General features: G+C 40.0%; 19 protein-coding genes, 5 long non-coding RNA genes and 1 other non-coding gene across 46 annotated transcripts; 12 read left to right on the top strand and 13 right to left on the bottom strand.

Moving 5' to 3' along the window:
* The first annotated feature begins 67291 nt into the window (after window positions 1-67291).
* Window positions 67292-121024, top strand: shisal1b (shisa like 1b). Of its 2 annotated transcripts, XM_047348887.1 has the most exons (5): window positions 67294-67530; window positions 90777-90984; window positions 95289-95502; window positions 100350-100652; window positions 119979-121024. In XM_047348887.1, coding segments are annotated over exons 2-5 (585 nt in total). In that variant the 5' UTR covers window positions 67294-67530; window positions 90777-90917; the 3' UTR covers window positions 119980-121024. The 2 variants fall into 2 exon arrangements, with proteins under 2 accessions (XP_047204834.1, XP_047204843.1); XM_047348878.1 differs by lacking the exon at window positions 119979-121024 and having other exon boundaries at window positions 67292-67530; window positions 100350-100656.
* A 30781-nt stretch (window positions 121025-151805) lies between these two features.
* parvg (parvin, gamma) lies at window positions 151806-168947 on the bottom strand. 4 transcript variants are annotated; one of them, XM_047383173.1, is made up of 13 exons: window positions 168717-168947; window positions 167822-167967; window positions 165147-165211; window positions 164359-164461; window positions 164087-164230; window positions 161119-161234; window positions 160978-161033; window positions 160858-160895; window positions 160692-160753; window positions 157986-158054; window positions 157756-157857; window positions 156975-157047; window positions 151806-152950 (listed from the first exon to the last, which is right to left on the bottom strand). In XM_047383173.1, exons 2-13 carry the CDS (start codon window positions 167883-167885, stop codon window positions 152877-152879), a joined length of 966 nt encoding a protein of 321 aa, XP_047239129.1. In that variant the 5' UTR covers window positions 167886-167967; window positions 168717-168947; the 3' UTR covers window positions 151806-152876. The 4 variants fall into 4 exon arrangements, with proteins under 4 accessions (XP_047239129.1, XP_047239119.1, XP_047239149.1 ...); XM_047383163.1 differs by having other exon boundaries at window positions 167822-167935; XM_047383193.1 differs by having other exon boundaries at window positions 160858-160892; window positions 167822-167935.
* A 5480-nt stretch (window positions 168948-174427) lies between these two features.
* On the bottom strand, window positions 174428-195540 carry parvb (parvin, beta). Of its 2 annotated transcripts, none has more exons than XM_047391606.1 (13): window positions 195215-195540; window positions 184968-185057; window positions 184439-184509; window positions 184241-184343; window positions 182206-182346; window positions 178034-178149; window positions 177700-177758; window positions 177557-177576; window positions 177108-177169; window positions 176926-176994; window positions 176563-176664; window positions 176401-176473; window positions 174428-175197 (listed from the first exon to the last, which is right to left on the bottom strand). In XM_047391606.1, the coding sequence occupies exons 1-13, from the start codon at window positions 195327-195329 to the stop codon at window positions 175121-175123; spliced, it is 1098 nt and encodes a 365-aa protein (XP_047247562.1). In that variant the 5' UTR covers window positions 195330-195540; the 3' UTR covers window positions 174428-175120. The 2 variants fall into 2 exon arrangements, with proteins under 2 accessions (XP_047247562.1, XP_047247569.1); XM_047391613.1 differs by lacking the exon at window positions 195215-195540 and adding an exon at window positions 189654-189823.
* LOC124884032 lies at window positions 189921-209597 on the top strand. Its single transcript, XR_007042372.1, has 3 exons — window positions 189921-190037; window positions 193005-193118; window positions 209478-209597. It is a non-coding gene; the product is annotated as an uncharacterized LOC124884032 (long non-coding RNA).
* On the bottom strand, window positions 197792-206477 carry hdac10 (histone deacetylase 10). 3 transcript variants are annotated; one of them, XM_047391571.1, is made up of 20 exons: window positions 206330-206466; window positions 206151-206217; window positions 204846-204980; window positions 204197-204293; window positions 203999-204096; window positions 203651-203755; window positions 203470-203538; window positions 203240-203366; window positions 203017-203082; window positions 202881-202940; window positions 202576-202665; window positions 202338-202444; window positions 200748-200815; window positions 200171-200414; window positions 200002-200092; window positions 199827-199912; window positions 198736-198792; window positions 198551-198632; window positions 198285-198473; window positions 197792-198213 (listed from the first exon to the last, which is right to left on the bottom strand). In XM_047391571.1, the coding sequence occupies exons 2-20, from the start codon at window positions 206207-206209 to the stop codon at window positions 198049-198051; spliced, it is 1995 nt and encodes a 664-aa protein (XP_047247527.1). In that variant the 5' UTR covers window positions 206210-206217; window positions 206330-206466; the 3' UTR covers window positions 197792-198048. The 3 variants fall into 3 exon arrangements, with proteins under 3 accessions (XP_047247527.1, XP_047247519.1, XP_047247536.1); XM_047391563.1 differs by having other exon boundaries at window positions 206151-206475; XM_047391580.1 differs by lacking the exon at window positions 197792-198213 and having other exon boundaries at window positions 198283-198492; window positions 206151-206477.
* aplnr2 (apelin receptor 2) lies at window positions 207536-211439 on the bottom strand. The gene is made up of 2 exons (XM_047391594.1): window positions 211243-211439; window positions 207536-209746 (listed from the first exon to the last, which is right to left on the bottom strand). Exon 2 carries the CDS (start codon window positions 209628-209630, stop codon window positions 208356-208358), a length of 1275 nt encoding a protein of 424 aa, XP_047247550.1. The 5' UTR covers window positions 209631-209746; window positions 211243-211439; the 3' UTR covers window positions 207536-208355.
* Window positions 211440-212864: 1425 nt separating this feature from the next.
* On the top strand, window positions 212865-215935 carry LOC124858646 (endonuclease domain-containing 1 protein-like). 2 transcript variants are annotated; one of them, XM_047350748.1, is made up of 3 exons: window positions 212865-212998; window positions 214380-214659; window positions 214732-215935. In XM_047350748.1, exons 2-3 carry the CDS (start codon window positions 214417-214419, stop codon window positions 215335-215337), a joined length of 849 nt encoding a protein of 282 aa, XP_047206704.1. In that variant the 5' UTR covers window positions 212865-212998; window positions 214380-214416; the 3' UTR covers window positions 215338-215935. The 2 variants fall into 2 exon arrangements, with proteins under 2 accessions (XP_047206704.1, XP_047206695.1); XM_047350739.1 differs by lacking the exon at window positions 212865-212998 and having other exon boundaries at window positions 214325-214659.
* A 1491-nt stretch (window positions 215936-217426) lies between these two features.
* Window positions 217427-223344, top strand: LOC124858708. 2 transcript variants are annotated; one of them, XM_047350864.1, is made up of 2 exons: window positions 217427-220967; window positions 222662-223344. In XM_047350864.1, the coding sequence occupies exons 1-2, from the start codon at window positions 220332-220334 to the stop codon at window positions 222980-222982; spliced, it is 957 nt and encodes a 318-aa protein (XP_047206820.1). In that variant the 5' UTR covers window positions 217427-220331; the 3' UTR covers window positions 222983-223344. The 2 variants fall into 2 exon arrangements, with proteins under 2 accessions (XP_047206820.1, XP_047206813.1); XM_047350857.1 differs by having other exon boundaries at window positions 217430-220967; window positions 222659-223344.
* A 1147-nt stretch (window positions 223345-224491) lies between these two features.
* Window positions 224492-241204, bottom strand: pus7 (pseudouridine synthase 7). Of its 3 annotated transcripts, none has more exons than XM_047350839.1 (18): window positions 241063-241204; window positions 240697-240891; window positions 240061-240366; window positions 239867-239951; window positions 236803-236919; window positions 236554-236698; window positions 235897-235914; window positions 235490-235601; window positions 235332-235409; window positions 235015-235143; window positions 229262-229387; window positions 229105-229166; window positions 228332-228492; window positions 228099-228225; window positions 227626-227727; window positions 226384-226513; window positions 226099-226190; window positions 224492-224957 (listed from the first exon to the last, which is right to left on the bottom strand). In XM_047350839.1, exons 3-18 carry the CDS (start codon window positions 240354-240356, stop codon window positions 224821-224823), a joined length of 1917 nt encoding a protein of 638 aa, XP_047206795.1. In that variant the 5' UTR covers window positions 240357-240366; window positions 240697-240891; window positions 241063-241204; the 3' UTR covers window positions 224492-224820. The 3 variants fall into 3 exon arrangements, with proteins under 3 accessions (XP_047206795.1, XP_047206788.1, XP_047206801.1); XM_047350832.1 differs by having other exon boundaries at window positions 240799-240891; XM_047350845.1 differs by lacking the exon at window positions 235897-235914 and having other exon boundaries at window positions 240799-240891.
* Window positions 241205-245610: 4406 nt separating this feature from the next.
* Window positions 245611-245684, top strand: trnat-agu. The gene has a single exon. It is a non-coding gene; the product is annotated as a tRNA-Thr (tRNA).
* Window positions 245685-246750: 1066 nt separating this feature from the next.
* srpk2 (SRSF protein kinase 2) lies at window positions 246751-340661 on the top strand. Its single transcript, XM_047354492.1, has 17 exons — window positions 246751-246785; window positions 247009-247078; window positions 304218-304372; window positions 307445-307553; window positions 310715-310802; window positions 311214-311301; window positions 311393-311499; window positions 317259-317424; window positions 320630-320670; window positions 321428-321749; window positions 324830-325723; window positions 328666-328766; window positions 330156-330263; window positions 330336-330405; window positions 333055-333147; window positions 333422-333514; window positions 338532-340661. Exons 1-17 carry the CDS (start codon window positions 246770-246772, stop codon window positions 338714-338716), a joined length of 2706 nt encoding a protein of 901 aa, XP_047210448.1. The 5' UTR covers window positions 246751-246769; the 3' UTR covers window positions 338717-340661.
* Window positions 340406-348195, bottom strand: adck2 (aarF domain containing kinase 2). Of its 3 annotated transcripts, none has more exons than XR_007036480.1 (9): window positions 346921-348195; window positions 345547-345693; window positions 345201-345329; window positions 345030-345125; window positions 344633-344911; window positions 344313-344441; window positions 343515-343568; window positions 342064-342265; window positions 340406-341222 (listed from the first exon to the last, which is right to left on the bottom strand). XR_007036480.1 is itself a non-coding variant. In XM_047354472.1 (9 exons), the coding sequence occupies exons 2-9, from the start codon at window positions 347806-347808 to the stop codon at window positions 342125-342127; spliced, it is 1863 nt and encodes a 620-aa protein (XP_047210428.1). In that variant the 5' UTR covers window positions 347809-347924; window positions 347995-348195; the 3' UTR covers window positions 340406-342124. The 3 variants fall into 3 exon arrangements, 2 of the variants coding, with proteins under 2 accessions (XP_047210428.1, XP_047210437.1); XM_047354472.1 differs by having other exon boundaries at window positions 340406-342265; window positions 346921-347924; window positions 347995-348195; XM_047354481.1 differs by having other exon boundaries at window positions 340406-342265; window positions 346921-347924; window positions 348001-348195.
* Window positions 348196-351553: 3358 nt separating this feature from the next.
* Window positions 351554-406618, top strand: si:dkey-82f1.1 (DENN domain-containing protein 2A). Its single transcript, XM_047391838.1, has 20 exons — window positions 351554-351910; window positions 374707-374793; window positions 378568-379533; window positions 383858-383985; window positions 386370-386482; window positions 386565-386762; window positions 387019-387112; window positions 390290-390334; window positions 391928-392115; window positions 393521-393630; window positions 394205-394274; window positions 394527-394604; window positions 399626-399766; window positions 399896-400044; window positions 402081-402258; window positions 402379-402420; window positions 402550-402655; window positions 404063-404350; window positions 405505-405591; window positions 405706-406618. The coding sequence occupies exons 2-20, from the start codon at window positions 374708-374710 to the stop codon at window positions 405735-405737; spliced, it is 3099 nt and encodes a 1032-aa protein (XP_047247794.1). The 5' UTR covers window positions 351554-351910; window position 374707; the 3' UTR covers window positions 405738-406618.
* Window positions 406619-409823: 3205 nt separating this feature from the next.
* LOC124859574 lies at window positions 409824-411189 on the bottom strand. The gene is made up of 2 exons (XR_007036144.1): window positions 411004-411189; window positions 409824-410698 (listed from the first exon to the last, which is right to left on the bottom strand). It is a non-coding gene; the product is annotated as an uncharacterized LOC124859574 (long non-coding RNA).
* LOC124859566 (transcriptional enhancer factor TEF-3-like) lies at window positions 410657-471567 on the top strand. The gene is made up of 12 exons (XM_047352447.1): window positions 410657-410883; window positions 421711-422071; window positions 437219-437283; window positions 455069-455140; window positions 456229-456363; window positions 457716-457759; window positions 458047-458108; window positions 458292-458422; window positions 460798-460971; window positions 466519-466659; window positions 467279-467431; window positions 470383-471567. The coding sequence occupies exons 2-12, from the start codon at window positions 422065-422067 to the stop codon at window positions 470494-470496; spliced, it is 1098 nt and encodes a 365-aa protein (XP_047208403.1). The 5' UTR covers window positions 410657-410883; window positions 421711-422064; the 3' UTR covers window positions 470497-471567.
* Window positions 471568-474091: 2524 nt separating this feature from the next.
* Window positions 474092-477863, top strand: LOC124860516 (MANSC domain-containing protein 4-like). Of its 2 annotated transcripts, XM_047353894.1 has the most exons (3): window positions 474092-474913; window positions 475004-475135; window positions 476596-477863. In XM_047353894.1, exons 1-3 carry the CDS (start codon window positions 474694-474696, stop codon window positions 477426-477428), a joined length of 1185 nt encoding a protein of 394 aa, XP_047209850.1. In that variant the 5' UTR covers window positions 474092-474693; the 3' UTR covers window positions 477429-477863. The 2 variants fall into 2 exon arrangements, with proteins under 2 accessions (XP_047209850.1, XP_047209858.1); XM_047353902.1 differs by lacking the exon at window positions 475004-475135.
* Window positions 477864-479197: 1334 nt separating this feature from the next.
* On the bottom strand, window positions 479198-489682 carry mrps35 (mitochondrial ribosomal protein S35). Its single transcript, XM_047353911.1, has 8 exons — window positions 489276-489682; window positions 487570-487622; window positions 487284-487451; window positions 485638-485698; window positions 485381-485520; window positions 484007-484116; window positions 483859-483928; window positions 479198-479689 (listed from the first exon to the last, which is right to left on the bottom strand). Exons 1-8 carry the CDS (start codon window positions 489406-489408, stop codon window positions 479420-479422), a joined length of 1005 nt encoding a protein of 334 aa, XP_047209867.1. The 5' UTR covers window positions 489409-489682; the 3' UTR covers window positions 479198-479419.
* A 1418-nt stretch (window positions 489683-491100) lies between these two features.
* On the top strand, window positions 491101-566413 carry kcnq1.2 (potassium voltage-gated channel, KQT-like subfamily, member 1.2). Its single transcript, XM_047390315.1, has 12 exons — window positions 491101-491286; window positions 496587-497251; window positions 533668-533758; window positions 549182-549308; window positions 549489-549567; window positions 549663-549759; window positions 555196-555336; window positions 559186-559296; window positions 559609-559704; window positions 562422-562559; window positions 566104-566269; window positions 566391-566413. The coding sequence occupies exons 2-12, from the start codon at window positions 496758-496760 to the stop codon at window positions 566411-566413; spliced, it is 1563 nt and encodes a 520-aa protein (XP_047246271.1). The 5' UTR covers window positions 491101-491286; window positions 496587-496757.
* LOC124877796 (potassium voltage-gated channel subfamily KQT member 1-like) lies at window positions 566118-804388 on the top strand. The gene is made up of 11 exons (XM_047381321.1): window positions 566118-566269; window positions 570052-570078; window positions 573113-573166; window positions 573422-573539; window positions 608305-608376; window positions 684651-684726; window positions 686099-686193; window positions 692504-692544; window positions 694696-694757; window positions 797840-797977; window positions 801016-804388. Exons 4-11 carry the CDS (start codon window positions 573496-573498, stop codon window positions 801112-801114), a joined length of 627 nt encoding a protein of 208 aa, XP_047237277.1. The 5' UTR covers window positions 566118-566269; window positions 570052-570078; window positions 573113-573166; window positions 573422-573495; the 3' UTR covers window positions 801115-804388.
* Window positions 804389-821255: 16867 nt separating this feature from the next.
* Window positions 821256-823714, bottom strand: cdkn1bb (cyclin-dependent kinase inhibitor 1Bb). The gene is made up of 3 exons (XM_047354742.1): window positions 822880-823714; window positions 822580-822709; window positions 821256-821359 (listed from the first exon to the last, which is right to left on the bottom strand). The coding sequence occupies exons 1-2, from the start codon at window positions 823367-823369 to the stop codon at window positions 822594-822596; spliced, it is 606 nt and encodes a 201-aa protein (XP_047210698.1). The 5' UTR covers window positions 823370-823714; the 3' UTR covers window positions 821256-821359; window positions 822580-822593.
* A 1462-nt stretch (window positions 823715-825176) lies between these two features.
* yars2 (tyrosyl-tRNA synthetase 2, mitochondrial) lies at window positions 825177-831984 on the bottom strand. Its single transcript, XM_047381993.1, has 5 exons — window positions 831165-831984; window positions 828573-828740; window positions 828265-828420; window positions 827904-828074; window positions 825177-825482 (listed from the first exon to the last, which is right to left on the bottom strand). Exons 1-5 carry the CDS (start codon window positions 831950-831952, stop codon window positions 825323-825325), a joined length of 1443 nt encoding a protein of 480 aa, XP_047237949.1. The 5' UTR covers window positions 831953-831984; the 3' UTR covers window positions 825177-825322.
* A 4152-nt stretch (window positions 831985-836136) lies between these two features.
* On the bottom strand, window positions 836137-878956 carry pparab (peroxisome proliferator-activated receptor alpha b). Its single transcript, XM_047387995.1, has 7 exons — window positions 878720-878956; window positions 857048-857296; window positions 854162-854325; window positions 848721-848859; window positions 846008-846207; window positions 842976-843429; window positions 836137-841825 (listed from the first exon to the last, which is right to left on the bottom strand). Exons 2-7 carry the CDS (start codon window positions 857253-857255, stop codon window positions 841581-841583), a joined length of 1410 nt encoding a protein of 469 aa, XP_047243951.1. The 5' UTR covers window positions 857256-857296; window positions 878720-878956; the 3' UTR covers window positions 836137-841580.
* Window positions 878957-894103: 15147 nt separating this feature from the next.
* Window positions 894104-958603, bottom strand: LOC124856051. 8 transcript variants are annotated; one of them, XR_007035233.1, is made up of 6 exons: window positions 958473-958603; window positions 957331-957405; window positions 922005-922109; window positions 921255-921330; window positions 910297-910373; window positions 894104-897125 (listed from the first exon to the last, which is right to left on the bottom strand). It is a non-coding gene; the product is annotated as an uncharacterized LOC124856051 (long non-coding RNA). The 8 variants fall into 8 exon arrangements; XR_007035237.1 differs by lacking the exon at window positions 922005-922109; XR_007035241.1 differs by lacking the exons at window positions 957331-957405; window positions 958473-958603 and having other exon boundaries at window positions 894104-894772; window positions 897015-897125; window positions 922005-922768.
* Window positions 958604-958796: 193 nt separating this feature from the next.
* Window positions 958797-975830, top strand: LOC124856077. Its single transcript, XR_007035248.1, has 4 exons — window positions 958797-958937; window positions 967150-967366; window positions 967466-967660; window positions 975351-975830. It is a non-coding gene; the product is annotated as an uncharacterized LOC124856077 (long non-coding RNA).
* Window positions 963187-967183, bottom strand: LOC124856084. Its single transcript, XR_007035250.1, has 2 exons — window positions 967043-967183; window positions 963187-966969 (listed from the first exon to the last, which is right to left on the bottom strand). It is a non-coding gene; the product is annotated as an uncharacterized LOC124856084 (long non-coding RNA).
* Window positions 975831-986061: the final 10231 nt, after the last annotated feature.

Here is a 986061-nt window from a genome sequence, read left to right as displayed (position 1 = left end):
GCAGAAAGACGTCATTCATGACTGTACTATTTAGGTGATTCACTGTCATGGTAACATTGACTTTGTGATTTACTTTTGTCTGAGTTCTGTATTTTGTGTCTTGTGTTTTGGTTTTGTGTATTTTCTATTATTAGCTTTGCTTAATTAGTCCTGATTGTTCTTCTAGTTCTTCCATGTTTTAGTGATGAAATTAGACTAACCTCCTCAGTTTCTTAGCCGTGCTCCACACTTAGCTGCCACTCATTCGGTTGACTGAGTCCATTTTACTCATTACATCTCCATGGTATTTAAGTCTCTCAGTTTTTCTCATTCTCTGCTGGATTCTGCTGTTGCTTTCGCCCTGGTTCCTGTTTAATTTGCTTTATGTTTTCTGTAAATTACTTTTTGTCTTCAATAAATCCTTGTCACTAAGATCCTCCCAAGTTCCTGTCTGCATTTTGGTCCTGATAAAAACCCCCAACATATTTACATCATACTTTTTTTAATCACTGACAAGTGAGGACTCAAAAAATCTCACATTTATCTTAACCTCTATAAAATATAATTTTTATTTAATTTCAAAAGAAAGTGACTCAATTGCACTTTTACAACAAATTAAACCTATTTTACTGATTGAATAAAATATATAAACAAAAATGATTTTTTTAACTAAGTAAAAAGTTAGGACAAGCAACAACCTTATAGTGGGTGTTACCACATTTGGTTGAAATAACTTCAGAGTGCTATGAATCAGAAAAAGGCAGACCCAAGATTCAGCCAGACACAGTACTGAAAGTTTTAAAAGGTTTATTTAGCCACAGGGAAACGTCACAGAGGTAACACTCCTCACAGCTTCCAGGAATCACTGAAGCAGAAAGAGGGATTAGTGACTCGTAGTCTCTCCAGATTTTGCAGGGATCAGAAACTAAACCACTAACCCGCTTTTGTCTTGAGTGGAACTTGAAACCCAGAGGGGAAACCTCAGTGGGCAGCAGGCGGTGATCTCCACAGCACAGGTAAGAAGTGACTCCTGGCTGAATAATCTGAGGGCTAGGCTGGCTCAATAATCCAAGGACAGAAACAGGGTCAACGATTGGAACAAGAGGCGTCAGGCAAGGGGCAGGCAGAGGCATATACCAGATGCAGGAAATAAGGTCGACAACCAAAATCCAAATAGTCCGACAGGGAGCAGGCAGAGGCATAAATCCAAAAGGCAAGGCAAGGCAAGGTCAAGAACAATGATCAGACAGGAAGGAACGCTGGATATCTACTCACACAATGGCTTTCAAAAATCTGGCACCATCTGCTTGTCAGAGTCGGTATATATCAGGGAAGACACAGGTGCTTGGCATTCCACAGATTGCACTACACTGCAGCAGCCACCAGGTGCATCTAATCTGCTGATTGCAGCCAGGGAGACAGGGTAGAGCAGAGGTGCCAGAATCATAACACAGAGATACGCTTCTTGTAGTCTCTGACATCAGTCTAAGAAAACTTTGCCTCCTTGGGTTTTCAGCTGTAAGGAGTTTCCAGTTATAGCCTGTTTTAAGTTTCCCCACAGCATCTCTGTGAGATCAAGATCTGTGCTTTGATTCTCCCAGGACTTTCTATTTCTTTATTCTCAGCCAGTCCATGGTGGAGTTACTGCTATGTTTTGGGACATTGTCATTTTGCAGGGTTGTGTTCTGCTTCTGCTTCATTTTTTTAAGGACTGCTTCACATTTTCTTTAAGCCCCTTCTGATATACATTCAAATTCATGGCAGATTATATGATGGTGATCAGCTCACCATCATATAATCTGCCATGAATTTGACTGTTTCCACTGCAGCATAGCATCACCAAACTATGACACTTCCAGTTCTTTGCTTAACAACAGGTACAATGTTCTCTTTCATTAATGCTATCTTTGGATTCCACTAAACATGTCCTCTGTTCTGGTGTTTCATCTTTACAAAAAACATTACTCCAGAAGTCCTGGTCCTTATCTTTGTTGTCCTGGCAAACTTCAGTTCAGCCTTTGTTTTTCTTACAGAGCAAAGGTTTCCTCCTTGCACACCCACCATGAAAGTTTAATTGGAGCAGCCTCTTTCCGTTTGTACATTCATGCACTTTCAAATGAACAGGAGCACAAATTTGCTGTAGATCTCGTAATTACAATTTAGGGTTTTACAATTTAGTATGTTTTAGTATGCCTTCAGTGCCACTTTGCTTAGATAGCCAGAATTGAGAATGTTGGCAGTTGCTTTGAATCTACATTTGTTGTAGAATGTTTTTAAAAAGTGGAATGGATGATTTCACATTCTTTTGAGACCTCTTTAATTTGCTTACTAAACTCATAAGCTGCTACAATCTTCTTCCTGAAGGCCTCACACAGCTCCTTCAATCTCACCATGTTCCCTCTGACTTTAAGTCAGGAGCACACCAAAGCTTTTTTTTTTTCTCTGAATAAATAGAATGCAAGATAGCACCTCAGAAGTCTGCTTCTACACCTACAGAAAACCACAAACGCATATACAACAACATCACTGAAAAGTACACGGTACTAATTAGTACAAGATGTATTTAGTGCCAACCACTTAGCTCTGTGTATCTATAATAACCTGAATCCAAACACCTGCGGGTGTATGTGTGAGCATGCTAGTATATATAAGGTTTCTCCATAAGAATATTCCATAGCGGCGTGAAGAGCCACAGACCCGCCCCCCAGGATCCGAGGCATCCTGACCAGTGCAAACTTCCCTCAAAATGCATGGATGAGTATGGATCTTCTAATAATGTGCAGGTGATGTGATATGTCTGAGTGGGAATTTTTAAGATGTCTTTTCTTTTGTTGAATTGATTGGTAATATTACTTGAAACTGTCAGTATTGTTGAGTTTGATATTAACTTATATATCTTCAAATATGTTAAAGAAATGCACAGCCTGTTGTGGGGTGTCCCTTTTTTTGCATGTCTCAGATTTGATTTCAACTCGGACTGCACAAAATTAGGTAACATACTATTTTGCTCATATTGTTTAAAATTTCAAGGATGATATTGTTTGCAATTAATCCATATTTTCCTCTCTTCTCTCTTTGTTTTCATCATCACAACGCCTATACTATTCTTGTGAAATGTAGCATCTCGGCTACTAAAATCCACATCAGGTGTGGGCAACTAGGGCAGTAAAAGTCCATCTAACTGGCCAAATATATGATTGATGTGCAGAGCCAGAATGCATTGTGCATAAAATTCAACACCCTACTAAATATTGTATCCAAGCTGCCCAATTGTGCAATTGTGTTATTGTTGGGATTTATTTTAAAATAAGGAGTGTTAAACAACTTATCTTACAGCTCTAGCTTCCACACAGCCTTGAAATGGTCTACAGGTGGTACTGGTGCGTGTTGGTTGAGTATAGCTTTTGTTTTGTAACAAAAACAAAAACAATAGATCAACTTTCCATACAAAAATGCCTAAATGATTCTGCTATAGAAATAAAACTGATGCTACCTTGTGCCACACAGTGAAGATTTACCTTGAGGAAATGTTTACTTACAGAAATATGTGAACGTCCATGCTGCTGGGCAGGGATCCCTTTTCTTTTACAAATGGCTTTTTTAATTATTTTAATCTCTTCAGAATTGTGTGATGACTCACATAGTTAAGCCAGGTTGGCCAGCAAAAATCTTTAAGTCTTTACCCAGGAATAATGTGTGAATTTCTTGAGCTCAACTGCAAATTCTCCTCCCCCACTGAAAACCAAATAATCTCCTGTTCTCTAAGGTCTGACAAGAAGTTCTGTTTTGTATTGTTTCTCTCAGGCAACCTGTCAAAGCAAAATGAATCCTGACATTTCCCCACAGATCTGAGCCATGCAAACACCTTTCTACTTTGTCAGTGTTGTCACAATGCAGCACAAGGATGAGGGACCCGCCAACAATCCGGCTACCACTGAATACCAATGTGGAGCTACCAAATGGCTTCTTTGAACTTACACCCACTGTTATGTTAAAAAGCATGACTGCTGTGCCAAGACCGTAGGAGTCTGAAGGAAACGCTGAAGGTGCTGCTTCGGTTTTTCCTTTCACAAACACCTTGTCATCCTCATGCCCAAAGATGCTACAGAAGAGTTTTGTGTGAGGAGCATTTCTGCATTCATGTGGAACAGATCAAGATTGGGGATTTGGTATCAGATTGGCTGTTAAAGCCTTTAAAGTCACTGTCTCTTTCAGGTGTCAGGTGGGTTTGCAGGTGAAACTCTAAAATGAGGGAGATTTTGTCCTTAGTTTGATAATATGACAATAAACAAATTTTATTTTATATTTTTTCTTATGATTCTGTGATTCCATATAATTCCCTTTGATTAATCTGTTTAGTTCTGACAATTATAAAAAGTTCCTTCACTTTTAGAGGCATGATTCACAAGAATGGTGTTGGGCTTTTAAATGTGTTTGCTGTCATATTGGCAATTTTACATCTAAAATAACTGAAAAAAAAATTCACACAGAAATATCTTTTTATTTTTTCTGCTAAAATGGTGTTGATTATATGATGAGTCATCCTGATACTGTTTCAGGCAGCTGCCAGAAATTGTGGAAGACAAGGACAAATGCCCTTTTGGTTTGTTTTACTTTAAACTAACCTCCATTCACCTTTAGTCAATTAGTAACATAGGAGGAAAACCTATTATGGGCAGTTTTGCTGAACTAACTCAACTACATTGTATTTTATCCAACTGAACTTAAATTTGAGCTACACTTGATGTACTGGTGTTAAATATATTACTTCAAAGCAAGAAGATAATGGTTCAGATCCTAGTGTAGTTTCCAAGATCCAATTAGATGTTGCTGACCTTAAAGTACTTTTCCCTCTGGTGTTTTTGTTACCTGTTGTGACCCACAAAACTTCCATTGCTCTGGAACGACCTGTACATACATCACAATGAGTCATTAAAGCCATTCATGTCCATCCATCTATCTATTCATTCGTTCATTTTTTACACCCATTTTATGATTCCCAGGGTTACGGGGGACGGTACCTACATCTCCAGCTGATAGTGGCTGAGAGGTGGGCCACAGCAGGTCACCAGTCTGTTAAATACATACTTTAGCTTTAAATCTGAACTGGGGCCTTTCTGTATGGAGTTTGCATGTTGTTGTCAGGCAAGTGTGGACCCAATACCCCCCTCCACAGTTCCACAAACCCCACCCTGCAACCCTACGGTACAAAGGCACTACTACATTTAAAGTATAAAAACCGAAAAGTCATTTTTTTGTTATTATGAACGCTGAGAAGACTTTCATCAGTCTAAACAAGGCTGGAATTGTATCACATTGTGCACCTGTTCCAAGCATTGATTGGGCTCAGCTTCCTTTTTCCTGGAATCATGTTGCAGAGTGAGAAATCATGAGGGGTGTCTCATCTTTTCTCGTGGTATCACTGCACACAGTGCTGCTTTCCAGGCAGGTTTGTTGTAATTCAGATTCTTCCATTTGGTCCCTTGGTTTGTATATCTGCATACCTACTTGTGCTTATTGCTGCTATAATTCATGTTTTTGTCTGGTTGAAAGACTACATTTTAAGTGGGAAAGCCTGGATGTTAAGCACATCTCCCCTTTTCTCTAGAAGAAATAAGGACTTTTTCATTAAATCCTTTTCTGTCTTGTAGTAGAACGCATGTTCATGACAGAAAGTATACCCAAACTATGTCGGGTTGAGGGTTTCATCGTGTAAATGAGCTGGTCTTTATTAGGTTCTAAAATCATTTAAATCTAACCTCAAGTATACAAAACATCACATCATAGATTTTATCACGTAATTTATTAGAGATAAGCAAAATTTAATAGTTTATAAACAGTTAGACACAGTCTACAAACTTAGATGTTAGTGGCACATTTAGATTAGGAAGAAATGTCTGTCAGTCTCTGAATATATGTACATGATTGAGGGAGGCTGTGTTGCTTCCTTAGATAAGGGGTTGGGTGTGGTAGTGGTGGTGGTGGTTTCCAGTCTGACACATGGAAGATTGTTTGGAGAGCACACAAAAGGTAACTTGGAGGAAGCTGGGGCTGGACGGGACAACCATGGAGGCCTTTAGGTATCCAGGTAAGTTTTCACAAAGAAGGAAGTGACTTGAGAAGCATGGTGTGGTCTGTTTACATGAGAGGTGGCTGGATTGTACTACAGTGGTCGCTAATCAGGCAGTAGATGCCCATCCATCAGCTCCATTTATTTTCAGGCATCTTAATGAGATGATTGCAGTCAGTCACAGCAGGCTACCCAGCCATGCCCACTGGTGGACACCTGCAGCTCAGGAAAGAGTCACAGAAGTTCCCCAAACCCACTCACTCCGCAGTATCATGATAGTAAGTTGTGAGGTGAGCTTCCATGTCTTGGACTTGTACGACCATTACATTCAATAGATAGCCGATTGGACTGAAATTTGGACAGTTTGGAGGCCAAGTCAACACCTCAAATGTGTTGTGCTCTTTAAATCATCCCTGAAACATTTTGCTTTCTGGCATTTCTGCTCATGTTTTTGGTCAACACTATGTATAATGACACATTTCTTCCAGAGCCAGCATTAACTTCTTCAGCAGTTTGAACTGCATTAGCTTATCTGTTGGATTGGACCATAGAGGCCAGCTTTGCTCCTATGTGTATCAATGAGCCATTGTCTGATCCCGTCAGTAGGTCCCTACTGTTCCTTCTTTGGATGACTTCTGATGGCTGCTGACTAATATCAGTGTAAAAGCTGCTGTTTGGTGATTCTCTGAGCCAGTCAGCTAACCATCACAATTTGACTTTTGTCCCTCAAATTCTTACGCTTGCCATTTCTACTTCTTCTAACACATCAAGTTTTTGTAATTTAATTTTTTATTGACACATGATCACAATATACATCTCCATTCACTTTTTCAAATATTGTTATCATTGGTTGCGGGGGAATATACTACTTACAGGTGTCTTTTTCAAAATGTTGACTTGCAGCCTATTATATCCTACTCAAGAAGCAGCACAGTAAGGAGATAACTAGTTATACACTTGACACATTAGTGTATATAATGTATAATTATACTATAAGTATATTTATATATATAGAGAGCATTCTATTGTAAATTATGATTATTTTTAGTTGTAGTATTTTTGTTGAATTTATTTCCTCTGCAGATTGTCTCTGTTATTTTTAATTGCTCAGTTGTCTCAGCTGAAAATGGTAGAATTCCCAGTTAGAGAACAAATTATCAGATTAATTTATTCCATTGCATCTGACAGCCTAGTTTTTGGCCTATATACTGCTCCTACAAAGGTACCATCCCTCACTAAAGCCAAATATATTTCCATAATTGTAAAAGAGCAACTCCGGTAAATAAATGATTAAATAAGTTATCAAATACTGATTAAATATTTGTTAATAGCTCTCTTTGCAGACCTGTGTACAGTAACTTTATTGTGGGTGATTGTCCACACCACAGATTTACTGGTCGGTGTATTTACCTGTGATTTTGGTGCTGCTCCAAAGCAAATGGCAGTTGTCAATTAACAACTCTGCAAAATTAGGTCAGTCGGAATTTGTTGGCTGTGTGTCAGCAGAGGTTCAAATTAGTCATTTTCCTGAACGTGGAGCAGGGAAGCTTTGGCTGGTATTACCATATAAATGATGCACTCCTCTCTGCATGAATAGGCTGGGTGTAAAACTTAATTCCCCAGCTGGTTAAAGGTCAGTCACAGTTTAACTTGTTTTAAAACACAAAGAATAGAGAACAAAATTACTGAAGGAATTCAGTGACTTTGCACGTGGTCAAATGTTCATTTTTGGAAATTTCAGATGTGCTTCAAACATGGTTAGAGGAAAAATATGACATGCAAGCCGTGGAGAAGCTCAATAATTGCTTAATGTCTTTAATACTTCAAATAACACTCACGCTATCTCAAGTGTAAATGACATTTGAGATAGCTTACATGCTTCTGGCACATTCACAGGTCTGAGTGGTATTTCATGCCCCGCTTCCACTGAAGCCGAGGCATCAAATAAATTTTACATGAGCTGAAGCTAATCCGCGGAGGGCTGATTAGGTGCTAAAAAGGGAGTAATTCACCAGATAATGAATACAGCTCGATAAAAATGTTCTGAAAATGTCAGCGATGACGCATAATGCTTCAATAACTGTCACGTTTTTTTTTTTCCCTTTATCCTTTTTTACTGTTTTCATGTGACCCTCTCCACACACACACACACACCCTTCTACCCTGTAATTCAGAAAACTATATGGGGTGCCAGTCAAACAGACACAGATGAATATGAAAAATACACACATGGTGCATCAAACGGTCTTTAGACATCAGCAGCAATCAGGGCAAAAAGCTCTTAGTGAAAAGAGTGACAGAAGCGTTTTACAATCAGCGTTTCTTTATATCCTCACGCTTCAGCATGAACAAACATCTTGACATGTAGCTCTGATAGAAAAATTGCAGCTTGGACGTTTCTTGCTCTTCTCTGTTGACCTATTATGCATTGAAGCAAATAAATAACATGGCTCTCTGAATGAAAAGGGTTTTCACATCACTTCAAACAGACAGATTTGCGCAGTTGGTAGCTTGGAGAAGGAAGATAATGATTGGCTGTGAAAAGGTCCAGGTTGCACTCTGCTATCTTTCCAAACACCAGAGGAAACACGCTGCCATCCAGGCTACAGTGGCGAGCCTATTGTCTGCTGGAGGTGAGGCACTCAGCTGACAGTATGACAGTAGCAATTGTGTGCCAGTCCTGAAATGGGTACTTTCTAATATACTGGCAGGGCAGTAGCAGCCTGTGGTACCACTGGCCTGTCAGTATGCTTCTTGGGCTTGGACTCACAGGGCAGATGTGACATTTAGCTGACTGTTTCCCTGCTGATCCTTCCTTTGGGAGCTAGAAGTGGAGACAATGACATGGCTCACTCTCATAGCTAGAGAAGTTCACCGTGTGCACAGTGTCACTTGTGACCTTTCTGCATTCATGCCACAATATTTGTCACCTCCATTTATCACAAGCACTTTGATGAATTCTCCTGCTCTCTTGCAGCCACAATATTTCAGCTTCTTTCTGACGTTAGAAATCAATATTGAAATGTCAGCTTTTGTGTTCTTGTCTGTGGGTGTCTGTGTGTATGAGCTGTCATGCACCTCTGCACAGTGATGCAGGTAAAACAAGATGTGGGGATTTTTTATTAGTGGTTAATGCTTTAACAATGTATCCCATAAAACAGCAGGTAATGTTTAATATTGTTGTTGCAATCAATGCTCAAAAAAACTTCCAGCAAACCTTTTTAATATTTTGTCAAGTTACTTCCACAATCTTCAGTGTATTTCACTGAAATTTTATGTGATAAGCCAATGCAAAGTAGTTAGCGTTGTGAATGAATGCGTTCATGAGATGAGCTTACATTTTTGAGAACTTCGAACCGAATAATGCAGTTTTTTAGGTGTGGAAAATCAATCAAACGCAACTCATTTTGATGTCATTTAATGGCATCCTGATTGGAGGTGATGGAGGAAATTTACACTGTTTTTATGGACAAAGGTTGGATATTTGACTGGGAAAGAGCTGCGGCACTTCACTGTATCTCCCCTCACTTAAACCTGACTATGCTGCCTTCGACTTTGCTTTCTATGTTAGGATGTTAAGGCTCAAGGCTGACCCTTAAAACTATCACATTATACTGAGAGGTTTTTTGCTGCCATTTATTTTGTTTGTTTATAGATAGGAGATGCAGTGCATTTTTAATTCCTCAGTCCAACCTTCCTGCAGGTGAGTAACTGAAAGAACAGAGATGCATTTATTTTACATGATGGAAGATCTGGTCAAATAATGTGCATAAACAGAGTCAGGATAAAAGAGGAACATAGTAGTGGGTTGACCCACATATGATCAACATTATATGCAGGCAGCCTAAATTTATTTTCTTTCATTTTCTGGCAATTATTCAGTTTTACCGTGGGTTTTCGACTGTGCAATAACCGTTTAAATAAGAAAAAAAGCCTCCTGCCAAATCACGTCTCTTCTGACTTAATGGTAATAAGGGTCTAAAGTGACTGCAGCTACCAACATAGTCTAAATGGATGCTTTTTGGACAGAATTTTCTTTTCTTTAAAAATATGTCAACGAGAGCAGTGGTTTTGGAAATTCAGCCACATACAGTATTTGTGACCAAAGACAACTGGATGCAAGCAGATGCAAGCAGGGTAGGCAATGGTATAATCCATACCCCAATTAGTAAATGACATCATGGCTTTTGTATTTGTTTTACTATATCTCAGACAAATTATGAGAAATGAAGGAGAACCACTTTAAGTTGGAGCTTTGAACTTAGCTCAAACTATTTAGGTGGGGAACTATGAACATGAATCAGTTCATTTGAACCTGGCTAAACTGAGTTAAGAACTAGTTCTTGTTAAGGATGAACTGGCATAACATAAAATCACTGAAGGAGAAGGTAAATGAAACAACCGTGGTATGCATTTTTATTCAGCCTCCCTGACTCAATACTGGGGTATGTCTCTACCAGCTTTGCATAACTGAAATCCTTGCCCGTTAACTGCAAAAAAGCTCAAGCTCAGACAGATTCAAAGGAGAGCATTTGTGCACTTCAAATAGATGTTCTATCAAATTTATTTGTAAAAACAAATAAAAAGGAAACCATGCATTATTTTCTTTCTACTTCAGTTTGTGTTTGGTCTCACACAAAAATTCCCAATGAGATATATATATATATATATATATATTTGTGTTTGTAATGACAAAATGTTGAAAAAATCAAATGAATGCATAGTTTTCCAAAGCACTGCAAGCTAAGTTTAGTAAAGAAGGCAACAAAAGGAGCAGTACAAAGGGTTGCTTCCAATTAGATTTGAGCCATGATGTCAGGAAGGTCAAGCAGCCCATTATTACATGATATGAATATTAAACGAAGATTATGAATGTGAAACCTCAAATGCTATTCCTCTACAAAAGGTGCACAAGTGTTGATTACCCGAATGTTGACTGTGTTCAATGGTTGTTTCTTTACCAGTGTTGTGATAGGAATAAACATCTCTTGGCTTTTTTGGTTTCATGCGCCTCCAAGACAAAAGGATCAAGTTGGCATCTTAAGTTACATTTTAAGACCTGAGAAAGAAAATGCAAAAAACAATATGAACGGAAAAAACGTGTTGGCATTTTTGTGCTTTCAGAAAAACATATTTTCAAAAATCATATTAAAATGTTAATCTTGGTTTTCTGATTTGTACAACAAACATTTAACAATTATGTTTAGATTATAGTCTGTTTTGTGGAATGTAACTTATTTTTATTCATTAATATGTGATTTTATGAAAGATGTGGTTAAATATTGTATTTGTATTTTGTAGTATCGGCCTGTGATGGACTGCAGATGAAAATTAACCTGCATTGCTAAGTCAGCACTTTTATATATTTGTCCAAAGTGCTCCTGGTAAGTTATATACATAACGATAAATAAAATGAATTAAAACAAACTAAAACAGTTTCTTGTGTATTACTTGCAATAACAACATTAAACATCTGCTGTTTTATAGGATACCTTGTTAGTAGATGTGTCTCCCCAGTTGATGACATTTTTGAACAACTGCATGACAAGCCTCAAGCATTTTTCTGTGTATCCAGGCGTTCATTCATTATTTGTACATTCAGACCTATCTAGCCATCTGTACCGAGACTGTGTAAAGAAATATGTGAGTAAGTCTGGTGGATTTTCAGCCAGGCTGTTTTATTGATGCTGAAGTATCAGGGAGAGCCCATATTTCATCAACTGCCAAAGGGTGAAATGTGATGGTACATTATTGTAGGATTTTTGCTAAAATGTAACCTGAGATCATGATTTTATTAAATTATTCTCATTTTTTAAAAATGTATGTACTCTAGTAATAATTATAAAAACAAACGTTTTACATAAAAATAGTTTTTTATTTTATTTTGTACTTCTTAAAGGGCTCCAGGGTTTTCCCCCGCCTCTCGCCCGTAGACTGCTGGAGATAGGCACCAGCTTCCCCGCAACCCATTATGGAATAAGCGGTAGAAAATGACTGACTGACTGGCTGACTTTTTAAAGGGAATATTTTAATCAATAAATTGTGTATTGGGAAAAATATAACAATTAATTTAACAGCACCTGTACTTTTGGACACTAAGTCAACTTCAACAGCGAATAAACAAATAATCACTAAGAACCAGTTAGAATGGACAATGGTAAAAACTAACAAGTTAGCTTTGAGTGTAACATGCTCAATTTCAAACACATTAAACAATAACAAAAAGCCAAGTTAGCTATGGGATAAAATTATGTCAATGTCTCTGCTATGATTCTGGCCCGTCTGCCTGCTCTGCTCTACCCTGCTCTCTTGCATGCAATCAACTCATCTGCTTCACCTGTCTGCTGCTGCGCTGCAGCGCAATCACCATCATGCCACACACCTGTTTGACTTCAGTTATATACGGCCCTTTGACAGGCAGATGGTGCCAGATTTTCGAAAGTGTTTTGCTAGTAGTTATCCAGTGTTCCTTCCTGCCTGATCTCGTTCTATGACCTTGTCTAGCCTTATGGATTTTGCCCTCTGGCCTGCCCCTTGTCGGGCTGTTTGGATCCTGGATAACGACTCTGTTTTCTGCATCTGGTTCATGCGTCAGCCTGCCCCTTGTCCAATGCCTCTAGCCCTGTAACTCAACCCTGTTTCTGTCCATGGATTTACGCCCCAGCCAAGCCACAGGTTTATTCAGCCTGAGCCTGCCTGGCTCTCAAACCTGCCTGGAATAATAGTCAAGAGGATGATCACAGCTCTCTGTGTTCCAGCCACAGCTTCAGCGGATTCCCCCGAGGATCTGGTTCACATCCTCTTCTGGGTTCCGCACCTCTTTCCCAGACTGAGAAGGTTAGTGGCTTTACTTAACTCTGTTCAAGTCCTGAGTTTCATTCAGCCACTAACTCGCCTCTCTGTCCTCAGTGATTTATGTAAGCTGACTGCTGGTCTCCTGTTTTCTGGTCCTGTTTTGCTAAATAAACCTTATCTTTTCACTCTGTGTTTGGCTGAGTTTGGGTCCTGTGTCCCTGGTCGTAATAGTTTCATCTTTCAGGTGTTTTATTTTTTATATCACCTGTTACATAGGTCAACTTAACTCTGTTGCTATTTCCAACTGCATGTCCTTTATAACTGCACTCTTAAATACTGTTGGCCGTATTACTATTGTCAGATGTTTATAAATTCTTCTTCAAACAGTTGGTGCATCTCAAAAAACAAGTTTAAAATGGCCTTCATATTGTAGTCTGGTGATAGTAATAATTATACTGTTAATGAGAGAAATATTGATTTATGCAGTAAAACTCTCTCTTCTACAGAAACTCAGAATACAGCAGAGGAAGCATTAAACATTTACAGAAACGAATTGTCTAGCAGGTGTTATGACGTGTTGACGAGCTGCTTACATTCTCTCTATCCACAATGACATTCCTATGCCATCTGAGTAACGGCATAACAGCCTAAATAAGAAAAACAGAAATTTGGTAAAATATTAAGTTGTATGGCTAAATTATTACAAATAACTGGATTTTTCAGTCTGCATGGTCAGTGAATGTGTATTATCTGGGCATTTGTAAAACAAGTTAGTGAGCAGGTACATGAAGCGTTAACTGAACGCCGGGAATCAAACTTGCACACTAACTGGTGTTTCAGAAGTTTTCAGCCAGACAACCAGCAGAAATGTGCCACTGAACGTTGTGTTAAACACTCCAGACACATAGGGGGCAGTGTAGTGCAAAAATAAAACCTATGTCAGCCAATCAGAATTCTTCAACCACGACTTCCTGTTGGGTATAAAACATGGCACCAGGAGTGTGGACAGAAAAAAAGGTTGAACTTCTTTTAAACACAGTTTTGAATATAAAGCTGATAACTCACAAGATGGTGTAGATTGGGAATCATTCATTTTTACTCCACTGTACAGCCACACGTGCGACCACAAACAATGGTCGCAATATTTGTCGCAGACAGTGATGCGCTGAACCATAAAAGTCCGTTTGATCATGTGCACACACAGGCTCAAAGAGTTTTTATAAATCTTCACTTTGGCCGGAGTTTTCAGAATAAATTTTTTTAAGGGATGTAGAATGGAGTTTATGCGTGGATGAAAGGCCAAAATGCATAAAAAGTTATTTGTTTTCCCAGATATCCGCCTTCGTGTGGACAACGCCTTAGAGAGACCAATTAATCTAACAAGCAGGTCTGTGGACTATGGGAAGAAGCCACGGTACCTGGAGAGAACCCACACATGCATGGGGAGAACATGCAAACTCCATGCAGAAAGACCCACTGCCGGGAATCGAACAAAGGACCTTCTTGCTACAAGGCAACAGTGCTACCAACTAAATTATTTAAAATTTTTTGGCCACCTTTAATATGAAATCTGTTTCAAGAAAAAGTATGTTGGAGTTTTGCTGAAGCACCTTCTGATTAATTTCCAGCAATTAAGTCTTCTATGGTAAGAATCTATCAGCATCCCAGAGCGTGTCAGAATTAGCTATGGACTCTAGCTAGCCCATAACATAGCTTTATGTTTGTTTTCATTAAGCCATTTTGTTGATTTGGATGTAACTTGGATTTACCATGGTGCCTAAAAAACGAAATACCTTTTTTCTTTTCAGCTTTCTAGTAAGTTTTCACTGTAAGTACTCGTACTCGTCGTCTTCCGCTTTATCCGGGATCGGGTCGCGGGGGCAGCAGACTCAGCAGAGATGCCCAGACGTCACTCTCCCCAGACACCACCTCCAGCTCCTCCGGGGAGAGCCCAAGGCGTTCCCAGGCTAGCCGAGAGACATAGTCCCTCCAGCGTGTCCTGGGCCGTCCCCTGGGCCTCCTCCCGGTGGGACGTGCCTGGAACACCTCCCGAGGAAGGCGTCCACGAGGCATCCGACATAGATGCCCAAGCCACCTCAGCTGGCTCCTCTCGATGTAGAGGAGCAGCGGCTCTACTCCGAGCCACTCCCGGATGGTCGAGCTCCTCACCCTATCTCTAAGGGAGTGCCCGGCCACCCTACGGAGGAAGCTCATTTCAGCCGCTTGTATCCGGGATCTCGTTCTATCGGTCATGACCCAAAGTTCATGGCCATAGGTGAGGGTAGGAACGTAGACCGACCGGTAAATCGAGAGCTTCGCTTTTCGGCTCAGCTCTCTCTTCACCACAACAGACCGGCACAGCGCCCCCATTACTGTGGCAGCCGCACCGATCCGTCTGTGATGAGCCCTGCCGGAGTCCAACGTGCACTGGGAACAGGTCCGACTTAGTGCCGGCAATGCGAACCAAACTCCTGCTCCGCTTGTACAGAGACCGGATGGCCCCTAGTAAAGGGCCCCCGATTCCATACTCCTGGAGCACCCCCCACAGGGCATCACGAGGGACACAGTCGAATGCTTTCTCCAGGTCCACAAAACACACCGGTTGGGCAAACACCCATGAACCCTTGAGTACCCTGTAGAGGGTATAGAGCTGGTCCAGTGTTCCACGGCCGGGACGAAAACCACACTGCTCCTCCTGAAGCCGGGATTCGAATATCGGCCGGACTCTCCTCTCCAATACCCTGGCGTAGGCCTTACCAGGGAGGCTGAGATCCCCCTGTAGTTGGAACACACCCTCCGGTCACCCTTCTTATGTAGGGGGACCACCACCCCAGTCTGCCAATCCAGAGGCACTGTCCCCATCCGCCACGCCACGCAATGTTGAAGAGGCGTGTCAACCATGACAGCCCCACAACATCCAAAGACTTGAGGTACTCAGGGTGGATCTCATCCAACCCCGAAGCCCTGCCACCGTGGAGCGTTTTAACCACCTCGGTGACTTCAGCCTGGGTGATGAAAGAGTCCAACCTCGAGTCCGCAGCCTCTGTTTCCACCAGGGAATGTGTGATGGCAGGATTGAGGAGATCTTCGAAGTACTCCTTCCACCGCTCGATAATGTCCCCAGTCGAGGTCAGCAACTCCCCACCCCCACTGTAAACAGTGTTGGCGAAGTATGATATTCTTTTGCTGGTGTTCAGTGTTTTTTTGTTTTAAGTTTACCCTTTGGAATTGTGTACCACAATTTAAGTTTAGTTTCATGAAACACCCTTTTACAGGGTTTGGAAGATTTTAACCAGGCCTAGATGTTTTGTGTGAACTTCAAATAGACGTTATATAGATTTAAATAGATTATGTTTTATGTTTTTTTGGAGTAAAATACTTTTGTTTTGCAACCCTACCGCTTAGTCCATCACATGGAGAATACAGGAGATTGTTGTCACATGCAGAGAGGAATAGAAACTAGCCAGAAATCAATGAAGTTACTACTTCACAGTTTTGGAGAAATATTTTCTAAATTGCTGGTCACTGTGTTGCACTGTGCCATTGGGTATATGTAATACTGTAATATAGCTCCTATAAATGATGACTAAAGGAGGATAATGAGCAAATTCCAGGAAAATCCTACATATGTTTTATTTAAGTTTAATTCCAGATTTATCAAATTTACTATAGTTGATGGTAAGTGTTTTATTTGAATTGTACAATTTAAATGTGAAGAAAAAAAATATATACACACTAAAAAACTATTAACAATGTAAAGTAGCATGTAAATTATTAATAAGGCAAAACTGCAAAGTATAGATCAATATGAACAAATGCCCAAAATATACATTACTGATATTAGTTTTAAAAATTTGTTAAAATAATCAGCTTTGGAAATGTGGAAAAAGGTGCTTTGGTCAAAAAACAAAAAAACAAAACTTTTTAGCTAACATACAAAACACTACGTGTGGAGGAAAACTAATATTACACATCATCCTGAACACACCATCCACACAGTGAAACGTGGTGGTGGCAGCATCATGCTGTGTGCGTTTTTCTGTTTACAGGGACAATTAATCTAGCCAAGGTTGATGGAAATATGGATGGAGTTAAATACAGGGCAGTCCAGGAAAAAACCTATTAGGCACTGCAAAAAACTTGATACTGGGATTGCTTGGAGGTTTACCTTCCGGCAGAAGATGCAGCCCGAGGTCATTTCGATTATGACTCTGTGGCATGACTTGAAAATTGAGACTCACAGACATCCAATCTGAGTGAGCTTAAGCTGTTACAATAGGCAAAAATATTTGTTTTTACCTGTTTAAATTGCTACAAAAGTTGCTTCTACAAAAGATTGACTCAGTTGGGGCTTTTCCACCAATGTGGTTCCAGCATTTAATATCTAACTCTCCACAACCTGAGAACTAATTAAGAGGCACATTGTTATATCATTATAAATGTCTCATCCAGTTAATGTTTCATTCAACCTCTGCTTTATTCTGAGTTTTTGTGCTATCTTCACGGCAAGGAAGCCCCGTGATCAGGACATGTAGAGTTGGTATGGGGCACAAGGTGTGTGAGAAATAGGGTAAAAACAAATATCCAACTCATCTTTCAACCAGATGTTTCAATGTTTTCTGATGACACAAACACAAATTATTAGTCCCATAGCTATAGCTATAAATAGCTTGCATAACTTTAGTTTGGTGAAGCTTCATATGTTTGTGGGATGCAACAATTATTAAAGCTTCATTTGTCAAGAAAAGCATTGACAGTGAAAATTAGGAACTAAAAACTCCAACCAACGCCGACCAACTTACCAAGCAATTCAGCTGCAATGGATTCTGATGGGAAATCCAACTGACCTAGCAAGATACACTCACAGCTCATGAGGCATTAGGTACACTCCGAGATTATTTTCATGAAAAATTGCATTCTCTTGTTTCAAAATATAACACCTTCTGCACACAACCCGATGACAAAATAATCATGTTTGCTTTTAGAGAAGGAACGTCTGGATGTAGAGCTTTTATTCATGTGCTGAGCACATGTTCCCCCACACTTTTTCAGATTAGAATATAGATCTGGAAATATATTGTAATTCATTTATCATAATTTTCCTCAAAAGCAATACTGTCTATGTGCAATATTTCTTTTTTCTTATGCTAAATTCCCAGTCATCTCCTGGTCAACCAGTGCAGTGAACATGTGGGCAAATTCGAAAAGTAAACATCAAGAAGCAATGGGTCTATATCACCACCCTAATTTATTAACACTGTTTAAAACACCAGGCGCCGCCTGTGAACACTTAACAATCCTCATCAGCTAGTTTCTCATCCACATCAGCAGTGCTGAAAAACAGCGGGCTTAGACGGAATTTATTAACACCATCTGGTGATTTTAAAATACCCACAGTGCATAAGAAATGAGTTGGAAATATTGATTATGTATTCTGTGAAAAATAACCAGCTGTGAGCACAGATGCCTCTAATGGCTTGGCCTAGTCAAACTCTGTGACAAGGTGATATCAAAATAAACTGCGATAAGATAAGAAACAAGCCCTGTTTACATGATGTTTTTTGGTTTAAAAGTAAAAGTTTTGTTGCCTACTGTTCATCTATACAACTGTGCACATTTTTACTGAAAATGGATAAATTTGAAAACAGGTTCCAGAGTGTAATGGTTTGAAAATGTCCCAGTCTCCATTTTCGTGTAGACAGGAACAATGGAATCTTCCTAAATGGGGAAGCCCTGGCTCATACAGAGTGTGACTGAAATCAGTTGAAATAAATGCCCACGCGCACAACATATCGACTGCAGACCAGTTTAACATCCACAGAAGATGAAGATACAAACAATAACAATGGCTGTCTGCAGGGTACTTACAGTACTTGTGCTGCTGACTGTTTTGAATCTGTTCTCCAACAAAGTGCTAATTTTCTTCCCAAATTTTCAAGCAGAAAGTGTTTGTGTGTCATGTTATTGAGTTTCAAAGAACATACCGTCAACTAGTGGCATAGTTGAGGAATTACACTGTTTTCACAATTCATCTACAATTAAGACATTGTCATGTAAATGTGTTGACAGAAATGGAAAAAAAATATTTCAAATGGATTGGTGTTGTGGAAACAGGGCCACAGTCTGATTACGTTAGATGCTTTAATTTTTTGCTTTAAATTTGAGAAACCAAAACTAAACTCTAGAGTTTTAACAATGGTGCTCCCCATGTTCTGATTGGCTGCTGTTCCCCATGACCCAGGCTGTTGCTCCTAATGAAAATGGTTCTTTTTTCTTTTTCATTTTTTTCTTCTTGCTAAGGTGGAAAAGGGGCTAAGGGAAATAAATACAAATGCAGGCCACACTTTTCAGAATTTTATTTGTAAACATGTAAACCATGAAAATCAATGAATAAAATACTTTAAACATTATATTATATGTTCATGTGAACGTTCAAGGGGTATGGATGATTATCCAATGCACTCTACTGGGAAAACTGAGCCAGACTTTGAGAGGAAAAATGTTACTTGGATGCTAATTTTTGATCCATATTAAATATAAGAACTTAATTTTTAAGTTTTTAACTATATTCTGTGGTATTCTAACCCATCAGTCCAGTTTTGAATCTAATCTAAATACTGAAACACAGATTTTGTCTTAGTCAGGGCAGTTTTGTAAGTACAAAGACAAATTGTATTTTATGAATGATAATTAAAAAACACCATTTGAGTAAAGTATCTATGGGCTCCTGTTCCCTGCTGCTCTCCTTGTACATAAATGTTTTATGGATGCTCAGAGCTGTACATCTTTAATCAGACGTTTACACAGATGTTTGATGTTACCTGCTTGGCTCTTTGTTATCAAAGCTTGTTCAGGGTGTCCCCAGCTGTAGCACTGGCAGAGTTGGGCTCGCTGTCAACAAGCCTGTGGTGGAATGTAACTCATGAGAACAAGTGAATGGATCATATCTAAAGCAAAGGTTACTGAGCTTGCATAGCATCATCGTGACTGAGATTTATCTCAGAAACTAAAGACCCTGTTCCTAATGCCTATAATATGACAGAATCCAAAACTAGAAGCTTTTCTAAAGTTATTAATACAATATTTCATAATAAATAAATGTTTCTCAAAATCTATTTGAAAGTGCTTGGTATAGTGGGACCCTGTTTAAAAAATGATGCGACTGAGCTAAAAAAGTAAGTTTAGCTATAGTGCAGTTTTCCACAGCTAGGGAGCCACCCAGGAGACACCTCATTGCATCACTTTAATGGTTCCTTGTTCTGAATATCTGTACAGGACTGCAGTGCAGAGATAGAAATACAATTTACTGTGTACATTTCAGGGTTGGTTATGAAATAACAGTCCAAATAAATTATATTAGTTTGTCTTGGAGCAATACCAAACATTTTTCTTCCTCTTTGACAATGACCAGTGATTATGATATGCTATTGGCCCACAGAGCCCTTGCTATTTTCCCCAAAGTTTTGACCTTGAACTTCAGAGTTTCTGATGGAGCATAGTCACAACTTGTTCATCTCCTTTAACACTGAGGAGACATGTCTAAGGTGTTGGGTTGTATAATTAAACTTAGAGATACAACAGTTTGTGCCAGATTTAGTAGGCTAGCACACCAATCGTGGGATGGGATGGTTGGGAGTGCGGTGGTTGATAAGCATTTGCACAGATTGTGCACCAGCAGGGGGAAGTAGCATCTCAGTAGGTAGTATTCCTTGTTAACATGTGGGTAATTAGGTCATCACTTGAATATGTGCAACATTTTATAATTTATTTTGTGGTTTTATTTTACGGTATTATAAAAAGCTGACATTTCCACTTCCACTCTTTCTTTATCCTAGTTAGGTTTTTCTGGTGTGAGCTTACAAACCTGAAAGCTACTGTTGCTTTAGTGGCTTATTGCTCCTGTTCTGATCAAGGTCTGTGATCTAAGACTACAAAAAAAGTTTTTATTTTCCATATGCAGTAAACTGTGATGCATTCACAGTTTTTATGTGTGACTGCTTAGACAGTATAAAAAAATTAAAGGGAAATTCCATTAGTTTTCAAACCTATTATTACCTATTTTATATATACACTGCTCAAAAAAATAAAGGGAACACTTAAACAACACTATATAACTCCAAGTAAATCAAACTTCTGTGAAATCAAACTGTCCTCTTAGGAAGCAACACTGATTGACATCAATTTCTCATGCTGTTGTGCAAATGGAATAGACAACAGGGAGAAATCTTTGGCGATTAGCAAGACACACTCAATAAAGGAGTGGTTCTGCAGGTGGGGACCACAGACCACTTCTCAGTACCTATGCTTTCTGGCTGATGTTTTGGTCACTTTTGAATGTTAGTGGTGCTTTCACACTCGTGGTAGCATGAGACGGACTCTACAACCCACACAAGTGGCTCAGGTAGTGCAGCTCATCCAGGATGGCACATCAATGCGAACTGTGGCAAGAAGGTTTGCTGTGTCTGTCAGCGTAGTGTCCAGAACCTGGAGGCGCTACCAGGAGACAGGCTAGTACACCAGGAGACATGGAGGAGGCCGTAGGAGGGCAACAACCCAGCAGCAGGACTGCTACCTCCGCCTTTGTGCAAGGAGGAACAGGAGGAGCACTGCCAGAGCCCTGCAAAATGACCACCAGCAGGCCACAATCGGCTAGAAACAGACTCCATGAGGATGGTATGAGGGCTCGACGTCCACAAATGGGGGTTGTGCTCACAGCCCAACACCGTGCAGGACGCTTGGCATTTGCCAGAGAACACCAGGATTGGCAAATTTGCTACTGGCGCCCTGTGCTCTTCACAGATGAAAGCAGGTACACACTGAGCACATGTGACAGACGTGACAGAGTCTGGAGACACTGTGGAGAGTGATCTGCTGCCTGCAACATCCTTCAGCATGACTGGTTTGGCAGTGGGTCAGTAATGGTGTGGGGTGACATTTCTTTGTAGGGCTGCACGGCTCTCCATGTGCTTACCAGAGGTAGCCTGACTGCCATTAGGTACCAAGATGAGATCCTCAGACCCCTTGTGAGACCATATGCTGGTGCGGTTGGCCCTGGGTTCCTCCTAATGCAGGACAATTATAGACCTCATCTGGCTGGAGTGTGTCAGCAACTCCTGCAAGATGAAGACATTGAAGCTATGGACCGGCTCGCCCGTTCCCCAGACCTGAATCCAATTGAGCACATCTGGGACATCATGTCTCACTCCATCCACCAACGTTATGTTGCACCACAGACTGTCCAGGAGTTGGCGGATGCTTTAGTCCAGGTCTGGGAGGAGATCTCTCAAGAGACCATCCACCGTCTCATCAGGAGCATGTCCAGGCGTTGTAGGGAGGTCATACAGGCACATGGAGGCCACACACAATACTGAGTCTCACTTTGACTTGTTTTAAGGACATTACATGAAAGTTGGATCAGCCTGTAGTGTGTTTTTTCCACTTTAATTTTGCGTGTGACTCCAAATCCAGGCCTCCATTGGTTAATAAATTTGATTTCCATTGATGATTTTTGTGTGATTTTGTTGTCAGGACATTCAACTTTGTACAGAACAAAGTATTCAATGAAAATATTTCATTCATTCAGATCTAGGATGTGTTATTTGAGTGTTCCCTTCATTTTTCTGAGCAGTGTATATATTTACATTACAGTTGCCAGTCAATACATTGTAGGGACAAACACCCCCACAGCATGATGCTGCCTACACTATGTTTATAATTGAGGATGGTGTGTTCAGGGTGATATGCCATGCCAGTTTTCTCCACACATAGTATTATGTATGTTACGTTGTTAGTTGTAAACTGCTTGGTTTTCTTTGTTTTCAGAATTTACTCATGCTTTTAAATCCATCCCTGATCTGTCTGGTGTGTTTCTTGGTTTTCTTGTTTACTGATGAACCTCTGAGGACTTTGTTGAACAACTGCATGCATGTAAAAATGAAATTACACACAGGTGTAAAATATTTACTAATGGGGGGACTTTGGCATTTTGTGCACTGGATTTCTTTTTTTTTTTTTTTTGCGTGAAGTACAAGAGTAAACAGGGGTGAATACAAATGCTTCATGATTATGTACTACATTTATTGGTCATTCATTTTCTATACCGCTTATTACATAGTGGGTCACGGAGGAGCTGGTGCCTACCTCCAGCAGTCTACGGGGTACACCATGGACAGGTCGCCAATCTGTCGCAGGGCAACACACAAACAACCATGCACACACTCATTCATACACCTAAGTGCAATTTAGTTAGCATGGAGTTTGCATGTTCTCCCCATGCATGCATGGGTTCTCACCGGGTACTCTGGCTTCCTCCCACAGTCCAAAAATGCTATTTTTATTAATTAATTTATGCATATACACATTTCTGCTTTTTGTGTGTTCCACATTTTAAGTCAGGAATATTGAGTTTTAATGCTTGCAGTCAAAATAATTAAAATTAGCTTCACTCCACCATTGACAACATGAAGAACTCTGAAGATGAAACTAGTTTTGTGAAGTGTGTTATAATATGCCACATTGCCTAATCATACTACTGTTTATTTTAAACAGAATAGAAAAACAAAATTAAAATACTAATAATAAAAGTTTGAAAAGCAGTGCTTGGTTGAGAGAGAGAAAGAAATGGAAACCCACAGCCTCTGATAAGCTTTTACACGTGAGCTTCTGAGACTTTACCCAGGTGTGCAGGACAGCTGCTTGAGATCATTCAATATAAATAGCCAGGCACAGGTGTCTGTCTCCTCTCAGAATAAGCGTGGTATAAAATCTCAGCCTTGCTGCTGCTCCCAGACTAATTGATGTCTGAAAGCAAATCCGAGCAGGTCTAAATAAAGATTTGGAATCTGACTTTTCACATTGCAAGGAATCCAAACTGGCGGTTGTGGAGGCTAGATGGTCGCTTGCTAGTGCATCACAACAAAATGAGTATGGCTTGCCTTTATGCATCTGACCCTCGGTCCTGCATAAAAAAAATCATATAAAATGTCAGATATGAAATGTTTTATTTGACTGCTTAGGATTTAATTTACTTTAGGTGTATGACAATGATTTATATTGCCTCTATTGCTCTGAAAATGCTTTTACGATGAGAGAGGGATTCAGTGACAGTAGTTGTCAGAAAATATGAGGATTTTTTAATATTGTGGCCAATAGTAAAGCTCAAAATAGCCAATAGCTCTGTGTGTTTGAGAGTGGAGGGGAGTGTGGTTGGTCCTGGTTTTGCATCAGCCCTATCATACCAACCAGACTTTGCTTGCGAGCATCTCCTTTATTCATCAAATGTTTCTGTTCATTAACATCAAAGACTTTGTCCACACCATAACAGCTAATTACATCCTGTTTGTGGTGTGTTACATAATTATTAATCTTCTTAACAAGCAGCTTGAAGAAGTAAGCCTGCACAGACTCAATACGCAAGGGACAGTGGAGAGTGACAGAAGTATTACATGCAAGCTTAAGTCATTTCATTTGCAATGTGCATTATAGCTTAATTTCTAAGTCACTCTTTGTCAGGGTTTGTGTAGCGGAAGACCCCGGAATGCATATGAGCAGACAGCATGAGGGTAAATGAAATGATTTAATTAACAAAAACTTACTACAGAGGATGACGGCAAAAACAGACATAGGCAGGCTGGCAAAACAGGCTTGGCATGATCAAAAAGGACAGACATGAACAGAGATGGTGATCCAAAATGTTTCCGCAAGGAATGAACAGAACAGATGTATATATATGGAGCAAGAACCAGGTGAAACGAGGAGACTGAAGGCTAGGTGCAGGTGAACCGAATGAAGATGATTGAAGACAGGAGAGAACAAAACGTGGCTGGAGCAAAACAGAGACTCTTGAATACAAACTTAAACACAACTAGTAAACCATCAAACTAAAGCATAACCAGATCCAAAAAACCTAACTTGACAAAAGATGAACCAGAAGACAAAAACTAAAGCATGACCAGGAAAATAACAGAAGCATGATTCGAACCCTATTGATAATAATAATAATAATAATAATAATAATAAGGAGAAGAACCCAAAAACACCCACAAAGCGTGACACTCTTGGTTGTTTCTTGGTTTTGTTTTTTGCATATGTGCCTGTACTGTAAAGAACAAAGTTCTGTTTTAGATCAGATTGTTGATATGACCCAGCTGAGAGAGTCAAGCATCCTACTTTCACTTATGACAGCATAATGAGCAACGTTACTCTGAAGCTGTGACATGCTGATAGAATACAGCTGAAGTGTGTCAGGTCAATTTTCTGTCGAGTGTTAGACGTCTGCAGATGAATTTTTGCTTCATCAGCCTGAGAAGTACTCATGCATCAGATGCAATGTAAGCTGTTAGTGCCAGTGCCGGATACACAATGTAGCATTGATGAAATCCTCATTCTTAGTTGTTTCATTTGTAAATCTCAACCAGGAAAAAATACATTTTCAGGAGACTGGACAAGATGTGAAAAATATCACAGCATTTTTTAAGCTTTAAGTTTGATACGGTAGAGGAAAAGTCTCGATTTTATTTTCTGTTGCAACAAGGAATTTAATTTTGATATTCCCTTTCTCTAAGCTCTAAACTAAATGTTAAGGGAACAAATTCTCTCTGTAGCTATGAAATGCTTGAGGCTGTTCTTTTTATGAGTGGTTTCTCCATGGTGGCTACAGCAGTAGTTTGAGAAAACATGTTTTCCATCCTAGTTTAGGACACAAAGTTACAAATGAACTTGTTCAGTTTTTGGGCTCAAATATTAAAGTTCAATATTTGTGAGTTCAAATTTGTCCCATTCTTGTGACCTTGAATGATCAAGTATCCTAAAAGGGATGTTCTTGTAACATGTGGGAAATAGATTTTCACCTAGTCAGGTTGAACTAATTACACTGCAGTACCCTAGGGCATTTTTAAAGTGATGAAATGTATGAGAAAATTATGATGTCTCAAGATTGTCTGACATGATACAGTGATTAGATGATTATGTCTTATATCCAGAAGGACAGAGGTCAGATTCATGGTGTCCTATAAATTACATTTCTTACAAGTCACTCAGGAGGAGAAAGTGAGATGGTGATACCATTCCTGGATGCCCTCCTCACAGCCTTACAGATTTTTTTAGATGTGCATAAAGCTTCCCTTTTATAGAACTTGATGTTCTACCAGCATCGGCTTTCAAGTTTCCAGGTGCAAGCAGATATTATTACCAAGGTGGAATGATATTATTCCAGCCTTTAATTTGAGAACATTTATCCATTGGGGGAAAAAAACCATGTTATGAAATAATAGTTTTTTTTTTACTAAATAAGTTGCGGCACAATTATTGGCACCCGTGGTGCTAATGCTTTGTTCAACCCCCTTTTAACAATTGGACCGCTGTCTTCTTTTTAGATCCCATGTTTATTTTAGGATTTTAATGTGGAAACTGAGATGGTCATTGAAGAAGTTTGATTTTGTCTGTTGAACATCTTCTGCGTTGATTTGGGGATAATTTTTGGATTATCTTGAAAGACTCAATAATTTTCTCTTTTCTCTTTTGTACATGGATGAGGATCCAGTTGAGCAGGTCTGTCGGTCCTAACACTCGCTATTGCATATTTTTATGGAGAAACCTTTTATACACAAGCGCGCTCACACTCATACCCACAGGTGTTTAGATTCAGGTGTTAACAGAGACAGAAATGTTTTATATTGAGCCGCATTTACCATAAAATACATCTTGCATTCATAAGTACCGTGTGGTTTTTGGTAAAAAATATGTTAATATGAACATTTCTGCAGGTGTAGAAGGAAGCAGCGTGTTATCTTGTAAACTCTTCATCCTTTCTCTCCTCCATTCTTCTGTTCTTCTCTCCCTTTTTCCTTTTTGCCCCACCTCTCTATCTTTTGTGCTTTTTTCCCCTTTTCATTTCTGTCTCTGTGTCCATAACAATTGAAATAATCCCAAAGCAGTTTCTAATAAAGTTTATTTTATAAATATCAAGCAGAGCTTTAAAGCATTAGCTGTACCATGTCTCATGCATTGTTCAGGTGAATGCTGAGTTGTGAACCATGCCTCTTTGTTTCTGTAATCCCAGCTGAATTATCTAAATAATTTTGACATGGTAGAGATTTTCTCTAAACGCACATACAGCTTGTGATCTCGGCAGGTCACCTTATATAGGGTTATATAATCTATAATCTAAAGGAAGATTTAATCTCTTTTGACCAAAACAGAAAGCCATGTATTACCAATTTCAAGTTTCTAGATACTTTCCTCAACCTAAAAAGTAAAGTTGTCATGTTTTGGGGCAAGCTTCTGACCCATGCAGGAGAGGTGATGCAAGGAATCACCAGGAAACATTGAGAGTTTAACAGTTTATTGAAGTGCAGGAATTGTAGATGTCTGATCCAGGAGGAGCATTTTTAAAGCAGGACAATGAATCACTGTGAGAGAAAAGGAGGAATAAGTGAGTGGAGTGAATATTTAAATGGATACTGAGTGAAGATAATATCGAACGGTTTTACTGGTCTTGAAGATGGATTTGAAGACAAGCAGAGTCTAGGGGGAAGATCTGTGAAGTGAACAGAGTTCCATTAGGTGGTGGAGCATTGGAGGGCGGACAGGTTTTGCTCTAGGTTCTGAGGGAAATGGAACCTTTGGGTTGCTGGTTGTGGTGCTTCAAATGCATGAGACAATTGCACAAGGTGGCTTGAGCAGTGAATCCATGAGGTGTCACAGAGAAACACATGAAAACAAAAAGGACTTTCACAAGGGCTAGGGGCAACACAGTAGTTGGCACTCGTCAGCTGGCAGCCACCTCTTATGCTCCAGTTGAAGAGCTTGATTAGATGCTGGTGTGCTGAACCGCACTGCTCAGGTCTGCCTTCCTGCAGCTTCAAGAGAGAGGACACAACACACCCACATCCCTGACAAGTATATGTCAAGAAGGAAAAGGGTTTGTTTCAGTGTGATGACAGTCTGCTGCAAAAAATTAAATCTTTTAAGTGTTTTATACATCTTCACGAGGAATTTCAGTTTGCACCAGATTTAGGCTTCTGTTTCACATCTCAATTTTTTACTTTTGATCTTTTGTTTTGTCAAGATGCATCATTTTAATTTAAACATCATACAGAAAATAATATATTTGTAGAGAAATTGCTGTAGTATTGTCATAATGGGTATTCTCAGACTCTGAAGAGACACAACCACGAGGACCAAGACAGCGTTTTAACAGTTTATTAAGATACAGTTTCTAAGGTTGGACTGGAACCAGGACTGGGCAAAATCAGGATCTCTCTGAAGGAGGAGACAGAGGCTTATGAGAAAATGTAAATATGTTCCTTTGAGGTTGACTTACAGGGGTGAGATCTTGGTATGTCTGAGAGGGGGGGGACAAGTCCTTTCCCATGATTGCTTGAGGCTGACAGGAAGTGCACAGCTTTGAAAGGTGAATTACTTTGTTTCTTCTTTTCCAGGAAACTACTCAGTGCTAGGAGAAGCAATGTTGGAGGGTGGACAGGCAGGTTGATGATCCTCAGAGGTTAGGTTGAGAAGCTTGAGAAGCTGGGTTTGGAGTTGGAAACAGAGCGGAGGCTCAGGGCTGAGGCATCGAGGCTGGAGTTTCCACACTCCTCTGAACATGACACGAGTGAAAACAGGAGACCAGAAAGATTCCACAGCTTCCTTAGGTAGAAGGTAGATCTGCAAGGCAGGGGAGAAAAACAAGGTGATCAGAAAAATCTGCTTAGAGGCAGGACTGCAGAGTAGCAGAGGTCTAGCTGTTACCACACCAAGTGAGACAAAAACTGACACCTCCCCTGGGTTTCCACTCCATAAGAAGCCCAGCTGATTGCACTCAGATGAGCGACACCTGTGCAGCAGCACCTGCCAGTCATACCCTGTATAGAAAAAACACAGCACAAAAAACACAGCCTGCATGCAGCCTGCACACAAACACCGTGGATATGACAAGTATGGGTTAATTCACCCTGTGGCACTACTGGTATCAGCCACTTTAGCACATCTATCAAACCTGTTTACGACTCAACAATTTTCTCCAGTAACAGCAAGGTGTTCCTCACTATGTCACTATGACATGTCATGATTATCAGATTTGGTAAGCGTATAAAGTGAAAGATATAACGATTGCTAAACAAATTTAAGGAAAAAAAAGAAGTCAATAAGATTTTATTTGATTTGTTGCTATTAGATGTCAGAAAACAAGTCAAATGTTGATAACATATAATGACAGCTGTCTATATGAAGAAAATATTAGTTTATTTTGTTGGAGGCAAATAAGAAGTCCACAGAAAAAAACATAAATTTCAAAAGTCAGTGTCTTGGCATTTATCTTAAAAACATGCCAGATATTACACGAGGCTTCCCTTTCCACCCAGTTTGCACAGATTATAACTGGGCCAGCTGCATAAAATCAATCTATTTTATTCTCATATTTCAGTTTGGCTATTTCTGTTCCACAGATGAATACGACCAAGTCCCCTGCCTTTGCTTTCATTAGCACTTCTTCATGAATTAATACTGTGTTTTTTGGGATGCGGTCATTTTCAGGGGCTACATCAGAAGCCATTCAGAAATACGCTGCCTGGTAAACTTGCTACTGTTTCCTAAATCTGAGTTCCACAATGTATAGAACAATCCCAGCAGCAACAGTCCTTTAAGAGACCAGCAGCGGGTCAGGAACCAAATCATACCCACAGTTACTGAGTGAAAGTTTGACCCATTTTCACCACCTATATGTGTTCGGAACCTTTAGACTCTAAGGCAGGGCTGCTTTGTCACTGAGTTAGTCTGTCTTAGACTCAGCTACAAAGCTGGTGTGATCTATCTATCTATCTATCTATCTATCTATCTATCTATCTATCTATCTATCTATCTATCTATCTATCTATCTATCTATCTATCTATCTATCTATCTATCTATCTATCTATCTATCTATCTATCTATCTATCTATCTATCTATCTATCTATCTATCTATCTATCTATCTATCTATCTATCTATCTATCTATCTATCTATCTATCTATCTATCTATCTATCTATCTATCTATCTATCTATCTATCTATCTATCTATCTATCTATCTATCTATCTATCTATCTATCTATCTATCTATCTATCTATCTATCTATCTATCTATCTATCTATCTATCTATCTATCTATCTATCTATCTAAAATAAAAACACTCAAAGTTCTTGTTGTCCAGCATGATATGACAAGCATGATAACCTGTGAGCAAAAAATACTCCAATATAACAGTATTAACACAGGAGTTTAAAACAAACAAAGAGCACATGATCTAAATAATTCAGTTCAACTAGTGCTGCAAAAATAACGTTCTGTAACAAATTGTCATAGCAAATGTTATGTAAGGTGATGGACCCAAATTCAGAGAGATTACAGCAAACACATGTAGGACATAGGAATTTATTGAGAACCGGCACGAGAGGAATTGAAGAACAGACAGATTGGAACAACAAAGCACAGGGAAACCAGTTTGGATTGGACAATAAACTCCTCAAGAATCTGTCAAGGAGGTAAAGACGCAGACTGGTTTATAACTGCTGGGAAAGAATGACATGAGAACCAGGAGAATGCAGTGGAGCTGGGTCAGAACCTGAGCAGAGGAGCTAAGCGGAGGTGACTAATTAACAGAAATGAACACAGAGGGTTTAGAGGGTTTTCTGCTTGGGTAGAGCCTGCAGAAGGCTCTGGACGTCTAACATAAATGCTGCTCATAGCTTGCTTTAGTTTTGAAAAGCAATACCCTCACATTCCACCTAAGGTATCAAAGCACTTTTCAACACATTAAAAATGATAGGTGGTGCTTCTTATGTTTGCTCATAATAACTCTTCATATTTGTCATGAAAGGACATTTTTCACCCAGATTTGTCTTTCCTTTAATTGAGGAAAAAGTAAATTTCTCTGTTTTTCAGCCAACTAACTGGCAGTAAGCATTCTGTCTTTTCTTGCCTTGTAATTAGAAGCTATTAAACCAACCAGTATGAGAGAAAATGTGAGCAGTCTTGAAACTGTAATAGCCCATGCAGATTCAGATCCTGCAACTGTTTCTCTAAATTTTCTGTTCAAATGCATATCTAACCCACTCAAATAACAGCAAGTCAGGTAAATGATATTGCCCATTCTCAAATGACTTATTTCTATTTACAATCCCACTGTTATGGTTTGTGAGATATAGGACCCTAGAATGCAGACGAGCAGGCAGCATGACGGTAAGTGCAAAATATTTAATAACAAAAACTCACTCACTACAGGAGGCAGGAACAAAACAAACGGGCATGCAAGACAGGCATGGCATGATCAAAAAAAAATAAGACTTGGTTTGAGAATGTTTCCGCAATCAATGACAGAACAGGTGTGTATATATGGAGCATGGTACAGGTGGAAAACAAAACTGATTAACATGGTGCAGGTGGACCAAATAAACTTAATTGACAGACAGAACAAAACGGGGCTGCGGCAAAAACAGAGACTCTTGAACACAAACAGAAACATGATTCAAAGCCTTAACTGTGAAAAACCAACAAAAATCCAGAAACTGTTGAAGTTACCCCTTTAAAGAGGCCTTCTGCGTGTTCGTTTATTCACCATAACCTGGAGAAATTCACAACACATTAGAATAAATCACACGGAGACAGCTGTATGTTATTCAAAGTACCTGGACCAGGGAAGCTCTCATGTGATCAGGACACACACCGAGACAATTTCGGAGCTTCTCACTGGGCACATTGCTTTTATTAAAACACACATTAAAATGGGCAGCGCCCTGTTTACAGTTTTTTCTCACATGTTGTCACGTACACACTTTTCCGGCTTTGCCATATTTAGACAGTCATTGTCCTGCACCTGCACCCCGTATCTACCGATATAAGCAGAGAGTAAGTCAGTCTCTACTTTTCACACACTCCTTCAGCTCTCAGTATTTTCTGCTTCATCACACTCAAGGCCAAGTTTGTACAATAACAATTCTGCAGGCCACAATGCCAAGACCCTCAGTGGTGTGAGCAGGAGCTGAGGCGTCGGCGGGACCCTCAGTGGCGTGAGCAGGAGCTGAGGCGTCGCCGAGACCCTCAGTGGCGTGAGCAGGAGCTGAGGCGTCGCCGAGACCCTCAGTGGCGTGAGCAGGAGCTGAGGCGTCGCCGAGACCCTCAGTGGCGTGAGCAGAGGCTGAGGCGTCGCCGAGACCCTCAGTGGCGTTAGCAGGAGCTGAGGCGTCGGCGGGACCCTCAGTGGCGTGAGCAGGAGCTGAGGCGTCGCCGAGACCCTCAGTGACATGAGCAGAGGCTGAGGCGTCGCCGAGACCCTCAGTGGCGTTAGCAGGAGCTGAGGCGTCGGCGGGACCCTCAGTGGCGTGAGCAGGAGCTGAGGCGTCACCGAGACCCTCAGTGGCGTGAGCAGGAGCTGAGGCGTCGCTGAGACCCTCAGTGGCGTGAGCAGGACCTGAGGCGACGGCGGAACCCTCAGTGGCGTGAGCAGGAGCTGAGGCGACGGCGGAACCCTCAGTGGCGTGAGCAGGAGCTGAGGCGTTGGCGGGACCCTCAGTGGCGTGAGCAGGAGCTGAGGCGTCGCCGAGACCCTCAGTGGCGTGAGCAGGAGCTGAGGCGTCGCCGAGACCCTCAGTGGCGTGAGCAGGAGCTGAGGCGTCGCCGAGACCCTCAGTGGCGTGAGCAGGAGCTGAGGCGTCGCTGAGACCCTCAGTGGCGTGAGCAGAGGCTGAGGAGTCGCCGAGACCCTCAGTGGCGTGAGCAGGAGCTGAGGAGTCGCCGAGACCCTCAGTGGCGTGAGCAGAGGCTGAGGCGTCACCGAGACCCTCAGTGGCGTTAGCAGGAGCTGAGGCGTCGCCAAGACCCTCAGTGGCGTGAGCAGGAGCTGAGGCGTCGCCAAGACCCTCAGTGGCGTGAGCAGGAGCTGAGGCGTCGCCAAGACCCTCAGTGGCGTGAGCAGGAGCTGAGGCGTCGCCAAGACCCTCAGTGGCGTGAGCAGGAGCTGAGGCGTCGCCAAGACCCTCAGTGGCGTGAGCAGGAGCTGAGGCGTCGCCAAGACCCTCAGTGGCGTGAGCAGGAGCTGAGGCGTCGTCAAGACCCTCAGTGGCGTGAGCAGGAGCTGAGGCGTCGCCGAGACCCTCAGTGGCGTGAGCAGGAGCTGAGGCGTCGCTGAGACCCTCAGTGGCGTGAGCAGGACCTGAGGCGACGGCGGAACCCTCAGTGGCGTGAGCAGGAGCTGAGGCGTTGGCGGGACCCTCAGTGGTGTGAGCAGGAGCTGAGGCGTCGCCAAGACCCTCAGTGGCGTGAGCAGGACCTGAGGCGACGGCGGAACCCTCAGTGGCGTGAGCAGGAGCTGAGGCGTTGGCGGGACCCTCAGTGGCGTGAGCAGGAGCTGAGGCATCGCCTAGACCCTCAGTGGTGTGAGCAGGAGCTGAGGCATCGCCTAGACCCTCAGTGGTGTGAGCAGAGGCTGAGGCGTCATCTGGACCCTCAGTGGTGTGAGCAGGAGCTGAGGCATCGCCTAGACCCTCAGTGGTGTGAGCAGAGGCTGAGGCGTCATCTGGACCTTCAGAGGCGTGAGCAGAGGCGTCGCCGGGGCCCCCGATGACTTGAGCCGGGGCATCCCTCTTACGACGTCCTCTGTGCCGTGTGGAGGGGGTTGAGGCTGACTTAGGGTCAGGTGTCATCCCAGGCTGTGGTGTGTCTGGCCTGGAGTCAGGCTGCTGTGTGTCTGGCCTGGAGTCAGGCTGCTGTGTGTCTGGCCTGGAGTCAGGCTGCTGTGTGTCTGGCCTGGAGTCAGGCTGCTGTGTGTCTGGCCTGGAGTCAGGCTGCTGTGTGTCTGGCCTGGAGTCAGGCTGCTGTGTGTCTGGCCTGGAGTCAGGCTGCTGTGTGTCTGGCCTGGAGTCAGGCTGCTGTGTGTCTGGCCTGGAGTCAGGCTGCTGTGTGTCTGGCCTGGAGTCAGGCTGCTGTGTGTCTGGCCTGGAGTCAGGCTGCTGTGTGTCTGGCCTGGAGTCAGGCTGCTGTGTGTCTGGCCTGGAGTCAGGCTGCTGTGTGTCTGGCCTGGAGTCAGGCTGCTGTGTGTCTGGCCTGGAGTCAGGCTGCTGTGTGTCTGGCCTGGAGTCTGGCTGCTGTGTGTCTGGCCTGGAGTCAGGCTGCTGTGTGTCTGGCCTGGAGTCAGGCTGCTGTGTGTCTGGCCTGGAGTCAGGCTGCTGTGTGTCTGGCCTGGAGTCAGGCTGCTGTGTGTCTGGCCTGGAGTCAGGCTGCTGTGTGTCTGGCCTGGAGTCAGGCTGCTGTGTGTCTGGCCTGGAGTCAGGCTGCTGTGTGTCTGGCCTGGAGTCAGGCTGCTGTGTGTCTGGCCTGGAGTCAGGCTGCTGTGTGTCTGGCCTGGAGTCAGGCTGCTGTGTGTCTGGCCTGGAGTCAGGCTGCTGTGTGTCTGGCCTGGAGTCAGGCTGCTGTGTGTCTGGCCTGGAGTCAGGCTGCTGTGTGTCTGGCCTGGAGTCAGGCTGCTGTGTGTCTGGCCTGGAGTCAGGCTGCTGTGTGTCTGGCCTGGAGTCAGGCTGCTGTGTGTCTGGCCTGGAGTCAGGCTGCTGTGTGTCTGGCCTGGAGTCAGGCTGCTGTGTGTCTGGCCTGGAGTCAGGCTGCTGTGTGTCTGGCCTGGAGTCAGGCTGCTGTGTGTCTGGCCTGGAGTCAGGCTGCTGTGTGTCTGGCCTGGAGTCAGGCTGCTGTGTGTCTGGCCTGGAGTCAGGCTGCTGTGTGTCTGGCCTGGAGTCAGGCTGCTGTGTGTCTGGCCTGGAGTCAGGCTGCTGTGTGTCTGGCCTGGAGTCAGGCTGCTGTGTGTCTGGCCTGGAGTCAGGCTGCTGTGTGTCTGGCCTGGAGTCAGGCTGCTGTGTGTCTGGCCTGGAGTCAGGCTGCTGTGTGTCTGGCCTGGAGTCAGGCTGCTGTGTGTCTGGCCTGGAGTCAGGTTGTGGACCTGGCTGTGGACCTGACGTGGGCTGCTCTGCAGCAGCAGCAGCTCCCTGGAGTCCTGGCGTGGAAGGAGGTGGACGGCAGTAAAACTGCCTTACTGCAGCCTCATAATCCCTCTCCATCTGCCTGATTCTGTCCATTAGCTCAGGAGAGGAATACATGAGGCTGGTTTTACTGAAGCTCTTTATTTGGCGTGCGTAGAACCTCAAGCGCTGCTCCAGCTCGTCAGGTGTTGCCTCAGAACACCGGGCTGGAGCGAGCGCAGACGGCATGGGCGGAGGTGCAGCGAGCCTGGCAGACAGTGCAAAAGATTTAATAACAAAAACTCACTCACTACAGGAGGCAGGAACAAAACAAACGGGCAGGCAAGACAGGCATGGCACGATCAAAAAAAAACAAGACTTGGTTTGAGAATGTTTCCGCAATCAATGACAGAACAAGTGTGTATATATGGAGCATGGTACAGGTGGAAAACAAAACTGATTAACATGGTGCAGGTGGACCGAATAAACTTAATTGACAGACAGAACAAAACGTGGCAGCGGCAAAAACAGAGATTCTTGAACACAAACTAACAAAAACTAGAAAAAACATGAAGCTAAAATAACAGAAGCATGATTCAAAACCTTAACTGTGAAAAACCAACCAAAACCCAGAAACCAAAAACCAAACAACCCCAAATCATAACACCCACAAGAATTACCAATATAATGGTCCAAGTGTATGAAATTCATAGAACAGTTTAGAGAAAGAGACCACATATACACCTTCTGGTCTTGTTTCATGTAGATTTAATATTTTGTGATTTATGACAAATCAAATTAAAATCCAATACTTTGCTTTTTGCAAAGGTTACAGGAGGCCCAGATTTTATTTTATTCATTGAGACACGTATACTGAGACAGATAAAAACACAGGAGGTGCTCTGGTCTAAGGAATTGACAGATGGAATCAAACAGTGAAAACAGATAAAAGACAAAAAACGTTATGTCTGTTGACGTGTGTGTCTCTCTGTGTGTGTGTGTGTGTGTGTGTGTGTGTGTGTAAGATCAAAGCTAATCTTGTCTTTCCTCAAGGTTATCCTAAAAAATTGTGTCACAGTTCAATCAACAAAGGCTTGAGTTTGAACACTTTGCTGTGGTTAAAGCTGCGCCTCTTTTTGGATGTAGGAGGAAAGAACACCGACTACTAATTCAAACATGTAAAGCTGGAGCACCGATCAGTTCCTCCAAACTGAACATGACAGCAAAGTAGAACATCTTCCTCTTGCTTTAATAAACAGTGTAAAAACAAGTGTTTTTGAATCATTTCCAAACCATTAGATGAGGCCTTTGGGCTGGAAAGTTTCATCATTTTACTCTGCTCTCAACAAATCATCCACATATACTCTGAGTAGTCTATGTATTTGCAAATCAGATTTTCATTTATTACCTTCTCAGCAGTTTGTGGGGGAATCTTGTTACACCATGCTGGTGATTCAGGACAGAGACTGAGGTACCCCAAGGAGAACCTTGTTAACAAAAATACAAATAACTAAAATATCATGTGAAAAAAGAAAGATACTCATGTCTCCCTTTCTGATATTTCCTAATTAATGTCCATGTCTGATGGCAACTGTAAGACATGTATTACAGGAAAATCTCCCCTTCAGTTTTGAGTTTCCAACCAGGAACCTTTTCGAGGAACCAGGGTAATTTTCTGGTCCCATTTTGTTAAGCCCCAATTGTTTCCATTGCAGGAACCAGAACAATCTCAGATTACCAGGGTGGAAATTTACCTCAGGAACTGAGATCGTAGCTGTATTGGTCTGATTTCGCAGTTTTTAGTAGGTGAAAGCTGTATATATTTATATAAACAGCACAGTTTTGGACGGCACAGTGGAAACTCATGCAAATAACAGCCAGGAAAAAATTTAAAGCTCATGGAAAAAAACATTCCATTCACATGGTTGAAACATGCCTTGTGATGTAGATGCAAGAGTCAAGAATAAGATTTTCATTACACTTAAAGGGATTGCAGCACAATGGACAAAAAACAACAGGAGTGAGAACACCAGGTCTTAAAGGAAAATATCCAAACCTCCTTTACTTTGTTTAGCCCTACTTCTGGATTATTTGCCTTGATTTGGAATAGTTTGCTGGACGAAGTCATGAAGGAAACTGGAGTGACTTAAATTACCACTATGTACCTGGCATAGAAGAAAACTGACACTTGGTTAAATTAACCAAGGCATACATGTGTTGTGTGGGACAGATTTTCTTTCTAGTGTTTCTACATGGTCTAGAAAATTATTTCAGTAGTTTCCAGGTCTGCATTAGTATGGACAAAGAAATAGAGCATGGAGAAATATTTGTCTTCCTTATCCTATTGTCTCAATTATTCATCCTTCCATCCTTTGTTTTGCCCATTTATCCATCCTTCCATTGATCCGTTTGTCAGTCGTCCACCCATTCATCCATTTGGATATCAGCCTTGCATTTCTATGACACATCCTGCAAAACATTCATAGTGAACTTTGACTTTGGACTGAGGACTCTGGTCATTTGAGTCCTGAAAAGTCTTGAATTTAAACATGAAAAATATGTTGGGACCCTGTTCTTAGACTGACACAGAAACCATGTTACCGTAGGGCTCTGTTTGTTTGGCCACAAATTGGAAATAATTAGAAAATTTGAAAAGCTCTGTCCAAAAGAGATCTTTGCCAGTGCATAATATTTATTTATTGTAGATCTTGGAGGTATGCCCTTCCGATATACAGAATTATCATCAGGCTCTTTAAAACTTAATTGCCTCCTTCTGCACTCCGTGTTCCTGTTCCTTCCCTTAGGCTGTTAAAATTATATTGTCGGTTTCACAATGGTCTTTGAGTTGTTGATTCATTCTTGGAGAATTTGAGAGCCTTGTCTTATGCAGCCAAACCTCAGCACTGCACATAATCATAAAGGTTTAAGAGGAGCCTGCATCTTTTTATTGCATGATTTATGGCCAACCACCAAGGACACCAGTCTACTGTAATCAAGGTGTGAGTATCAATATAGAATCAGTGAATCCGAGCAGGAACTTCCCACACTCCACATCAGGTATGATACTATTTTTTAACAGACACCTCCCCCCAAAAAAAGAATGTAGGGAAAGTTGGTGTCATGCACTAATTCGGCACAGTGGACACAATTTTTTTAGCATTTCAAAAAAAGGTGTACTGAGGTGTGTTTTTAAGCTGATATTAAGACAGTGTCGGTAGTTGTGCAATATAAAGCTTCATTCACAGTGGTCACCCTAAGAAGATAGACCTACCAGAAACCCAAGTTGACTAGCCTCCACTATGTACCTGGCATAGTGTCCAGCATACTGTTTATGTGCTTCCTGCATCCAGGTTGAGAGAAATTAACTGAAACTTCTAAATTGAGGGAGAAGTATCCCTCATTGCTGTTATCATTTTCTGTACGTTTAGGAGTAAAGACATCATTCTTATAGTCATATTTATGTTTACCCAGTGGACTTATACATGTTGTCATTTTGTATTTTATACATCTATCTATCTATATAGATATATTGATAGTCAAACATTATTTTTAAAATTCTTGGCAGAATTTGTACAGATTATTGTAATTTGTTAATTTTATTCACTATTATTAAGGCCACTCCAACAGTTGAGCCCCGTTTTTTTCTTTTTGCCACACTAGTGGCCTTTATTTAGTAGTGACAGACAGTACATGGGGTAAAGAGTGGAAAGACCTGCAGCACAGGATGCCAGGGTCGAGACTTAAACCCGGAACAGTTGCGTCGAGGACTGAAGCCTCCACCTATGGGTCGCGTGCTCTACTGCTATGCCACACCCCATGCCCCAGTTGAACCCCTTTCAGATGAAATCAACTCAAACCACTACTTGTAATGCAGCTGGGATGCCTGTTGATGCATATTTGACACATTACAAATATCTAAATCTTGGTCTCTCATGATCATAACATTTTTTCTAAACAGGTTTATGTAAAATTTGACCCTACTTGAAGATGTCAATTTTGGAGCTTGACTTCTTTCTTGGTTTTCACCCTCTCTCTCCATGTTAACCTAAAACTAGCTCCACTGTGGACATTTGTGCTCAGTTTATGATCAGCTTGAGCCTGGGTATATTTATTTATCATAGATACTGAACCCTACCCTGTGTTTGACATCGCTTCAAAGAATGCTTGTGATTGATAGAACGACAGATGAACAGAAAACAGGAATTTAGTTGTTAACATTCTTATTGCCAAATGGAATATTGTAGTAAAATAATGTTATTTAATTGAATTGAAATTTTACTCTTTGTTAGAATAAATCAAAGAAATAACTGTAGTACATGTAATTGCCCCTCTACTTTCAGGAGCATCTCTTTCTGGACACTATGCTGCCGTCCACATGGGAACGATATGTGACTATTTGCAAAAGGTTTTTACTGTTTTGGCCTAGCAACTTTTTGAAAGAGACATTGCAAGCTTTGATTTTAACCTATTAAGGACAGTTTTACTACAGTACTTTGAGTCATTTAAGTTTTTATTTTTGTGGGCATGAAAGCATTTTAAGGAATGATGTTACATTTACAAGGAACCTTTTCAAAAAACAGTTGGTTTTTTGCAGGCAGTTAGTATTTTGCAGGCAGATTAATGAATGAGGAGCATCACTTACCAGCAGAAATCAAATAATAATCAATAATAAAGCAGCAGAAGTGGTGTTGTGTAACAGCAGAAAATCCCTCCTGCATGACTTTGAGCTGAGGTTTAGTTGGTGATTGAAGGTTATTAGAAGACGTTCAAACAAGTCTCTGTTGCTGCATGAAATTAGTTTTGTATGGCTGATTTTTCATCTTATTCAGGATGCTTAGCATGTTAGAAATTATGTTAGAAATTTGATAAATCGTTCAATTGTGGAAATTTATTGGAATACGTATGTACGGTGGCCCAGAGATGTCAGGTCAAATACAAAAGCTGCAACACAAATAAAAGAGCCGCAACACAAATACGCTGCTCAAAAAAATAAAAGGGAACACTTAAACAACACAGTATAACTCCAAGTAAATCAAACTTCTGTGAGATCAAACTGTCCACTTAGGAAGCAACACTGATTGACAATCAATTTCACTGCTGTTGTGCAAATGGAATAGACAACAGGGGGAAATCCTTGGCGTTTAGCAAGACACACTCAATAAAGGAGTGGTTCTGAGGGTGGAGACCACAGAACACTTCACAGTACCTATGCTTTCTGGCTGATGTTTTGGTCTCTTTTGAATGTTGGTGGTGCTTTCACACTCGTGGTAGCATGAGACGGACCTACAACCCACACAAGTGGCTCAGGTAGTGCAGCTCATCCAGGTGTGTCAGCAGTTCCTGCAAGATGAAGACATTGAAGCTATGGACTGGCCCGTCCGTTCCCCAGACCTGAATCCGATTGAGCACATCTGGGACATCATGTCTCGCTCCATCCACCAACGTCACGTTGCAACACAGACTGTCCAGGAGTTGGCGGATGCTTTAGTCCATGTCTGGGAGGAGATCCCTCAGGAGACCATCCGTTGTCTCATCAGGAGCATGCCCAAGCGTTGTAGGGAGGTCATACAGGCACGTGGAGGCCACACACAATACTGAGCCTCATTTTGTTTTAAGGACATTACATCAAAGTTGGATCAGCCTCTAGTGTGTTTTTCCACTTTAGTTTTGTGTGTGACTCCAAATCCAGGCCTCCATTGGTTAATAAATTTGATTTCCATTGATGATTTTTGTGTGATTTTGTTGTCAGCACATTCAACTTTGTACAGAACAAAGTATTCAATGACAATATTTCATTCACTCAGATCTAGGATGTGTTATTTGAGTGTTTCCCTTTATTTTTTTGAGCAGTGTACAAGAGCCACAACACAAATCCAAAAGCCACAACACAAATACAAAAGCCACAACACAAATACAAGAGCCACAACACAAATACAAAAGCCACAACACAAATACAAGAGCCACCACACAAATACAAGAGCCGCAACAAATACAAAAGAACAACGGAAGTGATGCAACCTGCAACAAAAGTAACAGTGCCTGTTGAATGAAACAACGGGAAGAGAAGCTTTGCTTGCTAACAGCAGACAGATCTTGCCCGTTGGATAAGTGAAACGCTTTTTTTTTGATAGTCAGTCACACTGATTGGAACTATAAGTCTACAATGAGCTTTGAATTTGTTGCGTAAGTTAACTTACACAGTTACAACTGCGGTCAAATGAGCCGACAGTCAGAAATACGCGGTCCCGCCAGCCGACACTAGCTCCCTCTTAAAAATTACCTTCGCGCTTTTGTTGCTTTTAATTGTGGTTATAGTAAAACATTTATGTGAAAGTTGTAAAAATGTAATTCATATAAATGTTCTGAAGGTTACTTTTCTGTTTTCCTCTTATATTCTCAACCGTCGCCAGGATCGGCATCCTTTCTTCTCCATTACCGTAATGCACCTTGTATGCACGAAGCTAATCTTTAAGAGAAAGCTAGTGTCGGCTGGCGTGACTGCGTATTTCTGACTACCGGCTCACTTGACCGCAGTGCAGTAACATATCTATAGGTTAACGCCATCTGTTCTTGGTTTTTGAAACAGAAAATCCAGTTTCCCTAATCTTCTGCTTAAGATTTACAAAGTTTCACTCATCCCGCTTTCTGCTTACGCTTACTCATCATTGCTAAAATTGCAGAGTACACAGTGTCTAACAAGAAAATAAGGACACTAAATAATACTGCCGTTGAATGACTTCCGTAGTGGTTTTGTATTTGTGTTGGGGCTCTTGTATTTCCGTTGCGGCTTTTGTATTTGTGTTGCGGCTTTTGTATTTGAACTGACACCTCTGGGCCACTGCACGTATGTGCTTGTGTACTTAAGAAGACTTTTGACTTGGTTTATTCAGAAAAAAATATTTTCAAAGTTGATTAGTCCAAGGTCTTGTCAGCATCAGCTACACATGACCTTCCATGAGTATCTCAGTAAATGTCCTGTGACTCTAATCAGCCAGCTCAACATTGACAATCAGGCTGGAGCCTGCTCATCACTCATCCACACAGCGCACGCCTGGTCAAACATACCAGAGGAGATAAGATACAAACATGATATCATAAGAGAGATGTGCAGCATGCACAACTGAAATGTCAATATCGCTGTTTAGGGAATAAATATCTATGAATTATTCAAATAAGTGGTGCACGATATACTGCCATTGGCATCGGTATAAGCTGATGCTAACCATTTTTTAATATATTGGTTTAAGTCCGCTATGTAAAACTGGGCCGATATTAATAACCAATGTTTATTTTTTCCGTCTTGTTGTCGTTTGTGTTTCTGGGAGCGGGTGTGGGGGTGGCCATGTGGCATTTTTTTTGTGTGATAGTGATAGTGATGCAGCACAGGCTTGTTGGGTGTTTGACTGAAACAGAGAAGCAATGTCAGCAGTGTGGTCCTTTCTTCACATGTCGAAAGGTTAAGGATATATATATATATATATATATATATATATATATATATATATATGATATATAATATCTGTAAATATCGGTTGTCGGCCATAACAACAATATCAGATATCAAATACTGGTATCAGTCCAAATTTTCATATTGGTGCATCCCTAATTCACATCATTATGGCCTATGATATTTTACCACATATAACCCCATATACTAAGCCAGATTACTCTCCACTCAATTCCAGAAGTCCCAGATAGCCTTTCATGTGGAGTAGTGGTGTCCAAACCTTTTGTTACGTGAAACCAAGTATTCAGTCACCCATCCCAATAAATGAAATTAAGTTTTCCAATCACTTCCATGACCACAGGTATGGGCTTGGCCCTTTAGTTCCAGGGAAAGAAACTCTATATGCTTCAAGATACCAAGACATTTTGGACAATTCCATGCTTCCAACTTTGTGAGAATAGTTTGGAGATGGCCCATTCCTCTTCCAAAATGACTGCGCACCAGTGCATAAAGAAAGGTCCATAAAGACATGGATGAGAGAGTTTGGTCATGGTACACCCTATGGATTAAGTATGAGATGAACTTAAGTTCATATACGAGTAGAGGCAGATGAGCGAATAGTTTTGGTAATTGTTGAAGTATCCCTTTAACGGGGTCTTCTGCGTGTTCGTTTTATTCACCGTAACCTAGAGGAATTCACAACACATTAGAATAAATCACACGGAGACAGCTGTATGTCATTCAAATACCTGGACCCAGGGAGAAGAGAGAGCTCATGTGGTCAGGACACACCGAGATTTCTTCTACTCCCTCTCACTGGGCTCATTTCTTTTATTAAAACACACACGAAAATGGGCAGCGCCCTTGTTGCAATATTTTCTACACATAGTCACGTACACACTTTTCCGGCTTACCATATTTAGACAGGTATTGTCCCACAGCTGCATCCCGTATCTACTGATATAAGCAGGGAGTAACTCAGTCAGTTGTACTATCTCTAATTTTCACACACATGCAGTTCTCAGTAATTTTCCACTTTCACCATACCCCTGAGAGAAATACTTCTGCAGGCCACATGTTCAATTCAATTCAATTCAGTTTTATTTATATAGCGCCAATTCACAACACATGTTGTCTCAAGGCACTTCACAACAGTCAGGTACATACATTCCTATTAATCCTAACAATTGAACAGTGCAGTCGGAGTTAGCTTTTTATTCAAATTGGATAAAAAGTTTTTCTATCTAAGGAAACCCAGCAGATTGCATCCAGTCAGTGACTTGCAGCATTCACTCCTCCCGGATGAGCATGTAGGTAGAGACAGTGGACAGTCACTGGCGTTGACTTTGCAGCACTCCCTCATACTGAGCATGCATGTAGCGACAGCGGAGAGGAAAAACTCCCTTTTAACAGGAAGAAACCTCCAGCAGAACCAGGCTCAGTGTGAGCGGCCATCTGCCACGACCGACTGGGGGTTTGAGAGAACAGAGCAGACACACAAAAAGAACACAGAAGCACTGATCCAGAAGTACTTTCTATGGGAAGGAAAAGTAAATGTTAATGGATGTAACTCCTTTAGTTGTTTCACCTAGAAAGAAAGAACAGATAAACTCTGAGCCAGTTTTCAAGGTTAGAGTCTGAAAATGTTACACATTTTATTTCCCACACTGGTTTTGAACATAGTAATGATGCACACACATAATATATTTCCACAATTTCCCCCTTTTGAAGTCTCCTAAGACTTCACCACTACTTGAAGATGCTTCATAAAATATTTTAACAGTCATTATAACCTGTGGAGCAGAAGGAAATGTTTGTCATCATGCTTTTTGACCCTGCCTCCAATGCCATGCCATGTGCCCAGGGACTATTGCCTGTCCGGCCTTTGTAATCCCAAGGATGCTTACAACCTTCTAAGTCTTGACAGGGAGTATTGACCCCTCTAACTGGAGGGTGTCTATCCGTGCTTTATTCCATAGTCTGTCCAAATATGCCATTGTAATATTCTACCATCCTTCTGCTCCCTAGACAGTAATACATATCAGGCACCCTGTACATTACTCTTACGGGTTAATCTTCGTCCTCCTCCTCGTTAGCATCAACCGCAAGCAAAGGCACCATATGGGAGGGAGGAGGAGGTGCGGTTTTCCCTTCAATGGTTGTAGTAATAAAGTGAACAATCAAAGATCTTATACATGGCACACAGCAACATCCACAGGTAACCATAATAGCTACAAAAACTGCAAAGTATATAAACAATGACATAATCAACCCTTTCCAGTGTCCAAACATGCCCGTCATCCAGTCTTCGAACTGATTGTCTATTCCTGAGTGCTCATGCATGGTTGCAGAAAGTGTTTTTAACCCTTCTAAAGCTTTTGAGACGGAACCATCAGGGGCGGCATTATTGGGTATGAAAGTACAACACATGTCTCCAAGCATATACGCCCCCTTTTTCAGCTAACACCATGTCCAGGGCCATCCTATTTTGAACTGACATAAGAGAGGTTGGACCTAGTTGGTCCGACAGGCCTTCAACTGCATCACGTGTCAAATTAGACATGCGCAACACATTGTAATGTATGTAATTGATGCGGTCTACGTTTTTATTGGGAGTTACCGGGAACAAAGCTGCTATAATGGGAATCTTTTCAAAGCCTGCTGAGACTTGGTCCGCCAATTTATATTCATTGGGTACGCCTCGGGGGTCTCCAATTGCGTCAATGTAGGTGGGCGAGCCTTCGGTCAGGTCAAATGCGTTTGTGCTCCGCTTCATGACATGTCTACGCCGTCACCTAGCGAGAGCCGTGCTTTGTGCATGTTTCGAGGGAAGACACTTAAAGTCTTTCCCCAACAGAAGGAGAGGTGCCTGCAACCTAACCATGGCACACATTCCAATAGTATTATTTTGAATCCTAGTTAATAGCCGATGTCCTCCACAATAATACTAGAGTCCTGATCTTGCCCAGGGACCTATCACTGAGCCTGGCACCGTGATGTTACACCAATCGCGAGGAATTTGTCCTACATTTGCCTGTGGTGTTGTGGAAGTGAAGTTAAAGCAAGTGTATGTGCCATTTCTTCGTTGAGGGGTGAAAGGGCCTGCTCTGGTGTTATTGGCAATGGGTGGGAACAAACTGGCCAAAGTGGTACAGTTTGTGGGAGTAGCCACTTTAGTCAGCTGTAGCATACAGTTATAACCCCACTGGTCCTCTGGATACAGAGGAGCAGGATCAGTTGTCAAATGTGGTCTGGCTGATGCACAGGCCAGACAGTCAGATTGAGATTGTTCTTTAGCTGTTTGAGCTAGCCAGTTAAGCCATAAGTTATCATCAGAATATCCGGTGGCCATGTGAATAATGTCTAAAGGTTTAAGGGTTGAATAGTCGATTTTAAGTACTGCAGGGTTATCAGATGAAAAATCAGGTGGCGGTTGGGGAGTCGCAGGAGAGCTGCTGCTGGTGATATTCTGTTGATGGACGGGTTTCAAAAGGTTAACTTTAATTAAGCCCATGGGATCGGCACCTGTCACTTCTGCCCCCACTACTAGAAAGAAAGATTTCTTATTTCCCTGTTTGTCTCTGTGTAAGTGTGTAAACAGGCCTTCCTGAAGTGCTTTTATAGACAGTAACAGAGGGTTCACCCCTCCTCTGGTGTCTTGGGTCAAGGCATTCCGTACCAGGCTGATTTTTTGGACTCTGCTCCTATATGGCTCCTTTTCTGGTAGGGAGGGGACCCACCTTCCTGTGTAACTGATGGCATAAAACCAATTCGCGCATAATGGCACACCGCCATGCGTGCTCCGAGGGTCACCCTCTGCACAATGCGAGGAAAAACCCCTGTCACCGCATAAATAGATGTCATATCCTCTCCAGGCGACTTGATGGGTCCCACACGGTATTACATCGCAAAGGTCAAATTGGAAGGTTGTAGTCGCGCCCAGAGTGTAATTTAATTCAAGTCTTCCATAAAACTTGAGACATGGATCGGTTGGGGCGGGTGGAACGCTGCGTTTTGATACTTTATTGTCTGGATGGCTGGCACATGTTTGGAAAGGTAGTTCACAATACAACCCTAGTATTAATGTAACAATAAAAAATGATAACACACCTATATCCACCATGATCCAACCCTTAAGGGAACTGGATCCTCTATTTTGACCTCCCATACTCTTAAAAGTACCTGCAAAGAAAGATAAGGATCAACAATATGGTGAAACACAAAAGACCTCTATTTTTTTTTTTTTAAGTTCAGAGTGTTCAGTTCAGTTCTTCGGTGGGAGAGCAGCTACAACCACCAGTGAGAGAGAGGAAAGCTCAATCACATCCGCCTCTTCTGTGTGATGTCCTGGTCTTCACTCACAGGTGTAGACTGACCTGGAGCTAAGTGGTCTTACCAGGGGATTATTCTGCCCCTATTGGTGGGACCACTGATCTGACGGTGCATCTAAGGTGTAGAGTAACCTTTAGGTAAATGAACGCTTTCTCACCCTAGGGGATTATTCTGCCCCTTGAATTGGGTGAGAAGGGTCTTCTGGTGGGCTGGTGTTGTCCCTCAGGTTCTGCTGGACCTCTGGCAGCGATCTCTGTGGTGCCTCTGCTGCTGCACACTGGCTCCAATGATACCACGTGTCTCCTTTGCTCTTGACCCTCACCGCATGTGAGGTTCTCTCTGTGACTTGGAATGGACTCGTCCACCTGGGCTCTGACCACTTCCGTTTGATGACTTTCAGAAGGATCCACTCCGCGTCTGAGGTGGTGGCTCGAGCCTCGGATGGTTGGGCGGCCACCTGTTTTGAGAATGCTGCAACCAAGCTGTGGAGAGATCTATAGTAATCACGGTGAGACATAGATTGTTCACATTCAGTCAGAAATGGCAACCTGGTATGTGGGCCTGGAAAAGGTCTTCCAGTCTGTAGTTCATGGGGCGTCAACCCATGTCTCTGGCTCACTGAGCTTCTTACTGACATCAAAGCTAAAGGTAATGCTGTCACCCAATTCATTTTGGTCTGTGCACAGATTTTAGCCAATTTGGTTTTGATTGTCTGGTTCATCCTTTCCACCTTCCCTTGGGATCGGGGATGGTACACTGTTCCAAAGGAATGTCTCAGTCCCAAGAACTTTTCAACCTCTCTAAATTCCTAATTTTTGAAGTGTGTGCCATTATCTGACCTGATTTTCGCAGGAAAACCGTGCCTGGGGATGTAGTGATTAATCAGACACTTCACCGCTGTTTTGCTGTCTTCCTTTTTTGCTGGCCAGGCCTCTGGCCAACCGGTGAACGCATCCACACACACCAAAAGATATCTGATCCCATTCACTCTCTCAGTCATGTCTGTGTAGTCTATGATGATTTCCTTACCTGCTACCGGGTCCACAGGGAACTTACCTGGTGCAGGCTTCAGAGTGGGTCTCACATTGAATTGTTGGCAGGTGCTACACGAGCTTATCCAATGACCTACCGTCTGTTTCAGGTATGGATGCCACCAGTGCTCAAGACTCTTCATCATTTGTGCAGTTCCTGCATGTCCCGGTCCATGTGCTTCTTCCAGCGCTGCTGTGGTCAACCCTGGGGGTAGGATGGGACGTCCGTCTGGACTTCTCCATAGTTCATCCTGGTCTTTTCTTCCCCCTCTTGCCTTCCAGACTGATTTCTCTTCCGGTGAGGCCCCCTTTTGCAGTCTACTCACCTCCTCCAGAGTCGGTTCTGGTGTCCATTCAACTTCAGAGTTCATCAAGATGTGTATGGGCAGATATCCAGTATCTCAGTAATTTTCCACTTTCACCATACCCCTGAGAGAAATACTTCTGCAGGCCACACAATGTCTTATACTAACACATGTTACACATTTTATTTCCCACACTGGTTTTGCACATAGTAATGATGCACACACATAATATATTTCCACATAATATAGTGTATGTATACATATATATGCATATATGTTAAAAAACAAAGGAACACTTTTTAATCAGAGTATAATATCAAGTCAGTTAAACTTCAGGAATATAGATCTAGTCAGTTAAGTAGTGGAGGGGGTTGTTAATCAACTGTTTTAGTGTTAATTAAATAAACAGGTGCACTAAAAGGGCAACATTGAGACCCCAAAACCAGGAATGGTTTTGCTGGTTAAGGCTATAGATATTTTTTCCTTCATTTTGTTTGACTACTTTCCATAGTTTTGCATTTAACCAGGGCCAGTGTCACTGCTGGTAGCATGAAACGATAACTGTGCCCTACAGAGGTTGCACAGGCAGTCCACCAGGACGGCACATCAATACATGCAGGTGTCTCCAAGAACAGTCTCAAGAGCATGGAGGACGTTCAAGAAGATTGTTAATTACTCTAGGAGAGCTGGACAGGGCCGTCGGAGGTCCTTAACCCATTTGCAGGACTGGTATCTGCTCCTTTGTGCAAGGAGGAATAGGATGAGTACTACCAGAGTCCTACAAAGTAACCTCGGGCCACTGGCGTGAATGTCTCTGATCAAACCAGACTTCATGACGGTGGCCTGAGGGCCTGACATCCTCTAGTAGGCCCTTTGTGGGTCTGGGTCATTTGTTGCCGCCAGGTTGCACATCAGACTGCCTAGAAGCTTAGTGATGCAATGGTCAGGATCTTGGAGGAGATACTTTAGGACAACATCTGTCATCTCATTGGGAGCATGCCCCTATGTTGTCAGGCATGCATACAAGCATTTGTATGCATGCCTGACAACGTAGTTGTATGGGGCCATACAAACTGCTGAGGACCGTTTTGAGATGCTGCAATGACCTTTCAGCAAATTGGACTAACCTTTTGCATCAGTTTTTCAGTTTGAATTTATCTGTGACTTGGGATTGAGCCCTCCATGCATTGATAGTTTTCATTTACTTCAAATGATGTGGCATTCTTTTGTGGCATCCACATTATTCTTCCCAAATCAGAATGGATATCCAGAATGTTTTTTTTCCAACTGAGATCTGATGTGTTTTCAAATTAAGTAAATTAAGGGGCCACACAAATGAGGCCCTTGGGCCTTTGGCAACTCTAAAATATAGAGTATAAGAGAATTATGCACTGGCCTAAAATCTTTAAAGGAAACGTTTCCCTCATACTAAGATCAGAAACTCACTTATGAACTCATGCTGCTTCATCAAGTTTTATCAGAGTTGCTCTAAGATGTCTTCATTTAGCCACGCATACCCATCTCATCAGAGCTAAGAAAAAAATATATAAATTACGACAGACAGGTTGGGACATAAAGTTTAAATTATATATTCTTAGCCACTTCATACTATTGTGCTGGCATGTGTAGAACACAAACTATCTATGTGTGTAATGTAGAATATAAACTATCTATGTGTGTAACCTGTGTGCAGATATAGGGGAGTCAAGCTTAGGGAGTGAAGCATAGAAAATGCAAGGTCATAAATTGGTGAATGACAGGGGATTACCGGAGGGGTGAAAGAAGATGGAGGTCATAAATTGGTGAAGGACAAGGGAGAAAGGGCAGAGAGAGGGCAAGGTCGTAAATAGATGGAGGATGAAAGAAGCAGAAAGAGGATGAGTTTGCCAGAAGGAAGTAACCAGAAGCACTCCTTATTTGGACATGAGGAACGGTTATATTGGTTACTGTTGCTGGGAGACACCCACAGACAGAATGATTGTGTATGTGAACTGCATAGCAGCGAGGGGTATATAAAGGTATTGTGGCGCACCCCCAAAAGAGACAATACACAGACGTTTCCAGGTACCCGTGTAAGTGTGTGTCTCCTCTCTGAATTCAGATTGGTTTTAATAAACTTGTGGAAACGTACAACTGATCTCTGACTGAGGATTGTCCTTTAGGGTGCCAAATAAAAAGAATCGATGAGAGGTGAGGAGTAATGTAAGAGTTAACGGACGGCCAGTGAAGTTTTCCTACCTCGACACATGTATTTCCATTACTTAAACCTGACTTAATTGTTTTGTGACAAAGATTTTCCTTGGACACACAAAAACAATAGATAAAAGGTGATCTCTTCACCCCTGGAGAGCAAGCCTCATTTGCTACCTGCTGGTTCCCTGATCTTATTCAGCAGGGTAAGCTCACAAGCTCTTGAAGGGACCTGAACAAGTTTTAAGGGCCCTTATGCAATCACATGAAAAGGCTCTCAAACTGATTGACAATGTAAGTGCTAATAATTATTCCCTCTCCAATCAAAAACAATTTCAGCAGTGTGAACTTTGTCCCAGATGTCCTCGTAAAATGTCTCTGTTCCTCTAAAATGATTTCCTCCATTATAATTTTTTTTTTTTTTTTGTGTGTTAGAAGACGAAAACAGAAAAGCAAACTTTAAATTGATAGTAATTTAAAAGTGAAAAACAGACTTTGCCAATTGAGTGGATGTCTGAGGATTTTGTCAACTGCAGTAATTTGGGCTTTTTCTGACTTCTCCTCTATTCAGTTTATTGGATATTTTCTTTTTGATTGTAGATGCAGTATTTTTACTCTAAAGGTTGCATGTATTACCTGCAGATCCTGTGATGAAATTGCAAGTTTCTTGGAGACCTCTTTTTGTATGAAAGAGCCAGCTCTTCTACAGAAATTTTCCAGGAGCAACCAGGCCCAGATAATTTGGCAGTCATTTTAAATCTGTGCCTTTTTTGATGATTTTCCAGTGAAATCATGGTGGAATTGTATTGCCTCCTTTTCAGTCTTTGGCAGTCTGACAGATATTTTCATTCAGAATCTGCATCCTTCAATAACACCTTTAGATGTTTGTGTGGGGGTGCCACACATTTCAGGTACAATATTTCTATTCCCAGGTAATATATGTAATAGCTCATAATTTGGCACCAATTGCTATTCAAACTTTGAGGAGATTTAATCTTTGGAATCATCTGGAAGCCTGGGTTAATGGATAGAAGCTTTGATAGATGTAAGGGAAGTTGCTTGTGTGTCAAAAACATAAAAAAATTTATTATTTGCTTGCATGAAATGTAAAAACTGTAAAATAATTTTTTTTTAGTTATTTAAATTGTGTCAGTTTTCCTTGCAAAAGTAGGAACTTTTTACATTTTGTTACATTACAACTACAAACTTCAGTGTATTTTATGAAGATTTTACTTTGATAAACAAACACAAAGTAGTGCATAATTGTAAAATGGAAAAAAAAGATTTTCAGAATTTCTACGAATAAAAAAGTGACATAAATTTATACTCAGTCACTGGTGGTAAATCAGTACCTGTGTGTGATTTTAATCCATGTTCTGTGAAAACCTTTAGAGGTTATTTGAGAAGACAGCAGAAAAGTCAGTGAAAAGTGGTGGATATGTTTGAAACAGGCTTTGACCATAGATCAGCATTCCAAGTTGTGAGCATTTTACAGATCATTTAACAATTTATCATTTGAAAATGGGGAGTGTATGGGACATCTCATTAACAAGTCATGGTCATCTGCCTAAAGTGGCAAGCCGAGTAAGAAGAAAATTTTTCAGAAAGGTGGGCAAGACTTCCATAGTGTCATATCCATTGGGCTGGGTGCAGGTTTGTGTGTCTCTCTCTGCTGCAGTACATGACTGGCAGGTGCTGCTCCACCAACTAAAGCTCATTAAAGTACATCAGGAGGAGTTAATGAGTGGTGGTTTACCACAGGCAGATGTCTGATTGTATTGCTTGCTCAAGTGGTAATCAGGCTCTCTTAATGCTTTGAAGATTATTCCCTTCATGTCAAGATACATACCCATTGCTCTCCCTCCTTGTCTACAACTCACCTTTCATGTCAAGGTTTGACCACCTTGGCTTTATTCTCCTGATAAGTTCTCCGCGAATCTCCTCAATGCCCCTCCGATAGCCCTGCTGAATTACATGGCCCCTCACCAGCTCGTTACCATTCATTCACAAGACTGTCAACTACAACGTCATTTTCCAGGTGGAAAATGGCGAACCGGAGAAACCATCACCTGCGCCCAAACACTCAAACCCTGCCAACCCTAGCCATCATGGATATTCTGACTCCATTTGCTACCAGTACAATCCCTGTCTCACATTTGTTTCATATATCACTAGTTATCAAAAAAAGAGTCTCTTCAGTGTTGGACCACTTGTTTGCTGAGTATTGGACTATCTGCACGTTGTTGGACGTCACTGTGCCACTCCAATGGCATCGGCCATTTTGTATCCAGGACAGCCCGCTCCTACATATCCCGTCGAGTATTGCAACTGATATGACGGGACGCCCCAAGTCTGACGTCACAGGGCGCTATATATGGAGGCATCCATGTTGAACACGCCGCCTTCTGCTGGAGACCGGACTAGCAACTGAAGCGCGCCACTTCAAGAGAAGAGTTCCTTGCAGAGTTAATTTATTCTCTCTTGTTGGACAACGAACAATTCCTAACTGAGGTTTCTGGAATGAGAAAGCCAGAAAGTTCACTTTGCGGATCGAAGACGTGAGCTTAACACGTAACTAAGAACACGCAGTTTCGAGGTGTTGAACCGCTACCGTGTTTCATCCCAAGCCGACTTTGATGTTCAGATCATATTTTTCCTTTTCGCCAAGAAGGCCAGAAGACGAAGACTGACCGCTTTTCCTGAAGTTAATTGTGGACGCACGGTTAACTTACTCCCCACCTTTCCTCCCCCCAGTTAGAATCTAATGTGTTCTGAATGATATGTGCATGTAACCTTGCTTATTGAAACTTGCTGTGCTGATGTCTGAAGCTGCTGCGCCCCCAACTCTGTGCGTGTTTTACCACCTGAGAGTCAGCGCAGGTGCGCTGTGAGACTGGACTGCTGAAATAACCTCATGGTGAAATTCCCCATTTTTCTTTGTCTCCAACCTCTCTGCTGGCTAGCTTGCCGCCACAAAATTTTATAACTCTTTGTCCGCTCAGGAGTTGGGGGAGGTTTTATGAGTCAGAATAACTAAGTTACAGTTGGAGCTGCGCCCCCCACTTTCCACTCACCACCACACCCTTCGTCATATTCTCAATTTTGCCATAACTGCTGGTTGATTCAATACACACCCACTGCTGTTTTCTTTATTTTGCTTAGTTAGATAATTTACCCCTTTTATGTAGAACTTTGCATGTTGAGTAGGTGATTCAATAAATATTCACGTAGATGATAACAGAAGGCGTTCTGTGTTTATTTTGTGCAAGAGTTATTCGTCAGTCAAGATAAGGTTAAAGTTCCACACGTTTCGGCAGAAACGGTCGATTAAACAGTGACATCTCCGGTAATAGTTATTAATTATTACGGAGTATTTAACGGTTGTAATTGTCAAAGGCGTTGACAATAGGGGGTCCTATGTTACCCCTCTGCTGTCATTGCCTGCTGCCTCTAGCTGTCACATCTGTTGCTTTTCATTCTCTTGCTACTGAAGATGACTCCAGTGATGAGTTCAGCGATAGATAGACTCCTTGGTGGTCAAGAATATTCCTATCCATACTCCACAGTTCATTCTGCCTACTTTCCGTGGACCTTCTGGACCTCTTCCAGACCCCACTCCACTTCCAGCACCAGAGACCGTGCAGTAAATCCGATTTTAGTTTCACTTCTTAAAATATCCTGGCACTGTTTGCACCACATGGTACTAACTGTTCTTTCTTCCCCAGAATCATGCTGGAGGCGTTGACAGCAAACAATTACTCTGCTTCCTTCCTCTTAGAAAAATAAAAACTAAAACTGGTCTGCTTTTGTATAAATGCACAACCCTATGTGTGGTAGAAGCAACACTGCACATCACTAAACTGTTGACTCAGTGGGGCTGAACACGAGCACAAATCACACCTTTAGATTTTGCATGTGTAAAAATTTTAAAAGGTTAAACGAGCAGAATTAAAAATTACCAACAAACAATAATCATGTTAGCTGTAGCAATGGTGTAGCGTAGCACGGCATTAAAAATATACAAGTAAAACTGACTCTGCAGCACAGGTAGCTGCTACTGGAGACTAGAAAAGTAGCATCTTAAAACTCCCATGAGCCATTGCTTTAATTGCAAGTAAGTGATTTAAGCGATTATTTATAATCCGTCAATTGATTATATTAAATAGTGACAATTATGCACATTGCTGTAGTGTGCTTAGTAGTTTTTAGCATTGGTGTGTCTCAGTAATAATAGGTAATGGTAAGCAACCACGATAAAAGTTCTTCCAGCAATGAATCCTTCGCTGTGAGTGTTTGTAGTCCAGACCAGTTTGAGGAAAGATATAGCAAACTTAGCTTGTTATTGACATACTCATAGAAGCATTTTCTGCACGTATTTATGCAGTAGAATCTTGTTGGTATGGAATGAGTCTTTGTCCACCAGAAAAAAACTTGAATAATAAGCAAAGACACACAAATGTAAATTATTTAATACCATTACTGAGATTAGGTTATTTTAAGGAACACAGGGTCACTTAAACATTTCGCCATCTTTTAAGGTGTGTACATTGCTAGCCTCCTCAGGAGAGCAGGTCTGCGAACATTTCAAGGATTTACGAGGTACCAGTTAAAACCGGTATTAAATCTCTCTAGAAAATGCTATATTTTGGTGGTAGCGTGGCAGTTACTGAGAAAGATAGACACTAGGTCCCCACAGCTATTGACAGTTGTGTAGCTGTATCCCAGAGCTATTAACCAGCAAGTCATTTGAAGTCCCCCTGGATACGTCCATCTCTAAAAGCCTCACATGTAAACACAATATAAAAGATCCTGAGCGAAGCTGGGTGCACTTCTCGTAAACTCCATCATGGCAAACTACTTTTGAAGCCTCACAGGACTTAATTGTTTGCACCAGAGTTGAACACCATCTCAGATTGTCAGCTGCTCCTGTCCTCTCAAACAAAGCTACAAAGTTGGGTCCTGCTTTTAGATTAAAGGCACACACACACACACACGCAATTTAGGACCTCCAATTAACCCATATATTTGGTCTGTTGGAGGAAGCTTCAGTACCTGATAAGAAAACCTGTGCATGCACTGAGAGGAGAAACTACATAAATGAAGACCTTGCTCTGAGACACCCGTGCTAACCAACTCACCACTTTCCTATTAAATATTTGACTGCAAAGGCTTAGCAGATGAATTAAATTCGTCAAGACTACAATGCATGGTTGTGAATGTCTGTAATGAGTGATTTTGATGAGACAGCTCTACACACAAATCTGCCTGGAGATATAACAGGTATTGAGGCTAAGAGCAGGTAAAGAGACAGGGGAAAATATTTTAAGGTTGGCAACAGCTAATTGGATTTCTTGGAAGCTGAGGAGGTTAAAAGGTCAGTGCATGTCTTTTACCTCCACAACTTACACAGAGTACGGAAACCAGTCTGGGTGCTGCTTGTTATATAATACATTCTATTAAATAATGACACATAGGTGAGGATCTTTTTTATTGTAAGATCAGGAATTAAACTGCAACCTGTTTGTATCTGCTCCAAAGTGCTTCTTATGTGGTCAAAACCTGAAAAACTATGTGAAGACGTTTAGAGGAAGGTCTATATCCACTCTGAGTGCACTCTGGTTGACAACCTAGACAGCAGTCACTGCTCTACAAAAGGCCATTGTTAATAGTTGTGTTCTCTGTTTTCTTTCCTAGTCATGTTATGATGTTGTTATAATATTGTCGCATCCCATTGCTCAACAACTTAATAATAACACAGAGATGCCGACATCCATCATTACTTCCATAAACAGTATGCTGCTCTGTGACGTCTGCATTATTCTTTTGCATGAAGGTCGCTTTCTGGTCGTGAACCTTTCAGACTAAAGTCTGATGGCGGTCACAATTTAGTAATTTGAAGAACCACACAAAAAATCAGATTTCTGGAAAAAATCTGAATTGAGCATCAAGACCTGCCATGTAAAAATAGCCTCAGTCAGACATAACAGCCCCATGAAGATTTGCAAGTTAACATTTGTACAAATCAATATTTTTGAAGATTTCAGAGTTACATCTGGCACCATCATAATTACCTGCCCTTTTTAGAATATTACAGGGCTTTGAATATATTATAGCTCTGGTAAAAGGCTTGCATTTAAAACCAGATAATTTTTTACCTGTCTGTTTATCAGTTAAACTTTAATCTTCAGTCAAGTTTCCATGTTTACAGCCTAAAGTTCGGAATCACTGTGGTAATTTATTATTGATGCTGCAAAGACAAAAAATCTTTAGCAGCCTGCGGATCTGACACAGTGTGGAATTGATCTCATGCCTGACAATTCCTGCACCTTTTCTCACTAATTATCCAGGATCAACTCAACAGCAAAGGTGTCAAGCACCGCAAATGACAGGAGTCGGTATGGAGGTGAAGAGCTATAAACCCGTGCACAAAGAAGCAACCTAATCTCAAGGGCGAGGGGGAATTATTGTTGTCCTTATTCACAAACACAAAGGTAATTCTGGTGCTGTATGACGGTAATAAAAACATCTCATCCGTGTCGGTGACTGTGAGCGAAGCTTTGTTATTTTTGGTTTAGCCCAAACTGGACTTTTACATTAATTCCCCTTGAAAGTCATGCCTCCCACAAAGCTCATGCAAAATTTAGCTGGACCCTGAGTAGACCAGTTTGACTGACAGATATCCTCTGCACTGAGGCTTCAAAGCAACACATCATGACAGGTGACAGTGCTTTGAGGGTTTTACATGCAGATGGGAATGGAAATAGAAAACATACAATTGACAGAAACTGAATATTTCATCAAGGTGTCCTCTGTCCTTTGACATGCCTTTTAGCCTCTTTATTTTTTGAATGTTTGAAAAATAAACAAAAACAAATCCAATTTACATGGAAATATTTGCAAAAACATTAACTACAGCAGACAGAAGTTTGTCTGATGCACCGATAAGTCAAGTTTATCTAACCATTGACCAGTAAATAAATAATAAATTATTTATTTAGCTCAAACTACATCTAAACTATAGTTTAAATTAAAATGTTCTCCCAATAAAAGTTGATGAGGTTTTGAAACAATACCCCCCCCCCCCCCATAAGTATTATATTAAAAGTATATTTGTTGTAATTACACAGCTGTTACTGTTTTGAATAGTTTAATATTTTTGTCAATAAATTTGTTAAATGAACATTCACAAAAGTATAGGTACACATAAGTGTATTGGCTATAATAGGGAAGTTTAACAACTATTTTTTTATTTGACTAAAAACTTACTCAGCATAAGTTGACCATATTGCTTGATTACATTTTTTTAGTTCAAATAGCAAAAAAGTAAGTTGTGACATGATAAGAAAGAGCTGTAAATGCAAAAAAACAAACATTACTGAGTTGATACACGGCAGCATGATGACAGTTCAGACTTTAAAGTTTGGACATAGTGACTTTGAGAAAGACAGCAAAGCTATTTTAGTGCAATGCCAAGACTAGTTTGTCACTTCACCTGCCGTGGGAAATAACTTCAACTAGACATACTGCTGATTCACATAAAAACCTTTAAAGAGGCTTTCCACCATCTGTGTGTGGAATTAGGTAATAAAAATTCACTTGGAGATTTTATTTATTCTGAATATCATAAACTCTACAAAAAACAGTACTTATGGACTTTATAATAATTTAAAAAAATCTATGGCTTGTTGAAAACATGCATTTCTACTTAGCTTTTAATTTTTCCTAGCTGAGAAATGGAGTAAATAAAAGAGGGAATTTTTTTTTTTTACGAAATCAAAACCTCAAACAAAACATGAAACAAGTTTATTTAAAGCTGAAAACAGTATATTTGAAGTATAAACGTTGCAAAATGTTTCTGCTTTGGGGTACAAATTAAGTAATTTCTGGGGTAGTCATTGTTCATTATATCTAATTCACTGAGGGTTGCTAATTCCAATTTCTATTCACTGAATGCACCATTTGTTTAAGCTGGCATAACTAAAAATAACATTGGTGAAATCAACATAGATTTAACAGACTAAATGATGTTGTTGGCCTGGCTGACTGTTATGTTGATTCAATATTTGGATCTAAAGTGAAATGATTTATTAACCTCGGCAATTTTAATGCATGACATGTCAGAGAGATTTTTGCCTGGAATAAGAATTGTTACAATCTAGCCTCAAACTGCAGAGAGGGGAAATGAGAGGGCTACTCAATGCTTGTAGCAACTTTTTCCTGATTTCATATTCATAGCTTTCAAACGCTGAGTAGAATCTCCACACAGACAAAGGAGATGTGTTTTGCTACTCTCTGAACAATCAGGTAAGAAAAAATAAAATAGCTCTAAAGCAGGGCACGAAGAGTGATCTAATTTTAATAACTACTACCTTAGAAAATGTCAGTTTTTTTTTTTTTTTAAAAGGGGCATGAGATGTCAACTTTAATTTGACACATCATTAATCAGCTACTCACTATGCTCTCCAAATTTTAGGCAGTATTCTCCCTTCTTTCTGCTGCTTGCAAGTTTTTGTTTTCTAAATTTGTGATGAGGAAACCAACTGTTTCTGTGCTCTTAGCTTCTTCTCTAATCTTTGACTGTGATTAAAAAGCTTGCTGTTTCTTTCGGGAATGTTTTTACAGATTGTTTGTGGGTGCGTTCCTGCCTGTTTACTCTACAAAGCGAATGGTTTCCCCCTTAACAATAATACCCGGTGACATCCTTGAAACCTGGGCTTAGCATCAGCATAAGTCCTATAAATAATTACAAATAAACGAGGTTATGAGTATAGGCACTAATGTGTGTGTGTTTCAAATCTTGTCCAAATGTAAAAGTGAAGCAGCGACACACTGTGCTGCACAGAATACCTTTCTGAGGCACACTGAGGTGTGTTCGGTTGGATTGCCAATCTTAAATCTTTTCAAATGACTAAACGTCTTGTAATTGAATGTAGCAGTTGCCGATTAAAGGTGACACCCCATTGCTTTTAAAATGAGGTTTACAGCTTTGAGGCAATGAGGAAAACACACCACTAAATTAGGAAAAGTGCATTCGAGGTGTCAGAGGATTTTCTAACTGAAAGGTTTTTTTAATCTTTCTGTTTTGTCAAAATCACATTGCTGCAGGGTGAGGGGAGGGGGAAATTGCAATACCTGATAGTGAGAAATAGATAGCATCAAGTAATAGATATCTTGGGAATTAAAGAGAAAACTCTTTTTTTTACTTTCTTAGATTTTTTATAAAAAAACAAAACAAAAGTAGATTAGATGACTGATTAAATCACTTGAAAGCAGCACGTTGTACTTTCCTATTAGCCGTTTTTATATAAACACCAGAGGACATGCAATGACTTGCAGGGTTTTGTACAATTCCCTGTTCCTTCTTTGACCTCTATCTGTGCACTAACGAGGGCCCCGGAGAAAGGCTTATCAACATTCTCTCTTATAAATACCACGGGACTTTGCAACATCAGCTGCTAGACACTAATTCCTAGCCCGGCTAAATTTTGCATCCGTCTTTCAACCTCCTGTTTAAACCCACGTCTTTAGATTTATAAATAGAGAATATCATCCATATCTTGTGGTTGGGCCTTTACTAATGCAGAACATATCCTAGATGTGAAACCATAGACATATATTTTCAAACGAGCACTATTTTCTGACTTCTATTCAGCTGCTCTGATGGTGGACTTAGTGACTTTGTTCTCTAGGGTTTTAGAACCTACTAAAATGATTTTATAAAATCCTTTTTAACCTCCCCAAAGGGAAATACCTTCCTCCTTTCATTTGAGTTTTTCAGAGGAGAATAAGATGCCTAATTGAAAAGAAGACCAGAGCAGATAAATTCAAATAAATCTCTAGTTTTTTAAAGCCCATATAAAACTGATAAAAGTTTTTTTTGTGATGTAAATGAATGTATGTAATTAATGAATGATGTAATTAATGAATCCATGATACATCATTTCACAACTTTTCCAGCCTTTGATGGTGATACATTAACCTGAAAAACAACCAAATCTGTTCTGGAAAAGTAGCAAGCCAGGGACATAAGTGTGCACAACTCTTAAACAAGTTCTTGTTAAAGCACTTTTCGATTCAGTTTCAGTTTTCTTGTCTGTTGTGGATGACCAATAAAGTCACTCTGATAACCTGGAAAAAAAAATTTGTTGTCCTAGTTAGATTTCCCTGGCATTTGCCTCTTTTAGTTAAAGCCACAGGTTGCAAGGAGGGGATGAAACATTATACTGATCTCATCACACAAAGGTATCAGTCAGGAGGAGGAGGGGTCTCTTCTGTTCAGGTGTAACTGGGTTCTTGTCAATGTGGATGAAATAATAAATGGTCCAAATTTGGAGTGTGACAAGATCTTATGGCTCAAGATCTAACGGTTTTGAAGCGGCACAATATTTCTTGTCAAAATGTAGTAATCACGTGACTTTGTCTGATAAAGGAAATAACTATCACGAGTCTTGGATATGAAGCAGAGTGATTTTAGCTTGAAACCTATTTCATATCTATGTTTGAATCATATTTTGAAGTTAGCTTTTGCTATGTTGTTCAGGCATAGATGGCTGGCACTTGTCAGGCTGCCTAAAAGCTCACAAAACCACTTTTAAACTGTTTGCCAGCCGCATTGTGGGTACTTAATTAAAAGAAAAAAAAACAATGACGAATGGACAGATAATGATGCTGAAGCTGGCGTGTGGTTTGGAGCGTATGTGCACTACAATAAAGGGCTATTTCACAGTCTAATGATAATAGAACATGCATAGAGTTGTTTTTCACCATTCCAACTACCTTAAGCAGACATCCAAATTAACAATGAGGAGAGATGTGGACAAGAGAAGTCCTCACTGTCTGATAGATTTGGAGACGTTTTGCAGGATGGAGTGGACCAGTGTTGCCATGTCAAGATGTGGGATGCTGACAGACTCCTACCGAAGAAGACTGAATCAAAATGTGTTAAATTAAACTTGTGTATACTTATAAAATCAGACATATTCCTTATTTGTTTTTTTGTCCAAGTACAGATTCGTTTTTCCGTGGACTGTTGAATGAAACTGCATTAAATTCACATTATATTTGGTATATTGTGTTTCCAAAACCCTGTCACTTTTGTACACTTTTCATATCCAATGTATGATAGAGAAAGTGAAGTGCCCAGGCTCAGTTGTGTCATTACCAACCCCAGCTGTTTGGAAAATGTTCAAACAAGAGGCTTGCCATGAATATGACCCCACACCTGAGTGTGGTCACCTACCCACTGTGGGAATTCTCTTCTCCATAGAGATGACTCACCTACCAGTGAAACGTCAGGTACTGAAAATAAAAACAGAAATAACTCATCTAATTTCACAATATAAAAAACAAGTCATCATAGGGATTATCACGCAACGAATGAACAAGCCACACAGCATTCATATCTCATAACCTGATTTTCTGTGCACATTTCAAGCTGCTTAATATTTCATAAGTGTTTGAAGGAAATGTGTAATGTTTACTTTATACCACTGTGGATGAGGGTTCATTATGAAATACTGTGAGAATTTCATCATCAGTGACAAATAAAATGATCTTTTATGATTGTGCAATAGCCTCATGCATTTTTTTGGTCACATGCAGGAAATTTAAATGTAAATAAAATGTGACCATGGTCATGTGACTCATTAAGTAGCTGCAAATGCACTGAATGTTGTAAGAACAGAACTCAGCTTGTGGATGAATGTACTAAAAATTAATTACAGTGGTCAAGTCCACACACAGAGACACAAATGCACTCTCAGAGGATATATTATATCTCTCCCCTGCATGTTTCCTCCTGGCTGAACATCACACAGGCCAATCACTACACAGACGTGCTTCAGGCATCCCTGTTGGCTCATCTCCCCTTGGACAGCAACCGGCTCTCAACAATGCTCCCTCCTCCTGCTGCTTATTGTTGTGTGTGCGAGAGCAACACCCGTCGGTTAAAACGGCACAGTACCCACAGTGCTCTTCGGCTGCATCTATCGTTTGTCCGGTCAGCAGCATCAAGCCATATGTCCCTACCCTGCGTTTCCCTACTTCTGAGAAATTCTCTCTCTCTCTTCATCTGTAGCATGACTGAGGGTCATCGTCACCTTGGCATGTCCGGCTGTAGGACACATTTTGACAATTTGTCAACTGAATGGAAAAAACTGTCAGTGTGACCCTTTAATCACCTTTCAGTAATGGTTGGAACCTCATTGATCTATACCTCATATGTGCATACTGACCCAGTATCCACAGTGCTTGGTGTACTCAGACTATTCAGATGCCATGTTACTGCAAGAAGCAGCAGAGCGTGCAAGATGGGCACTTACAATTTGTTCCTCCTATGCAGCAGATCCTGGGCTAACAACTGCAAGAACAGGTCACCAGCGTCAATAATAGTTTAGTTTGACATCTGTAAATGTCAGAAAAACCTGTCCTTCTTACTAAATTTAAATTTTTCCTTTTGCATTATTCCCTCTCAACCGGTAAGTGAATCGCTATGAATTATTCTAGTTATTATTTAATTTAGATATTTTTTAAGCTGGAACCTGTGAATATGTAGACAGATGAATTAGCAAGTTAACTAATTTTAAGCAAACTGACATTTTCACAAAAACAATTTTTTTGTTTGTTTTGATGTTTTATTTGCATTGCCCTTACTTTGATTTTTGTGTTTTATTACTCTTTTGATTCAAATATTCACCACAGGAAGTTTACTTAATTTTCCCAAGCCCAAAGTTGCTATTACATCAACTTTTCCTGCCAAACTTAATTCAGTTTATCGTATTCAACAAAGAAAAACAATAATTAAAGTCAAATGTGAATATTATTACTGCAGTGAAATTCTTATAGCCACTTTTTGCAAGCATATGAGCATTAGCTTTGATTCTGGTCCCATAAATCATCCTAGTATCCATCATTCTTTCACATCTGTTGTATTGAAGTAATTACATTTGCAGTTTATAGTTTTTTTATATGCTTTGTATTTTATCCAAGTTTTATGTTTGTGGTTCATTTCTCAAAAGCGTATCCAGAGACCTGTGTTTATAACATCTTTGTACTATGCATGTAATGTAATGTTCACTGCATTTATCACTGTTAAAGAAAAAATATAATAGTGTACAATAACATTTAAACATAATCAAATAGTGATAGATAATAATCAATTTAAAAGGTAAACAGAACATTTTAGGTATTTGACTTAAAAATCAGGCCTGCATGGTGGGGCAGTTCGTAGTACTGTTGCCTTGCAGCAAGAAGGTCCTGGGTTCGATTCCCGGCATGTTCTCCCCGTGCATGCGTAGGTTCTCACCGGGTACTCTGGCTTCCTCCCACAGTCCAAAGACATGCCTGTTAGGTTAATTGGTCACTCTAAATTGCCCTTAGGTGTATGAATGAGTGTGTGCATGGTTGTTTGTGTGTTGCCCTGTGATGGACTGGCGACCTGTCCAGGGTGTACCCCGCCTCTCGCCCGTAGACTGCTGGAGATAGGCACCAGCTCCCCCGCGACCCACTATGGAATAAGCGGTAGAAAATGACTAACTGACTTAAAAATCAGACTTTAAACAAAATACAGTGTACTACATTAAAGTGGTTGGTCTGCATAGTGATGTAAAATATGTCCAGTATGAATACAAGGACTTAAGTGAGAGTAAAATTACAGAAATCAGTCTTTAAAGATTCTTTTAGCTGCCATTATTTCGATTTAGATCTGATGGCTTGTGAGTAAAAACCATTCTTGAATCTGGGGGTATTCTCCTGGATGTGTCTGTACCGCCTTTCGAACAGGAGGTCTTGAAAATGACATTTGCTGGCCTTTTTTCTGTGGTTCTGTCCATAAGGGTCCTGAATGGCTGCTAGTTTAGTCCAGTTAAAACTGTTTGTCAATCGCATCACCCCCTTTGGAGCTTTGAGGTTCAGAGCATTGTAATTACTAAGTTCTGATGCAACCTGATAAAACATTTTCAGTAGCATGCACCAGTAGCATGCACCAGTAGAATCTAATAGAGTCAATGCTGAATCTCCACAGTCACTACACAAAGAGGAGCCACTCTCTTGATGGTTTTGCCTTCAGATTTTATAATAATAATAATAATTTAGTCTTACGTGTGTTCATCTGTAAAAACCTGAAACAAATGGCCATTTCCACTTCTGCTCCCTCCCCGGAAACTAGGGCATCTTTTCCTCTTTGTATCCTTCTATGTACAAAGAACTCCTGTTTTGTTGACAATGAGCAGCAGATTGTTGTCCCTGTAGCACAGTGGCATCCTCTCCCTGTAGAAGGACTATTTACTATGTGTTATTATGCAGGCTTTAGTCACGATGTCATCTGTAAATTTAATAAGGGTGTTTGATTTATGTTTGGCTGTACTATTATGGGGGAACAGGAGGGGGTTTAGCACCAGTGGGGCACCAGTGTTGAGGTGCATTAGGGATGTAGTGGCATTTCTGTGTGTACCAGCTGTTGTCTGCCTGTCAAGGGAACCAGGACTCAGTTGCATATTAAAACAATAATGTTTAGATCCGGTAGCCTCCAAACCGTGTGTATGGAGTTGTGATTGAGCAGAGCTGTAGATCAGCATCTCAATACTGTATATGTGCTCTTTTGGTCCGGGATAAGCAACAGCTGTTGACTTATCTGTGGATCTTGTAGGCATGGAAGCAACTTGTTGCAGGTCCTTGTAGCAGGTAGAGACCATGATGTAGGCTCTATGCATTCAAAGAACTATCTGATCTGTTTGATATCTCCTTACGGCCCCATCTCCACACTGTAGATTTGTTTTTTTAATTTAACTTTGTTTGAACCAGAAAAAAAAAATAGAAGTTTGGTTTTAGGTGGAAAGAATAACTCTCTGCGAGGGGAGCAAAGACAGCATTCTAAAAATATAAGAAAACCAACTCTTTCCAAACACTGTACGGTCAAACACTATTGATCAATCACATGTATTCTGCTATAGCAAGGTGAGCAGCCAATGGCCTCTCCTTTTGATCTCATTTTGAATAATCAGGGGGTCACATAGGTCATATTCTGCTACTTCATTGAATTCATTCATTATTTATGAAAACATGTACCCTTGGAATGCAGACAACTCTGCATGTCTTTATGGTTTTTTCTTCACTTGTTTTTGTATTTGGCTGGCCTCCAGCAATTTTTTGCCTCTTTGCCTCCGACCTCTCTGGCTTCAACACTGGGCTTCGGAATTCCTTCCTGCACTGGGAAATATTCAGGTATGTTGGGTGTTGACCATTAATTAAGCAGTAGAAAGTAAGGTGCACCTGAAGGAAAAAACATTTTCAAAAAAGAAGAGCACTAAACAAATGCTTCAGAGGTACAGAAACAATGTCAACAAGACATTGAGTTGTTATACATTCTACAGGCAACCCGGTACTGCTAGTACCAGGTTGGACCACCTTTTGCCTGCAGAACTGTCTTAATTCTTCATGGCCTAGATTCAGAATGGAATAGAAATGTTGTTTATTGTCCCTCAGTGGGGAAATTCAGGTGTACCAGCGGCAAAGCAGTAGATAAATGGAAGCATGCGGAGTTACACAACAGTAATGTGAAATAAAACTAAGAATTAAGAGACTCTACGGGCAAAAGTATAACATAAGCAGCACAGTTATTAAAAGCACACTGAGAAGAGTAATTCAAAATGAACAAACTTTGTTTGTATATTTAAAAAACAACTGGCTATTTACCAAAATATGGAAAAAGAAATGTGCAAACAAGATTCAACAAGATTCAAGTGTCTGAAACATATTTCAGACATTTTGGTCCATATGGACAGGAAAGCATCACTTGCCTTCTGCATATTTATCAGCTGCACATCCATGATGTAAACCTCCCATTCCACCACACCTCAAAGGAGCTCCATTGGATCAATATCTGGTGAATGTGGAGGCCACTGGAGAACAAGGAACTCATTACCATGTTCAACAAACAAGTTTGAAATGATTTGAGCATTGTGACATTGCGCATCATCCTTCTGGAAGTAGCAATCAGAAGATGAGTACATTGTGGTTCTAAAGAGATGGCCACAGGCTGTGGGGTTTAAATAATGCTCAAGTGTGAAGGGTAAAAAGTGTCCCAAAGAAATCTTACCCACACTATTACACCACCAGCAGCAGCCTTCAAAAGTTGCAATAAGGGAGAATAGATTCATGCTTTCATGTTTACTCTAAACTCTGGCCCCACAATTTGAATCTTGCAGTTGAAATCAAGACTCATCAGAAAGGTCTGTCTGGCACTGAAAATCCAAATCCTCTTTATTCCTCATGCGGATGCCCTGTTTCAACTTCAGCAATTTACCTTTGCCACATCTAGATGCCTAAATGTCTTGAGTGATTCGTTATTGGTGTTAACAAGTAATAAACAGCTGTACCTAATAAAGTGGCTAGAGTGTGTATTCTCAAAGTCTTTATTTTATATTTGGTAAAAAACTTGTGTAATTTCTATAGTTGACTCAAATATAAATAAAAGAAAATACCCAAAGATTAATTTGCACTTTGTAATTATACATACAGTTTAAAACAGTAACTAGTCAACATGCAAATACCTGGTGGTGTGTTACACAGTGTGCATTTAAATGTAATTCACAGCAAGTTCTTCATTAGGCAAGACAACGTTTATTTGTATAGCACATTTCAGCAACAAGACAATTTAAAGTGCTTTACATGATGAAGTGAAGGGATAACCACTGCATAGACCATGTTTGGAGAAAGGAAATCACAGTATGGCTGGCTGGGATGGTCATTAGTCTAAATTGAAGACTACGTAGCAGGAATATGATTGTATGAGAGAAGGGAATTATTAAAAACAAGAACACCACCACACTCATACCGCCTTCACCCGTGAGGAAAGTTGAGGAGAGAGCTAACAGGAAGTCTTTTCCCTCAGGAGGAAACCATTCTGGTTGCTGTAAAAGCAGCCGACCCTGTGGCTTCTGTCGAGAAGGAATGCATGCACAGGAGACAGACAGACAGAGAGATAAACAGGAGCTCGTACTATACAGAGGATCACCCTCCACTCTCTCACACACTCTCACTCACCCATTGAGTGTGATTTCCTCCTCCTTCTCCTGCTTCTCTCTCTCTCTCTCTCTCTCTCTCTCTCTTTCTCTCTCTCTGTCTTGTGCACACACTTTCAGTTGCTGCGCTCTGACGGATGGGGATACACTGCCAAGGAGGACTAAGGGGTGAGAAGAGTGTGTTTCTTCTCCTCTTCTCCACTCTGGGGTGTTTTCTGGTTTTCTCTCAAGAGCTGTTAATTTCAGCCCCCAACCTGAGGATGAGGAGGATCTATTAGTGAGGAAGACCCAATAAAAGAAGTGGGAACAAGGAGCAACAGGGTGGCAAATTCTGTGACTGGCAGAGAAGCAGCAGATCTTTTCTTTTTCTCCAGGATCAATCAAGGTAACTAAAGAAAGCTGCTTAGCATCAAACGGCAACGACTATAATTTCCTCTTTTCTTGCCTCTGCTTCTAAACAACTTCTTTCCATTCAAAGCTATATTGTTTTCTCTTGGTTTTAGTTATTCATCCTCACAGAGCAGTTTTGTAAATGAGAACATGTGGTTTCTTTTCATTATAGTGATATTTCTCCAGTTTCCATGTTAGTTACTGAAGTTTCACTCCAGGCCGGCATTACTGTTTATTTCCCAAAGGGGCAAAGAATAATTCTCAGGTGGAAAGGAGACCCCGATCTGCAAGAAGAGGCAAGGACAGCTCTCTCTCATTGCCCGCTCATCAGCTGTCACTTTACACAGGAGGCAATTAAGCTGGATTGGCAGCCAACGCTGCCGGTAACTTAGAAACAGGCGTGTGGGAAGACGCACGGTGCCATATGATAGAATTCAGGGTGAGAGAGAGAGAAGCAGGGAAGGAAGGAAATTCCCTTTGTTCATTTACACAAAAGGCTATTCTTCTGTGAAAAATCCTGCCTTTGCCTGTGCGAAAACTTGCCCAGGAGCAGCAGTTGTGAAGCTTTTATGATTTTGCACGGAGGTGAGCACTGTTCAAGTGTATGCACTCCAACGGCTGACTGCAAGAAAGTGTGATTGTGTGTCTTACTAGCAGCTGTACAGAGAGTCCCTGGTGTCTGTTGCCCTCACCATTAATGACAACAGTAGAAAGGATTCGGTCTATGATCGTGTCAAACAAACTAAATAAAATGATTATCCTATACCTACCCTTGACTTGATGTCAGTTGGTATGCGTATTTCATACCCATTAAGAAATCATTCGTGTCCTTGTATTTCAACTTTTGCATGTCAGCTTATTCTTCTTTATAGTTAAATAACATCAATTCTAAAATCTTGCTTTTAATATAATATACACTCGCCAGCCAGTTCGGTAGATATGTCTGTCCACATGCTTGTTAACACAAAGAGCAAATAAGCCAGTCATGCAGCAGCATTTCAGTCCATCTAGACATAAAAAAGAGAATTTGCGGAAGTTCAACCTGAACATCAAAAACGTGAAGAAAGGCGATTTCAGGGACTTTGAATGTGGTGCATGGTTGTTGTTGCCGAAGAAAAAGATCTACTGATATTTTCACTGAAAACTGTCTGAGGTTTACAGAAAATAGTCAGAAGAAATACCCACTAAGTTGCAGTTGTTTGGATGAAAATGCCTTGTTGATGTCAGATGTCAGAGGAGAATAGGCAGAGTCTTTGGATATGATAGAAAGCCAACAGTAGCTTAAATAACAACTCACTGCAACCAAGGTATCCAGAATACCATCTCAGAACACCCATAATGAAGTATAGATGGGTTTCAGCAGCAGAAGCCCACACTAGGTGTTAGGAACAGGAAACGGAGGTTGTATTTCACAGAGTCTCAAAATTGCATACCATAATAGAAAAAAAACCCATTGCCTGGTCTAATGGGTCTCACTTTCTGATGCACTATTCAGATGTTAGGGTTAGAATTAGTAGGAAAAATGATAGCATGAATTCATCCTGCCTCGTGTTAATAATTCAGGCTGGTTGTCATGATGCCATGGTGTGGAGGATATTATCTTGGGTCTCCTAATACCAGTTGAGAATCGATTAAACACCACAGCCCACCTGGGTATTGCTCCTGACCACACGTATTGCCTTGTGACCAGAGTGTACCCGTCTTTTGATGGCAACATCCAGAAGGATATGGTGGAATGGGAGATTTGTTCAGGCTCTGTTTGCTTCTGTGACTAAGAAGCGAACTAACAAAGACCCTCCATGCTCACTTTTTATCACAAAGCTTTCCTGCAGCCATTTTCCGGCATGGATAAGATAAGAGCAGACGTGAGAGTTGGCCCAGGCGCTGGCAGCAAAGGAGGCCTTTTGATAAAGACTCAAGCATGGCATTAAGCTGTGAAGTTCTTTAAATATTTGTTGTTGGGTGGTAAGGCAATTATTCTGGATAGCAAGTGTTTGGACACGAAAGGAGAGATATGGCACAAGCCTCCGGTCTATTCATTTTAGTGACAGGAAAGTGCTGGTGTACGTTTAGTAGGATGTGTTTATACAGAGACCCCTAAAGTGAAAAATGAGCTTTTAAAACAGAATTACTCAGTGCAGTGGTTATGCTCACTCTGTGTTTGGTCTGGATTCACACAATCACAACCTGGTCTGTGGGAGAGATTGAAGACGTGAGGTCAGCATAGTCAGATTCAAACATCAGTCAATAGTTGAGGGCCACTTTCTGTGTCACCTGCCTTAAATACTCAGACAAAAATGTGCTGGCTCACAGACATGGTTATAGCAAGTCCTTCATGGCTCAGTGACGTTTCTGGCGAGGTTGCTTGGCAGGAGCCCCAAAGGTAAAAATTTGTGAGGTAAAAAAGGGTGGACAATTTTAAATTCAGAACAAATAATCAAAACCATGTAAAAACAGCAGAGCAGCTGGGAGGCAAACAATCCAAACAATCTTCTGGCTGAGGGAGACCATTTGATGCCTGAATCTCTAACAGAATGATCAGGAGAACAGACAGAAGTATAGACAGAAATCAACTGTGGTCACGATCAGCTTGCAGTGGTTCTTATCATAGTTCAGTAGAGAAAAAAAGAAAGAAATCATAACTTTTTAATTTCCCTAGAGGTACTTTGTTTACTCTGATAATCCTTGCACACCAAATCCTGTCATATATCAGATTAGAGAGCGAACATAGGAGGGTGTGTGAGTGAAGAGAAGCCAGGAGTCTGTCTGGGGTCACAGTAAGAATAAAGTATGTCCCACTTTATCTCACATTGAACAGATGTGTGCATTATGTCAGCTGTATAACTGCCTACAGGAAGTCAAATATAACCTGAGTGCTCTGCAGCTTATTAGGTAATAGACCTTTGTACTTAGCATGCCTAAGCCGTGGGCCTACTTGTAAGTCCCTTATCACTTCTACTCAGCATGATTTACCAATGTGCCAAGGATTATGTGCTACATCAACATTTTTATGGCACTGAAATTGAAACTTATTCTGAAAGTGCACAATAAGTTAAAAACTGCACACTTTTAGCGTAACGACGCAGTCTTAGATTGACAGATATGTGATGCAGAAATAGTCAGTTCTGCTGCAACAGTGTGCAGAACCAGTACATTTTATTTGTCCCTTTTTTATGTTTTTTCATTGCTTGTTCAACTTCCTGTTCATTTGCATGACTCTTTGCTTGCAGCTGTGCCAATACAAACCATGTGGTTTCCAGTTTGACCTTGGAGGGCAGGTGAACCACATATACCTTTAATATAGTTATTATTAGAGCTAAAACAAATGACATATTTAAAGGTTTACATTTGTTGTGTTAAGCCAACATTTTCAAACCTGCAGAGAATAAAATCAGGAATGCATCAATTCAAATTTTGTGGACAGTTTTTAGTCAACTGTTTTTGTAAAGCTTTGACCGGCCGATTTAGTGAGTTGAGCTGTTTCAGATTTCTCTTTAAAAATTATAAGAATATAAAAGAAGAATTCAATCTATTTTTTTTCAGCCTATTATTTATAAAAAAGCAAGGACTACATCGTACCTGTTTTATCTCTGTAGGCCTCCTCTAACAGCTCACTGATACTGAAAATAGGTCAATTTGAGTCTTTTTTATTCTGTGTAACCACCTCCACACCAAAGAGTGTTGTCAGCTGACTTTGTAGCGCTTATGAATGTTGCATTCCATAGCTTTAGGCCAACCTGAAATATATGCCATTTTTAACCTTTCATATCCTTCTCAGGTCACATGGACTGCCAGCTGTACTTCTGATGTTAAGAGGCAGCTATTTTTTCACATATGGTGCAAACAGCTGACAGAGTTTCTGTTAATACAAACAGAGAGACTGTAATGGAGAAAGCTGGATTGTTTGAGTCCTTGTCTATGATTACGTGTAGTCAGCTTTGTCTTACTTTTAAATGAATATGCTGACCTTCAATTAAATGTGAAATTTATGTTTAAATGATTTCTTCTGCATGGAGTTTCCATGTTCTCCGCGTCCATGCTTGGGTTCTCTTTGGGTACTCCGGCTTCCTCCCACAGTCCAAAAACATGCCTGTTAGGGTAATTGGTCTCTCTGAATTACCCTTAGGTGTGTGAATGACTGTGTGCGTGGTTGTTTGTGTGTTGCCCTGCGACATACTGGCGACCTGTCCAAGGGTGTACCCCGCCTCCCGCTCATAGACTGCTGGAGATAGGCACCAGCTTCCCCGCGACCCACTTTGGAAGAAGCGGTAGAAAATGACTGACTGACTGACTTATATAGTTGTTTTCATGGGTTTAAAGCCAATGGAGGATTTTCTGAGGTTTTGTGTGAATAGCTTCTAAAAATCATGTCTCTTTTTTGGCACACCATATTGGATCTTGGAGCAATATCCGGTAGTGAGGGAGAGGAGCTAGCCACCTCAATACCACAGAAGAAGCTCTGAGATGTGTACACCTTTGAGCAAGAACTGTAGCGTTGGCAATCCAGTCGGGTCAGCTGTGTCTAGCATGACTGTTTAAAAAATCCTTCTTTTCGTTTTTGTTAATATCGCCATTTGTCTACCTGCAACATTCCTGACAGATTTGTTATTAGACATTCATAAGAAGAGTTTTTTTCTGTACAATGCCTAGGGGACCACCTTCCCTCATTATCCACTGGGAATCCTCCCTTTTCTCAACCTAAGCAAACCAGGCTGGTTGTAAAGGCAGCAGAGAGAGAGATAAAGAGCTGAATGTTTATCCTGCCTGTTGTTTGAATGTTTGATTTTTGAAATCAAGGCACAGCTTTTCCAGTGTGAATTAGGTGGGAAAATTTGATGTAACTCTGCTAAGCTGAAACAACATAAAACTGTGTGAATGAAAGAACTTCAACCCTGCATTCGCCCCATTTTCCCTCTTGGATTAGATAAAATAGATTAAAGCAGATATCTTTCATTCAAGGTTTAACGAAAGTCTGATTATGTCTGGAAAATTATGATTCTCCTGAAACATTTGAAGTGGTCCTGATCCTGCACAGCTAAATCAAATAGCTGAATTACCTACTGCATGCAATCAGGTTGTACAAAAACCTACTAATGACCCAATTAATTGATTCAGCTATGTTGAACTACAGAAACATCTAAAGGTTGCAGGACACTGGCCCTCAAGGGCTGGCCTGTGATAGCCCTGGATTAGAGCTGAAACAGTTGAATAATAAGATTGGTGGACATTCATTTGTTACTTCGGGCTTTGATTCTAATCAGTAGAGGTAGATTGGTTGTTTGGCCTCGTATTTGCAGTTAAAATGGATCCTTTATATCCAAATCGGTAAATATGTGTACATTTAAAGTTTAACATTAGAATTAAACTGTGATTCAATTATAAATATTAACAAATTTAATGTTAATAGTTAAAAATAGCTAAAAAGCCAAAGATCACAGTTCTGATCTACCATCGTTTGAACATTTTAATCAAAACAACTGCGTTTATCAGATTTGTCAAGAGTCCTGGATCTCGCAACCCATCATCCACCCCTCCAATAAAATCCTAACTCATTGAACCATTTCCAACTCAGAATTTAACCGATTAATAAACACCAGCAGCAGTCAAATAATTACATTCCCCGGCCCCCAAAAATAAACAGCGTGTGGCCACTCGGTGAGCAAGGAGGTATCTGCAAACTCTGGTTTCATTTGGTTTATCTGTTCTGTCATCAAAACACCTATCTCCAGAGGGTTCACACCAGGTTCCCCTGCCCTTAGCCTAACTCTATGTGTGTGTGTGTGTGTGTGTGTGAGTGAGAAACTGCAGCTTCAGTGCATTATCTCCAAATAGATGCCTGTGTCTTTAATAGACAACGCAAAGTTAGAAAGTGAGACGTGGTGTGCTTGTTTTTCTTCTGGGTGTCTATAGTTGTATGTAGGCAGCATTGCCTGTGATGGCAACCTTCCCACATATCAGACTCCAAAGAACAGATGATAATCTGGAAGACACGCTCTCTGCTCATCATTCCTCGGGATTTACAGCAGAAAGTTATGGTGGTATCATTATAATCTCTATGTTAATATCATTAGTTTCATCAAGTGGCGAAATTATGCATCCCCACCTTGAGGTTTCTTCTGACAGTTCTCTTAACATGCATGCAGGATGTCACAGTTTTCTCCTTCCTTCTAATAAAACAACTAAGAAGTTTTTTTTATTATTATTACATCTCAGTGGTAATATAATACGGTGCATTTCATTACATCACCATCCTCTTCTGTATGTCTGCGGGTTGCTTTGAGCTTCCTTGCTGTAGATGTTTTTTTTGTTTTTTTCTTATGGAGTGGGCGGAGGAGTTTGGGGATCAGAGAGGCATTTCCTCTGTTTGTGCAGCTCCAAAGATGAATAATCAAATGATAGACAAGCTGCTGCAGCTCTGACGAAGGTCTGCCCGGTGGCTCTTTTGAATATTAATGCAGTGTTTGCTCTGTGTTTCTGTACATCTGTATCTCCGTTGAAGCACAAAACGGAGGAAAAATTACCTGGGCTCCTCTGAGCAATTTACCAGCCGAAACAGTTAAATCATACATGAACGATCTGCCACAGGATGACATGCAAATATTAATGAAAATATGGAGGGGTACAAAGGACAACATATCACAACTGAGTTAACCCAAGGATCCATTTCTGAAAAGAAAAAAAAAAAAAGAACCTCTAAGCATACTTAAAGTCACCGCAAATTGTTTTTAATGTGTTATAGTGGTTTTTAACAATATTTTTCCCCCTTGAATTTTTTACAGTCACAATTTTCTTTATGTTTCATTGAGATTTTAAGTTATAGTATAATATCTAATATAGTGAAAAGGAAGGAAAATTATACATAGTTTTTAAAGTTAAAAAATTGGAAAAAATTGTGTGCATTTGTGTTTACTCCCCTACGTCATTTCGTTGTAAAAAAAAAAAAAAAACTTTTTTATTGCAATCAAAGCTACATTTGCTCTAGGGTATGTCTACAAGGTCCTGGAAGTTGTTTTTTTTCCCTTATTTTTATTTGCAAAATAGCTTAAACCAAGTCAAATTAAAATGGAGAGCATATGTCAATGTCAATTTTCACTTCAACAGATTCTCAAATTGTTTATGACTGTAGTACGTTTCATTTTAGTTCTCACTATATATTTAGGGTCATTGTTCTACTAGAAGGTGATCCTATGCCCCAGTGTCATTTTTACCAGCTTTCCCGTCCCTGCTAAAGAAAAGCATCCCCACAGCATGATGCTGCCACCAGCACGTTTCACTGTGACGGTGGTTGGTTCAGGCTGATGCGCTATCCTAGTGTTCCACCATTGCATGTAGGCCAAAAATTTAGCTTTTGGCCTTTATATAATACACATTTTCATGTACATTCTACCCGGAGCACCTTTTTTCATGTCTTTGCTGTGTCTCCCACATGGCTTGTGGCAAACTGGCCAATATTGTCCAGTTTGTAGCTGTAGTAGCTGTTGTGTCAGCAGCTTTTATACAAATTTTTAGACAAAACAATGCTGAAAAAACATGTTTGATTGATCATTTTATTTGAACTGCTTCTTGGTCTGTCACATAAAATCCCAAAGAAATATATGGAATTTTGTTTTTGTAATGTAATAAAATGGGAAATATTTTTAAGAGGTGCGAATGATTTGACAAGGCACTGTATAAATCTTTATCACACAGTTGTAAATTGTTACTGTTAGTGATAAGTAAGCAAGTAAGTGCATTACCCTGTTCAGATTTAAAAATCTAGTTTTAGAAGGTGCTAAAACCTTGTGTATTTACCTTCAAAAGCAACATTGGGCTTTAAAGCCAGATGTGGCATCCTTTAATATGGAGCATAAACTTCAAGATCAGAGAGCCCCTATGTCCTTACAGACTCTGTGTTGGCTGTCATAAAAAAAATTATCCCACAACTCTTTAAAGTGTGATTTCAAACTGGTTTATCTTGAGCTGTTTGCGACGAGCAGCAGGGGGACATGTAGTTCAGACCCGAACAAAACAAAACTGTGCATGAAAACTGTGAGCTGTGAAATGATTTGTTAAAGAGAATACAGAAATAAGGTTTTCTCTGCATCTGCAAACAAAGAGCTTTTGATTTTGTTTTCTGTTTGAAATCTGTTGTTTCTGTTAAAAGATGCCAGTGTTCATTTATTGCATGAGTTTGCATTTACCTCTGTTTAATATCACATCAACAATCTGTCAAAAGAAATGGGAAACAGATCTTATGTAAAAACCCTATCCCACTGATTAAGAGGTGTTAAAGGGAGTAGTAGCTGTTTGTGACTGGCAGCTGTGATGTGTAGATAAGGACAAAATTCATGCTAATGTGATTTTTGAATAGAACAAAGATGGCCTACCTTTTCTATGTCCTATGATACAATTGACACATTTAATATTTGAGGTAGGAATGTCCAGATTCTACTCCAAGTATGGATTCAATGCATTTTGAAATGATGAGTATTGGAGTCCCTGACTAAGCTCAACTCCTGATACTTGTTTTATTGTGCTGTGTGGGGATTTGTGTCAGTTGTACCTCCAACATTCTATGCAGCCATGCTTTGCGCAAACAATTTTTAAAAGTCGTAGCCAACAATTGAGGGTTATTTTGTGGTTTTAACAAATATGTGTTTTTCCTAACAGTGTAAATGTTTTTAACCATTTGCAATAACATTCACTGTGAAAGAAAGCCTGCACTGGCTTCTGGTGCTTACTGTCGATCTGCGTCATGGGACCCAAACAGCTGTCCTTGTGGGGGTGGGTGGTCAAGAAAGCAGCTGAAACGCTTTCTGATAAATTGTATCCTGTTTAAACGAGGCAGAAAAACATCATTTGTTTTGTCTGCATAAAAATAAATTATATTCAAACATTTTAAAAGACAAATTATGAATGGTTTATATCAAAACAGAGAAACACTTCAGCAAGTTGTTCATTGTGAAGGCAACATTTACAGTAGACAGACAAGTGTTTATTGAAGACTGCAGCTCTATGTGCTGAGTCAGATATATCCTTTGAAACATAAGATTGCCTGCAGAATCTCCTCTTGGGACAATATTTGTGGCTCACATAGAATATGAATATTGATGTCTGCTGTATGCAGAATATGGTTGGGCAATGAGTTGCGGGGCAGATTCATAATACGAAGGTACTAATAAAAAACGTTATTTTTCAGCACCTTTGTGCAGGATTATCAATGGGGATTTAAAAGCTCACATTTGCATCCATGCCAAAATAACCCCTAATTGGGCTATCCTTAATTTAAGTATTGCTTTATAGCCTTACTGTCTCTCCTAAAGCCAAACCCTAGTTATCTTAAGCTCCTTTACAAACCTTTTCCCATTTATGTTTTATTGAATCTGTTTTTCTATCTACTGGTGATTCCCTGTGTTAATGGCTACAACCAATGTCCGAGTTCTAATCAGTCAACCCCTGTGCGTATGTGTCACAAATGTATTTTTGGCATAACATTCAGCTAAAATCTATTTTCAATCCACAGGACATGCTTTTATAATGAATCAGATTTGTTAATATAGGGAAAAAAAGTACAAATTCTGATGTTGATCTTTGCATTGCAAACACAAGGTTTCTTGTCTGCAACATACTGGGTCTGTTGGGATTGATATAGCGGCATCTCTTTTCCCTAATCACCACTGCTAAACTTCATTGTTAAAAGGGAGTAAAGGTGACACAAAAATTGGTATAAAGACAGGAAAGCATTAATGTGGATAAAAACTGTGAGTTCTGGAGGTTTGGACTCCTGTTTCTGCTGAGATTAACCATTGGCAAATGTAAAAGCAGAATCACCGTCCGCTGAATCTGCTGAGAATGGGTTGTTTTTGGGGGTTTTTTTTGCATCTTGCACATGCTCACCATGCAAACAGGGATGATATGCTAAATAAAGCCTCTCTATAATCCATGAGTCATTATGGACTTAAATGACTGTAATATAACGGCTCGTTCTAATCCATTTCGACTATAATTATTCATAATTTAAATAGGCACAAAAAACACATTCATATAATTTCTGTCAATAATAAAAAGTCTGTTCAGTTTTGCAGAGCCTTGCAGCAGCAATGTAAGAGCTCAGAGTTGAACCTACTGGCATTTGGGGAGCATTTGAGGACATAATAGGAAGTTATTATTGACAGACTGCCAAAATGAGGTGGGTCAAAACCAGGACAGCCTCGTTAATGAGGTGTGATCCCACTGCGATCGTCAGTCAACCAGTTCCAGTAATAATCGCTGGAACAGAATACAAACAGTTTCTTGACTTCTACGATATATTTTTTTTACTGGCTGTTCAAACCGACTGCCAAAACATCATTAGCATTTGGCTGAGGAGGAGTGTGAAGTATTCTCCCATCTGAGGTATTCTTGGCTGCGTGGTACAGAGTCATCTGTTACCTCTGGTGTTGGTGACCTCTATCACCTCGAGATGACCGGGAGCTCTCCATGTCCACCCTGCATATATTGTGACTATTCTCAGGGCTGAGCAGTATGCAGTTTAGTCTGCTGTGTGAGGGGTTATCCGAAGGTAAACCTTTTCTTGGCATGATAATGTTTTCTATCCAATGCAGTCACATAAAAGTCACTGTGGATTAAGAGTTGAGACTGTTTTTTAACGATTGGATGCAGTGTTGCATTAGCTAATAATTGAAACACTTGCAAAGCAGCTCTTCAGTGACATTTTGTTCCCATTGGATTATACTGCAGAGTACTCAGGCAATTTTGAAATCATTTATATATTGACCACACCCTATCGTTAGCTTTAATGCACTAAAAGCTTTAGTCCTTAAGTTTCTACTTCTACTTCTGTCTCAATTTAAAAAAAAATTGTCTTCCATGCCTCCCTTTTATCTCAGATCATTTACAGATTTCATATGACAAAAACATAATTTTTTTTCAATCTCCAACCAGAAAACTATGCTTCTGTTGCATCTTTGTTTTGAATCATCTCCTCTGTTTTTATTTCGTCCCCTAGGATCACATTGACTAACAAATTGGACTTCTGAATCACAAAGACGAGAACTTCTGGTCACTGAATTCAATGAAAGGCAATGAGAAACTTGTGCATATTAGCGTGTTTGGGAATAATTTTAAAAAGAAGCTGCCTACATCTGGATCATACACAGATCATTTTATTTTTTCCAAATGCCAGTTTTTAGGAGTGTTTCCTCCTTGCTTTGGTGGAAGAAGTAAAACAAGAATATTTATGCCACCAACGACAATACAAGAAAGGCCTGACTATTTTAGCAGTTTTCTTTAAGTTGCCATGTCTTGCTTTGTTTTTCTGGCATTTCTGAAATTCCCTCTGGACCACTTGTCTTTGGGTAGGAACTATTTTAAATCTCGGGGTCAGCTGATGATGACAGGGAATGTTTCCAAGAGAAACCAGATGAGCTCTGCGTGTGGTGTTGAAGCAAAGTCAGACAAACAATGCTGGGTTTTTGTCTGGGATGTACTGCCATGTCTGTCTGCATCACAGACACTGAACGTCTGCAGGATACATCTCCCCAACTACAGGGCTAAAATAGGTCCAGTTATTATTGCATGAGTCACAGTCTCACTACCATAGAAAACAGACTCTGAATGCCAGAGAACCAGATGAGGACTTAACTGCCAGCAGAACGCTCAGAACCATGATGGAAGTGTAAGTGCTGGAAGACGCTTCTGAACAAACACTGGAAGGCTTTCTGCGGCTTTGGATGTTACAGAACTGTGGAAAACTACTTGGTGATACAAGAAATATAAAGGCTTTACGCAAACTGTTTAAAGTTTTTGTAATGTTAAAAAAATATAAATTTCTCAACCTTTAGCATAAGATATATTCTTTATTATTCAACTAAAAAACAAGCAGATCTGGAACAACTTGGTTGCTTAAGTGTTCACACCCTTAAACACATACTTTAGTGAAGCACCTTTTCACCACTCGATTTCACCATTTAATCCTCTTTGATATAAGTCTATGAGCATCCCATCTCTTAATTTGACAATATTTGCCCATGTCTCGCAATTGTTCTGCCAGATCAAAAGGATATATCTTGTCCACAGTCCTCTTTAGTTGACCCCATAGATATCTTGTCAAACTCAGTTCTGAAGTCTGGCTAGGACATTCCAGAACTTTGGTTTTCTTCCAATGAAGTCATTCCTTTGTTTATTTTGGGGGCATGCTTGGTAACACTGTAATACTGAGAAATAAAATCCATCTTCGTGTTCACCATTCCAGCAAACAAGTTTTAGACCAAAACTGACTGGCGTTGAGCACTGTTCTTAATCCCATCCACCTTCACAATTAGTCCAATTCCATCTGAAGAAAAGTAACCCCAGAGCTTCAGTCTTCCAGCATTACTATTCAGTCCATCTGTTTGGAGAATACAGCAGATGGTTGTGTCATGAAGAACACAACCAGTACCAACCAGAAGTTTCTGCAGCTCCTTTAGTGTTACTGTTATTCTGTTGGCAGCTTTCCTGACCAGTTCCAGTGTTTTTTTATCAGTTATGGGCAAACATCCAGTTTTTTAATGTTGCTGTTGTTCCATAAATGATCCAATCACTAAGCAAATGCTGTAACATTTCTGGTATCTTCTCATAACCAATACTTTTGTACTTTGATGTTTAGCTAAAGGACGCAAATAAACACCCTAACCATAACTTTATTTACGATTAATCAGATTCTCTAGAATTGATGTCAGGGTTCTACCCAGAGCTGTGAAGACAAGAACTGAATCAGAAGGTGCTTAAACAACATATTAGCTTTAAAGGTTTGCATGCGTATGCAGCAAGGTTATGCAGTTTATTTATTTTATTCTGCTGACTAGAGCAGCAGATGTGTCAGAAAGTTCTGAAATGATTTATCATGGTCTAATTTTTTATATCAAAATCCTGGCATCTACACATTTTATACCCACAGTCTAGCTGTGAAAGATGCTGCTACAGCTCAGCTGACACAAATCAGTTAAGTATTAATGCAATGAATTAATCAGTTGATTCTTCAGTTTAAAATGAAAATAAAATGTTCAGAATGTAAAACTGAAAAACTGGTTTAATCACCAATGGTTTTAGAACAAAAATGACACAAAGGACACATTCATAAAAAATATTGTTACTTATCCAGTGTCTTACAAAGGAACATGCCGCATCAAATGTTCTGAATCACATAAAATCCAAGTGTTTGTAGATTTCCACCGTCTTAGATTGGCTTCCAAGAACTCTCATTCCCCAGCTGACTTTAAGACCTTGATTGTATAATGAATTCAACTTATTAAACTCCAGTAGCTGTCTCATTAGCTACCTCTCTCCATCTGCATGCATACATTTATCACCCTGGAAAAAGTACTGATAAACGAATGGCCCAGTGGTACGTTACCATTCGGCACAATTAGACTTCTCATATTAGCTTGTTAGTTTCAACTATAAACTGCATAAATTACAAATAAAGATCAGATTGTTCCCTCTATGTCTGATGTTTGTTAGAGAACATTAGTAAACAAACAAGCAGCCAAGAGGTACATTGTCACTCTGGAGGAGCTGCAGATGTCCTCAGCTCACTAGGGATAATCTGCTAAAAGTACAGCTATTAATTGTGCATATCACAAATCTGGCTGTTATTGACCAGTTTCACACAAGCTGTGTATGTGACATAGCAAACATAACAAAGACGGTGCTCTGCTCATGTAAGACAAATATTTTAACTTTCTGGGCATTAGACAAAATCTCAGTGAACACATTATCCTCGCTGTGATACATAGTAGTGGTAGCATGAAGCTGTGGGCATTTTTTCAATAGTAGCAGAGGAACTGGTCAGAGTTGAGGGGCAGAGGGTGGAGTTGACTCTAAATGCATGCCACACTTATCAGATCGTTTTATTTGTAAAAACATTTGAAAGCATCTATCAGTTTTCTACCACTTTACAATCATGCAATACTTTGTATTGGTCTATCATATAAAATCACAACAAAATACAGTAAAGTGTGTGCTTTTAAGGTGATAAATCATAAAAACATTGTACAAAGGTAATGTATTTAATAGCAGAAGTCTATGTTGATTGGCTATGAATACATTTGCAAAGCACTGTACAATACTATAGAAATCTCTGAAGTGATTGGGACTGAAATTACTGTATAACCCTTTTCACTGATTAAAGTCTCACAATGAATATTTAGGGTCAGATTTGGGGTTTTATGGATATGGATTTAAGGCAGCAGCTTTTGAAGAAGCTTTTCTGAAGAGAGCAGTTCCATTAGAGGAGATTTATCTTCAAATACTGTAGATGCTGATATTATCTGCTATGAAAGTTTATTTGGAGAAATCTTGACGGACATAAAATGTAAGGTGTTTTTCTGCCTAGCTATTTGGGGTTGTGGGAAGATAAGCCACATTTTCCAGTCTGGCATATAGAACCAAAGTAACAAAAGTTGAAACACTAAGTTGATTTAGGAAGCAGGATGGTTTCCATCACATGGCAGGTAGTGATGGAGCAGACCTCCCGCAGTTTAGAGTTTGATTACACTTGTTCTTCCTCTTGTTAACCTAACAAACCAATTCAGTAACAACAAGACAAAGACCATCCATGCAGCTAAGCAGTAGCACTGCACAATAGTTGAGCTCATTATTCTGCCAAAGTGGTCAAAGTCTGCCCAACAAGCGCTATAGCAACCCCTGTTGATTTTCCCCCTCAGCTTTTTCCTTTAAAGGTGGACTATATTAATTTCCTGTATAATGCATTGTGGGAGCTAATTATGAGGTGGTACATTCTTCCCTGCGTCTTCTGTGACGTCGACGTTTCCCCGGCGACATCAATCTACTCGACCAAAACATGCTGCTGCTGCCTCTGGGCTTTATTTGATCTGGAAATTGTATTCAGTGTCATATAAAACAAAAACCGATTCTGTTCATTCTGGTTTTGTGTGAAATTTATGTTTAGTTCTGCAGCTGTTACACTGTAGGATCAGCTATTACTCTGGCTCTGCTTCATGAGTTTATAAAGAGACAGCACGTTAAAAACACAAGCGAGTCGTCTAGTTTTGCTGGGTGTCTCTAAATGATTCACTTAATTCATTATCTTGTTATGTTAACTAAATAACTTATATATGTGCAAGTTTTTCTGTATTTAAACACTAATATGTTGAATCCTAAATACTGTAGCTAAAGCATACATCTTTTTGGCATTAGTGATTTAGATTATTATTACGGCATGCCATCAGATCCTGTTCTATTTTTCATCTTGTCTTAAAACACTACTACTATAGTAAGGGAATCAGATCTCTCTCTTGGTTTCTGATTGATTCACAGGGTGCATACATTATATATAAGCTGCAGCAGGCAAAACTGTAGGGCCTTGTAATATTCATAGTTCTGCCTCTGATAAACGCTTCCCGTTCATTAGGGGGAAGCACAGCATTCCCCCTAATGAACGGGAAGCACAGTGTTCTTTTTATGATCCAAATTAATCAGAAAAAAAAAAGAATTGGGACTTTTTTTCCATCCACTTCAAGAAAAGCAATGAGCGATGCTAGTTATTCTCCCAGAATGACAGAAGACAAGGATAAGGACAATAGGGCAAAATAAGGACTGTCACTGACATTTTAAATGAAGGAAGAAAAATTGTAAAAGCATGACAACAATTGAGAGGCAAGCAACAAAGACAACATTTGGTTATAGACTGTGCACACATTCACAGCATCCACTCTTGCTCCAGAAAGAGTATGTTTGTTTTTGGCTGCAAGCACTGCAATGAAGAGGTGTTTTATGGTTTCCATGGAGATTAGGAGAGCTTTGGATTATGTATCAAAGGTAATAGATGGCTCATTATGGAGAGGAAGTTTCATGATGAACTTGTAATGAGGTAGCCACCCGAATGAGCTGACCAAATGAAGATGCACGGAATGCGGAGTGCTTGAAGACGGAGGCTAGCCAGCAGAGCTGTTGGCTGGACAGAACTTTGAGCAGAACTTCAGGACACAACGAAAGCACTTGTTCTTCCTTCTAATGGTCATTCTTTAGATAACAGGGTGGATTATTTTCAGATGCAAGTACACACAGCATGAATACAAGACTGCTGTGTTTCTGTTTCAACCATCTTCTTAGCCATGTCTCTGAGTTTAACTGGATGTACTAGCAGACAGGCAGATAACAAAGCAGTGGATCTGCTGTGAAAAGCAGTGGTGCATCTCCGGGTTAAAGCAGTAATTGAAGAAGTGGAGACTACCGCCCCCCTGAACACAAGCTGGTGAAGAGACAATGGTGACAAAGAAGTCACGCTGACTTTTTAGCTAAAGCCTCTTGCTGCTTGGGCTTCAAGAAATCTAACAAATGATGCTCCCTTTTTAAATTCAGTTGTATCTAAAGAAGGACACTACTTCTCTGATATCATCCAGACAAGAGAAGTGCAAAGTTTGATGCACTAACAGCAAATCCACACCTATTCCTGACACTCTTCATCAGCTGTGCCTCATATAGTTTGTCCTCTCTATGCACATTACAATAATTAGATCCCAGGACAGCCTCATGGTACTCAGAAGGACTTTTGAGAGAGGCTCTAATGGCATGCAAAGTGAATGAAAGCCAATTTATTATGATGACAGTCATAAGAAGCATTAATTAGGCAGAGGGCTTATTGCAATTGATCAGTCCTTGGACACAAGCCCATCAGCAGAGCTTCACTCGGGTACTCATCATGTGAAAATGGAGTCTCATCGCTAACCTGTACTTCACTCTGGATGCTCTTGGGCTCATTAGTTTTACAGTGATTGATGCTTCACATGAACATGGATTAAGACCAGAGCAGCAGTGTGAAGAAGAATATGCATAAATATCCTTCAATGTTTAAGAAAATAATGGTATAATGTTGCTCAAGATAAGTGGCTATACTTGTTCTAAAAAAAAAGATAATGTTGTAAAAGTTGCTTAGATAAACAAAAGATTGGATTTCAGACCACACAACTACCATGTTTTTAGAAAGCATATTAAGAAGTCACGCACGTTGAAGTTTTTATACAAAAAGAAAACTTGGAGCAGGATATCCATGAGATATGGCCAGTGTATCATTGTGTCTAATCTCTAAATAGCCCAAAATATTCCACTGCACATTCCTTCATTACACCGCTGACAGATCTGGGTCTCGTGCTGTGTTGTGATGAAAAGTGTGTTAGTTTCACGGTGGTTGCCGCAGTAATTGGTCACTTCACATTCATTTCTTCTCATTGGCTACAGCGAGAAGCATGCAGATAAATAAATTAGCTCCCTGAGATTTTCTTAATTATGAGTTCAGAGTTTTTTTATTTTACATATTTGTATTCAGAACTTTTGAATATAATCAGATAGAGGCTAATAGATTGCTGTCAAGCTCTTTATGTTTGATCTACACAAACATATATTGCACAAGCATTGCTGTTCTATTTTCACTCCTTCGGAGCACTTCACTGTTCTGCATGCTGTATTTGCCTTCCTGTATATTTACACTACATGTTCCGCTTCACTACCATCAGACTCCTTACACAAACCCATCAAACGCTCACTTCTTTGCAAACAAGTGCTGCACCGTGAACCTTATCATTTTATAGCTGAACAGCGCAGGTAGCTGTGTATGTTTTGTGACTCCATGAAAAATGGTGTACAATAGCCTTGTAAAAGGCAACAGCTGTTGACAGAAAACAGAAGTGTGTCTAAAAAGAGGGGGATTCCAAGCCTTAGCTGACATACTGTCATCTGAAACTACACTAAAGCTGTAGTGGAAAGAAAAAAAGTGGTGAAATCTATATGAAATGCCACTCTAACAAGGCTCCTGGGACCCCAGCAGCATGTGTTTCTCCAGCAGGAAGAGCTTTACTGATCAAAGATGTGTTTAAAGACTCCTGCACACAAAGCCAAGCCTGTTGTGCTCCACAAACATATTTTCCATATTATGGTCACGGATTGGCTTGGTCATGTGCAGCCATCGGTCAATGATGTCTAGACTGCAAAAGATGCAAAATAACCAGAGGGAACTCTGGCAGGTACAGCAAAAGTTGGATCCTCTGAGGTCTTTCCAACATATTTGTTTATCCACTGAGGCTCAATTAAGCAGGCATATTTTTTCGATAATATATTTATTAAATTAACTCTCGTGGTTATAAGTCACATAAAAATATTAGCAGATGGTTTAGAATGAAGCAGAATACAGGTGACAGATCAAAGCTGAACAAGGAGGTCTTCATAGGTGTTTTGACTCATACATTTATTCAAATCAGGTCAGAATAGAGCTCACTCTAATGCTGATGAACAGCTGTGACTGCGCGTGTTTAACAGCTCTGATCTCATGATGATATTTTTATTACATGAGTCAATGCTATTTTTTACTGTGAGACACCACTGTGCTCCTTATTAACTGCCGGCATATGATGGTGCTGCTTTTCTTGGTGTTCTTTTTGGAAACAGAAATGTGTGTCCGATTTCTGATCTCCAGTTATTAGAAAGCTTTGACCTGCAAATGTTGACTTTAGGTAGTTAGGCAAGAAATCTATGTTTGTTCGTTACACCTCTTAACTCTGATTTATGAACCAGTTTTTATCCATATTAGAGGATGACCTGCTGTCATCCTCTAATGTGGTACGATTTGTACTTTACTACACTGTCAAAGTTCTGATAAAGTGCTGTGAAAAAGTGTTTGCCCAATTTGCAGATTGTTTTAGCTTTTTGTGAAACTGAGAAAAAAAAAAAATGCACAAAGATATTATTCAAACACTGCACCCAATCATGGCTGCTTTAACACTGTCTTTTGTTACATCTATGAACAATTGTAATGATGAGACAGGTTGAAACATAAAATGGGATTTTAGCAACAAAAAGTTGATTTGAAAGAGATATCCCTTCATGACAACCACCTTTAGTGTTTAATAGAGCACCCTTCCACTGTTACTACCTGCTGCAAGCATGTTACATAGCAAGACACCAACTGCATGCAGCCATCCTGAGAAATCTTAGCCCACTTCTCATAGCCAAAGGTCTCCAGTTCAGTAAAATTCCTAGGTTTGTGTGCTGCAACACCTTTTTCAAATCCCAGAGATTTTCAATATAGTTCAAGTTAGTGACTCAAGTATCATCCAGGATTTCCTCATAAACCAAGCTTTGGTGGAATTGTCTTGTTTGAAGACCCCAGCTTCACCTTCCTCACAGGCGGCACAACATTGTTCTGCCAGAGGAAGCAAACAAGTCCCAGAGCACCACTAGGCCATCACCATACTCCACTTCAGGTATGGTGTTCTTTCTACCTTATGCTTTATTCTTCTTCCTCCAGACCTTCCTGCTCCTCTTTGGTTTATTTGCCGTGGTGGTCTACTTCTTGGAGTTTAGGCATGGTGCCTTTAGCTTTTAGTATTTGCCTCCTGCAGTCATTTGAGAATGACTGCAAAGAATGTTGTTATTGTACCTCCAATAGCTGAGTTTTTAGTTCCAGTAAAAATGTGCTCATTCTCACCCCTGGGCTTAATAAACTGGCCCGTCTGCTCCTTTGTCCCTAAACAACAAAAACAAAAACAAAAAACATCTTGCTTAATATCAGTGTAAAAAAGTCATTTTAAAATTTTACATTTGTCTTAATTTGCAGAACATATCAAAATATTTCTATGCAAATGCCTAAAACAAGCTCTTTCAAATTTTTCACTTCTTTACTGAGATTTGCTTGCATTTGAAAGTGTATTTCTCTTCAGCTGTACCTGGAATCACGAATTATAATGCTAGCTGAATTATAAATATACTTTTAAAAACACATATAGCAAATTTCTTCATCAACAATGAATATTTAAAAGCTTATTTATTCTCAATCACACTCTCCAGCGATACGGTAGGAATACATAAAATTGTCCATTTATTCAGGTTAACTTTAATATCACCTGTAATGTCACATCGACTTACATGAACAAATGACACAATACATTAAAATAATACTAACATAAACTGTTAGAAGTCACTTGTGTTTAACGTTCACTGTGATGACTGGCAGCAGGAGCTCGGTGCCGATAGTCCAGTCAGATCTCTACCGGGCTAGCTTGCTGGCGGAGGCAAGCGGGCAGGCAGTTACTATCGGATCGGAAAACTCCGAACACATCGGAGCACGTTTGAAATTAAGTGATGTCTTGATAAATCAAGCAGATATTTCACGTCTACACAGTTATATTCCCGCACTAAAAAGATTGTAAAAGTTCATTTGTGTCACAGAAAGTGTAATTTTTCACAGTTTGCTCACAGCTTTTGCCACTGTGGTCCGCCATGGCTGCCCCTGCTTGACCAAACCGCTTCGACCCGCAATGAATCATGGGAAAAGACGGACCGCGAAGGATACCCACAACTCATCCTTCAAATTGGGCAAAAGAAGGACACATTTGTCGCCCGCATTTGACAGACCTTCCGTGTCGCGCTGTGACATAATCGACCCACAAATACGGACTTGGAAGGATCCAGCCCTTGAATTGGGACACACCCTCGGCCTGCACATGGATCCTCCTCCTTCCTGTTTATTGACCAATAGTAGAGGAGCTGGAGAGAAGATGGCAGCCCTCCTCATTTGCATAATGAAGGAGAAATGCATACGGTAGAGGAAAAAGACAGACGAGGAAATGTAAAAAGAACAAAGGCATGTGTAAGGAAAAGGAAAAAGAAAATATATGTATTTCTGCTTTTATTTTTAATTTTGTCAGGATCGGTCCTCCATACTCTACTGCCGCACCAGCACCGTGCCTCAGTATAAATATTTATAGGTACATATTGGATTTATTGTGTTTTAGTCTGCAAACAGAAGGCGTATTTACTTTATTGTCAGCACATTCAAATTATTCAATAGCTCATTGACATAATTTGTAAATCAGCATCAAGAAATGCAGTGACTAATGCCTTTGATGTGTAGTTTCCTCTGGTACTCTTAAAGGAACAAATTTGCCCTCGGACAGAAAGGTGTATGTCTAAGCAGGTTGTGCCAGCATCTCATTAATATCACTTAACTTTAGTGGACATAGGACTGTGACAAAGCTTCGAATGCTAACTTTAAACTGAAACAGTAGAAAGAGGAATGCATAAACTCCCATAATGCCTCATTTATAAGCAATATGCTCCTCAGCAGCTTCATAATCCAAACTCTGACACTGTGCTGAAGGAGCAGATTCTTTGGAATTTATTAAATATTTTATTCAAACATCACTTTTTTCTTGGAACACTGCAATTTTATTGCATTACTAGCATTTGTTTTCATGTTCAAACAAAGTTATAGAATTGCACACCCGTGGATGTTTAGCTCTGTTGTCATCTCTGCTCTCTCTGACATAAAAAACAAAAAACAACATTAAAGTTGGGTGCCAGAAGCACACATGATCTTCCTTCTATTTTCAATGTTTTGCAGTACAAGCATGCTTGATCTGTCAGTGTTAACTACTTCTAAATAGATATGTGCTGAAGAAGTAAAATTGATGTGTTTAAGGCCTAATGAGGTGAATTCCTTATGGAAATTTAAATTATGTTGACTCACAAAAATATTCACACCCCTTTAACTTTTCCACATTTTGTCATTTATAATTTATGAACACTGATGTGTTTTATTTGTGAAAGATTTACACGATTTTTTTAAGTTTTAAAAAACAAACTTGTAAATTGAAGCATGCACTTCTAATCTGGTCCCTTTACTCTGATATCCATAAGTAAAATATTGAAACCAACTGCTTTGAGAAGTAATACTTACCAAATTTTGTCCCATGCATTTAATTCCATTGCAGTTTAAATACAACCATTGTTGACGAACAGAAGTGCTATTTGTAGTTTTCCACAAGCCATGTAGGGGACACAGCAAAGTTGTGACAGAAGGTGCTGTGGTCAGATGAGAATAACTTGCAAAATGTTTTCTGTGATGCCAAACTAAAACTGCACATCACCCAGAACCCAACATAGCCATGGTGAAACATGGTGTTGGCAACATCATGCTGCAGGGATGCTTTTCTTCATCAAAGATGGGGATTTGGTCAGATTTGAAGGGAAGATGGCTAGAGCCAAATACAGGGTAATTTTGTAACATAAACCTACTAGAAAGATTTAAGATTGAATTGGAGGTTGACCTTCTGTTAGGACCCGAAGCATAAATACTATAACGCTTAACATAAAGCCAGAACTACAATAGTATGGCTTAGATTAAAGTATGTTGTATAAAGATGTTAGAGAAAGACATTTAAGTGCTACAAAAGCTGGCTTTACAATATTTGGATTGAGGTGGTGGGCTACACATGAACAACACACAATTTTTGATTTTTATTTAGAGAGGAATGTGAAAAACCATGTACAATTTATCTTAGACTTTGTGATTATTTACTTTGGAATTCCAAAAATACCAGAAATCTTTGACTATTTTTATACATGAACAGTGTTTTTGGGACATTTTAAACCCCATCTTTATTGCTGTGTGTTGATCTACATAGAATCCCAATTAAATACATTGAAAGTTGTAGCTCGAATGTCACAAAATGTGAAAGGTTCAAGGGATGTGAATACTTTAGCAAAGCACTAAAGCAATTACAGCAACTTTTCTTTTTTTTTGTTACTCTGACTACCTCCAGATTATTTGCAATAACGTATTCTTCTTGTAATTAGTGACCTCCTCAGACCTCTGTGGCCATCCTTGTTGTTTGGCTGCTGATTGTTTCACAGCATGCCCCTTAGGCATTTATTGGGTGGGGTCTCTGTGAATTCTTGTTCTTCATGGGTGCCTCTTTTGAAGATTTGGCTTTTTCAAATGTTCTTTCAAATGTTCTTGATCAGTTTTATGGTACTGTTGACTTTATTGTCCTGCAGAGGAGGCAGCTGCCATTGGGAGAGGGCTGTTGTGATTGTGTTCCCAAAAAATACTTAAGAGGTAGGAGGAGTGTGTCAAACTGACATCTGGATGGATATCAGGATATAGATGATTCACTGCAGCAACCTGCTAAAACAATTCAGCTGTCAGTTTGTCTTTGTGCCTGTTCTGTCTGATCATTTGAACTTACTAGAAATAATAAGTAAGACTGAGCAGCAAACATAAACCCTGGTTTAACCACTGTCAAAGTTCCCGTTTCAATTAAGCTGAATCCCCAGAATTTTCTGTTACAAGAGATTTGGGACACATTTAGGTAGGCATCAGCAGTATTTGCCTGCCAGACAAGCTGTCCTCCCTGTTAGGTAGAATGCCCAGAAACTCAAATCAAATATCTTAATCTTTTCTCTCCCTGCTTGTCTTGTTCCCATCAGGAGTCCTGTCTCCCAGCAGCAGCCATGTGAGAGGAGCTGACAGCATGCAGAGGATGCCCATATCCAGTTAAAACAGAGCAGTCCTCCCCCTCTTCTCCTCCCCACGTGTTCCCTCCCTCCTTCCCACATGAGGACGGGAAGATGACTATCACCAGCCGGCAGTCCTTTAATGTCCTGACGGTCATCTTCCTCCTACTGTCCACTGCAGGTATGTGAAAGTTAGGATTGCGGCCATCACTGAGTCAAACCCTCAAATGTTTGACTTTGTCTCATTAGAGGGGTCTGCAGACACTCCTGTGTGGGTTTCAGTGTATGTTTATTTGTGTGCCCTAAAATATAGATGTCTTTCAGAAACAGTCTGTAAGATTTAACATAAAATGCAGACAAAACTGTTAAAAGTGCACACGTCTTATAGCTAGAAGCTGGGAGCTTTATTAAAACCAAAATAAAACTGTTTAAACATATAGTTGCTTTTATTCAAAACAAAAAGCATTTGCTTACTACTGTTATAAAATTTTTTTATTGTAATACATTCAACTGCTGTAAAATTTCATAGTACTTTTCAAATCCATATTGCACAGAATATGCTGCTGTTTCAGCCTTAGTAGTAGGTCGGTTAGAGGTGATTGCTGTGTTCTGTGTGCTGCATACAATTAGAGAAACTCCAATACTTCCTCTTAAGGACATAAATTTGTAGAAGGGTATGTTGGAAAGTCTTAACAGTTTTGCAACCATAACCTTGGAATACCTTAATACTGGTAACCGGCCCATGTTTAATAGTGAGACAAATGAGCTTCAAGCAGTGATCTCTTTTAAAATAACAGCCTAAAATAAAGTTGTGTATCAATAATCAAGTGTGGATGTGTGCAAGTAAATTCTATAAATGAATCAGACTGTGTTTTAGTCAGAAACACTGAAGTACTATATAATTTATCTTAATATTCTAATATGCAAGTTTACTCCACTGTTTTGAAGAGTGAAACAAAAACTAAATTTTCTTTCAAATGAGAGTTGAAGTAAATGGATCATTGACTTTAATGCCTCAGTGTGGCATATTAACTTTCTGATATTCAGGAGCTTTTTGCTCTCCTCTCATAGAACTGTGGCGGTTTTCAGACTGCAAGTTGTAAACTGCATTGTGAAAGGCCACCTGTTAACTGCGGCCTGAATTCCAAGAGGTATTATTGAAAGTAAGCAGGGGGGTGTGTGTAACAGTGGCGCTAGCATCCAGAGGGCAGCTGCTTTTCATGTGAGAAGCAAGAGACTTCATGGTTCACGTGTTGCTGCTGACGACTGCTGTTACCCTCACAGCCAGTTCACAGCCAGTTCCGACCACTTCAACCAACATGCCTTTCACATGTTCCTTCCTCTGTTCTACAGAGCTGCTTTATTTTAACCTCTGCTGCAAAAGTTAAGCTTGGTAAAAAGAAGATTGCTGGATACACCAAGCCTCATTACCTTCTTAGGAAGCACTCTTTCACATACTGATCAGTCTTTGTCTGAGACTACTGAAGGCCCTCTGTCTAAGTGGACCTTGGAACTAAAATCAGAGCAAGACCTATTTCATTATCAACACTAACAGATTTTAAGGCTTAGCTGATGAAAGGCATTTCCTGACACAAAGAGGAATTACTTATAACTGAAGTGATATGAGAGCACTCCATGCAACAGGCATCCTTATATTCACGCTTTGACTGATGATTATGAAGTGCAGACACCGACAGAGTTAGAGTGCAGCAAATCATATTAGCATATCCACAAACAAGTTGCATTCAAGAACAGTGTCTAACAATACATTACCTTGCAAAAATGTCAATACATATGCACCTTTTTCACATTTTTCAAGCATACCTCAAAGAAAAATTTGGTCCAACCAATGGCCTTCAGAAATAAATGCTTTTGTAAACAGAATTAACCTGTGTGTAATTTGCTCTGAGTATAGATGCTGCTGTTAGCAGCATCTATACTCAGATCTATACTCAGATTAGTGAACAAACAGCATCATGGAGACCACAGAACACAGCAAAGAGGTCAAGGAGAAAGTTTTGGAAATGTTTGAAGCAGAGTTTGGTTATATTACAACATTCCAAGCTTTGGACATCTCTCACCATCTCTCAAAACTACCAAGACATTACTTTCCACTTAAACTGACAAGTCATGCAAAGAGTGCAGTAATCTGAGACACTGGCAGGAAGTCCTAGGAGGACTAGGAGAATCTGGCCTTAGCTAGGGCTTTCAAATCATCCTAACACACCAAATTAATGACATATATTAAAATGTTTTAAGATTAGTTTTTTTTTAAGGTTTTTTTATTCTTGCTGTCTATTATTGAGAAAATATAATGCTTTATATATAAAAGTAATTCAAATCATCCTTAATTCATCTTTCAGCAGAAACATTTATTTATATCAACATCAAATTGAGAGGCACACAGCGGCGCATTAAGATAGGCCATTATAATAAAATGCAATAATTACATGACTGAATTAAAGGTACATACTTCCATAAAGGATATTAACAATTACACTAAGTGTTATCTTGTTTACTGTTTTGCCAAACAGGCAAATGGCATCTTATTTTTTTCTAAATGAGGGCTGAATTGCCCCATGCTTATTAGTTTTACTCTAATGAAGGAAGTTAAAATATTATTCTAAAATATTACATTACGTACCCTGTGCCTTCAAGAAGTGTTGCTGTTATGATTTGGGGTTGTTTGGTTTTTGGTTTCAGGTTTTTTCCTTATATGTTTTTCACTGCTCAAGTTTGGAATCATGCTTCTGTTTATTATTTTCCTGTTTATGCTTTTGTTTCATGTTTTTCTAGTTATAGTTCCATTAGTTTGTTTCCTTGGATTTGCGTTTGTTCAAGCCATGTTTTGCTCCTGTCACGTTGTGTTTTCTGTTAATTATCTTTATCCGGTTCACCTGCTCCAAACTAATCTGTCTCCTAGCTCCACCTGGTTTACACTCCATAAATACACACCTGTTCTGTCATTCGGCGCGGAAACATTTAATTTCTCAAATCATGTCTTGTTTACAGATCATGCTCATGTCTTGCTTTTTGGACCATGCCACGCCTGTCTAGCCACCCTGTTATTGTTTTGTTCCTGCCTCTTCTTGTTAGAGAGTTTGTTGTTAATTAAATCCTTTTTTTACTTACCGTCACGCTGCCTACTAGTCTGCATTCTAGGGTGCTATATCTCGCAAGTCCTAACAGTTGCCACTGTATTGAGTATTTTTCTTGGTATTGGTGTCAAATTTGAAATTTTATAATCGTGACAACTCTCGTTAGAAAACCCTAGAGTTTGTGGATGTAACATGACAGAATATGAAACACTTCAAGAAGCATTAATACTCTTACAAGGTACTTCATACCCTTGTTTCCCTGCAGTATTTAAAGCAACATTAAGCCTTTAAAGTGTTATTCTGTGTTAACTCTTAAGCATAACTCTAAAGCATAATTCATATATCACACACACAAAGGCAGCATCAGCTGTTTAAGTTTTCTTTATGAGTATGTATAAGTATTATGGGTAAGAGAGCAAGTGCTTGAGCTCATTATGGGTATGAATAAATGTCCTCTGTGCAGTTTTTATACCACAGCACAGCTGTCTCACTGGAAACTGCAATATTTTTTTCTTGGCCTTATTATTGTAAATAAAAATTAAACGATGCCAAGAAGCTGATGCTGACTGGCATGTTTTATTGTTAATTAACGTATTGTTTTTTTTTTATAGTTTTGGATTGTTATAAGATAAGGTCTGAGCTTGTTTTCAAGTAGATTCCCAAGATTTCAATGTGAGCTAAAAGGTTATTTCCTGCCAGATTGCAAAAGTTATTTTGTTTTATTTTTCCCAGTAAGAAACAAGAATGCAGAGTTTTATCTCCATCTGAAGTTGTAGGAACCTGACAGCACGGTTAAATATGAATGCAAATAAGTCAAATTACCATTTGCTCACTCTAGTTTTCTTTCACTTTATAAAGATCTTACTCTTCTCACCTTGTTCCTTTAGATTCCACCAAAAACAGAGGCAGACCTATTATGATTTTAAAGTATTGTCCTTCTAACTTCTACCAAAACAGTATCCAGGAATTTAGTCGGAATTTTTTCAAACCACTTTCTCATACGTGTGTGAGGGTTTTGTTTGGTTTTGCCATGCAAGGCTCCTCTATGTTTATCTTTGCAAGTAAACTGCTTGTTTGGTGTTCCACATCCTGAACACTTATTATTGCACGGATTATTTCCAATCCTGCCTGTCCAGCAGCTTCCAAATTCAAACAAACAAAAAGAACATTAGGTATTCAGAGGTCTTCCAGAACAGCAGCTGCAGGCGAAGAGACCTTTCCTTTAAGAGCAGTATTCCATCAATAAATCTAATAAGGGGGTTCGGAGCTGGGAGATAAACACAATTTCTGCCTCAAAGGTCATGAGTTACATTTGTTCTGAGTGGATGGATCTTTGCCAGCTGAAAACAACAACAATGGCTTCTTGTGCTCTCGTCTAATGCTGCAGCTCTCTCAGCTCATTACCGCGTGTGCGAACCCTACTCGGACCACAAAGGGCGGTACCACTTTGGATTTCACTGCCCGCGCCTCTCAGACAACAAGACCTACATGTTCTGCTGTCACCACAACAACACGGCCTTCAAGTACTGCTGCAATGACACAGAGTTCCAGATGGTCATGCAGGTCAACCTCACCACCACCTCAGATGGTTATGCACACAAGTGAGTACACATTAAACCTCTCATTTGCCTGTTTTTTTTTCTTTTTTAGCTTTTTATTAATTCATGGGTTTAATCAGGGTAAAATATTAAAATAAACGCCTCGTATCATTTAAATCATCGGCAACACACGGGGTGCAGAAAAAAAAAAAAAAAAAAACACCGTAAACTGTCTCTTCTTTGCAGTGTGACATTGTTAACTCCGCATGGAGTATCCAGATGCTGTTCTGCTATCGTTCTTTTATTGTTTGGCTTGCTATTGTCATGTTCTTACTGGTTACAGCACACAAATGAACGCTAAAATAACAGCACTTTAACTGAGACAATGTTCATAAATCTGAAATATGCAGCATGTCAGCTCAGTAAGGCTTTTGCCAAGCAGAGGGGTCTTCAAATACCAAATTTTAAGTTATTTTGCCAACCCAGTCCTAAGTCAGATATAGGCTGCTCCAGGCCTTGGCAGATTTAACACCACAGGGTTATAATTGTGAGTTTAAAGCAGTATACTGAGCAGAGCTGGCCAATCAGCATCCACCACACCATGAAGGTGGATGTTGGATGATTTCAAGCATGATTGTTTACATGTTGAGCATTCAAGGACCCTAGTTTAACAGCTTACGTTCAAGCCAAAATTAAATTGAAAATACCACATAAGGTTTTTCCGTGTCTCTTACTTTATTTGTTTCACATTATTTGTTAAATAAACAGCAGTAAATCAATTTTAACACCATATTCATTTCCCTGACTTACTGCAAACCATTTCAATGCAGACTCAGTAGAGCTTCAAAGAAGACATCCGTTGGTTGTTTTTGCAAGCAAACAGACGAAAAATGTTAATTAAATGGTGGGTTAATTTGTAGTAACAGTGCGTAGAATATGTGACTCCAGCACAGACACAAAGACCAGAAATGATTAAACTAGCAGCACTAGTTAACTAAAAGTTAACTAAAAGTTAACATAACTCTCTAACAATAAAGATTTTCTTCTGTTTGAGTGTCGTTAGTTCATGTATCAATTCTTTTAAAATTCTAAATAAATCAAACTTTTATCAAACACTGTACTGAATGTTGCCAGTTTTTTATTGAGTGTAGTACTAGCTTCTGATAGCTTCTTACTGGGCAAAATGCAAATGATACTCAGTGAACGAACCCATTCTCTGTTGACATATCATTATGTCCACCCACTAACAATGCAGTTATTTAACTAACAATGCAGTTATTTAACCCCCTTGCATTTCTTATTTTATCTTGTTAAAGAGGTCCAGTGAAGCCTGATCAGGTCGCTGTACACCTCGTTTAAAATGGCATTCTGTGCAGAACGATGAGAATCTTTCTAGTCTCTTCTCTAATAAAGCAGACTGGATCACCATGGATCTAATGTTTTATTAAAATCGATTGTGCCCCAACACCATCAACTCAGCTTTTGGGTAACAAAAAGAAAACATAACCCTGCTGTTTTTTATTTTACCGTGTCACAGCCACATCTTAGGAAAATATGTGTCAGACCAAATAAGCAAACCCTTTTAAGGTATGAACGCACAAACATGTAGTGGCAGCAGTAATTTATTTATTCATTTTCCTGGCCAGTTTTATCTTGTTTATGGTCACAGGGAGGCTTAGCTCAACCCAGCTGTTACTAAGCAAGAGGCCGGGTATAATAACAGTAAACTGACAGCACTAGTCTATAAAACACCAAATACCCAACTAAAGTTATTTTTTTTATTTTTAATGACAGTTTGCTCCAAACAACATTACAATCTACAATTTGTACCTTTGCAGGTTTTTGTGTGAAATGAAACTGTCTGCCACGGGACATTTTACACCAATTTTTTTTCACTTTAAACCTGTTTCGACAATCAGAGGTTTAAAGTAATTTTCTATAATCCACCCATAGTCTACTGTAGGGATATGTAGTTTTATGACTTCAAAATTAACAGAAAAAGGGTGCAATACAATTTTCTGAAAATAATATATATATAAAAATTATAAGTAACATTTAAGCATTTTTATGACCACGTATCTCCAGTAATCAAAGTAATTAAGTTCAAATAAAAAAAGTGACATGCAATGGTGTAAGCACTTGAGAACCAAATGGTTTGTTTATGGATACAAAATGGTTGTAGAAAGGAACCAAATGGGAAACCACCGGATCGTGCCCCATTTTTATAAACAAGAGAAGTTAATAACAAGTGACTTTCTGGTTATATAAATGAAAATAAATGAGCATGCAGAGAAGTGAATGGACCCAGGGCCTTCTGAAACACAAACACAGGGCCAGCTAAAGGTATAAGCAAACTTTGCATCTGATTAGGCAACCCATTTGCCCTGGGGGGCCCTAAGAGAACCTTAATTCACACAGTACATATTGATAAATGTACCAGCTGCGCACAGACTAAGGAGAAACTTCCAAGTCATATTGTAATAAATTATTATGTTTGTGCCTAAGCTTAAAAAACATGTTATCCACACTTCAACTGGTTGTAAATATATCAGCAAGTAATGGTATTTTTTTCTGCTGTTTCATGCACAAAATAAGGTAAATGATGATGTGGTGGATGGTGGGCTTAACGGGTGGTTGGCCCTAAATGAAATTTTGCTCAGGGCCTCATTCAACATTGGGCTGGCTTTGTGGGAAAAATAACACTGGCACATTCAGTTAAAAAGGAAAAATCAGTTGACGAGATGATTCAGTAACTCTCCACCAGCAGCCATGTTGGAACAAACTAACATTTCCTGAACTTGTAGGAAAAAAAAGGTTTTAATCCACAACATTTACAAGGGGCTGGCTTTCTTCTTCACTATCCCACTCATTGACACTGTTTGCCTTTTGCTGAAGAGGTTCATTGACATTGATCTACACCCACAGAGGCATTGAAAACCATAAAAATGAAGAACTGACTCTTGAAGCACTTGTGATAGGCCCACCTGCCTGTAACACTGCTGCTTTAGGTGTTAATTGCTCTGGTATATCAACTTTTTCTACGGTATTGTAGTTTTTATCAATATACAGTTGTAGGAAGGAAAGGTTTGTGACATGTTTTTAAAAGTATACAGCACAGATTAGTGGTAAAATGTAAGTGGAGGATTGGCTTATTGCTGGCAGGCAGAGGGGATTTAACAACAGAAAAAAAGGTGGGGAGGTTTAGGTGACAAAACCACAGCTCTTTGTACTAATGCCCTCCCAGCTTGCATCTGCCTCAGACGGTTCACGCTGCCCCCCCAGCAGGCCGTGATATTTCATTTTTAGTATTGGAAACCCTGTTCTTTCATCTTGGCTCAAAAGGTGATGGGCCTGCGGGTTTTATATTTACCACTGGCAAAGCAAAAAAAAAAAAAGTGGCCACATCTCTGCTGTCTCCTCACACCGCATGGTGGAAATGTTATTATATATTTGAGATTTACCACTGCAGATGTTAAAAGCCGAAGGGCTTCTGACCTTTGAAGGAGTAAAAAAAAAAAAATTATTCAATGTTATTCAAAAGGAGGTGAAAGGAAATGTAGCTAGAAAAATATCCAATCCCGTTTTTTTTTTTTTTTACATTTCTGTCATATTAAAATGACAACTTTTCAACTATCTCTGCAGCTCCTCCAAAGTTACTATGGGCCCCTTAGCTGCTTTGAAATGAAATACATTTCTTTGATGTTGTAACATAGCAAAAAGTGGAAAAGCTTAAGGAGCATAAAATACTTCTGCAAGGCAAATGGAGGATTCACATTAAAATAAATTCCAGGGCAGGCAGAAGTTTTGATAGCTGATGAACTGCAACAGCTTTCATCCTCAGAGGAAAAGTTGTTTATATATTTAATAACAAGTATATGATGTCTTCTCAGCAATATGCAAATTTTCTTCCTAAACAAATATGGCACTAATTCCCGCTAACACATCCCAAAAGATTTATTGTCGGGAGGTAGGGAAATTCAGGTAAGCATGCATTGTTGCAGATCTGAGTGCAGCAACGGCATTCATCTACACTAATGCACCTCTGAGCAGCTCAAATGTTACGCACTTCAGATAAATATTCATAGGGTATACTGAAATTTCACAACATAATAGGATTCACTTGGTTTACCAAAACTAGAAGCACTTTCACATCACTGTTCATAAAGCCTTTAATCAGTGCAGTAACTGTAACTGGACAGTGAGGCAAATTAAATTTGTTTTCTTCCAAATAAATCTGTATTTTGAAGTAGTATTGTGTCAGTTTTTTTTTTTTATCCATTTGTGGGATATTCTCCAAATAAATGCCCTCAGTGCCAACTCAACCAGAAATGTTACACCCAGAGATCATTTAATGTCCCTGTTTGCTCAAAGGTCTGGTCTCAGACATCTCAGGAAGCTTTTTATTCCTGAAACAATATCTGTTTGTGTTCCTTGTTATACTTGTTATACTTTATGCTGGTAGACTAAAGCAGAGTTCAAATGTGACCCACATAAATGCAGCTGGATCATGTAATGTGCAAAGAAAATGTATGAGAGGTGAAAAGTAAGAGCAGATATTTTTCTGAGAAAATGTGTCTGAGCCAGAATGAGGGGAATTAAAAAGTCTCTGGTGCTAATTAAATTCTTTGTCCAATTTTGCAGCCGAATTTAGGAAACTGCAAAGAGAACAGATGGAGGTTTTTAATATATTTTTTTTAACAGTTTTTTTATCAAGGGAGAACTGGATGAACAATTTGGTCTTCCCAAGTGAAAAGCATACATTCACACCTGGCAGCACCAGAGTAGCCTTTGGGATTTAGTAGCTTAGCTTTAGAATATCAGAGTGAAAGCTCTCCACATGTAAAGACTGTTAATCATCATCTTTTCCAGATAAAACTGTATTCATGCTCCTCGTCTGTCTCTTGCTTCAGTAATTACACAGCCCTGGTTGGCGTGTGGATCTATGGCTTCTTCGTCATGGTGCTGCTGGCCCTGGACTTCCTCTACTACTCAGCCATAAACTACGAGCTGTGCCGGATCTACCTTGAGAAGTGGGGTCTGGGCGGACACTGGCTGAAGAAAGCTAGGAATCAGTGGCACAGGTCCATGCCCGAGGACAGCGAGGTCCACGCTCAAGCCCAGCCCATGGTCCCCAGCCACCACCAGCCCAGACACAGCCTTCGAGGAGAGAGCCACAGCCCGACGCTCCTGCCCTACAACACATCCACTGCATGGTGAGTTGGCATCTCTCAACACAGCACATACCAAGTAAAGGCATGTGTAGCTAAATAATGCAATATATAGAATTAGAGATGTACTGATTAGAGATTTGCAGCTGATTTCAAATCTTAAAAAAATTTAAAGCTCTGATTCCAGCTCTGATTTCCAAGTTCATGTTCTGCTGCATAACCAGCTGCAGGACATTATTCTTCAGGATGTTTGGGTAGAGACCAGTATTTATGGTTTCATCAATTATGACAGATTGTCCAGGTCCTGAAGCAGAAAAGCAGACCCAAAACAAATCACTACCACCATGTCTCACTGTCTGTATAATATCCTTTTCTTGAAATGCTCTGCTATTTTTACTCTAGATGTAACAGGACACTCTCCGTCCAAAACGTTGCACTTGTTAATCCACAGAATATTTTCTGGGAGATCATCAAGATGTTTGTCAGCAAAATTGATAGACGTCTATGATTTTCTTTGTTCTGTTCTTGAATATATTTGGACCGAGTCATCATGCGTTGCCTTTTGAGATCTTTTAGCCTACTTCTTGTCAGATAGGTTCTATTCAAGCACTTTTTACTGGCCTGACTTTAATTAGACCTTTGTGTGGATAGTGATATTGAACCCAGCTGTCCCAAAGAAAACTAGAAAATACCTAAGTAAAAGTAGTTGCAACATATATTCTTCATATATATATTTTTTTGCACATCTTACAACATAAAAGTATGTCGAACTCAATAATTTAGGTTATTGTAGTTGTATAGGATCCTTATGGAGCCTTCCTGTGGTGAAAGGGGTTTGATTATTTATATTAGGAGCAGAGGCGACATCACACCATGTGTGAGAGATAGGAGTCGCTGTGATGCAAGTTTGGAGTAAACCAGGATTTTTTGTTTTGTCGACATCACCACAGACATGACATTTTAAAGTGCCTGTAGCATGTTATAGTTTAGCACAATTAACCTTACTGTGAAACTTTAATTTGATTCAGTTCAGTTATAAAATACTGCATTTTTAAATGTAGTTGTAACTCATATTATGCCCCAGATGCTGCTACCCCAAAGGATGATGGCAGAAGAGAAGAGAAAAATTGTTTGTGTGTATTCATGTTGACTCATTAGACACTTACCTCAACTCCAGTATTTCCAAAAGAGGGTCAAAATATTCCAAATAAGACTGAAAGTTAAAAAGAATAAAATTGACCATCTTTGCTACAACATGTTCAGGTTTTCTGTTATCTTGCTCTCTGTCAGAACAGGTTTTCTTCTGTGGATATATTGAAAATATATTTTTCATTCTAGTAGCTTCTGACAAACTTTCTATTTAACTTTTTTTTTTTAAATCACACTGGAATTGAAAATGGCCATCTTTCAGTTTCCTTTTTTGCACAAATGTTGTTACTTTTTTCTAGTCTGGTTCCTGACTGTTTTCTGTGGAACGTTTTGGTTAGCTAAATCTTTTTGGACATAAAAAGACCCAAAAACTGGGTGGAACCAGTGATGTTTCTACACATACCAGACAGCTCAGCAAAAAACATTTTAACTTTTAACAAACATATTTCTTCCAAGTGTTTTAGTTTAGTTTGTGAAAAATGCCAAAGATAACAATTTAAATGAATTAAATGTTATTTAGTAATTCCCATTGTAATGTTGCCAGATATCTTGGTATACACTATATATGGTATACATTACAGACGACCAGCTAAACAATGATGATCAGTATTTTTTTAATTTTGCTTAAACACGCACAGACTGCCCTGTATGCTGCTCTTGTCAGGCGCAAAGACATACATAAAAAATCCATGTAAAAGCATACAATACCCAAACATCCAACATCTGCAGGCCTTTTTACCATCGCAAGGCATCTGGTTAATGTCACCCAGCAGTTCACAGCAGCAAGATACTCACCAGTGTGAGCTTAAGAGCAATAGACTGATTTTGTATCCAATAAAACAAGCTATGCAGCCCTTCTTTAATAAACATAATAAATATAGTTACTATCCTTGGATATTCCATCTGAGGTTATAGCATCTCAGTAGTAGCAGACTAAAAACTCCTGTTTTAACAGATAAATCAACAGAATTTCTAGTAAAGCTGTATGTTAAATACCCAGAGTATATACAGGTCTGTTAATATCTGTTTAATATTTGTTGCACTTAGACCATAGGTATATTACATAAACCTCTGTGGAGTACAACACAATGTGATTTGTTCTGCTCTGATAAGAATATTTCCAACACAGATACTGTTGCTATTTGGGAAAGGACAGTAAATGTAACAGATGCTTGGATACCAGTGGGGTGATTGGCTTCAGAAAGGTTGTTTGTCCCATTGTTCTGAAGCACATGTTTTTTGTATCCATTTTTCTGGTCTGTTTTTTTTGTAGTTTGTGCTTTATCATTTTAAAGGCAACATGGCGGACAATCCACAAGTCTAACAGCATAAATAAGAGCATTTTCAGAATACCTTCTGTGAAGTCAACAGGATGGAGGCTCAAGCATCAAACTCACCATTTAGTTGAATTATTTTTAAAGAGTAAACATGAAGATAAGATGATTGTACATAAACAATTAAAGGCAACGGGAGATAAAATCAACCATTCTTTTCCACATATTCCTGGAATACAAATTTCTGTTCTTCTGTCCTTGTAAATGTTTTCCTGCAGAGCATCTTGTCTTCTATTTACATAAAGCTGCACTCTAATTTTTATAATTTCCAGTTTGTGAATGTCTGTGGGTTTTAGTGTAATCATTAAGCTCCTGTTTTAATGGACAAGATAAAAAACTCTTTTGATTAGGACCTTTTGAAAAAATGTAACCTAAATGTGAGGATTCTGGATCACCTAAAATCTTTTTTTTTTTTGGAGGTGGGGGGGGGGCTGTTGGAAAATATCATCTTTTGTCCTTTCTGTGTATATTTTTATTGTATTGGAAAGCAGTCGCAAAAGATTCAAGGCGTGTTAGCCCAAATGTGATCGGAGTTAAGACAAACAAGATGATTTATGACGCCCAGAGTGAACTGTAGAACACTGGAGCTGTGGGAACTTCTCTTTTGCCAGACTTTCAAACTTTGATGATAAAGTTGCAGAATCGCAGAGTGCAGCTTGAACAAACATCCACTTTTGCACAGTCAATTTTTCATCCAGCTCTCTGTCTCAGACGCTGTGCACCCATATCTCTCTGACCAGAGTTCAGTCTCTACCTAGAGGTAGACATGTCTCTTGGGCCATGATAATTTAATGTTGCAAAGGTTTGACAAATGGCTTCGAGAAACAGTGTGGACTGTGTGGACCAGGAGATGGAGGAGCGGGGAGGCTGGAGAGGGAATCTGGAGACGGCTCTGCTGGTGGAAACGTGGTTAACTTAGACTCAACAAATCCATAGAGCTTCCTCATTAGACATGAAGTCTGTTCAGTATGATAGGACTCATCAATCCTAGACTGGCTAGGCTCCTCTCCAATGCCTGTATGCCAGTTTTAAGGCAGATTATGTTAAGGTTTGGAAATACAGCAAATTAGCAAATTAAAGGGGTCTAAAAATTTTAACAATGGTACCTTGCAAAAGTATTCATAACCCCTGAAGTTTGGTGATCTTTGTGTCAGTCCAATTCAGTGTGATCCGCCCAGTGTGTGTTAATGGCAAGAATTGATATGCTGAATAAAGAATGTGACAGAGGGTGTTTCAGTGTATTTGCCTTGAATCTCCCAGCCAGTTGGTTGCTCAAACCGCCTGTAATCACTACATCACACACTCAAGCCTTTTGTGTATAAGCTGGGCATAACAATGACAAAAAGTATCTCAACAGAACCTCTTCTTCCGCATGTATCCAGGTTCCCAAACATGGTTTTTGAAGAAATGCAACCATGACTTCTTATGGTTGTCTTTCAACAATGGTTTTCTACTTTCTTGTCTTCCATAAAGGCTAGTTGGTTTGCATGACTAATAGTGTTGACAGATTCTCTCAGCTAAGCTGTGCATCCCTGTTGCTCCTCCAGAGTTACCATGGCCTCTTGGCTGCTTAATGCTCTCCTTGCCTGGCCGGTCAGTTAAGGTGGGTGGTCATGTCTTGGTACGTTTGTGCTGTACTTATTTCAGTTTTGGGTGGTTGATGAAAATGCTCTGTTGTGAGTTGTGAAATGCTCTGTTAAAAACTTGGAACACTGTTTTATAACTTAATCTTGCCTTAAACGTTTCCACAGCTTTTTCCTTGACCTGTCTGATGTGGTCATTAGTGTATATGATGCTCTAAAGTTGTCTAACAATTATCAGAAGCCTTCACAGAACAGCTGGATTAATATTATATTTATGAAGTTGCACACAAGCGGACTGTAATTACCAGTTAGGTACCTTCTAAAGACAATTTAGGGGTTTCAGAATGAGGGAGGATCATGTAAACACTATGTTTAAAATTTTTATTTACAAAAAGATGTGAAAACCATCTTTACCATAATTGTGCACTACTTTATGTTGGTCTGCCAAATAAAATGCCAATAAAGTACATTAAAGTTTGTTGTTGTAATGTGATGGATCTGGAAAACTAAATGGAGCTAAATTCAGTCACAAGCAGTTTCTGGGATGAGATTAAAATAGCCTGTTTGCAGTTTCACACATTTAAGCAATTCTCTGAATGCCGATAATGCTCGCACTTCTTCTTAAAAGTGTTAAGTAACCAACATGGGTGATAGTGTGCCGCAGTGGATGATGCCCACGCAGTGCGTCACCAAGTTTTATTGTTTTGTTTTATTTGTGTCCCCACAAATAAAACAATAAAAACAACCCGGTCGCACAGAAACTTGGACATCTGGCACGGCTGGTTTTCAGCGCAGTCGAGAAATCCAGGCAGCAAGTCAAAGTATCCGCTGATTTCTGCACACGCATGGAGAAAGTGCAGCTTGGCATTCAGTAATGGTAATAGTGCTCTCCATTTTGCTATGTGAGCAAGCTGGTTTAGACTGCTGCAGATCTGCTGGGGGTTTCAGTGTAGGCGGCCTGAGAAAGTGTTATTCACTTTCTCATATATTCACTTCAGCTTGAGCAAACACAGAAAACTTAATTCTCCCTCTTCAGCAAATTATATTCAAGAGAAAAATATTGGTCCACCCGATGTTGTGGTTTATCTTCACTTTATTGGAACAATGCAGTGGTTCTTTGCAAACAGGAAATTGCCTGCAGATGGGTGGTTACTCACAGGGTAATAGGAGACCTAATGGAAACAACATCCGAGTTTCTGATTGATTTTTCTCTAATGCTTGTATCTGATTTTTCTTTCTGTATTAGCCCACAACATGGCCAGTGAAACCACTGTGCCCAACCCTTACAATCAGTGCAGCTAGTTTGATTAGTCTCTTCAAGTCTGGATGTCAGAAACCAAAGACTCTCAATACAGGCAGTGTAGGAGCTGGTGATGAAACTGTTTGGATATTTGGTCACATGGTTAATCAGCGGTCTATAAGGGCGGAACCTTTCTTTGTGAGGCAGGTGTTCCACCCGGAAGGGGAGAAACAGTTTTTGACCGCTGAAGTAAGATGCTGTCAACAGATGTAAGCGTGTGGAAATATGTTCGTCTTCAAGAAGAAACCGATGAGATGTAAACAAAATAAAAAGATGATCTGCATAATGAATAGTGTTAACTCGGACTTTAATTCATCCGACAAGACAACAATCAGCGCATCAACACTACTCCGATGAGTCACCTCAGTGGCTTAAAGCATTGGCTTGGCCTCTACAGGCAGTTTGTACCTCTCAGAATAGAAAGAAAAAGAAACTAAAGATAGAACATATTGAAATACTGTCAAATCACCAAGTTATAAACATATAGAAAGTTTTGCCTTTTTTAATGTCCTTGACCTTGTTTCACAAAAGAATCACAAACTTCAGTGTAAAATATTGTGGTCTTGCACAACAGATAAATACACAAGAGTGGAAATTGTGAAGTGGAAGGAAATTTATTCATGATATAAAACGTTTCTTTTCTAAATAACATTTTGTTAAATGTGGCATATTTATTTTCAGCCCACCTGTGTCAGTACTTTGTTGAAGCACCTTTTACAGGTGTGTCTCTTACAGCTTTGCTTATTTAGGGATTTATGCACACTATTCTTTGCAAAATAGCTCAAACTCAGTCAGATTGGATGGAGGATGTCTGTGAACAACAATTTTCAGATTCTCAATTGGGTCTAAGTCTTGCGTTTGACTAGACCAGTTTAACAAATGAATATGTTTTCATACAAAACATTTAATTGTAGTCTGGCTGTATGTTTTGGGATTTTAACCTGCTCAACTTCTGCCCTAGTCTCAAGTCTTCTACAGCCTCTAACATATATTCTTCCTGGGTTGCCTTGTGTTTAGCATCTTCCAGTCAACGTTGACCAGCTTCCCTGTCACTGCTGAAGGAGTCTTATGACCAGAGCACCTCATTCCGATGTTTGATGTGCCATATAGGGGGGCTTGTAGCAAACTATAAAAGGTGCTTCTTATGATTTTCTTTGGGATTTTCTTTTTCTCCGTTTGCCAGGTGGTGAACGTACAAGTGAACGTAATTTCCATCTGGTTTCTGAAAGCTAAAAGACTGTAGAGGAGCCTGCACCAAGAATGTTCTATACTTGATGAAAACCAGTCTTATGTTCCCTTTGTAGAGTACCCACTGTGACGTATTGCAAAAATTATCAGCTGCAGATATTTAAATCTAACTGGGTTTAGTTTATGCTACATAAAATATCTGAGGGGTGAGATAAGAAATATGAGGTTTCATTGCTCGTGTTTTGTGGCAGATTTATAAAGATGCCTGACTCATTATTGGTTCCATTAAAAATGAGCATCTGCCAGGACAGTCACAGAAAGAAAATGGAGAGAAATCAGATGTTGGGCAACATTAAATGACACCGCAGCACAATCAGCCTGAGCTCCATATTGAATCCATTGGCGACTGATAAGTCACTGTGGACTGAGAAGCAGCAGTATCCACCCACTCGATCTGGGCTATGTGCTAAGTGGGCCAGCTGAGCTGAGCCATGTGGAGACTGGTCTAAGTGAGATAGCATCTGTGGCCACATTCAGCGTGCACCTGACTCACCAAGGCATCGTAACACGGCTTCTTGCAGTCAAGTCCACTGTGACTCAGCGTTACCATCCGTGTGTAGTACATATGATCACCGTTGCCATTATTTTGTGGTGTTACATCACTTTAAGCTTTCCTAACACCTGCACTTCAACACCTGCTCTGCAGGAAATGACAATGAGCTACACCAGACTCGGACTCAGGAGGCTAAAACGTAATTTTCCCTCCATTTTTTCAGAGTGTGATCAAAGCCTTACTTTGTCTGCTGCACATTTACATCCATCTTTGAACCCACTGGTTGGTTTTCTGTGATAATAATGGAACAATGCATTATAATATTATCCCCAGCCTGTCTGTCTACAGAACAGCACGCCAAGACCTTGTCCAATTAATGCCGCACTCCATGTGGTGTGAGTTAATTAACATCATAGATGCTACAAAGGCAGACGGACACAGAGCTCTGTTGAAGAGAAAGACCCGGTGAGCAGGTTTAGGTCTTTGAAAATGTTACAATGAGTTTCAGGAGTAATGAAAACAAAGGGGATAGTTGAAATATTTTTTATTTTACTTTGGCCTGTACAGATTTGCTGCTCAATAAATTACAAATAATTAAAAACACAATTTGTGTCAGTAATTCAATTCAGTGAGTAAAACACAAATGCTGTATAGATTAATTACACACAGAGGGGTATATTTTTTATATCTGTTAATTTATATAACTATGGCTTCGAGCTAATGAAATCCCAAGTAATCAGAAAATTACATAAAAACTAAATAAAAATATTTTTTTTTATACTGAAATGTTATGGCATGGCCAGAGCCGGCCCTAGTCATTTTTGTTTCCTATAGGCGACATCATACTTTGCGTTTAGATCCAACTAAAATATGTTTAACAAAATGCCAACACATATGCAAAGATAAGGAGAAAATACATTTTGTATTTCACTAAATAGTTCCCCTCTCATGCAAAAGACTTCTCAATTTCTGATCATGGGTTGGAAGGAACAGGTTTGTCAGCAATAGTCTGAGCCATGCCAGTGGTTGATGATCCAAACATGTACCCATTGATGCCAACATGTGAGATGTTTTGGTTACACATCTGAAAGTGCGAATGACTGTTCAACGGCCTGAGCTGAGGAGTCAAAGCTGCACTGTAGGTGATAGACAGATGGAACCTGAGGCCACCGCCTCTGTTTAGTCTTAGTTTTTCATGTTTAATGTAGGTGGCTTCTTTCAGTCGTCTCTCAAACCACCTGCCCTTTTTGTACAAAATATGAAAATTTGAAAATCAAAGCCCCACAGTGGGGCGAAAGAGTGAAGAGGCTCAAAATGAGAGTTGCTTGAGGTTTGGAGTGACGTATCTACAGAAAGTGAATTTAGGTTTTTGCTTTATAAGCTACAATCATCAAAATGAACAGAAATAAAACTCTTAAAAGCATATCACTCGGTGTAAAATGAATCTATATAATATAGGAGTTTCAGGTTTCTGAATTAACTTTTAGATTATATGCTAATATTTTTATATTTAATGGATTGGAACTGTTTAAACTGAATTCCCATAAAAGTAAAACAGTTAAATCTCAGAAAAGCTTGTTGTTCCCAATGCAGCGTACGTGTGGCTCTGTTATTTTAAGCAGAAGAGATTGGTGGAAGGTTTGGTGAATGTGACTCATAGAACTGAGGTGGGCTCGGAATCCTGACGGGACTTCCAATATTCGTTTTTTTTTGTTCTCTGACTCTGAGCTAAATTTCAAACCGATACAATTTTTTTTCATTTAAAGAAATATGTTGACCATGAGGCTTAAAAAGTACTTGCTCTAAGCTTAGACAGTATCAGGCATAAAGTAAAAGCCTCTGTGTTGTTCAGTAGGAACCAAGTCGTCTCTGTATCGACTGTGGAATTAAATGATCCAGACCTGTGCCCTCTGAACTATAAAATGGCTTTAAGGGGACTAAAAAGCAGTGAGTTATCTCCTTGTTATATGCTTTTAGTCGGTTGGAAATTACCTTGACTCCTCATCCAAAAAGATCTCCTCTGCTTGTGTATGTTTAAAAGTCTTCCTAACTGTGAGGACTCTGGTTCTCTTGCATATAGCTGAGTTGTCATCATGCATTTTAAACATGGCCATTTAGTCATGCAGATAACTTTATAAACATGCATGAATTAATTTCCAGACTTTTCATAAAGCAGGCCTGTTAACTTATTAAACATTATGCTTCGAATTAGATATTTCTCTAAAATTGTTCCAGATTTGCTAAGGTACTCCACAATATGATACATTTATTAGATTTATTTGTAAAAAATAAAGTCCAACTGAATATTAATTAAGTATACATTATTATATTTCAAATTTAAAAGCAATAGTTTTTGCCATCTTTGACATGGGCACATTTGGCTTCAGTTACAGTAACCTTAAAAGTATGCAAACTCCCTAAGTGTTCTCACATTTTGCCACATTACAAAACCAAACTTTCATTTATTTAATTAGGATTATTTTGGCATTTCATCTGATGGGAAGAAGGAAAAATATACATTCTTCTGAAGATTTGTTACCAAAAAAATCTGAATGATGTGGCATGCATTTGTAATCATAGGTATTGAGTCAAAATTTCATACAACCACATTTTACTGGTGGGCTTTGGGTGGGCCATTGTCTCACATTAATATGCTTTAATCTAAACCATTCAACTGTATGTTTAGGGCGGGGGTCTCCAACTTTCATCATCAAGAGGCATTGTTCTGCGACTTTTAGATTCATTCCTACTCCAACACACCTTAACTAAGGGTTTTAGAAGCAATTTCCACCTGAAATTGCATACAGTTATAAGGTCTACATGCAAACATTTGGTACATGTGTAAAGGTAAGACATAAAAGAATATTTTCAAGTTAAAGCATTATTGCAATTGTTACTATGTCTGATTTATTTGTGATTAAACACAAACACACACATTAAACACACCACATACAGCTCACCCGTCTCCGAGCTTAACAGTGTAAATGACTGCATTATTTCTGCAGCATGTCAGCAGGTTCAACAGAGGCCTGTAGAACCTACTGATTGACTGAGCAATTAATCCAGGTTTGCTGGAACCAGGAGTATATGATCTAAAAGGTCCAGATTCATAGCTCCTGAGGACTGGAGTTGAAGACCCTTGGTTTAGGGTCATTGTCCTGTTGGAAGTTAAGCATTTACCTTACTATTGAGTCTTGATGTGTCCTCTGAATGGTTTGTGGCATATTGCAAATGGGAATTATTTCACCTCGCAATCATGCACAATTTTGAGTTGGTCTGTCATTTAAAACCTCAATAAATACATTGAAATTTGTGGTTGTAATGTGACAAAATGTAAAAAGTTCAAGAGGTATCAATACTTTTCCAAGATACTATGTCCACTGTCCAGCTGTGTTATGGTGGCCTCACAGGTACATCTCCACATCGGTTATGTTTTAGATTAAGAAGTACGGGTCCTAATGTTTGTCCCTTGAATGTAAGTTATATATTTCTGTTCTCCATCCAGATTAGATATTTGGTGCTGGAACTTCATACAGCAGTAAAAAACAGAAAGAGAGTACATTTTAGAACTCTTAATGCTCACCATCTTGTTCTAGAAAAAGATTAACACATACCACTTTGGAAATAGATTATTTTCCATAGGTTTAAATTTGTTTTGCCAACTGACTGGAAGGCATACAATGTCATGTTTGGTGAGGTTGTAGCAGGATCAAACTGCAGACAGGAACTCAGAAGCCGCCTGATAAATTCAAGGATTTATGAATGAAAATAAGGCAAACATTTTAGCAGGTGCGAGGATGATAGGACCAGAAGCATGGACATAGAACTGGGCAGTACAACAGAAGAACCCAGCAGGGGACAATGAGAAAACAGGAACCTATTTACTGAGGTAGGGGAGGAAAAATGACAGGCAAACCAGAAGAGCAATCAAAAGAGAGGTGGAACAGATGTGGCAGAGGGTATGCAGAGCAGCTGAAGGAGAGAGACCAATTAACACAGATGAGCTTAACAGAAAGAAGGGGAAATCAAGGGAATATGCTAAACATAAAATTAAAAGGTATAATTTCAAATGTCCAAAGAACAGAACTACAAAGAAACCTTGGGGAAATATTTAACAAGAAATAGGTGTGAATGTAAGAAGATCTCTAGGATTTAACACAAAATAATGAAGTAATAAGGAAAACACCTAACACAGAAAAATTAACTGAATTTGATCAAAACAAAATGATAAGAAATCCATACATGGGAAAATCAACACCCAAACACCTCCGGGTCGTGACTTAGAAAGGTTCATGTTAATGAAAAAAGCACCTATTGCCAAATCATTGTGTAGATATGTTTCATGATTTAGAAATACAACAAGATTTGATAGTTATCTGTGCTGTGATTTTACAGAACTAAATATATATATTTTTATCTGCACCCCTAACATAAGTAATTTGTTATTATTTTTGCATGTTGTGTAATCTAAAGATATGGTCAGCTTGCCAGCCCAAAGCTATGAAACATGAGGAATCACTGCAACCATAGAAAATCTTTAACTTGGGCAGATTTTAACCACATTATTCAATGAAATAAATTTGCATTTAAATTAGGTATGTAATTTGAAAATGTTAATTAAATGTTTTATCATCAGCCATCCCATATGATTACTTTAACTGATTAGTTATTCTGGGGAAGACTAGCTAGAGCAGCAACATGTAATCATCTTGTCAGCTGCTTTGGTGCATCTCTACAGCCAAATGCTTTGTTTTTGTGGAGAAAATTAAAACAGGGCTGTCCACCTTCACTTGTAGAGACAGCATTTTTGACCTGAGAAGACCTCAGGGTCAAAGGCAGCGGGTGGTGTTTATTCGTTGTTCTTTGTTGTAATGACAGTCTGAAAGCACACTAAAGGCAGAAACAAAATCATGTGGTTGTACAGGAGGGGATATAATTATTTCATCTCCTGCTGATTTTGTAGGTTTGCTCGTTTACAAAGAAATGATCATATTGTTTTTTTGTGGTAGCTTCATGTTAAGGTGGAGAGACAGAATATTATTTAAAAACAATCCAGAAATAAACATACAAGTAAGAAAAAATTATTTCTATGTCATTGAGTGAAATAAAATGTTGATCCGCAAGCAAAACAGACTTGGTACTAACTGTGGAAATGTTTCTTGGCAAGCACTTAACAGCTGCTTGGCAACTTGAAGCCTCAGCTCCCTCCTACAGATTCTTTGTTGGATTGAGGTTTGGAGACTGGCTCAGTCACTCCATAATGTTGATATTCCTCAGCCATTCCTTTGTTGGTGGAATGATTTGGGTAGGTTTCACTGCTGGAAGACCCACCCATGACCCAAGTAACTTGACAAACAGGTCAAATTCATATTCAAAAATACATAAATGATGTAATAACATAGACCAACACAAATTAAAAAACACATATTAAAGTTTTATCCTAGTTATAATACAGTGCAGTCAAATTGTGCTTATATTGCCACTTGTAAGACGTTATCTAAGTAAGTCCAACTAAGTATTTTACTTTGCATCACTCGCTCATCTTGAGCAAGAATGTGGTGACAGTGGAAAGAAGCGACTCCTTTTTACTGGAAGAAACTTTCAGCAGAACCCAGCTCAGTCTGAACACTCATCTGCTGCGGCCATCTGGGGTTTGAGAAGACAGAGCAGACAAAACAGAACAGAAACGCAAGTACTGGCCCATGAGTTCCGTGTGAAAGAAAAACAGAGTATACAGGGTTAATGGTAGCAGTAGCTCAATTGGTGGCTTCATCTAGGAGAGAAACGTAGTTAAACACACAGGTTCTGATCCAGTAGCAGTATCTATGGGACATAAATTAAATTCAATGGTCTGGAAATAGACAAGGTTACAACACAGAAAGACAGGGCAAAGTTTATCATCTGCAGAGAGAGAGAGAAAACATCAGATTTTGCCAGCAATCGCCCATCTAATGCCCCCATCTATCCAGGAAGGAGACCCGGCTAAACACCAGACCAGGTGTAGCTTCTATGGAGAATAAACAGAGAGAAAACATTAAATTAATGGCAGCACTAATTGCAATTAAGAAAAATACTTCCACCTTTGTGCTTGACTATGGGTACAGTGTTTTTTAGGTCATACTGTTCCTCCAAACATGGTGGGTAGAGCAGGTGCCAAGTCTTTTTTTCATTATTGACATGTTCACTATCAAACTTTAGATACACCTGTACATGTGCAATTGTGGGAAACGCAAGATTTTTATATGTTACAACATACAGTATTTTGTTACCAATGGTGTTCTTGGCAACTACGACTACAAACACCCTCAGATCCATAACATGCCTCTCCCAAGTTGCTGTGGGCCGATTCCTCACCTGGTCCATGATCTTACAATGCTCAGCGGAAAGTTGAGCCCCATGAGGCAAGATCTTTCACTTAGCTCCAAACCAAGGGTGATGGATAGTCATTTGATATTACTACTATTTCTAAATAATTTTAGCAACTGTGGTCACCTTCTCTTCAAGCTGCTTGAGGAAAATCTGCTATCTTGTACCTGATTTTCTTTGACCTTCTTTCACACAATAAACATGAACTGAGGTCAGGATTATTGAATCTTGTTGACTGACTGCTTGACCGATTGAGTTTTCTTTGACACATGAGCACATAACCAGTTAGTGGATGTCAGAATTCTTGCTTGTTTGTAAGAAATGAATCTTTTCTCATTAAGTAGGTTGTTAATAATTTCACCCTTTTGTCATTTTGTGTCAGTTTTGGTCATTTCATACCCAACTTTTTGGGTTACAGAATTGTGTGTTTTACAGCAGGACATCTCCTGGCTTAGTTCGTACCCATCAATGGGACATTTCCGATTTGCTTCGACAACCAAATGTAGGAATATGGTTAATGGGTCAAATATATATTTTTTACTAACAAGCCACATAATTGTTTTGGTTGGATGTTGCCTAGTTCATAAGACTCAACTGGCCCAAACACTGATCAGAACCACAGTTAAAATATTATAGTTATAGTTATAGTCAAGTCTTATTGTCAAGCACTTTTCAGCAACAAGACACTCAAACCGCTATACATGAGGAAAAACATTACAATCATACAGAAAATCAAACACAGAAAAACAAATCAAATGACATTAATCCTTGGGAGTTTACTGGTAAGAGCTGGTTCTTTCTAATAGAGGTAATTAGATCATTAAGTCCTCTGTAGTAAAGAATTCATCCTGTGCTAGAAGAAAAATAATAATATTAATCCTTGAAGTCGCTGTTATTAGGCAGTTGTGGTCCCATCATTTAATTAATAACAGTCATGGGCACTCACTGAAGTCTAAGTAGAGAGCTGGGTCACTGGTATAAAACTGTTTTAGTCCACACTTTCAAATACTAATAATGTTTGGCTTTCACTGGTATGAAATACAGTGCCTTGCGAAAGTACTCAGCCCCCTTGAACTGGTCAACCTCTTGCCGCATTTCAGGCTTGAAACATAAAGATTTAAAATTCAAATTTTTTGTGAAGAATCAACAAGTGGGACACAATCGTGAAGTGGAATGAAATTTATTGGATGTGTCAAACCTTTTTAATAAATAAAAAACTGAAAATGGGGCGTGTAATATTATTCGGCCCACTTGCGTTAATACTTTGTAGCACCACCCTTTGTTGCAATTACAGCTGCAAGTCACTTGAGGTATGTCTCTATCAGTTTTGCACATCGAGGGACTGAAATTCTTGCCCATTCTTCCTTGCAAAACAGCTCGAGCTCAGTGAGGTTGGATGGAGAGCGTTCGTGAACAGTGGTCTTCAGCTCTTTCCACAGATTCTCGATTGGATTCAGGTCTGGACTTTGACTTGGCCATTCCAACACCTGGATACGTTTATTTGTGAACCATTACATTGTAGATTTGGCTTTATGTTTTGGATCAATGTCTTGTTAGAAGATAAATTTCCGTCCCAGTCTCAGGTCTCTTGCAGACTCCAACAGGTTTTCTTACAGAATGGTCCTGTATTTGGCCCCATCCATCTTCCCATCAATTTTGACCATCTTCCCTGTCCCTGCTGATGAAAAGTAGACCCAAAACATGATGCTGCCACCACCATGTTTGACAGTGGGGATGGTGTGTTCAGGGTGATAAGCTGTGTTGCTTTTACGCCAAACATATCGTTTTGCATTGTGGCCAAACAGTTCGATTTTGCTTTCATCTGACCAGAGCACCTTCTTCCACATGTTTGGTGTGTCTCCCAGGTGGCTTGTGGCAAACTTTAAACGAGACATTTTATGGATATCTTTGAGAAATGGCTTTCTTCTTGCCACTCTTCCATAAAGGCCAGATTTGTGCAGTGTACGACTGATTGTTGTCCTATGGACAGACTCTCCCACCTCAGCTGTAGATCTCTGCAGTTCATCCAGAGTGATCATGGTCCTCTTGGCCGCATCTCCGATCAGTCTTCTCCTTGTTCGTGATGAAAGTTTAGAGAGACGGCCAGGTCTTGGTAGATTTGCAGTGGTCTGGTACTCCTTCCATTTCAATATGATTGTTTGCACAGTGCTCCTTGGGATGTTTAAAGCTTGGGAAATCGTTTTGTATCCAAATCCTGCATTAAACTTCTCCACAACAGTATCTCGGGCCTGCCTGGTGTGTTCCTTGGTCTTCATGATGCTCTCTGCGCTTTGAACAGAACGCTGAGACTATCACAGAGCAGGAGCATTTATACGGAGACTTGATTACACACAGGTGGATTCTATTTATCATCATCAGTCATTTGGGACAACATTGGATCATTCAGAGATCCTCACTGAACCTCTGGAGTGAGTTTGCTGCACTGAAAGTAAAGGGGCTGAATAATATTGCACGCCCTAATTTTCAGTTTTTTATTTGTTAAAAACGTTTGACACATCCAATAAATTTCATTCCACTTCACGATTGCGTCCCACTTGTTCTTGATTCTTCACAAAAAATTTGGATTTTATATCTTTATGTTTGAAGCCTGAAATGTGGCAAGAGGTTGACCAGTTCAAGGGGGCCAAGTACTTTCGCAAGGCACTGTAGTTGTAATACAATCCTTCTAAGAAATCTAAAAATCTATGAAGCCACATTTAGGTAAAAAGAAGATACAAAGAAAGACTACATTAGGTAAGATGGGGAACAAACATAATATTTCACACTTTATCCTTAGCAAGATACAGTTTGAGATATGAAAATAAAACAGCACAATTAAGCAACACATATACGAGACAACATATTGCAGGGATAAGGTAAAGGCTGTATGTCAGGGGTGGGAAACTTTATATGAGCATGTGCGTGTGTGCAAGTGAGTTTGTGCAAGTAAGTCCATGAAGCACTGTCACAGAGGCCGTTGTCCTTGATGGTACGATGGAAGATTCATCAACCGGCCACACAGTTCTGAGCAGGTCCACAGATGTCCTCAGGGAAGGGAGGGGGCAGAGGGAGCAGCGCGTCATGTTTACATAACTTCCAGGAAAAGTTGAACATAATCAGCCATCAAGGCCGTGCAGGGGAGCCAGATTCAGAAAAACAACAATTATTTGGGTCAGGCTGACTCTTAATTTTCCGTCAGCCTTGAGAGTCTCACTGGTGCTTCTCAATGGTGAATCCAAACAGCCAAATTCCTGGTCTTTCACCAGATCCAAGCAAACAACCTCTCCAAGATTTATTCCATTTCAGCTCTGCAGATCCCTTCACATTACAAGCTTCGCATCCTCCTCTCCTGCTCACAGCCAAACAGACATTCCATCTTCCTTTGACCCACAGGATCCACAGCTGTCCAGTAACACCTCACATTTTTTATCTTCCACCTCAGCCCTAGACCCTTCTGCTTCTACATGTTTGCCTTCAACCATATCAGAAGATGCCGATGCTTCCTTTGCTTCCCCCTTCCACCTGTGTGTCTCAAGAAGTCAGGTGAAGAGACAACTGGAGAGACTGAATAGGAATAAGGCTGCAGGTCCAGATCATGTCAGCCCTAGAGTCCTGAAGGCCTGTGCAGAGCAGCTCTGTGGGATTCTGTAGCACCTCTTCAACCTTAGCCTGGCCCAGAAGAAGGTTCCGGTGTTGTGGAAGACCTCCTGTCTTGTTCCGGTACCAAAGAAAACTCACCCATCAGTCCTCAATGACTATAGACCTGTTGCCCTGACATCTCACATCATGAAGGTCCTAGAGAGACTCCTGTTGGCCCACCTGAGTAAGCAAACAGTAAACCATCAGGACCCCCTTCAGTTTGCTTATTGCTGTGGAGTTGGAGTTGAAGATGCCATCATACACCTGCTTCAACAAACCCACTGTCATCTGGACAAAGCCAGTAGCACTGTGAGGATCATGTTCTTTGATTTCTCCAGTGCATTTAATACAATCCAATCTGATTTCCTTTGTCAGAAACTCCAGAAGACTCAGGTGGAGGCCTCAACAATCTCCTGGATCAAAGACTACCTGACAAACAGACCACAGTTTGTGAGACTGAAGGGTTGTGTGTCTAACCAGGTAGTCAGCAGCACAGGAGCACCACAGGGGACTGTACTCTCACCATTCCTTTTCACTCTGTATACCTCAGACTTCCAGTACAAGACAGACTCCTGTCATCTGCAGAAATACTCGGATGATTCTGCAGTCGTGGGGTGGATCAGAGACGGACAAGAAGCTGAGTACAGGAAGGTGGTGGACCGCTTTGTGGCATGGTGTGGAAACAATCATCTCATTTTGAACGTGACTAAAACAAAGGATTGTAGATTTTAAGAGAAACAGGAATAAGTCAAAAACTATTTCTATCATGGGAGAAGAAGTGGAGGTGGTGGAGGAGTATAAATACCTCGGTGTTCACCTGGACAACAGACTAGAGTGGAGATGCAACTGTGAAGCTATCTACAAGAAGGGACCGAGCAGACTGTACTTCTTGAGGAAGCTTAGGTCCTTTGGTGTTTGCAGCAAGATGCTGCATATCTTCTATAAGTATGTTGTGGAGAGTGTGATCTCTTCTACCATCATCTGCTGGGGAAGCAGCATCAGAGCCAGGGACTTAAAAAAGCTCAACAAGCTGATAAAAAAGGCTGGCTCTGTTCTGGGGACTCCTCTGGAACCTCTGGAGATCATTGTGGAAAGACGGATTCTTCATAAAACGAAGAACATTATGGAGAACCCTGAGCATCCTCTTCATGGGACTGTCCTACAACAACAGAGTGTCTTCAGTCAGAGGCTTCTTCAGATCTGCTGTAAGACGGAGCACTACAGGAGATCCTTCCTGCCCACAGCCATCAGCATCTACAACGGCTCTTTGAGGAAACCTTCATAACATGAACTATAACAACATTTAATTTCCCTTTGGGATTAATAAAGTATTTTTGAATTTGAATTGAATTGAATGAGCCGGGCAGCCTTGCAATGGTCAGAACTCCTGCCGATATTTGCCAATTTCACGATATGCCAGGTAACAAACTCCAAAAAGCAGATATCCTGCTATCAGAAATCCAATTATGTACACATCTTCCACATCCTCAACTGACATCATTGTCAGACACACAATCCTCCACTTCTTCCAGGAGTCCATTGTGTATCCAGAGAAAAAGGCCACGTCTGGACAAGAGGGCTCTCCCTTACCCTGTCTTCCCGTCAAGAAAATTTGATCAATTGCGTTGAGAGACCACCTGACCAGATCCATAATTCACAATTCGGGAGACATGTAAAGAGAGGCTCAGAAAGCAGAAGCAGGGCAGACATTAAAGGGTGCGGGAGACAGGAGAAAAGCATCCTCCTCCACGGAGAGCAGACACAAAGGATAATTATATTATATAATTTTATATAGTATAATTATATTAAATTATATTAGAGATGTGAGCATTTTCATGATTAATGAAAATATATAAACAAAATAAAAATAAACTTATACACTATAGTTTAATTACTTTAGTATAAAATGGTTTGCTTATGGGCAGGAAATGGATGTAGGAAGGGACATAATAGCAATACATAGGCACGAACTAGTGGTACGAATTGGTTATGGTGCAAATTGACCTGGAACATTTTCAGTGACCTACAAATAAATTAAACTTTTTGTGCAATGTGTTTTTTCTTGATTTTTGTCTGATATTTTGTCTCTTCACATTACAATATAACAATTGTAAGCGGCAAGCAAGTTATAAACCGTTCATTTTTTGCATGCGAGCAAACTCCTTTATCCAAACAATTATTTCCCACACTGTATCATAAATTTAACTCTGAGATTAATTCTGTCAGTTTTTTCCTTATTGTTCTTTCCTTTTTGGACAGAATGCTGCTGCAAATGGACAAACTGGAGAGTAGCAACACCTGGTTTCCTACAGTACACAGGAGATGTCCCAGAATCCCTCCTGTGTGGACTGCAGATACATCACCTATATTGGCCTGGTCATACTGTAGTAGTTTGTAGTGACTACTGCCCCTACGTAATGAGCACAAACACCCAAGGACTGACAGAAGCAGTTGTTATAGAATGAGATGATCAAAGAGGACTTTTCTGCTGCAGCCTCAGCAGTGGAGAGACAGATATGTTTTACTGCTCAAAGGGTTTTTAGCTATCCTTGAAAACATCTGGCACAGCCTGCAGCGTCCCCAACAAACCCAGGATGAACTGGAACCCGAACCCTGCCAGTCTACAGAAACAGCTCCTCTTTCTACAGTAGATATGAAGTGTTTATCACACCACTGTGTCACTTTGTGTTCAGTAGCAGTTAGACACAGTTGTGGATTATCTATTTGGTGAATTATTTATGTGAACTAGTAGGAGAATTTATATGAGTGGCTAACTTTCTTGAACATATAACAGCTTAGGTTGATGCTGAGCATCTCACTTAGAATGTTTTTGTTAAAACCAGACAAACATGTCCTCAGTCATGCTGAAAAACAGCATCTTGTAAGAAAATGTTTAACTCTCCTTTCTGCGGAACAAGGGATTTCTCTCTACAGTGTCTGACAACCACACAGTTTATCCTCAGATGGCTCATAATCTTGACATGAAGTCATCCAGAGGTTCTGTCTTTTCATCCAGAACATTATTGAGGATCATGGATGCCTTTGCAGCAGCAGGAAGCTTTATGCCAAGTTAAACACATCCACAATCTTTGGTGACAGGCCTTCAGACCAACAATGAACCCAGGCCGTTACATTTTAGGTCTAAAGCTGTACGGCAGCTTCATTAGCAATATGATGCAAACAATTATCTACAGGTCCTTCTCAAAATATTAGCATATTGTGATAAAGTTCATTATTTTCCATAATGTCATGATGAAAATTTAACATTCATATATTTTAGATTCATTGCATACTAACTGAAATATTTCAGGTCTTTTATTGTCTTAATACGGATGATTTTGGCATACAGCTCATGAAAACCCAAAATTCCTATCTCACAAAATTAGCATATCATTAAAAGGGTCTCTAAACGAGCTATGAACCTAATCATCTGAATCAACGAGTTAACTCTAAACACCTGCAAAATATTCCTGAGGCCTTTAAAACTCCCAGCCTGGTTCATCACTCAAAACCCCAATCATGGGTAAGACTGCCGACCTGACTGCTGTCCAGAAGGCCACTATTGACACCCTCAAGCAAGAGGGTAAGACACAGAAATAAATTTCTGAACGAATAGGCTGTTCCCAGAATGCTGTATCAAGGCACCTCAGTGGGAAGTCTGTGGGAAGGAAAAATGTGGCAGAAAACGCTGCACAACGAGAAGAGGTGACCGGACCCTGAGGAAGATTGTGGAGAAGGGCCGATTCCAGAACTTGGGGGACCTGCGGAAGCAGTGGACTGAGTCTGGAGTAGAAACATCCAGAGCCACCGTGCACAGGCGTGTGCAGGAAATGGGCTACAGGTGCCGCATTCCCCAGGTCAAGCCACTTTTGAACCAGAAACAGCGGCAGAAGCACCTGACCTGGGCTTCAGAGAAGCAGCACTGGACTGTTGCTCAGTGGTCCAAAGTACTTTTTTCGGATGAAAGCAAATTCTGCATGTCATTCGGAAATCAAGGTGCCAGAGTCTGGAGGAAGAATGGGGAGAAGGAAATGCCAAAAGTCCAGTGTCAAGTACCCACAGTCAGTGATGGTCTGGGGTGCCGTGTCAGCTGCTGGTGTTGGTCCACTGTGTTTTATCAAGGGCAGGGTCAATGCAGCTAGCTATCAGGAGATTTTTGGAGCACTTCATGCTTCCATCTGCTGAAAAGCTTTATGGAGATGAAGATTTCATTTTTCAGCACGACCTGGCACCTGCTCACAGTGCCAAAACCACTGGTAAATGGTTTACTGACCATGGTATCACTGTGCTCAATTGGCCTGCCAACTCTCCTGACCTGAACCCCATAGAGAATCTGTGGGATATTGTGAAGAGAACGTTGAGAGACTCAAGACCCAACACTCTGGATGAGCTAAAGGCCGCTATCGAAGCATCCTGGGCCTCCATAAGACCTCAGCAGTGCCACAGGCTGATTGCCTCCATGCCACGCCGCATTGAAGCAGTCATTTCTGCAAAAGGATTCCCAACCAAGTATTGAGTGCATAACTGTACATGATTATTTGAAGGTTGACGTTTCTTGTATTAAAAACACTTTTCTTTTATTGGTCGGATGAAATATGCTAATTTTGTGAGATAGGAATTTTGGGTTTTCATGAGCTGTATGCCAAAATCATCCGTATTAAGACAATAAAAGACCTGAAATATTTCAGTTAGTGTGCAATGAATCTAAAATATATGAATGTTAAATTTTCATCATGACATTATGGAAAATAATTAACTTTATCACAATATGCTAATATTTTGAGAAGGACCTGTATAAGCTCCTTTATAAGGAGCACTCCGTATCCTGTATTGGTAACAAATAATCGTAAGAAATTTGCCATGATAGAAAACTAATCCATCCAGGCCCCTTCACTGTCAGCAATAATGTATAGCAGCCTAATTAAAAAGATCAACTGGTGCCATGAAACCAGTAGGTTCTGACTGGGGAATCAAAGAGGAGTGTCCCAAACACTTCAGCTCAGACTGTGAATGCTTAAAGGTGAAGAAAGAGAAAAGAATGTGTTAGTGTTTCAGAGTAACAAACTCCTAAAAAGATCTCCAAAGATTTCTGTGTCAGCTTTGTAGGAGCTGAATTATGATCACTTTGTAAAAGAAAACTCCAAATGTACCTGAGGCTTGCATGTATTCAGAGCTTCCACTCTTAATTTACTAAGTGTAAAAACAATTAGTAAAAATCTATTTTATTATTTTCAAGGTTCTTGTTTTTGGTTTTACCAAACAAAAGCCTAAAACCAGTGCTAAAAGTGTTCAAACCGCAACAGTTTTTTTTCTTTTACATTTTTTCACATAACCACGAACTCCAATCTATTTTTTGGGGAGTTTATGTGACAGAACAACCCTAGGTTGTTCGTTATTGTGACCTAGAAGGAAAACATTGTACATCATTTTTAAAATGTTTAAAACTTTTGAATTGAAAAGTAAATAAAACAATTATTAAAATATTTAAATATAACAACCTACTATTGCAATCTCCCACTGATTTTAGTATTTGTTAATCCCCTGCCTGTTCTGCTGATTTAATGAATGAACTGCTTTGCCTCAGTTTTATCTTAAAACCAGCAGAAACATCTTCAGCTGTTTTGTTCTTTTGTTTTGTTGATTTATTCGCCCAGTTGCATCCAGTTTAGACATACTTAATGATCTCCTGCAGTGGACAAAGAAATAAAACCAAAGTATTCACATTAAGCTGGCTGAAAGGGAAATTAGAGTCACTTCTGCCTAGAATGTTAATTACAGAAACACCAAAGTGATTCCTAATTGTCTGACTAAAATATATAAAGATGTAATTCAGCTGTACGGTCATCTGAAGGTTGATGCTTGGAGACAACTTTGAATCAGTAGCTGAAAAATTATACAAAGTAACTGCTGCCCTTTAGCAGACCAACTCCACACAAATTGATGAAGCAGAAAGAAACCAGGCAGAGGATGTGAGTCTTTAATTCAGTGCTCTATGAAGTTTAAGTGGGACCGAACAGTGCCGGCCAGCATCATCTGTTACCCGTTATCTGGAATAATATTCAAATTTGCTGAACTGTTAGAGCAACTTAATTCCCACTATCAGTAGCTGAAGTTTAATTGCGCACTTGCCCCAGAAGACTTGTGCCATCACTTCTAGGGGGCAAAGAGGAGGCAGGATGTGTTCAAGTGAAATAATTGGCCCAGAGCTCAGTTCTGGCTTTAAATTACTTGCTCAGAATGTAAAAAGGAGCAGCAGCAAACAGGGAGGTGAGACTTTTACCAGGTGCAGCAGGACATTAGTCCCCAAATCAAAAATAATTGAGAAAAAATTCATATATTTCAGGGCACTGTATAATGACTTCTTATCACCAGTTATGTAATGCATCAGTCTTACCCAGGGAACTTCAGAATGCCTCTGATAAGTAGTAGCAAGGTCTTACATGGATTTCCTCAAGAGATGTTTTAGGAATCCTATCTTGTTTTTAATGTTTCGACTTGGTTTTGTGATGTTTTCTGTTTCGTTGACAATAGTCCTAACTCTGGCCTGATGTGATGTGGTACTGTTAATCGTATCAGCTCAAGCCCTTTTCCTGTGTTTAAAAAAATGAATAAATAATAAATAAAAATCAACAGATGGGGTCGGGGGGTGGGCACAGACCTTTTTCAGTCTCTCCAGGCTGTCATGTTAACAGTTGCCTTACAGTTAAATCTCCACCTGTACACAGAAGCTTTGTAGTGGTCAATACCTCACTTTTTCTGGGTGTGGTGGTGAAGATGATCCTGATGTAAACCACGTTCTCTCTATGTACTTTCTACTAGATAGAATGTAACTTCTTCAGTGAGATTGTAATTGCACTTGTTGACTTTGTATTGTCACAAAAGGGATAAATAATAAAGTTTTATCTTTTCCAGTGTGTTTAAATCCCTCTGTGTCAAGTGCTCTTTGACAAAAAGAAAAGAAAGACATCAAGAAAATGAAGCGTCACATTTTCTGAGCCTGCTCAGGGAATTATTTTAAGTCCTCATAAGGGTTTAAAATGTGCTACAAAACAAGAGTTATTGAAAATAATGTTTAATTTAATTGTTTTCACCTTTTTAAATCTGTTTTTATCATGGGGTAATGATGTAGTCATGTTTAAATTCAGGGCTGCACAGTGGCGCAGTTGGTAGCACTGTTGCCTTGCAGCAAGAAGGTCCTGGGTTCGATTCCCGACCGGGGGTCTTTCTGCATGGAGTTTGCATGTTCTCCCCGTGCATGCGTGGGTTCTCACCAGGTACTCTGGCTTCCTCCCACAGTCCAAAGACATGCCTGTTAGGTTAATTGGGCACTCTAAATTGCCCTTAGGTGTATGAATGAGTGTGTGCATGGTTGTTTGTGTGTTACCCTGCGATGGACTGGTGACATGTCCAGGGTGTACCCTGCCTTTCGCCCATAGACTGCTGGAGATAGGCACCAGCTCCCCCGCGACCCACTATGGAATAAGCGGTAGAAAATGAATGAATGAATGTTTAAATTCACACAGCAGGACAGCGATAGTATCACTATGAAAATCAAGTTAAACAAGCCAACAGGTCATAAAAAAACAACAAGAAAGAAGCGGGAAGTATTGCCAGGTCTTTTTACTATGACTATTTTATATTTAAAATGTCCCCTACAAAAACAGTGCCTTGAAAAAGTATTCCTAACCCTTAAAACTTTTTCACATATCATGTTATGACCACAAACTTCATTGTATTTCATTGGCATTTGTGCTACATAAGTAGGTAACTAGTATAACTGAGAGGTAGGAGGGAAATAATACAATGTTTAACACTTTTAACAAGACAAAATATGAAGTGTGTCATCCATTTGTATTTAGCCTCCTTTATTTTGATGCCCCTAAATAAAATTCAGTGCAACTGATTGCCTTCAGAAGTCACCTAACTAGTATAGTGGTGGATTTGGATATGGGCCATATGGGCACTTGCCCAGAGAGATACTAGAAGAGGGAACACACATGCACCACATTTAAAAAAAAATGTCTTGTCAATGGTCCCCTGAACAAGTTTTTTAATGCTTTTATGGTTGTGGAGGCATCTTGTGTCTTGAGTAGACACCCACATCACACTGAGATTATGCTGAGGGAGGCTCAAGTTACCTGTGTCTGAGGGTTACCTTTAACTATGCACAACAGGAATTTTTGAAGAAAATATGTTTTCACAAACTGGGCTGTAGTAGGAGTTGGGGGCGGCAGAAGGAGAGGCTTGCCCAGGGTACCCTTCATCTAAGAACCAGCACTGAGCTAATAAATAGTTTGCCTGTGCATAATTACATTTAATAAGTATAAATTCAGCTGCTCTGCAAAGGCCCCTGAGGTTTGCTTGAACTTTAGTGAACAAACTGCAACGTTAGATTATAAAACATTATCCCACCAACTCACGCTATGCAAAATCTTCCATTTCTACCATAAAATATGTTGGTGGCAGCAACATGCTGTGGAAATACATGTTTTTCTAGCGGGAGCAGGAAAGCTAGTGAGAGCTGATGTGAAGATAGATTAAGCTAAATACAGGTCAATCCAGTAGGAAGATGTTTTAAAGGCTGAAAAACTCTTAAAGGTCACTTATTATACTTCCTTTTAAACATTTGGGATAGGTCTATGGCTATACAAAACATGTTACATTTTTCACTCAAAATCATTCTCAGATAATGACATTTCCCCTCAGTTCCTCCTTTTTTGAGGTCCTTTCAGACTAAGCTGCTTTAGGGCACTGTCACTTTTATGCAAATTAGCTGTATCTGGCCAGTTCGCAACCACAACTCCATAAATGTGAAAATAAAAATAAAACTTATAACAATAACTACTTACATTTCTGTCATCTGGAGATTTGCCATGAACATTAGGGACTGGATTTTTCTTCAGTCTAAGTCTTTCTTCAAATCCTGTACTGATGTGAATTCTCAAAGCAGTCCGTGGTGAAGTCATTCAAGCCAACAAGTGTTTGTTTTTGTGCATGGCTGCTTTACTCATGTTAAAAGGTTCCTAAAGTACAAAAAAAAATTGGGGGATTTAGTTTTGTTTAGCCACTCAATACAGATCTAAACTAAAAAAGATGAATCATTTTTGGATCTCCTCAATAAAGTCAACCTAGTAACTAGCCATCTAGGCACTCTGACTCTAGCAACCTGTTGCTAAGGTAATTTGTTCCACCCTCTTCTGTTGCACAAGTGTAAATAAAAGCTAAATATAACTGCTTACCAGAAACTGTCATTTTCGGAATAGATCTCACCCACATACAGAGAACACTCAGAAGAGAAAGTTTTATGGATTTTATCGTCAGCAAAGTAATCTGGGATGAGGACTGGAAACACCAACTGTACGGGAAGGAAGAAGAATGAACTGGTGAACAAACGAATGATAAGAAACTGATTACTTAGATCTGAGAAATGGCTTACTAAATTGTTGTAGCTTGAACCACCAGGGGTAGAGAGATTCAGAGTTTTAACTCGCGAAAGAAGATCGTTCAGTTGTCTTCTTTGTTGTGATCTTGGTGCCAGCCAAATGGAGCTCAGGTGCCGATGTTTGAGATGGAGGAAGGGACAAGGTATGCTGATGCCTGGGTCCTGGAGTTGGAGGAAACGGGAAGCCGCCAGCTTGGTCCATGTCCGAAAAGTACAGACGGTAGTGAGAGAAATCCACAGGAAGATAGATCCTTAACTCAGTAGTTGATAATCCAGATGCTCAGAGAAACTCTGGAACAAAGTTGGAACTCAGCAAGGTAAACAAAGCCTCAGGTAAAAACATGCGTGGGAACACAATACAAAGTTACTTGAAGTTCAAAAACGAAGCAAAAGATCAGTAGAGGCTGAGCTTGTTACCACTAAGGCAAACACTCTGGCATCGAAGTGCCTCCCGCTTAAGTACTTCTCCAAGCAATCAGCAGATAGGAGACACCTGCCTTACAGCGCACCTGAGAACTCCAGCACTAACTGAGAAATACTGAATGGTTATGAAGACAAGTACACCAAACACACACACACACTCAGACTCTGACAGAAACAAAACAGTGACAAATATCATGGTAAGGTTAAAAGCTATTAATTTACTTAGGAGATAGCAACTGGATCAAAAGAAATATAGTGTTTACCTGAATTCATTATTTCTATATTTTTCTTTCTCATTTCTTAAAGATAAAACATTCAAATTCTTTTTTGTTCTGGCCATGGTTTATGGTCTATCGACTTGTTCTTTTCTCCTTCACTTGTCCAGTTCTCTAAGATTTATTAAGGGATATCCAAGATATACTTCTCAGCACAATATTATGGTATAGTAGTATTTCTTCCTAAATGGCGCACATAAATTTCATGATGCCTTTGCCAGATTGCAATAGACTCACTGGACTCTCTTCAAAGAGTGATTTAGAGATTCCAGCCCTTGCTCCCACTGAGAATATTTGGGATGTGTGAGGATAGTACGCAAACCGGCAAATGATTAACCATTAGAAACTAAAAATGTGAATGGAAATCATGCAAAAGCCCATCCAAATGACACAATGCTGAGTAGATGCTGTAATCAAAACTGAAGTTGTCCAGTGAAGGTCTATTAGATGTCACTAGCACATTTAAAGGATCATTTGGTCTAAAAGAAACATGTTCTCTACAGTTCAACCAAAAGTCATAAATTATGATGTTTGAATGTAAAGAAACAGACGTGGATTGTAAAAGAACAAGGGTTTGTAGTGCTCCAACAGGTAGGAGTATTGTTAGCAGCTCTTTTGAATGCTGTATTTGCACGTTAAAAAGACAAGTGGCACTGACTCATCATGTCTAGTGTCACTAATTGACATAAATTCTTGTCAGTAACATGCTGCCAGACCACATTACACCTTGTGTGCTGTGGTGTCTGAGTGCCTTCTGCAACCTGGTGTCTATACTGAGCCAAGCTCTGCAAGAGAAAAAGTCCCAGTAACAAAAGGTCTTGTTCCTGCACAAAAATAAATGTTAAGTAATGATCTTATGACAGACCTAAGCTCATTTCTACATCAGGCAGATGAATTTAGAGGTTAAAGAACATACCTTCCTAACTGAAGAGCTTATGCCAACATTTCATAACAAGAACAGTACAGTGCTGGGAGGAAGTATTTACCACTTATGGATTTTTTCTGTTTTTGCTCTTTTGTCACATCTACATTTCAGACTATCAAACAAATGTTATTATCAGACAGGATTTTGTAGTTTTAAGGGAAATTGTCAATCTAAATCAACCTGGCCCTGTGTGAAAAGTAATTGTACCCTATACCTAAACATGAGTTGTGCCACCCTTGGCAATCCTTTACAGAACTGTTGTATTTCGGCCACACTGCAGGGGTTTGTAGTATCAACAGCCTGTTCAAGGCCATACTACAGCATCCTAATCATATTTAAGTCTTGACTTTGAGTAGGCCAATCCAAGATATCCATTTTGTTTGTTTTGAGACATTTAGAGACAGACATGCTGGTGTGCTTTTGATCACTTTTGATTGTATATATAATATTCCTTTCTAAACAGATACAGGGGTTGGACAATGAAACTGAAACACCTGTCATTTTAGTGTGGGAGGTTTCATGGCTAAATTGGACCAGCCTGGTAGCCAGTCTTCATTGATTGCACATTGCACCAGTAAGATCAGAGTGTGAAGGTTCAATTAGCAGGGTAAGAGCACAGTTTTGCTCAAAATATTGAAATGCACGCAACATTATGGGTGAGATACCAGATTTCAAAAGAGGACAAATTGTTGGCGCACGTCTTGCTGGCGCATCTGTGACCAAGACAGCAAGTCTTTGTGATGTATCAAGAGCCACGGTATCCAGGGTAATGTCAGCATACCACCAAGAAGGACGAACCACATCCAACAGGATTAACTGTGGATGCAAGAGGAAGTTGTCTGAAAGGGATGTTCGGGTGCTAACCCGGATTGTATCCAAAAAACATAAAACCACGGCTGCCCAAATCACGGCAGAATTAAATGTGCACCTCAACTCTCCTGTTTCCACCAGAACTGTCCGTCGGGAGCTCCACAGGGTCAATATACACAGCCGGGCTGCTATAGCCAAACCTTTGGTCACTCATGCCAATGCCAAACGTCAGTTTCAGTGGTGCAAGGAGCGCAAATCTTGGGCTGTGGACAATGTGAAACATGTATTGTTCTCTGATGAGTCCACCTTTACTGTTTTCCCCACATCCAGGAGAGTTACGGTGTGGAGAAGCCCCAAAGAAGCGTACCACCCAGACTGTTGCATGCCCAGAGTGAAGCATGGGGGTGGATCAGTGATGGTTTGGGCTGCCATATCATGGCATTCCCTTGGCCCAATACTTGTGCCCAATACTTGTGCTAGATGGGCAGGACCATGTGCATCCAATGGTTCAAACATTGTATCCTGAAGGCGGTGCCGTGTATCAGGATGACATTGCACCAATAAACACAGCAAGACTGGTGAAAGATTGGTTTGATGAACATGAAAGTGAAGTTGAACATCTCCCATGGCCTGCACAGTCACCAGATCTAAGTATTATTGAGCCACTTTGGGGTGTTTTGGAGGAGCGAGTCAGGAAACCTTTTCCTCCACCAGTATCACGTAGTGATCTGGCCACTATCCTGCAAGAAGAATGGCTTAAAATCCCTCTGACCACTGTGCAGGACTTGTATATGTCATTCCCAAGACGAATTGACGCTGTATTGGCCGCAAAAGGAGGCCCTACACCATACTAATAAATTATTGTGGTCTAAAACCAGGTGTTTCAGTTTCATTGTCCAACCCCTGTATAACAGGACTCACACTTTCCAAAAAGTTTTGTTTCATCAGTCCACCTGATTTATTTATTTACTCAGGTTAATATTGTTTGATATTAAAATGTTTTTGATGACTTGAAACATTTAACTGTGAAAAAATGCTGAATTAGAAATCAATAAAATTTTGGATGATTGATTCTTAATGTGGTTTCAACTAACTCCTAGGGAGTGACCGACTACTAAAATGGCGGCTTAAAGCAGTTTTGGCCGTCTTGACAGCCTGTGTGATGATGTCACATCCGGAGTTAGCGGCTCAGTTATCAACAAAGCAAATAGTGGCCCTCTTTTAGCAACCCCTTTAAGTCCTAAATGTACCTTTAAGTACTATTAATACAAATATCAATATGTATATGAGCGCTGGTCACAGCACGAAGGGAACAAGCTATGCAGTAAACACATGGTGGCTACCGTCTAAGCATTAACTTTTAGTTTTAGCATAGGGGAGAACACAGACACAATTTAGCACATTTTAAGGACCATGGAGACATATTTTATACAGGTTAGTGAGATGGAGATTGGAAGACAGATGAAACAGAGCAAGCTCACATTATCACACCATTAGTGTTTGAACCACTCATTGAAATAAAGTTGGTCCTAACTTTAAAAACACAATCCAATTTTTTTTTTAGGGACACCGTCTCTTCTTGGGAAATATTTGGCTCAGATTCTTTTCTGCAGAGGTTCTGACAGAGAGCTTAAGGTGACTAGTATTATTTTCAAGGATTTACCAGGTACACAAACTCGATGACATCACTGGGATTCCAGCTGCGAAACTCCTTCCTTTGCAGGAGCATGGTAAATGGCCTGCACTTCTATAGCCCTTTATCAAGTTCGAGGACTCCAGAGCACTTTACACTACAAACAGTCATCTACCCATTCATACACATTTACACACTGACAGTAGTAGGCTGACAGACTGACAGAAGTGAGACTGCCGTACAATCGGTGCAGGCAAGGAGGGTGAAGTATCTTGCCCAAAGACACAACGACTGAAATGGACAGAGCAGGGGTTTGAACCGGCAACCCACAGGTTACAGGACAAACCCCTACCACCTGAGCCACCTTTGCCAAACTGTGCATTATGGGATTCAGAGTTTTTACCAGTCTTTTTTGTTCTATGTGTAGTTCAGTCATAGCTTCATCCCATGGCTGGGCCCCAACGTGGGTTTACTAAAAGTCTTATTTCTTTCATCAACAGATTTAATCAGAAAAAGTTTTAAATACACTATATTGCCAAAAGTATTGGGTCACGCCACCAAATATATTAATTCTGGTGTTCCAATGACTCCCATGTCTGCAGATGGTGTGGAGAAACTTGACTGGCCTGCACAGAGTACTGACCTCAACCTTCTTGAACACATTTGGGATGATTCAGAGCAGAAGCTGCAGTTCTGGTTTTCTCATCTAACTATAAACACACTCCTAAAGCTTGAGGAAGATGTTTACAGGATAAAAAAAATGTTGTTATTGATTAAGAATAGGATGTCATCAAAGTTCATGTACATGTAAAAGTAGACAGACAAATACTTTTGGCAATATAGTGTATGCTCAGATACCGCTAACCTTTTAAATGTATTGCTTTTTGTTAACTTTTAGTTTTATAGATTAATATACCTCAAAATGAAATTTCCTTTTATTGCTAGTCATTAATCCCCTCATTATGCAATGATGCATCTATCATTTAGTCAGTGGTCCTCTGCAGGGGACAAACCCTCAGAGCTCACCAACATAGTGACATCATTAAAGCAATGAGTTGAGGGGGAAAAAGTTAGCAGACAGACAGCAACAGACAGCATTGTTGGGACCCACAGCCATGGATTTCCACATTAAACTCCGGTACGGACATTTCTGGAACTTTCAAAATGAATTGCATCTAACAGACTTTCAGCACAACTTCAGAAGGGGGAAGGGGGGGTAGCAGAGGACTTCCCATGATGCCACTGCCCGCATAAAACCCCCCACCTTCCCTCAAGTCTTTCTCTTCCACACCGGTGACCATCAGGATAGGAGGGGAAAAAAGCGCGCTGATGTCTCTTTGCTGGCAAAAAGACATAAACTCAACTGGATCCAAGGAAGCCATACGATCATCGATGATATGCAAAGATAAGTACGGATGAAATACTGTCTGTGTATCCGTGTATAATTAAGGTACAAGCATTGCTTGACTGTCCCTCCGAGCCCCCGCAGACGCAAACGGTGTTCGAGAGAAGCCCCTGCAAAGACGCGGTCGCCCAGCCTGGAAGGAAGACAGCAGAGACCGCAGCGGACAGGACGAGCTGCCCAGCTCTCCGGAGCTAACCCTTTTGTTCACAGAGCGAACGCAACTTCGACCCCCGAGGTTAGCTGAAAGCTAACCGCTTGTTGACTGTGGACGTTTCTTCAAGCTTCGCCCCTTGGACAACGTTTCCTCACCACAGTTCATGAGGTTAGGTTTGGGCAGATTAACAGTTAGGATGAAATCTGAACGTTTTCATTCTATGAAGTTTTGTTTTTGTGAAACTCGGCTACCTTAGTGCTAGCAGGCTATCTGCAGCACACGTGCCGGTTTGTGTTCTTTGTATGTTTTTAAAGTTAAGACAAACTTTATTTAAAGGGTGATTTTAAACAGAATATTGCTCATAACGCGCCGTCCGCGCTTATGCATTTTAACCCTTTTATTAACCCTGGTATTTTAAAGATATGTGTTGATTCTGATGGTAAGCTATCCGCTTCTTTGTTAGCTTAACTGCTAACCGGTAAGAACACGTGCTTGCTACTAAAGAGTATTCAACAGAAAGGTTGTTGGTTTTCAAGCTAGTGAATAATAATTCCTAAACATCATTTACTAAATTTGATAACTAAGTAAACACCATTAAGCCCCATTTCTCCAGAAAGATTTGGCTCTTTTCCAAAATACTCCCTTGATAATATTTCTTTGAATATTATTTCAATAACTAAAGGCAGCTAATTAGACACCGTTGAGAAATGGTCATCCAGAAGGTTGGTTTTATTCAACAGATCATTATTTAAAACATTATTTCATTAAAATAATTTATCTGATCTTGCATTGTGAATGGTTGTCTAAAGGTATGCTGATTATCGCCTAAGTTAGTTCCAAGACTAACTTAACTTCACTTCCAGATTCTTCAAGATAATCCTTGGTTCTCAAACATAAACATTGCATGGTAATGTTGCATCACTCTTTTTGGTCATGATTTCCAATCATCTTTAATCAACTTGTTTATATTGTACATAGCCCATTAGTCTTCATTATTCTTTAATTCTGCTTGGTAGTTTAGTTGGATTGTTTTAGCATAGTAAAGAGTTTGTTGATTGAAATATGTTTGACTTTGAGTTGACATATTTTTGTTAATAAATTCTTGTATTCTAAGAAATTGTGTGAATTCATTCCATGTGTGTGCAGAGTTTATGCTGTTCAATAATGTCAGAGCTCGTCTCACACCTTTCTATTTTGTCTTAATACCATCGCCTTACTGGTCTGGTATTCACACGACAACCCTTAACAGACCGAAATATTATTTGATAAAATATTAAAATATTAATATTAAATATTAAATAATATTCTCAGATTCATAATTACAACAGCATAAAAACTCAACATCTCACTTTAAACCAGGCACCTGCTACCACACGCCTCCAACAAAGTCCCCCCCCCCCCTCCAACAAATAAAGCTTTTTTCATCCCCTCAACAAAACCCTGTGGAGCTTTCCTAATAAGCTCTGACTTTTACCAACTCTGCCAGAGATAAGGCCCGGGATCAGGTGGCGAGGCTGCTTCTTCCTGCTGCCATTTTTACCACACACAATCTATCTAAGTCCTTTTACTTTCCATTTGCCAGTTATGAGCGCTCTTCCTATTCATGCTTATGAAACAAATTGCTCTCATCCATCACAATTTAAAAACCATTGTCTGCATTTCCACATCCTGTTGTTATTGAAGAGCTGGAGATGCATCCTTCCAACATTTATCTATTAAAACTCCATTAGATCTGGGCTCCATAATGCCCTGTCTGCTTTAGCCGGAGCTTCAGTGACACTGACACCGCATTAAGATCCATCTAATGCACACAGACATTTTCCAGTACGTGGCCTCACTCTGAACTGGAGTAATTCAGCAGAGATAAACTTCTATATTTCTAACAACTGGAAAGTATCTGAAGATTTGTATTATGTGATTTAAGTTATGAATTTCAGGCAGTAGTTTTATGGCCCTTTGCCATTTTTGTGTATCCATGTCGAGTAGATAAACCTGTAATTGTGAAGTAGCACAGTAGTGGAATAAAGTCTCCAATAAAGTTTAAAAAATGACACAAAGATGACAAGTAATGAGATATTTTTATTGATTTCATACAGCAAACAATTCCTTTTGACAAATTACAGGTTTAAATATTTAAAGATACTACTCTAGAATGTGATGTATTTACTGAATATGTTAAATAGGGGTAGGATTTAATGAGTATTTGTTTCTTCCCACTCATTTTCAAACTGCAAATAATGGATTGTATTTCTGTTATACATTTTTAATATATTCCGAAACTTTAGTTAATACGCTCGACTGACAAGGTTATTCATCACATTATTATGTTCTAATTTTATGTTTGAGCTTTAGTTTCTTCTATTAACATTTAAAGTGCCTGTGACATCACATTTTTTATAATAAATCCAATTACATTTATGGAAAGGAAACATTAATAAAATATTTCAAAAAGTAAATTCATGGCTCTGTTCAACAGTTGTTGAGATATATGGTCATAAATTTAACTAAAAAGGCACTTCCGGACTACTCCTTTGCACTCTTTTATGACGTAATAGAGGAACCCCCGACACGTAAACTGACTGCTGCTACAATGGTGGACAACACAGACAGGAGCAAAGAATCTGAAGTTTCTTTATATATATTTCAGTCCCTATCAGATAGAGTCAAAGCTGAGTCAGAAGAAGAAACTCAGTTTTCATCAGATGGCAGTGCACAAGTCTTGCGGTGTGCGGATGGCCATTTAATTCGACCAGTCTATTGCCCCTTTTCCACTGGCTTGATTTGGCCAGCCCGGAACAGCTCTGCGCGTTGTGTGTTGCATTTCCATAGACACGCTTTCGCTCCGCTGAAGGGAACACCTCCTGGAGGCGCGGCTTTAAAACATCAAAGCAGCAAAACTCAGACCCACGATAGTAAAAGGTGGATCAAAATAGTTTAGTTATTTTTCCTTGCGAAAACGCAACAAAAAAAACCCCCACAAAAAACCTGGAACATGTCAGCCATTATGCTGAGGAAGGACTAGAAAAATGCGGCCAAGTCCTCCCTGCTGTTGACCATTTCCTCCCGGCGGATGGCCGTCTCTTCCTGGAGTTGTTCCATCCATGTGTCGTGGTGTCTCTCACGCTGCTCTAGCTCAGCGTTGGTCGTGTCAGAAATATCTTCTCTTCTTCTTTTCCCTGCGAACAAGGATAATATGCAAAGTGTTATTTGGGTTATACATAAAACATACATTATGGTAAATGGACAGATGTACCACCACAATACTCACCTTGACACTCTCGCTGGCTGGAAGGCAGTGGTGCTTGTGTCGGGGTGCTGGTCACAACGGGAAAACCAGAAAACCTTGCACCTCGTCGTTGCTCCAAGGGGTGACTTTTCCGGATAACTGTGCGGACTCCATATGTTTCTCTCACTCACTTGAATGCACGTTTGAAAATGGCGGCTGTTTTCTTTACGCTGGTCAACTCTATCGGCTGGCCGTGCCCACGGTCAGTCAATGAACAGCCGTTTGTTCACGTCATACCCACTCGGCCTCGCTTAGCCCTGCTAAGAAAGAGGTACCAAAAAAGTAGGTATTGTTATGATTCTGTCACGTCTGCTCTACCCTGTCTCCCTGGCTGCAATCAGCAGATTAGATGCACCTGGTGGTTGCTGCAGTGTAGTGCAATCTGTGGAATGCCATACACCTGTGTCTTCCCTGATATATACTGACTCTGACAAGCAGATAGTGCCAGATTTTTGAAAGCCATCGTGTGAGTAGATATCCAGCGTTCCTTCCTGTCTGATATTTGTTCTTGACCTTGCCTTGCCTTTTGGATTCATGCCTCTGCCTGCTCCCTGTCGGACTATTTGAATTTTGGTTGTCGACCTTGTTTCTTGCATGTGGTTAATGCCTCTGCTTGCCCCTTGCCTGACGCCTGTTGTTCCGATCGTTGACCCTGTTTCTGTCCTTGGATTATTGAGCCAGCCTAGCCCTCAGATTATTCAGCCAGGAGTCACTTCTTACCTGTGCTGTGGAGATCACCGCCTGCCACCCACTGAGGTTTCCCCTCTGGGTTTCAAGTTCCACTCAAGACAAAAGCAGTGATTCCTGGAAGCTGTGAGGAGTGTTACCTGTGTGACGTTTTCCTGTGGCTGAATAAACCTTTTAAACTTTCAGTACTGTGTCTGGCTGAATCTTGGGTCCGCCTTTTTCTGATTTATAGCAGGTACCGGTACTGAAATAACAGTAATGGAAATCAGGCATATTTTTGCTGGATGCACGGCCAGAGTCAATATGCATGAATAATATCACACCACCAGGAAACAGAACGAGCACAACATCCAGATTTTCAGAATAATTCACTAAAGACGGACTAGATCTCGCTATATCAATAAATACTCACATATACAGTACTTAAATATGCACATGTATATTAACAGTTGTTTATATCAGATCAATTAGTTCAGTTACTGGGCTATATACATTATCTAAGTTGTTCTAACTGAACAATTAAACAATAAAAGCACCAAACTAAGCAACAAATATACTCTAGCGTCGCTGCACTAAGGGTAGTCACCCATTGTAGAACAAAACATCCGAAAATATCTGGATGCATAAAACGAAAAATGAAGTTTAACTGATTTAACTTCCACAGAATGAGTCGTTTTGGACTTCCTACTGCATTTATCACTGGCTTTTAGTGCGTGATCAGCATATGGTTCTTAGAGCTCCTCCGGGATTCACAGCGGGAACGGACTGGAGCACATACAGTGTTAATCCAGGGTTACAGTAAATACGGCACTGAGTGAAACAACCGGAGGAAAAGCTGAGCAGCAGCAGCAGACAAAAGGGATGATTCAAGAAGACACTACCAGGTGTATCATTTTTTAAAACTTTATGTTAGAATCTTTAGAGAAACACTTATTTAAATATATTGTATACACGTGATATCTAAATGTAAACAGCAACAACATCCTTTTCTTTGATGATCTTTCCCTATCAGATGGTCTGAACAGCATGGCTATAGCATCTGTTTCAACATTTTCCTTCATCTGTCAGATATCCTGACCTCTGTCATAATTTATTTTGTTAATTCAGAGGTTTCTTTTTGCCAAGTTCTGAGCAGGTCCACAGATGTCCTCAGGGAAGGGAGGGGGGGCAGAGGGAGCAGAGCATCATGTTTACATAACTTCCAGGAGAAGTTGAAGATAGCCAGCCATCAAGGCCGTGCAGGGGAGCCAGATTCAGAAAAACAATAATTATTTGGGTTAGGCTGACTCTTAATTTTCCGTCAGCCTTGAGAGTCTCTCTGGTGCTTCTCAAAGGCGAATCCAAAGAGCCAAATTCCTGGTCTTTCTGCCAGATCCGAGCGAACAACTTTCTCCAAGATTTATCCCATTTCACCCCTGAGTCCAGGAACCGCAACCTGCCTGCGATCCTGTATAAGGATCACATCCAGTCTGCGATTCAGCTCACGTAACATCTCAGTCTGAGTGTCGATCGCTCTGAAGATGCCATCACACATGCCAGGCAGCCTTACAATGGCCAGAACAGCTGCTGACATTCTCCCAATTTCTCGATATGCCAGGTAACCGCTGACTCCAAAAAGCAGAAATCCTGATATCAAACATCCAATTATATACACATCTTCCACATCCTCGAGTGACATTATCGACAGACACACAATCCTCCACTTCTGCCAGGAGTCCATCGTGTATCCAGAGAAAAATGTCCCATCCGGGCAAGTGGGCTCTCCCGACCCCTGTCTTCTCGTCGAATTATTGCTGCCACCACCAGCAGTGCACCATTTCACCATATTAACGCTGTTTTTAGCACGACCAGGCTTCTACCTGAACCGTTTATCATTGATGCTCACACAATAAATGACCAGAGACTTCCTCTTTCATGTCATTTCTGGGTGACTTTGGACTTGCAAAATTTAACAACAAAACATGCCGATTTTGTGTCACAATTGTCTTTTATCACGTTTTTAATCCTATATAATGTCAATAACTGCCCAAATTCTTCAATATTAGGATGTTTTCTTACAGCCAGAGCTACAATGAATCAAAGCATAAATATGTGATAGAAAAGCCTAGTCCAAGTCCAGATCTAAATCCAATTTAGAATATGTGGCAAGACTTAGAAATTGCTAAATACAGACACTGTGCAGCCATTCTGAAAAACAGTGTTACTCTAAAGATGGGTAAAGCTGGTAGATACATACAGCAAATGGGGTATCTACAAAGTATTTTTATGTAAAATAATTTGTTAAATCCCTAATAATGTTAAGGATTTCACAAATTATTTACCTACCATTTCATTTCAGAATAAAGTTAAAAGATTATTTAACAATCAGGAAATATAGGTTCAAATTGCATTACTGAAAACATTAATTCACAATAATAATGGCAACTTCCCCCCAAAACTGAGAATGATATACCCTAATCACACATTATATGATATTTGCTGCAGCTAATTCAGAAATTCTTGGGTTGCAAATCAGCATTAGTGCACATTAAAGGTCCTGAGTGGGAGTAAGGTTACAGTGAAACAGAAGCACCACTAAGAAGATGTATTAATATACTCATATGGGGGAAGGAATCAGGATGTTACATAAGGCAACTGCTTTTGGTTGAATTTTGTACGACCAGTAGGCAGTTGTGTTTCCCATTTGAATAACCTAATATAATTACAATTAACGTAACTTTCATTGAGCTTTAATATTAATTTTAAATATCATGTGATGGAAATTCTTGCAGTAAGCATTCCACAGTGTATGACCTTTGGTTTACCTCACTCCAGTGAACATCTGTGTTAGAGGAGGAAGCTGTAAAAGCCATTATCAGAAGTTTAATGGTTATGGGCATTTGTTAGGGTGATGCCTCAGGGAGAGTAGATGGTTGTTCCTAGGTAACCTAGTCACCTCTGAACCCGAGAAGGGTCTGGGGTCGTAAAACACAGACTCTTTGAAGTTGAGATAACACTGTCATGTTCTGGTATAAATACTGTGTGTAAATGTTGATCGGGGCTCTGTTTCACTGACTAACCTCAGTGTCAGGGTCTTCAAACGCTGAATGCCTTTGAATAAAACTTATTAAGACAAAGTCCGGATTTTCTCTTGTTATGAGTCAACTTCTACCCACTTTGATAAGAAAACTCCACAACAATCAAAAGGGGTTACACATAGACTCAGTTAATAGAAATACCTGTGTGTGGGATCAACGCTAATCTTAACTTGGAAAAACTTTGTGAAAACTGGCTTCCATAAAAAAATAAAAACACAGAGGTAATGAATATAACATTTTAAAACACCTTTCCAAAAAAATACCCGGTAAGTCATTTTTTTATTTTAAGGTAATTACACACATTTTCAGATACTATTCTGTTTTCATGATCTTTTAATTCACAGCATTCCTTTTACTCTTGAATTTTATCATTTCAATGAGTCTTGGCAATTTTAATACAATTAAAATACACGGATGGCAGCCTTGAAATGTTATAGTATCGTTGTTTTAGTCCTTTCACAGTCCTTTCAAATCTAATAGTACCAAATGGTTTAAAGAAATAACATAAAAAAGTAAGAATAGCATGTTGCAAGACAGTGAAAATACAGTGATGCTAAAAATATGGGTTCCCAACATCACCAAACAGACCAATCACTGTTAATTATAGAAAGTATACTTTTGCATGGCAATCATTTACTAGTCATTGACTAGTAGGTGTAATGGAGCAATAGAAAACCCAACAGTCATTAAATACATGCTGTGTTTCTGAAATATTGATTTATAGGGTCATGTTTAAAAATAGCAACAACAAAAAAAAAACTGGTATCAAACATTTGGCCTTTATTTAAAGATCATCTCCAGGGTGATCAAAAGTCTAGCTTTGGTATGATTCTGGCCCGTCTGCCTGCTCTGCTCTCACTCATGCAATCAACTCATCTGCTTCGCCTGTCTGCTGCGGCGCTGCTGCGCAATCACCGTCATGCCACACACCTGTGGAGCTGCAGTTATATACAGCCATCTGACAGGCAGATGGTGCCAGATTTTCGAAAACATTTGTGAGTAGTTATCCAGCATTCCTTCCTGACTGATTTCGTTCCATGACCTTGCCTTGTCTGACGGATTGGATTTTGGATTTCATCTCTGTTTTCTGCCTCTGGTTTTCTGCCTCTGCCTGTTCCTTGTCTGACGCCTCTAGCCCTGGATCTTGACCCTGTTTCTGTCCATGGATTTACGCCCCAGCCAAGCCCCTGGTTTATTCAACCGGAGCCTGTCCGGCTTTCAAGCCTGCCTTGATTCATTGTTAAGAGGACAATCACAGCTCTCTGTGTTCCGGCCACAGCTTCAGCTGATTCCCCTGAGGTTCTGGGTCACATCCTCTTCTGGGTTCCGCACCTCTTTCCCAGACTGAGAAGGTTAGTGGCTTTACTTAACTCTGTTCATGTTCTGAGTTTCATTCAGCCACTAACTCGCCTCTCTGTCCTCAGTGACTCGTTCAAGCTGACTGCTGGTCTCCTGTCGTCTGATTCCTGTTTTGCTGAATAAACCTTTTAACTTTCTTACATTGTGTTTGGCTGAATTTTGGGTCATCAAGTCACTGGTCGTAATGGTAAAATCTGGCCAAAGGATGGACCTATCGCCAGCACAACTATGGCACGCTAGTGTGGACCACGCCATTTCCCGTTTGGATGCCGGCTTAGAAACGGTAATTTCTATACTGTGCTCACTGTCACCTGCTCCCACACTAGTGCCTTCACAGCCTGTTTCTGCCTTAGTTCCTGATCAATCGGCTGTGTTTGGGGAACCTAGACTCATGCCTCCTGAACTCTTAAAAGGAGATCCTGATCAATGTCGTGTTATTTCTTTATCAGGCAAGGCTAAGCAATGGGGCACTGCTGAGTGGAACAATGGTTTGGTCACGTGTGCCTCATATGACTCATTGTCCAGGGAACTCATCAGTGTTTGACCCTGTTCTTCCCAGTCGAGAAGCTGCCAGAGGTTTACACTATATGAAGCAAGGTGAGAGAAACGTCACGTCTTACATCATTGACTTTAATTTGCTGGCAGCCGACAGTAGTTGGAATGAACATGCGTTAATGGATGCATTCATGCAAGGTCTCAACGAGAACACTAAAGATGAGCTGGCTACCTGTGATTATCCTGCCTCCCTCCACCAACTTGAAAATCTTGCTACCCATATAGATTTACGGCTCACAGAAAGGAGGGAGAGACGTCATAGAGAGGTTAAGCCCTCCTCAGCTCACAGTCCACACAAACCTTTCAACCTTACATTGTTTTTGGCTGAATTTTGGGTCCTCAAGTCACTGGTCGTAATAAGCTTTAGCCTGTGAGGACTGTAACAATTGCAAAATGTCTGTGCCAAGCTATTAGCAGGAAGTATCACATGATGATAAAGATGACCTGGGTTAAAGAGGTTCCAATCTGCCAAAGAGCAAATTGACTGACTTAAAAGAAATGATGCATTTTCTGGACTTATAAAAGTAATATTATTCTGTTTGAGTTTAGGGGATGCAGTTTATCAGATGAACCTCAAACACTGAATTCAAACCACCATCTGCTGTAAGGCACGGTGGCTCAGGCATCATGGTAGGATCATGGATCAGTAAGAGTACGTTCAAATACTTAAAGGTCATTATAGAAGGTCATCCTGGGCTGGAATGCCTGCTCACAGGAGCCAGAGGTTGTTCAACTCCACAGAAACACTTCTACAATTATTATTTCAGTGATTCTGTTATGATTTGGGGTTGTTTGATTTTTGGTTTCTGGTTTTTTCCTTATGTTTTCACTGCTCCAGTCTTTAATCATGTTTCTGTTTATTATTTTCCTAGTCATGCTTTAGTTTTTGTCTTCTAGTTCATGTGTGGTCAAGTTAAGTTTTTGGATCTGGTTATGCTTTTGTTTCATGTTTTTCTAGTTATGTTTCTATTAGTTTGTTTCCTTGGATTTGCATTCTGTTCAAGCCATGTTTTGCTCCAGTCACGTTTTGTTCTGTCAATTAAGTTTATTTGGTTCACCTGCACCATGTTAATCAGTTTTGTGTTCCACCTGTACCATGTTCCATTTAATCACACCTGTTCAGTTAGTTGTTGTGGAAACATCTTTTCAAATCATGCTCAAGTCTTGTTTTTGATGATGCCATGCCTGTCTTGCCAACCTGCCCATGTCTGTTTTTGCGGTCACCATCTGTGAGTGAGTTTTTGTTTTTTATTAAATTGTTTTTCACCTACCGTCATGCGGCCTGCTAGTCTGGGTTCGTCCGTTGTTCACGTCATGACAGATTCATAGGAAAGCTAAATCTTTAAGCATACTTTCTTTTTTTTTTTTTTTTTCTTTGAACAAGCTAATATTGCCATTTCTTCCCTTTTTGTAGATTGACAACAAATGCAATAGTTTTATACTTGTTTTGCTTTGGTGTTTTGAAATAAAATCTATTTTGAAGGTTTTGAGTTTTTCTGACTTTTTTTAAATACAGTCATTTGGAACTGAAATGCCCTTTCTAAAATACTTTTTTTTTAGTGTGGACTTTTATCAAAAAGGTATTTAACAGAATATTTCATCACTGTTATACACACAACCCTGGTTATAAAAATCTTTATTTCCACTGACATTTTCCCAGATTTCTGCTAATTCTCCATCAGTCAAGACCATGAGGGATGCTGCTGGTTACATAATGCATTTTCTTTTTTTTTTTATCTACTGACCAGATGTCACACAGTGCTGCCCATTACAAGACAAGCATGAATCACAGAGTGGGTCTTACAAAAAGAGACAGCCAGAACAGCTTTTATATTGTGAGTCAGTGTTTATTTATTGGCTTTAAAACTAGCACAGATTCTCCATGTAGTGTCAGTTATAAACTTTTGAAAATAATTTTAAGGAACTAAATAGGATGAAATACAAGTATATGTGATTGTTCAGCTAATGTGGACAGAACAAAGTTGGTTTCAAAATCTGCTTAAAAGGTTTTCTCCACTGCAGATAGAAACACTGATAATGGCAATGCAGAGGCTTTCACATTGCATCACCACCTTTTTGTACTGTTGTCTGTCTAAAGTAAAAGTCTCCTACTTCACATTTCATTCAGGAGCTCAGTGCTGTTTCTTCCTCATGGCCTCAAACCCTCCCAAATGACAGTCCATGTCTTTGAGTTACGACTTCATATGGAGATAAAGCCAAAAAAGTGTTTTATTCTCTTTTTAGTATAACACATGCTGTTTTCATTATGTTGTAACTGACAGCCTTGAAACATGCTACAAAAGTAGGTGTTTTGCAATAAAAGAATAAATCACAATGTTCATCTCTTTGTTTGTGACCAACCATAACTCAAATTAAGACTCAGGAGAGTGTTTCTGTGAATGAGTCTACTAGAGGCAAACCTCATGACCCAACTGTCAAGCCCTGCTTTGCTTTGAATTAAATAAAATCAAGAAATTAGAGTTTTCTGTAAGCTGAATACTGTTACTGTTTGAAAAGACATGTAACTCTCCTAATCTGACCAGCCACTGTTCTGCTAAATATATTAGTGCAATTGTTTGAAATGCATTACATTTTGCCCACCAAGCCATTTTGATTTCATGTAACATATTTTATTTTATCTGCTATTTATAAGTCCTAAACAAAGCTTAGTGTTGGTTAAATTTAAAATGCTCTTGTTTCCATCCTTGACAGCCACCATATCAGATCAACATTATCCCCTACATTATCTTAAAAAATATTCAAAAATCAGTCATAAAATAGTTTTTCAAAGCATTTTAGGTCATTTAAGGCTAGAAGGTTTCTTTGTTCATCATTGACCTTCCATTGACCCTCACCCTCTCTGTTGTCAGCTGCTAAAGCCCCAGTTTAGGAGCTGCCAAGACAGATCAGGACAGATTCTGAGATCAAATACCTTCAGGTTCAACACAGTAATTAAAGCACATGTAAAAATATAGAATAATTTATCTTCAGTAAAAATAATTATTTGGTAATCATATGCTGTGCTTTTTTTGCAGGGATACATTTAAAATACTGTGACTCTAGACAGGGATAAGATTTATTTAAAAATATTTTAAACTTATTCTTATTTAGGGTAATGTGCAAAACTTGATCACAACTAAGAGTTTTTAGATCAAGTTTGATATAAACTTGGAACCTCAGAGGTGTTGCATTTAATAAATCTACACAGCAGTCATCCCCCCCCTAGTGCTGTTAAAACACACCTCAAAACACACATCTCTTCTCCCACCTCCATCTGAATTGTATTTAAAAGTAGAAGAGTACTTCCACAGCATGAAAGTAAAAGAGTTTAGATCATATTCATGTGTTAGAATTGCGTAGTCCATGTCCAGACCTCATTCCTGTTAAGAATCTGTGACAAGTTTTAAAAGTGTATATTCACACATGATATCCATCTAATCTGTCTGAGCTTGAGCTATACTACAAAAGGAAAGGGCACATATTTCATTCTCTACATGTGCAAAGCTGGAATAGACATACCCAAAAAGGCTTGCAGTCGTTATTGCAGGTGAAAGTGGTTGTACAGAATATGCACTACCTTGTGTTGGTCCATCATCTAAAATCCCAACAAAATACATTAAAGGTTCTGGTTGTAACATTACAAAATGTGAAGAAGTTTCTGAAAATGTCTTTCGCAAGTCACTGTAATCTAATATAAATAGTTGTTTTGACTGAACAGAAGCTAACAGTATTAGAATAAAAGTTTAGGACAGTTTGTCATTCCTCAGGACAACATGGCCTGAAATGACATGCAGAGAGAAACATGGCTGTGCGATTTCACACCAAGGGCTCTCTCTCAACACTTTGCACCAACTGCTTCCAAGTCTGCATTTAGTTATACCCTTGATTGTCTGATGTAAATGAATAAGTGATAACACCCATCATAAAGCTTCCTTCATACCTCCAGTTACAGAATATGCTTGTCCATAATCACTGTCACTGTATCTTTTCAAACTGAAAAATTGTATATAATCATATGAGATAAGTTTTCAGTGAAATCTATTGTGCACTTGTTACGAAAGCAGACAACGAAAGCAGCAGCAGCTGTGGAAAGTTTCAGGTGTGACAACAGTTTTCAGCTGTACCTCCTGAAGATGTCACAGCATTAGAAATACCAGAGCTGCAGAGCACGTCTTTGTAGAAAGAGCAAAGTAGAACAGTGACTGCTTTTCTCAAGAGAAAACATGTTTTCACTCTTCTCCCATTGGGCAAGAGTTAAATAATAATAACTGCCAATTTTTCTTCTTTTTTTGGTTGGTCCTCTTCTGTTGGATCAGTTGCTCATTTTGTCCACAGAGTAATGCATCTGTTTGCTGTGACATGAGATTCAAATATCCCTCATGTTTCCTTGCAGCCTTTTGGATGGATTCCAATTACTATATATCCAAAGGTTGGTTTAACAATCAGTTAAAAATGCTGAAAAATGTGGAGCACCTCATAATGGTAAGTATACTACAGTTATATAGTGATATCTTTTAGTATTTATGTGAAAATTATCATTATTTCCTCTGACGGATCAGAAGCTGCTGACAGACTGCATTTGTGACCTTTGTGATGATTTTCATACTGAGGCTAAAAGACATTCATTTTTACTGACTTCCACACTATGGTGTGTCACAAAAATCCCCCGAATAGCGTGTCGATGATATTTCTGCAACACTGTAGCCCTCTACAACAGTACTGTACATGAAATACCTAGGGGGGGTTTCTAATAAATTGCATACAAAACAATTGTATAGGGTGAAAAATTTGATTATTATTGATTCTTACCTATTGTTTCTTAGCTTAGATAACATTTAAATTGATAGAAACGTGTAAACCGAATTTAACAAAACTCTTGAAAAATAGGCTGAAGTATTTACAGAAAAGTAGTTTTCTGATCTTGCTTCTGTATTTCAAAAAATCATATTGCACATTTTGAAGGAAGCATTACTAGATTGATCAAGGCTGTACACCGGGTTTTTGACCTTTATATATTTGCTAATGCGACATTCTGAGACATATCTAAGCAATCGTAATCAGACCGAATAGTAACCTTCTACTTCGGTAGTGAAATTAACAAGAACATATATTGCATCAGGTCTAGATAATTTGACCAAATATTCATGCATCACTGGTGAGAGATACAATAAATGCCACCAAATTATATTGACTGATTTTAAAATGTTTGAAAGATGAGATGGAAACACAGTGTATGAAATATATGGCCTTGGTTTTACATTCAGACTTCCTTAAGTAATTAACCACAAAATCGAGGCGCACGGGGAGAGGCGGCTCCAGCTCATCCGTCTCGTGTTGGGGTTTACCCCAGTGGATGAGAGGGTTGCGTCCCTGCGCCTTCGGGTTGGGGACAGGGTTCTGACTGTCGTTTCGGTCTATGGGCCGAATAGTAGTGCGGAGTACCCGGCCTTCTTGGTGTCCCTGTCGGGGGTGCTGGATAGTGCCCCTCCTGGGGACTCCATTATTCTGCTGGGGGATGTCAACGCCCACGTGAGAAACGGTAGTGACACCTGGAGAGAAGTGATCGGGAGGAATGGCCTCCCCGATCTGAATCCGAGTGGTGTTTTGTTATTGGACTTCTGTGCTAGTTACGGATTGTCCATAATGAACTCCATGTTCAAGCATAAGGGGGTTCATCAGTGCACTTGGCACCAGGACACCCTATGTAGGAATGTCGATTATCAACTTTGTTGTCGAGTCGTCAGACCTTCGGCTGCATGTTTTGGACACTCGGGTAAAGAGAGGGGCTGAGCTGTCCACTGAACACCACCTGGTGGCGAGTTGGAAGGCCCGAGCGCATAGTGAGGGTCTGCTGGGAACATTTTGCAGAGCCCTCAGCCAGGAATGTATTCAACTCCCACCTCCGGGAGAGCTTTGACCAGATTCCGTAGGTTGTCAGAGACATAGAGTCTGAGTGGACCATGTTCTCCGCATCTATTGTCAATGCTGCTGCCCGTAGCTGTGGGCGTAAGGTCTGCTGTCCCTGTTGTGGCTGCAATCCCTGAACCCGTTGGTGGACACCGGCAGTAAGGGACACTGTCAAGCTGAAGAAGGAGTCCTATCGGCTGTTGGGGACAATGCCTCTGGACTGGAAGACTAGAGTGGTGGTCCCCCTTCATAAGAAGGATGACCGGAGGGTGTGTTCCAACTATAGGGGGATCCCACTCCTCAGCCTCCCTGGTAAGGCCTACACCAGGGTATTGGAGAGGAAAGTCCGGCCGATAGTCAAACCTCGGCTTCAGGAGGACCAGTGTGGTTTTCGTCCCAACCGTGGAACACTGGACCAGCTCTATACCCTCTGCAGGGTACTCGAGGGTTCACAGGAGTTTGCCCAACAAGTCCACATGTGTTTTGTGGACCTGGAGAAGGCATTCGACTGTGTCCCTCGTGATGCCCTGTGGGGGGTGCTCCAGGAGTATGGAATCGGGCGCCCTTTATTAGAGGCCATCCGGTCTCTGCAGGAGTTTGGTCCTCATTAAGCATTAGATGGACCTGTTCCTGGTGCATGTTGGACTCTGGCAGGACTGCCCTTTGTCACCGGTCCTGTTCATAACTTTTATGGTCCCCTAACCAGGTTACCTGGTTAGGGGACCAGGTTTCGTCTGTTCTTTTTGCACGTGGTCCTGCTGGCCCCTGTAGCCAAGACTCACAGCATGTGCTGGGGCGATTTGCAGCCGAGTGTGAAGGGGCTGGGATGAAGATCAGCTCCTCCAAGTCTGAGACCATGGTTCTCGACCAGAAAAGGGTGGCTTTTCCTCTTGGAGGGAAGTTCCTGCCTCAAGTGGAGAAGTTCAAGTATCGTGGGGTCTTGTTCACAAGTGAGGGGAGAATGGAGCAAGAGATCGACAGACGGATTGGTGCGGCTGCCGCAGTAATGGAAAACTGTGCCGGTCCATTGTGGTGAAGAGAGAGCTGAGCCGAAAAGCGAAGCTCTCAATTTACCGGTTGGTCTATGTTCCTACCCTCACCTATGGCCATGAACTTTGGGTCATGACCGAGAGAACGAGATCCCAGATACAAGCGACTAAAATTAGCTTCCTCTGTAGGGTGGCTGGGCACTCCCTTAGAGATAGGAAGAGGAGTCCGGCCATCCGGGAGGAGTTCAGAGTAGAGCCGCTGCTCCTCCACATTGAGAGGAGCCAGTTGAGGTTGTCCAGGAGGCATCTATACCAGATGCCTCCTGGATGCCTTCCTCGCGAGGTGTTCCAGGCACGTGCCACCGAGAGGAGGCCCAGGGGACGGCCCAGGACACGCTGGAGAGACTATGTTTCTTGGCTGACCTGGGAACGCCTTGTGCTCCCCCCTGGAGGAGCTGTAGGAGATGTCTGGGGAGAGGAACGTATGGTTGACTCTGCTGAGTCTGCTGCCCCTGCGACCCAGAAAATGAGTCAGGCATCTAGCTAAAAATAATAAAACAATGTTAAAAATAAATAAAATTAGTTCTCAACAATCTTTATTGGCAGTACAGCACTCAAACCCGTCTTATATTTTCTGACCAGTTTTGCGTGTTTCCAATGGTATTTTAATTTTTCATCTTTTTTGATGAGCTACAAGTCTTTAAAGGCAGAAGGCCTCCTTGCCATCACCCTAATCTCTGTCTGCCTTCACATGTGCTCTAATGGCAATTAACAGATGAATGAAATTTATGCACATACCATTTCTCTTCTTGTAAACTTTAAATATAGTTTGAAGAAACATGTACATTTGGAGATATTTTATTTTCTTAATGAAATAAACTGGCCAAGTAGATCCTGGCAGCTAAGAAACGCTACGACAGGAAGCTAAAGAAAAAGCTTCCCAACAGATGACCTGACCAGGGAAGCTCCAGGACCCGACTATCTTTCTCCCCTCATCTGAAAATCTGCGTCGAAGTCAAATTCCTTGTTTGTTTGCACAAACGTGGCAAATAATTGCATTTCTGATTCTGATAAATGGAAACAAACAAATGAACAAAAAAGTTGAATTTTAACACATCTAGATGAAACCTGGACTGAGTAGGAGTACAAAAGTACCTGTTATGTAGATTTTAGTGATGTGAAAATGTATCTTTAAACTACTTGTAATTAGGTATTGCACTGACTGAACATGCTCTGTGTTGGACCATTCGTTTGCTGAATATTGGACCATTTGTACGTTGCTGGATGCCACTATGCTGTTCTTTGTCATCGGCCATTTTGTACCCCAGAATAGTCTGCTACTACAAATCCCAGAGGGCACCTCAGCTGATAGGACGGGAGCATGCCAGTTCTGACATCACAGTGGGCTATATAGTAAGGTGAGCCCTTTATTGAGGCGCTTTTCAGCTTGGAACCGAGACGTGGTTACCTCGCAACTGAAATGTCATTTTGGAGAAGAAACTCACACGTGGACTTTCATTCATCCTCCCATTGGCCAGAAAACTAAGCAAATTAAACTGACAAGAATAAGAAGGCTTGTAAGTTTCAACTTTACCTATCGAAGACATGGATTCAACATGTAACCAAAAAACCACGGAGGTTTCAAGAAGAAATTTTAATCCTTGTTTTTTTATTCCAGTCGACTAGTGACGGTCCGTCATATTTTTCACCTTTCTGCCAAGGAGGCCAAAGGACGAGGCCAGACCATTCTCCTGAGTTACCCACGGATGCGTGGAAACTCTTCCCCCCCTTTATTTTTCTACCTCTCTGCTCCAAGGAAGACTACACCAAGTAAGAGTGTGTTCATTTTTTTATTTCTATTAAGATAGCTTGGGCAGGATAGAGTAGGATTTTAGGGCGATTTAGAATAGCCACTTTTAGTCCAATGTATTCTAAATTGAATGTGCATGCAATATTTCATTGAACTTTTGATTGCTGTTGGACATCTGAAGGCCGCTGTGCTTTTCAAGCTGTGTGCGTTTTGCTGTGTTGTTTTAAAACCTGAGAGCAAGCTCAGGGTACATTTTAAAGTTGGACTACTATAACCTCATGGTGAAACTATACCATTTTCTTTGTCTGCATCCTGCTACTGGTTGCCGCCAAACGTTTTATGATCCTTTGTGTGTCCCCTGAGCTACAACTGTGGGGGGTTTTATGACTTTGTGACTCGTCGAGCTACATCTTGGTGGGGCCGCTCTCAAAGCTTCGTCAACACCATATTCCTCTTGTATTTTGCCATAACTGCCATAACTGCTGGTTTGATTTCATACACACTCTGCTGTTTTATTTTGTTTTGTTTAGTCTTGCTTACCCTTTTATGTAGAACTTTGCATGTTTGATTAGGTGAAGATTTTTGAATTGGAAGAGCGTGGTTTATTAGGGCTGTTGGTTTAATAAATATTCACGTAGAAAAAGAGAAAGTGTTTGTGTTTATTTTGAGCTAGAGTGATTTTGTCAGTCAAAATAAGGTCAAAGTTCCCCACATTTCAGTGAAACGGTTGATTAAAAGGTGACATCTAGTAATAGTTATCAATTATTACTGAGAATTTGACAATTGTAATTATCAAGGGCTTTGAGCCACAAATTACAACACCAGAGGACATCTCTGATTTTGATTAATAAATAAGGATTTTTGGTTGAGGAATTAATTTTTCTCAAATCGTGATTTTAAATTATAATTGTTCATAAATATTAATTAAACAATAATCATAATCCCAACACCTGTGATGAACCTAATACCCATCCAGGGCAAACTCTTCTTCTGCCCCAGCATCACATCATCTGCAGCCCTTCCAGGGTAAAGCAGTTAACCCTGAAAATGGGGATGGCTAAATGGATGGACAAGCAAGCACCAACACAATATATGGCCAAGGAAGTACTAACAACTAATCAAATATTCATAACTGATGTTGGAAAACTTAGATAGAAAAATGCATTCTTTACGTTTTCCATGTTTGATTTTACAAGTGTGTTTCTTATTTGTTTCTCACAGCTTGCTCTCTGCAACTGTGTAAAAATAAGTTGCAAACCATTCAGTAGAGCTGAGATATGAATTCACAGAACATCAGCAGAAACACAGGAGGGCGCATCAACAAACACAAGAGAGTCATACGGCAACAATAAACATATCATGGGCCATTTTATTCAGACTGAATGTGAAATACGATGAAAGACGAGATACAGAAGACTTCTAAATGGAAATTCCAGGGACATAATCTTTATTGAACTACATACACACCTAAGAAAAATATGACCTATAATTCATGCTGTCAGTCAGGTTATAATTAACTTCATGCAGTCAATAAAACATCCACACCTCATACTGTACCTTGAATACATTTTTAAATACTGTATTAGTCATGCATCTGCAGTAAAAGTATAACTTGAAATACATATTATTTATACTGATGACACACTGTCAGAAAAGTACATAAAGGCTTTGCAAAAACTTCAGAGGTAACAATACATCACGCTAAATTATGATAAAAGAAGACTAAATCATAACAGGTATTTTTTATAAAACTTGGCACATCACTGAAATGCTTTGGCACCAAAAATCTGTAAAACCAAATCTGCTCTGTAAACTGTGATGCATAAGGAGACTTTTTCTTTATTTTTTTACTTTTCTGCTGTCGTCAGATGTTAGTTTTCTGAATGTTAAGCTTTATTTGCATAAACTGACTCTCATCAGCTGCTTCAGTCATGCGTTCCTATCTGTTACTCAGCTGTGCAGAGCCATAACGTAACATCTCTCACTTTCAGTTTTCAGACATACTTATGCTCAAACAATTTGCTGCTGCAGCTGCTGCTTCAAACATAACACTAAAGTATTTGGTGCCTTCAATTTAACAACAGTAAGATTGACAATGTAATCAAGAAAAGGGATTTTACAGACACACTTTTCAAGCTGAATTTTCAAGATTTTTAAGTAAAACGTTTTCGGTATACTCCAGCTGACATTTGAAACATTTTAATTGGTTTCATAAAGGCTTTTTTTCATAAAAGCTAAAAATGTTCCCAAATAGATCCCACTGTTTTAAAATAGGTATGACCCAAACAACAGAAATACAGCCATAGATTCATTAAACCCTACAAATGAACATAAGCAGCAGCGTTTGCCACATTGAACATTTTTTCCTGTCTTCTTTGTATCTCCAGCCATGCTTTTGTCTTCAGCCAGCGTCCTCTCCCTCAATTACTTTTGTGCCTCTTGAACAGGGCGTAAAGCACCTTCAAGGTGGCAGCGATGTCCTGAGAGACAATATCTGTCACAATATTCACAGGACAAGCGTTACAAAATCAGCATCCCTAAGTCAAGGCAGTATGAGTGTGACAACATTAACTAAAAGCTCCTCTCACAATCCACTCAAACAGGTCAATAGATCAGGAGGACAGGAAAAATCCATTAGGCAGAAATTTGATCTCTCTGTCCTTGGTGAGATAGGCTCCTGTTGAATTTGCTTGCAGTTTGTGAGACTCACTAAGTGAATGAACGTGACATTAAGATTGACTCCATCGCTCGCTCATCTAATTATTGCACACGGCATGCTCCCATTTTAGGCCTTTAGTCCTGAAATTCCTCCTTCCATTACAACAATCATCGTGTTAATTAAAAAGACACTAAAAATGAATTAAATTAACTCCTGTCTCTGGGCTAAGATTAATTGTGCAGATTTTTACATGATCAGTTATAGTGCAGAGACTTTACTTTAAAATAAAAGGTGCCATATACACAGCTCAAAAAAATAAAGAGAACACTTAAACAACACAATATAACTCCAAGTAAATCAAACTTCTGTGAGATCAAACTGTCCACTGATGGACATCAATTTCTCATGCTGTTGTGCAAATGGAATAGACAACAGGGGGAAATCTTTGGCGATTAGCAAGACACACTCAATAAAGGAGTGGTTCTGCAGGTGGGGACCACAGACCACTTCTCAGTACCTATGCTTTCTGGCTGATGTTTTGGTCACTTTTGAATGTTGGTGGTGCTTTCACACTCGTGGTAGCATGAGACGGACTCTACAACCCACATAAGTGGCTCAGGTAGTGCAGCTCATCCAGGATGGAACATCAATGTGAGCTGTGGCAAGAAGGTTTGCTCTGTCTGTCAGCGCAGTGTCCACAGCCTGGAGGCGCTACCAGGAGACGTGGAGGAGGCCGTAGGAGGGCAACAACCCAGCAGCAGGACCGCTACCTCCGCCTTTGTGCAAGGAGGAACAGGAGGAGCACTGCCAGAGCCCTGCAAAATGACCTCCAGCAGGCCACAAATGTGCATGTGTCTGAACAAATGGTTAGAAATCGACTCCATGAGGATGGTATGAGGGCCCGACGTCCACAAATGGGGGTTGTGCTCACAGCCCAACACCGTGCAGGATGCTTGGCATTTGCCAGAGAACACCAGGATTGGCAAATTTGCCACTGGCACCCTGTGCTCTTCACAGATGAAAGCAGGTTCACACTGAGCACATGTGACAGATGTGACAGAGTCTGGAGACAATGTGGAGAGTGATCTGCTGCCTGCAACATCCTTCAGCATGACTGGTTTGGCAGTGGGTCAGTAATGGTGTGGGGTGGCATTTCTTTGGAGGGCCGCATGGTCCTCCATGTGCTCGCCAGAGGTAGCCTGACTGCCATTAGGTACCGAGATGAGATGCTCAGACCCCTTGTGAGACCATATGCTGGTGCGGTTGGCCCTGGGTTCCTCCTAATGCAGGACAATGCTAGACCTCATGTGGCTGGAGTGTGTCAGCAGTTCCTGCAAGATGAAGACAATGAAGCTATGGACTGGCCCGCCCGTTCCCCAGACCTGAATCCAATTGAGCTCATCTGGGACATCATGTCTCGCTCCATCCACAGTTGCACCACAGACTGTCCAGGAGTTGGCGGATGCTTTAGTCCATGTCTGGGAGGAGATCCCTCAGGAGACCATCCACCGTCTCATCAGGAGCATGCCCAGGTGTTGTAGGGAGGTCATACAGGGACATGGAGGCCACACACAATACTGAGACTCATTTTGACTTGTTTTAAGGACATTACATCAAAGTTGGATCAGCCTGTAGTGTGTTTTTCCACTTTAATTTTGTGTGTGACTCTAAATCCAGGCCTCCATTGGTTAATAAATTTGATTTCCATTGATGATTTTTGTGTGATTTTGTTGTCAGCACATTCAACTTTGTACAGAACAAAGTATTCAATGAGAATATTTCATTCATTCAGATCTAGGATGTGTTATTTGAGTGTTCCCTTTATTTTTTTTAGCATGTGTATGTCAGGTGGGGGAAGGTTGTGGGAAAAGTTAGAGTGCTTGTACAAGGGCTGCTGAAGCTTAGCCAGAAGCTCATCTAGTCAATAACAGATTTGCAGAGAAGAGAGGCGGATCTATTTGCCAATTACTGATTCTAACCCCTAGATGTCACTTTAACTAGTTACATTTTCTTCTTTCCAGTGAAAAAAAAGATACAGCAACTGAAGATAGGTACTACTTAATGTATGAAAGTCACCTTCTTAGATCTATGATTTGCAGTAATGTGGTTTAAATTGTTAGATAATATTATTTTTCTATTGATAAATATGATGGAACAATGTGTTAAAGTAGCAAAAAAAAACGTAATTTTTTTAAAAGTATATGTTAATGGTTTTCTACGATATGCTTTGTTTTAGTTGTATACAGAGGAGTATGATTCATTGTTCTGCAGTACAACTGTATTCAATCCAATAAAGAGTTATACCATATCTTTTGGTGTGATACAATGTGGCTCAATACGATACTGCACAGTACTACACAATGAGGTACAATTTTAGTTGACTCAATACAATGCTATGTGGTACGATGTGTTACGATACATTCCGATGCTATGCAAATAGGTTTAATTTCAGGTATCCTTCCACAAGACTTCCGTATTACAGCCAAACACTTCAATGTTAGTTTCATCAGACCACAGGACATGTCTCCAAAATGTAACGTCTTTGTCCCTGAGTGCATCTGAAAACTGTAACTGGGATTTTTATGTTGCCTTTGGGGCAATGGCTTCTTCCTCTCTGAGCAGCCCTTCAGCTTGTGTTGGGACAGGACCTGTTTCACTGTGGATAAAAAGTCTCTCTTATTTATATTCTGCATTTGCTCTGCAGTTGATTTGCATATTTCGCACTAAAACACATTTATTTCTGGGACATAGGACCCCTTTCGTTCCTGAATGGCAACACGGCTGGACATTCCTTTTCCTTGCATGTAACTGCCCGAACAATTGCTCGATGAACATGGCACCTTCTGTCAAGTGGAAATTGTAGCCTAAAATGAACCAGACTTAAGGAGGCCAACAATATTCTTCTTGATCTTTTGCCTGTACTTTGAAATTTGAGGGTGTTTGAGGTTTGCCTTAAAATCCTCAGGTGTGCTACCATTTAATTAAAATGTTGTGAATTAACCTTAATCAAACCTAATCCCACTAGGCCTTAACACAGTCATCTGCACATTCCCAAATTATTTCAAGGAAAATTTCTTAGTGTATATAAACTTCTGAATTTGAAGAAAACGATAAGAAATTCTCAGAAAAATCGCTCAATTTTTACTGTGTGAGAAACCTTCACATTCAGGAGCTTATGCCACAAACACAAAAAATTGTAATATGATAATTACTATTGATTATCTATTTTTCAAGTTGGAACTGAAAATACTATTTTTTTTTTTACAGTAAATTGATATAATCAACATTTTGGGTCTGACAATTTAGTTATACAGAGAATAGCAGAATAGCCCACGAAAATATATTCCTCCTTCCAGGCAAACCCTCCTACAGTACATATAGCCACAAGAGCCAAGTTTAATCCCTGTTCCTATCAAAGGACACTACGACATCATTGCCCCTTGGAGGCTGTGTTTCCTACTGCTCCTCTCTACGTGAATGATGAAAATCGTTCTCAGGGATAAAAACAGAGACAGGAGTCCCATTCAGTTATATTCCCCAGTGTCATCTTTTTCCTCTGAATCACTGTGAATCCCTCAGTCCACTCCACTTCACTCCATAGATTAAATCTACCATGGGCAAAACATCCTGCCTGACATACAAACCGAATTATGCTTTTTCTATTTCAGCCAGATAAATGCTGCTGATAGAGAAGATGATTTGAATTAGTGTAACACTGCTGTCTTAGAGCTGGGGCGCTTTCAGCTATCTGACTGTGTTTACAGTAATTTTACAGATGGTACATTTTCTACCACCAGTCCAGTATTTTATGTAATATGGTAAATTTATTTTATTTCTATTAAAAGTGACATTTCCTCACCTGGTGGGTCAATACTGGGCAACTGCAGGCCGATATCATTCAAAAGATCCAGGGCTAAGGTCACATTTTGAAGCTGAAGTTAAAAACAGAACAAAAAAATACAACAAATTTATTCAAGTGAGGTTAAATTATTCAAATTTTACATTTAAAGTAGTTTAAAATATTTTTTTTCTCAATAAATACAAATAATGTTCAGAAATGACAGGACACCAATATTTAATTTTGCAGGTACAACTACTGTATGTCTTGTATTTCAAAGTTCCACAATAAGTGTGTGAAATGTTTTTAACATACAATTACTAAATATCAAGCACTAACATATATGCTTGATTATTGCTAACATTATTTAATTGTGTATCTTTCTGTGAGGAAAGATGTTGTCTTTACCACTGAATTATTCATGATCCCATCATATTTCAAATAAAAGAGGTTTAACCTTCATATGCCCATCCTGTTGCCTCAAGAAAATTAAGATAAAAGATATCAGTAACACTAAGCCATGGCACGAGTAACCATGCATCTGCTTCATGATGGTAATTGTATAAATTAATTTGATAAAATCATATATCATAAAAGACACTTGTGCCAGATTTTGAGTGGTTAGTTAAGAAATTAGACACATAAAAGTAAGGCCTTATGGAAAGAGACTGAAGAGTTTTAAGAACTTCATCACGAACAGCAAAACAAATATCTATTATTATCTATATTCCATGTTAAAATATTGAAATCTAAGGTAAAAAGTTTTTTAAAATGAAAAATGACATTGCAAATCATACTATACCCTCTCAGAGTCATTAACAGGGGTCAGGTTGAAATCAAACAGTGGGATAAAGAAACCTTCCAGTTGACCAATCAGCAGCAGCAGTATCACTCCATCTGCAAACTGGGACAGAAAACACAGGACTCTGGATCATGTCCACGTGGACAGTGATAAAATCTCAGGAAAGCTAAACAGTGGGTCTATTTTTATTACCAGGCAGCCTGTAATAAAAAAAAACTGTCATACTGTACCTGTTTGTCCATATCAGCCACATGCAGACCCAGGTTTGCCATGTTCTGGTTGACAAAGTGTAAGATGGCCTGAAGTTATGAAGTTGAAAGGCTGATGTTAGTTTCAGTAACAGTAGGCGATTATATAATCAGACTCATAATAAAATAGCATCTATTATCTTTACACCATGTGACTGCCTTGTGATCTTTGCTAAAAGGATTAGTCATGCAATAGAGTGGTCAGAAAGCTGAAAGTTAAAGTAATATATAAAAGATGATTAGCTGAGCTAATTGGAAGGAGACAGAAATCTGTGCACAAAGCCTAACTGCAGTACACTGAGTAGCAGCCCAATAAACAGCCGTCAAACTAATGCAACAGGAGCAGTGTGCTTCTCCTCTGGGAATAAAACCTGCAAGTTCTTATTCTTTGCAGGTTTAGGTGCAATGTATTCTTAGCGGTTAAACCCACAAACAATGAAAATACCAGTTATCACTGTAAATAATTTAAAAAGCCAAAACACTTTTGGAACACCTTTAATTAGTTTACTTTTAACGGTTTCTATTGGTACTGAAAATGTTCATATCCTTAGATTTGAGAATGTGGATGAAAACAGTAATTTGAAATGCCGGACTCTGAAATACCTGGAAATGTCAAAGCAATCTAGTTGAGACAGTATGGAAGAGACCTCATTCATAAAAGCACAACAAAACCCGTTTAAGCGCACTGAATACATCTAAAGGTCCATCTTCATATAGGACATTGGTCTACAGCAGCTCTGTCTAATGCTTAATGACAGTGTAGCCTTATGATAACTGCGGCCTGATATAACAAACAGGATATTTCCTTGTAGAGAGACAGAATAAAGTATAGCAATACAGGCCAAACACTATAAGGTCCATACCTAACCTGACAATGTTTGGCAAGGATGACTGAAATTTCATCAACAAATTAACTGAGTTTTGATAAAAAATAAACTCTTTGGCTGTTTCTAGCTGGGTTTTCAACACATCACAGATCTAATACTGCACTTCTAAATGTTTAAAAGGACATAGATATGCATCAAACACTTCTGTTTTCACTTTACTGAATCTCAATGCTGCATTTGATGCAGCTGATCATAACCTACTAAATGATAAACTGGAAAATTGATGGGAATTTATGACACTGTGCTAAATTGGTTCCGATCTTATTTGGCAGACCAAGACTATGTTGTGTCATCTGGAAATTATACATCTGGGTGAACAAAAATCACACATGGGGTTTCTCAGGCTCCATTGTTGGGCCACTGTTATTACATGCTTCCCCTATCTTCTTTAAAAGTATTAAAACATAAGTATGCTGCTGATACGATATATTTTAGAAGTTTCTTAGAGTCAATCAGTCATTACATCAATAAGTGAATGGATCAGATTTTTTTCCAACTTAATGCAGAAAAGACAGACGTCGTTGTTGGTCCCCAAAACGAAATGTTTGAAGTCGGCAATCAACTAGATTCACTCAACATGTAACCTCGGTGTGGTTTTAGACACAGACCTATAAAGCCAAAACTATTAACAAAAATACTGGTCATGGCTTTACGTTTTAGTATTTCAGATTATTGTAATGGTGTCTTTACCAGTCTTTAAAAAAATCAATCATGCCATTGTAGCTTATCCAAAATCTTGCTGCCATAGCCCTGACGACCACCAGGAAAATGGATCATGCCACAGCCCTGCACTGACTCTCTGTTTGTAAAAGGATATATTTTAAAAGTTGTTACTGATTGTTAATGATGTAGTGCTAATTTAGAGTTTGTGCCACCAGTCGGTCGCAGGACTTCCAATGGTAGAAGTCAAGATACACTTAAATTTGGAGCATTTGCTCAGTTAAAAACAAGATCGCTACACTGAGTCATAATTGTCATAATTGTCTATAAACGAACAGTATGGAGAGATTATATGTGTAGGGCTGTTGTTGATGCCACGCCATAGCTCCTGTCGTACTGCACTGCTGTATATTTCTATAAACTCACAGCTGTGCTGGATATCACCATATCCGCTAGTAATTAATAAATGTCCAGAAGGAGCTTGTAGGCAGCTCGTCTTCTCGGGGTCATGACGGAAATGTTTTGTAAAAGAGGCTGTTGTTTTCTACTAATTTTAGGTCTTTTCTATCATGTCTCAGCTAATTGTTTTAAATGTGCATTTTACTGTTTCTTTCTCTTTAAATTATCCTCAGATTTCCTTTTTGCATTGCAGGTCTTGTTAAATGTATTTAAACTGTTTTATTCTCCATAAAAAACTTTGACTTACCTGTGAATGTAAAGCTAATATACCTGTAATCCCTGATGCACTGATTCACAGGCATTACTAATTGTGGATGCTAATTTTAGGTAAGTAAACATTCTGTAATATTTCCGAGCTAAACTGCATTAACTGGATAATCCTTCATTACACATACATAAATCAACAGTCCTTTAATTCCCAGTTGGCCAATTTTTATGAACACATATTAAAATGACTAAGCTTTTTTAGACTGGGACTGCAGCATGGAATAATCACTCAAGACAAAGGTTACTGTGACAGGGCTGAAAAGACTTGTTCACTGTAGTGAAGGTTGAGGTGTAGACCACAAGCCCACACAGTATAAGAAGGTGTTTTATGCAATGCCGCTAAGTCCCTCACGGGTGTTGAGAGCTTCAACACCTTGAATAATCCCAGCATGTCTCCTCCTGTCCTTTTGTTTACCTTCTTCACTGTGTTGACCTTGTTGGCCTCAAGCTTCAGCAGTTGCTCGATGGGGTCTTCCCCTGGGTTGGTGAGACATCCAGAAAAATGTGTTAGTAGCCTTTAATGGTGTTTGGATGACATTCAAGATGTCCCATCAACTCAACCTCTGACCACTCTCACTCACTTTCAGACTTGCTAGAGGAATCGGAGTCAGTTTTTCTGCTGAAAAAGACATTATAAATGTGAGATGACTTATTTTATGAAATCTGAGTAAGACATAAGCAAGACACATAAATCAACTTACCTGTCCTCTGTCAGGACTTCGGTCTGCACCTCAGATTTGATTCCACTTCTACTGACCTGGGTAAAAAGGAAATATTAGCTTTAACTGTGTGAGAATTTCACCAGGTATGTTAAAGGCAGATCTGGGGCAGGAAAGGCTTACTTCTACTATGACAACTTCAATCTGCACATTCGCTGGCAGATTTAGCTTAGGCTGGAAGGCTTTTGCCATGGCAACCAGCAGATGAATGGTAGCCAGGAGATCTTTGTTGTGGATGACTGACAGGCAAACAACAGAGAACAAAACACAAAACAATCTACAGTTTGCACTGATGTGACAGATTTCAAACACACTGTATGGCAACTAAGACAAACCAAAAGGATGTTGGATAAACAAAACAGAGGCACAACTAAAAAGGCTAACTTTGGATTGCATTCGGAGAGGCTATGGAGAACATCTTTCAGGGATGTTCTTGAACATTGTTTCTTGATTCAAACAGGGAAAAAAGGGACTTATCCCAGGCTACGTTTGGTTTGTGGTGGAAGGGGGACCCGGGCTGAGCATATCGTTGGACAGTGACCTTTGATGATCTCCTCAATACAGTTACCATGTCCTCTGTGGAGAGGCGGACTCTGAGATCTTGAAGAGGGTGAGTCCATCACCCCAGTAGAGGTTGTTGAGGTATCTCCAAGGCAGCAAGGCGGCCAGGGGTGGAGATATGTCCCAAGCTGCTGAAGGCTTTTGACAATGTCAGGGTGTTGTGACTGACACCAGTCTTTTAAGTAAGTATGGAGGCCCAAGAGGTGATCCTATTTTTTAGCAAAGGGGACCAATGATCACTGTGTGTCTTAATGTTTTAGACACTGTGCAACTTCCATTAATGAATATTAGGCATCGGCCAGTTCGAGATTCTCACTGTAAACATGAGTAAAAATACTGTAATTCTGTAAAACAAATCTAAAACAATAATGAATAACATGTTTTACATTTACAGCTGAGTAACAACTGTCTCTTGCTGCTTAAAATAATATAATGTATTAATTTAAGACTGTTCAATTCAGCTCAGGTGTGTTGTCAGTAAAAGCAGAGTCATATATTTCATGTTCCCATGACAATACACCAATCAATTTATTTTAGTTAAAAATATTTTATTAGAATCAAAGGTTTAATCCTATGGAAGTAAAATTGTCTCTTTAGAATCCGACATTTTTTGACAGAGTTTTTAAGGCTGAATTTTTATCCTGGGCAATTATGTACGTGATTTGTTTTTGTACTTAAAATTCACCAGTAAAAATTTCACCTACAAAAATTCACCTGCAAGAATTCGCCTGAAAAAAATTCAACTGCAGAAATTCGGCTGAAAAAAATTCGTCTGTACTTAGACACTTCAGACTTCGACTAGATTATCGTATACTGAGATTGGTGGAACCTTTATTTGATTTGTGAAAGTTTAATAAAGGGCCACATTAGTGCTTTTTTTTTTTTTGCATTTCTACTATCATGCTCCTGCTCCCAAAACTACAGTACAAACCTGGACTAGATTGTTCTATACTAATATCACATAATGAGCATAACTTAAAGAAAATTCAAAAGAAGATAAAAGGGATGTTTGTTTGTGGGTGAGTAAGATATCTCAATAAAATAGTCCCTACTTAAAAAAAAGTAAGAAAATGCACAACGCCAATCTTATACAATATTTTTATTACTAATGCAGTTCTTTCTTAAACATATTTTCTTGTATATTTTAAAGATTATCATGTCTCTGTTTCTGCTCCAAGCTGCATCAAAACCCCCTCTCTCTTACAGCAAAAAAAGACATTTAGCTCTGGTTGTTTTCAGAAATGTTTTTGTTCTTTGTTTACATGATTGTTTTTGCTGCTCCTCTTTCTTCAGTCTCTCTTATTTTCTAAGAAAGCAAGACCAGTTCTAAGATGGTCCAAATGCAAAAAAAATAAAAAATACTGATATGGCCCTTTATTAAATTTTTACAAATCAAATAAAGCTTTCAAAAATCCCAAACTGGGTTTTAAAGATTCTGCTATTAGTGTAGAATAATCTAGTCCAGGTTTGAAGACTCTAAGTACTGTCGTTTTGGAGCTAGATTAGTTCTAATGTTGTCCAGTAGCAACAAGAGTACTGATATGGCTCTTTATTTAACTTTCACTAATCAAATAAAGGTTTCACAAATCCCAAACTGTGTTTATAATATATTATCTTGATATACCATGAGACCTGTAACCCTTCCATGCTCAACATGTTCATCTACTGTCTGAATGCTTTAAATGCTAAGAAATTCACAGCTTTTAGCTTCACAGGGGTTAGCTTGTCAGTTAGCACAGCAATTAGCAAAACCTACTGGTTTTCTGAACTGGCTAGTAAGTAGCCACTTAACTGGAATTATTATCCACTGCACAAATGTTTAAGTTTAAAGATGAGTATTAAATCTTTCTGTCTGGTAATTTTTTGTTTGTTTTTTATCTCGTTGATACCAACATTTCTGAAGACCATGGCTTTCAGAATAAAAGTCAACAAATAGACAGTAAACTGCACGTCAATAGTCTTCAAAAAGGTAAACAACTCTTCAGTCTTCTGCCTTATGGAGAAAAAAAATGACTGTTTGCAATCAGTTGGTTTTGCTGTGGTATCAAAATGCACTGATCAGAGCAGTGATCATGGTTGCTGAGAAATCAGTCTGAATTCAAGTAACACTCAAACTAAAAACCTGCAAATTTTCCTTCACTTGTTATAAACCAGTCATTTTAGGAGCTGCAGTTTCTAAAACCAAGATTAAATGGAAAGTCACGTTTCTCTGCATCATCAGGCGCTAAACCATTTCAGTTTAGGTTTGGAAGGTCACATCATTATAAAGAAAGGATGGGTGATATCATAAAAACATGAGTACACAGGTTTCACAGACAGCTGTTCAGTTGCATGTAAAATCTGGGAATCAACCTGGGTTTTCTTGGTTTTATTGTTCACATAGCAAATATGATCTCACTTTGTATATTCCTTCCAGTTGGCAAGCTTAGATGGCACCCTCAAGCTGCCACCATAGCCTGTTGTGATATGAAGCTGACGTTGGTGCCAGAAGGGAACATTTGTTCACTTGTTGCTTTTGTGCATGACTCACGTTTGACATCCCATTTGATCAGGCTGCTGTCTGGCATGCCCAGCCTCTCATCCAGCTCTTTCATGATCACTTCCAGCTTACGGATTTGAGCGGCGCTGGTCAGTGCTATTTCCTCCACGGCTAATTTCACACCACCTAAACTGGCTGCAGAAACCAGGAAAACATTATGTCTAAGGTTAGAGCTGAGTTTATGAAACTGCCTAATTCATCTTTTCTTCCTCTAGTTATTGAAATGGTAATTATAATGGAACATCAAATGAGTAACATCTCACACAGCAGGTGATGAAGTACGAGTCCATCATACAGATCCTCCTCCAGACTTTGAATCACAATGTGCTCTGGTTTCAATGTCGTATTGATCCAATCAACCAATGTCTCTCAGGACACAATAATTCACACAGTCAGAAACATCAAACACAACATCTTCTCACAAACGTTTTTCTTTCACCAATGTAGCAGAAAAACAGCATGGGAGCCTGTTTTTTAAATTAACTTTATCTATTCTTAGAGATGAGGTAAAAATGAATTGGACGGAAATAGAGACATATACTACCAAACTAAAAGCTGCTATTTCCACTTGCTACTTTTCTGATCTGAAACTGTATTTATAATTTCATGTGTCTATCTCCTCTTATAATTATGTTCATTAAACTTTCACTAACCCTTCCACCTCACCCTCTTATCACACATATCTGTACCTTACATTCACATGAAAAAATGCATATATTCAAGTAAACCATTGTAGAGCTCTGATGATATTGTGCCTTGCAAAAATGACCATTGAACATTTCCACATTTTGTCCCATTCATGGTTAGAAAACCTTTTATTTGCAAAATATGTTGAGAACCATTTATCATTTTACTTCCAATTTACAATATATGTTACCTTGTGTTGCACTATCACATAAAGTCCCAATAAAATAGAGTGGAAGTTTGTGGTTGTGACATGATAAAATATTGAAAAGTGTTAGAAAATACTTTTGCAAGGCAATGTATCTATCATAGCTAAATTGTGAATGTTAACAGATATACAAAGAAAAAAAAACAAATTATTTTCTACCTGCTTTAGGTTTTCAAATGTGGGGTCTTTTAAAGAAGTTGGCTGGATGATCTTCCTTTTCTCTCCTGTGCAAAAATGAAAATGGTTTATTACATGACTTTTTAAGCCGTTTTATATAATCACTAATTGTTTTGCCAGAAAAGGCGTTCAACTGTTTTTTAGATAATGGATCAAAAGGAACCAAGTGAGTCCTTCAATAACATACCTACTCAAAACCATCACCTGACTCCGCAGTGCTTTATGTACTTTATTTTATCTTTTAGCCTTTTAATCTGGGCCAACCTTTACTATCAGCAGAGCTGTTTCCACATGCAGACAGGAGTTTGTAGCAAGGGACAAAAACAACCTTCTGATGAAACCATTTGGGTATGAAGAAAGGAGATGATGGAAAATGTAGCATATTGACAACAATATATAGACTTCAGAAAGATACAGAGGCCTGATCAAAGGCTAACGGATACTGCAGTTAAATTATTTTGGTCTATTTCTCTTCTTTATATATTTGTACTCAAATTTCATTTATAGCACCCTCCACAGTTAGTTGTACCCATGATAAAGAAGTGTAAAAAATGAAAAAGTAAAATAAACATTTTTATTTTTTAATGTAGCATACTCTCACACTGAGAAATATAGAAACATTCAACATTTAATTGGAGTACATTCATTCAGTGGGAAAAAAAAAACGCACATTAAATTGGTTCCTACCCAATTAGCAGTCCCACACTTTTTGACACTGTAACTGAAGGTATAATACAATTTAAACTTTAGTTTTTAACTTGACCAGAGGGTCTGGGAAATTTTAATGAGTAAAACATGACTTCCTAGTTCTAGGAGGCATAAAAATGACCATTTGTTTTAGTCACTATTCAAAAGGAAAGGGAGAAGAACATGCCATTTAAGTAGGGGAAATGTAGTTTGCTCATTACAAAACAGAAAATTGATTACAGAAAGTCAAAAATACTTACTTGCCAAAACTTGCCTGTATCTGCAGTACAGCAATGATTAAAAAGGTCAAAACAACTACAAGGCTAGATGAGGATCCATGTTAATCTTGCCTCCACATATATTGAGGAGGATAATAAAACATCTCCAGAGCTCACTGCTAGCTCACTAACTGTTAGGAGTTGCATCCTGGGGACTCCAAGTTTCAATGAACACATTTATTTCAAGGCTGTTGTGCAGGTCGTCACCAATAATTGTATGATGTAACAGTATGAAGCTAACAAATAAAAAACAAATATTTAAATATTTCAAACTTAGTTGAAAATATTACAGTGCTTCCCTCTGTAACTGTTTGATTTGATCCACAAGACAAATTGTCAAAATACTAATGAAAACATGCAGAAAGCTGGTCAGCAATTGTAAGAAGGGTTTGATTGCTGTAACACCATTTAAAATCTTTGAAAAGGATATGACAAATAGTTTAAAAATATTTTTTCAGTACTAGTGGCCTTTATTTTTCATTTTTTGACAGTAGGCAGACAGGAAAGAGGGGCAGAGAGAGGGGGTGACACCCAGCAAACGTTACCGGGTCCGGGACGGCCGCCCCGAGGACCGCAGCCTCCGTACACGGCCGCGCGCTTAACCCCCACACCATCAGCGCAGCGCAAAAAATTTTATTTTGTTTTCAAAACTGAAAGACCTTTTAAATTTTTTTTTATTATCTTTTCAACAATACCTGTCTCATCGTATCAGAAACTAATTTATGGGTTCAATGAAAATAATAATAAATCAATTTCTGCCAGAGGTATGAATAATTTTTTACTTAACATTATGTCAATATACACAACAGCACTGTAAGAAAAAACACAAATTTGAACAGAGACCAAATTTAGTACCAACTATCACAGTTTCAAGTAAAAAAAAGAAAATATTGAAATGTTAAATTGCAGGTTTGGCCAAATGTGTTTCAGATTTTGAAAAGCAGTTACATTTGGGGTTATAACAAGATGTATTGGTTCCAGTTAAGTTAACATGATACACATATACTTATATTTTGAAATTATTAATTAATATTTAGAAATATTTTAGAAATTTTTATTTGGTAGGGACAGATACAATAAGCATAGATCATTATGCAAAATAATCTGATGCCTGTATCATAGTGCTTATAGCCATAGCTAATTCTCAGCACCTGTCCCTTGAAGGGCTTTTGACAGTTAAAATAAATAAAACGTAAAAACAATTACGATAAATGCAATCAGAAATGTCCAGAAACCAGTTAGTACTAATAAATTCACTGTAATAAAATTAACACATCCACTCAAGATCAAACAAATGTGCGCCTCATTTATACAGTTATGCATTTCATATGACATGGCCACACTGCTGCTGCTGTGTGAGCCAGGATATTGTTTTAGTCTGAGTTTTTTACAATCTGTCTTCATCATTTTTCCTGCTACAATAGCTACAAAATTAGCCCATTTTACTAAGGTACCTAGTGTAGTCTCATTGCAATAACTAAAGGCTAAATGAATGTTTCTAACACGGAATGGTATGGTGACAAATCGTGGCTAAATATTTGAAACATAAAATAGTTCTGAATCAACTGACAGTTTCAAGAAAGGGCCACATGGTTAAGATAATTGTTCAATCCAATGTGAGTCCTGATAAATGGGATGCAGGTGCTTGTCCGTAAACTGCATGACCTACCACTTCATTTAAGGCACACATACCTTGAAAAGACTCAACCTCCAGGGGGTCTTCCTCTTTGTGGTATTCAAAATTGGCAGCCTCCATCTTTCCTCCTCTGGGTGTTGCAGTCACTTTGCTGACCTGTTGGCAGGAATCTGCAGAAGAGTCAGCTGCTCTCAAATGCTTGCTGTGGAAAAGGTGAATGTACAAATGGCAGCAGCATAGAAACACTCCTTATGAGTGGGGTTGAAGGAAAGTCCCTCTCTTAGAAACAGCTTGGTGTCTTTAAGTATATTACTCTTCTTTCTGCTGCTGCTGGGGATCAATTTGCTGACCGGCAGGGGAAGATGTCGATTCTATTGATGTCTATTCTATTCTATATCTACATTGAAGTTTATGATTGAGGGGTGTGAAAACTTTTGAAAGGTACTGTAAAAGTCCCACTTATGAAAGTCCAAAGACAAACTGCATTGAGTTTTGCTGAACAACTGTGGATTTCCAGCAAAAGGTTTTTAAAAAGTTGCAGTTTCCAAAACCAACGGCTATCTCACTGATCTAGTCAAAAACTCTTCACACTGAAATGGGAAATGTCAGGTTTGTTCACTTCCTTATTCTGTTTGTAAGAAGCGCACATAGCAGATCTGGTACCATCGACCCCTGCAGGGTTGCATGGCTCTGCCTCTACCTCAGAATATTTAAAATCCTTGCGGTTTCAGACAAACCACAGCAAACACACAAAGTCATACATTCTGATAAAACAGACATGACATGTAACATGTTGAGCAGTAGTTTCCTGGATCCGGAGAGGAGGAAAGCCTCCGTGAGCAACTTTTTCTTCCCCACATGTGTTTTATGTATGTGTGCCTTATATTTCCTCAGGTTGACAGTAACTTTCAAACAAGGTCATAAACATAAAGACTTTCTGAATACGCTTACCTTCAGCCCACTGAAAGCAACCACTACAACAAGTGTAGTTCTGCTGAAGCGAATTCCTCTATGTTAACTTCACAAACCGTCAAAACACTGGTGCAAGAAGTTGAGGGCTGCTCTCAGATCTGCAAGGAGGCTCTTATGAGAGCAATAGACCCAACTGCACAAAGTTGTAAAGAATATGATCGTTTGAGGGTCAAAAAGGAAGACAAGCACAACTGAAAGGATGTGGCATGAAGGAAGGTAGCACTTCCTCTTTTTGATACATTTGCATCAGAGCGTTTTCAGATAAGGCTGTTTGTGTTCAGTGACACAATCCGAATTTGATATTATAATAAACTCGAGTACGAGTGAAGTGTAAACAGAGAGCTATATGTATTTTTTGAGAAATATCCACCTCATGAAGCCTGAGAGAAACATGACTCGTTGAAGCCTGAAACATTCAGACTCCTCTCATATTTCTCTATCTATGGTTTGCTCAATTTGATGACAGCTGGTGTCCAGCCTTCTGAAATCTATGTCAAAAACAGCAAAAACCAGACAAAATGAAAGCCGAATTGAGACAGACAAAAATAAGACAAAAAAAAAAAAAAACTGTGTGTGCACAGGCATTGCTGAGGAAAAGGAAAAAAGACCACCCATAAGGGAGACGAAGGGGCAATTTGGGTGATATGAAAGGTTACCATAGCAACAAAGGTATGAGACAAGAAAACAAAGGCCTAAAAATAAATCCATAAATCCTTTACCCAACCCAAATTGTAGGAATTGCCTGTTCCAAAGTCAATCTCTCACAAAACTCCAAAGCAAATCTGCCCTATCACATACGTAAGAGATCAAATCAAATTCTTATTTAGTTTGAGTCTTGGCTTTTATTTCCTGATAGGCGAGATGAAGGAAAAAAAAAATCATGCAGCTGAACCATGGAGTAAGATCTCCATCTAGATTGACTCATCTATTCTCTCAATTATTCAGTTTGGTTGGAAAATGCATGAGCAGACGTGCTCTGTACATTTTAACATTTAAGGTCTCCAGGCAGCACCGCAGGGCCAGACAACTTCAGGAGCACAGTGAGAGGAGTCCAGACCTCCTCTGAGACTCATTTAAAAGCATGAAATTGCCCCAAACTAGGATCCTCCCGACATAGCAAGAAGACACTGCACTTAAGGTGCACTGCTTTTGTAGCTTTTATAGCTTTGAAAACTGAATGTACAGGTCCTTCTCAAAATATTAGCATATTGTGATAAAGTTCATTATTTTCCATAATGTCATGATGAAAATTTAACATTCATATATTTTAGATTCATTGCACACTAACTGAAATATTTCAGGTCTTTTATTGTCTTAATACGGATGATTTTGGCATACAGCTCATGAAAACCCAAAATTCCTATCTCACAAAATTAGCATATTTCATCCGACCAATAAAAGAAAAGTGTTTTTAATACAAAAAACGTCAACCTTCAAATAATCATGTACAGTTATGCACTCAATACTTGGTCGGGAATCCTTTGGCAGAAATGACTGCTTCAATGCGGCGTGGCATGGAGGCAATCAGCCTGTGGCACTGCTGAGGTCTTATGGAGGCCCAGGATGCTTCGATAGCGGCCTTTAGCTCATCCAGAGTGTTGGGTCTTGAGTCTCTCAACGTTCTCTTCACAATATCCCACAGATTCTCTATGGGGTTCAGGTCAGGAGAGTTGGCAGGCCAATTGAGCACAGTGATACCATGGTCAGTAAACCATTTACCAGTGGTTTTGGCACTGTGAGCAGGTGCCAGGTGGTGCTGAAAAATGAAATCTTCATCTCCATAAAGCTTTTCAGCAAATGGAAGCATGAAGTGCTCCAAAATCTCCTGATAGCTAGCTGCATTGACCCTGCCCTTGATAAAACACAGTGGACCAACACCAACAGCTGACACGGCACCCCAGACCATCACTGACTGTGGGTACTTGACACTGGACTTCTGGCATTTTGGCATTTCCTTCTCCCCAGTCTTCCTCCAGACTCTGGCGCCTTGATTTCCAAATGACATGCAGAATTTGCTTTCATCCGAAAAAAGTACTTTGGACCACTGAGCAACAGTCCAGTGCTGCTTCTCTGTAGCCCAGGTCAGGCGCTTCTGCCGCTGTTTCTGGTTCAAATGTGGCTTGACCTGGGGAATGCGGCACCTGTAGCCCATTTCCTGCACACGCCTGTGCACGGTGGCTCTGAATGTTTCTACTCCAGACTCAGTCCACTGCTTCCGCAGGTCCCCCAAGGTCTGGAATCGGCCCTTCTCCAAAATCTTCCTCAGGGTCCGGTCACCTCTTCTCGTTGTGCAGCGTTTTCTGCCACACTTTTTCCTTCCTACAGACTTCCCACTGAGGTGCCTTGATACAGCACTCTGGGAACAGCCTATTCGTTCAGAAATTTCTTTCTGTGTCTTACCCTCTTGCTTGAGGGTGTCAACAGTGGCCTTCTGGACAGCAGTCAGGTCGGCAGTCTTACCCATGATTGGGGTTGTGAGTGATGAACCAGGCTGGGAGTTTTAAAGGCCTCAGGAATCTTTTGCAGGTGTTTAGAGTTAACTCGTTGATTCAGATGATTAGGTTCATAGCTCGTTTAGAGACCCTTTTAATGATATGCTAATTTTGTGAGATAAGAATTTTGGGTTTTCATGAGCTGTATGCCAAAATCATCCATATTAAGACAATAAAAGACCTGAAATATTTCAGTTAGTGTGCGATGAATCTAAAATATATGAATGTTAAATTTTCATCATGACATTATGGAAAATAATGAACTTTATCACAATATGCTAATATTTTGAGAAGGACCTGTATAGGGCAGGTCAGTGTCCTTCACTGTCCCTACTACTTAGACATATTTACATCGTAAATCTTGTATAAATCATTTAAATATATTTTTTATAAACATGAAATTTGTCATGAAAAATTAATCTGAGCAACAAATCTGTTACAAGAACTACAATAAAAAATTTGCAATATTTTGCTTAAAATTTCACATGCTGTTTGATTTATTTTCAGGATTCAGACCTTTTGAATTAAGCCCTGTCATCAATTACAATCTGATGAATCTGCATCCTTTAACTAAAATCATAGTTTGCAGAGAGGTCACAAAAGATATAAAAAATTTAATTTTACAAAGGTATCAAGCAGGGTAAATAAAATCCACAGCATCACTGAAGGAGCTGCAGAAGTATCCAAGAACTAATCTCCTATAATCTGCGCATGTCCAGATTAAACAATAAAGCTACAAAACAGAAGCCCTTTCTTCCAAAGAAAACATCCAGGCCTAGTTAAAGTATCCTTAAACCTCTTGGCATATACTTTTGGTCTATTGAAATCAAACTTGAACATTTGGGCTACATTCCAAAATGTACTTTTGATGTAAAAATAACATTTATCATCTAACGAACAACACCCCCTCAAAGATATGGTTCTGGCAGCTTCCTGATCTGGGGTTATTTTTCTTCAAATGGAAATGAGGACTTGGTCAAGGTGGATGAATTAAGAATTGTCACAAATATCAGGTAGCTTTGACCAAAAACCTTCAGGTATCTCCCAAGAAATCTGTGTGTGCACCTTTCCAAGAAAGGTGAAGATGAAGAGGTATTTCATTTTTTCAGCAGCACATGCAGTTTAAGTAAACATCCAAATCAACCAAAGAGCGGCTTCATTAGCTGCAAACCAAAGCTTTAAAATTACCTTGCCAAGGTTGAGAACCAAGTCTGACAGAAAATCTATGGAGACTCCGGAAATGTCCTCACAGTCTGAAAGATTTTGAGAACTTTTGCAAAGGAGGGAGAGTGAACAGTATTACCAAGTCAACATGTAGGATGAACGTTTAAATTAAATCACAGTGTTTTAACAAAGTATTAGTTTAAAGGGTGTGCCATTTTTTATGTTTCTATATTTTTCCTTTGAACAATTTTTTTTGTTGTCAAGTTGAATTGCTATTGATATTGGTATCAATTATCAATAATTGATATTGATAAATATCAAATTATTTCCTTTGAAAAAGTATGGAAATTATTTATCATCGTCGCATTTCTTAAGTCACAAAAACCGGAAATTGTAACAGAGATGTGTACACTTTTGGCATGTTTTGTAACATAATGTATCTGTACATTTATTTATTTGGCTTTGTTGTAGAAAACCAAGGCAGATATTAGGTCTATCTTGGCAACACAGATGCTAACGAACAGCCAGCATCTAGTTAGCTTAGTTTATTAGCTTATCTTAGCTTAGTTTAGTGTAAAGCCAGAAAGGTGGAAAACAATATTTTTAATCTTATGTCAAAATTGAGCCATCATATTATTATTTTCATTCTAGCTATCGAGAAAAGTGCTTGTAAAACTTCAGCAACTACAAGTGAAAACAGTTTTCAGTATCTAATGGTGTTTGTGCTCCAAACTAAATTATTGACAGTGATTATTTTAGAGAGAATTTACTATTTTCTTTGATAGAACACAGAGACAATGTTGTATAGTCTTATTCTGACAAGACTGTGGGTGTGAGAACAGAAAAAATTATAATCGTTTTTCTTTTCTATTTTGTTACTTGAAATGTGTTTTTATCTTTATTCTTGTCATGTTTAGATTTAGATCTTTTTGGTTTTTACCTTTACTGCAGTTTTTTTTTTTGCATCCTGTAAGCTGATTTATCATTTGAAGACTTCTTTTGCAGTATTAACTGGCAAAAGAAAGTGGTCTTGGCATATTCTAAGAGAAATAAATAAAGCTTAATGATTCTGTCTGCATGGCAGCAAATGTTTGTTTAAAACCTGCATTAATGACTCAACTCTGATGGTGCCTTCATAGATGTGTAAGTTACTCATCTCCAACTATACTTGACCCTCACCTGTGAACTCTGTTGGGAAACATTTCAGTTATCCTTCTTCTATCTTTTGTTGTGGCAAGAGAATACAGCTTCCATTACCTTCATGAGGAATTGAATCACTCAGTCTCTTCTGTAACCATACTTGGGACCAGAAACAGAGAGAAACATCTTACCTAAGTCTTCTTTATGTGTATCAGTTCTTTACAAGGTAGTAGCTCTGCTGTGTTTGTAGATACAGCCAGAAACTTTTACTGAAAATGGTTTTAAGAGGTTTTCTTGAACACATGAAGAGGTTTTTAACAAAAGAATCATGTCTGTGCTTTTTCCAGAGCATCCTGATGCCTCAGTTTTTTTTTATATGTATATCAGTTTCTATACAATAACGAATGTTGTCCCAAAGCCTTTTCAGTTTTAGGTTATAAAATATGATATATATATAATATATATATATATATATATATATATATATACAGTACAGACCAAAGGTTTGGACACACCTTCTCATTCAAAGAGTTGTCTTTATTTTCATGACTATGAATATTGTAGCTTCACAATGAAGGCATCAAAACTATGAATTAACACATGTGGAATTATATACTGAACAAAAAAGTGTGAAACAACTGAAAATATGTCTTATATTCTAGGTTCTTCAAAGTAGCCACCTTTTGGTTTGATTACTGCTACGCACACTCTTGGTATTCTGTTGATGAGCTTCAAGAGGTAGTCACCAGAAATGGTTTTCACTTCACCGGTGTGCTCTCTCAGGTTTAAAAAGTGGGATTTCAAGCCTTATAAATGGGGTTGAAAATGGTATGATATGTTTACTAAATGGTGGAATCTTATCTGAAAGGGAAAAGAAAAAACGAACAACAAAAACAAGTTTAATCAGTTTATTTGTCGTGTTTTTTTCTATTTTAAATTAAATTTGAGTTTGAAATGAAAATTATTACATTCATTTAATTTTACAACATACAAGTTTTCAACAAACTGCATTGTATCTCGTACATCTCTCAGAGTTATGGTAGCGGTTTGATTTTTGCATATGCCAAACAAGTACCTGAAAAGATAAAATATAACAAGCAGTTCTAACCAGCTTCTGGCTTTTTTGCAACAAAAAAAGCATTTCTATCTAAAATGTAAATTTTATTTAGACTTATTAAAAATGCATTGACAAGCTAAAGAATTCTGACACATTTGAAAATATCTGAAGAATATTTGACACTGAAGGTAATTAGCTCACTTTAATACAAATGTTTTCCAACGTCATAATTTTTCCGTGATGGCTGTATTGAAATGCAAAGCTAAAGGTCACGCTGCTTCTTGCGTTGCAGATAACATTCGAGGATGGAATAAATAAAAAGTGACATTTAGGGATGATTAAAGAAGAACGTTCTGAGCTTTATTTTGTCCTGTCCTCTTGGGGGTTTTTGGGTTGCAGATAATGATGATGTCTCTCAGTCCCAGGTGGTCTCCTCCAGTGTCCACACTGTAATGATGTTAGCCTGAGCTAACATCATTACAGTGTGTTCAGAGTTACTCTGTGTTCAGAGTAATGTAAGGGAAACAGACTCAGTCCGAGTTCTTGTAGTTGGTGAACAGGTTGTAGAGGACTCTGAGAGTGGATTTAAGGTTCAAGTTGACGACATCTGGGGAAAATATAAGAAACAACTGAAATTAGTTTGAGACTGCTCTTACGTGAAGGTATATTTACATTACTAATCTGGTCTGTGATAAGTGTAGGACTGTTTTCCTTGAATCAACTATTTGTAATTTTGGAACAGAGCTGCAGCCTTAAATAGATCCCAAGAATTTGCAAATGATTATCATATGTCGTGTTATTCCTAACTGAGAATTTCAAAAGCACAAAGTGGGTTTCTGTTCTTTTTTGGAGGTGTCGCAGTGAGCTACATAAGCGACTAAACCGAATTAATCATCAGAACAAGGTCTATGTTAACTGAGGCCAGTCAGATAACAGCAGTACCGCTGCATCAAGCCTAGATTTAGTATCCTATTATTTACATTTCTTTGCTCAAGGTCTCAGTTGTTGCCGATAATAAAACCTGCAGGTGTGCACAAACCTGAACAAGGCAGACGATAATCACAGCAGCTATGATTGCAAGAGCTGGAATGAGTTAAGTTAGTGCAAATGCTGAGAGCAGAGTTTGTAAGAGGTGATTTTGTTGTTGAAAGAAAAAGGACATTTGCATTATGACTGCAAAGAACAAAATAAAAATAAAAGATCTTAAGCTTCAGTTGTTCTCCAGGGCATAAAAGAGGAAAACTGAGCTGGAATAATTATGAAATGATTCTTAAGCAACAACTACATCATTCTAGTTGGCCATAACTGAGTTTTGAGGTAACGTCTTTTATATTTAATGCACAGCAGATAAATCACCTGGGTAGACATTAGGTCAAGGTCTCCACCTACTGGATGATCATGCTAATGACAGCAGATGTAAACAATCAGTTTCCTGAACACTTACTGACTCCTCTGGTAAGAAAGTGTAAAAAACCTTAAAATAAATGTATCTTATAGTGCAGTAGCATCCTCTCACAATGAAACCTTTTCACTCGAGTGCATTTAATAACAAATATCACCTTTGAAAAAAAGAGTTCATGATGCCATGCAATTCTAACCAAGATTCCTATGGTCTTTAGTGAAGAAACAGGCCCACAGCATCACAGATTCTCCATAAATACTTAACAGTGGGCATGAGGTGCTTTTCCACATAAGGCACATTTCCACTACAGCTTTTTCTGGGGCTATTATTAGCCCCTCTCCCCCTTTTTGTTTTGGAGATTTTACCCTCCAAATGCAGCTGTAATAAGGTGGTGAAATGGTAGAGTACCTTCTGGTCTTGCCTTTGGTTTCTTCAGGCCTCCGTCCTGCATCAGCTCAAAAGCAAACGCCACATTGTGGACCTAAGTGGGAACAAAACTGACAATTAATGTTTCTCACCTAAAACAAACATAAATGTTTCTGATTTTCAGTTTTCTAAAGGTGAGACAACCTTCTGCTCAAAGCTTTCAGGGGTGAGAAAGAAATTGTACAGTGGGACAAAATAGCCTTCCAGCAGTCCCATCAGCAAAATCAGGTACACTCCATCGGCAAACTAAAGAAATACAAACACCTCTATGTTATAAACATACCGGTATATCATATAGATATACATGCTTTCGCATGTGACAGACATCCTAAATAGAGCACATCACCTTTCAGCTTCATTAAGGGATTTGCTTTAAAAATGTCATCCAGTGAAAAGAATGACAAAAAATAGATGCAAACATAACACATAAAATAATATAAATAACTTCTTGGCTACACTGTGATACTGATAATCAGTGTGTGTCCATTAGCAATTAATTCCTCCTACCTGAGATTCTAGCTCAGTAACCTCCAGGTTCAGCTTGTTCAGGTGTTTGTTAACAAAGGTGATGAGGGACTGGAAACAGAATCCAAAAGCTGCTCAGCATTTTTTACAAAGCAATCTTAAAAAACAAACACAATTTTAGAAACAACATGTAATATCCACTGATTATGTTGAGACTTTATTACCGTTTTTACAACATTGAGCTTGTCAGGAGCATGATCCAACAAAGTATCAAACGCATCCCTCTCTGAAAAGAAAAACAACTTAAAGGTGGTACAAACCCTTATTGGTGACTCATTATGATAGTTTTACTCTAACCTGATTAAATAAGGTTATATTATTGTTAAGTCTGTTTCTAAACTAGGATGTCTTTACTTCTTTTGAACCAAATCTATATGACTGCAAATAGCAGTTCTGACGCTAATATCATATATATTTAACAAATTAAATCAGATGTCAGCCTGCACATTTACACGCCCTGTTTCCTTCTGTGTGCTGTAAATGTGAGCTCTACAGATTCAGCCTTTAAATACTCAGTTCAAAATTTTTTCCAAGGTGCTAAACTATTTCTTTGAGCTTTTATTAACTGAGGGAAATTATATCACAGATTATGTTACATGTTGCTTTAACTCACCAAATCTCCCCATCATCATTCTGGAAACAAAAACAAAAGAATGAAAAATAAAATAGTTTGTTTGTTTGTTCTTTTCTTACAGACACTGACCACTTGCAACAGGTCCCATAAACATGTTGAATGTGGCACTTATCAGCTCTTACTCTGTAGTGCTGGTCAACTCTTTGGTCACTACGGCGGTCTGCAGGATGCCTTCTCTCTTCTGTATGAACAGAAATCAAAGTTGCAACTAAACAAAATAACCAATATTGCTGATTTATATTACTTGAATTACAATTAAAGACAATAATAATTTGATAAAATTAGCTAATAATTATTTAACCTTGGGGGCACTCAGGCTGTGTACAGAGCATTAAGATCTTCATTCTTACAGAGTAGCACAATGTACTAAACATGCATCCCAATAAACAGACAATATGTGTAACAAAGGTGCCTTCATAGTTTTTAATGATTCTACAAGTTGACTGGAAACTTTACCTTAACCACCACCAACTGTACAGACACATGCTCAGGTAGTCTGATGGGAGCCTGGAAGTGCATAGCGAGAGCAACCAGCAGGTACACGATAGCCACCAGGTTTTTTGAATGGATTGCTGCAAAGACAACGACAATAAAATGCTGTGAGTTCCTTTAACATTAACAATAATTTAATGTTAGTTAGGGCTGTGCAATATCAGGAAAACATGCAATATATGCCAACATTGCCAGTTCTCACCATGACGATATGACATGCAAGACATAAACACATTATGTCATGATGTCTTTTTTGCTGCAGCTTCTTTATTTCTTTGCTGTCAAATATCATGTTTTAATGAAACTGTTACATCTGGCTACAGCTGCTGTGTTGGCAATAACACATCTTTGTTACATTGCAAATTTAGATGGCAAACCATCTAAATACTTATAAATCCCTTAATACGTAAAAGTCACAAGAGGTCATATGCCATCTAGGCAACAAGTGAAATTTCAATTTTGTTTATTTATATAACAACACGTCGTCTCAAGGCACTTTACAAAAAAAAAAGGTTAATTCAATCCAATCATACAGACAGATTGCAATTGACCCTAGTAACACTGCAGTCATGTTCAGTTTATTATTTAAATTGGTTAAAAAGTTTTCTATCTAAAGAAGCCCAGCAGATTGCATTAAGTCATTCACTCCTCCTGTATGAGCAGGTAGGAACAGTGGAAAGGAAAACTCCCTTTTAACAGGAATAAACCTCCAGCAGAGCCTGGCTCAGTGTGAGCGGTCATCTTCCACGACAGACTGAATTTCCTCCCTACTAAACATTCCACATTCAACTGGAATTAAAACAAAGTGGAAACAATTAGAAACAACAGCAACTTAGTAACAAAGTGGTAGGCTACGTAAAATCCCGGAGCGGGGTCAGTGAATGCTGAGGTACACAGTGCACAGAGGTCACCTACCTTATCTCGTCACTAGCAAAAAACCTCTGAACTTATAGTGGCCTTCAGACTAGCTAAAGACCAGTGCATGGAGAGCTTTATATACTGGGCTTTCAGGGCTGGACAGCTGCATCCAAGCCTTACAACATCAAGCGCAATGCAAAGCTTCAGATCCAGTGGTGTAAAACCCTATAGTAGTGGAGACGTACGAGAGGTCGTTGAGGCCATAATTTATTCTTGCTTTTACATACTCTATCGTACTCTTTGACATACACTAAAGTAAGAGGCTGTGATAGCTTATGTGAGGGTGTAAGATAGCGTATTCAAAAGCAAGAATACATTATGGCCGAAATGGCCTCTTATATCAGCAACTAATCTCATAAATGTGCCTCTGGTCCAAAATTTCCATAAACACACTCTAAAACCTTGTGAAAAGCCTGGCCTAAGAGAAGAGCAAACGGTGGGCCAACATCATGTTGTACCCTATTGATTAAAACTGGGATGTCACTGAAGTTGAAATGTGTGTGAAGTCAGATGAGTGAATACTTTTGGCAGTATAGTGTATTCTGATGTCGGATACTGATAATGCCCACACAAATGGGCAGATGCAAGGATGATACATTTTAAAAGATGACCGAAAAATAGAAAGACTGCGGCTGACTTTGTAATTAAGGAAGAAGCAATGACTGAAAATTATTGTAGAATTGCGCCATTCAAGGGGGCAGCAGGTTGGAGTGGCTCTGTTACTTGTTATTCTGATTATTTCTTTTTAACAACACAAATTCCTCTTGTGGTGGATGAAATTGAAATTTTTTGGACTTTTATCCTCTTTGGTGTCGGATGCTGAGCAGCTAGAAAGATTTTTGCTGATACTGTTTTACTTCAGGACAATTGTTATGACGCGTCACCATGGCAACGGGGTTGTTTTTTTACAGCTGGGAGCAACTGATTAATATCTCAAAAGCTCAAATAATACATCAAATACAACCCCAAATCCCAGATGAATTGAAAAGGAGGCGCCGTGGATACAGAGCAGGAGCTAAGAGAAGAGAGAGAAGGAGAAAGTTCAAACCATCTCTTCCATTGATCATGATGGGCAATGTGAGATCGTTGGGAAACAAGTTGGATGAACTCCAAGCCCTACAAGGAACCCAGCCAGAGTATTGGGAATGCAGTATTATGTGTTTCACTGAGACATGGCTGCAGGATCATATCCCCGACTTCAGCGTCTCTCTGCCAGGCTTTCTGACCATATGAGCAGACAGAGATTTAAAGAGGAGCGGCAAACGCAAAGGACGTGGACTGGCAGTACTTGTGAACAACAGATGGTGTAATCCAGGACATGATACTGTGAAGTGTCATCTCTGCAGTCCAGATATTGAACTGTTGGCAGTAAGTTTTCATCCATATTATTTACCCAGACAGTTTACCAGTGTTATTTTGGCAACAGTTTACGTTCCACCTTTAGCTGTTGCCGACACTGCATGTGATGCCATCAGCGCAGTTGATGTTAAGCTACAAACACAACACCCCGATGCATTTGTAAAAATATCTGGTGATTTTAACCATGCTTCAATTTCTGGTACACTTCCAACGTTTCAACAGTTTGTCAGCTGCTCTACCAGAGAAAGCAAAACATTGGATCTGTTTAATGCAAATGTCAAGGACTCATACGTCTCTACACCAAGACCTCCTCTAGGCAAATTAGATCACAACCTTGTTTTTCTCTGCTCGAATTATGAGCCCCTTGTTCAGAGGCAACCTGTAATAAAGAGGACTGTGAGAAGATGGTCACAGGAAGCTGAAGAAGTCCTGCTTTGAGACTACAAACTGGGATGCACTGTTCCAACCACATGGAGAAGACATCAATGCCATGACTGAGAGTGTGACTGACTATATAAACTGTTGTGTGGATACCACCATCCCCACCAGAACGGTTAGATGATTCCCCAATAACAAACCCTGGATCACCAGTGACCTGAAAGACCTGCTTAGCAAGAAAAAAAGCCTTCAGAGTGGGAGACAGATAATTATTGAGGGGTATACAGAAGCAACTTAAAGTCAATATAAGAGACAGCAAGGAGGTGTACAAGAAGAAGCTGGAGAGCAGCTCCAGCAAAACAATATCAGAGATTTGTGGTCAGGGATGAAGAAGATCACGGGCTTCAAGCAGAAAGAAGAATGGACCGAAGGATGTCTGGACAGAGCCAATAAACTAAACACATTCTTCAATAGGTTCAGTTCAGGAACAAGCTCAGCATCCTCCTCTCCTGCTCACAGCCAAACAGACATCCCACCCTCCTTTGACCCACAGCTTTTCTGTCACACCTCAAATGTTTTATCTTCCACCATGGACCCTTCTGCTTCTACATGTTTGCCTTCAGCCAAGTCAGAAGATGCTGATGCTCCTTTTTCCTCTTCCTCCTGGACAACAGACTGGAATCGAGATCCAACAGTGAAGACTACAAGAACAGAGCAGAGCAGACTGTACTTCTTAAAGAAGCTGAGGACCTTCAGTGTCTGCAGCAAGATGCTGCATATCTTCTATAAGTCTGTTGTGGAGAGTGTGATCTCTTCTGCCATCATCTGCTGGGGAAGCAGCATCAGAGCCAGGGACTTAAAAAAGCTCAACAAGTTGATAAAGAAAGCTGACTCTGTTCTGGGACTCTTCTGGAATCACTGGAAAACATTGTGCAAAGAAGGATTCTTCATAAAATTAAGAACATTATGCAGAACCCTGAACATCCTCCTCATTGTACAACAACAGAGTGTCTTCAGCCAGAGGCTCTTTCAGATCTGCAGTAAGACAGACTGCAACAGGAGATCATTCCTGCCCACATCCATCAACATCTACAACAGCTCTTTGGAGAAACTTGCATATCATGAGCAACAACAACAATTATTTTCCCTTTAGGATGAATAAAGTCTTTTTGAATTGAGTTGAATTTAATTGAAATACTGCATAATTTAGTGAAAATGTAATATTTAAACTGTATATAGAAGGAAATAGTCAGGGTTTTAAAAATTAATTAAGAAACTCAGCTCTGTTTAATGAGTGTCACACATAAAAATTAATATACTCGGGCTACTCTAACAAATGTGATACATTTTTTCTTGCAGCAGCTTAAACTTCAAATTCTCAGTTACATGTGGACCCACTGAGCTCCTCAACTTTTCTCAAACGCATCATTTACGTGTATTTACTTCAGGAAATTACAGACTGAAAAGGGTGTCAAACTCACAATCCACACTCCACTCAACCATCCAGCCGTGAGGCCTTAACGTATTGTTGACGGCCTCCAGAACTGTATGAAGCTTCTGCTTCTGTCCAATCTCCGACTGGGTAACCTCTGCTACGTTCAGCTTCCGACCCGACAACTTCTCTGTCACCAACAGGAAAGACATAAAAAAAAGTACAATTACATTGAAAAATGGTAAAGATTTACACTTCAAAGTGGAAAGGCAAATATAAAAACTTGGTCACAATCAACACTGCTGTATTGCAACGCTATCAAGAACAAAGTGGAAAATATATTCTGTGCTGAATTAGGGTTTAATTTTTTGTTTTGTAAGCTTTGAAAACAAAGACACAAACTTTCCAATTACATCCCTGACTGATATTAGGAAGCATCATAGGAAAAGAATAAAAAGCCAAATTTTTGTTCATGCATTAATATTAATATTCAATACTCAAGGAAAAAAGACAACTGCAGTAACTTATGCAAGATGGCTGCTCTGCTTTAATCAGTAAGTGAGGAGGAGGATTTAGGAGTCTGAGCTCAAATGTGTGGGTTCAAATATTAGTTCACATATAAAGTAGCCAGCAGCAGAACAAATGCAACAAAACACTGTGATTGCATAAGGAGCCAGCGTGATGAAGGAGTGTGAAAGCTAACAGGGCAAGAAATCACACATAACTATCCAAGAGGGGCTTCCTGCTGAGCAATCCAACTCTTTTCTGAGATCTTAGTAACAGCTGAAGAACATATGGCTTTAAATGTGAACATTCTTGCTGTTTAGTGTGTTATTATTGTAAGAAATACACAGGGTTGTTTTCACGCATAGTGGTCACTAAACTGAACAGCTATGCAAAAGCCATTTTCTTGCAAATATCTGGGTATTGATGGTATTATTGTATATAAGCTACCGTCATTGGACACAAGAACATCATTCCATGCAGTGTCTCCTACTGGCCAACTAGTGTAAGTGCATAAAAAACTTCTTTAAAAACCAAAATGGCCAACCGGACAACTGGAAATGCTGAGCAGCTCTTGCAAATCTTGCAAGTCCTTCAATGGTGTGAGACGCTTCTGGCTAAACAATATGTCCTATAGTTTTTACTCATTATACATTATTCCTTTTATTTAAGAGAAGTATAAGAAATATATTTTAAAATCTATTGCCATAAGTGAAAATGTGAAAAACCATTTTAAGAAAACTTCAAATTTTTTTTAATGATAAAATGAATTGAAAACACTTCAACTGAGTGAGGTTGTTATTCATGAAGGGGATAAACACTGATTCCTGATAAATGAATTTCTTCTCAAAGGCTAATTTGTATAATAACACAGTAGTGAAAAGAAGTATGGAGATGTTAAATAAACTGATGCTTTATTACATCCTACAGCATCTAAAACAAAACAAATTTTTTCTCATTGGACAACTGAATGATGCTTTTAATGCAATAATTTTACACATCGCTGAATGAGAAGAACATTTAATTGAATTTAAGGTTTGCAGTTTTCTCAGTTAAATGGCTTCTAGAGATACAATCATCGGGTTCAATGATTGATGATAATGCTGTTGTTTCAGGAGCCATGATGTTTTAGTTATCTTTTTGGTGACTAACTAGCAAACAGGACAGCAAGAAATTAATCTACATTACATTTTTAAAACACACATGAATAAAGCATGAGTGAAACTAGCCTTAACACGTTTTCTACCATTATGACCCTCCTCTGAGGTTTTATTTATAGGCTTCTCTGTTAACCTGTTAAGCCCTAAGGGTTTTAGAAGCAACTTCCACCTGAAATTACATACCTGAAATAAATCAAGTATAGCTCCACAGTTATGAGGTCTTAATGCAAACGTTTGGTACCCGTGTACAGGTAAGACATAAAAGAATATTTTTCAAGTGGTGGCACTATTGCAAATGTTACTATGCCTGATTTACTTGTGATCAAACAAAAAAAAATTAAATACACCACACACAGCTCAACCTGCCAGCGGGTTGGTCGGTGTCAACTCAAACCGGTTAAATGTGTGACCATTTCCTACCAAATAACTTCTGTAGTACTTGTCCATCGTAACAGTCCTCCTCCAGGTCCTTTACTATGATCCTCTCCTCCTCCAACTCGCTGTTGATCCAGTCAATCAGTACCTATAAAATCCAGCCTGCAATTAGGATATTTCACTTTGCTCTGGGTCTATATCATTTTTGTTTCCAGAGACAAAATCTGATTCAATCTGATTTACCTTCACAAGATCTATAAATATGGGATTCTCCCGAGACGTGGGGTCCAGCATGATCCTTTCAGCATTTTCTTCTGTGCGAAAAATATCACAATAATAATTACTAAATATCAAAGTAATAAGTGATAATTAGCAGTTATTAGTTTATTCATATAATGGTAATGACAGCCCCCTGAAATGTTTCCCTTCAAATACAACTTTACAGTCACAAAAATGACACACAATGTTTTTCCCACAGTTGTGTCAATGGTGATTTCACATTTTACTGAGTACAAAGGCATCTGCACTCCACCCACTTTCATATCCTTCTGCTCCACCGTCAACCCTCCCACCCCACCCCACACAAACAGTCAGCAGAGTCATATTATCAGCATTTGAGATCTGATTAGCCTCTGACACACTTCAGAAATGCATCTGAAGCACTGGAAACAATGATAAAACAATCATAACTCATCGTCTAATTTAAAATAACTTAGCGTATTTGGGGTGTGTTTTTCAGGTCCAAAACTGGATATGCAGAAAAGGTTCGTACCTAGCAGAGTGTCCTCTGGATGGATTTCAGTTGCTGAAGGAAGCAGAGGTGCATTGATAGCATTCTTCCCCTCCTCGTGGAGATCACTCACTGGTGAGACATGAACAGTACACAGAAACCATATAGATTATTAGCAAACATGCTTTAAGAATTAGCAAAACAAATTAGTATTACAAAATATTACTTAAGGTGAAAAAATTAAAATTAAATAATGTACATAACATAAATTCAACCATACTGAAACATAATGGATAAAAATAGGAAACAAAATTTTTGTGGCGTCAAATTTTTTCACTTCTTCTTTATCAAAGAGGAAGCTACCTACCAACCTGTTTTATAAATACACTTTGTCAAAGTAAGGCTTAGACTCTGAACATAAACCAACAACACATCAACAGCATTTTATGCATTTTTTGTTCAGCCAGATCTCCGACAGAATCAAAGCAGAATTATTTCTTAGAAAGGCCTAGTCAAAGCCCAATGAAATCCAAATGAAAATTAGTGGAAGATTTGAAAATTCGTTTTTACATATGCTCTCCATTCAGTTTGACTGAGCATGAACTGTTTTGGAAATAAGAATGGTCAATAGTGTTTAGAGTTTAATAAATATGCAAAGTTGGAGACATACCCCAAACACGTGCAGCTGTAATTACTTTGCTGTGAAAGTTGGTTGTGCAACTCAGGGCCATATGTATTAGTCTGATTTAATTTCAACTTAGGTTTATTGCATTATATATAAATGCAGGGCAGTTATTTCAACAGTTAACACGGAAGCAGTAAACTTCTGCTTCGCACAGAAAACTAAAACAGCTTTAACATTTAACAAGAATTTGCAAGAAAAAATGAACACATTCTAAATGATACTCAAAGTTATGCATAGGCCATTTCAGTTTTTCTTGTATATTAATGAGCTAACTACATTGCATGTAGATTATTTTTGTGTGACTACTGTGTTTTAGCATTCAACTCAAGCCCAATCACGTATTATGAACAATCCCTCCATCTGGCTTAGGTATCATCATCTTAAGCAAATACTGAACTAATCCCTGCATCAGACCATGCTTAACTTTCTAGTAATCCAATGGCATCTGACTGTGGTCCTTGAGGGCCGGTGTTCTGTATGTTTTAGAACCTGCTCAAACACATTGGTTTCAAATGGCTAAAAGACTTCTTTAGCATATCATCAATTTCGGCAGAGGCCTGGTAATACCACAGTCGTTACAACAAGCTGTGCTGAACCATACTTCATGGGCCACAAAGAAAAGACTTCTGGGCTAGACATGGCCATCTTTATGATAGTGTGTAACAGAGTTATTACATAGAGTATTCACAGTTAGGTGAGCAATAGTACCAACTTATTTGTGTTTCGCCAGTTGTGTGAAATAGAAATGAAATGTTTGAATATTTGCTTTAATTGTTGCAAAGATTCAGGCAAATAATTTGTTTTAAAGCAAAAATGTTCAGGTACACTTACCCATCACTTTATTTGTTACCCCTGTTCAATTGCTTCTAGGTGCAAAAGGCAGCGACTCAATGCATTTAAGCGTATAGACATGGTAAAGATGATTTGCTGAAGTACAAACCAGCCATCAGAATGGGGGTATTTCAAAAACTCCTGAATACTGGGATTTTCACACACAACCATCTCTCGGGTTTATAGAGATGGGTTGGAAAAAAAGAGAATATCCAGTGAGAAGCAGTTGTGTTGACAAAAATGCCTTGTTGATGTCAGAGAGAATTAGGCAATTGTGGCTCAAAATGAGCCACTCATCACCACCACCAAGGCGTGCAGAATAACATCTCTAAATCCACAACTCATTGATCCGTGAAGCAGATAGGCTACGGCAGCAGAAGACCATATTGGGTGCCACTCCGGTTCCCTAAGAACAGCAAACTGAGACTACAGTTCTCACAGGCTCACTAAAATTAGACAATAGCAGATTAGAAAAACGTTCCCTGGTCCGATGGGTCTACAATTCAGATGCAGTATTCGGAAGGCAGAGAATTTAGAATAAACAAGAAGGCTTTGCTACGGTGTAATGCTGTGAGGGATATTTTTTTGCCACCCTTTAGACCACCACAGCCTACCTGAAAGTTGTTGCCAACCATGTCTATCTCTTTATGACCATCTTCTGCTGGCTGCTTCCAGAAGGATAATGCACCATTTCACAAAGCTCAGATCAACTCAAACATGTTTCTTGAACATGACAATGAGTTCACTGTAAATCAAATGACCTCCACAGTCATCAGATCTCCAACCAAAGACGTGTGGGATGTGGTGGAACGGGAGATCATAGATGTGCAGCTCACAAATTTGCAGCAGCTGTGTGATGCTTTTTTCTTATTATGGACCAAAATATCAGAAGAACATTTCTGAAACCTTGTTGAACCTATGCCACAAAAAATTAGGTAAGTAAGTAAATGTTTCTTTATATAGCATATCTTCATAGACAGATGTCACAACAAGGATAACCCAACAAAATACACAGCAATGTACAATACAGAAAGCTAAACACAATACAATGTTGCATTCATTTGATAAAATCTCAAGTCTAAATAATAGCTTCTTTGAATAAAATGTATTTTTTAAAAGCATATACAGAGTCCAGAGTCCATAGAAAGATTGGCAATGTTTTCCACACTCTGGGTGCAACAGCTTGGAAAGATCGGTCTTCTCGATTTCTGAAGGGGTTGTGGGACCACTAAAGGGTTTTGATTTGATGACCTCAGACTACGGGAAGAGGCACACTACTGGTCAAAAGTTTTAGAACCACTTTGTTTTTTAATGGTTTTCTTTATTTTCATGACTGTTTACATTCTACATAGATTCTCAATGAAGGCATCAAAACAGTGAACGAACACATATGGAATTATGTAGCAAACAAAAAATTGTAAAAGAACTTTAAATAATATGTTTTATATTTAGATTGCTTAAAGTAGCCGCCCTTTGTGTGATGGCTGGAATATTAACCTTTGACCGTCTCTCAATGAACCTCTGGGAAGTTCTGTCAAGACTCTGGAAAACTATTTCAGGTGACCACCTGATGAAGCTCATGGAGAGAATGCTAAGAGAAAAAAGCAGTAATCAAAGCAAAGGATAGTAAAATGGGAGGTAAAATATAAAAATGGTTAGTTATATCACATTATTTGTTGGCTACATAATTCCATATGTGTTCATTCCCAGTTTTGTTGCCTTTGGTGAGAATCAACAATGTAAATAGTCATGAAAATAAAGACACCCATTAAGTGAGAAAGTGTGTCTAAAACATAGTGTATATATTTAAATCAAATCACAAATATAGGAAGGAGGCTGTCCATAGCTCTCAAGGTCATTTGTAAATGAAACCTAAATCTGATTGGCAGGTTATATGAGTTCCTCTGTTTGAACGAGTCAGTAGTCTAGCAGCAGTGTTGGACAACCTGAAGACAAGTCAGCCAGTTCTTATTAAAACACATAAACAGACCATTACAATAGTCCCGACGTGTAGAGATGAAAGCATGAATTATCATCTCGAGTTCACCAAAGGCAATTCTGAAGATAAGAAAGGAGATCCTCCCCAGAAAGTACCTCATAAAGTGGCCAGTGAGTGTATAAAGTGAATTTTGCTTCGGAAAACCGTAAAGGGGTAAATAATTATTCACACCACTGTATATGTTGAATTTTGCATTGCATGTTCTTCTAAAAGTCATACTATGAATCTCAAAGCTCATTAGTTTTGCATCACATTTATATCCATACTGCTAAACACATAGAAACAGTTTATTCTGCTTTTGGCTTTAAATGTGTCTCCAAATGTCTCCCACATTTTTTACTTCCTTTTTTCAGAACAGGTTACAAGTCAGTTACAGTTAAATCACAAAAAACAAAAAAATAAATATTAAAACTTTTCTGTAGCCTTATTTCGACTCGTTCAGTAATCTATGCAATATATTAACACAGCAAGTATTTAAATCTAACTTCAGAATCAATTTGTGAAAGAAAAATAGCTCAAATACTTTGGGGTCCATCTTTGAGCAGAATATATTTCTGCTGACACGTTTCACTGCTGACCACAGCGATACTCCAGGGATTTGCAGGCTTTCTACCCCTAATGGCCATAATGCTTTTATCCTCCCGCTTTTCAATTTGCACAACCTGCAACAGGCTAAACCACAATCAATACTCCCAAATCTGTCATTTCATTCAGTTCCCGGATTATTCATAAAGCCTAGAAGGACAGAGGAGGAGAATATGGAAGAACGTCAAAAGGAAGAGAGCCTACCAGAATGTGTTTGTGGTACAGTTACAACAGTAATATGACTTCAAAGGGTGAGTCATGAGAAGATAAACAGAATTAGCCTGAGAAGAAGGGTCCCCAAAGATTTACTATCTGATTCAGCCTTCTCATTGAGTCTTTAATCTTAGTATAGATTAGCAGTTAGCTTTGTAATTACACATCAGACTGGCTGAGATTCCTTATAATTGCTGCTTCCTGCCTGTGTGTCCATCTTACCGCATTACTGCTGCTTTGGACCATGTGGGGAGCATCTGAATGATCACAATGTTAAATATAACTAATTTACTGAAGCAGTGTGTCCAAAGTGATTCCTCTTAACAGCTGACATTTAACCAAGGCTGCACGGCAGCTCCTGCTTCCCCATTTCCACTTCCAAGTTCCTTAAAGTCCAGCATTAAAGTCAGATTACCTTGCTTCTTCCTCTTAGTCCCACACAGCAGCCCCGCCATGTCCCCCACACCGGATTCCTCTCGGCGCCGGCAGGCAAGCAAAGGTCCCAATCGCAGAATAGAAACTGTATAAATATTGAATGTATTTGTGTGTGGGTAGGGGGGCTGGGGGAGGTGTGAATGTATTGCGACCAGTGCAACGGAGCACAGGCAGGGGGGTCATCACGTGTTTATTTATGTCACAGCAACACACCCCACCACTGCGGTGCAGTTACCAGACAGGTTAAGGGAGGGTGTGACAGGAAGGGGATATCGTGCTTGGAGGCAGGCACGTCTGAGTGTCAACGCACACAGGTTGGCTCTGAGATGTGGAGACAGGACGGACTTTCCGGGAACAATCACAGGTAATGTGAAAACTAATGTCACTGTATGAAAAATTCAGCCCTGCAGTGGTGCGTTCTCAAACAAAAAATACCTGTTTGCTGTAAATTTTACTGCCTTTTTACAATGACCAAATCTACTGACTAAGCAAGAACTGGACCTTGAATACCTTTGTCTGCATCAGGCGAGCTGTGACTGAGTTCCTGTTAACAGAGTTAATTTAATGTAACACATACAAAGCTTGCAACCATGAGCATTAATCTTCTGTACCAGCACAAACCCAACATAGGAGCTTCTACACAAATGATTTTCTTAAACGACAGATTTATCCAAATTACCAGAGTGAGCTGCAGGGAGGTTCCCTGTGCATTTAAGATGGTCTACTTATAATCTGTGTGCATCATAAACAACAGCGTTAAGCAGATTGAAATCGACCTCCTCTGGTCGGGTTCCACTGCCTCCTGAGGGTGGGAGAAAGGGCCGCGTTACTGAGGCACACAGGGGATATAAATAATGCTGTAGTATAAAGAAGGCAGACGACGACAGACACTTAAATATAGCTCTGGTTATGTACATCGAGTCTGGAATCTGTGAGTAACTGCAGTCAGGAGAGGACGGTGCTAGAGTGGATTTGACATTTAGACCCCTCCACTGGAATTCCTTTAGCTTTTTGACCATTCACTTTTTTCAAAGGCTGATCTTTTCATTTTCTCTCCTGCTGAAGAGGTTTCCCTGTAAAGTTTTAAAAACATGTCAAAGAGTAGAATCAGTCAGATGTTTCAACAAGTTCATAATGAGGTCTGACAGTTTAGGGGAACACAAGCTAAAACTTTTATCACAAATTTATATTGAATATAAAAGTTTTGAGATTTGTAACAACTAAGCTGGGATTTGAATCTATTCGGTTAAACGTGTGATGTAATATGTTGCTTTGTTTAATGAAGTCATACTGCCTATTAGGTGAGTTCACAGTGTATTGTAGTCTATTTGGATTATACTTGATGGACCAACAACAATTAGTGTTTAATTGTGTAGCACAAGGATAATAGTGGGTCACGGGGGAGCTGGTGCCTATCTCCAGCAGTCTATGGGTGAGAGGTGGGGTCTTTAAGTTATTTAAATTGTATGAGTTAGTTGAACATAAATAACTTAATTCAGTGCAGGAACAAATATAGCTCAACAGAATTACATTATATTGAGTTAAACCAACCAATATATTCACATTTGGTGTATGTGATTATTTCCTTTTAATGGTATTTGGGAAAAAGAATTTATTTAACGGACTCAATTGAATTACACTTTTCATTGTTGGAACATGGAATTTAAATATGCTGAGTGACACTTTTAAATCTTATTGTTTAATAACCTAACTCTGCTTTGAACCTCTCCATAACAGTATCCCTGGCCTGTCTGCTGAATATTGTGAGAAATTCTTGTTATAAATCAAATAAAGTAAAATCAAAAAAGCAAAGTTAGTCTAGAACTATTATACCTTAAATACCAAATTATGACTTACTCTTGTTGCCATCCATCCTACTGCAGCCTGTTTTTCTGCAATATTTTGTACATTCTGGGTGTTGCCACCCTGTTAAAACAACCAGGATGTGACAACAGCCTCATAATTTTCCAACGAACTATTACTGCTACACTGTCCGCCCACAACATGATTCCAATCTTGTCTGAGAAATGCAGACTTCCTTTCAGTTAATCAGTTTGTACAGAAAGAGTCATAAAACATAATCGATGTACTCTATGAGACCCACAGAAGTCTTTAAGAACACTGACATATTCTGTCCTATTCTAATACAGCGAATGAAGTAAAGCACTAAACCACATGTCCTGGTCACTAATAATGATTACTCAGCAAAAGTGAGGCAACTTTTCTAACAGTATAACTCATCTACTAAGTGACAGCTTTAGACAACACCCAGAACAGAAACCAGAACAGCACATCATCTTCTAACAGCAACATTATCTTCACAAACTTTATTTTACTGAAACTGATTATTAACTGCTTTTGTATCTTTAAACATGCTCAATTATTCTGGCATGAGCTTACACAGAGTTTGACCACACGGGGGCAGTGCATCGCCACAAGACGCAGGAGCTGCTGGCTCTGATCCACATGAGAAAGACTCGGGTCTACTCTCTGTTTTTTTTAAACCTCAGTTGACTGGACCTCATTGGGGAGATATGGGTTTATACACAAAATATTCTGCTATCAGTCAGTTGCTAAGTTTATTAAATTTGTTCATTTGAATGTTGCACACACAATTAGTGTACGTCTAAGTATGATAAGAATTAATGACGGTAGGCACAAAAGGAATAAAACTATTTATTCTGTCTTAACTATGAAGATTATTTTGACAAATAGGACTCTGGAATCTATCTATCACGAAAATTAAAAATAACTTCAAGAATCTTTATCACATGTCTGAACCGATATGTTATTAGTAGAAGTCATCAATAAGCTGTTTTTTTTTTTTTTATTGCATGGCCTTCCTCTGATTCAGACAGTTTATCAGCCATAATCTATGTCTTCCAAGTCTTCCAAGTCTTCCAAGTGCATACTGCTTCTTTCATGAACCAGATATAGTTGCCGCTTTGACCACTAGGTCATAGCATAATGGCAACTTCTTTACTGGCCAACTGAGACGCCCTCAGTGCAGGAAGGAGCGCTACTGCAGCTCCTTCATCCCCACCGCTGTCAGACTGTTCAAGTTTACTGTGTAACAACTCATGCATGAACCAGTGTATTTGTAGATACCTGCAATCATTGTCACTTTAGCACAATCACCTCCACTTTTTATTTACTGTACATAACTGATTTTTACTAGTTTTTTGCACATCTACCTTGTTCTTCTATAACCCCCCTTTTTTTCATAACTATCTGCACCCTACTTGTGTGTTACTAAGAGCTGCTGTTACAAGTTAATTTCTTCATTGTGAGATCAATAAAGTCTATCTTATCTCTTCTTTTTTATCCTTAGTATGGGAGGCAAATGCATCAGCCAGCATCTGTGGTGTAAACCAGCCCACACCACCAGCTTCGTAGAATTTGGGTCATAACCAGTTAAATTTGAAATAGCGCCACTCCAAAAGAGGTTAGTATAGAACCATTAAGGTGTTTCCATGGTGAAAATACCTACATTGCTGGTCAGGAGACTACACATATCCGCATGAATCCCATCTTGATGTTTGACTTTTAATGATGGATTTGAACTGTTTGTTTTGGGATGGTATGATAATTTAACAAAAAACTTTAAATTAATTTCAATTCAGAAATACTTTATTAATTCCAAATGGAAACTAAATGTTAAAAACAATAATATGCCTACACCTACATTAATGTATAGCTACATTTCCTTGAAGAGAAACCACAGGCCTTTTGTAGCCATTGAGAAGCTTCTGACGTACTTCTGGCTGGATATTGGACCACTCGCCTTATCACAATAGGAAGAGCTCATGTAAATGAGAAGGTTCCGTGCTATGAACCGGCTTTTTAAGGATAACCTATAAATTTCCCACAGCTTTAGGGTCAAAGTCATTTAAGAACTTAGATGTGAGCCTGCTTTATCCATTTCAAACCAAGTTTTTATATGTGATTTTAATCACTGTCCTGTCGGACACCTAATTAGGGCTTTATCCATCTATAGCTGTTGAACTAAAGTGAAGCTGAGGAATTTTGAGGCAGCCATCCTTCTCTGTTACTCTATGCACCAGTACCACTACCAGCTAAAGATGATGCTCAGTATGATGCTCCCACCACCGTGCTTGGCACTGTTAATGTAATACTACTATTCGAAACACGCAGTATGGTTCTGTCCTCAAGGAGCTAAAAGCAGCACACAGCACTAACATAAGCAGAATCAAAACAATGGCCAGGATGTCATATCAGCACACAATAAATTCATGTCTAAAATAAAGCTGTCGTCATTTTAGCGTTATTTGCAGCTTACCGCTTTGCAGCGTCCGTCGTTTCCATAGACAGAAGGAACTGACTCCTTAATCAGATGAAGTCTTTCAGCAAATCCTTCTTGATACTGGCGAAGGTTGCTGAAGAACTCGTCCTTGAACTGGGGGAAATAAGAATTTCCCCACTCATGTGGGAACATTTCCATGAAAAATAAAATCTAACAAGTCACTTCGAAGAGGTTGTGATGCAGGGGGACGGTGTAATGAATTGTGTGGGTTAATACACCCAGCAACCGAACCATACTTATCCTCTTTCAGCACAGGCATACTTGAGCTTAGACTCCAAAATTGCAGCAAGAAATAAATATGGCGGAATCGCAAAACTGATTAGCTGGAAGTCTGTGATCTTGTTTAGCTGTTCCACAGCAAATACTGTGATGTAACAGTTGGAAACACCTAATAGATAACAGAGAAAACTGAACGGACTGAAGAATATGACACAAACAGAATATAAAGATATCTACACAACACCTAGAGAAACTAAATTCAACTTTTCTGCACTCCTACAGACTCCAAGTACACAACAAAATGTATTTAAGGGCTAAAAAAGGATGGTGGACTTTGCATGATATGTCCCCTTTAAGACTGTTCAGATTACTATAAATGAATAAACATCTTCCTTGAAGGTGAAGTCTGGAATTCAGGGAGGCTCCGAAACAATTAAAATGTCTCTGACCTGCTGGTGGCCCTGCTCTAATGAAAATTACAAACACATGGCTACGAGAACGAACACACACACACACACACACACACACACACACACACACAGCTTGAGGTCGGTAAACCTTTGCAGCTGTCCTTCTGACCAGACTGGCCTGTGAAGTGCAGAAAATAGTTTAAGCCCACCGAGTAAGAAAAAGAGTGGTTTGGAGTTAGTAATGTTTTTATATCTTTATCATTTTACATTCCTGTCAAGGGTCATCGAGGACTTGGTCTATTTATATGTATGTACCTCATGCTGAGCGCCACAAGAGTTGCTGTGAAGTCTTTTGTTTATATAAATAGACGCCTTCTATGTTTGCCTTTAGAAAAGTGTTAACTTTAGTCGCTTCCTTTCTTCACTCAAACCCGCATCAAACCCGTCTGTGTTTGGGTTTTAAATAATGTGCCTACTCTGTGATTTAGATTTTCAGAGCGCATCATGTGATTGCAGCACCATGGACAGAAACACGAGGATTTATTAGGACAAAAAGGCCTTATAGCAGAAAAAACTAAACCGACTCACCTTCTTTAGCCCGTTTCTTCCGGACCAGCGTCCCTCCTAATTTCCCCAGAAAGGACTCGTCTTTTCTCATCTTTGCGGGCTGCAGGCTGGCAGATGCGCTCGGAGTCAGAGACATGGTTCTGTGTGCCAACCCGTTCTTCTTCCTCTCTCTTATTCAGTTCACTCCTCCCTGTTGCATTCAGATAATACAATCACAGCCCAAACACACACACATATACACACACAGTCCAGCCATCAGCCTTCTTCCAGGAGGCAGCGGTGGTTTGGCTTTTACACAGAATGATTCACATGGGAGGAAAAATCTCTGTTAGCCGCGGCTAACCCACAGCGCCACCCACAGGTCTGCAGATGTCGTCAGGCCAAGGTCAGGGCTTCAACTAAAATTAACGTGTGTTTTCAGAAGTACAAGAGTTCTTAATTTGCTGATCTAAGTTAGTCCAGATGACACCAAAAGCAGTAAAATGGTCATATTCCACTCTGAAAAGTCAATTTCTTCATTGCGAGTTTTTTTTCATTATTTGTGCTACCTACAGATAGTGTAAGACCCGAATACGACTCAGCAGATTGAAGGCAGGGAATGTCCAGAATGTTAGAAAAACAGAACAAAAAAACTGGAAATTTAAATCAGGAAAAGTGTGTAGGGACACTGTACATTCATCATGGGCATTCATGTTATATTCATTCCAGGCTTTTATTTATTTAAATGGTTTTGTTTCTTTTAGGTCGGACTTTATATGTTATACAACACACAACTTCAATGCATTTTAAAAACACGATTTCGAAGCAGCAGTTTGAACCCATTGTGGATTTTTCTCTAATCAATACAGGCTCAAATATATACATACACTCTACTAAAATTTGGTTAAAAATCTCTTTTGCAAACTGAGCCTTATTTACCACAACTTTGTATAGCCTCCAACAAGCCTTTGGTGTAAAACTGGCTGACCCCTCTTTCAGAATATGAAAGCTCATTTAAATTGGTTTCTTGGCATGGACGTTGTTTTTAAGCATACATTTTTCAGCAATGTTGTGGTGTGCATCAGTCAAGCAGCTTCATGTTAGCCCACTTTATCTATGACAAGAAACTGTTTTGATGTTTGTTTGGGATCAACACCCAAATGTGTCCAAGTCTTAACCATCTAACCCAGACTGTTTTAGTCAGATGAGAGAAAACTGGTCAGAATGGTCGGAAACACTACAGACCACCCAGGTTCAGGTTCTCATGAACTGGAAAAATGCTGGGAACACCAGCCTCACTAACACCAACATGGACGGAGATCAGGACCTAGAAGGTTGTCTAAAAGTTGCAGTTTACCAGGGACAAACTAGTTGTCTTCTAGAGAAATGTGTTATGATCAGGGGAGACAGATTTAGCCGTTTGGCCACAAACCGAGAAGAATGAAGTGACGTGGTGGGAGTTGAAGAATAAAAACTTCTCGTCTGCATTTCATTTTATTGACCACTAGATGGCCTACTGGAGCACTGTATTACTGAAGCCTCGAGTTATGAACCACTTTTTCAATCAAATGTTGAAGATTCAAAAACGTTTTTTCAAATTCATTTGAAATAATATTTTAAAAATAATAACTGGATAGTATGACAGGACAATGACTCCAAACACAATTTAAAAACCAGCTTAGAAAAGATAAAGCAGGCAAACCTTAAAGTGCTTTGAAAGTCCAGATCTTAGCCTTATTGGTAATTTGGACTATGTAGGAACTCCAGGCCCCTGCCAGGAAACCAATCATTATAAACTGACTATCAAATCTGCCAAGAAGAGTGGCCAAAGCTCCAGTCAGAGCCATTGTGTAACAACAGCATGCTTAACATGAGACACAAAATGACTATAAAAAGCCAAAGTACCACAGAGGACAAATAAATGGAGAAAAAGAGATGCTAACTGGTCATAAATAGATATAATGAAGAAAAATGGATGCAAAACCATCAAAAGGAGAAAAATCACAGTAAAATGTAATACAAGCACTGAGATGTAAAAAATAAGCTGCTCTCTTTGTGGATGTTTTGTTACTGAAGACAGGTCAAGGTATCTCACTGGGCACTTGAAATTCACTGAAGGGCCGTTTACATGTTGGGGAGAAAAATTAAAAGTCACAACAACAATGCTGAATTATTCTAAATCCAGTGCATTAGGAACTTGCAGAACTTAGCATCAGGGAGACAAAGCTATGGTAAAATTAAATTAAGTCCAAAGTGAGAAATAAAAACATGTATAGAGTCCACTAAGGGTGAGATTTATCATCGAACTACTTTAGTAACAATTTTCATTCACTGAAAGATTCTCTCTTGGTGAACAAGATAGCCTGATACCAAACAGTTTGAATTTACAAACCACACATAAACACATCAGTAACAAGGTCTGCATTAAATATAAACAGGTGCCAGCCGTTTGATTTGGGGCAGATGATCTTCTTCAACATATGAAAAAACATGAAAAAGATTTCATTTCTGTTACATTTCCACAAAAAAAACAACACAGAAATCACCTAAGAATTTAACAGGCATGTTTCTTTTAGCATTTCTATTAAAGATCAGTAAAAAAATGCATTTCAGACTTTATGAAATTTAGAAAATCATTTATTAACAATATTAACCAAACCATAATTCATAGTATAAAACAGGATCAACAGCTCAGACAGCACCATACTTGCTTAAATGCTTTATTAAAAGGAACAGTGATCAGTGTTTAAAAGCTGCTAAATATGTCAGATCTTTCAGCTGGTCCTCAGAGATAAACATCAGCAGGACATTCCCATTTAATTATGAGTCTTGAGAGTTTTGGATGGTGCCTAACATGGAAGGGTTGCTGCAGTCCATTAAGATGTTGTTTGCAGCATCTTCCAGTCAGCCTGCAGCCTCTCTCTCAATCTCTCCAAAGCATCTCCGTCCTCTGGGAACGGAGTCTGAAGGTCCTGCAGAGGAGGCGCAGGGTGACCAAGGAGGGCGGATGCAGTAGAGCCCATGCACGCCTTTTCATTTACCTGAAATGCAAAAATAAACAAACAAAATGTATATGAAGAATTGAAATTCAAACTTGCTCCAGGCGTCTCACCTGCATCAGAACCAGAGTGTGTCCTTTTGCAAAGCCCTGCAGCAGGCCAATTAGCTGTTGCCACATACTGTCAACCACTCCACTGCCTGGCATGCGAACTAAAAGGACAAGATCGGGGTTGTACTCGTATCCCAGAGGTAGGAGGAGGCCAAGGACCGCCTGGATGAACCCAGACGTGTCACTGCAACCCTGCCAGAGGACAAGTGAACTACACATCAATGTTTATGTAACAATGGCCATAAAGTAGTTTTTTAAAGACATCTCACCTTCTTCAAACACACTGGAATATAATATTTGCTCCTCTGTTCCTCACTGTCTTCACTGCTGATTTGCACAACAAGCACTTTCCTTAAAACAAACGGATTGAAAAAAATTTGGATTCTGGCTGAAAAACGTTTCCGGAAAAACATTTCTAAAGAAATGTAATAAATACAGTTTAAATCACTATTACCCATCTGTGGTGACATAATCCAGCTCCTTCTCCTTGCCGACACAAACAACTAAAACCCTGGAGGAAGACATGAGGAAGCGATTCAGGCCGGTATGAAGGCACACCACAGCAGCGAGTCTTTGCACTACCCCACAAACCATGCCTTATAGTTTTATAGAGTCGAGACACAAGATTGAGATGTTTGGCAACTATTAAAAAGAAGAATGTTTGACCAAGAATGTGAGACTCTCATACCTAAAAAAAAATGACTGAAACCTGGACACAACTGGATGGTCCTCAGCATAATGATCCCATACTCTTTTTAAAACTGGTTTTACAATGTATAAAAAAGGCTAAGATTAAGCTTCTGGAGGAGCCCTGACCTAAACTTTGTTAAAAAAATAATGGATTAACCTTTAAAGGTGAGTCTGTATCAGGACACCAGATTAAATGAGATCTTCCAAATTCAACCAAGATGACGAATGGTCAAATATCCAGCCAGAATTATGCCAAATGCTTGTTGATTTCTACAAAACTTTCTGCATCTTGCTAGAGGACACTGAACCAAGTATTAGTGGGGTGTGCGTATTCATGTAAGCCTGTATGTATTATTATGAGCCCATGTGGATGAGAGAAAATCCACAACAAATTCAAACCAGTTCTAGTGTTTACAGTTAATAACAGCTGTGGGTGGTATAACCAGTCCATCATCAAGAAAAGAGCTGTTCAAATAGACCATTAAAAGTCCAGATGCATTAACTTGAATGTCTGCAACAACTGGATGCGGATCTGTGCCTTTTGTGCAGACACGCTTTGCTTATTTGTGATTAATATTTGGTTTGACATTTTTTTAAGTAAAATCAAAGCAAACCTTCTGAACTAAGACCAAAAGAACACAACTAGAAGACAAGAAGTGAGCTACATGTCTAATAACCACAGCTTTGAATTTACCACAGATATATCAGCACTGATCTACACGGTCTACTTTCCTAAATGTTGATCAGGTACTTTAAAAAAGTAACTAATCAACGGGAATACTTCCATGAAGTAATATTTAACAGCAACTAGTTCAAAGAATACGACACAGTCTGTGTAAGGTTTGATTTCTGCACCGCTTGACGAGATCGGAGATGAGATCCTGGACAACACACATCATGGCTGCAGCGACATCAGGGACCAGCACCAGGCCATTGCGAATCTGAGGAGCATTAAAATAAAATCAGCTGGCAAAGAACATCAACAAGTCAGCTGAGAGGGAAAGAAACCCGAACAAAACCCTGGTTCTACCTCATTCGCCACCAATTTCTCAATCAGGGTATAAAGTCTTGAGAAGGTTGTGACCCCGTCGCCATCAACTGCAGCTGTCCTGAAACGATTCCTTTAAGAAACTATTTCAGTTAGTGAGCAGAGTAAAACTATACATAAAGTAAGCTGAGCAACTCTGAATTCTTCTCACTTTAATTTGCTAACTAAGAGTGGTTCAAGATCTTTGGAGGAGCTGAGGCGTTTCAATCCGTCTGGACAAGCCACATCATCAGGAAGCACCGACGCAGAACAAACAGGAGGACACAAACGCTCTGGAGGCTCAGGCCAAACTTTTCCCTCTGTGCATCTTTCTTCTTCTGCCATTTCTGTCTTTTCTTCCTCTTCCATAGCCGATTTAATGTGTTTGGTGCTGATATCAGTCATAGGTGGGTCGGCTGAAGAAAGGCAGAAACCACATGAGACAAGAAGTAACAAAGTAATGAACTGAATAAGCAAAATTTCTACATGAAGTTTTCTGTTTTCTGTCCTCCCCATATATTTTTGTCAGACGTTGTTGCACTTTATTAGGTGTTATTTGGGGATGAAAACAAGTATAACAAACGGAAAAAATGGAATTGTCTGCTTTCTAACATGAAAGAGAACATAACCCAACTCTTCATAACTAAACTACTGCATAAGAAGCGAAACTCTGTCATCAGCCGGTCTACAGTCATGCTGGAATGTGGACCACATGGTAAATTTGCATGAATGCTATGTAGCTGTTTTACCTGCATGCTTCAGGAAGGACCAGTACCGCCTGTGAGCTGATCGGGCACACTGAAGAGACTCGATTGCACTAAAAAAATAAAAGCAATATAACCACTGCAGTTAAACTGCTTTAATTTAAGTACATACACAGCTTAACTGTGTACATTTCTTCAAGTTAACAACCACAAGCTTTCATGTCTTTTCTATTTTATAAGAAATATAAACAGAGAGATGAGCATAATTGTCAAAGGCAAGGAAAACGTTAAATTATTTTCTCATTTTGTTTTTAAAAATAAACATCTCAAACGTGTGGCATGCTATTTTATTCAGCCCCTTTACCTTGCTATCCTTAAATAAAATCCAGTACAACCAACTGCATTCAGAAGTAGGGGTGCACCGATTGCAGTTTTCTGGCCAATCACCGATTACCGATTTTTAAAAAACCTGACTTGCCAATTCCAAATTTAGCCAATACCGATTTTCTTTATAACTGACACTGTCAGGTGTCATAAGGTCACATCACACCTTGAGTGTTCAAATCTTATGCTGTTAATAGGTGGAAGACTACAGTGAACCGTGCGTGTGTGGAAGGTGACTTGGTGGGCTGGTCTGTCAGTCAGCCCTCTCCCACGCCAGAGCAAAAAGGGACAGTGGGTGATTTTCAGACCCTTGCGGAGGTAGATAAGATAGGTGGATTAGATCAGTTTCACATGAAAGTATCAGCCGCTCACCGCTCACACAAAATGAAGGAAACCGGGGCCGAACGATGTGCCTATTCGAAGTGACCAGATTTGTTTAAAAAAAGTCCACCTGGGTGTATTTTAATTGAAGTATAATTAAAGTTGTTCTGTGAGGGCCTCAGATGTTTATGTTTATTTAATAAAGGAACCATGTATATTTATTAACCTGAGCACATTAGACTGTCATGTAAATATGCCAGATTGAGCCACAAGGGCTAATTTTCATCTGCACATTAGCCTGAAAACACAATCCCCACACTGAAGGCATGACGGTGGCACTATCATGCTGTGGGGATGCTTTTCTTCGGCCTGGAGAAAAAAAGCTTGTCAAATCTGATGGAGAGATGGACAAAGCTAAATACAGGCCAACCATGAAATAAACCCTGTTAGAGGTTGAAAGTAAGAGCTACAATTGAAATGGTTTAGATCAAAGCATCTTCATGTGCTAAAATGGCTCAGTCAAAGTCTATCCTGGGCAAGAATTTAAAGTTGATGTTAACAGATGCTCTCTATCCAGTCAGACTGAACTTGAGGTTTTCTGCAAAGAACATTACGCCAAAAATCAGTCTCTAGATGTTCAAAGATGGTAGAGACATACCCCAAAACTACTGTGGTTATACATAGTCTCGACTTAGGAGGACTCAATATAACTGCACACAACACTTTATAGTTTTAATGGTAATTATGTATCATTTCCCTTCTGCTTCATAATTATACACTACTTTGTGTTGGTCTATCACATTAAATCCTAAGAGAATACATTGAAGGTTTGTGGTTGTAACTTAACAAAATCTGAAAAAATGGAAAACTTTTTCAAGGGACTGTATTTCTGCGACGCTCAGACTAAGCTTGACCAACTGTGAGACGCACCTTTTGCAGGGACCCCTGAGGTTTGCAAGCTGAGGCAGAGGATCTCCAAGCAAAGTATGAACAGTCTGACACACCGACTGTTCGAGAGAAGTCAAGTTGTATCCTCCCTAAAAAAACAAACACACAAACTGTAAATCCTTGGAAAGCCAAGCGTTCACCAGACATAGCAGTCGGTAAAAGAAGACCGCTAAGCCTTGTTAAACATACAGATAGTGAGTGTTGTAGTTGCTATGCTGACCTCCAGTACAGCACATAGTTTTCCTCCAGCTAGGTTCATCAGAAGGTGAGTTAAGTGGGCAAAGATGTCTGGAGTGGCACACATTTCTCCCTGGAAATAAAACAAGTAATTAGAATGTTTTTACAAATTGTCTAAAATCAGTTAACCACCTTCTGTCATTTTGCCAACTTCAGCTGACTGGAAGAAGTTTTCCTTAGTGCACAAAATAAGAGAGCATGCAGGCACACAATGTTTAAATAAGATCACTTACTAAAAGAAGAATAAAAAGCATATATATTGTCATTGTTTTAGTTTTTTTTATGTACCTCTGGGTCACCGATTGCCGAGTCAAAGCCTGCGCACACCAAAACCAAGTCTGGGCAAAACTGTGAGGAAGAATCATATGAGCAAAAAGTCATGATCATACTTATGTCTAAAAAAAGGTTTCTAAAAATGGCTCACCTCATAAGCTACTGGCAGAAGGACATGGCAGAAGACTGATAGATAGTCGCTGTTTTCCATTCCCACCTGAAATATCAGAATGAGACCTCTGGTACAAATGCTATAAACACACTGTCTTTAAAAATAATTCAACATTTGATCTGAATGTCAGTTTTTGCAATATTGATCTACCAGCATAAATAATTTTTTTATTGACATAAGCAGTAGCGGTAATGCTACTCACGTTATTCCAAGGCACATTTATGTTGAAGCCAGCGCCGCTCTCTTTGCCGACACTGTCATAGTCTGACTCTCTGAGATTAGGCCAGAAGTTCTGATGCTCATAGCGGTGCCAAGAAAAGTAAAGAACACTGTAAAATACAATAAAAACTTAATAAATAAAACACCAGAATCATGATGAAAACCTATTACATCCTCTCAGACTTTACAGGTGTTATTTGACAAAGGGCTGACCTCGGATCATCCTCAAAGCAATACTGAACCCCTTGACCGTGATGTATGTCCCAGTCTACTATTAGGACCCTGAAACAGAAACATTTAGACTACTTTAAGTGAATGCAGATCCCTACGAAGTCAGAAAATCTGTTAAATAACAAAAAAAAAAGTAAGGAAGATTTAAAAAAGGTAGACATACCTTTTGACTCCATATTTCTGTTTGGCATATCGAGCTGCTATGGCCACGTTATTGAACACACAGAAACCATTGGCAGCACCGTGCATACTGTGATGTCCCGGGGGCCTAGCAGCAGTAACAGATAACAATTAGATTTCTTCCTAGTTGTTGCATGAACTAATATTTCCTACCTTTTTTCAGTGACTTTCCTGTTATGTATTTTCCTTCGCAGTATTTTCCTACTATATATCATAATAATGTTTGCATATGAAGACTGAAAACCTCCTTGCAACAAACTAGGCATGTGAAACAAATAATGTCAAAACAAAATTAGCACAACTCATCATCAAAGGACATTTAGAGCCTTACCTGACCAGAGCAATGCCATTCCTGACCTTCCCTGTCATAACACTGTCCACCAGCTGCAGAGCAGACCCTGAAGCCAGCTTGGCACAGTGATAGATATTCTGGAGCAGTAAACGATAAAAAACGAAGAAAAAAGTGAGCAGCACAACCAGAGTCAGAGAGGGACAAATGTCATTCACAGCTGCTGAACAGAGGACTAACTGGATGGAAGTAGACATCCCCAAACTGAAGGGTGAACTCCTTCAAGTCCTCCAAAGTCATGTAAGGAGTTTTTTTCACTGCCTCCAGATATAACTCACTGTTGGAAAGACATCAAAATGATTAATATGTTCATATATTAATAATGAGGCAGATAAATTCACTGAACCATAACAGCTCCACAGCCTAATCAAGGCATGAACAAACTCAGACCAGCAGGGGGCTCCCAAGTGCACACGACGTTTTGCACAGACTGCTGACATTAAAACATCAAATTTATTACATTTAAAAAGAATGAACCTCTTTCAAAATAATTTTAATTTTTTTGTTAATCTAAGATTGAAAATAACTGCAATATTAAATAAGAAAACCTAACTTATTAGTGCTATTTCATTATTTCTGAATCCTTTCTGCTGCTGGTTTCTGTGCCGTAGTCACATCATGCAAACTGTTACTGCAAATGACTGGTAAACCACAAAAGTTAGAGGCTTTAGATATGCAAACAATCCAACTGGGAAAGATTATAAGGATATCAGTGATCCTGTGGTGGCTGGTTGGCTTAGCTGGAGATGGGGCTCCAAATCAAATATCTGTTAAGGGGCCCCTGTATAGTGTTGGGCCAGTTCTACACATAGCAACAGTCAGGACTGACCTGTGGACGAGCAGTATCTCTGAATCTGAAGCCTCACGAGCAGGTATGGAGATACAGCGGTCAGAAAGACCACTCTTGACCAAGGCCTCATAGCTGACTATGAGCCGCTCAGGGACCTCAATCTTACAGGCTGGGCTGAAGAAACAAAAACAAAAACAAAATAATCTTAATCACAGGCATGTTTTCGGGTAAGGTTTTCCATGTATAAATAGGTTTTAAGAGTTACAACAACCAAACTATTAGAATTTTTCATCATATGGTTCCTGTATGTTAAAGTGCTTTTAATAGGATGCCAGAAAAAGTGTTAGAGTGAGCAGATTGTTTTTGATATATGTGTTATATGAAGCATGGTGTAACAAAAAAGCTGTCTCTCCCCAACCTGTTGCTGTGAATTGCTGGACAACAGGCTGAAAGAAATCTACAACATTTTTTTACTGTTTTTCCTACTATACTTGTATTGCTCCATAAAGAGCAGAATGGCAAATAGGTCTGTGCTTACTGTACATATTTTGTACAGAAAGAACAATACATAAAAACAACTGAAGTAGGAATTTGTTCTATATTTGTACTGAAGTCATTATCAAAATAATAAACACAAAGTATAGATAACTTTAATAATCAGTGCATTGCATTATTTCTGCAGCAAAGGAGATAATTGTTGCTTTTCTGTTTTTAAATAAAACAATTAGGATCATGTTTAGCATTTCGGTTGTAAATCTGTGCTAAAACTGAAACTGTGGTCGTTTTATTCGAAGTTTTACTAAAACGATCTAAACGTTAAAGTAAACATTTCTTATATTTGTATTAATATTATTTAAAGTTCAGCAGCAGATTAGAGTTTTTGGTTCTTATTATGAATTATGAAAAGCAGGTGTGGTGTTAGAAAAATAACACGGAATGTATATTTTGTAAACCTAATAAAATGACGGATTGATGGACTGATTCATCAAAAACATTTGGCAAGTGTACCTTTCTAAAATGACCGTGTAGGGAACATGTAACCGTATTATCCGTACCTACCCCAGATACGGTTTGAAACCTTTAATATGAGGAATTGACCAATATATTGAGTCGCCGGGTAACATTTAGGAATATTTATTATTTTAAAAAAAGTTGCAAAAGCACTACCAAGGTGTTGGTTAACACCGACAAGGAAGTGCCAGCTTGTTAGTGAAGTTAACTGTGGCGGTAACATTAGATGCCTTACCTCAGATTATTGTAACAACACCTCCAGGATAAAGAAACCAACACACCCCATTAAGATAAAAGTAAACTTTCCATGGTAAGAATATTTTTACTACTTACTCAACCCACAGCAGTTTGTATTTGGTCATCTCCTCATCATAAAGCAGCGCTGTCCCCATTGTCAATACTTCACAAAATCAAAGTAGAGAGCAATGTTACTGCTAAAGTTCCTCAAAGGTTTGTACTTTTTATCTGGACGTTTTGTCTAAAAGCGCCAATCAAGAATCCATGTCGACTACTTCATATATATGCTATTTGTGAGACGGTCTGAATTTTTGTTCCAGTTATCCGAACGTGTCTCAGAAGATAGTTATTCTTTGCAAAAAAGCATGTAAACAGAAAGAGCCCATCGGAGATGCACCGAATGTGAAGCTTTAACGGTGCATGAGGGCCATCTACTGGACGGAGGCCGGTATTTCTCCAGGGCGGACTGACCGCCTCGTCGCTGACGTCATTGTAGCATGTTTTTCTTTTGGACACAAATGCAGACCACGTCTCTCTTGTTGGCTTTGAATCAGAGTTTATATTTGAAGTATTTTACGCTGCACCCTATTTGTATTCGTCCAAGCCATTTTTATTCAAGTCAAACTGAATAATTGACAACTAAACCACAATCTTCAGAAGGCTAGTGTGCATCGTATTCACAATTAACTGGATATATGCAACACATGTTTATAAATATATGGGAAATAAACTAAATAAATCAATCATATTTATATGATCATGAAACCATGTCCGTCAATATCCATAATTCAGATTATGTAGGAAAAAAAATATTTTCATCGCGACGTGGATGTCCAATGGACAGTTAGGTTACCATAATCTCAGAACTAATGGTGATCAAATTCCTTTATTCAGGATCTTTAAGATAATCTCCTTGAGAGGATCAGTCCAACAGGCTCGCTTCTGTTATTTAAACCCAGTTTACATCTGTTTTTATGAAATAGTTAATTTTTTCTGTGGCCATGCAAGTATAAGCATTTATATGACTTATAAAAACGCCTGATTATTCGTTTTTCTCATTTCATTTTGAAACGGAAAAACCAAAGAACGAACCATACACGGATATATATGTTATAGATATTTTGTGGATATTAAGATTTTACTTTTAGCATTTCTAATTTAATTACGTTATATCTCTTTTTATTTTAATAGGCACTTTTAATCATTTGCCACTGGTATTTTTGTACAACTTGTTTTAACTTCCGTCTCTTTTTAAATGTCTTTTTTTTTAAATCTTGAAATCTTCGTTTTCTGTTACTTGTATTCAAAAGATTTTATACAATATTTTTTATTATTTTTATTATTTTTGTGGGTTTTATAGTATTCTGAAGAAGGCAAAATGTCAACAGAAGAAATGTTTGTATAATGTGACTTTTTATTATTAATGTAACAAAATAAACAGTAAAAACATCCATCCATCCATCCATCCATTTTTCCTTCTATCCTTCCTTCCATCCTTTCTTCCTTCCTTACTTCCTTCCTTCCTTCGGAGGTGTCACCAGACATCCCTTTCCACAACAACATTCTCCAGCTCATTCTGGGGGATTCCAAGGCATTCCCAGGTCAGACGGAATACATATAGTCTGGGTCTTTCCCGGGGGTTATGCCTGGAAAACCTCAGAAGGTAGGCCTCCAGGGAGCACCTCAGATGACTCCTTTCTATCCAGAGGAGCTTTTTCCGATTGAGAACCATGGCCTCAGGCTTAAAGGAGCTACTCTTCCTTTTTTTTTATGTACAGCACTTTGAATTGTCTTGCTACTGAAATGTGCTATATAAATAAACTTGCCTTGCCTTGCGGTTGTTTCACACTCGACAGCAAACCGCTGCAGGTCACACTGGAGGTCATGGCCTGAAGAAGCCAACAGATCCAACAGCCAACAGTAAAAACAGTGCCGCACAAACCAACAAACAATAGAGTACATTAGGAATGGATAACATATCATATCACATGAGAAGCTCTGGTCTGACCTAAGATCATTTCTACATTATATAATTTAGGACACAGACACATTTTCCTGTGGGAAACACAACCATTGTACCATGGGAACATATTTCCATCCATTTCTGGATGTTAACTTTAAAAAGACTTACACTTAGCACAGAGTGAATGTTTAGGCAGCTGGTAATGTTAGAAATAATTTTGATTTATTTTCAACAAATATCCAGGTTTCCAGTGTTTTTTTACAATCAATTTTATTCAGTTTTTTATTTGAACTTAAAGACTTAATTATTCATTTTCCTACACCCTTGTCATCAGCTCCTTATAATCTGTCCTCTTCCTCCTCATCTTCTGTCCTTCCTTCTATTTCCTCCTGTGTTCTTGTTGGAAAAGTTGAGCCCATCTCCAGTTTGTCCTGTACTTCGTTCTTCCCACATACCTCTGCTCCTTTTCTGCATATCCTGCCCCACATGAGAAGAGCTGCTCTGCATCTTTCTCTGAATGAAGGGTCACAGGCGGCATAGAGCAGAGGGTTCAGGCACGAGTTGAGGTAAGCCAAACAGGTGACGTATGGATGAGCAGCCAGCAGAGCCTTGTCTAAAGAGCACGAGTATGAGACAAAGCCAAACTCCAGCAGGATGGAGACAGTCTTGTTGACGTGAAGCGGCATCCAGCACAGGAAAAATGCCATCACTAAAGTGACAATGACCCTGAGGAGTCTGCGCTGGTGCCTGCGGTCAGGACGAGGGCCACGTCCAAAGTGCCTGCTGAGCAGCTGAGCCAATGAGCAATAGCAGACAAGCAGGATGACAAGTGGTAGCAGGAAGCCAATTAGGGTGGACTTTAAGCTTAATACAGCAGCCCACCACATCTCAGCCCTGTCTTTCTCAGCCTCGTCAAGCTCTGCTCCCACCAGCATTGAGTAATCCATTTGGCAGGAAAGGACGACAGATCCTTGGTCATATTCAGACTTAGGGTCTAGTTCCACTTCCCTGACAGAACGCAGCAGCAAGCCAGGAAGAGCCAGGACCCCCGCTACTATCCACACCGGTATGAGTATCCACAAAGTCCTGTTGGGACACCTCCGCAAGGGATGGTGACCTGAGTGCCGGTGTCCCGTCAAGACCCAGTACCTCTCCACACTGAGCATGCTCAGACTGAATATGCTGGCGTACATGTTGAGAGCGGTGAGGAAGCTGCTGATCTGGCAAAGGGTTTGCCCAAAAGGCCAATGATAGCCCATTGCTGTGTACACAGCCCAGAATGGCAGAGTTAAAAGGAAGCAAAGGTCAGCTAAGGCCAGGCTGGCTATTAAAGAGTCAGTCAGGGAGTGAGAGGGTCGAGGGATGGAGGGAGGGCATGAGGAAGAGGTAAAGCACTGCTGTCCTATTCCAATATGCTGTCTGTCGCTCATCCTGATCCTCCTCCCGTTTGTTCGATGCAGGTACACCCAGAGCACCAAGCTGTTACCAAGGCAACCCACCAGGAAGGCCAGAAGATAGACACATGGGATGATGGAGAAGGAGGGATACCAGTCAGTGTAGTCACAGTGGAATGGAGGCGGAGTGGGAGTAGAGGGGTTTGGGAAGTCTGACATCTTTCTGGTTCTATTAATAAAATTTGGACGTTATAATTTCCCACAACTCTCCAGATTCAGAGACTGGATCTGTCTCCTGTTCCCTCTTCTGTCCTCTGGAGGTTGATTTGGATCGTCTGTAAATTCAGTGAAAACAGTGAAACTTTACAATTTTGAATGCCTTCTAATTCTGTGACTTTAAACTGCATACATTGCATTGCAAAAGTTTTTAAACCCCTTGAACTAGTTCACCTTTTGTGTTATTACAACCAAAAACTGCAATACATTTTATTGTTATTTTCCAAGATAGACCAACACAAAGTGGAGTAAAGTGGAAAGAAAATGATAAATGGTTTTTAAATATATTTTACAAATAAAAACCTGGAAAGTGTGGCCATCATTTGCTCCTTTACTCTGATACTCCTAAATAAAACTCTGTGCAACCAACTGACTTCAAAAGTCACCAATTAGGAAAGTCTATTCGTGTAGAATTACACCTTTGAACAAACAGCATTACTAAGTCCAACAAATATAGCAGACAGGGCAGAGATAAATGTGTGCAGAACTTTAAAGCAAAGATAGATTATAAAAAAGCTCTGTTCAACTCATCAATCAAAAAATTTAAAGAGTACGGCCTAACTACCTATGAAGCCATGGCCGTCGACCTCAACCCACAGTAAAGGCGAGGAGGTCATTCATTGGAGAAGCAGCCAAGAGGCACATGATAACTCGGGGGAGTCGTAAAGATCCACAGCTCAGGTGGGACGATCTATTAACAAGATAACCTTTAGGCCTGCACAGCAGATATCTGGGCTTGATGAAAGAATGCCTCAAGGACCATCTAAATAAAGTCTGCAACAAGGCATGTAGCAAACACGCAAAAGAAGGTGCTCTTGTCGGATAAAACCACATTTTTTTTCTTACATTGAAAACATTATATGCAACACTGCACATTACCCTAAACAAACCATCCCCACAGTGAAACATGGTGTTGGCACCATCATCTTGTGGGAATTATTTCAGGTACAGGTAATCGAGTCAAAGTTAATGGGAAGGTGAATAAAGCTGAATAGAGGACAGTAAAGGAAAAAAAAAAACTGCCAGAGGCTGTAAAAGACCCAAGGTTGAGACGGTGGTTTACTTGCCATCAGGACCCTAAATGTACAGTCACAGCCACATATATTCATGTGCTGGAATGGCCTAGTCAAACAACAGAACCAAATCCAATTGAGAATCTATTATACTCTCCATCCACTCGGAGTGATCTTAAGCTATTTTGCAAAAGAGAATGGGCAACAATTTCAGATTGTAGATGTGCACAGCAGCTACAGACATTTCCTAAATAGCCTTCAGCTGTAACTGCAACATATTAAACCAGGTCTAAAATGCATTGACTTGGGTGTCTGAATACAAATACACATTTTCTAAACTTTTACTTGTCAAAAAAAAGCATATGTTGTGCTGGTATGTCACATAAAATCCCACAATAAAACCTAACAGCGGCGCTTGTGCTTGTCATGTTAAGAAAAACAAACGGGTGTAAAAACATTTGCGAGGTACAATGTCTCAACTTAAGAAAGAAATACTGAGATTAAACATGGGAGGAATATTGGGACTCTCAGATGGTCCTTACCTTGATAAGCTTGGATAATATCCTTGTGCAGATGCTGAAAATGTCACTATTATTATAGAGAGAAAAAAATCTTATAATTCAGTCATCTAACTCTCTCTGGAAGTGAAACTGTTGCTATCTGCCTCTGCAGTTTGCTATCTGGAGAGGGCACTCCTTCCTTAGTCTGAATATATATAACAGTATCCTCCATTGACCGAAATGGGAAAAATACACAGAGAAAGTCCTCCTTTTATACATTGTCAAACCAGACCACCCCAGTAGAGTTACAAGACCTGCAAACATCCATCCCCCCAAAACAAACACGCACCCCTCCTGCAAGGCACAAAGACCCACCAACCTCCTCTATCAAACACAGCCCAGCCAGAAGACACACCAACAGACAAACAAACTGGATCTCCTGGCCTTTAGACAGCCCACCTTTAACACAGACAACATACACATTCAAATGCATCCACAGTACAGAAATATCTGCAAACATCCATTGTCCACAGTGCGACATTTCAAACAGACAGCGGATACAGTAGCCAAACGCAACAACCAACAATGAGAAAAATAACTCTTACATTCAGAGTCCGTTTACAACTGAATGACAGAAAACCAATGACCCGAAACCTGTGAATACACAGGAAAGGCCTGTCAACATTTTATTCCAACATGCTCAATAAGAAGGTTCTTTAAAAAAGTAGAGCTGAGACTTCAATTCTAAAGCAACAAACCAGCTTAAATTACTGATTTAATTCTGTGCCTTTTATCTTATGTCTAAAGTGACTCAGACCAATGGGGACCATAACAACACAGCTTACCCACCATAAAAATAGCAATTACTTCTCTAAGATCAGTAATTGTCAGAAAAATATAAATCAATAACTGGAGTTTTTAATGTTGGAATGTTGATGACTTAATTGAGGATAGATTAGGAATCCTAGTCTTTTATTTGACGGTGTTTCTCTTTTAAATAAGGAAAATCCCTGCTAATCTTGAGAGCTTTAACACTGTGACATTTTTTCCCAAAATTAATATGTATTATTTGCATATGATCAGCTTTACCCTCCTAAAGTGTTTTCACTGTTTTTCATACTAAAAGCGATTTCGAAATCTGCAAATATTCTAGTATGCATAGTATGCAGAGACCATTAAAGCTAATGTATACTGAAAGAAAACTTAGCATTTATTGTTGTAAGACCCTTTAAAGTATAACTAAATAAATACATAGTCCACACCCAAATTCTTATGTCAGTGGGTGGAAACAAATATGAATTTGTTTCTTAGAACTGACAAAACACAGAAAACACTCACGATTAAACAATTAGTAGACTAATTATCTCTTATACTTTTGCAAGTAGGCATACCCACTGGCCTGACCCTTGTAGGAGCTGTTGTTGTTCCAACTCTGTTTGGACCAGACGTTTAATCTAAAACTAGACATCTAAAACTGGATGTTTCAATGGATCAGAGGGCACCGTTAGGGCAGTATGAAGTTACATCGTAAACGGTAAAGATGTTCGAGTGGTAAACAGGAAGAGTTTGTTTCCACAGAGGTCATGCTGCCTTCAGCTTGTTGTTATGGGAACAGATGTTTCTGAGAAACATTCCCCAGTCTTCAGTCTTTTCTTCTGCTTTTAGTTACAAAGGAGGAGGTGGAGGGAGTGTCAACACAAACATTTCCCTGGGAAGAAAACTGCAGACAAAACCTAAGGATGGGAAACAAGAACAGCAGTGCAACCGTGCACGGTCAGAAAAAAACAAACCAATATTGGTGTGTATTTTAACAAAACTTATCAGGCAATTCTTATTCTTTACAGTTTGCAAGATCAACATGACATTTTTTGTTCTATTTTGATACCTGGTCAAATAACTGACGCATTTTCTGGAGTGACTTGGTTTTCACTCTTGTAGCAGTCTTTAAGGTCTTCCAAAGCAGCCCAAAATGTAACACGGCCTTTCCTTGATTTTTTCAATTTAAATGTTCTCTCTGCTCATGTTATGATAAATTTCATTCCACCAGCCATCTTCAGAACAAATATTTGACCATATGTTGAGAAAGACCAGTTATATGTGTGAAGGCCATGTTTAATATTGAATTTTGGGCTGCTCAGGAAGCTCAGATTTTACCAGTTGGAATGACGACAATAGGGACATTTTTATTTTATTTCTAACTGGGAACTAACTGAAAATCCTACAACTACAAACAAAGAGAACACACCATAGTTGCAAGTATCAAAATCAGTGGGATTTGGTAAATGCTATAGTTCTATCCTTTAGGAATATAAGGGAATAACAATGTATTTCTCTCCATGTTATGGTTTCAAACACAAAAGGAATATGTTCACTAATAGATATCGTGAAGCTCGATGTTTGCCACTGATTTAATTAGAAACAGCAGTGCTAATAAATAGTTTATATCTACAACCTGTTTTAGATGTGCAGCAGTGGGACACTGAACATCAGAGCATCCATTTTCACAATTGGAATTCTGAGTTCAGGAGGCATTTGTGTTGTATTTCCAATAGGAACTTGGGGAATCCGGCTTTCAATAACAACTAGAATTCACCATCTTTACAGTATAACTGCCTGATTACTCCTTTGAGCCTCCTTCAGGGCTGATGTGGGGTCTCCAAACAGCTGCTTAATTTGCTTATCCCTCTTTTAGATTATGGACATAAACCTGATCTCTTAAATAGTATTGCTTTGAACGTACTCTCAAATAAATCAAAATTTAAGGCAATGTAAACATGATTAAAAAATATATAAAACATATATTATAGTTTTTTGCCATATATGTGATTTTCTCCAGCTATTTTAACATAAGAGTATAATTAAATTTTTTTAACATGTTTCATCCGGAGGAATTATCAGGTTTTATTCTTCTATAAAGCTGTTTTAGCTATGAATGCAAATTCATATTCACAGTAATATAAAACAGTGATACATTTTTAGATTGTACTGTGTTGTAGAAGTGGCTGTTAAAACAGTGAGATGGTTTTTAGGTGTGCGCAAAGGACATAAGATAAGGATTTGCATATTATACCTAAAATGGTATGAGGTACGGAGCAAACTGAGTAGCGAGGGAGCCACTCGGAGAGATTAAATGCACTGCAGAGACTGTATGCTGCAGGTTTCATCATGTCTGTCTACAGAACAGAACGGAAACTCTTGTATCTTCTCATCGTTGTGATGGCGAGAGCAGAGGTTCAGGACAACATCTCACAGGAGTGTAAGCAGTTCTTGTACATGGGGACCATGCCACGAGGGCTCGAGGAGCAGCCTTTAAAAAAGATTTGTCAGTACTATTCAGGCAAGCCACGTTTCTTCACCCTCTATGACACCTTCAGTCACACTCCTGTTTACTCTGCGTACACGTTTAAGCGCTCGGATGGCTCCAAAAAAGTTGATGTGCCCTGGATGTATGAGCCACAGGTAGGAATGGTTGTTGCCCAAAGGTTAATAGTAAATTAGTTTTTTTATTCTGGTTCTTTTTTGTCCTATTAGCTATCTTTGGTGTCTGGATCCAGAGAGATGATGCAGTTCCCTTCTGTAAATATTCACAAGAGTTTTGAGGATTCTCAGGCTGTGCTTGACGACTACTCTGACACTGTGATCTTCGAACGAGGCCAGCTGAATCCAGACGAGCACCAGGCCGACCCAGATGACAAAGCGGCCACCTACACTCTGACCAACGTGGTTCCCAGGGTCCGAGAGTTCAACATTGGTCCTTGGAAGGTCCATGAACACACCATACGCAAGAGGCTGAACAACTATTGCCGTGGAACCGCGTATGTGGTCACGGGGGTCACCACTTCAGGCCAGAGCATTCGCCGTCATAACATCAACCGCCTGGGCATCCCTACCTACCTCTGGTCGGCCTACTGCTGTGTCGATTTTGATCACAATGCTCCGTACTCAGAGCGCTTGAAATTCCCTGCTTTCGCTGCTCATGGGCTTAATGATAGGGAAAATAACAGGGTTCAAGAGATGAGAGTCCAGCAGCTGGAGGACTTCCTGAAGAGGGTGACATATGTCAGCAGCTCCTTCCAGATCTTCTACGACAATTGTGTGTCTCCTAATACTGTAAACAGCCCCCTGCATTCGGCCTGAGAAAAGAAAAGTAGATGAGTTCTTAGTTTCATTGTGGTTAAACAATGTAGACGATCTTAACTTTCCTCTGTTAGCACCTTCACTTTCTTATGTTTCTAAAGTAACTTTTCCTATAACACTGTGTACCTAGCAATCTCAGTTAAGAGTATCAGATAAAGAACATGCAGAAAGTTCTCCATCACAGCTTGGTATATTTTACATTTACTGATAGCATTTCTTTGTGTTGCATTACCAGGTTTTGGTTATACACAAATGCCTATAAACTCACAACCTGCTTGGTTTTACTCTCTACTCACGTTATCTGTTCTAATACTGTCTGGCAGTAACTGAGCGATACCAGCATGTGAAGGCTTTTTGTTCAGCCGAAAAAGATTAGACCAGTGTTTTACATTTTCTATCCCAGAAACTGCAATACTGCTGCTCATTTCAGACAAACACAGTAACTTATGGCATAAAAACATGTTCACTTTGACAGGTCAGGAATTTTACATGGTTCTAAGAGATTGTTCTGAGTTTGAGGGAGACTGTTTTGTTCATATTTGGATCTAGACCTCTGCTGTTATATTGTAGTTTAAATAAACTGTAATTTAAAATGAAATGACCATATTTTGTGTTCATTGCTACCATTAACTTATTATTCTGGTGGGGTTTTTGATTTAATTATTAGTGTATTAGACACTAAATAATCAGAATCAGCTTTATTTGTCAAGTTTGTGTACACAAACAAGGAATTTGACTTTGGTTCCACGTAGAGCAACAGAAAGAGAGAAAACCACAGCGACAAACAAGGAGCACACATATAACAACATGTTACTGAAAAGTACACGGTTCTAATTAATAAAAGATGTATTTATTGCCAACTGCAGCTCAATATAGAGTATATCTGTGTATCTGTGTTTAAACACCTGAATCCAAAGCCATGTGTGTGTGATCACCCTTCTGTATATAAGGTTCCTCCGTAAGACAGACCAATCATGCCAGTTCCAGCTAATTGCAGGTGTTTTATGATAAATGTCCAAATAAAGACTAGCGTGGGTGCATTATGGGAAATGTGAAAAGCCAACACCATTAGTAGCTGTTCATTGTATAGGCTTTCCCAGCAGTGTGATTTATTATCATGAAGTCACACCCATTGGTGCCAACGCACACCTTCCGACAGGAGGGGGAGTGTTGAACAGCACATGTTAAATACTCTCTCTGGGTTGGCAAAGAGTGAAATTATCAATGAAAGAAAGCTCTAAGAGTTGTTCAGGTCTACATTTTTGTAAGTAGTAAGACTTAAATGACATAAAGTAGTTACTAACATAAAACAGAGACTAAATCTTTAATTGTGGGTGTCCTTCAATTCTCAGTGAGGGGAACAACCTATAACCAGTATCAAGTGATACAAGGAAGAAATTTGCCTAAATTTAGGAATCTCCCAAAGAACTGGGAATGTTTTCCTTATATGACAGAACTAAGATTAATATATACAATTACATTTCTTAGTATGTTCAATATTTTACACTGATGATATTATTGCTAGCTGTGTTACTATTCTGTGTAATTAAGATCACAGTGTGATAACAGCCTGTCTTACTTTAAAACAAATAGGAGCTGGTTTAAAGGCACGTTATACGGGATTGTTTCTGTATATAAGAACCTCCTCAAGATATTCCCTACTGCTCATCTTATAATAAATATGTTACCTACAGGTTAGTGGGCAACTGCCATGTGGAATTAAAAAGAAACAAGTGCAGGAAGGTATGGATCAATATGTGTGTTAATTAACTGATAATAAGGTCTTAACCAGAATGTTTAGCTTACAAGAATAGAAAAAAAGTAAATGAAAGCACTAAGCCTTATTAAAAGTGATGCAAATATGTTGCGTTTATGGCTCTAAACACCTCAATACTATCTGACTAACAACATACATTTATTTTGCTGAAGGATCAGAAACCAGCTGGCTGGGTGCTGGGTCGGTTTTAAGCAACAATAAATAGTTATCCTTGTCTGAGGGGGATGTAAACTAACTCTTGCTGCAATTGTTGTTTTTTTTCCCCCAATACTGCTAAAATAACGTTAAAATATTCTTCATAAGGTTTAGTGTTTAACTTTTATTAGTTTTTATATTAACTTTTAAACAAAGTAAATAAATGAAGTCATACATACACAGAAACATTTCCAGTGTCATCCTTGGCTTAGAACGGAAACAGAAACTATAAAAATTATAAAAATAAATTCAGAAACATAACCTTACCTTTTAGCTACTACTTTGTGCAGGCGATTTTTAAAAAGTGCAGTGCCTCGTACAATGTTGCTGTACATGTGCATTTAAGAACCTAAATTGCAGACCAAGTGTTAGCAGGCAGTTCACACTACCTCAACAACAACATAACTTGTAGTGGGTAAAAACTCAAAGTTGTCAAGTGTTGGTTAAAAAGAACAACTGGTTCTTATCATATTCTCTAATAATTGCAATAAAAGCAAAAATGGAAAATCTGATATTTTAAGAAATCCTGATTATGATTATGTTCAACTTCTACAGTTTATTGTGCAATAAAATATTTGCTTCCAGAAAAATATTTCTTTTTTTTCCAAAGTTACATGTTCATCATGACATGGAATGTATATCTCCATACAAAAGCCATACAATTCCTTAGAAAGAAAAAACATACAACAAAAAAATGAATAAATAAAAACAGGTTGTTTTATGCAGCAGGGAAGAAGCAACAAAGTTAACAAATATACATATGATTATAGCCAAATGTAAAAATGAGTGTAGAGTTTATATAACTATTCTTTCTTCCATGTAGGGGAGTGGGGTTCAAGATATTGAAGAAAGAGAAAACAAACACTATCTACTCCAAAATATTAGATGGCAAAGATCACTAATTCTCACTAAATATTCTCTTTTTTTTTTAAACCCAATATATTCTTAATTTTGTTTATTTTTAAAGCATGATGTTTGATAGTGCAGTGGATCTTTTGTTTTTAATGCTTTTTTACATTGGTAGCAACTGTTGAAGGGGTTGGGCATTTAGACCTTACAGCCTGAGGCAGAGAGAAAGGAAGGCATTCATATTATAAACAGTTATAAACACTCAAAAATATGTTTTTGATTACAAATGCATTAATGCATTAAAAATGCATTAAACTAATGTAAAGGCTGATTAGCTATTTTTTGAGTTTAATATTTTGAGTTTCAGATCTGTATTATCTGTTTTGGGGTTAAAGGGGATGGGACCAAAATCTCAGCAGCTCCAGATCTTGCCCTGCAAAACAATGGCTCCAACCACATCATATGAGTGCAGAAATTTAGTGATGCTATAGTGGGAATTGAATAAGAGTAGGTCCATTTGGAATCTTTGAAGAGGGGTACAATACAAAAACTCAGGGTGGTATTATTCTTGTATTTTATTGATATACTGCATCAACACAATAAATTTATAGATGCTTAAAAATAAACGTTTGCAGATCTGTGCTTCATTCCAAAGATTGCTCTAAAAGAAAAGCACAAGTTTCTTTCCTTACCAGAATGAGAGCATACAGTGCACTCTACATATTATTTATATTGTTTAATTGATTTATTATTTATGAGTTGAGTTTTTAGACCTCTGACATGGTGTCTTTAAACTGTATCATAGTGAATAACACACCCCTTCTTCTGTCAAAAGTCTAAATAGTTATGAAATGCAATAATGTTAATTCATATAACTACAGTGCTGAGAGTTATCACAACCACACATTGATACAGAAAACCAAACTTTGCACTTCAGGTTGTGTCCTATATGCACCTATACTGACGGATAATCGCTAGGTTAAAACGTTTGGATGTGACACATCATGCTGTAATAAACGCTGGAGCAGAGAGCATATCCTTGAGACAGCGTGACTTTAAAACACTGGACTGTAACACGGTCAGATAAAAGGAGAAAGTACATTGTTCATTTCCTGATGAAGAAGAGCTGACGTTGTACTTTCTTCAACAGGCGAGGGGTGTTTCCAGTCCAGGAGAGATCAGAGGAGATGCGGATGCTCTTCCACTTTCAGCTGTCCAGACCCTCCACCACTTCCCACAGCATACATGGAGAAGAGCGTGTTCAGTCCTCCGGGACTTCCAGTAATCCACTGACCACCACTGTTTCAGATGTTGGACCTGATCGACCTCACCAAAAAGAAGCGTTTGTGGTACTTTGTTGGGGTAGTTTGTGTATTTCTCCAGAAATCTACAGTATAGCCACAATATAGGGATTTTGTCGCAACGAACATGCCAGAGGTTCCATAGCTAAAATAAACAAAATCGGGGACAAGGGGCAACCTTGTCTCACCCCCGATTTGATCTTGATTGGAGGTGTAAGCCTGCCGTTTACCAATACAGCACTGGCACAATTATTGTATTGGAGATGAATCCATTTTTGAAAATTCCCACCAAACCATAGTCTTAAAACTTCTTTTAAATAAGAGTGACTTACACTATCTAAGGCTTTTTCCAAGTCAATCCCCAAAATACATAGAGGATGCTTCCGTTCTTTACAATAAAGATAACAGTCTCTTAAAAAAAACCTAGGCTATCCGTTATTTTACGTCCTACTACTCCACAAGTTTGTTCCATCCCAATTAAGTTTCCCACAACTGACTGTAGTCGAAAGTATAAAGCTTTGGACAATATTTTAACATCAACCCCAAGCAGAGTTAATGGTCTCCAATTTTTGGGCTCAGTTGACCGCAGTCATGTGGGTGGGTGTCAGCTTCATTCACCTCTTTGAGATCTGTGGAGTCAGTGGATCCACTGTCGCACAAAACACGCGGATCTTTTTCCTGGTTGGAAAGGCTGGAGCTAGAGAAAAAAACACGCCTCGGTAGCTGAACGTTGCCCCATAAAGAACAGCGGCTGCTTCTTTTGGACACAATGAGGCAGGTTTTGCCCACTCCAGCTGGGTTCGGTCCTTGGTTGTGACCCTGGTAACCCCACGCCACGCTGACAGCGCTCCAAGTAAGGTACTGCAACGCTCATGGCTGGGTTCCTGCTACGCGCATCATGTCCCGCTGCTGCTGTCCCTACAACCAATCAGATCGCCAGACGCTCTCATCACAGAGGAAGACGGCTCCTCGTCACGATCGGGCAAGGAAGAAGGGTGCGTGTGGTCGTGGTTCTGCACAAACAAGCCCTTTACCTGCAACCTGTCATGCTGCTGATAAAACTAGAAGATGTCTCTGCTGAGGGTTCCCAGGAGGAAGCAGATCCTGAGCGTCCTGGAGAGCACCCCGCTCCCACTGAGGACTCCGACAGCGAACATGAGTCCACCAAGAAGCCAAGAAAGGAGAAGGTGGTGGCCATGCTGACAGAGGAGGAAGAAGAATCCATGGTGGAGTGGCTGAAGACCAACCCCATTCTCTACAACCGCAAGCTGAAAAGCTACAAAGACACCAACAGGAAGGAGGCTCTGTGGCGTGAGATGGCTGGTCAGATGGGCCAGGACATCCTCATCCTGAAGACCTGGTACACCAGCCTGCGCACCAGGTACGGCCGCCTGAAGAAGCTCTGTGCAGAGAAGCAGTCCTCTGGGTTGACGGAGCGTGACTCCTGGATACTAAAATGCTTTGAGTTCCTGGCACCACACATTCTTCCAGTCCTGAAGAGGAGAGGGGTCAGTGAAACTAGACATTGTCATTTACATTGCCAACGGAAAGTATTTACACCCCTTCATTTTTCCACATTTTGCTGCTCCAGGCTTTTTCTAAAATAGATCATTTTTCCCTACAAATATCTACACACTGCACCCCTTAATCAAAAGGCAAAGAGGGTTTTATAAAGATGTTCAGTTTTATTTTTATTGTAAATAACTGGTTAGATTAGTGTTCCATAAGTATTTACACCCATTACTAAATATTTTTGCTAAAACGCTTTTGGCAGAAATTAACACCTCCAGTCTGTCCAAGCTTGGCACGTCTGTTTTGGGGGAATTTTCTTCCATTCTTCTCCTCAGATCCTCTGAAGCTCCATCAGGTTGGATGGGTAGTGTTGATAAATGTTTATCGAGACTTTGATCTCCAAACAACTGTGATTTAGGTTTACATTATATTACATAGTATTATTCTAGTTTATTTTACCGTGTGTCCTTAGTCTATGAACTATTTTTAGCAGCTGCAGTACTTGACAAACTTGGCCCTTGTGGACTGTTAGTGTTTGTAGACAGTTGGTTGTTCAACAGTAATTGAATATATTTTTTCAAAACAGTATCTTGTGTTGAGTCTTTATTACCCAATACATATATACATAATTACATAAATACCATACTCTGGCCTTTTTCAACTCTAAGCAGACCAGTTCCTGCCACAAAAAAAACATCCCAACAGCATGATGCTACCGCCACCATGCTCCACAGTAGGGATGATGTTACCTGGGTGATAAACAGTGCCTGTTTTTCTCCAGGCATGGATTTCTGGCTAAGAAGTTGTATTGTTGTTTCATCAAACCAGAGAATTGAGTTTTTCCTGGTCTAACAAGGTGCATTTGTATAAAATTTAATCAGACTTAACGTGTGCTTTTTAGTGAGGAGTGGCTTCCTTCTGGTCTCTACCATAAAGCCCTGACATGTGATGTATGTTAGCAACGGTCTACCTTCGAAAGAGTTATATCTGCACAAGGGAACACTGGAGCCCTGCCTGAATGACCACTGACCAAGAGCCTGATTTCTGGATGATTTGATCAGGTGGGCCAAACCTATCTAGGGCCCTGATGGCTCCATACTTCTTCTATTTCCAAATAACAGAGACCGATGTATACCGATGTAACAGAGTGGATGTATCTGCTGAAAAGCGGTGTATACATCCACCAGATTTGTGCCTCTGTTCAATCCAGTCAGGCATATTACATTGATTTTATTGCTTGGTTTCTGCCCTAATATACGTTATACCTTACATAGACAAGCCTGTTGTATTATAAATCTTGTCGAAGTGATAGTAGACCCAGACTCCGATCAAGCTGCAGAAGCCTCTCAAGAATGATTAGAGAAGATACAATCTGCCTGAGCTTAATTTTTTTTTTTTGTCATAGCAGGCGTAAATACTTATGTGCCTATTCTTTTTAAATAAATGTCTACATAATCGTTTACAAATGTAGAAATATGTTCTCACTTTGTCATTATTGGCTATTTTGTCCAGATTTTCTTTCTAGAAAACTACTGTACACCTAAATCAGTTTCAGAGTAAGTCTAATGGACTAGAATGTGCAAGAAGTGAAGGGTTACTAATATTTTCTGGTACCACTATACATGTAACCAGTGCTTATTTATATTGTTCTAAGTTTCAAGTGTGCAATTTTCTGTGTCCTTTTCAGAAGAGAAGGAAGGTGGGTGTTAACACCATCTCTGCCACTCTGAACGCCCCTTCTTACAATGCCAGTCTGCCTGCTCCCTGTCCCAAGTCAGTTAAGTCCCATTCCATGACCCCCGTGAGTAGCAACCCTACCACCAGGCAAGCTTCTGTGGGTCTAATCATCCTGCTGAACATTCTCAGCAGTTCCTGGTCCTACAACAGCAAGAGCTCCCCGATCAGCGAAGACCAGAAGGTGACAAGGAACGAGACGCGTTTGCAGAGTGGCTCCGGTCAGCCATGCACAACTTTGAGCACTCCATCTGGAGGAGGTGCCAGCGTGAGCTGACTGACGTAATGTACAGATTTATCGCAGAGAATGATGCTCTGAGGGTCGACGGCCAGCCTCTCTGTCAGTTTTCTGCTGGTCCGACCAGCCAGGGAAGATTCCCAACAGAGCAAAATGACCAGGAAGAATATAAGTGGCAGCCAAAATAAGAGATAATGAGGCTTTCCATATTCTAAAGGAAATAGCTTCAATACTTCATTTATCATCTCCTTTAGTGCAAAAGAAGTAGTCTTGAAAAGTAGGAAATTTGCTATTATTACATTCCAGTCTTGAATTAGTATGTAAAGAAAAAAGTTCTTATATTGATTATTAAAAAGAAAAATAACTTGAATTTTGATCCACAATAAAGGCATCAAAGGTCACAATGCTGCAATTCAAATAATCTGGATTTAGTGTAACAGACATGGGCTGCTTTGAGTTGCCTGGTATCATAACTGAGTAAAAGACAGTTTGATTTTATCACAGAATTAAAACCAATAATAAACAAAAAGAAATTCAACACTTATTCCTGGTGCTGCTAAAATAACACCGATTATAGTTTTTTTGACACAAAGAAAAAAAATATAAATACTAGATGCAACTTTTTACAGTCAGAAAACTCCACGCTTTAACTAAATCTCATTAAAAGGACTTTGAACAGTAGGAACTACGTGAGATTTTAGCAGCCTTGAAACAGTATGTTTCAAAAACCTTCGTATGCCCAGAAACTGGTCCTCAACCCATGCCTAGTAGAGCAAATCTGTGCAGATTCTTAAACCCGGCTGTTACAGATTTTGGAGAAGATCTGATTTGAGTTGGTCCCGAAGCCTGGGAGGAAAAAATAGCTGAAATATCCCTTTACCTCTGCTGAGCTGGTAGCTGATTTGAGCATTGGGTTGTTTCATGACTTGTACGTACAGATAATTAAGCCCAAGTATGTAAATGTTTTTTTTTTTTACCACAATGCCCTGAATGTTACAGAAAATGTATAAATTCGAGTCAGGAAAACCATAATATTTAAAATAGGAACCATCCTTTAAAAAGCAAAGATTTTTCCCTGAACATAATCATTTCAATCAGCCAAAGTATCAGGAAATCAAGTTAATGAGCGGCCTTGTGAGGACGTCTGCCAGTTTGTAGCAGTAATTTCCACAATGACCAACCCTGATCCTGATGTAGTATTAAACACCATCGTATTTGACCAATGTATATAAACCAGCCTCACTAAAACACTGTAATAAAATGACAGACAACAGATTTCTTTTTAAACGGCTGTAGTCTCACATAAACAACCCTTTGGAGTAGGTGTAGGATTCTAGCCACAGCACTTTTCCAAGTATTTTCTACCAACTTTCCTCAGCTGTCATTTTCTAAATAAAATGTGTTCAGGAAAGGTTTTAACTATTTGACAGTGGTGAATACTATATTATTTACGATTACTGTGGTAAGTATGTATTTTAGTACAATATTTAATGGATATGTTTTAAAAAACAGCGATAAATGTTTTTATTAAATGCAATCAGACTCGGATGTTGGTCACTTTAATTTATTTCCTTAATTTTACTCCTATTTTCAGCCAAGAGCTAAAAACAACACTTCTGTACAAACCAGCAGCAGAGGTATGTGATCACCCAGAATGCAAAGCTTTCTCTTAAATTAAAATGAAAATCTAAGGTAAAAACATAAAACTGAATATTGGTCATCCTTGTGCACTCTACAGAAACAACAGTAAAGTTCATATAGAGAACTGAGTTGTTGCTCTCTCACATACACATCTCACGACACACAGAACTCTAAAAAACATAACATATCGATTTGTGCCTGCAGCAGTCCAGTTCAGGGCCGAAGCTTTTCTGGTCTCAGTTAAACCAAACTGTGTTGAGCTGTGTCTGTTTTTTGATGCTGGTGTCCAACTTGAGGACCTCCCTGATCGCCATGGTAGCATAGGTTGAGGGAGGCAGGGAAAACTCCATCCGCAGAGCTCGATACTTCCCCTCTGTAGGAAGGAATCAGACCAGCAGCACAGGTCATCTCTCATATTAAATATTTTTATTAATGTCTCCAGTTGAAACTGGTTCTAATCTTGACATCATTCATTATGATCTGCTAGAACACAGTTACAATGATGCCTCGGGTTGATATAAGCAGTTTTTAAATCACAGAACAGGATGTCTTTGTCCGCCAATATCGATCTGAGGCCCAGTTCAATATGTCTTAACAAGTAATGCGTTGTATATACAGTTAATAAACACAGTCTACATTAGTATTGTGGTTGTATGGCACTTAATTCACTCTCAAATGACTTTCAGGGTGCTGTAGACTATCAGTTTTTTGCAACAGATTTAGTCTCAACTGGAGTTTTTTTTAGGTCGGTCTTAATATTCTGCTGCAACATGACTTAACTAGGTTAAGAAAGCTACTATACTGTTCTGATAATACCTCAAACAGGTGCAGCTTTAGGTTTTTTTCTAACTATATCCGACTTGACACAGCTGTTTTCATGTGGATCAGTTTACTGGAGTGCCACACTAATGCTAGCATGTTTACTCTGTTTTAATACAACTTATTGATCATTTCTCTAATTACACATTTCAATGCAGCTCCAGGTGGTAATTATGTGTGGACGTAAGGTACTGACAAAGTTGTTTCTCCAGCTTCTTAAACTTGGTGCTTTTCTTTGACCATCTTAAAATTTAATAAGTAGTGTTTCAGCAGCTCTCTCTGTACCTCTTGCAGGAGAAAAATGGATATGAGCTCAGTGCCCAGAGCTGCAACAGCCATTACAGCCTTTCGCTGTGAACATCATTATAATAGGTCAAAAACAGACAGTCAAGGATAATCTACACTTTTTTAGACATGTAGGCGTAAATAGGACATCATTTTACAAAACTGGCTACAAAAAGCAGCTTGGGGTATGGGTGACATAATGCACCAACTACAGGTATCAGTTTCGTTTTATCAGGAAGCTTTGATTGAAACACTATACCTTTTTTTATTTTGTAGCACTAGAAGCCTTTATGCCACAGCATACAGACAGGCTGCAGCGGGGGCCCATACGTTTTTGTGTGTTTTAGACTGTCTCAGTAAAACTGTATTTACAATATCTTCTGTTCAAAGAAGGTCTAAAACAAACAGACCTTTGTTGAAGACAGGAGCAGGTTTATTCTCCAATTTCTCAAAATCACTGTGCACCAGAGAGATCCGAGGGTTGTCATAGTTAATCACCTCCCTGCAACAAAACAACAGAGCATCAGTTTCTACACCAAGACCTTTCTTAATAAATTCAAGTATAAATCACTGTAGCATACAAAAACACTGTCAAAATGCTTAACTATCTTAACTATCAGGAGGCTTGAACAACCGTGACACTTACGGTTAAGAACATCTTAACTAAAAAAAGAAAAACAGGAAATCCTGCTAACCAGCTGACATCAGTGGGTCTGATGATGATGCGTCTGTAGGCTCCTGCCAAAGAGTAGTCCTTCACTTTGTGCCTCATGTTGTTGAGGTCCAGGCCGTCTGCAGAGAGCAGCTCTCCATATCCGTCACCAACTGACAGAACCAAGACAAATACAGATGTTACAACTTTCAAGTTAATCTAAATTACTTTAGTTTTACTTCATGGGGATTTACTCATCTAGATATTAATTCATTAAGTGGATATAATAATTACATTTTTCTCACAGCCTCTTTATTTCCACCAATAAGGCATAAGATTATGACCCGTCTAATATGGTGTTGGTCCCCATTTTGCTTCTAAACAGACCTGACCCGTCGAGGCACTGAAGTCACTAGGCCCCTGAAGGTGTGCTGGGGAATCTAGCACCAAGGTGATAGCTACAGGTCCTTGAAATGACTAGGATGGATTGGACTTATTCAGCACATCCCATGGATGCACGATTGGACAGAGATGTGGGGAATCTAGAGGCCAAGTCAACACCACAGCTTGCTGTTGGCTTCATAAAAACTTCTGCTTTGTGGCGTGGCTCATTATCCTGCTGAAAGATGCCGCAGCCATCAGGGATTAGTGCTTCTAACCAAACCAGTCAGCAGCTATGCAGCCATCAGCAATAAGCCTTGGTGATCCATGATCCTGTTGCTGGTTCACCACCAAGGTTCTTTTCCAGGAATGTTGCATTTAATTTAGATTAAACTTGCCCTCCGTTCTGGTGTCCAAAAATTAATTAACAGAATATTACTCCTGAAGTCCTAGTTTTCACGTGTTTGTCTTACAGAGCAAAGTTTTTCTCCATGAATTGTCCATCCTCTTCCTGATTATACAGGCGACAGTATTAAATGCCTTCTGAAGGTTGCGTGATGACGCTTTAGGATTTTTCAGGATGGAGACTTCATTTAGCATCTTTTCATCCACTCAGAAGTCACACCTTGGCATGCTGGCAGTTCTAAGTAAGTAAGCTCTACTTACCAGACTCACTAGTTGCTACAATTCACTCTTACTGCAACAGTCAGGAGCACACTACATCTAAATACGTGAGGGTGTAAGTGGAAAACCCTGCATTGAAATGCTGACTTATCTGAGTGCTATTTTACCCATTTTAACTGGTTATTACATTTTCGAAAAAATATTGTTTTTATCCATTTGAATTCTTTTGTCATACTACTTGAAAAATAATAAAACTGAAAATCATAGAAATGTGTCTTACTGTGGTGGGAAGGGTAGATGACATCATATCCAGGAAGTGGCATCACGATATCATGGATGGAGTGACTCTCGGCCTCCTCTGCAGACAAGACGTGTGCTCTGGCTTCAGGAGCAAACAAAAAGTAAAGAGGATTGAAATGGATTCTTTAATAGCATTTTCCCATAAGAAATCACTTTACAACCAAACTGTCAATTTTAGTTTATACTTTCAGAACAAGAGGAGCAACATCTCTAATGGGGAAAACAAAAACATCAAAGGATTTTTTTAAGCTATTACGCCGTTTGTCTATGTGTGCGTCTACTCATTTCGTTATCATGTCACTAATAAAATGAACACAACTCAAGCACGGATGATGCATTTAAGGGTTACAGAAGGCTTTCTCTAAGTGACCACATCTGGCTAACACCTGTTCAGGATCTGAAATTCACTTCCCTGTTAAACAAAAAAAAAAAAAAAAAAAAAAGGGGACTTACGTCCTCTGAGAACCAGATCCCCCTCCACTGCCTTCAAGCCGAAGGCTTCGATCCTGCGGCTCACCATGGTGTTCCACACCACGCTCTGGTAGCTGTGCACGTACATCAGCCGGTTGTTTCGGGGGATCTAAAGTTTTGACAGAAAGAGCAAATTTTGGAATATATAAAAACACATTCATCAGGAAGGATTTTTCTCTTTTTAATTTTAGTCTGTCAGTGTTAAACCAACAAACCTGTCCAAAAGCAGTGACGATGTTTTTCTTGCCATACATGGACAGGCCACGAAGCAGCTGTCCCTCCACACACCGCTTGTTTGGCAGCTTTTTCAGTGCAGCCTCTGGGTCCTGACTCTTCGCCCACTCCTCCCTGCAGTGAACCAGGTATACTTTCTCTGCTGTAGAAAGTGATCCAGACAAAGAAGTTTTAAGATGTCTGGTGTTGTATTTTTTTTTTTTATTTTCACTAACAAACATACACTGGAAATAAAAGCACAGATGGGTTACCAAGTCTGGATTTACACAGCAGAATTTCACTAAATACAAGTTTAAAAAGCCACTAAAGAAAAATAAACAGATTTGGCTTTGCGTGCATTTGGGTCGATGGCGTCACAAGACTCAGAAATAGAGCTTATGAGCTGGCATTAATAAATTACATGTGGATGAGTGAGTTAAATAATTCTGAAGTAATTCAGTTGCAAGGCTAAATGTTTTTTAAAGGAAGACATGCAAAATAGACAAATATGATGTACAAAAAAAAAACAACCTTCTAATAAGTGATCAGGTGTTTTAAGCATTATGTGATCTTATCAGAACCATGGAAGCTTGTTATAGGGAGGGTACATTTTATCTTGAATAAAAAATTATTTACAGCAAAACAGTAAATTAAATGCAATTAAATGCTGATATATACATCTAAAGTATATAGGAGTGACTTTAAAGAAAAGTCTGGCAAGTAGCTTTAATGGCTTGACTTTAAAAGCAGAGTTTAGGGAAAAGAAAAAGGTCACCTCCAGGCCGAGGCTTCAGAATCAAATCCACGACTTGATTCCAGTCGTTTCTCAGTATGGCTCTGAAACAGGCAAAATCAGAAAACCTGAGTTCTCCGTCCAATGCAGCTGCATCATAATTCACACCATTCTGTCAGGATTTCTACAAGCAGTTCACCTGCCTACTTGCTGCGTGGGCACGGCGGTGGTGCCGAAGCGCTGCATCCCATAGTAGTTGATGAAGCCAGTCTGCTTGAGGGAAGTCATGGCCTGTTGGACCTGCTCATCTGTTCCTGAGATGTTCCTGATGAGCAAGAACAAAAAGAGCTAAAAATCACAAAGCAGTTTTTATCCAACATGGAAATCAAGTGTTTTATGCAGAATCTTGAGGAGCAATTCATTTCTTTTCAACATTAGTTTTCTATGCTTCTTTTGAACATGGTTGAGTTTTCCTTCATGAGTCCAGTTCTTAGTGCCAGTTGGAGAAGATTGGGCTTTTTGTTGATTAGACACGAAATTCAATCTTTATAACAGGCCTTAATGAATGGAACTGCTTTTTTGCAAACAAACTTCAAAGATAAACTAAATTCTCATTAACTTTATTTCTAGCAGCCCGTTGCAATGACAATTTGTTCCCATTTTCTTCTCTAGGCTAGTTTCTAGTATCAAGATACACCACGGTTTTAAAAATTCACATCTTTTTAATCATTCAGTTCCTACAGTTAAAATTATTTTCAATGTGATGGCAGACGAATGCTTTATGGTTAGATGGAGCATAGCACAGAGTTTTGCAAAACAGACAAATATGGTAATATTTGGTTGCAGTATCGCGACTATGCGCACAGCGAGGGGCGGACTGGCAATTTCTCCAGAACTGCCACTCAGTCCAGGACTGCCTGTCTTCCTCGTTCATTAAAAAGTTACGCTAAAGGCCTCTATCAGGGCTACAAGTCTGCCGCCTGTCTGCGCACAGGAACAGGTGAAAGCAGCGCAGCATAACCCAGGCTGAAGTTAACAATAAAACCTGACACCTCAATGAAAATGGGCTAATTGTTATTTACAGCTAATTACTTATAGTCATCCAGACACCAGGTGGAATATTCTAACTGATAAGCCTCATTCAGCTTGTCATGGTGAGGGACAGAAAACAGAAGACATTTTACTTGAGCTACAGCAAATCGAACCCTTCCTAATACCTTTTCTCTACAGAAAGTGTCTAACAGTAAATATTGCACTAATGGCTCATACACGTTCGTGATCAAATTAAAGAAAAAAAATGGTAATTTCTCATCTGTCCAGGAGGGGAAATGATGAACCGTTAGTCGACTGCATACACAAGGAGGAAAACTCATCTCCTTGGACATAGAACCTCTGTGGGTTTCACCTGCGCCGGGTGTCGGCGTAGTCTTCGATCGGTAAATAAATCTCCTTATCTTCTCGTATCAGACAGATTTCCAACTTTGGCCTTGTGGAGCAAAAGTTCGCCTGCGAGCTTTTGTCTCTCAGATATGCGGCTCCGTTGCGCTGTCTTTTGAGACAGGCGGGAAATGGCAATGAAACTCCGCATCTCAGCCGGTTTATGCTCCCAGTGACGTCAGCGCTGCGAAGTCTGTTGAACTGCGTGTGTCACAATGTGCGACCAAAATGGATGGCCCCAACACTATCAGTGTTTCCACTTTCACTGCTCTCACTAATCCCCATAAAGATATGTCCGCATAGTCCTTAACATAGTCCTATAAACGTGCTAAAATGTGTCTTCATTCTCCCAACTGGTAATGCTAAGATGGTAGCCACCATTAGTCCTGCTGTGTTTACAATATAGCTTGTTCTATTCGTCCGACAATCGGCCATAGAACGCCACTAACACTCATACACAAAGTAATATTTGTATTAGTGCTATAAGAAGGGTTGCCAAATAGCGCTCCCGCCATTATTTCCTTTTGTGAGCTAAATTGGTAATTCCCGATGTGACAACACCAAGCCTGCCATCCATCCGCCTGAGGTTCAAAGTGCAGAGGCAGATTCTGTTTTTGGTGTGTCACAATGATATTTTTAGTGGCCCTCATACGATGCTTACAATATTAAATGAAAAATACCCACAATAACCAAGTAGGCTATGACAGAACCTTGAGCCATTAAGTCATGATGCCAATTGATCTTCTAAAGAAAAAAAAAAAAAAGAGCCATTGCCAATGGCTAGGCGTACAAAAACCCCTGAAGATACGGTTTGAAACAGCTTCTTTGTAAGTTGTCAGGTACGTTCAGCTAACATTTGCTCATTCTTAACATGTAGGAAACAATTTACTCCAAATCTGAATATTTTATTCCACTAGACCCTAGGATTTCAGTAAAAGTTATGCTCTTATATGCTGATGCTTCACCGTTTACCCTATTTCTTCATGTACATGGTGACTACCATTATCACTATTGTTAATAAAGACCAATATTAAGTGGCTTATCAAAAATAAACAACTATTCCTTAGGACTGACTAAACAAATCAATCATCTTCGCAGCTTAAAGTTTTAAAAGGCTTTTGAAGAAAAATAGACAAATAATCCATACAAGGGGTTGGTTATTTCATCCCATCAACATTTCATACTTTGATGAGCTTGGTCGTTTTGTACCCGACTTTTTCAGCAATAGAGAGGAGAGGATTTGCATAGAACAGTGCATTGCCATTGGGCACTCTGTGACTCAAATTAATTTTCTGTAATCCACTCATGGTCAACTTTAAGGAAATATTCAATGAATTAAAATATGCGTTCCGATGAGGCTCGCTTTTGAAAATAACCTTAAAGCAGGTCTTAAACATACTTTTCATTATGCCCACATTTCTGTATTAAAGGTGTTTTTATTGGACTGATCTAATATTCTAATCTTAAATTTTGTGTTTTCATTAGTTGTTAGAAGAAATAAAGGCTTGAAACCATCAGTGTGTGTAATTAATCTATATAATGTACTCGTAGTCTTCCGCTTATCCAGGACCGGGTCGCGGGGGCAGCAGACTCAGCAGAGACGCCCAGACGTCCCTCTCCCCAGACACCTCCTCCAGCTCCTCCGGGTGGACCCCAAGGCGTTCCCAGGCCAGCCAAGAGACATAGTCCCTCCAGCGTGTCCTGGGCCGTCCCCTGGGCCTCCTCCCGGTGGGACGTGCCTGGAACACCTCCCGAGGAAGGCGTCCAGGAGGCATCCGGTATAGATGCCCAAGCCACCTCAACTGGCTCCTCTCGATGTGGAGGAGCAGCGGCTCTACTCCGAGCACCTCCCGGATGGCCGAGCTCCTCACCCTATCTCTAAGGGAGTGACCGGCCACCCTACGGAGGAAGCTCATTTCAGCCGCTTGTATCCAGGATCTCAATCTTTCAGTCATGACCCAAAGTTCATGGCCATAGGTGAGGGTAGGAACGTAGACCGACCGTTAAATTGAGAGCTTTGCTTTTCGTCTCGGCTCTCTCTTCACTACAACGGACTGGCACAGCGCACCCATTACTGTGGCAGCCGCACCGATCCGTCTGTCAATCTCCCGCTCCATTCTTCCCTCACTCGTGAACAAGACCCCGAGATACTTAAACTCCTCCACTTGAGGCAGGAACTCCCCTCCAACCTGAAGAGGACAAGTCACCCTTTTCCGGTCGAGTACCATGGCCTCGGACTTGAAGGAGCTGATCTTCATCCCAGCCGCTTCACACCCGGCTGCGAACCGCCCAAGCTCATGCTGTAGGTCTTGGCTAGAGGGGGCCAGCAGGACCAAGTCATCTGCAAAAAGAAGAGACGAAATCCACTGGTCCCAAACCAGACCCCCTCCGGCCTTTGGCTGCGTCTAGAAATCCTGCCCATAAAAGTTATGAACAGGACCGGTGACAAAGGGCAGCCCTGCTGGAGTCCAACATGCACCGGGAACAGGTCCGACTTAGTGCCGGCAATGCGGACCAAACTCCTGCTCCGCTCGTACAGGGACCGGATGGCCCCTAATAAAGGGCCCCCGATTCCATACTCCTGGAGCACCCCCCACAGGGCATCACGAGTGACACAGTCAAATGCCTTCTCCAGGTCCACAAAACACATGTAAACCAGTTGGGCAAACTCCCATGAACCCTCGAGCACCCTGTAGAGGGTATAGAGCTGGTCCAGTGTTCCACGGCCAGGACGAAAACCACACTGCTCCTCCTGAAGCCGAGGTTCGACTATTGGCCGGACTCACCTCTCCAATACCCTGGCGTAGGCCTTACCAGGGAGGCTGAGGTGTGATCCCCCTGTAGTTGGAACACACCCTCCACCCCAGTCTGCCAGTCCAGAGGCACTGTCCCCGACCGCCACGCAATGTTGAAGAGGCGTGTCAACCATGACAGCCCAACAACATCCAAAGACTTGAGGTACTCAGGGCGGATCTCATCCACCCGCGAAGCCTTGCCACCGCGGAGCTTTTTAACCACCTCGGTGACTTCAGCCTGGGTGATGAAAGAGTCCAACCCCGAGTCCCCAGCCTCTGTTTCCACCACGGAATGCGTGATGGCAGGATTGAGGAGATCCTCGAAGTACTCCTTCCACCACCCGATAATGTCCTCAGTCGAGGTCAGCAGCCTCCCAACCCCACTATAAACAGTGTTGGTGAAGCACTGCTTCCCCCTCCTGAGGCACCGGACGGTTTGCCAGAATCGCTTCGAGGCCAACCGGTAGTCCTTCTCCATGGCCTTACCGAACTCCTCCCAGGCCCGAGTTTTTGCCTCTGCCACAGCCCGGGCCGCAGCACGCTTGGCCTCACGGTACCCGTCAGCCGCCTCAGGAGTCCCACAAGCCAACCACAGCCGATAGGACTCCTTCTTCAGCTTGACAGCGTCCCTTACTGCCGGTGTCCACCACCGGGTCTGGGATTGCTGCCGTGACAGGCACCGCAGACCTTACGGCCGCAGCTACGGGCGGCAGCATCGACAATAGATGCAGAGAACATGGTCCACTCGGACTCTATGTCTCCAATATCCCCCGGGATCTGGTCAAAGCTCTCCCGGAGGTGGGAGTTGAATACATCCCTGGCCGAGGGCTCCGCCAGGGGTTCCCAGCAGACCCTCACTATGCACTTGGGCCTGCCAAGTCTGTCCAGCTTTCTCCTCCTCCAGCGGATCCAACTCACCACCAGGTGATGATCAGTGGACAGCTCAGCCCCTCTCTTCACCAGAGTGTCCAAAACATGCGGCCGAAGGTCTGATGATACGACAACAAAGTCGATCATCAACCTCCTGCCTAGGGTGTCCCGATCACGCCTCTCCAGGTGTCACTGTCGTTTCCCACGTGGCGTTGAAGCCCCCAGCAGAATAATGGAGTCCCTGGGAGGGGCACTATCCAGCACCCCCGACAGGGACACCAAGAAGGCTGGGTACTCCGCACTACCGCTCAGCCTGTAGGCCGAGACGACAGCTGGGGGGCAACAAGCAAACCCACACCAGCCCGCCGCCTCTCCCCGTGGGCCACTTCAGAGTAGAAGAGAGTCCAACCCCTCTCAAGGAGATGAACAAGAATCTATATAATGTCTTTCATTTAATTAAGTTACTAAAATACTTTGCAACAATATTCTCATTTATTGAATTTATCTGCAAGTGATGTCAACCAGCAGGGGGTTGTTCAGAGTTAGTTTGATTAGTTTATAATCCATCATATTGCATAAAGGGTCAACTGGCCCAAAGGGGATCAAAACTACGGTTAACAAAAACAGGATGTAATACAATTTTTTCACATAATATGTAATAAATAAATAGAAAATGCTCAAATGTCATGTTATCTCCATAATTCATCATAAATATCTAATCATTAAGCAAAAAAAAAATCATATGCAACTGTTAAATACATGGGTACTAAACTGTTTGCTTACAGGCATGAAAATGTAACATATAAGTAGGAAAACAGCTACTGAAAACTTTCTATTATTATCTGCTGACCTGATTACCACAGTGAAGTGGTTTCCCTGCAGCTCCCCGAGCTTCAGAGGATGGCTTTTGTAGCAGAAGTTGCCAAGCTTCAGGTTCATGAGGCACTTGTTGAGGTGAGCCAATCTCTCTGCTGTGATCCTACATAAACGGTGGGAAAACAAGAAAACTGATCCCCCAAACCTTCTCCACCGAACAGCAACAGATATGTTTAACAAATTCAATAACACAGCCTTCATATATCAAAATGGCAACCCCGGTAGCAAAGGTCAGCAGCAAAGTGGTTCGAAATAGGATAAAAGTATTTTCTCAAACCATTTTCCACTCACTTGAGCACAGCAATTTCCTGCACTGTGATGGCCCTCTTGTCCTTGGTGCCCATGTAGGAGAACATGTTGGGTCGAAGCCTGAAAAACATGGATATGGACATGATATTTCAACCTTATCACTTACAAATAAAACAAAGTAATTATAATCAAAACCAGACCTGAGGAACTTTGAGAGCACATTGATTGCATCCATGGTATCTTTGTTCTCCTTGTAAAGAGCAAAGTGGCAGTAACTGCCACGATTTTTGGGCCAAAAGTGTTTCCTTGGAGCTTTCGAGGAGACAGAAAAAAATAAATGATTAGAAAAATTCAAAATATATTTTTTTAAATATACAAAATAAACCTTATTCCATCAATAACCTTAAATACGTGTAAGTGTTCAGCAGTGTGGTATAGACCCCTTTCAACGCTTTAACTGCCAAGGGAAAATCTTATACTAATTTAGACTAAATCTTTAAATAAATGATCCGGTTATGCAACATTTGTGATTTTAGTATTTTATACCAAGTAACTCAGTATGAATTTCAACCAGGTCCTCTCTCTCGCGTGGAGAATCAGTTCTTACCTGGAGTTGTTTTGACTTCTATCCACAAGAGAAGAGCAAAAGGAGGATAGAATAATGTTACTAATAGAAGAGGCTCTAACAAACCAAAGGATGAGTTGCCATGTTAGGATGCTGGTCATGCATGGGCCTGGGAGAACTGTGCTCTATTTTAACAGTTTCTATGCATCACAAGTGTTATTTCTCGTAACACTGATTTAATGTCAAAAATATTTGACAAAAATAATAATGAAGCATTACAATAAGTTAATCGGTTGCTCCATAACTAAGAACAGAGTGAGACCTCTGAGCAGAATCATGCAGATGTATTGATCATGCACATGCATAATTTTACTGCATCACATGCAGTGCTTTGCAATCATACTCATTCGCGTTGAACTTTTTCACATTTTTTTCATGTTGCAACCACAAACCTGATGCCAAACACCTGCCGCACTTTGCAATTTTTACTTGCAAGAATCTTCTGTGTATCATTGTCCTTCCTCTTATCTTATGTATCACAAAAGATACATTAAAGGTGTTGGTTGCAAGATGAAAAATGTGAAAAAAGAGATGTGACTACTGAAGGCACTGCAGTTTGGATACAGGTAAAGAGGACATGCGGTAAACTTTATTAATGTAAAAATTGACAATTATGCCCCCATTCTGTCTTCCACACACCTGCTAAAGCCTTCTTCCCTGCAACATGATAAGCCACAATGAACTTGTGACCTTCTTTCTCTTCCGTCTTTGTTTCCAGACCAGGAAACTGATTCTTGATGGCTTTGTGGACAAGCGTTCTTTTCTCCTTCGTATCATCTATTATCTACAGAAGTGAAAACAAAGCTAGAAACATTATGGAGAAATTTCATAAGACTTCAATGCAGTGCTTTGAGCTTTACACTCAAGAGGAGGCTGCTTTAAACTCACCTCGATGGAGACGTTTCCTTCTTTATTCTTGAAGAGCTGCAGCTCACTGAGCTGCTTTTTCTGCTCCTCAGTCAGCACTTCACAATCACTTGGTTGCTCCTCAGTTTCTGCTCCTTCCTAAAAAAACAAAAACATGCACCGCACACAAACACTTAGGATACATCATGTTCATGCAGCGATAAAAAAATATATATACTTGTATTCTACATCGTCAGTTTAGCTAATAGTATTACTATTCTTTTTCAGATTACCACATAAATAAAAGATATGAACAGTGGTAGCTTGTTAATAGGGGGCGCTAGGGCCCCTTATCAAAAATTGCAGGAAAAAAAGTATGGACACGGTACACATAAATTATGAAATAAAAAGTAATTATCACATCTGTCCACTCATAAAATGCATCTGACTTCTGATTTTTCAGCATTCCCATTTCGTTTTGGGTTTATTTGAGGTTATTTTATTGTGTAGGCCTAAATACATCCGTTTCAATGGTGAGGGGGCCCAGCCAAATGAGTGTGTATGCATGTTCTTAAACTTTTGACTTCCATGTGACTTCACCCTGGTTTCTAATTGATCACTTAAAAGATTCTCCTCTGGGTGTAGCTCTTTGCACCTAATCAGCTCATTTTGTGTCATTCTTCATCCAATCAGATTAATCCATGATACCAGTCAATCAAAGTACACTCCTGGAAGCTCAGATGCGCAGGCACGGTTGTCGCACAAACATACAGATGCAAAATTTTTGATCACCAGCCGCCACTGGTAACATATCCTCTTAAATGTGAAATGCATTCAAATGCTCTGACATGGGTTTGGGTCAGGATTAAAAATCACAAATACAGACCAACATGTGAATGGAATTTTAGACTTCACAGATTTTGAAAGATAGACTTTATCGGCTGCAGCAGCTCCTTGTCTGTCTGGGCCGTGTTTGCTCTGCATGCTGACCTCACACAGCTTTTAGTAAAAGGACAGCTGCTCAGTGAGCAGCTAAAACAATAGCGATTGAAATTTATGACATTTCGATTCAAAGCACTAATTTATGAAGCGGAAGAACAACTTTTCCCTCAAGTTTTGTCCACGCACTTTTAACTGGAATGACACCGAAACGAGTTCTGGGCCAAATGATCAAAGAGCCATATCAAAACAGAGAGGAAATAAAAAGTGCAACATAAGCCAAATGAAAACTGTTGCTGTACAGGTCCTTCTCAAAATATTAGCATATTGTGATAAAGTTCATTATTTTCCATAATGTCATGATGAAAATTTAACATTCATATATTTTAGATTCATTGCACACTAACTGAAATATTTCAGGTCTTTTATTGTCTTAATACGGATGATTTTGGCATACAGCTCATGAAAACCCAAAATTCCTATCTCACAAAATTAGCATATCATTAAAAGGGTCTCTAAACGAGCTATGAACCTAATCATCTGAATCAACAAGTTAACTCTAAACACCTGCAAAAGATTCCTGAGACCTTTAAAACTCCCAGCCTGGTTCATCACTCAAAACCCCAATCATGGGTAAGACTGCCGACCTGACTGCTGTCCAGAAGGCCACTATTGACACCCTCAAGCAAGAGGGTAAGACACAGAAAAACATTTCTGAACGAATAGGCTGTTCCCAGAGTGCTGTATCAAGGCACCTCAGTGGGAAGGAAAAAGTGTGACAGAAAACGCTGCACAACGAGAAGAGGTGACCGGACCCTGAGGAAGATTGTGGAGAAGGGCCGATTCCAGACCTTGGGGGACCTGCGGAAGCAGTGGACTGAGTCTGGAGTAGAAACATCCAGAGCCACCGTGCACAGGCGTGTGCAGGAAATGGGCTACAGGTGCCGCATTCCCCAGGTCAAGCCACTTTTGAACCAGAAACAGCGGCAGAAGCGCCTGATTTGGGCTACAGAGAAGCAGCACTGGACTGTTGCTCAGTGGTCCAAAGTACTTTTTTTGGATGAAAGCAAATTCTGCATGTCATTCGGAAATCAAGGTGCCAGAGTCTGGAAGAAGACTGGGGAGAAGGAAATGCCAAAATGCCAGAAGTCCAGTGTCAAGTACCCACAGTCAGTGATGGTCTGGGGTGCCGTGTCAGCTGCTGGTGTTGGTCCACTGTGTTTTATCAAGGGCAGGGTCAATGCAGCTAGCTATCAGGAGATTTTGGAGCACTTCATGCTTCCATCTGCTGAAAAGCTTTATGGAGATGAAGATTTCATTTTTCAGCACGACCTGGCACCTGCTCACAGTGCCAAAACCACTGGTAAATGGTTTACTGACCATGGTATCTCTGTGCTCAATTGGCCTGCCAACTCTCCTGACCTGAACCCCATAGAGAATCTGTGGGATATTGTGAAGAGAACGTTGAGAGACTCAAGACCCAACACTCTGGATGAGCTAAAGGCTGCTATCGAAGCATCCTGGGCCTCCATAAGACCTCAGCAGTGCCACAGGCTGATTGCCTCCATGCCACGCCGCATTGAAGCAGTCATTTCTGCAAAAGGAATCCCGACCAAGTATTGAGTGCATAACTGTACATGATTATTTGAAGGTTGACGTTTTTTGTATTAAAAACACTTTTCTTTTATTGGTCGGATGAAATATGCTAATTTTGTGAGATAGGAATTTTGGGTTTTCATGAGCTGTATGCCACAATCATCCGTATTAAGACAATAAAAGACCTGAAATATTTCAGTTAGTGTGCAATGAATCTAAAATATATGAATGTTAAATTTTCATCATGACATTATGGAAAATAATGAACTTTATCACAATATGCTAATATTTTGAGAAGGACCTGTATGTGTGGACTAAATATCTCTGTTTAGTAAACCAGCACTAGAGAGTCATTGTTGGGTGAAACATTACTAATGAAAAGTAGCATCGTATTTTACTGCACTTTAAAGCAACTGAGTTTTCAAGTACATACATTGGCTGTATTGAAGTACTGGACTGAGACTTTTCTAAATTACTGTTCTGCATTTGGGGGGGGGGGGGGGTGCAACATCCCTATTTAATAGATAATATTTTTGACTACTTGCTGGATGAAAGACAACTGATATCTTACCTCACTGTCTGTTGGGATGGAGAGATCATCTAAATGTACTATCCTTCCTTGTTTGTTGATTTCATTCACAACAAAATCAGAATACCTGAACACAAGCCGTAAGAAAGGACCCTTTTAAGAAACCAAAATAAATCTGTTTGAAATAAACTATATTCATGTACATATTGTTGACGTATACAAGAGGACAACCAGACCTTTCCTTCAGGATTCCTGAGAAACCTTCATGGTCACTGACATACTTCAGGATGCCAACATCTATCTCAGTCAGGCCATGCTTCATCATGTCAGCAAAGCTTTCTCCATCCTCTTCATCACACGCATCTCCTTCCAGCCCCTCCTTACCACCATCGTCTGGGTTGGGAGCATTCCCATTTTCACGATCGCTTTCAACTTTTGGCTTCTTCGTTGGTGTCTCTTCGTCCCTGTCCTGTAGACAGCCTCTCTTCTCTCCAACCAGGGTTGGCTTAGACACAGCCTCCGACTCAGCCATCAGAGCCAAGCTAAGGCAGAGGTAAACATTTTTTAAAGGTTCTGAAATATATTTTCAATGGTGATATATGACAGAAAATGACCAATCGTAGATCTCCAATTGCAATATGAATGAACGAATAAGACTTGGTTGCAGTTGTTGGTAGCTTAATATTTTTAGAGTGCAGTGCATTCATGCCCTGCAATATTGTAATTGTGACGCTGCGTGGACTTATACTGTTCCTGATGTCCACATCTGAGATGCATCTTTCAGTGACCAAGTGTGTACCATCTCGGATAGATGTGCAAGCAAATGTGAAATGAATGCACAACTACTATTATATCGAAGTTTGTAAACTTACTTTTTGTGTTCTCTCAGTCAATTATCCCCTTGGACCTTAGCAGCTCCTCTAAAGTAAATCATTGAAATAAACTGACACAAAGCTAGAAAATATGACACCTACTGTTTAAAAGGCTGTAGCTGGTGGAAAAGAGTGCGGATCTGGAAAACTCTCCTTATCTTCCACCGAAAAATCGCTTGCAGAGACGTCTTGAGGCTGAAAATGGACAAAACCACCACAACGAGTGTAAAACTCAGCAACTAAAGCCAGCTAGTGCTAACGCAGATAAAGCTGGGCCAATCTTTGGAGGACCAAATGTAAAATAAAACGACAAGCGAATAAAAGTGAGCAACGCTGAGATTTAGTGGCTAAACTGAGCCTGTTTACCTGTTTGTGATGATGTCCAGTTGAGTACGGAAAGTGATATGAAACAAACGTCTCCCACACGTGCATGTGTGGGACCCCGGAAACACATCTGAGACCTAAGCCCGCCCCCATCGGCGATTGGCTGGAGGTGCTGTCAATTAAGAAGTGACGGGTTTGATCATTTCAAACCGCAGATTATCTTTTATCAGAGGCGATTTTACCGGTGCAGCTTGATAAATCAGAATATCATAGAAAAGTTCATGTGTTTCAGTGATTTAATCAAAAAAATTTAACAATTTTTTATATAGACTCATAACACTGAAAGTGATATTTTAAAGTTTTATTTCTGTTAATTCAGTATTTCTAAAAATTTGAACGTTACAGACAATAAGAATGAGTTTTAATACAGAAATGTGTCATAGCCTACAGTCCATTTGTTTTCTCTTTATCCCAGGTAAGGTACTTTGGGTTGGTCTCGGATTCAAGAGTAGCTTGACACAGGGATTGTCATAGCAATTGGGAATGTTCTAGGAAATAAATATGTGTATGTGTATGTACACAAATCTATATACATACACTCGCACACACACATCTATATATACACTGCTCAAAAAAATAGAGGGAACACTCAAATAACACATCCTAGATCTGAATGAAGGAAATATTCTCATTGAATTCTTTGTTCTGTACAAAGTTGAATGTCCTGACAACAAAATCACACGAAAATCATCAATGGAAATCAAATTTATTAACCAATGGAGGCCTGGATTTGGAGTCACACACAAAATTCAAGTGGTAAAACACACTACAGGCTGATCCAACTTTGAAGTTATGTCCTTAAAACAAGTCAAAATGAGTCTCAGTATTGTGTGTGGCCTCCACGTTCCTGTATGACCTGTCTACAACGCTTGGGCATGCTGATGAGACGGCAGATGGTCTCCTGAGGTATCTCCTCCCAGACCTGGACTAAAGCATCCGCCAACTCCTGGACAGTCTGTGGTGCAACGTGACGTTGGTGGATGGAGTGAGACATGATGTCCCAGATGTGCTCAATCGGATTCAGGTCTGGGGGATGGGTGGGCCAGTCCATAGCTTCAATGTCTTCATCTTGCAGGAACTGCTGACACACTCCAGCCAGATGAGGTCTAGCATTGTCCTGCATTAGGAGGAACCCAGGGCCAACCGCACCAGCATATGGTCTCACAAGGGGTCTGAGGATCTCATCTCGGTACCTAATGGCAGTCAGGCTACCTCTGGAGAGCCATGCGGCCCTCCAAAAACTGCCACCTCACACCATTACTGACCCACTGCCAAACCAGTCATGCTGAAGGATGTTGCAGCCAGCAGATCACTCTCCACGGTGTCTCCAGACTCTGTCACATCTATCACATGTGCTCAGTGTGAACCTGCTTTCATCTGTGAAGAGCACAGGGCGCCATTGGCGAATTTGCCAATCCTGGTGTTCTCTGGCAAATGCCAAGCGTCCTACATGGTGTTGGGCTGTGAGCACAACCCCCATTTGTGGACGTCGGGCCCTCATACCATCCTCATGGAGTCTCTTTCTAGCTGATTGTAGCCTGCTGGTGGTCATTTTGCAGGGCTCTGGCAGTGCTCCTCCTGTTCCTCCTTGCACAAAGGCGGAGGTAGCGGTCCTGCTGCTGGGTTGTTGCCCTCCTACGGCCTCCTCCACGTCTCCTGGTGTACTGGCCTGTCTCCTGGTAGCGCCTCCAGGCTCTGGACACTACACTGACAGACACAGCAAACCTTCTTGCCACAGCTTGCATTGATGTGCCATCCTGGATGAGCTGCACTACCTGAGCCACTTGTGTGGGTTGTAGAGTCCGTCTCATGCTACCACGAGTGTGAAAGCACCACCAACATTCAAAAGCCACCAAAACATCAGCCAGAAAGCATAAGTACTGAGAAGTGGTCTGTGGTCCCCACCTGCAGAACCACTCCTTTATTGAGTGTGTCTTGCTAATCACCAAAGATTTATCTGTGTTGTCTATTCCATTTGTACACCATGTGAAATTGATTGTCAATCAGTGTTGCTTCCTAAGTGGACAGTTTGATTTCACAGAAGTTTGATTTACTTGGAGTTATATTGAGTTGTTTAGGTGTTCCCTTTATTGTTTTTGAGTGATAGATATATAGACAGACTGATTCTGGTGGTGTAGTTGGTAGCACTGTTGCCTTACAGCAAGAAGGTTCTTGGTTCGTCTCCTGATAGTTTTCCTCCCACAGTCCAAAGAGGTTAGCTGTTCATGAATGAGTTCATGGTTGTGTGTTGCCCTGCGATGGACTGGCGACCTCTCCATGATGTACCCCGCCTCTCGCCCAATGACTGCTGGAGATATCCGCGACCTACTATCGAATAAGCGGTTAGAATGCAGTTGTAATGAACACTTAATATTAATAATAAATAAAAAAACATGTCCTACAAGGATGTAATTTCGCACTTATAGGCTCTGAATAACCTGTTTTTGTTCTTTGAGTAAACAAATCCGTATACAGGTCCTTCTCAAAATATTAGCATATTGTGATAAAGTTCATTATTTTCCATAATGTCATGATGAAAATTTAACGTTCATATATTTTAGATTCATTGCACACTAACTGAAATATTTCAGGTCTTTTATTATCTTAATACGGATTATTTTGGCATACAGCTCATGAAAACCCAAAATTCTTATCTCACAAAATTAGCATATTTCATCCGACCAATAAAAGAAAAGTGTTTTTAATACAAAACACGTCAACCTTCAAATAATCATGTACAGTTATGCACTCAATACTTGGTCGGGAATCCTTTTGCAGAAATGACTGCTTCGTGGCATGGAGGCAATCAGCCTGTGGCACTGCTGAGGTCTTATGGAGGCCCAGGATGCTTCGATAGCGGCCTTTAGCTCATCCAGAGTGTTGGGTCTTGAGTCTCTCAACGTTCTCTTCACAATATCCCACAGATTCTCTATGGGGTTCAGGTCAGGAGAGTTGGCAGGCCAATTGAGCACAGTGATACCATGGTCAGTAAACCATTTACCAGTGGTTTTGGCACTGTGAGCAGGTGCCAGGTCGTGCTGAAAAATGAAATCTTCATCTCCATAAAGCTTTTCAGCAGATGGAAGCATGAAGTGCTCCAAAATCTCCTGATAGCTAGCTGCATTGACCCTGCCCTTGATAAAACACAGTGGACCAACACCAGCAGCTGACACGGCACCCCAGACCATCACTGACTGTGGGTACTTGACACTGGACTTCTGGCATTTTGGCATTTCCTTCTCCCCAGTCTTCCTCCAGACTCTGGCACCTTGATTTCCGAATGACATGCAGAATTTGCTTTCATCCGAAAAAAGTACTTTGGACCACTGAGCAACAGTCCAGTGCTGCTTCTCTGTAGCCCAAATCAGGCGCTTCTGCCGCTGTTTCTGGTTCAAAAGTGGCTTGACCTGGGGAATGCGGCACCTGTAGCCCATTTCCTGCACACGCCTGTGCACGGTGGATCTGGATGTTTCTACTCCAGACTCAATCCACTGCTTCCGCAGGTCCCCCAAGGTCTGGAATCGGCCCTTCTCCACAATCTTCCTCAGGGTCCGGTCACCTCTTCTCGTTGTGCAGCGTTTTCTGCCACACTTTTTCCTTCCCACAGACTTCCCACTGAGGTGCCTTGATACAGCACTCTGGGAACAGCCTATTCGTTCAGAAATGTCTTTCTGTGTCTTACCCTCTTGCTTGAGGGTGTCAATAGTGGCCTTCTGGACAGCAGTCAGGTCGGCAGTCTTACCCATGATTGGGGTTTTGAGTGATGAACCAGGCTGGGAGTTTTAAAGGCCTCAGGAATCTTTTGCAGGTGTTTAGAGTTAACTCGTTGATTCAGATGATTAGGTTCATAGCTCGTTTAGAGACCCTTTTAATGATATGCTAATTTTGTGAGATAGGAATTTTGGGTTTTCATGAGCTGTATGCCAAAATCATCTGTATTAAGACAATAAAAGACCTGAAATATTTCAGTTAGTGTGCAATGAATCTAAAATATATGAATGTTAAATTTTCATCATGACATTATGGAAAATAATGAACTTTATCACAATATGCTAATATTTTGAGAAGGACCTGTACAGGATTGGATGTTTTATTCTCCCTCTCATAAAGAATGGAGCGTCTTTCAGGGTCTTTTCTTATGCAGGGTTTTATGTGTATTAAAAGTCATAACAACTGTGAATATTCTGATGTATGCTGTATATTGTGAATCTCAGAAAGCAATTGTAGTCTGCAGAGAGTGGTCTTATATGTGCATGCAGTTACCTGAGCGCTATGTGTTGCACCACAGTCCAGGGCGTTGATTCAAGGCTTGTGGCAATTAGACCCCCCTCTCAAAAAAAGAAGATCTGTTTCATCTAATTAGGCTGCATTCGCGTATTCAGATCTATCTATCATTAGGAAATCCTTTCACAGAATAGAAAAAAAAATAGCGTGATGCGTTTGTGATATAATTTATACTGACAACTAAAAAACATGACAGCTGGTGTTAGTACGTTGCATTAAGATGTATATATAAATTTGGGAGCGTATGGCGCCGTGGCTTAGTTGGTTAAAGCGCCTGTCTAGTAAACAGGAGATCCTGGGTTCGAATCCCAGCGGTGCCTTTTATTTTTAGACTTTCATATCATGGAAGCTGCTGAGGAGGTGTTATTTACATCCAAGCAACATGCAACTAAAAAGATATTCGTTTAAGAACAACTGCTTGGTAGATGAAAATAAATACAGAAATTGTTATTATAAAGTGTTCAGAATAAGTTTCCTGAATTGAGCCTTTAAAAGTCAACAAACTGCGAGCACATTTTTATCAGAACAAGTAAATAAAGGTACATTGTTAATAAGAGGACATTTTTCCACATCTAGGAATCATGTCGAATTATTATTATTATATTTTTCCATACTGTAATGCTCCTCTGTAAAAGAGGCAATAGTTCAGTATTCTCACTCATTTGTTTGAAATATGCATTTATTTTGTGAAGTACATTCTTTTAGTTTATTTGACAACAACAGTAGGTGATTTTTTAAATCTTTTAACCTGTGGTCACTTGTGTTTACTGGTGTAACCAGTATAACAGACTCACCTGACAACATCTAATTCCTTAGTGGATCTGAACATATAATGATATGAGTAGATATGGTAAAAAAAAAACAAGCTTTCGTTACTGTACGGGATGTGCTTGTGGTTCTTAGAGTGTTCAATGGGAGGTGGAGCTTTCAGCTCTTTTCTTGTAAAACCAGCTCCCAGTTTCAATAAGGGAGGCAGACACAATGTCTACTTTTAAGGCCATTAGCCTTCCTTTTATATTAGGCTGGTTCAGATACGTCACACTCTTTGCTCTGTTGCTACAGGTCTAGGTGTGTGCACTCTTAAGCAGACTCTTGCTAAATGTCTTGTACCTTAAGTATAGATGTTATGTCATCAACCTGCCAAGGGTCATGCAAATAAAAATTATCCCTGAGCTACAATCTGACATATTTACAAATAGTGTGTATTTGTTTTTGCACCCTCCCTGTATAAAATATCCCAATCTGAATCACCACCATCACCATTCCGTCAATGCCCGCTTTGGTCGATAGAGGGCGCTCGTGTCATCCAGACACAGATGAGGTTGGTGTGAGCGAGTACAGAGGGAGAGGACCCGGCTGCTGCCACCGTACTGCCCGCTCCTGCTGACAGAGAAGAGGAGAAAACATGAGCTCCAAGAAAGGTGGGTATCTCTTCAACCCGGTCCTGTTAACCGGCTCCTGTCTGTGTTGAACTCGGAGGCTGGTGGACGTTATGGGTGCACAACAAGGCATATGAAGGCGTCAGGCATAAACGGCGCTACATGACCCGTGGCAGCCAGCTTTAAACCCTGATGATGATGATGATGTTGTGTGTGTTCTCTCTCCCTCCTACTGTCTCCACTGGACTTCTTTAATTTGGACCAGCAGTGATGTCCATTCAGGCTAGAAAGAGGCGGCCGAAGGGGAAGAAGGATAAAGCGGGTCACCATCGGAGGTAAGCGGGGCGAGGGCGGAGGCGGTAAGGGTTGGACCATTGGACCTCCTGCACTACCTGAGCCAGTTTGTTTGTGTTTACAGGACTTAGTTTGTTTGTGTGTGACGCCGCCGCTGCTGACTGTGAGACGGCGTTAGACACATGGTACAATGCGTGTTTTTCCCATCCGAGCAGGCTCCAGTGGAGTATTAGAAGTTGCCACTGAGGACTACACAGACCTCAGCTGGTTCTGTACCGGGTGCTTTCAGCAACCTTCACTCCCTGACCAGCTCAGCGATGGGCCAGGTTGGTTGACGAGTGACGGCTCGTTTCCGTGGTCCATTTGCACTAAAACGTAGGCAGCGCCTCCTCCCTCCTGTACCGTCTGTTTGGGGGGGGGTCTCTCACATGGTGTTATGTAACTTTCCTCGGCTCTGTCGGAGCATTGTTTCCTGGGTTGTGACTTTCATTGTGTGAGCGAGATGCAGTAGTATTTCAGCGGGATTTCGCTGCAGTGGCTCTGTAAAGTGCATGCGAATCGGGGTGCAGATGAGAGGGGGGCTTTCTTCATGGCACGATGCTATTGGAGCGACGTCACTGGCAGCTGAAGCAGGCATCAATTAGGTGATACCACCGGTGCGACCACCCCAGGGGGCTGCAGGAATTTGCTGGAATTCCTAAACACAGAAGCAGTCAGAAGAGACATGTGTGCATCCACGGAACTAGTAAAAACATGGAGACATCACCAGAGAGGTAAAATGATGCCACATGTAATTCCTTTTCCAGATGCAGCAGTCATGTTTTGGCTCTCTGGTGTCGTTTTTATGGACACCTACTGCCCTGTTTGTTAATCAATAGAATGTGCACAACGAGTTAACTTAAACTAAGAAATACATGCAGGAGAGACTAGCAATTTAACAACCAAAAACAGGAAAAACCATCCAGTGTTGCCCTCATTGTCCTTAAAGTTGGATTAAATCCTTCAGTTGAGTTAAGCTGCACAGGTTCTGGTCCTCTTGTAGTTTTTTTCCAAGCCAAATTGTCCTGTCCGGCCTATGTTTGTGAGGCTGTAAATGCTCAGTTTAAGCAACTTATAGGAACCTAGACACTGTGGTTATAAACTGATTAGGTCTGCAACTAATGACTGTTTCATTTCTATTTACTCTGTAAAACGCATTTTTGATATTATAACCTAACTTGCCATCCCAAAAGCTGTTTTATACAATTGTATTTATTTATTTTTATTTTTTAAAAGGAAACATGAACTATTGCATACAACACAATAAAATTCAGTTAAATTGAATTCAGTTTTATTTATATAGCGCCAATTTACAGCACATGTCAACTCAAGGCACTTCTCAAAGGGTTTGGAATGGTGTGGGGTTGTTGGGCAGGTTAAGCTACTACTAGAGTAAATAAAATGTGAACAGAGATTTATGTTTAAAAGTATAAATTATCTATATAAATTGCCACCAGCAGCTCTGATGTTAAAATTAAAAAAGGTTTACAATCAAATATGATCAAACTGAAGTGGAAATCAACAAAAATAGGCCTCAGTTCAGTAATGAGTGCAACTCCACAGGAAAAAAGAATCTGTTTCTATCACACCCATGTGCTTAAGATGTAATAATGCAAACTAACATTCCATGTAACTTGCAAAATACAGGTGTTATCTATGAGTTTGTCTGATTTAAATTAGATTTATTTGAATTCCAGCACATTTAATGTGATGAAGATAGGATGACGTGGAGTTGTTTGGTAACTTGCACAGACTCGGCACATTAACAGACACAGACCTGGTTAGATCAGTCAAACATGCATCTAAACATATACGAAAACCCTTTTTTTTTTTAGAGGAAAATGTAACAGGCAAACAATGAGCCTAACTTCACAGAACAGCATTTAGCAGCTTGAAGCTGATGGTTGCTTTGTCTGTTGGCTCTTCAGATGCCCCTCCGTGGTGCCTGTGTTGCTTTGATGTTACAGAGCGTCCAAACTTGTTTATCATTGAAGTGCTTCCATTCTTTAAACCACTTCTGCCTTTGAGAGATTTGAAAAATTTTCAGCATCCGGCTTACTTGACAGTAACACACACACACACACACACACATTCACACAGCTGTTTAGACCAGCCAGAGGTTTCTTTGCACACAATTATCACTTTTTAAAAACAGAGAAACATCTGTTAAAGTTATGTGTCGACTAAATCATTTATGTTGATTGGCTATTGCAGTTAACCAGTTATTGATTAGCTTGGGAAAATATACAGTGTAAGAGTCTGGGTGTCAACAAGGAAGGTCAGTTAAAATGCAATTCTGGGTAAGAAGTTTATCTCTGCTTCATGAGGAACAGTGCCCAACATCTGTGGAGGATGAGCAGAGATCAGAAATACTTCCTCTGATTTCTCTGGTGTTTTTTGTGCCTTAGATCTGTTATTTAACCTTTTTCAAGCCTTTCAACCAATAATACGAGCTTCCAAACTATCTCTTAAAGATGCTTGCATGGATATTAATTTAAAGTTTTCTGAATCAGATTATTCCTTATTGTCATTGTCACAAGTACAATGAAATTGTGTAATAAAAGCTGTCTGGTGCATGAGCAAAAATAATTTATGTAAAATAGAAAAACAAAAGCAGTAAAAAGATCAAATAAAAACACATGTACACACATTCATACTGACTGCACAATTCCCATTATTGTATCTTCTTTACATGTTGGCTGTGTTGAGTTTAGGTATTGCTGTTGGACAGAAACTGTTGTTGAATCTGCTCGCCCTTGCTTTGATTGATCTGTAGCATCGGACTGACGGTAACAGTTCAAACAGAGCGTGACCTGGGTGAGAAGTTCTGAGCTTCTTGGAGACAGCAAAAACTGTGAAGTTCTTCAAGTGTGAGGAGAGGACAGCCAATGATCATTTGGGCCATCTGAACATCTGGTGTACCAAACACAGATGTAGTAGGTCATTCATAAAATAAATAAACAAACTTTATTTAAAAGGGACAGTGTACAGCTCAAACATAATTGTCACCATTTGATACACTGTGCCGGATTATAGCATAAGCTAATTTGCATTTGCAGTCCCTTGACAGTTTACGAAAGAAATATGAAAATACAATAACAGAACAAAAGAAGGTTGAGCACAACATGTTACTTTCAACTCACCATTACAGACAGACACACATGAACACACACACACAGACTTATTCATTGGCACGTACACACACACTCACACACAGTCAATAATCACATATCTGAGCAGGTTTTAACAGATATTTTAGATTGGATTGAAAAAGACTCAAAGAGCTGCAGCTCCTCACGTCATCAGGCTGAGTGTTCCACTGCTTAGCAGCCTTTATAGAAAAAGCAGACAGCGCAGTAGCAGTATGACGAAAAGGTATGTTATAATCTCTCGCAGATGATATTCTTATAAATCGAATCCTCTCTAAAGGGCAAGTATGCACAAAATCAGATAGCGGACGGGGGACTAGACCAATTACAATTATATAAGCAAGACACAAATGACAAAATAACCTAAAATTTTCAAAGCTCAGTAGCTTGCATTTCTTTAATATCCTACAGTGATGGTAGTGCACTGGGTTTTTGTCCAGGGCTTTTAGAGTCTGTTTTTGAAAGACCCAAGAGGTCTTAGAACATTATCCCCAGCCTGTCCCCAACAGATGACACAGCAAGACATATGAGAGAAGATCATTGTATGCATCTTCTGAGAGACAATGTCCAATATGTTTAAAATTTATGAGGTTGAGCTTGATAGCTTTAGACATATTTTAACATGCTTCTTGAAATTCAGATTTGAGTACCCCTTTTCTCCCAGAGTCCTCTAGGCAGGCAAGGAAGACGTTCAGCTCCTCGGCCAGCAAGGCATTGCATCTGCCCCACAGTGATTGGTCTTGTGATCGGTGGGCTGCTGGATTCCCTGCTACATCTGCCTGCTGTTGTTGCTGTTCAGTTGGTCCTCAATCCTCCTCCTGTAGTCCGACTTGGGCTTTCTGATGCGTCTATTTAGGTTTGCTCGGGCTGTGCTGTAGAGACCCTCATTGCCTGACCTAAAGGTTTTTTTTCTCTTCTTCAGCAGTTGCTGGACCTCCCTGGTCCTCCAGGACTTCTCGTTGGAATAGATCTGGGTGCATTTTTCCAGAGTAACAGTGTCTATGCAGGTCTTGATGTAACATTGAACACTGTCTGTGTTATATGAAAACCCCAGGTCTAAATCTTCAAAAATCTCCCAGTTGGTCCTGTTAAAGCAGTCCTGCAGCTGTTGCAAGGTATCATCTGGCCAAGTTTGAACAGTTTTTGTGATGGTGAGAGCAGATTTCCTGAGGGAGACATAAGCAGGAATTAAAAACAGCGACAAGTGGTCAGACTGGCCCAGGTGTGGTAGTGGCCTAACCTTGTTACCCAGCATGATGTTGCTGTATACCTTGTCCAGTGTGCTAGCTCTCCTGGTAGCACACTTTATATGTTTGTGGTGGTAAGCACTGCCTATATGTCTGCATGATAGAATTCCCCTGGTATAATGTGCACAGTGTCAGGGTGTTGCTCTGCTGGTCGCTAATGCTGCTATGGCAGCTCATTTAGCTTTAGCATCTGGTGGGATCTAAACAGCAGTTACCAACTCAGCTCAACCGTCTTGTTGGCAAGATATCTGGCGTTGGTGAGAAAAAGGCTTGGAAGCGGTGTTCTGTGTGGCAGTCTCCTTCGTCAGCTAGCGCTCGGTTTCTAAGCCCTTGCTTCTGTTTCCACTCACAGCACCGCCTTCCCCTTCTTCCAATGGGGTTGGTAATCCACTGAGATCCTGGACTCCTAGCTATGTCCAGCGGGATCTTGTGTTAAGAAATTCAGCTCCTGCATGCCGTTTAAAACAAACTCATATTTTAAGGAGATCTTGCTGACTGTAGATGTTGGCTGCTCCACAGAATGAGTGTTGAACAACCAGCATTGTACATATAAACAAACATTTTAAGTACTGACCGGAAAAGCCGGGCAGTAATTAAAAGCTGCTACAACTGTGTTGGTGCACACATGGTGGTGCACCTGAAAATCATTATACACCCATCTGACCACACTTTCATGAATTGTGCCATACCTAAAGTAAGTCTGACCACACATTTCTGTCCAGCCACTGCTCTGCACTGATGTGGGGAAGTCTGAATACGCTGTAGTGCTCATACAAAGCTTGTATAGTTTGATGTTTGACTTCACTTCTTTGTATAAGAACCACAAGTTGCAAAAACAAAGGGAAGCTTCGAAGAAGGTCTCATAATTATACAACATCAGCTGATCTGGACATATTCTTAACTCCTTTACCTGTCTTTGACAGTTGACCTTTGTCATCGTCAAGCATTGTTCTCCCCTGTTATGAAACAGATTAATGCCCGGCTTCCACCACAGGGCTCCATGCAGCTGCGAAACTGGTTCAGAAACCACTACACAATCTGTGCACGCATCTTCACCACATTAAAAACCACATTAAAAACCTAGGCCTTTAGAGCATATTGTACCTGACTGTTTGGATTGTGCTACATTTATGCACCTGACTTTGATGCCTTCCTATTTAAGTAAGATAAAGCATGGTCTGTTTGAACTCATCTGTTCAGGGGCAGAAATATAGGCAAATATAGGCATATAAAATTCTCTTAGCTTTCAGAGATGCCCATCATTCCTACTGCCAAAAGAAATGTACAGTGGGCAAAGAACAATTTAAATCCCAGCTCTGAGGCACATATTAGTGGACCTTGGAGTTTATTTTTCAAGAAACATATGGGCAAGTTTAGGAAAGGCATAGCGGGCAGCATTCTGTAGTTCATCTGGAATTACATTAAACTCTTAACTGCTTTTTAAGCCTTTGAATTTCCATAAACTGTCTTTGATTGTCTGAATTTGTGAGAGTTTCATTCAGGTTTTCATACTTGGAGGAATGCTTTTTTTTCGGACTTTCCAAACATTAGCTCCTGTTGGTAGGCAGAGGTATTACAGCTTGCTTTTTGCTATGATTCAGTTCAAACCCTTATTGTCTTATCCATCATGCCTGTGAGGCCCAACGAACCAGTCCTCGCTGTTCTTGGAAACGTTTTTGTTAATGTTTGTGCCCCTATCAGAAGTTGGCTGGATATAGGATGAAATATCTAAAATGCTAACGGGAGTATTTCGACAACCGTTAGATGTGTTGTACCGGCAAGAAAGATCTCTGGATCACAAACCCTCACACATTTACTACCCCCAAGGCAAAATATTAGCAATCCGGAGGCTGTTTAGTCAGATGTTTTTACCTTGGAGCAAAAAAAAACTCCAGATATGACAAAAAAAACTACTTTATATAATAGCTCAACATCCTGGCTCTACAAAGCACACCTCAGTAAATTTGGTTACATTGGTGTAATTAAGAGCACATCTTTTTTTCCAATCAAGTATAACAATAAGTACAACTAGCGTCCATCCAATAGTGCATTTGGAAGCCCAATAGCTCTCTAGGGACCAAGGTACACCTTCCACATTTTTTCCTAGATCCTGGACCATTTCCAAACAACACTTGAACAAACTTGAGGTTTTTCAAATTTAGTGTCTCCATCAGATCCTTTAATCTTTCTACATCACAGAATGTTAAACTATGCTATATAAGAACAATGTCAGTAGCAACCAATTCTTAGAGAACAAGTCCAGAAACACAGACTGCAGTGGTTCTGCTATGTCTACACAGTGAATGCTGAATGACTGTTGCACAAATGTTTGTGGTGGCAGCGACCTGCACATCGGAGAACCCAACGCGATGCAACAAAGAGAACACGGGCAAAGCAAATTGAATCGGAAGTCTCAATGTCTCAATCTCAGCCAAGCAAAGGTCAGCGACATGGACTGTCAAGTGTGAAAAAACACTGCTGTAGCATTCATCATCCAACATCACCCACAGCAGCATATAGGTAGTAAGGACAACCACAACATCCATGCATCAGTTATAGGCTAAAGAAGGCTTTTGTTGCACCTTATGGCTTTTATGATAGCTTCAATTCTTTGAGGCATAGAAATCATAGGTGGAGGGAATTTTGTACTGATTGTTTTGCTAAAAAAGGTGTCCGTGCTTTAATATCTAGTTTTCATTCTTCTCAAAACAGGGTGTTGTCTGAAAAAAAGGGAAGTGATGATAGACTCATTGAACTGTTTCTGCTAGAAACAAACTTGTAAATGTAACTATATTTATATGTATGTATGTGTGTGTGTGTGTGTGTGTGTGTGTGTATGTATTATGTATGTATGTATGTATGTAAAAATGCATTTATTTCCATTTTGCATGGAAAATTTTGTGACATGATAAGTTGTAGAAAAATTATCACATTGTTTTTTTTTTTTTGGATTGTATTTGTTCCTACATATAATAGATACTCATACTCGTCGTCTTACGCTTTATCCGGGACCGGGTCGCGGGGGCAGCAGACTCAGCAGAGACGCCCAGACGTCCCTCTCCCCAGACACCTCCTCCAGCTCCTCCGGGTGGAGCCCAAGGCGTCCATAGTCCCTCCAGCGTGTCCTGGGTCGTCCCCTGGGCCTCCTCCCGGTGGGACGTGCCTGGAACACCTCCCGAGGAAGGCGTCCAGGAGGCATCCGGTATAGATGCCCGAGCCACCTCAACTGGCTCCTCTCGATGTGGAGGAGCAGCGGCTCTACTCCGAGCCCCTCCCGGATGGCTGAGCTCCTCACCCTATCTCTAAGGGAGTGACCGGCCACCCTACGGAGGAAGCTCATTTCAGCCGCTTGTATCTGGGATCTCGTTCTTTCGGTCATGACCCAAAGTTCATGGCCATAGGTGAGGGTAGGAACATAGACCAACCGGTAAATTGAGAGCTTCGCTTTTCGGCTCAGCTCTCTCTTCACCACAACGGACCGTCAATTTCCCGCTCCATTCTTCCCCCACTCGTGAACAAGACCCCGAGATACTTAAACTCCTCCACTTGAGGCAGGAACTCCCTTCCAACCTGAAGAGGACAAGCCACCCTTTTCCGGTCGAGAACCATGGCCTCGGACTTGGAGGAACTGATCTTCATCCCAGCCGCTTCACACTCGGCTGTGAACCGCCCCAGTGCATGCTGTAGGTCTTGGCTAGAGGGGGCCAGCAAGACCATGTCATCAGCAAAAAGAAGAGACGAAATCCTCTGGTCCCCAAACCAGACCCCCTCCGGCCCTTGGCTGCGCCAAGAAATCCTGTCCATAAAAGTTATGAACAGGACCGGTGACAAAGGGCAGCCCTGCTGGAGTCCAACATGCACCGGGAACAGGTCCGACTTAGTGCCGGCAATGCGAACCAAACTCCTGCTCCGCTTGTACAGAGACCGGATGGCCCCTAGTAAAGGGCCCCCAATTCCATACTCCTGGAGCACCCACCACAGGGCATCACCAGGGACACAGTCGAATGCTTTCTCCAGGTCCACAAAACACATGTGTACCGGTTGGGCAAAATCCCATGAACCCTCAAGTACCCTGTAGAGGGTATAGAGCTGGTCCAGTGTTCTACGGCCGGGACGAAAACCACACTGCTCCTCCTGAAGCCGAGGTTCGACCATCGGCCGGACTCTCCTCTCCAATACCCTGGCGTAGGCCTTACCAGGGAGGCTGAGGAGTGTGATCCCCCTGTAGTTGGAACACACCCTCCGGTCACCCTTCTTATGTAGGGGGACCACCACCCCAGTCTGCCAATCCAAAGGCACTGTCCCCGTCCGCCACGCAATGTTGAAGAGGTGTGTCAACCATGACAGCCCCACAACATCCAAAGACTTGAGGTACTCAGGGCGGATCTCATCCAACCCCGAAGCCCTGCCACCGCGGAGCTTTTTAACCACCTCAGTGACTTCAGCCCGGGTGATGAAAGAGTCCAACCCCGAGTCCCCAGCCTCTGTTTCCACCAGGGAATGCGTGATGGCAGGATTGAGGAGATTCTCGAAGTACTCCTTCCACCACCCGATAATGTCCTCAGTCGAGGTCAGCAGCTCCCCACCCCCACTGTAAACAGTGTTGGCGAAGCACTGCTTCCCCCTCCTGAGGCGCTGGACGGTTTGCCAGAATCGCTTCGGGCCAACCGGTAGTCCTTCTCCATGGCCTCACCGAACTCCTCCCAGGTCCGAGTTTTTGCCTCTGCCACCGCCCGGGCCGCGGCACGCTTGGCCCCACGGTACCCGCCATCCGCCTCAGGAGTCCCACAAGCCAACCACAGCCGATAGGACTCCTTCTTCAGCTTGACAGCGTCCCTTACTGCCGGTGTCCACCACCGGGTTTGGGGATTGCCGCCGCGACAATCGACAATAGATGCGGAGAACATGGTCCACTCGAACACTATGTCTCCAACATCCCTCGGAATCTGATCAAAGCTCTCCCGGAGGTGAGAGTTGAATACATCCCTGGCCAAGGGGTCCGCCAGACGTTCCCAGCAGACCCTCACTATGCGCTTGGGCCTGCCAAATCTATCCAGCTTTCTCCTCCTCCAGCGGATCCAACTCACAACCAGGTGGTGATCAGTGGACAGCTCAGCCCCTCTCTTCATCCGAGTGTCCAAAACATGCGGCCGAAGGTCTGATGATACGACAACAAAGTCGATCATTCCAGAGTCCAGCCCCTCTCGAGGAGATGGGTTCCAGAGCCCACGCTGTGCGTGGAGGCGAGCCCGACTATTTTTAGTCAATATCTCTCGACCTCCCGCACAAGCTCAGGCTCCTTCCCCCACAGCGAGGTGACATTCCACGTCCCTAGAGCCAGCCTAAGCATCCAGGGATCGGGCCACCGAGGTCTCCACCTTCGTCCGCCGCCCAATCCTCTTTGCACCGGTCCCTCACGGTTCACCCTGCAGGTGGTGGCCCCACTGGGGTATGGTCTCGCGTCTCTCCTTCGGGCTTGGCCCGGCTGGGTCCCGCGAGGAACAACCCAGCCACCAGGCGCTCTCCGACGAGTCCCGACCCCAGGCCTGGCTCCAGGGTGGGACCCTTGCTCCACCGTACCGGGCGACGTCACGTGCCTCAATTTTGTAGTCGTCATGAGGGGTTCTTGAACCGCTCTTTGTCTGACCTGTCACCTAGAGCCTGTTTGCCATGGGAGACCCTACCAGGGGCATTTAAGCCCCAGACAACATAGCCTCTAGGATCATTCGAGCACTGAAACCCCTCCACCACGTTATGGTGGCGGTTCAAGGAGGGGTATAATAGATACTATCATCTGTTATTAGCCTTTTTCAATGATGACTCAGCTGAAGTAATACTAGCGCTTGTCCTTTTTCGCTGTAATTGCAGCCATTGCAATGAATCAGAATTCTGCAAGAAAGGCTGATTAGAGCTGTCAGTAATGTAATGGCAACACGTCAACCTCTTTGGAACTTTGGCCTTTTACTTTCTCTTGATCGTTTTTGTTTGTCACCCAATGTATCCTCTGGGGTGAGTTGGTTCCTCTCTCCAGCTGTTGCTTTAGCAGTGGAACACATAAAGCCACCTCAGTATGTTGGCATTTGTTGGTCATAACTTTTCCTGACAGCACTATTGAATCTAAATGCTAATATTCTTCTTGGGATTTATATCTGTCAGTTTGCAGATCCTTTCCTAGCTCTGTGTGCCCTTCTGCATGAAATGAGCTGACTCCAAGAGGATGTATGTTCCCACACAGCGCTTTGTAGACCTCACAGATTGTTTGTGCATGGACTTTTTCTGTGGCTTTGGAATGCGGAGGAGAGCGGGGAGCTGGAATCATGCGGAGGTTGATACTAGTACTTATTTGATACGTAGAATGAATGTACTTTAGGTTGTGAACAAACACATTTTAGAGAAAATATTAACTGTCACTAACCGAAAACGAAGGCTTAGACAGACAGAACAGTCTGTTCAGTTGTCCTATAACAATATTTAGTAAACAACCAACAATTAATTAATTCATTCTGTCTGTCAGCCTGCTTGGAAACCAAATCGCTCTTTCATCTGAGCAGCATCTCTACAGCCGCCTCATTGACCAGCCTGCATCATGAACAGCTCCCACCTCACTGACTGCTAACCCTGCGAAAGATGGTTGAATAACATTAAAATAAGAATAGTGTTTTGGTTTTTTTTTTATATAAAATTTTTGGTACTGCAAAACTCTTACCCTTATCAATTCTTGCAAAATGAAATTAACTTCTGCATGTTTTTTAGATCATAGTGAAGTTTGACTTATTACTTCACTACTTTATGTTCAAAGACATTCTTTTAATCAGTGTGTCTGTGAACTTATTAGTTATTTGATTTCCAGGGGTATAAATATGATGTCGTAGAAAGGCTCATTCCTGCTAGCCGCTGGCCCCTAAGCCGAGTGAAGACCCTTATTAATTATGCCACCACGGGAACCTGTTAGAGTTGTTGCTTCTATGGAACCACTGAATTTTCTGGACTTTTTAAAGGAAAATCTGGTGGTTTTGGTCTGTGCCATTGGGTCTTTCCCCAAGATAAGGTCCAAACATATAGCCAAATCAGAAAACTGGTTCTTCACCAGATACAAATCAACCTTGTTTTGTGGCAACTATGATCTCCAGAACTAAATGCTACAGAAAACCTATGTGCTGAGCTGCAGAGAAGAGAGCATAGGAAAGGACCTAGAACTCTGGACAATCTAAAGAGATTGTGCAAAGGGGAGTGGTCCCTCCAACCTTGTTAGATGTCATAGGGTGGTTGTACAAAGTATTGACAGCAGAGGTGGCGAGAAGTGTGGCGTTGCTGGGGTTGTTAAACACAAATATTTCCTAATGTGGATATTTTCCCTCACTGATTAAACATGCAAATTAAAGGTCAGATTTTTCAAAACTACTAAAGTTATTTAAGATTCAGTTGAGGCGAAAGAAATTACCCTCTTCTGCTGTGAAATGGAAACTACCAGTGTTGTACTTTGATGAAGCCTCATCCAAGGCTGATTGATTATTAAGCCAACAGTTTGAACTGGATGTTAAATGAAATTGGTAATATCGAATAATATATCTCTACCATCTGGTGAATTTCTCAAACTATATGCTCTTTTTCTTTTAAATTTACATATTTGCCATCTTGTCATGGTTCTGTAATAACTTTTTAGTGGGTCATTGTTGTGGTGCAGCAGATGATGTAAAACATCAGAGGAAAGTAGTTTAAAATGCACTTTATGACCCTAATAATGAGCCGCCTTCATTGAACAACCTTTCACTGCAGCCACTGCTCAGAGTCTTATTCTTATTCTTCTTTGCAAAATAACTCGGATTAGATGGAAAGCATCTGCGAACATTTTTTAAGGTTTTGACATCTACAGGTCCTTCTCAAAATATTAGCATATTGTGATAAAGTTCATTATTTTCCATAATGTCATGATGAAAATTTAACATTCATATATTTTAGATTCATTGCACACTAACTGAAATATTTCAGGTCTTTTATTGTCTTAATACGGATGATTTTGGCATACAGCTCATGAAAACCCAAAATTCCTATCTCACAAAATTAGCATATCATTAAAAGGGTCTCTAAACGAGCTATGAACCTAATCATCTGAATCAATGAGTTAACTCTAAACACCTGCAAAAGATTCCTGAGGCCTTTAAAACTCCCAGCCTGGTTCATCACTCAAAACCCCAATCATGGGTAAGACTGCCGACCTGACTGCTGTCCAGAAGGCCACTATTGACACCCTCAAGCAAGAGGGTAAGACACAGAAAGAAATTTCTGTACAAATAGGCTGTTCCCAGAGTGCTGTATCAAAGCACCTCAGTGGGAAGTCTGTGGGAAGGAAAAAGTGTGGCAGAAAACGCTGCACAACGAGAAGAAGTGACCGGACCCTGAGGAAGATTGTGGAGAAGGGCCAATTCCAGACCTTGGGGGACCTGCGGAAGCAGTGGTCTGAGTCTGGAGTAGAAACATCCAGAGCCACCGTGCACAGGCGTGTGCAGGAAATGGGCTACAGGTGCCGCATTCCCCAGGTCAAGCCACTTTTGAACCAGAAACAGCGGCAGAAGCGCCTGACCTGGGCTACAGAGAAGCAGCACTGGACTGTTGCTCAGTAGTCCAAAGTACTTTTTTCGGATGAAAACAAATTCTGCATGTCATTCGGAAATCAAGGTGCCAGAGTCTGGAGGAAGACTGGGGAGAAGGAAATGCCAAAATGCCAGAAGTCCAGTGTCAAGTACCCACAGTCAGTGATGGTCTGGGGTACCGTGTCAGCTGCTGGTGTTGGTCCACTGTGTTTTATCAAGGGCAGGGTCAATGCAGCTAGCTATCAGGAGATTTTGGAGCACTTCATGCTTCCATCTGCTGAAAAGCTTTATGGAGATGAAGATTTCATTTTTCAGCATGACCTGGCACCTGCTCACAGTGCCAAAACCACTGGTAAATGGTTTACTGACCATGGTATCACTGTGCTCAATTGGCCTGCCAACTCTCCTGACCTGAACCCCATAGAGAATCTGTGGGATATTGTGAAGAGAACGTTGAGAGACTCAAGACCCAACACTCTGGATGAGCTAAAGGCCGCTATCGAAGCATCCTGGGCCTCCATAAGACCTCAGCAGTGCCACAGGCTGATTGCCTCCATGCCACGCCGCATTGAAGCAGTCATTTCTGCAAAAGGATTCCCGACCAAGTATTGAGTGCATAACTGTACATGATTATTTGAAGGTTGACGTTTTTTGTGTTAAAAACACTTTTCTTTTATTGGTCGGATGAAATATGCTAATTTTGTGAGATAGGAATTTTGGGTTTTCATGAGCTCTATGCCAAAATCATCCGTATTAAGACAATAAAAGACCTGAAATATTTCAGTTAGTGTGCAATAAATCTAAAATATATGAATGTTAAATTTTCATCATTACATTATGGAAAATAATGAACTTTATCACAATATGCTAATATTTTGAGAAGGACCTGTAAATGTCCTCTGTATGAATGGCTCCCCTGATGATGAATTTAGTGTGCAGCTACAGCATCTATCAATGAATCCGAGATACTTTGTTTCTCGGACTGGGCCAGATGTCCTGGTGTGTCTGTGCAGGGTTGATGGCTTGCATGTGTTATGTTCTAGATGTGAGATGAAGAACATCTCAGTGGTTTGACCTTTGGCGAACAGATTTGTATTCCTCAAGCCAGTAGTGCTTCTCCCATCAATACTGCAGTTTGCTTGGATGGAGTGGAGGACATGTGCTTTGAGCTAAGCATGTGAGCTGCATGTAGAAGCAGGATGAGAGACACATGGGGAGAAGAAAGAAGAAATATAGAGAGACAGGGTGGTCAGGAGAATTGATTAGGTGTGAGCTTTTGTCCTGATCTGAGGTTGCATTAGTAGAGACCTGGATGAGGAAATGAAGAAAGTATAGAGATAGAAAGCAGTGTCTTGCCAAAGTATTCAGACCCCTTGACCCTTTTCACATTTTGCTGTATGAGAGTCACAAACGTTAATATTTTATTTAATAGACAAACACATAGCTGTGGGTATTTGTGGGTGGAAGATGGAGGTATACAATACATGAGTTCAAAATTTTCTTAAAACAATAGATCAGTCTCCGCCTTGACACAAATTCTCAATTGGATTCAGGTCTGCACTTGACTGGGCCGTTCTCACCCGTCAGTATGCTTTGATCAAAACCATTACACTGTAGGTCCGACTGCATGTTTTATTTTGTTGTCCTGGTGGAAGGTGGACCTCTGCCCCAGTTCCAAGTCTCCTGCAGCCTCCAGGAGTTTTTCTTCATGTATTGCACTGCATTTGGCTCTTTCCGTCCTCCAATTAACTCAGATCAGCTTTCCTGTCCCTGTTGAGCAAAATCACCACAGGATTATGGTCAAGGCTCAGAGTTATGAGCAGTGTGAAGTTTTCAGCTACATATATTGTTTTGGATTTGGGCCAGAATGTTCAGTTTGGTCTCACCTGACTTGATCACCTTCTATATGTTGGTGTGCCCCGACATGGCCTGCGGCAGACTTCCGTTGGTTTTCCTTCAACAATAGCTTTCTTCTCGCCATTCTTCTATGTGTAGTGGATGACGGATAGTTGTACTCTTAACAGATTGTTCCACCTAAGCTGTGAATCTCTGCAGCTCCCCCAGAGTTACTGTGGTCCTCTTGGGTGCTTCTGTGATTGATGCTCTCCTTGCCCAACCTGTCTTGTTTACATTGAGGTCCATGCCTTGGTAGGTTTTCAGATGATGGATTGAACAGTGATCTGTGAGAGGTTCAGAGCTATTGGGTTCTTCACATAAATGTCCTCTAACAAACTTTCTGAGGCCTTCACACAACAGGTGCATTTATACTGAGGTTAGAATTAAACGCAGGTTGAAATTGGTGGTACTCCATTTTACTTAGGGGTATCAGAGGGAAGGGAGCCCCACTGTTTTGTTATTTGGAAAAGTTCAAGAAGTGTGAATACTATTTTACAAGATGCTGTAACTAGACTCATTTAACCTGAGGAACAAAGATCATCCCGCTTCCGTATTTCACTTGATTGTCATGATCACAACAAAGCCCTCCAAACCCACTCTCTGTCATGCTGGGAGCGCTGGAGGAAATTCACTTTACGTCAGCCTGCTGAGCAGTGTGTCAGAGGAGCAGAATTAATCACACACCATAAATTTAGCTGCACATAGATGATTAATTATCTGGAAACTTGGCAGAGGACCGCTGTTTTAGAGCTGCACAATCATTTTCGGCCACTTTGGATCAGCACAAACAAGAAACTTGGCATGGCCATATTTGTAGGCGAGGATAGCCTGATGGCAAAAATGTTGTCTGTATAAATGCTGAATAAATTTAGTGTTCTTGCTTCTCAGTAAAAAACAAAATGAAAAGAAAATGATTTTCGGTAAATTCTTCTGAAGTCTTTCTTTTAACAGATATCTAAAATCTGAATCCAGCTGAAATGAATGAGCCCACTCTCATTCTGTCAAAGAGACGAGATCTGCTCCTGTCAGATGATTCATTGTTACAGACTGAATTGTGTGGAGATATTAGCCATTTCCTGCGTATGTGAGTGGGACGGATTTTTCCCTGGTGGCCACAATGCTTACATTATTACTGCTACACAGACTAATTGAATATAGAAGTAGGCAGGGCTGATAATTTGTGGTTATATGAAATGAATCTCATCTACTCACGTGCTTTTAGGGGATGTAAGTTGAAATTGGTTGATTTATCCCTACACAACAGCAGTTTATCTAAGGAGAAAGGATTTGAGCTTGTTCCGGATTTATCCTGCTACTTTTCCACAGGATTCACCTAGGCTCAAACATCAGAGCAGATCTACAGAGTCAATCAGACCAAAAGAAGAGTCTGAGCAAGAGCGACTGAGAAGAACAGATTCTCAGCCTCTCTCTGTGTGGTCCAGAGAGGATTTACAGGAAGTGGGGATTTGTTCCTTGCGTGTTGCGCTCATGAGATTCAGTCCAGTCCTGTACTGAGAGTCATTACTGGGGCATGTAATTCTGTGAAGACAGCATATCAAAGGATGGAGATTCACTCAACTCCTCTCTACTGCCATCTTCTGGCTAAATTTGAGGTCAAAATTGCTTGTCAGTCAATATTTTTTTTGACCCTTGTCTCTGTACTATCTAAAATAAACTGACAAAACTTTAACAGCATCCCTTATTGTTTAACACAGTTGGATGGTAAATATTAGTTAAATATTTAATATGATTAAACAAGTAAAATCAAATGGATTTTTTTATTGACTATTTATATGCAGCACCTTTGCAGCACACATTGGCAACAGGGTACTGAGGCCCGTTAGTCCTGATCAGGCTGCCACAGATATTCAGTAGGATTAGGATCTGGGCTCACAGAGTCGGAGCCTAAATCTGTTTTTCACAGCCACTCTTCAGCGTGTTTGTCTTTAATGTTTGGAGTTGTTTTCCTGTTGGAAGACCTGTAACAAAAGGTGAACTTTTTGACTCTTGAAGGTTTGTTTCACTCCAGGATGTCTCAGTAGCCCTGGAACTAGGACTGCAACAAACGGTTATTTTACTAATCGATTAATCTGTCTGCAATTTTTTTTGATGAGTAATCGGATAGCAAAAAGTGCTTAATAGGAGATCTCAGAATTTGAACCAGGTGAGGCTAAAGCTATGCCACTTGAGGAGTTCTGGATGGAGCATATTGACAAAGAAGGTTTTTCATCTTCAATGCAAAATGCATATATTTTTGGAAACCTTTTGCCTAATTACTGGTCTGGGTGGGTTGTTCTTTCAGCACATATTTTAGAGTCTGTATATTCCAGTTAACGATGATTTGATTACTAAATTAGTTGACAATTATTTCAATAATCGATTAATCACGATTAATCTGATTAATTGTTTGAGCTCTACTTGGAACTTATTTTAGCCTGCCCAAACCAAGGCTGATCCAGGTTTTGCAGCAGATATGTTGTTTTATTTTCTTTGAGGGCTTTGTTTTTCCTTCTGTAAACAGAGAAACTTTGGAGATTGTTGAGATTATTTCAGGTCCCAGTCTGGCTAATCTATAAATGATCCTGGATTATCTTCCCTTTACGGATTAAAATACGTCAGATGGTGCAGTCAGAAAGTGATGTATCTTTACCTTAGAGTTCATCTTGAAGGATTTCAGTTGATTTCTTTGGCTCTTTTTCTGCCGTCTGTACTATGTGTTTGGTGAAACGAGGTTTACATTTCCGTCATGTCTGTGTTCTGGGAGGCCTATGCACATAATACTTTAAATAATGTTAGCAACTGTGGTCACATAAGCATTAATCATGATGAAAATGGTCATGTAGCTTCTACCTAACATAGATATCTAATTTCATAGACAAAGTCTGAACTTTTAACTTTAACACATAATATGATTTGATCTAAACCCACCATTATAGCTCGGAATTTATGTGTAGGGTGGTTGTCCTAGCTGCTAGAAATTGAACCCTCAACCCTGTGTCAACCATCTTGCAGCCTGTTTCTTCCAGGATATCCCTGTATTCAGCTCCATCCGTCCTCCCGTCAACTCTGACCAGCTTCCCTGCCCCTGCTGAAGAAGATAAACCCACAGCATGATGCTGCCACCACCATGTTTAATGGTGTGGATGGTATGTTCAGGGTGATGTCCACATGCTCACTGCATCCCCTGCCTGACCTCTCTGGTCTCTAATAATGGCCTAAACACTTTTTTTGAAATATGAATATAATGCAAGGGTTATTGCTCTTCTGAAGCAAATGTGTCCATGTTATTTTATATAGCATACCATTGTATATTCAATAATCAAATCAAATTTCTTTTCACTATTTTCTTTGTTTGCTTTATTGCAAGCTAAAGGTTTTACATTAGATGATTGTTTTTATATGAATCACTTATCAGGAGAATGGATTATTTCATTGAGCTGTAAGGGCATCACCAAATCTTTATATACTTTGTCATTTAGATAATTTTTTATTTTTATATGTTTCTGAAAATAATTATGCTAATATTGATCCATTTAACGTAAGAAAGTGCTGGACACATGATTTATTGCATGTGCAGAGAACAATAGTTTGGGCATTTGCACACCTCGTCACAACATTTTCTTTATTCCCTTCATTGTTTGAATTAATTATTGTTGTTATATACTTGGGTTTGTTGCAGCATGCTGTGGCCTCAGAATCATGCATTTCTGAGCTTCTGAGGATGTTCTGGAACTGTTCAAGTGTTAAAAATTCTCGGTTTTTGTGAATGGAGCTCGCCAACCTTCCTGATGGTTTGCATATGGTCTTACCAGCCTCAGGGACAGCTTCGATGTGGTTTGAGCAGTGAATAAGTTCACCCCCATTCCAACTGGAGGTTAATGGTTACAGTTAAAAAAAACATTTAGAGGGGCTTCATGTCATTTTTTTCTTGTCTAGTCTCAGAAAATGACACTGAAACTAAAGTCTAAGCCAATATCCTCTGCAGAGTGTGATAAGTTTTCCCTGATCCTGTCCAGGCTCCCCATACATCATTTTCTTGGGTGATCCAGAAAAAATCTGGATCTTCACTTGGCTGTCTGAACTTTGTCAGTTTTGTTCCGTTGCAACTGATTTAAAATTATCCATAGCTCATGGAAAACAAACTGCAGGAAGCGTCTGATGAGGAGAAATCAAGATGCCTCTCATGTAACCAGTGTGGTTTACTGGTTCACAGAGCAGCACATTCAAACATTTTATTCCCTTTTGGCTCACCAGTAATTATAGATAATATGATGTATGCAGACTCTGGAACAGCAAAGCAGAATCAATACACACTCACACGAGTCAATGGCAGTTGGTGCCCATGTTTGCAGTCTAACCACAGTTTTTTGTTTGTCTCAGTATCCCTTTGACTCAGTAATTCATTGAGTCTGTGTGCTCTGCATCAGCGTCTTTTCATCAAGGCTGCTGCATTGTAAACACTCAGTGACTCCACTGGTCTGTGTCCTCATTTATCCCCCTCCATGTGGATTTCTAGATTTCAGTGCATGCATTATCTTTAGATGTGTTGTCTTTGTGAAGTGGAATAACAAATAAAAATCTAAAATGTTATGTGTGCATATTTATTCAGCCCCTTTTATTCTGATACCCCTAAGACAAATGTATGCAATGCAACCAACTCCCTACAGAAGCTACGCTGCGCGTCACCCTGAACAGACCATCCACACAGTAAGACGTGGTGGTTGCTGCATCATGCTGTGGGGATTCTTCTCTTTGTCAAAGTTGCTTGTAAGATGGATAAATACAGGGTTCGCCCTTTAGGAAGATGGTGAACTAGCGCAAAGCATACTCGTGTTAAAAAGGTGTAGTCAAAGTCTAGACCTAAATTAATTGGAGAATCTGTGATAAAACTTAACAACTGATGTTCACACTGGCTCCCTATCCTGCCTGACTGATCTTGTTTTATTTTTTGGGGGAGTGATGACCTAGTGGTTAGCTAGCACGGCATTTGCATCCGGGAAAGGCCACAAATACCCTGGTTCAAATCCCACAGCCTGCCACTCTGGGTCCCTGAGCAAGACCCTTAGGACCTGAATGCTCCGTGGGCGCCGCACAATGGCACCCCACTGCTCCCTAAGGGATGGATTAAATGCAGAGGGCAATTTCTCCATTGTCAGATCAATAAAGTCTATATTTATTTAATTTTATTTTTATTTTGCAAAGAAAAGTTGGCCAAAAAAATCCTAATCTGCGTGACCTCCTTCCTTAAACAACATGATATTCTGAGTTTGTGTCTGTGATAACAACTGAGATTGTATATTGGATTGAGTACAATGCTAACTAATTACAACATTTGTCGTCATTTACTTTACAATGCCCTAAATATTGTAAAATTATTGTTTATTTCTCATTTCTTTGTTCTGCATTGATTTGTACTTCTGAAGCATGCCAAGATGATGCTCTTTTTCTGTTCTTGAGTTTTTGCATCCCTTTTAATTCAATCAAATTCAAAATATTTTATTTATACCTTGATGACTATAGGCTTAAAGTGTTGGTTTTACAATCCAAGGGTCGTATCCGCGACATTTAGTCAGCAGTTCTGCTAGATAAATGATCATATTCAGTGTGCTGAGATAATGCAAGATGGTGGCCTCAGGCCTGCCCCCTTTTACGGCTGCACGGTTGTTTTCACAGTGCTGTAGATCTAGAACACAGGGTCCTTATTGTTGTCCCTGCCACCCCCTGTGTTCTTCCTGCCCTTCACCCATGCTTGCAAACAAAGTAAGTGGAAAACATCTTGTGTTTATCCTTATCTGCCCCCAACAACTCCACCAACCCAAAGTGCTGCTCTTTACATCCCCCTGGTGCCCTGTAGACCATTACAGAGATGCCTCAAAATCGAGTGAGAAGTGTCTACAGGTTTACTCTCAAACGTGCAATTCCTAATCTGTCCGTTAGGGGGTAGCCATGTCCCATATTTTAAGCTTGGATGAAAGGATTCTTTGTGAGCTGAGCTCTGCTGTTTATTCCGCAGTGACTTTGGTCTTTCTTTACTTTGTTTGATTATTAAAATCAGTCATTTTTGTTGAGTGCCTTTATGATGTAGTATAAAGAGCAGACAACGTTTTAATTCTAGTAGAAGTGAAAAACACTTAAGTTATTCTCATATTTTTAAAGTGATATGTTACACGGCAGTGATGTTAGATCTGTTTAAAGAAGTAATAACCTTTTTTTTAATCTCCATTAAAAAAAGAGCAGAAAAAGTAACTGTCCCTTCATTCTTTAAGCCTCAATGTTCTGTAATAGTTTGTTAATAAGTGACCATCTGGATACTGAAATCTCAAAGTCGATATGAACAAGAACTGTGTGGAACACAAAACTCTTTAAGATGCTTTGCCAAGTTTGTAGTTTGGTGTTTTCCATCCCTCGATAAGTCAGGATTGTCCATCCATCTGTCTGTCCATCTGCTCTACACATTAGGGGTGCACCGATTACAGATTTCTGGCCCATCACCGATCTTTAAAAGGTCTGACCTTCCAATTCCGATTTTGGCCGATACCATTTTGTTTTTTATAACTGACACTGTCAGGTGTTATAAGGACACAATACAATTTTATTGAAAAACACTGAATAATATCCGTGAAACAATACAAACGTGTTATAACTACACATGAGGTAGTGCTCTCAAATATAAATGAAATGTTTAGAGCATTGGTGTCAAACTCCAAAATAACTAACCTAAAAGAGAATCAGTTGACCTGGTGGGTGGGTCTGTCAGTCAGCTTTCTTTCATGGCAGAGCAAAAGGGGACAGTGGCTGACTTTAAGACCTTTAAGACCAAGATAAGATTAATGAATAAGATTGGTTTCAGCTGCAGTTGTACCATCACTGATCACCTAAAATTAGGGAAATTGGGTCCGACGATTGTTCGGTGCACCACCACTATATATCCATTCGTCCATTTTTTGCTTGTTTGTCTTCTTTTTTATTTATGTTTCATATTGAGGAACTTACCATTTAACTCTTGAGTTTATACTTAAAATAGCTGAACATTTGAGTTGAACATTTGGGTTTGAAAAAATATACAATTTAGATCGGAAACGTGTAGAAACTCTTGATTCTAGATGTTTGATGTGTTTTTATGTGTCATAAAGGAGGGAAAGGGCAGATGAAGAAACCCTGACTCCATCCATGGTGTGATGAGGGTGGTGTAAGGTGTTGCCTGATTCAATGTGTGATCCAGTTAAACATGTCAGCCTGGTGCTTCAGCTGAGGTCACGGACCAGGAAGAGAGGGCACAGGTCATCCATTCATCCATTAAACGTACACCACTTAGTTAATGACCTCTCTCTTCCAGACACATGCACTTGGACTGTGTCCCCATCACTTTCAAGGAAATTTTGCCTATTTATATTCATGTCCTGAGCAATTACCAACCCTAACATTTATCCTGAGGTTCTCTTTGTCTCTGAAGGAAAAGCTATTCTGTACAGTTTGACTGTGGAAAAAAAGTCCCAGACCCTGAACCCATTCACACTTATTGCTCCTCAGTGTGTTTCCCATGGTAATGAAGCACAGAAAGTGCAAGGTGCTTTCCTGTGTGTCTTGATGAATTACAGCCCCTCAACTCTAAAACCATGTAATATCATGCTTTATGTGTGTGTGTGTGTGTGTAAGAGACCTCGAAGTTAATGTAAAATTCATAGTGATTCAAAATGTCAAATGCCAATTACAGATGCTCCAGTCAGTGAAATATCTGATTCAGACTAGTTTCCTTTGCTCTGATTGGTGATTGGCAGGTCAAATGCTGAATATTGTTACGTTTCTTTTCTATTAATTAATGCATCAAAACTAAGGACTCATTTGATCTAAAAATGCATCAACCTTCAACAAATGCTTTGGTGCACTTTTAGGGGGATTAAATACAATTCAAACAAAGGTTATAGTCATGTAACATAAAATGAATGGGGATTATGTTGTAAATGCTTCGTTTTCTGTCGGAATTAAAATCGCTCCCTCTGTCATAGAGCCTGCAGCATATTTTCTTCCCTTATGTGTTACAGTTTTAAGGAAATAAAAACTGAACTTAGTCAACTTCGGAATCAGCTGAAAAAACCTGAAATCGGCATCAACCAGGAAAAGCCTGATCAGTGCTTCTCCAGTGGTGATAGATAATTTTACACAGTGTGAATATTAAAATTGCTGTATTTAAGTAAGTTTTGCTCTTATGTGTATACACGAATCTAAATGACTTCACTTGGTACTTATAACCCCCCCTCCCCACATAGAATAGATTTAACATTATTCACATTTTAAGTTAAATAAATCACTCTTTTAATATGTTTGTTAAATGTTTTTTAGGAATTATTAACATCTTCTGTTTGTAAATTGGCTCCACATGTTCTTTCTTTCTACACTATGCTCTAACTAAGACTTTGCTCCAGTTAATAAGCAAATAGCTCATTGTTTGTTTTAGCTTTTTTTGCTTAAATTAATATGCATTTGAAATACAATGAACACCTGAAAGTTACTGCAAAATTTGTTGGCGGTTTTACATTTTTAGTTGACATTTTTGAGTAAACATCATGATAGCATGAAAACTGTAGCAGATTTATTTAATATCATCATACAGTGAGAATTCGTTAGCTGCCAATGCCTACGTTGGAAATGCACCTGGCTGTATGATGCAGCTTATATTATCCTTGTAGATGAGCGTATTCCACATAATGGCTGCATGATATTAGGAAAACATGCGATATAGTTGAATCCTGTGATAATGATATTATTGCAATATATTAGAATGTGTTGATCTTTATCTGCCTTTGGTTCATTGCAAACATACCCCCAGACAATAATTACTCTATCCAGCAACTGGAAAAACAAATTATATTCAATATTGCCATCTCAACAGAAAGGCTTGTTGAGAAACTTGATTCTGACCTGGGATCAGCCGTTTTACCATTAAAACAGATTGGTTGTAGTTTCTTAGTAACCTTACCACCTCTTTACCTTCTAAAACGTTTTGTACTTCATGAAATAAGAAGCGTCAACAAATATATAAATGGAAAGCTTGAAGGCATGTTACTTAAATAATTACCTAACACTTAAATACACAGTATGCACATTCCACACAGCAATATTGTGATAATGATAAATTTGTCATATATTGTGCAGCCCTATTCCACATACAAGTGTTCTGCACAGACACTTCAGCCTGTCAGCGATTCTGCTCCCCATTTGCTCACAAACACAGTTTTGCAGCAGAAGCCACTTTGCTCGTGATTCCACTTGGTGGCGCTGTTCTCTCTGAGTGCTTTGACATCAAGGTCGCTGACATAAAGGGCAGAGCCACATCTTGTTCATCTACACACAGAACATAAACATTGCAGAGTGAATATGCTTTCTTCTAACATCCCTCCGAAGCTGCATTTGTGTGTTTGGTTGGACTTGATGTTCAGAAACACATGGAATCAAATGTGGTGTGTCTGTGTATCAGTGGGTGTTTGCCTGCACAGACCCCTATTCTCTCTCCCTCCCTCCCCCTAGCATCCATCGGGCAGTAAGAAGAACTAGGCCGCTTAAAGATAGCTCCCGGCAGCCTCAATGCCACCTCCCAAAATATATCTGCTCATGAGAGTCATCATCTCTCTTCCTCCCTCCCCCTCTTCCTCATCCTTCTTTTACTCGGTCTCCTTTTGGACATAAAGCAGGAATCAGCACTGGAACTTCTTAATCGATATTCAACATGATCAGTTAGGGTCTTTTATATGAATATATATTCTGGGAGTTGAAGTCTCACTTTGACTTTGCATCAATGAAATGATGACATCAAGAGGGAATTCATTAAGATTAGTGAGGATTTAGGAGAGGAAGCTCTGTTAGGACCAGAGAAATGTTTTACCCCCATCCTTTTCTCACTTTGTTGTTCAAAACCCATTCAGTTTACAAAAATGTTTATATATCTTTTTTGTTTTGATTGTCATGAAAGGAGATACATTTCCAATATTAATATTAATATTAATATTTAAATGCTATAGTCTCAAATACTGCCCCATATCCTCCCCTTACCTGCCTTTATGTATCAGCAGACTACACTTAAAAAAAACTATACAAACCCCATAGAGCCTATTATGAAAAGGTGTTTTTGTAACTAATGAATTGGTACATTACACCCAGTTCTCCCCTGAAGAAACGAAACCATATATGACTAAAAAGCAAAATGCATCGTCTCAAATGAGCTCAGTATTTTTCCTGCTGGCTGGATGGCAGCGCAGTGACCAAGAGTGTAACCCCCCATTGGCCCACATCCACAGAGAATGAGGACAATAGTTTGGCTCAGAGGCATGTGTGCCTAATGTAGTCCTTGTATGTGGAAAAGTGGAACTGTGTGGAGATGGGAGTGAAAGGGGATCTTTGCAGTGCTGTTTTCCTTCCTTCATGTGTCGGCTGGATCTCGTTGACTTCTGCAGGGCTTCTGCCTGCAGTGATGCATCTTTAAGGCACTATTTAAAGAAAAAAGGGCCGAACGGTGGTGGGACTGAATTCGGTTGTTGTTGAATGATATTTAGGGCAGCATGAAATGGATATTTTAAGATTTAGTGAATATGGATGCGGATTTTATTGAAACATTATTCCAAAAGTGCTAAATAAATCTAAACCTTTTAAAATACATGAAATTCTCCTTAAGATGAAGAAGAATTTCTGATTTATTGAGTTATAACCTGTCCTCTGAGAACCAAATGCTATGGTGATCTAGTTTCCAGCATTTAAAGCTGGAGAAGTTCATCTCACTGTGGCAAAGCTAGAGGATCCTCAAAGGTGGTCATCTTGGCAATTTGAATATCTGTGGCAAATTTTGTAACCTGTTCAACCTTTTAGATTCAGAATTTCTGCAAAAGGAGAGATGAAAAGTGTTGATGATGCCTTTTGATTATATATGTCCCCTTTCTGTGGGGAAAAAACTGTGTGTTCTGGATAAGTATGGGAAATATATTAATATTCTTTATCGTGTTTGCAAAAAGCAAGAAGTTGTTGCCATCCATCCATCCATCCATCCATCCATCCATCCATCCATTTTTTTAATGCATAATAACTGAATTTGGTTTTAATAGTGTTGCATTTTTCAGATTGAACTAACTGTTTAAATTGTTATTATGGGAACAACAAAAACCTTTCACCTCTGTCCATAAGTAGCTCTCCTCCTTCTATCAGGACCTTTTTAATTTGAACATTCTTTTGCACATCCTGATATTTATGGTGCATCTTTGTAAATGGCCCCTATGAAACATTTTTATAGCTCGTGTAGCAATTACTTGTGTTTCATCCCATCAACCGCAGGATGCCTCTCCAGGTCCCTGTTTTGCATTTTTTAGCTGCACGCTCACATGCATGCACGGGCATTCGCATACCTTCACACACCCGCACAACAATATTGAGGTCAGACTGATAGACAGAGATCCCCCACCCCACCCACACCCTTGGGCTACCTCTCTGCGAGCTGTTCAGTCATGTAGAAGCAGACCCATCTGCCCCAAGAGATGGCGAGAATACAGAGGCAGACTGGGATGCAGGATGTGGAGACACACACATGCATGTGCACAAATGCAAAGCAGGCAGAGGTGGAAATGAGGCTCAGTGAGAACAAGAGAGAATGCCAGAGCAAGAAGAGAAGGAGGATGGTGGGGATGTGGGGGGAGTAAAGCAGATTTGTGCCGCGTTGCCCTGAGATACAGGATGTCGTAATAAGGCAATTGGAAACGGAAGAGAGAGAGTGAGAGAGACTAAACAAAATGGAAACAGGGGAGGAGCTTGAGCCTCAAGGAGAAAGACACGAGTTTTCCTGTCTGTGTTACAAGCCGACACCCCTCCGCCCGAGCAGAGAGTGGAACGCTCCGGCTCGCTCTGGGCTCTGTTGTTGTGCAGAGCTGCACAAGACCTGACTGAGCCAGCTTGAGGGAAAGAGAAAGAAGACTTTAAAGGCAGAGACATGCTGTGGATTGAGAGCTGTGAAGCTGTATCATCACCCAGTCCAACCAGCACCAACACAGAGGAGAGAGACAAAGGGAAGAGGGAGAAGAGAAGGAGCATCAGTCAAAGCAGGAGGAAGTGAGGGAGAGGCAAGGTGAAGGAGGAGAAGGGAGGAAGGAAAGGGAGGGAGGAAGGAGGCTGGAGCATGAGGAGGGGCGCCTGACTGTCATTGCTGCTGTCGCTATCAGCTCCCACAAACACATCAGCAGAGGCAGACCCAGACAGACCGGATTCTGCACACTTGCTGCTCTCCCATTATCCTCAGTGGAGCCTCGTCCTCCATCTCTTTCTTCTTCTTCTTCTTCTACAAGCAAAAGGATAGGGAGAAGGACGACGAGGAGAAGGAGGGGAGGCTGTAACCCTCTCCTCTCCTGCACTCAGACACACAGCAGAGGCAGAGAGAGAGAACAGCAAAAACATAAAGGACAGGAAGGAACGGAGCTTTGTGTTTTTATTTCGCCGTATCCTGTGGTCGCTTGGCCAGAGAGCGGCTAACAGGCACCGCTCATGTCCGTGAACTCGGAGAAATCCTCGTCCCCTGAAAGGTAACACCTCTGCTGATGCTTATCATTTCACTCGTCCCCGTTCATGCCTGATTTTTGATGTATTATCAAATCTCCCTCCAGCAGCAGCAGCAGCAGCACCACCCTGTACGCCTGCATGTTTTGACTCTTCTCTCTTTTCCTTTCTCTTTCTGTCTGAGCTGGTTTCTTGTTGTTTGAGACACAACACGGAGACGGCGGCGGGTGCAGAACGCAGCCGTTAGTTGCTTTACATGTTCTGCTTAGCGCTTCAGATGTACATCATACACATGATCTAAGAGCCTTATACCACATATCTGCGGCTCTGGCAAGAAAAAGAACACACACATACGTATGTGTATATATATATATATATATATATATATATATATATATATATATACACATACGTATGTGTATATATATATATATATATATATATATATATATACACATACGTATGTGTATATATATATATATATATATACACATACGTATGTGTATATATATACACATACGTATGTGTATATATATATATAGACATATATAGACATATATATAGACATATATAGACATATATATAGACATATATATATATAGACATATATATATATACATATATATATATATATATATATATATATATATATATATATATATATATATATATATATATATATATATATATATATATATATATATATGTATGTATGTATATATATATATATATATATATGTATGTATGTATGTATATATATATATATATATATAGACATATATAGACATATATAGACATATATATATAGACATATATATATATATATATATATATATATATGTATAAATGTATAATATAGTATGTGTGATGGTGGTGCACAGAGCTTGCACAGCACTGAGTGTCAACACACGTCAACATCAGCTCAGCCAGCAGCAGCAGCAATGCAAGACAACAGCACACTACATGACGCACCAGAAAGCACGCTGTTCCTGAACAGTATACATCTGCTTTAAAACGCTGTGGTCGATCACATTAAATATTTCCATATGATAAAAGAGACGATCTCGATGTTGATTAGCATGCTCACAAGGCCTACTATCTGTCACAAAACTCCAACATACAATGAAGCATCATGACTATGCATAGGCCATAATGAGATTCTGATAGTATGGAAGTCTTGACTAAAGATTTCATCGTATTTACTCATAAAATTTAAAACATACATTGAAGCATAGTAACTGCTTCTATTTCAAAACAAAAATGCAACAATTATTCCTTCTGCTGATAAAATAATACAACAGAATTGTGTTAAAGTTCTAATAATGCTATCTTCAACATTCATTTATTACTATGTTTACTTTGATTTTAATATATGGACTGAAGCAAAATGTTTCTTAATGTGTCGATGAGGGATAGGTGATATGTAGTTTAAAATTTCACCATAAGATTTCATGGTATTTATGGCAGTATCTATAAAAGTATTTAAAAAAATAGTTTTTTTGGCTATAAGCTCTTATTACTGCATGGCATCAGTGACTCAAGAACACTAAAACTGCTCTAAAAATACAATAGCATACCCCAGTGCACGTGTTACACCAAGTAGTGCAAGTTTGCTGCTTAAAATTACACAACAATTTCTATAGGAGAATTTTCAGATATACTGATATTTATTGATTCTCTCATGAAACTGAAAGTTGCAAAAACAGTTCAAGGGGCAAAGGTCACGATCCCACCCATTCTGTCTGTCTCCGCTGATTGCTAACATTAATAATTATAGTTAAAAAAAAACTTCCATTGTTAAGGCACCTATTACTATTAGCTATTTTATTACACAGGCTATCTGCTCAGGTAGCCAGCCGGCAGTCATCTGCTTAACAGAAATGCCACTTGTAGCTTGCCGACTGGAGTGATGGTTAGTGCTCCAGTTAGCTCCCAGACCATGCGGGTCTGTGTTGTTTAAAATGTTCCCAAAGAGACTTATGGTATTTGTCTTTCTTGTAAGTGGGAGAAAAGTATTGTGGCCTTCTTTCAGCCAGCTGACCGGAAGTGCACAGGGAAACATGGGTGTGCTGTGTGAAGGGCAACACACACCGGCAAGATGGAAATGATAATAAAAAATAAAAAAACACACCGGGAGGTGATGCTCCAAGGCGCAATCAAAGACATAGTTTAAAGTTTAACTCCATTATGTTGAGATCGAGACTAGCCATGGTTGAGAAGCAGTTACCGGTACTCATCCTAAACTGGTTACTAAATAGAGATTACTGTGCTCTTTAGTAATTTGGATCCACTCATGCCCTCTCATGCAGCCTTGAAAGATCTAAGTGAAGCCAGCTCTATATTTTAATTTTACAAGTACATTTTTATAAAAAGATTTTCTTTCAACGCTGCTTAGCACATTTATAGTAGCTTTGCTTTTGCTCATTTTGTCTGTAGACCTAAAACAAAAAGCAATAACAATTGTGACGTATGCCTGGTATCTTTACTTAACTGAAGAGGAACCCATGTTCATTCAGATTTAATCACACAAAGCTCCACATTCCCAAACTAGTGTGCAGAAGGGTAGCGGAAGGAGCTTGATTTGACGAGTGCCGGAGGGTGAGCAGCGGGCGGACCGGATGACTCAGGTAGCTGCTGATGCTGCGCCGGGTTTTACGACCTGAAAGTGCTGCTGCCGTCAACGCAGCCCTTTGCCAAAGTCCCTGATTGGCACGCTTCAGCACATATTGCAGTGGACGCACAGATAGGCCAAAAGTAAATGGGCACTAACAATATCAGACATGATTACATGGATAGTTGGGGGCAGAGGAGAGTGCTCTGTGTTGAAGCAGAGTTTAATGTGGCAGTGGGCACTTCCATACTGTAAAAAGAGCATGTGTAGAGGATTAGGACAAAGAAAATAGGATCTCTAATCCTCAGCACTCGCCTAAATGATGATACCTTGCATGTGTGTCAGTTTCTCTGTGGTGAGATTTTGTGGATTTCATCGCTCAGCTTGTTTTATCCTTCAGCTATTGTTTGGCTTACAGCAGTCTGTAATTAAGAATAATGCAGCTTAGTCCTGTCGCATGGCAGGTAACAACAAAAGGAGACTCTCCTGAATGCACTGCTGGCGCCTTTTCTATCTCCAGCTACATCTCAGGTAACCCCTATCGTTAGTAGACAGTCTCTCAGCAGATATGTTTATGTAAATGGTCACAATGGTTTGTCTTTATGTGTCTCAGAATTCATGTTTAAATTCAATTTACCTTTTGAAAAACTGCAATTGAGCTTTTAATTTAACCCGGAAGCTGTTAATGAACCGTAATCATTTAGGCAGTGGAAATGAAAAAGTCTTGCTAGCAGGTTTTCATGCTGCAAAAGTATTTGTTCTCCTTAAACTTGTTCACATTTTGTCATGTTACAAACTTCAGTCTATTTTACAGGGATTTTATGTCATAGACCAAAACAAAACAGTGCAGGAATTTGTATTTAGCCCCCTTTTCTCTAACACCTCTAGACAAAAAAACAGTGAAAACAACTGCTTTAAGTAGTCAGAGCATTAATTTCTATTTTTACCTCATAATGTGCAGAAATTCTAAAAGCATGATCCCCCGTTTACTCTGATAACCCTTAATAAAATCACTTTTTTTCCACTTTCCAATTATATGGAAAAAAGTAGCATTTGTATCAAGCTATCTGTACCCTGGCACCCCTAAATAAAATCTAGATCAATAGATTGCCTTCAGAAGTCTATATATCCTCTTTCCTTTTCACAATTTCGCAGTATTTTGTGTTGGTCTGTCTCATAAAATACCACAAAGATATTTTGAAGTTTTTGGTCGTGATGTGGAAAAGTTTAAGGGGTATGCATACTTTTGCAAGGTAATGTATGTTAGAAAGCTGCTGGAATATTATGTCAAAAAAAGCTAATTGAAACTAACATAAGGACTTTTTCCCCTCCACTCAAGGTTTGGTAAAATATGGATAATTGAATGATAATGAATAACCAGCTATATTGTAATATTTGGTCCTAAATTATTGAATTTGTCTGGCGATCTGGCCAGGGTGTACCCCGCCTCTCGCCTGTAGACTGCTGGAGATAGGCACCTGCTCCCCTGGAACCCAGTACGGAAGAATCGGCTATAGAAAATGGATGGATGGATGATTTGATTTTTTTTGGCCGTTTTTTTTCTGTTTGTTTGATGTTGGCTTTCTGCTCTAAAAACAAAATTAGCCTACTTTCTCTCTGTGTAACACCATCTGAAACCTGGACGTCGCACACTCAAGCAGACACCAACAGGTCCACGCTCAGTTCAGTGCAGCTTCATTTGTGCTGAGGCATGTTTGTCCACAATACAATGATGTGGACTTAGGGTGTGTGTGTTAGACCAAATGGATGGGCAAGTTGGGCCTGAAAAGGGCAAGATGTGGCGCAGAGACAAATGCCTTTCAAGCGATCGCATTAAGAAGACGATCCTTGTTGTGTAACCCAGCACTCGAGGCATGGCGAAGATGGATGGAGGACAAGGTGTGCGTGTGTGAGAGAGGATGTGTGTGTTTGTGAAGGGATATTGTAGTGCTGTGTGTAAGCAGCTTCTTTTGACATGCCGTTTTAGATTATAACCGCTGCTCCTTGATGGAGGGTTTATGTCCTTTGAAGAGTCTTAGACTAAGAATTAAAAGAGAGTTGTACTAAACATGGGAAGGTCAAAAGTTCACAGGCTTTGCTGCAAAGTGAGGGTGCAGCTCTTGTAGTGTTATTGATGGATTGAAGGGAAGTGCTTAAATATGATGACTGATATTGTTGATCTTATGGCATTGTGCTTCTAGGCCGAGTTTTTGTACTCTCTAGTTCTTATTTGGAAATATGATGAGATGTATATATACATTATACTGGTGTACAGTACATTAGAAAAATATTAATACTCCTTTAATTTTACATTTGATCACGTTACAACTAGAAATGCCAATGTTTTTTTATTAGGAATCTAGGTAATATCCCAGTACAACGTGAGTAATTGTGATTTGGAAGGAAAATGGGACTTGGTTTCCATGTTCCATTTTTAAATCTGAAAAGTAAGGCTTGAAATTGTTTTTAGCCCTACTTTACTCCAATACCCCTAAATCAGTGGTGTCCAAACATTTTGCACCACGGGCCAAAATCGCCAACTTGAAAGGACTTGGGGGCCATGATTGTTTTTTTTTTCAATTAAAAACGCAAAACCAGTTTATTCTGAATTCCTTTGTGTTTACCTGCTAAGCAATTAGTTTAACATGCAGTATTTTAATGAAACAAAGTAGAAAAAGCTAATTATTGTAGGAGTTTAGGTGTTAGATGTTTGCCTTAATAAAGAAAGCTATACAGTTTCCTAACTTTTTCAGCAGAAATGTTTTCTATTTTGTTGGTCTACAAAATGTTTTTAGTCTACTCCCAGCAACAACAATGATAACTTTATTCAGAAATCCTTGCTGTATTGAGGCAAGTTTAATTAGGTGTAACCAACTCTGTTTCTGAATTCAGACTTGTTTGGATATGTTTATGGCCTTCTTACTATGATATATAATTAAAAATAAAGTAAAAAAACATGGCTAATAAAAGAAACATACTTCGTGCTGCAAATAATATTTTCCATTTAAGAAGATACATATTTTTAATTCAAGAGCTAATCCTAAGAATGACTAAAACTGTCCATCTTTATCAGCTCATTTTGATGGAAGGCCAAAATTTGTACCATTCCTGACCTGTGGTCAAGACCCCGCAATACCATTCCAAGGGCTGCAAATGGCCCCTGGACCTCACTTTGGACACCCTTGCCCTAAATAAAACCCAGTGCAACCAGCTACTTTCAGAAATCACCTAATCAGTGAATAGAGTCCACCTGTCTGTAATTTATTTTCAGTATAACTGCAGCTTTTGTTAGCGGTTTGTTAGAGAACATGAGTGAACAAAGAGCATCATGGGGACCAAGTGACATGGCAGACAGATCAGGGAGAGTGTTGTGAAGAAGTTTAAACCAGGTTTAGGTTATAAAAACAATTAAAAGCCTTAAACATCTCACAGAGCTCTGTTCAATCCATTCTCTGAAAATAGAAAGAATAAGGCACAGCTTCTAATCTACAATGACATGACTTTTAAAGGAGAGCGATGATCAGAGAGGCAGCCAAGAGGCCCATGGTAACACACAGGCAGCTGAAGACGTTCAGAGCTCAGATGGGGAAATCAGTTAACAGGACAACTACTAGTTGTCCACTCCATTAATCTTAGCCTTATAAAAGAGTAGCAAAAAATAAGCCATTGCTTAAGAGAGCCATAATGCACACCATCCCAACACTGGACCATGGTGGTGGCAGAGTGCTGTAGGGATGCTGGTCTTTAACAGGGACAGGGAAGCTGGTCAGAGTTGATGGGGAGATGGATTGTTCCAAATACAGGTTCATCCTGGAACAAGACCTGTTAGAGGCTGCAAAAGAATTGAGACTTTGGGTGAGATCCACCCTCAAGCAGGATGACGACCGGCATTGAATGGGTTAAATCAAAGTTCTGTGTCCTGTAGCTATCATATTGATGCTGGTACCTATAGCTTCTGCTGGCCTATATCCTTCACCATCTTCTCTGTTCCAACCCACATCGGTACTCTTTGCAGCTTGACACATGAGAAATCTCCTCCACGCTGCAGCACAAACATCTAATAAAGCGTGACAGTGAGCAGGCTTGTAAACCAGTTAATATACCAAGTCTGTCTGGCTCTTTGACCTCCATCACCCACATCATGCCATCATGCCCTTCCCACATCTGAACGGAAGCAGAGGACTAGCTTTACTATCTCTCCTGCCTACTTGTTTCTTTTCTTCCTCTCAACTCTGGATTTAATGGAAAGGCCTCTTGCATTCCATCTCCTCTGCCCCCGTTAGGGCTTTCAGCGATGTAGCAACGGTAAATAAAAGTGTCTGTGGGTGTTTGTCTTGTTGAAACTGCTGTGAAATTTTCCGCCTATGCAGACTAGTCTAACCTGACCAAATTACTGTGTCACTGCAGAGTAATTCTGAGAATTTCCACTCTGCCCTTTGTAATCCTATGGGGTTAATCAGTGATAGGAATCACCTAGTTGACGGGAACAAGACACCATGTCAGCAACACGGCGACTGCCATGGCGATACTCCGAGGTGCATTCAGGTGATTACTTGGGCATCCGATCTGCAGTGTGCTGCCCTCCTTCAGTATGGTGTTGGTAGCAGCATTTGCAGCATGAGGTCAAAGGTCATACTAGAATCGTTGAGTTTGAAAAAATAGATTAAAAAATCGATAGAATTAGTTTAATCCCATTAAGATGAGTTATTGGTCACTGTTCCCACTTCCTGTTTATTCTGCCTTTGTACACTCTGGATAAGCACCCACATGTTTATCCTCAGCAGTAATCCACAGTGAAAACACCCTTCCTGTTCCCAGGATCACTGCATTCCACTGTGGAAGTATTTTCTGACAGACATGAAGAACACATGATGCGAAATGTATTTCATATAAAGAACCAGGATGAATCCACATGAAAAACCTTTTGCCGCTTTATATTTAGTATCATTCTGATTCCATTCTGTAGACTCTATAGGTTTACATAAACAGTAGTCCAGCATTTACAGTTGTGCTGAAATATTAAATCACTCACTCTCTCCCCTTCCTGTCTTTTCAACTTGCTTTTATTCCCTCCTCGTCCTTGCATTAATTTTCAGCTTTTCTATTCCTGTCTATGTATTTATTTATTAATTATTTTCATTTTTCATTATAGTTTTTTTTGTAGTAAAGCTAATTTCTAGTAAGGTGTGAACTTGCATTGTTAAGATAATGTTACAACAATAACAAACTTTGATTGTGGGTTTTCCTGCATCCATGTGATTGAACTAATTTATTCACTGTATGTTTTAACATCATACAGATGCAATCATATGGGGAGATGCACTCAATAGACATGAATGTCATATTAATTTTTGTCCTTTAATGATTTTTTTACTTTATTGATTTCTCACATTGAATTGACTAAATAAATCTGCATATAAACTGGATCTATCCGTTTTGTAAAGTGTTCTGAGACAATATTTGTTGTAAATCAGTGCTTTACAAGTGAACTTAATTGGACTGAATCTGAACATGCTTAAGTTGCTACCTAAGTGCTCCCTAAAAGCTTTTGGCAATGTTGCTTTGATAGTTTCACGGGGCAACCAGATAACGAGGTCCTTGGTGTGCTCAGACGTTATGTCTATCCAGATTCCAATAGTTTTACTGACCTGACCCTGTGACAGTTTAAACCACCACGCTAAATCTGCCATGACAAAGTTGTGTCTTAGCTTCATCAAAGTAATTAGAATTTGGTCCACAACAGGCACTGATGAGGAAGCTGGAGCAAATGGTTGAAGGCAAGACACAAGTGTGAGAAACTCAATGAGTGGAATACCTGTATATAGGAGAGAGTCCTCATCAGTCTGCAAAACACTTTCTGAAACAGAGTTTGGCAATGCTGGGGATGGTGCACTCATTACACATGAGATTGTGGGCCCCTGAGAGTAGCTGTGGTCCTCCATTCCAGGGCATGACCATTGTGTTTGGGCATCACAGGATGGCTTCAGTGTTGTACACAGCTCCTCACTCTTGTCAAGCTGATCTGATGATAAAAATACTGCAAAAAGATATTGAAGATGTGTCAAATTAGGGTTTTCCCTATTATCTCTCATATATATATATATATATATATATATATACACACACACACACACATTTTAGTTACTGCATTTATGCCTAACCCTGACAAAAGTCTAGTAAACATACCAGAAAATGTCCTAAGTAGTTAACAAGTACACACATACACATATATACACTATATACACATTTACACAGCAAATAGTCATATTAAACGACATCATTGCCGGTAAAATGGTACAATCCGTCTCCTTACACAAGAAATCATACATGATCTCATGTCGCTGCTGTCAATCCTTCTAAGGATCCGGCGTCTCTTCTCCGGTGGTCTGTCGTAGCCCAGCCACAAACTAGGATGCGGGTTTTCCTCCGTTGGCTTTTTGTCCACAAAATGAAACGAGCATACAACGTTTTGGGTGGTCTCTTCAAATTCAGATTTTTCAGCCACATTCTTTTTTTCCCCTCATCGGTGGGTAGATGATGAAAACTGTACCGCTTTTCACAAGAACACTGACCTTTAGTATTAGGCGCATGTTCAACGCACTGTTGTTGAAGCCACAAATTAAGCTTGGTCTGGTTATTAGTACAGCCACGAACAGCGCAACACGTACCAGCAAAGACATTTTAGAAAACAAAACTTTTGCTTGATATCCTCTAGAAAACGCAACTGTAACTTTTAAACTATAAGCAGATTAGCAACGAACCACAAGCAACAGCAGTAAGACTAGCTTAAAACTACTTCCGGTGTTTCGCCGGAAGTTCTAACCATAATCGTAACTACATTGGCCCTCCCAGGAATAAGGTGGATACAGTTTGGGACATTTCTTCAAACTGGTGCCAGTCACTGCCAAACTGGATGTGCCACCACGATCCTTCTCTAAAAGAAGGCAGATAATTAAGCCCATGCCAAACAGATCAGACCTAACTAACCAGTGTTGATATTTGTTGAGAATCAGGGTCCTTTTAGAACACCAAAGTTTCCAAGTTTCAACTAAATTGACTAATTCGGAGGTATGTTTGTATTTTTTCCTTCTGCTTTGTGAACTGTACAACTACTGACGGCAGCAAAAAAGACCTTCACCATATTGCTGTCTCCACTGTGCTTGACTGCTGACACAGTTTTCTTTGATTCAAAAGCCTCACCATGACCACTTGTCATTATGGCTCAAATAGCTTAATCTTTATCTCATCTAAACATACAACTTTTCCCCAGAAAGTATTTGGCTTGTCTACGTTTTGTTTTGGACCTTTCTTTGCTGACACCCTTTATGCCCATGTTGCTGTAAAACCTTTTTCACTTTGCACAGATGGACATCGGTGTTCCATCGGCTTCTGGTTTTTAACAGGCTTGAGCTTTTTTTGTACATCTTAACCAATTTCATCTGAATAGGACAGTTTGGGCCAGATTGTTGAAACTTGGACAAAGCTGGGTAAACCAACTGTGTGAGTGATCCGAAACACATCAAATTGGTTTTGGAAGGGTTACATAAAGTTCTCCGAATGGCCTTCCCAAAAGCCTCAACCACAACCTCAAAAATTTAAGGATTATGCCTAAAAGCCAGCTCAGTGCCAGGAAACCAACCAGTTTATTTGGACTCTACCAATTCTGCCAAGAACAGTGGTCAGATATCGAGCCAGAGAGATGCCAGAAGCTTTTTAGGGACCAGAAGAAACTTGCCATTTAGGTGCATTTTGCTATGGAACATTTCTTTAACATCAGTGGAGGAGTTTTTATTTGAGCTTGAATGTATAATTTTGAACCTGTGTGGATTAGAGAAAATTCACAATAAACCCAAACTTGTGCACTCAATTCTTGTTCATAAAAATCAGTAAAGATGTTTGGTGTACTATCATTCCACAAGCGAAAAAGAATGACAATGTTAGAAGGTGAAAAAATGAAATATTCATACAATTGATTAGTGTATGTAAACATCCGACTTGCACTGAATGTAATGTACTTTCATCTTAAAACCTACATATTCTGAAGGATAAAAAAAATCTGACTTCTTTGATTCCCTGTTAAGTCCTCTGATGCGTCGTAGCCAGGGCCAGCCAGGGCCCTCCTCTCCCATTAGTTCATTGCTATCTCTTATCAGCATATTAGTGTTTCTGGAATGGACTTTCCACTGAAAGGTATACTCAGGAGAAATGGAGGAGGGGTGAGAAAAGGCTGAGAGAGGGATGGGAATGGGGGGCATGGGGGGAGATCTTTCTGGGGTGGGAAAGAGGAACATGGCGCTGCGATTGCCCTGGAAGAGATTTGGTCCCACTGAGGAATTAGAAAATAGGCGATAAAGTGAGAACAGTTGTGAAGGGAGAATATGTAAGACCCAGATAGAGACGGAGAACAGGAAAAGGACGGCAGAAACCTCAAGAGAAAAGATGGACGGAGATAAAACATGGAAGAGAGAACGAGAAGGCAAGGCAGGGCAAAGAGAGTGAGGGAAGATGGAGGAAGAAGAGAGATGGCTTTCTGCAGACTTGCGCAGTGTGCTGGTGGGTAACGCGAGGTCACCAGTGGACCGGCCCGTACCGATGCTGTAGCAGTGAGGTAGTGGAATGATAATGGCCTGTTTATGTTTGTGGGGAGCCATTTGTTTGTTTGTCTGGCTTTGCATATGCCTGTGTGTAAAAAGATAGCATGTTCTTATTGAAGGCGCCACTTTTTTTGTCTTGTGCTAGTCTCAGACTTACAAACAAATTCCGAAGCATGCACATCCTCACAGCTGTTATTCCCTACCCAAAGCCCTGTAGGACCCTGGAGTTCCTCCGCCTGCTGCCCAGCTGGGCGTTGTGTTCATCTGTTGTCTGAAAACACTGTTAGACCGTTAAATCTCCTCCTGCAGCATGCTCCAAAGAGTGTGTGTGCATTTTATTTTCTCCCTCATCATTTCAGAGTGGGTGAGGTTTCATCAGCTCTGATTGTGCCAGCTCAACATGCTCTCTCACACCTGTTCTTCATGTTTGACAATTGTAATGTGGCAGAAACAGCGAGTTTTGTCCAGTTGGACTTTAACTTCTACAACAAGTCTGTGGTTATTTTTTTATTAGAACGTTTTGTGGCTGGTTTCTGATCTCTGGATGACCTGCTGATCGCTTTTGAAGAACTATCTTGTGGGAACTATCTTTTTCTAGTCTTTTTTTCCATGACGGTAATTTATTATTTATATTAGAAGCAGAGGCAACGTCAGGCTGTGTGTAAGGGAACAGCTACTGAAAAAAGGGGCTTTACTTAATTAAAGCAAAGAGAATGTAATTATGGAGTTAATATTTCAAACTAGCTTTCAATCTTAGCACAGTTAGGATGGCTAGCATTACTAAAACATCAGTCTGTAGGGATTCTCTTAAATTCCCTTGAATATATTGTTGTAATTAATATTTTTAATATATTATTTAATATTTAATCAAATAATAATTTGGTCTGTTAAGTGTATTCTGGTGAATACCAGCCCAAGAAGGCAGTGGTATTAGGACATTACTGAAAAGGTTGAGCCAAGCACTGGCATTACTGAACAGCAAAACTCTGCACACACATGGAATATATTCACACAATTTCTTAAAATGCAAGAATCTATTAACAAAATAAGTCAACTCAATGTGAAACATTTCAATCAAAAACCTCTTTACTATCCTAGAACAATCCAACTAAAACTACCAAGCAAAATGAAAGAATAAGGAAAACCATCTATGTACAATGAGAACAAGTGAATCAAAGATGGTTCAAAAACCATGACCAATAAAGTGATGCAACATTACCGTTCAATGTTATTTATGTTTGAGAACCAAGGATTATCTTGAGGAATCTGGAAATGAGGTTACATTAGTCTTGGAAATAATTTAGACAATAATTGGTATACCTTCAAACCACCAATCATGATGCAAGATCAGATAAAACATTATTTTAATAAAATAGTATTTGAAAGAATGATTTGCTGAATAAAATCAAACTTCTGGATGATTAATTCTTAATGGTGTTTAATTAGTTGCCTTTATTTAGTACAATAATATTTAAGAAAATATTAAAATAATATTTAAGGAAACATTATTTTGAATAAGAACCAACAACTTTCTGGATATGTGATTCTTATTGGCCCTCACCTGGTGGCGAGGAAGTCTATACACTCATAAGATAGCAGCGATGATTTCCTTAAAGTCGAACATGTACCTTAAAATACCATTAATACAAGGATCAAAACTGATAAGCATTGACAGTGTGTTATGGCTGATCTCTGTTTAAAAACCAACCTTTAAAACAAGTTGTCTTAACTTTAAAACACAACACAGAACACATAACTAGCTTCAATGAACTGTCTGTTCACATTAACCAAGCAACCGGAATGCTAGCACCAAGAAAACTGAGTTTCACAACACAAACAAAAACCAAGCAACATTATTCATGTTATTTCATGCTAAACTAATTTATCTACTCAAAATACCACCTCTTATGTGATCCATTCTGAGATAAAGATTTCAAATGACGCTGGTTTTGGGAAGCGAAGTTGTCCAGTCACCCACATGTGGACTGAGCTATACATAAAGGCACGTTCCGGCTACTTCAGTGGCCGCGGTGCGGCGGGGTGCCTCTCGCTACCTGGATGTGCACACTGAACGTATACAGAGCTGGCGGCTCCTACGCTGTCCTCTTTCAGGGTGGGGGAAACCCGCTTCAATTAGAGCTGCTGTGGGGAATTTTCTGGGACACAGTTTGCTTCTGTAGGCCTCAGAAGAGAAGTCAAGCTTGTCTTTTTATGAATGAATGCTGGGTACTCGAACAACAGATCATTATTTAACTTTGTGGATCCAAGTTGAAGAGATGTGCCTTCTTGCCTGCAAGCAGACATTTGCGCATTGTGTCTCCCCTTTCTGGCTCTCGCTGGAGATCCGTTTCTTAGAGGCTGCCATGTTGGACTCTGTGTTTTTGCTCAGACTGAGTGATGTCACGCCACAGGTTGTCAGCTATGACTCCTCCTCTTCCTGCGCTGGGTTAGGCATAGGTTAGTGTGATACTGAAACCGGCCTTTGTGTATGGTTCAGAGTCCATGATCATCCATGCCTTAAACTTTTTCATTGTATATTGCAGTTACATCAACAGTTTAAAAGAAAACTATAAAGATGTATAAAGGGATGTAATTATTTTAAAAACCAAAGAAATTCAGCTGCTGCTATGATACTTTATTTTTTTACACTGCTATAGTATTGCTTATTGCTATAGCTATAGTAGTAGTATTTAAAATGTGCATTTATGGCGTTTATACACAGCTGACTGAATATGCACTGCAACAGATAAGAGAGGGTGATGCTGTTCTGGACTACATTGAGCTAGGATCAGTGGCTTTATAAAACCGTTGTATTGAAATCCCAACACGACCCATGCCTGTACCGTAAATGAAAATAAAAGCAGGTTTTTTGCATGTCTGACATGGCAGCTGTTCCTCAAACATTCTAGGTTTACAGTTTCTAAGACAGTTTCATGTCGGTGAACCAATAAGCTTATCAGTATTTATACAATACCATTCTAGGGGCATATTTTTGGTATGGAACTTCACAGCGGCACAGAAAGTACTCCTACCACTAATTATAGATTTATTTTTCTAATTGTCTGAGGAATTTGCTTTTGGTTTTGAAGCTAAAACAAGTTATTCTGACATTTACAGAAGATTTCTCACTGCTTGGGTATTCATTTGCAAGTCAGATCTGAGAATGACTAATTGGCAAATATTGATGTATCTCTGCACCACTGTGTGTGTACAGCTGAACATTTCTCCAGAAAAACCAGCTTTATTTTGTGTTCTCAAACAACATTAGGCAAAGTACAATCCGCTGTTTTGAGAAAGAAAAACGTCATTAGGCATGTTTACATGAATATAAGTAACCGTAATGAATGGCCGATCTGAATAAAAATGCATCACGTAAACCCACCAGTTGGAACATTTTTATCAGATTCATCTTGATCAGAAAGAGATTTTATTCTGAATGAGAGGGGTGGTTTATGTAAATGTGACAACTCTGCGCATGTCAAAGTGCTTCTACTCTGAATAAGGCTTGGTGCACGTAAACGCACGTCAGATCGGATAATTTGATTGTGTGGCCATATATACTGTGTATTCGAATTTATTTATTTCAGTTCAGTCAAGAAATCTTGTCCATGTAAACATAGCTAACGTCAAAGAATGTGTTCTAAAAAAATGAAGTCCAGCTGAAATAATGCAGCAATACCCAATGTAAAAGGAAAATAACTCAGAAAGACATAATGAACGTGATAGTCTGTTGACCTGGAAAGACATCCATATTGGAAGGTATTTGAAATCAGACCTGGCTTCCTGAATAGTCTTTTGGGCAAACATTAATTTGTTGTGGGTTTGGATTTGTTGTGGCAATCCTACGGTGGGTGTTTTAGCAATACAGCTTTCAGGCTTAAATGGAAACCGGTAGAGACATCCAACAGATATAATATTTCTAGGTAGAAAATTGTAAATGAAAGCAGACAATATCTAGTCCTTACTAGGAATCTGCTAATGTTCATCAACATGAAAATACAATTTATTTTGATTATTAGTCCAGTTACTTCTACAAATCCACAATTATTCTGTTTTTGTGTCAGCAATGAGAACCACATATTTTCTGTAAACTGGTTTTAGTAGAAATGGACTGTATGGAAACTGCTGATTGTCAGTAAGACCAGGGTACAACTAATCCTTTCCTTTTAATACTTGGATTTTCACCAAGCATAACCAATCAAATAGATTTTACAAAACTGAAACTTTGTTGGGAGAAAGAATTGTAACAGATGGAGTGCAGCAGTTTCAGGACAACTGGAAGCTCACCATCACAACTGTTGTGTGCCTACCTAGTCTAGTCAGCTTATTTACCATAGATCACTGTTGTTTCACATTCTGCAATGCTGATTTCCATACTGTTGTGGCTCAGAGACTTTTCTGGTTGAAAGATTAGTTACCAGATTGAACTCCGGTGAGTATGTGCAAACTGAGAGTAAACATCCTGCTCTTTTGGCAATAACAAGTGGTTTATTTATGTATTCATCAGTGTACTTGTGTTTAAAAATGCCCTAATGTAGATGCTGATTTATATGTACAAAAGCATTTAAAAATGTCTTTTAATGGTATCAATTTAAAAAAATATCAATAAAAGAATAGGGTTATTCCTAACAATGTACCTTGTTGCATTCCTTTACTTTTAGCACATGATGACCTTTTTTTAAATTCTCTCCAGATTCTCTATCAGATTCAAGTCAGGACTCTGGGACTCTCCAATTATTGCTTTCAGTGAAAATAAACCTGTTGGTAAATTTAAAAGTCAGTCAGTCAGTCATTTTCTACCGCTTTTTCCATAGTGGGTCGCGGGGGAGCTGGTGCCTATCTCCAGCAGTCTACAGGCGAGAGGCGGGGTACAACCTGGACAGGTTGCCAGTCCATCACAGGGCAACACACAAACAACCATGCACACACTCATTCATACACCTGAGGGCAATTTAGAGTGACCAATTAACCTAACAGACATGTCTTTGGACTGTGGGAGGAAGCCGGAGTACCCGGTGAGAACCCACGCATGCACGGGGAGAACATGCAAACTCCATGCAGAAAGACCCCCGGTTGCGAATTGAACCCAGGACCTTCTTGCTGCAAGGCAACAGTGCTACCAACTGCGCCACCGTGCAGCCCTAAATTTAAAAGATTATACCTTAATCTGTCAGAGATATGAATAATATTGGAATTACATTTATATTTACCTGGTAAAAGCTTCAGCCCAGCAAATTCATTTCAGTGAGACTCAAAATTAGTTTAAACTAGAGAGATCAGAGTTAATTTTGGGTTGTCTAAACAATCATGAGGGTGATAACACACATTAATAACACTTCTGGTTGCAGTTTAGTCCTGAATGTGAAACATTTTGTGCATATTTATAGCTTTGTGCATTCAGTTAGTATAGCTGGACCCACGTTGGTGTCCATATGCTTGCAAGCTCCAAACTATGCTGAGATGGTGCGTTAACAGGTGGGTGTCGCAGCCCCATGTGACTGCTGCTGGAATTTATAGCTGGGTCCATCTTGTCTGTCCACTGTTGTGGACTTAATCGGAGAGCGCCAGCCGTCCTCTTCTCTTCCCTGTCACATGGAGTTAAACTCAGGTTTCGACACCAAGAAGAGATGGGGACTGGCTCTGTGTGTCCTTCGTCTGCGTCACAGGGCCCTCCGGTTCAGGTAGATGTTGAGCTGTCTCCAGTCCGTGTGAATTATGATTTTACCAGTGAGGATCTGCTTTAGGTATAAACTCGGTTTCTCTACAGAGATCAGAACATTTCCTTTAAAGGAATATATTGGATGAAGACTACATGCACATAGAAGGTAGCAAGGACTGGCTTAGTTTAAAGGAACAGTTTGGTTTTTGTAACTATTTGAGACTAACAATGAAGATGCTCAGTCATGCGACTAGTATATGTGTTTCTAGTTGTTTTAAAACTCAAACTATTCTCTATTAAAGTTCTGATTTAATCTTTTTTTTCTGGATGAGCTTTAAGATTTGAACCTATAAAGTTTGAAATGTGCATTTCTAACGTTAATACCAGACAGTTTGGAAATGTCACGGCAGGGAAGGTGTGATATTTACTTTCTTTTTCTGCTCACTTAAATGGCTAAAATGACCTCCCATCAGTCCGATAGCACATATTATAGTTATTTAAAGGTGTGCTGTCACTGGTAACATCCTCTCTGTCCAGCAGTGATTAATAGACATCATTTAGAGCTTGCATATGAAAAGTAATTATGGGGAATTATTATTATCCAGCTTCAGATGTGGCCTTTGCTGTAATGAACACCCATAAGAGTGGTGTCAGCATCTTAGCAATGTTGTTAGTCATTTCATTCTTTAAATGCCGAGTTAAAGCATTCTTGTGTTTAAAAAGATACCAGTGGAAGCAAAGAGAAATTCAAAGATCCCACCATTCATTTTACTCTTAAACCAGTTCAGTCATTGTTATGTTTTTGTGTTCCAGGTTGTCATGCAAGCTTCGTCTTGTTTGCTTTGAATCTGGCAACACCTTTTTACCGCTGAACAATTAAAAAAAACCTAAGGCAAGCCAGGTTTCTGCAGAACACTGTACAATCTGTTTGTCGTAGTCACTGGTTTGGATTAGGCGAACATAGTTTTCATTACTAATTAAATCACAGTCACAAATTGCCTTTTCCAAGAAGCTGATGGCTCATTAATTGTTATAGATCCTGTTTACAGAAACGGCTGAGACATCCCAATGCTCTGACCAAGTCACATGCAGGCTTGATAAGAAGAAGTACACTCTGTGAATTCCAGGGGTATAAATGTAGAACCTTTACCAGGTTCTAAAATTATTTAAAGCTCACCTCCGACTGCTTTGTTAAATTATTTATCAAACGAAGGTAGAGCCAGAATTGAAAACCCAATACACCCTAAAAACAGCAGATATGTACAAAATATGGAAATCAGTGATTCTCCAACCTTTTATAATATGTAGGACCTCAGTAAATGGGGTTATACGTGTTCCCATCTAGAAGTTGGTTTTCCAGGTGGGAATATTGGCTGCCTTTCATGCACACCTTAGTAAAAAAGTTTATATGCACTTCTGACAATTTGCTTCTCATTACATGTTTTGCACATGTGCTAATAAACCTCCTTGAGTGAATATGCAGTTACAGTGTTTGAAATGACAACATACATAGATGTACAATATTAGCTTGTTTTGCTAACAGTAGTTAGCCTGGTGACTGGACAAATAAGCGAGCAAATCCCTTCTCCTTGGAGCTGAAGCACACTGATGGGTTTCATGTCAGTACCAGATCCATGTTCTGATTCTAAAGGTAAATGGAGCCACCAGCACTTGTTCCTGATTCACCGTCAGCTTTAGTTTGTGCTGGGAGTTTCAGTTTTAGATTCTTCTGGAGAGACAAAGATCCGTGTGTTTAAACAGCCCGTCCTTATGCTTGTCTGTGTTCATTAACTCTATATTACAATTACTTTGTTCTTGTTTACTTTACTAATAGTTGGTACTCTTGATATAGAAATTTCAAAGTTTAGAGTACATCTACATGCTGCCCAAGTACCATCAGAGGTGCCTGTACCACAAGTTGAGATCCACGGCCCTACAATCCTAGAATAGAGGTGTAATGTTTTATAAAAAAGTTTTTTAATTTAATAACTGTGGAGCTAGTTATTTGTTAAGGATGCAATGCTAACAAACTGCTTGCGTGTTGAACTGAACTCACAGTTTGGTTTGCTTTTAGTAAGGTTACATTAGGGGAAATCAAAAGTTTTTTCTATACTATATTCAACAGTGAATACAGTGTGTGCAAAATATATTTTTTTCTCTAATAAAAACGTAAAATAAATGTTCTGCGAATTGCAAAAAAAACCATGCAACCTAAAGGTGCACATTTAACCATATTTAATTAGCTTAACTGTCAATAGTGGGGGCAATAGCAGAAGCTTGATAAGACAATCTATAAGATAATCTACAATTGTAGCTTGTGTTTGTGTATTTAAAACTGCTGTAATTTGTTAGTTACCTTATTGGCCCTGTTACTTTCAACATGAGCTTAAACCTGGGTTTTTGACAAAAGAACATTTCTGCTGCTTCTAAGGACTCTTATGTATTTTTTTTTTCACTTCAGCTTGTTTCTCTATGTGCCCGTTATCCTAATATTGATTCAATTTCAAGTGAGCAACGCAGAGCCAACTGCACACCGTTTCGCCGCTGAAGAATGCTGCACTAATCCACAACCTCCAGCCGGTTTGTGTGTCCGTCAGGATCTTTTGTTGCGTCATCCCTTCATGCGCTACCTTTTAAAAAAAAGTGTGGCAGAACTTACAGTTAAACATGTTGGTTCTGCAAGCAGAACCGGAATGGTCCATACTAAAAAGTTGGATACGTTTCCCCATACCCTGCTCTTATTTTGCCAGAGCAGAATGTGTCGTTTTCACAACAAGTAAATTGTATTGTGTCACAAATGAGCTAAACGGCGTAAACGTAGGTTTGCATATCAGTAGGTATTTATTGTTTTATTACATAATTTGGATGCATATGATATAAATTTAAAATAAACAACAAACTGCATATTAAAAAGCGGCACCATGTATGAGCTCTTAATAGCATTTTACATTCATGCACATAGTTTGTAGCGGATGCCCTCAGTGGTTGTGGGCGGTTTTAACAATAAAGATGCTTTGTAGCTGGATTGCTTCACTGCACTGAAATGTTTAGATTCAGAACATGGTGAACCAGACCGCTGTATAGAGAGGGAAGGACAGCAAAATGCTGATCCCCAGCAGCTTCATGTGATAGTATTGTGGTACATTGTTTCCCATACAAGCGAGGTAATATCTAAACAGTGGCTTTGCGTGTTATACGATAAATAAACACTAAAGGTGTATAGCTTGCATGTTTTCCAACTTTAAGTTAGGCAATTCATACCAGAGTTGATTTGTGCTGGATGTCACATTCGTGTGTTTGCATCTTGCCCGCGTGTGAACTGCATCAGCTAATGGATGTACCATATAGCTGAGTCAATAGAATGTAGTAAATGGACTTGTATCCATTGTTCTGTGGGGAGCTTCCCCAACCATCAATACAGTCTCTGTAAATTGGAGTGACAAACACCCAACTGACCAGTAGCCTCAAGGATAGTGGTCCCCACTTCAACACAGTCCTGATCCATCTTTAACCTTTAACCACAGTGTTGGAGTAAATATTTTCAAGTCAAAAAGATTAACTATTAGCAGCTGTACACATTGGATAGAAGCAAATCAACAAATTAAAGTTCTAGTTGCAACATTTTAACAGCCTCTATATCTGTTATTGAAATATTGAAATACATAGATTGAACAACATAAAAGTTAGGCAAGTGGTACCAGGAAATGTTAAGAAAGTAGAAAGCAAAGTAATATCACTAAAGGTTAAAAGAAAGCCATGTTTTTCAAAGCTGATTTGCAATTATGTGGATACACGAGGGCCCTTGTTTTACGAGATCTAATCATGTTAAACAGCCAAAATATTTCTCGTCCGAGTGAAGTAAGGGTGGGTTCTCTTTGTACTCATAAGAGTATCTGCCAAGCATATACTAAGTAGTAAAAGGTACTGGTTTTATTTATCATTGTTTCTCATTTTACCGAAGGCACATAGCGCTGTACAATGTCTTTTATGTTTGAATACCTAAATTAGATGCTTATATTGCTATTAGTAGCTGGCATCACCACTATGAGCAGATCCCACTGGTCTTCTAAATTCCAACTAGATACTTCTCATCTTAGTGTGACGTTACTTCCAGACGCAAGCTCTGAAGTCTGAGACAAATCAAATGCAGCATATTTGACAGTTTTTTGTTTTTAGGAATCTGGACTGCTTTTGAATTCAAAATCTAAAGTACTCTGACTGATCAAACCTCAACTGAATTATCCTATACTGAACAGAAATTCCTTCATAGGAAATAATTCAGGAAATGTTTATTATACTTAAATATTACAAACAAAAATACTAAAAAACACCACTGGGAGCATTTTAACTGCGTTGTAAGTGAACTTTAGAATCAAACCAGCATGAAAGCTGTATATATGAATTAGCCAAACCTGACTAAACTAAATGTGTTGTATGGGAATGCATAAATTCAACAAAACACAAGATATGCACATTTCTGCAGGAAAACTAAATATAAAGTAGAAAATAAAATAATAGAATGATTTTAGCAAATTGAACGTTATTTGAAAATTTTGGGCAAGCTGCATGTGTCCTAAACCTTCATCTGTCAGCTTCAGGCTGACAGTCTGCACTGCTGCAACCTTTCTTTCTTCTGATGCCATTGGGATGCTGGGGTTATTGCCTGCTGTCACTGTGTAGCTGCTGTAAATCTCTTCGAAACCTTTAAGTACAGTATGTGGAATCCTGCTAAGCCACGCTGCGCAGCTTACAGACTGCGACGTGGGAGCACAGTACTGCTTGTGACGTTACGCTGCATCCTGAAAATAGCTGTGAGATCTAAGTTCTGCACACAGACGGATCCTCCGGAGGAGCGGACAGAATGAGTCAGCTTTCTTGGCTCACACGGCCAAGATGGAGAGAAGGAAAGATGGATCAGTGAATGAATCAGAGGTATAGATAAGCACCTCTGTCGCAATGGAGATCTGGAGCAGAAGGACCGCCACGACAGTCTAAAAGCCCACGCTTTAACATTGGGAGCAGAGGACAGGGCTCCTGTTGCTAAGGAATACCTGTTACCTTGGTGATATTGAAAGATGTTTAGTACGAGTCATGGAGTTTAGAGCGATCAGCTGCATGGCTTCTCACTAATCACACATGTGTTAGTGATGTCATGTGACTGTCATTAGCAGGAAGACACCTCCCTGGTGCAGGAGGCATGATGCATTAGACCAGTATAAATCTAAGGATGATGATGGAAGATAAACCAAGCTTTATACACTGTTTCTTTTCTGTTGAATACAAAACGCAGAAAAATCATCATCAAGAGCAGAAAAAGGTACTAAAGGTACCCTGTTGCTACATTTGTTTTCAGTTTCAATCATCAAAATGAGAAATGTCACCAGAGGCATTAAAATTCACAAGCAGTGTAAAAAAACCTAATAACATGCTTAAGTAGTATTTTAAAGGCTTATTTGTGTCAAACAAGCCAATCAAAAATTCCAGCAAGAAGAGGAAAACCTTAACTCTCATCTTATAGGTCACTTGCCCTGTAAGATTGCAAGACTTCTGTATGTATGTTGTGGATGACTGATCAGCTCATAAGCTGCAAAAACAACAAAGGAGACTCCAAGTCCAACACTGTGTAGGCGAAGGAATTCAGAGCCAGACGTCATTCCCGTTCAATAAAAATGCGTCACCCTCTTCTCCCCGAGCCTGTCAGCTGGAAACAAAATAAACACAAATTGGCAAGTCAAATGCAGGACATGTACAGACTTCGGGATCCCTGTTTTCTCACAACTTAGACTAACTAATTTGCTTATGATCGAGGAATCTCATTTTATTAACACAGACTAATGGCTAAACAGAGCTGATGACTTTTCATTTTGTCCATCCATCCATCCATCCATCCAAATTGCATGTTAAAAATGCCCTTGTCCAAATCAATGGAAAGATCTCTCTTGCTATTACAGCAAACCCCCCATTATTTTAATTGCTGACCAGCTTTTTTACGTTTCCATTTCCATCTTTTATCTTTGGTGATAATTTGGTAGGGATACTTTTTTGCAATCACCCTGATCTTAAATTCCCATCTGAGATTCTCTATCAGATTCAAGCCAGGACTCTGGCTTGGATAAACCAAAACATTAATTGTACTTTAAAGTCAGAAGAAACATTTTGGCAAAATTTAAAGAGTACCCACCAAAATTTGACAGGGCTACAATAATTTCTGGTTTAACTGTTAATGTGGTGAAAATTTTATTTTTTCCATTTACCAGCATATTACAATTACTCTGACATCAAAACAGTGCTTGCCATACTAACTGGCCAGCTCAGTATCTAAAGATCTACAGGTTTTATCTAAAGTTTCAAATGCTGATCGTTCACGGAGAGATTTCTTTCAGTTGTACATATACGCGGACACATTTTTGTTTTTGACAGTTAATCGTGAAATATTTGACGTGTGCACTTTGATGTTTTTACTGCTGCTTTGTCCGATCTGCAGTTTACAACAACTAATCTGTCCTGGTATGTTTCCAAAGTAGGGGTGGAGGAGACTTTTCCTAGGAGAAAGTAATTGTTTTCTTTTCTTTTCAGTGACAACTCAGTTCTAATGTTTGTTGTGGATTTTGTCAAATAAATGTCGCTTATATCCATCCATCATCTATTCTTGTTCATCCTTGCAGGGTCAAGGGGAGGGGGGTCGGTGCCTATTTCCAGTAGTCATTGGTTAAGAGGTCAGGTACACCCTGGACAAGTCGCCAGTCTACACTGAAACACAACACACAGGACAAACAACCATCTCACTCACTCACTCACTCACTCACTCACTCACTCACTCACTCACTCACATAAATCAATCAGTCCTGCTTTTTGACTTTGGGAGGAACTGGAGTATGTAGAGAGAAGCCATAAATGCACAGGGAGAACACGCAAACTCCATGCAGAAACACCCCAGGCTGGGATTAGAAACCCAGGGCCCTCTTGCTACAGGGCAACAGTGCTACCAACTGCACCACTGTGCAGCCCTAGCTTACATCCTACTGAGCATTTTCTGCATACCTTATCACAGCTCAACCTTTACTCTGCTGTCATAAGCCAAAGCAGATGACATGACTTAATTGCTTTTCATGTGTGGTGTTGGACCACTTGTTTGCTGAATATTGGACCATTTGCACGTTGCTGGATGCCACCAGAAATTTCACTTTGCCGATCAAAGACGTGAGCTTAACACGTAACCACAAAAAAAACCCACGGAGTTTCAAGGAGACAAATCGCCACCTTGTTTTGGTTCTAGTCGACTGCTGATGGTCAAGTCATATTTTTCCGTTTTTGCCAAGAAGGACAAAGGACGAAAATTGACTGCTCTTCCCGAAGTTAACTGTGGACGCACATTAACTTCCAACCTTTTTTCTCTCTTCAACTCTGCTCAGAAGGAAGACAACGACAAGTAAAACTCATCCTTTATTTTTATTTCTTTCTTAGAAAGTCTGGGCAGGGTTCGCCATTTAATCTAATGTGTTCTGATTTATATGTGCATGTAACCTTTTTATTGAAACTTTGATGTGCCGTGTTGGACGTCTGGAGGCTGCTGCGCTACCCAGCTTTGTGTGTGTTGTTGAACCCCCGAGAGCAAGCGCAGGTGCGCTGTGAGACTGGACTGTTACAATAACCTCATGGTGAAATTCATCATTTTCTTTGTCTTCAACCTTACTGCTTACTAGCTTGCCGCCAAACGTTTTATAACCCTTTGTCTGCTCACCTCGCCCAGCGTTGGGGGATGTTTTATGACTGAGGATAACTGAGTTACAGTTTGAGCTACGCCCCAACCTCCACTCACCTCCACATCACTTTGTCATATTATTATTTTGCCATAACTACTGGTTTGATCCCATACTGCTGTTTTGCTTTATTTTGTTTAGTTAGATATTTTACCCCTTTTGTGTAGAACTTTGCGTGTTTGAGTAGGTGAGGATTATTAAATCGGAAGAGCGGATTGTATCAGGGCTGTGATTTAATAAATGTTCACATAGATAAACAGAAGGCGTTTTGTGTTTATTTTGTGCAAGAGTGATTCGTCAGTCAAGATAAGGTTGAAGTTCCACACGTTTCAGCAGAAACGGTCGATTAAACAGTGACATCTCTGGTAATAGTTATTAATTATTACTGAGTATTTAACAGTTGTAATTATCAAAGGCGTTGAGCCACAATTACAACACCAGAAAACATCTCTGGTCTCGATTCATAAATGAGGATTTTGGTTAAGAAATAAATGTTGTCAAATTATGATTTTTAATTATAATTATTGATAAAGATTAATTAATCAAAATCATAATTCCAACAGTGGATAATGGACATGGTGTTAACATCTTTCTATCTAGGAAAGACATCCAGTCTGAACATCTGTCAGACTGTACTTGTGAAGAGAAATATTTTTTCTGTCAGTAAACTACCTAGAAAAACATGTTGGGCTGTTTTTTTTATCGCTGGGGTTACAGATACCATTACAGGGCGTGAGCGTGAGAGAAGGGAAAACTGCGCACACCCAGACACACACATACTCATGCTTGGGGTAAAGGTGTGACAAAGCAGTTTGGGCACGTCGGCGCTCATAAGAAGATGAAGGATGGATGACACATTCTGCTGTGGCTTCCTTCACACCGCATGCAGTTTAAATGGCTGAAACCTTCTTGTTTAGACTTGTAATTTAAAAGTGCTCTTTTAAATATCGAGGTGAGGAGGAATTATTTCTGGATGACTTGTCGAAGTTTAAGGACTCAGCAAGGCTCTGTGTATTTACATTAGAGCAGAACATACTTAAATGTTATACGCTCAGTGTTCCTGAGAGTTCATTGCCAACCCAATAAACCCAGTAAATTGCAGTCAGGCAATGCCTTGCAAAACTATTCCTTCCCCTTAAACTTGTTCACATTTGGTCACATTACATCACAAATACCAACAAAAAGTTCTTCCTAATTGTTAAGTAGAAGAAGAATAAGGTAAAATCCTGTGTGTCATTATGTGTTCAGCTGCGTTTACTGTGATACAACTAAATAAAACCCAGTGCAACCAGTTTTTAATGTTTTTAATTTACTGTCAGTATGAATCCAGCTGTTCTGTAAACACCTTAGAGGTTGGTTAGAGAATGCTAGTGAACAAACAGCATCTTGAAAATCAAGTAACAGACCAGACAGGCCAAGGGTGATATTCCGAAGAGGTTTACAGCAGACTTAGGTTATAAAACAATGTACCAGCTTTGAACATTCAGCAGAGTGGCAGGAAAAAAGCCATAAGAAGTTCTGTATTCAGTTTGCCTCTAGTAGGGGGAGGCAGAAAACATGTGGAAGAAGGTGCTCGGGGCAGATGAGACCACCATTTCACTTTTGGCTTAGATGTAAGACTGAAAATGCACCTTGAACTAAACATCTCTGTAAAACATGGAGGTGGGTGCATCATGCTGTGGCAATGCTGTTCTTCAGCAGGGACAGCAAAGCTGATCAGACTGAACGGAAAGATGCAGGTTTTTTCTGGAGGAAAGCACAGACCCTGATTCAAATAAAGAAATCTGTGGCAAAACTTTACAGTTTCTCTGCACAGCTGCTCTGCTGTTCACCATCTACCATTTCCATTCCACATGACAGTTATGCATTACTTTGTGTTGGCACATTCTATACATTAGGTTTGTGGTGGTAACATTACAAAATGTAAAAAAGCTCAAGTGGCAGGAATACGTTTGAACTGCAGTGCATGGACAATCACACTTTCCATCCTGATTATCAGGATAGCCATCTTGATTTTCAGGGTGGTCTCTGCATTGCAGCTCTTAAAGGTTGGGTTATAAAGTGTGGTATCAGTCACTTCACGTTGTGATGATGGTTGGAACTTAATGGAAGAAAACTGTGGACACTTCAGCACCATGGCAACATGAAAATTAAAGGGACATAGGACAAAGAAATTCAAATGTTTTACCTTACTCAAAATATCTGTCTTAACAGTGCACTTACCTGTTATTTCTAGCCATTTGCCAATGTGATTATTCAGCTGTGCCAAATAAAATAAACATAAGAATATCTTAACTTAAAAATACATTCCTGTGAAACAACCTATCCTGACAGTTTGATTTATCAGGTGGCAGGCCGGCTAACCATATATTTTCTTTTTAAAGACAAAAACACTAAAACTGACACTGGGTTTAAAACAATGACTGGCTGCTCCCGTCAAAAACCAGCCATATATAACCCGCCTTTGTTGTTTTCCACTTCTCATTTTTAAACTGCAAATTTATGTGGTGGTTTTTGCCCAATTCTTTACTACAGAAAAGTAACTTCGCATGACTCGTCAGTTCTTCTACTGATGATTGCATTTCCAGCAGTCAAGCAGCAGCTGTTCTGTTCAAATAGTCAATCTGCCACTGGAAATTTACGCAATATGTCAAAATTGTACCTGCAGTTGGCCAGTGGGAGATGTTTTTCAGTTACCTTTCCTGATCTGTTATTATGTTTTGTTGTGTCTGCTTATGTTGGTATGTTTCTGTATGCAGGTTGTGTATTTGGACTTTCTTTGTGACTAAATAATCTCTCTGCTTATTCTCTCCCTTTTGGTCTGGCTGTTCAAACCTTTATCTGTGGCTTCTGTTTTTGTGTGGTTATCCACATCTCTGTTCATATTTTTCATCTCACCTTTGTGTTTCTCAGCCTTTCTCTGCCTTGTTTGTTTCTGCAGCCTTTTTTAAGCTGTTCCCCTGCTGGGTTTTCTTTTCTTTCTGTCTCAATCCTTACCTCTACCCATCTAAATGAGACCGTTTAAATTTTTATTACAGCTAAGCTTGGCTTTAGGAAGTTATGAGGGGTATGTATTGGTTCAGCCAATAGGATGAATTACACAAAAGCACTGAGCTTATAGACGTGATGTATGACGCTCTACGTGACTGCTTTGGTAAAGATGGGGCATCTTGCTGCAAGGACAGAGAACCTTGACAGCCTGTGCGTGCGTGTGTGTGTGTGTGTGTGTATGCATGTGTGACAATAGAGTTGTAAAATCACAATGAAATCTCAATGTCAAGTTATCATCCCCCTTAAAATGCTGTGTGTGTGTGTGTGTGTGTGTGTGTGTTGGCCTTGTCACCATGTTAACATTTTGAGTCCCGGACCCATCGAGCCCCCTTTTCCGCTGTCGCTATGGCAACAGAGAATCTCCATTATTGGTAACCACAGTTTTGTATGTTTTAGTTTTTTGTGCAGTCACACAACGTCCAGAGTGTTTGACGTCTTGGAGCTTATGTTGTCTGATTCAGTTTTACAGAGATACATTAACTGACACTTAGGCTAAGGATATGATGGTACCTTAATAAGAAAATGTTAACGTATTCTCATCATAAACCCTAATCATCTGTTTCAGCCATGGTCTGTTGTTTTTCTACTAAAAATTCACCGAGTAGTTTTGTAGCTGAAGTTTGACTTGGCAATATAAATTTTTGGAGAATTTATATTTCTGCCAACCATCCATCATGTTCTATGACAGCCAGATGTTGAAAGTTAAAAAAGATAAAACAGCAACTTGCTCTCCTTCTGTTTAGCCTTCTTGTTATCTGCTTTATGTCTTGCTTTCTCTCGCTGTCTTGCAACAAGGAATGAATCACTGACATTTTTCAACCTGGTAAAAAATGCCATTACCTTTTAAATAGCATTTTACATCTAAATGCTTCCTGTGTAACTTAATTTTAAAATATAGAAAATTGCTATGCTCGACCATAAGGCAGCAGAGAGTGCACGCGAAGTCACAGTACCCGTTGATCAGGGTGCGAGGGTGCGCATGCCAACAGTGATGCAATCGTGCTGTTCCAGCACCTGCGCGAGGGCTCCTGCGAATTTTTGTAACCGGACCATGCGCGCCGCTCTCTATTCAGAATGAACAAAATTGAAGAGAGTAACAGAAAAGAAAAACCACAAAGAATAAAGGCAAGATAAATGCTAGTTACAAAGTCAGATTGTGTGCATTAGTACATTTTTATTGCTTCTTTATTGTAAAGTCAGAAATTGTAATAAGGTACAGTTTTAGATCCTTTACAAAGAGGTCAAAAGGCTTTTTCTTCTTCATTGTTTTTACTCTCATGAATATGAAACTTTGCAAGAAACAGAATGACTTTGTTAAGAAATGTTTTCGATAGTGCACACCGGCATTTCTGGTGTTAGGTGAAGTGCCTCTTCTTTCTTTTATTACATTTCCACATAGAAAATGTGAAAACATTTTCCACATAGCACTGTAATGCATAGAAGGTGCATTATGGATGATCTCACAATCTCTGTTTGGCAGCTAGTCAACATTTTTCTAATCCTTTACAATCGACGATTGTCATATTGCCCACCCTAAGCTGATATTTGCACCTGTTATTGTCCATTAGCCTGGTCATTCATAGGCGGAAAATGCTGATTTATTGCAATGTGTAGCAAATCTTACTTTTTCAGTCCTAACATTAATATACACTGCGGTTTTAGTGGCTGTTTGTCCTACCGTTTACCGTTCTGTAGATGGCATCTCATATATTTATTATGATTATTGCACATTGGGGACACTGCCATTGACATTTTTCCTCCTGTTTACCACAGACATACATACACACCAAACATCACTTCTGAATGTTGTTTCCAATACTGTAGAAAAGTCCGGAGGTCTGACACTGTCTATGTCAAAGGTACTGATTCCAGATAGAAACCCACACTTGAAAAGCTGAAATATGGATGTAAAAAAGTCTGATTTTGGAAGTAGTCATCTACTCTTCCAGCTCAGTCTGCAGATCTCCTTGTAAGTCATGGCTTAAAACACAAAAATCATGTGATATATTGAGTTGTTGCTAAAGTTTGCTAAGTCTTGTTTTAACGTTGTGTTTACAGGCCTGAAACCCAGCAGAAAGCCCCCGTCAGTACCCCACCCCCACCCCCGCCACCTCCTCCACCTCCCCCTGAGGTGGCAGGGCCACCGGAGCCAGAGGAAGAAATTCTGGGCTCAGATGATGAAGAGCAGGAGGACCCAGCAGACTACTGTAAAGGTCAGAGTTACATGCTGAATTCATCTGTTGAGGACCTTCTTCTGTCCACATCTGTCCTATAGAGCTCGATAATGGCTGTCTTTTTTCCTGCTTTTCTTTCTGCTCCCTGTCTATCTGTCTGCTGCATCCTGATGAGATTTAAAACAGTGCCACTGTAATCATTGGGATGACAGAAATGGGATGATAGAAATGTTGTTTGGTTCCTGCTAGATTGGAGCAACTGTGGATCACAATGATAGAGGCATTTCATTTTGTTAAGTGAGTTATTTAAACCACTGTCTAAATCATGTATCACTGTGTAAATTACGAGCTGCATTAAACATTTTATGTGTTAGAAACATCTAACATCTAAATATTTTCTTATTTTTACTTATCCTTTTCACCTTTGGTTTTGCTTGCAGCTCACAGTAGTTATATTCGTATCCATATTTTAAATTGAGAAAGACTGAAAAAAATGAAAACTGAATTTGGGCATCAGTGGTCATCTTAAGACGGAAGTAGTGACAGCTAGGTCTCCAGCTTGGATGTAAACTCACTGAGCTTCGATATATGACGTGATTTGTCTAGTAAGGAGGGTAAAGTCTGGAGAAATGTTGTGTGTAAGCAGAAGGTTTGATTCGAGACCTAAGAGAAAAGCACCATTCCCAAGAAAATTAAAAGTGCTCCATGGAAAGCCCAGTCTGCCTGTAATTTGCCACAGTGGCAAAATCTCCATTTCAAAAACATTACCGATAAAACTCTTGCAGGATTCAGGTAGATGTAATTTCTGCTCCTGTTCTGATCAGCATTGGTACTAACATTGGTACTAATGTTCACATGCATGTGTCAGCACATTTCCCACCAACTGTGTCCCCAGAATAGCCTACTCTGTATTGGTGAGCCATGTGATTGTTGTGAAAGTCAAACTTTTCTCAGTTTCATCAGTCAGTATTATACTCCTGAGGGTTTAAGTGCACTATGGTAATGAAGCTGTCAAAATGGTGTTCTTTGGAGACCCACCACAAACTATAAGTCCATCAATTGTTCAACCCTAAAAAGTCACTTCAAGCTAATACATGTTGGTTGCAAGAAGGATAACTCTAATGCCCAATCAGAGGGCATTTGCCTTTCTCGCTCGCTTTGCTCATTTGGCTCAAAAAGAGAAAAAACAAAACAAATCCCTGCCGCAGCTAATTATCATAGATAAACATACAAGAGGAATATGTAGTTAATGATGTATTTCATAATGCGATCTTTGGACGTAAGCAGACACTTCGTTCTGACAAAGGACACATATATAAGGAAAAATCGAGATGAAGCTGCACATATTCTTCCCTAAGAAACTTTATGCTCACAAACGTCACCTTATTGCTCCGGTGACTTCCCCAGAGCTGTCTGTCTTCTGTCAGTGCATCCCAGGGCAGCTGTGGCCACATTGTAGCTGACCACTTTTGGTGTGTGAATGTGTGTATGAATGGGTGAATGACTGATTGTAGTTTAAAGCACCTTGGGGTCTCTAGAGACTTGATAAAGCGCTTTACAAGTTCAGGCCATTTACCATTTACCATCTTGGAGTTACTGTGTGGTGTCCATGTCCCGCAGCCTTCATGGGTACTTCCATCGCTTGAGACACTTACTCCACCAATATTTTTTTCTTAAATATATCGTAAGAGGAGCCTTTAATTTTCACAAAACAATTCCCCAAATGAGTTTTGCACAAATACCTCTTAGTTTTACAGCAACTTAAACGATGACATTTTAAGGTCCCTCAGACATTGCTGACTCTGTAAACAAAAACGGTACAAAAAGCACCATTCTCTTTGCAGCACCCCCACATGTGTAATGTCATAACAAACTAGAGACACTCACCTTTCTAACAAGGCATAACTTGTCTTTCTAGCACCTTCTCTGGTAATGTAATGTGCAAGCAAATTACAGTCTGCTGGTGACAGTCTGCCAGCTGCTAGCTTAATCACAAATAAATCAGACATAGTAACAGTTACAATAGTAGTTCCACTGGAAAAATATTATTTTATGTCTTACCTTTACACAGGTACCAAAGGTTTGCATGTAGGCCTTATAACAGTGGAGTTATACTTTATTTATTTAAGGTATGTGATTTCAGGCAACAATTTCTCTAAAACCTCTGATGGCTTAACAGGTTAAATCAACATCACAAGAGTCATGTTTATGGCACTCTGCAAATATGCAAACAACAAATATATACTTAGAATTCCTGACATATGCATTTACAAATTCAGCTTTAAATTATTTAAATGTTCAGAGAAAGGTAGAAATTCCTCAGTCTTCAGATTTTTGTGTTGATCAGTGTTTTGTCATTGTTTTCCCCTAAAGAAATGATAAAAAAATATTACAGTACTGAAAAAGAAAGCAGTTTGTATTTTTTACTTTGAGTCATCTCTTGCCAAGGATCCTAAAACAAAGAGGATCTGAGCACAATGACAGTGTTGCCTTATATTATAGTGGAAAGATTTTAACAAGCACTGAGTAAGTGGTTTAGCTCTGTAGTCGAAAGATTCAGTTTAAATGTTGGAAATTGAGAGTTTTCCTATATCCTTACTGTGTAATTGCAGAGCTTCTTGATGCTACCTGCTATACACAGTAGATGAGATTTAGTTAAGGTACAGTTTCACATCTGTTTCATATCTTGTGACATAAAATAATTTTTATGTGAGTTTAAACGTAAAGAAATAAAGTGCATCATCAACAACATCAAAATCCTGTTACATATGTGGGTCGCTGTTATCAGGTGCCCCTGTTACATATATTGCCTTTGTATTGAAATGAAGGGTGTCAAATTAATGTTGTTCTACTGTTCAAGGACAGAGAAAGTTTCCACTTATCTATTAAGGTCAGATCTGTGAAGTGCATAGACTAAAGCCATAAAAATCAGTTTTTAATTTGTCATTGTAGCCATAAACGTTTATATAGAAAGGATATCAAATCATTTTGCAACTGTTCTCCTTCTTTGCTGCTCCTTTAAATCTTAACTTGCACATGCATTTTATGCCATTGTATCCGCATCAGATACGGTTCCTGTAACCTTCATCTTCCTTGTCTTACCTCTCTTAGGAGGGTACCATCCGGTGAAGATCGGGGATTTATTCAACGGGAGGTACCATGTGATCAGGAAGCTGGGATGGGGCCACTTTTCCACCGTATGGCTGTGCTGGGACATACAGTGAGTCTCATCACACACACACACACACACACACACACTACTCTTTCACAGTTTCGTTTTATTGCCTGAATACACATCCTCTACAAACACAGACATGACCCAGAAACAGCATTCTCCCATAACGCTGAAGTTCACACATACAGGTGCTTGCTTTTGAACACGTGTCACACGCACCACAAACTCATACCACACCTGCACCTATTGACAGAATCTAGCTTGTCTCTTCACTGACAGCTGCAACTAACACCATCCTGCACTGGAAACTGAATCTCTCCACTTGAACCATAACTTAGTTTGCTGTGGCAACCAGGGCAGATGGCTGACAAGATCAGCAACCAAGAGTAACCTCTCACCGACTCATGCGCGCCCTCACAAACCTGTTCACTCAGGCCGCTGGTGTTAATTACACTACACCAATGTTGATAATAAGTTGGAGTTAGGTTACTATTTTATGGCGGGCACAGTTTTAGACAAATCCTGTTTTGCTTTTTTCTTGTAAATCCAAATCTAATCATGTATAAATTCCTGTCAGGTATATCATTTTACCTTCTCTTGTTCTCTTTTATTTTGTCTGTTCTTTAAAAAAAAAATTATATTGTATTTGTGGGTTCTGATTTAAAACTGATTTTAAAACTGTATAATAAAGTAAAAATTTTGATAAATAATTTGTAGCATAGCTATTATGATAAAATGTTTTTGTAACTTTTTAATTCTAAACTATAAACTGTTGTTTCCCACAATAAAAAGCCCTGCAGCTCATACATCTACAGTACAGACCAAAAGTTTGGACACACCTTCTCATTCAAAGAGTTTTCTTTATTTTCATGACTATGAATATTGTAGCTTCACACTGAAGGCATCAAAACTATGAATCAACACATGTGGAATTATATACTGAACAAAAAAGTGTGAAACAACTGAAAATATGTCTTATATTCTAGGTTCTTCAAAGTAGCCACCTTTTGCTTTGATTACTGCTCCGCTCACTCTTGGCATTCTGTTGATGAGCTTCAAGAGGTAGTCACCTGAAATGGTTTTTACTTCACAGGTGTGCCCTGTCAGGTTTAATAAGTGGGATTTCAAGCCTTATAAATGGGGTTGGGACCATCAGTTGTGTTGTGCAGGAGGTGGATACAGTACACAGCTGATAGTCCTACTGAATAGACTGTTAGAATTTGTATTATGGCAAGAAAAAAGCAGCTAAGTAAAGAAAAATTAGTGGCCATCATTACTTTAAGACATGAAGGTCAGTCAGTCCGAACAATTGGGAAAACTTTGAAAGTGTCCCCAAATGCAGTCGCAAAAACCATCAAGCGCTACAAAGAGACTGCCTCAGATGAGGACCGCCCCAGGAAAGGAAGACCAAGAGTCACCTCTGCTGCGGACGATAAGTTCATCCAAGTTACCAGCCTCAGAAATCGCAGGTTAACAGCAGCTCAGATTAGAGAACAGGTCAATGCCACACAGAGTTCTAGCAGCAGACACATCTCTAGAACAACTGTTAAGAAAAGACTGTGTGAACCAGGCCTTTATGGTAAAATAGCTGCTAGGAAACCACTGCTGAGGACAGGCAACAAGCAGAAGAGACTTGTTTGGGCTAAAGAACACAAGGAATGGACATTAGACCAGTGGAAATCTGTGCTTTGGTCTGATGAGTCCAAGTTTGAGATCTTTGGTTCCAACCACCGTGTCTTTGTGCGGCGCAGAAGAGGTGAACGGATGGACTCTACATGCCTGGTTCCCACCGTGAAGCATGGAGGAGGAGGTGTGATGGTGTGGGGTGCTTTGCTGGTGACACTGTTGGGGATTTATTCAAAACTGAAGGCATACTGAACCAGCATGGCTACCACAGCATCTTGCAGCGGCATGCTATTCCATCCGGTTTGCGTTTAGTTGGACCATCATTTATTTTTCAACAGGACAATGGCCCCAAACACATCTCCAGGCTGTGTAAGGGCTATTTGACCAAGAAGGAGAGTGATGGGGTGCTGCGCCAGATGACCTGGCCTCCACAGTCACCGGACCTGAAACCAATCGAGATGGTTTGGGGTGAGCTGGACCGCAGAGTGAAGGCAAAAGGGCCAAGAAGTGGTAAGCATCTCTGGGAACTCCTTCAAGACTGTTGGAAAACCATTTCAGGTGACTACTTCTTGAAGCTCATCAACAGAATGCCAAGAGTGTGCAGAGCAGTAATCAAAGCAGAAGGTGGCTACTTTGAAGAACCTAGAATATAAGACATTTTCAGTTGTTTCACACTTTTTTGTTCAGTATATAATTCCACATGTGTTAATTCATAGTTTTGATGCCTTCAGTGTGAAGCTACAATATTCATAGTCATGAAAATAAAGAAAACTCTTTGAATGAGAAGGTGTGTCCAAACCTTTGGTCTGTACTGTATATATTTAGTGCCTTTGTTGAGTAAATATTTAGGTTATTTGCCTCCTAATACTGGTCCACCTGCTAATTCCTGTCTTCTGATCTCTCAAGATATTATTAGGTATTATTGCTGGCTGTCACAGCATGGTTGAGTTTATTTCAGTTCAGAATTAAGTATGTTCTGTCAAGATTGTTTAGCATTATTCATACACATAGTAACTGAAAAAGCTAAACAGAAAAAAGGAGGTAGAGTCAAACAGAAATTACATTTAAGCACAAGAAATACATTAATGGTTCTCAAATGACGTTTAAGTGTGGTATAAAAAGACGTGTCTTTCTAGGAAAGCTGTACAAAGCCATATACAAAAATGTTTTCATTCCTGTTTTAAAGGAGCCAACAGGAGTTTCTGTAGATTGTAAGGGAGGTGGTTCTGGTTCTTGGAACTCTGAGTAAGCAGGGCCTGAGGAGTCTGGATGGTTCATACCTGACATGTAATTTTTGTGGTGAGAGACAAATGTAAAGTTGTGTGTCATTGCCATGGACCTGGTAAGAGGTTATAATCATCTTAATCTGAGTTTTGGAAGGAATATACATATTAAATTAAAGTGGCCCAAGAACAGAACCTTAAGGAACCCTACACAGGATCTTTGTTCACTTAGATCTATAATTACAAAATGACAAGTTTTCCCTGAGAACCAAGTCAGATTTTCACCCGTTTAACATAGCAGCAGACGTCTCCAGTCTATCAATCAGTTTACTTGTCTATGTTTGTGTTGGACTGCAGAGTGAAGAACTTTGTGGCGATGAAGGTGGTGAAGAGCGCCCAGCACTACACAGAAACGGCCCTGGATGAAATCAAATTGTTGCGATGTGTGAGAATCTGATTGGTTTATTTCCTTTTTTTTTTTTTTTTTTTGGTTTTTATCTTTTCCATCCTGTCATTTCTGATTGTTTTGTCTTTCTGATATTGCAAGTTTTGGTTTAATATTTTATTCTTCTCCTGGGCTATTCCTTTCTCTTTTTCTCCACACTTCTAAATCAGTTCGAACACCTTAAATTTCTTCGCAGTGATTTTTACACAATGCACGGAAACTACGTTGCTAATTCAAACAGTGACTTGCTCCATGGATGCATCTTATAACTAATATATTTCATTTATAAATCCACACTTAATTCACCAGTCCACTCTCTTTCCTCTTCTCTTTTTTATGTCCTCTTAACCTTATCTTATTTTTGTCGTCTTCTTCCATTTTCATATATTTTGTCATCCGTCTCACCTCCAGGTGAGAGAAAGCGACCCCAGTGACCCAAACAAAGACATGGTAGTGCAGCTGATAGACGACTTCAAGATCTCTGGAGTCAACGGCATACGTATCCTTATCAGATGTTAGCTTGTCTGTGTTTTTTTATGAGTAGTCGCGTCAGAAATATGATAATAGGAGCCCTTGACTCATTAAACCAGATGTGTGTATGGTGTTTGAGGTGCTGGGTCATCACCTACTGAAATGGATCATTAAATCCAACTACCAAGGTCTGCCGCTGCCATGTGTCAAGAGCATTATCAGACAGGTGGTAATACACTCGTACCCACACACACACACACACACACAAATAATGTCCTTATAGACACTGCTGTGGTGAATTTCATTAAATATGGATGAAGCACCTGAAACATGGCAAACCATCATTCATCAAATTACCCTAGTTTGGCACCTTTTATCCCCAGGAGGCAACAGATTTAATATGAATTAGTGCCATGCTCTTCTTTTATATTAGTAACATTTTTACAATTGGCATATTAAACAATATTTTCATATATAAGGGAAGCTGTAGGTTCCTGACATTACAAAACATTAGTAGCTGGATTATTGAGTTAAAACCAAGGTAACCCAGCATGCGTTATTAATATCAATGACTTATCCATGCGTGAGGCCAATTACAGCAAAAAAGCATATAAGCATGGATAGATGGGTGTAGGTGTGATTATTTTTAATCCAAAGGTTTTTCATAGCATAATCTTGTCAGAAAACCAAGAAAAATGTAACCTAATTAACCTCATAAGATGTTTTATTTTATTTTGGTGAACTTAAATGGAGGCGTTTTTCATGTTATATTTGTGTCACTGGGATCAGTAGGATGAGCTATTTCGCATGTTCTATCTTGGCTGAACTTTGGTTAAAATACATTTTATTCTATAAATATGAACCCTGTGTGTTCTGGACAAGTTAGAACTTTACCTTTAGATAAAAAAACTAGATTTAGATCATCAGGACATTTTTTATTTCAAGGAATTCATGATGCCATGTACTCCGAAGCCTTTAAAGGGGAACAGGCCCACAGCATCGCAGATCCTTCACCACACCTAACAGTAGACATGGGGTGCTTCTTTTTTGTTCCACAATAATTCAACCCGGAGTGTTTGTAGCTGAGAAGCTCAAGCTAGTTCCAGTTTGTGTTTAGAAAAAACATATTTTTCCAGGAATGTCTCCTAAACAGCCAGTTTGCATCTAAGTACTGTGAAATGGTTATTTGGTGACCCAAAGATCCCAATCCTTGCTGTAGTTCTCTCACTCTGAGCTTTGGAGATCGTTCCCTCCCTCAGAATATTGCTCACCGTATGTGGTGGCAAGTTTAATATGGGTCCATGTCCAGCTTGTTTCCTTTTAATTATTGCTCTGACCGATCTCCTACTTTGAAATGCACGTTCTCTTGTCTTTCCCATTTTAGAAGAGCGGCTTAGAGAAATGGGCCTCAGTGTCTTCAAATATTTATACCCCGGAGAATAAAGACATTATGGTTCACTATTTAAAAGTTCCTAGACACGCCCTGATCAACTTTAAAGTTACAAAAAATTACAAAAAGACTTAGGTTTTAGTTATTTTCTAGAAATTGATGGTGGTCCCAATAATTGTAGCAACTGAGATTTTCTAACAAATACAATTATTTGTTAAGCTGGGATTGTTTCTCACTAAATAAATGTAAAATTGTATGTGTGAAGGGTGTGGTATTGCGATAAAAGCTTAATTTTGCGCAGCCAATAAGTGGCGAAAGTGCTGCCCATGGTGCCTAATCCTTTTTGTTACAGAATATTATAATCAGTAACTTTCAGTGAAGGTTGTCCGGCTACTAATTCTGTCATGAAAACTAGCTAATGTATTCATTTATTAGCTGCTTGAAGAGAGAGAAAGTTGTTCATCATAGGAAATACACATGAACATTAATATAAGCGGTGTTGTTCTAGTTCACCCATAAGAAGAACTGGTTCTAATTTCATCAAAGGTAAAATGAATAGATTCATGTTTACGGTAGTAGTTCTATTTCATAAAGAACAGAGCGATACCCAGACAGTGTTACTGGAGGAACCCCACAGAGGGGTCTGTGTTGTGCTGATCAGAGTCAAACAGATGAGATGACGCATTTATCATTTACAAAATCACAAATCCAGTTGTCGTAAAAGTGCACAGGAAGAACGGGAGGATTTATTTGATTTAGCACTACATCATGTCCTTGTCTGCTCATGTTATTTCAAATCAAACTAGCATCTGTTTTTGTTACGTTTTTGTCATATTTCCTGAATGAGTAGTTGTTTATTGGGCATCCCATAAGCTAGATCTAAGGGTAAGACAAAATGATAGGTTAATCATTTGTCGACAGGTTAAACGACAAATGTGAGCGGGGCGTGAATTTTAAACTTCTTGAAACAGTTTAATGACTTGTACACATATTGTTTCTAAAAAATCTAGATAGTAGCTGTCAGTTCTATTGTTTTAGGCAGGCTATGTACATGTTGCATGTAAGTTTATTGCAGTGTAACTGACAGTTGGAGGTTTTCAAATTAAAGTTTGTGGCTGGTAGCGCTTGCTAACAGTTAAATGAAAAAGGAAAATGACTTTCTTTCTCCAATGTGCCATTGTGCGTTTCCATGGTTACGCTTGTTGATCATTCTCCAAGATGGCCAGCGGGTACTTTTTGGGACCCCATTGCAATCACCCATTGATGCTGAATTCCCTAAACAGCTGCTCTCGTTGCATTATTGAAGTGCTTTTGTCATCATTAAGCAACATGAGTCAGATATTTTGGCTTAAAAGTGGATCCATTTACACTCACATTCACTTTTTTTAAAGCACTACATGGTTGGTGTTCCCCCTCAATAAAATCCTGATTCTGTTGGAGCACATTAGTTGGTAAAATCCTAAATAATGTAAATTTAGGACACCATTTGTGCTGCCATTTTGGCAATCAAGAATTGCGCCGCTTAAGGTGGCAGCAGGTTGAAGTAGCTCTGTTACATTTCATTCTGATTAAATCTTTTTGGGAACTTGAGTTCCTCTTGTGGTATATAAGAGTTCATTTTTTTAGACGGGGTCCTCTCCAGTATTGGATGCTGTGCAGCTGGGGGCATTTTTGCTGGAACTTTATTTCTTTTGGACATTTGTTATGATGCATCACCATGACAACAGGGTTGTTTCTTACAACCGGGAGGAGCTGGTTAAGATCTCAAACGCTCAAATATTACTTCAACTACAACCCCAAATCCCTGATGAGTTGAAAAGGAAGCGCCATGGATGCAGAGCAGGAGCAAAGAGAAGAGAGGAGGAAGTTCAAACAATCTTCTCCATCGATTATGATGGGCAATGTGAGATCATTGGGAAACAGGTTGGATGAACTCCATGCCCTACAAAGAACCCAGCCAGAGTATCGGGAATGCAGTATTATGTGTTTCACTGATACGTGGCTGCAGGATCATATACCTGACTCCACCTTCTCTCTGCCAGTCTTTCTGACCATACGAGCAGACAGAGACATAAAGAGGAACGGCAAAAGCAAAGGAGGTGGACTGGCAGTTCTTGTCAACAACAGATGGTGTAATCCATTGCATGTTACTGTGAAGTGTCATCTCTGCAGTCCAGATATTGAACTGTTAGCAGTAAGTTTTCGTCCATATTATTGATCCAGAGAGTTCACCAGCGTTATTTTGGCAACAGTTTACTTTCCACCATTAGCTGTCGCTGACACTGCATGTAATGTCATCAGCTAAGTTGTTGCTAAGCTACAGATACAACTCCCAAATGCGTTTGTGGCAATATCTGGTAATTTTAACCATACCTTAATCTCTGCTACACTTCCAACATGTCCTTGGAACATTTCAAAACCTTCAAGGTAGATGTGAGGGTACAGACTGGGACGCACTGTGCCAGCCACTTGGAAAGGACATCAACGTCATGACTGAGTGTGTCACCGACTATATAGACCTCTGTGTGGATAACACCATCCCCACCAGAACCGTGAGATGCTTCCCCAATAACAAACTCTGGATCATCAGTGGCCTGAAAGGACCTGCTTAACAAGAAAGAAAGAGCCTTCAGAGAGAAGACATGGAATTATTAAGGAGTATATAGAATCAACTTGTACAAGGTGTACAAGAAGAAGCTGGAGAGCAAGCTCCAGCAAAACAATATCAAAGATGTGTGGTCAGAGATGAATAAGATCACAGGCTTCAAGCAGAAAAAAGAATGGACCGATGGAGGTCTGGACAGAGCCAATGACTTAAACACATTCTTCAATAGGTTCAGTTCAGAAACAATCTCAGCATCAACCTCTCCTGCTCACAGCCAGACATCCCACTCTCCTTTGACCAACAGCTTTCCTGTCACACCTCAAATGTTTTATCTTCCACCTCTGCTTCTACATGTTTGTCTTCAGCCAAGCTCGAAGATGCTGATGCTCCCTTTGCCTCTCCCTTCCACCTGTGTGTCTGAAGAAGTCAGGTGAACAGACAACTGGAAAGACCGGAATAAGGCTGCAGGTCTAGATGGTGTCAGCCCTAGAGTCCTGAAGGTCTCTGCAGAGCAGCTCTGTGGGATTCTGCAGCACCTCTTCAACCTTAGCCTGGCCCAGAAGAAGGTTCTAGTGTTGTGGAAGACCTCCTGTCTTGTTCCGGTGCCAAAGAAAACTCACCCATCAATCCTCAATGACTATAGACCTGTTGGTCTGACATCCCACATCATGAAGGTCCTAGAGAGACTCCTGTTGGCCCACCTGAATAAGCAAACAATTAACTATCAGTACCCCCTTCAGCTGGCATATCGCTGTGGAGTTGGAGTTGAAGATGCCATCATATACCTGCTTCAACAAACCCACTGTCATCTGGACAAAGCCACTACCTGACAAACAGACCACAGTTTGTGAGACTGAAGGGTTGTGTGTCTAACCAGGTAGTCAGGAGCACCACAGGGGACTGTACTCTCACCATTCCTTTTCACTCTGTACACCTCAGACTTCCAGTACAAGACAGACTCCTGTCATCTGCAGAAATACTCAGATGATTCTGCAGTCATGGGGTGGATCAGAGATGGACAAGAAGCTGAGTACAGGGAGCTGGTGGACTGCTTTGTGGCATGGTGTGGAAACAATCATCTCATCTTGAACGTGAATAAAACAGAGGAGATGATTGTAGATTTTAAGAGAAACAAGAACAAGTCAAACACTATTTCAATCATTGGAGAAGAAGTGGAGGTGGTGGAGGAGTATAAATACCTCGGTGTTCACCGGGACAACAGACTGGAGTGAAGATGCAACTGTGAAGCCTATAAGAAGGGACCGTAGACTGTACTTCTTGAGGAAGCTTAGGACCTTCTTTGTTGTGTCTGCCACCCGCAAACAATAACGATGGAATAAAACAAATCCTTTAGTTGCTGGCTGAGATTGTCATGTTTGAAGTGAGGAAAGAGGCAACCAATATTAATATTGGGTTCCCACAAAGACTGCAAAGACTGTGTGTGCTGAACCGCACGCATAGTCAGTCAGAAAAATTTTGTTGTTGGCTCTTTTTTGATTAAGATACACACCCTTTGTGCCCTTTAACTCCTGAATACAGCAGTTGCATGTCCTCAGTTTAAGGTAACAGAACAAAGTGGATAATTCAGTTAGATCAATGGCAGAGATGCAGACAGAAGTTAGCTTTAGACTCAAGCACTACTGCTATTCTCAGACACAAGACTTGGGGGCATATTCCCATTAGCCACCTGATCAGCATGTGAAGCTGCTGCACTGCTGCACTGTTTTAGTCTGCCTCCGTCTGCCTCCCTAAAGCTGCACAGACTATGAATAGAGAGATAAATGAGGCGGTATTCCTTTTTAATACACCCCCCCCCCCCCCCCCCAAAGAAAAACAATTGGGCTTGGTGGGCTGGTATGGCTAATATGGCTCAATACAAAAAAAGAAAGTAATGAAGGAGAGAAAAATCAGCAATCAGGTATTGGAGTAATATTTACCTCCAAGAACAAAGTTGTATCATGTTTCTCTGTTTATCTAAATGTCTTGGCAGGTCTTGCAGGGTTTAGACTACCTCCACACCAAGTGTAAGATCATCCACACGGACATCAAACCGGAAAACATCCTGATGTGTGTAGACGACGTATTCGTGAGGCGCATGGCAATGGAGGCAACCGAATGGCAGAAAGCTGGAGCCCCACCCCCCTCCGGATCAGCTGGTAGCAACACAAACATTCTAAAATCTGCTTCATGCAAAGATGCATTCATGTTTAGCAGCATGGTAAATATATAAGGTACCTTTAAGGGAGCTGTGAGGAGTATTTCCTTTTGTTTCCATCCTTTATGCTAAGTTAAATTGTCTAATTCAACAAAGAGGCATTCCTACAGACAAAAACTATTTCTTGATGAGGCGTTTTCTTTTTTTGAGGTTTTAATCAAATTTCATACTTCAGTTTAATTCAGATTACTTGCAAAACAAAACAAACCAAACTTTTGAAGGAGTAAACTTCATAAAACTAATGGTACTTTAATGCAGGGGTGTCCAAGGTCAGAGCCCAATAAAATGATAGCTACAACGGGCACGGCGCTGATGGCGCAGGGGGTTAAGCGTGCGTCCCATGTAGGGAGGCCTTAGTCCTCGATGCAGCCGTCACAGGTTTGAGTCCCGGACCTGGGACTCAAACATGTCATCCCCCTCTCTCCACCCCCGTTTCCTGTTTGCCTACTTTCAGAAAAAAATACTGTGAAAAATAAAGGCAATTAATGCTGCAAAAAAAATCTTTAAAAAAAATAATAGCTAGCACACAAAGTATTAGTCGTTTATTAACCTTGCTGTTTGTGTTCATTTTAATTCAATAGTAAATATGACCACAAACATTTTACTTAATAGCAGACTTGGTTGCACCCATTTAGTAAACTGGGCTAAATGCAGCAAGTGTCTGACCTATTTCCCTTTTTTTGTAGGTGAGAAGACTGAAACTTTTTTCTAGACCAAGAAATAGAAAACAATGAACCCAAAACATTTAGCACTTATTTTTTTAAGGCAAATGTGCAAGACCCTTTTATGTTTTGGATCTAATATAATTTACAGGTAATGTTCTTCAAAAGATTACTCTGTTCATTTCATAAAGATATTCCATGTTTAGTGTATTGTTAAGCAGGCAGTCTGTTTAAGCTGGAATACAAAGAAACCACTGCATGAATGTATCTTTCTAGTTTCTTAATAATGATTCGGACTTTTGCTGAAATGTGAATGCATGAGAGTAAATTTGCTGATGATCCTGATTTGAAATAAAAATTTATAGAAAATTTTCAAGAGCCTGAAAACAATCTCATAAAACACATTTCTCTGCAAATGGATCCTGATTGATAATGAAGTTCCTTTAAGAAAGAAAGGATTCACAGTTGAGCCTTTTGTGTCTCCTCAGCTGCTTCCCTTTATATACTATGAAGATATTTTTCTTGCTTTTTCCTCATCTCTTTACAACTTCCTCCGCTGGAAAAAATATATCCCAAAAACTCGATATGAACCTTGTCCTCTTGCTGAACCTCAGCAGGAGCTGTCAGTTGCTTGTTTCAGTTGAGTCTTTTTGAGCTTGCATTTGTACACATTAAAGGGAATATAACCACTAACCCTGAAAACAGAGAGCGCTCGGTGGTAGCAGAGTCTGTCTGTGACTGAAAAATGCAGTCATGTGTCGTATGTACAACATCTTCTACTGGTTCTTTGATAAAATGTAGTTTTAGTTTTTCAGAATATTTCCAAATATTTCATAAACCAGGAAGATTCAGTCTGATATTCTTACTCCCCTAATGAGGTTAAAATCCTAATGCAGGTCACATCAAAATCAGTGACTTACAGAAATAATGACATATACTTGTGGTCTATCAATGCAGAGTTTGCATGACCATAATTGCATATTCATAATTTTTCATGTTTGCAGATGTGTAGGACAAAACAATACCCAGTGTGCTTAAGACTGCTGTAAATAATTTAAGGCTGTCATCAATCTGCAATGAGGGGGAAGGCAGTGGATGTGTCCAAGTAATGTTTCTTCATTTGTTTGTCATTTTTTAGTTTGAACTCCAAACAAAAACCATAAAAGCCAAAGCACCTTTCCTGGACTTTATGTGACACACCAACACAAAGTTGTGCACAATTGTTAAGTGGTAGTAAAGTGATATATGGTTTAAAAATCATAAATAAAGCATGTGAAAACTTTAGCCTATATTTATATTTGGCTCCCTTTTCTCAATTCAGTTCAGTTCAGTTTTATTCATATAGCGCCAACTCCACAACACATGTCGTTTTAAGCCACTCTACGAAGTCAATCCAATGGAATCATACAGATTTCTAGTCAGGTACATACATTCCAATTAATCCTTACTACAAAACAATGCAGTCAAATTCAGTTTATTATTCAAATTACCGGTAGTTAGTTTTTCTATCTAAGGAAACCTAGCAGATTGGCTCGAGTCAGTGACTTGCAGCTTTCACTCCTCCTGGATGAGCATGCAGCGACTAAACAGTGGCTTGCATTGATTTTGCAACAGTCCCTCATACTGAGCATGCATGTAGCGACAGTGGAGAGGAAAAACTCCCTTTTAACAGGACGAAACCTGCAGCAGAACCAGGCTCAGTGTGAGTGGCCATCTGCCACGACTGACTGGGGGTTTGAGAGAACAGAGCAGAGACAAAAAAGAACACACTGATTCAGGAGTACTTTCTATGTGAAAGAAAAGCAAAACATTAATGGTAGTAGCTCCTTTATTGGCTTCATCTAGGAGAAAGACAGCTAAGCAGATAAACTCTCAACCAGTTTTCAAGTCTAGAGTATGAAAGCACATACAGTTAGTCCCAGTATCAGCTCAAGAGCAAGGAAATTATTAATCAGAGAAGCAGCCGAGAGGCTCATGGTAACTCTGGAGGAACTGCAAAGATCCACAACTCAGGTGGGAGAATCTTTCAGCATGACATTAGCTGCTCACTCCACAAATGCGGCCTTTATGAGAACATCCTATCTGGAGTTTGAAGCAAGCCATGTAAGAGAAACAGCAAACGTATAGGAAGGTGCGCCAGTAAGATGATGCCGAAATCCACTACAAAATGAGACTGCACATCATGAACTTGAAACCGTGGTGGTGGCATCATCATGCTAAGGGCATGGCTTTCTCCAGTAGGGACAGGGAAGCTGGTCAGAGTTGATGGTAAGATGATTGGAGCTACGTACAGGGAAATCCTGGAAGGAACACCTGTTAGAGGCTCAGCCCTACTTTGTGTTGGTCCATCCCATGAAATCCCAATATAACTTATTGAAGTTTATGGTTGTTTTGCAGGGACCAGTTCTTAACCTAAAGATCCTGAGTGTTAAATTATCAAACCTTAAAGGCACTCATCATTGTTTCTTTCTCCATATCTTTCAGTTAGCACAGCGCCCCAGCTCAAACCGGTGAATACATCTGATGTGAGTATGAACTACGAAGAAAACACACACACACACATACACATACACACACACATTTTACTATTTTTATGAGGACTTTTACTTTAATTGACTTCCATTTATTTCCCTTGATTTCTAGGGCCTAACTCTGACCCTAACCAGTTCATACCAAACACTAACCATAACTCAATTCATACCCTAGTCCTGAACCTAAGCCCTGCCCCAAGAACAGAATTCTGAACAGTGAGGACCAGAAAAGATGTCCTCACTTTGTCAAAATGTAGCACTTTGTGATAAAAATACGACATAAAATGTTAAAAGCAAAAGATCCATCCTTTCCATGTGTTTTGGTTTGATCCTTAGAATTACAAATGAAACACTGTTGGGGGGCCTTGGGGGACTTTTAAAACAACAGAAGTGGGAATGGGAGTCACAAATCTAGATTAATTAGAAGCGCAGTCTTTATTCACACAAAAGGTTTTGTTTTTTTCTCTGTCTACATATATAAGCAATGCGAAAAGAGTTTTTACCCCTTCCATAATCAGGAAAGAGCTTTGAAAAGATTTTAGACATGAACAGAAGAAATCGATAAACATGATGACATGAGCTACATGATTATTTTCCTGTGTGTGGTTTGATCAGATATGATTGAAAATTGTTTTTGCAACATTAACTAACAGCCCCTTTACTGTGTGTGTGTGTGTATATATATATATATCTATATATATATAGATATAGATATATTTCACTCTATCTATACTTTTTCCTTCTACTCTAGGTGGGAAAAATCTCCAAGAACAAGAAAAAGAAGCTGAAGAAGAAACAGAAGCGGCAAGCCGAGCTGCTGGAAAGGCGGATGTTGGAGATCGAAGCTCTAGAGCGAGAGGCCGAGATCAGGGAAGAGAGGGCCAAAGAAACTGGGGATAAAGGTGATGGTGAACACAACCTGCCTTCACCGCTGCAGACACCTCCGGCGCCTCTGGGCCCCAGCATGGCTCTGGGAGAGAGTGACGATGACGATGATGATGAGGAGGATGGAGAGGACGAAGAGGAGGAGGGAGTAGAGAGGGAGAGGCCCATCAGGTTGACTAATCATACTTGTGAGTCCTTATTGGTAAATAATTTCATCACGGTCAGAAATTTGAGAATGTGCTAAGTTTACATACAATTATCATTAAGGTGCACAAGTTTGAAGTTTTGTGGTTTTTCTCTTTCTTGCACACATGGTCAAATTTATACATGCAGCCATGCAACCCTCACTAATATTTGGATAAGGAACCCTTACCAAGCTGCAGAAAAACCTAACTTTTTCTTGCTATGAAAAACTGTGGCTGGACACTTGAAACATTTTCTCATAAAAAATAGGGGAGCTCAGTTAAATTGTTAGTTTTTCTGAGATAGACCTGATTTTTATGCATAGTCCAAATATTTTCATAATGGTCTGGGGTATGTGTTCCTTAGACCAGGGTTGATGTGTGTTTGAGATCATTGTTCTGTTGTTAGATCAAGCTGTCAACTTCAAATGAAAGAACATTCATTGTGGTTTTTCAAGAACAACACAGGGTCCACCGGGGTTCAAGGCTCTAATGACCTGTAATCTGCTGGAACACCAGGACCACTTTCTACAGCGAGGACAGTTCAACATCAACATACCCTGAGAGGGTGACACATTGAATTTCACAGCTGCCCACATGGACCTTCCAATTGCTTTATGGAGAAACGTTTTATGGTCAGATGAGACAAAGATTAGGAAAAATGTTTGATGGAGTTAAAGACTGGACCAATTGTCAAGCATGGTGGCAGCATCATGCTGTGGGGTTGTTTAGCTGCCAGCGATACTGGTCAGTAGAATAAAGAAAACAGACTGCCTTTGAATTGAAATCAACAGCTAGATGATTGAAACTTGGAACATAAATGGATGTTCCAACAGGACAATGATCCCAAACACAAATCAAAACTACTTTAAGAATGGATAAAAAAGGCTAACATCAAGCTTCTGGAAGGAATCAGACCTCAACCACATTGAAATTTTGTAACTACAGGTCCTTCTCAAAATATTAGCATATTGTGATAAAGTTAATTATTTTCCATAATGTCATGATGAAAATTTAACATTCATATATTTTAGATTCATTGCACACTAACTGAAATATTTCAGGTCTTTTATTGTCTTAATACGGATGATTTTGGCATACAGCTCATGAAAACCCAAAATTCCTATCTCACAAAATTAGCATATTTCATCCGACCAATAAAAGAAAAGTGTTTTTAATACAAAAAACGTCAACTTTCAAATAATCATGTACAGTTATGCACTCAATACTTGGTCGGGAATCCTTTTGCAGAAATGACTGCTTCAATGCGGCGTGGCATGGAGGCAATCAGCCTGTGGCACTGCTGAGGTCTTATGGAGGCCCAGGATGCTTCGATAGCGGCCTTTAGCTCATCCAGAGTGTTGGGTCTTGAGTCTCTCAACGTTCTCTTCACAATATCCCACAGATTCTCTATGGGGTTCAGGTCAGGAGAGTTGGCAGGCCAATTGAGCACAGTGATACCATGGTCAGTAAACCATTTACCAGTGGTTTTGGCACTGTGAGCAGGTGCCAGGTCGTGCTGAAAAATGAAATCTTCATCTCCATAAAGCTTTTCAGCAGATGGAAGCATGAAGTGCTCCAAAATCTCCTGATAGCTAGCTGTATTGACCCTGCCCTTGATAAAACACAGTGGACCAACACCAGCAGCTGACACGGCACCCCAGACCATCACTGACTGTGGGTACTTGACACCGGACTTCTGGCATTTTGGCATTTCCTTCTCCCCCGTCTTCCTCCAGACTCTGGCACCTTGATTTCCGAATGACATGCAGAATTTGCTTTCATCCGAAAAAAGTACTTTGGACCACTGAGCAACAGTCCAGTGCTGCTTCTCTGTAGCCCAGGTCAGGCGCTTCTGCCACTGTTTCTGGTTCAAAAGTGGCTTGACCTGGGGAATGAGGCACCTGTAGCCCATTTCCTGCACACGCCTGTGCACGGTGGCTCTGGATGTTTCTACTCCAGACTCAGTCCACTGCTTCCGCAGGTCCCCCAGGGTCTGGAATCGGCCCTTCTCCACAATCTTCCTCAGGGTTCGGTCACCTCTTCTCGTTGTGCAGCGTTTTCTGCCACACTTTTTCCTTCCCACAGACTTCCCACTGAGGTGCCTTGATACATCACTCTGGGAACAGCCTATTCGTTCAGAAATTTCTTTCTGTGTCTTACCCTCTTGCTTGAGGGTGTCAATAGTGGCCTTCTGGACAGCAGTCAGGTCGGCAGTCTTACCCATGATTGGGGTTTTGAGTGATGAACCAGGCTGGGAGTTTTAAAGGCCTCAGGAATCTTTTGCAGGTGTTTAGAGTTAACTCGTTGATTCAGATGATTAGGTTCATAGCTCGTTTAGAGAGCCTTTTAATGATATGCTAATTTTGTGAGATAGGAATTTTGGGTTTTCATGAGCTGTATGCCAAAATCATCCGTATTAAGACAATAAAAGACCTGAAATATTTCAGTTAGTGTGCAATGAATCTAAAATATATGAATGTTAAATTTTCATCATGACATTATGGAAAATAATGAACTTTATCACAATATGCTAATATTTTGAGAAGGACCTGTATACTTCAAAGACGGGTCTGTGGCACTGAGAGTTGGGTGGGGCTTTAAAAGATATCCAACCTGACCGTATAAACTGGTAAAAGTATAAGCCTTTTCCTCAGATACTTTAAAGACCCCTCATGGGGAATAACAAAGAGCTAATCAGAGCTAAAAAAAAGTATCTTAAACAGCTTTACAATAAAACATCAATCCGCCTGGTGTCAGGGTAGAAAGGCTTTTTTCCAAACACATCTTCAGTATGTCAGATGTAGATGCAGGTTTTTAGCAGCCTGTGAATGAGAAGGATGTGCATTGGCTCCAAGCTCTTAGCCCACACTAGTTCTACAGAGTATGAAGGGCCAAGCTGATTCAAAGAAACAAACGATTTCTCCGTCGGCCTCCTCCTCCACCTCCCTGTCTCTTTCATGTTCGTACCCTTTTATTTTGCCATTCCGTTCTCCTTTTCCCTCTGCCTACATTCTCTTTGACTGGACTTACTGTTTATCCCCTTCTACCCACTTACTGTTTTTCTGCCCTTCTCTTCATTTTAGGTGCTGCGCCTCCCCAGGAACAAAGTGAAGCGCCACAAATCCCTGGAGATAACCAACAAGAGGAAGAAGAAGAGGAGGAGGAGGAAGAGGAGGAGCCCACGCCTGTCGCTGAAAAAGATGTCTCTATTCCCCCCACCTCAGAAGAAGGTAATGGAGATTCAGCACAAGCAGACAGGGAGGAAGAGAAGGAGCCATTGAAAGGGATGGAGGATGAGAATGGGAAGGAAGAGGAGGAGGAAACGGAGGAAAAGGTAGTGGAAGAACAAGATGAGGAACAAGGGGAGGAGAAGCAAGAAAAGGAGGAGAATGAAGACCCTGGAACAGAGGCACCAAAGATTGAAAGCAAAACAGAGGAGGAGGCAGTTGTGGAAGAGGACTCAAAGGAGCAGGAGGTGGAGGAGTACGAGGAGATATATGACGATGAAGACGATGATGATACGACGACGACAACAGCAGACCTCCTCACAGACAGCACCTCTCCAGTTAAACCCCAAATCAATAAAACAAATTCAGCTAAAACTAATGGGCACGTTTTGCTAGTCTCCGAATCGCTAAGACAAAACCCCGGGACGCCCCCACCTCCCTCGCCCACCCCTGAGCCTCTCCTCTGCCCCCTGGTGGAGTCTGAGCTCAGCTACACCGACAGGGACATCTCTCTCAGCTCCGGATACGAGATGTACAACGGCGGAGTGGCTGAGCCGGCGCTGACCAATGGCTCCAGCGAGCAACATCGGGCCGCAATGCCCCTCTTCCCTGAACTGCCTTTGGATCCTGAGCCTGGAAACCCAGTTTCTGTGGGGACAGTGAACATTGGGACAGAACCGTCAACAAATAGCCCCACTGCAGACCGTAGTCGCACTGTGTCATCATCAAGCACAGGAGACACACCAAAAGGTACGATATATTTAAACAGCATGTAGTGTGCATATCCAGCTACAAGAGGACAAAGAGATTAAACTGACAAATAAATTTACGGGTTGCAACACTTGTAGGTCTGAGTTTAGGGTTCCCCAGAATAACTCTCATCAGAGCATCACATTTCAGGAACCTGCTCCTTTAATTCCTGCTTTCTGTAATATACATGCATTAGGTCTCTTTGCATAAAATGAAACATTTTGGTTACTGGTTCATGGTTTGTTCTGGTAAAAAACTGCTGGTAAGGTCCACTTCATAACTTGTGCACTTTCAGTCATCCTCCAGTTGAGAACAAGTTATCTCCCACCTTCTCAGCTGCTTGATCCAACGAAGTGACTCCAAAGATCGCTGGGACATCCCACGTCTTTCCCTTATATATACGCAGGTTTAGATTGTAGAGCAAAGTCCTTGTTTCATCGCTACTTCTTAGAGTTGAGGGGCAACATCTTACTAGATTCTGGGCCAAATGCTTTTTAAATGCTTTCCCTGTTCAGGCAAAAACATGGGCTCTTTTCTCCCGTCTTTTTTTCTAACAACTTTCAGCGTATTTTAGTGGAATTTTGTGTGCTACACCAACACAAGTGGAAGGTTAACATGGTTTTCAAACATTTTTAAATAACAATCTGAAATGTCTTGTGTGCATTTGTGTTTAGCCCCCATTACTCGGACACCCCTATATAAAAACCAGTCCACCCAGTTGCCTTCAGAAGTTGCCAGGTAAAAACTAGGTGGACTCCACCTGTGATTAATTTAATCTCAGTATTAATGCAGCTGTCCTATGTAGGAGTCAGAAGTTGTTAGAGAACATCAGCGAACACACAGCATCGTGAAGACCAAGGTGGAACGCAGAGAGGTCGGGAGGAAAGCTTTGGAGATATTTTAAGCTGAATGTTAATTAGGGAAGCAGCAAAGAAGCCCATGGGAACTCTGGAGGAGCTGCAGAGATCTGCAGTTCAGTTGAGAGAATCTGCTGAGAGGCCAGCTCTTTATCATTCACTCTGTGATTCTGCAATTTATTAAGAAGTGCCAAGAAAAAAAACAATGTTGATAGAAAGCGTAGTTTGACATAGGCCTGTGTTGGAGACAGCAAACATGTGGAAAAGGGTGTTAGAACATAATGGAATTTTATTGCCTACATACACAACGCTGTGTAACACTGCAAATCATCCTGCAAACATAATCTCAACTGTGAAACTTGGCGGTGACAGCATCATGCTGTGCTAGTGCTTTTATTCAGGCAGGGTACCTTGTCAGAGTTGAATAAAAGATGGAGGGCAATCATGGAATAAAACTGTAAGTTAGAGGCTGAGATGATTTAAGAACTGGATTTAAGCTGAGCTTCCAGGTTATAATGACCCTAAATGTACAGACAGAATTGCATTGGTTTAAAACAGAACATATGTCACTGTTGAGATGGCCCGGTCTAGACCTTAGTCCAATTAGGAATCTGTTGCAACATTTAAAAAAGGCTGTTTATAGGTGCTCTATTTGCAAAGACGAATGGCCAAAAACATTCAGTCTCTTGATAAACAAGGTAGAAACATACCTGAGAAGAGTTGCTGCTGTATTTGCAGTAAAAAGTAGTTTTTCTCTCTTGCACCACTTCATGTTGGTCTGTCACCAATAAATTATCCTTTTTGTGGTTGTGACTTGAAAAAATGTATGGATACTTTTTCAATCCAGTTTATCGCTGAACATCTTGTGTGATTCCTAGATTTGCAGTTAAGAACTTTTAGCTAAGATTAACATTTGATTTGAACACTGATTTCCACAGCTTGATCCTGGCTGACATTAGGATGGTTGTTTTTACCTACAGGGTACCAGTGCTAATAGATCATTTAGATACATTTTTAAAATCATTTCGTAAAAGTCAACTCATAAACATTAAAAGCCTAGTTTTGTTGTGTATGAGTCTTAAAGCTTTGAAGTATCTTGGTGATGTTTGAAACTGTATGTGTTGGTGCTGTTATATACTTGTTGGAAAGCTACGGCATGTCAGCTCTTTTAATCTGGAATTATCAGCTTGTTCCCACATTGCATGACTGAATAGTGTCTACTGGGCCAGAACATTTGAATCTGCGCGCTAATGTTAAACTTTCCAGATTGATCCAGATTGAACTGAGATTTTAGGAGATAACTTCACAATACGAACAAAAAACTCAGTTTTGGGCTGATTTAGACTTTTCCACTTATTATCTTCCCTGTGTGTTTTGTTTAAAATGACTCAGCACCAACGTTACTCATCCACCCACCATTGGCATTTCACTATCATTCCATTGAACTGTTGTTAAAGCAGCTAAAGTCGCTGACTGGGGGAAGTTTACATGTCTGTTGATGTGTACGCTCTTCTTGTCTGTACTTCTTCGCCATCTGCAATTATTGAGACCCCCGGTGAAGAGCTTTTAAATACCTTTAATCAGTTTTATTGCAGTAGCGTAATCTTGGACCAAAAGATGTTTTGCAGATCTCTAACAATACCTTTTGGAGATATTTAGAACTTTATCCTCCTCAGGGTTTTCCCATTGTCTCATTTATCTCAGTTACAGTTTAAAGCTTTTTCATTATAGCTCTGGCTGTAGATATGAGTTCATATAGGTTAGTTTTTTTTATTTTCTTCTGGCCATTTTCTGACTTATGAAGATTAAAACACATCAATCTGATTAAATAAAAAAAATTTAAATATTTAATTTACATTCATTTTACTGAAATTATTAAGGGGAAAAAAACAATTGTGATTTTGTTTAAAAAACGATTTCTTATTATGGTTTAAATAAATGTACCAAAATCAAAGATTGGATTTTTCACAACATTTCTATGTAGGTTTATGCAGCTGCAACATAAGATGATTTATTTGAAGGCATCTTGCATGTCATCCCAGATGTACCAATAAATGCTAAATGTCAACCACTGTTCACACCCAGCCAGGGCCAGAGCTGCGGACCTCCTGATCAACCCACTAGACCCCCGCAATGCCGACTCCATCCGAGTCAAAATCGCTGACCTTGGAAATGCCTGCTGGGTGGTAAGAGAAAACATGGAAGTTAATATATTTCTCTAAAAATAACAATTGTATTAGAATGGTTTCGGGTTTTTTATGTACGTTTAAATATCAGTAAATGAAAAGGAAAACTGGATTTAAAATTTTAGCCCTGATGTTTTCAAAAAGTGTGGTGTTGCTTATAACGGGTAGAGATTATTTGTTGTGAGATACATTTTTAATATTCAGACTGAGGCTACAGTGCTTTACACAAGTACTGTATTTAAACTTTCTCAAACTTTTTCCACTTTTTGTGACTTTCAAACCAAAAAGGTTTTTGTACTTTTTAGGATTTTCTGTAATAGATCAACACAAAATATTTCACAATTGTGAAGTGGAAGAAAAACGATATGTAGTTTTAGAAATAATTGTTGAATTGCTGTAAGAAATTCAACAATTTCTCCCCTCAGCAGTTTTTCCACGAGCTGAGAAAGGTGAAACAGCAAAAATGTAGAAGAAGTTCAGATAAGACCAAAGGAAATTTTTTGGGGGGATCTACTGGTAAAATGCTGCATGTGGGGAAAAATGAACACCATTCCCAGTGCAAACTGTGCTGGTGGCAGCATCATGCTATGGAGATGCTTTTCTTCTGCTGGGACTAGAGAGCTGCTCACAGATGATAGAAAGATGGATGGAGCTAAATGTAGGGCAGTCCTGTAAACAGCAACAGCTAGAACTACAATAGAGTGGTTTAAATCAAGCATACGTATGTATTAAAATGGCCTAATTAAAGTATAGCCCTAAATCTAATCGAGAATCTGTGGCAAGACTTGAAAATTGATGCTTACAGAAACTCTCCATTCAGTCTGACTGAGACTGGGCTATTTTGCAAAGAAAAACAGGTACAAATATCAGTCCCCATCAGTCTCTATCAGACATATCTCAAAAAACTTGGGATATGTCTGATATTTGTGGTTCTACATCGTATTGACCCTAGTGCTGAAAAGAAATGCACAGCACACTTTTCAGATTGGTATGTGTGAATAAATTTTAAAATAATGCATTATTTTCCTTTTCCCTTCATAATTATGCACTACTCTGTGTTGGTCCATCCCATAAAGGGACAAAGACGATAGCCATCTGCCAGCGTTCCAGTCGTACTGTTGGCTGTCAGTACGGCCTCTTTTTTTCAAGCAGCAGAAATCATTAAATGAAGGCCGCTGGGCTGAATCTGCAGGCAGGAGGTGTGATCCAGCAGCTAGGACACAGCAGTGGCTGAGAAATCTCTGATTTTACATAAGCGAACATGCAGGAAAAATCCAGAAAGCAGTTGGTGAAAAACAGAAATAGTGTCTCAAGCTCAAATAAAAAATGATAAAACTCCAAAGGTGATGAATTAAGCCAAATGTTTTCCCATTTTTGTCTTATAAACAGCATAAGCACTTTACAGAAGACATCCAGACGAGACAGTACCGATCCATCGAAGTCTTGATAGGAGCCGGTTACGGTACCCCAGCTGACATCTGGAGCACCGCCTGCATGGTGAGGAGATCTGAGTCCAAAACACAGAAATATCATCCATCTATTTTACTGTTATATGTTGTTCTCTGTCAGGCATTCGAGCTGGCCACAGGAGATTATCTGTTTGAGCCTCACTCTGGAGAGGACTACTCCCGTGACGAGGGTGAGTATTTCAATTAAATCTTTAATAAATTGCTTTTAATTCCCACAATACTGAAATCTGCGAGCTTCTACAAGTATTTAGTCTACTTGAGATTCATATTTGTTCTTTTAGACTGTAAGCTGAAGAATACAGCGCGGGTCAGAGGTTTACATACACTCACTGCCGGCATGAATGTTTTATCAAATCTGGGTCTTTGAGGACACATTTGAATCGTTCTTTTCCCAGGTTGGGATTATAATACAACAAATAACAGAGATTTTCAAAAGCTAGAATAGGATTGCTTCAAAGTATGATTTTATTGTGTTTAAAATTCGACCTGCAGCCTCAAATATATAAATTCACCCGCACTAATATTTGATTACACGACCACATCGTTTTTCTAGCCATCAACAAGACGTCTAGCTGTTTAATTGAGGGGACGTTGAACAATTTGAAGGGAGACTTTCTTTTCTGTCCATCTTGTGTAATCCACCAGTACTACTGACACTTAAACAGCCCCACAGCATGATGCTGCCACCATCGTACTTGACAGTTCCTACAGCGTTCTTAGCCCCATCTTGACTCCTCCAAACGTTTTTCTTGTCATTGTGGACGAATCGGTCAATGATTGTCTCTTCTGACCTTTTTTCCAGAAGCAATTTAAACCTCTGTATAATTATCAGCAACTTAGTGTTCATTTTGGTGCAGGGGCTTATTTCCTGGTGGCTCCCTCTCAGTCCGTGATGATTTAAAACCATTCTATTTGTATGCAAAAGCAACACCATTAAAGACTGTCTTATTTTGCAATAAGACAGTCTTTCCACGCCAACAGAAAGTGGAAAGAAATCTATCTTTATGTGGAAGTTTGTCATTAATTAAAAAGATTAAGGAATGATAAACTGGACAGATCATCAGTTTAATTTGGTTGTAGAAATTCTATGCATGGATTGCAAAACAGAGAAACAACTGCTAAAAGAACCTTTTTACTTGCTTTAAATTTAAAAATGTTGATTACTTCTATCATTTCTGACACAGTTAGATGCAGGTTGCAGACCCCCGGCCCGGGTGGTTCCTGGTCACCACAGGGTGACAGATTGGGTCAGTTGGTGAAATCGTTGATCATAAGATAATCCCAAACATCCTAGTTTTGGGACGAATGGGGCCTCCAGTAAGGCCTCTTCAAACCCTAACTTCGTTGACTATGCTTAAAAGCCAGGTTTATCGCAGGAAACCAGGCCGTTTACAATTGAGCCAGAAGTTTGTTGATGGCTATAAAAAAGTGTGTGAATGAGGACTCTCTAGGGTACCCGTAACCAAATTTTTGGGCGGGGGTGGGTTTGTATGTAAACCTGTTTGTATAGTTTTGACTCTGTTTGGATTAGAGAAAATCCACGTGTACACAATACTAGTAAACCCTGATAAAAGAACATTAAAATGCACCAAACTAAAAACATGTGTGATTGTGTGTCAACTTTTCACCAGTACTGTACGTCCACATCTCAAGCAAAATAACATTCATTCTAAGAATTGACCTTATAATGTTTCTTTATTGTTTGGATTAAAGTTTAAACCCTCTAAATTTATTCATTTCAATAGTTTTCATTGAAGAAACTAAGTGAACATCAATATTTTACAATGAAGATGGTCTCTTGCCTTTTTTTGCAAAATGGGGACTTCTTTTTTCTAATGATCCATCCAAGCAATGGAGACATTATTACCTCTGAATATCAAATGCAATGTATTGTAAATGGATAAATCCCTGAAGTAAGTTTAGTTTAGCCATCCCTTTCCCCGAATCCTCCTACCCACTGTCAACTTTAAACCCTCACCTTGAAATCTGCTGTGCTGCCACCCATCTTCCTCCTCCTGCTCACTGCAATTCATGCCTTTCATACAAAGCATTGCTTATATCTCTTTAGTCCTACAATATAAAACAGCAAAACGGTAACAGATTGTAATGTACACCTAAGGGCCACTTAAGTCAGTGATCCTGTGAACATATGTGCATCTTTATTTAGGTCACTGTACCTTTCTATCTGCATACACGCTCTCACCTTTTAGCATTCTCCTGTAGAGCTGACACATTTTTCCAGACTGTACAGCCTCTTCCTCACCTCACTCCTCCAGCTCTTCTTCTCCTCCGGCTCTTTGATCTCACTCGGCTCGTTGTGTTGTTTTTCTCCCTGCATGTGGCGCTCAGTTGGCTGCCTTCTATGCATTTTTTTTTTTTTGCATCGGGTCGAGTAGGCGTCAGATTGATCCTGATTTACACAGAAGCAACTTTTGATCTCCCACCACTGAGTCCACATCAGAAGTCATTATTTCAGGCTGGAATTCAGGGCACGCTGCTTTCATTCGTCTCATTTCCTCACTTGTTCATCCCACGGTGGCACAGTTTATTAACGTGTGTTTTTCCTACTTCTTAATCTCTGATTGTCAATTTTGTTCTTCTTCCTCCTCCCTCTCTTTTTGTCCCTCCCTTACCGCTCCCCATGATCTCTGTCACTTGGTGTCTATTTTTACTTTCTCCCCCACAAATCAATCTTATTCTTTTGTTTTATTAATTTTTTTTTTCAATTTTTTTCTGTCTTTTCCTCAACTATGTTCGGTATCCTTTCCCTTTCTCCTTCTCCTTCTCCTCCCCCTTTCCCATTCCTTACCTCCCCATAGACCACATAGCTCACATCATAGAGCTGCTGGGCTGTATTCCGAGACACTTTGCGCTCTCCGGAAAATATTCCCGGGAGTTCTTCAACAGAAGAGGTAGTGATGGCCTGACAGCTGAGTGGCGCTGAGACACACAGATGTCAAAGAGGGACAGAAATGGACACAAATAGACGGCTTCAATTTGGTATCAATTGGGCGTATTGATTAACAGTGGGAACAATCCTCACCAATCGTGTCCCCGCAGTACCTCGGGGCAGCTGTGTGTGTCAGCGCCTTGCAGCCGACGGCATGTGTGTGTTGACGTGTGTGCATGCTGTAATGCTGAACCGTGCCTGTTCCCTTTTGTGACGTATGTGGTGGTTGGGGACAGACCACATCGCTCTGATCACGGAGCTCCTTGGGAAGGTCCCACGCAAAGTGGTCGCTGCCGGGAAGTACAGCCGAGAGTTTTTCTCCAAGAAAGGTAAACTGAACCGTGGGTGGAGGACTCATCCTGGGTGAAATAAATGTGGGGACAGAAGCTGGACGTGTTGGTGTTACAGACATTGTTTTTATAGGAACTCTCAGACAGGGTTTAGGTAAGTATAAGGTCACAGTTAAGGTTTTGTCTTTGCTAGTAATATGCAGTGGCTCTCAAACATCTACAAACCTTGTTAAAATGTTGTTAAACAAATAAGAACGTTAAAAATGATTACAACTTTTTCCACTTGTAATGTGACACATATCCTGTTTAACTCAACTGATAAATCTTTTAGAGGGTGCAATTACCTGGTTGTTTAACTCACACCAGCTGCCATCTGATTTGAGATTGTTCTGTTCAGAGGCATCAATCTATCCATGCTGGAGTCCTTTCTGTTCTGTCTTGTCGCACCTCAGCAGAACCCATCCATTAATGTGCTAAACATCCCAAAGCTTCCACCATAAGTTCCCCTTAAAACTAATTTGTTTAAAAATTGAAGCACCTATTGGTTCAATTTCTATCAGCATCCCACAGCTTGACTTGATAACATCTCACCACTTGACCTTTCAAAGGTTCTCCACATCTAGCAGATTGTGAGAAGACCTCTTGTCTTCTTCAGGTGACCCCACACATTTTTACTTTATTTTACTTCTGAACTCTGGCTTTGTTATTCCAGAAATCCAATTTTCCCCTCATGAAGTCTTGAAAGATCTGATTGTATACATGGACTCTTTGTGACACAGAAAAATAAAATCTCTGCAGCCATTTGTAGGTTTTCAGCCAAAACCAAACAATATATGGGAAGCAGCAAAAAAACAAAAAAAACCCTATGTCCCCTTTGAAGAACATTAACATCACAACATAATGTGGCCACCATCATATTTAACAGCAAAACAAGTTGGCCTAAAAGTTTAAATCTGGATTCATCACACATCATCATCATTTTCCTACAGGCTCCTGCAACCATTGTTGATTGCCTTCACTGTGTCACAGCGTATATATATATATATATATATATATATATATATGATGCGTTTTTTACTTTAACTTCATACCTTTAAGCAACAAGATCCTTCTCATCGTTTGCAACCTTTCTACAAACTTCGGACTCTTTCTTTAGACAAAGGATGCAAATGTGGAAACGCTCGACTTCAGGTTAATCAGATTCACTCTAACTGATGGCAGGTGAGAACTCAAGGAGACTGAATGCTGAAAGTGAATCAAAATGTGCTTCAACAAAGTACTAGTTTAAGGGTGTGCCTATTTATGCAACCAGGTTATTGCATCCTTTTTTTTATTTAATGCATTTCTTCTCCTAAAAGATTTGCTGTTTGGTTGGTTGAATCATGCTGAACATATGTTCCATTAAAGGTGGAAGGAACATTTATCCTGGTCTATTTTTTAACATCACAACATCCTGGCATTTTAGCAGAATGTTTACCCTTTTAAAGTTGTTCTTAAAAATCTAGATTTCCATCGTCTTGTCTGCAGGGAAAAAAACGTTAAAAGTACTTATAAGAGGTTCAGCTTTAAAGTAAAAAACTACTTTGTATTAAATACTTTGCATTAGGTCAGAGTGGGTAAAAAAGCCTGCATCGTTCTACAAATAGGAAAACATTCCCTTAGCTGCTGGCTGTACTCATTTGATTTAATCTTTTGACCTAAAATAGAAACAAAGTAAGCACGCTTTCTCATCTACAGGGACCGCTGAGAAGGAACAGCCTTTAAATAAATGCAGCTTTTATTGCAGCAGCATAGTTGTATACTTGCATTTTGGGAAAAATGAAATCTTTAAATTTACTATATTTATTCAGGGGGAGAAAAAAAATTATATTTTGAACAAGTTAACAGTTTTTATCTTAGTAACAAATGACTGGATATTTTATTCTTTATTTTTTTAAGCTGATCCGAGTTGCTTGATACAGTTAATGAGTAATCCATTACTTTCTCTTTCTCTGGGGTAGAAATATCAAGTAATGCACAGGCTCTTTTTTCTTTTCACTTCTTCTTACCTCAGGGCTTGTTAACAACTCCTATTTCCACGCACATTGAGCAGGATGACGGGACGTAAAAAAACATATCCAGAGGTCACCAAGAGTGTCATGTCAAGAGAAAAATAATTCAGAATAAAAGCCTACCATTACAAGGTGAACATGTAAAGTTTATTGGAAACTACTAGGGCTTTAGCTAAAAGAGGACTCTGGAAGATCTGAAGAAATTGTGCAGCGAGGAACTTTCAAACATCTCTCTCTGTATTCTTCGACCTTGTGAAAAATTATAGGAGACATTAAAGCAGATGATTGTCCCACTGTGGGAAGGAGGTTGTACTAAGTATTTACTGCAGATGTACCAAGGAAAAGGTTTTCCCCCCATAAAATGTTCAGTCTACAAAATCAGGTGATCCAACACTATCAGATTAGTGTGTTAAAGTTAGCATCCATAATTCTCTTCAGTGTTGCAGATTATTTAGTAAAAAGGCTGCAGAAGTAACATTAATTAAATCAACATTAGGTAAATATATAAATGCATACGTGAGAGTTTCGATTAGTATGTCTCCCTGCTCTGTGGCTCTGCTCATCTCTGAGCCAGGTAAGTGGATGGACCTGTGCCTGATGCAGCTAATAACCCCTGTGCTCTGTCATTTATTCACTTTTTTAAATTCTGTGTTTGCCCTCTGATGTCTCCTCACAAATCCTTCATCTTGTGTCGTGAGATCTGAATCTTCTGGCTTTGAAGTTGTCTCTATCCGTGGTCTGAGCATGCACTTGATGTTTCAATGTTCACCCTTTTATCCCTCTGCGCTCCGTTAATCTGAGCTGACTTTCCCGTTCTGCCTCTCGGGGGCGGGGGGGCTTCTGCTGTAAAGCCTTTGTTTGTAGTGTCACCTAGTGTCCTTAATGCATGATGATTTGTATTAAACTCTTGGAAAAACAGACCGATTGGAGACGTATGCAAGATTGCATTTTTCAAAACATAACCACAAATTATGAAACTTCTACACAGGCTAAAATGCCTTGGGAAAAAAAGGCTTTTTAATCATTAACTAGCCAGAATATTTGATAAAGAGATCATATTCTCCCATCTTGTGAAGAGGGAAAAAGAGGTTACCATGGCAGCTGTGGTTTAAACTAGACCCTTTGGTTTTTCCCCATCATTAACCAGTCGCAGCACTGTCTTTCTTCCCTGTCAGAGTTATATTCCCAGCCAATGATTTCCCAAATAATGAACACATTTCTTATGTCTTTTTTTTTTTGGTCATCGTCCTGCATCTCTATTTCTGTCCATCTGCCTTCTGTTGGCGTGGTTTTCAGCCAAGACTCTGCAGGCTTTTACAACAATGTTACAGCACCTCACTGATTAGCATTCCCTCAGATAGAAAGAGGTGAAGTAATTAATGAAATCAGCTGCCGTTCAGTTGGAGTGTTAAATAATTCTGTTTTATCAAAAGGTGCCCAGAGAATTGGACTTAAATCTCACATTTCTATATAACAAATTATCCAGGCAGATCTGCATAAGCGGTGCTCGGATTTCTAGTTAAATAACAATTCAAAGAGTCTCTTTAAATCTGCCAGAGGCTGCATTTACTTACACTATACTGCCAAAAGTATTTGTCTGTCTACTTTTACAAGTACATGAACTTTGATGACATCCTATTTTTATTCTATAAGGTCCAATTTGTTGATGGACCCACCGTTGCCAGCTATAGCAACTTTAACTTGTGTAAACATCTTCCACAAGGTTTAGGAGTGTTTTCATTGTTAGATGAGAAAACCAGAATTGCAGCATCTGCTCTAAGTCATCCCAAAGATGTTCAAGAGGGTTGAGGACAGGACTCTGTGCAGGACTTTATACACCTGCAGCCATGGAAGTGGTTGTAACATCAGATTTCATTGATCTGGTGGTGTGACACAATACTTTGCCAATATAGAGTAAATTAAAAGGTGGCATTAACAAGGATCTACACTTTTAGCCCAGTATCTGACCCTGTACTGAAAATATTGCTCACATACAACATCAATGTGACTTGAGATGGTCTGTTACTTTGTTACTACATGTTTGTTTCATTTAAAGATAACACAGTTATACATTGTCAACAAAGAAACCTAGAATGAGAGCTTTGCTGCCTTTATATGACTTGTTAATGATTGTTTGGGTTAACTATTGTAAAGATGTGCAGGAAAACTCTAATATCCAGTCTTTTTCTATTCGGTGAATGCACCATACTTAAGCCCTACCAGTTCTTGTTAATGACAACACTCCTCAGTCTGGAAATCACTAATAGGTTAGAAGGATTTAAAGTTGGGTATTTTCACTATGAGTGAGGTGTCTAAAGATACAGTCAAATAAATTAGGAAAACTGAAAAAGTACAGAAAACGCTGTTTTCTAGAGATACACATCAGTTGTTGGCTCCTTCATATATTCGTATACTTTTGCATACCTGACCTTTACGGCCCTGAGGTCCAAGCAGGTGGTGGAAACTCTGGCTTTTTTTTTGTGGCTTCCCATTAAGAGTCTTTAAGCCGCAGGAAGGGTAAGACATTGATACCGGTAACCAGACAATGCCTTCTAGGGAGTAAGGAAGCATTACACAAACATGTGTTGCAAGGTTTTCAGTTTATTATTGGTGCTTTATTCATAAATGTGCATGTGGGCTTTTATTACAGCCACTTTTAGGATAATTTTATCATTCTAAAGACAAAAAAGAGCCTCGAGAACATAGTTGTTCTAGATAACTATACTACCTTCATTAGCAATTAATCAGATAATGATCTGTCTGTATACTATTGAAAGTATTTATTTGTGTTTTTTCTTTGAGAAAATTGGTGCTGAACTGGCAAAACTTGAGTATCACAGAGTAATTGTTTGACTTCTTCATATTTGGGTGTATTGCAGACACCTGTGCCAAGCTTTTCAGTATGAATGGCTGGGGAAAACTAAAGTTGAGTGGCTGAAGATATTCTACATGTGTCCTTTTGTTTGGGTGCTAACTTTCACTGTGCTCCATGTGCCTCGTTGCAGGCGAGCTGAGGCACATCACCAAGCTAAAGCCGTGGTCTCTGTTCGACGTGCTGGTTGAAAAGTATGGTTGGTCACATGAAGACGCCGGCCACTTCACTCAGTTCCTGCTGCCCATGCTGGAGATGGTGCCTGAGAAGAGGGCCTCGGCTGGAGAATGCCTCAACCATCCATGGCTCAGCTCATAGCTGCAAACGTCGATCACCCTCCCTCCTCTCCCCATGTTCTCCAACTTTGAGCCCAAATATCCACCACTGTTGGCAGCGTATGAAACCGTCGTGTGGAGGGAAGCTTTCCTCCTACCATTTCTAACGCATCCTTTCCATACGCACCTGATCAGGCTTTACTCCTACATGTATTCTACCATGAGGAATGTAAAAACAAGCTTGTGGCAATGACTACAATAAAAGGAATCCGATGATGTGATGATGCATTCAGTTAAAGGAAAGGTCGGAACAAAATGTGGGGTTGTTGCCTCTTCCAGCAATGAGATGTCAGCCTCTTCATCTGTCTTCTTCTCAGTTTAAACTAATGAAAGCTGCTGACCTCCACAGTAAGAAACGTAAAGAAGAAACGTTCTTGGACTGCTGACAGATGGCCCAGAGCTCCATCTTCCATGACCAACTGGAGCCTGTAAGGACATACGAGCGTGCGTGTTATTTTGCGAGAGAATGAGCGTTTGTGCCTATGTGCCCTATATAACCACCTCAAAGGAGTACCAACATCAGACGTTACAGTTTACAGCGTGCTATCTTACACAAATCCAGTCCTAAAAAAAAAGCTCATCTCACCCAACATTGCTTCTTAACATGCTCTACGGTCCTGAACAGCAACTGCAGGGGGGAAGGGAGCATCACACTGACGGGTGCAAAGAAGGCTTGCAATCAAAATAATCAGTATTAACCTGGAGAAGGTCTGCTTGATGTTAAGACTTTATTTTGAAATGCATGGAGAGACTGCTGGATCGGCATGAAGGAATATGACAAGCCAACAATGGTTGTTGGTTTTAGCTCACCTTTCAGATATGGCAATCGTATTAACAAATGTTGGTGCCCCCCCCCCCCCCCCTTAAGTATTAACACTTTTCAGTACGAGTTTTTGACATTCCCAAATCCCCATCTCTTCTGACTTTATTCCTAAGAACTATTTTCTTGACTCCTTCTGTGGCACGTTTACTAGATCTGATTGGTACTACCCTCAACCCCCGGCCCCACCCCTCTTTTTGCCCTCTGGAGGAACCCCATCTGTCCCTGAGCCTCTCCAGAAAAGAGGCAGTCATGTGGAAGGTTGCACTTGTCTTTGTAAATGTCGTTCAGGGATTTGAAACCTTTGTACATAGAACTAGATTTCGCAACGCAAATAAGCGACTGTGGACAAATTTGCGGACAAACACCCCAAGTATCATTCTGAAAAAATAAAATAAAAACTGGTTGTTGTTGGCAGTACTTGACTTCCCCTCCGGTAAAACAGGAATGAGACATTCTGCCACTGATTAAACTTGGAGGAAGGCTCAAACTGACTTGTGCTGCCACCTGCTGGCAGAACGGGAGTAAAGCTGCTACTCTCAGTGCCAACACTCCGAGAAGTTTCACCATCTCTGTCTACTTAATTACACACACAAATCCTAAATCATCACGATTAATCCAGTTTCCTATTTTTCGCAATAAATGAAAAAAAGATGATTATAATTAAATGGTGACATATTTTTAAAAAATATTTAATTCATTAAAACTATAGGGGAAAAAAAGCAAACAACTTCTCTTTGGTTGTTGTGACAGTGACAGAAAATTGTCTTATACTGAGGTGATTGTGTTTGTCTATTAGAGATGTTTTTATTTGTTTTGTCATTATTATTAATATTACTGAACGTTTTTTTAAATAAAGAAAACACCACCTCTCCCCTCCCCTTCTTACTTGAACAGTGCTGCCCCCTGTGGGTCATTGACAGTGACGAAAAGAAAAACTGTTTAGCAATAAAGGGTATGTGATTATTTTTTTTTTTTTCCAATTTTGCACCAAATCTTCTTGATCTCCATCTCTCAGCCATGCTGACTGTTCTTCCTAAAGACATCGACAGAATTGAGTTTTGTCTGTTTTTCATTGACGGATTTAATAAATTGTAGATTAATGGCTTCTATTCTCTTGAATGTAGTCATTTGTTTTGCTTTGCATTTTATCGTCACAGTGAGACCTTACAGGAGAAGTAGGAGAAGAGTTTAACTTAGATTGGATTTCATTTTAATGGTATTAATGTTGGGTGAGAGCATTCCTGTTAACAATTAAAATACAAAAATCTGAGTACAGTTAGCTGTCAGTAAGCGTAGTGTATTAGAACAAGCAGGTTACAGTATTGAGATTCTTTCTAAAATAAAGTCAGTAAAACAACAGGCATATAACACCTCCACATATTCATTCCCCTTGAACTGGTGACATTATAACCACAACAAACACACAGTGGTGCATAACTGTCAAGAAGAAGGAAACTATGTGTTTTTTTATTTGTATTCAGCACCCTTAATTCTGGTAACCTTAATTAGAATCCACCATCCCCACCTTAAAAAATGGTGTTGGCAGTATCATGCTGAGGGGATTCTTTACTTCAGCAGGAACAGGGAAACTGATCAGTTGATAAGATGGACGGAGCAACATACAGGGCAATCCTGCAATGGACTTGAGACATGGGTTTAGATCCACCTAATGGTAGAAGAGCCAGGGTTACAACAGAATGGTTTAGACCAAAACATATTCATGCATTAGAATGGCCCAATCAAAGTCCTGATCAAAATACAATTAAAAAGGCTTTTCTTTAATTGAGCTACAGCTGAATTGCACAGAGGAATACACAAAAATGTTAGTCTAGGATGTGCATAGCTGGCCATGCAAAATGTTCCCTCGAGGGAGTACAACAGCACTCCACGCTGTTGTACTGAGGCTGTTTTAAAAGATGATTAAATCCATTTATTCTTTTCCTTTTGGATCACAATTCTGCACTACTTTGTGTTGGTATATCAGATAAAATGCCAATCAAATACATAAAAGTTTGTGGTTGTAACATACAAAGAAAAGTGAAACATTTGAAGGGGTATGAATACTTTGGCAAGGCACTGTATCACTGACTTAAAACTAAACCAGGCTACAGAGAACCAGTCGGGGTTCTAGTTCCATTCGGCTATTTTATCAGATTACATCCTGCATCTGACTCGCTGAAGAGCAATGAACCTATAAGAGACACCATCTGTAAAATGCATCAACTCTAACCAGGCTTATGTGAGCGTGCTTTAAAGTTCATGTCAATGCATGAAAAGTTCATAATACAGATATCAGGAGATAAAACATGAATAAAAGTGGATGCTGCCACTAAAACAAAGACATCATGAGGTATTTACGATATCAACTCTGCCAAAATCTAATGAAAGGACCATGATCTCATGATCTACAGTGGAACATTGCATTGCAATTCTGAAGGAAATCCTATTAAAATGGTATTAAGAGGATGTACATATATACTGTCAGAACATGGGACCTGTAAATCTACCTATTAACTGCACAGCTGCCTGTATGTGTGTGCTGCATTGTACTTCTGCTGATTCGGTGCATCAGAACAGTGATGCACAGTTCTTCAGCAGCAGGGGTTTGGCCAAATCCAAGATGTCCAAGGTGGGATCGAGTGACCTTCCCAGACCCTCCAGCACCATGATGGCAAACACAATGGAGGCAAAGTTACTCTCCAGCTTCACCTGAAAACACAATCAATGATGAATATCATTGATCCAAGGAACTGTTTTACCTAAAGCCCAAATAATGAAGCACTGAATGAAAATCATAGGCTTTTAAATGATGTTCCTTCAAGTGTATTTTTTACTGTGTAAAAAACTAAAGAAAATAAATCTATCTCACACTAGACGTACATGTAGGAAGAGACCAACAATAATGTTTATATATCAACATTTAGATTGTTTTCCTGTTTAGTTCAACCTGAATTATCTGCTTTTATATGCAGTTAAAACTAAATATATACACTATGAAAAGAGACTTAATGACATTAAATCAGATTAAAATGTTTCTGTTTCAGCTCAGGATTACCTAAATTATTAAGCGTTAGGAAATACCTGCAAACGTTTGTGAGAAGCTTGTGGAGGGATATACTGTATCAGATACATCTGACCCAAGTCATAAAGTTTAAAAGACAATTCTACCAAAAACAGAAAAAAACGTATGTAAACATCTGAATTTATAGAAAGGGAGAATACATCTCTAAATAAAATCCTCTCATTAATCTGGCATGTAGCAAATAGAGATAATTTTGGCAATCCTAGCTGAAACGTTCAAACTGATCTCATGTCAGACATTAAAAAATGTTACGTCTCATCTGGTTTCAACTTTATAGCCAAAAACAAAATAATGAAAAAATCCTCATATTATTTCCCAGACTAACGCAGACTGTATGATACACAAAGACAAATACTAGATCCTTTCTAACTTTTTGTGGGTTTCTCTTGCTTTACTGCATTTTCTAAAAAATGTATTCAAAATGTTCTGCCACACATCTAAAAGCAATAGAGAGCGAACAAGTATAAAGTGGTTTTAAACTGACAATAGTTAAATATGTATTGTCTTGACATTTCCCTCCAGAATAAATGTCCCCTACTGTGCACCATACCAGCTCCCTCCAGCCATCTTGTAAGCTTTCCTTTTTATTCCTGCAGTTGCACTTTGGTTTCCTTCCAGATTTACGGTTCTACCTGTCTCCCTCTCAATCACTCGCCTATTCTGTATAGTTTAATCAGCACTGTTACTTTATCTTTTTTATTAAATAAAGAAATCCCTTGTGCAGAGATAGCTGCCGGGTTTAAGGACTTCCAGATATTCAGGCAAAGTGTCCCACTTAATGAAGTTATATGAAAAAAGATGAGTTTAAATTAAATGATTATCAGAAGATTTAAGCTTGTGAGTTTAAAACTAGATCACAAAGGAAAGATACTTTACCTTGTGCTTGATGAGTAAGCCAAAGACCTTAGAGAGCAAATCAGCTACTTGAATCTAAACAAAGAGAAAAAGAAGATTAACGTTAATCTGGGGGAACAGAGGTAAATTATCGGTAAAAGCAACACATTTTAAAAACAACAGGAGTTAAGCTGTAAAATAACATATCAATAACTGTATCTGACTGCTTTAACCAGACAGTAAGACATGTATACATCTGTCTGCTGACAAAAGGATGCTAAATGTATAAAATCCATATTCCTTTCAAATTAAAAGGGAGCTGTGTCCTTTGGTCAGATAAGAGTTTAAATATAGATTTTTGGCATCAAAGAAAGAACGTGTGGAAAAGAATCTTATGTCCACTGTTGAGTATGGTGGAGGACCTGTCATGCTATGGGCCGGTATCTCTTCCAAAGGACCTGCAAAATCATGAACTCTTTGAAATACCAGGACATTTTTAAATACAAATCTGATGGACTCTACAGATAGGGATCAGGAATGAGAAACCAGAACTCTGGATGATCTGGACAAATTGTGCAAAGAGCAAGGGTTAAAGGTCACTTCCTCTGCTAAACTTAAACTCCAGCCTTGGGAAATGTTATAAAAGACACACTGCAATTTAAGTGTTAAAAAAACTACAGTAGTCATTGAATAATTTTTAACCTTTTATCCAGATCTTTACTACGAGCTAATAAATGTAGAGATTAGAACAGATCAGTGAAAAAGAGGGAAACATTTAAAACATATCTCTATAGGTTTTTTTCTCTATTAATGTAATATAACAAATAAAGGCAAAGATACCTTTTCCAGAGAGAGGCTGTTGCTGACGGCATGATCCACCAACTCGGCCATCTCCTTCTTAAAAAGCGGCACATCTTTGCACTCATTAGCTCGGGCATGATGCAAAATCAACTCTGCCACCCTCTCACCCTGTAAAACCACACAGTTCAACTTAGACCGGTCCTCCCATCTACAAATATTTGATGAATATCTTCTAGACTCTATCAGAAGCATTTAAACATGCAGAAATATTCAACAATATGTACGTTTAAAGAAATATATTGTGTAATTTAAACTGAATGAAAGTTTAAAACATGCAAAATGAAAATGTTCCTTCTTACCTTGCGCAGCACCACCGCTGTGAAGACGGCCTTAAAGTTTGCGAGATCATGGTCACTGAGCTGAGCTACGATACCAGCGTCCAGCAGCACCAGCTGCAGAGGACATGAGTCTGGCCGGACACTGACCACCACTGTGTCTAACAAGTCAGTGAGGGTGGTCTTCCCATGGTGGTCCCCTGAGATACTAACTGCATCGCTGGAATCAGTGAGAGACTTCTGACATTGGACCAGAATGTTGCCAGGATGCAGATCTCCATGGACAAAGTTATCCACAAACACCTGCAGTTAAGATGTATTTTAGGACGGCTGATGAATGTGACGAAGCAGTCTAGAATATGAGCCAATATTTCCTCTTGTGAACACAAGTCAAGTGATCTCAGTAATTTCTTGATCTCACCATTTTCAGCAGGGTGTCAACTCCCATCCTGGCTATCCTCTGTTTCACCTCCTGAGGAATCTCGGAGCTCAGGTAGTTTGAAATAGGCTCGCTCTCCTAAAAGATGAAAGGGGTCATTGAATACCGAATAATGTCTCAGGCATCAGTTCTTTTCAGAACCCGTGTCCTCACTTCAAAGGTTTCCACCAAAACGTTCCTGGTGACGAACGGCCGTAATGGAGTTGGGAATCTGATGTTGTCCACATTGCGGAAGTTTTCTTGGAAACGCTCTATGTTCCTGGCCTCAAAACGGAGATCGATCTAAAATAAACGTACCATAAGCGAGTGAAAATAGGTCCAGTGAGGTTGTTTCTATGTATGCTGCGACAGCTAGTGACATTTCTCAGTTGAAGGCTTAGCAATGAAAATGTATTAGGAAACAAAATACAGTTACGTTCAGCTTGGTGCAAAAAACTAAACCAGAACTAGATAAACTGGAAATAAAATCAACAAATTTGACAAATGCGAGTTAAAGCACCTGTTTGGTCATTAACTTCTCAAACTCCTCAACGACTTCACACATACTGAGCCACTTGAGTCCAGGAACGCAGTGCAGAAGCCAGCTGCCCGCTTTCATAAGCAGCAAGTCTATCTCTACCTGCATCCTGACGCCTGGATGGACCACCTGAAAGCATGAAAAAATGAATTACATCTTCTCCTTTACTCACAATCATTACCCTTGATATTTTCCACATTTCGTCACATGAGAACCACAAACTCAAATGTATTTTATTGTGAATATAGATAATTGGGCAATGTGAAGTGGTGCGTGATTGTGAAAGGACAGGAAAATGCTACATGGTTTTCAACATTTTCTATAAATACAATTCCGAAGGTGGGGCGAGCATTTGCATCCAGACCCCTTTACTTCGCCCTAAATGAAATTCCCGGCAACAAGCTGCCTTCAGACGTCACCTAATTAGTAAACAATGTGTTCTCGGTATAAATCCAGCCGTTCTGTAAAGGCCTCAAAGGTCTGTCAGGCAAGGCAAGTTTATTTGCATAGCAGATTTCAGCAACAAGACAATTCAAAGTGCTTTACATGACAAAAACCATTCAAAATGTACATGAGTACTTTGGCAGTGGCATGATAAAAGAAAGTAAAAAAGATTAAAGAAAAGTTGGAATACAGAAATTAATGACCTCAACTTTTTTGTAAAATGGTAAGACTAAATGAACGACTTAACCCATTCATTGATGCACTCTGTGCTTGTTGGTCCACATTTTTTCACCATAAAACCAAACGTGTCTCCCTGGTGAAGAGGTCATTTAATTAGCGAACAGGATCATGACGACCAAGAAACACGGTATCTCTGGAGGAGCTGCAGAGATCTGTAGCTCATGTTAAAGAATCTCAATACCTATTAGTTAGTCTATACTGGTAACCCAAAAAAAGGATACAGCAAACATGTAGTAGAAGGTGCTATGGTTAATGAGAGCTAAATTCTGTGTGTTACAACAGAAAAAAACACTGTACATCATCATGCACCCTATATCTCTACAATAAAACTTGCTGATGGTGGCAGCGTGATGCTGTGGGGATGGCTTTCCTTAGCAGGGACAGGGATGATGGAAGATGGATGGCACTAAATACACAGGGTTGCTGGAAGAAAACCTCTTATAGGCTAAAAAAAGACATGTTTCTGGGGTGGTCTGGTAGTCACACCCCCAAATATTTGCAATGACAAAAGGTGGTTCTACAAGGTACTGACTTAGAGGGAATAAATATGAATGACCGTTTTATATTTATCTGGAGAAAATTGGTAAATTGGTAAATGTGTTATTACTGCATTGAACCAAAATGGAGTAATACCTTTGCAAAGCACTCTGAGTGTATAATTGTGAGACTTACCTTGATTGCCACAGGTATCAGGCGCTCCTTCTCGTTGTTGCTCTCCCCAGGTTGCTGATCTGCATAGCTCCTCTCCTTATTTCCCTCTTCCTCCTTTTTCCTGCCCTTCCAGAGCTGCCGCAGAACACCACCCACACCTCCAAGACCAGGTATCTCCCAGGCTTCCAGCATGTCTTCTCGCTCCATCGCTTCCACAACCGACTGGAAGGACGGGTCCTCCACCTGGGCTACCCTGGCCCAGCCTCTGTACACTTGGGCAACACATCCTGAACCCACGGGCTCTTTGCTATCAAATACCAACAATCTTCTCCAGCCCTCCCCGAAAGCCCTGCGGAGGAACTGCTTGGTGTGGGCCCAGGAGTGAGGGCGCACCTTGACGTGGAGCCTGGAGAAGTGTTCACAGAACTCTCGAGAGAAGATGTCCCGCCTGGTGCTGGCCCATTGTCCCAGCTTGATGAAAGTAGGCCCAGAGGTCTCGGTCACCCACAGCAGAGCCTCCAGCCAGTAAGATGCACAGTGGGTGGACATCAGAGCAAAGGGGGAAAGGAGAAGAAGGGGACCAAATTTAAAGAGAAGAACCAATGCACGAAGGCTGAGACGGAGAAAGAATATCACTTTGTGGACTTGGACCTTTACAAGGGACTTTCTGTCCATTGTTTTGTGTGGAAGAGTTGCTTCCTGAAACCTGGCTGCAGAGGATGAAGCACTGACAGCTCCCCAACACAGCAACGTGACCTTGGGAATGTGTGTAAAAATCTGTCCTCTTTTCATAAAACGTGTCCTCTGGTTCTGCATGATGCTGCATCTGGTAAAGGAGCCCGCTCTTTGCAGAGTGGACCTCAGGGTCACCAGGATTTCCCTGGCTCCAAATGCCACCATCGTGACCATCCTGTCAGAGATCGGTTAGCTCGGCGCAAGAATCCACATTCGCTTCTGCCCGATTATAAAAACACCAGGCCAAACCAAAACGTGGAAAATATGTCCTCTCATGCAAATATCCTTCACTGTAATACAGATATTAGACTAACACAACCTGTAGCCAAATGCAATAATATTTATCTGCTCTGACGTTACCTGTACCGATGGTGCAGGGCAGCAGCTGCGGCTTCCTGTCGAAGAAAACACATTTGTGTGTTTCTCCTCCCACTGTGGACAACAAACACGCTTCACGGTCCAGTTAGTATCAATGTACATCTAAAAATATCATTCATTTCCATTGAGTGCAGAGCTACCCATGAAAACATTACAATAACAGCTCGCTTCCGGGTATGACGTTTCGCCGGGAGGTCACGTGACCTTCTGTTAAAGGCCCGCGCTGTCCCATTGGCCAAAACACAAATTTAAAAATCATTATTTGAGTTCAGCGTTATTATTTCCACACATCGACTAATGTTAGTGAAATCATGTTAGTCTCTCTATTGAAATCTTTCTCAGTACTTCTTTCCTTTTGTCAACTTTTATCGATCAAATTGTGGTTGAAATACACTTTGTGGCCTACTAGGATTTTATTAAGCGTGTCTCTCGTAGTTAGTTATTTGTAAAGCATTTCTCGTCGTTAAATACAAAACCTTATATAGTCATTTTAACCCAAAGACACGATGTCAAAAATGCTTTGGGGTAAAATTAGGTTCTGCAAAGAGGCCAGGTGATCGACAGATGGAGACAAATCCTATGCTTCCATGTGTGCCTTCTCGGTTTGGTTTACCAGTTGAATGTTTTTTGTTTGTTTGTTTTAACCATATGGGCGCAAGGGGATGGAGTGAGGCAAGCAATTCATGCAGAGGTGCACAGCCAGACTGTAAGAGTGACATTTGGAAACAGTATTAACTTACAGCACGTAGAAGAAAATTGGTTTTTAGGTGATGTTTATGGATTCCACTTTTCATTACTGTACTATCTATGTATCCCTTTAACCAACAAATCGCTGCAGGTTTTCTGAGGTCAACAGGTAGGAGACAAGATAGACAGGAACTTGAGCAAAGTTGTCCTCATTCCCCCACTTTTCAAATTTAACAAAAATGATATCAAATGTTCATAATTTCTTAGTGCTGGTTTGTTGTTAGTGCTGCTATCATTTTAAAGATATTACTAGTTACTATGGGTGTTTATCACTACGAGTTTGAGGTTAGATCATGAAACGTAAAACAAATGAAATGGGCAGCCCTCAGAAGGAATGGCGATGAGATTTGTGAGTATTGCTATGTTGTTTACAACATGGCGTGGGTCAACAGGTCATTTGGTTGTACTTGCGTACCTACTGGTTCCAAGATTTGGCCTCCAGGAAATCTGGTATCCCCACAGTGCAAAGCCCCTGCCTCATGGATTCATTCACACTCATAATGTGACCCCTATCAAAACTGGTATTGGTGGCCAATGCATGTACAATAGATGTTACTGTCTTGTGACCTTCGTTTATTTGTTTTGAATGACAGTAAGTTAAAGACAAAGCTAAAATAATTAAGAAAAAAAAACAAACAAAAAACTGTATAGAAGATAATTAAAACACATGCCCAAGGTTTAAAATGTTCTTACAAGCATTCTATTGACATTAAATACAGATAGGATGTTTTCTATGCACATGATATTTGCACAATATCAAAGTTGAAAAAATACCTCATTGTGCAGTTGTGTTATAGTGTTTTTATTTACTTAATTAGCTTCCTGGTTACTTTCATGAAAACCACTTTACTGTTTTACTACACTAACATACAAACAATCCAGATTCTGGGTCACAGGAAGAAGTAGGAGGCAAGGAACCAAACACACCCTTGGTGCAATTTAATTTCCTCTGCTTAAACCAGAGCTCTTTCAGGCAGCCTTCAATGCACCGTCAGGGATTGAGAACTTGCTGGAACCATGTTCCCAGTCACAGTGTGAGTCCCCTGGACAGTGAGCTCAGTATGCTCCCAGGATCCCAGCTGTAAGCCTGGTAGAGGACTCAGGAACACAATAAGCTGAGATAAACGCCAAACAGATGTTACTGGCCTCCACCTCCCACTGCTCTTGATGAACAAGCCAGGCTTTTTAGATTGTGTTTGCATTTAAAAGGCAAGGTCAGGCTTCAGGCTCAGAGGTCAGCTCCATAACTGCTATGTAGAGGCTGTTAGACACTTTGAGGCTACTCATCGGAATGACTAAAGAATTGAAGTCTAAGTGTCCATTTCTGTTGTGCACTTCCAAGATCAAGTCACAAGAAAATGTGTCCATACTTTTTCCCAGTGTTTGAGAATTTTGCTGGGATGTAACATCTACAATGTTGGCTTTCAATAATGTCTTCTGAAAATGTCAGAAACAAAACATTGGAAAACCTCTTTGGGATACAATATGTGCCTCAACAGTTTGTTCTACAACAAAGAACCTATGTTAATGAAAAAACGTAATTGCAGACCTGTTTTTGTTAGGAATGCAGCTGGAGCTGATGATGATCGTACAAAAGTGACGGCTTTACAAGGCCAAATTAATTCCGGTGATGTGAACAAACACACACTGCTGTTTTTTTCCAAAGATATACAGGGTCATGCAAAAGTGTTTATGCCACCTGAAGTTTGCCACATTTTGTCATGTTGCAGCCACAGCCTACAATATATTTTATTGGGATTTTGCAGTATGTGATAAGTTAACACAATGAGTGCGTAATTGTGAAGCTGAAGAAAAATGATGAGTACAAGGTTTTCATTTTTTTTTCAACTAAAAATCTGAAAAGTGGGTCATGCACTTGTATTTACCCCTTTGAATCTGACACCCTTTAATACAATTCACCTAATTGCTAAATAAATAGATGTGTGTTTAATTTCAACATAAATACAGCTGTTCTATGATGTATCAGAGGTTTGATAGAATACTTTGGTGAATAAGCAGCATCAAGAAGACCAGGAAACACATCAGACTGGTTGGGGATAAAGTTGTGGAGAAAATCCCAATAAAATACATTAGAGTTTGTGTTATGTGTAAAATAGTTCAAGGTGTATGAACACGTGCTTTGTATGCATCAATGTGGAAAAACGTCCCTATGGGGCAGTGCAAGTTAATTGTCAATCCCTCAGCCATCAGTATGCATGTCCAGCCTTGTTTCATGGACACTTGGTTTCTTTTTCTCTATTTAAATTTTTCCACAGATCAGTTTGTTGCAGGACTCCCTGAATTGTATCTTCACAACTGAACTGAGGTCAACGTAATCAGCTCAAAAACTCTTATTCAACACAATCTATTGCTTCCGTACAAGTTTGCTTTGTTTGGGTTTTACCCAAGGCTGCTGCTATTAGTTGGCACATCTGCACCCATAAACAAAGAGATAAACCTGATGGACATGTCGTCCCTTCACTGAGATAGAAAGAATCTCTCTTAATTGCCTCCCAGAGGAGCTTTTAGTTATGTATAGTTGCTCTTAGCCTTGCCCCTTCCTGTTCCATTTCCCCCTAGTGTTTCTTTTACTGAACAGGACAATTGGTTTCCCAGGTAACCAGAGCTCCAATCGCCCGGCCAGCTGCAGATTAGTTCAGCGGTAGGGGGCTTAGCCTGGGTGGAGTGGATATGGAGGGGGATGATGGAAAATGGAGAGGGAGGAGAGAGAGAGAAGGAAGGAGGAAGGTGGTGGCTTGAGGAAAGGAGGGGTGGGAAAAGTTTGAAAGGGGGAGAGGGGAAAGAAGAAAATCAGTGTCATTTACAGATAGGACTGTGAGTGAGTGCAGACGGAGCCATAAACATTTTTAGCCTCAAGGCTGCAAGCGAGACGAGGGAGTCCCTTCACTCTGCTTTTTGTGCTTCCCACGGCTGTGGCTTTGTTGGAGGCTCAGGAAGGAGCTATGCAGAGCAAGAAAATTTGGAGGCAGGGGTAGGGGTGTTGGAACGGATGAAGAGAGGGAGAGGGGGTGGAAAGTCAGTTTGAAGGAAAGGAGCCATGCAAGTGGATGCTCTTCTCTGCAGGATCATGTTTCACAAAATGAGAACATACACTGAGAGAGCTTCACCGGGGCTCGACCAACTCAGAAAGGTAGTGAAATCTAAAATATTTTAACTGTCAATGAGATTACACTGTGTAATCCAGAAAAAGTGAGAGAAAATATTTATAACTTTTGGACAAATGTGATTATTTAGGGAAGAATCAGTTGTGTTCATTCATGTGGCATACACTACAGTAGTTCTAACGTAATTGCTAGCGCATGACCTTGATTGTCTCAGGATGTGTTTATCTGTGTAAAGAATGTGGGTCTATGCTTCTCCAAAGCATAATAGTAAATACTATGAGTGGTTTCTGTGTCTTTATTGCAGCTTTATTTCATCCAGACTGGTTTTGCTCCAGTAGGACTTTCTTGAAACTTAAACTGGGGACTCAGAACAGACTCCTCTGCTCCTCACTGAGCTGCTGGTGTGCATGTGACCACACAAGTACGCTCAGTGGTTGTCAAAGTGCATGCTAAGACCATCACGTTCCAAACTGGCTTGCTGTGGAGGGACAGAGAGAGGAGAGCTGGAAGGATAAGTGAGATGAGCATTCCTCAGTGTGATCAAAAGCATGCATTCACTGTTCCAACATCTTCATGCTTTGGCTGCATTGTTTTGAGGAAGCTTGACTGGGTGGAAACCTTCTCAGGGAGGAAGCAGGAGTTCAGCTACAAGTGGCGAGCCTATCAATAAAATAGTCTTTAGTCAAAATGCCGGTAGCCAACGAAGACTGAAAGGGTGAAGATGTCAAAGATGTTTTGATACTCAAAATCACAACCTTGATCAATTTGATCTATAATGTCAGGATTTTAGCATTAAGTTACACAAAGTTTCTCAATCTTCTTGTGAGGCATAATAATATTATTATGCATTATATTTATAATAGAGAAGATGCACAGTTTGATTGGCAAAAAACAGAGTAATACATCTCTATAAGTAGTACAATAAAGACAATTCCACCTAACATTAATTATCAGTGGCCAACTGCTAAAAATATATCAAAAACAGCTCTGTAAAATAGGCATGCAATGCCACTTACAAAATGAGGTTGATATGCTTACAGGGCAACAGATTAAGAGCAATGAAAGATTGTCACTGTAAACAGACTTGACTTGTTTGGATTTCCGAAGAGAAAATGGCTCTAACAGATGTTTTGAGTGTTTTTACTCATTGAAGGCATTGCTTTTGTAACTATTGCAAAACTTGCAAACCCTTTTACTTTCTTTCTGAAATTGTTGCTATCCTTATATTACTGCCAACAAGTACCTTTTCATTCTGCTCCTTTGCAATTTTGTACTTCTGCAGTTTTGTTTGTATTGTACTTCACTATTTTGGACATGAAAAGAAGCTCCATCTGTCATTTTATACCAGCTTTAACAACTTATGATTTAAAGTAATTTTCTTCAATCTACTTCTAGTCCTTGGTATAGAGATTTGGTTATGTGATACCAGTAAATGTTATCTCTAAGCTGGGAGTCACAGAGTAATTTTAGTTATCTGAATCGGAACCACAATCAATAGTTCATTGGAGTGTAATAGAAAGTATAATAGATAATAGCTAATAGAAGATGAAATAGTGCAAAATGTAAATATTAATAGGCAAATGGGTGAATATACAGTTAATACCAGATACTTAAATACATTGTATAATAAGAAAGATACATTTCTCGCTGTCTGAAATTGTTTTAGGTCAGTCAGGATTACCAAAATTGTCTTTGTTAAATAACAGAATAATAGGACAGAGATTGATTCAGCTAATTTTGCTTCAATATTTCCACATAATATTCATTCCTAATGATTCTATCTGTTTTGTGAAGTGCACCAGTCCCTCCTGCAGCAAAACATGCCCACCACATGATTTGGCCTGCCACTCCTGTAGTTCACAGTTAGGATGGTGCTTTAAGCTGGCCTTTTTTGCTCCAAATAAAACAATTTGAGGGTCGGGCCGCTGAGGTCTCCACCTTCGTCCGCCACCCAATCCTCTTTGCACCGGTCCCTCACAGTTCCCCCTGCAGGTGGTGGGCCCACTGGGGGATGGCCTCGCGTCTCTCGTTCGGGCTTGGCCCGGCCGGGTCCCGCGAGTAGCAACCCGGCCACCAGGCGCTCTCCGACGAGTCCCGACCCCAGGCCTAGCTCCAGGGTGGGACCCCGGCTCCGCCGTACCAGGCGACGTCACGTGCCTCGATATTTTGGTCCTCATGAGGGATTCTTGAACCACTCTTTGTCTGACCCATCACCTAGAGCCTGTTTGCCATGGGAGACCCTACCAGGGGCATTTAGGCTCTAGACAACATAGCCTCTAGGATCATTTGAGCACTCAAACCCCTCCACCACATTAAGGTGGCGGTCCAAGGAGGGGGGGGAGGCCCAGGGGATGGTCCAGGACACGCTGGAGGGACTATGTCTCTCGGCTGGCCTGGGAACGCCTTGGGCTCCCCCTGGAGGAGCTGGAGGAGGTGTCTGGAGAGAGGGACGTCCGGGCGTCTCTGCTGAGTCTGCTGCCCCCGCGACCTGGTCCCGGATAAGCGGAAGACGACGAGTACGAGTACGAGTAAAACAATTTGGATTATGCATATGCATAAACACTTCAGTTTTAGCTTCATCAGGCCACAGGACCAATCTCAGAGTGTTTTGCAAATTGTAATCTGGCTTTTTTTTATCCTTTTGGAGTAAATGCTTCTTCCTCTGCGAGTGGCCTTTTAGCCCATGTGAGTACATGAGACTTGTTTTACTCTGGATGGTGCCATGCTCTTACCAGATTCAGCCAGCATCTTCACAAGGCCTTTTGAATTTCTTTCTATTGTTCATGTGCACATTTGTTATCAAAACACGTTCGTCTCTGGTACACAGAACCCGCTTCCTTCCTAAATGGTAGGATGGACATTGACTTAGTGTTTATACTTACATACGTTGTTTTTAATAGATGAGCATGGCACTTTCAGGTAGTTGGAAATTCTTCCCAAGGATGAACCAGACTTGCATAGGTCCACAGTTGTCTTCCTGATATCTTGCTTAGATTTTTCTATGATGTCACAAAAGCAAGCAATGTGTTTCAGGTGTCTTAAAATATATCCCAGACGTGCTTTCACTTAACTCAGATGTTCAAATCTCAAATTAACCTTTTAGAAGTTTACAAAGCCATGATTATCTGGACACTCCCAAAGACTTTAAATGTGTAATAGTATTTGTAATGCAAACTTTGCAGTTTGAAGAACGTCACAAAACAATGTTCATGATTCTGGCCTTTAGCAAATGGATCATTTTGGTAATCCTATCTGGCGTACAACTGGAAAGGTTTAGTCTGATTTAATATCAGACAGGGAGAAAACAAGGTTTAATTTTAAAGAAAGACGGCAGAGTGAGAAACTGTGTCTTACTGTATCTGTATGTCTGTATTTACCCAGCAATTCTTGAACTCAAGAACAAAATCTAAAAATGTGATTAATTAACTGCAACAACTAAATGTTCTTAGATTCTGCAATATATTTTCTTCTGTATATTCATAATGTTGCAAATGAGCAGCTGAAGCAGAATCAGAAGGAGCTTTGAAGACCACAAATCAAAATTCCTTTGCTCCTCTAATCCTCTGTCTCTGTCTGATGCAGCCTTTTCCTAACAAATTTACCTAACAAAGTAGGACTGAAATTTTATTGAATTGAGACAAGCTGACTCTCCGGGGTTCAGGGGAGAATGTTTATAGCATTTGAGATAAAGAGATGGTGACGGTTTGTCTGCTGGTCTGCAAGACTGTAAAGGCTGGGCTGCTGTCTTGTCCTCTGAACCCACTCTGTGTTAATATGTGCCCCCGTGTCTACTACTGGTTTACTATCATACACCTACTGTTCTGGCTGATTGGGTCCAGTATTCACATTTGGAGTCAGGGTCAGAGGCTAACTTTCTGCAGCAATGCTGTGGTTGATTATATGGTGCCTTGCAAAGTTATTTACACATCTTTACTGTTCCCATATTTTGCCGCATTACAATCACAAGCTATTGAGTTTTCATGGGATTTCATGTGTTAATTTTGCAGTCAAAAGAAAAGGATACATAATTTTTCCATTGTTTACAAATACAAATCTGAAAAGTGTGGTGTGCCTCCTTTGCCCTGATGGTGCTAATAAAAATCCTTTGCCTGCACATAACCATGAACATACCATCCCCACAGTGAAACATGGTGGTGGCAGCATCATGCTGTAGTGATGCATTTTTTCAACAGTGGCAGGGAAGCTGGTCAGAACTCATGGGAAGAGGGATGAAGCTGAATTCAGGGCAATCCTGGAAGAAAGCCTGTTAGAGGCTGCAAAAAGACATCACCTTCCAGCTAGACATCAAGCCTAAACATAGCAAACTAATGTGTTAAAATGGCCCAGTCAAAGTCCAGGCCTAGCTTCAATTTATTATGTGTTGCAAGACTTGACATCTTTTGGCTATTCATGCTAACCATTCAATCCCAAATACATCTCCAGATTTTTATGTGAAAAAAAGAAAAACAATGTTTATTCACTTCACTATTATCTACAACATTGTTTTCTGTCACATAAAATCCCAATAAAATACATGAAAAAATAATATCAAATTGTTCAAGGACTGTGAAATCTTTTGCAAGCCACTGTATGCTGTCGTAGAAATGTTATTTTCTGTTCCTGACTTACTGTTTTTCTATTCCTCATGATTTCCGGCCCTCCTTCCAATCCTTCCTTCCAATTTCAGCCTTACTTACTGCACATAATTGGCACATAATTTCCACATTTCCTCAAGCTTTGCTTCCTTTGAAATGAAAATTTGATTTAATATTTAAATGAAAACCTTCATGTCATGTTACACTGAATACAATATGTCTAAGTACAATATGCCTTGAGATTATTTACATAATTTCCAACAAAACCATATCAACCACATGACATGTCAACAAATAACAGGCAGGAAATCGTATCTTATGAGGAAGAAAATCTAAGTGAACAAATACTTTATATTATGTTGCTTCTCACAAGGGATCTTTCTTCTTTCTTGAAAGCAAGTGGAAGATCTATTGTTTTCATCTCAGAACGGTGTCAGCAGGGCCTTTTAGGGGGTTACAGCCTGCCCAGTCCTCCAATAAAAACTAGTTTTTAACGGACGCTCTGCCCAGCAGCCTGCTGCCCAAAGACCCTCCAGAGCTGTTGCTGTTACCACAGAGATATACTCTGAAGGAATGTGTCCTATGGTTATGGTCCATGAATTCCTCTTGTTTCCAAGTTATGGTGGGGCTGTTTTGTGTGTGATACCATTAGTGGATCATGGATTTTGTCATGATCAAAAACAGGTTTAGTCACTCACAAGGTTAAACTCACAAGGTTAAACTCTTTACACCCAAAACCTGTCATTATATTCGAAATAGTTCTGATCCACATACAGAGAACACTCAGGAGGAGGAAGTAAAATAAAGACTGTTTTTTGATGATGTAATCAGGAACGAAACGGACGAAAATCTCACTGTAGGGAGAGAAGTGAAGAGAATGGATGAGTACGAGTAACGGGAGGAAAAACGAAACTAAGAACAAATAATTAACATGATTCTGAGATCGGCTTACTGAGTAATGGTGGTCAGGTCGCCAGGGGGAATGAGATTCAGGATCCAGGTCTTGAAGCAGGGATATCCGTAGAGAGTTCACTTGGTGCTGATCTGTGTGAGCTCGGAACAAAGGAACAAGTTTGATGTGCGGTGGCTTACGTTGGAGGGTGGACAGGGTACGCTTGTGGCTTGGCTCAGGAGACGAAGAGAGCAGGAAGCTGCCAGCTTGATGCGAATCCAAACGAAGGCTGATGACAGGATAGGAATCCACAGAACGTAGATGGGCTTGATCATCCAGAATAACTTCCAGAAACGTAGTCAGAAACTCATAGATCCAAAGCTTAGGCTTTCAAAATCACTGGTGGCAAAACACTCTCGCATTGAAGTGCTGGCAGCCTCCTGCTTAAGTACTCCTCATAGTAATCAGTGGAACAAGTCGCACCTGTCACCCAGCACACCCAGTCTGAAACAGAGCACATGTAGCAACACCAAAACCCAAACACAGCCCAGATCCTGACATCATCCCCACCCTCAACGGCTGCCTCCTGGCAGCCTAGAAGACATAGAAGGTAGAGATACATGGTAGTCGGCAATGAGAGAAGGGTCACAGATGAGGGACCGGGACACCCAAGAGCGGTCCTTGGGACCGTAACCTTCTCAGTCGATGAGGTACTGCCAACCACGACCTCGTCAACGGGTGTCCACGATCCATCGGACCGCGTAGACTGGGTGCCCCTGACAATCCAGGGTGGGTGGTGGGGGTTCAGCCGGAGGGCACAAATCACTGGAGAGGGGAAGACCAGTAACAAAATCCAAAGCTATGTGAGACCAGGGACAACTTGGGATGCATAGAGGTTGAAGAAGACCCGCAGGAGGCTGGTTGCAAGACTTATTCCTGGCACAAGTAGCACAAGACTGAACAAATTCCTTCACATCTTTATGTAATGTTGGCCACCAAAAACTCCTTTGAACCAATGCAATGGTTCTACTAACACCTGGATGAGCCGAAAACCTTGCTGTGTGTAGCCAATTAATTAATCGAGCTCGTACTGTAGATGGGGCGTAGGTACGGTTAGGTGGCCCATTGCCAGGATCAGGCTCCTGTTGTTGAGCCTTTAACACCATCTCCTCAATCTCCCATCTGAGTGCCCCGACTGTGCACCGAATCTGTGGCGAATTGTCTGGAGAGGGCATCAAGCTTAGTATTCTTTGGTCCGGGCCTGAAAGAAATACATAAGTCGAAACGAGAAAAAAGGGACCAGCGAGACTGACGTGGGTTTAGCATTTTGGTTGACTGTAGGTAGGCCAAGTTTTTGTGATCAGTCCAGACTTGGATGGGACGTTTGGCCCCCTCAAGCCAGTGGCGCCACTCCTCAAGGGCCAATTTTATTCCCAGCAGTTCTCTGTCACCCACGTCATAGTTTATTTCTGTATTGCTGAACCTACGAGAAAAGAAAGCACAAGGACGAAGTCATCCATCTTCAGAGTTCTGCGACAGCACCGCTCCAACCCAGATGTCTGAGGCGTCGACTTCCAGGATAAATTGTCTTGAGGAATCCGGATAGACCAAGATGGGGGCACAAGAGAACTTCTCCTTGAGAGCACAAAAAGCTGCTTCGGCTTTGGATGACCAGGAAAACGAGATCTTAGAAGAAGTCAGAGCAGTTAGAGGTGCAGCAATGAGAGTATAGTCCTTGATGAAATGTCTGTAAAAATTGGCAAATCCCAAAAAACGCTGCAAAGACTTGCATGAGCCTGGCACCGGCCATTCTAGTACAGCTCTTATTTTCTCTGGATCGGAACATACCAGTCCACCCTCAAGGATGTTACCCAGGAAGGTGACTAAGGACAGATGAAACTCAGACTTCTCAGCTTTTACGAACAGGCGGTTCTCCAGAAGGCGTTGAAGAACTTGGCGAATGTGTTTGCGAGGCTCCTGCATATTCTTAGAATAAATCAGAATATCATCTAAGTATAGGAAGACAAAAACTTTCAAAAAATCCCTGAGAACGCCGTTGACCAAAGCTTGAAAAACCGCATGAGCATTACACAGTCCAAAAGGCATGACCAAATACTCGAAATGATCCAACGGCATCTTAAATGCTGTCTTCCACTCATCCCCCTGGCGGATCCTGACCAAGTGGTAAGCGTTACGTAGATCTAACTTAGAAAAAAACGTGGTACCATAAACGGGTTCAAAGGCAGAGGTGATGAGGGGAAGTGGGTATTTATTCTTAATGGTGATCTGGTTTAAGCCTCTATAGTCTATACAGGGACGCAGTGAACCATCCTTCTTCCCCTAGTGGTGGACAATACCCAGAGTCAAGCCAAAACATGCATGCATTAATAATGTATACCACCACATTGCATTGGTGGAGTCAATTATTTTACAATTTTCAATGCATATCGTTGTACTTAAAGTGGTAAACCAACATGAAGTCCTGCACAATTGGGAATTGAAAATGATACATGGTTTACAAGATCCATCAATCCATCCATTGTCTTTTACAACTTATCCATGTAGGGTCAGGGTGGGGTTGGTGCTTATCTCCAGCAGTTGGATTGCAAGATGAAAAAAAGAATAAAAATCCGAAATATGTGCATACTCAGCACCCCTGAGTCAATACTTTGACAACCATATTAAATTAGCAATTACAGCTGCAAGTCTTTTAGGGTATGTCTATTCCAACGTATTAGGTAAATATATTTAATGTATCCTGCTACAATGTGAACCTCTGCCCCAGCTTTTCTTCTTTAAAATCTTGCCCCTGAAATGCCTCCTAAACACAAAAGCATGAGTGAAACTGAAAGAAACTGCCAAACCTTTTGGGTTTATTTTTGAACTTTTATAATATATATTTTATATTTTTTACAATTTTAGATATGTGTTAGCCGGTGTTGTGTTTGTCCCCCCTAACAAGAACTAGTACTAAATACATTTGGCTAGCATGGATTAAAACTAAATTAATCCAAGTTCGCAGTTTACCACCTAGCCACTCTTAGCCAAATTCACTGTTCCAACATTATCTAGCTCTCATTCATTCATCATTTTTATATGAAATTTAAGCCATTAGAAATATAGATCGGATATCACATGCACTTTATGTCATTGTGTCGCAGTGGCAGCCTGCTCTTTGCCATCTTGTTTTCATCTGTTTAACTCTCTACTGTTCTCTGTGTGTGCGCTGTGTTTTAATTTGGCAGAAGTCCCAGTTAATCTGCTCTCATTTAAATATGTGTGTGCTTTAGTTGACATTAAACAAAATTCATTGACAATTTTCATAGAACATTTATCCATCAATAATGAAATAAGTCAACCTTAAGTGCTATGAAATTATTGTTCCTCTTTGGTAAAATCACAACTCTGTTTAAGGATCTCAGCTAACAAATCCTTTGCTCAAGTAAATAAAGACACATTTGCTGTTGTTTCAGCTGTACTTATCTGCAAATCCACAGCTGCAGTCACTCCCTGCATGCTGCAGGGTTGTGCACAACAACAGCAGCTCTCTAAAAAAAGAGCAATTTGTTCATAAAAACCTAAACCTCCGCACAAACACAACAGTCACCACACTCTTGCCTTTGAGGGTAACTGCCATGGCTCTTTTCAACATAAAACACCTAAACTCCTTTTTTTGTTATGCAGGTTTTCTTATTCACTCCCAAACACCGCTGATTAATGATGCCTGTGCACACTTCAAGTTTCTCCTGTAAAAATATAAAGTTATAAAAATATAAAGTTCAAAGTTTTCAAAAACATTTTTTACTCATAAACCTTAGAATGCATCAATCAATGTTGGTTATTGGATCATGTGCACAGTCATGCAGCAGCATTATATCAACATAGTGATGTATGTCACAAGTAAATGATCATCAAACATTTGAGACCATTTGTTGACATTTATACAACAAAGTTTGCTGTGTTTTACTACTAAATAGATCTTCATGCCATCAGTAACTTGTTATGTTACAAGGTATCACCACATTAACCCAAAATAGTTTAATTCTAAAGTGAAGACTGTAATAGAGACTGCAATAGTTTCTTGTTCCTCCACTTTTGTTTTTACAGTTAGTTTGGTTTTACTTTCACTAAGAGGCACTTTATGAGAAATAGCATGCTAAACAGAAGCAATTAGACCCGGGTTATTCCTGTTAACCTAAAGTTGAGCTTAACATGAATCTTTTACGATTTCATTGCCATCCTTTCTTGTAAGAAAGTTCCTGACATGGAGCTAGAGAATTCTCTCTTTCCTCCTCTCTTCCATTCTTTTCTCCTTTATTGCTGACACGACTGTGAGCAAAAAGAATGTTGTTTACCTGTTAATTTAAGGATGTCCTCTATAAAGGCAATTAAAACTGTTCTGTGTCTTTAAGTTCATCCAATTTTAACAATATAATAACTAGATGCTCCAGACAAACTGCAGACACAGAGGAGGTTGGATTATACCAAATCACATTTAAACACTGTCCTGTTTAAGATGTAGAGCAGGGAAAGTAGTGGTATTGCTGATGATGCTACGTGTTTTGTGGGAGTTATAATTCTTCAACCTTCTTTAGTCATTTTTCATTTCAGATTTTATATTTTGCACAATTAACTGTTTGCCATAAGTTAATTTTTAAACTGGGAAAAATACCTGAAAAAGCACAAACTTTGTTGCTCTAAAGTAAATTCTTTACATTGGTTCAGTATGAACTGTGTGCATGGAACTAAACAAAGCTCTCTGTTTTACTTATATTTATCCAGTGGCGGTCTTGACCCAGGCTCACAGCTCCCCAGTGAGGGGTGTGTGGATGCGGGTAGCGTCATCTCTGACTCTGGAGTTTACACTCTGGAAGAGCACTTTCCCAAGCTCTCGCCTTGTTTAGGTCCCACGAGGACTGCCGGGTGAATTATGAAAATACGTCTCTGTGCAAGCATGCTATAAAAGCAGGGAAGCTGGGATTGGAAAGTGGAGCTCTGTTGGGAATTGTCTATTGGAATCCTTTAAATATAAAATGAGTAGAAAAAAACAGGAAGGAGATAGAGGATGGAGAATTTTGAAATTGGAGGTCAGTTTAGAGACTCTGGCTTGGAGGTGAAATTTGATCTAAGTCTCAGAGGTTAATGTTTGTGTGCCGAAGAAGCCAGTTTAGTTTCTGTAGGCCATTCACTGTGGCTGAAGTTTTTTGTGTGTTATGGGTAAGTTAAAAATTAGTTGTCTATCCTTTTTCCAATCATTAATGTTGCTGTAGGAAACACCAGGAAAACGGAATGTTAGAGGTTTAAGACCTGCCACGACGTTGCCTTTACAGGTAAGACGAAGTTACTGCAGATTTTGGCGTAATCTTTTAATTTTACCAACATGTTTATTTTGGCTCTCGCCCATAGACTGCTGGAGATAGGCACCAGCTCCCCCGCGACCCACTATGGAATAAGCAGTAGAAAATGACTGACTGACTGACTGACTGTTTATTTTGACAGGAGGTAATATTGAAGTATTGGAGTTGCCCAGCCAGAGGATGAAGCTAAAGATAAGGGTAATGGTCAGGAGGCTTTACTCCTTGCCATTAGGTCAGAAAGTCATGATGTTATGTAGTGTGAGTTTTGTGAAGGACCGATGTGCAGACAGGAAGTCTGGAGCTGCATAGTGAGTAGAATAATTTAAGGATAAATGAAACAGCAAATTTACAGGTCACGGAGCATGTGCAGAGTACAAGGTGATTTAACGGAAGAATCCAGCACAGGAGCTCAACAGAGCGACACAGAAACACTTGGAAGCACCTAACAGAGATAATGCAGTACACAATACACAAGAATTAACTAAAACAGCAACAACCAGAGAACATATACAAGAGGAAAATGAAGAAAACAGACATGGAAGAAACTCAAAACTCAAACATCCAAGGCTAATGAAACACCAAAGATAAATCATGCAATTACCTTTGGAAAAATGTAAGCTGGTCAGCAATTATAAGGGTTTAACCGATTATTGAGAAGAGCATAAATAATTTTTGAGATGCCATTTTGGCTTTTGGACAACTGTTCTTTTTTTTCTTCTGATTCCTCTATCATAAATCTTACGAGGGGTACCTGACTGATGCTGGCTTATGGTGAAATTATGTGTTTTCCACTTCTGGATTATGGCTCCAAAGGCATTCGCTGCAAAATCTAGAAGTTTGAAATGCTGTTGCTTACATTGCTGCTAGTATGTTTTGCAACAATAACAGTAAATTACTTTGCTTTCTTTGTTTTTATCAGTCGTACCACTCTGTGCAATACTTTAATAAGAATTTCATGTCGCAAAGTGCAGGTTGCCTTGATATGTAGAGAGTCGAGAGACAACAAGATCAGAGAAGCTCAGCACAGGAAGGCAAGGGCTGGGCATGATCCTCTTTCAAACATGGGAAGAAGTCAAGGCAGCTGTAAAGAAAACCATAATCCAGGCAGAAATAAGAAACCTGGAGAATTATCAGTGGAGCTCGGAGCCCAGGGTGCATAGACAAGGTGGGATCCACCCAAGGGGAAGTTGACTTAGGCTAACCTATGGAGGTTGGAACCGTTCTGGATGTCCTTCCTTCTAAGAGCAATTTATGATATCTTCTAACCCCTGTGAATCTTTACAGGTGGCATATAAAAGACAACCCAATGTGCAAGTTGTGCAGGAAAAATTGGAGTCTTACACATGTTTTGACAGAATGCAAGACCGCTCTAGCCTAAGGAATATACAGGAGGTGTCACGATAAGGTTCTGGCTGTGCTTGCTGAAATCCTTAATAAGGAGAGGGTCAGGAAACAACCCAAGGGCAAGATAATATCTACAATTTGTGAAGAGGAAAAAAATGACTGGCAACCAAAACAATCAGAGCAAGTGTCCTACAGTCAGCTCAGAAATAGGAACAGAGGGTTGACCTGAAGTGAATCCTCCAGTTTCAAGACATGGTCCTCTTCCTTAAGACCTGATGCAGTCTTGTTTTCCACAGAAGCAAGGAAAATCATTTTATTTGAGCTCATAATTCCTTATGAAGACGGATGCGAGGAGGCGATTAGAAGAAAAATTAGGCGCTACAAGGAACTGATGAATGACTGTTGAGAGAAAGGCTGGCAAAGTTGAATATACTCAGTCGAGATAGATTGCTGAGGGCTCCCCGCCTAATCAGCCTGAAGGCTATTGACAGTAATGGAGCTGACAGGAAGCGAGAGAAAGAAAGCGGCCTGAAAATAGGAGAGGCAGCAGAAAGAACGTCCTGCTGGATATGGCAAAAGAGGAAGGAGATGTACCGGCAGCCAGGAGGGAGTGAATAGTGGCTGGCCATGACTGCTGACCCACTAGTTATAATTTAGATCTAAGCCCAGGTTTGTATTATGAACATACTCTGCAATCAGTGATAGCACAGGGGTCAGTCGGTCACCTTGCAATAGTAAATAGACTCTTGTTTAAAAACCTATGTACAGGGGATGGACAATGAAACTGAAACACCTGTCATTTTAGTGTGGGAGGTTTCATGGCTAAATTGGACCAGCCTGGTAGCCAGTCTTCATTAATTGCACATTGCACCAGCAAGAGCAGAGTGTGAAGGTTCAATTAGCAGGGTAAGAACACAGTTTTGCTCAAAATATTGAAATGCACACAATATTATGGGTGACATACCAGAGTTCAAAAGAGGACAAATTGTTGGTGCATGTCTTGCTGGCGCATCTGTGACCAAGACAGCAAGTCTTTGTGATGTATCAAGAGCCACGGTATCCAGGGTAATGTCAGTAAACCACCAAGAAGGACCAACCACATCCAACAGGATTAACTGTGGACGCAAGAGGAAGCTGTCTGAAAGGGATGTTCAGGTGCCAACCCGGATTGTATCTAAAAAACATAAAACCACGGCTGCCCAAATCACGGCAGAATTAAATGTGCATCTCAACTCTCCTGTTTCCACCAGAACTGTCCGTCGGGAGCTCCACAGAGTCATTATACATGGCCGGGCTGCTATAGCCAAACCTTTGGTCACTCATGCCAATCCCAAACATCTGTTTCAATGGTGCAAGGAGCGCAAATCTGTGGACAATGTGAAACATGTATTGTTCTCTGATGAGTCCACCTTTACTGTTTTCCCCACATCCGGGAGAGTTACGGTGTGGAAAACCCCCAAAGAAGCGCACCACCCAGACTGTTGCATGCCCAGAGTGAAGCATGGGGTTGAATCAGTGATGGTTTGGGCTGCCATATCATGACATTCCCTTGGCCCAATACTTGTGCTAAATGGGCGCGTCACTGCCAAGGACTACCGAACCATTCTTGAGGACCATGTGCATCCAATGGTTCAAACATTGTATCCTGAAGGTGGTGCACCTATACACACAGCAAGACTGGTGAAAGATTGGTTTGGTGAACATGAAAGTGAAGTTGAACATCTCCCATGGCCTGCACAGTCCCCAGATCTAAATATTATTGAGCCACTTTGGGGTGTTTTGGAAGAGCGAGTCAGGAAACGTTTTCCTCCACCAGTATCACGTAGTGACCTGGCCACTATCCTGCAAGAAGAATGGCTTAAAATCCCTCTGACCACTGTGCAGGACTTGTATATGTCATTCCCAAGACGAATTGACGCTGTATTGGCCGCAAAAGGAGGCCCTACACCATACTAATAAATTATTGTGGTCTAAAACCAGGTGTTTCAGTTTCATTGTCCAACCCCTGTAAGTGCTACCTTCAGTTTACGGATGTAATTAGTTGCAGATTATCCATAAAGCCAATCATGGTAATGCACTTGGTTGTTTGTTTGTCAGCTTGACATGGGATTTTACTGTTGTAAGAAAAACATAACCCTTCAAAGATCTCTGGAGTTGTATGTGGTGGTGCACCTACTCATCTGAAGAACAGCAGTGAGTAATGTCTTCAAATAAAGCAAAACATTTTTCTGAACCCTTACAATTTAAACATTGACTATTGTAGAAATCCAATAAAGAAGATAGAAATAAGGTTTTCATGTATGACCATCACACTTTACAATCCTGGTGCAGCTGAAACACAAATGTGAATTGTAACGGTGAAGTGGTATGATGCTGTATAAAATAGATTCTATAAAGTCTTGTTATGTTTTATCCTCTTTTCATTGTTTTGATATCCATTTTCTAGCAAATGACAAATACTACACACTCCGTTTCCCGGGCACTGCCAAAAGAGGGATGCCAAAGATTTATGGCAAAATGTGACCAAAGTAGGCCGACCATCTATCCTGTCTATACCTACTTGTCCTTGCAGGGTTGCAGGGGAGGCTGGTGCCTATCTCTCATGGTCATTGGGCGCAATAGGTGGGGTACACCCTGGACAGGTTACATTGCAACACAGAGACAAACAACCACACCCACTCATACCTGAGGGCAATTATGAATGATCAGGTGACCAAACAGTCATGTTTTTGGACTGTGGTTGGAAGCCACAGTTCCCAGAGAGAACTCTACCTTGCACAGGGAGAACATGCAAACTCCAAGCAGAAAGACCCCAGCTCATATTGGAACCCAGGACCTTCTTGCTACAAGGCAACAGTGCCACGAACTGCTCTACCATGCAGGCTGACCACATTTTCTATTTTATTAGGTTATTTGAATCGTTTGTGCTAATTGCTTTGTGTAAAATGCAGCAGAAAAAGATCTTATGAAGCTATCAGTCGTTGGCTGAAGCTGCAGTGGTGTTTCAGCTATGAGGGAAACAAATGGGGATTTTTGCATATAACAGAAACAGTGTTAAACTGGCTGATGTGGGCCAAAGGGAAAGTGGTTTGAAAATGGGTCCTGGAATGAATTGACAAGGCACATTGTTCTGTGGAGCCAGCAGGGACATTGGGAGCAGATTGTGCATGAGTCAGGAGCTCTGCTGAGGGGTGCCTTGTATCTGTTGGGAGAATGGATAGACAAGTCCCTGGACTACCGATGCTCCACCTCTGTACAAGGAGGAAACAAGACACTCTCACCCATTTGGGAAGAATGACGTAGGTCTGTTTTCTCTCTGCCTGAGACAGACTCATACTTCTTCACTTTCCCCTTTCTCATCAGGGGTGATGGTGCTCTTTTGTTGTCATTTATCAGTTGTTGACTGGAACAAAATGTGTCTGTGCAGTAATTCCTTTAAGTACCTGATTTACCACCCTTTTAGGCAATGTTTAACAAGGATTTTTTGGCATTCAACAAGGCAGCGTTGTTGAACGTTTTTCCAGATTTGTTTTTTTCCATACATATTACATTTCAACTTAGTAAGGCATCATGGGCTGCAAAAGTTGCATCATCTGCAGCCAGTGAAATGTTGAACTAAGAGAATTATCTCCAAAGGATTGGGACATCTTCTGCATTCAAGGCCTTGACTCAAACCTTGAGGATTGGTCATTTGTCAACTCTTGACAGATGAAAGGAGTAGAAAGGACTTTGCTGACTATGTCCGGAGCTTCCTTCCGCTAGCGGCCATGTTGACCTTGAGTGTCATTTTCATTTTGTGCCTTTAATGATGCATTTATACCATTCTGTTTTTTTTGGGTGGAATGATAAAACAACAATTGGGAGCACAATAGTGAATGTATATGGATTTTATTTAATTAATATATAGTTAAAATCACAAATATAGGCTTAAAAACAGTATATACATTCACGCCAGGTAAATGTCACTCTCAACCTTCTGGTATAATTTGAAAATCTCTCCACTCTTTGCCAGTATTGGTAGACTTTATTTGCCTTGAAGCATCATCCCTGGTCAGGATTTGAAGGAGCTATTGTAAAGCCTGAATTGTCACCTTAAAAACAAATTTTGATGTGTTTTTGAGATCAATGTTATGTTGTAACATCCATTTTCTTTAAACTGTTACCAGAAGAAAGATAATTGCTGGATCAGCTGGATCAGAAACAATTTTAAGACCACCATGGCCTGAGAGGGCTTCGATCAAGAAATAAGCCAAGCTTAGAAATAAGAACAACAAAAAGAAAAAAATATCTTTCAGGAACTCAACCTAAGCTCTAGTGCAGGAGTGTCCAAACGTTTTATGCTGTATGCCTAAATCTGCAAGTTAAAAGCACTCACAGGCCATAAATTCTTTTTTCCAATTAAAAACACAAGATAGTTTTATATGGAATTATTTTCATTTCAGCTGCACAGCAGTAAATTAAACATGTGATTCTTAAATTAAACTAAGCAAAAAAGAAAAGAATATGTTTGCCAGAAAATAGGTATCAGATGTTTACCTTCATAAAACTTTACATCCTAACTTTTTTGGGTGAGCTGTTTTCTATTTTGTTGGTCTACGAAATGGTTTAGTCCATTCTCAGCAAAAACAATGAGAACATTCTTCGAAAGCTCTTGTTATATTTAGCCATGTTTAATACAAATGTGTGCCCAAGTCTGATTTGTAGTAAAAGGTTTCTGGATATTCTTGATCCCACGCACCATGATTCTAAAACAGAAACAAAAAACATGGCTAATAAATAAACATACTACATGTAGTACCTAACAGTTTAAATTTAAAAAGATATAAATTTTTCATTGAAAATCTCATTCTAAAAAAAACACAAAAAACATTTTTACCATTTTTGAGCTGCGTTCAGGGGCCATACAAAACTATTCTAAGGGCTGCAAATGGCCCCTGGGCCTCACTTTGGACACCCCTGCTCTAGAGAGCCATGTCGTGGCTTGGTTGGGTCTGTCCATGGTGTTCAGGGTTTTAGTGCTGCAGCTTGCGCTTAAGGTGTTGGACACCCTCTATAAACAGGTTATTAAATTATCATGAATACATAATCAAATTCTTCAGCTGACTTATCATTCATGACTTTGTTCTTAATATTTTAGCAACAGTGGAAATTTCCCAAATATACGCCCCAGTAGAGGTTTAAAATACAACCCTTCTCGTTGTGAAATATCTGTGCTAACCAGTTTTTGAAAATTTATTGGAAGTAATATTTATGATGCAAATTACCAAGACAATAATACGCACTACTAAGTGTGGGATTAGAAAATTAACAATGGGACGCATGTGTTATATTTAGAATAGCTTGATAAGCAAAGAAACGTGCTGGGAGACATAATTGTTTGTGGCGTCCCCCTCGGTTCCTGTTTGGCCTTGTGTCTAAACCAGTTTCAATACTGTCTCATGTCCATCCTCCTTTACAATAAAAGGATGGTGATGGGGGGACACAACAATGAAAGTAGGGAGTTTACACAGCAGTAAAAATGAGACAGCTTGTGCATAGAACTTGTGTGATTGTGATGTGTAACTTCCACACTGGTGACACATATTGTGTGCGACAGCCACATACATGCAAAGTTTTCTATATAGACTTTGAGCACGTAAGCATGCTCATAGAGTTGGCCTGTTTGGCGCAAGTCCAAGGCCTTGCTATGAAATCAGCTTGGGAAAGCAGCAGGGGCCCTGAGCATGACACAAAGACAAAACCAGAGAGAAGGACACTGTGGAGCAACGATAAAATTCCATTCTTTATTTGCCTGCTCCTCTCCAATCTCTTCCTTTGAATACAGTTCCTTTAACATCTTTACTTCTTCTGGAAGCAAGCACATAGTTTTCAGACAAATACTAAGCGGTACTATACAGTGTCTTGCAGAGATTTTTATATCCCCTTGACTTTTTCAGTATTTGTCATGTTCCAACAACAAACCTCAGTGTATTTGTGCCACTATTGACATTTCTGGATGATGGATTTAACAAAGCTCTGTAAGATGTTTAAAGCTTGGAACATTGTTTTATAACCTAACCCTGCTTTAAACATCTTCACAACCTTATCCCTGACCTTCTGCAGTGTTCCTTGGTCTTCATGATGCTGTTTGTTTACTCATGTTCTCTAACAAACCTCTGAGACCTTTTCAGATCTTTGTAAAAGGTATTGAAATGTAGGTTGCAATGTGATAAAACATGGAAAAGGCTCTGTCATCTAACTAAAGTAGCTTAGAAATAACAACCTATCCTTCAGAACTGCAGACATTTGGAGTTCTGTTCAAGATAATCAACACAAAGAAACAAAAGATTTAACATGAGCCTTTTATCTCCCTATGGTTCCTCCTTTTCCTTTATTAACGTGGTCTCCCTACAACTTTGCAGCTAAATAGTTATGGAGAAAAAATAAAAGGGAGAAATAAAAGAGAGAAGGGTGGGATGGAAAGAACAGCCAAGTTGGCCCTTCCAGAAGGAGCTGGGCTGAGTGTGCAGCAGTGTGTTAAATTGATTGCAGATGAGGCTTTTGGAATATAAGCTGCACTCAACCACATTTTGTTGGAGATAGGGTCTTCACTGTGCCTGGGTGCAGAAAGAAAGACAAAAACAGAAATTCATCACTTTAATGTAAGCCACATTTTGAGCTATCATGTTCGCCTTGAGTGATGATTTACTTATCCTCTACCAACTGTTGATGATAGCAGGCGGTTTGGAGACATTTTTGGTTGATTTCGGAGTTTAGGAAAACTCCAAGATAGGTGCACGGGCGCTATCAGTCCTTTTTAGGCATTTAGAAATGACAGGGGAAAAAAAGGAGAAGTTTCAGCACAAACAAGCAAAGAATGAAGATGATGTAACGGTGTTAGCTCTTGCTGCAGGGCAGGAGGGAGCGATGGAGGGGAGGGTGAAGTCTTTATGAGAAGCAGCTGTAGGGAGGATGCAGACAGGCAGGTCTCCAGAGCCCTGCAACATCAGGCCGCCCTGCAGCGCCACCTGCGTCCAGTGTGATGAAGCTAACTTCTCTTTAAATGCAAAACAATGTTGAATAATGTTTTCTTAATGAAAATCAACACTTGATAATCTTCAGACAATCTGCAGGCCTGAAAAACATATATAAAGCTGCAAACCAAGAAGAGCCTGAAAGCTAATTGCATGACTTAACTTGCAGTGTGAAAATGATCCCACTCTGGCAAGCTTGGTGTGTGTGTGTGTGTGTGTGTGTGTGTGTGTGTGTGTGTGTGTGTGCGCGCGCGTGTGTCAGTACATCACAACTGAATGAGTTGAAGCAAATTCAGTGTAAGTGTGATCAGTGTGTGAGCTCAGAATGAGAAAATCCAGTTAAATCGGAGAACTTGTGGAGTAGTTTATGTTCTTGGTAAAAATCTGTACATTTATTTAATCTATGTTTTTAAAAAACCTGAGCACCTACAAGTAATTTAAACATTATGGAGTCTTCCAATTGAGGCTTTCAGTTGTTCATTGCTTTCTACATATTTGACCAATTACCTCTACTTACTTTTCTTTATTACAGTTGGCTTTCTGCATTGCCTTTAAATGTATTTACACATTACAACCTTTTACTTTAGTAAAAGCAGAATCTTCTCTACTTTTTTTCTGTTTGGAGGTTTTGTTTTGCCTCTGAAGCATCCCTTCACTTTTTATATCAAGAAATCAGTTTAAATTCATAAAAGAATACTTAGGACTTGCTATTTTTTCTAGTTTTCTTAGTACGTTTAGTAGGTGCGATAGGGGCACCTTCTCATCACACTTTCCATAATTGGAACACAAACAACTAAAGGCAAAGCTTTTATTTTGTCCTTGGCTGTTGTATATTTGGCATCACTAACTCTGATACGTCCCAAACATCTTTGCTCCCTTCTTAGAAGGAGATTACTTCAAATAAGCTAGTACAAAATGTGTATAAGGGTGATGCTTGAGCACTATTTATGTATTTTCCTAGAGAAATGAACGATAAACAATATGTAAAAATGGGATGGGGTGTTAGGCAAAGGATGCACAATACTTGTTTTTTTTGCAAACGTTGACAAAAAATACAACAATTTTACCTATTGGACTAGTCACAATCTTTAATTACTGCCCTTGTTGGAAAGAAATAATCTCTTGATTGCATAGGCGAGAGCCTGTTAATAATAATCTTTGCATTTCCTAATTATTAGAGTCTATCCACTGAGAGAAGCTTTCTCAATGCTTGTTATGTAAGTTATTCTTGACTTCTCTTTGACCTCATCTGCTCTTTCTTGTAAACTTTTTATGATGAGGATGACCCTTGATTTGAGGTCAGGCGGTAATCAATGCTACAACTCTAGATTCAACATGGGATTTCTAAAAATTTTACTTGTGTCATAAACTTAAATATTTCATTGGATAAAAATCAGAAACTTTTTAATATTAGAAAGTAGAAGCTATTTTCCCATCCATGCTGCTGCTGACCAATGATTCTGCTTTTATTTCCTGTGCTGGGGTAATCACACCTCACAGGACACTTTAAAGGGGGGTGGGGCAGGAAGAGGTCCTGAGGTCGCAGTTTCTCATGATGTTTTTATTGGACTCAGCAGATGGCTTCCCTCGGCCTCTGTATTGTTATGATGGACATCTCGCTCTGGGGGATTGGTGTTATCGATCGTTGCTAATAGCTCTAAGAGACAAAAGCCTATTCTACCCCTTTCATAAAAAGTTCCCTCAGTAACTTGAATGCTAAGCACCTTGTGATGTCAAGCTAAAAGATGTAAATATATAATTGACATTTTCTGTCAGGTCAGAGATATGTTGATGATAATGGTAAGTCAGGAACCTGTGAAAATGACCTTTTGATGAAACTTAAATCTCCACTGAGAACCTCTTTCTATTTTGACTGAAGTTTTCCAAATAATGAGAGGACAGCCCAAAAGCCTGCACTTTTCACTGCAACAGTATACTTTTATTATTCTTTGCAATATCCACTTTCCTCTTTAGTTTTGACAAGGCCTGACCCTCTTGTCTGTCTTTCCCATCTTCCCTTTCTCTCAGAGATGTACTAACTCCAAGGACACCCCCAACCCCCCATTATGTGTTATTCATAGTCTTAGTGTTCAGTCCGTGCTTGGGTTCTGTGTTACGTTTTCAGAAGGAAGAAATAATCAGTAAGGGAGGGAAGAAAAAAAGTGGTTGATGTTTCTCCTCAAACATGTGACCCCCTCTTGGCTCACAGCTGAAAATAATTTTGGCCCACAGGCCGTTGAAATGCTTGACGCACGCCTTCCTTCTCCATTTTCTTCCCTCCAGGGGGACTAGGGCTTGGACATATGGGACAAAGACAAATTAATAACTTGAGCTGTAAGCAAAAACACAAGGGAAAATATGACATACTCTTTTAGGCAACATCACAACAGTCCCTTAAAATCCTCCTCTTCATTTTATTGTGAATGCTAATCCAAATCCAAAACTGACCCAACACTCTGAACTTCAACAGTGTCCAACATTTACCAATCAGGACAACAATCAGTGGAATTAGGGCCACATCCCCTAATTAGTTTAGAGAGCAAAGAAGTATCAGGCTTTGCTGATGAAAGGTTATAGAAAGAAGGGCAGAGAGGGGGATCTCGGCTAGGCAGTGCTCATGAAATATTTAATAGCCTGCAAATACCCTGCAAAGTATCTCGACACATCTGGAAAAAGGCACACACATAAAATCTATTTGCTGGAGCAGCATATGTATTCTTGGCGAACTGTGTGGGACTGTAATGCAACCATGTAGGCATGTTTTAATTTTCTGTAAGATTACAAAGCACTAATGAGAATATGTGAATTTACTGGAGTACCAGGCCAAGTCATGCCCACTCTGCTTTATTTGGATCTTACGTTTGGCTCATCTTTTAATTATTTCAAGTTCATCTGAAATTCATGATGTTTTGACAAACAGACAAAGTAATAGTTTCAAACATTTTAAGCATGTTCGCTTGCACTCAGTTTCATGCTGCTTGCATGGCAAAAAAAGTCAAAAGTAAATCAAAAGCTGGAAAGTACATGTCAATTATGAAAATTGTTTAAGAAAAAGTGCTTTCATTATGTTCATTCAGAAATTAGGCATTGTACTGCAGCATGCTGAAACACATTGGGTAGTAAAACTAAAGGCACCCTTCTTGCTACCACTTTCATATAATTAATTAAACATTACAACCACAGTATAGTGCATAAGTGGAAGGAGAATGACAAATAATAATTCAGCCTCCTTTATATTGATGCCAATACAATACAACCAATTGTCTTTAGAGGTCACCTAATTAGTTAATAGTCATTTGTAAATGACTATTGATATTCTTATTTGTAAAAACAAAATTGAATCATATGTATAATTGTCTTTCCTCTTTACAATTACACATTACTTTGTTTTGGTCAATCACATAAAAAGGTTGTTTGCGGTTGTAATGATGCAACATGTGAAAAAGTTCAATGGGTTTGAATAACATTGTGAAGCGCAGCATGTCATTATTAGCTGAATACCTGTTCGAGCTGTGTTTTTAATAAACCAAAGGTTCACTATTTACATATTTTTTTTAAGAACCTTTCCCTTTATAAAGATCCATGATACTAACTGACTGGTTCTATCTGTTGTCTGTGCAGGATGCCAGCTGTTAGCACCATGACCGGTGGAAGGGCCCTGCTGCTCTGTACAAACACTGACAACTGTATTTACCAGTCAGTCAACGGGTAGGTGCTTCAGACTCTGAGAAGTTAGTTGACCATGCTTATTATAGCAAACATGTTTCCACTTCGGAAACCTTTTCCAGGAACCACAACATTTATTCCAAAGCATTTATCTGGATGAAACAGGTTATTCCCGTTAATGTTTACCCCAGGAAACAACCGTGGTAGGGAGAAACTACTAACCTGAACGTGAGCTTTGTGAAGGGGCGGGGGGCTGCAAAGCGTTTCTGATTTCAGCTGTCTATAGAGGGAGTGAATTCTGCAGTCATAGTCATAGTTTTTGGGTTTTAAACTGTTTATATCAGTGTTTTACAACAAAATAAAAATAACCACAACTCCAAAAGAGTTGAAAGAAATGAGCCTGCATGTTTGCACTGCTGCTTAGGACACTTCTAGCTCAGTTGATAAAACATCTATAAATTCAACACATTTTTTCCTACATAAACAGAACCTGAAGTCGAGCCACACATCACGGACATCCTAGTTTTGGGGAATAACGGTTCAGGGTAACATAATGGAGGCACACCTTTTTCTGTAGTTTTGTTATTTTTCCTGCTTTCATCACGTTAATTGTGATGTTTCAGTATGAAGAAGAGGTCAGAGTCATTGCCTTTTCATACATACAACTGAAGGCTAAACAAGAAAATCAAAAACACAGCTTTTCAGAACTAACAATAATTTAAAACCTTGCTGTAGCTATCCTAAACCTTTTGAATTCCTCTTAAGATAGCGGGATATGTTCCTGTTCTTTAAAGGTGTCAACAAAACATAGGCAGGGCAAGAGAGCAGAGTACGGCAGCTTCAGCCACCTGCCAACTGGTCACTGTTACTGCATCCCTGCGGCCACTGCCCAGTGTAAAGCTTCCTTTCAGCCTGCATCTAATAAATCCACACTAATCTGTTGTATTCTGTCTTTATTACAACATTTAAGTATCCTCTGAAGTACACCACTGACTTTTTTCACAATCTGTCCTATTTCCCCTGTCTTACTTGGCTTTCCTGTGTTTGACCTAGGTTTTTCTTCCCTGTTGCTTTGCATTGTATGAATATATTTTTAGTTATGTCTTTTTCTCAAAGAACTCTCAGGAAATTTGAGTCTGTAATCTCTTCAACTCTCTCCACCAATTTCCTCTAGATTGTACGACTGTTGGGTCTCTCATTCAGCAATGTCATCAGAACTCAATCAGCAAGGCCACGTTTCCTCTGTTTGTTGGCAGAAAACATTTGATAGGCTATGAGCCAAAACTCGGCTTTATGGGTTGAGAAGAAGAAAAGGAAAGATGCACGTCTACACTTGGGCCTTTCCCCTTTTTTTGTATACTTTGTCTCTACTCCATAAATAGCTGTGTGTGTAGCTCATAAACCTTGACCCTCAAACCCGGAGTTCAAACTGTCATGACCCAGTGACGCTCTGGGACTGACTCAAAGCTGAAACAGGCTCTTTTTATGAGTGTTTTCTTTACTCTTTGAAGCTGTTGTAATTATAAAACTGTGTAGGCGGATCTCTTAGGGCTTGTCAGGAGGATTTACTCTGTACACTAAATCTAATCTGTCTAAAGAATTAGAGACTTACTGATCAGAATTTAGAGGCTGGTTTCCAATCCAGTTTTGTAAAACCTCTGTCTGTCGCTCTGGAGGACATGCAGAACTAAGCGATCACCAAACACTGTCACAGGAGCAATCCCATATTTTTTAAAGCAAACTTAACTTTCTGAGCTGTTGTAAACTGTGACAATCAGAGAAAAAGATATGAAAACATTTTATAATTTACTGATCATGATCACAACTCACAGATCACAGGAAGAACAGGTGAATTTAAAAGATTCAACACTACACCAGGTCCACGTCTGCTCATAACATCTCATATCATGTCTGTTATTGTTATTGCCATTTTTCCCAAATGAAAAGTGATGTATCGTTCTATGGACATCATCAGGCTGGTTCTTGAGCAAGATCTAAGTCTCAGCCTACCGATCAATCATAGATGTGAGCTGAGCGTCTATTTTCAAAACTTCAACCGCTTGAAAACAATGTCTTAGCCTGAGCACATACATTTCCAAAACAAAATCTAAAAAAACAACTGTCCTCTTTATTGTTTTGTGCAGACTGGGTACATGCTGAATTTAGGCTTACTGCTGTGTAGCTTACAGACGACTTTTAGTTTAGTAAATTGAAAGTTTGTAGCCAGTAGAGATAGTTAAATAAAAAAAAAGGAAAACACTTACCATGCTGGTAACAACAGCGGTGTTTTCCTTTGTTTGGGCCACTGACACATTTCTCATCCAACTAAACTCACTGACAACAAAACGTACTTTTCCATATTAATGTCCGAAATGTCCGGCAGCCTAAGCACTGATAATTCCGAAAATCACATGCCAATCACATGCAGAGACAAGGGTTATACAATTAGGTGAAAGTAGGAAGATGGGCTCTGAATGTCATGGAGTGGTGGTGTTTTGCAGGACCAAAGCGTAAGCAGGAGCATGGAAGCCGCATGGTGAGCAAAAAACGTTTTTAATAACAGAACTGGGAAAACTTATAGCAGTGAAAAACAGGACATGGAGCATGTGCAAAATGACTGGCATGGAGCAGGTAAACCAACAGTAGGATCCAATGGCGAGCAATGAAAACCCGAGAGTTCAAATACAGAGGTAGAGTGGATAAACAACCAATTAACCAGAAGGTGATCAGGTGAAATGTGGAGCAACTAAAGGGGGTGGCTAATAAACACAAATGAGCAGGAGCACAGAGAGGTGAATGAACCACAAACCTAATCTAATAAGAATGAACTAGAATAACAGCAACTAAACAGGGAAGTTCAGAAAAACAGACAAGAAACAGACAATAAATTAAAACACCTAACACAGGTGAATCATGACACTGAAGACAGCAAGTGCTGTGGTACAGGCCAGGTACACAGACCAACAGAGATGGGAGTAGGTGTTGCACCAAATTCTGTCACCCCCAGATATTCTGCCTCCAGAAGGTGCCATGAAGAAGCTATACTGAATACAGATGGTCCCATATTCTGATAGCCATTTTCAGCTAAATGCAACTGTACTACAACTTTAAACAAAAGCATTTACACTTCAAAAATGTGTTTCATGCTGTGTCAAAGAAATGAAAAGTTGGACTAAAATATAAGGAGTCACATATTCTGATAACTGTCATCGGAAGAATGTGACCAGACTGAAACTTACAGGAAGGTTTGAAGTTCATACCAGGTTATTGTGAGCTTGGTGGCTTTCCTGTCTCTACATCTCACCACTGATATGACAAGATGAACTGAACTAATGACAACAAAAGAAAACCCATTAAATTTTAGCATATGTTACCACTTGTATTTTAGTCCCAATTTTAATGTAAGTGATAAATACAGTTTTTCATGTACTAGAAGATACAGAAAGTAATTTTCTCTCAACAGCTATCAAGGGGAAAATTGCTTAACATGTAGCATAAAATATAGTTTCCATTCCAATTGCTTCTAACATCTCTGTGTTTTCTCTGACTTCTTTTTTAAATTTCTAAATCCTTCTTTCCTTCATCAGTGTCCACACCGAAGAGTTGTTGTCAGTGTGACCTGGTAGTGGTGCATTTACTGATCAGAAAAAGCTTGAACTTTTGAGCTTGTAACCAATAGATCTACCAGCCAATTTCTTGGTACATCTCTGTAGAAAATGATTACTATCCAAATTGTTAAAGGTGACAAAAGTGTGAAGACATTCATCTTCCTTTGTGACATGTCTGTATTCAATTTTCTTTTAATATCTTTTCAAGACTCCAGTGCTGTGGCTTAAAGGTTGGGGAAGCACCATCATCTGTGGTGCCCCAACCTTTAGAGGTGTGTGGGTTACCAGGGGACAGAGACAAAAGAAACAATCTCAGCGACACCTCAGGTCTTCCTGACACCATGCTGGCTGAAAGGAGAGCCACAACCACAAAGGACCCGCCGATCCCCAACGTGGAAAATGGACTGAGCCACGGCAAGAGCTCAGCGGGAGCCAGGGCTGCCAGCATCCGTGATAAGATATCACAGTGGGAGGGCAAAAAGGAGTCCGCCCATGTGGTTGCTACAGGAACATATCTTCTTAGTACAACACAGAAGGAAGTTGACATTGTGAGGAAAAAGGAATCCAAAGCATCAGAAGTCCAAAGGACAGACAGCAAGAGGTTTGTTAGCTGGGAGAGACAAGATTCAGGGAAAGAAAATGTTGGAAAATGTGGGGATTTTAGCCCTAAATATAAGGGCGCAGCAAACAATGACAAGTGTCATGCTTCTAAGCCAGCTGAACTCCAAGACAAGAAAACAGTTTTGACTCATGTCAAGAAACTAGAGAAGGCAACAAAAGAAGTTCCTCACAAACCCTCACTGGCATTTCCAGGGAATTACTTCTGTCCCCCTTCAAAGGAGGAGTTGGAGGGGATGGAGAAGAAGGCCAGTGAACCAATTTTTGGGACTTTTGATATGGCTCGACCTGGTGGGTTGCAGAGGAGAAGCAATGGGGATTCTGAGAACGAATACAGTGAGCCTGGTGCTCCTTCTATAAACCCTCTACCTAAACCTCAAAGAACTTTCCAGCATCACACACGATCTTACACTACAGGCCCAAGTGCTTTCTTTGGAAAGGCAAAGAGGACCCTGCCTCCTCTGCCCTCCATTCCTCCCCCACCTCTACCCACATGCCCTCCTCCCGGGGTTTGCCGAAGACCTTGGGTTGACAGAGCCCGGGACAGCAATAACAGGTAGGACTGTGCTTAGAAGCTGTCACTATCGCTAACTGCAAACACCCAACCTAGACCCCACTACCCCTACCTGACATTGTGCTCTACATTCTAAGAAGGTTAAGAGGATGAGTCACTCAGATTATTCCCCTTAAAAGCAACATTATCAGAAGTAATAACAAATTGGCTACCCATTGAACTTTTTCATATTTTGTCAAGTTACAACAACAAACTTATATGATTTTTGGGGGGATTTTATGTGATAGACCTACACAAAGTTCATAGGTGTGAAGTGGAGCAAAAATGATAAATATAAACGTTTTTACATATAAAAATCAGAAGATTTGCCCACTTTACTCTGATACTCTTAAATAAAACGCGGAGCTAACTGCCTTCAGAGATCACCTCATTGGTAACTAGTCCACTTAATTTAATCTCCCTCAGAGCTCTGAACATTACTGAACAACATAATGAAAACCAAGTAACACATTACTCAGGTATAAAGCTGTGGAGATGTTTACGGCATAGTTAGGCTATAAAACAACATACCAAACTGTGCACATCTCACACATAACTCTTCATCCTACCAGCCACAAAATGGAAAAAGTATGGTGCACCTGAGCTGACAGGCTGGACCAATAGAGTATTAATCAAAGAAGCAGCCAAAGAGGTCCATGTTAACCCTGGATGAGCTGCAAAGATCCACAGCTCAGCTGGGAGAATCTGTTGATTAGCTGTGGACTCCAAAGATCTGGCTTTTGTGAAAGAATGGAAGGGAGAAATCTATTGTTAAAAGGAAGTCAGAAGAAGTTGCAGTTTGCCTCAAGCCATGTAGGGGAAACAGGAAACAGGGAACCTTCTTCTAGAAGGTGCTCTGGTCAGATGAGCCTAGAAAAGGCACTTTATGACCCGCATGCAGAAGACTTTGTGTGATACAAAAAGCACTGCTTATCACCATAAACACAGCATCCCCCATGTAAAAACTACCGGTGGCAGCATTATGCTGTGGCGAGTTATTTTTTATTCCAACAGATACGGGGAAGCTACTCAGAAAGCATATCTAAGCGGTAGCATGGCCCTAAATCATATTAAGAATATGTGGCAAGTGAAATTTATCTTCCCAAATGCAGGCTGACTAAGCTCTTTTGTGAAGAAAGAAGGGCAAAAATTCAGGCTCAAGAAGTGCAAACTGGTAGAGACATACCCCAAAAGACTTGCACATGCAACTGCAGGAAAAGGTGGTTCCTCCAGAAGCCTGAATATAAACGCTTGTCACAGTTTTCTGATTTTCATTGTAGCACATTTTTAAAACCATGTATCTTTTTCATTTCACTTCACATTTATGCACTACTTTTTGTTGGTCTTTCACATAATGTTGTGGTTGTAACGTGACAAAAAGTGAAAAATTCAATACTTTTGCAAGGCACTTTATCCTCTAAATGGTTCCCATCCCAATCCATTCAGCTCCGAGGTGCATTTCAATCCTTCACATTCGCTGTAAGTGTAAAGCACTGGTGACCTCATTCTGTTTTTAAATATTCCACAAAATGAGCTTAGGGCTTAGACTGAGGAATGCACTCTTTCCAGGACATCAAGTAAAAGTATCTAAACGTCAGAGGATTTTATTGAAAGAAGAGAATAACATTAACAGTACTGCATGTCAAATCTTTGCCTTCATGGTAAAAATGATTGTGCAACTCCTTTGGCTGCTACAGATATCTTCTTCCAAGAACTCCTTTCTGCAGAGGTTGGATTTCTGAAGATAAATTAAGGGAATCTGATCGATCTGGCATCCAAAACAACCCAGCAGCATTTGAATTTATGTGGTTGCAATCAAATAAAGAGAGCTGTGCAGAGAAACCAGAAAAAATTTGGATATAGCAGTATTGGATCACATCTATTGTTCGGTTTCTCCAGGGGCCTACATTTTTGTTTGGAGCTGGGCTTGGATCTTGTACATTCAATACCATATGTGGAGGCCTCACTTTGCTCAAGTGCACTGTGTCAAACCTTTTGTTTGGTCAGACTGTCTCCCTCCTGAGTGCCCATTGATAAAAAGGTACAAAGATGTATGCCTTTATTAAAAATAAAGTACCAAGTTTTTTTTTATAGTTTTTCATAGCCTAATACTGTGCTTAAAAGGTTAGGTTACTTGCATGATTGTTGTATTGCATCAAAAAAGGTATAATAAGCTTAAAGCTAAACACAAGTTAAACATAATCTGAAATACGTTTTCCATCACAGAGAAGTGTACCTTATCTTGTAAAAGTATTCTTTTCACACAGTGTCATATTACAACCACAAACGCCTTTGTATTTTGGGATAGACCAACATTAAGTATTACATAGTTACAAACTGGACTGAAATTGATATGTTTTTCAACATTTATTGCAGACCAGAAATCTGAAGTGTGGCAATCATATGCATTCAGCCCCTCCTGATTCAATAGTTTTTATAACCTCCTTTCACTGCAATTACAGCTGCAAGTTTTTTGAGAAATGTCTCCACCAGTTTTGCACATCTGGAGGCAAACAGTTTTTTTTTTGCCAATTGTTCTTAGCAAAATAGCTCAAGCTCAGTCAGAATGGACAGAGAACATCAGTTTTCCAGTCTAACCAAAAACTCTATTGGATTTTGGTCAAGACCATTTTAGCACATGTATCTGCTTTGATCTAAACCATTCCATTGTAGCTCTGACTGTAGTTTCAGGGTTGTTGTCATGCTGGCTATTTAGCTCTATCCATCTTCCCATGAAATCTGACCAGCCTTTAGTTCTCGCCGAAGACCGGCATTGCTGCAGTATTTATGCTGCCACAACCACATTTAAAACTGAAAATGCTTTGTTTAGTATTAGTTTTCAGCCACACATGATACTTTGCATGTTGGGCAAAAACTGTAAAGGGGAATTCTTCCAGCTTTCTTTCAACGTGTCAACACACTTGTCACTCCTCCATAAAGTTTTCACTAATGGAGTGGACTCCTAATAGTTGTTCTGCCAATAGATCCATAGCTCAGGTGGGAGAATCTATTGGTAGAGCAACCATTAGGAGTTGTTCTGCCAATAGTTGTTCTGCCAATAGATTCTCCCACCTGAGCTGTGGATCTCTGCAGCTCCTCCACAGCTTTCATTGGTCTCTTGGTTTTTCCTCTGATTCATGCTCTCATTTCCCAGCTTGTCAGTTTAGGTGGGTGTCCATCTGTTGGTAGGTTTATAGTCATACTCGTCTGTTTATTAAAAAGTGACTTTTGAAGAAAGTTGGTTGCACTGGATTGTATTTAGAGTAAAGGGGGAAGAAAACAAAATCACATCATGCTTTTCATACTGTAAAAAATGTGAAAACCATTGTACAATTTTCTATGTGTTTTTATCACATAAAACTCAAATAAAAGACGCCTAGGTTTGTGGTTGTTACATGACTTTGTGTTGTCAGTTGGCACTGTATGACGCTTTGAAATGCGTTTTGCAGTTCGTCATGATCAGCTTCAAGTTTTCTTTGTAAATATTAGAAATGCACAGATCAGATTTATCTGTCCATTTTCCAAACCTTTAAGAAGTAGAAGTAACAACATTCAGTGTATGTCGGTCTAACACATCAAATCTTAGTAAGGAGTCTCCGCATACCATTCTTTTCAAAACAGTAATGGCAGATAAACCCAGTGCTGCAATCCTGTTGTGGGTGTAGTAAATGCTTCAAATTTAATTATTAATCTAACCTTCTTACTCCTCCAATCAGAAATGAATTCTGTATCTTGTTTATGCTTGTAAATTTTGCTGCTGGCTGCTCGCATAAACCATGTGTCATCACTGTATTACACAGTTGACTCGCAAGGCAAGCTTTCCCCTATACAATTTGGTTGCTGTGGTTGTTCTTCAATAAAACACATGGAGGCGGCAAAAAGGCATCTTAAACCCTCATTGAAGTATTTTGTGAAAGGGGCTTGTTTGTATTGTCGTGAGAATATAGGAATTTATCCTAACTCTGGGATTTTTGAAAGGCTACCAATATTTGTAAATTCAGTGAGAGAATGAAAGCTCAAAAAAAGCAACTTTTCTGTAATACAATAAGCTTTTTTTACTATAGGCTGTAGTTTCACTGCCTCTTTAAAAGTAGCAACATGAATGAACAGCTGATATTCCTCAGTACACTACACAGTTTCCTTTAAAACAGCTCTCTGATGTTAAAAGTAGCCCACTTTGAGCCTTTTTCTTTCAGTAGCAATGTCCACACTGAAGAGTGTCATAAGTATAGTATGTTCGCCTTTACAGTGGATAGACAGAATTCAAAAAGATATATATTTTTTTCTGCTTAACTTTCCAAAGTCTTTGTGCTGCTGTGTCCAACAGGAAGTCCTATGAGTTTGAGGATCTTCTGCAGTCGTCTACAGAAAGCAGTCGGGTGGACTGGTACGCTCAGTCCAAACTGGGCCTCACATGCACTTTATCAGAAGAGAATGTCTATGAAGATATAATAGGTAAATGTCTGATATAACACCTTCAACATCAACATTGTGGGCCTTAGTTCAGCTGTTTTCAATTCAATTCAGTTTTATTTATATAGTGCTAATCCACAGCACATGTAATCTTTTTTCTATGTCTATACTGGACCGCCTGAAATGTCGGTTTCTCAGGTCAGTGGCATCATCACATGGCAGGAAACATCTTTACTTGACCTTTTATAAAAACAGAAATATATAAATATGGTTATTCCTTTTCCATTCATGTTCTCTTTAACATCTTAGTTCTGTTTGTGGCACATGTCAGTATTTTGTTCTCCTACTTTAATTTCATGTTCATGACCCTCAAAGCCCGAATGTTATCCTCATCTACCAGAATAAACCACAACATTTTTATTTATTTATTTGATCAAAAAAGTGTCTCAAGATCTTGCAAGTAGGATTTAATAAGTCATAAAATCCGGATGAATAAAATGGGTTAAGGTCAACATAATGCAACCAAAGTCGGCAGAAGATGCAAATATTGCTGTCTTTATAGTGTTTAGACTGCTGTATTTTAACCAGAGTAAGGTCTTAATCAAGGTAATATCTGTGCAATGTTGTGGATGTATCCCGGCTTCAGGCCAGCATCAGAGATGATGAGAAAGATTAACTGTATTTTGCTCTGTTTGTTTTCTGATCCAGTTTTAATTTACAACCATGCTGCCTCTCCTTTATTAGAAACTGTGTATTCCTTTCTTATTGTCTCTAGTGTTGTGGCAACCCCACCTAGAGCCCGTTGAATTTCCTGATGCACAGTAGTGCCAGTGTTATGTGAGGTTCTCTTTTTTGATTGACTGGTGTAGAGCCTTAAATAACCACAGATACGTTCACTTTGGTTTTTATCGGAGTAAATACTGTCCACCAGGAGCTGTTTTGCTATATATAGTTAAATAGTTAAATTATACCACAAGCTATTTTGAATCTACTGCACTTTTGTTTGTTACAAACATGAAGGCAATGTCAACTAGAGGCTTACCAGGATCCCGTGGGTAATGCAACACAGCTATCTGTTCATAAACAGCTCAAGGAGGAAAAGTATGGAAAGTTTAAACAATGGTAAATGATTGGGGCTTCCTCCACCCTCTGAACCTCCTGTAAATGTAGTTTAAACAGACAGATATAAACCTTCCTTTATCAGTGTCTTCAAACTTATAAAAAGACAACTGTCAGCAGAAAACTATGCAGTCGGAGGGCTTTAAGACTGATGCATTCTCATATCTAAACAGCTGAAACTGATCAGTGTCTTGCAACGATGCTCATATTCCTCAGACTCTTTCACATTTCGTCACGTTTCAACCTCAACCTTTAATGTATTTTAAGGTATTTTTGTAATGCAACAGAAAGTGGTGTATGTAACTGGAAGGAAATTGATATGTGGTTTTCACATTCTCTAAAAATAAAAAGCTGAAAGTTGTGATGTGCATTTCTATTCAGCCCTCTTTATTCTAATACTCCTAAATAACATCTAATACAACCAGTCAGAGAACAATAGCGAACAAACAGTATCATGAAGGCCAGAAAATGCAAACTAATCTAATCTAAATTAATTGAACATTGCTCTCTATCCAGTTTTAATGAGCTTGACATATCCTGCAAAGAAGAATATACAAAAATGTTAGTATTTAGATGTTCGAGCTGTTAAAGACATACAATAAAATACTTGAAGTTGTAATTCCACTAGTTCTGACTTAGGGAGGCTGAATACAGAAGTATGCCACAGAATTAACAAAACAAATTCTTTGCAAAGAAAAAAAATTAAACTGTTTTGATTTTTCCTTGCATTTACAACTATGCACTTCTTTGTGTTGGTTTATCACATAAAATCACAGAAAAATACATTGAAGGTTGTCTTGGTAACATGACAAAATAATGGAAAAGTTCAAGAGAGTATGAATGCTATTGCAGCACACTGTAAAAATGGAAGTCAGAGATTTATGTGGTGTTCATATCAGCCAGCAACATGGAAAACGGTACATGGTACATTTTTTTCTTCGAAGAGCTTAGGCTGGACTGTGTCTGTTTGTGTTTGCCTATGATTACTGGTCACATCTAGTGGACAGATTGATAGAGCATGGCAAAGAGTCACAGATTTACAAAACTATTTTATTCCATATCTGCTGGGGAGGACTTGCAGCTATATTTGGCATTAGCTCTTCAAACATCTTATCACAGCAACATATGAGCCGGGTCAGCACAGTGTCTCCTAGGAGGCATCTGGAGTAGGAATCACCAGGCAGTACAAACAAGACTGACATGGAAAGAGTACTCATCTGCTCTGTGGCAACAGAGTTATTGAACTAGTTGTGGAACTTAGATATAGTTTCCTACCACTAAAAAAAAAGCAAATCTGTGTTCCGAAGATCCACCATCCAAGGAGAACCCTTATGAAGATATCGAGCTAGAGCGAAGCCATGTGGGAAGCAAATGTGTTTCACCCGCGTCATCTTCTCCTGTTCCTGACACTCCACCTAAGGTATCTGAACACCAGTGCATCACTTCATTTACGTGATTTAGCGAAGCAGTAAAATACCCTCATGTGTTTCTGACCCCATCAGCTATCTTCCAAGCCTGCCTTCTACAGGCAAAACTCAGAGAGAAGAAGTTTCAAAGTCCCGGAGCTACGCAAGACGAACCGAGACACTGGGATCTCTTCTCCCTCTCGTATCAGTCCCCCCTCAACACCCAGCAGCCCTGACGACACCCCGTGTCTCTCAGGTGACCCTTGCAATCGAAGACGGAGGAAAATACCAAAGGTATGGAAGTCTTCCAGGCCTCTTGCAGAGCTTATGGTCTATGATTTATGGCCTTGCATGTCACACAAGAAGGTTTGGAGCTGGTTTACTCATGCCTCTGTCAAGTAATGAATAACACTGAACATGCCAGAGGGGGGTTTTCTTTGGGATTTGTACACCATGGAAGGCTTCAATAAGGCATTATTAACATGATTTTGGATGGAAATTGAATTATAGTTCACAAAGTTAAAGGTGAACCCTTCTTTTCCTATTACAGATGGTGCTGAAAATCAATGCCATTTTTGAGGCACGGAGAGGAAAGAAACACACAAAGAAGGTGTCTCAGTCTGCTGAGTCCAGCTCAGGAAGAGGTGAGCCTTTGAATACTGTGTGAATTAACACCCTTTACACTTTAGAGTATAAAAATATCCCTTTCTGCAATTAACCAAACAAAGCCGTTTTTAGTTGGTCTTTGCTGCATGTTTCTACAAAACTTAAAACAGACATATATTAGAGGTTAGTGAAAAGTCAATGTCCAAGGAAACCTTTTTAGTTTTTAGCAAAAGAAAAGAAATGATCCAGGGGCTTCCTGTAAAAACAGTAGTAAGCACAAAAATGTAGCGTACGCTCTGGTTCCACAAAAAGCAGCCCTATTCCAACTTCGTGGCTCTTGTACAAACATTTCTATTTCATGACCTATTGGCGATAGTTAGTGGGAATGCTGAAAAACTGCCAATGATGTGAAAACAGTTACTGTAAACACTAGTGACACATCAGCAATTATTACATTACGTGTTTACAATTAAATAAGTGAATATTACTCTTTGCCCAAAGTGCTACAGAAATTACATTTGACATCAGTCTGTTTGGAGGATACTGCTCTTCACATCTCCAAGCGCAATCCTGTTGGCAACCTCCTACTGTGCTCTGAGTTGTGGATGATCTTGGAGCGTGATAGAGTGAGGAGCAATGCCCTGTCCGTACCCATACAGCCGCTGACCACACTTGGGTTTCTATCAACATAAGCCCATTTCAGATCATCCTTTAAATCTGCACACGTGGTCTACAAATGTTACTATCAAACCTGTAATTACTATGAACTGTAAGGGGTAATATGTGATTGTAGAATAAGTGTGATGTGGTCATATGATACCAACTGCAGCAGGATGAGTCTGCTGGTATGAACAGAGCAGAAGCACTGCATGACCTTCCAGTGTCAATAACATGTTGGGGATGGTACATAACATATTTTCTTGTATTAAAAGTACTGACTATTTGAATAGCCTATATTAGGATGGGGAGTTTAACCGACTGTGGTTCAGTAGGAAGAGTAGTCGTCTTGCAATCAGAAGGTTGTGGGGTCGATTCCAGCTTCCTCCTGCCATATGTCGATGTGCCCCTGGGCAAGGCACTTAACCTCAAGTTGCCTGCTGATCTGCGTTTCGGTGTATGAATGTGTGAGCATTAGTGAGTGCGATTGGGTGAATGTGGCTCTAGCGCTTTGAGTGGTCTGTATGACTGGAAAGGCGCTATATAAGTTCAGTCCATTTACCATTTACCTCTGGGAGGTTTCTCTTCAGAGAAAATCTTACACATTTTATGCATTGCTCAGGTGAATGAAAGCAAAGTTGTAAGCCATACCTTTTAAGTTCTGATCTTAAAGCTTTGGCAGACTTTTCAGCATTGTGCCGGTTGACCCTTGGCTGAGCCTTTCTAGAGTTGTGGAAAGAAGTTATCCATATTTTAGCTAAGCTTATCAAATTCCCATATAATCCAGTTGCACAGAGCAACACAAAAGTGCAGTTTTGAATAAGAGTCATTTCTCCTGATGTAATTGTATCTTTTGAAGGCAAACACTTTGCAATAACAGCATCATGACGGATAAATATATTTATGTTAACAGGAAACATTATAATTCAAAGTACAGATTAAATTTGATGCACAAAGGCAACTAACCAACATTGTAGTCAGGTGATCTGGTTCAATGCATGATTAAATCATCCCAATCAACAGCATGGTTAGGAACTGAGAAGCTGGATCGTTGGCTTTTTAGTGATTTAATGAGTTGCAGACGCTTCATTGCTAGTCAGTGCTTAAAGTGAGTGGCTTTGCTGATTAAACTACAGTTTCAGAGTGTTCTACCAAACTATTGAGTGCCTCTGTGTTTACATTAGTTGAATAAACACATGCTTAAAAATGCTTCACTCTCAACCTTTGCCCGGTGCACTTCATTTCTGAAAATACTGTTTGAAATCCATGTAAGCGGTGCATAGCAATAACATATAACAATCAGGTTTGGAATACAACTGCTTCTCTGCTCTGGTTTTACACACCTTGACCTCATTTAGGAGCATTTTCAACTCATTTTCTGTGAAATTTCTATTCTTCCCTCATATGGGCTCAGTCCCACTTTGATTGGGGCGTTTCAGTAGAAAATCCACACGGTTTCTCATACATGCGGCTCCTGATGTATATTGTTGTTTGGATTAGGAAATGTTCCTTTAATTTAATTTAAAAGTAGAATATGGTGTTCTCTAAAATATTGCTTCTCTTAGTCGTTCTACTGCTTTCATGTAATGCTGGGAGCCTAATAGCTGTCACATTAATATTTGTTGTCGGACCAAAGTGCAGGTAAGAGCTGGACACCCGCATGTTGAATGATCTTCAGCTTTATTCAGAGGTATCCAAAACGTAACATAAATCACTGCAGGAGTTAACCAGAGTCAAAGTCCAAAACTTACATCTCCAAGCTCTGCAGGAACATGGAACACATGCCAGTCAAGGGTAGAGACCCGAGTTGAGAGATGAGGAACCAGCAATGAACACATGAACCAGACTAATGTACTAAGGGAATACAAAGGGCAGGTAATCAAAGGAAGAGGGAACAGGTGAGACAAGGAGGCAGGGAGACAGAAGGAACAGGTGAAACTAATGCATAGACTAAACATGGGCGAAGGGATTAATTAACAATAAAAAGACAGAAACCAAAAATGTCACACCGTGACAATAGCAAAATTTTACATATACTGTAAACAACCAAAGATACCACTGTGAAACCAACAACATTAACAAACAACATAAAAAAAATACTACCATGCAATATGAAGTCATACTCATGTACAAACTGTCACATGGACCTAGAAAACAGTCATGTAGACCCAACCTAACCAGCCAGAATAACAAAAAACAATTAAAAAGATATGCACATCTGATAGACTGATAAAACATTTTTTTTTCTTTATTAGAGGGACTTTAATCTACAAATGTTTTGTCAATGTTTGGTATCCAAAACATCTTAATCTCTGTCTCTGTGAGAAACATTTGCTCCAAATGGATCTTGCTGATGTACTGTATATGACCATACTTTCTCATATATAAGTACTTTGGTAGATGGGCACTGTTACTTTTATTAGGTTACCCTACTTTAAATATTACTGTGGTAGCAGCTAGGGCTGCGGAACTCATTCAGATGAACTATGTGAAATTTTAAAATTTCTATTTGCCTTCTTTTTACTCTTCACCATGTCTCTTCTTTTATTATGTAACAGATGAGAACAGTGAATCAGAAAGCGACACAGAAGAGAAACTAAAAGGTGAGAAATTCTTAAAATGGAGCAGATTAAGTAACTACGTAGTGCATGGCTTATAATTCAAGTATAAAACAATTTTGTATATGTCATGGGTTAGGAGTGAACATCACAGAAGCTTAAATTGATCGATTTATTTCAAAGTTGTCCTACTGGTCACCATCTAGTTGTATATTAAACACCAAAATAATGGACAGGAGGTACTGCTGGTGGGTGTGCTTTTGACTTCCTTAAATCTATGTGTGTTTGCATAAGAAGAATCCACTTACAGTGCCTTGCGAAAGTACTCAGCCCCTTTGAACTGGTCAACCTCTTGCCACAGTTCAACCTTCAAACATAAAGATATAAAATTCTAATTTTTTGTGAAGAATCAACAACAAGTGGGACACAATCGTGAAGTGGAATGAAATTTATTGGATGTGTATAACTTTTTTAACAAATAAAAAACTGAAACGTGGGGTGTGCAATATCATTCGGCCCCCTTGCGTTAATACTTTGTAGCGCCACCCTTTGCTGCAATTACAGCTGCAAGTCGCTTGGGGTTTGTCTCTATCAGTTTTGCACATCGAGAGACTGAAATTCTTGCCCATTCTTCCTTGCAAAACAGCTCGAGCTCAGTGAGGTTGGATGGAGAGTGTTCATGGTTCAGGGTGATGAGCTGTGTTGCTTTTACGCCAAACATATCATTTGCATTGTGGCCAAACAGTTCGATTTTGATTTCATCTGACCAGAGCACCTTCTTCCACGTTTGGTGTGTCTCCCAGGTGGTTTGTGGCAAACTTTAAACGAGACTTTTTATGGATATCTTTGAGAAATGGCTTTCTTCTTGCCACTCTTCCATAAAGGCCAGATTTGTGCAGTGTACGACTGATTGTTGTCCTATGGACAGACTCTCCCACCTCAGCTATAGATCTCTGCAGTTCATCCAGAGTGATCATGGGCCTCTTGGCTGCATCTCTGATCAGTCTTCTCCTTGTTCGAGATGAGAGTTTAGAGGGATGGCCGGGTCTTGGTAGATTTGCAGTGGTCTGATACTCCTGCCATTTCAATATGATTACTTGCACAGTACTCCTTGGGATGTTTAAAGCTTGGGAAATATTTTTGTATCCACATCCGGCTTTAAACTTCTCCACAACAGTTTCTCGGACTTGCCTGGTGTGTTCCTTGGTCTTCATGATGCTCTCTGCGCTTTTAACAGAACCTTGAGACTATCACACAGCAGGTGCATTTATACGGAGACTTGATTACACACAGGTGGAGTCTATTTATCATCATCAGTCATTTGGGTCAACATTGGATCATTCAGAGATCCTCACTGAACTTCTGGAGTGCGTTTGTTGCACTGAAAGTAAAGGGGCCAAATAATATTGCACGCCCTAATTTTCAGTTTTTTATTTGTTAAAAAAGTTTGACACGTCCAATAAATTTCATTCCACTTCATGTCAACTTGTTGTTGATTGTTCATAAAAAATTAGAATTTTATATTTTTATGTTTGAAGCCTGAAATGTAGCAAGAGGTTGACCAGTTCAAGGGGGCCGAGTACTTTCGCAAGGCACTGTACTGTACGTAAGTGAATTAAAAGGTTTGTCCCCCTTCAGTTCACAGCCAGCGGCTGGTATCAGTTCAATCCATGCTGAGGCAGACAGGTCGGTACCGGACATTGGAGAGGGACTTAATGGAGTTACAGGAGAGAAAACTTTTTGAATATTTCATCGTTGTTGCACTCCACAAGACCAAGGCTGGAGTCCCGTACCTTCCAGAGGTTACACAGCAGTTTCCTCTAAAGGTAAAAGAGCATGGGAATGATTCTGAAGACAAACGCGCAACTTTGTTATTGTTCTCTCAAAAGACATCCGGTTGGGAATCTTATCAGGGAATTTCAAGAAAAATCATGTTAACATAAATTACTGGAGAAAAATAGTTCCAGCGTTTTGCTGTAAACATTTAAATAACTGTTTTATCTGTACTAAAAGGAAAAAACAAACAAGGATTTTAATTTTAAACATCAGAGTATTCAAGGAAAATATTTTGCATATATTTTATTCCTATTAAGTAGTTTTTAATTATGTAAAACAATCGTATTTACAATAATCTCATCACCTTATCAGGATGCTCTAGTCTTAATGTAAATAGAGGACTGATAATATATTGAGTTTTGATTATTAAAAAAAGAGGTTAAAACAAACCTAAAATTCAGATTATTCTTTTTTCCTCAGAATCTTAATTGTTGGTACTCCAGCTTTTGATACTTTGTACAAACCCTGTATTGCCAACAAGACGGCACTTAATCTTCTTCCATGACATCTCAGATGGTTTGAGAATTCACAGACAGGAATCTTTCTCTTGGGACTCTCTCACTAGATCATCCAGATTTGGGTCTTCTCCTATTTTATCTTCTCTCCAGCTCACCCCATGATTTTTCTTTTGCGCTCAGGTCTGGGGCTTTGATGGTCATGTAAGAAGATTTTTTGTCTATTGAACCATTTCTGTGTTGATATAGATTCATATAATGGCATATTATGCTCCTGAAAGCCCCAAGGACAACCATGTCTCAGTTTTCTAGCAGTGTCTACCAGACTTTTAATCAAAATGTCCTGGTATGTCAAGGAGTCCCATCATGGGCAAAAGCCCACAGACTCACAGATCTGCTGCTGTATTTAACAGTGGGCATGAGAGGCAAAGGGCATGGTACCAGTTAAAGTCCCCGAGCTGTAGCAATCTTCACATGTTTATGCTTGTAATGGAAGGACAGAAAAGGTTTGTTTTTTACTGACATTGCTACCAATCACCATTTTACATTTAGATAGCTTTTAATGGTTGTTATGCAGAGTTGGTGACACTAAGATACCTCTCCTTACAGTTCCAGTCAGTATGAAGCAGAGAAACAAAAAGTTGGAGATTCTAATTAAACGTTCCTAAACAGACTTTCAAAATATCTGAAATGGATTGTTAGGGGTACCAATAATTGTGATACTTGTGATTTTGTTGTAACAATTTCTTAACATGGGATTTTTTTCCCCCATTGAAAAAATATACTTAAAATATCCTTGAAGATAAGATTTCTTTTCGCTACTGCATCTTAAGATCCTTTTTATTTCAAGGCTTTTTAAGCACATACGTATGTTGCTTTCAGCTGCATCAGATATGATCTGTTGTTTATAATGAACTTAATATGTTTCTCTTTCATTCAGCTTGAGAGGAGCTTTAAGTTCATGCGGGAAACTGAGGACCAGCTGAAAGTTATCCCTCAGTTCTGCTTCCCTGATGCCAAAGACTGGGCCCCAGTCGACAACTTCCCCAGGTAAGTCCAAGTCTGAGTGCTGCCAGTGCACACTCCAACAGCAACAGGAGAAAGAAAACGCAATACAGTGGAATTTCCCAGCTGACTGCTAATAGCTCAGCTATTTTTGTGACTAATAACTACCCGGCTGTGAATGCCTTAAAGAGATGACTGAGCAGCCTGTCAAAGTGACCCGTCTATCTTTAAGTACAGGATACAGAAAAAGAGAAATTAATACATGGCACCAAACACCTGGAGATCTCAACTAAGTCACCTCTCATTGTTCACTGTTTAAAACTGTGTTATTCAATATTGCCACTTTCCACTTACTCAGCTCTGAGAAGTGATGACGTGTTTTCTAATGTTGATGGATAATAATTACCTGGACAAAAATGGCTGACAGGTGAGAGGCTCCTAAACATACATTTGCTGAAAACCAGTTGTGACTTTCTCAAATCAGGAAGGGCATCAACTTGTCAATGAAAAGCTGTCAGATTGAGCTCAGAAGGGTTTGTGTAGGCACTGGGTAAATATCTCCTGAGGGCTTTCCAAACCATCATAACCATCATTTTTTTGTTCTCTCTTACATCCTCAGTGAGACGTTCTCATTTGTACTGACTGGTGAAGATGGAAGCAGACGCTTTGGCTACTGTCGACGTTTACTGGTACGCCTAAAAATGTCTCTGTATCTTCTTCTAACTCTGTTTTAGGTTTGTTTTTTCCTTATAATGGAGTTATTTATCTGCAATCTATTGCTTCTGATGCCCCAATTAAATTTTTTTTTTCTTTTCAATGTTCATGCTGACAAAATACCAACTGCCTTATAGATTTGAATAACTGCTGTTACTCTTCAGTAGTTTTTGGGTGAAAATTGCTCTAAAGCTTCATGTGTTTTTCTTTTTACTTTCTGTTCGTAGCCCAGTGGTAAAGGCCGAAGGCTCCCTGAGGTCTACTGTATCGTCAGCCGCCTGGGTTGTTTTGACCTCTTCTCTAAGGTAGTTTTTTTTTTCCTCTTTGCTTGCTGTGGCTCGTGGAGAGAAAAATATGGGTCTCCCAGTGGATAGATAAAATCCAGTTTAATCAAGAAGCTATTTTCTGTTTCAGTTTCCCTACTTGGCAGGATCAGTACACATCTTCCTCAGTTAAATATAATGTTTCCCATTTTGAGGAGCTGGAAAAAGATAACGGACCACTTCACATCATATTTATACCCCCAGGGAAGCAGGAAGTTGTGAACTACCAATTAAAGGTTCCTAGCCACTTTGATCAAGTTAAGAGTAAAGTATAGATTAAAACAATTTTAGTAGATTTTTTCTCAGGTAATAAAAGTTGGATCACTCTGAAATATTCAATGTGAGGTTATGGTGCCGCAATAAAAGACTAATTCATTTTAAGGGTTATTTTACATATCTTTACCAGGGGTGCCAGTTAATGTGACAGGCGCTGTACTACAGGTCCTTCTCAAAAATTAGCATATTGTGATAAAGTTCATTATTTTCCATAATGTCATGATGAAAATTTAACATTCATATATTTTAGATTCATTGCACACTAACTGAAATATTTCAGGTCTTTTATTATCTTAATACGGATGATTTTGGCATACAGCTCATGAAAACCCAAAATTCCTATCTCACAAAATTAGCATATCATTAAAAGGGTCTCTAAACGAGCTATGAACCTAATCATCTGAATCAACGAGTTAACTCTAAACACCTGCAAAAGATTCCTGAGGCCTTTAAAACTCCCAGCCTGGTTCATCACTCAAAACCCCAATCATGGGTAAGACTGCCGACCTGACTGCTGTCCAGAAGGCCACTATTGACACCCTCAAGCAAGAGGGTAAAACACAGAAAGAAATTTCTGAACAAATAGGCTGTTCCCAGAGTGCTGTATCAAGGCACCTCTGTGGGAAGGAAAAAGTGTGGCAGAAAACGCTGCACAACGAGAAGAGGTGACCGGACCCTGAGGAAGATTGTGGAGAAGGGCCGATTCCAGACCTTGGGGGACCTGCGGAAGCAGTGGACTGAGTCTGGAGTAGAAACATCCAGAGCCACCGTGCACAGGCGTGTGCAGGAAATGGGCTACAGGTGCCGCATTCCCCACGTCAAGCCACTTTTGAACCAGAAACAGCGGCAGAAGCGCCTGACCTGGGCTACAGAGAAGCAGCACTGGACTGTTGCTCAGTGGTCCAAAGTACTTTTTTCGGATGAAAGCAAATTCCGCATGTCATTCGGAAATCAAGGTGCCAGAGTCTGGAGGAAGACTGGGGAGAAGGAAATGCCAAAATGCCAGAAGTCCAGTGTCAAGTACCCACAGTCAGTGATGGTCTGGGTGCCGTGTCAGCTGCTGGTGTTGGTCCACTGTGTTTTATCAAGGGCAGGGTCAATGCAGCTAGCTATCAGGAGATTTTGGAGCACTTCATGCTTCCATCTGCTGAAAAGCTTTATGGAGATGAAGATTTCATTTTTCAGCACGACCTGGCACCTGCTCACAGTGCCAAAACCACTGGTAAATGGTTTACTGACCATGGTATCACTGTGCTCAATTGGCCTGCCAACTCTCCTGACCTGAACCCCATAGAGAATCTGTGGGATATTGTGAAGAGAACATTGAGAGACTCAAGACCCAACACTCTGGATGAGCTAAAGTCCGCTATCGAAGCATCCTGGGCCTCCATAAGACCTCAGCAGTGCCACAGGCTGATTGCCTCCATGCCACGCCGCATTGAAGCAGTCGTTTCTGCAAAAGGATTCCCGACCAAGTATTGAGTGCATAACTGTACATGATTATTTGAAGGTTGATGTTTTTTGTATTAAAAACACTTTTCTTTTATTGGTCGGATGAAATATGCTAATTTTGTAAGATAGGAATTTGGGGTTTTCCTGAGCTGTATGCCACAATCATCCGTATTAAGACAATAAAACACCTAAAATTTTTCAGTTAGTGTGCAATGAATCTAAAATATATAAATGTTAAATTTTCATCATGACATTATGGAAAATAATGAACTTTATCACAATATGCAAATTTTTTGAGAAGGACCTGTATGTCCAGACCTACTAACTGCATCCAACGGCTTGAAACAGTCACATTAAAACTCACATATGCCAACCCAGAACCTACCCTCCTTAAAAGTTGTACCACCCTTGGTGCCGACAGAACCCCACCCACTGTGCACTCTCTTCTTTCCCTCTGAACCTGGTAGTTCTGGCTCCAGTTCAGCAGCACATATGAAATACAGATGGCGTGGTTGCTACTGTGGAAAAGTTCTCTGTAATGAGTCGTGGATTTATCTGCTTCCTTAAATGTGCTCTCCATACTTATGTAGTTGAGTTTAATTTGTTTAGATAAATATAAGTGTTTTTTTATTTTTTATTAAAAGGAGGCTTTGGTTTACCTCAACTTTATTAGACTGTGGGGGCATATGGATTTGTGGGCATTTTAAATGTTATATTAAAAGAGGATTTTAAATTATGTGTTTGTTTTACTTACTTTGATCACTAAACACTATTATAAGACAACATTTTTACTTCTCTAAAAAACCACCAAGGCTGCATGGTACTGCAGTTGTTAGCTTGGTTGCCCTGAGGCAAGAAAGTCCTGGGTTCATATCTTGGCCTGGGGTCGTTCTGCATGGAGTTTGCATGTTCTCGTCGTGCGTGCATGGGTTCCCTCTGGGTACTTTGACTTCCTCCAACAGTCCACAAACATGAAGGTAAGGTTAATTGGTCTCCCTAAATTGCCCTCAGCAATGAGTGTGCGCATGCATGGTTTGTCCTGTATGTCTCTGTGTTGCTCTGTGATAGGCTGGCTACCTGTCCAGAATGTATCCCAATGTCCAATAGAAATATGCATCAGCCCTGCCATGGCCCTGCAAAGATGAGCGAGTATAGACAATAGATGGATGGATAGATCGATAGATATGTCATCACCTATTATGGTCTTCCTGGGTCTCAAAATTAGAACCCAAACTGAAAAGAATTATTCAAAAAAGCAGTATAGCTGTCATGATTTTTACAGCCGACTTAACCCACATGCAGAGTCTCTCAGATAACTTTGTAAAAGGAATAAGTTTTTATTGAAAGATTGATCAGAAACAACAGGAGCGACGAGTCTAATCTTCCTTACTGTGAAAACACAAAGAGAAAAGATAAATAGCTGAACCTCAGAAACATGAACCAACATAAACATATCTTACTGGAGATTCCGGAATAACCCGCCAGGGAGAGAATAAATGTCAGGAAAGGAGTTCAGCTTGCCATGCACAGACTAGATCAGGAAGTAGCCTTAGCCACTACGGAGGACTGGAACAGATCAGGTAGGATTCACACCTGGAACAGGTAACAAAGCAAGTTAGAGTTCGCAACAACAGATCCTTCAAAAGATATCCATGGTAAAAATCATGCAAAGATTTCAGAGCTGGCCAGAAATTACCACGGAGGCAAAAACACTCAGGCGCCGAGGTGTTGGCAACCTTCCTCTATATGTTTCCCAGCTGATGAGTAGATGCACAACACCTGTCGCCTCAGGTACACTTCTACTGGCGGCACCTAGTGTCGAAAAGGTGTAAGCAGCAGGCAGCAGAACTCCAAATCCTGACAATAGCAACAAATGCATCTGCTATTTAAACACATGAGCAGGAACCACAAAGAACCAATAAATGCTGGAGCTGATTATGGCAGAAAACCTAAACCCAGATTTACGTCAAAAACTATTGTTCGCTATTACTAATTGGACATTTATTTAGTCAAATTCAGTCTCATCATATCTATGTAGTGTATGTGTCACTGTTGATGCATCCTATTTTGTACAAGGCTAAATAGTTTAAAACCTATGTTGTTCTACTGCATCATGATGTTTATTTTCCCATCAAATCATGACCTTATGTTTTTTTTTCTCTTTATCTTGTAAAGAAAGCCCGATGCTCTAAACACAGTCATTGAATGTATCAATGAGGTGAAATAACTATTAGCTGAATTAGTCAGGAAGATCAAACTGCAATCAGTTGCTACACGTATTCAGTGAATTTTCATCAAAGCAGACAGAGCATCTGCATAGGGTAGCATTAGATTGACTAATGTTTTTGGGTAAATGCTGTGGTATGTCAGTGGCATTTGTATAAATTCACTATCAGTAAAGCTATGTGTATTATATGTGTCTTCTTCAACTTTCAACACTCATGCCACAGAGGTTTTTGAAATTTGCAAAAAAATGTGTGCCTCCCTGGCTTAGCTGGAGATCAAATTGGCTTCTTCTCTTCCTATGCTACTGAATTGCAAGGCAGATTTGCCATACTGTGATAGGAGGATGCATCTGATGCCACTCGTGTTTTTACTTTATTTTCCATTTAAAATTCAACAATGTTTATTGATACAGCACAGCAGTTATTTTTGGCTATGTTGGACCCCACACTTGGCTTCCTAGAGGTTCTTGTAGATCATAATCTACCATCGACCATCTACATGCTGACCACAGCATGGTGGTGCAGCTGTTAGCACTGTTGCCTTGCACCAAGAAGGTCCTGAGTTAAAATCCATACATGGGGTCTTTCAGCATGAAAATGGCATGTTCCCTGCCAAAAATGTAAGAAATATGTCATCATTGGGTCTTTTAACAAAATGATTTTTTTCTCTATGGAAATCTTAGTCCCTATACCTAGATCCTATAGAACACACTCTGGGATGAACTGAAGTAAAGAGAGGACCAATGAAGAATATTCAAAGATCCCACTCTTTGTGTGTGATATGAAATTGTGAGATGTTATAGTAGAAGACAAACCGCTTCCATATTGACAAAAGGGATGTACAATGTATTACAAGCAAAGGGTACCAGTAAATATACCTCTGATTTCTAAAAAAAACAATTTCTTCACATTACTTTTTTTTCAATGAGTACATTTACTCAAATTAAAAGAAGATTCATTTGAAACCTCAATGTAAGATTATGCTTCTGTATTTAAACAGTTTTTGCAGTGTATATAGTGTTTAATTTAGCACATTCCTTCTTTTTCCAGATCCTGGATGAAGTGGAAAAGAGAAGGGCCATTTCTCCTGCTCTTGTGCAGCCTTTTATGAGAGGCATCATGGAGGCTCCCTTTCCTGCCCCAGGGAGAACCATAACTGTCAAAAACTTTTTACCTGGCTCTGGGACTGAGGTGCACCAATGCAGATTTTTCTCCAGTGATTTACTGTCCATCCGTTGAAAGTGAAATAAATGCTTTTAATAAACACATGTCCTCACATTAGTGCCCTTTGATATACTTATTAGTCTTACTTTTCCACAGGTGATACAACTGTGTCGGCCATCTGATTCCCGTCTGGAACACGTGGATTTCGAATGTCTCTTCTCTTCGTTGAGTCTTCGTCTGCTCCTTCGAGTTTTTGCCTCCCTGCTGCTGGAGCGCAGGGTCATATTCACTGCCGACAAACTTAGGTTGGTCCAAGCAAGAAAAACTCACAAGGGGGGGCTATATGAGGTCTGCAGATATAGTTATACATTTATGTGAAATGTTCTCTCATTTTAATATATATTTTTTAATTTTAAGTATAGAACTTAAAAGTTCATCAAGGTGTGTTTATTATTTAATATTTAGAATTAATTCAAAAATACTTTATTCATCCCAAAGGGAAATTACATGTTGTTGTAGCTCATATTCTGCAGGTCTCTTCAAAGAGCTGTTGTAGATGCTAATGGCTATGGGCAGGAAGGATCTCCTGTAGCGGTGTGTCTTACAGCAGATCTGACTGAAGTCTCTTTGTTGTTGTCATCATGATGGGTTCTGAACCAGGAGACTCTAGAGCGGCACGCCAGAGAGACAGGAAAGGTTAAAACAAGGTGAAACAATCTTGCAATCTGATCTTGTGGATCCAGAGCGGTCCTTGGACTTATTGAAGTATTTGCTATTTGGGCAGGAGGCTGAACCACAGCGGGTTCTCCAGGAAGCGGGTTTGCGGACAGCCAACAGGGTAAAAGTCAGGACCACGGAGGATTTATCCAGAGCAGGGTCTTGTTGACAGCAACCTTCAAGGAGGAACAGAGCTGGGGTTAGCAAAGGCAAACACAGGGCAGGATTTGTTGGTCTGATTACCACTCGGCAGCGTAAACAATCCGACACCTCTTCCAAGGATTCAGCAGCTTTTGAAGCTCCTCAGGTGATTGTTCCTGATGCGGAACAGCTGTGCAGCTGCACCTGCTTGTCACACCCTGGTGGAGGAATAGAGACACGACACTCACAGCACAACAAACCTGCACTCAGCTCCGTGGCCTGACAGTTGTTGTACGACAGTCTAATGAAGAGGATGCTCTGGGTTCTCCATAATGTTCTTCATTTTATGAAGAATCATTCTTTGCACAATGATCTCCAGAGGTTCCAGGAGTGCCCGGAACAGAACCAGCCTTCTTTATCAGACTCTGATGCTGCTTCCCCAGCAGATGATGGTAGAAGAGATCACACTCTCCACAACAGACTTATAGAAGATATGCAGCACCTTGCTGCAAACACTGAAAGACCTAAGCTTCTTTAAGAAGTACAGTCTGCTCTGTCTCTTCTTGTAAGCTTCACAGTTGCATCTCCACTCCAGTCTGTTGTCCAGGTGAACACCGAGATATTTTTACTCCTCCACCACCTCCACTTCTTCTCCCGTGATGGAAATAGTGTTTGATCTATTCCTGTTTCTCTTAAAATCTACAATCATCTCCTTTGTTTTAGCCACGTTCAAGATGAGATGATTGTTTCCACACCATGCCACAAAGCAGTCCACCAGCTCCCTGTACTCATCTTCTTGTCCATTTCTGATCCACCCCACGACTGCAGAGTCATCCAAGTATTTCTGCAGATGACAGAAGTCTCTCTTGTACTGAACGTCTGAGATGTACAGAGTAAAAAGAACTTGGTGAGAGTACATTCCCCTGTGGTGCTCCTGTGCTGCTAACTACACACAACCCTTCAGTCTCACAAACTGTTGTCTGTTTGTCAGGTAGTAGCTTTGTCCAAATGACAGTGGGTTTTTTGAAGCAGGTGTATGATGGCATCTTCAACTCCCAACTCCATGGCGATAAGCAGACTGAAGGGGGTCCTGAGTTTATTGTTTGCTTACTCAGGTGGGCCAACAGGAGTCTCTCTTGGACCTTCATAATGTGGGATGTCAGGGCAACAGGTCTATAGTCATTGAGGACTGATGGGTGAGTTTTCTTTGGTACCGGAACAAGACAGGAGGTCTTCCACAACACTAGAACCTTCTTCTGGGCCAGGCTAAGGTTGAAGAGGTGCTGCAGAATCCCATAGAGCTGCTCTGCAGAGACCTTCAGGACTGTAGGGCTGACATGATCTAGACCTGCAGCCTTATTGGTTATTATTGGTTCTGTCCAGACATGTAAATGGAATTTCTTTTTCAGTTTATGTTTTGCACAATAATTTTCTTCCATATGCCGTTTTACATCCACTAATCCCTCCTTCTATCTTTCCACAGCACATTGTCTCAGTGCTGTCATGCAGTAGTGGCTCTGCTCTATCCCTTCACCTGGCAGCATACATACATTCCTGTGCTGCCACCATCCATGTTGGATATAGTCTGCACCCCAACTCCCTTTATAGTGGGCCTCCTCTCCAGCTCTCTACCTCGACTGAAGGAGCTGCCCATAGAAGAAGTAAGACAAGACTTTCCTTTGTTTTGAATTCTGAGCTAGTACCTCTGATGGCCTCGGCTCTGAGAATTTCCTCTGCTGAACAATAGCTCAGGAAAATGACATCACTCTCCCTCTGCTCAGGTCCTGGTCGTTGACCTCGGCAACAGCCGCTTCCTACGTCAGGTAGTAACTACAGAAAAAGAGAGAACTGAAAAACATCTGCCTTAGTCACTGGAGGTGTTGTGGACACATTTAAATTTAGTCATTGAAATGATTACATGTTAATTATATATCTGTGTTGTTCCCCAATAGCTGGATGATGAGGACTCTATTCTTCCTCACAAGCTGCAGGCAGCTCTCGAGCATGTGTTGGAAAGGAGGAGAGAATTGGCCAGTGAGAAAGGAGACCTCCCCAATGGTGATTTAACAGACGTATACATATATATATATAGACTGTATATCTATTATTTATTAAGGTAAAGAAAATCTAACAAGAAAAAAAGGATGCTTTCTGTTTCTGCCAATAGAGTGCCAGTGAAAAGTTTATGTACAATCATTACGGAAATGAATGCCATATTAATTATAAGCTTTTATTGATGCATTCGAGTCATTCATTTTTCAAAGGTGGAACGATCATACAGCCATCAAGCTCAATTCATTTTCAAAGTAAGAATTTATCCTACAAGTTTAAATTTTAAAATGGATTTTCTTCAATGCAGAGATGGTCTAACTATACTTACACACACCCTCAAAAATATTTGGTTGAATGTCCCTCAATAAATTGCAGAGTCTAAGCTAGGCTTCTGGCAAAATTCTGACTGGATCTTTGACCAATCTTCCTATTAGCAATGGTAGAGTTTACTTAAATTGTTTGGTTTCCTGGCACATGGTCAGCTTTTAGGCATAGTTCATGATTTTTCAATAGGATGGAGGTCAGGGAAATTCCAAAATGCCTAATGTTAGCCTTCTTTATCCATTCCAAAGTCCAGTTTGATTTTTTTGGGCTCATTATGCACTTTTGTTTAAGTTTTGAGCGCCTGAATCAAACTGTCACTCTCAGATGCCATAAAACACATACTGATTAAAACAGACATCCGGTTGTGCCTAGGTTTTGTTAGTTGCATGGTCACCCCAAAAACCCAGAATAACAAACAATTCAATAAAAACCTGAATTAATGACATTCATTTTCTGGTCCCGTCCCGGCCGGGGGTCTTTGTGCATGGAGTTTGCATGTTCTCCCTGTGCATGCGTGGATTCTCTCCGGGTACTCCGGCTTCCTCCCACAGTTCAAAAACATGACTGTTAGGTTAATTGGTCTCTCTACATTGCCCTTAGGTGTGAATGGGTGTGTGCCTGGTTGTTTGTCCTGTGTGCCTTTGTGTTGCCCTGCGATGAACTGGAGACCTGTCCAGGGTGTACCCCGCCTCCCACCCATAGACTACTAGAGATAGGCACCAGCTCCCCCGCTACCCACTATGGAAGAAGCAGCAGAAAATGACTGACTGATTTGTTTTATGTACTGGAACCATTATTGCTTGACTAAAAAACTTTTAAATCATGTGGTATTTAGGTCTGACTAAGAGTCCAGACTCTGGACTCTCTGGACTCTTAGTCAGAGATGTTTACTTTATATGAATTTATATGCTTTGATCATCATGCATTTTGACTTCCTGATTAGTACAGAGTTGATTCTCCAATACGCTTTTCTTCTCATGATGAATTATTGCATAAAATGGAAGGATTTGTATTTCTGTTGGACAGCCCATTAGATAGCAAATAATTTCATATTTTGTGCCCATTTTTCTCAAATGTGTATCCCTCCAGACTCCAGCTCTCTCAGTGCAGTGGTCTCTGAGGCCTTTGTGCGTTTCTTTGTGGAAATGGTGGGTCACTACTCCCTTTTCATGGGTGGATTGGAACGGGACGACGAGTCTCCTTCTTCGCCCACATTGCCGAGCCCTTCTTGTCCCTCCCCCTCATCTTTTCAGCGAGAACCCTTTCGGAAGGCAGTCACTTCCAAGAGCTTGAGACGGTTTCTGGAAGTGTTCATGGAGACCCAGATGTTTAGCGGCTTCATCCAGGAGAGGGAGCTGCGCAAACAGGGCCTCAAGGGTACAGATATAAGATCTTTTATTGCAGCTTTAGAAGGACATTTCATACATGTATGATTGATGTAACACCTTCTTGCAAAACTGATTATTACCCTTTAATTTTTTTTAAAGTCATGTTAAAATCAGGACAACCTCAATGTGTTTTAGTGGGCTTGTATGTGTAGACCAATGTAACATCTAAAATAATTGTGCAGCTGAACCAAAATGTATTATGCATCGTTAACTCTGATACCCCTAAATGAAATCCAGTGCAGCCAAAATGTTTCAGATGCCTGCTATATTGGTAAATTTAGTAGACCCGTGTGCAATTTACTCTAAGTATTAATCCAGCTTTTCTGTGTAGGCCTAAGAGGTTCTTTAGAGAAAATTAGTGAACAAACAGCATCATAAAGACCATTAAAATAGTAGACAGAATATGGAGAAAGTTGTGGAGAAGTTTTAAGTGGCTTTGAACCTGAACATTTGAACATGGAAAAGAGGAGCTTTCAGTGAAGTACCCAAGAGGCCCATGGCAGGAGGAGCTGTAAAGATCCACAGCTAAGGTGGTAGAATCTGAAGACTGGTCAGCTATTAGTTGTGTGCTTCACAAATCTGACCTTTATGGAACAGTGGAACGAAGAAAGGTGTTGTTGCAAGTCCCGTTTGCTCTGGAGATGCTCTTTTTCGAGGTGACGAAGCTTATCCAAAATGATAGGAAGACAGATGGATATAAATGCTGGGAAATCCTGGGTGGAAACCTTTTAGAAGCAGCAAAACACTTGAGTTTGGGTCAGATACCCACCTTAAAGAAATAAAACGACCTTAAACATTCAGTCAGAGCTACAATGGAATGATTTAAATCAAGGTATATTCATGTGTTAGAATGGCCCTGTCAAAGTCCAATACAAAATTCACCTGGGAATCTGTGGCAAGCCTTGACAATTGTTGTTCCTGCTATAATTGCGACAAAAGATGGTTCTACTATGGACTTACATATCGGGACTGAACACAAATCCATGCCACATTTTTAGGTCGTAATGTGGCAACATGGGAAAAGAAAGTTCAATGAGTGTAATGACTCCTGTGATGCACAGTATTTAAGATTGCAATAGTAAAAGTCACTGATTTCTTTGAAACATCTAACTTCAAATTATTAAGTCAATATTTTGTGTCCAGGTCTATTTGAGGTGAGATCACAAGAGTATCTGGATTCACTACCTGGGAGCGAACAAAGAGGGGTAAACAAGTTTCTCAAGGGCCTAGGTGAGATTTATTACCCTGTCTCAGCCAGTCACTAAATTTTATATTCAACTGTTTTTTTCTTGAAGAAGGTTGTCCCTGCTACACTTCCTGTTATGTATCTGTTGCTTTTTTCAGGAAACAAAATGAAATTTCTTTCCAAAAAATGAGACAATGAGTGAAGCAGTCATCAGAGGAAGCTTGATGGAGAAGATGCCCTCCGTGGACATCCAGAGGGTATAGATGGAGATGTGTCTTTCAGTGAGGTCATTGAAAGTCCCCTGAAATTAACTGGATTCATAATCTGTGAAGATGAGGAAATCTGGAGAACCGTAGAGTTTAGTTTTCAGCTTAAATGGCTAGTCCCATTGGTGTTGTGGAGACCAACATAAGAAAGCTAGACATAAGAATCTAGTCTCATAACCCACAGTAAATGTTTTACAGGTTAAATTTTGTCTCTACAGTGTATCACTGTATAGCACATTGCTTTGTAAATGATTTAGTGTTCTGATTTACTAATATCAGCCGTAATCCTGTGAAGAGGAATGCCACTAGAGTCCAATGTTGTACAAGACCTTCATTTACATTCCAGCGATTTTTAGACGCTTTTATGACTATAATAGTACAACTTCTTCATCAACAGGAGGCTTTTAAAATAATAATTTATGTTACTTATAGACAAATCTAATCTTTTTTTTTATTGTATTCACATAAGTGCAAATAAATCCCCTGTAGTTGGTGATAAACTTCTGAAGAGTTTTAGTCCAGACATTTTATAGACCACTTTGGGTATATGTGTCACTGTTTTAAGGAAATGTACCTTTTTTGGAATATTAACATCCTCCAAGGTTAAAGAATGAGAAGGTAAATAATGTGAAATGTCCTTTTTGGGAGCATTTTACTGGAGTATAAGTGCCTAGAATTGAACTATGATGTGTATCGTAAATCAATCAGTGGGACAGTGTTGTGCAAAAAAAAAAAAAAAACTTGGGATATCTTAAACTTGTGTGATAATGCAATGAAACATCATTAATAAAGTGATTTTATTCGATAGGTGACTGTTCTTTTTATTTAACAGTGATACAATCTCATATGCTGGCTTTCTGGAGTATATACAGGGGTTGGACAATGAAACTGAAACACCTGTCATTTTAGTGTGGGAGGTTTCATGGCTAAATTGAACCAGCCTGGTAGCCAGTCTTCATTGATTGCACATTGCACCAGTAAGAGCAGAGGGTAAGAGCACAGTTTTGCTCAAAATATTGAAATGTACACAACATCATGGGTGACATACCAGAGTTCAAAAGAGGACAAATTGTTGGTGCACGTCTTGCTGGCGCATCTGTAACCAAGATAGCAAGTCTTTGTGATGTATCAAGAGCCACGGTATCCAAGATAATGTCAGCATACCACCAAGAAGGACGAACCACATCCAACAGGATTAACTGTGGACGCAAGAGGAAGTTGTCTGAAAGGGATGTTTGGATGCTAACCCGGATTGTATCCAAAAAACATAAAACCACAGCTGCCCAAATCACGGCAGAATTAAATGTGCACCTCAACTCTCCTGTTTCTACCAGAACTGTCCGTCGGGAGCTCCACAGGGTCAATATACACAGCCGGGCTGCTATAGCCAAACCTTTGGTCACTCATGCCAATGCCAAACGTCAGTTTCAATGGTGCAAGGAGCGCAAATCTTGGGCTGTGGACAATGTGAAACATGTATTGTTCCCTGATGAGTCCACCTTTACTGTTTTCCCCACATCCAGGAGAGTTACGGTGTGGAGAAGCCTCAAAGAAGCGTACCACCCAGACTGTTGCATGCCCAGAGGGAAGCATGGGGGTGGATCAGTGATGGTTTGGGCTGCCATATCATGGCATTCCCTTGGCCCAATACTTGTGCTAGATGGGCGCGTCACTGCCAATGATTACCGAACCTTTCTTGAGGACCATGTGCATCCAATGGTTCAAACATTGTATCCTGAAGGCGGTGCCGTGTATCAGGATGACAATGCACCAATACACACAGCAAGACTGGTGAAAGATTGGTTTGATGAACATGAAAGTGAAGTTGAACATCTCCCATGGCCTTCACAGTCACCAGATCTAAATATTATTGAGCCACTTTGGGGTGTTTTGGAGGAGCGAGTCAGGAAACGTTTTCCTCCACCAGTATCATGTAGTGACCTGGCCACTATCCTGCAAGAAGAATGGTTTAAAATCCCTCTGACCGCTGTGCAGGACTTGTATATGTCATTCCCAAGACGAATTGACGCTGTATTGGCCGCAAAAGGAGGCCCTACACCATACTAATAAATTATTGTGGTCTAAAACCAGGTGTTTCAGTTTCATTGTCCAACTTCTGTAGTGCAATTCACATTTATTTGCACGCCTGGTAAATATGTATAACATCTTCTACTGCTGTACCTATCCCTTCTTTGATTTCTCTCCTAAAAGTGTGCATCAAAGTCCCTAAACTGCACTAAACCCTGGCAACATTCTTCATATCAGACAATGTCAAGCGTGGTTTGTAAAACACCCAGGGTTTTAACCTACTCTGAAGTGTCTGTTGCCAGTCTTGGACTTTGAGTTCTTCACGTGATAGAATAAAAACAACAATAAAAAACTGGAAAATTTTTGAATTTAGAAGGGGCCTGCTTCTTGGTACATGTTTCACGGACCAGAACCAAAGGTTCTGTTGCTGAGGTAGTCCCAGTATGCATCAGGATTGAGGGTAGAACCTTGAAGAGCTGTAAGATTGCATCCTAAGTGTAAGAACTATGCTAATATCACATTATTTTCCATTATAGGCTTAAAATGCTAATATTAACTAAGGAATGTTGAGGCTTTTATTTTGAAAATATCAGTAAGCTTTATTTTGAAAGAATAAAGTAGACCCATTTCCACCACTGATTGAGTCCCTGCAGTATTGTTAAGATAATGCTGCAATTATCTGTTGTTTTAAATAGGGAGACTTATTTTGCAGAGTATGTTTTGATCTTATTTTGAGAGTTCAGTGTTGTCTTTTAAGGACTGGTTTGGGTCCAATACTAATATGTAACCTGCTTGCTATGCTAATTCCCAAGTGTACTATATTATAAGCTTTAAACGTAGCTTTTATTTTAATGCTGTTTGTGATTACAGCCTGTGCCTGAAGGTTGTAATCACTCTGTAGGTGACGTATAAGAAGTAAGGTACACTGGTAGTAAGCCGATTACTGATTTATAATGTAAAAGATAGCAATGTAATAGTCTGTGTGTGGGCAGTCAAGGACAATTAACCAAAGACCAACTATGGCGGGTAAGAGTTTTCCATCTTGTGATGAATCTCAGTGCTCCATGATAAACAGCCTCTGTAACGAGCGAACAGGAGAGCTCATATAAATAATGTCGCCATAATCAACATGAGGTAAGAAGTTGGCAGCAACAAGTCGTTTTTTTTCACCTAAAATAAAAAAACATGATTTATTTTTATAGAAGAACCAGAGCTTCAATCTGAGCTTTTTTATAAGGTTTTTAGTGTACATATTAAATTGAAGATTTTCATCTATTAATATATACCTAGATATTTATAACAAGACACACATTGGGGTACCTTGTGCAAACATAATAGCAGGGATTTTTATTTGTTTAAAAACAGCATATTGCCAGTATTAAGTACCAGTATGAGATTAAACAAATGTGTCTGAATAATGTCATATGCAACCTGAAAACAATCAAAAACCAGGGCAATTGAAATTGCATGAGGAAACAACTGTGTATTCTCCCAGCAAGTTGGAAAAGCGGGAAGATAACTGACATAAAGCAAGACAGCTTTGTCAAACTACATATATTGAGAAGTTAAGATTATAAAAAATGTTCCTTCTTGTGGACAAGCATTCTGCAATACCTATAATAACCACTGGGAAGCTCTGCGACACAAGTTATACCCCAACACCTGTTGCTTCTCAAGGCCCAAGGTCTCAAGGGTAATAATGCCACCTAGTACACTTCTTTAATAATAATAATAATAATAAAGATAATAATAATAATAATAATAATCATGCGGTTGTTCCACAGTGGCACAATGTTGCCTATAGGCCACAATCAGGCAAGTGTTATTTTAACCAGCAACTTTTCTGATACGTCTGTATTTAAAATCTCAAGCTTTGCATTGAAACCTGTTGAAACAATTGAGTTCAGAATCACACCTGAGAATATGATGCCTCCTGGTCTGATACACATGTTTATGAAATAAATGTTCAGATTAACAAAAAACAAATTTTTTAAAATAATTTATTACTGTTACTATTATGGGATATTATCACATACAATCAAGGAACCTCCGAAAACAACAACAAAAGGAAAACAGTTAGATTATGTTTCTTTAGCCTGTTTTAAGACATATTAAGGGTAGAGATATTTTTGCTCATTGTAATGCACCAGACGTAGAGGGTTAAACGGGATTTTGTTTTTTTTCCCAGTGAACGAACATTCTCTAATAACCATGATATCCGCTAGGGGGCACTTAATGCTCCTCAGGGTCCAAAGTTCAGAATCACATCTCAGACAGTTATTCCTTCAGGCGATATATCTAATAATAATAATAATAATAATAATAATAATAATAATAATAATAATGATGATGATGAAGATGATAATAGCTGGACGAAATCATTTTAAAAGAGAACATTTTGACTGGTTAATTAATTCAAACTGAGGTTATGACACTGATCAGTTTGAAAACACACACGCATTTTGTACAGTCCTCAGAATATTATTTCTAAAAAGGAAAAGGCATATTAAAAATGTAGCGTCTGTGTCAAGTTTTTTTTTGGTCAACTGCCGCATCGGTTAATAACAAGCTATAGCTTCTTGATTTAATCTTTGTAATAATTTTCATTTCTTGTCCTGACGTCACACGCAGTATCCCGAGGACTTGTAATATTATTACTCATGATGTGATTGCCTTTAGTTATCTTCTTCTCCAGAACCCTCCTCCTCCTCCTCGTCGTCGTCATTACGTGCTGACCGGTCAGACCTTCCTTCCCTCCTTCCCTCCCTTGGTCTTTTTCTCTGGCTTTTTCCAGGCTTCATGTCATACCACAGTTAATTCCTGAAATTCCTGCCCTCCTCTCGCTTCAAACAAGCGGCTTCAGGAAGGAGACGAAGCAGCAGAAAACAAACAAAGGAGAGGAAAAGAAAAAAAAAACACAAACAAACAAAAGAAGAAACAATTAATTTAGTTATTTTTTTAATTAAGTGAGAGGGAGAGGGAAAATACATGCTTCACCTGCCTCCCTGAATGCGCCTGCCGGAGTTGTAACAGTTTCAATAGGTAAGCTGATTCAAGTGTTTTCCTGTTTCTTGTGTTCAGTTTTTATTTCTGCTCTTTTTCTTGTGTCGGAGCGTGAACTTTTCAGCGTGACTATTTCTACACAAAGTAATTCCCACTCACCTGCGGGTATTAAATGCCTCAAATGTCACACATTTCTCTGCGGGAATTCTTGCACTTTTTCCTCCTTCCTTTCTTTCCAGCTGTGGAGTGAGCCGCGGCTCTGACTTCCTGTGCCTCTGCCGGGAACAGGCTCCCAGCCGTGCGGTCAAACATTAGCGCCGGGCCGGGTAAAGTTTTAATCCGGGGCTAGTTAAACCGCCTATTTATGAACTCACAAAATTCATAAATATCTTTCCCCCGTTATTTCCAATTGGAGCAACAAGTGTTAGTGGACGGGAAGGGGTCTGACTGAGCGGTGGTCTGAATATTAAGGTTGAATTTATGTTTCCTCCAAAAGGGACCTGATTAAGTTCTTAAAGTTTTTAAAACCAAGTCTTTTGTTGTCACATGACATCATAAACTAAGCTCCGTACGCTAAACATGAATTGTGTGAAGAGAAAAAAACTGAAGCAAAATTCCAATAAAAGTGCTCACTATGGAGGCAGTTATTATTGACAGTTAAATAGTGCATTCTTCTTCTTGTGACTTGTAATTGTACTACCATACATTTTATTAGAATATTACAGTTGCTATACTATAAAATAAGCTGTTAGAAAATAATTAAATAGGATAAGAAACAAAGCCAGGTAGACCTAGCAAGAGATCACATTATACACCTACAATGCAATATGCTAAATTATGACCCCATATCAGAGTAAACTAACTCTAAGTCACATAGATATTATTTACTGGAGTCATGTAATCACGTCTTTAAAATAGACAATAAGTAGAATTTAAAAGATAGCTTTAAATCATCCATTGTACAAGCAGTTAAACACATTGATTTAAGATTTGATTGTGATGTTAGTGGAGCTATAATTTTGGTGAATAATTTCTGTTACTTTGGTCTGAGCTGGGGTCACATTTCAAGGATGCTGTAACTGGTTGCAAACTAAATTTTCACAAATAAAGAACAAATTTCCCTGTGCTTCCAAATAAAATTCTTCTAAGGGCCCTATTCAACCTTGGGCTGGTCCTGCCTGCACCAATTTACTTTAAAACTCCTGCCGGTATGTTTACTCCTACCTGCTTTGTTATGAGGTTTAGCTATTTAAAAGGGATGGCATAGGATAATCATTTCAACTATTTAAATATAATCCTGTCCTAGTTTTCTAAAAGGAAAATTTTAATCTGTAGTCCCTGTGTCTGATGTAAATAGGCATTTAGTATGTATCAGATCAACACTGTAACAATAGGATAAAAATTAGAAACATTAGATTATAATTAAACATATTCAACAAAGTTAAAGAAATAGTTTGTTTCATATCAGAATCCACTGAGGGTTCTCTAAAAACCATTTCTTCACACCGGTGAGCTTTCTCTGCTTTGCTTTATGCTCCTTTTAAAAACAAGCGTCAGAGATTTTCTTAAACCTTTCACAGTTTAAGACGCAGTAGCTTTAAATGTATTTGTTTGGATGACTGCAGTTTTTTTTTTTTAAAGATATAAGTAGTAACTTTAAGTAGCAGTTCTACCTTGTTTTTTTATTTTACACCACTTTATGGTGCAGAAACATCCTCAGAGTGAAACGTGTCCATTTGTGAGGAGATCTTGAGGATGTCTTGCGTTGTGCAACATTACACCCCTAAATACTATTATCAATGAAAAAAGATTGGATGGGGGGAGTAAATTTCTTGTTAAAGTTTGCTTACCATGTGTTTTGTTTCTTTTGAGATATGAAATACAGTTAGCTTATCCAGAAAGACAATTATGATAAATGTACAAAAGCAGTAAATAAAACTGAGAAATGAAAAGTGAAATGGAAAGCAGAGGAGCTAATAAAGAAACTGAAAATCTGATATCACTACAGTGTAAACTGAAAGGAAATCATTCACAGAGTGGGAAACCACAGAAAGACCACTAATTTCAACTATCTGAATTATTTATGATGTTATTATAAACATTGTATTTAAACAAAAACAGCTTTAGTCCATTTTGGTTTATCTCAATGCACTTAACTGAATAAGTCATTAGTGAAAAATGCCTGGGAAGCGTTGGTAAGGTAAATAAATGACAGGTTCTTCCTAAATATGAATGTATTTGCATCTTTACTGTGATAAATCTACTATCAACTGAAACAATTGGCAGGTACTAATGTAACTGAAGTAAGGTGCACGGTACAGCACCACTAGCGCCGCTTGGTGTCATATCCTTCCATCTGGGGGAACAGCCTCCCATTTGCTCCACTGAACTTAAACAGAGAAACTAAATGCTGCAGTAGTACCGGAGTTCACTTATACTGAAAAGCTAATTTTAGGTAAAACCCTTTAGAGACTGAATGGTCATTATGTTTGCACTGTGTTGTTAGAAGGCAGAAAATAACTTCAGAGCAGAACTGCAAATATGTTTTAACATTTTATGGTAGAATTGTCTCAGTAATGGGTGAGAAAACTCCCAATACGACTTAAGTGACATACATTTCCATGTTGTAAAGAATTGAGTGACCAAATAAAATTTCTAAACCAGAAACTAACCTTAACATTCAAATGTTTCTGACCCTGTGCTATTATTTTATTCCTTAAAGTAATAAAATTATAATCAAATAAACTCAACTAAGTGACATCAGTGTGTGACGCTGTGTATATTTTATACAGCAGACTGAGCTATAGTGTAAAAGTGTTGCTGCTCTTTGTTCGTTTGTGTGTGTGTGTGTGTGTGTGTGTTTGTGTGTGTGTGTGTGGCATATGGTGTGCACTGCAGCAGCTGACAGCAGTGTGTTTTCCTGAGGAGCAACAGGTGGATTGGAGCAGTGTGACGAATGAATGGAGGGAGCTGGGGGAGGAGGCAAAAAACACACCTGTTGCATCCTCCCCTGAAATGTTCCCCCAGCCAAAGGAGTTATTTTTTTATTTTCCTCCATGGCCGCTGATCCTTTGTTTTAATAACTATCAAGATCACTATAGCCTCAGACAGATGAGGGGTGTATTATATAGAAACTTGAAGGTTTTGTTGTTTGCATTGCAGTAGCATTTGTGTGAGGGTGGATGTGTTTGTGTGGGTTAAAAACAAAAGGAGTGTAATAGTGTGTGAGCAAGGAGAAAACAGTTCTGTGTTCTGTCCTTGTTCTGTGCTGTGTGTTTGCATCGCCCTGAGACAGGTCCACTCCACAGCAGAGGACTTTTTTCTCCTTTCTGGTTTGTTGTGCTCATCCCACATAGCGATCATTCCTCCCCCGCTTGCACGAGGAAAAATGAATAATGCCTCAGATATGAGCCTTACAAAGCAAAGCCTTTCGGCCCCTTCCTCCCCTCCTCATCTGCAGATCTGCAGCCTGTTGGACCGGGCTCTCTGTCGACTGGGCTTATGGACCCTCTGATCTTCTTTCCAGCTCTTTCTGAACCTGTTAGGAGGGGCAGAGGGGCCAGCCTCCAATCCAAACATTACACCTGTTGTTGGCTGTCCAAGACAATTATTCTACTCTACACACATTCTGTATATTTCTGTTGGACCCCAACCACAATGTTTCACAGTGGAGATGGTGTGCTCAGGGTGATGTGGTGAACTGTGAATCTCTGCAAGTCCTCTAGAGTCACCATTGGCCTCTTGGCTGTGTTCCTTGGTCCTCATGAGGCTGCTTTCTCCAACAAACTTCTGAGGCCTTCACAGAACAGTTGCATTTCTACTGAGATTAAATTACGCTCCTCTGAAGGCAAATGGCAGTGCTGGATTTTTTTCTAGAGGTATTAGACTAATGGGATGATTGCAAATGCACACCAAACTTTAGATTGTTTTTTGTTTAAAACCCAGGCAACCTTTTTCTGCCACTTCACAATTATGTGCTACCTTGTGGTGGTTCAATTCAAATTAAAATACAATCATAGTTTGCTGTGGTAACAAAATGTTTAAAGGTTAAAAGGATAATACATAATATTGTACTGGTTTGGATTTATTAGTTTTAGTAATACAAAAAACCCTGCTTTTGTAGATTTTTGAGAATCAGTATTTTGAATGTTTTTATTTGTAATAATTTGTAATAATTTTGTCATTTTGTGCTGAGCTTTTGGATCTGAAAGACTAAACATTTGAAAAAGACAGATGTCCTCTGCTGCTGGAAACTAGACTCATCAGCAAGCTTTCAGACTAGATCAAAGCAATCAAGTTTTAAGATGTGATAACAGAGTTGAACGAGTCAGGAGGTGATTCTCTGTGGGTTTTTCACTGTCAGTGACGAACAATCAATAACACAAACAGTGGGCCCTGTCCCACATTTATACTGCATCAGTTTTCAGTTATAATACTTACTGTCCTTTTTTTTTGTCAGTGCTTCCTTTCTTTTTTTATAAACATAGAGTTCTGTGCAAAAGTGTTTTACTGTTTCTGTACTTTGTTTCCAGCGAGGCAGACAACCTTTTTAAGATGATCTTCTTTAGAGGTTTTCTAAAGCTCTTTCAGTTTTTCTTTTCACATTGACTACTTCTTTAAATGTATTTAGGTTTACTTCTTGTATCCAACTATGTAAGCACATTACTGAGTGTGTACATAAAATTGAAGGTCTTCCTTAAAAACCACAGGAGATGAACGGTATTTTAAAATCATGTCAATAATTGGAAGGAAAAAATCCAGACATGAAAAAAGACCTGGTACATGGATTCGAGCCATGCATCATCCTTCAGGTGATCATCAACTGTATTTAAAGTTTTCAAGTAAAAGCTCTTTGTTGAGCCCCTTATGTTACTGCTAATCTACTGGTTTATATTCCTCAAACATTTGTAGGCTTGGTATTTTTCACTGGTACAAGAAATGAAAAGCCCATGAGCAGGTTGAAATGTTCATCTCTTGAGTTTAGTTGTTATGATATGTTATTCCTATGTTCCTATGTTATTCCTGATACATCTGACATGGCTCACCACCCAGGGCAGCACATCCTAGGTGGCAGCACAGTCACTTCAAATAAATAAATACTTAAAAACCTAAAAAAACTTAAACTAACCAAAGCTGGATGGGAATATTTCTCACTGGTTAGTCTCATTAAACCTGTTTGAGATTTATAGATCCTTTATTCTATTTATGAAAAAAAAAGACCCAAGTCTAAAAATATCTGATCCATTTAGCTATATTTATGTCTATTTGTGTAGAAAGACCTATCTATAAATAAATCTAGATCTCTACCTTTCAAATATTCTTTTATGAGGCGCATACCATCATTTTCAAACCGATCTATTTAATTGTTTTTGTTGTTTCTTTCAGAATGGGCCTTGTTAGGGAAATGTATGTATGTGTGTAATATGCTGGGGAAGGGGCTCGCCCAGACCACCATTCATACTCAAGCCACCCTTCTAAAACTGGTTAGATAGAGGACTAAGAGGAATTAAAATGCAGCCGACGTTCAAAGAAATACTATGAATGGCCTTCAGAATTCCACTCCTAGTAAGTAGAAATACAACACTGGTACCTTGAAATCAAAAATATAAAGAAATTGACGCTGACTCAAGACCTTTACTTTACCATCTAAAATATAAAACCTTCTGCTTTGTGGTTAAGCCCCGAAGTTTCTGCTGGTGCAGCCCAGTGGGACTCAGTGCTAGAGAACAGCGCTCTAGGCCAAAACTCAGAAAAACAAACCTGCTCGTCGCCACAAGCTCTCACAGTGTGTTTATTGCCATCGCACAGCCTGATCTTGTACCTTGCCTTTATATTCAAAATATTTCCTGGCCCCTACATTCCCAGTGTGATTAGTGCAGATTTTGACCCCTGAGAAGACACATTCAGGTCTTATGTTTAATATAAACTGGCGCAGGTAGGAGTAGCATGGACGCTGCAAGCATTTAGTCGCAGACCAAAGCAGAAATTTAGACCAGATTTTTGCATTGACTAAAAAGTATTTACAGAGTATCCCATCGCTTAAAAAGATGTTGATAAGTGTGAAGGCTCCACACTGATCCATCTTACAGTATGCAGTCCAGGGTGAACAGAGGTCCAGCTTCTTTTAGGCTCATGTTGGATCATAAGGTTTGCGTTTAGATTGTGTGTGTTACCTTTAGCTGGACATACCATATGAGCCTGGCAGAATGCATTGTGTGGATGTGTTAAACATTGTGTGTGCACCCTAACATCTGTTTTTAGTGATATCATTGCATCTCATTTAGACGGTGTGTGTGCAGTTGTGTAAGGGGTAAAGGGATTGATCTGGCAGTGTCTTGGCCCCCTGACCGCAGCTCCAGCTGGGGGATTATCCCACTGAGCAGATCAAGTAAGAGGGGGTTGTGGAGGAGGACCAGGAATCAGGTTGAAGGAGTGAGGGAAGAAGTGGGAGTTGTTGGTGGGGGTGGTTGTTTTAAAACATGGCTTAGTTTAATTAACCTCCTGGACGCACTGAGCGAGGCACAGAGCTGCACTCTAATGGTTTATGGCTGCTACAAATCTCACAGTGACCTGCAGTCGCCCCGGGTCGCAGTCACAAGTGCTTTAAAATCAGTTTAGTAAACAATTGAAATGCCACATTAGGTAGTGTTTGTTTTTTTCCAGAAACTTTAGCTTTGTTGTGTGAGTTGAGTGGCTGGTTGGCCCTTGATCTTTATTAGGGCTTTGTGAAAAGCACAAAACAAATAACTTTGAGTTGTTTCTGTCCAGAAAAATTGGGCTAGATCTCTTCAGTGTCTCCTTTTTTTATCTGGAAACAGGCGTTTTGTTTGGCTTGTTAATTGTATAAATAAAATACAGTTTACTTAAAATCCACTGACTAGTACCCACACCCCTGGAACTTATTACCAGTGTCATGCTGCACCTACAAACTTTAATGTATTTTATTAGAACTTTATGTATTAGATCATTACAGTAATATATGGAAAGTGATGCATGGTTTTCCAATTTTAACCAATAAAAGGCATTCGAGAAGTGTGGCATGAATTTATATTTAGTTTCTGAATCAATACTTTGTAGAAGCACAGAGCTAAAAGTCTTTTGGGGTATTTCTCTACCCGTTTTGGACATTTAGGGTTGAATTTTTGCCAATTTTTCTCAAGCTCAGTATGAAAAAATTTACTTTGGTCTCATCTGACCAGGGTACCTTCTTCTCTACCATGTCCCTACAGTGAAAACAGAATTTTAAATGGCTTTCTTTTGACATGGCTTATTTTGTCTTCCATTAAGACCAAATTTGTCAAGTGCGCAACTAATTTTTACACTGTCGAACACATTTGCTTAACCTGATTCAATTCAGTTCAATTCAGTTTTATTTATATAGCGCCAATTCATAACACATGTTGTCTCAAGTCACTTCACAACAGTCAGGTACATACAATCCAATTAATCCTAACCATTGAACAGTGCAGTCTGATCTGTGGATCTCTGCACCTCCTCCACAGTAGCTTCTGCTTCACTGATTAAACCTCTTTGCCTTGCCTGCCAGTTACCATGTCATGGTGCCATTGCAGTACCACATTCTTTCCATTTTCAGCTGATGATCTGAATATTGCTCGGTGAGATGTTTAAAGCTCTGGATATTGTTTTTTTCACAACCTAATGTTGTAAACCTCTCCACAACGTTCTCCCTCACCTGTCATGTGTGTTCCTGTTCAGAAGAGTGCTGTTTGTTCTCCAACAAACCTCTGAGGCCTTCACAGAACATTTATACTAAGGCTGAATTACACACAGGTCTGATTCGGTGTGCAAGCTACTGGTTTCACTGGATTTTATTTTGGGACATCAGATTAAAAGAGACTGAATACAAATACACAGATTTTTGTTTAACATTTTGAAAAGCACATGACTTGCTTTCCTCTTTACAATTATCCACCACTTTGTGTCGGTCTGTGACATAAATTCCTGATAAAATAGATTGAAATTAGTGGTTGTAATGTAAAAGCAAAAGTTAGATATTTCAAGGACTTAACTTAATAGAGGTCTAATTCAGCTCCAAAATCTGTGAATCTGAAAAACAATTATCATCAACAAGCACTGTCATCCTAAAAAGATTTAGTCCACCAGAACTTGAATGTTATTTCTTTCCTATAACCTGCTTTGGATGTGACTTAATCTAGCCCCAAATCAAAGCTATATAACAGATAGATTTTTTTTAAAGCAGAGTACCTAAAGATCAGTTGAACCATAAATTATATATAATCTATGGAAACATAAACATAGATAATTAACATAGCTATTACAGCGTATTTGCACTTTAAAGGTTTGAGGGTTTTAGTTTGGCTGTCTTTCACATTTAACTTTTATTTTGATGTCAGCAAGTAACACAGGTAGGAAACATGCACACACATGGGGCTACATCGGTGAGCTTCAAGCTCTGCCAATCTATCTATCTATCTATCTATCTATCTATCTATCTATCTATCTATCTATCTATCTATCTATCTATCTATCTATCTATCTATCTATCTATCTATCTATCTATCTATCTATCTATCTATCTATCTATCTATCTATCTATCTATCTATCTATCTATCTATCTATCTATCTATCTATCTATCTATCTATCTATCTATCTATCTATCTATCTATCTATCTATCTATCTATCTATCTATCTATCTATCTATCTATCTATCTATCTATCTATCTATCTATCTATCTATCTATCTATCTATCTATCTATCTATCTATCTATCTATCTATCTATCTATCTATCTATCTATCTATATATCTGTCTTATCTTTATGTGTACATGTGTTTGTGCACACAAGTTCAGAAAGCCAGCTTCTCCAGTGATGTTTCACAGCAGCAGGAAGGGCTATGGAACACCAGTTGTCTAAAAGGGAATTGTGATGGAAGAGGGTCAGGAAGTTGGGGCAGACTAGGTGAATTCTTACTCTCTGCTTACAGCACTGACTTGCTGACCAGGTTTCTGCAGTGACGTAATGTTTGCTGCTTTTGACTTTGTTGGCTTAAACGGACATAGTTGTCATAGTTTCACTGTGGCAAGAAAACAGCACATGACAAAGACAATCTCTGTTTGCATTGACTCACGAGTCTGACTGTTCTTTCTTCACTGCGTCTGACCATTGTTCTCATTTATCTCCTGTGTACTTATCGATAGGAAGAGGTGGAGCCAAAATCTGTCTCATTCTCTTCACCCAGAGGTTTACGAACCGTGTGCACATCTTAAACAAACTTGTGTGTTGAGAAAACAGGAAATTAATCTGTTACAATTTTCATAGTACATTTATTTATTCATTTCATGATAATTTATTCAGTTTGTCCCTTTTAGCCCTCCATACATCCCTCAGCGATCACATCACGATGATTCTGAAATTCATCGTTCGACCTCTAGCCTGGTGTCTCACGAGCCCCCGGGGTGTCCCAACTCCCACTTTGGGAACCCCTACCCTAGACAAGTTAACGACTCCTGATGTTGTGAGACCTGCTGGGAGCAGTTCAGAAAGTTCTTGTAGAAGGTGTGGGATTGTTTAACAATTTTCAGTCTCCTGTTTTTTCAGCAGCTTTGAAGCAGATCTTGGGCAAAGGGCGGGGACACTCCAATGACTCTTTCAGCACTCCTCACTAGTGCAGACCCCTCTTGTCTGTCCTAATGCTGTTTGGACCATGTTGAGATGCAACACACTCTTTGGTGAATGGATGCTGATTATTTTGCCCATTTGCCATTTCGTACAATTGCAGTTTTAGCCGTCTGCTGGGGCCCATTATGTGCTTAACCAAGCATCCATTCTTGCCCATCAGGAGGATGTTTAATTTGACAACCTGTGATTTTTTATATTCTACTGCTATTCTAGGAAATGTGTTTTCTTTACAGCAATAAATATTATCTATCACCAGGAGTTAATTTAATCTGATCAGGGCTCTTTATCTATCATATTTTCATAACTGGTCCGAACGGGAAAAAAAGAAATATGGTGTAATACAAAATTGGAAAGTAATATACATTTAAATTAAAAATACATGCAGAATTTAAGTATTTTTATGCCTATAATTTCTATAATGCATAAAAACACTTAACTACATATAAATACATAAAAATAGACAGACACACAATGGCTTAAATGCATGGGTTCGACATGGAAGTCGCTGTGGATGATATGGTGATATGCCTACTAATGAAATAGGTGTGCGAATTAGCGAAGCCCTGTAGAATGTTGTGAGGCTGCTGTCACTGGTGGGCCCATTTCATGAACCCAGAGTTACAACACTGATGAGGACATGGGCAACAAGAAAAGCCCTCTGCTGTTCATATTCCGATCCTCGTTTTACGTATTTGGTTCTGAAAAAGAAAACCTGGTCTGGCCTGGTTGCCTGCTGACACTCCAAAGGTGCAGCACCCAATGGTCCTTTGCAAGCTTATTTTATTCAGAAGCATCAAAGCTTCAGCACTTCACCAGGGCAGGTACCATTCTGCAGTCTTAAATTCAAAAGAATTCCACTTGGGATCTTTTATCCAACTTTATGTGCCTCTGCCTCTACCTGACCACTCCTTCGACAGCAGGGGCATCTTCATTTGATTACATGTCAGCAACAACCTATCCAATGATCTGAAAAGCTTGTACCTAATTTGCAGATGTACTCACATGTTATTGTCATTTTCCATTGATAGTAACTAGGTTGGTTTAGCTAAAGTAGCTGGTCTATTAATGTCCTCTTTTGGTCCCAGTAACAGAAATCAGCTTTTTAACTTTCAATTTTCTCACAAATGTCACAGTATTTATTTTCACCTTTGCTACCACTTTAACCCTAAAGTTAAACTTTTCCTTCTTTTTATTTTCATCAGATCCAGACTTGTCATTGTCACCATCTTCATCCCATCTCTGGAAGTCATACAGACAGTCGGGCATTTTGTTGAAGCCTATCTCCCCTTCCATTGCCAGCAGTTGTCCCGACTCCAACTCTACACCCACTCCTTGCTCTGTGGTCCTCTTTCTGACATCCCACCACGTCTGCGGAGTGGGCACCGGCTCCCTCCCCAAGGGGTGGGACTGAGGAGCTGGGAGATGGACTTGACAAACCCCTGGAGAATGATGCAGAGGGTGTGTGGAGCCCCGACATTGAGCAGAGCTTCCAGGAAGCCCTGGCAATCTACCCACCATGTGGCCGTAGGAAGATCATCCTCTCTGATGAGGGCAAGATGTACGGTACGCCCATCTCTGTTGTTATATCCAGTTGTCTTTGTTATTTTTAAAAGAAACATGATAGAAATGCATATCAAATTCAGGGATAATTCTACATTTCTAGAAAATCTGGAAGTACTTGATGTAAATTTTCTCCAGTAGTTCATGTCCTGGATTTATTATTCTATAGAGACGAAATACACCTGTTTGTTACTCTTTGACAACATTTACAAGAACAATTACTGAAACACACAAATAACTGTACACAAATAATTTGGAAACTCCATACAGTAAATGTAATCATGTCATTCTAATGTGGCCACCTTCAAGGCCACATCACTTTCACTGCACATGCTTCACAGTAACGTTTATGACAACTATCCCAGAATGTCATGATCCTTGGGTGTTGGGTTTAGGTTTTCATTTGTCTTTGTGTTTTCACCATTTCAGTTGATGTTAATTGTTGATGTTATTTCTTTATATTTCATTATTCTTGCCATATTGAACTCATTTCTCTGTCTTCATTAGTGTCACTTAGTTTCTGCTATACTAGTTCATTTCTTTATGATTAGTTTTCTGATTTATTCTCTTATTCTGTTCTTTGTACATCTGGGATTATTTATGTTACTTCTCTGTTAGATTTTTTGTCTTGGTTTGATACTTCCTTTGTGTGTTAATTTAGCTCTACTTGTGTTAATTAGTCCCCCCCAGCTTCCCCCTTGCGTTCCATGTCCTGCATGTTTTCTGTTTATCATTAAACATCTCAAGTACGCTCAACCCAGGATCCTGTCTGCACCTGGATCCTATTCCACAGCCACACTCCATCACACAGAATCCTCTATGTTCACCAGGTCACTGTATGTAAAAGGAAATGAACTGGCAGAATTGGTCCCAAGACAGAGAAGGGCTACTGCTGGATGTCATATTTGTTTGTAAAGACTCATCTAGGCCAGTGAAGAGAACAATTGGCCTTTTTAAAGGAAAGTCAAGCCACACTTGATTGTTTAATAACTTTAGCTAAAAGTAATGTGATATTTAAGCAACTTAACCAGTGTTAAGATTGACAGAATTGATTTATTTGTGGTAAACATAGGTACAGTAACTCACAAAAGGGAGTAAACCCCTCAAAATTTTGTAAATATTTAATCATATCTTTAGATGCCACAAAATTTAACATATTACACTTGTATAGTAGTCAGCGTACAGCTTGTATAAGACTGTAAATTTGCTATCCTCTCAAAATAACGCAACACACAGACATTAATTTTTAAACCACTGGCAACAAAAGTGAGTACACCACTGAGTGAAACTGTCCAAGTTATGCTTAATTAGCCATATTCCCTCCCCGGTGTCATGTGACTTTTTAGTGTTAAAAAGTCTCACGTCTGAATGGGAAGCAGGTGTGTTACCGCTCTCAAACTTTCTCATACTGGTCACTGGAAGTTCAACGTGGCACCTTATGGCAAAGAACTCTCTGAGGATATGGAAAAAAGAATAGTTGTTCTACATGAAGATGTCTGAGGCTATAAGAAGATTTCCAGAAACCTGAAACTGAGCTGCACATGTTGGCCAAGACCATACAGCAGTTTAACAGGACAGTATAAAGACAAGTGTGTCATGACTACAGTCAAGCATAGTGGTGGGAGTGTCATGGTTCGGGGCTGCATTAGTGCTGTTCTAGTGAGCTCTATGCCCAAGAGAAGTCAGGCTGGGAAATAAAATGTTGACACTTTGGGAACAGTTTGGACATTTTCACTCAGATGTGTACTCACTGTTGTTGCCAATGGTTTAGACAATAATGGGTGTGTGTTAAGTTATTTTGAGGGGACAGCAAATTTGTGCCGTTAAACAAGCTGTTAACTGACTAATTTACACTGTATGAAAGTGTCCTATCTTCTGTGTTGTCCCATGAAGAAATCTTCATAACTATTCACAAAAGAGGGGTGTACTCACTGTTGTGAGGTACTGTTTATTCATGTTATGTAATTTAAAGGAATACAGATATAACTTTCAAAGGGAAATATATAAAGAACAATTGGGAAAACTACATTGGAAAGACTATTGCACATCCTGTTTGTGTACTCTATAACCGATATATTTCTGCAGCCTGATGAAAGTTAGGACGAAGGAGTCCCAACAGACCTGTAATTATATTAAATAAAAAATGTGGATTTTCCGCCAAGAATGCAAAATGGGCATGGGCTGGCATGAGATTCTTACAACATAATAACCTTGAGTAAAAATACCAAAGTGTCAATATTTTCCCAAAATCTCAAAAGGACTTTCACTTAGAAGATGAAACAAAAAACACTGCTGCTAAAATGTTGATATCCACAGAATATATAAATAAATATATTTATTCATCATTATTTTTTTATTTTGACATAGAATTTAAAAAAAAATCAAAAATTACCTGCTATATTTAGGAGAAGTTTTAGTTCTTAATGCAAAGAATCTTTAACTTTTTTTGTAGTTCTGCTTGTTTTTAAATAACACAAGTATAACAAGTTAATGAGTGGTTAATTTGAGGGGCAAGCTTGGACTACCTCGAGTGGCGATTTTTAGTCTCCACCCCACTGCTTTTTAACAGTGGAAATATTTATTTTGTCTTTCTTGTAACAAGGGAAGCAATGCAGTAACCTTCTTTCATCCAGCTTACCAGCAGTATTTAGCAGGGTTACTGTTTGCCCCATGCAAGCAGAGAAAACATCATTAGACTAGTTTGTGTGGAGAAAAACAAATTTTTTTACCAAACACTTCTTACTGTGTGCTTAAACTGCTCTCACAGTGTGTTTCACATGCTGTCTTTTACACACATGTTCATCTCCTCTTCTTCTGTTTATAATTCACATCCCTCATGTTTCCTGTGCAGATGTTGGGATCCAGCTCCCACAATCCTCACTTGATGATTTGATATGTCAGATCACTCGTTAAAGGTTTAATAATGCTACCTACTGACAACTTTTACAAGAACGGAAAAATATTTTAACAATATCTTTTGGGAAAACTAGAGGCCTCTTTTGCTTTCACAAATATCATTGAATAGTATTGAAATTAGAAATGGCAAATTGGGTTCACAAGAATGCAAAGATGTTAAGAGTGTAGCAATGTTTTTTGGGAAAATTGAGAATCACAGTTTTTTTGTTTTCACAAACAGAGAACTGGTTTCACAAATCACGAATTGTGTTTTACCGAATCTGTGTAGAACAGTGTAGAATAATCCAGTCCAAGATTGAGTGGTCCATATAAAATGGTTTTTAATGCTTGTCTAAAAGTGGCCCAAATGCCAAACAAAGCATTAGGTCTCTTTTTAGGTTTTTACAATTAGATTAAAGATTTCTTAAAACCTGAACTGGGTTTTAAATAATCTCTGTTTAGAGTGGATTTATCCAGATTTTTAGGTTTTGGTTTGTAGTTTTGAACTACAGACGATGAAATGTAGTCCAGATTCATCAAAAATTGTAAACCAATTTAGCACTGATTGAAAGACACAAATCAGATGCTAAAGTTAGCGCTGTTATCAGCTAGCAGTTGCCAGTCACACTATTTACATAGTGCTTTGCAAGAGAGAGTCCACTTACACAACAAATATTATGACTTATTAATACAGTAAGATTTTGCTCTACTTTTAGTTTCATCTTCTTGTAAAATATTACAAATGTATTTCTGTCAAGCCCTAGTACTCAACTGACTGTGAGCAACTGGACTGCATCCCAAACTTGTGGGAATTTACAGCAAACGGTCATTTAGATTAATTTTTTTTTCAACTGGACTATAGGTTTTTGTTTATCCCTCAAACAACAATTTTAGGTTTTTAGTCACCGCAATCTTTCCTTACCGATTCTCAGAGTGATGTCATTTCCAAACATGGGCTGGGAAGGTGAGGTTGCTGCAGAATTTTGCTGAAAGATGTTTGGTGACAGATGGCATGGCCAAAGAGAGGCCTTCTGCCCGACTGTTTGATAGTGGATCTGCATGGTGGAAAACTGGGCAGATGCAGGCGGTGGCACTTTCAGACAGTGTCTGTCATCGCCTTGTTTTGTCACTGTGCCAGACAGCTCCTTTAACTCTTAGCTTTGCCTAGCCTAGCTTAGCTGTCAATTGAGGTCATGGCCGTCCCCTGATCACACTTAAACCCTTATAAAGCCTGTAATAATAGTTGCGGGGAGGCAAAGGAGGGAGGGGTAGGTGTCTTACTCTTGGTCATAGGCATTGGGTGGGGCGGTACTTGGTGGGCAACGTTGTTGGGGTTTTGACAAGGAAGGTATAGAGGTACCCCTTCCTCTCTGTGGGGGTCAGGGGTAGGTGATGCGCACCAGGGAGAACGATGGCTTGCCAGGAATGGCATGTGTGCATGGAAGCCCGGGGGTTCAAGGCAACTTGGCTGTAACCCTAAACCAGAATAGACGTTTACCCTTTGAACGCCTGGGGGGGAGGATGAGGAGTGAACGAATAAACACCAAGGTGGTCAGTGATGTTGCAGGGCCTCAGAGCACATCAGAGCTCCCTCACACCTGTCCCCATGTTGGAGAAAGAGAAAAGTAGAAGTTTGTGTGTGTTACACTCCTTTGTTTAGGCCGTCCCAGATTTACTGTCACCGTGTGTCTTTTTCTCAGGCAGTTCTCTTTGTCCTTTATGAGAAACCTCTTCTGTCAGTATGTCTGTTTGTCGGCCCGCCTCTCAGTTCGCCTCCAGCTGCTTGCTGAGTTCAACCTGACAGCCTTGTGACAAATCTAGATTTATGACTTGAGAAAAAGACAAGACAGAGGCCGTGCTTGGCCTACATTGCCCCCATTGCCCTCAGACAGACACGCCTGGCCTTCTTTTACAGTCCACACAGCCCCTGGAGCTCTCGCTCTTATCGCCATCTCATCCCTGTGGTCACTTTTGGTCAACAGCTTGAGTCATTCAGGCAACCGCAATCGATGCAAAGCCTTTTTGAATGTCTTCATTGTTCTTAATGTTGTTAAAGTGCTGATGGGTGGTTTTAAATCAGGTGGCTAAATCAAATATTCGCTTATATATAAGACTATCTTGAAAGGCATACATGAAATTACTAAGAGATGAAATGGTGGTTTTAGAAATGTCATTGAGTCTTCTTGCGCAGCCTAAATATGGATTCATAGACAAAACAAACAAAATGATGTCTGCCGACTGAGAGTGGCATACTCTGAATTTAAGGCTAAATTCCAACATCAGCTATTCCTTGCTAAGCAATATGACACTGAGTCTCAAAGCAGCCAAAAGCAATGAATGTGTTTAGCTCATCTTATGCGTTGTAACTGAATTCAATGCTTCCGCCCCTATTCTGCATGAAATCTCCACACCTTTCTGTGCTCTACATTTTGCTCACCCTGACAACCATTACTAAACAGACCTTTTAGCTCATTATTAGGGTGGGTGTCATGGATATTGTGCCGCTTATGTGGACCAGTAGTAATTCGACATGCATCTGCCAAGAAAAACATTTCCTGCCTTGTGCGGCTCCCAGCTAGAGAGATGCGTTGTAGTGATAAGGCCTCATGCTGCAATGGTGGAGGAAAAGTCACAAACTTGTATCCATGTGTTGACAGCTCCCTGCAGAAGAATGCAGCCCTGGAAATATAATTATCTTCCCTGTTTATTTGCTGTTATATGTGTCAGCTTGATTTGTGGATCACTTTTGCAATTGTAATTATTTTATTTTATGTCTATTTAATTAGTTTTTTTAAATTAGCTGGATTTACTCTTGCCTCACATCATTTTTTGTGCAGCTGTTTGGCTTTGTCACTCTAGATTTCTAAACATATGTATGACAAATGCTTTCTCACATTTTAATGTATCTAACTCAGTGGAGGGAGTACAAAAGAGAGACAGAAAGTAGAGCTCCATTTTGTAAGAAAAACATTAAGTGTCTTTACTGCCCACATAATGAAATATTCTTTAACTGAGGTTTGATTGGGAAACCTTTTATCCTGTTGACTACTTTAATCATGAAAAGCAAATATGAAGCCTCCAGGGCTGCTTGGAAGAAGACACTTGTGTGAATAATAGCTGCTTCTTTAGAAATCATTCAGTAAGACACTGAACTGTAAAGATGTTAGAGTTTAGGCCTTTAAAATGGACATTTCTGTTTCATAGTATAGCCACAGATTCTCAGTTGAATGAAGGTCTGTACTTTGACTGGGCCACACATGTGCCCGTATCTAAACCGTTTGGCAGTATGTTTACGTTGCGGTCCTGATGTAGGTCGAACCTGAACGTCGGTCACATGCCTTTTGCAGCTTCTTAGAAGGTTTTCCTCCCTGCATTTCACTCCATCAGTCATCCCATCAAATCTTTTATACTTCATTGTTCCTCCTGAGTGAAAGCATCCTCACAGCATAATACTGCCACCACCATGTTTTACAGCTGTTATGATGTGTTCGTGGTAGGGGTGCACTGATCGATCTGCCCCAATTTTCTTAATTTTGGGAGATCAGCGATCGGCCGATAGTTACATGTGAAACCGATCTTATCTACTTGTCTAACCTGTTGTGCACATTTTGTTTCTTTTTAAAATGTGAAAAATTAAAGACTAAAGCAACTGCAATGCTCTAAACGTTTCGTTTATATTTGAGAGCACTGCCTCGTGCTGTTAAAACAAGTTTGTATAGTTTTACTAGCATCGTTCAATGTTTTTCAATAAAATAAGATTGGAACTTGGCCATGTCGGTTATGAAAAAAATCTGTATCGGCCAAAATTGGAATTGGCAGCTCAGGCTTTTTAAAGATCGGTGATCGGCCAGAAAACTGCAATCGACATCTTTCACAAATTTGCTGTGGCTTTTTACTAAAGTTTAAATGGGACATTTAACTGCTTTCTTTTAACAACAATGGCTTTTTTCTTCCCGTTCTTCCATAAAGGCTGGATTTGTAATGAGCAAAACTTACTTTTTATTTACAGCTTTTTATTTGGTAAAAAATGTGAAGACCATGTATGATTTTGCTCCCACTTCACAGTTATTTGCCACCTTGTGTTGGTCTATCACATAAAATCCCAACACAACTAAAATTTGTGTGGTGTAAATATTTTTAGTTGAATTTGCGTTTACTCGTTTATTTTAGGGATGCAATGAAATGAAAGTTTGGGCTGTTATCAATATCTGATCTTGATAACCAATATTTACTGATGTTATTTTTATCTCCCCAGCCTTTCAACACTGTGAAAAAAATGACAACACCCCGACATTGCTTCTGTGTTTCAGTTTAACCCCACAGTCCTACCATCACTATCAGTCACCTGCCCAAACAAATACCGCATGACCAACAATCATAACTGGTCTAGGCAAAGTTTGCTTTCTGCCATCTTCACCATACTATTAATTTGGCTAAAATTCATGCACCATACCATAATTATATATTGATAATGGTGATTTTTTTTCTCCCTAAAATTACCTGGAAAAACATCTCAAACTCTCCTTTCAGCCCCTATAGGAGCATCTGAACAGTTTATCAATAAATGTTCTTGATAAGATTGGAATCAGGACGAAAATAATTTCCCCAAACATTTTAGATGTATCTAGTTATAGGATATAAATCCTCTTAGGTTGTGCTGGACTAATATAATATTTGACATGTTGTCAGAATCGAAGCTCTTAATAGCCGCTAGACTCTCCTGGAGAACAAATAACATCCGCCCCAGAGATTCCTCATGCCTACACTTGACCTGTGTTTTCTTGAGATGAAACAGTGGTGGGAGGGGCACAAAAGTTGTGGACAGAAAACTCCAGCTTGGCTGGTATTCAAGGACAATTCTACTTTCTATTCAGCTTTATTACAATAATAATTTATTTCAATCATAATGCACATTGCTTTTCTGTTGTACACACCCAGGAAAAAATATGCTCCCTGAGAACCATGTTATAGCAGCAGATGCAGGAGCCAAGGTGAGCCAGTCAGTAAACTGGAATCTCAGGAATGCATTGAACTGAGGTCAGAGGGGGAGAAATCAGACCAGGTCAGCGATGGCCAGAGCCTGACTGAGGAGGGGCAGATTTATGAGCAGCCAGGCACAGAGGCAAACTTTAGCCCCTTTCGCTAACCGGAACACCTCTGCCTGACCTCTACCAATGAGGTTAAGAAGAGGGAAACAGCCTGCCTAACAGTTTTTTCTATTGCTTAAATGGTTCACTTCTTCGGAAGAAATTCTGTTCCTTTGCAAATGTTTAAGAATACTTCAGAGTTTTTCCTTTAAAGATCTGTTTTTGATATTAGGTTAAGTTGCCCATTATCAGGTATGTCAAAACCACCACCAATCATATAGTTGGATAAACCAAGACGCCAGATGCTGGGTCAGTGTTGACAGTAGTGTGCATGAAAACTTTGCTCCATTACATGGGAAAGTACCAAAACTCATTGAGCTTTTCATTTGTTTTATAACAGTCATAAACTTTATTGTGTTTTGTTGGGATTATATGTGATACACCTCAGCAAAGTAGTGCATAACCTTGAAGAGGCTAGAAAATTATACATGGTATACAAAGACTGTATTCTAAATAAAACTCAGACACACGTACATACATGTGTATACAGCCCCCGAGAATCATCACTTTCCAAAACTGGCTTTCACTGCAGTGGTGGTATGTAACTGCCAGCTTTGCACATCTAGACACTGATGTTTTTGTGTATTCTTCTTTGCCAAATAGCTCAGGCTCCGTCAGATTGAATTGGTGGTGTGTGCAAACATAAGTTTTGTCTTGCCACAGATTTTTAGTTGGATTCAGCTCTGGCCAGCTTCCCTGTCACTGCTAAAGAAAAACATCCCAACAACACAGGGATGCTGCTGCCATTATGTTTTAAAATAGGATGGTTTGTTAAGGGTGATGTGCAGAGTTTGTTTCCTCCACACAAAGCCTTTTTCATGTAGGCCAAAAGTTGAATTTGGTTCCCGTCAGACAAACTTCTGTATGTTTTCTGTGTCCCGTACATGTTTTGTGACAAACCTTAAACAAACCTTCTTATAGCTTTCTACATTAGCCTTATTCTTGCCACTCTTCCATGAAGACCAGATTTTTCGAGTGTGTAGCTAGTTATTGTCCTGACGACAAATTCTCCTATCTGAGCTGTGGATTTAGGCAGCTCTTCCAGAATTACCTGACTACTTCTGAGATTAATGCACTTCTTGGCCATCCTGTCCGAGATGATGGATTGAACAACGCTCTGTTAGATGAGCAGAGCTTGGAACATTGTTTTAGAATCTAACACTGCTTTAATGGGGCAGAACTTTATCTCTGACCTGCTGGGTGTGTTTCTTGGTCTTCATAGTTTATTCACTTATTTTCTGTAGCAAACTTTGAGGCTTTCACAGAATTACATTTTGGAGGATCAGATTAAAGAGGCTGAATACATATGCACTCCACACTTGCAGTTATTTTTATAAAGAATTGAATACCATGTATTATTTTCCATTCACTCTACAATTATGTGCTAGCTTCTTGTGGTTCATGGCATAAGACCTAAATAAAATACTTTGAAGTTGTGGTTGTTGGGTAACAAAGAAAGAAAAAGGTTCACTGTACTTAAATTATTTTGAGAAAACTGTATCCGAAGACTTGAAGCAGTAATGGTGTTGTGAACCATGCTTTAGTGAGACAGTAATTCTGCCTTCACACCTGTTCTGTTTTATCACGTCCTGATGAGATTCTTAGAAATGTCCTATTCATTAACACTTCTCAGTTGACAAGACATAAAGAGATCTTTGAGCTCTGGAAAACCTGGACTTTTCATGCCCCCGAGAAATGTTTCTAGAATCAGATTCCCCTCCACGAATTTCCGTGACTGTGGGCGGCCCGATAAACAACATCAAGCTGTGGAGCAATTTGTAACGGTATAATGTATAACTGTCCTACAGCCTTGGCTGGACCAACTTCTGTGTCTGTCCTACTCGATTTGGATATCATGATCTCATCGATGTGTGACTGAGTCGCCTCTCTGATCTCATGGGTGTGTTGGAGGGTATTTTTGACGAGTCAAGCACTCACACTAGGAGTGGTAGGGTATCTGATACCAGTTCATCAGGCAAAGCGTCTTTAACTCCCCAAGTTGTTTAATGCTTGAAATGTGAACCTGACCACTTTGGAAATACATACTGTCACACTGATGAAAGCAGTTTGTCCTTTGCTCGGTTGGTGGTGGAATATTTATAAAAATCATTCTTACTAAAGTACAAAAAAGGTTCAAACTTTAGTGTTTAATACATTTATGTGTAATATATTTTTTGCAGGTCAATCAAGTAGAACAGTAAGTTGGCTTCAGGAATGTTTTTTTTAAATCCCCAAAACAAGTCCAGAGGTTTTAAAAAGGAAGAAGATGCTTTTTCGACTTCCTGAAAAGGCTCCTGCTTTGAATATGCTTGTTGGATAGACAGTGTGCATTGTATTTGACAAAGTTAAGATAATTCACAGAGAGGTGGCGGAAATCTCTCCTGAGAAATAATTTGATTTCAAGCACTGTGGGCATTTTTAAAAAATGTTCGTTTTAGCTTTTCGAGAATTTGATTGCCAGGAAATGAGGAACACTTTCTTAATCCCCAAGGAATTAAAGAAATATGTATTTAGGGGCTCAAACAATCATTTGAGAAGTTCACCTCCTGATAAACACTTTATGGTTGAAGAGTTACAGCCCTGAAAAGAAAACAAGATTGGGACACAAAGAATGAAGCAACTGGGGTAGAAATGTGTCAGAAACTAGCTATATGTATGCGTTCTACTGTGGGGCTCAGCCTTTCAGATTTGTCTTTAGTCCACACAAGATTCACACAAAAGCAACTGCTTTGAAATTTACATGTGTCACTCTTTGGGCCTGATTCATTAAAAGATTGCACTACTTTTGAACCTGCTAAATGGGAGCAAACAAGGCTAAATGTATTCAACCCCCACTGCAGATTATTTTTACTGGAAAAATTCAGTATTGTTCAGGTGTTCACTATTAAGAAATTAGGCAACATTTTTCAAACCCCTGAATAGAATTCTTCATAATTGCAAATCAGGTATTTTCTCAGGCACACCTGCAGCAACCGGACAAGGGCTTCATTAGTTGGAACAAGGGTGCTTGAGATATACAGGATACATTTGAAGGCATAGCACTAAAGTATAAAATGGAAAAAACAGCGGCTACGCCACCTGGAGGTGGCGGAAGAGGAAGCTATTAATGGCTGCCACCAGAAGACAGGTGGTCAAAAATCCTCGACTGAATGCAAAAGACGTACAGCAGGCACTGAGGTTTCAGTTACCACAGGAAGGCACATACAAAACACTGACATGCTCCATGCCTGAACCCCAGGTTCAGTTGGCTCCAATTTGCTCACAACTATATAAATAAATAGATTTGCAGACTATGTTCAGTGGAGCATTGAATAAAACCAAGAACTTTTCAGGCCTATAAACCAGTGGCATGTCTAGATAAGGTACAGCGAAGCATACACTGAAAATAACATTGAAGCATGGCAGTGGCTCAGTAATGCTCTGGGGCTGGCTTGTTTCCTCTGGCACTGGAAACCTGCAGCATGTGGAGTGATACATGATTTGATTCCGCCAAGTATCATAAAATCCTGGCAGAAAGTGTCATGTCTGTCTGTGAGGAAGCTGAAGATTGAACTTCGTTGAACCTTTTAAAAGGGCAGTGATCCCAAGCATACCTGAAAGTCCCTCAGGGCTTAGTTTCATTGGAAAAAGTTATGGAAGATATTAGAGTGGCCATCCTTTGCCCCTTTTCCATTCACGATTCCAGCACTGCACGGCTGCACTCCGCTCGGTCTTGCTCTACTCAGCATGAAATCTGTTGTGTTTCCATTGACGGCAGAAGGTCAGGCTCCAGCTGTAAAATAAACACTCACCGTCACACATCACATTATCCAAAAGTGAGGTTGTGGAGTCTAGACCCCCCTCCTGTCCGCAACGCTGTGAGTATAAACTAGTGGAAAAGGGACATTAGTGAACCCTTTTGACTGTAAGAAGTAGGATAAGATTCCTCAGAAGCTTGTGTTTAGCTATGAATCAGGAGAAAGGTGCTCTACTAAGTACTAAAGATGCTTGTCTTGAAGAGGTTGAACAATTCTGAGGCTTCAGTAGTTATAAAAAGTGGAATTGCATAGTATCACCTGTGTTGAGCCCTTTAAGTGGTTATTGTCAGCTGCTAGTTGTATCTTTTCCAATAAACTTAATTTACAGATAGGATTGAAAAATTTTAGGTGCAACTGTAATTCACAAAGGCCTTAAAAGAGTGTTGCAGATCAGACTAAAAGTTCACAGCTATCATTTAGCCAATCACTGTACTTTTTGGTTTGTTCACAAATCCTTTGTATCTTGTCTGTCACTGTTGCTGTTTGTCTTTTCTGCAGAACCCCTAAAACATGCAACCAAGTTCGCCTGCCAGTCAAACAACAAGCAGTTGCTATAAGATTCTGTCACATATCAGAACAATTATTTTGAAACTACTCCCCTTTTTTACCTTATGTATATATATAGATATATATCTATATATATACTGTAAACAACACATTTCCTTATAGTGCAAAGAGGTTTGGTCACACTGAAGACCCTGTCCAGGAGCTGAAAGGAGAGTGAAGACATTAAAACTTAGCGATGTGTTCTCACATCTTTCAGTAGTACGTTAGTAGAAAATATTTTCCCTTTGCTTTCTTTCATTTCTTTACCTAATGCTTAATCTCATTTTTAGATTTTGAAGCAATCTGGCAAAAAAGGTATATTTGCTCACCTGCTGAGCTTGATGGGTATGTTTGGGCCGACAAATTACTAGTGCTGTTTGCTTTGTGAACTTGAGGCTGAGACGGAAGAGATTGCAATAAGAAGGCGACTGATATTCTTGATGAATCAGAGTCTCTGAGTGTGTTTCAGGGAAATGGAGCTGTATGTAGTCTTCTGAGGTCAGAGCACCAAGAAAATTGCCAGTTTTCCTCAATGACTTGTCTACATAAAACTGTTTTCTATGTGGAAATGTGTTCCTGCGCAAACAGGGAGTTGTTTGATTTCACAAGATCACCAGGCAGAAATGTCACTTTGCATCCCTCCTAAAATCGGATCACTTTTACTGGTTGGCAAAATGCCTGATGGGGTGTAGGGCAGGTGTCTGATTTCCTGTTATTACTGTGTGGGAGGTGGAGTGTTGTAAGGTCTGGCCAAAGCGTCAGTATGTCAGGGAAAATGTGATAAGTTTTTACCAAAGTATGTGACATGACTGTCACATGTGCTAAGTCACACGTTGGAATTATCCTGTGGTGTCAAGTGAAAAATTTATGTGTTTGGAGGTGATGCAAGCTCTTGTGGGACTTGATGTGTAGGTTTCTGAGAAGTGTTTTCTGCATCTGAGTATTGATCCAACAGATCAGATGTGTGTTTCATTATTTTCAGTATTAGTTAAACTCTTTACTAGGTTTAAGATTGACTACAGTAAAACGGTATATTCCATAAACAAAGAAATACAAACCAGTTGTCTCAGCAGACGGACCTAGCCTGTGTCCTGTCTGCCTGGTGTCCCGTCTGGCCTCAGCCTCCACCTGCTCTGCCAGCCTGACCTGTCTGTCAGCAACACACAGACACACACTGACTGCAGAGATATGATCTGAGTGAAGGCTCCAGGGGCCACTCTGAGACTGATGCAAGTCCTCAAACAGACTGGACTGTATACTTAGTGATAAACTAACATGATACACTTACATGTAAAGCGTTCAGTGATGACACACTTGACAGCCATGATGCTTATTTTCTGCATGTGTGTTTTCATACTGTACTATACATATATGGTACCTTGCAAAAGCGATCATACACCTTGGGGGGATCCAGTAAACTACTATAGAGACATTATTAGAAATCAGATAATTAGCATATTTTACTCACTTTGGCATATTTCACACATCTATATTAGGAATGCACAATATGTGTGCATTAACATTGGTATCGGCCGATGCAAGCAATGTTTTTAACATATTGGTATTAGTCCCATAAGTAAAACTGGGCTGATATTAATAACCAGTGTTTATTTCCATCTTGTTTCCTGTATGTGCTTCAGGAGGAGGCTGTGAGAGGGTTGGTCATGTGGTATCTGCTTAGTTATGTGATAGTGATGGTGATGCAGCACAGGATTGAATCAGAGAAGCAATGTCATCAGTTTAGTAATGTTTTTTAGGATGTCGAAAGGGTGGGAAAATATAAAATGTATATATAGTATCAGGAAATATTGGTTATCAGCAATATTAATATCAAAACCAATATAAAGTATAACACAATTGTCAAATGTGTGAGAAAATTGTACATGGCTTTCAAAATCCTTTACAAATAAAACTCTGAAAAGTGGGGATTTGTGTTCCAAAAAACTGTCACTGCACATTACCCTGATCCCCATTGTGAAATATAGTGGTGGCACATGCTGTGAGGTTGCCTTTCTCCTGCAGGAATTGCCAAGCTGCACAAATCCCAGACATATTAATGTTTACAAATGGTCCTGTCAAAGTTCAGTTGTCAGTCCAAATGAGAATCTGTAGCAAGACTCGGCAACAATTGTTGTCTCAATATGCACCAAACTGGTAGAAAAGAGAGAAAAGACTTGCAGCTGCCATTGCAGCGACAGGCGCTTCTACAAAATATTCACTCAGGGGAGCTGAATACAAATGCTCAACACCAGAAAATTAAAGCATGTATCCATTCCGATCACTTTACAGTTACGTGCTGCTGTGTGTTGTTCTGTCACATAAAAACCTAATAAAATGCACTGAAGATTGTGGTTGGAATGTGACAAAATGTGGAAAAGTACAGTGGGTATGAATACTTTTTGCAATGCACTGTATAACTTTACACTGGTAAACACTATCTCAATCAGAAGTATGTTCAGGCATGTTTTTGAGCTCATTCTATTGTACCATTTCTCTAAATATGTACACAGAAATAAACTGCACATGCAGTTTATTTCCTTATTTGTTCCCACCAGATTCTGCCAGGGACTGTTAGCCAGCTAATGATGAGTTAAGAGAGAGTATTTGCATCATGTTGTTTATTGAGCCTTTCTCAGTTTAATTCTTTTTTTTTTTTTTTCACAGTTTTGAGGTTTAAAATCGTGTTGCAAAAAAGGAGAAAATTATTTTATACTAAAATGCTGTGTTTGTTTGAGAAAAAGTCTTCCTTTTTTCTTCCCTGGCAGGACGGAATGAGTTGATAGCAAGGTACATCAAACTTCGCACCGGGAAGACACGGACCAGGAAGCAGGTGAGTTCTGCCTAAATGCCATTTGCTGCAGCCTGCTATTTTTGAACCGCTGCAGAAAATCCTGTTGAGTGATGCCTCGACACCCCGTGGAACCCCCTCCTGCCTGGGGAGGCAAGGATGATGATTGATTTATGGCTGGGGCCTAATGCACAGATGCTATAGGATCATGTGTCGGTGTTGTTTCTTCACCACCTCGTGGATCTGCTGCTTGTTAGAGGGGGGAAAGAAGCAGGGGAATACTATGATTTAGATGGGGCAATGAAGCGGGATAGCAACGAATTTGGAGCATTATCTTTACTACAATTATGATATGAAGGAACTGATGTATCGTACACTGATGATTGACACCAATGCTTGTTTTCTAAGTCATCTGGCTGAGTTAGACTGAGAATAAAAAGAGATTAGAGGAAAGGAAAGGACGAGAGGAAGTAAAGGATTTGAGCTAGATAGATAGACCAGTTTAAGGTATAGAGGGACACTTACTGGTTCATATTCAGTAAAATGTTTGACTGCTGGGTTTTAGTAAAGCTACATTGGGCCGCTTTAATGACATATTTAATATAATCATTTTGTTTTCATTCTCCAGTGGGGTCATGCCACTAAATGTTTCCTCTGGACCATGTTGGTGCTCTACACTAGATGCAATTCCATTTTAATTTTAAGAACAAGCATTTTTTTCCTCAGTTGGAAGCTCATTCTGGGCTGTTTTTTGTGTCTGAAAATGCGAGACACCATTTTCTTTGAGTGAACTGAGATCCTAATTTTGTCACACCATCTTCACATGTTCCAAACAAAAGCAACAGTTAAAACTAAAATTATGAATTTTGTGGCCTGTTTCTGATTAACGAACTGTAAAATATAAGAAAGACATTCGAAATTTTTTTTAACTTTCCTGCCATGAATTGTCATTATTATATATATATTAGGAGAGGTGACGTCATGCTGTGTGTCTTTGAAAGGAAATGCAAAAAAAGAGGGTCTTACTATTATTAAGAAAAAGACAAAATGATTACAGATTTGACACTATAAAACTGACATTGACATCATAAGAGAATTTAAGTACACCCTTTCATCAAACTTTTTGACAGGTGGGTGGGACTTCCGGTGAGGGCGGGATTTCCGGTGGGCGCCATATGGGCGCCATGTGGTTGCCATGTGGGCAGGAGGTCACGTGGTCAAGCAGGTGGTGTGTCCAAGGGGGGCGTAACAGTGGATGCTGATTGGTTGTCGTCATTAGGGGCAATACCTTAAATGAGTCAATTAAAACACAGGGGTGTGTTTGTTATAAATAGAACAAGACAAATATGGTATTATCGGAAACTGTTTGGCATCAGCACCAATTAAAAATAGAGGGGGTGTGTTTGTAAGCATCGTTAAACCTTGAATAACCCAATGAAAACAATAGGGCGTGCCTTAGTGTTTACTTTAAATACAGAGATAAAACTCTGCACTTTACATGCAGCATTCGTTAGAAAAAAAGAACACCCGTTCAACAATGGCTAGAGTTAAGAGAGTTTATCGTCAAGCGGAGGAGAAACGCAACGCGTGCCAAGATGATGATGATGAACAAGCAACTGCATTAAATACTTCCTCAACGGAGATACCTATCGGAATTCCCGTCGTGACATACTCTACCGATGATGAGGATCCAACATCAACTTCAACAACCATGGTTGAAAATCAGACCTCGGTTCGGCCAAGAGGTATGTCAGTTCTGTGCGAAACCCCAGTGACCGTCTACCAGTATTCATCCCGTGAATTGAATGCTCCTAAGAAATCAACATACTACATCTGCAGGGTACAAAGACCCCCGTTCAACACTCTGCAGGAAGAATGGTCTTTGGAGCCATATGGCCTGGTTGGCAGCTGGGGTTATATTTTCATGTATGAAATAGGAGAGCTTTGCCTGTATCAATTGGATCAAGATGAGGTATTTAATGGATCACTGGCTCTGTGTACACTCACCCACAGCGACTGGGCTGTGTTAAAGCTTGCAATCCCGCACCTTAATGATAGCCCTGAAACAGTCTCAAGGCAGGAGAGGGAGGAAGAAGAAGAAGAAGAAAATGAACTGTCTCCTCGACCTGTAAAACGGGCGAGAATGTTTCATATACCATCCGATGTTGAAATAGCTGAGAGAGAACCTCTCTTTAGCGCAGTGTGGGGGTCAAAAACCACAGCAAATGGCCGCTGGTCTTTTCGGGCAAGCAGACGCAGGAACAACCGGACGAGTCCCTCAGATCTGTTTGTGTTGGAGGCTTTCAATCAAGACTGCGGCGTATTCAAGACAATGCTGGCTCTGCCGTTTGAAGCTTGGGCAGAGAAGATGAGTGAAATTGGACATCGTCTTTCCGACCTTTTCCAAAAGTCACAAAGTTGGATCGATGTCATGTCAGTGAAAAAATTGCTTACTTTTCCTGTTTTACGTTTAGAACGAACCCTCTTCTGAGGACACGCCCCTTCCTATGATATATATATGGGGGGGATAACTGCAAGCTCACAGACACTGAGAATCGTATCATGAGAATGAGTGGACCGACACCATACAGGGATCTCTACAACCACCGAGCAGAGATCCACTTCTCTCCTGAGCACGATGAAAGCTTCAACATTGGACCATATCATCCGCCTTCCCCTGACCTCTTCTCACCATCCACCTCAACATCCTCATTCTCAGAGAACCACTACAGTCCTGCATCACCTACAGGATACAACATGAAATATCTACCGCTTTCTCCAGACCTCTGCTCACCATCACCGCTATTCATGGCTGAGTCTGTAGACGCGAATGTCCTGCCTGAAGACATGAAGGTGGTCGTGGAGGAGGAGGTAGCCACCGGCTACTCACCCTCTACCGAAGCCCCTACACAAACCCTGGGACCGATGGAGGACCCTCAGCTCAGCATTCAGCAGAGGATGAGAGTAACCAGGAGGACGAAATTGACGGTTGGTTCTCAACCACCCTCATCAATACGGTGAAAACAGCGATACTTCATTTATTCAACATAACCTCTTTGAACTATTTCAGAGAAACCTGCTATGGATGTATAACGAACCACCCAAGCCAGCGTCAACACCATTGCCTGGAGGTACTGGGGGAGGATTATTACCAAGTCAACTTTCAACGCATCGTACGACGACTCGTAACCCCCAAACTCATTCCTGCTATTCAGAATCTTCTGGTACTTCGAAGCATACAAGCGGATGACTTCAGAGTGAAGACGATTGCCAAGACGGTTTTATATGAACTGAAATCGGTACAAGGCATCCACAGTGCAATAGCGCACGTTTATGATCGCATGGTCGATGAGAAACATCTCAAACAACTTAACTCTGTTTCAGAGTGCTATGGACTGACAAACTGATCTCACATGTTTGATGACTTGTTGTATCATTTTTTTTAGTATTCCAGTACTTTAGTTAATCTGCATTATATGATTTTTCTTCTTTTTTCTTTTTACTATTAAATACAATTAAAGTAGGAACATAGTAACCTTTCCCAAAAGTGTTGTTTAAAAGCTAGTAGTGTTTGAATTCATCTGCATTTTATCTGATTTTGTTTTCTGGTTGTTTTGTTTTGTTTATATTAAGTACAAAAAAAAAATAAAAATAAAATAAGGATAAATCTACCCTCCTGTGTGTTTTTTCTCATTATTTAACAAGTAATCGGCAGAGTGAGCATAAGGCAGAGATGGCAGGAAGACGGCTGATGAAGAAAGTATATTATAGCCCTTCAAATCCGGGAAGGTTTGGGGGTGTAGATAGGCTGAGGAGGGTTATGCAAGATGAAACGGGAAAGAAGGTTGCGGTTGAAAAAGTTAAAGATTTTTTATCAGGAGAAGATACCTATACTCTACATAAACCTGCAAGAATAAAGTTCCCGAGAAACAGAGTTTTTGTCACCAGACCATTGAGGCAGTTCCAGGCTGATCTCTGTGACATGCAAGCTCTGGCCATGGAAAATGATGGTTATAATTATTTATTAACAGTCATTGACATCTTTTCAAAAAGGGCGTATGTACGAGTTTTGAAGAGGAAAACAGCCGCTGAGGTGGTAAAGGCATTTGAATCAGTTTTTACAGAAAGTCAGATCCCCAAAAAACTTCAGACTGATGCCGGTAAAGAATTTTTTAACAAGAAATTTAAGGTTTTAATGGAGAAACACGGTATTGAACATTTTGCCACAGCGAGTGAAGCAAAAGCTTCAGTGGTCGAGAGATTTAACCGCACATTAAAAACAAGGATGTGGAGATATTTTACAGCTAACAATACCCGGCGGTACGTCGATGTACTGCAAAACCTAGCTAGAAGCTACAACCATTCCTACCACTCCAGCATTAAAATGAGCCCTATGGAAGTGACCCCAGAAAATGCCTTTCAAGTGTTTCAGAATCTGTATGATGTCAAGTCCAACAGATATTGCAAGGACTCAGTGACAACGTTTAAACAAGGGGATCTTGTCAGAATATCCAAGGTCCGTGGAGTGTTTGACAAAAAATACGAACAGAGTTTTACGGATGAAGTGTTTACAGTGTATGACCGGATACCCCGTTCTCCTCCTGTATACAAACTCAAAGATTTGGATGGAGAACCTATCGAGGGTTCCTTTTACGCTGAGGAACTTCAAAAAGTAAAAATATTTAACGACAAGATGTATCAAGTGGAAAAAATATTAAAACGACGTACGGTCAAGGGAGTCAAACAGGTTTTTGTAAGCTGGAAAGACTGGCCTGAGAAATTCAACAGTTGGATCAAGTTTGATGAACTTCGAAACGTATAAAAAAGGTTTGCACTAAACCTCACAGTTGACACAGCATCATGAACCGTCAGGTAGAGGATGATGGCTTTTACGTTACTCTTCCATCTAATGCTAGCATGGAAGTGTTTAAAAATAATACCAGTTCAAGTTTCCGTGTAAATTTAGCTCAACATATTGATTTAGAAGGCCAATGGATGGTTGCATTAGCAGAAATTTCATACCCTCATACATGGCATAATTTACCGGATTATGATGCCTACTTTGAATGGAGGAAGGTTGGTGATGTGGAGATCAATACGCAAAGGATCAGAAGTGGCTACTATAACAGCGTTATTCAACTCGAGACAGAGATGGAAATGTTTTTCAAAAAATTTAAATCGGGTTTACGCATTAAATTCAGCAAAGTTCAAAAGAGATTTGCATTTCAAGCAAACAGTCCGTATGAAATACGCTTCTTCAGCACTCTAGCTTATATGATGGGCGTGAAACCAGGGGAATGGATTCATGTTTCTGAACCAAAACTGGCTCCTTTTCCGGCGGATATAAAGGCTGGTTTCTATCACCTATACTGTTACAGCGACGTGGTCAGCCCTCAAATAGTAGGCGACACTTTTGCACCTTTACTGCGGACCGTCAAAGTACAAGGCACATTCAGTGATATGATTACTCAGACGTTTAACCCCGCCCACTACCTTCCAGTCTCCAGAAGACATATTGAAAATATCAATATAGAAATTAAATCAGACCAAAACGTTCCTGTAAATTTCGTCTATGGAAAGACCGTCATAAGACTACACTTCAGACCGGTGATATCACAACGTAGCCTGAGATAAATTTTATTTGTATAAACTATTCCAGAGATATGTATATAACCTCTAAGATTGATTGGTTATCATTCATATTACGCTGGTCATTCAACACTGCATCAAGCAGGCAAGAGAGAACATGGCACAGCTAAGTCTGAGACGTGATCCAAATCGCTTTGTAAATTACTATGTAAGTCAATCAGGCGGTAATCTGCCAGGGTTTTATGGGGCCCCGGTCATGTACGGACGCGGAATTGGATCATTATTTTCAAAATTATTCCGCTTCGTATCCCCTCTGGTTAAAAAAGGATTTGCAATTGCAAAACCCCATCTTAAAACGGCTGCATCAAATATCGCTTCGGATGTCATCGGTAGAGCCGTGAGTAAAATGAGTGGTTCTACACGCACCGAAGGTCAAGAAGGTTCAGGAATTATGGTTTTATCCAAAAGACCCAGAACAAGACCCCCTGGTGATCGTTTAAGGACGGTTAAAAAACAACGACAAACGCGAAAAAGGAGATCAGTCGCAGCTGACAAACGAAGAGGAAGGAAGTCATCCGCAAGTTTTGATATATTTAAATAATGGCTCTTTTACATAACAAATCATCAGAGTGCACGCTGGCAGAGTTGGACTTATTTTCTGCCTCGATGACGCAGCTATCGATCGAAGATAAAATTTACACCGAGATCCAGCCTTTATCAGCAATCACTGATGGAGGGCCGATCGAGTTTTTCATTCCGGGAGACGGAGAAAAGTATCTGGATCTCAACGATACGCTGTTGCATCTCAGAGTGAAAATTACTAACGAGAATGGAACAAACCTGCCAGATGATGCACCTGTAGGGCTCATCAACTACCCGTTAAACACCATCTTCAGTCAGTGTGACGTCACTCTCGGAGATCGAATGATTTCACAATCCAGCGCTACACATCCATATAGAGCCATGATTGAGACATTGTTAAACTTTTCTGAGGATTCTTTAAAAACCCAGTTTAGCTCTGGTCTTTTTTATAAAGACACTGCAGGTGCTGCTCTGAACTCTATTGTTACAACTAACGGCCCTAACCAAGGTCTTAACAGCAGAGCAGGCTTTACGGCAAATTCCAGGGAGGTACATCTCCTAGGCCCCCTGCATGCAGACATATTTTTCTGCGAGAGACTTCTTTTAAACTCTGTTGACCTTAAAATTAAACTTACAAGAGCCAACGATGCCTTTTGTCTCATGGCCGCAAGAGACTCCACTTACAAACTCAGGATATTAGGAGCATCTCTTTTTATCAAAAAAGTTACTGTCTCTCCAGCTGTACGACTGGGGCACGCTTCAGCTTTAATGAAAGCAAATGCTCTGTATCCACTTTCACGTGTGAATGTAAAAACATATTCCATCCCTGAAAATTCAAGGGTATGCAACCAAGAGAATCTTTTCTTAGGCGTCTTTCCCAAGTATGTGGTGATTGCGTTACTGGATCATGACGCTTTTACAGGAACACGCAATCTCAATCCGTTTGACTTTAATCATTTTGATATGGAATATTTAGCTTTGTGTAAGGATGGCAGACAAATTCCTGCTAAAGCCTTCCAGCCCAATTTTAACCAAGGTCATTCAGTGAGAGAGTATTACAACTTGTTTACGGCTACAGGACGACATCTAAAAGATCTTCCACTGAGTATAACACGTCAGGAATTTAATCAAGGATACTCTCTATTCACATTTAATCTTAACCCGGGCGAGGACACAGATGCTCTATCTCCAGTTTCCAGTGGGAATTTAAGATTGGAAATGCGTTTCAGAAACCCGTTGCCTCATACCACCACGCTGATCATCTACGCTTGTTATGACTCTATTTTAGAGATTGATTCAAAGAGGCGTGTGCTGGTGGATTATTATTAATCTAATCAGGCATGAATAATCATGAAATTGAGAGCCTGATGCGTCATCTGCTGGGAGATTTGTTTTGCGGTGTGTGGCCGTGCGACCAGCTGCCGCTGCTAGCTGACAAATTCCCGGGGCCGGCCTACTTTATTGTGAATACACATCCTTCACACATGCCGGGGGAACACTGGCTAGCTCTGACATTGGATGAGAATGGTCAATCCAGCTTTTTTGACTCTTATGGATTCTCTCCGGATTTCGAGTTCTACCCGTCAAGCATCGTAACATTTTTAGAAGACAGATCCTCAAAAATATTGTATCATAATAATCAGCTTCAAAACACTCTGTCCACTGTGTGCGGTCACCATTGCATTTTTTATCTATGTCATAGAATGTGCGGATTATCAATGCAGCAAGTGTTGTCGAAATACACCGGAGATGTGATTAAGAATGATTTAATGGTATCTAACTTTGTGAAAAAAATATCAGAAATGTGTCATTAATCAAAGTTGTACATTTTATACTCACGGAACATGCTCTTTGGAGATGTTTCTGGATTGTTATGGAATTTAAAATGTCTTATTTTTTTTTTTCATTGTTTTTTTTTTCTTCTTATGATTTAATATTTGTGTAATGATATCATATGTTAGTGTGTGAAGTAGAGAACGAAGTTAGACTTGAAAAATATAATCAATAAATATTTTATTGAATAAAAGAAATAGACTACATGTTTCATTTTTCTTATAACGATTTATGGTGAAAATGTAATCCATCGGGGTGGTAGTATCGTCTTACGAAGAGACCTTTTTGATCTCCCATCAGCATTTTTTGGATCTTCCAGCTCAGATCTCGACCAGTAGGGAGAATGAGTTATCTGCCTTCTTCTTCTTTTTCTTCTCTGCTTAACGCTGGGAGGTGTACCCCCATTTTCAATCGATGTACCCTCTGTTTTGAAACGTCTATATTCTTCACGAGCATAAGGGTTAATGACTGAAGATATAGGTATGTTTACTTCTGACATGGAGTGTAGAAAATCAGACCATCCTCGGGTTTGTGATGCTCCTGATTTTTTAAACGGAAGCATGAGATTTTTCAACAAATCAATCATGTGGGACCCCTTTATAACATTTCCGTTAAATACAAATTCACCTCGCGAAGTCCAACTCTCACTTCTTTCGGATAATTTCTTCAAAATATACTCGGCATTTTTACGATTGTGTTTAGGAAGGCTTTTCAGTACTTCCGTAGGAACCTGATCCTTAGGGGCCTCGTCCTGCCCTGGGCCTTGTTTTTCTTGGGACCGCTCATGTTCAGGAACCTCTGTGTCACGCTGCAGCGTTAAACTGACTCGCTGTTTTTCTTCTTTGACACCTTGCTTAAGTAAAGTCAGATACCTCTGGAGAAGAGCATCGTATCTCTTGATTTTTTCATAAGAAGTCAAACCCGGCTCGTTTAATATCGCTCTCATTTCAGCATCCAAATTCTCCTCCGCCGTCTGTCTGATGGACGTGTCTGACTGGGTCAGACGCTTGAATTGATGAGGTGAAATGAGAAACATCTTCTGCGATGTTCTGAGAGACATTATCTCCTGATGATTCCACCCACTAGATCACCGATCAAGGGTGCAAGAGCCGTTAAGATGGGGAGAATAAAACCACCTCGTTGCTTTTTGAGAGCCAACTGTTTAGTTTTTATCCCGGTTCTTTTATCACCCAACAATCTGATGATATTTCTTTGTTTCTTCAATTGTCGGTGTTGAGAGGGTGATAGTTTAATGTTACCTTTTAGGATATTCAGTGCAATCTCGCACAGAGCCTGAATAAAGTCGGGAGAGCAGTGTGCGAGAATATCTTTACGTTTCTGTGGACAGGCCTGGTACAAAGCTCTGAATAATGGTAAATTCCTTTTTATACGCGCTGACATGATGACTTACTTTGTTCTGGGTACATACACAGCAGGCCACTGCTGAGGAAGTATCCCCGTTCTCAGTCTGAAATGTTCTGGGCAGGTAGGCGTAAAATCGATGATTAAATATCCATGAGCTTCTCTCGTTGCGTCTTCAAAACTCTCCAAGAAGAGACCCTTTTGAGATGGAAACATTTGACGGGCCAGTATATTCAGCTGGAGTTTATCTCTCGGGTTCTTAAACAACACCATATAATTACAGTTCAAACTAATAGTGCGACTGAACTTTCCCTGATGAAAAACATTCTGAGTCAACATCATAACACTCATATTACGATGGTGACGAAACTGGGTAAAGACCTTCATCACGTTTTCATCATCTGAGGCTTGAGCAATAACATCGTCTAGAATAATCAGATGATTCTGATCAGGAAGAAACAGGTTTTCATCTTCAAAAGAATGAGGCAATCCTTCCACAAAGGTAATATTTTTATTCATCTTCTGCAATTCAGCATACATGGGTTGAAAAGATGTGTAAATCCATACAATATTTTCTGGAACAATATCCATGACATGATTACAGTTTTGTAAAATACTTTTTACAAAGAAAGTATTCCCGCAGCCGCTGGGTCCAACTATCATACATGAGAAAGGGGCTCTAAATCTAGGATCAAAATCAATCTCCTGTAAATCCATGTGACTTTTTATTTTATTTCTTCTTCAACTCTAATAACCGAAAGGCAGAGTTGTCCCGTCAGAAAAAAGACGTCTCTTATCATACACCAGTCGAAACTTTTTAAGAAATGTCGCGTTTGTCAAACGGAATTTCTTTTTATCCCTCCTGATCGTGTGTTGAGGGATTTCAATGACACCCTCACTTGACCCCTGTAAGTAACCCTCGACCAGCCCTTTGATGCTGTCAAAATTGACCCTCTCGCTGCATTCATGCGTCTAAGTGATGCCTTTAGCACGTATCACTACTTTTTTACGGTTTTTAGTTTGGTATGCATAACTCTTGGGTCCTGTCAATGCAAACTCCGAAATGCTGTCACCATCTAACTCGTCAGTAAGATCACCCAGATAATTCCCCAATTCCAGAGGACTTTCACCACTTTTTGTCACATAAATCAAACTGTCCGTGTCAATATAAATCAATCTGTCCTGTAACTTCTCCATGCTGCTGAGAAGTTTTAAACGTGCATAAGCGGTGGTGAATGCTGCTATAAACACATTATTTGTCTTACTTGGTGGATATATGACACGTTTGCTGTAGTTCCACTGCACTACACACATTTCAGGGTTGAAAAAATGAAAATAGTTAACCCTGTATTTACTCAAGAACATGAAGCTGAAAAAGTCTTCAGGGTTAGTGATGACTGTGGTCTGAGACAGATCACTTCTTTGCGCAAATTTCCCCCAAAAACTGTTTAAACACAATTTTGCAACCTGCCTTTTGGCAGGATTCATCTCGATTTTCTCAGGGTCTAATTGGATGCCCTGATGCAGTTTGTAGTCGCTTATATACTTTGACTTACTCTCCTGATCCACTGCTTCAGACGGATAGCCTGAAGCCTCCTGCTTACCCTTTAAAAAGCAATGAATGTAACCTTTAAAGATTGTATCACTTCTTTTTTCAAAATGCCACACCTCTGTGATTTTAGCAAGACGATAACTACACTCCAACGCTTTACAGAATTCTACACTCGTCCAGACTCCCATCAAAGCTCTTTCTTGATCATTATGCATGCAAGGACCTGACTGGTTATTTAATTCAGCGCATGAGCGGCAGAGAGTGAACACAAGTTTACCTTGGGATGTTCTGTAAGGTAAAACAGGGAACAACAGGTTACGTGGTGGGTAGACCACAGCTTTGATTATATCGTAGTAGCTGCTGGGGTCATCAAAATCTTTGTAAATGATGGTGGGGTGACCGAGGGGAAAAACGCAGTTGGCGTTTACATAAGGGTACAGAGATGTGTAATCCACATAGTGTACAGTTTCATCCGGTTCCGCTGTGTACCTCAACTTCATAGGACAGGTGCGTCCACCATACAGCGCATCCCGGGGGGATAGCGGTTCGGGTGCATTAACTTTCTCAAGAAAGCTGATCACCCCTGGGTCTGATTTTTTCATTTCAATCCACTCATGCTCCCATATGACTTCGAGACGAAGGCCGTACACAGTTTGTAACACCTTGCTTCTCTCAACAGTGGCTGCGTAAAACTGTTCAAATGCGACCCCTCTCAACGGACACTTGTCATGAGGCATGTAACACTTTTTACAGCCGTGGAAAAAACAGCCATAAAATTCAAACGCAACTTTGACACCGTTAATCTCTGCATACCCATCCACTGAATATGGCCCGATTTTCTTTTCACCCCTATTTAATGCATGCTCAATAAATATGGCTCTGCTGTCTGCAATCCAGCCGAGCCATTGAATGGACGCGCTAGAGAACGTTTTACTGCTACGTCTGTAGTCCAGAGGTGATGGAATGGCTAAGGTTTGAGGAGGAAGGAAATTGGTTACAAAAACCTTCATGCAGGCTGATGCTATTGTGATACTTTTAAACGGATCCACACTTGTCTCCTTAAAGAACTCGTCTCTGAATTTTAAGCATCCTTGAAAAAGAATTTCAACGTCATTTTTACAATAACGAATAGCTTCTTTCTTAAAGTCAAAGACCTCTTTGCTCGCTTCTCTGTATCAGCTGCTAAACACCTGTTGTTCTTGAAGACTCATGCGTTCTACAGCGTAGCAAGATGGAGGAGGAAAAGCCCCCACATACTGGAGATGTTGTTCAGAGGAAAATAGGTGGGGAAAAAAACCCTTGCTTTGATCGGTAAAGCCTAACGCTTTCGGCATGGCACTAAGCTTCATGCACATGAAGGACAGGCTATCAATGTATTTTAACCTGTAATCAGGGTCGGTTAAACAGAGAAGTTTACTCCCTACCATGACGAGATGAGGTTTAATGCCTAACTGCAGCATTGCTGTGAGAATCAGGTAACCATCGTACCCCCGCGCATTGTGCGCTATTAAGGTGTAACCTTTGTACATTGGCCTCCTGAAATGCAGGAGAAATTTTTGGGTGCAATTCAGTCCATAAGCGTACCATTCATCACCTTTCAACGTTTTAGCACAGACCAGAAAGGGGGTATGCACGCCGCTCTCATTGACGAGGCATTCGAAATCATAAAAAATCAGTTTATCATCAAGCTGATTAATTGCACTGCAAGGCAGAATGTAACACTTATGATCATCGCATGTAATGTCTAGGCTGGGGGGTACATTTTCACCGCAAATACTGCATTTTACATTACACACGTGTGGTTTATTCGGTTTACTGATTGGAATAACGTATATCCGTTTGCATACTTTACACAGTTTTACCAACTCACAGTCACTCATAGGCCTTTCAGCACTATTTCTGATGCGCGGTTCCCTGTGTCTGCTGAATCATGAAGAATTACGACAGATTCTTTGACAGCCTGCACAGCTTACAGGATTGCTAATCTCTTGCATACATGTATATGTTCGACACACTGGACAATAACCTTAACAATGGTGTGTATTGGCATTCTGATAGCTGGCGTAACAGTAATTACAAATATATCTGCACCCCATAAAACCTTTGAGATTTTTTATCCCATAGTAATGACCTTGAAATAACAGCAAAAACAGAGGGTTTGAACGATCAGGGAAACTGGTCTCAAATTTACACAGAGCAGTAGAGCCCGTGGTTCTGTGAAACACTACAATTTTTCTCTTCAGAATGGTTTCAAATTTACCAATATCACTAAAAGTAACTGCTGTTTGCTCGTCGAGGCCTGCCTGATGCTGCCATCTCCTCCCCAGTTCTACAGCACGGTCATCAGTAAGCTCAGGGTCAGAGACGTGTGCGAGGCTGATTGCAAAACATAACTGATTACCGGTATTGTTTATAATATACAAATGACGCATTTTCTTATTAAACAGTTCACAGTCTAACGTTCCTGCAGCTTTACGCTTAGAACCTCCTGCTGGGTCATTAACAACCTGAAGAACAAATTCCATGTTATTATCTACAGGTATATTTGCATTCGATTGTACTAAATCGTCGAGGAAGTTTTCGAAAGCAGGCAGGATTATATTTCCATCATCTGTAACAGTAAATGTGATGTGACGATTGAGATTTTCACCCACTAATTCCAGCTGCACAACGTCGTTACGTCTGGTTAACGATCTCGCAGCGTCGGCTAATTCAATGATAATACGCATGATGTCTGTATAGAATGCGGCTAAATCTGGAACGTTACTTGGACAGGGCGGCGGTATGGTAAAAGGTCTCCTTATTTCATGGTTATTAAAATGTTCACGTTCAACCACAGCTGGAGGATCTCGCTCTATTTGATCAGAACTAACTGTTACGTTCGTATTGAAATGACCCCCGTGCTGATCTGCGGCGTGTGACGTAGAAGGATTCTGATGAGTGTCAGGTGAATCATTTTCCTCAATGCTGCTGTGTGGAGACGGTGCGCTATTTAAATCGGAAAGAGCCTGATTGATTACGTTTAAAACGTCACCGTGCTGATGTTCATTTATTACATTTTCACTGTTAGCAGGAGATGCATTTAAAACGATGTTATCTGCTACTTCTGCATTAACGGGGATTTCGTTAAGTTCATTAACTAAATTTCTTATTTCATCCAGGGCAAGTCTGATTATTTGATCAGAACTAACTGCTACGTCCGTATTAAAATGACCCCCGTGCCGATCTGCGGAGTGTGACGTAGAAGGATTATGATAATTTTGCTCAATGCTGTGTGGAGACGGTGCTCTATTTACTTCTGCATTAACGGGAATTTCGTTAAGTTCATTAACTAAATTTCTTATTTCTATGAACATAAGAAACAAAATAAAAATAAAACTAACCTACAGAAAAAACAAAAAAAAACAAAAAACAAAACACAGTGATCAGTTCAGTTTAAAATCACCTTGATGTCACCGAAATGCTTCTTTAACAGAATCTGACATGCAGCCAGAAGCGTTAACGATGAGGCCTTATTACGAAGATCCCGTGAGGCTGTAGAGACTGTCTTCCTGCACTGTCCGTTTCTGTGACCAATCTGTCCTACCATCAACGTTACCTCTGTAAGGAGAATGAACAAAAAATAAATAAATAGATAATAAATATATATATATATATTGAAATAATCACATTAAAGCTGGAAAAAAAATAAAGGAATTCAAATTAATTCAGTATATATGTATGAATTAAAACGTACCGTTCATTAATCCACTCACTAGTGTTGCTCTGCTTTGTAGCGCAGAGAGTCGCTGTCTTTTGGCCGGGGTTAAATATTCTGTAAAAACAGAAGACAATAAAAGTTATCTTACGCTGCGCAGCACAGCGTTCATAAATAAAACGAAAAATAGTTTTTAAAATACACAAGTTTTTTTTTTTTTTTTTTTCTATCTTACTCCGATTCTTTGCGGTAAAACCTCCAGATTTCACTTCTTGTTGGACTGAAACGGTGCCTTTCTGCTGAAAGCTGTCTTGATCTTTGAAAAGCGACCTTCTGGTGGGCGGATTCAATGTGGCATCTTTGGATGTATCTGTAAACAGGTTTATATGACATTTTATTGAACTATGCTTAAAATACATATATATATATATATATATATATATATTGTTTTTATTTAATTTTTATTTCCTTACCTTGCTCCTGCTCGACAGCTGTGTCTGCCACAGAGCTCTCAGTTGAATCTGTAAACAGTTTTTATCTGAGGTTTAAAATACATTCACTCTCAAAGAAAAATAGTTAGTTCTTAGGACTTACTTTCTGGTGGTGCCGGTAACTTGTCCGGTGTGTCTTCAGGGGAAATGATGATAATTGACGGGGGGGTATTCAAAGAATCAGTTTTAATTTCTGTGTTAAACGAAAGTTCAGTTGTTGCGGTTTTTTCTTGTTTGGAGATAATTCGCCTTCTTAATTTTGACTGTCGATTCCAGCCGCTGAACCCTCCAACTTGATCATTCGGGTTTACCTCTCTCATCAAATCTATAAATTGAAACATTGTCAAGGGTTAACTATAATATATATATATATATATATATATATATATATATATATATATATATTTTATTGCATTTAACATTTACTTACCATAATCTGATTGTGTCAAGATGAAATCATCAAGGTCATCAGCGGTGGGTTCTATGACAAAGAAAAAAAAAATATATATATATATATATATAAACAATATATATAAACAAAATTTGAGAACATTCACATGCATTTAATGATTTCTTAAAAATGAATACTTACTTACTTACTTACGTTTAAAGATGTCATTGTGCTTTTGTGAATTATCAGAAGAAGAAGCCACAATTTCCGGGTTTCCTGAAATATTTACCGACATTTTTTCTTGTCAGTACTGGTATTTTTCAATGTAACAAGTGTTATGGTTCAAAGACATTCAGCATTTGAAGACCCTGACACTGAGGTTAACCAATGAAACAGAGCCCCAACATTTACTCACAGTATTTATACCAGAACATGACAGTGTTATCTCAACTGCAAAGACTATGTTTTTAAGACCAAAACCCTTCTTGAGTTCAAAGGTGATATGTTATCTAAGAAACAGACGTAACTGCCCCTTCCTGAAATCGCCCCTAACAGTTGGATATGGTATAACTGTAACCCTGTAACTCTAAGATGAAAAAGTAAAATGTTTTAGAAAAGCTACAGGTAACTAAAATTATCATTCCTTTTTCCTAAAATGGAGTCTCTCATGATTCAAAAACAAACACATCATTGCTAGTCAATTTGTAACTTGGAAACAGTATACTGATGTTCTTTTTTTTCTGTTAATCTGATATTCGTCTTACCTATTTCAGCTGCTTTTCCAGTATGTTGACGCAGAAGCTGAAAGTTTTTCTCGTTCCATCGATGTAGTGAAGCACAATTTTTTTTATTTACTTTTTTAGGTCTTTTCTATTTTGAACGGATTTAGACTGGCTCATATATTCAACAAATAGGTCCTGCTGTAAAGCAAAATTAACTTACAATTCTGTCAGGTTACCCAGTTCCTTTATTAGGATTTCATGTGATAGGTCAACATTAAGTTGATTATACCTTTAAAATATAAAAGGATGCATGTCTTTTTTTTTTTTTTTAGATGTATTAACGCCTGAAAAAACATACAGATTATTAATAACACCCTTAAACACACCCCTGTGTGTTTTAATTGGCTCATTTAAGGCCTTCCCCGTAACACCCTTAAACACACCCCTGTGTGTTTTAATTGACTCATTTAAGGTATCGCCCCTAATGACGACAACCAATCAGCATCAACGGTTACGCCCCCTTGGACACACCCCCCTGCTTGACCACGTGACCTCCTGCCCACATGGCAACCACATGGCAGCCACATGGCCCCCACCGGAAGTCCCGCCCTCACCGGAAGTCCCGCCCACCTGTCAAAATGTTTGATGAAAGGGTGCACTTAAATTCTCTATCATATATTAGCATTTAGCGCAGTTAGTACAGCTTAGCTGTACAAAGCTCTTCAAGTGTATATTATTCTAGAGAATGTCATCCTTACCCTAATTCTGACACTTTCAAATGAATGAATAATTTGCAAATCGATAAAAATGATGCTGAAAATAACTGATTATGACTCTTTTTCATTCATGAACAGTTTTCTCAAAAAACATTGTTAGGGGCTCTTAGCACTGATCAAAAAAACATTTTATTTTGGATCTTCTGACTGCCAACATGTTTAAACCTAGCCCACAAGAACAAGACAAAGCAACTTTGCTGTAATACATTCAACCTTCCTGTTACCTACTGAAAGTCTTGCTCTCTCCGGCATTAATTTCTCAACATATTGTATAAAATATTTTCTTTCACCCACAATGATAAATGAAGTGACCACTATATCATTTGAGGATTTGTGAAGTGAATGAAGCATGAATTGAAAACCAAGAAATAGACATGCATGAGAATCAAGGTAGATATTTTATTTCATTTTTTTATCCTGCCCTTCTGGTGAAAGTTAAATATCTTAGTGTAAAGTCAGAAATATTTGCTTTGCGTATTTGTTTCTGTAATAACTTTCAGTATCTTAGGATATATTTCGTTATAGAAAAAACATTTTACAAAATAAAATAAAAGCAGCCTTTTCTCTCTGAGTGTTGTAATCTGTATTTTGTAATACAATTTGGGCATTTTTTTTTTACTTTAAAACTTCTTCTGAACATAAATCTTGGAAACCAATTTTTTATTTTATATTTTGACCAACTGGTCACCAGTACAAGGATGATTGCGTCAAACTGAAAACCATCCCTTTCCAGTTACCAGCCAATTTCTCTGTGCATCTCTAATTTTAATTTGATTGCTGTCATTACATCTTTGTGTGGTTTGGAGTGGAAATGTCCTGCTTTGTCTTCCAGGTATCCAGTCACATCCAGGTTCTTGCCCGACGAAAGGCCAGGGAGATCCAGGTGAAGCTCAAGGTACGCTACGTGAGTCAATTTCTATTTGTTTTTTTTATCTATTTCTGTAGTTTATTAGGAAGATTGAACCTGAAGTAAATTGTTCTATGTTTGTCAGTCAGATTTTAATATAAACCAGATTGAAATGGATTCAGTGTCTCCTATGTAGTATAGGATTTATCTTTTGTTAAATGTACAGTATTTTAGCACTAATATCTTTGTCATTTATTCATATTTCATAAAAATTTAAGATGATTAACCAGTTTTCAGAAAACACCTTTTCAGTCCAAGTTTTTCACAAGGTAATAAAAGCTTTCCTCTATGGTTTGCCGAGAGCTCACACATCCCTGTCTCTTCAGTACTTTCTCAGTTTACATTACTCATCCGCATACGCTTACAAGCTCACAGTCACAGCAGGGAACGCGCCTCTCCTTCACCTTGGATGGCAGCCACTGGGGTTCAGCTGGCAGGGCTCTGCACCAGTCACAGGGTTGGCCCCTGTGACCAGGCTTTTTAAATACGCCTTTAGTGTAACCAAGATCCCTGCCACATGTAACCCCCATATTTCAGCTATGCCCTTGTGTTCTCAAGTTCTGGGAAGAAGAATGCACTGTGTGGCCTTGCCCATTTGGGCAGGGTGGAAAGTGCTTGTAGCCCTCTGTATTTTGGAAACTGCTGAAGGGGGAGATTTGAAAACTTGAATTATATTCATTTCCGATGTTTTCTAATTGTCCATTTTTTTGAATATTTTGGGTACATTAGTTTTTTATGGTTTCTATGCCAGTATTAAAACTGCATCGACATGTCATCCTGATGCCTCCCTTGACTTCTAGTATAACCTCTAACAGAAGCTAGTTGTCATCGCTGGCTTGCCTCTGCCAAAGCAATAAACTTAACTCTTGACCCAAAGGCCCTCAACAGTAATATTACCTTCTCTCCAGCTCTTCGCCTGGCAGGGATTCACCGGTGATGCAAGATGGCCTTAGCCTCTCACTTCCCCTTTTAGGGCTGTGCTCATGTTAGATAGAGAGAAGGCTGTTGTTTACTCAAACTGAGGATGATGAGAGCTGTTCTTTAGTTAGTTTATCTTACAGCGAACTGTTTTTCCATCTCTAAAGGATCAGGCTGCCAAAGACAAGGCCCTCCAGAGCATGGCCACCATGTCCTCTGCTCAGATCATCTCCCCCACAGCCTTCCAGAACAAGATGGCTCTTCAGGGTCTCTCGAGAGCAGCTTACCCTACTGCTGCTGGAGTGAGTCTTGCACCTAATCACACAGAGAAGTTAGACTTTTTGGACAGCAAATAACAATTGAATACAAGGATTTAATCAACCCATAAAATAAAACAGACTGTTCATGTTCTCTGGTGTTAATTCATTTGTATACATTGACTTTTGTTTATTTTTACTTGTCTTAAGTTCAATGAATAAACATTTTATCTAGAAAGATTTGCAGAAAGAAATTTTTTGATACAAACATGCTTTCATACAAATTTGTGCAGACCATTCTTTGGAATGTTTTTACATTGCTTTGCAAAGGTATGTATCCTTTGGACATTTTGTCACATTAGCATGAGGTAGTTCTTAATGCAATATTATTACATGTGTATTTAGTACTTTCCAAAGTTCATTTCAGCTTCACTTTTTAACTGTGAATATTTCTTTTTTTTTGTTCTTTGTTGTATATATTTTTATTGATTGCTATATTTTGTCTTTTTATTGTTAGATTTAACATTGTATGTTATACTTAGATTTCTTTTTACTTAAATATTAGGCTTCTTACCTGGGACCTGAGTCCGAATTTTGTACCTTAACATGTAAATGTGAGCTGGTATGACAATAAAAATCTTAGCATTTTATTGGAATTTTATATATGTATATCAAGACCAGCACAAAGAAGCTTAACGGTGGAGAAAAAATCATTTAAAATATAAATGTAAAAAGTGTCCTGTAAATTTGCATTCAGAATCCTTTACTCTGAAATATCTAAATAAAATCCAGAGCAGCTAACTGCCTTAGAAAGTTTTCTAATTAGGAAATTGTCCCCCGGTGTATTTTTTAATCTCTATAACAAAACTGACACACCATCCTTATGGTGGCAGCATCATGCAGTGGGTATACATGAGTATTTAATTATTTACTCTGAAACCCCTAAATGCCCACATGCAAGACTATATTTCAGGTGCTATCTAATATTTATTGTTATATTTTTCATTCAGCATTGTTTCTGTCTTATATTGTATTCATATCACATTAAAAAGCAGATTAAGTAAAATGGTTTTATACTGTATACACCAGTCAAACCTTTGGACACACCTTCTCATTCAGTGGTTAGTCTTTATTTTTATTCCTACCTCTGGGAACTCCTTCATCCATTTCAAGTGACTACCTAATGAAGCTTATTAAGAGGCTGTCAACAGTGTTGAAAACAGTAATCAAAGCAAAGAGGGACTACATGAGTCGTGCTTATTGAATGAAAACGACTGTAAAACACTTTTTTTTCTTGTCGCATATTGTATTTGTATCACATTAAAAAGCAGATTAGGCACAATGGATTCATAAAAATCTATTTTAATGTGGAACCTCTCTTCTGTTTTTTTGTCTAGTTCTGGCATGGGACAATTCCATCTCAGACGGGAGGCCATGAGGAGTAAGTAACCACCCTGCCCCCTTTTCTGCCATCCATTACTGTTTTCTCATGTTATTTACTTAATAGAAGATAGATTTCAGTCAGGAAAAGAATTTCTGACCAAATCAAAACACACCAGTGCAATTAGAAAGAGAAGACCTCAGCTGTCTGGCGTTCAGCATACCAGGCTGCACCAAGCATCACTTAAGGTCATGCAGTCCAATTAGTACATGAGATGGGGTTGTGGGGCAGAGATGCATCATAACATGCCTCTCTCTCCCTGTCTTGTCTCTCTCTCTCCTTCCCAGCATTAAGCCCTTCTCCCAACAGAGTTATGCCATGCAAGCGTCAGGCCCGACCCCGATAACAGGTGGGTACTCTTTCTCTCCTCTGCTATGTTGAAAGATGCCCATCAAGTCACCAAAGAGATAGGACAACACAGTTCACCAAAAACAGTTTATGCAAAGCTCAGAAAAATGCTTCCAGATTTTATGTGTTAAGTTTTAATTTCATCCCACACAAGCAGCACATTTACATGCTCACTGTTTTGCAGGTTATGAAGGCACAGCAGGGCTGTCCATGTCTCCCAGCGCTCCCCCTTGGCAGGGCAGAAGTATTGCCAGCTCCAAGCTGCGAATGCTGGAGTTCTCCGCCTTCCTGGAGCAACCTCAGGACTCAGAGACTGTGAGCTCAGCTGCATTCTTCCATCTGTGGTTTTCTGGAGAGTATCAATCTCAGAGGTTTAGTCACAAAATGACTTTGAAATAAAAAATAAAAAAACGAACAAGCTGACTAAGGTTTTACTAATTTATTTCTATGACTTTAACCCTCAGATCTTAATCAAGATAGTACATCATCCTATGAACGATCATTTTTAATATATGATGCTATGCAAAAACAAAATGGCAAAGAACATTCCACAGTGCAGCACACATGTCTTTTTTCTACTGTTCTACAGATCTCTGAGATATGCTTCTCTTGTCAACATACCCATTGCTCTAGATTTTTCATCATTTCTTATTTCTCTATTAAAAGTAAATCCAAGCAGCCTTAGCATTTTTTTTTTTAGCCAAATATGGTATACTAGCGCTCTCCACATTTAATGTCACCCCTGGTAAAGATATGTAAAAAGTCCAACCTTGTGAAATGTTAAAAACATTAGAAGAGTTGTACAGAGGAGGCCAATAAGTGTAGCACTTGTGATTTGTAAAAATAATAACAAATGCAATAATTTGAAATGATTTTTCTGCACAAATGAATATTAAATCAAAAAATAAATAGTAAATAAATGTAAGGTTTATTTTTCTGTGGGAAATTATACTATTGCAGTAATGGTTATATTCATTTCTGTCTTCCTTTAATTTAGTCCAGATCTTTATCAAGGTCGACCAAGGGTGTGAAACGTACTGTATCTAGAGAAATACAGTGCCTCGCAAAATTACTCACCATCCTTGGCATTTTGTATATTTTATTGCCTCACAACCTGGAATAAAAGTTTGCATCATTTCATTTACATAACACACCTACAGCTTTGAGGATGCATTATATTTTTATTGTGAAGCAAACAATAAATAGGACAAAAAACTCAGGCACGCATAACTCTTCACCCCCAACCCACCCCCCAGAAGTTAGTACTTTGTAGAACCTTCTTTTGTGGCAATTAGAGTTGCCAGTCGCTTTGGACTCCAGCTCCTTCATGTTGGATGGTTTTTGCCTGTGAACAGCAATCTTCAAGTCTAACCACAGATTCTCAATTTGATTTAGGTCTGGACTTTGACTAGGTCATTCCATCACATAAAAATGTTTCTCCTTAAACCACTCGAGTGTTGTTATAGTAGTATGCTTCGGGTCATTGTCCTGCTAGAAGGTGAACCTCTGCCCAGTCTCATATCACAGGCAGACTGACGCAGGCTTTGCTCCAGAATATCCCTGTATTTAGCCCCATCCATCTTTCCCTTAACTCTGACCAGTTTCCCAGTCCCTGCTGCTGAAAAGCATCCCCACAGCATGATGCTGCCACCACCATATTTCACAGTGGAGATGGTGTTCTTGGGGTGATGGGATGTGTTGGGTTTGCACCAGACATATGGTTTTCTTTGGTGGCCGAAAAGTTCAGTTTTAGTCTCATCTGACCAGAGAACCTTCCTCCATACATTTGGGGAGTCACCCACATGCCTTTTGACAAACTCCAAACATGCCTTCCTCCATAAAGTCCTGCTCTATTGAGTGTACAGCTCATTGTGGTCGTACGGACAGATACTCCAGTTTCTGCTGTGGAACTCTGCAACTCCTTCATTGTTACCTTTGGTCTTTCTGCTGCCTCTCTGATTAATGCCCTGCTTGCTCAGTCTGCGAGTTTAGGTAGGTGTCTCTCTATGGCAGCTTTGTTGTGGTACCATGTACTTTTCATTTGAAAATGATGGATTTGATGGTGCTCCAGGAGAACATCAAACATTTGGACTTTTTTATAACCCCACCCTGACTTTGTCCCTGACTTGTTTGAGAGCTCCTTGGTCTTTATATTGTGATGCCTCTTGCTTAGTGATGCCTCTGGAGCCTTTTAGAAAAGGTGTGTTTATACTAACAGACCATGTGACACTTAGATTGCACACTGGTGGACTTCATTTCTACAATTATGTGACTTTTGAAGGTAATTGGTTGCAGCAGAACTTCATAGGCTTCATAGCAGAGGGGGGGATACATATGCACAATTTTTATGTTTTTTTTTTCCTTTTTTAAATTATTTTTTAAATACTTTTTTTCTCATTTCACTACATCAACTTAAAAGATTTTGTGCAGACACATTCCAAAAAATAAGATTAGAAAACACTAAAATTACCTGTTGAAATTACCGGTTGAAATTTGCACTGTGTTTTCTTGACGACCAAATTTCAGACAAGGGGGAAGGAGCTGAGATAGGAGAATAGACATGACTTACTGTAGCAGTAAACACAATATATTAAAGTTACAGAAAATTAAGGAATAAGAACGTAGTTCGGCAAACTGGAAATTCACTACTTCTGGATTATTGTCCTCTAAAATCTTTCTTGTCTTTTCAGTTCAACAAGCACCTGTTCGTGCACATCGGCCAGTCCAACCCGAGCTACAGCGACCCCTATCTGGAGTCAGTGGACATCAGGCAGATCTATGACAAGTTCCCGGAGAAAAAAGGGGGCCTGAAAGAGCTGTTCGACAAAGGGCCACACAACGCTTTCTTTCTCGTCAAATTCTGGGTAGAGCTTATTTGTTTTATTCAACCTGTAGAACTAAGTCTGAAAGTTGACAGTTTCCTACATCATCATCTAATCCTCCCCAAGTCAAGAGGGCAAAGTGAGCATACTCTTGTTAATGTTCACTAGCACCTGTTGGCAGTTAATGGCCTTGTGGTGTTAACTGTGTTGAAATAGCTTAACCATTGGAGTTAAAGGCTTTTAAGCTCGATTTAGGGCCAGAAAGGATGGAAAGTCACCACTCCCATGACCTTATCTGTGTTTCATCTGCCATCACAATGAGCGCTGCTGTGCAGGAGGCTTCTGTCATTACTGTATTTGTATGTGTCTGTGTGTGTGTGTGCGTGCATGTATGTTCGTGTGTGTGACAGCAGCCTTGGGGAGAGTGGCAGGCCTGATCTTTCAGCAGGAGAAATGTGATCCCAGACACCTGTCTCTGCACTATTAGACTGAGTCGAATGCTCGTGACCCCCCCACCCCCCGTCCTTATTTATAGATACCCCCCCTACACACACAATCATGCACAGATGTCCATGCAACGCTCTTAAATCGCAGTCAGAGACAGTGACACTTTGAAAGTGTTAAGAGAGTAAAGCATGATGACAATACAAGGGATACAAAGAAATGGCAGAAGCATGCAGAGATGTGTAGGAATATCCAGCAAGAGAAGGTGAACACAGAGGGTTGTAGTGTCTGGCCTTGTACAATTCTGATGTCCGCTACGTGTGTTTACCTCTATAAAGACATTTATTATTTGCATCATAAACAGCAAATAAACGATGAAAAATCTTTTACATCGTACTTAATGACCACAAATTACATTTCTGTACTGATTTGTTCATTTGTTTCAAATCATTTTTCAGCTCAGATGGTCCATCATCCATTTTCTGGTTGAGTCCACCACATTTTTATTTGAAACCTCAAACAGTTGATGATGCCATGTACTCTGAACCTTTGTAAGAGAACTAGGCCCACAGCATCACAAGTCCTCCATTTTGTGAGACAGTGGGCATGAGGTGCTTTTCCTAATTTTATTCTTTATGTCTTATTTCAATGTCCTGAAATCGAACAGAGACACGGTATTGGCTTTGTAGCACAATTAGGGAACAAACTCTTGATTTTCTCCTGTTTTGGGAACATAAAAGCTTTTGTTGAGTCAGGTTCAAAATGTAAAAGAAAAAACACAGTGTTCAAATTTGTTAATACATGTTTTCTTTAGAGAATATGAGGGGGAGGACTGAGGATGTATTCAGGTTTATTCGGATATTTGTTTGGGCCAGAGTATTATTGAATGTCCCTGATGTGCAAAATTATTTTTGCAATGTGTTTGCAGGATCACAGTTAATGAGAGCCTCAAGACACTTTCTTAGATAAGTCAACATGCTTACCATTCTCTGTATCTAAAAAACAGTTACCCAAAGGCATGATGTTGCTTTGTAAGGCATTCTGAGTAGTCAGTGTCTCTTTCTGGTGCTCAGTGAACACATCAGCATCTGCAGGTCAAAATCTGACGCAGCATAGGGGAAACAGCTTCTGTTTTTGCAGAAAGGAGTCATATATGGGAAAAATCCAGTTATGCACTCATCAGAATTTATGGGCACTTTTCACTTTGCTTTTTGGAAAGCTTTCAGTTACAGATATCCATTTCGTCTGATTCTACAGAGGTTGGACAATGAAACTGAAACACCTGTCATTTTAGTGTGGGAGGTTTCATGGCTAAATTGGACCAGCCTGGTAGCCAGTCTTCATTGATTGCACATTGCACCAGTAAGAGCAGAGTGTGAAGGTTCAATTAGCAGGGTAAGAGCACAGTTTTGCTCAAAATATTGAAATGCACACAACATTATGGGTGACATACCAGATTTCAAAAGAGGACAAATTGTTGGTGCACGTCTTGCTGGCGAATCTGTGACCAAGACAGCAAGTCTTTGTGATGTATCAAGAGCCACGATATCCAGGGTAATGTCAGCATACCACCAAGAAGAACGAACCACATCCAACAGGATTAACTGTGGACGCAAGAGGAAGCTGTCTGAAAGGGATGTTTGGATGCTAACCCGGATTGTATCCAAAAAACATAAAACCACGGCAGAATTAAATGTGCACCTCAACTCTCCGGTTTCCACCAGAACTGTCCGTCGGGAGCTCCACAGGGTCAATATACACGGCCGGGCTGCTATAGCCAAACCTTTGGTCACTCATGCCAATGCCAAACGTTGGTTTCAATGGTGCAAGGAGCACAAATCTTGGGCTGTGGACAATGTGAAACATGTATTGTTCTCTGATGAGTCCTCCTTTACTGTTTTCCCCACATCCAGGAGAGTTACGGTGTGGAGAAGACCCAAAGAAGCGTACCACCCAGACTGTTGCATGCCCAGAGTGAAGCATGGGGGTGGATCAGTGATGGTTTGGGCTGCCATATCATGGCATTCCCTTGGCCCAATACTTGTGCTAGATGGGCGCACCACTGCCAAGGACTACCGAACCATTCTTGAGGACCATGTGCATCCAATGGTTCAAACATTGTATCCTGAAGGTGGTGACGTGTATCAGGATGACAATACACCAATACACACAGCAAGACTGGTGAAAGATTGGTTTGATAAACATGAAAGTGAAGTTGAACATCTCCCATGGCCTGCACAGTCACCAGATCTAAATATTATTGAGCCACTTTGGGGTGTTTTGGAGGAGCGAGTCAGGAAACGTTTTCCTCCACCAGTATCACGTAGTGACCTGGCCACTATCCTGCAAGAAGAATGGCTTAAAATCCCTCTGACCACTGTGCAGGACTTGTATATGTCATTCCCAAGACGAATTGACGCTGTATTGGCCGCAAAAGGAGGCCCTACACCATACTAATAAATTATTGTGGTCTAAAACCAGGTGTTTCAGTTTCATTGTCCAACCCCTGTAGTTTCTCTAGAAATGAGAGCTATAATACAAGAAGTTATTAGAAGCAGAGTCACACTGTAGTATGGGAATGCAGTTGTGATAAAAATCGTTTGATCATTATTTTAAAATGAAGATAATATGTAGTTGGAGTTGTATGCGGTTAGCACAGATAGCTATCATTACTTAAACTGTGGTCACTGTGTGCATTCTTTACAGAGAGTAGATTCCATGACTGACAGAGGTTGAAAGCTCAAAAGGATAACAAAAGAACAACTTTGCTATTCTCAGTTAAGCCTTTCTGTAATATGCAAAGGTTTCGCTCCTCTCACAGCCTGATTTAACCACCAACATATCTTGAAATGTCACATAAATTCTGGTTAAATTTTAAATATCTTCTCTGAGCTTTATTTTATTAACACCTGATTGATCCTGGATGTAGCTAACTTCAAGTCTTACTCCTTTGGGAACATTGTCCAAACCAGAGTGTTGTCAGCACCACCCAGTAGCACTTAGTAGGCAGTATTCACTGATCACATAATTGAACACATTTCGCCAGTCACCAGTCATGTTTGCATTTGTATCTGAATTGTTGGAAGTCCAGAGTGATTAGAAGTATTTCGTGTATAAATTATAGTTTGAAGCTGAGGACACTGAGAAAGTCAAGTTCAAAGTGCCGCCTTGCCTCTCATTCTGCCAGATAGGAGTATATTTGTGGCATTACCCTTCTTGCATGCTTGACATCCACATTATTTATTGTAAAGAGATAAAAGACATTGGTGAGGTCCACTGTGTTTGGATCGGCCTTCTCCATTCCTTGGAAAGAGCAGCTGGTGGATCCATGGCATTTGATTCGGGGGTTAAGGGAGGAAGGAGATGACTAACCATGTCATATATCATAAGGAAAAGTAGAGCAAGACAGCAATAAAGAGGAGATACAAATAGGGATACAGACAGCGTGAACAAGAGTTACGGATCGCGGCAGAAATTCTGGGGGGCATGTAACCAATAGGACATCTATCTGTGAAATATTACTCTCTTGGTTCATGTCAGAGTCTGGTGGAGTCAACGGTTGTGACATCTGCAGCTCGGCGCAAGAGGAAAACAAGCTCGTAACACTTTGTGCCTTCAGTTTGTTCGGCTTATCATATCCCAAAGTGGTCTTCCTGTCCTCAAGGCATCCATGACAAAATAAAAACACACAAATACAACTAAACGGCTGTAGGGAAAAAACAGCAGAAATATTTGCCTTACCGTAATCCTTGACGCACCTAAAAATGTGATAAAAAAAAAAAATTATTAAAGCTGTGAAACCTTTTTTATTATGCTGCTGCCAGGAGGCAGGTCATGACTGTGGGGGCTGTGCTGAGGCGCGGGTTGGCATGGGGACAGTGACAGGCGACTGACCCACCTCCAAAGCTATGGTATTCTAGATTGAATTTCCTGCGAACCCTCCTGTCGGCCACTGGCTCCCCGGTCCCTCTCCCTTCCAGCGCCCGTGGCTCTGTCCTAACGGATTGTCTCACGCCTTTGAAGTGCAGCGGGAATCTGATTTGAACCGGCTCGGCTAAATTGTTACACAGCCAGCCAGCCCTCCGTGATCTAATCAGCCAATTGCACGCTGATGATTGTAATTGGATGAATTCCCTCGCTGGCTGTTAGGGAAGCAGAGGACGGCAATTTGGGGAGGGCCACTGGCCCCTAGGGATGAAGACAAATAGAGAAATTACATGAGCTAGGGATGAAGACAAACGGGGTGATGAAAAGATGAGAGGAGGCTGAGCGGTGTCTCGATGGCCCATTAGAGGACAAGAGCCCGACAGGGGTAAAAGGTAAAACAGCCCAGCTGTCTGACAGAGGAGATGGCACCTCAGTCTGATCTGTAATCTGATTAGAGACCTGCCTCATTTTAGAAGCTCTGGGAGGAGAAGAGCTGGGCGAATCTGCTTCAACCTGAGTTTCAGGGAACATTACTATCATCTTCCGTTGGGTTCAGCTTAAGGGAACATTTTGTCCAAGAAGATCATAAAAGCAAATGTTTGGAATAACAATTAGTTTCAGATTTTTAAAGGCATTAAACGTAAATTCAGAAGGGCTTAATATTTTCTTAACTAGTCTTTAAGTCTTTGCAGGCTTAGTGTGTTGTCTCTATCTGAAGGGTGCAATGAAATCGGTGTAGTCAAAGCTCACATTATCGATTTAGAATATCTATCCAACAGAACAAGACTCCTAAACAATAAAATGAAATAGTTTGAAACAAAGCATATGATGCATACAATATGATGTGTTCAAATGGCCCAGTCCAAGTCTTGACTTAAATCCAATTGAAACCTTTTGGCAAAACATTTAAGTTTTTTGCTCAGACACCATCTATCTAACCAGAAAAGTCTTCAGCCATCTTGCAAAGAAGACTGAGAAAAAGGTTGTGATTATTTGGGTGATATAATTCTTTAAAAGCTCAGCAGACTGCTCTGGCATGCATACAACTTTCCCTTTTGCTTCATTACTCGTCATACTCACAGAGGGCTACAGAAACCTTAGAAATCACTTAAATAGCAGAGCATTCAGACCTGAGGAAAAGCCTTAAACAAATCTGCATTTTAGGAGAACTGATTTTGTTAAGCTGACCCTGGTGTGTATTGTGGTTCTTCCTTCAAGGCGGACCTCAGTGTAAACCTACAGGATGACAGCAGCTTCTTCTACGGTGTGTCCAGCCAGTACGAGAGCTCTGAGAACATGATTATCACCTCATCCACCAAGGTCTGCTCTTTCGGCAAACAGGTGGTGGAGAAAGTGGAGGTAAGACAGTGTAAAATATCAAGAGTCTCTCTTTCAGTTTCAACATTAAAAGGGACATGACCGCACAGTAACCCACAGTTCTCTCCCTGCATGAATAACTGCTGCTGGTTCAGATGGGTTCCAGTCAGTTACCTCTGATCTGTGGTCAGGAAACTGACTCATAAGATCTCCCCATTCTGACTAAGTCCTATATTTCCACTTAACAATACAGTCGCCACTCAGCCCCCACACAGGGCTGATGGATTGCACAATATTAACACAAACACACACACACACATATACCATATCTCTTGGTGGAGCCGTCTGCCTCAGCAGGCCACGTGATTACATTTAATGGTTTCATTATTTGATTGCAGTTGTGACGAGAAATGTGTTTAATGTCAAATCTAGCATGCCATATGCTGCATTAGATTTATTGTATTACTCACATTACAGCTTATCCCATAGATCTACCGTATCCATTTAAGTGTCAGTGGAACATATATCCTCCTGGTTTTTGTTTTCTTTCCTAGGTGGAATATTTTAACCCTTTCGGGGTTTTAACTCCTCTTTCAGAATGTCAGGTTCTCTTAAAAATGGGATCAATTTGCACATTTTTATGTTTATTTTTTTTTTACAGACGGAGTATGCACGCTTTGAGAATGGTCGATATGTGTTTCGGATCCACCGATCCCCGCTGTGTGAATACATGATCAATTTCATCCACAAGCTCAAACACCTCCCGGAGAAATATATGATGAACAGCGTGCTGGAAAACTTCACTATCCTACAGGTACATTACAAGAATGTGAGGTTTGTTCTGATTACCGGCAGTAATTTTATAGACTCAGTCACCATGCATGTTGCTAACATATGAGGGGATATTTTTAAACTTCAATATATTTAATTCGGAGTTTATGTGAAGAAGTGTGGCATGCAGTTACATTCACCCCCTTTTACTGTGATACCCCTAAATAAATCTAGTGCAACCAATTGCCTTTAGAAGTCACCTAATTAGTAAATAGAGTTCAAATCATTGTAATTTAATCTTGGTATAGATCCAGCTGATCTGTGAAGGCCTCAGAGGTTTGTTAGAGAACATTAGTGAACAAACAGCATCATGAAGACCAAGGAACACAGCAGACATGTCAGGGCGAAAGCTGTAGAGACGTTTAAAGCAGGGCTAGGTTATATAAAGACTATACCAAGATTTGTGTATCTCACAAAATAGGCTAGTTCTAATTCAAAATTTTACTTTTTTACTCAACTCAATATGACTATTAGCTATATTCACAGAATGGCAGAAATTATCATGCTATTGGTTTTCTAATAATACTTAATTTGAGATATATCTTCAAAAGTAAATAATTTGGTCCTTATTTTTTTTTTAGATCTCTCACTCTGTATTTACCTTCTGGTAAACCTATACCTTCAGAAATTAGTCAACATTGAAGGCTGATTCAGAAACTCTCAAAAACTACAGTTGTGAAACTACTGGCTGATGTTTAAAAAAACATTTTCTCAAAGTATTTTATGGTTTGTTAAAAATATTATTCACACATAAGTGTGACTACCAACAGTCTGTAAGTGGTCAGACTAGATCCTTTTCTCGCACATCATTTCATTGATGCTGAAGTTAGCTAGATCCTCCTGAATGAGCCGCTGTGCACCTCAGACAACGGACACTGAGAGGAAAGCGCATCGAGTGGAGCGAATGCATCACCACCGCAAGAGTCATTATCAGCAACAATGTTCAAAGAATTTTGTGTTCCTTCTATTGACGGCTGCATTCCTGTGAAACGAGCCTGAGGACAATAACCATATTGAGCCTACGCTGACGACCACATGGCAGCATGTCATTATATGTCTCAATGGGCTGATTTAGTTCAGATTAACCAACAGCTCATAATCACATATAGCCAGCAAATACATGGAGACGAACTGTTGCAGCACAATGGATACTGCCTCTTGTGACAAGTGTTGCATTCAATGCAAGACAACAGAAAACAACGAGTTGCAAAAGCTGTGTGCTTGTGTTGTGCTTGTAGCATTGCCATGGCATTGTCACTCTCCTCTTGCAATGTTATAGATGATGGTTAGCTTAGCATATTAGAAAACAAGGTTCCTGTGCAGTATTAAAAAGTCTGGAAAGTGTGAAATTGGATTTGATAATTTTTCAAGTTGAATTGCACCAGTCAAAATTTTGTAGCCGATTTCCTGCCAAGGCTGTTTTGGTGTTTGTCTTATTGTTTTTGGAAGAACTAATGTATGATATAAAAAGGCATAAGAACAGGATATTTTAAAAGTCTTCCTACTGGGTATGGTCATTATCTATTTATGTTTGGAGCAGAGGCGACATCCCATTGTGTGCTGGAGAAAGCCATCACAAAAGACAAAATGATCACAGAGTTTTCATTTTAAACTGTCTCCAGCATCTCATATTAGTGATTAGTGCAGTTTCCCCTCCTAGCATTACTAAAACAGCAGTCTCCTGTGTATTCCCTGGAGAATTTATATCTTACCCTAACTTTAGATTTCCAAAAGGCTGCAGAAATGTCAAAATCTTACACATTTTATAACACAGGCTGAAAGCTCAAGAGGATAAAATAGAGCAGCTTTGTGGTACTCTTTTCAGCCTTCCTGTTATCTTCTCCTGAAAATCTTGCTTTCCTACAGCCTGAATAAACTGCTGACATGTCTAGACAGTTTCCTTTTACCTAGCTCCTTTCATCTCTGTTTCCTCTTCTTTTAAACAACTCACTGATATAGAAAATATCTCAGTTTGAGTCTTCCTCCCTCAGTAGCAGCTCCACCCCAAAGAGTGTTGTTGAACAAAGGAGCTTGTGGTACTTATTATGATGTATCCAATGGTTGGGAAAAAAATTGGATTTTTGAGTCCAATGGTCGTTTATTGGCCGTTTTTAGTTTTTCAATACTTAAATGATAGAAATGTAAATTGCTGAAAAAAGAATGTTTTCTTTGGTTTTTTTTTACATTGAGTTATATTAAAATTATATTCTTTTTATTTGATTTGCCACATTACAACTTGCAACTTGCTTATGCCCTGATGTTGCAAGCTGTATTGTGGCAAATTCATTGCTTAGTTTGATCTTTGCGTTACCAACAGAGAACTCACTGAACCCCCAAAACATTAATTCAAACATATAAACAGGGCAATTTTACTGCTTTTTGTCCTGTAGACCCTCTTAGTTTAGGATTTTAGATGTAAAGGGTCTGATTAAGATAATAAACAAACTAAGCACTGAAACCCCCATTTTTATTATTTAACAAATCATACAAATATAACATTGATTCCAAATTGCTTTTTAAAGAAACTGGATTTAGTGTAGGATAACACATTCCTGACTTTACAAGTACTAATTTTATTATAAAAGGGAATTTGAGGTGAAGTCAACATCAGCATGGTGGTGTTTTGTGATTTGTGAGATCTGAGGTATAAATGTTTTGTACTTTAATGTCCACAATCTTAGAAAAACTGTTTTAATACAAATTTTGTTGGAACCCTAAAAGAACTTACGTAGTTTTTCAGAGGAGGAATAAATGTCAGGAATACATTTCCACTTGACTATGTATAATTTTTCACATCTAAAGGTAATGCATAAGCAGAAATTAGGGAATGTCTATGTACATCTTATGATATTGATGAAGATGCAGAAAGCTTCATATCTGCTAAATTTCCAAACATGTGAGATACATATTTTGACTTGTGTTTTTCGTTTCCAGGTCGTGACAAACCGGGACACACTGGAGACCTTGCTGTGCATAGCTTACGTCTTTGAAGTATCTACCAGCGAGCATGGCGCACAGCATCACATTTACAGGCTAGTCAAAGACTGACACAGTCGCACTGTTGGAACCTGACACCTCTTAGACCCTGTTGTAGCGAGAGTTAAGCGACAACAACACACCATACAAAAGACTACAGATGCTGCAGAACTTAAAGCTGGAATCTGACAAGTCGGTTAGGAACTCGGAGAAACACTGGCTGCATCAGTGTGCGCAAGAACACTACTACTGGTGAAGAAGATGAACTGTGGAAGCTGAAAGACTGTGGAAAAGTGTGGTCTCTACACTAAAAGGAGCCAAACGCGGCCAACGGAAGCTGCATGAGAGAGTTGTTATTGGTCTTGATGTCTAACTAGAGCTTGTTTTAAATGTAGATTCTTTTACAGACATGCATGTGCAGGGGTGTTGAGTTGGACTGCCTCATGGTGCCATCTAGTGACTTGAATTAATATTACAGTGAGAAAAGAAGATTCAAGATCCTCTCTTTTGCACATCTACTGTTCATAACCAATGGCAGCAATATTTTGTGCCATCACAGTATTTCAGTGATCATGTACAGAATCACATTCATCTCTTCTTAACAAAGTTAGGATGAGCAGCTGAACTTATTTCAGGAACCTGTTGTATTCACTTTGTTTGGCGTTGATTGTTGAATCCGTCTTGTATTGTCTTCTTGTTTTTGATTGACAACAGTCTGACTCCAACTGAAGGCATACAGTAACACTACTGACCTGAAGCAAATGGGATCTGTAAGCTGAAGTCGTCTGCATATGTAAGCTGGCTTGTGTCGGATAGAAAAACACGTGTTTCACACACAACGTCTTCTGTTGGTGGGTTTTTGTAGTGTGGTATGCATCCAATGACATATAATAAATTAAACGTAGGATTTGTCCCTATAAACTTACAATTTACTGAGTACATGTGGGAGCAAAGCTTTATATATTGTGCTTTGCAAAAGTATCCTTTTGATCTTTTTCCACATGTCACGTTATAACCACATACCTCAGTGTATTTTGTTGGGATTTCATTAGATAGACCAATACTAAGAAGGGCATAATTGCAAAGTGGAAGTAAAAGGATACATAGGTTCAACACTTTTTACAAATAAATATGTAAACTGTGTGGCGTGCATTTGTATTTAGCCTTCTTTACTCAGCGCAAGCCCTTGCCTTCAGAGGTCAATTTGTAAATGGGGTCAAAACAACAGGTTAAATACAGAACTCTATAGACAAACAGCATCAGAAGGACCAAAGAACAAAGCAGACAGAATATGGCTCAACGGCAAACCAACCAAGACATCTTCGCCCACTTAAACTGACAGGCTTGGAAAGAGGATTAATCAAAGAAACAATCAAGAGGTCTACAGTAACTGGGTGAGCTGCAGAGATCCACTCCTCAGGTAGAATGCTCAGAGGACAACTATTAGCTTTGCCTTCCAAAAATCTGGCCCTCATCGTAGAGTGGTAAGAAGAAAAATGACAGAAGTCCTGCTTAAAGTTTGTCACTTGCTGTGTAGCAGACTTGGCAAGCATGCAGAAGAAGACGCTAAACATACAGACAGAGCCACAGTAAAAGGGATCACAGTATATTCATGTGTTGGAACGGTCCAGTCAAAGTCACTCTTCATCAAACCTGACTAAGCTGGAGCTATTTTGCATAAAGAAATGGGCAAAACATTCAGGCAAAAAAGCAGTTCTACAAAGCATTAACTCAGAGGGGCTGAATACAAATGCACAGCATGATTCAAAAGGTGTCTCTATTTTTCTATTTAGTCTGTATCAGATGGTCATCTGATACAGACTATAATTAGAATCCATCTTTGCTCTTATTTTATTTATTCTTTACCTAAAGGTGATCAAATCAAACCAAACTTTCTGAAGAAGAACCCTTATCTGGCAGCATAAATATGCCATTACATTTTTGTCTGCTTGCAGATTAGCATGTGTATGTGTATATATATATATATATATATATATATACACATACATACACACGCACATCTTTATGTTCTGTGATTTTGATGATCATGGCTTACAGATAAAGAAAATCAAAAATTCATTGTTGCAGAAAATTTGAATATTGCAACATTCAGGTCAGGTGAGTTTTGGGCCCACTCAAGCACAATGGTCATTGAACCAGCTTTTGGTACCTTTGACAGTGTAGACGTGCCAAGTCTTGCTGGAAAATAAAATCAGCATCTCCATAGAACTTGTCAGCAGAAGGAATCATGGAGGGTTCTAAAATGTCCTGGTAGATGTCTCTGTTGATTGTGGACTTTAGAAAACACAGTGGACTAACACCAGCAGATCACACATCACCCCAAATCATCAGTGACTGTGGAAACTTCACACTGGACTTCAAGCAACGTGGATTCTGTGCCTCCCCACTCTTCCTCCAGACTCTGGGACCTTGATTTCCAAATTAAATGCATACTTTCACCTGAGAAGAGGATTTTGTGCCAATGAGCAGTTCTTTTTCTCTCTAGTCCAACTAAAAGGGCTTCTGGTGTCTGTGGATCAGGAGTGGCTTGACACGAGGAATGCACCATTTGTAGCCCATGTGTAGGATTCTTCTGTGTGTGGTGGCTCTTGATGCGTCGACTCCAGCCTCAGCCCACTGCTTTTGAAGCTCCCCAGAAAGCTTGAATGGATTTTGTTTGACAATCCGCTGAAGCCTGAGGCTGTCTCTGTTGCTGGTGCACCTTTTCTTACATTTTTTTCTTCCACTCAATGTTCTATGAATATGTCTGGATACAGCACTCTGTGAACAACCAGTTTCTTTAGCTATTACCTTTTTTGGCTAACCCTTCTTGTGGAAGATGTCAGTGACTGTCCTCTGGACATCTGTCAAGGCAGTCTTCACCATTGTGTAGCCTGCTGACCCAGAATGAGAGGCCACTTAGAGGCTCAGGAAACCTTTGCAGGTGTTTTGAGTTGATTGGCTAATTAGGGTGACACTATGACTTTTTCCCCGATATTAATTTTTTCTGAGACACTGAATTTTGGGCTTTCATTATCTGTAAGCTATGGTCATCAACATTACAAGAAATAAAGGTTTGAAATATTACACTCTATGGCCTATTTCAAAGCGTTAGATGCATGATTTGGAATATGATTTTTTCATGCTGTGCCGCCAGCTACACCACTCACTAAACCTTTATCATTCTTAAATCCCAGCACTTCTTGCTCATTTAAGCTCTTTTTCAAAAAGAATTTTACATTCCTGGGGGAAACTGAGAATGTGCCAGCATGATGGAGAGACAAGGACACAAAGGAAAGGAAAGGAAAGGAAAGTGAAAGCAGTGAAACAAATCCCAAACGGGAGAAAAGGGCTCATTTGGATAATCTGGTTTGAAAGAATTCAGGCGGATTGTTGCAGTTATTTCACTGCACTCCGTCTGGCTTGTTTCCTGTGTAAAGTGGTCGTTTTAATATGGGCAGCATGGCATTAGTACTCAAATAAAAGTTTGGTTAGTTCATTTCTAAAGAGTTTCCAGTCTGTCCGGAGTAGCGCTGTAAGAAAACATGACTTGTACACAATAATAACTTCAAATTCTAGCTCGTTGTTTGCTTTTAAGACTGGACCACTTTTGATCATCTGTAGTTCTAAATCCAGAACACATACACTGACAATACCTAAATTGGATCGTCTTTACACAAAATTCAAGATTCATGAAAGTTCGTGAAACTTATTCTTTATGTCAATACAAAAAAAGAGCATTTTTTTTATTTTATTTCTTTGGGCTTTAGGACCACATTAGACTGAGACAAACACGAAATACAAAATGCAAAATCGACTTATAAAATGCTCACCTAGTCACTAGACCAATATTTTTTATTTGTTAATGGTTCTGATAAGTTATATGATAAGAATTGTTGATATTATTTTCAGAATGGTCTTGGAGGGGTGAGTGTGGATGTGAGTTTGCTTGTATTGCATTTGTGCCATAACTGTAAAAATAGCACCACCTTAAAACCTCCTTATTTAAAGTGCCCCGAAGCCTAAATAATGAGTTCTATATGAGTTGATAGATGGTGAAAAGGTTAGAACACTAATGGTTTAAAAAAAAAAATAAAGTACATGAACGCAGCCTGGGCTGGGTCTCCTCCTCCGGGACGCACCTGGAGACGGACGACCACCTGTGAAAGCAGATCTCTGCGTCACGCCTCTCAGCTCCCAAGTCTCCGGGATATGTGCGCGCTTTATCCAGGCCGGGATCTAAACATGCTGTGATTGACACTATGCGCGATGAATGCCACATGGGGTCTCCTGACGGTTTTGAGTCTGGTGTGCCACACTGAGTCGATGTGCTCACCGACCTCCTACTACAAGAACTGCTGGATCCGACGGTTCCCGGGGATCTTCATCGACATCGAAGAGTCTCAGAGAAGAGGGGCGCAGCTTCTGAGGTCCTACCCAGAGGAGACGGCGCTGAAATGCAGCCGCAGCTGCTGCCTCACCAGAAACTGTAAGTTGCGACTCTGCCTTCTCCTTTGCGGTTTGCGGGGTCACTTCAGATATGTTCGTCTTTGCTGATTCGCTTCCTCTCTTCTTAAAGTTTCCTGTAATCTGGCCATATTTCACTTTGGTGCACAAGAGAATGTGAACTGCGTCCACCTGCACTGTCCAACACTGGAGAGCTGCATTCTGAGTCACAGGGGGAACGTTGTCCTCTACAACATCACAAAGGGTGAGCCAAGTCACTCAGAGGAAGTTTTTTCTAACCTAAACTTTCTAACTTCAACATGAAAAATGCTGGAGTTCTAGTCTGAGTAGATCCAAATCTTTCTGAAAGCTAGTGCCTGTCGATATTATTCATGCCCTTTGAACTTTTTCACATTTTGTGAAGTTATAACCACACACTTCAGCGTGTTTTATTTGGGTGTAACAAAGTAGTGCATGATTGTGATACATGATTTTTACGAGTTCATAAAATGGGGAGCATTTGTATTCAGTCCCCACTGAATCTAAACTTGGTGCATTTTAAGACCGAAGAATCAACATAAATAATGCTTTAACATTTTTTCACATTATGCATTTTTCCAACACAAGACCAACACAAAACAGCACATAATTGTGAAGTGGATGAAAAATGACAGATGGTTTAAAGAGTCAGTAGAACTACGTTGACCTTTTTGCCCATTCTTTTAGCAGCTCAGGCTCAGTCAGACTCGGTGGAAAACCAAACTTAAACTAAACCTTCTGCCCCGCAGGCCAAAAACAAAGTTAAAAGTACTCATTGTCCACAATACTTAAATAAAAATAATACATTCACTGTACACTTGTGGCCATACTTACTGTGAAATGAAGATGGAAGCCAAAAGTGATTAATAAATTACAAATTCTTTTCCATTTTAAGAAGATTTTTAGTCACCCATAAAAAACCATTAAAAAAACAAAACATTTCCATGGATTTAGTTTTGGACTTTAACTAGTCCTTTCTAAACCATGGATATGCTTTGTTCAACACTATTACTTTGGGCTCATTTAGACTCATTTTCCTGCTGAAAGGTGAGCCTCTGCCCCAGTCTCAAGTCTTTTTTGACCTCTAACAGGGTTTTCTTCCAGGATTGCCCTGGATTTAGCTCCATCAATTTTTCCATCAACTCTGACCAGCTTCCCTGTCTCTGCTGAAAAAAAGCATCCGAACAGCATGGTCATATGGTATGTTTCTGCCATGTTTCACTGTGGGTGATGTGTTCAAAGTGATGCAAAGCTCCTTCTCCCGTTTGTTTGCCATGTCCCCTACATGACTTGTGGCAAGCTTCAAACAGATCTTATGGATTTCTTCCTTTCACTAATAGCTGTCGTATCAACAGATTATCCCACATGAACTATGGAGCTCTCGGCAGCTCCTCCAGAGTTATCTTTTGGCTGTTTCTCTGACTTCTTGCAAAGTCTTGTCAGTTTAGGTGAAGTTTGCCACTGTGCCATGCTCTTTCTAATTTTAGGTTCATCCTACACAATACCAGTAAAATACATTAACCCTTTTGGTTATAAAAAGTAAAAAAGTGCAAAGGGCATGAATACTTCCAAAACATCACAGATGTAAGGCATGTTTTAAAGGTTTCATGGGTAGAGTCGTCTGCAAAAAGGAGATACTAGGTGTTACAGAATATAAAAAATAAGATACTTTTCTTCCTGATCCAGGTGTGGATCCTGATCTGTTAGTGTTTGGAAAACACTTTACGTCCAACGTTCGTGTGCTTCCCCACCACTACAGCAGAGTGAACGCCACAGATCCGCTGCTCTCAGACAAGCGACAGTTCATCCATCCGCCTCCTCATCCGCTGCAGCCTCCCACCTCTGCGCCCACTGTAAAACCTTCGATTCCAGCGACTGAAGCGGACACCAGCACAGCACAGCAGAGCATTCGTCAGCTCACAACTGATTCTCCAACTAAAAGTGTCCTCTGCTGCACCGAACAAACCTCCCCATCCTCGGAAAGGCACGTGCAAACAACAATCCCAACAACTGCTGCAACATCTACTGAGCCTAGCATCACCACATCAAATTCGGTTACCACTGCAACCTCTGTTGACCTAGAGATGCCTCCAGGGTTATCTACAACTGCAAAACCCTTCACATCCATCCCTACCCTTCATCCAACCACCACCATCTTTAAGCTGGCCAGCAGCCCTTCAACAACCCCACCTCTTACGAGTGAGACAGAGAGCATCATCAACAGCAACATGGATGCCACCGTCGAGGAGAACCATACTGCAGGCGGTGATGAAGGTCAGGAAGTTGGTGAGGAAAAACCTGTAGAAGAGCTGGGGCCTGGATGGCATGCAGCCACCCACACTTTACTGGTTACTGTGGCCATCTGTGTCACGCTCCTGCTGAGCTGCTGTTGCTCTGTTCTGCTTGTGGTGAGCTGGAGGGGCCAAAGGAAGAGGATGGGCCGCTATCGCACATCGTGGAGAGGAAAACGAGGCTCCATGCGTCTGATTAAGTATGTGCTGGTTAAGGAGACCTCCTGAAAGACAGAACTTTCACTTCCTTTTATTGTCTTGTATGAAGAAATGAGGTGATGCTCAACCCGTCACGTAAGAGTAAGCACGGACCTGTTACCAGTACTAAAATATACCAGAGCTCTTTAAAGTTACGGTTTCAAACCTGCTAAAATTTCTCCATCATACGGTTCCTAAGATTTAATGAGATCCCAGAGAAAGAGCCAAAGAGACAAGTTTTATCTGGCTGCATCAAGCACAGAGTGATATATTACCACCCCACCCCCACATGTTGACGTGCACTGCTGGTCAGCTAGTTGTAAATGGGTTATCATGCTTTATCCCTTGCTTACAAGTTAGACAAATTTGCCTTTTTGGAAATGCTACTCTCCATGGTTTAGAAACTAAAGGCGCAGAATAGAAAACATGTATAATATCCAATATGATAAAATTACTACCAAGTTAGGTTGGTGTTTTTTGTTTTTTTTCCCTTTATTTTGCATCAAAATCTTGTTATTAATAATAAGTAGACTTACCAGCCACCTTACTAGGTACACCTGTTCAGTTACTTTTTAACACTAATTGCATCTCATCTAATGAGAGCAACTTATGTAGGCTTGATGAAAACGACTTGCTGAAATTCAAATCAGGCATCACAATGGAAAGGAAGAAGGGAGGATTTAAGTTACTCTGACTGTGGCATGGGCTCGACTATTTCAGAAACTGCTGAGTTCACGTGTTTACAGAGAATCATCTGAAAGTATCCAGGCTCACCAATATTAGACAATAACGCATTGGAAAAATATTGCCTGATGCATTTAGGTCCTGATTTCAGCTGCAACACTTAGTTGGTCGCAGCAGAATTAGGCAGGAATAACAAAGAAAGAATCCCTCCTGGCTTTTAGTAACAGTTCAGGCTATTGGTGGTGGTATTATGGTGTGGGGGGTATTTATCTGGCACACTTTTGGTGCCTTAGTATCAACTGTGCATCACTTAAACGCCACAACCCACCTGAGCATTGTTGCTAACCACCATCCTTTTTGACCAGTGTACCCACCTTGACATGGATACTTCCAGTAGGACTACATGACAAAGTTCATACCACCTCTAACTGGTTTCTTGAACACAATAATGAGCTCATTGTCCTCCCAGGTCTTGGTCCAACAAAATGTTTGGGATGTGGTAGAACAGATTTTTCTGATCTATAGCACTTCAGAAGGCAAAAGGAGGTCCAACCTGGTACTAGCAAGTGTCCACGTAGTTTAGATATTATTATAGTAGGTATACACAGTATATAATTCAGAAAAAGCATGAATAATTATTGCCTGTTTTACAAAGTGATTAGATCATTCCTTACATTTTAGTTTTAAATTTGAAACTGTGGTATTTTCATTGAAGGCCATCGTACCGGCCCATGCCTGCAAACAATTTAGCTGTCCCTCTCTCACTTATCTCAAACCTCTAATAGACTGGCCAGTTGTCTTCATTAACTGCATCTAGAAGCAGTTAATGGCAACAACTAAAAGGTCATTATCAGTGTGTTCACAACCTGACTTTTTGTCTCATTGTTAACTGGTGTGGCACATCTCCTGAGCTTATCGGGGTCCCTCTGACCTTAAAGCACACAGATGACGGAGAGATGTCTTCCAAGAAGGAGGAACTGTTAAACACGCTGCTGCAGAAAGCATCATTTCGCTGATGCGTGGGATGGGAACTGAAGCTGATCCTGGAACTGTCAGAATGGAGCTTTTATTACCTGAAAGCTTTCCAGCTTTAAAAGAAAACTCATACACAGCTGTGTATATTACACTTGTATTTTTGTATTAAAAACACATCACATACTGGATATTACAGCAGATGTATTTTAGAAAATAAATACTGCTGACCAGCTCAGATATTTGAGATCATTATGGTACTAGAACAATGCGGCCCAATCCTTAAGATATTCTTGATAATTGAAGATCCTTGTTGCTCTTGGTCTCGACCTTCCTGTAAATGTTTATTAGCACCTCTGAAGTTTTCACACGTTGAGTACCTTCCTGACGGCCTCCTTGTACTGCAGGATGCTGCTCTCACTTGCTCCTTCGTTTTTTAGCCTCACAATCGAGTCCTTATAATCCTGCACCTCTTCTCTTTCCAGCAGCTGCTTTCTCACTTCATCATCCTCTCCCTCTCCGGCCACTTTCATGCGCAGCAGCGTGTCCAGCATGTTCTTTTGGGACAGGCTGTCCTCCCAGCTGTACTCCTCCATGTCTGCAGCGGTCTTCTCCGCCTCCCAGGCTTCAATTTTCTGAAAGAGAACAACCAGAAATACTTACGCTCAAAACTGAGGATGCTGTTAAATATGATTGAGCCACACTTTTCTGACTATTTTCTTTCTTCACCATAAACCCAATGTCTATACCACTCTGAGCTAAAAATGTGCATCCGGTGTGGTCGTTAGAGTCCATCCAAATCACCAAATATATGATAAACATGATAGATATGCAGAGCTTGAATCCATGAGACTTGAAACACAGCATTCAGGCCTTTCTAACTGGGATTTTTACATGCTGATACTGGGACGACTAAACGATTTAACATGTTACGCAGCTCTATCTGCAACCTTAACACAGGAATACAATTCCTGGCAAAAGTATTCACACCGCTTTAACTTTTTTTCATTTCATCACATTACCACCACAACCTTAAATGTATTTTACTGGGATTTTATGTGGTAGACCAAACTAAAGAGAATATTGTGTGAAAGGAAAATGATGTATGGCTTTCAAAACCTTTTTCCAATTCAAATCTGAAAAAGTGTGGTATGCATTTGAAGGCTACTTAGCTCCCTTGAGTCAATACTTTGTAGAGTCACCTTTTAATGAAATTACTACTGCAAGACTTTTGTGGTATGTCACTATTAGCTTTGCACATTTAGAAGCTGATAGTATACTACTACTAATACTACTAATAATAACTTGAACTCAGTAAGACTGGATGGAATGTATCTATGGACATTAATCGTTGAGCCTTGGACTTGGTCTGGACTTTGACTGGGCCATTCTAACACATGAATATGCTTTGATCTAAACAATTCGATTGTAGCTTTGGCTGCATGTTTAGGCTTGTTGTCCTACTGAAAGGTAAACCTCCGCACCAGTCCCAAGTCTTTTGCAGCCAACAAAAGTTGTTTTTTTTTACCATTATTGCCCTGTATTTAGCTCCATCCATTTTCCATTAACTTGGGCTGGCTTCCCTGCCCTTGATGAACAAAAGCACCCCAATAGTATGATGCTGCCACCATGTTTCATGGTGGAGATGGTGCGTTCTGGGCGATTTGAACCACAAAGAGCTTTGCATGTAAGCCGAGATGTTTAATTTTCCTTTTTTTGGTGAGGGAAAGCAAGCTTCTTACAAATTTAACAAACTTTTCCCAATACAGGTGTATATATTCTGAGATTTTCACTGGATTTGATTTTGGGGTAAAGGGATCTGAAAACAAATGCACACCACACTTATCTGATTTTTTATATGTAGAAAACGATGGCAAACTATACTGTGAATTATACTAATTATACAGTAAAATACACCAATGTTTGTGTTGCATTGTGACAAAATAAAGGGATTACATTTCACTCGCTGAGAAAAAAACTGATCAAAGTCTGAAATAACTTTGAAATTTCTTTTTGCTGCTCCCTTATGGCAACAAATGCCGAATATTTGATGTCCCATCTTTGATGCTCCACTAACAAAGTATTTCTCCTGCTCTGTGTGCTGCCTTTTGAGCCATCATTGGGTTCCCCGGAGAACAATAAGAGCCATTATCCAGCAGCTTAAAGCAAAGCAGTAACCGGGCATCAGCGGTGCTTCAATCCAGGTGTTTGGGGTTAATGACCATCCTTTACTGCGATACGCATCTGATCCTCATTAATTCCTCTCTGGATCAGGCCCAGGCACAAAGCGTGAGAAGCACCAGGTATCTTGTAGATCAGTAGCCTCCTTAGAATACCACAAACAGGAGTTTACCATCAAAACATGAAGCTATTTACCAAAATAAAAATTGGTTGCAGCATGTTCTCTTCCACGGGAACTGTAGAAATATTTGTTTTTAATCACATTTAAAAAAAAGTAGAAATAGGTTTTTAACCATCCATCAATGAGTAGATTGTTCAAAATACATGCAGCTTACTTTCCGACATGCTTGCAGACAAAAGGCCACCAGTGCTCCTGATTGAACCTGTGTACCTTCAAACAAATCAGTTTGGGAAGATGACAGGAGTTGGGCATTGGAGCAAGTCTCACCGTATGTTACTGAAAGGTTTCTTGCAGTCAGCTCAAGAGCTGATTTGGATTTGCAACACGTTAGAATTAGCAGGCGAGGTCTTCCTCTCCAAGTGGGGAGATATTATCACCTCAGTGGCTGCTAACAATTGGCTCCTTTGTGGGCTAGCGTTACAACCCGATCACTACTCCACTCTAAAGTCTTCCAAAAGCCTGCTGGACAAGCACTGTGCCTTCCATTGTGTGTCCAAAAGGGCAGCGGACAATGTTCTGCTTCCTGACTCAAACACCTTTTCTCAGCCGGGAGATTTTTGCTTAATGTGGCCAAGCCATGACAGGAAGAGCTCCTGAAAGCAGAGGTTGGACAACAAAGGGAGTCCTTTTCTTTTATATGCCCGGCTCCGAATGCGTAGGGACAGTGCTGAGGCTAAAGGCCTGGTGACAGACTGGTCTGATGTGGTTTGCTCAGTGAGAATTCAGGTCAACACCTGATAGGGGAGTCTGTTTTTCACTCATCAGTGAGGAAATGTCAACTGGACAATGTTGCTGTTTGCCGTCCTTCTGCCCGTTTAGCTCTGATGCCTGCCTAATGGGTTTAGCTCACCGAGAAAGGCGGGTAAGAATTCACCCAAAGAAAGATGCCGGGTCATCCTGAAAGAGATACGCTACCGAAGAAATGAATATCCTGAAAATATATGCAGGTCTATGAAAAGAAAAACGTAGAACAATGAATAAAATACTTACATGATTTTTAGCTTTTGTATTTTGTCACACTTACATATTTCTGATCAAACAAACAAAGTTTATTAAAGGCAAAGATAACGAGTAAATAATGAAAACAGTTTACAAATGATTTTATTGATTGAGGAAAAAAGCGATCCAACACAACATGGCACTGTGAAAAAGTAATTGCCCCCTAAATGTAATAACTGAAGATGCCACCCTTAATGGTAACGGCTGCAGTCAAGCATTTGCATGAACAGGCAGTGAGTCTTTAATATCACTGGGAAGGAATGTTGGCCCACTCTTCTTTCTAATTCAGACTCTTTAGGTTGTCTTCTAGTATGAGTGACCTGTTTAAGGTCACAGCATCTCAGCTGGATTTAGGGCCAGACTTTGACTAAGCCTCTCCAAAACCTTTATCCATTGTCTTGCTTTTTAGTTCAAGTAAAAGGCAAATTTATTTATATAGCAAACTATGCTCGACAAGGCATCAAAGGAACATCGAAAAGTTAGAGATTTAAAGAGTCAAGCCATTAAAAGCATTGCATTACAGAAACAAAATATTAAAATGAAGATTTAAAAGCCAAATTTAAATCCTCTTATGTATATTTCTTATCATTGACTCTTTTAACACTAATCTTAACTGAGGCAGGTGAGGCCTACAGTGCTTTAGATGTGGTTCTGGGTTGTCATTGATGCCTTCTTGGGAGTAATTTTGGTAGGCCGGTCACTCCTGGGATACATCTGTTCCTCATTAATGAATAATGGCGCTCAATATGGTTCAATGAAGTTCCAAAGCCTTAGAAATTACTTTTTCCCCCAATCTGTTCTTGAACTGTCTTTACATTGGGGCATGTTGTGTTATTGTTAAATGTTTTAACCTTTTAGTTGTCAGAAAGAATCCATTTAACTGAAAACTGAAGCAAAAAGTGTGTTTAATCAAGGATTTTACAGTTGCAGTAATTCTATTTTCACATAGGCAGAGGTTGGTTTGGATAGCTCTGTTTCCCATTATAAATGTAATCATCATTAGAAAAATCGACTTTTCATATTTACTCAGGTCCTTCGCTAATATTAAAATGTCTGATGATCTGAAACGTTTTAGCAAGACAGAAAAATGAAAACAGATAACTACAATATATAATAGCCCGAGCATATATAATACACATTACATCAGTAGGAACCTGGGAGGCACTGCGTCTGTTTTCTGAGTGTTAAACGTTGCGTGAGGAACGTTTTCAGAAACATCTAATCTCAAACCAAAGAGAGAACAAACTAAAAGTGACAGTGGGCCTTTAAATGAACAGCTGGCCTTTACATAAATGGATGGTAGTTGAAAGAAAACAAAAGGTCAGTAAAGAAAAGGTCAAACACTTCCATGGATTCTGAAGAGGCCCAAACACGTAGCGATGAAGTACCGGTACAAACTGACACAGCAGAATGACTAAAAGATCAAGAAACTGCCTGACTTACCCAGGATTCATGGTACAGAACAGTTAGCAGGTACTTGGCATATTCATAGTTCTGCTGTCTCAGAGGGCAGCTGGGAAAAAAAGGTGAAATATTTCAGGGTATGTTTGAATTTCATTAGCTTGCTGCGTTTTCAGGGGGCCGTATTTACCTGTCTGTTGTGATGCTGAGAATGTCTGAGTCTTTGCAGTACCTCTCCCCAACAAGTTTGAGCATTTTCTTGCGTGCATGGTCATCCAGGTTGAAACGGGACAACTTTACCTTGAGGTCAGGAGAGTTTACACAAACCCTTTAAAGGTTTTCATGCAGGCATTAATACAATTGGCTTTGAATCATTTCTGAACACACTTGGCAGGATAAACACATTTTAAACTGACTACATCGTTTATAGCTCCTTTTCATCATGCATCTCAATAAATTACATCATTACTCAAAAGTCAATCAGTGATTCGACTCCAAAAAATGAAACGCATATATAGCCTTATTACACACAGAGACGTTTGATGTAACACTTGAAATGTGTTTGAATGAATCTATATAAAATTTTGATGGTATTCAATTGATCCAGATTCATTTACATGTTTTACCCAGTGCCAAAGCCACCAGGCACCGGGTATGCAAACATGCACAGATATGGAGAAGCAGACGCAGCCTAAACCATCAACTCATCCATTACAGCAAGGGAATACAATGTGTGTTTCACTCAGACTGGTTTCATTTCTGTTTGCCTGAAGGAACGTAAAATCAGACATACTGCACTTCTACTAGATTTCAGGTTTCCATTGACAGATTTCCCCTCCAATCTATTTTGGAACCTAATCCACTGGGATTAATATCAAACTCCTATCTTGCTGGTATAATCTAAGGCAATGTGTGAGGAAAGCAGATGGTTGCTGATTAATAGCAAATATGACAGTTTTGTGCCAGGAAAAATTACTAATGTGTCAGTATCTTCACTGTCCTCAGTCTCCAACTATAGTCTGGCTGTTTCTCTCCATTGACATGAATGATGAAACTAAGGTTTTTTTGTCATGTTTTTTAAATGTTGTAAAGAGTCAAATATGTTACAGTTTCTGGCCAGATTTGACTAGAGCAGAGCAAACTGCGTATGTACTCAAATCTGTTATCTGCGTTAATGCATCATCTTTTGTTAGATAGATTCTTGCTGGGTTTTGTCTGCATTTACACGTATGGCTCCAGTGTGAAAGAAGGATTGTGTACTGATGGATTAGTAGTGGGAGGATTAAGAGGAATATTAAAATGTTTCAGAAGATATGTCGATGGAGGAATGTTTTCTGACTTTTCCCCCTGTGAAAGCTGTTGGGGAGAGGATAAATTGATAAAAGACAAAACCAACTAAATCCAGAGCAAATCTGTCAATTTAATAATGCAAACTCTTTAGTTTGTGAATAAACGGCTGCCAACTGGACAGTGTGTAAATCTGTAATCTCGACGTACAAATTAAGTTTAACTGTCAGCATGGTCAAGTAAAAACAGGAGTTGGGATTTTTTTGTGGAAACTCACTTTGAGATGAACAATCCGAGCTGAGGCATTCCTGACAGACGGGCCAGCACACACGTAGTCTGTGCTCTCGACTTTAATCGGAAAGTGCTCGTCGCATTTGGCATCGGTGTCCAAGGCTGAGGGCCACTCTGTGCAGAAAGCTAGGAGCAGATATATTTTTAAAATAACAGTGAACATGAGGAAAACACTAAGATACCTTTAAACTAAACAAGTAATATGATCCTGCCTGTGTGTTGGCAACCAAACCGAGCGCTTACGTTTCAGAGCTTCACAGTGTTTCTTGATAGCTGCTGGTGTCAAATGCAGAAAGTTTGGTATCTGAAACATAATCAAAAGATCATGTAAAGATTTTGATAAAAGAGGGAATTTAACCCTCCTCTAATCAATAGCTAGACTGTAGATACTTGGACCCTTCTGGGGTTTCTAAAACTGGTTTTGGAATTTATAAAGTAAGTTAACATTAAGAATCGGAAAGCCCTACTTAGGTTAAATATGTGGGTTTTGCTTAAAAGTGTGATCCAAGCCAGGAAAGCAAACCAATTAAAAAGAGCCCTACCAATTCTGCTGAAAGAAATGGTCAAATATCTAGACATGAAATATTCTAGAAACGTATGTGGTCGAGGTGTAACTTGCAAAAGGACATTTATCCAAATAATAACAGGTTGTATTTTTCTATTTGAACCTGTATGTACAATTCTGACCCTGTGTATTAAAGAGAATCCACAGTAAATTTAAGCTTGGGCACCCAATTCTTTATGTGGCAGCTGCAAATACATCTGGAGGGCCTAAATAACCTAAGCATATCATAATTAGACACAACATTAAAAACATTAAACATGTGGATTCATAATAATGCCTTGCAACATCAGGAAGAAAAGCAAATGACTTCCATTGAACAAATGAAGTTAAGCAGATTATATAAAAAGTGGAATCGTTTAATGGCCCTTTTAATGTAATAATGGATATGATACTCTCTAGTCTCTACCCCTCCATGTTTTAATCTGCTTGCTAACCACGTGTTTGTAATAGATACTTATACTGGAACGCATAATGGATTAACAGCTGGAAAATAAACACTTGATTGCTTCACCATGAAAAGCATTTTTTAAATAACTTTTTCTTTCCATATTTAAAACTATAGAATTGATCTCCTGAAAATTATAGTTGTTACCAAAGAGTCTTATTGAGCTTAAAGATTGGTTCTGTGGTGGCTAGAACCAGCATGATCACTGAAGGCCGATTTCATAACTTCAGCCAGAGTAATCCTTTCACCTTGGAATTTGACACTTGTATCAGGAATGAAACTCTTCTGGCATGTTGGGAGAAATGTGAAGCTGTTCATAGCATCAGTGAGGGTTAAATAACCGTGAGCATTTTTCCTTCCACTAAACTTTCCATCAATGTACTAGGATAAAGCACTCAGTGAACTGGCAACCTAATTATCAACAACCTTTAGTGACTGTTGGACAACTGTCCAGTCAGCACTCTCCTCCCACCTGATCTGTATGTTGTGACATTTCAAGCACTCAATATACAGTAAGTAAGTGATGGACAGCAGTGTAGTTCCTCCAGGCAGAATGAAAGAATTAAATCAATATTGTTAGGCCGCCCGGCAGAGTTCCAGCTGTGACGAGTGCAAGCAGTGAATCTGCAAGTGGCTTGAGTCCAGATGGGGCAGCTGGTGTTTGGACACGGCAGCTCAGTAATCCGTGTACAGAGACACAGTAATGAGGGGTTAGCAGTGGAGCAAAAGGAGTTTCACTAGCACTGCAGCAGCGCTGACTGACTTTAATTGACTTAGCTAGTCAGAACAAATAAAGCTTGCATTTCAGAGAAAATTGTAATATGAAGTGCTAAAACTGCTGATTTTTGCAATGGGCCTTCATGGGTCAAGAAATCTGACCTTTACTAACTCCAAGTTGCCCTTCTTCTCTGGTGGAACACCTCTCTTCACCGGGTAACCCATCCTCACAGGAAGGGGGACAGCATTTGACTTGAAGGAGGTTGCCGAAGGATAAACTGAGGTCCAGTCCTGATCTAACGGCATCTTCACAGTCCTGGGTTCCCCAGGCTAAAGTGTCAAAGAACAGAGAGAGCAAAGACGGTTATGATAGTTGTAAAATAATTGCTAGTAGGTGTTGTCAAATATTCGTAAAACAAAACCATCTTTATGAGCATGAAAAGTTTACTTCTCTCCTTGGTCTTCTGCCAACAGATCCTCTACCACCTCTGTCTGGAAGGCCTAACAATAAAAGGATTTCAACTTTTATGAAAGATATATTACTTTAAACAATATATACAATTCATATATACAAGAAAAGGCTAAAACTACAGTAGTAGGTTCAGTCATAAGAAAAAAACTCTACCTGAAATGCATTATTTTGAACTCGGTACATAAAGTATGTAGGCATAACAATGTTCAAGTAATACGATTTAAGCATGTACAATGCCTCATAAAAGTATTCATGCTTTTTTTTTTCATGATGAAAAGAAAAGCTGCAAGTCTTTCGGAGAAGGCCTCTACAAACTTTGCACATCTCGACACCAACATTTTTCCGATTTATCTTTGCTAATTAGTTCAGGGCCAGTGAGATTAGATGGAATGTGTCTGTACACAGCACTTTTCAATCATGCCACCAAGTCTCAATTAGATTTAGCCTTGAACTTTGACTGGGCCTTTCTAACACAGATATATGCTTTGATCTAAATAATGACATTGCTACACTGGCTGTATGTTTAGAGTCTTTTGCAGCCTCTAACAGGTTTTCTTTCAGAAGTGTCCTCCCCTCTTCCCATCTATGGAAGCAAATCGTTACCATATTTCAAATGAAAAACAATGCAGCCACATTCTTAAAATGAAAAAGCATTTCTGAAAATGCTTTTTCATTTGAAATATGGTAACGATTTGCTTCCATACCCATCTGCCCTGTCCCTATTGAAGAAATGCATCTCTACAGCATGATGCTGCCACCTTGACTTGACACGCAATCCAAAATGTTTTACCTTGGTCTCCTCTGACCTTCACTAAATAGATAAATTCTTAAGGAAGTTGACTACACTTGAATTCATTTAGAGGCACCCGAATAAAGGTGTCTGAATACAAAAGCATGCTGTGTGTTTCAGGAGTTTATTGGTAAAATGTGTCTTAAACTGGTAAAATAATACTTTATGGTCGGAGCATTTCTGAAATTAGTCTTGCATCACAGCACATTGGTTTGCTAAAATAAATACACAAACAGAATAAAAAGTACACCTTATTAGATGATGGCATTCAAAGCTGGGTAAGATTCAACGTTTAGTTTCAAGATTGCTTGATGTACAAAGAAAACACGTGAAACGGTTCAAGGGTTATGAATGCTTAACACTGTTTGTAGACACTGATGGACTGGAAGAAACGTCTCTCAATACAGTGCATGTCTCCTTATACTGCTGGATTTCTGTGGTGCTGGACTTGAATCTATAAGTCTCTGAAACATGCAAATCAAAAGGCTGGACATACCAACCCATTTCATCTGAACTGTAACAAATATACATACAATATAACGCATCTGCAGTTGTTCCAAGACCTCTTTGGAATGTTTTGTATTACAATGCATCACATCTTATTTTGATTTCTGTAAGCATGTTGTATCCTCTGTGAGTTCCTCTTAAATTAATCATAAGTACTAGAATTACTAGTTACACAGAATTATTAACATTTCAGCGAAGAATAAAATGCATTTTTAAACGGGATGAAATCGCTGTCAAGATTAATCGCCCTCATTGAAACAGTGCAGCATAAAGAAATAAAGGCACTGGGCTTTGCTAACGGAAGTTCAAATGGTTAGCTTAGCAAGCATCAATGACTGTTTGTTTCTTTAAGCATAAACAGCACTTTCTACAAAAAAAAACTCACCTTTATTTCCAGAAGTAGAGTTTGCGAACAAAGCTGTCGCATATGTGACTCTGTTTGTTGTTTCCTTTATTCCCAAACCAGAAAAAAATGTTCGACCTAGGGACAGAAATACATTTCTAGTGAGAGACGCCATGTTTTTCCTCCCTCATTGACTACGGAACCCGACGAGAGACAATGTATTTTGATTGCGAAACGTCACGTTGACCCGTTGTGAGTGTTTCAGTGCCTCCTGCAGATGAAAACAGATTTTTAAACTTATCTCGAGTAAAATAGTTACAACTCTTTCACAGCGTAGCTCAGGTAAAGATGCTATAACAACTATCTGTGATGTCCGCGCTTTAAATATCTTCTTAACTATTATCCGTGGACGCGCGACGGCTCCATACGCGTGACCAGCTGTTGGCTCTCCCTCTGCCAGCTGCTGCTTTGCAAACAGCTGCTGCGTTCAATGACCATCCGTAAAATTGACAAAAGTATTAAATATTGCCCCTACTCGATGAAAATGGACCCTCGCCAGTTTATTGGAGCTCATTTCCTCCACATAAAGGGAAACATTACGCATAGTATTTCTTAACAATGAGATATAATGTCATAGATATGAGATATAGACGGATAATTAAAAAAATTAAGTCATAACTCTGAGATACAAAGACATGTTCTTAACTTGTGGTCACGTATTGCGTACAAAGTCGTAATTATGAGATGTAGGGTCCTACTTTTTCAAATCATATTATGCGACAAAGTTATAACTATGATATAAAGGCAAAAAAGCAGTTCTACAAAGCATTAACTCAGAGGGGCTGAATACAAATGCACAGCATGATTCAAAAGGTGTCTCTATTTCTCTTTTTAGTCTGTGTCAGATGACCATCTGACTATAATTAGAATCCATCTTTGCTCTTATTTTATTTATTCTTTACCTAAAGTTGATCAAATCAAAACAAACTTTTTGAAGAAGAACCCTTATCTGGCAGCATAAATATGTCATTACATTTTTGTCTGCTTGAGGATAAGCATGTGTGTGTGTGTGTGTGTGTGTGTGTATATATATATATATATATATATACATGTTTCAAAGTCATAATTATGAGATACAAATCAAAGCCTCTGACTTAAAATGTTGTTAATTTTGACTTTGCTTCTCATAATTATGATTTTGAAAGTCGAAATCATCTTGTAGTTTCTTGCTATTATGAGTTTGAAATGTAAAAGTATGACTTTAAAACTCATAATTATTACACGCCATGCGTCTTTTTTTTCTTTTGAAGTGGTGGGAATGGACTGCTACATAAGCCTACATATTTAAATGGAAAGTGTAAGGTTTCGTTTTCCATCTGATTTGAACACACATAAAATTAGGTTTTAAAGCCCACTTCAAAGTAAAAGGCAACAGTTTAAATGGTACCTTAAATTCTAATTTAGGAAACAGATTAAACGGAAATGGAAAAAAAAGTTTTCAAAATATTGTTTCTGTTAAGTGCATACAATACATACATAGGAAGTGAAAATGCCCAAGTTTATGAAAACATTAATGTATCTGGAAAGAATATTAAAATAAGTAGTCATAATGCAAATTAAAAGCACACAGAGTGACTCAACCTGTGATTTTTGTGATTTTCCAATACCGTTAACAAAAACACCATGTTATCTTCTTAATGCAAATTGTTCACCTTAAAAAAACTAAAAGGATTTGCCTGCAACTGCAGTTTGGTTGGATGATTATATTTCCACTTACTTTAATACTGCAATTTCCAATAACATTTGAATGTAGCATATGACAGGCGCAGCTGCGATGCTCTTGAACGAGAGGTCCTGCGGGCACCCGGTTGAAGGCTGGTGGTTTGATTGCATTTGCGTTATTTCCTTTTATTTTCGAACGCTGCTGGGTGATTTATTTATCATACACAATGCGTGAATGCGGTTTGTTTTAATGAAAAGCTCAGAAGAAGGGAATTTCTGCTTGTTTCAGTTGGAACTTACATCACTTGCAGATTACTACTTCATTTTGGAGGTAAATCAGAGTTTTTGTTGACAAATTTATCATTTTATACCAATGTTGCTGAGAGTTTGTGGCATTAAAAACTGAGGATAGGGACTTTTAGTTCATTCATATATCCCTACCCCCAGCACTTTTTTTATTCAGCAAATAAACAGCGACTGCGTATGCTTTCAGAGAATGGAAAATATATATTTTTCTACACTCACATCATGTTTAATTTGCTGGCTGATGCGCGCGGGGGGCGGGGGCAGTTTAACGGAAAGTTAGACAACAGTATAGTCGGTAATTGGAGTCCTGTCTGACATTCATTGTTTGTTGCATGAGAGTGCAGTTTTTAAAAGTAGAAACCCTTATACCGTCCTGTCATCGGCTCATCTATAGTTGAGGATGGGGTACCTGCTTCTAATTGCAGCCCTCCTCTGTTGCCCCAGGAGACTTTTTCCGATCATTTAAAGTAAACATGTCACCACCTGGTTCAGTTTCTCTTCAGACAATACAAGCTGCCCTCCAAGCTTTAACTGAAGGCTCTTATAAATGAAAGATGGGAAGTGTTTTGTTGAGTTGTCAGGCTGCCCTGGCTATGTTACAAGTGATTTATCATTTTAACCATAATGGTCTAAAGTTACAATATAATTTCCAAAATTTTGAAAATCTGCTCCTATGTGATCACAAGGTCTTTAATCAGGGGTTTTCACCTATCTGGTCTCTTAAATTTTCACAGTAGCTCCTAAATTTGCAACAGGGTTTAGGATAAAAGCTGTAGCAGGTTTTGATAGGGGCTGTATGCCTCACCGCCCAGGGCACCATTGTGAGGGGGGCAGCAGAAGCACTCGGAGGGCAAAAAAACCCAAACCCAAAAAAAGGTTAGCTCTCAGTTGCACCACAGAAAAAAGTTTTGATATTGCTTACTATCATGTTAGTGGGAAATGGGCTGTGTAAGGATTGAAAGCAGACATGAACATATTAAGCTGCCACTACCGAAGTTACTCTCATGTTGATTATAGATTCCTGGTCAGTGCAAAATAAAGGACTGTTTCACTCTTTCAAGACTAGTCATACCTATGATTAAGTGTTCATGCAAGGACCACCACTGATAACTATTTTAAAAGGTTTCAAATCATGCATACAGTGCCATTCAAATGCATTCATAACCTTTTTGCATTTCATGTTAACCCCACAAAGTTCAGTGTGTTTTATTGGGATTTTATGTGACAGACCAATGCAAAGTAACTCATGATTATAAAGTGGAAGACAACAAGTATATGTTTAAAAAGTTTTTTGCAAACAAAAATATTTAAAAAATATGCTCTGATTTTGTATGCAGTCCCCTTGTATTCTGATATATAATTATTCCTTAAATAATTACTGTAAAAATAAAGTCACCTATATTATAAAGAAAGTCTACTGAATGTAGCTGTTCTGTAAAGGCTTCAAATGTTTGTTAGAGAAAATAATATTCCACGCTTTGAACATCTCACTGAGCACTTCTCAGTTAATTATCTGGAGAAAGTATAGCTTGACTGGAAACCTCCCAAGAAATGGCCATCCACCTAAGCTGACAGGCCAGGCAAGGAGAGTACTAATTTTAGAGGCAGCCAAGAGACCCATGGTTACTTTAGAGATTCTGTAGAGGCTCAGGTGGGAGAAACATCTAGTTATATACTCCATAATTCTGGCCTTTAATCAAAAGTCAATAAGAAGTTCAGTTTAACGTTTGCCAAAAGCTATTCAGGGGACATGGCAAAAGAATGAGCTCCAGTCAGATGAGACCAAAATTAAAGTTTCATGGCATCCATGCATAACACTACATAACTCAAAATTAACACCATGCATCACTCTAAACACACCAACACTGTGAAATATGATGGTGAAAGTATCATGCTCTAGGTATGCTTTTCTTCAGAGGGGAGAAGAAAGCTGGCCAGAGTTGATGTGAAGATGGATGGATCTAAATATGAACCAAACCTGGAAGAAAACCTGAAAGATGCTGCAAAATATTGGAGACTCATTAACCTTTCATGAGCTGAACAACCCTAAACAACCAGTCGGAGCTACAGTGGAATGGTTTAGATCAAAATATGTTCATATGTTAAAATGACCCAGTGAAAGTCCGGACCTAAACCCGTTTGAGAATCTGTGGGAAGATCTGAAAATTGATATTCAGAGATTCTCTCAATCCAATCTGACAGCTTGACCGACCATACAAATATAAATGCATGCCACACTTTTTAGATTTTTATTCAAAACAGCAATGTTTCCTTTTCCTTCCATTCCACAATTTGGTTTGATTTTTTTAATTGGTTTATCACAATAAAACAAATTGAGCTTCTTGGTTGCAATGTTACAAAATGTGAAAAAGTTAAAAGGGTATGAACAGCTCATCAACATGAAGTAACTGTGACTGTAAAGATTCTGAGGGCAAAAAAGTGAAAGATCAGTAAACAGTAACGCATGTGGCCAAAGCTATCTATTTCATTTATCAGTCTCATATTTTATTCAGTTGCCTGTTGACCTTAGTGTGGACAGCTGAATTATTTCCTCTAAACATATTCCGAGTGCATGTGAAGCATCTGTTTTGCCTTTCCAGATGGAAGAGGATGGGGAGGGATTGACGTCCATGTAGGGCGATCCAGCAGGATGGCGAAAATCCTCAGACAGACGATGGAAAAGAGCTAGTCTGTGGTGCATTCTGGGAACAGTGCAAAACATTACATAAAAGAATAACATTACCTGTTAAGGGTGTCTATTATACTGAAAAAGGTCATAGGAGTATAACCTCTAACTTCAGCATTTAAATGAGACTAGATTTTATGATGAAAATCCTAACTTGCTGCTAAAAACACAGGACATTTGAGCCTCAGCGGTAATAGACAACAAAATGCTCTTACCAACATCCTGTGCACAGCATGTTTATGATTCACATATGGCCGCAGTTTAAAAGTATGAGGCAGAAGTGAACTTTATTTTTCTCTTGATAGCTTTTTTCAAGCATCAGAGTAGCTGTATCACAGCTGTTTACCTAGATGACCTCAGATCAGGCCCCATTATAATTTACAAATGCTCTTCACAGCCTTTTTCAAACAATATACAAAATGTAAATTATATATCTCAGCTTCTTACTCTTCTTGTTGGAAATAATTTCTGGGTATTGTTTACACTTTTAAATCTTGTGACTGGCGGATAGAACAAACCATACTTCATTACTGCATCACCCACGAAGCTGACTCGCCCCTACACAAGTCAGGCAATGGAGGACTGTGACTATTGTACTTGGCTAGTCTGAGAGAGGCTAACTTCTACCCCCTGAGCCGGATTGATCCATTCGCACAACATATGGAGACAGCAAAAGGCACCTTTATCCCACCTTGAAGAGTTTTGTGAAAGGGGTTAGAGTCTTTAATGATCTGTTGACTTGAAAGGATGAAGGAAGATCTGCAGTTTGAGGACTGAATTACAATTCAACAGATGGAGATCCTAATCGTGGCTAAAGCAGTGCTAGGCTAACAATTCTCTTTAAACAGATGGAGCTGTTAAAGGTTTTTTTGATACATTTTACCTTTTCCTCTGTCATTAAATTCTCCAGTTTACACGTAAAGACAAAGACAGATGTGTACCCCAAAAAGTGGTATCACCTTGCATCTTTCTAGCACAACAAGAGGGCACGTGTAAAGTGGGCCTCTAGGTCATCTTTTTAAATCAAAATATAAAGTTAATATACGTACATCAGCATTTTTAAATATCACTTTGAAAGGCATTTAAAAAAATCCCCTTATAGCATGTGGACAGTAGGTACAAATGGAGTAGAAAATCCCTGTTTTACAAAATAGCCATGTTAGTATGGGCAGGGTCTTGAGTTAAGCTGTTGACGCTGTAGATCATTTGGTGCTGCTTTGGATGCTGAAATGTTAGGCCTGCATGTCTGATACAGCTGTAGTTTATTTTACTAATCATTCAGAAGCGCTTTTGTTGGAAAATCAATTTTTGTTCATCTATTGTCAATTAAGGCCTGTACACATTACACAAGAAAAAATAAAAATTTTCTCTCACCCAGGGCTGCAAGAAAAAAAATGTCATTCTGTTCTTGCAGCCTGTTGTTGACACATGATCGGGCAGAACTTTTTCCTTTTTGTGAAATCTGAAAACGTTTGTGTGACAAGTCAAAAATTCAAAGCCAGTGTGATTTCTTCAGTGACATAAGCTTTAGTGGAGAGGTCCCAATGACAACTTTTTAGGAGTTCTGCACCTTAGTTTCTTGTGAAGTATAAAATGTGCTGGCCAGAAATAACTTTTTTTGTTTTGTTCTTGCCACCTTGAGTAAACAACATTTCTTTTTTCTTGCAGAGTATGTACAGACCTTTACTTTAAAGCTTGGAGTTCCAATGAATTCAGTTCTCAAAAACAATATTTTATTGAAAAAGTTCATTTGGTTGGTCTGGTGTTTTGGCACTGGAATAACTCATTTGTAGATTCTTGATGATTTGACCACTTTACCACCTTTTCCCTTGTATAACCTTTTGTGCATTAAACAACAAGTGTGACTAAATATATTTCAGGCATACAGAACCTGAGTGTATGGTACTTAGATAATAACCTTATTGCAGTCCACACAGTTCCTCGCTATATGCATATTGCACACACTGTTATTGCGATAACAATAAATAACAATATATTGGGCATCCCTAATACATTTTGTATTGTATCGTATTATACCGTAAAGCACTACAATGCAGTTTAAAATGTAAACCTTGGGTGTCCAATCCTTCTCCAGGTGAATGACAATAAAAGCAGGTTGTCATTTGTGCTCTTCATAGTCTCGTCCCACAGATTGCTAGAAACCTGGGTTTGCCTGTCACAGACAACATACCCACCATGGAAAATTGGTGGCCGACACAGGCTTGTTCATTGCTGGTGACTCCTGAAATGTATCATTTGAATCACATGTTTGTCATTACTTGATGTTTTTAATGAATTAGGAAATACTTGTAAGCTGAATGGATATACTACAGTTTGGAGATAGAGGTGGTGATGAAGATGATCATTTTGGCTTTATTTCCTCTCAGAAAACATTTTATTATGTTTGTACATCCCTCAGTAAAACTATTCTGGATTTTCTGCAACTAGTCATGGCAACAGGACAGCCTTTATTTTTTAGTACACTTCTGTTAGAAAGGAACAATAAAAGTGAAAGTCAGGTGAGAAGATCAGTGAACTATACAAAGATGCTCAATAACAAGTACGTGACACTAGAGGGGAAGGTTGATTCCAGTCCATACTGTACATCCTCATGACTCATGTTTCCTTTTCCTTTTCAGGTATGGACACACATGCAGTCCTACAAAGACCGCTCTTCTCCTCCGCAGGTAGCTAGTTCTCCTCTCCTATCGGGCTGCTCCCCTCACCAGAACTTTGGTCAAAACTACCAGAATTTTAAAGTCCTCTTTAGCCCCCTCCCCGCCCCAGCTAGACCATCCTGAAGGGGCATAATGGGGGAAAGGCGAGCCCGTTCCTTTCACATGACTTGCCATGTGCAGCGGGACTATGGCAGCAGGATGAGGAGCTCCTTCATACGCTGCAGCCCCAATGGATGTGCCAGCTCAAGCATCAGCCTCAGCCTAGACCAGGAGATGGACCTCGCAGCCTCCACTGGTTCCACCACCGGCTGCGGTGCCCTGCCGGTTCCCGCATCTGACATCGGCCACTACTCCCCAGTATCCCTGGAACTGGATCCCCTTGCAGTGAATAATAGATCAGGTTTTCCCTGCTTACCTCCAGCTGACACAAAGGATCCGGACTTGCAGATTGTACACAGCCAACCGTCTGTTACCCCTATCCCACCACCTCTCCCTCGCTCCAGTTGGCTGCGCCATCATCAGAAGGAGTTCCAGAGTCCTTACATTAAGACTAGCATGCAGGGGGATGTTTACAACTTTCTAGAAAGACCTGCGGGGTTGAAATGCTTCCTCTACCACTTTCTAGTGTGAGTAGCCATCTGCTTCTGTGTTTACTTATTTGGGTGGAAACTTCAGATTGTTCATAAACCCAATTGCAAAGAGTACAATACTAAGAAAAGGTCCTAGGCACTTAACCAGGGTGTTCTGACTAAACAGTCTCTGTGTTCTGCCTCTCTGTTAATTACACCCAGGGCTTCTACCAGTATTAGGATCTTGTTCCCAGTAAAAGAAGAAAGCATGTCTATCCACACCTCTAGGCCTTTGTCAACAAATTTGCAAACCCATTCTTAAAGCATGGCATCTACAATTTAAAGTATTGATTTAGACAGGGAACTTTGCATATCATATATATTTAAAGCTTTTGAAATATCCCAGAAGAAATATTTGATTAAGTTGGAATATTGTTGATTTAACATTAATTAAATATTCCATGCTGCATCTATAAACCATTTCCTTTAAAATTAGACACAGCTTCTAAATATCAAAAGTAAAAAGAAACTTTTTCACAACCTACATTAAAGGGCTGCATAAATTTGAGTAGTTTGAGCTTTTTCAAAAATAAAACTACTAGTATCAGAAATCCGAGAATGCTCCTGGTAATATGTGAGAGAAAGAGCTTCTATGATCTCATAAGGATTCCACAGTTTAGCCACTGTAAGCCTGAAGCATGAGGATTTAGGTCAGATTAGATCGAAAATATGAATAATATTCATCATGGAAGTTCAATTGAAATGCCTCCACTAAACACTGTTTGCATTCATTTTTAAATATAAACTGCCTTGCTAAACAAACTTCAGTGTGTTTTATTGTATGTGACAAACACAAAGTAATGCATCATTATGAAGTGGAAGGAGAAAATTAGTTGGTTTACAAAGTTTTTTAACAATAAAAATCTGAAAAGTGTGCCATACACTTATATTCAGTCTCCATGAGTAAATACTTTGCACATGTAGAGACTAACGTTTTTGCCCATTTATCTTTCCAAAATAGCCGAAGTTCAGTCATATTGAATGGATGGTTTCTGTTGACATCAATTTTCAAGTATTGCTACAGCTTTTCAATTGGATTTGGGTCTGGACTTTGACTGGCCTATTGTTTGATTTTATCTACCAAACCATTCCACTGTAGTTCTTGCAGTTTGCTTAAGCTGGTGTAGATTCTCAGTCATACAGGACATTATAATCCTAAATGCTTAAGTAAAGGCAACTGGACTTCTTTTGTTTCTTGAAGATGTTTAAACTTTTATCCAAAAGGCTTCTTCAGTTAAGGTAGAAGGTAAACCTCCACCACAGTCATGAGTCTTTTGCAGCCTTTGATGGGTTTCCTTACAATATTGCCTTTTATTTACCTACATCCACCTGTCCATAAACTCTGACCAGCTAATCTATTCCTGCTAACGAACAACATTCACACAGTATGATGCTGCCACAACGTGTTACCCTGGGGATTGAGTGTTCAGGGTGATGTTCAGTGTAGTTTTCTGTCACACAGTGATTTGCATATGGGTCAGAAAGATACATTTTGGTCTCACCTGACCAGACCACCTTCTTTCACATGTTGGTTCTGTCCATTTTGCTATACCAAGTGTACCCGCTCCTGTGTTTCCCTTAGGATTTTGGTCTTGGGAGTGGGGTGGGGGGGTTGACAGAAGGCCAAATAAAAAAAATATATAAATTGAAGGAATGCCCGGGCCCATATGTTCCCTCTGTTTAAGCTCTCTACATATTGGGCAGAACATTCCTAAGAAAAAAAGAACTCTAAAATGTTTTTAACTATTTCTTCATCTTTTTTATTTATCCATCTTCCAGTCTCTTTATCACATCTTTTATCTGTTTCAATTACTTTCTATCTTTCAATGTCTGTCTGTCTTTCTTTAATTACCAAGCTCAGTTTTATAGAGCCAGGGGGATTATTTCACCTCAGTGAAGCCAGGTCAGAACCTTTTATTTTGTGGTGACTGGACTTTAGCTGCATTTCAAGGACAGGGCATGAAACACTTGGACTATTTTGTGTACCTATTCCGTCGCCATATGTACCAGGAGTAGGAGAGTTAGCCTTGCTGCTACTCGCAGGAGAGGAAGTCCTGCCATCAAAACGAAATTTGGTGCTTTTAAAAACTGCAGATATCCTTACCTGCTTTGCAGGTTGTAGCAGCATGTTTTTCTGTGCGCTATCTGTCCACTGTCGGGAGCGTGTGTCCACCTGCGTGCGAGCGAATGTAACTCAGCATGTCAGCGTTGGTGACACGCTGAGTTACATGCGAGTATGAGGAGTGTTTTTTTTTTTCCAGCTTTTGTCAAGTTTGGCCACAGAAAGTAGATTAGTGACGATGTAGGGACAGAAATCACTCACGATGTGATCTAATAAAATGAATGACATCAACTGTGAAAATGTAGTATTACTACTTCATTAACAGAGCGGGCCGCCCCCCTTGGATAATGGTGGGGGAAACTGCCCTCAGTCAAACGTGTTAGCAAAAATAGAATGTACAACAAATAATTACTGTTGTGATTATGAATATATTATTTAATATCAATACTTTAATATTTTATTAAATAATATTTTTGTCTGTTAAGGGTTGTCCTGTGAATACCAGCCCAATAAGGCAGTGGTATTAGGACAAAACTGAAAGGGATGAGCCAAGCTATGACATTATTGAACAGCAAAACTGTACACACACAGTATTAATTCACACAATTTCTTAAAATACAATAATTTATTAACAAAAATCAGTCAACTCAAAGTCAAACATTTAAATCAACAAACTCTTTACCATGGTAAAACAACCCAACTAAACTACCAAGCAGAATGAAAGAATAAGGAAGACTAGTGGGCTATGAACAATATAAACAAGTTAATCAAAGATGATTGAAAACCATGACTGAAAGGGTGATGCAATATTAGTGCGCAATGTTATTATGTTTGAGAACCAAGGATTATCTTGAAGAATCTGGAAATGAAGTTAAGTTAGTCTTGGAACAAACTCAGGCAATAATTGGTATACCTTCAAACAACCATTCACAATCCAAGATCAGATAAAATATTATTTTAATAAAATAGCATTTTAAAGAATGATTTTCTGAATAAAACCAACCTTCTGGATGACTAATTCACAGCGGTGTTTAATTAGCTGCCTTTATTTATTAAATAATATTTTAGGAAATGTTTTGAATAAGATCCAAACCTTTTGGATAAATGTGTCTTAATGGTGTTTAATTAGTTATCATGTTTAGTAAAATAATATTTAAGAAAATATTACTTCCTAGATTGGAAGCTAACAACCTTTTTGGATAAATGATCTTTAGCTGACTCTTAAAGTGGGCGAGCACATGTTCTTAGCCATTAGCGGTTGGAGCTAACAATAGAAGCTCATAGCTGGGTACTAGAATCAAACACATACTTTTAAAATACCTCTGATAAAAGGGTTAAAATGCATAAGCGTGGATGGTGCGTTATGACTGATCTTCTGTTCAAAAACCACCCTTTAAATAAAGTTTGTCTAAAATTAAAAAACAACACAGAACACATCCTTAGCTGAGTGCCAGTCTGCTAGCACTTACTGTAGCTGAGTTTCTCAACACAAACTAAAACAAATGTCATTAAACGAACATTATTTAGATTATTTACTTCTAAACTAATCTTCTCTGCCCAAACGCTACCTCTTACGTGAACCATGCTGAGGAGAATTTGTCCTGGGTATTGAGGAAACATCCACATGTGGGTAAATAAAGGGTTAACTTGCAGCTAACCTCCGTAGCTGTGGGAAAGGGCTTTAACTAGGTGCACGTTCGGCTCCTTCAGTGGCCGTGATGCGGCGGGGTAGCTCTCGCTACCTGGAATCCGGGACCTGTGTGGATGAGGTCTGTTTGTTGGAACGCATGGTTTTTATTCAAACAGTGACGTCACAGGAAGTCTGCTGTCCTTCTGTTCCTGGGCTGAGTTTGGAGTAGGTTATTGTGATTTGTTTTGAAAATTCCAGAAAAGATCAAACTGGCCTTTAAATGTTGAAATCCATGGCTGGGGTCCCAACATTACTGAATGAAAATCATTTTATATAATATGTTTAACTTGAACATTTAGTTGTTAGGCATTTTATTCTTTTCAACTCAATTTAAACATAAAGATAACTGTTCGTGTGAAAGTGAATAAGTAATCTAAATAAATAGAAAATCAGTATAAATAATAAACTTGCTTTTGTTATAACAAAACTAGAGCTCTTTTGAATATGTTTCAATAAACAGACATTTAAACCTAAAAAATCAGCAACAGAACACAAAAATAATGTTCAGGCTCACTAGTGCAGTTTAACTATGTCATCATATAACTGAGCTTTAATGAGACACCTGAGATTGCTTTTCTTTGATAAGATTTGATAGATCACAGAGTGGAAACAATTCAATTCAGTTCAATTCAGTTTATTTATATAGCGCCAATTCATAACACATGTCTCAAGGCACTTCACAAAAGTCAGGTACATGCATTCCAATTAATCCTAACCATTTAACAGTGCAGTCAGATTCAGTTATTTATTCAAATTGGATAAAAAGTTTTTCTATCTAAGGAAACCCAGCAGATTGCATCCAGTCAGTGACTTGTAGCAGTCACTCCTCCTGGATGAGCATGTAGAGACAGTGGACAGTCACTGGCGTTGACTTTGCAGCAATCCCTCATAAGCAGCTTTTCTTTCTCTCTCCCAGTAGCAGAGCATCGTTCAGGTGAATTGCAATGACACCCCTGCTCTAGTCTTTTCCACCTGTAGTTGTTAAGGACTTCTTATTGCTTTTTTTCAATAATAGCTTTCTTATTGCCACTTCTCCAAAATGGCAATAAAAGACAAGATTTTTGGAGTTCCATTAACAAATTCTTCTAACTGAGCTGTGGCTTGCTGATGCTCCTCCAAAGTTGCCATAAGACCCTTTGCTGCTACTTAGATTAAAGCTCTCTTTGCTCAGTGTGTCTGCCCAGTTTATGCCTGGTTCACATGGCAGGATTTTAATGGAGATTTGTGAACCCAATATTCCCCTTCCAACATGCCCCGATTATCGTGATGACTCTTAAGATAATCTTATGAGATATCCCTGCTGTGTGTGGTGTGTTAAGAGTTATCTAGTCTACATAGAGCTATTTATTCACAGATTTTTTACATCATACCTCAGAATCCTTCACAGAACAGCCATTGATAGACTGAAAACCATCATTCTCCATCTACTTCACAATTATACATTACTTTATGTTGTTCTAGCACATAAAGTCCTTATTAAAAATTACATTTGGAAAGTGCTACATTTGCAAAGTGCTGTATAAAGATTTTTTTTAAGGAAGGTTAGTTTGCCCCATTTGTCAGCAGTGGAGAAGCAATATAGAAATGTATAAAAACCAGTTCAGTACCTTAATTCAGCTTGACAGCCTCAATCAGGGGTTTTCTGTTTGCATTTCTTTGTGGTCAGGATGACGAATCAGTAACTCAGAGGAGGGTTGACGAGGCAGCTTATTGTGAGTAGGTGCTCTTACATTAGCAAAGAAATTGTGTGTGCAAGGGCATGTCGTGAGCAAGACAGAAAGTACGTTCTGAAAATCAGATGTAGTTATGCATCACAAATAAACAACTTCGTAACAGGCACTGCCATTAACATGATTGTGTTGAACATCAGAAAGCTAAACCAGAGCAAAAGTCTCTTTTTCTATTTTCTGTTTGTTCTGGTTTTGGTATTTTTTTCTAGTTTAAATTGGGTAAAGCCAATCTTCACTCTGTACAACCATGGACATTTTCTGTCAGTAATGTTTAAAGTAATGTTTAAAGATCACAGTTTTATGTCCATTTGTATTAAAATCAGTGCAAAGGGTCCGCAGACCCTATTTTTCCTTAGCTACATCATCCATGGCTCCAAAGTGTATGATAAGGTTTTCTAGGGTGGGGTGCTCTTTGGTGATTGCCAGAATATTCTCTAAAATATTGGACACCACATTACTGGTACCAATCATATCTAATGTGTTTTTCTTGTGACAGACGTTTTTGATCCCATTCACAGCTGTGTTAGGGTCCTTGGCCCGGTGGGGTGCTCTTTCCGCTTCTAAACAGAAGATTGTTTAGAATGAAGATTGTTCTCATAACTTTTATTGTTCTCAGAAGATGGATAATCTTCCTGGTTTTCATTCTTTATAGGGCAAATATGTTTTGGAGAGAAATTCCAGCTGGCTCCCTCGTATCAGTTGTTGTGACAGTCTCCTTTTCCCATGGGAAACAGGGGCATTTCTCTATAATTCTGGCCATTCTGATTTATTTAATTGCAGAGATCTTCCAGTGAGTTGTCTTCCTTGATTTTTTTGTTTTGGCCTTGCGCCTAAAACATGCCGGGCGGGCTGCCGGTGGGTTTATTCTCGGCGTTCTGTTTGCTGGCTGAGTCGTTGCGCTGGCTGTCGCTGTTTGGGATCACAGGCAGAGTTGAATTATCGCTGTACCCCATATGTACCTCAATATTCACTGCTAGTTGGTGGAGTTTCATCTCCAAAACAGCCAATTTCTGTTCAAGTTTGTTGAATCCACTTTGGTGAAGAAAGGCATCTTGTGCTGGTTAGCTGACGTCGACTTGTCCTTCTTTCGGGTTTGATTAAAAAGAACATGGCCAAATTCTTTAGAAAAAATAAAAATAAAAATAATCCTTGGGAGTCACTGGTATGAAGTAGTTTTAGTCCGACTTTTCCGTAATTTTGGCAAAGAGATGAAAAGTTAGGAGTAAAAGAATGCAAGTAAGCAGGGAGCGGGGTAGAAAAGCGTCTGAGTCTGCACCTTCTTCTGGATCAGTTTAGGCCCCCTATCAAATGTGGGGCCTATTTCCTCCCCGCCACACTACCTACTAGTGGTTGGTGTCTCTGTCCGCTGGTGTACTTGTGGTTCTCGGTGCTTTGGTGTGTGCCGCTTCACTCCCGGTGGCTGCTTGCCGGGCATGTCTATGGCTCCTCACACTCACTATTGCATATTTTTATGGAGAAACCTTGTGTGCACAAGCGCGCTCACACTCAGCCCCACAGGTGTTTAGATTCAGGTGTTAACAGATACACAAATGTTCTATATTTAGCCGCATTTACCACTAAATACATCGTGCATTTGTAAGTACCATGCACTTTATGGTAAAAACAATTGTTATTATGTATGCTTCTGCATGTGTAGAAGCAAGCAGGGTGTTATCTTGCAATCTCTTCATCCTTCTTTCTCACCTCCTTTCTTTTCTCTCTCCCTGTTTCTTTTTTGCCCCACCTCTCTCTCTTTCGTGCTTCTTATTCTTTCCTTTTTGTTTCTGTCTCCATGTCCGTAACAACTGAAATAATCCCAAAGCAGTTTCTAATAACGTTTCTTTTATAAATATCAAGCAGAGCTATAAGCATTGGTCTTCTTCTTGGCACTCAGACAACAATTCTGAGCGCTACACTGCTGGACAGGACACAGTAAAAAAAAAAAAAAAAAAAAGCATCTGAGCAGATTGAGAGACAGAAGTATGGATGGATGGATGGATGGATGTCCAAAATTTTAACTCTAAATAAAATACTCCCCTAATCTCAATCCCTTACTTTAAACTGAATTTAATGAGTACTGCCCTTCGCTCAAATTCTCCACAATACAGTCCATTTATACCCATTGTGATATAGACAATAATAACTGTATTGTGACTCATGATTGGGTTTTCATTAATCAGACCAATTAAACCCATTTTGTTTTTCACCAACATTCTTTTCATGATTTTATTTGTCATAAAGTAGCTACTGTGGATTTTGCTTGTGTTATTGCTCAGAGATGCTGCTTTGTCTGTATTGTCCATCTACTTAATGTGTTCATTGAATCCATTAACAATGATAAGATTGAATTTACTCTCATTTTTCAGGTTTTTTGCGATTGTTAGTTTTGTGGATTCCCATTTTGAAAATTCAGCTAAAAAGCAGAATTAGATTTGACATGAGTTTAAGCTTGGTAATGGTTGTGTTATGATTCTGGCACGTCCGCTCTACCCTGTCTCCCTGGCTGCAATCAGCAGATTGGATGCACCTGGTGGCTGCTGCTGTGCAGTGCAATCTGTGGAATGCCAAGCACCTGTGTCTTCCCTGATATATACTGACTCTGACAAGCAGACGGTGCCAGATTTTTGAAAGCCATCGTGTGAGTAGATATCCAGCGTTCCTTCCTGTCTGATCATTGTTCTTGACCTTGCCTTGCCTTTTGGATTTATGCCTCTGCCTGCTCCTTGTCGGACTATTTGGATTTTGGTTGTCAACCTTGTTTCCTGCATCTGGTTTATGCCTCTGCCTGCCCCTTGCCTGACGCCTCTTGTTCCAATCGTTGACCCTGTTTCTGTCCTTGGATTATTGAGCCAGCCTAGCCCTCGGATTATTCAGCCTGGAGTCACTTCTTACCTGTGCTGTGGAGATCACCGCCTGCCGCCCACTGAGGTTTCCCCTCTGGGTTTCAAGTTCTACTCAAGACAAAAGCAGGTTAGTGACTTTTCTGATCCCTGCAAAATCTGGAGAGACTACAAGTCACTAATTCCTCTTTCTGCCTCAGTGATTCCTGGAAGCTGTGAGGAGTGTTACCTGTGTGACGTTTTCCTGTGGCTGAATAAACCTTTTAAACTTTCAGTACTGTGTCTGGCTGAATCTTGGGTCCGCCTTTTTCTGATTCATAGCAGAAAAATCTGGCCACAAATGGACCCATCGCCAGCACAACAGTGGCGTACCCACGTTGATGAGACCCTTTCCTGGTTGGGTTCCGGCATGGAGGAAATAATTTCCACATTACGTTCTGGCAATATTGTCTTCGAGCCGCCACCGTCACAAAGAAACCACACCCAAGTAACACAGACAACAGCAGAGGTAAGGGAGCCATGCCTCTCTCCGCCTGAGATGTTCAGGGGATACTCAGACCAATGTCGAGCTTTTCTAACTCAGTGTGAAATTCATTTTGAGCTTCAGCCGTCATCCTTTCCCACTGAACGTTCCAAGGTGGCGTTTGTGATATCTCTGCTGGCAGGAAAGGCAAAACAGTGGGGAATTGCTGAATGGCATAACAGGTCTGCATCTTGTGATCTTTATGAAACTTTTTCAAAGGAACTCTTTCAAGTTTTTGGCCCGGCCATTTCAAGTCGTGAGGCCGCAAGAGGATTATTGTCCCTCAAACAGGGTGATCAGCCTGTCTCGATCTATATAATTGACTTTCATTTGTTGGCTGCAGAGAGCCGTTGGAATGAGGCAGCACAAATGGATGCATTCATGAAAGGATTAAACGAAGACATCAAGGATGAGCTAGCGACCCGTGACTATCCTTCTTCCCTGAAACAACTCGAGGATTTGGCTGCTCACATTGATATTCGGTTGGCAGAGAGAAGGAAGGAGAAGCGCCATGAGAAGGGTCGCTCATCATTAACTCAGGTTTCTGCACACCGGTATGAGAGAAGGAGTCGGTCACTTCTCACTGAGGAAAATTATAATTGTGAGCCCATGCAATTGGGCAGAACCAAGATTACCCCTGAGGAGAAAGATCGTCGGAGAAGATTCAAGCTCTGTTTTTATTGTGGAGAGAAGGGACATTTAGCACTCAGGTGTCCACTAAAAGGACATGCTCAGCAGAGGAAGGGAGTTTTCTACTGAGCCGAAGTCAACTATCTGCCTCCTCCTTCTTGTTTCCTGCCCATTTTCAAACCTCTTCTTTGTCTCTCCAGGGGGCCGTGTTTATTGATTCAGGAGCAGATACTGAATTCATGGACGAAACATTTGCAAATAAGAACGGCATAAAACATATTCTGTCAGCTGACACAAGAAACGTGCTAGCTTTGGATGGTCACAGCATGAACAATTCACATCTCAGGACGGAGGAGATTACCTTAACAGTTGGAGGTAATCATCAAGAAAAAGCAACTTTCATAAATAATTTATTCACCTGAACCTCCTGTAGTCCTAGGGGCCTCCTGGTTGCAGAAACACAACCCTCACATCGACTGGAAGAAAAAAGAAGTTCCGGGTTGGTCTGAGTCATGTTCCGCTGACTGTCTTTTGTCTGCTGCTACGGAGGTCAGTGTGGAGAATGAGGTTGAGGAGACCTATCCGGATTTATCCAAGGTACCGCAAGAATACCATGATTTAAAGGAGGTTCTTAATAAAATCAAGGCCACAGCTCTGCCATTCCATAGACCTTATGATTGTGCTATTGATTTGCTTCCTGGCACATCACCCCCTAAAGGCAGAACCTATTCATTGTCTGGTCCAGAGCACAGGGCCATGAAGAATTATGTTGATGAGGCATTAAAGGCAGGGCACATTCAACCCTCTTCCTCTCCTGCAGGTGCTGGTTTCTTTTTTGTTGGGAAGAAGGATGGTTCATTGAGACCATGCATTGATTATAGAGGCCTTAATGAGAAAACAGTTAAAAATAGATATCCCTTACCACTCATGAACACAGCTTTTGATCAGATCCAGGGAGCCAAGATATTTTCTAAGCTGGATCTAAGGAATGCATATCATCTGGTCCGAATCAGAGAAGGAGATGAGTGGAAAACGGCTTTCAACATGCCTACGGGCCATTATGAATACAAGGTCATGCCATTTGGACTTACTAACGTTCCTGCAGTTTTTCAGTCATTGGTCAATGACGTTCTAAGAGACATGATGGGTCAATTCGTATTTGTTTATCTTGATGACGTACTGATTTAATCTCAAGATCTGGAAACCCACAGAAAACATGTCAGAGCTGTTCTCCTGCGTCTTCTCCAAAACCAGTTGTTTGTCAAGGCAGAGAAATGTGAGTTCCACATAACTACCACTTCCTTTTTGGGCTTCATCATTTCCCCAGATCAAGTGCTTGTCGACCCCTCCAAAGTTAAGGCCGTATTGGAATGGCCTGTTCCAACTGATCGCAAGCAGCTTCAAAGATTTCTGGGCTTCGCTAACTTCTATAGGAGGTTTATTAGAAATTACAGCCTGGTTGCTACTCCCCTAAACGTTCTTACCTCTTCCAAGGTGAAATTTGTGTGGAATAAGGATGTAGAGAAGGCCTTCAATAGGTTAAAGGAACTCTTCACGTCAGCTCCAGTGTTACGGTCTCCTGACCCAGAGAGACAGTTTATTGTGGAGGTGGATGCCTCAAGCACTGGGGTCGGAGCTGTATTAAGCCAAAGAGGTGAGGATGATCGTGTTCACCCATGTGCCTTCTTTTCAAGGACTCTGTCACAGGCTGAGTGGAATTACGACGTGGGAGACAGAGAGTTATTGGCTGTCAAGTTGGCGTTGACAGAGTGGAGACATTGGCTGGAGGGGACTAAGGAGCCGTTTATGGTGTGGACTGACCATAAGAACTTGGAGTACCTGAAATCAGCTAAACGGCTAAACCCCAGACAGGCTAGGTGGGCTTTGTTTTTTGGTCAATTTAATTTCTCCCTATCTTACTGGCCAGGGAGTAAAAATGGCAAACCTGACGCCCTATCCCGGATTCAAGAGCCTGAAGAATCTCAGTCTGCGGGTGAAGAGGAGTTTATCCTTCCTGACACCGTCAGGTTGTCTGTGTCCTGAGTGGAGGTGGAAAGGGAGGTCCAGGAAGCCATTAGGGATCTGCCTATCCCACCATCATGTCCACCTGACCGCTGTTTTGTCCCTGAACGCCTTGTGCCTAAGGTACTGGATTCTTGTCATTGCTCTCGTTTAGCTTGTCATTCAGGAATCAGCAGAACCATTCAGACAGTTCGAACTCAGTTTTGGTGGCCATCGCCGGTCAAGGATGTCAAAGACTTTGTTGCTGAATGCACTCAATTGTTGTTGAGCCAAGGCTTCTCGTCGACCCCCTGTGGGGTTGTTGCACCCTTTGCCAATTCCCCCTCACCCATGGTCACATATTGCGATGGATTTTGTGACAGGTCTACCGGTTTCTAATGGTCACTCTGTACTACTAACCATAATTGACAGATTTTCAAAGATGGTTCAGCTGGTGCCGTTGGAGAAGCTTCCATCTGCTAAGGAGATGGGTGAGATATTGACCCGAGAAGTTTTCAGGCTCCATGGAATCCCAAATGACATTGTTTCCGATAGAGGACCCCAATTTGTGTCACGTTTCTGGAAGGAGTTTTGTTCTTTGTTGGGAATTTCTGTTAGTCTTTCCTCAGGGTTTCATCCTCAGTCTGATGGCTAAACCGAGAGAGCCAACCAAGAAGCTGAAAGCAAACTTCGTATCTTATGTGAGTCTGACCCGACCAAGTGGTCACAAAATTTGTCGTGGGTTGAATACACCATGAACTCTATGCAATCAAGTGCCACTGGTTTGTCCCCTTTTCATGTTGTGTTTGGTTTCCAGCCACCCGTGTTTTCAGTTCAGGAGAGAGAAGCTAATGTTCTGTCCGCCCAAGCGGCTGCCCTAAGGTGCCAAAGAATACGGAGAAAGGCCAGGAGGTCGATGATCAGAATGTCACTGGTTCAGTCAAGAACGGCCAACCGGAGACGGATCCCCGCCCCTAAGTACCAGGTGGGGCAAAAAGTTTGGCTCTCCGCCAAGGACCTCCCATTAAGGGTAGAATCCCGGAAATTGGCACCCCGATTTGTTGGACCTTTCCCAATCTCTAAGATCATCAACCCTGTCGCTGTACGACTGAGATTACCCAACTCCATGAGGATTCACCCCACGTTCCACGTTTCTCAGGTCAAGCCCTTCGTGGAGCCCCGATTTTGTTAAGGAGTTCTGCATTTAAACTTTTCTGCACTTAAACTTTTTTTAAGTGGCCTTTGGGTCTTCTGAAGATACGTACATAATTCATATGATAATCCTTCAGTTATTCAGTGGTTCAGGCTTGTCCCTTGTGTTGTGAATTCTCTGGGTTGTCAGAAATCTGCATACAGTGAAGAGAACAAGTATTTGATAGACTGGCGATTTTGCAGGTTTTACCACTTGCAAAGCATGTGGAAGTCTTTAATTTTTATCATAGGTGCTCTTCAACTGTGAGTGATGGAATCTAAAACAATAATCCAGACAATCACATTGTGTGATGTTTTAATTTGCTTTTCATTGCATGACATAAGAATATGATCACCTACCAACAGTGGCGGATGCTGGTCTTTCAAGGAGGGGAAGCTCAATTTCAAGATTGCTGATTCTCTCATTTCGCTGTCAATCAAAAAGGGAGTCAGCCTCAAACAGATCATCCAATCATCATGCAGAAGCTGAGCGTCCAGGCCAGCCGAGGCCAGCCCACTGCCCCATAGATCCCCCAGAGACGCTGAACCTCCGATGGGCGGGACAAAGCCCAGCATTTTTGCTTCGCTATTGAACTCACTGTTTAAAGGACTGTGAAGCTGCGGGAATGAGTGAGAGGAAAGCCACATTGTTACCAGTGATAAGAAGCTGATTCTGAACAAAAGTTGAGCACGTTGTAGCGCATATTTAGTCAATGACATGTACACACAACAGTATATATTTGATCACTTATTTTTTAACATTTTAGGGAAAGTTGAGCTTCCCTTGCAGTCTTAGAACAATCACCACTGCCTACCAACCAGTAAGAATTTGGGCCCTCCCAGGCCGGTTACTTCTTCTCTGTTCTCCACTCATTACCTGTATTAACTGCACCTGTTTGAACTCGTTATCTGTATAAAAGACACCTGTCCACACACTCAATCAAACAAACTCCAACCTCTCCACAACGGCCAAGAGAGAGCTGTGTAAGGACATCAGGGATAAAATAGTAGACCTGCACCAGGCTGGGATGGGCTGCAGGAAAATATCCAAGCAGCTTGGTGAGAAGGCCACAACTGTTGGTGCAATTATAAGAAAATGGAAGAAGTCCATGGAATAAAGTCCTGCAGCACATGCAAGGTAATCCTGCTCAAGCCAACGCATGTCTAGGCCTGTCTGAAGTTTGCCAATGACCTTCTGGATGATCCAGAGGAAGAATGAGAGAAGTTTACATGGTCTGATGAGACAAAAATAGAGCTTTTTGTCTAAACTCCACTCGCTGTGTTTGGAGGAAGAAGAAGAATGAGTACAACCCCAAGAACACCATCCCTACCGTGAAGCATGGAGGTTGAAACATCATTCTTTGGGGATGCTTTTCTGCAAAGGGGACAGGAGGACTGCACCATATTGAGGGGAGGATGGATGGGGTCGTGTATTGGGAGATCTTAGTCAACAACCTCCTTCGCTCAGTAGGGGCATTGTAGATTGGTCGTGGCTGGGTTTTCCAGCATGACAACAACCCGAAACACACTGCCAGGGCAACTAAGGAGTGGCTCCATTAGAAGCATCTCAAGGTCCTTGAGTGGCCTAGCCAGTCTCCACACCTGAACCCAATCAGAAATCTTTAGAGGGAGCTAAAAGTCCTTATTGCCCAGCGACAGTCCTGACACCTGAAGGATCTGGAGAAGATATGGAGAAGTGGTCCAAAATCCCTGCTGCAGTGTGTGCAAACCTCGTCAAGAGCTACAGGAAACGTCTGATATCTGTCATTGTAAACAGAGGTTTCTGTACCAAATATTAAGTTTGGATTTTCTGGTGTAACAAATACTTATGTCATGCAATAAAAAGCAAATTAATAACTTTAAATTTTCACAATGTGATTTTCTGGATTTTTGTTTCAGATTCCATCACTCACAGTTGAAGAGTACCTATCATAAAAATTAAAGGAAGGAAACCCTGCAAAATCTGCAGTGTAACTACTTGTTCTCCCCACTGTACTTCTTTAAATTATGTTTTTAAAATGTTAACACATTATTGGAAAATGTTCCATGCAGTTTTTCATTGTGATAATACAGTGCCTAAATTTACTCTTGAAAGAGTCATCCTGCTTTTGATTCTCTGTTTGCAAATTTATTGATGACTACATTGATAATTTCACATACGTTTTTAGAGCCTTAATTTTAACACCAACAACTAAATTTAGATATAACCTTCCCTTTCAGTGTTTGTAGCATTTGACTCAGTGTCTGTTCAACCTGAGTCTGAAGTTGTGCAGCCTGTCACGTAAAACCAAATAAAATGCAGAGATGCGTAGTTTCAAAGTGGAAAATAAAATTTGGTTATATCTAGCCAACAAACACTCACTGGCTGACCAGACAGCGTTTCTTTGAGCATCAACTTATCTCTTCTCTAAAATATCAGTCTGTTGGAAAATTTCTTATTTGTTAGATCAGAAATACACATAATATAGAGCATTCATCAATCCATAGTTCTTTAGGAAAAGGTTTGCCAAGAAAATAATTTGTGTCCTATCAAGACAAATAAGGACTGAGATGGAGAATGTAGCTGACCTAGCATAGGTAACCTGTAATAGGTTAACTTTGCTATGTGGAAATTAGGGCTACATAGTTTTATATAAAAGGTAAACCTTCGTGGTTGGTCACTGTGGAGTATTTTACACTTCAAATATATATTTTCAGTCACTGAGAGATTAGGTCTGTGGTTATGGATAACCAGTATCCCAATGTTGTGGTTGCTGTGCAATTATTTATAAGCTTTTAACTTATAAAGGGCTTTGTTATAGGTTGGTTTAGTTGCCTTCAATCACTCAAACCAAACTGTAAAAGAAAAGTGCAGCTAAAACCTTCCATCCTTTTCTGATTTTGCTCAACCCATGAATTTGTTGAATGAAGATATTTCAGTAAAAAGAAATCCTCTCTGCTTTACACTCATGCTCCCTGTGCCCTGCTGCAATGGTATTTATTATCAGGAGTAACTGCTGACAGTTACAATTGTCAGCTCTAGTGTTCCTTACGTATAAAGGAGCGGGAACTTGATCCTCACCATCATTTAAAATTAAAGCCCTCTAACCATTCCTCACTAACACTCCTTTAAGTAACTCTAAATTTTTAATAGTGATTGCTGGTGGTCATCTATTTTCCTGTCCTCTTTGGTGAGCAGCAGTGAAGAAGAGATGTATAATGGGCTGAATGCAGCACTGATGACATCCTTAATAGGGCAGCTCTAAAGGGCCTGCTCTACATTAAGACAATAAATAACACACACACAGGTGGTTAACTACTTTATTTTTGTCTACTGTAGGTATCCTCGTTATGACAGATTTTAGTTTACAAAACTCATTTTTGTTCCTTAGATTTACACATAGACCTGCGTTTATCAGTAAGAAGTGAAAGAAGGGGTGTGTTGAAAAGCCTAACGGCCGTGGCAACGCACTCCAGGTTCACTGTTGCCCCATTTCAACTTGCTCTATTTAGGCAATGTGGCTAAGCTTCACTTGTTCTCGCTCTTATTGGCACAGAACCTGTTGTGTTTCCATTGACTCACTGATGGAGATGGAGTTGTGGCTTGAAGCCCCACCTTCAGCCGTCAGTGTAGAGCACTGTGCTGCTATTAATGTTACTGTGTGATATTGTCACATTAAAGTAATCTGAGTGAAATAATAAATAAAAATAAATACATAAATAAGCAAAATACAAATAATGTTTGTATTATTGGATATGCAAGAATTTCTTATATGTGTTTTTTTCATGTATAAAATTGTCCACTGTGATAATTATCTGGACACAGCCCAGCCAGAACCTATAAAATAAGGCTCAGGTGAAGCAGGAAGGAGAGATGCTGCTTTCTGGACTGGTGAAGCTCCAAAGTTTGCCTGAAGAAGTTAACATTTTCGGCTTTATGAAGACGTTTTTGCCTCAGCAATGGCAAAAACGAGGACAAGGACATTAAAATGGTAAAAGGCCTGAACTTGTATAGCGCTTTATCAAGTCCCTTGAGACCCCAAAGCACTTTACACTACAATCTGCCATTCATCCATTCATACTGTAAGAATTGTGATTATTGATTAACTAATATTTATCAAGAATTATAATTTAAAATAATAATTGAATTTTTTTTATTTCTGAACCAAAAATCATTACTTATGAATCAATATCAGAGATGTCCTCTGGTGTTGTAATTATGGCTCAAGGCCTTTTGATAATTACAATTATTACATTCTCAGTAATAATCGATGACTATTACTAGATGTCACTGTTTAATCAACCGCTTCAACAAGATAAGTTCAACCGCTGACACACGAATCACTCTTGCTCAAAATAAACACAAATGCTTTCTCTTTATCTACGTGAATATTTATCAAATTATCAGTCCTGATAGACCTCGCTATTCTGATTCAATAATCTTCACCTAATCAAGCATGCAAAAACTCTACACAAAAGGGGTAAAATAACTAACTAAACAGGATAAAACAACATTGAGTGTATATGGAAGTCAAACCAGCAGTTATGGCAAAAACAAGGGAAAATATGGTACTGGGCGAAGCTTTTGGAGTGGCCTCCACCAGGCTGCAGTCATAAAACCCCCAAAGTTGTAGCTCAGTGAAACACAAAGGGTCATAAAACCTTTAGGCGGCATGAGTTTGGCCAGTGAGGAGCATTAATGAAAACCCACGTGTGGTTTCTTCTCCAGAATGATCCGCCTTCGTTGCGTGGTAACCGCATCTCGGTTTCCAGCGGGAGAAAAAGCAAAGGTAAGGCGTCTCCTGTGTCTTTATATAGCCCACTGTGACATCAGAGCTGTGACGCCCCTTCCTATCAGCTGCAATTCCTGCTGGGAGTTGTGGTAGCAGACCATATTGGGGTATATAGTAGCAGATGACACTGGGAGGTATAGTAGCGAACAAATGGTCCAACAATACACACATTCACACACTGACAGTGGTGAGCTACAATGTAGTCACAGCTGCCCGGGGTGCACTGACAGAAGTGAGACTGCCATAGACAGGCGGCACTGAGCCCTCTGACCGCCATCAGCAGACATGTCCGGTGAAGTGTCTTGCCCAAGGACGCAACGACTGAGACGGACAGAGCGGGGGTTTGAACCGGCAATCCACTGGTTACAGGACGAACTTAAAATGCAAATCTGTGGATTTCTAACCGCGTTGACATTAGTTTGAGGTTGGAAATGGGATATTCATGTTCTGCAGATTCAGTGGGGTCTTCTTCCCTTTTGATCCAATACCGGCAGTCTGATTTCGGGAAGCTGGTCTCTGTCTGCCCCCTCCTTATGCAGACAGTGGTTAGATTAAGGACCGTTCATGGTGGTACTGTTTTGTTGGGGAAATGTATTTGCATCTGAACAGCTCATTTTATCTGTGATCAGCTGGTTTAGGATGTTATTAACTACAGTGCCCCGTCTGTGTGTAATTTGGAAAGCTGAGATGATGTCCTTTTTCTTTTCTTGCAGCCTTCAGGCATGGTTTCTGATTTATAAATAGTAAAATTATATTAAAAATTGGCCTGTCTTGTTGTCATTAATATTATTGTAGTTGCTCTTGAGTTTTATTAACTTTTCCCTGCAGTACCTTGGCAAAAACCTTCTCATTTCTCCTGGTTCCATGGCCAATCAGTAAACAGCAGTCAATTCAAGTCACAAGTAGTCCCTAATCAGCCCTGGTCATACCTGCTCGGGAGCAGGGTTGAAAAAAGTAGGTACTGGTACGGGAAAAAACAGTAATGGAAACATGCACAAAGGGGGCTAAGTGGAGTGGAGCCGGGCTAAATGGAGCCAGTGGAAAAGAGAGACTTTACAGATATAACCTACAACTTATGAATGTAATGGAATCATTCTTTTCTGAGATTATCACCAAAAACATTAATAATAATTGTGCCTTGTTTACTATGGTCTACAGGTTAACAAACCTTCCTGTGTTTGTAGCATCTGAACTCCACTCTAGCAGGGCCTGCAGTGAATTTGCTAACCTCTTTACTGAGAAAATTCAGAAGATGAGAGGGGTAGTCTGTACATCAATATCAAGTCCAGCACCAATATTGTCTCCAATCAGAACAAATTTTGACAAATTGACACAATTCTGCCAAATCAACTACAAAAGCTTAGAATAAATTATGCACAAACTAAGCTTCTCCTCCAGCTGTCTCGATATTTAACCTATAGCTTTGTTTAGGAAGGTTATTACATCTTAATTGGTTAATGTAATAAAGTCACGCCTAGGCCTTAAAAACAGCAAACCACTGTTGGAAAAAAAACAACAAAACCATTTGGACAAGTTCTTACTGCAAAATTACAGGATTATCTCAAATCTCTCCTTCATCAGTAAGGTGATTGAAAAAGCTATGCTTCAACAGTACCTTCTTAACAATGACCAGCCATTTTGATGTTTGCAGGTCAGGTTTCCATGCTCACCACAGTACCAAGACTGCCCTTGTCAAGATGTTTAGTGACATCTGCATAAATGCAGACTGTGGATTAGACACAGGGTTGGTGTCATTGTACTTCAGCATTTGACACTGTTGATCACAGTATATTATTGGAACGACTTGAAAATTGGGTTGGTCTCTCTGGTACAACACTGGTTTGAGTTTTACATGAAGGACAGGGACTTTTTTGTGTCAGTAGGTGACTTTACATCAGAGACCACAAAAATCACATTTGGGGTTCCTCAAGGTTCCATTTTAGAGACCCTTCTATTCAATTTCTACATGCTCCCCCATGCTCAGATTATAACAAACAAGATAAGTTACCATAACTATGCAGACGACACACAGCTATATCCAATGTCACCAGGTGACTATGAACCTTTTAAAACTATGTTCAATAAATGAAATAGGACAGCCTGTCCTAAAACAGATGTCAGGGCAGAAGCAGGGAAGCATGGCAGGTCCAAATTAAGAGAGTTGGAGGAATTCCCTTATAGAAAGAGATTCTGGAACAAAAAAAACCCACACACAACTCAACAAGTATTTGCAAGTCAGCGCGCGAAACGTTCGAGCAGATTATATTGATGCTGGCTAGATATCTTATTTATTGTCTTCATGCAGGCGGCAACAACTATACTTTCAGAACAAAGGAAGCTTACCCCTAAAGGATTGACTAGCATAAAAGAGGCTTAAAGTCACAAAACATTCACCATTATTCACCACGGAATCCAGTAAAGTAGATGCAGATTCTAGGGTACACTTCCTCAGATTGCTCAGTGTCTGTAAGTAGCATCCATTTCTTTGAATCACTTCCAATTAGTTTGAACCACTCTGGCCGTTGTCCTTGAGGGTGGGGGGAGATATCCACTAGAAATAGTCGGGCTCACCTTCACGCACAGCGTGGGCTCTGGAACCCAGCTCCTCGAGAGAGGCTGGACTTTCTTCAACTCTGGAGTGGCCTGTGGGGAGAGGCGGTGAGCTGGGGTGGGTTAGCTTGTTGCCCCCCAGCTCAGCCGTCTCGTGTTGGGGTTTACCCCAGTGGATGAGAAGGTCGCATCCCGGCACCTTCAGGTTGGGGACAGGTCTCTGACTGCTGTTTTGGCCTATGGGCGGAGCGGTAGTGTGGAGTGTCTGGCCTTCTTGCCGACACCCGGAGAGGCATGATTGGGAGGAATGGCCTCCCCAATCTGAATCCGGGTGGTGTTTGATTATTGGACTTCTGTGCTAGTCATTGTGCTAGATTGTCCATAATGAACACTATGTTCAAGCATAAGGGTGTTCATCAATGCACTTGGCACCACATGCCCTAGGCAGGAGGTCGGTGGTCGACTTTGTTGTCGTGTCTTCAGACCTTCAGCCACATGTTTTGGACACTTGATAGTCTAACCTCAGCTTCAGGAGGAGCAGTGTGGTTTTCATCCCAGCCGTGGAACATTGGACCAGCTCTACGCCTTCTGCAGGGTACTCGAGGGTTCATGGTAGTCCAACCGGTCCACATGTGTTTTGTGGACCTGGAGAAGGCATTCAACTGTGTCTCTCATGGTGCCCTGTGGGGGGTGCTCCAGGAGCACAAAGTTGGGGGCCCTTTATTACGGGCCATCCGGTCTCTGTACAAATGGAGCAGGAGTTTGGTCCGCATTGCCGGCACTAAGTCGGACCTGTTCCCGGTGCAAGTTGGACTTGGCAGGGCTGCCCTTTGTCACCGGTCCTGTTCATAACTATTATTGACAAGATTTATAGGTGCAGCCAAGGGCCGAAGGGGGTCTGGTTTAGGGACCAGTGGATTTCGTCTCTTCTTTTTGCAGATGACGTGGTCCTGCAGGCCCCCTCTAGCCAAGACCTACAGCATGCACTGGGGCGGTTCGCAGCCGAGTGTGATGCGGCTGGGATGAAGATCAGCTCCTCCAAGTCCGAGGCCATGGTTCTCGACCAGAAAAAGGTGGCTTGTCCTCTTCAGGTTGGAGGGGAGTTCCTGCCTCAAGTGGAGACGTTCAAGTATCTTGGGGTCTTGTTCACGAGTGAGGGGAGAATGGAGCGGGAGATTGACAGACGGATCGGTGCGGCTGCCGTGAATGGGGACGCTGTGCTGGTCCGTTGTGGCGAAGAGAGAGCTGAGCTGAAAAGCAAAGCTCTCGATTTACCGGTCAGTCTACGTTCCAACCCTCACCTATGGTCATGAACTTTAGGTCATGACCGAAAGAACGAGATCCCAGATACAAGCGGCTGAAATGCGCTTCTTCCGTAGGGTGGCCGGGCACTCCCTTAGAGATATGCGAGGAGCTTGGCCATGCGGGAGGAGTTCAGAGTAGAGCCGATGCTCCTCCACAGGAGTCAGTTGAGGTGGCTCGGGCATCTATACCAGATGCCTCCTGGACGCCTCCCTTGAGAGGTGTTCCAGGCACGTCCCACCGGGAGGAGGCCCAGGGAATGGCCCAGGACAAACTGGAGGGACTATGTCTCTCGGCTGGCCTGGGAACGCCTTGGACTCCCCTGGAGAAGGTGTCTGGGGAGAGGGAAGTCTGGGTGTCTCTATTGAGTCTGCTGCCCCCGCGACCCGGTCCTGGATGAAGCGGATGATGACGAGTACGAGTACAAAACAAAAAATGTATGAGATGTGAATACTTTTGCTGGCACTATAGATGTGAGTGCTATGACCATCTGTTATTACAGTTACAGCTCTGGTCAAAAGGACAGATTTATTTGCACTTTAAGTGTTGTACAAAAATCTTCATGTTGATTTAATAGTCAACTAAAGTAAATAATTAAGTGACATTTAAGAATTGTTTCAGTGGCAGCTTAAAGCTCGTTATAGTGCATATTAATGAGTTTGCTCTGGCTTCTTGTAGATGGACAGTAGAATATTTAATAATAGAACATGTACAATTCAACAAGGGTTACATGTCCTCCAACTATGTTGCATGCAGACAGAAATACAAACATACAAAAATTAAACTGAATTTATGTCAGAGTAAGTTAGACTCAGTAAAATTATTTTGGACGTGGGACAGCATATGTGCCCATGTGTCCAAAAAGTCTTACGCAATGGTGTCGAGCATCGCCAGCTCACAGACAACCTGGGCAGTGACCCACCACCACCCCACCCCTCACGTTTGTACCACTCCCTCTTCGTTATTTACAGAACCAAAGGAAACAATGATGCTGCCCTCCATGACTCCTTCATGACCTTCCAGACTACAGTCAGATTATACCCACACTTTAATGCGATGTGATACAGAGGAAAGCATGTTTGAAGTAAAAAGGTTAGAGCTGAAAAGCCTCAGACGAATGACATCAGCATAAAATAAAAACATAAACTTTGCAGTATTTTTTAAAAAACCCTGTTCCTGTCATTAAGAGGTCATCACATGAGACTGCAAATTCAGTCTTTTTGTCCTATTATAGCTTCACTGGTTGAGAGTAGAGGATGAATGGCACCTGTTTTTTCCACATGAAAATGCCAGATGCTGTCTAAAAGACTTGGATGTGTTTTTACATCTGGACACATTACTGAAATAACTACAGTGAATCCTCAGTTTCCATGCCCCACCCCCACCCCTTGTTTGTGTTGAAGAAAACCTCTCATTGAAAGCTTCTACATAGGGTAGATGTACGTAACCCCTGGTTGGCCCTTTTTTGTCACTTTGTTGAAAAATCTCAAATCCCAAGTCTTTTTCTGTTTTAATGTAGCTGCTTGCTGGTGTAATCTTTTTTCCCCTAATGAAATATGGGGATTTAACCCAGCCCATTTGGTCTTATCCTTTTCTAAGCAATTGCATTCTCAGTTTTTCACTGCATTGGTGATTGGCAGTTGACAGTTGAAACCAGTTATTTACATACACTGTATAACACAATGACATTTTTTTCACTGTCTGAGAATAAATCAGTCGAAACGCTTCCTGTTATAGCTTACTTAGAATTACCAAACGTATTTATATTTGTTAAATTCCAAAATAAGGAGAGACAGGTTTTTTATGACTTTCTTAAAATTTTGAAGTTTACATACACTAGAATTACTATGCCCTTAAATATAGTTATCATCATTATCATCACCATCATAATAATCATTTATTTATTTATAAACGCTTTACAAACCAAAGGCAACTAAAGTGCTGTACAGGTAAATAAAAAACTAAAATGGAAGATAAAAATAAAATCCGCTACACACAGATGTGAGCGCAGTCCAGAGCACGCTCGGGGGGGCCTTCCCGGCGTCCCTTCCCTGGCCCGGTGGGTGGCTGCACCTGAGGCTGTGGTGGCTAAGGTTTGGTGGGTTGGGGGTGTGGGGACTTGGAGGCTAGGTGTACCTGCTGATGCCTGCGTGGGGCCTTGTGTCCTGCTTGGACCGGTGGGTCTGTGGGTCCTGGGCTCCTGGCAGTAGGCTTGCTTCACATGTTTCTCCCAGACTGCTCCTGCCTGGAGTGGTGTCCACCCTGTGGGGACTTCACTCTGGCATCTTTGGGGATCTCTTGTCGGCGGTGTGAGTGTGGGCAGGACAAAGGACAAAAGGAGGCCAGTTGGGGAGCTGGCCCCCCTGGGGGATTTATGTCGGTGACTTGGCCCCATCTTGTCCTTGCTAACAAATGCAACACCACACATCAGTAGGGTCTTGAGGTGTGGGAGGTTACCATGCAGCACCCCTATCCCCTAGGTTAGGGAAGCAGTGGGGCCTTGCACAACCTAGCCACAACCCCAATTTTAATGCTCTTTAGATATACAAATCTACATTCATCCAAACATTTCACAGTACCACATACACACATGCAAACACCGTGGGGGTGGAGTGTCTGGGCCTGAGGAGCATGGCTCCTATCCCGGTGCCTATGCTGGTTCAGTGCGGACAGGAGGCATGTTGAAGCATTTTATTTTTCAACCATCTAACCCATTGAACCCCAAGAGAAGTTCTGTACAGCACCAACCAGACATGACTACACCGTTAGTCACAGAATAGAGTGGAAAAAAGGATGGCGATGCTCGGATGGAATAACCATGATTGTGGCTGGATGCTGATATAGTGTAATCCACCCTAAGCTCCTCTTTGCGATGAAATAGGGAGGGGGGTCAGAAAAATGGGCTGTTGAGGTCTGTTTTGCTTTTAACCATGCTGTTTGGCAACACTGTTTTGTACCAATTTATATAACTGTAGGTTGTATGAGCGTGCTCTGGACTGTGTGGTGTTTCTGTTGATTTGCACAAACAGGTCTGATGCCCTGTTAAAATTTCAACTGGGGCCTAGATGTGTGGAGTTTGATTGTTTCCCACATGCATGAGTGGGTTTTCTTAGGATACCTTGTGTTCCTCACACAGTTCAAAACCTGCTTGCTAGGTAAATTGTTGGCTCCAAACAGCCTATTGGTTTGAAAGTGTGTTTTCATTCATCTTGTTTGTAAGTAAAATTGAGAATCTGTGTCAAGACTTAAGATTTTCACAGATACACTCCATCCAATCTGACTGAGATTTTTCTATTTTCCGTTAAAGGATGAGCAAAAGATTTACTTTCTATGTGTGCAAACCTTGTGGAGACATATCCAAACAAATTGCCACTATAATTGCAGAGAAATGTTGTTCTAAATAGAAAGGGGGGGGGGGCGTGTCACACTGTCCGCAATTCAAAAGTAGCACATAGTCGGGCCCCCAAAACAGCAGGTGGAGACCTTATTTTTATTAGAGAATCATTGTTACTGACATATTCGAATTTTAAAAAGGAAAACGTTAGGAGCAACAACTTAGCTAAATAAGGCAAATATTACTCTCTGTCTCTGTAAGAGACAAGGAACAAAAATCTGTGCTTGGGTGTTCCCCCTTGACTTTTTAAATAAGGCAAAACTACAAAGCCCTGTGTATTTTTAGGATCCACAATTATTTACCGATCCCTTTGTTTTCAGTTTGTTTCACTTGAATCCAAGCAGGTAAACAAAAAATCAGAAAGTTTTAATTAAAAAATTTTAGTCATTTTTGTAGCCCACAAGCACTTTAACTTCATAATTTTGGCTCATGTGGCAACAAGCTTGGACTACTGATTTAAAGCAGGACAGTTCTTAATGTTTACCTGATATTGCTGACAAGCATATACTTTTTCAAACTTCCGTTAAATCAATTAGTATTTGATTCCTTTAACTTCAGTGACTGATAATAACTGAAATTTACAATGCAACTCTGTGTTCTCTTTATATGGTGTATATTTTGTTTATGTGCACATTGAGGTGTTTGACGTTTCCATAGCTTACATAGCCTAAGTATGACTGCTGACTGATTGGATAGTTTAGTGTGGCTCTATGCTCTATCTTAGTGCAGCCAGACAGATTTGCAGTCAATAACACTCGCTAAAACCCCAGCTGTTTTGTTTTAATCAGATCCCAGGATTTTGGCCTGGCAAAACAAGGTTAGCTAATGGCTGTGAGGGACTCAGTCATGTCAGCAGGAAAAAAACACTTAACAGCAGCGTCAATGCAGAAATTCTTAGGACATGACATTAGTTAAATATGAAATCCTTTTGTCTAACTGCTGTCTGTAACTGATAAAATAGCATCACTTAAAAAAAGTGCAGCTCACATGACTGTTGTCATGGGTAGGTAAGTATTCTGCAATGTTTTGTTTATGGTATTGGGAAATGTTTCATATCAAGACTTGTAACCTTTCAATATCAGCATATAGCACAACATACCATAAGTAAATTCTGTTACTAAATACAAATCCCATTAGTCCTATTTTTCTTTCTAAGTTGATAAATATTTGTAGTTACTCATTTTCTTCTTTTTTTTTTTTTTTTTAACAAGCAGAAGCTGAACAGTGAACAGTCTTAATTAGTACATATAAGTGATCGGCTTCAATTTTTTATTTATTTTTTTATTTAAGTTACAAAGAAGCACAGAAATAAACTACTGGTTCTTCTCTTAACCTGCCTTATCTTGTTCAGGGGATGCCTGGTGGCACTATCCAAAGTAGTCATTGCAAACGTGGTGAGATGAGACCAAAATGGACATCTGTGAAGGCACCAATGAAGCAAAAATACTATTTTTGGTGGAAAACTAACACCACAAATATGGGACGGTGTAATAAATTGTGTGCGTTAATACACCCAACAACCGAACCAAACTTATCTTCTTGCAGCGTAGGCATACTTGATCTTGGACTACAAAATCGCAAAAACAAATAAAAATGGCAGATATGCCAAATTGATCAGCAGGAAGTCCATGACCTTGTTTAGCTGTTCCATAGCAAATGCTGTGACGTAATAGTTCAAAAAACCTAAAAGATGTTAGGGAAAACTAAACAGACTGAAAAATATGACCCAAACAGAATATAAAGATATCTCCGCAAAACCTGGAGAGACTAAATTCAACTTTTCTGCACTCCTACAGACTCCAAGTACACAACAAAATATGTTTAAAGGCTAAAAAAGTGTATTTTGCATTTTTAAAATAGAGATTTTATTTTTTGCCCGGTAGCAACGCAAATTTAGTTTTGAATCTTGCATTATTGCAAGAAGATTGTTGTTGGACCAAAAATGTTTTGACAAAACTAAATAATGTAGGGAAGGTTTTTGATTGGTGACACTCTCAACCCTAGATAGACAAATAATATCCCCTAGATTGTGTAACTAAAGAGTAGGCTTCTTCCTAGTGCTGTGTAAACTGCAGCACTGCTGACATAGCAGTTCTCAGGCTTATTCTACTGTCATCCCAGACAAAACAATTACGTGCTTATGGAGAACACATGGATTACATGCACTTGTTAATGAGTTAAATCATTATGAACTGATGGTGATTCTTTTTTTAATTAAATAATCGGATTTCAATGGAACAGAAATGGATTTGTACCCTTATCTTTACTAGTCAACAGCTTCTTTTTCTGACTAATAATCTAAAAAGACATTTGGGAGCAGAATATATATTTTTTTACCCTTAGCAAAACTATTCTAGGGCTGCAGATTTTTAGGAAACATGCAATGTAATATAATTGTTAAATGTTTGAAATCACACTCTTTTTTTTCCCCCTTTATCATGATGTCTTCACCACCACTATCACTAGCATTGGTATCTCATCCAGTAACATATGGGGAGTATTGTGAAAGTCCATCCAACTGGCCAAAAATATTATTAGCATGCAAAGCATGAATAAATGGCACTTAAAACATATTAGGTTACCAAATGTTGCTTCTAAGCAGATTCAAACGATTCTGATAAGAACTGCATAGGGGAGTAGTTGGTAGCAATGTTGCACACTGTCATATTCGTAAAGTTTCTACTGGGGATAAATGTTAAGTAGGATTTTCTACTTTGGAACAAACAGGGTAAAGAACCTTGCTGTTAACAGTGATAAGCATTTCACTGTAGAAGACCCCTCTCTGACAGACCGTGGCTGAGCCTAGAAGAAGTTAGGGGGAAGGTTACAGAATGCCGAGAAGGTTCTGACTCTTGGTTCAGACGTGGACAAGTTTTAACGGGCCAGAAGGGTTCTAAGGAATTACCTCCTCCCCAGGTAGAAACGTTTGATTTTATGTTAAGAAAAAAAAATTGATCTAAAAGTACAGAGTGCATCAATGAATGGGTTAAAACATTCGATTTTCCGACAGGGGCCTCATTCAGACCTAATATATTAAAATTCATTAATTTTGGTCGGTAGTCTAGCTTTTCCTTACCTTTCTTTACTTCTTTTACTTTCCTTTATTATGCCACTGTAATGTACTTTTTATGTTTGTTTATCCCTGCAAAGTACATTTCTCATCATGTTAAGCACTTTGAATTGTCGCGTTGCTGAACTGTGCCTGGCAGATAGAAGGTTCTTGGTTCGAATCCCTGCCTGGGGTGTTTTGGCATGGTTTTCTGAGTTTGCATGTTCTCCCTGTGAAAGCAATGGGTTCTCTTTGGGGTACTCCGACTTTCTCCCACAGTCCAACTTGACTGTTTGGTCAGTTGGTCTAGGATGGATTATTTAAATACACCGACTTAAGGAAACATATAGAATATACCCCTAGAATAAACCCCCATTCTGTTCTTTATAAAGTAACTCTAAAGTATTTGCAGGCCGCCAACTTCATGTTACCTATCATTGAGGTAAAAAGGTAGTAGCCTTTTTCTTCCCAGCTGACCAGTAGTGCACAGCACCATGTGGAGGAGCAGCAGCTCTATCACTTTTTCTTCATTCAGCTGGAGAAACCTCCTGGCACACCCACATTTTCCCAGATATTTAATTAAAAAGATTTTGAAACAATAGCTTTTTACAACTCTACTTTCAATAAAGTTGGGACATTGTGTAAAACGTAAATAAAAACAGAAAGCAACTATTTGCAAATCCTGATCATCTATACACAATTGAATACACTACAACGATAAAATATTTGATGTTCAAACTGACAAACATTATTGGTGTTTTGCAAAAATTCATTCATTGTGAATTTGATGCTGTTTATAAACAACCAAAGTCATTGTTTACAAACCATTTGTAAACATCTGCATAAGCAAACAGTCCAGCAGTTTAAGAACAATGCTTCTCAACATCGGGAATTTAGGGATTTGATCATCTACAGTTCATAATACCATCAAAAGATTCAGAGAATCTGAAAAAATCTCTGCATGTAAGCAGCAAGGCCAAAAACCAATATTGAATGCTTTTGACCTTTGATCCTTCAGGAGGGGACTGCTTTAAGAACCATCATTCTGTAACAGATATTACCACATGGGCTCAGGAACACATCAGAAAACCACAGTCAGTTAACAGAGTTCGCCGCTACATCTACAAGTGCAAATCAAAACTCTACCATGGAAAGAGAAAGCCATATATCAGCAACACCCAGAAACGCCGCTGGCTTTTATGGGCCCAAGCTCATTTTAAATGGACTGATGCAAAGTGGAAAGGTGTGCTGTGGTCTGATGAGTCTGATGTTAGTTCCCATTGCATCAGTAAATTGCACATATGTGAAGGCACCATTAATGCTGAAAGGTACATACAGGTTTTTAGAGCAACATATGCTGCCATCCAAGCTACGTCTTTTTCAGGGACGTCCTGCTTCTTTCAGCAAGACAATGCCAAGCCACATTCTACACGTGTTCCAACAGTGTTGCTTTGTAGTAAAGGAGTGCGGATACTAGACTGGCCCACCTGCAGTCCAGACCTGTCTCCCATTGACAATGTGTGGCACATTATAAAGCACAAAATACGACAACAGAGACCCAGGACTGAGCAACTGAAGTTGTACATCAAGTAAGAAAGGGAAAAAACTTCACCAACAAAGCTTCAACAATTAGTTTCCTTAGATCCAAACACTTATTGAGTGTTTTTAAAAGGAAAGGTGATGTAACACAGTGGTAAACATGCCCCTATTACAGCTTTTTTGGAACATGCTGCAAGCATCAAATTCAAATTGAGTGAATATTTGTAAAAACAAACAAACAAAAAAAAAAACAATCAAGTTTGTCAGTTTGAATATTAGAATCTTGTCTTTGCATATAGGTTCAACCCATTTGTAAATCATCGTATTCTGTTTTGTTTATGTTTTAGACAACATCCCAACTTCACTGGAATTGGGGTTGCAAAATCTATTTATACCTTGATAAACCGATGCACTTAAGTGAAAAAAAACTCTCACTTAATACACTCCTTAATTCTGGAAATAATAATGTTGAATCCTGTGGCTTGTGTCTACATTGTCTGTTTCATGGCTTTAAATGGGAAATCATTTTAAATCTTTAGTCCCATGTGTTGCTCAAGCAGGTGTTTCATTAAAATCCTCCATTCCAAAAATGTGACTGGCTGATGCACCTTGTAAGCCAAAACGATACACCCAAAAGGCCTTGCAGAATATCCTTCGTCTACATTTACCCAACCGTATAGAAAAAAGATTTTAGATTTTTTTTTTTTTTTACATTTGTGCTTTGAGCTGAAGTTAGTTATGAACTGACAGTGATTCTTAAGGATAGAAGAGAGAAAGCAGTGTGTCTTTGAGTACAAGTCACTGGGAGCAGTAATCCCTATAGAGTTAAATCACTGTTCCATCTGGCCAGCAGGTCATGTGTGCATGAGGGGAATCGTCTTTCAGCATCCTTTCTCTTCATCACTTCACTTTGTGTTAACCTCACATGTCATGAAGTTGTGGAAAATAATCTGTCGAGCAGAGCACGTCTTCTGTTTTTTAACTGGATCATCTGAGAATTCAGATCCAGTGATATGTTTCTCTTTCAGAGGGAAAAGAAATAACTCATTTTATAAAGTTTACTGCACTGTATAAAACAAATCTGACAGGTCAGTTAGGATTACCAAATTTATTTAAATTTGTCAAATGCTAGAATAATAATAAAGAGATTTTTTTAGTCAGTTTTAAATCCTTATTTTTCTTCAAATTCAGAAGTTTACGTACATTTCCCTAATATTAGGTAGAATTCCCTTTCAGATTGTATGACTTGGGTCAAATATTTTGGGTTTGTTGTCACAATAGTTTGCAGGAATTTTGATCCATTCTTCCTGACAGAACTATTGTAACTATTTTATGTTTGTAAACTGAGATGGGACTGAGTACAGAGCTTTGGGATAGCCACTCCAAAACGTTGATTTGATTTTCTTATGCCACTTTGTAACCAAACTTGTGGAATGCTATGGGTCACAATGCATTTGGGAGACCCATTTGTGTCCAAGCTGATGTTGCTTTAATATTTCCACACACTATTATTTGCTTATGATGCCATTTATTGTGTGAAGTGCATCAGTCCCTCCTGCAGCCAAATTCTCGAATGGTGTGACAGCTGGATATTCCCATGGTGTTTATACTAATGCCTAATTGTTTAGCAGATGAACATTGTACCTTCAGACAACTGGAAATTGTACTGAAGAATGAACCAGACTTGTGGAGGTCCACAACTTCATTTCCTGATTTCTTGGCTCATATATTTTGCATTTTTCTAATATGTCCTATAAGGGAGCAGGGAGTTTGAGGTGTGCCTCTAATTAACTCAAGTGTTGTGAATTTATCCACCAGAAGCTTACAATGCCATGGCATTATCATCTTGGCTTCCCCAAATTGTCTAAAAGCATGTTACCTTATTTTATGTAAATTTCTGACATTGAAAAAAGGACAAAACAATTATCAGAAAGAATCTCATTATTTTGGTATTCAGCAAATAGACAAATGTCGGCACTCCTAAGTGACCTAAACCACAAAAGCTTAGTCAGATTTAATTTCAGAGTATGAGAAAAAAAAAATGTCTTAATATACTTTGTAAAAATCCAGTGTCAGCTATATTTGCATTATCTTGGACATGTTATGAAACATGAAAACTTCTTACTTAACCTTCCCAACATATGGCATGCAATCCAACTTATAGTTCATAGCAATGTAATGCATCCTCTGACATGTGTGTGTTTTATAGTGACTTTTTCCCTTATGATGGTGCATACAAATACTGTTAGTCAGGTTACTGAGAAGCTTTTCAAAAAGGTTTCAAGGATTATCTCCATCGAATGGTGAAAATGCTCCTAAGTGGTTTTTCTGTTAATTGTTGTTGCGCCAAGAAAGTTGACTCAGTAAAGGTGAAACACAGCCTGTCGAGAGCCTCTATTAAAAATGTGGAATTAGTTTAATGTTTTTTAAAATAGTGCTTTGGATTAAGAAGCGAAAACATGTCAAAAGTGAAAAACTAAATATAGCTGTGCGAGGGGTTATGCCATTACTTTTTTTGATGGTAAATTAATTAAATTTTTTTTATCTAAAAAAAGCATGAATTAACTAGGTCTTGTAGCAATGCTGGTAACAATAATCCTATTATACTGTTATGGAACGATGTGATTGCGTAATACTTTGGGCAGAGACACAATCTTTGTTTTTTTGTAGCTTCAGTTGTTTTGTATTTCTTTCTTTTTTTTCAAAGTTTCTCTGATAAGGGAAAAATAACTATACTATTTCAAGATATTTACACCCACAAATCATGACACTTCCATGTCATTTATTTGTGGGTGTTGTTTTGGGATTTTCTCTGATCATGATTATCTTCCCCTGGCTGTGTTTTAAAAGTTCTTTCCTTAGGTTTAGTTTCTTAATGATTCTTGTGTTCTCTACTTGATGCGTTCTAGTTTATGTCCTGCAAGAGTTTCCTTGGGTTAGATTGTTTTCTTGTTTGTCTGTTCATGTTCTTGTTACTCCTCCCTGCCACTGCCAGCTTGCAATCTACTATTCAGTCCACTTGCTCCTTGTAATCAGTCTCACTGCTTTCACCTTTGCCATGGTCTATATATACTCGACAGTTCTGTTTGTTCCTTTCTGGTTTATACTTATGTTCATGCCGTGCTCAGTCAGACCATGCCTGCTCTGTTCATGCCAAGCCTGTCCATAACTGCTTATTTCATGCCATGTCAGCTCATTTCCTGCCACATCTACCCAACCTCTTGCCTGTAAGTTTTGGCTTTTTAAGTTATAAAATCTTGGATTCTCCATACCATCTGCTTCTATCTGTCTGCACTTGGGTCCTACTCTGACATGCGTTCATTATATAATAATGCAGTTAATATGCACTGTTGTGATCACTCTCCACAATAATTAGTAGTCAATGTGAACACACCAAAGAAACTTAGCCATGGCAATATATTCTTCTTTGCTGTCCCTCTCCTTCACTCCTTAGCCCCGTCTTTCCCTTCTCCACCTTCCTCATTCACGCTCCTCTTCTTCCAACCTCATTTAGGGGAGCTACTCGTGTATGTTTAGCTCAGGAGGCTGTATTTGTAGACGATGTATGTACACTGACAGATGGAGCGTCTTGTCGGAATGTTTCACCGTTGCTAGGAGCTTTGGAAACACCCTTTTAACTAATAATACAGGCAGGTTGATGAAAACAGAGGAAAACTGAGACAAAGTACCTCAAACCTTATATTGTATTATATTTTTTATTGCTGTTTAGCGGTTTATTTAGTTGTTATGGTTGGAAACATTATAGTACTACTGTCTGCTTAAATGTATGCCTTTGTCTCAATGGGGAATGACTGTTTACTACCAGGATTTTGACTAACAGTTTGACAGCTTCCATCCTTTGCTTTTCAAATTACAGATGCCTTTTTTTTTTTAAATGTCAAGATTGAGCAAACATATAACATAATTGAAAGATAATTTATTTCAGTAATTAGATTTAAAAAGTTAAACATTTATAAATTCAATATACAGAATATATGGGATATATAATTAAATTAAATTCAGTTTATTTATATAGCGCCAATTCACAACACATGTCATCTCAAGGCACTTCACAAAATTCAGGTACATACATTCCAATTAATCCTAACCATTGAACAGTGCAGTTGGAGTTAGCTTTTTATTCAAATTGGATGAAAAGTTTTTCTGTCTAAGGAAACCCAGCAGATTGCATCAAGTCAGAGATTTGTAGCATTCACTCCTCCCGGATGAGCATGTAGAGACAGTGGACAGTCACTGGCGTTGACTTTGCAGCAATCTCTCATACTGAGTATGCATGTAGCGACAGCGGAGAGGAAAAACTCCCTTTTAACAGGAAGAAACCTCCAGCAGAACCAGGCTCAGTATGAGCGGCCATCTGCCACGACCGACTGGGGGTTTGAGAGAACCGAGCAGAGACACAAAGAGAACAAAGAAGCACTGATCCAGGAGTACTTTCTATGGGAAGGAAAAGTAAATGTTAATGGATGTAGCTCCTTTAGTCGTTTCAACTAGAAAGAAAGAACAGATAAATTTGAGCCAGTTTTCAAGGATAGCAAGAGAAGCACATAGAGTTAGTCACAGTAAAAACTCAGTCAATTGCCATGTCTAGGAGAGAGAAAGGGTTAAACACTGAAAGACAGGGCCATGTGGATCATCGGTAGAAGGTGAGCATTAAGTTGTTGCCAGCAGAATCTTGGACGATGCCCCTCTCCAGAAAGGTGTCACAGGTAGACACAGAATCAGGCCAGGTGTAGCTTCTAGGAAGAGGAAACAGAGCAAACATAAAGTTGAAAACTGAAATAATAGCAAATAATGCAGAATTGGAGAGTAGTGTGAGAATGTAGCGAAGAGGGTGAAAGTGGTCATTATGTCCTCCAGCAGCCTAAGCCTATAGCAGCATAACTACAGAGATAGCTCAGGATAACCTAAGTCACTCTAACTATAAGCTTTATCAAAACAGAAAGTTTTAAGCCTAGCCTTAAAAGTAGACAGTTTGTCCAGCTAGAGCCCACTGATGGTGATTGTTATACTAAAAACCACAATGATTGGGATACCTCTCTCGATCAGATTGACCATAACCATTGGAAAAGAGAGGGGGTCATACAGGTAGCAGAAATGGAGGGTATGTGAATGTGAATAATAAATTGGTTATTTCTTTACGTTTTGATGACAAAGGCTTACATCTAATAAAAACCAAAAAATCTGTTTCTGGAAACCCTATATTGAGTAAGACGTAGTAGTAAAAATGAGTAGTAAAAAAGGACTTTTAATATGTTATGTTGTGGCCGTGTTATGGCATACACAATCATGTGGAAGATTCCTGACTTGCCAAATGTCCAGAACAGTTATTAATACCCTTATCAAGGTGGGTAAGGGACTAAAGATCATTGCTACAGAAGCTGGGTATTCACAGAGTGCATATTTATGTAAAGTTGAGTGAAACAAAGAAAACTGTGGGAGTAAAAATGCTCACTAGCAACAAGCATAGCTGCAGCCTTGAAAGGGTTTTGTGAGAACGTGTGTTTGCAGACCAGTACCTTTCACACATACAGCAACAATAAACCATGATTCACTTCACGTCTGAGGAAGCTCCGCCAGAACAAGAAGGAGGCTTACACCAGCGGGGACTGAGCCATGTATAAGCAGGCCTGGAACAAACTGACCAAGGAGATCAGGGCAACAAAGAGAATTTACAGCGAGAAGCTAAAAAACAGCTTCTCAGCAGATGACCTGATATCCGTTTGGATTGGTCTAAAAACCTCACTGCCTACAGGAACTCATCCCCTCCAGCCTGAGTAGAATCCTTGTCTAGCAGACAACTTTAACAGCATCTACTGCAGGTTTGAAAAGCAGCGTTTCACACCTTGCACCAACTTGTCCACGTCTCACTCTGACACAAATGGTTAACATGCACCAACCACCCTCCTCTCCTCATACTGCTGTCTGGACTTAAGATCTCTGAGGAAAATGTAAAAAGGCTCTTTCAGCGTCAGGAAACCAGGAAATCTCCAGGATCTGACAGTGTTTCCCTTTCCTGCTTGAGAGCCTGTGCTGACCAACTAACCCCCATCTTCACTCATATCTTCAGCAAGTGTCTAGAGTTCCAAATGCTCCACCATCATCCCGGTCCTCAAGAAACGCAGCATCATGTGGCTAAATGAACATAAGCCTCTTGCCTTGACGCCTGTGGTCATGAAATCCTTTGAGCATCTGGTGTTGAAGCACCTGAAGGACATTACAGCCTTCCTGCCGGACCCCTGCAGTTTGCTTACCATGCAAACAGGTTGGCAGATGATGTAGTCAGATGTAGTCATCTTGGGACTACATTTCACCCAGCACCATCTCAACCACCCAGGGACGTATGCCAAGATTCGGTTTGTAGACTTCATCTTGACCTTAACACATCATCAACCCAGACATCCTAGACCAGAAGCTTACCCAGCTCACAGTGCCGGCCTCCACCTGTCAGTGGATCACCAGATTACTGACTGACCGGTAACTCTTTGGCAACTCAAGAAATACAGCCTGCCACTGCTGGTCATCTTCTACATGGTCATTATTGAGTCTGACCTGTGTTCGTCCATCACTGTATGGTTTGGCTCTGTCACAAAGCAGGACCATTCCAAACTGCAACGAACAATTAGATCTGTGGAGAGGATCATTGGGGCTGACCATCCTTCCATCCAGGACTTGTACAGGTCTAGGGCCAAAAAAAGGGCAGCTAATATCTCTACAGATCTCACACATCGTAGATACAAACCGTTTCGACTTTTACCTTCAGGTCGGCGCTAAAGAGCACTATTTGCAAAAACCAGTCGCCACAGAGACAGTATCTCTCCCCAGGCTGTCACTCTGATGAATACCTAATCAGAGTGCCCAGATACTATGCATATTTGCAGCTCTCAACCTTATCTTCCTCTTTTGTAAAAACACTGTATATGCCCATATTTACAAAAAACATTTATATTTAAAATGTCTTCATTGAGAGCACAATGAAACTAAAGTCAGATTCCTTTTTGTGTGCACAAACTAGGCAAATGATAGTGATTCTGTTTTAGTGTTTATTTTTAGTGTTTTAAAGCAAGAAAAAAGTACTATTTGGTGCAAGGTACTGACCGGTTACTCTCTGTCTCTCTGCAGCTTCCTCATGGTCTTGGTGTGTCTTATCTTCAGTGTTCTGTCAACAATAGAACAGTATGCAGAATTTGCTACAGGAACGCTCTTTTGGATGGTGAGTATTTTTTATTAAGATTAATAAATCTGAAACAAAATCTGTATACACTGTCACAGAAAAACACATGGAGTTTAAATACTTTGTTACTTTCAGTGATCACAAAAAAGATGTTTGCATGTTAATTTTAGTATTAATTTCTCCCTTAATGGCTTTGTACCTTCTAGTTGTAGAAATCCTTGTTTTTGTTTTTCCAAACAAAATTACATTAAAATAAGTTACAAACAATTCATTATGAAGTTAATATATTTAGATTTAGGCAGGCTCTACTGGTAATAGAAGTGAAAATAGAAATGAAACAATGAAAGTTCACAGTAGTTACTGCCTTGGTACAACATCCAACTGTTATCTAAACCATTTTTATTCCTTTCATAGTTATAGGTTCTTCAGCCAATCCACATTGCCATTGGAAAGGGTGGCTGTCAACTCATATGAGTGTTTTTCTTTGTATTCTTATATAGAAGTTGGCTGAACACCAGCAAAAGCCTAAACAGTAAAGTTCAAGCAGTTGGCTTAATTCATATTATCTTTTTATTTAAAACCTTTTTTAATTCAATTCAATTCAGTTTTATTGTATAGCGTCAATTCACAACATGTCGTCTCAAAGCACTTTACAAAAGGTTTTGAATGGTGTGGGGTTGTTGGGAGGTTAGAATAAACTACTGAGTGTCAGAGTTTGGCCATTTTAAAATGGGCTATGTGTAGGGGTACTAAATAAAATAATAAACTGATAAAGTTTGTCTATCTAGAGCCCACTGTTGGCCATTGTTATACTAAAAGCCACAAGGATTGGGGGTACCTCTCTCTGTCAGACTGATTATAACCATTGGAAAAGAGAAGGGGTCACACAGGTAGCAGAAATGGAGGGTGTGTTTGCACCTCAACCATAACTGAGACGGTTTAGGCTAAACCTGACTCCCCCTTACTCCATCCAACAGAGAGGGAAGAAGACGGAGGTAAAAATAATGGGAGAGTGTTGTTATCTGTTGCATTGTGTGAAAGGTTTAAAATGGGCTGAGTCAATTTAATCAAATCATACAGATTTCAAGTCAGATACATACATTCCAATTAATCCTAACCATTGAACAGTGCAGTGAGATTCAGTTGTTTGTTCAAATTGGATAAAAAGTTTTTCTATCTAAGGAAACCCAGCAGATTGCATCCAGTCAGTGACTTGCAGCATTCCCTCCTCCCAGATGAGCATGTAGAGACAGTGGACAGTCACTGGCATTGACTTTGCAGCAGTTCCTCATACTGAGCATGCATGTAGTGACAGTGGAGAGGAAAAACTCCCTTTTAACAGGAAGAAACCTCCAGCAGAACCAGGCTCAGTGTGAGCGGCCATCTGCCACGACCGACTGGGGGTTTGAGGGAACAGAGCAGAGACACAAAAAGAACACAGAAGCACTGATCCAGGAGTACTTTCTATGGGAGGGAAAAGTAAATGTTAATGGATGTAGCTCCTTTAGTCGTTTCACCTAGAAAGAAAAAACAGATAAACTCTGAGCCAGTTTTCGAGTTTAGAGTATGAGAGAGAGCACATACAGTTAGTCACAGTAAAAGCTCAGTCAGTAGCTATGCCTAGGAGAAAAATAGGGTTAAACACTGAAAGACAGGGCCAAGTAGATCATCGGTAGAAGGTGAGCATTAAGCTGTTGCCAGCAGAAGCTTGGACGATAACCCCTCCAGGAAGGTGTCACAGGTAGACACAGAGTCAGGCCGGGTGTAGCTTCTAGGAAGAGAAAAGAGAGAGAACATAAAGTTAAAAGCTAAATTAAAAGCAAATAATGAAAAATTGAAGAGTAGTGTGAGAATGTAGCGAAGAGAGTGAAAGTGGTCATTATGTTCTCCAGCAGCCTAAGCCTATAGCAGCATAACTACAGAGATAGCTCAGGATAACCTTAGCCACTCTAACTATAAGCTTTATCAAAAAGGAATGTTTTAAGCCTAGCCTTAAAAGTAGACAGGGTGTCTGCCTCACGGACTAAAACTGGGAGCTGGTTCCACAGGAGAGGAGCCTGATAACTAAAGGATCTGCCTCCCATTCTACTTCTAGAGACTCTAGGAACCACCACCAGTAAACCTGCAGTCTGAGAACAAAGTGCCCTGTTAGGAACATATGGAACAATCAGATCTCTGATGTATGATGGAGCTAGATCATTAAGGGCTTTATATGTGAGGAGGAGAATTTTAAATTCTATTCTGGATTTAACAGGGAGCCAATGAAGGGAAGCTAAAAAAGGAGAAATATGATCTCTCTTTTTAATTTTCATCAGAACTCTTGCTGCAACATTTTGAATCAGCTGAAGGCTTTTAACTGCATTTTGTGGACATCCTGATAGTAAAGAATTATAATAGTCCAGCCTTGAAGTAACAAATGCATGGACTAGTTTTTCAGCGTCACTCCTGGATAGGGTATTTCGAGGCGACTGTGGCTCAGTAGGAAGAGTAGTTGTCTTGCAATCAGAAGGTTGTGGGTTCAATTCCAGCTTCCTCCTACCATAGGTTGATGTGCCCCTGGGCAAGGCACATAACCTCAAGTTTCCTACTGATCTGCCTATCGGTGTATGAATGTGTGAGCGTTAGTGAGTGCAATTGGGTGAATGTGTAAAGCGCTTTGAGCGGTCTCTATGACTGGAAAAGCACTATATAAGTTCAGTCCATTTAATTTTGGCAATGTTCCGGAGGTGAAAGAAGGAAGAATTTTTTTTTTTAATGGTAGAGACAAAGACGGTAGCAACTAAAGTAAACCAGCGTGACCTGATATTGATTACAAGCTTTGTCAAAAAGGAAAGTGTGTGGCAGCTTACCAAACCCATCCATCTGAGCTTGCATGGTACTTGAAGGATCTTCCTCATGTCATCTTAAGAAACCTGGAAACTGCACGTAGATCTGCACTGTGAGAATAAACTATTTACTGTGCATATTGGTCCTGTGAGGTCTTCCTGAAAACAGAGCTTGGTCTTGAATGGTTTTACAGAAAATATTTTTAAATTCTGTACTTCTTTTTCTTGGAGTAATGAAGAAAGTGTTTAGTCATGGATTCTTCATGAAATGAAGAGCATTATGGAGTAGCTTCAGTCAGAGGCTTCTTCAGATCCACTGCAATCCACTACAGGAGGTCCTTCCATCCAAAATCTTAAACAACTTTTTGGAGAAACTTGTATAGTATAATTACACAACATTTAGTTTCCCTTTGGGATTAAAGTATTTGTGAACAGAGTTGAACTGAATTAGAAAAATAATGATCTCATATGTTTGTTCCTTTCAATTGCCCAGAGTGACAATTGAAAAGAAAGCAGACCATGATGCAAACGATGCATATATTACTAGTGTTTATCGTCATAGTGAGGGAGGCAGAGGATTTTAGGAAGCTGTATGTAATGTGTAATATAATGTGACAAATTATCCATCTTGCATGGAAAATGTGTTCCAGCTTCTTTGACAGACGTAACAATTTCAAATCTAACAGCAAAGTAATTAATTAAAGATTAGCTCCTTTTATCCACCAAAGAGTAATCTTCAACCCCTCAATCAAAATTTAAAAAAGGTGCAGCAAAGTGCATGACTGTTGGTTGATGCATTTATAGATTTAAAATAGGAGGATATCTTAGTTTTGATACATTGAATGAACTGGAAAAAAAATCAGATTTTTCAGCTACACCAATAATAGCTGATCGAAGGAAGATGTACTGATTTAAAACGCTGGCTGATTAATTGGTTCATCTCTAGTTGGAATACGTGTCAATTTTATTCTGCAGTATCCTTTTATGTCCACAGGATGGCGATATAAGATTTTAGTTTGAGGAGATCCTACCTGCCGGCCATCTTGATCAGTCAAAAGATATTATTAAATACTGAAGACTAATGACTTTTAGCGAATACAAACAACCTGACACAGACTGCTCACAATGCACTTCTCCAAAGCCCTTAATACTTTCATGATCACACTTGTTATGTAGAATCATTTGGCGGCACACAGACTGCCCCTGCTGATACTTGCTGGTTAGATTGACTTTTTTGTGGCTTATTTGTCTATTAGGTCTGCTAAGTGATGCAATAAATCGAGGTCTAACAAGTGTGAGAACAATTATGGCCATTTGGAAACCCTACAAAGAGCTTGTATCATCCATCTCCTGCCAGCACACATGGAATATAAATACACACGTAGCTACTGAATGCATGCACACACTGTGCACACTCATACAAAAGTTGCACAAACACACACGTAACACTTCCATCTAGAGCACAGAGTGGACGCTGTGTTCTGCAAACTTCTGGCCAGTGCCCTTTCATGGTCTATTATCAGTGTTTTTCTGTTTGGTCTCCATAAACAGTCAGGTATTCTTGAATTTGAAACTTTTTGAAACTTTAAACTTTTTGAAACTCTTTTAACCATGTTTAATCATCTGTTGAAAGAAAAATATCCTGTGAATAAAATTAGACACATTCAAAATTTGCTTTAAACAGTCTGCAAACTTAACTGCATGTTTGTTTGCAAGCTAGTAAATAATTGGTTTAGGTTTAATATTAATTTGTGAGATATCTATTTTGTTTTACCATGTGCCTGTCTGTGCAGTTTGTGTGAGTGTGTTTGTAGAGGTGGTGGTGCACGCTGGTGGTAGTAACTATACTTAGAAAGTTCAGGGTCAGCTCACATCACTGAATCACAAGCTGCTTGCTTTGGTTGGTACAGGGGACATTAGTCCTTGAGGATATTTGGCCTTCGAGGCAGCTGCCAAAGTAAAGTTAGGCAGGCTGGGCAGCAGGACACACACACATCTACACAAATACATACATACACACACACTCACCCTGTTTTCTTACTATATGTTGTGAGGACCTCGCATTGGCTCTCATTGACTTCCATTGATCTCCTTTTATTTTCAACCCTTGCTATGGCCTAACCCTACCCCTAAACCTAACCATTGCCAGTACATAACCTAATCCTAAACTTCACCTACACTCAGTTCACACCTTAGTCCTAAACCTAATCTTTAGCAAAATACCAAGTGAGAACCATGAAAATGTCCTCACTTTACAACAAACCGTCCTCACTTTGCTGGTAAAATACAAAAAATGGTCCTCACTCAGCCACATCAACTGGAGCACACACACACACACACACACACACAAACAATCCGTCACACAAACTTCGAATGCATCTGCATCTACATTGATAAAAACAACACGTGTTCAGCCTCTATTTACTTATGCAACCTATTAGCTTTTTTTTACTTTAACAATTTGAAATGGCAGTTTGAGTGACAAACAAATACACGCTGCTAATTCGATTTCTCTTAATGGTTACATATTGTTTTTCACCTTCAAGACAAGATGTAGTAACAAGGGAGATGTTTTTAGAGGGATTTTAGAGATTTTAAAAGTATTTAAAACATCCATTTTTGACACACATCACGCATATTACCTAAAATTAAAGGTAAATAAAATTTTAACTTCAAACGGAGTACAGTGCCCTCCAAGCTCCTGGCTAAGATGTGTGGGGGACAAAAGACTTTAAATAAATGTAACTTTATTGTTGATGCAAAACTTTGCAATGTAAATATTGCTCTATTTTTTTAATTAACATTTTTGTGATTTTATGTGTCTGTGTTTTTACCTTTTTCTTCTCTGTCATGTTTGTCTTAAAATGTTATGGTATTCAGAACATTTTTATTTGGGTACAGTCATTCACATGTTAAACAAATTTACCACAATAAATGGTAATCTCAAATTTGCATGCATGCTTTAAATTCATATTCGTTTTTATTTATTTTTAAAGGATTTTATAGCTAAAAAACCTTTCTGTTTCCCTGGGGTATAAATGTGACATGCAACTGATGTCAATTTTTCTTTAAGCCTGTGCCCAGAACGCTGTGGAAGGATCCAGATATATATTGCCACTTTGCATAGTAAACAGGAGAGTAAGATAAATCTTCAAAGCTGACTTTTAGAGAACTGCAGCAAAGATTGGCATCTTGAAATCATCAAGTTTTTGTAACAAGTGTTAGATTCTATCTACAACCAGTTTTTTGAGGCCTCCTCTGTCCTACCATTTCAAATGTAATTGTGTGTGGTTCACTAAGGTCTAATGGGGGCCTACTGGAATTGTTTGTGTTGGTCAGATGAGACTCAGATTAAGCTTTTCTGCAATAAACACTCTGTGTCAGTTTGGGTTAAAAGTAGATTAATATGTTTAAAATCAACTTATGGCCACTATTGAGTTTGGGTGGGGGAACTGTGACGCTGTGGGCTATTTTTCTTTCCCAAAGACCCCATGTACCTTGTTAGGATGCATGCCATCATGAACTCACATCATGAAATCTGGTGTACTCTTAACAGAAGACTAAAGATGGGCCATCACTGGGTCTTTCAACAGGAAATTGGTCCAAAACGTATGGTAATCTTTGTTGAAAGCTGAAGTGTGTGTGCCCCAACCTTGTGAAATGTTAAAGAAAAGACTAAGGGCTGTCCTATTTGCAAAATGAAGTTGTGCAAAGTTTTTACAGCTGAATTGCAAAAGAAAACGATAATGATAAACAAGTCATTGGTTATTTTATAAAAGAGAATTATGTCTTAACATGTTTTCCCATTATTTAATGATTTTATTAAAGTGTGTAATGATGCTGCTGCAATACAGATGAATTACTTGTTACGCATCTTTACCAGTGTTGCCAATTGCTAAGGATGCTGCAACAGGTCAGGCATGATTTTATGATTTATCTGATGTATTTACAGTAAATAATATAAACGGTTAATGTGTCGTGATTATCAAAATTGTACGAAACAATTTAAGACTGATTCAAGAATCCTTCATGAGGACTAAAATATCGAGGCACGTGACGTCGCCCGGTACGGCGGAGCCGGGGTCCCACCCTGGAGCCAGGCCTGGGGTCGGGACTCGCCTGAGAGCGCCTGGTGGCCGTGTTGCTCCTCGAGGGACCCGGCCGGGCCAAGCCCGAACGAGAGACGCAAGGCCATCCCCCAGTGGGCCCACCACCTGCAGGGGGAACTGTGAGGGACCAGTGCAAAGAGGATTGGGTGGCGGACGAAGGTGGAGACCTCAGCGGCCCGATCCCTGGACGCGTAGGCTGGCTCTAGGGACGTGGAATGTCACCTCGCTGGGGGGGAAGGAGCCTGAGCTTGTGTGCGGTCGAGAGGTATCGACTAGAAATAGTCGGGCTCGCCTCCATGCACAGCGTGGGCTCTGGAACCCATCTCCTTGAGAGGGGTTGGACTCTCTTCTACTCTGGAGTGACCCACGGGGAGAGGCGGCAGGCTGGTGTGGGTTTGCTTGTTGCTCCCCAGCTCAGACGTCTCGCATTGGGGTTTACCCCAGTGGATGAGAGGGTCGCATCCCTGAGCCTTCGGGTCGGGGATAGGTCTCTGACTGTCGTGTCGGCCTACGGGCCGAGTGGTAGTGCGGAGTACCCGGCCTTCTTGGTGTCCCTGTCAGGGGTGCTGGATAGTGCCTCTCCCGGGGACTCCATTATTCTGCTGGGGGACTTCAACGCCCACGTGGGAAACGACAGTGACACCTGGAGAGACGTGATCGGGAGGAATGGCCTCGCTGATCTGAATCCGAGTGGTGTTTTGTTATTGGACTTCTGTGCTAGTCACGGATTGTCCATAATGAGCACCATATTCAAACATAAGGGTGTCCATCAGTGCTCTTGGCACCAGGACACCCTAGGCAGGAGGTCAATGATCGACTTTGTTGTCGTATCATCAGACCTTCGGTCGCATGTTTTGGACACTCGGGTGAAGAGAGGGGCTGAGCTGTCCACTGATCACCAACTGGTGGTGATTTGGATCTGCTGGAGGAGGGGAAAGCCGGACAGACTTGGCAGGCCCAAGCGCATAGTGAGGGTCTGCTGGGAATTTCTGGCGGAGCCCTCGGCCAGGGATGTATTCAACTCCCACCTCCGGGAGAGCTTTGACCAGATCCCGGGGGATGTTGGATACATAGAGTCTGAATGGACCATGTTCTCCGCATCTGTCAATGCTGCTGCCCGTAGCTGCGGCCGTAAGGTCTACGGTGCCTGTGTCGGCAGCAATCCTAGAACCAGGTGGTGGACACCGGCAGTAAGGGATGCTGTCAAGCTGAAGAAAGAGTCCTATTGGCTGTGGTTGGCTTGTGGGACTCCTGAGGCGGCTGACGGGAACCGTGAGGCGAAGCGTGCTGCGGCCCGGACTGTTGCAGAGGCATAAACTCAGGCCTGGGAGAAGTTCGGTAAGGCCATGGAGAAGGACTACTGGTTGGCCTCGAAGCGATTCTGGCAGACCGTCCGGCGCCTCAGGAGGGGGAAGCAGTACTTCGCCAACACTGTTTATAGTGGGCGTGGGAGGCTGCTGACTTTGACGGAGGACATTATCGGGCGGTGGAAGGAGTACTTCGAGCATCTCCTCAATCCTGCCATCACGCATTCCCTGGTGGAAACAGAGGCTGGGGACTCGGGGTTGGACTCCTTCATCACCCAGGTTGAAGTCACCGAGGTGGTTAAAAAGCTCTGCGGTGGCAGGGCTTCGGGGGTGGATGAGATCCGCCCTGAGTACCTCAAATCTCTGGATGTTGTGGGGTGTCATGGTTGACACACCTCTTCAACATTGCAACATCAGGGACAGTGCTTCTGGACTGGCAGACTGGGGTGGTGGTCCCCCTTTATAAGAAGGGTGACCGGAGGTTGTGTTCCAACTACAGGGGGATCACACTCTTCAGCCTCCTTGGTGAGGCTTACGCCAGGGTATTGGAGAGGAGAGTTCGGCCGATAGTCCAACCTCAGCTTCAGGATGAGCAGTGTGGTTTTCGTCCCGGCTGTGGACCACTGGACCAGTTCTATAACCTCTGCAGGGTACTTGAGGGTTCATGGGAGTTTGCCCAACTGGTCCACATATGTTTTGTTGACCTGGAGAGAGCAGTCGACTGTCTCCCTCGTGATGCTCTGTGGGGGGTGCTCCAGGAGTATGGAATCGGGGGCCCTTTATTAGGGACCATCCGGTCCCTGTACAAGCAGAGCAGGAGTTTGGTCCACATTGCCGGCACTAAGTCGGACCTGTTCCCGGTGCATGTTGGAGTCCGGCAGGGCTGCCCTTTGTCATCGGTCCTGTTCATAACTTTTACGGACAGGATTTCTAGACACAGCCAAGGGCCCGAGGGGGTCTGGTTTGGGGACCAGTGGATTTTGTCTCTTCTTTTTGCTGATGACGTAGTCCTGCTGGCCCCCTCTAGCCAAGACCTACAGCATGCGCTGTGGCGGTTCGCAGCCGAGTGTGAAGCGGCTGGGATAAAGATCAGCTCCTCCAAGTCAGAAGCCATGGTTCTCGACCGGAAAAGGGTGGCTTGTCCTCTTCAGGTTGGAGGGGAGTTCCTGCCTCAAGTGGAGGAGTTTAAGTATCTCGGAGTCTTGTTCACGAGTGAGGGAAGAATGGAGCGGGAGATCGACAGACGGATCGGTGCGGCTGCCACAGTAATGGGGGCACTGTGCCGATCCGTTGTGGTGAAGAGAGAGCTGAGCCAAAAAGCGAAGCTCTCGATTTACCGGTCGGTCTACGTTCCTACCCTCACCTATGGCCATGAACTTTGGGTCATGACCAAAAGAACGAGATCCCGGATACAAGCGGCTGAAATAAGCTTCCTCCGTAGGGTGGCCGGGCACTCCCTTAGAGATAGGGTGAGGAGCTCAGCCATCCGGGAGGGGCTCAGAGTAGAGCCGCTGCTTCTCCACATCGAGAGGAGCCAGTTGAGGTGGCTCGGGCATCTATACCAGATGCCTCCTGGACGCCTTCCTCGGGAGGTGTTCCAGCCACGTCCTACCAGGAGGAGGCCCTGGGGACGGCCCAGGACACCCTAGAGGGACTATGTCTCTCAGCTGGCCTGGGAACGCCTTGGGCTCCGCCAGCTGGAGGAGGTGTCTGGGGAGAGGGACGTCTGGGTGTCTCTGCAGAATCTGCTGCCCCCGCAACCCGGTCCCGGATAAGCGGAAGACGAGTACGAGTACAATTTAAGACTGACCTAACATGAACATTTAACTGCATAGTGGAAAGCATGTCTGAACTAGACTTAATTATTACTGATCCAAGCCAATAGAAATTAGGCAAATCTGTTTTCAAACAATGTACCTCTGAAATACCTCTGAGAAAGTGTGTGCAAATTCAGATATGGAAACATTAATAACAAGCCAATCATGTTGATATTTCGTACCTTTTATTAACATCGACATCACAAAACTCAGATGCCTCTGTGTGTGTAACATGTGTGTGTGGTTTTTTTTTCCTCTCTGTAGTGAGACACCATGCAATCTAATCAAATTTTCACATTATGCTCTTCTAATGTGCTTCATCCTCCATCCTGCCTTGACGAGATTATCAGTGCACAAATGGGCAGCTGTTTTCAGTAAACACATAGTTGCTGGTTTCAGAAACAAAACACCCTCCACCAACATCTGGGTGACGCATTTTATGGAATTGTGACTAATCTCTTCAAATTTCCCATATTCATGTGTACCTTTGACTTTTGGATTTCATCCATCTGTCATAACGCTCAATAGGTCTGTGTTTGTTTTTGACTCTGTGTGTGTGTGTGTGTGGTGCGGGGGGGTGTGAACATTAACGGCTGTATCAGGATAGAACAAGCCTACTTTATCACTAATGGAGAGCACATTGTTATCAAGTTTAACAAAATCAGTTGAAAATCTACATAAATAAACTGTGAGTGAATTTGAAATACTGATATTAAGCAAAATCTGTTGCTAAGCCAAACGTTATGGCTAGACTTCTGTTTAGGATTCAAATTCATTTAAGTTTCTGATGTTGCTCCAGTGATCTGAATTACATTTGCATTACATTTGAGTGCATAGATGGTTCTTTATTTTGGCCATGCATTTGTTTCAACCCCCTTTACATTAACATCACTACATAAAATCCAGTGCAACCTATTTTCTTCAGAGGTCTAATTAATACAATAGACAACTTATAACTTATACATTTATAAATAATATCCCAAGCTTCAAATATCCAATAGAGCCCTGTTCAATCCTCTTACTCGTACTCGTCGTCTTCCGCTTAGCCGGGACCGGGTCACAGGGGCAGCAGACTCAGCAGACTCAGCAGAGACACCCAGACTCCTCCTCCAGCTCCTCCGAGGGGAGCCCAAGGCGCTCCCACGCCAGCCGAGAGACATAGTTCCTCCAGCGTGTCCTGGGCCGTCCCCTGGGCCTCCTCTCAGTGGGACGTGCCTGGAAAACCTCCCGAGGAAGGCGTCCAGGAGGCATCTGGTATAGATGCCCGAGCCACCTCAACTGGCTATTCTTGATGTGGAGGAGCAGCGGCTCTACTCCGAGCCCCTCCCGGATGGCCAAGCTCCTCACCCTATCTCTAAGGGAGTGCCCGGCCACCCTACGGAGGAATCTCATTTCAGCCGCTTGTATCCGGGATCTCGTTCTTTCGGTCATTACCCAAAGTTCATGGCCATAGGTGAGGGTAGGAACGTAGACCGAGCGATAAATCGAGAGCTTCGCTTTTCGGCTCAGCTCACTCTTCACCACAACGGTCTGGCACATGGTCCCTATTACTGCGGCAGCCACGCCGATCCGTCTGTCGATCTCCCGCTCCATTCTTCCTTCACTTGTGAACAAGACCCTGAGATACTTGAACTCCTCCACTTGAGGCAGGAACTCCCCTCCAACCTGAAGAGGACAAGCCACCCTTTTCTGGTTGAGTATCATGGCCTCTGACTTGGAGGAGCTGATCTTCATCCCAGCTGCTTCACACTCGGCTGCGAACCACCACAGCGCATGCTGTAGGTCTTGGCTAGAGGGGGCCAGCAGGACTAGGTCATCAGCAAAAAGAAGAGACAAAATCCACTGGTCCCTAAACCAGAATCCCTCGGGCCCTTGGCTGTGTCTAGAAATCCTGCCCATAAAAGTTATAAACAGGACCGGCGACAAAGGGCAGCCCTGCCGGAGTCCAACATGCACCGGGAACAGGTTCGACTTAGTGCCGGCAATGCGGACCAAACTCCTGCTCTGCTTGTACAGGGACCGGATGGTCCCTAATAAAGAGCCCCTGACTCCATACTCCTGGAGCACCCCCCACAGGGCATCATGAGGGAGACAGTCGAATGCTCTCTCCAGGTCAACAAAACATGTGGACCGGTTGGGCAAACTCCCATGAACCCTCAAGTACCCTGTAGAGGGTATAGAGCTGGTACAGTGTTCCATAGCTGGGTCGAAAACCACACTGCTCCTCCTGAAGCCGAGGTTCGACTATCGGCCGGACTCTCCTCTCCAATACCCTGGCGTAAGCCTTACCAAGGAGGCTGGTGTGATCCCCCCTGTAGCTGGAACACACCACCCCAGTCTGCCAGTCCAGAGGCACTGTCCCTGACGCAATGTTGAGAGGTGTGTCAACCATGACAGCCCCACAACATCCAGAGATTTGAGGTACTCAGGGCGGATCTCATCCATCCCCGAAGTCCTGCCACTGCAGAGCTTTTTAACCAGCTTTTTAACCTCTGTGACTTCAGCCTGGAGTCCAAACCCCAAGTCCACAGCCTCTGTTTCCACCAGGGAATGTGTGATGGCAGGATTGAGGAAATCTTCAAAGTACTCCTTCCACTGCCCGATAATGTCCTCAGTCGAGGTCAGCAGCCTCCCACCCCCACTGTAAACAGTGTTGGCGAAGCACTGCTTCCCCCTCCTGAGGTGCCAGACAGTTTGCCAGAATCACTTCGAGGCCAACCGGTAGTCCTTCTCCATGGTCTCACCGAAATCCTCCCAGGCCCGAGTTTTTGCCTCTGCCACAGCCCGGGCCATGGCACGCTCGGCCTCAGGGTACCCGTCAGCCGCCTCAGGAGTCCCACAAGCCAACCACAGCCGATAGGACTCTTTCTTCAGCTTGACAGCGTCCCTTACTGCCGGTGTCCACCACCGGGTTCGGGGATTGCCGACGCAACAGGCACCGCAGACCTTACGGCCGCAGCTACGGACAGCAGCATAGAAAATAGATGCAGAGAACGTGGTCCACTCAGACTCTATGTCTCCAACATCCCATGGAATCTGGTCAAAGCTGTCCCAGAGGTGGGAGTTGAATACATCCCTGGCCAAGGGCTCCGCCAGACGTTCCCAGCAGACCCTCACTATGCGCTTGGGCCTGCCAAGTCTGTCCGGCTTTCTCCTCCTCCAGCGGATCCAAATCACCACCAGGTGGTGATCTGTGGACAGCTCAGCCCCTCTCTTCACCCGAGTGTCCAAAACATGCGGCCGAAGGTCTGATGATACGACAACAAAGTCGATCATTGACCTCCTGCCTGGAACATGTTCAGTCCATCATTTGAAAATGGAAAGAGTATGATACAGCTGCAAACGTACCAAAACATGGCTGTCCACCTAAACCGACAGATGACCATTATTCTGGGAAGCTACTCAGAAGCCCATGGTAGCTTTGGGGGAGCTGTGGAGATTTATGGCTCAGACGATTAGAATTTGTCCACAGGGCAAATATTTTTTCACAAATGTGGGGTTTGTGGAGAAGTAGAAAGAAGAAAGTTGTTAAATGAAAACCATAAGAACTCTTGTTTGCAGTTTGCTGCAAGCCAAGTAGGAGGCATATCACAAATGTGGTAGAAGGTGATCTGGTCAGATGAGACCAGAAATGAACTTTTTAACCTACTTTCTCAGAGCTATGTGTGACAGAAAACTAACAAAGCACATCACCATCTATTCATCATCCCTTCTGTGAGACATGGGGTTGGCAACATTATGTTGAGTTGATTCTTTTTTTCAGGAGAATCAGGGAATCTGGTCATAAAATATGGTATGATGGATGATCTAAATATGTTGCTAGCATAGAAGAAAACATGTTATATGATGCAAAAGACTTGAGACTGGGGTGCAGGTTTACCTTACAGCTGGAATACAACCCTAAACATACAACCAGAGCTACAATAGAATGACGTGGATCAAAGCATATTTATGTGTCAGAATGGCACTGTCAAAGTCTGAGTTAAGGGTTGATGGCGGCGACGGTGGTAGGGGTTCGTCCTGTAACCAGTGGGTTGTCAATTCCACCTCTGCTCTGTCTGTCTCAGTCATTGGGTTCTTGGGCAAGACACTTCACTCTCCTTGGCTGCTGATGGTGGTCAGAGAGCCCGGTGGTGTCGATTGTATGGCAGCCTCAACCCTGTGGGTCTGCCCCAGGGCAGCTGTGGCTACATTGTAGCATGCCACTGTCAGTGCGTGTTTGTGTGGATGAATGATTCTAGTGTAAAGCGCTTTGGGGTCTCTGGGGACTTGATTAAACAATATACAAATGCAGGCCATTTACCATTTACCAAGTACATTCAGTTTAAAAGAGTCGGGACTTGAACCTCAGACAGCTGCAACAACAACCCACAGGGCTATACCACGCACCGCCCCATGGTTCAACAAAGCTCTGACCTGGGGGGGTTGGCTCTAAACAAAAGCACACCACACTTTTCAGATTTATATTTGTTAAAAACATTTGATAACCATTAATAATTTTTCTTCCACTTTAAAAGTTTGTGGTTCTCACATCACACACACACACAAAAAATAAATAAATTCAAGTTGTATGAATACTTTAGCAAGTTTAGACCAACCAATAATCCTTTGTCCCAGACTGTAGCATAACACTTTGTTTCACAAAGAGGACTTATTTGATTGACAGGTCATTGTTTTGCAGTCTTGTGGTGCTGTGTTATTGTAGCACGGCAAATGGTATTAAGTTTCATACAGGGGGTGGTCAGGGAACAGGAAGTTCAGGCAAGTGCAGTCAATAAGGAGGCCACCCACGTGGCAAAAGGCTCAAACAGTCAGTATGGTGACTAAATATTATGGAAAGACAGTGGCAGACATACTTAAAGTATGTTGTACAACGTTAAAAGATATACCCAATGGTGAAAAGGAAAACAAAGTTTGAAAGCACTATTTTCAGCAGAGATGCACAATGTAAAATCACAGCTTTTTTTTTGGTAAAAATAAACATCTGAGGTAAACCTTTACCCCCTTTACCTGTTAGAAAGCTGTGTGATGCCATTTTTTCCTCAGGCTTCAATCACCTAGCCATTGACCTTGTCTCAATATGAGCTGTCATCAACCATATTATCAAGCTCCATCTCTCCCCGAGGGTGGATGGGTGGTCCGGGTAAAACCAGACCACCTCAGTGTCTCTCTTCTTCTGCCTCACACACCTGTCATTGCTCCCTCATATCACATTGTAAACCTTGGTGATTGATTATAATGGCCTTAAATTGGTCTTAATGCTTGGCACTGTTATCACTGCTTTCAGGAACGACATGTTATCTGCTTCTGCAGCCCCTTGGTCCTGTGTGTATGTTTTGCTGTTTTGTCTCTGAGCCTGTGGATTAAGGTAACTCTTGGTCCCCCTTTGCATTGTGCTCCGCAGGAGATTGTGCTGGTGTTGTTCTTTGGCACGGAGTACGTGGTCCGGCTGTGGTCGGCAGGCTGCCGCAGCAAATATGCAGGCATCAACGGACGCCTCCGCTTTATCAGGAAGCCCATATCAATCATAGGTGCACCTGGCATTCTCCTTTACACTCATTTAGTACAAATCATATTATAAAGTTTTTTTTTACATCACAAACCTTGTGATTCAAGTAATGATTTTTTTGTCATGCGCCATTTAAGTAAAACTCAGCTAGGTTCAGTAGCTATTTATTTTTTTCTTGTTTTTGTATTTCTTTTTCTCACAGATTTGATAGTTGTCATTGCCTCCATCATTGTGCTCGGTGTGGGGTCAAATGGACAAGTGTTTGCCACATCTGCCATCAGGTAGCGTAATGATTTTAAAAACACCAAACCTATTTTTTGACACCTGGAATGGACTCGGAGGAATATGACAGATCGGGTGGTGCTGTGTGTTCCAGGGGCATTCGTTTTCTGCAGATTCTGCGCATGCTGCATGTGGATCGACAGGGGGGAACATGGAGGCTGCTGGGATCTGTTGTCTTTATTCATCGACAGGTGGGTGAGAAAAAAACATGTGATAATTCTAGTCTTACACTCTAACTGTTGATCTACCCAGTCATACTTATTATTAACTAAAAAAATGTTTTCATAATCCTTGAACTTCTACACATTTTGTAGAGATATTTCAATGGACTTTTATGATAGACCAATATAGGTTGCACATAGTGATTACAACTGCTTACAAATAAAAACCTGAAAGGTGTGGTGTGTATATATATTCAGCCCTGAGTTCATCTTAGATCATCTAGAGCCTAAAACGTTTGCCCAACCTTCTGCAGAATGCCAGCTTGCAGGCTGAATAGTTGGGCAGGCAATGTAAACAGCAGTTTGCAAGTCCTGGCAAAGGCTTTTAGGTCTTTACTTTGACTGTGCCATAGGACCGTTGTTCTGTTGGAAGGGGCATCTCAAGCCCAGGCTTAAGTCTCTTCCAGCCTCTTTCTTCCATATCCCTGTATTTAGCTCCATCCACCTGACCAGCTACCATATTCATAAAGGTTTGTGGTTCTAACATGACTAAACATGAAGAACTTTAAGTGATATACTTTTGCACAAAACTGTTGATGTATAAAAAGTTTTCTTTTATACACAAGTCAGATTGAAGATATAAAAGTGACCTCAATTGACTGTGGGTTTTCTGTGGAGAAGAAAGCACAGGCATAACTAGTGCTTTTATACTAAGTTAAAATCCCCATTAAATTTACTCCTCATGACATGACGTGTGTGTGCATGAACAAAAATCTACAGCAGATCTGGCTTTATAAGGAGAAGAAAAGAAGCAGTCAACCTTACCTGCTCAATTTTATTTTCTTTGTGTTATTGTACTCTTGTTTTAGATTGCTTTTTTGCTGATACACAATAGAGTCAGAGGATGTAACACTGGAGTACACAGTGTTTCCTTTGTTGGATCAGACCTGACATTCATATCTTTGACACAGAAGAGGTGCAGAACTTAACACTGAAGGTTGAGTGGAGAGGGTGTTAAGTTACTTCTGAGAGTAAGTCTAATGTGATTCTACGTTTCTGCGTTGTTGGATAATTTGTCAAATAATATGCTCTGTTTAGTAGGAATATATTGCTTTTTAAAGAAGCAGCTAGAGGGGGGAATACCCTGAGGTCATTATCATTGCACTCCACATCATTTACATTAGCTATTTGCTCTCAGTGTCTCATTTACAAAGCAAATAGCGCTAATGATATGTTGGTGCAACCACTGGGGACAACATGTTGTTGTTTTTGCATCAGGTCGTTGTTGCCCTCCATCTCCCCCGAAAACAATAAGGTACAAAAGTGAATGAAAGGTGAAAAATGTTCCCTTAAATTGAGCCTTCATGTGAATAGAACTAAAGCAATTCTTAACAATGTACGAAAATGTCACTGGATATGTACGTAGACAATTTAGATGTTTGTTTATTATTATTATTATTTTTTTGTATTTGTTTTTACAGTTTCCAGTCCAGCAGAGTAACTCTCAGAATTGTTGTCTGAGTGCTGAGAAAAAGCCCAACAGATTTACTTTCAAAGGTGGAGCATTACAGCTAACATTTTAAAGTTCTGCCTGATATTTATAAAAGAAACTTTATTAGAAACTGCTTTGGGATTATTTCAATTGTTACGGACACGGAGACAGAAATGAAAAAGGAAGAACATAAGAAGCACGAAAGAGAGAGGGGTGGGGCAAAAAGGAAAAAGGAGAGAAGGAGAAAAGAATGGAGGAAAGAAAGAAGGATGAAGGAAATACAAGATAACACCCTGCTAGCTTCTACACCTGCAGAAACATTCATATTAACAGCTTTTTTACCAAATAGTGCACTGTACTTACGAATGCAAGATGTATTTAGTGGTAACTGCGGCTGAATATAGAACATTTGTGTATCTGTTAACACCTGGGTCTAAACACCTGTGGGTCTGAATGTGAGCGTGCTTGTGTATACAAGGTTTCTTGTATAGCGAGTGTGAGGAGCCACAGACCTGCCCCCCTGGACCTGGGACAGATACGGAGGAGATCCGAGCCATAGACATCCAAAGGCCCCCCCAGAGCACAGGAACCCCCGGAGAACCATTTCTGGGACTACCGCAACCCCCCAGAGAAGAGCAGGGGAGAGTCCCGGGGGAACCACCCAGCAGCCACAGTGCAGAAGACCCAGGGAGCTGCAGCGACGAGCCCACAGGCCCCGCCGGCAGCCGTCTATGCCCGAGCAGATCAAGCAATGGACCCGGGACATATCATTCCCCAAGCAGAGGCCCGACAGAGCCCAGGGGGCCGGACCCCGGCAAGCAGCCGCCATGAGTGAGCAGGCACACACCAAAGCACCCAGCCCCGGACACAGAGAACCGCATGTACACCAGCAGGCAGAGACGCCAACCACTGGCCGGTAGTGTGGCGGGGAGGAAATAGGCCCCCATTTGATAGGGGGCCTATCCTGATCCAGGCACTCTAAGACCCAAAAAACAAGCACACACAGTCACAATCACACATTCCCACCCTCATGGTTACACATAAATGCACTCACACCCACACACCCAATGTAAAGACAAACACCAATGGACGTCGTACACTCACTCGCATTCCCCATATATACTCCCAGGTCCAGGTGCTGATACCCCATAGGGGCAACCTGCCCCCGGACCCAGGAGGTGGTCCCCTTCCCTCCAGGGGTGGAGACAAGCAGACCGCCCAAGCACCTGAAACTGGGCTGAGCTAGCCTGGGCTGGTGTCTGAACCTGAGTGACCCCGGCCCGGAACCAGAACCCCCATCCCGACCCCAGTCCTCAACGGCCCCATCCTCATCTGGAGAGGGGGTCATGTACAAAAGGTGGGTCTACATGGTCCAAACTAGCCTGCCAACCACAGCTGTCACAGGATGAAACAGTCCCAAACCCCCACTGAATTCCAATCCTAACCCCATGAGCCCCCCAGCCCCAATGAACCCCAACATGCATTTCCCCACAGGGACACCCCCAACCAGGACACAGATATCAAACACATGCCCCCGAACCCAAACGCCATGAATCCCCTCCCCACAGCACAGGGGCACACCCCTACAGGTGAGCTCCATCCCCAAAAAGCTGACGAAGCCACACCCACACAGCACAAGCTCCACACAAAGTCCTGCTCCAAGCACCCCCGCCGCTTCCTGCCCCCACCACACAGCGTGACGGCAAAGCAAAGCAAGGGCCCCCGCTCTAGGTCAAGCACAACCCGCCAGCCGCCCCATTGCAGGCACAAGACATACTCCACCGCCTAATACATAATCAACGCCGTTGATTGAGATGTTTGTTTATGCACACCTACAAATTTTAAAAGACTGTGGAATAATTTATTAATTTAACTGATTTGCACAAACATAAAAATCAATTGCAAAAAGTGACATAATTAAATTTAAAAAAAATATCAAAAAGTCAAATGTTTTACAAATAGTCTATGCATCTTTGGGTTTTATTGACTTTTATTGCATTCTGTTATTTTTACTTAACAATTAAAAAAGGCTTTTTGGGTTCTGTCCCGGACAGAGAGGTGATTTATGCACTCTTGCTGCATGAAGTGTCAAGTTGACCTTCACACAACAACCAGGTGGAGCAAACTATCCTCAGTGTTGCTTAACCAGCATTGTGTAATGACTTCATTTGTTAGAGTCCTGTTTATTACATCAGGATGTCAAGCGTTATCTTTTACAATGAATGAATAAGAAAACACGTTCTAAAAATAATGAGCACAGAGCAATTAACTATACGCGCCAAGACTATTAGGAACATAATGAACAACACGCAGATGATGAGAATGCAAACAAATCATCCAAGGATTATGACAGTGGCCCACTGTACAAATTCCTTTAGTGTCTGAATGCATTTCAGACTGACAACTAATATGCACTCAATGGGGGTGAGATGTAATCCTCAGATATGAGGCAATTCCCTAGCAAGGACCACACCACAAAGGTAAAAGATTAAAGGTCTATTTGAAGGAAGGGGTTGAGGGAATGGATGAACTGGAAGTGAGGATTAAGTCATCTCTGGAGACATCCGAAAGGCCTGGGAGGAGAGGACCAAGCCTGGGCGTTCAGTCTTCACGAAAGTTGCTTTTTTCCTGACCCCACTTGGGACCCCCAGATGGGATCTGCAATGAATAACTAATGAAGAAGTAGGGATGAGCGTGACATGATGAAGGGGAGAAAGTAGGGATAAGGGTGTGGAGATGAAGGGAAGGAAGAGGTATGGGGGTGTGGGGATGAGGTGAGAAGGTGAGAAGGTGTTAAGGGAATGGAAGGAAAGAACGTGACTGTGACTGTGAGGTATGGGTAAACTGGGTATAAGTAGACCGCAGGCTAACTAGATCTGGTTTGGGCAAGGCCCCACTCCTGAACCTAAGTTTTGGTAAATAGTAAATGGCCTGCACTCGTATAGTGCTTTATCCAGTCTGAGGACTCCATAGCACTTTACACTACAATCAGTCATCTACCCATTCATACACATATTCACACACTGACAGTGGCAAGCTACATTTTAGCTACAGCTGCCCTAGGGTAGCCTGCCAGAAGTGCGGCTGCGATACAACCGCCGCATCTGACCACCATCAGCAGGCAAGCTGGGTGAAGTGTCTTGCCCAAGGACACAGCAACTGAAATGGACGGAGCAGCTGTTCGAATCAGCAACCCATTGGTTATAGGCCAACTCCTACCATCTGAGCCACAGTTGTCCGATAACATAATATGATAAGAACATTTCCTCAGATTAACATATGGAGTTCATATTGAGTGCAGCATAATTTATTACAAAATTGAAGCACTATGCACTGGAAGGGAAGATTAATTATGCCCTTAGTGACATTCCTGGACTGTTTATGTAAAGCTACTGATATAGCAGGTTGCTGTTTTTGCATTTCTGCTCCTTCTCCATAATTACCACCAACTTTCAGGAAACTGTTTTTCAAGAAACATCTCTGGTCTTTGAAAATTGGACAATTGAGGCTTTTTGCCTTTTCTGTAAATTTCCATTAATATGGACCTCATTTCTGCAGCAAATTCTCCTTTGTGATGACATTTGCAAATGTAATAACATGCACATGCAGAACGGCTGGCTTCAGTCAGTCATCAGCTGCGTGGCTGATGTCACTTGGAGATGATTTGAAACAGTTTGTTTGAAGTAGTTCTTTTATGTTTTTCATCAGCCTACTGGCTTGAAAACATATTGTTACAAATACAAAGACTTATGTATATGGTTAAAGAGCAGTTTGTGTGCAGCTTGTGTGAAGCAGATTTGACACATTTTCCAGGTAAGGGTTTGAAAGAACATGAAACATGAAAAGTGGAGCCAAGGAATTAAGCCATTCCAAGCCTTAGTTTCATGTCAAAAAGGGACCCTTGATTTAGATATTTGTTAGGATGTTATACTTTATTTTACTGTTTCCTCTCTTCCTTACTTTCATTTTTTCAGGAGCTGATCACCACCCTGTACATTGGCTTTTTGGGTCTGATCTTTTCCTCCTACTTTGTCTACTTGGCGGAGAAGGATGCTGTGGATGAGGAGGGCAAAACAGGCTTTTCCAGCTACGCTGATGCCCTGTGGTGGGGCGTGGTAAGGCACCCACACAAGAAAGTTAAATGCTTTGTGTTCAGACTCTCGGAGCATTTTTAAATGCACAGTGCTGTGAAAAGGGATTGGCACCTTTACTGATCCCTTCTGATTTTGTCATGCTTTTCTTTTGTTTAAGATCATGTCAAAGCATCTGAATTGCACTTAAATCAAGAGATTGACTAGGCCACTCCAAATCCTTCTTTATTTTCTTTTGAGACATTCAGATGTGGACTTGTGGGGTTCTTTGGCTTATTGTTCTACTGAAACCTAAGTGGGCTTGAGCTTAAAGTCACAAACTGACAGCTGGGCATTTTCCTTTGGGATTTTCTGCTGGAGAGCTGAATACATGTTTTGATAAATAACAGCAAGTCATCCAGATCCTGAAGCAGCAAAGCATCTCCGGACCATCATAGTACCACCACCATATTGGACTATCAGTATGATTTCCTTTTTCTATGTCATGTTAGCTTTTAGCAAGACGTGACATAATGCACTTCTTTGAAAAAACCTTTTACTAATTGGTACACAGAATATTTTGCCAAACGTCTTTGGGATCATTAGGATGTTTTTTGGGAAATGTGATATTTGGGTTACTTTTGGTCAGTAGTGGTTTTGACCTTGGAACTCTTATGCATTTATTGTTACTATTGTTGAACGATGAGGGATGACCTGCGTGGCCTGCAGTGCATTAGAGTAGATGCACTCCTGGAATAACCTTTGTAGGTCAACCACTTCTGGAAAGGTTCACCGGTGTTTCATGTTTTGTCACTTTTGTGGTTGAATGGTTCTCACTGTGGCTTGCTTGCCTTAGAAACTGCTCTCAACCCTGTTCTAAATGCACTTGTTATTGAATTTCCTTTAACTTGGGGCATGATGTGTTGCTTTTTGAGATCCTGTGGGTCACTCTATGTTGACAGACAGGTTCTGATAAAGCAATTTCTTGATTCTACAAGTCTGGTATCAATCAGGCTGTGTTGCGCCTTGTGGTGGTGTTGCCTTAATTAAAATAATTCACCATTTGAAAATTGAGTTTTGTATTTAATGAAGTTATAGTTGTCTTGTATAAAAATTTGTTTGATAAACTGAAACATTTAGATGTAGCAAGAAAGCAAACTCAGAAACAATCTGTAAGGGAGATATATATTTTCATTGCACTGTATAGTTGGAATCCCTATTACTACTAAAGACAGCTCCCAAACTTAAAAAGTTGTTCTTTTTATTATGGAATAAAATATAGTTAAAAAGCACATTTAAGTAATGTTCTAACTAGGAAAATGACTGTGGTCACCCTGTTTGGATCAATCATCGTCTTCCTTTTGCTTTTACTCTCAGTTGTTTTCTGTTTATTACACAGAAATCTGACAGAAACAGTTAATCCAAACGCAGATGCGTTGATGTTTTCCATGCTCGGAGTTGCTTTCACCTCAGCGTGAAGACTCAGATTTCCAGAGAAGTTAATTAAACTTTTGAATTGAAAGTGCAGAATAATGAGAAACCTATGGCAGCCTTGTGCAGGGGATCAGCGTGCCACAAAGAAGACGGTAATAAACCATTCACCTCTTGCATCTTTGCCTCAAAGAACTTTTAGAGCACCAATATAAAGTGTCAGTTCCCTTAATTAAAACTTTAATTGTGGGGTTGCTACCTTTTATGTAACATGGGTTACAAGGGTCACGATGCTCCTCCCTGCTATGTGCAGGCTGTTATTTGTGTTTTTTTTTTTTTTTGTTCACAGCACAGAGAAAAGAGCTCCACTCTGAGATTTGCACCTCTTTGTGGTTTTCTGAAACTGTAAACTTGAGAGTCATGATATGCTTTTACAATAGGTGGGGTGAGGAATGCAAGTGTTGTGTGTGTGCTTGCTGAAATGCATCTGTGCTGATTGGAGCCTGCTAAGCTTTTCCACAGTGCATTCCTTCCCTTGGCATAGTTTGAACATTCAAATGTGCAGGTGCACTGCACAGCTGGAGGACAGACCAATGCTATGATTCATATCATATTCTTTCTCCTAAAGCATGGTTTTCCACCCCCCAACTAGCTGTTCTTCTTGCCTATTTACTGTGACTGATAGCTAGATCAGTTTGATTTACCAAAAACCTATTCTCAGTGAGGCAAGAAAGCAAAGTTAACACAATATTACTTGTTTTTGTTTATACCCCACAATTAAAATGGGTGAATTTAGTTATTCGGATAGCTGAAGTATTCTTACCCCTTGACCTTTTTCACATATGTCACATTGTAATCACAGGCGTCCATGTATTATATTGGAATTTATTGTGATAGATCATGATAGTATGTATTCTTTAATCCAGTGCAACCAGATGCAACCAGATGCCTTCATCTATTTATAAAAAAGGTTTGTGTAATTTAATCACAGTATAAATCCAGCTGTTCAGTGAGGGCCCTTGGAGTTTTTTTAGAGAACATTAGTGAACACTGAACATTACCCTGAGCGCTGTTCAATCCATTCTGTGTTAAGATAAAGCATGTGGCATGCCTACAGACCATTTAAGTAGATCATGGCTAAAAAGAAATCAGCTAAAAGGGAAGTGATAATTCTGAAGGAGCTGCAAATATCTACTACTTTACATCTGTCGATATAACAACTATTAGTTGTTCACTACCAAACTGGCCTGTATGTAAAAGTATAAGATGAAAGCCTTCGTTCAGATAAGCCATAAGAAGTCCTGAGAGTCCTAAGAAGTCCAAAGAAGCTGATCAGAGCTGATGGGAAGATGGATGGAGCAAAATACAAGACAATCTTGGATAAAAACATGTTTGAGGCTGCTGAAGACCTGATAGGGGGGTAGAGGTTCAGTTTTGAGGTCTATTGACCCCAAACATACAGCCAGAGCTATAATGTAATCATTTAGGTAAAATCTTATTCATATGTTAGAATGACCCAGTCAGCATCATTTTACTTTAAGGATTTTATGCTACTTTATGTTGTCTATCACACTAAATAACAATATTTAAATTTAAGTCTGTTTTTGTACACTGTACGCTAGGTGTGCATACTTTTGCAAAGCCCTGTACATAATTAAAAATCAGATCTCTGCTATGTATGGATTTGAAGTAGTTTTGGGCCCACGCTCTACAGTCTGAATGAAAGGACCTGTTTTTTGAATAGAGCTTTCCACTCTTATGTCAGAAGGACATTGTTTAGTCATCGGATTTGTGGATGAGTGATTAAATCCCCCTGAACTCCACCCACCACTAACATACACCAACCCGCCTCTCCCGCCTCCGCTCTTTCTTTCTTTACCCTCAAAGCTCTTTAAAGTATCTCACCTTACATCAGCCGCTTTGTATTAGCACGCAGCAGTGGCTCACCCAGTGATACCCCACAGACACCCACAGTAAGCCGAGCGTGCTTTGAATGTGTCAGAACTGGCTCGGCTTTCAGAGTGGGGCGCACATGCGAGAGTGAGGGCTATTTGTTTTCCCTCCTTAGCCCTGCAAATTCCTGCACTCATTGAGGATTAGTGGATGGGAATCTCATTCCCCTGGAGAAAAAAGAACCCCAAATGCCTCAGCAATCGTTCAGACAGTTGTGGGGCAACTCAACAATGGCTGATGAACTTCTTTATTGTCCAAATCAAGATTTAAGATCTTAGAATGACCATTTTATTGCAGCTGCATTTAATTAAAATGAAAGAGGATTTAACATATCTGTTTTAATTGACATATAAATATAAATTCCATTGTAAAGGAGAGTTCTGCAATAAATTTGTTGAATTTGTATAATAGTTTGGCTTTGTAAATACCAGCTTCATTCTCATGAGCACTTTAGGAGTATCTTAGATAACCCTATTGTATGTGTGAAAATCTCCAATCCTTTTTCCTCAGGTGACTGTCACCACCATCGGATATGGAGACAAAATTCCTCAAACGTGGATAGGGAAGGCCATTGCCTCCTGTTTCAGTGTCTTCGCCATCTCTTTCTTCGCTCTACCTGCTGTAAATACAGTTTTTTCTATTATATCAGTTTAATTTAGACTCTACTTTTAGATTTCAAATTGTTGTAGAATTATAGAGTACATTTAGATATTATCTCTAGCCTCTAAATTGAGAGTTAAATATTTAACGCCTGTGAGTGGGCAGCAAAGCCTCGGTGACCCGTCCCCCCCCCTTGTCTTGTGTCATGATGTGTGTTTGGATGGGTTGTACTGGAATTCTAATTTCCCCTCAGGGATCAATAAAGTATCTTTGAATTGAATTGAATTGAACAGTAGGAATATTGAAGTTGTACTAATTGTATTTCCTGTTCAGGGAATTTTGGGTTCAGGATTTGCCCTCAAAGTTCAGCAGAAGCAGAGACAGAAGCACTTTAACAGACAAATCCCTGCTGCAGCCTGCCTCATCCAGGTAAACTCCATGGAAACCTGGACTGCTTTCTATTTAAAACATGGAATGACACCTCAAGCATCTTCACTTCACATATACAGTGAGGAAAATAAGTATTTGAACACCCTGCGACTTTGCAAGTTCTCCCACTTCATCATGGAGGGTCTGAAATTTCCATCTTAGGTGCATGTCCACTGTGTGAGACATAATCTAAAAAAAAAAAAATCCAGAAATTACAATGTAGGATTTTTTAATAATTTATTTGTGCGTTACTGCTGCAAATAAGTATTTGAAAACTTGCCAATCAGCAAAAATCCTGACAATAAAAGACTTGTTAGTCCGCCTCTAAAAAGTCCATCTCCACTCCACTTATTATTCTAAATTAGAAGCACCTGTTTGAGGTCATTAGCTGCATAAAGACACCTGTCCACCCCACACAATCAGTAAGACTCTAACTACTAACATGGCTAAGACCAAAGAGCTGTCCAAAGACACCAGAGACAAAATTGTAGACCTCCACAAGGCTGGAAAAGGCTACGGAGCAATTGCCATGCAGCTTGGTGAAAAAAGATCAACTGTTGGAGCAATTATTAGAAAATGGAAGAAGCTAAACATGTCTGTCAATCTCCCTCAGACTGGGTCTCCATGCAAGATCTCACCTCGTGGCATATCAATGATCCTAAGAAAGGTGAGGAACTAGCCCAGAACTACACGGGAGGAGGTGGTCAATGACCTGAAGAGAGCTGGCACCACTCTTTCCAAGGTTACTGTGGGTAATACACAAAGACGTCATAGTTTAAAGTCATGTATCGCACGGAAGGTTCCCCTGCTGAAGTCAGCACACGTCCAGGCCCGTCTGAAGTTTGCCCATGACCATCTTGATGATCCAGAGGAGTCATGGGAGAAAGTTCTGTGGTCAGATGAGACCAAAATAGAACTTTTTGGTCTTAATTCCACTCACCGTGTTTGGGGGACGAAGAATGATGAGTACCATCCCAAAAACACCATCCCTACTGTGAAGCATGGGGTTTTTTTCTGCACATGGGACAGGACGACTGCACTGTATTAAGGAGAGGATGAACGGGGCTCTGGATTGTGAGATATTGGGCAGAAACCTCCTGACCTCAGTCAGAGCGTTGAAGATGGGTCGTGGCTGGGTCTTTCAGCATGACAATGACCCGAAGCACACAGCCAAGAAAACCAAGGAGTGGCTCTGTCAGAAGCATATCCAGGTTCTGGAGTGGCCTAGCCAGTCTCCAGACCTAAACCCTATAGAAAATCTTTGGAGGGAGCTGAAACTCCGTGTTGCTCAGCGACAGTCCAGAAACCTGGCTGATCAGGAGAAGATCTGTCCTGATAAATGGGGCAAAATCCCTGCTGCAGTTTGTGCAAACCTGGTGAAGAACTACAGGAACCGTTTGACCTCTGTAATTGCAAACAAAGGCTACTGTACCAAATATTAACATTGATTTTCACAGGTGTTCAAATACTTATTTGCAGCAGTAACACACAAATTATTAAAAAATCATGCATTGTGATTTCTGGATTTTTGTTTTTTTTAGATTATGTCTCTCACAGTGGACATGCACCTAAGATGAAAATTTCAGACCCCTCCATAATTTCTAAGTAGGAGAACTTGCAAAGTCGCAGGGTGTTCAAATACTTATTTTCCTCACTGTATTCCTGTGAAAGTTCACTCAAGAGTCCCAGGTGATTTCTTAACAAAAATATGTTTTGGTAGGCAAACATAATCCTGAGCTTTGATCAGGAAAATGAAATCAGTTCTCTGTTCAAACAAAGTGAAAGTTTCAGCTAGATTTCAAGGTGCAAGAGGCCTATTATTTTCAGCTGGACTTCTCAACGATTTAATCATTGACCTGTCTCCTGTGTTCCTTGATCTTCATGATGCTGTTTGTACACTTATGTTCTCCAACAACTTTTGGAGGCCTTCACAGAACAGCTAGGTTTATACAGAGACCAATTCCACAACTGTTTACTGCAGAAGGTTATTTTCTTGCACTAGATTTCATTTACAGGTTTCAGAGTAAAGGGGACTGAAGACAAATGCACACTTTACTTTTGAGAATTTTATTTGTAAAACTAATTGAACCACACTTTCCTTCTGCTTGACTATTATCACCGCTTTGTGGTTGTCTATTATATAAAAACCTTGTATAGCAAAAGAAAAAGGGATGCTTTTACAAAGCGATGTGCTCTAATTATGGACAGATAGACAGGAAAAACCCTTATCCAGTGTTTAGCATCAATATGGAAAAATGTGAAATTACACTGTTTTGTTCAAACGATTTCTACCTTTCTAACCCTCCTACATAGAGTGGGGAGGCAGTTGTTTACTTGATAGTTATTATCCCTCACTTTGATCAAAGAAAAAACACAGAGAGCTCCATTGGATGTTGTGGCATTTTAGCCAAATTATCCTAAAAGTAACGTTTGTCTGCAAATGGCAAATAATTGTGGGGTTCTCAGTTAAATGGTTAACAGGTCACAATCTGGTAGACAACCACTAAAATTGACCTGCGTAACTCTAGCTTCCTCCTTCTCTGGTTTCCTTTAAATAAAGGAATGAAAGAAAATAGTGGCTGTTTAATATTGTGCTTCATGCAATGTTTAAGAATGTTGGAGAGGTGACTCTTCAGGAACACTAAAGTAGACAGTTTAGATTTGTGGCATTCATTAGATTTTCCTGTTTGGCATTTGTGACAACTTGTGTTTTCCAGACACTCTGGAGGTGTTACGCTGCAGAGAAACCAAACGGCTGTGCTGCTACATGGAAAATGTACATTTTAACTCCAGAGGGCGTGGCCGCAGCGCAAGCTGACAACAGCAGCCCTAGCATCAAGAAATTGAACATGACGGTAACTGTTTTCTTAATACATCAAAAATGTCACCTATTAAAAGACACATTAAACATTTCTCCAGAGAGTTTCTCAGTATGTCAAGCTGAATTATTTCACAGTTAATAGCTCATCTTGTTAAAAGTGCTGATGTAAAAAGCTGTATTGTTTTTTTTTTTGTTTTTTTTGGGAATTCACCTTTTGCAACAATATTAGCTATACTGTGCAAAGACCATAAAGCATAAAAGGGTGGGCGAAGTTCCCACAAATATACACACATGCTGAGGGACACAATGCACAGAAAACACAAATACGCACACACAACAGCTCCTCCTACCTCAAAGGCTTGACTCCAGCAGGATGACTCGAGGCCTTTGTCTCCGCCGGACAAAAGCCCAGTCAGTTGAGATGATGTCACCACTGCCTTTCTCATGGGTGTAAACCTTTGTCAAGTAGTACAACGACAAAAAAATCTTTGTGTCGCATTGAGCCCACAGATATTGGAGAGAATGAAGGCTGTTTCCGCCCTTTTCTGTTTCGGCATGTGACTTTCTCCGTTGTCTTTCCTCCTTTCAGCCTCTTCTCAGTCGTTCAAGATGCTTCTCCAGATTTTTCTGTTACTGTCCTTCTCATGCCAGCAACATTGGCTTTTTACTGTCTTTATTCCATCTCTTTTCTTGGGATCTAGTTTTCTTTCCTAAATTCCATTATTGACTCAACCAAACAGTTAAGTCCCTTTAGACTTACTGCATGTGGCAAATACCCAAGTCTGACCCCATCAGTCTAAATAATTAAGCTACTTTAAAGGTCACATCCGTAATGTTGGCTGTTTGCTGTTCGGATCTGCCTGGAGACAGTATTTAACTTCTCACTGCCTCACATAATACACTCAATGCAATGATTTCACTCTAGGAAACAGAGATTAAACACATATATCATCATAGCCTGAGTTCATGATTTGGTCAGATTGAGATGTGTAATGGAAGAAATGTGTTGTGTTAGTGCATTGTTGTTGACATGACCTGGCTTTTTTGCACCAGGATAAATGGCTGAATAGGTTCAGTTATTATTTTGAGAAAGTTCTATAGGAAACATTTCCCAAACACCTGCAAAGGATCCAATCAGATGCACTGAGCTGTTAGTTGACTGGCTATGTGAACCATTTAGGATTAAATGTTTGCTGTAAAGATAAAATAATGTGTGCTTGGTAAACAGACTGAATTAGATTAAACACTAGACCAACTTATGGCCATGTTAAAGACTCACCTTCACTTCTAATATCACATATTTATGCCATGAGATCACAGGATATTGTACCAGAGTATAGACCAGATTACAGTAGCTGGAGCAGAGCAGCCCTGAGTTTAGTATCCAATATGGCCTCTGCCTATGTGAAATATAGTCATAGTTACAGGTATAAACTATTTATTAATGCACACTGTACATTGACAATTTACGAGCATGCTCTTACAGTGTTTGATCACATCAAATGCAGGTTGTATTTGGACTTCTACTAGAAGTTAACACCATATTGATTAGGAAGTCCCACTAGTTTTCTGACCGTTCAACCTATTAAATTGTTTATTACCACTAACAGCGAATCAGCCAATCACGTAGAAGCAACTCAATGCATTTAGCCATCCAGACGAGGTGAAGATAACTTGCTGAAGTTCAAATGAACATCAGAAAGGGAAAGAAAGTGAATTTCCGTCACTTTGAACATGGCATGACAGCACTGGTCTGAGCGTTTCAGAAACTGTTGATCTATTGAGATTTCAATGCACAACCTGGATAGTCTGAAACAGCTGTAGGGAGGAAAATGCATTGGTCTCAGAGCAGAATGAATTGACTGGGTCAAGAGGACAGAAAGGAAGCAGTTCACAAAACCAGTTGCTTCAACCAGTGTATGCAGAATTCCATCTCTGAATATAATAATTCTTAGTACTTTCCCTCTATAACACTCAGTTGAAAAGTCCCTCCTACTTTTTATTGGCTAAATCTCTACCCTGGTACTTTGTTGTTGCCCTGCTCAATGGAGTGGAAACACAGTGGGATAATGGTTGCCCCAGAAAACTACTCCAGCTGCTGAAAAATATCCTGTAAATGGAAACGCACATTAATATTTGGTAAAAATGTCCTTTAGTGAACAGCTGTATTTGCAATGAGGTTTAATTACACACAGGTGGACTCCGATTACTAATTAGATGACCTCTGAAAGCAATTGGTTGCACAGGATTTACTTAGGGGTATCAGATTTAAGGCGGTTGAACACAAATCCACACCAACCCTTCGAAAATTGTCCTTCCTCAACAATCTTGCACTTCTTAGTGTTAGTCCATCGATACAATCCCAAAGAAATACATTTAAGTTATTGCAGCAATTCACATAACCGGTTGCTTCAACTATTGTATGCAGAATGCCATCTCTGAACATAATACATTGAAGCAGATAGAGAACAACAGCAGAACACCATTCCAGGTGCCACTTCTGTCAGTTAAGAACAGGAAACTGATATTACAATAAACATGGGCTCACTGGCACTGGACAGTGACAGAATGGACAGGTGGTAGGGTCAGAATTTGGCATAAAAACGTGAAAGCATGGGTCCATCCTGACTTGTAGTAACGGTTAGGCCTGGTAGAGGTGGTATAATAGCATGGCAGATATTTCTTGGCTTACTTTGGGCCCCAACCAGATGGCTATCATTTAAACACCACAACCTTCCTGGTAGCTGATAAATTAAAGAAAAGTACAAAACTTCTCATTTGCTGACAGAAACTTCACAACATTCAGCTTTCAATTTGGATCTGGAAGCAAATCACAATATCATAATATGTTTGAAAAGCAACACTTTTAAATGTGATACTTGTTTAAAGTTTCTTCTTAGTGCTAATATTCCCAGGATCAAAGCTTTTTTTTTGCCACTTGGTGCATTACATCTGTACAGATTTTCCAAGACAAAACATTCTAAGCAATGTGTATTGTTCTAACTATTATTAACCTTTTAGTTAAGAACATGTCTGCCTAATAAAATTACTAACTATCTATTAAACTTTTTTTCTGGACATTGACATTTTGTGATTTGAGATGATATGTTTTTGGGATAAAAGGTTCTGGAGAAAAATGAATAAAAAAAAAAAAAGTAACTAACTAGAAAAGTACAGGCTGTTTGTTTTTCTCCTTATTTAACTTTTAGCACCTGCTCTGGTGCTGAGTTTGGATGTAAAACTACTTGAGTTGGATTTTACTCTCTGCCTCCTTGTAACCTGAAATAGATTTCATATGAGCGTGTTTGTTAACCATCTGTTGCTGCTTACAACTGAGATCAGTTAAGTGTCTGCAATGCTGTGATGTTTCTCTAATGAGACAAAAAAATCATCAGGGAAAATCATTAAAATGTCAAAACATGACCTCATCTTGGGACATTTTTTTTTTTTTTTACGGTTGACTTGCTTGGATTTATTACAGTGCTGTGTTTAAATGACTATAGACTTAATAGATCTGTAGATTATTCACAATTTAATTACAATGACAAAGGTGACCTGATGTTTCATCTGTCTGGCAGAAAAAGGGGACTAAGAGAAGGCTTAAGTCCAAAGGCACCGGTTCTTTGGGTGTTGCCTCAGAGAGGGCTGTGTCGATCCCTCAAATCACCTATGATCACATTGACGACTCATCGGAAAAGAAGGATGTCTCATTTTTCATCGAAGAGCCAAGGGGGACAACTGAAGGTAATGCTATACTGGAAAAATCCTTCTTCTTGTATAACTTTGCTTTACAGTTGCACCTACAAGCTCATATCAAATGCTAATTTTCTAATATGCTCTGACTGAGCTCCTTTCTTTCTGGCAGGTTTTTCAAAGGAAGCCTGCTAACCTTGATAAATTGCAATTCTTCCATCAGTCCATGCTCATGAACTTGCCAAGATTACACATGAAAGCACCAAATCCCACTTTATTACTGCTTGATTAAACCCACTTCTTTGGGATCTCTTGAGAAGAGCTTTAGTATTTGAACTTGACACCTCGAAATGATTCTCTGAAGGTGTTTTTAAACAGGAACTTATATGGCACTGGAATTACCTTTGCTGATTTAACACGGGTGAAAGAATGCTTTGCTTGATAAATACAGTGCATTGCAAAAGTATTCATTATACCTCTTGACTTTTGTCACATTCTGTCACTGTACAACTGCAAACGTAAATGTAGTAAATAGGATTTTATGTTCAACACAAGGTAGTGCATAACTAAATGGAAAGAAGATGTTACATGGTTACTAAAATCTGAAGTCTTAAGGTCTGCACTTAGACATGTACTTTGCATTTCTATTTAGTCGATACTTTGAAGAAGCCCCTATTGCTGCAGTTACAGCTGCTGTATGCCTTTACCAGCTTTGGACATCTATAGATTCCCTCTCTGTTTAGGTCCATCCAAGTTCCCATCAGCTCTGACTACTTTCCCTATCCCTTCTGGGAAAAAGCTTAAAGCTGGCACTACGATTCACTATAGGGATGGAGTGTTCAAGGCGACACAGCCCTGTTGGCAGAAAGATGGGTTTCATCTATGAGACCAGGAACATTTGTGTCCTTGGGCGTTGTTGTATGAGTACAAAAAAAAGGTCATGACATCCAGAGACACTGAGCAGGTAACTCATTCCTCTGCAGCAGTGTTGACCAAGGCCTAGGTTTAGGACTTTGTTTTTCAGAAATAAAACTATAACAAATGATTATGTCAAAGCAAATATACTTTCTAATTTACATGGAGGCACTACAAAATCCATGGAAAGGTGTAGCTGTAACACATTTTGAAACGGATTTTCCTAATGAAGGTACATCGCAGAGATGAGGAGAGACACTTCCTGTCTGGATTTTAACCTCAAATAGGTGAGCTGGTGTTCTAGCCATAAACTTGTGATCATTCCACAGCGTTTCTGTGGTGAAACTGAATTTATAATGACTTTAAAGTCACATGAAATTTGTAAAGTTAAGAGAAAATTAACAAATAAAGTCAGAGAGACATGTACAGACCATAATCCACGGACAGAGCAAAAGCAGCTATTTTGGAGTAAAATAAATCTGTTAAGGATGCACACTGGTTGGTTGTTTTTAATTATACCTCAGAATAGGTCTAAATACCATGAAATATTACTTTGCCTGACATTTTCACTCCTCCTCTCCTCACAGGCAGGTGTAAACAGACATTGATGATTTATTCTATTATTATTTACTCAATCTATTACAGTTAATGTTAAAACACAAAATATGAGCTGCAGATTATTTTAAAATGAAATGACTGAATTATCTTGTTGGAAAACATTAAATCAGTTCGAAATTCTTAGTACTTTCCCTCTACAACACTCAATTGAAAAGTCTCTCCTATTTTTGTGTACATTTCTACCCTTGTACTTTGTTGCTGCCCTGCTAAATGCAGTGGAAACACAGTGGGATAATGGTTGCCCCAGAAAACTACTCCGCCTGCTGAAAAATATCCTGTAATGGAAACGCACATTAATATTTGGTAAAAAATGTCCTTAAGTGAACAGCTGTATTTGCAATGAGATTAAATTACACACAGGTGGACTCGGATTACTAATTAGATGACCTCTGAAAGCAATTGGTTGCACAGGATTTACTTAGGGGTATCAGATTAAAGGTGGTTGAAAACAAATCCACACCAACCCTTCGAAAATTGTCCTTCATCAACAATCTTGCACTTCTTAGTGTTAGTCCATCGATGCAATCCCAAAGAAATACATTTAAATTTGTGATTATAAAGTGACAAAAGGTGTGTACCTCTGTAGGGCACTTTACTGCGCATTTAGAGACATTAAATGATGTCAAGCTACTTTCAGGACCTTGAAAATCCATTATCTCTGGAAAAGATTTGTTAAGCTCTGAGGGGAATTAGCTGCTCAAAACAATCTCATTGTGAATGGCATGTTTTTATGGCACTTCCCAAATGCTTCCACACAGATTGTGCTTTTGTGTTGTCAAACTTATTTTTAAAAACTTCGCACACACCTATTCATTCAAAATGAATAGGTAGGTGTGTCCAATCTTTTGACTGCTACTGAGTGTTTATGTCTTCGGTGGAGTCAGAACAAAAGCTAGAAATAGATCTGTTGGCAGTAAAAGAGTAAAGATAATGGACTGAGTTGGGTTCTCACCACTGAAGAGTGAGAAAACAGATATAAGAGCACTTTGGGCCTCTCTGTGGAGACTGATTTACCTTATGATGGGAGAAGCTGTCATGGGATGGCTCCTCATTTTCAGGCAGTAAACAGAGACCCTGTCTTCCTTCGCTTGGAGCCAAGATGGCTGCCAGGTGCCTCCCTTAAGCCACATGGTAGCCATTACAGCCTCAGTGGTGATTAGAGGTCATAGTTACAAGCTCTTTACGGCTTCAGTAGCCCCCCTCGCTGGCCACAGACACTCTCATCAGACTTAAATGGAAACTGCTTTAAAATACCAGCTTGTCAAAGTTACAAGTGGGAATTTCTTGTAATCCCGGTTACAGTTTACCAAGACCATCACATCAAAGCCAATATATGTTTATTACAGTATACATGGCAAAGATTGATCAAAGAAACTTAAATCAACAGTTTGATCTGTGTGTGTCTAATTTCAGGATGATTTGAAATGTAGGCCAATGCACACAATATACGGTGGTTTTGCTTCCTGTGTTAAAAGCCATCCTAAGCAAATGAACTGACCCAGATTCCAGCTTAATAAACAGACCTTATGAGTTCTTCCTGACACAGCACGCTATCATAAAAACAGCTGCAGTGACATAAACCTGACATAAAGGCAAACCATCACCATAAGAGGAGCTACCAACACCAGGAAGAACTTAAGTCGTCTCCTTAATTGGGTGTATCTTGGAAAATGAGCAGATGGCGTGGCTGCATGGGAAAGAAGCAATAAAATTCAAGAGATGTCCAATCACTTAGACAGCACACAATATCCTCTCGTTATTTATAGGGTATTTCTTGTATTTGTGTAACAAATATTTCATAGTCATCAGTAAAGAAGCATACATGACCACTTGAAGGGGAATAAGAAACAGGATAAGCCATGAGCGATTACTGAAAAAGTAAAGAAGCCATCGTCTGCAGCCTGCTGTCACTAATTACAATGTCTGACTTGAAAGAACAAGGATCTGTAGGATCTCTGCTTCAGATCCATCAATGAATGTCTGTCCCATATGAACCTAATATTGTGTTTAGAGATGTCACTACCAGGTTCAACATTTCTCAATATTTATTTGCAAAGAGTTGTGAGCCATCATCCGAACTGTGTAGGGATGTTATTAATTATTGACTCTTATTGATCCTTGTATTTTGACAGAAATTATTTCTGTAATAAAATATTGAAAATATTAAAATATTCAAAATATTCAATGTTTTTTCATTTGAAGACTAAAGTACAATATTAGTGTTAATTTTTTATTTGCTGGGAATTTACATTTTCTGCTCAAACCTTGTTACATTTTTCTTCTATTTGTCTTTTTTGCAGGGATTAACAGAACGTTCAGGAAAACAGGTGAGTTGGTCTACCAACCATTAAAGGTGACATGTTCAGTACAAGGTTTAGTGCCTTGCAAAAATATTTATATCCTTTGAACTTCAATTCTATATGAATTTCAATGTATTCTATATGAATTTCACGTGAAAGACCATCACAAGTTGAGCATAGCTGTGAAGTGAAAGAAAAAGGACACATAATGTTTACACTTTTTTCAACTGCAAATCTGAAGTGTGTGGCATGCATATGCATTTAGCAGGCCCCTACGTAAAGTCACCTAATTAGCATTCAGATCCACCTTTGTATAATGTAATCTCAATGTAAATCCAGCTGTTCTATGAAGACCTCAGAGGTATTTTAGAGAACATTTGTGAACAAACGGCATCACGAAGATCAAGGAACACAACAAACAGTTCAGGGGTAATCATCTGAAATGGAAAGAGTATGACAAAGCTGCAGACCTTCAAAGACATGGCCATCCACCTTAACTGCAATGCCAAGCAAGGAGAGCATAAATCTGAGAAACAGGCAACCACTATTTTACAGAAACGTTGGGCACAAATTTCGGTTTCAAGATGTGCAAAGTTGATAGAAACATACTTCAAAAGACTTGCAGCTGTAATTGCTGTGAAAGATAATATAGACGAATGCTTCACTTTTTAATTATTGGGAAAAAACACTTTAACGGAGTCTGAATAGTTTTGCAAGGCACCACATGTTTCAGGTGAGTGATTTATGTCAAGATAGTTTTTTAGGTAACCTGGTATGGTAGATTCTTATTTATGTCTTGTCTTTGCTCCATCTTGTCTTTTGTTAGTGTTTGTTAGGGTAGTGCAAATGTATTTTCACTGTTGGACAAGGAGCCACTTCACTAAGTACTTCTCTTTGCTATTAAAAACCCGTCTGTGTTGATCATTAGCCAGCCTGCCCCTTTTAATGTGGCCTAGACTATTTCAATTAGACTTACTGGCTGGCTGAGCCTTTGTCCTCAACCAGACCAAACCAGAGCCAAACAGAGACACTCTCACGCGCTGGTCCCAAGCTGACTCGGACTGTTTTCTTACTGGGCCCTGCCAACAGAATGGGTGAGCAACGGGACCTGCGTGGCTAGATATGGACCGAGTCCTTGGGGAAACAGAGCACACACAGGCTGGGACACTGAAGAGAGGTGGGGAGATTTAGAGTTGATAAGCTGCCATTGTGGAGTTCCAGTGGTTAGAAATGAACAGGTCATTGTTTAATTTAGTCATTCCACTTATCTGTCTGGCTCAGCCCAGCTCCCCCCATGTGTGAGAGAATAACTCAATTTAGTGCAGTTTCTCTACCTCCTTATTGTTTTTTTTTCTCCTTGTTTTTCTTTCACTAGTAAGTGAAATCAGCTGCTTATCAAACTGTATTCTGTGCTTTTAAACAGTAAAACAAGTTTACATTCACATAAAATTGTTCCAAAAGGCAGCTTTGTTTATGTTTGGATAGTCTACCTATTTTCTTACTTCCACTTCCTCTCTCATTCCCCGTCTCCACTTCCACATTTGACATTGTGGAACAAAGTGGATGATGGAATACAAGCGGCTTTGAAAGGCTTTTACTTGAATTGGAATGGTCATTCAGTACTTGGATGCAGATTTGCCTCGCCATTCTTCATTACAATGAACTCTTGGTGCTTTGGAGGAGAGACATGTCAAACTCTGCTGACAGTCTGGCTGCAGGTCAAGACCCGGCTACACATGTTGTTCTTTGCTGTTGTTTTTAGCCACCCCAGTTGGCCAGCCAGCTGCACTGCTGAAGTGGAGCTCTGCAGTTTCTCTCTGTCTGTGTTGGGTTCAAACTTCTCTGAATACCCCTTAATATTTTTCACGTTTGTCACATTACAAGCACAAACTATTGTGATTCTTATCTTATGTGATAGACCAACACAAAGTAATGCATTGTTGTGCAGACGAAGGAAAATGATTCATGGTTTTCCAATTTTTCCAAATAAAAATCTGAAAGGTGTGGTGTGCATTTGTATTCAGTCATCTTTACTTTAATACACCTAAAAAATCCCAGTGCAACCTAATGTCTGCAGACGTATTTCATAAATAAAAAAAGCTATAGATTCCCCCTTTGTAAAATGTTATTTCAGTATAAATCCAGCTGTTCTGTGATGGCTTCAGAGGTCCTTCAAATGGCATCATGACCAACAACGAACACAACAACAAGCAAGAGGCCCAAGGAACTCTAGGGGAGCTGCAGAGATCCACAGCTCAGGTGGTTGAATCTCTTTCATTAGGTGCTCCTCTGTGGAAGAAAGATCTCTGGAACCCTTTGGCCCACATGCAAAATTCTTTATGTAGCGGTACACCAGCATAACACATCATCCTGGACACACCATCTCCAAGGTGATACAAGGTGGTGGCAGCATCATGCTGTGTGGAAGAGACTGCAAAAGGCTTGAGACTTTGGTGATATTCACCCTCCAGCAGAAAAACAAACCTACACATACAGCAAGAGCTACAATCGAATTGTTTAGTACAAGGCATAATAATGTGTTTTAATTGCCCATTCAATGTCCAGATCAAAATCCAGTTAAGAATCTATAACAAGAAATATTCACAGACACTCTCCATCAGATCCGACTGAGCTTGAGCTGTTTTTTAAAGAAGAATGGGCCAAAAATTCAATGTCTTGATGTGCCAAGTTGATAGAGGCAAACTTCGAAAGTCTTAAAACTGTGATTGCTCTAAAAGTTGTCTCTACAAAGTATCGACTCAGGGGGGCTGAATACAAATACACTCCACACTTTTCAGGGTTGTATTTCTAAACGAAAATAAAAAATATATATCACTTTCCTTCTCTTTCACAATCATGCACTACTTTGTGTTGGTCTATCACATAGCATTCCAGTAAAATACATTGAAGTCGGGGGATGTGATGTGACAGAATGTGAAAAAGGTCACCAGGGTGTGAATACTATTGCAAAGAACTGTAAGTGGTGTAAATTTGTGAGCCATTTTTTAACTGATTTCACACCCTTTTTTTCTATTTTCTTGTATGTCTTTCATACTTAAAGGCCCTCCGCACCACTCTTGGTCATCTTTCACTCTGAGCTGCCCTGCTTCCCCAGGTATCATTCTGTTTGTCTGTGTTTCTCAGTTTTCTTATTTTCTTTATAACTACAGGCACCTCTTGAAATCTCAGTTCCTTGTGACGTTTAGTCTTTCTAGCAGAAACTAATTTATAATGACTGGTAGACACAAGTCACCTTTATCCAAATAACAAGCTGTCAGCTTAGTCTAATAGAGCTTTTACAACCTCATAAATGGTTTCCCGGTTATGGTCCTACTGGTAATTTTATCTTTGTTGTCCTTGTTCCTTACAGTAAAGGGGAGTGGCGATAAAAGCACATCCATAGACATCTCCCGTGCCAACAGCCTAACCGATGACTTAGATGACATGAGTGAGGATATTACCTTGCCTGTGGTCACCAACAAGAACCAGTAAGTGTCCAAAAGCTTTCCCCTCCAAAGCATCACCCTCTGTTGACCTCCATTATCTGATTCATTTTAGACTGATTTCCCTCCTGGTCATAGTGCCTGGAGATCTTTTGTCAGAGCAGAGAGCCACTTTAACTACTTTCTAAATGAAGCTGTTTTGTTGAAGCCTCTTGAGGGTTAAAAAGACTCTTGAGGGCCACGGCCATATCAGGTACAGAGGGTTTTGAAGGGGATTATCCCTTCATTCTTGAGGGAAACGTTTTTGACATTCTTTTCAATGGTTTGTAAAACATGTCATGGTACAGATGGTTTGTCATCACATGCCCTCACTGAACTCACTGTTACTTGCTGTGTGAATTTAGAGAGAATGCTGATACTCTCCCTCCCCTCCCACTGACCTGGTCATTCAAATTGTTTTTATTTAAGCAAACCTCAGTGTAATTAGATTTGGTTCATTTCCTGTGTTGTGGCACTTCCTGTGTTGTTGTAAAACATGCAGACTACTTTAGTGATTAACTCATCCACTAGCCATCTATCTTTCAAGAGGTTTCGACACCAACACTGCAGTAATGTGTCCCTCACACATTTTAATATGTGTGTCTCCTACTGAGGATGGAGCTTGTGCGGCAGCTTTATGTCCAGATAAGAAGTTTACACACGGAGCTGAAAGATAATACCTACTCTCCTATTGAACTTAAGAAATATTATGGGTTATAAGCAGCTTGAGTACTGCTCAGTGTTAGGTTGCACGGTGCATGTTCTCACCATGCATGTGTGGGTTCTCTCCAGGTACTCCTTGCATGTGTTTCCTCAGCTGAAACACATACATGTTAGCTAAATGGTCTCTCTAACTTGCTTTGTGTGTGCATAGTTATTTCTCCTGTGACTATGTCTTGCCCTGTGACTAACTGGTGACCTGTACAGGAGATTGACCCTGCATCGATTAGTGGGTAAAGGTGATGGATGGATGAGTGGGTAGATGGATGGATGGAAATGAAAAGTGCCTGTTACAAGAAATCAGTTTTTTCCTTTAAGATCCATTCAAAAAGTACTGTCTAACAGCAAATTCTGTTTTGCTGTTACATTGTTAAGTCACTTGTTTGTCTTTTTGATGCAACTATAAAGACGATTAAAACAGCCTTTCTATAATTAGTTGATATTTTTTATATAGCTATCATTATGTGTCTATTCCATGCAGAGTTAGTAGACTTTTACCTTAACAATAAGATTTCCAGTCCATCAGACTTTGTTTCCAACCAACCAATCACGACCAATCGGCCACCAGATGATGTTTCAGTGTATCTCTAGATATTTCATTTGTCACATTTGTTGTAGGGAAAAGTTGTATGTAGGTGTTTCTCATGTGAAATGTTTTGCATACAAACATGTAATCAATGTTTTGGATTGATTTTTTTTTTTTTTCAAAAAAATAATTGTTATAATGTGGTTTGCGGGCGGACCAAAGTGCAGACAAGAGCTGGGCAGCAACATGTTGTAAAAGGTTTTCAGCTTTATTTCCAGAGGTTTTCAAAGAAACCAGACAAGGCACTGCAGATATAAACAAAAGTCCAGATCCAAAAACTTACAAGATAGGTTCTGCAGGAACATGGAAAAACTCAGAACAAATACGTGGGTTGAGAACAGGGTATGACAAACACAAGGAACCAGCAACGAACAGAGACACCAAACCAACTAATATACTGGGGAAAGACAAAGGCAGGTAATCAAGGGAACTGAGAACAGGTGCGACAAGGAGGCAGGGGAGCAGAAGGAACAGGTGAAACAAATAAACAATAAAGAGAAACCAAGACCTAAGCAGAACAATAGACTAAGATAAAATAACCAAAACATAAGAAATCTAGAATACCCAAGAGGTAAAGGAAACAGAGGAACTGGAAGGAACAGAAGAATAACAAGAACCTAAGGCCTAAGCAAAAGGAAACCCTGATTACAAGTAAACAAACAAACACTGATAGAAACAACTGAGAATGAAGCAGAGGACTAGAATGAAAGTAAACAATAACTCAAGCTGACCTAACAGGAATCAGAACTGGAACACTAGAAACTAAACATAAAGAACTAAGCTAGACAGAACAGAATAAGAACACAGAATGGAAATAAAGACAAGGAGGAACAGAAAACAGACTAGAAAAACAAGAAGTGTGCAAGGTGAAAAAGAATACCAAACCATAAATAAACACAGAGATATTAAAAGAGGAGCTAACAAATCCAGGAGAACAAAGGACCCTAATACAGAGACTAATCAATAATAGAACCATACAAAGTTATAAGGAAACAACCATAAGGAAACTTAATAACGGAGGAGAACAACAAAACACCAGGAGGCAGTAGAGGGAGCAAAACAAACTAATAAACTTAATAGAAACATCTAGAGAAAATAAACCATCACAAGAAACCATAAAACAAAGTCCAAAATATCACTCCGTGACAATAATACAACATTGCACCAAACAGACATAAGAATCAAAAATTTTTTCAAATGCAAACACAAATGTAAATGTTTAATTTTATATATTTTTTAAGCATCTGGAAATATAAATATATTTTCAATCTGTTTTGCACAAACATTGTGTGTATGGACACTTGTGTCTGAACATCTTGACTTTTTTTAAGAGTTCTTATTATTCGATGATTTTTCCTACTGCCTTCATGTTTAGAAATTCTGACTGTAGGCCTAGCCTTATTTTGGTTATATTTTATAGATGATAGTTTGAGTACTGATTTAAAAAAGTTAAGCTTTTTTATGCGTCTTAATGACTAACAAGTGTAAATTCCATCTGAAACCATTCCTGTTGCTTGATTTAGACTTGCATGGGTCTGAAAATAGCTTTTCTGTGAGCTGTTTTGTTTGCACAGTCCTCATAACTTGTCAATTAACACTTTTCAACATAAGACTTGAAACATTCTTGTTGGCAAAGCTGCAGAAAAACAAGTTTGAGGGACTTATTTTACAACCTAAAACTAGTTGGTTTGAAAAAGGAGAAAACCTGGGTAAGAATGGGGTTGTACTTTACTGTGGTATTGTAGAGACCTCAAGAAACTGTCAACTTTTAATAAAAAAAAACATTGAACCAGGACACAGTTTGGAATTGTCATCAAGAGTTTTCTGAAGCAATTCCTGACCCGCTTTACAAGACCGAAATATTTAAATTCAGAAGTATTACAGCTTTTTTTGTGCTATTTCAGATGACAAAATTACTTAGTTTTTTTTTTTAAATCATTGTGCATAAATAAAAATGTATTTGCATTAAGATGATTTTGAGAAAAAGCTCACTTTTATTGTCTGTTGTTGTATTTCTGATGCCATTTTGTGATCAGTCTTAATATTCATTCCAAGGGCCTTTTGTACTGCAACATAATTATAGAATGACGTACCTCTTGTTGGACTATGTTACACATGATATTGAAAGTACACATTTTGATCTAAACTGTATATTGGCAGATAACAATTCAAATATTGTTTTATTTGCAGGCTATTTTGTTGCTGTCTGTGGCTGCTGGTTTCTTCACTTAGATCTCTGCATTGTTGTTGGTTATTTACTATGTGCTTTAAAGCCCCAAACTCTTGGATGGCCTTTTGAAGCTACCTTCAAATCTGTAGCTTTCTGTAATTCAGTTTACACTAATCTTTCTGAACTAATATAAATGATAGTGGCAAACCTATTAATATCCTGTAAGTCAAACGTTAGTGCACTATATTAAATATTCTCTTTCTTGCAGTGTGTTGACCTGGTCCTCTGTGGCATTGAATCAGGGCTCTTTATCCACATATCAGTTCAATTCTGCAAGGTACTGTACTGGGCTTTCCGAAGACTGGTTTTCTCTTTTTATTCATGATATGTTCTCCTCTTGAAAACATATCTTAGATTTACTTACATCAGATCATCACTAGATGCTACCCAAACATCTACGAATTATTTAAAATATTACCTTTTTCATTATCATCATTGATTATATGAGTGTTATAATCAAGTTTGCTGTCTTTTTGCATAAATAAACTTTTAATTTTTGTTTTTAAAATAAGTTTAATTTTAAAAGCAAAAGAGATTTCAGGTGAAATAAATTCTAAAGTACTATTAATTCTAATATTTTTATAGTCTCATGCTTGCTGCAAATGAAAATCCTAAAAGTTGTTTATGCCTCTTATCTGGTTTGTATTATTGATTACAGTCCAGATTAGGCATATTATTCATGCACTAAGGGCCTGATCTTAAAATGGTTTGCGTGTACTAAATCGCATGCAAACCTCTTTGCGTCTGCAAAGCTGATCTACAAAAGAGGTGGTAATCGGATTGCACGTGCAAAATCAGCAGAACTGCAGGCGCAAACTTTTTAGCGTGTTTGCCTTCATGAGTATGCAAAATGATATTGACCCAAACCCGCAAATTCATGGGAGGAGGATATGCAAATGTCATCCCTGACCACCCGCAATGCGATTTTCTAAGCCTGAAAGTGTTTGCGGCCGCAATGTTTGCGTGTGAATTTAGTACATTTGAATTTCAGGTGCTAACTGGGACGCAAAAATGTCTGCTGTCACTTTGGCCAGCAGGTGGCACAGATAGAATGACAGATGACATGGAGAGAAAATCTTCTGTACAAGTGCCAACAGATTTAAATAGATGAGAATAAAGGATTCTAAGTAGGAGTATCTAAGCTCTGATTTGGAGCCAATCACAAACAAAGGCCATGATATATCTCTCAATGCTTCTGATCTCAATTGCAACACTATTTTCATGCGTCTGGAATTATCCAGACTCAAGAAAAAAGTGTAATTCCAGCCTAACATCACTGTCAGTGATCATCTGCTGAACGTGCACACACCTGCATTGCAAATTGCGCACATAACAGATCAAGGGCGCACAGCCTGTCAACTGCAAAAGACCCACTGTGCTTTGATGTTGATAATATAATTGATAGGAAAGAAATAAAGACATTATAGGGCAGATTAAATCCTTCATTTGCAAACTAGATGCTAAAATCACTTCTGAGCAGGTGAAAAATCACCATTTAAAGGCGGTGATTCAATGTAGTGACAAACGTACTGTATGCTTTAACCTTGTCACTGAATTAAACACATAACTGACAGTAACATTATGTCATTGCAGGTAAATCGGAGCTGGATCAGTTTTATCACGTTGTTTAAATGTGAACATATGCCAGGGGAGGGTTTTGTTTATACAGAGAAACATTATTTTGTGTCACCAAAAAAAGATTTAAACAATCAAACATGTTGTACATCGTTAAAATATTGGCAAAACAAACAAAACGAATTTAGTAAAATCGTTGGAAAATAATTAATTTTTATGTACATATATGTTCGATTTAAATTCTATGCAGGACAGTAAAGTGACGTTATGTTTTACAATTCGCAAAGCTATAACATACAGATAGCCAACTCCTACAACAAACTATATTTATGTTGCTAATATTACGTTCAGGCTTAAATATTGTGGTTGTTAATCAAAAACTCTTCATACACATACTCTCAAACAAACAAAAGAACCCGGAAAGTCTCTGAAAATAATTAAAAGATCAAGGGAGGCAAATCTCGAATAAATTAATGAACAGACATGTTTGTCTGTTATGTTGTTAATATTGATTGGCAATTTGTTGCGAGTTATGTTGAACAAGATAGGAGAAATGATCTTGTCACTACAACAAAAGTTAACTAAGTGTAACAGTCCAGAAAAGCAAGGGCCGAACAGAACAGAAGGAAAAAAATCAGCAACTGGATCAATCCCTGCATATTTCCAGCAACACAGCAGATGATCTGTTTGCTTTTCCTTTTGTTCCAGCCAATAGCACACGCAATTTCCTCATTTAAATTGGGCGGTCTGCACCTGTTTTGCACCTGCTACCTATTGCATGGGCAATCTTTGAAAATTGCATGCACTTATTGCATGGGCAGTTTATTTTTAGAACATGCAAATTAGCACCCGCTATTTGGGATCTTTGAAGATCAGGCCCTAAGAGTAAATGAAAGGTGGGAAAAAGTATGTTCGCACTATACGTATGCGCACTATATAGCTTTCTTTTTTGTTTCTGTCTGGATGACATATGGATTTGTGAGAGTACCTAAAATACAAAAAAAAAACAGTTTTTTTCTCATATCCTAAACATTTTCTAAACACTCCATTTATGAACTATGTATAAGATTTCACACATATTAATTAGCTGGTTGTGACTATTGCATTAGATTTTACTCTCTCAGTTCAAGTTGTGAAGTTAATGTAAGCCTGAGGGAATAAAGCTATTAGTTTTCTAGATATTTTACTTTATGTAGTTAACCTGTTAAGCCCTGTGTGGTTTTAGAACAATTTCCACCTGAAATTACATACCTAAAATAAATCAAGTATAGTTCCACAGTTACAAGGTCTACATGCAAACCTTTGGTACCTGTCTAAAGGTAAGACATAAAAGAATATTTTTCAAGTGGAACCACTATTGTAACTGTTATTTTATCTAATTTTGTTTGTGATTAAACAAAAAATAAATTCAAAAATGAAACACATCCCTCCGCCGCACCCACTGTTGGGCTTAACAAGCGATCTTGCAACTTAGTGATGTTGACTGCTTTAAATACTTTTTTACCAACCTAAAAGTGCCAAAAACATCACAAAAAAGTAATTTGTCTTGCCCCTATGATAGACAGATGTGAGAACACACAGGGCAGTATGGCCTGTGATGGGCATGTTAGCAGCAGAACTGGACCACGGAGCAATGAAACAAGATGACCTGGTCTGATGAAGCCCATTTTACATGACATGGATGGCAAGTTGGCATAGGCAGTGTGATGCTTTGGGTAATATCCTGCTGAGAAACCTTGAGTCCTGCCAGCTACTAGGTTGTTACTTTGACACATGTCAATTATTTTAGCATTGTTGGAGACAATCAAGACCGTTTTAAGCAAACCCAGTTTGAGATGTTGTCTTGTCCTCCAGATTTTCCAGATCTCAATCCAGTCATGCATCTGTGGGTTGTGCTTAGGAAAGAAGTCCCATACATGAACCTCCACCTCACATTTTACAGGACCCAAAAAATCTGCTAACATCCTGGTGCTGGATACCACAGCACATCTTTAAGGTTCTGTGGAGTCCAAGCAGGTGATCAAAATGGCATAACTATATTTTCTAGGTTACAAAAATTGTATTGTTACAATAACCATCTGCATAGTGTATTCTGCTGTGTTATATTTGGTATTCTTGTTAATCTTTCTTAACATTCTTTATGTAAAACAAATCATAAACAAGATGACTAGGAGGTATGATTGACTTGTTAAAGATGTGCTCATTTGGAAAAGGGATTGTTTTACAACTGTTCCTTATGACTTTAAATGTAATAAAATTCTCTGGGTTAGGTGTAGGGTTTTTACTTTGGGTATTGAGAATATTTTCATCAGAAACTTGTTCCAGTATGAAGGCGTTCAGACTTGATTCTTCTGATGTCTTTGGTTCTCATGTGTAAAAAGAAATAGATTCCTACAGCTAGCAAGAATGGCAATGTAAATTTGTATCCTTTATTGGGCTGCTGTGCCCAAAAGTCCAAAGCCTCTGACTAATGCCTCACTGGGCAAACCCATAACAGCTGGTTTGTTTTGCCCTGGTTGTCACGCCACTAAGGACAGCGCTGTTATTTGTGTTCCTTATCTGGATCTCTGCAGACAGCTCCCAGATCCTCCCATGCTGCCCGAGGCACCTTGCATGCACACACATCATATTACTTTCCTGTTATTTTATATTCAAAAATGTCCTGGAGTTTCCTCACACCTTCCATTTGTAATGTAAATTTGACACAAGCTGATTCCTTTCTTGGTTTATGTTTCTGTTTTATCAAACAGCATTTAGGCCATACTGCTGGTCTCACTGTCACTTTAATTTGTGCGTGACAGCACAAGCTTGAACATTCCACTGTTTGTTTGGTTTTGCTGAAGAAGCCTCCCCGCCTCACAAAAAAACAACAACGTTCATGTGTGTGTGTTAGTTCACATGCAAGAGGAGCACCCATACAGCTGCCTAGAATGTCTCTGGGCTTCTGAGGAAGTACTGCCGGGTAGCGTCCGCACGCAAACTTTTATTTTATTCCCACTGAACCCAAAACATACACATGTTGCGACTATGAATCTGAAATTATTATTTAATATTTAATATTAATATTTTAATATTGTATCAAATAATATTTCGTTCCGTTAAGGGTTGTCCTCTGAATACCAGCTCAGTAGGGCGGTGGTAATATGACAAAATCAAAAGGGTGAGCCAAGCTCTGACATTATTGAACAGCAAAACTCTGCACACACATGGAATGAATTCACACAATTTCTTAAAATACAAGAATTTATTAACAAAAATAAGTCAACTCAAAGTTACATTTCAATAAACAACTCTTTACCATGCTAAAACAATCCAATTAAACTACCAAGCAGAATGAAAGAATAACGAAGACTAACGGGCTATGTACAATATAAACAAGTTGATTAACGATGATTGAAACCATGACCAAAAGAGTGATGCAACATTACCATACAATGTTTATGTTTGAGAACCAAGGATTATCTTGAAGAATCTGGAAATGAAGTTAAGTTAGTCTTGGAACCAACTTAGGCAAAAATCAGCATACCTTTAGACAACCATTCACAATGCAAGATCAGATAAAATATCATTTTAATAAAATAATGTTTTAAAGAAATATCTGCTGAATAAAACCAACCTTCTGGATGACCCATTCTCAAAGGTGTCTCATTAGCTGCCTTTGTTTGTTAAAATAATATTTAAAGAAATATTATTAAGGAAATGGTAAAATATTTAAGGAAATATTTTGCAAAAGAGCCAAATCTTTCTGGAGAAAGGGGGCTTAATGGTGTTTACTTAGTTATCAAATTTAGTGAAATAATGTTAGGGAAATATAATTTACTGGATTGAAAACTAACAACCTTTCTGGGTAAATATTCTTTAGCAGCAAGTACGTGTTCTTAGCTGTTAGCAGTGAAAGCTAACAAAAGAAGCTGATAGCTTAGCACCAGAATCAAACACACACCTTTAAAATACCGTTAATAAAAGGGTTAAAATGCATAAGCGCAGACGGCGCGTTATGACCAATCTTCTGTGTTAAAATCACCCCTTTAGATAAAGTTTGTCCTAACTTTAAAAACACACAAACACAGAACACAAAACTGAGCACGTGTGCTGCAGATATTCTGCTAGCACTAAGATAGCAGAGTTTCACAAACAAAACCAAACTTCAGAAAATGAAAATGTTCAGATCATTTAACCCTAAATCTCTCTGCCCAAACCCTAACCTCATTTGAAACGTGTTGAGGAGGAGTTGTCCGGGCGACGACGACGTTTGAAGAAAGCTCTGTGAACAAAGGGTTAGCTTCCAGCTAACCTCCGGAGCAGTGACTGGGGGGCCGCTCTGTCTGGCCGACCAAACTGCACGTTACCATGGTGATGCGGCTCCTGTTGTCCTTCTTTCAGACTGGGAAAACCGCTCCACTCGGCTTTGTAGAGACCGGGTCTCTGCAGGGAATTCTCTGGAACACAGTTTGCTTCTGCAGGCTTCAGAGAGAAATTAATGAATACCGGGTACACAAACAGTGATTCATTCGTACTTAACTTGTGCATATGATCGCTTGATCGTATGACACTCTTGGATCCAGTTTGAAGAGTTTATGTCTGTTTGCCAGCAAAGAGACATTAGCGCGCTATCTCTCCGGCCAGCCTTGCACGGATTCCGGGTTGAAGAGATCGGACCATTGGGAAGGTGGGGGTTTTATACGGGCAGTGGCATCATGGGAAGTCTGCTGTTACCCCCCTTCCCCTTCTGACGTTGTGCTTGAAGTCGGTTAAATGCAATTTATTTTGAAATTTCCAGAAAGGTCTGTACCGGAGATTTCATGTTGCAATCCATGGCTGTGAGTCCCAACACACATGTATGCTTATCTCCATCTGAGAAAATGCATCTTTATTATTGGCCTCTTGGTTTATTTTAAATTAGCTTGTTAGAATTTATTGAATTTTATGAAATATGTCAAATAAAAAAACAACCCAGCAAAAACAGAGTACACAGTTGTCAACATAGTACTTCCCTTTTTTATTATAAACACGTCCTTCCCCGTTTGTTTACTCCTGTGCAAATGAGGCTTGATCTTGGTCTGGTTCAGACAAGCACTGGTTTCCCCTGATTGTGTGCATGCATCAGCGTGTGTGAGAACTGAGTGGCTTGGTGTTTTGGCATGGTGTGATGCAGTGTGTGTGTACTCTTATACAGAACTTTGATTATGTCAATTTTTGACATTTAGAGGTTTAATGACATCAACATTCTTAGAGACTGAGTAAATATTTCCAACACACATCTCTAAACAGAGGAAGGCCTTGTTTAGCTGATTGCAGTGGCTGTGTCCTTTAGTGTCTGTGTCTAAGTTCATTTTTTTATTTTATTTTTTTGTCTTGTTGGTCTGTTTTACTGTTACTTAGATTCTCTTGTTATCTAATTAGGAGTTTAAACATGATGATATTAAAACACCACAATATTTCATGTCAAAATAAAGTCTCTTTTGCAAAGGGCTATTCAGTTAAACTTGATATCGAAATTGTAATTTGAAGTACGAAAGAAAGGGGTTCTTGAGTTTCTACCCTGTTGCTAGCCGAGGGAAGACAGCTAATTGAGCTCGGAGACAATGCTCAGCTATCCCAAAGCCCTTTAAATCATTGATGTTGCATACTTTTGGCTACTCGGCAGAAAAAGAAACATTCACAGACAGGATGTGAATGATTTGTTAGCAATGTGAGAATACACCAAACGGCTAACCGTTAGCCGCTAATAACGCTAAAGTTACCACCTGTTGCCACTAATGTAAAGGACTATTTCACAGTTTTTTTTATGAATCTGGACTGTATTTGATAATTTAGAGTCAAAATCTAAAGTGCTTATAGTTATGATTCTCAAGCTGTGGTACCACTTGTGTTGTTAGAGCTGCCTTTACTGTTACTCAGCACAGATTTTATTCATTTGAAAAATATGAGGGAATAGCCTACTTATTTGGTGTTTGTATTTACTTTCAAAGTCAAAATTTGGGTCTGAGAATCAGATCACGGCCATCTTAACCATGTTCAGCTTTAAAGTTCGGAAACCAAGGAGATTAGCTTATTGATATGTTCACTAGCAGACTGAGTACTACTCCGCATACAAACTAACTACAGTGCATTGTCTGCATTTTGTGTGTTCAAACACTAGGGCAACATGTTCACTTAACAAAGCTATAGGACTGCTTGAGTGAATTTTTCATTGAGATACACATTTTCAAAAGTGAAAATAAACATTTTATAGACATTACACAATGGAGTAAAAAAGATCCAAGTCATGTTGCTATACTTTTTAAAACACTGAAAATCACCGACTGACCAAATTTGAACTGAATGCCAGTTAGACAAGCATAAAAACCGCAACAATCAGACATTTCAAGGACACCTCGTTAAATGTTCAGGTCTTTAATTCAGGTCTTTGTCTACATTGTCTTTGGCAAACCTTAGTGTGGCCATCATTTTTGTCTCAGAGACCTAGGTTTCCTCCTGGCACACCTCCCATTAAACTCGTGTAGTCCCATGTTGACAGTTGTTTAGAATGTTCTCCAATCGTATACTATTTACGCACAGTGAAATGGCTGATTTTAAATTGTTTTGAGACTTCTTGAAATCCATAAGCTGCCACAAACTTCTTAGGGCCAAAGCTCTTTTTCTTATTTTCTCACAATCCTGTTCAGTCTCACTTGAACAATGAGGAACACACCAAACTAAAATAGTAAGGTAAACAGGGGAAACCCAATTCAAAATGATAAAATTATTAATTTTTTGATAGGCACCTGATGTTATACAGCTGTGTGTGATTTTAGACATTTTAAGTGGAAATAACTGTGGGGGTGTGTTAACTTATTCCTGACCAGAAATTGCATTGTCTTTTTGATTACATTTTATACTAAGCTTTAAAAGGACTTGTATGATATATAGTAAAGGTTTAAATGTCCAAATATGTTAGAAAACTGCAAAGACTTTCCTAGTGTCTCCTAATTTTCTTGCAACTATATTTACTGGTCAAACCTTAACTGGATTCTACACTGATTACAGGTTCTATAAAACTGATTTTAAAACAGGAAAAAGACGATAATCCTTTTTTTTTAATGTGTCCTGTCTTGACATTTCAGGTATACCATATGGAGCAGATGATTGCCTACATGTGCCAGGGTGGTTTTGCTCTACACAAACAATATCTCATGGTACTATCCTAATTGGGTGATTAATTTTATTAATTCCAGATTCAATCCAGGATCAAAGTAGGCAGGCCAAATTGATGTTATAGTAACCTGAGTTTGTATGACCTTCAACTATTTAGTGTAACTGTGTGTGTGTGTGTATGTGTTGGTAGGTGAGCATATGTGTAAAAATAAGTGTGTTTGCGTTGACTTGGTGTGTGTCAGTTTGAGTTTGTCACCTGGAAATGCACACTTGAAAGTGTGGTGAGAACAACAGATGACCTGCAATCCACAGCACCTCAGAGCATTAAAGGTCAGCTAGACCCGGCTTCAGAAGGCCGCAGCAGTCCCAGGCAGCCAGCAATCTTAGCTTAACCCAAAACATTGCTAAGATCCCATCTATTGAACCTAGTATCCTGGATCTTTCCATCTTGCGAGCTGGATGTATTGTTACACCCCTGCTATCTAAACCCTCTTCTCCTGGTTAATTACAAAGTCTTGCCACACCAGACCTGTAATGAGTGTCATCCTATTACCCGAGGCAATCGCCCCCTTTTCTCCTGCTGGGTGTGGTCAGCCTCTTTGGCCTTCTGCTGCGTTTTGCCTCCAATGGGACCCATAAAAACCAGTATGTTCCACCTGCAGGCTCCTTTCTTAATTAGCTCCCCTCTCTCAGGCTAGTGGGACATAAACAATGAAAAGCTGCTGATGCACCACAGGAGGGTTTCCAAGCAGAAACACATGCATCATGTCCACTCCTCTTAGAGATAGAGGCTCTCTCAATGGAGCAATGGGCATCCTTTGTGCAAGGCTTTGAATAAATTGACTTTTTGTGTCTTGCTTATTTTTTACACTGCAATCTAATACTAGTGGCTTGGATATTTTTTAATAATGGCATTAAGTCATAGGAAACTGCTATAATGTGTTACTCTTTGTTGTCATAGGGATGTTTTTGTAAACCTTGAATGTTGTCACATTGACAATTGCTTCTGAATTTACTTGCCCTATGTCCAAGCTCTCCTCCTACCTCCCTAGCCATTTTCACCTCGACTTAATGCTCCAGAACCTTAAGAAACAGAAGTGGCTTGTGGCTGAATATTTAGTAAATCTTCTGTAGTACTTTTGTATATATGCCAATATAAAGCAGATTTTTTTTGTACAGACAAATAGATTTTATAGTAGAGGTTTTCTGTCCCGCAGCATAAAAATGAGGTCCAGACATGACTGCTTTGAAGGAGTTGAAGATATGATAAAGAAAGAAAACCCTGTTTGTACCAGAGTTTTTTTATTTTCCTTGCTCATGGTTACCAAAGACAGCAGCAGTCTACTCTATTTGATTCATGAAGCAATTTGCATAACTTTTTGCAGGTTTTTTTTTCATTTCAAGATTGATGATGCAGATTTCACTAAATACATGCAATGCAAACACGCCCATCAACTCCAACATATGGGAGCAATTTGCACCTACTTTTGTAACATATTAAAGTTGTCCTCTCTTTAGCCACAAACACAGCAGGTGTAAAAGTGATCAAAGAGATAGAGACAAGAATTTCCTCACCGACAGCCCAAGGTCCTGATCTAGATCCAAGTCCTGACTGACGACTTAAAAACGAGTTCCGGAGTGTAATAATTTGAATACGTCCCGGTTTTCGTTGTCATGTACAACGGAAAAATGGAATCTATCTTATGCACAATATGCCTACAACCTGTAGAAATGAATGCACACGCGCACAACATGCTGCTGAGTAGTTTAAAACCCACAGAAGACAAAGATAACAATAATGATGGCAGACTGCAAAGTACTTACTGTGCTGCTGACTCTTTTGATAACAGTTCTCCAACATAATGCCCATTTTCTTCCAGACAAAAACTTGTAGCAACCTAATGAAGGTTCGTTCGTTCGTCGTCTTCCGCTTATCCAGGACCGGGTCGCGGGGGCAGCAGACTCAGCAGAGACGCCCAGACGTCCCTCTCTCCAGACACCTCCTCCAGCTCCTCCAGGGGGAGCCCAAGGCGTTCCCAGGCCAGCCGAGAGACATAGTCCCTCCAGCGTGTCCTGGGCCGTCCCCTGGGCCTCCTCCCGGTGGGACGTGCCTGGAACACCTCCCGAGGAAGGCGTCCAGGAGGCATCCGGTATAGATGCCCGAGCCACCTCAACTGGCTCCTCTCAATGTGGAGGAGCAGCGGCTCTACTCCGAGCTCCTCCCGGATGGCCGAGCTCCTCACCCTATCTCTAAGGGAGTGCCCGGCCACCCTACGGAGGAAGCTCATTTCAGCCGCTTGTATCCGTGATCTCGTTCTTTCGGTCATGACCCAAAGTTCATGGCCATAGGTGAGGGTAGGAACGTAGACCGACCAGTAAATTGAGAGCTTTGCTTTTTGGCTCAGCTCTCTCTTCACCACAATGGACCGGCACAGCGCCCCCATTACTGTGGCAGCTGCACCGATCCGTCTGTCGATCTCCCGCTCCATTCTTCCCTCACTCGTGAACAAGACCCCGAGATACTTAAACTCCTCCACTTGAGGCGGGAACTCCCCTCCAACCAGAAGAGGACAAGCCACCATTTTCCGGTCGAGTACCATGGCCTTGGACTTGGAGGAGCTGATCCTCATCCCAGCCGCTTCACACTCGGCTGCGAACCGCCACAGCGCATGCTGTAGGTCTTGGCTAGAGGGGGCCAGCAGGACCACGTCATCCGCAAAAAGAAGAGACAAAATCCACTGGTCCCCAAACCAGACCCCCTCCGGCCCTTGGCTGCGTCTAGAAATCCTGTCCATAAAAGTTATGAACAGGACCGGCGACAAAGGGCAGCCCTGCCGGAGTCCAACATGCACTGGGAACAGGTCCGACTTAGTGCCGGCAATGCGGACCAAACTCCTGCTCCGCTCGTACAGGGACCGGATGGCCCCTAATAAAGGGCCCCCGATTCCATACTCCTGGAGCACCCCCCACAGGGCATCACGAGGGACACAGTCGAATGCCTTCTCCAGGTCCACAAAACACATGTGAACCGGTTGGGCAAACTCCCATGAACCCTCGAGCACCCTGTAGAGGGTATAGAGCTGGTCCAGTGTTCCACGGCTGGGACGAAAACCACACTGTTCCTCCTGAAGCCGAGGTTCGACTATCGGTCGGACTCTCCTCTCCAATACCCTGGCGTAGGCCTTACCAGGGAGGCTGAGGAGTGTGATCCCCCTGTAGTTGGAACACACCCTCCGGTCCCCCTTCTTATAAAGGGGGACCACCACCCCAGTCTGCCAGTCCAGAGGCACTGTCCCCGACCGCCACGCAATGTTGAAGAGGCGTGTCAACCATGACAGCCCTACAACATCCAGACACTTGAGGTACTCAGGGCGGATCTCATCCACCCCCGAAGCCTTGCCACCGCGGAGCTTTTTAACCACCTCGGTTACTTCATCCTGGGTGATGAAAGAGTCCAACCCCGAGTCCCCAGCCTCTGTTTCCACCACGGAATGCATGATGGCAGGATTGAGGAGATCCTCGAAGTACTCCTTCCACCGCCCGATAATGTCCTCAGTCGAGGTCAGCTGTCTCCCGCCCCCACTATAAACAGTGTTGGCAAAACACTGCTTCCCCCTCCTGAGGCGCCGGACCTAATGAAGGTTTAGTTCACTTATTATTTTAGTTTGTTGAGGAAGGCTTTAAAGGCAGATCACAAATCTATGGTATCTATGGTTGTTGGACACATTGACTATAACTATGGGATGTTTTTACTGATCAGCTAAAATGGCCACAGGAAAACACTTGAACCAGCAAAAATATGAATCTGCTAGCAGCCTATTGTTGAAACATCACATTCAAAGCAACAAATATATTTTTTTCATGAACTATTTAATTAAAGAGTGTGTTTTCTTTAGGCTTGACACTGGCTGTCCTGCATTCTTAAAAGCCCTCTTGTTGCTGTTATATGGGATGAGACTGCTTACACCATTTAAAGTGAGGTGATGATCCTAGTAGGTGGGGGTGGTGAGGACCAATAATAACATTGCAAATAGCCTGCAGTATTGCCTGTAACGAGATGTTGGAAAACCCAAGCGAGTATCACATAAAATAATCCATCTGGATTTGATAGAAGTTCAGTATTTTATTAATTCTACCTGGATTTTCTGTGATATTTCAGCACAAAGGGGTGCTTTATTGTGAATTGGAAGGAAAATGATATCCCATTTAAAAAAAAAAAAAAAAGCTGTGACAAATAAAACTTCGAAAATGCATTTTAACTCAGCTCCCTGAGTCAATAATTTCCACACTATCAGATGCAGAAAGTGTTGCAGTTCCTGTACATGTAGACTGAGATTTTTGTTTACATCAATTTCCAAGGCTTTCCACACATTCTCAATTGAGCTAAGTCTAAACTTTGCCTAGGCCATTCTAATATACTTATTTGTTGTGCTGCTGGAAGGTGAAAATCCACCTCGGTCTCAAAGTGTTTTTGTTGCCTCTTAAAGGTTTTCTTCCCAACACATTGAGCTTTATCCATCTTCCCATCAGCTCTTACCAGCTTCTCCGTCCCTGCTGAAGAAAAACACCCTGACAGCATGATGCTGCCACCACAATGCTTGACTGTAGTTATGGTGCGTTCAGGTTCACGTGGAGCCTTTCCGGACACACATTGCATTTTCAACGTAGGTCAAAAAGTGTAATTTTTGTGTAATTTCTGCTGTGTATCCTACATGGCTTGTGGTCAACTGCCACAAGAGATGTAAGGCCTCTTATGGCTTTTTTCCACTGATGTTTTGAGATGATTATTAAAAAACACTGTACATAAACACAAATTTGACATAATCTAGAACATTAAAACGTGTTAGAAGAGTGGCTGAATAGAAACACAGGTCATACTTTTGATTTTTAATTGTGAAAATGTTTGAAAACTGAGTATCCATTTCCTTCCACTTCAGAATTATGCACAACTTTGTGTTGGTCTGTAATATAAAATCTGAATAAAATACAATAAAGTTTGTGGTTGGAATGTGATAAAATGTGAAATGGTTTAAGGGGTATATGGCACTGTTACTGCCACATTTGTTGCTGTGCAGGCAGGGGCTTTTATATGTCTCAGCAGCACTTCTGGCTCCATCAGCATTAGCAAAAAGAACCCAGGGTGCAAAGACTAATGGACTGAAGTGAACCCATCACAGCATGCTGGTTTGGTAAGTATCCTGGTGTGCTATGTTTCAGGCTCCAATCCAAAGTCAGCATGAATAAATACTCATGAACGAGGCCAGGCTGAGTAGCATTCACAGCTGCAGTAAGTAAAAAATAGACGAACAAGAGCTGGATTCATAACCCCGTGTTAGAACCTGACATTGTGTTTAAATGTAACATTTTATTACAAAATAGAGTTTGCAGGAGGTCAACTGTTCAACTACTTAGAGCCAACATTTACTGTAATTGTTAGAATTATTTTTGTTTGGCATTTTTTGAAACCACTACAGCCTATGTAAATAGGAGCAGACATTTGAAACATGCACTAACATGGATCAGTTCTCTTTCAGGCTACCTTGCTTTGCTCCTGAGCATCTGTTTAGACCAAGCCTCCATAAAGACCTGCACCACCACAAAGGCAAATAAAAATGCAGATAATAGGGAAGTAAAAATAACTCAGGAAATTGCTGTTTTCACAACATGAATAATGGGCCTCTTAGTGACATCATCCCAGCTTTTTTCTGTTCAGAGACCAATTTAGAAAAAAGACGACATCTCTGTGATGCAGTCTGGACCCCAGTGGTAACTCTATCAGAAATGAGCATGTCCAGGAAAAACTTGGGCCCCTAATAGGAGATAGTTGTAAAATTTTTGTGCTTATATGTGACAGAAAGAACAAAGCCAAAAGGATAAGAGACAGTAATAAACAATCAAAAAAAGCCATAAACTGTCAGGTACAACTAGACACAGACTTAATATCAGCAACTAAGTCATATAAACTGGCTTTATTGAACATTAGATCTCTGTCAGGAAAATAATTTTTAATCAATGACTTCATTACTGACCAGGATCTTGATGTTATGTTTTTAACAGAAACATGGTTACATGAATTTAATGGAGCTCCCATTCTGATAGAGGCGATGCCTCCGAACTACAATTTTCTTTGTGAGAGCAGACAGCAAAGAAAAGGTGGAGGGGTGGCCACTTTGTTTAAAGATTTACTAAAGTGTAAAAAAGTATTTCTGGGCAAATTTGACTCTTTTGAATATTTGGCCCTCTGGGTAAAGAGCCTTGTCCGAACCATGTTCTTGAATATTTACTGGCCTCCTAAGTCCAAAACAAACTTTTTCAGTGATTTTAATGAGCTTTTATCTGTGATATATGTTGATTATGACTGTTTAATTATTGTGGGAGACTTCAACATTCACATGGACAATCCTGAAGATAGAAGTGCAATAGAACTATGTGACACTCTTAGACTTGTTTGGTTTGACTCAACATGTTAAACAGCAAACGCACAAACAGGGACATATTTTGGACTTGATCATCACTAAGGGTATAAACATTTCCAAGGTGTCTGTAACTGATGTTGCTCTATCTGACCACTTTTCTGTTATTTTTGAAAGCATCATCTGCAATGACTCAATTAGCCAAAGAGACATACGAAAACGCATCTTTAAGGACGGTGCTGCTGAAATCTTTAACCAGATTTACTCTTCTACCTCCACTTTGCCCTGTAACACTGTAGATGAGCTGGTAGATAACTTTCATTCTAAAATCTCGGACTTCATCGATTAAATTGCTCCAATTAAAGCGAAAGTCGTTTCTGGGAAGAAAATGTCTCCGTGGAGAAATGCTCCACCAGTCAGAAGTGAAAAAAAGGAGTGTCGAAAAGCTGAAAGCAGGTGGCGAAAAACTGGTCTCCAGGTTCACTATATTATCTATAAAGAGAGACTATACAGATATAACCTACAACTGAAAAATGCAAGGGAATCTTTCTTTTCTGAGATCATCAGCAAAAACATTAACAATGCTCGTGCATTATTTGCCACGGTCGACAGGTTAACAAACCCTCCTGTAACTGTAGCATCTGAACTCCACTCTACCAGGGCCTGCAATGAATTTGCTAAATTCTTTACTGAAAAAACCCAAAAGATCATAGGGGCTGTCAGCACATCCACATCAACTCCAGTACCAATGTTGTCTCCAACTAGAACTGATTTTGACAAAATCTCCCAATTTCACCAAATAAACTACAAAATCTTAGAAGAAATCGTACAGCAACTAAGCTCTTCTTCCTGCTGTCTCGATCTTTTACCCACAGCTTTCTTTAAGAAAACTTTGCCTGTAATAACATCTGATTTAACACAAATAATAAACACGTCTTTTTCTCAGGTGTTTTCCACCAGGCCCTGAAAACAGCAATTATCAAACCTCTATTGAAAAAGAGCAACTTGGACAAGCTCATACTACAGAACTACAGGCCTATATCAAACCTCCCCTTCATCAGTAAGATTATTGAAAAAGCTGTTTCAACAGTTAAACAACTTCCTAACAACGACCAACCACTTCTATGTCTTCCAGTCAGGCTTCCTGCTCACCACAGTACAGAGACTGCTCTTGTCAAGGTGTTCAATGACATCCGTATAAATGCAGACTGTGGAAGAACCACAGTGCTGGTATTATTGGACCTTAGTGCAGCATTCAACACTGTTGATCACTCCATTTTATTAGAGCACCTGGAAAACTGGGTCAGCCTTTCTGGTACAGCACTCAACTGGTTTGAATCCTACTTGAAGGACAGGGACTTTTTTGTGTCAGTAGGTAACTTTACATCAGAGACTACAAAAATCACATGTGACGTTCCCCAAGGCTCCATCTTAGGGGCCCTTTTATTCAATATCTACATGCTCCACCTAACTCAAATTTTAATAAACAACGTAAGTTATCATAACTATGTAGACGACACACAGCTATACGTTACGATGTCACCAGGTGACCATGAACCCATTCAAGCACTGGGTAAATGCTTAGAAGAAATCAATGCATGGATGGGCCAAAATTTTCTTCAGCTGAATCAAAACCAAACTGAAGTAATAATCTTTGGACTAAAGGAAGAGCGTTTAAAAGTTAGCACACAGCTTCAGTTAATACAGCTAGAAACCACCAGTCAGGCTCGAAAACTGGATGTAGTGATGGACTCAGACCTGAACCTTCAGAGGCACATAAAGACAGTAACAAGGTCAGCTTTCTATCACTTGAAGAACATCTCCAGGATTAAAGGACTAATGTCTCAGCAGGACCTTGAAAAACTAATTCATGCGTTCATCTTTAGTAGAATTGATTACTGCAACGGTGTCTTCACAGGCCTGCCTGAAACGTCGATCAGACAGCTGCAGTTGATCCAGAATGCTGCTGCCTGCGTCCTCACTAGAACTAAGAAAGTGGAGCACATCACCCCGGTTCTAAAGTCCCTACACCTGTAGCTCAGAGAATATACATTAAAATACTTCTGTTAGTCTATAAATTCGTGAATGTCTTGGCACCAAAATACATTACAGACTTGTTGTCAGTGTATCAACCACCCAGACCTCTCAGATCTTCTGGCTCAAATCTACTCTGCTTACCCAGAACCAGAACCAAACATGGAGAAGCAACTTTTATTCTTATGCTCCACTAATCTGGAATAAACTCGCAAAAAACTGTAAAAGTGCTGAAATCCTAAGTTGTTTTAAATCAATATTAAAAATGTATTTGTTTAGAGTGGCCTTTGAATGTGTTATCTAAACATTATTAGTTAAGTTTTCAATCTAATTTTCCTTTCATTTTCTTATCCATCATTCTATTCTCTCTTTTTTTTAAATTACCTCTGTTGTTTGATTTTCTATATCATTGTATTGTTTTTCCTTATGTACAGCGCCTTGAGTGGCTTGTTGCTGAAAAGCGCCATATAAATAAACTTGACTTGACATCTGTTAATTAAATACTTGCAGGACAAATACTGACAATTAGTGTTTTTGTTGGCTGCCTTCATAATTTATTATTCTGTCTAGTGTGCTGTTGGACAATTTTAATCATGTTTCCCTTAATGGTTTGTAGTTTTATAACACTGAGGTTAAATAGCAATTTTAAAGTAATTACCCGGCACAATTAGAGAAAATTAAACAATTAGGGTTCTGCAAATGGAAGTCAAGTTATGGTATAGCTTGAGGATATTTTTGCCCTGTGCATACATATCCATAGATAAACTGATGATCACCTACAGTTGACTTCTGAATGATTTTGATCAGCCTTCATTAAGTATAAATGTATTTATAGTCTGAAATTCCTAACCCATAGGAAATATTTTATTATTCCTGATGTTTTTCATGTTTCTGTCAGTCCAGGTTATTTCCCCCTCTCTCAATTTGCTATATCAGTGGCAAGAAATCTGGCTTAAATGAGCAGCTTTCTCACAATATACTATTTTATTTAACTTACCCACATCTTTCCGAAGGGTGTCAAGCACAAAAAGAGCAGATTGTTTCAAGGGGAGTTACAATCTAAGATAATTGCTTATTTGATCATTTAAACACATCACCTACACCATTAAAGTAACAACATAAATTAATTACTTTGTAAAGAAACATTAGAAAAAGGTTCATAATGAAAACATTTAATCTGCAACAGTGATTCTTAAACAATCTCACACGATCTGGATCAACACAGCAGATCAATCTGGTGCTCCCCACCCCATCAGTCTGGAAGGGGTTGAAAGGAGTAGTGAGTTTATCAAAATTACTCAAAGAGCCCATCTAGAACTCATCCAGGAGGTCACAAACGCATTCCCTCAGTTAAAGTCAGTGATGTCGAATCATTAAGACAAAGGTTTGTCTCACATTTGTCAAAAACCATATTTATGATCCCCAAGACTTGAAAAAAATAAAACTGTGGACTGATGAGACAAAAGTGGAACTTTATGGAAGATGTGAATCCGATTACATCTGGCACTAAACTATCCCATTATATCTAGCATAAAACTAACACAGCATTTAAGAAACACAGTCAAACATGGTGGTCGTAGTGTGATGGTCTTGGGCTTTTTTGCTGCTTCAGAACCTCAACATCTTGCTATAATCTACTAGAGAATCCTGAAGGAGAAATTCAAGCCCAACCTTAAGAATAGCTCACTTGGGAGACAACAAGTTCACTTCTGAATGGCTTTAAAAAAAACTTAATAAGAGATTTGGAGTTGTCTAGTTAAAGTCTGGACTTAAATCCAATTGAGATGTTATGGCATGACCTTAAGCATGCTGGTAATGTTAGAAAACCCTCCAGTGTGGTTGAATTAAAACAGTTGTGCAAAGAAGATTGGGCCAAAATCTCTCCTTTCCCATGTAGACGACTCATTGCCACTTATCCTGTACTGTTTGTGGCAGCCTTGCTACCAAAGGTGGCACAACCAGCTTTCAGGTTTAGGGGGTAAATTGGTGTTAACAGAGAGTCAGGTTGATTTAGAAAGTTTTTTTTCATGTTATAAATAAATTGTTGTGATTATTGTAAAATAGTCACAAGCCTACCGACATGTCGTTTTGAAGCTTTGACATGTCTGAACCTGCCTACTAGTTGCTACTTTATCTTAGTTGAAGCTTAACCTGTGGCTTCAGCTGGTGCATGTTAAAGATAAATTATGCTCGCAATAAGTGGATTATTTTCTGTCGGTTATCAACAGCTCAGGAATCAAGAGAAATATGTCTGATGAGTAAATTTCAAACAGCCCCTGAAAGTCCTGAAGGTGCCCGGTAGGAAGAAAATCCTTAACCCTGTAAATTTTTTCAGGTCATCCCTACAGTCTTTCATACATGAAGGGACTGGTGCGATGATATTATGGAATTTAAGATGTAAAAGTTATTGTTATCACATGTTTTTTACCTGTATGTGCTCCACAAGAGCCCTTTTGTTTACATGAAAAAATGCCATACTGGGAATTCTTACAATATATCACATGATCAAGGAATAAGGTGGGTAGTAAAATTATTATCATTAAAAAAATTCTAAATTTCTGTTGGAGAACAAAGCTTTATTTTTTTCTTCTTTTGTCCTGGCTATCTTTCCCTTTAGTACCTTGTTTCATAGACCACACATAATATCCAAATGTGCTGTTGAGAACAATGAAGAAAATAAATTTGACTGGCTGCATTATTTTGATGTATTTTATTGCTTCACTGATAAAACAGTCTATCAGCATTTCTATCATGCTGGAAATGTTGAGTCAGTTATTATACTTCAGTGACTGACTCAATGTAATGCAAAAATATGATGATGCAGAAGTTTTTTATGTGTATTTTGATTTTTCTTGTTGCACAAAGCTCATGAAGTGTGTACATGTCAATCATCACCAGACTAAGACTTTTTATTTAGGTAACACACCACACTTCTCTTTAGTCTTTGTTCTAATCGTGGCAGCTTTCTTTTGAAATACTGCAAAGTCAAAAAGGCTCAACCCAATCCTTTTACTTGGTATAGATGCTCCTCTGTCTATTACAGCAGTGCCTCCCTCTCTGCTTCCATTAGAAGCACCTGTATAAATAGCCTCTATCGTTTTCCCTGTTTTGCTCCATGTTCTCCTCCCCCTCCTCCCCAATCCCCTGTACATGGCTCAGTTTCTTCTTCACTCCTGTTAATGAAAACAGTAATCCAGCACCTGAGCCGCCTGTTTGCACAACCAGTTATTTAGCCTTTCATGGCTCTTCTGGCCACTATTTTTTTGGGCCAGATTCTCCCTAGATCTGAGGCTTGCAGGTTATTTCACTATTTGATGTGGTTTGTTCAAGGGTTTATTCAGGTGTGGCAGGTTTGAGGAGCAGTCATGCAAATGCCCAGTCTCTGATGGTGTGTCCACCCACGACCAGGTTGCTGGAACTTCATCAGGGAGCCCTTCTGTTCGGGACCACAGTGTGAATAGAGGGCTTATTGATGAAAAGCATCTGCTGGTCTCTGTGGTTTCTGCTCTCTTATGAGCAGTAGCAAGAAAATATGGTGGACCAGGGCTGTAGAGAAGAAGAGGTTGGCAAAAAGTGAGCTGCGACATCCTGGCCCAAGCTTCCACCAAAGGGGAGTTTATTTTATTATACATGTCTTTGTGTGCATGCGTTCTCCTAGCTCCTAGCCCACCCTGGGAAGGTGGCTGCCCTCCCTGTGTAAATGAGCCCCTTTCTGTGTCTAAAAGCAGTAAAAGCAGAGGCTAAAGCAGCTTACCCTCACCCTGCCCCTCCCCCTTCACTTACTTTTAAAAACATGCACACTGATGTTTAGGTATGTTCTTCATTGTTCATATCCGAAGATGAAATTAAAGTTATTGTTAAAAATAAAAAAATTTAAGAGTTTTGCATACATCTAAAGCAACGCTTTTATGCTTTAGGCCTTCTAAAGATAAGTTCAACATGTTCATCTTGTCTCTTCTCGTCTCTTCGTCTTATGCTTTTGCGGACCCGACTTGAACAGGGAGCAGTCACAGCAGAGACATCCAGACTTCCCTCTCCCCAGACACCTCCTCCAGCTTCTCTGGGGGAAGCCCACTGTGATCCTAGGCACGCCATGAGATGTAGTTCAGCATGTCCTATGCCGTCCCCAGGTCTCCTCCCGGTGGGACATGGCTGGAACACCTCCAGAGGGAGTCGTCCTGGAGGCATCTGGTACAGCCACCTAAGCCACCTCAGCTGATTCCTCTCGATGTGGAGAAACAGCTGCTCTACTCCAAGCTCCTCCTTCATTGTCAAGTTCCTCTTCCTATCTCTAAGGGAGTGAGGGTGAGGGTAGGAATGTAGACTGACCAAAAAATCAAGAGCTTCGCCTTTTGGCTCTGCCATTTGATCACCACAATGGACCGACGCAGCGTCCGCATTACTGCGGCTGCCGCACCGATCCGTCTGTCATTCTCCCACTCCATTCTCCCCTCATTCGTGAACAAGACCCCAAGATACTTGAACTCCTTCACTTGCGGCAGGAACTCCCCTCCAACCTTAAAGGGGCAAGCCACCCTTTTCATTGGAGGTGCCGATTCTCATCTCTGCCGCTTCACACTCAGATTCGAAATGCCCTAGAGTATGCTGTAGCCAGGACCTACAGCATGCACTAGGGCTGTGAAAGACCCTAGTGCATGCTGTAGGTCTTGGCTAGAGGGAGCGAGCAGGACCACATCCTTTGAAAAAAGTAGGGACGAAATCCACTGGTTCCCAAACCAGGCCACCTCTGGCCCTTGGCTTCTCCTAGAAATCCTGTCCATGAAAATTATGAACAGGACCGGTGACAAAGGGCAGCATTGCCAGGGTCTAACATGCACCAGGAACAGGTCCAACATAATTCCGGCAATGCAAACCACACTGCTTCTCCGCTTGTACAGCGACTGAATGGCCCCTAACAAAGGAACTCCACGGTGCCATGTGAGCGCCCCTCACATGGCACCATAAAGGGCATGGTTGAATGCCATTTCCAGGTCCAGGAACCACTTTTGGACCATCTGGGCAAACTCTCATGAACCCTTGAGCATCCTGTAGAGGGTGCAGAGCTGGTCCAGTGTTTCACGACCAGGATAAAAACCACACTGTTTCTCCTGAAGCCGAGGTTCAACTATCGGCCAGACTCTCCTCTTCAACACCCTGGCATAGGCCTCACCAGGGAGGCTGAAGAGTTTGATCCCCCCTGTAGTTGGAACACACCCTTTGTTCCTCCCTCTTGTGAAGGAGTATCACCACCCCAGTGTGCCAGTCCAGAGGCAATGTCCCCAACCGCCACATGATGTTAAAGAGACGGGTCAGCCACAACAGCCCCACAACATCCAGAGACCTGGGGTACTCAGGGCGGATCTCATCCACTCCTGAAGTCTTGCCACCATGAAGCTTTTTGACCACTTCGGTGACTTTGGGCTTCAAGCCAATACCTCGAAATAAAATCCTATACAGTCAACCACCTTCATATAATTTTATCTCAGTATAAATCCAGCTGTTCTGTGAGGGCCTCAGAGGTTTGTTAGAGAACAAAACAGCACCAGGAAGATTAAGGAAGAGATCAGAAGGGTCTGAGATAAGGTTCTGGAGAAGGTTATAAAACAGTGTTCTAAACTTTGATCTTTTCACAGAGCATTGTTAAATCCATCATCACATAATGAAAAGAGTGTGGCACAAATGCAGATCTACAAAGACATGGCTGTCTACTTAAACTGACATTATAAGAAAGGAGAGCATTAATCAGAGAAATGGCCAAGAGTAGTGTGCAGCTCTGGAGAAGCCGGATATCTGGGTACAGAGCTTCTGCTTCAAGCAGGACAATAACCCTAAATATACAACCAGATCTGCAATGGAATAGTTTAGATCAAAGCATCATGTGTTAGAATGGTCCGGTCTAAACGCAGAACCAAATCCAAGTGAGAATCAGTTTCAACACTTTAAAATTGATGTTCACACACACGCATGTCTAAACCTTTTACAATATTTATGCAAGGCACTGTACTTTGAAATATGACATAATATGCCCCCAGTGAGTCTTTGTTCGTATTGAATTTCAGTGTGATTCTACTAAAAATGTATTGAATTGCTAATTTTGTGTTTGCATTAAAGAGTTCCTTTTAAAAGAATTCCCGAACTTGCATGTGACGGTAAACATCGTCAATAAAAAAAAAACAACTGTACCTCACCACAGATATAGGCAGACCTCAGCAGGCTGTTCTGAGAATCAGTGGCTTTTACTTCCTGGTAGCGCCTGCAGAGATTCAATAAGATTTCTCTGAAAGACAGTTCCTATTTTCAATTGAAATTCCATCCCTCAAAAGTTCTCTTAATCTTACTTACCACTATAACAAAAAGACGCCTTCTATCACAACAGCATCGCTGGGCCATTGTGCTTTTCACGTCTTATAGGCGACAGCCACAGCTTCCCCATGCCAGTGCAACTTCACCGCAGAATACAGTGGAATTTGACATACTTTTGGTTGTTCAGAAAAAAGGCAACCACGGAAGCACTGTTTTTGCATTTATGACGTGATGTGGAACTTCAATTCTATCTGTCCAATCTTAGCAGTACAAAGGAAAGGATACATTAAAGAGAGAAACAGACTTTTGTGTTTCTGTGAACATCTTAATGCTACTTGATCAAAGCTGAATGTGCAGCCAAAAGGTTATCAGTCAAGTTTTTTGTATATTGTGGAAAGGGGTCAGCTATTCATCTCATGATTGTTCGACAAGTTAAAGTTAAATCCAAATATGTCCTAGATCATAAAGTAAGACTGCTCTTTGACAAGTAGATATGACTAATAACCTGCGTAGTCATTCTCTGCAGGGCATGACTGGTCTATTTATACAGTCCGGGCTGTAAAACCTTATTTAAGCCACTGCTGTAATATTAACCATGTGCTTTATTCTTTTTCATGAGAGCCGTTTAGTAAACGAGGAACAAAGTTTGTGGTAACATCTGCAGGCCCTCCCAGTACCACTGAAAACCAGTAAAAATACTGGTACCTAAAATTACTGTCAGGCAAAATAAAAAATCAGAAAGATCAACATGAAACAGCGTATGTGAGGTTTTATATATTTATTTTTCATCTAATCTTATCTGTATACATTGTATAAAGACGTTCTCCAATCCAGCATTTTAGGGTTCTGATCTAACATTTGAATGTAAATTCATTTGGCTGCTGATACGGATGTTGTCCGGTCCAGAAGGCTTGTACTTGAACATTTAGTGTTGTTTTTGGTCATAGTACTGAGCTAATGTGAATAAATAGCACAGGCATTGTCAAGCTATTCAGACAAAATAACAAATAAAATACTAAACAGCAACTTGATCCTGATTTGTGTTCTAAAGACAAGGATGACACATACCAAGTGCTCATCCAAAGCATGTTGATATGTACACTAGCATGTGTGTGTTCCTCACATTCTTGGTGTTTCATACATGTAAAGGTCGTTGTTTTAATCTGAGTTAGTCAGTGGAGCAAGCTGTTGAAAATCAATCATCCCCATTCATACTGGATGGATCAGTCTCACCGAAGAAAACAGAGAGGTTTTGGTAGTAATTATGTGATTGGCATCATCTTACAATAACACTACTATATTGTTTCAACCAGAAATGAAACAAAACAAATATTTTACTCAATTTTAGAAAAGTACTTAATCCCTACTTCAAAAACCATGAATTGATTTAGATTTCAATTAGGTGTAAAGTAGGGTAGTGCAAATATTTAAAATATATTTGGCCATAAAGTCAACCAATTATCTAAGACTGAAGTCAAAAAGGCCTTAAGGTTTGTTTTAAATCTCCTAGTATGTAAAACCTTTTCAAAGCAGTCTGCAAAAGCCTGAAAAATGCATTTATGCTCATTATAATAAATAAACTTGCCCTTACTTTTCTTAAAAACTACCCATAACATTTGAATAAGTTAACCTGAATTTGCAGGAAGACACAAATATGGTTTTAATATTAGTTGGGTTTCATATCTGAAGCTGATGGACGTGTTTTTCAATATAGCAACATTCTTACTCAAGGTAATACAAAGTACTTGATAGAACTTTAATATTTCACTCAGTTGTTCATATATGGATTAGCCACATTATTCAGAAAGTTTTTATTTATCATACGTTTTTAAAATATTTTTAGACCAGAGTTCAAAACACCAACAAGACTTTGGTGTACTTTAAGTAAATAGATTCCCTTAGTGACCAGCAGGCTGTGGTGTTGCAACATCCATCCTCTCCAAAACACACACACACACACACACACACACACACACAGGTAGAGTTGCATAAAAAGTCATTTTCTGTTTCAGATAGTTCTAGTTTAGATTTAATCAGTTATTTTTATGCTTGATTTTCACAGGGCAAAATAAAACCAGAGAGGTTTGGCTTTGTTGAAATTTGAGGATTATTTAAAACTTTGGTTTAATGCCAACAGTGGGATGTGACCTTCAAGGCATTGCAAAACCAGCTCAAATTCTCAGTCTCCTTCTCTGTCACTGTCTCTGTTCAGCTTCTGTGTTTTTGGTCCTGAAAATGAAAACACTTTTCTTCATCTGTCAGATTTGTGAGTTTCCTGCCACTCAGCACGCGTGTTGTTGTTCATTAGAGTAGTTGTTTAAAAAAAAAAAAAGATTGAACAGAAAACTGGTACTGTTATTGTTTTTGCATGTTTGTGTGTAATGTGTGTGTTTTTCCATACTACAGGTCAAGCCCTGCTCCCCCCCGTCGCATCCCCTTCCCCCTATGTTTCTTTCACATTTGGGCAGGCCTCAGTACAAGTAGGAGCAGTTGTCAGTTTCAGGAAATGCACTGTGCTCTGTTGGGAAGTGAAGTCTCTGCCTCTGGGCCAGCTTTTTTTTTTTTTTTTTTATCGACTGCTTACGGGAACTACACCCACCCCCCCTCCCCCCCCTTTGTTCTGACAGCAGTAAGACAGATAACTATAAAAAAACTAGACTACAAAAGCACTTACGTTAATGGATATAGAATTCTGAGCAAATTATGTTTTGTGTGACAGTGAAAGATACCTGATTCTCCATGTTTACACATTCACCTTCACACCATCAAAACTACCCTGATGGTCATTCGATTTTATTCAGTTATATTTTTGCTAAAGGCCTTTGGAGGCAGCATTGCATGATCCTGCAGGGCTGGCCTATCAAAATATGTATCAGAAAGCAATGAAAACAAAGTTTAGAATGCAGTGTAGAAGTGTGTTTATGTCTGTGTGGAAAAGCAGGGAGAGCAGTTTGAGAGCAAACAGGATATTGTAGTACAAGGGAGCCCAGATTCTTCCTCTGGCAGTTTGGCTTGGTGAGTTCAGAACAGCTCGATGACAAGCAGTCAGCGGGAATGATGACATAACACATATAAATGCAAATAATGTACACCAGAACAGATGATGTCAAGCCTGCATGATAATCACTTTGTAAAGGTTTTCGACTTGTTTTGCTCTCCAAAATTGCTCTGCCTGCTTATTATCAGGCCTTGGCTGAAGTAAGTGGCTTCAGTGGACTGGTTGTAATCTGATTGACCTGATTCTTTTTTTCAGTTTAAAGAAACTGTAGTGATGTTATTTAAAGAAAAAAAAACTTGTATACAAGAAAAGCCCTGCAACAGTCGGTTTAGTGCTGTTTAGTACAGCTGCTGCTGTGCTGTTTTTACACTTATTTTAATAAGAAAAGTTTTTAGGTATCCACCAGACCTTCTCCCTTTGAAAGTTTGTCTTTTCTGTACAAACTCTGGACTGACCTTAAGGGAGAAACATGAGAAATATGTTTGCATGATGCAAAGTGTGTGTGTAGAACACATTCGTCTGGCGCTTAAGGCTCAGAGAAGAAAAACACATGTGAGAGGAGAGCAGTGTGCGTTGTTGTCAGCACGGGTTCATCTCACAGGGTTGTAAAGAGCATTAAAACAGGCTGTTTGTCAAGAGACAGTGTCTGCAGCGCCCATGCACTTGTTCCATGCACTCAATCTATGTGCTGCCGCTGAGGCTAAGTGACTCACTCAGCAGGGATTGGGATCTTATTAAAAGTAGTCTTGAAAAGGGGCTCTGTCTGAAAATAATAACTCTGTTTGGCCAAAATGGAAGTAAGGACTAAACTTATTGGTTGAAAGGACAATTTTTCACATTTAGTTCTTTACTCCAGTCTTGTACATTATCTCAGCAGTTCTATGAATTGGAATTAGTTAGAAAATAAATATAATATCTACTGTAGGTTTTGAGCAAAGTTCTTACAGTTATTTAATAACTTTTTTTTTTTTTAAACATCCAGATGTCTCGGTCATTTTTTGGCTACTTCTTTTTAATTTACAGCAGTTGGACCACAAATCTCCTTGTGTAAATCACAGGAAAAACTGCTGCCATAGCAAGAAATGAATAAAAGAGTAAGGAACATTACTGCTTTGACATTTTCAACATGTTTATGGTGTAAAAATCTAAGGGTTCTCCCCTATCAGGGATTTTTGAGGTAGGCCCAAGTGCAGACAGGCAGGCAGCAGTAGATCAGTGAGTTAGAAATTTCTTAAAAATGAAAACTTACATCTGGCCATGAAACAATATGAAGCAGGCAAAAACATGAGCTGGCATGGCATAAGAAGGCAGTTTTCTCCACTGAGGAGTAAACAGAACAGAAGAACAGTGAAAACAGCAGGACTGATTGGCATCAAGCAGGTGGAATGAATGACGCCGATTAGAGGCAATAGTAGAGAAGGAAAGTAAAAACATGACTGAAACTAAACAAAGAGACTGAGAATACTTATAGGTGCATGTGTACAATTGTGCTTTCTAAGACCTCTACGCCCAAACTATTAAACCTAAAACTTCACATGGTGAATGAAGGGAAAGTTGACATTATGCTAATCCTGTCCAAAGTAAAAAAAACTTTTGAGCCAATCAGTGTAAAAATATATTTTTAAAGCAAATAACTGTGGTAAGATACAGTTTGTGCGGGCTGTGAGAATTTGGTGCTGACTAGCTGTCAGCCACTGTCATGCTGAAGTTAGCATCGTCTTGGAGGTTTTCAATTGGCCATAAACTGAGATGGTTATTTAAAGAGACTACAAAACTTGATAAAATTAAAGATATAAAATGCTTAGTCTGAGATCTCTGAAATCTAGAATCTATTGTATTTGTGAAAACTCACAGAGGAAGCATTTTAAATTTTGGCATGAGGGCCTCATTGGAAATAGACAAGATATAAAAAACTCAATATAAAGACTTCTAAAACCTAGAGTAGTGATTCTGTCGGTATGGATTTTAGTCATGATTAATTATTATATGTAAACCACAGCCAGATTCAATTATTTGTTTAATTCAGAGTATGTTTTTAATTTCTAATCTTTTTAAAATGCTATATATTTAAATACTTTTCTCTTCTGTTACTATTGATTTTAATATTTCATGGGAAACACCCCTTTACTAAAACCCCTACTTGAACCAACCCATGACCTTTTTCTTTTAATATTGAATCATTTCTCATGTGTGCTTACCTAATTGCCAAAGTTAAAAGTGATAAAAGATGAGCCCATCCCACTACCCTTGCTGAGAGTTGATTCATACTGGCCCCCAAGCAGGGAAAAGCAATAGGAAGCCAGAGCAATGAAAAGCTTTGACATTGATGGGCCTGTTTCCCAAACACTTATAGGACCTTAAGTCTGGCTGGAGGGGCCGGGGCTCCACTTCTTATTGCTGCGTCTGACCAGAGTTTTCATGCCGCAGAAAGGCTCGACGTTCAGTCTCTGCCACTTAGTTCCTGTCTGCTTGTCTCTGTCAGCCACTTGGAGCAGTAGTGAGAAGGCGGGCGAGGAATTTCTGTGTGTGTCAAGGGTGTTCGGCACATAGTCTTCATTACTGTCAAATTAAATAGAGTCATGTTCAAAAACATTGCTAAGTTTTCACCTAATAGAGCATAAAAAGGACAAAAGCCAGAAATTGTTACACTTTTGCAAAACAACATATAATGAAAACCTTTTTTTTTTTCAAAATAAAAAAAATGAGTGTCTTTCTTGTTTTGCTTTTTCGAGATAAAGTGGCCTTACAGCCTCCTTTTTCCAGGAAGCAGTTGAAGAAATCCTCTCATTGCAACGTTCCCCAGTCCCCGTATCCCCCTGCCCTTCTCTAGATGTCCATTTGCCTTTTGACTGGATTAAGTTCATGCACAAGAGTGCTACTCTTGCCAGCAGATTGCTTATGACAGGCCCTTATGCAGACACCTAGACTGCCATGAGTAATTAGTTTAAATACACAGGAGAGGCCCAGGTTTAGGCTGAGCTGTGGGAAGGTGGGAGGTAGTTGGAGGAGGGTACAGAGGGAGAGGCAAAAGTGAAGCAGGAGGGAAAAGACGCACCCTACAACTAATTCTGAACGTCAAAGCAGTGTTTCTTTCCTGAGGAACACTTAGCCACTTTGTGTCATGAATGTAAGATGTAACTCATAAGTTAAGTGGAGAAAAAAAATATTATTAATTAATTTGCTGGGGAAGGGCAATAAAATGCACACCTTTTAAAAGTGCACCAATACTCCCTGGACAATGGAGTGTATTTACAACACCTGCTCCTCACAAGAAGCTGCCTAGTATTAGCAGCAGGCAAGAAAGCAACCTATTAAGCATGCTGCCATGTATAGATGAGAGAAGACTATGATGTGCTACTGTGGTCACACAGAAGCAGAGCCAAGAAGTGCAATGTTTTAAACTTTTTTAGGTCGCATTTTTCCGTAAATCATTCATTACTTCCTCCCTTTGGTTCACTCTCTATCTTTGATTAGTTTGATAGACCTTTTGCTCTCCCAGTGAAGGGAACCGCACTGGTTACTGACTTGAGTTCACTCTGTACTGACCCGAGACTCAAATTTTCAGGCAGACCTGAGTTTGCCTGTTTGGTCAGCACCACATTTAGGATGAGCTTTCAAACCTGACCAAACAAAATGGACAATCTGATGAAACAAACCGTGGTTCGATTAAACCAGAGCAAATAACTCTAGTGTGAAAGCAACAACAAGCAATATGGGGGATTAGGGGATCATATGTCAGGAGGATTGTGGAGTTTAGCACCACTTGCCATTTCATCAGCATGCATCTTGACACAGGACACATCATACTGATGTGCACCAAGACAGAATAGATTACTGCAACTCTGTCGTGTATAGTTTTACGAGAAATAATGCTCCAGAATAAAACAGGTTTGTAAGGGTGCCTGACAGGAGCTGCTCAGCTGCCAACCAAACACCCCTGTTGTGGGTTGTTTAACAAAAAACATAGGGAGGGAATTTTTTAATGCGCATCGTATGCCTCTGATGTGTATTGTCCTTTTAGGACCTCTGATCAAATCATAATAATTCTGAGTGACCTACAGCTAGAAGTTATTTATTGGATTCCTATTGCATCTTGTTACTCAATGAGTAGAACACAGAAAATTACTTTAAACCATTGGTGGCCAAAGCAGGTGAAAATGCCCCTTCTAGCAGGTATGAATGAATACAGGATTGGCCCTAAACATCCTGCAGCAGATGCCCCATTCAGACCAAAAAACGTAGAGTATAAAAAAAAATATATAAAACTAGAGACTCACAAAATGGTAAATGAGCGAAATGACCCAGACCCAGATTGCTGTTGACGTTTTTAGCATGAAAAGCAATCACAGTCCCATGAACATTGGGAGCTCTATGTCATGGTTTTTAATATTCTCAGGACATCCCGTCCACATGGACACACTGCAAATAGAAATAATAAAATAAAAATCTCATTCTCTGGCCCCCAAAACCTTATTTGAATGTGAGCGGTAGGTGCAAACGCAGCATAAAAACTCTGATAAATTATATCATCTTTCAAAAAAAAGAAGTGGTGAAGGAAAGAGTTTATATAAGGTGAACCAAAGCTGTTCACTTTGCTTTCCTTTTTTCCCTACTAACATCTTTCTCTTCAGTTATCTTCTCTACATGTTTTCTTCTCTGTTACTGACACACATGGTGTAATAACCAGATTGTTTAGAGCTGCTGAGCTGTTCCACTTGTGAATGGTGCGTCAGATCAAATTAGGTCTTGCTGACAAAGGGTCTTTTTATACACAGGTGCATGGTGGGTGAGCTGGGGGTTGCAGTCAGCCACGCAGTCCAGAAGCCAACCATCAAAGCAGCCACTCAGTAAGTTAATCAGTCAGCCTGCCACTCACACAGCAGAAACTTTAGGTGCACCAGATGTAGGACCTGGATCTTCAGGCTTTGACTTGACTTTTCCTTGTTCCGACAGAATACTAAGAAATATCCTCCAACAATGGTATTTTCTGATTGCATCTATAGTTTAACACAGCTCAGTGAAACTCAGACTTTTACCACACACTTTATGAATGAAACAGGCGACTGTGACTCAGTAGGAAGAATAGTTGTCTTGCAATCAGAAGGTTGTGGGTTCGATTTCACCTTCCTCCTGCCATATGTCGATTTGCCCCTGGTTAAGGCACTTAACCTCAAGTTGCCTACCGATCTGCGTATCGGTGTATGAATGTGTGAGCGTTAGTGAATGCGATTGGGTGAATGTGGCTCTAGTGTAAAGAGCTTTGAGCGGTCTGTATGACTGGAAAAGCACTATATAAGTTCAGTCCATTTAACATCACCAAGCTTGGCCCTTACATCTGCATTTCACCACGGCAGACCACAACACATAACCAAAGTCACAACATGATTTTATACACTGCCTTTTCTGAAAGACAAGCACAATCTCTAACTGTTTGGTACTGTGTTTATCTCTCTCTCCCAAAGTTTATTGCATTCTCTCTCCAAGTTGTCAGTTTTCATATGTGAGCATAAATCCCCTCCACACACACAGCAGCAGCCTGGTAGGGTGCAGGGGTAACCATAATGCAGCTGCAGAAGTGCAGGCTGAGTTATTACAGTTAATCCGTCTAATGGTTGAGTTTCATAGAATGGGACCCAGTCTGCCTTGGAACTAATTCTGTCTGGGCATTTTGTTTAATTCGCCACACTGAGCCGTAAGCTCCTCCAAACACAGGCTGACCCCTCTATTCTTTTCTCTCCACCCCTTAAGAATATAAACCCCTTATCTTCTCCTCTCCCCTCCTCTCTTATGGATGGCAGAACACTAGGTGACTTGTGCTGAAGAGTGATTTCTCAACAGTCCATAACACATTCTTTTGACATTTTGGACATATGCAACAGTGCGGGGGGAGAATGGAAGTAAAGCTATCAAGGGTGACGAAAAAGACACAGCAGCTCCAGCTTTGCCAGCCAACCCTTTTTTGACAGCGGTATTGTGTTGCATAAGCAACACTGTACTTAAGCACACTGGGCAAGGCATGGAACATATGGAAATTGATATACATGTCCGGATGGCTAAAGAGAGGCACCCTGAAAGCATAATGTGCTCAATATTATGGCTTGAAAAGCTTCGGATGATCATTCAAGCCTGAAAACCGATAACCCTTGTTGCACGTGTGGATGTTCCAGCTGCCGTTAATTTGCTGCTACAGTACCAAAGCAGAACTTTAAACTCAGTGCAACTTGGTTGACCTGGGTCCAGTCTCACTAGAAAACAATTCTGCTTTAACTGAGGAGGATTGGTGGGGGGTTTGATTGCCTTGTCAGTTCGTTGCGCAGCTGAACAGTGATAATCCATGTTCAAAAATCATGCGCGTTTAGTCAAATTATTCCAGGCTTTAAGGATCCCATTGTAGCCACTTGCTGGTGAGCTGCTGTCTGAGCCCCCCCATGGGGACAACAATGCCCCCATTCAGGAGCCATTTGCTGCAACCGACAAGCGATTTCAGGTGTGAGTTGGCTGTGTAGCCATGATCTTAAATTAAATGACCTGAGACATGACCTTGAAGGGTGAAACAGTTTCATAAATGGATGTGTAATACAGGGAAAGTAACATAGTAAACAAAAGAAAGGAAAATTGAGGCGGCACTTCAGCTTTGTTGAGTTCTGTCAATTTTATTCTGCTCTAAAGGCCTTAAAAGCTGCTCTGCAGTATCTTTAATGAAGATATCACTGTCTATGCCTGCTAAATCTCTTTTCTTTCCTCCCACCTTTCTTCTATAATATGCTTTTAATCATATCTTCTTGGCTAGCCTGTTTGCGTGGGTCATGTCCAAGGCTCTTTGATGGGGATCTGTGATGTGCCTCGAAGCCTTTTGAAGTGGCCGGCCAAAGAGTAACAGGGGGGCTTGCTTTGGAGCCTGGAGCTTTGATGTGCCATGGGTCTAAGGGGAGGCCGGCTGCACGCTGCCCTGCACAAATCTGTCAGTAGCACAGCTGCACAGCTTGCTGGGGAACCTCTGACTCCACACCCTAGAGGCTGGATGGCTCACATACTGACATACTCACCTAGGTGACTGTGTAACTGCAGTGTTTGATCATTTCATTTATTAAGGTAATAAAACGATACAAACCGACCTGGTTCTACCCTTGTTAAATTGTGGACAAACTGCAAAGGACATTGTTTTTGAAAAACATCTTGGTCGGATAGGGAGTCTCGTACACATGAAGCGGCTGTGAAACCGACTACGTTTGAAACCTGCTCCCAGACTAAGAAAGTTCAAAGCCATCCCCTCGTGGTGGCTCCATGGTGACATCCCTAACCTCTTAACCGGCTACAAACTGGAGAGGTTCCCTCCCCTCTCCCTCAATATGCATACACAGACAACAGCAACAATGGCAGATTTCCGAGTTGTGGTTACATTGAGGCTGTTCCATCTGTTGTGTCTTTTACAACAAAATATTTTGCTCCTCTATGGCGAGCATAAGCGCTGACGGGACTTGGAAATCTACGTCTACTTATGCTTAGATCTTCATGTCCGTCTTCTTTCTGCAACACCTTCATGCACATGCACAATGTGAGTTTTGTATTTTTTTTTTATATCTGTTGCTGCATTATGCTGCATACACGCCTAATACAGCACCTCCGGTTTCAGGTGGTTTTATCTTTATGGACTAGACTTTTCTGTGTGGATACCATCTTCGACTCTGTGTGGACATGGCCTTAAAGACCTCAAACAGCCACAAGGGTGGGACAATATTTCATTAGGTTTTGGGGGCTATTAATTTTTCACATAAGGCCACGTTGTTTATTACAGCCTTTTTCCTGATAAATGTAATAATCCAAACCTTGTGCTTTTTGTGTTTGGTTATCTTTCTCTGATATTAAAATTTAACAATCCGAAACATCTAAGCCGGAAAATATGAACACAGGAATATTGTCAGGTAGCGACAGGTAGTAAATATGTTTTCACTGCACTCTAAATGCCCAGTGGTAATACAAATCCCAAACCTGCTTCTGTTTCCCCTGCTGTTCTCTTTATTTTCAGTCAAACAGCCCTCAGAAAAAATTTACTTAGCGGACAGCATTTTTTTTTTTTTCTCAAAATCTATGTGAATGTGCCATTGGGAATTTTTCTCTGTGAATATTGCCAAATGAAATCTGTTTTTCTGTGCAGCTGCACGAAATCATTAAAAAGAGACCATGTGTTCCAACCTGTTTGGTTTCAGTCAAGCCCAACCTTGGCTCAACTCTCCTCCTGGAAAAGAGTGTGATTTCCAAGGCTGAAGCTATTGACACTTAGCTCACTGCAAGAATTATTTTTTCCTGTCAGAAGAGGCAGCATTGATTAGCTCTTTCCTGATTTTTACCTTATCATTGTCAAAACAAGACCTATGCTGTGTTAGCTTTAGATTCAGTTCCTCTCTAAATATTTGCAATGTTGTTCATATTTGTGAATATTAGAAGGCTGCTGCTCTGCTGCTCTGATCTTTTTATGAACTGTGGCAATTCTACTGTTACATTTTATAGCTCAGGTAATAAGGGTATAATGATTCTGCCAGCTCAAGGGACAAGACAATACACAATAAAATGTTCTAGCTATCTTGGATTTCTATCATTGCTATCTTAGATTTTGAACTAGACATGATCAAATGTAATAGGACTCATAAAAAAAAAAACTCTGACCAAAACAGATACTAACTTTGGAAAAAGTTAACAAATCAAACTATGCTCTAAATTGGTCGCAAACTGTGTTATGTCTCAACATTTCCTTTTTTTCCCCAACTACCCAAAATGCTTCTAGATAAACTATTTAAAAGTGGTGGAGTTTTTTTACACTTATATGCAGGGTTTGTCAACCAGCCCAAAATGTAGCTGTCAAACAAGATGTCAGTCCTAAAGCACTCTTCCTCACTGGTGATTATTGTAGCACACAAAACAATTCCATCATCAATCCGTAAAGACAATCCATGTCTGAGCTGCTCTTTGCTAAGAAATTAGACGTGGAGACAACTTTATACCACACAACTGTGATTTTTCCAAAACAAAAATAAAGTAAACACAGTTTGAGATGAAAGGAGGTGTCGTGTGGCATCCATGTCAACACTATGCATAAAACTTGAGTTGGAAGTGACCCCATTGTTTTATTTTATGCAATGATGGACAAAACTCAGTGTAGCATCCTGTTGTTAACTAAGCAAATGCTTTAGATTTTTACATCAACTTCTTAGTCTCATTGTTGGAAATTATTTCAGAGTCTTGTTTCTGTTTGTAAATCCTGTGGCTAGCACACCATCACTAGCACCACTACACTTCCTCGATCTGTGAAGCTGACTTGACCCCTGTACAAGTCAGTACGAACCTGTGGCTACCTTCCCTGGTGAATCTGGGTCTTAACAGAGGTATATCCCCCTTGCCACATCAATCCTTTCACAAAACACATAGAGACGGCAAGAAGTAATCTTAATCCCACCTTGAAAGGTTTTTGAAAGGGCCTGATAATAGTTTGCATTTTCTTTCCAAGATGAAGCCACATAGTGACAGCAATCAGATATTGCTTAGCGAAACAGTCTTCACTTTGATGAAAAACATTTTAGTGTATTAATATCATGCAATCAGATACACATTCTTTGTTTTTTTAAAGATATTTATATATATATATATATATATATATATATATATATATATATATATATGGTCATGCGCTTAACCTCTACAGTTTTATTGTGTACCGAGCAGAATGTTTGATATAACAAAGTCAGAGTTTTTGCCAGTTCTCGCAGAGACAAACTGGGTCAGCACAGTTTCACTCATCACTATGGTACACATTTATTATTATTTTTTTGGCTCTTCAAGCACATCTAAAGTGCATTTGTATTGCCAATTAAAAGATTTGATGGAGCAGACAGTCAGTGCTCTGTTACACACTTCATATACATCACACCTGGTAGTTACGAAGTCTAACTTTACAAAGTTTTCAGCACTTGTGAATTCCTTAAGAAATTTAGCTGGGAGCGCCAACTGTAGTATCACGAAGGTTATAAGTTATGTATCTTAGATAGCAAAAATGTTGAAGGTGAAACTTTTTGGATATTAAGTCTTTACATTATGGTTTCCATCATACTGCTCCGTTAGCTTGAATTGGTTTTTTTGAGATTTCAGAGAAACGTGGCACAGAGCTGCCCCTCTACCACTTTTTGAAGGATACTTTTTGCTATATGAAAATATTTCTCAGTTTGAAAAACACAAACAGTCATGTTATGGAAACTGAACGGGCTGCACGGTGGCGCAGTTGGTAGCACTTTTGCCATGCAGCAGGAAGGTCCTGGATTTGATTCCTGGCCTGGGGTCTTTCTGCATGGAGTTTGCATGTTCTCCCTGTGCATGCGTGGGTTCTCACCAGGTACTCTGGCTTCCTCCCACAGTCCAAAGACATGCCTGTTAGGTTAATTGCTAACTCTAAATTGCCCTTAGGTGTATGAATGAGTGTGTGCGTGGTTGTTTGTGTGTTGCCCTGCGATGGACTGGCGACCTGTCCAGGGTGTATCCTGCTTCTCGCCCATATACTGCTGGAGATAGGCACCAGCTCCCCCGCGACCCACTATGAAATAAGCGGAAGAAAATGACTGACTGACTGACATTTTGCTATATGAAAATATTTCTCAGTTTGAAAAACACTTTTTGCTATAGTCATGTTATGGAAACCGAACGGGTGCTATCCACCCATCATGATGTGTTTGAGGAAGGACTCAAGTGCAAGAGGGTGACTAGGAAGTTGTCCCGAGGAGGCACAGGGTTTAGGCGGTCAACTCGGAGCTCATTGCAAGAAGGCACAAAGATCTGGAGGGAGTGCTGGAGATTGGCATCACAGGAACCTTGGTGGCCGGCCGCAAAAGAACACTGGAAACCAGCAGCAAATGCACAGTGGAGAACCTTGGAGGTCGACAGTGGCGAAGGTGAAGCTTTGGAGGTTGGCAGTGGCAGAGATGAGGCCTTGAAGATCGGTAGTGGCAAATATGATGTCTTGGAAGTCGGCAGTGGCAGAGATGACACATTGGAGGTCGACCTCATGACTGAAGTCAGATGCAGGAGACCAGGAGCGGGCTCTGGAGCTCTCAGGCAGCACGACATGGACACTGATGCTCTGAAATGGGCGAAAAGCAGGCACAAATGTCTCCTGCAGGCTGCTGGAGACACAAAGAAATAATAACCCTCAGGAGCAGGAGTGGAGGTGTCCACCGATCACCACCTGGTGGTGAGTTGGATCTGCTGGAAGAGGAGGAACCCGAACAGACTTGGCAGGGCAAAGCGCGTAGCGAAGGTCTGCTTGGAACGTCTGTCAGAGCCCTTGGCCAGGGATGTATAACTCCTGCCTCCGGGAGAGCTATGACTAGATTCCGGGGGCGGCTGGAGACACAGAGTCCGAGTGGACTACATTTTTCGCCTCTGTTGTCGATGCTGCTGCCCATAGCTGTGGCAGCTAGGTCTGCGGTGCCTTCATGGCATGGATCTGAACTCGGTGGTGGACACTGGCAGTAAGGGATGCTGTCAAGCTAAAGGAGTCCTATGGGCTGTGGTTGGCTTGTGGGACTCCTGAGGTGGCTGACGGGTACCATGAGGCCAAGCGTGCCATGGCCCAGTCTCTGCCAGATCCAAAAACTCAGGCCTGGGAGAAATTTGGTAAGGCCATGGAGAAGGCCTACCTGTCGGCTTCAAAGCGATTCTGGCAAACCATTCCGCGCCTCAGAATAAGGAACTAGTGCTTCGCCAGCACAGTTTACAGTGGGGGTGGGGAGCTGATGACTTTGACTGGAAACAATATTGGGTGGTGGAATCCTATCATCATGTATACTGGGGACTGGGGACTCAGAGTTCAACTCTTTCATTACCCAGGCTGAAGTCACAAAGGTGGTTAAAATGCTCCATGGTGGCAAGGCTTTGGGGGATGGATGAGGTCCGCCCTGAGTACCTCAAGTGTCTGGATGTTGTGGGGCTGTTGTGGCTGATATGCCTTTTCAAGCCAAGACCTACAACATGCACTTGGGCGGTTTGCAGCCGAGTGTGAAGTTGCTGGGATGGGGATCAGCTCCTCCAAGTCCGAGGCCATGGTTCTCATCCGGAAAAGGGTGATTTGCCCTCTTTAAGTCGGAGGGGAGTTCCTGCCTCAAGTGGAGGAGTCACGAGTAAGAAGAGAATGGAGGGGGAGATCGACAGACAGATCGGTGTGGCTGCTGCAGTAATGGGGACGCTGTGCTGGTCCATTGTGATGAAGAAAGAGCTGAGCGGAAAAGCAAAGCTCTTGATTTACAGGTCAGGCTATGTTCCTACCCTCACGTATGTGCATAAACTTTGGGTCATGACCGAAAGAACCTATGTAAAGGCGTGTTCATGAGCGAAGCAACGCGAAGGACTTGGCGCGATTACCTAGCAAAACCCGCGATGGACACTAAGCAGGTAATGTGAACGGCACGATTAGGACAAATAGATCGAAGCGAATCCTGCGATCGACACGAAACAAATTTCGCTGTAGTTGAAAAATCGGAACTTTTCTGTCATTTCGCGTGGCCCTCTTTTCAGCACAAAAGTTTGAAAAGTATGAAACTCACAGCAGTTGCTCAGGGTACATGTATGATCATGTAGGAAATGATATTTTATTCATAAGTATTTAATTTTCATATGTCAGCAAGCCTGATTTCTAGGTTGCCGATCATCCGTTATTACACAGTTATTACAGTACTTCGGTCTCTGAAAGCGACCGTCATCCAGATGCTGCTCCTGGAGTAGGTGGTAGTAGTCTCAAAACTGGTTCTGTTTCTTGTGAACCCAGCGATGTCAACGCCGGTGGCGTTGTTCGGCTTTCCATAAATAAAGCATGACTTGCTCCATGTTGAATTGAAACCGGCGAGCAGCAGATAGAAGCTCCTCCATTTTGATGATGTGGTGGAGCGAGTGGAGTGAGTTTCAATCTTTGTCATTCGTTGGGCAGGCGACTTGCTCGAGAAATGTTAGGCGAGCAAGAGCATGCGAATGACGTGAAACATTCGCTCAAATCGTGTTCATTCGAAACGCACCTTTAGAGATAGGGTGAGGAGCTCGTCCATCCGGGAGGAGCTCGAAGTAAACCTTCTGCTCCTTTACATCGAGAGGAGTCAGTTGAGGTGGCTCAGGCATCTGTATCAGATGCCTCCCTCGGGGAGTGTTCCTGGCTCGTCCCACTGAGACGAGGCGCAGGGGACGGTCCAGGACACACTATGTCTTGTGGCTGGCCTGGGAGCGCCTTAGGTTCCCTTGGAGGAGCTAGAGGAGGTGTCTGGGGAGAGGGATGTCTGGGAGTCTCTACTGAGTCTGCTTCCCCCACAACCCTGTCTTGGGAGAAGCAGAAGACGGTGAGTACGAGAAATATCAAAAATACAAAAACAAAAAAAAAATAAAATCAAACTCTCAGAACACCTCAGAACTGTAATACCACCACTACAGGGGCATCCCTGTAAAGCAGTGGCCTGCAAGCTCTGTTAGACCAGACAGCCCAAGCAAACATCTGATTGTTTCAGTGTTACTATATAAAAAGCAGAATGCAAAAGCGCCTAATTTTAGAGCAATTAGCATGTTATTTGAAAACTAATGCTACATTTAGAGAGTGTTTATGAAAAAGATTTACTTAAGTATATTTATCAAAATCTATTTAAATATTTTAGCAGTAGTTTATGTAATTGCTGCTTTTTTAACTAAAAGACATTATGCATTCTATTTAAAATTTTGGTTTCTGAAAATTTCTTGATACTTTGATAGTTTTATTCATGGTTATCACACAGTGAGAATCTCATACTGGCCCAAGTCAGTAACTAAATTTGGGTTATAAAAGGCAACAACAGATTTCAGGAGACTGTATAAAAGACTAATGCTGGAATATTATCTCCAAATACGTAGGTTATCTCAAAGGATTAGCTTGACAGCAATGAAAAATGATAATTGTGAATGACACTGCAGTGGTTTGTTGACATTGCCTCGGAGGATGTATTGTTATCTGTTGAACTCTGTTACGGTGAACATTAGTTAGATTGACTGCTATTCACCTTCAGGTATTGTTGCTTGGAAAAACAGGAGTGAAGCATGTTAGTTATTGTTTAAGCACAATGCTGTAAGTGTTGAAAGATCACTTAAAATGTCTTTACATTTTTGATTAGACTGTTGAACCTTACAAAACTTTGAAACATACTCACAAACTAACATGAAACTTCATGTGTTACACTAGTTTGTTTCAGAAGTGTCGTTTTAATAGGAATATTAAAAATTTTCGTAGGTATATTGAAATTTGCAGTGCAAATGCAAATGTATTGTATGTGCACTCAGTATGACCTTTGATTGCAAGCCTGCTGTCTTTACACAACCATGACTAGCTAAATGAAAGTTGTATTTTAGACCCATGATAGTGAAGGAGACAACTCAACCTCACTTCTTCTTTTACCCTTCACCCTATCTGACTTGTTCATGTGGTCAGTCACTGTAGCAATGTGGCAAAAAGACTCCTTCCTGAGTCTTTGTTGTGTTTGGGCCTCGGCACAGCATTGTAACCTGAATATTACTTTTAGTCCCTCAGCGATGGCTGGTGTATTTTGATTTAAAATATGAGCTGAAAGCCTGGTGCCCCCCTGCATGTGCACACACACGCACTCACGCACTCTCTCTCTCTCTCTTTCTCACACACGCACACACTAAAACAGTAACCCTTTGGTAGCACAGTAAAAACGTCACATTTCAACTGTGCCGGGTGGGACTGCAAACTCATTAGATGTCGTCCTGAATTGCTAAAGGCATAGACATCTGCCAGCCAATTCTCAGGTCACTGAAACATCTTCAGCAGCATCGGTATGTAAAAAGCTCGCTTTCATTGTGTCCGTCAGCTGTGTAGTCCCACACCCATCTGTGGCCTTTTATTGCATTTCTGTGTCTCTTTTTGTTTCTCTCTTTCCTTGTGGTAGGCAGTAATAAAGGTCTGATTGGGAGAGCATGAAGGTCATGGGATGGTGAAGACGAGAGCCACAGCTGGGCTGGCTAGGCCTCTTTTCTGGCAAAATGATGAATCCTGTGTGTTTGGGAGGGATTGTGGCAGTCTTATTTGATGCAAAGTTGTGTTTTTGTTTTTATTAGAGCCATGTGGTTTGGTGAAGAAAAAGCCTTGGGGGCTTTTGATATAGTGTAAGTTGCAAGTGAAGAGAAGGGGTGGTGACTATTATTGAGCCAACAAATTGAGTTGTAGACAAAAGTGATGTGAGTGTATGTGTGTGCATGTGTGTGAACGTTTCCAACACTCCCACAGGCGTTCACACCTGCTGCCTCTCTAACTCTGTTTGAGGTTCCGTGGCAACGGATGCAAGAGGTCAGAGCTACAGACAAGACCCCATCATGTGAATAAGTAAATAAAAGCCAAAGGATCTTTTTGACCAGGAAGTGCACGGTACATAAAATGTCTATGAACAGATACAAGGAGGTTCAGACCTTGTCCACACTAACACAGATGTTAGCACAACCTTTCCTGCCTCTTTTCTATTAGCAAGCAGTCCTTTTGATGAGAGCTTTTCTAAAAGATTTTGTAATTCCTGGTGTATCTGTGAAAGCAAGAAATTGTGATTTTTCCTGCCTACTTATACCCACTACGCTTTCTGGAGTGAAAATCGAGCAATTAATTTATTATTTTTTTAAGATGTTGAAAAAAATTCTGATGATGTTTGTATTTTGATGTGTCACTAATGCCAATGTTACTTCAACCTACTGGCCAATAATAAATATTTCACTATTTTGTGGCAGAAAACTGCTGCTTACTGTCCTTCCATGTATACTTGCATATTGAAAAACGTGTTACGCGGGTCAAAACATCAACAAATAAAGATGATTCTGTCGAACATCAAGTTCTGTCATGTGTTATGTGTGCTGCTTTTGATTGGTTTGGAATCTGAATAGTTTGTCTATACTGGGATCAAGGATGTGTAGTTCAGATTTTTGTGGTGTATACAGTTACGTTCACTATCTCATTTTATCCAATGAATGTCTAGAAATTAAGCTTCAGTTCTCTGAGTGGCACAAGTAGTCTTGAAATTTTAGTCAAATTAATCAGAGGAAGTTAGTCAGTTTGAACTTCACATCTAGTATGGTTTTCTAAAATTCTATTTTAACTTTATTCATTTAAATCTGGCAAACCGAGATCTTAGGTAAATGATGACGTCATGTGTTACAGATACCCGCTGCACCCACCTTTTTCAGGCACAAAAAGAAACCACCTAACACAGGATGTTTCGTAATAATTATGTAGCTACTACTGCCCCGGGAACTTTTTTTTTCCCAATTAGATAGGTGGATGTCCTCTGCCTATATTCTACGGTAAGGCAATGTGTTTATGTGACTTCAGTAAATCATATCTGCCATTAGGAGGTCCCTCATATATCTTGATGAAATGTCAAAATCTGTCATTTTTCATAAGATTCAACAGAAAACATGGTGAATTAAAACATGGTGTAATGTAAAATAATAAATAAGTAATTTTAAATTATTCTTGAAATGTAAGTATTTTTATGATTTTTTGTATCTCCATAATTTTTAAACATACTTAACTACCTAGAGAAATTACCTGATTTGCCATGCTTCAGTGAATTACTTCAGTGATTTGTTTACGGGTACAAAATCAGAAGAATTGTATGAACTGAAGCAAAGGCTTACGTTGACCCATAGTATCAAATTATATTAATTGTGTTCTGAAAAGGCTTTTTACTATGTAAATGGTGAACACATTTTTTTGTTTTTTTGTTTGTAGGAGAATCACAAGCTAAACCTAAATCTTCTCCTCTTCTGTTTTAGTGTGGTACCACTCCTTGCCCCCTACTGGCCCAACATGAGTGTTTCATCTATTGCTTTAACTTCTCGGAACAGAGAGCAGAGCGGGAAAACCTTTGTAGTAACATATCCAGTGTGGTGTGTTTGAAGCCCATAACTGTTCAATGCAAAAACTAGGTGGAAAACTATACTTTTATGGGACTGAACAAAAACCAGGATCAGTGATTGTGTGCAGGAGCATTGGCATTAGAAAAACTGTACATCTGTGAAAACACAAATACTGCTGAACAATATATGCAAGTTTTTAAACAACATCTGCTACCAGGAAGGCCTTGCTTATTTGAGTGAATGAACGCCAAACTACATTCACAGCAAACTCAGTTTAGGGATGTTGGTCTTTTATCGAGAATCATTGCCAAGCTACCATCTTCAGCTGACATAGAATACTTACTGGCCTTCAGCTTGGCTCTCATTATGACTGTATTCCTTGATTGACTATCTTTATTCAGCAGATGGCCTTCAACAGATGACTACAAAACTGAAAAATTGCTCTGCCAATGTCATGCAAAGATTATTTAAATATTACTTTAGGAATATAGAAATAAAAATAACAGGAATTTACTGAGATTTAGCAGGAAATACTAAACAAGTGTGTTTATAATTCCCATTAAAAAACAGGTTGCAAATATATCAGAAGATAAATAAAATGTTTTAAGCTTCTTCTTTTGAATTTATCACAAATCAAAACAATAACTGTAACCTGATCAGCTATAAACATATTTTTATTTGGAAGCATAAGCACAGATTATCTAATAGAAATACTATAAGCATATATAGTATATCTTGTGTTTTGTTATCTAACATATTGCTTCTGGATGGCCTCCAACCTTTCTTGAAGTCGCTGCCAGAAGCCAGCTCTTCCAAACCTCAAGTATTCTCAAGTGGGCTTACTGCTCCTTTGGAAAAATAGTGCAGGGAGGGAGCAAAAATGGTGTAGCCCTGCACTGTACTGATGCCTTTAGCAGATAGTGGAATGAATTTGCTTCTCTTCACTGTGTACACAAGTCTCATCCTTATAAAATCTCCCTCTCTAGAAAAGTGTACTAGGATGAACTCCTCTCCAGCTTCATTTTCTCCGATGTGAGACTAGAAAGAAAATATGATGAATGGTTAAAATGTGATTATGGTTGATTATGGAGTCACCAGTCAACCAGAGAGCAAAACTCTTTCAAGCAGCCGCCATCACATCCCGGAGAAAAAGTATCTCATCAGGCCAAAGACAACACTCAGCCTACGGCTTTTTGTATTAGCTGTGTTTCTACACAATGAGACATCTCATTCTTTGGCACGGGTGTCAGAAGTTCAGCTTTAAACACTGTGACCCATGTTTGACCTCAAGGGAGGGTAGACATGCAGCTGAAGAGGCTTCTTCGTAATGACTGTCACATGACCAGCGCCTTTTTATCAGCCTTATCAGTGGGAGGACCATGAAAAAAAACCCATAAAACCTTTGTAATGTACACTTCTCAAAGATGCTTAATAGATGACTGACAGACAATATGATGGGGAAATATCTGAGTGATGTCATTCCCTCCCCCTCATGGTCGTGGCCTATTTTGGGAAGGAAAAGTTTAGGTAAACACAGAGAGGTGCCCCTGCACAACAGTTTTTACCGTCTTCCAAAGAGAGAAATGTGTTGTTTGAGTAGAGAGAAATCTGCATGTTACACACAGTAATGAAGCATTCGACCCATTTTTTAGCTGAACCTATTGATTTATTATTCTGTTATTGTTAAGTTGATTAAAATAAAAAGCACAATATATTGAAAAACAGATAACATACTTTACATCAGATCTACTGTCAAAATAGGTTTTCTTTAACTAGATTTCATTTGTCAGTGACCAAATTTGCATGTGCAAAATGGATAAACTGGAATGGAAGTAATAATGTTTATTTCTATACTGTGTGCTATGATATCAAACATTACTCAGACATTACCCTGTTCTGTATGTATGTCCAGATGTCATATCTTAGGAAAGAACAATGTTTTTATCTCTCTTTATTAAGCTTTCCTACAAACAATTACAATGCATTATGCCTATCTGATTCCAGGTTTACACATGTGAATACAGTAGTGAATATATTAAGATACATTTGACTCAGAAATCTTCCATTGATTTATTTTATGCTCCTATGGGCCCATTCACTATATGACTGTGCAGTTGTAGCATTTGTACAAAAGGGACCAAACCAGAATTTGTGCATCAGTCACAAAGCCAACGCAAAGGGAGATTTGCTCCCAAGATGGTGGAGCTAAAAGCAAGCCAACTGTCTGCACTGATAATGTTGCCCCCACTCCCCCACCACACCTCGTGTAAATTAGAAGAAAAAACACCTATATTTAAGTAAAGTACTACCAGTGCAAAAAGTGCATGATTCTTAAAGACTTGTGCTGTTTGTGACACTTAGCATGAGAATTTCCCCTTCCCTATTTACAAGCTGTTAAACCACTGCTTTTGCAGAAATGTAATGAGTTATAATTCATTCCTTCTTCTGTTGATGTGTTGAACATTGTTGAAAATGGTTTCTGTTGTCAGAAAGTGCATAACGCTCTATTGTTTCTCTTTTACATTTAGAGTAGAAACCTTGTTTTTACAACATTTCTATGGTTAGTGCTTTACATTTTGAGGTTATGTATAGTAAAGAAATTAAATGTATGAAATAAATACAACCTACCCTCACAGCACAGAGTGGCTCATGTACACCAAACAAAGTATTTCCTTGTTGGAAAGACAGCAAGGAAAGAAAGGTGAGGTGTGTACTTATTGGTGCATGAGCACCATTCTTTTTGAGGTAGAAACTTTAGAACCTTTTTTATCTAGAAGTGAAATTAATAGAATACAGTGATGGTTAGAAAGCAAGACTGCACTTTATTCATTCTGCTAGTATGATCACAATTTAATGTAGTAGTTATCTGTAGAAACTATGTGTGAAAATTGTAAAATTTGATACATTTATACCTTCAATCAATAGATCGTATCCTTGTGTGAAGCAATGATCATTCCATTTCCATTTACAACCTGCATTTGTAAAATAAAAACATTTACATTTTTCAAAAAATTTAGAAAATACAGGATGTCTCAAATGTGATCTGGAGCTTGCTATAAGAAAACATTGTTGTCAGTTTGCCAATTATGCCAATTATGACTGCGGTTTGTTTGGCAGAAATTCATATTTAGGTTATGGAAGTTGGGACCTGATGTGAAACAGTGTCAATTACTCATGCTTCCTGCATTTGTTTGAGGCAACATATTGTTAGTGGTCTTTATTTTTTTAATTAGAAACTTAGGTGAAGCCAGTAGTTTGGGCAAATGAGTAGGAAAAACTAAAAAGAATAGCAAATGCTGCATGTTACATTTTTTTTCACAAAAAGATTTTACTATATATTTTGTATTCCTTTATTTATTAGCAATGAACTTTCACAAAGGTCTGAAACATTCCCGGATTTAAATTTCATGCTTGCTTTACTTCTCTGTCATCTGACCTAGTATACAACAAAGACAAAGAAAATGATTTTTAGAATGTAGAAATTTATATAATTCATGTGACCATGAAAGATTCTAATCAAAGACTGCTTTGCTTTTTCCTCTGGGTTTTCCAGAAACATTGATAGGCATTTCAGTCATGTCTTTATTGTTGCCGACCATGGCTAATTTTGTGCAATGTAGATTTCACGGTTTTTGCACACAGCATCAGCCCTGCCACCCAACCGCCTGTGGTCACTCGATACGTGGATACGGAGACATATTTTAATACCAGGCTACTCTGAATGCACTTAAAACGAATCACTTGTGATCTGATCAACCAAGAAATATTTCAACATGAAACATAAATGTTCTTAGAGTATTTGGATTGGTTGGCATAGTAAATATATAAAAGGTGTTCTCAAGTAATGGAAAAAATCTATCTAACCCAAACTGACCCTCTGAAGCAAGATGTGTCCCTGGTCCAACACACCTGAATCAAATGCCTGAATTACCTTCCAGTATGCAGTCAAGTTCTTGTGAGTCCTGCAAATACTTAATTTTAAAATTCAGGTGTGTTGAAGCAGAGACACATTTAAAGGTTACAGGACACCGCCCCTTGCGGTTTTGGAGTTTGACACCTGTGCCATGAAGTAATATTGCTCATTCTTAAATGCATGAATTAACTGTAATTGTCAAAATTTTTTGGACAGCTGAAATCAATTTCACTAGCCGTACCCAGACCTGATTACTGCCAGACCTGCAGAATCTAGAAATCACAGCATCACTGACAACAAGCAATATGCTTAAAGATTCAAAGTCTTTGTAGTCTATATCTCTGTATAGGATTACAAAGCCATTTATGTTTAAGACTTTGCAAATCCATGTGAGAGCCATTCTTCAATATAGAAATCATAGAAGAGTTGTAAACTTTCCCAAGAGTAGCCGGAACCACTAAACTTCAAGAGTGCATTGATGACTCATCCGGAAGGTCACAGAAAAACCCAGAAAAATATCTAAAGCACTGCAGACCTTGTGCTTCAATTGATGCCAGTGTTCATAATTAGAAACCTGGTAAAAATGGCATCAATGGAAGAGATTTGTCTTGCATCTGGCAAAGAACATCTTGATGTTCCCTGAAAGCTTTGACAAAATGTACTGTAGAGTGATGAATGGAAATGCAAAATGGAAATTTTTGAGAGACGTGTATCTCCTTACAACAGGCCTAAAACTAACACAATTTTCCATTGAAAATGACTAAAGGTTGCTGTCAGTTTTTACAGAAATACATTTTTACGTATGGCCAGTTTGGTTTGGATAGCCTTTCCCTTTGATAAATGAGATTATCATGTAACAACTGAAACTTCAGACTATTTATGTCCAATATTAAGATTTGTTTGAGGACGTGAAACATTTAGGCAAAAATAGAAGAAATCTGTAAAGTGTGTGTTGTATAAAGGTTAAGAGCAGATGTATTTTTAAAGTTGACATTGACACTGTATCTCTGTTTCTGTATATATAAATGTAGTCTTTATAACAGATCTTATGCTTTTTTTTAATTCTAAATGAGGGCTGCACGTTGGCGCAGTTGGTACCACTGTTGCCTTGCAGCAAGAAGGTCCTGGGTTTGATTCCCAGCTGGGGGTCTTTCTGCATGGAGTTTGCGTGTTCTCACCGGGTACTCTGGCTTCCTCCCATATTCCAAAGACATGCCTGTTAGGTTAATTGGTAACTCTAAATTGCCCATAGGTGTATGAATGAGTGTGTGCTCGGTTGTTTGTGTGTTGCCCTGCGATGGACTGGCGACCTGTCCAGGGTGTACCCTGCCTCTCGCCCGTAGACTGCTGGAGATAGGCACCAGCTCCCCCGTGACCCACTATGGCATAAGCGGTAGAAAATGACTGACTGACTTCTAAATGTTATCCTACAAAGCCCTTCTGTATTACAGTCTGTGGTCAAATTTTCCTTTATTTGTTTCACTCATAGTGTTTTCTCATTTGGATTATTCTGAGAGCACAACGCAGTCACTGTACACCTTAGTTTTTTCAGTCTCATTTGTTGTATGTCATCATCTTTGTGTTAATAACTTGTATTCTCTGTGTTGTCTTTTACGAGCCATTAATTCCTGTCTTCAAACAACACTAAAACAGACAGCTGTGCTTTGGATGTGGCTGAGTTTGAGTGTTTTTTGTACACATCTTGCTGTTCATTTTGTAATGAACATGTGCTCATAATCCTACCATATGCTACAGTGTTTGATGTGGTGTGCTTGTATATTTCTATGTGTGTGTGTGTGTGTTCTTGTGCTTGTTGCTGAGTGAGAACCATTTTTAGTATTTTAATCGCAAAGTGAGGACATTTTGACAAAGTGAGGACGCTTTCCTGGTCCTCACTTTTCCAAATTCTGTTCTTGGGACAGGGGTTAGGATTAGGACTAGGGTATGAATTGAGTTCTGAGTTCAGTTTTACCTGTTATTTAACTTATTTTCCAAATTTCAGGGAATCAGATTGTTTTTATGATTATGTATTTCTAAAAAGAAAGAAATGATGAAGCAAAAGATTTTTGGTCGTCCCAAGAAAGTCTTCAAGGATACTTAAACAAACAAACCTAAACTATAAAGATACTTGCAAAAGATATTCAATCAGGAATGTATGTTCTTGAGTTAGTCAAAGTTTAATATTCATTTGCTCTTTAGTGATTCTGACTTGGTATTGGTGCTTGCCAAAGTATTTATACCCTGTAAACTTTGTCACATTGCAATTAAAAACTGGGGATATTTTGTTATGGACTAACATCGAATATTTTTCCAAAGCACTGTCTCTCTTGGTTGACTTCTGATATTATCTGAATCACTGTTGGCACAACCGCCATACAGCTACTATCCTAGCTCTCGTCTTTAAGAGCAATATCCGAAGAAGAAAAACCAACACACCATCTCAACTCTGCCAGTCCTTCTTCTTGTTACTAGGCAGCTCTTTTTTCTTCAGTACCTGTGTTTTTTCTTTTCTTTTTGTGAATCTGAAAAGTGTGAGTGCCTCTGCATGATGGACCCACGGGGCTAAAAGTCTTCGCCAGACATTGGAGATGTACACTGCTAATTGCTCTCTGCGAATCCCCCAACCACACCAACCCCACCCCTCTCATAGGTTTTCATTTGAATTTGAATGGAACTAGGTTGCTGGTGCTGAGAGTGTAAGGTACACAAATGACTGTCACTGGGAATGGATAGCAGCACTACAGGGACTGTGCACACTTGTCCCTTAAATAAGGACTGTTGGCTTTTTGGCTCTGCATAACTAACAGCGTGTTTGCACTAGCATAAGCGTTATATTGATGTACGCATGGCTGAAGTAGCGACAGAGCTTAATGGCAGATACTTCAGGATAAGCATTTGCTGAAAAGATTTTATTTGTCTCCAGTGCAATGCCAGTTGACTTTTGTTTTTTAGTCAATGTAAGTATGCTAAAAAAATTCTAGGGCTACTCGTGTGCTGAAGCAAAGTTAATACTTCCAAAAAAAAGAGCTGAAAGACACAGAGACAGACGTTCCAGATCTGTTCTGAGGGATGGACAGACAGCTGAACAAATTGCCAGGCCTCCCCCTCCCTGTAGTTCACTTGTTCTTCTCTATAGAGGCAAAGGTCCTTGTCCGTGTCCCCCTCTTCTTCCAATGCCACTAGTGGTTAATTGAGCCCCTGCCAGGCCTCGCCCCTTTATTACCTCCATTTGTCAAAGTCTGCCGTCTTGAATGGTGCCAGAGAGCTTGTGCAAATGAAGAGGCTCCTCGCTTCTCCACATCTCTCCCTATTTATCAGTCTCTCCATCCCAAAGAGCAAACAGATCTGGCCCAGGTCAGCTCAGGGTAAACAGTGCTCTGACAAAAGGCAGCGACATAGTGAGGGGATGTGGGCAGGTGGCTGATATTTTCTCTGTCATCTCAAAGCTCAGCATGCAAATAATTTCTAAAGTTTTCTAAAGTGACAAAACATACCAACAATGCTACACATTGAACAAATGACTGCTTAAGGACCGTTATAGGTTTATTGTGAATTAGTCTAGACTGCTAAGCCAGGGACAGGTGTACAGTGGAAGGCATTGTATGGCGCTGCAGTCTGTTCAGCGTGAAGCTGTCATCAGCACATGTGCCACTGCCATCCTGCAACCTACACACTGTAGATAAGAGCAGTCATACAGCCAAGTGGTGAGCTATTCCCTATAGCCATCATTGTTTGCCCAGACCTGAGACAAACCTGCAATGTACAGAGAACATGTGGGGGGGAGGGGGGGGGGTTTACAGTCAACAGAAAATACAATAAACACAAAACAGAACTTATGAGCTTTATAAAACTTGCTGGGTTTTGCTATTTTTTGCCTTCTTCATGTTAGATATCTGTAATATAAATATCGACTGTATACTTTACCAAATCACAAGAACAGTTGTTGAAAATTTGATTCTTCACATATATATATTCTTCCAAAATAAAGATTTCATTTTTTTAAAGTAACAAATATTATATGAGGCAATAACAGTTTTATATTCATTTTAGAGGTCTTAAAGAAAACCTTAATTTAACTTTAGTATCACTAAAACAGTTGGGTTGGTTCAAATTATTTTATTCAGTGTTTTCCACAAAATGTGAAATATTGATTCAGCTGCCCATACATTTTTGAAGGATTTTGCAGATTCAGAGTCATCTGGTTTTACAAAAGCAGCTTTTGTACCAATCTGCTTACTCTTTTTTGAGAAGCAGGAAGGCAAGCAGCTACATGAAACGGTAGTGCATGTGTGTAAACAAGATAACAGAACTGCATATGTCCCTTCACACTTCATTTTACGTGAGCAAATGAATATAACTTTAACCTTATGTTTATGAAATAACAAAAATCTGTTTGACCTCATATCAGCGTTGCTTGTTTTTAACAACTATGTGTCACAGCACAGATGCTCTTCTAACTTGAACCTTTTTGAGCTGACTGAGATACCATGCCATTATGAAGCGAGGTTTTTATATCCTTGTTTCTTTTCTCTGCATGTCACTTGGGCAGTTTTGTCATTCAGGAGAATTTTTGCTAGATTGATAGTGACACAAGAGATTATGTCACTAATCTTTTAGACAGATGCTTCTTTAATTAGAAAATGGCCCTCCACAGATTTAAAAATACTCCAAAAACTGTGCATTATAATTATTTCTAAATTAGGCAGTATCTTAATAATTCATGAAAAGTTTTATGGTTGGAAAATAAAAAGTACTTTAATCATTTAGCAGTGGGAGTTAATGTGTTTGAAAGTCTTTCTTTGCTTTTTTATTTTACTTGTTTCATCTGGCTTTTCACCTTCATCAGTTGTTACCTAATATTTTACTGCATCTAAAACAGTAATAATTTGGGCTTTTTTATTTAAACCATTTATTTGGGGAAGGGAAATGAGTATAAAACATACAGCTTCAATGTTTTTTAAAAGAAAGATCTTGCTTATATGTTGTGTATATTGAGATACTGCCACCTGTATCTAGAAAAATGCCCCTTGGCCACTGCTACTGCAGCTTTTAGGCATAATTCATAAATTATCACCAGAGCTGAGGTCAGGGCATTTCCAGAGACTTCATTTTGGAACTACCAGTTGTTTTAACCACAGCTGTTGAATGCAACAACACTACTGGCAGCCCTCAGCATGAGGATACTACCACCAAGCTTGACAGTTGGTACAGGGGGCTCAGGTTTGACTCCTTAAAACGTTTTTTTAGTCCTTGTGTTTTAATAGCCTTTGTCTCATCAGATCATAATGTATATAAAAGATATATTGGATTGCCCATGTGGACAGCTGCAAATTTCAGTCCCCCTTGAAGGTATCAGTTTGGAGCAGGGGGTTCCTTCTTTTGTGGCATTTCTCAGTCCATGTTAATATTAAACTGCCTTCTCTGTGGGCAGGTGGACCTTAAACAAGGTAATTGTCATAGGGAATATTATTTCTTTCTGGGAAACCAGTGCATCTCTGTTGCACTGATCTCTTTACCACTACTTAGAATGCTCTTTCATCACAAGACCTTTTTCAAAGAGGTGGAATTGATTTTGCTTTTTTTATTTTTATTTGTATGTTTTTATAGGTGGTAAGGGTTAGCTGTTCTTAGCAGTAAAATGCCCCCATATTTTAACATAACTTAGGAAAAACAAATACTGAGAGAAATCATCTAATTCTTCTCAACTAATCATCTAATTTCATTCTTCAGAAAATTTGCTGTAACAAATCACTTGAAGAATTTAGTCAAAACAAATCAGGAAACCACTGCCACAAATTCTAATTAAAAAAATATGGATCTCTGAGTGCAGTTTAATTACTGATCATCTTTTATCTCTAGAAGAGCAAAATCCTTATCCTCCAATAAGTGAACTGAAAAGATAACTGAAAACTAACATTGGCAACCATAACCATCGTTCTGTCAGTTATATGTGAATAATATGAGATTTTTGCATCTCTGATTCTGAGCTTTGAGCATTTTTGGGGAAATGATTAAGTAAGGCAGCTGCTATAATGCTAATAAAATGGGAACAAGCTGCTTGATATGAAAAGAAACATCATCTGGCACTCAGCTTCCCACATGCTGGATTAAAGCTCCTTCTCTAATGCATCATTCGTTGATGTTTGTTTGCCTGGACGGCTCATGAGATTTTGCATCACATGAGCCCAAGTTTTCCATGGATGACCCACCCACAGAGCTTTTCAAGTTCAAGGTCCTCCCTGGGATCTAGAAAGTTTGTGACCAAGTGCAAGTGAAACATCAAACTGTCCTCTGCATGGTGAACCTCTCAGTGTTGGATGGAAACATGAGACACTTTGAATAATATCAATGCATTACTGATGCCTCTGGTATTATTATAAAAATAAATGGTTATTTTGAAATTATATCATTCCAGCTGCAATGTTTTAGTTAAAATTACTTTTTTGAAATCATTGTCGTCGTTATCCTGGATGAAGACAGTTAACTTTGCTGCAACATCGTTGCTTTGCTTCTGGTTTTAATCTGCTTTTTGTAAATTTCAAGTTGCAAATTCGTCATTGTTCTTTTGTTTGTGCAATTAGGTTAGAATAAATGTGTTGTTGTTTTTATGCGCATTCAGGTTTGTTTGTATATACATGCCAGGGTGCCACGCCCCGGTTCAGAGGTCTTTGTTGAAAGCGTAGAACCATGAGCTGGGGCCTGTGGGAACGAGCCCAGCTCCTCTCCTCTCTCTCCCACGCTTTCACACTCATCCCATCCAGTGTGTGTCTGCCTCGCCCCTGGTGATGGGGAGGTGGGGTGCAGTGAACATTGCTGTGGAAAAAGTCACACACACATGTGTAAGGGTCAACAGACCCTGAGAAAACTGAGCTGTGTGTGATTTTAAGTAGACATACTGCAGAAAATAAGAACTAGAAACTATACATAGATTTTAAGTCTTAGTCTGTTTTAAATCTAGTAGAATTTAACTATTAGAAATATGTAAAGTGAGGAGGAGTGTAATTAGTGTACAATATTCTAGTTCAGGTTTAACTTGTCCATATATTGTGTTATTTATGATTTACTAATTCTATGGTCTAAAGCCCCAAAAAGTCTCTCACTGTAATTCAAGAATTCAACTATTTCTTTTTTTTTTATTGTCATACCAGCTCACATTTACATGTTAAGGTACGAAATTCAGAGTTCTACCATTGTGTTAAAAAATAACAGAAATAGTTTCCTAAATCTCAATCTGGGGCTAAGAATCTGTTCTGGAATAATACAGTTGACCTTTTATCAGTCTTTGTATTTTAATATTTTGAACCACAGACCATCAAATGCAATCCAGACTTAATAAAAACTGAAACAGCAGATCAGCAACTGCAAAGCAGGTGTTGACTTCAGTGTTGTTAGCGGCTAATGGTTAGCTCGTTGTTTTCATAGCGTCTAAGTGCTTAAAAATATTTTGTATCTTATTTGTCACTTTCTCACTCTTTCTTTTTTCTAGCGTGTACCCAACATTCTGCCAGATAAACAATTTAAAAGCGGTGGAAGCATGTGCAGTGGTTTAGCGACAGAATGTTGTCAGCTAGCTTGATATCTTTATTAGCCATCTTCACCAACACTGCACGCTAACTCAAAAACAATGTTTTTTTCTCACTTCTAAATAAGAGCTGAAAAGAAGATACAGCAAGGGTTAAGCGATTAGCATATACTTTATATCCAAGCCTTGTAATAATAGTTTAAGCTAATCTCAGCACAACAGTGCTGAGGATAGTAAGGAAATGGATAGCGATTCATGAGACAGAGTTATCTTTGGTGAGAAATATTGTTGCATTTTAATACCTATTGTAACATCCCTAAAAACTAGATATAAATACAAACCTAAATAAGGTTTAATTTTTTTGTGAATCTGATTGGAATATTATCTACATTAAGCCTAGGTATTGGTATCAAGATATATTATGGTTTGTAAAATGTTAAAACCACAATAATTTTCCATCATACTGTTCCTACAATTTAAAGTCCTTTTAATGAGATGCCAAAAAAAAGTATCACAGCTGAAGGGCGCAGTGCTCATGGTATAGGGGGTTAGCGCGCAACCCATACACAGAGGCTTTAGTCCTCGACGTGGCCTTCCCGGGTTTGAGTCCCATCCCCAGCGACATTTGCCACACTTGTTGCTGTGTACTGATAGTCAGATGGCTGAAAGAACCCTGCCCCTTGTTTCAAAGAAAGACACATTAAGTTGCTTAGAAATATTTGAGATTGTGAAAAGCTCAAACAGTAATGGCATGGAAACTATGGGAGCCAAAACCATTGCTCATATTTAGATAGTACTCTTTATCTATAAAACAACAGGTGGCAAGTTGTATGTCTGTTAAAAAGTTGATTGCCGGCTGGGTTCCTCAACAAATAGCCGACTAATTGCCCAGCTCATATCACCACAATGAGCACAATGACTAAAAATGTAATACTCTTTGCAATAAACATGTTTATATTAACATTATAGTTGAATTTAATGCATATTTAATTCCAATTTTTGCTTTAATATATGTATAAAAATCCAAAGAACAATTTAGAAATGTTAGATTGTTCCATTGTTTTAACTGTTATAATCAATGAGCTATATCATTTTAGCAGCACTTCAAATAATTGTTGTTTTTCTAGATCACATTTCACATTTTGAAGTACTGTGATGCAGTGAAAATGTGGTGTTTTTTTTCCAAGGTTCCCTAGAGCATGAATAAAAAATAGAAATTACTTCTGTTCATCTTCTCTGAGTTATTATAGGCTGAGAAGAATTTCTTGTTTTTCTTTGACACTTTAGGGTGCGGGTTCCCAAATAAAATAGCCAGAGGTTCACTACCTTCATCATCCAAACACTTTGGGGTCTGAACATAAATGTTTTCTTTCATTTTTATTTAACATTTAATTAACACTAGAGTTTTTTTTTTAAACAACTGATCATTTATTCATATGCCCATGAAATAAATTGCTGAGCAGAAAAGTGCAATCCAACTTCAGTACCAATATTAAACGCACTTTGAATGACGCAGTGGAGCTGGGTCAGTACATCCTGGTAGAACAATTCTGCTCTCCTTGTTGTGCTTGTAGCAGGCAGGGGAATTAGCTTAACTTTTTCCTTAAGTTGCTGTCCTTTTCCATCTAAAAGTGTGTCTGCTACAGATTCCATACTCTTTGATCATTTACCCCTCATTTCTTTTACTCACTCATCTGTGCACCACCAAGTCATTGCACTGTCAGCAAGTGTGAGCTCCTAAGCTATTAACTTAGCAAACCGCGTGTAAGGACCCTTCATAGCTTCTTCTTCTTTGTTGTTTTCTGGTGGTTGGCATACAACTATGTGGCGCATTACCACCACCAGCTGGCTTGGAATGATCAGAATGTCGCTGACCCACATAGCTGCCCGTTGCAACTGTTCAAAAATCAGACATAGCCGTCGGCAGGAATAAAATGTCTATATCTATCTACATAGTAAACAAAATGGTGTGCGGTCCGGATTAAGTGCTCTCTCGGTCCAAATCTGGACCGGAGTGTGGATTTGGGGACCCCTGCTTTAGGGTCTGTCTTTATAACGTGACTGTGTTCATAGCATCTGAACTAGCGTACTGAACTATTCACATTAAACCTTGACAGTGTTGTATTTTTCTCCCAGTCTCAATCTGGCAGTGCTCAGTGGTCCCCATGCAGTCGATGCCATCTGGCTGGCTGTGTCCCAGTCAAAGAGCTCATTCTAGGGGTTAACTAAGAAGCTGAAGTAGAGCAATGTGGGAGAGTGAGCAGTGCAGACCTAGGCAACCAGACTGTACCCTGGCTAGGGGGCTTTGAAGCCCCTCACCCTAGCCCAAAGACAGGGGGTCTTGGCCAACCAACCAGAGCCAGAGCCAGAAAGAGAGAGTAAGGCCTTTATCAGAAAGCCTGAGCACAATTGTGGTTTGCAGTGTGGGAGTTGGGGGAGTTAACTCTTTGTATAGATGAATGAATGAATAGAGGAGGAGGGCTGAAACACTAGCATATCCCCCTCCTCATCTCCATGCTGGATATCTGTATGTTTTAGGTTTGCCATCTCAGGGGCCCTGGGGGCCCCTATCTACAGACAGACCAACAGATACCATCAATTACTAAGGCCAGCCCCTGGGCACCATATGGCCAGTGGTTGTATAGAAAAGGAGTCTGAGTTCAATGCACAAACCTTTACTATGCTGTGAGCTCACTAGCAGAGATGCTCCAAAAAAGGGGAGTGTGTTTTTGTGTGTGCGTGTCTGTGTGTGTATTATGTGCCACACTAGCATAAGTTTGGCTAGTGTTACTGAACTCCCTAACTGCCACAAGGTCAGAATTAGGTTACAATATTTAGTTACACTTGACTGAATGTACTCTTGAATAACTATTTTGGTGAAATAAATTGTATTTTTTAAAGTCTGAGGAAGATAAGATTACTTTTGGTCCGTTATGGTCTGCTTGTTTCATCAGGAGGGTGCTTGGTGAATAAGGTCAGGTGTGTTATGGTTTTATGTTTAAATTCCAGAAAATTAGTATCTCAAATTATGTTAGTATTTAAAATGGCAAAACAAAAATTTTATTGGACATTAAATAAATACATTTAAAACATGTAAAAACATCCTAAATAAGTGCTATCTTCATCAGTGTCATTGTTGCTGTTTGTGTAATGAATTAATAAATGAATGAATTAATTTGCATTCACTTATCAAAGTGTGTCAGTTTGTATAAAAAAGGAAATAAGAACAACATCCCAAATGTTGTGAGCTTTTATCATTTGTTAATACTAGGAGCAGAGTTGTCATTTTAACCTGTCTTAATCTTACCCTATTCATTAGTGTGGAGAGCTGTATGTGGATTCATGAGAATGTTGATCGTACCTTGAACTCTCAGATTTTCAAAAAATGCCAATATGCCCAAATCCTGCAGGTCCCATAAGAGACATATCAGCATCTGCCATTTTGGACTTTGTTTTGGTTTTGTCTTTAACTTTTTCAGTTAGGTGTTTCTATTTCTTTGGGTTTAGTAGTTATGTTTGTTTATTCCTTTTTTTTTAGTAGTTCTTTCTCCCCTTGCCCATAGTTCCCTTGGTGGTTGCTTGCTCATTTATTCATTACTTAGAATGGTTTTCTCCTTATTATTATTATTATTATTATTAGTAATAGTATTAGTAGTAGTACAGTTCTCTTTGCTTCTTTGGGTATTCTAGTTTAGTTTCTCACTTAGTGTTTCTGTGCTTGTTTACTGTTAGGTTATTTGTTCTTGCCACATTCTTCTAGTTTATTAGTTCCCTTTCCCCTTTGGCCTAAGACCCCTTTTTGTTATTATTTACCCAGTTGCTTTTTCCCCTTATGATTAGTTGTTCTTTCCCAACTTAGCTCTTTAGTATAGTTCTTCAGGTCCCTGCTTTGTCTAGTTAGTGTTTCTTCCGGATTTAGTTTTGTGTTTTATGTTAGGGATTTTATTTATATAGGTTTCCTTAGGTCTGTTTTCCATTGGTTTAGTTTTCCCTTCCTGTCTCTGCATTCTCTAGCTCCTGTTCCCATAGTAACTAATTCCCTCAGTTCCCTTCACCTGGCCTGCGCACCTGCAATCATTCACTGATTACCTGCCTCTCTCTTGCCCATTGTTTCATCATTCACTTCCCTTGTATTTATACTCACCTGTTCCCAGTGTTCCCCGTTGCCACGTCTGCAATGTTCCCGATTCTCAGCCAGTGTATCTCCTGCAATGTATTTGCTTTGCAGTCAGTTTTGCTCCAGCTCATTCTGGTTTTTCATGCTAAGTTACCATCTCCTGTAAGTTATCCTCATTCTTCATTAAACGATGATCCCTGCTACAATCTGGCTGCCTAGCGTTTCTCTGCATCCCGGTCCGACTTCAACAACAATTCTGACAAGACAGAGGTTAAACATAAAATAAATTAAAAAAACAGAGCAACTTTGCTGAACTTTGATTAGCCTTCCTGTTATCTGCTGAATATCTTGCTTTCTCTTGCTTTCTTGTGCCAAGAATGAATCACAGGCACGTCTTGACATTTTGTAAAAAGGTTTTGTTTAAAATAAATTCCTGCTTCCTGAGATTTTTTAATCAACTCACTCATACTGACAATAGTCTTTTTTACTTAGTAACAGCATCTACATAAAAAGTGTCTTTCAGTGCACGACCTTGTAGAATTTATGTGTAGGAGGAGAGCTTAAAAGCAAGACAAAATATGGGATTTTTATGTTTTTGACTTCAGGTCAATGGTCAGGGCATATCAAGCAGAAAAGCTCTCAGATTCTTTTGTTGTATCTCTAGCTTCAGCCTGTGTGTAGAGACCAAAAACCAGCACTTCAATATAAGACATTTTTTTTTTTTTTTAAGTAATTAATTAGCATTTTATTGCATTGATAAGTATTTGATTCATGAAAAAAACAAAACTTAGTATTTGGTACAGAACCTTTGTTTGCAATTACAGATATCAGACGTTTCCTGTAGTTCTTGATGAGGTTTGTACACACTGCAGCAGGGATTTTGGCCCACTCCTCCATACAGATCTTCTCCAGATCTGTCAGGGTTCGGGGCTGTTGCTGAGCAACACGGAGTTTCAGCTCCCTCCAAAGATTTTCGATTGGATTTAGGTCTGGAGACTGGCTAGGCCACTCCAGGACCTTGAGATGTTTCTTACGGAGCCACTCCTTAGTTGCCCTGGCTGTGTGTTTCGGGTTGTTGTCATGCTGGAAGACCCAGCCACGACCCATCTTCAATGCTCTTACTGAGGGAAGGAGGTTGTAGGCTGAGGTCTCTCGTTACATGGCCCCATCCATCCTCCCCTCAATACGGTGCAGTCGTCCTGTCCCCTTTGGAGAAAAGCATCCCCAAAGAATGATGTTTCCACCTCCATGCTTCACGGTAGGGATGGTGTTCCTCCAAACACGGCGAGTGGAGTTTAGATGAAAAAGCTCTATTTTTGTCTCCTCAGACCACATGACCTTCTCCCATTCCTCCTCTCGATCATCCAGATGGTCATCGGCAAACTTTAGATGGGCCTGGACGTAGTGTGTTACTAATGGTCTTCTTTGAGACTGTGGTCCCAGCTCTCTTCAGGTCATTGACTAGTCCTGCCCTGTAGTTCTGGGCTGATCCCTAGCTTCCTCATGATGATTAATGTCTGTCCTTTATACAAGTAACGAGTTCAAACAGGTGCAGTTAATACAGGTATTGAGTTGAGAACAGGAGAGCCGGAATTCTTACTGGTTGTTAGGTGATCAAATACTTATGTCATGCAGTAAAATGCAATAGTTCTCCCCACTGTGTATATATATGCAGGCAGGCGGGCGGGCAGTCAGGCCTACACAACTGTTTTTCAGAACAACTTAAAAACCTGAACAACAAAAGGAGTTAACCTACTTTGAAGAAAGCATGCATCTGTGACTTTATGTTAGGTTCTCACATCACTTAAGATTCCTCATCTGCTATGCAAGAAAGACCCTATTTTATTACTTATTCTAAAATTGTCTAACTTTTTGTTAGGCAATAGATCACATTGAGGTTCATAAGTAAGAATGCGTAAATGCTCTCTAACAAAGCATAGAAGGTGCTCCTGAAGAACAGAAATTATTATTAAAATTACTCATGATGACTACATATATATGACCATAAGAATTATATTAAAATGACAAATGTAATCTATCCTTAAAGGCAGACATTTTTGTTATCTTCATTTTAGTCAAATCAAATTTTTCTTCAAGTTCAATATTAGAAGCTCATCGATCTACGCAGTTAGCTTTACTTAACTTGAAATAAAACTGTTAGCTTTACTGTAAACTGCAGTCTCCATGTGCTCCTTAGAGAATGTAGCTCCTTCCCTGTGAAATTTCCAAATGGGTGCCAATGTTATCTACTGAATGTCTCACTTTCCCTCGCGTCATGAATAAACCACTGACATGTCTCAAGATGCAAAGGAAAATGTACTTTCCTTTTAAATAGCCTCTGACATGTCTGACGCCATTTTAAACACCTTTCTGAAAATGGCTGGCTTTGAGCCATCTTCACTCAGTAACAGCATCACACCATAACAGTTTAATTACAGTGTGTTGACTGATCTAAAAAAAGATTTGGATTCTGATTTTTCACTGGCCTGTCTAGTTAAAGTGCATATGAAGTTAAAGCTCCTTGTGCACCACAGAAGAATTTGGCTGATGTGCAAATGCATTTTCTTTTTACTGCATTGTATTTTTTAAGTGGACCTACAAGGGGAAACTGTCTTTCTTTTAATTTAAAACATTCATATTTTATCCAAAATCCAGCCGACCTTAATTAACACCCTGCTTTGTTGCTCCATTATGCGACAGAGGCCCACAGCAATCTAACTAGACACTGGTTTGAGAGCGAGGCTGTGCAGTTTTTGCATCTACACAAGGAGAAAGGTCATTTCATTTGTTGCAGTTTATAATTTGAGCCAAAAGATGTCACTATATAAAACACAGTAGTGCTTTAAAATATTTGAGGACAAGAGCAAAAGACTGAAATTCATTGTGGATACAGAGTACAGAACTGAAAATTAGAGTGTGTATTTGCTTTTGTGTGTGACAACAACTGGAATTCATGTTTCAACGACAAAGCTGTCATCCCCACGTGACAGCCAATTAATTTACATAATCAGACACCTGTGAAGCACATGGTCCATTTCTTTTTCTTAAATAAAATCCTTCACAGTATGAAGGTGACAATAAAGAAGTTTTGCTGCACTGCACATAAACCCCTTGGAAAGGACACATCTTCTTAAATGCACTGCAATTTAATCAGATTAGACATGTCTGTAAGAAATTAAACTGCAAGTGGAAAAATAAAAATCCTGCTCTCGCTGATCTACCTCCACTCACTACATGACCATTAACAAAAACCACATTGCCTCATGGCTAGGAGGAGAATAAGAGAGATGTTTCTGTTTGATATATAATGTGAGAAAGAGCCAACAGCAAAACAAGGAAACATCTGGGCGATTAATCTTTTGGAAGGGAAGAAAATAGGGAGGCAAACAGTACCAGCCAGAATGGATGGACACACATTCACACACAGACAGATCCGAGCACACTCACTCAAATAAGCATGCACAAATATGCACGCACAGCCGGAATCCAGAGGCGGTGCACAGTGTGAGTCAATCCTCATTACCGCCAAAGGCTCTTTGATTGTGAATCTTGTTGCATAATTTACCCATTATATATTCAAGTTTTTTATTTTATTTTTCCATTTGAATTCCCAATTAAGAAGATTGTTTTTATTTAAACCCCAATCCAAAGTTCTTTTGCTGGGAACACATATGCTCTTCACATTCATTCAGTGAACACACATTCACACTTTCAGAAGCTGCCCAGTACAACCACAGCAGTTATACTCCCTGCCACTACTTAGCTCCACTGGAGCAGCTGTGAGTTAAGCACCTTGCCTAAAGGAGGGAAACTGTTACTCATTCACTTTCCTCAACCAAAATTGTGCCTGTCTAGGGACTTTAACCACATGCCTACTTATCACGAATGAGCCACTGTAACCTTAAGGCCGCTGCACTCATATTAACATAAATAATAAGGTTACAACCGTACTTGGTCACCTCATGGTATAAAAATATTTCAAACTGTTACTAATATGTAATAAATAACTTTTTTTTAAATTTAACAGTTAACAGGTGTTTTCAAAAGTATGTTGCTCAGTTTTATGGACGTAATCCAAATGATCGCTTCTAATGATAAAGCGACCATTAAACTGTGGTGAAGAATTAAAAACTGCTTGGTTATAAAAATGTAACTTCCTACACAACATTCAGAGTGAGTAAACTGTGTAACACCATTAGATGTTGGCTCTCAATTTTAACTTTTAGACCACTCTTTTAATCAAACTGTAAACCTTGAACATAATGTCATCTTAAATTATTGTTATTATTAATTCAATCCCCTGAAAGTAACAACATTCTATAGCATAATTTTATCATGTAAGTTTTTTTATATTTCATCATGTGGAAAAGGTTCAGTAAAGGTCATTGTAGTCAATGCAGTCATTTTGGTATGGGGCATATGGGCCCAGGGTGACCTGAATCCAACTGAGGCATAAGCTATAGCTAGTCATTCATGGTTGCAAATCCTCCAATGTAGCTCAGTAAAACAATTCTGCAAAAAGGAGTGGGCGTGAATTCCTTCACATCAATTTAAATGACTTATTCCCAGTTATCACAAATGTTTGATGGCAGTTGTTGGTGCCAAGGGAGGGACAGCACATTCCAAAGTATAGGGGCCAGTCATAGTTTAAAAATATACAACATATGCATGTATATACTAGTATGTGCATAAAAAACAACAAAATACCACTTACGAAAAACTGCAAAAACATCAAGGAGGTAAACACTTATTGAGTTTGTTGGAAGCAGTGATGGTTATAAAGTCTAACTGCCGCTGGGAGGAAGGATCTGTGATAACGCTCCTTTATGCACCTGGGATGAAGCAGAGCGTAACTGAAGGAGCTCTACAGATCTGCAACAGCTTCATGTATGAGAGTGGGAGACATTGTCCAAGAGTGATGTTATTTTTGCTAGACTCCTACTGTCTCCCGCCACCTGCACTGGGTTGAGGGGGCATCCTAGGACACCTAGGCCTTCCTGATGACCTTATCCAACCACTTCCTCTCAGCTGTAGATAAGCTGCTGCTCCAACATACTAAACTTTACAAGATTGCTAATGCCACAACAGAGTTAGAAAAGGTCTTCAGGAGTGCCCATGCACTTCAAAAGATCTCAGTCATCTTAGCAAGTAGTCTGCTCTGACCCTTCCTGCAAGGAGAATCAGTGTTGTGACTCCACTCCAGTTTATTGTTCACATGAACACGCAGGTACTTATAAGAGTCCACTTTCTCAATGTCAGTTCCCGGGTGCTGATGTGGTGGGCCTGCACCCGCAAAAATCCTCCACCAGCTCCTTGGTATTCCCTGTGCCGATAAGGAGGTGGTTTCACTGGCACCAGTCCAAAAACTCCTGTGTCCACTGTCTGTATAATCAAGCTTGTCTCTCTGTAGCTGGGATAGCGGCCCCAGTTCATCTTCTTTGTTGGAATGGGACCTCCCATGATGATGGATGGGATGAAGGATCTGTACCTTCTCCCGCAGTTGCAACACGGTGAATGTTGGGTCGCTTGTTCGGAGGCAGCACAGTAGTGCTACCAATAGCTAGCAGCTGATCCCTGGTGAAAAACAATGAGAGGATGGCTGCTCACGCAGTCTCCAAACACATATAAAAGAAAATAAGCTCCATAATATGTACGGCAAGGCGGAAAAGTAAGCAATACACAACATATCTAAATTAGATTTAAAAAAGAAAAACTCTGGGCTGAGTGGGAGCTGCTGAAACAGGCTGGCTGCTCATGCGGTGCTGAAGTTAAACCCGGAAGCTGGACCTTTGGCATATATATTATCAACTGAAATGCACCTATATAGATTTATATCCCAAAAGTACTAAAATGTATTTCAGTACAGTGACTGCACACAGTTTTCTTTTGCAACCAGCAGGCAGGTGCAGTGTATGATTTACTCTTTCATTTTCTCTGGCCCTAGGCTGCGAATGCTTCAGGCAGGACAATGCTATTGACTTTAGTTAAACCCGACTTACAGGAACAAGCTACAGGGACTGGTTGAGATGAGCATGTTTGCTGCCTTACCTGATGATTAAGTGATTCAGATAGATAGAGAGCGAACATCTGGTAAGTCGAGCATACGTGCACACACAAGGAGCCCTTTATAGCCCAATTCCACAAAAAAAACGTATAAACTGCAGGTGTCCAATGATAGGAACTCACTAAGACATGACCAGCCCAAACACACACATGCACAAGCTGTAAACACGGGTGACGTTAAAACTCAGAGAGCATGTAACCCATCTCACGCACAATTGATTCTGTGATAGTGTGACAAGCCCATATTGCCACCATCTGTTGCTCAGCCAGCAGCAATTTGTCATGTAAATCACTGCTGTTCCAGCTTTATATTCTCAGCAGTTAAAGATAGCAAGAAAAATAACAAGGGACTGTAACCTACTAGCAGTCAGAACGTGTCAGTTGTCATTTGCATAAATTTGAATATATTTTGAAGAATAACCACAGTAACAGAAATTGATTAAAATCTCTTTCAACAGCTGTCATTCCAATGTGCAGCTTGGATTTAAGTGTTTTTAGTTTGAACCCAAGGCAAAAGGATACTTACAGAGACATAGTAGCATTTTTTTATTTGTATGCCTTTGACCAGAGATTGATAGAAAATGATTCCTCTACCCCCCTTCCCCCCATCTCCCCTGCAAACACACATGCACACATAAACGTACTCATTGCTCTGTTAGTGCTGGCAGACAGCCCAGCTACAGTCCCAACCCAGATCCCTTGCCCATTGTGCTGGGGTTTTCCCACTCAGACATACTGGCATTTTCAGGGGCCCACTAGCCTCTGAACTCTCCTCTGTAACCAGAATGCACTTACATATGTGCACAAAAACACTTTCTCTCTCACACATGCACTGTGCAGTGTCCTACAAAGGGTTTACATAAAGTGCAATTAGAAAAAACACCTAAGAAAACAAATGCACATAGACAGGAAGTGCAGCCTGTGGCTCTTGGCTGCCAGTTCAAACCTCTCCTTGTTTGTCATTAGAGCAGATCCTCTATGAATGTCCAGTTCTGTGCATGATGAATGACAGACAAGCATCTTTAGTCCCATGTGTGTATATAGAAAATGTGATTGTGAATGTTTGTGCAGGGTGTGACCTGTCTCCAAGGACAAGTGGTTGAGAAAGTGGTACTTGAACAATGGACTTTGACAATGTTCTTGCATTGATTTCTTTAATGGTTATCCTCAGGTTCACTAGAGTCCCATATAATTAATCTTATTTCAAGCTAAGAAATCTTTATTGTCTCTGAAGGGCAACATATTGTGCAGCCAATACAAACACAGGCAGCACATTTGTTATGTAGACAGCAAAAGGCAAAAATACTTTGATAACACCAACAGAACTGAACAGATTAATCTGTGCAGTTTGCACACTGATCCTGCATAAATTATGCGTTTAGCTGTCGGAAGTAGAAAAGGTGCCCTGCAAAAGCATCTCTTGAATTTTTTTCTCTTTTTGGTTACATTACAGCTTCATACTTCAATTTATTTTATTCATGTAATTCATTATTGTAAAGCAGAGTGAAAAGAATACATAGAATACATAGACAAGTGTGGCGTGCATTTGTATTCAGCCCTCCTGAGTCAAAACATTCTTAAGCCATGTTTCACTTAGGTTACAGCTGCATATCTTTTGAGGTACAGGGGTTGGACAATGAAACTGAAACACCTGTCATTTTAGTGTGGGAGGTTTCATGTCTAAATTGGACCAGCCTGGTAGCCAGTCTTCATTGATTGCACATTGCACCAGTAAGAGCAGAGTGTAAAGGTTCAATTAGCAGGGTAAGAGCACAGTTTTGCTCAAAATATTGAAATGCACACAACATTATGGGTGACATACCAGAGTTCAAAAGAGGACAAATTGTTGGTGCACGTCTTGCTGGCGCATCTGTGACCAAGACAGCAAGTCTTTGTGATGTATCAAGAGCCACGGTATCCAGGGTAATGTCAGCATACCACCAAGAAGGACGAACCACATCCAACAGGATTAACTGTGGACGCAAGAGGAAGCTGTCTAAAAGGGATGTTCGGGTGCTAACCCGGATTGTATCCAGAAAACATAAAACCACAGCTGCCCAAATCATGGCAGAATTAAATGTGCACCTCAACTCTCCTGTTTCCACCAGAACTGTCCGTCGGGAGCTCCACAGGGTCAATATACACGGCCGGGGCTGCTATAGCCAAACCTCTGGTCACTCATGCCAATGCCAAACGTTGGTTTTAATGGTGCAAGGAGCGCAAATCTTGGGCTGTGGACAATGTGAAACATGTATTGTTCTCTGATGAGTCCACCTTTACTGTTTTCCCCACATCCAGGAGAGTTACGGTGTGGAGAAGCCCCAAAGAAGCGTACCACCCAGACTGTTGCATGCCCAGAGGGAAGCATGGGGGTGGATCAGTGATGGTTTGGGCTGCCATATCATGGCATTCCCTTGGCCCAATACTTGTGCTAGATGGGCGCGTCACTGCCAAGGACTACCGAACAATTCTTGAGGACCATGTGCATCCAATGGTTCAAACATTGTATCCTGAAGGCGGTGCCGTGTATCAGGATGACAATGCACCAATACACACAGCAAGACTGGTGAAAGATTGGTTTGATGAACATGAAAGTGAAGTTGAACATCTCCCATGGCCTGCACAGTCACCAGATCTATATATTATTGAGCCACTTTGGGGTATTTTGGAGGAGCGAGTCAGGAAACGTTTTCCTCCACCAGTATCACGTAGTGACCTGTCCACTATCCTGCAAGAACAATGGCTTAAAATCCCTCTGACCACTGTGCAGGACTTGTATATGTCATTCCCAAGATGAATTGACGCTGTATTGGCCGCAAAAGGAGGCCCTACACCATACTAATAAATTATTGTGGTCTAAAACCAGGTGTTTCAGTTTCATTGTCCAACCCCTGTATGTCTCTCAAGTCTTTTGGAGCTTGTAATAGATTTTCTTTCAATTTTGCCATGTATTTACCTCAATCTATCTTCCCACCGACCTTGACCAGGTTCCCTGTTCCTGCAGAAGAAAAACATACCAACCGCATGATGCTGCCTTCACTATGTTTCACAGTGGATATGGTGTGATGTGCAGTTTCAGTTTTCAGCCACATTTGTTGTTTTGTATTAAGGCAAAAAGGTTCAGTTTTGGTCTCATCCAACTTGAACACCTCCTCCCACTAGATGGCTTCAGCACATCTTATTGTTTTTTTTAACACAGTGTATATACATGGTGTTTTCATTTTTTTAATGACAAATTTAATTGTGCCCCTTTAGATGTTCAAAGCATGGGACATTGTTTTATAACCTAATTCTCCCTTTGGTTTCTACTACTTTCCTTTTCCACTACTTTATCCCTGTCCTATCTGCTGTGTTCCTTGGTCTTCATGATGCAGTTAACAAACCTCTGAGGCCTTTACAGAACAGCTGGATTAAATAAACTATACACAGGGGTCTATTCGCTAGTTATCTAAATTCTGAAAGCATTCTTTGTTAAAAAAGATGACTTGAACCACCCAGTGAAATGACTGGGCAATGTTCAGGATTGTTCTTTTAATAGAAGAGATACTATTACTGAGTAATAAGAAAACTTTATGATATGATCTCCAACATGTTGGACAATACAATACTTCTGGTGTCACCCCAGGGGAAAAAATAAAAATCAAAAAATTATTTAAAAGATGATGTGAGGTCCTATTTTAACATTTTAAACTGCCAGGTACCTTCCAGTCAAAAATGTAACTATTCCCATGTAAAACATCAAACTGTTTCTCACCACTGCAACATCAATAATATGGCCAAAGCCTGTTGAGATAAGAAAATTGGTTTCAAAATGTATATTATAAATTTACCAAACCATAACATTCTTTTGGCTCTTAGCCTTACAGCAGGACTAGAAAGCATAGCAATCTTTCCTCTTGAGCTGGAAATGGAAAACTTCTATTATAAAAATAGTACATTGTCTGAACATCACGACATTCACATTCACAACAAATGATATCTATCCACGCATATTGTCTCAGTGGAAAGGAACAACTCCCTTTTAATGATAAGAAACCTTTAGCAGAACCAGTCTTTGTGTGAATGGCAATCTGTTGCGACTGACTGAGAGGGTAAAAAGCAGAGCAGATACATAAAAACACGAAATAACTCGGTATTGTCATAGAAAAAAATAAATAAGGACACAATGAAAAGCAGCTGGTCTGTTTGTGGCTTCTTCTAGAAGAGGAACATGGTTAAACAGAGAAGCACCGAGCCTGGAGTACTATGGGATGAAAAAGAGAGTAGTCTATACATATCTTTTCTCAATGAATACGTGCTGTTAAGTAAGAAGCACATTGTTTTTCACACATGTGCTAGTGTTGTTTTTGCGATATATATTTTTTTATGAATAAAGAGTGGTAGGCAGACCAAAGGAAGGAAAGATTAAATAAATTATAAGATGGATGTATGAAAATAACAACCCCCAAGGCTGTTCTCAAATACGAGACCTTTGCCTCAGAGTATGTTGTCTATGCCTTGTTACAGCTTACTAATACAATCTATATTACTTTTTGATAAATTACTACTACTGAATTATATATTTTGTTTAATTGTTGTAGCTGCTGTAAAATTTCATGATGCAGAAGGTTAGCTACTGTAGCTACTGCAAAGGAGTGGTCAGTTTTTTGTTTTTTTTGGCAGCACTACTAGCCTTCATTTTAATAAGTTTTTCCACAATAAGCACAATAAGGAAAGGGGTGGAGAGAGACATGCAGCAAAGGTCACCTGGGCTGGCATTCGAACCTGCAACAGCTGCATCAAGGACAGAAACCTCTGAATATAGAAACCTCTGAATATAGGTTGCGTGTTTTACCCCTGAGCCACCGCCGCTCCATTGCTCAGTTCATTGAATCCTAACACAGAAATGTTTTGACTAAGCATCACCTATTTAGAAGAGAAGTTGGTGTAAAACACATCAGGTAGCAGGTCTTAATTAATGTTGGTGTTTTTTTTCATTAACGTTTGCTCTATGAATTTTATGTCATGACCTTTGCGCCCATGCTGATTGTGGATAATAATGCGATTGTTGCCTGCATCACTTCTGTCATTCCTACTCTCATTGTTAAACCGGCTACCAGTTCCTGCCAAACCAAACATCTGCAATAGGTTGTTGCTACAATAAGTCTCCCACAGCCAATGAAGTGGAACAGTAGGTTTGGACCTAAAATCCCTACTTCCTTTTCTCATTCCCATACCATGTTTTGTCCCGTTCCTGTAGTGGAGACAAAAAGAAATCCTTCCGGTCACACGCTGTGCAAAACTACTCAGTTAAGTCACGGGGATTGCTGCTCGCTGAGGCTATGCCAGATTGTTATCACTGGGTAATCCCTGCAGAGAAGAACCAATGATACACTTACCCTGTTATTCACTGATATGGCAGACAATAGACTACTACTAATAATAATAATAATTAATAATAATAATAATAATAATAACAGTAAAGTAAAGCACAACATATTAGTGAGAATGTGTATAGGAACACCATTTTAACATTGCAATATTTATGTGTCAACATGTAAGCAATTTAGGACTAAATTGCAGGCCTCTAGGTTATTCTACAGAAGTTAAAAAAAATAATAAAAAGCTGCATTGTACTTTGAGATCTGATGTAGATGTTCTTCACAAGTCTACCAGAAATGTAAGTACAAGATAATTTATTTGTTTGAGATGCGTTTTAAAATTTCTTACAAAACAAGCTGAAAAAGGATTTGTGCTTATCTGCCTGGCCTGGTTGTACATATGTTCATGTTAACAACTATCCAGAAATGTCCCTCCAGAATAGCTTGGACAGAAAAGAGTGTTATATACATGTGAGTAAAGAGATAGAGCACCAATATTAAAAACATATAAAAAGCCTTAAAATAATATCATCTTTCACTGCTGTTGCATAATCTCACAATTAAACACTTGCAGCAGTTATCTAATGGTGAGCTTTTGATGTTTTTCTCCCCTTACTACCTGCCTTACTTGTGGCTAGATAGACTTGTGTAATATGGGTTGTTTTATGAATGAATGTATTAACTTAGTGAACATTCAAAACTGCCATAAGACTTGTGGTTAAGACGCTTTCTGTGTTGGAACAAGAATAAAAGTCTGTAATCAGCTCTAGCTTTAGCGACAGTATTGAAATTGTTGGCCATTTGACCTTGTTAAGCCCCAGGAAGTCGTTATAATAAAATGCACATCTTAGCTGTGGTTGTCGGAGAAACGGTTCCCATTCCACCTTTGTAAAGCATGTTAAAGAAGCATTAACTAGTTTAGTAATAGTACTAATGCTAAAGTTAAACTTGCTAGCAAGTTAAGCTTCTTAACCCTTAGGCAGTAGCTGCCAGTGAACATGCAAACCATATAAGCAAAATTATTTTCACTGATTGGTTAGAAGTTAACTAAATTAGTTAAGTAAATTTTTACATTCGTTTGAGCTTTATTGGTTAAAATCTTTCCGAACAAAATGTTTGCAAAGTTTTGCAAATATTTACAGTTACAGTTAACAGTTTCCACCAGAGGTGATATCACACAAGAGATGTGTGTGTGGGGCTCATGAGAGAAGGATCCATATCATTGTGTGTATGAAGTGAGGCTCTGCTGGGATTGTTGCTTTAAGCAAATCCTGCCCCTCCTATCTCAATGGCAGCACTCCCTCTGCTGCAGTGCTGCAGTGTATGTACTGTACATGATTCGAGTGTGAGTAGGATTTCAGAAGGATCAGTGTTCAGATGGATGAAGGCCAAAATAAACTGCCATAAAGTTTGCTTGTATTGTTTGTCATACTGTTGCAAGTTAATCCTTTTAGATCCTGCTAAATCAATCCAGTCATTGTTTTATGGTCTTTTTACTACTCTTTTCAAAAACCATGAAACGCTTCTCCAAATGCTCATCTTCCACAGCAAAGCCTCTAAATTCACTCACCGAGGGGGGGCTTATAATGTCTGGGCTAATTAACATCTAACCAAACCAGCTGGAATGCTTCGGTTGCAACCAATTCCCTCTACCGGTTCTTACCCTGAGAGTGTGTACTACATGGCCCGAGCGAACGGACCAAAGCAGGGCCACATATGTTTTGCATTTGGACATTAAAGCTAACTGTTATAAGATTAAATCAGGGACTTGTGATATTTAGTTCAAGTCTCAGCTCCCATCAGCCCCAGTCACGCAGAAAGAACTTCCAACCTGGTATTTTGTTCAGTTTGGGCCAAAGGCTCCCAATCATACCAGAATGATAAGGAAGTAAGTAAAACTGTTTTGCTTTGTATTTGAACCTAGAATCGATCTATCCGGGCCAGAGATACTGTAAGATCACTGCTAAAAACTGTTGGTTAGATGGATCTTAACCAGCAGCTTTCAGATAATGTATTGGCTAACACACAAAGCAATTTAAGAACATGCTTTGAACACTTGCCATGAGTACAAGAGGAGATTTTAGCTTAACTTTTGGGAAATCTCTTTTTTTGTTTTGTACAAATGGAGTAAACATTTCTCAAATCACAAGCATTGTAGAACATTTCACTCCAGATTTGGCTGAGAGGGCATCAGATAGGCAGGTTTTCACAGACAGGGAAAACCAACAGCAAGAGAGAAACATGACAATGGAGGATGATGTAGATTCAAAGACAGCTTTCAGAAGTTGTAAGTATAGGCAATATTTTACGTTTCCTCAAGTTAAAGGCAGAAATGTGCATGTGATTTGCAAGTTATGTCCGGGAACAAAGAAATTATCCACGTTCGTGACATCGTCTCACCCTTCCACAATACTTGTGGTTAAGAACAAGAGACCTGCTGACAATCCTATACCGTGCAAACAGAAAAGGCTTGATTTTTCTGGTAAGCAACTTGTAACATCATTTTAGATTCTAAAAAGTAACTGAATAGTTACTTTGTCTAGTAACTAGTTACTTTGATACTGCAGTAACTGAGTTACTAACTCAGTTAATTTTTGGGAGAAGTAACTAGTAACTATAAGTACCGGAGTTACTTTTGTAAAGTAATGTTCCCAACACTGGTCTGTGTTTATTCTTTAGAGAATGTAGATCCTTACTACAGCTGTATCAAAAAACACACAGTTTAGGTATTATTGTTGAATACTGTAATAGCTGTGTTGATTGAGATGAAGCCACATGCACCTCTTCTTTTCTTCTTCGTCAGTAGTTGTCCTCACCATAAAGTTTAGCATCTTGGCCACAAATGTCTATATCTAGTGTAGGGGTCAAGGGCAGTAAGGGTATGCCCAAATGGCCAAAAATATGGCCAGACAAGAGGGCACGGCGGCCCACGGCTCAGCCCCATCTCAATGCCAGCAGTTGCATTACCCCAGCCCCACCACCAACACCTCAATGCCAGACCAACCGCTACCCCAGGGCAAGACCCAAATGCCCAGTCCACACAGAGACAGCACCGCCCCGGCAGCAGTATCCTCAAATTCCCGGCCCCCAATCCTGAGGTGGCAATGCCCATACCCCTTTGGCCACTAGGTGATGTACTGAATTATTGGAGACCAAACCAATTATTTACTTGTTATCTGCTGACAGTCTCACTTTATGACCCATGTTATTTAGGGATGTTTTGACATTTCCCTTTCATATATCTTTTTACATGTGCTTCCTCTGACTTCAGCTGACTTTGGATCTTCTTCACTCAGTAAGAGCATCCACGTTGAAGAGGTGTTTTCTAGTCGTGCATATGTGGTGCAAATAAAAAAAAAGAAATTTTTAACTTACTGACCAGTGGATCGCTAGTCAAGGCCAATTAACCCAAACATTGGGCAGTTCCACTCAACAATTGATTTATCTGTGCATCTCTATATTTAAATTGTCTACATATAACATGTTATGCCTATCTTATACGTAGTTGGCTTGCTAAGAATAATTTAAAAATTTTGTTTGTGTGGTGGTGCAGTTGGTAGCACTGTTGCCTTGCAACAAGCGAATGGGTTCGATACCTGACCGGGGGTCTTTCTGCATAGAGTTTGCATGTTCTCCCCGTGCATGCGTGGGTTCTCACCGGGTACTCCGGCTTCCTCCCACATTCCAAAGACATGCCTGTTAGGTTAATTGGTCACTCTAAATTGCCCTTAGGTGTATGAATGAGTGTGTTGTTTGTGTGTTGCCCTGCGATGGATTGGCGACCTGTTCAGGGTGTACCCTGCCTCCCGCCCATACACTGCTGGAGATAGGCACCAGCTCCCCCGCAGCCCACTATGGAATAAGAGGTAGAAAATGACTGACTGAAATCTCAAAGTGTGTTTTTAAGGAATCTCTCTTTGGTGTAGAATCATCCAGTTCAGGTATGGCTAATCTAAGTGTGGGAGTTTTGAACAAGAGAAGATTAAATGTAGTCAAAAATCATTAAAGTAAATAAATAAATAAAAACTGTAAAATAGTTCCTGAGTTTTATACTGATAGGAGTTTTTGAAGATTTTGAAGCTAACTTTAGCATTATCAGTTGCTAAGGTTTAGCCTTCTGCATTAGTTTCATAATTGTAAGAAAACATTCATGTCTTCATTTTTAATGTTAATTTTTCCCAAAATGTTTTTGCTCAAACCTGTAAAAGTGGTAGTAGCTTCTTTTCAGTGCTAATGTAATTGAGTGACATCAGCTACTCAGACGAGCAGTGTATACAAGCCAATTCTGTCAACACGACAGGATAACTCAAGAACTACTTCCTTTCTCTCAGCGCTGTTGGTGTAGTATGAGGGGTCAAAGTAACAAAAATTACATTGAAATGAATTGAAATACTGAACATGGTAAAACTGAGGGCTGTAAAAATCAACATGTGATTAATATCGCCTCTGGGAAAATTAGAATCCATGAATTGGAGGTCATTAAAATTATAACATGTTAAATATTAATGTTATAAATAAATCAAATCCCTTTCATGATAGGTGACCAGCTTTTTGCATCTTTCCACTGATAACTTGAGCATTTTTCTTTGGTGATGAGGTTGGAAAACCTTCTTGCCATCACCCTAATTTTCACCTCCCTCCACAGGTTCAGATCCAAGTCAGGACTCTGGTTGCGCCACTCCGAAATGTTAATATTATTTCCAGAAACATGTTGGTAAAATTAAAAGATCATTTTAAACTTAAATCTGCTGGCATTATGAATAATTTTGTGCCTAACTGTAAATACATCAGGGTTTCATGATTACTTTGCATATTTTGAACCCATAATAATATCTTACATGTCACCAGAGTCACATGCTGACAGTAAATACAACTTGTTTCATGAGAGACCCATAACATTGGGTGCAAAATGATGTGGCCCCAGATCGCTTTTCACCACTACTAAACTATCTTCTGACAAAATCGATTGTATCTATAGTACAGAAACTCCATCGTGTAAAAAAATATTGTGTTAATATTTGCTGCACAGAAGGAAGAAATAGAAACGAATCAAGTTAGTACTCGAGTTGCCTTCTCAGATCGAAACCGATGTTGTCCTTTTTTATTGAAAGGCAATCAATGAGTGTTATTGTGTTTGAGTCTGTGTGCACGTGTGTTTAGCAAGTTGGAAGCTACCTTGTTGCTGTCCTGAGAGCCTGTTAGGTGATGAATGACCCGCAGGCCCATCGGTGACAACGCTGCTCCTAATGACTAGCTGGCTGGCCCGCTGGTCCTAATAGAGGAACTGCAGAGCTCTGTGAGAGGAGAACACACTCACTCATGAAAGGTTCTGTATTGGGTTCATTTGGACATGTATCCTTGAATTAAACAAAAGATATGCAAACACACACACACACACACACACACACACACACACACACACACACACACAGAGACACCAAACAACACAGTGTTAAGCATTACTCATGTTGTAAGGGTGGGAATACGTTTTTCTTTTCCTAGTGAAAATAATACATGATAGAGGTTGTTCTTTATTTTTTATCTCTAAAGATCTGAGAGTGTAGTATTACTTTGGCCAAGGTGTTGATGTTTAGGAGGCTATGAATTTGATCCAAAATCAAATCAGTAAAAGTCTTGTATTTTTCTCTAGACTATTATTTTCATTTCCATGTTTGAGTGCCATTAAGAAAAGAAGCTGTAGCAGGGAGCATAGATGGGTGAATGGGGGTAGGTACAAAATGAAGAGAGGGAGAGAAAAATAACATGAGTGCGAGAGAAGAGTCTGGTTCCTACCTTAAGGAAGCCAGCTGGGTTGGTTCCAGTTTCTAGGAGATCTGGAAAAAGTAACCATCATCTGCAAAGCATCATCCAGTGTCCACACTTGGACTGGCTCTCAGCACCTGTCACCCACCTAGTCAGTGTGACAATCTCAAATAAACATCCAAAATTAATCACACCATTTCCAGCGACCCCAACAGCTATTATTCTTTAGCTTTTCCTGCAATGACAGATTTTACTGTGAAAAAAAGCAAAACATCACCAACTGTGCAGCTGTGGGATTTCTTCCTGTCATTTTACAGTTTTGTTTTCCATTTCTTAAGTTATGCACATGTGTGCTCATGTGCTCGCTGTCAAAGATTTGGGTGTGGCTTGCAAGCTTGAGTGTGAGTGCAGTGTGGTGTATGCCTATCATTTAAGGTCTTGCATTAGGATTTTAGTCTAGTACTGTGTTTGGGTTCACACATGTAAAAAATTCAGGGCCTTGGAAAACTATTCACACCCCTTGAACCTTTTCTTATTCTGCTTTGCTACTACCTAAAATTCAAAGGTATTTTATTTTTATTTTATGTGATGGACCATCACAAAGTAATGCATAATTTGAAGTGGAACTGGCAATCTGAAAAGTGTGGCATGCATTTGTATTCGTCCCCCCTTTGCTCTAAAACCCCCAAGTAAAGCCCAGTGCAACCAACTACCATTAGAAGTCACAGAATAATTAAACAGGGTCCTGTTTGTTATTTAAGTTGTTTTGTGAAGGCCTCAGATGTTTGCTAGAGGATATCAATGAAGCCTCAGCATCGTGAACACCAAGGAACACAGCAGACAGGTCAAGCATGAAGTTGTAGAGAAGTTTCAAACAGGGTTAAGTGATAAAAAAAAAAAACACTGCAAGCTTGCATGGAGAAAAGTAGGGCATAGCTGCAAACCTTCCAAGACATGGCTGTCCAACTAAACTGAAAGATAGGATTCATCAGAGAAGCAGCCAATAGGTCAATGGTAACTTTGAAGGAGCTGTACAAATTTACAAATTTTAATCTGTCAATATGACAACCCCCTAAATCTGGCTGTTAGAGTTGTAAGAAGAATGTAATTGTTGAAAGAAAACCCTAAGATTGGGACATGGCAAACATGTGAAAGAAGGAACTCTGGTCTGACAAGACCAGGATCAGGATCATCTTTACCTTACAGCCAGAACTAAATCTGGATAGTTTATATCAATGCATGGTTACATGTAAGAATAACCCAGCCAAAGTATAGACCTAAATTCAAGTTAAATTCAATTAAAAACTACTGTATTAATCCCAAAGGGAAATTAAGAGTTGTTTTAGCTCATACTATTTAGCTTTCTTCAAAGAGCCGTTGTTTAAGCTAATGGCTGTGGGCAGGAAGGATCTCCTGTAGCGGTCTGTCTTACAGTAGATCTAAAGATGCCTCTGACTAAAAACACTCATGAAGAAGATGCTTAGGGTTCTCCATAATGATCTTTCTTTTATGAAGAATCCTTCTTTGCACAATAATCTACAGAGGATGTAAGAGGAGACTTCAGAACAGAACCAGCTTTTTTATAAGCTTTTTTAAGTCCCTGGCTCTGATGCTGCTACAAGTGCTCTTGTGCTGCCAACTACCGGGTTAGAAACACGACCCTTCATTCTCGCTGCGGTCTGTTTGTCAGGTAGTCTTTAATCCAGGAGATTGTTGAGGCCTCCACCTGATTCTTCTGGAGTTTCTGACAAAACAAATCAGGTTGAACTGTGGTAAATGAACTGGAGAAATCAAATTACTCTAACCTCACTTTGCTGCCTGCTTTGTCCAGACAGTAGGTTTGTTGAAGCAGGTGTATGATGGCATCTTTAACACGAACCCCACAGCAATACGCAAACTGAATGTTGCTCGTTTGCTTACTCAGGTGGGCCAACAGGAGTCTCTATAAGACCTTCATGATGTTGGATGTCAGGGCAACATGGTCTACGGTCACTGAGGACTGATGAGTGAGTTTTCTTTGGTACCAGAACAAGGCAGGAGGTCTTCCACAACACTGGAACCTTATCCTGGGTCAGGCCAAGGTTGAAGAGGTGCTGGAGAATCCCACAGAGCTGCTCTGCGCAGGCCCTCAGGACTCTGGGACTGACTGGACCTGCATCCTCATTCCAGTTCAGTCTCTTCAGTTGTCTCTTCACCAGACGTCTAGAATAACACAGGTGGAAAGGGGAGGCAAAGGGAACATCAGTATCTTCTGATTTGGTTGAAAACAAACATGTAGAAGCTGAAGGCTCCATGGCTGTGAGAAAAATAAAACATTTGAGGTGTGACAGGGATGCTTTGGGTCAAATGAGGGTTGGATGTTTGTTTGCCTGTTGGCAGCAGAGAAGGGTGCTGAGCTTGTTCCTAAACTGAACCTATTGTAGAATGTATTCAGTTCATTGGCTCAGTTCAGTGTAGCAGAGAATGAGGTGATTAAAATTACCAGATATTCCCACAAACTCATTGGGGTATTGTGTCTCTAGCTTAGCACTAACTGAGCTTATGACATCACATGCATTGTCAGCAACAGCTGATGGTGGAATGTAAACTGTTGTCAAAATAACACGAGTGAACTGTCTGGGTCAATCATATGGACAAAAACAGTTCAATATCTGGGCTGCAGAGACAACACTTTACAGTACCATGTCCTGGATTACACTATCTATGGTTCACAAGAACCACTAATCCACCTCCTTTGTGTTTGCTGCTCGTTTTCAAATCCCTGTGTAGATGTATGGTTAGAAAGCCTGGCAGAGAGATACTGGAGTCGGGGATATGATCCTGCAGCCATATCCCAGTGAAACATATAATACTGCATTCCCAATACTCTGGCTGGGTCCTTGTAAGGGCTTAAAGTTAATCAAACTTGTTTCGCAGCGATCTCACACTACGCATCATAATCAAAGGAAGGGATTGTTTGAACTGCCTCCTTTCTCTTCTCTTTGCTTCTTGCTCTGCATATACGGTGCCTCCTTTTCAACTCATCTGGGATTTGGGGTTGTATTTGAAGTATTATTGGAACTTCTAATATGATAATCAGCTGCTACGGGTTGTAAAAAAAACACTTTATCATGATTATGCATTGTAACAAATGTCCAAAAGTAAAAATGTATCGGCAAACATTCTTCCTGCTGCACAGCATCCAATACCAGAGGGAACAACCATGCAAAAGAAGCAATCCTCATCTACAAAAAAAAGGAATTCGAGTTCTTTAAAAAATAAGATATCAGAACAAAAAGACTGAGTCTGGAGTAGAAACATCCAGAGCCACCGTGCACAGGCGTGTGCAGGAAATGGACTACAGGTGCCGCATTCCCCAGGTCAAGCCACTTTTGAACCAGAAACAGCGGCAGAAGCGCCTGACCTGGGCTACAGAGAAGCAGCACTGGACTGTTGCTCAGTGGTCCAAAGTACTTTTTTCGGATGAAAGCAAATTCTACATGTCATTCGGAAATCAAGGTGCCAGAATCTGGAGGAAGACTGGGGAGAAGGAAATGCCAAAATGCCAGAAGTCCAGTGTCAAGTACCCACAGTCAGTGATGTCTGGGGTGCCGTGTCAGCTGCTGCTGTTGGTCCACTGTGTTTTATCAAGGGCAGGGTCAATGCAGCTAGCTATCAGGAGATTTTGGAGCACTTCATGCTTCCATCTGCTGAAAAGCTTTATGGAGATGAAGATTTCATTTTTCAGCACGACCTGGCACCTGCTTACTGACCATGGTATCACTGTGCTCAATTGGCCTGCCAACTCTCCTGACCTGAACCCCATAGAGAATCTGTGGGATATTGTGAAGAGAACGTTGAGAGACTCAAGACCCAACACTCTGGATGAGCTAAAGGCCGCTATCGAAGCATCCTGGGCCTCCATAAGACCTCAGCAGTGCCACAGGCTGATTGCCTCCATGCCACGCCGCATTGAAGCAGTCATTTCTGCCAAAGGATTCCCGACCAAGTATTGAGTGCATAACTGTACATGATTATTTGAAGGTTGACGTTTTTTGTGTTAAAAACACTTTTATTTTATTGGTCGGATGAAATATGCTAATTTTGTGAGATAGGAATTTTGGGTTTTCATGAGCTGTATGCCACAGTCATCCGTATTAAGACAATAAAAGACCTGAAATATTTCAGTTAGTGTGCAATGAATCTAAAATATATGAATGTTAAATTTTCATCATGACATTATGGAAAATAATGAACTTTATCACAATATGCTAATATTTTGAGAAGGACCTGTAGATTATCTTTCTTGCAGTGTGACCCAAATTATGACAAAATGTATTCATGGTGCTGGTCGCACTTATTGGAATCCCAGCTAAAGCCTTAAGATACTTTTTTTTATTTTAGTAGGATTATCTCACACAGAAATATTTGGAAAAATCCCACAGGCTATTTTGGTTGGGGAAATATCAAAAATCTTTTTTTGTCAGTTACCATATTATTTTTGTATATCATTATTATTGGCACCAATAATACTTTGTATCAATGCATTTTTTTTCCAATAGGACAGGACTTCTTTTATAACATTTTACAAGGTTGAAGCATATGGAAAGAGGTATCTTCGACCATCCCTCTTTGCACAGTCTCCCAATATCATTCATAGTCCTGCACACTCTATTATGCTCTTTTCTTTTATATGTGTTGAATTCCTTTCAGTGCACTACACAGGTATTCTACAGAATTTAGATCTGGGGACTGTGATGATTGTGTAAGACTGTTGTTTTGTGAGGTTCCTCTGTAATTTTGCCATATGTTTTGGATCATTATGCTAAAAATAACTATTGATGGGTAATTTTTTATTTACTGGAAGAGGCCACCATATTTTTGTTTAAAATTTTCTGCTTGATGTGTACTTGTCATCGGACAGCCATGTGTTTGCTTCTTCTTTTTGTTTAGTTGTGACAAATTTCCATCCATGGTTTCATTGCATTGCAGGTGTAGTTGTGGTGGAGCAGGTGTTGTTGGCTGCTGTGTTGCACAGACTGGGAGGGGGCTTGTCATGACCAGTTTACAAAGGAAAAAACTCCACACATATGGCTCTGATGTTTGGAGGGGACATGGAAAATCTATCCAAACACACTCAAGCTCTCAAGCTGACACACATGTTGACTTAAAACACTGAGACATTCAGATAAATACACAAAAGTCCAGATGAGAAGAAAACACGTGGACACAGGGGGCCTTACAGTACTCTAATGATCGCACACAATGGCTGTAACCACTGAATGTTTTATAAAAGAATTTTGCAGGAAAGATTATGATGTGTGAGGTTTAAAACTTTTCCTAAACACATATAAAATGTATTTGTTTTTGTGTTTGATCTGTGGTTTATATTGATTTTTAAATGGTGTAGCACATCTACTATGTCCGAAGTTACTGCTAAACCAGAACTGAAGAATGTTATATATCAGCTTACATAACTCTTGTTGTTATAGTAATATTTGTCTGCCATTGAAAACAGACACATCCTTGCCACTGCAGTTTTATGTCTGATCTGTAGAGGGCACTCTTCTCTTTATCCTTTCAATTGTCTTTCTTGTCTTTAAGTCCTTTCTGTTTGACTTTTTGTTTTTATTATCACTTTAATTTTTCTGTGTCACTTAGCCTTCAAAAGACTCGGTTGTTCTTTTTTTCTGTCCATAATCACTCACATGTCAGATGCTGGTCAGTGTACGCTGCCTCAGAGAACACAGTGTAACCAGCGGTGTTGGATGACCAGAGGCATTTTCTTTCTAACCATTTTTACAGTAAATCTGAATGAAAGAACAAGATGGAGTTGGGTGATTTGAAAAAATAAAATGTGGGGGTTGCTCTGTTTATGTAAATATGACAACATTTAGTCCTGTGCAAGATTCTTCCATAAATTCAATCACAGAAACAAACTAACTCTTGAGTAGTGAACTAGAAATGAAGTATTTAGAATTTAATGGCTGATTTCTGATACTTGATGTTTGTAAAACTTTGACTTACTGTTATCATTTTTTAACATTAAGAATTATGTTAAGAAAATTTAATTGCTATTAAAAAAAACATTGTAGCTTTTCCGCCGTGTTCAGTAATTTATTATATTAGGAGCAGAAGTAGCAGCACACTTTGTGTGAAAGAGGAGATGCTGTAAAACCAGCAACTTACTGGTGTTTTAAAACAAAGAACAAAAAGATGAACACAACTCATTACAGACACAAGATGTCTTCTAGCTTCTTATACTAGTGATTAGCGCTGCTAGCATCAGTAAAACAGTAGTCTCATATTCTAGAGAATGTAGATCATTACCCTAACTTAGCTTGTTCAAAAGAATGAAACTAAATTGCTTATTTTTCTACCCTCAGTAACAACATCCACACCAAGAGAGTCGTGGTTAGCTTTTTAGCACTTATGAGTGGTGCGTCCACCAGTCAAAAAAATAACAGATTTGATCCTGAATAAATGTGATGGACTGGTAACCTCTCAATGGTGTAACCTGGCTCTGTCCCAGGAGAGGAGATAGGCATCACCCCCCACCCCCGATCTTGCACTGAGAAGCGGGTTGGTGCGTCGGTTACCGGTCAGGGCTGATCCAACAAAATATCGTCTGATCATCTAATATTTTTCTGTGCATACCTAGTGCCGCGATATACCTGTGTTGCCTTAATTTTGTTACGTTTTATGATTTTGAAAAGCCATTTCAGAACATTGATTCTTCTTCACTCAGTAACACCTATGACGCTAAGGAGTGTTGTTGTCAGTGCGGCCTGTAGTTTGTAGATCAGTAGTAGTACTTGGCTTCATTGTCTGGTAAGCAGCCAATAAGGATCATTCTCTGGCTCTCCTTTGTGATCATGTGCTTATATTGATCAGAAAAGGACTTGACTTAGAGTTTCTGAATGGACTGCCACCACTCAGGTATCAAACCAAATATCATCAGATTCTGGTAATTGGCCATTTCTTGGTCCATCTCTCCTATGAAGGCTGCATTATTTCCCTGAAGGAATACTGCTGTGCTCTTGGCTGCTGTGTCTCTTTATTAAAAAGCAACATATACTTACATCTACCCTAAATCTCAGAGAAACGTTCTTATAGTTGCCCTAATTGGTTTCAGCCTCTGGCCTTGCTGTGCCAGTACCCATTCACATTTTGTCAGGAATTTTTGTCCAGTAACAACCAATACGGTTCCTTTTGTGGCTGTACTTTGTGTCCATGAAACTTGTAGGTAATTACTATATTTACATCTTAGTGGATGGAGCCAGGCGGTCACCTGGGAAGCTACACAGGTATTCCTTTTGTACTGTGTAATTATCATTTAATACCAGGCAAGCTAAATATTTGCATTCCTCCACAGGACAAAACCACCCCCTGAAAATGCTAATTCTGCTGTACGAAACATGCAGCGGCTCCTCCGGCGCCTGTGAGAAACCCCTAGGTGTCCCCTGACCTGCCATTACACCACAGGGTGATGTCATGGTTAGGATGTAAATGAAAGTCGAAGATAAAAAACAGCCAGGCGGTGTGATTTTACATGTACATGTGACTGCTCCCCTGAGTGTCAGGTGCAGTGGATAGCTCCACGGAGTGGACGGGAAGAGAGTCACTTCCCTCTCAGACTTTGATGTCGGGACTCATTTCCTGTCGTCATTGTACCAAAAAGACCAGGGCAGGGGAGAAAAAAACATGTTTTTTTGAATCGGCTGCTTTTGTTTTGGCTAAAGGCCTCTCTTGTTTCATGCAGAATAGAAACTGTGCCAGGGGAGATTGAGTGAAAGTTAAACACATCAAAGACAGAGAGTTCTATATTTCGGTAATGTTTTTTTTTTTTCTTTCCAATTTTCTGGGTGACTTCTTTGACATGGGAAAATATAACATCACTATTTGTGGTGTCATTTGTCAGAAAACAAGTCTTTAGAAGACTGGACATTTGTAACCATTTTGTAACGAATATTGAGGTTGAGGGTGGTTAAAAGGGCCCCAGAGGACAGAACTAGAACATTCTGTTATTGTTCCAATAGAGGAAATAATCCGTTAACTGTAGGATGCGCTTTGCTGGTCACCATATTTATTTCTTTTTTCAGAAGCAATTAGGGTCTGTTAATTAAGCCCATAAAACACAAAAGGAAACTGGGCTTAGAACATTTCAACAGCTCTTTCCCTGGCACATCTCTAGGAAATGAAATGGTGAGGTTTCATCCGTCTTGTGGAAATGGAAAAAGAGAGTCAGAAAGGGAAGCCTGGTTTTAATCTGTAAGGAAGGTATGTTTAAGATCTACTGTGCCATGAAGGAAGGGGAGCCTTGGTAATATTATTCAAGCAGCAGATTATTCCAAATTGAAATGTTAAGTGAAGGAGTCAGCTGTAAAGGACAGATGTGATTACAGTTTCCTGTGAGCTCTCAACAAGTAAAACATATGCAGTTAATGGTACAGGAAGTTGTTTGCAAACAGTGGAAAAACACATTACATTTGGCTTTATTGTGTTCTACAGGTACATAGCATATATCAGATGAGGTTGGAGTGTATTTACCTTTGAAATGCATTGAATGTCATTCATGCCAGGTTGTTGTTTGGACAAGAGACCAACTTATAGTTGTTGAGTTTATAGGGCACTGCAAGATTATTCTGATAGACTGACACATACTGGTCTATAATTAGGAAGAAGAAAGAAAAAAAAAACATTTTTACATAATTTTTCCACATGTGGATTTCTCCCAATACTCTAATACACCTAAATAAAATCAACTGCAACACTGACCTTCACAATTAACATAATTAGTAAATTGAGCCAAGTTGTGTGTAATTCAATCAGGATAAATATAGCTGGTCTGTGAAGTCCTCAGGTTTGTTAGAGAACATTCGGGAACAATTAGCATTATGAAGAACACGTGGCGGAAGTTGCTCTGGTCAGATGAAACCAAAACTGAACTTTTGGCTTTTGTGCAAATGGCCATAGGTGCAGGAAAACTAACACTGCAGCTGTCATTGTAGTAAAAGGTGGTTCTAAAAGGTGCCAACTGAAACTGACACTTTCCGTATTTTTATTGAAAAAGTCCCAATGCAGTACACTGAAGTTTAAGGTTGTATTGTAGCAAAATGTGAAAAGGTAGGTTTTGTATGGCTTTGCATGTCTGTCCTTACTGTGTCTGCTGCTTCTCACTGCTGAACTGCCAGAGCTGCAGACAGTGTGTGAATGTGTGTTGGTGTAAGAAGCTCTGTGTAGGTATCAGCACACCTGTAGGTGACTGGTCATTACAGCAAGCCTGAGTGATGGATTGGCCTATGGGAGGCCCTTGCTCATTGTCATCTCCTTTTAATTAATTAGCCCTCACTCACAATTTACAGAAGTCCTCAGAAAGGCTTCACAGGAGCGCATGTGTGCACACACTCGTGTTTTGGCGCTTGATGTTGTTTCAGGACACATTCAACTAAGCCAGCACTTTCACATGCACTCAGGCACACAGTATAGCCACTCCTCCTAACCTTATCATCAAACCACCTGTGCATAATTTCAAGGCAGATTAAACTGCCACAGGCTGAGCTTTGTTTCACTGATGTGGTGAAATTCCACCTCAGTAGTTGTTTAGAAACAATGCTGGAGATCCAAATGTCTCTTTGTTTCCATCCCTATCAGGGATTTTGCAGTTTAAGAGATTAGAAGCTGAACCATTACTGGAAATGCTGTAAGCAGGACTCATTATTGTGAATTACCATTAATCTCTGCTGCATAGCTCAGCAAGAAGCCCCCCCCCCTTCAGACAAATACACCAAAGACATTCTTAGATTGGAAATTTAAACAGAAGGCCAAGAAATGTTCATACTGTTGCTAAAATAATGTAAAATATTATGTCATGATCCTTAGAACTAGCTTCACTGATCTCAGTGTTTCTCCTGTAGTCATTCTGTGTCAATTTGTTACTCTTTGTCGTAAAGACTCATTTATGCTCCTTTCACACGTGTAAATAGTACTGTCCATTTCTAACCTTGTCAAGCATCAATGCCCTCATGCTTTCAATGTGTTTAAACTGACCTAGTTGTTATATAATGTAACCTCTAGAGGGCAGTTCTGAGTTAGCATCCGGATTCAGATGAAAATAGCAAACATAGTGTGGGTGGAGAAAATTTTGCTTATGTACATTCTCAGAGAAAGACTTAAAATGAGGCAATGCAGTAGATGGATAGGTTATGTTTGCAGCAAGTAGTTGGAGAAGATTCATCATTTCTATCATCGTCTTTTTTTTCTTTCTCTTCATTCCTTTCGCTGATTGCAAGTGAGCTATACTTTGCCTCAATAACCCCATTATAACCAGCGATGGTGCTCCATTTGGGTACAAGCTTCCAGATGAGGGACTATAGTAGGCATCGAAATAAACACAGAAGGTGGATAGAAGACTGTCTTTGTAGGCTATATGTCTGTGTATTTAACGTTAAGCATAAATGGGCCTTAAGACTCACACGTCCCTTGTTCCCCCAATCAATGCTCCTCTGTATTTAATCTGACAGTTTCACTACTTGATTATTTTTACTGTTGTTCTCTATGATTCCTTGTCCTGCCTGTGTACTCGTATATATTTTTTTTGTCAGTTGACGTCCTGGTTTTGTAAATCATTGTAATTTTAATTCTACCTGCTTCGTTCCTGTTATTTCAGTTATAATATTTGTTCATTGTAACAGTTGTTTGTTTTAATTTTTATACATAGATTTAAGCAAAAATCTAAAATGAGCACTTAATTTGGTAGTAGTTTTTAAGAGCACATTGCAGGAACTAATAAAAGCATACTTTTTTGCCATTTACCACAACTCATACATTAAGTATAACAACCTGATAATAGCTAGATAATTACCCGAGCTATATGCTCTGGGCCAGCAGTCAGCTGTTTAGAAGACATGCCAACCAAAATTAAAGCAACGTTATGTTTTCACATCGTTGCTGTTTTTGTAACTGGAACATTTCCAAACAGCCAAATTTGTCTTTGTTGTAAGCAAGGGATACGTGCAGAAGCCTTCTCTCAGCCAGCTTACTGGCTAGAAGCGGGATGGCGGCAGTGATGTGTTAGTTTACCTAGAGATAGTCCATACAGTCAGGTAAAACTGGGCATTTAAAGAATCTGAATTGTAAAGAGTTTCTGTTCAGTGCACAATAATTCACTTCATGTTTGATTAGTCTAGATATTGTTTTTATATTTTTAAATGGAGATTATAAAATGCACTCAGTTCCATCCACACAACAGCCCAACTAAGGAACCATTCCTCCATTACTTCAAAATAAGATAAGGTGACCAGATTTCTAAAATCAAATCTGTGGACATTTCCAGCTCGGATTAAAATAATTAAATGTTATCAAGATATGAATAAAACATTAGTACAGTTATGTTTTCATTTATTTTAAAATAGTTGTTCATAAAATCAACAGTAATAGCAGGGAAGTGTCTATCCACGCTATTGTTAGCATTTTCTAAGAGTAATAAAACAAATAGTAGTAGTAATGTCTCTCTTCTTTCCCGTCCTTTTTATGCACATTTGTGTCCTCATCTTTAGTAAAACAAAAAACAGTCAGTCAGTCAGTAATTTTCTACCGCTTTTTCCATAGTGGGTTGCGGGGGAGCTGGTGCCTATCTCCAGCAGTCTATGGGCGAGAGGCGGGGTACACCCTGGACAGGTCGCCAGTCCATCGCAGGGCAACACACAACCATGCACACACTCATTCATACGCCTAAGGGCAATTTAGAGTGACCAATTAACCTAACAGGCATGTCTTTGGACTGTGGGAGGAAGCCGGAGTACCCGGTGAGAAACAAAAAACATCCAAGCCTTATATTTTTTTTACCTGATCACAGTGAATGTTGACAACACTAGTAACATTTCCTGCAACAAACCAAACCTTCATCACAGCAAAGATCAGCCCAGTCCATGGCAGCGAGCTCAGCTCTTCTACGCTGTCTGTAACGTTAATAACAGCGTGACCAGCTATCGTAACAGCTGTTGTTGCATGCAACATGCTCACTCGCGCTTTCTCCTCCCGGTTACAATAATAACAGTCTACACGCAACATTTTTTATTCTCATTCACAAAACGCTAAAATCGGGGACATTCACAGGGATAGCTTTAGCTGGGGACATGTGTCCTAAAACGGAGACTGTCCCCAGAAATCGAGGACGTCTGGTGACCTTAAAATAAGAGTCATAGACACCAGGTCTTCACCAGGTGGCTTGATGGAAAATATGAAGTCGCCACACTCAAAGTATTTCAGCTTTTTATGTTGGTTTGGTGAATTATACCAATAGAAGACTGAGGAACATTGCAGTGAAATAAAAGCACAATAAAATACAAGAAAAACAAAATGTCTGAATATTTGTTCAGAAGCAGACAATGGTTAACATAATGCAGAAATGAAATGAGATTGAAAGTGTGGTTGAGTGGTACGTTAGCTTTGTAATTTTGGTTATGAGTGTTTGCTTGCATGTGAGACAGAGCCAGATGGAAATTATAACATATTCACATAAAACCACAGTTTTAAAATGGTATGACCACTGCAGACTCCATTAGTCATTGGGTTAAATCTAATTCATAATAAACACTTTTTTTCTAGAAAGAAAAATTTAACACTTTGTACAGAGCTTCTTTCAGTTAATTTATCACTGAACGTTGGTATGATATTTCATTCTACATTCAGAAGTGGCCACCAGCTCGTATTTTTTCATTAAGTCAACATAGTTGTATTTCCTGCTCTTTTTTTTACCTGACATACATCCACTCCTCCTGCGACTGCTCACATGTGTTTTGGCATTGCTTTGCTGCTGGAGTTAAAGAGAGATGTGGAGAAGGAGGAGGGAATAAGGAGGAGGGAGAGGAGTAGAGGGAGGAGGAGGAAAAGGCTGGGGTGTGCGGGGCAAGCCAACTCCTTCAGCTCCTCTTCCCCTTTCCCTCTGTCGGACCTGTCAGGCAGGCAGCCAGGGAATAATGTGGAAATGTGGCTGGCTGGCGTCAACTTGATTAAGTCTGCACACGTGTCTCGGCAAAGAGGAGACCCCGGGCTTAATCACCCTTGGCCTTGACACTCTCCTCTCTCTCTCCTCCTTTTTTCTATCCATATCTCCTTGTTTCTTTCTTTGTCTCTGCCTTCTACTCAACCTTACTCCGCCTACTGAAAGGCTGAACAGTGGTTCTTCCCTCTCTTCTCTGCACTCTTTTTTTCCCTCTACCTTCTGTAACTAACTTCTCCTTTGTTTGTGAAGCTCTTCTTTCACTTGTTTTCATTTGCTGCTCTTTCTTCCCTCTTTCCCATTTCCTGCACCGCTATACGCCCTCCCCCCTTTCTCTGTTTGTTCAAGTATTTAAGTACCTTTAAAGTAAATGGGTATATCTGTAAAAAGTGGGTTGCACACACATTTTTTGTGGGTGATTATGAAGCAGACTTTTCACACTTCTTCACAGCTCCATTCTACTTCACCTCCTGCATAGCAAGGATTTTCGCTATGAAATATCCACCCTCCCTGGACTGGCCTTTGTCCAGGTCCATACATAACTTGAACTGAGCTTTAGAATTAATCACTTACATAATAGTTAAACATTTGGATTTATGTTTTGATTTTGATTGTTTCTAAGTTGCACTAGAGCAATAGTCAAACTGAGACTGTGGTGTAATGACTAAAACAATCAGAATGAAAGTACTTTTCATGTTTATGGAAATATCAGATGTAACTGGGCTATTGAATTACAATGTAATTACGTGGTAAGAGCTGTAGGCTTTCCCCCCTGTACAAATCTTGCATCAGCTTTTCTCAAAAGTAGCTGCTTATATTTGTTTTACTCCTGGCTGAAATACCAGTGTAAACCATTTCTCCCCTTTCACGACATGTTGACAAAGTACAACAGAAACAGCCCTTAGTTCTAAATGCTGAACAGCTGAAATCCAACAGAAGACTTAGGGGAAAGAGGGACAACAAATTCAAAATAAAAAGTACATTAATAACATTTATTTTAGGACATTTGTTTTGCTTGTAAAAATTCCCACATTCAGAAATTCAGATTTTTCTTTTTTTTTATAAAATCACTGGTACCACTAATATTGGCAACCCTTACACTTCCTACTAAATAAATGTAAACCACAATGTTTAAAAGTGTGTTTGTTTGAGTTTTTACCATTCTTACAGAAGTGCATTTCTGAGGACAGACACTGATGTTGGACAGGAAGGCCTGGCTCAATGTCTTTGCAAGTCAGTCTCTCTCATCTATATCTCTATGGACCTTGCCTGGTACAATGGTGTGCATTTATGACATAATAGGAAGGAACCTTCCCTGAACTGTTTCCACAGAGTTGGGAGCATGAAATGTTCGGAAATATTTTGGAATGTTGAAGCAAAAAGTTTCTTGCTTAGCGCAACTCCTGAAATACAACCTCACAGAGTAAACCCCTTTGCACTAAGCTTTGCACTTTACACAGTGCAATTAGCCAAGTGCCATTTTCCTGTGAGATGCCAAACCCGAAGTAATTTACTGGATCGCTGGACATAGAGGCATGAATTGTCCTTCCAGAGATCACATTTCCACTGCTTAGTGGCTGTGCTGCACACTATTGCATTGACGCTTCGGATTGCACTCTGTCATATACATTGTGGATGTAGCTGCTTGGTCATGGAAACCCATTTCTTCAGCCTCTCTACACACTGTTATTGAAAGTTTATCTGAAGGCCATTTTAATTTGTTAACGTCTATAGCTTTTGACTTGGACAATACTACAGCCCTCTGTGCAATCTGCACCTCAGGATCTGCTAAGGCTGCTATGTTTTAATGTGGCCCGTGACTTTGTCGCTCAGTTGCTGTCATTCTCAATCTCTTCCACCTTGTTTTAATACCACTAACAGTTGACTGTGGAGTATTTAGTAGTGAAAAGATATGCTGACTTATATCAAAGGTGGCTTTGTATCACAGTACAGCAACTCTTGAGGAACACCCATTCTTTCACAAATGTTTGTAGAAGCAGCCCGCAGCCTGCAGTCTGAGGGCTGGAATTTATACACCTGTGGTCATGGAAGTGATTGAAACATCCAAATTCAGTGATTTGGATGGGTGACTGAATAGTTTTGGCAATACAGTGTATGTTTTGACACAGATACTTATTTTTCTTTGGCACTCTTTAAAAAGGGAAAGATAGCCAAACATGCAATTCAAGTAAGAAATATGTTGTGGATCTTCCTAAGTAAAACAATGGCTGCAAGAAATTAACTGTTTACCTAGTGTACATTCATTACATTCATCAATATCTAAACACAGAGCAGTAATAAAAACATAAAAAACAGAATTCAAGTTTATCTTTCCACAATGCACAGTGAGGAGGATGGCAAAGGAGGTAAAATATGCAGTTGACTTTGAGAGAACTCCAGAAAAGTGACAGCTTGGGACGTCCATGTTTTTAAGACAACCATTCGATGCCATCTACATGACAGCCAGTTTGTGAGGCACACCAAAACAGAGGGTTTTCAGTCCTACAATACACATGTAAACATGTAGCATATGCTAAACCTGACTGGGACTTTTGCCAGAACCATCGGCTTTGCTCAGATGAATCTAAGATGGAGTTTTGTGGCTGGAAGCATGCCTGGTAGGTATGGTGGAAAACAAAGGATGAGTATATGGAGAAGCACTTCTTGCCCTGTGTTAGGTATTGTGGAGGATCTGTGATGCTATGGGTCTGTTTCTCCTCCAAAGGCCGTAGGGACCTTGTTCAAGTACATGGATGCTATGAATTACCAGGGACATACACACAATTTTTATCACCAGATGGGCCACCACATTTTTATCTAGTGGCCCATACCAGAAAACTAACACTGGGATATCATTGAGTAATTTTGCATTATTCCTCCATGATTATGAAAAATGCATGAAGTGCCCATGTATACATAATGTCTGGGTCCTTAAACCTTAATATAACAAAGCAAAACTAAAATATCCTTTTGGCTCTTTTAAAAAAAACATGGCTCGGTGCATCTTAATTATCATAATTTGTGTTATTTTTTCAGCATTAAAATCCAATCAAACCTCTTGCTGAGTATGGTTTGTCAATCAGTTATGTTTCTAGGATGATGGTTTATCCATGACAGTCTTATGTCATTCATCAGAAAACATTTCATTTCAGAGTCATGGATCCCTTATATAGCTCTCTTCTGGTTACAGCTCTGTAGTTGTGGGCAGCCACATAGTGGCACAATATAAACAGCAGATTTTTGCTGTGCTGCAGAAATGACAATGGCAACAAACAGCTTTGTAATTATTCCAATTTTCTCCACAGTTACTTGCTTTGAAGTGACATTTCAGGATAGCGTTGTATAAAAACAAATCAAATCCTGAAATTATTTTGTTTCTAAATTTATCATCATCTGAGTGAAATATATTTGGCTTGTTTGAGTTTGCAGATTTAGAGCTCAGTGACCTGATTGCTTCTGAGAAGTGGGGTCTTAAGCAGAGAGGTGGTCCCAAACTGAGATGGCAGTGTCCAGAGTGAGGGGTATGCACTCCCTCTGAGGTTAACAACCCTCTACATTCTGCCCAGTATTGTGTTGATTCCAGTGTAACCACACACATGCAAACACTTCACATGCAGATGTTGACCTGCTTTGTCCAACTACCTGCTTCTGTAACGAGTCAGCAGGTTTAATCCATCTATTACACTGTTTCAGTGAACTAGGTGATTCTATTAGCCCACCACATCGGCTCGTCAAAGATTACACAATTTGGTTCCAGCAATCCAACCCATGCGTTGATAATTTGCCCTGAAAAATTGGCTGAAGACAGCCATCCAATTATGGCTTTGGACCTTGTTCCCAGTGCCACTCTTCAGATAACTGTTCTCATAACCCAGCTCTTTGAAAACAGGATGAATCCTGTATCCCCTATTATTTGGCTGTTTTTCTCAGGAAGTTTTTTTCCAACCCATCCCCTCTATAATTTTTTCCTGTTTGATGTAGACATGGCTGTTGTTCAGTACACGATCAATGGCATCGTTATGTTACAGCGCGTTGTCAGATATCAGCTGATCTGGAGTTTGTTTAGGGTTGTGTCGAATAAACGTTTCTGTACTTCAGCCTGTTATTTAATCTTCTGGGAACAGATCCATCATGTCTCTGTTCCTTGTCTGTAAGTGTGGAGTTGTGCTACAAGATATTTTTCTTCATAGTTGTTACTCTGGCTAACAGATTGCACAGTTTCGTATGCTATGGTAATGTTGCGTTATTAATTTGGCCTTTAGCTTCATGATGACCAAGGTTTTATTTTAATGTTACAACTTCAAGATATTGTAGAAAGACAAGCTATACATTTTTACAGTGCCTTCCAAAAGCTTTGATTTCCCTTGACCTTTTCAACATTTTGTTCATTGTTAATTGTAAAGTGGAAAGAAAATCATAAATGTTTTAAAAATGATGTTAAATTAAGAATCTGAAAGGTTAGGCCTCCGGCGGTGCACAGGGTAAAACGTGCGACCCATATTAAGAGGCTTTAGTCCTCAGGTTGTTGCAGGTTCAACTCCTGGCCCAGGCAACCTTTGCTGTATGCTTTCCCCCTCTCTCCACCCTTTCCTGTCTGCTTACTGTTGAAAAAATTAGAAAAAAAATAAAGGCCACCAGTGCCACAAAAAACATACAAAAAAAGAATCTGAATGTTTGGCATGTATTTGTATTCACTGCCCTTTACTCTGATACTTAAAAAAAAAAAATTGTAACCAATTGCCCTCAGAAGTAAACTGTCAAAAATGAGTCAACCTTGCTCTAAATGGTGCTAAGATTTCAAGGTATCAAACATTTGAAACCAGTATTAGGTTATAAAATAATGTCTTAAACAGGGCTTTTAAATAAATCATCAGAAAATGAAAATGGTATGCAAAACTACACACCTACAAAGACATGGGAGTTGACCTAAAGAGACAGGTTGGGCAAGTAGAGCATTAATGAGAGAAGTGGCCAAGAAAATAGAATAGAGTAGAATAGTCTTTTTTGGTATTGTACTGTGGGGTACAAGAGGACTGTGGTAGATCACTGGTACTCAACTACTCTATACATTTGGCTTTTCTGGAAGAGTGACACAAAGAAAGCCTTTGTTGAAAGAAAGCCATAAGGCAATCTATTTTCACACCAGCCATGTAGCTTCTTCAACGCACGCATGTTGAAGAAGCTGCAGTAGCCAGATAAGACCAAAATTAACCTTTTGGCTTATATGCAAAATGCAATACATGATGGATCACGAACACTGCTCATACCCCTAAATAACACTATCTCCATTCTGAAACATGTTAGAGGCAGCATTATGCTGTGTTGATTATTTTCTTCAGCAAATCCTTTAGGAAATTCTGTTTGAGGCTACAAACTATTTGAGAATGGGAAGGAGGTTCCCCTCTTAGCACAACAGTGCCAGAGCTACAATATAATACATTAGATCAAAGCATATCCATATGTCAGAATGGCCCAGTCAAAGTCCAGGCCTAAATTAATTTAAGAATCTGTGGCAAGACCTGAAATTTGATGGTAAGAATGGGCAACTGTTTCAGTTTCTAGATACGAAAAGGAAGAAGAGACATAGCCCAAATGACATGTAGCTGTAGTTGGAGCAAATGTGGTTGCCTACAAAGTATTGCCTCAGGGGAACTGAATACAAATCCATGCTACTCTCTTCTTATTTTGTTTTTTTCAGTATTTCAAAATTATTCATCCTTTTACGTCACAATTAATAAAACAAACAATCTGGCAAATGTTTAAAACGGTTGTGAGGAACTACAGCCCTTTTAATAATAATTACTTTGCAAGGGTCTGTAATGTTTCATCATTTGTAATACAGTATTCAGTTTTTGGCTTCATAACAATTATGTATTTCTTAAGGATTTCAACTTTAGGATATTGTTGTTTTGTGTGATATTGTTGTGCTGCTTTTTGTTTTAATGTTAAGTTTTTTTTTTCTTTTTAGTGAGCTTTAGAACTGAAAACTCAGTTGATGGTGCTTTGCTTTCAGGTTTGGCAGCTAAGTCCCTATCCAGCTTTTCCCCAGATATTCTGGCTGTTGTTTGACCTCCCACTGAAAGTAAATGTCATGTTTCTTGGAACATAACCTCATTATAGCACATAAAAAATCAATCAAAGGGGTTTTAGAAAACAGCCTTGCCCTACGCCCTCAGACTTCAAATGTTGACACAGCTGCCCAGTAGCAATAGATATTGCAGTGCTGCTAGATGTGAGGTGTTAAATCGAGTGCATATAATTTTTAGAGGACCTTAAACCTGTGACAAGGTCTTATAATATAACCCACCCCAACTCACTCTCTTCTCACATCTTAGCCAACCAGAAAACATTAAGAAGGTCAGTTTGACCAGATAGAGATGTTCCTGTGCACGCTGATCTCTTCCCCCCATGACTTGGACTGTTTAGACTGTTAAAACAAATATGATCTTAGACTGGAGTTAGCTTAACAGTGTAATTATTTTTTCTCTGGACTCCATTCTCAGTCACAATCTAATTCTCAAATCTTAAAATGGTAAAACGCCACATTATAATTTGTGTTCTAATGGAACTTTTGAGGATTTGAGCCGAGTAAGACTCAAAATTTAAAAGTGTCAACACAGCAAAAGGCCATAACCATATATCTAGTTGAAAGCTAATATATGTACATAGGAATTCTGAATTGTAAGCAAACAACTGACTAATCTTTTCTTTATGGTGATCTTAAAAGAATTAAAGCGTAATCTTGAAACATCCGTTGGATATCTTTAAAGCTAAATCACTGTTATCTCCAAATGTTGAAACAAACAAAGAAAAATATAAGATTTAAGAAGATTAAACTTGAAAATTAATAGAAAATAATACATTCATACAAACCTAGCTATGAAACCTCATTTGGACTTTTTTGACCTTCCCGGCTCTATGCCTCACTGCTTCTCTGTCAGCCTGTGTGTTTGCACTGTTTACAGTTCAGAGATGTGGAGTCTGAGGCACTGTGCTAATTGAATAGTGAACCAGGAACGGAAGCTATTAAAGCAACTTAAAGCCAAGTTATTCACAGCCTCTTATGTGACCATAAATCTGCTTACTTTTTCTAATTCCTCTGCCACCCAAACTCTTTCTGTTGCACAAACTATATAACAACCAGATTCTTCTTATTATTTTTATGTAGGTTTATGTGAGGAAATTGAAAAAAAGGGGAGGAGAAAAGGTAGTTTTAAACAGATGTTGTATCAGATGTTTTTTTTTTATTACTTGTTTCACACTGGCCCACATTTATAGAGTGTCTTTCTAAAAATGTTTTATAGTTTGCTTCTCTTTGATTTGTTTTTATATCCATAGACTCCAACAGAAATTTACCCAGAATACATTTTAAAGTAATAGAATAGAATAGAATAGAATAAAAACAATTTTCATTGAAAACAAGATAAACAACGTTTTATGTGCCCAGATTTGTATGAAACCAGGATGTTTCTACCTATATTTGTGTCTGTCTGCAATATTCAAGCACATCTGCTTTCAGGATGACTCTTATCAGAAACAGAGCAAACATTTGTATCTCTTAAATCCCAACACATAAATCAGTCACTCCTCTTCTAGGCTATACTTACTCAAAGTAAAACTCACTAAGTTTGACTGATTCTACTGTGCATTTCACTCTTTTTTCCCCATTATATAACATTCAGCTAGCTTCCAAAATTGGCACTCGCCATAGGGGGCCAAATGGGTCTCCCACAGCCAGAAGCGCAAACAGAAATGACAAACTGCTGTAGAAAGGCCTAATTAAACATCCATCTTTAATGTCAGTCCCTCCCCACTGTAGCCCTAGCCACACATGAATGAGAGAATAATGCTATTTTGTCAAGGAGCTCAGTTTTATAATATGAAGCCATTGGTGAAGGGGATGCCCTTTAGTTAAGAGGGCCCACAGGTCACCCTTCATGTCTTCTTGTCTTTCTTCTTTACCTTCTCTGTATGTTTTCTCCTCCTTTTTCTTTTTTTCAGTCTTCCCACTGGGCCCACAGGTGAGACTACGGTGAGCAGAGCTGGAACCACCACCTTTAGCTTGCTCTTGCCTCTAGAAGGCCAAAGTGGTGCTTATTGTGCCTTGACATGTATTCGCACACAAAAACACCCATGAACAGCCATGTGTCTTTGCATGACCAACTGCTGGGCTCATGTGCTTGGATTACCAGAACGCTATGAAAGAAAACCTGTTTAATCCAAACATGGTGGCTATAGTGGAACTAAGGGGGTGGGTTTTGGTGCTCCAAGGCCTTAATACCAGGGGTTATCCCAAAAAATACTTGGATGAAAGGAAAAAAAATGAGAACAAGGGTTATTGCAAACCACCTGACCTCACCTCGCTTTTCCTAACCTCCAAAAACCTCCCCACCCCACCCAGGCATGGGGGACCCCCCGATAGGCAGCAATAAATAGATTCTTTCTTTAACATGTCTAATCCAGCTAAATAGCAACAAATCCTATTAGGCCATGACTCATAAAACCTTCCTTGCCACCTTACCCCCTCCCTCCACATTGAAGAAACCTAGTTTCCCTCCAATCCTAAGGAAAGTTAGGCCCATATATGCACATATACAATTTTGAGCTGAATGTGGAATGATTAAACTTGTTAGAAATTTTACTGTGTAAAAGGGACATTTGTTTTGTGCTTTTAACCATTTACATGTATTTTCTTCACCCCCTTCATTTAAACATTAAAGGAACAAGTATTGAAGATGGATATTGTACAGTACTATGTGTCCTACTGATTTAATTAAATTTTAAAACGTTTTTTACGACAGCTTTAATTAGTTTATTTATATGTAAAGTTAGAGATGGTGAATTTCCAAGTCAAAATATTTACTTCAGGTTAAGTCAATTTTTTCCAGTTTAGAACTTTAAAATTTGTTCTCCACGATACAAGTGGAGTACATAGCTTTCAGTGTACTAATTCACCTGAATAATGAAATATAGAATAGATTTAAACTATGAATGAGCAATTCTGTCTTTCCCTCTGAATAAGTAAAAGAGATACACTTCCGAATTGGCGCCTTAATTAATTTTAGCTCAGTTCAGTAATTCATTACAGTTTGCAGTGTTACGGTTGTCTTGTTTTGAATCTAGGTAGTATTTCCGGGACCTTGATTATGTTTAAGCTGTAAGAATACATCATTGTGGGAGTATATTGGCAGTTGATAGGTGTGACCAATTCTAAATGTGCTCTGTGTCCTTGATTTGATTTAATGACTTTGTGCAACTTCACATCCAGACATCAGGACTGAAGAGAAAATCAGATCTCCAACTTAACTTGAATAAAAAATGCCAAATTAAGGAGATAACGTGACATCAGGAGGAGGTGGCAAGCTAACTTTACTGGCATTGATTAGGCATAACATTTAGACCAAAAAATCTAACATGGAGGTAATAGCCACCAAATTATCTAGCTTTCCATCTCATTAATTAGGTTTCACTTAAAAGAGTACTTAACTCCACGCCCTTCTCTTTAAGCTCTGTCTCTCAGCCCTGTAACATTAACCCTGAGATCTTAAATTTTACTAGTTACATCTCCAAAGAAACTATTGTTAGGGACTGATCTTTTTTTTAAATTCTGTCTTGCAAACATATCCCTCTGCATTATAGATTATTTTATCTTAGTTTTCATTTTTTTTTTTCATTAAAGTAATTATTTTGTTTAAACCCTGGTAAAATTTTGATTAAAATGTAGATTTGATAGAGTTTTTGGCTCCTGGTCTCATAACTAGATCTCTCATCATTCTTGTCTTCACACAATTTGGAGTGCAGCTGTTCAGTGAAGACCTTTAAGAACATTAGTGAACAAACAGCATTTTGGAAACCAAGGAACAAACAGGTCAGGGAGAAAGTTGTGGAGGAGGTTTAAAGCAGGGTTACAAAACAATATTCCGGACTTTGAACATCTCGTCAAGGAATGTTAAGTCCAATATCTCATGATGCAAAGATTGTGGCACAACTGCAAGCCTACAAAGATATGGCAATCCACATAAAGTCACAGCGGATGTGTTTCCATGAACAATCAAATTGTGCAAATTGTAGTTACGAAAAAAAAGTTGCTTAATGGAAACAAAGCAATAAAAAAAAAAAACTACATTTTTTGATGAAACGTTTTGGCACCAGGATGAGGTGATGCTTTGGCCATATCGAAATTGGTGTGTTTTGCAAAACTGCAATGGAATCACTTTTTGCATCATACAAGCCACATAATCAATATCCCGATGTCCAAATGTCTGTGCCACCACCCTATATTCTGCACAGGTAGCCAGTTTGTATACAGCAATAACAACGTGCCTATTTGTAGGCACTGGAATCCTTGGACAAGTGTGTCATTCTGTAAATTCTGCAACTACAATTTCCCAAAAACGCTACAGTATGAGGGGCTTATCATTCCAACGCCTCAATAAGATGCCAACGTCTCCTCTCATGGTTGATGATGAGCTGACATCATCATCCATGGCCAAAATAATATATCTCATGTAAGGGTTTACATCCATCGTCATCATGTTTTTGAATGAGTCATGCATGAACAAGCTTGTTCACGTGTGATTTCAATTCCATTTCCTATTTAATGGAAACACCGCTATTGTGAAATTGTGTTTCTTTGACAGTAGCAGAATATTGAAAATGGTTTGCACACATTTGTAATGGAAACGCAGCTAGTGAAAACTAAACCTGGTGTTTATGGAAGACATTTGAACACACCATTCCCAAAGTGAGACAAGGTGGTGGCAACATCATGCTGTGGGGATGCTTTTCTTCATCAGGAACAGGTAAACTGAACAGAGGTGATGGGAATGGAGAGTTGGATGGAACTAAGCACTGGGTCATCCTGGAAGAAATCCTGTTAGAGACCGTGAAAGACTTGAGATCAGGACAGAGGTTCATCTTGGAGCAGGTCGCTGACTCAAAACATACAACCAGAGTTTTCAATAAATGCAAAAATGTAAAATGACAAAATATACAAAAGTTCTATCGGTATGTGTGGTTTTAAAAAATGCTTTTTACTTTGTCCGTAACTGAGGGTAGAATAGCATCTGCCCCACTAATTCCAATTCCACTTTGCCTTGGTTCTGCTAGAATATGTTTCCAGCTTTGTGCTATCACAACTCTCACTACATCACCCTCAGGCATTTCTTCACATAAAGGAAAAATGTCTTATCTTCAAAAGATGTCTAATTTTGAGAAGAACAGGAAAAAAAGCATATCCCTTTGACAGACCAAAGCACTAATAATCAAGCTTATCTGTCACACACACTCACAAACATTCACACACCAGTGTAGAGACATACACACACACATGGGTCCGCAGTCTTGCTGAGCCCCGACTGTTGCACATTGATGTTTGAGGCTGCTTCTTTTTACCCATCTGACTCTGAGGTTATTGCTGTGCACCATGGAAGCACAGGATATTGACAGTCCCCTGCCAGAGGGCCTGGGGGTGGTGGGGGAACAGGGAGAGTTGCCACTGACAACTCGGAGATCTCCAAAGTGACCATCTGAAAATGAAAAAGGAGAAAACGTATTAAAACAGGGGGTCAAGGAGAAGCCACGGGGGTAAATCTTTCACAGTTTTTTTTTAAAAAAGGGTCAGTGCTAATTAAGAACTCTGTCAGCTATAGCTTGGAGATGACTTTTACATTTGACCAAATGAAAAATAGTGTGTCCGAGGAGAGGCGCTGAGAAATGTGGTTTAATCCTTTGTATTAAAATACATACTACTAGTCTGGGCAAAAGAATGAATCATACGGTGCAGAACAATAGGAAGTATATTGAAGCCATTGTGGGGGTAGTCTGAGATTTGCTGGCTTAAGAGGAGTCCCCAGCCTGTGTCTGCGGATCAAAGCTAACAACTAAACACAGAGGCTGAAGGCAATGACTAAGAAGCAGAATCAGCAATTGTTGGCAGGGCAGCGTAATCACAGAGATTCAGAACCTGCTCAGCGTTCTTGTTTCATCACACTTGTCCTCTGAACATGTGTGTGCATTTGTTTCATATGCAGGAAATGGGAGGAGGGCGAGGAGGGAGTTGAACAAGCATCAAAATTCCACATGGTTTTTGTTTCCTACATGTGTTCTCTTCTTCAATAACATTAAAATGTCCAAGTCACACAGAAACCAAGAAGATACAACAGACATCTATCTCACTGTTGGCAAAGAAAGAGCAAGGAGTGGGTGGTTAGCGTCTTTTTTTTCCCTAAATTAGGGCCTCATGCTCTTTATGTTTGGTATTGTTTGAGTTCATATCCCTCCCTCATAGGTTGGACACGCTGTGCATGGAGGCCGGAAAAAACGGGTCTTTGATGTTCACATTTTATGGTCCTCTGTCAACGTATTGTCTTTTTGTTGTCCCTTTGCCCTAATTAAGACATCAGAGCGACTTGTTGACTCCAAAGAAACCTTTATTTAGGGAGGAGGGTGGAAGCCATGTGTTTCCATGTGTCAACAGTGTGTGTATGTGTGCAAATGTATGTCTCCTGTGAATGGCACATTGCGTGAGAGATGTGTACAACAACAAAGGGACACACATGACCTATTTATGCAAAGCAAGGGCTTTAACACAAGAATGAAGTTATTCATTTACAGCTGGAGGTTCCTTTAAATGGAGTGGAACGTCAATCCACCTTCAGACACAAGGAAAATCCAGGAGCACTTAAAACATAATTACTCACTCATTTAGTAGGTATATATAAATATATATTATACATAGTTATTACATCTTCTGAGATCAGATTTGTCATCAACTTTAAAAAGGACACAGACATCTACATTTTTTCATCCTGGGTCAACTTACTTTATGTGAAAAATTAAGTGTGTGTGTGACGATTTATAATATAAGGTTGGCTCACCATTTTATTGTTGTTGACACAAAACTAATTTTAAGTGATTTACCTGAGAATTTAAGAGACAGTTTGATTGGGGTCATCTGTAAGTGTGATGGTTATATTTGATTCTTCTCCATTATGCCATGAGACTATGTTGATGTATGAGAACGTTTAAGCATCTTTAGGAGGTATATGTGGGAATGGCCCATGCCCTAGCTGAGACCTTCCTTTTTATTTCCACTTGTTCTAAATCTTTACAACTAATTCTCTCCAGACCCAGGCCACTGATCTGTGGTCTGGCCTGAGCACTGGATTGTCAATATAGCCTAAGTTTCAAAGCAATGTGGAAATGATTTCTACTTTTTTTATCCTAAATTACCTAGTGTCCCATTTTACCTGAAATGCTTTTTACTTTCCTCGTCCCAAATTACCTAATATCCTTATTCACCTAAATTCACCCTACAGCATTAGACTAATTATTAATGAAAATGATAATCAATCAATGTTCTTGCTCTCCACTTTCTCTACTTGAATTATCTTCCAATAAGAATAAATTGTTTATGATTTTCCTTTAATTCAACATATAAACAAACATCCTTAACGTTTAACTGTATAGTAACATAAATATAAATACATAATGTAGCATTAATACAAATATCGTATAAAGTATTTTTTGTTTTAGAGATTAAGCAATCCAAACTTTGTGGCCAAGTTCTGACGTTTGCTTTTTGAAAAGCTTTGACCTGCCAATATTAATGTTGTAAACAGGGTTCTACTAATATTTTAAAACACAGACAAAATTAGTATGGTGTCCACATTTGTCTTTAGTATCTGTCGAGGTAGCTCAAAAAATAAGAACATAATTGCCAACCCTGTGCATCCTCTTAACAAGACAACAACAAACAAACAACAGAGTTTCTTCAGTCAGAGGCATCTTCAGATCTACTGTAATACAGAGCACTACAGGAGACCCTTCCTGCCCACAGCCACCACCATCTATGCTCACTCTTTGGAAAGACATAGTGAGAGTTACTACGATATTTACTTTCCGTGTGGAATTAATAAAATATTTTAAAAATCACTTGAACTGTATTATATTACCGATTAGCACAGTTAGCACAGATAGCTCTACTAAACTCAAAATATCTATTTCCATTCCGTAGAGAACGCAGGTTGTCGTACTCGTACCTGTCATCTTCCGCTTTATCCAGGACCGGGTTGCAGGGGCAGCAAACTCAGCAGAGACGCCCAGACGTACCTCTCCCCAGACACCTCCTCCAGCTCCTCCGGGGGGAGCCCAAGGTGTTCCCAGGCCAGCCGAGAGACATAGTCCCTCCAGCGTGTCATGGGCCATCCCCTATGAATCTTCCCGGTGGGACGTGCCTGGAACACCTCCCGAGGAAGGGGTCCAGGAGGCATCCGGTATAGATACCCGAGCCACCTCAACTGGCTTCACTCGATGTGGAGAAGCAGCGGCTCTACTCCGAGCCCCTCCCGGATGGCCAAGCTCCTTACCCTATCTCTAAGGTAGTGCCCGGCCACCCTACTGAGGAAGCTCATTTCAGCCGCTTGTATCCGGGATCTTGTTCTTTCGGTTATGACCCAAAGTTCATGGCCATAGGTGAGGGTAGGAACGTAGACCGACCATTAAATTGAGAGCTTTGCTTTTCGGCTCAGCTCTCTCTTCACCACAATGGACCGGCACAGCGCCCCCATTACTGCGGCAGCCGCACCGATCCGTCTGTCGATCTCCCGCTCCATTCTTCCCTCACTCGTGAACAAGACCCCGAGATACTTAAACTCCTCCACTTGAGGCGGGAACTCCCCTCCAACCTGAAGAGGACAAGCCACCTTTTCCCATGTTCCCAGCCGCTTTACACTTGGCTGCGAACCGCCCCAGCGCATGCTGTAGGTCTTGGCTAGAGACCTGCCGGAGTCCAACATGCACTGGGAACAGGTCCAATATAGTGCCGGCAATGCGAACCAAACTCCTGTTCCGCTTGTATAGAGACCGGATGGCCCCTAGTAAAAGGCCCCCAATTCCATACTCCTGGAGCCCCCCCCACAGGGCATCACGAGGGACACAGTCGAATGCTTTCTCCAGGTCCTCAAAACACGTGGACCGGTTGGGCAAACTCCCATAAACACTCGAGTACCCTGTAGAGGGTGTAGAGGTGGTCCAGTGTTCCACGGCCGGGACAAAAACCACACTGCTCCTCCTGAAGCCGAGGTTTGACTATCGGCCGGACTCTCCTCTCCAATACCCTGGCATAGGCCTTACCAGGGAGGCAGAGGAGTGTGATCCCCCTGAAGTTGGAACACACCCTCCGGTCCCCCTTCTTATGAAGGGGGAGCACCACCCCAGTCTGCTAGTCTTGAGGCACTGTCTCCGACCGCCACGCAATGTTGAAGAGGGGTGTCAACCATGACAGCCCCGCAACATTCAGAGACTTGAGGTACTCAGGGCAGATCTCATCCACCCCCGAAGCCCTGCCACCGTGGAGCTTTTTAACCACCTCGGTGACTTCAGCCTGGGTGATGAAAGAGTCCAACCCTGAGTCCCCAGCCTCTGTTTCCACCAGGGAATGCGTGATGGCAGGATTGAGGAGATCCTCGAAGTACTCCTTCCAACAACCGATAATGTCCTCAGTCGAGGTCAGCAGCTCCCCACCCCCACTGTAAACAGTGTTGGCAAAGCACTGCTTCCCCCTCCTGAGGCGCTGGACGGTTTGCCAGAATCGGTTCGAGGCCAACTGGTAGTCCTTCTCCATGGCCTCACCGAACTCCTCCCAGGCCCGAGGTTTTGCCTCTGCCACTTCCCGGGCTGTGGCACGCTTGGTCTCACGGTACCCGTCAGCCGCCTCAGGAGTCCTACAAGCCAACTACAGCCAATAGGACTCATCCTTCATCCGCCGCCCAATCCTCTCTGCACCGGTCCCTTACGGTTCCCCCCTGAACGCAGGTTGTTATCGAGGAAAATATTCACGTAACTGACTTAAATAATTAGTGCTGGAATATGATTTTCTCGTCAGCATTTTTAATAGGGTGCACATGGTTCCACAATAAATCTTTCACCACCAGCAAGGGAGGTCACAGTGCATTTGTGCCATCTAGTCCAACTCTGTCTTTGAACTGACATTTCCCTTCTAATTCCCTATTGCAGCCAATGCTCTTGGTTCCTTAACTACTAGCAGTGACTCTACAGTTAGGAATTTGAGTGTTATTCTGTGTAGTTCTCTTAAGGTGGATAAACAAATAATTGCTGGTATTAAGTCAAGCTTTTTCCAAATACAACTCATTGCTAAAGCAAAGCGCTATCTCTCTTTGAAGGATCTGGAGAAGGTTGACCATGCTTTTATCACCTCTTGTCTGGACTTCTGAAATTCTTTATACGTTGGGCTACATCAATCATCCCTGCAGTGTTTACAAATAGTTTAGAACACTCCAGCCTGCTTTTTAACTGGAAGCATGAACATATAACTCCAGTCTTAAAATCTCTCCTAGTCTGTCACTACATTTACTTTATAATTTTATTGCTTACTTTTAAAGTTTTATATGGTGTAGCACCATCCTATTTACATGATCTCCTCCATATCTACACACCATCACAGCCAGAGGGGATCTAGCATTCGCTTTGGCTGCCCCAAGACCTTTTACATGTCCCCTCTGCTCAGAGCATAGAATCATTTAAATGTCTTTTAAAAGCCCAACTCTTTTCCCTGGCTTTTGACTGATTTTGACATACTAAGTACTAACTAAAAATCTTAACTTTTCTTTTTTATTTAATTTGCTATTTTATGATTGCTAATGTAATTGTGAAGCTCTATGGTAAATTAAATGAACTTATATAGAACTTTTCCAGACATGCCAACAACTCAAAGTGCTTTACCTTAGAGCCACATTTACCAATTTGCACTCACCAATGTGCACACATTCACACAGCAATAAGCACAACGGTAGGTAACTTGAGACCTTGCCTAGTGGCACATCGACATGTGGCAGGAGGAAGCTCTGTCAACTGTTGTTGTTTTTGACATTCTAATATCCATGTGTTAAATGTGCGGGCATATTATATCTATACATTTATTTAACACACGTGTGTACCAACACATACCAGCTGGTTCAAAGCAAGAAACATTTATAAAGTTTATGTGTCACACTGTGTTAGGTTTATAATATGTTTCTGGAAACATAATATGTTTCTGGATTTGCAGTCTGGATGCAGAGTGCTGAACATCACCTGCTCTGACTGCAGCTGGACTGCTATATGAGGACTGGGTTGCCTGTGAGTGCTTTGGCACAGGGGAGGACCCCATATTAGCACCTGTTCTTTGTTAGGCAGAATAGGAATATGTCCTTTCATGTCAGCTTGTCCAAAAGTGTCCTGTAACAGCAGCAAAAAATTGGTTTGTTGCTAGTTGCTCTTGAATTGAATATTTGCTAAAAGGGCCAAATACTCATTAATTGTAGCAACAACATCTCAAAGTTGGCAACACTGCTTCTTCTCATTTACAGTCAAAATGAGCCGCAGACATTTCTTGATGTTTTAGAAAATATAGCTAACTTTGAGTCTTCTTTGCTCAATAACTGTGTCAACACTGAAGAGCATTGCGTCATGCAAGATCTGAGGGATTAGTCGGTGGTCATTTATTCACTGATCTGAAAAAGATTATATATTTGTCTTTCTGAACATCCAGTCATCAGTCAGGGCCAATCAAACTGAAAATCACCTAATTACTTGGTCTCCTGCCATCGTCTGTGCAATCTCTTGTAACATCATGTATTTTATTGTTTTTCAAATCACATTTGTCCCAAATAAAGGCAATGAAATATTATTTGACCAATATGGTAAGGCTATATTCAACACTGAAGTTCTCCTTCCTGATTTAAAGGAGACAATTGTTTCTGCCCAATATTGGTTTTCAGGGAATTTATTCCAGAGCAGAGGTTTGGAACTCTTAGTCAGCGGGTCTCTGATGACCTGATGGGTTTATACGGTTTACACCTGAGAAAAACCTGAAATGTATTTAGGTCCAAGACCATTCAGTGCCTTATGATCCAATATTCTGGTGCTGGTCAGGACTTTGGCCAGTCACCAACTAAAGGTTCAGTTCAAACTTATTTATAGCTTTTTACCTTCCATTCAACATGTTGCTTATTACACATTGCTCATTCAAAGGTTTCAGTCCAAGTAAACCAAATAGCACTAAACTTTACACAAGAAAGCAATCATGGCATACAAGTATGACCGTGTGTGTGTTGTTTACATCCACTAGGTTTAATTTCAGTGTTCCACAGATCCCCAGCATTGGGCTGTCTTTTGTGTTGACACAGATGTTCAGCTCTGAGCTGAGGGACATGTTTTTTGACTGCAATGCAGATGGAATCTGTTTTGGGGGGGGGGGGGGGGGGGGGGGGGGTGCAGTGTGTGTTGACACAGTATTTTTGTCCTCACTTTATTTTCCACGCATTTTAGATCCACTTGTGTTTATACAATACATACCGACCCTTAAAGTGCAACAAGATGTATTTAAGTTAAATCAGAGTGTACATTCTTGTCTAACTTTTAAAGCTAAGCTTGTCCTGAGCAGCAGCCTCTTGTTGGTAATCATATTTTATCTCATTTTCCATTCCAGGTTATCCCATGCCCAAAGGTCTGCTGTAAAAGTCCTGCGCAGAATGCAGTACTTTGTGGCCAGGAGGAAATTTCAGGTAGTATAAAGAGAAATCCCACCAGAGAAAAACAGAGTTAGAGGGAAGGTAGATGAAAAGGATAGGGCAAATATCTATCAGGTGTACCTAAGCTGTACAAGTGTGTTTTAGTCCAAGTACTGAGAACCACAAGGGACATTTAAGAAGTAAAAAAAAGATGTTCTTTGGCAAGATCCAGAAAAAGTTTTCTTTTTGCAAGAGCAGAGAAAAATATGATCTTCACCTCCTTAATGCAATTCAGCATTTATTATTTGAAAGTCATGCAACATGCACAAAACTCTAAATATGATTCTATTTTAAAAATCCTTAATTAACTGTGATACATGAGATCACAGTGTAAAAAGGAGTTGCTAACTCTTACGTATAACATAAATTACCACCAATTTATAGTTTTTTTGTTGTGCATTTGTGCCTATTGTGACATCAGTGGAGTTGTAATGGTCTCAGCTAGTAAGAGAACTCTATGAACTTTTGACATGTTTACTGTAGTGGAGGTAAAGATCATATATTTCCCGTCGAGATTTTCCACATGATCAGCAGCTGGATACTTTTGCAAGAAAAATAACTTTTGTTGGGTCTTCTACAGGGTGTAACAACTGTAACTTGGGCTCCCACAAAACCTTTACTGGAAATTAGTAAAGTAACTTGGGATTTCACAAAAAATAAATGAAAAAATCTGTTTCAGTATTTAAGTATGAAATGTAAACCTGTAAATATGGGTTTTCAATTAATAGAATATCTCTGTTTATATTAGCAATTTACTTATCATTCAAAACTTTCATACACACACTCATAGCATTGCATGGCCCCATGCACTGCTATGACTTCATGTCTATTTCATGTCTATTTTTTTCAAAACTGTAAAAACAAAATCAGCAGTAATATATTCTGCTAAATATATTCATGTGTGAGATACTTTAGCTTTGGATTTGTAGTAAAGGTTCCCGATCATAGTTTCTATATTCATGCTTTTTTCAGGTGTTCTGTATGTTTTCAATTATAGGCTAAGTGATCTCAGCTGTACAGACTATAATATGTCTAGCAGGAATACCCTAAATGGTTCACTAAGTTCATTCTGATACCCCCTGTGTCAGCATCACACTACACAAAGCTGTGAAAGGACCTTAACACGATTGCTCTCTACATGACCATGTGCCTCTTAGTGTGTGCACACACATATATGCACACACATGCATAGTGACACAAAACACACATTGAGCTCACAGTGAACTCTTTGCACCCAAGGGGGTTGGGTTTTTGTTTTTCGGAGGACCAAGCAACAAGAGGTTGTGATTGACAATAGCTTTGTGTCCCACCATGTGTGTGTGTTTTTCATATGTGTGTTTTTGTGTGCATGCGCGTGGATCCACAGCAAGCCAGGAAGCCCTATGATGTGCGAGACGTGATCGAGCAATATTCCCAGGGTCACCTAAACATGATGGTTCGCATCAAGGAGCTGCAGCGAAGGTGAAAACCTTGGGTTTGTTTTCGCCTGTTTCCTAATTCAATATTTAAAAACTCATGATATGGATTATTTGCTTGTTGCCTAGGTATTGTCTAATGAACACAACATACAAGTCATACATAACAATACATTTTCCTTTCATTCCTATAAAGATTTAAAAATGTGTCCAAAAGCTATTAAATAAATGTTTTTTATGGGGACTTTGTGCTCCCATGATGCAAAAAATGCTTTTAGGAGTTTAGGGTCAATAATTTTGTTAATGTTATTTCTTAAATTATTTGTTATCATGGCTGAATAAATAAACTCTAATAAAGGTTTGATTTTTCAACTGCAGTAAAAGATTAATTTTAAGGCACATGACAGATGTTTAGGAGTACAAGCAGATTGGGAAGGTGCTAAAATCACAAAGACTTTCAACCTTAATGTTAATAGACAAAAATAGAAGATAAATGTAAGAGGCAAACAATAAATTCAATTCAATTCAGTTTTATTTATATAGCGCCGGTTCACAACACATGTTGTCTCAAGGCACTTCACAAAGTCAATTCAATAAAATCATACAGATTTCAAGTAAGGTACATACATTCCAATCAATCCTAACTATTGAACAGTGCAGTTAGATTCAGTTATTTATTCAAATTCAAGTTTTTCTATCTAAGGAAACCCGGCAGATTGCATCGAGTCAGTGACTTGTAGCAGTCACTCCTCCTGGATGAGCATGTAGCAACAGTGGAAAGACGCTTGCATTGACTTTGCAGCAATCCCTCATACTGAGTATGCATGTAGCGACAGTGGAGAGGAAAAACTCCCTTTTAACAGGAAGAAACGTCCAGCAGAACCAGACTCAGAGTGAGCGGCCATCTGCCACGACCGACTGGGGGTTTGAGAGAACAGAGCAGACACACACAGAGAACAAAGAAGCACTGATCCAGGAGTACTTTCTATGGAAAGGAAAAGTAAATGGTAATGGATGTAGCTCCTTTAGTGGTTTCATCTAGGAAGAAAAAAACAGATAAACTCTGAGCCAGTGTTTAAGTTTAGAGTATGAAAGAGAGCACATACAGTCACAGTAAAAGCTCAGTCAGTAGCTATGCCTAGGAGAAAAATAGGGTTAAACACTGAAAGACAGGGCCAAGTGTATCATCAGTAGAAAGTGAGCATTAAGCTGTTGGCAGCAGAAGCTTGGACAATGCCCCCCTCAAGGAAGGTGTCACAGGTAGATACAGAGTCAGGCCAGGTGTAGCTTCTAGGAAGAGAAAAGAGAGAGAACATAAAGTTAAAAGCTGAATTGACAGCAAATAATGCAAATTGGACATCAGTATGAGAATGTAGCAGAGAGAGTGAAAGTGGTCATTATGTCCTCCAGCAGCCTAAGTCTATAGCAGCATAACTACAGAGATAGCTCTGGATAACGTAAGCCACTCTAACTATAAGCTTTATCAAAATGGAAAGTTTAAAGCCTAGCCTTAAAAGTAAACAGGATGTCTGCCTCACGGACTAAATGTGGGAGCTGGTTCCACAGGAGAGGAGCCTGATAACTAAAGGATCTGCCTCTAGGAACCACCAGTAACCTGCAGTCTGAGAACAAAGTGCTCTGTCAGGAATAAATGGAACAATAAGTTCTCTGATGTATGATGGAGTTTGATTGTTAAGGGCTTTATATGTGGGAAGGAGAATTTTAAATTATATTCAGGATTAAACAGGGAGCCAACAAGTCCATTATCTGAGGCTAGGAGGATATCATTAGTGACCTTCAGCAGAGCTGTTTCAGTGCTATTGCGAGCTCTGAAACCTGACAGAAACTCTTCAAACAGGTCATTGCTGTGTAAATGATTTGATTAGCAACTATTTTCTCAAGAAGTTTAGATAAGAACGAAAGATTGGATATCGGTTTGTAATTTATTAAATCCTCTTGATCAAGAGCAGGTTTCCTAGTTAAAGATTTAATTATAGCTACCGTAAAAGCCTGTGGTACATATCCATTTACTAAGGATAGATTAATCATATCTAAAATGGGGCTGGTAATCAAAGGGAACACTTCCTTAAATAATCGGGTTGGGATTGGGTCTAACATACAAGTTGAAGGTTTAGATGAAGCTAATATTTCTGAATACTCAGGAAGCTCCAAAGGATCAAAACAGTCCAAACACAGATCAGGTTCAACAGTTACTTCTAATGTTGTCTCACTTGCTGAGGATGAAGTAATCATCTTCAGGAGTATGCCAATGATTTTGTTTTTAATAGAATACATTTTATTTAAAAATAATCCCATGAAGTCATGACTGCTGAGAGCTAAGGGAATGGATGGCTCAACAGAGCTATGACTCTGTGTAAGTTGTACTAAAGAGAAACCTAGGGTTATTCTTATTCTCTTCTATTAATGATGAGAAATAAGGTGTTCTAGGTTGGCGAAGTGTCTTTTTATACAACAGTAGACTATTTTTCCCAGATTAAGTAGGAATCCTCTTGGTGTTTAGAGCACCATTTTCTCTCCAATTTTCTAACATTGTGCTTGAAAGTACACAGCTCTTTGAGTGCTCGAATGATCCTAGAGGCTATGTTGTCTGGGGCTTAAATGGTAGGGTCTCCCATGGCAAACAGGCTCTGGGTGACGGGTCAGACAAAGAGCAGTTCAAAACACCTTCATGAGGACCATACAATCGAGGCACGTGATGTTCCCCGGTACGGCGGAGCCGGAGTTTCACCCTGGAGCAAGGCCTGGGGTCGGGACTCGTCAGAGAGCGCCTGGTGGCCGGGTTGCTCATCGCGGGATCTTGCCAGGCCAAGCCCGAACGAGAGACGTGAGGACATCCCCTAGTCGGCCCACCACCTGCAGGGGGAACCAGGAGAGACTGGTGCAAAGAGGATTGGGCAGTGGACAAAGGAGATCTCGGCGGCCCGATCTCTGGATGCTTAGGCTGGCTCTAGGGACGTGGAATGTCACCTCATTGGGGGGAAAGGAGTCTGAGCTTGTGTGGGAGGTCGAGAGATATCGACTAGACCTAGATATCGGCTCACCTTCACGCACAGTGTGGGCTCTGGAAACTATCTCCTCGAGAGAGGCTGGATAGATCTCTGACTGTCATTTCGGCCTATGGGCCGAGCGGTAGTGCGGAGTACCCAGCCTTCTTGGCATCCCTGTCGGGGGTGCTGCGTAGTGCCCCTCCCGGGGACTCCAATAATTCTGCTGGGGGACTTCGACGCCCACGTGGGAAACAACAGTGACACCTGGAGAGGCGTGATCGGGAGGAATGGCCTCCCCCACCTCCCCAACCTCAAGAGGGGCCTTGGCACCTCCAATCCCCACCCTGAAGTTCCCCCCCACCAGCCCCCTACCCACGCCGAGGACGGCTCTTTCCATCCAGGAGAGGGACGTCAACAAACTCTTCAGGAGACAGAACCCCCGGAAAGCTGCTGGTCCGGATTCTGTCTCACCAGCCAGCCTGAAGCACTGCGCTGATCAGCTGTCTCCAGTCTTCACAGACATTTTTAACACCTCACTGGAGACATGTCATGTGCCAGCCTGCTTCAAGTCCTCCACCATCGTCCCTGTTCCCAAGAAGCCAAGGACCACAGGGCTTAATGACTTCAGACCCGTCGCCCTGACCTCTGTGGTGATGAAGTCCTTTGAGCGCCTTGTGCTCTCACACCTAAAAGACATCACCGACCCCCTCCTGGACCCCCTGCAGTTTGCCTACAGAGCCAACAGGTCTGTAGATGATGCAGTCAACCTAGCCCTTCACTTCATCCTCCGGCACCTGGACTCCACAGGAACCTATGCCAGGATCCTGTTTGTGGATTTCAGCTCTGCCTTCAACACCATCGTCCCAGTTCTGCTCCAGGAGAAGCTCTCCCAGCTGAGTGTGCCCGACTCCACCTGCAGGTGGATCACTGACTTCCTGTCTGACAGGAAGCAGCGCGTGAGGCTGGGGAAGCACATCTCTGACTCCCTGACCATCAGCACCGGTTCCCCCCAAGGCTGTGTTCTCTCTCCTCTGCTCTTCTCCCTGTACACCAACAGCTGCACCTCCAGTCACCAGTCTGTCAAGCTTCTGAAGTTTGCGGACGACACCACCCTGATCGGACTCATCTCTGATGGTGACGAGTCCGCATACAGATGGGAGGTGGACCATCTGTTGGACTGGTGCAGCCAGAACAACCTTGAGCTCAACGCTCTAAAGACAGTGGAGATGGTTGTGGACTTCAGGCAGAACCCAGCCCCACCTGCCCCCATCACCCTCTGTGACTCCACAATTGACACTGTGGAATCTTTCCGCTTCCTGGGAACCATCATCTTCCAGGATCTCAAGTGGGAGCCAAACATCAGCTCCCTCATCAAGAAAGCCCAGCAGAGGATGTTCTTCCTGCGGCAGCTGAAGAAATTCAACCTGCCAAAGACTATGATGGTGCACTTCTACACAGCCATCATTGAGTCCATCCTCACCTCCTCCATCACCATCTGGTACGCCGCTGCTACAGCCAAGGATAAGGGCAGGCTGCAGCGTGTCATTCGGTCTGCTGAGAAGGTGATTGGCTGCAGTCTACTGTCGCTCCAGGAACTGTACACCTCCAGGACCCTGAAGCGGGCAGGGAAGATTCTGGCTGATCCCTCCCACCCCGGTCACAGACTCTTTGAGACTCTCCCCTCTGGCAGGAGGCTGCGGTCCATCCGGACCAAAACCTCACGCCACAAGAACAGTTTTTTCCCATCTGCCACCAGCCTGGTTAACAAAGCCCGGAAACCACACTGACACTCTCCCTTTCCCCCACACCCCCCCTTTTTTTGCTGACAGGACACTTGTAACTTGTAACTCTATGAGTTACATTAACGCTCAGCTTGGACTCCTGCTTACTTGCACTGCTTTACTTGCACAATGATCACCTGCACTGTTGTATTGCTCTTGCATCTTATACTGCTCTATATTTACTCTCACTCACTTAAAACTGTGCACTTATATTTATATTATATTGTAGATATGTTTGTACTGTTTAATTTGTATTGTATTGCACCGACTACGCCAAAACAAATTCCTTGTATGTCCAAAAACGTACTTGGCAATAAAGCTTTTCTGATTCTGATTCTGATTCTGATTCTGATTTGAATCCCAGTGGTGTTTCGTTATTGGACTTCTGTGCTGGTTACGGATTGTCCAAAATGAACACCATGTTCAAGTATAAGGGTGTTCATCAATGCACTTGGCACCAGGACAACCTAGGCAGGAGGTCGATGATCGACTTTGTTGTCATGTCGTCAGATCTTTAGCCGCAGGTTTTGGACACTTGGTTGAAGAGAGGGGCTGAGCTGTCCCCTGATCCCCACCTGGTGGTAAGTTGAATCCGCTGGAAGAGGAGAAAGCCAGACAGACTTGGCAGGCCCAAGCACATAGTGAGGGTCTGCTGGGAACGTCTGGCAGAGCCCTCGGCCAGGGATGTATTCAACTCCTACCACCAGGAGAGCTTTGACCAGATTGGGGAGCTGCTGACCTTGACTGGGGACATTATCGGGCGGTGCATTGTCGGCATTGCCGGCATTAAGTCGGACCTGTTCCCGGTGCATGTTGGACTCCGGCAGGGCTGCCCTTTGTCACCAGACCTGTTCATGACTTTTATGGACAGGATTTCTAGGTGCAGCCAAGGGCCGGAGGAGATCTGGTTTGGGGACCAGTGGATTTTGTCTCTTCTTTTTGCCGATAATGTGGTCCTGCTGGCCCCCTCTAGCCAAGACCTAAAGCATGCACTGGGACGGTTCGCAGCCGAGTGTGAAGTGGCTGGGATGAAGATCAGCTCCTCGAAGTCCGAGGCCATGGTTCTTGACCAGAAAAGGGTGGCTTGTTCTCTTCAGGTTGGAGGGGAGTTCCTGCCTCAAGTGGAGGAGTTGCATGACACAGAAGCTGTTGATACTTTGAGCAGAGTTTAAAATTATTATTTTGATGTTTTACATTAAATGCCAGAATGACTCTAAATTATATATTTTTTAAAAGCTACCACTAATTTTACCACAAACACTTATACTCAAATTATCAGGTTAAAAGACAAAATAAAAGCAAGTCTGTTTTGGATCAACATAAATGATAATATTATATAATAAGATATTATTTATTAACCATTTTATTCAGATCCTCCTTGTTTGGTTTTGTGTGAAGATACTGACTTGATGTACAGCTGTTTTGTATTTTCATGTAAAGATTAATCAGTAATTAATAGTCTTGTTTTTCTTCCTTGTTCATCAGTTACTATAACATGCCGTCCAGCCACATTAATCTCTTTTGTATCCGTTTTAATTCTTAGCTATTTTTATCTGTTTTCTCTCAGGCTGGATGGCACCCTGGGGAAGCCAGGAATGTTTTTGCCAGGTAAACACCAAGAAAACAGACTAGATCTGATTGACAACCATCACTCTTCACTTCACCTCTGTGTTTATCCCTCACAAATGCACAAGCACCACTAAACTAAATACAAGAGAAAAAAAGGCCCCTAATGTTTGTGGACATGTCTCTGTTTGGATGTGTGTTTGTATGTGAATTTGTTTTCCCGGCTTGTTGGACTGTGTGCCGCCATTTATTGGCACCTTTTGTGTAATCTGCTGTCAGACGGCCTACAAACACTCATTTGTTAAATAACTTTGTCTAACTGTCTAACTGGTCTAATTAGTTTAATCGACTGCTACTGAAACGTCTTTGTCAACTAAGATTACTGCGGGCAGGATGAAAACCTAAAGTGGACAGGAGCAAAGCTAAATAAGAAACATTAACTCTTCGGTTCAACACTAAATGTGTTAATATGGCAAAACATGTCAAGATGATAAAATGAACTGGTTTTGAAGAGAGAGTTCAGAATTTTTTAGTATCTAACTTTTTGTGCCTCTCATGGTATCATTTAGTATAAATCCAATTTAGTTGGACCTGGATGTTATATCTAATAGCTAATCCAAGAGGGGCTAAGTCCAAAGCTGACTTCTGCCACCTTAAAAATGAAATCTCCAAAGCTTCATATCGATTTATGCAAACACAATTGTATGAACCCTTATTCACCCTTACCTAGGTCACGGGATACATTGTGTGAATTATGTTAGCCACTTCCAGTCAGGTTCTTTTACATGTAAACATGTGTCTTGCATGGAAAATATGGATTTAGAACAATGGACTCTGATTACCCATAACAGCATATTAATCAACCTTGTGAACTCCACTGCTAGGGACAAAGACAGAGGTAGAAATATAATTAGGTATTGAATTGATTATTCGTATGCTTTTATATCACTGAGAGAACAATATATAAGCATTTGACTATTTTAAGTAGTAACCTCCTGTTGAAGGTTGAGAAGGCAGTCAGGTAGGGAAAGACTGGGGTGCACTAATGATTTATTACATATCATAAAACAACATCAATAGGTTGCTCATTATTTCTAAAACCCAAAATCATACATGATCTGCTCTAAACGGTGCTGGTAATCCTTTTCAGATGTTGACGTTTCTTCTTTGGTGGTTGGCCAATCCGAGCACAGTTTGGGTAAAGATTTTCATCCTCCCTGGGTTTTAGTTTACAAGTAGCAAGAGCACACCTATTGGCATTTGGTGGTTGCTCTTGTTTAGATTCTTTATCCACATTCATCCTGATTCCTATTTTGTTGGTATACAATGGAAAATAATCTACTGGTTGCAAGGAAAACCGATCTTTAACAAGCACCAGCTGAAGCCTAAGGTTAAGCTTCATCTGATTAAAGGTGCAGCATAAACAGGCATGTAGGCATGTTCTGAGATGTCCGGGCTTCGAAAGGAGGTATCCGTAAATGTGAAATCATAGTAACAAATGAAAAACAAGAAATTTAGCTAAACTGCAAACTAGTTCCTTAAAAAATTGTGCTGACTACATACCAAAACAAAGCTCTCTGCTGCATCTCCCACACAGGCCAGATTTTGCTAACATAATCAATCCAGCTGTACAGCCAGGAATATGTTGGACTCCATCTTCATGCTTGCACTAAGGGCTTATTGAGAAAGAAGTCAATGAATATTTACATGGAAAATGGAGATAGGACTAAACATGAACTGAGAACAGAACATGTAAAGTCTTTCTGGTCAGAATAACTGACATAACGGTGAAGTGTTATTAAAAGTAAAACTATTGTACCAGTTTGAGTGAATGCTATTTTATAGATTTTTATATTTCCTAACTTTTCAAAAATAATTACATGTCCCTTTAAGTTACAGCATTTGTAATGTAATCAATAATTTCATATATTTGTTTAGATGGAGTCTACATAACTTCAGTTCTTTTTTTCTCCGACTCTACTGCACACATTCTCATTTTGCATGCCTTCACGTGTCATTTATTGGTATAAACTCCACAAAAATAAATAATATGTTCAATGTTCATACACATCTGTTTTTGTCTCTGTGGATAATTGCCATGGTTTATCTGGGAATTTGTCATCCAGCAATGTTAGTTATACTATCAACTCTTTTCCAAATGTTTTTTTTCTTCTTTTTTTCCCAATTTACTAGGAAAGGGAGAAGATAAAGAATACCCAACTATTGGTGCACGCATGATCAGACTAGAAGATAAGGTAGGCATGCCACAGTGTCTGTGTTTTGACTGATTAGATTACTTTAGGTGAGCAGGAGCAAAGGCATGTGTTGTTCAATAGCAGAACTGTTTTGATTTTGCTGTCTTGTCTGTGTTATCGGATGAGTGAGTGTGCTGGCCACTGTAATGGAACTCTCTCAATTTGTGAAAAACACACATCTTGTCGCTACATTACCAACATCTGTCGTGAGCTGTGTATATGCCTTGCAACATTTCTCTGCATCATGTATTATTTTCCTGAACTAATCGGGTAACAGTGATACTTGTCTGTTTTGTAGTAGTCCATAGCAGGGTGAATTGTTTTAAAAATGAAATGCTTATTTTGCAAAAAATATTATCTGAGCATAACTAGAGTGAGGTCTTTATGCAGCAAGGCATAAGCAGCTGTTTTACAGGAAGACTGTGCTCTTTTAACTGAAATGAGATGTCAACATTGCATGATAAGATCTTTAAAGTGGATGTTACCTACCAAACCTGAAAAATACTATCCGAGGTAGAGGGTGGTAGTCTAGCAAAAGATATTAGCTACTCCGTGATAAAGGAGGAGGTTTGGGTCTGCGAGTCCACCCATGTTTTTAGAAATGAGATGTCAACATTGGGGCTCATACTGCCATTTAGATACGGTCTTCCTCCTGAACAGCAAGCGTCTGGCATTGAAAACCTATACTGCAAAACTGAAGGAATGACATTTTGAGAGATTGTATGTGAAGTATACTATTTCTTTAAAAATAACTACTAAGTTTTAGCTTTTCGAATTCCTAATAAGCAGTTTTATATCATGTGACATGGAATGGCAAACCTTATTACTCGGCAAATCATATTCCTGTTTTTGTTATCTGAGTCTCAAGACTAAGGTCATTCAGAAAATTTGGAAAGTAGCATTTGTCCTTCCATTGTTAAAGGGTGGTGCTCCCTGTTGTACCACTTGTTTGCTGAATATTGGACCATTTGCACGTTGCGGGACGTCACCAGGCCTCCTGGCGTTTTCGGCCATTTTGTATCCAGGACATTGCGAATGATATGACGGGGCGCCCCAGTCTGACGTCACAGGACGCTATATAGAAAGGCGCCCATTTTGACCATTCGCTTTTCAGCTGGAGACCGTGACACGGTTACCAACATCTGAAGCATCACCTGGAGAAGAGTCCCGAGTGGATTTCATTTATTCTCTCTCATTGGCCAACGAAGAATTCATAACTGAGGTTTCTGGAATAAGAAGGCCAGAAATTTCACTTTGCCGATCGAAGACGTGAGTTTAACATGTAACTAAAAAAAACACGGAGTTTCAAGGAGCCACCTTGTTTTGTCCTAGTCGACTTTGATGGTCAGATCATATTTTCCCTTTCGCCAAGGACACCAGAGGACGAAGATTGACCGCTTTTCCTGAAGTTAACTGTGGACGCACAGTAACTTCCAACTTCCACCCCATTCTCTCTCAACCCCGCTCAGAAGGGAGACAACGACAAGTAAAACCCATCCTTTTTTTTCTTTCTTTCTTTCTTAGAAAGTCTGGGCAGGGTACAGGAGGTTTTAGTGCGATTAGATTCACTATTTAATCTAATGTGTTCTGAATGATATGTGCATGTAACCTTTTTATTGAAACTTTGATGTGCCGTGTTGGACGTCTGGAGGCCGCTGCGCTACCCAGCTTTGTGTGTGTTTTGCGGGGTTGTTGAACACCTGAGAGCAAGCGTAGGTGTGCTGTGAGACTGGACTGTTAAAATAACCTCATGGTGAAATTCATCATTTTCTTTGTCTTCAACCTTACTGCTTGCTAGCTTGCCGCCAAAAGTTTTATAACCCTTTGTCTGCTCAACAGTTGGGGGAGGTTTTATGACTAAGTATAACTGAGTTACAGTTTGAGCTACGCCCCAACCTCCACTCACCACCACACCCCTTTGTCATGTTATCATTTTTGCCATAACTGCTGGTTGATTCCATACACACCCACTGCTGTTTTGCTTTATTTTGTTTAGTTAGATATTTTACCCCTTTTGTGTAGAACTTTGCGTGTTTGAGTAGGTGAGGATTATTAAATCGGAAGAGCGGATTGTATCAGGGCTGTGATTTAATAAATGTTCACATAGATAAACAGAAGGCGATTTGTGTTAATTTTGTGCAACAGTGATTCGTCAGTCAAGATAAAGTTGAAGTTCCACATGTTTCAGCAGAAACGGTCGATTAAACAGTGACATCTCTGGTAATAGTTATCAATTATTACTGAGTATTTAACGGTTGTAATTATCAGAGGCGTTGAGCCACAATTACAACACCAGAAGACATCTCTGGTCTCGATTCATAAATGAGGATTTTGGTTAAGAAATAAATGTTGTCAAATTAATTAATCAATAATCATAATTCCAACATCCCTTAGATTTACATCATATATATTTTCTGATATCTAAATTTTCTTCTTTTGCCAGGATTCTAAAATCTAAAATAATGCTGGAACATACTTGGTTGACAATAAAAAAAAATTTATTATTATTTTTGTTTTGATAATAACATTTTACACAATAACATTTCAAGTGAAAATTACTCAAGAGTACCATAACACCAACCATGTTGGTAACAAATAAGAACGCAAAATTGTGGTCCTATTTTAGTCATAAGCTGCTGTTAAACAGACTTACTCAGTAAGTAATTAAACTTTAACCATTTAAGAGTTTTTTGAGGTGTGTTTCTGCTTAAACACAATGCCTTTTTTTATTTTTAAAGATTTTTTTACGGCTCTTATTTATTTTTTTGTTATCTGAAAGTTGGCAGACAGGAAATGGGGTGGCGAGAGGGGGAGACATGCAGCACAGTTGCCTTGGTCAGGACCCGAACCAGGAACAGCTGCGTCGTGGACTGAAGCCCCCGAAAGACCCCCGGCTGGGAATTGAACCCAGGACCTTCTTGCTGCAAGGCAAAAGTGCTACCAACTGTGCCAACGTGCAGTCCTCAAATTCAGAAGTTATTTTGAAAATATTGTTCTACGAATATTGGGGGATTTGGATGGATGACAACTTGTCTTTTAGAGTGCATATGGTAATTTTATAAAACAGCTAATGGGGCCAATCTTAATTTATCAGTCTCTTCTGTTTGAAGGCTGTCTTAACACCTCCAGACACTTGCTATGAATTTCTGTCCTTGAGTTGACTTTATTTAGAGCTGCATTTTCCTATTTTGCACTTTGATCATGGAATAATCCTCAGGGTATGCTATAGCTTAATGGTTGTGTGTCTGGGAGAGTTTTAAGCTCTTATAAATACTGAAAGCAGGTTCTTGTACCTATATAATATTGAAACTGATTTGTTTTATTTTGCTTATATATTTTAATGTTAATGTCAAACGTTCTAATTTTTAATGATGTTCCTTCTTGGAAAGAAGGAGATGAAAAAGAGATTCTAATCTCAATGGACGTCATTAAACAAAGGTTAAAAGAAGGTTAAATGCCGTCTTACTGCCATGATTCTAAACAGATTTTTTCAATTTATTGCAAAAAATTAACTAGACCAAAAGTGTCGCTGTCACAAAAATTACATCATCAAGCATAGGTCTGTTTGCATTTTTTGTGAACTTATGAATGCCTTTTAAAATGTTGAAGCTCTTCGGGATGTTTGTCACTGTTAATTTTTCCCATGAAACCTATGTTTTGAATAGAATGCCTACCTTAATATAAGGTTGTTCTGAGATGAAAACAATTCCTATACAATAGAACAATGCATTCTACAGCTACTCATTCCCCATTCAAGTCACCCAGTTCAGGATTTCCCTCACTTTCCTGAGTATTTACCTTACTGTCTCTTTGCATGCGTTAGTCATTCTCAGACCTCTTTGTTTTGGAGAGAGGAATAATGATCTTGAACCGATGTACACTGAAAGCCTGAAGACCTCCCTCAGACTGAGTCATGGCCCACTGGCTTTGGCCTTCATGTTGTAACCATGGTCTCCCAATTGTGAATGCAAACCTGTGTTTAGAAATGTCTCTGCTTTACCTCGGTAATGCTGGCCTTGTATCCAGACATAAACGCAATCTAAAACTAAGAGGAGCATAATTTAGAAATAAATGGGTAAAACTTTCCAAAAAGTATTAAAAAATGTACTTTATTTCTAATCAAAGTTGCATTTGTTTTGGTGCCACAACCAGTTTCAGAAGGTGTAACAGCAAAACAACTGCAAGAATGCGTGTCAGCCATAATTTATTCATAATTACTGTTTTCCTCTCTTTAGTGCCCATCCACTGCCCGTCTTTCATTTCTGCTCGTGTGAAATTCATGTTTTGATGGTCCTGTAGGGCGACACATCTGTTACACAGACAGGGGGCTTTCTTTTCCCCTCTGGGCAGCAGGTGTACGAACCTGTTGACCTGTGTTTCCATTTACACTGTGAAAAAGAAGTGGACAAAACTAGCATGTTGTCACCTACTAATTAATAGACTAGTTTAGTTATTGTATTGGAATCTTAGTTTGACTGAATAAAATGCAAAATTATCATCATTTAACTGAAACTAAGAATATAGATTTAATTTGATTGCTCAAATTAAGCATCAAATTAAGCTAAATGTAAAAATCTTGAAGTACATTGTCATATCCAATGCATGCCAGTCTGCCACAGAATGGCTGTTAGTTATGATTTCAGTAAAATAATTTAAAAAATCATTTAAAAACTAATTTGTCATTATTTTAAGTCTACAAAAAACATAAGAAGATTGTTCTCATTCTCTAGTTGATAAATGAAATGCACCCTTTCATGTAGGAATATGTGCATCTCTGCCAGAGCTGTGGTCAGTGGCTTACTTTCTGTAAATGCTTGCATGATGTTAGCGTTAAACAAAACAGATGGACCTGAAAGCTGTTGTTAAGTTAATTCTTCTGAGAAACATTACAGAAAAGCTGTGGGTGCGTAATGTTACCATTACAGCCAATCGTTTGTATACTGTGCACTAATTCAGAGAGGACGACATTAACCATTTAATCAAATAATTTATAGTTATACACTAACTTCAGAGTCAAGTCTCGAGCATTAGGGTGTGAGTCTAAGTCCAGTCTGAAGTCTTTATTTTTGTGAGGGAAGTTAGACTTGAGTTCAAATCAGAGACTCAAGGAACTATCTCTGATTAGAACTTATGTTTATTTCATTACACAGACACTGTTTTAAATTTCCATATTCTCGAATGAGATCCAGACTTTCATAGTTTTTTTTAACAGAGAAAATATAAACAAGATGATTTTTAGGCTTTACTTTAGAATGGGGAATATAATGTCAAAAATAAAGCATAAATTACACAATTAAATGGAGTTTATTCCTTGTACATTTCTAGAGATGATGGTGTATCCAAGAACTGTTCAGAAAAAAGGATAACTGTTGCACATTTTCTTTTTGTGCTTAATTGCCTAATAAGCTTTTGTTAAGCTGTTAGTTTCTACTTCCTATCATTAGCATGGTTAATTGCACAGTTTGAAAGAAGCCTTTTTGAAATACTGCATTTTACGTCAAGCCATAGTTTTGTAAAATCTACAAATAGTTTGCAATGAATTACAGCAATTAATATTCAGATACAACATTTCTATCCACCTGTCCCTCGGGTGTCTTGGTGTTCTCTCTTATCGGACGAAAAGATAGTAAATTATGTTGTATATTTGACAAGCCCAGCCAATTAACACGCTAATCTGGCTTTCTGTGATGACAAACCGTACATACCCTTAATGCTCTGCACAATTGTTGTCAGACTGAAGCAAAATATCTTTCAATTTTTTTGTTAAAATGGTAAAATGATAAATTGTTAGACATTTAAGTGTTTAAAGCACTGACACAAAACAGTAAAAAAGTACTACTACTGTTTAAATTACTTTTTTATTAGGTTTACTTTTCAGATAAATATTGCAGGTTATTTTATACAGCCACATTTTTTGTGCTACAAAAAGAAAAAAATTGTTGAGATTTTCATTAAGGTATAAGCTCATTTGAATTTTGTCTCCTCTTCATTAATTTCATTGATGAAGACACTTCTCCTAATAGGAAATTAACCCACAGCAGTGTCTGAACGTCTCATAATGCTTGGTGCTGTGTTAAGTTCAAACTAGTTAGCTGTGTACAACTTATTTCACATACATCCATGAAATTTGCAAATTCATTGTAAATCAGCTGTATTGATAAAACACCACAAACTGTCTGAAGAGCGCTCTGCATAGAAGGCTTGAGTGGTGTTTTCAAACAGGGAACCCTTAAGATGCTGTTGGACTGTTTCTTATCCTGCCATCTGTTTTATGCAAGTCTGAACCCTGCTCCAACATGCCTATTTTGATCTGCACCAATCAACCTGCTCTCACCCCTGGGGATACTCTGCATCACTTCATCTAACTCGCTCCAGAATCTCCCCTTTTCCTTTAACTTACATTCTACGAGTGGGGCATAACCACTAACAATATTGAACATGAAGGGGTGATGGTGATGGGAGTGGTAGGGGTTCGTCCTGTAACCGGTGGGTTGCAGGTTAGAATCCCCACTCTGTCTCAGTCCTTGTATCCTTGGTCAAGACACTTCATCCACCTTGCCTGCTGATGGTGGTCAGAGTGCTCGGTGGCGCCTGTGTCTGGCAGCCTCACTTCTGTCAGTCTGCCGCAGGGCAGCTGTGGCTACATTGTAGCTCACCGCCGTCAGTGTGTGAATGTGTGAATGACTGATTGTAGTGTAAAGGGCTTTTGAGTCTTGGGGATTTGATAAAGTGCTATACAAGTGCACACCATTTACCAACATCACATCTTTAATTTCTAGTTTCGGACTCATCACCCTATGTGACACTCTTTCCACCTCCAGAACATTCCTGAGAAACTCTTCCTTTAAGATAACTCCTACACCATTTCTTTTCCCATCCACACCATGGTAGAACAGCTTGTACCCTGCTCCTAAGTTTGTAGCCTTGCTACTTTTTCACCTGGTCTCCTGAAGAGAAAGTAAGTCTCTACTCTCAGTCATAGACTCCTGCCTTTTCTCTTCTCTTCTCTTCTCTTCTCTTCTCTTCTCTTCTCTTCTCTTCTCTTCTCTTCTCTTCTCTTCTCTTCTCTTCTCTTCTCTTCTCTTCTCTTCTCTTCTCTTCTCTTCTCTTCTCTTCTCTTCTCTTCTCTTCTCTTCTCTTCTCTTCTCTTCATTTCTCTTCTCTTCTCTTCTCTTCTCTTCTCTTCTCTTCTCTTCTCTTCTCTTCTCTTCTCTTCAACAGAAGCCCAATTTCAACCGGGACCCCGTTGGTCACCAGCACCAATGGCGTTGTTGACCCAGGCCTTATCTGATCCGGTGGATATAATTGCGTATCAAATGCGTACAAGGATGATGCAAGAACCATATTTACTTTGAGCACCACATGTTTTTATGACTTTGAATCATAGGGCAGATGTGCAATGATGAGTGAATTACATTTCTGAAACAAAACACATAAAGGATGAAAAAAACCAAGGTGTGAGGTTTCAAACATAGTGTTGCTACCCCTCATTTTTTGATGAGCATCAGTGATAGTGGTGGAGTGTTTTCTTGCAGACAGTTTGTGATTCATGTCATGCTTTGCTTTACTTTGTAAGAACCCGTTTGACATGTGACAACTTTCAGATGCAGTACTTTTAAACAGTCAAAGCAATAACAAATAAATGTTAAAATTGCATTTGGAGTGATAAATAATAACAAATTCAATTAATTTAAAAGTGATTTGATTATAACTACTGTGATATAATAAAAGCAGATCCATGTTATGTCGTCAATCTTCATCTTTTATCCCTTGTTTGCACCAGAATCTCCTGCAGTGACACTTTTGTCATGTGTGACTGCACATTATTTATATAGCTCTGCAGCTCTCTTAATTACACCATCTTCTTGACGTTGCTCATGGACGTAAATCTAATCAATCACCAAGCAAAATCTTAGTGTCACAGTTGATTCGCTTTTGAATAGGATTTCTCCCAGAGGTCCAAGAAATTATTCATAAACTGTGGACTGATGTCTCTGGGCTCACAAGACACGTTCCCATGCCTGTCTCAGTGCTCACTACTGGTCAGCTGCCAGTGTTTTTCTTTTTTTCCTTCACCATAAATACCCACTCTCCATTCCCTCTGCTCAATAACGCTGTGGTTTTGCCATCATCCTAACACTCTAGCTGAGTAAGATAGCACAACTTTCCTGTCAAGGTATTGTCTGCGAAACAATTGTAGATGAATTTATCTTGTATGGGCTGATAGGGGTTAAGGCATTTTGTGTTCTGTACAGAGTTGGACATTGATTTATCACTTACAGACAAAGACCAGTAAAGATCTGCACACATACACTCACACCCACATGAACACAGAGTTGATTAATCACCAGTGTGTCTAACCCCACACTCTCGAGATTGAATTCTCTTAGAGTAACTTGGAAACAAAGATGGATGACACTCTGTGACAGTGTGTTATCTTTCTGTCAGGCACACTCGATGAAAAATGCCCAAATGACAAGCTCAAACAGTGACCAGTATGCCTGGGCTTCAGCAAATCCTTTCAGTCAGGAAGGAGGTCATTTTATTTGTCTGAGGGTGAAACCAGTCCACTGCTTGGGTTAAAAATCAAGTTCAAGTAGTAAACCTTGAACATAATTTACAATAATTCACATTACTGGATTTTGTTTTGCTTTTGGTTGGGATCCAGTTCGCAAGTGGTGAAATGAGCTGCAGCCTGTATTGACTGAGCAACTGAAAACTGAAATTGGTACACAGTTTAGATCTGAAGACTGTTAGTGCTGGTAATGGGAGAGCAGTCGGAGCTGCTGCCCCCTCTTGTGTTGAACAACAGATATAACAACTTAACAAAGGTTAACGATTAAAAACTAATTTCACAGATGCAGAGATGTTAACAAGAAAGTTGTTGGGAGTAGCACTGTTATAGAGGAGCACAGACATAAAAATGACACAGCTAAAATTAAATCTCCACTCGCTGTTGATGTGCAAGCTAGCAATAACACTGTTGCGCAGCCAGCTGCAGTGTGGACTTAGAAAAGCACCTTGAAATGTTTTCATGTAAATGTGTCCCATTTATGCCTTGACTGATTTCTATGTGCTCTCCTTTGGCAACTTGACCAAAAAGAACATAAAAACAACAGTACACACAACATTACTTTAACATGAAGTGCATTATGCCTGTCAATTTTACAAATACTGGAAGTTAGAAAGTGAGGAAAATATTGCATTGCTTATTCGTTTACAGATTAGATGCGACTGCATTCCTAAGTATAAACAAAATGCCCAGTTTTTTTTTTTTTTTGAATAGAGAGATTAGAGTTGTTCCCCCTTTGCCGCCTGAAACTGAGCCCTTAACTCTGAAAAGGGCCTGAAAAATCAGTTTTTCAGGGGCACACTCGGAAACAAAAGGTTTGGAGCCACACTTACAAATAAACTCACAAATGCAAAGAAATTCAGACAAAATGTTTTTATTGTCACAATAACTCACGTTTTTTCTATGTTTAAAGTGTTCTGATATATCACGTTTAACATCACTGTTCTGTGGACAGAATATAGCAAAAGATCAATATTTAATTTTCAATTTAAAATATTTTACCTTCATAAGAACCATTACAATATTTATTTTGATATGTGGTTTCTATGGCTTGTCTGTGATTTATTACTACCCTCTTTTTAGAAATGTGAAAATAACATCTGTTAACCTATTTCTACAGTTTTTTTTTTAAAACAACTGCATGTTCATATTTCGAACAGGGTAAATGTTAAACCCCAAAATTAAATAAACCACACCTTTGAAGAAAATTTTACTTTTAATATTTACTGTTAAGTTTATTATTCTAGGCATGGTGAATGAAGTGTTATTAAAAAACATAATTAGGCCTACGTATAAAAAATATATAAGGTTTCAATTCACAATGCAGCATTGTTCAGACTGGATGGGATGCATCTAATTAGAAATTATTTTATTTCAGTCATAGGAAACCTGACTTGGACTTGTCCATCAAAGATTGAAATTAGGGGAAAAAATGACCTGTGAACACCTCCAGCGTCTAGTTGCAGCCACCTTCTCCCTTCTCTTCCTTGTGCTCCTGCAGCCTTCAGCATAAAGGAGGTGAAATCTGAAATTTGTTTGTGAAAATTATTTAAATAAATTTCATACATATTGCAGTTATTTATATATTAATGTAATGTTCTGTTTAGTATCTTGATTCGGTTATCAAGATGTTATACATTCGTGTCTGAGTGTAAAACCATCAGCGGCGTTTAGAAAAACATGTAGTAATGTGCCCTCCAGGCCAGCACAGGCTTGTCTCTGCTCAAGACATCATTCATTATTTATGTTTCTCCAAGAACACTGCGCTGACCATAGATCACTCTCACTATGTGGTTAACTTCACTGTGCTATATTAGGACAATTATGCTGCACTGTGTATATCATGCTCATATTATGGGAATTAGCGTGAGGCATAAGCAAAAGAATCCACGCTCTGACCCTAATAGCATCTCAATTAGGTAAGTATGTTGTAAATTACAGCAAGGCCAAATTCTGCGAATAGTTGAGGGCCGACATAGAGAGTTGTGTTTGTTAGGAGTCTGTAAGGCGTTTAGGGCCCCTCGTCTCTGAAAGCATTGCTCTGAGGGGGGCAGTGTATGTGAGTGTGTGTGTTTAGACTGGTCCGATATAGCACCAGTGCAGAGTTTTGGAGACAAGGTTCTGGTGCTGTAAACACACAGGCACATACACGCACATTTAAACATTAAAACATGTAAAGATTTACAACTGGATGTCCAGGCTTGTATAAATATATTAAAACCAGTAACATCATTACACGCATGCATTAACTTGCCCAACCAGCTGCTCCTCATTTCTTCCCTAAGCTGGGATAAAATTAATTAAAGTACAATTTTGTCCTTTTAAATCTATTTCGAAGAATGTATTAGGAGTGTGTAAGTCCAAATAAGTTTGGCTGCAGCAAACTCTACACAAATTACTAATTACTGTTATAGTAATAAAGTCCTTAAAGTTATTTTCTCATAAAAAAAAACTAAATTACTAGTTAGAATATTTCTGTCAAAAGCTTTGGTACACAAATGTTTGAGAAGTAATTTACAATCCACATTCATGTTCTTTAGTTCAGCTGGATTAATTTTAGACAATGGATATGTGCAGACTTCTGTGATGAAAATATTCAGGGGACTTAAAGCAAAAGTGTGCATTTCTAATCTGTTAAGGTGAATGTAACTATGGTGCCTTGCAAAATTAACCAACTGACGTTTGCAAGTCTTACTGTATCTCTTTATCAGCATTGCATGTCTGTTGACTGAATATATGTTCATTTATCTATAAAAAATGAATGAATCAAGCTCAGCCCGATTGGATGGGGACCATCTGTAAACATCAATGTTCAAGGTGCCATAAATTTCTAATTGGTTGATTGATTAAATTATACTGTTCCAGCTCTGACTGTATGTTTAGCCTTTGTCCTGTTGTAACAATCACCTCCACCACTGTTTTAAGACTTTTGCAGCTCTAACAGGTTTTATTTTAGAAGTTTCCTGTTTTTAGTTACTTTCAACTCCTTATCAACTCTGATCAGCCAAAGAAAAGCATCTCCATTCCATGATGCTGCCACCATCTTATTACATGTTGGCGATTGTGTGTTCAAGATGATGTGCTGCGTTGATTTTCCACCACCATTACCATTCTGCATGTAGACCAAAAAGTTTAATTTTAGTCTCATTTGACCAGAGCACCTTCTTCCATGTTAGCTGTGTCCATTCTTGGCTTTTCCCAAACTGGAAACAATACTTTTTGTGGCTTTCTTTCAAAAGCTTTCTTTTTCCCAGAATTTCATGGCCAGATTTCTCGAGTGCATTTTCAAGGAATGTGTACTTTGTGTTGTAGTTCTGACCCTGAACATGACCTTTCAGGAGAATTATGGTCTTGAAATAATTTTTTTACAGTTTGTTTAGTAAACTGAAATCAAATCTGCCAGGTTCCTTGTCATGGTAGAGTGCATATTTATTGATGTTTGGTTTCAGTACATTTTATTAATCACCATTGTGAAGTTCCTGATTATGTTGTTTAAAAGCATTCAAGTTTGGAAACATAAGTATAATGGCAATTGATTTTTATGCCAGAGCCGAAACTTCCAAGTGAACAAAGTTTTATTTAACTTACCTGAAGTATTCCGTTAAGTAAGTTCTTGACTTAAGTTTTGACTTGACTAGTCTTACATTTGCCTTACTGAAACTTGTAGAAACCCTGTAACTTCCTGTTTACAAACAACATAGCATTAGCGGCCCAACACAGCTAGCTGTGAAAGGAAGTTGTTTAAAACTTATATTAGTCATTACTTGACAAATTAAACAGATTCTTGTTTTTGTGGATTTTTTCAATTGCAGAGGACAATAATTAGCATGAAAACTACATTTGTATCCTATAAAGCTTCATTTGCACTAATTCATTCCTGCCTTGGGTTATTGCTGCTCCTCCAGTAATAATTATTTCATCACCTGCCTTTATTTTTCTACATGTTTTTGTGTATGGACACTTGTTTGTCCTTCTCAGAACTCCCATTTATTTCTCTTCCAATCACATCTCATCCCTGAAAAAACCTTTTCTGTTGTTTTTCACTGTTTTGATATATGTGTGTATGGCCAATAGGAGCTCAGCAGGGAGCTGGACTGACCAGACTGGTCTAAACAAAGAGAGGAAACTTGGCAAAGGAAGCACACACATGCACAAATACACAAAGAGAAATCCTGGAACACAGATTATCCATGCTTTGGCTGGTTTGGCCTTACTTTTACCTGCAGCAAACAAGCATTTACAAAACCACTCTCTGTATGTTTGTGCTTGGCTTGGGGTAGCTATATTATCCATTAACCCAGCATGCAGCTTGTTCTGTTTTCATTTCCTGATTAAATGTGTTTCTTTAAATCTTTTGCAGTAACAATCTCTTTGCAAGCGCTGCACACAGCTAAACCTGTGCACACATGCATTGGCATCATTGTGAAACCAAGATTGAAAAAGTGTAAAAATACTGAAAGGGAAATGTCATACAGGGGTTCCAAATATTAGCATTCATCTTAGTCTTTGATTGAAATCACCTCACTGTAAATACATCTTCACCATATTTTGGAATAGGGCTCTTTCAAAAATGTGTGTTCTTGAAATAAATTCTATACATTATTGGGTCAGACAACTAAGAATTACAGACTCTGACAAATTTGTTTGCACCAATAGGATCACCTTGAAACAACTAATTGTAGTGTTTCCAAAGGCTATTTATAAACACAATAAAATGCTTCAGTTACATTTATTTCAAATAAACACCCATATTAACGTTTATCTTTCTAACCAAAAACAGGGCATGTTGAAATCTTTCTACAGCAGTTAAAATGTGTTTCATCAATTTGTGCACAGTGATTCACAGCCTGCTGGACACCTAGTGTTGTATTTGATCTTTTCAGTGTTGCAACAGAAACATACCAATGCCACAATCCCTTTTGTGGTTAGTTAAGACACTATTTTTGGGTGAACTGGTCTTTCTCACATCTACACTTCTTACAGTTGATGTGGTATCTTTTAAGCTTTGTGAACCAGATAGCATGCAACAGGGTTGTGGCATGCTGCTACAGCTAGATAGGGCGCCACAGGCGGAACGCTGTTTGTAGTGGAGCCCAGCAGTAAATCACGTTTCGGCAGTGCGCTGGGGATGCAGCCCCTGGCAGCTCCCAGACGGCCTTTGGCTCTGGCTCCCCTCTCTTAGCGCCACTCTCTAATTTCAGAGCCGGGACCCTGCCTACTACTGTGTCTTTACCGCATTCCCACAAACCAGAGACGGACAGTCTGCCTGCATGTCTGGCTGCTTGCTTTCCATCTCTTGGTCTTTGCTTTTTGTCTCTCTCTATCACTATTTTTTCTCTCACTCTCTGTTCTTTGGCCTGTGATGCAAGACTCTTTTTCTGTGGCTGTTGGTCTATCATTCCCAGTGTGTCCTTCTTCTTTCCCCTGTCCCTGCCTGTTTCTCTGCCTTCAGGATTATAGGCCTGTAGTCTCACTCACAGTATCTAAATCATCCTGTTCCTTGCCACTGTCTCTTGTCATCAGTCCCACTCCCAGTTTCTGCTGGCATCTCTCTAATTCCAACCATGGGCAAGCTTATTGGTTGTATAAACCCGTGCTACATATTATTTTAATTGCTCAACTTTCACAGGGCCCTGTGAGATATTTTAGGTCATATATTTTACTGTCTTGGCCAAATGCCCAAGCCACTTTTAGTGGGATCTCACCACTAATATACTGCATCATCAACCAGTTCATTATCAACACTGGGGTGTGAGCTTGCTTGAACGGGTTATGAAAAGGTCAACATATAGTTCATGCAACAGGAGTCAGTGTTTTATTGGGACCTGCATTCTTGCTGTTACATTGTACTAAAAGGCTCTGGTGCCACCATGTTTTTGAGTGTTACTCAATCAGTCTACTGCCTAGAACAATAAAAGAGCTGTGAACAATGCCAACATGTTTAAATGACCCTTGAGGCCCCAAGTGCAAATGTCACCGCTGTTAAACCGAGCTGGTACCCAAGGAACTTTTAATGGGCAATGGGTTTACATGGTCTAACATATGGCTGTATCGAGTTTGTTTACATTCTCAACCATTTAATGTAAAATGTTTTTATGTTTTGTAAGAAGATATGATTGCCTTCGTTTGTATATATTTCCATTATTTATGATGATCTATATTCTTCCCATATTAGCTATTCTTTCTGCTTAGTTTCTTTGTTGTACTCTCAGTATTTATTCTGTTACATCTCTGTTTATCTTTTCCCTTAACTGATCATTTCTTTGTTTACTAGCTGAGCTATAGTCATTTTAATTAGTCAAAGTTTCACAAAAGTCATTTGGATTCATCTTGTCATGATGTGAGCACCAGCATAAAATTTCAGCCTATTCTAAGTCCTTAGGCCTCTTAGTGTTGAACTGACTTCCTGTATATTGAGACCAAAGAAAGAACATGTTGTAGATTTTATTAGTGCTGATGGTGTTATGAAATAGCAAACCAGCTCCTTAGTTCATGGAATGGTTTTGAATATCTGTTACTAATGCAAGCGTGTTTATGACTGTGTAAATGTTTGATTGGGCATCTTATGGTTCAGACATTGGTCCTGTGATAATGCATGCCCAGACACATCCCTTAGGCAGTGGTGGGGGTTAATGGTACCCATGGTAATACATGCTATGTGTGTTTTCCCAACTTGATCTATCTACTCTAGGCCAAGTTTCCTGGCATCTCCTGTTTGCTTAAATAGCCTTGGTGTTTTGCAGGATACCTAGCAGCCTTAACAGTATTCCATAGTGGGTTTTTATTCTTGGTAAACGACTAATGGTTTTATGGAACTGGGTGCTTCTTTCTCTGGGCTTTGTGTTTCCCTGATGTACAATTAAACCGGCACACCTTTCAGTTGTAGGTAATTAACTTTGTGGTCTAAACAGAACACAAGGCTTGCCTAGTCAAGTATAGTACAATGCATACAATCAGAAAGCTGCCATTTGATACTAATTTGGTGAATGGACCTTGCCCTGGGAGCTGTATATTTACAATAGTATTGAAGCTATTGTAGCTATAAAAAGCAAGGTCACCACCCTGTTTCTTTAGGGGAATATCATTTACTCATGCCATAAATAAAATGCCAGAATGCAGAGGGCCTCCTCCTGAGGTTAAGTTACAATATCTTCTGTGGCAAAGAACAACTGCTGTACAAAATTTCAGTTGGCTACTGTGGTTTAGGGGATTTACTGATAGGTTTGATTGCTCATGACTGATACACTAAAGCTCATTTATTATGGCAGCAAAGCCCTATACTGTCCTTGTTGTTCTCATCCTATAGGAATTTCCCTGCTTCTTGATCATTTTATGTCAGTGATGCAGACACCAGTATCTTGACTCTTCTAGGGTATCTCCCCACAATCTGTGGAATTTTCCTGTAAATATAGGAGGTTTCTGCCCATCCACCATCAGTTTCAACCTTGCTATGCAGGAGGAAATTACATCAGAATTTCCATTAGCTTATCAACATATTGCCCAGTGTGCACCATTATGCACAATGATTTTACTCCGGTTTAGGGCTCTGTGTGCATATATTGGTGAGTCCATATAGAACAAATCATTTCCGTAATTCCAAAACCTTTTTTTTTTTCCTGATTACTGTGAGCTGATCACACCAAGGCATTTTATGAGTTGCAACTGTTGAAATTATATTGTAAATCATTTAAACTGAAGCTCCTCACACTTTCTCCACTTCCCCCTTAACCTCCTCTTTTCTTATCTCTAAATACAATTCAAGGGCTTATTTTTAAAAGCACAGCAAGGACATTTCTCACTTGAATTGCAGCATGAAGAATTCATAACTTGAGGTGTAGATTGTTTGTTTTGAGTTTTAGGCCTTGAATCCTTTTTGTTGCAGGCAGGGGTGGCAATACCCCATGCATATAGCAGCTGTGCTGCCACCCAGGTGCCTGTGTGAAAGGGTTGGTGTTCGAAATTTCTGTTCATGACTCCTCTCAGGAGCTACATGCTAAGGATAAGCTACCACTGCTGCTACCAGGTTCCTGCATGCAGCACCCAGGACACAAATATACTGGCACCACGATGATGAACCATTGTAATATCGCCACAGAAGTTTAGCTGATGCTCAAAACAGTCAAGGAACTCTCCTGTTCCGTCACATGTAGTACGAAAGGCACTGTGCTCTTGGTGTACTTACTCTCAAAGCCTCAGGTGAGGCCATCCAAGCTCTGCCTTATATTCTATGTTGTGGTCTTGTGTGAAAATTAGGAAAGCAGTTATTAGTACAGGCAAAGTCCTGGTTAGATGTAAGTGCACAAAACATTACCAATATGCATAAACTCTTTAGTATTTTTGATATAGACTTTTACTCCTTTAGACTTTGGAAATGTGTGACAACACAGTGATTCATATTGTGCAGACTTTACCTTAACATGTGATCATTGCAAGTCTCACATGCAAAGAAAGAAAGTCAAGTAGATATTTAAAAAAATAAATAAAACAGAAGTACTCCAAAACACATCCGTCATATCCAAAATGTTAGTTACGATGATATATGCATTACCTCTCATTCCCAAGGCACGTCAGAACTCTGCTAGACAAAGATAAATAAAGACATACACACAGCGATAAAATGAGAGACAGATGATAATGTAGAGATCTATGTACTTTATGTCTCTATCTTTACATACTGAAAAGAATGAGGGAGGCAGAAAGACTGCAAGAGCTGACCTGATAAGAAGATGAGATAAAAGGTTGCAGTGAACCTCAGACAGGGACACGAATGAAGGAGAAGGCCAAGCTGACTGGGCTGTTTCTCTTCATTTACCTCCAGAATGATGTCTTTTAGAAAGAAAGATGATTGAGACAGGACAAGAACCAGTGAGGTGAAAAAGAGGTATGATATTTTGTTGTGTCATAGGTTCACACTGATGTCAAACAGCAAAATGCAATTAGTAATGAATCAGGTTAATTAACTAAGGCTAAAACCACTTTTCTAGACTCGTCCTTACCCCTTCAAATACTCTTAGACCCACCAGATTTCATATTACAAAAACAAACTGGAGCTTAATTTGAAGTCATGAGGTGTGGTGGTTAACACATTCCTCTACAAAAAGAAGTCACCCCTTTAATCTGCTGATATGCCATCAATTGTCAGCAATTCTGATTAAAATATGTACTGCAGAATTTTAATATAGAAATTTAATATACCATAAATATATAAAAAAGTTTATGAATTGAAAAATTCAAACTAGACACTACAATGGTTGGTGTAAAAATAAAATGTTTTAACACAGAATTGATGTTCTTAGCTTGAACATTTCATAAAAAATCAAGACATTTCAATTTGTAGGGCCAGACAACCCTACCACTATGCTGTGCACTAAAATCTCAAAAACAACTGGTATGAATTACCAAAATGTAGGGCCCTAATTGGTATGGGCAAAGGTTCAATTCAATTCAATTCAATTCAAAGATACTTTATTGATCCCCGAGAGGAAATTAGAATTCCAGTACAACCCATCCAAACATACATCATGACACAAGACGGGTCACCGAGGCTTTGCTGCCCACTCACAGGCGATGCCCTTGCTAGATGAGAAAAGAGGCCACATTGGGTAAGTAGGGGGAAAAAAATCATATTTCACACTTTATCCTTAGCAGGATACAGTTTGAGATTGCAAAAAACCTCGGCACAAAGACAGCACGTTAAAATAGGATTCACCCCAATTATCTAAGAAGCACAGGTAGTGCTCTTAACACATGTATTCGAGAGTTAGATGGCTAAATTAGAGTTGTCTGATCAAAACCCTTGGCTCATATGGCCAAAGATAGCAACAAAATATGATATGTTGAATTCCTTGTTGGTTTTAACAAACATTTGGTGTCATCTGTCTTCTTTGTCTTTACCAGACAAGAAAAACTCAATATCAATTTAACTTAGATCACTATGTACAGTTTAGTATCTTCAACTGCACAGTAAGAGCTCTAAGAGTAAGAGGAATCATCACTGATGTAAGAATGGCTGCAACATTATGTAATTGCAGTTACGAAATTCAAACATAAACAGGCTCTGTTGTTGTTACTTAAAATAACCCTGTAGGGACAGTTTAAGCTAAAGTAACTGCTTTACCTAACCAGATGTGTGGATTTAGATTTCTTCGTGCTGTCTTTCTGCCACCGTTTAATCATTTCTTGCCATTTACAGACCCTGGCCAAGTCGCAGTCAAGGACACAGAGACAGAACAAATCACTAGACATCAGTCAAGGGTAGTTTCTGTAGTAGCAGTGACATTTGAAAAGCTAACAAAACTGAGATACATTTATGTGCCACCAATGCATTTTACCTTATGGAATAGGAGTGCTAGACATGGACAGCTCGAGTGGTGATTTATTAATTTCTAAAGGTGTAGAGAGGGATGTTTATTTTTGCAGTGTTACTTTGCAACTGCTACCTGAAAGAGAGTACAGTTAAATCCAGTTAAAGATTAATTTTTGGCCTGGCATGTTGTTTCCTGACATATGCTCACTGATAACCATATATAGAATGTATGTGTAAAGGGCAACTGATATTCTGACTAAACTTTTTTGTGCTGTCTTTTGTTTTCATTATCTTCTATATTGTCCTCTTAGTTTTCTTTGTCAATATCAGCATTAGTGTTTGTATGGTCAGTAACAATCCTGCTATGACAGATCATCTTATACACATTCTGTATTTATGCAGAGATTAGTTCTTGCCTAACATATATACAGAAGTCACAGGCATTGTGAAGTGAAGTAAGATATATATATATATATATATATAGTATGTGTGTGCAAAGTTAATTAATAAAAACTTATATAGAACACCAGTTTAGTAGACACACAGAAGTGGTAATGTCAAAATGCATTTATCCATGCATGACCAAGGGGTCATTCTTTCAAGTCCACTGTTGGCCACACAGTTCATTGTCTTGATTGCTAAAATTATCACAGTTGGCTTAAACATTAGGTCACAGTGGGACCCAATTTGGTCATCTTTAAAGCTGTGTATCACGTCTTGACAGCCTGCTTCAGTCGACAGGAGAGAGATGGAAAGAAGGATGAAGTGGCGGAAGAGGGCAGGAGAGACACTTAAGAACATGTACAACTTGGTGTGTATGTGTGTGAGCTATATGTATGTTTTTGTTCACCTATTTTTGTTCAATCTGAGACTGGGGAAACTTTGTAGATATATTTGAGTTTTTGTGTGTCAGGAGCACCTTAGCATTGCCACAATGTGCTGATCTATTGCCTCAACTAGATTCCTCTGCTCCCATTTTTCTGTCTCATCTGCTTCTCCATCACTAACCCTTCAGCTTGCTCTGGATTCCCATCTCCTCTCCTGGCCCTTTTAGCTCACTCCCAGCCATAGAAGAGGAGTTTAAATCAATAGCTTCACTCTCCCACCCCACCTCCAACACAAATGTACTTCTTTCCTCCCTTTTCAGATAAGAGTCAAGAGGGGGTTGGGTTTTGACTCAGGCTTTGGACTACTGTGGGAATGCAGGTGTTAAATGAGGTTACATCTGTGTGTGGCGGGGTGTGTGTATGTATGTGCATTGGTGCCGTTGGGATTGTCCAACTCTATCTAGTCAGCTAGAACACAGTCTATCCTATGCAGCACCAAACTCTGAGATTCTGGCATGAGTTTTACGACATCATGCTAAAACATACAGATGCTATAAATTCACATCAATTTCTACTGAAATATAACTTTAAGGAAGCTGAAAGCACAAAATATTAGATTTGATCATCTGTTTAATCTATACAAATAGTCACTTTGGAACAGTGTGCAAAGCTTGTTGACTAGCATTTAATATTTTTTAAAGCGTTATTTTTTTTTTCAATGGTAGGGCAATAAGCTATGAGTGAGTGAACCATTTTGTCTAAAGCATTGGAATCTATCAAAATTTGACATCAGCCTGTGTTTCATGGTGCTAACAAAGCCTGTTTCTGAACAACCCACATAACATCAGTGAACTGCACACGGGTTTGTAAAACCACCAAAAATGTTTCTCTGCGAAAGCATCAGCTAATGGTTTTCTTGTCCCAACTCTTTCTCATCCCAGCAACACCAGACAATATGAGCATGGAGAGCTGCAAAGAAACTGCAGTCTCACTTCTCTCCAAACAGATTTTTGGTCATACACTGTTTATTTGAAATTGCACTGAAATTTTAAAGGGTTGTTGGAAAGGGTTTTGGTTTGTAAGAGTTTTTGAACTGAGGTGTAAACTGTCAAGTTTGAGTGGCCTACCAATGGTCTGTGGAGCCAACTTGTAGTTTACATAATAGAATCCCTCAATTCATGCTTACTTGCATAGAAAGTCGAGGGGAAAAGATTCTTTGCTGTTACTTTTGCCTTGAAGTTTCAGGTTAAAAGTAGTAATATCCTAAATCCAGTTATAAAAATCCTCAGAGGCACAAACCAAACCTGCCTTCCAACGTGAAATACATTGAGGGAAAATTGGGAGGCAGGACGATATGTAGGATTTGCCTTACATTTATTTCTCTTTGCATTAGTACCTGCTGTGCTCTCCTCGACTCTACATAGTTTGGGACGTTTTTCTTTACGGGGGGTATGGTGTAATATTTGTGCCACCAACCCGAGCGTGCAGTGAGACTGATGTGAGCACATAAATCTGTGAGCAAGCAATATTTTTTGTGGTGTGTGCGTTTAAAGCTAACAAGCTGTGTTCTGGCATGCGCTCAACTTCAAGACACTCGCGCTCCGCCTGCTCTGTGCTAGTGCACGGCTACGTTTCTGCTCACACATGCTCAACCCTGACTCTCCTGCTCTCTGCTCGCACTTGACTCAATCTCTGCGCTCACAACTTGACAAAACGTGTGCAAATGAATCACATCATCAGCCAATCATAAACAGGTCTTTTTTATCCAATCAAAGCATTCCTTATGGTGGTGACAGGTGGAAACGCACAGCAAAGCTATAAGCTCCCTCTACAAAATGGTGTGTGCCAGACCACAAGGGGGAGTCAACCATATTATATGCTGAACAAGGAGAGCTTACAGTCAAGAACATGCCATGCATACTATTTAACACCTCTATGGCCTTGGAAAACACTGAACACAAAACGATTAACAAGAAGAAACAGTGGAAAACAAGATAGGCTCATTACAGCAGGAGGGACTCACATTAACTCTTGCCTCTGGTTTTGTACACAGCAACATCATATAATATAATGATCATAACATCTGCATTTACTCCCATTGGCCCTTATGCCAGCGTAGTGTGGAGAGACCCATCCCATATGGCGGCAACGCAGGATGCGCTACAGCATGTAATAAGGCGTCTACGTATATAATGCGTAATAACAAACCGTGTGAAAATCGGGTAAAAATTTGGGACTTATGACTATTTTACTTGGTCATACAGCTTCCTCGGAACAAATAAATGCAATGGAGGGCACGTGAGGGACCAATCCAAAATGCCGGTCGTGCTGATTCATCAGTACCGATAGGCAGAGCTAGTCCTTAATGCATCTACATAAATAATATGGTTGACTCCCCCTTGTGGTCTGGCGCACTCCGTTTTGTAGAAGGAGCTTGTAGCTTTGCTTTGCTTTTCCACTTATCGGCCACCATAAGGAATACTCTGATTGGATGAAAAATATCTGTTTGTGATTGGCTGATGATGTGATGTGATTTATTTGCATATGTTTTGTCAAGTTGTGAGTGCAGAGACTGATTCGAGCATGAGCAGAGAGCAACTGGAGTAGGAGAGTCAGAGATGAGCGCATGCGAGCAGAAACTGAACCAAGCGCGAGCACAGAGCATGCGCAGCACGAGATTGTCGGGAACTGAGCACGTGCCAGAACACAGTGTGCAAGCGTGTGTGAGATTTAACACACAAACCACAAATTATTGCTTGCTCACATAGATTTATGCGCTCACATCAGTCTCACTGTGCTTGGGTTGGTAACACAAATATAACGCCATACGGTAGTGGGGTCTTCATAGCAGGGTAGCCAGAAAAGTAACAGGACAACAATGGAGGGCATGGAATCAATGATGGCTTTTAGTCAGATTCAAAGAGACAATGGTGCTACTTTTAGAATATCCTTGTTTGTTCAAAGTAAGCTCACGACTGATGGGAAGAGTTGTATAGGAGATGCTGAAAGTCACAAAACACTCACCATCATGCATCATGGAATCCAGTAATGCAGTGGGTGAGCCGAATCAACTCTCCCTCCCCATTGCTTGCCAGTGCCTGTAATGGTGTCCATTTGGTTTGATCCACTTTGGCTGTTGTGGCCCTTGATGATCCTTGATGGTTACTCTACAGCATCACGACATTGCTTTGCTGTTCACTGGTACCCATAAGCAGCTATCAACAGAGTCGGTATAGAGATCCAACCGGTGACGCCACCCCCTAATCAATCAGTGACCGATTGTCTTCTGACGTTGGATTTTGAGCTTGACTTAGCTCGCTTGGAACCCCGGCCAAGTAGGTACCAAAAAGGAGCTGCTACCATGTAACCATTACTTATAGAAAGCCCTAGTTGAGCTAAGTAGAGCCGGAGTTAGTAGGTACTTGTGGAAAAGGGGTCTTAGTTTATTCTTATGTGTTTGCATGTGAAAAAGATAAAGGCAATAAGGTTATTTTTTTTCATCTCTGTTTAGATGGGAATTTGTTAATGTCACAAACAACAGATCTAGTTAATTGTAAAATTTTATATTTAAAAAGAAGGAAGTTGAGTAAAACATACACTTCTCAATTTCACTAAATGTTTCAAAACTGATCCTCTAATAAACTTGCAGATCCTTGGCTGAGTCTAGCCTTGTTAGACTACACACAAATACACCCCCAAGTCATCCTCAAAGGTACAAGAATCCTCCTCAGAATACCATTTACTCATTCGTCTACCTGATTAAATGCCTCCAGGTTAAATGCCTCATCTTTGAGCATCTGCCCTGATTAGGTGTTGGGGAGAATATGTTTGAAGAACTTTGTCAGGTTGTGTGTCTTCCCCACAGAAAGATAAAATTTTTCAATTTGTGGATAACCCAGGATGTGTTTCAATACACATTTATTTAATTTCACTTTCCCAGGGCCTTACATTCACACGTTAAAGGTCTTAGTCTGAGAAGAACATTTCAGATTTCCTCTGGATTTTTCAAGGGGCGAAGTTATGTGCAGCAAGGCATTACACCAACAGCTGCAGTAATGGCGGCGGTGGGAATACAAGGTTACTGTCTGTATACCATTAATTTGTCACAAAAAGCAGTTTTAATAAGTTTTTAAGTGAAAAAGCAGACCTCAAAGCTTAATCTATGCAGTCGGTTCATCTAGAATGAACCTACTTTGAAATATTGTTTTTGAGTTTGTGGAGCAGCAGAGCTCCACTTACAGGGCTGGATGGAGACTTCCCTACTGACAGCTGCCTGACCTTGGCCCAGCACTCTGGGATTTACTGTTACCAAAGTATCTTAATCAGTGTTAAGTAGTTATTGTAAACGAATCATGCAGTTGTGTAAATCCTGGGGCTTTGAATCCCAGGGCTTCTGGTGGAAAAAGGACTAATGACATTGTTTTTTATATGTAGAATGTTTTAAGGTTCTCAACATGTATCTGGTAAATCCTGTGCCTAAACAGAAGCCAACTACATATCTTCTCTTGTGGCCTAAATATTTTTAACCTCTCATTAAAAATGGCTTCTTCAGTTCTGATCATGGGTTTGGAGTTCCTGGTTTATAATTGATAGTTGTTCAACTACTCAGGATAGGCAGGTGGTTCAAGGACTCATGTGACCTTCACTCCCATATTAGTGTGATATTTCCTACTATTACCTAGCTTACTAATGGTCACTACTGTTTTCTTCTGTAGTTTATACCAAAAAATATACCCAGTTTGTCTGTCTGGATCTATATGTTCCACAATATTTAAGCCCTGTCATTCTTCATGATTCTTGGCAGGGTTCAACTTTGAATTGGGAAATTCCAGTTCAGTCTCAGAGTAATGCTTACATTGACTTTTCCAGCCACTTTATCATGATCTTCCATGTAAACGGCCTGCATCCTATACCCTACTATTATGTGCAGAACTGTCTCTGGGTCATCTTTTTACAATCTGAATCTTGGGGCCCTTCTAGTGTGGTAGACCCTGGCATTTGTGGCTCTTGAGTTGAGCACCAGCTTTTGGAAGGCCTTGATAAATGTGTTATTGCTGTTCTTCAGTCTAGCCCTCTTTAGACACTAGTAGGACTTCTCAGGATCAACCATTTTCTTTATTTGAATGATTTAAGAAGTGGTTGACACTAATGCCATACCTCTTGAATGAAATATTGTGTTGGTAGCATGATATGAAAAATATTTGCTGCCAATATACATTGACACAGCTATCCTGACATTATGTAACAGAAAATAACATCTATAATATGGACTGAATAGCTGAAAATGTCTGCTAGCTACTTTGTAGTAGTGATCAGATAATTTTGTACAATAAGTCCAACTCCCTCATAGCACATTCTGTGCTAAAGGCAAATGCAATGCCCAGCAGGCATGGTCCTAACATGTGACAGGCCATTGTGTCTTCTGGTTTCATTTGCTCCATTTTTCAATCCCTTTCACATTGTCATTTTGTCTTTATCATGTTTATTAGACTGCTTTAAAAACTGTATGCCTAACAGAATAAGAGAAGACCCACAGCTGTTTTCTCTTAATCTTTCTTCTAAATCTGAACGTGGACTCCACATCCAGGAGTTAGCCAGCACTAGAATTACAGTTTAGCCGTCTCTCATTATCTACTTTATGTCTCTGTATGTGTGTTTGTGTGTTCATGGCCATTCAAATAGCATATCACACTGTCCTACATTCATGTGTTCTCTTAGTGGCAGCATGTATTCACAAAAGATAAAGTGGTGAACTACGTGTTAGTGCACTTGTGTGGACTCTGGTTATGGTTCTTTGTAATATGTGTTTGATTCTAAGAGGTTCCAGATTTCCAATTTCATAAGGAATAATAACTTAATAATTTCTAACTGTTTGAATGAAAGTGGTGTAGTTTGATTTTTAAAAGCATGTCTGTGTTTATCATAACTACATTATATACTGTTCCTCAAATGCAGAAATGTATGTTTGGGACTCGAGTCTCACAATCTGAATGTGACTGACTTGTCGGACACTTCATTGAATTATTGAAACTAGTTAATGAAACACTCACTGCATTAATTCCTATTAAAAAAGGGAGTCAGTGTCTGCATTAAATGGAGGACGTCAATTGTTTTGCTGTCTTGTTTAAGTATCATATCAAGATGGAGTTGGAGACAGATAGAAAGATTGGGAACTTGACTGTTATAATCAGGGAGTGGTTCTGGTTTGTTTTGGTGAACTAGATGAGCTGAAGAACAAAGCTCTTGTTTCACTGATCAATCTATGTTTCGACCCCCAACTATGTCATGTGGCATGGTTTATGTTGAAAAGCCAGAGTTCCTGGATACAACTAGTTGAAATGAGCTGCCTTCATACAGTAGCTGTGATACAGGGGAGCCTGAAATAAAGCTGATGGTCATCCACAGTGAAATAAGTCCATTGAGTTGGTTTAGTTATCTTATTAGGATCCTTCCTAGATGTGTCCCCTTAGAAGTCCTTCAACAACTACACTCAACACAGATTTTCTCCTGAATCTGTTATCGTTGTAACCCAATCTCAGATAAGTGAATGGCAACAGATGAGTAGATTTTTGACTTACTGTTGACAAGAATTACTAAAAACTACAAAAGTTCAAATTGCAAACATTCGCAACTGAAACAAATACTGAAATATAACAAGAATTTGTAGTTACCAGATTTCCCTCTTCCTTGTCACCTCCTTCACCTTTTCTGGTGAGACACAGAGGTACTTACAGGGTCAGTCAATTCAATTCAATTCAATTCAAAAATACTTTATTAATCCCAAAGGGAAATTAAATGTTGTTATAGCTCATATTATGAAGGTTTCCTCAAAGAGCCGTTGTAGATGCTGATGGCTGTGGGCAGGAAGGATCTCCTGTAGCGCTCTGTCTTACAGCAGATCTGAAGAAGCCTCTGACTGAAGACACTCTGTTGTTGTAGGAAAGTCTCATGAAGAAGATGCTCAGGGTTCTCCATAATGTTCTTCATTTTATGAAGAATCCGTCTTTCCACAATGATCTCCAGAGGTTCCAGAGGAGTCCCCAGAACAGAGCCAGCCTTTTTTATCAGCTTGTTGAGCTTTTTAAGTCCCTGGCTCTGATGCTGCTTCCCCAGCAGATGATGGTAGAAGAGATCACACACTCCACAACAGATTTATGGAAAATATGCAGCATCTTGCTGCAAACACCAGAGGACCTAAGCTTCCTCAAGAAGTACAGTCTGCTCTGTCCCTTCTTGTAGATGGCTTCACAGTTGCATCTCCACTCTAGTCTGTTGTCCAGGTGAACACCGAGGTATTTATACTCCTCCACCACCTCCACTTCTTCTCCCATGATAGAAATAGTTTTTGACTTATTCCTGTTTCTCTTAAAATCTACAATCATCTCCTTTGTTTTAGTCACGTTCAAAATGAGATGATTGTTTCCACACCATGCCACAAAGCGGTCCACCACCTTCCTGTACTCAGCTTCTTGTCCATCTCTGATCCACCCCACGACTGCAGAATCATCCGAGTATTTCTGCAGATGACAGGAGTCTGTCTTGTACTGGAAGTCTGAGGTGTACAGAGTGAAAAGGAATGGTGAGAGTACAGTCCCCTGTGGTGCTTCTGTGCTGCTGACTACCTGGTTAGACTCACAACCCTTCAGTCTCACAAACTGTGGTGTGTTTGTCAGGTAGTCTTTCATTCAGGAGATTGTTGAGGCCTCCACCTGAGTCTTCTGGAGTTTCTGACAAAGCAAATCAGGTTGGATTGTATTAAATGCACTGGTGAAATCAAAGAACATGATCCTCACAGTGCTGCTGGCTTTGTCCAGATGACAGTGGGTTTGTTGAAGCAGGTGTATGATGGCATCTTCAACTCCAACTCCACAGCGATAAGCAAACTGAAGGGGGTCCTGGTGGTTTACTGTTTGCTTACTCAGGTGGGCCAACAGGAGTCTCTAGGACCTTCATGATGTGAAATGTCAGGGCAACAGGTCTATAGTCATTGAGGACTGATGGGTGAGTTTTCTTTGGTACCGGAACAAGACAGGAGGTCTTCCACAACACCGGTACCTTCTTCTGGGCCAGGCTAAGGTTGAAGAGGTGCTACAGAATCCCACAGAGCTGCTCTGCACAGGCCTTCAGGACTCTAGGGCTGACATGATCTGGACCTGCAGCCTTATTCCTATTCAGTCTCTCCAGTTGTCTCTTCACCTGACTTCTTGAGACACACAGGTGGAAGGGGGAAGCAAAGGAAGCATCAGCATCTTCTGATATGGTTGAAGGCAAACATGTAGAAGCAGAAGGGTCTAGGGCTGAGGTCAAGAGATAAAGATCCTTTTAAATGAGGTCAAAAATCTTTTTGGTCTTCTGTCTTGTACTCTTATGAATCTGAAACTTTACAAGAAACAGAATCATTTTGATAAAAAATGTTCTTGATAGTGCACACAGCCATTTCTGGTGTTACGTGAAGCGCTTCTTCCCTCTTTTACTACATTTCCACTGGTTATGCAGCATACTGCACTCTGTTTTTTCGGAGAATACTGCAGCAATGTCCACGCCAACTATAAATGCCTTCAGCGCTTGTTCAGGCTTGTGTGCTGTCAGCGGAGTTCTGTGCGTCACCCCGAAGTGCGACTATAACTGAGCCTTATGGCCAACCGGAGACTCCAAGGTAGTTGGTACTCTATTGTCAGTATGCACATACTATAAAATAATGTGTGTGTGTGTATGCATATATTTATATACATATATATATGTGTGTGTGTGTGTGTGCGTGTGCTAATCAACAAATTGTACCTTCAGGGATTGAACATGTTTGGCCATAGTGGTGAAAAAGCTATTTGGTTTTTGGTTTTTTGAGATTGTGTTGCATGTTTAGAAAGCTGGTTTGAATGTGTGGCCAGTCAGGCTGTGGTGATCGAGGGTTCTCTAATTTTAGGCCTGTAGGTCTGCAATTCCTGAGTCTGCACTACAACTCGGGCATAGTGGCTGATTGTTTCCAGCCATGATGGAGTTAATGAGGGGGTGGTGGTTTTCATGATACGCACTTACACAATGTAAGATACACTCATGGACTCAAACAGACCCATAACTGAAAAATCATACACCCATGTGTGGGTATATTTGTGTGTCTTTCAAGGCACAGCACGTTGGCTCTTTCAACAACCCACAGGGTCACTCTCCTAATCTCTTATTAGTGGTCTCCTCTGCTAGACGCGTGCAAATATCTGTATGTGCACACAGAAACAGACACACTCATACACACCTTAATGTAAACTTACTCATCCAGTTCACAGTATGGTGTTTAATGCATGCTACATTAGGAGTCTTAAATTGAAACCATGTGCAGCACAGTTGGAGCAGATCTGCTAAATCTCTATCAAAATATGTCATAGTTGTATTTGGACATGCAATAACACACGTTTGTTTTGTCTTATATCACGAGATACTGTGTGACTAACCTCAAGGAGAAAAGATAGCAAATGCAGTCTCTCACGCCAGTGCAGGTACAGGACCAACTTAATGTCACAATAGTCTGATAACAGAGTTTGGTTTTTTGCGTTTTGAGGAAGTTACTTTCACAAAAAAATGTCCACACAAATGTTTACAAAAAAGCTGTTTTTATTTGTTTTAAGTTCTGCTGATAGAACAGCTTTAAAACACATGCTGTGAACAAACCCACGTATAAGCCTGCTTCACTGAGCAACATAAACAAAGTAGCCAAAAAAACATTCAGATCTCTACCTTTAGTGTTAACTCTTTTATATCAGAAGTTAAAGTCGCTTGTCATGCTGCATCAAAGTTGAAGACTCTAAACCGCAGCCATGAAATTGGAAATTAATAGTGTGGGAACACAAGACTGCCTTTTCCCACACTTTTTCACTCATATGTTAAGATTTTCCCATAGTTTAGCCCATGTTCTATGAGCCAAATGTCTCAAATCTGATGTGACTCGAAAGGCTTAGTTCTATATGGTTACTGAAGCCAAGATTTAGACGTCCCTGCTGAATGTTGGTTTCATACCATTGCTCTCTTCCCACCTGGCAGTGTCTTTCAGATGGTCAGAGTTGTGTGCAATCCGAATGACACTGTGTTGGCGTACCTTTTCCAGCCAAACAATTGTAACACATGAGGGAAGTTTTAGATTTGTTTGGTGTTTTCCTGTTTCTTCATTCAGTTCATAATTGTTACTTCCACTTTCTCACAACAGCAGATCAATACAAAGCAATTCATACAGTGAATCTGGATAGTATTCACAGTGCTGCACTTTTTCCACAATTAGTTAGACAACTGTTTACAGCCATTTTCAGATCTCTCCAAAGATGTTTAATTGGTTTACGTCTGGACTCTGGCTTGGGCACTCCAGGACATTCACAGAGCGGTTCTGAAGCCAGTCCTTTGAGATCTTGACTGTGTGCTTTGGGTCATTGTCCTGCTGAAAAATGAATTGTCGCCCCAGTCTTAGGTCAGAGTGCTCTGGAGCAGGTTTTCATCCAGGATGTCTCGATACATTGCTGCATTGATCTTTTCCTGTATCCTGACTAGTCTGGCAGTTCCTGCTGCTGAAAAACATCCCCATAGCATGATACTGCCACCACCATGCTTCCCTGTAGGGATGGTATTGCCCTAGTGATGAGCGTTGGCTCATTTCATCCAAACATGTGGCCTGGCATTCACACTAAAGAGCTCAATCTTTGTCTCATTAGACCAGATAATTTTGTTTCTCATGAACTGACAGTCCTTTGGGTGTCTTTTGACAATTGCCAGACGGGCTCCAATGTGTTTTTTATTAAGGGGTGGCTTTTATCTGGCTACTCTACCATACAGGCCTGATTGGTGGATTGCTGCAGAGATAGTTGTCCTTCTGGGAGGTTCTCCTCTCTCCACAGAGGAATGCTGGAGCTCTGACAGAGTGGCCATGAGGTTCTTGGTCACCGACCTTACTAAGGCCCTTCTCCCCTATCGCTCAGTTTAGATGGCTGGCCAGCTCTAAGAAAAGTCCTAGTGGTTCCAAACTTCTTCCATTTACGAATTATGGAGGCCACTGTGCTCATTGGGACATTGAAAGCAGCAGAAATATTTCTCTATCCTTCCCCAGATTTGTACCTCAAGACAATCCTGTCTTGGAGGTCTACAGACCCGTCTCCTTTGAATTCATGATTGATGTTTGCACTCTGACACACACGGACAACTGTGGGACCTTAAATAGACAGGTGTGTGCCTTTCCTAATCATGTCCAATCAACTAACTTTACCCCAGGTGGACTCCATTTAAGCTGTAAAAACACCTGATAGATGATCAGTGGAAACACTATGCACCTCAGCAAAATTTTGAGCTTTATGGTAAAGGCTGTGAATACTAACATAAATGTGATTTCTTGGTTTTCTTTTGTAATAAATTAGCAGTAATCTTAAACAAACTTCTTTCATATTGTCATAATGGGGTATTGTGTGTAGAATTTTGAGGAAAGAGATTAATTAGATACCATTTGGAATACGGCAGTAACACAACATAATTTTGGAAAAGTGCAGGGCTGTCAACACTTTTCAGATGCACTGTACTATGTCCTTATAGTTTAATTGAGTTGAATTGCCACATGGTACTATGAAAAAACATTTCCCCCCTTTTAGATTCTATCTGTTTTTGCTTTTTTGATGCATCAAACCAATTTAATGCCTACAAAATGCACTTTACAAATCCTTGATGTTTTTTTATTAAGGAAAAAAACCTGCAGAAAACAGTATTGCCCTATATGAAAAAGCAATTGCCCCCTAAATCTAATAACTACTGCTCTGAAGTGTTTGCAATAACTGGCAATGAGTCTTTTATATAATTTTGCCCCATTCTTCATTGCTAAATATTTTATTTCAGCCACATTTGAGGTTTTTTTAGGCATACTTAAGGTCACTCCACACCATCTCAATTGGATTTAAGTCCAGACTTTGACTAGACCACTCAAACGCCTTTATTATGTTTCTATGAGTCCTTGATGTGGATATGAAAACACTGCAAGCATTTAAACTCAAAAAGGCTGATTGTCTTCTGTTTCAACATTTAGGACCAAAACCCTAAAATATCAAGATCTGTGCATACATCCATCTTTCATGATATTTGTAGGCAAGAAGAATTTCTGTCTTTGAACATGGCTTGATTGTTTAGATGAAGAAGCAAGGCCCCTTGCAACAATTCATCACTGCCAATGTTGAACGTAATCATTTAACATTTATTTAAAGGTATTGAGCAGGTTGGGACAGAAAAGTCAAGTGGTAGACCAAAAACATTTTTACTTGTTCTGAGCCAGAAGCAAAAATGGAAGCTCATCAGAGTTGGTGTTAAGATGGATGGAGTTAAATACAGGCCAGAAAACATGTTAGAGGCTGCAAAAGACTTGAGATTGGGGCAGAGGTTCACTTGCCAGCAGGAAGAGGACCCGTAACATACAGCCAGAGCTACAGTGGATTGATTTAGATCATAGTATGCTCATATATTAGAATGTCCCAGTGAAAATGTAAACCTAAATACAATTGAGAATCAGTGGCAAAACTTTAAAATTGATGTGTCTTTCAATCAAGTCTGACTGGGCTTGAGGTATTTTTGAAATAAGAATGAAGATGTGTTAAGCTGGCAGAGTCATTACCAAAAAGCTGAAGACAATATGTATGGCGTCAAATTCACGCCAAAATCCAATAGGAGCAATAAAGAAGATCACGAGCAGCTCATTTTAATTCCAGGAGGGCGTGGATTACATTCCATGCGCGCATTGGAAGTCCCAGGCGCGCACAATCCAATAACCACGAGCGCTACTCTATGCTGCAGGCACAAAAGTCAACACAGGGGCGCCAGAGATGCTCCTTTCTGTGCTCTCGGTGTATCAATCTGCTCGCGTGTGGATTACTCCTGCGCGCTCGTGTGAAACATTTGGCTGTTTAGAAAAAAGAAAAGACATTTAACTGCCTATGATTGGCCACTTTTCCGCTATCCCCGCCCCATGACCCTTGTTGCTAACCGTGACTAGCTAATGCAGCTGAGATGAAAACTTTTTTCAGGAAATCATTTGTATAATTTCTGTATTTGTCACTCAATATCAACTGGAGTTGTGGGTGGTTATAGCCCTTGTATCCCCTGCTGATTCCCTTTGCAGAAGGCAGCTAAATGTTAGCTTAACCTATTAGCTACTGAACGTTTTAACCCGTCTTTTTCCAGACCAAGTAATATTGTGAATAAATACATGCATAATCCGATGCAACTATGAAACATGCCTAATGTTCTATGATAAATTCATAAAGCCCTTACTCACCAAACTCCGATTTCCTGAAAAAAGTTTTCATCTCAGCTGCATTAGCTGGTCACGGTTAGCAACAGGGGTCACAGGGCGGGGATAGCGGAAAAGTGGCCAATCATAGGCAGGTAAATGTCTTTTTTTTCTAAACAGCCAAATGTTTCACACAAGCGCGCAGGAGTAATCCACGCGCGAGCAGATTGATACACCGAGAGCACAGAAAGGAGCATCTCTGGCGCCCCTTTGTTGACTTTTGTGCCTGCAGCATAGAGTAGCGCTCGTGGTCATTGGATTGTGCGCGCGTGGGACTTCCAATGCGCGCATGGAACGTAATCCACGCCCTCCTGGAATTAAAATGAGCTGCTCGTGATCTTCTTTATTGCTTCTATCGGGTTTTGGCTTGAATTTGACGCCATAAATGTGGTTCTACAGAGTGTGGACTCAATCAGTCTAAAAACAAATGGACATTATGCCTTCTCAATTTAATTAGAAAAAAAATGGAAACCTATGTATGCTTTTGTTTCTATTTGTAACTTATTTGTGTTAATTTGCCAAAGAAAATCCAATGAAAACACATTAAGCTTTCCGAATGCTTTTGCAAGGCATAGTATCCTCTCACCGCTGTTGTGATTATAAAGAGTGACTAGTACATCACTACAGTTAGTGCTGGGCAACATGGAAAAAACCATATATCACGATATAGACTATTTTATATCACAATAACGATATATATCATGATATACCCCCAATTTTTCTGTTATTCTCTGAAGCATATGACAAAATAATATCATTGCTTACTTCCAACTTATTCCAACTTTATTTTAAAGTGACATTTTACGGAGCCCGCGAGGGGACATGGGGGATTTTTTTCACTTTTGCATCCCCACGCAATACTTTTGCGTTTGCTTGCAAAAGTTGTTAATCACCTTGAGAAAGCTGTGCATTTTGGAACAGCACCAGATTTGACAAACTGCTCACAAAACAAACAGCACTGATATGGCATTGGTATGCTTTATTTGTCATATGCAGGTTCACATGCAGTCAACAATGCGATTAAATGCTTAGGATAAGAAGAATCGTTCAAATCACGATAAAAACAAAAGCACTAAAGCCGTGCAAAAAAAAAGTGCACATCATGCAGCAGCAATGAGCAAATAAAGTGTCACAGATGTGGTTTTGTGCGGTATTATTGTCCAGAGTTCAGTAGTTTGACAGCTTGTGGATAATAACTGTATTTAAGTCTGATTGAAGATCCTTTTATTTAAGGCCGATTTCAAAATAAAACTCAAGACATCCCAAAAACGGGTAGTGTTTGTTCCATTTTTGCAGTTATCTAGTTTGGAAACTCTCCCACAAAGTATTGCGAGATAACGCAACGACTATTGCGAGCAAATGCAAAAGTAATACGTGGGGACGCAAAAAAACAAATATCCCCACATGTCCCCTCGCGGGCTCCGTAACATTTAACTGTACTGTCACAAATGATAAAAATACATTTTAGTGCAGCAATATATGTGTATCAAATGACAACAGATGAGGCAGAGGTAGAGCTGCAGTAGCAGCTTCTTGAACCCAAAATGTGTCCAAATCACAAATGTACCCCCCATTTTGGTAAAAGAGCTTCTTTTTGGGCTACCTGCGTAGCTGTCTCTGTTTGTTGCAACCCCAGGTATGAGACTTCAGCCTCTGGTGCCTCCATCTTTCAGCACTCATGAGTTAAATAACGTAAAGCATATCGCAAACCGGCGTGTGAGTCACATAACGTAAAGCAGCGTCATGTCGCAAAACCACAAGATGGAGCTTCTTTGCTAAAAACGTATTTTTTTATTCTTGTTAATCACTTATATAAACTATGTGTATGCAAAGTGACAACTCTAATGCATTCATCGTAGCCTACTTTATGAAATATTTGCTTGAATAATTGATAAAAACGATAGAAACAATAGAAACAATAGAAGAAAAGTAGCACAAAAGACATTTTTCTATTGTCCCCACAATATGTATTGTCTTATCACCCAGCACTAACTACAGTATGTATAAAACGCCTTTTTACCAAAACATTACAGTCCCGTTTAGAAAACAGCTCCGTGATAAACCTGAAAACACAATCTCACCTTAATGACGTCTTTGGTTGATCAAACTGCAACACTGGAGGTGAAGGTACAGCAATGTACATTTACCCCCCTAACACTATCAAACTCAGCTCTGTGACTATCTCCTTTTGCAGCCTATGATGTTCATAGGCTTACTCAAAATATAATCCTACATAACACACCAAAGGATGGAGATCACATCTAGATCCGAGGTGTTTACAAAGCATCACGGTGACTTCAGCTGGTGCTCAGTCTGTAGCAGATATATTTAGCAGGCATATTTTGTGGCTAGTATAAAATCAACTGGTCTGGTAATGGTTTTGGGAGGAGTTAGTGGGTCTGTATTGATGATAACAGCTGTGAGACATGCAGTCACTTATCCAGCAGGCCCTAAAATAATATCTAGCTCCCTTTCAAGTAAGTCTTCATGACCCAACCATTTCGACACAGAAACATTCACACGGGACTTGATCTCACTTTGCTCATTTGTTGTAACAGTCTGGTCCTTATTTGCATGAGCTCTGCAGGCTTTTTTTCCCTTTTGCCCAGTCTGTATAGATGTTGACTCCACCTATGTTTGCATACCAACACGTATGTGCTTTGCATATCAATACATTGGTCGTTTCTGCCAGTACCAAGCAGTGTTGGCTAGCTCCATTCACAACTCTCTCAGGAAGATTTGCCGTGTGTAACAAAACCCAGTAATTGCGACTTGATGGAAAACACTAATACACCTCATAAAAACACTTAAGGCTGGTACAATTACTGTTTCCAGCAGACAAAGCCAAGAAACGGACCATTGAGTGCACTCTTCAAGTCAACCAACTTCTAAACAAGCAGTTGTCATTTCAGGTATTATTTTTAACTTCAGTTTATCATCTAGACTGTTTAAATGGAAAAAATATATATTTATACCTTTGTGGCAATGCACATTGTAAATCTAACCAACTTACAACAATTGTGTGCTCAATTTCTTAACTTCAGAAATGTCTGAAGAGACAGCTAAACTCAAAACAGTGTGAGTCCCAATAATATGAACTTTTACCTGCTTAGTTTGTTTGAATATTCAACTAAAACAGGACAAATTTGCCTACATAGATCAGATCTCTCATCAGACAGCTAAAAATATTATTGCACTCAGAGCATGACTATGCCTGACTCAGAGTTCCCATGGCCCCTATTCTGCTGAGTCTTGACACTTTTACCCCCCTTTCACCAGTTGCATCTCCCCCCACAGTCTTTGTTTTGATTGATGGCGACATTATTTTCACCCTCTTTTACTAATTATCCTCTGTGATGATGGTAATGAGTTTACGTCATTTCAACCAAGGCTTTGTTGGTTTCTCCAAATTCGCTGATTGGTTATGGGTTTTTTTTCCTGTGGTGAGTTCACCGTGGAGTTTACTGGTGCAAAAACAAAGAAGAGCTTGTTAGGCAGTCACAATCAGTAGATTAGAGTTCTGTTGACTGTGAAAGATGGGGGGAGACGGAGAAGCCAAGATAACAACAGCTTCAGGGTTGTTATGTGTGTGGTTTTTTTTTTTTTGCCTGTGTATCTCTTAGCATGAATAAGTATTTGTGCTATCTTTGTGTATAAAATTGCACACATAAAAATGTAGCTTTGTTGTGAAAGTGTTGCACATATCTATTGGTGAAAATGTATAATAAAGTATTTTTTTGGCAATTAAGTACAATCTAACACTTGAAATTTTGAAAAAAATACAAGTTTTTATGGAAATACATTCAGTGGGGGATGTAATTATTTTTACAACATCAATAGTGTCACAATTGTTGGTACCCCTGAAAGCCAGTTGCGAAAATTATTTTTTTTTAAATGTTTTTAAGTTGATCAAACTTTCTAGGAATCTTTAACTAGTGATCTGAACATTTCTGTTTCCCTTAACTATAGTGCCTTCCAAAGATTTTCATACCCTATGAACTTTTTCACATATTGTCATTTTACAACTATTAACTTCACTGGTTTTGTTGGGATTTATATTATAGTTCAACAAAAGTAGTGCACACTTACAGACCGACAATTTTGTTTATTCTTCTTTACAATATTCCTCCAGCTCAGTCAAATGGCATGGCTATTATATTACAAGAATGTGGTTTGATTTAAACCATTTCATTGTAGTTCTGGATGTTCTGCCTCCAACAGGCTTTCTTTCAGACTTACCCTCTGTTTAGCTCCATCCTGATAAAAAGAAACTCTGCTATGTGATGCTGCCACTGCCATGTTTCACTACAAATACATCTTGTGTTTTGCATATAGGCCAAAGAATTTATTTTGGCCAAACTCACCAGAGCTGTTTCTTCCACATGTTTGTTGTGTCTACTACATGGTTTGTGGCAAACTGCAATTTAGGCTTCTAGTAGCTTTCTTTAGAAATTGCTGACCTCCTGCTTCTCAGCCATAAAGACCAAATTTGTGGATAGCACAGCTAATATATTTACCTTCACGGCAGATTATCCTACCTGAGCTGTGGATCTCTGCAGCTCCTCTAAAGTTATCATCGGTTCACTTGGATGTTTCTCATTAATCCCATCTTTGTCTGAGCTGTCAGTTGAAGTGAACAGCCTTGTCTTGGTAGGTTTGCAGTTGTGCCAACCTAACCCTACTTTGAAGTTTTCCACAACTTTATACCTAACCCCCCTGTATCCTTGCTTTGTTCATTGGTCTTCATGGTTGTGTTTGTTTGGCTTCCCCGATCTGAATCTGAGTGGTGTTTTGTTATTGGACTTCTGTGCTAGTCATGGATTGTCCATAATCAACACCATGTTCAAACATAAGGGTGTCCATCAGTGGACTTGGCACCAGGACACCCTAGGCAGGAGGTCAATGATCGACTTTGTTGTCGTATCATCAGACCTTCGGCCGCATGTTTTGGACACTCAGGTGAAGAGAGGGGCTGAGCTGTCCACGGATCACCACCTGGTGGTGAGTTGGATCCGCTGGAGGAGGAGAAAGCCGGACAGACTTGGCAGGCCCAAGCGCATAGTGAGGGTCTGCTGGAAACATCTGGCGGAGCCCTTGGCCAGGGATGTATTCTACTTTCACCTCCGGGAGAGCTGTGACCAGATTCCGAGGGATGTTGGAGACATAGAGTCAGAGCGGACCTTGTTCTCCGCATCTATTTTTGATGCTGCCGCCCGTAGCTGTGGCCGTAAGGTCTGCGGTGCCTGTCGCGGCGGCAATCCCCAAACCCGGTGGTGGACACCGGCAGTAAGGGACGCTGTCAAGCTGAAGAAGGAGTCCTATCGGCTGTGGTTGGCTTGTGGGACTCCTGAGGCGGCTGACGGGTACCGTGAGGCCAAGCGTGCCACGGCCCGGGCTGTGGTAGAGGCAAAAACTCAGGCCTGGGAGGAATTCGGTGAGGCCATGGAGAAGGCTTACCGGTTGGCCTCGAAGCGATTCTGGCAAACCGTCCGGAGCCTCGGGAGGGGGAAGAAGTGCTTCGCCAACACTGTTTACAGTGGGGGTGGGGAGCTGCTGACCTCGACTGGGGACATTACAGGGCGGTGGAAGGAGTACTTCGAGGATCTCCTCAATCCTGCCATCATGCATTCCATGGTGGAAACAGAGGCTGGGGACTCGGGGTTGGACTCTTTCATCACCCGGGCTGAAGTCACCGAGGTGGTTAAAAAGCTCCACGGTGGCAGGGCTTCGGGGGTGGATGAGATCCGCCCTGAGTACTTCAAGTCTCTGGATGCTGTGGGGCTGTCATGATTGACATGCCTCTTCAACATTGTGTGGTGGTCGGGGACAGTGCCTCTGGACTGACAGACTGGGGTGGTGGTCCCCCTTCATAAGAAGGGTGACCGGAGGGTATGTTCCAACTACAGGGGGATCACACTCCTTAGCCTCCCTGGTAAGGCCTACGCCAGGGTATTGGAGAGGAGAGTTCAGCTGATAGTCGAACCTCGGCTTCAGGAGGAGCAGTGTGGTTTTCGTCCTGGCCGGGGAACACTGGACCAGCTCTATACCCTCTGCAGGGTACTCGAGGGTTCATGGGAGTTTGCCCAACCGATCCACACGTGTTTTGTGGACCTGGAGAAAGCATTTGACAGTGTACCTCGTGATGCCCTGTGGGGGATGCTCCAGGAGTATGGAATCGGGGACCCTTTACTAGGGGCCATCCGGTCTCTGTACAAGCAGAGCAGGAGTTTGGTTTGCATTGCCGGCACTAAGTCGGACCTGTTCCCGGTGCATGTTGGACTCCAGCAGGGCTGCCCTTTGTCACCGGTCCTGTTCATAACTTTTATGGACAGGATTTCTAGGTGCAGCCAAGGGCCGGAGGGGTCTGGTTTGGGGACCAATGGATTTCCTCTCTTCTTTTTGCAGATGACGTGGTCCTGCTGGCCCCCTCTAGCCAAGACCTACAGCATGCGCTGGGGTGGTTTGCAGCCGAGTGTGAAGCAGCTGGGATGAGAATCAGCTCCTCCAAGTCCGAGGCCATGGTTCTCGACCGGAAAAGGGTGGCTTGTCCTCTTCAGGTTGGAGGGGAGTTCCTGCCTCAAGTGGAGGAGTTTAAGTATGTCGGGGTCTTGTTCACGAGTGGGGGAAGAATGGAGCGGGAGATCGACAGATGGATAGGTCCAGCTGCCGCAGTAATGGGGGCGCTGTGCCGGTCCGTTGTGGTGAAGAGAGAGCTGAGCCGAAAAGCGAAGCTCTCGATTTACCAGTCGATGTACGTTCCTACCCTCATCTATGGCCATGAACTTTGGGTCATGACTGAAAGAATGAGATCCCGGATACACGCGACTGAAATGAACTTCCTCCGTAGGGTAGCCGGGCACTCCCTTAGAGATGGGGTGAGAAGCTCGGCCATCCGGGAGGGGCTCGGAGTAGAGCCGCTGCTTCTCCACATCGAGAAGAGCCAGTTGAGGTGGCTCGGGCATCTATACCGGATGCCTCCTGGACGCCTTCTTCGGGAGGTGTTCCAGGCACGTCCCACCAGGAGGAGGCCCAGGGGATGGCCCAGGACACGATGGAGGGACTATGTCTCTCGGCTGGCCTGGGAACGCCTTGGGCTTCCCCCGGAGGAGCTGGAGGAGGTGTCTGGGGAGAGGGACGTCTGGGTGTCTCTCCTGAGTCTGCTGCCCCCGCGACCCAGTCCCGGATAAAGCGGAAGACGACGAGTAGGAGTAGTTTGAAGGCTTTTAAAGTATCTTACCAGGGGTGCCAGCAAATGTAGAACGTGGGACATATCTTCTGCCCTGACTCTTCTGACAGATAGAATGGAACATGAGGATTTAAATAAACCTATTAGGTTTATCTTCCATAGCGTGGCCTGCACCCGATGACAAGTGCCTGAAGAGGTTGTAAAAGTTTAGACATTTCTCAGCTTGTTGGTGCCAGGAGATGTTCAAAGTCAGGATGCAGGTGAAGCCAACTTTACTGTTTTAGATCCCTGGTTCATTAAACCTTGACCTAACAATCAGCAAACCAGCCTGAGAAAACCAAAATGAATGTCCACAAAACAAAATAGCTACTCAAAGTGTTGTTTTAGTTTTTTTGAAATCTTATTTTCTATGTAATTTTAGAACCTGGAAAAATAAAGTTTATGCGTAGAAGAACAGGAAAGCAGAATATGCCATAGCATTGCTAAACATCAAATGAAAGGCTTGATGTTGTCAGGCCTAAGAACCATATTGCATATCATATTGTTGCAAAATAACCCAAAAACAGCTTTTAAGGGGCCACATTGGTTGGACTAAGTGTGATCTGGTTGAAGTAAGTGTTGTTTCAATTTTCTCATTTTTCCCACCAAAAGCATTTTTATGTATGTGAGCCATATTCACATACGATACTTAAAGCACGGCAGTCAGTCCAGTTATAACAGTTCTACATACTGTGCCACAACCAATGTTTTATTTAGGGATAAAGTTTCGCTAAAGAATTGCAATGGGAGTACTATTTTAACTTTAAATGTTAAGCCTTTTTAAAATTGTGTTTGAACCTGATTGAGTTATTCTCAAACCTCACAGTGAACTCACATGATCCATATTTGTCAACAGCCATAGTCAAACATTTCAGGACTTACAGAAATGTTGTTTTATGCTACCTTTACTGCGTCACTGATGAAAATCTTTTTGTCAGACTATTCTCTGGTAAACTGAAGCTCAATAATAAAGTTTGCATATGTTTTAAAGGCTTCTATTGTGAAACACATGAAGCTTATGCAAAGTGTCAGCAGGTTGTCAATGGGATTAAGACCTGGAAAGCTTTTTGTCCATGGCGCTAAAATGTCAACGTATTGATCCATGAGTCACTTCACTTTCACTTTTGCCCTGTGACATGATGCTTTATAGTGCTGGAAAAAGTATTGTTTTTCACCAGAGTTGCTCCTGGAGGATGTTTTGATCCTGATTTTATTTCCCAGCAGTGTTTTCAGGCAAAACTGTGACTGAGTGAGTTCCCTTGGTCAAGAGGCAACCCTAGACTCAAAAAGTCTCGTCACTGTCGGCATGACGTAGGGATCATGGTGTTTTTTTCAGCAATTTTTCTGGATGTCCAAAATAGGGGTCTTCATCCAAAAACAAAATACTTTCCTCCTGTCTTCTGTAATTTATTCCTGGGACTTTGGGCTGAATGTCAGTTTGTCCTTGCTTTTTCTGTATACATGTGGCTTCTTTACTGCTGTACTTGATATCAGACCAGTGACCAAAGCCATGCTCATACCTGCCTGCTGCCATTTCTGAGTAAGCTGTGCACTGGTGGTAACTCAATCCTTTAGTTGGATCCTCTTTAGGAGGAATTCCTGGTACTTGCTTGACATGTTTGGACCCACTTCAAGCTTTCAGTTTAATTTCTAGATGATTTGATAAACGGTTGATTTGAATGAAATCTTACCAGCAGCAATAAGTGCTTGTGAAGCCCTTTAGATGCAAAACAAAACAAAAGCTGAAATACAGTGGAAAGGTTTTTGTGTTCAAGGTATTTTTTAATACCAAGTTTCATGAACTTTTCAAATTACTACATTTAATCTGATCAGCATAGTAGTGATGCCAACATAAAAACTGCTGCGTGTAAATGTACTTTTCTGGCTGCCTTTCTGCAGTATAACTGAAGAATAAAGGGGGTAGTTTGGGGCAATATTTGTAAATGAATAGACCTATCCTGCTGCTTGGACGAAGTATTTTGCTTTTAAACCAGCAAACTCTCACTACATGAAGTCTGTCTTCATTTCTTACCTTTGCAGCCCAGTTTTTGCAGCACAAACCAGACCCATATCAAGTTCCCTGCTGGCCTGTCCATCACTGGCACAAGGCCTCTGCTTAGCAGCAGAGAAAGTCCTTGGGGTCAGCTCATAATGGACCTAAATGCGGCTCATTATCCTGATAAGGCAGGGGCGGTGGCCAGGCAATGGCTGCCTGACTGGCTAGATGACAGCCGCACAGCACTGACAGGTAGACAGAGCTAGACAAAGTCTCCGTATATCTGATGGACTGGGCTGACAGATCCAGTTGCACATGCATACTGCTCTGAGGCGATAGACGGGGTTTGTAACTAAATGCCACAAAACCACACAATGAAATCTCCAGTTAAGGCTTTCTGTTGTGTAATGCAACAGCTCTCCTTCCACCTCGCACTGCAAAATGTACTGACTGTCACACTGTTAATCTGCTGTATGTTTCTCTTTTTTTAGTGTAGTGACCTTGTAGGGTTGCTGGGCCTGTGATGTCAGTAAGAACTAATATATGCAATTTATTTTATGTACACAGGATAGAAACGTTTGTACAGTCTGTTCCAGGTATAAAAGTTGTGTGTCAGCTTTCTAAAAAGAGCTGAATCTATACTGAGATTAAATTACAAAGAAATTGGATTTAAAAGTTAATTATGTGACTTCTGATGGTAATTTGTTGCACTAGATTCTGTTAAGGGGTATCAGAGTAATGGGGTTGAATCCAAATACACTACACATTTCAGTTCTGTATTTGCAAAACATTCTAAAAACCATGTTTCCTTTTCCTTCCACTGCACTATTTATGTTATACTTTGTGTTGGTCTATCACACAAAATCTCCATGAATAAAACTGAAGTTTAAGGTTGTTATTTGACACAATGTAAAACTGGTATCAACCCATTCAAATATCCAATCCAACTTTATTTATAAAGCACTTTTGCACCACAGCAGACCAAAGTGCTGTACAGAAACTAGATTCAACACAGCTCATAATTCAAACAAAAACACAGTTAATTCAAACAAAACACAACACCTTACACAGTGTCAAAAAGCCAAAGAAAACAAGTAAGTTTTAAGACGCGTTTTAAAAACAGACAGGGAAGGGGACTGTCTGAGTTGGAGGGGCAGCTCGTTCCAAGGTTTAGGAGCTGCTGCAGCAAAAGATCGATCTCCCTTTAGTTTAAGTCTGGTCTTAGGGACCCTCAGGAGCAGTTGATCAGCTGATCTAAGGGAGCGGGAGGGATTATAGGGATGCAGCAGATCAGCCAGGTAAGGTGGGGCAAGGCCATTCAAAGATTTAAAAACAAATAAAAGTATTTTAAAATGGATACTAAAAGGCACAGGCAGCCAGTGGAGTGAAGATAAATTCAAATTCAAATAAGGTTTGAAGACAAGATCTTTAAGAGATCACACATCAGCATTTATTGTATGCACAGAACTGTATTTGCACTCTGTTACTAAGTCACCGAACTACTTTGCCCTGTTGCTACCAGCTTTGCCATCAGACAGAAGGAGGTGCAGTCGAGAATCTGTCGTCAGCATCCAGCCTCTGGGCATCTAAGCTGCTGCAGATTTTCTTACACCCAGATGTCAGGCATAACAACCCTCCCCACCACACTCACTTATCATGTCTTCTCTGTCTCTCTCACCTATACCAGTTTCCTTTGACTCCTGTTTGCCCTCCAGTGTGTCAAAGTAGGTGCGTGCCTCCAATTTCTCTTTGTGGAAACTGCCTTCATGTGTGTCTGAGGTTATTGATATGATGGTGTGTATGTCAGAGTGTGTTGATATGTTGGTATGGGGCCATGCTTGGTCAACCCAGACTTTCCATCAGATGGCATCTGGTGGCTTTGGCGCCGTGGGTTACAAGTGCATGAGTGCCATAAAATATATAAATGATACACCACTCTCTTGCTTTTGGCAAACACTGCTTTCTAAATGGGTGAAAGGGTAAGAGATGGTCCCAACTGTCGCTGGTAGGGCTCACAAAGACTCATTACTCTGTTCTAACATTTTCAGCCACACAGGCATCTCAAAAACAAACTGAAGCATTTCAATCATTTGCATGTACATACTGATGTCTATTTCTTTTGCATTGTTTTACAAAAGTATTCCAGCCTCTTGAACCTTTTCACATTTTGTCAATTTACTAGCACAAGCATCTATATATTTTAAGGCTTGTATGTTATAAACCAACAGAAAGTTGTGCATAACTGTACAAATATTTTTTCAAAATTCTTTATACAAATAAAAACAGGAAAAGTGTGGAAAACGTATGTGTTGAGCCGTCTTTACTCTGATACATCTAGATAAAATCAAAGGCAACCAAAGCAATGACAAGTCCAATTTGCAGTTTGCCACAACCCACAATGGACACAGGAACCACAAGGAAGAAGGTTCTCTGGTCATATAGGAGCAAACCTGAATTTTATGGCCAACATACAAAATGTAATATGCAGCAAAAAACCAATGCCACAAATACTCCTGAACACACCAGGCCCATCTTGAAATATGGTGGTGGGAGCATCATTCTGTGGGGATTCGTATCTTCAGTTGGTCAAAGCTGGTCAGAATGAGAAGATCTACAAAGCTAAAAACAGAAGTATCCTGGAAAGGACAAGATCTATACAATTTTGTGGTACATCTTTCTGTTTTGTATGTGTAAAACACTTTAAAAAACACATATTGTTTTCTGCCAACTACAGGTCCTTCTCAAAATATTAGCATATTGTGATAAAGTTCATTATTTTCCATAATGTCATGATGAAAATTTAACATTCATATATTTTAGATTCATTGCACACTAACTGAAATATTTCAGGTCTTTTATTGTCTTAATACAGATGATTTTGGCATACAGCTCATGAAAACCCAAAATTCCTATCTCACAAAATTAGCATATTTCATCCGACCAATAAAAGAAAAGTGTTTTTAATACACAAAACTTCAACCTTCAAATAATCATGTACAGTTATGCACTCAATACTTGGTCGGGAATCCTTTTGCAGAAATGACTGCTTCAATGCGGCGTGGCATGGAGGCAATCAGCCTGTGGCACTGCTGAGGTCTTATGGAGGCCCAGGATGCTTCGATAGCGGCCTTTAGCTCATCCAGAGTGTTGGGTCTTGAGTGTCTCAACGTTCTCTTCACAATATCCCACAGATTCTCTATGGGGTTCAGGTCAGGAGAGTTGGCAGGCCAATTGAGCACAGTGATACCATGGTCAGTAAACCATTTACCAGTGGTTTTGGCACTGTCAGCAGGTGCCAGGTCGTGCTGAAAAATGAAATCTTCATCTCCATAAAGCTTTGCAGCAGATGGAAGCATGAAGTGCTCCAAAATCTCCTGATAGCTAGCTGCATTGACCCTGCCCTTGATAAAACACAGTGGACCAACACCAGCAGCTGACACGGCAACCCAGACCATCACTGACTGTGGGTACTTGACACTGGACTTCTGGCATTTTGGCAATTCCTTCTCCCCAGTCTTCCTCCAGACTCTGGCACCTTGATTTCCGAATGACATGCAGAATTTGCTTTCATCCAAAAAAAGTACTTTGGACCACTGAGCAACAGTCCAGTGCTGCTTCTCTGTAGCCCAGGTCAGGCGCTTCTGCCGCTGTTTCTAGTTCAAAAGTGGCTTGACCTGGGGAATGTGGCACCTGTAGCCCATTTCCTGCACACGCCTGTGCACGGTGGCTCTGGATGTTTCTACTCCAGACTCAGTCCACTGCTTCCGCTGGTTCCCCAAGGTCTGGAATCGGCCCTTCTCCACAATCTTCCTCAGGGTCCGGTCACCTCTTCTCGTTGTGCAGCGTTTTCTGCCACACTTTTTCCTTCCCACAGACTTCCCACTGAGGTGCCTTGATACAGCACTCTGGGAACAGCCTATTTGTTCAGAAATTTCTTTCTGTGTCTTACCCTCTTGCTTGAGGGTGTCAATAGTGGCCTTCTGGACAGCAGTCAGGTCGGCAGTCTTACCCATGATTGGGGTTTTGAGTAATGAACCAGGCTGGGAGTTTTAAAGGCCTCAGGAATCTTTTGCAGGTGTTTAGAGTTAACTCGTTGATTCAGATGATTAGGTTCATAGCTCGTTTAGAGACCCTTTTAATGATATGTTAATTTTGTGAGATAGGAATTTTGGGTTTTCATGAGCTGTATGCCAAAATCATCCGTATTAAGACAATAAAAGACCTGAAATATTTCAGTTAGTGTGCAATGAATCTAAAATATATGAATGTTAAATTTTCATCATGACATTATGGAAAATAATGAACTTTATCACAATATGCTAATATTTTGAGAAGGACCTGTATTATCCACTACCTATTATTAAACCTCTTACATAAAAATCCGGTAAAACACAATGATGTTTGTAGTTGTAACATGACAAAATGTGGAAACCTTTTAGGGATATGAAGACTTTTACAAGGTACTGTATATGATTATATATATTATATATATATATATATTATATTATTTTATTGTTTAATCTGAAGATATAGAAGTATGTGCTTTAAGGTAGCAGTCATTTTATGAGTATTACAAAAATTATCACATCATCTTATCCTACCTGCAGTTTTTGTTTTCTAGCAGACTGTCACGTGTGTATCGTCAGAGATTAGAAAAGTGTTTGATTCAACTGTGATCTTCGTTAGTTTTAGTACTTTTTTAATATTCACATCTGTCTGATGTAACTGTTTTATTTCTAATGAAAGAGGTTTGGTGAGGTACTGAGAAACAGCAAAGTAAAAAAAAAAGTACGAAATGCGAGAAAGGGTGAGAGTTGACCTTTAGGTCTAGCTGAGGCGATCTCTGTAAGTGAGTGGGCGGTTGGCTCAACTAAGTGGCTAATTCATTTCCCCAGAGACCCCCTTCCCCCTTCAGCCCTACAAGCCCTCTCACACACATTTGCAACACACACTTGCACATATAGGTTCGGTGATCCAGGTGCTGGCCTCTGCAGAAATGGTAACATTGACTCTGTTACCCTGAGGGAGCCCAGCTAAGTTGAAAGGTCATAGTCCGAGTCCTCCCACAGTCTGTCTATGTATGTTTTTGGCTGTGAAGACCACAGACGGAGCCTAAGGAAATATTGCCACCACTGGGCAAGGACTGACCTCAGTTCATTTTGTCATCTATTGACAGCCGAGAAGGCGGGAGGAAAGATGAAACTGAAGTTTAAAACAAAGTTCAGCTAAAGTTAAAGATTTATATGGACACAGATTAGTGAAAAGTGGGGTTATTTTGGGTCCTTTAGGATTGATGGGCAAAGTTATTTGCTTAGTTCCTTTTTATTTGGACAAGTATTAAGTATTTGGATCAGCCAAAGAGAATAACAGCGGGGATTTGTTTTCCTTAAAACAAACCTTTCCATTATCATTTATTTTCTAGGGCAAGCTTACAAAATAATATCCATCTCACTTATGAACTTGGCACCCAGATGAACTTGATGTCCCTCCTCTCCTTGTTTTCTCATCCCTCCCCTTATCCCCCACTCCTCTCCCCACCCTAGCCCCATTGGTGTTTCCTTTCGGCTTGATGGTAAGTCAAACAGCTGTCTGGTCTTGGGTTACAGTGAGTGACGCTCAGGTGACAAAAGCTCAGCACTGCCCCCGTCAGCACTCTCCCGTCTGTCAACAGAGCCCTGAAGCAGATGCTAGCTGGAGCTCAGATACCAACGCGATGCTTGGACCATATGCATGCAGCGCCAAGGCCTTCATGATTTAGATATGAAGCTTTTGTAAAAATCCAAAATACTCCTGAATTAGAGAAGACCGTGACATTATTGAGGAAATCAGGAGCTTTGAAGAGATGATTGGACATTTCAAACACATCTGTGCTGGAAGTGCGTCACGATGTTTCACATACTGAATAATTTCGAAAGAAACAAGAAACCGAAATCAAAAAATATTTTTAAACTCTTAAACTTAAACTTGTCCTAGCTTGCTGAAAAAGCACCTTTAAAAATTATACTATTGTGACATTATGTCATAATATTTGATAGATTGATGGGCAGCACCAGTTATTCCTTGATGTTGTAATAACATGTCCCTGAATCATTTAGACCAGGGGTACTCAAACTTCTGATTCAAATGTCCAAATCTGATTTTTTTCAGGTGCAAAATCCAGAACAACAAGTGAGGAGCACTTATTGTTGTTAATTAAATGTTAATTAATTGCCCAACTTACAAGCAAAAGAAATGGGATTACTATTGATTGTTACTCTAAGATTCTCTCATTTTTTTATTTAAAGAGTAATGATCACTCTTTTTAACTTGATAAACCTTGCAAATTGTTAAACCTTAGAAAATGCCTTTCTTTACACACAATGAAGATGATAAACTTAAGCTAAACTTCGATAAGAAACTATTACAAGTGAAAACAGAGGTAAGACTTACAGATACCTGGAGACAGGTATAATACCAAGCAGCCTGTTGTGAAAAATGGTGCTCTGCACCTGCACTGAGCTACAGCCCTGTGAAATTAGCTTTCTTTCTTTCTTTTTTTCCCCAAATTAAATTTTTAACTTTCTTTCTGTCTTTTACTGAATAAACACACTTTTGACCTAAAAACTGGATCTAATCATTTGGCTTAATGTATAACATTTCAATAGTTCAACAGAAATGTAAAGCAAGTATATTAGGTGTATGTTTTAAAGATCTTAAACATCTACATGTCAGTTATTACTGACTTTTCACATTTCATATTAAAGTAAATGGTCCTTTTTTTCAAAAAAAAAAAAAACTCTTTAGACATGAACCCAAATTTTTAATTCCATTTCTTTAGTATTACTGGTCTGGTATGCAGAAGTATTGGCATTTAACTGAAGTTTAATCACTTAACAATAATGAAGTTCATGATGCTTCTTTTGATTATTTATTGTTCTCTATGTTTTTTTTAAAGGATCCAATGTTTTGTCCCATTGCTTTATATGGACAATCCTCACTGCTCCAGAACAGGGTTAGCTGGCCTTCAGAAAGCTGCTATGATGTTCTAACAACACCTCATATAAAACCTGTTTAGCTACATAAAGGTCTTAAATAAGTGTGCATCTCACTTTGCTGAGGATCTTTGATCAGAGAGACACTTACTAAGAGATGTTTTCCTTCTCCATCTTGGCTTGAAGCTATAAATATTCACAGATATGTTTTATCATATATTTTGTTTTTTGACTATTGCTATATTGACTAGTTTTAAGATTTTAAGGGGTAAGAAATGTTTCATTATTCTTTGAAACATTACTAGAATTAAATAATTCTTTTAGAGGCCCTAGCATTAAAACGTGAATTCCCCATATCTCATATTTGTAACGGGCCCCACTGAGTAAAGCTGTCAGTCAGCATAAATGTGGTTTAAAGTCTCGAAAAGTTGCACAGACATGACATTGATGAGGTTGCAATCAGGAAACAGACAACAACAAACACACAGGGAGGATCTGCAGACATGGTAATTACAGGCTCAACAGAAAAAAGAGATGGTAAAATTGTGTGTGCACCCATAAACACATACACACAACCGTTGTACACTAACTTTTGTGGGGATGTGAGAATAAAGAGAGATAGACTTTACACACTAACACTCATCTTCTACATTCGAGAGCACTTTTAAAAAGAGATCCAAAAATATCCCACACAAAGATTATGAGTGACAAGAAGAAAGGGAAGAGAGGGAAGCTCAAAGAAAGAGACAGTGTGCCACCTTGTAAAAGAAGAGACAACGTGTCTTTACTGCTTCCTGCAGCTGGGCAGCTGAAGCTGAGAGGAAGATCCTCGTCTTCTTCTGCCTCCTTTTAATTATGGCCAATTACAAGGTTAGCACGCCAGGACTTACAGGCAGCCAAAGAGCCCCCGTTTGTTTGTGAGGCCGAGGTGCAGATCATTGTGGTTGAAAGTAGCAACGCTTCCAATGCCTAGGCTGAGGGGTCTTTGCAGTACCCTTTTTGTAGGTTTAATGTGAAGTGAAAGCATGAAGATGCAGCAGCAGAAGAAGGCCCCCTATGATGAATGAGCAGAACTCTTCCCCAGTTCACCACAGGCTAGCTTTCAAGGTAGCAGCAGGACAATGCTCTTGGACATGTGTCCTTGCTCAGACTGTGTCATGGTGTCTGGTAATGTCTTTATCATAATTCTGCATGGGGGTTAAAGGGGCAAAGACACAAGGGAGCTTAAATGGTGGTCCAGGATATATTTGACTGAGGTCAAGGTAACTATTTTCACTGTGAGTGCACTGTGAATGTGCATTTTCTTTTTGTACCAAATGTTGCTTGTATTCAGAGGTGTATGTTCTTGATAGAAGATACATGACAGAAAGGGTGGTTTTTTTTTCCACTAATGTAGAGTGGCAATTAAAAGGGTAAGAACAAACGTTCTTCCCCCTATTTACAGTGCCTTTCTAACCAACAGCCCATACCAATGTCACATTACAACAAACATCAATATTTTTGGGGGATTTTATGTGATAAACCAAACCACCACAACATTGTACATGATTGTGAATGGGAAGGAAAAGGGTACAGGATTTTAAAAATGTTTTTACAAGTAAAAATCCAAAATGTATGACATGCTTTTCCACTTTGGCATCCTGGAATGGGGGATGTCTCTGCCATCAGTTAGATTGGATGGAGAGCATCTCTGAACATAATTTTGCGCTCCAAAAACTGTCAATTGCATTTCAGTCTAAACTTTGACAGGATCGTTCGAATTGCTGATTATACTTCAACCTAAACTGTCCCTGGCAGCTCTGGGTGTATGTTTACAGTTGTTGTTTTGCTGAAAGGTGAACCTTTGCCCCAATCTGAAGTCAGCCTTTCACTGGTTTCCATCTGGGGTTTTCCTGTACAGTGTAAGCACTGACTCCAATTTATGTAATTCTAACAGGCAGTTTGTAGTTTGTACATTCAAAAATTGTACTTGGTTAAAAAAATTATGGTAATTAAAAAGATGTGTTATAAACCCCCACACAAACTTGCCTCATCATGTTCAGCCTTCATAATCACAGTCATATTCAACATAATTTTAAGTAATTCATTTTGAGTAATTAATCCCAGATTATAACATTGCAAGAAGTATGGAATGGTCAATATGTACATATATATGTGTGTGTGTATGTGTGTATATGTATGAAATGAGTTTCCTCTGCAGGGTGTCTGGGCTCTCCCTTAGAGATAGGGTGAGGAGCTCGGTCATTCGGGAGGGACTCAGAGTAGAGACGCTGCTTCTCCACATTGAGAGAGCCAGTTGAGGTGGCTCGGGCATCTATACCGGATGCCTCCCTGGTGAGGTGTTCCGGGCACGTCCCACCAGGAGGAGGGCCAGAGGAAGACCCAGGACACGCTGGAGGGACTATGTTTCTTGGCTAGCCTGGGAAGGCCTTGGGATTCCCCTGGACAAGCTGGGGCTTGTGGCTGGGGAGAGGCCTGGGTCTCTGTGCTTAGGCTGCTGCCCCCGCAACCTGATGCCAGATAAGCAGAAGATATATACTGGTCCTTCTCAAAATATTAGCATATTGTGATAAAGTTCATTATTTTCCATAATGTCATGATGAAAATTTAACATTCATATATTTTAGATTCATTGCACACTAACTGAAATATTTCAGGTCTTTCATTGTCTTAATACGGATGATTTTGGCATACAGCTCATGAAAACCCAAAATTCCTATCTCACAAAATTAGCATATTTCATCCGACCAATAAAAGAAAAGTGTTTTTAATACAAAAAACGTCAACCTTCAAATAATCATGTACAGTTATGCACTCAATACTTGGTCGGGAATCCTTTTGCAGAAATGACTGCTTCAATGTGGCGTGGCATGGAGGCAATCAGCCTGTGGCACGGCTGAGGTCTTATGGAGGCCCAGTATGCTTCGATAGCGGCCTTTAGCTCATCCAGAGTGTTGGGTCTTGAGTCTCTCAACGTTCTCTTCACAATATCCCACAGATTCTCTATGGGGTTCAGGTCAGGAGAGTTGGCAGGCCAATTGAGCACAGTGATACCATGGTCAGTAAACCATTTACCAGTGGTTTTGGCACTGTGAGCAGGTGCCAGGTCATGCTGAAAAATGAAATCTTCATCTCCATAAAGCTTTTCAGCAGATGGAAGCATGAAGTGCTCCAAAATCTCCTGATAGCTAGCTGCATTGACCCTGCCCTTGATAAAACACAGTGGACCAACACCAGCAGCTGACACGGCACCCCAGACCATCACTGACTGTGGGTACTTGACACTGGACTTCTGGCATTTTGGCATTTCCTTCTCCCCAGTCTTCCTCCAGACTCTGGCACCTTGATTTCCGAATGACATGCAGAATTTGCTTTCATCCGAAAAAAGTACTTTGGACCACTGAGCAACAGTCCAGTGCTGCTTCTCTGTAGCCCAGGTCAGGCGCTTCTGCCGCTGTTTCTGGTTCAAAAGTGGCTTGACCTGGGGAATGCGGCACCTGTAGCCCATTTCTTGCGCACGCCTGTGCACAGTGGCTCTGGATGTTTCTACTCCAGACTCAGTCCACTGCTTCTGCAGGTCCCCCAAGGTCTGGAATCGGCCCTTCTCCACAATCTTCCTCAGGGTCCGGTCACCTCTTCTCGTTGTGCAACGTTTTCTGCCACACTTTTTCCTTCCCACAAACTTCCCACTGAGGTGCCTTGATACAGCACTCTGGGAACAGCCTATTCGTTCAGAAATTTCTTTCTGTGTCTTACCCTCTTGCTTGAGGGTGTCAATAGTGGCCTTCTGGACAGCAGTCAGGTCAGCAGTCTTACCCATGATTGGGGTTTTGAGTGATGAACCAGGTTGGGAGTTTTAAAGGCCTCAGGAATCTTTTGCAGGTGTTTAGAGTTAACTCGTTGATTCAGATGATTAGGTTCATAGCTCGTTTAGAGACCCTTTTAATGATAAGCTAATTTTGTGAGATAGAAATTTTGGGTTTTCATGAGCTGTATGCCAAAATCATTCGTATTAAGACAATAAAAGACCTGAAATATTTCAGTTAGTGTGCAATGAATCTAAAATATATGAATGTTAAATTTTCATCATGACATTATGGAAAATAATGAACTTTATCACAATATGCTAATATTTTGAGAAGGACCTGTATATATATATATAGATATATATATCTATATATATAGAGATATATATACACTACAATAGGCAGTGCAGTCAACAATGCAGTCATATATGGATATTTAGAATGCATCCTAATGTGATGCAACAGTACTGTATTTAGCTCCATCTATCTTCCAATCAATTCCCCACAGAGTAATGCAGCTCCCACCATGTTTCAGGGTGGCGAAAGTGTGTTCAACGTTATTTGCAGGGTTAGTTTTCTGTTGCACAGTATTTGGCATGCATGCCATAAAGCTCCTTCTTCACATATCTAAAATGAACAGTCCGCATGAATTAATTGCATTGGACTACATTGTGCTAGAAAAACTGTAAACAGATGAGCACAGAGAAGTCTTCTTCGTTTCAAACAATTCCACAGCTGCCTTTCACATCTAGCTATAAATATTCATCATTGAGCAAAGTGATGATTGAACCCACTATGACCTGACATTTGAAGAGTTTCAGTCTCTTCTTTAGAAACCCATCATTCTGTTTCTTGGATGTCGCTCTGTGTTCCATCACTTCTTTAGCTTGGCAGGTGTGAATGGGGCTGATTAAGTCCCCTCTTGTGTCTTTTGTCCTGCTGAGTGTTTGGGCACTTCCTTGGCATGAGGTGTGAGGACACAGCTGCTGACTGGTGCCAAGTTTGGAGCTGGTGACCCAGACTCAGAACAGGCAGGGTTCGACATGAGCAAGCGAGGGACAGTTCAGTGTGATGTCAGATGGGCGGTCATTCTGTTAGACTAGGTTATTCCTTCCCAATTTAAATATCAATTTTCCCATGATGGAGTAATGTCATGTCATTTGTTAACACTGACCCAACCTAGGCTTGAGATTTTCCTTTAAATAAGCTGCACCTGCTGTAAGATTCTGCAGCAATAAAATTAACATTAAATAAAACTTCATATTTGACCAAAAATATAAAGGCATAATGGTGAGGATTTCTTTGAAACTTTCTTTCCATGTTTGCTTTACTCTGTCTTGTTTTTTTCCAGCTGCCAGATGAACTTAACATTAGTTTTAGTGCTGCAAAGAGACAAAGGAGTATCTTTTATTAAATTCCCAAATTTGTAGCTGGGCCCACTGGTACTATATGGTTGCCAAAGTTTGTAGGACATTTCAGTCCCCTGATTTATACCCAGTACAACATAAAACAGATGAATAGCTTAAAATAGGAATAATATTGTTACATCTGCAATTGAAGATGAAGAAAGAAAAAGAGAAGGATGGCTAGGAGGAAATAAATGAGGTAAAGCACCTCTGGAGATTCCTAACTGAACCGTATCAGAACTCTTCTGCTTTTAGATGGTTTCAGGAGGAATTGAGAATTAAACATGAATTTGAGCGAGCAAGATTAAAAAAATCAAACCCGGTAGTTAACATGTATCTCAACATTTAGAGTATACAGTTTGTTATTTTAAATGCTTGTCTAATGTCAGTACAGTAGATGGTAAATGGCCTGCACTCCCCAGAAACCCCAAAGTGCTTTACACTACAATCAGTCATCCACCCATTTATACACACATTCACACTGACAGTGGTGAGCTACAATGTAGCCACAGCTGCCCAGGGGCAGACTGACAGAAGTGAGGCTGCCAAACATTCGGCACCATCGGGCCCTCTGACCACCATCAGCAGGCAAGGCAGGTGAAGTGTCTTAACCAAGAACCCAACGACTGAGACAGACAGAGAGGGAGTTCAAACCAGCAACCCACCGGTTACAGGATGAACCCCTTCCACCATTGCCCCAGTAGTCAACACTTGTTTGCTTTTTATAGAGAACTGCCATATTTCTCATGTTTGGTGCATTGTTATGGCAGGACCAAAGTGCAGACAGGAACTTGGGAGCAGTATGGTGAGTAAAATGATTCAATAAATAAAACAGCAAACCTACAGTCACAATACACGGAGAGACACGGCATGAATAGAGTACCAGGCGATGAAACAAGGCGTAGGGCATACACAGAGAAGCAGAAGATGCTAGCAACAAGAAAGGAAAACCAAAGTGCTTAAATACAGGAGAGAAGTAAGAAAAGGGCATGGCAAGCAGGTGAGAGTAATAAGGTGAGAAATGAGTAACAGCTGAGACCAATAAAGGGAAAGGGAGCTGAGGGAGGAGAGAAAATGAACAGGAGCAGACAGAGAAGAACAAAGGGAAGACAACTAACACAGAATAATAAAACAAAATGAATACAGGAATGAACTAAGAACATAAACAATGGATGAACACAAATGGCAGCAAAATAAACAGAGAAGAAACAGAGAAATATAAAGAAACCCCAAACTCAAACACCTAACACCAGAGGATCATGACAATATTAGACTCCATGTAACCATAAAACTAACAAAGCTTGATGCATGTTGTATTTACACATCCTCAGTGTGCTCCACAAAACAATTCTCTGGTTTTTGCAGTAAAAAATGGCAGCCAACAAGTCTTCATGTCAGCCCTTAAATAGAAAGATCTGCAATTTAAAACGTAAGCAAATAGTGTCCCTCTTTGCTGCAATGATCCAATGTGCCATATTAAAATGTGTATTTCTGCATCATTAAGAGGATATGTGCCCTTATACATGTATATGTATATCATTGTAAACTACAGCCATGGTAAAAGAGTTCAATTTCAAAACACCATCCCTGATTGTGAGACATAGTGTAAATTGGTTAGTCCAGATTTTATGAGGTTCCATTATTACAATAACTTATCAGTAATAGCTTTTGACCTGTAGTAGAGATATCATATCATCATCCCCATGAGTTTGATGGAAAATTAAGTACATCCTTTTAAGTAGTGGAAGGCTAAAAAGGTAGTTGGACATATTCTGTATCAATCCACCTCATCAGCTGATATGATCAATCTGCATATCAGTCCACCTGGACAAAACAGCACCAAACACGGCAAAAGTGAAATCGTAGACCATTATTATCCACTCACATAGCACTGTTTCTTTTCATTCAAATCAGCTAGAACAGGTGGTGGACGTCTGACATGCTGTTGGCATCCATTACTCTGAGGACTTCTTAAATTTCCAACAAGCTCGTTGTAATATGTCCTCTTTCTACTACAGGAAAGGGAACTCTAACCGATATTTAGCTTCACAAAAATTCAGCTAAAGAAAATCCAAACTAACCCTTTAAAGGTTGGCGGTAATCAGTCCAGAATAGTGCTGAGCAAGTTGGCTGTGGACCCCCTGTTTTATTTAATATTTTTAATATGAAAGAAATAGCTTGTTATTTATTAATGTGACGCAGAAGAAGAAGGATGTAAAGTAACTGACGGCCCTGCTGCCTTTATAAAAAAAGACAGGAAAGTCATGGAGGGTATATTTCATACTCTCTTCTAGGACCTGATACTGCTACAAATGAAATATGCAAGTAAATTGTCAGTAAATCCAAGAATGGAACCATAATAAATCCATCCATCCAATTTATATGGGGAGTGGGGGCCTAATGGTTAGAGAGCAGGGCATTTGTGTCCTGGAAAGGCCACAAGTACCCTGGTTTGAATCCCACAGATTGCCACTCTGGGTCCCTGAGCAAGACCCTTAGCCCCTGAATGCTTCCCGGGTGCTGCACAATGGCAGACCACTGCTCCCTAAGGGATGGGTTAAATGCAGAGAATTATTTCTCCATTGTGAGATCAATAAAGTGTAAATTATTATTATTCTATACCCTAAAAGTCTATATAGCTGGTGCCTATCTCCAGCGGTCTATGGGCGAAATTCAAGGTGCACCCTGGACATGTCACCAGTCCATCGCAGGGCAACACAGAGGACAAACAACCATGCAAACACCCAGTCACACCTAAGGGCAATTTAGAGACCAATTAACCTAACCGTCATGTTTTTGGACTGTGGGAGGAAGCCGGAGTACCCGGAGAGAACTTATGCTTGCACAGGGAGAACAACCAAACTCATGTAGAAAGACCCCCGGCCAGGAGTTGAACCTAGAACTTTCTTGCTAAGCTAAAGGCAACAGTGCTACCAACTGCGCCACCCTGCAGCCCCATAATAAATCCAAAGAATCCAAAAAGATCATGCTTTACATCTAAAAGTTAATGATCGAAACTCAAATAAGATTAACCAGTGAAAAAAGATGCAGGCCAGTCTGCAGTGAGCACCTTTCTGCCCAGGATAGAAACCGAGGACAAGTTTATACAAGAGAAAATAACAGGTGGTAATAGTAGTCAACATTTTTATTCCTGTTCATCAGAATCCTTTTGCAGTCGTTTACAAACCTTAGCTATATTTTCAAACATCTACTTCTTGATTAGAAACTTGCCACCTCCATTTGTTTCCTTATTAATACAGAAAGACGCGTCTGTCAAAACCACTGAACTCACATGAGTGTGCGGTAAGGATAACTGTGAACTGACGTAAAGAAGAGCACACTAGATCTAATACTAAGTGCAGCACATAATAGTGGGCCAGGGGCTTTGCTTGTTATTTATTTTAATTACTTAACCTCCTTCCTATATTTCTTTCTCTGTCAGCATGTCATTGTTTCATTTCCTCCTGGAAACCTTTCATTTGCTACAGCTATTTTTCTGTTCCTCTCATCTGTGTTTTTTGTGTCTGTGCATTCTTCACTCTCTATCATCCAACCACACACACACACATATCCGAGACTGAGCTCATCTAATTGGCATCTTATCAGCCATCTTGCAAATACGCCATTGTTATGACTAGCAGTGTTTCTATTCCCAGAACAGGGCTGACACTGAAATAGAACATTCCCATGCAACCTTTCAACTTAGGTGTTCAGACATTCCTCTGGACAAACGTTTCCATAAATCATCTTCTTTTATAAGGCCATCTCCCTGCACAAGCATCTTGTATTGTTTGATTTTCGAATATGTGAAATTCCTCTTCGAGACACCTGATCTGCTAAAATATATCATGCTTCAGACTGATAAAAAATTTGTACAAAAACCACTGCTTGTTAGTCATTAAAATGAAACTACATTTTTAAACATTTGTCCTTTTGATCCTGTTATGTTGAAACGTACATACATAAACATGCATGTATAGTATTAAAAGATACATTGTGCTTTTGGTGCTTAGGTCACAACATACCTACCTGCTTTTTATTAGCTTTTAAAAGTTCCAGTAGGTTGACGCAATATTTTTGGTTGTTTTACAAATGTAATTTTTTTTTATTACATACACTATGAGATATGAGATGGTGGACTTCTGATCATAAATAGAGCCACACCAGTGGATATATTTTAAGGCATTACCTCAAACACAGTGATTCCTTGTGTGACATCATGAAAAATTCAAAAGAAATCAGGCAAGAAATCAGAGAAGGGAGTTGTGAACTTCCACGAGTCTCGTTCATAAGATGCCTAAAGGTGCCACTTGTCTGTTCAAACCATTATATAAAAGAACACTCACCATGAGAATGTCCAGCCATCATACCTTTCAGAAGGACAACAGGTTCAGTGAACCAGATAATGTTCATGTGCAAAATGTGTACATTAACTTCAGAACAAAAAGAAAAGGAACTCAACAAGATCCTGTCTGAAGCTGATAAGAGAATCTCACTATCTACATAAGAAAACAATATTATGTGGAAAAACCAAAGCAACATCTCAAGACATCAGCCAGAAAGTTAAAGCTCATGCACAAATTGGTCTTCCAAATAAACAGTGACCATAAGCCACCTCTAAATTAGTTAAAGTGGTTTAAGAACAACAAAATCAATGTTTTAGAGTGGCCATCACAAAACTCTGATATCAGTCTCATAAGAAATTGTTAGGCTTAGTTGAAAAAGTGTGTGTGAGCAAGGTGGCTTACAAACCTCATTCAGTTCCATCAGTTTTGTTTTTTAAGCAAACTGTTGTAAGAAGCTTGTAGAAGGATACCATACAGCATTTGACCCAAGTCATACAGTTTAAAAGGTAATACTACCAAAAATTAAGGAAATGTATGTAAATCTCTGAAATTGTAAAAAATGTGTTTCCAAGTTCTCAAAAAGATTAGCTTGCTCATTCTTCTAGCATTTAGCAAACAGGGATAATTTTGTTAACCCTAACTAAACTAAAACAACACAAGTGTAGTCTGATTTAATGTTGTACAACAAGGGAAAACTTTATTTGTTTTTGTACAGTGTATGTAAATATCCCATTTTTATTCCACTCACTTCCAGGGCTGTGATGAAACATCTAGCTCACGAGATAACACCCACTACTGAGTTCACCAGAGACAAGACCTTAGCAATATTTTTGGGAAAACTATGAATCCCTGTTTTATATATATATACAAATAAAGGTTTCACAAATCAGTTTTGATGAATCTCTAATTAGTGTAGACTGATCCAGACAAGGTTTATGGGTCTATATACTGTAGTCTCAAGCTTGTCTAATTCTGTCGTGGATCGAATACCAAAAATATTAAAATATAACAAAATATATTAATTTCAAACCATCTATTTGGAAGCTCCTAAACAGTATAGAATGATTCACTTCAGGTTTAATTAGTCTAAGTATTTCAGATTTACAAATTAAAAGTTAAGAAATGTTCAGATTCTTTAAAAGCTGTTTTGTAAATAGCTCTATAGTTTTGAAACAATTCAATTTCAAAAGGACAGTGGTGGTGTTCTAATATCACAACATCTCATTACTCCCCCCACTGGTAAGACTACCAACATTTTGCAACAGCAAATTATAATGCGCTACAAAAGCAGCAATATTTTAGGTTCAATGTATCTTTATTAATATGTAAGACCATCATAATAGAAAAGAAAGGCTAACCCCTATAAATTCTTATATTTGTTGAATCTATAGGTTGTTGTTCTGTATCCTTGAGATTATATTTAAATTCTTCTTTGAGGGTCAGCAGTTTGTGTTGAGCCCAGGGGGCCAAGGGGCACAGCAAGCATCTGTCCCTTCAGTACATGGAATAACTCCTTCTTCTGTTGTGAGTTAGAGAAGAGCCTTATGTCTTGTCCAAGGGGGGATCGGGGTGGTGGGCTGGGGGGTGGCATGGAGGGGCTGCGGCCTGTGGGGTGGAGGCGTTGTGCCCACTTATAGGGGGTCACTGGCATTTGGATCGGCTGGGCAGCGATGGTGGAGCTGAGCTGGATAGTGTTTCTCCCTGGGCGGTCGTTGCAGTGGCAATGATGTAGTGTTTATTGTTGCTGAGGGGGGCGTGGTGGGGTCACTGGGTGCCTGCCGCTGGCCGGGGGTTCTTAGAGCGGGGCTGTGTGTGGAGCTTGTGCTGTGTGGGTGTGGCTTCATCGGCTTCTCGGCCACAGAGTTCACCTGTGAGGTTGTGCCCCTGTGGGGGTGGGGATTTGTGCCGTTTGGGTTCTGGTGGATGTGTTCGATATCGGTGTCCTTGTTGGGGGTGGCCCTGTGGGGAGGTTCTTGTTGGGGTTCACTGGGGGTGGGAGACTCATGGGGTTGGGATCGGAGCTCGTTGGGGGGTCGGGACTGCTCCGTCCTGGGGCGGCTCCGGTTGGCGGGTTGCTTTGGGTCATGTGGACCCCTCTTTTGTACATAGCCCCCTCTCCGGAGGTGGATGGGGGTTTTTGGGGAATGGGTTTGGGGCGGGGGGGCGGGAGCCGGGCCGGGGCCATCCGGGTCTGGGCAGTACCGGCGCTGTCTGCCTGCCTCTGCCCCAGGAGGGAAGGGGACCACCTCCTGGGTCCGGGAGCCGGTTGCCCCTAGGGTGTACCGGCGCCTGGACCTGGGAGTATAGTGTATGCATGAGGAGTGTGAGTGAGTGTATGACATCCATTGTTGTTTATACTTATGTTGGGTGTGAGTGATTTTATGTGTATGCATGAGGGTGGGAGTGGGTGATTGTGACTGTGTGCCTGTTTTTTTTTTTGTGTTTTTTTTTTTGGTTTTTTTGCAACAGGTCGGGTCTTGGACTGCTCCCCTCTCCTGGATCAGCTTCCTCCCCGCCTGCCGGTGGTTGGAGTCTCTGCCCGCTGGTGTACTTGTGGTGAGCCAGGTGCTTTGGTGTGTGCTGGCTCACCCACTGCTTGCCGGGGCCTGGCCCCCTGGGCTCTGTCGGGCCTCTGCTTGGGGGGTGGTGTGTCCTGGGGTTTTGGGCCTCTGGGTCCATGGCTGGATCTGCTCGGGCGTGGACGGCTGCCGGCGGGGCCTGTGGGCTCGTCGCTGCGGCTCCCTGGGGCTTCTGCACTGTCGCAGCTGGGTGGTTCCCCTGGGACTCTCCACTGCTCTTCTCTGGGGGGGTTTCGGTAGTCCCGGCGGTGGTTCTCCTGGGGTTCCTGTGCTTTGGTGGGACTTATAATGTCTGTGGCTCGGATCTCCTCAGTGTCCTTGGGGTAGGCCTGTGGGTCCTCACACTCGCTATTGCATATTTTTGTGGAGAAACCTTGTATACAAAAGAGCGTCCACACCCATACTCACAGGTGTTAAGCTTCAGGTGTTGACAGATACACAGATGTTCTATATTGGGCTGCACCTCTCACTAAGTACATTTCAGAATTACCATGTACTATTTTGTTAAAAAAAAAAAAAACAGCTGCAGGTGTATAAGCAAGCAGGGTGTAATCTTGTATTCTCTTCATCCTTCTTTCTCTCCTCCACTCTTTCCTCCTTTTCCCCTTTTTCCCCCATCTCTCTCTTTTTTGAGCTTCTTTTTTCCTTTTTATTTCAGTCTCCGTGTCCGTAACAATTGAAATATTCCCAAATAAGTTTATAATAAAGTTTCTTTTATAAATATCAAGCAGAGCTTTAAAGCATTAGCTGTGATGCTCTGCTTGTGAAAGTAAATCTGTTGGGCAATTTCTTGGCACTCAGGCAACAATTCTGAGCGATACTCGGCCGGACAGGACACGGTAAAAAAAAAGAGAAGAGCCTTATTTCTGCTTTCCAATGACGTTGTGGGGCCAGCATGCATTTGGGTCGGCGCCTGCGTCAAAGTCTTTGAAATGTATTTGAGATGAGACAATTAGATTTCGTACAGGTGGCGTTGAAATACTCAGGGAGAGATACATGAAGACGTGATTCTCAAACAGATTTTCACAGCTGCATGAGGTGGATTCCTCACTCACCAAACGTGTCTAGTGGCAACCTTTTGTAAAGGGCTCTTTAACTTACAGATAGATAAAGCACTGCTGCTCCTCCTTGGGACACGCTGCTCACGAGACAGTAAAAGAAAAAATATATCTGAAAGGCTTGACTTGCCTCACTCTTGCATTAATTATTTTTATGTGCCTTTTCAGCTCACACTAAAAAAGGAGTTAAGAGATACATCTTGTTCATTTTACTCTGGTGTGTTTTGCATCCCATAGGGTGACGTCTGCGTACTTAGTGTTGTTCTTTAGTCATGAAAGTATGCGTTCATGTGTCAACATTTTTTAATTTGTCTATGCGTGCGTGAGGTCCGCAGTAAAATTTGACTGTGTTATATAGACACTCATGGAGTCTCTATCACTCATGCAGGTAATCAGCTCACAAAATATGAGGTCAGTGGAAATATCTCGCTCATCTTAAGATGGAGTCTGATTTAGTAAAATGGTTTATCCTTAAGAACTGCAGCTGCATCCCTCACTGTCTCTTGCTGGGAGCAACAGCAAGACATGTCTCTGAAAAGCAGCTTCATCGGTCATATTTTTTTTCTTTTTCCTCATACAATTTCAGATGTTTTCTTGTCATTTAAGTTTTTAATGACACTTAGGTCATAGTGCTATGAAAAGTATTTCTACTACTCATTGCAGCAACTAATTCTGAAAAACTATTTAGAATTCAGCAGATCGTTTTCCATAGAGGTATTTTTTTCTCCATTTGAAAATTAATTGTCAATTCAGAGATGAAGAAGAAATTTAAAACAATAGGCAGCAACAGGCAATAAGACAATAGGCAGCAACAGCATCAACATTAACAAAACATCAGGAACAAAGAATATTCTGAGCATGGTGAGAGATTCGCCCAGAGCAATCACTGCTCAGTTTTGTTTTCACATTTTTTACCGTTTAAACAAAATATTTGCATTTACTGGACTCAAGTTTAGAGGGCACTGTGTCAAAAAAAAGGCTAGCCTGATGTAGCTAGCACTGTTGTAGCTGATGCTTCCTGCACATTTTTAACATAGCAATAACTGGCATATGCAAACTGGGCCACAACTTCACTATTTTCCAGAAAATCTGCACACACTAAAACAGTAGCTTTTAAAATGATTTTTTTTTAAACATTTGTTAAAATAGTTTTCATCAAAAGCTTAGTTTTCTTGAGGATGCCAGGTTCAGATCCAGCAGAAAATGTTTAATATGCATTTGCGTTACTTTGGGCAGGACCTAAAATGGCATGACTTTTTTATTTTAAACAATATTTCTTTTTTTGAAGTAACAGAAAGCCTAATGGGTATCTCTGGTTCCATGTTTATGGAATGTCAGAATGTCCACTCCAAAACATTGACTTTGTTGTCTGGGCTTTCACAAATTGTTTCAAAGAATAAAAATCTTACTGTATGACATAAATAAAAATAATTTTGATAATCATTACTGACTTAAAACAGGAAAGGTTTCATCTGATTTAATGACTTTAAGATGGTGGTTATATTTATTTATATACAGTCTGCATCTGGTTTCAACTGTATGTTAGTGTTTTACCATGGACATGGTCAAAATTAAATCAGGTTATTCATTACTTTTTTTTCAAAATAACAATAATTGCCTAATGGCCATCCTTCATTTTCAGTAATTAGAAGCCAGATGTACGTAGTACTGTTGTAGCTGATATTACAGTTTTCTGGCTGTAAAGCCATGTGGGACTTCAGTAAACAATTCTTTAAATGAAATAGGCTAACAAAAATTTCAAATATTTGTGGAAAATATTCCTCTTGTGGCTTTGTCGGTCTTTACCCTTCATAAATACACAAGAACTCCTTCATCCCCTAAAATAAAGGGATCGCAACCACAATGCACACTCACACCCGACTTCACCAACAGATGCACGTACTGTGCCTTTGCATTTTTGCCATTCACCACTCTGCACATGCCTCCCCTCTCCTTCCTCCATTAAGATCGCTCCAGATCTGCAAGGACAGAGGGAGCCTCATATTAGGCCAGTCAGCCACTTTCAGCCCGGAGTGAAAGTGAAACACCACCTGTGTGTGTCTCTGTAGATATCATTAGCCTTGCACCTCAATACAAACCAGGAGACTTTTCCTGATGGCTTCTCAAGCTGGAGAACAGAGAGGTTGTTTAGGGAAAGGAACACTCTAAAATCTTACTGCTTACTGTTCTAAAAGTTTAACTAAAGGCATTAGATCATCTTAATCTCTTTTCAGCCTAAATCAACATAGTTTCATACGATCAAATGACCCTTTTCTGGTTATTGTGGATTATTTTGTCATCGTTCTTGTAGACGTTTTGGGTTTTTAATTATCAATGCTTATGTTTCTCTGTCCAGTTTTGGACCATATGCTGCATCTATAGTCACGTGAAAAAAATTAGACCTGCCCATTAAATATTTAGTTCGTTCTTAAGAAATGGGTGATCTCTTTTTCTGGAAACAGAAAAATATTTAATTTACTGGTGAGCACCAATTATTAAGCTTGTTTTACTCACTAAGCAGAAGACAACACAAATGTATATTCTCACTGACGAAAACGTTTGGAGAACCTTCCCCCAGCAGCTGATGTTAGCCCCTTTGGCTGAAATAACTTAAGTGAGCTTCTTGTGGCCATCTACCAGTCTCTGATTTTGGGCTGAAGAAAGTCTGTTAGCTGTAAGACGGAGGTTTTTCCTGCATGTGCAGCCCCCTTCAGCTCATCCCACAGAATTTCAATGAGATTGAGATCTGAGGTTTGACTTGGCCCAGTTGGATTTACTGGTATGTTTTGGGTCAAGGTCATGTTACAGAAACTGGGTTTGCTCCAGCTTTAATTTTTTTACAGGTGGTCTCACAATTTCCTCAGGCACCCTCTGCTACATGGTAAAATGTATGGTGGATTCTATAATGGTGAGCTGGCCAGGTCCTGCTGCAGCAAAACATCCTTAAACCATAACACTACCACCTCCATGCTTCACAGCTGATGTGATTTTTTTTTCCCTTTAATACTGGGTCGCGGGGGAGCTGTTGCCTATCTCCACCAGTCTACGGGCGAGAGGCAGGGTACACCCTGGACAGGTCGCCAGTCCATCGTACAGGATATCGTACATGCACACACTCATTCACACCTTAATTTAGAGAGACCAGTCAACCTGACATTCATGTTTTTGGATCATGGGAGGAAGCCAGAGAACCCTGAGAAAACTCACGCATGCACGGGAACAACATGCAAACTCCATGCAGAAAGACCCGCAGCCGGGAGTCGCACCAAGGACCTTCTTGCTACAACAGTGCTACCAACTGCGCCACCGTGCAGCCCCTGATTTCTAATTTGGGAAATAATATTTCAGATATTATTTACTAAATAATGATAGCTCTTTGAACAACTTTAAGATTCAATTGTCCACAAAGATTATTGAGTTCTTATTTGGCAAGTTATTCTTTAAATTATTATTTCATTAGTACGATGTTTTACTTACCTTCTAATTTTGCATTCTAACTGGTTGTTTAAAGACATACCAATTGGTCCTTAATCAATTTAAAGCTAATTTGACCTCTTTTCCAAATTCCTCAAGATGAACCTTGGTTCTTAAACATAAATATCCACATTGAACTGTCATACCTATTTCTTCAATTTCCTTGGTTCCCATTTTCCTTTATTTGTACATAGTTCATTAGTTTTCTTTGTTCCTTCATTCTGCTTGGTAGTTGAACTGTTCTAGCCTAGTAAATGGTTTATTTATCGAAATATTTTAACCTGGAGTTGAATTGTTTGTTAATAATTTCTTATATTTTGGAGAGAAGTTCTGTTTCTTCCATGTGTTGTCACTCTTTCATCTATTATGACTGCCATATTGGGCTGGGATTCACAGGACAATACTTGACAGACTGAAAGTTATTTTTGTATTAAATATTAAATATTTTTGAAACTTTGCATCGTTTTCCTTCCCCTTCACAATTGTGCACTACTTTTTGTTGGTCTGCTATATAAAATCCCAGTAAAATTTATTAAAGTATGCAATTAAAGCATGGCAAAATTTAAAAAGGATCAAGAGGGATTAATGTCGCAAGGCTTTCTTTTATATTAGTCATCAGACCATATCTTTGATCGCCTAAGCAGCATATTGCAAGGTCCACTGCCCTTTATAATGAGAAAACCGGCAGTAGTGTAAACTGTTAGAAGACAGTTGTATTGTCTTTTCTTTGTGCAGATGGTGAAAGGAAGTGACAGAAGATTCTGTTATGGTTACTGCACTGCTGGTACTTCCCTAAATATTATTTGTTGCTTGTAGTACCTTCCAATTAGATGTGAAAAGAAATATTTATTTGCCCTAGTGTTGGCATTTAGTATAAAATAATAAAAGTCTCATCTCTTTGAATTAAACCATTGAGTTTCAGGATTTGCTGTATTTATTTCAAAAGTATTTTTATGAAGTGAATGTTTAGAGGTTGTATTCTTTCTTTGGGTTCTTCTCACATCTGATCCTAGCCATCGTATCACAGATTGTGCACATATATCTTTCAGTTGGTTTTTGTATACTCCTTCTCTAGTTAGGTTTTATTTTGTTTTTGCTTTGCTTTGTCTCTTGACACTTTTCTAAAGGCATTCTGTTTGCTGTAGCAATACATTTATTCGGGTTTAAATTTAAAGGACAAAAACTACTTAGTTATACTAGTTATTTGAAAGGTCTGAAAATGGGAAATGCTAAAAGCAGAAGAGGACTGGTTTGAGTCAACACTCAAGAAATATCATGAAATGTTCCAGCAAGCCATTACTGTCACACCATCACTGCTGTTTGCCAACTCCTGAGCTGACCTGCTAAATTCACAACATATCAACTTTGAACACAGCGTGCCGGTCAAGAGGCTAACAGGACAAACAAACCTCGTCAGTCTTTTTGTATAGACAAGGATTTGTCATGGAAATGCTTTGCTGTGTCTTCCTTCCTGAGGTGTTTATTTTCTCTTGGCCTCCTACTAGCATCTCAGCTGTTTACTGTGCTAACTTGGATTGTTTCATAGTATTTTACAAAAGAAAATGAAATTCTGTTTTTAGCCTCATGCTGTTTGGACAATGCTAGTTTGTTTCTTGACCTATAAATATTTTTAACACAACAGCTGGATAGACATCCTTCCCCTCTTTGGATGTAAACCATCTTTCTAAAGGAAACCATTGGTCTTCAGGGGGTGTTGCTTTGCATCACAGCAATGCTTATTTTGGTGACATTTGCTGTATAATTTTCCTTTTCATTCTGGAATTAGCATTTACGTCACTTTGGAAAAATTGGAAGAGCAACTTATTCAAACATTTTTACATACCAATCAGATATCACACCTATAAACAGGGATCCACTACCATATGGAAAGAGCTCCTTAAAGTCGGCAGCACCCTAAGCTTCTGGTGCTTTATATAGAAAATGCTGACCAAGCAGTTGTGGTAGGTAATAATCAGGCGATGGGTGACTATAAAAAATTTAATATTTATTTGTAAGAACCCATTCTACTTTACCTCAAAAGAGACTATTGAAAAGTCTATATAAAATACAGCTAACTGTCCCATGTTACAGACCAACTAAAGGTTGTGTGCAACTGTGAAGTGGATATGACATAAACGGATTTCAATTTTTTTTACAAGCTTTGCAACAAGTGTTATGTGCATTTGTAATCCACCCACTTGAGGCAATAATTTGCTGAACTACCTTTCGCTGCGTTTTCAGCTTCAAGTCTTCTGGGGTTTTCCTTTACAAGCAGGAATATTTGCCCATTGTTTTTTTAGAAAACAATTCTAGCTCAACCAGATTAGATGGAGAGCATCTGTAAACATCAATTTTCAGGTCTTGCTACCAATTTTCAATGAGATTTAGCTCTGGACTTTAACTGGACCATTCTAACATATGAATATACTTTGACCTAAACCCTTCTGTTGTTGTTCTGGCTCTATGTTAAGCATTAATGGCTTTCTGGATACCAGTCTTCATAGTGCAGTTTGTTCGCAAAGATTTTTCAAACAATCCTTTGAGGCCTTCAGAGAACATCAAGATTAAATTTCACACAGATGACCTTTATTCACTAATCAGTTAACTTCTGAATGTAATTAGATGCACTGGGTCTTTTATTAAGAGGTGTCACAGTAAAGGTGGCTGAATATAAATGCATGCTACACATTTCCGATTGGTAAAAGAACTAACTGGAAACCACTTTGCACTACTTTGTGTTGGCCTGTCACATTGAATCCCATTAAAACACTTTGAAGTCTGTTGCTATAACATGCCAAAATGAGAAAAGGTTTGGTTTGCATGAATACGTTCACAACGCACAGTAAATGATCGAAAAGTATTATCTTGTAGCAGTGAAAGATAGTTTCCTCTCATTATGTAAATTCAGATTGTTTTTCTTCACTTGGGATGTGCCGTTAGAAACTATTGTCCTAAATAGGAACATCTACAACCTCCGACAGCAACTAATGGTTCAGTTGTGTGTTAGGAGGAGTGGTTTGAATGTTTGGGATTAGCTGCAGAGAGGTTAATCAGGATGACATCCAAGACCCTCTGTTATTGTTCAAAAACCAGCAAAGCATCCAACTTTGTGTTGTCACAATACATCCTCGTTGTCATTTGAGCAGCGTCACCAGACAAGGCCACAGAGTCCGTGAGAGTCAGAGTTGTGAGTTCCAGAAATCAGGAAGACACACCAGAATACTTGCGTACTCAATCACATGAATCCCCTTACATGCAGTATTTCTCTGGTCAGCACTCATTAGTCACCTCCTAACTCAGGGTTTATTTTCAGGAAGTTTGGGTTGTTGGATCACTGCTTATTCATGCTGAGAGGTGAGGAAGCTAAGTTCCTTTTCCCTCCCTTTTCTTAGTGAATCTTTCACAAACACTACTGAAAATCAAAGACTATAGGAAATATTAAAAGATATTATCTGGATAGACAACATTTATAGTCCCTAACAGTCCAAGAACATTACAGTTTGGCATTATTAAATAATAGGATTAGATCAGCTTTATTTCAGTATTTTACATTGATGTGTTCATGAGAATTGACCTTAAATGGAGATATTAAATATTTGAGAGGAATGGGAAAAGAACAAACTAACCCAGGATAAAATACTGAAAATGGTTTGCGGCAGCTTGCTTCTACCCGCACTCCTCAAACCTGCCATACAACCAAAGTGTGTCATTTTTACCATTGCTATTCTCTCAAACAGAAAAAGCCTAAGGGCATGTGTGCATCACCACAACAGATTACAGTTACTCATTGTATGGCTCCATATGGGTGACTATATTCAATAAAAAACACCAAGTGCCATTCTGCAGTATTTCCTAATTTGATCTGTCAATCTCTGCTTTCATCTATGGTGCAAGTCTTTTGCACAAATTTTGGCCAATTCATCAAAAGGCCTCAGAGGTTTTTTAGTGACCATTAGTGAACAAACAGCATTATGACACCAAGGACACAGCAGACAGGTCAGGGGGAAGGTTGTAGAAAAGTTGAAAGCTGAATTAGGTCATAAAACAAAATCTTAATCAAACAGAGCACATCATCTGAAAATGAAAAGAGTATTGCACAACAGTAAAACCTTTCAAGATATTTCCAACTAAACTAAAAGGTCATTAATCAGAGAAGCAACCAAGCATCATACTGTGAGATGCTTTTCTTCAGCAGGGAAAGAAAAACCGAGTTGATGAGAGTTGATGGGAACATGATGGGAGCTAGCCACTAGGAAATCCACTCACTAAACTTGTTAGAGACTGCAAAAGACCTGAGGCAGGGGTAAATGTTACCTTTCACCAGAACAGTGTCATAACATACTGTAGCATAAGCTTAGACCTACAAGAGAAAATGTTGAGATCATAGGATATTAATCTCTTGGAATGGCCCAGTCAAACCTCAGACCTAAATCCAAATGAGAGCCTGACTGGAAAATTGCTGTTCCCAGGTGCTCTCTATCTAGTGTCACTAAGCCTGAGGCAAAATTTCAGATGTGCAAGGTTGGTAGATATATTCCAAAAGACTTGCAGCTGTGTTGTCAGAGAAAGGTGATACTATGTTGTGGACTCAGAGGGGCTGAATACAAATGCATGCTAAATATTTCATATTCTTTATTTCCACTTCAGTTATGCAGTATTTTGTGTTGGTCTATCAAATAAAATGAACAAAATGGGGACAAAATGTTAAAACGTTCAAGTGGTGTGAGTACTTTTAGAATGCACCATAAAATCTCTCTCTCTCTCCATTATTTGTTTTAAAGAGAAGAACATCGTGTATCAAGGGGTGTGAGGTTCTGGTATGTGGTCTTTGAATGGACTGCTTCCTCTGAAGGGACGCAAACAGTGGAGAGAAAGGTCCAGCAAAATGGAGAAGAAGGGAAGGGGGTGGCTCTGCTTGCTGAAAATCTAGTTCTCTGTTTACTACAAGCTAAAAATAATAGCCAGTGTGGTTTGTAGCATGTGGGGAGTGTGTGTGTGTGTGTGTGTGTGTGTGTGTGTGTGTGTGTGTGTGTGTGTGTGTGTGTGTGTGTGTGTGTGTCTAAAGCCCAACAGCTGGAGGCTACCGGGGCCCATGCTGCTGCTGGGGCAACAACAGGTGTGAGAGTAGGTGTGTGTGGCTCTGTGCTTGTACTGTACATATGTTTGAGTATGTTGCATGGCTCAAGGACATGAGTGTGCATGGCACAGTTGGGATGCAAGCGTGTGCAGAGCTCCATGCTCACATGTACCCAGATGAGTTTCACACACTGGTAGCCTTGTAAAAACCCTGATGTCACACAGAGCCTGTGTCTATAGCTAAAATGGAGCCTGAATTGTGTTATTCATGCTCTTTAATCTATTTAAATCCCTATCTGCGGCAGTGCTATGAATCAAAATTAATGACTGTGTTGTGATGCTGATGTTAAAGCTCTGGTATGAGCAGTGTATTGGCCTTGCACTGCGGCAGCTTGTTTAATAGACCTCTATTTTTATGGGTGTTAGTGATGGACAGCTAACGTGTGTCTTTACCCACTACTTCTTTATACCGTCAGTACAGGGGGCAATTGGCCTTCTCAAATAACAGTGAGTAGGTGGTATAAGGATGACTGTACCATGGCAGCTGTGTGCACCCTCCCCCTTCCCATTCTATTCCCCTGCATGAATCTAAAATAAACCTAAAATGAAAGATGTTGTGATTAAATACTTTCTTGTTAGAGGTCAGACAGTAATACTGTATTTACCGTGCATGAAAACCAGGTAAAACAAAAAGCTCTCACACTTTCTGTTTTGCGGCATACCTATCATACCGAAATCCATCACATGGCTGCACTGGGGGAGATATCACATGAGAACAGCAGTAACTATGACTGGTTTAAAAATTTTGTAAAGCAATGCACTTCACTGAATTCTCCATCACTATTTTTTAATATCCTGAAACCACTTGAAACTAGTTTTAGCTTAATTTAGTCATTCTAAAATGGCTCTTAACAGTGTAAAAAACAGATAATCAATTCTTCATTAACCAGTTTGGCTCCATGATTCTGTGTGCAAGCAGGTTGGATGAGCATGATTAGTGTTTTTTTAATGAATTGCTGCTTTTTTGAAGGGAATAGTTTTATCTATGTATTTATCTATGTGAAGATACAGATGAATGCAATGGATGCCAGTGTAGTAAAACCTTGTGTGCAAAGCAATTTTTGTCCCAAGGGAGACAAATAAAGATACTTTCACTTTGTAAAATGGCCCATTAAAGTGCCAGATTCTTGTCATGGAAAGAAAAAAAATATATTTTTTCAACCTTTTGTGTAACATTGGATGATTTAAAGGAGTATGAAGTTTGAAGCACCTGTCTTATTGACAATAAGACATTCTGAATGTTACTGCCTCTGTATCTGTCTGGTTGGATGAACAACAGCATTCCAGTTTTAACTAAGTAAATGTAGATATCAATTTACATCACTATTATACACATCATATATGTCTGTTTGATGATTTGCCCATCAACCAAAATATATTTGAATTAAAAAACTAATTGTTGTTTCAAACATGGCTATTTTATGAAAAGGTGATTAATCGTGATTAATTAATCAGGAAGTCTCTATTTGATTATCCTCAGTCATTAATAACGACAGTGACGTCTTACTAAAACAGACAATTTCTTCAAAGCTGGCAAAAAAACAAAACAGGCTTACTGAAGGAGTTTCTGGTTGGTACTGGGTTCTGTTCTACATGGGACAACAGTCTCATGTATTCTCCATATGCTTGGGCTATGGAGAGGGTATGAAAGTAGAAGCATATTCTTCCAAACAAAACATCGAGTTTTGGCTAAAATCTTTCCAAGTTTCATGGGAAAATCCATTATGGTCTGATCCACAATCCAAAAAGCAAGTTTGGCTCAGAAGCAATAGTCTACATCACCGAAAGAACACCGAACCCACAGTGAGTGGAACTTTTTGTCCGAGTTCATGAAATCATGAACAGTTCCAAGTCCCAGTCAATTTGGACCCCGAACTTGAAGGTTTCTGGTAGAAACCCAAAGGTTTTTTTTGCCATATGTTTTCCTCAAACAGCTTGTTTTTTCAGTTGAATTGTACAGGATATGTCTAATTATAAATTTATGTTTTTACATCACAACAACCTGACATTTAATCAAGGGGTGTAGACCTAGAGCTTTGCAAACTATTGTTGCAGTCTCCAGAAGCCAACTGTAACTATTCTAAAATAAAAATTTTTTTTTTTAACTGGGTGATTTTGTGTTCTCTTTATAAAAATCCTGATTTATTAGTTTTAAGCAGACAAAACACAGCAGCAGCATTTAGCCACAGTTTGGAAGTACACAAACCAGAGTGAGGGTCTGCATGAGTGAAATACTTTCCGACTTTATCAGTTTCATGCTTTTTGTTATGTCTGCTTGGCCTGGCAGGCCCAGAGTTGGTCTTCAGGAAGGAATGCGGGGTCATCAAGCAGAGCCGAAGGAGTTATTTTGAGATCTGGTTCTGAAGTAGCACCAAGCATCCCTGTTTGCTGTGAATGGGAACCGAGCAGCCCAGCTGCCATTCCAGCAGTATTCAGTAATGCCACAAGGCAACAGTTTCATTGAGATTTTCTTTTGCTTGGCTCTTTGTAATGAGCAAGTGCAGCCTCTCATACTCTCATACTCTCTGACCTCTCTGTGTCCTAACTGGGAATGGACATTAAGAGTTGATAACTTTAGGAAGAAGAACTGAGGAAGGGTTTTAATTACTTTAATAAGATGATTTGCAGTATAGCTCAATGTAAGGAGAGCTCAGAAAATCAAAAATGAATTTAGTCAAATTTGTATTTCAGAGTGAGTGTGTGCGTGTGTACATAGCTGTTTTGTCCTGTGTGTTTCTGTGCTGCCTTGTGATGGACTAGCGACCTATCCAGGGTGTGCCCCACCTTTTGCCCGGTGAGCACTGGAGATGAGCTCCAGGCCCTTCTGGTCCTGCTAGGATGAGTGCGTATTGACAATGGTGGTGTAAATTGATGAGAATTGTAAAAGACAACTTCAGTCTCCGCTGTGCTGCAGAAACTATAATTATCTATAAAGTCTATTCATTAATTATCTGAAAAAATGTAGAACAAAGTTTGTTCCACATCAATTTAATACAGAAAACGTATTTTTAAGTTTTAAATATGGGTCACTTTTGTATTTTGGGGGTTGATGATGTCGCACTATGTTTTCCTTAAGGGAGCCAGGCCTGGTGGCATGACTAGAGATTGATGCTTAAGTGAAGCTACAGCAGTGGAGAGTGTCTGTTTTTTTGTTTTTTTTTGCATCAAAAAGTTAATTTTTCTATGTAGAAAAACAAAGTTGTTGTAGTACCACTAGTTTCTAATGCTGCCTGAAGCAATCTGTGAAATATTTTTAATACGTGAAAATATCAAATGTCAATGGTTGTCCTCTGTTTACGGAAGTGCTTTGGCTTTCCGGAGAGGATAAAAACTGGAGGGTGAGTTTGTGAATGCGTGGCAGGTGTACTCATTAACTGATGCCTAACAGGAGTTAGCTAAAAACTTAGTTAACTGATGGAGCGCTATGGCAGAAAATGAAGTTAAAAAACAATTAGAAAACTACAAAGAAACAGAAATCAGGAAAATTTTACCTAATTGAAATAGTAATTAGTAAACAATTATAACACGAAAACCTGTGATATGGCTTTTAATCTGAAATATGGCTCCTAATCCTGGTTAAATAGGAAAATGTTTCGGCTAAGGTCAGGCTGACTCAAAGCCCTTAAGATCAGCTGGCACACTTGTTGAGGCCACGGCACCAGGCACGGGCCAGTGTCTGGGCTGGACAGACAGCTGGCTGGGGGGGGGGGGGGGGTCAAGGCGCGGCGCAGTGGGTTCACTGTCTGGGATACACCCAAGCACACACATCATCGTAATGCCTCCACTGTGCCCAGGCAAGTTGTTGTTAAAGGTTTACATGTTCATTTGGAAATTATTCTATATCCTGTTCAGCACGTTACAGTGGACCACCTGATTGTATAAACAAAACAGCATACAGACTCATATGAGATGTTTTGATGACATATTTCTGATGAACAGCAGTGACGACCCACCTTTTTGATACTGGACTTGCACTTTGTCACTGCGATTACTGTGACAACTGAAATAAAACAGTTTTATTCAGTGATTTTGTTTTTTCAGCAATAAATGGGGACATGAGCAATGTCACACTGTACATAAGAAAGAGAGCAGTTGTAAAACATGGTTTTCTATCATTTTAAAACTAGTTAAAATTTTAAACTGTCTCTTGTAACTTACATGGGCAATTAGTGTGACTAAAACTTACCATACCTATGAAATTTCCAAAAGGCTGCAAACATTCCTACATCTAGCATGTTCTATTAAAGGTTGCTGTACTGTTCAGTCTTCCTGTGTGTGCTTTAAATCTAACTCTCTTGTGCTCGTTCTCAGCCTGAATGAACGCAGTTATGTCCAGATATGTTGTGGAAAATATTGTTCCCTTTTAAATTTAGATTTTTGAGGTTCCAATACTGATCAAGCTAAAAGTCGTCACATTTTGGCACATCTTTATTTATCGGACTACTTTTTGTTCTGTTTGGTTAAAATGAGGTTGCTTAGATATGTATAGCTTGAATCACATTGATTATTTGATTGACTAGAAACTTGTGTGGATTTTACTTGCACCGTATTTAATGACAATCTCTTAATCTCTTACCTTGAATAAGCCCCCATGCTATTTTCCCAACTAGGAAACAAAATAACTTTAGACCTTTAAAAGGAAGTGTGTTTACAGTGCGTTCTGACTGTGTTAGAAAAAAAATTTCTGTGCATAAGCCACAATGCCAACAGTATCCATTTCAATAGTCACCCTCAACCAGAGCAAAGTGTTGGCACGCCCCTTGTCATTTATAATATCAGGCTGACTGGCCTATTGATGGTGAGAACAAAGCCTCAGTGTGGCCAATGTACTGTGGTGGCCGTAGAAACATAGCACGTCCCTGGTGACTGACGATGCCACGCTGGCTGCAACCACAGCCTGGCACAGGAGGGGTGGTGGCCCGTTATGTGTGTGTGTTTGTGTGCATGGGTGTTGGAGTTTCAGGGTTGGGTGGGCACTTGGTGGTTGTGGCAGCTGGTGGTAAGAAATGTTGGGGGGTAGGGAATTCCACTTTTATAAAGACTCCCCTGTGTGAAGCTGATGTGATACCACACCCTGGATGTATGCAGTTGAACCTTTGTAGATTTACCTTTATACATACTGAGAAACGCGCTCTGGTCATTTTACTTTTGTTTTATTGCATATCAGTGCTTGATTTGCAGTGTACAAGTCACTGATGTTGGCTTGCTGCTGCTGTGTATCGTAATTTAGAGGAGTGTCACGTTTTTGATCTGTTTATTGGTTTCAAGTAGTTAGGGATTGTAATCAAACTTTCCCAACTGAGTCATGTCACGGTTATTCATGTTCCCACATTAGAGCCTCCAAAGAAATATTAGTGTTTGCGTCATTGGATGTGTTGAAATAGTTCCCTGCTTTAAGTAACTGAAAACATCTGTATGTACAAGCTCCCAGATGTTTGTTTGGATGTTTATGTTATATTTCAAAGTCTGCTGATACCATCAACGTTCTCAAGTGTCACACAGCGACGGACGGTTTATATAAGCATAAATTAAAGCAATAAATGCAATTGCAAGCAAGTTCCGTCATTGTCGGGGTTGTCGCACTGGGGACCAGTTACAGGAGCAGAACTCGCCCAGCTGTCTTTGAGGACAAATGCTCCTTCAGGCAACTGCTTATTCTTCTCACTCATTCCCTCCCTCCCCTCCCTGCCTCCTCCCCAGCGTGTTTACTCGACTTTACATACTAAAAACTGTTTTAAGTGCTCCAAGCACTTTGGTAACAGGACCGGAGGAGCTACATGTAGTGAGAGCTTCGCTAAAAATAGGTTGCTGGAGGTTAAAGTGTTTATGGATTGATGGCATTTTGGTTTATGCCTTTCATCTGTAATGGATGGTAATGGGTAGCTGAGTTTGTTTTGGTATTTTTTTTTCCATTTGTTCAAACTTTGGCCTCACTCCAGCCTTTCTTAGCTAAACTAAAACATTTAAGTATGTAGAATAACAAACACTGGGGGTTGCATAATTTTCTGCTCTTTAAAGTTGCAGATTTGTGAACGTTGAAAAAAATACATTCTTGCTTGCTTAAAAAAAGTTCAAGCCCAGTCAAGCTGTTTTTGCAGCACATTACATAACCCATCAGATTTTTATGCATTCAGTCAATAAATCTAAACATAACAGTGGACATAGAACTAATTATTTAAGACAGGCCCTCATTTTTCTCCTGGTTCTCAAAGTTTTGTTTTGCAATAGTAATTATATTACATAAACACATAAATGTGCCTTCTGACAATACTAAGCAAATTAATCTAGTTTACTGCAAATGGGACAATAGTTTTGGGCCTATGTATTTTTGTGAAGCAACATATAAAAAGTTGGAAACTGCAGCTGGTAGTAGCTCTGGGCAAATTAAAATTTGATTAAAGCTGCAAAACCCGCTTGACACTTGGGGGAAAAGTTGATATAAGATATTATTTTCATTTAAATGGGAAACATGCATTTTCCTGTTTTCTTCAGAAGAACAAATTTAGTCTGGTATTGCTATTAAGGTATAGAAAGGTTTTAAAAACATATGATTTTAAATCTGCAAAGATGTTTCATCATACCATCCCCATGCAAGAAGATACTATAGTTTTCTTTCATTAATAAAAAGACAAAATTCTGCACATGTGAAAAAATTTCTGTCCACTAAATCACACTTAGTCATGATGTAGAACTAAAAGGAGAGCGCATACCACTCTTATTAAAGTAGTGCTCTTCTAAACCTTTAGAGTTAGCAAGCTACAGGTGTCATATCTTTTAAGGAGTTTTCTGTGGGCTGGCTACCGCAGCAGATAGCCAAACAAATGAACCAGCTGATATGAGCTTGTGGTACACCTTGTGTTACTCTAGAAAGACCAGAACAGCGTAAAGGTCAGATGTTCTTAACAAAACTATTTCAACTAAAGCAGATGCTTGTCCATTTTTTTGCTAAAACCTTTGCATCAAAATTAAAATAAATAAAATACCATTATTCTAACTATAATAAAATTATTAATGTTATTTTAGCAGCAGTTGGAACAATTGTTCATTATCTGTTTAAAATCAATTAAATGGTGATGTACATCATTTTATAAATTTCACAATAAATTGAAACATTTTTATTTTTAGTCAAGGTTATCATGTAGTGAGAGTTTTATACCCTCACATTAAAGAGAAATACTATACTTTAAGAAATAAAGCACCTACTTAAAGCCAAATTAATTATTTATGCTGAAAACAGATTAACTGTAAAATTTGCCTTTCCTGTTGCCTTTACGTTCTAGAGCATTACTCATTTCTATAAAAGTTTTAGAGAAAGTTTTTAAGAGCCATTGTTGGGCTGTTATAGTTTCATATGTGGCCTTGGAGCCCCAGGCTACATACAACTGGACTAGATCCACTCATATAGTACTGTCAGATGGTACATGTATATATACACTGTATATGTAGTTGTGTTCTCCATATAGTTAAAATAGGAACTTTTCTGTCAAGTGGAATATCTACTCTTGTCACTTTGTTTGTGGAGATCACAGATGCATTTCTCACCCACTTTGACAACATGTAGAGCTGTGTGTTTTAAACCACCGAACATTTCTATATTTAGAGGCTGGAGGCCTTGGCAGTGGTACTTTGTAGTGGTCCCAGTTTTGAACATGTTTGCAGACAAGTAGTCTTTTTCACTAGGGTTTTGTTTTTTGAGAATCTATTGAGGGACAGTTTTAAGTTTACTTTTGGGGTTGGATTGGCGTGTTGTTTAATGGAGACATTAAAAAGCTGGCGCAATTTATTCAATCCCAAACCTAGTTCTTAAAAAGAGAGCCTTAAGTGTAGAAATTATAAATCTATTCTAGGTAACTGTGAATGTAAAATGTCGTTTATCAACTGGCCTACTACAAATCCTACTTGTATTCCCCTGAACTTAAACCCACTTTGTCTCATGGGAACATCATTATCTCTAATGGTTTGTTTAGGCATAGACACAGTGGGAGAAAAATGTGTTTGATTCTCTACTGATTTTGTAAGTTTTATAACTTCCAGAGAATTAAACTCTCAATTTTTTATGTTTCATTGTAGTGGAAAGAGGAAAAATTTCAGGTAAAAATCCAGAAACAACACATTAGATGGGAAGTGATTTTAATCAATCAATCAATCAGTCAATCAGTTAATTATAGATGCTTCAGATCTCATTTTTTATGTTCAAATGACACATGTGCACAGAATCAATATAGGCAAAAAAAAAAAGCATTTAATTGATTGAGGGACAAAATCTGAACAATAGGCTCCAAAACTATCAGCAAGAAGCTTGATGATGCAATTCATAGGAAACAGAAAAAATATTAAAATAACGATCAATCGCCCAGGTCTGGAAGTCCATGTGAGATTTTGCAACATGAGGTGAGGACGATCATGAGAAAGGTGCAGGATAGACCATAGCAACATGTTATAGAAGCCTGTTAATTATCTGAAGGCAGTTATCACACTACATTGTAGTCTTTCAACAACTTGGTATAAAAAAACAAATAAAAAGGCTCTTGTTACATCTGCAAGTGAACATTTGAATAATTCAGAGAAGATTTGGGAGAAAAGTGCTCTTGTCGGATGAAACCAAAATCAAGCTCAAACCATTGTGTTCAGAAATAGCCCAAGGAACACCATCCCCACAGTCAAGCATGTATGTGGAAACATTATGCTGTGGGACTAGTTTTGTTTACCCCACTAAGGGCCAATGGACAGGAAAATCTTCAAGAGGAACCTTCTTCTCTCAGCCATTAAACTAAAAATGGGTTGTGGATGGATCTTTCAGATTGACAGTGACACAAAACATGCCACCTAGGCAAAAAGCAGCGTCTAAACAAGATTCACATCAAGTTCATTGAGTGAGTTAACCTGTGTCCAGATCTCAAACCCATGGATAATCTGCTGTAGCGAGCTGAAGCGATCAGCTGCCAAACTGAGGAATCTCTAGAAAATGCCCCCAGAGATTTGGATGAAAATGGTGACTCATTAAATAAACATCATGTTTGCCAGCTAAAATTTCTCCATAAAGTCCTAAGTCATACTTTTGTTATTGAGGGTGCTGGTCATTTGGAGCCTTTTGTCATTTTATTCCTTTGTTTACATACTCGACCTTTTCATATATAAATCAAAACTGTCTTCCATGGGAAGTTTTGTCATTTCATTAACTTCGGGGAGGTTGTGTGGCTGCTTGACAATCAATAATTTGATGAAGTTTCTATACTGATGTTATTTTGGATTGCTTCGTGGTCCTTATCTGTCATCTTACTGATGTCAACGTGCCTAAAACAGGGGTCAGTAAATGGAAACGGGGTGTGATACACAGTCTGAAGAAAATAATTCCAATGAAGGACATGTAGGTGTGAACTGGCACAGAGGCAAACTGACTCAAAGCTGTTGGGGATTTCACACAACAACATGCAAATCAGTTTGTACCGTCATGTGTTTTTTTTTTCACTGGATTTGACCTGGATACATTAAGTAAATAAACTTACAAAAAATCTAGCAACAAACTAACCCCGATAGAATTACCATGCCCTTAATGCCACTTACGTATGGAAAGAGAATCTAACTATTTTTCAAAGTCAACATCAAAGTTTCTCTCTAACATGCGTAGGGTTGATGTAATTTATGGCTGATTTAAACATTCTAGCCAGATTAGATCCCATAAAAACTAATAGGGGTTTCGTGAAGAAGGCGTGTGCAATGAACAACAGAGATAAAAAGCCAAAGAGGACAAAGAGAGGAGGAGGGGAGGAGTGGACACAAGGGATTGTATGTCCTTGTGAAAGCAGACCTTAGAAACAAAAGCAGCATTGAGCACATTTCCACCTAAAAGAGAGATTAGCCAGCTCACACACCCCTCAGCACATCACTACCAGCACCACCACTGCAGAAAAGAGTTTTGGCTGCACTTAAGCGGCACGTGGCGAAGCCCTTGATGATCACCATGTGTGTCAGGTGATCCCACTCATTTTCCTATTGTTTTAAACGTAACCCCCGCTTTGCTGTCTTTGACTCTTTCCCTCTCTCAGTCCAGAAGCTGTCGCTTTGCAAAACTGCCCTCAAGCCTCAACCATCATGCCTTTGCACTCTGTTTCCACCTCTCGTTGTCCATCTTTTTCTCCTGCTTTCACAAACACAAAGAGGTCATTGTATCTTGTGATGTTGAAGTGAAGCTGGTCTCATTGGCAGCATGCTGGCCCGTGGTGAATCTGAGCCTAGCTAGCTCTGTTCTCCAGCTGGCACCGAGGCTGTTAGTGGAGCAGTTTGGTTCTCTACTAGGTTGATGAATTTGAGGAAAGCCAATGTGTTGGTTTGGGATTCATTCATGGATTCTGTCAATTCTGTCAATACTTTGCATCTTTGTTATTTTCACACGTCTTGGTAAGCATCACTTCCTTAGCATTACATAGAACACATTTAAGACTCAAAAATAGTGACTTAAGATGCTTTACTCGAGTCTATCAGGCACATATTTTGACCTAAGCCGGTGGTTTTTACTTTTTTTCTTTTTCTAAATGTAAACCAGAGTCTCAATTGTTTTGGAAACTACACAGGATGAACCAGAATTTAAACCCATGAAGCACACAGACATGTAAACATGTTTGGCTCTACTAAATAATGCTTTAGACTGATCCATTAAGACTAAACACTAACTCCTATAAAGAACAATTACTTTTCTTTTAAGCACTTTTAAAGTACCAAAACTTAAAACCCAAACATGCTACAAAAGCAGCTCTGTTTTTACATGCAAGTCTATACTGCTGCATACAAAGCAAAAAAACTTGTAATGAGATGCTATCGCATTTCATAATGATAGTTTAAGCCTGGAATCTAACACAGAAATGAAAGAAAAAAAAACTGAAAATGAGTCAGCTAACTCATAAAGCAGCAAAAACAACCTTCTCAAGTTTTCATGTTTGGATGATTGCTACTCTTTTCACTTCTAACCTAGTTCATTTATTTTTCATTTAAGCTCCTTAGAGTTTCCTTTGGATGACCTGCTCTCCTGGTTTCAAATCAGTAAATCAGTTGCAAATCTCTATATATAATGTTAGAAATTAATATGTAAAAGGCTGTAGCAGTGAGATGTAGTGACAATCAAAGCAGATTGCTATAGTGGCTCAGCTTTAGTCACTTTAATGAATGAGTACACTACACTATAATCCTTTCATTAATTGAATAATAAGACACAAATGTGCTCACTACCATTTTTTCACTCAAATATAAAAAACAGTCCCAGCATAAGAGCTGTATATGCACTCATGTATACATTTATCCCAACTCTGTGGTCAATTTGGTAATTTATTATTTATATACAGCGAAACGTTTTTGGCCCCTTATCGATTTCTTTTGCTTATTTTTAAATTTTTGTTTTGGATTTATTTGCAGCACAAGTGACCTTTATTTTGTCATTTTTCTTTGAATACAGGCAGACAGAAAATTAGATAAAGAATGGGGACGACATGCAGCACAGGTTGCTCTGGCTGGGACTCAAACCAGGGGACAGCCACATTGAGGGCCAAAGCCTCTCTCTACATGGGCTGTGCACTCTACCACTGCGTCAGCACCGTGCCTCTGCTTTTGCTTATTTTGTCACACTTAAAAAAATTAAATAAAGGTTTTGGAGTTGTATCCGTCATCCAAATATAAAGGACTTGAATTTGTAAACTTGCCCTCTGCTGCCATTCCTCAAGATAATTTTAATAAATTCCTTCACATGGTGCAACAGAACAAAATCACTTCAACTAATAGTTCTGGCCCCCACAGAAACATGTTGTGTTCAGGTGTCAGGGTACATTCTCTTTAAGATGAGGTTACTGGCCTGTTAAATTTTTTCTTTACTTGATAATCACCTGACGATCATTGTGAAAGGATGGACTAGATATGCAAACTGTTTGTTTTTCTCTGCTGTCTACTTTAAGGGAGTGTCTCTTTCTTTAAATCAAATTACCACCGATTGAGGGTCTATTTAGTGAGTTTTCGAAAGGTTCAATATTATTGTGCAAGTGACCAGACAAAACACAAAGCTGGTGCACAGTTTCCATGAAACAAAAAAATACTGTACAGCTTAAATGCTTCGGACCTCTAGAAAAGTCTTCTTCAGTACAGTACTAACTTCTGCTTTTCTTGCATACATGTTTCCATCAGCTGGAGAGGCCGTGCCTCTCCTGAAAAGCTCAATCTGTTCTGATAGGTGAGTTCTGTGAAGATTACAGAAAACATTTAGTGGATAAATGACTGGAATACACTTCCAAACACTGGAGGAGTGCTAAACATTTTTTTCAAGGTGTTCCAGGACATAATAACATCTAAAATACTGATAGGAACGCTTGCAGAACAACATTTTTGTCATTGTTGTGCCTGAAAGTAGTTGACATGTGGTACAAGACATCAAAACTCATCTTGAATTTTAAGGTTGACAATAAAAAGTAAATATGGAGTGCTATGACATACAAATATTAAGACTTTTGATGAGCCCTTTGTTCCTGTATACGTGTATTTTATTGTCTGCTAATAATAAATATTATATCCTCTAAAAATATGAACACATCATATTCATCATACTTGTTGATTTATATTTTTATATTTATATTTTTTTCTCTGCAGTCACAAATTTCGCTAATCAATACTTTTTCATTATTTTTTCCTTGACATCCATCCTCTTTCATGCAGGTCTGCTGCGGTAATGACACTGATGACCTAAGTGTAATGCTAGCCTCTTGTTGGCCCACCAGAAAGGCCACTGTGTACACCCTGTACTGTTTCTGCTTGCCAAAACCAGTACAATTGTGTGTGTATGTGTTTGAGTAAGTGAGTCACAAAGAGGAGGTAGGTTGTCTGGATCCAGCACCATGTGTCATGAAACTACTCACAACTATCACCAAAATTTGTTTGCAGTCTTTTGTTCTCAATGCAAACTGATCCATCAGCATTCTTAGGTTTTGAAACACAATGTTTTTAACAGTTTTACTAAAAGATCATTATAGCTTATACAATGGAGATTACAACAACTGATGACAGAGACACTTCAGGTTGAACTTCTTGCAAATGCTACGTAATTTAACAGGTCGAGCAACTGCATTATTACTGGAAAAAAAAGATGAAATAAGTTGTAACGTTAAAGCAACAGAACAGGTCTTGAACCAGTTTTTAAGCAACCAAACGTGGTGAAGAAGACTTCCTGGAGTTCATGTCCGAATGGAGAACAAAAGGGTTGTTTGTTCAATCTATAACGAGGCATGGTCTTTGGTCCCTGATTGGCTGATATGAGAAACTGCTGATCATGCACAACCATCAATCAGGTTCTCAGAGAACTTTCTGAAAACTTTTAAATCCAGCAAGCAGTCGTGGTGTGGATGTCAGCAGACAGATTAGAATGTGCAGACTGGTTAAAGATGATAGAGAGGCTTAAGGGCGTCAAATAACTACTCATTATAACCCAGAGTGGAGGAAGATGCCACATTTGAATGCTCAAGGCGTCAAACCTTCAAGCAGTACAATTCCACATGGGTTGCCACCCCTGTTTACTAAGAACTGAGGTTAAAATTCACACAGGCTCACCATAATTGGACGACAGACTGGAAAAATGTTCACAACATGAATGAGTCTGGATTTTAGCAACAACATTCACAACACTCAGATTGTAGGGTCAGAATTTATAATCAACAGGAAAGCATGGATCCATCCTGCCTTTTATTGATGTTTCAGGATGTTAGTGGTGGTGGTGTCATGATATGTATATTTTCTTTATGCACTTTGGGGCCCTTTAACTGATCCTGTGGTGTTTAAACACCACACCCTACCTAGATACTGTTGCTGACCATGTCCATCTCTTTATGACCACAAGGTACTCATATTCTGATGGGCATTTCCTGCAAGATAATTCAACATGTCAAAAAGCTCAAATCTTCTCAAACTGATTTCTTGAGTTTGACAATGACTTGCCATTACCAGGAAAGTTACTGAAGGCAAAGGGTGTCCAATCCAGTACCAGCTAGGTGCACCTCATAAAGTGTGTGTGTGTGTGTGTGTGTGTGTGTGCGTGTGTGTGTGTGTGTGTGTGTGTGTGTGTGTGTGTGTGTGTGTGTGTGTTGAAAATACAAAGAAATATGATACTGGCTTCGTGCAGCTTTTTAAAGAACTCAAGCTTTGTCAGACCCAACAGCTCTTAATTCATTTTAGTACGAAATATGGAGGAAAAGGCTAAATAAATTAACAGGACCAAACACATGACTTGGTTTTAAAAACTCTTACTGGAAAATTATTTCCAGAAGAAATCAACATTATGTACATTGATTTGTTGCCATACTTACAAAATAAAGGTGTGCAGAACAAAAATACAATGCTGTGAAGGGGTCTGATGATAAAGGGGTTAAACCTACAAGCCTTGTAAGGTCACTGTGGTGAGAAAGCACATTAAAGATTTATTACAGCAGGTGAAAGCGCTGATCTGTACAATAGCTTCTCTCTTGTCTTATCTCTGTTTCTATCCCCACACCGTCTCTTTTGTCTTTTGCCACTGAGAGGATACCAATGACAGGAATCATGTTTTTGTTGAAAATTTGTGGTCTGAAAGGACAAAGATTCCAACACATTGTTAAAGCTGGTAGACTTTCCTTTTTGGCTCTTCTGCTGCCCCTGTATTTTATCAATCTTTATACCATTTTCTCCACGTCTTTCCCAGAATCCCTTCGAGATTGCTGTCAAAGAGAGAGAGAGAGAAAACTAGAAGAGGAGGGAGACAAATTTCACATTATGAGTTACTGTGTCTAATATTGCCTCCGTGATCTGGGAAAAAAATGGCTTTGCACCATGTCTAAGCCTTGTTTTCCCTCCTCGCATGAGCCACACCACTTCGCAACACCTAATTACAGCTGTCAGGGCTACCCCACATTCCCTCATTCTCCTCCATCTAGTATCTCATATCCCTCTTGCGTGTCATGTCTCCATTTGTCAGGAATCATGAGATGATGGAGCTTGGCACAGCTGGAAGAATGCAGGGATTGCAATTTTTAAGCCTTTCTCCAAGCTTTTAAAGCCTCCAACAGATGGCAGTGTGAATCGCTGAATGTAAAAAGGTCAGCTTGGGAAAATAAGGCGATACTCTTCTGCTTGGGACAGAAACAGTTCAGCAGATATTCCTTTTTTAACTTTTGTAGGGAAAGAAAAGTTTTTTCAAGCTTCAAAATATGTTTTACAGTGCTGTGAAAATAATTTCCCCTATACGGATTTATTCAATTCAAATCTACTATAAAACAAAGAAAATCTGAGTGAACTCAAAAATCTGTTTTTAAAAGATTATTTTATGTATTAAGGTAAAAAAAGTATTTAAAACAACGTATTTGCCCACCTTGTGTTAACATTCATTAATCTCTGATCACTCGCATTTTTGGAGTTCAATTTCACCAGCCACCGTCAGCTCTGATTACTGTGATCTAAGTGATTCAAGAAATCACTTAAATGGAACCTGGCTGACAACATGAAGTAGGATAAAACATCGTAAAAACCAACACATTAAGCCCTGGTCAAAAGAGATTCAAAAAAACATGTTGGAAACAAAGTCAGTGACATCTATTAACTGAAACAGTTTACCATTTCTTGGGCTTTGAGGGCTCCAACAAACCACAGTAAGATCCATTAGCCACAAATAGAGAAAACAGGAAACAACTTTCCGAGGAGAGGCTGGCCTACCAGAAGTACTTCAAGAGAGCATCAGTGATCCATCCAGGAGGTCACAGAAGAACCCAAAACAACATCTACTGCAGGCCTCACTTGCCTCAGTTAGGGTAAGGTCTGCAGTAGCATCCAAAAAATGGCATCCACTGGAAAGTTTTAACGTTTCAACACAAATCTCACATTTCCCAAAAACATCTTAATGATACCAATGCTTTTTGGAAAACATTCTGTGGGAAGGTTTTGGCGGCTGTATGTCCTGTTGGACCTGAGGTTAAACTAACACAGCATTTCAAGAAAAGAACATCATACCTACAGTCAAACACAGTGGTGGTTTGATGTTGTTGTTTTGGACTACCTTCCTTCTTCAAGACTTGGACGACTTGCCGAAATTGATAGAACCATGAATTCTGCTCTCTACCAGGCAAAGGAGACCATCAGTTCATGTCGTTAAGCTCAAGCTGAAGAATTACTGTTTCATGCAGGGCCAAGTTGGTTTGGATGGCTTTTTTCCCATAATACATAAAATTATCATTTGAAAACTGCATTTTGTATGTGTAGATTATCTTTGTCTGACAATAAAGTTTGTTTGATGTTCTGAAACATTTAAATGTCACAAAAAAGCAAAAGCATTTGTGGACATGTTTACTGTTGTGTTTAAAATAACAACTAAAGCTCAACATGCTTTTATTTCCATACAGGCAAAATGATTGGGAACCCTGCACAATCACATCAATGTGTTTTTCCAGTGTTCTGCAAGAGCCCCATGTTAATTTTGGATGGATGCAGTAATGCAGGTAACACCTCGGCTGTTGTCGTCTCAGAAACGGTGCCCTGCAGCAACACCCATCACATCTTATCGTGAATTAGGTTTATGTCAACATGCTCAGTGTAATCAGACTGGGTGGTTCAGCTATGGGCAAAACAATTTCAGCCGTTTACAGTTCAGAACGTATTAGTATGCAGGTTTTCGCAGGACAGACTGTCTGAGAAAGAAGACTTGGAGCACAGTTAGAGATGGGGGTCTTTGCTTCTCAATTTTGTTTGTTGCTTGCTACGTGACAATAAGATGAGGCCAAACTTCTGTTTGTGTGTGTGTATATATGCTGTATGCAGTCTTGTTTATCAACATATTTGCTTGTGTGCTAGTACAGTACCAGATAGCAGACAGAGAGTCCCCAGGGGGAGCAGGAAGGTGGCACAGGAAGGGTGTTCCTGTGTGAACAGGAGCTTGGTGTTGTCCCACCGTTTGTCACCGTACTTTATGTCTCCACCAGTCCTTGTGAAGACTGAAAAGTTTGTGAATTACTGATTGAAGATCAAATACACTCAAGATAATGCATTAATGACATGTCTGTCAGCTTTTACCAGGTGTATTTAACTCTATTTAGCAATGTGCACTGTTGCTTTTCATATTTTATGCCTTTTAGACAGTAAAACTACAATTTACATCTCAAATGCTTTGGGTTTTTTTTTCTATCTTTTTATACATTTTGGGGGAAAAAAACAAATTTGTGTATATATAAAACAACAGCTATAGTTATCCCCTTAAACGTTTTCACTCCGCTGTGTAAATGTTTTGCTAAACCAACTGTCACTGCAATTACGACAGCAAGTTCTATTTAGGTTTGTCTATTCTTAAAAACCTTGAACTAAATACTGAAACCTTTTCCCATTCTCATTCAAAAAATAACCTCAGCCATGCCACAGACTCAGTTGGATTTATTGTTGGACTTCTAACCTGTGAATAAACTTTAATTGAAGCCATTCATGTCATGATGCACACCTGTTTGAGTTTGTTAATTGCACTCATCTGGTTTCCATGTAGTTCCTCACATCTCGGCTCCTGGGTTCTGTTTCTTAGTTGTCGGATTCTGTGTTGCTGTTCACATTTGCTTATGTCCTGGCTCCCATCTGTAAGTTCATAATTCTTTTATTAAATAATCTCTTATGATCATGGGTCTGCCAATGTCCTGTTGCTGCTTTTGTCCTTCACAAACCTCAATCATGGCAATTTCATGGTAGCTTTGGTTGTATGCTAAGGGCTGTTGTCCTGCTGGGAGTTGAAACTTTATCCTAGGTTCCAGTCCTTTCCAGCCTCTAAGAGGCTTTTTTTTTTTTAGAGTTGTCAAGTATTTAGGACCATCCAGGCGTTGAATACAAATACCATCTATCCATCCATCCATCCATCCTTCCTTCCATCAACCATGACCAACGTCCGTCTCCCTGCTAAAGAAAAGCATCCAACCGCATGATGCTGCCACCATGTTTCACAATGACTCCTTATGGCTTTTTTTCAATAATTGCTCTCTACTTGCTGCTCTTCTGTGAAGAATAGTTTTGTGGAGTGCATGAATAATAGTTGTCAGAGGAGTCTCCTACCTGGGCTGTGGATCTCTGGAGCTCCACTAGAATTACCAGAGTAGGCTGCCTCTCAGATTAATGCCCTTGTTGTTTGCCCTGTCAGTATACACAAACCACCACGTCTTTGAAGTCTTGCAGTTGTGCTCTATGTTTTTCATTTTTAGATCATGGATTGAGATGTAGCATCCGTGAGATGTTTAGAGCTTGGTATACAGGTCCTTCTCAAAATATTAGCATATTGTGATACAGTTCATTATTTTCCATAATGTCATGATGAAAATTTAACATTCATATATTTTAGATTCATTGCACACTAACTGAAATATTTCAGGTCTTTTATTGTCTTAATACGGATGATTTTGGCATACAGCTCATGAAAACCCAAAATTCCTATCTCACAAAATTAGCATATTTCATCCGACCAATAAAAGAAAAGTGTTTTTAATACAAAAAACTTCAACCTTCAAATAATCATGTACAGTTATGCACTCAATACTTGGTCGGGAATCCTTTTGCAGAAATGACTGCTTCAATGCGGCGTGGCATGGAGGCAATCAGCCTGTGGCACTGCTGAGGTCTTATGGAGGCCCAGGATGCTTCGATAGCGGCCTTTAGCTCATCCAGAGTGTTGGGTCTTGAGTCTCTCAACGTTCTCTTCACAATATCCCACAGATTCTCTATGGGGTTCAGGTCAGGAGAGTTGGCAGGCCAATTGAGCACAGTGATACCATGGTCAGTAAACCATTTACCAGTGGTTTTGGCACTGTGAGCAGGTGCCAGGTTGTGCTGAAAAATGAAATCTTCATTTCCATAAAGCTTTTCAGCAGATGGAAGCATGAAGTGCTCCAAAATCTCCTGATAGCTAGCTGCATTGACCCTGCCCTTGATAAAACACAGTGGATCAACACCAGCAGCTGACACGGCACCCAGACCATCACTGACTGTGGGTACTTGACACTGGACTTCTGGCATTTTGGCATTTCCTTCTCCCCAGTCTTCCTCCAGACTCTGGCACCTTGATTTCCGAATGACATGCAGAATTTGCTTTAATCCGAAAAAAGTACTTTGGACCACTGAGCAACAGTCCAGTGCTGCTTCTCTGTAACCCAGGTCAGGCGCTTCTGCCGCTGTTTCTGGTTCAAAAGTGGCTTGACCTGGGGAATGCGGCACCTGTAGCCCATTTCCTGCACATGCCTGTGCACGGTGGCTCTGGATGTTTCTACTCCAGACTCAGTCCACAATCTTCCTCAGGGTCTGGTCACCTCTTCTCGTTGTGCAGCGTTTTCTGCCACACTTTTTCCTTCCCACAGACTTCCCACTGAGGTGCCTTGATACAGCACTCTGGGAACAGCTTATTCGTTCAGAAATTTCTTTCTGTGTCTTACCCTCTTGCTTGAGGGTGTCAATAGTGGCCTTCTGGACAGCAGTCAGGTTGGCAGTCTTACCCATGATTGGGGTTTTGAGTGATGAACCAGGCTGGGAGTTTTAAAGGCCTCAGGAATCTTTTGCAGGTGTTTAGAGTTAACTCGTTGATTCAGATGATTAGGTTCATAGCTCGTTTAGAGACCCTTTTAATGATATGCTAATTTTGTGAGATAGGAATTTTGGGTTTTCATGAGCTGTATGCCAAAATCATCCTTATTAAGACAATAAAAGACCTGAAATATTTCAGTTAGTGTGCAATGAATCTAAAATATATGAATGTTAAATTTTCATCATGACATTATGGAAAATAATGAACTTTATCACAATATGCTAATATTTTGAGAAGGACCTGTATTGTTGCTGTGATCCTTTGTCCTCATGACCCTGTACTTTCCAACAACCTCTTCGACCTTCACAGAAGAGCTTCTTCTTTACTGAGTTTAAATTACACATGTGAACTTTGTTTAATAAAATCAATTGGTTGTACTGTATTTTATATGGAGGCATTATTTTAAAAGGCGTTGAATACAAATACCATCCATCCATCCATCCATCCATCCATCCATCGTCTTCTGCTTATCCGGGGTCGGGTCGCGGGGGCAGCAGCCTAATCAGAGAGACCCAGACTTCCCTCTCCCCAGCCACTTGGCCCAGCCCGTCTGGGGGAATCCCAAGGCGTTCCCAGGCCAGCCAAAGAACATAGTCCCTCCAGCGTGTCTTGGGTCTTCCACTGGGCCTCCTTCTGGTGGGACGTACCCGGAACACCTCACCAGGGAGGCGTCCAGCAGGCATTCTAACCAGATGCCCGAGCCACCTCAACTGGCTCCTCTTGACGTGGAGAAGCATCGGCTCTACTCTGAGTCCCTCCCGGATGACCGAGCTTCTCACCATATCTCTAAGGGAGAGCCCAGACACCCTGCGGAGGAAACTCATTTTGGCCACTTGTATCAGTGATCTCATTCTTTCGGTCATGACCCAAAGCTCATTACCAAAGATGAGGATAGGAACGTAGATCGACCGGTAAATCGAGAGCTTCCCTTTTTGACTCTGCTCTCTCTTCACCACGACAGACTCTTACAGTGCCTGCATCACTGCTGATGCAGCACCAATCCATCTGTTGATCCCCCGCTCCATTTTTCCCTCATTCGTGAACAAGACCCCAAGATACTTGAACACCTCCACTTGAGGCAGGGCCTCCCCAGAGGAGGAACTCTACCCTTTTCTGGCCTCTGACTTAGGTATTGATTCTCATCCTGGCTGCTTCACACTCTGTTGCAAACTGCTCTAGTGAGAGCTGTAGATCACAAACTGATGAAGCCAATAGGGCCACATCATCCGCAAAAAGCAGAGATGCAATCCTACGGTCACCAAAACAGATCCCCTCAACACCTTGGCTGCGTCTAGAAATTCTGTCAATAAAAGTTACGAACAGAATCGGTGACAATGGGACTTACTGCTGGCAATGTGGACCAAGCTCTGACACCAGTCATACAGGGACCTAACAGCCCGTATCAAAGGGCGTGGTACCCCATCCTCCTGGAGTACCCCCCACAAGATTCCCTGAGAGACACTGTCGAATGCCTTCTCCAAGCCCACAAAGCACATGTAGACTGGTTGGGTGCACACCCATGAACCCTCCAGGACCCTCCTGAGGGTGTAGAGCTGGTCCAGTGTTCCACAGCCAGGACAAAAACCATACTGCTCTTCCTGAATCTGAGGTTCGACGGACCGCCCTCTCCAGAACCCCTGAATAGACCTTACCCGGGAGGCTTAAGAGTGTGACTCCCCTGTAGTTGGAACACACTCTATGGTCCTCCTTTTTGAATAGGGGGACCACCACCCTGGTCTGCCAATCCAGTGGAACTGCCCCCGATGTCCACGCGATGCTGCAGAGTCGTGTTAACCAACGCAACCCTACAACATCCAAAGCCTTAAGGTACTCCGGGCGAATCTCATCCACCCCCGGGGCCTCACCACCAAGGAGCTTTTTAATCACCTCCGTGACCTCAGCACCACAGATTGGAGAGGACCGCCCCAAGGTCCCCAGGCTCCACTTCCTCAGTGGAAAATTTGCCAGTGGGATTGAGGAGGTCTTCGAAGTACTCTGCCCACCGACCCTCAACGTCCCGAGTTGAGGTCAGCAGCACACCCTCCCAACTGTAAACAGTGTTGGTGGTATACCTCTTCCCCCCCTTAGACGCCGGATGGTGGACCAGAATCGCCTCGAAGCTGTACGGAAGTCGTTTTCCATGGCCTCTCCGAACTCCTCCCAAGCCTGAGTTTTTGCCTCTTTAATCACCCGAGCCGCATGCGGCTTGAACTGCCAGTACCCATCAGCTGCTTCCGAAGTCCCACAGGCCAAAATGGCCCGGTAGGACTCCTTCTTCAGCCTGGCAGCATTCCTCACTGCCAGTGTCCACCAGCGAGTTCGAGGATTGCCGCCGCAACAGGCACCAACAACCTTGCAACCACAGCTCCGGTAAGCCGCCTCGGCAATGGAGGTGCGGAACATGGCCCACTCGGACTCAATGTCCCCCACCTCCCCCGGAACGTGTTTGAAGCTCTCCTGGAGGTTGGAGTTGAAGCTCCGCCTCACAGGAGGATCAGACTACCAAGGTCTACGCCTTTGGCCGGCAACCATACCAGAATGCACCCAACCGCTTTGGCCCCTCCCACGGGTGGTGAGCCCATCAGACGGGGGACCCACGATTCCTCTACAGGCTGTGTCCAGCTGGGCTCCAGACTGGGGCCCCAGTGACCTGCGTCCAAGTGAGGGAACACTGTTTCTATAGGGTTATTATTTGTCATAATGGGTCTGTGGGCTGCACTTTGTCTGATCCCTCACCTAGGACCTGTTTGCCTTTCGTGACCCTACCGTGACCCAATGATCCTAGGGGCTATGTTGTCAGGGGCCCAGGGAGGGGTACATGAATACAAATAACATACGACACTTTTCTGATTTCTATCTTCGAAAAATGTGGAAAACTATGTATTTTTCTCCTTTCATTTCATAATTATGCCGTACTGTCTGTTGGTGAATTATAAAATATCTGTTTGTAATTTCTGTTTGTAACAAGAAAAAATGTGAAAACATGTTTTATTGCTTATTTTAAATTAAGTTATGTCACGGTTTACTTGATATTGGACCCCAGAATGCAGACGAGCAGGCAGCGTGACGGTAGGTGAAAATGGATTTAATAACTAAAACAAAAACTCACTCACAGAAGGAGGCAGGAACCAAAACAACAAACGGACAGGCAAGATTATCAAAAACAGACATGGGCAGGTTGGCAAAACAGGCTCGGCTTGAATCACAGAACCAGAGCATGATCTGAAAACAAGACATGGTTTGCGAACAAGACATGAGCATGAGAAATGTCTCCGCGACAAAAACAGAGTTCAGAGCGACCTGACCTGCACCGAAGACGTGGAGGCCGACAGAAGCGTAGAGACCGTGGCGGCCTGCGACAGGAAACCGCAGGTAAATGAGGAGGCCGACTGAGCAGAGTAGAGGACCTCCCAGAAATTCTGTGGAACTCCGGAGGCATGGAGCCTGGCGAACCCTCAGAGGCTGAAGCAGAGCCTGGCGAACCCTCAGCTCTGGACCTCAGTACGAGGACAAAATGTTCGTTAAACCCCTCAAGAACAGGGTTCAGCGGTGCTTCCTCCTCGAAACCCTCGTCACAGGGTTCAGAGGCCAGAACAAGGACCAGTTCCTCACTGAACCCCTGCATACTAGGAACAGGAGCTGAGGTGTCGACGGGATCCTCAGTGACGTGAGCAGGAGCTGAGGTGTCGCCGAGACCCTCGGTGACTTGAGGAGGAGCAGAGGCATCGTCCCAGGCTGTGGTGTGTGTGGCCTGGAGTCAGGCTGTGGTGTGTCTGGCCTGGAGTCAGGCTGCTCTGCAGCAGCGCTCTGGAGACCTGACGTGGGCTGCTCTGCAGCAGCGCTCCTGTGGCTTGGTATGGATGAAGGAGGAGGGCAGTTAAACAACCTTACTGCCGTTTCATAGTCCATCTCTATCTACCTTATCCTCTCCATCAGCTCGGGAGAGGAATACAGGAGACCAGTCGTCCTGAGGATCTTTATTTGGCGTGCAGAGAACCTCAACGCTGCTCCAGCTCGGCAGGTGTTGCCCCAGAACACCGGGCTGGAGCGAGCGCAGATGGCATGGGCAGAGGTGCAGCGAGCCTGGGAGACAGTGTTGTGGCAGACGAAGATGCGGGCTCACTTGCTGCAGCCCTCACGTAGGCTGGCTGGGAAACCACCTCCTCGCCATCCGACCGGCTAGGAACCCCTGCACGTCGGTGTTTCTTGCGGCGAGAGGAGGACGTGGGCCTCACTGCTGGACCAGAGTGCACAACCAGGGCAGCAGGAGGAGAACGGCGACAAAGGGGACCTGTCCCCGGAACTGGAATCGCCAACCTGGATCCATCATAAGCCGACTGCGGCACTGACAGCCCCGCAGAACGGTGCAACGACTTGGAGCTAGCCTGATGCTCTTCCGCGAGGTCCATTGTTGGCGGAGACATTCTGTCACGGTTTACTTGATATTGGACCCCAGAATGCAGACGAGCAGGCAGCGTGACGGTAGGTGAAAATGGATTTAATAACTAAAACAAAAACTCACTCACAGAAGGAGGCAGGAACCAAAACAACAAACGGACAGGCAAGATTATCAAAAACAGACATGGGCAGGTTGGCAAAACAGGCTCGGCTTGAATCACAGAACCAGAGCATGATCTGAAAACAAGACATGGTTTGCGAACAAGACATGAGCATGAGAAATGTCTCCGCGACGACTAACAGAACAGGTGTGAATATATGGTGTGAAAACCAAGTGGAGCAAGGAGACAGATTAACTTGAAGCAGGTGAACCGAATAAACTTAATTAACAAAACAAAACGTGACTGGAGCAAAACAGAGACTCTTGTACACAAACTAGAAAAACATGAAGCAAAAGCATAACCAGATTCGAAACCCACACTTGACAAAACATGAACAAGACGACAAAACAAAAGCATGACCAGGAAAATAAACAGAAACATGATTCAAAACTTGAACAGTGAAAAACATAAAGGAAAAACCCGAAACCAAAAACCAAACAACCCCAAATCATGACAAGTTAGAAATATTTCATATATGTAATTAACCTTTAAACCTTTTAACATTTAAACCTTTGAGCAACTGAGCAACCCAATATATTTATTTTATACAAGTCCAGAGATACCATTAAGCCAACTAAAAAGTATCACTATTACTTTATTAAAGTGTAACAATTTTGTTTAGCAAACAAGTAGAAACTGATGATAAATTGAAGGAAGGAAAACAAAACAACCATTTATGTTTTTGGTCACCACATTCACCTGGTCTATTCTCTGTGATCCATGGTTTTCACTCTTCCACTGGTTAAAATGAAAGACTTCAGCTACCAGCTGTTAAAGGAACATTACCAAAGGTTGAATTCACATCTGTTTCTATAACTGAGCTCCGAAGGGGAAACCCCTGCAGCTGAGCTGTCATGTTTTTGACTGTCCCATGTGCTGTCTGTGGTCAGAGAACAGCTGGAGCGTCACCTGTCAATGGGTCACATGTTAATACAGTATGTCACAGAGCTGCGACCAGAGCCCCAGTCATTTAAATACATTAGAGAAAATTCACACTTACAACCGCATTTTTGCACACTCGAAAAAGATGGGCAAAGCATAGTCTCCCTTTCTAAAATATAGAAAAATCCAACCTTTAATTTTATTACATGTATTAAGTGGGTGAAAACAATTATTTGCGAGGAAAGAAATGTTTTTTACCACTGGTGCCTCAATTAACAGTGCCCCTACTGATTCTTTTAAAATGACTGAAACTAATTGAATACCCAATGACAGATGCACCACCACAAAATGTATCTGCCTTGCATTTCAGTAGTGTTGGAAGACACACTGCCTCAGGTAAAAAGCGTCCTAGCTTCACCTTTCTATGCGTCTGATACTGTAGCATATGTCATTTGATCTACAGCTAAGCCAGGCTGCCACACATTTCTTGGCCACGATGAAAACACATATGCTACAGGAACATGTGAATATCATGTGCACAATTGAAAGTGATTTCAGCACATACTGATCTACACGCTACACGCCTCCCCCATGTTTTTTGCTGGTGGCAGGGAGCAAATAAAGACAGAAGATTTTATGAAATATAAATCCGCTGGTTTGATAGCAGTTAAACACATTGAATGTAACTGCATCTGGATCTTTATGGTTATATTAACCGCTGCGCAAAATCAATGCCACATCATTCCAGTTTCATTAAGTCAAAAAAAGACATTCCTTCACATTATCATAATACAAATTATATATGTCTATTTATTGATTGGTCACAACAAATATTTTGCAATTAAAAAAACTTTTTTTTATTGTGTGAAATATCACTATTTGAAATGTGATTAATCCTGATTAAATAACTACAAAGCCTCAAATTAACTCGATACATTTTTTAAATTGCAACCTCTGCTAAAAATTATGAAACATTTAATCTTAAAACTTATATCGAAGTCAAAAATCTGAAAACCTTCGAGTCAGAAACTGGTTACAAGAAAAAAGCTACTCCACTTAACTTGCCCATATCTACAGTCAGACTAATAATGTAATTAAAACAACTAAAACTGACTGCAACAAAGAAGGCTGGACAAGGACAAGTTTATAGTGGCACCACACACAATGACAATGCTAAAGGAAGTAAAGAAATGTCTGATGTTTACTGGTAAGGAACTACGGCAAATACATCAGTGTTACGTAATGATGCAGTAAAAAAGTAATTATTAAAGGCTTTTTACACATCTTCACTCGAGGTGCAGGTAAATGTGGAGGGTGCTGTAAATTAGTTCAAGCCATTGGTTGTATGTGTAGTGTTTGGCCATGAAAAAGGCCTGGGATAAGCTGTACGCACTGCACAGCAAGGCCCCCCCCCTATTTATACCTTCATGTTTCTTTGTTTTCATCTGTTTTATTTGTTTAATTTGTTCTTTTTGGGAAAAGGACTTAGTGTACACTGCTCAAACAATTCCTATGTACCCTGGTGCAAATGGCAAATACAAACTCTTCAACTTGAAATTGAGAAGTTACACAAATAAAGATAAAACAGTTCCGTATGTCATTCTCAGGATGAAAGTGTTTTAGCAATGAGGAACAGTGGTCATGGTTAAACATGTACAGGGGTTGGACAATGAAACTGAAACACCTGGTTTTAGACCACAATAATTTATTAGTATGGTGTAGAGCCTCCTTTTGCGGCCAATACAGCGTCAATTCGTCTTGGGAATGACATATACAAGTCCTGCACAGCGGTCAGAAGGATTTTAAGCCATTCTTCTTGCAGGATAGTGGCCAGGTCACTATGTGATACTGGTGGAGGAAAACGTTTCCTGACTCGCTCCTCCAAAACACCCCAAAGTGGCTCAATAATATTTAGATCTGGTAACTGTGCAGGCCATGGGAGATGTTCAAATTCACTTTCATGTTCATCAAACCAATCTTTCACCAGTCTTGCTGTGTGTATTGGTGTATTGTCATCCTGATACACGGCACCGCCTTCAGGATACAATGTTTGAACCATTGGATGCACATGGTCCTCAAGAATGGTTCGGTAGTCCTTGGCAGTGACGTGCCCATCTAGCACAAGTATTGGGCCATGGGAATGCCATGATATGGCAGCCCAAACCATCACTGATCCACCCCCATGCTTCCCTCTGGGCATGCAACAGTCTGGGTGGTACGCTTCTTTGGGGCTTCTCCACACCGTAACTCTCCTGGATGTGGGGAAAACAGTAAAGGTGGACTCATCAGAGAACAATACATGTTTCGCATTGTCCACAGCCCAAGATTTGCGCTCCTTGCACCATTGAAACCAACGTTTGGCATTGGCATGAGTGACCAAAGGTTAGGCTATAGCAGCCCGGCCATGTATATTGACCCTGTGGAGCTCCCGACAGACAGTTCTGGTGGAAACAGGAGAGTTGAGGTGCACATTTAATTCTGCCGTGATTTGAGCAGCTGTGGTTTTATGTTTTTTGGATACAATCCGGGTTAGCATCCCTTTCAGACAGCTTCCTCTTGCATCCACAGTTAATCCTGTTGGATGTGGTTCGTCCTTCTTGGTGGTATGCTGACATTACCCTGGATACCGTGACTCTTGATACATCACAAAGACTTGCTGTCTTGGTCACAGATGCGCCAGCAAGACGTGCACCAACAATTGGTCCTCTTTTGAACTCTGGTATGTCACCCATAATGTTGTGTGCATTTCAATATTTTGGGCAAAACTGTGCTCTTACCCTCTGCTCTTACTGGTGCAATCAATGAAGACTAGCTACCAGGCTGGTCCAATTTAGCCATGAAGCCTCCCACACTAAAATGACAGGTGTTTCAGTTTCATTGTCCAACCCCTGTAACTAGCAAGGTTCCTACACAGTCATGAAAGGTCTGAAAATGTTTAGCATTACTTTCCTGTAAGTACTTTCCTGGTCTGGATATGTATGGAAAATGGAATTGAGTATGGACAAATATTTGTATTTCCAGACTTTATTACCTGTTCAACTGTCTACCCATGAATCTGTAGTCTGAATTTACTAAAATGTTTTTATCCATCCAACCATCCATCCATCGAAAGGATATAGGAACCTTGAACTAAGTAGACTATATAGGGCTCATGAGGAAGATATGTGCTGTGCAGACAGAGCACTGCATCTTATGAATGAGGAATTGTCTGTAAATAACTGAATAAATCAAACAGCAACCAAATCTCCCCCTTCATGTGCTTTTGCCTTTCTCGTTTTCAGTCACTGCGGTAAAGAGAAATAAAATCTAATTATATACTACTCAGGCTGAAAATCATCAGCAACATGCTAATACACGTTCATAACCTTTCACCCTCACTGTTCTTTCAGTATTCTGTCATCCAGCACCAGCCAAAGATCTAAATCTTACCACTGATCAGTAACTCGTGTGTCTGCAACACCACTGTGTAATTTTGATTTTCATTCCTGCTGTTGGCCTCTTGTGTCTCTCCAGTCAGCGGTAGGAATTCCTAATCCATTTCAGTAAGAATGCTGATAAGTCAGTAGAGTTGTACCCAACATGTTTATAATTTCTTATTTATCTCTAATCTTCATCTAGGTTCTGGTGCACGCTTTGTCTGCTTTGCGCAACTATTTAGGTCACAGTTCATTTTCAGATGGGGAAAAAAAATCTGTACAGGCTGAAAAGTTAGCAGAGATCTGACTAAAAGAGTTTAAAGTGAAGCTGCTCTTGCTCATATTATACTGAAAAATATAAGCAGCATATTTTTAAGTTCTGTGGCACAAAGATGTCCGCAATCAACTTAAAGTAGAAAACTCTGTTGCCTTCTTTTACTTTTTGTGAACACCCCCAGTATTTGTGATTTATACTGTCCTCCTTATTGTGGCTCATACCTCAATGAGGATAATAGATGCTAAATGTCCCCCTCTGCCACAAAAAGGTCCGAGCCATCATGCGCACACAGTAAAAGATGAGGAGAAGGAACAACCATATCCTGAAGCCTATGAAAATGCCATTGATGTTAACTATCTGAGTGTGCACTGCCAAAAAGCATGCAGTTTGGCCAGAGCTGCAATCTGCATTTAGTAAAGACAGGAGTCTGACTCTGTCCATTCAGCTCGGTGTGTTAGATGTTGCGCTTCTTTGATGTTCTTTAATGTTTAGGCTTTGATTTACAAAGAGTCATTCTTATCATTTCCCTGGGTCTCTGAATCCATTTTAGCCAGTAATCAGTTAGAACCTGTAAGTACAAAGGCAAAACTATTCTTCAGTTCTAAAGACCTTTGAAGTTAACAGCATGTGTAACCCAGAAGTTTGGACATCTTTATTTATGGCTTAAGGTGTGTGTGTTCCCGTATTTTAAATCATATCTCATCTTGGACACATAGACAGACGGGTTTTTTTTTGTTGTTGACCTGTAATCCTCAATTTAGAAATTAATGCTTGGTAGTTTGTTGTGTTTAGAAAGTGCAAAATCTGTTAATTTTCTCCTCCAACACGTGGGTTTGATAAACTTGGAGTTCAAAGTTGGCCCGTTCCTCTGTGTTTTGCTTTCAAATGTTTTTAGAAATACGAATCTGAAAAGTGTGGTGTGCATTTATGTTTGGCTCCACCTTTTGCTGCAATTATGGCTGCAAGTCTTTTGGGGTATATCCCTACCAGCTTTGCATATCTGGAGACTGAATTTGTTTCCTATTCTTTTCTGTAAAATTGCTCAAGGTCACTCAGATCGAATGGAGATAATTTATAAAGCGCAGTTTTCAAGTCTTGCCACAGATTCTCTATTTGAGTTGGGTCTGGACTTTGACTGTACCATTCTAACACATGCATATATATTTGCTGATGTAAACTATTCACTGTAGTTCTGGCTGTATGCGTTGGGTTGTTGTTATGCTGGAAGCTGAACCTCTGACCCAGTTTCAACTCTTTCGCAGCCTCCAAACAGTTTCCTTTCTGTGTTGCCCTGTATATTGCTCCATACATTCTCCCAATAACTCTGACCAGCTTCTGTGCCCCTGCTAAAGAATAGCATCCCCACAGCATAATGCTGCCACCACTATGTTTGACTGTTCGAATGGTGAATTCAGGGTGATGTGCAGCAATAGTTTTCCTTTCTTCATAGATAGTTTTTTTCCATGGAGACCATATGACCAGATCACCTTCATCCATATGTTTAATGTGTACCCTACATGGTTTGTGGCAAACTGCAAAAATAATTCCTTGCTTTCAACAATTGGTCTCTTCTAGCCACTCTTCTATAATGGCCAGATTTGTAGGGTGAGCAACAAATATTTGAGAGTCTCCCACCTGAGCTGTGGATATCTAGAGCTCCTCCACTGTTAACATGGGCCTAATTTTTCAGATACTTATTCATGAAAAAATAAATAAATTAAGCTATATATACTTTTTTCTTCTACGTTGCAATAATTCTATAGTTGGTGTTGGTCTATCACATTAAATCCAAATCAAACATATTGAGTGTGACAAAATGCAAAAAAGAGAGAAAAAAGAGGTAATACTTTGCATAGAGTGCAATTATACATCATTGAAAGCTTTGTATAGGTTAATGAGAAACCAGACTCAAGCGTTTTGTACAACCTAGGTGGGGTTACATTATTCTGGAGGATTTAATTTGCAGTTAACAGCAGAACAAAAGCAAAACCAAAGCGTTCTGTCTTCCAACCTCTGAATTACAGCAAACAATGTATAATCTAAGTTATAGTAAAGTAAAATTAAAAGTGCATTTATAAATTTTCACATCAATGCAAAGTTTCAGGGTCGTATTTGTTGATTTTGCTTTCTGAGTTTATGACTCAGGCACATAAATTTGTTCTCTCAAGCTCAGGAAACTATTTTTACACACTATTTCCTTTTAAAGATTAGTTCATTTTGTTTGTACAAATTTTTTTCATTAGCACTTAGTTCAACACAACTCCTACAATCATTTACCTACCTTTTGCATCTAAAGGTTGGAGAGGGTTTTTTTCACCCAGGGTTGCAGTAATGGGTTTTAAGGAAGCAGTCTTGTGTAGAACCAAGGGAATTATTTTTGTGGAACCAGTGAATGTACTCATAAAAGCATATGGCTTTTTTATATTTTCAGAGTGTTAGGAATCCTTGCTTAGAAGAACCAGCAGCTACAGATTTGGTAGTAGTGGGTTTGTGTATTTTATACAGAAATGCACCGATTACTCTTTTCTGGCAAATACAAATTTCAGGTTTTCTTTGGGATTGCCATTTTGATAGATTCAGATTTTTTCTTTTAAAGCAAAGTTCATGCTGTTGTTTGATAAGGTTTACACAATGAAAATAGTGGAAGTTCTGATCCATTTGATCAAGGGAAAATTATTCGATTCCGGTCTCTGACCGATTGGTTGGCGTTTATTTATTTTTACTGTACACAACATTGCATCAATGGGCTTTTATGATTTAACAATAAGGAAACTGTACTTCTTACAAGGTCATGACTGCCTCTTAAACTCCTTTATGTTGATCTTTTTTACACTTTACAAACAAAAGAAAAAAAATACTAAACATGATAAAAAATTATGTAAGAAAATGGTAGAGATTAACATTTCTTCTGCTTACTAAAGATTCAGAAATTTTGAAGACTGAGGCCTAAATTATTTTGCACCACCACAGTGTATTTGCATGTCCCCAGCCTGTCTGAGGCATGTTTACTTGAGCTGGTTAGGTGGGGCCTTTTATCTGCAGTCATCCCCATGGTTAGGCTCTCGGAGATGTGTCTGCCGGGTGACACACCTGTGTTTACGGTTTACAAAGCATGTAAACAGCGTCTGGCGTATGTGTGTCGGTGTGTCAGCCCACTCATACATCATATACCTTAACAGCTTTTGTAATGAGTGGCTTTGCCAGGTAAGACGCCAACTGCGAGACGTGTCATTATATATCTCACAACCCTGTCATTGCGATGGCACCACTTTCCAGCAGCACAAACTCCCTTTGTTTAGCATGTTTATCTCACATTGAACTAACCAGTTTTTATTTTGTCTGTGTGTACGCATTTTTTTAGATTTACCAGATGGACCGGAAAATGGACTCAATCCTGCGGATTCTGATGGAGCAGTTCCCACCCAAGCCAGATCTGACTTCCAAACCGTCCATCCGTAGGGTGACCATCCAGAAGCGAATGGGCGCCAGCATCGATGAGGTGCCCTGATAAAGTAGAGATGTCCATGCCTGGTGGAGGACAATTAAAACACCAGGACTTCACACATTAAGAGCCTCGTCAGGGGAGTCCATCTTACAAAACATAAGGGGTCTTAGTCTTCCAGAACATCCTCCTTTTCTTTTTCATTGACTTTAGACCCATAAGAAAACCAAAAAAATAATCAACAGCCATGTTCTAATCTGAGATATGAGGGCAAAACAGCCTCTGTTAGTGAGCAATCAGCCTAACTGACCTCGTTCTCTGGATAACCGATGACTCCTTTAAGGGTCTTTTTTTATCTCAATGTTAATTTTGTCTTCTGCAATGGTATTCTGCAGCACCCGGTTGTTCAGGCAGCAACATGTTCTATGAATTTATTTCACCACATTAGCCTCATAATCACACTACATGATGATAATTTATGTGTGGCCTGTCACTGAGCAGCATTCCTCTACACCAAATATTATTCCAAAGCTAACTAACGCCTTAGTGAAGTCATAATGCAATCAAAGTTCTCTGGTTTCTCAATAATGTTCAGAGAAAAAAGGAAAAGCTGTAAATCCACCCGGCCAAGGCATTCCTCAAATCCATCTGATTATCTTGGCTCAACCCGCACCTACACTACAGGGTTAGGTCCACAGACACATATCCATCCAACTCAACTGTATTTAGCTTGCAATGGGAAAAAGGAAGATTGTCTGTTGGTTTTGCCCTGTTTGGGATTAAAAAGAACTGACATTATTGCACTGCTGCTGGTGTGACGGTGATTTACTGCAACAGCAGAGGAATTAAACTGTACCTTAAGTCATATTAAAGGGATAATTTGGATTTTTTGAATTGAGGTTCTGAGAATCCACTAAGAGTAATAGTTCCCTTACCTGTAGAAAGAGGCCATATGGCTCTGTTGAATTTATAGAAATCCTTTAAGTGGTGGAAAGCTAACAACTAGTTAGACGGATCCCCTGACTTTGCTGGTTTTCGCAACTTAAAACACCTCAAACTGAGGGCCTGTGAACATGATGTTTTTTGGTGAAAATTTAAAAGTTTGGTTGCGTTTCTACTTTTTGTGTACACCACAACAGCACACGTTTTCTCTGACAATGGCATGATTTGAAAACGGGTTCCAGAGTGGAAGGATTTGAAAACATCCCGGTCTCCATTGTCTTGTAAACAGGAAAAACATAATCTACTTCTATAGGGAAGCCCTGGCACATACACAGTATGACTGAAATCAGTCAAAATAAATGCACAAGTGCACAGCATAACCAATGCCAACAGCTGTTCATTTTATATTTGGTCATTTTATAATCCAAAGTCACCTGAAGCAGCTGTTTACAAACTGCATATGTTGTTGAGTTTCAAAGAACAAAAGCAGAGAAACTATAGTGTGTTTTGCATGACGACAGCAAATAAGTTGTTGTGATGTGTTAATAGAGACAGAAAAGCAATCCCCTTTTCAATGGATTGTTGTCGTGTGCACAGGGCCTGAAAACATTCCTTTCTGCTTGCTACAGTCATTTACAGGATGTCATTTCACAAGAGACCATTGCCAAGTTTATTGCTGTTTTTCTGCCGAAGAATGTCTGAATTACTATATGCCACTACGTTGCTTGAGGCTGCTAGCTGTATCAGCTTGCCCAGTCTGCTAATCGTGAGCCCAGCTGGAAAACCACAAAAAGTACCATCTTTGATGCCTTCGCACAAGTAACAACCACCCTCAAAATCCAAAAAGTTGTTCGACTCTTGGAGGACTGAGTGTAGACCAATATGTTTAAGCTAATGAGGCAGAGAGGAAATAGGGACAAACGTGACAAATGTCTTTTACAAAAGTGTAGACAGTTAATATTCCCAAGTATGTTGTTGTATCCATCTGGTCCCTCTGGCTAGCGTGAGCTTTCCATGACTTTAAAGTGTTTCTAAACCCATTGTTAAAGAATAACCCCGCCCCCAGACAAATTTTAAAAAATACTACCAAAGTGGGTGGTGCCAAGAGACACTGAAGGCTACAGCCAAGTGTGAGGATGAGTGGAGGGGGATAAGTGGGGGAGTGGTCTGTGGGGGGGGGGGGGGGGGGGGGGTTGGGGGGGGGAGTGGCATAATAGGGAAACTTAATTTGACATATTGAAACATGGAGAGTGACCAGAGCAATGCTGGTAGTTTCACCCCCCTCATCACTGGAGATTAAGGGAGGCTTTGTGGAGCCTAGTGGCCTGAGCCTTATCACTTCTAGCCACCGACAGAATGGGTCCAGTTTCTGAGTGGTAAAATGATATTAGCAACATCATTACTATCATGGGCTAACGTTCAAAGCAGTAACAAACTTTCAGAAAGTTTACATTTACATGTAGATTTATATTGTTTCAAGTGAAGCATCTGAATGAAGGTATAAAGCATAAAATGCTATGATCAATGCTTGCAATTCCAACTCCTGATGTGCTACGGGAGCATGTCTGAGTGAGATGGTTTTATACCCGAACCGGGGGCTGTGACGCTGGCACGTACCAAGGTGTACTGTTTGAACCAATAGGAAAATTAAACTGCAATAGCCACAGTTCAACCCAAAGACAGCAGCACAAAGATGGTTTTTGGAGAAATATTGCAGAATTAAACAAGTTTACAAGAAAATGTAAAACAATTGCACAGTAACATAAAGATAGCACCCATAAGGCCGAATTTATACAGTTTATCTGTGTAAAAGTTGATTGGGGGTTTAGTTCCACTTTAAGGATTTCTTCTGTTTTCTCCCAACTCACTGCAGTATGACGTATTTCTGCTACAGGTAAGGGAACTATTCTTGATAGCTTTACGAAAGCTCAACTCAAAAGATCTGGACTATCCATTTTTTAAAATGTAGGCCCTCTCCCATTAACATATATTAAGCAACAATTTTTTTTGTCATGCCTGCACTTCTTTTTTAAATGTTCCAAAACTTTTTGGTGAGATTTTTAAAAAGGTGTTTTGAAATGAATATTTTTAAGAACTCCACAACAACGGGCACGCTTTTACTGTTTTTGTTGTTTTTGTTTTTGTCCTGATAGCTTTGGGTTTCGGAATACATCATGGCGGTAAGCACTGTTGCCTCAGACCACAAAGTTCCTGGGTTCAAGTCCTGGCTGAAAGACTGGCTTTCTGTGTAGAGTTTGCTTGGGCAAGCATGCATGGGATTTCTTCTGATACTGCAAAAATCACTGTACTTGTTGCTGCAAGAAACATGCATTGAGACGTTGGAGATTCAAAATTCTCCTTGAATGAGTGTGTCTCTGAATGGCTGTGTGTCTCTGTGCACCCTGCGACTGACCATTTCTCAATTACAAATATGCACCAGTTCGCATGCAGCCTGTACAGGATTAAATGACTGTAGAAAATGGATGCTAGCTTGCCCCCGTCTACGTGAAACTTTGGCTACATGGTGAAAATATGAATTATTGAAAAGAAAAATTGAATAAATGGAGATAGAACTCCTTTAGGAGAATTAATAATAATGCAGAAAATGTAGAATGTTTAGTTTTGACTCGCCCAGCATAATGGCCTTCAAAACGTTTTTTGGTATTGATTCGTCACTTTTTTTTAGATGGAAATATACACTCCTGATCAAAAGACTGGGAAATAAATAATTACTCGCATTTCAGGCTTCTGGATCTTAACCAGGTTGTAAGTAGAAATTTAAAATGGAAAAATAAGAAAAGAGAGGCAAGAGATCAAACAAATAGACTAGGCTAAATACTAAAAACTGCATTTAAACTTAAACAGGCAGTTCATCTGCTGATCAAAAGCTTAAGACAATTAGCCCTAAAAAGCCAGAATCTGTGATTTTAGCTTTTTAAGCCATTTTATGTCAGGCATTTGCACCACCATGACCCCAATATTGGCCTATTGTAACACTCCACATCTGCCAAGATTGGACACAGCAAGTCAGCCATTTTAAATTTCTTTAAAAAATCCAATCTTTAAAAAAGTCAATTGTTAGACCCCCAAAATTTCCCCGGCATTGAGCCTAGACTGAATGCAAAGACACAGACAGACATTTAGGCTCTTACTGATGCTGACTGCAACTTAATAACATTGAGACAGCATCAGCAAGAGAAAATGTATTCAGAGGCCACATCTCCTCCCATGCATCAAACTAGACCTTTTGGACTTTCCAAGAGATCACCAATCATGGAACATTCAATTATAGAAGAAACTTTTATTTTATGACAAGAAGAAGTTTAATCTGGATGGTCCTGAAAGCTTCCAGTGTTACTGGTATGACATAAAGAACCCACTAGAGATTTCTTCTGTGTAGCACAGAGGAGGAAACTCCCTCATGATCTGGGGAACTTTTTAATTCAATAGAACAATGGAGTCTCAGGTAGTAGCATGGCATCAATGCACACTTGGTTACGTGGAGATTTTGCAGCAGGGCCTTCATCTGTGCAAACAACTAGTTTATTCAACTAGACAAGCTGTCAGCTCCAGACTGTGGATCTCCTTCATGAAGCTATCTTCCCTAAATGGAGCAATGTTCCCAGCAGCCTTTTTTGGGGGGTGGGGAGTCGCTTCTTGATCATGTTTCTTGTTTTTACATTTTGAAGCTCTACCTCCAACCTAGTTATGAACCAGCAGCTTCAAATATGAATACTTGTAACTTTTTTCCTTGTTTTTTAAGGATCGTGATCAGGAGTGTGTGAATATAATAAGCAATTTAAAACATATCTGGACTCCAGTCAGATGTTAGGGCTTAGTGTTTGTTACCATATTAAGGTATTTTTACATACAAACACTTTCTGAAGACACCTACATCTTTTCTACCAACCTCTGAGTTCTTAGACACTTACACAGCTTGATCTATCTGAAACTAATTGGATAATTACAGTTTTGATCATAATTGTTTTGCTCTTCTGAATGTCTGGTGAGGGCATAATTCTGACTCTGGGTGACCTTGATGAGCTGGCTCTTGTTTTGTGACGGGTTAGGAGATGTCAGGCACAGAGAGCACACATTTGAAATAAAAACGGATTCTGATTGTGCCCCTTAATTTTACCTGACAGGCTTTTGAGACGTGTGAGTAGTGGAAAACAGAAAGTACCTCAGCTATGTAGCTATTGCATGGAAAGCCTCCCATAATTATAGCATGCATATTCCTAAAAAGATGGACACGGACACTGTGACACACACACTCACACATAAAAGCAGGGTAAACAAGGGAATAGGAGGAGAAGAGGATTTTCTCTGCGCTAGTATGTATTTTTATATTTGCGGTGGTTGAAATGACCTGTTATTTATCCTATATCACATAAAGCGGTTGGATTTTGAAAGCACTCTTGTTCCTTCTCCTGTACAGTTTTCTATGAGTTGTAAATAAAGACATTGCCTTATTGCACTGTATTCATAACTATGTGAAAAGATCAACACAGGGTATGTCTGCTTGTTGGAATTACACGAAACGCTGTAAGACTCCTAAAGTCAAAATGTAAAAAAAAAAAAAATGCTATTTACACATTCCCTCTTCGTTGTAGCTTTGCTGTAAATAATAAAAATCCTTTCAAATATAAAATGTTACTCCCAGCTCATCTGTTGTATGTACTAGCTTGTAAAAAAAAAAAAAAAAAGTATTCATGCTCCCTTAACTTTATTCATATTTTTAAATAAAACCACAAACTTGGATGTATTTATTAAGTTAAAACAAAACAAAGTACAGCATGATTGTGAAGTGGAAGGAAAATAATGTATGGTTTTCAAAATACTTTTCAACCAAAATCCAATTCATTTCAATTTTACTCACATATACCTAAATAAAATCCAGTGCAACCTACTGCATTCAAACATCACATAAGTAAAAAGAGTCTACCTGTTATATAGTTTAATCTCAGTATAAATCCAGCTGTTCTGTAAGAGCCTGAGAGGTTATTCACAGATGTTCTCCATCCAATCTCACTGGCCTTTAGCTTTTCAGCAAAAAATAAATTTCAGTCTGGACATGACAAGTTGTTGGGAGACAATTTTGTATTTGTAAAAAAAATTGAAAACCGTGTATTTTTATTGGTTTTCATCCACTCCACAATTATGCTCTACTTTGGTCTATCACATAAAATAACAAACAAATACACTGACTTTTGTGATTGTAAAGTGGCAAAATGTTCTTCAAAGGTTATGAATACCTTTGCAAGCCTCTGTAATTTGCTTACATTAACAGCAAACTTGTTTTATACATTTTGGAGCTATTTGTCAAAATTTTTAGCTGAGCTGAATCTAGAAAAACCTCAATGCCACCTTTCGCCATTAGGGAGAAAAAGGAAGGAATGATAATGGGTTCACATATTGTAGATATGTTTATACTGCTTAATTTGTACTGTATTGCACCGACTACGCCAAAACAAATTCCTTGTATGTCCAAAAACGTACTTGGCAATAAAGCTTTTCTGATTCTGATTCTGATTCTGATTCGGACTTCACAGACTTAAAACCTCAATTAGGCATGTCAAGGAGTAGAGAATTTATCTCACATTGCAACTCAATTATATTTGTCTTCAAAAGCCAAAAAATACTAGGGATGTCCCAAGATCAGCACGGGCCAGCACTGTGATTGGGATAGAGGGTAAAAGAAAGAAACAGGAAGCAGGAAGGAAATAATAATCGATGTGAGGAGGACAACAAAGTTACAATGAAAGCAAGGAAGAGATAAGGGTCATTTTCAATAGGCCACAGGGATGACAGGACATGGTTCTCCGGTGCCTTTCGTTCCCTTTTTGGTCACTGCAAGTAGATTTTGGCAGTGAAGGAGAAAGAGAGGCCCCATAGCATGACGCTGCTCTGCTTGTTCACTTTCATCTCAAGAGTAGACAGAGAGAGTTTCCCACTTCAAAAGACAGTTTGATCTCAGAATTGCACAAGAGTGTGACCTAAAAGAGGATCTGAGGAAGCATTTAAATGCAGAATATAACGGGCGTACTGTAACAGATGCTGGACATGGAAATATAGTATGTGCATGCAGAGGAGGAAGTCCACAGGATCATGAAACAGCAGGCTCTCTGAGCGTCATTGATCATTCTCGGTGTCTTTGATTCTGCTTGCTTTGTCACACCAAGAACAGAACAGATTTTCATCTGGCAAGTGAAAAGCTGGCTGCTTCCACAAAGCTCTCAGGGTTGCACAGAGTATATGGGGAGCCTAAAAATTTTACATCCATACAAGTCAAGAAATGATCCAACCACAAGATTCTGCATGTACAGTTGAAACCAAATATGTACATTAGCTGAATGAAAACACACACCATATATTTTTATATAATATCTGTATGCTGTAAAAACCGAAGTCAAATACCTCGTTTGTGCTCACGATATTGGCCAATAAAGCCGATTGTGAGTCTTAAAAACAATTTTACCCACTGTCTGACATTAAATGTTTTCTTTTTTGGTTAGTTACCATTATTAAAAATATTTCTATGTGCTAACTGCCAGAATGATCAGAGAGAGAACATTTTGAGTGTTTTTTATTACTTTCTTCAAATCGAGAAGTTTAGATAAATGTCTTTAATATTTGATAGAATGGCTTTAAACTGTCTGACTTGTGTCAAACCTTTGGGGTATCTCTCTGCAAGATTCTGCCAATAAATACTGAAATGTTGGCCCATCCCAAGTGAGAGAACTGCTGTAACTGAGTCAGGTTTGTAGACCTTCTTGCTCACACACATCTTTTTAGCTCTGGCCATTAGTTTTTTATGGGACTGAGATCAGTGATTTGGGATGCTGCACATTTCAAACTGGCATCTATGGCAGGATATTCCCATGTTGTTTACACCTGCATGTAATTGTTTGAACAGATTAACATGGCACCTTAAGGCATTTTAAATTGTACCCAACCAACTCAATTCAGTTTCTGATAAGTTTGCTAATTTTTATTTTTGTATCCATTTCACTCAAATGCCGTGAATTAACCAGATTCAGAAACCTACAAACCCCGACATCATCATCTGGGCTTCCCCAAACTGTTTAATCCCATAAAAAATAGGGAAATATTCTCTCATTACTCTGGCATTTAGCAAATATAAATAATTTTGGCAATCCTAACTGACCTAAAACATCCATCCATCCGTCCACTGTCTAGACGCGCCTATCCTTGCAGCGTGACTGGGCGAGTAGGCAGAGGATCCTGGTCAGGTCAGCAGTCTATCACAGATCTGACCTAAAACATGAAAAGTTTGAAGTAAACAACAAACGTTATGTGTCTTTATTCGGTGTACGTAGCCATCTGCCTTCATCTGTATATTGCATCTATTATATCTGAATAAACACTCTGAGACATGTTTTCTTGCATTCAATGAGGTCCAAATGCTAACGTAATAACAGAGGCAAGGCAAGTACAAAACGTATCAGCACACAAGAACAAACAAAAGAAGAAATTAAGGAAAATATATTGCATTTTTAAAAACATATGCAATCTGTTATAAAATGTGAAAACATTTAATAAGAAAAGTAATTTAATAAGAAAGTCAAGGTTTTAAAGGTCAATTAATCCAATTAGAAGGATAAAAGCTTTACGATTCAGTTTCTTTAGGAAAGAAAAGATGAAGAGCAAAACATTATCAACTACCAAAATGTAAGTCCAGTTGTTTTATTTTTTAAGCTTTTTTGGAGCTAATGAGTAGCAACCTGCCCTTGTTCTTGGTTCAGTGTTGTTCGCTTCAGTTCTTGGAATATCCTCCACTGCACTTGTCTGTTTTATTTAGAGTAAATACAAATGTGCTTGAACTAATCATATTTTGGCTGTCATTTTGCTCTGTATTGACCTTCCAAATGTTTGATACACAAATTTCTAAACCCAGGTACCATCAGTGATACTTGTACAATAGTTGGAGAAGTTGAGTACCATGGATCTAGCTCATACAGATATATCCTTATCCTCCCAGAATGAAATGTTATCTTTGCTTTTGTAATCATTTGACCCTTTCAGATCATCCTTTCAGTCTGCAACATGCATTTGGACAGCCTTCATGACAATTGTGACAATAGGCTCAATCACACACATCTTTACCATTTTGATCAGGTAAATACTGTCAGTTGTAGGACACGCCTCTTTGCCTACTGTGTGTTTCAACAGAGGATCTGTGAAGGGATTCATTCTGGAGCCTCAGCACAGGTAACTGGTACTGATACAAATGTTCTGACGAGGAAATAGCTTCAAGACAAAACTATCTCATGTATAAGCAACAAGGTGTAAATAACAGCCAACACTCTACAAAAAGTAAGTGTTATTAGTTGAAATCTGCCAACTAAGATTGCCCTGACTGCTATCCACTGTGGTTTCCAAATGTTTGACTTCAGATTTTATGGTGGTGATTTGAATCTATTCATGGTTTAAATGAAGAGTGACAAGATGAAATGTGAATAAATAAAGTTAACTAATTAAAATTAATATGATTACAAAAATCTAATTTCCACTACAGCTTTGTAGCTTTGCAACAAAATTACCAGTTAGCACCATTTAGACGATCTTATTGTTAGCTCAGGGGAAACTCTGATTTTAAAGAGAATAGTGCTTAAAATCATTCTTCATTTGTCAAACATGAATACCTCCTGATTGCATCCATCAACATCTTCAAGAAAAGACATTTAGATACTATAAAGAAAGCTACAGGGACTTTGCTAGCTCTCCTAAAGGAGAGTCAACAAGGGGCAGAGACATTTGGATGCTGGCCTGGCATCAGGAAAGAAGCCACTCCTGTATAAAAAAAAAAAGAAAAGAAAAACATCAAGGACAGACTGACATTCTGCAGAAAGTACCAGGAAGGTACTGCAGGACTGGTGTAAAGTTATTTTTAACATTTCCTGGAAAAAGGACTGAAGAAGCAAAGGTAAATGCTACAAAGAGTCAAGTGTCATGCCAACAGTGAGGTTTCCTGAGAAGATTCACAGTTTTGCCTAAAAACACTGCCAGAGTGGTAGGAACACATCCTCCAGGAGCAACTTTGTCCAACAATCCAGGAAAACTTTAGATGATGGGAATCATTCTGGAAAAAGCACAGTAGAGCATCATGTCACAAGACAAAGATGAAAAGTAACTAAAATAAAACTATTTAATATATCAAGCCATTTAGGAACCCAGTTGTTGTCCCTTTTTGGCCCAGTAAAATGTATTAAAGAAAAAACCTTTTTAGTCCAGATATCCTGCCTGAATTCAACCTAATCTGACACTAAAACTCAGGCTTTGCTGGCCAAACCTAGAAACTTTTTAACTGGATTTAAACATCAAAAGACATCCTCTTGGCTTTTCATCTGTCACTTTTTAACCACGTTTACACTGTGCTCAGATGTAGGATAAAGTAATATTTCTGGTTTAATAGGTAAATATTGCCCAGTGTTGGACACGGGGATTAGCGGTCACATCAAAGACTACATACTCTGTCTGAAATCCTTTAAAGAAAAAAAGCTTTGAAGCTGTTGGATATGAGTTTGTCATTGTCATGGCCGTCGTACTGCATGGGTGTGGCTGCTTACTGTCAGGGGGGCTGGGCTGGAAGGGTGCCTAGTGGCCACCTGTCTAGAGAGGCCCAGGCTAGTCGAGAGCCAGCCGAGCTATATAAAAACACATATGTGTCAACAGGGGGGCCTGTTTGCACACGTGTGTGCATGTTCGTGCTGTATCATTCTGGATTGTGACAAACAAAGTCAGCGGCAGCAGCTGATACCAGCCACTCTGTCAGGAGTCGTCCCTAAATAACTAGCAGTTGCCGGTGAGGACAGTTGTTGGACCTGCTGAGACCCTCTCCGACTGCCTTGCTGGAAAACATTTGGGATTCTCATTTTGGCTCCTGAGTATGACACTAGCAACTCTGAACTTAAATTAAAAATATCATCTAACGATACTCGTTACGATGATTGAAAGCACAAAACTTTAGTTGAGAAACCAAAAGTAAGAAGTCATAGTTTTATGCTGCACTTCTCAAATGTCAAAATCACAGTTATTCCATTTTTGTTAAAACATTGCCTTGCAAAAGTATTCACAACTACAAACTTAAATGTATTTTATTAGGGTTTTATGTGGAAGAGACCACCACAAAGTAGTGTAGAATTGTGAAGTGGGAGAAAATAAGTGCAACAAGCCAAGAACTGGGGTTATGTGGTCTCTCTTTTTAGCCCCATTGAAAGTCTTGCTGCTGCATTTTGCACAGTCTGAAGGTGATCCAGACATGCATTGCTAAAAAAGGTAAAAAGATAGGACGAAATAATAGTATGGATAATCATTTCTAGTTCTGTGCTTTAAACAAACGATCTATGCTTAGAAATGTTTATAAAGTTATAAAAGCAGTTTCTGACAAGACGCTAACTGAGTCTCAAGAGACACAGCATTGTCAAAGAAATTCTTGACACCATCTTTCACAGAAGTACATAAAAAGCTCACATGCTGCCTGACAGCCGAAATGTTATCATTGGGAGCAATGAACAGGGTTCCCATCTTTTTGTCGTTAATCTGCAGATACAGGTCCTTCTCAAAATATTAGCATATTGTGATAAAGTTCATTATTTTCCATAATGTCATGATGAAAATTTCACATTCATATATTTTAGATTCATTGCACACTAACTGAAATATTTCAGGTCTTTTATTGTCTTAATACGGATGATTTTGGCATACAGCTCATGAAAACCCAAAATTCCTATCTCACAAAATTAGCATATTTCATCCGACCAATAAAAGAAAAGTGTTTTTAATACAAAAAACTTCAACCTTCAAATAATCATGTACAGTTATGCACTCAATACTTGGTCGGGAATCCTTTTGCAGAAATGACTGCTTCAATGCAGCGTGGCATGGAGGCAATCAGCCTGTGGCACTGCTGAGGTCTTATGGAGGCCCAGGATGCTTCGATAGCGGCCTTTAGCTCATCCAGAGTGTTGGGTCTTGAGTCTCTCAACGTTCTCTTCACAATATCCCACAGATTCTCTATGGGGTTCAGGTCAGGAGAGTTGGCAGGCCAATTGAGCACAGTGATACCATGGTCAGTAAACCATTTACCAGTGGTTTTGGCACTGTGAGCAGGTGCCAGGTTGTGCTGAAAAATGAAATCTTCATTTCCATAAAGCTTTTCAGCAGATGGAAGCATGAAGTGCTCCAAAATCTCCTGATAGCTAGCTGCATTGACCCTGCCCTTGATAAAACACAGTGGACCAACACCAGCAGCTGACACGGCACCCCAGACCATCACTGACTGTGGGTACTTGACACTGGACTTCTGGCATTTTGGCATTTCCTTCTCCCCAGTCTTCCTCCAGACTCTGGCACCTTGATTTCCGAATGACATGCAGAATTTGATTTAATCCGAAAAAAGTACTTTGGACCACTGAGCAACAGTCCAGTGCTGCTTCTCTGTAGCCCAGGTCAGGCGCTTCTGCCGCTGTTTCTGGTTCAAAAGTGGCTTGACCTGGGGAATGCGGTACCTGTAGCCCATTTCCTGCACACGCCTGTGCACGGTGGCTCTGGATGTTTCTACTCCAGACTCAGTCCACTGCTTCCGCAGGTCCCCCAAGGTCTGGAATCGGCCCTTCTCCACAATCTTCCTCAGGGTCCGGTCACCTCTTCTCGTTGTGCAGCGTTTTCTGCCACACTTTTTCCTTCCCACAGACTTCCCACTGAGGTGCCTTGATACAGCACTCTGGGAACAGCCTATTCGTTCAGAAATTTCTTTCTGTGTCTTACCCTCTTGCTTGAGGGTGTCAATAGTGGCCTTCTGGACAGCACTCAGGTCGGCAGTCTTACCCATGATTGGGGTTTTGAGTGATGAACCAGGCTGTGAGTTTTAAAGGCCTCAGGAATCTTTTGCAGGTGTTTAGAGTTAACTCGTTGATTCAGATGATTAGGTTCATAGCTCGTTTAGAGACCCTTTTAATGATATGCTAATTTTGTGAGATAGGAATTTTGGGTTTTCATGAGCTGTATGCCAAAATCATCCGTATCAAGACAATAAAAGACCTGAAATATTTCAGTTAGTGTGCAATGAATCTAAAATATATGAATGTTAAATTTTCATCATGACATTATGGAAAATAATGAACTTTATCACAATATGCTAATATTTTGAGAAGGACCTGTAGTTATTGTAGAGTTCATGCAGTTTGTGTAATTCAGACATTTTAAAAGAGTAGTATAATTGAATGTCATCAACATACATGGGATAGGACACATCTTTATAGCTTTTGAGGATTTTACCTAAAGGATAAAGATACAATAAAAAAAAGGATTGGACCCAAAACAGATCCCTGGGGTATGCCACAAGGCAGAGAAGTTGTCCTCCAGAGGTACCGTGGGCCTCTTGGCTGCTTTTCCAATAAATTCTCTGATTTTATCCCTGACCTGTTTGCTGTGTTAGGGGTATCAGAGTAAAGTGGACTGAAAATAAAAAGAACTTTGCTACTGTCCACTCTACAGTTCTGCACTACCTTATGTTGGTCTATCACCTGGAATCCCACTAAAATAAGTTTGGGGTTGTAAAATAATAAAATGTGGAGAGGTTCGTGGGGTGTGAATTCTTTTATAAGGGTTAGGGTAATCAGTGACTCTATGCTGCAGGAAGTACATGTTGTCTTAAACAGTACCCGCTTCAGGTATATTAACGTTTTGTCTGATTGGTCTAAGCAAGGCAACATCACCCTATGGGATGATAAATCAACCAATAGTCAAAAGGTTAGATTGACCCCCGGCGACCTTTGGCCTGACAAGATTTCCTTCAGCCATGTGTGTGTGGTTTACCAGGCCCCAATAACCATCGCCGGCCAAGAACAGCAGCACAAACCAGCCCATTTCGAGTCCAAAGATCAGAGCCACTCAGCTTCACATCCTAGGCCCTGCTGGCCAAACAAACCCCACCAAGAGCTGGTAATGGTAAGCATGACCTCTGTTAGTTTGTTGCTTTGGCTGCTGCACATTTTAGGAGAGGTCAGGATGCACTTAGATTGGGTAACCAAGACTATGAAAAATGCTGATTGGAGGGTAGGTTTAGGAAATAGTGTACATACAGTGCTGTGAAAAAGTATTTTGTCTGTTTTTGCTTTTTGTCACACTTAAATAGTTAATATATTCAAACAAATTATAATTTCAGACAAAGATAAACTGAGTAGATACAAAAGACGGGTTCCAGTTGATGAGTTAATTAGAAAAAAGCCATCCTAATCAATCTGATCCACAGTGAAGTAATTGTTCCATAGAAACTGGTTGTGCCACCATTAATAGCCTGGCAGGGAATCTTTTCTCTGTTGAGAAATGTAGCGCATTTGTCTTTGCAGATTTGTTTTAATACAGCCAAGCTAGAGGGTTTTAAAACTAAATCGGTCTGTTTAAGATCATACCATACCATCTCCGTTAGATTTACTTTACATAATTTGAGTACGCCACTCTAAAATCTTAATTTTGCTTCTTTAAACCATTCAGGTGTGGACTTGTTGGTGCGCTCTGGATCAATGCCCCACTGCTTAACTCAATTGGGTTTGAATTTAAGGTCACAAACTGATGGCCGGGTGCTCTCCTTCAGGATTTTCGGACGAAAAGTATAGTAATAAAGTAGTAGTAGTCATGGTTCCACTGATTATGGAAAATCTTCCAAATATCAAATAAACAAAGTGGCCCCGGACCATCACACCGCCACCACCGTGTTTGACTGTTTGTTTGTTTGATGTTCTTCTTCTGAAATACTGTGTTGGTTTTATGCCAGATGTAACGGGATGCACACCTTTCAAAAAGTCTTCTTTCACAAAAATCTTGGGTAATCCTCAAGATGCTTTTTGGCAAATGTGAGACAGGCTTTTGTGTTATTTTTGGTGGGTTTTGGCCTTGCAGCTCTCCAGTCGATGCCATTTTTAACTAGTCCTTTTCTAATCGTTGAATTTTGAACACTGACCTTAACTGGAAAAAGTGAGCCTTGCAGTCCTTTGAATGTTGTTCTGGGTTCTTATGTGTCCTCCTGAATGCCCCAGCAATGCACTCCTGGAGTAATTTTGCTAGACGAGCTCTCACTGTGTTTACTGGAGTCCTAAACCCTTAGAAGTGTCTTTGTAACACTTTCCAAACTGACATAATTTGTCTCTCATATGCTCTTGAATTTCTTTGGATAGTTCCATAATTTGTTGCCTTTTGAGATCTTTTAGCCTACATCATGTTGTCAGATAGGGTCTATTTAAAAAGATTTCTTGATTCTACATGTCTAGGTCTAGGTCCAGGGTGATTACTTTTCACTTAGGGGCAGGTGGTCTTGGTTACTTCTTTTTTTTTTTTCCCTTAATAAATGATGCATCAAAACACTGTTTTTGTATTTACTTGGGTTATAAGGAGTTTTTCCCCAGACAGTAAAAAAGAATTATTGGCTAAAAACTGGATTGACTTCAGTGGTGCGACAAGGTTTGGGCCAGTGAGGGCAGAATATCAAGCATAGAGGACGGCTGCTGCCCAGAACCAGTGTGAGAGGGAACAATAAGCTGTGACTGCCAAACAACACACAAGTGATGCAGAATGTGAGCTCTGAATGCCACTGTAATATGTTTAGATTCAAAAAAGGTATTTTGTATAAAAAAAGAGGAAGTGAGACAAGACCAACAATGCAGAGTTTCCTTGAAAAACCTGTCAAGTACTTCTGTGTAAGATGGTTTCATTATTACCCACATCTCATTGCACATAACACAAATTTTCAGAAATGATGTACGGAGAAAAGTCATCAAGATGATGAAAAGATACGGTATTTTTTACTCAACACAATGTGCACATGCAGATAGGCCTCACTCTAATCTTTCATTTGCTAGATATGTTGTTGCACACTGAGCCAGAAAAGCGATTGGTCATACGTGTTGAGCTGCTATGTATATAAATATCTATCTGTTTTATCCATGTCTCTTCTCAGTTACATTTCCACCGCAACGCAGTAGAATATCCCCAAAGACCGACATCATTCTCTGCAGTGAGTGAAAATTGAAAGCTGAGTGAAAAATGAAGCGCTACGAAGCCAATGGACCACATCCACGGCTGTCCGTAAGCAGAGGTAGGTTTTCATATGGTGCGGAGGCTGCTTTTCTCATCAAGGCCCAGGCTGGAGAACATGCTCGCTTATTCTTATGGCGGGAAACTTTTCAACACCAGAGCTGAGGGCCGGGCCGTGCCGTGCCGTGCCGGGGCCCCACGAGCCTTCTGATGAGGGCAGCAGAAGCACAGCAAAAAAGGACGGTTACAAGGGAAGTATATTCACATGAAATGTGGTTGGATTTGCCACTCCAGTGTCAAGCAGTGATCAGGACAATTTTCCTCTATTTAAATTTTCACCAGCCCTTTTCCCATCTCCTTTGTATGAACGTCATCGAATGGCACACAGTGTTATGCAATGCCTCATATGGAAATATTTGGTGTCACATGAAATCCATCCTAACATGCCCAAACTGTCATCATCCTGTTTGTGAAAAAACCCTTCTGCTAATTTTACACCTACTTACTGTACAGCTGGGGTTGACTATACAAGTGACTCTGCTCTGGATTATTTCAGCTAACCTAAGCTAAACGTGCTGATAGAAGATTACCAGAACTGACCAGGTGGAGAATTGGTGATGGTTCCATGTGCAGACAAATGCCGTCAGACTTTATATAGCTCCATTTTACTATTTAACTGTGTGCACTCCACTCCACCACACGAGGGACATTTAATTTCTAACATTCAATGGCTCTTTAAATCAAAGGTATTCTTACCCACTGAACTTGGTTATGTCATTTTGTCATATAACAACCACAAACGTCGATGTAGTTTATTGGGATCTTATGTGGTGGATCCAACACAAAAGTCTGAGTCAGGGGTTTCCCTACAATTACAGCTGCATGTGTTTTGGGGTATGTCTCCACCAGCTTTCTATATCAGAAGACTGCACATTTTTGCACATTCTTTGTAGAATATCTGTTGATCTCCACGTCTCCTCCAGAGTTACCAAAGACCTCTCGGTTGCTTCTCTGATTAATGGCCTCTTTGCCCGACCAGTAGGTTTAGGTAAGTGGCCATGGTTTGTAGTTGTGCCATACAGTTTCTATTTTCAAATGATGGACAGGACAGGGCTCCATTGGATGCTCAGAGCCTGGCATATTATTTAATAACCTGGCCTAATGTTCTCTAACAAACCTCTGAGGCCTTCACAGGACAGATGGGTGTATACTGAGAGTAAATTACACAGAGGAGGACCTCAATTAGGTGGTTTTCATGAATTCTGAAGCCAGTTGGATACACTGGATTTTATTTAGGGCTATCACAGTTAAGGTAACTCAACAAATATGACACACTCCTCAGATTTCTATATGGAGAAAATAAGAAATGTTTTAGAAATGTGTAATTTTCCTTCAGCTTTGCAATTATATGCTACTTTGTGTTTAATAACCACATAAAATCCTAATGAAATACATTGAAAACTGTGAATGTAACATGACTAGACTCCATGACATTTCCACTCTTTAGAAAATGGAAACCTCATTTGTCAAATAAGTCAGGTTATCAATGGAAATATTAAGAAAATAGATTTTTCCTGAAGAAAAAAAAGATTTCATGTTCTTGCTCAGTTTTAAAATAATGTCAAATAGGAAGCTTTGACTCTTGCCATTCTCATTAAAATATTTGACTGCTAGTAGCTACACTATCTTTAAGGAGACCAAAATCAACAACAGCTAAACTCTGCATATACACAGAATCATAGTGGCCCATTATTTTGATTCTGTTCAGAGAGGCTTTGGCCGACTTTACTCTCTGCAGCAGTTAAATCAATATTACTCCCTGTACTAGACTATAATTGATGATTTATTTGTGTATTAACTTTACCAGAAGAGAACAGAGTGAAATTGAGCACGAGAAAGGCCTCTTTATCTGCACAGTGCAGATGTTCCAAACTGGAAACTCTGCCTCTGTTTCTCAGCCACATGCATCTGAACGCATCTCTGAGCATTCCTGACAGGATTTCTGTTCCAGGTACTGTCTGCTGGTCAGAAAAGAGGGTGAAGGAGAGATAAAGGCTGGATGAGTCAGAGTGAGCGTGCAAGACGGACTCTGCTAGCTTTCTATTTTTTCAGCTGCATGCTTGAGCAGATTTGGACTGATAGAAGATAAAGGCTCTTTGATAGGCTGCAGGTGTGCTGCTTTAATGAGCTCTACCCCTGGCCCCCACCCCTAGCTTCCTTGTCTTTCTTTTCCCTCTCAACCGTACCGACGAAGCACATCTGCACATCTGTCATTCAGTGCTCTGCAGCATCTCTCACCTCTTAACCTTTCGTCTATGCCTGCCAGTCAATCCTGAACTTTTTCGGGAAGCAGCTCACACACGTTTCCTGTTTCACCACAGCGCTGCAACTTGCAACTCCTGCACTGATACGACTTGCTTGGCTGAATGAATCGAATCCAAACCCCTCCTAATGTGGATGATTCTAGGCAGAACACACACACACAAACTCAGAAAGAGAAAGGGATGTTAGGTGCTTGCAGGCTTGTGCTTTCCCTTCATTCAGAGGCTGAGGTGCCAGGGGACCGGCTCGATGACGTGGGTTGTGGCCTCGGCAGGAAACACAGGGAGGAACTTGTGGCTTTATATTAAGTGTCAGGGTGGTTAACAGGAAAAGATAACCTGTTTGTGTTGATGTAGCACGGAAGTGTGAATTCTTGGCACATGGAGGAACGTTGCAAAAGTTTAACTGAGTGTCTTGCTGGAATTTCCTAGAGTTCGGTTTGGTTTAGTTTGGAGTGGTTGCAGGAGCACATTAGGGAACGTTACAGCTGCAGAGGCTGTTGTCTCACAGTGACCCAATTTGTTTTGTTTTTTTGTGAACCGCTTAGTTTAGGAAGTTGCACAAAATGATTTGGCCGGTGAAAACGCTAATAAGGCACCTCACAGGAGTAAGCTTGAAGGAATGATAAGGAATTGTCTGGATTTGCAAGTCAAATCAAGTTGTATTTCATTGTCATTCCAACTGTGAAACAAATGGCAGTGGAAAACACAAACACAAAGCTGAAACCATAGAGGACAGCAAACATGGGAGTTAAAAATATAAATGAATGGGCAGTCAAAAAAAGGCTCTTAATGTGTTACGGAAAACAGGTCGTAACTCATGAGCAAATCGGTTGGACTTTCACAAACAATGCAAGATTTTGTAAGTGTAATTATTCTTGCAGTACAACAAAATTATAGACCGCCTTCCTTTAGCCCAGAGACATAAGAAAACGCCCAGGTTGCAGTTGTGAAATAACTGGTTGTTGACTTGAATCTATCTTGTAATTGTACTGACTGTATGGGTAACAGAAAAAAAAAAAAGGCTGAGGCAAAGCAAAGCGGTCTAATGTGCAACCCAATTATGGATGCGTACCAACCTCTTTTGTTACACCTGGAATTATACTTTGTAAAAAAAAACAAAAAACATTTTAATAAATTATTTGTATCTTTTTTTTCAAATGTGTACTTTCTTTTTTCTAAAAATGTATTAATACATAGGTTTAGAAAGAAACATTATCATGCTTTAAAAATAAATACATATAAAGTTGATTCATTTCACAGATTCAGTTAAAGGTGAAACTTATATAGTGATTAGATATACACAGAGTGATATTTCTGTTGATTTCAATTAGGAAAAACCCAAAACTTCTCTGAAAATTTTAATATTTTGTAAGACCAAAGAAAAAGAGTAATAGTATGACGCACACAATCATAAGCGGACTTCCACAAGGGATAAGCCACAAAACACATTTGCTAAAGAAGCTAGCTGTTTAAAGATTGCTAAATTCAAGCATATTATCCGAAAGTTGAGTGGAACAAAAAGCTCGCGTAAAGAAAATTGTGAAGCAAAGCGGTTTTGGAGATTAACAAGGGTTGTCATTAAATATCATAAAACAAATATGACCAGAGCAAATACAAAATGCATTGCTAAAGAAACTAGCTGCTAGACAGAGTCGTGTCCCAGCATGTTATTGTAAAGTTGTGTGAAAGGAAATACTGTAATAGTAAAAAAAAAGGTGTATAGGCATAGAATTGTGAAGAAAAGCCCCCCACACACAGATGTATGCAGAATATGACCTACAACTGTCACTTTCCTTGTGGTGAGCCTCTTCTGAACAAGAGACAAGGCCAGAAGAGGTCATGTCATCTGCAGATGTTTTATCAATTCCAAAGTAAAATTATTGAGCACTTTGTCCTCCCCTTTGCTGACAAACTTCATGGAGATACTTATTTCATAAGGAAAAAAAATACTTTATTTACCTGACAAAATAATTACTTTTTCTCGAAGTTTCGGAGACAGTGAATTTTGGGTTTTAATCATCTTCAAGCCATTATCATAGTTAAATAAATGCTTACAATATATCACTCTTTATTTAATAAATATATACATGAGTTTCACTTTTTGAATCAAATAACTGAAATAAATTAACTTTCATAGATATTCTAGTTTATTGAGATGCACTTGCATCAAAAATTGGGAAAATAACTTGTCTAGGACAATCTAAGCAGGTAACACTGATGTAAAATTACCATTTCAGACACAATCCCACAATATTTTCCTCTTTTGCTTTTTCACCGAGTCATGAAGTCAGTCAGTCAATCAGTCAGGCAGTCTGCTGTTTGGGCGGGTTGGAGGATTGTAGACGGGCCCTTTGTTTGAACAGAGGAGCCCCAGACACAACAGTGGCCAGCAATGGCCCCTTCACAATGGGCTTCAACACAAAGGCCCACACACTGGGACAATGAGCCAAGCTCAGAGGTGGGGTTGGGGGCACGGGGGGTGATGGAACGGCTGAGCTGAGGTTGCCCACCTGCACACTTCAGGACTGGACGGTCCCCATCTTTATAAACACACAGAGACCACTTCCACCCATCTTAACACACCATACCAGCATTACAAAACTGCTGCTGCAGGTGTCTTCCTGTGCTGGTGGCATAAGGAGGAAGCTGGGAAATAAATTCTGCCAGCAAAAGCCTTAATTTGAGTTTTACAGCCAAAGATGTGGAGTGACTGAAACTGAGACACTCGCAATGAAGTTACAAACAGCAGATTAGAATAAGATGAAATCAAGATTGCTTGTAAAAAAAAAACTAAAAATAAATCAAGAACATAAAATATATATTTTTAAATCTATAAATTAAGTATATTTATTAAGGAAAATACACTTTCCAAATTTCTTGCAATTTTCTGTTAGCAACAAAGAAAAAAAATATTTAGCTATTATAATTGCTAAAACACAGCAGGCATTTTTGCTTTGAAAATAAACAAAATTAACACAAAAGTTTTAAAACCAAATTATTCTTCATTTTCTCTCAAACACACACACCAGTTTGTATTGCCATAGATTAGGACATTGTATGGGGTTTCATTCATTTGTGTTGAGCATTTGTGTTCACACCCTAACAGCTAACCCAAAATACAACATTCCACCACTTCTGGACTGGGGTTTGGTCCCCATAAAGCCCATCGGCCTTAAACAGTAGGTGATAACATCAGAAAGCCCTAAATAGAGGATATAAACAAGTACACACACACTCACAATAAAAAATACAAATGTGCCTAAAAATATAGAGAAAATCTTGCTATATTTTCCAGTCCAGGGAAACATTGATTTCTAAACAACTTCCATCTTTTCCAGCATTAACCATTCTATGGGTTTGTCGGTGAACGCTACTGGCTGTACCCAGTGGTCTGCTTTTCCAAATCTCTCTCATTGGATAAACTGAGCATCAATCATCCAGCCTCGATTCACATTAAGATCTTCACCCAGCTGTTTAAAACACCCCAAATATCAAAGAGAGGTCTGAACGGTAATATTCGAAACATTTATTTGATGTAATTATATTACATGTTCTCATTCGTTTTTCCAGGACAATGTGTTTAGTATATGCTATACTTGGATTTTTTTACACCCAGTGTAAAAAGCAATAAGCAAGTCCTACTTTAATTTTCTCTTTTATTGATTGCAACATTTTTTTATCCACACATTACAAAAATGCACAACAAATATTTATCAGGCTCAGTCTGCAACCTTATAGGGGGGAGAGAAAAAAAAATCTACCAAATAAAATATGCTTTTACAAAATAAAACAATTATAGTAACGTAAATGCCACTTTGGATAACCGTAATCAAAAACTCATTTTTTACTCTACATAAAAATAAAAATAAACACTTGACTTAAATAAGTTAGTATAATTTCTCAGTGTTTTTTGTTTTAATTTTTTTTTTTACAAAATATGTACACAGGTACATTACAAAAGATTTTACACAATTACACAGGCGTGGTGACTGCATTGTGGAACGAGCCGCTATTCGTCTCAGAATATAAACCAAACATCAGGCAAATACAGGGGAAGCTTTGAGATCCCCACACTTGCATCCTCAGCAGGTTTAAAAATATTGGGGAGAAAAAAAGAAAAAAAAGCACCCAAGTTATCACAAAGAAATACAATGTGAAGTCATCTACAAAAAAGCAACCATGTATTTGGTATTGTAGGAGATATAACCGCTTTCTAAATGAACAACCCTCACGTCTGCAGAGCAGTAAGGCACATCAGGGTCGTCTAGGAGAGCACAGTGTGAGAAGTCTGCACCTCCTTCTGTAAGAGCATCTCAGGAGTGCAGAGCTACAACAGGGAAGAGGGGGAAAAAAATACAAGCCTAAACTGGAGCTAAAAGCAACTCTACAACAAAATATCAGAATATGCTCAGATTTATTTCCTCCTGTGGATCAGGCTCTTAAAAAGAGCTATATATGGGGACAATGCAATGACCAGAAGAAAAAGAAATAAAATTATAATAAATGAGCTACCATTTGTACCATTCTTCAATGCTGAGTTAGGAAAATGACAGAGTGAAGTCACACTGTTTAGGAACTGTAAGATGCCATGATTTGTTTTTTTAAAGTGTAGCAAGTAGGGACCATGTCAATTTCGCACTGCTTTTCAGGCAAACAGAACAGTTTCCAAAAGAAATAAAAAATAAAAGTCTCAAACTACACTGCAATTCTTCAAGTCAAATCAAAATTCACACTTAATGTAAAGGATTTGTTTTTAAATCATAATGTTTCTTATGTGCTACATATGGAGAGAAATATATATTTATTTTTTAATTTATATACACACAGGTAGTAAAAAAATTAAGAAAAAAAAAACAACAAAAGGAGCAAAAAAGGAAATTAAACCTAATTGCACACTGCTACATTGACTGCTGTTAGAGGCAGTAACATTTAATTGAGTGCCACAACTTTAGTGTTTCTATTCAGTGCTTCAACAGCGTCCTCCCCAGTATTCAGGAGAGCTGATATGTTTCTGATGCTGCGTAGATCCTCGTCCAAAGGAAAAAAAAAAAAAAAAAAGCCAACACTGAGGTCTCCCATGTTCAAGGAAAACAGAGTGGAGTGGGGGGGGTCATCTTCTCTGTGATGCAGAATGAAGGAGAGAGAGAAAAATGCTGCAAGTCAGTACGATAGAATATTGTGTAAAATTTTCTTATAAAAATTATATTTTAAAAAAATCGAATAATTTGAAGGGTCATTTTTTTTCTGCAGAGAAACAAAACCCAAAAAAGAGCATTATTATGAAGTCACTTAAAGCAGAAAGCCTTCATAATAATTTTTAAATGCAAAACTTGTTCATTTAGTCTGTTTTTGTGGGTTTTTTCTAGAACCTGTTTTTGTATTTCATCTCTATTTTTGTGGAGCATCAAGTCAATTATTTTCACTTGTACAAATACAACTGAAGTGCAGTTTAATTTAACTGTCCATTTTTCAATTATATACTCATATCTTAATATATCAGAAATAAATATAAAAATACACAAAACCCTACACACTAAAAAAATAAATAAATAAAAATTACAAATTATATTTTTTTGTGAAAAACAAGTTAATTCTAACAACATCCCAGTCCTATGCTGTCCACAATCCAATGCAATTACTAAAAAACATACTTTATCTTTTAAAATGTAAAATAATATTTGTTCTCATCTAAAACCTGGACATTTCTCATCAAACCACTAAAAAGCTGCTTTAGAAATTTTAAACCTGAGCCTAACTTCACTGTGACCCACTTGACTTCAGACCCACTCTGCTGCACACTCCACTCCCTCTTAGTGAAAGAGGTGTGTGTTGTAACAGTAGTGTGTGCAGAGCGTGTGTGTTTTTGCAGCTCTCAGAGACCAGCCCCTTTCCGTCCCTGTTCTGCTCTGCGCTGAGGGCAGTGGCTGCTGACGTGTTACTACTACACTGTTGTTCAGCACTTGTTTACAGTTTGGTACGAAACAGAGCAGCAGTGAAACAGCTGCAGTGAACGGGCTAAAAATAATGCCCAGCGCAGTTTATTATTATTATTATTATTTTTTTTTTTATCTTGCTTTCTTTCTTAATATTTGTCTGGTTTTAGTAAAGCAAAACTTATTTTTAAACAAAAATAATACACCAGCAGAGGCAGCCCGAAGTTTGGTAGTTTAAATTGATTTAATCCAAATTTGTTGTGTAAAAGCTGCGTCTTTAAAGGCCACAGGTAGAGAAGAATGTTTTTTTATTCACCGATTAAACATTATGTGCGTCTCTCTGACATTTGTAATGATCACAACATGTAATTATAAAGGCGAAGAGAACTCTAGATCATTTTCTTACCGTTTCGTTATTCCTCACGTTTGTCTCTTGGGACTTGACTTTCTGGGTGTGTGTTCAACAGAGTGGCTCAGGCTTGGACAACTAACTTCATCTGGGCTGCTGCGTGACCTCTTACTTTGCGCCGTAGGGTCTGCGAAAAAATTGTTTTTTTTTTAAATAAGCTTCTTATTTGTTCATTTTTCCTTCTATATTGATATATTTACGAGACGGAAATGCCAACATTGTAGGCACTAAGCCTATCTGTTACACGTCAGGGCATTCTGGCTAAAAAAAACATGTCATTTGATGCAAATGTAGTACCGTGACATGGTCTTTTCCTCAGCCCCGCGCACTGCTCCGTACACTCCGTCTGAACGTCTGAGATGCTCTGATCTTCGCTCGGAACCACCAGAACACAGCTATGATTCCCGTTTAGATCCACATTGTTATTCCCAGAGCCGACGCCTTTCTCCCTCCGCGGGGGCCGCACGTAGAAATCCGGGATCTCCGCGGAGTCCACTAGTTCCCATGTGAGCCTGGCGTTAGACAGCGGCTTGTCACTGGCGAAGTCGAAGCCCCACTTAGCGGCCGCAGCCTCCTGCAGCTCCCACATGTGTCCCTTTAAATCCCTCTTTAACTCTTCATGGTCCACCGAGCCGAAGAGGCTGCGGCAGGCTGACGGCTTCGGGTGCTCCGACACTCGGGGCTCCGTCCGTTCCAACGTCGGGCTTCCGTTTGAAAGTCGAACGTCTGACATTTTACCCCCCAAAAATGCTGAATCTTCGAGCAGCCAGGAGCGTCCGGTTTTCATAAGAAAAAACTCGTCGCTGGAGCGTAGGAGAGAAAAAAAAAAAAAAAAAAAACCAAACCACGGGTATCTCCTCGTCACGGGGGAAAAGATCCGAAACAAGCGTGAAACGGCTTATGCCATGCGCACGTCAACCTGGAGGCGCAAATGGCTTCTGCGGTGTTCTGACGCCGAAGATAGTTCCCGCAAATCATGAAAACAAACTGCAGAGGAACCGAAGGCGCTCGTCCCGCACTGAGAGAAACTGCAGAGTAACCTCTCAGTACCCAATATGGCGATTGAGAGGCGTAGTAGGGACTGAGAAGGGAGGCTGGTCTCGGAGGGAGGAGGGCCAGCGCGACGTGATTGACACACTGAGCTATTTAAATGCCAAGAAGGTCTTTCATTGGCCAGATGCAGAGGCCCCGCCCACGTTTTTTCTTTTTTTTTTTAAGCGACAGCATTTATCTGGGCAACTTTGTACATAAGCTCAAATTTCGACATGATATTGATCGGTAGAGATTTATTAATTAAAACAAATTACTTAGTAACGAAAATAGTATCAGAGCGTCAATGTTTTGTGATGACTGCGTCGGATTGGAACGTGCCGTTTAAACTGTTTTTTAAGATGCATTTTGAGTTTGTTTTATTATTTTACTTTAGGTTTTTTATAATATTGTTATGTAATAATAAAAACAGGGCCAGATTAAACAGCATGTGGTCCACTGGTCTAGAGCCAGTTTTGGACAAGTTTTTACACAAGTTTTTTTTATATATGTATGCAAACTACAACTATATTGATTGTTAGATACACACTGTAAAATAAAATTTGATGTTTCAACCTAATCATATGAGCAAACAATGTCTATGGTTAATCTGGATTTTATAGCCGACTGAACTTCTTTGTTAATTGTTTGAAACCAAAAGATGAGTGTCTTCACAGTTTAAGGCAGAAAGCTGTGAAATAGTCTCCTGGTTCAGTTTTTGACCTAAGCAAAACTCACATTTTCAGTTCCCCTCTTTGATTGTCGGCTCTGCTGCAGCTGTAGCCAATCTAGGATCCAGCACATGAACAGACTCTCAACTTAGATTTAAAATTGTTCCTAAAACCAGTAATAGAGACATAATTTTGTATTGTGTATTATCTATATCTATAATACACAATATATATATATATATATAACACCAGACACTATGGACAAAATGCCACATACATTTGATTGTATCTTTGAGTGTGTTTGCTCTTTAATTATATGTGTACTCTTGCCATTGTTATTGATTTCTGTCAGCACAGCAGTTGATTGAAAGAGCTATACAAGTAAATGTTTTAATATTAAAAATTGGCAAATGTAAAATTTTTAAATTAAAAAAATTTTGTTTTTGAAAAACTTCACACACACTTCCAGGAAAGCAAGCAATAAACATCAAAAAGCAAGATTGGACGAGAAAGAAAAATATAACATTTATGTAGGTTAAGTAAAAGTTAGTTTTGATCTCAAACTGTATCATACATCTGTTTTCCTCAAAATTAAGTAGTTGTGTCCTCATGATGTGTGCAAGGTTACATTTTCTACAGCATAAGAATAAAAAAGCTGCAATAAAGCAATGCTTGAATCATATTTAAATTAAAATATTTTAAAATATTTGTTAAAAAAGGGCCATAAGATTTTTGGGAGAAATGACGCAATTTAGTTCAATTGTAAGCAACTGTTTACCCGAAGGGTTACGCCAGGATAAGTGGTGCACATGAGGATCTCTTACGGACCACCACACAGGCAATGTCGCCCTCTAGAGTTCTCTACAGCAGCAGCAAGTCAACAGAAAATATCTCTTCAATAAATGATTTTTAATAACAAATCTTTAGAGAAACAGCATATATATAACACTAAATGCACAGTAATTCATGAGTCCATCAGCATCTCCCCATTCTCTCCTGAAGTTTTCCTCCTACCTTCCCTGTCAGTCAATCAGGCAGCCTCAGAGGCTGAGCCATTTGATGATGTAAAAGTTTTTTTTGCCCACTCTGAGCAGGGTGAGTCCGTTAGACAGGATGTGGAGTTTGGGGATCAGGACCTGCTGTGGTTTTTCTTCCCTTTTGTGGTTAATCCATACTGCTCCATCTGAGATCATCTGATACCTGAACACAAGTGTTGCACAGTCAGATTCAGGAACATCAAACTTTTGAAACACATTTTAACCATTTTTTTTGCATAATAAATGAAAAAAGCCATGTCATGGTTTTACTCCCTCCTTTGCCTAATTTTAAATATTACTTTACAGATTCTTACAGGCAGAAATCTAAAAACTGTGTGAATTCTCATTCAGCTCCCCTTAAGTCAATAATTCGTAGAACCACATTTAGCTGGAGGTACAGATCCAAGTCTTGTAGGGTATTTCTCTATAGGCTTTACACATCTAGACAAGGTTTTTGCCTTTTCATTAAAAAAAATGAAAATAAAAATAAAATAAATCGCTCAATCTCAGTCAGATTCACATCTGCGAAGGGCAATTTTCACATGTTGCCAAACATTCTAAAGTAGATTTAGGGTTGGACTTTGACTGGGCCGTTGCAACACAAACTTTGACTACAGCTCCAGATGTATGTTTAGGGACGCTGCTCTGCTGGAGCCTCTAACACAAGGGTGCCAAACTCAAGTCTTTGGGGGGTTATGTCCTGTTACTTTTACTCTCTTCTTCAATACACCTGAATGAAACAATTAGGCCATTAGGAAGACTTTGACTAGTTCTTAAGAGACAATTCAGCCATTTGATTCTGGTGTATTGGACCAAGGACACGTTCAATAGTTGCAGAACATACAGGTCCTTCTCAAAATATTAGCATATTGTGATGAAGTTCATTATTTTCCATAATGTCATGATGAAAATTTAACATTCATATATTTTAGATTCATTGCACACTAACTGAAATATTTCAGGTCTTTTATTGTCTTAATACGGATGATTTTGGCATACAGCTCATGAAAACCCAAAATTCCTATCTCACAAAATTAGCATATCATTAAAAGGGTCTCTAAACGAGCTATGAACCTAATCATCTGAATCAACGAGTTAATTCTAAACACCTGCAAAAGATTCCTGAGGCCTTTAAAACTCCCAGCCTGGTTCATCACTCAAAACCCCAATCATGGGTAAGACTGCCAACCTGACTGCTGTCCAGAAGGCCACTATTGACACCCTCAAGCAAGAGGGTAAGACACAGAAAGACATTTCTGAACGAATAGGCTGTTCCCAGAGTGCTGTATCAAGGCACCTCAGTGGGAAGTCAGTGGGAAGGAAAAAGTGTGGCAGAAAACGCTGCACAACGAGAAGAGGTGACCGGACCCTGAGGAAGATTGTGGAGAAGGGCCGATTCCAGACCTTGGGGGACCTGCGGAAGCAGTGGACTGAGTCTAGAGTAGAAACATCCAGAGCCACCGTGCACAGGCGTGTGCAGGAAATGGGCTACAGGTGCCGCATTCCCCAGACCTGGGCTACAGAGAAGCAGCACTGGACTGTTGCTCAGTGGTCCAAAGTACTTTTTTCGGATGAAAGCAAATTCTGCATGTCATTTGGAAATCAAGGTGCCAGAGTCTGGAGGAAGACTGGGGAGAAGGAAATGCCAAAATGCCAGAAGTCCAGTGTCAAGTACCCACAGTCAGTGATGGTCTGGGGTGCCGTGTCAGCTGCTGGTGTTGGTCCACTGTGTTTTATCAAGGGCAGGGTCAATGCAGCTAGCTATCAGGAGATTTTGGAGCACTTCATGCTTCCATCTGCTGAAAAGCTTTATGGAGATGAAGATTTCATTTTTCAGCACGACCTGGCACCTGCTCACAGTGCCAAAACCACTGGTAAATGGTTTACTGACCATGGTATCACTGTGCTCAATTGGCCTGCCAACTCTCCTGACCTGAACCCCATAGAGAATCTGTGGGATATTGTGAAGAGAACGTTGAGAGACTCAAGACCCAACACTCTGGATGAGCTAAAGGCCGCTATCGAAGCATCCTGGGCCTCCATAAGACCTCAGCAGTGCCACAGGCTGATTGCCTCCATGCCACGCCGCATTGAAGCAGTCATTTCTGCAAAAGGATTCCCGACCAAGTATTGAGTGCATAACTGTACATGATTATTTGAAGGTTGAAGTTTTTTGTATTAAAAACACTTTTCTTTTATTGGTCAGATGAAATATGCTAATTTTGTGAGATAGGAATTTTGGGTTTTCATGAGCTGTATGCCAAAATCATCCGTATTAAGACAATAAAAGACCTGAAATATTTCAGTTAGTGTGCAAGGAATCTAAAATATATGAATGTTAAATTTTCATCATGACATTATGGAAAATAATGAACTTTATCACAATATGCTAATATTTTGAGAAGGACCTGTAGGCCCTCGAGGAATGGACTTTGACACCCCTGTTCTAACATTTTACCTTTTAGGGTTGTCTTGTGTTTAGGTCCATTCTACAGCTTTGACCAGCTTCTCTGTAACTGCTGAAGAAGAGCAACCTCACAACCACTAGAGCTCTATTTAAATATGCCAAGACTGAGGTACCTACCCCCTGGGTCCATCGGGGATAGCCCTGACCTTGCGGCAGGCGTCTATGACGGTGGTCCCTGGCTCCAAAAACAGCTCATGGAAAGGAGCCTCCCTGAAGAGTTCCTGAAGCTCCTTGTCGCTCATTTGCTCCAAAGCCTGCACGCTGCTGTGATACAACGCGTTGGTACATCTGCAGGGACAAATGAACCTGCTTTTAGAGATCAGAAATGTGCTCATAGGAAGCATCACATTTCTCTGTCACTGCACAGAGGGGAGTCTTATAAGTCAGAACCTCTCTGTAGTTTCCTACAGTTGAATGAGCTGCTGGTGTAAAGCACAGAAGAACGTCTAGAGCCAAACCTACAGAGACCAGTTCAGACCTTTTAGCACTCTCAAGGCCCTCCTTTCCATGCACCAGTTTGGTCACTTCTGCAGCCAGTCGTTTGTGGGCGAGACGTTTGCTTGGATTCTCCCTCTGCTGCTCCATCAGCCTCTCTACCTCCGCCAGAGGCAAAAAAGTGAACAACTTCAAGTATCTGCAAAATATCCACACAATATACTTCAGCTTCCCCTTACAGAACAGCTGGAATATTATGAGCAAAACAGGCAGGGCGAAGGGGTTTGCAGTCCATTTCATTCAGGTATATGTGAATTATAAAAGGAGCTGATAGCTTTCTTCTCCACGTACCCCTCCACACTTGCATCTGGCTGTCGGAGAAAGAACTGGTAGAGCTCAAAGGGGGACGTCTTGTCTCTATTGAGCCACACCGCGTTGCCTGCGGTTTTGCCCAGCTTGTCACCAGCAGAGCTGGTCACCAACGGGATTGTCAGGCCGTACACCTCCTCACCAGTTACTCTAAAAAATAAAAAAAAAAACACAGTAGCAAAATCAACTTGAATGGCTACAAGGGAGAATATGGTTAGACTAAATTACAGAGCGTATCATGTGATTAGGGAAAGCAGAAACAGGGCCAGATTGATTATTCCCCTCACCCCATGATTAATATATCATATTTTACAGCCAAAAAACTTGACAATCTTGAAAGTCAGTCAGTCATTTTCTACCGCTTATTCCATAGTGGGTCGCGGGGGAGCTGGTGCCTATCTCCAGCAGTCTATGGGCGAGAGGCAGGGTACACCCTGGACAGATCGCCAGTCCATCGCAGGGCAACACACAAACAACCATGCACACACTCATTCATACACCTGAGGGAAATTTAGAGTGACCAATTAACCTAACAGGCATGTCTTTGGACTGTGGGAGGAAGCCGGAGTACCCGGTGAGAACATGCAAACTCCATGCAGAAAGACCCCAGCCTGGGAATTGAACCCAGGACCTTCTTGCTACAACGCAACAGTGCTACCAACTGCACCACCGTGCAGCCCAATCTTGAAAGCATGAGGAAAAATACTGTTTGACTGCAGCGGCGCCATCGATATTTATACCTTCCTTCCATCCACCTAGAGTATAGCATTAGCTTAAAGTGACCTTTTAGGGCTAAACTACATGTTGTGAGTAACTGCTGTAACGTACGGTTACTGTTAGTGCCGCTCACCTGGAGCGCTCCAGGTGCCAGTTTTTAGGTCTCTACGCTTGTTCTCATGCAATACTTCTAACTTCCTCCTCGCTGGAAAAAAACCCCAAAAAACTAACCTGACCTTTAATTAGCCACATTATGTGGACTGAGCTGAAGACTATGCTATCACTACTTCAGTCTGGAGTGCCTACTGAGTGCATGCATACATACACAGAAAATTAAGAGTTTCTAGTTTGGAGGTGAAGCTTCAAAAACAACAGCAGGCCCATTTTTGTCACGTTTCTGTTAAAAACATGCAACCTAGAGGCGGTGTAGAGGTGGAGCGAGCGCCTCATCAACGGAGGCTCTAGCATATAAACACAATACGTGCAATTTATGAATATTTCTTCACTTTGGTCAGGAAGGGAAGTATTTACAGCCTTAAAAGAGATAACATACAGGTCTTAAGCCAAAAAGGAAACTGGTTCCATGTCATCATATGAATTTACAAGGAGTGGTGAAGTCAAACAGGACTAGCAGAAATCCTGTGGAACCTACTGCACATTTATTTAGCCTTCTGTTTTTGAAGAATGACACTTATACTTCTGATCTGGCATCCAACCGCTCCGCTGGTACCAACTGAATGTTCGGTTCTGGTGATGGACGATATGAATTTTACTGATATCAAGTACATTTGGAAAACTAGCCTGTACGTTTTAGATTTACATACAGTGCCTTGAAAAATATTCACACCCCACGAACCTCTCCACATTTGTAAAGTTGCAACCATAAACATTGATGTATTAAATTGGGATTTGATGTGATAGACCAACACAGTCTAGTATAATTGTGAAGTGAAAAACAAATATGAGTAAATCGGGTCTCTTGTGTGTGTCTAAATACGGACGTACTTGGAAAGCCTCAGACGTTTGTTTAGAGAACAAATGGCATCATGAAGACCACTGAACACAGCAGACAAGTCAGAGATGAAGCTGTGAAGAAGTTTAAATTACGAGTCAAGGGATAAAATAACATCCCATTACACATCTCATGGAGTGCTGTCCAAGTCATCATCCAAATACAGGAAAGAGCATGGCAACTACAAACCTACCAAGACATGGCCGTCCACCTAAACTGACAGGCCAGACAAGGACAGCATTAATCAGAGAAGCAGCCAAGAAGAGCGGCTCTAGTCAGATGAGATCAAATTTGAACTTTTTATCCTGCGTACAAAACACAATGTGTGCCTAAAAACTAAAACTGAACAGGAGTTTAAAAACTCCTACCACATGGTGAAATATGGTGGTGGCAGCATCATGCAGTGATGATGCTTTACTCCAGAGGGGACTGTGTGGAAGGGAAGATGGATGGGCAATAATAAGATCATTCTTAAATAAAACCTGTTAAGAGGATGCAAAAGACTTGAAATTGGTGTAGAAATTCACTTTTCAGGTGGACAAAAACCCTTAACATATAGTCAAAGTAACAGTAGAGTAGCTTAGATCAAAGTATATTCCTGTGTTAGAATGGCCCAGTCAAAGTCCAGACCTAAATCCAATTGAGAATCTGTGCCTTGTATCCAATGAGACTGTTGTGTTGTGAAAAAATGCAGAGGGTTTAAATATTTCTGCAAGGCAGAGCAGTTTGAAACCTGCAACTAATTATTTGGAGATGTGTGGATATCGAATATAACATAGGATATTCGCTCGTTTCATTTTCCGATTTCCATATGCAGCCTGGAACAACGCTGGATGGACATTTACTTGTGAATATACTCATGGCCAGACATCAAATTGCCCAGCTGGTCGGTGCCTCCGAGCTGAATCCTGCAGCCGTAAATTTGGTTCAGGTGGTAGAAGTCATAAGCTTGGAACACCTGGTAGGTGAACTCTGTCAGGCTCATACCGTCTGCGCTCCTCAACCGGGATTGCACGCTGTGGCGGCTGAGCATGGTCCCCATCCTGAAGTACCTGCCGGTCTCCGACAGAAAGTCCACCACCCCCCAGCTCTTATACCAGCTGCGGTTGTCCAACACGTTCACTGTTCCCAGCGGCCTGGAGCTGTCGTGGAAAAGCACCTCGTGGTTCGTGAAAATCCTCTGGATGCTCTCCCGGATGCCTCGTGTGTTCTCCTCCACCACGTCCGCCGACAGCCGCTCCCTCTCGCTCGTCTTCCCGCTCGGATCCCCTATTTGCGCCGTGGCCCCCCCAAGCAGTGCGAGGACGTGATGCCCGGCGCTCCGGAAGTGCAGCAGGCCGATGATGGCGAGCAGGTTGCCCACATGGAGGCTGTCGGCTGTGGGGTCGAAGCCGCAGTATACAGTCTGAGGAACGGACTGAAGCAGCCGCGGAAGCTGGTCTTGCGCTGCTTTTTCTGGGAAAGAGTCCTTCAGAACACCGCGTTTATGTAGAGAAAAGAGCAGTTCGCTGGAGGCAGGAGCGGAGCAGTGAAATTTAGACCCGAGTGTGAGAAAAATACGTGCTCGTTTAAGGCGGCTACAGGACGCATGCCGTGAAACACAACAGCGTATCCTGAGCATGGACACCGCCATGTTGGACAATGTGACGAGAAGGGGGAAGAGGAGCGTTTCTGATCATTTAATAAATGTAGAGTGCCCCCTGCTGGAGTGGTTCTGAAACAGAGCAACAGCAGACATGTCTTATCCTTTTCAGAAATTAAAATAACAGAAACGATAGAATTAAAGCAACGCCATAAAGGTGTTGTAAAATGGGAGTATTTACTCTTTTTCCTCGCTGTCCACCACCTAGTCCGTTCCTCTCCAGTTCCGAGACCCAACCGGTAAAACCAGCAAAGTATTTACCTTGTGAAATAATGAGAAATGGTTAAGTATAAAATCAAGATTTAATGCCAAAATGATCAGTGTACAGAGTATACAATTGAACAGATACAGAGTGACATTCACCTTCGGTACCGGGCTCCCCTCAGCCCATCTTAGGGATGAGCCGAGAGGAGCATGAGTCCTGCTTTTATCTATGCCTGTCCTCCTAAAGGGTGTCATCCTCTTGTATCAGTTTATCTTTGACTATGTGTTGCATCTTATGTGAAATCAACAGTTATGTTGTGTAAGCTGTAGCAGTGAGCGGTGCAGCAGATAAGCAACAAGGGCAGAGATATTTAATTAGGGCAGCAAAGAGATGATTAGAAAAGGCCACAGAATCATACATCCATAACAAGGGTCCGGGGTCACAACTCTCCTCCATCGTCATTTTGTGGGTTAGAAGCTGATTGGGAACCACTGCATTACAGGGATGGTTTAGAATTTTTTAAGTGGGATTCTAAAGGTTTAGACACATGTCTTATCTGGAGTAGATGACACTTTTGGCACTTCATTTAGTATAGATTCAGATTAGTTGGTACCAGTTGATGAAGCAAACAAGACCAAAGTGGACTTCTACTGTCTTAAAACAGCTCCAATCTCAAAAACAACAAAGCAGTTTATGCAGATGGTATTTCATTTATCTTTATATTATCACCACTTTTGTAAGGACCAAATTATTTACAGAAATATAAATGAATACTTACACATGGAAGCAGAGGTTGGAGGCAGTGTGTCACCAATAATCTTCCGGCATGAAACATATAGACAACAGAACATGTATAGTGCTGTGAAAAACTATTTGCTTCTTTACATATTTCTTCTCGTTTGGCTTTTGTCAATTTTTAAATGTTGATTTCATTCATCGAGGTAAGAAAGGCTGTTCAAACCAACCAGATTTTTTTTGTCAGAGAAGAATTTGTGGTTTCATCAATTACGGCAAGACATCCAATTTCTTGTGGAAGCAAAACTGCCCAAAACCAACACAAAATCAACATATTTGACTTGGTATGACGTTCTTCATCTGAAATGCTGTTAGTTTTATGCAAGATGTAATGGGATGCACAAAGTTCCACTTTTTGATATGCGTATTGACAACCGAATGTGTAAAGCATCTAAAAATAATTAAAATAGTGTTAATTTAAGTAATGTTTTAGATCTTCTTTCAGACAGTTACTCTAACTAGAAACGCTGTACATATTTTATTCTGAATATACACTCATCGGCCACTTTATTAGGTACACCTGTCCAACTGCTCGTTAACGCAAATTTCTAATCAGCCAATCGCATGGCAGCAACTCAATGCATTTAGGCATGTAGACATGGTCGAGACGATCTGCTGCAGTTCAAACTGAGCATCAGAATGTGGAAGAAAAGTGATTTAAGTGACTTTGAACGTGGCATGGTTGTTGGTGCCAGACGGGCTGGTCTGAGTATTTCAGAACCTGCTGATCTACTGGGATTTTCACACACTACCATCTCTAGTGTTTACAGAAAATGGTCAGAAAAAGAGAAAATATCCAGTGAGCAGCAGTTCTGTGGGCGCAAATGCCTTGTTGATGCCAGAGGTCAGAGGAGAATGGCCAGACTGGTTCGAGTTCACAGAAAGACAACAGTAACTCAAATAGCCACTCGTTACAACCAAGGCATGCTGAAGATCATCTCTGAACACACAACACGTCGAACCTTGAGGCGGATGGGCTATAGCAGCAGAAGACCACACTGGGTGCCACTCCTGTCAGCTAAGAACAGAAAACTGAGGCTACAATTCGAACAGGCTCACCAAAATTGGACAATAGAAGATTGGAAAAACGTTGCCTGGTCTGATGAGTCTCGATCAATAAAATAAACTGAATTGAATTGATTTCTGTTGCGACATTCGGATGGTAGGGTCAGAATTTGGCGTCAACAACATGAAAGCATGGATCCACCCTGCCTTGTATCAACGGTTCAGGCTGGTCGTGGTGGTGTAATGGTGTGGGGGATATTTTCTTGGCACACTTTGGGCCCCTTAGTACCAATTGAGCATCGTGTCAACGCCACAGCCTACCTGAGTATTGTTGCTGACCATGTTCATCCCTTTATGACCACAGTGTACCCATCTTCTGATGGTTACTTCCAGCAGGATAACGCGCCATGTCATAAAGCACGAATCATCTCAGACTGGTTTCTTGAACATGACAATGAGTTCACTGGACTCAAATGGCCTCCACAGTCACCAGATCTCAATCCAATAGAGCACCTTTAGGATGTGGTGGAACGGGAGATTCACATCATGGATGTGCAGCTGACAAATTTGCAGCATCTGTGTGATGCTATCATGTCAATATGGACCAAACTCTCTGAGGAATGTTTCCACCTTGTTGAATCTATGCCACCACGAATTAAGGCAGTTCTGAAGGCAAAAGGGGGTCCAACCCGGTACTAGCAAGGTGTACCTAATAAAGTGGCCAGTGAGTGTATTCTGGAATTTTCCTGCTTAAAAAAACAGACTTTCTAGGTAAAGACATTGGTAAAGAAAATTATGTGTCTCCATAATTCAGACTTATTCCTCTGTATGATTAACAGGGCATCCAATGGTCAATGACTCATTGCAGTGTGGTTACTGATGCTGTCTTTTACTACTTTTGCTAAGCACAAACTGGATTATCATTCTCCTTTCACCATACTGAACATTTTCCATACAAATTAAAACACGGACTCAGACCTCAGAGCACATCTGCATTGTCATTTTGCCCAACTGAAATGATCTTCTACCTAAAGCAGCCAACTAGGCAGGATTTCTCAATTGAGCTTATATTTAACAATTTCATAATAGCTTTCTATTGCACTTTGGCATTCAGTGAACTGTTGAGTGTACATAAGGCTTTGTTGATCATCGTTTTCTATCAAGGGCAACCTGATGCATCAAAAGTGGCACACATTCAACAGTGTGTTTGTTCGGCCCACCGACACTTCCCCAGATTTTCTTAATCTTTATCCAGAATTATACATTATCCATGTCAACATCCTAAGCTGCGTTTCACTTTTGTATTGGACATTCGTTTTACCTTATAAACAGTGTTAAGCTGGTGTTTGATGCAAATAGGTGAACGATGACACCGTTAAAGACCAATTCAGTAGTGATTCTTTGGACGCCCTTACTTAATACCAATGGATCTGTTTGTACAAACTTTCCATTCCTGGCTTCTTACCTATCTTTTTTTAACTTGCTGGTGGTACCACTTCCCTCTTGTGAAAATCAACTTTTTGTTCATCCTTCACATCTGTCTGGGGTTTAAGAATAAATTTCCAGTGAAAAGTATCATAAACAAGTATGTAACTTTGACCAAACTGCTCACAAATGTGGAGCCGTTTAAAGGGGAAAGAAACAAGCTTTCCTTCGGTATATTTACTGCTAAGAAATAACCAACCAAACATAAACTTCCTTACTTTTTGTGCTAAATTGAAAAAAAATAAAAAATAAAAGTGCATCTGCAAATGTGTTTTGTGAATATGACTTTTTATCAGTATAATCATTATGCTCTCATGAAGATAAGTCAAGCATTTTTTTTGTGTTGTGGAAAATATTTTAGGCTTGTCTTCACAATTTGCTGTTTGCAAATGTTTTAATGTCTTCATCCTAACATAAGGGCCTTGGGTCTCTTCTGATTCCACATTGTGAGATTATCACTTATCATAGGTAACAAAGATCCAGCTATAAAAATCCACTGAATTATTTGTGGTATTTGCAAGGTACACTGCAGACCAGTTTGGCTCTAGAGTTTAAGCCTAAGAAACAATTTGCCAAAGGAACTATTTTTTTATCTCAACTGCAAAAGTTCAAATTCTTTTTTTTTTTTTTGTAAATAAATATAATAAATAATCTACTCATACTTCTTTCAAACATCAACAAAGTAGAGGATTTCAAAATCATTTTATTTTTAAATCCATTCAATGTCAATTTGCCTTTCTGCTTAAATGACTAAATATACAGTACAGTCAAACATTTACAGTATTATTATCCAAGCCACAAAACACACAGACAACACATCCAAAGACACTTTAAGTCTCTGAAGTAGACTAGAACTGCCGAAATAAACAACTTAAAGGTCAAAAAAGAAGAGACAAAAAAAAAACCTAATTCCTATGACTGCTGCCCTTGGACAATAGTCTGTCAGTACTGGAAAAGAAAAGCAAGTATAACTTTTTTTCTGTATTGTTGCTTATGTTTATGTGCTCTAAGGCAGAGCACATTAAACATATTGTATTAGCTTGAATAGAAAAAACAGGGACAAAGAAACTACCTTTCTATATCCTGAGCTAGTTCAACAAAGGAAGACTAAGAATCCCTGATACAAGTTAAAAAGTCCCTTGTCATTTCTACATCAAACAAAACGCCCCTTAGAGTAAACCAGCTTTACCTCTTGAGCTTTTTTGTAATGTTTCATTCATTTTCAGTTTAGCTTTTAAAAAAGCTTTTAAGCAAATCTTTCATTTTCCTTGACTGACAACAGATATCTGATCCAAAATCTGATAGTCACATCATGTACCACCTATGGGATCCCATTGAGTCATGAACAAGCCAATGGTTTGAAATGTTCCAGTCGGGTGCGCGAACACCCACTAAGGCACATATTGTTGTTGGGTTAGTTGCCAAGCATATCTGGAGTCTGCAAGGTGAAAACTGAGCTGCATTCAGTGAATTCTTTGCAATCTGTGACAAGATATACAGTTGAAGCCAGATATTTACAAACAGTCTGACATTAAATCAGGCAAAATAAGTAATTAGGTAATCCTAAATTAGGAATACCTAATTCAATTTCCTTTGATAAATGCCAGAATGAGTAAGATATTTTTAAGGAGTATGGTATTTCATTCTTTAAATTCAAATTGTTGCCTTTGTCTTGAAACAATCAGGAAAAGCCCAGATGAGGACACTGTGGCTTTGCAAGCTTCTGATAGGTTAATTTACAATACTTAAATTAAGCTCTACCTGTTGACATATTTTAAGGCAACACCTCAAACACACCTTTTCCTTGTGTGGCATAATCAAATGTTCAAAAGAAATAAGCCAAGATATCAGGTAAACGATTTTGAACGCCATGTCTGGTTCACCTTTGGGCAGAATCTCCAAATGCCTGTAGATGCCACATTCGTCTTTTTAAATAATTATATGCAAATATAAAAAGCATGGGAATGTCCAGCCATCATATTGCGAAGGAAGTACACGAATAAAGTGTTTGGGTGCCAAATGTGTACATCAACCAATAGGTCAAACAAAAGACCTAATGAAGATGCTGGCTGAAGCTGGTAAGAGAGTGTCATTATCCACAGTCAAACAAATCCTGTACCAACAAGGGCTGAAAGGTCACTCAGAGAGGAAGACAGATTATAGTTTTTAGATGCACTCAGGGACAGAGATCTCAATTTTTGGAGACACATCCTGAGATCTGATTGAACTAAAATTGAAGTGCATAAAGACCATTGTTACATTTCGATGAAAAGAGGGTACGCTTGCAAGCCTAAGGTCACCATCACAACTGTGAAGCATGGGGTTGGCAACACCATTTTGTAAGGGTGCTTGCTGCAGGAGGGACTGGTGCTCTTCACAGAATAGATGGTATCATGACAAAAGATCATTATGTGGAGATCCTGAAGTAAAATTTAAAGACATCAGCCAGGCACAATTGGGTCTTTCAGATGGACAATAACCCTCTCAGCATACCTGAAAAATTAATAATAAAAAAAGTTACTTAAGGAGAATTAAGTCAATGTTTTCGAGTAACCATCACAAAACACTGACCTCAGTCTCATAGAAACCTGTAGAGCTGAAAACATGAGGTTGAGAAAGGTGACCTACAAACCTGGCCTAGTTACATCATTTCTGTCAGGAACAATGGTCTAATATTCTATCAAACTTTCATGAGAAGCTTGTGAAAGGATAACAAAAACATTTGACCCAAGTCATACAGTTTAAAGGGCAATTTTAGCAAATTCTAAGGAAATGTATGTACATTTTAATACTAAAAAACATTTCCCCAATTATTCTGGTATTTTGTGAACAGTAATAATTTTGGTTAATCCTAACTGACCTAAAACAGGAAAGTTTCGTCTGATGAAATGTCACAAAATGAGAGAAAGAAGATAGGAGTTTTTATACAGTTTACGCAAATATCTGGTTTTAACTGTAAATAAGTAAGTTAGAGGCAGCTTGGAGGTTGGTAATCTATCCATGGCAGAGCACATGTTTGAGTTAGTACAATATAGCAGCAAGTCTGGAGAGAAAAGTCAGACAGAAACCGGATTAGAAATCAATCTGTTCTAAAGTTACATTACTGCATCATCTATACTCTGATAGCATATCATTTCATGGTTAAATATGAGTGCATTTAGATTCTCTGATAGCAAACACAGATGCAATCTGTCAAAAATAATTAAAAAGAAAAGCACATTTTGCAGTCGAGGCAGCTAAGGAGCATTTGATATTGATAAATCTCTGTGCATATATTACCTCTATTTGTATTCTGATGTGCAACCTGAGAAGATGGTATCAAAAGACACACTATTTGAATGTATGATCTGTACTATGCAGTAGCTAAACACTCACAAGATATCTTATCATTAAACTATACACAGATATGATGAAGTCAAGTTTTTATCAATCACAAAAGGTGAGCCCAAACAGCTCTGCACAGCCCAAAGCTGTCCACAATTCAGATCAAAAGGATTAAATTCAGATGCTAAATGATGCACAGTTGGAAGCAACAGTTTCGATGGTTTTAACCAAAGGAATGTCCCTAGAAGGGTTCAGATTTGGGGATATTGCGATCACCAGTCATCCTGATACACCTATATTCTATTTACATTTCAAAATCGTTTTTTTTAGTATAAAAATATGATCTAATTCAAGTGAAACACAAACATTAAAGCAACAAGAACAAGCAGTACACACCCTTGTTTACTTTTAAATGTAAAAATCTTTAGCAAAAATTAGGGATATGTAAAGTCCATTACCATATGTGTCTTGTTTACACCTGGAGATTTAGCTTTTAGTGGGGGTAAATGCTAATGCGGTTAACTTTGTACAAACATCCCATTTACACCACGTGACGTCAGGACTGCAAACACTGTGAAAAAACAAGGATTCCTTGTTTCCACAAGATGAATCCAATTAATGTGGTTTTAGAGCACCAAAATAGTTACAAACTGTAGCGGAGCTGCATTTAGGTTGAAAAGTTAAAGAAAAGTTCTAAAAAAAAGGATTGAAGTTGAACTTTTATTGTAAATAGTTGGTTTCCATAAACCAAGCGGTGGAAGAATTCTTCTTATATGACTGAAGAGAAGCTGGTCTCATTGTTGGATGTTTCTCAGTCAAAGTTGTTAGTCCAAATGCACTTTAAAGGAAGATTTTTTCAAAAAAATATTTTTGTCCAACAAAATCTAGATGTAAAATCTTGTCCGAACTGATATATTTTACTCTTTATAGATATTTCACTTTCTTTAGGTGTCTAAGCTAGCATGTTCTTCTTATACAAAGAGTGGGACGACAGCAAAATGCAGGAGCTGGCTTTTTATGTCAGGACAAAGTACAGATGCATTGAGAGATTGGGTTATGACTGGAATTGGATGATTTTTGACTTAGCCACCACTGACCATGAACTGGCTGGTCAGAAATTATTTTTCTCAACAGTAAACACATCACACATAAGCGCAACCAAGACGAGCTAACGACACTTCCTTGTGGAAGTTGTTGCTGAGGTAAGATAACTAAAACTCAACTACTTTCAGTGTCAGTGAGTAGTTTAAATAAAGTCAAAGAAAACAATAAACATGTGAGAAGCTGTTAAAATAAACTTTCTATGACATATCGTTCATTCAGACATTGACAGAGAGTGAGACTTTGGGCAGATAACGGGAAGCCTGGTCGTACTACAGCCAAGTTGCTCTGTTATGGAACATTGGATTGGAAAAAGTTGGCAGCCTTTTGGAAATCTGAGATAAGGTAATGATCTACATTTTATAGGAATTCAACAGAAAGGCCGCTGTTCATAGTTAATGCTAACCATGCTAATAGCTAAAAGGAGATTTTAAAAGCAGGTTAAAATTTCAACTTCGTCAATATTTTGTCTTTCTTTAAAAATAATAGTAAAAGTGTTGTTATGTCATCTCTTCTGTGCAAATAAACTGTTGACGATGAGACAATCTTTATTGGCAGGGTTTGCAAATCGGCTGCAAATCGCTGATTGGTGCATCTCTATCTAAACAATTATCTAAACAAATATAACCTTCCAGATAAACTGACTGGGTACATGTACAAAAGCTACATGAAGATAAAGAAATATTTTTGACTCAACAATTTTTAAGCATAAAAACCTAAGTATTGCTGAACAGTATGTATAAACAGTATGTACCCTCATAATGAGCTACAACAACATTTAATTTTCCTTTGGGATTAATAAAATATTTTTGAATTGAATTGAATAAGGCTAAACCACTGTATTTTTCTGTGTGAACACCGATGAAAAAAAGCTGTAGATGAGTTAATGTCAGTAACACAAACTCTGTTGTGATTCTAGTGCGGCTCATGTTGGAGTCAGACCATAAAACATGAGGACACAACACATAATGGAGTGTCAAACATCTGAGCATGTGTTTTGTTAGAAAAAGGGCGTAAAAAGGCTCAGACATTCAGTGTGAACATGTCATAGATGAGTTTGTGCTTCGGATGTGCAAAAAGATGCAATTTCAAACCAAGTCAGAGCCTTGGGGTATTTTAATCTTTAGAAAGGTACTATATTGCTAATCACAATTTAGCTTGTGATTGTGTTCACAGGTTTGGTGACTCCTCAGATGTGTCTGGTTGTATGAAGAAGATCATGCTGCAAATTTAGCAGAGGCTTCACTTGTTCTAAACCTGCATAGCTTCTTTTGTCACTGCCAGGTTGAGGTTGTTTCATTGATGCTAACATTATATGGCTGTTTCACTTCAGTATAATTATCTCTTTTCAAACACACAACTGGAGTGGCAATCATTAAGGTCTTGTTTGTTCCTTCTTTTCAGGGCTTACTAAAGGTTAACAGCTGAGTTTGGTCAGAAATGCTACATAGTTATCTACAAGGTAGCTTAATCAGACGAACGGATGTCACATCTGATCTTTCTTTCTGTCTCAGAAGGTCCAAGCAATGGAATGGTGAGTACCCTGACAAACCAAAGTAACCATCGGCCAGAGACAAATCCTTCCAAACAGACTAGAAGCCAAAGCAAATTCTGCCACACTGCTTGAGTGTTTCAACCCAAGCGTACGGAGAACTCCATGTCTTGAATGGTTTGTTTATGTTCATCAGCTGGTTATTGCAGTCCTCAGTACATGTCTCTGTAGATCTCCTGTAGGAGTGGGTGCAGGGACGTGTCCTCTGTCTTTTTGATCTGCTGCACCAGCTGTGCGTGCTCAGTGACAAGCTGCCGGAGGTCAGCAAGTTTCTGAAGCAGCTTGGGGAACAGAAAAGTGTCGTCAGGGTGATTGCCCAGCAGGTGGAGCTGGAGGACGTGCACAATGCTCTCCTGCATCACCTCAATGTGTGCCACATTCACCAGGCCAGGTCGGTCTAAGTGCAAAGGAAATAAGGAAAGGAAAATGCAATATTGTGACTTTTTAATCTTTCCAATACCAGTGAAACTAAATTGAGAGATTAATTTGAACTAAATAAATTAGAATATTATGAAAAAGATCTAATACAATTTGCAAGGGTTAGGGTAAAACTCGCTGATTCATTACTAACAGTGTTTTACGTTTGAAGTCTTTATTTCTGCTAATTTTGATGATTATGGCCAAGAGCTAATGAAAATCCGATATCCAGTTTCTCAGAAAATAAGAATATTTTGTTAGACTACATTAGACCTTATGAAAGGTGTCACTGACACCCTCCACAAATAAGGTAAGCCACAGAAGGTCAAAGCTAAAGAAGCTGGCTGTTCACAGATAGCTGTATTCAAGCTTTTTAATGGAAAGTTGAGTGGAAGGAAAAAAAGTGTTAGAAAAGAAGTAGAAGCAACAGGGATAAGCACACCTTTGAGATCGATGTCAAGAGAGTTTGGAAAAAAAGTTCATTGTAAGACATAATCATCGAAAAGTATTCTTGAAAAATATTGTGCCTTTATGTGTACTTACAGATTTCTTCTATTTTTGTTTTTCTGCTAGGCTTAGACATTTCAGATCAATAAACAAATTTTCATAGATAAACATAACCAAAGTAAGTACAAAAACCAGCTTTTCGATGATCATCTCATTTATCAACGGAATAAAGCTATGCAAACCAACAAGGCCCTATGTAAAAAAGTAATCTCTTGGTAAATAATGAATTCATGTTATTTTAACAATGTTTTGGAAAGCTGAGAATAATTTCACTCGCCACGCCATGGCCTTAATAATCTCTTAAATGGAAACTGTTTGACATCATGAAGTGGGCGAAAAGCCATTGTTGTTGCATGACCTCAAACAGACTGTTTATCATTAAAAACACTTGAATGTGGTTAAAAAAATTCTGTAAAGAAAAGTAAAACTGTAAATCACTCATTGGCAGTTATCGCAAATGCCTGACGCAAGCTGCTAGGTTTAGGGAGGGATTACTTTTCACATAGGGCTGGGTTGATTTGATTTGGATAGCTTATTTGCTGCACTTTGTATTTTTGAATAAACCCAGCTTGGTCACAGACAGTAGAACAAACTGAACTATGCATATTTCCCTGCATCTTCACCTCCACAGCAGATGATAGCAGCAACAAACAGAGCCAGGTCACTGTCGTCCAGTTCCAGTGCGTTGAACTTCATGGCAAACTGGAACTTTGGCTCCATCATGTCGCTGAACGGCCGCCGCAGGCTCTTGAGGAACTCCCGGGTGATGAAGCCGGAGCCGTAGGCCACGAGAAGCCCGTCCTTGTTCATGCTGGAGGCCAGCATGGCGAAGAGCGCCTCGTACACGCCGTATTTCAGAAGAGTCACCTGATCGTTCAGGTCCAGGCTCGAGAAGCCCGGCACGGACTTTGCGAACTCCGTGAGCTCTGTGACAGTTTCCACAGACGTGCACTGGCAGCAGTGGAAAAGCCGAACCTCTGCCTCCCTTTCCTTGAGGGCTCCCGCCGAGCCGACCATCTTGGCCACCAGCGTCTGCTCTGCCAGCTGGAGCGTCTCCATGTCATGAATCACGAATGGCTGCAAGGGAGAGCCAAAAGTTCAGTTAGGACATTTTTACACTGAGATGCAAGAGCCATTACAGTGTGTACGGATTTGAGCTAACAGGGAAAAACATGGAAAATGCTGACTCAGCACACCGCCCTGGACTGTTTATACATAATGTTCATTAAGGGAAACTTCAAAACCCAAAGCCCTTATTGACACATTCAGAGATTTACTCTCTGGACTAATTTTTATGAATAAGTGTTCAAATACCCTCACAACAAATAGAACAGATTTAAAGTTTACAGCAAAAATGAACTTAAAATGTAAAACTGTGGCCATTTGTTTTAGAAAACTCTAATTCAAAGAGAGAGAGAGAGACACAATATTGGAATCAGAGACGACTGAATGTCACTAGTAGACAAGTTACTGGATCCGATGAGCAGCTACACCTGCTGCAGCACATCACGGAAAAACTCTGGGTGACGAAGGCTGCTTTAACAGAAGGCCAAAGGAACAAGGGGAAGGTATTAGAGGACATCGTGTTAGGGTGTTTACATTTTAGAGATTCACACCAACACATACCTCCATTCTCTGATAACTACCTTTCACCTTGAGACTTTATGCAGTCAGAGAAGGCAGATGGAAAAAAATTTAACAAAGTATCCAAAACTTTGTCACTCAGTAGCGGGGATACTACATGTTAATCTCTAGTTGCATCTCCAAGCCCTGCTTTTTTATAAACTGCTGGCACAGACTATTTTATTTGCGAATGTATTATTTACAGGCAATATGTTCCAGGACATAGTGTGTGTTCTTTCGTTATTTTGTAGCTCTCTGTTTATGTGGCATAGTAACATACCAGGATATTGTTGAAGACAAAGTGCACCTATCAAATGAGGGTTAAGTCAGGGGTTCATCAAGGTGTGTATTATGAGCAATTTAGCAGAAAACAGAAGTGGTTGTAAAACTCAATACACACCTCTCTGAAGAAAAGAGCTGATGATTAGCCACCAGGTTGGAATGTTTTTTATCATAATCATATTGTTTTTAGACTGTATCAGAAGCTTCAGTTTCTTCTCCATCCAGTCATTGCTGGATATTCATTCATTCATGGATGGATGGATGGATGGATGGATGGAAGGAAGGAAGGAAGGAAGGAAGGAACGAACGAACGAACGAACGAACGAACGAACGAAGGAATGAAGGAACGAAGGAATGAACAAACGAAGGAACGAAGGAACGAACGAAGGAATGAAGGAACGAAGGAATGAACGAAGGAATGAACAAACGAAGGAACGAAGGAACGAACGAAGGAATGAAGGAACGAAGGAATGAAGGAACGAAGGAATGAACGAAGGAATGAACGAACGAACGAATGAAGGAATGAAGGACCGAAGGAAGGAAGGAAGGAAGGAAGGAAGGAACGAACGAACGAACGAGCGAACGAACGAAGGAAGGAATGAAGGAACGAAGGAATGAACGAACGAACGAAGGAAGGAACGAAGGAAGGAATGAAGGAACGAAGGAATGAACGAACGATGGAACGAAGGAACGAACGAAGGAATGAAGGAACGAAGGAATGAACGAAGGAATGAACGAACGAACGAATGAAGGAATGAAGGACCGAAGGAAGGAAGGAAGGAAGGAACGAACGAACGAGCGAACGAACGAAGGAAGGAATGAAGCAACGAAGGAATGAACGAACGAACGAAGGAAGGAACGAAGGAAGGAATGAAGGAACGAAGGAATGAACGAACGAACGAATGAAGGAATGAACGAACGAACGAATGAAGGAATGAAGGAACGAAGGAAGGAAGGAAGGAAGGAACGTAGAGGTAGAGGTATTCATAGAACCAAAATAACATCTGTGTGAAAGAAAGAGTTTGGTTCTGCATCAGAAAATGAAGACTGTAACCGCTTCATAAGAGGCTTATTCATTAGCATGAAGAGTCGCTTCTGACTTAAAGAAGCTTTTAACTATTTTTACTTTGGTATAAATAAGTGTAGAAAGTGGCAGAATTAAAACATCTTCATGCAGTCTTTGTCTTTCTCTATGCTCCTGTTGTGGTTCCTCAGAAATTCAAAAAAGGCCCATGTTCCTCAGACCATTAGATTTTTTTTTTATGATAACTATTGATTCTACATGTGTTGTTATTTTTGCATCGAAAGCAGTTGGGTCTACTGATCAGTCTACAAGTGAAATAAGGAAAAACACATTTTAAGATCTTTATGAGATCATCCTGATATTGTAAAAAATCCACAACAATATCTACAAACGTGCACATTTCCAACTGAGTACATTCTAGCTGGGGCTGTAACCAGGTGCTTAGGATAGGCACTTAGATTCCCTGTCCTTCCTGACCCATTTTATACCCACAAATATCCATTTAAAGAGGTTTTATCCAGCTCTGGGCTTTGGTCTCTGGCCATTTGAGACATTATTTTGACTGCAAATTTCTAAAGCTGTCAGAAGGTGTTTGAAATAATGTCTGAAGGGGGAAACTAATCAATGTTTCCTGTGAGGAAATCTCTGCTAGAGACATTAATGTGCAATTAACACAACACAATCAATGCCTTTCACTCACCAACCCACCACTTTAAATCAACGTACAGGGGTGCTGGTCTTTCCTGAGAGTATGGTCCGAGCCTTGGCCTTGTTCATGTTGAAGTTCTTCAGGTAGGCCTCGTATATCTGCCTGGCCAGGGTCTTCTGGTCAGCGAGCTCGGGGTTCACCACCTCCCTTTCCCCCGTCACCATCTCTGCCTTCAGTTTTAGCTTCTCGGACTGGGGCATCCTACCGAACCGGATGGCTGGGGAGAGTGGATTTAAAGTCAAAAAAGGAACAAAGTTGCTGCTGTTTAAAGCTGAAACCACCTAAGATGCATCGAAAAAACAAACAATAGATGTTTGAATCAAAAGAAAGTAAAGAATAATAACAGAAACTAAGACTTAATAAAAAAAAAAGCCAAGGCAAGGTATACCATTGGTTTTAAAGGTTCAGCTAAAGTTACAACTAACCTTTACCATCATACATTTTTGCTCCTGCTTGAACTATTTTATTTGACAGGGCTGCACCGGTTAAACGTTTTTCCACTGGTGTTTTCATGATTTATCTTTAATGATGAGCTCCAAGCCTGCTTGCCATCACCCTAATATTTAGGGTGATGTACGTCCTCTGATCCCTTATGAAAGTGCGATGGCATCTCTCAGACAAGTTGATCCTATTTAGTTAAAAATGGTGATTAGAGGTGACCCTTTTTTTGACCCCTACCTTTGTGGTTTAATGCAATAAGAGCCTAATGCACCATATAAGTCTCTCTTTACCCATGATAAGATGGTGTATAAGGTTTTAATGGATTTGATGAGTACAAGCTGTTGACCATGTATGGATAAACACACACACACACACACACACACACACACACACACACACACACACACACACACACACACACACACACACACACATATCATTGAGAACACAACATCCAGCTGCACCTTGCCTTTATGGTACCATAAAAGCATAAAGACTTGATGACTCTGTTCTCCCTCTGATCCTTATTCACAGAGCGGGGCCGAGCTGGGACGTGACTCCTGAGCTGGATAACAACAGCGAGAGGGGGCCTCATTACATTACTGCTCACATAGTGGACAGAGATCATATGAAGATGCTTGGACAGGAGCCAAGTCTACTTAAGATGTGGAGAAGTGATTGGCGTTAAGCTCAGCATTAAGCCCACTCCCCGAGAGCTGACATGAGCATAAGTGTCCTGGGGAGTGGGTAACAAATCTAAATATGGTTGGGAGACGGCCTGTCCACTACTGAATCATCTGTTTCAGGTTAGGGCGAGAAGCTATTTTCTTGTAGCTATTTCCTGATTTATTGACACCTACTTGTCTTACCTGAATGGAATGTTTTCTTGTCTTTCCCATTTTAAAGAGTCACTAATAGAAATGGGACTCTATCCCCAGAGAAACAGAAAGTTTTCGCTTAGAAATTTAAGCCTCCTAGAAACTTCAGTCAAATTACAAAACTATAGGATACTTTTAAAGAAGGCTTACACATATTTAGTAGAGACTGCTAACTGTGCAAAAGCATGTCAAGTTTTCATGCAACACAGAGATTTAACTGTGGAATCAATCAGCGGCCGATACAAAATTAGCTGCATGTGCCGAGGACTTGCTGGAGCTTGGACCTCACAGAATCAGGTTGCACTCATCTGAAATGTCTTTCTTCCGTCCTCTACGATTCCATTTGGGTTCATAAAACTCAACACACAGGCTGTAAGTAGAAGCACAGCTGACTCAGATACTACTACAAGCACAGCTGAGTGCTAAGGGAGAATTCGCATCATCGATTTGGGCCTCTTAAAAAAACAAATGAATTTAAAAAAAAGAAGAAAGTAAAGATTTTCGGTCTGTGTGGAGTACTGTGTGCAACCCACAGACCCACGCAAACACACGGTTACAATTCTGTCAGTAATTCCCTCTATGATCTGCCTCAACTTCTACATTCATGCTTTATTTTTATGTTTTAGATGTAATATGTACTATATTGATTTAAAACAAACACAACAGAAAATTCTGATATTACCCACACACACACACACACAGGGGAAGACTGCTGACTGGACAGATGTCCAGAAGATAGTCATTGACACCTTTCACAAGGAAGATAAGCCTCAAAAGATCATTGCTCAAAAAGCTGGCTGTCATGATTTGTGGGTGTTTTTGGGTTCTTCATTTTATTATTATTCTTGATAGGTTTTGAATCATGCTTCTGTTTATTATTTTCCTGGTCATGCTTTAGTTTTTGTCTTCTAGTTCATGTTTTGTCAAGTTAGGTTTTTTGGATCTGGTTATGCTTTAGTTTCATGGTTTACTAGTTGTGTTTCTATTATTTTGTATTCAAGAGTCAACCTTGACAGCTGGCTATTTACAGAATGTTGTATCCAAGCATTGTCATAGAAAGTTGAGTGAAAGGAAAAAGTGTGCGCAAGCAACAGTCTTCCAGTAATTTTTAAAGCACATGCTTCCCTTTGCTGACAAACTTTATAGATATGATATTTTCCGTTTCCAGCAGGAATTGGGGCCTGCGCAAACTGGCAAAATGACCAACACCTGCTTTAATCACCATGGTAACACTGTGCCGGATTGGCCAGCAAACTGGCCTTAACCAGAGCCAACAAAGCAGACAGGCTGAAGGCTGTTAATCAAGCAACCTGAGCTTCCTTAACACCTAAGGAGAACCTCAGGCTGATCAGCAAATGATGTTTAGTTCTCCATGGGTTAGTGTACTTAGTGTTCTGTCTGCAGGACTCACCATTGTGGGACATGCCCACGGCCAGGCACTTCTGGAAGCGGCAGTATTGGCACTTGTTACGGTTCTTTTTTTGGATTTTGCAGCGGCGGTCACACTTGTCGTATTCCAGCTTCAGACGGATGGTCCGCCGAAAGAAACCCTAGAGGAACAAGGGTTAAAAGCAGAGCAAGGATTGTTTTCAATTAGAAAATCAAGGAGCAGAATACTTTTTCAAAAAAACTAAAAGTGAAGAAAACCTTGAGAAAGCAAAGAACCTTGCACAAATTACTCACAAATGACATTTAGGACTCTTTTGAAAGAAACAATTAAACGAGCAGTTACTTATTCATGAATAATGGGCAACAACATCAGAAACACTGTTTCTAAGTAAGGTTTCCCTCATTTACACAACCTTGACAAGAGAAACTTTAACCTCAGTGGAGAATACATAAAACAAACATTTTTGTTTTTTGCTTGAAGATGGAAAATAACTCAACCTAACCTAACCTAACCTAATCTAACCTAACCTAATCTAACCTAACCTAACCTAACCTAACCTAACCTAACCTAACCTATCCTTCATCCAGAGGGTGACCTTGTTGGTAGGGATCAATTCTTTGCCCATGTAATAGCAGGAAAAATTCACAAAGATACACCCTAAGAGATGCATTTTGGATATCATTTAATCCGTTTATTCAGAAGTGACACCAATAGACAGGCCCAGAAATGGTCAGGCAGTGCAAGGTTATTCAGGGATAACCCGGCACATCACATGTGCACACATGCCGACACAAAACAAGGGCAGCGGGACAGGTTTTGCGTCCCACCCCAAATGGATGCCAAGCCAACATTGCTCGTGTCCGGTGTCATAACTGGTCAGCATACTGACATCATAAGGGTCACATTTCTCCTGAAGCTGTCAAAAATACAGATGAGGGGGTCTATTTGTGAGCCTGCGAGCTTATTCTACATGAGAACGTGCTTCCCGCAAGCATCAAACTTCCACTAGCCTCTAGGCAACAACAGAATTGCCTAACAATTACAAGAACTGTTTAGAAATAAATGATGTTTAGTTTTAAAGCTGAGAATAAAGTTGAAATTTAAATCTAGGCAAGACAAAGCAAGGCAAGTTTTTTATATAGCACATTTCAGTAGCAAAACAATTCAAAGTTCTTCACAAGGAGGAAAAAAAATTATAAAAAATAAAAAACATAATAGGCAAAGTACATTACAGTGACACAAAGGCAATTAAAAAATAAAGAGAATAGAATGATGGATAATAAAATAAAAAGAAAGTTGGACTGAAAACTTTAATAATGTTTAGATGGCACAGTCAAAGGCCACTCTAAACAAATATATTTTTAATCTTGATTTGAAGCAATTTAGGGTTTCACTGCTTTTACAGTTTTCTGGGAGTTTATTCCAGATTCGTGGAGCATAAGAACTAAAAGCTGCTTCTCCATCTTTGGTTCTGGGTCTGGTTCTGGGTATCTAAAACATCAATAGTGAAGGCTGCACGGTGCCTTGCAGCAAGAAGGTCCTGGGTTCAACTCCCGGCCGGGGCTCTTTCCGCATTGAGTTTCCATGTTCTCCCCGTGCATGCGTGAGTTCTCACCGGGTACTACTCCGGCTTCCTTAGTACAAAGACATAGGTTAGGTTAATTTGTCTCTCTAAATTGCCCTTAGGTGTGTGAATAAGTGTCTACGTGGTTGTTTGTGTGTTGCCCTGCAATGGACTGGCGACCTGTCCAGGATGTATCCTGCCTCCCACCCATAGACTGCTGGAGATAGGCACCAGCGTCCCCGCGACCCACTATGGAAGAAGCAGTATAGAAAATGACTGACTGACTGACATCAATAATGAGAAACTGTGTTCACTACAAAGAAAAACAAGACTTTATTACTGCACTAACTCTGTGTAATGTAACAGTAACAACAATGTAAAGCCAAATAATCCATCAAGAACCTACTCTGGATTTCACAACCTGCTCCCATTCAGAGACAAATGCAATAAAATGCATGAAAACATGTATTGTGTAAAGTCTTCCTTAGACATAAGGAATGTTTTCCTAATACAACTACATTTAGCTGTTATCAGCATGAACACACCCATCTCTGCTAATCAGACATGAATTAGGGAATTGCTTCCAAATTCACCGTAAACCTCACAGACAAAGGACACAAGCCTAAATCTTTCACAACTGTCATACAGTGCCATGCAAATTATTCGTACCACTTAAACCTTTTCATATTTTGTCACTTTACACACAACTTCAAACTTTGTCACAACCTCAAGCCTCAGCTTTTGGTTGGGATTTTATCTCCCAATCAAATACTGATCTGCGTATTAGATCTACCCATTAGAATTCATTGATGTCTGTGCTATTTGCACATGGTTTTCTTTTGTTTGATGTGAGGTAAGATCTGCATGAAATCAGAGCTTCAGTCTAACCCGCTTATCAGATGAAGTGATCAACTAACCATTTGATCTCTAGTTTCAGACATTTAAAATACTAAATAAAGATTGTTTTTAGACTGATCTGACTTGGGGTATTAACGAATGACAAAGAAGGCATGTGGGCTTACTTATCAACAAAACGATGCATTAAAAATGAGATGTATCTCAATGCAATTTTAGATGCACTGAGGTTTTAACGTGTACAAATGGATCTATTTGTGAGGCCTACACGAACCACACAGTGATGGTTTCATTAAGAATAATTGCGCTCTACATTTTATGTCATTGATCAAGTAAGGTTTACTTCAGCAAAGCAAGGCCTTCAAGATTACGCTTTAGCAGTTTTAGGCAACATTTTGCATATGCATGTGACTTGCCACTATAGGCAGACGTTAAAGCGATCAAATTGACCTTTGGCTTTTGTGATAAGCTGTTTTACAGTTTTACAGCATCACAAAACCAACACAAAAACATGCATGCTAAGCCTCTAGCCTCTAACACGTTTTCCCTTCAGGATTCCTCTGTATTTAGCTTTAACTCTGACCAGCTTCGAAGCAAATGCTGAAGAAAAGCATCCCCACAGCATGATGCTGCCACCACTGTGTTTCACCATAGAAATAGTGTTTTCAGGTTGATGTGCAGTAATTCTTTTCTGCCACACGTAGCGTTCTGCATGCCCACCCAAGAGTTACATTTTGGCACTTTTTTTCACGTGTTTGCTATGTGCTGTAAATGGCTTGTAGCCAAATACAAATAGGACTTTTCATGGCCTATATTCAACGATTGCTTAAAACCTTGTTCCATGACATGAAATCCCATTAAAACATACAGAAGTTTGTGGTCGTGACAAATGCAAATGAATACTTCTGCAAGGCACTGTAAGCACTATGCCATGAAGAACTGCACAACTGCATGTTTCTATATAGTAATACTTAGACTGAATTTGTGAATATTTGACTGAACTCCAATTTACTGGAGCCCCAATGGAAGGATTCTGGGTTCAAAGCTGAACCCAAATGTAGAGCTCTCACAGGAACAAAGGTTCAAAAAGATTACATGATTGAAGCGCTCCTATTGTTGTCCTTTGATTTCTCTTAGAAACAACCTTGGGCTGTTCTTCAGTGAGACTAGTAAACAATTAACTGAAAGATTAGTGAGCAACCACGTGTGAGGCCAAGCCCGATATTTTAGAAGTCAAATAAACATGAGTCACAGGACGCATTGCCCCTGGAGTCAGTATGCTAGGTCATACTACTATTCAGCTTTCCAAATATTATTTATAGTTTTAAACGCCATTAGGTTTGATCAGTTTGCAGTACAGTCACTAATAAGAAAGCAACTGCAAATAATACACAACATGTACAGTACACACCAAATGTTTGGACACACCTTCTCATTCAAAGAGTTTTCTTTATTTTCATGACTATGAATATTGTAGATTCACACTAAAGGCATCAAAACTATGAATTAACACATGTGGAATTATATACTGAACAAAAAAGTGTGAAACAACTGAAAATATGTCTTATATTCTAGGTTCTTCAAAGTAGCCACCTTTTGCTTTGATTACTGCTCCGCACACTCTTGGCATTCTGTTGATGAGCTTCAAGAGGTAGTCACCTGAAATGGTTTTTACTTCACAGGTGTGCCCTGTCAGGTTTAATAAGTGGAATTTCAAGCCTTATAAATGGGGTTGGGACCATCAGTTGTGTTGTGCAGGAGGTGGATACAGTACACAGCTGATAGTCCTACTGAATAGACTGTTAGAATTTGTATTATGGCAAGAAAAAAGCTGCTAAGTAAAGAAACCATCAAGCGCTACAAAGAAACTGGCTCACATGAGGAGCGCCCCAGGAAAGGAAGACCAAGAGTCACCTCTGCTGCGGACGATAAGTTCAACCGAGTCACCAGCCTCAGAAATCGCAGGTTAACAACAGCTCAGATTAGAGAACAGGTCAATGCCACACAGAGTTCTAGCAGCAGACACATCTCTACAACAACTGTTAAGAGGAGACTGTGTGAATCAGGCCTTCATGGTAAAATAGCTGCTAGGAAACCACTGCTGAGGACGGGCAACAAGCAGAAGAGACTTGTTTGGGCTAAAGAACACAAGGAATGGACATTAGACCAGTGGAAATCTGTGCTTTGGTCTGATGAGTCCAAGTTTGAGATCTTTGGTTCCAACCACTTTGTCTTTGTGCGGCGCAGAAGAGGTGAACGGATGGACTCTACATGCCTGGTTCCCACCGTGAAGCATGGAGGAGGAGGTGTGATGGTGTGGGGTGCTTTGCTGGTGACACTGTTGGGGATTTATTCAAAATTGAAGGCATACTGAACCAGCATGGCTACAGCATCTTGCAGCGGCATGCTATTCCATCCGGTTTGCGTTTAGTTGGACCATCATTTATTTTTCAACAGGACAATGACCCCCAAACACACCTCCAGGCTGTGTAAGGGCTATTTGACCAAGAAGGAGAGTGATGGGGTGCTGCGCCAGATGACCTGGCCTCCACAGTCACCGGACCTGAAACCAATCGAGATGGTTTGGGGTGAGCTGGACCGCAGAGTGAAGGCAAAAGGGCCAACAAGTGCTAAGCATCTCTGGGAACTCCTTCAAGACTGTTGGAAAACCATTTCAGGTGACTACCTCTTGAAGCTCATCAACAGAATGCCAAGAGTGTGCAGAGCAGTAATCAAAGCAAAAGGTGGCTACTTTGAAGAACCTAGAATATAAGACATATTTTCAGTTGTTTCACACTTTTTTGTTCAGTATATAATTCCACATGTGTTAATTCATAGTTTTGATGCCTTCAGTGTGAAGCTACAATATTCATAGTCATGAAAATAAAGAAAACTCTTTGAATGAGAAGGTGTGTCCAAACCTTTGGTCTGTACTGTATGAGAAGATGGCAAGGATCCGTACAGTCGGGGCTCAAATTCTAATGTTTGTAATGGTCTAATATTCACCAACATCTACACTAAAGATGGACCCACTCTGACTCACCTTGCAGCCCTCACAGGCGTGGACTCCGTAGTGGTATCCCGAGGCTCGGTCAGAACACACACGACACTCCAGACTGAGGGATGAGGAGGAAGATAAGAGCTCCTCCTGGGTTGGCGCCATCCCGTATATAACAGAGCATGGGCTTGACGCCGGTGTCAAAGCATCTGAACAACACAATAAGTTGATGTGTCACTGCACTGCTGTTTATGAGGGGTTCTTACCTTTTTTGACAGCAAATAAAAAAAATATCTAAGCAAGACAGAGAGATTTCCAAAAGGTGCAGCATATTGGATCATATATCTTAAGTATTTCATTTGGTAAGTGGCGAAAATAAATGATTTTCACATATATTTCAGGTGAAATAAAAAAAAAAGAACAGAAAAGAAAAGCCAATTATACACCCGAGCAGCCTAATAAGTAATACGCTGGTCGGACACTAAACATTCTATCCCTTTCTAATCAGTGAACGCACCACACAAAGGTCAGGCTGATAACACTCTTCCTTGAACAAGTTTTTTCAGAGTGAAGAAGACTCTATTTTCATTGTATCCCTTCGTTTCTAAAAATTTACATGTTTTCTTTCGATGCCTTTTGGCAGACACCCCTGAGTAATTTTAGTGGCAAATTAGAACAAAAAATTTTCTTTAGAAAAATATTCCAGTTAAGTTATAGTTTTGCAGGATTCATGCCATAATGTATAAAAATACACCTTTACCTTTACAATTTCAGGAAATGAATCCTATTCAGCAACTTGTTATGAGAGAGCTTTTGACTATGAGGGCTCAAACATGTATGTCACTAATACTACACAGCAACCAGATTAAACAATATTGGATATCTACCGATCCAGTCGGCCAGTAGGAAACTCAAAAATCGCATCTCTTTCCAAATGACCTATGCCCTTAGTACTACCGGGTCAATGTAGAAGCACTCTGTGTAGAAATGGTTAATGAGGGCAGAAGACTAAACACCTCACTGATATTGTATATATAACGTTTTAGAGACCAAATCAGAGGAAGCACAGAGATGTAAGAAACTATTTTAAAGAAAAGTGTATTTTCTATGTTAAAATATGCCTGCATATGTTCATTGTAGCTGCACGAGAGATCAAGACTTTCAGCAGATAACAGGAAGCTTGTAGAGAGAACAGAAAAGTTGCTCTGTTTCATCCTTTAACGCTTTAGGAAAACCTGATTTCAGTAATTCTGGCCGTGCAAATGTTAATCACTAATATAAGATGCTTAAGACAGTTTAAAATGTCAACTCCGTAACATCTGTATTTGTTTTAAAACAGTTAACTGTTTTACAGATTCTACTCTCACACACTGAATTCACCTCTGCCCCTAATAACACTAATGAATTCTTTGAATAATAATCTTAAATCTTCTCATGCTGTAGCTTTTAAAAAGAAAAAGAAATTAGCTTAAATCTGTATCAGTGAGATAAAGTAAAATACAAAATTGTTTAGAAATTGGCCACAAAACAAATTTATTTCTATATGAAATAATATGTAACAATACAACATTTTTGCCTTAATCCACAAAGAAATGGAAAGAAGCTGATATTGTCAACACAACCATACAAGAAACTGATTAATCACCTCAAGGTACTTGAAGTGAACATAAAAAAACTGCAACCATTTCCACCGGTGAAAGCATGTACTGTTTTGTTTTACCCTCAGTCAAAAAAAAGGGGAACATTTTTAAGATTTTTGCCTTTGTACCGAAACAAAGACACACTGTTCCATCATGGTAACTTTTTATTTTGAGATCTTAGCAGGCTGGCTGTTACAGTCATTTGAGAGTTACGCAGGAGTAACAATATCAGGTCACAAGACTGACCATGGGTTGCCAAACAGTCATCTATTTACACCACCTGAGCGGAACATAGTTGGCAGAACCTCCTCAGTGCACATAAATCACAGATGAAGTGGTACAAAACACTGGCTCTAAGTCAAGCCACATGAGTTTAGGTGAGTGACGCCAGGCCGGGGATAAGCAGTATTTGGCAGTCAGTTGTGTTCCAGCCTCGTGCAAATCCACATGTTTCATCTGAGCAAGAACATGGTGACCATGCCAGCTCTGCGTCTGGCAGAGGAAAGTGTGAATTCGTCGCTGAAGAAGGGGCAGGAAGAAAGAGTAAGAGATTAGAAACACAAAGTAATGCGTAGTTGTGAAGTGGAAGAGGAAGGATGCATGATTTGGTTTTTACAAAAAACTCTGAAAGGTGTTAAAGCCATTGGAAGTCTTGTTTGCAGTTTTCCGCAGCCCATGTAGGTGCCAGAATAAACATGTAGAAGAAGGTGCTCAGGTCAGATGAGACCAATATCCAACTTTCTGGCCAACATGCAGAACGGTATGTTTGGTGAAAATTTCTCTCCGCAGTAATAAATGGTGGTGGCAGCATCATGTGACTTGAGATTGGGCGAAGGTTTGCCTTCAAGCAGGAAAATGACCCAAACATAAAAACAGAGTAACAATGAGATGCATTAGATCAAAGCACATTTTGTGTTGTGGAATGACCGAGTCTAGGTCCAAAATCCAGTAGAGGATCTGTAGCAATAATTGAAAACTGATCTTCAGAGATCTTTTCCAACCAATCTGACTAAGCTTGAGCTGTTTTGCAAAGAGGAATAGACACTAGATATATAAAGTTGTTAGAGACTTGAAGCTGGTTCTGTATGGTTCAGGGATGAATTCAAAGGCACCCCACACTTCAGATTTTTTTGAAGCCAGGCATCAATTCCTTTCCTTACTTGCTGGCCTATCACATAAAATCCCAATGAAATTCAATGACGTTTGTGGTTTAAACCTGACAAAATGTAAAAACGGTGAGAGGGTATCAAAGCTTTCGGAAGACAAGAGAACTTGAACATTTCTGTTTTACCTAGAATACTGGAGCCTTCAGATCCATTGTGAGAGGACTGGTATTCTGGGACGTCGAGAGAGCTGAGGGCATCCTCGTCAATGGATGTGGGGATGTTCTGAAGCACCTCCATGCTGCCCATAAAATCATCATCACCACACAAGGGGTCATCTAGCACCGAGTTCTCCAGAGGAGACGGGGGGTGGTAGTGGCTCTCCACGTCGACCATTGTGATGGAGGAGCGTACTGTTGGCACCGTCACACATGAGACTAAAGACCAGAAGTCAGAAAGAAAAATTATTTAGACAGATAACACAAAAACAGGAGAGGGATTTAAAGTTTACTTTTGCCATCTCATGGTTTATGGGGTTTTCTCTTTATTTTAGTGAGTTACAGGACAATTCTGTTCCTGAAAAGGCCTGTAACAGATTTTATGAAGTTAAACTTTATACTAAGGAAAGCAATTTCCTGTCACATCTTAAACTTTTTCAGATAAGGCCAAGTGAATTCAAGTGAAGAACAATGATAGGATGCCACCTGTGTAATAAGTCCAGTCGTGAATGTATTCACTACTACATATACAACAGTCAACTGTCGCCGGTATTGGAATAAACTGAAAACCATTGGGTTCATTGGTCGGTCTACGTTCCTACCCTCACTTATGGCCATGAACTTTGGGTCATGACCGAAAGAACGAGATCCCGGATACAAGCGGCTGAAATGAGCTTCCTCCGTAGGGTGGCCGGGCACTCCCTTAGAGATAGGGTGAGGAGCTCGGCCATCCGGGAGGGGCTCGGAGTAGAGCCGCTGCTCCTCCACATCGAGAGGAGCCAGTTGAGGTGGCTCGGGCATCTATACCGGATGCCTCCTGGACGCCTTCCTTGGGAGGTGTTCCAGGCACGTCCCACCGGGAGGAGGCCCAGGACGCGGCCCAGGACACGCTGGAGGGACTATGTCTCTCGGCTGGCCTGGGAACGCCTTGGGGTCCCCCCAGAGGAGCTGGAGGAGGTGTCTGGAGAGAGGGACGTCTGGGCGTCTCTGTTGAGTCTGCTGCCCCCGCGACCCGGTCCCGGATAAAGCGGAAGACGACGAGATGAGAGACCATTGGGAATAATAGCAACTCAGCAACTTAAAAATTTAGAAAATGATCAAAACATAAACACAAGCGTAAACCTTGTGGAAAGCCTTCTGAGAAGAACTGAAGCTATTACAGCTGCAAAAAGTGGGCCGACACCATATCAAAACCAAAGGATTAGGAAGGGTTCATATGTTCAAGTTTATGAGTGTGAAGGTTTAAATTTTATAAAAAAGGCATTTATAATGACCAATCACCAGACACACCAATGTTACTCTTCAAGAATGAAGAGTTCAGGAGTTTTTTTTAAAGTGGGGTTCTTTTGTGGCATTATGGGGGGTTTATAACGTGCTTGGACTACACAACAATCATAGTGCCTTCATTTAGTATAAATCCAGATTAGTACTGGTCCTGGAGGTTGGAGAGGCTAGTGATCAGGATTCATAGCAACTAAACTTAAGTCAGCACTAATTATATATTTTATACCATTAAATGGTCCAAGGGCAGACTAACAATCTGTCAATTGACAATATCATTATAAGCATCAACACAACAGAGTAGTTCTACATCTATAGGTGCTCATGAGTCAACACAATACTGCTTAATTCAGGCGCAATGAGTAAGACTGATGCCACATGTGTTTAGCCACACCAATAGATGATGATCCTGAATCAACAGAACAGAGAACTCAAACCTCTGTCAATGGTAGTATATAACCAAAAACACAGCTGCAGTGTTATACTTCTCTTAGACGTTCCATATATATCTACACAGTGTAGTGTGCCACAGCATAGACAATAGATGGAATGAGGAACTGATACAAAATGCTGTAATGTAAAACTTTATGTAACAGAACATAATGAAATCTGGGTCCTACCATTTGTTAGATTGTATTAAACATTTTATTGTGTATTACACATTTTATTGTATATTTAAAGAGTAATTCAATAACAGGTGTCTGCAAAAATAACAGTGAACTGAAGACTGCCTGTAAAGTCATACAGAAAAAGATTGCTTTAGTTTATTGCTGCTACAGGGAGTTTCATGTGCTGTTGAATCATATTCTGTAATTTTTCCATTTTTATAAACATTTACACATACAAAGTATGTGTCTCATGTTTTGTGGCAATTCCTCTTCAGTATGACTGCATTTAGGTATTTAGGTCACTGGGCCAGCTAAAGCTGAGCTGTGACAGGAAGGCAGGATCTCGGTTGTCTTGAGGAGACTTAACAGGTTGGTATGTTTAGTTTATGAATGCAACTCTGCTGAACTGCTCAGTGATGAGGTAGAAAGAGTTACAGAGAGCACAGGACGTCCAGGAAGAAGTGGCAGACATTTTTTTTAAATAGATAATTAAATGTAACCCATATACATTTGCATGTAAACTGGGTCAGTCCAAGGAACATCGAATGAGAGGAGAAAAGTGAAACCAAATAATGGTGTCACATTAACACATTAACACGTGTTTAGGTGAACCTCATCTTGTCCTGTAGTTTGTTGCACACTAGTGAACTGTGATTGCTAGGGGGGAAAAAATCGGGCCTGTTGTGTCGAGTTCAACACAGGAAGAAAAAAGTATGTTTGAAGAACTTGAAATTCACCAATCAGAGTTGTGGCTGATATATGATTTGATTTTGTGAAGCTTTGACATGACAATGCAGATTTTTGAAAATTCAGATTTTTCTTGAGGAAATATAATTGAAATAGTTTTATTACAGCAAATCCTTAAAGACAGAATGATCACAGAGTTGACATTTTATAATATTGATTAGCATGCTTAGCATGGTTAGCATTACTAACTGTCAAAGTTAGTCTCTCTGTGTGTTCTGTAGAGAATGCATGGAGTTTTTTGTCTGAAATTCCCAAAAAGATGCCAACATTTGTAAATCCAGCATGTTCTATGACAGACAACGGTTGGAAACTAAAAATAAAACAACATAATTTTGGCGGTAAAACATTCAGGCTTCCTGCTGTCCACTAAAGTTGGGTCACCTCATGTCTTTGCCAAAACGATTAAATATTGCCAGTGTGGATAACAATTGACATCAAGTAGCAGACAGTTCTTTTTACATCCCAAAAAGTTAGGTGTAGCTACCAAACACTTTAAAACATGAAATAGCAATGGAGCAAAATGACCAGCACCTGCTGCTATCTAGTTATCTATTGCAGCAGCCTGAATGACGGCAAATAAGCCTCCATAAACAATACATTTTCAACCTGCAACTTCTTTTTTTTACAAAAACCCAACTTTAGAGCATATTACCTATTGAATACAAGGAAGCCTGAAATGTCGGCAGCCAGACTTCCTTAGCAACTTGCTCATCAATATACTGCATATACTGGTATTTCTGAATAGAAGGTTAGGGATGTTAGCTGAAAGTAAATGTCTTTAGTATGCTGTCCCCAGCAAGTAACTCAAAAGGGGCATCTTGTTTTATACATTTGCCTAAGTAAGCACTATTTCCTTATAATATTGCCTCAAGGGAGGAAAGATTAAAATGCATGTTTTTTAAGTTTTAACTAACATTTGGACACAAACTCTACATTAATATGCACATGTAATCAACTGATAAGATGAGACAAAGTCGTGGTGGTAAAGGATAGTTTTGATTGTATCGTCAAAATCTGGATCAAATTACAGAGTTTTGCAAACGTTTTTATACTCTTTGAACCTTTTCACATTTTATCAAATTACAACCACAAACGTCGATGCATTTATTACAATTTTATGTGATAAGATACTGGCCTATTTTAAAACATAACCCTTTACTTAAATCATTCCATTTTAGTTCTTGTTTTGCATTTAGGGTTGTTGTCCTGCTGGAAAATTAACCTTCGTTCCATTATGGAGTCCTTTGCAGCCTCTAATAGGTTTTCTTCCATAATTGCACAATAATGAGCTTTTATCTCCTCAGGAGAAAAGTTTCCCCAGAAACTTGCCCAGAATGATTCTGCTACCAACATGTTGCACAGTGCGGTTGTTTCACTGGATGTTATTCAGTAGTATCAGATAAAAAGAGGGGTGAATACAAATGTATACCAAATTTTTGAAGTTATTTTCATCCACTACCACCCATGCACATTAAATCCCACTGAATGACATAGACCTTTGTATATCTACCATTACGAAATGATGGGAAAAAATTAAAGGGGTATGAAAACCTTTGTACAGCCCACAATGACATTGTTTCATAATAATGCTTTTCACTTGAAACTTTTTACAAAGTACATGGTGTTAACAGAAGTCATGACACCCCCCTGTAGCCATTAGATAATGGACCAAGCTAACCTCATGTTTCCAGCAACATACAAAGGAATGTAAACACACACAAAGCAGATTAGCTAGGGTTTGGAGAGGTTTAGTAGAAGGGGTTTGATGCAGATGGACACACATATGGAGAGGAATGTCTCTCCAGTCATTTAGTAGCAGGACAGTAATTGCTTATGGTTACGGAAATTTGTTGCCTCACAGGAGACCTCTGTGACAACTCAATCAAGCCTGCTGTACACTGATGAGCAAGGTCATATCATAGGCATTTGTGTAAGATAGGTTGGATTTAGGACCTAAAAGGGTATGAGGGGTTAAGACTCAAAAAAGACTGCCACTGTCAATGTCACGGTTACAGTACCATAGCGATGCCAACAAACACATCAAATGTGATAAAAACCAGTAGTGAAAGACCTGATTTGGCACATTTAAATAATAATTTACAATCAACAATGATATCATGGGAATAAAAATACACACAAAGCTCTATGAATGGTTTACTGTGAAATAGGATAAACGTGCATTAGAAGTCTCTCCCGATAATCACTCTGCTGTCTGTGCAAGCAAAGACTGAATAACCCAACTAGTCTGATGGGTTTCTGCTAAGTATTATCACCCAGCCCCCACAAGACTCTCATAACGACAGACAGACCATGCAACAGCTATTAAACTCTACAGCTAAAGGTAGTTTGAATGTGCCCCAACACAAAGCCACATATAACAGCACGAAGCTAGTTTACGAAAATGAATTGAAAATTTAAAACATGAGTATCTCCCATGAACATTGTAGTTCCGCCAAGGACAAAGAGAACATATTTTGGCAAATGAGAAGAGATAAAAGCCACACTGGAAGTACAACCATCTTACCTTAGCTATTCAAGACTTGAAACTTTTCAGCCAACGTAAGTCTCTGACAGCATGACATCTAACTTTTTAAAAGAGTTTGTACAACCATTCAGTGTTGGTCCATATGTCTGACTGCACGAAAGGCCTGAGTCCCAACAGGCCTGTTAGAGGAAGGACCCCGAGGGACAAAACAGAAGGAACCTGGACCGATGGGGCTGTCCCACCTGCCTGTCCATGTGTCTGAAGAGTCCACACTATGATCTCAGCCTGGAGAGTAAACATTCAACCGAAGCCTTATCAATTGGATTTGATTTACTGGCAGGAAGCCTTTTATCATTATGGAGACTGAGCAAAGTACAGCCAGAGAAATTGATACTTGCCTTTATTATATGTTTTTTTGTGACCAATGAGCCACATGATAAAACAAAAACAGACCATATAATCCCTTCCATTGGAAATGAATGCCAGTTTAAATGCATGACAAAGAGCTAATGTTTTTACACTTAAAGATGCTGGTTACTCAAACAATAAAAATGGAGCCGAAGGAGGCATGGAGCAGAGATCAACAGGGCTGATAAAGAGCATTACAAATCAAATGTCATAAAACTCCTTAGTTTTATTCTATTTTTTAGTTTTATTCTATTTTAAGGATAACGGGTGAGGAAACTATATATAATTGAAAGTCCAGTCGTGTGTTCTGTCTTGGTCCACCTCATAATGACCTGTCTAATGTGTGCTCCTATCAGCCATGCTTTGTTGACGGTACCAGCGGCTACTGACGTCATTACGCTGTTGTGCCTGCAATGCTGTGTTCATGTATGGTATGGAAAATTGTCCACTCTTCCACTCCTCAGTGTCACAATGATGCATTTAGGTACCGAAACATGGTACCATTTGAATTTACGTGAATCGGTACTCGGTAGTACAGACGGAATTCAGTCGGTACCATGGATATCTGTAGGACAAATGACTATTGCCCACCAGGACTGCTCTTTCTTGGGGCCAAAACTGTATCTTGCAAATGGCCTTAACACTTTCTGTCACTACATGCTTATCATAACCTGTCACAATAAATTAGAAAGGGGTATTACTTTATTATCATCAGGTAAACTACAGAACATGTTTTTAGTAAAAATTAAATTTATTAGAACAAAAAAACTCATAATCAGTCCAGAATTACAGGGAATTAATACCTTGACTGTCTAATCATAAGCAAATATTTAAATAAAGTAGAAGATGGTTAGAAAGTGGAGTAGAGGGTGGAAGGATGAAACGGAGCCTTTGGGAATCTTCATCCAAACCTGGAACTGTGGTCTCTCCTCCTGCAGAGCTGTCTGCATAAAACTATGAACAATTAAAAATATTAGATATATTTATAAGAAATAAATAAAATATGAGTTCATACTCCACTAAGTTAGGTTTACGTGAAAAAACAGTCTTAGGGAAATGTGTATTTTATTATGTACATGGAAAATTTAAAGTGCTCTGATCATAAGCACTGCATTAAACATTTCTCTTAGAGAACTGTGGCAAAATAGTTAATAATTAAGGCCAAAAATAACTCTTTTTTTTCTGGTACTTGGGGTTACTCACCACATACCTACTAAATGCTTTATATTCACTTTCAGCCACCACAAACACATGACAGGTAGCGGGAAATCCCAGAGTGTAGGCTGAGATCAGGCAGCGGTTAGTGAGGAAGTCCCAGTGCAGCTGCCCGGTTAGCTGAGCAGCCAGACCAGCCTGTAAGCGGAGCTCCACTGCTCCGAAAACTCCAAAAAAACATTTAAATGTAGGCTCATTCTTGAGGAAACTGACTGCACTGATGGTTTTGAGGTCTACTTTCTCACTTAAAAACATCTTTAAACTACTTGTGACAAATTAATGGTATAAAAACAATTACAGTGCCTTGCAAAAGTACTCCGCCCCTTTGAACTGGTCAACCTCTTGCCACATTTCAGGCTTCAAACATAAAGATATAAAATTATAATTTTTTGTGAAGAATCAACAACAAGTGGGTCACAATCGTTAAGTGGAATGAAATTTATTGGATGTGCCAAACGTTTTTAACAAATAAAAACCGGAAAAGTGGGGCGTGCAATATTATTCGGCCCCCTTGCGTTAATACTTTGTAGCGCCACCCTCTGCTGCAATTACAGCTGCAAGTCGCTTGGGGTATGTCTCTATCAGTTTTGCACATCGAGAGATGGAAATTCTTGCCCATTCTTCCTTGCAAAACAGCTCGAGATCAGTGAAGTTGGATGGAGAGCGTTCGGGAACAGCAGTCTTCAGCTCTTTCCACAGATTCTCGATTGGATTCAGGTCTGGACTTTGACTTAGCCATTCCAACACCTGGATACGTTTATTTGTGAACCATTCCATTGTAGATGTGGCTTTATGTTTTGGATCATTGTCTTGTTGGAAGATAAATCTCTCTCCCAGTCTCAGGTCTCTTTCAGACTCCAACAGATTTTCTTCCAGAATGGTCCTGTATTTGGCCCCATCCATCTTCCCATCAATTTTGACCATCTTCCCTGTCCCTGCTGACAAAAAACAGGCCCAAACCATGATGCTGCCACCACCATGTTTGACAGTGGGGATGGTGTGTTCAGGGTGATGAGCTGTGTTGCTTTTACGCCAAACATATCGTTTTGCATTGTGGCCAAACAATTCGATTTTGGTTTCATCTGACAAGAGCACCTTCTTCCACATGTTTGGTGTGTCTCCCAGGTGGCTTGTGGCAATCTTTAAACGAGACTTTTTATGAATATCTTTGATAAATGGCTTTCTTCTTGCCACTCTTCCATAAAGGTCAGATTTGTGCAGTGCAGTTCATCCAGAGTGATCATGGGCCTCTTGGCTGCATCTCTAATCAGTCTTCTCCTTGTTCGAGATGAGAGTTTAGAGGGACGGCCGGGTCTTGGTAGATTTGCAGTGGTCTGATACTCCTGCCATTTCAATATGATTACTTGCACAGTGCTCCTTGGGTTGTTTAAAGCTTGGGAAATCTTTTTGTATCCAAATCCAGCTTTAAACTTCTCCACAACAGTATCTCGGACCTGCCTGGTGTGTTCCTTGGTCTTCATGATGCTCTCTGTGCTTTGAACAGAACCCTGAGACTATCACAGAGCAGGTACATTTATATGGAGACTTGATTACACACAGGTGGATTCTATTTATCATCATCAGTCATTTGGGACAACATTGGATCATTTATAGATCCTCACTGAACTTCTGGAGTGAGTTTGCTCCACTGAAAGTAAAGGGGCCGAATAATATTGCACGCCCCATTTTTCAGTTTTTTATTTGTTAAACAAGTTTGACACATCCAATAAATTTCATTCCACTTCACAATTGTGTCCCACTTGTTCTTGATTCTTCACAAAAAATTTGAATTTTATATCTTTATGGTTGAAGCCTGAAATGTGGCAAGAGGTTGAAAAGTTCAAGAGGGCCGAATACTTTCGCAAGGCACTGTAATTTCTATACTAACCTGCGCCGTTACTGCAGCTGCTGATGCCAAGCCTCGCTGCACACAACCCGCCCCTTTAACAAATCCTGAGGAAAGATGAAAAGACCATCTTCAGAGTAGGACCCCTTACCAGTGAAAGCGAAGCCCCGGGAACGTGAAATTAGCCGAGTAAATTTGTATCGAAACGTGACCTCGGCTTCCCAAAGCCTGGGGCTATTTACCAGCAATGGAAAAGGGGCTAAGGTGTGCCTTGAAGAGTTTTGTGAAAGAAGGTTAAGACTTCAAGAGCCATCATGCGCAGCCATATCCAGAACATGAGCCAGGTTAAGACACTTCTTAAACAAAAATGTCAGAAGTGTCTCACCTAGGCTAAGGAGACAAATAACTGGACTGTTCCTGAGTGGTCCAGAGTCCTTTTCTCATAAGTAATGATTCCCACTGCTGAATTCATGGAGATGGTGAATTACTTTTTAGCAAAACTTGAAACCTGGTCACACCGACAAAAGTACAGATTCCTGCTTTAATGACTAAAGTATCACTTTTCTTGATTAGCCAGCACACATTCCTGAGCTAAACCCTCTCAGAGAAGCAATTGAGAATAGCAACCAGCGACAAGACCCAACAATGCAAATACCCAAAGGTCGTTATAAAACCAACCTGGGCTTTTTTAATATCTCAGCAGAGCTGCTGGCTGATCTCCTCCATACCACTCTGCATAGATGCAGTAATTCATGCATAAGGAGCCCCAACCAAGTATTGATAGCATATACTGTACATCACACACTTTTATGTTGTGTCTTATGCAATACTCATTTAATTTAGCCTTTTTATTAGTTGCAGACCACACTCATCGAAATGAGAAAGAAATGCTAGAAATGTATCCCTCTGTGTGTGATAAATGAACATAAAATGAAAATGACATACACCTGTAAAATTTACGAGAATTGTTTTTAAAATCTTATACTCACCATTCTCTTTAGGATGGCTATTCAAAAATACATTTAAACACTGTCAAAAATGCAATGAATCAGAAGGGGCACAAAACCTTGTGCTTGACAAATGTAGACTGTCACATAAACCTATTAGCTGGTTTTAACTGCGATGTGTTTTGAAGTGTTAGCCGAGATTAGCTGTCACATTGCCTGTAAACATGACCTGCATCTACCGCTGCCCAAAGCAGAGAAATAAACAGTGAGTTACATAAACCCCAATAGACCCTGACCTCTGCACTGACATGTTCACAGCCTGAATATAATATTAAATGTTTTCACAAACGGAGCGAGCGTACAACCTGACCAGGCTGTCAGAACACAGGCCGCGGTGTGACGGTGTCAGGTTACCTGAGAGGTCTGTGGTGACCTGGACCCCTCACGCTGCCTGTATTTACCAAATCATTGCATGGTGGAAAGCTGGCCTGCATGTGCCAGTGTTGTGGACTCATAACAGACAAATTAAACTTTTTAATTACCTTTATCAAGGGTAGAAAATGTTTATGGAGCAGCAGCAGGCACAGTCCACAGTGGCTGGTTCGAGCAAAGCAGGTGTCTCAATGCAAATAAAGTGGGAAATATAACATAAAGACTGAGTTAGATTTATGGAATGACTAGTCTGTCCTCAGTAGCCCAACAATGTCAGCCCAGATTTACAGTTATAAACAGTGGTGGTTCTTGCATGCATTCAAATGTATCACAGCCCCAAGGATCCATTGTCATTGTAGAATAATTCAGTTCAAGTCTCACCTGTCTATATATTGTGATATTCATGCTTATCTCAATATAAGATTTGATTCATTTCAAAGAAGTACAGTTTTTTGTTTTTGTTGTACAAAGATAATAAATATTTCATGAATCTCAAACTGTGTTTTAAATGTTTTTGGTGCTGATATTTTGGTTATATTCAGTCTCTAAAAACATTTTGATTTAGGACCGATTCAGAAACCCAAATCAGATCCCAATTTAGACTTCATTAGCCTGCTGCTGAGTACAGCCATATGTTTTTGCTTATCTCTTTTGACTAAGTGGACAATCCATAAGCAATAGAAAACTTTTTCAGGGTGCAAGTGATAGATGATACCCCCTGACACAGTGGCCCTCTGAGTGAAGAGCCATGTATCCCGTATCAGAAACCGCTGCTGGAAATAGACTGGAATAGACTTTAAGCTAAAGCACTTACATAAAGCTAAATATCATAAATAAACAATTTTTTCCAGGCAGTTGCCACTTTTTTTGTGACCCTTGGTACTTGTCTTTACAAGCTCACCAAAGTAGCTTTGAGTTGTCAGCATTTTACTATAAGTCTGGAGGATCACTGACAGTCAGGCTTTGCTCCAGACTGGATTTCTCTTATGTAAAAGGGCCAAACTCTACTACAGCATGTCAAGCATGCTTTATTATGATAGACTTTTACATTTCAAGTCTATTTTCATTCATTTATATTTTCTTTTCAACCAAATCACATCTATGCTGGGCTTGTTGCTGGTATCACGGTATACCAAGGTTTTAAAAATGTATGCCTGCTAAAATGCTCCAATATTTAGTTCCACTTGTTTAAAATCATTTTGATGTAATGGCAGGGACAGTGCTGGAGAGATTTTGTCTAGCTGCATGGAATTTAGGCCACGGTGGCTCGACCTGCTGCTGCACACTGCTGGTCACCTGGCTGAAATAACGCAACAACAGGTTTCCCAACTGACAAAAAAACCCAAAATCAGCTGACTGAAATATCTCTGGTTGCAAAATACTCAGACAATCATGGTTTGCAACCAAGACTGGTGCAATGTATCATTTATTGTAATAAAACAATCACAAAGTAGAGTTAGCGAGCTCTAGGATCTTAGGCTAGAACAGCATCTGTTTTTAACATCTTTTAAATTAATTTTGTGGCATTTTTTTCAAGGCCATGGAGAGATGGAAAGCTTATGCATTCAGCTAATTTGACCAACACAGTTAGCATAGCAACAATATGTTTGGTTAAGAAAATGCTAACCAATGTCTGAGGAAAAAATGACCAGGTGTAAAAACCCCAAACACAACCTTTTCTAATAAACCTGAAAGTCTCGGCTATTTAAATGTGCCCTTAAAAATTAGCTTAACTTTCCAAGAAAAAAGTTTAACTTATTCTTTTAACTGACATCACTGTAAATGTGATCTCCTTACAGCAGGACACTTACATCTTATAAAAAAAACCATACACGTTATGTTAGCTGCAGTTTTGACCTCTGCTCTTTGCAGATGTTTGACCAGATGTTTGGTGGAAAAAAAAACAGCTCCAACACTTAGTTCTGGGCCAAGCCCTGGCTGCTTCTTGCAACTTTTTTTTAAAACTGATTTCCAAATCAGTCTGAAGGATCAAGTGTACCACCATTGCAAAACCGTCCTGAAGTTCACCCAAGCAATAAACCTCAGAGTGAAGAAACTGCAGCAAGCTTTGTCACTTGACAGATGTAGGGCTAAAGTTAGAAGGCTGGAAGTAAGGGTTGCACGTATTTAACATGACTGACAACCCTATAACAACTCCTAAAATCTGTAGAAAGAAACACATCTCAGTGGCTAAAATTTGTTAAATAAAGAGAAAAAAAGGGTATGACTCAACATAATGATTCTTGGGGTTTTTCCAATTGTACTGAATGAGCTTCAGCTTTCAAACGCAATCCATGATACAAATGAACTTTTGTTGTCAAGTAGGTATTTTCTTGCATTTCTACCAGATTAGTGACACAGCAATAAATCAATATGTTTGCAGGAGTCCTTTGGGTGCAAGCACAGGACAAAACAGGGAAAATAAGAGGTTCTTAAATTTCACAAACCAGCTACAAAGAATTTCTTGCACTGCTGAACAATAACAGAGTAAGAAGTGCCTGATTGGTCCAATCTCTAAAACAAAGGCAAAAACAACATGAAGCACAGAGATTTCTCATTTCAAAGACAGCTGTGTGTATCTTGTTTCAATTTCCAGCATGACGCTGGTGCACCGAGTTCCCCTTCTATGGCTGCCAAACTGGCCTACGTGTTTGTAGAGAGGCATGCAGCATACAGGCTTGGTGACAGAAAAGCACTGATTTGCCACCCTGCAAAGTTCAGAGTACGGAAAAAGACCAAAATGTTCCGGATTTTATGTGACAGACCAACATAAAGTAGTGCCAAAATTCTGAAGTGGTGGGAAATGATACTTTCTTAAGTATTTACAGACTAAAATCTGATATGTGTGGCATGCATTTGTATTTAGCCCACATCAATACTTTTAGAACTGTCCTTGGAACCTTTTCGTTATCAAAAATACAGAAAATTTGAGTGATTTCTTTTTTAATCTAAACTTGTTACTATTACTATTTAATAGTAATATATATTTAATGAAATGAACAATGTTACTTCAGTAATCACTATGTATCAAAAACATGACAAAACAAACTCACATGTTCCCAATTTAGGAAAAAAAGGCATACAATTTACAAAATCTTTTCAACTTTCTTTGCTTAGAAGGCCACACAAAATCATTCCATGGGCTGCAAATAATCCCCAGGCCGCATTTTGGACACCCCTGCTTTAGTCTCATCTGACCAGAGCACCTTCTTTCACATGTTTACCATGTCCCCTACATGGTTTGTGGCAAGCTTTAAATGGAACTTGAGCAACTTTTAAACAAAGGCCAGATCTGTGGACACCACGGTGGAGTCAGATTAAAAAAAAAAATAGCTCCCTATTATTTTCTATCAAACAATCCACATTAGCTGTCTGGTTAGTGGCCAACGCTCCAGAATACAGCACCCAGGTTCTGTTCAGGAGCATCAACGGATCTGACAAAACTGCTGAAGCCTGGAGTCCAGTAATCGGTCCTGTCTCAGCGCACTTCAGCATGACGGATCCATGAGGAGTTTAAAAAGCGTCACGTGACACATGTCAATTGATGAGGCAGCTCCTCCAGAGTTACCATGAGCATTTTGGCTGCTTCTCAGATTAATGCTCTCCATTTGGTATTTTATTTGCAACAAACCGTTGAACCATGCATCCCTTTCCTTCCACTTCACATTCATGCACTACCTTCTGTTGGTCACAGAAAATCCCTTTCAAACACACTGAGGATTTTGGCTGTAACATGAGTGAAAGAAATCGAGGCAATTTAATACTTTTTACTTTCTATACTTTAAATAATACTTTACTATACTTTAAATACTTTAAATAATACTTTAAATAATACTTTAAATAATGTAAGACACTGATATACTTTATATATATATATATATATATATATATATAAATGTGATAAGAATCTGACCATAGATCCAGCTAGGGATATATGACTGAAGGCTTTTGCAGCCTATCTAATTCAAAGTCAAGCATTGCAGCAATAAAACTTCCAAACCCACTCAAGTCCCCATCTCTTGAAGAAAATTCAGCTTACATACTGCATCCTTTATCAAGCAGTATTTACCCAGACAATCTCCTGTCCTGAGCTGCTTACTATAAGTCTGGCTGCAGGGCCACAATCCTATTCAACTCAGGACTTTAACATAAGGAAGGCTCAAGGAGGTTGGGCAGGCTAGGGGTCAGATGAAGGTTGAAGCTGGCCAATGTAGGGCACAAGTTGGAAAACAAAAGGATCAGAGAGGTCACTACAAGCTGCCTCAAGGTGGTTTGGTAAGAGAGAAAATGTTCTGTGTTCATGCATGTTAGCACGTACAGTGGTTGTCCAAAGAATACACACAACTGGAAAATGATAGAATTTTGTGATGTAAAAAGGGCCCATCCTTACATTTATCTAGTATAATTCAACCACAACAAAAAAAAAAAAAAAATCTGTCAAAAGAATATTACTAAGAAAACATACAAAAAACTGCAACAAACTTGCAAAAATGTATACACCCTTAAAAAATACTTTCCTGATTCACATTTTGATTCAGTTTCAGGATTCCATCTTCTTGAGTTCACACCATAACATCAAGACTGATAAACCTGAACGTGGAAGGATGTTAGCATCTTTCTGACATTTGCTCATTTCAGCTAAAGTTTGCAGAGAGATTTAAAAGTATCAAAACATCAAATTGTAAAAAAGTATCAGTCAGGAGAAGGATAACTATATCCACAACATTACTTATAAACCACATTACAGTGAAAAACAAAATCAATTAATAACCTCGAGAAACTTCAAACAAAACATCAAGGCCTTGCTTACATCTCTGGCATAGCTGGTATGGTCTGACCACACCAAACCAAACTTTAACTTTTTTTTTTTTGGTCAAATTGACTTAAAATTTTAACCGAATACCAGTCAAGTTTTGACTTTAAAACCTCCAGGTCTCTCCTTGAAAGCTGAGGATGAAGAGGGGTTTTACTTTCAACATTACAATCAGTCCAAGTTCACAAAAAATATGAGTCAACAATGGCTTTAATCCAGGGAAGGAATTCTGGAAGTGTTGGATTGGAACTAAACCTAAAGGATTTGGAGAACCTTTGAGAGGTAGAGTGAGCAAATATTGTCCAGTGAAGATGTGGGATGCTGACAGATTCTTAGCAAACAGAACTAAAAGCAATAAATAAAAAATAAAATTGTGCTTTAACAAAATATAAGTTAAAGGTTGTGCACACTAACGGAGATAAGTAATTAAAGCTTTTTATGTTTTCCCCCTTTTAAAAGATTTGTCTGTTTTTCAGTTAAAATTGCACAGGATTAATGTCACATTAAAAGTGCAAAATGTTTTGAACTTAATTCATCATGGTCTTATTTTCTTACATCACCTGGAAGTTTAACAGATGCATACACTTTTAAGAGCCCCTGTAGAATGAGAAGTAAAGTCCATTCTATGCTTTTAGAGAATGTGTTTTCTACAAGTGTGGCCAAACGTATCCGATCTATTCCAATCATGTGCGCGCAGCTTCTACTAACTAATTTGCATGCAAACAAAAACTTTCAGCACCAGAACCTCAGGCAGCTGCACCAGACTCCAGCCATCTCTGATGCAACGACCAGAGAATTAGGTTTTTTTGCTACTGTTGCTCAACTTGATTACATTTCTGCGAAAGGCCCCCATGACTGAGATGGATGATAAACCCTTGAGTCTGTTCGGTTGGGTAGGGAATCTGAAAGTCCTGTTTGAGGAGCCCAGCTGCGGCAGCCTGCTTGAAACGCTGTTCTCATCTATGCCTCTCCGGGCCCTGAACAGTGGAGGAGCTGAATACCTGCCTCTGGTTCCTAAAGAGAAAGCTGTCAAAGAGAGGAGCAGCTCGGCAGCACAGAAACTGTTAATGAAAAAACAATCGGCTGTTGCCAGCTGAAGCACTGGAGACTCCATGCAAACATTTTCTTTTCTATACTTTCGTTATCAGACATCTATTACACTGGCTTAAAGTCCCACAGAATTTTCTTTTAAATCAATCATAATTTTTCAGTAGAAGCATACTATTAAAACTATAAATAAATGTGTCCATCTTGACAGAAACCAGGAAGGTAACCCCAGATCATGATGCTACCTCCACCATCTTTCACTGAGGGTGTGGTCTTCTTTTGATGATGAACAGTTTATGTGGAAAATACATATTTTGAGCTGTGGCTCCATAGTTTATGTATGGTTTCATCTGATCACAACACATTCTCCCTCCCTTCAAGTTTCAGGAGGCCTTATCCAGACCTGGATGTTTTCTGTGGAGGAAATGGATTCTCTATTGCAACCCTACTTCTTAGCCTAAACAATTGGAGAATACAGGAGAGTGTTGTGACATGTAGAACCCAACCCGCCCCTTGTTGGAAATTCCTGCAGCTCCTTCAGCGGTGCTGTCAGCCTCATGGCAGCCTCCCTGTACAGTTTTTGCAATTTGTTTTTAATTACTTTGGAAAAACGCCCAGTTTATGTAATGTCATTGCTGTCCAACATTTTCTCCAATTATTGTGCCATGGTATATAAATAATGCTCTGCAGGGCCATAGGGGCTAATTGTGAAAACCAGAAGAATTCCCAGCAGGCTTATTGGGTCATTGGACCACAAGGTGCCGATGTGAAGTCAAGTTGGTGCCTGGGTTTAACCAGAGAAGGCAGGCTGGGCCGCCAACACTCACTGTGCAGCCAGCCTTTATGTGCGCCATGTGACCACAACCAGCGTATCATATGTGGCTGACTGCCAGTTACTGAGCCTATATATCGCTACCAGAGAAGCCTTAAGTGCCTAAAAGGAATTAAAAAAGGGAAAGCATTAGATATTTAATGTGAGAGCAAAGAACAGAAACAGTGAGTAAAAAAGTTAATAAGCTTTGTGTAGATCAATAAATACTACTTGTTGTCACATTTGATTACAGCAGTGTAACTGGTTGCCGTGGCAATGTCAAGCGCAGCTCATGTGACTTCTCTATAGGTTCATTGCGGTGTGCGTGAGTTATCAGCAGCTTGGTTTGTCTGCTTGGTATTAGAAGGTACCATTCAGCTGCTATGTACACAGTATAAGATGGTATCATTGCTTTCACAGTTCAAGCTGAAGGATGAAGTAAGTGAAGCCCTGGGGCCATATGCGGCCTATGAGGGTAATTTAGTGTGGCCCCTGACCTTAGTTCAAAAATGGTACACATTTGGCCCTCCAGCAAAGGGATCTGACAGTTTTAGAATTTTTTTAGGATGAGATTTTAAATGACATATTTAAACCTTCTTAAATGGAAATTGTTAGCTGCAGCACAAAGTTAATTCATTCATCTTCTATACTGCTTATTCCATAGTGGGTCACGGGGAAGCTGGTGCCTATCTTCAGCAGTCTACGGGCAAGAGGCAGGGTACACCCTGGACAGGTCACCAATCCATCGCAGGGCAACACAGAGACACACAGGACAAATAACCATGCACACACTCATTCACATATAAGGCCAATTAAAGTAACATCTAAGGCCAATTAACTTAACTGTCATGTTTTTGGACTGTGGGAGGAAGCTGGAGTACCCGGTGAGAACCCACACATGCACAGAGAGAACATGCAAACTCCATGCAGAAAGACCCCTGGCCAGGAGTTGAACTCAGGACCTTCTTGTGCAAGGTAAAAGTGCTACCACGTACGCCACCGTGTAGCCCGCTTGCAACACAGAGTGTTTCTTCTTATAACAGCCATGTTGTTTTTTTTGTGGGTTCACTTTAATTTTTTAAACATTCAAATACTTTTTACTTAGAAACAGACATGGGCACACCCATCCATTAAACCTGGCTAAGTAGAGCAAGGGCTCTTAAAGAAAGCTCTTCTTTTTGTTCCTGGGAACAGAGTATAAACATCTTCTAGACCAACAAAATAGAAAACATTTGAGGCGGTATGCATGAGCGGCCGTCTAGATGAGATGGTATTTTAGCCACTCCAGTAACCAGGTTGTCAGTTTACTGTCAGTGAGACCGAACTCAGAACCAAGAGCCTTCAACTCAAAGTGAAGCAGGAAAGATTGCATCCTGAGTGAATAGGGTGATAGAATATACCATAAATTAAAAAGAGCTAAAAGATCACTGCGTGATTTGGCAGCATGAGTACATTTTTAATGTACAGTCGGACATGGAGCCAGTAGGAGGACGTGTTAAACAGTCAGTCGTTAAATTCCTGGCAATAAAACTGAGTTCCACTTTAGCCCTGATGCTGTGGAGCTTTCTGTGCACCCTTCTCCTGACTGATACCTTTTGTATAATGGGATCCGTTTGATTCTTTGGGTCGTTTCTACAAACTATGACTTTAACTAAAGGAAACAAATGAGCGACAGCAAGGAAAAGCCAACAAGGAGAGCTGAACTTTATTTCAGAGTAAACAGATTTAACATACTGTAACTTATTGGAGGTGTGAAATGAAGAAGACAGAATGCTAACAATAAATCAGAAGGTTCTTCAGTATTGGGTTATGGGTGTGCACCCTTTTGCGATCATTTTGTTGCACCGTTCTTCTTTCTTTACTTTACAGAGGTGTGTAGAGATTTGAGAGCCACTGTAGGCAATTCCACAATTTGTTGGGCAGCAACAACAAAAGCTTGATCACCTCTACATTAAGCTAGGATCACCGAACATCCAGGAGAAAACAGCTGGGCTCATCAAAATGCTCATGAATTCACATAAATAACACAAGGCCAGACCATTTAAGTTGAAAAAATGGCGATTATGGCATTGGGATTCAGACTTTCTAAAGCAGCAGGACAAAACAGGGAAAAATAATGACTTCTCGCCAAATGGTGAAATCTTGCCTACATGATGGTGTTAAAGCTTAATGCCTCACACTATCTCTTTAATAAAAGTCAAGAAGAGGCTACATTTTTTCGCCATGATTTCATGTCTAAATACTGACAAATCCAAAATTCTTGTTTATAAGCATGGTTAGAGCTTATGCATGTTATTATTTATAGCTGGGAGCTCAGAGCTGAGACTGTTAGGACACCCTTTCAAGTCTGGTGTATGTTTGACACAAAACAACAGGCGAGAAAAAAAACCACCTCAAAATTGTAAAAGTATAAAACGTTGGTTTAACTTCTAGGAAACTGAATGTTTTCAAAAAAACTACAGAAGGAAGTTTTAGATCCGGAAAAAAACACAGCCTTCTGCAGTAACGCCACCAAATTGGTTATTACCTATTAGTTAAAAATAAACTGAATTTTTACTTTTTAAAGTGTCAACTTCTTAAGTACTTGATCAGCGTTGGGTTCAGAGATTATATAACATTTCCACACCTATGAAGGTGTTTGTTCTTCTAGCAGTAGAGGACAAAAACCCAAACAATAAAAGGCACTGTACCTTTGATGAATTACACAAGTACAATTGGATTTTTAAAGATACTCACGGTGTTAGATAAGGGAACATTTGAGTGGTGATCTTTGAACCAAAGGTAGACAGAACGCCAATGAGGAGCCTGACTTTATAGCTGAGCAAACACCATGGGACATAACGTAAAGAGCATTTCATCTGCATGTTTACAATTAAATGCTCTCCTTCTTGGCCTGGCTTTTACTTCACCTTCTGCACTTCTGTCTTATTTTGATGTATGTTTTTGTTATTTACTTTATCTATTTTGTAAATGTTACATAACTTTCACCTGTTTTTGCCACTACATTTGTACTTAGATTGTAGTGATTTTAATATTATGTATTTTTATTCTATTTTTTGAAAGCTATTCTAGATTTAATCATAGATTAACATAATTTCATGTTTTATCTATTTGTTTGTACTATGACTGAACCTTTTTCTGTTTTAGAGTTTTATCATTTTTGCATAATTCATATTAGCCTTTGGTGCTCCATCAGTTCTGCATTTTCTATTCAATTTTATTCTAGCTCTCTTATAATTCTTAATATATTTATTTATCTTAGCATTTTCTGGTGTGATTGTTGTTTGCATGTTTGCTACTTTGCTATTAACCTACCTCTGCAAAGCCTTTTGTGGAATATTCAATTCTATGAAAAGTGGTTGTAAATTATTTATTATTGAAAGATTGATTAAATCTGAAAATGACAGCAAAGAACTTTGTCACCATTTAAAATTGTAATAATTTACAAAAGGTCTTTCTAATTACTTGCATTTAAAACAAAAATTTTAAATTCAAAACATAGCTGGTTGCTGATGAAGAAGTACAAGTACTTTTTCCCTCCACTCAACTTTTCATTAATGTGCTTCAAAATATCACTCTGCCAACAAGCAGCTTCTTTCGCAAATACTTATTTTTCTTTTTATTTATTTTTGCTTAGGTGCCAGACAGGTATGGGCAAACATATATATATATATAATTGTTTGTTTGCCACCATCACAAGAACGTTTTTCTTCCACCCAACTTTAGGACACAGCACTGACCCGTTTGAAGGGTGTCAGTTACTGTCAGGTGGACAACTGCCAAGTCCACCCGGTAGTTACCAAGGAAATAACATAATATTTCTATATTAAAAATAATTTGGTTATTACTCGTAGGAAGTATTGAATTTCTCTGAGAAATTAAATTTCTGTTTTCATGATCTCAATGACCAAATAAACACTTGTAATACATCACTGTGTTGCACCTGAATGTGACAGACATGAAGTGAACTTACTAAAGAGAGAGACAGGCCAATCTTACAAGTTATTAAGGAGTAACCACACAACACAGTGTCCAGTGCTATACACTACAGTTTTTGCATACAGTCACTGCTTGTCACTGTTTCTCAAAGTAGAAAAAGCTCCAAAGTGAAAAAAAGTAAATCAATAAATGATAAAAATCTGAATACTTGTGCACAAATCTCAAAATCTACACTGTTCTGGTAAGGTGTACATTTGGGAATCAACATACAATCGTTATGCTCTTAACTGAAAATCAACGAAATTCCAGTAATGCATTGATCAGGCTTTTTCTGCTCATACCGATCAGCTTCTTGACTTTTTTTTTTTTTTTCACAGCCCAACCTGCCAATTCTATTTTTCTTAAGAACTAAAACATATAAAAGAAAAAGCTTCTGCCAGAGATAGTTTTGAATTCAACAGAAAATGTGATTAAATATTTGAAATTATGGGAATTCTTTGAACAAGGTGAAACATTTTTTGGAACTGCTGATTATTAATCAAAACTGATGGAGGGAAACAACGTTTGGTTCTTATTTTTTCGCTCATCTCTACAATAAACTGTTGATAATTTAACTGTATTTAGTTCATCTTCCTCCTTTATAACAAACAAACAACATTTTACTGCAGTCAGTAGCGATGACAAATCCACAGACTGTTCACAGCCACTATTAGAGTAAGAACAGGCCAATAACAACCTCTGTGGTGAATGTTTGGCTCTGTAATGAATAGCTTTTACATCACAGAGCGACCTGCTCGTTGATGAGCTGCGCAGGCGTACTAACTAGAGCCTGTTAAGCCACCCTGTAGCTGCACTACAACGATGCTTACAAATTCCTGCAAGATTTTGGCAATGTGCGGCAGAAGTCAGCCACAAATAACTTTGCAAGTGCACGAATCAATGCATTATTAAGCTGGTGTACATTTGTATTTGGAAGGTATGTAAGCCAACCTTCTCTGTGATGAAAACATCTCAGCTCCTGCAGGAGCAGGGTGCATTCCTTGAATAAAATGAAGATCTGTACCTTAGAGCGGATACCCCGATCGAAAGCAGCCATCTCCCTGGTAAAATCTCGCTGCTTGACGCGGGGTCACTGAAAGGAGAAAGAAGAAGAAGAGGAAGAAGAGGCGGAGGAGGGGGGCGGCGGTCACTGTCCCTGACGCCGATCACGTCCACGTTTTCTCCCCGCTGTGCCGCCGCTGCTGCTGCGCCTGTCAAAGACCCCCTAACACATCCACGCGCAGCCGAGACATGGTGCGCCCACCCCACAGGAAGTGACGTCATGCGTGACGGCCAGCAGGGAGAGAACGCGCACGTCCAGACACCCACCCCCGACACACCTACAGTTTCAGCGAATAGAAGGAGAGCAGCTTCTTCCTTTGTGAAGGACGCCCCCTAACCACAAAGAGGAACAACTAAAGTCGTTAATACGTCCTGCAAGGACACGGGAGACACTGAACTGGGGTTCATGAGCAAGGATTTGCACAACAGCAACCTTACAAGTTTCAGAAGTCAAAGTGATGATGTATAGACACATTAGAGCATAACCGAGGAACAATGTGCCTTTACTCTGTTAATAGATCGGCTTAGATAGATAGATAGATAGATAGATAGATAGATAGATAGATAGATAGATAGATAGATAGATAGATAGATAGATAGATAGATAGATAGATAGATAGATAGATAGATAGATAGATAGATAGATAGATAGATAGATGCAATATGGGGATGGATGTATGGCCTAGGAACAATGAGGTACAGTATGTACAGTGCCATGAAAACGTATACATTCACCTTAAAGAAAAACAATGTATGGTTTTCAGTTGTTGCAATCAAATTCATCTCCCTTTGCCAATAAGTTGATACACCCCTTTTTGCTGCAAAATATGGAGTTCCACTGGTGCCAAAAATGTATTTATGTGTCTAACATGTTTACATGCCTATATAGGGTATGTATGCAGGGGCAGAATGGGGAGAAAAAGTGGCCAGATTTCCTGACAGACTTGCCCAGCTTCTGGGTTGAAATGTTAATGAAACATATAGGCCTATAAATACATATACACATTATAGTTACAATGCTAATGTGACGATTTTTATTCTGAGATGACCAAGAGCAGAGCAAGACGACATCATGTTGCAACACAGCCAGGCAACAGCGGAGGATGACAGGCTCTAGCCAGAGCAAAATGGTAAAAATGGTAAATGGCCTGCACTTGTAAAGCGCTTTATTGAGGCTGAGGACTCAGTTACCACTGAAAGTCTTTTGACGTATGTCTCCTTGCTTTAAACATCTAGATTATGACATTTTTGCCCCTTGTTTTTAGCTTCAGCTTAGTCAGACTGGAAGGAAAGCTCATGAACATCAATTTTCAAGTCTTGCCATAGATTCTCAATAACATTTAGGTCCGTACTTTGACTGGGCCATTCTAACAAATAAATAGGCAATGATCTAAACCATTTTAATATAATGATGAAACGTCTTTCCCAGAAAAAACTTTCTTCCTGTTCTTGCCTCATCAACTGAAAGAGCAAATTTTTCTGTTGTTGTTGGGTGTGTACATTTCTCCTCCCCGAGCTGTGGATATTTGCAGCTCCTCCAGAGTTACCATGTGCTTGTCGGTTGTTTCCTTGATTATTGCTTTCCTTGCCCAGCCTGTCTTTTTAGGTATACAACCATGTCTTGGTAGGTTTGCAGCTCTGCCAACACCATATTTTAACAGTATCTGCAAAATGTTTAAAGCTTGGAACATTGTTCTATAATTAGTTAATTTTTGAAGGGAGTTGGTTGCACCAATGCATTATATATTGGTATCATAGTAATAGGCAGTGAAATTAAATGCACACCACACGTTTCAGACTTTTATTTATAAAATAATTTAAAAGAATTGTTTCATGGTGGGGGCTGCACGGTGGCGCAGTTGGTAGCACTGTTGCCTTGCAGCAAGAAGGTCCTGGGTTCAATTCCCGGCCGGGGATCTTTCTGCATGGAGTTTGCATGTTCTGCCCGTGCATGCGTGGGTTCTCACCAGGTACTCTGGCTTCCTCCCACAGTCCAAAGACATGCCTGTTAGGTTAATTGGTCACTCTAAATTGCCCTTAGGTGTATGAATGAATGAGTGGTTGTATGTGTGTTGCCCTGCAATGGACTGGCAACCTGTCCAGGGTGTAACCTGCCTCTCGCCCATAGACTGCTGGAGATAGGCACCAGCTCCCCCGTGACCCACTATGGAATAAGCGGTAGAAAATGACTGACTGTTTCATGGTGTTTTAATATCACAATTTTCCACAACTAGACTGTTGGTTTATCGCAAAATATTCTGATAAAATACACTCAAGTTTTCAGTTGGAACTTAAAATGTGAAAACAAGGGGTAAAATTACTTTGCAACAACCAAACTTGTCAATATTTGTGCTTGATTGACCAGCGAAGTGGCCTGACTTAAATCCCTCAGAGGATATACGAAATATTGCCAAGAAGAAATGGAGTTTAGACAAAAATTCAGAATGAAAGACTCACCTTCACCGCCTCCATCTTCAGTGCGTCTCTCGGCCTTCCAATCAGCATCCCGTCCGCCTGATTCTCCATCCAATCACCTTCCGATGCCATGTTCATCCTCGCTTGTCAGCTGAGCTCATCCCTCCTCCACCCCACCTCCACCATCTTCCTTCCCATCTTCTCCTGGCTTCCTCGCTCCCTGGCCACCAATCCACCACCAGTGTCGGATCAGGGGGAAGACATCTCTAAATCTAAACCTTACAAATGTTCATCTTAGCTCATTTCATTCACAGCATTCATGTCTACCTCCCAGGTCCGAGCGGCAAAGAAATAACCATGTAATTTTACATCATTAAAACTTTTCTAATTGCCAACCCTTTTTCCTTGTGAGTCTTTTCAGATTGAATTAACCTTTTAATGAAATAATTTACCGAGATGCACCTGTAATATTGAAGTGCTGATATAAATCTATTGTTCGTTTTGTTATAAAAGATACATTTCTCCTGCTACTCTCTCAGTAAAAAAAATAACTGATACATTTAATCTTATTAGTTTTACTGCAAGTTTAAAATGAACTTGTTACCCATCTCTGACCAAGGTTGGATTGGTAGCAACTACAGAGGCAGCAAAAGGACACTTTAAAGAATCTAAAACTGAGCTTTTAGTGGATCACATTCCCTCCTTTAGAAGCAACATCTGACAACAGCCCTCTAACAATCTGGACAAAGCCATAACTGGGAGAACTCATTACACCCCATTCTGACAGCAAGCCAAGTTATGAGCACTTCCAGTCAAACTGTTGCAACGAACTGCCTCCTAATGAAGCAGCCGTGATTTCTCAACTCATACCAGATGCTGAGTGTGCAATCCTGCTTGTCTGTTGCATCTATCTGTTCATGTTTCCTCACTCAATTCCCTTTCTGGGCTCCTTGAAAGAAGTCTTTGTAATGTGGCTGTTAGTCTAAAGCTTGGCATGAAGCCCTCTGACTGGCTGCTCAAAGTGAATACAGAGAACCCTCTCTGCCTTCATGCAAACTCTGCTCTTAAAGGCCTGGCATGGCGATGGCCCACAGCAAAACTCATCTACGACTTTCTCCTACAAAATGTTTTTTTTTTTTTTTTTTGCCTTAAACAATTCCACATTTTGTCACTTCACAACCAAAAACATATATATTTAGATATATTTAACTGGAATTTTATGTGATAAACCAACATGATGTAGTACATAATTGTTAAGTAGAAGAGAACCAATTCATGCTTTTTAAATAGTTTTACAAATAAAAATCTGAAATGTGCGGTGTAAATTTGTGTTGACACCCCTTAATTCTCGAACCCCTAAATACAATCCGATGCAACCAACTGCTTTCAGAAGTCACCCAATTACCAAATAGTGTCCTGTTACTTGTGTCTAATTTAATGGGGCAGTGTTCATTCCATTATCTCAAAATGGGACAAGTATGGCACCACTATAAACCTACCAAAGTTTTCTTAAGCATGGACAGGAAAGCTAGTCAGAGTTCATGGAAAGATGGATGGAGCCTACTTTAGGGCAATCCAGGAAGAAAATCTGGTAGAGGCTGCTAAAGACTTGAGACTGGGACTAAGACCAGCCTTCTAGCAGGAAATCGACTCTAAACCTAAAGCAAAGCTACAATGGAATAAATTAGTTCAAAGCATATTTATGTATTAGAAAGGCCCAGTCAAAGACTAGACCTAAATCTAATTAAGAACCTATGGCAAGATTTGAAAATGGTTGTCCACAAATGCTTTGGATCCCATCTAAATAATCTTGAGTAAATAAGATTGGGCAAAACTTTCAGTCTCTAGATGTGCAAAATTGGTAAAAACACAGCCCAAATCACAGCTGTAACTGCAGCAAAAAATTGCTTCACAAAATATTGATTCAGGGGGGCTGAATATAAATGCATGCCACACTTTTCAAATTATTATAAAATCTTAGAAAAAATATATTAAATAATTTTTTTTAAAAGATCTATTATTTTCCTCCACAATTATGCCCCACTTTGTTTGTCTTTAAAAAAATGATAGAGGTGTGTAAACCTTTTAGAAAGCCATGTCACTAATGCTTTTAACATGAAAATAAAGTTTTTCTGACTGATTTCTTATGAACGTTTAGATCTTGATGTATCGATTTTCTTGAAGATCCACTTGAGTCTTTTTCTGTATCAAATCTTTCCACATCAGCCGATGCAGTTCGTCAGTTTACTTGCAGCGTAGACTTTGTTCATGAATCTGTTGACATACTATATGCAAGCTTACAATCCTTTCATCCCACTTTTATCAGGACATTCTGTCACATCGTTTACATGCTGATCTTGCTTTTGCTAATGTGTTTGCTCAGTTGTGTTTTTATGTCAATTTATTTGTCTTTGCCTCTGTTTTTTGTTTTATTGTGACTTGGGTTTTGTTTCTTGATTTCTGTGTGTATGTTTCAGGTCAGTATGGTCTTCCTTCCTGTTTTATTTTGCAGAACACACCAGGTTTTTACCAGTTTGCTTCCACTTACCTGTGCATTTGTTCTACGCCTTCATCATGTTCCTCCTTCTGTTTGTTTATCACCAGGTTATCTTTTCTCCTGTTGCCTGTCTCGCTCGGGTCTTGATTTTTGTGTAGAGAAGAATTTTATTGGCTTTTCTGTGGTTTTCCATTTCAGGAGCAGTACGTGTTATTTTTCCCCTTAACTGGTTGACGTCCTGCTAGCTCAGCCCTTATCTTGTAACACTGAATTCATTAGCTTATACACACCAATCACCTGCAGTGCTTGTGTTGTGTCCCTGGCCTGCAGGGGTCAGTGTCATCCAGACGTGGTGCAAGGAAAGAACAGTGATGAACCAGAAATAGGGTCATGGGAGGTATGGACTCACTGAGGTACTTATGGAGCAGAAGGCTGAATTGTAAGGTCGGATCCAACAGATGAGAATGGTGAAGAAGTTACTGCTGGTTTTGACAGAAAGGTGTCTGAAAACACAGTTCAGAAACAATCAGGGTGTCACTTCTAGGCTGGTCATAATGTTCTGCCTGATCCATATATATCTATTAATTTGTATTTTTCTAGGTAAACAACATATCCCAAAGAAAGAAAGTCTGGAAATCTAAGGCTTTTATCACTCCACAAACCATCATTCCTGGTTACATATGATTTTTGTATTTTCTTGTTGGGAAATGTTCAAAACTGTCATTTTGAAGATAGAGCATGTTATTTCAGCTCATCAAGGGACTTTCCTGAAGTAAGGCTGCCATACATTGAATAACCTTTGAAAAACAAAGTAAAATAATAGTCATTTGAATTTCTGGCTTTTTGGGAACAAAATTTGGTCTAAAAAATGATAAACAGTACTATGCAATATGCATAGTATGGAGAAATATGCAAAGATCAAGGGATGTACCATTTTTTGGCCACAATATGTTTTTATTTATAAGCTGAATGTATGAAAAATAAGGTAATATAGTCTTCAAGAAATAAAATTCGATTTCAGCACCATATCGGGATTTCCAAAGAGCTACTAGGTGAAAAGGTGATGCTTCTCTCAGGTTCTATAACAGTTTTTTGCTTTTAACCCTATTTTCTCAAAAGCATGTCTTTCAGATGCACTGAGGATAGTTTTCTAGGCCTTATACATATTGTCTTGTGCTGCGGTTTAACTGCAGAAAAAGTCTGAAGCATAACAATCAAAGACTTCAGGGAGACTGAGCAAGACGACTGAAAGATCACAAGAACACAACAAAAGTAGGGCTGGTTTTAAATTTTGAGCCGGGCTGCAAAATGCCTATTAGTCTGACATCATCACTTGTACACTGCATGACTATTTTTCCTAGCCAATGAATGTTCAAGCTGTCTTTAGATCAAATCACCACATGCCCTCTCTTCTGCAAAGGAAAGTGTGATTGGCATCATCTGTTTTTTGTATTTTAGTGCTTGAGACAAACTAGTTCTGTACAGTTTTAGCAACATTAATAAATTAAACTTTCTGATGATGTGTCCCTTGAAATTAATTGATATTGTCCCACTGAAAGATCAAACTGACATAGGAATAAAATGATCTGGTTTTATTATGTTCTGTAATCCTTTCTTTTAACTCACTAAAACAAGGGAATTATTCTGAGTTCTCTGACTGACTTTACAGTCTGAAGATCGTTCTGCAGTCCCAGTAAAACACCAGAGTATTATTGCTCTGTCCCCTTCTTCACTCAGAGAACGTCTCTCCTTTTTTATTTTGCTAGTGATCACATATTTTGTAAGGGAGTAAATGTCTCGTTTCTGCTCGATTCCCTTCCTCACCCTTCAGGATTCGGTACTTGTTTCCATGCAGTTTTTATGCTTGTAAAGAGCAGCGAGCTGGTTCGACAGGTTTCCTGTAAGTGTGGTTAATGATTATAACAGAAGTTTAAACGTGGAAAAATCATTCCTGTATCAATGTATCCAAAACAGACTGTATATTTTTTTCCAGAGTTCATTCCTCACAGATTCAGTCTCTTTGGGAGGCCATTTTTCTATACATCCTAATTACAATCCTGCTCCTGAGTTATTAAAATATTCTTTGCTTCTTTTTTTTTTAATCCACCCAGATATTTATTTAAAATCTGGTATTTGAAAGTGTTCATGATGCCATGCTATCTTAAAGTATCCACGGCCTTTGCAAGAGAAACGGGCTCACAGCATCACAGATTCTGTTTCTTACTTAACAACTGGAAAAATGCTGCTTTTCCACATGTTTACTGTTTGTTTTATGCCACACCTGCCTGGATTGTTGGTTCCACTTGAAGTCCCAGTAGAGTTTACTTAATTCCACTTGTTTACATTTGTGATATAGGACAGAAAAGGTTTCCAGAGGTTTCCTTCACCTGTCTTACCCTCCTCCTCTCTGTAAAGAAGGAGGGTAAGACTTATTAACTTAAATAAAGTCCCTAATTTAAGTTAATATGGGACTTTATAAATGTACAAACCACCTCAAGGAAGAAATGGTTATTTCTAAGGGTTTTCCCCACTTAATAAATGTTATTCTTTTTTTTATTTTCCTGTGAGAGATTATTTTGTTGCAATAAAATAGGAATATAGTTTAAGGCTTTTTACACATACATGTGGCCAACACAGTATCTGCAAAGATCATTTTCAACTGTAGCTGTTAGGAAAAACATAATGCTTCATCCTACAAGAGGCATGACAAAGAAAAAGCTTTATAGAAGAAACACTGTCCACAATCTAATGCACGCTAACAAAGAAATTAGTTGCATTGTGCCATGTTCCTGCAGTACAACTTGGATTTTCTCAATTTTAGGAGCTTATGGAGAAACATTGGCAAGTGAAGATACAGCTCATTGCACCACTCCTGTTGAGGACAGCCAGTGAGCACGCAGTAATAATCTTTGGTCAAGACTTACTGTCTGGACAACAGCTGCTTTCATAATTAAGGGAGGCCTCAGGGAGCTTTCCACATTCGGATGATATAAGGACAACTACTCCCCCACTTGCTTATGTCTCCACCACTCTGGATATTTCAGATTCATGCTACATTACTCTAATGTATGAGTTCACAACAAAAATGCATGTTACAAGTACTTCATTCTAGACCCAACAATTCAGTGTATAAAAACATATAAAAATGGTTTAACCATTGTCAAAGCTTCAGTCGTTGGAATGTAATTTCTCTGGAAAAACTCATCCTAAAACTATTTCATGTATGTGGGTCACAGTGACAGTTGTGTTCAGCAAAATGGCATCTGCTGCCCCCTGCTGATGCTAAACCTCAGTAAGTAAACATTAAAGAAATTACACCAACTTTGGTTTAGTCTTTTGCACATAAAAAAACCTAATAGAAACTTTTTGATAAGTAGTACCTTCACTGCTTTTCTTTATTAAACCACTGTGAAAGACAAACAACAGTTGCATTGCTCATTCAGCTTTTAATCCCTGTGTGTGTTGAGATGTCACATTCTTTCCAAAATTAATGAGTGCTTGATCAGCACCTGATTTTTAAAAGCTTGTTTTTTTATTAATAAAGGTAGAATTTCACTGGTTTAACATGTTTTAGATTACACTTAAACTTCATTTGAGCAAGTTAACATTCAACATGTTAGGGAAAAAAGATCCCATTGAGCCATTAGCTGTAAAATAATCAAGGAAATCCAATGACTTGTCACTCTAAAAAAATGTACAAAGAATTGAGTGAAATATGTAGAATGTTTTCATTAGTTTTGGTTATCATATACCACAAAGATAAGATTAATGCACATTTGAACAGATCTGAGCATTAAAGAGACAAAAATCTTATTTGATGTCAAGCTTATAAATACAGAAAATGTCTGTTTTTTAAATTTTCAGTAACTGAAAGGTTTTCCAAGTGTCTCATATTTTGATTTAAGTATTCAAATAAATTTCCCAACTAGACGATCTATAGATATATGTCACTGATCAAATTATTTATCCGGCTTATTTATGTTCAAATCCTGAATATATGAAATATTTCCAATTCAACACTTTATGTTAAAGAACCCTGACACTAGGTGGTGCTATTTACTTTTTGTCTGAAATGTGATCTATTAGCTCATTTGTGCTATAAGGATTTACCTGAATGGAATAGAATATCATCATTATTATTAGAGTATTTTTGAAAAGTTCTTTTATTTTAGTAATTCAATTCAAAAAGTGAAACCCAAAGATTCATTGACCATTGAGCGATAGAGATCTGATTGTTCCATATATTCCTAACAGAACACTTCGTTCTTGTTATGATTCTGGCACGTCTGCTCTACCCTGTCTCCCTGGCTGCAATCAGCAGATTAGATGCACCTGGTGGCTGCTGCAGTGTAGTGCAATCTGTGGAATGCCAAGCACCTGTGTCTTCCCTGATATATACCGACTCTGACAAGCAGACGGTGCCAGATTTTTGAAAGCCATTGTGTGAGTAGATATCCAGCGTTCCTTCCTGTCTGATCATTGTTCTTGACCTTGTCTTGCCTTTTGGATTTATGCCTCTGCCTGCTCCCTGTCGGACTATTTGGATTTTGGTTGTCAACCTTGTTTCCTGCATCTGGTTTATGCCTCTGCCTGCCCCTTGCCTGATGCCTCTTGTTCCGATCGTTGACCCTGTTTCTGTCCTTGGATTATTGAGCCAGCCTAGCCCTCAGATTATTGAGCCCGGAGTCACTTCTTACCTGTGCTGTGGAGATCACCGCCTGCCGCCCACTGAGGTTTCCCCTCTGGGTTTCAAGTTCCACTCAAGACAAAAGCAGGTTAGTGGTTTAGTTTCTGATCCCTGCAAAATCTGGAGAGACTACAAGTCACTAATCCCTCTTTCTGCCTCAGTGATTCCTGGAAGCTGTGAGGAGTGTTACCTGTGTGACGTTTTCCTGTGGCTGAACAAACCTTTTAAACTTTCAGTACTGTGTCTGGCTGAATCTTGGGTCCGCCTTTTTCTGATTCATAGCAGTTCTCAGACTGCAGGTTTACTGGTGGTTCCTAGAAGTAGAATGGGAGGCAGATCCTTTAGTTATCAGGCTACTCTCCAGTGGAACCAGCTCCCAGTTTTGGTCCGTGAGGCCGACAACTTGTCTGCTTTTAAGGCTAGGCTTAAAACTTTCCTTTTTGATAAGTTAGTGGGTTAGGGTATCCTGAGCTATCTCTGTAGTTATGCTGCTATAGGCTTAGACTGCTGGAGGACATAACCATTTTCCCTCACGCTGCTACATTCTCCTTCAACTCTGATATTTAACATTACTTGCTGTTATTTCAACTTTTGACTGTTCTCCCTTTGCCTCTTCCTAGAAGCTACATCTGGTCAGGCTCTGTCTTAAACTGTAACACCTTCCTGGTGGGGGACATCAGCTGGGATACTGCTGGCAACAATTTAATGCTCTCTTTCTACAGATACACATTGCCCTGTATTTCAGTGTTTAACCCTGTCTCTCCTAGACATAACTACTGGCTGAACTTCTACTGTGACTAACTGTATGTGCTCTCTTTCATACTCCTGACTAGAAAATTGGATCAGAGTTCATCTGCTCAGCTGTTTTTCCTAGATGATGCCACTAAAGGAGCTACTACTGCCTTTAACATTTTTTTCACATAGAAAGTACTCCTGCATCAGTGCTTCTGTGTTCTTTTTCCTTCCCTGCTCTGTTCTCTCAACAGAGAACAGAGCAGTCGGTCGTGGCAGATGGCCGCTCACACTGAGCCTGGTTCTGCTGGAGGTTTCTTCCTGTTAAAAGGGAGTTTTCCTCTCCACTGCATGCTCAGTATGTGGGATTGCTGCTAGGTCACTGAATCGATACAATCTGCTGGGTTTCCTTAGGAAAACCAACCAGTTTGATTGATAAAACTGAATTTGACTGGATTGATAGCTAGGATCAATTGGAATTTATGTATTTGACTAAGAATCTGCATGATTCAATTGAATTGATTTTGTGAAGTGCCTTCAGATGATGTGTTGTGAATTGGCGCTATATTAATAAACTGAATTAAAACATTTATTTTTGTACATTTTGAATACTAAAACTAAATAAAATAAAAGAAGGGAAATAATCATCAGGCATAGACAAAGAGTACTGTACTAATAATAAACCTGAGGGAGAAACAATACTAAGGAATAAACAAATGAGTAGACTATAACCAAAGGGACCTACAGACGAGGGAAAAAGGAACTACTAAAACTAAGGGGCAGACGTATAGACAAAACTAAAACACCGGCATAACAGAAGGAATAATTAATAACTATTAAACCCAAAGGAATAGAAACACCTAACTGAAAAAGTAAACAAACCCAAAATGGTACATCCTGACAAAAATAGTACATTCAAATTTTCAGACAATTTGAAAAATGCATAAGAACACTTAAAAAAAAAATATATATATATATATTTTAACACGTCCTCTACTTTTGCATCCTCCACAAAGAGGGTAAACAACTAAATGTCTTTGCTCAAAAAGCTGGCTGTTCATAAAATACTGTATCCAACCATATTAATAGAAGGTTAAGTGGAAGCAAAACAAAATTGAAGCAAAGCTCATTCAACAGTTTATGGGAAATTCAGTGTGAGGACTCTGGCTGGAGTAAATGCCTCAAGAGTCACCACACACAGACACATCCTGGATACAACCGTAGTATTCCATGTGTTAAGCAATTCCTGAGACAAAGCCAGATGAGCCTTAACAGGGCAGAGGGGAAAAAAAAGGACTTATTGTTTGCTTAGTGGTCCAAAGTTGTTACATTTTATTTGGAAATTAAGGTCCCAGAGTCTGGAGGAAGACTGGAGAGACATAGAATCCAAGTTGCTTTAAGTCCAGTGTGAAGGTTCCACAATGCAGCCATCTACCAGGAACCTTTAGAGCACTTCATGGTTCCTTCTGCTGACAAGCTTTATGGAGATTCTGATATCATTTTCTATCAGGACTGGGTACACCGCCCACACTGCAAACCTGCTTTAATGATGTTTGGTATCACTGTGCTTGATTGGCCAGCAAACATGCTTGCCCTAAACCCTGTGTGAAAATCTATGGAGGCTGGTCGCATCCATATTATGCCACATTCTTGCAGTAATTCATGCAAAAGGAGCCAAGAATTTAATGCAGTTACCGTACAGCACGTGGACAAACTTGACAGTATTATAGAATTAAATTTCATGAGGAACTGAATTTTGAGGTTTTGTTATCAATATTAACAAATATAAATGATTGAAATATATTGCTGAGTGTATTTAGTTATATACTATGTGAGTTTCACTTTTTGGATTGATGTACTGAAAGAAATTAACTGTTTGATACTATTGTTTATATGCATGTGTCAGATGTTTTTGTAAGAAACGTCCTGGGCTCTTATATGTTAATCTGATCTTAGGTTTATGATATATATATATATATATATATATATATATAATGATGCAAATCTCGCAGAACTTTAAATGAGTGACATTAGATAAATATCCACTAGGCGATGCTGTTGCAACATGCATGGAAGCGAACTGGCCTTGGAAAGTGATGGTACTGAAGTTATATTAAAAGTGACATGTAATAAAGGTTTAAATTCAAATATAAATCCATGTTTTTAACTTGCATGTTGTTGCATGTTTCTAAGACTAGTGTGGCTGGGTTTTTATTTCAACCATGCTTGTCTTCTCTGCTCCATGGTTTATTTGAGGGACCTGCCCACACACGGGCTTTAGTCCTATCCACTTACATTCAATCAATAGCACTTCTCTGTTTCTACAGCTCTGACATCATACAGAGGCGTTGAAAAAAAGCACTACTGTGGGGATTATTCACTTCGATTTCCAGGCAAAAGAAAACCCCAGCACCATTATTAAATTGTGACTCATATATTTCATATTGGGGATCGAGTGCATTTCATTAGTTCCTCACTGTACGGGGTACTGTACGCATCCTGGGGTGGACGTCTCAAAGCAGTTCACAGCATTTTTTACAAAGCAGTGAGGCAGGAGAGGAGGTCATGATGGAGGATGGCCTTTAGAGATACAGCCCCAGAGGCAGGATGCACACAGAGTCTTTGTTTTACACGGTTTCAGCATTCAGCTCCCTTTGCTCTATCGTCGTTGATTCAATATGGTGGCTGGCAGGGGACACTACACAGTGGGTGCTAAATGCATGCAAACACACCCAGGAATGGTCTAGATACAAAGCAGAATCAAACTTCATGCTCTTTTAGCAGTGATGTGGTGTTAAATAAATCCTCTCATTACGTCAGATACTTAAGGAGATTGCGTAACTTCCTCAGCTTGTTCAAATTAGCTCACAAGGAAGGAGGAATTTTAAAACAAAGTTTATTTTAAAGTGTTTATCTCTGACCCAAAGGTTATCACTGGTTAGTTAACTGATAAGTGAAAGCAGAGGGGTGAACAAGGGCTTGACCTTGATATAAGATACAAGGCTGCGCTCTCAGACAGTTAGGCAGGTGTGATGCCAAACTTGGACCCGACACCGTCTGGCAGCCACCTCGCTATCTATGTGTGTGAGAGAGGTTGTGTATTTATGTGAGCCGCTGGCCAGAGGGAGAGCGAACACTGTAACCCTCATCTGCTGTCATATGAATCACACCGGAGCCCGGGGAGGTGAGACTGGGCTGAGGCTCCAGTTTCCATCTGCGCACTAGAAGGTTTTAAGACATGACTTGGCTGCTGGTTCATGTCAGAACTGAATGAAGGTGGTCCTTATTTACCCCAACATTTGTGCAACAATTTTACAGGGATGTTCAGGCTTTTTTAAAGGATGGTTCTGTTTGAAGACTCTAAGTAGTTTATATCTTAGCTGCGGTATATAACTTAACTCACATCCTAATTTATTTTAACTCCAGATTAGTTAGTTCTGGAAGCTCAATCTAACGGCTAGATTGAGAGTGGCCAAGACCAAAGTGGATTTCTGACTCCGGACTGAATAACGTAACTTTTTAGGCAAACACGATTTTACAACCACCATTACATTTCTATTGGGCAGTTATCTACAGAGACGGCGATGATTATTGACACAGGAAATGGAAGCTGGTGGTGGTGTGCCACCAATTATCTTCCTGTGTGAAACGTGTACTGAGAGCAGAACATGTGAAGCTTTTGCAATCAGATATAAAAAGATCTGATAAAATAAAATGATAAAATAAAAATAAGATTACAGTAAAATAAACTCAAACATTCCCTTTACTTAAACAACTAGAATGGCTTTGCTTTTTACGCCTCAGTTTCCAATATAAATACTCGGCTTTTTGTACTGATAGAACATGTAAAGTGTTTTCAGTCAGAATAACTGTTTGATATTAAAGGTGACATGGTGTAAAAATCAACAAAATAGAATTCCCTTAAACTGCTACAAAGTTTTCTGTTTTTTTACCTTGTTACACTTTATGTGACCACAAACACTTTCTACGATCCTTTCTCAGTACAAGAAGCCGACGATTATTTACAGAGGAAAGGTAAAAATTAGGTGGTTAAGAGCTATAAGCATTGTGCCGGTTTAGGTGAACCCAATTTTCTTGTTTTTGTTTTGTTTGTCTTTTTATGCTGACTGGTCTGCTGCCTGATTCCACAGTAGACTAGATGCACTGTATGTGGAGGCCAGGACTCTCAGCCCCCAACCAATTGCTGCATGACATCTTACTTCTCTTTCTGCCCCTTATCCCATCAAGTCACTGTAAACAGAAGCCACTAAAAACGGGAAATCATTACAAAAAAAACCCCACTACCTTATATTATAGTAACCATTAACTCTGATAAGACCACTGAGACCCTTTACATGTCTCAGTGCTTGTTTCACACAGGAAGATCATTGATGGCGCACCAACTCCAAAACACATTTCTCATGAATAAGAACCCAATGCAAATGTGAAAACAGGCTTTATAAGGTTTAAAAGCCTCTTGAACTAGCTGTTAATTTCAGGCTCCAGGATCAACTAGTCCAATAAAAAAAATCTGCAGATTCTCAACACCACTCTGAGGCCTAGCACTTCATGCATACTGTTCATGTCAGTTGGTGCTTGCACATTGGGAACCCTGTCTAACTTGTCTTCTGGTTCATGTCTGCGGATAGGATAATAAACAGCAACCTATCAATATAGTTTGCGTTTAAGGTTCTGTGTCAAGGTTACAATTAGGTTTAGGGTTAGGGCATGTGAGTGTTTTTATTAAGAATCATTGAAATGGACTGAGTGATGGGGCCTGAGAATGAGACGGACACTTCTCAGCTAATCTGGATTTATACCAAATAGTAAAATATTAAGTGCTTGTAGCCTTTTGCAGGACCTAACATAAAAATCCCGAATTAATCCTTCAAGGAATTTTATGGATGATGTGTGGCTAGATGAGTTTAAATGTAGTTTAAATGACAGTAGTTTAGAAATCCTTACCAATAATACAAAACACTGAACATTTAATAAGCACACATAACATCAGGGAGTGGTGATCTAATTTCTTTTATTTTTGTTTCTAACAAAAAAGTCAAAATTTAATAACAAATCCTAGAGTTGAAACAAAGTTTTTACCTGCTGCTACTTTTGCATGACTGACAATCAAAAGGCCGTTGTCCAGTAAAAGACGGCTCAGTGGCTGGAGTTGGTTGGGTTTGTCGGTTTCTGTATGGTGTAGGATTGCTGCCCTTCGGGGAAGGCAGTAGGTTGTATAGTTATCTCCTGATTGGGCAAAATCACTACCCCGAAACCACACAACCTACTACCTCACCCCGTACGAACATCAGAAAGGTCCTACGTCTAGGCAAACTCAATAATCTCTAACAAACATGTCTTTTTCAGCAACAAGAACTGACATCGTTTTTCACCTATACAAACATCACCATATATTATATTTCAAACATCACAAAAGAAGTTGAACAAGAAGAGATTTAACAGAAAACACTGCACAGTAAGACAAACAAATCGTAATGATTGTATAACATAAAGGCTACAACTGAGATGAAAAGTACCAAAAGTTACTACAAACCTTAGCAACTATGGTCAAATTTTGCATCCCAGTTACATCTTGTGTCCAGTCTGTCCGTAAACCTGCCATTTCCGGTGTTGAGCCACTGTCAGAGAGCTCTGGGGGGTGGCGTCTGACGACATTACAGCCACTTCAGGAAAGACAGTAAGTTGTATAGTTATCTGACTGGAAGGGTGTTACCCTAAAACTATACAACCTACTACCTCACCCCAAAGGACAGTCTTGGAAAAAAAACAAAAAACAAAACAAGAAACACAGCTCTCTCAGCTCCAGCCTGAGTTCATGCCTGTAATCCGCTTCGACACACCTCGCTGAATGCAAAGCAGCAGTTATGATTCACAGAAACACAAACACGCGCACCGCTCTCCTCTGGGACGCTGCGCCATGAAAAGAGCCTGTGTGCTGAGAGCACAATGTCACAACTGGGCCTTGGAGTTCATGGCTCAGGCTGAAGGGAAATTCAAATGATCTGACCGGGGGCACCCATTTCGCAAACAAATTGCAGGGCAAAGTTATTTTCATATTCAAATGCAACCTGTATGTAACTTATATGCTGCAGGCATATTTAGGACTAAAGGTTTAACCACAAAAGTATAACAATATGGTGTTACATTAAAAAAAACATCACTTGCTGATGCTCCCCCTTTGTATTTAGGAATGAAGGCTGATGGAGCTGATTTAAAGGACAATTAAAACCAAATAAATGAGCACCTCAAACCTCAAAATTATAAACCAAGTCAACATAAGATGAGATAAGAATCCAGTATCGTTCAAAAATATTCATACCTCCTTAAAACTTTTCACATCATGTTGCAACCACAAACCTCAGTGTACTTTGTTGGTATTTCATAAGATAAATCAACACAAGGCAGTGCATAATTATAAAATTTAAGGAAAATGAATAATCGTTTTTACAAATAAAAAACTTAATGGCGTGGTACGCATTTTTATTCAGATGCCTGTAGTCAGATACCTTGAAAAGAAACTCAGTGAAACCCATTCAGGAATTTCCTAATTGGACAATTAGGTAGTTTGTAATTTTATTTTGAATACATAAATATGTAAAAAAGAAAAAAGCCATAACAACCAAAAGAAGTGGTGTTTGTAGTATTCCACAAGCCACATAAGGGACATAGCAAACATGTTGAAGAAGGTGTTCTGGTTAGATGAGACCAAAACCAAACTTTTTGACCTATGTTCAAAATGTTGTGTGTGGTGGAAAACTAACACTGCACACACTCTGAACACACCATAGCCACTGTAAAATATTGTGATGCGAGCATCATGCTGTGAGAGGCATTTCTCTAGCATGGACTGGCCTCAAGTAGAGACGTGCACAACTGCTAGGCAAAATGACAATTACAGGCGAAGATCTTTTGGGGTTTGTCTCTACCAGCTTTGCTCATCTAGACACCAAAATCTTTCCTCATTCTTCTTTGCAAACCAGTTCAACCTCAGTCAGGTTGGATGAAGAGTGGTTTGAAAAGCAGTTGTCACAGATTCTCAACAGGATTTAGGTCTGGACTTTGACTAGGCCATTCACATAAAGCTGCGTTGATCTAAACCATTTCATTGTAGCTCGAATTTTTCACTGCCTCTTCCTGGATTGTCCTGTATTTAGTTCTATCCATCTTACCACCAACCTTGACCAGCTTCCCAGACCCTACTGAAAAAAAAATGTCTCCACAGCATCATGCTGCCATTACCACGTTTCACAGTAGGGATGGTGAGCTCAGGGAGATGTGTAGTATTAGCTTACCACCACATATAGCGCTTTGCATGAAGGCCAAAAAGTCCTCTATTGCCCTCACCTGACCAGAGCTCCATGCGTTTATGATGTTTTGTACTGGGCTTGTGGCAAACTGCAAACAATTGTAATGCGCATACAGAGATTGAATTACACAAGGGTGGACTATATTTACTACTTAAGTAAAGGCAATTGGTGGTACCGGGTTTTATTTAAGGGTATCATAGATAAGGGAGCTGAATGCAAATGCACGTCACATTTTTCAGATTTTTATTTGTAAAAGCATTTGAAAACCATGTATCTTTTACCTTCTTATTGAGGACACTGCATGACTTTGTTTGCTTATCAGATTAAGGCTCAGAAAAATACTTAAAGTTTTTGTTTGTAACATTGGAAAAATGTGTTCAAGTTCAGGAGGTATGATACATCTGTGAGCCATTAAAAAAAACAGTGTGACATGTACAATGCTCTGTAGGGTTTCTTGTTTCTTAGAGCTGTTTTCTTTGTTTCTAAAACAAGTGTGTTAACATTACTGAGAGAGTGGCTGAACTCAACAAAGCTCACATCCCGGCCCACATGTGTGGAGCACAGGGCCACAGCTGCTGCCTCTGTTAACGCTTCTCACCTGCCACGTACCATGCAGTGCGGAGCGGCGGCGGTGGGGGTGAAGGGGGTCGGCTGGCCTCCTGCCTTCACCCCCTGTCACGGTTTCAGCAGCACATCAGGTAGTCCTCATCTAAAAACAAAAAAAAAAAAAAGAGGAGAAAAACCCAAGAGGGAAAATCTGTTACTTCTGTAACAAAGAGAATGGCGAAATACTTCCAACATGATGACTTTTAGATTTGACGTGTGTGAGATCAATTACAAACACCCCAGAGGTTGTCAGCTCATACTGGGGATGTGGGAATCATTTTTTTTTTTTGCTTCTAGAGGAGTGAACATATTTTCTGAATTTTCTCGCAGTCTGGTTGATTTTTGTTATGCTAGATCATGCATGGCTAATGTCTATATGCTGCTTGACAAACACCACACCGTTCTGCGTGTTTACTCGCTACACACTGTGCTGAACAAAAGTCATGTAAGGGCAGCCTCGGTCAGCACATACTCGTAGGGAAATAGTACCTATATGTGAGGGAACAAACGTACAGCACAGCACATTACAGAACGGTATGTCTTGAGATGAGAGGCCCCATTGTCTCTGCTCAGTGGTGAGCCTGAGCCTCTCTGTATTATTCAACGTTGCCTTACACCATAGCGTTGTGGATTGTAAGTATGCACAAGCACAGACCCATAGAGACACAAAAGGAGCACGCTGACACTGCAGATGGAGACAAGCTGACAGGAGACAAATGCAAATGCACACTTAAACGTAAAATCAAACAGAAACAGGGATCATATTCAAGATTTCACTGCTAATTCTAATGCTTTAGAGATGTAAAGAGATCACAATTTGGGAGGCAATTTAAAGGGATAATTCATGATTTTTAAAGGGAGGTTTTCTGAAAAAGTCTGAAACAGCTTTTATCTTACCTCTGCAGATGCACAGAGAAATTGGCAGGTGGACGGAATCAATTATTAGCTTGATTGGCTAAACTCAAAAATCAGATATTTTTCCGATCAGTGAATACGCCAAACTAGCGTTGCACAATATAATGTACTGCAGTCGTCATCGCAATATAAGCATGTACAACAGTCTAAAGTAATGCCTTCATAAAATGCATCCCAAATATATTTTTAACCATTTGGACGAACACTCACCGCCCTTGCTATCCATACCAAACAGAGCTTTTAATGTCTGACATGCTACAATTCATGGAAAGCCATGGGACGATAATAATAAATAATTATTTAGTAATTACTTAATAATAAAAAACGAGAGGAGTGAGGAAAATCTGGGTACATTGCAACCATTATCATTAGTGAAATTAAAAAAATCACAGATGCATGTTTGCCTTATATCATGCAGGCCTACAGCATATTAAGGTCTTCAGTGTGGACACTATCGCTGATGGAAATATACTAAAAGTTAGCTATTTTCATTACCAGTAATTATTAAAATGAAGCAAGATTAGCAAAAGATTTATTCAGGCAGCGAGAGAGCAAAACTTTCAGTAGATAATATGAAGGCCAAAAGAATTGCAGCAAAATTGCAGTGTTGTATTCTTTTGAGCTTTCAACCTGTGTTTCAAGGAACATGATGGATTTGGACATTTTTGGAAATCTCAGTGTTGAAGTAAGGCTCTAGATTAACTTAAGAATACTCATGGGAGCTGTGCAAATCGCAAATATAAGACGCCAAAACATCCACGTCTTAATTGATATTTGTGTTTCAGGGAGACTGCTCTTTCACACACACACACACACACACCATTTAATGTCACCTCTTCTCGTGATATAATAATTCAACAACTGCTAATGGAGAGAAGGCTAGAAAACAATATCTTCAATGCTGTACTTATATCTTCGTAACAACTGGCACTGGGAGATCAGAGCTTCACAAAAAAATCGGTCACAATATTCTCACCGGAACATCTTTTTCTTTTTACCTCCAGAAGATAACACTTGCCGTCTTGATTGAATTTAAAATCAGATGAGACATTAAACCTAAGGACATTAAACCTAAGGGCCAGTCCAAGAGGTGCAGAGACCATAGCGGTGTTTTTTATGCACCTTTATAGGTTCATCTAACTATTTCTTGGGTACTTATTTGCAAAAAAATATTATGATTATTTTAACAGGAAACTGAGGCATGGGGCAGTGCATCTCTTACGATCTTCCTGTGTAAAACACCTACTGAGGACAGAACATGCAAACAGCTTCTGGTCAAAGTGATTACCCAATGTAAAAGTATTGCAATGTACAAAAATCAATAATATACAATTCGCTTAAACCATTATATTTGCTTTTCACATTGCAGGACTTTTCCATCAGATAATTACTCTGACTAAACATGTTCCTTTCTAAGAACAAGGAAAATCATTGTTGGTGCACCACCTCCTATCTCGATTTTCTGAGTAAATAATCATTCACTTCTGCGTCAGTAACCGGCCACTCCAAACGTGATGGCTGTTTACGGGTTAATTAAACCACTGCCATGTTTTAAGACTAGAGATGTTTTAAAGTCCGCTTTAGTCTTGGCCGCTCTTGGACTAGCGTGAGCCTCTGGGTCAAACCAATGTGTATTTATATTTAATGAGGACGCCAAGAGAGTTATCTTCTTCAGGTTAAATATTAAATGCTTATGACCTTTTAACAGAACCTCACTAAATAAATTGAGAACTATCCCTTGAAGTTGAAAAGAGAAAGCATTGTCCAACTCAATGCATAAATATGAAATGGGTTCACTTCTAAGTGAGGAATCTCTGCTAGAAAAAAGTAAATCATTGTGGAGTTTTGTAAAATGCTCAGCAACATGTGGCATAGGCCAGGGTCAAGGCACGCTCCTCTCAGACTGCTGACTGGACATACTTCAGTCTAATATAGTTTATGGCTCCTGGGTCCTGACCAGCTGAGTGCATGTTTAGGAGAGCCACTGCTTTCAAGTGAAGCCAGTTCTTATAATGCAATGACAGAGAAATATTCACACCTACACACTGCCGAGGACACATGCGCCCACACATCTCTGCGTACACTTGGATGGAGGATTTTTCAACTTAACTTTGTCCGCATTAAAGTTCAGAAGTGGGCAATCACAGGAAAGCATTTCTGCAGCTGAAAGCGACTGTGTGTAACTGATGCGCTATTAGCTCTTTAGAGGTTTCGTGGTGCAAAAGTCTTGCTTCCACACCTCATCGTTTCATAATGTCACAAGAACACACAAGCACTAAACAAATTCACACACACATTGCAACAGACAGCTACGCAAGGACACGGTTTTAAACACGCGTCAACTCACACCAACTTGGAGAAAAACCCTCGAGGGAGCGAGGCACAACATGATTTTCATTTATGTCATTGCATTTTCACAGCAGCATTTGAAGCAAAAAGCGCACACTGTTTTAAAAGTTGCTGTAATTCAATCACACTTGAGTCTTGAGTGCCTCAGAGCCCATCAATCAATACTGAAGCATAGTTTGACTGCAGTGACAGTTGAGGTGGAGTGCTGTAACCCTGTAAGCTGATCTGTGGGGCTCTCATGCTCTCTGTGGTCAGTCAGTGGAAGGATTATTCAGAAGAAGAGGCTTTTATACAATTTGTAACCACTCATTGCAAAATTATGTCATCGAAAAGGTTATAATTTAAACCATTCTGATTAAATCAGTTGCTCAGTTGACTTGCATATTTGTAGTTTCGTACATGTTCAGTTCTACCTCTACAGCAAATTTGCAAAATATCAGCAAAAAGGTAAGCAGATTCTGTACATTTTATAGCCATGTTTTTCCAAAGAAAACACTTTGCAGCGTCCTGTAAAAGTATACGCAGCCCTTAAACTTTTTCACATTTTGTCAGGTTACAGCCACAAACTTTAATGCATATATGGCTTTCATATTTTTTTTTATTAAACGCACCTATTTGTATTTAGCATAATTAACTCTGACGTCCCTAAATAAAATCAAATGCTTTTAGAAAGGAGAACGTCCTATACATTTTTATTCCATACATCTCCAGACCCAAGTTTCTAAAAAACAAAAACATAAAAAAGTGCAGCTTTTTTAAATTCCACCTATTTGAGTACAAAAAATTCACGCTGAACTGCTTGAAAATTTTAGACATTTCCAGAATTAATCAGAACACTGTAACTAGAGTCCATCTGTGTGTAATATAATCTCAGTATAAATACAACTGTTTTGTGAAGGCCACTGAGTTTTGCTAAACTCAGCAAACAAACACCAGACAGGTCAGGGATAGAGTTCCCAAGCTTTAACCATCTCACAGAACACTGTTCAATCCATCATCCAAAAATGGAAAGAATAGGGCACAACTGCAATCTGACAAAGACACGACTGTCCACCTGAACTGACAGACCCGACAAGGAGAGCATTAATTAGAAGCCAAGAGGCTTGTAGTAACTCTATAGGAGCTGCAGAGATCTACAGCTCAGGTTGAACTACTAGTCATGCACTCCACCAAGTTGGAGGGCGCAGCATCATGTTATGGAGACAATTTGTTTTAAGGAGGAATGTAAAGGCTGCAAAAGACATGAGACTGGTGCTACAATGGTGGGGTTGAGATTTAAACTTTGGAATGGTTTGGATGAAAGTAAATTTGTGTTAGAATGTCTCAGTTAAAGTCCAGAGTTAAATCCAATTAAGAATCTGTGACAAGACTTGAACCTTTTTGTCAACAGTTGGCATTTATGGAGTTTTTGGAAGAATGAGCAAACACTTTTGTTTCTGGAGGTGCAAAGTTTGTAGAGACACAACCCGAAAGACAGGAGGCTTTTTAGCGAACGGCTGGTTCCACAAGGTATTGGCTCAGCTTGAGGGCTAAACACAAATGCTTGCCATGCTTAGTAGAATGCATATTGCCATTGTTTGCAGAATTACTTCTGTACCGCTTCTGTAACATGTTAGTTCTTGTAGTATACTCTTGTCCTCACAAACAATCCAAATAATAATAATAAAGTGTTGCTTTCATAATGTTAGGGATCAGGGTTCCATCAGCTTTATAGCTGCCTTTCAACCAGGCAAAAGGTGCCTGGGCAAAGACAGGAGGAATCCAGATAGAAATGGCAGGGCATTTATGAACTGAAGCATGGCTACTGGGTACACCCCCACAAACTCCCCCTATTTCTATTTATACCGGGGCCAAGGGGCAGGCAGCAGGAGGAGGCAGTATAGGAGCATGGGGGGGGGGCGCGTGGGCAGGTTCTGTTACACATGCCAGGGGCAATGGCCGGGGCAAGCCGCAGGGGGATTCTGGTCAGTCAGACAGGTTGACCTCTCTGTCACCTCTGAATGAGGCAGATATTAGGCCTGCAAACCATGTGCAAGCGTGTGTAATGTAAAGAACACAGAGTTTGCAGGCACATGCACACACGTCCGATTGTGTCCCAAAGCATCACCTACGCATTTAAGCTCGAGTTTCGCCTACGAGCGAAGTTGGAGTTCGTCACTGTAGATCAACTTGTACCCTTACGTGTGTGATGGAGTGTGCGTGTGCACAAGCTTGTAGCGCTGTTTTTGTGTTTGCTTGTCAGGATAAACTGTCCCCTGGTGAATTAGCTCTCTGCTCCGCCAGCAGAGCCATAAAACATGCTAGGAGAAGAGGGTGGGATTAGGCAGACTTAGCTGATCCCAACCTTGAAGCCACATGTTTTAGTGTAAAAATGTGACCCTAATCATTGCAATGACAGGGCGAGCAGCAGGGGTTGCTCAGACCACTCAGTCCAACCTTGCCAGCTGCCTCTCATTTCTCACACACACAGTATTTTGCTATTATGTGAACAGAGAAACAAAGGGATTTGCACGCTTATGCGTGCAAGCAGGACACAGCTCTGCACATAAATAACTTCTTTCTATTCAGTTTATTTAACCATTACATTTTAGAAGGTATTGCTTCAGGGGAGGTTTAGAAACTAATTTCTGATTTTATCTTCAGAAATGGTCATCATCATTTTTGAGAATTGTAACATTCTGTGCAAAAAACAGAAACAACTGTATGCAAGGAAGCCATGTTTCACAGATTAAAAAGACATATTTGTTTGGTTGGTTGAAATAAACTGCACAATAATGCAGCATGTGGAAGTACAGTTACAGTGTTGATAAAAACAGCATAAAGACTGAAATGATGAACAGTTTCTCTTTTATTGGTGACAGACTGGACAGGGATAATTCACCCCAAGGTTTTTGAAGATTCATAACCTTTGAACATTTTCACATTTTGCCACATCAGCACCCTATAAGTAAGTATATAAGTAAGATGTTCGGATTTTATGTGGCAGACCAACACAAAGTACTAAAAAGTTGTTAAGTGGAACGAAAATGATACATCGTTTCAAACACTAATAACATATATAGATATGAAATTTGAGCCCCCGTCAAGAGGATGAGGCATTTTAGTCAGATTTGACCGAAACTGAATTAACACTAAAACTGCACCCTGAAAACACCATCTCAAAATATAGTAAGTGCAGCAACATGCTGTGGGAATGCCCTTCTTTTGTAAGGGAAGAAAACCCTTGAAGAAAACCTGTTAAAGGCTGCAAAATCCAGACCTAAACCAAGCCAAGAACCCGTGAGAAGACTTGAAAATAGTTGTTTACAGATGCTCTCTGTCCAATTTGACTGAGCTGCAGCTAGTTGCAAAGAAGTTTGACCAAATAATTTTTGTCTCCTGACACACACACATAAAACCAGGCATCCTTTTTCTTTCACATACCACATATGCACTACATTGTGTTGGTCTATTGTAAAAAATCCCATTAAAATACATTGAAGTTTATGGCTGTGATTTCATAAAATTTTCAGATGTTCAAAGGATACATATACTTTTACAAAGCACTGTAACTGCAGAGAAACGATAAACACGAAAGGGATGACCACTACATTTAATAAAAATCATAAAATTTCCCTCTACAGTCAGGCGCTGAATCTCTCACTTGAGGACATGTTTGTCTTCCACAAAAGTATAGAGGTAAAGAAGCTTTCATCGTCATACGACAATACAAAATGGTGAACAGTATAAGCTTTTTTGATGTCCAATATTTTCATGTCAGCAGTCATCTCATTTGTTTTGCATGTTTTAATGATAACATAAATATGCTAATAGAAGCGGGCGATCTGGTGTGCTGTAATCTGGCTGCTGTTGACCAATAGGGTCTCTAGCTATTACCAGAGGTTCTGCTTTACCCCGCCTACAGGGGCCCCTTCAGCTTTGCCTGCCAGTGCCCCATCAAGCTGCATCTGTTGCCAGCTATATTTAGAAGGTGGGACACATGGATTTGAACTTCGACTTACAGACAGAGGGGCAGAATGGAGGGAGAGATCTGTAGGGGTTGTAACCTTTGAGAGTTTGTTTCTTCCAGGCAACAGCAGAGTCAAGTCAGGCTTGCTACTGTGGTCAGTAGTTATAGCTAAAAGCTAAGGCTGTAAATAAAGCCCAGTTAAACACAGTTAGAAATAAAAACCTGGATTTGGCAGCAGTTATTAGTAGCACTTCGGCTTCATGACAGCTGCCAGAATGAAGTGGAATGTACAGTGATGTTCTCTGATAAGGAGACTTATTACTTCTCCACCCAGTGAGTAGTGGAACAATAATGATGTATTTCTGTGGATTTGAATCCCCTTCAAGTGGGACTGCATTTGTGCCTAAAAGCATTTTGAGTGTGTGGCAGCACTTGCACTGCAGTCAGCGTGTGATATGTGACCATGTTGCATGGCCATCTGCTCTATATAACCATAAACAAACGCAGGCCAGCCAGCTTCACAGTATCACTTCCAAGAGGACTAGGCTGGGTAAATGTATTCATGCTTTAGTCTCTGGGTAGATGCTGGAGTGATAATGCCCCAGAAACCAGCCATGCTTATGCAATGGCATTTATAATTCATTCCACAAACACAATATGGACGCCACTCTGTCCCATATGCAAACACACGGACAGATTAAGTATGGAGTAGCCAAAGGGGACAGAGTGCATTCTGAACTGTTAACAGAGCTCCTGACTGACTGGCTGCTTGTCGCAAAGAGAGCTTGTCTGTGACAGGCCTAAATAGGCTCCCTATTACTGACAGGGGAGACTCTGAATTGGATACACAGCAGCACTTTGAGACAGACTATGTATTTATACATATGGCATAACGTCAAGCCATATAACATATAACCTAATTACAGTGCCATGCAAAAGTATTCACATCCCTTGAACATTTTCATGTTTTGTCAAGTTACTGCCACAAACTTTAATGTAGTTTATTGGGGTTTTATGTGACAAACACAAAATGGTGCATAATTTAAATGTGGAAGAAACTGGACATATAGCTTGCATAATTTTTACATGCAAAAATCTCAAAGGTGCAGCATGCATTCAGCCCCTTTTACTTGTAAAATCCAGAGCAACCAATTGCCCTTTCATCACCTAACTAGTAAATAGAGTACAACATGGCATATATTTTTATATAGAGGGGTTGGACAATGAAACTGAAACACCTGTCATTTTAGTGTGGGAGGTTTCATGGCTAAATTGGACCAGCCTGGTAGCCAGTCTTCATTGATTGCACATTGCACCAGTAAGAGCAGAGTGTGAAGGTTCAATTAGCAGGGTAAGAGCACAGTTTTGCTCAAAATATTGAAATGCACACAACATTATGGGTGACATACCAGATTTCAAACGAGGATAAATTGTTGGTGCACGTCTTGCTGGCGCATCTGTGACCAAGACAGCAAGTCTTTGTGATGTATCAAGAGTCACGGTATCCAGGGTAATGTCAGCATACCACCAAGAAGGACCAACCACATCCAACAGGATTAACTGTGGACGCAAGAGGAAGCTGTCTGAAAGGGATGTTCGGGTGCTAACCCGGACTGTATCCAAAAAACATAAAACCACGGCTGCCCAAATCACGGTAGAATTAAATGTGCACCTCAACTCTCCTGTTTCCACCAGAACTGTCTGTCAGGAGCTCCACAGGGTCAATATACACGGCCGGGCTGCTATAGCCAAACCTTTGGTCACTCATGCCAATGCCAAACGTCGGTTTCAATGGTGCAAGGAGCGCAAATCTTGGGGTGTGGACAATGTGAAACATGTATTGTTCTCTGATGAGTCCACCTTTGTTTTCCCCACATCCGGGAGAGTTACGGTGTGGAGAGGCCCCAAAGAAGCGTACCACCCAGACTGTTGCATGCATACTTGTGCTAGATGGGCGCGTCACTGCCTATGATTACCGAACCATTCTTGAGGACCATGTGCATCCAATGGTTCAAACATTGTATCCTGAAGGCGGTGCCATGTATCAGGATGACAATACACCAATACACACAGCAAGACTGGTGAAAAATCGGTTTGATTCAATTCAATTCAATTCAGTTTTATTTATATAGCGCCAATTCACAACACATGAATTTGATGAACATGAAAGTCAAGTTGAACATCTCCCATGGCCTGCACAGTCACCCGGATCTAAATATTATTGAGCCACTTTGGGGTGAATCAGGAAACGTTTTCCTCCACCAGTATCACGTAGTGACCTGGCCACTATCCGGCAAGAAGAATGGCTTAAAATCCCTCTGACCACTGTGCAGGACTTGTATATGTCATTCCCAAGACGAATTGACGCTGTATTGGCCGCAAAAGGAGGCCCTACACCATACTAATAAATTATTGTGGTCTAAAACCAGGTGTTTCAGTTTCATTGTCCAAGCCCTGTATATCTCAGCATAAATACAACCATTGCTGAATGGAAACTATTTTTGGCAAAGTACATGGAAAACAGTATGTGAGGAGGAAAACTAAAGGCTCCCACATATTCAAGCGTCCTATGAGTAGCGCGAACTCCGCATGGACTGTCTGCGGATGTTTGAGGTTTCATAGTCAAGCATACCAATTTCCTACATTTCTGGTGACAAGTTCTTACATTTTCCACACTTTGTGCCATGGGGTCATCAGACAAGGACAAAGAGCTAATTTGTAAAACCTGTAGCTTTGGAAAAACAAAAAGAAAAGAAGGTGGTATATAAGGCCATTAAACCAGACTAGAGATGAAGAAGGGGAATACACCAGTCAGTGCGTCACAGACAGTGGCAAGGACGCTGCACATCCTCAACTGTTTGCTCGGGGCAGTGTTTCCCATATTAAACAGTTCGAGACTGGAGACTTTCTTCCACCAAGCAGTACATTTTGTGCAGTTTATTGTGTGACAAGCTGTATGTGGTCGTAAAACTTGAGCTATGTGCGGATATGTCCAGCAGGCGTCTGCGTTGAGTCCGTATTGAGTCCACCTCGAGTACGCATCTGTAGAGTCAAGCACACCCGTCTACTAACACTGCACATCCCCCTGAACACACCATGCCCACACAGAAAATTGGTGGTTGCAACATCATGGAGTGGGGATGTTTTTTATTTATTTATCAGGGTCAGTGAGGATGGTACAGTTAGATGGCAAGATGGAAAAACTTAAATACAGGGCAATCGTGGAAGAAAACCCGTTAGAGTGCAAAATACTTCACTGGGGTGAAGGTTCACAACAACCCTAACAATACATTTAGAGCTGCAATAATGTGTTGTAGATCAAGCATGCCCCTATGGTAGAATTGGCCAGTCAAAGTCCAAATTGAAATCAAATTAAGAATCTGTAGAAAAATTTGAAAATTGATATTCACAGGCTGTCTCCATCTGATTTGACTAAGCCTCTAGCTGCTTTCAAAACAAAATGGGCAGAAGTTTTAGCCTCTAGATGTGCAAAGTTGGTGAGGAGCCCAACACTTGCAGCTGTAACTACTGCAAAAGATCATTCAAGTCCATGGTGCACCTGTCAGCTTTTTATCTCCAGATTTTTATAACCATGAATATTTTTCATTCTACATCACAATTATGCATTCTCATTGTTACAACAAAAACCAACATAAAATCCACTGAAATTTGAGGTTATAACAAGACAAAATGTGAAATGCTTTTTGCAAGACACTGTACATGTAACAGATAAGATTACTCACTATAAATTGTGCCCAAAGTAAAAATAAAGGAAACAATAGACTTATACTCAATCAACAGTAAAGAACGCTTAGTCAGTTCGTGTAAATGTTAGCTATGGAAAGATGCTGTAGGTCAAATTACCAAACCAAAAAATGCTTTAGCTGTACTTTATTAAACAATTTAGGCTGAACTATTTAATTTGGTTTTGTCAGGTGAGATGAGTAAGTAGCTGTTAAAAAAGAAGCATCATCAGACACTTGGTGAAATCTGGATATCTGTTATCTGTGGTTTTTAGGGTCAGATGGGAGGAGGATCTTCATAACATCTGCACATGTAATCAAATGCCTGGCGCATACAGAATTCCACATAGTTGATGTAGCTAGAGGTTGCAAAGCGGGGATGGGAGGGGGGGTAACTAAGTTCATATGATGCAGCCACGGCAACAGCAGTGACTGCTCAGGCTGAATACAGGTATAAGGGCCGACGTTGCATGTTTATTTAGAGAACTACAAGCAAACAAGTTGAAGTAGAACGGGACATATAATGAATGATGGGAGGTTTAGGGTTAAACGGATTTGGCCCATGTGATAAAGAACAGCTGACGGGGTCCACCCTGGCCAGCTTTTAGGACAAAAACAGCTGCTTGTAGTCAACCAAAACAGAAGTGAAAAAAAGATGCTTAGCACTCTGACGCTGCTCTTCCTGCAACTCCTCTCCATTTCTTTTAATTTGCTCTTCAACCCAGCGTCCAGTTGCACCCTCTTTCCTTCTCCCACTCCTCTCCGTCCCTCTCATCCAACTACCTGACTACTTTGGCAGCGATTGCACAAAATGGCGGTGGGGGGAGCTGAGAGCTGGAAGGCACAGAGTGGAAGCCATTTTCTCACAGATCCGGGCCCGGGCACAGAGAGAGGACACCCACTATGCCTGGTGGATGGTAAAGATGTTTGTTTGTGTTTCTTAATGTACTGCACTAGTAAGCCACCGGGACTGCTTGACCTTTTAAATGTAATAAAGCCACAATGTCCAGACATTATATTTGAATCTAATACTGACATACAAAAAGAAAGAAAATATGTGTGAACAAAGCCATGAGACACCATGTGCATATAAATGAAAGTTAGACAAAAGCATTACTGGAATTATCTCAATAAAAGAAACAAACGACATAACAACGGGCTAAATTGTTTAGCAATTTATCTTTAGTAGAGATGCACCGATCTGTCAGAGAGAGATGATAATCAGCCAAGTTTCCTTTGGTAGGCTCTGCTTGGTGATTGGCAAGTAAAATACAGAGACATTTTATTATTTTGCCCCTCCTACTTATATTACCCTCATCACACTATTGTGTATTTGGCCTTTGGTGCAACAGCAAAGGAAGACACAATGTCCTATGAAATGCTCATTATGTTCCTGCATTACCTTACATTTCATACAAGAGTACAGAATTTGATGACCAGACATGCCAAGTTGCCACAGATTTTTTGGAAATATGGAAAGATTCTGCCGTATGAGCGACCTTGCCCTTACACTCTATGTATGTCACATACTGCTACAGAATGAACCCAACTGTAACTCACATTATATTACCTAATATTATGCTATGTTTATGCAGCTGATGCACTCACTTCGGCATGAAGGATGCTTAAACATTTAAGTAAAACTGACAGCGTGACATATTTTTTGATTAAATAGCAGGGGTTTTTGTTCTTGTAGAGCACTATTCTCCATATATGACAAAATAGTAAAAATAAAACTAGGCAGTGGAGTCATAGCAAAAGTAGCGTGTTCCAACCCAGACGCAGTTGAACTCTGTAAATCTCACGCCTTTTATTCCAATACAGATGCACTATTCAGATAAGGAGTTCAGTAAAAGACATGACCAGACTTGATGTTCCAAAAACCCCTTTTCATTTCCTCACTTTAAGACCACGTTTTCCATTACACCGCATACATGGCAACACAGGAACAGATAAATGTTAGGGAAAAATGCTTTGATGCATTAATGCGGATTAAGTCATTTTTTTTGTTTTGCATTGATTTTAAAACCACCACCTCCTGCAACACAATTTTCCTCTTTTACAGTATTTCACAAAACTGGTCCACCCCTCACATTTTTGTAAATATTTTATGATATCGTTTTATTGACATTTGTGTTCTCACTTTTGTGAGATACTGTATGTGTTACAGTCCTTAGGGAAAAAAAAAACTGCATTCAGCACATCAGATCAAAACAAAAAACAAAACAGAAATTGCCATTGGCCAGGAACAACCCCAAAGTTGCATCCATAATCCTAACTATACAGAGTACAGAATTTACATGACATTAGGTACTTACAATGCCGTTTTTGACTGTGCAAGACGTAGCTTGTTGGTGAAATATTAGCTCCAGAGGATCAAACTCCATCCTAAAACCTACAAGAGGGAGAAAAAAATTAACAGAGTTTTGCAGTGCCAAAGGAGAGGTTAAAACAAGAAGGATGAGTAGAAACATGATCGACTCAATAATGTGTTAGAGAGCATTCAGCAGGAGGGGTCTTCTTCGAGGCTTGTTTACTAATAAGCTTGCCCCACTACTTGGCCTGGCCGTGGAACCTCATTAGCCGAACATGCAACATGCTGCACCCTCTCAGTTGGCCAATGCACCACTATCGGTGCCGTATGCTCACCCGACACCAACACACCAGCCCCAGCCGTGGTCTTGCCCAGAATCACCCACTTGCTAGTTAACGTGCACGCGCGCTGGCACGCCGGATTGCTGAAAGCCTACGGTGTCATGTTCGTGGGCGAAGCGGAGCATCTGCGTGTACTTGTGAGCATAATAACTGCACATACAGCACACTATGACCTGGTTTACAGATTGGGCCACGTACAGGCTGCGTGGCGTTAGCGTACAAGGGTGCTCATGCCAATCTCGTGCATAAAGCCAACACAGTCATGTGGAGGTGGAGCGTCATGAAAAACAGCAGAGGTGGTTAGTCATCCATCTGAATCTCAGGCTGCAAAAAACAAAAAGAGGCATGATGGAGGACAAAGAGAGACACAAGCGCTGTCCTCCAGCATACCAAGGAGGACACTGCCAATTAAAAGGCTCCACTCATTTCTGGCGGCTGCTGAAGGGTGATAATTCTGTACAACGACGCTAATCTCTGCACGGGCATTGCCAGGGACTCGTCCTTTATATTTTGTCTCTAACATTTGTAATTACAGGCACTGTCTTGGATCGGTGCCAGCACATGCTTGTGTGCTCATGAGTAACCCAACTCCTTCAGCTCATGGAGGAGAGATTCATGTTCGATCTGCGCACGCGCTGTGTGAGTGTGGGTGTGTTGTTTGTATGTGCATGCATGTTGGTGACTCATGGAGCCTGAGTGAGTATCAGCAGAAGGAATAATCTGCAGTATTTCAGTTTACATCACATGGTACTGTACATGAGCATGATTACAACACCTTGCAAAAGTATTCATACCCCCTGCTGCATTTTAATGGTATTTCTGTGACAGACCAACACAAAGTAGTGCAAAATTGTGAAGTAGCAAGAAAGAAATACATTTTCAACATATTTGTACTGTAAAAAAATTTTACTCAGCCCATATGATTCAATTCTTTGTAGAACAACGTTTTTGCTTGAGTGTGTCTTTACCAGCCTTGCACACAGAGACTCCCCACCCCCTACCCCATTCTTCTCTGTAAAATGACTCCAAGTCAGATTGGATGGAGATCTTGCTTAAACATCGATTTCTGGGTCTCACTACAGATCTAAACGGGTTCTTTGCGATGTGAGCAGAATTGTATCCAAAACCAGGGGTCCTTAACCGATGGCTTTTGGGCCAAATATGGCTGCTTAGGCCCTCAACAGTGGCTCCATAACATTGGCCAAAAGTGATATGCAGCTGAGCAGTGTTATAAATAAGTGTGAATATAAAGATAATAAAATATTTTACCAGTTTTAGCAGTTTGTTCAGCAATATTTGCATAGCATTTCATCATCAAATTAGTAAGGGCAACCTGTGAAGGTTGCTGACTTTGACCAGTTTCCCTTTTTCTACTGAAGTAAAGCATACCCACAGCATAATACTGCCACTTCCATGTTTCACAGTGTGGTCTGTTCAGGGTGAGGTGCATGCACACTGGGAAGACTTGTGAGCCCATTGTAAAATACAATTATTGCTAATTAGCAATATAGCATTTAGCATTTAATGATACTTACGATACATTTTTAAAGCCAACGTCACCTTACAAATGATAAAGACCAAAAGAATTTTCCAATAAAAAAACATTGGCAGAGAAAATAAAATAAAGAATAAACATAAACAAAACAAGTGGAGTCCCTAAAGGCCTGTACATGCTCCACAAGAACTGAGGAATGTGTCCTCTCTCTTAGGGATGCAACAAAATAAGATCATTCAGGTCTTCCAGCGCAGGGTTTGAAGTTCTTGCCACTTGTTCTTGATGTAGAACTGTTTTCTTGTACGTGATCAGAGAAACATGAAGGTGCGGTGCTACAGATAGGGGGACCTATGTAGACCTCCCAAGAGTACTTGTGAAGTATGTAATGTTCTGATATAAAGAACTTTGGTCTTGGAGACTCAGGTAAAACAATTTTTCCAAGTGATTTTATTCATTTTAGCGATTATGTTCAATATTTATTATTAATAATCATTTTCAAAATTAATGTTGACCCCAGAACCCCAGACTTTGACTTTCATGACCCTCATTATGGGGTCCCAAACGCAACTTTGGGAATTAATTTATATTGCTTGTGTCAAACTGAAAATGTGACTTTTTATGGCTTTATTCCCACAGTGGTTGCATTTATACAGATATATATTCGCCCACACGTTGACTCTTGAAAATTATATGCCGCGATAGGTTGCACTGACTTTCATCAGGGCTATCAGAATAAGAGCAGCTGAATACAAATGCATGCAACATTTCTCAGATTTTTTGTCGTAAAAAACTACATTGAAAAGGATACATAATTTTCCTTCCACTTCAAATTCTCAGAAATAAAATCAATTTGAAAAATAGCGAGAGGTGCAAATGCTAATCAGTGTCAGCTGTTTTGGTCTTAATGAAATTAACAACAGGTGCACTAAAGGAGCACAATGAGACAACCCCAAAACCAGGAACGGTGTTGCAGGTGGAGGCCACATGCATTTGTTTCCTCCTCATTTTTTTGACTGCTTTTCAGTAGTTTTTAATTTGAGGGGTCAGTGTCACTACTGGTACCATGAGGCAGTACCTGGACCATACAGAAGTTGCACAAGCAGTCCAACTCCACCAGGACGGCACATTAATACATGCCAGCGCCTGAAGGTTTGGTATGTCTCCTAGCACAGTCTCAAGAGCATGGAGACGATTTAAGGAGACATGCAAGTACTCTTGGAGACCTGGACAGGGCCTCAGAGGTCCTTAATCCATCAGCAGGACCAGTATCTGCTCTTTTGTGCAAGGAGGAACAGGATTAGTACTGCCAGAGCCCTACAAAGTGACCTCAAGCAGGCCACTGGCGTGAATGTCTCTGTCCAGACCAGACTTCGTGAGGATGGCCTGAAGGACCGACATCCTCTAGTAGGCCCTGTGCTTACGGCACCGTGGGGCTCAACTGGCCACTGGCTGAACACTAGAATAGACAGGGTCAGCACTGGCACCCAGTTCTTCTCACAGATGAGAGCAGCTACACTCTGAGCTAATGTGACAGAATCTGAAAAAGGTCTAAAAGCTGCAGTGAACATTATGCTGCCTGGAACATTGTTCAGAATGGTCACTTTGGTGGTGGGTCAATGTTGGTCTGGGGAAGCATATTCATGTGGGACGCACAGACTTGTACAGGATAAATGATGGCACCATAATGAAATGCTTAGGACCCATTGTTAGACCCTTTGCTGGTGAAGTGGGTCCAGAAGAACATCTCTGGGACATCACATTTAGGTCCATACAAAGGCACCAGGTTGCATCTCAGACTCTCCAGGAGCTCAGTGATGCCCTGGATAGGATTTGGGAGAAGATACCTTAGGACACCATCCATCATCTCATAAGGACCATGCCTCGATGTTGTCAGGCATGCATACAAGCATATGGGGCCATACAACTACTGAGTACCATTTTGAGATACTGCAATGACCATTCAGCAAATTGGACTAGCCTGCTGCTTCCGTTTTTCAGTTTAAATTTCTTGGTGACTTTGGATTAAGCCGTCTGTGGGTTGATAGTTTTCATTTTTTTAAATGATGTGGCATCATTATGTTTATAACACATTATCCAATCCATATAAGTATGGACATCCAGCATGATATGCTACATGAGTCCCTCTGTGGAATCCCGGCTGGGTCAGAAGGGACATCCAGAGTAAAAACCCTGCAAAGTCTGCTTGCAAGTTGTAATGACTGGCTGTGGCAACCCCTGAATAATGGAGCAAAGGACTTCCCTATATATACATTGCTCAAAAAAATAAAGGGAACACTCAAATAACACATCCTAGATCTGAATGAATGAAATATTCTCATTGAATACTTTGCTCTGTACAAAGTTGGATGTGCTGACAACAAAATCACACAAAAATAATCAATGGAAATCAAATTTATTAACCAATGGAGGCCTGGATTTGGAGTCACACACAAAATTAAAGTGGAAAAACACACTAGAGGCTGATCCAACTTTGATGTAATGTCCTTAAAACAAGTCAACATGAGGCTCAGTATTGTGTGTGGCCTCCATGTGCCTGTATGACCTTCCTACAACACCTGGGCATGCTCCTGATGAGACAGCGGATGGTCTCCTGAGGGATCTCCTCCCAGACCTGTGGCAGTCTGTGGTGCAACGTGACGGTGGATGGAGCGAGACATGATGTCCCAGATGAGCTCAATTGGATTCAGGTCTGGGGAACGGCCGGGCCGCGCCGGTCCATAGCGTCAATGTCTTAATCTTGCAGGAACTGCTGACACACTCCAGCCACATGAGGTCTATCATTGTCCTGCATTAGGAGGAACCCAGGGCCAACGGCACCAGCATATGGTCTCACAAGGGGTCTGAGGATCTCATCTCGGTACCTAATGGCAGTCAGGCCCTCCAAAGAAATGCCACCCCACACCATTACTGACCCACTGCCAAACCAGTCATGCTGAAGGATGTTGCAGGCAGCAGATCGCTCTCCACGGTGTCTCCAGACTCTGTCACGTCTGTCACATGTGCTCAGTGTGAACCTGCTTTCATCTGTGAAGAGCACAGGGTGCCAGTGGCGAATTTGCCAATTCTGGTGTTCTCTGGCAAATGCCAAGCGTCCTACATGGTGTTGGGCTGTGAGCACAACCCCCATTTGTGGACGTCGGGCCCTCATACCATCCTCATGGAGTCGGTTTCTAACCGTTTGTGCAGACACATTCACATTTTGCAAGGCTCTGGCAGTGCTCCTCCTGTTCCTCCTTGCACAAAGGCGGAGGTAGCGGTCCTGCTGCTGGGTTGTTGCCCTTCTACGGCCTCCTCCACGTCTCTTGGTGTACTGGCCTGTTTCCTGGTAGCGCCTCCAGGCTCTGGACACTACGCTGACAGACACAGCAAACCTTCTTGCCACAGCTTGCATTGATGTGCCATTCTGGATGAGCTACACTACCTGAGCCACTTGTGTGGGTTGTAGAGTCCGTCTCATGCTACCACGAGTGTGAAAGCACCACCAACATTCAAAAGCGACCAAAACATCAGCCAGAAAGCATAGGTACTGAGAAGTGGTCTGTGGTCCCCACCTGCAGAACCACTCCTATATTGAGTGTGTCTTGCTAATCACCAAAGATTTCTCTGTGTTGTCTATTCCATTTGTACACCATGTGAAATTGATTGTCTATCAGTGTTGCTTCCTAAGTGGACAGTTTGATTTCACAGAAGTTTGATTTACTTGGAGTTATTTGTGTTGTTTAAGTGTTCCCTTTACTTTATAGCCACCCTTTTGCTCTGATGACTGCTTTGCTCTCTTAACATTATCTCCATGAGCTTCATGAGGTGGTCACCTGAAATGGTTTTCCAAAGAGTCTTGAAAGAACTTCCCAGACGTTCACTGAGAGACGGTCAAAGGTACATTTTTCAGTCATCACAGCAAAGGGCAGCTACTTTAAGGAATCTAAAATATAAAACATATTTAAAGTTATTTTACAATTTTTTGTTTGCTATATAATTCCACATGTGTTCATTCACAGTTTTGATGCTTTCAGTGAGAATCTAAGTCCAATATAAATAGTCAAGCACATAAAGAAAACCATTAAATGAGAAAGTGTAACTTCTGACCGGTAGAATATATATATATGTGTGTATGTGTGTGTGTGTGTGCAACACACGAAACCTCAGCATTCAAACACTACTGGAATTACACGGTGAAAAACGACAATAAATATGACCGGCACTAAGAAAGCCAAAACTAGTGCATTTTTCCAAATGTAGCCAAGATCATTTAGTTCTCTGCTGATGAACATTAAGAGTGATGGAGTGAAAGTGAACATAGAGAGAGGGGGGCGGTTAAACAGTATTTTGATAGCTGAGGAGTTACAGGCAAGCCTTTTCAACACATCCAATTTTACCTTCATGTGGAAATATGTTGCTGATTTTGCAATTTTTCTCTCTCTAACTAAATTACCTTGGCGACTACAGGGGCCAAGAAACTGGGGAAATATACGAGTGCTGGAAGAGAAAGAAGTTGAGCGGGTGCAGCTCAGTTTTATCTGGAATATCGCTTTCCCTGGCAGGTGCATAAAGCAAGTATCTGTCCAGGCGATAAGTGCTGAGAGACACAGACGTGTGACGTTACAGATCATGTGCATCTGAATACAATTAATAATCATAAGGGCAACTTTATTTAGAGGTTCCAAAACTTGCTTAAATGCCTTTATTTGGTGGGTAACATAATGAGCCTAGGAAAAATAAACTTGAAAAGGGGTGAAAAAACACCAAAAAAGCCTTGACCTCACTTAAGTTAAGGGGCCTTGACCTAAAGCAGCCATTTGAATGTCACACAGGTTCTGTTTCAGAGTTTATGGAGGAAAAGAGGAATAGATATGGGGAAGAAAATTCCACATCATCTGTCACCCTGAAACTCTCCCCCAGTCCAATATTATGTCATTAAGACCACGCAGACCATCTCAGTGGAGTTACTGCGGTTTTCAGGATAAATTACATGTGACACTCCCAGCTGAAATCCTAACACGAGGGGAATAAAAAAGCCAATCCTGAGCTGCCACAGAGGCTAATGGCTTCCATGTATGGTTAAAAAAAAGCAGACTAACAGAGATGTGTGAAAAAGTTAAACAAATGCTTAAAATGTTGGTGTATTTCTCTGAAATACTTTAGCAATTGTACATAAAAGCAATGTAATACATTAAATATGTGTTGGTTTGTCGGCGTATTGAGCTCTCAGCCTCCCTATCCTGCCTCTCTCCCCACCGTTCAGACCTGCCCGGCCTACATCAGGAACAATCCCACGCGAGTGTGTGCTGCAGCCTTTAGTGGCCACTGTAGATCCACTCATCTGCTTTTCCCACATTCCCATTGCAGGAGGGAAGGCAGGAAGAGGGAGTCTGTTTAGTCTCCACCATGTAAACTTGATCTTAGTGGACTGGAGTGAAAGACATTCGAAATTAGTTTCACAGCAGGTTTAACAATCTCTAATAAAAAAAGAAAAAGCTTTACAGCAGATGCAGCCGCAATCTACATAATAAAATAGAAAGGTATCAGACAGTTTTGCCGAATGGCGAGGCCTTTTTCCGGTGATAGGCCTCTAAATCCAGCTTTTCTTCCCCGCATTTCTTTTTATTTTTGCTTCTTCAATTGTGTCTTCTATGTGTCTGATCTCAGCCGTAAAACAGAATCCAAATGTAAAAATTGGACCTTTTAAATAAACATTTTATTCTCAATATAACTGCATGCAACTACTAACTATTTTCTATAAATTAATATTATTTGTTGGGTAGCACTGGTTTATCAAGGCTTTTAGAAGCAATTTCTGCCTGAAATTACATACCTGAAATAAATAAAGCATAGCTCCACAGTTATAAGGTCTACATGTAAACCTTTGGTACCTCTGTAAAGGCAAGCCATAAAAGAATATTTTTCAAGTGGAAGCACTATTGCACCTGTTACTATGTCGATGTGGTGGTGCTTGACCGACTTTTAGAGCCGCGAAAAACGGGCTCAACAAATTACCATGTAAAAAGATTTAATGACATAATAAAAATTTATCCAGAATAACCTACACAGTGACAAAAATCCAAAATCCAATCAGAAAACTCAGAAATAACTTCTATTATAGACGATCCTTTACTTAATGTTGCACACTGGAGGTTCTTCAGTTGTAAAAATAACAGAAGCTTCATTAACGTGTCAAAATCCACACATTTAAAGAAAGTGTTGATTGGGCCCCCTGTTCACAACTCCACTTTGGATTTAATATAACTGAGTGCATCACATGTTATAAAGGGACAAAAAATACATTAATAATCATGCCACTTTATCCATTAAAGCAACAGAGCAATGGTGGCTTATTGCTGTTTGAGGTACTGATTTGAATACATTGACAGAATTGAAAAGACACAGAGCAGTTCCATCACATGTGACCATTCAGAAATACAAAAAGAAAAATCTGTAATTATTTACAAATTAATATTATTTGTTGGGCAGCACTGGTTTATCAAGGCTTTTAGAAGCAATTTCTGCCTGTCTTTTTTTAACCTCCTTCGTGCATTTATTTTTGTTTTTGTTAACTTTAGAATATTGCTATTTAAAATTAACATTGTTTTTCAATTAATTGCCTCTGCTGCTTTTTGTCCTTTGGCAATTTGTACTTTTAAATTGACGTACAAGGGGTAAAACTGTAGAAGAGAGGATATGAAATTAAATTGTTCATAAACTGGTCATAACCCTTCAAGCACTGATAGATAAATATAAGGAACGTTTGTATATATATATATATATATATCGACAAAAATCCCTCCAGCAAACCTGTACACATGCCAGTACACACACACACACACACACACACACACACACACACACACTCTCCCAAAAAAATATATCAAAGTAAGTCTGAAGGAAAAAAAAATTAATAATGATAATCTCATTGTCCCTTTCATCCTAATTTAGGCACCCAGAGAAAAATATGTTCTTCTGAATATAAATATGTATAGTGTAAAATAATAGCGTGATAAAACAAACTTTGAAAAGTATTACAATATTGCAGGACACAGAAAGGCAACTTGACAGAATTAAGTAATTAAAAAGAAGTTGCAGATACCTATTTAAAATTAAGTGGAATGTAGATTTTCAGCATATTTTTTACTTTTAAATTAGGTTAAAAAAACGTTTAGATTTTCGTTCAGTTATATTATTTTTTATTACGGTTGGAATTACATTTTATCATCCACAATGTTTCTTTTCAGCAAATCGCATATTCTAAGAGAAACACCAATCAAGAACACTATTCCATCTCAAGTTCAGGGTTAAAGTCAACGTCAAGTTCAAGTTCAAGTTCAACAATTAAATAGCCATAAATCGCATGTATGTTTGTGCAGTGTGTATGCTGTGTGTTATATAAAACCATTTATGTAAAATCGGCAAATATAGAATCTGTGTAAACCATTGTGTGGATTTAAAAAAAATAAACGTAAAATGGCCGACTCATGAAGACTGGGGTCACGCCCTAAAAGTGCAAAAACAGAAGCAAATATAAAAGTGTCTGCTTGTTTAAAAAGCAAATAATAACTTATAACTGGCATTAATTAAAGGAAAAGTACTCACTGTTGAATACAGGAGTTTGCCTGTGAACTTGTGTTTGTGAATGTGTGCCAAGTGCGCGTATTCTTAGTTGTGATTAATCTGAAGTTAGCTTTCGCGCAAAAAAATGCATCAGTTTTGGCTGTAGCAGGCTGTCCTCGTACTCAGGTAGATTCTGACAAAGAGCTAACACTGAAACGCCTCAGCACCCTGCCATCTGCCTCTCTGCATGCAACCCTCGTCTGGAATCCTGCCATCCACTGCCAAAAAAGGCCTGAGGGGTGGAGTACTGTGATACTCTGCCAGCCTAAGATATCTGCCCACGGCTACTTCAGCAGAGCTAACACTGAGATGCCTTTAACACAGTCACGTGTGGATGTATGAAAAGCTCGAATCACCCCAATAAGCTTTAGGTGACGTCAGTTCAGGTTTGTCCTTCAAAAATGCCCTCTTCTGCATTAAACCTTGACGAGCAGCACAACAAACCGGGAGTTCAATAAAGAATCAGAGTGCAGGAATGGACAAATGTAAAAGATTCACATGACTAAAGAAAAATTGAAGAAATAAAAATCTTGACATTTTCATTCGTCAAACAACCTACAAAACAGGCTTGATGATCTAGATTTTAAATAAATCTTTCGTTTTTTGAAACAAAATTCAGCAAAATATGAATCACATTCAAATTAGCACATAGACATGGTAAAAGAAATCAGTAAAATAATCTTTTTCTTTTTTTCATTTCAGTTGTTTAGCAAGATCTAGGACTAGTTTAAGGTTCTCCTTTTCTTTAAATATCCAGAATTATTCTTTTAAATGGAGCAATCTCTAATCAGTTACAACTAAATTCGGCTATTGCTGAGACACTAAATATTGTTTAATCTTGCATTCAAAAATATAGTAATATCAACCCAACCCACCTACCTATCCACCCACTCACACACACCCACACATTCATACACACATGCACGCAAATCTAGTGTTTATGTGATTAATTTAAAACTATTCTCTGCACAAACCAATATGTTGCACAAAGCAAATTTCAGTTAATATATTTGCAGAAATCTGGATGCAAAAAGCCACGAATTAAGAGAACCGATCAGTACATTATGTACTTTTTTTCAAACTGCACACTGCATCCTAACCTCAAACCGCATCACTCAAATGAAATACCTCCCGAACTACGACCCTCCACTTATTTACAGATTCCCATGAAGTGCAATCCAAGCGCTACTGATTACCTTTGCTTGTGCGTTGCTAAATTGTAAGTGATTTTCCTACATTATAAGTACTTTTCTGTCAAAATCCCAAAAATCTCAGTAAAATGTTTAAAGTAATAGGTGACAAAGGTATACAGAATGCAGTATTTGCAGTTATGTGTGTTTTTGAGTAACCTTTTCAGACTGAAATGGGCCCGCAAGTGTTAAGAAAGTTTAAATTGGATAAAAGCATCTGAAGTTCACTTCTGGATGGGCTGACCAAAATGTAATTACACAAATGGGTCTGAAAACAATGCAAGAATATGAGCATAAAAAACAAAATACTCACCAATTTTTGAAAGCAAGGATGCAAATGCTTGCTCAGGATAATTTTCGCCAGCTCTCCTCCTCGTAGATCCATATCTCTGTTAAGAAGAGGAGAAAGCTATGAGCACCCGTTCAGTGCTTCTTGAGGTACCTAGTGATTTCCCTCTCAGACTGTCCCATTTACAGTTGAGGCTCAGCCTTTAGTTCCGGCTGCAGCTCTTGGGGTTAGTCCCACCTACGGGGGGCTCGCTGCTTCATTTGGCCAAAGTCTCGGCCCCCTGAGCTCTGAGCTGGCGCGGTTAGCCCGTCTCCAGCAAGGTCCAGGCCGCGTGAGGCCTGAGACAATGAGAGGCCATGTGGCGTTCTGCAAGGCTCCGGCTCAACTTGTCTGCTGGTTAACAAGTCTTTCAATGAGGAATGTTAGCAAACATGCATGCTGCATGTCTGACGCATGCAAACGGCGCAGGCGGTTCAGTCCCAGCCTTGGCTAAGTGCATGAGTAATTTAGCTTTCTATATGTTGCGCTCCCTCATCATGCCCTCCTGCGCCCTGAATCAGATGCCTTCACTTTGAATAAAAGTGTCAAAGCTGCTAAACAACAGTTTTAACACTGTACACGGTCCCGCAATACTGGCACAAATTGCATGAAAAGACATGCAAGGCACACAACATGCAAGAAGACAAACATTCTGCTGCAACACTTCTAATTTTTACATCTCAGAACATTTTCCTCTGTTACTGAGTTTAAATCTATTTTGTTTGGAGTTGGCACCTGTCACAGAAAGCGCTTCAGCTCAGCTCTCCACTCATTCCCCTCAGTCAGTGTGAAGCAGAGAGGGTGACTGGGAGTCACAGGGAGACGGTGAACAGCAAGACACTGGAAGGAAATAAGGGGAAAACTAAGTGAAAACAAACACTGTACGGAGGTTCATGCAGGTCAAAAGTGCTGAATGTGGACACTTCTTTAAAAACACAAACATGCAACCATCTTTAGACACACAGGCCACATTTTCCTATTGCAATCTAGACCACAAGCCTACCACAAGCAGGTTACCCCGAAATGGCGCCCCGGTTCTCCGATCCAGCGGAGACAAAAATTTATTTCCCCCAAAAATAAAGAAGTTAAAAAGCCATCCAAAAGAAAACAGAGAAGGCAAAAAAAAATACTACAGAAAACCCATAAATGGATAGAAAAAAGTTAGGATATTTCGTTAATTAAAAAAAAAAAGGAAAAATAATGGAGTAAGAGGCGAGAGAATCCAAAGAGATGCAAAAATCTATGGGGCAAAAGTGAGAAAAGGGCCTCTAAAATATCAACTTGTTGCCAGGTTTTGCAGAGCGGCTGCCGTGCAGTTGGTTGGAAGCAGAGGGTTAAAATCCAGTTAGTAGTGAGTGAAAAAAAAAAGAAAAATCAGCTCTGTCTATGGAAGGGCGGGCTATGGGGAGGCCCTGACTGTAGAAATAGCAGCACCTTTTTTTCCCTCTCTCTCTGTCTCTCTATTTTTCCTCACAGAGCTTAAGTCTCCCGCTTGCGTGAGGCTGAAGCAGAAAGAGGGGAGCAAACGAAATGGGGAAGAAGAAAGAAGGGGGTGAAAAAGAGAGAGAGAGAGAGGAGGAGACAACAAGCGCACAGTGAAGGGAGGGGGGGGGGGGGGGGCGCGCTGATGATGAAATGGAAGGCGCAGCGGAGCGCGCAAAGCCGTCACTTTTTCATCACATGTCCAACATGGCAAGGAACTGTATTTGCAGTGAGGAGGAGGTAGGAAGGAAGGGGGGAGGGAGAATAAGAAGGGTTGGGAGATGTAGACAGGGAAGGAGAGAGAGAGAGAGGGAGGATCTGAATGTGGGAGGGGTAGAGGTGGAGAAGCCTCTCCAGCAGTATGCAGGCGCAGTGCTCCCACTCCTACTGGGATACACTATACAGTACCTCTGCCTTACTGTATGTCATCTAGTAAAGGGGAAAGCTAAGAAAATAAATAGGCAGTAATAAAAAGACACGCGGGTATAAGGATCTGTAAGATATGCAACACTTCTGAGAGCTTGATGAATTATTAACCTCCTCTCCTACTACAGCGGAGTTCTTGTTGCTTTAGGAGGGACTCGTGAAAAACAAACACTTGAACAAAACGAACAGATTCACAGGGAGAAAAAAAAGACGAGCAAGCACGGAGAGTATTCATTTCAGTAACATGTGGCCAGAAACGCTTGCTCTAGATAGGAGCCTCCTCCTTCTCATAACCCCCACCCCATCCTCCACCCTCCCCATGCTCTGTCACAAAAATGAACCCTTGCACCTATTCTGGCACACAGTCAAAACGTTGATATGTATTATTTCTTTTCTTTATTTCTTGCCGAGAGTTTTTCTTGAGGAGATACAGCTGCCGCCGGCCTCCCCCAGCACCCACCACCCAATCCCCCCGGTATCCCAAGGCTTAAAAAAGTTTAGAGAAAATTAACTGAAGCGCCTTTTGAGAGAGATGCTGATCTGTCCCTTCTGAAAACGAGGAGTAGGTCTGCCTAAATGAATTTCACGTACTGATTTACATGAGGGGGTGAGGTAGAAAAAGGGGGGAGAGCGGGGGCTGCTTCCACCATCTTAGACTGTATTGATTATTCTTTGCCTTACACACATGCTGGTCCTCCTATCCCTCCCTCCCTCTTCTTCTGCCCATTCTGCCACCTTCCCTCCTCGATCAGCTTTTTTTGGGGAGCTTTTTCCATTTTGTGGCAGATTACTGTAACGCTATTGTACAACAACTTCCTGCCTCTTTTGGCTCAGCTTCTAAAAACACTGCGAAAGGGCAGAGCTCATGGACTCAAACTTTTTTTTTTCCCTTCTCTTCGGCCTCGAACCAGAGCAGCTTCTATATGGAGAGGCAAAGGAGGAAAGGGGAAATGTTAAAGAGTCTGTTTCAGAGGAACTATTCTGATTTCATTTCTGCTTTTTAACTGCTGGGAGTCAAAGAGGGCAAGCGGGGACTGCATGCCTAGCAGAGACAATGGGAGGAAAAAAAAAGGTGGGGTTAAACTTTTTCTTACTCTATACGCAATGAAAACTTTCTGTTGGTGTTGAAGGTTGCAGGGCTCTTGCGTTGGGCTTGTTCTCGAGTAGATTTTTCAAACATGGCTGCTGCCGTTTGCAAAGGGACTGCTTTTCGTGCACACCCACCGCCCCAGTTTTTATCCGGTTCTTTTTCACTACGAAAATCACAACAACTCCCTTTGCACTTTTCTTTGCTCAGGCTCTCTCTGAAAATACACAAGTAAATACCGGGCTAATTAAAAGGCAAATAATGACATTTTCAATGAAACTTATAGAAAATTTTGCCTTTTATTTTGTTTTTCTGCCCTCTTTACATGCATGCAGAACAAGCTCGGCTCAAACATCTACACTAATACGAGTTAAACACTGCTTATAGAAAGGAGCCCAGTTATACGTCACATCTCACCATTCGTTTTAGCCAATTGAAAAACCCATGACTTCATTATGGCCATGATGTACAAAGCTGTCATGTGTATATGTTAGGGAACCCGAACTGAAAAAAAAATTACGAAGGATGATAAAGCAGAATATGCCTAAAATTTAAGGATTAAATGACGGTGTCTTAAAGAGGAAAACTATGTGGATGTTTTGCTTAGTGTGCAGGCTGCACTTCACAGCGGCATAAAGTTCATCTGAGGACACAGTTTTGGGTTTTGGTCTGTTGCCAGCTCTCACCACGGTGCTGCTTTACGTCGCTCCTCTGAATCTCATCCAAGTAATTTATTATACCCCTTTTTTAATTGATCATAATCCCATAGAGAATGACAGATTTTTTTAAGAGATATTACAACATTAGGAGTAAAATAAATACATTTTTTGCAACATCATGTTTTCATAGCTACTTTTTCCTTTTTTTCTTTAAGTAAAACTTTTGGAGAAATTGAACAAATAGAAATACACAACATTGCAATTATAGTTCAACATGAAACTGGGAGTCTGGGAGCTGCTTTTAACTGTAGTAGTTCATGGCTGCTTTTCCAAAAAAAAAATCCACAAATCAGACTTACTGGTAGTGCAACATAAAATAAAATGGCATACAAAGCCATGTCATAGCTATTACATGACAACCAATTTAGCAGCAATGTTGTAGTAAAAAATGATCAATATAATATATCCAAAAAGAAAATGTAATGTGATACTGAATAAATATATAAAATATAGAAAAATATATTAGGAATATTATACATAGAAGAAAAAAAAGATAAATAGTAAGAATATAATAAATAAAACAAAATAAGTATTTTAAATCATCATTTTTAGAAAAGAAAATATTTTTTGCAAAAAATAAATCTAATTAGCTCTGTTATTTAAATTGTTTTTACTTCACCATCAGAGGGTCACTTCAAACGCATATTTAAGTAAGGATATTTTTTAGGTATTGTTAAAAAGTTTCAGATTTCTTTCTAGTAACACATAAAAACAGAGGGAAATAAGAACAATATAGGATCACAGACGGTGAGTGATCCACAAAGACAAACATTTACACAGTTTTAAACTAAGATCAAAGAGCCACTGGGTAGTGGGAGGTGGGTGGCCGTGTGCTTGGTCAGCATCCACAACTAAGTCCACACCTCAACATGAAATGTGGATCATAAAAGCATACACACATAGTCACTCAGAAGGGATAAAAGCTAACCACAAGTATCCCTTTCGACACGAGGGTCGACAATATACTTTCTAGGAATTGGAGCACAGTGTGGGTGGTGGTCTTGGTTAAGCCCTGCACGTGTCTAAACAACTTCTCTATTACACTTGAGACCTTTGGGGGCACTCCCCATCAAGCAGAGAACAAAGGTCGTGACCCCTGGGGTCAAAAGAGTTACATGGGAGGCTAAGCAGGCCCATTCACTTCTCCAATGCTGTTTGCTTTAAGAAGGTAAAGATTACGAACACATTAACTATCACCGATTAGGGGGTGATCCCTCATGGGAGCTAGGTCCCAGGGCAGCACATCACATCCTATTAACACAACCTGACCTTTGACCCCACTCGTCACCCTTAGGCAGTCGACTGTGACCACCACTTTCTGCTCTCTGTCTGACATCCAGGGACGAAAATAAGGAGAATCACTGAAAGGTTCAGAACAGCTAAAAAACACTACAGGTTTCTGTGCACACAAGAATGAAGGATCCAGTGCTATCACTGCACTGGGTTTGCATTGGGAATGCATTCTAGTTTCAGCCTGAAGAGCTTGAAACTGCAGACTGCGTATCTGTGTGCTTCTATCTCGAATAAATATAATGCCGGAGTTGAACGGGATCCAATCAAACAACTTCTCCAAATCCACGGGTTGTAAAAGAATGTTTCGGATTCATGAAATGGATGCATGTGCAGTAAAGCTCTCAAACACAAAATGGAGGACACAAGGCATGCGCAGAAGGGTTGTTCCATATATATCATAAGATGATAATGGTATTATAGTGCTTAATAAAAGGCATAAGGGGCAACTCCTTCATAAACCAGCTTCCTGATTGCATCCCATCATTATTTTTGCATCAGGGAACCAATAAAAGGAAGATGCAGGACTGATCTTACTAAACCCATGTGTCCAGACAGTGCAGTTCTATCCCAGCTAATGGGGCAGGGAATTTTATAGATTTTAATTTTTTTCTTTTAAATTCTGCTTCTCATTATATCTTTTGATGTTTGTTTTGAAAAATTGCTTACTGATAGCCGTTCAATGAAGAAAAGGATTTCCAGAACATAAATCCAAATTTAAAAGCCTGTGTGCCTATATTATGATTCATAATTCATTATATATAAAATTAGAAACAAAAAACAAAACAGCCATTTATTAGATTTTGTCTGTTTAAATAAATATTCTCCTTTGTAGTTTTTTTTTTTTTGACTGAATAACAAATAAGTGAAAAGCTAATACTGTATTCTATTAATAGATAAAATATGTTGAAAATGTAAAATATTAAATTTTATTTTAACATGATTCACATAAATCCCTTTCCCCAATGTTGTATTAACTTTATTGCAAGGTGTAAGAAGTAGCCTATTATGTGAAACAAATATTCACAATGCCAATTTTGTTTAAGAAAATAAGAGAAAATGTCCTTTAATGCCTTAATGCTTAAATCCCTTTAATGCATACATCAAAGTTTTTCGATAATTTAATTAATTTTGTTCTGTGCAAAAAAAATAAATGTCAACATTTTTTCAAATTAGTTTTTATTCATGACTAATAAAAAAGTGTAATAATTACTGTTGTAAACTATGTTTATTAAAGTGCTGAATCTTTGCAACTTTAAACAGTTGATATAATTTAAAGAACAAAGTGTTTAACATACAATAAAATAACAATAAACATTAAAGTATGATTACATTTTATGTAAAGACTTTATTGTGTGTTTATGATGTAAATATTCTTCTAATTTGTACTGTAAAGTTAAAAAATGACATATTTGAAACTTAATTGACATTATTTATTCTCAGTGAAGACTAAAAATTTTCCGTTTATGATTTTTTTAACTGAAATTGCAAATTAAACCTTTTGTCTAATGTCGGAATGCAGAGGAAAACTTTCATTGGCACATGTGCTTTATCCCCCCTGGCTAGCTAAAACGTTAGCAAACCAGAAATTTCAAAAACAGATTTTTAAGCATTCTAATTACCAGAAAACTCGCCAATTAATTAATCTAAAACAAATTAAATGAAACGAGAAATAGCAGAAAAGCATAAACTAACTCACTTTGCTGTTGCTTCCTCACAGGATTCTGAAAGAAAACAAGGAGGGGAAAAAAAGGCACAGAGAGAAAAGGAGCAGGGGAAAACTCCTCCTGGGAACAGGCTGGAAATTATGGACCTATTCGATATGAGACCTCAGAGTGGACAACCCATCCTAGGAGGGACGCGCCCTGACTGTAGCTAACAGCTACTTCTGGCAGCCCCCCTCAGGAGTCGGCTATATTGTGCCGGATCAGGACCACTTTCATGTGACAGCATCAAACTAATGCAATTTAGGCAACAGATCTATTCGTATCAGCAATATCACATGTAAAAGCTTTAATAAAGACACGTTAAACATGAATTAGGGCATTCTTTGCAGGCAGCAAACTTTGACACGGTGAAGATTTAGCTTGTTTTAAGGTGTAAGAGCAACAGATTAAACAGATTTTTTTTTTTTATACTACAGGTGCAAGCAGAACACAAGAAAGCGCAAGCGTTTTTAGAGTGGGTTTTTTAAATTTATTGTGTCAATTTAAGGGCTAGTATAAGTCTCTTAGGGGATAACGTTGAGTAAAAATACTACAGTTTCACTGCATTAATACAAAGACTTAAAACAAAAATTTACACCCTGATTGTTTAGCTTTGATTTGAAACAGAAAATCAATATTACTTCTACTGCTGGTAAAATAAGACATTGATAATTGTAGTTTAAAAGAGTATAATGTTACATTTATTTATTATTATTTTAAATGTTTTATCAAGACTCAAGTAAATTATACTATTAACACTCAGTAACTTAGAAGTAGTTTCCAATGGCTTATTGTGTGGAATATTATAAATTTTTCTGTTCTGCTCTGTATAGAGTCACAAGTATATCAATCTGATTTTAGCAGGTCATTTAAATATTTATTTATTTAACCTTTATTTAACCTTTTGAGACGATTGATAGCCAGACCAGGCTTATAGTCCAAACAGGTTGCCCTCACACCTGAATTTTCTGGTGTTCCTATATGATGATGAATATTAAGGCTTCATATAGATGTTGTTGTCCAAAGTAAAGTGAAAGCTGTCAGTGCTGGGTGTATATAACATGCATTTTTTACTTTTTTATTATTTTTATTTTAATATTTATCGTATGCTCCGTACGGCTGGAGAAAACTCTGGTCACTCAGCCCCGTCCGCTGGCATGTCTTGTGACCACAGGAACATTGTGACGGACACATCTAGCGGCTTTGAAACTTTGGTGTACCTCATTACCGGTAACCAGCCCATACCTTAAGAGTGACAATCAAATCAAATCAAATCATAGTGTGCAGGTTTTTAAGTCTTTAAACTATATTTTGCCAAAACTGCATTGTAACATAGGTTTTAACAGCGAAATTATTAAGTAAATAATGAATTAAAACTGGCATGCTGAGAGAGCAAATGGAAATCCCTTTTAAGAGTTTGTTTTTTATTCGTAATGAACATTTTATTACAAAATGGATAGAATGTGTATTTCCTCATTTGCCTTAACTGCAAAGTGAAAATGTCGTTTTTTTAATGTGTAAATTATCCAACATTCTGGAGAAACTAAAGGTTTTAGTGACGTATCATAAAAATATATACAATAACTTCTTTTTAAGTCCTCTTAATTCACAGTATCAGGACATCTCTACATATCTGGACTCTGTCTTTCCCCCGAGGCAGCTAATGCTTTAAACAACCTTGGCCATGTTGTTTCATTCTCACTCATCAGTGAGCCAGGAGAGCACAGCCCTGGCATTCTATGGGCCACGTCAGAAAGCCTGAAACGTCTGCGCCGCAGGGCTGCGAGAGGTCCAACAGCTGAGCCAAACGGACTCAGCGGGCCTCACTGCCTCAACAAGCACGTTATCCGTTCACGTTGTTATCTCACACACTCCGAACCCGCATCCCAGCTCAGCGTAGAATGGCCAAAATGTGCACCTAATGCACTTTATCCTTTTCATAAACACTGCTCCTGCTCCCGGTGCCGTCTCTAGTGCAGAGCTACAGAGCAACTAGAACCACATTCCCTTCACGGCTCGTCCTTTAGCACGACTACAGTAACATTAACTCACGACTTCAACCAAAAACAACTAAAGCATGTATTTTCCTGAGAGCAATAATGATCCTCAAGATGTGTTACTAAACTTCTGTACTGTAAAAAACACATCTGCAGTAGCATCTTTTGGAGGAGCTGACACTGATGTGAAAGTGTTGTTGCCTAAAAAGTACTGATTAGGGTGAATTCGGCCTGGGCTGACAGACTCCAACTCATGGGTGTTATGTTATTTGCAGGATATATATCAACGTGAGAAAAGAGCAGGGCTTTATAGGACAGCTGCAAAAACAGAGGCTGTACTCCAAGAGTAATTTCAGTAGCTCCTTCAATTTCTGCAAACATTTAAATCTTATGTAAGATCATAGTGTTGCATCAGTGTTTTAGAGGGGCCGTTCGGTGTTCACTTTAAGCTATTTAAGTTAATAATGTTATGTTTTAGTGTGTGCATGCCTCCAAAAATGAAGGTACATTCACTTATTCAAAAGATAAGAGTGGAAAGATAGGCAAACATACATGTTCATTTCTGCCACTTTTACACCTTAACAGCTCACGTTTGAAAAGGAAAAATAACCTCAGCTGCTCTCTTTAATCTTGTAAAAATCTGGATTATCTGTACATTGCATAAACTAGGCAGTGGCCTGCACTCATTTCTCACACTATAATAACTTTTTATAATGCCATTATATTCTATTTGAAACAGAAAAAAGACAATCATTTAAGTGCTACATAAATAACATATTCACCATTAAAGTTACAATGCTATCTGTAACATGTATTCATTGTTATTTTGATGGATAGACCTTAACAAAAAATGGAAAAAAAAAACAGCTACATTTTAGTAGTAGTTTAAAAAAAATAATTGTTATTTTGTTTTTAGATATTTTCCATCAAAAAAGAGAGAAAACAAGGAAAAACATGGAAAACATACACAGACCATTATCCTCTATGTTGTTCTGCTTCTGATAGAGCAATACAAGTTTGACAAGCTGATACCAGCCGGGTAATTCATCAGTCTATCGGCTCAGATCTCCTAACAGACTTAATTACAAACAAACAGTAGTTTGCCAACTGTAGTTTAAAAAAGGATTACCTTATCAACAGCGATGGGTGACACTCCTTTAGATTACACACCATTGAAAAACATTTTAAAATTGCGCCAGCAGTCGATCTAACAGAATGGAAGTGTGAAGAGGGCAGGGGCTGCTAGAAGTATCTCTGTGATAACTGTGAGGAAATATGGTCTATCATGGTAATTACACACAAATTGAAAACAGTTAAGAAATGTATAAAATGGTCTAATGGCTTTTATTTAAAACACAATAGCAACAATTATTCCTACTATAGCAAAAAAACAAACATTTTGAAAGTTTATCAGATATTTATACTTGGCAAATTATATCCAAAAGGTCTAGTATTCTACACCACACGCACTTAAAATATCTACTTATTGGCATTTCATGCATAAACTCACCCAGTTTAGAGGTTATTAAGCATTTATTGAGAAGATCATTATTTATTTTGTCCATATTTTGCCAAGTAAAACTAACTGATAAAACAAGACATCTGATACATCTGAACTAATCAGTGAGACCTTTCTGCCTTTAACTAACTGATATCAGCTAACTAGGTAGCTGTTACCTCAGTGAGAACGATAGGTGGTGCTTCGTAACTTTTTAAAAGCTCAATATAACAGCCCAACAGATTGTTTCCCCTAAATCTGATTCTTCTAATATTACTGTATCAGGGGGGTGTAGATTATGCCCCATCAATATGGGGGGACTGCTTTTTTCCAGGTGTGAAAGCGGGCCAACAAAAAAAGGCGTATACTTTAGTAAACCAATATCTAATAATTTTTCAGAAGCCTTCATCTTTCAACAATAATGTCTGTCATCCATATAAATTACAATCAGTCATATCCAGTCCAGAGGGTCAGGGAGCATGACCCACATAATCACCTACAAATTATTCTGAAACCAAGTTGCCAGAAAGCAGAACCTCAAGAAATAGCACAAGAATACCAACCCAATGACCCACAAGCAAGAAACCATCAACATAACAAAGATGAGGGTGGAACCACCAAACAGCATTTACAGCAACAATGTTTCTCACTAACCATGAAGGCTTATTGCCAATAATTTAATCTGTCACCTATTTTCTGGAGAATATTTAAATAGTGGATGGCAACATTTCTTTCAAATCCTCAAAAAAAGTGATGAAAAGATAAACAGAATATTTTTGATATACTGAAGTTAGCATCTGATTCTAAGCTTCTGATTTCTCACTTAAGAAGTCCCTCACTGAGCCCTTTCAGAGGCGCCACATCATATGCCAACATCAGCTCATAAAGACATCACAACCTGCATGCTAACTGCAGCATAACTGTACAGTAAACTTACAAAGCACACATGCACCCCCCAGACACTTTGCAGTGTTAGTGTTACTAAGAAACAATACAGAAACAACATATGTAAATTTAAACATTAGGGTTATCGTCTTTTATCAACATCCATCATTACGAGGGTTCATTTTTCGGTAGATTTGATTGACAGCGGTGGGTGGCACTGGTAAGTTCAGAGTTTGTACAACTCACTCTAGAGGGGTGTTGAAATCATAATACAAGCCTATTCTTAATATACCTAAAGTCAATGTATAAATTCAGGTATCATGAAATATATAAATGTTTTAAACTTCCAAAGTATTATTTTAGGGGAGGTTGAACCCCCCAGGCCACAGTAATACACATAATGGGTCTAAGTGATTTGCATAGGCTTGTGTCTACAATAAAATGCTATCTGTGCTTCATCCAGGGTACAGAAAATGAACTTTAAACCTTTAAAACCTTTCTGTGTACGGTAATTAATGCTTGTTATGGTCTAAGTATTACTATATTTAAGTTAAACTCCCAGGATGATGCACCATCATCATCATCTAGCTAAAGGTGATTAAACTGCGGCCTTGCGACCCCTGACCTTTCACACCGTCTCAGAGAGGCAGTGGGTCAGGCAGAGGACATGGAGTTGGAGGGGGAAGTCAATCTTATTCTTCCGTTCCACCACAGCCCTACGTGCAGCGACAGCAAGATGAGCTGGACGCCTTTCCAAAATCCACACTTGTTTGGCTGGGAGCAAGGCACCGGGGCCCGGGTGTGTTTCAAAGGAAATGCTGAGGAAAGCGTTTTTTGCAGCAGCACCCCTGCACTTGACAGTTTGTACTTGCCTGCTGCTGTGTCTTTGGGGTGTCCAGATCCAACTCAATATCCCTCCGCACCAATATCTGTCATCTATCGGGGCCAAAATGGCTCACGGCTCACTTGTTTACCCCGACGGTTGAGAATTCTACCTCGACTTGTCTTATTATAGCTCTCACGTGTACTGACAATATTTTATCATCATCCCCACATATAAGTATATGTGGCTCTGCAGAACTGCGTGGGACTGAGGGGTTAAAAAGCAGGAGGTAGAAAGCAGAGCCTTAGCTCGGTTTTAGGTTGAGCCAGTGCCTACGTGGTGGGGAAGCAACAACCTGCCACTGTTACCGAACACAAATGCCCCTTAAATATCACAGACTGGAAGGGAAATGGCAAAAATGGAAATGCATTAATTTTTCAGCATGACAGATGCTATAACGCACTGATGTCTCGCACTGAGGGCACAAAAGGAGCCAAAAAAAGAGAAAAAGCGTAGGCCTACGATAAAGAGGAAATGAAAATAAGAACAAGGGATTTTGTGGCAGCAATGGAAGCCGCCACATCTGATGCCTGAATCTCTTCCATAAAGTTCAACGTCAAATATGCGTAACTCTCTCTGTAGACAAAAAATTTGGCAGGGTGTGGGTCAGGGGACAGGGCTGAGTTTAGTGTTGGGGGTGGGGTTGGACTGCTGGAGAGAGTGATCTTTTTTTCCAGCGGGGTGAAAGGCGGATGGTCATGTGTGCAGAGCTCATGACAAAAGGCCCTTTTATGTGCAGCGTATGCAGATAGAGGAGGCTCCTTTGTGCACAGATGGAGATCCCATGCCCGGGTCTGCCTGTGGTGCAGAGAGAAGGGAGGGCATAGAGGATAGAGTACTGTTGGTGAAGGGAGGAGTGTCTCTGGCACTGAGTGCCATCACTGTGTCTGGTGGGGGATGGGGCACAGAAAAGGAGAACCAAGCCGTCCTGGTCTTACCAGGTTCAGCTGGGAGGAGGGGCTTTAAACCTTGCTAAGAGGATACAGAAATGTGCAACCCGATAGTAGAATGGCATACACAGTCCTCCAACTGCCTCTAACAAGTGGATCCGGCAAGTAATCACAGGTGTTAAATTTTGGCAGATTTGGAAAATATAACACAGTGTTTTAAATTTGACAAAGTTCTTTAAGACCTATAACCTTTACCTAACTCCGATAAGAATCTGCCTCGAACTTGCCTAAATGATTTTGCATTGTATTGGCAAACCACATTTTCCAATCTTGCCAAAATCAAACACCTGAGATTACTTGCAAATAATCCAGTACACAGGTAGATCACGACAGACCAGCTGCAAACGGGCATGCTGTAGCTCTCATTAGTAAAAACGTCATGCTTTTCCACCTATAATGTGACATATATCCTGCACAATCCAATTAAAAAACTATTTTTTCAGAAAAAAAAAGCCAAAATATTATTGTTGCATACACGTGTACGTCCTTAAACTAGTACTTTTTTGTTGTACCTTCTGATTCAGTTGCAGCATTCAGTCTTCTTGGCACCTGCCATCAATTACAGTGAATCTGAATACCCTGCAGTAATGTTCAGCTTTCCTAAGAGGACCTTACTGAAATTTGCTCATGTACATCCTTTAGCTAAAGCTATAGTGTTTAGAGACGTTACAAAGAACCAGAACCAGATCTCATCACACAAAGGTATCAGTCAGGAGATGAATTCACAGAATTCCGCAACATTAATGTCATACCTCTCCTGTGTTCTTCATATGTTGACTAAAAAGTAGCATTTAAAAGAGTGAAAGACTTTTCTACCAAAGAAAACACCCAAACGTGGCTAAAACTGCCCAAAACCTTGTGTGAGAATGTGATTTGTTCAGATGAAATAAAACTTTTTGGACACGAAAACAACACAGTACATCACAAAAAGCCCACTGTAAAACGTACTGGTTACAGTATCATCTTCTACTTTTCCTCAGAAAGAACTAGCATTTTCGTCAAGGTGGATGAAGTTATCAGTAGTTCCAAATAGTCTGTTTTGGCCCAAATCTTTCAGGTGTCTGCTAGAAAGCTGAACAAAAAAAGGGATTCCCTTTTCAGCATCACTGTGAGTTCAAGTATAAATCAAAACCAACAGAGAACGTATTCATGAGATTAAAAGACATGAGATCACAACAGACATCATTTAAGGTTACCTTTTCTATACAAAACAGGTCTATGCATTGTCCTTTTATGAAATAAACAAAATAATCTTATTATTCATGTTATTTTCTCAACACTACGTCATTTTGGGATCCCTGTATCACTCAACATGTGCGCTTGCTCGGATAGATGAACACACACTCCTGCCAGTAGACACAGACCCTCGGAAAAGATGTCGCAACCACCTGCAAACAAGCTAAAATATCTGTATTTTTTAAACACCCCCAGAGTTGTAATGATAATTGCACTCACTCTCCTGCGAACAGCAGTCATGACTCTCCTACTCCACATCCAGCCATAGAAAATAGTGCTTCAGGACCCCGCCTTACAAGTGGCAAAAACCGACATCACCAGGTGACAGATTTTGACTCGGCTTGGCTGTCAGAGGGGAAATACTCCCACTGGCTGTACAAGACTGATCTTGGTGAGTAAGTATGTAAATACATACATAACAGATTAAGATAGAGAGATGGAGAGAAATGGATGACGGAAACAAAGCTGTCCTCGTTGTAGATATTGGAAAAGTGTTATTGTTTTAATAACTGTTAAATGATGCTGTACCTATATTGATTGTTATGCTGTGAATGTTGTTATGAATATTCTCTAAAAGACAAATAACACTTTGGATTTTGGTCCATTCTTGTCCAGAATGGCTGTTTTAAAAGGGGACTGTCACATTGCCCATAAACTAGAAAACGTTTGGTGAGGCAGACTTTATTTTGACATAACATTGCTGTAATATCTATCCCATGCTACAAAGCTGTATTTTGACTTTTCATAAATTACTCTTTATGTATACAGTGGGTTCCACATACAGAATGCATGCTCAATGTTAAATGATGGCTTCTAGGAACATGTTTATCCTGCAAAAGCTTTGTCACAGTAAGATATGTAGTTCATTTTGAAAATGTTCACAATTTGTTAGTTTCCATGGCAACGTGTCCCACCCTAATGATCAAAGGTAAAAGAAAATGAAATCATTAATGTCACTGAGAGGAAAGCAGAAAAGAGCTCCTTTGTTTTGTAGGTAACCAGCCAAAGTCATAATTGCTTAAACATAACTATGTACTTTTCTGCTTAACTTCGTCAAATACAAGTAATGGTGGCTTAAACTAATGCAGTTGGTACTTCAGTTTCATCTTATGCTGAAGTGTCTTTGGGCAAAATACTGAACCCCATGCTGCTCCCACTATACCTGGGTTTGTGCATGGAAAATACTTTGGCACCTCAGAGCAAGAAACAGTCTTTGCAGCTAATTCATAAAAATGCATTGAGTGATCATTAAAACTAGAAAAGCTGCAATTTCAATATTCAGTTTGTATAAAAATATTTTTGCCTAAATCAAACTAAATACAGGCTAAAATACAAACCTTCAAGAGCAGTTTTACAGAAAAGGCATTGTTTAAGGTCTTAGGGTTGTTTCCCTCTACTGGAATCCGCCCTTCTCTGAAAGTGGGGCTTTATGAGGGTTTTTAAAAAACAAACTGAGAACTTTAGTTAAATCACATTTGCACTGTCAGTCAACACCTTGCACTCTGCCAAAGCATTCTGCCTAAAATTCACATTCACTATTATTTTTGCTACTGTTACTCAGTAACCAGTAAGTTAAAAATTGTCTTGTCTTGAAAAACTGCACCGATGTCAGGGGACCAATGTACAACAGAATGCAAATATGATGAGGAATTTGATCCTACATGATTCACAAGCAGCAACATTCAAGTTTCTAATTTTAGACGATTCTGATTCACCTTTCTTTGCCATGAATGGTCATTCATTACTTATGTTAAAAGCAAATGTGTCAATGTCTCTTCTTGAGTGATAGAGCAGTTAATGTATCATTTAATTTTCTAACAGACAAAATGATAAGTACTGCATTACTATCTGTAAATATCAGAGTCCATATCTGTTCCCTAAGGATTGTAGACTCTTACTTTAATTCTAAGATTGACAAGATGAAAATATTTAAAATACTTCTAAATCCAGCATGTCTCATGGCAGACAGAACATGCTGTTGTACATTTAAAGTTCCTGATGTCTACTGAATGTGCTTCTCCAAATTTGACGATATGCCCTAACATAAGTAGAAAAAGACGTCTTGTGGCAGACAGTTCATTTTCAAATACTAAAACCAAACTGCAAAACTCAAAACATTTATTAAGGAGGGCGACGACCAGCACCCACCAAGGTCTAGCTGTCTGTTGTAACAGCCTGAGTAAACAGCCGGCATGGTTCTGGAGAGCCTTAAAACTTTTTTGTCTCTCTTACATATTTCTATTTCTATTTATTATATACATATTTCATGTTTTTCCACCATTGTTTCTAATGAAACTAATTTTAAGAGTAGACAAAAATAGCTTAAGTAAATACAAAAAGTACTTTTCAATTTATGTTTTAATTTGTAAGAGAACAAAAAATCCAAACCAGCCTGGCTGTATTAGAAAATGAAATCGCCCACCTTGTTAAATCATGAATTTACTGGGATCAACCACAACCAGGACTGATTACTGCAAGACCTGTAGAATAAAAGAAAGCAGCACATTATTAAGTCCTGGGATTTGACTTGGCCCAGTCCTTTATTGTTTCGGGTCATTGTCATGTTGTAGCGCCCAGTTTGGCTTCAGCTTAAATTTATTTTGCAGATGTTCTCACATTTTCCTCAAGCACCCTTCTACACAGTAGAATTAAGGGTGGATGCCATGATGGTCAACTGGCTTGGTCCTGCTGCAGCAAAGCATCCCCAAACTATGACACTTCCACATCCAAGCTTCATATCTGTTATGAGCTTCATTTTCTTGAATGTTGCATCTGGTTCATACTTTAATATCAACAGCAGCAATAGCTGACTGAAAGGTCCTGTAATGGCACGTTAGAAGACTTCTTTTAGCATCTTGCATAGTTTTCAGGGTGAACTTGGTTAGAGAGGCATAGTGGCATTTGCTTTATGTATGAGGTTTAAACCGGACAAACCTCCTTCAAAATGCTGGGTAATAATGTTCTTACCATGTGCTCATAATGTAATACACCTGTGTGTGAGTTTAGCCATTTTAAATTGGAATACACGTGGAGATGTCCAAATGTGTGTTGATCTTTTCAGATGACTGTGCTTTAAACCAGTTCTATGCGACTGTGGTATCAAAATGGTTGAATTACATATTTCAATAAACTTCTATTATAATTTAAACTGAAGTCAGTGCTGGACGACACATCGCTACCAATAATGTTTTGTGTAAACATGTTGCACAAAAGAGAATGTGTTGAGCATGATGGGCCAGAGAAAGTATATGAAGCAGAACAGATGCAGTGTAAAAATTCATAAATAACATCTCTTTAAACAGCTGTGAAATTCTCCATTTTACACAGTGTTGTGATTATGAATATGAATTTTTTATTTAATATTAATACTTTAATATTTTATTAAATAATATTCCCGGTCTGTTAAGGGTTGTCCTGTGAATACCAGTCCAGGAAGCCCAGTATTAGGACAAAATAGAAAGGTGTGAGACGAGCTCTGACATTATTGAACAGCATAAACTCTGTACACACATGGAATGAATTCACACGATTTCTTAAAATACAAGAATTTATTAACAAAAATAAATCAACTCAAAGTCAAACATATTTCAATCAACAAACTCTTTACTATGCTAAAACAATCCAACTAAACTACCAAGCAGAATGAAAGAATAATGAAGACTAATGGGCTATGTACAATATAAACAAGTTGATCAAAGATGGTTGAAAACCATGACTGTAAGGGTGATGCAACATTACTATGCAATGTTTATGTTTGAGAACCAAGGATTATCTTGAAGAATCTGGAAGTGAAGTTAAGTTAGTCTTGGAACCAAATTAGGCAATAATCAGCAAACGTTTAGACAACCATTCACAATGCAAGATTAGATAAAATGTTATTTTAATAAAATAGTATTTTAAAGAATGATTTGCTGAATAAAACCTACCTTCTGGATTACCATTTCTCAACGGTGTCTAATTAGCTGCCTTTATTTATTAAAATAATATTTAAAGAAATATTATTTTGAATAAGAACCAAATGTTTGAGAACTGGGCTTAATTCTGTTACTTAGTTATCAAGTTTAGTAAAATAATATTTAGGGAAATAGGATTTTCTAGAGGCTGCACGGTGGTGCAGTTGGTAGCACTGTTGCCTTGCAGCAAGAAGGTCCTGGGTTCAATTCCCAGCCTGGGGTCTTTCTGCATGGAGTTTGCATGTTCTCCCCATGCATGCGTGGGTTCTCACTGGGTACTCTGGCTTCCTCCCACAGTCCAAAGACATGCCTGTTAGGTTAATTGGTAACTCTAAATTGACCTTAGGTGTATGAATGAGTGTGTGCATGGTTGTTTGTGTGTTGCCCTGCGATGGACTGGCAATCTGTCCAGGGTGTACCCTGCCTCTCGCCCATAGACTGCTGGAGATAGGCACCAGCTCCCCCATGACCCACTATGGAATAAGCTGTAGAAAATGACTGACTGACTGATTTTCTAGATTGAAAACTAACAACCTTTTTGGGTAAATGATCTTAGCAGGGAAGCACGTGTTCTTACCTGTTAACGGTTAACACTAACAAAAGAAACTTCTATAGACCTCAGAGAGAAAGTCAAGCAACGCTTGTACCTTAATTACCCCCATTCATGAATGAATACCGGATACACAAACAGTAATTCATTCCTAGTTAACTTAGTGCATATGATCACGTGATCGTATGATCCAGTTTGAAGAGTTATGTCTGTTTGCCTGCAAAGAGACATTAGCGCGCTGTGTCCCTCCGTCCAGTTCTGCTGGGGACCTGCGTGGAAGAGGTCAGTTTGTTGCAAAAGTGGGGGTTTTTTCGGACAGTGACGTCACGGGAAGTCCGCTGTTATTCCCTGTTCTTGGCTGTGCTGGAAGTAGGTTAATGCGATTTATTTTGAAAGTTCCAGAAACGTTCTAACTGGCCCATCATGTATCCATGGCTGGGGTCCCAACAACAGCTTCACTGTTGCATCAGATAGTTCTTCTGCCAATCTATCTTAACACATTTCCTTTTATAGCATAGAACATTATCATTATCATTATCATTAGGGCTGCACGGTGGCGCAGTTGGTAGCACTGTTGCCTTGCAGCAAGAAGGTCCTGGGTTCAATTCCTGGCCTGGGGTCTTTCTGCATGGAGTTTGCATGTTCTCCCCGTGCATGCGTGGGTTCTCACCGGGTACTCAGGCTTCCTCCCACAGTCCAAAGACATGCCTGTTAGGTTAATTGGTCACTCTAAATTGACCTTAGGTGTATGAATGAGTGTGTGCATGGTTGTTTGTGTGTTGCCCTGCGATGGACTGGCGATCTGTCCAGGGTGTACCCTGCCTCTCGCCCATAGACTGCTGGAGATAGGCACCAGCTCCCCTGTGACCCACTATGGAATAAGCAGTAGAAAATGACTGACTGACTGACATTATCATTAAATAAACAGACTAACATGGTCTTCAGTGATTTTTCGCTAACTGGCATGTTAATAAATTTCTAAGGTAAAAATAAAGTTTAAGAAATAGCATTTTTTGAACTACAATGATTATTTTATTTTAGATGAAACAAACCATTTCTGAATAGCTTTTAGTTGCTCAAAAATAAGGCTGTGCTGTCCACAATGCATTAGTTATTATATTGACAACTCAACCGTGACCCACTTCAGAAAATCAGAAACAGACTTGAAAGATTTAAAAATGTGCTGTGATTGGCTGATCATGCTTCATCCAATATCCAAAAATTTTGATTTCACCTTGGGACAAACTTCTGGCAAGAAGAAAATGGCGTGAACAGATGATGTTCTCATAGGTCACTGTGGAGAACCATGCATGTAAGAGTATATTCCCATGTTGTAAAAGTACGGACCAGTCCATGAACTTGAGTCCGTTTGCCCATGTTAGAAACCCCTTGTACAGCGCCTTACAAAAGTATTAAAATTGTTTGATCACACTGCAATCACAAACTTTTAATGTGATTTTATGTCACAGACCAACAGTAGGGGATGAATGTGAAATAAATGGAACATGAACAGGTTAGGGATAAAGATTTGGAGATAAAGCAGAATTAGGATATACAACAATATCCCAAGCTTTGGAGATGTCAAAGAGCATCGCTCAATTCATCATCTGAACATCTTAAGAGTCCTGCAGAAATGCAAACCTCCCAAGCTGTCCACATAAATTGACAAGATCGAGCCAGGACAGCATTATTCAGGGAGAAAGCCAAGAAGCCCATGGTAAATCTGGAGGAGTTGCAGAGTTACCAACATCTGTCGGAAATACAACTATCAGCAGTATGCTCTGCAAATCTGTCCATTATGCAATAGTGACAGGAATAAATCCATTGTTGAAAGAAAGTCTTAAGTAGTCCCCTTTGCAGTCAGGGACACATAAGGGAAGCAGCAAACATATGGAAAAAATGTGCTCTGGTCAGATGAGGCTTAATGAACATTGTGAACAACGTCTACAAAGGTTTTCAAGGGGCATGAATGATTTTGCATGTTTCTTCTAATGTGTGTTCCAATATCATATATGTGTTCCAATAGAGGAAAGTTGGGAAACACCTAGATGTTTTTCAGTCACTCTGAATTATATAATTTAAAATTATGTGATATTATTGTTTGATTTGACGAGCATAAGATTGCTTTATTAATGTTTTTTTTTCATTAGTTTTATGCTCCCCTATTTTCAGTGCTTGAATGTATTCATTAAATAAAATAAATACATATTATCTTTGAAGCATTTAGTGTGGATCACTTGCTGGAAAAAAAATAATGTCAAAACAACATACAAGCTCAGTGACTCAGAAGACATACTTTAAAATAATGATGGGCACGGGAATGTAGAAAGAGTGAGGCAGTCAAATGAATAATGGAGATGACAGTCAGTGGTAAAACTCTATCATATTCGATAACCGCCTGTCTCAACTGACCTGTAAAATCTTTAATACTGGAACAAATGCAAATAGCTCTGACTTGCTTTCACCAAAAACCTCCTGAAGGCTTTTCAACTGAGCTTATTCTGACAACGGTGCTGTGCCTTGAGCGAGGTGAATGTACGGTCTGGGCCTTGAATGGTACAATGTGTGAGAGCCGTGAGGGGGAAGCTGTGGAGTGAAGGCTCTGGAACCCTCCTGGCTGCCTACCACTGAGCAGAGCCTTAGCAGCCAGCACAAAACAGAGCTGACCACCATAACCTCCACTTGCAATAACTGGAAAATACAAACATAAAATGATGCAGTCATAAGCAAAGTCACACCACTGACTTATTTGTAATTCATATGACTTCTTTTTTTTCCAGATTATAACACAATGGTATTCAGGTTTCTTGATTGACAAAATACATTTGAATCCAACAGAAAAGGAGATTATTCTCATATTTGCAACAATGAATACAGTGATCTGAAACAGTAATCGCCCTTTTATAATTTCTTGCATTTTTGCTGTTTGTCACACTTGTTTTAGAGTAAACAGATATAATATCAGAGAAATATGACTTGAGCAAATACAAAAAGCTTTTTTTAAATGATAGTTACATTTATAAAGGGAGAAGGAATCCAAACCAACCTGTCGCTATGTGAAATGGTAATCACTTCCCTTCCCAAATCATGAATTAACTATAGTTAACCACACAGCTGAGCTCAGCTACATTAGCCACACCCAGGCCGGATTATTGGTAGACCTGTAGAATAACATGCTATAGACAGAATAGTTTGAGTACATGAAGTAGGCTAAGAAATCTAACAAAAAGACAACAAACCAAGCCTTAGGCCCTGTGCACATGTCAGCGATCCACTGAAAATAGGATTGTTCGAAACATTGAAATGGTGTGATTTCCTGCCACACCGGTAGTAGGCGGTATGTTCTTGGAAACTCAACAACATAAGCATGTGTGCAGACGCTCTCTGTTTAAAGACGGGGTAGAAAATGACCACTTTGTTGGAGAAGAGACAAGCACAAGCAGTACTCCATTGTTATTGTTGATATCCTTCTGTGGGTTTTAAACTGGTCAGCATGTATTATGCTGTGCGTGAGCGCATTCATTACTACTGATTTCAGTCATGACAACAGAGAGCAGAATTTTTTCAAAATGTCACACTCTGGAACACGTTTTCAAATTGAGCTGTTTTTAGAAAAAAAACGCATGCTGTTGTGGTGTGCACGAACAGTAGAAACCCAACAAAACGTTTCCATTTTCACCCAAAAACTTTTTTGTGTGCACAGGGCTACAATGTAAGGAAATTGAAGAATAGAAGAGAAATAAATTCCTTGCCCTCTATCTGGCTAGAAAGTCTTTCCTAATACTTTTGGGTTCCAGCAAACAACGAAGGTCATTATTAACAAATTAAACCTCAACCTTTTTCATCAAAATTACAAGAGAGCATTGATAACTCATGCAGAAAACCACAAAAAAAAAAAAACAGTAAATGATCCAAAGCGTGGAAAGCCTCCTCCCCTCCATAGTTAAGGTCAGTTAAGGTTAAGGTCAGCAGAGAAAGAATATTAGAATAGAATAGAATTGTCTTCATTGTCATTTTACTGGGGGGTACAACAAAACTGAGGGTGCTTGTGTTGGGCTACCATACACCCCAGTAGGATAAACTAAAAAAGAAATAAAATAAAGGCATTTAAGAAGATTTTCTCTAAAAATCGAGATATGATAGATTAAGTGTAATATACACTGCAGAAGGCATGATAATAATGACATTATGATAATGATATTACACCTAAAGTCAAACATGGTGGTGGCCGTGTGATTATATGGGTCTGTTTTGCTGGTTCTTGACATGGAATTGAGAGAACTATAAATTCTACTCATACAAATTTGGATTTTGCAGAGGTCTAGTCAAAGCCCCGACTTCAATTCAAAGAAGACGCTACAGCATGACCCTATTCATGCTAGAAAACCCTACCATGTCACTGAGAATTAAAACAATTATGCAAAGAAGAGTGGGTCAAAATCCCTCCACAATGATGTAAAAGTGCCACTCATCACAGACCCTTGGTGGCACAACCAGTTATTAGGTTTGGGGAGCAATTATATTTTCAAATAGGACCAGGTAGGTTTGGATAGCTTTTCTCCTCTACACAGACCCACTCAATAAATTAGAATATTATCATTCATTTCAGTAACTCTTCACTAAGAGAAACACATTATATAGATTAATTACACAAACTGCTGTTTTCAAGCCTTTATTTCAGTTCATTATTATGATTTCCCACTTACAGCTAATGAAAACACAACATTTAAGATTTGAATATTACATCACACCAAAAAAAAAAAAAAAAAACACTTTTAATACAGAAATATAGGCCTATTGCAAAGTATGATTTATAACCTGCTTAAAGGTTATTTTCAAAAATAACTTTTTATCTGACAAACAGACTTCATTGGAACACATATTCTAGTTTATTGAATATGACTGTAAATGAAATCATAATTTACAAACCCCTACACCACCTGATGCACCTTATAAGCTATTTTCTGTATTTACTCAGGTTGACTTTTCTGATATAAAATTTAGTTGGAGGATCTGAAACATGGGGCAACTTCTTTTCTATTTTACTACCAAAATGGAAAAAAGGTTTATCAAAGTACATGCTGTTCACTGAAAAAATAAATACATTGCCATTTTTCAGTGTTTTTGAGTAGATGATCACCCTGATCAGAACCGATCAATGGAAAATGGGAGAATTATGATCTCTGGAAGATTTTTAGCCATGCTTCTCTTGTCTCCTTGCATATTTGCTTTACGGGTAAACATTTAAATCTAAAGAACACGATTTTATATCTATAAAAAGCTTTTGAACATGCATTTGTGCACATACCAGAACTGTTCTGTGAATTACTGATCAGTACAAATCCACAAATTTTAATATTGTAAAAATTTTCCATATTTTTTGTCACTCGTTTCAGAAAGTAAAACCCATAAATTATAATATATAATATATCAAGCTTTCTTTCTTATGATTGTGATGATTATAGGTTCAAGATAATAAAACACCCAAAATTTGGGGTCTCAGAAAATTAGAATTAGAATTATATTTTTTAACAGACATGTCAGGCTTCTGAGAGTATGTTCATTTCTATGCACTCAGTACTTGGTCAGGGCTCCTTTTGCATGAGTTACTGTATCCATGTGGCGTGGCATGAAGCTGAGCAGCTTGTGGTACTGCTGAGGTGTAATGGAAGCCTAGGTTGATTTGGGAGCAGCCTTCAGGTTATCTGCATTGTTGGGTCTGGTGTCTCTCATCTTCCTGTAGACAATTCCCCAATGATTCCCTATGGGCTTTAGGTCAAGTGGGTTTGCTGACCATTCAAGCACAGGAACATCATGGTCATTGAACCAGCTTTTGGTACACCTAGCAGTGTGCCTGGCAACACCAGGCAGGTGCCAAGTCCTGCTGGAAAATTAAATCAAAATCTTCATAAAGCTTGACAACAAAAGGAAGCGTGAAGTGCTCAAAAACGTCCTGGTAGATGGCGGCATTGACTGTGGACGAAAACACAGTGGACCAACACCAGCAGATGACATGGCACCCCCAACCATTACTGACTGTGGAAACTTCACACTGGACTTCAAGCAACATGGATTCTTTGCCTCTGCACTTTTCCTCCAGACTCTGGGACCCTGATTGCCAAAATAAATTTTAACCTTACTTTCATCTGAGAGGAGGACTTTGGACCACTGAGCAGCAGTCCAGTTGTTTTTTTCCACAGTCCTGGTAAAACGCTTGTGACGTTGTCACTGGTACAGGAGTGGCACAATGAATGTGACCTTTGTACCCCATGTGTAGAATTTGTCTGTGTCCTTTTTTTATTGATCTTTTAAAAGTGTTCAATTTTCTGAGAATATTACTTTTGGGTTTGTATCATCTGTAAACCATAATCATCAAAATTACAGGAAATAACGGCTTGAAATATTTCACTTTTTATGAGTCTATATGTAAGTTTTACTTTCTGAAATGAGGGATGACAAATATTAAACTTTCTTTAACAATATTCCAGTTTTGGAAATGTACTTGTAATTTACCTATTGCGTGTCATATATGTAATGTTTTTCAGTAGTTGAAGATTATTATTACCCGTAGTTTATCCTGAGCAGTCCAGTTAGTCAGTACGTCTCAAGTTCCTTCAGGAGTAAAAAATTGTTTGGTGATATCTGTTTAAGAGAGCCAAAATCTACAGCTGTGAGTCCTCTCACATCCCCTTTAAAACTTTATTTTTTTGCTTTTTGAAAAGATCTTCAGATGCACTCTGTGGACGTTTGGAAGGCAGTCTCATCAGCTTCCAGATTTCCCAGCCTGCTATGATGCAGGGGGTAGCTTTGCTCTGAAAGTTAACTGAAAAGTTGCCCCCCTGAGCCTGACACAAAGCCCTATTAGACTCTCACTCAAGGAAGTTCTTAGACGATAAATAGGTTGTGTGAGGTCTCCCTGTTTAGATATTCTTTTGGAAATTTTGTGTTGCTGTTTCACCAATTTTGAGCATTTATTAAAGAATCTTTGACAGCTTGATGCTTTACTAGAATTTAGCTTATTGTAAAAACAAAAAACAAAAAAACCCCTCCTATCAGTTCTGCCTCATCTCAAGTTAAATCACTGGAATTAAAGACACATTCAACAAATGCATGATTAAAGCCACTTAATAGATTGAAATTGGACCTATTTTCTGTGATGAACAGCTGAATTATACTTAGTCCTAATGCCATGGAAACTGCTCAGACCCTTTTTGCTTCAAAGTGGATACTTCAGCTGCACTGGCTGACATGCAATGGACAGTACAGGCAACCTGCAGCATCTGGTGGAGACCTACAACACTGCAAGTCTTTGGAAAATTTAGGAGAGAGTCAAGAGAAACTATTTTTGATATATAAAAAAAAAAAAGGTAAAATAATATAATCTGTGTGCAGTAGGACCACCCTCCTTTTCAATGAAAGTCACGAGTTCAATTATGTCCATTTATCAGGTCTGTCCATTTCTTGATCTGAAGATGGTCAACTATTTGTGTAGCAGCAACCACAACCTCCCAGTTTTAAGAAGGTACTACAACTTCTCAGTGGGGTTTATATCAGGTGAGGAAGGGGACTGTGTTATGATTATTTTATCTTTAGGTCATTAGGTCTTTACTGGCTAGCCGCACAGTAGAGTTGCTTCAATGCATGGGATGAAGCAGTGTCCTGCATAAAAATAATGGTTTTCTTGAAAGATGCAGACTTCTTCCTCTAGTTCAGTGGTCCCCATCCCCCAGGCCGCAGACCGGTACCGGTCTGTGGATCAATTGGTAGCGGGCCGCACAAGAAATAATTAAACTTAGGCCCCACCCCCCCGCAAACGGGGGAAGCTCCAGTTTTTTTTTTCCCCCTATGTTTATTGCTCAAACTTCCCTTAGTTAAACATAGACATGTGTGGTATCCTCTGAAACATCAGAATCTTGGCTAAAAGCCAATATAAACCATTTCTACAAACACCAAACACAATTAAAACTACAAGCAGTTGAATCAGAAAGTAAACACACCCTACAAAATGGGAGTCACCGGAAGTCATGGCCTCTGCTTCCTGATTGGTGGGATTGACGTGAAAGACTTGGAGATAACTTTGTTCTACTGGCTCTAAGGATGAAAAGGAGGGGTCATTTGTGGAATTCGGCCCATCCAAACTCTAGTTATGGGCATGCGTAACGGCACGTATTTCAAAAATCCACATCGAGTTCAAACAGGCAGAACCGATTATGCAGCTGAAAGTGTATGTGTTTTTTTTAAAATAATTTCTCATGTTGGATTATTTGGTTTTTTTAAGCCCAAAGGCTTCCCGAAAAAAGTTTTAAACCGTGGATGAAGCATTGGACCAAATTACGGCTGAGTTTTGTGCTGAGGACGGCAAATGAAGACCAGGACCGTGTTTTTCTTAGACAATGGGACAACAAAGAGTGCCGCAGCTTGACAGAAGGCATGTTCATAAAGATGCAGGTGTATTCACTCCTGCTACTTTTGGTCCGCTTTAAACGGAACAAAACGTCTCTTCGAACTTAACAAGCCATTGTCGCTGGTATCAAAGGTATATAAAGTTATAAAATCATACCTGTTCAGCTGGGCAATACGTTGTGGGAGAGAACACCGTCTCTTGCTTGTAGCAAAGGTTGGGGACCACTGCTCTAGTTGAAAAAAAAGAATCTTCTAAAAACTGGCAATAGGGGTTGGAGTTGATTTTGAGTCCATCTTCCATCCAAAAATGTCCAATTAGCTCATGTTTAAAAACATCAACCCAAAGTAATACACCACCTCCATCTTGCTGGCATCTGGGTCGAGCTCTGTGCCTGTTACTGATCAAGCCACAGTCCCATCCTTCTGGTTCAACAAGAGTCAGTCTTTTCCCATCAGTCCATAAACCCTTTAAAAAACCTGTCTTCAGATATTTTTGGTCAGTCTAGAATCACTTTATGTCTCTGACCACTGAACCATTTTACTTCTGGACTCACAATGTAGGTCCCGGTTCCGGAACATGACAGCATTAGCAGAGAATGGGTTCGGGGTAGCTTAATGTCTAATTCTTCTTTAATCTTTGCAGGTTAATTTACTTTTTTTTTTTTCTCAATGCTTTTCTTGCAACCTTATTGACTATTTACAACAAAACGTTTAATGGTTCTGTGATCATGCCCCAATATTTTAGGGAAATTTCAAGAGTTCTGCCTCCCTCTGAAATACATTTTACAGTTTTTCTATTGCCAGAGTCAGCGCTATCTCTTTTTTGGCCCATTTTACAGGAGGAATGGAACATGTCAAGTAAGTACACACAAATTGATATAGGGTGTTAATATCTTTAGCCCACAACCTCCCTCATCACACAAATAGCCATCCCTTGATATGTTTGAATCCAATAAATATTCAAATTTTTACAGATTGGAGTTGGAAAATATCCTGTAAACTGACAATATGATCACTTGACAAATAACTTTGCATACAGTGTAGTTTCAACTACAGTAATAACATTAACCCATATTTCAATGTCACTGCATTCAATCTGTTTATGCAAAAAGAATGTTTAAGAGACCATGTTGTATTTTAATTTTTATTCCTGAGTATAACAATTGTAAATATGTGTTTTTTTTTATTATGAAAGATGATTTATTTTTGTGATGTCTGAAAGGACAATCTTAAATACTGTCAGGTAAAGGAAATTCAAGTCCCTCAGAACCAGAAACCATTCAGTGTTATATGCTTGTCCATTTACAAGAGCTAATCACTACAAGTGAGCATGATCACAAAAGAACAGTCAGTGACACCAGAATAATTAGGCTGCAAAAAAGTCTAATCCTTCACACAGCACTTAGGACGGTTTTAAAGGCCACAAGGGCAAACTGCAGAGCTCCCCTAACTGTTAGGGTAAAGTCTGGTCCATTTTACAGTCACTTGGGTACAAGCCTGAATGCTAAAGATCAAGTTAAGTAATCCCTAGAGTTGGGCCACTAAACCAGCTCTGTCCCTGTAACCATGGCAGCAGACAGGTAGTGTCTGGGTCACAGGGCAAACAACACAGCAATGACTGTGCTGATATTACACTAACCTGCGGTAAATATTCACCCATTCATTTATACATATTGTAATATACAGATGAATCGTCAGATACAAAACACAAGCACCAAATATTGCAGTTAGCTAGAGCATCAAGCTCACGGGGCACATTTTTAGTTAAGCACATTGACATCAGTATGGCGGCCAGATATAGACTGTAGGTATTTCAAATTTCTTAGGTGAAAATATCCTCACTTACAACACAAATTCAGCTGAAGATACATTAATAATATTGTAGTGACCAGGTAATTTTTTCAATTACCTTTAAAGGAATGTAATTTCTTTTTATCACGACTGTTGTTATGGTCCCTATCCAAATCAAACGAGTGTAAAAATGACCTAAATTCAAGGAAAAAGTGAATATTTTACATGGGAGCTAAACACAAATTATGTTTTTTTTAACTATTCTTTCCTCCCTGGCTAAAGTACACAGAGTTCCTTGTTGAAAAGCAACACATGCGTCAGTCAGATATTTCAGAGATTTTACATTAGTTTGGGTTTTTAAAGATGCATTTAAACTGTAGCTGTGTAAGTTCCTAGATTGCTACTGATCTTTTAAACCAAATATTTTTTTTCTGAATCTGACATAAAGGTCAGATGGTTTGTGCTTTTACTTGGATTTTCCAATAAGATGGCGATCCAAAACACATATCAAAAAGATTTTTGGGATGGCTAAAGCAGACTATCGTTCAGGTTCTATATGCCTAAAATCCACATCAGTGCATTAAGACCAACCCATTTACATGAACTCTATAAATTCTGATAAAAACAGTGAGGAAATCTCCAGCTAGAATTATGCAAGGACCTTGATTGTGGCTACAAAAAGTGTGCTGTTTCTCTGCAATTTGCTAAGAGACATTTATCCATATACTTTTGGGAGTGTACATATATATTTGAGCTTGTATGTACAATTTAAACCATGTATTGATCAGAAAATATCCACAATAAATTCTAACTTGTTTGAAACAGCGCCATATTCTATGTCCCCGTTCATGCTAACCAGGGAAATGTTTATCACTTTATTAAAAAGTGTGATCATATGATGCCACAAAATAAGATCTACCAGCAGACGGTCATGTGGAGTTCTTTTGGTTTGGGTAGGGGTCTAATCTGTCAAATTTCATAAGAGTCATCCCACCCAAGCAGGAATCAGAAACAACATAAATGGAAAAAAGGATCAACAAAAAAAACGACGACGAGGATCAACAGGTGATCGCCAACATGTTTAAATTAAATGCATTTTTCATGAGTTTTTAATCTCAACAATTCATGAATATACTCGTACTCGTCGTCTTCCGCTTTATCCGGGACCGGGTCGCGGGGGCAGCAGACTCAGCAGAGACGCCCAGACGTCCCTCTCCCCAGACACCTCTTCCAGCTCCTCCGGGGGGAGCCCAAGGCGTTCCCAGGCCAGCCGAGAGACATAGTCCCTCCAGCGTGTCCTGGGCCGTCCCCTGGGCCTCCTCCTGGTGGGACGTGCCTGGAACACCTCCCGAGGAAGGCGTCCAGGAGGTATCCGGTATAGATGCCCGAGCCACCTCAACTGGCTCCTCTCGATGTGGAGAAGCAGCGGCTCTACTCCGAGCCCCTCCCGGATGGCCGAGCTCCTCACCCTATCCCTAAGGGAGTACCCGGCCACCCTACGGAGGAAGCTCATTTCAGCCGCTTGTATCCGGGATCTCGTTCTTTCGGTCATGACCCAAAGTTCATGGCCATAGGTGAGGGTAGGAACGTAGACCGACCGGTAAATCGAGAGCTTTGCTTTTTGGCTCAGCTCTCTCTTCACCACAACGGACCGGCACAGCGCCCCCATTACTGTGGCAGCCGCACCGATCTGTCTGTCGATCTCCCGCTCCATTCTTCCCTCACTCGTGAACAAGACCCCGAGATACTTAAACTCCTCCACTTGAGGCAGGAACTCCCCTCCAACCTGAAGAGGACAAGCCACCCTTTTCCGGTCGAGAACCATGGCCTCGGACTTGGAGGAGCTCGGGCCAGCAGGACCACGTCATCTGCAAACAGAAGAGACTAAATACTCTGGTCACCAAACCAGACCCCCTCCGGCCCTTGGCTGCGCCTAGAAATCCTGTCCATAAAAGTTATGAACAGGACCGGTGACAAAGGGCAGCCCTGCCGGAGTCCAACATGCACCGGGAACAGGTCTGACTTAGTGCCGGCAATGCGGACCAAACTCCTGCTCCGCTCATACAGGGACCGGAAGGCCCCTAATAAAGGGCCCCCGATTCCGTACTCCTGGAGCACCCCCCACAGGGCATCACGAGGGACACAGTCAAATGCTTTCTCCAGGTCCACAAAACACATGTGACCGGTTGGGCAAACTCCCATGAACCCTCGAGCACCCTGTAGATGGTATAGAGCTGGTCCAGTGTTCCACAGCCGGGACGAAAACCACACTGCTCCTCCTGAAGCCGGGGTTCGACTATCGGCCGGACTCTCCTCTCCAATACCCTGGCGTAGGCCTTACCAGGGAGGCTGAGGAGTGTGATCCCCCTGTAGTTGGAACACTTGAATATAATCAAGCCTAAATGAAATTCAACTTGTACGCAATTGTTTACAGTTAGAAATGGAAGTAGGAAGGGACGGAAATGCAACATGTGGGCATAAAATGGGGCTAATTAAATGGCTGAGGGAAGAATTAATCCAGAGCCTCAATAAGTACTTAAAATCTACCACTAAATGTTTTGTTCTATGCGTAAAAATCTAAACAAGTATATGGTAGTAATGACAACTAATAATCAATGTGCTTTATTGTTCAAGCAGGAGAAGGAATAATTATTACTTTTTCAATTTTAAATAAAAGCTGTTAGATCATGTTATGCATCTGTTTTCTGTGTTAAACAACACTAAATTCTGGTGTTTTTACTTTAGATTATCATTCCATCAGAATCTCATACTATGTTAGATTGACCATGTGGGCAAGTAAAAACATATTTTCTTAAAAAGAAAAAAGAAAAGAACACATGCATCTGAAACCCTGTAATATACCAAATTAGGACACAAGAATTAATTACATTTATATCACAAAAGCACAAATTGCCCGCTTGGATTTTTTTTCTTCTAACAAAAATGTCCAAAAAAATGGTCAGATCTGTCTTGTCCCTTTTGAGAGAAGCACATGATCTCCTCCTGGCCTTTTCAGCTCTCCGTCTCTCTTTTTCAGTTGCTATGAGACACTCAAGCAGAAGCCAAGGCTTCCACAATTCATTACCGGAGGAACAAAAGCCAAGCACTGGACAAAGCAAGGCAAACCAACTCCCACTTAACACACACATCACACCTCTTAGTGGTCTGCTGACATACAAATGCCCAATTCAGGACGTCTCCTTTATTTCCCATTTTTGATTTTATAGCACCAGGCCTCTGGATGGAGAAAATGCTCAGGAAGTCAACAGGTTGAAGATTCTCAAACATTTATATATTCCTGACTGTGTAAATATTTTGAATGGTATCAATATGAATGTAATAGCTAAACTAAATTGTGGTGAAACACACAGCCTTTAGATGTGCCAGAGGCTCAATTGCCTCCAAAGCAACACCAGCGTAACATCACCTGTCTTTGGCTTTCCACCAGCTCTGCCTCACCAAATCATGAAACATCTCTTTTCTCTGCAGCCAATCAGATCTCCATCTCTGGCTGTTCTCAAGCAAAGAACAAAAGGGGAAGGCCAACGAGTGATGGCCCTCCTCCTTATCCCTCTTATATCCTACACATACGACAATCACCGTTTGAGAAATGCCAGCAGACGGGCCATCAGTCATTGTAATTAGGCTCGTTCCCGTTTCCAAGCCTTCATATTTCAGGCCAGAGCTGGAGGATGTAGATAGCGAGTTCCCCTTCTGCTGCTTGCCACAGCCCTCCGCTGGGTCGGCCCAAACCCCAGTACAGGCCACTCCCTTTCTGCTCCCTGCTATGAGGAGGGGGGGCTGCAAAATTATAAGGGGGAGCTGGATGGCTGACCACATAATTACCCCCCAAACCCCCCCACCCCAGTCCTATTGCTTCTTTCTGTTCCGGTACGGTGGAGTTTCGTTCTTTAAAATGCATTAGAGCAGAAGCATAGCCTCTGAAAATTGCTTTTAAAAAGATGCCGTTGGTAGTCGTAATCAGAAAATGTTAAACATAAAAGTGATCAGTTTCTACCCTTTGACTCTCTTTTAATTTTATTTTAAAGCACCAATCATTGCATTGTTTGTGCTTTTTCTCTTTGTAGTTTACAAAGACCCTTAGATCTCTCTGGAGTTAACAGCTAAACAGGAAATGACCACATTATTTTGCAGAGGATTATTTTATTTGCTTACAGACCGGGGACCAGACTCTGAAACTGGCTCAGCCTGTCATATAGGACCTGAAGTTTTCTTGGCAGCAAATCGGAGAACTGCAGGTTCAGCCAACATAGACACTAAAGCAGAAGGGAGAACCATGCCAAATTGCCAGGGCAATTCAGTACAGAGGCTCATTTTTCCAAAATGATTCATGCTGGAAAGATAAAGCTCTTCCCTGTCCTCAGATGAACTCGGTGCGCTCTCTGTCAGCTTTTACATGGAAGCTGAGGAGGGAGGCAGCAGGGGGGGGGGGAGGACTGGAGCGAGCTCGGTTGCACAGGCACGCGTGTGTGCACGCATGCACATGACCACAAGGCCATTAGGAAGCATTCTTTGCACACAGTGGAATTAGGTAATGTTCATAAAAGCCCAAAATACCCAAACACACACACAAACAGCCACTACTGTAAAACACGTTACAGTCACAGGGGGGAAACCATACCCAAGGGTTCCCAAGTAAGAATAATTTGAGAAAGGGAGGAGTGCCGTTTTTGCACCTGTTCAAACTAACAAATTGTGACCAAAAAGAAACAAAACAAATGTGCCCAGGTTTTGGTGCTTTAGCCGTGAAGTTGAGGAATCGGTAAGGACTAAAGGATAAGTTCTGGATCAGTCAGTAGCATCCAGTGGATGGTTTACTGGCTGCTCGAAAATGTTCCCCTTGCGTTGTCCTCTGGCAGGAAGGAGGGTAAAAACTTTTACAATAAAAATTTGACAAGTGTATTTGACCCCTTACACTTTATTAACCCTAAAAAATAAAGAGTGACCAATTGCCTTCAGAAGGATCCTAATAAGTAAACAGAGTTCACATGTGTGTGATTTCATCTCAGTATAAGTCCAGCTGTTCTGTAAAGAGCTCAGAGGTTTATTGGGAGAGCCTTAGTGAACAAATTACATCATGAAGACCGAGGGACACAGCAGATGGGTCAGAGATCAAGTTATGAACACATTTAAGCAGAGTTACGTTATAAAACAATATCCCAAGCTTTGAACATCTCACGGGCCATCTCAACCAAATTGACTGTCCCAGAAAAGTAAGCTTTAATCAGAGAGGCAGCCAGGAGGTTCATGGTAACAGGGCTGCATAAATCCAGCCTGCCTAAGGCTGCATAAATCCACAGCTCAGGTGGAAGAATCTGACGACAGGACAGCTGTTAGATGTGAACTCCACAAATCTGGTCGTTATGAAACATAAAAGCTATAAACCATAAGAAGTCCCATTTAGGGCTCCACAATATATCACAATTGTGTCATCAACGCAATATTTGTGTGTGGAAAATTCATATCACAAAGGACTGTTAGGAGTACGATAAGTTTTGGCTAATATACTCCAAGTGTTATGAACCCCGTATTTTACATGCTAATGTAATGCAGTATTTAACCAATTGAGTCTCACGGCAGCAGACGCTCACACCAGACACAACTGACATTGTCTGAAATGCTAAAGGTCACAGAGTGATGGAAGCACAGATGAAAACGAGAGAAATGTTGTCATTGCAATATTTACAAATATTTTTGTTATGACAAGATATTCTAACATAGTGCAGCTCTAGTCTCAGATTGCAAAGATATTGAAGAAAGCGCTCTGGTCAGATGGGACCAAAATTAAACGTTTTGGCCAACCTGAAAACGCTATGTGTGCAGAACACTTAGACATTATTCTGTACTCTCCATCCCCACAGTGAAACATGGTGATGCCTAGAGCATCTGGTTGTGGGGGTGTTTTTCTTAAGCAAGCACAGGAAACCTGTCATAGTTGATTAGACGTTCTATGGAGCTACACACAGGCCACTCTAAGAAGAAAACCAGTTAGAGGCTGGAAATCGCTTGAGACTGGGGCAAAGATTCACCTTCCAACAGGACAATGACCCTAAACAACAGCCAGAGCTACATTGAAAAGTTTTGATCAAAGCATGTCAATGTGTTTGAACGGCCCAGTCAAAGTCCAGACCCAAAACCAACTGACATACCTGGCAAGACGTGAAAACTGATGTTCGCCAACACTACATCCAATCTATTTTGCAAAGAAGAAATGCCAAAAATGGAAGTCTCTGGATGTACATAGCTGTTAAGAGACATATTTGTATTCATAAAAATACTGAAAACAAAACAATTATTTTTATTCTTTTTTACTTCACAATTATGCATAACTTTTTATTACTTTATAAAAAAAATCACATTAAAAATGCACTGAAGCTTGTGGTTGTAACGCAATAAAATGGAAAAGCACACAGGGTGTGAATACTTTTGAAATTATCTGTATTTTCTACCATTAAAGAAATATATGTACAGGAAACCTTTACATTCTAATAAATTAATAGCCTATTTTAAAAGAATGCATTATGAGTCAACTTTCTTGCAATTCAAGATTGTGCAGCTCAGTTTGCAAGTAACCACCAAGTATAACTCCTAAGTAAAAATGAGATCAAACATTAGGCATTAAGTTACATGGAAAGGATAAAAGCCATTTGCATGGTATTGTCAGACCCGTGTATGCTGCTGGTAATGGCAGTTGGGTTCGAGCAGCAGATATGCTGCTGTCGGCAATTTTAAGAGGTTGCTTTATAGGATCAAAATAATTATCTTAAAATGAGGAGGTCAGAGGGACACATAAAGAACCTGGAAATAAGCTTTATCCGAACTCCAGAGATGTGGCAGAGGGAGTAATTTCACTCAGAAATTCCTCATGTCTGTGTTTGTTATCTTGCTTTCTGTCTCCTATTTTCAGAAGTAAGTATTTGGTGCTAAAATGTAATTAAAGATCACTCAAAAATTTACCGAAGCATTTCTATGGTGAATTGTAACCTGTCATTTACAGAGGAATTTGAAAAGAAATGACAAACCACCAGGGAATGTGACGGAAATGATAAGAACACACACAGAGGTAGGGGTGTTTCATTACTGTAGGAAAATCCATGTCAACCAAATGAATGCAGAATGTTAGAGAAGCCATTCTATTGGCTTCAACAACACAAAAGGACAAAGTTTAGGAAAATAACATGTACCTGCCGCCCTTAAGTGTCAGCTTGATTGGGATTCTTGTATATTTTTCCAAAAGGTCCTTTATTGTACAACTGAACCTGGATGAAAAAGAAAAAAAACAAATCAGCTTTTTTTTTCTTTTTTTTTTTTCTAAAAATGCACAAATCAGCCATAAAAAGATTATGGTCATATGCAAAATCTCATTTTGTGCTGAATTCAAAATTGCTATATGAAACAATATATGTTCAAATTCATATTTTAGAAAAAAAATTTAATCTTTCAAAATTTATGGGTAGGTTAGACCTCAAAGAAAACCAAAATTGGGCCAGCAGGTATTGTACAGTTAGCTGAGTGCCCTGTATATGAAGACCATCAGTCCCCGACGCAGCCATAACGGGTTCATGTCCCGACCTCAGGACCTTTGCAGCATGCCTTCCCCTCTTTTCTGTCTGCCCATTTCCTGTCTTGTTACAGTTAATAAAGGATATCAGTGGCACAATATCTTTTAAAATTCGGTATTGGCCAGAAAAAGTGTGCTCAGTGCATCTCAGTTTTTATCAGCAGGTTCATATGGTTATAGTGAAAGCCCAGCAGGCTGCTGGTGCACAGTTCTAGTAGCAAGTGAGCATGAGTTTTGCAGTGGAGAAATCACAGAATTGAAATGCACCGTAAAGATACTTAAACTTTTAACTACCTAACTGACAAGTGATTAGGCTCTTACAATTTTTAATTTTAAATACAATTTTTTAACAATGTTGACCATTTGTATTTGGATGTTTAAAACTACAGGGCACCTAATACAGCATATAAAGTACAAAAAAAAAAAAAAAAGAAAATAGATCACATTTAAACTTTGCCCTTTTAAATACCAGACTTGTTCAAAGGTACTATAATTCAAATTCAATTCAAAAATACTTTATTAATCCCAAAGGGAAATTAAATGTTGTTATAGCTCATGAAAAAAGACGAAGTTAGTGTTAAGTCTCTTTTCAAGGGCAATCCCATTTGGCAAATATCAGTTTTCCAAGAATATTATAGCAATAGCTCCTATCGTGTGAAAACAATATTTATGGGACAATTAAACATTTTATTGGATTTTTCAGACTGAACCAACCAGCGTGTAACATGTAAATGGAGGGATAGGGAACAATTGGAATTGACTCACCATAACAAGGCACCATGTACTGTTTGTCAGTTGGGCGTCCACACAGCGCCTCGGAAATGGCTGATACCGCTAAATTAAACAAACTAGAGAAAATATTTATCTTCTTACGCATATGTTGCGTTGGGGAGGGTCGCACAGACCTACGAAAAAGTAGGGGGAAAAAACTAGTTTTCTTCAGGCAGACAGCCAAAAAGTGAGCAGCAAGCGATCCTCTGGGTTCCAGGTAACCTATAAAGAGGCGGTGTGACGGCGCAGTCGTGAGGACAGGGATTAGGACAGCTCCCAGGCAAAGAAAGCTTCTCATCTGTTTCCATCCGCTGCGCACACGCCTGTCCTGAGTGTCTCCAAAGGGAGGGCTGCATGCACGGAGGATCTGACTCACTTCGCTGCGCGGAAAACTTCGGATTGCCACTCATTATCGCACCCGAGCAGGGACTGTTTTTTTTTTTTTTTTTGCTCGCTTAGGTTTGTGGGGAACAAAATATTTATTTAGCTTCATTCCATTTGCACTGATTGTGTCACTGCATTAGAGGCGAGTCTTTGCCAGAGATTTATATTAAACAGCACTGATGCATACACACTTCTTTTACACTTACTCATAAATTCTACAGTCATTATAAAGAGATTAATACATTTCAAGTGTTTATGTTAAGTTTTAATTATTATGGCTCACAGTTTATAAAACCTATCATTACATTAAAATTTGATTACATCAGAGCAATAAAAACTGTTTTTGTAATGCAGCAATATTGAAAGGCTTTGACCCATGCTGAAATGCCAGGTTTCTGGGAAGTAAAGCTAAGTACATATTAACTGAAAAACATACAATTCTTATAGAACAGAAAATATAAAAAAAAAATAAAAGGTGCAATTGCAACCTAGATTTGTTAAGTGTGCAAATCCCTCACATTGAGACATGAAGCATCTTTTGCTTCAGTTTCAGAATTTCATATTCCTGAGTTCACACCTGCCATCAAATATTGGGTATCTGGGTAACCCGAAATAAATACCAATTGGCCTTGTAGCCTTTTTCCTGACTTTCCTGCATTTGCATTTTTTAGTTAAAGACTTAGTCGGCAGAGAAGTTACAAAGGATAAACATGTACAAACATATAAGTCAGGAGAAGGGTCTACAAAGTTCCACAGCATTATTTATTAACCATGGCACAATAAAGACAGTCATCAACAAACCTCTAAAAACCTTGTATGTATATGCCATGGTCAGATAAAGACAGACCTGAACTATTGTTGCACAGTTCTTCAAGTTCTAAAGCTGAAAATGAAAAGCACCTGAAGAGGGCTGTAAACAACAGATGTCTGGTAGATTCTAAGATAAGAGATATCGTCATAGTCCGATAGACTCTGAGGCAAGAGATGTCCTTACATTCCAATAGATTCTGAGAACTTTGGCAAAATAGGTAAATATTGATTAAATAAAATGTGGGATGCTGATAGGATCGTATCAAAAAAGATTGAAAGGCAAACTATATTTGTTAATATGTGAGCAGGTTATTGCACCTTTAAATACCTTCCTTGGGATCAAAGAATGGCTCTGCTGAGTGGTTAAGAAAGACCAGGTTGAAAGAACAGCAGCCTTCAGCTAGTCTGCATTGTTGGCTCCTGTGTTTCTCATCTTCCTCTTGACAATACTCCATAGACTGTCTGTGGGGTTAAAGGCAGGCCAGCTTGCTGGTCAATCACGCACAGTGATACCGTGGTCATTAATCCAGGTGTTAGTATTTTTGTGGTATCGGTAGGTGCCAAGACCTGCTTGAAAATGAAATCAGCATATCCATAAAGCTTGTCAGCAGAGAGAAGCAGGAAGTGCACCAAATTTTCCAGATAGATGGTTGTGCTGACAGTGGATCAACATGAACAGATGATTTGACTCCCTATATCATTACTCACTGTGGAAGCTTCACACTGGACCTTTATCAACTTAAATTCTGGGCCTCGACACGTTTCCTCCAGATTCTGGGACCTTTATTTCCAAATTAAATAAAACATTTACTTTAATCTGAAAAGATGAGTTTGGACTACCCAGCAGCAGTCCTGTACTTTTTCCTCTTCACCCCAGGTAAGACGCTTCTGTACTTGTCTCTGGTTCAGGAGTGGCTGAACGTCAGGAATGTAAACCTCTTTGGAGAGCTTTCAATCCTCTCAAGGCTATAGTTAGCTTGTAGTTGCTTGTGCACGTTTTTCTTCCACTCAACTTTCTGTTAGTATGCTTGGATACAGCTCTCTGTGAACAGACAGACTCTTTAGCAATTACCTTTAGTGGCTTATTTTTATTATGAAGGATGTCAGTGACTGTCTGCTGGATAGCTCTCCAGCAGCAGTTTCACCCACAATGGTGTAAGTCATAGCATAACATTTCTTAATTGAAAATAGTTTTTATTTTTATAAGTCTTTTGTAATGTTCTAATTTTCTAAGAATATAATTATTAGGTTTTCCATAAGCTGTAAGCCAGAAAAATCAAAACTATCTTAATGTGCATTTGACAAATAGCATTTTGTGTGTAATGAATCTATACAATGTATGAATTTCACTTTTTGAGCTTATTTACTGAAATAAATACATTTTTGGATGATATTCTAATTTATTGAGATACATAGTCCATGTTAGAACAAAGTTGCATTGCACATTATATATATTATACCTCATTAGTGGATATAAATAAATAGAATTAGCAAATAATACAAAACATCAATTTACTGTACAACCAAATCCGTTTTATTTGAGTCTCATTATTCATTTCACATGGTGTTTTAACTGGTAGCACGTCAGATAACATCTTTTCAAATGTTTAAAAATGTCAAAATGCATTTTTGTAGTCACACTGATGAGTTACTTGAACATATGTAAACCTGTAACTATTCTGTTGCATTCAGGGGGCCCCTGCTGGTGTGGGGTCCTAAGAAGCAAATTTTTCCACTTATGTCTGCTGTGACATTCAAGATCATAACCACTTTCTTTGCTTTAAATTAATTCTTAATACATATACTTTCCATTAAAGAATTGTGTGACACGAGACAGTAGCATAGAAAAAATGCCAACAGCTTTAAAAATACCCGTTTTAAAAAGTGAGCTGTACATTAAAACCTTTTGCAATATTTAATGTGTTCAGCAACAGTTGTCCTTAAGTTGAGCTGCATTTGTAGATTTTACAAAAGACAGAACCAGAACAAGGTATAAAAGAACTAAGGTGCTTGTCAAGCAGGAGTGCCTCCAGAAACCTTTCAAAATAACATGACAAAATGGGGTCCACAGCTGATTTTGTCGGGCCACACTGGAACCAAAAGCAACAGAATTTTAGGAGTTTTATTATGCTGTTGCCATATATAGAAGGGTGGGAAGTGGGTGTTCAAATTTAATTTCATAAAGAATGTTATACATATAAAACTGTCTGGCCCCAAGAGCATTTCATCTGTCATGCAAAGTAAAGATCTTGAAAGTTTATTTTGTTAATACATTTAAATGATAGTTGCAGTCATTTTGAAATTATTACAATTAAAATAATTTGGAATTTTAAAGAATTGTGCTTCATGTACTTTGTCTCTGCAGTTTATCTACTGCTATTTATTTAATAAGTCAGATGAACTAGAATTGGGGCCCCAAGTTCTATTCTGCTCAGGGCCCCATACAATCTTGGGCTGGCTCTGCCAAAAGGGACAGACAGAGCAAAATTAAAATTAAAGCAATTTTTTAAATTACTGTTCTGATGCTCAAAATCTCAAATGTGCTTGAAAAATTTAGCAAGGTTTTTACAAGGGTAGCAGATACATCTTTTATACTAATTCTTTTGGATGCAAATAAATCATTTTGGTTTCGTTGTCATAAACAAAAACCAAGTGGCCTCTGTGCAGAGTGATCTGCTTAAGTGGGAAAGCAGTTCAGCCTGCAGTGGCACAGACAGACTGAGTGGCCTTAGAGATGTTTGAATGGTAATTTGAGCCTTCACTCAGAACGGCTCCCTCTCGCTGTATCCTAAGAGGCACCTGTTGGCTGAACTGCTCTGAAATACCTGGATTGACAGACACAAAACACCAAACACAGGTGGCGCTGACTTCTTATCCTCCAGGGCATGACTTTTCTCAAGCAACTTGTTTGTTTCTGGAGACACGTCTTCATAACAAAATATAGAGAGAAAACATTTTCATTAAGATTTCTTTTCTGATCAATTTGATTCTCATTGTGTTGGGAAGGCATGACCCCGTTGAACCCGTGCTGCATAGAGACAAATGTAATGAGATTATCTGTGCATGAGTGTGAGCGTTGTTTGTGACGTGTCCTTTCCAGATTGTGTGTGCGTGCACAGCCTTTCAGGCTCTGCAGGCTCATGTGACAATATCACTGCAGTTAAGAGTGCAAGGATTAATGGTAGGGGTCACTGGGTTCACAGAGCTGTGTATTCAGTGTAAATGTACACAACTAGTTTATGCCAAAGGAAATGGTGTTAAAAGCCAAGGATTTTCTAACTTTATTACTGGGAGGGATGCCTGGTTGGTTTAATTTTAAAGCACAGGGGCAAAGAGTTCCCCTTGTAGGTCAAATGCTGATCCTCATTGTTATTCTAGTTGTTGCTGGATACAAGTATTACCTCATTTTTGCTACAATAATTTTAGTTACACATATTCAGCACTGAGATTCTCACTGTACGATAACTTGAGTAAAAGGACCACAGTTCTACTGTATCACGGTATGTAAACTGAATTCATGACAAGAAAATAGATTTTATTGAAAAAGGAAAAGCAACAATTTTCCACACCGCCTTAGAAATATACCGGTTATTACATTTATAATATTGCTATCTATAACATAAATTTGTTAATAATAAAGCTTTTTGTAAATAAACCTCGACATTAGATTCTCAGATCTTACTACAGATTTGAAATTAAGCTGCACATAATATCACTTTTATTTCAGTCAGAAGGCAACAAATGTTCCTAGTGCTGCTGAAATAAGATATTGTTTATTACAATATTAATAATGCTATTAATATAACATTTATTGTTACACCTGATAAATTAATAGTTTTCTTTTTCTGCTCTTTATATATTAACACCACCTTAGTTAACCATCTTAGTAACGCTGGTTAACTAGTCAGGCTGTCTGCTCTGGGAGTTGTTTCATAAATTGCCAAGTCTAATTTTAAAACAGCATTTGCTAGTAAGCAGTATAGTAGCCATCTTTCAGCTAGCTGACCAGAAGGGTAAAGCAACAGGTGGGGGAAGGGCTTCATACAATAGAAGATCAAAAGATTGAAAAATGAAAGTTTTCTCTTCAACACTCATTCATCTGGCTGCTCCACACATCACAAGAGGACGAAGACAAAGACACAGCTATTGTTCTGCTTGCCAAATCAAAGGACTGCTGTCAATCTTATATGAAACTATTGAGACTTCTGCTCGCTTTTAGAGTACTGATGAATCATCAGACCAGTCCTGTCACATTTTGTGCCCTTCTTATTTCCTATGTTTTGTACAAGGTTCCTACCTGTACAATCAGGGTTCCTACCAGATACACAGTCTGGAAACATACGGAAAAGTATGACATTTTAAGGGCTTCTACGTTTGGATAAAACGAACATGAGCATGGAATAATCAGATATTCGTATTTTCCATATTCCATTGTTTAAATGTTGTGTTCCTTCCTTCCTTCCCCTATATGCTCACATCTTTCCTTGCTTTATTCCTACCTCCATACTTACCTTATTTCTTGTTGCTTTATTGCGTTCCACATCCATTCCTTACTTGTTACCTTCCTTATTTCCGTCTTGTGCCCAGCCGTCCGTACTTCCTTCCTTCCTTCCTTTCTTCCTTCCTTCCTTCCGTCCTTCCCCTATATGCTTATGTCTTTCCTTGCTCCTTACCTGTTACCGTCCTTATTTCCTTCTTGTGCCTAGCCTTCTTTTTTTTTCTTTCTTTCTTTCTTTCTTTCTTTCCTTCTTTCTTTCTTTATTTCTTTCTTTCCTTCTTTCTTTCTTTATTTCTTTCTTTCTTTCTTTCTTCCACATGTCCTTTAATTGTTTCCTATCTTATACCCTTCATTTGCTTTCTATCTTATGCCCATCCTTTTGTCCTTTTTCTTTCCCTTCTTATAAAATGTTAAGGAACCCTGTTTGTACATCAGGCACATCATTTTATCCTGCATCATAAGAAAACATTGAATGTTTTCAGACCTCCTTTTTACCTCATGACCATATTCTGAACCATTTAAATGTCTGTTTTTCAAACTTTTTAATGCTTTACAAACTCTTGCAAATTTACATCACTGACATGCTACATGACTGTTTGCTGAATCCTGAATCCAGTATTCTATATCTTTATGAAATCGCTTTTATAAACTTATAAATTCAATTCAGTTCAGTTTATTTATATAGCACCAATTCACAACCCATTTAATGATGTCTATCATAGTTACAATATAAAAAAATATATGTTGCATTCAAAAATCATAACTTAGTTTTTTCCTCTCTGCAATAGTGTCTTCCTTTTTGTTTAACCATTCCAGAAAATTTGAATTTAAAAGTATTTTTGAAATATTTTCTATTAAAAACTGCTTTAGAATTCTTTGTAAAGCCCCAAACATATTTTTATCTGTTTTTATATTGGTGTGAATCTGCTGCTTTATCAGGATTCAGGCTTATCGGGTTGGGAATAATTTTAATATAGGTGAAGGATTATGGCTTTCTTGTCTTGTAGCTAGTCCCTGAAATCAATCCAGTTTTCCTAAAAAACCTAAAAGCATGGAGGCTGCTTAGGATTCTGCTTAGATATTTTGCTAGAATGCTCCTTGACCTCTGACTGTCTCGAGGCTCTTTGCACTCTAAGCCTTATTTGTAAACAACATGTTTTCTGAAGGTCTCCTGCACCCGCTCCCTGTCTGTAAGTCAGCCTGATTTGCACAAAGAGACCATTCTCTGCAAACTACCCCTCTCCCAACAGACACACATACACATTATTTTGCCATTTCTTTCTAGCAAAGATCTTCGTATCAATTGGGATCAGAAAACAACATTTAGCTTTACAGAAGGCATACAATAATAACTAAAATAAGCAATGCAGATGAATGACCTGAAGGTAGTGCTTAAATTCTTTGCAGCGCCTAGACCACCAGTCTCGTCGCAAACAAATCAATGTGGGCTAAATGCTCCATGAAATCCAACAAGATTGTACACCAAAAACAGAACAAAAACAGGCAAAAAAGCTGGCATTAGATCTCACACTTTTTGCTGTGACTAGCTTGCTCCTATTCTCGCCTGCGCTGGTCTGTTAACTTTTGTAGCTCCTTAGGAAAACACGTTCATTAAGATCCCAGCAGGATTCCTTGGGGTTCGCCCCGTCAATGACAGACTCATGAATGACTCAATGTGTCTGGATTTGTAACCTATGAGGGCCTTAGAAAAAGTCCGACAGACAATGGCAACTGAGGCAAAGCTACAGAGCCCTCAGCCTAAACAAAATGCCATTGTTCGTGTTTTTTCACATTTAGACAGGGGGGGCTGGGTGCTAAGCATCTCCTCTCTCGGCTCCCCACCCAATGAGGCTCCCACAACCTTAGTCGGTTGCACAGCCCCAGTCTCCAAGGGTTGCTAGTGGCGTAAGTAATTAGGAAAGCTCCCTCTCAGTTTCTGCATCTCCGCAGGGGGAGCCTCTTCTTGAAATGCACTCCTCATTCTGAGTCCAGGCAGCAGTTGATGAGGGATTATCTGCTGGCTGTGGCATGGCATACTCCCCTCTATAATCTTCAATTAGTTCAATTCACGGCAATATGCTGCCCTGACATGCCGCTACCTTTCCCACGGCTTCATCGTAAAAATCACGGTAAAGTGTTAGAGGTTTACCAGCTTTACATGTTAAACACGTTGTTTGCTTTGTTATTACACAGTATGCTGAAATATAATCTTCAGTCTGTTGCAGATTACATAGAACTACATTATAGTTTTCATGTTTGCAATTATTCATTTGCTGCATTTTCTTCAACAGTTTTTTTAATTTAATGTTTTATTGTCTATTAATGTGCGTACTCACTCAAAAAGACCTATAATAAAGAGAGCTAATACAATAATGAGAGCTGCGGATACACCAACAGAAACATAACATTTGTGAACTGGGAGAAAATTGATACAGGGTTTTCAAAAAATTTCAATCAATATAAACGTGAAATGCTTTGCATGCATTGCCTTTTACTCTGATACCTCTGAATAAAGTCTCTCTGAGATTCAAGCCGGGGAATCTTGCTGGGCAACTCCAAAATAAAGTCCGAAGAAACATGTTGATAAAGTTAAAAAGACGGTATGAATAATTTTGGACTAAATTGTACAGAGACATGGTCGGCAAGCATTAATCCGAAAAGCAGCCTGTCATAATTCTTTTTGATCGACTCTTTTGGTAGCAATTACGACTAAGCAAGGTGGGTTCAAAAGTTTTTTTTTGCTAAACAAGAATGAGAAGAGATAGTTGGCTGGACTCAATACTGGTTTCCAGGTGACCACTAGGGGTAGAGGAAAGGGTTAGAATCATTTGAACGGAAATGGAAAATTATGTTCCGAAGAAAATGAGCTTACTGTTCAAGAAGTGTAGGATAATCCAGAGAAAGGCAGATCATTCCAGTGAGCTGAGATCGACAGGAGTTTGGGTTTTGTGAAGCTGATTGCTTTCTTTCCCCCTCCAGGAGGAATCCGAGGTGTAGAGAATCAAAGAGGGTGGACAGGCAGGTAAGCGATGGAGAGGTGGAGGTAAAGAATTCATAAGGCAGCAACCAGGAGGACTGTAGGGCAGCTGTGAATCCAGGAAGGTCGTCCAGGAAGTAGTTCACACAGTCAACACTATCTTCAGGAATGAATCTCCAGAGTTCAAAACAAAACGTCCAATGTTCTTCCGGAGGCTCTGTGAGTACAAAAATTATTAAACTTAGATCAAGAGGGAAAACGCAAAGACATGAGCCTGATTACCACTCATGTGGGCAAATGATCTGGTGTTTGTTTCAGGGATCAAGGTCCTCTTTAAGCTCCTCCTGATGATTGCAATGAACTGCAGCGGCAGTGGCCGCACCTGCTGGTCACACCCTGGAAGGAGGTGAGAGAGAAGAACAACCCAAACAACTCGTGCAAAGATCAGTGATATGACACTCCCAAGATTCTGATGATAACTCTGGAGGAGCTGCAAAGATCCACAGAGCTCAGGTTGGAGAAACTGTTGGCTGTTAGTCATAGCAGTAGTGGTAGTATCATCATTTGGAAATGCTTTTCTTCAGCAGCGACAGGGAAGCTGGTCATAGTGTAATGAATAACTCGGAGGACCCAAAATTTCAGCTGGACACAACAGATAAGATTCAAACAATTTACTGAAAGCTCTGGAAGATGATTGGCAGGAAACCACCAGCGGCAGACCCAGGAACCTCCGAGGGCAGACAGATAGGTTAGTGGCTGAGCAGAGTACTGAGAATAGTGACAAACTCAGAATAAATGCCACTAACCTTTTCAGTATCCGTTGAGAGATAAGGAAACTGAATTTCGGCTCCTCAGTGTGATGGTCCAGTGACAGCAGTTCAACGTCACACGGCTCTCAGGTTTTTCCTTCCAGTAAGTGAGCAGAGTGCAGTAGTCAGGGGACAGAAACTGGGTCAAAGCCGGGGAAGCAGAGTCAGGCAACAGGATCTGAGGGAGAGACTTGAATCGTCGGTCAGGGTACAGAAGCAAGGTCATGAACGGGGCGACAGATTCAGGCAGATGGATCCAGGGGTTAGGCAAATAGTGGTAGTCGGGAGGCAGAACCAAGCTCGATGTCCAGAAATCAGAAGTCGAAAGACAGCAGAGGCGACTGTGGCTCAGTGAGAAGAGTGGTCCTCTTGCAATCCGAGGGTTGTGGGTTTGATTCCAGCTTCCTCCTGCCACATCTCAATGTTCTTATCAGTGTGTATGTTAGGGAGTGTGTCTGGGTGAATGTGGCTCTAGTGTAAAGTGCTTTGAGTGGTCAGTATGAATGGAAAGGCATATAAGTTCAATCCATTTAGAGAAATCCAGGAGGCATAAACAAGATCAGAATCACACAGGGAAGGAAGGGAATGCTGGACATTTACTCATGATAATACTTTTGATAATCTGGCACTGTTTGTCTGCCAGAGTGCTGCTTATAAAGTCAGGTGAACAAGTGGAGCTGGTGAGGTGTGATTAGGGAGCTGGCTGGGAAGGAATTAGTGAAAGCAATCCTCCTATAGTAGCTGCAGCACAGAGAAGATGAGCAGGCCGAGATGAAAGACAAACACTGCAGAATCATAACACATAGTTGATAAAAAGATGCATGGATAGAGAACTGGAAGACAACCTGGTTGAGGCAGTGAAAGACTTTAGATTGGGGTGGAGGTTCCTCCTATAGCAGGGCAATGGTGCTAAATACACAGTTAGAGCTAATGTGGAAGGATTAAGTGCTCTCAGGCCCCTGTGTGTAAGAAGTTTGCTATGTAAAGTCACTTTACTTATTAAAAAAGACTGAACTAAAACATATAGACATTGAAAGTATATGGCGCCATGAACGGCAGTCTCCTACGCTCTATTTTATGTGTTTATTTTGCTCTCTGCCACCATTCTGAGGTTACTTACGCTAAAGAGAAACTTCTAAACATCAGACAGTCCTCTTCAGGCATTTTTCCCAATTTTTCTTCGATCCTAACTTAACTGAGATCTTGGTTGGCAGTCCAGTAGCTCAGTTTGTGATCTACTGGAGACGCAGAAGAGGAAACGCTAAAGAATCTGTGATAGCGGGGGACTCATAACACCCTTTGCTTCATTCAATCCACCTAGCTAACAAAATAGACAAATTGCTGCTTCTCAATTCTAAAGACTCTGACTTACGCAGATCTGCTGCCCTCTGTTTCACCAAAATCCAGCTTGGCAACACAAAACCAGACAGCACATATCTGATGCCGTTTCAAGCAGAGTTCAGAGCGAAGCTCTTGGGGAAAAAGAGGGGAAGTGGACTTTAAAGGTTGGTGTACTGATGTCACAGTGTTACAGAAGACATGTAACCCTCAGCTGGAGTCATTTTTTTCATTGACTGCAAACCCTTTTATACAATGAGGGAGTTCTCCTTGTTTGTTCTGGTCAGTGCATGTCAAAGGCTGAAAAGCAGCTCGCTGACCTGATAACAGATGTGGAGAAAAAACACCCAGACTCTCTCATCATTGTTCTTGGGGAGTTTAACAGCACAATCATCTCCAATGAACTTCCAAAATACAGACAACACATTAAAGGATAAAACATACAGGACCACTGGAACACATCTTTTAAAAGTTGCATTTCAGGCTGTCACCAGGGCTGCTTTGGGACTTTCTGATCACTGTCAGCTTCTCATTCCAACCTATAGGCAGAAACAAAAATGTGTAAACCAGTGGTTCAAACTTTGGAAATGAACGGATGAGTCAAAGCAGGTTTTACAGGCCTGCTTTAACTGCACAGATTGGTGTGTTTTTGAAGTTTCAGCCTCTTACCTAAACCAATTCATTGACATTGTGACATCATACCTACGTTTTTGTGAGGACATGTGTGTGCAGACCAAGACCTTTCAGACATACAACAACAAGAAACAATGCTTCATTAAAAACTGCGTAGGAACAAGGAAGACATTTACAGGAGTGGGGACCAGGTCTTGTGTAAGCAGGCCAGGATCAAACTGACCAAGGAAATTAGTGCAACTAAGAGAGGCTACAGCGAGAAGCTAGAAAACAGCTTCTCAGCCAAAGACCCTGCTTCAGTTTGGAATGGTTAGAGAAACCTCAATGCCTACACCACCCCCCGCCCCCATGTGACATTGTGACATTAAAGAGGACATATCTTTTCACACTTAAATCATGCAGTTGTGGTCTATATGAAGTGGAACTGCAATGCTTCAGTCTGAACTCTTTGTTATTGTAGCTCTACAGACTACTCTTTTACCCCTGTTCTGAGGTGCGTCTGAGAGCAACTCGTTTTGGTGTGGTCTCTTTAAATGCCACTGAGGCACTTCACACACTGCCGCCCTTCAGGTTAAAGAACTTTAACACGTTCAGCCATTTTTGTAGTTTGATAACAGAGATATGTCTAACGGTGCAGAAAAAAGGCAATAATGGCAAAAACAATGCAAAACTGTTCCTGTAATGTCCCCACAGGGTCTCTAGAGCTCTGTGGGGTTCCCATGTGCTTCAAATGCTTCACAATCATCTTGGTCCCCAAGAAACCCACCATCACAGGGTTCAATGACTACAGACCTGTCGCACTGACATCTGTGGCCATGACGGTCACCTCTTCCCTCACAATTCTCAACAACACCGCGTCTGCTGTGGATCATTTCCAGTTCCTAGGAACCACCCGTTCTTGGGACCTGAGATGGTCCTCACACATAGACACTGTTCGTAAGAAGGCCGAGCGGAGACTGTACTTCCTGTGGCAACGCAAGAATTACAGCTTGCCAAAAGAGCTGCCATTATTCAGTCTGTTTTGTGCACATCCATCTCTGTGTGGTTTTGCTCATCCACAAAACAGGGCAGAACCAAAGTACAATGAACAATTAGGTCTGCAGAGAGGATAATTGGGGCTGACCTTTCCTCCATCCAGGACTTCAACAGGTTTAGGGCCTGAAAAAGGGCAGCTAACATCTCTGCAGACCCCACACAGCCTCCAAACAAATTGTTCAGCCTTTTACCTTCAGGTCGACTCTACAGAGGGCTATGTGCAAAACCTAGCTGCCACAGATACAGTTTTTTTCCCCAGGATGTCTTTCCGATGAACACTTAACAATCAGGGTGCCAAGATAAATACCATGCATAATTGCACAATTCAACCATGCCTTTCTTTTTGTAAAAACTCTGTATATTTACAAATTTGTTTTATTACCCTTTTGTATTTCTGAAAAAAGAAATGTCCTTACTGAGAGCAAAGTGGAACCAAAGCCGAATCCCTTTTTTGTTTGTACAAACCTGGCAAATAAAGCAAATTCTGATTCTTCTAAAACAGCTGGAACTATCAGAACCTGTGCTGCAGCTATCTTGGAACCTCCACAATGAAGCATAAGAGCTGGCTTTCTCAGCAGCCCTCTGTTCCAGTCCTGGTTTATTTGCAGTTTCTCTCAAATTACAACAGATGAACCTCATGAATTACTTAGACTAAAGGATGTTTTTAAAACTCCTTTCAACCGCTTGATTAAATCCAATTTCAATGACAAAGTTGGTGACTAACACTGGCCAAATAAACAGAATGTTTTATTTGCACAGAATAGTATAAATTGCCTGCCTTTGTAAACTTATTTGCAAATCTTTATTTGATTAGAGAGTTGAATATGAAATTATTGCTGTTTCCTCACTTAATCAGAAAGTAAAATGATAACCCCTCTCTGCCTAAGCTGGTACAAGTTAAAACCTTAATGCTCTGTGGGAACACTGGCTTGCAAACCCTCAAGGAAGCTATTTTCTTAGAGCTCCAAAAACATTTCCAGTTGAATAATTTATCTTTCATCGAGCATATTTGGTTCGGGGGGGCTTGCATGCTTAAGTAAAGCTGAGTGTTTATTAAATGAGCACCAGTGTTTGGAGAGGAACACTATACCTTACTGGGACCAACTCGCAGTTCATTAATATTGGTTGAGTTGATGTAGAAAAGCGCCTGCATTAATGCCATTTATGTTGTATGCAACTATCTAATGCCAAGAGACTGGAGAAGCGAAAAGGAGTAGGAGGCCTTTTGGTATGTAAAAAGGGGTTGGTAGAGATCTATATGCTAATCTTGTCTCTTTGAATGTTAACTGATCCGTTCATCACACTGTTTACTCAGTCACAATCTCTTTTTCATCAGCTGGGTTTCCATTGAAGCTAACTGAGAAAACTTGGAAAAAAAGGTCAATCCTAAATCCCTCTTCTTAGTGAAATGCTTATCGTTTATTTTACTTTTTAAAACTGGTGTGAATTATATTCTGACACAAATGAGTTCAACAGTGCTAAGTAATGTTAAAACTTTAGTTAGTTTAAAGAGACTGTAGTAAAAGACTCAATGATATTGAAACAGCTGTTAGCTATTCATTATGAAATACACAGCAAAGCGCATATATATATTGTTCAAAAATTGTGTTCCCGATTGGAGCAGAAATTATTGTTGCGACTATGAATCTGAATATATTATTTAATATTAATGTTTTAATATTTTATCAAATAATATTTCGGTCTGTTAAGGGTTATCCTGTGAATACCAGTCCAGTAAGGCGATGGTATTAGGACAAAATAGAAAGGTGTAGATGAGCTCTGACATTATTGAACAGCCAAACTCTGCACATATATGGAATGAATTCACACAATTTCTTAAAATACAAGAATTTATTAACAAAAATAAGTCAACTCAAAGTCAATCATATTTCAATCAACAAACTCTTTTCTATGCTAAAACAATCCAACTAATCTACCAAGCAGAATGAAAGATAACGAAGACTAATGGGCTATGTACAATATAAACAAGTTGATTAAAGATGATTGAAAATCATGACCAAAAGAGTGATGCAACATTACCATGCAATGTTTATGTTTGAGAACCAAGGATTATCTTGAAGAATCTGGAAACGGAGTTAAGTTAGTCTTGGACCTAACTTAGGAAATAATCAGCATACCTTTAGACAACCATTCACAATGCAAGATCAGATAAAATATTATTTTATTAAAATAATGTTTTAAAGAATGATTTGCTGAATAAAACCAACCTTCTGGATGACTAATTCTCAACGGTGTCTCATTAGTTGCCTTTATTAATATTTAAATAAATATTATTAAGGAAATGGTAAAATATTTAAGGAAGTTTTTTGGAAGAGCCAAATCTTTCTGGATAAATGGGCCTTAATGGTGTTTACTTAGTTATCAAGTTTAATAAAATTATGTTTAGAGACTATTATTTACTGGATTGAAAACTAACAACCTTTCTGGGTAAATATTGTTTAGCAGCAAGTACGTGTTCTAAGCTGTTAGCAGTTAAAGCTAACAAAAGAAGCTGATAGCTTAGCACCAGAATCAAACACACACCTTTAAAATACCGTTAATAAAAGCATTAAAATGCATAAGTGCGGACGGCGCGTTATGATCAATCTTCTGTGTTTAAAATCACCCTTTAAATAAAGTTTGTCTTAACTTTCAAAACACACAAACACAGAACACAAAACTGAGCACGTGCAGAGCAGATAGCCTGCTAGCACCAAGATAGCTGAGTTCAACACAAACAAAACCAAACTTCATAAAATGAAAAACATTTAGATTATTTCATTCTAAATCACTTCTATCACTCTGCCCAAACCCTAACCTTGTATGTGAACCGTGCTGAGGAGAAGTCGTCGACGAAGTTTGAAGAAAGCTTTGTGAACAAAGGGTTAACTTCACCTAACCTCCGGAGCTGTGGGTGAACGACGGCTCACTCTGTCCGCCAACCAACTGCACAGTTACTGTAACCACGGTGATGCGGTCCCTGTTGTCCTCTTTTCAGACCTCTTTTCAGCGTCGTAGAGACAGCGTCTCTGCTGGGAACTCTCTGGAAGCAAAGTTTGATCTGTAGGCTTCAGAGAGAAAGTCAAGCAACGCTTGTACCTTAATTATCCCGTTCATGAATGAATCTACCGGATACACGAACAGTAATTCATTCGTACTGAACTTAGTGCATATGATCGATGATCGTATGACACTCTTGGATCCAGTTTAAAGAGTTAATGTCTGTTTGCCTGTGTCTCTCTGTCCAGGCCTCGGGGTGACCTGTGTAGAAGAGATCGATTCATTGGAAAGGTGGGGTTTTATACGGCCAGTGGTATCATGGGAAGTTTGCTGTTACACCCAATTCCTAAGTTGTGCCGGAAGTAGGTTAATGCAATTTATTTTGAAGGTTCCAGAAAAGTTCGTACCCCATTTCCTGCTGTAACCATGGATGTGGGTCCCAACATTATATTTCTCAATAACAAAGTAGTTACTAGTAGGTGAAGTAGAGTAATGGAAAACCAAGAGGTCAAATAGTCATAATATGTATTCTGCTTATTATGTATGGCTGCACCAATAATTGATAGAAGCAGGTTCAAAATAATACCAGTGTGAATTTCAATCAGTGAGGTCATTCATTCTGTGAAAACACAGCCAGCAACAAGGTGGTCCTTATGTAAGGATGAAGGCAGCAAATGTTGAACCTGCTGGTTAAAGTGCAATCATCTCTGAAAATATGACTAAAATGGGCCATTCTAGACATTGTTCAGCAGGATAGCGTAATTTGATTAAAATGTTGTTTGGAGAATAAAAAACATAAGAAAAAGTACAGAAAATTATGCTTAAATTGTCTCAGTTGCCTTTAATGAATATCTACAGTTACCTGGGATCAGGCAAAGCAAAGCAAAGTATTTTATAGTTGGGTAGGACAATAAAAAGAGAAAGCAAAACATAACCAGGCCAAACATCACCACCGGGTAGTTATATATAATTATTTATATGTATACACACACACATGTATATATATTCTCAGGTTATCTTTGTCTGGTGTGATGATTGCAAAAAAGCAAAAACAGAAGAAATCTGTAAAAGGGCAAACATTGTTTGAGAGCACTCTATCAGTTTCCATCCACTTTACAATTATGCTCTACTTTGCATTGGTGTATTGCTTGTATTCCCTTTTAAATACATTGAAGCTTGTTATGTCCCAGACCAAAGATGGTCTGGGACATGGTCTGGGACATAATGCAGCCCATCAAGCCCAATCAGGAGTAGCATAGAGACGAGCAGATTCCCTGAGGTAGATGCCAGATTGTTTTGCTCACATGCATAGTAATCAGGACTACCTTCTTTGTGCTATTGTTTTCCTCTAAATTCTGGCACTTTCCTTTGCTGTTTTTATCTTGTAGGAACCAGTTCCCTTGTTCAGTTCCTGGCTTCCTGTACTCTGCTTCTTCCTTCCTTGTGATTATTGGAGAAATCCCCTCAAGACTCTTCCCATGAATTTCCTCATGGCCCTTTTGGTTGCCCTGCTGTTACAAGCTTTTGGATTCCTTCGACAGCAACGCTCATTCACCTGCTTGTCCATGCTCCAGCATTCCTCCATCCACTGATCTCATACACTGGAAAGAAACAATGAAGGAAACAATAAACCAGCCACCATTCACACTTGTCAACCTTAGACTTTGTGGATAAGACTTGCCTTCCCTGGAACTCCATCACCACCTTCAACAATAAGAACCTCTCAATATCAATTATACAACATTATTAATCATTTCCAATCTTAGACAACAACCACTTACTTCTCCTTCTCCTTCTCAGTGCTGATCTGGACCTTCCACCTTAAACCTGGTAACATGCACATAGTTTCAATAAACCTTTCAAACTCTTTTTGTGTCTCCGTGATTGCTGCCAGCGCTAGAGTCTAACATTAAACAAACATGACATGAATATCTGCAGAAAAAGGGATCTTCTTTTACAATGTACAAAAACAATTTTAATCTACTTCTAAAAGCAAACCTCAAAATTCAACAACAATCACTGACATGAACGGTTTTTAATGTGCAGGAGGTGGTCATGTTCAATTTTTATTGGAGGCACGAAAACCACAGCAGTGCCAGTACGGTGAGTCATTCTCATCTTGGGAAGGGTTATCTAAGGTAAAATCATCATGTGCTCTCCCAGGGTACTTTATCTATTATTTGTGATGACAAAAATCTGGCCTCTGTTAAAACGTCAGTCCAGCTCTGGGACATTGCCAGAACTGCAGGGATAGAAATAAAGCTTTCAACTCCCCTCAGTTTACCTGTGACCTTCATTTTGAGGACACGGCTGAAAACGTGAGTGCCCATGCTGCCAGGTGTTTTTGAATGTGGTTGTGTGTGGGTCTTATTTGTTTTTTTCCACTAGAGCGCAGTGATAGGCCTTGACAGGCAGGCAGACGTGCCTTAACAAGATGTGGGGCCAGCCTTGATAACACTCAGATGAGCTCTCTATTTTCGGTCATGGGACTTTGTGGACTCACTCACCCCAGCCAGGGCAAATCAGAAACTGTTAGTCAGGGACACATACGTCAGGATCCAGCACAAGCAATCTTTTATTCATGTCTTCAAACAAATACAAGTAGTATTTAAGCAAACATAACTCTATATTTTATAAATAAATATTGTGTAAATATTATATGTATTTCTGAGGGGTCACCAGTCTCTAGCCCAGTTATTTTGGGGGTCACAGGCTGAAACATTTGGGGACTCCTGCATAAGAGCATTCTGCATTTCCTTTTAATGTCAGTTTTATGTGGTTTTTATGGTATAAATGAATTTTTCACACATTTTTCATTGTGTGAAACAATAACAAGAGCAAACATGTGATGACAGTGTTAAGTTATGACTTCCTTTTAACAACAGGAAATCTCCAGCAGAACCTGGCCCGACTGGAAGTTTAGAAAGACAGAGCAGACACAGAAAACAAAAGGCTGAACATTTGCCACACTTGTATAAAGTCAAGAATTGTTTGGTGTATGACGTATAGTTTTTTACTGCTCTCCTTGGTGAGCCTGTTTAGGTGGACAGTCGTCTAATGGAAGGTATCCATTTGTCCCATACTCTTTACATTTTGAGATGGTAGATTGAACAGAGCTCTTTGAGATTTTCAAAGCTTGAGCAATTGTTTTGTAACCTAAGATCTAGATTTCTTCACAAATCTCTTCCTGATCTGTGTCCTGTGCTCCATGGCCTTCATGATAGTGTTTGTTCAATAAAATTTTCCAACAAAGCTCTGAGGCCTTTACAGAACAGCTTATGTTAAAATTCGGCTTTGAAAACATTGACTCCACAGGACTAAAAAAGCATGGCACACTTTCTAGATGTATAATTTTTCTTCGTCCTTACAGTGACTACCACATAAAATCTCGAAAAGATAGACTAAAGATTGTGGCTTTAAGCTGGTAAAATATAGAAGTTTAAGGAGTAGAAGTACTTTTGCAGGGGAATATACATCTCCATGGAGCTTAGGAGCTTTTTGAACATCCTTCAGAGTTACTGCTGACAGAGAAGATTGCTGATTTTGTAGACTGGCTGCTGGCTATTGCACACAACTGAGTAGCAGTTTTTTGTTACTGAACATGGCATGTGTTATCCATCATGAGTTGTCAGTGGCAGCCATGAAAAACGCTGCTTCCATGTCTACCAGTATATTAGCATATTATCTTTTTAAAAATACACAGTTAGAGGGAGGAAAAGGTCTAGATAAATAAATGAATAAATAAATAAAATCAGCTAAATACATTTTTTTCACCATTTCAAACAAAAACAAATCTGTGCAAACTTCCATGAACATCAATTCAGCTAATGGGCAGGCTGGTGGATTTATCACATAGTGAAATACTTAGCTTACTCCTATAAGAGTTTTTGACCTCAAGAAATCTCGAAAACACACTCCTACCAAAGATGACAAAAATGTATTGTCCTCATAAAAGAAACTAACAATCGCTTTCTTTGTGGTGGAATTCCCAGAGGTTAATCAAGTTCAAGGCTCTTTAGAACCTACAGGACTGTAAAAATGTACACATATGGAAAAGAAAATTGGTAAGAAAGATATTTATAGGACCTTTAATACTGGATTTTACCTTAAACTTATTTATGTTGCAGGTAATATGTACTCACAGAGACCTTTCAGTTACTGCTTAATTACATTTTCCTATTCTTTGTGTCACTCCCTCCTTCAACCTCATTCCTTCTTCTGCACACAGCCGGAATGAGCACAGTGGGCTTCCTAGTGTTGCTCTGCAATGGTATCACCAGAGTCTCGTTCTGTTTATACGGCCCATGAATCACCAGAGAACGCTAAGTGAGCGGGAAACAAATTTGAACCAGCCAATGTGGCTTAAAAGCCACTTAAAAAAGTGTTGCTTAACAAAGATTTAAAGAGAAACAGGGTCAATAAATCAGAAAGACATCATGAAGCTTCTCAGTAACAGTTTTCTTCTCCTATTCTCATCTTGAATATTTATAATAAATTCTGTTTTTAACTTTAGGGTTGTATCATAACCAACAAGCAGATTATAACCCTGTGATATCTCAAAGAACATGCAAAGGAAGTAGAAGAGTGTAAACTGGAACATGTGTGATTATTGCTCATTGAACTTCTATCTGACCCGTGTGATTAGAGTGCTGCAAGTGCAGGGGATGTTTAACATATTGTGAGAGTCAAGTAGTTTATTGCTCTGGGGTCGGTTCTGTTTAAAAGGTGCAAATTAGCTTAGACACAGCAAAGGCTGATTGTATATGCAATGGAAATTTTGCGCATACACATCAGTATAATTTCCTGGATCACTGAATCCTGATTTTTATCTCAATCACAATCTTTGAAGCATTCGGGGGAAAAAAACATAATCTCATTAGTGGGATCACTTTTTCCTCTTTTTTGCTATTTGCTGCACAGTGCCTGCTGACAAAATGCAGATGGAGAAAACATGAGTCATACTTTGTAACAAGTACAGAAATAATTACTGTAAGAGAAATGGAAGAATAGTACATGGATTACAATGTCAAAATGATCACAATTTAATTTGAATTATACTGTACTGAGTTAAAACTTTCTAATTTGAGTAATTTTGCTAAATCAGTCTCAGGATAAATATTGACCAATCCAATGACAAATTGTCTTGTCACAACAGCCAGTAGCGGTTTTGGATAAGGGCGATATGGCTCACCACCCAGTGTCATTCTTTCAGGGGTTGACATAAGCACATGGGGATAGAATAGCGATAGCATAGATAGTAATATTTTTATGCAGTTTTGATTTATGAAACCTAATTTGAAAACCAATGAAAAAAAACTGTGAAAACGCAATATGGGGATTCTTAAATTTGTCAGAGTTATAATTAAACGGTTAAAATCTCATTGCATTGAAACCTAGTTGGTCCTTTAAAGTAACTTTCTATGATCTGTTTGTCATTTTCTATAAGGAAAAGGCATTATGTGATTCCAATAAATATTATGTATTGACACTTGTAGTTGTTTTGGTTTTATCAGGTGTCATTATTTTAAGTCATGAGAGTCTACTGATATTTTGGTTTGGTTTGCTCCTGATTATTAAAGTGAGTGGTAAAAAGGTCTCAAAAGAATCTGAAATCAACAAGTCTACAAGTAGAAGCATTTGGCAACAGCAACATGCCCAGGTCTGGCCCTCCAACCAGGTTAACCCTGAAAGCAGACAGCAAAAATGCCAAAAGAAGTGTCCAAAAAACCATAATTGTCATCAAGGGACCTACAGGAGATTCTTACTTCTGCTGACATGAAAGCACGTGTCAGTACAAGTAGAAAAAAGCTGCACAGGTTAAAACTTCATGGGAGGTATCCAAGTAGAAGCCGTTTGCTCTCTAAGGAGAACATGAAGATCAGAGTAATGTTTGAGAGAACGTAGACAAAAACCAGGGATCTCATTTCCATGCAAAGAGCATGCAAAGAGTCACTTTCCATACAAAGGTTGTAATCTATAAAATACAAACTTGACGGGAGGATGCGCAGCTCCTCGCGTGAACTCTGGCCCATGCGTCCGTTCTGTTTAGAAACTGGCAGCACAGATGGAGAGGTGGGGAAATGAAACCACACTGCATCATGATGCCTCTCAGACATTCATTTTACTCCATGTCAAACTTTAAGAATAGATCAACTTTTTCACACACATTTAAAACCGCAGTGTTATTTATGCTTGCACTAGTAAGGCATAGTTGTAAACAGGGACCGTTTACATAGATAAAAAGGCCTATAAGCCAACTTAAATCTTAAATCAAAGTCCGCGCAATATTTCATCAAAGTTTTCTCACCATCACATTCCTCTCCCTGATGATTACCAGGGTGATGTGCACCACAGATTAACACATATATTGTAACAAGGTGTGAGGCAATAACACTGATTACTGTAAACATTTAAATACCTTGGTGACACTCATGGATGCATTGGTACTGCTGGTGGGAACGCGTTTTCAGGATCACCAAGGTTTCCTGGCTCATGATGATGAGTGGCCACTATGCCAACTTAGACTCCCTAGAGCATTGCTCTTGAATCTATGTGCTGAACTGGGTCCAGTACTAGAACGATCAACCAGCCAGAACCAGGCCATCCATCGGTCACTTACAGGTGTTAACCACTCTGGGGTTCCTGGCAACCGGCTCATACCAGCGCAAATTAGCTGACAGGTATGTGTTTAACATAATCAACTCTCTGCCTTAAGCCACTTTTAGGAACAACATAATTCTGTAGAGTTATCCATAGGTTTGGAACATCGCAGCCAGCGCTAAGCACAATAATGCCTGCCATCCTGGATGGCATTGTTAATATGATCAGTCGATACATCAGATTTCTCTACACTGTGGCTTCCACACATGATATTTGTTTGACCTTCCACTTCACTCACGAACGCTTTGATTTCGGTCTCGGTAAAATTGCCTTTCTTTGCTCTTTTCTCCGTGTTTGCCTTTGTTAATCTGCAATAACATTGATCAGCTGGCTCATTTAAATACATGCTGACATTCATGGGTTTGCGTTGACCCTTAATGATTGAATGTGGGCGTGTAGAGGGAGGAACTTTGGATGCAAACCTTGAGGTGCAGCTGTGATTTAGAGAGGGGAAATAGCTTGCTGGTGCGCGTGCGCATGGTTTCATAAGCCTGGACATGGAGGATTAAATATTTAGTGTGGTGTACTGTTTTTCATAACTGTAACTACAAAGACATATAATCCAGTATAATATGACAGATAACTGAAACTGTAAATCTTTGGTCAAAGGGTGAATGTTGAACATAGCTACGACTAGCTTGTGCTAGCTAATTACAGTTAAAAAGGAAATGTTGAATGAACAAACTTATTTAATTTGTGAGCACAGCACATTAACCTTATTAAACAGCATCTATACAACATCTTACTATTTCTAATTCAATCCTTCGGAAGTGGTTCAGTGAAAGCTTTTACCAAGTTGGTTCAGTTTTGGTTTCATCTACTGTTCACCTTGCTCAGCCTATCAATTTAGGTGAACAACCATGTCTTGGTTGGTTTGCAGTTGTGCCGTTGCCTTTCCATGTAGATTGAACAGTGCCCTTTGAGATGTTCAAAGCTTGGGATCTTGTAGAAACGTATCCACAACTTTCTCCATGACCTTTCTGCTGTGTTTCTTGGTCTTCATGATGCTGTTTAGTCACAAAGGTTCTCTATCAAACCTCCGAGGCTTTCACAGAACAGCCACGTTTATGGCTGGGGATTGAATTTAAGGGATTGAATTATGCAGTCTTTTTTTTTACAAATTTAAGGCTTCAATTTCAAGGCTTGGATTTAATTTAGGGTATCAGAGTAAAGAGACCTGAATATAAATGTCACACTATTTGATTTTTTATGTGTAAAACATATAGAAAATCCAATATCCTTTTTGTTCACTTCACAATCATGCACTTCTTTGTTTTGGCTTACCACCCCGCCCCCCGAAATAAACAATAACATTTATTAAAGGTTGTATTTTATATGTCACAAAATGTGGAAAAGCTTAAGCATAGTGATAGAAACCATGTTGCCCTGAAACATCTGAAAACATTTCCTCCTGCAATTTCAAGGATGAATGATATTTCCTCACTTGGGAATAATCAGATCACCAAATGGTGATTATTATTCAGTTTACGTCAGCTTGTATATCCCCACTATTCTTTCCAGATTTTTAAAAGCACCCCACAGACTATGAGAGGAGACAGGCTTGACAATTTATTTCAGTAGAGATCTGCCAGAGATATTGCAATTCAACATTTATATTTGCTTGATCTTTGAGTGCTTTGTGTTATACATTCAAGTTGATCCCTGTGTTATATTGCAACTGGGGTACTGTTACTGTACAATGATACCCCTAGTGGGACTGGGAGGGTGAGTGCGTCTGAGCCAGAAACTGTTTTAATCACATAGCCGAGGCCTGGAATCATGGGAGACATGTTCTACATCTAAAAAGTGGTCCGCAATCAAGAATCAAACTCCCTCTCAACCCACCGCAGCAGTCAGGAAGTGCCAATGAAGTTATTAATGATATTCATACGTGCAATATATGGCATGCAACCAGGGATTGGGGCCTACATTGGACAGCTGGTGGATCTGCCTTAACTTCAGCTCGAAGTGATTCATAAAGTGGGTAAGAGAACAGAAAAAGAGACATATCCCCCGAGTCCTGTCACATCAAAAGAAGACAAACAGATGGGAATGGCAGGGAGTGAAATAAAAAGGTCACTTCATCAATAAGGGGATTTCTCCAAGTGATTAAGAGATTACTGGTAAATCTCTTAAAATACAGCAATGGCTGTTTGGAGGTTTTACATTGTTCTCTGTTCTCCTTCAATTTGATTGGATTTTAGAGATGTCAAGCATGTTTATGCATATGGTGATAAAAAAAACAAACACATGTGCAAACATATTACTCCCATTTAACTTCCTTCATATCCAACGTTTCTTTGAGAGCAAGGTTGCAAAGATGGTAGCGATTAGGGGGGCAATAGAGCTGGGGGTAGTCGAGGGCCGGACCTACAAACTCCACCGCTGAGTTTGCTAAAATATAAAGGAAACGCCATTGCAGGATCAGTACTTGTGCAACTGCTCCCTCTGGTGGGTTTGCACACTAATTAAAACCACTTCCGATCCAACTAAACAGTTTATTGTAAGTAGTACGTCTGTTATAAGTCATCTAGCTTGAAAAGTTGTATATTTGTTTCCTTTTGATTCTGATCTTAAAGCTTAATTATTTGGCGCTAGACCAAAAACATCCTTTATCGTCATTTTGTAAATTCATATTATTTCAAAATGGGGCACAAATAAAACAGAGTCCCTTTGAGGTTGACGCATGAGCATTGTGCAGGATATTGTGCTCAATACTTTGTCTCCATCTACTGGTAATAGTCAGACATCAGTGGCTCAAAATATTGAGGCCTTACTGATGCTTTCCATCCTCACTTCTATATGATGTGGGAAAAGAAGTACATTTTAATTTTTTTTCATTACTATGAAGATCCATTTTAGGGCTGAACGTGTAAAGCACATTTTTATATGTAAGTTATCCCACACTGAGCTGGTTCTTTGATTTTACTATATGCCATGCTGAGATGGGTATTCATTCCCAAAAAGATCATCACACAAATGGGTTCCTGATGACAGCAGTTAAGCCTGAATTTCATTTAAGAGTGCCAGAATGTAACCACACATCAACCACCAATATATCCCTCAATTTATTTAATGCTTGGTTGTGAATGATTCATTCTTACAACAGCCTGCGGTGTCAGCTCTGCATACGTTTGGGACTCATTATTTTGTTCAAGCTAAGTGAAGATAAAGGAAGGACAAATTTTTTGGTCTCGTGTTCAACTGATTGAACAAGAAAAAATTGGATTGTCTACATTTGCAATCTGCTGCTTTTTGGGAGCTTTATGGGTGCAGCACGTCTGCCAACAAGTGTTTCCTTACAAAAATCCGGCAGATTCCAGTAAGCGGTGGCAGACAGTTCTCGTGGCCTTAACGGGAAATCTGTCTTTGGGGGTACAAGATTATAACCTCGGCAAACCGCTGGTCAACGGAAAAGTTTGAATCCACTGAAAGGCTAAACACTCCCGGGTGCAATATAGGCTCTTGGAGATACGGAGGTGGCCGATTTGACCAAAAACAAATAAATTCTGTGAAGAATAAAATAAATACTCAGAAGCCCAGCATAAGAGGAGTGGAAGAACATTTTGGTCTGTTTACGTTTAGTCATCTGTGAATGCGTCACGGCAGAATAGAATGTGGGTCTAAAATCAGAGCAAGTAAAATACAGTTAAGCAAAATACATTATAAAAAGAAGTTCTGGAGGGTTTTGAATACCAGCCATTATTTTTTTTCTCTTTGTTTTAATGAAAAATATTACTTTATAATTTTCAGTAATGGTTACATTCTAACAGCATTAGCTACTTTTTGTTTGGTAAAAAATCCTACGTAAAGATTTTATTAGAATTTAACTTAACATGTCGGTTCAGTCAACCATTTTATCTCATTCATTGGGAGCCTGCTAGTAAGCTGAGATTCTTAACTCTGATGCAGTCATTACCAATGAATAGCACATCTTAGTTAAGTTTTTCTTTGAAGAGGTTCACATGATACTTGCCGGAATAGAAATTTGTATTTGTCTACCTAGTTTAGCGGCTGCAATAGTGCTAAAGTCAAACTGGATAGCAAGCGAAGCTTCTCAACTCTGACAAAGTCGTTCACAAAGAACGGCACATATAAGCTCATGTGGTCAGGAACATGTTTAACTTCCCATCTTGTCAGAATAGATTTAGAAAGTTCCCAGTTTGATATACGACAAACTGACTGTGAAAGTTGAAAGTCAATGAGCAGCCACCTTATCCAATATGTCTGCCGTGCAACAAAAACATACTGAAAATTGTTGGTAAAAATACTACACTAGCACTTCTGATGGTTTGCTAATGGAGTTCAAGCGAAAATTCAGAATGAAAGACTCTCCCTCGCGGTCTCCACCATCCAATGACTTCCCCGTGCGTCTTCCGGCCTTCCAATCAGCATCCTGTCCGCCTGATTCATCATCCAATCGCCTTCCGACGCCTAGCTTTTAATGGACCTTCGCCTGTGTTCCTCCTCGCTTGTCAGCTGAGCTCATCCCTCCTCCACCCCACCTCCACCATCTTCCTTCCCATCTTCTCCTGGCTTCCTCGCTCCCTGGCCACCAATACACCACCAGTGTCGGATCAGGGGGAAGACATCTCTAAATCTAAACCTTACAAATGTTCATCTTAGCTCATTTCATTCACAGCATTCATGTCTTCTTCCCGGGTCCAAGTGCCAAAGATATAATAATGTAATTTCACATCATTAAAACTTTTCTAATTGCCAACCCTCTCTTTGTGAGTCTTTTCACATTGAAATAGTAGTTAGCACCAAAACAAATACTGTTGGTTTTCAGACTTCCAATTAGAATGTGCTCAATTAGGGTGTGATGTCTTTTTCCAGATCTACGTAGTGACATCTGTGGAAAATTAAACATATCATCACTAGGGGAGTGATGATAGATCCAGCTTCCAACACAAGATAATGCTGGGTTCATGAGAAGAAGATGGGACAGGACAACATTTTCACAATGTTTTTTTTTTTTTTTACTATGAATCACCTTTGTTAGTTTGTACAAATGCAGTAAAGGTTTACCGAATTATAAATTCTCTTTTTAAAGAATTTGTAATCTGAAGCATTGGGGCAAGTTTTAGCTTCATTAGCAGCTAAAAGTTGCGGCATTCGCACAATGTTCACAAATCATTCTTATCTTGTCCGTCAATCTGTGATCTTTTGTTTTAATAACAAATACCCAAAATCCTGCCACAAAAACAGTTTAAAATTGCTGAATGCTTCTTCATTGCTGTTTTAATTGAGTGTTGTCAGTATGCCTGTCAAACAGTTTTTGAGCATCCTCTGTCCACTCAGTGAAACAAAGAAGGCAACACTTCCTTTCTTTCTTCAAATGAAAACTCTCAAATATAGATACAGTGGAGTGTCAAGCCTTAAACAACTATCTTCATATCAATTAGCTTACACCTAATTCACCAGACAGTCACAAGA

This window comes from Girardinichthys multiradiatus, chromosome 2 (assembly GCF_021462225.1).
Source record: "Girardinichthys multiradiatus isolate DD_20200921_A chromosome 2, DD_fGirMul_XY1, whole genome shotgun sequence".
NCBI lineage: Eukaryota > Metazoa > Chordata > Actinopteri > Cyprinodontiformes > Goodeidae > Girardinichthys > Girardinichthys multiradiatus.
Note: the sequence above shows the minus strand (reverse complement) of the source record. Positions and strands in the feature narration are given on the sequence as shown.

What these genes read in the sequence shown, in the direction of transcription:
- srpk2 (XM_047354492.1), top strand. An exon ending in AACCGGTGAATACATCTGAT is followed by an intron (nt 320,671 to 321,427) that starts GTGAGTATGAAC and finishes CTTCTACTCTAG; the next exon opens with GTGGGAAAAATCTCCAAGAA. An exon ending in TCTGGAGCACCGCCTGCATG is followed by an intron (nt 330,264 to 330,335) that starts GTGAGGAGATCT and finishes GTTCTCTGTCAG; the next exon opens with GCATTCGAGCTGGCCACAGG.
- LOC124877796 (XM_047381321.1), top strand. Translation starts at nt 573,496, where the DNA reads ATGAGTGAGGATATTACCTTGCCTGTGGTCACCAACAAGAACCA. An exon ending in TGGCCAGGAGGAAATTTCAG is followed by an intron (nt 684,727 to 686,098) that starts GTAGTATAAAGA and finishes GTGGATCCACAG; the next exon opens with CAAGCCAGGAAGCCCTATGA. An exon ending in GCCAGGAATGTTTTTGCCAG is followed by an intron (nt 692,545 to 694,695) that starts GTAAACACCAAG and finishes CCAATTTACTAG; the next exon opens with GAAAGGGAGAAGATAAAGAA.
- yars2 (XM_047381993.1), bottom strand. Translation starts at nt 831,952, where the DNA reads ATGGCGGTGTCCATGCTCAGGATACGCTGTTGTGTTTCACGGCATGCG. An exon ending in CCAGATGCAAGTGTGGAGGG is followed by an intron (nt 828,421 to 828,572) that starts GTACGTGGAGAA and finishes GATATTTTGCAG; the next exon opens with ATACTTGAAGTTGTTCACTT. An exon ending in GGCCTTGAGAGTGCTAAAAG is followed by an intron (nt 828,075 to 828,264) that starts GTCTGAACTGGT and finishes TTGTCCCTGCAG; the next exon opens with ATGTACCAACGCGTTGTATC.
- LOC124858646 (XM_047350739.1), top strand. Translation starts at nt 214,366, where the DNA reads ATGTCTGTCTACAGAACAGAACGGAAACTCTTGTATCTTCTCATCGTT. An exon ending in CCTGGATGTATGAGCCACAG is followed by an intron (nt 214,660 to 214,731) that starts GTAGGAATGGTT and finishes TTGTCCTATTAG; the next exon opens with CTATCTTTGGTGTCTGGATC.
- si:dkey-82f1.1 (XM_047391838.1), top strand. Translation starts at nt 374,708, where the DNA reads ATGCCAGCTGTTAGCACCATGACCGGTGGAAGGGCCCTGCTGCTCTGT. An exon ending in GACGGAGGAAAATACCAAAG is followed by an intron (nt 386,763 to 387,018) that starts GTATGGAAGTCT and finishes TTCCTATTACAG; the next exon opens with ATGGTGCTGAAAATCAATGC. An exon ending in CAAGTTTCTCAAGGGCCTAG is followed by an intron (nt 405,592 to 405,705) that starts GTGAGATTTATT and finishes TGCTTTTTTCAG; the next exon opens with GAAACAAAATGAAATTTCTT.
- shisal1b (XM_047348878.1), top strand. Translation starts at nt 90,918, where the DNA reads ATGACTATCACCAGCCGGCAGTCCTTTAATGTCCTGACGGTCATCTTC. An exon ending in CCTCCTACTGTCCACTGCAG is followed by an intron (nt 90,985 to 95,288) that starts GTATGTGAAAGT and finishes CTAATGCTGCAG; the next exon opens with CTCTCTCAGCTCATTACCGC. An exon ending in TCAGATGGTTATGCACACAA is followed by an intron (nt 95,503 to 100,349) that starts GTGAGTACACAT and finishes CTCTTGCTTCAG; the next exon opens with TAATTACACAGCCCTGGTTG.
- adck2 (XM_047354472.1), bottom strand. Translation starts at nt 347,808, where the DNA reads ATGGTCACGATGGTGGCATTTGGAGCCAGGGAAATCCTGGTGACCCTG. An exon ending in TGATACCTGTGGCAATCAAG is followed by an intron (nt 345,694 to 346,920) that starts GTAAGTCTCACA and finishes TCATGCTTTCAG; the next exon opens with GTGGTCCATCCAGGCGTCAG. An exon ending in TTGACACCCTGCTGAAAATG is followed by an intron (nt 344,912 to 345,029) that starts GTGAGATCAAGA and finishes TCTTAACTGCAG; the next exon opens with GTGTTTGTGGATAACTTTGT.
- cdkn1bb (XM_047354742.1), bottom strand. Translation starts at nt 823,369, where the DNA reads ATGAAAACCGGACGCTCCTGGCTGCTCGAAGATTCAGCATTTTTGGGG. An exon ending in GAGGAAAAGACCATGTCACG is followed by an intron (nt 822,710 to 822,879) that starts GTACTACATTTG and finishes ATTTTTTCGCAG; the next exon opens with ACCCTACGGCGCAAAGTAAG.
- parvg (XM_047383173.1), bottom strand. Translation starts at nt 167,885, where the DNA reads ATGGAGGCTGCCAATTTTGAATACCACAAAGAGGAAGACCCCCTGGAG. An exon ending in GATCAAATGGGATGTCAAAC is followed by an intron (nt 161,235 to 164,086) that starts GTGAGTCATGCA and finishes TTTGCCTGTCAG; the next exon opens with TCATCCACAACAAAGATCTC. An exon ending in GAAGTCCTGACAGAGGACAG is followed by an intron (nt 160,896 to 160,977) that starts GTAAGTTGATTT and finishes TGTCTTTTTCAG; the next exon opens with CAGAAAAACTGACTCCGATT.
- parvb (XM_047391606.1), bottom strand. Translation starts at nt 195,329, where the DNA reads ATGTCTCTGACTCCGAGCGCATCTGCCAGCCTGCAGCCCGCAAAGATG. An exon ending in TACAGTTGGTGGTGGTTAAG is followed by an intron (nt 177,759 to 178,033) that starts GTAAAGTTTCCA and finishes CTGTTCATACAG; the next exon opens with AAGAGAGAAGGCATCCTGCA. An exon ending in ACCAAAGGCAAGACCAGAAG is followed by an intron (nt 175,198 to 176,400) that starts GTACTCTACCAT and finishes TATTTTCCCCAG; the next exon opens with ATGTCGTCAACTTGAACCTT.
- LOC124858708 (XM_047350857.1), top strand. Translation starts at nt 220,332, where the DNA reads ATGGCTGGGTTCCTGCTACGCGCATCATGTCCCGCTGCTGCTGTCCCT. An exon ending in CAGTCCTGAAGAGGAGAGGG is followed by an intron (nt 220,968 to 222,658) that starts GTCAGTGAAACT and finishes TGTCCTTTTCAG; the next exon opens with AAGAGAAGGAAGGTGGGTGT.
- pparab (XM_047387995.1), bottom strand. Translation starts at nt 857,255, where the DNA reads ATGGTCGACGTGGAGAGCCACTACCACCCCCCGTCTCCTCTGGAGAAC. An exon ending in CAGGAAAGACCAGCACCCCT is followed by an intron (nt 843,430 to 846,007) that starts GTACGTTGATTT and finishes TCTCCCTTGCAG; the next exon opens with CCATTCGTGATTCATGACAT. An exon ending in TGCTATCATCTGCTGTGGAG is followed by an intron (nt 841,826 to 842,975) that starts GTGAAGATGCAG and finishes CTTTGCACTTAG; the next exon opens with ACCGACCTGGCCTGGTGAAT.
- kcnq1.2 (XM_047390315.1), top strand. Translation starts at nt 496,758, where the DNA reads ATGGGGGAAAGGCGAGCCCGTTCCTTTCACATGACTTGCCATGTGCAG. An exon ending in GAAGCCCATATCAATCATAG is followed by an intron (nt 549,309 to 549,488) that starts GTGCACCTGGCA and finishes TTTTTCTCACAG; the next exon opens with ATTTGATAGTTGTCATTGCC. An exon ending in TTTGCCACATCTGCCATCAG is followed by an intron (nt 549,568 to 549,662) that starts GTAGCGTAATGA and finishes TGTGTGTTCCAG; the next exon opens with GGGCATTCGTTTTCTGCAGA.
- LOC124859566 (XM_047352447.1), top strand. An exon ending in CTTACCCTACTGCTGCTGGA is followed by an intron (nt 456,364 to 457,715) that starts GTGAGTCTTGCA and finishes TTTTTTGTCTAG; the next exon opens with TTCTGGCATGGGACAATTCC. An exon ending in AACCTCAGGACTCAGAGACT is followed by an intron (nt 458,423 to 460,797) that starts GTGAGCTCAGCT and finishes TTGTCTTTTCAG; the next exon opens with TTCAACAAGCACCTGTTCGT.
- LOC124860516 (XM_047353894.1), top strand. Translation starts at nt 474,694, where the DNA reads ATGAATGCCACATGGGGTCTCCTGACGGTTTTGAGTCTGGTGTGCCAC. An exon ending in CTGCTGCCTCACCAGAAACT is followed by an intron (nt 474,914 to 475,003) that starts GTAAGTTGCGAC and finishes CTCTTCTTAAAG; the next exon opens with TTTCCTGTAATCTGGCCATA. An exon ending in CCTCTACAACATCACAAAGG is followed by an intron (nt 475,136 to 476,595) that starts GTGAGCCAAGTC and finishes TTCCTGATCCAG; the next exon opens with GTGTGGATCCTGATCTGTTA.
- aplnr2 (XM_047391594.1), bottom strand. Translation starts at nt 209,630, where the DNA reads ATGTCAGACTTCCCAAACCCCTCTACTCCCACTCCGCCTCCATTCCAC.
- hdac10 (XM_047391563.1), bottom strand. Translation starts at nt 206,209, where the DNA reads ATGGGGACAGCGCTGCTTTATGATGAGGAGATGACCAAATACAAACTG. An exon ending in GAGATACTGCTCGTCCACAG is followed by an intron (nt 204,294 to 204,845) that starts GTCAGTCCTGAC and finishes TCTTTCCAACAG; the next exon opens with TGAGTTATATCTGGAGGCAG. An exon ending in TTCCAGTGTGTTTGAAGAAG is followed by an intron (nt 198,474 to 198,550) that starts GTGAGATGTCTT and finishes GTCCTCTGGCAG; the next exon opens with GGTTGCAGTGACACGTCTGG.
- pus7 (XM_047350839.1), bottom strand. Translation starts at nt 240,356, where the DNA reads ATGGCTGAGTCGGAGGCTGTGTCTAAGCCAACCCTGGTTGGAGAGAAG. An exon ending in TCAGGAATCCTGAAGGAAAG is followed by an intron (nt 239,952 to 240,060) that starts GTCTGGTTGTCC and finishes GCTTGTGTTCAG; the next exon opens with GTATTCTGATTTTGTTGTGA. An exon ending in TCTGAAGCCTCGGCCTGGAG is followed by an intron (nt 228,493 to 229,104) that starts GTGACCTTTTTC and finishes CACTTTCTACAG; the next exon opens with CAGAGAAAGTATACCTGGTT.
- mrps35 (XM_047353911.1), bottom strand. Translation starts at nt 489,408, where the DNA reads ATGGCGTCTCTCACTAGAAATGTATTTCTGTCCCTAGGTCGAACATTT. An exon ending in GCAGAAGACCAAGGAGAGAA is followed by an intron (nt 487,452 to 487,569) that starts GTAAACTTTTCA and finishes TTGACACTTTAG; the next exon opens with CCTGGGGAACCCAGGACTGT. An exon ending in CTCAGCATCACAACAGACAG is followed by an intron (nt 483,929 to 484,006) that starts GTAAATACGGCC and finishes TTTTTTTCCCAG; the next exon opens with CTGCCCTCTGAGACAGCAGA.